The 1,153,433-nt window shown below is 46.3% G+C and overlaps 8 protein-coding genes across 18 annotated transcripts in view; 6 read left to right on the forward strand and 2 right to left on the reverse strand.

The window, feature by feature from the left end:
• Positions 1 to 2,349: 2,349 nt before the first annotated feature.
• edaradd (EDAR-associated death domain) lies at positions 2,350 to 125,666 on the forward strand. 4 transcript variants are annotated; one of them, XM_038814741.1, is made up of 6 exons: positions 2,350 to 2,552; positions 58,473 to 58,528; positions 63,339 to 63,387; positions 75,370 to 75,449; positions 114,009 to 114,120; positions 123,968 to 125,666. In XM_038814741.1, exons 1-6 carry the CDS (start codon positions 2,513 to 2,515, stop codon positions 124,345 to 124,347), a joined length of 717 nt encoding a protein of 238 aa, XP_038670669.1. In that variant the 5' UTR covers positions 2,350 to 2,512; the 3' UTR covers positions 124,348 to 125,666. The 4 variants fall into 4 exon arrangements, with proteins under 4 accessions (XP_038670669.1, XP_038670644.1, XP_038670653.1 ...); XM_038814716.1 differs by having other exon boundaries at positions 58,476 to 58,528; XM_038814725.1 differs by having other exon boundaries at positions 2,351 to 2,552; positions 114,069 to 114,120; positions 123,968 to 125,664.
• Positions 125,667 to 130,861: 5,195 nt separating this feature from the next.
• On the reverse strand, positions 130,862 to 186,368 carry si:ch211-125o16.4 (neuroblast differentiation-associated protein AHNAK). The gene is made up of 6 exons (XM_038794879.1): positions 186,241 to 186,368; positions 149,836 to 149,875; positions 147,443 to 147,593; positions 143,310 to 143,467; positions 141,140 to 141,329; positions 130,862 to 137,487 (listed from the first exon to the last, which is right to left on the reverse strand). The coding sequence occupies exons 2-6, from the start codon at positions 149,836 to 149,838 to the stop codon at positions 130,862 to 130,864; spliced, it is 7,128 nt and encodes a 2,375-aa protein (XP_038650807.1). The 5' UTR covers positions 149,839 to 149,875; positions 186,241 to 186,368.
• Positions 186,369 to 245,401: 59,033 nt separating this feature from the next.
• exo1 (exonuclease 1) lies at positions 245,402 to 280,837 on the reverse strand. Of its 4 annotated transcripts, none has more exons than XM_038814753.1 (14): positions 280,734 to 280,837; positions 275,749 to 275,924; positions 274,901 to 275,020; positions 273,850 to 273,973; positions 271,956 to 272,093; positions 271,200 to 271,412; positions 267,407 to 267,594; positions 266,511 to 266,607; positions 265,826 to 266,057; positions 260,234 to 260,483; positions 255,644 to 256,244; positions 255,442 to 255,537; positions 253,880 to 254,076; positions 245,402 to 248,209 (listed from the first exon to the last, which is right to left on the reverse strand). In XM_038814753.1, exons 2-14 carry the CDS (start codon positions 275,907 to 275,909, stop codon positions 248,068 to 248,070), a joined length of 2,559 nt encoding a protein of 852 aa, XP_038670681.1. In that variant the 5' UTR covers positions 275,910 to 275,924; positions 280,734 to 280,837; the 3' UTR covers positions 245,402 to 248,067. The 4 variants fall into 4 exon arrangements, with proteins under 4 accessions (XP_038670681.1, XP_038670685.1, XP_038670692.1 ...); XM_038814757.1 differs by lacking the exon at positions 280,734 to 280,837 and adding an exon at positions 280,564 to 280,583; XM_038814764.1 differs by lacking the exon at positions 280,734 to 280,837 and adding an exon at positions 277,767 to 277,785.
• Positions 280,838 to 280,917: 80 nt separating this feature from the next.
• Positions 280,918 to 296,264, forward strand: yipf4 (Yip1 domain family, member 4). The gene is made up of 6 exons (XM_038814788.1): positions 280,918 to 281,180; positions 288,098 to 288,251; positions 290,780 to 290,951; positions 292,651 to 292,728; positions 292,839 to 292,952; positions 295,459 to 296,264. Exons 1-6 carry the CDS (start codon positions 281,093 to 281,095, stop codon positions 295,594 to 295,596), a joined length of 744 nt encoding a protein of 247 aa, XP_038670716.1. The 5' UTR covers positions 280,918 to 281,092; the 3' UTR covers positions 295,597 to 296,264.
• Positions 296,265 to 343,263: 46,999 nt separating this feature from the next.
• On the forward strand, positions 343,264 to 656,133 carry birc6 (baculoviral IAP repeat containing 6). The gene is given in 78 exon segments (XM_038814802.1): positions 343,264 to 343,492; positions 388,305 to 388,486; positions 394,539 to 394,676; positions 395,375 to 395,568; positions 397,019 to 397,130; positions 399,129 to 399,211; positions 399,825 to 400,047; positions 406,035 to 406,198; positions 406,332 to 406,390; positions 418,032 to 419,426; positions 433,745 to 433,894; positions 446,368 to 446,593; positions 449,219 to 449,379; positions 455,877 to 456,011; positions 459,663 to 459,794; positions 463,347 to 463,528; positions 463,957 to 464,093; positions 465,118 to 465,279; positions 465,545 to 465,676; positions 465,885 to 465,982; positions 468,066 to 468,213; positions 470,802 to 470,935; positions 477,641 to 477,775; positions 478,195 to 478,382; positions 478,973 to 479,290; positions 481,914 to 482,013; positions 483,182 to 483,396; positions 484,261 to 484,469; positions 486,646 to 486,992; positions 490,553 to 490,772; positions 491,123 to 491,256; positions 492,118 to 492,255; positions 492,699 to 492,826; positions 493,516 to 493,647; positions 495,422 to 495,637; positions 500,293 to 500,476; positions 501,850 to 502,008; positions 502,204 to 502,337; positions 503,040 to 503,193; positions 503,288 to 503,404; positions 505,069 to 505,214; positions 505,302 to 505,428; positions 505,617 to 505,727; positions 508,053 to 508,186; positions 513,799 to 513,926; positions 517,924 to 518,486; positions 519,831 to 520,006; positions 520,627 to 520,723; positions 521,823 to 522,017; positions 522,278 to 522,478; positions 524,113 to 524,392; positions 526,315 to 526,571; positions 527,932 to 528,040; positions 529,382 to 529,490; positions 529,492 to 529,554; positions 529,556 to 529,605; positions 533,142 to 533,934; positions 535,066 to 535,101; positions 535,103 to 535,216; positions 539,218 to 539,347; positions 541,070 to 541,201; positions 542,212 to 542,379; positions 544,111 to 544,284; positions 558,502 to 558,698; positions 563,243 to 563,543; positions 563,884 to 564,101; positions 566,042 to 566,206; positions 569,013 to 569,052; positions 569,055 to 569,180; positions 608,867 to 609,077; positions 624,162 to 624,307; positions 625,418 to 625,528; positions 631,827 to 632,044; positions 633,232 to 633,393; positions 635,560 to 635,637; positions 639,934 to 640,122; positions 650,538 to 650,672; positions 653,149 to 656,133. Coding segments are annotated over 78 exon segments (14,553 nt in total). The 5' UTR covers positions 343,264 to 343,296; the 3' UTR covers positions 653,341 to 656,133.
• A 6,525-nt stretch (positions 656,134 to 662,658) lies between these two features.
• ttc27 (tetratricopeptide repeat domain 27) lies at positions 662,659 to 917,407 on the forward strand. Its single transcript, XM_038814813.1, has 20 exons — positions 662,659 to 662,847; positions 681,705 to 681,879; positions 685,777 to 685,906; positions 692,249 to 692,389; positions 703,156 to 703,258; positions 707,760 to 707,924; positions 710,237 to 710,370; positions 716,842 to 716,954; positions 750,502 to 750,568; positions 775,739 to 775,852; positions 795,618 to 795,713; positions 797,061 to 797,183; positions 802,364 to 802,591; positions 834,823 to 834,921; positions 855,137 to 855,189; positions 856,393 to 856,558; positions 889,392 to 889,589; positions 898,340 to 898,451; positions 904,486 to 904,586; positions 917,171 to 917,407. Exons 1-20 carry the CDS (start codon positions 662,760 to 662,762, stop codon positions 917,291 to 917,293), a joined length of 2,529 nt encoding a protein of 842 aa, XP_038670741.1. The 5' UTR covers positions 662,659 to 662,759; the 3' UTR covers positions 917,294 to 917,407.
• A 10,929-nt stretch (positions 917,408 to 928,336) lies between these two features.
• Positions 928,337 to 928,555, forward strand: LOC119978109 (40S ribosomal protein S28-like). The gene has a single exon (XM_038819505.1). It carries the CDS (start codon positions 928,339 to 928,341, stop codon positions 928,546 to 928,548), a length of 210 nt encoding a protein of 69 aa, XP_038675433.1. The 5' UTR covers positions 928,337 to 928,338; the 3' UTR covers positions 928,549 to 928,555.
• Positions 928,556 to 1,060,521: 131,966 nt separating this feature from the next.
• Positions 1,060,522 to 1,153,433, forward strand: part of ltbp1 (latent transforming growth factor beta binding protein 1) — a 424,359-nt gene continuing 331,447 nt past the window's right edge. For 3 of the 5 annotated variants that reach the window (XM_038814865.1, XM_038814847.1, XM_038814875.1), the window contains exons 1-3: positions 1,060,524 to 1,061,260; positions 1,062,708 to 1,062,778; positions 1,094,449 to 1,094,731. In XM_038814865.1, coding sequence (XP_038670793.1) covers positions 1,060,866 to 1,061,260; positions 1,062,708 to 1,062,778; positions 1,094,449 to 1,094,731 — 749 coding nt within the window. In that variant the 5' untranslated portion in view covers positions 1,060,524 to 1,060,865. Of the gene's footprint in view, positions 1,061,261 to 1,062,707; positions 1,062,779 to 1,094,448; positions 1,094,732 to 1,153,433 lie in introns of all 5 variants that reach the window. The other 2 variants (XM_038814844.1, XM_038814856.1) reach the window with 2 other exon arrangements.

Genomic DNA, 1,153,433 nt, shown 5'->3' on the forward strand with positions numbered 1-1,153,433 from the left:
TCTCCTTGAAGAACACTTCGGGATAACCAAAATGTCCCTTATGGCCCCCATCTGTGGCAATCACAGATTCCCCCCAGCCATGCTAAATACCACCTTCAAAAGATGGAGGCAGGACGGGGGCACACTGACGGTCGGGGACTTCTACATAGGGAGCAGACTGGCGACACTGGACGAACTGACGAAGAAGTGGACAGGAGGACAGGAATTGAGACACCTCCAAATAAACTCTTCCTCCGCAAAGAGACAGTAGGGTACCCCGGGGCCCCAGAAAGCACACTACTAGAGGACCTGATAGACACAAGCAGCGAAAAGGGGGGCTACGTGGGAAAATATACGGACAGCTACTGGACAGAGCCCGACCACCACTGGACGGGACCAGACAGAAATGGGAGGACGAACTGGGGACAGAGGTAAAATGGGGACTCTGAAGCGAAGCACTGACCAGGGTGAGCTCCACCTCCTCCTGGGCAAGGCTAAGCCTAATGCAGCTCAAAGTGGTGCACAGAACGCACCTGACCAGAACCCGAATGAGCAGGTTCTTCACGGAGGTGGAGGACAAATGTGAACGGTGCCAGAGGGGCCCGGCCAACCACACCCACATGTTTTGGGCTTGCCCCAAGCTTGCTGGGTTCTGGACAGCCTTCTTCGAAGCAATGTCCAAGGTTGTGGGGGTGAAGCCATGCCCAATTGTGGCGATCTTTGGGGTATCGGAGCAGCCAGAGCTACACATGGGAAGGGGGCCAACCCCCTTGCTTTCGCTTCCCTAATTGCACACTGGAGAATCCTGTTCGGCTGGCGATCGGCAGCACCACCCAAAGCTGCAGACTGGCTCGCTGATGTCTCGGAATTTCTCCACCTGGAGAAGATTAAGTACGCCATCCGAGGGTCAGAGGAAGGCTTCCTGGATACTTGGGGGCAGTTCGTCGGCCTGTTCCAAAATCTGTTCGAGGCCAGCAACGAGTAAGCCAGGGGGAAAAAAAAGATGAAGAACCAAAGCACTGCGCAACCCACCCGGGGGGGGGGGGGGGGGGGGCGGGGAGAGAAAAATGGGGAACCCACAAGAGAAGAGGAAGGGTGCTGAAACCAATGGGGGGGGGGGAGGAAGGGGGAGGGGGGGAGGAAGGGAGGATATCATAGACCAATCCAGAGGGCAGAAAAATGTACGTACAGTTAGTCAAATGAAGGACAAAACAAACCTCTCTGTAAAATAAAGCAAATTAGCGGGGGCTAGAAAAATTTAATTTATATAAGTAACAACTGTTTATAAATATGAAAAAAGCCAATAAAAAGATTTTCAAAAAAAAAAATCTTGAAGAGGTCGATGAATGGCTGCCTCCCCCTTGTGAACCCCTTAAGGTGAACTTAAGAAACCCTGACATGTCACTGACCCAAAGCCCCAACTTTGGAGGTTCCGAGTCTCTCCATCCCAAAAAAATCCATCTCCGGGCCACCAGGGAGGTAAAGGCCAAAATGTTGGCCTCTCTCCTCCCCGGGCTCCCGGACCATCCAACACTCCAAATATTGCCACCTCTAGACTCGGAGTCACCCTCCCTTCCAAAACGTCTGACATGACATTCTAAAATCCTGGAACACCCTCTCTAACAGCACTGTGGTGTACCTATCTTACCTGAACAGTGGTTCCGGGTGGTGGTTCACCACTACAGTGATCAACTGACTCTTTAAGTTTATAGCATTTTTAGTAAGGACACAGGCGTCCAAACCGAATAAAAGCAAGAACGAAATTTGATTTACAAACAGTATATTTATACTCACCGGTGGACCCCTACCAGGTACTTCTCTGGTCTGTGCCTTACTGGCCGAATTGATACCCAGCCTCTAGCGGGGGGGGGGGGGGGGGGGGGGGCTAGTACTCTGCGTCTAGAATGTTATTTTTCCTGTAATCGGGACCTTTCCGTTCTGTTCCCATTTTCACCACCCACTCACAACTCTGGCACCACCCCCTCATCCACTTTTCTAAGAGACCCTCATGCCAGTGTTCATAATTTTCTCATCAGAGTTGGTCATCCTGATCACTACCACCTTCTCAGGGGCGATTGAATGGGCAATAAATGCTGGCCGAACCAGTGACGCTTTTGAACGAATTTTTAAAAAATCTTGGTCGAAAACGATTTGAGAGATTTCCATCATGAGGGAGAGAGACGTTAAAAACATTCAAATGGTCCAGGGATGGAAATTATTTACACGAAAAGCACGAACAATGTACACAGACGGGACTTTGCACGGGTTCCTCTCACAGCATCGGGCAAAACAGCACAGTACATGAGGCGCACACTTTACCCGCCTTTTCCCCTGGATTTGAAGATGCTTCACACCTGCAGGGAGCGCCCGTGCACCAGTTCCCTCTCAACCTGCGAACACGGTGCGCTCCCCGCAGCATCAAGTCCCAGGAAGTAGAGTCCCGCACGTCCTGCCTTCCACTCCTATTTTGTTTCATTCGGGTCTCTCCACTTACAGTATCATTTCCAGTCCACTTCGGCCAAAGTCCGCTCGCATGGCGAACCTTCAACCCCAGGAGGGTCAAGTGCCTGAAGGTACTGTAAACGTGCACTGGGACAGACCTAACGTCCGCTTGTCGGTGTCCTAGATCCCCAAAGAGGCAACAACAATGCGCCCAAGCAGCGCTATTTTTGATGCTATAGTTTTACAGTCATGCAGTCTGACATTTGTGTTTCCTCTTTTTGTTCTACTCTCATTCAAGTATGTGTGTTGGATAAAAATTGGAGAAATGATCCAACTTCGGATATGATCAGTTTGAACTCTGGAAAATGGTACAAAGGTCTTTTAAACGTTTAAACTAACTGAGGTCGAGTGTTATAGTGACTTCCACATAATTAATTTCTATTTGGGTCGATGCTGTACGTTTTTGTTATAAAGTGTAGTTTTAAACTGTTATAACCCAGCTTTTTAATTCATGGTATTTGCTGTTTTTTTAAAATTTCGAGCTCCTATTTTATCCGTTAGAAATATTAAGCCACTTATTTTTACATTAATTTATTTACCTCGATAAAAGGTGTTTATTACAGAATATACCTTTTTTTGTTCAGAATTTTCATGCTATGGAGCATTAATTACGCCTTTGTTATCCGATAAGATGAGAAAATGAATTTTTAGCGCAGGCCGCCATTTAAATGCGAAAGGCAAGTTAAATTTTCCTTACTCTTTCTAGCAGCCTTCGCTGTCCGCCCAACTCCCGTGGGACTCAATTGTTTGGTGTGCTAGTCACCTAGTGGCGCCCTAGGTGAGAATTTCCTGCTTTTACGCTACTACAGTACTGCACTTTGGGTAATTTACACCATATAAAAGCGCTCCTGTTTCCCACTGACGCATATTTACGGTGGATTTTGAGAGCTTTAAAGAGTTCTCACACTTTGCTCGCAGATTTTGGGCTTCACAATCTTTTTTTCCCCCAAACTATATTTTATGGAAGTTGTCCGTGGGATTTGCATCTCACTCAGCAGAGTGTTGCAGTCTCCCGGGCGCCTCCATCTTTGGACTTTAACTCCACACTTTAAAGAATAGTCTGAAGAAAATAAAGCAGCATGACAGAAGACCACCAGCTGCTGCAACTTTTTTTTAGGATCAGAAGAGCTTTGTGTTATCATAGAATCACTGCAGTGCAAAAGGAGACCATTTGGCCCATCGAGTCTGCACCAGCCCTCCGAAAGAACAATACCTAGGCCAACTCCCCAGCCCACCCCACCCTATCCCAGTAATCTAAGCTGCCACCTAACCTGCACATCTTTGGACTGTTAGAATGGTTTGAGTCTTTAAAGCTGGTATTGTGGAGATTGTAATATTCTGCGTGAAGATAACTTCACTCCACTGTCCTGCGGTGATGAATATAAATACTGCCTAGAGATATTTAACCATGTTAAAAGTGGGATATGAAGTTTCCTGGTATTGAATCCTTTCAAGCTGCCATAGGGGATCCATGTTACATGGGTCAGGGCACTGTCATGGCAGCTGTGTGATAATGGTCTTAACCTTTAGTGGAACATGTCATCAAATTTGTCATCATGCTCAGGGAGCAAAGAGAGAGCAAGTGAGTTATATTAACTGTGAGGAAAACAAAGGTAGTTTTAAGGGATTTATATCTGAATGGTAAACATTAGAAATAAGGTATAGTTTTCAGTGTGTTTAATTTCATGTTTTTGTGCTTGGAAGGGACCTATAGTTAGATTCATGCTGGACAACGGTGTTTTTGCGTGTGGGGGTTGGTTAAGTTCCAACTGTGATTGAGGGACCTATGGTGTAAAAAGTAAATATAGTTGCATGGCAGAAGTCCTTGTAAGGGAAAAATGTCTTCCTTTGTTCTTTAAATTTAGCTGGAAGCCACTGTTGTTTGAGACAGGGAGAGAGTACGAAAGCAGCTCTCAGCTTTGGTTGAAGCAGGAAAAATTGTATATACGCAAGAAAACAAGCTCCAGAGGAACTAAAGGATGGTTGGTTCTAGAAATCTGGACTAGAACAGGTTAATGGACAGCACAGATCAAAGCTGTGAAAAGATTGGCTAGTGACAAGCTAAGTTTCCAACTGTTTATAAAGTAATCCTAAAGGTTTCTAAAGTATAAAGACTTCTAAAGTAATCCTAAAGTTTGGAATGTCTTACTACAGTCTGCAAAACAAATTTTAAAGTAATTGGGAAGACAGTATTGGTTGTATATCAGTGTTTGTGTTAACAGTGGAAGGCAGTCAAGCCGAAAAGAAATCTGAAAGCAGTTGGTGTAAAACCGGCAGTGGATTCACTGTTAGAAGCGGAGCTGGAGCGCTGTTCAAAAGAGTCCTCTGGAAAATGTGGAGTGCTTTTTACAGTGCAACCAGCTGATGGAAAGCCTTGCTCTGAGAGATTTAAATTCTGTTTTGGGAGTGGAGTTTGGAAACTCCAATTTGGCAATCATCTGAGGGGTATTCTGAGGCAAAATCCACAGACACTAACCTGGGTTCAGAGTGGAATGTGTGTTTGACCATAGCCAATCTGTGTGCCTTATGATTTTTAAAAGGACTTTGTGTGTTAATAAGACTATTGTAGCTTCAAATATACTTAATTTTTGTAATGTTTTGTAATTACACGGCACGGTAGCGCAGTGGTTAGCACTGTTGGTTCACAACTCCAGGGTCCCAGGTTCGATTCCCGCTTGGGTCACTGTCTGTGCTGAGTCTGCACATTCTCCCTGTGTCTATGTGGGATTCCTCCGGTTACTCCGGTTTCCTCCCACAAGTCCCGAGTGAATTGGACATTCTGAATTCTTCCTCTGTGTACCCGAACAGGCGCCGCAGCGTGACGATTAGGGGATTTTCACAGTAACTTAATTACAGTGTTAATGTAAGCCTACTTGTGACAATAATAAAAATTATTATTTAGTCTGGATTAAGACTATCAGTTTACCGAAGAACTCTGTAACTTTGTATTTGCCCTAGCATTTTTTGAATGGAACGTGTTTCATAAATGCTTTTTTGCCTTTCACTTCTTATTGGATTTCAGAAGTGCTTGAAATGTCCAGTTTTGATGCACTGGATTCATTCCACGCCCCTTCTAGGACGTCCTGGGGAGGGATTTTCCTTTTGCTAATGCCAAAATCGCAAAACGCGATTGGGCGGACAATAGGTTCCGATGCCAAAATTGCTGCAGGTGCCAATTTGATGCTAAATCGTGATTCTCCATCACCTCGACAGCGGCGTCAACGCGTACCGGAATGCAAGTACGATAGACACCGTTTGCATATCATTAGCAGGCCTGACCCAGTATTCTTCGGGACCTCCGCAATGCTCCGCCTCCGATGGGCTGAGTTCCCGACGGCGCGGTTCACTTGTGCTTTTAAAAATCTTAAAACCGGCGTGGTGGCTGCTGAGGGAGAGCGAGGGGTTCCGGAAAGTGTCCAACATCGCCATAGTTTGCTGACAGTTGTGCCGCTAGCTGGAAGGCTTCTGTCAGGCCCGGGGGGAGTAGTGGGAGGGGTGGCCAGGAGTGGGCCAGGAGGGATCCGGGTGGATGGCACGGAACACCATTGCCGCAGCCTGTAAGGCGGCTATGCAGCTGCGCATGCTGCTGACAGCCCACTGTGAAGTTGGGTCCACGGGTCATTTAGGTGTCCCCCAGGCCACGCCACCGGCCGCCCTCAAGGCCCCAGCTGACCCATCAGCTGTATGGACGTGCTCCAGTACAGCCAGTGCCACCTTGTTAACTGGGATGAGCGTGTGTGGGGGTTGCTGTGTATATACGGCTGCAGCTTGTCGGCCTCCCAAATGTCAATCTCGGACCCGGTCAATCCCGTGCCGTTTTCCATTGGAATCGATTGTGTTCCGTGTGGCGTCGGTGCTATCCCCTTAACAGTAACAGAATCGGTCCAGGTGCAGTGCCAGTTTTGCTGTCTTGAAAGTCCACAAATTCTGTGTTGGCGGCAACACTTAGTCTCAGAAACGGAGAATCACGCCGCTGGTGTTTGCGCATGCTGTGTTTTCGCACCACAATGCAAGCATCTCAATGGCTGCTAGCGTATGTTTCCTGCCCTTTTGGTTTGGCAGGCCCTCTTGTGGATGCGGCTGCTGCCTATGGGCCTACCCAGTCATCAGAGTTATGTGACACCTCTGAGTAGGGATGAATTTTAGCCCGATTAAATTCTCTAAGCTCGGCATGCTTCACATATTGGACCCCTTGATCTAACGTAAAGTCACCTTTTGCCTTCAGAAAATGAAAGCAAACTTTTCATTCCAGACACCCATGACTATGTAATCACAGATCAGCTCATCCTTCAGCGCCCCATATCGGCAAGAACAAAATAAGTGATATAGATCAGTTAGAAATAATTCAATAAGGGTGGTGCAGTGGTTAGCACTGCTCTCTCACGGCACCGAGGACCTGGGTTCATTCCTGGCCCCGGGTCACATGTGGAGTTTGCACATTCTCTCCGTGTCTGCGTGGGTCTCATCCTCACAACCCAAAAAAGATGTGCAGGATAGGTGAATTGGCCACACTAAAATTGCCCCTGAATTGGAGAAAAAAAGAATTGGGTACTCTAAATTTAAAAAAAAAGAAATAATTCAGTTGATTCCCTAGCCCTTTGCAATCCCTGGTTAAAATGTGTTTGTTCAATTACAGAGTTTTGCTTCAGGCTAATATAAGTGTCAAAGGTTTTCTGAATGGTGCTAAGCCACAGTGGACTGCTGTGCTCCTGCCTTAGGAAAATGTTATCTGGGAGAGGCCGTGGCACAATGGTATTGTCATTGGAATAGTAATCTAGACACCCAGAGTAATGCCCTGGAGAAATTTGAATTCAATAAAAAATTTAGAATTAAATGTCTCATGAAACCATTGTCGATTGTTGTAAAAACCTATCTGGTTCACTAATGCCCTTTAGGGAAGGAAATCTGCCATCCTTACATGGGCCGGTCTACATGTGACTCCAGGCCCACAGCAATGTGGTTGACTCTTAAAATGCCACTCGGTTCGAGGGCAGTTATGGACGGGCAACAAATGCTGGCCTTGCCTGCGACGCCCACATCTCAGAAAGAAACTGAGTTGAAGCTTTTGCTCCTTTTCGTGAAGTTCTGGTGCTGTTCAGTGCCAGGGAAAGTGGTGTTTCCATAACTCCCACGGCCAGCCTCTTTGTGGGCAGACTTCGAGACAGACTAATGGGCAGGGATTGCTGACCAGATATGGTCATCGTTACTCTCTTTGGAGTGCTTTCTCCTACTACTGATATTTTCCGGAGCTACTTTCAAGGTTTTCTTCACTCTGTGGTTTCATCAATAACACTGATGTGTTTTTAAATTGACATCACTGCTATTGTCACCTTGTTCTGAGCTGATCCTTCTATCTTGGACATTAGGTGTGGGACTTGGCAGGTCGACAGTCTGTCGACAAACTCTGGTATCTACTCTAACAATTGTTTATTAGTACTACTTAAAACAGGTTACAGATTAGGCTCAGTTTGGATTCCACCACGGATTCTCAGCTCCTGACCTCATTACAGCCTTGGTGCAAACATGGACAAAAGAGCTGAATTCCCACGGTCACATGAACGTGACTGTCTTTGACATCAAAGCAACATCTGACCAAGTGTGGCATCAAGGAGCCCTAGCAAAACCGGAGTGGGGGGATCAGGCGAAACCTTCCACTGGTTAGAGTCATATCTGGCAGAAAGAAAGATAGTTGTGGTGGCTGGAGGACAATCATCTCAATTCTAAGACATCACTGCGGGATTTCCTCAGGGATTGGGCCCAACCACCTTCAAAAATAACCTTCCTTCCATCATAAGGTCAGAAGTAGGGTTGTCTGCAGATGATTGCACAATTTGAAGCAGGTCATGTCCAAATGTAGCAAGACCTGGACAAATCTGGGCTTGGGCTGACAAGTAGTAATTAACATTAGTGCCAAACAATGACAATCTTCTACAAGAGAGAATCCAGTCATTGTAACTTGACATTCATTGGCATTGCCATCCCTGAATCCCTGACTATCAACATCCTGGGGGTTACCATTGACCATAAACTGAACCGGACTAGCCATATAAATACTGTGGCTGCAAGAGCACGCCAGAAGCTACGAATCCTACGGTGAGCAACTCACCTCTTGACTCCCCAAAGCCTCTCCACTGTCTGCAAGGTACAAATCAGGAGTGTGATAGAATACTCACCACTTGCCTGGTTGAGTGCAGCTCCAGCAGCACTCAAGTAGCTCAACACCATCCAGAGCAAAGCAGTCCGCTTGATCGGCACTTCATTCACTCCCTCCACCACCGACACACAGTGGCAGCAGTGTGTTCCATCTACAAGATGCACTGCAGGAACTCACCAAGACTGCTTATGCGGAACCTTCCAAACCTACGACTGATAGCATCTAGACGGACAAGGTTCGCAGATATATGGGAACCACCATCTGTAAGTTTCACTCATTCACTCACCATGCTGACTTGGAAATATATTGCTGTTCCTTCACTGTCGCTGGGTCAAAATCATGGAATTTGTTCTTTAGTAGTACTGTGGGTGTACCTACACCTCAAGGACTCCAGCGTTTCAAGAAGACGGCTCCCCACCACCTTTTCAAGGGCAACCAGGGATTGGCCTAGCCAGCAACACTACATCCTGTAAATGGATTTTTAAAAACATGGAACTAACCTTCTGGCCCAGGATCCTACTGTTTGTTGGCTGGTGCTGTCCCTCACCTCCCAGGCCTGAGATTGATATTGTAGATGGGTCTTGATAACATCATCATACCCTAAGCAACATATTTTAAACAGGACCCTGCTTCACTCTTCTGGGTGCTCACCTGCTCAAATAAGCAGCTTAATATGGGAACATGACAGGAAGGAAACTGGTGGAAGTAATTGTCCCCTTTTAAATTCACCCTTCACCCTGGCTTTGTCTAGCAGGTGGGGTGCAGTTAAAATCCGGGCCAAAGAAAGTTGCAGAAAGAGAGAGAGAATAAAATGCAGATCAAATTTTTAAAAATAAATATTAACGTTAGAATCTGCCTGATTACTATTGGCTGGGGACTATTGGGTGCTTAGAGAGTATGAGCTCCCCCAATGAGGAGGGCAGAGAAATCATTAGCAATTTCACTTGCATCAATAGAGCTGGCCAGTGTGTTACATAGAACAGTACAGCACAGAACAGGCCCTTCGGCCCTCGATGTTGTGCCGAGCATTGTCCGAAACCAAGATCAAGCTATCCCACTCCCTGTCATTCTGGTGTGCTCCATGTGTCTATCCAATAACCACTTGAAAGTTCCTAAAGTGTCCAACTCCACTATCACAGAAGGCAGTCCATTCCACATCCTAACCACTGTCTGAGTAAAGAACTACCTCGGATATCCCTCCTATATCTCCCACTCTGAATCTTATAGTTATGCCCCCTTGTAACAGCTATGTCCACCCGAGGAAATAGTCTCTGAACGTTCACTCTATCTATCCCCCTCACCATCTTATAAACCTCTATTAAGTCGCCTCTCATCCTCCTCCGCTCCAAAGAGAAAAGCCCGAGCTCCCTCAACCTTTCCTCCTAAGACCTATCCTGCAAACCAGGCAGCATCCTGGTAAATCTCCTTTGCACCCTTTCCAATGCTTCCACATCCTTCCAATAATGAGGTGACCAGAACTGCACACAATACTCCAAATGGGTCTCACCAGGGTCATGTATAGTTGCAGCATAACCCCGCGGCTCTTAAACTCAAGCCCCCATTAATAAATGCTAACACACGATAAGCCTTCTTCATGGCTCTATCCACTTGAGCGGCAACCTTCAGAGATCTGTGAATATGAACCCCAAGATCTCTCTGTTCCAGCACATTCCTCAGAACCCTGCCGTTTACCCTGTAATCCGCATTCAAATTTTTCCTACCAAAATGAATCACCTCGCACTTATCAGGGTTAAACTCCATCTGCCATTTTTCGGCCCAGCTCTGCATCCGACCAATGTCTCTTTGCAGCCTACAACAGCCCTCCACCTCATCCACTACTCCACCAATCTTGGTGTCATCAGCAAATTTACTGACCGACCCTTCAGCCCCCTCCTCCAAGTCATTGATAAAAATCACAAATAGCAGAGGACCCAGCACTGATCCCTGTGGTACACCGCTGGTAACTGGTCTCCGGTCTGAAAATTTTCCATCCACCACCACCCTCTGTCTTCTAGCCAGTTACTTATCCAATTGGCCAAATTTCCCTCTATCCCACACCTCCTTACTTTCTTCATGAGCCGACCATGGGGAACCTTATCAAATGCCTTACTAAAATCCATGTATACAACGTCAACTGCTCTACCTGCATCTACACACTTAGTTACCTCCTCAAAGAATTCAATCAAATTTGTGAGGCAAGACTTACCCTTCACGAATCCGTGTTGACTATCCCGGATTAAGCTGCATCTTTCCAAATGGTCGTAAATCCTATCCTTCAGGACCTTTTCTATTAACTTACTGAACACCGAAGTAAGACTAATTGGCCTATAATTACCAGGGTCATTCCTATTCCATTTCATGAACAGAGGAACAACATTTGCCACTCTCCAGTCCTCTGGCACTATCACCGTGGACAGTGAGGACCCAAAGGTCAAATCCAAAGGCTCTGCTATCTCATCCCTTGCCTCTCAAAGAATCCTTGGATATATCCCATCTGGCCCAGGGGACTTGTCGACCCTCAGGTTTTTCAAAATTGCTAATACATCCTTCCTCAGAAAATCTACCTCCTCCAGCCTACCCGCCTGTATCACACTCTCATTCTCAAAATATGGCCCCTCTTCTTGGTGAACACTGAAGAAAAGTATTCATTCAACGCCTCTCCTATTTGTTCTGACTCCATGCACAAGTTTCCACTACTGTCCTTGACTGACCCTACCCTCACCCTGGTTTTCTTTTATTTCTCACATAAGAGTAAAAAGCCTTGGGGTTTTCCTTGATCCAACCCACCAAGGACTTTTCATGCCCCCTCCTAGCTCTCCTAAGCCCTTTTTTTTAGCTCATTCCTTGCTACCTTGTAACCCTCAAGCGACCCAACTGAACCTTGTTTTCTCATCCTTACGTACTCTTCCTTTTTTCTCTTGACAAGGCATTCAACCACTTTTGTGAACCATGGTTCCCTCACACGGCCATTTCCTCCCTGCCTGACAGGGACATACCTATCAAGGACACACAGTATTTGTTCCTTGAACAAGCTCCACTTTTCATTTGTGCCTTTCCCTGACAGTTTCTGTTCCCATCTTATGCTCCCTAATTCTTGCCTAATCGCATCATAATTACCCCTCCCCCAATTATAAACCTTGGCCTGCCATATGGCCCTATCCCTCTCCATTGCAATAGTGAAAGACACCGAATTGTGGTCACTATCTCCAAAGTGCTCTCCCACAAACAAATCTAACACTTGGCCCGGTTCATTACCCAGTACCAAATCCAATGTGGCCCCTCCCCTCTTGTCGGTATATCCACATATTGTGTCAGGAAACCCTCCTGCATACACTGTACAAAAACTGTCCCATCCGAACTGTTCGACCTATAGAGGTTCCAATCAATATATGGAAAGTTAAAGTCACCCATGACAACTACCCTGAGACCTCCACACCTATCCATAATCTGTTTTGCAATTTCTTCCTCCACATCTCTATTACTATTTGGGGGCCTATAGAAAACTCCTAACAATGTGACCGCTCCTTTCCTATTTCTAACTTCGGCCCAACTACTGCCTCAGTAGGCAGATCCCCTTCGAACTGCCTTTCTGCAGCCATTAAACTATCCTTGATTAACAATGCTACTCCTCCACCTCTTTTACCACCTTCCCTACGCTTACTGAAATATCTATACCCCGGAACTTCCAACAACCATTCCTGGCCCTGTTCTAACCATGTCTCCATAATGGCCACAACATCGTAGTCCCAAGTACCAATCCATGCTCCAAGTTCACCTACCTTATTCCAGATGCTCCCTGCATTGAAGTAGACACACTTCAACCCACCTTTCTGTCTGCCGGTACACTCCTGCGACCTTGATACCCTCCTCAGTACCTCACTACTCTCAACACTGGCTTCTGGACTACAGCTCGTTTTCCCAGCCCTCTGACAAATTAGTTTAATCCCCCCCCCCCCCCCCCCCCCCCCCCGGCCCCCCCCCCCCCCCCGGCCCCCCCCCGGAAGAGCCGCAGCCAAAGGAGTGAAGCAGTGGTGAAGTGAAATGAAATGAAAATCGCTTATTGTCACGAGTAGGCTTCAATGAAGTTACTGTGAAAAGCCCCTAGTCGCCACATTCCGGCGCCTGTTCGGGGAGACTGGTACGGGAATTGAATTGAATCCTGCTGCTGGCCTGCCTTGGTCTGCTTTAAACACCAGCGATTTAGCCTAGTGTGCTAATCCAACCCCTTAGTACTACTACTAGTACTACTACTGCTGCGGCTGCATATATGTAATTGTAAATACAGTTATTTCTTTTGAATCTACAAACATGCTGGATTCTTCATGACCCTCACAAAAAAATATAAATATATTTGTTAAGGCGTCAGTGTCTTCCATTAGTTGCTAGGCCACTGTGTGTGATATCAGCAATGAGAAGCATGCTGAAGGAGGCCCATTGAAAATAATTGAGGCTAGGATTTGGAGCAGCCAAGAACCCAACCTGGAGCTACACAATCCTACAAACCACAATAATGGATATTTATGCATCAGATTACTGAAATGTGCTCTGTACCTGTTCTGTGAAATAAAATAGCTAAAGAGTTATCTCCTATTATGTGTATCCAGTCTTGGCTCTAAGCAAAAGGCAATTTTGCTAACAAAAGCAGTTTGGGTTCTCAGTAAAGCCTGTTGAAACATTTGACTTGCTGTTACAGGAATTTGTCTGTAGGGCTTGCAATTAAAATGAATCTGAAAGTTAATTGGTCTCTGCTAACCAGTCATGGCTTCAGAAATATATCTTACAAATATATCCAGGCGGGGAGTGTAACACAGGTTGTCCTTGTACACGGATAATTTGTTGCTATACATTTCGGAGCCGGGCTCCTCAGTGGCGGATATTAATGGGTTTGCTTCAAAGATTTGGGGCATTTTCAGGGTACAAGCAATGCATCTGCTGACATTTTTAATTTTCCCCGAAAGAGTCGACGAACGGCTGCCACCTCCGGGAGAACCCCAACATTGACCCTCTTAAGGCGAACTTTATTTTCTCAAGACTGAGAAACCCAGCCATGTCACTAACCCAGGTCTCTACACTCAGGGGCTTCGAGTCTACATTAATAAGATATGTGTCCGGGCTACCAGGGAGGCAGAGGCCAGGTCGTCGTCCTCTTTCACCACCTGAACTCCTGGATCTTCCGACACTCCAAAGATCACTACCTCCGGACTCGGCACCACCCGTGTTTTTAGCGCTGTGGACATTGCCTTAGCAAAACCCTGCCAAACCCCTCTAAGCTTCGGGCATGCCCAAAACATGTGGACATGATTTGCTGGGCTTCCCACGCACTTCGCACACCAATCCTCTACCCTGAAAAGCTTGCTCATCCTGGCCACTGTCATGTGTGCCCGGTGGACTACCTTAAATTGTATCAGGCTAAGCCTGGCACATGATGTGGAGGTATTAACCCTGCTTAGGGCATCCACCCATAGACCCACCTCTATTTCTCCTCCTAGCTCGTCCTCCCACTTACCCTTAAGCTCCTCCACTGGAGTTTCCTCCGCCTCCGAAAGCTCCTGGTAAATATCCGATACCTTCCCCTCTCCCACCCAGGTACTGGAAACTACTCTATCCTGTATCCCCTGCGGCGGCAGCAGCGGAAAGGCCGGCACCTGTTTTCTCAGGAAGTCGCGCACCTACAAATACCTAAAACCATTCCCTGCTGCCAATTTAAATTTATCCTCCAAAGCTTTCAAGCTGGGAAAGCTCCCATCTATAAATAGATCCCCCATCCTTCAAATTCCTGTCCTCTGCCAACTCCGGAACTCGCCATCTAGTCTACCTGGTACAAACCTATGGTTGTTATAAATCGGGGTCCAAATCGATGCTCCCTCCACTCTCATATCTCCTCCACTGCCCCCAGATCCTCAGAGCCACCAATACCACCTGACTTGTGGAGTATCGGGCTGGTGAGAACGGCAGAGGTGCCGTTACCAATGCTCCCAGACTGGTGTCTTTACATGACACCGCCTCCATCCGCTCCCATGCCGACTCCTCCCCCACTACCCACTTCCTGATCATGGTTATATTAGCCGCCCAATAGTAATTGCAGAAGTTCGGCAGCGCCAATCCACCCTCCCCCCGACTGCACTCCAGCAACACTTTCTTCACTCGCGGGGTTTTACTCGCCCACACAAAGCCCAAAATAATCTTATTCACCCGCTTGAAAAAGGCCTTAAGGATGAAGATGGGGAGGCACTGAAAGACAAACAGAAATCTGGGGGGGGGGACTGTCATTTTCACGGTCTGTACCCTCCCCGCCAGTGATAGCGGGAACATGTCCCATCTCTTAAAGTCCTCTTTCATTTGTTCTGCCAACCGGGATAGGTTTAACTTGTGCAGTACCTCCCATTCCCGGGCCACCTGGATTCCCAGATATCGAAAGATCTTCCCTACTATTCTAAGCGGCAGCTCTCCCAGTCCCTTCTCTTGCCTGGATCACAAACATCTCGCTTTTCCCCATGTTCAATTTATACCCCAAAAAATTGCCAAATTCCCCCAAGATTTGCAGTACTTCCCCCATTCCCCCATCCCCTCCAACGGGTCCGAAATGTGCAAGAGCAGGTCATCTACGTAGAATGAGACCCAGTACTCCCCCCCCCCCCCCCCCCCCCCCCCCATGAACCAGTCCTTTCCAGTTCCTAGAGGCTCTTAACACCTTGGCCAATGGCTCTATGGCCAGAGCAAACAGTAACGGGGAGAGGGGGCACCCTTGCCTTGTCCCTCGGTGTAGTTCAAAATACCCCAACCTCAACCAGTTCATACACACACTCGCTACTGGTGCCTGATAGAGCAACCGCACCCAGTCAATAAAGCCCTCATCAAACCCAAACCTTCCCAACACCTCCCACAAGTAATTCCACTCCACCTGATCAAAAGCCTTCTCCCCATCCATCGCTACCTCCGCTTCCTCTCCTTCTGAGGGCATCGTAATAACATTTAGAAGCCTTCGAACATTGGCCTTGAGTTGCCTGCCCTTAACAAATCCGTCTGATCTTCCCCTATCACCCCCGGGACGCAGTCCTCTATCCTCGTGGCCAGTACCTTAGCCAGCAGTTTGGCATCCACATTCAGTAGAGAAATTGGCCTGTATGACCCACATTGCTCCGGAGCCTTCTCCCGTTTCAGGAGCAATGAAATCGAGGCCTGCGACATTGTTGGGGGGAAGACTCCCTTCTCTCTTCGTTAAATGTCCTCACCAGCAGTGGGCTTAATATCTCTGAAATCTTCTTATAGAATTCCACCGGATAGCCGTTAGGCCCCGGGGCCTTCCAAAACTGCATGCCCTCCAGCTCCTTGATTATTTCCTCAATCTCAATTGGGGCTCCCAGCCCCTCTACCAGGTCCTCCTCCACCCTCAGGAACAGGGCCGGCTCAAGGCACCGGCAACTCGGGCAGTCGCCCGGGGCGCCATGTGCTAGGGGGCGCCAGAGACTCGGGTCCCGCGCATGCGCAGTTGGGCAGGTGCCAACCAGCGCATGCGCGGTGGCCGCCCTCCCCCAGGGCGGGTCCGCTCCCCCCGCCCCCCCCCCTCGGGTCCGCCCCCCGCCTCGGGTCCGCCCCCCGCCTCGGGTCCGCCCCCCCCCGCCCCCCCCTCGGGTCCGCCCCCCCCCCCCGCTCGGTCCGCTCCCCCCGCTCGGTCTGTTCCCCCCTCGGTCTGCTCCCCCCCCCCCGGGTCCGCCCCCCCCCCCCCCCTCGGGTCCGCTCCCCCCCCCTCGGGTCCGCTCCCCCCCGCCCCCCTCTCGGCCCCCCCCCTCTCGGCCCTGCCCCCCTCTCGGCCCCGCCCCCCCCTCTCTCGGCCCCCCCCCCTCTCGGCCCGCCCCCCCGCTCGCTCCCGCCCCCCCCGCTCGCCCCCCCCGGCTCGGCCTCGCCCCCCCCCCTCGGCCCCGCCCCCCCCCTCGCCCCCCCCCCCCCCCCCCCCCAAGGGCGCCGAAGTTCAGCTTGCCCGGGGCGCCAGCAACCCTAGGGCCGGCGCTGCTCAGGAACCTCAACTGATCCAGAAATCGCTTCATCCCCTCCACCCCAGCCGGGGGTTCTGACTCATAATTTACTGTGACAGTCCTTAAATACCTCATTCACCCCCGCTGGGTCCAGGACAGTATTACCGTCTCTACTCTTTACTTTACCTATCTCCCTGGCCGCCACCCTTTTCCTGAGCTGGTGCGCCAACATTCTGCTTGCCTTTTCCCCGTACTCATAGATCGCCCCCCCTTGCCTTCCTCAACTGTTCCACTGCTTTCCCTGTGGTCAACAGCCCAAACTCTACCTGTAACCTCCGCCGCTCCCTCAGTAGCCCGCGTCCAGAGCCTGCGAGTATCTCCTGTCCACCTTTAGTATCTCCTCCACTAATCTATCCCTCTTAGCCCGTTCCACCTTTTCTCTGTGGGTCCGTATCGTGATTAATTCCCCTCTGACTACTGCCTTCAAAGCTTCCCAGACCGTCGCTGCAGAGACCTCTCCCGTAACATTTGTTTCCATGTAGTTCTGGATGGACTTGTTAACCCACCCACAGACTGCCTTGTCCGCTAGCAACCCCACACCCAGTCTCCACAGTGGGTGTTGCCATCTCTCCACTAACCCATAGATCCACCCAGTGCAGGGCCTGATCCGACACTGCAATTGCCGAATACTCAGTATCCACCACCTTTCGTATTAGCGCCCTGCTCAGAACGAAAAAGTCGATGCGAGAGTATACCTTGTGGACATGTGGAAAAAAGGAAAACTTCTTCGTCCTCGGCCGTGCAAACCTCCATGGATCTACTCCCCCCCATCTGTTCCATAAAACCCTTCAATTCCTTTGCCGCAGCCGCCTCCTCCCTGTCCTGGATTTTGACCGGTCCAATTCCTGATCAATGACTGTGCTGAAGTCCACTCCCATGATCAGGTTATGTGACTCTAAGTCTGGGATCTTACCTAACACCCGCCTCAAAAATTTCATGTCATCCCAGTTTGGAGCATATATGTTCACAAGTACCACTCGAACTCTCTCCAGCATCCCACTCACCATTATGTACGTACCGCCCTTGTCTGACACGATTCTCCCTGTCTCGAATGCCACTCGTTTGCTGATCAAGATCGCTACTCCCCTGGTCTTTGAGTCCAGTCCTGAGTGGAACACTTGGCTAACCCACCCCTTCCTCAATCTCGTCTGGTCTGTAACCTTTAGATGTGTCTCTTGTAGCATTGCCATGTTCGCCTTCAGTTCCCTCAAATGCGCGAACACGCGAGTCCTCTTGACTGGCCCATTCAGTTCTCTCACGTTTCATGTGATCAGCCTGGATGGGGGGGCTTACAACCCCCCCCCCCCCCACTGCCGACTAGCCATCACCCTTTTTAGGCCAGCCTCGAGCCCGCGCCCTCCACGTCCTCAATCCCCACTCGGGCTGTCGCCATTCCCGACCTCCCATTTGTCCCCTAGTAACAGTACCTCCCCTGTCAGCAAAGCAACTCCCCCCTCCCCACCAGCAACAACACTGAAAACCCAATCCCCCAAGTCAAGTTCCAGCTTAACACCTGTCCACCCCCCACTGAGTTTCTGAGAGTCAGCTGACTCGTGCTGACTCGATAGCTCCCCCCCCCCCCCCCCCCGGCACCAAGCAGTCTGTCTCCCTATTGTACTCTCCTCTCTCCCCCCCCATGAATAAACATTTTAAAAGCATCACATTCCCCAGTAAACAAACAACAGAAAAAAAAACAGTGAAGAAAAAATCACTTTAGAAAAATAGTCACCAAAAAGCAGAACTAAATTCAAAACCCAACCCCCCCCTCTAACAAGGTCCCTGCAAGACAGATCAACCTTTAACTATCCACACAGCCCATTATTTCACATAGAGCTACTTAAATTTTTACAATTCAGCACCACAAGTCGCTGCCACAGTACTTCTCCAAGGCTTAAGTGTCTTTTAATTCGCCTCCAGCTTCATTTCTTTAATATAGGTCCGTACTTCGTCTGCCGTTTCAAAGTAGAAGTCCCGTTCCTTAAGTGTGACCCACAGGCAGGCTGGGTACAGCATCCTGAACTTCACCCTTCTTAAAGAGGGTCATTTTTGCCCGATTGAACCCAGCTCGCCTCTTGGCCAAATCCGCTCCCAGGTCCTGATGAATGCACAACTCTTGGTTCTCCCACTTGCTGCTCTGTTCTTTCTTGGCCCACCGCAAAACCTGTTCCTTGTCCATGAAACGGTGAAAACGTACGACCATGGCCCTCGGCGGTTCATTCGCTCTGGGCTACCTCACGAGGGCTCTGTGCATTCTGTCCAATTCTAGGGGCCGAGGGAACGCCCCAGCCCCCATCAACTTCTCCAAAATGTCCGTCACATAGGCCCTCGCATCTGAACCCTCACTGCCTTCAGGGAGGCCAACAATTCTGAGATTCTGCCTTCTGGACCTATTCTCCAGGTCCTCCACGTTCTCCTGCATTCTTTTCTGCTGGTCGTTCATCATCCCCACCTTGCTTTCCAGCACGGTTATACACTCCTCATGCTCGGACAACTTTTATTCGACCTCCGGGATCGCTCTCCCCTGGGTTTCCTGAACCACTTGATCAATCGAAGCCTTAATCGGGTCCAGCATATCCTTCTTCAGCTTGGCGAAGCATTCCTCGAAAAACTTCACCAGCCGATCCGTCGACCACTGTGCCATCTCCCTGCGGCCCTTGCCCTCCGCCATGCTGTCCCGTGTTACCAGCTCTGCTTGCGACTCCCTTATAGAACTTTGTCGTCTCACACGGCCACTTCTGGTTCAATTTTCCATCCACCGGAGGGGGATTTCTCTTTACTGTCTCACTCTTCACTTCTTAATCCCATATAATCTGAACAAAAATGAGGGGAAAAGGTCCAAAAGTCAGTTACAGGCGGGAGCTATCAAATGTGCGACCTACCCCTCCATGGCCGCCACCGGAGGTCCGCCGAAATGTTTTTCAAGGGCGTGGAAAGGCTGTTTTCTTTATATTTTTTTGGGTGGGGATGGTGGTATTGCAGATGGGACGGCAGTTGGGGCTGGAGAGGGGGGTGGGCACCGGCCCTTGGAAAGAGCATCCGACTTAAACCCGCATCTCCACCCTATCCTCGCAACCCAGTAGTAACCCCACCTAAACTTTTCGGACACGAAGGGCAATTTAGCGTGGCCCTAACCTGCACATCTTTGGAATGTGGGAGGAAACCCACACAGACACGGGGAGAACGTGCAGACTCCGCACAGACAGTGACCCAAGCTGGGAAACAAACCTGGGACCCTGAAGCTGTGAAGTAACAGTGCTAACCACTGTTATCATGCCACCCTGGATGAACGATCTGTTTCTGGGAGGGCGGTTTGCGAGCTTGGCGAAGCTGAATGAGAAGTTTGGACTGGCACGGGAGGAGAGGTACATGCAGGTGCGAGACTTTGTGGGGAAGGTCTTTCTGGCCTTCTTGATAGCACCAGCCTCTTTATAATTGGAAGAAATGTTGCGAGTGGAGGTGTTTGGAGAGGGGGTTCGTCTCAGTGATTTGTGGAAGGATTTTGGAGGAAGATAGGATGTCTGTCCATGGAGGGGATTAAAGCTAAGTGGAAGGAGGAGTTTGGGGCAGTATTGGAGGAGGGATTGTGGTGCGAGGTACTGCAGAGGATGAATGCCTTAACATCATGTGCAAGGCTGGGGTTGATGCAGCTGAAAGTGGTGTATAGGGCACTCCTGACGAAGTCAAGGATGAGCCGGCTGTTTGAGGGGGTAGCGGACACTTGCGAGCGGTGTGGAAGAGGTCCTGCTAATCATGTGCATATGTTCTGGTCCTGTCCAGAGTTGGAAAGGTTGTGGAGGTCAGTTTTCAGCACCATGCCTCACAGCGCTGAGGTCCCAGGTTCACTCCCGGCTCTGGGTCCATGTGGAGTTTGCACATTCTCCCCGTGTTTGCGTGGGTTTCTCCCCCCACAACCCAAAGATGTGCAGGGTAGGTGGATTGGCTACGTTAAATTGCCCCTTAATTGAAAAAAAAAATCAATTGGGTACTCTAAATAAAAAATGTAATAAAAAAAATGTAATAAAAATAAAATGTTTTCAGCACCATCTCGGCGGTTTTGTACATAGAGGTGGAGCCCGGTCTCCTAGGGGCCACATTCGAGATGTCAGACCAGCCGGAGTTGTAGACAGGTGTGAGGGCAAATGTTTTAGCCTTCACTTCACTGATTGCTCGTAAGTGGATCTTGTTGGGATGGAGGGCCGCTTCTCCACCCTGCGCCTTGGTGTGGCGGGGGGCCTGTTGGAATTTTTAGCTCTGGAGAACCTAAAATTTTCCCTATGTGGGGGGCAAGTGATGGGTTCCACAAGAGTTGGGGTTTGTTCATTCTGCATTTTGGAGAGTTGGTTACCACCGACTGTTGAGGGAGGCAGGGGGCAGTTTCATTTGGTGCGGGTTTTATATGTTGGATGTGAATTTTTTCTGTAAAACATAACGTGTTTAAAAATAAGATAAAAATTATTTAAGAAATTATTTAACACTGCTGGAATTTTAAGAGGAATATTCTTTGTGATAAGACTAATTTTGACTGCTTCTATTTTACCTTCTACAGTTTATAAATTTTTTTGTGTAGATTTCATCTTTATTTTTGCCTTTTTCTAAGATTGTCTTCATCTTACATTCTGTGACATCCTTTGGTATCCTGAAATATCCATTTTCATTTTGTCATCTTTTTGTTGTCCTCATTTCCTCAGCTATTAAATTACAAAGTATATGACCATCAACAACTATCTGTTCCTGCAGCACCTCCTACATATTATATGACTTTAACAGTCTTTGTCGTATGCTGTGACATTTTGTCGGTTATTTTACCTTCATCTCCCTCCTCCTTAACAGTTAAATCGTGAATTCTCCTCACATAAAAGGCAAGAACTGTGGATGCTGGAAACCTGAAGAAAATAAATCAGAAGTCTGTGGATGGGAGGGGAGGGTGCAGGATGGCCTTCTGTGGAACTGGAAGGTCCCGCCAGCAGGAAGGGCTGGAAAAGTCTAGCCTGTGTCATCAAGAGGAGTTATTTTTGTCACACGTTTTTCCTTCATAGATACTGCCAGCCCTGCTGGATTTTTTCCAACATTTTCTGTTCTTATTTCATGAATTCTTCTTACTTCTGCTTGGCATACCTTATTTTATTCGAAACATGTGTTAAAAAAAAGCAATATATGCAAAAACACACTCCACAAACTCAGTCCACAGCTTGTACGACCCCCCCCCCCTCCCAACGATGAACAGTTCCTCAAATATTCTCAAGAACAACCCCCACCATGTCTTGAAGCCCTGCACCTACCCCTTAACTCAAATATAATCTTCTCCAACTGTATAAAATCGTACATATCCCCCAGCCAGGCCACCATTTATCAAGATCCTTCGACGGGCAACTAAAGACGGGAAGGCCACAACATCAGAACCCCTTCCCGTCCAGCAGCTCCAGCACTTCCGATAGCCCAAAAATCGCCACCATTGGGTCCAGTCTGACCTCCACCCTAATATCTTAGGTAACATCCCAAACACTGCTTCCCAGTATCTCTCCAGCTTCTCGCATTCCCAGAACATTCGCCGGCCCTCACCCACACTTCTTGCACTCATCGGCCACCATCTGGAAGAACCCACTCGTCCTTCCCGGCTCATATGTACCCTGTGCACCACCTTGAACTGAATCAAGCTCATCCTTGCGCAGGAAGAGGTTGAATTCACCCTATTCATCGCTCGCATCACAGTCCCCAGCCTATCTCCACCCCCCCCACCTCTTTCTCCCATTTATCCTTGATCTTCACCACTTGCGCCTCCCACACCCCCGCTCCCTCAACCACCTTGTATATCCCCTATCCTACCCCCCCCCCCCCCAACTCCGCTGCTCCAATAAGGTGTACTCCCGCAACCTGGGAAATGCCCTCCACTCCTTTTGTGCAAAGTCCCTCACCTATATATATCTAAATTTACTCCACCTCGGCAACTCAAAACCTCTCCCGCAGCTCATCCAGACCTGCAAATATCCCTTCCAAGTACTAGCCCCTCACCCTCATCAGCCCCACTTCCCATACATTCCATCCATCTCCCCCCGGCTTAAACCTATGTCAACACCGACATCCCCTCCAACAGTGTCAACACTGACATCCCCTACAACTTAAAGTATCTCTGCAGCTGAATCCAAACCCTGACCGTCGACTGAAGCATCAGGCTCCCTGAGTTCTTCCCTGGAGTTAGTGGCAGCAGAGCCACCACCATAGCGCTCAGACTGGAACCCCTACATGACTCCTTCTGCATCTTGGCCCACTCCAAACCCCCCCACCCAAACATCACTTCATGTTCTCCACATTTACCGCCCAGTAATAGTGCAGCTGGTTCAAGAGCGCCAACCCCCCTGTCTGCCTCTGCCTCTGTCGCAGGGCTCTCTTTACCCTCGGTGCCTTCCCCGCCCTTATAAACTCTGAAATCAGTGTCTCCAATTTCCAGAGGAAGGCCTTAGGGAGATAGATCAGGAGGGTCTGGAAATCAAACAGGAACCTTGGCAGCACATTCATCTTTACCACCTGCATCCTTCCTGCCTGTGTCCAGTATAGTGTATCCCATCTTTTAAAATCCCCCCTAATCTTCTCCACCAACGTTGTCAAATTCCACCTGTGCATCGTAGCCCATTCCCTCTTCACCTGAATCCCCAAATACCTGAACCTTTCCCGAGCCACATTGAATGACAACACCCCCAAGTTGGCCCCCTGCCCCGACGCATTCACCGGAATCACCTCACTCTTCCCGACATTTACCTTATTCCAGAGAAGGCCACCCGCCTCTCCAATATTCCCATGATCCTACCCATACTCTCCAGTGGGTCCAACACAAAATAAAACAACAGGCCGCCCGCGTACAACGACACCCAATGCTTCCTGCTCCTCCTCACAGTCCCCTGGCAACCCGCTGACCATCTAAGGACGTTCCACCAAGGGCTCAATCGCCAGCGCGAACAACAATGGCGACAGTGACACCACTGTCTCGTTCCCCTGAGCAGTCCAAAACTCTGAACCTATCTCATTTGTACGTATACTTGCCACCGAGGCTACATACAAAGATGCACCCACGCCACAAACTTCGGGCCAAACCCGAACCTACCCAAGATCTCAAATAAATACCTCCGCTCCATCAGATTAAAAAGCCTTCTCTGCATCCATAGAGACAATAACCTCCGGCACACGCCCCACTGACAGTCATAACCACATTTAACAGCCTTCTGATGTTACCAGCTTGCCCTTTACAAAACCCATTTGATCCTTAGCGACTACCCCTGGCACCCCTCCATCCTCCCTGTCACTAACTTTGCCAGCCCCTTGGATTGGATTTGTTTATTGTCACATGTACCGAGATCCCGTGAAAAGTATTCTGCGTACAGTTCCGACAGATCATTCCATGCATGAAAAGAAAATACATAGGGCAAACATAGAATATACAATGTAGATACATAGACACAGGCATCGGGTGAAGCATGCAGGAGTGTAGTCTACTCAGTAGAGAAGATGTGTGAAGAGATCAGATCTGTCCATAAGAGGGTCATTTAGGAGTCTGGTAACAGTGGAGGAAAAGCTGTTTTTTTAACCTGTTAGTGCGTGTTCTCAGACTTTTGTGTCTCCTGCCCGATGGAAGAAGTTGGAAGATTGAGTAAACCGGGTGGGAGGGGTCTTTGATTATGCTGCCCACTTTCCCAAGGCAGCAGGCGGTGTAGACAGAGTCAATGGATGGGAGGCCAGTGACACCGGTCAGTTGGCCTGTTCCTCCGGCTCCAGAGGATGTCCGCCAAGGCCTCATAGGCCACCGGATGCAGAAGGCAGCAGGCTACCTTCACCTCTGATGTGCATCCTGGGGGTGCACCTAGATGTTTCATTAAACCATGGAAGAGTGAGGAGCACTGGCGAGATCACTATCTGTAGCTAGCGGGAATGGAAATCTGTTGCATTAGAATGTTCACTATTAAAACATGTCACATCTGATACTTGTTAAGCCTCTGTCACACCACAGCCCACACCCCCACATCCTGTTCTCCAACCCTCCCCCCAGGCACAGTAGTCCAAGATCAAAAGCCCTCAATGCAGACCCAGTTAAGCGGATGAGTGTGAGCGCACTGTTAGCAGAAAGACACGAGCCAGACTTTATTATGGTAGCACAGTGGTTAGCACTGTTGCTTCACATCACCAGGGACCCAGGTTCGATTCCCGCCATGGGGCACTCTTGTGCGGAGTCTGCACGTTCTCCCCATGTCTGCATTGGTTTCCTCCAGGTGCTCGGGTTTCCTCCCACAAATCCCAAAAGATGCCCTTGTTAGCTGAATTGGACATTCTGAATTCTCCCTTTGTGTACCCGAACAGGCGCCGGAATGTGGCGACTAGGGGCTTTTCACAGTAACTTAATTGCAGTTTTAACGTAAGCCTACTTGCGACACTAATCAAGATTATTATTATTATTTATCAGTTCTTGAGGAGCACCAGAGCTTTCCTCACAGTGAGTGGTCATCACTCTCCTGCATTGTTCTGTTCTTTTGTCCATGTTTGGAACAACGTGCTGGATTCCGTGTTTGGTGACGGGGCGGAGAAACTGTTTTCGTGCACGATATCGGGACCGGCAGCGGTTTCGCTATTCTCCACCCCCTGAAAATTGACATACTCCACGAGTACGCTGTGCTGAGTATCCACTCTACGATTCTCCAACCCCGGCCGGCCGAATTCCTGACACCGTGGTTCTAACATGGTCCTGCCGTTCGGAAACTCTCGTGGCGTCTGCGGACTCAGTCTGGGGCCGCCACAATCGGGGGAGGGCCAATCGGAGGGCAGAGGGGTTCATTCGTGATTGGGGGCTATGTGCGCGGGCGATCCGGGGCGGGCAAGCGGCCGATGTGGGGCACTATTTTGGCAGTCCAGGTCCACGGGCTGGGTCTGGCATGGAGCACGGCGTGGCCACTGGAGGCCGCCACTGTGCGCATTCGCAGCCTCTGACCCGGAAGTGCGGAGGCCGTATCGGCAGCTAAAGCTGCGAGCTCTACAACGGGTCCCTGCTAGCCCCCAGCAAAACGGGGAATAAGTGGCCTTTTGACACCAGTTTTCCTGGCATAAAAGACCACAGTTTCAAGACGGCGTGGGGACATAGTCCCAAAAACTGAGAATCCAGCCCAATATGTTTTAGTTCTAGAGCTGGTGGAATAGCAGCCACCAACCTCTTCATAAAATCAACATCATCCCAATTTGGAGTGTATATATTCGCCAAAACCACTGACTTGACCTCCAACACCCCTGTAACCATGACATATCAAAGCCCCTGGTCAACCACCAGCTTCTGCATCTGAAATCAGACTCTTCTGTTAATCAGGATCACTACCGCCCCCTACCCCCCCAACCCGCCCGGGCCCTCCTGTCAAAGCCCAAGTGAAACGCCTGACCTAACCAACCCTTACAGAGTCTTACCTGCTCTTTCACACATAAGTGGGTCTCCTGCACTGGCAGCACATTGACCCTCAACTTCTTCATTTGAGCAGAAACTCACTTCTGTTTTACGGGCCCCCCCCCAGTCCCCACACATTCCATGTCACCAAAAGGATCGGGCCACTCGACTCAACCGTCACCCCCATAGGGGATACACCCATCCCACTGCTATACTACACCAAGCGCCCACCCAAGATGGCCCCCAGCCCCACCCATCGGATGGGACAAAGAACACCCCCCCAGTCACCGTCAGCAAGCTATCCCAACCCCCCCCAACCCTTTCCCAGAAACCCCCCAGCCAGTTCCTCTTGAACCAACACCTTTCTGCACTGTCCCCATCCTCAACCATTCACATCTTCTCGGCATTCTGAAACCTGCCTAAACAGGTTCACCAGGCTGCAACCCCTCCCCCAGCTCGCTACCGCTCACGAGCAAACTGCTGTTTATGAGCAGGGTGATGGAACCATCAATTCACCAGACACGTGTTTCCGATATGAATCTAGGCTTTAATCGACTTACTACAGAGCCAGCCTGTTACCCGTTGATGAACTCTCAGTGAACTGCAGGCTGACTCTGGACAAGGGTATATACAGCAGCACCTGGGGGAGGAGTCATGGGCGGAGCCACGGGTGGAGCCCTGTACAAGCTCCTGAGCATTCCCAGAGCTACTCCCCCTAGTGGTCGGATAACGCTACTGCGCTTGCAAAGACATAGTGTAAATTATCATGTTACATTCACCACATTCACCCCCTGCAAAAAAATCAAGTCCGGCGGGGGTGGTGGCCTACAACGTCAGTCTGTCCGGTAGTCGAATTGTCCGCTGTGATCTGTGGAGCACCGGGGTTGCAGCCTCTTGCAGTGGCTGGATGGGTGTTGTGTGCTGGGGTACGATGGCGAACTCCAGGGAGGGTTGTATCCGAGCTTCTCATACTCCTGGTTCGACTGGGGGCGCTGGGGGCTGGCCGGCGCGGGTGTGCGGAACTGGTGGAGCGAGCTCGTGGGCTCGGGAGCGCGAGGGGGCGGCAGCATGGGAGGTCCTTCTGTGGGGGTAGAGGGGGCGCTGGATCCGGCGGGTGCCAGATCCCAGAGGGATACCGTGTCCTGACGGCCGTCAGGGAACTCGACGAACGCGTACTGGGGGTTGGAGTGGAGCAGGCACACCTTTTCAACAAGGGGGTCGGTTTTGTGTGCCCTGACGTGTTTCCTCAGAAGTACGGGGCCCGGTGTCCTCAGCCATTCCGGAAGTGAGACCCCTGTGGTAGTGCCCCTCGAAAAAATGAAGAGCCTCTCGTGAGGGGTCTGATTGGTCGCTGTGCACAAAAGGGACCTAATAGCGTACAGCGCGTCAGGGATGACTTCCTGACACTGGGAGTCTTAGAGCTTTCTAGACCAGAGGGTCAGTAGGACGGTCTTCCAGACCGTCTCGTTCTCCCTCTCCACCTGCCCGTTCCCCCTGGGGTTGTAGCTGGTAGTCCTGCTCGAGGCAATGCCCTTGTCGAGCAGGTACTGACGCAGCTCGTCGCTCATGAAGGACGAACCCCGGTCGCTGTGTACATAGCTGGGGAAACCAAACAGGGTGAAGATGCTATGCAGGGCCCTAATGACTGTGTGGGAGGTCATGTCGGGGCACGGGATAGTGAATGGGAAACGGGAGAACTCGTCTACGATGTTTAAAAAGTAAACGTTCTTGTTAGTTGAGGAGAGTGGCCCTTTGAAATCAATCGCGAGGCGTTCAAAGTGCCTAGAAGCCTTGACCAGGTGGGCCCTGTCTGGTCTATAGAAGTACGGTTTGCACTCCGCACAGATCGGGCAGTCCCTGGTGACCGCTTTTACCTCCTCGTTGAAGAAAGGCAGGTTTCGGGCCCTGATGTAGTGGGCGAGCTGGGTGACCCCCGGGTGGCAGAGGTCATTGCGCTGGCGCATGTCTCGCAGGATAGGGCATCTGGAGGCTCATTGAGCTTCCCGGGTCGATACTTTTTAAAAAATAAATTTAGAGTACCCAATTCATTTTTTCCAATTAAGGGGCAATTTAGTGTGGCCAATCCACCTAGCTTGCACATCTTTGGGTTGTGGGGGCGAAACCCACACAAACACAGGGAGAATGTGCAAACTCCACACAGACAGTGACCCAGAGCCGGGATCGAACCTGGGACCTCGGCGCTGTGAGGCTGCAGGGCTAACCCACTGCTCCATCGTGCTGCCCCCCGGGTCGATACTTAATGTCGTAATTGTCGATGGAAGAGTTCGATCCGCCACCTCAGAATTTTGTCGTTTTTAATTTTGCCCCTTTGTGAGTTGTCGAACATGAAAGCAACCGATCTTTGGTCGGTGATGAGGCTGAACCTCCTACCTGCGAGGCAGTGCCTCCTGTAACGGATAGCCTCCATAATGGCTTGTGCTTCTTTCTCGACTGAGGAGTGTCGGAGTTCTGAAGCGGAGAGGGTACAGGCGAAAAATGCGACTGGTCTCCCAGCCTGATTTAAAGTGGCTGCAAGAGCTACCTCTGATGCGTCGCTCTCTACCTGAAATGGAGTGGATTCATCCACCGCCCGCATGACCGCTTTGGCGATGTCCTCCTTGATGCCGTCGAAGGCCTGGTGTGCCTCAGCTGACAGGAGAAATCGTGTGGCTCTAAAGAGTGGGCAGGCTTTGTCCGCATATTGAGGGACCCACTGGGCCTAGTAGGAAAAGAAACCCAAGCACCGTTTGAGGGCCTTGGGGCAATGGGGGAGGGGGAGTTCTAAGAGGGGGCACATACGGTCCGGGTCTGGGCCCAGGACTCCGTTTTCCACGACATAGCCGAGGATGGCTAGTCTGGTTGTGCGGAAAACGCATTTCTCCTTGTTATACGTGAGATTCAGTTTCTGTGCCGTCTGGAGAAAACGGTGGAGGTTGGCGTCGTGGTCCTGCTGGTCATAGCCGCAGATGGTGACATTGTCCAAGTACCGAAACGTGGCCCGCAGCCCGTACTGGTCCACCATTCGGTCCATTGCTCGTTGGAACACCAAGACCCCATTAGTGACGCCGAAAGGGACCCGGAGGAAATGGAAGAGGCGGCCATCGGCCTCGAATGCTGTGTAGTGGCGGTCCTCCGGGCGGATTGGGAGCTGGTGGTATGCAGACTTCAGATCCACTGTGGAAAAGAGCCGGTACTGGGTGATCTGGTTTACCATGTCAGCAATCCTGGGGAGGGGATACGCGTCGAGGAGCGTAAATCTATTTATGGTCTGACTGTAGTCGACAACCATGCGGAATTTTTCCCCGGTCTTAACGACCACCACCTGAGCTCTCCAGGGACTATTGCTGGCCTCTATAATCCCCTCACTGAGAAGCCTTCGGATCTCTGCTCTGATAAATACCCTATCCTGCAGGCTATACCGCCTGCTACGAGTGGCTACGGGTTTACAGTCCTTTGTGAGATTGGCGAAGAGAGGAGGGGGGGGGGGATTCGCAGCGTAGCGAGGCTGCAGATAGTGAGTGGGGGCAGGGGCCCGCCGAAGCTGAGGGTGAGGCTCTTGAGGTTACATTGAAAGTCTAGGCCTAATAAGAGTGGCGCGCAGAGGTCGGGCAAAACGTAGAGTTTGAATTTTGAGTAGCTAGCGCCTCGGATTGTGAGTGTCGCGGCGGTGCGCCCCTGGATCTGGACCGAATGGGAGCCTGAAGCGAGCGAGATAGTTTGCTGCACAGGGAAAACGTGGAGCGAACAGCGTCTTACCAGGTCTGGATGTATGAAGCTCTCAGTGCTCCCGGAGTCGAAGAGGCATGGCGTTTTGTACCCGTTGATTCGGACCCCTGCCATCGAATTTCGCAGATGCTTCGGGCGTGATTGGTCCAGAGTGACTGCGCTGAGTTGCGGGTAGTCGGCGGCTCGATCAGCTGTGCTGGAGTGGCCCCGTGATGACTGCCCTCTGAGTTCATAGTCGTATTCTTCCGATGAGTTGTCCAAGCGCGGAGATGCAGGTCGGGCCTGTGGATCGCACGTGGCGGGCGGCGAGGAAGATGGCATCCAAGATGGTGGCCCCCATGAGTCGCACGTGGCCGGCCGCGTGGTGGAGGTTTGCCAAGATGGCGGCCCCCATGGATCGCACGTGGCTGGAGGGGGCGGAGTCGGGGCATAGGCCGCAGCGTTTCGGGCCTGCGGGTGAGGGGAGCGATTACTTTGTGCCGCTGGGGAGTTAGATGCTGGGGCCCTTTTAGCGAGGCACACTCTTGCGTAATGGCCTTTCCGCCCGCAGCTGCTGCAGGTCGCGTTGCGGGCCAGGCAGTGCTTCCGCGGGTGCTGGTTCTGGCCGCAGAAATGGCTGGCTGGAGCAGCATAGTGGCTGGCTGGAGCAGCATGGTGGCTGGCTGGGGCAGCATGGTGGCTGGGCGGCTGCGTAGCACAGGCCTGGGGGAGTCGCTGGTTGGGGCCCCATGATTGGGTCGCGGGGTCCACGGGGAACGAGTTAAGGCTGCGGAAGGAGACCTCCATCGTGGTAGCAGCTTCCACAGTCGTTTCTAAGTCTTGGGCCCCCTTTTCCAGCAATCGTTGGCGCACATAATTAGACCTGAGGCCCGCTACAAAAACATCGCGTACAGCAAGTTCTCTGTGTTCAGCCGCGGTAACCACTTGATAATTACAGTCATTGGACAAATTATTGAGTTCCCTTAGAAATTCGGCGAGTGATTCTGGAGGCCGCTGGCGGTGAGTCGTGACCACATGGCGTGCGTAAACTTTGTTAATGGGCCTCACATATATCTTATCGAGTACTGCTAGCGCTGCAGTATATGAACCGGCCGAGTTTAGTTGTGTAGAGATTCTGTGGCTCACCCTCGCATGCAGTAGACATAACTTCTGTTCCTCTGTCGTTTTGGTTGTGCTCACTTCTGCCAGGTAGGCCTTGAAGCACCGCAGCCAGTGGGAGAAGATTTCTTTAGCCTCTGCATCCTGCGGGTCGAGTTCCAGGCGTCCAGGCTTGAGGGCTGATTCCATGATCGATCTTGACTGTTCTTGTCGATTAAATTGATGGAACCATCAATTCACCAGACACGTGTTTCCGATATGAATCTAGGCTTTAATCGACTTACTACAGAGCCAGCCTGTTACCCGTTGATGAACTCTCAGTGAACTGCAGGCTGTCTCTGGACAAGGGTATTTATACAGCAGCACTAGGGGGAGGAGTCATGGGCGGAGCCAAGGGTGGAGCCCTGTACAAGCTCCTGAGCATTCCCAGAGCTACTCCCCCTGGTGGTCGGATAACGCTACTACACTTACAAAGACATAGTGTGAATTATCATGTTACATTCACCACACGCCAGAGCCCCCTTCCTTTGCCAACAAAGAAACAATAAACCCTCGAGAAAAGCAAATTACTGCGGATGCTGGAATCTGAAACGAAAGGGAAAATGCTGGAAAATCTCAGCAAGTCTAGCAGCATCTCTAGGGAGAGAAAAGAGCTAACGTTTCGAGTCTGATGACTCTTTGTCAAAGCTCCTCACCCCGGGCCCTCACCTGCGCCAGCGTATCCACCATAGTAGGAGCGGCACCACCTGGAGTGCTTGCCCCCACCATCTTCCCTCCCAATGCACTCTGCACTGCACTCGGCCCTGCCGGCAGACTAGCGTTCGCACCTTTCTTCCCCGTATTCTTTCTTTGGTTCTGAGACATCCTTTAAGAAACCACTCTTAATTGGGATGATTTTTCATACAGATTCTCCCCAAAAATCAGATCAAAAGGGCCAAAAAAACGAGGACTCTGGAGGGAGCTACCCAAAGTACGACCTTCTCCGACAAGTTGCCACCGGACGCCTCTTGGTTTCCTAAATCTACAGAACCTAATTTCCTGAAGACTTATGGCTCAGAAAAATATATTCTATTCTAAAGATAATCCAGTGTTCAAGGAGTTAACCAGTTGTTTGTCATCTACAGATAATGGAAAAAGTCAAACGAAATGATTTCTTCACATTTAAAGTTCCTCACTTCAAAGATCTTGGCATGTGGAAACTTGTATTGAGAAAGCTTTCAACCTCTAGCATGTTAATCCATAGAGTGCCGTTAGAACATGAATAAAAGGCAGCACGGTGGCACAGTTGGTTAGCCCTGTTGCCTCACGACGCCAAGGTCCCAGGTTCAATCCCGGCCCTGGGCCACTGTCCGTGTGGAATTTGCACATTCTCCCCATGTCTGTGTGGATTTTGCCCCCACAACCCAAAGATGTGCGGGGTAGGTGGATTGGCCACGCTAAATTGACCCTTAATTGGAAAAAATGAATTGGGTACTCTAAAAAAATTTTAAAAGAACATGAATAAAGCCATAGTATATTTTCCTTTTCCTTTTATTAAACCAAATATATTTGCAATACATTTTAATTGATGGTGAAGAATATGTTTCATGAGCACAGATTTGCAGGGTAGGTGGATTGACCACTCTAAATTGGAAAAATAAATTGAGTACTCTATTTTTTTTTAAATGAACACAGATTGGGTAATTAGTTAATTCCTTCTTATCTTCTCCCTTCAACCTCCCACTCACCAATATCTCTGCAATTGCTGATAGTACAGATACTGTGGAATGAACTACTTTGTTAAATTTTTGGGCAGTTTTCTTCCCTGATACTTTCCTGAAAATGTTCAGTTTCATTGGTGTATAGCTTCTTGAGCAGTGGGAATCCTCATCTGTTGAAAAGACATTCATCTGGATGGTGAATGAAGACTGGATATGGAGAAGCATTAATGTGGATATTTAACAAAGACATGGGTGCCTTCACTGATATTCTTAAATGACATGCTGACAAGACTAAGATATGACTAATGAACACTTGGGCAAGTACTGAAGGATGACTCATCATGGGACTGGGACCCGTGCAAGGAGTTAACACCTACAGGAGGGGAGAAAGACAAGCTTGATAAGAAAAATACACTCAAAAACACGTTAACTTTATGAAAGTGACTGAACAGCCCTAATGTCTTGTAATCTCTTGCCATCTTCCTAGCAAGAGCAACAAAATAAATTCTTGCATACCTGAGTATACAAATCCCGGGGCTTTACAGAGGAGGACAAGAATGGGCACTGAACTATTTTGGAAGGCATACTGAAAGAGAAAAAATAAAAAAATTGAACACAACTGCTGCACAAAACAAAGATGGCAAAGTTGCACTGAAGACCACAAAAGTACTTATAAATAGCCATCATGTACAGCGGCAACCATTCATAAGTAAGCGTTGTTGACCATCAGCCCATTAAAGTTAAAGGCAACAATGTACCACAAAAACAATTGAAATGAATGACTGGATAACTTGTTTATACTGAGAGTTGAGGAAGTATTTTGTTCAGGACATTGAGGTCAACTCTTTGCTCTTTGAATAGTATCTTGAGATCTTTAATGCCCTCCTGACCTTCAGGAACAATTTAACACCTCATCCTAAGAATGGGCATTATAGAATTCCTGCATGTCCTTTTCTTGGTACTGTACTACAGGATGAGCTAATAACATTAAGTTTCTTGTACCTGCGTATTGAGTTATTGAAGCTACCTCAGGGTGAAAGGAGAAGTATGCTGCAGAGTGGTTGGGGCTTATGTACATATTCTAGAATTTTATCTTGACAGTGCTAGTTTCTATAATCTCAGGGGCATGGTAAAGACAAGTAAAGGAGGAGCAGGAAAAAAAAGAAGCTTTAAGTACAAGTGTGTTGTATATTCAGCCAAAACTATATCAAGCTGTCTAATATATATTTTATCTCTCTCCTGACTGCATCATCCACAGATTTATAGCACAGGCTCAATTTAGCCCTTGCTCTTTACTATTCTATATTAGTCACCTAGATGTAAGTGTTGGAAGAGTGACTTGCAAGTTTTTGAATAATGCAAACATATGCGTGAGTGCTAGAACTTTGGAGTATGCAAGCAGATCTTCATGTGTTGGGGAAATAGACCAGTGTTTATGATATTTAACTTAGTAAAATGTGGGGATTCAGGACAGGGTAGTTTCCAGAGGGTGGGTAGGAGAAGGGAGCGTCTCGGACATTTATAAGGAGCTAGTAGAGGCAACGCATCTGCAACATGTGCCGGGCTCAGCCAGATACAATTTAAGGTTGTTGACTGGGCTGACATGACAGTGGCCCGGATGAGTAGGTTCTTTGGGGTGGAGGACAGGTGTGCAAAATGTACGGGAGGACCAGCGAACCATGTCCACATGTTTTGGACATGTCCAAAGCTTGGGGGATTTTGGCAGGGGTTTGCAGATGTCATGTCTACAGTGTTAAAAACAAGGGTGGCGCTGAGTCCAGAGGTGGCGATTTTCAGGATGTCAGAAGACCTGGGAATCCAGGAGGAGAAAGAGGCAGATGTTCTGGCCTTTGCTTCCCTGGTAGCCCGGAGACGGATACTATTAGCTTGGAGGGACTCAAAGCCCCCGAAGTCGGAGATCTGGCTATCAGACATGGCTAGCTTTCTCTGTTTGGAGAAAATCAAGTTCGCTTGAGAGGGTCACTGTTAGGGTTCGCCCGGAGGTGGCGACCGTTCATCGACTTCTTTGCGGGAAATTAATCGTCAGCAGATTGGGGTGAGGGAGGGGGGGGGTAGTTTAGATTAGGGGTCAAAAAAGATGTGACCTGTATGAGAGGTAAATGGCTTTTGCACTATTTATGGTTTCATGCATATTGTTTCTTTTGTTGTTGTCACTATATCAAAAATACCTCAATAAAATGATAAAATGTTTATTTTTTTAAATCTTAGTAAAATGTGGTGTTATATCTGTAATGATAACTATACATGCACCCTATAGAAGCCACAGTTGAAACTAATGGTGAAGTTGTCAAAGACCTTGGTTCAACCACATATGGAATATTCTGTCCAGTTTTGGCCTCCTCATATGGCGGGTGATATTGCAGCTTTGAAAATATACAGAAATGGGCAGCAAGATTGATTCCAAGTTTAAAACAACTTAATTCTCCAGTTAAGTTCAAGAGCTACATCTACATACTTTAGGTGATGTGTACATCTGGGATGAGGATGGATGGATGGGTGCAATCTGTTCAAAGTTTTTAAATAATGAAGGGATTAATTGTATTTACATGGACAAATTATTTCGACTGAATAAGTTAGAGAGGACCAGAGGTCACATTTGCATGTTAATTAAGAACAGATGTTTGGGATGGCGCGGTGGTTAGCACTGCTGCCTACGGAGCTGAGGACCCGGGTCCTATCCGCCCCAGGGTCACTGTCTGTGTGGAGTTTGCACATTCTCCCCATATTTGCGTGGGTCGCATCGCCAATACCCAAAGATATGTATGTTAGGTGGTTTGGCCACGCTAAATTGGTCCTTAATTGGGAAAAATTAATTGGATACTCTTAAATTTATATTTAAAAAAAAGAACAGATATTTGATTTATCTTTTCACAAAGAATATCAGACTTATGCTTGTGCAGTGACCACTGATTAATTGTGTACATTCAAAAAGTGTTACACCTATCATTGGCTGGGGAGGAGATCATTGTTTTTTTAAAATAAATTTCGAGTACCCAATTCATTTTTTCCAATTAAGGGGCAATTTAACATGGCCAATCCACCTACCCTGCACATCTTTGTATTGTGGGGGCAAAAAGCACGCAGGCAAGGGAGAATGTGCAAACTCCACACGGACTGTGACCTGGTGCCGTGAGGCTGTAGTGCTAACCACTGCACCACCGTGCTGCCCTTGGGGAGGAGATCATTTCATACAACAGTTAGATACCTTGTAATCTAAGGAAAGGTCATTGTGATCTTTTGTACTAGTATAGATTACCTAAAAGGATTGAGCGTAATTTTCCAGATTTTACCTCCTCACCGCCCAACCCACAAATTAGTATTGTCTGTTATCTTAATTTTGGAAATTACGTGTTACACCTATGTTGAAGTTGAGGTGAAAGGCGAAGATCAACACTAGTCATTTGGACAAATATGGATTAAGAAAGGAAAGCCAGCATGGATTTGTTAAAGGCGTATTGTCTTGATCCAACTTAAGTTTTTAATGAAGTATATTATGGTCCCCGACCTGACCCCACCAGCAGTGTCTAGGATACTGGACCGAAATCCCAATATTTTAGTTTATTTGTAAGACTGTACAGAAAGAATGATTCACTTCAGGAGTGATAGCATGAAGAAACAAGGCTTTGTACAACCTAGCGCGGCCACGCACGGACCCGACCTGCCAGATAGTGCACCCCTATAATCGTTCCCCCCCCCCCCCCCCCCCCCCCCCCCGGCTGGCCGAACAGCTACTCCCTCCTCCTCCTCCCCCCCCCCCCCCCCCGACTGTCCGCAGCACTGGACACAGTCTGCAGCCGCCACGCGAGGTCCTGAAAACTGAGAGAACACACGACTGACGCCATTGTGAAGTTGGCCCATCGGGGCGGAGCATCGGGGAGGGCCTCGGATGACATTTTGAGCCCGTCCCAATGGCGTACTCAGCTATTATGTTTCATAGAATTTACAGTGCAGAAGGAGGCCATTCGGCCCATCGAGTCTGCACCAGCTCTTGGAAAGGGCACCCTACCCCCTACCCAAGGTCAACACCTCCACCCTATCCCCATAACCTAGTAACTCCACCCAACACTAAGGGCAATTTTGGACACTAAGGGCAATTTTGGACACTAAGAGCAATTTTATCATGGCCAATCCACCTAACCCGCACATCTTTGGACTGTGGGAGGAAACCGGAGCACCCGGTGGAAACCCACGCACACACAGGGAGGATGTGCAGACTCCGCACAGACAGTGACCCAAGCCGGAATCGAACCTGGGACCCTGGAGCTGTGAAGCGATTGTGCTATCCACAATGCTACCGTGGCGGAGCATCTGAAAAACATCACCGCCCCCGATTTTGGCGTAAAAACAAATTCTTCGGCCAATCGCCAAATGCGATTTCGGCATCGGTAACCGGAGAATCCCGCCCGAAGTCTCTGAAACGGAGAATCCCACCCCTCGATTTTATTTGGAGGGTACAAAGGCAAGGAAATTATGCCGGGCCTAACATTGGTTAGGCAACATCTGAAGTCTGGTGTTCAGTTCTGGGCACCATACTTTAGGAAGGGTGTCAAGGTCTTGAAGAGGCTGTAGATTTACTTAAATGATACCAGTTATGAGGGACTGTGGTTACGTGGAGAAACTGAAGAAGCTGGGATTGTTCCTCTTGGACCATTGAGAGTTAAGAGGAGTTTTGATAGACTTATTCAAAATCATGAATGGTTTTGATAAGGAGAATCTGTCTACAGTGGCAGAAGGATTGGTGATAGACAATAGAACTACAGACAACATGAGGAAACATTTATTTGCACACCGAGTTGTGGTCTCGACTGAACTGCCTGAAAGGGTAGTGGAAATAGATTCACTAGTAATTGGAATTTAGGGAAAGAGCAGGGGAGTGGTATTAATTAGATAACACCACCAAGGAGGCCAACAGAACTGCTCCTTTCTGTGCTGTAACTTTCTATGACTCCAATGTAGAAATGAGTAGAAAGTAGTTGGGGGCATGATCCAGGGATATGATCCAATCAACAACAATTTGGGAAATGGCAGTTTAGCCCTGTTCCCATTTAGAGGAATAAGCTGACACACCATTGTTGGCAAGTATTTTGGCTATGTCCAGGTTAAAATGAAGACAACAAGAAGTTCAGAGGAAGATCATTTTTTTAAATGTGTTTATTAGGGTTTTTCTTTTTCCACAAAGCAATGATGAACATGAACACCAAAACTATATACATCGGTTACCATTCACTGTATACTTTTTTAAAAATGTTTTTAAAATTTAGAGTACCCAATTCATTTTTTTTTCCCAATTAAGGGGAAATTTGGCGTGTTCAATCCACCTACCTTGCACATCTTTGGGTTGTGAGGGCGAAACCCACGAGAATGTGCAAACTCCACACGGACAGTGACCCAGAGCCGGGATCGAACCTGGGACTGCAGTGCTACCACTGCGCCACCGTGCTGCCCTGTCATTCACTATGGGCGCGATTCTCCCAAAACGGGAGAAATCGTAAAGCTGGCGTAAAACCCAGGCGGGTTTTACGGCAGCGCGCCCCTTCCCGACCGGGGACCGATTCTGGTCCCCGGTCGGGGCTAGCAGCCCGACGCCGTAGGCTCCGGCAAGACGGGCTTAACGAAAATCGTTAAGCCCGCTTGCCGGAGTTAGCGCCGGCTGACGCGTCATATGACGTCAGCCGCGCATGCGCAGTTTGGAAGACTCCAACCCGCGCATGCGTGGGTGACGTCATCGCGTTTTTGCGCGAAACCCGCGCATGCGCGGGCCGGGTTGCCCCTCAGCCGCCCCGCGAATGGATACTGTGGGGCGGCGGAAGGACAAGTAGTGCGCGGGCATCGGGCCCGCTGCCCGCGATCGGTGGGCACCGATTGCGGGCCCATGGCACCCTTGGCACGGCCGTGCCAATCGGTGCCATGGTTATTAATAGCGAGTTAGTCACGCCGTTTTTACGAACGGCAAGACCAGGTGTGTCTGCCGTTCGTAAAAACGGCGTAAAGGGCTGGGACTTCGGCCCATCTAACAGCTGAGAATCGCTGCCGGCCGTAAAAAAACGGCGGCAGCGATTCGGGTCGGGACTTCGGCGGGGGGGGGGGGGGAATAGCGGGAGGGCGGCAAAAATGTCGGGAAGGCCCTCCCGCTATTCTCCCACCCGTCGTGGGGGGCGGAGAATTTCGCCCTATATACTTCAGTTTCAATTTATATTTCTCAGCAAGTGCCTAGTTTTGGCTAGGCCTCCAGTTCCACCCCCCCCCCCCCCTCCCCCCTGTCCTCCCAATCCCCCTCCCCTTCTTGCTATCTGGTGTGTCTTCTTTGTTTGTTGGATCTGCCAACCTGGACCTATTGGGGTGGCATGGTGCCACGTATACTGTTTCATGTAGGTATGGTTGGGTTATGCACCTCCTTGTTACCCCCCCCCCCCTTCTCTTTTCATTTGTGTTTGTGTTTTTTCTCTAGATTTACCCTTCCTGCTGGCTTAATTCCAAAACCCCTAGATGGTGAATTTGATTTTCTCCATTTGGAGAAATTCCGATAGGTCGGACAGCCAGTCTGCAGCTTCAGGTGGTGCTGCTGATCGCCAGCCGAGTAGGATTCTCCGGCGGGCGATCAGGGAGTCAAAGGCAAGGGCATCGTCCCTCCTCGCCATAAAGAGCTCTGGCTGCTCTGATACCCCGCAGACTGCCACTCTCGGCACCGCTCCACCCTCATCCCCACAACCTTGGACTTTGCCTCGAAGAAGACTGTCCAGAACTTCACGAGTATAGGCATGACTAGAACATGTGGCATGGTTGGCCGGGCCTCCTTGGCACCGTTCACATTTGTCAGAGGAAGAAAATTTGTCATGAATAAGACAATTGTATCATTACAAAAATAACATGTATCAGAAATAATATTGGAGGGGATTCAGATGGATGTTCGCAACATCTGAGCACAAGTATGCATCTTGTAAAAGGAACTGAATTATTGGGTGATCACTTTTACAGCAGGAGTTCACCTTGGAAAGATGAAAGAAAGGCAAGAGGCCAGAGGGCAGATGCCAGAGAATTGTGAAGATGAGTCTGATGAAACAATTTTGATGAGTTTTACCTAGAATATCTTTCTTTTTAGACACTAACTGACCCTAATTATATTTTCCTATTCTTAGTTCAAACTTTCATATTTGTCTTTAAACTGCTTATATGTTCACTGACACCTACATTTCTCAATAAGCTAAAACTTTCTGATAATTCAGACACTTTTATAGGATGCATACTTGCACTCAGGTGCTGAACTAAGGTGACTGAATCCCATAAAACATTGTGGTTGGTAGGTACAATTTTTGTAAAGCACAGTATTCACTGAGTTCTCAAATGTCTTGCCCTGAAGGTTTAATTCATTACTCTAACTGACAGTACAGCACAACATCAATCATGCAGAAAAGTTATAAAATAATTCTGTGGAACCGTTCCACACATTATATCAAATCTCATTTTCCAGTGGAATGGAAATGTCAACCATCAAAATCACCCTGGGGTGAGCATTAATCATCCTTCTCTTTACACAAGATGAACTGCAAGAACCTCATTTAAATATAAAGCAACCCTTCAGGTCGTGGAGTGAATAGATAGCTGCATTTGTTTCATGGACATTGGTTCAGTTATTCCCTAAAAGAGGCTCTAAGGAACTCTATCTTAAACTAGTGGAAACAGGCTTAAGCCCTGATTTTAACTGCCATTAACACATCCTTAACAACTATACTTGAAATATTATTTGTCAGTAATGGAGTACAATAGTGTCCCGACTGTGTAAATTGTAAGTCCACCGTTTTTCCAAAAACTGTTGCCTTATTCTGTTCCATATCCAGTTTCATGTGTGCTTTCTTCATCGTTGGTCTGCTCAGAATCAAAGGTATCTCTCTTGATACAACATCCGTGCTAATGAAATGATTCACTCCAGCAATATTGCAAGGGATCACCACTCTTTTCAGCAACTTCAGAGTATTATCATTCCCAAACCTGAAATTTGTGGAACTTTCAAATTCCTTAACCTTGTTACGGTTTTCCGCATTCAAGGAGTCCAGGTAACATATTAAACATAGAACATTACAGCGCAGTACATACCCTTCGGCCCTCGATGTTGCGCCGACCTGTGAAACCCCTCTAAAACCCATCTACACTATTCCCTTATCATCCATATGTTTATCCAATGACCATTTAAATGCCCTTAATGTTGGCGAATCCACTACTGTTCCAGGCAGGGCAGTCCACGCCCTTACTACTCTCTGAGTAAAGAACCTGATGTGACAATCAATTCACTCGGAACACGATTGGAAGTAAACTGTGGTTTTAATAGGCTTACAACTGAACCTGCCTGTGACCAGAAGAACTGAGGGCAGGCTCACAGGGCTGCAGCACTTTATACTTCCAGTAGTGGGAGGGTACATGGGCGGAGCCGAGAGTGGAGCCCTGTACAAGCTCCTCATCTCCCCCTATGGGCAGAGCCGCGCAACGGCTCACAGAGCCCACAAGGACACAATACCATACAATACAATACAGTGTGAATTACATTCACCACATTCACCCCCTGTAAAAAAAAATCAAGTCCGGCGGGGGTGACTGGTCTACAGGTTGAGCCGGTCCAGTGGCCGAGTCGTCCTTTGGGATCGGCGGAGCACCGGGGTTGCAGCCTCTTCGAGTGGCTGGGTGGTGACGGTCGGTGTAGGTATGGGGGCGGACTCCGAGGGTGTTTCAGTCCGAGCTCCGTTCCTGACCGGTGCGACAGGCGAAGGGAGGCGCCGGGAACCTATAGACGCGGGGGCGCAGGGCATGGGGGGTTGGGTGGGGTGTAGTGTGAGGGGTACCTCGGCGGTGGTAGTGGTGGATCCTGCAGGAGCCAGGTCACAGAGGGAAACGGTGTCCTGATGGCCGTCGGGGTGTTCTATAAAGGCGTAGTGTGGGTTTGAATGTAGCAGTAGTACCCTCTCTACTAGTGGGTCCGTTTTGTGTGTCCAGACGTGCTTCCAGAGGAGAATCGGGCCCGGTGTCCTCAACCAAGATGGGAGCGAAGCCCCCGTGGTAGTGCCCCTAGGGAAAACAAATAATCGTTCGTGAGGGGTCTGGTTGGTGGCGGTGCACAGGAGGGACCTAATTGCATGGAGCACGTCGGGACGGACCTCCTGCCAGTGGGAGGTCGGGAGATTCCTGGACCGTAGGGTCAGTAGGACGGTCTTCCAGACCGCCGCGTTCTCCCTCTCCACCTGCCCGTTCCCCCTGGGGTTGTAGCTGGTAGTCCTGCTCGAGGCGATGCCCTTGTCGAGCAGGTACTAACGCAGCTCGTCACTCATGAAGGACGAACCCCTGTCGCTGTGTACGTAGCTGGGGAAACCGAACAGGGTGAAGACGCTGTGCAGAGCTCTGATGACTGTATGGGAGGTCATATTGGGGCACGGGATTGCAAAGGGGAAGCGGGAGAATTCATCTATGACGTTGAGGAGGTACACATTTCGATTGGTCGAGGGGAGTGGCCCTTTGAAATCGATGCTCGGGCGTTCAAAGGGCCGGGATGCCTTTACCAGGTGGGCCTTGTCTGGTCTAGAGAAGTGCGGTTTGCACTTCGCGCAGATCGGGCAATCCCTGGTGATGGCTTTTACCTCCTCGGTCGGTGGAGAAAGGCAGATTTCAGGCTTCGACATAGTGGGCGAGCCAGGTGACCCCCGGGTGGCAAGAGGTCATTGTGGATAGCCTTCAGGCGGTCGTCTTGCGCGCTGGTGCATGTGCCGCGGGACAGGGCATCTGGGGGCTCGTTGAGCTTCCCCGGTCGATATATGATGTCATAATTATAGGTGGAGAGTTCGATCCTCCACCTCATGATTTTATCGTTTTTTATTTTGCCCCTTTGCGAGTTGTCGAACATGAAGGCAACCGTACGCCTTCTTCACAACCCTATCAACCTGGGTGGCAACTTTCAGGGATCTATGTACATGGACACCAAGATCTCTCTGCTCATCCACACTACTAAGAATCTTACCATTATTCCAGTACTCTGTATACCTGTTACTCCTTCCAAAATGAATCACCTCACACTTTTCTGCATTAAACTCCATTTGCCACCTCTCAGCCCAGCTCTTCAGCTTATCTATGTCCCTCTGTAACCTGCAACATCCTTCCGCACTGTCCATAACTCCACCGACTTTAGTGTCATCTGCAAATTTACTCACCCACCCTTCTATGACCTCCTCCAGGTCATTTCTAAATGAAAATACAGAGGCGTACGGTGTGTTAGCTTTTATTGGTAGAGGGATTGAGTTTCGGAGCCATGAGGTCATGTTGCAGCTGTACAAAACTCTGATGCGGCCGCATTTGGAGTATTGCGTGCAGTTCTGGTCGCCACATTATAGGAAGGATGTGGAAGCATTGGAAAGGGTGCAGAGGAGATTTACCAGAATGTTGCCTGGTATGGAGGACAGTGGCCCCAAAACAGATCCTTGTGGTGCACCACTAGTAACTGAACTCCAGGCTGAACATTTCCCATCAACCACCAATTTCTGATCCAAACTGCTAAATCACCCTGAATCCCATGCCTCTGTATTTTCTGCAATAGCCTACCATGGGGAACCTTATCAAACACTTTACTGAAATCCATATACACCACATCAACTGCTTTACTCTTGTCCACCTGTTTGGTCACCTTCTCAAAGAACTCAATAAGGTTTGTGAGGTACGACCTACCCTTCACAAAACCGTGTTGACTATCCCTAATCAACTTATTCCTTTCTAGATGATTATAAACCTTTCCAAGACTTTGGCCACAACAGAAGTAAGGCTCACTGGTCTGTAGTTACTGGGGTTGTCCATACTCCCCTTCTTGAACAAGGGGACAACATTTGCTATCCTTCAGTCTTCTGGCACTATTCCTGTAGACAATGACGACAGAAAAATCAAAGCCAAAGGCTCAGCAATCTCCTCCCTAGCTTCCCAGAGAATCCTAGGATAAATCCCATCCGGCCCAGGGGACTTATCTATTTTCACACTTTCCAGAATTGCTAACACCTTCTCCTTATGAACCTCAAGCCCTTCTAGTCTAGTAGCCTGTATCTCAGTATTCTCCTCGACAACATTGTCTTTTTCCTGTGTGAATACTGACGAAAAATATTCATGTAGCACCTCTCCTATCTCCTCGGACTCCACGCACAACTTCCCACTACTGTCCTTGACTGGCCTTACTCTTACCCTAGTCATTCTTTTATTCCTGACATATCTATAGAAAGCTTTAGGGTTATCCTTGATCCTACCCGCCAAAGACGTCTCATGTCCCCTCCTGGCCCTTCTTAGCTCTCTCTTTAGGTCCTTCCTAGCTGACTTGTAATTCTCGAGCGCCCTAACTGAACCTTCACGTCTCATCTTTACATAAGCCTCCTTCTTCCTCTTGACAAGTGATTCATCTACTTTAGTAAACCACAGTTCCCTCGCTCGACCACTTCCTCCCTGCCTGACAGGTACATACTTATGAAGGACACGCAGTAGCTGTTCCTTGAACATGCTCCACATTTCAATTGTGCCCATCCCCTGCAGTTTCCTTCCCCATCATATGCATCCTAAGTCTTGCCTCATCGCATCATAACTGCCTTTCTCCCAGCTATAAGTCTTGCCCAGGATATTGCTACCTCTCTGGTCCAATCAATTCCACACACAGCAGATGTGCAGCCACTGTCCAATACAGCACAATTGAAGGATTCTGCAACCAACACCCTCATTACCGGCATAAAACTGCTTGTTAATAGGACAATGCCTTCTTTCTGATCACTATCTTTTTCCTCTTCTGACTCTTCCATGTCATGTGTCGCTTCAAACACTCCATCATAACGAGTTGGACAGTTGAAAGCATAATGCTATTGAGAGTCACATCGAAAACATCAATTTATCATGCCCCGTGCATTTCTGGGGTTCATCTACCTATTGTAGGTTCTAACTGGGTTTCTGTCTTCATAATTTCCGGGTCCCGATCTCCTTCTATAGTCTTGGAACCTGTTCGTAGCCATACAATTTCGCCATCCTGTTAGTAGTGTATCTTCCATATTCTGCTTTTTTGCAGGCTGACCTATTTGGGTCATCAGAGCCATCGGAATCGAATGTTTCCCCAGAAACTTTTTTAAAGCTTCTGTCATCTGATCGAATAAGGTATCCTTATCCGCAAACTGAACTCCTGTCAAAACCAGGAGTCTATCCATGTTACTCACTCTACCACAGTCAAGTAATTTAAAGGCCAACACAGACTGTGGAGATTCCAGGTTGTGTTTCTGCAGCCTTTTATATAGTCTGCCAAATTCCATTATATAGTCATCCATGGAGAATTCCTCTATTTTCCAGAACCTATCAAAATCCAACCATGCTTCAGACGCACTTAACAAGTTATCCTTTTCATAAATCTTATCCATGTAATGTAATAGAGTCTCCAGACCTTCTTCTGAGTCTAACTCTTCCAATTCCAGCTCAAAAAACGCTTTGCTTCGGATTTTACTGTCATAAGGTAGAGAAAGAGCCAATGCCAAACCTTGTTTTCTCTTTCTCAAGGCAGTTACCTTAGTCCAGATAACTACTGCACTTCTCCATTGGTCGTACAATCCCCTTTTCAGAAAATAAGGGGGATAGTCATATCCGACCATCTTTATCCTAGGTTCAGCCATATATCCTTTTTTTTCTTCTCACTCACTCCTTGGTTTGGTCTGGAAAAGTTGTATCTTTCAATTCTTCACATTTGCACAGCAGCCATTCTCTGCTACCATTTGTTAGACGTTTAGCTGCTGTTGTATAAAGAGTCAAAGGTTCTGCTCCTTTTCCACAAACACCTTTATTACACTTTAACAGACAATGAAAACATTATAGAGTATTTTTAATGGGGGACTTTAATTACCCAAATGTAGACTGGGTCAGTGATAGTGTAAAGGGTGGAGATGCGCAAAAGTTCCTAGATTGTGTTAAACAACAGTATGTGCCCAATCCAACAAGAAAGGATGCACTGTTGGGCCAGGTTCTTAGAAACGAGATAGGCCCAGATAAATCAAGTGTGACTGGGGGAATATTTAAGAGATCATTGTATTGTAATGTTTAGGATGATGATAGAAAAGGAAAATAGGCAATTTAGAGTAAAAATAATTAACTGGGAGAGAGCCGACTTTAATGGGGAAAAGAACGGAGCTGTTTATTAGGAATGGATTTCTAAAGGGGAAATCATGTTTAATTAACTTGCTGGAAATTTTGAGGAGGTAACAAAGGATCGATGAGGGTAATAGACCATAAGACCAAAAGACATAGGAGCAGAATTTGGCTATTCTGCCCATCGAGTCTGCTCCGCCATTCAATCATGGCTGATGTGTTTCTCATCCCCATTCTCCTGCCTTCTCCCCATAACCCCTGATCCTCTTATTAATCAAGAATATATCCATCTCTGTCTTAAAAACACTCAGTGTTTCTTCAGCCACAGCCTTCTGCAGTAAAGAGTTCCACAGATTCACCACCCTCTGGCTGAAGAAATTCCTCCTCCTGAAGGATTGTCCCTTCAGTCTGAGATTGTGCCCTCTGGTTGTAGTTTTTCCTACAAGTGGAAACATTCTCTCCACTTCCACTCTATCTAGGCCTCTTGATATCCTGTAAGTTTCAATAAAATCTCCCTTCATTCTTCTAAACTCCAATGAGTACAGACCCAGAGTCCTCAACCACTCCTTATATGACGAGCTCTTCATTCCAGGGATCATTCTTGTGAACCTCCTCTGGACCCTCCAAGGCCAGCACATCCTCCCTTGGATACAGGGCCCAAAACTGGTCATTCCAAATGAGATCTGACCAGAGCTTTATATGGTGTATATTGACTTTCAAAAGGCATTCGATACCTTCTCACACAACAATACTTGTTATGTTATAGTTCATGGAATAAAAGGGACAGCAACAACATGGATAAAAAATTGTCTAAATAATAGGAAAATTAATTAACAGGGTTGAGAAACTTCAGTTATGAGGATAGGTTGGAGAGGTTGGGACTGTTCTCTTTGGAGAGAAGGAGCCGTAGAGGAGATTTGAGAGAGATGTTCAAAATCATGGGAGGGCTGACAGAGTAGACAGGGAGAAATAGATTCCTGCTCCTAAAAGGATCAAGAACGAGTGGGCACAGTGGTGCAGTGGTTAGCATTGCTGCCTCATGGCGCCGAGAACCTGGGTTCGATCCCGGCCCGGGTCACTATCCGTTTGGAGTTTGCACATTCTCCCCTTGTCTGCGTGGGTCTCACCCCCCACAATCCAAAATGATGTGCAGGGTAGGTGGATTGGCCTTGCTAAATTGTCCCTTAATTGGAAAAGAAATTGGGTACTCTAAATTTATTTTAATAATAAATAAAAAGGATCGAGTGGGCACAAATTTAAAGTGATTTGCAAAGGAGGCAAATGCGATGTGAGAAAAAACTTGGAACAGATTGGTAAATGATAATTCAAGAGGGCATTAGATATTTACTTGAATAGAAACAACGTGTAGGTGGCATGACGAAAAGGCAGTAGAATGCCACTGAGCCATGATGCTTGTTTGGAGAGTCGGTGAAGACATGCTGGACCAAATGGCCTTCTGCACTGTAACAATTTTGTGATTCATTACAATTCAGGAGTTAAATGGCCCATGCCAGCTCTCCAGGGAGCAATCCAGTCAGTCCCAAATTTACCCATTCTACTCCTGTGGCAAGCCCTGCCAAGTTTATTTGCCTATAATGTGTATGAGGTTAACCTCTTCCTACTTTTATACAGTAAGAAGTCTTACAACACCAGGTTAAAGTCCAACAGGTTTGTTTCAAATACGAGCTTTCGGAGCACGGCTCCTTCTTCAGGTCCTGAAGAAGGAGCCGTGCTCCGAAAGCTCGTGTTTGAAACAAACCTGTTGGACTTTAACCTGGTGTTGTAAGACTTCTTACTGTGCTCACCCCAGTCCAACGCCGGCATCTCCACATCATGGCTACTTTTATACAATCACTGTTTGTAAAAATATGGCACTGCAAGCCTGACCAACAGTTTAATTGGCTCAGAAGGGCATAATGTGCAAAGTATCTCTTCTTAATAAGGTTAATAAGGTTTCCCATGGCAGGTTGAAGGAAAAAGTGAAGTCGTATGGCGTTCAGGGTGTACTAGCTAAATGGATAAAGAACTGGCTGGGTAACAGGAGACAGAGAGTAGTGGTGGAAGGGAGTGTCTCAAAATGGAGAAGGGTGACTAGTGGTGTTCCACAGGGATTCGTGCTCGGACCACTGTTGTTTGTGATCTACATAAATGACCTGGAGGAAGGTATAGGTGGTCTGATTAGCAAGTTTGCAGATGGTACAAAGATTGGTGGAGTTGCAGATAGCGAGGAGGACTGTCAGAGAATACAACAAAATAAAGATAGATTGGAGAGTTGGGCAGAGAAATGGCAGATGGAGTTCAATCCAAGCAAATGCGAGGTGATGCATTTTGGAAGATCAAATTCAAGGGCGGACTATATAGTCAATGGAAGGATCCTGGGGAAAATTGATGTACAGAGAGATCCGGGAGTTCAGGTCCATTGTACACTGAAGGTGGCAACGCAGGTTGATAGAGTGGTCAAGAAGGCATATAGCATGCTTGCCTTCATCGGACGGGGTATTGAGTACAAGAGTCGGCAGGTCATGTTACAGTTGTATAGGACTTTGGTTAGGCCACATTTGGAATACTGCGTGCAGTTCTGGTCGCCACATCACCAGAAGGATGTGGATGCTTTGGAGAGGGTGCAGAGGAGGTTCACCAGGATGTTGCCTGGTATGGAGGGAGCTAGCTATGAAGAAAGGTTGAGTAGGTTAGGATTGTTTTCATTGGAAAGACGGAGTTTGAGGGGGGACCTGATTGAGGTCTACAAAATTATGAGAGGTACGGACAGGGTGGATAGAAACAAGCTTTTTCCAAGAGTGGGGGTGTCAGTTACCAGGGGTCACGATTTCAAAGTGAGAGGGGGGAAGTTTAAGGGAGATGTGCGTGGAAAGTTTTTTACGCAGAGGGTGGTGGGTGCCTGGAACGCTTTACCAGCGGAGGTGGTAGAGGCGGGCACGATAGCATCATTTAAGATGCATCTGGACAGATATATGAACGGGCGGGAAACAGAGGGAAGTAGGCCTTGGAAAATAGGCGACAGGTTTAGATAAAGGATCTGGATCGGCGCAGGCTGGGAGGGCCGAAGGGGCTGTTCCTGCGCTGTAATTTTCTTTGTTCTTTGTTCTTTAAATAAATGTTGCTTTCAGGAAAGGAGGAGTATTTGGTATGCTTAACCTTCTACCTCCAGTTGGAGAACACTCATTTCCAGCTTCAGAAAAAAAGATACTAAACCAGCATTGAATATCTGAAAATAGGAATGTGGGGAAAAGTCTTCAGTTTATTGACAATGGTTCTAATGCATTTCCTCCGGGTGCTCCGGTTTCCTCCCACAAGTCCCGAAAGACGTGCTGTTAGGTAATTTGAACATTCTGAATTCTCCCTCTGTGTACCCGAACAGGCGGCGGAATGTGGCAACTAGGGCCTTTTCACAGTAACTTCATTGAAGTGTTAATGTAAGCATATTTGTGACAATAAAGATTATTATTATTATTCTAAGCCCTGCTTTATGCTTATATTCTCACTCCTTTTTGTATTACAAAGTCAAAGCATATGGCAGCTAAATGCAGTGTCACATTATTGCCAGTTTACAAGAAGCTACTAACAAAGCAAAGTAAGTTTAATGGAAAGTAATATCAAGCCTACCATGGTGGTAAATAGAAAACCAATATCAAATACTAGAATTCCAATTCTGGAGCAGCAAGTAGAACCAATCCTTCAATGTTGACTTTGCTCATAGTTCATCATCAGCTGTTCCTCATTTAGAGATTATGGACGTGATTTAATGGCCGTGTTGCGCTTGAGCAAGAGCGCGACGTGGCCATTAGATTGCGGGAGAGGCCAAAATCAGGAATCGTGCCTGGCGCCAAACGGTTTGCTTTCTAACCGGCCCATCCACGTAGGCGAGAATCAAATCCTGCCACCGCGGCGTAGCGAGAAACTGTTCATTACCAATTAAAGCCAATCTCCATACCATTTATGATAGCGTAGTGGTTTAGCACTGTTGCTTCACAGCGTCGAGGTCCCAGGTTTGATTCCCGGCTTGAGTCACTGTGCGGAGTCTGCACGTTCTCCCCGTGTCTGCGTGGGTTTCCTCGGAGTGCTCCGGTTTCCTCCCACAAGGCCCAAAAGACGTGCTTGTTAGGTGAATTGGACATTCCGAATTCTCCCTCAGTGTACCCAAACAGGCGCCGGAGTGTGGCAACTAGGGGATTTTCACAGTAACATCATTGCAGTGTTAATGTAAGCCTACATGTGACACTAATAAAGATTATTATTATTATATACGGGAATGACCTGTGATCTAATGCGTCCCCAGCAAGGGGTCACGGGGACACCAATTAGTCCACCTTTTTAAAAATGTGAAGCTGACAGAATGGCTGCGGCGGGGATCCGAGGAGGTGAGTAGCCATCTTCAGTCCTGGGCACATCTGCCAACTGGTCAACGTAGGATCTGAGTGCACGACCAGGGACCAGTCCGGGCTCTTCGCCTTCCGAGGATTCACTTTCAAGAAGGCCAATCTGACTTCGGAAACTGTGACGGTGGCAGTGTCCGGGGCTGCTGAGGCAGTCGTCTGCGGATTGATGGTTTCCTGCTGAAACAGATATTACACAAGATGGATGATATCTTGGACCCCGCGGAAGCTGCCCTCGTCGTGCTGCTGGCAGGCCAGAAGGCAGAGAAGGCAGCAGCAACAATATTGCAGAGACTCAAGGTAGCAGCTCATGGGCAAGGCCCTGACCCATACCCTGAGGACCCGACTGCCTATCACACCAGGGAGGGACCCAGAGGGGGAGGCTGGCGACAGCCCACAATGTACAGGCGCCGTTGTACAGATGATGGACAGCTGTGCTGCAGGAGGCAATGCCTTAACAAGGGGGCGGTACAGCACCTGTGCCATGTCAATGTGCCCATCGAGGTCTCCGCAGTCCTGAATGTTTACTCCTCAGGATCATAACAGGACTCGACCGGGGACTTGTGTGGTATTTCACAATGGGAGGGTGAGGATGACAGATGTGGCGCAAATATGGTGGTCTCCTAGAAGCTCCCCTCTTTTTTGTTTTGAAAATCTTTTTATTGGCTTTTCTCATATTTATAAAGAGTTGTAACTTATATACATTACATTTTTGTTGCCCGCGCTAATTTGCTTTATTTACAGAGAAGTTTGTTTTTGTCCTTCATTTGACTAACTCTACGTACATTTTGCTGCCCTCTGGATCGGTCTATGATATCTGCTCCTCCCCCCCCCCCCCCCCCCCCCCCCCCCCTCATTGAGCTCACCCTGCTCAGTGCTTCGCTTCAGAGTCCCCATCCTACCTCTGTCCCCAGTTCGTCCTCCCATTTTTGTCTGGTCCCATCCAGTGTTGTTCGGGCTCTGTCCAGTAGCTGTCCGTATTTTTCCCCACATTGCCCCCCCCCCTTCTCGCTGCTTGTGCCTATCTGATCCTCTAGTAGTGTGCTTTTTGGGGCCCCGAGGTACCCTACTGACTCTTTGCAGAGGAAGAGCTTTATTTGGAGGTGTCTCAATTCCTGTCCTCTTGATAGTTTCCACTTCCCCGTCAGTTCACCCAATGTCGCCAGTCTGCGCCCCACGTAGAAGTTCCCGACTGTCAGTGCACCCCTGTCCACCTACATCTTTTGAAGGTGATATTTAGCATGGCGGGGGGGAATCAGTGATTGCCGCGGAGCTCCTCTCTTGGGAGGGAGGAAGGGGACCACCCCGGATGGGCCGGCATCATCGGATGGAGATCCTGCAGGAGAAGGGACATGGTCAGTGAAAGGGACTGATTATTCTGCCCATTCTGCCTGGCATTAAGAACTCACGTGTGACAGGTCTTTTGGGTGGGGGCCAGTGGAACCTTACCTCTGTGCCGTATGCCAACCTCTACGTTGGTGACCGATCTCTCCTCAGCCACCTCCAGGAGCCGTTACCCCTAGCGGGTGAAGGCTCTGATGTCCGAGAACATTATCCAACCGGAACCAATCATTTACTGTTGTCAGTCTGAACACTGTCCCTGGACAACCCATTGATTAAACAATCAATCCAACTCCCTCCAAAACTGCTTCCTAAGATCCTCTTGGTGCCAAGGAGCCTGGCTTCTCCTATCCCAAACACTAAACCTGGGAATACAGTGTCCTGGCAAGCAGATTGTTTCAGTCTTCTGCTTAAAGGCACATCCTGATTATAGGTGCATGGGCCAAAATCATAAAATTAAATAAAAGAGTGGGAACAAAGAAAATAAATAGGAAGGATTCTTACATGTTAGATAATGACTGATCTGTATCTTATCCCAACCGATCTCCCTCAGTTTTGCAACCCTTGCCCAAGAAAAAATTATTAGCCTATTTTAAAATGTTCAATGGACCCAGCTCAACAGCTTATTGGGGGAGAGGGACACAAGTTTCCACTACCCTTTTAATGAAGAATTGCTTCCTGATATCACTGCTTTGTGGCTTTGCACTACTTTTCAGGTTAATACCCCATTGTTGTGGACTCCCCCAAGAGGAAATAGTTTATGTCTATTTACTCCAGTAATTCCACTAATTACGTGAAACATCACCATTTGATCATCCCTTCATTTGATAAGTGCAAGGATATGTATGTCCTGTTTATTCAACCTGCCTTCATAATTGAATCCTTTTACCCCATTATACTTTTGGTAAATCTGTGCTGTACACAATAGATCCTTCCCGAAGTGGGGTACCCAGACTGAATGCCGTACTCCAACTGTTGTTATAGCTGTAACATAAAAGTGTGTTCCAGCACTTTTGAGATGAAGGTCAACATTCAGCAATATTTTAAATTAGTTTTGTGCTTTTCCATTTGCTTTTGCTTATTTCTGTAGTTGAACCACTAAATCTCTCAACTTCTCCATAGTTCCATTTAGAAGATACTCTGGCATCCTACAGTCAGCTTCACAGTGAAGCAGTGCAAGCAGGGGCAAAAAGGAGCAGAAAGGCAAGACTTCAAGGCACGAGAGAGAGATGGAAAATTACGTTATCCTTTAAAAGTGATGTTAGTGATCGACAGGCAGAGGATTGGTGGATGATGAGTGTTTGTTAGTCCCTGTCCTACAGGAAAGCCTGATCTCCAGTTGTCTTGGATTTCCCTGCCGCTGGGCCAAGACCTCCCTCCAATGGGACTATGTGGTGGTTGGTGTGCAACGACCACCCCACGTTAAAAGAATCCACGCACAGGCATCTTCCACCCAAACTAATTTCGGGACCTGGAACATCAGGACCCTTATGGACAACACCAACAGTAGGCGGCACGGTGACGCAGTGGTTGGCACTGCTGCCTCACGGCCCTGAGGTCCCAGTTTCGATCCCGGCCCTGGGTCATTGTACATGTGGAGTTTGCAAATTCCCCCTGTGTCTGCCTGGGTCTCACCCCCACAACCCAAAAAGATGTACAGGGTATGTGGATTGGCCATGCTAAATTGCCCCTTAATTGGAAAAAAATAATTGGTACTCTAAATTCTTTTTTAAAATATTTTTTAAAAATGGACAACGCCAGCAGTAACGGCCCTGAACATCATACTCCAGTGCCACAACATTGACATCGCCGTCCTTAGTGACACACAACTAGCAGGAGAAGGCCAGCTTAAAGAGCAAGATGGCGGATACACCTTCTTCTGAAAAGGCAGACCAGAAGAAGAACGTTGTCTCTATGGGGTCAGCTTTGCCGTTAAAAAAAACCCAAATTGGTCGGACATCTCAACGTACCCTCCTGCTGGGCGAGCGAACCCTTCATGACCCTCCAGCTCACACTGGGCCAGAAGCAACACATCACAGCCGTCAGTTCCTATGCCCCAACCCTAGATGCAATGGACGAGACAAAAGAGGCATTCTGCTCAAGCCTCGACCAATCGCTGTCCCGCATCCCAATGGGAGACAGCCTTTGGAAAGGCGTGTTAGGCAGGAAAGGCATGGGGGAAAAAATGGCAATGGAGTTCTCCTCCTGACAAAATGTTTAGAACATGACCTAGTCATCACGACCACCCTGTTCCGCCAGAGGGACAAGGAGAAGACCTCATGGCACCGCTCCTGCTCTAAGCACTGGCACCGAATAGACTATATAATCGTCCAAGCAACGGACTGCAAAGATGTCCGCAAACCCGCGCCACCGACTAGTCCGCTCTACCATCTCCATCAATTTGGCCCCAAACCAGGACAGGCAGAAAAATCTCTGCCACAGAGACTCAATGGTGCTGCACTCAAAGACCCTGAGGTGAAAGAGCTACTCATTCGGTGCCTCACAGCTAACCTGACGATGACCAATGAGCCAGAGCCACAGAATGCCCACAGTGCCTGGTCTGCCTTAAAAGTCACCATAGTCAGCACCTGCGTGGAGACCCTCGGGATATTGACTAGGAAACACTAGGACTGGTTCAACAAGAACAAACAGGAGATTCAGGGTCTCCTTGACTGCAAACACAAGGTGGTCCTGAACTGGCAGCTCCACCAAAACTCGAGTGAGAGGAAACAAGCATGCAGGCAACACGGTTGCACAGTGGTTAGCACAGTTGCTTCACAGCTCCAGGGTCCCAGGTTCACTGTCTGTGCAGAGTCTGCACGTTCTCCCCGTGTCTGCATGGGTTTCCTCCTGGTGCCCCAATTTCCTCCCACAGTCCAAAGATGTACAGGTTAGGTGGATTGGCCATGATAAATTGCCCTTGGTGTCCAATAAGGTTAGGTGGGGTTACTGGGTTATGGGGATAGGGTGGAGGCGTGGGCTTATGTGGGGTGCTCTTTCCAAGGGCCAGTGCAGACATGATTGGCTGAATGGCCTCCTTCTGCACTGTAAATTCTATGATTCTAGGCAGCTGAAGGCCAAGGTGCAACAAAGAACTCACAAACTAAAGAACAGATGGTGGGTGGAAAGAGTGCAGGAGACTCCGCAAGTCACTGACAACCATGATATGTGCGACGTCCTCAGCACAGTTAAAACCAGCTGAGGTCCGAGAACCCAGGGACCCACCCCTCTGAGAGCCAAAAACAAGAGGTGCTCATCAAAGACAGCGAGGCAGTTAATGGCCGCTGGAGAGAGCACTTCGAAGACCTCCTCAATCAAGACACAGCCTTCCACACAAGTGCCCTCGATATCATCCCACAACAGTGAAACCCCAGCTCTCCGTGAGGCCGAAAAAGCCATTGGATTTGTTGTATTTTTCTGCGTCCAGCTCAAACTGATCATTTGTACATGAAGAGTAAATATGTAATACGGCAACACAAGGTACACAATGTAAATACCAGCATTGGGTGAAGCATACAGGAGTGTAGTATTAATCAGGTCAATCCATAAGTGGGTCGTTTAGGAGTCTGGTAACAGCGGGGAAGAAGTTGTTCTTGAACCGACAGCTGAAAAACAACAAGGCCTTTGGCGATGGAATCCCCGCAGAAGTATTAAAATGCGGCAGAGATGCAGTCTCAACAAGAATCCACAGCCTCATCCACCCTTGTCTGGAACGAAGAGACTTGCCGGGTGATCTCAGAGACACCTTAATTGTGACTATCTTCAAAAAAGGTGACAGGTCTGACTGTGGAAATTACAGAGGGACTTCCCTACTCTCCACCACAGGAAAGATCATCATGAGATTCTTCCTCAACCGACTGCTCCCAGTGGCTGAGGAGCTCCTCCCTGAGTCTCAGTGAAGTTTCCGCCCATCAAGAGGCACAATGGACATGATCTCCAGCATGTGGGAAATCCAGGAAAAGTGCAGGGTGCAGTATCAAGCTCTGTACATGGCCGACTTCGATCTCGCAAAGGCCTTCAACTCTGTCAACGACAAGGGATTGTGGAACATCCTCCTCAAATGCAACTACCCGCAGAAATGCGTCACCATTCTCCACCTGTCGCACAATGACATGCAAGCCTTGATCCACACCAATAAAACCACCACAGACCCAATACGTGTGGAAATTGGGGTCAAACAGGGCTGTATCATCGCCCCAATGCTCTTCTCCACTTTCCTCGCAGCAACACTACACCCCATCATCCTAACTTCCCCACTGGACTGCAGCTAAGCTACTGGACAAGCGGAAAACTATTCAACCTCTGATGCCTTCAGGTCAGATGACCCCAACCTCTGCCATCGAGCTGCAGTATGCAGACGGTGCCTGTGTATGCACACTCAGAGACTGAGCTACTATCATCAACACATTCACCAAAGCATCTGAGAGAATGGGCTTCAGACTAAACGTCTTGAAAACAAATGTTCTCTACCAGCCCGCTCCTGCCGCACAAAACTGCCCCCCGAGCATCAAGATCCACGGTGAACCCCTGGACAATATGGATAATTTCCAATATCTCAGCAACCTCCTCTCGGCATGAGAAGACAGCATTGACTCCAATGCGCCAGTGCAGTCTTCAGACACCTGAAGAAAAGAGGGCTGGATTCTCTGTTCCTACGCCTAAGTGCTGACGCCAAGGGAGGATCGTGGGGTTCCTCGCTGGAAAAATCAGCGCCACACTCCCAATGATTCCATTACCAGTGAGGTGCTAGCGTCGGCGCCACGTGAAACAGCCACGGACGTGTGAAATACAGTGGGAGAATCACCTGGTACGTGCTGGACATGCGAATGGCTGACAAGCTGCAGCTGCATCCATGCCTACAACCCCCAAACATGCACCGATCGCGCCGGAAAATATGTCGTTGGTTGTGTTGGACTGCGTACCCAGCCACCCCGACCCCACTGGCCAGTGGCACGCTCTCGGCGGAGTATGGTGGTGCTGGACACTGTCCGCATGCCCTCTCTCCCTTCCCCTCTCTAGGCTCATGACCGCTGAGACCACACTTGGCCCGCGCCGTCGGAACTCTACCCATCGGAGGAGGAATATCGTGGATGAGCCCAATAATGGTATTCAAACAGGGTTTGAATGCGCAGGGCAATCGTCTCGATGATGCCGATTCGGAGGGGATGGAGCATCACGACCCGGCGTCAAATCAACGCTTGCTGCAATTTTGGCATCGGGAGCTATTCTCCGCCCATTCCCGATTTCGGCGTCGGGCAACAGAGAATCCTGCCCATAGTGTTTGATGACCAAGACCTCAACTCTAGCAGCAAGCGCATGGTCTACAGAGCAGCCATGGTCTCCGCCCTTCTGCATGCATCAGAATCTTGGACAATGTACAGCAGACACTTCAAATCCTTGGAGAGATATCACCCAACGTTGCCTCTGCAAAATCCAAGAAATTCACTGGCAAGATTAATGTACCAAAGTAAGCGCCCTCTCTCAGGCCAATTTGCCCAGTATCGAGGCACTTGGCACACGACCTGCTACGATGGGCGGCTACACTGTCCGCATGCTCAATACAAGATTCCCGAAACTACTGTTCTACACCGAGCTCCGCAATGGCAAGCAATCACTAAGAGGGTAGAGGAAACACCACAGGGACACTTTGAAAGCCTCCCTAAATGAATGCAACATCCCCATCGACATGTGGGAGTCGCTTACCTTAGAATGCACAAACTGGAGAAGAAGCATCCACGAAGGCGGCAATCATCTTGTGCGTCACAGGGCGAAGCATGCGGAGGCCAAGCATAAACAGTGGAAAGAGAGCGTAGAATCCAGAGCGTCCCACCCACCCACCTCATCAATCACCACCTGCCAAATCAGTAGCAGAGTCTGTGAATCCAGAACTGGACTATTCAGCCACCACTGAACCCACCTCCCCGGAGTGGAAGCAAGTCATCCTTAACGTTGAGGGCCTGCCCAAGATTCTGATCTATTTTTCTCAGCTCCAAAGTGGGCTGATCTCACATTTACCCATGAAAATTCTGTTATATTTATTTTTAATTCATTTCTTTTTACAGTTTTTCCTGCATCATTTGCTCACCCGCGGTCGGGTAGGAGACCTGCTTCACCCCTTCCAGCAATTTTAATGCAATAGTGGCCTTAGAAATCAGGGACTCATCCTCTTAGGTCTTTTTTCCTTCCCTTGCATAAAGTCTTTGACTCCCCTCACTACCCCCTGAGCCTGAGGGTGTGATTCAGCTCCCTTGTCGCATCCGACTTGGTGTTGGGACTAGGCCATGAATCTCACGAGAGGCCTCGTGAGAATTGTGACGCTTGAAACTGCTCGTGAGATTTAACAAAATCTCACGAGACGTTTCGATCTGGATCTTACCCTTACTGGGCGTGACCCAGATCTGCATATTCCCATTATGCTCATTTAAATATGCATTTACGGGATTCCCAGGGCCTAACAGCTGCTCCTGGGAGACCTCGCCAGAGCGCCATTTTGCACTGGCTTCCACAAACATGGGCCTATCATAATGGCATATGGGGGGAGGTGATGGGATCACCCAGGTCATTAGAGACCTCCGGGTGGTCGGGAATAGGGCAGGGTGGCACCCTGACTCATTCTCTAGTACCTTTTGCACTGCCAGCCTGGTACCCTTGCAGCACCACCCGGGCACCTTGACAGGGGTACTGCCATGGTCCCAGGCTGGAAGTGCTAGGCTGCCTGGCTGCCAGGTTGGCACTGCCAGGAATCATACATGGGAGGCCTTACCAGGTGGAGGGGGCGAGGAGGTGTTCCCTGTGAGGGGGTGTTTTCCATTGAATCACACCACGAGTGGGTGAGATTAATCTAATACGCTCAATTCCTACATATTGTATTGAAGTAATGTTCATACATTGCATGCCTTTATTGTATTTTAAGTTTCACAATTATGGCATCTCATTTTATGTAAATTCTTCCTATTTTTTAATGAACTGTTGTTGTGTTTCTGTTTTTAACAGAAGAAGATGTCAGAATTCCAGTTGAGGATACAGATCCTAGTGTTCCTCCTGAAACGGTATGACTGACCGGCACCTTGTAAACCTTCTTAAGGGCTTGAATGACTATAGTGTGTGAATAATGATGTTTTTAAAAATATTTTTATTCTCCATTTTCACATTTTCTTTAGAATTTGCACTCCACCAACAAACAGTAAACGGTAATAAATACAATGTCAATCCCCTTATTAACAACAATGATCCCATCGTCCCACCATCCCCTAAACAACGGCCCACCTGACAATATAAATATCAACCTCCCATGGTGAAAAATAAAGAAAAAAAGAAAAAGGAACCAGGAATCGCCTATGGTCAACATCGACATATACAGTTCACCCCCCAACCTTCCCCCCACCCCCCCTAATATTCAGTGCCATCCAATTCCCAAAAGAGTACCGTGAATGACACCCATGAATTGTAGACACACCCCCCTCCCAGACTCCTCCCCTCCACTTCCTCTTGTAAACTCCTCCCCCCAACCTCGGTTTCTTTCCCCAACTTTTTACCCCGGCTAGACTCACCGGAACCTGTTCTGCCAGGCTCCGATGGTCGCAGCCCCTCCCCCCACCTCACTCCTGTTCACTGGCCGGCTTAAACCGGCCAGCGTGGAGGCCCCCGCCCGGGTCTCCTTCCCCCTTGCCCGGTCCCAGAAAAACCAAGAAATCCCCTTCAGCACACAACCCCCGCACACACACACCCAAGCCCCAAAGAACCATCATTGCAAATGAAAGTCCCATCTCTTCCCTTGTCCAAATATATACAGCGTTGACTCATTTAATACATACACCAACACGCAGTGAAAAAATAAAGGTACATGAGGCTACATCGGTACACGACCATTTCTCAATACTGCCACAGTCCTTCTGCCTTCGCAAACTCCTCCGCTGCTTCCGCTGTCCCAAAATAAAAGTCCTTGGACTTGTAGGTTGCCCTCAACTTAGCTGGATATACTATGCCGCACTGCACCTTGCTGATATACAGTGCCTTCTTCACCCGGCTGAAGGCAGCCCGCCTCCTCGCCAGCTCCACCGTAAAGTCCTGGTATATGCGTACACCAGCTCCAGCCCACTGCACCACCCACGTCTGCTTTGCCCAGCACAGGACTTTCTCCTTCACGCTACACCTACAGAAACACACAGTTACTACTCTTGGAGGATCACTCGCCTTTGGTGTGGGCCTCTACGACCGATGAGCCCAATCCAGTTCATAGCGGGAGGGATCGTTCCCCCTCCCCCAATAGCTTCGCCAACATCGTGGAAAAATACTTCGTTGGCCTCGGGCCTTCCACCCCTTCAGGCAGACCCACAATCCTCAGATTCTGCCGTCTGGATCTGTTTTCCAGGTCTTCCATTTTGGCTCGCAGACCCTTGTTGGTCTCTATCACCCTCCGCAACTCCTTCCCCATCGAGGTGAGTTGATCACTGTGCTGCAATAATGCCTCTTCCACTTCCCTCAGTGTCTCACCTTGCTCCCGCACCTCCGCCGCTGCGCTTGATACCGCTGCCCTCACCGGGGCAATCGCCTCCTCCACCAGCATTTTCAATACCATCCCCATCTCCTTCTTCATTGCTTTCATGTGTTTTGTGAACTGTTTTTCAAGTTCCACAGCAATCACCTTGGTCATTTATTCTGCTGCGAGCAATGCGGCCTACCCTGGTGCTCCAGCCTCCGCTTTCCTTACAGTTCCTGCGCTGACTTTTCCACTCACCGGCAGACTTTTGTTAACCCCCTTTTTCACGACCGCTTTTCTCCCAAACTTGGACATTTTTCCTCCCTGTGTCTTCTTACAGCCTTTTCAGCCTTCGTTGCCTCCGGGACCAAGCATTAAAACTCCGAAATTTCTATTCCCGAGCAGGAGCCCTCCAGTATGCATCTGCCTCCCGCCCGCCGTCATCGGAAGTCAATTATGTATTTGCTTATTTAATTTGCTTGCCTTGACATTGAATCCTCAGATTCTTTAATTTTTGCAGCCAACAGCCACTTTAACACAAATAAAATTTACATCTACATTATTGTGGCAGTGATAACGTACTTCAGGTGTGCTTTTACAAGTGTGAAGCGATAATATTAATAACTCTTTAAACTTTTTGTAACGGTGAAGACTCTCAATTCAAATCAGTGGTGCAACATTTATCAAAACATATCTTGAATGCTTGATGTGGTAATAAACCACTGTTAAGCTTCCTATCTTTTTCTCCATTTACAAAGTTGGAATTCCTCCTAATTTCTTCTTTTTCCCCTCATGCAGATATAACTGGACCAATCTTGTGCCTAAAGTATCTTCAGCTGACTTTCAGTTGTGCGATAATAGCAATGTGACTAAGCTTTTTAAAAATAAATTTAGAGTACCCAATTCTTTTGTCCAATGAAGGGGCAATTTAACGTGGCCAATCCAAGCACCCTGGACTTCTTTGGGTTATGGGGATGAGACCCACCCAGACACGGGGAGAATGTACAGACTCCACACGGACAGTAACCTGAGGCCGGGATCGAATCCGGGTCCTCGGCGCTGTGGACAGCAGTGCTAACCACTGTGCCACCGTGCAGCCAACTATGTGATGAAGCTATCCATGACTTTCCCCTCCATTCCCTATGGAAACATATACAGCAAATTTCAGTTTTACAACAACACAGATTAATCCAGGAATTGAGGCGTGAATAGCGGGATTGAAATTGAGTAGGTGCAATATTGTCAGGGAATTTGACTGCCAGATTTTCTACAAAACAGCAATAACCACTTCAATAGTAATCTGTTGGTTGTGGAATACTTGGTACAATTTGAGAATATGAACCGGTCCTGCATACGTGCAAATTCTTCAATACTACACAAAAAAAATAAGATCAATATTCTTATTCCCCAATTTTAATCCGTTTCCAACTGGCTAGAATCTTTGACCAGCTTCCTCAAAGGCTATGCTGAAGATTTATGCTTGGACCACTGTACCAAGCTCATGTTGCACACAGGCTTCTAGTTTTCATAATATGGGCAATGCAAGTGATACTTTTGAAAGTCAAAATTTAGTCCCTTTACAATAATATTGTCTCTCAAAATAAAAAACATTAACAGATTAAGGATTTATCACATCACTGCTGGGAAGGAGGTGAGAAAATTCACAGTTGTTTCCTATCCACTGCCACCATTGTCCTCGGTGTAGGAAAGCTTGTCTTGTTATTTATCCAGTGTGGTGACAATACTACAGCTAAACATTTGATGGTGGAACCTGTAATCATTGTTACATAGGTCACAGCATTTCTGATGGCAGGCTTTTTTGCCCCTACACCCGAAGAGTCAATGGGGAACGCATCTCTGCCGACCTACAGCAGTCTCACAGCCATTTAATGCTCTGGGGAACTTTAATTAGATGGACTTGACACCTCCACCCTTTACCCTGGTGGAAGTCCTCTGTCAAACAGTTGCCAGTTTATCTGATTGGCCAGCAGTTCTGTAGTCTAGCAGCACCTGTGGCAGCAGTGGCCAGGACTGGACTATAAGCAGTTCACATATTCTAATTCCCAGATTCCAGGACCAGATAAGTGCAGAGGTGGGGATCTCATGGCAGGGAAGGGATATGAGGCCCAGGAGGGGGAGCGTTGATGGAGAGGCCAAGGAGGAAGAGAGCATCTCCAAGTTGGACTGTGGGAGGAAACCGGAGCACCCAGGGGGAACCCAGAGGGGGAACGTACAGACTCCGCACGGACAGTGACCCAAGCCGGGAATCGAACCGTGGACCTGTGAAACAACTGTGATAACCACTGTGCTACCGTGCTGCCCATATGGAGGGGCCTTTCAGGGAGGTGCTCCCCTTCCATCCAAGGGCCCAAGCAGGCTAATCTGCTGGAGTTCTCCCTTCCTCCTGAACTCCTCCCACCTGCCTCAAAATTGGGACTGAGTGGGAAGCAGTCTTTAAATGGGCATTAACTAACTCATAAATAGGAGGCAGGCTACCCTACTTTTCGCATGTCTTGCATAAAATTGTAGACTGGTTGAGAGAGGGCAGGAGAGTGGCGGGTAGGTCACCTGGGTAATTTTAGAAGCCCCCCCTCTCCACAGATGAAAACCCTCTGGATGTGGACTATAAAACTCTGCCTATAATTCTGTTTGCTTCTGTTGTAAAGGTGGATGGTGGATTTGTTTATTGTCATGTGTACTGAGGTACAGTGAAAAGTATTTTTCTGCAAGCAGCTCAAACAGATCATTTAATACATGAAAAGAAAGTAAAATAAAAAGAAATGCGTAATAGGGCAACACAAGGTATACAATGTAAATACATAGACACCAGCATCGGGTGAAGCATACAGGAGTGTAGTATTAATCAGGTCAGTCCATAAGAGGGTCGTTTAGGAGTCTGGTAACAGCAGGGAAGAAGCTGTTTTTGAATCTGTTTGTGTGTGTTCTCAGACTTTTGTACCTCCTGCCCGATGGAAGAAGTTGGAAGGGGGAGGGATCTTTGATTCTGCTGGCCACTTTCCCAAGGCAGCAGGAGGTGTAGACAGAGTCAATGGATGGGAGGCAGGTTCATGTGATGGACTGGGCTGTGTTCATGACTCTCTGAAGTTTCTTGCGGTCTTAGGCTGAGCAGTTGCCATACTAGGCTGTGATGCAGCCAGATAGGATGCTTTCTATGGTGCATCTGGAAAAGTTGGTAAGAGTGGAATTTCCTTGGTTTCCTGAGGAAGTATAGGCGCTATTGTGCTTTCTTGGTGGTAGCATCGACGTGGGTGGACCAGGATAGATAAGATCTGATTATTTTTTTGTAAAAAAAACTTCCCTCATATTAACAACAAATTGTAAATGTGTGTCTTAATGCTTTTATCTGTCTGCTTCCACAGATTGAAAAATATCCTATCCAAGCTACACATCACAGTATTTCTACTAAAGGTATCAACTTTTGACTCTAGAATACAGTATACAGCGTCAGAATTTTCACCCAACCTATCATTGAGACAGGCGTAATGCATCATGTGTTGTGCTTTTACTTGAAATGAAAGCTGCCTTTTTATGCATGATGGCCAATATATACAATACTGTTACTTTGCATCAGCAGCCATATTGGACTTGATGCCTGTAGAAAATTGGGTGCCAAGGCAAACCAATTTAAGCACTTTTACATTGCTGACCTTGAATATGTGCTTGTGAAATTAATAATAAATGCTCAGCATGTTTGCGTGAAATTTTCATTGCCTATTGTTTCAATAAAGGGATTAATCTATTGAAAATAAATTTAGAAATTTCAAATGTAAAAAATAGGTCAGTGGCTTTGTTAGAAAACAAAGCAATTTCACACATACAGTAACAAAGGGTTTAAGAAGGGTAGCAAGGATAATCCAGGGAACTACAGGCCGGTGAGCCTTACGTCAGTAATAGGGAAATTACTGGAGAGAATTCTTCGAGACAGGATCTACTCCCATTTGGAAGCAAATGGACTTTTGTGAGGGCCACGAAGAATCCAGCACAAGTCTTCAGGATACAAAGAAATAACATTTATTTACAATAACATATATATACAACAGCAGCAACTTCCCTTGCAGCTCACTCCTCTCTCTCTCTGCTGGTTCCAAACTGGCCAGCTCTATTTTGCAAGGAGTTTGCTAATGATTTCTCCGCCCCCCTCATTGGGGAAGCTCATACTCCGACAGGATTGTGGGATTGTCATTAGTCCCCAGCCACTGGTAAGCAGGCAGGTTATAACATTGACCTATTAGCGAGAGCCAGCACAGTTTTGTGAAGGGGAAGTCATGTCTCACTAACTTGATAGAGTTTTTCGAGGAGGTCACAAAGATTATTGTGCAGGTTGGACAGTGGATGTTGTCTATATGGACTTCAGTATTGCCTTTGACAAGGTCCCTCATGGTAGACTGGTACAAAGGTGAAGTCACACGGGATCAGGGGTGAACTGGCAACATGGATACAGAACTGGCTAGGTCATAGAAGGCAGAGAGTAGCCCTGGAAGGGTGCTTTTCTGATTGGAGGGCTGTGATTAGTGGTGTTCTGCAGGGATCAGTGCTGGGACCTTTGCTGTTCATAGCATATATAAATGATTTGGAGGAAAATGTAACTGGTCTGGGGCGGCATTCTCCCCTACCCGGCGGGACGGGGGGTCCGGCGTATGGGAGTGGCGCCAACCACTCCGGCGTCGGGCCTCACCAAAGGTGCGGAATTCTCCGCACCTTTGGGGGCTAGGCCCGCTCCGGAGCGGTTGGCACCACGCCGACTGGCGCTAAAACAGGCACCAGCGGCCTTTCAGGCCCGCCTCCCGGCGCCGGGGCTGGCCGAAAGACCTTCGCCGGTTCGCGCATGCGCCGGTGGTGATGTCAGCGGCAGATGCCACTGACGTCACCACCGGCGCATGTGCCTGTTTTAGCGCCAGTCGGCGTGGTGCCAACCGCTCCGGAGCGGGCCTAGCCCCCAAAGGTGCGGAGAATTCCGCACCTTTGGTGAGGCCCGACGCCGGAGTGGTTGGCGCCACTCCCCTACGCCGGACCCCCCGTCCCGCTGGGTAGGGGAGAATGCCGCTGGGGGATTCTCTTCTGCTTCCGCTTCCGCCATGGCGGAGGCCGTGGCGGCAGTGGAGAAGAAAGAGTGGCCCCAAGGCACTGGACCGCCCACTAATCGGGGGCCCCAATCGCGGGCCTGGCCACCGTGGGGGCACCCCCCGGGGCCGATTGCCCCGCGCCCCCCCCCCCCAGGACCCCGGGGGCCCAGTCGCGCCGCAGGGGCCTCGCCGATCGGTGCGGACGTCACGCCGATCGGAGTGGCGTGATTCCCGTCCCTGTCAATTTCCGGGTGGCGGAGAATCTCTGCCATGGCGGGGGTGGAAGTTTCGGCGGCCCCAGGCGATTCTCCGACCCTGCTGGGGGTCGGAGAATTTCACCCATGATTAGTCAGTTTGCAGACGAGACAAAGGTTGGTGGAATTGCAGATAGCGATGAGATCTGTCAGAGGATACAGCAGGATTTAGATCGTTTGGAGACTTGGGCGGAGAGATGGCAGGTGGGGCAGCAAGGTAGCATTGTGGATAGCACAATCGCTTCACAGCTCCAGGTTTGTTTCCAGCTTGGGTCACTGTCTTCCCTGTGTGTGCGTGGGTTTCCTCCGGGTGCTCCGGTTTCCTCCCACAGTCCAAAGATGCGCAGGTTAGGTGGATTGGCCATGAAAAATTGCCCTTAGTGTCCAAAATTGCCCTTAGTGCCGTTAGTGTTGGGTGGGGTTACTGGGTTATGGGGATAGGGTGGAGTTGTTGACCTTGGGTAGGGTGCTCTTTCCAAGAGCTGGTGCAGACTCGATGGGCTGAATGGCCTCCTTCTGCACTGTAAATTCTATGATTTCAAATGTGAGGTAATGCATTTTGGAAGGTCTAATGCAGGTAGGGAATATACAGTGAATGGTAGAACCCTCAAGAGTATTGACAGTCAGAGATCTAGGTCCACAGGTCACTGAAAGGGGCAACACAGGTGGAGAAGGTAGTCAAGAAGGCATACGGCATGTTTGCCTTCATTGGCCGAGGCATTGAGTGTAAAAATTGGCAAGTCATGTTGCAGCTGTATAGAACCTTAGTTAGGCCACACTTGAAGTATAGTGTCGCCACACTACCAGAAGGATGTGGAGGCTTTAGAAAGGGTGCAGAAGAGATTTACCAGGATGTTGCCTGGTATGGAGGGCATTAGCTGAGGAGAGGTTGAATAAACTCGGTTTGTTCTCACTGGAACAACGGAAGTTGAGGGGCGACCTGATAGAGGTCTACAAAATTATGAGGGACATAGACAGAATGGAGAGTCAGAGGCTTTTTCCCAGGGTAGAGGGGTCAATTACTAGGGGGCATAGGTTTAAGGTGCGAGGGGCAAGGTTTAGAGGAGATGTACGAGGCAAGTTTTTTACACAGAGGGTAGTGGGTGCCTGGAACTCGCTGCCGGAGGAGGTGGTGGAAGCAGGGACGATAGTGACGTTTAAGGGGCATCTTGACAAATACATGAATTGGATGGGAATAGAGGGATACAGAAGTGCAGAAGATTTTAGTTCAGACGGGCAGCATGGTGGGCACAGGCATAGAGGGCCGAAGGGCCTGTTCCTGTGCTGTACTTTTCTTTGTGCTTTGTAAACCTATTAATAAATGCATCCATATTTCACTTCCAGTGTTTCCAGGCTTTCTTGTGACGTGTGTGTTTCATATTGCATCCTTGGACCAATTCCTGATAAATGTACAAGAATAGCAGCCTCTTAGGCTTTCTTCTTCTCTTTCTTCCTTGCATTGCCCTGATAACATGAGGCAGGGGCGAAGAACTGCAGGCAAAGTTTATGTGGGGATGGATGTTCCCATCCCCCCGCCGCTGGAGATCAGGAGAAGTCTTTGTTTGGGTGGGGAGCTTTCCTCCTTGAGCTGGTGGGTGGTGGTGGGGGAGAGAGGTCATTGGGAGGTGCCTTTAGGCAGTGGCTGCCACGCTAGTTGGTGATAATGGTGAACAGAAGTGAGGTGGTGGGGGAGAAAGCCAAGGGCTTTTGCGACGTGCAGGGGATGAGAGATGACATGGTCAGGGTCGGAGAAGGGGGCCATCTGGGATGGACTAGGTATAGGGTGGAATTAAGGGGGTGGGAGTTAATGGGGAAAATGATGGACGGTAGAGGGGATTGGAGACGTAAGCCTCCGGTAAGGTTGGTAATGTGGAACATCCGGGGATTGAATGGGCCGGTTAAAAGGCCCCGGGTGTTCGTGCACCTCAAGAGCTTGAAAGCGGGGGTGGTCTTTCTGCAGGAGATGCACCTCCGTGTGAAGGACCAGGTTAGGTTAAGGTTGGGCTGGGTTGGGCAGGTTTTTCACTCAGAGTTTGATTCAAAATCGAGCGGAGTGGCGCTTTTAATGAGCAAATAAATGGGATTTGTGAGCTCGAAGGAGGTGAGGGATCTGGGTGGGATATATGGGAATATGAGTGGGATATTGGAAGGGGCACTGGTGGTGTTGTTAAATGTGTATGTCGCAAATTTGGACGATGTGGGTTTTATGAGGGGTTGCTGGCAGCGGTCCCAGATTTAGCCACGCACCAGTTAGTCATGGGGGGAGATTTTAAATGTGTCCTAGAGCTGAGGGTGGATAGGTCGAGCCACAGGTCGATGGGTAGGGTACGAATGGCAAGGGAGCTGGAGGGGTTTATGGAGAGAATGGATATGGCGGATCCATGGCGCTTTCAGAACCCAGGGGGAAGGGAGTATTCCGTCCTTTCACACGTCTATAAGGTGTAATCGAGGATTGATTACTTTATAGTGAGTCGGAAGATTTTGGTTGGGATGGAGGGAGCAGAGTATGCGGGGATAATTATCTCGGACCATGCGCCCCACTGGCTGAGGATTCTGTTTCGATCGGGACGAGGGCAGAGGCCGGGGTGGAGGTTTGACTCGGGGTTGTTGGTGGATGGAGTTTTTGTGATAAGGTGCGGTTGGCGATTAAGGAGTATATGGAGTTCAATCAGAATGGGGAGGTGTCAGGGCCATTTTTTGGGAAACACTGAAGGCAGTGGTCGGGGGGGAAATTATTTTGTTTAAGGCTGGTGCGGATAAGGAAAGGAGGGAGGAGCATGACCGTCTAGTGAGTGGGATAGTGGAGGTGAACACGGAATTTTCGAGGGTGCCCACCTTGGAGGGATTGGCGAGGACAAAAAACTTGCCGGGGCAGTTTGACAGGCTGACAACAAGGAGGGTGGTAGGGCAACTGTGTAGGGCAAGAGGGGTGAAATCTGAGTATAGGGAGAAGGTGAGCCACATGCTGGCGCACCAGTTGTGGAGGCAGGCGGCGTCCAGAGAAATATTGAAGATACGGACTGGGGCTGGGGACGTGGTGTCGGAGCCAGGGAAGATAAATGAGGCATTCAGGTAGTACTACCAGATACTTTATGAAGCGGACACAGGGGAAGAGGAGACATGGGGCGGATTCTGGACGAGCTGGAATTTCCCCAGGTGGAGGAAGCAAAGCAGCAGGCAGTAGAGTAGCCCCTGGGGCTGAGGGAGGTAATAATAATAATCTTGATTTTCACAAGTAGGCTTACATTAACACTACAATTAAGTTACTGTGAAAAGGCCCTAGTCACTACATTCCAGCGCCTGTTCAGGTATATGAAGGGAAAACTCAGAATGTCCAAATTACCTAAGGTGCTGGATAATATCAGGGGTATGAAGTCGGGGAAGGCCCCTGGGCCAGATGAGTGCCCGGAGGAATTTTATAAGGAATTTGCTGTGGACCTGGCATCACATCTGTTGGGGGTGTTTAATGAAACACTGGAGAAGGGGGAGTTGCCGGAGACGATGGCACAGGTAGTAATCACATTAATCTCAAAAAGTGGGAAAGACCTGGCAGAATGTGGGTTGTATATGCCCATATCACTATTGAACACAGATGTAAAAGTATTGGCTAAATTGTTGGCGGGGAGGATGGAGGATTGTGTCCCAGAGGTGGTTGCAGAAGATCAAACAGGTTTCGTGAAGGGCTGGCAGCTCGCGGGTAATGTATGACGGCTGTTGAATGTGGTGATGAATCCGTCAGGGGCTCTGGTACTGGAGGTGGTCGTGTCCATGGACACGGTGAAGGCGTTTGATTAGGTGGAGTGGCAGTACTTGTTCAAGGTTTTGGGAAGATTTGGGTTTCGGCCAAGATTTGTGGCATGGGTGCAGTTGCTGTATGTGGCACCAAGGGCGAGTGTGAGGATGAATTATATGAGCTCACAAACCTTTGACTTGCACAGGGGTACGAGGCAGGGGTGCCCGCTGTCGCCATTGGTGTTTGCGCTGGCCATAGAGCCATTGGCGATGGCTCTTAGGAGGTCGGCAGAATGGCGGAGAATTATGAGGCCACAGAGGGGATATGGATGTCGCTCCATGCCGATGACCTCTTGCTGTTTGTTTCAGATCCGTTGGAGAGAATGGGAAAGGTTATGGACATGCTGGGGAGATCTGGAGCTCTCTGGGTACAAACTGAATGTAGGGAAAAGCGAGGTTTTCCCGATCAATGAGCTGGCACAGCGGGGTAATTTAGGGGGATGCCATTTACGGTAGCGAGGGATAGGTTTAGATATTTGGAGATTCAGGTAGCGAAGGAATGAACGGGGCTCCATGAGTAGAACTTAACGAAGCTGGTGGAGGAGGCCAGGGAGTATCTTAAGTGGTGGGATACACTGCAGTTGACGTTGGTGGGGAGGGTCCAAATGGTGAAAATGAATATTCTGCTGAGGTTCTTGTTTATTTTTCACGCTCTTCTGATCTTTATACCATAGGCCTTTTTTCGGAATGTGGACATGATCATTTCGGACTTTGTTTGGGCGGAGAAGGTGCCGAGGGTTAGAACATAGAACAGTACAGCACAGAACAGGCCCTTCTGCCCTCGATGTTGTGCCGAGCCGTGATCACCCTACTCAAACCCACGTATCCACCCTAGACCCGTAACCCAACAACCCCCCCATTAACCTTACTTTTTAGGACACTACGGGCAATTTAGCATGGCCAATCCACCTAACCTGCACATCTTTGGACTGTGGGAGGAAACAGGAGCACCCGGAGGAAACCCACGCACACACGGGGAGGATGTGCAGAGTCCGCACAGACAGTGACCCAGCCGGGAATCGAACCTGGGACCCTGGAGCTGTGAAGCATTTATGCTAACCACCATGCTACCGTGCTTCCCAGGGTTAGGAGGACCCTGCTGCAGAGGCAGAGACAGCAGGGGGGTAGACGTTGTCGAACTTGCTTCATTATTGTTGAGCGGCGAATGTGGACAAGATGCTGCGGTGGTGGGAAGGAGAAGGGGTAGAGTGGGTTAGGATGGAGGGGGAATCTTGTAAGGGGTCTAGTTTGAGGGCTATGGTGACTGCAGCGTTGCCACTGGCTCCAAGTAGGTAAACAGGGAGCCCAGTGGTGCAATCCACGGTGAAGATATGGGACGGGATTCTCCGGCTCACCGCCGGGTCGGAGAATCTCCAGCACCGGAGATTCAGCGGGGGCGGAAATCACGCCACGCCGGTCGGCGGACCCCCCCCGGCGATTCTCCGGCCCGCGATGGGCCGAATTCCCGCTGCTGTAATGCCGGTCCCGCCGGCGTGAATTAAACCACCTCCCTTACCGTCGGGACCAGGCGGCACGAGTGGGGTCTTGGGGGGGGGGGGGGGGGGGGCGATCTGGCCCCGGGGGGTGCCCCCATGGTGGCCTGGTCCGCAATCGGGGCCCACCGATCCGCGGTCTGGCCTGTGCCGCGGGGCACTCTTTCCCCTCCATGTCAGCCATCAACCTCCGCGATGGACGACGTGGAGGTGACCCTCCCCCCTGCGCAGGCGCAGAGACGACGCGGATCCGCTGAAGCTCCCGCGCATGCACGGACTTCCGCCGAATGGCGGAGTCCCTTCGGCCCCGGCTGGCGTGGCACCAAAGGCCTTCCATGCCAGCCGACAGGGCGCAAACCACTCCGGCGTGGGCCTAGCCCCTAAAGGTGAGGGCTTGGCCCCTAAAGGTGCGGAGGATTCCGTACCTTTCGGGCGGCCCGATGCCGGAGTTGGGAGGAGAGATCAATTGGGGAGTATGGAGTGAGGCACTGCGTAGGGTAAACGGGACCTCCTCTTGTGCAAGGATGAGGTGGTGCACAGGGTGCATGTGACCCGGGTGAGAATGAGTGGATTCTTCCAGGGGGTAATTGGTGTGGGCGTACATGTTTTGGGGTTGTGAAAAATTGGCAAGATTTTGTCATGGCCTTCACCCCCCTGATTGCACGGTGGCGAATTTTACTGGAGTGGCGGTCGGCATCGCCACCGGGGGTAGCGACTTGGCTGGGTGACCTGTACGTCTTCCTGCGGTTGGAGATGATAAAGTATGAGTTAAGGGGCTCTGCAGAGGGGTGTGAGAAAAGGTGGGGGATGTTTGTGACCGTATTTGAGGAGCTGTTCGTCACAGGAGGAGGAGGGGGGAGGGTGAAAAGGGGAATAAAATTTGAACAGACTGTATAATTGATTGCTGGCAAGTATATTTTTCGCGGTGTTAATTTGTTGTAACCTGTTTTGATATATGTTTGTAATAAAATACATTTTTTTTAAAAGTAAAGAGGGTGACTTTTTCTGCAGGTAACATATTGGCAGACTCAAGTGGGAGGTACGTAATCATCAGAGGGTCGTTGGTGGTATCAGCCAATGTGTATGCATCGAACTGGAATGTCATAGCATTCACTAATATGGTGCTGGCGGCTAATCTGATCTTGATTCACATCAGTTAATTAGGGGGGGAGGAATTCAATTGTGTTTTGGATCACAGATTGTATTGGCCAACCTGGAAGGCAGTGACCCAACTGTGTCTCTCGAGAGAGAGACCTTTTATTTTTTCTTTAAATATTTTTGTTTAAGTTTTACATTTTACACTATACATAAAGATAGATGAGACAGTTACAGTTTACATGTTGTTCCTTTTCAGAATCCCCCCACCCACCCATCCACCATGCCACTTCCCGTCTTCCACGGGTCTTATCCTAGACCCTTTACTTCACTGTGGGTGGTTGTGCGGTGTTTGTGTGTGGGCAGTGCCCTCCTTCTCCCTTCCCTCTCCCTGTTGCTTGGTCTCCCCTTCCCCTATTTTCTGCTTGTTTTTTGGGGGTTCTTTTTTGTGTGGCTTTGTGTTGGGCCCACTAATCCCCTGTCTGTCTCTCCCTGGCCTCTCCCTTGGTGTTACATCCGATCTCTCCCCCCCACCTGTTTTGCCCTCCCTCTCGTTTCTGTCTGCTCTGTGGTCCCGGTGGCTCCCGTGCTCTAACAGCTGTTGGCTTTGAACAGGTCTTGGAACAGGTTGCTGTATGGCCCCCACGCTTTGTTGAAGCCATCTTCAGACCCTTGGATGGTGTACCTCTCCAGATGGAGAAATTCCGATAGGTCTGCCAGCCAGTCTGCAGCTGTGGGTGGTGCTGCTGATCGCCAGCCTAGCAGGATTCTCCAGGGACGATTAGGGAAACCAAGGCAAAGGCCCTCTTCCCCATATGTAGTTGTGGCTGGTCCGATACCCCGAAGACTGCCACTCTTGGGGCATGGTTCCACCCTCACCCCCACAACCTTGGACATTGCCTCGAAGAAGGCTGTCCAGAGCCCGACAAATCTGGGGCATGCCCAGAACATTTGGGCGTGGTTGGCAAGGCTTCTCTGACACTGTTCACATTTATCCTCCACCTCCGCGAAGAACCTGCTCATTCAGTTCTTGTTAGGTGTGCTCTGTGCATCACGTTTAGCTGCATGAGGCTAAGCCTTGCGCAGGAGGAGGTGGAGTTGGCCCTGCTCAGTGCTTCATTCCAGAGTCCCCACCTTATTTCCATCCCTAACTCTTCCTCCCATTTTCCCCTTGTTTCATCTAGTGGGGAGCGGATCCTTTCTAACAGTCACCCATGTATGTCCTTGCAGTTACCCTTTCCCAGACTGTCCGCATCCAGTAACTCCTCCAACATTGTGTTTTTCAGTCAACCTCGCACCCTTCACCCCCTCCGCAAGCCCACAATTCTCAGATTCCGCCGCCTCGGCCTGTTCTACAGGTTCTCCAGTTTGGCTCTAAGTCCTTATTGGCCTCCACCACCATCCACAACTCCTCACCCTTTGAGATGAACTGGTCACTATGTTGTGACAGAGCTTCCTCCACCTCCTTCAGCTTCTCTCCTTGCTCCCGTACCTTGGCCCATGTCTTCAACACGCTGCCTTCACCGGGGCCATCGCCTCCTCCACCAGCTCCTTCATTGCCGCCTACATCTCCTTGTGTTTGTATCACCTCCATGTGTTTGGTGAACTGCCTCTCAAACTCTCAAGGCATCACCTCGGTCAAAGTCCACAAGGTGAAGGGTACGACCCCACCCAGTGACCCAGCCTCCACCAACTTTCCTGCTGCCAGGCTAACCGTTCACTCGACGGCGAACCTTCACTCACCCTCTTCTTCCCGGCTTCTGTGTTTTCAACATTCCCCTCCTTCCCTATGTCTTCCTGCACCAGCTTATCCATAATTGCCCCTGGAACCGGGCATTAAATTCCTAACACCAGAGCCTCAAACAGAAGCCAACCAATGTGCATCTTGCACCTACATTCCACCACCGAAAGTCTCTCTCATGCGTTGCCACTTGAGTTGATGTTTGACATAATGGATGGGCTGCAGATCATATGTGCTGCTTTGCCCTGGATAATGTTGAGCTTCTTGAGTGGCCATTCAACTCAGAAATAAGGGTCACAATTGCAGCTACTATAAACAAAAGGAATGTGATGCTGGCATTGCATGACAATGCTCCTCTAACAGGGTAGAGGGATATTGTGATGTTTGTTTTACCCTTGAAGTAGCTGGTTTGGGTGTAATTCTTGTTGAAGCTTGGTACAAAAAGGGGAAATGTTCCATGTCTTAAATAGTTTGCATTGTGATGAGGTATTTTACTTTTCCACTCTGTTACTTTGTTTTGGATCCCTTCACCTAACTTGCAAGTTGCACACTATAGTCCAGTGCATAAAAGTTCCAAAGGTTTGCACCGTATGCTATCTGCTTTGGAACAATGTAAATATGTGGTTCATAATCATCAAGGAGCCCTCGCAAAACTGAAGTCAAAGGGAATCAAGGGGAAACTCTCCACTGGTTGGAATCATACCTAGCACAAAGGAAGATGGTTGTGGTTGTTGGAGGTCAATCACCTCAGCTCCTGGACATCACTACAGGAGTTCCTCAGGGTAGTGTCGACGGCCCAACCATCTTCAGCTGCTTCATCAATGATCTCCCTTCCATTGTAAGATCAGAAGTGGTGATGTTTGCGGATGACTGCACAGTGTTCAGCACCATTCGCAAGTCCTCAGATAATGAAGCAGTCCATGTCCAAATGCAGCAAGACCCGGATAATATCCAGGCTTGGGCTGACAAGAGGCAAATTACATTCGCACCACGCAAGTGCCAGGCAATGACCATCTCCAACAAGAGTGGATCAAACCATCATCCCTTGACATTCAAAGGCATTACCATCACTGAACCACTCACTATGAATATCCTGGAGGTTACCATTGACTAGAAACTGAACTGGAACAGCCATATAAATACTGTGGATACAAGAGCTGCTCAGAGGTTAGGAATCCTGCAGCGAGTCACTCATCCCTTGATTCCTCAAAGCCTGCCCACTAACTACAAGGCACAAGTCAGGTGTGTGATGGAATACTCTCCACTTGCCTGGATGATTGCAGCTCCAACAACACTTAAGAAAGTTGACGCTATACAGAATGATGCAGCCTGCTTGATTGAAGTGCCATCCACTAACATTCACTCCCTCCACTACCACACACTGCAGGATCTCACCAAGACTCCTTAGAAAGTACTTTCCAAACCCACGACCATTCTATTTCAAAGGACCAGGACAGCAGATACATGGGAACACCACCTGGAAGTTGGCCTCCAAGCCACTCGCCATCCTGACTTGGAAATATATCGCCATTCCTTCACTGTCATTGGACCAAAATCCTGGAACCTACACCACATGGACAGCAGTGGTTTAAGAAGGAAGCTCACTGTCATCTTCTCAAGTGCAATTAGGAATGGGCAATAAATGCTGGCCTAGTTCGTGAAACCCACAGTGGTTTAAGAAGAAACGCAGCGTCATCTTCTCAAGGGCAATTAGGAATGGGCAATAAATATTGGCCTAGTCAGTGAAACCCACATACCTTGAATGATTTTTTTTTTTTAATTATCACTTTTGGATGCCCTTTTATGTCTGCTATTTGGAAAATATTACCACTTCTGAAGAAAAGTTCATTCCCTGTCTAAAATAAGTGAAGTACTTGATGGTAAATTTCTTTCAGTTATTGAGCATTGTCATTGATCAATATCTACTAAACTTCAATTAATACTGCTGACAGGTGTTTCAGATCTCTTTGCTCAGGATACAGCAACTGTTAACCTGGAACATTTAACTGCAAAGCTTCAAAAGACAAAACGGGTAGGAACAAGTTTATTTCTACTTTATTCACTTGCTTGGAACTTTTACAGAGGTTAAGTTTCAAAGTACTCCGTCTTCAGTTCCGCAATCATCTTGAAAATATTTTTTATATTTCTCTCCCTCTGTCCACAATCACACCTGGGATCTTGTGGATATGCCACCTACTTCAGCCTCGAAAGTAAGATATTGAAAATTGAGTGGCTTCAAAATAGTAAGACAGCAATGTCAACTTTGTGATGGAAATTTTAAAATCACTTATTTTGCACATTAGATCCTGCTATAACATAGCAAGAGTGAAGGGGAAATTGAAACCTTGAGCTGTTTCTGTGCATTTCTGGATTGAGTGGAGTTTGGGTATTCTGTCTCTCTCTAGGATGCGAGTTAAAAAGAGGAATTTGAATCTGGAGCTAGATTGTCCGTTCCTGAGACTAAGGGAGCGATTCTCCGTTGGCTGATGCTGAAATAGCGAAATGTGATTGGGCGGAGAACCTGTTCCGACGCCAAAATCGCAGCTAGTGCCGATTTGACGCCAAATCGCAATTCTGCGTCAGCGGCTTTAATGTGTTCAAAACGCATGTACAGTAAACACCGTTTGCATGTCATTAGCGGGCCTGACCTGGTATTCTCCGGGGCCTCCACGATTCTCCTCCCCCTCCGATGGGCCAAGTTCCCGATGGCACAGTTTACACGTGCTTTTAATAGTCATGAAACCGACATCGTGGCTGATGACGGGGAGAGAGAGGAGGTAGGAAACAGAGAGGCACGATTGTGGGCTGCCAGGCCAGTTACTGCCTGGGGTGAGATGGTAGCGGTCCTGCCAGGGCCAGGGTGTGTGTGTGTGTTGGGGGGGGGGGAGGAGTGATGGAGTAACGGGCCGAGTGGCCAGCGTGACCCCCCCATGGCACTGGGGCCGTGTCCAGTCATGGACCGGCATTAACATGCCCTGCAGGTCAGCCATCTTGCTGCACACCTCACTGACCGCCCGCCTTGGCCCCTGGTTCTGCAGAGTGGCACCAACTATATGCATACTCCCATCCCCGCACCCCACCCACCACCATACCACCCCCGCTCCCCCCCCACCCCTGGCCGTCACCCACTGGCAGCCCACCCAGGGCAACGCCCAAGTAGCCTCTATGGGGCGCCAGGCGGGAGCCACAGAGCTCCCAGGCAGGAAAAGGCAGTGCCAGCCGTCAGTACCCCTGGCATCAGGGGTAGCCGCCAGGGCCAGAGGCCCCCATGGTTCTGGGCATCGATGGGACCAGGGGTGCTCATTGGGGGGGGGGGGGGGGGGGGGGGGGGGGGGACATGGGGGGGCAAAGCCCACAGTGCCAACTGGGGCCATTGTGTCGTCTGTTGCACCTGGTTGAGCACAGGGGTACGCACCATGCTAAGTCAGCCTTTCACCCCCTGCAGTCAATTAATATTGGAATTTAATCAGCAATGGTGCCCATCTTGCTAGTCACTGCAGCCCTGGGGGATTCCCTGCAGTTGGACGAGCTGGAGCTGCTCAAGCAGGAGGAAGCTGCAGCAACGGAGCATGCAGCAGCAGAGCGTGCAGCAGCTGAGCGTGCCACAGAGGAGCCATGAGGCAGCCGCCCCGGATGGTGAGCCAGCTGCTCAAGAGGCCGAGGAGGATGAGGTGCCAATGAGGCGCCGCATGAGGCCTCATGTGTACCGGCAGCGTCTATCATTTGAGGACCTGCCGGATTGGGCATGCCGTCAAAGACTCTGGCTGAGCAGAGAGACAGTGCGACAAATCTGCCAGATCATTGCACACCTGGCACCATGGTGTATGGTGGAGTACACCCGCTCCCGATGGTCGTCCTGAACTTCTACTCGACGGAGTCCTTTCAGGCGCCAAGTGGGGACCTGTCCATATCTCACAGACCTCGGTGCACAGATGCATCCTCGCCATCACGGAGGCCCTATAGGCCCAGGCAGCTCAATACATCTACTTCAATGTGGACCGAGCTCACCAGGAAGCTCCCCAGGCAGCAGAGTTCACCGCCATCAACAGGATGCCCCTGGTTATCCACTGCGGTCGTGACTGATGACACCCATCCGGAGGCCACAAACCGACATGGAGACCCGCTACAGCAACCACCCAAACAGCGATCAGGTCCCTGATTGAGCAGTGCTTCAGCTTCCTGAAGGTGCGGTTCAGGTGCCTGGACCACTCTGGAGAGGCCCTCCAGTATGGTGCCGAGAGGGTCGCCTGCACCATGGCGGTTTGCTGTGTCCGCCACAACATCGCACAGCAGAGGGGCAATGTGCTGGAGGAGGAGGAACACTAGGCCTCGTCTGACGAGGGGGTGCAGGGGTCGGATCTGGGGTGCGGGGGTTGTGGGCTGCAGGAACCCATGATGCCGGTGTCACTCTGCAGAACCAGGGCCAAGGTGGATGGTCAGTGGGGTGCGCAGCAAGATGGCTGCTTTGCAGGCCTCCGCAATGGCAGTCCATAGCTGGGCATTGCCCCAGTCCTGTGGGGGGTCACCCCGGCCACTCGGCCCATTCCCCTATCACCCCTCTCCCCTCCGGCCCTTGCTGGGCCCCATCCCCACCTCAGCCAGTGTCCGGCCCAGCAGCTGTCTGTGTCCTACCTCCGTCCCCCCCCTTCATCAGCCATGACACTGGTTTCACGATTTTTAAAAGCACAAGTGAACCATGCCGTCGGAAATCCGGCCTATCGGAGGAGGTGAATCACGGAGGCCCGCTAATGACATGAAAACGGCATTTATTGTACATGCATTCGAGAACACATTGATGCCACTGGCAAGGCAATGGGGAATTGCAACTTGCTCTCACATTGACGCCCTTTCGCGATTTTGGCTTCGGAACAGATTCTCCGCCCAATTATGTTTCCCAGTTTCAGCGTCGGCCGATGGAGAATCTCGCCCCTGATCTTTAAGATAATTGAAAAAGGAAATCTCTAGCTTCAGGTGAATTGTAATTTGTGACATTATTCCGACTGATATATATGACAATCACACTCCAGCTACCGCAGTTTGGTCATCCTGTTATTTTCTAAGATTCTGGGCTGGATTCTCTGTTCTAAAAGCGCTGCCTGGAGAAATTCAGAACATGCCAATAAGCTACCACGCAGTCCATGCACTGCATGCATGACTCCAGCCGCACTGACTCCTGATTCACTGCGGTCGAAATTCTCGTTAGGAGCCTGACAAGCTGGAGCAGCTTTTAAGCCCTCTACTCACCCAGACTATCATTCCAGCCAAGGTCCCTGGAGTCAAAGATTGAACGAGTGCTAGATGCCATAGAGGTGAGGAGGGACACTCTCTTCCCCAGGGTGAGGCAGAGACACAATCCCGCCATTCTGAACAAGGGTTGGGTGAGGTGGCAGAAGCTGAGAGTGCTGCCAGGCTCACTAGGAGGGCCGGCATGCAATGCAAAAAGAAGATGAACGGCCTCTTTAGAACAGCTGTGGTGGGTAACCATCTCTGTGCCTCTGGCATCACTCCCGTGCCTCACTCGCCACATCTGCCCCCAATCCCCTCGAGGCCAACAACACTCCATCTGCCTGCAATTCCCTTCCAGCCCACCCTCCACGAACCCCCAACACATGTGATGTCCTCTTTGGCCAGGAGACCTGACCACCAGCTACAAACCCCCCCATAAACCCACGTCCCAGCATCTCACTATGTCCTTTCTGTTTCCCCAAGGGTAAAGTGGGCCATCATCTCCAGGAGCGTCAGAGGATGGGAGGGGGCCTCCCAGCTATTCGGGTCCGCAACTCATCAGAGTAAAGGGCCCTGCAAATCACAAGGGAGGTCAAGGAGACGCAGTGGCTGCGATGGAGTTCGGCATATGCCAAACAAGATGTCCCGACAGCAATGAGTCATCCCTCTCCCACAATTCTTCCCAAGACCTCACCCCAAGTCTTTTGTCAAGCAGGATCCATAGTGGTCAATGCCAGGCCGTCCGGGGTCGCTGCCCCGCATCCAGACCCTAAGTATACCCCAGAGTACCACTCCGTGGAAGACGCTAACATCTCACTTTCATCTGCACCATACACCATCGCAGAGATTATCACCTTGGTGGGTAATGTTAGCAATCAGGTTCCTCGGTCACCCTCTGGTGAGTACCACACACATGCTGCAGCACGAGTCAGGGAGTCCCGAGGGAGCACACGGTAGCAAGGCTGCCCAATCCCAAGGAACAGCTGTTGCCCAGACAGATGTTGCACATCTGGAAAAGATGATTCCATCACTGTTGCAGATGCAGAAGGAGAGCTGAAATCTTCAGGACGGGGGTGTCAGCAACATTACAACACCCTTAAGTACAGCTGGAGAAACCGAGCCACCTTCAGACGCAGGAGATGATGCCGACAATGTGTGGCACCCAGTCCAACACTGAAAGGATGATGTCTGCAGCGGAAGGCCTGGGGCAGAACCATGTGTCAAGATATCCAAGGCATGGGACACACTGTGCTGTCCATGGCATGACAGGATAACCCAGTCACAGGTGGACATGTCTCGGACACAGATGGACATTGCTGCAAAGCTCTAGAGCTTGGCCCATTCACAAATGGTCATGGCTGAGGTCACAGAGAGCATTGGTTAGGCGCTGACTGACCTTAGCCAGTCACAGAGGGCATGGGTGATTTTAAACACATAGATTGGGCAAATCAAATTAGCCACAATGCCGTAGAGGAGGAATTCCTGGGGTGTATACGGAATGGTTTTCTTGACCAATATGTGGAGGAACCAACTAGAGAGCAGGCCATCTTAGACTGGGTACTGTGTAATGAGAAGGGAATCATTGTCAATCTGGCTGTACGAGACCCCTTGGGGATGAGCGACCATAACATGAAGGAATTTTTTATCAAAGCGGAGAATTAAGTAGTTGATTCGGAGACCAGGGTGCTGAATCTCAATAAAGGGAACTATGCAGATATGAGGTGTGAGTGGGCCTTGATAGATAGGGGCGAGTTACTTAAAGGGATGACAGTGGATAGGCAATGGAAAACATTCAAAGAACGCATGGGGGAACTACAGCAACTCTTCATCCCTGTCTGGCACAAAAGCAAAGGGCGTAAGCATGGCTTGCAAAGGAAATTAGAAATTGTATCTGATCCAAGAAAGAAGCATACAGATTGGCCAAGAAAAATAATAGGTCTGAGGATTGGGCGCAGTTTAGAATTCAACAAAGAAGGACGAAGGGATTGATTAAGAAGGGGAAAGTACAGTACGAAAGGACCGCTTGCAGGGAACATAAAGACTGATGGTACGAGTTTCTATAGATATGTGAAGAGAAAGAAATTGGTAAAGAGAAATGTAGGCCACCTACAGACAGCAACAGGGGAATGCATAATAAGGGACAAAGAAATGGCTGAACAATTGAATACATACTTTGGTTCTGTCTTCACAAAAGAGGACACAAATCAGATACCAGAAATGTTGGAGAAAGAAAGGTTTAGTGAGAGGGAAGTACTGAGGGAGATCAACATTAGTAGAGAAATGGTGCTGGGAAAATTGATGGGAGTGAAGACGGATAAATCCCCAGGGCCTGAGAATCTGCATTCCAGTGTGCTTACGAAGGTGGCTCTGGAAATAGTGGATGCATTGGTGATCATCTTCCGGGATTCTATGGACTTTGGAACTGTCCCGACAAATTAGAGGGTAGCTCACGTCACTTCAATATTCAAAAAGGGAGGTAGAGAGAAAGCAAGGGATTATAGTAAGCCTAACATCGGTAGTGGGGAAAATGCTTGAATCCATTATCAAGGACTTTATAGCGGACATTTAGAAAGCAGTGGCAGGATCAGTCAGAGTCAGCATGGATTTATGAAGGGAAAATCATGCTTGACAAATCTGTTGGAATTCTTTGAAGATGTAACCAGTGCAGTTGACAAGGGGGAGCTAGTCGATGTGGTATATTTGGACTTTCAGAAGGCGTTTGACAAAGTCCCGCAGAAGAGATTATTATGTAAAATTGAAGCGCATGGGATTGGGGGAAAATGTATTGAGGTGGATAGAAAACTGGTTGGCAGAGAGGAAATAAAGAGATGGGGTTAATTGGCAGGCAGTAACTAGTGGGGTACCACAGGGATCGGTGCTGGGACCCCAGTTATTCACAATATATATTAATGATTTGGATAATGGAACAAAATGTAACATCTCAAGGTTTGCAGACAATACCAAGTTGGGTGGGAGGGTGAACTGTGACGAAGATGCAGGGATCCTACATAATGATCTGAACAGGTTGGGCGAGTGGGCAAATCAGTAGCGGATGCAGCATAATTTGGATATGTGTGAGGTTATTCACTTTGGAAGCAAATACAGGAAGGCAGATTACTACCTGAATGGTCGTAAATAGTAATAATAATCTTTTTATTGTCACAAGTAGGCTTACATTAACATTGCAATGAAGTTACTGTGAAAAGCCCCCAGTCGCCACATTCCAGTGCCTGTTCGGGTAATGAGCCAGTATGGGAATTGAACCCACGCTGCTGGCCTTGTTCTGCATTACAAACCAGCTGTCTAGCCCACTGAGCTAAACCAGTTCTTTTTTGGGAGATGGGAGTGTGCAGGGGACCTGGGTGTCCTTGTGCACCAGTCGCTGAAGGTAAGCATGCAGGCGCAGCAGGCAGTAAAGAAGGCTAATGGTATGTTGGCCTTCATTGCGAGAGATTTTGAGTATTGAAGCAGGGATATGTTGCTGCAATTATCCAGGGCCTTGGTGAGGCCACACGTGGAGTATTGTGTGCAGTTTTGGTCTCCTCTGAGGAAGGATGTTCTTGCTCTCGAGGGAGTGCAGCGAAGATTTACCAGACAGATTCCAGGAATGGCGGGACTGTCATATGAGGAGAGATTGACTAGGTTGGGATTGTTCTTGCTGGAGTTCAGAAGAATGAGGGGGGTTCTCATAGAGACTTATAAAATTCTAACAGGACTAGACAGGGTAGATGCAGAGAAGATGTTCCCAATGATGGGTGTGTCCAGAGCCAGGAGTCACAGTCTGAAGATTCAGGATAAATCATTTCAGACAGATCTCAGGAGACATTTCTTCACCCAAAGAGTGATGAGCCTGTGGAATTCATTACCACAGGAAGTAGCTAAAACATTGAATATATTCACGAGGTGGCTAGATATAGCACTTGGGGAGAATGGGATGAAAGGCTATGGGGAGAAAGCAGGATTAGGCTATTGAGTTGGATGATCAGCCATGATCGTGATGAATGGCGGAGCAGGCGCGAAGGACCAAAAGGCTCCTCCTACTCCTATCTTCTATACATCTATGTATGTATGTCACAGGCGTAGAGGGCCATGACACAATCCTAGACGGACATGACCATAGTTCAGATGAGGGCGGGGCTCCAGATCTGGCTGCACCAGGTGACAGTGGCACCTCCAGAGCTCCTTTCGGCCTCCCGCCTGTTCTATGGAGTGCCCACGGGCCAGTGAGCACCCCGGGGGAGGGGGAAATGATGGGCCATTGCCGGCACGTCCTGAAGAGAGGCGCAGGAACACCTCAGCCCTTCACATTCCTCACTCCCCCCCCCTTCCACCCGACACTGGCGCATCTCATGGGCAGTGGGCAGAACAGGCTGACACATCGTCATCTATGACACCTGAAAGGTGGAAGAGTCCATCCAGGCGTAGGCTGTTCAGAGGACACCCGACAAGAGCATCACAGGGCAGAGCATGAGACGAGCAGCAGGCCGGCTCCATGTCTGATACCCTGTCTGGAGTAACACCTAGAAGAAGAAGAAGCCTCGGCCATGAAAGAATAGAAAGACACTTAAGTTGGCATAAAGTAGATGGGAAGGGCATACATATTGTAAATACCCGGCAGTAAACACTTTTGCACCACCAGTCAACTCTGCCTCTAACCTCTTTCTCACGGGTGTGAACATCTCACATGGTTACACTTCAACAAGAGGTGGCAGAGCATGGCGGCAGCAGTGTGAGCCCGCTTGTATCACAGCATCTCCAGTGAGTGAGCCCTAACTGTTCTCCTGCAACCCCCCCCCCCCCAAACATATTTGGGCCCGTGAGAAGGAATTGTCAGCGCACATGCAGGGATCATCTGGCCGGACAGGGGTATGGTATCTTAAACAAAAGCAGAAAATACTGGACAATCTCAGCATGTCTTACAGCATGTGGAGAGAAAAGGGAGCTAATGTTTCGAGACCAGCAGTATAAATCTGACACCATTTCCAGTTCTGGCTAGCTTTGACAAAGAGTCATCCAGACTCAAAGGGCAAAACCTCCATTGGCTAATGCCAAAATCAGGAAACTCAATTAGGTGGAGAATAGATTCCGACCCCAAAATCGCAGCAGGCAGGCACCGATTTGACGCCAAATCGCAATTCTCCGTCACCTCAACAGTGACGTCAGTGCGGTCTGGAACCCACGTACAGTAGACACCTTTTGCATATTATCAGTGGGCCTGATGCGGTATTCTCCGTGGCCACCGCGATTCTCTACCTCCGATGGGCCGAGTTCCTGCCGGCACAGTTCACTTGTGCTTTTAAAAATTATGAAACCAGCGTTGTGGCTGCTGAGGGAGCAAGGGGGGGGGGTACAGAAAGTGTCCAACATCACCATAGTTTGCTGACAGTTGTGCCGCTGGTCAGGGGGCATCTGCCAGGGCAGGGAAGAGTAGCGGGGGTTGGCCAGGAGGTGGGCTGTGGGGTCGGGATTGACGGACACAGAACACCATTGCCAACTCCGCACACCGTTGACAGCCCACTGTGAACTTAGGACCACAGGTCGTATAGGTGTCCCCAGGCCACCCCACGAGGTGCCCTCTGGCCCCAGCTGACCCATCAGCTGTGGGGCGCGCTCCAACGCAACCAATGTCATCTTGTTGGCTGGGATGAGTGTGTGTGGGGATTGTTGTGTATGCGGCTGCAGCTTGTCAGCCTCCCAAGTGTCAATCTTGGACCCAGCGAATCCCCCACCGTTTTCCATTGGAATCGATTCTGCTCATAATAATAATAATCTTTATTAGTTTCACAAGTAGGCTTACATTAACACGGCAATAAAGTTACTGTGAAAATCCCCTAGTCAGAATACTTCGGCACCTGTTCAGGTACACTGAAGGAGAATTCAGAAAGTCCAATTCACCTAACAAGCACATCTTTCGGAATTTGTGGGAGGAAACCGGAGCACCCGGAGGAAACCTATGCAGACACTCGGAGAGCGTGCAGACTCCGCACAGACAGTGACCCAAGCCGGGAATTGAACCTGACCCTGGCGCTGTGTAGCAACAGTGCTAACTACTGTGCTACCATGCTGCCCTTCAACGTGGTGATGGTGCTAGCCCCTCCACAGTCGCGGAATCAGTCCAGGTTCGGCGGCAGTTTTGCTATCATGAAAGTCCACAAATCCTGCCCCGGTGTGAACACTTGGTTTCAGGAGCGAAGAATCCAATCCAAAACATTAGCTCCCTTCTCTCTTCATAGATGCTGTCAGACCTGATGAGATTGTCCAGCATTTTCAGTTTTGTTTCAGATTCCAGCATCCGCAGTAATTTGCTTTTATCTTATGTTATCTTAAAGATTGGAGTCAGACTTTCTCTTACAATGAAGAGCAGCAGAGCTCATCTCACATCAAGTTGTCATCATCCTCCTCCATCCTGTGGTCAAGACCAGCTGATACTGCCATGCCAGGGTCAACACTCTATAGCGATGCTGGTATTGACCCCCAGCGGGTAGTAATGAAAAGGAGTCACAGGCTAGGGGGAAGGTGAAGGACCAAGGGAGAGGGAAATGGTGAATGAACTGAGGGAGAGGGAAGGAGTTGAGAGTATCAGGGGAAGGTTGATTACGTGTGGAGGGGAGGTTGAAGTAATGGGAGGAGGAAAGAGGTGGCACAGGGTGGCTGAGCTGCTGCTGGCTAGGCCTCCTAATTGGTTAATTGGGAGGTGATGACGTTGTCCCGTGTGTGGCAGTACTGGATCCCATTTTTGTCAGCCTGCCGTGCCAGCTCAGGCTCCACGCCCGGGTCTTCCTTAAAACCTTCCTCATCAGATGAGGCCTGCTGTTCTTCTCCTTGTCCAGCATGTCGGCCCTCTGCTGTGCGATGTTATGAAGCACGCAGCAGTCCACCACATGCTCGTGACCCTCTGGGGGATGTATTGAAGCGTCCCACCAGAGTGGTCCAGGCATCTGAAGCGCATCTTGAGCATGTCAATCCACCACTCAATGACGCTCATCGTTGTAACATTTCTCCGCCTCGGTCTGGGAACTGCGCACCGGTCAGCAGGTAACCCATGTCGCCAACTAGCCACTGCCACCACCCCCTCACCCAAGGGAGTGCCTCAAATGTTCCGGAAACGAAGAGTGCGCCAGGATGTATGCATCGTGAATGCTGCTTGGATATCAAGTACTTACATGCATGGTATAAAGCTGGTGGTCTCACACAAACTGCAAAGTTATGCAGTGGAAGCCATGCATATTGATGAAGGACACCCCGCTCAGAGGGCGACATGCCCTGGACCCGAGGCATGCCAGCAAATCCTGCAGTCCAGGCATCTTGTTGGGCCTGGTCCAGGTTGAACGTGATGTAATCTGATGCCTGGGCACATAGGGCCTCCGTGACAGCACAAACGTACCTGTGTATGAATGTTTGCGATATCCCACACAGATCCCCGTTCGATCCCTGGAATGAACCAGAGGAATAAAAGACATTCAGCTTGTTGGCCACCGGCAGCGGGTGTCCTCCTCCATACCCCTGCCGAGCGAAGTGCGCGACCTTCTGGCACAGGTGCTGCGCAGTTTCCCTGGTGAGCTGGAGTCGGCGGTGGCACATGTGGTCGGGCATCTCCTCGGAGGACAGGCAGCGACGGTATACACGTGGTGTGATGCAGCCCCTCCTGTGCACCTCCCCTGGACCTGCTGGGCGGCCAGCACGTGAACCTCACTGGCTGGTCCCTGCTGTTCTGAGGCAGCCTCCTCTTGTGCAGGGTCCTCCCTGGGCTGGCCCTGGTACTCTCGCTGCCGTGCATCTGCAAAGGCTGCAGCAGTCATATAGATAGTCAGCAGATCTGGTTGTAGTAGAAAATCTATGTCCCTGCGGGGAGAGGGGGGAGAGACCGAGAATGTCGGCAAGATGAGGATTCCCTTGACCATCCAATACCACGAGGTTACATGGTCACCCTGGGTTTTACTGCTGCACCACCCTCAACATGTACCCTCCCATCCCAGCCCCTTCAAGATGATGTGGTCCACACTGCACCCCTGTCCCCATCAGTGGCTGGCTCATGACATGGGAAGCTTCTATCCACACTAGCCACCTCAGCCAACAGGAGTACCGCTGGCTGCCATAACCAGTGTTAGCGATATGCTCTGTGGCCTCTGTCCTGTTTCTCCCAGTGTGGTCCACTGTGGGCCTCCTCACTGGCTGGGCCTTGAGCTATCCTGCAGGAAGGTGGCAACTGGTTGTGTGATGGAGACGTTCATACTGTGCAGCCATTCGCCACCATGGTAACATCCTGGTGTGCGAGCAGGTCCTACAGATGGGGATGAGCGAGGGATGTGTGCGTTTGCTGGATCTTAGCTGCAGTATTAGGGGGGGCCTGGGTTTTACACACCGGTTGTGACAGGGGGCTGGTCAGGTTTCCTGGCCAGGGGTGGGATGGATGGGATCAGGGGCACAATGGACAGGCAGGGCTTGGTGACAGCTCGTGATCCTCCCCTGCTTTCTCTGCTGTGGGACTGCACTTCTGAGGATTGCCAATACCTGTTGGGGCGGTGATTGAGCACGGCCGCACCCATCCCCTTGATGATACTGCTGGGGTATGAGGGTTTCCAGGTAGGTGAGCTGGGTGGGTTTTCACATGACCAGGAGCCCTCCGAGCATTTGCAGGAGACTGTCAGCAGCCTCAACAGCGAAGAGGATGTAAGTTGCAGCTTGGGGGTGGGTTTAGATGACTCTCCAACAATGGTCTCAGCCAGAGAACCGTGATCCCGAGGTGGACACCCCTATCCCGAGGGTGACACCTCGATCCCGAGGGGGAGATCCTGATCCCGAGGGTGACACCCCGATCCCGAGGGTGACACCTCGATCCCGAGGGGGAGATCCTGATCCCGAGGGTGACACCTCGATCCCGAGGGGGAGATCCTGATCCCGAAGGTGACACCCCGATTCCTAGGGGGAGATCCCGATCCCGAGGGTAACACCCCGATCCCGAAGGTGACACCCCGATTCCTAGGGGGAGATCCCGATTCCGAGGGTAACACCCCGATGCCGAGGGTGACACCCCAATCCTGAGGGTGACACCCCGATCCCTAGGGGGAGATCCCGATCCCGAGGGTGACACCCCGATCCCGAGGGTGACACCCCGATCCCGAGGGGGAGATCCCGATCCCGAGGGTGACACCCCGATCCCGAGGGGGAGATCCCGATCCCGAGGGTAACACCCCGATGCCGAGGGTGACACCCCAATCCTGAGGGTGACACCCCGATCCCTAGGGGGAGATCCCGATCCCGAGGGTGACACCCCGATCCCGAGGGGTGATCCCGATCCCGAGGGTGACACCCCGATCCCGAGGGTGACACCCCGATCCCGAGGGTGACACCCCGATTCCTAGGGGGAGATCCCGATCCCGAGGGTAACACCCCGATCCCTAGGGGGAGATCCCGATCCCGAGGGTGACACCCCGATCCCGAGGGGTGATCCCGATCCCGAGGGTGACACCCCGATCCCGAGGGGTGATCCCGATCCCGAGGGTGACACCCCGATCCCGAGGGTGACACCCCGATCCCGAGGGTGACACCCCGATCCCGAGGGGGAGATCCCAATCCCGAGGGTAACACCCCGATCCCGAGGGGGAGATCCCGATCCCGAGGGTGACACCCCGATCCCGAGGCGGATACCCCGATCCCGAGGGTGACACCCCGATCCCGAGGGTGACACCCCGATCCCGAGGGGGGAGATCCCGATCCCGAGGGGGACACCCTGATCCCGAGGCAACACCCCAATCCCGAGGCGGACATCCCGAATTGAGGGGGCACGCCTATCCCGAGGGGGACCCCCAAAACCGAGGGTGACCCCCTGATCCTGAGGGGGACATCCCGTTCCCAAGCGGGACACCAGTCCCGAGGGTGGCACCCTGATTCCGAGGAGGACATCTCGTTCCCGAGGGGGACATCCCGTTCCCGAGGGGGACACCCGAAACCGAGGGTGACACCCTGATCCCGAGAGGGACATCTCGTTCCTGAGGGGGACATCCCGTTCCCGAGGGGGACACCCCGATCCCGAGGGGGACCTGGAGTCCATGCACTTGCCACCAAGTCTTTTCCGCTACTTCCTGAGGTCCAGGCGCACACCCCACAACAAGCACAAAATGTTTTACAGGTTTGCTTACCTTTTTGCTTCCTGTCAATTGCCAGGGTGCCTGGGCCTCCCTTGTAAATACTTGCACAAATTCATGCCGACTTGAAACCCAGCGGGGAGGGCTCGAGCATCATGGGCGGCTGGAGAGTTGAATTCCGGCCTGTTAATCATATTTAAATGTATGCAAATTGTGGTTTTGCCTGGTGCCACCAGCATGTAGTGTGTAGCTTGGTAGGCTTTGGAACATCGCAATTTGGAATTGGCGTGCTGTGCCGATCCAGTTTTTCAGCCAATGCTCCATTCTCTGCCGGATCAGAAAACCCACTACTGGCCTCGGACAATGAAGCAGCCAGCCATTTATTTCCTCTGACTCTTTGAAGAGAATCAATGGAAATATTTCAAAGTCTGGTTTTGGTCGCGTTGGTGGGGTGTCTCATGACAGCCAGGTTGGCGAGATCACAGCCCATATTCAATTGCACTTAGTGCCAAAAATGATGCCCCAAGAGCTTCTCAATATTACAGGCTCCCAGGGCAGCACAGTGGTGCAGTGGGTAGCACTGCAGCCTCACGGCACCAAGGTCCCAGATTCGATCCCGACTCTGGGTCACTGTCTGTGTGGAGTTTGCACATTCTCCCTGTGTTTGCGTGGGTTTCTCCCCCACAACTCAAAGATGTGCAGGGTAGGTGGATTGAACACGCTAAACTGACCCTTAATTGGAAAAATGAATTGGGTACACTAAATTTTAAAATATATATTACAGACTCCCTCACCGTCTGACTTATGCCTCAGAAGCTTGGCGCTAACAAGGGGGAGCTGCTTTTAAACTCTCCCTCACCACTCACTCCCAGTCAACACACAAGCATGGCAGCATGCAGACCTGCTCTTCGCTTTGGGGATGCCGACCTGGCCAGGCTTCCTGGCGCTGTAGGTGAGAGGCACACCAGCCTATTCTCCCGAGGGGGTCAGAGGACCAGCAACAGGGTCAGCCAGCAATGCCATCTGGGAGATGGGGCAGCGGCTGTCAGTGTGGGGAGCATGATGAGGTGGACTGCCGTCCAATGTAGGAAGACAAGCCACCTCCAATCACCTCTCTCCTGGCCTGAGTTCCACCTGCCATCCCTCAAATTCCCAAACCCCCACCCCCCTCCCAATTCACTGGCTGACACCTTGCACCCTCCCCACATCTGATCTTCGTTCTTGTTGTTCAGGAATCCCGGCACCCACCAGCACAACCCCTTCATACCACCTGCTACAGATTCCCCCGGCCCAGGAAGTGTGCAGCTCAAATCCCTCTCCTTGTCCTCGCAGGGCAAGTTAGACCATAATTACTGGGAAAGGGCCAGGACGGGAGTGCGGTGTCCCAGAGTGTTCCTCACCCCCTATTAGAAACGAGCTGAAATTGTGGGGTTGCCTGAGGAGAGAACAGTCACCAAGGTTGGCCTGTGCCGGAGACGTGAGGATCCCTGCCCCTTCACCCAGACGATCTGCCTCAAGTGAGTTGTTTGTGTCAGACAAAATGATCCCTCCCTCTCACTGGCCACATGTCCATTGACTTGAAGGATCACCGTCAAACGAAGCCCTGCCATCCTGTGTCATTCCCCCAGCCCCTGCCACCCAAGAGACCACCTCGGAGGAGAACACCAAGGAATCCACCATCTAGGCATAGAATCATAGAATTTACAGTGCAGAAGGCGCATCAAGTCTGCATCGGCTCTTACAAAGAGCACCCTAATTCAACCCACACCTCCGCCCTAATCTATCCCTGTAATCTAGTAATGCAACCTAACCTTTTGGACACTAAGGAGCAGTTTAGGTGGCCAATCCACCTAACCTGTGCATCTTTGGACTGTGGGAGGACACAGGAGCACCCGGAGGAAACCCCATACAGACATGGGCAGAAAGTGCAAACTCCACACATATAATCACCCCAGGCCGGAAGTGAACCTGAGATCCTGCAGCTGGGAGGCAACAGTGCTAACCACTGTGGCACCGTGCCACCCCTTGTTCTCCCACCTACGTGCAGAACAGAGGGCAGACATGACGAGGCTGCTCACCACATTTACCCATAACTGCAGCACCTAGTTCTATATGATGTTGAAGTGGGAGAAGCTCCTGGAGCTCTCTTCAGCTGCCTCTCTGTTCCGTGTCCGTGGAGTCTCCCAGGGCTCTTTGGGCCCCGTCAGGGAAGAGGAGGCCCTGGGGGCCAACCCAAGGCTACCACCAAGGAGACAACAGCGGTCTCCAGTTCTTTCAAATCCCCCTCTCCTGGCACCAGCACATCTCAAGGGCAGTGGGCAGAACAGGGTGGCGCGGAATGCCAGAGACACTTTGTATGTCACACCACCCCGGCTCCAGGCCCTCTAGAGGATGTTCATCAAGGGCTACAAGGTGCGGAAATAGCAGGCTGCCTCCACCACTGCTGTGCATCTGGGAGCACACCTAGACGTAGCACTAGACATGAAAGAACAAGAAGAGTGAGGAGCACTGAGTGGTCAATGGGGGAGGGGGAATTGCTATCTGTAACTAGGGAGAATGGAAATCTGTCACAGTAAAATGTTCACTATTAAAATATGTAACACCTGATATGGGGAGGCAGTGGCTTAGTGGTATTGTCACTGGACTAGTAAACCTGAGACCCAGGATAATGATTTGGGGACCCGGGTTCAAATCCCACCACGGCTGGTGGTGGAATTTAAACTCAATAAAATATCTGGAATAAAAATTGTTGTAAAAACACATCTGGTTCACTAATGTCCTTCAGGGAAGGAAATTTTTTTTTATTAAATAATTTTTATTCAGATTTTTACTCACAAAATATCAATAACAGAAAATATTAACAAAAAATATTAACAACTAAGGAAAACAAGAAAGAGCAAACCCCCCCCCCCCACCCCCGGTAAATACAAAAAAGAAGAAATAGATTAACACCCGTCATAAACTAAGAACACATGTACACGTCCCTTCCACCCAACCCACCGAAACGACCCCCCGGGTTGCTGCTGCTGCTGGCCTTTTCCCCTACCGTTCTGCCAGGAAATCGAGGAAACGTTGCCACCGCCTGAAAAACCCCTGTACTGATCCACTCAGGGCAAATTTCACCCTCTCCAATTTGATGAACCCCGCCATATCGTTGACCCAGGCCTCCACGCTTGGGGGCCTCGCATCCTTCCACTGAAGAAGAATCCTCCGCCGGGCTACTAGGGACGCAAAGGCCAGAACACCAGCCTCTTTCGCCTCCTGCACTCCCGGCTCCACTGCAACCCCAAATATTGCGAGTCCCCAGCCTGGCTTGACCCTGGATCCTACCACCCTCGACACCGTGCTTGCTACCCCCTTCCAAAATTCCTCTAGTGCTGGGCATGCCCAGAACATATGGGCATGGTTCGCTGGGCTCCCCGAGCACCTGACACACCTGTCTTCGCCCTCAATGAACCTACTCGTCCTCGTCCCGGGCATATGAGCCCTATGTAGCACCTTGAACTGTATGAGGCTAAGCCTCGCACAAGAAGAGGAGGAGTTCACTCTTTCCAGAGTATCCGCCCACGTCCCCTCCTCAATCTCCTCACCCAGCTCCTCTTCCCATTTACCCTTCAGCTCCTCCACCGAGGCCTCGTCTACCACCTGCATTACCCGGTATATGTCCGAAATCCTCCCTCCTCCAACCCACACCCCCGAGAGCACCCTGTCCTGGACCCACGTGGGGGCAACAGAGGGAACCCCGCCACCTGCCGCCTGGCAAACGCCCTTACTTGCATATACCTAAAAATGTTCCCCGGGGGGAGCCCGAATTTCCCCTCTAACTCACCCCAGGCTCGCAAACTTCCCGTCTACAAACAGGTCCCTCAACCTCCGAACACCTGCCCTGTGCCAACTCAGGAACCCGCCATCGATTCCCCCTGGAACAAACCGGTGGTTCCCCCATATCGGGGACCCCATCGAGATGCCCACCTCCCCCCTGTGTCGTCTCCATTGCCCCACATTTTGAGGGTAGCCGCCACCACCGGGCTCGTGGTATATCTCGGTGGATGGAGCGGCAACGGCGCCGTTACCAGCGCCTCCAGGCTCGTGTCCACACAGGACGCAATGTCCATCCTCTTCCATGCTGCCCCTTCCCCGTCCATTACCCCCTTATGTAACATCGCTGCGTTGGCAGCCCAATAGTACCCACAGAGTTTGGGCAGCGCCAGCCCCACCCTATCCCTGCCCCGCTCCAAAAACACCCTTCTCACCCTCGGGGTCCCGTGCGCCCATACAAATCCCGTAATATTCCTGTTGACCCACCTAAAAAAGGCCTTCGGGATAAGGATGGGGAGGCACTGGAACAGGAACAAAAACCTCGGGAGCACCGTCATCTTGACTGACTGCACCCTGCCCACCAGCGGCAGCGGCAGCATGTCCCATCTTTTAAACTCCTCCTCCATTTGCTCCACCAGCCTTGTAAGGATAAGTTTGTGTAGGGCCCCCCAGCTCCTGGCCACCTGGACTCCCAGGTACCTAAAGCTCCTCTCCGCCCTTTTTAGTGGGAGCCTACCAATCCCCTCCTCCTGATCCCCTGGGTGCACGACGAACAGCCCGCTCTTACCCAGGTTGAGCTTGTACCCTGAGAAGTCCCCAAATTCCCTGAGAATCTTCATCACCTCCGGCATTCCCCCCACTGGGTCAGGGAAGGAAATCTGCCATCCTTACCTGATCTGGCCTACATGCGACCCAGCCCTGTCGACCTTGCAAAGTCGACCTTACTAACATCTGGGGACTTGTGCCAAAGTTGGAAGAGCTATCTCATAAATTAATTTAACAACAGCCTGACATAGTCATAGTCACAGAAGCAGAAATAATATCCCAAACAGCACATTGCTGAGTATGTCCTGTCTCACCGGCAGGACAGACCCAGCAAAGGCGGCGGCACAGTGGTATACAGTCTGGAGGGAGTTTCCCTGGGAGTCCCCAACATCGACTCTGGACCCCATGAAGTCTCAAGGCTACATGTTAAATAAGAAAACCTCCTACTGATTGCAACATACTGGCCACAACATACACAACATACTGATTGCAACATACGTACTCCTCCATGCTGAACAATACTTGAAGAAAGCACTGAAGATGGCAAGAGCGCAGAATATGTTCTTATGTTCTTATGTTCTTATATGCTCTGGGTGGGGGACTTCAATGTCCATTACCAGGAGTGGTTTGCTGGTACAAGACTGAGCTGACTGGGTCCTAAAGGACATAGCTGCTAGATTAGGTGCAGCAGATGATGAGGAACCAACAAGAGGGAAAAACATACTTGGCCTCATCATCCCCAATCTGCCTGCTGCAGATGCATCTGTCCATGACAGTATCAGTAGAAGTGACCACCCCACGGTCCTTCTGGACACAAAGCCCCATTTTCACATCTGATACCCTCCATTGTGTTGTGTGGCACTGCCACCGTGCTAAATGGGATGGAGTTCGAACAGATCTAGCAACTCAAAACTGGGCATCCATGAGGCACTGTGGGCCATCATCAACAGAAGAATTGTTTCAACCACAATCTGCAACCTCATGGCCTGGCATATCCCCCACTCTACCATTATCACCAAGCCAGGGGATCAACCCTGGTTCAATGAAGAGTGCAGAAGAGCATGCCAGGAACAACGTCAGGCATACCGAAAAATGAGGTGTCAACCTGGTGAATCTATAACACAGGACTACTTATGTGCCAAACAGCATAAACAGCAAGTAATAGACAGAGCTAAGCAATTCCACAACCAATGCATCAGATCTAAGCTCTGCAGTCCTGCCACATCCAGCCCTGAATGGTGATGGCCTATTAAACAATTAACTGGAGGAGGAGGCTCCACAAATATTCCCATCCTCAATGATGGAGGAGCCCAGAACATCAGTGCAAAAGACGAGGCTGAGGCATTCGCAACAATCTTCAGCCAGAAGTGCCGACTGGATGATGCATCTCGGTCTCCTCCGGAGGTCCCCAGCATCACAGATGTCAGTCTTTAGTCAATACGATTCACTCCACATGATATCAAGAGACAGCTGAAGCCATTGGATACTGCAAAGAGTATGGGCCCTGATAATATTCCGGAAATAGTACTGAAGACGTGTCCTCCAGAACTTGCCGCACCCCTTGCCAAGCTGTTCCAGTACAGCCACAACACTGGCATCTACCCGGCAATGTGGAAAATTGCCCAGGTGTATCCTGTATACCAGAAACAGGACAAATGCAACCCAGCCAATTACCGCCCTATCAGTCTACTCTCCATCATCAGCAAACATTAAAACCCTCCACCACCGACAAACAGTGGCAGCCATGTGTACCGTCTACAGGATGCACTGCAGTAACTTACCAAGGTTCCTTATACAGTACCTTCCAAGCCCACAATCACTACCATCCAGAAGGACAAGAGCAGCAGATTCCTGGGAGCCCCACCACCTGGAGGTTCTCCTCCGAGTCACTCACCACCCTGACTTGGAAATATATCATCGTTCCTTCGCTGTCACTGAGACAAAATCCTGGAATTCCCTCCCTAACAGAACAGGGTGTATCTACATCCCCAAGAACTGCAGCGATTTCAAGAAGGCAGCTCAGCACCACCTCTGAAAGACAACTAGGGAGGGTGGGAAATGGGGAGGGAGGGAAATGGGGAGAGGGAGGGAAATGGGGGAGGGAGGGGAATGGGGAGGGAGAGAAATGGGGAGAGAGGGAGGGAAATGGAGAGAGAGGGAGGGAAATGGGGAGGGTGGAATGGAGAGGGGGAGGGAAATGGGGGGAGGGTAATGGGGAGGGTGGAATGGGGGAGGGAGGGAAATGGGGAGGGTGGAATGGGGGAGGGAATGAAATGGGGAGGGTGGAATGGGGGAGGGAGGGAGGGAAATGGGGAGGGTGGAATGGGGGAGGGAGGGAGGGAAATAGGGAGGGTGGGAAATGGGGAGAGGGAGGGAAATGGGGAGAGGGAGGGAAATGGGGAGAGGGAGGGAAATGGGGAGGGAGGGAAATGGGGAGGGAGGGAAATGGGGAGAGGGAGGGAAATGGGGAGGGGGGGAGGGAAATGGGGAGGGGGGGAGGGAAATGGGGAGGGTGGGAAATGGGGAGGGTGGGAAATGGGGCGAGGGAGGGAAATGGGGAGAGGGAGGGAAATGGGGAGGGTGGAATGGAGAGGGGGGGGAGGGAAATGGGGAGGGTGGGAAATGGGGAGAGGGAGGGAAATGGGGAGAGGGAGGGAAATGGGGAGGGAGGGAAATGGGGAGAGGGAGGGAAATGGGGAGAGGGAGGGAAATGGGGAGGGGGAGGGAAATGGGGAGGGTGGGAAATGGGGAGAGGGAGGGAAATGGGGGAGGGAGGGGAATGGGGAGGGAGGGAAATGGGGAGAGAGGGAGGGAAATGGAGAGAGAGGGAGGGAAATGGGGAGGGTGGAATAGAGAGGGGGAGGGAAATGGGGAGGGTGGAATGGAGGAGGGAGGGAAATGGGGAGGGTGGAATGGGGGAGGGAAGTAAATGGGGAGGGTGGAATGGGGGAGGGAGGGAAGGAAATGGGGAGGGTGGAATGGGGAGGGAAGGAGGGAAATGGGGAGGGTGGGAAATGGGGAGAGGGAGGGAAATGGGGAGAGGGAGGGAAATGGGGAGGGAGGGAAATGGGGAGGGAGGGAAATGGGGAGAGGGAGGGAAATGGGGAGAGGGAGGGAAATGGGGAGGGTGGAATGGAGAGGGGGGGAGGGAATGGGGAGGGTGGGAAATGGGGAGGGTGGAATGTGGGGAGGGAGGGAAATGGGGAGGGTGGGAAATTGGGAGAGGGAGGGAAATGCGGAGGGAGGGAAATGGGGAGGGTGGGAAATGGTGAGAGGGAGGGAAATGGGGAGGGAGGGAAATGGGGGCGGGAGGGAAATGGGGAGGGAGGGAAATGGGGAGGGTGGAATGGAGAGGGGGGAGGGTGGGAAATGGGGAGGGTGGAATGTGGGGAGGGAGGGAAATGGGGAGGGTGGAATGTGGGGAGGGAGGGAAATGGGGAGGGCGGAATGTGGGGAGGGAGGGAAATGGGGAGGGTGGAATGGGGGAGGGAGGGAAATGGGGAGGGTGGAATGGGGGAGGGAGGGAAATGGGGAGGGAGGGGAATTGGGAGGGTGGAATGGAGAGGGGGAGGGAAATGGGGAGGGTGGAATGTGGGGAGGGAGGGGAATGGGGAGGGTGGAATAGAGAGGGGGAGGGAAATGGGGAGGGTGGAATGTGGGGAGGGAGGGAAATGGGGAGGGAGGGAAATGGGGAGGGTGGAATGGAGAGGGGGGGAGGGAAATGGGGAGGGTGGAATGGGGGGGAGGGAAATGGGGAGGGTGGAATGGGGGGAGGGAGGGAAATGGGGAGGGTGGAATGGGGGGAGGGAGGGAAATGGGGAGGGAGGGAAATGGGGAGGGTGGAATGGGGGGAGGGAGGGAAATGGGGAGGGAGGGAAATGGGGAGGGTGGAATGGGGGGAGGGAGGGAAATGGGGAGGGAGGGAAATGGGGAGAGTGGAATGGGGGGAGGGAGGGAAATGGGGAGGGAGGGAAATGGGGAGGGTGGAATGGGGGGAGGGAGGGAAATGGGGAGGGTGGAATGAGGGCGGGAGGGGAATGGGGAGGGAGGGAGGGAATTGGGGAGGGTGGAATGGGGGAGGGAGGGAAATGGGTAGGGTGGAATGGGGAGGGAGGGAAATGGGGAGGGTGGAATGGGGGAGGGAGGGAGGGAAATGGGGAGGGTGGAATGGGGGAGGGAAGGAGGGAAATGGGGAGGGTGGGAAATGGGGAGAGGGAGGGAAATGGGGAGAGGGAGGGAAATGGGGAGGGAGGGAAATGGGGAGGGAGGGAAATGGGGAGAGGGAGGGAAATGGGGAGAGGGAGGGAAATGGGAGGGTGGAATGGAGAGGGGGGAGGGAAATGGGGAGGGTGGGAAATGGGGAGGGTGGAATGTGGGGAGGGAGGGAAATGGGGAGGGTGGGAAATTGGGAGAGGGAGGGAAATGCGGAGGGAGGGAAATGGGGAGGGTGGGAAATGGTGAGAGGGAGGGAAATGGGGAGGGAGGGAAATGGGGGAGGGAGGGAAATGGGGAGGGAGGGAAATGGGGAGGGTGGAATGGAGAGGGGGGAGGGTGGGAAATGGGGAGGGTGGAATGTGGGGAGGGAGGGAAATGGGGAGGGTGGAATGTGGGGAGGGAGGGAAATGGGGAGGGCGGAATGTGGGGAGGGAGGGAAATGGGGAGGGTGGAATGGGGAGGGAGGGAAATGGGGAGGGTGGAATGGGGGAGGGAGGGAAATGGGGAGGGAGGGGAATCGGGAGGGTGGAATGGAGAGGGGGAGGGAAATGGGGAGGGTGGAATGTGGGGAGGGAGGGGAATGGGGAGGGTGGAATAGAGAGGGGGAGGGAAATGGGAGGGTGGAATGTGGGGAGGGAGGGAAATGGGGAGGGAGGGAAATGGGAAGGGTGGAATGGAGAGGGGGGGAGGGAAATGGGGAGGGTGGAATGGGGGGGAGGGAAATGGGGAGGGTGGAATGGGGGGAGGGAGGGAAATGGGGAGGGTGGAATGGGGGGAGGGAGGGAAATGGGGGGAGGGAGGGAAATGGGGAGGGTGGAATGGGGGGAGGGAGGGAAATGGGGAGGGAGGGAAATGGGGAGGGTGGAATGGGGGGAGGGAGGGAAATGGGGAGGGAGGGAAATGGGGAGAGTGGAATGGGGGGAGGGAGGGAAATGGGGAGGGAGGGAAATGGGGAGGGTGGAATGGGGGGAGGGAGGGAAATGGGGAGGGTGGAATGAGGGCGGGAGGGGAATGGGGAGGGAGGGAGGGAATTGGGGAGGGTGGAATGGGGGAGGGAGGGAAATGGGTAGGGTGGAATGGGGAGGGAGGGAAATGGGGAGGGTGGAATAGGGGGAGGGAGGGAGGGAAATGGGGATGGTGGAATAGGGAGGGTGGAATGGGGGAGGGAGGGAAATGGGGAGGGTGGAATGGGGGAGGGAGGGAAATGGGGAGTGTGGAATGGGGGGTTGTTTGGAGCAGGGGGTTGAGCTGGCACACACATCCTCGTTCTAGGAGAATCTGGAGATGATGAGGGCCTCTCCAGTGTTCCTCATATGTCTGACCCTTACCACTGCCTGTTCTTCATCGTCTGGCTCCTCCTCCAGCTCTCCTGGACCCCCTTCTCAGACAAAGCCACGTGCTCACCACCCCACCACGCCTCCAGCATGTCACCCTGCTGCCGTGCCAGATTGTGGAGGGCACAGCACACTACCACAAAACGGAGACCCTCTAGCGGGTGTACTGCAAAGCACCACCAGAGCAGTCCAGGCATTTGAATCGCATTTTCAGCAGGCCGATGCACCACTCAATGACAGCATGGGTGGCAGAGTGAGCCTCGTTATAGCGGGTCTCCGCCTCCTGCCTCACCAATGCCATCAAACATGACGTCAGCGGGTCTTCCTTATCCCCTCGAGACAACCTTGAGGTGGTCCTCGAAGATAACGGGGATCTCTGAGTGCCCAGGATGTAGCTGTCATGCATGCTCCCCGGGTACTGATTTGGAGGCGGTGGTGTACATAATCTGAACATTCAGGGAGTGCAACCCCTCCCTGTTAATATAGGGCATTCCCTGATGCCCCAGTGCTCACAGGGTGACATGCATGCCATCATTCGGCCCCTGGACCTGGGACATCCCGGCGATGCCAGCAAATCCCAAAGCCAGGGCATCTTGGTGGGCCTGGTCTAGCTGGAAGGTGATATAGAACAGTACAGCACAGAACAGGCCCTTCGGCCCTCGATGTTGTGCCGAGCAATGATCACCCTACCCAAACCCACGTATCCACCCTATACCCGTAACCCAAACCCCCCCCCCCCCCCTTAACCTTACTGTTTTAGGACACTACGGGCAATTTAGCATGGCCAATCCACCTAACCCGCACATCTTTGGACTGTGGGAGGAAACCAGAGCACCCGGAGGAAACCCACACACACACGGGGAGGACGTGCAGACTCCGCACAGACAGTGACCCAAGCCGGAATCGAACCTGGGACCCTGGAGCTGTGAAGCATTTATGCTAACCACCATGCTACCGTGCTGCCCGGTATGGTTGGATGCCAGGAGCGCTGGTGGTATAGTGGTGAGAATAGTTGGCAACCAATTAGTTGACCCAGTTTCTATTCCCGGCCATCGCTGTAACGATATAGTTGGATGCCCAGAGATAAAGATTATGCACTTGTGGGCAGAAGATTGGGACATGCCTAGCAGGTTCTCACTCGAGCCCTGGAATGACCCGGTGTCCTAAAGGTTGAGGGCTGCAGTGACCCTCACAGGCACTGGGAGCGAGTGTCCTCCTCCACGGGGTGCCAAGTCCATGCGGATGTGACACAGGTGCTGCACTGTCTCTCTGCTGAGAAGTCTTACAACACCTGGTTAAAGTCTAACATGTTTGCTTCAAACACTAGCTTTCGGAGCACTGCTTCCTCCGCAAGCTAGTGTTTGAAACAAACCTGTTGGACTTTAACCTGGTGTTGTAAGACTTCTTACTGTGCTCACCCCAGTCCAATGCCGGCATCTCCACATCATCTCTGCTGAGAGGCAGCCTTCTACGTCATATGGTGTCAGTTAGCTCATTGAATGACTAATGACATCTCTACACTTTGGGCTGACATTGGCCTCCCCTTCTGGGTCTCCCCTCAGCTTGATGAGCAGCCAGGCCTTTAGGGTTTGCGGTGGCCCCTTGCTCATCAGGTGGCGTCTCCAGCCTGTGTTGGCCTTTCTGCCGTCTCTGGCGTCTGCCCGCCTCAGCTGCCACAAGCAACACAAGGGCAGCCACTGCAGGATCAATTCCAGCAAACATTGTTATATCTGTGAGGAATTGGAAAAGGAAAGAGACCGACAATCAATTAGGGCTTCCACCCTGGGACCCTCAAATCCCCAAGCCCCCCCCCCTACCCTAACGTGACCTGCCTTCTCTCAGAGTGCCATCCAGCAAGCCAGTTATGCTGCCAAACCTTGCTCTGCATGCTCACCCCCAGCCACATCAGGAGCCCCTAGATTTCTACCAGGAACATTATAGAGACCATGCTCATCTGCCCTCCGCTCACCCACACACTTACCCTTTGGTCGCGAGAAGGTCATAGTGATGAAGCTTTAGTGTTTGATTGTTGCCAGCTGCCTCTATGATGCTGACTCTCCTACAATTCAGGCACAGTGTTCAAACATCAAAGTTTGCTGGACATGCAATGCACTAATTATCCTCTGAGACGCGCATGTGTGCCCTCGAGGAGGCACTTGAGATTTGAGGAGTGTAAAGTGCTATCACAACTAACTGAGGAGGCAGTGGTGCAGTGGTATTTTTGCTGGACGAGTAATCCAGAGACCCATGCTCTCGGAACCCAGATTCAAATCCCACCATGGCAGATGGTGAAATTTGAATTCAATAAAGAAAATCTGGAATTAATAGTCTAATGATGACCATTGTCGATTGTCGTAAAAACCCATTTGGTTTCGCAACCCAGAGATGTGCGGGTTAGGTGGATTGCCCATGTTAAATTGCCTCTTGATTGGGGAGAAAAAAAATTGGGTACTCTAAATTTTTTTTAAACCATCTGGTCCACTAATTTCCTTTAGGAAAGGAAATCTGTCATCCTTATCTGGTCTGGCCGACATGTGACTTCAGACCCACAGCAATGGGATGGCCAATGACGAATAAAAACAAGATGTGGAGATGCTGACGTTAGACTGGGGTGAGCACAGTAAGAAGTCTTACAACACCAGGTTAAAGTCCAACAGGTTTGTGTCAAATCACTAGCTTTTGGAGCACTGCTCCTTCCTCAGGTGAATGAAGAGGTAGGTTCCAGAAACATATATATAGACAAAGTCAAAGATGCAAGACGGTACTTTGAATGCGAGTACTTGCAGGTAATTAAGTCTTTACAGATCCAGAGAGAGGGGGAACCCCAAGTTAAGGGGGGGGGGGGGGGGAATGTAATGTGACATGAATCCCGGTTAAGGCCATACTCATGTGTGCGGAACTTGGCTATAAGTTTCTGCTCGGCGATTCTGCGTTGTCGCCCGTCCTGAAGGCCACCTTGGAGAATGCTTACCCGAAGATCAGAGGCTGAATACCCTTGACTGCTGAAGTGTTCCCCGTCTGGGAGGGAACATTTCTGCCTGGCGATTGTCGCGCAATGTCTGTTCATCCGTTGTCGCAGCATCTGTTGGGTCTCGCCAATGTACCACGCTTCGGGACATCCTTTCCTGCAGCGTATGAGATAGACAACGTTGGTCGAGTCGCACGAGTAAGTACCGCGTACCTGGTGGGTAGTGTTCTCACGTGTAATGGTGGTACCCATGTCAGTGATCTGGCATGTCTTGCAGAGATTGCCATGGCAGGGTGTGTGTCGTGGTCGCTGTTCTGAAGGCTAGGTAGTTTGCTGCAAACAATGGTTTATTTGAGGTTGCGCGGTTGTTTGAAGGCAAGTAGTGGGTGTGTGGGGATGACCTTTGCTAAATGTTCATCTTCATCGATGACATGTTGAAGGCTGCGAAGAAGATAGTTTCTCCGCTTCAGGAAAGGACTGGACCACGAAGGGTACTCTGTCGGTTGTGTCCCGTGTTTGTCTTCTGAGGAGGTCGGTGTGGTTTTTTGCTGTGGCGCATTGGAGCTGTCAATCGATGAGTCGAGCGCCATATCCCGTTCATACGAGGGCATCTTTCAGTGTCTGTAGATGTCTGTTACGCTCCTCCTTGTCTGAGCAGATACAGTGTATACGGAGGGCTTGTCCATAGGGGATGGCTTCTTTAAGTGTTTAGGGTGGAAGCTGGAGAAGTGGAGCATCGTGAGGTTATCCATGGGCTTGGGGTAAAGCGAAGTGCTGGGATGGCCGTCATTGAAGGAGATGAGTGTGTCCAAGAATGCAAACGATTCTGGAGAATAGAACATAGTGAATCTGATGGTGGGATGGAACTTATTGATGTCATCGTGTAGTCGTTTCAGTGATTCTTCGCCGTGGGTCCAAAGGGAAAAAATGTAATCGATGTATCTGGTGTAAAATGTTGGTTGAAGATCCTGTGCGGTTAGGAGGTCTTGTTCAAACTTGTGCATGAAGATGTTGGCATATTGAGCTGCGAATTTGGTCCCCATGGCTTTTCCGTGTGTCTGGATGAAGAACTTGTTGTCGAAGGTGAAAACGTTGTGATCCAGAATGAAGCGGATGAGTTGCAGAATTGTGTTGGAGATTGGCAGTTGTCGGTGTTGAGTACTAAGGCTGTTACAGCAATGCCGTGGTCATGGGGGATGCTGGTGTAGAGTGCCGAGATGTCCATTGTGACGAGGAATGTTCCTGATTCAACTGGTCCACGGGTGCTGAGTTTCTGTAAGAAGTCCGTCGTATCGCAACAGAAGCTGGGTGTTCCTTGTACGATGGGTTTCAAGATGCACTCGATGGAGCCAGAGAGGTTCTCACACAGGGTCCCATTGCCTGATACGATAGGATGGCCTGGTGTGTTGGTCTTGTGTATTTTCGGGAGGCAGTAGAGATCTCCAACGCGGGGAGTACGTGGGATGAGATTACATAGAACATAGAACATAGAACAGTACAGCACAGAACAGGCCCTTCGGCCCTCAATGTTGTGCCGAGCCATGATCACCCCTTATGTAGGGTGTTCTGAAGGTCTGGATCCAAGGTCTTGATCCTCTGTTGTGTTGATGAGTGTGTTCCTTGGTCAGATCTGCGGGTAAATGTCTGTAGTGTTCCTGGTTGTTGAGTTATACGTTTTGTTCTGTATGACGGTGGCCCCTCCTTTGTCTGCTGGTTTAATGATGATGTTGCTGTTGGTTTTGAGAGCGCGGATGGCGTTGCGTTGAGCTTGAGTGACGTTCGGGGCTGTCTTGTGAATGCGACTGATGAATCTGGCATTGACACGACTCCGGACGGCTTGAGCATACATGTCAAGTCTAGGGTAGCGGCTTTCCGGAGGGGTCCAATTCGACTCTTTCCTCTTTGGTTGTCACACTGCAGATCTCTCGGTCTGCTATGTTCATTGGTTGTCTCATTGGTTTCGCTGTCAGCCTCTTGTAGTCTGTGGAAGAACTCCCGGAGTCTCATTCGCCTAATGAATTCCTCCGTGTCTGCCGCGAGACTGATCGGGTCCATTTTGGTGGTGGTGTAGAAATTGAGCCCTCTGCTGAATACTTTGATCTCGTCTGGTTGAAGTGTGTAGTCCGACAAGTTGACAATAGATTTCCCTGCATTATTTTCTACTGTGGTACTGGGGGAGGCTTGGTTGCTGCTGGTGGTGATGCCAAGTTTCGCAAGCTTCCTGTTCTTGGTGTGCATATAGGTGGCGTAGTATCATTGTCTCATCAATTTGGCGGTGTTCCGCAGCTGGTCTGCTGCATCCTGAGCGCAAGTTGAGAATATGGACTCTACTTTGGCTTCCAGGTCTGCTGTAGAGCTGGTGTACGAGGTGGTTGGGGAGTGTGAGTGAGGTGTGACGGCAGAGTCTCTCAGCGTAGTGTGTGTTGGAGGTCGACTTGAGTGGATTTGTGATCTGTAGCCCTCTCAGGATCTTGTCTGCGTTCTTGCATGTTTTCTAGAAACTTAATGCCAGTGTCTATATACTCGATCTTCTTGGAGATCCTCTCCACATTGAGCCAGCAGTTTGCAGTGTTGATGGTAGCCATGATGTGGAGATGCCGGCGTTGGACTGGGGTGAGTACAGTAAGAAGTCTTACAAAACCAGGTTAAAGTCCAACAGGTTTGTTTCAAATCACTAGCTTTCGGACCACTGCTCCTTCCTCAGGTGAATGAAGAGGTAGGTTCCAGAAACATATATATGGACAAAGTCAAAGATGCAAGACGATACTTTGAATCAAAATCAAAACTAATTTCTCATTTGAAATAGTGTTCAGCTGTGAAGCTAGAAGCTGCTCACAAGGAGTAAAATTGAAATTCAGGATAGAAGGTGCTCTGGCCTGTAAGAGTCTGGCAGGTCAGGCAGGCTGCAGCTTTGGTTGCCACACTTATGGGTCTCCAAAATATTTAAAGATGGCTTGAAGGCCTTTCAGATGCAAAGCTCCCTCACCACCCTGCCCCCCATGACCCAGGGGCAACCCTGACCTGAAATACTCCAGCCCCCGACCAAGCCCAACACACATCCACCCCCACTCCCACCACACACACACACTGGGGCAGCAACTCTGGTGCCCATGAGCTGCGTGTTGGAACCTGGAAATGGCTACTCACCTCCTCACGTCCCCTCAGCAGCCATTGCGCCTGCCTCACATTTTTGAAAAGGAGTATTAGAACATAGAACATACAGTGCAGAAGGAGGCTATTCAGCCCATCGAATCTGCACTGACCCACTTAAGCCCTCACTTCCACCCTATCCCCGTAACCCAATAGCCCCTCCTAACTTTTTTGCACACTGAGGGCAATTTAGCATAGCCAATCCACCTAACCTGCACATTTTTGGACTGTGGGAAGAAACCCGGTGGAAACCCACGCAGACACGAATGTGCAGACTCCACACAGACAGTGACCCAGCGGGGAATCGAACCTGGGACCCTGGCGCTGTGAAGCCACAGTGCTAGCCACTTCTGCTACCGTGCTACCCAGGCATATTAAACGATGCCTGTGTGACTCGGGAAATCCCCGGGAGGCTGCTGCATTTGACTTCAGTCTCACCAATGAGATTGAAATGAATGCAAATGAGCATTAATGATATTCTTGCCATTTTTGCCCGTGATCCTGAACTCGCCATCGGGAGTGGGTCGGGTGAATCACAAAATGGTTCGCACCTGATGCGAATCTCGATTTTGGCTGTTCCTTTTTAAAAAAAATAATTTTTATTCAAATTTTCACAAAATATCAATAACAGAAAATACTAAGAACAGAAAGAACAAACCCCAACACCCCCCTCCCCCCCCACCCCATATACAAAAAAGAAGAAATAAATTAACGCCAGACATGAACAAAAAACAAATACGTCCCTTCAGCCCAAAACAAAACAACCCCCTCCCCCGGGGTTGCTGCTGCTGCCGGCCTTATTTCTATCGTTCTGCCAGGAAATCCAGGAATGGCTGCCACCTCCTGAAGAACCCCTGCAATGATCCCCTTAGGGCAGATTTCACCCTCTCCAATTTAATAAACCCTGCCATATTATTGATCCAGGCCTCCACGCTTGGGGGTCTCGCATCCTTCCACTGAAGAAGAATCCTCCGCCGCGCTACTAGGGATGCAAAGGCCAGAATGCCGGCCTCTTTCACCTCCTGCACTCCTGGCTCCTCTGCAACCCCAAATATTTCGAGCCCCCAGCCCTGTTTGACCCTGGATCCTACCACCCTCGACACCGTCCTTGCTACGCCCTTCCAGAATTCCCCCAGCGCTGGGCATGCCCAGAACATATGGGCATGGTTCGCTGGGCTCCCTGAGCAACTAATACACCTGTCCTCGCTCCCAAAGCACCGGCTCATCCTTGTCCCGGTCATGTTGGGGCAGCACGGTAATATTGTGGATAGCACAATCGCTTCACAGCTCCAGGGTCCCAGGTTCGATTCCGGCTTGGGTCACTGTCTGTGCGGAGTCTGCACATCCTCCCCGTGTGTGCGTGGGTTTCCTCCGGGTGCTCCGGTTTCCTCCCACAGTCCAAAGATGTGCGGGTTAGGTGGATTGGCCATGATAAAATTGCCCTTAGTGTTGGGTGGGGTTACTGAGTTATGGGGATAGGGTGGAGGTGTTGACTTTGGGTAGGGGGTAGGGTGCTCTTTCCAAGAGCCGGTGCAGACTCGATGGGCCGAATGGCCTCCTTCTGCACTGTAAATTCTATGTATCTATGTATGTGAGCCCTATGCAGCACCTTAAACTGTATGAGGCTAAGCCTCGCACAAGAAGAGGAGGAGTTCACCCTTCCTAGGGCGTCCGCCCACGTCCCCTCCTCAATCTCCTCACCCAGCTCCTCCTCCCATTTACCCTTCAGCTCCTCCACCGAGGCCTCGTCTACCTCCTGCATCACTTGGTACGTTGCCGAGAACCTCCCCTCTCCAACCCACACCCCCGAGAGCACCCTGTCCTGGACCCCACGCGGCGGCAACAGAGGGAACTCCGCCACCTGCCGCCTGACAAACGCCCTTACCTGCATGTACCTAAAGGTGTTCCCCGGGGGGAGCCCGAACTTCCCTTCCAGCTCACCCAGGCTCGCAAACTTCCCGTCTACAAACAGGTCCCTCAACCTCCTAACACCTGCCCTTTGCGAACTCAGGAACCATCAATTCTCCCCGGGACAAACCGGTGGTTCCCCCGTATCGGGGACCCCATCGAGGCCCCCACCTCCCCTTTGTGCCGTCTCCATTGCCCCCAAATTTTGAGGGTAGCCGCCACCACTGGGCTCGTGGTATACCTCGTTGGAGGGAACGGCAGCGGTGCCGTTACCAGCGCCTCCAGGCTCGTGCCCACACAGGACGCCATCTCCATCCTCTTCCATGCTGCCCCTTCCCCATCCATTACCCATTTAAGCACCATCGCTGCGTTGGCAGCCCAATAATATCCACAGAGGTTGGGCAGCGCCAGCCCCCCCTATCCCTGCCCCGCTCCAAGAACACCCTTATCACCCTCGGGGTCCCGCGTCCACACAAACCCTGTAATACTCCTGTTAACCCGCCTGAAAAAGGCCTTCGGGATAAGGATGGGGAGGCACTGGAACAGGAACAGAAATCTCGGGAGCACCGTCATCTTGACTGATTGCACCCTACCCGCCAGAGACAGCGGCAACATGTCCCATCTCTTGAACTCCTCCTCCATCTGCTCCACCAGCCTTGTGAGGTTAAGCTTATGCAAGGCCCCCCAGCTCCTGGCCACCTGGACCCCCAAGTACCTGAAGCTCCTCTCCACCCTTTTTAGTGGGAGCCTACCAATCCCCCCCTCCTGGTCCCCCGGGTGTACAACGAACAGCTCGCTCTTCCCCAAGTTGAGCTCGTACCCCGAGAAATTCCCGGAGAATCCTCATCACCTCCAGCATTCCCCCCACCGGGTCCGCCACATACAGCAATAGATCATCCGCATAGAGCGACACTCGGTGCTCCTCCCCACCCCGCACCAGCCCCCTCCAGTTCCTCGACTCCCTCAGCGCCATGACCAGGGGTTCAATTGCCAGCGCAAAAAGCAGGGGGGACAAGGGACACCCCTGCCTCGTCCCTCTGTATAACCAAAAATACTCCATCCTCCTCCCCCGTGTCCACACTCGCCATCGGGGCCTCATATAGCAGCCTCACCCACCTGACAAACCCCTCCCCAAACCCGAACCTTTCCAGCACCTCCAACAAGTACTCCCACTCAACCCTATCAAAGGCCTTCTCCGCATCCAACGCCACCACTATATCTGCCTCCCCTTCTACCGCCGGCATCATTATAACATTCAAGAGCCTCCGTATGTTAGTATTCAGCTGCCTCCCCTTCACGAACCCTGTCTGATCCTCGTGGATAACCTGTGGCACACAGTCCTCCATCCTCGTGGCTAAAATCTTCGCCAACAGCTTGGTGTCTACATTTAAGAGTGAGATCGGCCTGTATGACCCACATTGCAGGGGATCCTTGTCCCGCTTAAGGATCAAGGAAATCAGCGCCCGAGACATCGTCGGAGGCGGAGCCCCCCCTTCCCTTGCCTCGTTGAAGGTCCTAACTAACAGGGGGCCCAACAGGTCTGCATACATCTTATAGAATTCGACCGGGAACCAATCCGGCCCCGGCGCCTTCCCCGACTGCATGCACCCTATCCCTTTGACCAGCTCCTCCAGCTCAACCGGCGCCCCCAGTCCCTCCACCTGTCCCTCCTCCATCCTCGGGAATCTCAGCCGGTCCAAAAAGCGCCCCAGCCCCCCCTCCTCCACTGGGGGTTCGGACCGATACAGTTCCTCAGAAAAGTCCCTAAAGACCCCATTAATGTCTACCCCCCTGCGCACCACATTTCCTCCCCTACCCTTAACCCCACCAATCTCCCTGGCCGCATCCCACTTACGGAGCTGGTGCGCCAGCATCCTGCTCGCCTTCTCCCCATAATCATACACCGCTCCCTGTGCCTTCCTCCACCGAGCTTCCGCCTTTCTGGTGGTTAGCAAGTCGAAGTCAGCCTGGAGACTACGCCGCTCCCTCAGCAATCCCTCCTCTGGAGCCTCCGCGTATCTCCTGTCCACCCTCACCATCTCCCCCACCAGTCTCTCCCCCTCTCTCTGCTCTCTCCTCTCCCTGTGGGCTCGAATGGAGATCATCTCCCCCCTAACCACCGCCTTCCGCGCCTCCCAGACCATCCCCACTCGGACCTCCCCATTGTCATTGGCCTCCAGGTACCTCTCGATACATCCTCGAACCCGCCCGCCTACCTCCTCGTCCGCCAGCAGCCCCACCTCCAAGTGTCAAAGCGGGCGCTGGTGTTGCTCGTTCTGGGTGAGTGTGCTTAACATTCGATTTGGCTCTGTTTCGTTACTTAGCTCTGGAGTCGCCAGGTATCGTTAAAATACCGCCACAAGTTTCAAGGTCAAGTTCAAAGCAATAAAACCATACACCAATTAGTAAGTTCAAGCAAATGAGTTTATTATAATCCAATTATAATCTATTCATGCACATGCTAAGATGACTAAACTATTTCTACCACTATATAAACCAATAGTTATCTTAAAGAGAACTGCTGGATCAGGGGACAAGGCCTCTTGCTCTGCACTGGGTCCGCAGACTTCAGGTTGGTACGGGTTAAAAAGGGGTCAGGAGTGTCTATCTCTGGTAGCGATCGTTGTGAGACACTTACTTGCTGGCGGCTGCTGTCCCAAACCTCTCCTCTCTCTCAGTCAAGGTCTTCTTCGGTAAAAGGCTGGTCGAGAGGGCTGGTCCAGAGAGGAGGGCTGGTCAAGAAGAACAAACTAAGTTTGGGACCTGTCTTTTATTGGTCCTAGGGCTTCGCGCCCTTTTGGGTGGACCCTCTACCTGCTGGGAATCGATTGGGTCTCTTCCCAATCGATTTGTTTGAATCCCCCCAATACTGAGGCTGTCCCTCGGTTACTGGGCGGGCCTTCAGGTGCTTTGTTTTCTAGCACCGCTAGTGCCGGGGTGTCTGGTTTCCCATACACTGTTGCAGTCACTTCCCTATTTGTGTCCATTGTCCCTGGGATCGTTCCATTACTATGTTAACTATCCCGCAGATTGCCTCATTAGTATGCGGAATGTTCGTTTCGGTGCTGTCTGCTCTCTTAGCAGACAGAATACACATTGGCTTGGTGCAGCCTGCTTGTGCTGTGTTAACATTGTCCATTTTAACCTGCAAGCTTTGCGTTCCTCCATTTTGTATTGAGGGAATGGCCAATTTCGGTGGCTACACTGGTCTCTCTCCTCTCCTAGCTCGAGGTCCACCCAGTGCGGGGCATGGTCAGAAATGGCTATCGCCGAATACTCAGCATCCTCCACCCTCGCAATCAACGCCCTACTCATAATGAAAAAATCAATCCGGGAATAGGCATTATGCACATGGGAGAAGTATGAAAATTCCCTGGCCCTCGGCCTCACAAACCTCCATGGATCCACCCCTCCCATCTGGTCCATAAACCCCCTCAACACCTTAGCCACCACTGACCTCCTACCCGTCCTGGACCTGGATCGATCCAGTGGCGGATCCAGCACCGTGTTGAAATCCTCTCCCCCCCCCATTATCAGGCCCCCCGCCTCCAAATCTGGAATCCGGCCCAACATGCGCCGCATGAAACCCGCATCGTCCCAATTCGGGGCGTATACATTGACCAGCGCCACCCGCTCCCCCTGCAGCTTGCCGCTTACCATCACATACCTCCCGCCACTGTCTGCCACCACATTCGACACCTCAAACGACACCGTCTTCCCCACCAGGATCGCCACCCCCCAACCCGTGGCCTACCCATCTCTTCCTCAATCTAACCTGATCCGCCACCTTTAGGTGCGTCTCCTGAAGCATAGCCACATCTGCCTTCAGCCCCTTCAGGTACGCAAACACGCGGGCCCGTTTGACCGGCCCATTCAGTCCCCTCACATTCCAGGTTATCAGCTGGATCAGGGGGCTACTAGCCATTACCCTTCCTCAGTCCGCCACGTGCCCGCGCCCCCCGCTGAGCCCGTTCCCCACGGCGTCAGACCCCCATCCCGACCCCCTCTACATGCTCCAGTTCCTTCTCGGCCATTCCAGCAGCAACCCGGTACCCTCCCCCCTATTTCCCCCCCCCCCCAAGCTGCCCCGCCAACCCCCCCCCCCCCCAAGCTAGGGCCGCCCCCAGCTGCGTAACCCCCTCCATTGTACTTCCGTAAGTCAGCTGACTCCTGCTGACCCCGGCTGCTCCCGCCACCCCAATGACCCTCCCCAGTGCAACACAACCACTGCCGCCCCCGCCCACTGCTCCTCCAGCACGGGAGAGAAGCCCGCGCTTCCATCCCGAGCCCCGCCCCCCCCGACCCAACACGCGGGAAAAGACGGGCACATGACGCAACAGGACTGCGAACCACTCCCAAACTCTCAACCAGTGAAATAAAAACGTGACAAAACGCCCAAGTAAACAGATAACAGTCCCAAAAAAGCAGAACAGCAAAAAGACATCATCAAATAGAACCGATAAAAGCGAAAGGATACCAAGGAGGACAAAGCCTCCGGGCTGTGTACACCGTTCCCCAGCCCCCAGTCCTCAGTTCAAGTCCAGCGTCTCTGCCTGGAATAAAGCCCAGGCCTCCTCTGGAGAGTCAAAGTAGAGCTGGCGGTCTTTATAAGCCAGTGGCGTGCCAGCTGTAACAGGCCAAACTTAACCCCCTTGTGGAGCACTGCCTTTGTCCAATTAAAACCAGCCCTTCTCTTTGCCACCTCCGCACTCCAGTCCTGGTAGATCCTGACCTCCGCATTCTCCCACTTACTACTCCTCTCCTTCGCCCATCTCAGCACCCACTCACGGTCGACGAAGCGGTGAAAATGGACCAGCACCGCCCGAGGCGGCTCGTTTGGCTTGGGTTTCCTCAGCTGCACCCGATTGGCACCCTCCAGCTCCAAGGTCCCTGGAACGACCCCGCGCCCATTAGCGAGTTCAACATCATAGTCACATAGGCCCCAAAATCCGAACCTTCCAGCCCCTCTGGGAGGTCTAGAATTCGCAGGTTCTTCCGACGGGCGCGGTTCTCCATTTCCTCCATCCTCGCTGACCACTTCTTGGGGAGCACCTCGTGCGACTCCACCTTCACCGCCAGGCCCAGGAGTTCGTCCTCGCTCTCCGAGGCCTTTTGCCGAAGCTCTCGGATCTCCGCACCCTGAGCCGCCTGGGTTGCCATGAGCGGTTCCAGGATCTCTGCCTTCAGCTCCATGAAGGAGCGCTGAAGCAGCTCCTGCTGCTTCCGCGCCCACTGCTGCCACGCTGCTGATTCCCCGCCCGCCGCCATCTTGCCTTTCCTGCCTCGCACCTTTCTCTGCTCCAAAGCCGATTTTTTGACCGCTCCGCTCCTGGTCCAGGCCATCCACCGGCGGAGAATCTTAGAGGAAGTGTTCCCACACGGGGAAAAGTCCAACCAGTAGCGCTGCGGGGCCTTAAAAGAGCCCAAAAGACCGAAAATAGCGGGAGCTACCAAACGTGCAGCTTAGCTCCGCATCACCGCAACCGGAAGTCCGATTTTGGCTGTTCCTGCTATTCACCCAGTGCGCCTGGATCGGCACCTGGATCGACACCAGGCGCAACATGGTGGTTGAATCCCAGCCTTTACCTGTATGATCAAATTTGTTAGTACCCACAACCATTTACTCAAAAATAGCTTTTGTGGCATATTTCACATCTATTTTTCATGGAGAACATCCACTGTAGGCCTGGGTCAAACTGGCGTTCAGAGTTGCCCAAAACATTCCCAAGTATTTAGGGCATTATAAGGGCATGTATGTGTTTTCTGCTGGCCTAGCATAACACCAACAGATCAGTAAGGATATAAAAGTAATTTTTAAATGTGCAATCTCAGTTTGGCAGGATGCTACTAAAGGTACAGTTAAGAAGAGTGACATGACAAGTAGGTGCCTTTTCACTAGAGCCAAATGGTGAAATTGATGGGGTTCATCAAGATTATAAGTCACTAAGGGCAGCACGATGGCACAGTGGGTCAGCACTGCAGTCTCATGGCGCCGAGGTCCCAGCTTCGATCCCGGCTCTGGGTCACTGTCTGTGTGGCGTTTGCACATTCTCCCTGTGTCTGCGTGGGTTTCGCCCCCACAACCCAAAGATGTGCAGGTTAGATGAATTGAACACGCTAAATTGCTCCTTAATTGGAAAAAATGAATTGGGTGCTCTAAATTTATTTTTAAGAAGATTATAAATCACTGTAGAATTGTGAAATATTAAACAGCAGAGAAACATGCTACTTGGCAAATTGAGGCTAGTTAATTTCCCTGAATAGCGAGACAATAATGAGAGGACAGGTTTAAGAGGTTAACTTTACAGAGAGGATGGTAAGAATGTGGAATTCTCTGCCACAAACTATGGTTTAAGGTGTCCATGATATTTTGTTTCAGACAGTTGCTTGAAAAGATGAATAGTAAAAAGTATAAATGAGCAGTAAAGCTTGATTAAACCAGGTGGTTCATGCATGGGCGGCAAATGATCAGTTTCTATCTAGTATCATTCTGTAATTTTATTAATTCTAGAATTTTTCTTCAGTTTCGACTCACACATGACAGGGTCATCTACAGTATGGCCAGATAAAGAGAAACAAAGAATCAAATAAAAATAGTGACAGATGTATATTTTATAACTTATTTATTTTATAAGCATCATTTGCAAGAAGGTAAATCAAAACTTCTGTCTTGTCACATGTAAAGCAATTATTAGTGCAGGGCAATGTTTGGAAGGCATCAAAGGAAAAGGTCATGACTTCTCAAGGCAGAGGTGAAAGTGCATGAAGTTTCTCTATTTCAATGCAGACCTCTTGTGGAATAGATTGAAGTAGGTATAAAGAGTCTGTCATTAGGTAGTATTGAATTAAACTACAATCGCTTGTATGCATTTTAATTGCCTGAACTGCCTTGGAGGACTTCCCTAATAGTCAGTAACAGAACGGGAAAGGGCCTCTTGTATTTTTCAGGTGTGATTTAATCATGAATTACACTTGTAATTTGGGTTTGTTTGCAATGACTTGACTGCTATGCATATTTTCTGATGAGAAAAATCTAGTTGCTCTGATCTTGTTGCAAACCTGTTGCAAATGAACTTTGTTTAAAATCTCCTGTTGAAAATTATTCTTCCCTGTGCTTCAAGCCCAAATTTTGTGTTCTTACTCTACTAACCTCACTGAAATGTACTGTAATTGCCATGCAGCCTGAAGAGAATGACAGTCAACACACTGAAGGAGAATGTTTATCAGATGAAGGTAAAATAAACTATTTCTATGGTTAATTATCATAACTACAAAAACTAATATAATAATAATCTTCATTGTCACAAGTAGGCTTACATTAACACTGTAATGAAGTTCCTGTGAAAGCCCCTTGTCGCCACATTCTGGTGCCTGTTCGGATACACAGAGGGAGAATTCAGAATGTCCAAATTACCTAACAGCACGTCTTTCGGGACTTGTGGGAGGAAACCGGAGCACCCGGAAGAAACCCATGCAGACACAGAGAGAACGTGCAGACTCCGCACAGACAGTGACCCAAGCTGGGAATTTAACCTGGGGCCCTTGGGCTGAACTACAGGTCAATCTTATTTGATAAACATTGCACTTTATGAGGGTGCTTGCTTTTCCTAACCATTCCCCAGATCCATTAGTCAAGAGGAATGGGACCCAAAGCTATATGGGAGGATGCAAATGGGCCATTTGAACCCATTTGCATCTGATTAACAGCTGGACACCAGATTCTCTATGCTTCAGTGATGCTCCGGCCCTCTCAGTCGGGATTCACGTGGGGATTGGTGCACATATTTTCCAGCATGGCCTGATGTGGTGGAACTTGCAGTGGGCCAAGGGGATAAATATTTAATGTAGGTGCCCCAAAAGTCCATCGGAGGGCCCCCTCTTCTTCACAATGCAAATCCTGCCCACCCCAGCACCTCCATCAGACCACCCCCCATCAGAGACTAAAAGGTGTTTGATAAAGAGTATCCTGTTGTTCAAATCAACAGTTTTCCCGCTGCCAGTCGTGGAGTTTGTGATGTGGCAGAGAATGCTGTAACAAGCAAAAAACTGACGCCGACCCGGTTCTGATGCAAGGTCCCCTGGCTGCAGTGAGCTACGTGACCTGTGTATTCGATTAACAGCTGGACTCAGACCTGTTGCATAACAGGTCTTTTTGTTTTTTGTTTTTTTATAAATTTAGAGTAACCAATTCATTTTTTTTTCCCAATTAAGGGGCAATTTTAGAGTGGCCAATCCACCTACCCTGCACATCTTTGGGTTGTGGGGGCGAAACCCACGCAAACACGGGGAGAATGTGCAAACTCCACACGGACAGTGAGCCAGAGCCGGGATCGAACCTGGGACCTCGGCGCCGTGAGGCAGCAGGGCTAACCCTCTGCGCCACCGTGCTGCCCTTGCATAACAGATCTGACAGAAAAGTTACAGCCCATGAAATAAAATAGACTGCGGCAGCATAGCTTTGAAATTGGCTGACAGGAAATAGAGATGTGGTGATGTTTTTCAGAGTGCATGAAGGTATACACCGGGGTTCCTAGGTGCCAGAATAAAGGCCGCTGTTTTTCTTGAAGTTTTTTAATGGCCTAGAATACTTGTGTGCAGGGCACAATTCAAAATGTGTACATGACACAAAACATGTGTATTGTGAACTATGAGGAGGAGAGGAGAACATAACCGTCTGGTGGAATGAAATTAAAAATGAAATGAAAATGAAAATCGCTTATTGTCACAAGTAGGCTTCAAATGAAGTTACTGTGAAAAGCCCCTAGTCGCCACATTCCAGCGCCTGTTCCAGAGGCTGGTACAGGAATTGAACTGCTGGCCTGCCTTGGTCTGCTTTAAAAGGCAGCTGTTTAGCCCAGTGTGCTAAACCAGCCAGACACATAGCAGATTAAATTTAACGCAGAGAAGTGTGAAGCCATTCATTTTAGTTGGAATAATGAGGAGAGACAAGATAAAATAAAGAATTCCAAAGAGGATGCAGGAGCAGATGGCCTGCAGATATATGCACATTAATTAATTAAAGTGGCACACAGGTTGAGGAGTGGTTAATAAGGCATACAGATACCTGGGCTTTGTAAATAGAGGCAGAGTCCAAAAGCAAGGAAGTTACAATGAATCTTTAGAAAATACTGGTTCTGCTTCAAATGTTGTTCAATTCTAGGCACCAAATTTAGGAAGGATGTGAAGGCATTGGAGAGATTTATGAGAATGGTTCCAGGGTTGAGGAACTTTGGTAATGTGGATAGATGTGAGAAACTGGATTTGTTTCTCCTTAGAGAAGAGCAGGTTGTGAGCAGATTTGGTAGAGGTATTCAAAATCATGAATAGTCTGGACAGAGTAAATAGGGAAAAACTATTGCATTGGCGGAAGGAACGAGAACCAGAGGACACTGATTTAGTTGAATTGCAAAAGAACCAAAGGTGACAAGAAAAAAAGTTATTTAACGCAGCATCTGGAATTTAGGATTTGGAATGCACTACCTGAGCGTGATGGAGGCAGAGTCAACTGTGGCATAGAAATTGGATATTTAATTGACGATAACATTTGTGGAGCTACATAGAAAGGACAGAGAGTGGATTAGAAATACAAAGGGTTAAATGATCTCCTGTGCTGTAACGTACTGTGGCACTGTGAAATCCAGATCTATGGGCCATAGGACCAACTGTTTCCCCAGAAAACACTACGGGTAGCATTTAGGCACTCGGGGGAATGTAGTTGTGCGGGTCGCAGTAGGCCTTGCTGCTAGCGAGGCTGACTGCAGCAGGGACTGCCCCTGCCATCAAGTATAATAAATAACTACACTTCTGAACGGGGGCACGTTTGGCAAATCTGGGGTCAGGAAGAGGGGTGGGTCAAGAAAATCAATCGTGAGGGCAGCACGGTGGTGCAGTGGTTAGCACTGCTGCCTCACGGTGCCAAGGACTCGGGTTCGAACCTGGTCCTGGGTCACTGACTGGGTGGAGTTTGCACATTCTCCCCCTGTCTGCGTGGGTCTCACCCTCACAACCCAAAGATGTGCAGAATAGGTGAATGGCCATGCTAAATTGCCTCTTAATAGGAAAAAAGAATTGGGTAGTCTCAATTTATTTTTTAAAAAATCAATCGTACAAAGATTATTTTGAGTGCTTTCGTTGCCACTGATGAGATTCTCTGAAACATGCATCCCATTCCACCCTCACATTTTCTCCCGATCATTCCTAGACCTGCATTCATAGACCATAAAACTGTAAGTTATTTGTCAATAACATTGTTTTTTTGTTTTTTTTTAATAAACAATTTTATTGAGGTAGTTTTTGGCTTTATAAACAGTTACAGACATCATCAGAAAGAAATCAAAAAAGGCAAAAATGTGCAAACATCCACGTACTTTCAATACTTCCATCGTAACATATTGCACAAGCCCGCTCCCCTCCCACCGGTACTACCCGCCATATTTTCCTTCCTACTCTACTCTACCCCCCCCTCCCCCCCACTGACGCTCACTCTCCCGCAAAGAAGTCAATAAATGATTGCCACTCCGGATGAACCCCTGCACAGATCCCCTCAAGGCAAACTTAATTTTTTCCATCCTCAGGAAACTCGACATGTCTGCAAGCCACCACTCAGTCTTCGGGGGCTTTGAGTCCCTCCGCGCCAATAATATTCGTCGCCGGGCTATCAGGGAAGCAAAGGCCAACACATCGGCCTCTTTCTCCCCCTGGACGCCCGGGTCTTCCGAAACCCCAAAAATTGCCACCCCTGGATTCATCACCACCCTTGTTTTTAGCACCTGGGACATGACCCCCGCAAATCCCTCCCAGTACCCCCTCAGCTTAGGGCATGCCCAAAACATGTGAACATGGTTCGCTGGTCCACGCACCTAGCGCATTTGTCCTCTTTCCCGAAAAATTTGCTCATCCGAGCCACCGTCATATGGGCCCGGTGAACGACCTTAAATTGGATCAGCCCGAGCCTAGCACATGTCGCGGTCGAATTTACCCTACTCAGGGCCTCTGCCCACAGCCCATCCTCCATTTCCCCGCCTAGCTCCTCCTCCCATTTAAGTTTCAGTTCCTCTGTCTGGGACCCTTCCTCCCTCATGAGCACCTTATCTATACCCGAGACTCTGCCCTCCCCTTCTTCCCTCCTAGAGACTATTCTGTCGAGGATCCCCATTGGCGGGAGGCGTGGGAAAGATGGGACCTGTCTACGAACAAAGTCCCGCAACTGTAGGTATCTAAAATCATTTCCCTTTACCAACCCAAATTTCTCCTCCAAGCTCCTCAAACTCGCGAAGCTCCCTTCCAGGAACATATCACCCACCCTTCCCGCCCCTGCTTGCCGCCATACTCGGAACCCCCCATCCATACTGCCGGGGGCAAACCGATGGTTGTCGCAGATTGGCGCCCAGACAGATGCCCCCATCTCCCCCACATGCCTCCTCCACTGGCCCCATATCCGCAGGGTCGCCACCACTACCGGGCTGGTGGTGTACTTGGCCGGCGGCAGCGGTAGAGGAGCCGTGACCAGGGCTTCCAAGCTGGAGCCCCTGCACGAAGCCGCCTCCACCCGCTCCCAAATAGACCCCGTACCCACCATCCACTTCCTTATCATAGCGATGTTGGCCGCCCAGTAATAATTGACCAGACTCGGCAAAGCCAGCCCTCCCTCGCTGCGGTTCCTCTCCAACATCGCCTTCTTCACCCGCGGAGATTTTCCCGCCCAGACAAAGCTCATGATCAGCCCGTTAACTCTTTTGAAGAAGGACTGTGGGATAAAGATCGGGAGGCACTGAAAAATAAACAAAAATCGAGGGAGGATTGTCATCTTTACAGTCTGCACCCTCCCTGCCAGCGACAGCGGGAGTGCATCCCATCTCCGAAACTCTCCCTTCATTTGTTCCACCACCCTGGCCAAATTTAACTTATGCAGCCTGCTCCAGTCTCGTGCCACCTGGATTCCCAAATACCGGAAATTTTCCTCAACCAGCCTAAATGGTAGCCCTCTCAATCTGTTCTCCTGGCCCCTTGCCTGGACCACAAACATTTCACTCTTGACCGTATTTAATTTGTATCCTGAGAACTGGCCGAACTTCCTCAACATTCCCAGTATAGTTCCCATCCACTGGGTCCGACACGTACAGGAGCAGGTCGTCTGCATAAAGAGAAACCCTGTGTTCAACCCCGCCCCTCACCATCCCCTTCCAACCCTCTGCGGCTCTCAGCGCAATCGCCAGCGGCTCTATGGCCAGCGCAAACAGCAGCGGGGAGAGCGGGCAGCCCGGTCTGGTCCCTCGGTACAACCTAAAGTACTCCAACACTTCTCTGTTGGTCCTGACGCTGGCCCTCGGGGCCTGATCTAATAATTTGATCCAATCCACCAATCCCTCCCCAAACCCAAACCGTCCGAGCACCTCCCATAGATAGTCCCACTCCACCCGGTCAAAGGCCTTCTCGGCGTCCATTGCCACCACTACCTCCACCTCTCTACCCGCCGGGGGCATCATTATCACATTGAGCAATCTCCTCAGATTGGCCGCCAGCTGCCTACCTTTCACGAACCCCGTTTGATCCACCCCAATCACCTCCGGTACACAGTCCTCCATTCTACCCGCCAGTACCTTTGCCAGGTGCTTGGCGTCTACATTAATCAGGGAGATTGGCCTGTAGGACCCGCACGCCTCCGGGTCTTTACCCCGCTTCAATATCAGAGATATGGTGGCTTGTGACATTGTCGGCGGCAGGGTCCCTCTGTCCCTTGCCTCATTGAAAACCCTCGCCAAGACCGGGCCCACCAGCTCAGAGAACTTCCTATAAAACTCTACTGGGTATCCATCCGGCCCCGGGGACTTCCCCGACTGCATGGCCTTTAGGCCCCCCCAATACCTCCTCTACTCTAATCGGGGCCCCCAGCTCTTCCACTCGCCCCCCTCCAACTGTTGGGAATGTTAACCCGTCCAGAAACCTTTTCATCCCCTCCGGTTCTTCCGGCGGCTCCGAAGTATACAGCTTACGATAGAAGTCCCGGAATACCCTATTCAATTCTGCCGGGTCCTCCACTTTGCGCCCCCCCTCGTCCCTCACTCTACCTATTTCCCTGGCCGCCTCCCTCCTCCTGAGTTGCTGCGCTAACAGTCTGCTAGCCTTTTCCCCATGCTCGTACACCACTCCCCTCGCCTTCCTAAGCTGTTCCACGGCCCTGCTCGTGGATAGTGCCCCCAGTTCCGCCTGTAGCCTCTGCCTCTCCCTGAGTAAAACCTCCCCCGGGGACTCCGCGTGCTCTTCATCTATCCGACCCATTTCCTTGACCAATCTATCCATCTCTGCCCGGTCTGCCTTGGCTCTGTGGGCCCCAATTGAAATCAGCTCCCCCCGCACTACTGCCTTTAGCGCCTCCCACAGGGTCGCCGCTGAGACCTCCCCCGTGTCATTCACCTGCAGGTAATTTTTTATACATTTCCAAAGCCTCTCGCAGATCCCCTCCTCCGACAGCAGTCCCACATCTAGCCTCCATTGCGGGCGTTGATAGCTCACTCCCCCGAACTGCAGGTCCACCCAATGCGGGGCATGGTCTGAAATGGTAATTGCTGAGTATTCCGTGTTCTTTACCTCCCCCATACAGTCCCTGCTTAGTACAAAGAAATCTATCCTGGAATATACTTTATGGACGTGCGAGTAAAACGAGTAGCCCCTTCCTGTTGGCTGTATATCTCTCCAGGGATCCACTGCCCCCATTTGCTCCATAAACCATTTCAGCTCCCTTGCCATTGCTGAGAGTCTACCCGTTCTGGGACACGACCGATCCAAAGTCGGGTCAAGGACCATGTTAAAGTCCCCTCCCATTATTAGCCTGCGAGAATCCAAGTCCGGGATCTTCCCCAGCACTCTTTTAATGAAGTCCACGTCATCCCAGTTCGGGGCATATATATTCACCAGCACCACTCTTCTCCCCTCCAGTCTGCCCCGTACCATCAGGTATCTGCCCCCCCTGTCTGCGGATATGCCCTCTGCCTCAAATTGCACGCGCTTGTTGATCATGATTGCCACCCCTCTGGACTTCGAGTCCAAGTCCGAGTGGAAGACCTGGCTAATCCAGCCCTTCCTTAGCCTGGTCTGGTCTGACACTTTCAGATGTGTCTCCTGCAACATAATTACGTCCGCCCTCAGGGCCCGCAAGTGCGCGAACACCCGCGCCCTCTTAACCGGCCCATTCAGTCCCTTGACGTTCCAGGTGATCAGCCTGGTCGGGGGGCACATCCCACCCCCCCCACCCCGCCGGTCAGCCGTAGCCTTTCTCGGGCCGGCCCCTGACCCGTGCGTCGCGCCATTCCTGGCCCGCCCTTTGGCTGCCTCCACCCTCGACCTCCTTTCCAGTGCCTATTTCAAGTCCCTCTCCCGTCAGCAGAACAACCCCCCCCTCCCCTAACCCCATCCCCCGATACCCCCACCCCTGCCATCTACTGGCTGTAACTTCCCCCCCCATCTGACTCCCTTGACTAGCCAATCTGCTAGTCCGGTGACTCAACACTCCGGCGCCTTCCTGTCTCATTCCCATTGTTTCCCCGTCCTCCTCCCCACCCACTGGGGCAAGCCGGCTCCAGTGTCTTCCGCGAGCTGCACAAAAAGCACAAACCAGCCCAAACAGGAAAAGAAAAACACAGAAAAAGGAGAAAAAGCACATAAATGTCCATGAACAAAGGAAAGAGTCTCAAATGTTCCGCTTGGCCCCTTTGGCCCAGCAAACCGTTGAGCAGCAGTCCAGGCACATTCGGCGTTCCTTCCCACAGATATCCTCGGGCCCTAACTCGCGTCCTTGGGGCCTCCTTTCGGGACCAGCCCCAGGTCCCTCACAAAATCCATCGCTTCTTCGGGCTCGGAGAAGTAGTGGTGTTGACCCTGGTGCCTGACCCATAGACGAGCTGGGAACAGCAGACCAAACTTCATGTGCTTCTTGAACAGCACCTCCTTGACATTCTTAAAGGCTGCTCGCCGCCGAGCCACCTCCTGGCTTAGGTCCTGATAAATGCGGAGAACACTGTTGTTCCACGTGCTGCTCCTGGCGCTCTTTGCCCACTGCAGCACCCGCTCCTTGTCCACGAACCTGTGGAACCTAATCACCATCGGGCGGGGGGGTCCGCCCGGCCGCCCCTGCCTTGCCTGCACTCTGTGTGCCCCCTCCAGCTCCAGCGGTCGCGGAAAGGCTTCGGCCCCCATCAGCTGCTTCAGCAGGTCTGCTACAAACGCTGCGGCATCAGCTCCCTCAGCCCCCTTCCGGGAGGCCGACCATCCTCAGATTGTTCCTGCGGACTCTGTTCTCCAGCTCCTCCACTCTGTCCAGCAGTCTTCTCTGCCGCTCTTTCAGGCCGTCCACTTCTAGCGCTGCAACCGTTTGCGCATCCGCCTGCTCCTCCACCGCTTCTCCCAGCTCCTTAACTTTAACATCCTGGGCGTCCAGCCTCTGGTTCACCGCTTTCTGGATTGGGTCCAAGCTGTCCCGCTTCAGCGCTTCAAAACTGGACTTCATTACCTGGAGCATGTTATCCAGCGCCTGCTGGATTGCTGAGTCCGGGGTCCGTGTGTCCGCCATCTTAGGTCCCAGGTAATTTTCTTCAGGTCCTTGTCTCTGCCCCTTTTTCTCCTTCTTCTTCTGCCTTCTGGACTCCCGCTGTTCCATGTGCCGCAGCCCGCTCCTCAGCACCTTCGCTGCCGCCTTCCTTCGCCCAGCTCCTTAAATTTACCTCCTGGGCATCTGAAGTGGGTCCAAGCTGTCCCTCCTCAGCAACTCCAAACTTTTTTTCCTTATCCTGGAGGAAGGAAGGTCCGTGGGTCCGCCATCTTACCCTTCAGGTCAGTTTCCTCCTTGCCTCCGTCTCTCTCTCTCTCTTTCTTCCTCTACCTGCTGGCCTCCCACGATTCCATCCGCTGCAGCCCGCTCTCCTCTTCTTTCACGGCAGCCTTTTTGCCGCTCCCGTGGTCCCGCTATCGCGGGGAATCAGCTGTTAAGCCCCGCTGGAGTGAGAGCCCGCCGAATGTGCGGCTCACTCGAACATCGCCGCCACCGGAAGTCTGTCAATATCATTGTTAAACCAGTTGTTAAATGTGAATTCTAATAAGGTTGATTTTATTCATTAGTTTTATTTATGTTACTTTCAGTATAATTAATTTTCTCCTTCCATTTTTGTTTTCACCTTGAGCTGCTAGCTATATCCTCAGCAAAAACAGCACATTGACTACCCTAATTGAGTGGAATGGCAATTGCAAACTTATAATTTTGATCCCAGGTTTTTAAGAACATCTCTGTTTTTTTTCCAGATAATAGTTTCTTGGTGTGTTTGTGCATAGAATATAATCTGAATAACTGTTTTGAATATAATGAAACATTTGTGAAACAAGAGAAGTTACAGTACAGAACATTTGCCTTCTTTAACTATTGACCTTAGATGCCAGGGGTTATGGGATGGGGAAAAGAAATGGCATTTAAAGCAAAATCCAGATCCAGCAGGGGCCCATTCTAGCTCTGTGGCAAAATTAGGCACTTTCAGGGGTGGGCCTATAAAATGATTGCCAGTGGGCATACGGTATGATAAACCAATGTAAATGAGGAAAATACATCCCACAACCTATTGTGCACATTTACAGCCTTTGATTTAAAGGACTGCACTCCTGAGCAGATTTTAGATTCGCTCAGTACAGCTCTAAATAAAAGAGTGGAAATATTAAGATAAGGGCCAAGCAAGTCATCCAGATTTACATGCTGGTAGTGTTTGCTACCCCCAGAACAACTTGAGGCAAACCACAACTTCCACATTCAAACATAAATTGGCTCCCCCATTGTGGTTCCATTGGTTCCATCGTGGCTCTGAATGGTAGAAAACTATTGGAACTGTAAGATCCGAGCCCTTGATTTTGCTCTCACCTGATGACTACATGTGCTAATCTTCGAATCAGGAGTGGAAATGCATGGATCTTTGTTTGTACTATAGCACCTCTAGTGATAAATATAGACATGATCTCTTAGAGATATTTGTGGAAAACATTTCTTTGGAGGGCCTGAATGCCTCAAGAATATTTCCTAAAACTAATCCCCACTTCTTGGTTACAGATATGAAAAACAGTAAACCATGTACAGATTGCTCAGAAACTACATGTAAGCATTCATCGTTGAGCATCTCTCCTCCTTGTATCGGTGACTTGATGAATGATGAAGATTTACTGTACACACTGAGGTTAAAGCTGGATCCCTACCATCCAACTATCAAAAACTGGAGGAACTTTGCCAGCAAATGGGGCATGACCTACGATGAACTGTGCTTTTTGGAGCAGAAACAACAAAGTCCCACTTTAGAGTTCTTATTGAGGAACAGTGAACAAACAGTAGCACAGTTGATTGACCTGTGCAAGTTTTACAAGAGGGTTGATGTGCTAAAAGTGCTGGAGACATGGGTGGAGAAAGAGTGGCCGAAGCAGTGGCATACAAATTAAAATAAACCTTGAAAAAAAAGAATTCATACATTTTCTAGTTGTAATCATTTCACTTCATTTTTTTCTATCAATTTGCATCAAATGGAAATTCTGAATTTTGGACAATTAAGTTTTGGGGAAAATATGTATGAACTGACGGAAAAGAATTAAGCAAGCACTAAATAGTCGAAAAAGTGTATTGATGTATGGTTGTATCTCAATTCCCCCTACAGCTGAATATTTCCTTGTTCTTCATTGTACATGTAGTCCATTGAAACAACAGGACAACCCATAACACAGAATAAGGGGTTGGGAAATTTTTTATATCTTAATGGAGTCAAATGTTATATTTCTAGTTTGAGCTCTGCTTTGTAGCTATACTTTTAAACCAAAACCTAAAGTTTGTTTGTATATTTAAACTGACTCATTGTCATACTTTCTGTCCACACAGAAGTGGCATATAATTTAGGACTGGCTTCCATGAAATTGGGATATTTCCTGAATGCCCCTGTAATTGTTACAACGTGCTGTATTATTTTTTTCCTTGAGTCCAGTGCCTTTTGGGGAACACCAGTTTACTCCTGAAGACTACCTTGCACCGTAAAACTATACAATATGAGTTCACCTCTTGGCTACTGAAATGTATTCTTCCAGTTTTTCTTGTCTCAAGTACTACACCTAAAAAAAGTTAATAAGTTTTGCTTATTATTCAAATCATTCAAATGAATCGCAATATTGCTGATTGAAACTGATTCAGTTATGTCACATGCAATGATACCTTTTTGATTTTCAATAGATGCGAAGATTGCTGTAAATAATTTCCCAGCACTACAAGCTTACTGATTCTTTGAAACTAAAGTTTTTAACAGCAGGCACAAGCTGCCAGAAAGCATGGTTGAGGTCAGAATACCAGATGTATTTTTTAAAAACTCAAATGTTGTAACGAAGATGATGGATTTATATTTCTGGAAGGATATGATCAAATCGGATTCATTCTAAACTGTGATTTTGTATGCTAATCTGGATGGTCATATTAATCTTCTTAATTGTACCTTCACCTGGTCATCTGTAATTGGAAGTTTAGCTTCTCAACAAATGATTTTGTTTGTCTGGAAATAAACTTTATTGCTACCAGATCAATCAATTACAATATTAAAGGGTACTAAATTCACAAAGAGACCTGGCATACCCTTTTCTACTCAGTGAGTGCCTTGTGCCTTTTTATCGCAATGACAACACATATAAGTGACACTAATGTATCTCGATGAAATTGTCATTGCATTGTAGTCAGACACCAACAATAAAATGGTTTGCCAATCACCCTTTTGTGGAGGTTCCTTCTTAAATTACTATTAAATTGCTCTTAATTCTCAAACTTAAATTTACTCACTGTCCCAGCAAATTGAGGAGTAAAGACACATTTTTAATTGATAATGGGTTGAAGGGTTATGGAGAACGAGCAGGACAGTGGAGTTAAGGCCAGGATAAGATCAGCCATGATCGAATAGTGGAGCAGATTCGATGGGCCAAATGGTTTAGTTCTGCTCCTATATCTTATGAACTTATGTACTAAACTAATTCATTTTAGCACAAAAGGTTCATTTAATGTGGATGATGTAATGAAACACAGTAATTTTAAATATATTTTTTTTTAAAAGAGTACCCGATTCTTTTTTTGCCAATTAAGGAGCAATTTAGCACCTACCCGGCACATCTTTTTGGGTTGTGGAGGTGAGACCACAGGCAGCAGTGTTAACTACTGTTCCACAGTGCCACCCATTTTAAAGATTAAATGTTTTAAATCAGTACTCTTTATAACAGTGGTGGATAACCTGCAGCCTGGGAGCCATATACGCCCATCTGGGTTCTGATTGCGGCCCACGGACAGATTGTTGACTGGTGCTATGTGCAGGGTTGCCACATTCCGCTGGTTTCCATGCACATTTTTTTCCAACCGGTATGACTGAAGTGATACGTACGTAAAGCAAGGGAAGTGTGTATGCTGATTAGGCACATTGACCGTAAGAGTTGTGCCCTTCCTCTACCTCCAAAGTGTAAATATTTATTTTGTTTTTACCATTTGAAGTTGATAGTTTTATTAATATATAAATGATTAAGCAACTCTTAATGAAATATTTGATGTGTATTAAATGTATTTAATGGTTAGTGAACATGTCTGATTTCAATCTTGTGGCCGATTGAGGTGAAGGGGGGCCATTCATGCGGCCCACTCACTAACCTAGGTTGCCAGTCACTGATTTATTACGTGTTTGGTATCACATAAAGTTTCATCAAAACCAGAAAACACTAGGCAATCTCAGCAGGTCCGACAGCATCTGTGGAGAAAGAACGGAGCTAATGTTTTAAGTCTGGATGACTCTTTGTCTGAGTAAAGTTAAATCTTGAGAAGTCCAAAATGGAGAGGGTTTACAAATATAGACCAAAAATACAAATCTTCTCTTTTTGCTTTGCGTTTAGGTTAGCTGCCATGAGGTATTTGCCTCTTAGGCAAATTAGACATATGGGGCGGGATTCTCCAGTAACTGGCCGGACTCACACCGCCGGCGAACCATTCCGGCGTCCGGCTGACCGGAAGGTACGGAATCCTCCGGCGCTGGAGGGGTTGGCGCTGCACCAACTGCCGCTGAAGGGGAGGTGTGAGTTGGCGCATGCGCAGACCGGCCACCATGTTCCTGCGCATGCGTAGGGGGGTTATTCTCTGCGCCGGCCATGGCAGAGCCCTACAGTTGCCAGCGCAGAAGGAGAGTGCTCCCAAGGCACAGGCCCGCCCGCAGATCGGTGGGCCCCGATAGTGGGCCAGGCCACCATGGCACCCCCCCCCCGGGGCCGGATCCCCCGCGACCCCCCGAGGAGTGACCTAGTCGGGCTACAAGCCAGGTCCCGCCGTGATGGACCATGTTGATTTCACGCCGGCGGGACTGGCCAGGAAACGACAGCCGCTCGGCCCATCGGGGCCCGGAGAATTGCCGGGGGGTTGCTGCCAATGGCCCACGAACGGCGCGGCGTAAACCCCGCCCCCGCCCAAACACCGGCGCCGGAGAATACGGCAGTCGGAGCGGGTTTCATGCCGCCCCCGGGGATTCTCCAACCTGGCGGGGGTTCAGAAAATCCCGCCCATGACAGATATGGGTGGGATTCTACCAGCCCCGAGTAAGGCCGGATAATCCCCACAACTGCGCCATGTCGGCATGACGTCGGTCGCGGGCCACTCTTTGCGGCCGGGCCGCCGATTCTCCATGGGCCGAGCTGCCGCTCTAAAAAGGCAGAGTCCCACCGGCGCATGCGCAGATCCTGCAGCGCACAGTTCGTGCTGGGATGGGAGGCTGGAGCAGCGTGAACCGCTCCAGCACCGTGCTGGCCCCCTGCAGGTGCCAGAATCGGTACTCCCAGTGGCCCGTTCACGCCGTCGTGAAACGCAACGGCGTTTCAGACGGCGTGGACACTCTGCTGTTGAATGGTAGAATCCCGCCCTTGACCTTTAAAAATAGAAATTGGATCAGCCATCAGTGATGATGGATAAATTTTTCCCGTTCTTCTCTCCTAAAGATGCTGACTCCATAAGACCACAAGTCATAGGAGCAGAATTGGGCCATTGAGTCTGCTCATCAATCATGGCTGTCATGTTGTCATGTTCCTCATCCCTATTCTCTTGCCATAACTCCGGATCCCCTTCTCTCTGTATTAAAGATACTCAGTGACTTGACCTTCACAGCCTTCTGCAGCAATGAGTTACACAGATTCACCACCCTCTGTCTGCAGAAATTCCTCCTCACCATTTTAAAGGATTGTCCCTTCAGTCTGAGGCTGTACTCTCGGTTCTAGTTTCTCCTACTAGTGGAAACATCCTCTCTGCGTTGACTTTCTCGAAACCTCTCAGTATTCTATAAGTTTCAATGAGATCTCTCCCCCCCCCCCCCCCCCCCCCCCCACCACCACCATCATCCTTCTAAACTCCATCAAATACAGATCCAGAGAACTCAAACCACTCCTCATGCTGATGTATGCTTCTGCAGGCAATGTCTGCCCTTTAATCCCTCTAGCACAGGGTTTTCCAAAGTGCGGGTCATGACCCACGGGTGGTAAGAACAAGAAAAGTACAGCACAGGAACAGGCCCTTTGACCCTCCAAGCCTGTGCCGATCATGATCCCCTAACTTTTTTTTAAAAAAACTTTCTGCCTTACTCGGTCCATATCCCTCTATTTCTTCCCTATTCATGTACCCATCCAGATGCCTCTTAAATGTTGCTAATGTGCCTGCTTCCACCACATCCTCTGGCAGCAGGTTCCTGGTACCCACCACTCTCTGCTTGCAAAATGTACCCCACACATCTCCCTTAAACTTTCTCACCTTGAACCTGTCCCTTGTAATTGACACTTCTACCCTTGGAAAAAGCCTCAGACTCTCAATTTTGTAGACTTCTATCAGGTCTCCCCTCAGTCTCCGTCTTTTCAGTGAAAACAATCTTAGTTAATTCAACCTCTCCCCTTAGCCAACACCCTCATGACCAGGCAACATCCTGGGGATGGTTTAGCACAGTGGGCTAAAAAGCTGGTTTGTAAAGCAGAACAAGGCCAGCAGCGCAGGTTCAATTCCCGTACTAGCCTCCCCGAATAGGCTCCGGAATGTGGTGACTAGGGGCTTTTCACAGTAACTTCATTTGAAGCCGACTTGTGACAATAAGCGATTTTCAATTTTCATCCTGGTGAACCTTTGCACTCTCTCCAAAGCTTCCATGTGATAATGTGGTGACCAGAACTGCACTTTCATGTGTGTCTAACTGTAATGTAAAGAATGAATTTTGATGTGATCGTAGTCTAAATTCAAGACCTGACACTTGAATCCAGCAAAAGTAGGATGGCTGTAAATATACTAGTTCCCGTACCGGCCTCCCCGAACAGGCACCGGAATGTGGCGACGAGGGACTTTCCACAGTAACTTCATTGAAGCCTACTTGTGACAATAAGCGATTATTATTATTATAGTTGTGATGTGAGATCGTGTGGCTCGGTGGTTAACATTCCTAACCCTGAGCCTCATTTTCAGTTTAATCCCTCATAAAATAATGAAGATGTGCCTGATGAATATCAGAACTCATCTTCTAAGAAGCATTTTTACAAAATCATAAATCAATGACAGCTCTCATTTTTCTGAAGAATAAATCTTTATGTTTTCCAGTTTGAGAATGTACACAGCCAAGGAATAGGCAGCCTATGTTAAAAGTTTGAGCCACAAAAGTTGATAATCAAAGAGATCCATTTCAAACTAATTATCCGAACAGTGTTTGCTACCATATTTCTACAAATAGGTCAATTATACGGTTACTTCAATAAAAATAGTGTATTTCATATTGGAAGGAAACAATAACATTTAATACAGAAGAATAACCTTGGAAGTTGCCCACTTTAAGGCCTCTTATAAGACTAGACATTAACCAAAGTGTTTCAGTAAAAAATCTTTACACAGTTTTAAATTCTCAAAATATTAAAGAAATTGAATATTTTACAAAGTGAATTTGACGTCGAGAAACAATGAAAACCTGTACAATCCTGAGTTTTACACTTCCATTTAAGTAAATACATTTAGCATATCTGACTATGTTATCAATTGTGTTGGTATAGTAATTCCTGTTATATGTAAGTTTGATGAAACAAAGCTTTCATCTAACCTGACGTAGCTGAACATGTAGCATGTATATAAATTTTATAATAATTTTTTTTAAACTAAATTTAGAGTACCAAATTATTTTTTTCCCCCCCCCAATTAAGGGGCAATTTAGCATGACCAATCCACCTACCCTGCACATCTTTGGGTAGTGGGGGCGAGACCCACACAATCATGGGGAGAATGTGCAAACTCCACACGGACAGTGACCCGAGGCCGGGATTGAACCTGGGACCTTGGCGCCGTGGGGCAGCAATGCTAACCACTGCACCACCGTGTCACCCTATAATTTAAAAATATTAAAGATATTAAGATCATTTATAAGATTTCAGGAGATTATCAGAGTTAAAATACGTTGTCAAGAGATTCCTAGTGTATAAATGTTTTGTCAGGACTGAATTGGTAACAATTTTTGGACCTTTTAATTTCACCATATTTTTGTTGCAAATGATAGGCAGCATTCCTTGATCCCCAAATGTATTGCCCATTTACATGTATTAGATGGCAATAGACAGTCATCGTAAAGAATACAAAACTTTTCTTCATGCTATATATTTAAAGTACATAAGCAAAATGCTTTAATTGAAGTCTTGAGTTGATGACAGGCATCCTAGGTCTATAACAAACTCAGTACTCCAGACTGATCCCTTACTGTGTTGTATTTTTCATCATTAGTATTGGGTAACATCTTTGCTTTTTCTTAACGTGAATGAGAAAATACAAATTGTGGTGTTACATTATTGTCACATTTACATCAAAAATTCTACATATTTATATTGATTTGAAGGAGTTGTATATTTCTCACTAATACAGGAACATGCAACATAACTTAATAACAGGTGTGCAAGTCCTTCATTCTTTAGATACAGAGAGTTCAAGTTCTGGGAAGTTTGGTTTAAATGTCCCAGAAGAAGAATGTGCTGTCTTGGCCTTTGTGAAGTCAACTGATCCCTTTGATTTGTGAGTAAAGTTAAAGAAATTTGAGAATTTGAACTTACTTTTTTTACTCACTGCAGCATCAGTGACATGAAGAGTACTGGAAGTTCTTCCTTTCAAATTAGAGTCACTTTGTGGGAGTGTAGATACATCATCATCAAGCTCAGATAAAGATGACGATTTTATTTTAAAAGTTTCCCTTGAAAATGTATTTTGCATGTTAATATTCTCATCATTATCTGTATTTAGTCTGGGAGTATTCACTTGAGCATAAATGTTTTCAGTGTTCACATCCACACCAACTTCTCGAAAATCACCATGCAGATTTGGGGAATTAACATTGACCTTTGCACCTTTTATGTCTATGTTAGGGTCTTTCAATTTGCTTTCCTGAGTTACTCCACCAGGCATGTGAATGCCTGCACCTTCTTTTATTTTGCTTGTTGGTGGATCAATGTCCACACCAGGAGTGTAAACATTTCCTGGAGACATGTTAAGTGAAGGCTTGTTTAAACTTGGGCCTTTAACTTTTGCATCAGGTACATCAAGGTTCATGTTGGGAATATCGAAATCTACACCAATCTTGGGTTTTTTCAGGTCTGCTCCAGCAGAACCTATTGTTTTCATTTCTGGAACTGATGCATCAGCCTTTGGAATATTAACATTACCACTTAAACCAATATTTGATCCTTCGATTCCTGACATTTCTAAATTAGGCTCGGTGAAATTGGGGGTTTTCAACTTTGGCTTATTAAGTTCTGCATCTGGGATATTTACATCTATATCTCCTTTTGGAATATTTAGATCAACATTTGGCACTGCAAAATTCCCTTTAAAGTTTGGTGCAGATACATCAACAGCGGGTGCTTTTACTGACCCATCAAGATCCAGATCTGGTCTTTTTTGTCCTGACAGTCCAAAGGACGGCATTTCCAACTTTGGCATTTTCCATTTGCTTTTTGCTTCGGGAACATCAACATCAATACTCGGGCCTTTCATATCAAGGCTTGGGCCTCTAATACCCCCATGAAGGTCAGGAGCAGAAAGGTCCACCTGACCTTTTGGCGTCTTCAATCCTTTATCAGAACCTGGCAATGATACTTTACCGCTTGGCAGATTAAATCCTGGTAATCTGAATTTTCCTCCTTTAAGATCTGCATCCGGGAGGTTTGCATCAATATCCCCTTTTGGAAGTTTTATGTCAACATTTGGAGCCTCATAATCTCCCTTAATATTTGGACCAGACACATCGACACCAGGCGCTTTTACTGACCCATCAAGATCCAGATCTGCTCTTTTTGGTCCTGACAGTCCAAAGGACGGCATTTCCAACTTTGGCATTTTCCATTTGCCTTTTGCTTCGGGAACATCAACACTTGGAGCATCAACATCAATACTCGGGCCTTTCATATCGAGGCTTGGGCCTCTAATACCCCCATGAAGATCAGGAGCAGAAAGGTCCACCTGACCTTTTGGCATCTTCAATCCTTTACCAGAACCAGACAATGATACTTTACCGCTTGGCAGATTAAATCCTGGTAATCTGAATTTTCCTCCTTTAAGATCTGCATCCGGGATGTTTGCATCGATATCTCCTTTCGGAAGTTTTATGTCGACATTTGGAGCCTCATAATCTCCCTTAATATTTGGACCAGACACATCGACACCGGGCGCTTTTACTGAACCATCAAGACCCACATCTGGTCTTTTTGGTCCTAACATTCCAAAGGACGGCATTTCCAATTTTGGCATTTTCCATTTGCTTTTTGCTTCAGGAACATCAACACTTGGAACTTCAATACTCGGGCCTTTCAAATCGAGGCTTGGGCCTCGGATATCCCCCTGAAGATCAGGAGCAGAAAGGTCCACCTGACCTTTTGGCATCTTCAATCCTTTACCAGAACCTGGCAATGATACTTTACCGCTTGGCAGATTAAATCCTGGTAATCTGAATTTTCCTCCTTTAAGATCTGCGTCCGGGATGTTTGCATCAATATCTCCTTTCGGAAGTTTTAGGTCAACATTTGGAGCCTCATAATCTCCCTTAATATTTGGACCAGACACATCGACACCAGGCGCTTTTACTGACCCATCAAGACCCATATCTGGGCTTTTTGGTCCTGTCAGTCCAAAGGACGGCATTTCCAACTTTGGCATTTTCCATTTTGCATTTGTTTCAGGAACATCCACACTTCCTTGTAGACCACCAATGTCAGCATCTGGAACCTTTATATCGGTCTTCAAATCGGGCCCTTTTTGTTTGTTACCAGAAATTGAAAATGTAGGCTTTTTAAATTTTGGGACTTTAAACTTTCCTTCTGTTCCAACATCAACAATTGGAGCATTTATATCAAGGTCTGGACTTTTGACATCAGCTTGTATTTTTGGAGCTGCAAGATCTATATTTGCTGTTGGTAGATTGGCGTCCACATCTGGAATGGAAACATCTTTTCCTGACATACGTGTAGGCATCTTAATTCCTGGGCTTTTAAGTTTTACATCAGGAACATCAAGGTTCATGTCAGGCATATCATAATCTGCGCCAATTGTGGGTTTACCGAGGTCTATACCCGCAGAGCCAATCCCGGTTTTAATTTCTGGAGCTTTTATGTCAGCTTTGGGAAGTTTTACTTTACCATCAAAATTCACATTAGGTCCTTCAAGTCCTGAAATTTCTAAACTTGGCTTCCTGAGTTTTGGCACCTTCAATTTTGCATCTAGATCACTTCTTACAGCTGGTGCTTTTAAATTAAGATTCAAATCTGGATCTGAAATATTTGAACTTGGCAAGTTAAATTTTGGCATTTTCAATTTTTGTTTATTAAGTTCAGCATCTGGGATGTTTACATCTATATCTCCTTTTGGAATATTTAGATCAACATTTGGCGCTGCAAAATTCCCTTTAAAGTTTGGTGCAGATGCATCAACACCGGGTGCTTTTACTGACCCATCAAGATCCAGATCTGGTTTTTTTTGTCCTGACAGTCCAAAGGACGGCATTTCCAACTTTGGCATTTTCCATTTGCCTTTTGCTTCGGGAACATCAACACTTGGAGCATCAACATCAATACTCGGGCCTTTCATATCGAGGCTTGGGCCTCTAATACCCCCATGAAGGTCAGGAGCAGAAAGGTCCACCTGACCTTTTGGCGTCTTCAATCCTTTATCAGAACCTGGCAATGATACTTTACCGCTTGGCAGATTAAATCCTGGTAATCTGAATTTTCCTCCTTTAAGGTCTGCATCCGGGATGTTTGCATCGATATCCCCTTTTGGAAGTTTTATGTCAACATTTGGAGCCTCATAATCTCCCTTAATATTTGGACCAGACACATCGACACCAGGCGCTTTTACTGACCCATCAAGATCCAGATCTGGTCTTTTTTGTCCTGACAGTCCAAAGGACGGCATTTCCAACTTTGGCATTTTCCATTTGCCTTTTGCTTCGGGAACATCAACACTTGGAGCATCGACATCAATACTCGGGCCTTTCAAATCGAGGCTTGGGCCTCGGATATCCCCCTGAAGATCAGGAGCAGAAAGGTCCACCTGACCTTTTGGCGTCTTCAATCCTTTACCAGAACCTGGCAATGATACTTTACCGCTTGGCAGATTAAATCCTGGTAATCTGAATTTTCCTCCTTTAAGATCTGCATCCGGGATGTTTGCATCGATATCTCCTTTCGGAAGTTTTATGTCGACATTTGGAGCCTCATAATCTCCCTTAATATTTGGACCAGACACATCGACACCAGGCGCTTTTACTGACCCATCAAGACCCATATCTGGTCTTTTTGGTCCTAACATTCCAAAGGACGGCATTTCCAATTTTGGCAATTTCCATTTTGCATTTGTTTCAGGAACATCCACACTTCCTTGTAGACCACCAATGTCAGCATCTGGAACTTTTATATTGGTCTTCAAATCGGGCCCTTTTGGTTTGTTGCCAGAAATTGAAAATGTAGGCTTTTTAAATTTTGGGACCATGAACTTTCCTTCTGCACCAAAACCACCAACATTCGGAGCATTTATATCAAGATTTGGACTTTTGACATCAGCTTGTATTTTTGGAGCTGCAAGATCTATATTTGCTGTTGGCAAATTGGCGTCCACATCTGGAATGGAAATACCTTTTCCTGACATACGTGTAGGCATCTTAATCCCTGGGCTTTTAAGTTTTACATCAGGAACATCAAGGTTCACGTCAGGCATATCATAATCTGTGCCAATTGTGGGTTTACCGAGGTCTATACCCGCAGAGCCAATCCCGGTTTTAAATTCTGGAGCTTTTATGTCAGCTTTGGGAAGTTTTCCTTTACCATCTAAATTCACATCAGGTCTTTCAAGTCCTGACATTTCTAAACTAGGCTCGGTGAATTTGGGGCTTTTAAACTTTGGCTTATTAAGTTCTGCATCTGAGATGTTTGCATCTATATCCACTTTTGGAACATTTAGATCAACATTTGGCACTGCAAAATTCCCTTTAAAGTTTGGACCAGACACATCGACACCAGGTACTTTTACTGACCCATCAAGATCCATTTCTGATCTTTTTGGTCCTGACAGTCCAAAGGACGGCATTTCCAACTTTGGCATTTTCCATTTGCTTTTTGTGTCCGGAACATCAACACTTGGAGCATCGACATCAATACTCGGGCCTTTCATATCGAGGCTTGGGCCTCTAATACCCCCATGAAGATCAGGAGCAGAAAGGTCCACCTGACCTTTTGGCGTCTTCAATCCTTTATCAGAACCTGGCAATGATACTTTACCGCTTGGCAGATTAAATCCTGGTAATCTGAATTTTCCTCCTTTAAGATCTGCATCCGGGAGGTTTGCATCGATATCCCCTTTTGGAAGTTTTATGTCAACATTTGGAGCCTCATAATCTCCCTTAATATTTGGACCAGACACATCGACACCAGGCGCTTTTACTGACCCATCAATATCCATATCTCGTCTTTTTGGTCCTGACAGTCCAAAGGACGGCATTTCCAACTTTCGCATTTTCCATTTGCCTTTTGTTTCAGGAACATCAACACTTGGAGCATCGACATCAATACTCGGGCCTTTCAAATCGAGGCTTGGTCCTTGGATATCCCCCTGAAGATCAGGAGCAGAAAGGTCCACCTGACCTTTTGGCATCTTCAATCCTTTATCAGAACCTGGCAATGATACTTTAGCGCTTGGCAGATTAAATCCTGGTAATCTGAATTTTCCTCCTTTAAGATCTGCATCCGGGAGGTTTGCATCAATATCCCCTTTTGGAAGTTTTATGTCAACATTTGGAGCCTCATAATCTCCCTTAATATTTGGACCAGACACATCGACACCAGGCGCTTTTACTGACCCATCAAGACCCATATCTGGTCTTTTTGGTCCTGACAGTCCAAAGGACGGCATTTCCAGCTTTGGCATTTTCAATTTTGCATTTGTTTCAGGAACATCCACACTTCCTTGTAGACCACCAATGTCAGCATCTGGAACCTTTATGTCGGTCTTTAAATCGGGCCCTTTTAGTTTGTTGCCAGAAATTGAAAATGTAGGCTTTTTAAATTTTGGGAACTTAAACTTTCCATCTGTTCCAACATCAACATTTGGAGCATTTATATCAATGTTTGGACTTTTGACATCAGCTTGTATTTTTGGAGCTGCAAGATCTATATTTGCTGTTGGTAGATTGGCTTCCACATCTGGAATGGAAACATCTTTTCCTGACATACGTGTAGGCATCTTAATCCCTGGGCTTTTAAGTTTTACATCAGGAACATCAAGGTTCATGTCAGGCATATCATAATCTGCGCCAATTGTGGGTTTACCGAGGTCTATACCCGCAGAGCCAATCCCGGTTTTAATTTCTGGAGCTTTTATGTCAGCTTTGGGAAGTTTTACTTTACCATCAAAATTCACATTAGGTCCTTCAAGTCCTGAAATTTCTAAACTTGGCTTCCTGAGTTTTGGCACCTTCAATTGTGCATCTAGATCACTTCTTACAGCTGGTGCTTTTAAATTAAGATCCAAATCTGGATGTGACATATTTGAACTTGGCAAGTTAAATTTTGGCATTTTAAATTTTCGTTTATTAAGTTCAGCATCTGGGATGTTTACATCTATATCTCCTTTTGGAATATTTAGGTCAACATTTGGTGCTGCAAAATTCCCTCTAACATTTGAGGCAGATACATCAACACCGGGTGCTTTTACTGACCCATCAAGATCCATATCGGCTTCTTGTGGTCCTGACAGTCCAACGGATGGCATTCGCAATTTTGGCTTTTTCCAATTTGTTTCTGTTTCAGGGACATTCACTCCACCAATTTCAATATCAGGAGATTTTATATCTGTCTTTAACTCAGGTACAGACATATTCATTTCTGGCAGCTCTGGAGTTGAAAATGACGGGTTTTGAAAGCTTGGAGACTTTATCTTCCCTTCAATGTCAGCAGCATTCATCCTTGGAATATCTATGTCAAGTCCTGGACCTTTGACATCCGCCTGGAATTTTGGAGCAGTGAGGTCTATATTTGTTGGTAATTCAACATCTGTAATGGAAATATTAAAACATCTGTAATGGATAAATATTTAACAAAATACCTTTTAACTCGTTTACTTTTGCATGGGGGACTTTGAGGTACATATCATTCACAATATAATTTGGACCAATCATGATATATTTTTTAGGGCGGCACGTGTTACAGTGGATAGCACTGCTGTGTACGACGCTGAGGACCCAGATTTAATCCCAGCCCTGGATCACTTTCAGCCCCGCAACCCAAAGATGTGCAGGTTAGGTGAATTGGCCATGCTAAATTGCTCCTTAATTGGAATTAAAATTAATTGGGCACTCTAATTTTTTTATTTTTTTTAAATCATGATATTTTTTTTAAAATTCCAATTAAAGGACTATTTGGTGTGGCCATCTACCCTACACATCTTTGGGTGGTGGGGGCGAGACCCACACAGACTTGGGAAAATGTGCAAACTCCACAAGGATACCTCAGTGGTGTCAGGTAGTGGTTGCGGAGCCAATCAAGTGGTCTGCTTTGATATGTATAGTGTTAAGCTTCGAGCATTGTTGGAGCTGCACTCATCCAGGCACGTGGAGAGTATTCCGCTACACTCCTGGCATGTGCCTTCTCAATGATTAACAGGTTTTTAGTAGTCTGGAGGTGAATTACTTGCCACAGATTGAAAATACCCTCATCGTGTTGTGTGGCACTACCACTGCGCCAAATGGGATAGACTTCAAACAGATCTAGCAACTCAAGGCTGGGCATCCATGAAGCACTGTGGGCCATCAGCAGCAGCAGAATTGTATTCAACCACAATCAGCAACCTCATGGCCTGGCATATCTCCACGCTATCATTACCACGAAACTAGGGGACAATCCTGGCTCAATGAAGAGTGCAGGAGAGCATGCCAGGAACAATATCTGGCATACCGAAAAATGAGTAGTCAACCTGGTGAAGCTGCAACACAGGACTACTTGTGCGCCAAACTGCGTAAGCAGCAAGTATTAGACAGAGCTAAGCAATTCCACAACAAACGCATCAGATCTAAGCTCTGTACTCCTGCCAATGGTGGTGGACAATTAAACAACTGACTGGAGGAGGAGGCTCCACTAGTATTTGCAGCATGTGTGCAAAAGACAAGGCTGAAGCATTCACAACAATCTTCAGCCAGAAGTGCCGAGTGGATTATCTATCTCGGTCTCCTCCGGAGGTCCCCAGCATCACAGATGTCAATCTTCAGCCAATACGATTCACTTCACGCGTCAGGCAATGACCATCTCCTACAAGAGAGGATCTAACCACCACCCCTTGACATTCAATGGCATTACCATCGCTGAATCCTCCACAATCAATATCCTGGTGGTCACCATTGATCAGGAATTGAACTGGACTAGTCACATCAAAGGCTAGGAATCATATGGTGAATAACTCACCTTCTGACTCCCCAAAGCCTGACAACCATCTACAAGGCACAAGTCAACGGTGTAATGGAATACTCTCCACTTGGCTGGATCAGTGCAGCTCTAATAACAGTCAAAAAGCTCAACGCCATCCAGGACAAAGCAGTCTGCTTGATTGCTTTCCCTTCCACAAACATTCAATCCCTCCACCATCAACGAATAATGGCAGCCATGTGTTCCATCTACAAGATGCACTGCATTAATTCACCAAGGTTCCTTAGAGAGCGCCTTCCAAACCCATAACCAGTATCATCTAGAAAGACAAGAGCAGCAGATACCTGGGAACCCCAACACCTGGAGGTTCTCCTCTAATTCACTCACCACACTGACTTGGAAATATATAGTCGTTCCTTCACTGTCACTGGGGCAACACCCTGGAATTCTCCCCCCCCCCCCCCCCAACAGCATTGTGGGTATACCTACACCCCAAGGACTTCAAGATGGCAACTCACTACCAACTTCTGAAGGGCAACTGGGATGGAGAGGAAATGCTGGCCAACCAGCAGCGCCCACATCCCATAAATGAATTTGAAAAAATTCCCAGCCTCGGACCTGTTTTTGCAGCTCCAGTATTTATATGGATAGTCATGTTCAGTTTCTGATCAATGCTAACCCCAGGATGTTGATAGTGGGGGATTCAGTAAATGGTAATGCCATTGAACGACAGGGGGAGATGGTCTTGTCTAGCACATGTCAGCCCAAGCCTCAACGTTGTCCAAGTCTTGCTGTATTTGAACAGAGGCGGCTTCAGTATGTGAGGAGTCGCGAATGGTGCTGAGCATTGTGCAGTTATCAGTGAACATCTTCACCTCTGACCTGATGATGGACAGAAGGTCATTGAAGCAGCTGAAGATGGTTGGACCCCCGATACCACCCTGAGGATTCCCTGCAGTAAGTCCACAACTGAGATGATTGACCTCCAAACTGGTTTAGCTCACTCAGCTAAATCACTGGCTTTTAAAGCAGACCAAGCATGCCAGCAGCACGGTTCGATTCCCGTACCAGCCTCCCCGGACAGGCGCCGAATGTGGCGACTAGGGGCTTTTCACAGTAACTTCATTGAAGCCTACTCGTCACAATAAGCAATTTTCATTTCATTTTTATCTTCCTTTGTGCTAGGTGTGACTCCAACAAGTGGAGAATGTTCCTTGATACCCATTGACGCCAGTGTTATTAGTGCACCGTGGTGCCACAAGATGCCACATTCAAGTTAAGCCAAATGCTGCCTTGATGTCAAGGACAATCACTCTCACCTCAACTCTTGAGTTTAGCTCTTTTCTCCATGTTTGAAACAAGTTTGCAATGAGGTCAAGAGTTGTGAGGCCCAGGTGGAGCCCAAAATGAGGGTCAATGAGAAATTTTGTAAGAAAGAAGGTGAGGAAGTGCTGCTTGACAGCACTGTTAATGACACCTTGCATCATTTTGCTGATGACAGAGAGCACATGGATAAGGCGGTAATTGGCCTGGTTGAAATCCTGCTTTTTGTGGAAATATCTGGCAATTTTTCACGCTTGGCTAGGAGTGTGACCAGTTCTCGAGCACAAATCTTCAGTATTATCAGGGCCCACCGCCTTTGCAGTATACAGTGCCTTGTGCCATTTCTTGATATCATATGGAATTAATTGAATTGGTTGAAGACTGACATCGTCGTGCTTGGTGATAATGGTATCTGGGACATTGCCTGTAAGGTATGATTCCATGAGTATAAATATGTAAGGTGGTTGTCTGTGGAACAGCTCTCGAAGTTTTGACACAAGCCCCAGATGTTAGTCAGGAGTACTTTGCAGGGTCGACAGGGCTGGGTGTACTGTTGTCATTTCTGGTGCCTAGGCCGATGTCAAAATGTCTATCCAGCTCCATTCTTTATTGACTTTTCTGTAGCGGCTGATACAACTGCATGGCTTGCTGGGCCATTTCAGAGGGCATTCAAGGATCAACCACATTGCTATGGATATGGTGTCACATGAAGGCCAGTCCAGGCATGTACTGCAGATTTTTTCCCCCAAAGGACATTAGTGAACCAGATGATAATTCACGGTCACCACTACCAAGTTTAGCTAGCAATTCCAGATTTCTTAATTGAATTAAATATTATTAAAGGAATGTAATGTAAGCTCTGACTTAATCAGCTTCATATTTAAGCTATTTCTTCCATTAATGTCAAAGCTAGACATTTTGAAATCCACTGTTGGTATTTTGAATATTGAAGTATAAATATTACCATTAGCTGCCTTTACGTTCATGCCAATATCAGAAGATATCCTGGGCCCTTTTATGCCAATTGAAGGCATTTTATTATTTCCACTGACATCCATGTCTGGGCCATCGACACTCGGGTCTGGCTTTGCTAGCTTAAGATGTGGCTTAATCTTGCTGTTGAATAGTTTCAAGTAAACCTGATCATCAGATCCCTACAAAGGAAAAAAATTGTAATGAAAGTATATGCAATTGATTGTGATCTTTAATGGTCTAAATATTTTATACATAAGATCATAAGAAATAGGAGGAGTCGGTCATTCAGCCCTCGAGCCTGCTGGTAGGATCAGATAATAAGATCATGTTTTTTTTCTTACTTTATCAGAGTTACAAAGCCAGAGCTCAGAGTGTGGAGATGGGCAAACCCCTAATCCAGCTCCTTGCCTGCTCCAAAAACCAATTCAAATTGAATCCAATTCATGGTCCCCAAAAGAGAGACGTACCAGATCCAGGCATTACACCCGACCTCACGCTCACCTTAGCCAAAAGGCCGAGAAGCAATATAATATCATGGTTGATTGGATTATGGCCTTAACTCCACTTTCCTGCCTCTCAAAAACCTTAACTCCCTTGAACAAAACTCTAACTCTACCTTGAACATAAGAGTAAGTTCTCACTTAAAGTTGTACATTCAGGAATGCAACTATGAAGTTAAGTGAAAAAATATTAAGTGAATCAGCCTTTCTCATAAGATCAGTGCAAAAGCTGCACTTGGATTCTGTCGGGGCTTTCTCCTCAGTGAAAAAAAATATACCTGCAGGCTGAAATGCAGTATATTGCTAAAGTCTTATATTCATAAATAAACTAACTTAAATAAAATAAATTGAAAAATATTAAAGGAATATGCTCTTTGTACTTACTTCCTGCAGACTGTCTCTCCTGCTCGCCAGTCCTCCTGTTTGCCACCTCCTTGACCCACCCTGCTCCCCAACTCTCCTGCCCCCCCCCCCCTCCCTCCCCCACTGAAGGATCAGGAGATATGCAGTGACAGGCAGGATGAGTGGCTTTACAGCGAGAGCAGCTTTTAATTGCAGGGGTCAGAGGTAAGCTTCTATCTGGAGACACATAGAGAGGGAGGGTTAACAAGAGGGGGACGGTCACCCAGCAACCAAGAGGGTCAGAAATTAGGGGAGTTGTCTAACAGGGAACACAATGTACCATGAGCAGCAGGCTCAACAAGCACTATTGGCCAGCAACCAGGAGGGTAGAGGAATAGGTGGGTTGGGCAGGGGGTCAGCCAGTGACTGGGACAGTCATGGACCAGAAGGACTGGGGAGAAGGAGGACTGTCGGAGTCATGGACAAGGAGGGTAAGGGTTGGAGGGAGGGTCGTCGAGAGGGAGGGTCTGTAAGTAGGGCAGCACGGTAGCACAAATGGGCAGCACGGTTGCACAAGTGGATAGCACTGTGGCTTCACAGTGCCCGGGTCCCAGGTTCGATTCCCCGCTGGGTTGGGACCCTGTGCCTAGGCACGGTGTGTTTCATTGAAATATCCACCTCTGCTCCCAAGAGGTCGGCAGAAACGCTTTGGGAATGTTCTCAAAGAGATCAAACAACCCTGCCACCTCACAGGAATCCCAGGCCTGTGACCGACCAAAATGGAGACGGATCATCCAAGAAGGCAAGAGACTTGTTGGGAATGTGCAAAGTTGATACATCAGAGGGAGCTCACAAATCTCCAAACAATTCATCTACCCAACCCGTCAACCACCACAAATGGCAGAGTCTGCAGAACATGTATTGGGCTCATCAGCCACCTCAAAGCTAATTGAGCCGGAGTGGAAGTAAATTATCCTCAGTCCCAAAGGACTGCTCAAGAAGACGGGGAAATTACTCACAATATCAAGAGCTTGTGTTGTAACTTTTTAATGTGGCCCCTTTTCGAATTCCTTTTGCAAATCCAAACACACAACATTTACTGGTTTCCCTTTATCCATCCTGCTTGTTATATCCTCAAATACCTCCAATAAATTTGTCAAACAGTATTTCCATTTCACAAAACCACAGTGACTCTGCAAGATTGTCTTATGACATTCTCAATGTCCTGCTACTACTCCCTTAATTATAGATTTTAGCAGTTTCAGAATGACAGATGAACTGAATATACAGGTATAAAAAAAAACTTTTTTTTTTTACCATGCCAGGAGAGCTGTATCTGTAATCTGGACTCTGGAGTTCTTCATTTGAATTGAGTTTGAAACTTGTTTTGTATGGTTCTGAATATTTCAGTATTTTGCTAACCTCTGCACTGTCTAGATTGTCAAAATGTATTGTTACTGCATTCAGTTTATCCCCTGCAAGACAATGAAGATAAGTTTTTATTTTCTTTAATACAGTAACATGTACCACATGCTTCCAGCCAATAAAATCTGTTACAATAGCATTTACTCAATAGTTGAATATGGAAATAAGCACCAGCAAATTTATCATATACATTGAGACATATTAGGGGCTGGTTTAGCACAGGGCTAAATCGCTGGCTTTGAAAGCAGACCAAGGCAGGCCAGCAGCGCGGGTTCAATTCCCGTACCAGCCTCCCCGAACAGGCGCCGGAATGTGGCGACTAGGGGCGTTTCACAGTAACTTCATTTGAAGCCTACTTGTGACAATAAGCGATTTTCATTTTTTCATTTTCATGTTGGGATTCAACATTTTGCAGAAGTGGCTAGGATATCAAATTGTCATATAACCCGAGGGCTATCCAATGGATATAACTTACTTTGATATTCAGAACCGGTTGGAAAAGTTCCACATCTGTGGATTTGAGAAAAGATTAAAGCTCGTGCAATGACTGGAAGATTAGTTAGTTTGATTGAAAATTGCCTTGATAATGAAAAGCAGAAGGTGAACATACATGGAAAAGCACTGCTGTGGAAGAGTACAGAAATTCCTCACTTAATTTTGCAGTTCCGTTCCTAAAAATTGTGACCATTAGTGAAACAACTTGAAGCGAATCAGATTTTCCCATTATAGCTAATATAAAAGCTGTTGTTAGATTTTGTAGGACTTCTCTCATCAGCAAAAAATATTGAAAAATTATGAAGCTCTAAATTGAAATATTGCACATTCCTAAATGTTATACCTATATTCAGTGGGTGGGAGACAGCCAGTGAGAACCATGGAGCCGGTGAGTGGCAAGAGCCTGCAGCTGACAAGTGGGAGAGAGCCAGGGAGCAGGAAGAAACAGCAAGCAGAAGAGAGGCAGAAGAGAGTCAGGAGAGAGAGAGAAAGAGAGCTGGCGAGCGGGAGAGAGCCGGCAACTTGGGAAGAAATCAGCAAGCAGAGATACACTTGGGGAAAGTAGATAATATCAATGAGAAATTTATATTGGGTATGATATGGAATGCAAGGAAGCAGTTGTGGAGTGAAACCTGATGTTGCTGGGCAGAGATTTAGAAAACATCAGTTCCTTTTTTCTTTTTTGCAGACTTAGATCTCCGGCATTCTGCCACAAAAATAAGGATGCTAGCAGAGCACGTGTGGAGGCATGCAGCAAACTCTCAGAAGATCCACAGCAGTTGGCTGGGATTGAGTCGAACATTTTACTGTACGGCACCATTCGGAGAATGATTCACATTAATGCAGTACATCTTGGAGCACCTGGTGGCTCCAGAAACATCTGCAAACATTCCACTGCATGCAGAGGCCTCCAGGCCAATCATTGATTCCTGTGTCGCAATGCTGACTGCAAGTCTTAGGGCTGGTTTGGAGAGATTGGGTCCTGCAATATCCAGGACAGCACCTCAGGCTTAAATAGCATCGAGGGTTAACTCTCATGGAATTAAGGGGCAAGTTTTAACTTGGTGCAATAAAATGAATCAGCAACCCATTTTACATCTTTTGCAATTTTTATTGCCATTTGTCAAAATGTACCCCAAAGTGTCTTTGAAATGAAATGAAATGAAAATCGCTTATTGTCACAAGTAGGCTTCAAATGAAGTTACTGTGAAAAGCCCCTAGTCGCCACATTCCGGCGCCTGTTTGGGGAGGCTGGTAGATGAGTTCATATGATCAGTTCTTCTAACAAATCTCTTACATCTATATCTTTTTTGCTAGTACTAGTGGGATTAAAGGAGTGCACACAGAATGAATTTGCTTTTTCTCAAACAGTAGCAAAGGAAGATACTACATCCCTCAGATGTCTTTGCAGGTGGAAATTAATCTTCAGCACCGACATGTCAATGAATCAATAACAGGACATGGCCTATTGCCAGTCCACTCCACGACTCAGAACTCTGAGAAGAAAGCCAATTTCACCTCATGAGCATTACCATAGCAAGCATTCCTGACCATGAGGTAAGTGCCTTTTAAAATAATTATTAGACTAGGCTGGAAATAGATTTGCTTGGGTGAAGAAGTGCAAAGGATTGGATAACAGTCCAACAAATTAGGTTGAGCACAGGGCTAAACAGCTGTCTTTTAAAGCAGGCCAAGGCGGGCCAGCAGCGCAGGTTCAATTCCCATACCAGCCTCCCCGAACAGGTCCCGGAATGTGGCGACTAGGGGCTTATCACAGTAACTTCATTTGAAGCCTACTTGTGACAATAAGCTATTTTCATTTCATTTCAATTAACTGAATGATTGATTACTATTTTACAATTTGATTAGTGTTAAGAATCATCAGATATGGACTTGGGTTTGATCTGGCCCAAGGTCACTGGGGGAAGGGATGCGTGGCAGGGTAGGAAATCAGACATGTTTAATGACAGTCTGCACCTCTTAAAACTGAAGATGCATTCTGGCTGTAGACAGCAGTGATACTTTGCATATTAAAGGAGGCGGCTGGGAAGCCCAGACAAGACGTCCACGTTCTCTGATGCTGCTTGCAGGCTCTAGTCTAGACAGTGGACAGGAGACTAATTGGCCTGAGGTTAGGTTTTTGCTGGACTTGGGGACCATTTTCAGGTTGCAAACCAGATTGCTACCACAGCAGGACTGTCAGTACAATCTTCCTCGAGAGGCCCAATTAAGAGGGCTCCAATAGCTGAGGACACCTCTGTAATCACGGTTCAATTGGAGGCAGAGGACAGGCTGCGAAACGGGGAGGGTGAGTCAGAGCATTTGATCACGAGAGCCTTCATAATGCCTGCAGTGAGAATGCTGCTGGGCTGAATGGGACAAGAGAGGGTGCAACAAAATGGAGGCATGAAACAGGTGGAGGAAATGGCAGCCACAACATCATGTTTTTAAAATTTAAATTTAGAGTACCCGATTTTTCTTCCCAATTAAGGGGCAATTTAGCGTGGCCAATTCACCTAACCTGCACATCTTTTGGGTTGTGGGGGCGAGACCTACGCAGACACGGGGAGAATGTGTAAACTCCACCCAGACAGTGACCCGGGGCCAGGATCGAACCCGGGTCCTCAGCGCCGTAGGCAGCAGTGCTAACCACTGCTCCACCGTGCCGCCCTGCCACAACATCATCAGCAGCATTATCCGTGTCATCAGTCTCCTGGGGATAATCATACATTTGCAACCCTCTGCCTGCAGATAACTTTAGGTTTGCCCATTTGCATCTTTATAGTTCAGGTTGCATATTATTTTTATAGTGTTTCCACCTTCCACTGTGCACTCAGATAACAAGCTGCAGACACTGCAGAGATCCTTCAGGTAAAATTCTACTGCTATCAGAACATGCCTGCTAATTGCTTCATTAACAATTCCAATTGGCTTCTCGCTGCTGGTGTTTGTCATTGACTTACAGAACCTGCCTCTGGACTGATAAATCACAGGCCACACATGGGCAGGAGCTCCGGCAAGGAAAAAGGTCACCATAGGAACCAGCTCACTAAAGGACAAGACGGCATCCTCGCTCTGCTGCAGAAGTCTCAAGTGCTGACTTAGCACTTAGGCCATCTGGTAGCAAGACTGGATAGCACAGCACCAAGCTTGGAGGAGTACAAACCAACTTGCCTCAGAGTTTACCACAGATTATGGAATTCATTCTGCCCAATTGGGTGGTCACCTCCATGAGCAGGCTAAGAAGCTGGACAGTGAGAGAAAGGAAGACCTTTTGATTCTCAAAGATGCCAGGATGGTGGAGAGCACGCGAGGCAATGTTGGTGCATTATACAGGGAAGGGAATGTCGGCACCTGTGCTGTCAGCAATATCAGACACTCGAGCAACCTTTTCAGAGCTGAAAATCAAGCATGGCACCAACAAACTTTGAAGTTAATGAGTTTTTATCTATTCGTTTTATTTTGATTCTACGTCTGTAATAGGCATTTAATATTTATAATCACACACGCAAAAGAAAAGCAATAGTTACCTTTCTTCAAAGTACCAGCTTTTGCAACTGGGGAGTTTTGTTGAATGTTTTCAATAACGATACCTCCATTCGCTGCATTGCTGAGAGTAAGTCCGTCAGAGAGGGCCCCAACTGGGAGAGCCACAGCCGCACCCTGGTCAAAGCTGAAGTTCTAGTTTCAGAAGAAAGATCATACAAAAGGACTTAGGATTTTAAAAATATGTTTATTTTAAAAATTCCATATTAATCAAAACAATCAAACAGAAATACACAATAGAAGAGAAAAACAAAAAAGCAAAAACACACGTAGCACCTAATTAATTTAACAGCTCACAGTGATCAACTCCTTCAAAAAAGGACATGAATGGCTGCCATTTTCGGTAGAACCCCTCCACTGACCCCCGATGGTATATTTGACCTCATCCAAATTCAGAAATGACATGAGGTCACCCAGCCAAGCCGAGGCACGAGGCGGAGTAGGAGTAGGAGACCACCACCCAAGCAGAATTCGCCTCTGGGCTATCAATGAGGCAAAGGCGAGGACATCCGCCTTTATCCCAGACTGTCACCAGTGAATCCAACACACCAAATATTTATTTATTTATTTTAAATTTAGAGTACCCAATTCATTTCTTTTCCAATTAAGGGGCAATTTCATAGATCATAGAATTTACAGTGCAGAAGGAGGCCATTTGGCCCATCAAGTCTGCACCGGTTCCTGGAAAGAGCACCCTACCCAAGGTTAACACCTCCACCCTATCCCCATAACCCAGTAACCCCACCCAACACGAAGGGCAATTTTGGACACTAAAGGCAATTTATCATGTCCAATCCACCTAACTTGCACATCTTTGGACTGTGGGAGGAAACCGGAGCACCCGGAGGAAACCCACGCACACACGGGGAGGATGTGCAGACTCCGCACAGACAGTGACCCAAGCTGGAATCGAACCTGGGACCCTGGAGCTGTGAAGCGATTGTGCTATCCACAATGCTACCGTGCTGCCAATGCTAGCGTGTTCAATCCACCTACCCTGCACATCTTTGGGTTGTGGGGGCGAAACCCACGCAAACACAGGGAGAATGGGCAAACTCCACACGGACAGTGACGCAGAGCCAGGATCGAACGTGGGACCTCAGCACCGTGAGGCAGCAGGGCTAACCCACTGCGCCACCGTACTGCCCTCAACACCCCAAATATGGCCACCAGTGGATATGGATCTAAATCTACACAGAGTATCTCCGGCATTGTGTTAAATGAAGGAATAGGAACAGTGATAGGTTGTCAAAGTCAGGGACGGCACCGTGGAGCAGTGGTTAGCACTAGTGCCTCATGGCACCGTGGACCCAGTTTCGATCCCGACCCCGGGTCACTGTCCGTGCGGAGTGTCTCCCAGTGTCTGCTGGGTGCTGTAGTGATCTCAGTGTATGAATATACATGATCAATGTATGTAAATATAGGACAGTAAATTCAACACTAGATGTCTCACTAGCAGATGGTATAAGAACGACTTTCCCGCTCTTTCTGAGAAAGTGTGCTTCAGGAGAGTGAAAAGTCAAGATGTATTGTTAGTTAGTTATCTTTACTGTATTTTATTTCTTTTACCAGTTGAGTATTAAGTACAAAGGATTCACAGAATATTATTTATATGACTCATTAAATTAGTTAATCTTTAAAAGAATAGTGTTTATTTCATAAACTCGGCTGCTTCAAAGAGTAAGTAATATACGTTTCACTCCCACAACCCAAAGATGTTCAGGGCAAGTGGAATGGCTATGCTAAATTGCCCCTTAATTGGAAAAAAAAATAGGATTGGGCATTTTAATTTATAAAAAAGAAAACAAAAAGTCAGGATGGAATGAGACTCAAAGGGGAAGCTGAAGGTACTGGTGTTCCCATGCTGCCTCTGTCCTTCTAGATGGTTGAGGGGCTGTCAAGAAAGCTTGGAGCATTACCTCAGTGCATCCTGTAAATATCCCATACTGCAGCCATGGTACACCAAAGATGGGAGAATCCCATTCTAATCATTTCATTATAATCAGTTCACTTGCTTGGAAATACTTTCTTAACATTAATAAATGAGTGAACATGGGGCACAGTGGTGAGCACTGCTGCCTCACAGCGCCGAGGACCCGGGTTCGATCCCGGCCCCGAGTCATTGCCCATATGGAGTTTGCACATTCTCCCAGTATCTGCTGGGTCTCACTTCCACAACCCAAAGATGTGCAGGGTAGGCGGATTGGCCACGCTAAATTGCCCCTTATTTGAAAAAAAAAAGAATTGGGCACTTTAAAAATTTTTTTTTTTTTAAATGGGAATGGAACATAGGAAGTATCAGAATTGCTGATCTAATAGCAAGCTCATGTCATTAAACATAGGAAAGTGGTTATTTTTGTGAAAGACAATTACATACCATTTTGTCTCCTCAGCCACTGCTCTTCCAATGTAAATCTCTGAAGACAGAAAAGAACAAAATTAAATCTTGCATGTTCTACAATATCGACACCACACTTAATTTAATTCCGCCTTCAAATTCCTCACTCTATTGCTGAAGGTACTGGTTCGTTCCATAAGCACCATTAGCATCCAGTAGGTTGTGGCATTTCTCCATCAATGAGGCTACTTAGTGACTATCGCCAGCCATTCAATGGGAAATGTCACACGTGAGCCCAAATCAACACAGTGCAGATTCTTAAGTTCATAAGATGGGCCATCTTATGAATTTATGCATCCGCACGGTGTTGATTTGGGCACAATGGTTAGCACTGCTGCCTCACAGTGCCAAGGACTCAGGTTCTGTCCCACCCCATGTCTGGATGGGTCTCACCCTCACAACCCAATGATGTGCAAGGTAGGTGGATTGGCCCTGCTAAATTGGCCCTTAATCGGAAAACATTTTTAAAAATAAAAGAAAATTTAAAAGATAAGTTCATAAGATACTTAACAGAATTAGGCCATTTGGCCCATTGAGTCTGCTCTGCCATTCGATCAGGGCTGATATCATCCTGGCCATCCTGCCCTTTCTCCATAACCCTTCAACCCATTACCAATTAAAAATCTGTCAACTCCTCCATGAATTTATTCACTGTCTCAGCATCCACTGCACTCTGGGGTAGCGAATTCCACAGATTCACAACCCTTTGGGAGAAGTAGTTTCTCCTCAACTCTGTTTTAAATTTGCTATTTCTTATCTTAAGACAATGACCTCTCGTTCTAGAATACCCCACAAGAGGAAGCATCTGCCCCATGTCTACTTTATCCATACCTTATATCATCTTGTATACCTCAATTTCATCACCCCTCATTCTCCTAAATTCTAGAGAGTATCGGCCTAAACTGTTCAATCTCTCTTCATACGACAAACTCCTCATCTCAGAATCAACTTGGTGAACATTCTCTGAACTGTCTCCAACACCACCACATCTTTCCTCAAATAAGGGGTCAAAACCGTGCACAATACTCCTGTTATGGTCTCACCAATGCCTTGTATAGTTGCAACAACACTTCCTTACCTTTATATTCTATCCCTTTAGCTATAAATGCCAACATTCCATTTGCTTTCATTATTGATTTTTTTTTAAAAAAAATACAGTACACAATTATTTTTTTTCCAATCAAGAATTGGGTACTCAAAAAACTTTGTAAAATCGTGCCTTTCAATTTGTTAATGCCTGGTTGGCGTGGCAACATAGAAAACGTATGGTACAGAGGGAGGATATTCTGCCCATTATATCTTTTCAACCAAAAAGGTTATCCAACCCCAATCTATTTACATACATAGAAGATAGGAGCAGGAGGAGGCCTTTTGGCCCTTCGAGCCTGCTCCGCCATTCATCACGATCATAGCTGATCATCCAACTCAATAGCCTAATCCTGCTTTCTCCCCATAGCCTTTGATCCCATTCTCCCCAATTGCTATATCTAGCCGCCTCTTGAATATATTCAATGTTTTAGCACCAACTACTTCCTGTGGTAATGAATTCCACAGACTCACCACTCTTTGGGTGAAGAAATGTCTCCTTATCTCTGTCCGAAATGGTTTACCCTGAATCCTCAGACTGTGGCCCCTGGTTCTGGACACACACATTATCCATCATCAGCTCCTGGTCCATAGCCCTGTAGTTAGAGCATTTCTCAATGCATATCCAAGTATGTTTTAATTGTGTGTCCTCAATCCTTTTCCCCCAAAGAATATTAGTCGAGGCCTTTGGCACTCCTCACAATTGAGGATCTTCAATTCTTTGAACACGAGACAGTGGAATGGGAGTGGGGCAGGGGTTAAGGTCTAGCAGGTTTCCTGTTGTCTTCAATACGTTTCTCTCCAGCTCACAGCAGGGTAAGGTCACACCGGCTTTAATACCTAACCCATTTCCAGACCAGAACAGGTACCTGCCGGTCTCTACAAAATTTCCGGGAGAGAGAGAACACAAGGGATATAGAACTTACGATTGCACAGCTGTAGCAGCCAGATGTGTGTCATAAGTTACTCTGAGATCAACTGGCTTCGATCCAGTTTGCAAAACGGGAAGGTGAATTTACCCTGGGGCACAGAAGCCAGTGGAGGTCCCGCTCGGAAGCAGCGCGATATTTCATAGTCCACTAGGAGGCACCACTACATTGCTTATAGTCTCAGTGGTTCTGTCGCTAATTAACAGAAAAGCTTGACAACGACTTCCGGTGGCGGCGATGTCCGAGTGAGCCGCACATTCGGTGGGCTCTCACTCCGGCCGGCTGGAACAGCTGTTTCCCCGCGATAGCGGGACTACGGAGGCGGCAGAAAGGCTGCCTGGAACAGAGGAGGAGAGCGGGCTGCAGAGGATGTAAGTGTGGAGGCCAGCAGGTGAGGAAGAAGGAGAGAGAGAGAGAAGGAGGAAGCTGACCTGCAGGTCAAGATGGCGGACCCACGGACCTTCCTTCCTCCAGGACAAAGGGAAAAAGAAAAAGTTTGGAGTTGCTGAGGAGGGACAGCTTGGACCCACTTCAGATGCCCAAGAGGTCAAATTGAAGGAGCTGGGCGAAGGAAAACGGCAGCGGAGGCGCTGAGGAGCGGGCTGCGGCATATGGAACAGCGGGATTCCAGAAAGCAGAAGAAGAAGGAGAAAAAGGGACAGAGACAAGGACCGGAAGAAAATTACCTGGGACCTAAGATGGCGGACACACGGAACCCGGACTCAGCAATCCAGCTGGCGCTGGATAACATGCTCCAGGTAATGAAGTCCAGTTTTGAAGCGCTGAAGCGGGACAGCTTGGACCCAATCCAGAAAGCGGTGGATCAGCTGAACCAGAGGATGGACGCCCAGGATGTTAAAGTTAAGGAGCTGGGAGAAGCGGTGGAGGAGCAGGCGGATGCGCAAACGGTTGCAGCGCTAGAAGTGGACGGCCTGAAAGAGCGGCAGAGAAGACTGCTGGACAGAGTAGAGGAGCTGGAGAATAGAGTCTGCAGGAACAATCTGAGGATGGTCGGCCTCCCGGAGGGGGCGGAGGGAGCTGATGCTGCAGCGTTTGTAGCAGACCTGCTGAAGCAGCTGATGGGGGCTGAAGCCTTTCCGCGACCGCTGGAGCTGGAGGGGGCACACAGGGTGCAGGCAAGGCAGGGGCGGCTGGGCGGACCGTCCCGCCCGATGGTGATTAGGTTCCACAGGTTCGTGGACAAGGAGCGGGTGCTGCAGTGGGCAAAGAGCGCCAGGAGCAGCACGTGGAATAACAGTGTGCTCCGCATCTATCAGGACCTAAGCCAGGAGGTGGCTCGGCGGCGAGCAGCCTTTAAGAATGTCAAGGAGGTGCTGTTCAAGAAGCACGTGAAGTTTGGTCTGCTGTTCCCAGCTCGGCTATGGGTCACGCACCAGGGTCAACACCACTACTTTTCCGAGCCCGAAGAAGCGATGGATTTTGTGAGGGACCTGGGGATGGTCCCGAAAGGAGGCCCTAAGGACACGAGTTAGGGCCCGAGGATTTCTGTGGGGAGGAACGCCGAATGTGCCTGGACTGCTGCTCAACGGTTTGCTGGGCCAATGGGGCCAAACGGAACATTTGAGACTCTTTCCTTTGTTCATGGACATTTATGTGCTTTTTCTCTTTTTTCTATGTTTTTTTCCCTTTTTTTTTTCCTGTTTGGGCTTTTTGTGCAGCTCGCGGAAGACACTGGAGCCGGCTTGCCCCAGTGGGTGGGGAGGAGGGCGGGGAAACAAGGGGAATGGGACAGGAAGGCGCCGGAGTGTTGAGTCACCGGGCTAGCAGATTGGCTAGTCAAGGAAGTCAGATGGGGGGGAAAGCTATAGCCAGTAGATGGCAGGGGTGGGGGTATCGGGGGATGGGGTTAGGGGAGGGGGGGGTTGTTCTGCTGACGGGAGAGGGACTTGAAATAGGCACTGGAAAGGAGGTCGAGGGTGGAGGCAGCTATAGGGCGGGCCAGGAAGGGCGCGACGCACGGGTCAGGGGCCGGCCCGAGAAAGGCTATGGCTGACCGGCGGGGTGGGGGGGGTGGGATGTGCCCCCCGACCAGGCTAATCACCTGGAACGTCAAGGGACTGAATGGGCCGGTTAAGAGGGCGCGGGTGTTCGCGCACTTGCGGGCCCTGAGGGCGGACGTAATTATGTTGCAGGAGACACATCTGAAAGTGTCAGACCAGACCAGGCTAAGGAAGGGCTGGATTAGCCAGGTCTTCCACTCGGACTTGGACTCGAAGTCCAGAGGGGTGGCAATCATGATCAACAAGCGTGTGCAATTTGAGGCAGTGGGCATATCCGCAGACAGGGGGGGCAGATACCTGATGGTACGGGGCAGGCTGGAGGGGAGAAGAGTGGTGCTGGTGAATATATATGCCCCGAACTGGGATGACGTGGACTTCATTAAAAGAGTGCTGGGGAAGATCCCGGACTTGGATTCTCGCAGGCTAATAATGGGAGGGGACTTTAACATGGTCCTTGACCCGACTTTGGATCGGTCGTGTCCCAGAACGGGTAGGCTCTCAGCAATGGCAAGGGAGCTGAAAGGGTTTATGGAGCAAATGGGGGCAGTGGACCCCTGGAGGGAGGGACAGCCAACAGGAAGGGGCTACTCGTTCTACTCGCACGTCCACAAAGTATATTCCAGGATAGATTTCTTTGTGCTAAGCAGGGACTGTAGGGGGGAGGTAAAGAACACGGAATACTCAGCAATTACCATTTCAGACCATGCCCCGCATTGGGTGGACCTGCAGTTCGGGGGAGCGAGGTATCAACGCCCGCAATGGAGGCTAGATGTGGGACTGCTGTCGGAGGAGGGGATCTGCGAGAGGCTTCGGAAATGTATAAAAAATTACCTGCAGGTGAATGACACTGGGGAGGTCTCAGCGGCGACCGTGTGGGAGGCGCTAAAGGCAGTAGTGCGGGGGGAGCTGATTTCAATTGGGGCCCATAGAGCCAAGGCAGACCGGGCAGAGATGGATAGATTGGTCAGGGAAATGGGCCGGATAGATGAAGAGCACGCGGAGTCCCCGGGGGAGGTTTTACTCAGGGAAAGGCAGAGGCTACAGGCGGAACTGGGGGCACTATCCACGAGCAGGGCCGTGGAACAGCTTAGGAAGGCGAGGGGAGTGGTGTACGAGTATGGGGAAAAGGCTAGCAGACTGTTAGCGCAGCAACTTAGGAGGAGGGAGGCGGCCAGGGAAATAGGTAGAGTGAGGGACGAGGGGGGGCACAAAGTGGAGGATCCGGCAGAATTGAATAGGGTATTCCGGGACTTCTATCGTAAGCTGTATACTTCGGAGCCGCCAGAAGAACCGGAGGGGATGAAAAGGTTTCTGGATGGGTTAACATTCCCAACAGTTGGGGGGGGGCGAGTGGAAGAGCTGGGGGCCCCGATTAGAGTAGAGGAGGTATTGGGGGGCCTAAAGGCCATGCAGTCGGGGAAGTCCCCGGGGCCGGATGGATACCCAGTAGAGTTTATAGGAAGTTCTCTGAGCTGGTGGGCCCGGTCTTGGCGAGGGTTTTCAATGAGGCAAGGGACAGAGGGACCCTGCCGCCGACGATGTCACAAGCCACCATATCTCTGATATTAAAGCGGGGTAAAGACCCGGAGGTGTGCGGGTCCTACAGGCCAATCTCCCTGATTAATGTAGATGCCAAGCTCCTGGCAAAGGTACTGGCGGGTAGAATGGAGGACTGTGTACCGGAGGTGATTGGGGAGGATCAAACGGGGTTCGTGAAAGGTAGGCAGCTGGCGGCCAATCTGAGGAGATTGCTCAATGTGATAATGATGCCCCCGGCGGGTAGAGAGGTGGAGGTAGTGGTGGCTATGGACGCCGAGAAGGCCTTTGACCGGGTGGAGTGGGAATATCTATGGGAGGTGCTCGGACGGTTTGGGTTCGGGGAGGGATTGGTGGATTGGATCAAATTATTATATCAGGCCCCGAGGGCCAGCGTCAGGACCAACAGAGAAGTGTCGGAGTACTTTAGGTTGTACCGAGGGACCAGGCAGGGCTGCCCGCTCTCCCCGCTGCTGTTTGCGCTGGCCATAGAGCCGCTGGCGATTGCGCTGAGAGCCGCAGAGGGTTGGAAGGGGATGGTGAGGGGCGGGGTTGAACATAGGGTTTCTCTTTATGCAGACGACCTGCTCCTGTACGTGTCGGACCCAGTGGCCGGGATGGGAACTATACTGGGAATGCTGAGGGAGTTCGGCCAGTTCTCAGGATACAAATTAAATACGGTCAAGAGTGAAATGTTTGTGGTACAGGCAAGGGGCCAGGAGAACAGATTGAGAGGGCTACCGTTTAGGTTAGTTGAGGAAAATTTCCGGTATTTGGGAATCCAGGTGGCGCGAGACTGGGGCAGGCTGCACAAGTTAAATTTGGCCAGGGTGGTGGAGCAAATGAAGGGAGAGTTTCGGAGATGGGATGCACTCCCGCTGTCGCTGGCAGGGAGGGTGCAGACTGTAAAGATGACAATCCTCCCTCGATTTTTGTTTATTTTTCAGTGCCTCCCGATCTTTATCCCACAGTCCTTCTTCAAAAGAGTTAACGGGCTGATCATGAGCTTTGTCTGGGCGGGAAAGTCTCCGCGGGTGAAGAAGGCGATGTTGGAGAGGAACCGCAGCGAGGGAGGGCTGGCGTTGCCGAGTCTGGTCAATTATTACTGGGCAGCCAACATCGCTATGATAAGGAAGTGGATGGTGGGTACGGGGTCTATTTGGGAGCGAGTGGAGGCGGCTTCGTGCAGGGGCTCCAGTTTGGAAGCCCTGGTCACGGCTCCTCTACCGCTGCCGCCGGCCAAGTACACCACCAGCCCGGTAGTGGTGGCGACCCTGCGGATATGGGGCCAGTGGAGGAGGCATGTGGGGGAGATGGGGGCGTCTGTCTGGGCGCCAATCTGCGACAACCATCGGTTTGCCCCCGGCAGTATGGATGGGGGGTTCCGAGTATGGCGGCGAGCAGGGGCGGGAAGGGTGGGTGATATGTTCCTGGAAGGGAGCTTCGCGAGTTTGAGGAGCTTGGAGGAGAAATTTGGGTTGGTAGGGGGAAATGATTTTAGATACCTACAGCTGCGGGACTTTGTTCGTAGACAGGTCCCATCTTTCCCGCGCCTCCCGCCAATGGGGATCCTAGACAGAATAGTCTCTGGGAGGGACGAAGGGGAGGGTAGAGTCTCAGGTATTTATAAGGTGCTCATGAGGGAGGAAGGGTTCCAGACAGAGGAACTGAAACTTAAATGGGAGGAGGAGCTAGGCGGGGAAATGGAGGATGGGCTGTGGGCAGAGGCCCTGAGTAGGGTAAACTCGACCGCGACATGTGCAAGGCTCGGGCTGATCCAATTTAAGGTCGTTCACCGGGCCCATATGACGGTGGCTCGGATGAGCAAATTTTTCGGGATAGAGGACAAATGCGCTAGGTGCGCGGGAGGACCAGCGAACCATGTGCACATGTTTTGGGCATGCCCTGAGCTGAGGGGGTACTGGGAGGGATTTGCGGGGGTCATGGCCCAGGTGCTAAAAACAAGGGTGGTGATGAGTCCAGGGGTGGCAATTTTTGGGGTTTCGGAAGACCCGGGCGTCCAGGGGGAGAAAGCGGCCGATGTGCTGGCCTTTGCTTCCCTGATAGCCCGGCGACGAATATTATTGGCGTGGAGGGACTCAAAGCCCCCGAAGACTGAGTGGTGGCTTGCGGACATGTCAAGTTTCCTGGGGATGGAAAAAATTAAGTTCGCCTTGAGGGGATCTGTGCAGGGGTTCACCCGGAGGTGGCAACCATTTATTGACTTCTTTGCGGGAGAGTGAGCGTCAGCAGGGGGGTGGGGGGAGGGGGGGGGGGGGGGTAGAGTAGAGTAGGAGGGAAAATATGGCGGGTAGTACGGGTGGGAGGGGAGCGGGCTTGTGCAATACGGTATGATGGAAGTATTGAAAGTACGTGGATGTTTGCACATTTTTGCCTTTTTTGCTTCCTTTCTGATGATGTCTGTAACTGTTTATAAAGCCAAAAACTACCTCAATAAAATTGTTTATTAAAAAAAAAGAAAAGCTTGACAACTTCAGAGACGAGAAGTAGTGGTTTTATTAACATTTCTCACTTGAAAGCACAAATCATCAGTTTGAAATTAGTTCATTGCCCAAACAGTGACAACATGGATTTCTTAAAGGAAAGTCTATCACTTGGAACATAAGCAAAGTTTACAAAGGGGAGAGGAGAATGTTGAAGAGCCAGTGTAATATTGTTTTTTAAAGAGTGAATCAGAAGAGGAAGGTTCTGAAGAGACTTTTGCAGGAAGGAAGAGAGTTGGCAAGGTGAAAGGTGAGATGATGTTGGCCAAGAAGAGCTCAGTGGCTCTACCCCTCAGGTGACAGACAGATCAACCTCTGTTGGGGGAGAGGAAGGAGGGTCAAAACAGTAATCGAAAGTCAGAGGGTAGAGCTGCCAAGTGGGACATTGGGCTTGAAAAGATTGTTCAGTTAAGGTGGAGTGAGATGGGATTCGAGAAAGAGAGGGCAAGGTTCTTGAACTCAATTTCCCATGGAGAAGGATCAACACCAGAGTTTAGGATACAGCACAGGAAGAGGCCCTTTGATCCTCCAAGCCTGTACCGGTCATGATACCAACCCTTGGCCAAAACCCTCAGCACTTCCTTGTGCCATATCCCTCTATACCCATTCTATCCATGTGTTTGTCAAGATGCCTTTTGAACGCTGTTAATGGGGGCGATTCACCGAGCCCTGCGACGGGGCGGAGAATCGGCGCAACCACGCCACGATGCCCCAACGAGAATCGGCGCCATTTGGTGCGGCGCAAGGAGGCTGGAGCGGCATGAACTGCTCCAGCGTGTGCTGGCCCCCTGTGGGGGCCAGAATAGGTTGTACCCGGGCCCTGTTCGTGCCGTCGTGAAACGTGAAGGCGTTCACGACGGCGCAAATACTTGGCCTCCATATCGGAGATCGTCCCCAATGTATCTGCTTCCACAACCTCCCCTGGCAACGTGTTCCAGGCACTCACCACCTTCTGCGTAAAAGATCTGCCTCGCACATCTCCTTTAAGCTTTGCCCCACGGACCTTAAACCTAAACCCCCTAGTGACTGACCTCTCCACCCGGGGAAAGAGTGCCTGCCCGTCCACTCCATCTATGCCCCTCAATCTTCTGAACCTCTATCAGGACATACCTCAACGTCCGTTGTTGTAATGACAACAGTCCAAGTCTATTCAGCCTCTCTGCATAGCTAACACCCTCCAGACCAGGCAACATCCTGGTAAAGCTCCTCTGCACCCTCTCCAAAGCCTCCACATCCTTCTGGTAGTGTGGCGACCAGAATTGTGCGCAATAGTCCAAGTGCGACCTTACCAAGGTTCTATACAACTGTAGTATGACTTGCCAGTTTTTATATTTGATTCCCCGTCCAATGAAGGCAAGCATTCTATCCGCTTTCTTGACTACCTTGTTCACTTTTGTTGCCACTTTCAAAGATCTGCGCACCCAGATCTCTCTGACTTTCTATATTCCGAAGAGTTTTGCCGTTTACGGTATATTTCCCCTCGATGTTAGACCTACCAAAATGCACTACCTCACATTTGTCCGAATTGAACTCTATTTGCCATTTCTCTGCCCAAGTCTCCATCCTATCTATGTCCTACTGTATCCTCCGACAATCCTCAACACAGACACTCCAATAACCTTGGTGTCATCCACAAACTTCCTAATCAGACCAGCTACATTTTTCTCCAAATTGTTTATTGTATAGTCACAACCCTCCATTCAGAAAAGCACCCTTCCACTGTTACCCTTTGCCTTCTGTGACCAAGCCAGTCCTGTATCCATCTTATCACCTCACCTCTGATCCCGTGTGACTTCACCTTTTATACCAGTCTGCCATGAGGCACCTTGTCAAAGGCTTTACTGAAGTCCATATAAATAACATCCACCGCTCTCCGCTCATCAATCACCTTTGTAACCTCCTCAAAAAACTCGATCAACAAAAACAACCACGGTCGTCGGGAAGGTAAGTTTACCTCTTTAAAAACTTACCTTGAAGAGAGACATCACAGCAAAGCGGGGACCTAATTGGCTGGTAAGGAAAGTGCTCCAATTAGCAGTAGCTGGGAGAAATTTAATTCTTTGTGTGTTGCTAAGTATTGTGATTGTAAGTAAAATCCTTATTCCTTTCATTTATTCATTATTTGATACTTTATTTGTAATCAGTTAAGTTAAAGTGTGAAAATGGCAGGAGGTCCCAGACCCGTGTTATGCTCCTCGTGCTCAATGTGGGAGTTCAGGGATGCGGCCGATGCATCTGACTCCTTCATGTGCGGGAAGTATGTCCAGCTGCAGCTCCTGTTAGACCGCATGACGGGTCTGGAGCTGCGGATGGACTCACTTTGAAGCATCCGCGATGCTGAGGAGGTCGTGGATAACACGTTCAGTGAGTTGGTCACACCGCAGATTAGGATTGGTGAGGAAGACAGGGAATGGGTGACCAAAAGGCAGAGAAAGAGCAGGAAGGCAGTGCAGGTGTCCCCTGCAGTAATCTCCCTCCAAAACAGGTATACCGGTTTGGATACTGTTGGGGGAGATGTCTCACCAGGGGAAGGCAGTAGTAGCCAGGCTCAAGGCACTGTGGCTGGCTCTGCTGCACAGAAGGGCGGGAAAAAGACTGGCAGGGCTACAGTCATCGAGGATTCAATTGTAAGGGGAGTAGACAGGCGTTTCTGTGGTCGAAAATTAGACTCCCGAATGGTATGTTACCTCCCGGGTGCACGGGTCAGGGATGTCTCAGATCGGCTGCAGGACATACTGAAGGGGGAGGGTGAACAGCCAGTTGTCGTGGTGCATATAGGCACCAATGATATAGGTAAAAAACGGGATGAGGTCCTACAATCAGAATTTAGGGAGTTAGGAGATAAGTTTAGAAAGTAGGACCTCAAAGGTAGTAATCTCAGGATTGCTACCAGTGCCACGAAACAGTCAGAGTAGAAATTTAAGAATAGTCAGAATGAATACGTGGCTTGAGAGATGGTGCAGAAGGGAGGGGTTCAGATTTTTGGGACATTGGAACCGGTTCTGGGGACGGTGGGACCATTACAAACCGGATGGTCTACACCTGGGTAGGACTGGAACCAATGTCCTCGGGAGTGCTTTTGCTCACACTGTTGGGGAGGTTTTAAACTAATGTGGCAGGGGGATGGGAACCAGATTAGGAAGTTAGCAGTCAGTAAAGAGGCAGCAACTAAAGCCAGTAAGGTACTAGATAATAAACTCAATGTGACTAAGGGGAAGAGTAGACAGGGAAGAGATGATGATCGCAAAGGGACAGGTGGTCTGAGGTGCATTTGTTTTAATGCGAGAAGTGTAGCAGGTAAGGCAGATGAACTTAGGGCTTGGATTAGTACCTGGGAATATGATGTTATTGGTATTACTGAGACTTCGTTGAGGGATGGGCAAGACTGGCAACTAAATATCCCAGGGTATAGATGCTTCAGGAGGGATAGAGAGGGAGGTAAAAGGGGTGGAGGAGTTGCATTACTGGTCAGAGATGATATCACAGCTGTGATTAAGGAGGGCACGATGGAGGATTCGAGCACTGAGGCAATATGGATAGAGCTAAGAAATAGGAAGGGTGCAGTAACATTGTTGGGACTTTACTATAGGTCTCCCAAAAGCGAGTGTGAAGTAGAGGTACAAATATGTAGACAGATTATAGAATGATGTAGGAGCAATAGGGTGGTTGTGATGGGAGATTTTAACTTCCCCAACATTGTGGACTTCCTCAAAATTGGCTGAGGACAGCACATTTCCTGACCTTTACTCGTATCAGTTTGAAACTGGCCTCTTGGAAGTGTATGGAAGTGGTACCGAATGGAAGTGGTACCGACATGAGCCCTACCCGTGGGAATAGAAAAGAGAAAACAACATTTATATCGTGCCTTTCTTGAACTCCTGACATCCCAAAATGCTTTCCATGCAATGAATTACATTTGTCTGATGTATCTCCTTTCAGACTTTCCTCAAGGCCCACCTCTTTGAGCATCTGACCTAATACCGCCCTGTGTGGCTTGCTGTCTTATTTTAGAAAGCTCCTGTGAAACACCTCTTTGGTGGTGGTGGGGGGGGGGGGGGGGGGGGGGGGGGGGGGGGGGGGGGGGGGGGTACATCACATTAACACTGCTATATAAGTTGTTGTGCTGTTGCAGTCACTATCATTAAGGTAGGAAGCGCCACAGCCAATTTGCAGACAGTAAGCTTCCACAAACACCGGTGTGATAGTGACTGGATAATCTGTTTTAGTGATGTTTGTTGACATATAAATATTAACCAGGACACAGTAGGCCTCTTCCTTTTTTAAAAAATTCACATAATACAGTGCAAGTCAGGCCAAGAGCAGCTGATTATGCAATATCAACTTTTGGCAAGATTTTGTTTCGGAAATATTTTATTGAGCCATTTATAATTTTAACATTTTAAACAACAGAGATCCAACATGCGCAGAAAACCCCACAGCAACACACCCAACTCCCCCAGCCCTAAACCCTAACTGCCCATACATTAGATTCCCTGCCCTTAATCATCACTTCCATGCCCCCCCACCACCCCCCCAGGCTGGCGGTCAATTTTCCTTGCAGAAATCGATGAACGACTGCCACCATGAGCAAACCCCTGTAAAGAGCCCCTTACGGCAAACTTAATCTTCTCGAGCCTAAGAAACCCTGCCATGTCACTGACCCAAACCCCCGACTTGTGGAGGCTCCGAGACCCTCCATCCCAGCAAAATCCACCAGGGAGGCAAAGGCCAAAACGTCGGCCTCTCTTCCCCCTGGGCTCCCGGATCTTCCGACACTCCAAATATTGCCATCTCTGGACTCGCAGTCACCCTCCCTTCCAGGACCTCCGACATGGCATCTGAAAACCCCTGCCAGAATCCCCTCTGCCTCGGACATGCCCAAAGCATATGTACATGATTCGCAGGACCTTCCCCACACTGTCCACATGGATCCTCCATCTCCTCAAAAAAACCTGCTCATCTGGGCCACAGCCATTTGAGCCCTGTGGACCACCTTGAACTGGATCAGGCTAAGCCTGGCACACGATAAGGATGCATTTGACTCTCCTCAGGGCCTTCTCCCATAGCCCGACCTCCAACTCTCCTCCCAGCTCTTCCTCTTCACCTCCCCATTGGGACCCCTTCCCACTCCATCAGTTCCTTATATATTTCCGAGACCCTCCCCTCCTCAGCCCCTAACTTTTGGAAAGATTTAATGCATGTTTATTAATGTTGATGATCTGACTATGCGATGTTGCCGTTGTACTAAATATATCAGTTTGGCGCCAGTGGTGAACTATGCTGCCAGCTTATTATATTGCGCTGTACCAAGGCAGATTAGAGGTTTTTTAAAATATAAATTTAGAGTACCCAATTAATTTTTTCCAATTAAGGGGCAATTTAGCGTGTCCAATCCACCTACCCTGCATATCTTGTGTTGTGGGGGCGAAACCCAGGCAAACATGGGGAGAATGAGCAAAAACTACACACGGACTGTGGAAACCCCACAAGGGCAGTGAACCAGAGCTGGGATCGAACCTGGGACCTCGGCGCTGTGAGACTGCAGTGCTAATCACTGTGCCATCATGTTGCCCAGATTAGAGTTTGTTGACTAATCCAATATCACCCCTTCTACATATTACCAAAAATTAAAATTACCACAAAGTATTATGAGCACAATGGTTAGCACTGTTGCTTCACAGCGGCAGAGTCCCAGGCTTGATTCCCGGCTTGGGTCATTGTCTGCACGTTCTCCCTGTGTCTACGTGGGTTTCCTCCGGCTGCTCCGGTTTCCTCCCACAAGTCCCCAAAGATGTGCTGTTAGGTAATTTGGACATTCTGAATTCTCCCTGTGTGTTTCCGGACAGGCGCCGGAATGTGGCGACTAGGGGATTTTCACAGTAACTTCATTGCAGTGTTAATGTAAGCCTACTTGTGACAATAAAGATTATTTTTTTTAAGAGTACTGGTATGTCTGCATTGATGCAACGCAAAAATAATGACACATCAGTGCAGAAACTGCAGTATATTTGACCTATCAAAAAGATACTACACATCATAAGAAATGAGAAGCAGAATTATGATCACACTGGCCTAAATTCTGTGATCGGTGCTAATTTACATCTGCTGTTAACCCATTTTGGTGAACACTGATGTTAAAATAATGCTGTTAGATCATTTAGATTACTGACTTACATGCACATGTGTGCACAAGAGAGCTGCAAATACAATCCCCTCTAGTTTGGCTCGAATCCAATCCAGGTAGAATGTGGCTTTAATTCAAAACAGTTTATGTCAGACTAACATGGTGATATTAGCAAATAAAGATGTCAGTGCACCACATTGCCTTTCTTTCCTCTCAGTTTTCCTTGCTATTGGTAAACTCTTTAGCTCAGTTACATCATCACCATTTGAATAGCTTGTTGCCAGCAGAACATTATGTCGTGAAGGTGTTGCCACCAAAATGAAAATCAAATTGAAATCTCCACCTGTAGAAAGGGTGGGGCTTTACATTCTCAACAATCAACAGGTGCAAATTCAAATGATCTACGTCAAGTAAGTTATTGCATTCCACAAGTCATCCTGACTGGATACAAGATATTTGCAATGTATTGGCGCAACCCAGCTTACTGTTGTAAATTGTTGTTATGGTAACTGCAATTAATAGTTCCAAATATTTAATATTTTCAAAGGCAAACTTCACACAGATGTGTGACCGTCAAGCATTAGGTGAAAACGGAACCTGCACCCTGGATTTTGTAATGTCGGCCTCAAAAATCTACTGGGGCGACATCTGGGCGGATAAATACCAGAATTCATCTGCTGACAGTCCCTCCCCCAGTCCCCATTGGCCATTCCTGATGAAGCATAATTTGTGCTGGGCCCGCTGCCACAAGGGAAGCTTTGACTATTCACTGTGGGGGAGGGGAGGTCCAAATCGCCCCTCCAGGAAACATTTTGTTCCCCAAAAATATACTTTATCCATAAAAATTGGAAAAGGTCATTTTGTTATTCCTTCAAGGGATGTGAACATTATTGGCTGGGCCAGCATTTATTGCCCATCCCTAATTGCCCTTGAGGAGGGCATACCAGTGCAACGTCATTACATAAAGAGCAAAACAGATCCATTTCTTTCAATACCGTCTATGTTACTTCTGAGGTGCCTCCTGTCATGTGAGAGTACCTTTAAGAAAAAGGAGTTTAAGAAATGTACCTTTAAGAAATGGATGTTTATCAATGATGTCAGAGTGTGGGTGGAGCTGGGCTGCCTGTCAGCTTTTTAACTTTTGTTTTAGGCTGTCTGCTGCAGGGTGTGTTTTAGTTTTGTTTTCAGTGTTGGAGCTGAAGCCAGACAGAGCAGGTGTACTGTTGATCTCTCTGTCATGAAAAGACTATCTCTTGATCATTTGGTGAATTCAGAATTATAAATGTTCCCAGTAGTAAATGTAAACCTAATGTGCTTCTCTTAAAAAGGTGTTTCTTTTGTCTTTTGGATGTTGTTTGGGAAGTTATTAAGGATTACTTAATGTTGTATTCTTTCACTTTACAGATGTGGATGTATTTTGTTTTTAGCAACCTAGATTTTTACTTCAGATTTCAAACATTTGCAGTTCCTTTATCTGTTTGTATAAATTTCGGGGAGACGGTGGTGGTGCAGTGGCATTTTCACTGGACTAGTGATTCAGAGACCCAGGGTGATGCCCAGGGATTCAGGTGAGAATCTCACCAAAGCATTAAAATCTAATGGAATTAAATAGCTAATGATGACCATGAAACCATTGTCGATTGTTGTAGAAACCCATCTGGTTCACAATGTTCTTTAGGGAAGGAAATCTGCCGTCCTTACCTGGTCTGGCCTATAGCAATGTAGGTGACTCTTAGCTGCCCTCTGAAATGGCCTAGCAAACCACTTAATTCAGGGGCAAATTCGGCTCGGGCAATCAGCCAGCAATGAGCACACCAATTAACGTACTAAAAAAAAATAAAAGATCCTATTATTCTTGCTGGAAGATTGAATCTTGGTCTCTCTTCCAGTGGAAATAAGCAACTCAAAAAGTTCAAAACAGGTAGTCCGTTACATTTCTACAGCAATACCCCAAAAACAAATCCATTCCTAAGAAGAGTATTAAGAGCAGGAACATATGAGCCACAATGCACCACTAGACATATATTACAATAGATGGGTTTTCTGTTGAAACTTCACACTCGATAGTTTAACAATTGTTTTCAAATATGGGCCTAATCTCCTGTGATCCAGAAGCTGAAGCTTTTCTGATTAGTCTACCCCTAATTGAGTCACATGTCCTGAGGATCAACAATTGCACAATTTGAATAATGTCACCAGTTTCACATTAAAAGTGCATGCCAGATTATACAGGCTAAAACAACTAAACGTATTTATATTTCCTGCAAAACTATAAAAATGTCAAGTTAAATCAATCACAATATGTGAACCAGAGAAAAAGAAAATTCTATGTTGGATAATTACCCTTTAAGAACACCTTAGGAAGAATAATAAAATATTCTTTAGTCTTGAAGGAAAAGGTGTTGGTTAATGGTGCAACAAAATTATTCAGTTCCCTCTTACATGTATAAGAACATATAAATTAGGGCAGCACGGTAGCATGGTGGTTAGCATAAATGCTTCACAGCTCCAGGTTCGATTCCCGGCTGGGTCACTGTCTGTGCGGAGTCTGCACGTCCTCCCCGTGTGTGCGTGGGTTTCCTCCGGGTGCTCCGGTTTCCTCCCACAGTCCAAAGATGTGCGGGTTAGGTGGATTGGCCATGCTAAATTGCCCGTAGTGTCCTAATAAAGTAAGGTTAAGGGGGGGTTATTGGGTTACGGGTATAGGGTGGTTACGTGGGTTTGAGTAGGGTGATCATGGCTCGGCACAACATCGAGGGCCGAAGGGCCTGTTCTGTGCTGTACTGTTCTATCTATCTCTAGGGGCAGGAATAGGCCACTGGGTCCCTTAAGCCTGCTCCAACATTCATTAAGATCATGGATGATCTGATTTTAAACTTGTGCTCTACAGTCCTGCCTACCCCGATAACTTTCACCCCCTTGCTTATTAAGAATGTACATAGCTCTGCCTTAAATATATTCAAATACTCTGCCTCCACTACCTTTTGAGGAAGAGAATTCCAAAGACTCATGAACCCGAGAGAAAAAGGTTTTCCTTAGCCGGGATTTTCCATTCTCATTCACTTTGAGTGGATTCGGTGATGGGAGCGGATAATATTGTGAGAAGTGCAAAGTCACGTTTTATGTCATTTGTTTATGTTAGCATGCGGGCTAATGTTTGGGGGTTTGGTGGGAGGATGGGATCGTTGTTATTGATATGGGGATTGACATTGCATTTGTTACTGATTATTGTTGATTGTTGGGTGTAGATTTGGGAGAAAATGTGAAAAAGGAGAATAAAAATATTTATTAAACATTAAGGGTCAATAAAGTACCCCAGTACCTGCGAGCCCACCCGATCTAACAAGAAATATGTTTTTATTCTAATTTCAATTCACTTAACTTGTTCTGCACAAGTAAGGTTGTTAGCTAAATGTAACAAGAAGCTCACACACTGGACAAACAAACAGCTCTCTCAGATTACAGAAAATTCTATTTAAATTGACATAAAAGCAGAAAGTGCAGGAAAATGTCAACAGGTCTGGCAGTGTCTGTGGGGAGGGAAATAGAGTCCGATTGTACGCTTCTTCAGAACTATTTACATTCATGCAGCTATCAGCACTTTACATCAATTATATAATCTAACCCGGGATCAAAATCCCTCTCTGCTCTTAATTAAAAATGAAACACAGGATTTCAAATGGGTTAAGATCAGAAATTCTATACCATTAAATAAATACTTGTTTCTTTCCTTGGCACAATGGCTCAATAAATTATAGAATGATCGCATTGCTGAAGTGACATGGAAACAAACCCCAACGTAAATCGGTATAAATCAAGAGTGAAAAAACAGGGAGAACATTGGACCAAGTGTTAAATTGACGTTGACCCACAGTTCATCCTTCACTACTCACTCCCATCAAAGAAGAAACTGCTTTCTATTTCAAAGTCTATCGATCTGTACACAGTATGACACACCGCTTGCATTAGCGCACAATGCAGTACCGCTGAAAGGGAGCTAAGAGTGTTTGTTAAGGGAGAAGAATGTTACCTGTGTAACGGGATTTACAGCATTCCTTCCCACCCTACATCAACATGCAAAGAAAGTTCTGCTTTGTATAGAACTCACTGTTGGTATGTTTGCCAGAAGGGATAGAGAGACATTGGTGTTCAGTGCCCACCGAATAAAAATATATCTAACAGTTCCAATAAAGAAAGGTTTCAAGGATAAGAGAACATCATTCTGCCCAGGAATCGCATCAGCTTGTCCATTAATTCTCCTTTATTGACACAGAAACACCACCCCCTACAAGTATTGCATTCAGTAAGAATTCAGACACAAGAGCAGGAGAATGTCCAGATGTGAACTGTTCATTTGTCCCATCATGCCGCTCCATTTAAAGTCCAAGCCACAAGTCACCCTGACTTGGAACTATGGACAGGTTTTCCCGTTTTAGTGCGAATAGCGAGGATGATTTTTGACACTGCACTATCAAACGGGACTTTGTTGCTTTTGGCCTCGGTGAGGAACGCCCCGCGGAAGCCGCACTTATCTCACTTCCTGCACCATTTTTAAATGCCACCCCGATAGCTCGACCCCAAAGTAGCTCTTACCAACTTACCACCGTGGCCTCCGGACTCAGCTTTGACAAAGGGTCATCTGGACTCAAAACATTAGTTCTTTTCTCGCCCTACAGATACTACCAGACTTGCTGAGATTTTCCAGCATTTTCTCTTTGGGATCAGGGCACTGTCAGCCAGTATCTTGGCAGTGCCACTCAGACAATCTGGCAATGCCAGGATCAGGGCACTGTCAGCCAGTACCCTGGCAGTGCCACTCAGACAATCCGGCAATGCCAGGGTATCTGACCAACACCTGTGGGCCTTCGATGGCCTGGGAGACCCTCCCAGGTGCCATCGCACGTGGTCTATGTTTGTTTGGACCAGTGCTAAACGGCACCATAGCATGGTCTCCCAGGTGCGGTCGTTTGCTCCCCGGCCTCAGATAGCTGGGCACAGGCGTATTTAAATGAGCCCTTAACATCAGACTGCAACACCTCACGAGATCTAATGAGATCTCGCAAGGCATTCCGAGTGTCACAAACCCGCGAGACTTAACAGCCCCCGTCCATTACGGTGCCAAATGCAATGAGGCCGCTCGATCGGGTCCTATATATCCGTTCCCTCACTGTCGCTGGGTCAAAATGGGTCCTCCCTAACAGCACTGTGCGTGTACTTGCATCAGATGGACCGTAGTGGTTCAAGATGGTGACTCAGCACCACTTTCTCACGGGCAATTGGGTAATAAATGGTGACCTATAGCTAGCGATGCCTGCATCCCATGATAGAGTAAAAAATCTAAGTACATTTCCCTAGTATTACAATTTATAGTTCACTTATTTCCACATGTACTCTGGTCCAACTTTATAATGATTTACGCTGCAGTATTAATCTAGGTTAATCCTACATGGAGTATATGGCATAGACACAGGTCATTCAAACCAACTAATCCATGCTTATCCATCTGTTCAAATGGACAATATTTTACATAGCCAACTGAAGCAACCCCATGCCTACTTCTTTTTAAGAAGTCTTACAATCAGTCAAACAGGTTTGTTTTGAATCACTATATAATCGACTTTAACCTGGTGTTGTATTTCCTAATTGTTCATCCCTTTTACCTGCCATCGGTTTTATTTTATTTCTTTTAAATATTTTTATTCATATTTTTCAAATTTTCTGCATAAACAATAACACAATAAATGCCCATCATTGGGTCGGGCCTAGGGGCGGCATGTGTGCAGTGGTTAGCACTGGGACTGCGGCGCTGAGGACCCGGGTTCAAATCCCGGCCCTGGGTCCGAATCCCGGCCCTGGGTGACTGTCCGTATGGAGTTTGCACATTCTCCCCATGTCTGCGTGGGTTTCACCCCCTCAACCCAAAGATGTGCAGGTTAGGTGGATTGGCCACACTAAATTGTCGCTTAATAAGAAAAAAATAATAATTGGGTACTCTAAAAAATAATTTTTTTAACTTTGGGTTGGGCCTGACCTCCACTCCAACAATTTCAGATAAAACCCCAACACTGCTTCCCAGTATTTCTCCAGCTTCTCGCATGCCCAGAACATATGCACATGATTCGCCGGCCCTCACCCGCACTTCTCGCACTCCTTGGAAGAACCCATTGACCCTTACTGGATCATATGTACCTTGTGCACCACCTTGAACTGAATCAAGCTCACCCCACGCAGGAGGAGGTTGAATTCACAATACGCATCGCCTCGCATCTCCACCCCCCCCCCCCCCCATTTGTTCTTGATCCTCGCTACCTGCTCCCCCAACCACACGTATATATCCCCAGTCCTACCCTCTCCCGATTCATTCGGGAGCAGCAGTTACTCCAAAAGAGTGGACCAGGCAAACTGGGAAACATCCTCCACTCCTTTCACGCATAGTCCCTCACCTGCATGTACCTATATTCATTCCCCCTTGGCAACCCAAACATCTCCCGCAACTCATCCAGACCTGCAAACGTCCCTTCCAGGTACAAGTCCCTCACCCTCACCAGCCCCACCTCCCTCCACTTCCTGTACATCCCATCCATCTCCCCCAGCTTAAGCCTGTGGCTCCCAAAGTGGTTTCAACACTGACATCCCCTCCAATTTAAAGTGTCTCTACAGCTAATTCCACACCCTGACCGTCGACTGGAGCACCGGGCTTTCTGTGTACTTCCCCAGAGCAAGTGGCGGTGGAGCAGTCAACGTAGCCCTCAGACTGGACCCCCTACAGGACTCCTCCTCCACCTTGACCCACTCCTAGGTGGTTAGCACTGCTGCCTCACGGCGCTAAGGACCCGGGTTCGATCCCCGCCCCGGTCCGTGTGGAGATTGCACATTCCCTCCATGTCAGCGTGGGTCTCACCCCCGCAACCCAAAGATGTGCAGGGTAGGTGAATTGGCCATGCTAAATTGCCCCTTAATTGGGAACAAAAAGAATTGGGTACTCTGAATTTTTTTTTAAACTTTGGCAGGACATTCATTTTTACCACCTGCACCCTCCCTGCCAGTGTTAGTTGCAATGCTTCCCATCTCTTAACATTCCCCCCTAATCACCTCAACCAACGTTGTCAAATTCTACCTGTGCATCGTAGCCCATTCCCCTCACAGTCTACTTAACCTTCTCAAGATAAAATAAATCCTGTGGGCAGCACGGTGGCACAGTGGGTTAGCCCTGCTGCCTCACAGCGCCAAGGTCCCAGGTTCGATCCCGTCTCTGGGTCACTGTCCGTGTGAAGTTTACACAGACCCACGTGTCTGCGTGGGTTTCACCCCCACAACCAGGTGCAGGCTAGGTGGATTGGCCGCGCTAAATTGCCCCTTAATTGGAAAAAATTAATTGGGTACTGAGTGGGGAAGCTGACCTCCACCTAGCAGCACCTGGCTTCGACCAATCAACAAAGCGCAGGCCGGAACCTCACCCCTGCCCCCATATGCAGGTCCAGCAGGTCCGACACCCCGGACGGCGTAACGGAGCATCCCGCCGGTGGGGTGAGGCAGAAATGTGGCGCAGCGGGATGAAGCATCCCGCCCCCTTAATATGGCCCCTATGGGACAGGGCTGCAGTTGGAAAATCACCGACATGGTGCTAAAGAAGGAGACCCAGAACCCCACAAACTTGGGACACGACCAGAATATATGCACATGAGAAGATGGGCCCCTCCCACACCAATTACACTCATCCTCCATTCCCACACACAACCTGCTCATCCTGGATTATGTCAAATGGGCCCTATGCACTACATTCAACTGTATCAACCCTAACCTTGCACATTACGACGTTTCATTCACCCTGCCCAGAGCCTTGCACCATACCCCATCCTCTAACTCCAGCCCCAACTCCTCCAACCCCCCTCCACCGACGCCACCTCTTCCACCATAATCCTACCATAAATCCCCGTCGTACAGTGTCGGAATGTGGAGACTAGGGGATTTTCACAGTAACTTCATTGCAGTGTTAATGTGAGCCTATTTGTGACACTAACAAAGATTATCACTCCCCGCCTCCATCCCTGCCAGCGACAAAACCCTCTCCAACAATGAGGAAGGGGGCACCACAGGGAATGTCAGGAAGAATGTTTTTCCAATGTTCCCAATCTTTTTTTAAAAATGAATTTAGAGTGCCCAATTCATTTTACCCAATTATGGGCAATTATGTTTTTTGTATAAATTTAAAGTACTCAATTATTTTTTTTTTACTATTTTTTGGGGCAATTTAGCGTGGCCAATCCACCTAACCTGGATGTGGGGCCTCACAGTAGCATGGTGGTTAGCATCAATGCTTCACAGCTCCAGGGTCCCAGGTTCGATTCCCGGCTGGGTCACTGTCTGTGTGGAGTCTGCACGTCCTCCCTGTGTATGCGTGGGTTTCCTCCGGGTGCTCCGGTTTCCTCCCACAGTCCAAAGATGTGCGGGTTAGGTGGATTGGCCATGCTAAATTGCCCGTAGTGTAAGGTTAATGGGGGGATTGTTGGGTTACGGGTATACAGGTTACGTGGGTTTAAGTAGGGTGATCATTGCTCGGCACAACATCGAGGGCCGAAGGGCCTGTTCTGTGCTGTACTGTTCTATGTTCTATGTTCTATGTTCTAACCTGCACGTCTTTGGGTTGTGGGGGTGAAATCCATGCAGACTCCACACGGACAGTGACCCAAGGCAGCCCTGCCTAGTTTCCCTGTGCAACTGAACCAACATTTGGCCTGAGGTGCCTTGTACAACAAGGGATCAACAATACAAATTTAGGCCCTGTCCCAACTCATTCCAGCACGGCAACCTCCGCCCCTTCACAAACCCCCATCTGATCTTCCACAATAAACTGAGGGAGACGCTCCTCCAGCCTCAGCACTTAAACCATGGCCAAAATCTTGGCATCAACATTTAATAAAGAAATCAGGCGGTACGACCTACACTCCACCGGGTCCTTATCGTTCTTTAGCAGAAACGAGATGGACGCTTGCATCATTGTCTCTGGAAGAGAACCCCGCGCTACCAAATTCTCAAACATCTCCACCAATAACAACACCAGTCGATCAGCAAACCTTTAACAAAATTCCACCTGGACCCCATCCAGCCCTGGCACTTTAACCGTATGCATACGCCCAATCGCTGTCCGGACCTCCTCCACCCCCAATGGCTCCTCCAGCCCTTTCCAGACCTCTTCCTCTACCTTAAGACACCCCGCCCCCAAAATAATCAGCTGGTGCGTGTCCATATATGGTCCAAACCCAGTCAGTTCAGTCCAAGTCCTTGAGCCTTAATATAAGCCTCTGTTTCCCCCACCATCTCAAAGAAAAGGTCCTTGGCATTATGAATAACCAATAACCCTCAGCCTCACTGGGTACACCACACCAAACCGCACACACTTCTTGTGGTAAACCACTGTTACACCTGTATTAGGTGATGTAAGGTAGGACCTGTACTATAGGTTTGCCAGTAGTCCCTGCCTGCTGGCTCCGCCCAGTAGGCGGAGTATAAATATGCGTGTCCTCATTCAGCAGCCATTTCGCCAGCTGCTGTGGGAGGCCACACATCTTAGAGCAATAAAGCCTCAGTTGTATCCAACTCTAGTCTTTGTACAACTGATCGTGCATCACTTCTCAAAAAGCGCTGATTACGCTTTATTAAACGTCACCTGCCCCCTTGTCAATTCTGCTGCGACATCCTGGTATATACAAATATTGCTGCCTTCCCACTGAGCATCCTGATTCTACTTGGCCCACCTCAGGACCCTCTCCTTGATCCAATAGATGTGAAAACATGCCATCACCGCCCGCGGTGGCTCATTTGCCTGAGGTTTCAACCAGAACAGCCAAGTGAAGGGACCAAATCCTCTTCCTCCTCCATCAATTTCATAAACATCGCCTCGAAATATTCAGCCGGCTTCAGACCCCCCACCTCCTCTGGTAATCCCACAATCCTGAGGTTCTGCCGCCTCAACCTATTCTCCGGGTCCTCAACCTGAGCTAACGATTTGTTCCAGTCCTCTACCCTCAACCAGTTGATCGCTATGTCGCGACAGTGACTCCTCCACCCCTTCATCACCTTACCATGCTCCCCGCACTGTCTCCAAAGTCTTGGAGTCCTTTAAATCGGGACCAATGCCACATCCTCCGACCTTTTGAGGGTCTCCATCATTTCTTTCCCTTGCCTCTCGAAATGCTTGCCGAATTATCTTTCAGATTCGACAGCCATTATCTTTGTCAGCCTCCCCAATGTAATAGGTCCTGCCCTACCCAACGAGTCTCTTCAATCCAACAGGACTCTGGGTGGCACAGTGGTTAGCACTGCTGCCTCACAGCACTGAGGTACCAGGTTCGGTCCTGGCCCCGGGTCACTGTCCCTGTGGAGTTTGCACATTCTCCCTGTGTTTGCGTGGGTCTCACCCCCACAACCCAAAGATGTGCAGGGTAGGTGGATTGGCCACACGACATTGGTTCTCAACCGGAAAAAATAAATAATTGGGTACTCTTAAATTTATATTTTAAAAAATCCAACAGGACTCCGCAACTTGCTCAATTCCTCAGAAGGGCTACTGTTCACACCTTTCTTTCTAATATTCTTTTGCGTCTTTTGACATCCTCACACAAAAGGGACAAATTTATCCACTATTACTCCTGGGAAACGGGTGAAAAGGACCAAAAACCAAGGACTCTAGCGGGAGCTACCTTACGTGCGACCTTCTTCTACATGTCGCCACCGGAAGTCTCTTATCGGTTTTATATTTAAACTATATTGTGAATACTTTATAATCCTGAAACTCCAAAAGGTTAGGGCAGTTTTAAAACTCTAACTTTGCTGAAAAACACGGTTGGCCATGACATTAGGTTTTTCGATTTAACGTGGTTCATAAGTAGTAACACGTGCCCAATTTTGTGTTTCAGTTTTAATGCTTTCAGCTTTCGCAACCAAAACCGAATACTGTACATTGCACAGCAAGCTGCCAGTTCCCCAGACAGATGATATCCTCGTTCTCCAGTAACTTGGCAGCACACCTCCTCTCCAGTTGACCACCCACCCAACACAGCTAGGTTACGGCCAACAGGCTCCCAGAAGGAAAATTCAGTTCCAAATCTTAGTTAAAAAAGAATCAACACTACAGGCACCAGTAATACTGGAGTTCCATTTTAAGGTATACAACTCCACTTCGGACCAAATTTGCTGGTACCCTTCATTGCTCCCGGATCAGATACAGACCGTTCCTCACGCCAACCGCACCCAACCACTGCCACCTACAGTCCTACAGGCTGGTTTAACTCACTGGGCTAAATCGCTGGCTTTTAAAGCAGACCAAGCAGGCCAGCAGCACGGTTCGATTCCCGTACCAGCCTCCCCGGACAGGCGCCGGAATGTGGCGACTAGGGACTTTTCACAGTAACTTCATTGAAGCCTACTCGTGACAATAAGCGATTTTCATTTCATTTTTCAGACAAGAGGTTTCTGGCAGCTCCCTCTGTGCCCTATGTTGTTTTAGCTGAAGATAGGATTGGCCTGGAGTTGAAAATCAATCTCCAGCAGACACTGCAACCCTGGAGAAAAATCAGTGGGACATGAAAAATAGGTGGATTTAAAAAAAAAAAACATTTATTTGAAATGGTTTTCTTGACCAGAGATAGAAATATTGAAGGCCATGCATCACAAGGATGGATCGTGTTGGCTGACAAATGGCTGGAGAGAGTGGGGGCAAGTGATGTGATGAAACCTTCAGGAATACATTTCATTACAGTTGGCAACTCTAGTTTCCATTCAGGTTTTTTTCCCCTGGTTGTGTTTGTCCAGTGTGGTTACAATGAGCAGAGAGAAAAGCAGTGGCCTACACCCTGTCCAGAGCGGGAACAGAAACCACCTTTACACATTTTCTTACGGCAAAATTATTTTCATTTAGCACATTTTTAGAGGGCACACAGTTTTTCAGAAACAAATTAGACAAGCTGATTGAGGAATATCATTTATTTGAATGAAACAGCTCTTGCTGAAACGTAATGTAGAATAACTTTTGTTAGTCAGTAAAATAATTCCTGATCTGATCTCACAGGCCATGCAGGTCACAGCTAGTGACCCACAGAGCTGCCTGCCCCCTGGTGTCAATGTAGTCTGTACAGTGTTGTGTTATGTAATTTGGAATAAAACAAGCTGCCACTTGATGCAGTTTTGAGTAAAAGATGCTCCAGACTTTGAAGTGAGTTCAGTGTGTTTTATTGAACTATTTGCACAGTTCTCAATGAGTTTGACTCTCTGCTAATCTAAATGTAGTAACTCAGTCTAACTGAACCAGTCTTGCTCTAAGCCACGTGCTGGGGTGTGATGCTGAGGATACATCCTGTCTCGCTCTGTAGATGTTGGTCTGTGGAAAGAGGCGGGGTGTGAGTGCCTCATCCCTTTTATAGTGTGATACCACCCCCGAGTGTCCTGACTGCTCATTGGTCGTGTCCTATTCTATGTGTTCATTAGCTGCATGTTTGCATATCATGACATACAGTGCACTTGAAGCTGTGCTAAGTGAATGGATTTCTCCCACAAATGCCGCAAAGTTGGACTCGACAGTGCGACTGGTGTCAGCGGTACAGGAGCCCAGAGATGCTGAAAACGGCAGCCAATGTGCAACCTGCTGTTCTTAACCTCACAGATCCTGTTACAGTGTTCTCATAAACACTCACAGCTGAACATGGGTTCAGCTGCACAATCGGCCCCATCCCCACTAGTGCTAGTCAGAAGCAGCAACAAGAAATTCAAATGGGGTTCTTTTTCTTTTGCTGTTGTGGAGCTAGTGGCAGTCTGCCTTGTGTTGTTAGGGGAGGGCTCACTAACTGTCGGAGTCAGAAGGGATTGAACTTTTTGCAATGAGCTCAGTGGAGTTTACAGGCCTTTTGGGATTGCAGGACGGCAGGGAGATGGAGCATAGGAAAGCTGCGTGCAGAGGGAAAAGGAGGAGGGCTCTCAACAATCAAACCACTTCTCCTACCTCTACCAGGAACACCATCTGAGGTGGCTACAATTCACTAATGAGCAGATCACTGAAAATGGCACCTCCTCCAACCGAACCTGCAGCCGTCCAGCAGGGCAAGAACGGTGTATCAATGCATCAGGGAGGTCACGAAAGCCCTGTACAAAAAGAGAGGAGACAGGGAACAGTAGAGGGGAACCAGAGATGTGGGGAGTAAGGGGGGGGGGGGGGGGGGGGGGAGGAGGGCACGGGTAACAAACAGTAACAAACTTGGCAAATACAGGAACAGAGAGCAAGGAAAATACGGGCGAAAGACGGGAAAAAAGGCCAAAGCGGAGGTGAACACGAGATGACAACGGCAAGGAAAATCGTCCGGGAGAAGCAAGTGACAGCACCAACACCAGATCCATTCCCGTATTGCCCTCTCTGTATTGGACATAACCAATGTAATTGTTTCTCCAGTACCCAAATGTATATGCACCTCCTCAGTTCCCCCCCACCAACAGATGGCTACTTATGCGTTAAAAATAATATATATATAATATATATATTTCATTCTGCGTACATAACGGTAAATATACTTTGTTCAAAAACATTTATAAAAAAAAAACACTAGCCCTGTACATAATGCTAGCAAACTTCAGGGTCCGAATTAGAGGAGCACAAATGGGTGTCATTTAGGGCAGTGGGGGGTGTCGCTAGCTATTGCCAATTCTGAATTGCCCTTGAGAAGACAGTGGTGTGCTGCCTTCTTGAACCACTGTAAGGCTGAAAGAGACTATAGGCAGGAGGCCAATCCATGGAGAGACTTTTTAAAAATAAATTTAGAGTACCCAATTATTTTTTTCCAATTAAGGGGCAATTTAGCATGGCCAATCCACCTACCTTGCACATCTTTGGGTTGTGGGGCGGGAGGATGGAAAGAGACCCACACAGGCACGGGGAGAATGTGCAAACTCCACACAGACAGTGACCCGAAGCCAGGATCGAACCCGGGTCTTCAGCGCCGTGAGGCAGCAGTGCTAACCACTGTGCCACCTTGCTGACCTGAGAATATTAAAATTAAGGCACTGTCAGACTTGGAGCTAATGCAAATCAGTGAACACAGGCCTGATGGGTGAATGGAATTTGGTGCAAGTTAGGGATCTGGGCGGTAGAATTTTAGATTACCTCATGTTTACAGTGGGTGGATGTTGGGCGGCTGACTAGGAGAGCATTGGAAATGTCAAATACAAAGGTAATAATAGGGGCACGAGTGTTTTGCAGAACCTTTATTGAGACAAGACGGGCGATGTTAGAGAGGTGGGAGTGGTTTTGCTGATGGAAAGTATAGTCAGAACCCATCTCAATATCATCATGGCATTAATATGGCATGTATTTGAATGTCGTGGTGATGGATATGAAGTGCACAAATGCATAGAGTTTTGGCTAGATTGCCAAGTGACTTCTTTCGTGTTTATGAAGTATTATTGTAAACCTGCTTCATAATTGCAACCTCCCACTCTGACCTTGCATTATACTCACCATCCAAAACACTCAGTGCCAATTAATACAAATTCCAATAATTCAAGGATATGCTCCTGGCAAGTAATTGAGATTGCCTAATATTATTTTGCTCTGGATTTTTTAATTTTAGATAATTAGAGTACCCAATTATTTTTTTCCAATTAAGGAGCAATTTAGCATAGCCAATTCACCAACCCTGCTCATCTTTGGGTTGTGGGGGTGAAACCCACGCAGACACAGGGAGAATGTGCAACCTCCACACAGACAGTGACCCAGGGCCAAGATTGAACCCGGGTCCTCAGAGCAGTGAGGCAGCAGTGCTAACCACTGTGCCACCGGCTGCCCATTTGCTCTGGATTCTCAACACCCTTCTGGAAAAGCAAATTCTTTGTGCCATCAAGTTGATCTTGATGTACAGCTCCGAGTTCAAATAACCCTATGCTCCCAACTTACAAGAAATAAGAAAACTATTGTTTGGATCAGTTTTTATTTTGAAAACTGCATTCAGTAGACATAAAGTGAAGTAGGGTGGATAAGAAAATAAATGTCCTTTACTGATTAATTGCCTTGTGTAAACAGGCAAGTGTACATTCCCAAGTTTCTGAGTAACATCGTGCTGCATGGCTCTATTTTTTGTTGTTAACTTTGATCTTGGGACATTTATTTATAAGCGTACAATTCTTGTATATGTTAATAGAAATGCAAATTAGGCATATTGTACATTGCAAATTTTTTTTAAAATTTAGAGCACCCAATTCTTTTTTCCGAATTAAGGGGTAAATTAATGTAGCCAATCCACCTACCGTGCACATCTTTCGGTTGTGGGAGTGAGACTCATACAAACACGGGGAGAATGTACAAACTCCACACGGGCAGTGACCCGGAGCCGGGATCGAACCAGAGTCCTCGGCGCAGTGAGGCAGCAGTGCTAACCATGGTGCCACTGCGCCGCCCTTAATAGACCTTTCTTTCAATTATCATCACTAAATTCTGTTTTGCTCACAACCTAAAATTCAATCAGAGAATTGCTTATGTTAAATGATGGCCAAAAATGTATTTTTTGCCCAAATGGAACACAAATGGCAGCACGGTAGCATGGTGGTTAGCATAAATGCTTCACAGCTCCAGGGTCCCAGGTTCGGTTCCCGGCTGGGTCACTGTCTGTGTGGAGTCTGCACGTCCTCCCCGTGTGTGCGTGGGTTTCCTCCGGGTGCTCTGGTTTCCTCCCACAGTCCAAAGATGTGCGGGTTAGGTGGATTGGCCACGCTAAATTGCCCGTAGTGTCCTAAAAGTAAGGTTAAGGGGGGGGGGGGTTGTTGGGTTACGGGTATAGGGTGGATACGTGGGTTTGAGTAGGGTGGTCATTGCTCGGCACAACATCGAGGGTCGAAGGGCCTGTTCTGTGCTGTACTGTTCTATGTTCTATGTTCTAAATGCAAAGTGTATCCTGAACTTTTGCCTTGAATCAGCATTAAAAGTGCTCATTCTAAAAATTTTCTACCATTTCCATTTAAACTCTTCACCAAAAGATCACAATAATCGGGTCAGACTTGCGCTCAATCTGGTTTTTTGAACACTCAGAATTCTCCTCACAAGGAATTCTTTTGTTAAAATTGAGAAATGCAGGCTGAAGGCCTCAAGTTTGTGAATTACTTGCAGGACTGCCTCTTGCATAGATTCAGTTCAGTGAGTTGGACCAGTGTCCAACCAGCCACTAGATGTTGAGTACTTGCATGAATACTTGTCCGAGAAGACATTCCGCACGGATGTGGAGATAGAGGGTGGAGAGGAAGAAACATCATTTAACTGACTCACAGCTGCCAAATTGTTATTACATCAACTGTAGCAATTATCTTTCCAAAATGGTTTCAAAATTGCCCTATTATCTACCAATTGCACTGCAATCTGTGGTACCACTAATGATTTGAAAAAAATAACTTCAGATTTTAAAAAGTCCAATTAAAATTATAACACATATTTCACCGTAAGAAGTCTTACAACACCAGGTTAAAGTCCTCACCTATGAAGGAGCTGTGCTCTGAAAGCTAGTGACTCCAAACAAACCTGTTGGACTTTAACCTGGTGTTGTAAGGCTTAATATTTGTGCCTAGAATTGGCTTTGTGGCCAACAACATGTGCAACAGAACAGCAAACCAGTCCACTAAAAATGATGTGCAAGGACCAAGCAAAATTTGACCTTGTGTATCATCAAGGTGTAACCAGCATACTGAGAACGCCAGCTATTCCCGGGAGAGTGTGTGAAGAGGACATGAAGATCAGCCGCAGGAATTCCTGCACCTGATCTATAGTGAGTTTAGGAGGGAAGAGGTAAAGATTTTTCTCCCAATCATTCCAGACCCTTCAATCACTGGGAATATTCTCCATATGTCTAGTGTTCCACCCTTTAATGATGTTATGATGTGGAGATGCCGGCGTTGGACTGGGGTGAGCACAGTAAGAAGTCTTACAACACCAGGTTAAACTCCAACAGGTTTGTTTCAAACACGAGCTTTCGGAGCACGGCTCCTTCTTCAGGTGAAGAAGGAGCCGTGCTCCGAAAGCTCGTGTTTGAAACAAACCTGTTGGACTATTAATGATGTTAAACATCTCTATTTAATCACCCTTTAAACCAGTTTGTTTCTAGTGGAAATAACTCACTCAATCATCAGTTCACTCTTGGAGGTTTTATATACCTTCGTTTAAAGGTAGCATTCTAGTAAATCTATTGCAAGAACATCCTACCTGCAGCGTAAAGTCCAAAACTGCACATTTCAACTGTGACATGCTTACATGTTGAAATAGATTGACCATTACAACTTCTAGGTTCTACATCAGGGTGGCACGGTGACATAATGGTTAGCACTGCTGCCTCACAGTGCCAGGCTTCAATTCCTGGTTCAATTCGTGACTCTCTGTGTGGAGTTTGCACTTTCTCCCTGTGTCTGTGTGGGTTTCCTCCGAGTGCTCCGGTTCCCTCCTGCAGTCCAAAGATGTGCAGGTTAGGTGGATTAGCCATGCTAAATTGCCCCTTAGTGTCCAAAGGTGGGGTTACAGGAATAGGGCGGGGGTTGGGCCTGGGTCGGGTGTTCTTTCAGAGGGTGAGTGCAGACTCGATGGGCCAAATCACCTCCTTCTGCAATGTTGGGATTCTATGATTCTACAATCCCTTGCCATTAATACTTGGTATTCCATTCGCTTTTTATGGCCTTGTCCACCTGTTCTGTTGCTTTTAATATCTTCGGAATCAAAGGCCTCCAAATACATCTGCTCATTATCTAGGGTTTCTCTTATTCAAAGTATAGTTTTTTTCACCTGAATGGATCATATTTACTGGCATTGAAGCCCATCTGCTACTTTTAACCCACTATGTCATCAAGTTATGGTCAATCCTTCAACTTATGGTCCTCAGAATTATTTCCAATAGTTCTAATTTAAGCACTGGACATCATTTGACACTGTTGTGCACTTCGGAAACATTGAAAAATTGTCATTTACTGCGTTTTCTCTTTACTAACCAGTTTTAATTCAGTTTTCTATCCTGACCTTAATTCTTAAAGATTCTCCAACAGTCATCTGTGTAGTGTCTTGTCAAAGGTTTTTTGAAAGTCCATGTACACCACTTCCATTGTATTCCCCCAAGCACATTTACTGGATTAATATTCCACTGTTCTGACTACATATCCTAATATTAGCACAGAGCTCTGCCAGAGTGCTCCTATGCCAAGTACCAACCAGTACCTTGCCTAATCCATCCATTAGTAGCACTTCCTGTGCAAACAAGCTATAGTGAAGGTCTTAGGTAATTATTCAAGTGAAAATTAAGGCTGGAGACTGCAAAATGCCTCATAGAAATATATGGTTCTGTCCCCCAAGCAAGAGAGAAATCTATTTATTTATCAGACTTATTCCTCATGCAGAACTCACATCTCTCTCACAACAAATCTTTTTTTTTTTTTTAATTTAGAGTACCCAATTCATTTTTTCCAATTAAGGGGCAAGTTAGTGTGGCCAATCCACCTACCCTGCATTGGGTCATGGGTTGTGGGGGTGAGACCTACGCATACACGGGGAGAATGTGCAAACTCCACACGGACAGTGTCCCAGAGCCGGGATCGAACCTGGGACCTCGGTGTGCGAGGCAACAGTGCTAACCACTGTGCTGCCCCTCACAACAAATCTTGCCCCATTACAAGAATAAAGAACAATACTGCACAGGAACAGGCCCTTTGGCCCTCTAGGCCTGTACCGGACATGATACCACCTTACTATCTGGGAGAAATTGCTGCAAATTCCCCGAAATAAAGTTAAGCAATTTTCTACAATACTTACTCACCTCCACTTTAAAAACTTGGCCCTTTGCTTGCCATAGACGAGTTTCTTTAGGTCCCACTCAGTACTTCTTCCTCCAACATTCAATTCTGTTTGAATAAGTCTCCTACTAGAGTTCGGGATTGCGGCTGGAACCCAAAACCTTCTTGGATTGGATTGGATTGGATTGGATTTGTTTATTGTCACGTGTACCGAGGTACAGTGAAAAGTATTTTTCTGCAAGCAGCTCAACAGATCATTCAGTACATTGGAAGAAAGGGAATTGAACAGAATTCAAGAAAGTACATGAGAATACATAATAGGGCTACACAATATATACAATGTAACTATATAAGCATTGGCATCGGATGAAGCAGACAGGGTGTAGTATTAATGAGGACAGTCCATAAAAGGGTCGTTTAGGAGTCTGGTGACAGTGGGGAAGAAGCTGTTTTTGAGTCTGTTCGTCCGTGTTCTCAGACTTCTGAATCTCCTGCCCGATGGAAGAAGTTGGAAAAGTGAGTAAGCCGGGTGGGAGGGATCCTTGATTATGCTGCCTGCTTTCCCCCGGCAGCGGGAGGTGTAGATGGAATCGATGGATGGGAGGCAGGTTCGTGTGATGGACTGGGCGGTATTCACGACTCTCTGAAGTTCCTTGATAAGGTTTAGCACTGTGGGCTCAACAGCTGGTTTGTAATGCAGAACAATGCCAGCAGCACGGGTTCAATTCCCGTACCAGTCTCCCCAAACATGTGGAATGTGGCTACTAGGGGCTTTTGAAATCAAAAAATGAAATGAAAATCGCTTATTGTCACGAGTAGGCTTCAATGAAGTTACTGTGAAAAGCCCCTAGTCGCCACATTCCGGCACCTGTTCGGGAAGGCTGTTACGGGGATCGAACCGTGCTGCTGGCCTGCCTTGGTCTGCTTCCAAAGCCAGCGATTTAGCCCAGTGTGCTAAACAGCCCTACTTGTGACAATAAGTGATTATCATAAAAGGTGTCATCAAGTGCATCGCAGTTGACTATAATGGACTCCCACATAGGAAGTTCCAGGTTCAATCTCAGGTTTGTTTGCTACAGCAGATTGTAAGTTCAGCATTTGAGATGCAAACTTTATATCAAATAGGAGTGTGTTTGGAGAGGGAGCAAAGATTTGCTAGGGTTCCTGCTTTTGATTGCTAGTGAAGGTCTTAGGTAATTACTCAAGTGAAAATTAAGGCTGGAGACTGCAAAATGCCTCATAGAAATATGTGGTTCTGTCCCCCAAGCAAGAGAGAAATCTATTTATTTATCAGACTTATTCCTCATGCAGAACTCACATATCTGTCTCACAACAAATCTTTTTTTTTTAAATTTAGAGTACCCAATTCATTTTTTCCAATTAAGGGGCATGTTAGTGTGGCCAATCCACCTACCGTGCACCCCCGCTCCAATGCATGTGGGTGTCCCTTCGAGACATAGAGGTTTACAGCATGGAAGCAGGCCCTTCGGCCCAACTTATCCATGCCGCCTAGTTTTCACCACTAAGCTAGTCCCAAATCCCTCTATACCTATCTTACCCATCTAACTATCTAAATGCTTTTTAAAAGACAAAATTGTACCCGCCTCTACTACTGCCTCTGGCAACTCGTTCCAAACACTCAGCACCCTGTGTGTGAAGAAAGTGCACCTCTGGACCCTTTTGCATCAATCAACAGACAGAGTTCGAACTTTCAGAATAAATGACGAGAGATTGTGAGGGAGGGATCAGGTTCATCTTGATACTCTTCTTGGTCAGATTCGCTGCTAATTCTTGCTCACGCATGAAAATGATGGGCACTTGGGCCAACAAGAAGGTGACTCTACCTTAGCAAGGAATCACTCTGTAGGGGGCAGCAAACCTCCTCTGTTCAGTATGCGACATAATAAAAAGATCGTCACTATTTCTGAAGTGCAAGCAATATGTAAACATGTTCTGTAGGGATTCTTCTAGGATTTTGCAGAAAGTAGAGGGCATGAGGAATCCATTTACAATACCACCAACATTGTTATCATCCAGCAGGGGAAAGAGGGCAAGCAACTTGACAGAAAATACAGACGAGAAAAGAGCTTTTAAAAAAAAAATAAAAGCCCAATTTAGTCACATACTGTGACGGACGTATTTGTATTACTTATTTTTTCAACGTTTCTGATTTTCCAAAATTTCCTAGGTTCTGGAATGGTCCTAGCAGATCGGAAGTTAGAAAATGTAACGCCACCATTCAAGAAAGTAAGGAGAGAAAACAGAGAACTACAAGTCTGTTCGGGTACACAGACAGAAAATTCAGAATGTCCAAATTAACCAACGGCATGCCTTTCGGGATTTGTGGGAGGAAACCAGAGCACCCGAGGAAACCCACGCAAACACAGGGAGAACGTGCAGAATGCACACAGACAGTGACCCAAGCCACGAATCGAACCTGGGACCCTGGATCTGTGAAGCAACAGTGCTACCCACTGTGCTACTGTGCCACCTATTCTGAATGGCAGAACTGGCTTGATAGGCTGGATTCTTATCAAACAGTACAGAAACAACTGCAGACTTCTTTACACTGTTATAGGGCAGCACATTGTCCCACAGCACCGAGCACCCGGGTTCTATCCCAGCCCTGGGTCACTGCCCTTATGGAGTTTGCACATTATCCCCATGCCTGCGTTGGTCTCACCCCACAACCCAAAGATGTGCGGAGTAAGTCGATTGATTTTTGATTGTTCTGATTATATCATCACATGTACCGAAGTACATTGAAAAGTATTTTTCTGTATTGACCACACTAAATTGACCCTTAATTGGGAAAAGAATTGGGTATTTTAAATTAAAAGAAAAATTCTTTACACCAGTTATATTTTAATCTCCAAACTATGGTTACTCGACTTTAAAATATCTTCCCTCAATAACATTCTACAGAAAAAAATCTTTGCACCTGTCAGTATTACAATATTTTTTTTCTTTATCACCGTACAAACTGATTACAAACTTACACACCAGGTCAGTATGAGATGAAGATTTTTTCTCTCTCTCGCGCGAAACTTACACGTTTTGGTATTTAGTGTTGTTGGCTGGAGGGGTGAAAATGTCAGCTATGATTTCCAGCGTCTTCTTTTCATTTCTGTCCAAATTATAACTGATTTTCTTTTCAGACACAGAAACGCACACGGGTCACGGATGAGCTTTCACATCCACCCCCCCCCTCACCACAAGATACTCAACAACCCGACAGATAGGCTCTGAAGTCATGCAGGACTGCACCCGCGCAAATGAGATTGAAAACTAATATTCTGTACAAAAAAATCATAACTTTCCCTCAAGAGTTACCAACTGATGTGGAATAAAAATTAGCACAATATCCCAGCAGGTACAAATGAGTGTCCTACCTGCAGTGACGGTCAAAAGCTCTCTCTCCAGAAGCACAGTAGGGGTGCCTCTCTCTCTCCCTCTTGTGCTACAGGTGCACTGGAGCAATGACGCTCTCTGCCTCCTCCCTGCCTATGCTGTCTCCGAAAGTCATCGGACAGGTTTATCAGAAAATTCAGTGGGATGGGTGTGTTTTAGAAATTCCCTCAGGGAGGGGCGTGGACACACACACTGACTCACTCAGGTATGCAGCTTCTGAAAACACACCAGCGGATTTGGGCAATCCCCGCCCTGCAGGCCGCACTCTCCCTGCACTCAAACTTCCGCTTCGCCAGTGAAAAACCTCAAGAGGACTCATTGGGCGCGATTGAGAGCGTACTTCACAAATCACCTGGCAAAAGCCGTCCGTCTGTAGATACTTGTTTTAAATGCTTATGTTCTCTCTCTCCGGTTCACAAATCATCTCAGAGCAACCCCAAACAGCCAACAGAGCGGGAAAATTAGCCATGATCAGCGGCCCCCACCGCGCTGCAAGCTATGGCCACTTGGGGTAGGAGCAAGAGCGGGGTTAGTGGACCCAGATCCAGCAAAGGACTTCTTGTCTTCAGGAGCGAATGGAAGAGGAGAAAATTGGAGAAAGTGAAGGTCTTTCCTTCACACCCCCTGCTCTACCCCACCTCGGATAGTGCTGTGGGTAAATGTTCAGAGTGACACAGTATTCAGTCTTTCAGACTGTTAAAAATATAAATTATAATACGAAATTTAAACTACGGAATTGTGGTGGCATATAGTTAAACTAGTCAATTTAAATCAACTTGAAAATAAGGCGTTTTTCTCAACAGGCGGTGGTGCATCAATTATTTGTACAGCTTGCAATGCTTTTTGTAAACATCAATAAACTCAATTATCTTGATTCACTTCAGGGATTATTTCTTGGTCTATTGTTGCATAGTTAATACACACCCCTTGCTATTGGATCAGTCTATCATTTGCCAAGCCGCAAAGCATTCGATAGTCCACTTCATGTCCAAACAAATTAAAGACAAAGCAGGTGCCATCTTGGTCATATACTGATGGTCTCCATATGCAAATGTCCCAAGTTGAAAGATTTCAGTCTGTCCCAATTTGGGTTTGCCTCTCGATTCAAATCTATTTATTTTAAATGTGTTTTATTACAAACATGTATCAAACAGGCTACAACAAATAAACACCCTGGGAAACATAATTCCCAGCAATCAACTATACAGTCTGTACAAAGTATTTCCCTTTTTCACCCCCCCCCCCCCCCCGCCCCCCGCCGGTGACGAACAGCTCCTCAAACATGGTCACAAACATCCTCCATCTTTTCTCAAACCCCCCCCCCCCCCCCCCCCTGCAGAGCCCCTTGACTCACACTTTATCTTCTCCAACCGCAGGAAGTCATACAGGTTACCAAACCAAGCCTGCCGATTCAAATCTGAAGATAAGTTGAATGGGTCGGCAAACAAGTTGCTGGTGCAGATTACTCCAAGGTACTGCATGAGGATATCTCCAATAGTCTCCTGGTGCAGTTCATTTCCAGTGCGGCATTGGTACTGAAAGTACACCTCTCCCCTCAGGCTTCAATCTTTCAGACCAGGAAGAGGAACCAGTCTCTGACTAGGTGATCTCAGCATAAAAAGTGAAGGTGGGTTCTCACGTGAATGTTCCTAGCTGGAAAGTGCACCAATTTGGACTGGGCAGCAAAGGTTTTTGGTTTGGCCTAATCTTTGTTTAATGCATCTGCTGTCAGGACGCGGACAAAAGTGTTGTGGAAGCGTTAATGACCACCTAAAGCCAGATCATTGGTTGAACATCTGAAAGGTAAACATGTCCAGAAGTTCAATTTGTCAGCAGTATAATGCAAACAAACAGGGCGCGATTCTTCAAAATAATTTTGAAGTTAATTTGTGGCGGGTTTTTCAGGAAGTAGCCTGCGAGTTCCCCACCGCTATTCAATGACACTTAGTCACGCTTTTAGGCCCTGGGGAGTTTCTCACCAGTTTAGGCCACACTTCAAATATTGTTTAGCACTGGGGAGCTGCACTCCGAGATTGGGCGCCATTTTGAAAGGGTGCCCTGATCTCTAAGTGCGCTTTTGGGTCCACCCATGGATAATATCGCTCTCCCCACACATGGACACAAACCCCCCCCAGTAAGGACACCCCGTAATGGGGTCCCTGGGGATCCCTCCTCATCAGGCCCCCATACAGCACCCCCTCCCTTCTAGGACCCCCACCCATTAACCCCCAGGCTCCCGGAGGCCATTACTTACCTGCCCTGCACCTCCCCCTTCAAACTCACCCTCCACTCTTGTTTCATGGGTATGGCCCCCCTGGCCCTCAGCAGTGACACCCTAGCACTTGGGCACCCTTGCACCGCCACCCTGGTATCCAGAGAGTGCTCCTGCCAGCTTGGCAATGCCATCTGGGCACCTTGGCAGTGCCAGGGTAGTAGTGCCATGGTGCCCACATTCTAGTGGGAGGGTCAAGGAGTCACTACAGACTTACCCTGACCATCTAGAGGTCTCCGAAGGCCCAGGAGACCCCCTCCCCAGGTGCCATTCGGCCTGGTCCAAGTTTGTTGGACCAGCACTCATCGGCGCCCAGCTGCAGCCTCCCTGGGGAGACCAGAGAATCGAAGGAGGACGGTGGAGCCCAAACAGGTTGTAAGTAGGTGGGGCAGCACGGTAGCATTGTGGGTAGCACAATCGCTTCACAGCTCCAGGGTCCCAGGTTCGATTCCGGCTTGGGTCACTGTCTGTGCGGAGTCTGCACGTCCTCCCCGTGTGTGCGTGGGTTTCCTCCGGGTGCTCTGGTTTCTTCCCACAGTCCAAAGATGTGCAGGTTAGGTGGATTGGCCATGATAAATTGCCCTTAGTGTCCAAAATTGCCCTTAGTGTTGGGTGGGGTCACTGGGTTATGGGGATAGGGTGGAGTTGTTGACCTTGGGTAGGGTGCTCTTTCCGAGAGCCGGTGCAGACTCGATGGGCTGAATGGCCTCCTTCTGCACTGTAAATTCTATGATAAATTCTATGATTCTACTTCTGCGAGCGTCATTCGCTCCGGCCCATTTGGGGCAGAGTTTCAACTCTGACATCTTGCTGGACTCTGGTGAATCCCGTGCGGTGTGGAGCCTGTCGGGAGGCTCGTTGGAAGCCTCTCCCGGTATTCTCCGGCTGCATTGTGCTCTTGCTTGAGCGCAACGCGTTCGGAGAATCGCGGCCAATGAGTCCATATCAACTCTTTGTCGAGCAATCCAGTCAGTCCCATTCCTCCACTCTATCCCCCTGCAAGTGTGACTTAGATTATGTGTTGAAATCCTAGACTGGAATGTAAACCCACAAACTCTGACTCAGAGGCAAGAGTGCAACCAACTGATTGAATCTAACAATTAGAGAATGGAAAACATTGCCAAATATTCAAAGTGGGGTATTCAATGATCAGTAGGCGGAAGTATGCATTCTTTCTATCAAGCAGCAGAAAGACAGTCAAGCGATGGTTGGGATGGGTTAGTTTGAGATGTGTTGTAGTTTGTATCTGTTGTATGTGTGGGATTGAGGGGCTACGGTTGCCAGGGGTAGTGGTCAGGGTAACAGTAATGGGAATATATGGGCTCTCGGGGGAGTTTACGTTGAGTTTTGATTACTCTTCTGCAACTGGGACGGACTGGGGAACATCGTTTTTCTTTGATCTTTGAGCATACACCCTGGGTGGGTTGGGGGGGGGGGGGGGTTACCTTTCCTATCTGTGAAGTTTTAGCTAGTGAACAGGAGTGAGGTGTGGTGAGGGGCTGCGGTTTGTTAGACCTGCTTCGACAAGGTTCAGTGAGCCTAGCTTGTTTGTTTGGTGGTGGTGGTGGGGGCGGGGGGGGGGGGGGGGGGGGGGGGGTGGAGAGAGAGGAGAGAGTCATTTTCTGGTAAGCTCTTTTCAGGTTTATGGAGGGGGGAGGGGGAGGCCTCGGCCTACCAGAGTGGTGACCTTTGTCTTCCATCTTTAGGAATTGGTCACAGTCAGTGGATTGGGGGAAGGGATCTTGTGGGTTGTTTTTCTTTTTCCAAGGCTTAGGGTTTGTAAATGGTATTTGTTTGTATGGATTTGTTTATTTTGTGTATTATAAAATGATAACTTTAATAAAAATATTTATTTTTAAAAAGAGAGAAAGAAAAAGAAAGACATGTTGCCCAGTACAATGGGGCAGTGTGACAGAGGTGAGCAGCAGAATCATAGCTTCGGTACAAGAAAAAATTAAATAACCTCACAAGCCTAGCTAAGGTAAACCTCCTAATTCATATCTCGCTTTACTTATCCCCTTAGCACTACATAGCCTCTAGCCCCAGTATTCATACCTCTAACCTTCCCCACTCCCAACACCTCCAGGCACTCTTCCAGAGCTGCACATAGTCCACCTCCCTCTGCTCCTACTGCAGCACTGTGCATCTGCTACTCTCCACAACCACTATTACTTCTCTCATATCCTCACACCTCTGCCATATTTCACACACTATTCTGCCCTGATATGTACATCCTCAAAGTATGCGTCGACTAGGAACAAGGGGCAGAGGAATTTGGAGCAAGAGTAGGCCATTCAGCCCCTTGAATCTGCTCTGCTATTTGATAAGATCATGGATGATTCGGTTGGGGAGTCACAACTTCATCTTTGTGCCTGCCACCTCCCCCCCACTCACCGCCCCCCAGCCCTGCCCCTCCCAAAACCCTTGACTCCCTATCTACCCTATCTTGAATAAATGCAATGGCCAAGCCTCCATTGTCTCCTGGGGAAGATAATGCTACAGACTGACTAGCCACTGAGAGAAAGAAAATCTCTTCTCCCCTCTGTCTTAAAATAGAGATTACAATGAAGCACTTCGCTTTTGGCAAGACAATCTTGCACACAATAGGAGGGAGCAGGCAACAGAGGGATACCACTCATAGATATGTTTTTTTTAAATTTAGAGTACCCAATTCATTTATTTTTCCAATTAAGGGGCAATTTAGCATGGTCAATCCACCTAGCCTGCACTTATTTGGGTTGTGGGGGTGAAACCCATGCAAACACGGGGAGAATGTGCAAACTCCACACAGACAGTGACCCAGAGCCGGAATCGAACCTGGGACCTTGGCTCCGTGAGGCATCAGGACTAACTCAGTGCGCCACCGTGCTGCCCCATAGATATGTTGTTCCGTTGGAAGGATAGATGATGGACATTGTGGACAGGAAGTACATTTGGTGAGAAGAGAGGACGATTCTCTCATGTTTCCCACCATCTTTCTTTGGCTCTCTTTTAGCTTAAATCTTACCCACACAAGTTATACATGACAAATTGCTGCTGCTTTCAGTATAGAGCCATCTGTCTCGGCTAACGCATGCTACTAAATGCTAGGTCTTATCCCTTACTTCTATAGCAAAATAAGACTTAGCAGCAGGAGTTGGCCATTTGAACTTGCTCTAACATTTGATTAGATCATGGCTGATCTGATTGTGTGTCAACTTCACTCTCCTGGGGCAGCACGGTGGCGCAGTGGTTACCACTGCTACCTCATGGGACCGAGCACCCAGGTTCGATCTCAGCCCCAGGTCAATGTCCATGTGGAGTTTGCATATTCTCCTCATGTCAGGGCAGCACGGTGGCCTAGTGGTTAGCACAACCGCCTCACGGCGCTGAGGTCCCAGGTTCGATCCCGGCTCTGGGTCACTGTCCGTGTGGAGTTTGCACATTCTCCCCGTGTCTGTGTGGGTTTCGCCCCCACAACCCAAAAATGTGCAGAGTAGGTGGATTGGCCACGCTAAATTGCCCCTTAATAGAAAAAATAATTGGGTAATCTAAATTTTTTTTTTTTTTTAAATATTCTCCTCATGTCTGCGTGGGTGTCAAACCCACAACCCAAAGATGTGCAGGTTAGGTAGATTGACCATGCTAAATTCCTTTATTGGAAAAAAAAGAATTTGGTACTCTAAATTTATATTAAAAACCCTCCACTTTCCTGCCTGTGCCCTCCATAACCAAAATATCAAAAATATATCCAATTCGGACTTAAATAAATTCAATGACCCAGCCCCCACTGCTCTCTGGGGAAGAGAGGTCCACAGACTAATGACCTTCAGAGAGAAAACAATTCTCCTGATCTCTGTCTTAAAAGGTCGACCTCTTCGCTCTTGAACTGAGTTCTCTAGTTCTAGTCTCCCCCACAAGGGGACACATGCTCCTGGCATCCACCCGATCAAGTCTTCTCAAAATCCTGTATATTTTAATGAGATCGCTTTTCATTTTTCTAAACCCAATAGGTATAGGCCCAACCTTTATTCATACTATGAGCCCTTCATCTCAAGAATGATTTGAGTGAACTTTCTCTGAACAGCACTTTAATGCAATTATATTCTTTCCCAAATCAGGAGACCAAAACTGTACACAAAACTCTGACATTTGGTCTCATCCTGGTCCTGCACAGCTGCAGTATAACTTCCCTCTTTTTATATTCCTTGCAATAAATGTCAACAATCCATTTGCTTTCCTAATCACTTACTGTACCTGCATACTAACGTTTTGTGTTTCATGTACCAGGACACCCAGATCCCTCTGCACTGCCGATTTCTGCAATCTCGCTCTATTTAAATAGTTTACTGCTTTTCTATTCCTCCTGCCAAAGTGGACAAGTTCACATTTTCCCACATTCTACTCCATCTGCCAAATTTGTTCCTACTCATTTTACCTATTTATATCCCTTTGCAGATTCTCTATCTCCTTGACAACTTACTTTCCTACCTACCTTGGTGTCGTCGCCAAATTTAGCTGCCATGCATTCAGTCCATTCAATCAAGTCATTGATATAGATTGTAAATAGTTGAGGCTTCAGAACTGATCCCTTGTGGTACTCTACTAGTTCCAGCTTTCAAACCCAAAAATGACTTATTTATTCTAACCTCTGCTTTCTGTTAGTTAACCAATCCTTTATTCATGTTATTATATTACCCCTTACACTTTGTGAAGTAACCTTTGATGTGGCACCTTAGCAACTGTGTAGTAATCCACGGGAGGCAGGAGTTCCGTCACCACACCATATTTATGGGCCCCCTCAATGAGCTATCATTGAGGGAGCTCATACTCCAATTGGCCAACCAATAAAGCCAATTGGAGTTCATTACACCCCTCCCCCCAAGGTCCGAGGAATTCCTGCCAGCTGGCATTCCTCTGAGCTTCCTCCTGGTACTCATGTCTGGGTCTGTCACCTCTGTGTCATCCGCCGGGTCATTCTCCGAAGTGGGCGGGGTGTACCTTATAGGTGCCCGTCTTTTCCTTGACAACCTCCTTGGAAGTTGTTCTTCCTCCTCCTCAGGGAGAGGTGTCGCGGCGGCCTCGTCGAGTGTGTCCATCTCCGACTCAGGTGACTGGATGACGGGGTCTGGAGAAATTGCTCGGGGCTGGGGTGTGGGTATCCTTTCCGTCTGGGCTATCCCAGCTTGAGGCGGTCCTGCTTCGCCTGCCTCCAGGTGTGGTTCCGCTGCCCTTATTTGGTCTAGGTGTTTCTTCAGCACCTTACCTCCTATTGAAACCTCACAGGATATGGGCCCTGTTTGGGACTCTACCGTGCCTTTGACCCACATTGGTCCATTCCCATAATTCTTGACCCAAACCGGTGCCCCTACCTGGAAATGTCTCTGCTGCCGACTATTATCATGCCCCCTGCGTTGGGCCTCCTGTTGTTTCTCCACTTTCCCCGTTAAATTTGGGAAAAGGAGACTCAGCCTCGTTCGCAGCCGCCTTCCCATTAAGAGTTCAGCTGGCGGTATGCCCGTTGTGGAATGCGGTGTTGTCCTGTAATCAAACAGCCAACGGGAGAGCTTTGTGTCCATTGACGCTGCTGGCTGCTTCTTGATTCCCGCTTTAAGTGTCTGGACCGCTCTCTCTGCCAGGCTGTTGGTCGCTGGATGGTAAGGGGCCGTTTTGATGTGACAGACTCCGTTTTCCTTCAGGAATTTTCCAAATTCCCCACTTGTGAATGCCGTTCCATTTCCGACACCAATACCTCCGGAAGTCCATGTGTTGCAAACGAGGCCCTGAGCTTTTCAATTGTCGATGCTGTGCTTGCCGTGTTTACCCGGTGGACGTCCAACCATTTGGAGTGGGCGTCCACTATCACCAAAAACATTAAGCCCATGAAAGGGCCGGCGTGGTCAATATGCAGGCGGGTCCACGGTCTGCCAGGCCATTCCCACGGGTGCAATGGCGCTGCTGGTGGCACTCTTTGTCCCTGTTGGCACTCCTGGCACCGACGTACCAAGGCTGCTATATCTGTGTCCAAACCTGGCCACCAAACGTAGCTTCGAGCTAGCATCTACATTTTAGACACCCCTGGGTGTCCGTGATGTAACTCAGTTAAGATTGCCTGACGGCCCTGAGCTGGGACGATTACCCGGGCTCCCCATAATAGGATACCGTCTTCTACGGTTATTTGGTCCCTTCTGCTCCAGTATGGGTGCATCTGGGGCTCCACTGGTCTTTCCAGTTCCCCTGTTAGCAGTAAATGCTTCATCTTGGCTAAAACTGGGTCTTTTTGCGTCCACAACCGAATATGTTGTGCGTCTACTGGTAGGGTGTCCAAAAAATTTAGAGTCATTACTGTCTCCTCTACTTTTGGTATTTGCGGCGGAGTGTCCGGGAGGGGAAGTCTGCTCAAAGCATCTGCATTTGCTACTCGCGTTCCCGGTCTGTGCTCCAGAACGTATCTATACGCCGCCAGTAGCAACGCCCAGCATTGGATTCTAGCTGATGCAATCGGGGGTATTGACTTGTCTTCTTTTAATAATCCTAATAACGGCTTATGGTCCGTCACTATGGTGAATTTCCGCCCGTACAGATACTGGTGAAATTTGTTTACTGCGAATATCACCGCCAGTCCTTCCTTCTCGATTTGGGCATACTTCCTCTCAGCCATCGCCAAGGTCCTCGGAGCATAGGCTATTGGCCGTTCTTCCCCATTCCTTCCTCTATGGGCTAAGATGGCTCCTACCCCGTAGGGGGATGCATCACAAGTGACCACCAACTCCTTCCTTGGGTCATAATGCTCTAGGACATTTTCAGATGACAGCTGTTCCTTAATGTCCCTAAATGCTCGGTTTTGGCGGGTGGACCATTTCCATTCTTGCCCCTTTTTTAGTAGCTGGTGGAGGGGTTCTAGGATGGACGCCCTATTTTCAATAAATTTTCCATAATAGGTTACCAACCCTAGAAATGATCGTAACTCCTGGACCGTGGTGGGAGCTGGGGCTTCTTTTATTGCCCTTACTCTGTCTTCTAATGGATGTAAGCCTGACTCGTCTACTTTATATCCCAGGTACGTCACTTGTGGGGCCAGAAAAACACATTTTTCCCTTTTTAGCCGTACGCCTGCCTTTGCGAAACGCCTGAGCACTTCCTCCAGGTTCCTTAAGTGTTCCCTGTTTGTCATACCCGTGATTAAGACATCGTCCAAATAAATCGCCACCTGCGGTAGTCCCTGCAGAATATTTTCCATCGTACGCTGGAATATAGCGCAGGCTGATGACACTCCAAAAGGTAGCCTAGTATAACGAAAAAGGCCCTTCAGGGTGTTGATCGTAGCGAACTTCTGGGAGCCCTTGTCCAGTTTTAACTGCAGGTAGGCGTGGCTCATGTCTAGTTGCATGAACAAAAGCCCACCTGCCAATTTGGCATATAGGTCGTCTATTTTCGGGATTGGGTATTTGTCCAGCAGTGCGTATTTGTTTACTGTCTGTTTGAAATCTCCACAAGGGTGGCATGGGCCCGCGATCAGTGGGCACCGATCGCGGGCAGCGGGTCTGATTCCCGCGCACTCTTTGTCCCTCCGCCGCCCCGCAGGATCAGTCCGCGGGGCGGCTGAGGGGCATGACGGACCGCGCATGCGCGGGTATGACGCATATGCGCGATGACGTCATCCGCGCATGCGCGGGTTGGAGCCGTCCAACCCGTGCATGAGCAGCTGACGTCATCGTGCGCATCAGCCGCCGTGAGTCTTGGCGGCCGGGCTTAGCGAACGTTCGCTAAGCCCGCGCTGCCGTTCTTCCCGGGTCCGCCATGCTATCCCCGACCGGGGGGGGGGGTGAATCGGGTCCCGGGAGGGGACGCGGAGGCTGCCGTGAAACACGGCCGGTTTCACAGCAGCCTTTACGACTCTCCGCATTTGCGGAGAATCGCGCCCCTAGTGTTTGAAACAAATATGTTGAACTTTAACCTGGTGTTGTAAAACTTCTTACTGTGCTCACCCCAGTCCAACGCCGGCATCTCCACATCATTCATACCCTTATAGTTACCTTTATTCAGATTTAAAACATTAGTCTTAGACCCACATATCTCCCCTTCAAACTAAACATGAAATTTTATCACATTATGATCTCTGTCGCGTACAGGTACCTTTTACCATGAGGTTATTGATTAATCATGTCTCATTGCACATTACAGATCAAGAACATCCTTTATAATCTGTCCTACAGCATAACTACTTTTAAAGAACTTGAAAACTACTCCCACAATTGACTACTTACCGTTCCTATTTCTTCTTTCTACCCAAACTGATTTCACATCTTGTTCTTTTGAACTGAGGTCATCTCTCCCTACTGTACTACTGACACCCTCGATTAACAGAGCTACCCCACCACTTTTTCCTCGCCTCCCGCCATGGGTGGAACTGGAAAACCCCAGCCATAGGCAATAGTTCAGAAACTGACACCACATTTCATTCGGAGGGATGGTTAGGGTACTGGAATAAAACAAAGAACAAAGAAAAGTAGAGCACAGGAACAGGCCCTTCGTCCTGTTACTATGTTAGATGCTCCCAGTATCAGTGCACAGAATCATGGACAGGGAGTAAGGAGGCCCAGGAATTAGCTTGGCGGTGAGAGTGCATGCAACCAAGTCTTGTTGTGAAGGGCACAGGTGAAGACACCAACTGTGAGATCAACATTGTTCTGAGTGCACTGACCTAGTTGTCAGTGAGTTTGCACATCATGCCTAAGTATTCGGACCCTTACGATAAAGACCTTTTCAAATAGCCAGATGTGAAGGCTGCTTCTTGATGGTTCCTGCCTTGATTAGCTGAGCAAGGTTTGGAAGTGTTTCAGGCATGCATAGACACCAATTTCTCAAATGGATCTGGATTGGCCTCTGTTAATATATTTGAAGGATGTCTGCATTTTTGCTCAGGTCGCTTAGTGAGTGCCCAAAACATCAGGTGGCCTTCAGGTGACCCTGGATAGTGCACTGCAGCATTCACCCTTATGGTGCCCACTTTGGACTCAGAAATTGGGCAAGATCTATACCAGTTACCACTTTATCCTATGCCTGCAAAGGTCTTGTAAGCTGCAGGAATTAAGGACTTATGTGAACTATGGAGTAAATTGGGGCTGTGGTTGCTGGATCCTAGGCAAGGTGTCTTTATCTCATCATTAGCATTCCATAGGATCCTTGGCAGAAATGTTTCAAGTGCATTATAGAAATTAAAGTGTAATTTCTGGTATTGCCACACAATAAAAACACAGGCTGCTATGTGTGAAAGGCGGGGGTGGAATCTTGTGGCTATCACAGCGCAACATCCCACTGTCAGCTGACATTGTTTTTTTTTAAATTTGGAGTACCCAATTTTTTTTCCAATTAAGGGGCAATTTAGCGTGGCCAATCCATCTACCCTGCACATCTTTGGGTTGTGGGTGTGAAACACACGCAAACACTGGGAGAACCTGCAAACTCCACACGGACAGTGACCCAAGGCCGGGATTCAAACCCGGGTCCTCAGCGCCATAGGCAGCAGTGCTAACCACTGTGCCACCCTCTGCTACCATTGTTAAAATTTAGGGTGGAACAACGGTGCAGTGGTAAGCACTGCTGCCTCACAGCGCCGAGGGCCCGTGTTCGAACCCAGCCCCAGGTCACTGTCCGTGTGGAGTTTGCACATTCTCCCCGTGTCTGCGTGGGTCTCATCCCCACAACCCAAAGATGTGCAGGGTAGGTGGATTGGCCATGCTAAATTCCCCTTAATTGGAAAGTTTTTTTAAAAGCAAAAAAAAAATAGCAAAAATGTTGCTTGGTTTACAGTCAGATTCGGTCTTAAGGAATGTTACGACACCCTGGGCTAGTGCACAGCCAATTCCAGCCCCATTTAACCCGGAGTTGCAACACAATTGAAATTAACAATTAATTCTTAGAAAATAGCCAAATCTCTGGTCTTTGGCTGCCCAATAACTACAGTCATCAGGACTGTAAATTTAAACACAATTAAGTTTTATTAATAACAAGAACTATAATTCAAAATGCAGCAAATACAACTGGTTAAATATTATCTAATCGCCCCTCTTTAACTCACCCCACCCTCTGCGCACACACAAGGCTAACAAACACAGAGGGGAAAGAGGTGTGTGAAGAAAAAAATAAAAAGGATGAAGTTGCCTTTCAGATGGATGTTTTCCAGGATATCTTTCTCCAGTCTAAGCCTTCAGTTGGAGGTTTTTGCTTCCGGTCTGTGATGGCTTTCAAGGTCGATTCATCAAGGTCTCAAAACTTCTCTGCAAGTTCAAATAACGGCACTTCTGGAGAAAAAGAGAGAAAGACAGCCGCTCACCACTTCTTCTCTCTGCATCCAGGACCCATTCCTGGCACTACGCAAAATACGGCCGTTAGACAATTAATTGACCACCAGCCAACTAATTTAACCAAATCCCTCCGATCTTTCGGGTGCCAGAAAGTCTGAGCTCTGCTGTTCAAAAGCTAAATCTCCAATAGCACGGTGTACTATTTGCAACTTTGGAGTTCCTCACTACCTCTGCTTGACTTAAAGGTAAATGTCTATTTAATATCCATGGATCAAAACGATGACGACAAAGTAAAAGAAATGGCAAATAAGGGAATCAACAGGAAGGGTCCTTACAGGAGCGAATATCCGATTCCTTACTAGAATTTAATTGGCCAACCCTTCAATTATATTCAATAATGTATGTGCAGCAGGAGAAAGGAGAATAAGTATTTTGATATGTCGCATCAAAAAATCTAAAGTTTAAAAAGGAAACATTGAACCATTATTAGCTGCTTCTAGGTCTTTAGCACTGGCCCTTGGAAAGAGCACCCCACTTAAGGCCACACCTCCACCCTATGCCCACAACCCTGTAACTCAGCAACCCCACCCAACCTTTTTTGGACACTGAGGGCAATTTAGCATGGCCAATCCACCTAACCTGCACATCTTTGGACTGTGGGAGGAAACCGGAGCACCAGGGGGAAACCCACGCAGAGATGGGGAGAACGTGCAGACTCCGCACAGACAGTGACCCAAACCGGGAATCGGACCTGGGACCCTGGAGCTGTGAAGCAACTGTGCTAACCACTGTGCTACCGTGCTGCCCTTGTCCTCAGTATGAACCCTTATCTTGTTGTCAACAGAGATATGGGCCTGTAAGAGCCACACTCCACCGGATCCTTCATAAGCAGCAACTAAATGGATGCCTGACCCATCGTCTCTGGTAATTGCCCCCTAACCATCATGAAATGAAATGAAATGAAAATCGCTTATTGTCATGAGTAGGCTTCAATGAAGTTACTCTGAAAAGCCCCTAGTCGCCACATTCCGGCGCCTGTCCGGGGAGGCTGGTACGGGAATCGAACCGTGCTGCTGGCCTGCTTGGTCTGCTTTAAAAGCCAGCGATTTAGCCCAGTGAGCTAAACCAGCCCCAGTCCTCAAACACTTCCACCAACAGTGGTGCCAACGTATCCTTACATTTTTTGTAAAATTCTACCAGGAAACTATTCTGCCCCAGTGCCTTGCCTGTCTGCATTCACCCTATCGCTACTTGCACTTTCTCCACTCCAACTGGCTCTTCCAACCCTACCCTCTCCTCCTCTTCTGCTTCAGGACACTCCAATCGCCCCAAGAACTCCCTCATATTTGACTCATCTTCCGGAGGCTCTGATTTATACAAATCCCTGTAGAATTCTTCAAAACCTTTGTTCACCTGCTCCGGTGTCACCACCAGCTCTTCCATCCCATCCCTGACCCGAACAATCTCTCTCGCAGCTGCTTGCTGACGGAGCTGGCCTGCCAACAAGCGGCTGACCTTCTCCCCATACACAACTCCCCTCGCCTGCCTCAGCTACTGAACCGCCTTTCCTGTGGACAGAAGATCAGACCTCGCCTGTGGCTGCTTCCTCGTCACCAGAAGACCCGGCGTCGGATCCTCGGCGTACCTCCCATCTACTTTCAAAACCTCCTCTATCACCTGCTGCAGTTCCTCCCTTGCCTCCCTGTCCACCTGTGCCCCTTAAACGAGATGGCCTCACCCCTCACTACTGCCTTCAATGCTTCCCATACCACTGACGGCGAGACCTCCCCATTTCTATTGAACCCGATGTAATCCTCAATCACCTTCTCCATTTTTTGTCAATTTTTTAAAAAATATGTTTTTTAAAATTTAGAGTACCCAATTCATCTTTTTTCCAATTAAGGGGCAATTTAGCGTGGCCAATTAATTTACCCTGCACATCTTTGGGGGTGGGGGTGAGACCCACGCAGTCACGGACAGTGACCCGAGGCCGTGATCGAATAGGGGTCCTCTGCACTGCGAGGCAGCAGTGCTAACCACCGCACCACCATGCTGTCCGCCTTCTCCATTTTGATACAAAAATCCTTCTCCATGACCACGTCCGCCCAATGTGGAGCATGGTCCGAAATGACGATCGCAGAATACTCTACCTTCCTCACCCTGGCTAACAGTGCGTTCCCCATCACAAAAAAAAAATCAATCCTCGAATACACTTTGTGTAGTGGTGAAAAAACAAATATTCCCTATCCCATGGGCGGGAAAATATCCACGGGTGCCCCCCCCCCCCCCCCCCCAGAGGGGGTCAGCGAATGGACCTGTCCACTTTTGATCCAACGCTGTATTAAAGTCCTCTCCCAGGATTAATTGGTGTGTATCCAAATCTGGAATGGCAGCCAACACGTTTTTCATAAATCCAACGTCATCCCACTTCGGGCATATATGCTAAGCAAAACCACCAACCTCCCTTCCAATGCACCCCTTACTAATATGTACCTTACACCCCTGGTCAGCCACTACCTTCTCCATCTGAAACCTCATCCTCTTACCCTCCAGAATTGACACCCCCCCCCCCAAGCCAGCAGAGGGCAGCAGAGCAGAGCTACTGATCAGCTGTTCTGGGGAAATTTGCATACGTGCAGTGCGGTCAGCCTAAGTTGAAGGTGAACCTGCGAAGGAGACCCAAGGAGTTTGAGTGAAGGAAAACATCCAGCAGAGGGCAGCAGAGCAGAGCTACCGATCAGCTGTTCTGGGGAAATTTGCATACGTGCAGTGCGGTCAGCCTAAGTTGAAGGTGAACCTGCGAAGGAGACCCAAGGAGTTTGAGTGAAGGCAAACATCCAGCAGAGGGCAGCAGAGCAGAGCTACTGATCAGCTGTTCTGGGGAAATTTGCATACGTGCAGTGCGGTCAGCCTAAGTTGAAGGTGGTTTGTGGAGGGGCTGTTGTCAAGTGACAGTAAGCGACCCAGGGGGGGTTGGAGAATCGCCCGGGGCCGACATCAATCCCGCCCCCGCTGTGTCCTAAATTCTCCGCCCCCGAGATTCGGTGGAGATAGAAATATCTCCGAGATTCGGCGGAGATTCGGAAATAGAGTCCCCAAGTTCAATTCGGTCCTCTTGGCAGGGTCTCCCAGCAGCTCAAAACAACCCTTGACAGATACCTGCCTAGCAGCTGCACCAACAGGTAAGTGTCCAGTCAGCGCACGCTACGAGATAGGCGCTCCTAACCCTTAGTCCATACCAGCTGGAAGCCTGCAGTCTCAGGATCGAGCGAGAGGCCATTGTTCCCTGACCCAGTGGGTTCCTTTTTCAAAGCTAAGTATTGGCCTTTAGTGGGAGAAATAGTCTAGTTCTGTAATATTTTATGCATGAGTAGCGATTGACTGTATATAATAAATGTGTTTTGATTTGTACCTTACTAACTGGTGTATTGAGTTATTGATCAGCACTTGAACTTGAACCTCGTTGTGGTATCATAAAGATACCTGGCGACTCTAGAGCAAGGTTATAAACAGAGTGTAAAGCACACTTAGCAAAACAAGCAACAAGTACCATTGCATCTCTCTCGAAATTTTTATTTTTTATTTTAGAGTACCCAATTATATTTTCCATTTAAGGGGCAATTTAGCGTGGCCAACCCACCTATCCTGCACATTTTTTTTGGTTTGTGGGGGTGAAACCCACGCAGACATGGGGAGAACATGCAAACTCCACACGGACAGTGACCCAGGGCCGGGATTTGAACCCGGGTCATCAGCGCCTTAGGCAGCAATGCTAACCACTGTGCCACCGTGCTGCCCTTCCAAATCTTCTTTGCAAAGGCATAGTTACATTTACTTTACAGTAAATATATTGCAACTGCCTCCCCCCATCTTCCCCCCCCCCCCCCATAGTCTCTTTGAGGGTAGTGTGGAATGGTGCAGAGACTGTGCTCATCCATGAAGGATCTGACAGCGAATGCCCTTCTAACCACCAGCATGCTAGGTCTTGGTGTTTGTTTGAAAGATCTGGCGATGCGGCATTGTGTCAAATGCTGACAGTCTGCTCAGGAAACCATCCATCAGGATCTACTGTCTCCATTTCCTGCAGGGCCTCGAGGATGTTAAGTGCAGACCACTGCTTGATGGATTTGTGGTTAAGGGTGGCTTTCAGCACAAAATGTTCCACTAAGGACAGGTGGTACGGCACGGTCAAACTACTGAGAACGTTCCACGACAGCGTGGCCAGATCCATCCGTCATAACACTGGGAATGTCCAGTTATCATGCAGCTTGGCCTACCAGCAGGCAAACTCAATCACGAGGCCGAGATTTGACAGCGATCCCCAGAAAGGCCAAAGCATCGACTACTCACTTCCAAGTGGTGGAGGACATCAGCCTTGCCAGGTGCACATCACCTTTATGATGTCATAAATGTGAACATTCTAATTTCTGACTGCTGGGAACTTAATTTGAAGGGGGAGCTTAATTCTGTTGAGCTGGCCTTTTAATGAGCAAGCATGGCACGCTAATACATGCAAAAGAGCTTCTCAATATTGTTTGTCGGGAAACTAACTTGACCTGGCCGAGAACCTCATTGTAAAAGCTCATCCTGTCGTTGGGACACTTATTTTTGACCTCATGCCAAATTAAGTTCCGTCCCAGCTTCCCACTCCAGCTGGGACCAGGAGATTCCGGCCAACGTTACAAGTCAATCAAGGCTCTTCTTCAGAACTTCTGTGGCCGATTGTAGGGTCCATGCTGCTGCTGATAAGGCCCCAACTCAGACTTGAGAACCTCCCTGTTCCACATAGCTTCATAGTTCAGCAAACATTATATCTTCTGCTTAAACCAAAAATAAATCCCTCCCCCCATTCTTTTCTTCGAATATTGGTTCGATCCAATATGGTAGAATGGGTCCATCATTTAGTAGTCACTGCATTTAAAAACACAACAGCAGGAATTGATTAGAACTGAGGTCGGAGGTCAGAACCGCAATGCATTATGGCTGGAGAGTGCAGCAGTCTGTAAGTCAGGAGACTGCTTCCTTCCACCTGCAGGGCCCATGCCAATTTTTCCTCCAAGGTAATAGTACATTCCATGGCCCAGGTATATCGGCCACTGGATATTGAATACACTGGTTTTCAAGCAAGAACTTTGGGAGGACAGTTCTGAGAACCATGGATAAGGTTATAAATTCCAAGAATTCCTGCTTTCTGCCAAATAGAGAAATGATACATTCAGTGCTCCTACAATAGAAAATGAATAGAAAAGAGAGAGAGAAAATTGGAGAAAAAGGAAGGAGATAAAGAAAGACTTGCTTTTACACAGCACCAGATATATAAATATATACTATATATATATACATAACAGATATCCCAAATTTCCTGACAACCAGTAAAGTACTTTTGAAGTGTAGATATAAAGGGAGGTTATGATTACAATAGAAGTTATGGCCTAGGACCCAGGCATAGTCAAAAACAAAAATGCTGCATAAACTGGGCAGGTCTGGCAGCCTCTGGAGGGAGAAACGGAGGCCGCAATCTAACCAAATTGCAACAAAGTCCCGTGACGAGCACGTTTAGCCGGATGTTTCCCGGCGTTCGCAGCAGCATGAAATAGCATTTTACCGATTGGGACTTTGTTGTCATTCAGGGCCTCAGTGGGGAATGCCCACCGAGGCAGTACTTAGTCTTGTAATGAGGAGCTTCGCTCGCTGGAACTCCTCAGTGTAGGAAGAGATCGTAATGCCATTTTTAAATGGCGCCCTGATCGCTCGACCCCCCTCCCCAATGACATGACCCTCAAACCACCGCCCAAAGCCCTAACTCACCTATAAAGGGGTCCACGGGCCCTCGTGCACCCCACCTCACACAATCAAAGCACCCTCGGGCCCGATCCCAGCTGCGGATAAAATGCCAGCCTTGTACCTTGGCACTGCCAGCCTGGCACTGGCACCCTGGCAGTGCAACCTGGACAACATGGCAGTGCAAGGCTGGCACCCAGGTGGCACAGCCATGGTGCCAGTGCCAGGCTGGCAGTGCACGGATGCTTGGGTGGTACCAGCAGTGCTGGGGTGCCATCCTGCCCAGAGGGCCTCCAATCCCCTGAGTGACCCCCCCCCCCCAAGTGTCCATCTGGTCCCCATTTGTAGGGACCAGCATTGAATGGCACTCGCCCGCAGTCTCTGAGGCGAAGGGATTTGATCACAGGGCCTCGGTAGATCAGGCGAGCGCATATTACAGTGAGACTAGCTGTCTCGCTCTAATATGCAGATTTGCCAGTAAGTGATCCCGCCCATTGCGGGAAGGATGCAGATAGCGACATCTCGAGATCGCATTAGACCTCGCGAGGCATGGCGAACCGGGTGGATCCCAGAAGGGGGGTCTCCCGGCATCTACCTGCCGTGCCACCGTTCGGACGCAATACAGCTGGTAGATCGCATCCCAGAGTTAACATTTCGAGTCAGCTCTGAAACAGAGTCATACGGGCTCACAACGTTAACTCTGTTCCTCTCTCCACAGGTGCATCCAGACTTGCTGACTCTTGGCTGCATTTTCTGCTTTTATTTCACGTTTCCAGCATCTGCAGTATTTTGCCTTGATTTTACGATCCAAGTTTGGTGAATTAAGTCGCCTCCTGCAGTTGCTGAAGTTCATTTGATTATAAATCTTGTTTTATAGAGCACGACAGTTTCACAAAAAGGGGATCAAAGCCGTCACCAGAAAGACGGATTGTGAAGTTAGAAATCTGTTTTCGACCATGGCAAATGGGCTACAAATTTATTCAGCCTGATTCTGTTACAGTGAATAAAATGCTAATTGGTACCACACCTGGCAACAGAAACGCGCCTGAGAATGCTAAGCACACCAGATCATCCTTTAACTTGGCACTTTGTATTGTGCAAGGGTTTGGTATGACAGAAATGTAACCTCATGAAGATGTTTAGAGGTAATGCGTCTGAGGCAGCAAAGCTGATTCTTAACAAATAAATTGTGTTGGCAACGGGCGTTTTAAGGCTTGATTGACAATGGATGCTTTATTTAAAAATCCAGGCATGAATTCAATTGTCTCGAACAGTCAACTAAAGCAAGCCTAGGTTCTCCAGACCAATGAAATTGCCAGGGCAGGTATGTAGGAGAAAGGGTTCTGCTGACCCAAGAAAATTGGCACTGACCCCAAGTTCCAGACCAATGAAACATTTTCTTCATGGGGCTCCCAGCAGCAATTCTGCGTGTACTTTGGAGCTGGTCATCGAGAAGGGCAGTGTGTGGCTGCTGAAGCAGACTAAATGATCAGGACACATTCCCAAACAATATCGCTATGACTGAAGACACTAGAATTAATCTATTCGCCAAATGCCCATCAGTCATCCAGCCTCTTCTAATTTAAATATTTGTTGTTAACGTTAATGTTCACCCTCAGTATTTCCTGTTGCTTAGCAACGGTGAGCACCTGCTATAAGGCATAATTAAAGCCCAGTCGTAGTCATGAGGTAATGAGAGGATATCAAATATATGTCCGGGATATTAACGGGCAGTGAATTTCGGGTAGATTGGGAGCCTTGGACCCTGGGGATACAAAGGAACAGTCCAACTGACAACCTCAATGCTAGGCATGAACCTTAGCAGGCACTGGCAGGGGAACACAAGGCTATGGCTGGGGAGGCCCAGTACTCCCTGCAGGATTGTGGGGAGCACTCCTGCTCCTCCAGGCTCCCAAGGAATTTGCACAAAAGTTTTTAAACTTTGGCCTTTTTTTAAGTATATTTTTTCATGGGATTTGGGCTTTGCTGGCAAGGCCAGTATTTGTACCCATCCCGAATTGCCCTTGAACTGAGCGGTTCGCTGTGCCATTTCAGAAGACAGATAAGAGTCAACCATATTGTTGTGGGCCTGGAGTCGCATGTAGGCCAGGCCAGGTGAGGATGGCAGATTTCCTTCATTAAAGGACATTAGTGAACCAGGTGGATTTTTACGACATTGATAGTTTCATGGTCACCACCACTGAGTCTGAGGGGGGGCGGACAATTTTCCAGCCACGTTGTGCCCAGTGCAAATCCTGCTATATCAGGAGCATAGTGGGAGAACCCCCAAAAAGAGTTTGTGCCGAGTGCCGATCAGTGCGCGATGCTCCCAGCTACAGGAGATATCACCAGGTCAGGTCAGAAATGTTGCATATCATGGAATTCAACAATGGTGGAAGACAGACAATCAAAACTAACTACTATAATAAAGAAAAGCCTCATTTTTTGCTTCAGCTCATAGGAATAGGAAATAGGTTGTTCTACTTATTGACTCGGATCTTATTTAACAGATGACAATGACAGGTAATGACTGTTGGGTTTTAGATTTGGGTGTTCCCTAAATGCATCTGATCCCTTTAATATCTCATATCTCCTATACCGACTGACTCATGCATTACAAATTCAACCCATGTGACCTGAGTAATTACAATTAGCCACCATCTGTTTTTTTCAAATACAGAATTGCATGGTATTTACTGCACAGAAACAGGTCATCTGGATCAACTGGTCAATGCTGCCATTTATGCTTTATATGATCTTCCTACTATTCTGTTTCTTCTCACTCTGTCAGAATAATCTTGCATTCCTTTCTCCCTCAGATGTTTATCATAGAGTTTGCAGTGCAGCAGGAGGCCATTTGGCTCATCGAGACGACACCGGCACTTGAGAGAACACCCTACTTCAGCCCAGTACCCCAACCTAACCTTTGGACACTAAGGGCAATTTAGCATGGCCAATCCACCTACCTGAACATCTTTGGACTGTGAGAGGAAACCGGAGCACCCGAAGGAAACCCATTCAGACACGGGGAGAAAGTGCAAACTCCACACAGATAGTCACCCAAGGCCGGAATTGAACCCGGGACCCTCGAGCTGTGAAGCAGCAGTGCTAACCATTGTGCCAATGTGGCACCCATATGTAGCTTCTCATCCTTGTTTTCCAATCCCTTCATGGCCTTGCCTCCCCCTATCTCTGTAATCTCCTCCAGATCCACAACCCTCTGAGATATCTACGCTCCTCTGATTCTGGCTTTGAACATCCCGCTTGGATGCTCCACCATTAGTGGTCATGCTTTCAGTTGCCCATTCAAAGCCCCTGAGTATGGTCCTGACACCTTTCTGCCTCACTCTCCTCCTTAAACTGCTTAAAACCTGTATCTTTGACAAAGCTTTTGGTCATCTGACCTAATATCTCCTTATGTGCCTCAGTGTCCTATTTTGATTTATAATGCTCCTGTGAAGCACCTTGGGATGTTTTATTTCATTATAGATGCTATGTAACTTCAAGTTACTAATAAGCGAACTAATAAGCGATTTTCATTTCATTTCATTTCATTTTTCATTTCAGTTGTTGTTATTCTAGTTGTCCCCTTTTTTTTTTACAAATTTAGAGTACCCAATTCATTTTTTCCAATTAAGGGACAATTTAGCGTGGCAAATCCATCTCCCCTGCACGTCTTTGGGTTGTGGGGGCGAAACCCACGCAGGCGCGGGGAGAATGTGCAAACTCCACACGGACAGTGACCCAGAGTCGAGATCGAACCTGGGACCTCGGCAGCGTGAGGCTTCAGGGCTAGCCCACTGCGCCACCGTACTGCCCGTTAGTTGCCCCCTTTAAATGCATCAATTCTATCTGCCTCAACTACCCCATTTGGTAGCAAGTTCCAGCCTCTGGATAAAGAATAATTTCCAATTGGAATTATTAGTGACTAGCTTCATGGTATTTATAGACTCTAGTTTTGAACATTTTCCACAAGAAGAGTTAACTGTAAATGCTCAGATAAAATGCATCGAGGCTGGTTATTTGACTAAAGAGATAGTGAAGTCATTTAATATTTGGCAAACCTAAAGCAGGTATTAGATACATTTACAGAGTTTCTCATTCCATAAACAGTTTCTGGGAGTGGCCCACGCAGGATGCCAGAAATGTTTGTTCTCTTAAGTTGCTACAGGAGATGCCTTAAACATTTCTTCACCTGAGATTGAAACAAACCATGTTATAACCAGGTCAATTCCTGATAAGGAAGGAAGGCATTTTATCATAAATAATATTTTTATGTTGTGGATATAATCAGTAACATAGTCACAGAGGAATCCATCAAAAGACATAAAAAGATAAATCACTCTAAAATGCAGTATGTTGATCCAGGATAAGTTTTCGATACGTCTATTTAACAAATGTCCATCACAGAGAACACAATGAGCTCCTGGAGTGGGAAACCAAAACAGTAATCCATCACAATAAACCTGCACCAACACGCAGTGGGTCCATACAGCAACGGGTTTCATGGGTTCAACACCGTCTCCTGAAGTGAGTTAGTTTATCAATGTAATGGGTGAATCTTTATGATTGGGAAAAATGCATCGAGACTAGAGAAAGGAAACACCAGCCGGTTCAGATCACTCACTATCTGGTGACCTTTGTTTTAAAATGTGATCTGGGTGTCTACATGAGGGCTTGGGGTGTCTCAAAGTTAAACACCCGGTCAATTTCCATATCCGGGCTGTCACAGAGACTGCACAGTCCAGGTGACATATTGAGGGTTTGGTTACAATACTGTACTCCAACCATTTTTAAAAAAATTTAGAGTACCCAATTCATTTTTTTCAATTAAGGGGCAATTTAGCGTGGCCAATCCACCTACCTGCACATCTTTGGGTTGTGGGGGCGAAACCCACGCAAACACGGGGAGAATGTGCAAACTCCACACAGACAGTGACCCAGAGCCAGGATCGAACCTGAGACCTCAACGCCATGAGGCAGCAGGGCTAACCCACTGCGCCACCGAGCTGCCCCTTGTATTCCAACCAAGGAGACAGAAGTAGGTCTATGTAAATTGTTTGCCAATTCTTCCCAATATTTGGAAATCGGTGGCACAAAACCATAGGGCTGAATTTCACAGTCCTCCATCGGCGGGATTTTATGTGGAGCGGTTTAGAAGATTCCCTGGAGGCTTTTCCCACAGGTCCTCTCACCTGCCCAGACCAGTCTGCAATTTTACCTGGGACAGGCAAGGCCTGCTCCCCCCCCCCCCCCCCCCCCCCCCCCCCGGGCCACCCCCCGCCTCCCCGCCCCAAACTAGGCTCTAAGCGGCCAATGAATTCAAAGAATTAATGGCTTAGATTAAGATTAGTCTCTTTTTTATGCACAGGTCTAGCCGGGCAATTTATCAATTGTCTAGTCGCTGTCAGTGTTGTAGCTGTAGGGATCAGTTCGATTTGAGCAAAGCTATTTCTGGAGCACAAATCTGCAATATCGCAGCCGGAATGCTGTCCATCCCATAGCCTTTACTCTTAGCCCAAAAGGCTCTAGATTAAGGAGTTGAAATTCACCTTGTGCAGCGATGAACAACAAGTGATCTCAGGTTGGTCGCCCAGAAAATAAGTGCCTGAGATTTAGCTCCACAATGAACAATCTAATATCACTCATTCAGCATCACCACCTGACACAAATTTCAAGCCCGAAAGCTATTATAAGTCTGGTTTATAATATTCTTATATTTTTGCAGTTCACTCCCTCACAAAGTAAAAGTTTAACCTAAAAATGAACTTCTTGAACATGTACCAAACTTTATTTTCATTGTATTATGAGATAATTCAATAATATGAGTGTTGCAAGGGCTATTGTGTTAGGAACAAAAATTAAAACAAAAGAATGTAGTCCAAGTTACTGTTCCTGAATGTGTTCTATTCAGTCCCTGTTCTCTTTCAGCAATGGAGCCAGGATTATTCTTTATTTTAATTGTTTTTGAACCCAACATATTCAGTCACATAGTTCCCAACGGCTCTGATGCTCTTCATTATTCCTTTTGCCTCAAGTGTGAAAGATATTCAAAGTGTTATTTAATTCCTAAAATGCCCAGGAGTGCAAGTCCTTGTCATGTGGGCTGGGTGTAACGCCACACGTGTTCAGTTTGGCTTTCAAAAACCTGTAAATTGTAAGAGAGGCAAGACTGCAGGGGACGTAATCTTCAGCAACTTTACCCAGTTCCCAACCCCCTCAATAATTACTAGCTCCTGGCACACTGTGTAAGGAAAATAATTGACAAGCCTTCAGCCTTGCTGGAATCTGCTTTATTGTCCCGTCTCCAACAGAACCTGTCCTTCAGCAACTGGAGAGTTAAATAAACTCAGCGTGTAAGATGGCTATTATAGTGTCCTGAGATCATCCTGATGGCACATGAGACTATTTTTGTATGAATTTTACATGTGTGGGTTAGACAGTTTGTTGATAGCAAATCGGCCATGACATGATTGGCTAACAGGCCATTGAAATCACCCCAAACCCGAGTCCACAAAGAGTGACATTCCACTTGGAAACCGGGTAGATTGCAATAAAAAAAATTACTGCCAAAAAGGAGTTTTCTAAGGGTTACCAAGGCAGAAAATACACCTTACCAAAATCAGGTGCCCCTACGCTGCTGAAGAGAGCTATTATGCAACTCAAGTACTGACATTAGAGAGTTTTGGTACCAGCAGAATGTAAAGCTAATATCTATGAGACAGTTGCACAGTGGTTAACACTGCTGTCCCCCAGCAACCTGGAACTCTGGTTCTGTTCCAACCTTGGGTGACTGTCTGTGTCAAGTTTGCACATTCTCACCAGGACCCCGGGTCACTGTCTGTGTGGAGTTTGCACATTAAATTGCCCCTTAATTGGAAAAAAAGAATTGGGTCATCTAAATTTGAAAAAAAAATTGCACATTCTCTCAGTGCCTGCTTGGGTTTTTCTGGGTGCTCCGGATTTTTATTAATGTTTCTCAATGTTAATTGTGAATGATCAATTGTCAATATTGTGCGACAACGTAAACTATCCTTACTCATCCGTCTCAACCCTGTCTGCAACCTTTGACACAGTTGACAATACCCTCCTCCAAAACCTTCCCGCTGTCATCCAGCTGGGTGGGACTAACTCCTGGGGCTGCCTGCTTCCATTTTTTAAAAATGTCTATTTATTGAGGATTTTTCAATGTTTCACAAAATAATTGCATCAAACAAAAGTAGAAAGATAGCTATAGATATGAATTGCACAACAGGTACAGCACAAAACAATAGTCAATTCATAATTGGGAACAAATGAGACTGGATTTTAAAAAATTAAATTTAGAATATCCAATTATTTTGTTTTCCCAATTAAGGGGCAATTTGGCATGGCCAATCCACCTTGCACATCTTTGGGTTGTGGGAGTGAGACCCACAGACACAGGGAGAAAGTTTAAACTCCATACGGACAGTGACCCGGGACCGGGACCACTAGACCAGCAGCACCAGTACTGCCCTCAATAGAACAGGATATCATGGGGCCAAGAACCAAAAGAAATACAAATTGTTCCCAATCGTAATACAGGGAGGTGTTACGTCAGGGAGATATTAGGAAATTGGGTCTAGAAATGAGACCCCAATGTAGCAGGCAATTAAGGGCTTAAAGTGACGAAGGAAAAATAAATCTTGCTGGCACAGAGTCAGAGGGATGCGCTCACACCTGGCTGCGTTACATTTTCCCAGTCAGACTTAAACTCGTTAGTGGGAAATACACAGGATGCCCCCAGATCCATTGTTCTTTGAGGCACTCCGTCTGATCAGCTATTAGCCCATTACAGAGTCGAATGGTCTCTTTGTCTGTCAATAGGAGGTTAGTTGCTCATCAATATCTTTTGTATAAATGGGAGCGGGCAATCAGCCAAGATATTTTTACATTTTAAGTGCCTAATTATTTTTTCTTCCAATTAAGGGGCAATTTAGTGTGACCAGTCCACCTACACTGCACATCTTTGGGTTGTGGGGGTGAGACCCACACAGACTTGGGGAGAATGTGCAAACTCCACACGGACAGTGACCAAGGGCCAGGATCGAACCCGGGTCATCGGCGCCATGAGGCAGCAGTGCTAACCGCTGCGCAACCTTGCCACAGAGGTATCAGCCAAGATAACGATTCATGTCTGAAAACCCAGAGAACATTTGTTTGAGGGGCTGGGAGGAGCTTAGAGAGAGAGAGAAAGAGAGGAGGAGTGCTGTTTTGAACAGTTGTAGGGAGAAGGTCAGGAAAGTTGTTACTCAGGCAGGCTTTGGAAAATGGGATCAGAACGAATGTTCTTACCGGATGCAAAATTGCTTCATTACCACCCCCACCCTCACTCTCTGACTACCCGCCACAGCTCCCTCCCCCACACTGTTTCCATTTACTAGCATTCCCTGCTGGCATGGCAACTCCCATCTGGAGATCCACGCAAAGGACCCACCCAAATCGCCCAAATGATCCTACCCCCATTATGCTTCCACTGCCTTACTCTTTCAAAATGTCCCTCCTCAGGCCCCCCCCCCCCACCAGAGCCCCCCCCCCCCCCCCCCCCCCCAGCTACAGCAGGAACTCACAACCCAAAGCTCTGTAACATTCCTTCATCAACCCCATCAAAGCCAAACTAACATGTGCAACAAAACAACCAAACACTTACAAATATTGCATATAATATCACTCCATAAAACCAATACAAAAAACCAGCCGTGCAAAGGAAAAACAACATATCAATTACAAAACTAGTATATACGTACAAAGTCATGAAACAAAAATTCCCAGTATTGGCCCTCCCTCAACCCATGGTCCTTGACAAAGTTGCCTGCCTCCTCCGGCATCGTAACGTCATGTTCCCTGCCCTTCAGCACGGTGGCCTAGTGGTTAGCACAACCGCCTCACGGCGCTGAGGTCCCAGGTTCAATCCCGGCTCTGGGTCACTGTCCGTGTGGAGTTTGCACGTTCTCCCCGTGTCTGCGTGGGTTTCGCCCCCACAACCCAAAAATGTGCAGAGTAGGTGGATTGGCCACGCTAAATTGCCCCTTAATTGGAAAAAATAATTGGCTAATCTAAATTTAAAAAAAAAAAATGTTCCCTGCCCTTGAAAGTCACCCAAAGTTTGGCTGGGTACAACACCCCAAACCGGAACTTGCTCGGAAAGAGTTCTGCCTTAGCCTTATTAAACACTGCCCGCCATTTGGCCATGTCGGCACCAATGCCTTGGTAAATTTGGATCTGATTCCCCTCCCAGCTACAGTCTCAACTTGCCTTTACCCACCTTAGAATCTTCTCCTTCTCCTGGAACTTGTGAGTATGCACAATCACCACCCGCGATGGCTCCCCAGCTCTCAACCTCTGTCATGGTGACCAATGGGCACGTTCCACCTCCAGGGCCTTCACAAGGACCCCCACCTCGACCAACTTCTTGAACACCTTTGAAACGTAGTCCTTGGCAGCCGTTCCATCCACACCCTCCAGCAGACTTACAATTCTTAAATACTGCTGCCTGGACTGGTTTTCCTTGTCATCCACCTTCGCCCTCAGCACCTCACAGGACATCCCAGCATCACCATCTCTGCCTCCAGTAACACGATCCGGTCGCTATGGTTCCACACCACCCTTTCCACCTCATGGATCATCGCACCTTGCGAATCCAGGCACTTCCCCATCTGATCCAGAGTCCCATGAAGAGGGACTACTATTCCCTTAACCCCCCTGGACTAGTCCTCCTGCATCTCTTTTCGCTGTTGCTGATAGTCCCCCTTGATAAAGTCCATCAACTGCTCCACAGGCAGTGTAGCAGACTACTCGACGACCCTTCCTCCTCCGCCATGTTCTCTGTTAGTGCTGTACCACGCGTGTCCTCCAGCTACTGAGATAGAGCTTTTACCGACACTTACTGGGTGTGACACCCCGGCGACATTCCACTCTGGGGGAGAAACTAACATCCTCCACTCACTTTGCACTTTGTGCACAAAAATCACCCATTAACTGGGTAGAATAGGGCCAAGACCAACTCCTCCAAGCAGGAGCCACCTTGTGTGGGACTGATCAGCTCATGGCCTCCACCTGAAGTCTCCTTCAACACATATATTCCCTCAGCCCATAATAATGCCGCCTACATATTTTGCCAAATGATGATCTAATCACAGCGGCGGATAAATGTGTAACCTCGTTCCTGTTCCCCGTGCCTTCAACGTTTTCTACAAAATGGGTTTATTCTTGGTGCCATGTTACTGAAAGTGCACTGTGCTCAATCATTGCACCAACATCTCAGTACATGCATGCACATGTTTTCAATATTTACAACAACTTTGTAATCTGGTCACCTCCATACTTAATTGGGACCACAAAACAACAGCAAAGGAAACCAGAAGCAAACAATGGGGAAATAATGGATTTAATATAATATTTGTAAAATAGCAAAGGCCAAAATAGTGAGACTTCAGATAAATGAACACTTTGTACCTAACGGATTCCACTCCAGGGTTTTAAAGAAGTAATTGTTGACATTACTGATGCATTAATCATAATCTTTCAACATTCTCTTGTTTCAGGAATTGTAAATTGTTTGTAATTTTGTATGATTTATTTTTTAAGATGGGTGGGTGAGAGAAACCAGGTAACTACAAGCCTGTCAATCTATTATCAGCTGTGGGGAAGCTACCAGAATCCATCATTAGGCATAGAGTGGCTGAATACACGGAAAACTGAGTTAATCAGAGAGAGAGAGTCAGAGTCATCTGTGATGAGTAGATTATGTCGGACTAATCTAGTCACACGTTTGAGGTGGTCACTAGCATGGTGGATTAGATCATGTCAATGCATTTAAACTACATGGCCATTTGAAGATATTTGTTAAATTTCTGCAGAAGAGATTAGCAAAAAGTAAAAGTGCATGGAATTGGATGCAATCTTCCGACATGAGTTGGCAATCTATTTAGAGATAGGAGACCGAATAGAGAGAAAGGAAATGCACTACAATTGGCGGGATGTGATAAGTAAGTGGTTTTCCATATGGTTCTGTGCTGGGACCTCAGGTTTTCATCATTGTGACTTAGATGAAGGAATAGAGAATTGGATATCCATGTTTGCAGATCGTACTAAGTTGGGAAAAACTGTATTGGTGGTGCTGCTGGGAGCAGAAAGATACAAATTAATAGAGACAAATTAAGTGAGACAAATTGAGTTCAATGCAACCAAACAGGGGGTAATCCACTTTGGATTTGTGAAAGATAAATCACAGTATTTTCTAGATGGTGAGAAACTAGAAATTGTGGAGGAGCAAAGAGGTTTGGATGTTCATATACACAAATCTCTGGGGAAAAAAGGTAGTGACCAGTATAAAAGGCAATACAAAAGGCTAATGAAATGTTAGCCTTTGTCTCAAAGGGACTGGAGTACAAAGATGGTAAGTTATGCTCCAACTGTACAGAGTCTTGCATGGTCAACCTCCTTCTGGAGTACTGCTTTAAGCTCTGGGCACCCAGAAAACAGGAAAGATTTTGGCCTTGGCAAAGTTATGGAACCAAGACAGGTTAATGAGACAGATCAGCAATGATCTAATTGAATGGAACAACAAGCTTGAAGGGTTGAATGACCTGCGCCTTCCTACATTGCAATATCTCCTTTATGTTTTGACAAGAACAATCATTAACACCTCAATGGCTAAATGCCCTTTGCAGCTCCTCACGGGTTCATGGCCGATCCACCTAACCTGCACATCGTTGGACTGTGGGAGGAAACCGGAGAACCCGGAGGAAAGCCACGCAGACACGGGGAGAACGTGCAGACTCCACACAGACAATTACCCAAGACTGGAATTGAACCCGGGTCTCTGGCACTGTGAGGCAGCTCTGCTAACCACAGTGCCACCATTCCGCTCCTAAACCTCTCTCTGAAGGTTAAGTGCGGTTACGGAGATAGAGCGGGGGATTAGGACGGGGTAGGGTGCTCTTTCAGACTCAATGGGCTGAATGGCCTCCTTCTGCACTGTAAGGATTCGATGGATTCTACTCCGGTAAAACTGCAATGGGCAGGGGAAAATGCTTTCCAGCCATTTGGTGGGCAGCCAGTTGCAAAATAGTTTTTGCATTCCATCCACTCTATTACTGAGTCAATTTCTGATGATTGAATAAAAGGCGTGAGCTAAACTGGGCCGTTTCTGCTTGATGCATGTTAGACTCTCTGAACCCAGTAGCTCTTGATTTACGTGAATCTCGCATTCTTGCTGCAGCGCATCATTTAAACAGGTTTGGTGTTCTACATGATTCTGATCGTAGTCTCAATGTCATGATCAGGTACAAACAGGGAGTTATGTCAGAGGATTTTAATTCTAGGCATTTGCATTTTTACTAAAACAAGTCAAACAAGCTAGACAAGTTGCAGGAAAAATAAGCAAATGAAAATCTGCATTGGTTATTTTCTTGGTGCCAACATCACCAGATATTCCCATAATTAGAGCCGGTTCAATTTAGGATGCACATTTCTCTGTCTAATATCTGTTTTTTAAAATAAATTTCGAGTACCCAATTCATTTTTTCCAATTAAGGGGCAATTTAGCGTGGCCAATCCACCTAGCCTGCACATCTTTGGGCTGTGGGGCGGAACCCACGCAAACACGGGGAGAATGTGCAAACTCCACACGGACAGTGACCCAGAGCCGGCATCGAACCTGGGACTTTGGCGCCTTGAGGCAATAGGGCTAACTCACTGCGCCACCGTGCTGCCCTCTAATATCTGTTTCTCAGTCTAATATCTTGGCACATAAAGGTAAGACTGAGCGATTGTGACAGGAAACCTTTACTGTGTAAATCAGCGACCGGATGTGTCACATGCAGCCACTTGCTTCTCCTCTCATTGAAGCTGCAAGTACATTCTTCCCAGATGATGCTTGGGCTCTGAAGCAATAAATGATTTTATGTCATTAAACCAGGAGAATGAGTCATACAAAACAATGCAACATACATTTTTCTACCCTTCCATGTATAAAATAATAAAGCCACCTGCTGATTTCCCTCCAAACTTTACTTTAAACAAAGGTTTGTAGGGTGTAGCTTCAGTCTGGCACTGTATTCCTCCTGAGTCAGCACAATTTAGAGCTCCTTGCTGCCTAGCTGCCTGTAAACCATCTCCTAAAGAACAAACAAACAAAATAGGACCAGGAGTAAGCCATTCACTGCCCGAGTCTGCTCCGTCATTCAATAAGATCATGGCTGATCGGTTTATGGTTCGAATTCCACAGGAATATGGTTCAACTCCTTCAAGGTTATTCAGAAATAAAAGGCAGTCAACAGCTCCATGTCTAATTAATTACATTGAAATTAACAGATATCCATGAAAATTAAACGATTGCCCACCTTTGACAATGCAGGATCTTAGCGGCTGAATGGTTAATTAGGTAAGTTTGCACCTTAGCCATCTCAGTGTATTGGCACCAGAAACATTCTCAGTCCAGCAGTTAGACCGCCTGGATCTTTGAACTGATGTGTTTCCGTTGAGAAATACTTGGCATAATCTTGGGTGCTAAAGCCTTTGCATGTTATTTCTTGCAATGCAAAATAAGTTAAAGTCTGAAGGCAGGTAAAGATTAAATGTTGCCACCATGGTGAACTAATGCTGTTATTGCAGAGAGTTACAGGTAGAATGTTTCTGCACAGTAGATTTTTTGCCCTGAATTTGGTCAGCTCAGAAACTAGAAGTTGATTGATTGATTTGATTTATTGTCACATGTACCGAAGAACAGTGAAAAGTATTTTTCTGCGGCAGTGGAATGTACACAGTACGTACATAGTAGACACAAGAATAATCAACAGGGAACATTGACAAAAGGTACAGCGACAAAACAGTGATTGTTTACAGTGTGGAACAAGGGGCCAAACAAAGCAAATACATGAGCAAGAGCAGCATAGGGCGTCATGAATAGTGTTCTTCCAGGGAACAGATCAGTCCGGGGGGGAGCCGTTGAGGAGTCTTGTAGCTGTGGGGAGGAAGCTGTTCCTATGTCTGGATGTGCGGGTCTTCAGACTTCTGTACCTTCCGCCTGATGGAAGGGTCTGGAAGAAGGCAATGCCTGGGTAGGAGGGGTCTCTGATAATGCTGTCTGCCTTCCTGAGGCAGCGAGAGGTGAATACAGAATCAATGTGGGGGTGGCAAGTTTGTGTGATGCTTTGGGCTGAGTTCACCACAGTCTGCAGTTTCTTGTGATCTTGGACCGAGCAGTTGCCATACCAGGCTGTGATGCAGCCGGATAGGATGCTCTCTATCGCACATCTGTAGAAGTTTGTGAGAGTCGATGCAGGCATGCCAAATTTCTTTAGTTTCCGTAGGAAGTAGAGACGTTGTGTATTGAAATCCTGGGATCTTCTTTCAACTTTATTTAATTGCCCAAGTTAGGTCAATTTGTCCGTTGTTGAGGGGGCAGACACAGAAAAAACTGCAATAGAATTGCAATAAATATAAAGACAAATGAGAAAATAGGAACAGAGATTGAACATGTAAAGAAAAGCTGCATGACAAAATGCATAAGTGTACCAAGCACTCAACTGAACCCAAGTGACAGAGTGTCTCTGTTGTCTAGGGGAGGGGTTAGTCCCCCAATATGCTTCAGTTGCCCGTAAGCTTAATAATGTTCAGGTCCATTGAGGAATAGATATGGTTTCAACTCCAACCACTTAACAAAGCTCACAATTACAATATGCCATATGCTGTACCATGTCCACTGTTTCCTAGAATTTTATTTGCAAACTCAGCAAATTTGCCAAAACATAAATTGGTTATTAAAATTAATGGTAACTTGTCGGTATCTTTAAATTATGATGTGCAGCTGACTGCAGGCACAGGAAACATCTTCTATTGACTCCACTCTATAGAGGAAACGAGTCCAGGTTACTCTGTGAACCAAATATTCTGCCTTTGGAATTAGAAGCTGGTTATAATCCTGCAAACATAGTTGTGTAATGTTTTCTATGATCCCCGTGCGAAAGCACAACTCCATATGCTTACCGGCTCCCAAAGTCCAGAGGAAGGCGAACCGAGACAGCTCTGTTGACACAGAACGCTGAAGCCTTGAATCACAAGGTTGGACCACCGGTGGACTGGCAGACTCCTGATCCCCCACTGTCTGAGCTAGAATGTGGAACTTGCTTCAAGGACACAGGAATTCGGAGCAGGGGCATACCGTTCAGCCCCTCAAGCTTGCTCCACCATTCGGTAAGATCACTGGGAATTGCTGCGGGCGGGACAACAATCTGATGGACCATTAAAAGGTCTGTTGACCTAGGGCGAAACATTCCACCCCATGGCTATTCTGATTGTGACGTGAACTCCCCTTTCTTGTCGTCCCCCCCCCCCACCCAATAACAATTGACTTCCTTACCACATGCAATAGTTGAGGAGAATAACACAGATGGAACTAGTTAGATAATGGAGGTGAGGAGAGCATGACTGCCTTCGACATTAAGGCGGCATTTGACCAAATGCCCTGGCAAAACAGACACCAATGAGAGGCAGGTGGAAAACTTGCCTTTGGTTGACCTAACACAAAGGAAGACAGTTCTAATTGTTGGTTGTCAGTCATCTCTGTTCCAGGTCATCGCTGTGGGAGTTCCTCACAGTAGTGTTCTAGGCCTAACCATCTTCAGCTGCTTCGCCAATGACTTTCCGTGCATCATACGGTCAGAAGTAAGAATATTCACTGATGATTACACAATGTTCTGTACCAGATACAACTCCTCAGATACTGAAGCAGTCTGTACCCAAATGTAGCAAGAGATAGACAGCATTCAGGCTTGGGCTGATAAGTGGGAAATAATATTTGTGCCAACAAGAGAGAATCTAATCATCTCCCCATGACATTTAATGGCATTATCATCACTGAATTCCCCACTATTAACATCCTGGGATTGACTGAACACTTAACTGTATCAGCCATATAAATACTGTGGTGACAAGAGCAGGCCAGAAGCTGGGAATTATGGTAACTCACTTCTAAACTTTCCAAAGCCTGTCCACCATCTAAAAGGTCCAAGACCTTTGGAATACTCTCCAATTTCCTGGATGACTGCAGCTCCAACAAAGCTCAAGAAGCTTGACACCATCCAGAATGAAGCAGCTCCCTTGATTAGTCCCCCATTGAGCGCCTTAAACTTTCATTCCACCTTCAATGGCAGCAGTGTGTACCATCTACAAGAGGCACTGGCAATTTGTCAAGCTTTCTTCAACAGCACCTTCCTGTGGTAGTCGGTATTAGGGGTATTACGGTACCCAGGTCAATGCTGTAAGACCATTCGTGTGGGAGGTGTGGTGAATGTGATTCACACTATATATAGTTGCCAATATCACTCCATGTATATATGTTCGTTATCTACCCATTGTAAGTGCAGTTGCACTATCCGACCACCAGGGGGAAGTCACTCTGGGAGTACGTGAGAGTTTGTACTGGGCTCCTCCCTTGGCTCCGCCCAGGACTCCTCCCCCTGGGACCGATGTATAAAGATCAGTGCCTTAGAGCCAGCTTGCCATTTCACCTGAAGTTCAACGACGAATAGGCTGGCTCTATTGTAAGTGTATGAAAGCCTCTGTTCAGATCCAACTACACGTGTTCGCTGAATTGATGGTTCCATCAATTTAATACACTTAAAAAGCTGCCGAAGTAACGCATGGAATCCGCTCTAAAACCAGGACGTCTAGAACTCGATCCGCAGGATGCAGCGGCGAAAGAAACCTTCTGCCACTGGCTGAAATGTTTTAAGGCCTACTTGGCCAAAATCAGCACCGCTGAAACTGCGGAGGAACAAAAGCTCAGCCTACTGCACGCGAGGGTAAGCCACAGAATTTCTACACAATTAAATCCAGTCGGTTCCTACACCGCTGCGCTGGCGATTTTGGATAAAATGTATATCAGGCCCATGAACGAGGTCTTTGTCCGCCATGTGCTCACGACTCACCGACAACGGTCTACTGAAACTTTAGCTAAATTTGCACGCGAGTTGACCAATCTCTCAAATGACTGCAATTACCAGATCGTAACCGTGGCCGAACATAGGGAGCTTGCTGTGCGGGATGTTTTTGTAGCGGGCCTTCGATCTAGCTATGTACGCCAGAGACTATTAGAAAATGGGGCCCAGGGCTTAGAGACTACCGTAGAGGCTGCTATCACGATGGAAGTTTCCTTCCGCAGCCTCAACTCGTTTCCCGCGGACCCCGCTAACCCCGCATGGGCCCCCAACCTGAGGACCCCCCAAGCCTGTGCCGCAAGGCCCCCCAGCTATTGCGCTGCCACAGCCGGTCCTACTGTCCCAGTCAACTACTCAAACTATCCAGCTGCTCCAGCTAATTACTCAGCTCCCCCAGCCAGCTACTCAGCTCTCCAAACCAGTTATTCAACTGCTCCAGCCTGCCACTATCCAGCTCCCCAAACCAGTTATTCAACTGCTCCAGCCTGCCACTTCTGTGGACAAAGCCAGAACCCGCGGCAGCACTGCTCAGCCCGATCCGCGACCTGCAGCAGCTGCGGGAAGAAAGGCCACTATGCTAAAGAGTGCCTCGGCAGAAGGGCCCCAGCCCTCAACACCCCAACAGTCCAAAAACATCGCCCCCAGCACCAGCAGGCCCGCAGGGCCCGAAACGCTGCGGCCTACGCTCAGGCTCCGCCCCCTCCCGCCACGTGCGATCCATGGGGGCCGCCATCTTGGCAAACCTCAACCATGCGTCCGACCACGTGCGATTCATGGGGACCGCCATCTTGGACGCCATCTTCATCACCACCCTCCACGTGCAATCCACGGGCCCTCGCTGCATCCCCATACTCAAACAGCTCATCGGAGGAGTACGACCTCCCCGGGCAGTCACCACATGGCCCGCAACTCAGCGCAGTGTTCCTGCATCAAGCTCGCCAGAGTGCAGCGGCATCTACTCGACAGGACGCCCGATCGGAAGAAGTCGACTCCCCCGGCCACCCACCACGCGGCCCGCAACTCAACACGGTCACCCTCGACCAATCTCGCCCCAAGCATCTGAGAAATTCGATGACGGAGGTCTAGATCAACGGGTACAACACGTCGTGCCTCTTCGACTCCAGGAGCACAGAGAGCTTCATACACCCAGAGCTGGTAAGATGCTGTTCCCTCCCTATTTATCCCGTCAACCAAACTATCGCTCTCGCTTCGGGCTCCCATTCCATCCAAATCCAAGGCCGCACTACAGCAACGCTAACGATTCGAGGCGCTAGCTATTCCAAATTTAAACTGTATGTCTTGCCCGACCTCTGCGCGCCACTCCTCTTAGGCTTGGACTTCCAATGTAATCTCAAGAGTCTCACCCTCAGCTTCGGCGGGCCCCTGCCCCCACTCACTATCTGCAGCCTCGCCATGCTGCGCAATCGCCCCCCCTCCTCTCTTCGCCAACCTCACCCCGGATTGCAAACCGGTAGCCACCCGCAGCAGGCGGTACAGCCTGCAGGATAGGGTATTTATAAGAACGGAGGTCCGAAGGCTGCTCAGTGAGGGGATCATAGAGACCAGTAACAGTCCCTGGAGAGCTCAGGTGGTGGTCGTCAAGACCAGGGAAAAATTCCGCATGGTCATCGATTATAGCCAGACCATCAATCGCTTTACGCTCCTAGACGCGTATCTGCTCCCCGGAATCGCAGACATGGTAAACCAGATCGCCCAATATCGGGTATTTCCCACGGTGGATCTGAAGTCTGCATACCACCAGCTCCCAATCCGCCCGGAGGACCGCCACTACACGGTGTTCGAGGCCGATGGCCGCCTCTTCCATTTCCTCCGGGTTCCCTTCGGCGGCACTAACGGGGTTTCGGTGTTCCAACGAGCAATGGACCGAATGGTAGACCAGTACGGGCTGCGGGCCACGTTTCCGTATCTGGATAATGTTATCATCTGCGGCCATGACCAGCAGGACCACGACGCCAACCTCCACCGTTTTCTCCAGACGGCCCAAAAATTAAACCTTACATATAACAAGGAGAAATGCGTGTTCCGCACAAACAGACGAGTACTCCCAGTTCCCATTCGCCATCCCCTGCCCCGACATGACCGCAGCCACCGACATAAAAGCCCTTCACAGTATCTTTACACTGTTCAGTTTCCCCGCCTACATACACAGCGATGGGGGTCCTCCTTTATGAGCGACAAACTGCGTCAATTCCTGCTCAACAAGGGCATTGCCTCGAGCAGGACGACCAGTTACAACTCCCAGGGAAATGGACTGATAGAGAGGGAGAACGGAACGGCCTGAAAGACCGTCCTACTGGCCCTACGCTCCATGAACTTCCCAGTCTCCCGCTGGCAGGAAGTTCTTCCTGATGCTCTCCATTCCATCCGATCGCTGCTGTGTACCACGACAAACGAAACACCTCATGAATGTCTCCTCGTCTTCCCTAGGAAGTCCTCCTCCGGGACCTTCGCTCCCAACCTGGCTGGCAGCTCCTGGACCCATCCTGCTCCGCAAACACATGCGGGCGCACAAGTCGGACCCATTGGTCGAGAGGGTCCACCTCCTTCACGCTAACCCTCAGTACGCCTACTTGGCGTACCCCGATGGCCGACAGGATATGGTCTCCCTACGGGACCTGGCGCCCGCTGGATCCCCACCCACACTCCCCCCACCAACCCCACCCTCCCTCCCACTGGCGCATCCCACAGCCGTCCCCTTCCCAGGTGGATCGGTCCTCCCACCGGTCCCATCCAGGGGTGATAAAGCTGCCGAAGAAGCCAAAGCCACACTCCCGGAGCCACGGATGCCCGAGCCGGCGCCTGCATCACCGCCGAAACTGTGACGATCGCAGAGGATGACCAGGGCCCCCAATCGACTAATTGCTTCATTTTGACACATGAATGTAAATAAATACTGTAAATAGTTACGACATGTAACGAGGCAAAACACTGTACTAATGAATACCAGGTACCACCATAACCTCAACCTCTACCACTGTATAATGTGAGACCACCACCCCCGCTGGACTCTCTTTTTAACAGGGGGTGAATGTGGTAGTCTGTATTAGGAGTACTACGGTACCCAGGTCGCTGCTGTAAGACCATTGGTGTGGGAGGTACCTGAGACAGCAAGATCATTGGTGAAGCCTGCCTGCTGGTTCCGCCCAGTAAGGCGGAGTATAAGAGCCTGTGTCTCCCCAGCTGCTGCATTCTGTACCTGCGCTGCTGGGGGAAACAGAGTACAATAAAGCCTTCAATTGTCGTCCAATCTCGCTTCTGGAGTCATTGCCCGAGCATCACTTCCTAAACCTGCAACCTTTACTAGATGCATGGGAACACAACCACCTTGAAGTTCCCCTCCAAGCCACACACCATCCTGACAGGGAATTATACCTCTAATCCTTCACTGTTGCTGGGTCCAAAACCTGGAACTTCCTTCCTAATAGCACTGTGAGTGTACCTACACTGGACAGACTGCAATGGTTTGAGAAGGCAACTCACCACCACATTCTCAAGGGCAAGGGGATGGGCAATAAATGCTGGTCTAGCCACTGACGCCGACATACAATGAAAGAATAAATAAGAAAAATATATTGAAGGGAAATGCTGAAATTCTCCTGAAGCAACAACCCAATGATTTGTGATTTTATTATCACTACTACCACCGCCTCCTTTATTGTCATCAATCCAGCCATCTTGTTGTGGTTTGTGGCAAAGGAGGTTGGAATCCAAGAATGAAAGGTCATGAATTTCCTTGGGTTTGGGAGGTTGTGTCTCTATGGAGGTTCACTGGGTTGGCATAGTAACAATGTAAGTGTCAATATCTTCATGATGATAAGATGCCACAGACATTGTTACCTTGTATGACATGAGCTTCCACAAGCTCAATGCCTTGGCTTTAAGTGGGCTAAGAAGTTTAAAGTTGGGAATTTCCCCTTTACCATGCATTCTAGGACGATTTGTTGGCAAAAAAATAGCTTGCATGAGGGGAAGACCTAGCCATTGAGAAGTAACCGCCATAGCATTGGAAAGGTGCAGTGGAGATATGAAGGAATATAGAAAAATAGAAATAGGAGCAGGAGTAGGCTATTCGGCCTTTCGAACTACACAGATTTTAAGATTAACACGGATTAGAAAGTACAATTTAAACCACGCTGGTCTCATTAACACACAGTCCCTGTTAAGCACACTGGATGACTGTAGTAAGACACACTCCTCTCTGAACCCAAGTGAATATCTGTGGATTTCTCCTCAAAATCCCCCCCGGATGAATCTTATACCGTGAGCCACTATGTCTCGCTGAACTCCGGCTTCCACACCAGTGATTTAAAATTCCCTTTCAAAAGTCACACTTTGAAATCCTCTTTTAAATTATTTTTTAAAAGTATTTTTATTAAGGTCTTGCAGTATTTTTCATAATAAAACAGTAGTAACCATAATAACAAAACAAACTAGAGTGAACCTCTTTTAAATTATGCTTTCCCTCTGCTAATCCATCAAGGTTTTGCTTTCAAGTTTCCTTTGCCTTAAGGCTTTTACACAAACTCTGAAGTACAGCCACCATTTTCCACAATTATTTCAAATAATGGCTCCCAAATTGTAGTAATTTCTCACAAACCTCAGCACTACTGCAGGTATTGTTCTGGCCTCTCACGATCCATTGCCTTTTCAACACTCTGTGACTTTAATGAACAGTAATCTGTTCTGATTCTTCTGTTCCATTAACTCCATATATCCCTCTCTCCAACTCCGTTTGGACCTGTAAAGACTTAATTACCTGCAAAGACTCGCATTCAAAGTATCGTATTGCATCTTTGACTTTGTCTATATATATGTTTCTGGAACCTACCTCTTATAGAGTACATAGAATATAGAACAGTACAGCACAGAACAGGCCCTTCGGCCCTCGATGTTGTGCCGAGCAATGATCACCCTACTCCAACCCACGTATCCACCCTATACCCGTAACCCAACAACCACCCCCGCTTAATCTGACTTTTTTTAGGACACTACGGGCAATTTAGCATGGCCAATCCACCTAACCCGCACATCTTTGGACTGTGGGAGGAAACCGGAGCACCCGGAGGAAACCCACGCACACACGGGGAGGACGTGCAGACTCCGCACAGACAGTGACCCAGCCGGGAATCGAACCTGGGACCCTGGAGCTGTGAAGCATTTATGCTAACCACCATGCTACCGTGCTGCCCACACCTTCATTCAGTCACCAGAACTCATTCACCTGAGGAAGGAGCAGTGCTCCGAAAGCTAGTGATTCAAAACAAACCTGTTGGACTTTAATCTGGTGTTGTAAGACTTCTTATTATAGCAAGAATGAGAGGCATGGTCCCTCCTTAGCCTTTTAAAACCAACTGCTTCTAGCAGAGCTGCCTTCTCTCTCACTACCTATCTCCAACTGCAATCAAATTAACCAAACTAAAACTTGAAAGCTTCTCTACCTTACAAGGCCCCAGTTGCTAGGCAAGCACTACTGGTTTATTTTCAACTTCCACACATACAAACACCTTTTCCCTGCATGAATCTAACTGTAGGTTTTACCCTTCCAGGCACAGAAGCATTAAACACACTTAAAGCTATACCTTATTTCTAATGTTTACCAATACACATCCCTTAAAACAGTGTTCTTCAAACGTTTTGTCCGGGGACCCATTTTTACCAACCAGCCAACCTTTGGGACCCAACCCAGCCGATCTTCGTGACCCACGTCTGCCGGCCTTCGCGTCCCACGCCGGCCAACCTGCGCGACCCACCATTTTCTCTTACCTTGTTTGCTGCTGACAAAAATGGAGGAAATGATTTTGAGTCCCTTTGGCCCTCGTACACGCTCCTCCAATGGAACCTGTTGGATGAAGGTGAAGCCTTCTGGTGTCGGAAAGTATGGAGTCTCCATCTGTCCAAAGTTCTGAATTTTTTTCCTGTAAAATTTTGTCAAATAAACCCCCTGCCTCCGAACTTGTAAAAAAAAAGAATAAAATAAATGAAAAAAAAAATTAAATGAATAAAATAAATGAATAAATGAATAAAAACCACTGCAGAACTTGTAAAACAAAAAGCTGCAACCGTTTAAAAAAATAGCGGCCGCACTGCGCATGCGTGCCCGATTATCGGCGCGCATGCACATTTGCACATGTGCAATGCGGCCGAATTTTTTTTCAACAAGTTCGCGGCTGCTTGCAGCCGGCGTTATGAAAAGCCGGGTGCTGCGCGGGGATTTGCGAGATCGGGAGCGCCGCGGACAACGGCTCCGCGACCCTCCCGACACACGCCTGTGACCCACCCGCGGGTCGCGCCCCCGACCCACCCGCAGGTCGTGCCCCCGACTTTGAAGAACACTGCCTTAAAACTACCTTTGTTTTCCTAACACCAGTTGTGGTAGTTTTAGGGTTCTGAAGTAAAGGATCAACTCCAACCATTATAGTCCTTCTGACCAATCTCTTTTTAGAGTACCCAATTCTTATTTTTCCAATTAAGGGGCAATTTAGCATGGCCAATCCACCTACCCAGCACATCTTTGGGTTGTGGGAGTGAGACCCACGCAGACACAGGGAGAATGTGCAAACTCCACATGGACAGTGACCCGGGGCTAGGATTGAACCCGGGTCCTCAGTGTCGGGCCAATCTCAGTGTTAAGGAAACAGCTGCCCTTCACTTCTACAAATTTTTAATTCATATTATCCAACAATCTCTTGAATTTAGTGATAGCATCTTTCCTGATTCGCCCACCTGTCCTGCCTCAGCAGCCTAGTCAATATATTCACTATCCTCTGCACAAACCAATTTGTTTAAATCATCCTTTCATCCTGCCTCTTCCAATTTCGAGATTGTGCCAACTTCAGTTAAAGGAAATTTGGTTGAAGGAATTGCCCAGTATATGTCTATTTTGCACAGATTCTGAAGATTACTACAATGGAATAAAAGATGGTTTAACGTGCTGATATTTGTCAACTGCAGCACCATCCTTGATAGCTGTCGGGATGTAGGCAAAGATACGTAGCATCCATAGATAAAAGTTTCGAAGAGTGCTCTGAATCACTAACACCCTTTGTGTTTGATACCCTATACCGTGTCGTTGGAGGCATAACTTAAACTGTCTTGTACGGAATCAGCCATCTGAAACAATGTCTGGGATTTGTCACTACTGTGCTTGGAGTCCGGACACGTTTGCGGTTCTTCTTGCGGCAGTTAGGCAGAGATCACGCACTGATGGTGGCATTCTGAACACCCACACAGCAGGGCAGCACGGTAGCATTGCGGATAGCACAATTGCTTCACAGCTCCAGGGTCCCAGGTTCGATTCCGGCTTGAGTCACTGTCTGTGCGGAGTCTGCACATCCTCCACAAGTACACTGACAACACCCAGCTCACGATATGACCATAGTGGGTTGGATCTTGAATAGCGAAGAGTCAGAATACAGGAGGGAGATTGAGAATCTATTGGAGTGGTGCAGCAACAACAATCTATTCCTCAATGCCAGAAAAACTAAAGAGCTGGTCATTGACTTCGGACAGTAAAGTACTGTACACACCCCTGTCAGCATCGAGGTGGAGATGGTTAGCAGTTTCAAATTCCTTGGGGTACACATCTCCAAAAATCTGTCCTGGTCCTCCCACGTCGACGCTACCACCAAGAAAGCACAACAGCGCCTATACCTTCTCAGGAAACTAAGGAAATTTGGCATGTCCACATTAACTCTTACCAACTTTTACAGATGCACTATCGAAAGCATCCTATCGGGCTGCATCATAGCCTGGTATGGCAACTGCTCAGCCCAAGACCACAAGAAACGTCAGAGAGTCGTGAACACAGCCCAGTCCATCACACGAACCTGCCTCCCATCCATTGACTACATCGACAACTCCCGCTGCCTGGGGAAAGTGGGCAGCATAATCAAAGACCCCTCCCACCCGGCTTACTCACTCTTCTAACTTCTCCCATCGGGCAGGAGATACAAAAGTCTGAGAACACGCATGAACAGACTCAAAAACAGCTTCTTCCCCACTGTTACCAGACTCTTAAAAGACCCTCTTATGGACTGACCTCATTGACACTACACCCCTGTATGCTTCACCCGATGCCGGTGTCTATGTATTTACATTGTGTAACTTGTGTTGCCCTGTTATGTATTTTCTTTTTATTTTACTTTCTTTTCATGTACTTAATAATCAGTTGAGCTGCTCGCAGAAAACTATTTTTCACTGTACCTTGGTACACGTGACAATAAACAAATCCAATCCAATCCAATCCAATATTGGAAAGACCAAAGCCTCTGGGCAAAACAGTTACATTTCATGAATTTGCATGTCAGTTTATATCACCAGCGACAGTCTGGAGGAACATTGATTCTTCAGTCTATAGAAGTTGACGTAACAATGTGGGGCTTGAGGTGTGTTCAAAATATGTTGACAAGAGCTGTCTGATTAACCCTGGACTTGTTATATTTACATGGATACTGATCAAGGCACACTTCTTTACATAGCTACAATTCAAGAACAAGTACTTGTTTACACGAGTGGTGTCTGTGCGCAACCTAAAAACACAGCATCAGCAAATTTCCCCTCACCAGTTTTTCTGCTGCTTATTCAACTCTAGCAGTTGCCTATTAGTCTCTGAACATTATAGAGTCCCTACACTGCAGAAGGAGGCCATTCAGCCCATTGAGTCTGCACTGACCATTTGAAATACCACCCAACACAAATCCAATCCCCACCCTATCCCAGTAACCCCACCTAACCTTTGGACACTAAGGGGCAATTTATCATGGCCAATCCACCTAACCTGCACATCCTTGGACTATGGGAGGAAACCGGAGCACCCGGAGGAAACCCAGGCAGACACAGGGAGAATATGCAAACTCCACGTAGACAGTTACCCGAGGTCAGAATCAAACCCGGGTCCCTGGCAGTGTGAGGTAACAGTGTTTAACCACTGATGTGCCACCATGTCGCCTCACATCGGAACATATGGTAGCCCTTTCGGAAGTCGATGTTCTAGCATCCCTGCTCTCAGTCATTGTGACATAGTGGTGGTGTCTAGATTGGCATCTTCACAAACTAAACACCCCAATGGTTGACTTCTGGGGTGGAGGAAGTGAATATAAAAATTAAAATTGAACTTTGGAAATTTAAAATCAAAAACACACTCCCAGCAGCAGGTGGTGCTGCAGAGCAGGAGCTTCAGGATCAGCAATCCGTGTACTGATGTTACAAAAATTAAACTATTGCAGCGCCGCCTGCTGGCATGGTAGGAGAAAACATACAAGGGAACTGGATAATATAGAAATGTGGAGGGGTTACTATAATAATCTTTATTGTCACAAGGCTTACATCAACACTGCAATGAAGTTACTGTGAAAAGCCCCTAATCGCCACATTCCGGTGCCTATTCAGGTACACAGAGGAGAATTCAGAAAGTGCAAATTACCCACCAGCACATCTTTCGGGACTTGTGGGAGGAAACCAGACCATAGATCATAGAATTTACAGTGCAGAAGAAGGCCATTCGGCCCATCGAATCTGCACTGGCTCTTGGAAAGAGCACCCTACCCAAGGTCAAAGCCTCCACCCTATTCCCATAACCCAGTAACCCCACCCAACACTAAGGGCACTTTTGGACACTAAGGGAATTTATCATGGCCAATCCACCTGCACATCTTTGGACTGTGGGAGGAAACTGGAGCACCCGGAGGAAACCCACGCACACACGGGGAGAACGTGCAGACTCCGCACAGAAAGTGACCTAAGCCGGGAATTGAACCTGGGACCCTGGAGCTGTGAAGCAACAGTGCTAACCACTGTGCTCCCATGCTGGCAATTGTCACTTTTCTTTTGCTGGAAAAGATGGGAACAAAACTGAAATGGGAAGAAAGATTTTGGATGATGTGAATGTAGACTAGCCCCCCACTATTTCCCATCTACATGCTGTCCCTCGGCAACATCACCCAAAGTTGCCACTTGAGTTTCCGGTGCGGCGGGCACAGTTGTCGCAGGTGGTGACTCCAGGGGCGTTGTGTCTGGAGCTTGAGACTCAGTCCGGGGTGTCGTAGACGGTTGGGGTGCGGGGGAAGGGTGGGGGGTGATGGGTGGCGGCAGTGTCGCTGCGGGACAATACAGGAGGCCCAGGGGGGCATATGGGGCGCTGTGATTGGCAGCGGGCAGCGGGGAGGGGGTGATGTAGGCGGGGGGGCGCGTTAGCGGGGGAACCAGCTGGCACCAGGTCCCGTAGGGAGACTGTATCTTGCCGTCCGTCCTGGTGCACGATGTAAGCGTACTGGGGGTTACCATGGAGCAGCTGGACACTCTCGACCAGGGGGTCGGTCTTATTGGTCCTCATGTGCCTCCGGAGAAGTACTGGTCCCGGAGTTTTCAGCCAAGATGGAAGCGAGGCCCCGGAGATGGACTTCCTGGGGAAGATAAACAAACGATCGTGAGGGGTCTCGTTTGTGGCTGTGCAGAGGAGTCATCTGATGGAGTGGAGGGCATCAGGGAGGACCTCCTACAGCGGAGGATTGGGAGACTTCTAGACCTAAGGGCCAGAAGGACGGCCTTCCAGACCGTCGCGTTCTCCCTCTCCACCTGCCCGTTTCCCTGCGGGTTAAAGCTCGCAGTCCTGCTCACCGCTCATGAACGATGTGCCTCGGTCACTGTGGACATAGGAAGGGAAACCAAACAGTGTGAAGATGCTGTGCAGTGTCTTTATTACGGTGGCTGAGGTCATGTCGGGGCAGGGGACGGTGAAGGGGAAGCGGGAGTACTCATTGATGATGGTGAGAAAGTATATATTCCGCTTGGTGGAGGGGAGGGACCCTTTGAAGTCAATGCTTAGGTGCTCAAAGGGCCGGGAGGTCTTTACCAGGTGGGCCTTGTCTGGCCGGTAGAAGTGCGGTTTGCACTCTGCGCAAACTTGGCAGTCCCTGGTCATGGCCTTGACCTCCTCGGAGGAGAAGGGCAGATTGCGGGCCTTAATGAAGTGGGTCAGCCGGGTGACCCCCGGGTGACAGAGGTCATTGTGGATAGCCCAAAGTCAGTCATCATGCACGCTGGCGCATGTGCCGCGGGACAGGGCATCTAGGGGCTTGTTGAGCTTCCCAGGACGATACTTAATATCGTAGTTGTAGGTGGAGAGTTCGATCCTCCACCTCAAGATTTTATCATTTTTTATTTTGCCCCGTTGTGCGTTGGCGAACATGACGGCTACCGATCGTTGGTCGGTGATGAGGGTGAACCTCCTACTGGCTAGGTAGTGCCTCCAGTGCAGCACGGGATTCCATTATGGCTTGTGCTTCCTCCTCGACCGAGGGGTGTTGAATTTCGGATGCGTGGAGGGTCCGAGAGAAAAATGCTACTGGCCTGCCCACCTGGTTGAGTGTGGCGGCCAGTGCGACATCTGACGCGTCGCTCTCTACCTGAAAAGGGATGGACTCATCCACCGCGTGCATTGCGGCCTTGGTGATATCGGTCTTGATGCGGCTGAAGGCCACGCGGGCCTCATCCGTCAGGGATGTGCGGGGGTGCATAAGGTCGCAGTCGGGCCCTAGGACTCCGTTCTCTACGACATAACCGAGAATGGCTAGTCGGGTAGTACGGAAGACACATTTTTCTTTGTTGTATGTGAGATTGAGTGATTGGGCGGCCTGGAGGAACCTCTGAAGGTTGGCGTCATGGTCCTGCTGGTCATGGTCGCAGATGGTCACATTGTCCAAGTACGGGTATGTAGCCCGCAAACCGTACTGGTCCACCATTCGGTCCATCGTTCTCTGATAGACCGAGACCCCGTTAGTGATGCCGAAGGGGGACTTTGAGGAAGTGGAAGAGCCAGCCGGCTGCCTCGAAAGCAGTGCACTGGCGCTCTTCCGGGCGGATTGGGAGCTGGTGGTAGACCGACTTCAGATTGACCGTGGAGAACACACGGTACTGCGCGATCTGGTTGACCATCGCCGCTATGCGGGGGAGGGGGTACGCATCCAATTGCGTGAATCGGTTAATTGTCTGGCTGTAGTCCACAACCATCCGATTCTTTTCCCCGGTCCGGATGACCACCACTTGCGCTCTCCAGGGGCTGTTGCTGGCCTCGATGATCCCTTCACTCAACAGTCGCTGGACCTCCAACTTGATAAACGTCATGTCCAGCAATCTGTACCGTCTGCTCCTGGTGGCAATGGGCTTACAGTCAGGAGTGAGGTTCACAAAGAATGAAGGGGGGGGAGACCTTGAAGGTTGCGAGGCTGCATACCGTGAGGGGGTCAAGGGTCCGCCGAACTGTAGTGTCAGGCTTCGGTGGTTACATTGAAAGTCCAATCCGAGCAGTAGGGGGGGCGCAGAGGTGGGGGAGGACGTGGAGCATAAAACGAGCATACTCTGCTCCCTGAATCACGACATTGGCGATACAGTACCCCTGGATCTGAACCGAATGGAACCCGGAGGCAAGGGAGATTGTTTGGGAGGCTGGGTAGGGGTGGAGGGAGCAGCGCCTTACCGTGTTGGGGTGGACAAAACTCTCTGTGCTCCCGGAGTCGAAAAGGCAGGTGGTCTCGTGCCCGTTGACCCTGACGACCATCATGGAGTTCCTCAGCTGTTTTGGCTGCGACAGGTCGAGGGTGACTGCGCCCAGCTGCGAGTAGTCTGTGTGGTCGGTGGAGTCACAAGATGGCGGCCCCCATGAGTCGCACATGTCGGGCTGGGACGAAGATGGCGAACAAGGGGGGGGGGGGGGTGATGGGGAGGCGGGTGTTGAAAAAGGAGGAAAATCTGTACAAACTGTATAGTTGATTGTTGGGAAGAATGCTTCCCGTGGTGTTTATTTGCTGTAACCTACTTTGATACAAGTTTGAATAAAATGCGTTTAGAAGACGATGGCTTTGCTATTCACTGTGTTTCACTGGAAGCAATTGTGCCTCATTCAAGACCAGGTGATGGACAAACAGTCCCATGTATAGAGGTGGTGAAGAGGCGCAACTGGTGTACATGTGGTAGCTGGCTCTGGTTTTAGGTAATATCACCAAGGGGTTGCATATAGATGGGGAAGGGGTTTGGGGGTAATGGTCCACGGGTGGGGAGAGAAGCCATTGCTCGATGTTCTGATTCTAATTTGTACAGGTGAGAGAAGAACCAAGAGGATGATATGTTTTTTTTTCTTTTTTTAAAATAAATTTAGAGTACACAATTAATTTTTTCCAATCCAGGGCAATTTATCGTGGCCAATCCACCTAGCCTGCACATGTTTTGTTGTGGGGGTGAGACCCACGCAGACACGGGGAGAATGTGCAAACTCCACACAGTGACCCGGGTCCGGGATCGATCCTGCGACCTCGGCACCGTGAGGCAGCAATGCTTTTTAAAAATAAATTTGAGAGTACCTGTGGTGAATGTATTCACCATAATGTATGCATGATACCATAACCTGTGACCTGGAAGTGGTGATATGAACTGCTTCCAGGGACTATACTGTAACCCCGGTATGGCTCCGCCTCTGGCTCTGCCCACACCAGGGCATATATAGGCCGGCCTCTTGTGGGCGGCATTCATCTGTACTACTGACTCTGGCTAGGCAAGTTCATGACTAATAAAGCCTTCTTTTCACTTGCTCTCTCTGCCTCACTGTGAATTGAAGGTATATCAATTTATTCGTCATAGACAGCTCTATGGAAGCCGCTCTGAAGCCAGGCAGGCTCGAACTCGACGCCCGCGCGTCCGAAGCCAATGAAATATTCGAACATTGGCGCCGATGCTTCAAGGCCTACCTCGATTCCTCCACAACGCCTCCCACAGAGATTCTCAAGGTGCGACTGCTCCACACCCGGGTGAGACATCAAATCTCCGTAATCCATCCCCCCGGCTCAAACCCATGATTCTCGCACAGCGGCATTAGCACCGACATCCCTTCCACCCTAAAATGCCTCCTCAGCTGATTCCATATCTTCACCGTGGACTGCATCACTGGGCTCCCTGAATACCTACTCGGAGCCATTGGCAATGCTGCCATCACCATAGTCCTCAAGCTAGACCCCTTACAAGATTTCTCCTCCATCCTAACCCACTCTACCCCTTCTCCTTCCCACTACCTCCGCACCTTGTCCACATTCGCTGCCCAATAATAATGATGCAAGTTTGGCAACGCCAACCCCCCCTGCTGCCTCTGCCTCTGTAGCAGGGTCCTCCCCACCCTCAGCACCTTCCCCGCCCATACAAAGTCAGAGATGATTGTGTCTACTTTCCAAAAAAGGCCTTTGGTATAAAGATTGGGAGAGCGTGAAAGATAAACAAGAACCGCGGCAGAATATTCATTTTCACCACTTGGACCCTCTCCACCAACGTGAAGTGCAGTATATCCCACCTCTTAAGATCCTCCCTGGCCTCCTCCACCAGCTTTGTTAAGTTCCACTTATGGAGCCCCGTCCATTTCCTCACTACCTGAATCCCCAAGTGCCTCAACCTATCCCTCGCTACCGTAAATGGCATCCCCCCTAAATTAGCCCGCTGTGCCAGCTCATTCACCGGGAATACCTCGCTTTTCCCTACATTCAGCTTGCATCCCGAGAACCCTCCAAACCTCCCCAACAGGCCCATAATCCTTCCCATACTCTCCAACGGATCCAAAACATACAGCAAGAGGTCATCGACATAGAGCGACACCCAATGCTCCCTCTGTCCCCTCATTATCCTCTGCCACTCTGCCGACCCCCTGAGAGCCATCGCCAATGGCTCTATGGCCAGCGCAAACAGCAGCGGCGACAGTGGGTACCCCTGCCTCGTACCCCTGTGTAAGTCAAAGCTTTGTGAGCTCATATCATTCGTCCTCACCCTCGCCCTTGGCGCCACGTACAGCAACTGCACCCATGCCACAAATCTCGGCCCAAATCCAAACATTCCCAAAACCTCAAACAAGTACCACCACTCCACCCGATCAAATGCTTTCTCCGTGTCCATAGACACCACCACCTCCGGTACCAGAGCTCTCGACGGATTCATCACCACATTCAACAGCCGCCTTATATTACTCACGAGCTGCCTGCCCTTCACGAAGCCTGTTTGATCTTCTGCAACCACCCCCGGGACACAATCCTCTATCCTCCCCGCCAACAATTTAGCCAATACTTTCACATCCATATTCAATAGTGATATGAGTCTATACGACCCACATTCCACTGGATCCTTCCCTTTTATTGGGATTAGTGTGATTACTGTCTGCTTCATCGTCTCCGGCAACTCCCCCTTCTCCAGTGCTTCATTAAACGCCCCCAACAGATGTGGTGCTAGATCCGCTGCAAATTCCTTATAAAATTCTGCCGGATACCCATCTGGCCGAGGGGCCTCCCCCACTTCATACCCCTGATACTTGCAGCACCTCTCTCAGCCTCAGGGACTCCGCCAACGCCTCCCTCTTTGCTTCCTCCACCTGGGGAAATTCCAGCTCGTCCAGAAACCGCCCAATGTCCCCCTCCTCTCCTCCTGGGTCTGCCTCATAAAGTCCCTGATAATACTCTCTAAATGCCTCATTTATCTTCCCCGGCTCTGACACCACATCCCCAGCCCCAGTCCGGATCTTCAATATTTCCCTGGACGCAGCCTGCCTCCACAGCTGGTGCACCAGCATGCGGCTCGCCTTCTCCCCATATTCGTATTGCACCCCTCTTGCCCTACGCAATTGCCCTACCACCCTCCCGGTTGTCAGCCTATCAAATTGCCACTGCAACCTTTTCCTCCTCGCCAATCCCTCCATGGTTGGCACCCTCGAATATTCCCTCCACTATCTCGCTCACTAGACGATCAGGATCCTGGGGCTCGATCTATCCACCCTCGGCTCCAGGACACAGTTACAATCTCCTCCCATGATCAACAGGTGCATGGCCAAATACGGGATTGCTGCCAGAAACCCCCTCATAAAACCCACATCATCCCAATTTGGGGCATACACGTTTACCAACACTACCGGTGCCCCTTCCAATACCCCACTCACAATCACATATCTCCCACCCGGAGCCCTCACCTCCTTCGCACTCTCAAATCCCATTTTTTTGCTCATTAAAATCGCCACACCCTTTGATTTCAAATCAAACCCCGACTGAAAAAACCTGCCCGACCCATCCCTTCCTTAACCTAACCTGGTCCTTCACACGGAGGTGTGTCTCCTGCAAAAAGGCCACTCCCGCTTTCAAGCTCCTGAGGTGCGTGAACACCCGCGACCTTTTAACCGGCCCATTCAGTCCCCGGACGTCTCCAATCCACTCTACCGTCCGTCATCTTCCCCACTTAACACCTGCCCCTTTAATTCCACTCTGTACCTAGCCCATCCCAGATGGTCCCTTTCTTCGCCCTTGACCATGTCATCCCTCACCCCCTGCTGCGTCGCAGAAACCCCCCCCCCCTCCCCCGCTTTTCCCTTTCCCCTTCTTCCCCCCCCACTTCCTCTTTCCCCCCCTACCCCAGCCACCCCTCTTGGCCTTCTCCCCCACCACCTCACTTCTGTTCACCAGCATAAGCTGCTACGCGGCTGCCCCTGCCCAAAGGCACATCCCAATGACCTCCCCCTTCCCCCCCATTCCTCAGCTCAAAGACGGCCTCCTGCTGGCCTTACCCTCCCCCACCCAAACAAGGACTTCTCCTGAACTCTAGGTAGCCTTCTCCAAAAGCAAACAAACAGATGTTAAACACAAAAAGTCCCATGAAACAGGAGGGGGGAAGAACATCCATCCCCACATAAACCTTTCACCCCTACAACTCCTTACAATCTCAACATTGAACAGAAACCACCCCCCTCCACAAAAAAAGGCGAAAATCCCCCAATCCCTACACCCACTTCAAACATGCTCCCGACCATTGCATAGTGCCAGGACCCCGGTTCCCAAGCATTGTCAACTCAGTTCTCCCCCAGTTTATGCTCCTCAATGAAGTCTGTGGCCACTTCTGGGTCTCGAAATAATACTCCCGGCCTCCGAACATCACCCATAATTTCGCCGGGTAGAGCACCCCAAACCTGATCTGCCGTCGGTACAGCACCGCCTTGGCCTTGTTGAAACCTGCCCGCCGTTTTGCCAACTCGGCTCCGATGTTCTGATAAATCCGGACGTTATTTCCCTCCCAGTCGCAGCTACGCTTCTCCCTGGCCCACCGTAGAATTTTCTTTCTCCACAAATTTATGGAGTCTCACGATCACCGCCCGCGGCGGCTCCCCAGCTCTAGGCCTCTGCCTCAGGGACCTATGCGCTCGGTTCACTTCAGGAGCCTTATCTCGCACCCCTTCTGCCACCAGTCCCGCCAGCATCCTCGAGACATACCTTGTGGCACTCACACCTTCCACTCCTGCAGGCAGACCCACTATTCACAGGTTCTGTCTTTTAGAGGTATACTCCTGCTCCTCAACCTTTGCCCTCAGCGTTTTACAGAGGAGCCCCACCTCTGCCTCCAGAGCCACCACACGATCGCTGTGGTCCAAGATCGCACCAGGTTCGATCTTCCGAACCTGCGACCCCTGCACCTCCAAACACCTCTCCATCCGCTCCAAAGTACTCTTCAGGGGTGCCAGCTTCTGCAATGGGCTTTGCATGATCCTCATGCATTTCTTTCCTCTGTTTATGGAATTCCTCCTTGATAAAAGTCAGCAGTTCCGGTATCTGGGGCCTTACAGCTTGCCCCTCCCCCGCCTGCATGCTGGAAGAAACTGGCTGTGAAGCACACGACTGTTTCAACTTTCCAGCCAAACCTCTCACTGTTTTCTGCCGGGTCTTGCGATCAGAAGACATACCATTCCAGGGGCAAACTACTCCGCTAACATTCACCTGCGCCTTGTCATCAAAATCCCACCCGGATCTGCGTGAAAAGAGCCCTTTTCTGTGACTTTAAGCAGGAACAGCCCTGTACGTGACTCCATGGTCACAACCGGAAGTCAAAGCCATCATCTTCAACCCCTCACCCCAAACTCTGCACCCTTTCCACCAAGTCCAACTCCTTTCCAGACTTTGCTTCAGGGTGAATCACTGTTCAATTTTGCAATGTTTTTCAACCCTAAACTGAGGAGCCAACTCCATATACACTCCTAAAAAAGACTACTGACTTCGACCTTCACAACACTCTCAGCCACTGCCTTTACCTCAGCTGAATATTGTTGTCATCTCTAGCCTATGCTTTCCTAATTGGTCTACATTCCTCCACCCAGATAAACTTCAGCTCATTTAAGACTCTTAGGTTTAGGCGCCATGTGCGGAGGCTGTCAGACTAACTGGGCAGGCTGGTTAATGGGAGATCAGTGGGTGGGGGGGGGGGGGGGGGGGGGGGGTGGAGAAACAAGGTAGTTAGTGTAGTCGAAGGGAAGAGATTGCTGTTTTGTTTAAGAGGCCGGGGGCTGCTGAGAAAGATGTGGCTGCTGTGGCACAGCAAGGAGGTGGTGACGGTGGACATCCGAGGGTGGGCCTGTAGGGTCAAGTGACACCAGCTGGGCCAAGAACAGATGTGGTTGATCAGCAGGGTAGGGGGGCACCTCTTGACCAGGCTGGTCACATGGAACACGAGAGGCCTGAATGGGCCAGTCAAACGGTCACGTGTGTCCGTGCACTTGAGGAGCTTGAGGGCGGACATGGCCTTTTTGCAAGAAACGCACTTGAAGGTCTGGGACAAGACTAAGCTAAGGAAAGGGTGGGTAGGGCAAGTCATCCATTTGGAATTAGAAATGAAGACACGGAGGGGGGGGGGGACGCGTTTGAGCTGGGGAATATTGTGGCAGATTCGGGAGGAAAATTCGGGATGGTGAGTGGGAATGTGGAGGGGATGCCAGTGGTCTTGGTGAATGTCTATGCCCCAAACTGGGGTGATGTAGGGAAGCACAGCGGTGCAGTGGTCAGCACTGCTGTCTCACGGCGCTGTGGTCCTCGGTTTGATCCCGGCTCTGGGTCACTGTCCGTGTGGAGTTTGCACATTCTCCCCATGTTTGCGTGGGTTTCGTCCCAACCCGTAAATGTGCAGGGTAGGTGGATTGGCTACGCTAAATTGCCCCTTAATTGGAAAAAAAGAATTGGGTACTCTAAATTTAAAAAAAACTGGGATGATGTGGAGTTCATAAGGCGGGTGCTGGGGTAGATCCCGGACCTGGGCTCTGAAGTAAAAAAACTCACCACTATTCTTAGAATTCCCCATATACAAAAAAAGGTCAATAACATTCTAAATGGTGAACATGGATTCTCACTCCCTGACTCCTGTGCTGACTCAGGTGGGTGCTATTCGGGTCAATCTATATGTTCGTTATCCCCGGTATAAGCCATATCTTCATAGGAGATTTCATCTACTTACCACTTAGTAGCATCAATCCTGGGTACCGCATTGCTAAGTAAGTAAAGTAGACTTTGTAATAACCACTGTTTCAGGTTAAAACTTTTAAGTTATTTTATTATTATTTTTTTCTTTTAAAAGATGCAATCACTTGTCTTTACAGAAAAGTAAAAAGATCTTGCTTTTGGATTTTCCTGGTTGGTTGAAAAGACCTTCAGGTCTACCTTGACAATCTCTTTTCTTTAACTTTTGGTCTTCCTCAGATGGATTCGCTGCTCCGTTTCGGTGTTCTATCCATCCCATGACCGAGGGCAGCTATAAGCTGACGGTCCCCAATTTTAGGGTTTATATTCTTCTTCTAGCAGTTATTAAGTTTATATAACATTATCGTAAAGTAACTTTATTTGACTCGATTGTTCAAGGTACTCTAATCTGAATTATTTCTAACACGACTATGTATTCATGTTGAGCATGACTTTAGCTCATCGAACTCGGATTACATTTTTTCCCTTGTGATGTTCAAAAGTGCTTTGATCCTAGAAGGGTGTTACATCTGGTTCCTGTCACTTCTAAAGTTGCTGTATTACCAAATAGTGCACTTAGCATGTCAGAACTCTTGACTCCAATTTGGGGTTAACTTGTGTTCTCGTGGACATGCTGTCTCCAGCTTCGCATATTCAACTGGTGTCAGCAGGATTTCACACCAAAACATTTGTCACCCAATTCAACTGAAGATCCTGACAATTCTTTTTTAGCTGCTTATTAAAATAATTAACTTCAAAGAAGGTGCAAAATATTGTTTTTTTTCATGTAACTAAAAGTTTAAACTGCCTTGATTTGAAAGATAGGCATCAGTTTTACAGCATGAATAGTCACAAGCTGTTTTCTTAACACCTGTTTGATAAAGGCTATCTGCATTTCAAAACCTTCTTTTGCAGCTGCTGTTAAACCTTTGTGGGATTTTTCTTGTGAATCCTCAGGTCAGTTTTAGCCAGACTTCTATGTTTCAAATGTCATATTTTCCCATTTTTACTTTACAACTCGCACTGGTTGATCATGGGAGAGGATTTTAACAGAGTCATTGATCCAGGGTTAGACCAGTCGAGCCCGAGATCGGGGGGAGTGTCGTTGGTTGTGAAGGAGTTCATGGAGCACATGGGGGGGGGGTGCACTCTCGGATTATTGTGTGGTGGACAAGCCGCTGCTGCTGGGGGTCGTTGGCTCGGGGTACTCAGCGATCGTGTTTTCAGACCACGCACAGCACTGGGTGGGCTTGCAGGTGGACCGGGGGGAGGGGGGGGGGGGGGACAACACCCGCAGTGGAGACTGGATGTCGGGCTGTGAGCGGATGAGGTGGGGTGCAAGCGGGTGAGGGCCGCTATCCAGGAGGATGTGGAACGGAATGATATGGGTGAGGTTTCAACCACTACACTATGGGAGGCGCTCAAGGCAGTGGTTAGGGGGCGGGGGAAGAGTTCATATTGATCCAGGTGCAGAGGGAAAAGGTGGAACAAGCAGAGATAGCAAAGCTGGTGGACGAGATTCTGCAGGTGGATGGGAGATATTCGGCGGGAATGTTGAAGGACAGGCAGAAGCTCCAGATGGAGTTTGGGTTGGTGTCCATGGGGAAGGCAGTGGAGGAGTGTTGTAAGAGTACGGGGAGAATGCAAGCAGGTTACTGGCCCGCTGGTAAGCAGGAGGTTGCGAGGGAGATCGGAAGGATGAAGGACGGGAGGGGAAGGGTGGTACTGAACCAGGTGGGGGAGAATGTTTTTTTTCAGTTTTATAAGAAGCTCTACGAATCGGAGCCCCCGGCCTGGGGGGTGTGGGGGAGGATGCAGGCAGGGAAGGACACAAATGGGTTTCCTGCAAACTTTAGAAGACGTTTGCTGGGTATCTGGAGCCCTTGCTGGTAAGGGCATATATCGAGGCGAGGCAAGGGCAGCACGGTAGCATAAGGGCAGCACGGTAGCATTGTGGATAGCACAATGGCTTCACAGCTCCAGGGTCCCAGGTTCGATTCCAGCTTGGGTCACTGTCTGTGCGGAGTCTGCACATCCTCCCCGTGTGTGCGTGGGTTTCCTCGTGAATTGAGGACTGTGCGCCGGGGTGATGGGGAAGACTAGAAGGAGAGACAATTGTCGGTGAAAGTCAGGAGATCACTGAATGTAATAATGAGGATGTGGCGATTGTAATGGAAGCAGAGAAGACCTTCAATCAGGTGGAATGGGAGTTTGTGTAGAAAGTGTTGGGATAGTGGTTCAGGTTCGGGCAGGGGTTTGGGGACTGGGTCCGATTGTTGTACATGGCGTCAGTAGCGAGCGTACGGATGAATCAGGTGAGCCCGGAGTACTTCGGGCTGCACCATGGGACAAGACAGGCCCACTCTCCCCATTGCTTTTGGCCTCGGCAACAGTGCTTAGAATAGAGTGGGATTGTGCGGGGGTGGGTTGAGCACAGGGTCTCGCTATATGTGGGCCACCTGTTGCTTTATATCTCGGACCCACTGGGAGGCATTGGGGGAAATTATGAGTATTTTAGAGTTTGGTTGGTTTCCCGGATACAAGCTAAACATAGGGAAGAGTGAGGTCTTCCCGATCGTGGCCAGGAGAGGAGGTTGGGTCAGCTGCCGTTTAAGATGGTGGGGGGGGGTGAGCTTCAGATATTTGGGCATCCAGGTGGCACAGGCATGGGAACAACTTCACAAATGGAATCTGGCACAGTTGGTGGACAGATGAGGGGTATTTCAAGAGGTTGGATCAGTGGCAGGGCGGGTGCAGACAGTGAAAATGATGGTGCTGCCGAAGCTTTTATTTGTTTTTCAGAACCTCCAAATCTTCATCCCAAAATCATTCTTTAGGAAAGTTAATGCTTTGATCTCAGGATTTGTGGGTGGGGAAATCGCCACGGTTAAAGGAGGTGCTGTGGGAACAGGGATGCGTTGGGGGGGGGGGGGGTGCCAAACATTGAGAGATATTATTGGGCAGCAAATATAGCCATGGTTAGGAAGTGGGTGTTGGGGGAGGGGTCGGTGTGGGAGTTGATGAGGCAGCCTCTTGTAAGATCACAAGCTTAGGGGCATTGTTGATGGCACCTCTGCCATTCTCGCCGGCCACATACTCCATGGTGGCAGCCCTGTGGGTGTGGGGACAGTGGTGGCAACGTCTGAGGTTGGAAGATGCCTCGGTGTGGTCAACAATTTGCGGTAATCATAGATTTGCACTGGGGGAGGGGGTGGGGCAGGAATCAACCGGTGCAGGGACCTGTTTGTGGACAGCAGCTTTGAGTTTAGAGGAATTGGAGGCTTTTGAGCTGCCCAGTGGAAATGGGTTCCAATATTTACAGGTACAGGATTATGTGAGGAAGCAAGTTATCGTCCTTTTCCGATCTGCCGCCCCCAGGACTACACGATAAGGTGGTGTCGAAAGAGAGCGTGGGGAAGGACAAGGTGTCGAGATTTACAAGGAGTTAATGGACTGGGAGGGAGTCTCGGTAGAAGTCAAGCGGAAATGGGAGGAGCAACTGGGCGGATGGTGGTGGCGGGGGGGGGGGAAGCGAGGCTGGGTTGTGGGAGGAGGCTCGGAGGAGGGTGAATACATCTTCATCATGCGCAAGGTTTAAGGTAGTTCATGAGATGGGCATATGATGGTGACCAGGATGAGGAGGTTATTCAAGGGGGTGGAGGACAGATATGGGTGGTCCGCAGGGAGGCCCGCGAACCATGGTCACAGTTTTGGGCATGTCCGAAGCAGAAAGGGTCTGGGCAGGGTCAGAGGTGCTGAAGGTGAAAGTGGCCAGAGTCTAGAAGTGGCAATATTTGGTGTGTCAGAAGACCCAGGAATCCAGGTGGCGAGAGAGGCCGACGTTTTGGCCTTTGCCTCCCTGGTAGCCCAGAGATGGATTAGCCCAAAGGTGGATTTTGCTGGAGTGAAGGGACTCAGAGCCACCGAGGCCAGGGGTGTGGGCGAGCAACCTGGCGGTTGGAGAAAATTACAATTGCTTAAGAGGGTGAGTTGATGGGTTTGCCCAGAGATGGAAGCCATTCATTGTACTGTCTGCTGGTGTCCCAATAGCTTCCAGCCATACAAACACTACTCCCACCACAAATTTCCTCTCCTGACCCCATTATCTACATCATTGGGTACTTAGCTGTCACTTTCTATTTATGAATTTAGATACTCAATTCATTTTTTTCCAATTAAGGGGCAATTTAGCGTGGCCAATACACCCACCCTGCACATCTTTGATGTTGGGGTGAGACCCACGCAAACACGGGGAGAATGTGCAAACTCCACACGGCTAGTGACCCAGAGCCAGGATCGAACCTGCGACCTCAGTGCCGTGAGGCAGCAATGCTAACCACAGCGCCACCGTGCTGCCCCAGTCACATTTTATGACAACAAATGTCAAATTCTACTTTTACTACTCAAGTCTTGTGAATTATTTTCTTTTGTGCAAACTGTGAATCAGTGACCATGACTATCAATAGTATTTTCAGTTCTTCCTTCCAGCATCTTGTGCAACGTTGGACGCTCATAATTTGTGCAATAAAACAAATGAAATATGTTTCAGGGTTTTATTTTCAGAATGTTTTACAGAAAAATTAGCTACTGTGGGTTTGAAAGACAGACTTGTGCGAAAATACAAAAAAAGTCAACTTAAGATAAACAGATGCACATTCATTACTGTGATGGAAAATAGCGAGATTTATTTTACATGGTCACTTCCACTAACTTGATTAAAAAAACTTTTTCAGCTTCTAGCACATTTCCTACTGAAGCAATGCAGTCACGCTGCCCGTGGTGAGAAATGTAACTTATTTACTTTCTGAGAAAGATTTTAAAGCATTAGTAGCAATGTGGAATACGGCCATGCAAAATCCACAAGTCTGGGCAATCATTTGGATAATCTATGTTAATACCGGCAGTATTTGCCCTCTGGTTGTACTCCAAAAAGACACTTCCTGCTCTGGGTTTCTAAGCTGCCTTGTTCCTGTCAAAGGAACAAAGACTTGCGTAATATAATGGATTTTGCAACCTCAGGGTGCCTTTTCAGAAACATATTTTTGGAAGTTAGTGTTGTAATGCAGGTAATATGGCCCCAAGTGATGCACAGCAAGGTTCCGCAAACAGCAATGACAATGACCAGATATACTCCGAGGCAATGTCGAGTGAGGAATAAATATTGGCCAGGTCACAGGGCAGCCTTAGGGTGTTTGATGTCGACACTAGAGGGCAGACATGGTCTTGATTTAACATTTCATCCAAAAAGATGGCACCTGGAAATGCCACCCCAGATTGAGAGCAGAATTTGACAGATGGCAGGATTTTCCACACCACCACCTGAAAAGGCAGTGGGAATGCATCACTGTCAAAGCAGGGTGCCACTCAGCCATTTCATATTCCATGCCCTCACTTGGGCAGATTTGCTGGTGGCTCCACAGTCCCAGCAGTACCACCTGGAGCAGAGGCCACCGCTGAGGCTTCAAGCGGTCTATAGATTCTAACTCCTGAAGTCCAGGACCAGGTATTTGCATGCTGGTCTCACACAGGGAGGAGACTGGAGGTCTGGAAGGGTTGGGGATCTTGACAGCAAAGTCAGGGTGGGAGGTGCCGCCCAATATGAAATGGGGGCTTTTGAGAGGAACACCTCCCATTTTCCTCCAGAGGCAAGAACAGGATGATGACCTGCTAGGCTTGGTATCCTCATGCTGGCCTCAATGGAGCCCAGGCAGTATAGCCATTCATTGCCCATTTTTAGGGCTCAGTTTTTTATTTTTATTTTAGAGTACCCAATTATTTTTTTTTTTAATCAAGGGAAAATTTAGGCTGATGCGACCAACCCACCTTCCCTGCACATCTTTGGGTTGTGGGGGGTGAGACCCACGCAAACACGGGGAGTATGTGCAAACTCCGCACAGAGTGACCCAGGGTCGGGATCAAACCCGGGTCCTCAGCACCGTGAGGCAGCAGTGTGCTGCCGTGCCGCCCTTTTAGGGCTCAGTTGAGCCATGGGTGGTCAGTGAGCCACCACAGACCTTGCCTGCTCCCAGTGAAATTGAGGACAGGTTGGAGAGGATGGAAAACCACCTGGGTAACTTAGTGGCTCCTCTACTTGCAAACCCACCAACAGGGATTTTCTGTTATACAATTTGAACTCATGACCTGCTGACTCAAGAGGAGAATGCTACCACTGAGCCAGTGCGTCTTTAGCTGCAGTACAAACAGACGCAAGATAAAATTATCTTTTTCCCATACCACAATAACTCATTAACTAAGCCACCTCTGCAAATAAATTCTCAATAGCTCTGCTCGACTAATAGCCGGTAACAAAACAAAAAAAATGTGTTTATTACTTCGTCAACGCATTCTGGAGTTAAAGGTAGGATTGGCATGGGGAAGAAAAGAAGTACGTTTTATTTTATTAATATTTCAATTTGCTTCACATATTGACAGTTTGTGGCATGTTAATAATGAATTACAGATCCTTTCCTTTGCTGATGCCATCAAATGTTAATCCATTTGATTCTGAGATTGTATCAAATTCATCTGTTCCCGCACTCCACCACCATGAAGCAACATTTTTTAAAAACGTGATTTTTTTTTTTTTTGCTAGTTAATACTTGTAAATTGTAATGACCAACCCATGTGTCAGGAATTCCCAGCATCCTTGAAACAATCTTCTAGGTTGATACTAAAAATGGTTCAATTTATCGGAAACATTTTATATACCTACACAATATGGCCCTATATAAATTCTATATATTTCTGTAGGGTAATTTTCCAACTTTGCTGCCTTGTTACTAATTTACCGATATGGATCGCTGCCCTGTTATAGAACCTATCTGGATTTAGGGAAGACATAATTTAAACCTTCCTGTGACACGCAAGGCATCTTTATCCCCAACTTTGAGAGTAAATGGGAACAATGTTTTTAAGTTTATGAATCCACATTTGCTGGGTTGGGTGGGGTGGGGGGCTGGGCAGAACTACATTTAAACTGCTTTGTTCAAAATAAATTCAGTTCTCAAATAAATTAGATCAGTTATTTAAAAAGTAAAAGATTTAATACTAGTCATTGCCATTGCACATCTCAAGCCAAGTTCTATAGATTGCCACCTTGCAGTCTGCACCAACTTTATATTTTCAACAAGGTTAAAATAGAGAGGCCAGTTATGGTTGCATATCCCCACCTACATGGAATCGAGTTTACACATCTTCATGGGCTTCCTCACCACTGTATGGCCCTTTGCACAGAACTACATTCGGACCTCAAAATACTTTGATCAGTCTCTGGAGTCAATATTTGCAAGTTGTCCTCAACAGGGGTCATTGGATCAGGTTTCTGACTAGATTGAAGTTTCCTGGATTCCCTGTGGAGATCAAAATATTTTGTTAGGAGCTAAAACTTCAAAAAGTGTACATAAAACTTTATCTTCAGAATTGGTCTATACAGGACTTCCGGTGGCAGCTATGAGGGAGTAGGTCGCACATTTGGCGGCTCCTGTTTCGGTTGGACTTTTTTGCGCTTTTGAGCGCGGAACTGGAAAGCAATAGTACTCAGGCACAGGACCCATACAAAATTGTATGGACCTAAGATGCCGGAGGGACCGTAAACAGCAGAAGAGGTGGTCGAGTAAGGGCACAGTGGAGGCTGTGAGAGAGACCAGCATGGCTGGTGTTCAGAGCAAGGAGCCAACAGCCCAGCCCACAATGAAGCAGCTGCTGCAGACTATGCAGGAGGGCTTTTTGGCTCTGAAGCGTGACAATTTGGAGCCGCTACAGAAGTCGATTGACCGGATGGCAAAAAGGCTGGATGATCAGGCTGAGAAGCTCCAGCAGTTGGAGAAATCAGTGGAGGAGCAGGCTGACTTTCAAACGGTGGCAGATGTGGAGATTCGGAGGCTGAGGGGCCAGCAAAAAGTGCTTCTGGATAGGCTGGAGGACCTGGACAACAGATCTCGCCGGCAGAACGTGAGAATCGTGGGCCTCCCGGAGGGGGCAGAGGGGCCGGACGCTGCCCCATATGTGGAGGGTATGGTTCAGAAGTTGCTGGGGAACGAGGTGTTCCCGCGTCCGCCGGTGGTGGACAGCCCACACAGAGTGCAGGTGAGGTAGCCGCGAGAAGGGCGTCCCCCATGAGCAATGGTGGTACGCTTTCACAGGTACCTGGACAAGGAACAGGTGCTGCAATGGGCAAAGAGCCCACAAAGCTGTATTTGGGACAATACGACCCTGCGTGTATACCAAGGTTTGAGTGCGGAGGTGGCCAGGAGGAGGGGAGGCTACAGGCAGGTAAAGGAGATACTGTATAAAAACAAAGTGAAATTCGGGCTGCGTTTTCCGGCGCGATTGTGGGTTACGTACAAGGGTCAGCACCACTATTTCGAGGAACCCGAAGAGGCGATGGACTTCGTTAAGAAGCAAGGGCTGACCCTGAGCTGAGGATGTTTGGACTCCTGTTAGAACTTTTAAGTATATGTGGTGTCTCTCCCGTTTTGGGATGTATCTTCTTTTTTCGTGCTTTTTGTGTGGTTTTCCTGAATGTTTCCTGTTTGGGCTCTTTGCTTAGTTGGAGTTTGGCTTGGGGGGGGGGGGGGGGGGGGAATTAATAAAGAAAACATTTAAAAGGGTTGGGTTAAAATGGATGCTTCAGGGGAACTTTGTGCCATCTTTTTCTGTGTCTGTATGGGAAGGACTGAAGAGTGCCTGTTATTTTTTATCTCTTTTTTTCCTTGTTTAACTTGAATTGTGCTATTGTGGGGTTTGTTTATGACTTGTGTAGAGTGTTTGCTTAAGTAGGGCTGATCTGGGGAAGTGGTGTGGAGGGGTCGGGGGGAGGGGTGACTGGGAACAATGGGTGGGAGACGGGCTGGGCGCTCCAGGCTAGCTGAGTGCAGCTAGTCAACAGGAGCCGAGGTTGGGGGTGTCCATATTGTTAGATTAGAGCAGGGGTTAGGTGATAGGATGGTGTTGCTTGCAAGGGGGGTTGCGATCCTGATTAATAAAAGGGTACAATTTGAGGCGGAGGGCACAGTCGTGGATGGGGGTGGCAGTTTCGTTATAGTGAGGGGTAAGCTCGAAGGGGTGAGAGTAGTCCTGGTCAGTGTGTATGCCCCTAATTGGGACAAGGTGGATTTTATTAGGAGGATGCTAGGGAAGATCCCAGACTTGGACTCGCGCAAGTTGATCATGGGCGGGGACTTTAATACAGTCCTGGACCCGAGCCTGGACCAGTCATGCTCAAGAACGGGCAGGTTGCCAGCGATGGCAAAGGAACTGAGAGGGTTCGTGGAGCAAATGGGGGGAGCAGATCCATGGAGATTTAGCCGGCCGACGGCGAGGGAGTTCTCGTACTTCTCCCACGCCCACAAGGTGTATTCCCGAATTGAGTACTTTGTGGTGAGTAGGGACCTGCTGGCCGGAATGGTGGGGCAGAATATTCGGCACTGGGTAGACCTGCAGTTTTGTAAGGACAGCTTTCAGCGTCCACCATGGAGGCTGGAAGTTGGATTACTCGTGGACGAGGCGGTGTGTGAGAGGCTGAGGAAATGCATGCAGAATTACCTGCAGGTGAACGATACTGGAGAAGTCTCGGCAGCGGTGCTCTGGGAGGCACTGAAGGCAACGGTGAGAGAGGAGCTCATTTCAATCCGGGCGTACAGGGACAGGACGGATAGGGCAGAGACGGACCGACTGATAAAGGAAATTCTACGGACGGACAGGAGTTGTGCGGAATCCCTCGAGGCCAGAGTTACTCAGGAAACGACAGAGGCTGCAGGCCGAGTTTGGGGTGCTGACTACAGGCAAGGCTGTAGAGCAGCTTGGAAAGGTAAAAGGCGCGATTTATCAGCATGGGGAGAAGGCCAGTAGAATGCTTGCACAGCAACTGAGGAAGAGGGAAGCGGCTAGGGAAATAGGGAGGGTAGCGGATGGGGAAGGTAATCTAGTGGGTGATCCAGCAGGGCTGAACAAGGTCTTTAGGAACTTTTATAGGAAGCTGTACACTTCGGAACCACCCGGGGGAACAGGGGGGGGGGATGAGGCGATTCCTGGATGGACTGATCTTCCCAAGAGTGGGGAGGGGGTTGGTGGATGGACTGGGGGCCCTGGCAGGATTGAAGAGGTATTGGGGGGCCTGAAGGTCATGCAGTCGGGGTGGACGGGTATCCAGTGGAGTTTTACAAAACATTTGCCGGGACAGTGGGGCCGGTGCTAGTCAGGGTCTTTAACGAGGCAAGAGACAGAGGGAGTTTACCCCCGACGATGTCGCAGGCCACCATCTTGCTCATTCTGAAACGGGATAAGGACCTGGAGGCGTGTAGGGCATACATGCCGATCTCCTTGATCAACGTAGACGCCAAGTTACTGGCCAAGATTTTGGCGACCAGAATTGAGGACTGTGTACCGGATGTAATTGTGGAGGACAAAACCGGGGGAGTGGAACATAGAGTCTCGTTATACGCGGATGATCTGCTGTTATATGTATCGGACCCAATGGTGGGGATGGACGGTATTATGGCAACCCTGAGGGAATTTGGCCGGTTCTCCGGATACAAAACAGAATATGGCTAAGAGCGAGTTGTTTGTAATTCAAGCGAGGGGGCAGGAGAGTAGGCTGAAGGGGTTGCCGTTCAGGCTAGTGGTGGAGTTTCCGATATTTGGGGATTCAGGCGGCACAGGACTGGGGCAGGTTGCATAAACTCAACCTGTCCCGACTGGTGGAATGAGTGAGGGAGGAGGTCCGGAGGTGGGATGCGCTCCCGATGTCATTGGTGGGGAGGGTGCAGACTGTTAAGATGATGATTCTCCCACGGTTCTTGTTTGTTTTTCAGTGTCTCCCCATCTTTTTCCCGCGGTCCTTCTTTAAGAGGCTGAATAAAAATATTTTGGGATTTGTATGGGCAGAGAAGTCCCCGTGGGTGAAGAGGGTGATGCTTGAAAGGAGCAGAGGAGGAGGGCTAGCGTTGCCGAACTTCAGCAACTATTATTGGGCAGCCAACATAGCGATGATAAGGAAATGGATGATGGTCCAACAGTGTCGATTTGGGAGCGGATGGAGGCTGCTTCGTGCAGGGGCACTAGCTTAGCAACCCTGGTAACGGCGCCTCTGCCGCTTCCACCGGCGCGGTATTCCACCAGCCCGATAGTGGTGGCGGCTCTTCGGATCTGGGGCCAGTGGAGGAGGCACGTAGGGGAGGCAAGAGCATCGGTGTGGACCCCAATCTGTGGCAACCACCGATTTGCCCCGGGGAACATGGACGGGGGGGGGGGGGGGGGGGGGGGGGGGCGGGAAGTATCGACTGTGGAGGAGAGCGGGGATTGTGAGGATGGGGGATCTATTCCTGGAAGGGATTTATCTGAGCATGTGGGCGCTGGAGGAGATGTTTGGGCTAGCGAGAGGGAACGACTTTAAATACTTGCAGGTGAGGGATTTTGTACGCAGACTGGTGCCGTCCTTCCCACGTCTCCCGCCGAAGGGGAGGCAGGACAGGGTAGTTTCTAGGGGAGAGGGTAGAGTTTCAGACGTCTACAAGGAACTAATGGGAGCTGAGGATACGCAGACCAAGGACCTGAAGCTTAAGTGGGAGGAGGAGCTCAGGAGGGGCGGGCCCGGGCCCACATGCCGGTGGCCCAGATGAGCAGATTCTTCAGGCTGGAGGACAAGTGTGCTAGATGCGCCGGAGGGCCAGCTAACCATGTACGCATGTTCTGGTTGTGACCTAAACTCAGGGGGTATTGGCAGGGATTCACAGATGTCATGTCCCGGGTATTTAAAACTGGGATGGTAATGAGCCCGGCGGTGGCAATCTTTGGGGTTTCGGAGGACCCGGGAGTCCAGGAAGAGAGAGAGGCCGACGTTCTGGCCTTTGCTTCCCTGGTAGCCCGGCGATGAATACTGTTAGCATGGAGGGACTCAAAGTCCCCCCGAGGTATGGCTATCGGATATGGCGAGCTTTGTTGGCCTAGAGAAAGTCAAATTCGCCTTGAGAGGTTCGCTACTAGGGTTCGCCCCAAGCTGGCAGCCATTTATTGACTTCTTTGCAGAGGAGTAAGCGTCAGCAATGCCACTTTTCTATATGCCCAAAATACCTCAATAAAATTGTTTGTTAAAAAAAAAGAATTGGTCTACACAAGGGTGGCACAGTGTTTAGCACTGTTGCCTCACTGCACCGAGGACCCGGGTTCGATCCCGGCCCCGGGTCACTGACTGTGTGGAGCTTGTACATTCTCCCCTTGTCTGTGTGGGTTTCACCCCCACAGCCCAAAGATGTGCAGAGTAGGTTGATTGGCCACGCTAAATTGTCCCTCAATTGGATACCTTAAAGTTATGGGGAGAAAAAAAGAAATGCAGGGGTAAACCAGTCATCTACAAAGAAGACTAACTCAAATAAAGCAAAATGGGGACTCTGTACATTTCTACATTAGGTCAGACAAGTATAGATCATGCACATTAATTGATCGTCAGTTCAGGAAGGAGGAAGTCAGGTTTATTTGATGCTCATTACCTGGGAGCCAGATTGAACATGAAAACTACGGAGTTGCCATGGAGTGGAGGGTGGCTGCACAACAGAGGAGTGAGGATTGGTTACTGGTGACCTGGTTCATGAGACAAAACTGACACACAAATCACATGACCCAAACCTTGGAGGGGGTTTTCACAACATCCAATCCACAGACAAAGCAAGAGGCCAAACCCCAGATTCATAGTTTTGTTTAGTGGGATAAAGACAGGAGAAGCAACACCAGTCACCAACCTCAGTCACAGACCACCAGAATGCATGGAATGCACTCAACAGAAGCAGCTTTTGTCATTTGAAAGCAAATCTCTTTCTTGTCTCCTTTGTTCTATAAGTGCCCCTTTCATTCATTCCATTTTCAAGCATCTATAAGTTTTTATGAATGCACACAATTTTTGGCTGTGCCAGCAAGCTTAAAATGTCAAAACGTCATGACTCACAACGGTTAAGGACAGACAGGGGAGGCAGGTACCAAACAGATCATGACCTAAAACAAGCACCATTTCAGTCAACAGTACTTACCCCACAAACCCAAATTTCTGCCACAAGTCACGGATAGTAGCCTGCAGTTCAGGCTTATTCTCGTTATTTGGGGCAGATTTTATTTTCTGCAGCAAGAGTGACATTTTGTTTAACCCGCTGGCTTTGGCAGGTCCTGGAAGACGCAGTTTAGCAGACTTTCTTAAAGATCCAGGGCTCAGCTTGTGTAAGCCAGGAACCTGAACAAAGAGCACATTTGGTAAATCTGCAGTAGCATTATAGTCAAATCTATTTTGGTCATAGTTTTGCATTTAAAAAATACTACAGGTCAACATTAAAAAGGGCAAATTTTATCTGATTAAGCATCAGCTACCTAATAAATTAACTTATTTCCAGAAGAATTTAAAAAAATTTTAAAACCAGGAAAGCCATATATCTTCTGTCCCAAATTTCCACAACACCACCTAGAACTGAAGTAAAGAAATGCCCTTCAGGTCACATTTGTTACCAATAAGAATAATCAAATCAATCACATCGCACTAGTATACTCAGCTAAAATGGGGCAGGGAAAGGAGAGGGAACTTGCATTAAACTTGGCTTTATGTCCAGGTTGGAACAGCCTGCTTGTCAGGATGGAGTCAGATCGATTGGGTGGCTGGCAACCGGTGGATTAGCCAGGGACAGTGTTCTGCTCGATAATGATAAGTGATTGGCTCCTGTGTGATGCCTTCCAAGAATACTGGGCAGAAGTGTTTAGATTTTGTAAATGAAAGGAAAGCTCTCGCGCTCCCCTGCTTGTTTTTTTGGTAAATTTAGAGTATATTTTTTCCAATTAAGGGGCAATTTAGCACGGTCAATCCACCTACCCTGCACATCTTTGGGTTGTGGGGGTGAAACCCACGCAAACAAGGGGAGAATGTGCAAACTCCACATGGATAGTGACCCTCCCCTGCTTGCTTAAGTGAAAGAGTTGTTGTATTGTTCTGAAAGCAGTAACCACCTGGCACATCCTTCGCTGTGAACAGGGAAGGATGCGGAGTCTGCACAGAAGGTAGACAACCTTGCCGGAGAAAACCATTTCAAGCTTAAAAGGAAGTAGTATCAAAACAAAAGCTGAACTTCAAAAAAAACCACTAATTTGAAGCCATCCCAATGCATCAAAGATCTTTATCCTTTTGATATTTTGTTTCCCTTTCGATCACCCTTTATATAGAGTGTGGGTAGTTCGGAAGGGAGTGTTGGGAAAGGAGTATTAGATAGCCATATATTTCCTGCCTGTTTAATTATAGCACTGTACATAATAAAAAGGTTACTGGTGTTAAAGTTGCAAAACTGATAACTGCACTTTTATTGGGCTCAAGCAAGGACCATGGGTATTTTAAATAAAATCTTGATTCACTTGTGTTGTGAATTCCAGTCAAGTGGGGCCTGAATTGACCACCTACTAACCCAGGGTGTGACACACATTGATTTTAGCTATGCAGCCAATTCCCATCCCACTTGTGATCATGCGTTAGTGAATTTTTATACAATTGGAGATAAACATCCGTTTGAAATAAAGTTGATATGGTTCTGGAAAGTATACAAACAGTTAGTACACTTACCCTGTGCTTTACAATTACAATAGTTTTCTCAGATAATTCAGTTAAAGTGCCAGGAGAAGACATTTGATTATGTGATGTTGCATTGTCACTGGCTTCCTTTCAAGCAAAGAAAAGAGAAACGGATTAATTAACAAACTGAAGCCATTTATCACTTCAATCAAAATTTTAAAAATCATTCTAATGTAAGCATAAAGCATCTTACATCCAAATCGGAACTCCTGGACTTTTGAGAAGAGTCTGAGCATTCAAAACCACTGCATGAACTACCCAGAGAAGAGGTAATGCCAAGAGGAGAGTGTGGGGAGGTCATCACATCGCTGTCTTCATTTGTGGGTTCCTCAGATTGTTCCAGGTCTTGCTGGTACTGGATTGCACTCTGATCATGTTTTGCCACTGATTTACTGTCATTATGTTTCACTACAGTGGAGGGCGCCACCTTTCTGCAGAATTGCTGCAATACAGATAAACCTGCAGCAGAATTAGGTGTCCTCAATATTTCCCTCATGCCTCCAGACCAACTGAAAGCACTTAAACTTTTCCTGGCCACCAAATGAAAATCTCTGAAGCTTGTATTGGTATTAGGGCTGGCGTTTAAAGGTTCAGGTGACCGTCCATCCTGTTCACATTCATTTCTGCTTATATTTGTCACTAAGAAGTCATTATTCTCACCATTGCAAGAACTAATTGGGTTCAAATCCGTGCATCTCTTTGTTGCGTTAGATATTGCATTGTCTCCAATCTTTTCATCAGATGCTCCAACTCTTTGATTTGATACACAAGCTTCATTGGGACTACAGAAGAACCTACAGAAGAAATATGGAAAGAAATTTTTAAAAATGCAGAATAAAGTGAATATCCACCAGAAATAACGTCCGCAAAGAGGAAGGCATAGATCTTAAGCAAAAAATCTTCCAGATTAAGTTTTAATGAAGTTATACGATTAGAATCTTCTGTTTTTAAACAGCGGTGTAATTTAGCATTTAATTTTCAGTTAAGGTCGACACAGTAGTTAGCACTGCTGCCTCAAGGCACCGAGGTCCCAGGTTCGATTCTGGCCCCGGGTCACTGTCCAGGTGGAGTTTGTACATTCTCCCAGTGTTTACGTGGGTCTCGTCCTCACAGCCCAAAGATGTGCAGGGAGGTGAATTGGCCACGCTAAATTTCCCCTTAATTGGAAAAGAAAACTCGGGTACTCAATTTATTTTCATACAATCCTTCAGTGCAGAGGGAGGCCATTCGGCCCATCGAGTCTGCACCGGCCCTCTGAAAGAGCAGCCCACTCCTCCACCCTATCCCCATAGCCCCACCTAATCTGCACACCCTGGACACTTAAGAGTAATTTTATCATGGCCAATCCAGCCAACCTTCATATCTTTGGACTGTGGGAGGAAACTGCAGCACCCGGAGGAAACCCACACAGACAGGGGGAGAAAGTGCAAAGTCTGCACAGATAGCGACCCAAAGCCGGAATTGAACCCAGGCGCTGTGAGGCAGCAGTGTTAACCACTCCGCCACCATGCCGCCCTCAAAAAATTTTTTTTTTTCAGTTAGCTTACTTCGCTACATTTAGTTTAGCGACTAAAGTACAATACTTAATATTAAGGTTTCCTGTTGTTTAGAATTATATTAGGGATATATTAAAATACACAAAATAAAGGTGGTTAGGCATTTATTTTGTTTCTTAGAGGTGCAACAAAAAAAGAAGAATAATTATTTGGATTAGCAAGAGATGCTGTTAGTGAGAGTTTTGGAAAGTGTGCACTTTTTGCGCACAGTGTCAGGTTATTCACAGGTTACCTTAACTGTACTCTGCATCATGGGTTAGGATTAATGTGCTGTATTATGGGGTTAGGGTTAATGTCAGTGAGCAATAATGGGTGAACAGTGCACCCAACAGTTAGAACATAGAACATAGAACGATACAGCGCAGTACAGGCCCTTCGGCCCACGATGTTGCACCGACATGGGAAGTCAAAAACTAAAGGCCATCTAACCTACACTATGCCATTATCATCCATATGCTTATCCAATAAACTTTTAAATGCCCTCAATGTTGGCGAGTTCACTACTGTTGCAGGTAGGGCATTCCACGGCCTCACCACTCTTTGCGTAAAAAACCTACCTCTGACGTCTGTCCTATATCTATTACCCCTCAATTTAAGGCTATGTCCCCTCGTGCTAGCCACCTCCATCCGCGGGAGAAGGCTCTCACTGTCCACCCTATCTAACCTTCTGATCATTTTGTATGCCTCTATTAAGTCACCTCTTAACCTTCTTCTCTCTAACGAAAACAACCTCAAGTCCATCAGCCTTTCCTCATAAGATTTTCCCTCCATACCAGGCAACATCCTGGTAAATCTCCTCTGCACCCGTTCCAAAGCTTCCACGTCCTTCCTATAATGAGGCGACCAGAACTGTACGCAATACTCCAAATGCGGCCGTACCAGAGTTTTGTACAGCTGCAACATGACCTCATGGCTCCGGAACTCAATCCCTCTACCAATAAAGGCCAACACACCGTAGGCCTTCTTCACAACCCTATCAACCTGGGCGGCAACTTTCAGGGATCTATGTACATGGACACCGAGATCCCTCTGCTCATCCACACTGCCGAGAATTTTACCATTAGCCAAATATTCCGCATTCCTGTTATTCTTTCCAAAGTGAATCACCTCACACTTCTCTACATTAAACTCCATTTGCCACCTCTCAGCCCAGCTCTGCAGCTTATCTATGTCCCTCTGTAACCTGCAACATCCTTCCATACTGTCTACAACTCCACCGACTTTAGTGTCATCTGCAAATTTACTCACCCAACCTTCTGTGCCCTCCTCTAGGTCATTTATAAAAATGACAAACAGCAACGGCCCCACAGCAACAGATCCTTGTGGTACGCCACTCGTAACTGAACTCCATTCTGAACATTTGCCATCAACCACCACCCTCTGTCTTCTTTCAACTAGCCAATTTCTGATCCACATCTCTAAATCACCCTCAATCCCCAGCCTCCGTATTTTCTGCAATAGACGACCGTGGGGAACCTTATCAAACGCTTTACTGAAATCCATATACACCACATCAACTGCTCTACCCTCGTCTACCTGTTCAGTCACCTTCTCAAAGAACTCGATAAGGTTTGTGAGGCATGACCTACCCTTCACAAAACCATGCTGACTATCCCTAATCATATTATTCCTATCTAGATGATTATAAATCGTATCTCTTATAATCCTCTCCAAGACTTTACCCACAACAGACGTGAGGCTCACCGGCCTATAGTTACCGGGGTTATCTCTACTCCCCTTCTTGAACAAAGGGACCACATTTGCTACCTTCCAGTCCTCTGGCACTATTCCTGTAGCCAATGATGACATAAAGATCAAAGCCAAAGGCTCAGCAATCTCTTCCCTGGCTTCCCAGAGAATCCTAGGATAAATCCCATCAGGCCCCGGGGACTTATCTATTTTCACCTTGTCCAGAATTGCCAACACTTCTTCCCTACGCACCTCAATGCCATCTATTCTAATAGCCTGGGTCTCAGCATTCTCCTCCACAACATTATCTTTTTCCTGAGTGAATACTGACGAAAAGTATTCATTTAGTAACTCGCTTATCTCCTCAGCCTCCAGACACAACTTCCCACCACTGTCCTTGACTGGCCCTACTCTTACCCTAGTCATTCTTTTATTCCTGACATACCTATAGAAAGCTTTTGGGTTTTCCTTGATCCTACCTGCCAAAGACTTCTCATGTCCACTCCTTGCTCGTCTTAGTTCTCTCTTTAGATCCTTCCTCGCTTCCTTGTAACTATCAAGCGCCCCAACTGAAACTTCACGCCTCATCTTCACATAGGCCTCCTTCTTCCTCTTAACAAGAAATTCCACTTCTTTGGTAAACCACGGTTCCCTTGCTCTACCCCTTCCTCCCTGCCTGACTGGTACGTACTTATCAAGAACACGCAATAGTTGTTCCTTGAACAAGCTCCACATATCCAGTGTGCCCAACCCTTGCAGCCTACTTCTCCAACCTACACATCCTAAGTCATGTCTAATGGCATCATAATTGTCCTTCCCCCAGCTATAACTCTTGCCCTGCGGGGTATACTTATCCCTTTCCATCACTAACGTAAAGGTCACCGAATTGTGGTCACTGTTTCCAAAGTGCTCACCTACCTCCAGATCTAACACCTTGCCTGGTTCATTACCCAAAACCAAATCCAATGTGGCCTCGCCTCTTGTTGGCCTGTCAACATATTGTGTCAGGAAACTCTCCTGCACACATTGTACAAAGAACGACCCATCTAATGTACTCGAACTATATCTTTTCCAGTCAATATTCCTTTTTACCAAAGCAAACCAATTGTGATCAAGCCTCAGGCTCCCTGAACATCATGGAGGGAAGGCAGGATGACACATCCATTGGGTCAAAGGAAGGTCTTCTAATTAAAGGGGTCACGTGTTCGATAATCTCACCAGTACTTGAACCTTTCAGGCTGTTGAAACCATGGAATGGAGAAGTGACCTGGGACGGTAGTCTAGAGTAGAGACTGACTTTTATTCCCCTCTGATTACATCTTTCAGAATGTCTAGTAACAAGCAAAGATTTCACTCAACAAAATAGACTTTATGGAAAAAATAGACTGGAACTCTGTTTTGTCCTGAAGCATACTTTTCAATTATTTTACTCGCCTTGTTACACAGCCGCTCTAACGACAATGTGTTGAATATGCAAAGCCCAGTTGGGTTAATGTCACCTAAGCAGCTTTCAATTAAAAAAACAAATCAAACTGTACCGGCTTCTGGTTCCAGGAACAACAACAGCTCCAGAATCTTCATTTTTCCTTTGCAAAAGGGTGGCAAACCGATTCCGGGCCTTGGAGCGAGGCCTTGGACTTTCATTCCTGACTGAGTGGTCCACTGATGAGGATTCCTCCCCTTCTGAACGAGATTGTGGAGATAGGCATTTTTCAGCAGCTTCTTTGTGTCTTTTACTATTTGGAAACGAGTACTGACTTAACAAGTCTCCATCTGAAAGCCCTTCATCTGATGGGTAGAAATAAAACCATGTTTACATCAGGATTAATTTGTGTACTGCACTAGAGCTACCTAGATTTTACATTTAAATTAAATTTTTTGAATAATCTTTATTGTCACAAGTAGGCTTACATTAACGCTGCAATGAAGTTACTGTGAAAAGCTCCAAGTCGCCACATTCCGCCGCCTGTTTGGGTACAGAGGGAGAATTCAGAATGTCCAAATTACCCAACAGCACGTCATTGGAGATTTGTGGGAGGAAACCGGAGCACCCGGAGGAAACCCACGCAGAGACAGGGAGAACACAGATTCCGCACAGTGACCCAAGCCAGGAATCGAGCCTGGGACCCTGGCGCTGTGAAGCAATTCATTTGAAACAATTCAGAGAAGGGTTACCAGACCAATACCAGGACAAGCAGGTTGTCATACGAGGAAAAGTTGAAGAGGTTAGGTATGTATCCACTAGAGTTGAGAAGAGTAAGAGGGGACTTGATCAAAAGATCCTGAGAGGTATTGACAGAATGGATGTGGAGAGGATGCTTCCTACTGTTGGAGAATCTAGAACCAGAGGTCACTAAATACGGGGTTGCACATTTAAGATGGAGATGAGGAGCAATTTATTGTCTGAGATGATCATGAGTCTCTGGAACTCTCTTCAGTGACTCTGCAGTGGAAGAAGTGTTTGTGAATAATTTTGAAGCAGAGTCTGTGAATATTTTTATGGCACAGTTAGATAGATTCTTGATTAACATGGGGGTGAAAGGGCATCAGGGGCAGGCAGGAATGTGGGGTTGAGGTAATAATCATATCAGACATATTTGTATTGAATGGCAGAGCAGGCTAGAGGGGCCGAGTGGCCTACTCCTGCTCCTAACTGGTATGTTTGCAAATCAGAGTATTAATCAAAGCATAAATGCTTCACAGCTCCAGGGTCCCAGGTTCGATTCCCGGCTGGGTCACTGTCTGTGTGGAGTCTGCACGTCCTCCCCCTGTGTGCGTGGGTTTCCTCCGGGTGCTCCGGTTTCCTCCCACAGTCCAAAGATGTGCGGGTTAGGTGGATTGGCCATGCTAAATTGCCCGTAGTGTCCTAATAAAAAGTAAGGTTAAGGGGGGGGGGGGGGTTGTTGGGTTACGGGTATAGGGTGGATACGTGGGTTTGAGTAGGGTGATCATGGCTCGGCACAACATTGAGGGCCGAAGGGCCTGTTCTGTGCTGTACTGTTCTATGTTCTAAACTAGCAACTGATCTTTCCATTTAGCCAATGAAACAATACTACTGCTACTATAACCAGTCAATATAAGAGAGTGCTTCATCTAGCTTATAGAAATCTTTTCAGTCAAAAAATATTACATTTTTTGTACAAAAAAAATCAAATGCAGAATAAAGCAAATATTCATCAGAAATAATATGTCACAGGGCGCCACGATGGTTCAGTGGTTAGCACCGCTGCCATTGCGTTGATGACTCGTGTTCAACCCCAGCCCATTGTGCAAACTCCACATGGACATTCTCCCAACGTCGGCATGGGTCCCATCCGCACAACCCAAAAATATGTGCAGGCTAGGTGAACTGGCCACGCTAAATTGCCCCTTAATTTGAAAAAAAAAGAATTGGGTACTCTAAATTTAAAAAAAAAAGAAATAATATTTCACACAAAGGCTCCTCCTCTTTGGAGGATGGATCTGAAGCAAAAATAGCTTTCTAATTAACTAAGTTTAATAAAGTTATATGGATAGTAAAATAAGAAGTTTCTGTTTTTAAGAGATGTCTCAGTTAGCATTAAATTTTTATAGAAAGTTAGCCGACTCTACTACATTTAGTTTACTGGCTGAAATATATATTTTTTTATTACTTTATCTGAGTTACAAAGCCAGGGCTCAGAGTGTGGATCAGGTGCAAACCCCTAATCTAGCTCCTTGCCTGCTTCAAAAAGCAATTCAAATTGAATCCAATTCATGGTCCCCACAAGAGAGACATACCAGATCTGAGCCAAAAGGCTCAATTTACGCTTGATCTTAGCCAAAAGGCCGAGAAGCGATTACTGGCTGAAATATAATTTATACTGAGGTTTCTTGTGGTTTTGTTTTAGATGAGGGATATATTAAAACACTCTAAATGCGATGGTCAGTTATTCATTTTGCTTCTTAGAGAAGTAATAAGAAAAAGAAGAATTGTTTGGATTCACAAGAGACTTTGTCAATGAGAGTTGTGGAAAATTCTTTTTGCACCCAGTGTCAGGGATACCGCAGGTTATTCACAATCTACCATAACGTTATTCTGCATCATGGGGTTAGGATTACTGTTTCAATGCAATAACACAAGAGACTAAGTACTCATGTTGTAAACTTCAACAGAAAACAATGAATCTGGTTTTTACATTATATATTAATCAAGGTTTTAATTTAAAAATTGAAAACATTAAATAAAATCTTCAAGCAAAAAACTAATCAAATGTTACCACATTAAAAGATTTAGGAGAACCTCAAACATTATCATACATAAGGTAGTAGTATCTATTCTACAATTTAATAAAGGCTAGGGGAAAAAAAATGATTTTGTTAAATCATCTGAATAAATAACACACACCGGCGTAGAGCCAACACCCCATCACCCAACAAAGCAGGACTTGGAGGTTTAGCTTGGTGGAAGATATTGGGGTGGGCGGTGGAAATGTGGGAGAGGCAGCTGAATGAATGGTCTCAAGAGAAGTGACCAAAAAATCAACTAAGATCCTCACATTGTTGGAGATGAGGGTGGTGATGAGAATTGGGATTAAAGAAGATAGCCGATAGTGGATAAAAGCCAGCTGTTATCTTTGCATTCCAGGGTCGATCCCGAAGTAGTATGTGGTTTCGGTAGAAGAACAGAGGGCAAGGTCCGATGCTGATTGATGTGGTTTGCTGTATTCAGGTGATAGCTGATTAAAACCAGATATGTTCAAGTCTCTGCTCCCTAAGAATGCAAAAACCATGGTTCGTTGTCTTGGAATAAGCACCATGTTTTGCTTGGGGAAAGGTATCAAAGGGCGATGGGGAAGTTTTAAAAAGAAAATTCCAATTAAGGGACAATTTAGCGTGGCCTATCCACCTATCCTGCACATATTTGGGTTGTGGGGATGAGACCCACCCAGACACAGGGAGAATGTGCAAATTCCACAAGGACAGCCTCCCCGAACAGGCGGCAGAATGTGGCGACTAGGGGCTTTTCGCAATAACTTCATTTGAAGCCTATTGTGACAATAAGCGATTTTAATTTCAGTGACCCGGGGCCGGGATCGAACCCAGGTCCTCGGTGCCTTGAGCAAGCAGTGCTAACCATTGTGCCGCCGTGCCGCCTCTGGGTGATGGGGAAGTTAAGATTAACAGTTTCATAAATATTCATGGCAAATGAAGGACCTAGAGATTAAGCTAGTGAGTGCTTGTAGCTGAAAGTGACTCCAGGAAACTTTGCTGCAAGAGCAGATACAAAATGGAAGGCTAAGGGAGAAGTGGGTGCTGAGCAACACAGGGAAATGTTCCAAGATAGCCTTGTCGGTGATCAAGGCAATAGGAGTAGAGAGGCCAGATGAAGCGGGACAGTGAGTGGAGATGAAAACTGAAATGAACAACCATGCGATGTCATTCAATGCAGACTGCAAAGAGAGAGAGAGAGAGAGAGAGAGAGAGAGAGAGAGAGAGAGAGAGAGAGAGAGAGAGAGAGAGAGAGAGAGAGAGGAGGAAATTTACCCCGGTGAGAAATTTATTTGGGGGGGGGGGGAAAGAGAGAGTGAGAGAGAGAGAGTGAGAGAGAGAGCGTGTGAGTGAGAGAGAGAGCGTGTGAGTGAGAGAGAGAGCGTGTGAGTGAGAGAGAGAGCGTGTGAGTGAGTGAGTGAGAGAGAGAGCGTGTGAGTGAGTGAGTGAGAGAGAGAGCGTGTGAGTGAGTGAGTGAGAGAGAGAGCGTGTGAGTGAGTGAGTGAGAGAGAGAGCGTGTGAGTGAGTGAGTGAGTGAGTGAGTGAGTGAGAGAGAGAGAGAGAGAGAGTGAGTGAGTGAGTGAGTGAGTGAGTGAGTGTGAGTGAGTGAGTGAGTGAGTGAGTGAGTGTGTGAGTGAGTGAGAGAGAGAGAGAAAGAGGAGAGAGAGAGAGAGAGAGAGAGAGAGAGAGAGAGAGAGAGAGGAGAGAGAGAGAGAGAGAGAGATGCAGTAGAGAACAAAAACTGAGGCAAGAGAGGTGGCATTACTTGAAGTGCTCCGAAGATTAGGTGCAGAGCAGCAGACATCCAGGTGTGCTCTGGTGATAAAAAGGTCATGCCACCACTGCGGTGGTTTTAGTGGATAATTTAGTACAGGGCAAGATAGCACCCGCTGTGAACCACATTTTCAAAGCAACAATATCAATGAATCCATTCAGAATGAGGATGCGAGTCTTAGTCATGAGTAAACAGATATTAGAGGGAGACGGAGAGCTGGGCAGGTATTCTTGACCCATTCTATGGGATTCCCAGCCATGAATGGGTAATTGGGATGGGGAGGAGGTTGCTAAGATTTGCTCCCGGCTGTCACATGATTAGATATCATGGACGGGATTCTCCGACCCCCCGCCGGGTCAGAGAACCGCCGGGGGCTCGGTGTGAATCCCGCCCCAGCAGGCCGCCGAATTGTCCGGCACCGGAGATTCGGCGGGGGCAGGAATTGCGCCGCGCGGTCACTCGCAGCGCCCCCCCCACGCGATTCTCCGGCCTGCGATGGGCCAAAGCCCCGCTGGCATAAATTAGACTAGGTCCCTTACCGGTGGGACCGGAAGGCGTGGGCGGGCTCTGGCCCCGGGGGTGCCCCCACGGTGGCCAGGCCCGCGATCAGGGCCCACCAATATGCAGGCTGGCCTGTGCCGTGGGGGCACTCTTTTCCTACGCACTCGCCATGTCAGCCTCCGCAAAGGCCGACACGTAGGTGAACCCCTCCTGCGCATGCGCGGGGATGACATCAGCAGCCGCTGACACTCCCGCGCATGCACAGACCCACGCCGGCTGGCTGAGTCCCTTTGGCCCCGGGTGGCGTGGCGCCAAAGGCCTTCCAAGCCGGCCGCCGGGGCGCAAACCACTCCGCTGCCGGCCTAGCCCTTGAAGGTGCGGAGGATTCCGCACCTTTGGGGCGGGCCGACACCAGAGTGGTTCACGCCACTCCGTCCCGCCGGGACCCCCGCCCCGCCGGGTACGGGAGAATTTCCTGCCCCATTTGTACAAATGCATACAAAGGAACAGTGATGTTGCAGTTTCCTAAATTAGTACTTATTCCAGAATATTTAATTTATTTTCCTTGAGGGGCTAATTTTCAGAATGGAGTAAATGGAAAAGAAATAAGTCAGATCTTTATTACCGTCTCTTGGTCTTTTAGCCATCATCTCCCGATTGGGAAGTTTTAATCTTTTGATGTGAATCACTTTCTCGATACCTCTGGTGCAGGGTTTTTCTGGTGATATTTGTGCCCTTGGGACTGATAGCTGATTTTCATTTGGTTTATAATCTTTGCTCCATATGCTGAGTTTATGAGGCACTTTCTGCTGATTGATTTTGGTGTCATTCCACCCACAGGACCTTTTTGCTGGAAGCTGACAGAAAACAAAACGCAAGGCAAATTTTATGCATCAGAATTTTTTGAAAAAGTGAAAAAAAACAAGCAAATTACATTTACATAGTGCATTTTATGACTTAAAGTACTCCACTGCCAATCAACAGGACTAGAAAACCCACCGTGAAGGGGCTGAAAGATCCTGCCCTTCAACTCTAATTGACAGGATTATATACACAGAACTGCTTCAGGATAGGAGTAAAAATGTATACTTGGGAGATGGTCTCTAACATAACAGGGGGGAAAATGGTGATAAAAGCTCATTAAAATGGGCATTTTGTACAATTAACTTTATTTGCTCTCTTGCTCATCAGATATGAATTATAAAAGATATTATATAATATTGTATGTAATAAACTTTAAACGGGATTTAGTTGACTGTGTTAAAAATTGTTACTGGCAGCTTGGAATGTTTGGGTAGCTTGCACATTACCTGGAAAGTACATGGGTTGTAGTCACCTACAGTTTCCAAAGTATTGACATCTATATTTCCAAGAGCTACCTGAAGAGCTTTCTCATCACCAAAGTGACTAAAAGTAGCCAAGTTAAGGCACAAAATACAAATAACAGACACAAATTGAAAAAAAAACTATAGCGTAATATTGCTTATCCAACATCACACATTATGGCTAATACAACCCAGGCAGTTGCAGCACACTGCAAATTACATTTTTGAAACAAATTACTTAAAAACTAGTGAAGTCAACAACAGCAGAAAATTAGGCTGCACATAAACATTTGCAAATAAATTTGTAACTAGATGTCAGCTTTGAGTTCAAACTTGTTTCTTTTCATTTGATTGTCAGAACATTTTGCAAAACCAGATGGCAAATGGTGCAACACGTTCTGATTATGTGGCGACTCAGTGGTTAGCACTGCTGCCACACAGTGCCAGGAACCGGGTTCAATTATAGGCTTGAGTGATCGTGTGTGGAGTTTGAACTTTCTCCCCATGTTTGCGTGGGTTTCCTCTGGGTGCTCCGGTTTCCTCCCACAGTCCAATGAAGAGAGTTAAGTGGGGTTATAGGGGAGTGGGCCTCGGTTTGTTGCCCTTTCAAGAGGGTCGGTGCAAATTCAAAGGGCCAAATGGCCTCCTTCTGCACTATGGGAATTCTATATTATGCATATTGGGGAGAGGGTGGGGTGATCACACAGACTGGACAAACTTGCCAATTTCTGTTGTCCTGTGAACAACACCTGCTCTCCTTGGTCATTCTACACACAACATACCATACAGCGAGCAGCCAGTTTTTTCTACGCCATGAAAAGATTTTTAAAAAGCTGATTGGTGGTGGCTAACGAACAAATATGGAAGTATGTGAAGGATACTGCCCAGCATAGTCGAGTGTTCCTGGATCGACTCCATCAGAGTAAGCATTTAAAGGAATAAGTTTCCGTTTCAATGGATCAAACACCAATTGATACAGAAATGTGTTATTTGCCCGAATGAATCCATCTATGTATTCGTCTGTTATGGTCAAGCTGGTCTTCAAATACTGTCCCATTTTCTTGATGACCTATATGTGATGAAAAGAATGAATGGGGGAAACCAGAAGTTAGGGTTGGATACAAAGCTTGTTCAAAATACTTTCTATACCTTCAAGAAACATTCAAACCTCAAATAAAATTATACCTCAATTAAACAGCAGAATTAAAGATTAATTTTACTGCTACTGGATAGGAAGCTATCATTATGTAGTCTGCAGGAGGATCAGAGTGCTGTTGTTTCTATATATCCACACATATATACACACACGACTTCCGGTGACGGCAGGCAGGAGGCAGCCACATACTGGAGGGCTCCCGCTTGGGAATAGAAATTTTAGGGTTTTAACGCCCAGTCCCAGGGGCAACGGAGGCTGAAAAGCTGTAAGAAGGCACTGGGAGGAGAAACGGGGTTAATGAAAGTCCGCCGGTGAGTGGAAAAGTCAGCGCAGGAACTGTAAGGAAAGCGGAGGCTGGAGCACCAGGGGAGGCCACATTGCTCACAGTAAAGTGATGGTTGTGGACCTTGAAAAACAGTTCACAAAGCACATGGAAGCGACGAAGGCAGCGATGGGGCGGTATTGAAAGTGCTGGTGGAGGAGGCGATTGCCCCGGTGAGGGCGGCGGTATCAAGAGCAGCGCCGGAGGTCCGGAGCAAGGCGAGACACTGAACGAAGTGGAACAGGTATTATCGCAGCACAGTGATCAACTCACCTCGATAGGGAAGGAGTTGCGGAAGGTGACAGAGACCAACAGGGATCTGCGAGTCAAAATGGAAGATCTGATAAACAGATCCAGGCGGCAGAATCTGAGGACCATGGGTCTGCCCGAAGGGGTGGAAGACCCGAGGCCGGAGTATTTTGCCACGATGTTGGGGGAACTATTGGGGGAGGGGAACGATCCCTCTCGATACGAACTGGATTGGGCTCATCGGTCGTGGAGGCCTATACGAAAGGCGAGTGAGCCGCCAAGAGTAACTGTGTGTTTCCGTAGGTACAGCGTGAAGGAGAAGGTCCTGTGCTGGGCAAAGCAGAAGCCGGTGGTGCAGTGGGCTGGAGCTGATATACACATATACCAGGACTTTACGATGGAGCTGGCGAGGAGACGGGCTGCCTTCAGCCGGGTGAAGAAGGCACTGTACATCAGCATGGTGCAGTGCGGCATAGTATATCCAGCTAAGTTGAGGGTGACCTACAAATCCAAGGATTTTATTTTGGAACAGCGGAGGAGTTTGCGAAGGCAGGAGTGTGGCAGAATTGAGAAATGGGACTGAGAGCGGGTCGTGTACCGATGTAGTGTAACTTTATTTTTTCACTGCGTTGGTGTACGTACTAAATGAGTTGACGCTGTATATTTGGACAAGGCAAGTGATGGGACTTTCATTTGCAATGATGGTTCTTTGGGGCTTGTGTGTGTATGCGGGGGTTGTGTGCTAAAGGGGATTTCTTGGTTTTCCTGGGACCGGACGGGGAAGGAGAGCCGGGCGGGGGCCTTCTCGCTGGCCGGTGTAAGCCGGCCAATGAATGGGAGTGAGGTTGGGGGGGGGCTACGGCCATCTGAGCCTGGTAGAACAGGTTTCGGTGAGTCTAGCCGGGGTGAAAAGTTGGGGGGGGGGGGGGGGGGGGAAGAGTCGACAAGAGGAAGTGGAGGTGAGGAGTCTGGGAGGGGGTGTCTACAATTCATGGGTGCCATTCACGGTACTCTTTCGGGGATTGGATGGCACTGATTATTGGGGGGGGGGGGGTGGGGGGAACTAAAAATAAGAGCAGCAGCGAAAAAGGATGCAACAAAATATTAACAGAAAGATTTTACATTGCTTGTGCGATTGAGCAGGCAAATTAAATCCAGTGACAAAACAAATTACTACATGTTAGATTGGATTACAAATAGATGATAATTTGTTTTGTTTTGAAAAAGTGATTTATTTATTTTTTTAAATTTGGAGTACCAAATTAGTTGTAGAGACGAAACCCACGCAAACACGGGGAGAATGTGCAAACTCCACACGGACAGTGACCCAGAGCCAGGATCGAACCTGGGACCTCGGTGTCGTGAGGCAGCAGGGCTACCCCACTGCGCCACCGTGCTGCCCATTTAAAAAAATTTTCGAGTACCCAATTAATTCTTTCCAATGAAGGCACAATTTAGCGTGGCCAATCAACCCAATAATAATAATAATCGCTTACTGTCACAAGTAGGCTTCAGTGAAGTTACTGTGAAAAGCACCTAGTCGCCACATTCCGGCGCCTGTTCGGGGAGGCCGGTACGGGAATTACCTACCCTGCACATCTTTGGGTTGTGGGGGCGAAACCCAAGCAAACATGGAGAGAATGTGCAAACTCCACACGGAGAGTGACCCATAGCCAGATCAAACTTGGGACCTCGGCGTTGTGAGGCAGCAGTGATAATCATTGCGCCACCGTGCTGCCTACAAATAGAAATTGAATGATCACAAGGAAATTTGGAGAATAGGGGCCAGGAAGTAATAGCAAACTTGTCACTGTCCAGATGGCAAAGGAGGTGAAGGAAGGCCAATTTAATGTTGGAATATTAAGCTAGATCAATAGATCAGTGCTGGTAAAAATGAGATTGGACATTCACCAAGTCTGCAACAGGTTACTCAGTGACAGTCAGATGAAGCACTAACATTGCTGAAAAGGGGTGGCATGTGGCACAGTGGTTAGCACTGGGACTGCAGCGCTGAGGACACGGGTTTGAATCCCGGCCCTGGGTCACTGTCCGTGTGGAATTTGCACATTCTCCCCATGTCTGTAAGGGTTTCACCCCCACAACTCAAAAATGTGCAGGTTAGGTTGATTGGCCACGCTAAATTGCCCCTTAAATGGAGAAAAAAATAATTGGGTACTCTGAATTCATTTTTTTTTTAAATTGCCGAAAAGAAAACCAGAGAAAACACTTCTACAAATGGCTTTGGAATACAATGTCAAATTCTGGGGTGGCACAGTGACGCAGTAGTTAGCACTGCTGCTTCACAGTGCCAAGGACCCCGGTTCGATCTTGGCCCCAGGTTACTGTCCGTGTGGAGTTTGCATATTCTCCCCGTGACTGGTTGGGTCTCACCCCCGCAATCCAAAGATGTGCCAGGTAGGTGGATTGGCCACGCTAAATTGCCTCTTAATAAAAAAAAATGTAAAATTCTAGATTTTATTATTCAGTGAAAATAATAAGAAATAGTGACACTTAAGGTTTCACTAAAAACAGCATGAAATAAGAATATCAAACAAAACTCTATAATAAGTCACGTGTACACCATTAAAAAGTGCAAACTGTCCAAGAGGGAGGATAGGTAAGAAGCTCCACAAGGGATCCCAACCTCTTGCTATAACCCCAGCAAATCTACATGAAAGGCCATTTCTTTTTATTTTTCTTCCAAAGTCACAATGATCTCCATGGAGATTACTGCCAGATTGGTTGACTAATTGGCTTCACCTATTCATTTTTGTTTTCTTCTTTTATACAGTGCAAGTATTCTAAACAAATATTCAGTTTTAGTTCAGCAAAACTTCCTAAAGACTTCAGCATTATTAGATTATTTTTCATAAGTACTTCATACATGCACACCCTCTTTAGGATTATTTTTCCCAGTTGTACAATCAGCACAAGCTCAATGACCCACCGTAATGATATCTGGATTGTTGGCAATGCGAAGCAGCTTGCATGCTTTAGCCAAACCAATTCCATGAATAGATGCCAAATAATCACATCCTGATAAAATACACATATATCTGAACTTTTCTTCAGTGAAAACATCACCCAGCTGCTTGCATTTGCCAAACCGAGCCTGGTCAATTTCGATGCCATTTCCATTCTTGTCCACTTTCAGTACAACCTAAAAGTGCAGTGAAAAGTATCACAAAATTATTTTATTTTTATTTTGACTCCAGTATTCAAATAGTGCCTATCCTATTGGCTTACTCTCATGGTGGCAATGGGCTTTTACAAATGAATTGAGGCATCCATAAATTAGCCCATGGTGGGTAAAATCCCACATTAAATTGCAAAGAATTTGACAATCTCAATCAGACAAGAAGTTAAAATGGGTCACCTTAATTATCTGCCAGATGGTGACCTAAGCCATACAGACCAGGCAGATGCCGGGTTTGATCCCATATCGGTGTTAAAATAGGCAATCTCAGTTAGGAAAGAGAAAAAGTCTGCGTGTGCGCGGGCTCAGAAGGGTTTTAAAAAGATTGAATAACTTGGTCCATTAAATACAGATCCAAGACCTTTCTTCCCCGTAAAAATAACAAACCGTTTCCTGCCCAACATGGTGGGACCGTCAAATTACTTAAACCTGCACGACACAAAAACTTAAACTGACAAAAATAGAAAATAGAAAGAACAAAAATTGCTTAAAGCACTTCCTTTTTACCTTTTTACATCCAAATGCCAACAGATCGGAATCTTCTGTTATTACCGCTTGAGCTATATGAATCTTGTTTAAGTAAGCCAATTGAGCATCTGCCTCGTAAGGTGCTACAATACAATCCATACCCTTTGCTCTTGCCGCCTGTATTGATACAAAAGTGTTTTTTTTTAAATTGTCATGTCTAAACCTCCCTTTTAAAGCAATTTGTCTTTGTTCTTCCTCGTTGCCATTAGTTATGGATAATGGGTAATGCAATCTCTAATGCCATGTTGAAATGAATTGAAAGGTAATGCCTGAAAGGAGACGAGGGAGGATTTCTCCCCTGTTCCTGTGTAGAAACTTCGAAACCCTCAGTGGTACCTACAATTAATCGAATAATGCCTTAATTAGTATAGAATACCTGCTGTGCCAGAACAGCAGTACGAATTTGTCTACACATCGCAACTTTGTGAAATTAGGCAGCTAAAGGCCAGGAATTTACCAAGGGAAAAGGGTGGCACAGTGGTTAGCACAGCTGCCTCACAGCGCCCAGACCCAGTTCAATTCTGGCCTTGGGTCACTGTCTATGTGGAGTTTGCATGTTCTCCCCATGTCTGCGTGGGCTTCCTCCGGGTGCTCTGGTTTTCTCCCACAGTCCAAAGATGTGCAGGTTAGGTAGGATGGTCATGCTAAATCGCCCCTAATGTCCAAAAGTGTAGATTGGGGTTACTGGGTTATGGGGATAGGATGGGGTGTGGGCTTAGGTAGGGTGCTCTTTCAGAGGGTCAGTGCAGACTCGATGGGCCAAATGACCTCCTTCTGCACTGTAGGAATTCTTTGAATAAAGTGAAAGCATCATGCCAAACTGCACGCAAACTTTGCAATCAATTTTAAAATTGTTTAAATAAATTTATAAAATTGCATGCCTTTACAAGGGTTCATTAAAAATGCTGTTCGTATAATACGTCAGTACCTGTATGTAATTTCTCCCTCAAGCCATATCTTGCCCTCCACGTAATTCATTCTTTTTTTTAATAAAGTGTTACTCTTCCCTCCTTACAAATACACTTCTACTAATCTATTTTACACATTGCTGAATTGAAAATCCTTTCATGGATCTCCATAATTTTTAAGCTGGTAACGGCAGGAAGAGAGGAAGAGATAAATTTTATACATTGATACAAATAAAAATACATCAATATAAAATGCCATGCATAATTCTGGTTGCTATATTACAAAAACAAAAAGAATATAAAGGCACTAGAGATGGAGTTAAAAAAATTACCAATGCTGATACCAAAGCTGAGGGGTTATAACAAGCAGGCTGGGGTTCTTTCTTTGAGAAAAAAGAGCTTTCACGGTCTGATATTATTCAGAGGTTTGATGACAGACGGCCATAAATATATGAGCCGCTCACTGATCTTCGTTCAATTATTTTATTGAATAGCAGATCAGACTTTAAGGGCCAGATGGACTATTCTTTTATTTAAATAAATATTCTTACGATCTAATAAATCCAATAAAGACATCAGGAAAAAGATCTTTTCCCACAGTGGTGAGAATGTGATAAATGCTACAACGTGGAATAGTTGTGGTAAAAAGCATTAATGCCTTTAAGTGGAAGCTAGATAAGTCCATGAGGGGGAGAAGGATTACTAGGGTGTTCAGAAAGAATCAGGTCAATTAGTGGGAGGGGGTTGGTGTGAAACCTGTAACTGGCATGAGCCATTTGGGGTGAATGTCCTATGTCTGTGATGTACATTCTACGCAATTGCCAAAAAACTGGTATGCGCACAATAGTTTTGAATAGTCCAAATTACGGTCTGAAAAATCACTGAGACAGAATGAAATGCAGAATCTATATATAGAGCTCTATGCACAAGTTAGAGAAGTGGAAAGTAAACCTGAAATCACTTGCTTTTATGACTTCATGAGCCATGGCAGGTGTTATGTTGACACAACGAGTAAAACATTCTCTGGCTTCTGCCGACTTCCCTTCACGAAGGAGTTGCTTGCCTTTCTGCAAATTTGCTTGCCTACGTCTGTAATGCAGAAAACCACCCAAGCATAATGTTTCTAAACCACATGCATGAACAGCTGTGCAGATAAGTGGCACAAATTAGTACAGTAACACATGACGGCAGATGACTGCTGCTAAGAAAAAGAAATCAACATCATATTGCATGAAATAACTAGATTTCATGTTCAATAATATGACTCCTCAGGAATGTTAAAAGTGGGCAGCACGGTGGCGCAGTGGGTTAGCACTGCGACCTCACGGCGCTGAGGTCCCAGGTTCGATCCCGGCTCTGGGTCACTGTCCGTGTGGAGTTTGCACATTCTCCCCGTGTTTGCGTGGGTTTCACCCCCACAACCCAAAAATGTGCCAGCTAGGTGGATTGGCCACTCTAAATTGCCCCTTAATTGGAAAAATGATTGGGTACACTAAATTTAAAAAAAAAAAAAAAAAAAAGGAATGTTAAAAGTAATTTGCACACAGATCAATTTGATATTTCAATAAAGAAAAATATCATTTGTAATAACAGGAAAAAAAAACATTAGGCAGGGCTGCACGGGGTCACAGCAATTAACACAGTTGCCTCACAGGGCCAGGGACCCGGGTTCAATTCCAGCCTCGGGTGACTTTGCGGAGTTTGTACTTTCTCCCAGAGTCTGTGTGGGTTCCCTCCGGGTGCACCAGTTTCCTCCCCCAGATCAATGATGTGCAGGTTAGGTGGATTGGCCATGCTAAATTGCTCCTTAGTATCCAAAAGGTTCAGTGGGGGTTACTGGGGTAGGATGGGGCTAGGTAGGGTGCGCTTTCCAAGGGTCGGTACCGACTCGATGGGCCAAATGGTCTCCTTCTGCACTGTAGGGATTCTATTCTATGATTATGTTTCTCAGCTTAAATAAAATAAATCACATGAGCCTTAAAACTTGCAGTAGACGTTAGTAAATTTACTACTTACAATCTTCGAGCCTTTTCAACCTCTTTTTTAGAAGGTAAAGTGCATCCATCAAAAACCAGGACTGGCTTGATTCCAAATGAGACCAACATTTCAACAAATTTCATACAATAACCAACATATCTGAAACAAAACACATGTGGGTAGCATTAGAATGATTCACAAATACAATTAAGCGGCGGAAATGAAAAACGTTCTGATAAAGTCTTATACTGCAATCAGCCTAAACCATGCCAATTTGATGAAAGGTCATCGACTCGAAACATCAACTTTTGGATCTCTCTATATAGATGCTGCCTGACCTGCTGATTAATAAAAGCGGAGAATGCTGGAAGTAAAGCATTCCATGGTCAGGTGCAGCATACAAGAACTGACAATACTCAAGTCAACTATTTTTATTGCTTCAGTCGGTGATATTGCCAATTTTAGGAGCACAGGCACTTTTGTGCTGCGGACTCACTCGGAACTGGAACGAGACTACTATAAAAAAAGTATTGCACTCAGGAGTCTCATACCTTGAAACCACATTTAGTATCAAAATGAAATATTTTACTTAATTGAGTGTTTATAGCTTCCATATCTCCCCATCCCATTAATCTTGAAATTGCTATTTTGGATTCTTGCATCTCTACGAGAGGTCAGCATTTCAAGACAAAATAATTTTAAAAGATGGCTTCTCCAATTAAAAATCTTGCATGTGGATTAAATCTATCATAGTCTAGCTATTTTTTTAATCACATGGATGCTATTATTTAATCAATAAAAATTATGCAAAATAGAAAAACCCATCTTTATTCTTAGCATTTCATGGGGAAGTAAACACAAGTTCAAAGAAGGCAAAAAGGACTTACTGATCAGTCGGTTCTCCTTTTGCTAATTTATCAGCACACGCAAAAGCTCCTTTATGAAGCCAGCAATACATATCTAATGCGACAGTCTGTCCTTTGTATTTCTTGATATGGATTGGTTCTGAAGCGTCCTTAACAAACTGCAACAATCCTTGAATCCCCATGGTTCATCTATACTCCTGTTGAAGGATTAAAGTTTTCATAAGTACTCCCAGGCTAAAATAGATAAGTTGTAGTTTGAATAGCATTTGAAGTCAAAATGCCTGTAACCAAGTCAAATCTAAAGTCCTAATAAATATTTCAAAATTCGATACAGTTAAGTGGAGGATTTTATTCGAGAAAGAAAGGTGGTTGCAACTTAAACAGCTGACTAGCGGTAATGCAACGAGACTCCAAAAAAGTTGAAAAATAGAACCTGCCCCAATTAACAATAAAATAAACCCACTCCTGCACCGGAATGTGACAACTAGGGGCTTTTCACAGTAACTTCATTGCAGTGTTAATGTAAGCCTACTTGTGACAATAAAGATTATTTAAAAAATTTAAAAACACTGTCAGAGGAACATTTTAGATAAAAATAAAAACAACATTGCAACACAAGAGTTCAATAGGCATTCTTTGTGTCAATTCCACTCAAATCCTCAGCGTGATCTCTTTTCCCATTACACTACGGTGTCACTTCAAATTTACAATCATGGATTATGGTGTCCAAATCTAGTACCCACATTACTTGAAGGATAGTGAAACATTGGAGAAGATGCAGAAAAGAGAAGATGCTATCAATATTATGGGGATGCAACCATCAGAAAAAGTTGAATAGCCTGAGGATTTTTCTCTGGAAGAGAAGGCTAACAAAAATCCCGATAGAAATCCTGAAAATCACAAAGGATTTCAATAAGATGGATGTGGGGAAATTGTTCCACTTGAAGGCAAGTCCAGATCAAGGGGATACATTTAAGATAGCCACTAAGTGATCAAATGAGGGATTTAGAGGGAGGGATTGTCTTGCACAGAAAGTGGTAGCAATAGAAAACTCTCACTTTCAGACAAAATAGTTGAAAAGCACATAACATTTCGGGCAGCAGTGGTGCAGTGGTTAGTACTGCTGCCTCACGCATGGTGGCACAGTGGTTAACACTGGGACTACAGTGCTGAGGATCCAGGATCGAGTCCTGGCCCTGGATCACCGTCCGAGTGGAGTTTAAAAAAAAATAAATTTAGAATATCCAATTATTTTTTCCAATTAAGGGGCAATTTAGCCTGGCCAATTCACCTAACCTGCACATATTTGGGTTGTGGGGGCGAAACCCACGCAGACACGGGGAGAATGTACAAACTCCACACGGACAGTGACCCAGAGCCGGGATTCGAACCCGGGTCCTCAGCGCCATAGGCAGCAATGCTAACCACTGTGCCACCGTGCTGCCCCTGTCCGAGTGGAGTGTGCACATTCTCCCAGTGTCTGCATGGGTTTAACCCCCACAACCCAAAGATGTGCTGGTTAAGTGGATTAGCCATTCTAAATTGACCCTTAATTGGAAAAAAAAATAATTGGGTACTCTAAATTTATAAAAAGAAAAGTACTGCTGCCTCACAGCACGAGGCACCCAGGTCAATTCCCAGCCTGGGTCACTGTGTGTGGAGTTTGCACATTCTCACTGTGTTTGCGTGGGTCTCACCCCCGCAACCCAAAGATGTGCAGGGTAGGTGAAATGGCCATGCTAAATTGCCCCTTAATTGGAATAAATGAATTGGGTACTCTAAATTTATTTTTAAAAAGCACATAACATTGACACATTTAAGGAAAGTCTTGATGCAGATAAAGGAGAAAGATAAAGGGTATGAGGCAGAATGGGATGAATCAATTGAAGTGAAAACAGACTCCTGTGTAAACATTGGTACACATGATTCTAAGATAATCGCTTCCACTATTACAACTCATTGGCAGTCTGGCCAACTTTTAAGTCAGTTGCAGTGCACAAAATCTCTCCTGGAAATCATGGGACAGGACAAACAAGTACCTGGTCTCAAACCCAATCCAACAGCTGCCTGGTTTCAACCTTCCAAGGAAAAAGGGTGGTCCACCGTCAACAGGTTCAGGATAGGCATGCACATGCTTGGCCAACCTCCAAAGATGAGGCATTAGCATCCCCCCTCCCCCCCATGGGCCTGTGGGAGAGCAAACTATGCACCACATCATAGAAGAATGCCCAACCTACAAGACTCAACGGAGGCCTACCCACGCAGCATGACCAGAAGAATCTGTTTGACTTGGGGACTTTGCATTCACTAAATAAATTAAAATATAACAGCTATTTCTAACACCCCATGACTTTAAAGGGTAATCAATCTGGTTTAGCTCACTTGGCTAAATCGCTGGTTTTTCAAGCAGGCCAGCAGCACGGTTCGATTCCCGTACCAGCCTCCCCGGACAGGCGCCGGAATGTGGCGACTAGGGGCTTTTCACAGTAACTTCATTGAAGCCTACTCGTGACAATAGCGATTTTCATTTCATTTGAAAAGCTAACTCTGTTTCTCTGCACCGATGCTGTCTGGTCTGCTTAATATTTCCAGCATTCTCTGGTTTTCTTACAATTCTCATTTCATAACTACTTGTTATCTGATTGGGTACCAATTAAACTTGGCATGCTTTTCAACAGAAGTTTCACACTAAAATTTACATTGCCCTCTAAATCGAAAGCCTTCAGTAAACACGATGTGGAGATGCCGGCGTTGGACTGGGGTGAGCACAGTAAGAAGTCTTACAACACCAGGTTAAAGTCCAACAGGTTTGTTTCAAACACGAGCTTTCGGAGCACGGCTCCTTCTTCAGGTGAATGGAAAGGCTTGTTCCAGAAATGTTTATATAGACACAGTCAGAGATGCCCCGGAATGCGAGCACCTGCAGGCAATCAAATCATCAAAGATGCAGAGAGAGAGGTAACTCCAGGTTAAAGAGGTGTGAATTGTCCCAAGCCAGTTCAGTCGGTAGGCCTCTGCAAGTCCAGGCTTGTTGGTGGGGGCCGAATGTAATGCGACATGAATCCCAGATCCCGGTTGAGTCCGCATTCATGCGTGCGGAACTTAGCTATAAGTTTTTGCTCAGCAATTTTGCGTTGTCGCGTCTCCTGAAGGCCTCCTTGTAGAATGCTGACCCGGAGATCAGAGGCTGAATGTCCTTGACTGCTGAAGTGTTCCCCAACTGGAAGGGAACAGTCCTGCCTGTTGATAGTCGCACGATGCCCGTTTATTCGTTGTCGCAGTGTCTGCATGGTCTCGCCAATGTACCACGCTTCGGGACATCCTTTCCTGCAGCGTATGAGGTAGACTACATTGGTCGAGTCGCACGAGTATGCGCCGCGTACCTGGTGGGTGGTGTTTCCACGTGTAATGGTGGTGTCCATGTCGATGATCTGGCATGTCTTGCAGAGATTACCCTGGCAGGGTTTTGTGGTGTTGTGGTTGCTGTTCTGAAGGCTGGGTAATTTGCTGCAAACAATGGTTTGTTTGAGGTTGCGCGGTTGTTTGAAGGCCAGTAGTGGGGGTGTGGGGATGACCTTGGCAAGATGTCCATCCTCGCTGATGATGTGTTGGAGGCTGCGAAGAAGATGTCGTAGTTGCATTCCGGGGCATCTCTGACTGTGTCTATATAAACATTTCTGGAACAAGCCTTTCCATTCACCTGAAGAAGGAGCCGTGCTCCGAAAGCTCGTGTTTGAAACAAACCTGTTGGACTTTAACCTGGTGTTGTAAGACTTCTTACTGTGTTCAGTAAACACAACCATCTTATTTCAATACGTCAATCGTTCAAGCCAATGGGTAACATATTCTTATACCCACTGGTACATAGCAACAATCCGTTTAATTCTTATGTTAATTATTTTACTATGACTCTGCATATGCTGGCACATTGGTCAAGTAATGCACAATAAAAGTGGGCGTGCAATGATACATTAATAATAATCATTATGAGGGCAGCACGGTGGCCTAGTGGTTAGCACAGCTGCTTCACGGCACTGGGGTCCCAGGTTCTATCCCGGCTCTGGGTCACTGTCCGTGTGGAGTTTGCACATTCACCCCGTGTCTGCGTGGGTTTCGCCCAACCCAAAAATGTGCAAAGTAGGTGGATTGGCCACACTAAATTGCCCCTTAATTGGAAAAAATAATTGGTTAATCTAAATTTATTTATAATTTTTAAAAAATAATAATTATTAGTGTCTCAAGTCGGCTTACATTAACACTGCAATGAAGTTGCTATGAAAATCCCCCAGTCGCCACGTTCCGGCGCCTGTTCGGGAACACAGAGGGAGAATTCAGACTGTCCAAATTACCGTACAGCACATCTTTCAGGACTTGTGGGAGGAAACCGGAGCACCCGGAGGAACGAACCCGGGTCCCTGGTGCTGAGAAGCAACAGTGATAACCACTGTACTACCGTGGCCGCCCTTGTGGGAATAAGGGGAAAAATACACCACAAGAGGTACAAGGCCAGTCTGACACAACCAGAACCATCTGCGCTCAAGTAACTCCGGCCATTTGAGCATCCCAGATTTTCGTTGACACAAAACGCTCCCCTGAAGCGGCCTGGTAGGAGGAAGGTTACTGTGTTCAAGTCGCTATTTAAATACAAGTTGTTATTGGCGACGATTGGAACAGCAGCCAGGGTTGCTGCTGGGTTGACTCAAACCCATGGTTAAGGGTAAGAGGCCGGATGGAACTCAGCCGGAGGAGCAGTGTTATCATGCGGTCACATTAAAAATATACATCCCACACACACACACACACTGCCGCCATTGATCCCAGCTGGCGCCGGCTCACATCAGCAGACGGCGATGTCCCCGAGCGGGGTCGTTTAAATCGATCTTATTGTAAACCGTTTCATTCCATCGGCTCTGTTTTTTTTTTGGGGGGGTGGGGATACCCACTTTTTCTTATGTAAACATCAACCCCCGTCATCATCCCTCACACTGTCAGGTATCAAAACTTACCTCCGGGACACAGACGGACACATTTAAAAACGCTTCGATGGTTCCCCGCCAAAACTTTAGATGACCAAGGCGGATTACGATTGGCCGTTCGCGAGGTCCAATGGGAGAGCGTGGTGTTGGGACGTGGGGTGGGTCCGGGTGAGGGGAGGGTCACCTGACCCGGCCGCTGGCTGGGGGGGTTCTGCGCGTGCGCGCTAAGCCAGGGAGACGCTCGGCTTCTCTCTGTGACGTTGTCGGGGAAGCCAGGGTGGCGGCGGTGGTGCGCGAGGCGATCGGACGGTAAACGGCGGAAGGTCGCGCGGGCTCTGGAGTCCCGGCCCGCTTCCCCCTCTCTCCCCCCCGCCAGCTGTACCGGCGCCATGAGCTCGCACAGCAGCGGCCTGCCGCGGCAGCATTTCACCCCCGGCAATGGGGACTTCACCTTCGTCTCGTCGGCTGACGGTGAAGGTAGGCCCAAAGTTTGTTGTTGTGTAGATGTTTAGGAGGAGGGGTTGGGATGTTTAGGAAGGGGGGGGGGAGGGGGGGTGTGGGATGTTTAGGAAGGGGGGGAGGGGGGGTGTGGGATGTTTAGGAAGGGGGGGTGTGGGATGTTTAGGAGGAGGGGAGATGTTTAGGAGGGGGGGGGGTGTGGGATGTTTAGGAGGGGGGGTGTGGGATGTTTAGGAGGGGGGGGGTGTGGGATGTTTAGGAGGGGGGGGGTGTGGGATGTTTAGGAAGGGGGGGGGGAAGGGGGGGTGTGGGATGTTTAGGAAGGGGGGTGTGGGATGTTTAGGAGGAGGGGAGATGTTTAGGAAGGGAGGGGGTTGGGTGGGATGTTTAGGAAGGGAGGGGGTTGGGTGGGATGTTTAGGAAGGGAGGGGGTTGGGTGGGATGTTTAGGAAGGGAGGGGGGTGGGTGGGATGTTTAGGAAGGGAGGGGGTTGGGTGGGATGTTTAGGAAGGGAGGGGGTTGGGTGGGATGTTTAGGAAGGGAGGGGGTGGGGTGGGATGTTTAGGAAGGGAGGGGGTTGGGTGGGATGTTTAGGAAGGGAGGGGGTTGGGTGGGATGTTTAGGAAGGGAGGGGGTTGGGTGGGATGTTTAGGAAGGGAGGGGGTTGGGTGGGATGTTTAGGAAGGGAGGGGGTTGGGTGGGATGTTTAGGAAGGGAGGGGGGGGGGTTGGGTGGGATGTTTAGGAAGGGAGGGGGGGGTTGGGTGGGATGTTTAGGAAGGGGGTGGGGGATGTGGAGCCCGAGGCTGCTTTGGAAGAAATGCTACCCTAACAACCTGGGAAAGTTTCCTCTGTATATCATGATTGATGCCAGTGATATTTGGATTGTGTGCTCCCTGACTGCCTATTAAATCAGGCGCAGTCTTGTGTGACAGGCCCATCCCCAAATAGTTTTAGGAGGCTCAAATACCATTTGCTGCAGGGTTATTATAGTTAACAGGCAGATTAGGCTTCCTAGCTGTCAGCTGAGGCAGGATTTGAGCGAAGGTCCCAAAAGCCTACTCACTGCTTCACCGAAACTCCACCACCACATTTTTGTGTTAATGGTATTCAGTGCGTTGATGACATTCTGAAATTGCTCTCAGGGATAGTGATAATTCAGCGATTACTTGCATTTTAGTAGCACCTTTAATGCAAGGAAGTACCCCAAGGTGTTTCACAGAAGTGTAGTCCAGATAAAAAAGGATGTCAAGCCAAAGAAAACAGAATCTGCATGTGCTTTAGCCGTTTGGTCAATGAGATGGGTTTTGAGGAGGGAGATGGTTTAGGGCTGAGCCTGATGGTCATAGTTTTGGTCTATCCTATGAGTTGCAATTTCTTCCGGTCAAAACATTGGGGACCAAGCAAGGAGGCTGACAAGACAGGGTTGAAGGTGTGGGATAAATGGTGGAGGTACAGCTAGGTGGCATGCTTGTGACCCTGCGTCTTTGAATGATATTATCATGGAATTGCATGTAGATGATGGGATTACTGATAGATCTGTGGTGGGATCTCGGCAGTGAATGGGAAGAGCAGCCATTGTGATACCCTGGTTATGGTTGGATGGATAAATGGAGGTGAGGTGACAATAGAAAAGGTGTTGGAGGAGGAGGAGGATGATGATTATGTGTTCCTGTGTCTTCAACCAAGGCCATAGTGAGGCTGAAAAGAATTGAGGATGGAGAATGCACAGTTTCCAAAGTTACAAATAATGTCATTTATGACTTAAGGAATCATAATTATTGTAGAAGCTTAAAGTGCCCTACAAAGTTTGGAAGATAGAATAAACAATTGTACAGATGGGCATCTTCCATGATTTGCGAGGAAAAATAGAAACTCTTTTCATATATAGAGATATCACTGGGTTCTTGGGTAAGAAAACATCCTTATGTACTGCTGTGAAAAGTGCACATGCTTGCCATTACTCTTTACTGAAGCTTAACTATGATGTACATAGGAACATAGGATTTGGGAGCAGGAGTAGGTAATTTGGCGCTTCGGGCCTACTCCAGCATTAATGGTTAATCTGATTCTTATCTAGGCTCCACTTTCATTTTGCCCCTCTCACACCCACCTCACCTTTGTAGATCCAAAAACTATGGAACTCGCCTTGAATGGATTCCATTGCTTTCTAAGGAAGTGAATTCTACAGACTAATGACCCTCTGAGAGAAAAGATCTCTGTCTTAAAGGGCAGCATGGTGGCGCATTTGTGAGCACTGCAGCCTCAAAGCACCAAGGACCTGGGTTTGATCCCAACTCCGGGTCACTGTCCGTGTGGAGTTTACACATTCTCCCCATGTCTGTGTGGGTCTCACCCCCTCAATCCAAAGATGTGCAGGGTAGGTGAATTGGCCATGCTAAATTGCCCCTTAATTGGGGGGGGGGGGGGGAGAAAAGAATTAGGTACTTTAATTTTTTTTTTAAATCTCTTTCTTAAAGGGAAGGCTTCTTATTTTTAAATAGTGTCCCCTAGTTCTAATCTCCACGACAAGAGGAAACATCCTCCTGGTATCAATCCCCCTTGGGAGCACCCTTGACAAAGAGTCATCCAGACTCGAAACATTAGCTCCCTTTTGATTGATTGACTCCATAGATGCTGTCAGACCTGCTGAGATTGTCCAGTATTTTCTGCTTTTTTTTTCAGATTCCAGCATCCGCAGTAATTTGCTTTTATCCCTCAGGATCTAAAATCACCTCTCATTCTTCTAAACTCCCATGGCTTAATGCCCAACCTCTTCAACCTTTCTTCAAAAGATAAGTCCCTCTTCCCAGGAATGAGTCAAGTGAACATTCTCACTGGTGCATTTATATCCTTTTTCCAATAAGGAGACCCAAAACCATACACAGAACTCTAGAGGTGGTCTCACCAATGCCCTATTAAGTTGCGGTAAAACTTTCCTACTTTTAATTGCCATTCCCTTTGCAATAAACACCAACATTCCATTTGTCTTTCTAATCATTTGCTGTATCTGCATACTGACGTTTTGTGATTCATGTACCAGGACACCCGATCCCTCTTACCTCCGAGTTCAGCACTCTCAATTTAAATAGTATACTGCTTTTCTATTCTTCCTGCCAATGTGAACAAGTTCACATTTTTGCCACATTGTACTCCACCTGCCAAGTTTTTGCCCACTCACCAAACCTATCTATAACCCCTTTGTTGACTCTATTTTCTCTCAACAACTTACAATACCCCACCTACCTTGAAGTCAACAACCAATCCAGCTACCATATTTTCTCTCCCCTCATCCTCAGTAATGGTGACCATGAAACTATCATTGATTGATTTTTGTAAAAACCCATGTAGTTCACTAATGTCTCTTGAGGGAAGTAAATCTGCAGTCTTCACTGGTCTGGCCAACGTGTGGCTCCAGGGTCAGAACAATCTTAACTGTCCCTACAATGGCCTCGCAGGCCACATAGTTCAGGGGCGATTAGGGATAGGCAAGAAGTGCATCCCATGAAAGAATACATTTTTAAAAATTAGGTGCAGTTATTGTGGCCAGTCTAAAAGTTGGAATGTGAATAGAGTAGGGAGTTAATGTTTCCATTACTGTTATTTACTGCAGTTTTGTCATTTCCGTAGTGAAGACAAAGTTTTTATACTTTTTTTTTCTTGTTTTTTTTTTCTTATAAATTTAGATTAGCCAATTATTTTTTCCAATTAAGGGGCAATTTAGCGTGGCCAATCCACCTACTCTGCACATTTTTGGGTTGTGGGGGCGAAACCCACGCAGACACGGGGAGAACGTGCAAACTCCACACGGACAGTGACCCAGAGCCGGGATCGAACCTGGGACCTCAGCGCCGTGAGGCGGTTGTGCTAACCACTAGGCCACCGTGCTGCCCCTAGTTTTTATACTTAATACACTTTGTTGCTTCAGCTTTAACGGTTCCAATTAATCTAACTGTGTTGTCCAATTTGTACGCCATTGGCCATCTGTTGCTAGCTGGAAATCAGATGTAACTAATTGAATTTAGTAAAAAGAAAAAGTAATGGTCATTGGGAATGTGGTTGTAATACTCGTATTGGCATTATGTATGCATGCACGGACGCTTTGTTATTGGGAAGACAAAAGTAAAATGCACATGTCTTTACTGATCAGTGTGAGTGTTTTACATCTTTTGTAAAAATGGGGATAGGTACTTAAGTAAATATATATATTTATATGAAATACACTGACCTCTCGTGGCATTAAACCATTTTCCTCCAGAACTAGCACATCTGGTGTCATTGAGGCTACGTGCTGTGGCTAGTCAGTACTTTCTATTGGACAGCACTGAACTAGATAAATGATAAATTATTGGCCAGTTAGAATTATTACTTCCAATACAGAATCTGCCATTTTTGCATCACCTTCACAAATTACACAGTGTAAGAAATTTGTATTCTTGGCGCGTTGTCCAAATTGTTCTTCCTCCATGACAATTGCAGTTATGCAGGAAAGGAAAGCATGCTTTTGAAGAATATCTTTAACTATTGAATTTCAGATTGAGATTTTGAGAGCAATCTTGAACATTTGCGTATTGCTTCAATAAATCTTAAATTCAAAGGCTTGGTCCTAAGTACTGCCTACTTAGTTAAAAGCTATAACTTTGGTTTCTATCCAAAGAATTGTCGTGTGTCAGTTTTTCTTTCCCAGCACTGAAACAGCCCAAATTAAAGTCACAAATGAGCACGATGCATTCATTGTCCTTCCTTGGAATTCTTCACCCATCTGCAACCTTTGAGACAATTGACGTTTCCCCTTTCCAACAGGCCTCTCTGTTGCCCAACTTCGTGGACTTCCCACATCTGGTTCTGTTCTTGTCTACCCAGTCACGTCCAGGGAATCTCATGGAATGGCTTCTCTTCTACCCCAAACCATAACCTCTGAAGTTACCCAAGGACTATCCTGGACCCTTTTCTTATTCTTATCTACATATTGCCCCGCAGCAACATGATATATATATAGGTGCCATCTTCCAAATGTACCTTTAATGATAAGTCTGGGCTGTTGTGCATCCTCCTTTGCTCTACTATTGGCGGTCATGGCTTCTGTCATTGAGCCACTACTCTCTCAAAATTTTCCCCTGCATCTTTCCACCTCTTCAAATCTCTCATTTAAGATGCTCCTTAAAATCTACCTCTTTTACCAACCTTTTAGTCACCTATCCTAATATCCCCTTTAGCTTGATGTAAAGTTTTGTCTTATTACATTCCTGTAAAATACTTTGGGATGTCTCACTACATTGATGAGACTTGTGAATTAATTATCTGAAAAAGAAGAATATACAATGTTATGGGAAGAAGTGAATGGTACGCAATTAAGGGAAATGTGCATTTGGAAAACAGGTGCTGTGATGATTCATAGAATCCCTACAGTTCAGAAGGGGGCCATTTGGCCCATTGAGTCTGCAGCAACCCTCAGAAAGAGCACCCCACGTATGCTCACTCTCCTGCCCCATCCCCTTGATCCCACCCAACCTTTGGACACTAAGGGGAAATTTAGCATGGTCAATCCACCTAGCCTACACATCTTTGGACTGTGGGACGAAACCAGAGCACCCGGAGGAAACCCACGTGGACAGTCTTCATAGAATTTACAGTGCAGAAGGAGGCCATTCAGCCCATCGAGTCTGCACCGGCTCTTGGAAAGAGCACCCTACCCAAGGTCAACACCTCCACCCTATCCCCGTAACCCAGTAAACCCACCCAACACTAAGGGCAATTTATCATGGCCAATCCACCTAACCTGCACATCTTTGGACTGTGGGAGGAAACCGGAGCACCCGGAGGAAACCCACGCACACCGGGGAGGATGTGCAGACTCCGCACAGACATTGACCCAAGCCGGAATTGAACCTGGGACTCTGGAGCTGTGAAGCGATTGTGCTATCCACAATGCTACCGTGCTGCCCAGTCACCCAAGGTCAGAATTGAACATGGGTTCCAGGTGCTGTGAGGCCATGTGAGGCAGCAGTGTTAACCACTGAGCCACCTCTCTGTGATTTTGTAAATGCAAGTAGTTATAATATGCGGTTAATCTTGTTTGTCAGATCAAATATGCATGCAGAGTCAAATGTACTTGGGCGATATAGGAAATAAGCAATTTTTTCAATTATCTATAGAAAATTACCTAGTCTTCCACTTACATCTTGAGCAAGATCAGGAAACAAAAGTACCTTATTTTCTGTAATATTTTACTTACATTTCGTAGTTGGATGAAGCAGAGCTTTCATTTTTTTAGCTATGGCAAATTTTCAAAGTGCATTGATAGAAGTTGTAGACTTCTTTGTTTTCCTGAAGAATATGAAACTGGGAACGCTCACGCATTCAGAAAAAAACAGAAAGCTAAATAAACAGGTTTATGGAGTGAATGAATTTGGAGAATTATGAAGTTGGCATACCTTGAAGACAACATGAATGTATAAAATTTAGATTAACACAATACATTTTGAAAATTGGCTGTATAATGCAATGATCGATGTAAAATGTTGATGCATATTCTTCAGATTGTGTTTACAAAGGCTATTTTCCAGAGGTAAAAAAGGGGAGAGAGCACAGTGTTTGAGGGAATTAGGTGTGATTCTACAGAACACAAAGATCATAGTGTCTTTCAGCTAACATTGGCTTTTTAACCTGTATTCCTTGTCGGTGAGTCGGTTCACTAATAAAGATTCCTTTTTGTGGAAATAATCTATTGAGTGTTCATTAAAAGATTTCTCTGTAGTATTTGGGTTGTGTTTATCCACCAGTGCAACCTATCTTTGACCAGAAGAAAATGTGGGTGCCATCTGTTTAAATATATTGTATGTGCAGTTTTCTGTGGAACTTAACATTAAAGTTCCACGGACGACTTCTTGAATTTTAGCTGTTTTGACATCTCCTTAATGTTTAACCTTTCTGTAGACCTCAGTGGTTCTATGGCTGCCCCAGAGGTTAAACTTAATATGGATACTGATTCTGCAAAAGATGCCTCAGCAACTGCATTCCTCCGGAAGAGAGGATATGGATGGCTTCTGGAAGTGGAGGATGAGGATTCTGAGGATTCAAAACCACTCCTGTATGTTTAATTCCTTTTGGTGGTGTATGTTTAATATAATGAATGTGTTCATGAGATAAATATTTAAATCTGGATATTAAGGAGATCTGCATTGTGGGGGTGCATTCACCATATATACTGAAGGGGTTCACTGCCATTTACTCAATGGCAAATAGGGATGAGTAATCAAATGTTCACATCCCAAGAATTAACTTTTGTAAATTCCATTAATAAATTTGTAACTATCACCTATTTGGGTTGAAACAGGGGTTTACTAACCCAATGCAGTCCAAGTATTAGCATTACTTATTAAATAATATTGAAATGGACCTCTGAAAGATATACAGAAGTTCAAAGTAGAAATTAGGCACAAGGTGAAGACTTGTCTCAAGCCATTAACAGGGGATATAGGCATATATTTAATGTGCTGATTACTTTTTACTTCAAAAAAATGTTGCACTTTCCCTTACACCTGTCCACAAGCAACCGTTATCTTCCTTGGTTTTGTTGACAAGGTGGCTGAAAGGGAGGAGGAGTGCTGTCTAACCAGATCAGATTTGTTTGTGCTTCAATTTGCGATCCTCTGAAGTTCTTTCTGGCGTAGGTCGATTTGAGTAAATTTCATACTGCTTGACGGTTGTCCTGGTCATGTAAATTGTCGTAGGTTGCCAAGATCATTGCTTCATTGTTGTGGCACTTGAATGTGTGATCTTGCGTTGAAAGTCACAGCCCATTTAATACAACTTAGCAAATGTTTCCGTAAATTGAGTATTAACTAATGGAGATCGTGACTACAGTATTATGAAGCTGGAGGCAGCTTGAGATCCAGTTTCTAAATGCCTCCCCTTAATTACTTAATTACTCTGAAATTACTTAACCCAGCTTGAATTTTAAAAAACTTTTTTTCTTAAATTTAGAGTACCCAGGGCAGCACGGTGGCACAGTGGTTAGCATTGCTGCCTACGGCGCTGAGGACCCGGGTTCGAATCCCGGCCCTGGGTCACTGTCTGTGTGGAGTTTGCACATTCTCCCCGTGTCTGCGTGGGTTTCGCCCCCGCAACCCAAAGATGTGCAGGTTAGGTGGATTGGCCACGCTAAATTGCCCCTTAATTGGAAAATAAGAAAAATAAATAAATAATTGGGTACTCTGAATTAAAAACAAAAAAAAAATTTAGAGTACCCAATTATTTTTTCCAATTAAGGGGCAATTTAGCGTGGCCAATCCACCTATCCTGCACACCTTTGGGTTGTGGGGGTGAAACCCATGTAGACACGGGGAGAACGTGCAAACTCCACATGGACAGGGACGAGATTCGAACCCAGGTCCTCAGCGCCATAGTTAGCAATGCTAACCACTGTGCCACCGTGCTGCCCTTCTAACCGTGTTAATGTCAAATACTTAGATTATTTTTTCTTCGGTTCTTTGAGAATAAAGACACAATTAAAATAATGTGGCTAATCAATTTTAAAAATGGTCAGAGTAACTTCAAATTTCAAAGCAATGCAAGAAAAATCTGCTATAAATTTTTACGTACAACAGCCTTGATAATGGAGGTGGTGGCAGGTTTGAAATTCGATTTTAGTTGACAAATTAGAGATGTATCTGGTATTTTCTTTTAAATTAATTTTCAGTGATGAATGATAGTAAAGTTATCCATTTGGAGACCGAACTCCATGTGCTCTTTGCTAAATTAGATGGTAGTCCTGTGAGTAAGTTCTTAATAGCAAACCTGCTTAGGCTTACCGTGTAGGTCGGTTTACTTCCTCTTCCTTGCTAAAGGCACTGATTCTGGTGAATGCTTTCATTACTGTCATACTTTGGCCATCTGCCTAACAGCCTGTCATCTCCATTTCTTTGCCTGTTACTATTCACATTCTAGGCTATGAGAAGTTGAGGTGGTAATTGATATTACAGCAGAGCTTGCCTCCTCATTTAATGTTTACCCATGCACCAAACTTGCTGCTGCCCTGTGCTGAATCTGGGAACAAATGATGAGTATGGTTCAATTACATGTGCCTTAACCAACTGAACCATTAGAAAAGCTGATTTAGCTCATTGGGCTAAGTCACTGGCTTTTAAAGCACAGTAAGAAGTCTTACAACACGAGCTTTCGGAGCACAGCTCCTTTCTCGCCTGAGGAAGGAGCTGCGCTCCGAAAGCTCGTGTTTGAATCAAACCTGTTGGACTTTAACCTGGTGTTGTAAGACTTCTTACTGTGCTCACCCCAGTCCAACGCCGGCATCTCCACATCATGGCTTTTAAAGCAGGCCAGCAGCACGGTTCGATTCCCGTATCAGCCTCCCCGGACAGGCGCCGGAATGTGGCGACTAGGGGCTTTTCACAGTAACTTCATTGAAGCCTACTCGTGACAATAAGCGATTTTCATTTTTCAAAAGCAAAGGGATTCCCTTGTAGGCTGATGCTCAGTGACATTGGAATCCATGTTCCTGGTGTTTTAGAGACTTGGGTCTGCTTCTTGTTTTTAAGATGTATACTGTTTCATAGTTGAACTGTCATTTCAATTATTTTAATTCTTTTAATGTTACAGGGAGGAGTTGGACATTGATCTAAAGGATATTTACTACAAAATCCGATGCGTGTTGATGCCAATGCCATCACTGGGATTCAATAGACAGGTCGTGAGAGATAATCCTGACTTCTGGGGGCCACTGGCAGTGGTCCTCTTGTTTTCAATGATCTCGCTATATGGACAATTCCGAGTAAGTGTATTGGTGAAGGAGCAACAGATAAGACTGATGTCAACTATAAGTTTAAAAAGTGCACCATGGAGTACTTTTCCTGCCATTTAGAGGAAAGTATTACCATTGGTTACAATAACTGAGAAGATGCACCAGCAAAATAATAAATGGATTTGATAATTTCTCTGTATTTCCTGCTCTATTTTCTCTGACAGGGAAGTCAAAACAAGTAGAAGATGTTTTAAAATTACAACACGGTCACAGTCATTTAGGAGTGAAATCCGGACGCAATTTTTCATACCAGCGGGAGTGAAAATTAGGAATTCTTGCTCCAAAACCGCAGAAGCTGGCTGAATTCAAATTTTTTTTTTAAATTTAGAGCACCCATTTATCTTTATTTTTCCAATTAATGGGCATTTAGCATGGCCAATCCGCCGACCCTGCACATCTTTGGATTGTGGGGATGAGACCCACACAGGCACGGGAGGGAAGGTGCAAACTCCAGACGGACAGTGACCAGGGAGTGGGATCAAACCTGGGTCCTCGGTGCCATGAGGCAGCAGTGCTAACCACTGCGCCACCCTCCCGCCCTGAATTCAAATATTCAATACTGAGATGTTTAGCATTTTGTTCAGTAAATAACTCAAGGGATGGGGAGCAGAAGCTGGAAAATTGTGTTGTGGTACAGATTATCCATGGCCTAATTGTAAAGGGAAATGGGTTGAAGGAACTGAATGGTCTGTTCCTATCATGTAAACTATTCACGGGATCTTCTGAAGTTGCCATGTAGTCTGAAGTTCCTGAGGCATTATTCAGTTATTCAATGCAGTGAGTCCCAATGTGCTGCATAAAATGCATTGTGCCAAAGGATTCTTAATCCAGTTCAGATTATTTTCAACATTTGGCCTTTGAAGATGAAGAGAACGAGTCATGAGGTCTACAGCACAGAAAAGGCCCTTAGGCCCATGGCGTCTGCGCTGGTCAAAAGCAACCACCTAACTATTCTAATCCCATTTTCCAGCACTTGGTCCATAGCCTTGTATGCATATCTAAGTACCTCTTGAATGTTATGAGGGTCTCTGCCTCCACCACCCTTTCAAGCAGTGAGTTCCAGATTCCCACTATGCTCTGGTGAAAACATTTTCCCTCACCTCCCCTCTAATTCTCCTGCCCTTACCTTAAATCTATGCCCTCGATCATTGATCCTACCACCAAGGGGAAACATCTCTTCCTGTCGACTCTAACTGTGGCCCACGGAATTTTATCATCCACCAGTCTCCTTCGAAATATATTGTCATTCCTTCAATATTACTATGTCAGCATCCTGGAACTCCCTTCAAAACAGCATTGTTGTTTGTAACATCACCATGCAAACTTCAGCGGTTTAAGAAGGTTCAAGTCACCTCAAAGAAAGAAGAGGTGGTTAATAAATGCTGGCCTTTCCAACAATGCCCACATCATGTATCTAGTTGTACTGAATTTAATGAAATAAATTACAATTTGTCTTGTTGAACATCTGCTGTGTTACCTTTTCTTCTTTACCTGTTCTTTCCCAGAAAGTGAAAACAGCTTATTTCTGTTCCTATTAAAGGTCACAGTCTTGACCAACTCTGTTTTGCTCTCCATAGATGCTAAGTGTCTCTAGCACTCTGTTTTTATTTCAGATTTCCAGTCTTTTGTTTTTAACAAAATGTCATATCTTGTTTTGTTAATTGTTTAGGTTGTTTCCTGGATTATAACAATCTGGATATTTGGATCGCTAACTATCTTCTTGTTGGCTCGGGTTCTTGGTGGGGAGGTAGGTACTGCTTAATTCCTATTGTATGCTTTCACTCAGTCTAGGTAACTTGTACAGATATGGTATTTTTGCAAATCTAAGTCATATAACTTGGCTATCCTAATTTACAGGTTGCATATGGTCAGGTTCTTGGCGTGATTGGGTATTCTCTACTCCCTTTGATTGTAATTGTTCCAGTCCTTTTGGTTGTTCAATCTTTTGAGCTTTTATCTACAGTGATAAAGGTGAGTATCTCATCTGTGAAAATATTAGTCTTAAGTGATAGTTACTGTGAGAGTGTAAAATCTTGCTTTTAGCTGTGATACACTGTCTAGATTATGACCACACTGTGTATATTCTTACAAATGATGCATTTTTTAATGCCTATTGTCTTTGAAGTTTGAATTCAGGTAACCATTTTGATGGCCAAAAACGCCCTTGCATCTCTGCTGTTGGTACAATTTTTTTTAAATCAGTAAAAATATTGATTTCAACTGAAAACTGATCTGTTTTTTTTCCCAAGTTAGTTATTTCAATAGTTTGCCCTGCGACATTCATATACTCCACACCTCTCTTCCTCCAGAACAATATCCTTGTTAGACTTAAACCTCGTCCGGTCCATTGGAAACATGCAGCCCATTTTAGATTTAACTGGTCAAGCATTCAGTAGGTTGGCAACTATTTATGACTACTGATGTTGTCACGACACCCTGGGCGAGTTCCAAACCCCACACCCCCCTCGACCTGGGGTCGCAACATGAGTGAATTAACAAATAATTCTGATTAACTTGTCGATGATTTTTGGGCAGCATGGTGGAGCAGTGGTTAGCACTGCTGCCTTACTCCGCCGATGTTCGATCCCGGCTTTGCGCATTGTCCATGTGGTGTTTGCATATTCTCCCCGTGTTTGCGTGGGTTTTGCCCCCCCCCCACAACCCAAAGATGTGCAAGGTAGGTGGATTGGCCACACTAAATTGCCCCTTAATTGGAAAAAATGAATTGCGTAGTCTAAATTTATTTTTAAAAACTTAACGATGATTTTGGCCCTAGACCGATGCAATGAGATGCAGACATCAGATTTATAAGTAAAAGTGGCCCTGGGTCACTGTCCATGTGGAGTTTGCACATTCTCCCCATGTCCGCATGGGTTTCACCCCCACAACCCAAAGATGTGCTGGTTAGGTGACTTGGCCATGCTAAATTGCCCCTTAATTGGAAAAAGTAAAATAATTGGCTACTGTAAATTAATTTTAATAAAAGACAGACACACGCGGTGGGAATGGAGGAGAGAGTTTAAACTGCAAAAGGGATTAATAATTATGAGATTGTTGTTTGCTGCCGACGTAGGTCTTTATAGCCAGCGATCCCTAATGATGTATCAAATCTGAAACTCTAGGTTTTTGACAGCTTTCCAAATCAGCAGGCAGAGAGAGCGCGATTTAAAGCTGCCTCTTGCCCTGCTCTCTTCACTGCATACACACCAAAACTATATGGCACACTTCCCAAGACATGCCCTCCTTCTGGAACTTTCCATCGAGCCCCACGAATCACGGGTCCCAACAGGAAAAGGCTGCAATGTGAATTTTTCTCGATTGGCTGCTTTCCAACTTTATCAAATCATCATCACCTGTTCTACCACAGAACCTAAAGGAGATGTCTTGGCTTGGTCCATCACAATAGGGATTCCAACTCTGTCTAAAATCTGTAGTTTAAACAGAATTCCCAGATGGTGTAGCAACATTGTACTGGCTTAACCAAAAGACAGGCAGCAGGGTGGGGATAAAAAGGAAAACACAGGGCAGACAAAAAGGGTTTTACAATAGTATCCTAACAATATTATTTTCATAAATCTTCTCAGCACTTGGATCAGTTTGATTCGATTAGTCGGCCTCTCACCTTGAAGTCAAAGCAATTAGTTTAAACCTTACTCGAGGCTTCCACATAGTTCTAATGCTTCAGTATAATGCAGAGAATGTGTTGTGGAATGAGAGGTGACATCTATGAATGAGATATCAAACCTAGGTCTTGTCAGCTTGTTTATATGTCTGCAGGTTCTTACCATACTAATATCAACATCTGTGCTATTTATTAGATATTTATTGTGCAGGAATGATCTTCGTTTGCATACGTTACTGCATTAGAGTATGCAAAAACCCGTGTTATACTTCACAGGGACAATGCTTTTTATATATCTTATGGAAAGATTTTATTCACTTTGGTCGTTCTTTTTTTGCACATGGCCATTTCGTGCAAATGCAGCTGTCATCATATCACCATCATGATGCATGTACAGAAAATGCTGTATACCACAAAGTACATGTTTAATTTTACTGCTTCCTTGGTCAATGTCAGTGACTTCATGAGCCATTTTTTGTATGCCAGCTAGCTTCTTGTCCCTCCTTCAAAATGTTCCAAATCATTATTTTTAAATGTGGCATGAAGATTTTCACTGGATCATTAGTATATTGTGGTACAATTAAGAGGTACATGCTTTAACTACCACCATCATTGGAGCAGATTTATGCACCAATGCTAAACTTGTAGTGTTAAGTGCGCTTTAAAAGTTAATATCAGTGTTGATACTCCATCTACGGTGTGTGGCTTCTGTGTCTTTCCCAGAACATGACTTTTGAGGCTTGGAATTTGCTGCAAGTAGAATAGAGGATGCAAATCTCTTTGTTTACTTTGGTATAATGTATTGAAGATGTTCAAAAATGGTAACAAATTGCACTGACAACTCTTGTTTTTCAGCTATTGGGTGTTTTCTGGGCTGCTTACAGTGCTGCTTCCCTGCTGGTTGGAGAAGAATTCAAAACAAAGAAGCCTCTTCTGATATATCCAATATTTCTTCTGTATATTTACTTTTTATCCTTGTACACTGGTGTCTGATGTCAAGAGACCCAAAAATTGAAGTACTTTTTGGACTCTGTTTGGCGAGGTCTGTTGAAAGGAAATTGTTGAAGAAAAGTGCTATTGACTCCACGTGTTGAAGAAAATGGGGTTCTTCTCTGCACTCCAGACTTCAAGTGGTTATTTTCAGGTCTAAAGCATAGTTCTTAAGGTTTTAAACACTAGAAAGAAGCTTGATACATTTTACTTTAATTCATATTTTTAAGCTGTTTTGGGTTTTGCGAAAACAACACAGACGAAGGCTGTGACCAGTTTGACTGGAAGTAGATGGTGGAACAGTGCTAACTGCCCTGTGCCAAAGCATCAAGAATGACGTAGCCAAGGATGGGCATTTATGTCCAAAGCATTTTGGATTTTGAAACAACCTGAAAGAAAAAAATAAATGTTAAAGCATGGTGTTTTGAGATCATTGTACCTTTTTATGCGATTCTAATAAGTGGAATTGATTTTGTAGATATCTTTATTTAAGGCAATGCAATCCTGCAAACCGATTTATTCCAAGCGTTTTAAAAGTTCAATCTGTGTAGATGAGTTCAAATTTAAGTTGGGTGCCTTTTGCTTGGATTTTTTTAGCTGCTCTCTGGCTGTTGTATACAAGAATTAATAACATACGCATTTGTAAAATAAACTGCAAATAAGGTGTCAAGTGGTTGCCTTTTTAAAAAAGAATATTCATACTGTGTTACCTGCTTATGTTCCTTTTATTCAGATTTGGATTTAAAGGTACGTTTGACTTTTTCCTCTAAATGTATTGGGTTTAAACCACATGCATGATTTCACCCATCATGTTAAATTTTCCTTTTTGAAAAAAACAATAAGCTTAAGTAGCTTGGGTGATGGAATGAAGTGCATATTCCATAAGAATGGATACAAGATATCTAACCTATAACCAATGTAAAAGTGGACAAATAGATGCTGAATTATGTGGTTAAACTCAATTCTACTAGTATCACAAAACATTTATCTGAACCAGCTAGCTTAGGTTCAAGGCTGAGATGGACAGGTTTTTAATTAGTAACGGAATCACGGGATATGGGGATAAGGTAGAAAAGTGGAGTTGAGGATTATATCAGGTCATTACATTAATGATCTGGAAGAAGGAACAGAAGGCACTGTTGCTAAGTTTGCAGATGATACAAAGTTCTGCAAGTTCTATATTGAGCAAGCAAGGGGGCTGCAGAAGGATTTGGACAGGCTAGGAGAGTGGGCAATGAAGTGGCAAATGAAATATGTGCAAAAGTGTGAGGTTATGCACTTTGGATGAAGGAATTTAGGAATAGACTATTTTTTGTAAATGGGGGAAATGCTTCGGAAATCAGAAGCACAAAGGGATTTGGGAGTCCTTGTTCATGATTCTCAAGATTAACGTGCAAGTTCAGTCGGCAGTTAAGGCAAATGCAATGTTAGCATTCATTTCAAGAGGGCTAGAATACAAGACCAGGGATGTACTTCTGAAGCTGTATAAGACTCTGGTCAGACCCCATTTGGAGTATTGTGAACAGTTTTGGGCCCCGTATCTAAGGAAGGATATGCTGGCCTTGGAGAGGGTTCAGAGGAGATTCACAAGTATGATCCCTGGAATGAACGGCTTGTTGTATGAGGAACAGTTGAGGACTCTGGGTCTGTACTCGTTGGAGTTTAGAAGGATGAGGGGGGATCGTAATGAAACTTACAGGACACTGCGAGGCCTGGGCGGCACGGTGGCTCAGTGGTTAGCACTGCTGCCTCACGGCGCTGAGGACTCTGGTTTGAATCCCGGCCCATGGTCACTGTCCGTGTCTGCAAGGGTTTCACCCCCACAACCCAAAGATGTGCAGAGTAGGTGGATTGGCCATGCTAAATTGCCCCTTAATTGGAATAAAATAATTGGGTACTCTAAATTGATTTTTAAAAAACGATACTGCGAGGCCTGGATCAAGTGGACATGGAGAGGATGTTTCCACTTGTAGGAAAAACTGGAACCACAGGACGCGATCTCAGACTAAAGGGACAATCCTTTGAAACAGAAGAGGAGGACTCTTCAGCCAGAGGGTGAGTGAATCTGTGAAACTCTTGCCGCAGAAGGCTGTGGAGGTCAAATCACTGAGTGTCTTTAAGACAGAGGTGGATAGGTTCTTGATTAATAAGGGGATCAGGGGTTATGGGGAGAAGGCAGGGAATGGCGATGAGAAAAATATCAGCCGTGATTGAATGGTGGAGCAAACTTCTGGGCTAATTCTGCACCTATGCCTTATGGAGCGTGAAGTAGTTGATACTGAGACTAGGATCCTGAATCTTGATAAAGGAAACAACAATGATATGAGGTGTGAGTTGTCTATGATCGATTGGAAAACATTACTTAAAGGGATGATTGAGGTTTGGCGATGGCAATCATTCAATGAGCGCATGAGGAAACTGCAACAATTGTTTATTCGGGTCTAGCACAAAAGTAAGGGAATGTTTCCACAAACATTCAATCCCTCCACGACCAACAGTGGCAGCCGCATGATGCACCATCTACAAGATGCACTGCAGTAACTCGCCAACATTCTTCAGGCAGCACCTCCCAAATCCACACCCACAACCATCTAGAAGGACAAGAGCAGCAGATACCTGGAAACCCCACCACCTGGAGGTTCCCCTCTAAGTCACTCACGACCCCAACTTGGAAATATATCGCCCTTTCTTTACTGTCGTTGGGGCAAAATCCTGGAACTTGCTAACAGTACCTACACCTCGGGGACTGCAGCGGTTCAACAAGTCAACTCACCACCACCTAGGGCAGCACGGTGGTGCAGTGGTTAGCACTGCAGTCTCACGGCGCAGAGGTCCCAGGTTCAATCCTGGCTCTGGGTCACTGTCCGTGTGGAGGTTGCACATTCTCCTTGTGTTTGCTCCCACAAATCAAAGATGTGCAAGGTAGGTGAATTGAACATGCTAAATTGCCCCTTAATTCGAAAAAATGAATTGGGTGCTCTAAATTTATTTTTAAAAACTCACCACCACGTTCTGATGGGAAACTAGGGATGGGCAATAAATGCTCGCCTAACCTGCAATGCCCACATCCTGTAATGACTTTTTAAAAAGCCGATAAACTATTTGAGGAAAGGAATGTGGTTGCAGTAGCTAGTTTTAATAAACACCTTGTCACACACCAAGAGAGAAGTGGAAAGCAATGAAGGTGAACATAGTAAAAGAGACAAATGGAAATCCTGTTGGAGAGAAAAGCAGTATTTCATCAAGGTAAGCATTCCTGAAAGAGAAATGGCAGAGAACTAAACACTAAGATAAGCAAAATACTGCAGATGCTGAAACCTGAAACGAACAGAACGCTGTAAAAACCTCAGCCGGTCTGGCAGCATCTGTAGGCAGAAAGCCAGTTAATGTTTTGAGTCCGTCTGACTTCATCAGAACTAAAGAGGAAGAAATATGTTGATGTTAAACTAGCTGTGAGAGATTGCAACAAGATATAGCAACCTTGAGAACACAAGACATGGGTCGGGATTCTCCCTTCTGGGGACTAAGTCCCCACGCCGGTGGGAGAACCGGCGCCAACCACTGGCATCAACAGCCCCCGAAAGTGCGGAATTCTCCGCACTTTCAGAGGCTAGGTGGACGCCAGAGGGGTTGGTGCCCTTCGGGACGGTGCAAGTTCGTTCATGCACCGAAGGGCTGACGTGATCTTGTGTGGAACCGCCGCTGTGGTTTCGCGCATGCGCAGACCGGCCAGCATATTTTGGCACATGCGTTCTGTTCTCTGCACCAGCCATGGCGGAGCCCTACAGGGGCTGGCGCGGAAGGAAGAAGTGCCCCTAGGGAACAGGCCCGCCCACAGATCGGTGGGCCAGGCCACCGTGGGGGCCCCTCCCCCCTGGGGTTGGATCCCCCTGAGGCCAGCCCCCGCCGACGTACCTGCCAGGTCCCGCTGGTATGCGAGTTGAGTGATTCATGCTGGCAGGACTGGCCACAAACAGATGGCCGCTCGGCCCATTGGGGCCCGGAGAATTGCCAACGGCCCCTGACCGGCTTGGCGTGAATCCCGCCACCGCCCGAAAAATGGCGCCAGAGAAAACGGCAGCCGGCGGTGGGATGGGATTTGTGCCACCCCCAGTCTAAAGTTGTGGAACTCAGTTGTGTATTAATGTTTGTCACTAATTTGAACGAGATCACTTTCACAGTTCAATGTGTTGTATTGATGGCATCATTGTCCGTTTGCGTAGTCTATCCAAGCAGCATGTACAGTATACACTTTTCCAGTAACACTCTTGGGTTTTTATGTACCTTTGTGGACTGCAAGCCTACCCTTTATAAATTCCACAGCGAAAATTGGCGACGAGGACGTAGTAACCAAGTGGCAGATCGCCGGTGAAGTAAAACAAAATAGAAAAATCGTCAATCCACGCACAGACATCCAAAAAGGATTAAGAGGCTAAAAACCTCAGTACATCATATGTGGCGGTGGAGGGATGCCTAATATTGGTAGCAGCCAGTAGGATCACTTCAGGCTTTGTGTGGGCGAATAAGACCCCACGAGTAAAGAGATTGCTTTTGGAGTGCAGTCGGGGGGAGGGGGCGCGGTTGGCACTGCCGAACTTTTGCAACTACTACTGGGCGGCCAATATAGCCATAATTAGGAAGTGGGGGGGGGGGGGGTCAGCGTGGGAGCAGCTGGAGGCAGCGTCATGTAAAGGTACTCGTCTGGGAGCTTTGATAACTGCTCCTTTACCTTTCTCGCCGACCCGCTACTCCACAAGTCCGGTGGTGGCGACCCTGAGGATCTGGGGGCAGTGGAGCAGGTACAAGAAGGTGGAGGGAGCGTCGGTCTGGACCCCGATATGTAACCACCACTGGTTTGTTCCGGGTAAGATGGATGGTGGGTTCCAGAGCTGGCAGAGGGCAGGCGTCAGAAGGATGGGGATAGACGGAAGCTTTCCCAGTTTGAAGGCGCAAGAGGACAAATTTAATCTGCCGCCAGGAAATGCCTTTAAATGTCTGCAAGTACGAGCCTTCCTGAAAAAACAGGTGGTGGCCTTCCCAACGCTGCCATCACTGAGGATACAGGACATGGTGGTCTCCGGCCCCTGTGTGGGGGAGGGGAAGGTGTCGGATATATACCAGGAACTACAGGAGGCGGAGGAAACCCCAGTGGAGGAGCTCAAGGGTAAGAGAGAGAGGAGGAGCTAGGTGAGGAGTTGGAAACGGGTCTGTGGGCAGAGATCCTGGGCAGGGTTAATTCCTCCTCCTCATGTGCCAGGCTCAGTCTAATTCAATTTAAGGTGGTCCACCGGACACATGATGGCAGCGAGAATGAGCATGTTTTTTGGGGTAGAAGACAAGTGCACAAGGTGCAAGGGCAGCCCAGCAAACCATGTCCACATGTTTTGGGCATCCCGGAGATTAGAGTGTTCTGGCAGGGGTTCGCGAGGATAATGTCCAAGGTGCTTAACACACGGGTGGGGCCGAGTCCAGAGATAGCGATCTTTGGAGTGTCAGAAGACCCGGGAGTTCAGGGTGCGAAAGAGGCCGACGTCTTGCCTTTGCTTCTCTAGTAACCCGGAGACGGATTTTATTACTGTGGCGTGACTCGAAGCCCCCCAAGTGGCTTGGGTTCTCAGCCTCGCGAAAATAAAGTTTGCCTGAAGAGGGTCTACGCTAGGGTTCTCTCGGAGGTGGCAGCCGTTCGTCGACTTTCTCAGGGAAAATTAAAATGTCAGCAGCAGCAATCCATTTGGGATGGTGTCGGAAGACTGAGTCGCGTGGGGTAATGTCTATTTAATTGTTATTGTATATTCTCTTTTTGCACTATGTTAATGTTCACTCTATTTTGTTTTATTATGAAAAGTTCTGCAAAACCTTAATAAAAATATTTAACAAAAAAAAAATATTGGTAGCAGCCTTCAAAGGGCCCAAAATGCAAACATAGATTTCGGAGGAAACAACATCAAAAAGAAACTTGCCATGTGCTCTGCGCAGAAAAATCTGGAACAGTACAGCAAGCACTAAGTAGAGTGCCCTGCAACAATAGAACTGGTGGTGTTCCGAAACCCAGAAAGAAACAAGCTGAGCTCAGGGTACCTTGTTTGAAAAAAAGAAGAGAGGTAGTGCTAAAACCTTTGTGTCACATTATGCATATGCACTCCCTCATCATTGTAAAAATGGAGGAAACGTTTGGCGCTGTGGGACCATATGATGAGAACACCGGGTGGTGGAGCTCATATACTGAAATATTTAATTATTTTGTCCAAGCGAATAAAATGGCGGCAGATATCGTAGTCCCAATTTTCCTGAGTACAAATGGGGAAAACATTCGACCTTCTACGAAATCGCATGCAGCCAGAAAAAAAAACAGGCTGGAAAGCCCTTGATGAGATTGTGGAGATATTTTAGGGCCACTTGTCTCCTAAACGTTTGGTCATCACCAAGGGGTTCAAGTTCCATAAATGTAACTAACAAGATAGTGAATCAAGGGGCAGCACGATGGTTGTTAGCACTGCAACCTTTCACGGAAGTGAAACTAGGGCAGCACGGTGGTGTCACAGTATCCACTCATGTATATAATGAGGTGCAGACAGGCAGTGATTGACACACAGGATGACCAGTAAGCACACAACACAGTGCAGCCAATCACCAGACAGGACACCACCACTATAAAGCCAGAGGGCACTAAGTTTCCCGCTCTCTCTGGACCCAGCCACTGAGACAGTCCGAGTCCATGAGCTAGCAGTGCAAACACCATGCGGTAGCTAGTAAGTCTGGTCAGGCTAATACAAGGTCTCCAGTCAGTTCAGTATAGTGTCGACCCACAGCTGAACATGTATATCAGTTCTATCGTTGAGTAAAACAGTGTTGGATTTTCTCCAGAGTTAGACGTCCGTTTCTAGCTTACCTGCATCAAGTGCAGTCCACATCGAACCAGAGTGCCTAACACATCAGGTGGTGCAGTGTTTAGCACTGGTGCCTGATGAAGCCGAGGACCTAGGTTTGATCCCAGCACCGGGTCACTGCCCGGGTGGAGTTTGCACATTCTTCCCATGTCTGTGTGGGTTTCGCCACCACAATCCAAAAGATGTGCAGGGCCGGGATCAAACCCGGGTCCTCGGCGCCGTCAGATACAGTACCAGCACTAACCACTGTGCCACCGTGACGCCCCTTATTATGTGTTTCAAATGTTAAAATACCAAAATCATGAATAAAAGTATTTTCAAGAAAAAAATTAAAGACAACTATCCAGTTCTTTTTTTTAAATATTTTAATTCTTTTTCATATTTTCTCCCAAATTTACACCCACCAACAATAATCAGTAACGAATCCAATGTCAATCCCCATATCAACAACAGCAATCCCATCCTCCCACCAAACCCCCAAACAGCAGCCCACATGTCCACATAAACAAATAACAAAAAGGAATCAGGAATCGCCCATAATCACCATTAACACATCTAGTTACCCTCCCCCTAACCCCTCTCCAGTGACAGAGAGAGACCATCCCACCTTGCCAGATCAGCTTTCACTTTCCCCACCAAACTAGAAATGTTGTACCAACAGAGCCCCGCACTCCCGAGCAACCTGCATCCCCAGGTATCTAAAGTGAGTCCCTGCCTTACGGGATGGCAGCCCCCCCAGCCCTGCCCCCACCCCCGGCCGAGACACCACAAAATATTCACTCTTGTCCAGATTTAATTTGTACCCCGAGAAAGACCCAAACGCCCGAAGCAGCTCCAATATTCCCCCTATTGACATACTTGGTTCTGACACGTATAACAAGTCATATCGGCATATAAGGACACCCTATGCTCTATACCCCCCTCCCTGCACTATTCCTTTCCATACCCCCCAACTTCTTAACGCGATGGCAAACGACTCAATCGTGAGTGCAAACAGCAGGGGTCATAGGAAATCCCTGCCTAGGCTCACTGTGGAGAGAAAAGTTTCTCGAGCTGATGTTATTTGTGTGGACTTTCGCCCTCGTCTCCTCATATAGTAACTTTACCCAGTCCACAAATTGTGGACCAATCCCAAACCACTCCAGAACTGCCATCAAGTACCCCCATTCTACCCGGTCAAACGTTTTCTCAGTGTCCAATGCCACAACCACCTCTGTTTCCTTCCCCTCCGCCGGTGCCATAACGACGTTCAATACCCTCCTAATGTTCGAAAAGAGCTGCCTCTCTCTCACGAACCCCGTCTGATCTTCACCTATTACCTTCAGGAGGCACTCCTCAAGCCTTCGTGCCAGTACCTTCGGCAATACCTTTGTGTCCACGTTTAAAAGTGATATGGGCCGACACGACAAACACTCCATTGGATCCTTGTCTTTTTTTTTAAATTTAGAGTACCCAATTTATTTTTTCCAATTAAGGGGCAATTTAGTGTGTTCAATCCACCTACATCTTTGGGTTGTGGGGGCGAAACCCACGCAAACACAGGGAGAATGTGCAAACTCCACACGGACAGTGACCCAGAGCCGGGATCAAACCTAGGACCTCAGTGCTCCTTGTCTTTTTTAAGCAGCAGCGAAATCGATGCCTGCCACAAAGTTTGTGGTAACACCCACTTCCCTATTGCCTCCTCAAACATCGTGACCCATCAGGGGCGCCAGCTTATCCTTGAATTTTTTATAATATACCACCGGAAACCCATCCGGCCTGCCACTTTCCCCGACTGCATCCTTCCAATCGCATCTTTTATCTCCTGCTCCACTATCGCTCCTTCTAATGTAGCCCTGAACCCCTCCCCTAACCTCGGGTGCTCCAGCCCATCTAGAAATTGCTGTTTCTCCTGGTCTCCCCAGGTGGCTCTGACCTGTACAACCTCTCATAGAATTCCTCAAAGACCTTGTTAATCTGATCCGGAGCCACCACCAACTTCTCTGCCCAGTTCCGCACCTGAACAATTTCCCTTGCCACCATCTCCCTCCGAAGCTGACCCGCTAACATTCTCTCCATGCTGGTAAACTGCACCCTTTGCTCGCCTCAGTTGGCACACCGCCTTCCTGAAAGATAGTCGGTCAAAGCTCGCCTGTAGTTCCTTCCTCTTTTCCAACTTCGCTGGGTCCCCATCTTCTGCATAACTCCTATCTACCTCCAACGTCTCATCTATTACCCTCTGCCGCTCCAACCTCTCCTCTATGTCCACCCTAGCCTTAAACGAGATCACCTCATGGGCAGCATGGTGGCGCAGTGGGTTAGCCCTGTTGCCTCATGGTGCCGAGGTCCCAGGTTCGATCCTGGCTCGGGATCACTGTCCGTGTGGACTTTGCACATTCTCCCCGTGTTTGCGTGGGTTTCGCCCCCACAACCCAAAGACGTGCAAGGCAGGTGGATTGAACACGCTAAATTCCCCCTTAATTGAAAAAAAATGAATTGGGTAAACTAAATTTTTTTAAAAAAGGATCACCTCACCAGTCAGCACCACCCTTGGAGCCTCCCAGCAACTTCCTTCGACACCTCACCCGTACCATTGAAACTGACATATTCTTCAATTACTTTTTCAATTTTGTCACGGAACCCTTGGTCCCCCAACAGTCCCACATCTAATTTCCACCCCGGCCTCTGCACTTCTCCAGTACCAAATCCACCCAATGATCTGATATTGCAATTGTCGAGTACTCCTACCCCTTAACCCCAGCCAGAAAAGCCTTCCCCACCACGAAAAAGTCGATCTGCGAGTACACCTTATGGACCGCCGAGAAAAACGAGTTCTCCCGCTGCCTTGCGTTCCAAGGGTCCACCCCTCCCATTTCACAACTATCCAGTTCTAATGGGGAGAAACCAGCTGAAAACAGTCAAGCTAAACTGGGCTGAGGTGAATCTCATGTCAGAGTCCAAAGCAGTTCTACAGTAGATTTCAAAGACACATGCCATTGTTTTTAATAGAGAGCTGGGAAGCATGAAATTAATCTCTGTCAAGCTGCACCATCAGCCCTAAGGTCAAAGCAGAATTAAAGGCTGGTCAGGCAGCACGGTGGCACAGTGGTTAGCACTGCTGCCTCATGGCGCCGAGGTCCCAGGTTCGATCACGATTCTGGGTCATTGTCCGTGTGGAGTTTGCACATTCTCCACATGTCTGCATGGGTTTCGCCCCCACAACCCAAAGATGTGCCGGGTAGGTGGATTGATCACGCTAAATTGCCCCTTAATTGGAAAAAATGAATTGGGTACACTAAATTTATATGGTTTAGCTCAGGGGCTGGTTTAGCTCACTGCGCTAAATCGCTGGCTTTTAGAGCAGGCCAGCAGCACGGTTCGATTCCCGTACCAGCCTCCCCGGACAGGCGCCGGAATGTGGCGACTAGGGGCTTTTCACAGTAACTTCATTGAAGCCTACTCGTGACAATAAGCGATTTCCATTTCATTTCAAAAAGAAGTTATTGTGGAAGGTTTGTCCCTAATCTAGCAATTAATCTCAAGCCTGTACACAATTTATTGTGTCAAAACAGGAAATGGAAATGGGTGGATCAGAAGCTAAAGAGGTACTACTAAAATCAGAAATTCTGACACACTTTGATCCAAAGTTATCTTTGCTTGTTGGCTTGTGATGCATCACCTTATAGGGTGGGATATGTGGTTTCTCAACTCATGCCCAGTGATGAAGAGAGGTCAATAGCGTTTGCATCAAGATGCTTGAACAAAGCAGAAATTAACTATGCACAGATGGAGAAGGAGGTTCCAGGCATCATTTTCGGAATCAAATGTTTTTACAAATTCTGATATGAAAGGAAATTTAAACGGGCAGCACGGTGGCGCAGTGGTTAGCCCTGCTGCCTCACGGCGCCGAGGTCCCAGGTTTGATCCCAGCTCTGGGTTACTTAAGTCCCTCAGCCTTTTCTCATTAGATCTTCCCTCCATACCAGGCAACATCCTGGTAAATCTCCTCTGCACCCTTTCCAATGCTTCCACATCCTTCCTATAATGCGGCGACCAGAACTGCGCGCAATACTCCAAATACGGCCGCACCAGAGTTTTGTACAGCTGCAACATGACTTCATGGCTCCGAAACTCAATTCCTCTACCAATAAAAGCTAACACACCGTACGCCTTCTTAACAACCCTATCAACCTGCGTGGCAACTTTCAGGGATCTATGTACATGGATACCGAGATCTCTGCTCATCCGCACTACCATGAATCTTACCATTAGCCCTGTACTCTGTATTCCTGTTACTCCTTTCAAAATGAATCACCTCACACTTTTCTGCATTAAACTCCATTTGCCACCTCTCAGCCCAGCTCTGCAGCTTATCTATGTCCCTCTGTAACCTGCAACATCCTTCCCCACTGTCCACAACTCCACTGACTTTAGTGTCATCTGCAAATTGACCCACCCATCCTTCTACGCCCTCCTCCAGGTCATTTATAAAAATGACAAACAGCAGTGGCCCCAAAACAGATTCTTGTGGTACACCACTAGTGACTGAACTCCATGCTGAACATTTCCCATCAACCACCACCCTCTGTCTTCTTACAGCTAGCCAATTTCTGATCCAAACTGCTAAATCACCCTGAATCCCATGCCTCCGTATTTTCTGCAGTAGGCTACCGTGGGGAACCTTATCAAACGCTTTACTGAAATCCATATACACCACATCAACTGCTTTACCCTCGTCCACCTGTTTGGTCATCTTCTCAAATAACTCAATAAGGTTTGTGAGGCACGACCTACCCGTCACAAAACCGTGTTGACTATCCCTAATCAAATTATTCCTTTCTAGATGATTATAAATCCTATCTCTTAAATACCTTTCCAAGACTTTGCCCACAACGGAAGGCTCACTGGTCTATAGTTACTGGGGTTGTCTCTACTCCCCTACTTGAACAAGGAGACAACATTTGCTATCCTCCAGTCTTCTGGCACTATTCCTGTAGACAATGACGACATAAAGATCAAAGCCAAAGGCTCAGCAATCTCCTCCCTAGCTTCCCAGAGAATCCTAGGATAAATCCCATCTGGCCCAGGGGACTTATCTATTTTCACACTTTCCAGAATTGCTAACACCTCCTCCTTATGAACCTCAAGCCCTCCTAGTCTAGTAGTCTGTATCTCAGTATTCTCCTTGACAACATTGTGTTTTTCCTGCGTGAATACTGACAAAATTTCCGTGGGTTTTGCCCCACAACCCAAAGATGTGCAGGGTAGGTGAATTGGCCATGCTAAATTGCCCCTTAATTGGAAAAAAAAATGAATTGGGTACTCATAATTTATTTTTTAAAAGGCGCCTGAGGTTCATGGACAACCACACAGAAACTAACGTCCTCCAAAACGTCTAACGAATCGACTGTCGTGCCTATTAATTGTTAATATTGCAAATTTTGATTGTTAATGTTATTTTTGCTTCATTGTAGGAACCCCTAATGTAAAGGAAGAGGAAAATGTTGTGTATTCATGTTTGTTTCTTGTTGGAACAAAGTCACTTTAAGAGTCCGATCATCTGACATATTTATGATGTTATCAGCCATTTGCATGAACAAACGGGCAGTCTTTTCTAATAGCCTGTAAACACCTTTCCAATAAAGCTAATTTATTTGTTTGTACCTTCATGGTCGGCAAGCCTATCTTTTAAAAATACCACATCAGTATTGAGTTCTGATTAGAAGATGAGATTCTGCTCCTCCAGCATCAGGCCAAGGATGAACATGTGGACATGAGAGCAAGCTGCTGAGTTAAAATGACAAGCAACAAGAAGGTTGGGGTCATGCTTGCGAACTGAGCGAATGCGTTCCACAAAGCAGTCACCCGGTCTCATTTAGTCTCCCCAATATAGAGGAGATCTCATTGGGAGCAGACCAAATTAAAGGAAGTGCAAATAGAATGCTGCTTAACCTGAAAGGACTGTTTGGGGCTTTGAATGGTGAGTAGGGAGGAGGCAGGTAATCATCATAATAATAATAATCTTTATTGTCACAAGTCAGCTTACATTAACACTGCAATGAAGTTACTGTGAAAATGTCCTAGTCGCCACATTCTGCCGCTTGTTCGGATACACAGAGGGAGAATTCAGAATGTCCAATTCACCTAACAAGCACCGAGCTTGTGGGAGGAAACCGGAGCACCCGGAGGAAACCCACGCAGACACAGGGAGAACGTGCAGACTCTGCACAGACAGTGACCCAAGCCAGGAATCGAACAGTGGCGCTGTGAAGCAATAGTGCTAACCACTGTGCTACCGTGCCGTCCCTTATGTTGAAGTGTTGCACCATCTGCAATTCCAAGGGACAGTGCCGTTGGAAGGGGATGGGGAGTTGGGCACTATGCAGGAATGGACAAGGGTGCCACAGAAGAAGCTACCCCTGCAGAAAGCTACCCCTGCAGAAAGCTGGCAGGAGGGGATGAGGAGAAGATGCGTTTTGTGGTATTAGCAAGAGGCAGCACGGTTTTGTGAAGGGGAGGTCGTGTCTCACTAACTTGGTAGAGTTGTTCGAGGAGGTCACAAAGATGATTGTTGCAGGTAGGGCAGTGGAAATTGTCTATATGGATTTCAGTAAGGCCTTTGACAAGGTCCCTCATGGCAGTCTCGTACAAAAGGGGATCAGAGTTGAGCTGGCAAGGTGGATACAGAACTGTCTAGGTCATAGAAGGCAGAGAGTAGCAATGGAAGGGTGCTTTTCGAATTGGAGGGCTGTGACTAGTGGTGTTCCGCAGGGATCAGTGCTGGGACCTTTGCTGTTCATTGTATATATAAATGATTTGGAGGAAAATGTAACTGGTTTGATTAGTAAGTTTGCGGACGACACAAAGGTTGGTGGAATTGCGGATAGCGATGAGGACTGTCAGAGGATACAGCAGGATTTAGATCGTTTGGAGACTTGGGCGGCGAGATGGCAGAGTTTAATCTGGACAAATGTGAGGGAATGCCTTTTGGAAGGTCTAATGCAGGTAGGGAATATACAGTGAATGGTAGAACCCTCAAGAGTATTGACAGTCAGAGAGATTGAGGTACAGGTCCACAGGTCACTGAAGGGGACAACACAGGTGGAGCAGGTAGTCAAGAGGGCATACGGCATACTTGCCTTCATTGGCCGGGGCATTGAGTATAAAAATTGGCCAGTCATATTGCAGCTGTATAGAACCTTAGTTAGGCCACACTTGGAGTATAGTGTTCAATTCTGGTCGCCACACTACCAGAAGGATGTGGAGGCTTTAGAGCGAGTGCAGAAGAGATTTACCAGGGTGTTACCTGTATGGAGGGCATTAGCTAGGAGGAGAGGTTGAATAAACTTGGTTTGTTCTCACTGGAACGAAGGAGGTTGAGGGGGCGACCTGATAGAGATCTACAAAATGATGAGGGACATAGACTGAGTGGATAGTCAGAGGCTTTTTCCCAGGGTAGAAGGGTCAATTACTCAGGGGTATAGGTTTAAGGTGCGAGGGGCAAGGTTTCGAGGAGATGTACGAGGTAAGTTTTTTTACACAGAGGGTAGTGGGTGCCTGGAACTCGCTGCCGGAGGAGGTGGTGGAAGCAGGGATGATAGTGATGTTTAAGGGGCATCTTGACAAATACATGAGTAGGATGGGAATAGAGGGATATGGACCCCGGAAGTGTAGAAGATTATAGTTTAGACGGGCAGCATGGCCAGTGCAGGCTTGGAGGGCCGAAGGGCCTGTTCCTGTGCTGTACTTTTCTTTGTTCTTTGTGGTAGCATCATGTTGGAGATTGTCTTCCATTTGTCTTCCTAATTGCTTGCTTTTGCTCCACTGCAGGGTTGAACAAAGGATTTGGAGGTCCACATAAGATACACTGTAATTAAGGACCAGCAAGAATACAAGTAAAGAGAGATGCTACAATGCCATCTATTGATGAGATCAGCAAAAGAACTGACATAAATAAGAATTTTCCAGTATTCCAGCACAGTGAGGTGAACTGGATTAGTAAAGCAATGGCATGAGGGACATTTAAAAATTTTTTTAGGGTATCTAATTATTCTTTTCGATAAAGGAGTAATTTAGCGTGGCCAATTCACCTACCCTGCACGTCTATGCATTGCGGGCGGTGAGACCCATGCAGACATGGAGAGAATCTCCACACGGACAGTGACGCAGGGCCGGGATCGAGGGCCTGGGACCTCGGCGTTGTGAGGCAGCAGTGCTAACCACTGCGCCACAGTGCCACCCACCGCACAAGAGGTCTGTGACAGAAAGCACCATATCACATTCTGATGAAAGGTCACAAACCTGAAAGGTTAACTCTATTTACTCTCCATAGATGCTGCCAGACCTGTTGAGTGTCTCCAGCATTTTCTGTTTTTTTTTAAATTTAGAGTACCCAATTATTTTTTCCAATTAAGGGGTAATTTAGCGTGTCCAATCCACCTATCCTGCACATCTTTTGGGTTGTGGGGGCGAAACCCACGCAGACACGGGGAGAATGTGCAAACTCCACACGGACAGTGACCCAGGGCCGGGATTTGAACCCGGGTCCTCAGCGCCGTAGGCAGCAATGCTGACCACTGTGCCATCGTGCTGCCCCAGCGTTTTCTGTTTTGATACCACATCAGATTTTGTTTTCAGTTTAACAAATATTTGGTAAATGAATTAAGTGGTGAGCAAATTAATAATCTAACAGTGATACATGTCCACAGTAAAACATTGACTGAGGAAAAGAAAGAACTTACATTTATCTCACACTTTTCAGGACCTCCGGTCATCCTAAAGCATTGTATAGTTAAGGAGGTATTTAGAAACGTAGTCTCTGTTGTACTAAGTCCATAAATGGCAAAATAGTAAAAATACTACAACTCCAAGAACTATGCTAATCTTTTGTAAATAACTTTTACAATATTTATTTTCCTCCCTGTGCAGTTTACCACAACTGGATTATTTATACAAACTTCCCTTTAGAAACCTTTTTCTCTTTTAGGAATTTCCAAGTAGCTTTCTGATTCTATACTTCAAAATCATACTCTATATCCCAGAAGAGAGTCACTGGGACTTCCTAGACTTTGTATATTTGACCATAAGATTTGAAATGGAACTGGCATTCACATGGAATTTAACTAATCACATATAGAGACATAGAAAGTAGGAGCTACAGGAGGCCATTCGGCCCTTCGAGCGCGCTCCACCATTCATTATAATCGTGGCTGATCATCCAATTCAATAGCCTGATCCCGCTTTCCCCCCATATCCATTAATTACCTTTGCCCTATGTTATATCCAACTGCTTCTTGAAAATATCCAATGTTTTGGCCTCAACTACTTCCTCACTCTCTGGGTGAAGAAATTTCTCCTCATCTCTGTCCTAAATGGTCTGCTCCGTATCCTCAAACTGTGACCCCTGGTTCTGGATGCATCAACCATCGGGAACATCCTTCCTGTATCTACCATGTTTGAAGTATTCTGTCTATCCAGCTGAAAGTAACAAAACTTGTGGCGTTACAGAGTTAAGATTGGATCAAAATTTTAGCTTTTCTTAAACCTCATATAATTGTGATTAGATTTTAAGGGACAGAAACCAATTTAAACTAAGTAAATTTCCCACTTTGTCACAATAAACTGCTGCATTTACATTGCAGAAAAGCCTTACAAAATCCCTAATGGGTCATAGTTTCAAAAAGTCTGTAGCTGAACATAATAGTGGGGTTATAATATGAATGGAGAGAAATTGCTACTCCTTTGAAAGTGAAGCAGAATTTGTTGATTTTTGTATAGAGCTTCAACATACTATTCCTGAATGACGACTGTTTTTTTTAATGAAAGCGTGGAACATTTTTTCCCAGGACCCACTTTTGCCAACCAGCCAACCTTCAGGACCCACGCTGGCCGACCTTCGCAACACACGCCATGTTCGCTTACCTTTAAAACGAAAGGGGCGCACCTGCTTGATCTTTATGATCTCACTCCAATCAGGTTCACAAGAAAGATGTTTGTGTGGAGTTGCACATTCTCCTGTGTCTGCGTGGATTTCACCTCTGCAACTCGGTGTGTGGGTTAAGTGGATTTGTTACACTAAATTGCCCCTTAATTGGAGAAAATAATGAATTGGAGAAAATAATGAGAGAATAATGAATAATGAAAAAGGGTTCACAAGGAGACTTCCGGTGTGCACCATGGAGTGAGTGATCACACAGAGGCAGCTCCTGCCCAAGGTTACAGAAAAGAGCTCTTTATTGGGCGGCACGGGCTGGCATTTTGATGAAAAGGCGTAGATCAATGTTCGAGGAGTACTTTCCCCCAGGAATAGTATGTTTCTTGGTTATCAGACCCTCAGAAACAGTGCAAGATTGGGCTGAAGCAGCAGCAGCAGACAAAAGCCTCTGCAAGCATGCAGGCGGGGGAAGGGCCAGCTTAGAGGCCTCAAGCTGGCTTGCGGGCCTTTATAGAACATAGAACATAGAACATAGAACAGTACAGCACAGAACAGGCCCTTCGGCCCTCGATGTTGTGCCGAGCAATGATCACCCTACTTAAACCCACGTAACCTGTATACCCGTAACCCCGTAACCCAACAATCCCCCCCATTAACCTTACACTACGGGCAATTTAGCATGGCCAATCCACCTAACCTGCACATCTTTGGACTGTGGGAGGAAACCGGAGCACCCGGAGGAAACCCACGCACACACGGGGAGGACGTGCAGACTCCACACAGACAGTGACCCAGCCGGGAATCGAACCTGGGACCCTGGAGCTGTGAAGCATTGATGCTAACCACCATGCTACCGTGAGGCCCTCTTATGAAAGCTGAATTCTAACAGCAGAGGGAAGAACTGTGAAAAGATCTCACCAAGGCCATTGAAGAAGCGGGGACGGACTTCCGGTAGCGGTGATGCGGAGCTAAGCCGCACGTTCAGTGGCTCCCGCTATTTTCGGACTTTGGGGCTCTTTTAAGGGCTCGAAGTGGTGCTGTTTGGACGTTTCCCCGTGTGGGAACACTCCTCAGATTCTCCACCGGTGGATGGCCTGGACCTGAGTGGAGCGGTCAGAAAATCGGCTTTGGAAACTTCCGGATGTGGCTATGCGGAGCTAAGCCGCACCGCAGCTCCCGCTACTTAAGGACTTTTGGGCCGATTTGAGGGCCCCAAACGGCGCTGTCTCGACGAATCCCAGAGGGGGAAGGTGTCTAGAGGAGCATTCCCCATAATTTATGGTGCTCACCCGGAGTGGGGCAAAGGAAAAAGCTGCAGCAGCTCCCCAAGAAAAGCGGGGGAAGAAGGACAAAATGGCGGCTGGCGGAACACCCGAGGACTGGTGGAAGTGGGCGCAGGAGCAGCAGGCCTCTCTTCTGCGCTGTTTTGCGGAGCTGAAGGCTGAGTTGCTGGACTCCCTGAATGCGACTACCAACAAGCTGCTTGGGACCCAGGCGGCCCAGGAGGTGTCCATTCGGGAGTTGCAGCAGCAGGCCGCTGAGCGGGAGGAGGAGGCCGTGGTCCTCGTGGGGAAAGTGGAGTTGCACGAGGCACTTCACAAAAAGTGGCAAGACCGCTTGGAGGAGCTGGACGTTCACACGAGGCGAAAGAATTTGAGGATCCTGGGCCAGGCAGAGGGGCTGAAGGGGTCGGATCTCCCGTCGTACGTGACCACGATGTTGAGCTCGTTGATGGGAGCGGGGTCCTTCCATTTGCCCCTGGAGCTTGAGGGAGCTCACAGAGTGCTGGCCAGGAGGCCTAAGGCAAATGAACCCCCGCGGGCGGTGCTGGTGCGGTTCCATCGATTTAGTGACCAGGAGTGTGTGCTGCGCTGAGCCAAGAAAGAGAGGAGCAACAAGTGGGAGAATTCGGTAGTGAGAATCTACCAGGACTGGAGTGCGGAGGTGGTTCAACCGGACGAAGGCGGTGCTGCATACCAAGCAGGTCAGATTTGGAATGCTGCAGCCTGCGCGTCTGTGGGTGACATATAAGGACCGGCACCACTACTCCGAGTCCCCGGAGGAGGCGTGGGCCTTTGTACAGGCGGAGAAGCTGGACTCGAACTAGGGTCTGGGGACACACTATGGCCGTTGCTGTTTTCGCTGTTACTGTTCTTCAATTTTGACACGTGTTTTTTTTATGCTGGTTTTCTTTTTGCTCTGTTTCCGGGTGGGTTTGTCTGTTGGGTATGGGTGTGGGGTATGTGGGAACGTTGGGGGTATGTGCTTTATATGTTCTCTTCTGTACGTGGCTGGGGGTTGGGGTGAAACTGGATTTTGGGGAGCTGCGTCAGAAGGGTGGGGTGTGGCAGTGCGAAAGCGCGGGCTTTCCTCTGGTTTCCCGCGCTGTGGGGCAGGGGGGGCGGAGCTGGAGTTGGGGGCGTGGCCTCTACTGGTTTTCTTTCCCGCGCTGAAGCGGTGCCTAGGAGGTGTGGCAAGAGGGGGATGACCCCATGCCGGGAGGGGATGGGTTTTGGCGGGAGCTGCCGGGTCAGCAGAAGTCAGCTGACTCACGGAAGTACCATGGAGGGTGCGTCGCGGCTAGGAGGGGTCCTAGCCTGGGGGGGTAGGGGGGGTGGGGGGGGGGGGGGGGGGGACCAGGTTGCTGCTGGAATGGCCAGGAAGGAGCTGGTGTGGGCCGGGGGGGCAGAGGAGAGGCGTTATCGCCATGGGGAACGGGTCAGGCGGGGCGAGCTGGCCTGGGGCGAGCAGTCGATAAGCTATGGCTAGCCGGTGGGGGAGAGGGGCGGGTTGCCCTCTGATCCGGCTGATTACCTGGAACGTGAGGGGGCTGAATGGGCCGGTTAAGAGAACTAGGGTATTTTCTCATCTGAAGGGGCCGAAGGCAGACGTGGCTATGCTCCAGGAGACCCACTTTAAGGTGGTGGACCAGGTTCGTCTGAGGAAGGGGTGGGTGGGGCAGGTTTTTCACTCAGGATTGGACGCGAAGAACTGGGGGGTGGCGATTCTGGTGGGGAAGAGGGTGGCGTTCGAGGCGGCTGAGGTGGTGTCGGACAAGGAGGGCAGATATATTATGGTGAAGGGTAGGCTGCAGGGAGAGAAGGTGGTGCTGGTTAATGTATATGCCCCGAATTGGGATGATGCCGGCTTCATGAGGCACTTGTTGGGCCGCATTCCGGACCTGGAGGCAGGGGGCCTGATCATGGGGGGAGACTTTAACACAGTGCTAGATTCCCCCACTGGACTGGTCCAGATCAAGGACGGGTAGGAGACCGGCGGCGGCCAAAGTGCTGAGGGAGTTTATGGACCAGATGGGAGGGGTGGATCCCTGGAGGTTTGGGAGGCCGAGAGCGCAGGAGTATTCCTTTTTCTCCCATGTCCATAGGGTCTATTCCCGAATAGATTTTTTCGTCCTGAGCAGGGGATTGATCCCGAAGGTGCAGGATGCCGAGTATTCGGCCATAGCGATTTCAGACCATGCTCCGCACTGGGTTGATCTGGAGATGGTGGAGGCGTGGGACCAGTGCCCGCTCTGGTGCCTGGATGTGGGGATGCTGGCTGATGAGGAGGTGTGTAGGAGGGTCCGGGGAAGTATTGAGGGGTATCTTGATACCAACGACACGGGGGAGGTCCGGGTGGGGATGGTCTGGGAGGCTCTGAAAGCAGTGATCCGGGGGGAGCTGATCTCCATCTGGGCCCATAGGGAAAGGAGGGAGAGGAAGGAGAAGGAGAGACTGGTGGGGGGAGCTCCTGGATGTGGACAGGAGATACGCGGAGGCACCAGAGGAGGGGTTGCTGGGGGAGCGGCGTAGTTTGCAGGCCAAATTTGACTTGTTGATCACCAGAAAGGCGGAGACACAGTGGAGGAGGGCGCAGGGCGCGGTATATGAGTATGGGGAGAAGGCGAGCAGGATGTTGGCGCATCAGCTCCGCAGGCGAGATGCGGCTAGGGAAATTGGTGGAGTGACGGATAGGGGTGGGAATGTAGTGCAGAAGGGGACAGAAGTAAATGGGGTCTTTAGGGACTTCTACGAGGAACTGTACCGGTCGGAACCTCCGATGGGGAGAGGGGGGATGGAGAGCTTCATGAACAGGCTATGTTTCCCAAGGGTTCAAGAGGAGCTGGTAGAGGGGCTGGGGGTGCTGATAGAGTTGGAGGAGCTAGTCAGGGGGATTGGACAAATGCAGTCAGGTAAGGTGCTGGGGCCGGACAGGTTCCCGGTGGACTTTTATAAAAAGTATGCGGATCTGGTGGGCCCCCTGTTGGTGCGAGCCTTCAATGAGGCATGGGAGGGGGGGGGCTTTGCCCCCGACAATGTCGCGGGCACTGATCGCTCTGATCCTGAAGCGGGATAAGGACCCCTTGCAGTGTGGATCATACAGGCCTATCTCGCTCCTCAATGTTGACGCTAAGTTGCTGGCGAAGATCCTGGCCACCAGGATAGAGGACTGTGTGCCAGGGGTGATACACAAGGATCAGACAGGATTTGTCAAGGGACGGCAGCTCAACACGAATGTGCGGAGACTGCTAAATGTTATTATGATGCCGGCAGTGGAGGGGGAGGGGGAGATAGTGGTGGCGCTGGATGCGGAGAAAGCGTTTGATAGAGTTGAGTGGGGGTACCTGTGGGAGGTGCTGGAGCGGTTCGGATTTGGGGAGGGATTCATCAAATGGGTGAGGCTGCTCTACGCGGCTCTGATGGCAAGCGTAGTTACCAATGGAAGGAGATCGGAGTACTTTAGGCTCTACCGTGGGACCAGGCAGGGGTGCCCCCTGTCCCCCTTGCTCTTTGCACTGGCGATTGAACCTCTGGCTATGGCGTTGAGGGAGTCAGGGAGATGGAAGTGTCTGGTGCGGGGTGGGGAGGAACATCGTGTATCGCTGTATGCGGACGACCTGCTGTTGTATGTGGCGGATCCAGAAGGGGGAATTCCGGGGGTGATGGAGCTGTTAGCGGAATTTGGGGGCTTCTCGGGTTTTAAGTTAAATTTAGGCAAGAGCGAGGTATTTGTAGTGCACCCGGGTGATCAGGAGGAGGGAATTGGGAGACTCCCATTTAAGAGGGCAGTGAAGAGTTTCAGATACCTGGGGGTGCAGGTGGCCAGGAGTTGGGGGACTCTCCATAAGCTTAATTTTACCAGGCTGGTGGAGCAGATGGAGGAGGAATTTAAAAGGTGGGACATGGTGCCGCTATCGTTGGCGGGTAGAGTGCAGTCCGTCAAAATGACGGTTCTCCCGAGGTTCTTGTTCCTTTTTCAGTGTTTACCCATCTTTATCCCTAGTGCCTTTTTTAGAAGGGTGACTAGCAGCATCATGTGCTTTGCTTGGGTGCATGGTACACCGAGGGTGAAGAGGGTCTTCTTGGAGCGGGGTAGAGATGGGGGGGGCTGGCGTTACCCAATCTCTCGGGGTACTACTGGGCGGCCAATGTGTCGATGGTGCGCAAGTGGGTGATGGAGGGGGAGGGGCAGCATGGAAACGGATGGAGAGGGCGTCCTGTGGAGATACAAGCCTGGGGGCCCTGGTAACGGCGCCGTGGCCGCTCCCTCCTACGAGGTATACCACGAGTCCGGTGGTGGCGGCTACCCTCAAGATTTGGGGGCAGTGGAGGCGACATAGGGGAGAAGTGGGGGGCTCGATGGAGGCTCCTTTAAGGGGGAACCATAGGTTCGTCCCGGGGAACATTGATGGGGGATTTCAGGGTTGGCACAGAGTGGGCATCAGACAGCTGAGGGACCTGTTTATTGATGGGAGGTTTGCGAGCCTGGGGGATTTGGAGGAGAAATTTGGGCTCCCCCCGGGAAACATGTTCAGGTATCTGCAGGTAAAGGCATTTGCTAGATGGCAGGTGGAGGGATTCCCTTCGCTTCCCACGAGGGGGGTGAGTGACAGGGTGCTTTCAGGGTCTGGGTCGGAGAGGGGAAGATATCTGATATCTACAAGGTTATGCATGAGGCAGAGGAGGCATCAGTAGAGGAGCTGAAAGCTAAGTGGGAGGGGGAACTGGGGGAACAGATCGAAGACGGGACATGGGCTGATGCCCTGGAGAGGGTTAATTCTTCCTCCTCGTGTGCACGACTTAGCCTCATCCAATTCAAGGTGCTGCACCGGGCCCACATGACTGGGACGAGGATGAGTAGGTTCTTTGGGGGTGAAGACGGTGTGTCAGGTGCTCGGGGAGTCCAGCAAACCATGCCCATATGTTCTGGGCATGCCCGGCACTGGAGGAGTTCTGAAAGGGGGTGGCGAGGACGGTGTCGAGGGTGGTGGGATCCAGGGTCAAGCCAGGATGGGGACTCGCGATTTTTGGGGTTGGGGTGGAGCCGGGAGTGCAGGAGGCGAAAGAGACCGGTGTGCTGGCCTTTGCATCCCTGGTAGCCCAGCGAAGGATCTTGCTACAATGGAAGGATGCGAGGCCCCCAAGCGTGGAGACCTGGATCAATGACATGGCAGGTTTCATTAAGCTAGAGAAGGTAAAATGCGCCCTGAGAGGGTCGGTACAAGGGTTCTTTAGGCGGTGGCAACCTTTCCTCGACTTTCTGGCTCAACGATAGGGTACGGGGACAGTAGCAGCAGCAACCCGGGGGGGAGGGGGGGAAGGGGGAGGGAAAAGGGAGGGGGGGTACGATGACTATGTTTGTTTATTTAATTTTAATTTATTTTTTAATTCTTTTGTTGTTCATTGGGGTTGGGGGGGATGGGGGGATGTGATACATGCGTCGATAAGGTCTGGGGGGTGTTACAGTTATTATGGGTTATTTTGTTGCATTTCATTGTTTGTCGTTATGTTTTATATTTTCTGTAAAAAATTCCAATAAAAATTATTTTTTAAAAAAAGAAAAAGGGTTCACAAGAGGGGGCAATGTGCATATCTGGTGCAAACTTCAGCCAGTTCTTTTGTGCCGTCTTCATGTTTGTGAGAACGGAAAATCCAACTTCATGCATGTAGGTCGTCGTGAAGAGTAATAGCAACAAAATGTTTGTTTTACTCACCATTGGATACCTCAGGGAGATGCTATGCCAGAATGCTGACAGCCACATAGACTTTTGCCGTGTTTGTAATGTGCTGTCACCATGGGTCTGAACCTCAAAAGGAGTTTTTCACCCGCCTCTTCTCTTTCAAAATCTGAAACACCTTCTCTCATTTGCCAGTAATTCCCTACATATAACACACATTGTCTTTGCATCCTTATTTGCATTGGCACAATTGTCAAAACCATACCTCAACTGCTTTGTTCCCAAGTTAAGTCTCTTCTTTGTGGGCTGCTGACCAGAGGCTGTGGAGCTTTGTTCTGAGCTAACACTAATACTGCTCTGTCCTACACGGGGCACTCCTGATCAGCTCTCTCCAGCAGATTCAGATGTGAGATCTTGGTCAGTAGGCACTCTATTTGTGTCTCTGGCCGTCTCTTGTAATAAAATGATTCATCTTCACAGTCCTTTTGCGTTGCTTGCTAGCAGCGAGGAAATGGAAGAAGCTGCCCTCGATGATTTGGCACCAAAAGCATGTACCTATAGAGTGCTTGATGTCAAGTGTCCGTGCAGGGCTCGCAGGCCTTCTCGCTGCTGCTGCTTACGGTCAGAGGACTGCACCCAGCCTCATTTTGTTCACATTTAAAAGGCAGCAGCGGCCACCGTTCTTAATAAAAATTATGGTGGCGGTCGTTGGCCATTTCTCCCACGATCAGAGCCACGTCATCGATCAAGCATCGCTCCACGACCCTCCCAACACCTGCCCATGACGATCCGCACTTTGAAAAACCCTGTGTTGGTCAACAGCACTACATGTGGCAAGGTTCTCTTACTTCAGGAGCACGGCGTCATGTGAACGAGGGATCCAAATGGCTACATTGGGGATAACCAAACTCATACTTTGTCAAACTTTCCACTTTTCACATTCTTGTCTTTCTGTAAATTAAACCAAAAGATTATAGGAGCCATCGGAATATGAAGAGGGAAGAAACAAAAAAAGAAGTGTAAAATAAGATCAAACAAAAAGGGAGAAGAAAGAAGAAAGAAAATGAAGAATGCTATATTTTCAATGTAGCAGAATTAAATCGTGAACAGGCTGTCCCTTGCTACCAGTTTGGTGAGCATGGTCTCAGGATACCTGCTTTTCACTTGGGACTTACAAAATGTTTCACATCTAGAAATCAGAGATGATTGAAAACTCAGCTGTCTCCTTAACAATACTCCACTTATAACCAATGAATAAATATGTATTACTGTTTCATCCAGATGAGATACTGACCTGAATTTGCACTAACTCAGGATAATGGAAGAGGAAGTTGGTAATTCTGGAAAACTATGGACTGGCACAGTGTTTTGGTGAGATTTTCAGTTTTGCTGTGTAAAGGATTTTCAACGTTTATTTGAATGTGAATTTGGCAGGTATTGTCAAATTCATGATTGATATTATTGATTGGTCAAAGCATTGCCCTGTGGATTGAACCTGTGAAATGCTGTCACTTAGTTTAGCTGAAACAGGTGCAATGTGTGTACAGAAAGAACATGTGTACACATTGCGCCTGTTTCAGCTAAACAAGTGACCAATCACTGGATTATTCTTGGGGGCAACGTTGACCAATCAGTGTCAATCTGCCTGGTTTAAATTTGAAAACAATGCTTCACAGTTCTACCATTGAACCACCAATGCTACTCCAGCAATGTTTCACAGTTAACAGTCAGTCACCATTAACTGGTGCATTTTTCATGGTAACAGTTCGACCAATCAGATTACACTTACCAGCCAATCACAAGTCTCTTCTCATACAGCATGAAGTTGTTGTTTCCCGTGACACTGGTAGTCTTGCAAATGTTCTGTTGAGCGCAAGATGAAAAGCTTTGACAAATGTATTTTTCAGCAATCCACAATTAAATTAATGTGGGCATGGAATGAGCTGACTGCAAGGGAATACATTTGAGGCAGGAGCAGTCAGGTTTTGAATTTGGGGAAAGGATTGTAGTCTTACACTGTAATTACTCAGATTTCACATTTCATTGCCATGTTAAACAAAAGCCAATGATCTTTTGGATAGTTTAAATGTTTTCAAATAGTTGCAAAATAACACTTAACACAATGAGTATCGGCTGCCTTGCGCATGATGTCCCATGAATCTTATTCGAAAACTAGCAAAATACAGGATTGGATTGGATTGGATTTGTTTATTGTCACGTGTACCGAGGTACAGTGAAAAGTATTTTTCTGCAAGCAGCTCAACAGATCATTCAGTACATGGGAAGAAAAGGGAATTGAACAGAATTCAAGAAAATACATGAGAATACATAATAGGGCAACACAAGATATACAATGCAACTACATAAGCATTGGCATCGGATGAAGCAGACAGGGTGCAGTGTTAATGAGGACAGTCCATAAAAGGGTCATTTAGGAGTCTGGTGACAGTGGGGAAGAAGCTGTTTTTGAGTCTGTTCGTCAGTGTAAGTTACCGATGATGGCATTGCAACATTTACGATGGCAGGTAATGGAAGTTCCCCTAACTCAAGATTCAAACCCCCTGCCACAATAAAGGCTCACTTATGCTTGCTAGAAGCTACATATATTCAAACACAGGGACCTAGCCACTGCCGACAAAAAAATAATGTCCAGGTACTGCGCCTTTGTTTGAATTAAACAAAAGCATGGGGACAATAGTTCCCTGGTAAATTCTCCATGGCAACGCCTTGACCAATCAGAGTAATCTCACCAACGAACCCTTTTCTCATGCAGTATAAATCATTGCACCCTTTGAAATTTTGCATTCATGCATCTGCCCTGATGAATGCAAGATGAAAAGTTTTGACCACACAGCTTTTGTGTGGCACGGTAGCACAGTGATTAGCACCATTGCTTCACAGTGCTAGGGACCTGGGTTTGATTCCTGGTTTGGGTCACTGTCTGGGTGGAGTCTGCATGTTCTCCCTGTGTCTGCGTGAGTTCCTCCGGGTGCTTTGGTTTCCTCTCACAAGCCCCAAAAGACGTGCTTGTTAGGTGAATTGGACATTCTGAATTCTCCCTCTGTGTATCTGAACAGGCGCCGGAATGTGGTGACTAGGGGCTTTTCACTTCATTGCAGTGTTAATGTAAGCCTACTTGTGACATGAATAAAGATCATTATTATTTATTGAACAATAAATAAAGGAATGTTGGATCTTGTTACAAATGCTTTTTAGCCATAACCAGTGCCATTATTTGTTCCATATTTTTTTATCTGGACATTTTTAATCAAACGGTATAAACAAACTTTAATGTTTTTTTTTAATGACAAGGAACACAGGAGCACAAGTAGGCCATTCGGCCCCTATAACCTGTTTCTCCATTCAACTAGATTTTGGCTGTTCATCTATTTCAATGTCACTTTCCCATGTTATCCCCATATCCCACGGCATCATGATATTTCAGAATCTATTGAATGTACTAAATGACATAACCCTCTGGGGTAGAGAATTCCAAAGATTCACTATCCCCGCGAAAATAACTTCCTCCTCATTTCAGTTCTAAATGGCATGGCCTTATTATGAGACCATTTCCTGAACAACCAGCTAGGGGAAACATAGAATTTACAGTGTAGGAGGCCATTCGTCCCATCAAGTCTGCACTGGCCCTTGCTTCCATCCTATCCCCGTAACCCCTAATGTTTTGGACACTAAGGGGCAATTCAGCATGGCCAATCCACCTAACCTGCACTTCTTCTCCATCTACCCTGTCTAGCTCTTTTTATTATTTTGTAAGTTTCAATGAGATCAGCTTTAAGGGGCTGTTTAGCCCAGGGCTAAATCGCCGGCTTTGAAAGCAGGCCAGCAGCACAGTTCAATTCCCGTAACAGCCTCCCCGAACAGGCGCTGGAATGTGGCGACTAGGGGCTTTTCACAGTAACTTCATTTGAAGCCTACTTGTGACAATAAGCGATTTTCATTTTTTTCATTTCTCGTTCTCCAAAACTGCAGAGATTACAGGATGTACTTTTGAGGCTGTATAAGGCTCTGGTCAGACCCCATTTGGAGTATTGTGAGGAGTAATGGGCCCCAACTCTAAGAAAGGATGTGCTGGCCTTGGAAAGGGTTGAGAGGAGGTTCACAAGAACTAACCCTGGAATAAAGAACTTGTCATATGAGGAATGGTTGAGGACTCTGGGTCTGTACTTGTTGGAGTTTAGAAGGATGAGGGAGGATCTTATTGATACTGATACTGCGAGGCCTGGATAGAGTGGACATGGAGAAGATGTTTCCACTTGTAGGAAAAACTAGAACCAGAGGAATCTCAGACTAAAGGGATGATCCTTTAAAACAGGATGTTCCTGTCAGGGAACACTTCAGCAGGACAGGACATTCAGCCTCTGATGTTCGGGTAAGAGTTCTCCAAGGCAGCCTTCAGGACGCGCGACAACGCAAAATCGCCGAGCAGAAATTTATAGCCAAGTTCTGCACACATGGGTACGGCCTCAACCGGGACCTTGGATTCACGTCACATTACATTCATCCCCACCATCTGGCCTGGGCTTGCAAAATCCTACCAATTGTCCTGGCTTGAGACAATTCACACCTCTTTAACCTCGGGTTACCCCTCTCTCTGGCTCTGGAAATACTTAAATACCTGCAAAAGCTCGCAATCAAAGTATCATCTTGCTTCCTTGACTTTGTCTATATAAATGTTTCTGGAACCTACCTCTTCATTCACCAGAGGAAGGAGCAGAGCTCCAAAAACTAATGATTTGAAACAAACCTGTTGTACTTTAACCTGGCGTTGTAAAACTTACTGTGCCCTTTAAAACAGAGATGAGGAGGAATTTCTTCAGCCAGAGGGCGGTGAATCTGTGGAACTCTTGGCCGCAGAAGGCTGTGGAGGCCAAATCACTGAGTGTCTTCAAGACAGAGATAGATAGGTTCTCGATTAATAAGGGTATCAGGGGTTATGGGGAGAAAGCAGGGGAATGGAGATGAGAAACATATCAGCCAGGATTGAATGGCAGAGCAGACCCGATGGGCCGGGTGGCCTAATTTTGCTCCATGTCTTATGGTCTTGTGGTCTCCTTAATCTATCCTCATAGGCAGACCTGCCATTCCAGAAATTAGTCTGGTGTACTCCCTCTTTGACAAGTGTCATGCCAAGAAAATATGAAAGAAAATATATATCTATATGATCCTGGCTACTAAATTACTTTAGGAAAATGGACAACGGCTTTACACTGACTGGCTAAGACTTACACAAAAGGAATTTCTAGCCTCAAGCAAACTACAGCAACCTTGTTATCTTTAAAGATGCGCTAATGCCCCAGTGACTGCAGAAATCAAATTCCATGGAAATGTACAAAGGCCCCTTTACATTTCTGATGTAAAGCCCTGGCCGATGGAAACAATCCGCCTACAAAGACAAAAGGACCTTGACTCCTCTGGTAAATTCATTAATGGATTAACCATTAACCATCCTAAGAATCCAGACCAGGAACATACATCCTTTATCCAAACCAAGCAAAAGAAATAGGAGTTATGTCACATGATCCCCCCACCCCCCCACAAGCTGCTAGAACCTGTAATAATGCCTTGTGAAGCTAAAAGGAGACAGTCTGCCATTTGTCATCCACAAAACAGCTGCAGAACCAGAGCTTTGTCCAAGTTAAAAATTGCCTGGGCAGCACGGTGGTGCAGTGGTTAGCACTGCTGCCTCACGGCGCTAACGTCCCACGGTCCGTGTGGAGTTTGCACATTCACTCCCTGTGTGTGGGTTTCCTCCGAGTGCTCCGGTTTCCTCCCACAGTCCAAAGATGTGCAGGTTAGGTGGATTGGCCATGATAAAGTGCCCTTAGTGTCCAAAATTCCCCTTAGTGTTGGGTGGGGTTACTGGGTTATGGGGATAGGGTGGAGGTGTTGACCTTGGGTGGGGTGCTCTTTCCAAGAGCCGGTGCAGACTCGATGGGCCGAATGGCCTCCTTCTGCACTGTAAATTCTATGATAATCTATGATTAATCTAGGACAAAGGTTCGGCACAACATCGTGGGCCGAAGGGCCTGTTCTGTGCTGTATTTTTCTATGTTCTATTCTCCCCGTGTTTACGTGGGTTTCGCCCCCACAACCCAAAGTTGTGCAGAGTAGATGGATTGGCCACGCTAAATTGCCCTTTAATTGGAAAAAATGAATTGGGTACTCTAAATTTGGGAAAGTTACAAAATTGCCTGACCCTCATCTACACTGTTTGCACTGGAACGTCTGGACTTCTGTACCAGTGCTGACGACCAGAGTAATTCAACTCTATGCGTTTCTCCAATTGTGGAAGTCAGCGCTACTGGAGAAGTGGCTATCCTGCACGGTTTCAACCTGCTAACCTATCTGAAAGAATAATAATAATAATAATAGCTTACTGTCATAAGTAGGCTTCAATGAAGTTACTGTGAAAAGCCCCGTGCCGCCACATTCCGGCGCCTGTCCGGGGAGGCTGGTACGGGAATCGAACCGTGCTGCTGGCCTTGTTCTGCATTACAAGCCAACTGTTTAACCCACTGAGCTATACCCAAGCAGAACTCGCCTCCGGGCTAGTAACCAGCCGAAGGCTCGGATATCTGCCTTCATCCCCGTCTGCAGCACCGTTGAGTCCGAAACTCAAAAATTGGCCACCAGCGGGCACTGCTCCAGCTGAATACCCCAAATCTCCAAGTATTGAAAAAGGAGACCCACAAGCTTGGGGCAAGACCAAAACATACGTGTGTGATTTGGCCCCCTCTGACCACCCCCACCCCCCCCCCCCCCCCCCCCCTCCCCGGCCCAGAGCACCGTTCACACCGTTTGGTGGCCATCCCCCACCAACTTTCCAAACATCTTGGACATACATTTTGTAGCGATTGAACCCTCTACACCTTCTGGCAGCTCAATAATTCTTAAATTTTGCCATCTGGAACACTTCTCCCGATCATCCACCTTGGCCAACGCTCTTCAGCTAGCAACGCCATCTCAGCCTCCAGGGAGACAATCTGGTCACTATGCTCTGAGAGCGTCACCTTCACCTTCTGTATTGCCACACCTTGCTCCTCTATCCACCGGTCCATCTTCTCCAGGTCCACCTGAATAGGAGCCAAGAACCTCTCCATTGCCTTCTCCAGGTCCTCAGCGACCTCTTGCTGCTGCTTCTTAAATTCTTCCGCCAAGAAGCTTGCCAATGTCTCAGTCAACCACAGAGAGGCCAACGACGGAGCAGAAGCCTCTGCCATGTTTCCCCCCCATCAATGTTTGAGGGGCTTCTCAGTTTGACAACAATCCCATACCCAACTTCTACCTTGTATTGTTCCTGCTGTGCATTACCTTTGTGAGGGGTCCCTATCCCCTCACAAAATTACTTTCCCCCCAAACATCGCACATAAACTGGGCAAAAAGAGCCAAAATCAAAGTGTCCTATCGGGAGCTATCGTGTGCGCAACTGCTCACCACATAGCTGCCACCGGAAGAACGGGAAAGGCTAACATTTAACAGGTGATGTATATTTTTTAAAAATAAATTTAGTGTACCCAATTATTTTTTCCAATTAAGGGGCAATTTAGCGTGGCCAATCTACCTATCCTGCACATCTTTGGGTTGTGGGGGTGAAACCCACGCAGACACGGGGAGAATGTGACAGGTGATGTATATTGGCCGACAACTGTCGCCCTTCATGGAGCAGCATGGCGGCGCTGTGGTTAGCACTGCTGCTTCACGGCGCCAAGGACCCGGGTTCGATCCCGGCCCCGGCTCGCTGTCCGTGTGGAGTTTGCATATTCTCCCCATTTCTGCATGGGTCTCACTCCCACAACTCAAAAAGATGTGCTGCTTAGGTGGATTGACTATGCTAAATTGCACCTTAATTGGAAAAACAAGAATTGGGGTCTCTAAATTTAAAAAAAAACTGTCGCCCTTCACCAATCCTCTTTGATCGTTCAAATTTATATTTGGGAGGCAAGCCTCCAACCTCAGCGCCAACACCTTAGCGAGTAGCTTGATGTTCCCATTCAAGAGCGATCTAGAGACTTCCAGTGACTTCTGTGCGGGTGGTCACACTTTTGGCAGCTCCCGCCCGAGTCTGTTTTTTCAGACCTTTTCCCCGTTTGTCGAGTGGATGTCTTGTGGAAAAAAGGTGAGGGGTGACTGGAGAAGAGTTTAACTCCACTGTTGGGGCTAGTGGATGGATCCATGGACCAGAAGTGGGTCGAGAAGAAAAGAGCAGTTGGAACAGGAGAATATTTGTGCGCCACAGGTCAGGATGGCAGAGGGTAAAGGGTCAGTCTTGCCTGCCCAGTGGTTGATGGAGCAACTGGTGGACCTCTTGAATGAGAAGTTTAGCCAACAGAGGAGGGAGGCCCAGGAGAACCTAACCTGCACCATCTCTTGGAAAGAGCACCCTACCTTAGCTCACACCCCCATCCTATCCCTGTAACCCAGTAACCCCACCCAACCCAACCTTTTTGGACACTAGGGGCAATTTATCTTGGCCAATCCACCTAACCTGCACGTCTTTGGACTGTGTGAGGAAACCGGAGCACCCGGAGGAAACCCACGCAGACACAGGGAGAACGTGCAGACAGTGACCTAAGCCGGGAATCGAACAGGGCTGGGACCCTGGAGCTGTGAAGCAACTGTGCTAACCACTATGCTACCATGCCCCCCAAGATACTGGAGACGTTGAGTGGGGAAGGGGCCTTTGGCCTGCCCCTGGATGTTGACCGAGCACACAGGACACTGATGAAGAAGCCGCTGGCGAATGAGCCCTGAGGGCGATGGTGGTCTGTCTTCACCGGTTCCTGGACAAGGAGAAGATATTGAGATGGGCGAGGCAGACGAGGAGCTGCATCTGGGAGAGGAGCGAGTTCGGGTGCACCAGGACTTGGGTGCAGACCTGGCTAAGAGGAGAGCCGGGTTTAATCGGGTGAAGGCTGCCCTCTTTAAAAAGGGGGTGAATCATAGAATTTACAGTGCAGAAGGAGGCCATTCAGCCCATCGAGTCTGCACCGGCTCTTGGAAAGAGCACCCTACCCAAGGCCAACAACTCCACCCTATCCCCATAACCCAGTAACCCCACCCTAGTAATTGCCCTAAGGGCAATTTTGGACTCTAAGGGCAATTTATCATGGCCAATCCACCTAACCTGCACATCTTTGGACTGTGGGAGGAGACCGGAGCACCCGGAGGAAACCCACGCACACACGGGGAGGATATGCAGACTCCTCACAGACAGTGACCCAAGCCGGAATCGAACCTGGGACCCTGGAGCTGTGAAGCGATTGTGCTATCCACAATGCTACCGTGCTGCCCTTAAGTTTGGGATGTTGTACACGGCCCATCTCTGGGTGACTCTCAATAGCCGAGAACATTATTTCGGAACACCAGAGGTGATGGAGTTTTTAAGTGACAATGGACTGGCAGGAGAAGGAGGACATTGAACTGTGGAGGTGGGAGGAGATGGGCTCTTTCTCTGTCCATTCCGGGGGAATCAGTGGGGGTTCGGAGGCTCAGGCGTCTTGGGCGGGGTGCCAGGCTAGCTGGGTGGGCTAGTTGACGGGAGCGCAGTGAGGGGTGATCAGGTGGTTAGTGAAGCAGAGGGGGATGGGGGGGGGGGGCTGCTGACAAAGGTGTTGTTGCTGCGGCGTAGCATGTGGCGTAGTCTGTGTGGAGTCTGCATATCCTCCCCGTGTGTGCGTGGGTTTCCTCCGGGTGCTCCGGTTTCCTCCCACAGTCCAAAGATGTGCAGGTTAGGTGGATTGGCCATGATAAATTGCCCTTAGTGTCCAAAATTGCCCTTAGTGTTGGGTGGGGTAACTGGGTTATGGGGATAGGGTGGATGTGTTGACCTTGGGTAGGGTGCTCTTTCCAAGAGCCGGTGCAGACTCGATGGGCTGAATGGCCTCCTTCTGCACTGTAAATTCTATGTAAATCTATGTAAATGTGAGGGAGTGGTGACGGTGGACATCGAAGGGTGGGCCTGGAGGATCGCGTGGCATGGGCCGGGGCTGGCCTAAGAAGGGGTATGGTTAATCTGAGCAGGTTGGTCACATGGAATGTGAGGGGGCTGAATAGGCTTGTTCAACAGTCACGGATTTTCACGCACCTGAGGAGCTTGAAGGCGGACATGGCCTTTTTACAAGAAACACACTTGAAGATCGGGGATCAGACAAGGCTAAGGAAAGGGTGAGTAGGGCAAGACTTCCATTCAAGATTAGACATGAAGACCGGGGGGGAGTGCTGGCAAATAAACGGGTGGCGTTTGAGGTGGGGAATATAGTAGCAGATTCAGGGGAAGGTTTGTGATGGTGAGTGCAAAACTGAGGGGATGCCAGTGGTTCTGGTAAATGTTTATTCCCTTCAATGGGACAATGAGGAGTTCATGAGGTAAGTGCTGGGGACGATCCCAGGCCTGGACTCACACCGGTTTATTATGGGTGGCGGGGAGGGGGGGACTTTAACGTGGTCATTAATCCAGGGTTGGACCAGTTGCGTCCAAGGTCGGCCAGGGTGTCGGCGGAGGCAGAGCTGAAGGGGTTCATGGAGCGTATGCGGAGGGTTGGACCCGTGGAGGTTTTGGAGGCCGAAGGAGTTTTCGTACTTCTCCCATGTGCACAGGGTGTACTCCCGGATTGATATTTTTGTGGTGGGCAAGGCGTTATTGGTGGGGGTGGTCGACTCAGGGTACTCAACGACCATGGTTTCAGACCACGTGCTGCATTGGGTGGACTTTCAAGTGGATCGGGGTGGGGGCAGCGCCCACAGTGGAGGCTGAACGTAGGGCTGTTAGAGGATGAGGTGGTGTGTGAGCGGGTGAGAGCCGCCATCTGGGGATATGTGTAACTAAATAATACAGGTGAGGTGAGGTGCTCAAGGCAGTGGTTAGGGGGGTGTTCACATCGATCTGGACGCATGAGGGGAAGGAGGAGCGAGCAGAGATGGCAAGGTTGGTGGACGAGATTCTGCGGGTGGACAGAAGGTACTTGGAGGCCCCAGAGGCAGGATTGTTGGAGAGGCAGAAGCTTCAGATGGAGCTCGGGCTGGTGTCCATGGGCAAGGCAGTAGGGCAGTTGTGGAGGGCAAGAGGGGCAGTGTATGAGTACGGGGATAAGGCGAGTATGAGTACGGGGATAAGGCCCACCAACTCAGAAAGTAGGCGGCGACAAGGGTGATTGGAAGGGTGGACGTAAGGGGTTGAGTGGTACTGGACCTGGTGGGGATGAACAAGGTATTTAAGGATTTTACAGAAGGCTTTATGAATCAGAACCCCCAACCGGAGGGGAGGGAATACGGATTCCTGTACGGGCTATAGTTCCCAAGGTGGAGGAGGACCTGGTAGAGGGTCGGGAGCACCCATTTGACTAGTGGACGTGATGGAGGGTATTGGGTGATGCAGGTAGGGGAAGGCCCTGGGCCCAGATGGCTTCCCAGTAGAATTTTATATAAAAGGATTTTGGGAGACCTGGTGCCCCTGCTGGTAATGAGGCAGGGAGAAGGGGGATCTCCCGACCCACATTATCACAGGCCACGATATCTTTAATATAGAAGAAAGATAAGGACCCGGAGCAGTGTGGGCCCTACTGCCCGATATCACTGCTGAATATAGACACCCAAGTCTATATTCCTTTGCTGTTGGCAAAGATCCTGGCCTTACGGATTGAGGACTGTGTGCCGGGGGTGATAGGGAAAGACTAGACAGGTTTGCAAAGGAGGCATCTGTCGGCTAACGTTAGGCATTTGTTGAATGTTATAATGATGCCCTCGGAGGGAAAGAATGTGGAGGTGGCGGTCGCTATGGACACGGAGAAGGCCTTTGATCGGGTAGAATGGGAATATCTGTGGGAGGTACTGAAGTGGTTTGGGTTCGAATAGGGGTTTATGGATTGGGTCCGGTTGTTCTATCAGGCACCGACAGCGTGTGTAAGGATGAACCAGGTGAGTTTGCGGTATTTTAGGCTGCATCGTGGGACGAGGCAGGGATGCCCACTCTCCCCATTGTTCTTTGCTTTGGCAATAGAACTACTGGCAATGGCGCTTAGAGTGTCAAGGGTTTGGAAAGGGAATGTGTGGGGGTTGGAGGAGCACAGGGTCTCGCTATATGCGAAAGCTCTTTTGCCCTACATATCGGACTCATTGGAAGGTATTGGGGGTATCATGAACATTTTGGTGGAATTTTGCAGGTTCTCTGAGTTAAAACTACAAGTTGAACATGGGGTAGCGTGAGGTCTTTTTGATCCAGGCAAGGGGGCAGGAGAGGAGGTTGGGCGAGCTGTTGTTTAAGATAATGGGAGAGGATTTCAGGTATCTGGGCATCCAGGTGGCATGGGAATGGGGACAATTACATTAACTGAATTTGGCCCGGTAGTGAAGTAGATGAAGGGGGATTTTAACAGGTGGGTGTGCTCCCTTTGTTGTTGGCGTGGTGGGTGCAGTCCGTGAAGATGACAGTATTCCCGAGGTTTCTGTTTGTGCTCCAGAGCCTTCCGATTTTTATTCCAATGGTCTTCTTTAGAAAGATTAATGCATTGATCTCAGGGTTTGTGTGGGTGGGGAAAGCCCCACGGGTGAAGAAGGTGCTGCTGGAGCGGGGACATGGGGTGGTGCGGGCTGGCCTAGCGAAATTTGATGAACTATTACTCGGCAGCAAATATAGCCATGGTCAGGAAGTGGGTAGTGGGGGAGGGGTCGGTATGGGAGTGGTTGGAGGCAGCCTCTTGTAAGGACACTAGTTTAGGGCCATTATTGATTGGGCCTCTGCCGTTCCCGCCAGCCAGGAAATCCACAGGTCCGGTAGTGTTGGCGGCCATGGGGGTGTGGGGGACAGTGGGGCAGCACCTGAACCTGGAGGGGGCCTCGGTTTGGGCTCCGATTTCTGGGAACCACAGGTTTGTTCTGGGGGCGTGGACGGTGGAATTCAGGGTGTGATTGGGCGGTTTGGGGACCTGCTTGTGGGGGGCAGCTTTTCGAGCTTGGAGGGACTGGTAGAGAAGCATGAACTGCCCAGCAGGAATGGGTTCCGGTTCTTACAGGTTAGGGACTATGTGAGGAAACAGATGCTGTCCTCTCCTGACCTGCCACCCCTGGGGTTGTAGGACAAGGTGGTTTTGAAAACAGGGGTTGATGAGGACAGGGTGTCGGAGATTTACAAAGAATTAATGGACTGGGAGGGCGCCCAAATAGGAGAAATTAAGCAGAAGTGGGAGTAAGGGCTGGGGAGGGTGCTGGAGACCGGGCGATAAGAAGCTCTGAGCAGGGTGAATGCATCCTCGTGCGTTAGGCTTATCCTCATTAAAGTAGTTCACATGGCATGTATGACGGGGGCCACAATGAGCAGGATTTTTGAGGGGGTGGAAGATAGGCGTGGGCGATGCGCGTGGGGACCCCACGAACCATGTCCACACATTTTGGGCCTGTCCGAAACTGGATGGAATATGGCAGGGGTTCGCTGTCGTGATGTCTGAGGTGCTGAGGGTGAAGGTGGTCCCAAGTCCAAAGTGGCAATTTTTGGAGTTTTGGAAGAGTCCATGGGGTGAGAGAGGCTGACATCTTGGCCGTTACCTCTCTGGTAGCTTGGAGATGCATCTTGTTGGAATGGGGAGACTCCGGGCCGCCGAAACCGGGAGTGTAGGTGACTGACCTCGTGGAATTTCTTAGGTTGGAATAAATCAAGTTCGCTTTGAGAGGATCTGTGGAGGGGTTTGCCCAGAGATGGAAACCATTTATCGACTTATAAATATAAATGCCTTCATAAAAACATTTTTAAAAAAAATAGCGACATAGGGCGGTACGAACCACACTGTTGGTTATTTGTCTTTCTTAAGAAGCAGGGAAATGGAAGCTTCAGCGAGGGTCAGAGGCCATGTCCCCGGGATAGGGAATCATTAAACATGTCCAATAACAATAGCATAAGCTGTTCTGATAACTTATTGTAGAATTCAATTGGAAAACCATCCGGACCAGGGGCCTTACCAGACTTCATCAGCCCAATACATTTTAAACTCTCATCTGGGCATAGAGGTGAGCCCAACTCATTGCTCACATCCACCTAAACCATTGGGACGGCTTGACCGTCTAGAAAGTCGGACATGACTGATTTATCTGTAGGGGGCTCCAATCTATAAAGATCGCGGTAAAAGGATTTCCCGCATTGACCTGGGGAGGGGTGGAAATGAAGTTGATGCCTGAATTAAGTATCTGACAAATCGCCCGGGACGCCATCTGCCATTGGAGTTGGTGAGCCAAAAGTCAGCTGGCCATTTTCTCGTACACATAGAACGTGCTCCTGGAGCTTTGTAACTGATGTACTGCCCTGCCAGTAGACAACAGCTCAAACTGGGTCTATACTTTTTCCTATTTGCCATTAGCTCCGGAGTAGGATCAAATGAGTATTGGTGATCCACCTCTAGAATGGAATCCACCAGCCTCTGCTGCTCCAACAACTCTCCCCCCCGCCCTCCCCCGGAGGACCAACTCTCCCCCCCCCCCCGCCCCCGGAGGACCAACTCTCCCCCCCCGCCCCCGGAGGACCAACTCTCTCCCCCCCCAACCGGAGGACCAACTCTCTCCCCCCCGGAGGACCAACTCTCCCCCCTGCCCCCTGAGGACCAACTCATCCCCCCCCTCCCCAGGAGGACCAACTCTCAATTCTCCCCTCTGCCCGCGGAGGACCAACTCTCCCCCCCCGCCCTCCCCCGGAGGACCAACTCTCCCCCCCGCCCTCCCCCGAGGACCAACTTTCTCCCCCCGCCCTCCTGGAGGACCCACTCCCTCCCCACCCCCCTCCTCGACCGGAGGACCATCTTGAGAGCCTCCCATAAAGAGGAAGGTGAAATTATAACCGTCTATGGCTGTGGACATACGTTCACAAAATTTCTCATCATCCAAGAGTGTAGTGTCTGTCTAACCTCCAGGGTGGATGCTGGGTGGGGTCAGACTCTAGAATCAAGTGCAATCGAGTGCAGAACATGGTCTGAAATAACAATTGCTAAATACTCAGCCACCACCACCGGAGGGAGGAGAACCTTATCGAAAACAAAGAAATCAATCCGGGAAATATATCTGGACCTCTGAAAAAAATGAGAAGTCCTGATAGTTCAGGTGCACAAAGCATCCATTTTGAGGTCAAATGCACTTGACCTCTTCACTGGGCCATTCAAGCCCTTTACGTTTCAGGTGGCCAAGAGGTTTGGAAGTCTCCCACCTCCTTAATCCGGAGTCAGCCATTTCCACCGTGAGATTAACCAAGGGCCGCTCAAAAGGTGAAGCAAAAAGATCCACCCAAGTTGGCCACGAAGTCAAAAGACTGGGCAAAGAAAGACCAACAGACACCATCAGTAAACTAACCCCCCCCCAAACAACGCATTCGCCATTGAATGTGACCACACCCAAAAGCAAACAATCATAGAATTTACGGTGCAGGAGGCCATACAGCCCATCGCGTCTGCACCAACCCGTGGAAAGAGCACCCTACATCAGCCCTCGACTCCATCCTATCCCTGTAACCGACCTAACCTTTTGCTCACTAAGGGGCACTTTAGCGTGGCCAATCCACCTAATCTACACATCTTTGGACTGTGGGAGGAAACCGGAGCACCCGGAGGAAACCCATGCAGACATGGGGAGAAAGTACAAACTCCACAGTCACCCGGGGCCATATTGAACCTCGCACCCTGGAGCTGTGAGGCAGCAGTGCTAACCAATGTGCACTGTGCCTCAAGAGGAAGGCAAACCCCCCCAACCCAAAACAAAAACCCGACATTTAATAAAACCAAACAAAAACTCCTTAAAAAATCTTCTTATTCTCCTCATTTTCATCAAATAAACAAAAGAATACAAATAAAAACAAATACAGTACCAATCCTCCAAACAGTATCCCCTTCAATACACAGACCCAAACATCACCATACATTCCAAGTAAAAAAAGAAAGAGAATTAACAATCAGTCCGTAAACAATGTACTCAAGAACAACAATAACCTCAACACCCACTTCCTCTCCTACTTTTCGATTTGATTTTATTGTCACATGTACCAAAGTACAGTGAAAAGTATTGTCTGCGGCCGAGGAACGTACACAGTACGTACATAGAAGACACAAGAATAATCAACAGGGAACATCGACAAATGGTACATCGACAAAACAGTGATTGGTTACAGTGTGGAACAAGGGGCCAAACAAAGCAAATACATGAGCAAGAGCAGCATAGGGCGTCATGAATAGTGTTCTTACAGGGAACAGATCAGTCCTGGGGGGAGCCGTTGAGGAGTCTTGTAGCTGTGGGGAAGAAGCTGTTCCTATGTCTGGATGTGCGAGTCTTCAGATTTCTGTACCTTCCGCCTGATGGAAGGGTCTGGAAGAAGGCAATGTCTGGGTGGGAGGGGTCTCTGATATTGCTGTCTGCCTTCCTGAGGCAGCGAGAGGTGAATACAGAATCAATGTGGAGGTGGCACGTTTGTGTGATGCTTTGGGCTGAGTTCACCACAGTCTTTCGGTTTCTTGCGATCTTGGACTGAGCAGTTGCCATACTAGGCTGTGATGCAGCCAGATAGAATGCTCTCTATCGCACATCTGTAGAAGTTTGTGAGAATCGATGCAGACATGCCAAATTTCTTTAGCTTCTGCAGGATGGCAACCAATTCTTGAAAGTGCATAATACAGTGCCCATGAATTGTAGAACCCTTCCTTCATGAAATTAAAATCGCTTATTGTCATGAGTAGGCTTCAATGAAGTTACTGTGAAAAGCCCCTAGTCGCCACATTCTGGTGCCTGTCCGGGGAGGCTGGTACGGGAATTGAACCATGCTGCTGGCCTGCTTGAAAAGCCAGCGATTTAGCCAAGTGAGCTAAACGAGCCCCCTCAGCTCAAACTTTACCTTCTTGAGTCAGAAATTCCAGTAGGTCCCCCCGCCACGCCACGACACAGGGCGGAGAAGCTGACCTCCACTCGAACAGGACCTGCCTCGGGGCAATCAGCAAGGCGATGGCTAAAACATCTGTCCCCACACCCGTTTGCAGCCCTAGCTGGTCCGACACCCTGAAAATGGCTTCTAGGGGCCCTGGTTCCAAGTTCACACACAGTACCCCCAAGATGACATGCAAACCTTCATCCAATACTTCTCCAGTTGCGGACAGGACCAAAACATACATACATGGTGTACGGGGCTCCTCCCACAGCGCTCGCATGCATCCTCCACTCCTTCAAAGAGTCGGCTCATCCTCACCCTCGGTGAGGTGCGCCCTATACACCACCTTTAGTCCCAACCTCGCGCATGAAATTGACGCATTCACCCTCCGTAACACCTCACACAACCCTCCTCCATGCCCTCTCCCAACTCTTCCTCCCACTTTGCCTTAATCCCATCCAGTGATACTTTATTTTCTCCCAGAATAACCCCATAAATCGTCGACACCACCTCTTTTTCCAATCCTCCCGCCGTCAATATCTCTTCCAACATGTGGGGGCCGGTGCAATCCGAAAGCTCTGCACCTTCTTACTACACTGTTCCCAACTTACGCCTTTTAACAAAAAATGTCCACATCATCCCGACATATCAGAAATATAGTCTCTGTTCTCGAATGTTATTCTATTTTTTCATAAATTTAGAGTGCCCAATTCATTTTTTCCAATTAAGGAGCAATTTAGCATGGCCAATCCACCTAACCCTGCACATCTTTGGGACGTGGGGGCAAATCCCACGCAAACACGGGGAGGATGTGCAAACTCCACATGGACAGTGACCCAGGGCTGGGATTGAACCTGGAACCTCAGCGCCGTGAGGCAGCAGGGCTAACCCACTGCGCCACAGTGCTGCCCCTGAATTTTATTCTAAGATGAGCTGGAAACACCATACTGGACCTGACTCCCCTTTTCTACAGGGTGGCCTTCATTCCGTTGGATGCATCTATTTTTTCGCCAACATCGCGTCCATGTCCTGATATCACCTAATGGGGTGGCCTTCCCATTTGAAATCCTGGTGCTCCCTTGCCCATTGCAGAACCTTCTCCTTGTAACTGTGAAATCTCACAAGCACTGCACATGGTGGATCTACAAATCGAGGCTTCGGCCAAAGTGAGCGATGAGCTCTAGTCCAATTCAGATAGGGATGTAGGGACCCACCACCTTAAATATCAAGTTAAAGAATTGTTCTGTGGGGATACAGCCTCAAACCCCTCCGGCAACCCTACAATCTGGATGTTCTGCCTCCTGGACCTGTCTTCCAGGTTATTCAACTTGGTTTTCAGCAAGTTGTTTCTAACAGCTATCGAAGTCAGATCGGTGTCCAGCGGCAATCTGATCACTGTGGGCCAATAAAGCCACCTACATATCCTTGATCCTGACTCCCTGGACTTCGACGGTCTTGTTAGTTTTTCTGAGAGCCACACAAATAGGGGCCAAGGCCTCATTGATTGATCCTCTGAGCTCCTCTGACACGATTCGTCGGTGGTTCTCAAACTTTCTTGCCGAGATATTGGTGAGGACTTTGGCTGTTAGTGGAGTGGTTGGAGAGAATCCGCCATTTTACTTGCCGTTGAGCCCCGAGAAACTTCAGACTCCGTCAATGAGTTTCTCTTTGAAGCTTTCTTGTCTTTGATCTTTCTGGCTATTTCAGTAAAGAGGGTACTCCACCCCAATAACTAACATAAGTTGCCCAGGCATAAACAACCTGGCTGCCACGATAAAGGGCAAAAAGTCCAGTTCTCCAGCAGGAGCCACTTTGTGCATATATTCTCCCTACATTATTCCACTGGAAGTCAACGCTATCTTGAGTTTGCTGTGGGGTTATCAGTAGAGGATTGGTTCACTCCAAAACTGAAGAATTGGGGAAAATAAACATCCACTTTTAAAGGGGGAAATCATAAATCAAAAGCACCTTTCTGTTTATGGATGGGTGGTGAGGGGGGAAATCACAGCTGCTTTAAATTAAAACACCTCCTGTCCTTAAAGCAAGTATGTCCTTCCTTAGGTAAGCGGACCACAAACTGCACACAATACTCCAGATATTGTATATAACCAAGGATCTATACAATTGAAGCAAAAAATCTTATTCCTGCTCTCAAATCCTCTTTCAATAATGGAAACATACCATTCGGCTTTCTAATTGTTTACTGCACCTGTATGTGAGCTCTCAGTCATTTCTGAACAACGGCATCCGGCTATCTATGGACAGCAATGTCTCACTATTTAAAAAATACTTTACACCTCCATTCCTTCAACCAAAGTGCATGACCTAACACTTATCCACATTATGTTCCATCTGCCATGTTCTTTCCCACTCATTAAACCTGCCCAAATCCCCTTGCAGCCTCTTTGCGTCCTCCTCACAACTCATATTTCCATGTAGTTTTGTGTCATCTGCAAGACCTGGAAAAATTACATTTGGTCCCCGCATTCAAATCATTGATGTAGATTGTGAACAGCTGGGTCCCCAAGTACTGATCCTTGTGGTACATCATTAGTCACAGCCTGCAAATCATGAGAATAACCCATTTATTCTTACTCTGTTTTCTGTCCGTTAACCAATCCTCAATCCAGGCCAGAATATTACTCCCATACCATGTGCTCCAATTTTGTTTGCTAACTTGTGTGAGACTTCTTCAGAAAATCCAATACACCACATCTGTTGATTCCCTTCATCAATACTGCTGGTAACATCCTCAAAGAACTCCAACAGGTTTGTCAAACATGCTTTTCCTTTCATAAATCCAACGTTGACTGCCTAATCAGAACATTATTTTCAATGTGTCCAGTTATCACATCCTTTAATCTACAATGCAGAAGGAGGCCATTCAGCCCATCGAGTCTGTACCAGCCCTTGGAAAGGGTACCCTACCCAAGCCAACACATCCACCCTATCCCTATAACCCTACCCAACCTTTTTGGACACTAAGGATAATTTCGCAAGTCCAATCCACCTAACCTACACATCTTTGGACTGTGGGAGGAAACCGGAGCAGCTGAAAGAAACCCACGCACACATGGGGAGAACGTGCAGAATCCACACAGACAGTGATCCAAGTGGGAATTGAACCTGGGACCCTGGACCTGTGTAGCAACTGTGCTAACCACCATGCTACCGTGATGCCATTATAATAGATTCTGATACTTTCTCAACTATTGATGGCAGACTAATAGGTCTGATGTTTGCCGTTTTCATAACATTTACAGAACAGGAGGCCATTCGGCCCATCAAGTCTGCACCGGCCCTTATATTATTTCACTCGTTATTTTTCAATGTATGTTCACAATTGTCTTTGTCTAGGGCAGCACGGTGGCAAAGTGGTTAGCATTGCTGCCTACGACGCTGAGGACCTGGGTTTGACCGGCTCTGGGTCACTGTCCTTGTGGAGTTTGCAAGTTCTCCCCGTGTCTGTGTGGGTTTCACCCCCACAACCCAAAGATGCGCAGGATAGGCGGATTGGCCATGCTAAATTGCCCCTTAATTGGAAAAAATAATTGGGTACTCTAAATTTATACACAATTGTCTTTGTCATGTAAAACTTAAAAATGCTTAATTAAGGGCAGCACGGTGGCACAGTGGGTTAGCACGGCGGCCTCACGGCGTTGAGGTCCCAGGTTCGATCCTGGCTCTGGGTCACTGTCCGTCTGGAGTTTGCACATTCTTCCTGTGTTTGCGTGGGTTTTGTACCCACAACCCAAAGATGTGCGGGGTACGTGGATTGGCCACGCTAAATTGCCCATAATTGGAAAATTGAATTGGGTACTCTAAAATTTATATTAAAAAAATGGTTAATTAAAGCACTTTAAAAGTTGTGAGTTGTAATTGTCATGTATAAAATTGGAAGAATGGAATAAAAAGATTTTTTAAACTCCTGTTTAGGTTTTATCATAAACCATCTTATCATCTAATGAGTTCAATATATTGTATTTCAATATGATTACTGTGTATGGAAATACTTTTTTTCTCCATATTTTGGTAACTGTTTCCCTGTATTCTTCCTCTTCACTTTATATCCGTACCTCTCCATCGTCCCCCTCCCTCCCTTGTTCCTCCCCATACTATATCTCATACCCACCCGGTTCCCACCCCTCTACTTACCCTCCTCGCCACACCTCCCTTGTCCTCCTCCCTCCCAGCCCTGTCCCCCACCCCCTCTCCATCCCTCATCCGCACCCCTCCGCTCCCTCATTCCCACCCTTCTCCTCCCGCTGCCTCGTCCCCACCCCTTCCCCGTACCCCCTCCTCGTCCACCACCCTCTCCCCTGCACTTCCCCATCTCCAATTCCCGACACCCAACCACCCCCGTTTCCCATCCCACCCTCCCCGTCCTCCACCTCACCTTCCACTTATAGAAACCCCCCCACTTCCCCAACCACCCCCCCCCCAGTTCCCCATTCCCACCCCGTCTCTCAACACCCCTTCCCCATCCTCTATTCCCACACCTATCCCTCCTCTATTTTCCCCCAACCCCTCCACTATTCCCGCCCACCCCCTCCTCTATTCCCGCCCACCCCCTCCTCTAATCCCGCCCAACCCCTCCTCTATTCCCGCCCAACCCCTCCTCTATTCCCACCCAACCCCATCCTCTATTCCCCCCACCCTATCCTCTATTCCCACCCAACCCCACCTCTATTCCCGCCCACCCCCTTTTCCTGCCCAACCCCTCCTCTTTTCCTGCCCAACCTCTCCTCTATTCCCCCCACCCTATTCTCGATTCCCGCCCACCCCCTCCTCTATCCCCCAACCCCACCATCACCCCACCCCCCACCATCACTCCACTCTCTCCCCCTCGCCCCCACTCCCTCCATCACCCCACCCCTACATCATTCCTCACCCCATTCTTCCGTCCCATCACCTCACCCCTCCCCCCCACCCGTCAGCCCTCCCCTCGTCACCCCTCCCTCCCCACCCGTCACCCCTCCCCTCCACCCGTCACCCCTCCCCTCTGTCACCCCTCCCCTCCACCCATCACCCCTCCCCCACACCCGTCACCCCTCCCACCGTCACCCCTCCCTCCCCCCACCCGTCACCCCTCCCTCCCACCCGTCACCCCTCCCTCCCACCCGTCACCCTCCCTCCCCCCCACCCGTCACCCCTCCCTCCCTCCCCCCCACCCGTCACCCCTCCCTCCCTCCCCCCCGTCACCCCTCCCTCCCCCCCCCCCGTCACCCCTCCCTCCCTCCCCCCCGTCACCCCTCCCTCCCTCCCCCCCGTCACCCCTCCCTCCCTCCCCCCCACCCGTCACCCCTCCCTCCCCCCCACCCGTCACCCTCCCTCCCCCCCACCCGTCACCCTCCCTCCCCCCCACCCGTCACCCCTCCCTCCCCCCCACCCGTCACCCTCCCTCCCCCCCACCCGTCACCCCTCCCTCCCTCCCACCCGTCACCCCTCCCTCCCTCCCACCCGTCACCCCTCCCTCCCCCCCCACCCGTCACCCCTCCCTCCCCCCCCCACCCGTCACCCCTCCCTCCCCCCCCCCCCGTCACCCCTCCCCCCCCCCCGTCACCCCTCCCTCCCCCCCACCCGTCACCCTCCCTCCCCCCCGTCACCCCTCCCTCCCGTCACCCCTCCCTCCCTCCCACCCGTCACCCCTCCCTCCCCCACACCCGTCACCCCTCCCTCCCCCCCACCCGTCACCCCTCCCTCCCCCCCACCCGTCACCCCTCCCTCCCCCCCACCCGTCACCCCTCCCTCCTCCCCACCCGTCCCCCTCCCTCCCCCCCCACCCGTCACCCCTCCCTCCCCCCCACCCGTCACCCCTCCCTCCCCCCCACCCGTCACCCCTCCCTCCCCCCCACCCGTCACCCTCCCTCCCCCCCACCCGTCACCCCTCCCTCCCCCCCACCCGTCACCCCCTCCCTCCCCCCCACCCGTCACCCCTCCCTCCCTCCCACCCGTCACCCCTCCCTCCCACCCGTCACCCCTCCCTCCCACCCGTCACCCCCTCCCTCCCTCCCACCCGTCACCCCTCCCTCCCCCCCCACCCGTCACCCCTCCCTCCCCCCCCACCCGTCACCCCCTCCCTCCCCCCCACCCGTCACTCCTCCCTCCCCCCACCCGTCACCCCTCCCTCCCCCCCCCACCCGTCACCCCTCCCTCCCTCCCACCCGTCACCCCTCCCTCCCCCCCACCGTCACCCCTCCCTCCCCCCCACCCGTCATCCCTCCTCCCCCACCCGTCACCCCTCCCTCCCCCCCACCCGTCACCCCTCCCTCCCTCCCCCCCCCCCGTCACCCCTCCCTCCCCCCCCACCCGTCACCCCTCCCTCCCTCCCACCCGTCACCCCTCCCTCCCCCCCACCCGTCACCCCTCCCTCCCCCCCACCCGTCACCCCTCCCTCCCCCCCACCCGTCACCCCTCCCTCCCCCCCACCCGTCACCCCTCCCTCCCCCCCACCCGTCCCGTCACCCCTCCCCCCGTCACCCCTCCCCTAACCCCACCTGTCACCCCTCCCCTAACCCCACCTGTCACCCCTCCCCCACCTGTCACCCCTCCCCTAACCCCACCTGTCACCACTCCCCCACCTGTCACCCCTCCGCTAACCCCACCTCACCCCCTAACCCTACCTGTCACCCCTCCCCTAATCCCACCTCACCCCCTAACCCTACCTGTCACCCCTCCCCAACCCCACCCATCACCCCCAACCCGTCACCCCTCCCCCAACCCTCCCCCAACCATCACCCCTCCCCCCCAGATCACCCCACCTCCCCCATCACCACCGATCTCCTCCCCCCCCCGTCCTCTTTTCCTTTCCCCTCCCTTAGTCCTTACTCTCACACCCCCCCCCCCTCCACTATTACCTGCCAACCCTCCCTCCACCCCCCGGTTCATTAAGGCTGTCCTGCGAAGAGCCTCCTCCCCGGGTGACGTTGGGCTATCGCTTCCTGTGCGGTTGCCAGGCTCCTTGTGACGAGCGGCTCCGGGGTGAAAGTTGGCGGCGGCGGCGGCAGCGGCGGCTCCTTCCTGTCTCACAGCTGCTTCCAATATGGCGGCGGCGGCAGGGGCCGGGGCCGAGTCCGACTGGCTCCTCACCCGCGACGGCTGCCTGAGCTGCGAGGAAGGCCTGCGCAGCCTGGCCTACCACCCGTCCCTTAACGCCATCCTGGCCGTCACCAACCGCTCCACCGTCAAAGTCATCGACGGCACCTCGGGCACCGTGCTGCAGGTGTCCCGGTTAAACGGTGAGTCAGTGAGGGCCGGGCCGGGCCGGGCCGGGCCGGGATTGGGTGGAGGGGAGCCGGCTCACCGCGGCCTCGGGCGGCCCACCGAGTGATCACCGAGCGGGCGGTGGGAGGAGTGGAAAGGCCGCTCAGAATCCCCGGCCTGGCAGTTGACTGGAGGCCGGGTTGGGAGAAGGGTGGAGGGAGGAGGAGGAGGTGGGGCCCTTCGCCTCACTGAAGAGGCCGGGCGCGGCGTGGGAAGATTGAACTCGTTCACCGGCCAATTTGAAGCAGGATGGGCCGGAAACCGGCCTGTTCGCAGCTTTGGCCAGAGGCTGCTCCGGCGGAGGAGACTGGGGATAGTGTGGGGAGGTTTGGGAGGCGAGATGTGAAGCCACACGGACCCACCGCGCCCCTTATTTTCACCCTCTTCCCCTATCAGCCTTCACATGTCGGCTCGGTTTTCCTCCTCTCACACCCGGAACCGCTCCGTTCGCCTCCCTCTGCCTTTCTCTTTCTATTTCTCTGCCTCCTCCATTCTTGCTGTTTAAAATGGCCCAAAAATAGCGTGTTTTCTCTTGTCATAGTGCCCTGTCTGGGAAACAATGTATTAGGACATCTGTCAGAAAATGTGCTGCATGTATAAATCCGTACACGTTTACAAATGTGGACATAATTAGCATAAGCATCCTGAATGTGAAATGTGCTGATATATGTACGCGATTGCCAGTGTGCATTTAAAATATTTACACATCCATTGTGATAATGTGCATTGCACATAACTTATACATACATGCACTGTATTAATAAATTACATATATATATATCCATAACTTTGCCTATTTTATGCAGGTAGAATATAACTAATATTTGTCATTTATACTCTGCATTTGTGTCTGTAAATGCAGCCGTATGTTTTAATTTTACTGTCTTTTGTTAACTAGTAGGTGGGGTTACGGGAATAGGGTGGAGGTGTGGGCTTGGGTAGGGTGCTTTGTCCCAAGGGCCAGTGCAGACTCGATGGGCCGAATGGCCCCCTGCGCTGTAAATTATATCAATCTATGATAGTAAACATTGACCTGATCTAAAAGTGGACCAGCTTTAATAGGTATCTGCATAATTGTCACCAGATCAGACAAGGAGGGGAAAGTTAACAAATAAGGATGACATTTGTCTGTTCGGGGAGCCTGTGGTTTCTATTTATGCCAGAATTATATTGTTCACTGAATAAAATGTGTCACAATAAGATTGCTGTTCTGGTTCCTTGATGTAGTAATACTTTATAGGTAGTGTCATGTTCAGTCATGGATTTCAATTCAACTTTTGCTATCCTGAAAATCTATTTTGCTTTCTGTGATTTATGAAATTCGACACAAGCTAATTGGAGCATATTGTTTTGTTCAGTATTTGGTATACCATTTCTAGAGCTACTAAATTTTAGGGATGCACTTTGAACTAATGTACATAATTTTAATGAATTGAATGACCTCTGGTAGTTAGAAACCTTACTGAAAGACAATCTGAAGACAGTCTTAAATTGAGAATTTGAAAATCAGCTTTCATATTTAAAATATCCCTTTTGTAGTTTGTTTCAACATGGTTTCTATATAATTTTTTTGTTGTGGGGAAGAGCGTAAATAGAGATCATGAGTATAAGATAATCACCAATAAATCCAATAAGGAATTTGTAAGAAACTTCTATACCCAAAGAGAGGAGTGTGTGTGAACTCATATTGCTGTGAAGCTTTAATATAGATGCTTTTAAGGGGAAGCTGGGTAAGCATATGGGGGAGAAGGAAACAGGATTACGATAATGATGAAGTTTTAGATGAGGATAAATGGGAGGAGGTTCGAGTGGAACATGGACGTCGACTTGAACTGGTTGGGTCGAATGGTCTGTTTCTGTGCTGTCCTGTAATTTAATGGTTTATGAAAAGCCTGATAGACAAATGCAAAGTTCAAAAAATGTCTAAATTAATTGTAAGCTATAAATTACTGTAAAGTAAACTTTATATAATTTAGTCACATCTCAAAGGGCTGCAAAGGCGATGAATTGCTCAGATACACTGACTTACTCTTTAAATTCAGCACAGCTGTACTAAATGAAATGTAACATTAGATGGTAATAGTTCTGGTGTTTTCAAACAGAATCGCATCAAATTAAAAGCAGGTCATCACATCTTCAGGAGGGTTGATTCATTTAATTGAGAATAATAGACCATGTTTGATTTAGGTTACTTTTCATTATCCAAGTCAACTCAGTATTTATAAAGGTAGAACTGTTTTTCGGAGCAGTCTGTGGTTAATTGTTAGATCAGTTGTGGAGACTTAAAAATTGTTGCGATGCAGACTGTTGTGGGGCTGGTTTGGCTCTGTTGGCTGGGCAGCTGGTTTGTGATGCAGAGCGAGGCCAACAGTGCGGATTCAATTCCTGTACTAGCTGAAATTATTCATGAAGGCCCCGCCTTTTCAACCTTGTCCCGCGCCTGAGGTGTGGTGATCCTCAGGTTAGTCACCACCAGTTAGCTCTCCCCCTCAAAGGGCAAAGCAGCTTTTGGACAATGGTGACTTTACTGACTGACATTACTTGTAGGATAGTGCAGTATAAAGATATAGTTACAACAAAATTATATAACTGTATTCTTAGTTTGAAAAACCTTTTAGATGCAAATCCATTACAATGCTTAGCTGATCCTACTTACTTCGGCTTCAAAAAAAGTGTTCATAAACATTGGTGAAATACCATCTTACATTTGTGTGCTAAAATGCAGTTATACATTTCTTTCCCCATCTTGTTACTTTGAACTGAGGTTTTCTGCCCTCACCTTGTCTCAGTCGGTCAGTTCATTGCCACAGTTAGTTTCTTTTAAGATCAAGGTGATCTTTTCAACCCAACTATTATTCAGCCGAAACTTATCTTCACTCCTCTTTGCATTGTTTTTAAAAATATTAATTTAGAGTACCCAATTCATTTTTTCCAATTAAGGGGCAATTTAGTGTGGCCAATCCACGTATCCTTGCACATCTTTGGGTTGGAGGGGGGGAGGGGGAGATCCACGCAGACACTGGGCGAATGTGTAAACTCCATACGGACAGTGACCCAGGACCGGGATTGAACCTGGGACCTTGGCTCCGTGAGGCAGCAGTGCTAACCACTGTGCCACCCCTCCTCTTTGTATTGTTTGTTTTTTTTAACAAACAATTTTATTGAGGTAGTTTTTCAGCATTGTAAACAGTTACAGACATCAACGAAAAGAAAGCAAAAAAGGCAAAAATGTGCAAACATCCATGTACATTCAATACTTCAATCGTACCATACTGCACATGCCTGCTCCTCTCCCATCGGCACTATCCGCCAATTTATCCCTCCTACTCTACTCTTAAACCCCCCCCCCTGCTGATGCTCACTCTCCCGCAAAGAAGTCAATGAATGGTTGCCACCTTCGGGCGAACCCCTGTACAGATCCCCTCAAGGCGAACTTAATTTTTTCCATACCCAGAAAACTCGACATGTCCGAAAGCCACAGCTCAGTCTTCGGGGGCTTTGAGTCCCTCCATGCCAGAATATTCGTCGCCGGGCTATCAGGGAAGCAAAGGCCAAAACATCAGCCTCTTTCTCACCCTGGACTCCCGGGTCCTCCGAAACCTCAAAAATTGCCACCCCTGGACCCATCGCCACCCTTGTTTTTAGCACCTGGGACATGATCCCCGCAAATCCCTCCCAGTACCCCCTAAGCATCGGACATGCCCAAAACATGTGTACGTGGTTCGCTGGTCCTCCTGCGCACCTAGCGCATTTGTCCTCTACCACAAAGAATTTGCTCATCCGAGCCACAGTCATGTGGGCCCGGTGACCGACCTTAAACTGAATCAAGCCGAGCCTGGCGCATGTTGCGGTCGAATTTACCCTACTCGGGGCTTCTGCCCAGAGCCTGTCCTCCATTTCCCCGCCTAGCTCCTCCTCCCATTTGAGTTTTAGTTCCTCCGTCTGGGACCCTTCACCCTCCTCATGAGCACCGTATAAATATCGGAGACTCTACCCTCCCCTCCTTCCCCCCTAGAGACTATTCTGTCTTGGATCCCCATTGGCGGGAGGCGTGGGAAGGATGGGACCTTTTGCATTGTATTTGTGATCCAAAACATAGAGCATGATTTCAAATAGTTCTTGTCATGTGGTTGTGAGTAACCTATAAACTATTTATTAGGAAATAATGAAGGTAGTTATGTTATGTGACTGAATAATTCATAATCTTGTGGTGATAGGTGTCTTGCTGTTGTAAGTTTTAGTTTGTTCCAAATAAATAGTCAAGGCATAATGCAATGTGCTTGAAAATGTGAGGTTATAGATACAGCAAGAAATTTGGCACAAAAAAGGAAACGAAAACCAACACAAAGTGAAACCACAAAATGCTGGAGATGCACTCCAGACTGTTCACTATTTCACTACTATTTCACTACTATTTCACGATTTGTGAAATGTTTGTGGTGATTGGTTGGCTATACCTGAAAAGTAAGCCTGCACTTTTCATGTATGTTGATAGAGCTATTTATTGCCAATATCTTTGTTTGTGAATTGTTTAGCTGCGGGAAAAGTTTGATTAAATTGATTGTACTTTAACAGCTTCTGAACCATTGTCTATATTTTTCTCTTAAGTTAAAGAACATTGACAGTTGACTTTTTAATCTGAATGTATTTGAGTTTGGCAGCTGTGATGTTTGACTTGGAGGTTAAGAGCAGAGCTCGTGCTTGTTTGGTCTGACCCGGAGTTTGAAACCGAATGGACCACTAATTGAATTTTTATTTTTCTGGATCAGAGCTAAAATACAGAAGCCTTTTCTTTCATATTCCCTGTGTTATGGTGGATTGGAGAAGGGTTAGGCAGGCAAAATGAGAAATGAATTAAACGAGAAGTGAAATCAAAATGGCATGCCAATTTGAAAAAACTGTGGTGAATTTGGAAAAACCTGTTGATAAAGTAATGTCAGGTGCATGAAATAACTATGCTTTAAAGTCCAATTCTGATATACATTTTTGTGTATTTTTTGCAATATGATCAGATTTGTGGCAATTTTGAGCTAAACTTAGACTTTGTTTATCCCAGACTTGATTTATTCCTAGAGCAGGTTAATAAAGACAAAGTATTTTGGATGATGCTACACTATTATCCTTTTGGGTTTGTGGTTAGCTTGTCCACTGACTACCAGGTGCATTCAGTTTGAGAACTTATAGTTTATTGGGAGCTTGACCTGTACCTCAAGTGACAACCTTGGCTGTGATGTTGTCTGATTATGTATGCGCTATTATCAGTGAGCAAGAAGTGATGACATTGATTAGAATTCTTCACTGCCTTATTTTGACAGCACTAAAGGCTCAGCAGAAAATCAGTATAATGCTTTCTTTTTAGCCGTTGTGTTTAGCCGACTTAGTTCAGCACATACCATTAATCATGGTGGTATCCATGTAGAAATCTTGAATTAGCCCAGTATTTTACCTGGGCAGTTATGCTTTCTTACCTGCTGCTCAATAAACGATTTTGTGTGGGGTGGGAAAGTGTCTGACATGACACGACTGGAAGCTTCTTGAATTGTGCTAATGTTACACGAATTTTCAAAGAAAACTATTGAAATTCATATTCTGAACATAATTTCACTTAAACTCTACCCGCTCCATCCACCTCTCCAAACATCTTTTGGAAAAGGTTGCCCCTTCTGGACTGCTGCAACACCTGTTGGCGAAAGATGTGGGTGATTGTCACTACTCACCTGCTGTACATTTTCATGTGCGGATGGAACTGTTTCAGCGAGAAAGTCTTCAGTGATGGAATAACCTGGTATTTGTCCAAGCCAACATGTGAGGATTGACCATGAATTAATCATCAGAAAGATGGAGCTGTAAACTCCTAGAACAGAATTGTACTTCACCAGCGAAGAGTCGGGAGAAAATTTTGGGTAGGGAGAATTGCCAAATATCTTGTCCCAAGAACTCTACTATTGTTGCTGCTCTAACTCCGTTTTAAAATTAGTTCTTGTGTATTGCTGCTGTTTTTAAAATGACTGCTGTTGAAATGCACTTTTGAAGCATGATGCTGTTTGGATAGTTTCCCAACCATTTAAAGTGTACTACAGTACTGGGGCCAGCATTCAGGAGCTGCAGGAATGTTTATTTTCATCCGAGCTCTTAATAGCAGGCAACTGACTGGGTGCCTATCAATGAGACCCAAAATTACCCTTTTCCACATGATGCTTTTGGAACTTGGAAGAGCGACATTTTTCAACTTTTTATGAAGGACGCAGTTTAAAAATTAGGGATCTTCCATTAAAGACTGAGATTAGAATTTGTTTTCTCAGTGAATCATTCGTGGAAATCTTGTGGAGGCGCGTGTCATTGAATATATTCGAGGCTGAGTCGAGGGTCATCGGGGGGCAATCAGGTGGGTGGAGTTGAGGTCACAATCAGATGAGCCATAACCTTATTGAATGGTGGAGCTGGCTCGAGGGATTACACGACCTCTTTCCCCTAATTCTTGTATGCTTGTGAGGGAGTACGTTTAAGTGGAAAATATCTTTATTCCACATCTGCACCTCCCCAAGAAGAGAGTATTATATATTTGAAATAATTGTGCTCTTTCTCAGGTCTCTAGCAAATCTGCACTTACTGTCTTTTATAAACGAACTGAACAGAGGATGTGAATTGTTCTTGACATTATTAATTTTTTATTCATTCGTAGAATGTGGGCATTGCCGACAAGGCCAGCAATTATTGCCCATCCCTTTATACCTTTGAGGAGATGGTGATGAGCAGCCCTCTTGAACTGCTGCAGTAGGCGTGGTGTGGACACACCCACATGCTGTTAGGTAGAGAGTTCAAGATTTTGACCTAGTGATGATGACAGAATAGTGCTACAGTTCCAAGCTGAGATGATGTGTCACTTGGCGGAGAACTTGCAGTTGATGGAGTTCCCATGCCCCTAATGCCTTCATTCTCTTTTAAAATAAATTTATGATGTGGAGATGCCGGCGTTGGACTGGGGTAAGCACAGTAAGAAGTCTTACAACACCCGGTTAAAGTCCAACAAGTTTGTTTCAAACCTGTTGGACTTTAACCTGGTGTTGTAAGACTTCTTACTGTAAATAAATTTAGAGCACCCAATTCATTTTATCCAATTAACGGGCAATTTAGCGTGGCCAATCCACCTACCCTGCACCTCTTTGGGTTGTGGGGGCGAAAACCACGCAACCACAGGGAGAATGTGCAAACTCTACGCGGACAGTGACCTAGAGCTGGGATTGAACCTGGAACCTCTGTGCCATGAGGCAGCAGTGCTGCCACTGCGGGACCGTGCTGCACCTAAGGCCCTCATTCTTCTAGGTAGTAAAAATTGCAGGTTTGTAAGGTGCTGTCAAAGGTACCTTGGGGCGTTACTGAAGTGCATCTTGTCGATGCACTGCAGTCAGTATGCCCTGTTGTGGAAGAGGTTTAAGGTAGTGGACGGGGTGCCAGTTAAGCAGGCAGCTTTGACATGGATGGTATTGAGCATTTTGAATGTTGTTGAAGCTACACTCATCAGCCAACTGGAGACCATTGCATTAGACCCCCACTTGGGCCATCTGTTCCCTGTTCCGAGTTGCCCATTGACACACTTCTCAAATTAGTTCTGCCATTCACACATTTTAATCTTTATGTGCCACTATCAGCACGTTCGTAGCCATAATCACTTCATTTACATTCCTTTTGTCTTTCTGTCCACAACATCTTTGTCTATCTCCACCTATGGCTGGTCCCCTATCCACCATCCATGCCCCCACCCCACATCAGTATAAATCTGACCCTATTTCCAGTTCTCTTTGGCTTTGACAAAGAGTCATCCAGACTCAAAATGTTAGCTCCCTTCTCTCTCCACAGATAATAATAATAATCGCTTATTGTTACAAGTAGGCTTCAATGAAGTTACCGGAATGTGGCGACTAGGGTGAAAAGGCCCTAGTCGCCACATTCTGGCGCCTGTTCGAGGAGGCCGGTATGGGAATTGAACCCGCGTTACTGGCCTTGTTCTGCATTACAGGCCAGCTGTTTAGCCCACTGTGATGCTGTGAGACCTGTTTATTGTCCAGTATTTTCTGCTTTTGTTTTAAGTTATAAGGCAGGATATAACTGGGCAATTTTCCCACTTAATCCCGTAGGCACCAGGGTTGCAGTTGTCCTGGAATATAAGCAAAGCTAGTCCTGGAGTACATGGTTGGTTTAGCACAGTGGGCTAATTAGCTGGCTTGTAATGCAGAACAATGCCAGCAGCTTGGGTTCAATTCCTGTACCGGCCTCCACGAACAGCCTTTGCTGAATCCAATGAGCTCAACCACTGAATATCATAATAATCTTTATTGTCACAAGTCGGCTTACATTAACAGTGCAATGAAGTTACTGTCAAATATATTAGTGTACAAAATTATGAGGGGAAGATATAGGGTGTACAGGATACAATTGTTTCCCCTGATGGAGAATTCCAGAACCAGGGGACATGAGGAAAAACCCTTTTACACAGTAGGTAGTGGGAGTCTGGAATTCGCTGCCTGAGTTGGTGGTGGAGGCAGAGACCCTAAAGTCTTTTGAAATGTACCTGGATCTGCACCTTAAGTGCTCTAAGCTACAGGGCATTGGATCGGATGCAGGAATGTGGGAGTAGAAAGGGCATCTGGGTGTCCTAGGTCTGGCATGGTCAAGATGGTAAGAAGTCTTACAGCACCAGGTTAAAGTCCAACGAGTTTGTTTCAAATCACTAGCTTTCGGAGCATTGCTCCTTCCTCGGGTGGTGTTGTAAGACTTCTTACTGTGTTCACCTCAGTCCAATGCCGGCACTTCACATCATGGTCAAGATGGGCTGAATGGCCTCCTTCTGTGTTGTAGCTTTGATTCTATGTGGAGTGAGTCTAATTGGCTGGCTGAAATCTGGCATTTGTGATTGTGGGGACCTCAGGAGGATGTCATTTACTGACTACAAAAGAAATTTAAAAAAATATATAAATTTATAGGGGCAATTTAGCATGGCCGATCCACCTACCCTGCACATCTTTGGGTTGTGGGGGTGAAACCCACGCAAACACGGGGAGAATGTGCAAACTCTACACGAACAGTGACCCAGAGCCGGGATCGAACCTGGGACCTCGGCGCCGTGAGGCTGCAGGGCTAACCCACTGCGCCACCGTGCTGCCCAAAGGAAAATTCTTAAGAGTGAGCGGCATTCTTGCACTTTGAGATGGTGAATTAACTTGACATTCTTGAGCTCTTCCCATTGGTGACTGAGTGGTGACTGTTGTGTTTCTATGTCTGCATTGCACAAACTCCTCAATCTCACACTAGGGGGGCAGCACGGTGGCGCAGTGGGTTAGCCCTGCAGCCTCACAGCGTCGAGGTCCCAGGTTCAATCCCGGCTCTGGGTCACTGTCCGTGTGGAGTTTGCACATTCTCCCCGTGTTTGCGTGGGTTTCGCCCCCACAACCCAAAGATGTGCAGGGTAGGTGGATTGAACACACTAAATTGCCCCTTAATTGGAAAAAAAATGTATTGGGTACTCTAAATTTATATAAAAAAAAAAAAAAATCTCACACTAGGTCTTGTAAACCACACATAGATTTGGTTTATTTGAAAATACAGTATCGGATGGCACAAGCGCGCACACAAACATACGCACACACCCGTAGCTGTTCGTCACATGCTGCTCAGTAGGCCTGACAGCATGGTGTTCGTTTATTTGCGAATTTCCTTATTTATTTTTTAAAAATGTATTTTTATTCTCTTTTTTCACATTTTCTCTCAAATTTACACCCAACAATAAACAATAATCAGTAACAAATGTAATGTCAATCCCCATATCAATAACAATGATCCGATTCTCCCAGCAAATGCCAAACATTAGCCCGCATGTTAACATACGGGGACAGCAGCAGCAGCAACCCGGGGAGGGAAAAGGGGGGGGGCCGACAATGACTATGTTTGTTTATTTAATTTTAATATTTTTTAAGTTCTTTTGTTGTTCATTAGGGTTGGGGGGGTGGGGGGATGTGATACATGCGCCGATACGGTCTGGGGGTGTCACAGTTATTATGGGTTATTTTGTTGCATTTCATTGTTTGTCGTTATGTTTTATATTTTCTGTAAAAAATTCCAATAAAAATTATATAAAAAAAAAATAAACAAATAACAAAAAGGAATCAGGAATCACCCATAGTCGCCATCACAAGAGTCAAGAATTCCAGCAGGCCCCCCCAACCCACCCACCACTCCAGGGCACAGGGTGGAGCTGTTGATCTCCACCCTAACAGGATCCGCCTTTGGGCGATCAACGAGGCGAAGGCTGCAACATCTGCCTCCATGCCCGTTTCCAACCCCGGCTGATCCGACCCCCCCGAATATGGCCTCCCGAGGGCCCGGGTCTAGTTTCATGTGCACCACTTTAGAGATTACCCTAAAAACCTCCTTCCAGTAATCCTCCAGCTTTGGACAGGACCAAAACATACGCACGTGGTCCCCAACCTTGCACACAAGGTGGAGGTGTTCCCTCCGGAGCACCACACACCAGAACTCCTCTATACCCTCTCCAATTCTTCGTCCCACTTTGCCTTGATCCCTTCCAGCAGTCCTTATTTCTTAAAGTGATAGAACAACACCCCTGTTTTGGTTCTCAAGAAAACATTACATATATTGAATGAAAATACATGCACAGTAGAGTGTTTCCTAAAACTATTTACACGGAAGAGAGTTTAAGAATTGAGAGTCCAAGAGTCTGAATAATATAAGGGTAGCTGCTAATCTTCCTGGATCTTGTGATAACATTTCCTTCCCGAGACCCAGAAGGGGTCTTCACTTGTCAGTGTGTTGGCATCCTGTGTGTGAGGGCGAATGCCCACCTTCTGCTTCTATTTTCTATGTATGTTTCCATGTATTATTGGAGTGCTGATTGGTCATCTTGGTGGTTTTCCACAGTTTCACATAATTGTCTTTGAATGTGTTTTATATGCAATTGGAGTGCTGGGTGTTGCACAGTTGTACAATTCCCTGAGCTATCTAGGCTGACTGCACACTTAGGATATTTATGAGTGACAAGTTTCCCTGAGAAGGATGCATGATCAAAACCTTCTGTCCTGTACGCAGACGAGGCAGTTCCTCACCTGCATGCTGGCCATGTGCCATTCTCTCCCCTCATTTTTCGAATAGACTTTCCTGTATTTCTGAGAACTGGGAAAGGTGATAGCGTGGCAAGGTTTTCCTAATTTGCCTTCTGAAAGAAGATTTCTGCTGTTGACTATAAGCTCGTATCTAAAGCAGTTGCTCTTAAGAATAACATGGCAACTTGAGAGATGTTGTTTCCCAGTACTTCATGATTAATGCCTTAATGGAGTGAACCATTGCTCGGTAAGATCGTTGGATCTGGGTTGTGTGGCGAGGCTGTCACGTGTCTTGTGTCTCATTTCGTACAAGTCCCAAAAAGGTCTGCCAATGTATTGTGGTCTGTTGGTCGACCTGCTTCTTCAGGCGTTCCAGACAAACTGAATATTGCATTCGTTGTTTATGCAACTGATGCATTTGAGGCATCCTTCAGTTGTCAGATAGTTGGAAACTTGGAGAAGTAATCAGTGACTAGGAGAAAGTCATCACCATGGATAGTGAATAAAATCTGTTGCAATTTTAGACTAAGAATACGATTGAATTTTATGATGGTGTAGAGGTTCTTTGAGTTAATGTGGTTGATGACATTTAAATGCTTCGCACATACTCATTGCCTTCTCGGTATCTTTATTGATCCCTGGCCATGACAGTTTCTTTGTCCGGTGTCCTGTTCGCTCTATACCCATTTGCCCTTCTTGTAACTGTAAGAGTATGTTTGAGTTCAGGTGCAAGTACCTGTTGCTCTGAAAATCACACTGTGAAATACCTCGTTCATCTCTGTACGGCCAACAACATCAGTTTGCACAGCGAATCATTTACCAAATAGGTATGTGTGGAACCTTGTGATATCAAATGCCAGAGCAAGTGTATCGCAATCTATATTTGAATAATTGCATTGTGCTTGTGATAGACGTTTGAAGCCAAATGTTAACTAGTTTGCCATCTTGCATGATGCACCACCCTAACACTTTTTGAGATACGTTGACCTTCAAGACTGTCTCCTTCCTTGGGTCATAGTATTGTAGTCTCTTGTATGTTGATGCACTTTCTGCCATAAGTATGGAACATCATTAATGAAATGAAAATGAAATGAAAATCGCTTATTGTCACGTAGGCTTCAATGAAGTTACTGTGAAAAGCACCTAAGTCGCCACATTCCGGCGCCTGTTCAGGGAGGTTGGTACGGGAATTGAACCGTGCTGCTGGCCTGCCTCGGTCTGCTTTTTAAAAGCCAGCGATTTAGCCCAGTGTGCTAAACCAGCCCCTAATTAAGACCCCTATTCGTGATGATGCTTCATTGGAAAAGTTTGGTTTGTATGGCGTGAAGAATTTGAAAAATCCGAGGTATCTCTGCATGTTATCTTTGTCCTGGGGAGTTTGTCCTGGGGATTGTATGTGACGTAGACCCGAACGGATCCTGGAACTTGAATCAATCGAGCCAAAAAAGTTAATCTATCCGACATTTGCTGGGCATTTCTACATTCACCTGGCATTTCTAGCTGTTGAGAATCCATCATGATGAGTTGCTGCCATCAGTGAGTTTGGATTTCGGCCATGCTCTTCTTTGGTTTTGCCCATCACTGAAATATCATCGGCAATTCATATGCATCCAGGAATATTTCTGCATCCAGGAGTATTTCTATCTTCAGCTGGAACAGATAAACCAAAAGGCAATCTCCGGAAGCAATATCTTCTGACTAGTGTCCTGAACATAATGACTTATTGAGATTCCTCTGGCAAATAAACTGACCAATACCTGCGTTTGACAATCAACTTGGAGGAAAACTTCAATTAATCTAAAGTTGGAATCTTATGTGTGGCATCTCTTCAGATAAAGTTTGGATGCCTTGGGTCTAAGCATGCCCTGATTGTGCCACCTTTTTTTCAGTGTACCTGTGATAGATCTGCACCAGGTAGTGTACTAATGCACACAGCAAAACGCTGGTATGCTCCAGGTCATCCAACTCGCTCTTGAGCTTCTCCTGTATGTGCACTTTCTAAGAGTCAGTCAACAATTTGGCCTCTTCTGCACATCTATGATGAATACCTGCGTTTGGCATCCAACTTGGATGAAAACTTCAATTAATCTAAAGTTAGAATCTTATGTGTGGCATCTCTTCAGATAAAGTTTGGATGCCTTGGGTCCAAGCATGCCCTGATTGTGCCACCTTTTTTTCAGTCCACCTGTGATAGACCTTTCACCAGTTTGTGTACAATATTGTGATCATCATGCCAATACTAGTAGCTGCACCTAATGCTTTCTGGTGGTGTTGTCCAGCCATGTTGGCGCTGTATTTTCTGCCATCTTTTGAGCACTGTGCCCAGTGTTCTCAATATCTTTTTGGAAGGCTTTGATTGGCATTGAAGTTATAGTCAACTCAATTATCTGTTCAGACAGTTCAGCTTCTGGAAAGTTGCAGTCCTTGCCCTTATCACAGCACCTGCTGATGAACTGATCAATTTATTCATGTGGCTTTTGTTTCATAATAATCTTTATTAGTGTCACAAGTAGGCTTACATTAACACTGCAATGAAGTGGTAATTTTTGCAAAAGCTGATATTCCAGCATGTTCCATGGCTCCACATGGTTCTTCTGATCCTCCTTGGATAGGTCCAAAGTGTTGACTTGATGCAACCCCTCATTTCCATTGGTTATCTTTATTTTCACTGCTCTCTCATAGTTAAATCTAAAAAGCATAGTTTCTTCCTTTGTTTGAAAAACCTAAGTTTAGAATATCTATGGCCTTCCAATTCATGCTGCGGAATTTGGTGGTCGTCTTCCTGATGTGCCAATGCAGCTGCTTTGTTTTGTTCAGTTCTCTTTTTTTTTTGTGGCTGCAGTTCAAGTTCTTTTTCTGTTTTGTTCATTTTTTTTTTGTCATTTGTGCAGGGATAGCACCTGAGGACATGGAAATTGCCCTGCAACTTTACATGCCTGATCAAAACTGATTTCCTCCCATTAACCAGCAATCCAGCTAGTTCACAGATTGGGTGCTCACTGTTCTGCAAAGCACGCTCCTGGGGTTTCAATGTATATACAGCCTCTATTGTACCAAATTGTTTCCTGTGATCTTCAAATTCACATCACTGCCACCATGTTGCATTTCTATGCTTTACACGAACTTACCAATTTTGCACCAGCATTCTGTATGGAACCGTAGTTAGGCCACACTTGGAGTATAGTATTCAATTCTGGTTGCCACACTATCAGAAGGATGTGGAGGCTTTGGAGATGGTGCAGAAGAGATTTACCAGGATATTGTCTGCAAAAAAGGGCATTAGCTATGAGGAGAGGTTGAATAAACTCTGTTTACTCTCACTGGAACGACGGAGGTTGAGGCATGACCTGATAGAGGTCTACAAAATTATGAGAGGCATAGACAGAGTGGATAATCAGAGGCTTTTTCCCAGGGTAGAGGGGTCAATTACTAGCGGCATAGGTTTAAGGTGCGAGGGGCAAGGTTTAGAGGCCATGTACGAGGCAAGTCTTTTTTTAAACAGGGTAGTGCGTGCCTAGAACTCGCTGCCAGAGGAGGTGGTGGAAGCAGGGACGATAGTTACGCTTAAGGGGCGCCTTGACAAACACATGAATAGGATGGGAATAGAGGGATACGGACCCCGGAAGTGTAGAAGATTTTAGTTTAGACGGGCAGAATGGTCGGCGCAGGCTTGGAGGGCCGAAGGGCCTGTTCATGTGTTGTACTTTTCTTTGTTCTTTGATTGGTAATCTATCTGTAGGTTTGGATTATTTTGGAGATGCTGTACAGAATGGCTCAGCAGCCTGCTTCATGGATTCAGCAACTGTTACAAGGACAGTGCAGCTGCCATTTGTACTTGCACGTGACTAGCTGCTTGAGATCCTGGCAATTGCTCATTTGCTGCTTCCCTTCGTGATACCATAGTAGTGACAATCAAGGAATAACTTCCTCATGTACACTAGACAAAGCCTGACAGACCAGGGAATCATGTTGATGAGAGAAATACCTACTTTACAAATATATGTTTTTTTAAATTTAGATCCAGTCTTTTGTCAATTATTTACCAGGACACTTTGGAAGTGCTAGTTTTTTTTTTGGCCTCCCTGTGCCTTAGTTTTCCCAAATGAATTTGCGGAAAATAGGAAATTTTCTCTAGTATCGGTGGTGAATGGTACTTAAATTTATGAAGGCTGCACTGTTCTGGGTATAGTTTTCTCTGTTTGACTCGATATCTCCTTGAAACTACCATTGGGTTACAGAGAAGAGCAGAGGCAGTGAAAATCTTGTTTCATATTTTTGCAATGTTTTTCTGCCAATTATTTCTCTCTCCTTCGTTGCTACTCCTGAAGCTGCCAAACCTGTCACTGCTTTTACTATGTGTGCCCACATATCTGTTGTTCACGTGGTCCCTGGTGATGCGAGTTGACAGGCTATTGCAAGGGAATCAATTGCAAGTTTCAGATGATCGGTATGATAACCCCCAGTAAGTAACCTCCTGCCCTCCCCGTACCATCCCGATTGTAAAACTACTACCTCAGGGCTAAGACCAGTCTGCAGGGACTAGTGTTGAACTTGGGAGCTTCCATATCTGTGGTTTAGCAACTTATCTTACAACCTCAGTTGGTAATTATGGAACAGCCTTCATATTCATTTTGGGCCATAACTTCCTCGTGGCAATGAACAACATATTGCTGCTCTGTTAACGACTTGTATGCACTTCCATTCTAAAGTGCCTATCTTGCCTGACCTTCCTGACTCAAGCTGGGTGAGACTCGGGCAGCGCAGAAGGTCCATGATCTGGCTGAAAAGTATAAAAGGAGTGGAGCGAAGGAGGATGTCGCCTTTTTATGGTACTAGTTAGCATAAAGCATGTGAGTTTCAAGGTCTCATTCAAAGGGAGAAGGTGAGTGTGGAGGTGGGGGTTCAGACATGGGGGGGGGGGCTGGTGGGTGTCAGACATCAGGGCGGTGTGCTGCTTTAGGACATTGGGAAAGTTGTGTAAGGCCTTCGGACATTGGGTGAGTTGTGTAGGGCTTTAGGACATTGGGAGAGTTGTGTAGGGCTTTAGGACATTGGGAGAGTTGGGTAGGGCTTTAGGACATTGGGAGAGTTGTGTAGGGCTTTAGGGCATTGGGTGAGTTGTGTAGGGCTTTAGGACATTGGGAGAGTTGGGTAGGGCTTTAGGACATTGGGAGAGTTGTGTAGGGCTTCAGGACATTGGGAGAGTTGTGTGGGGCTTTCAGGACATTAATAATAATAATTGCTTGTTGTCACAAGTAGGCTTCAATGAGGTTGCTGTGAAAAGCCCCAAGTTGCCACATTCCGGCGCCTGTTCGGGGAGGACGGTACGGGAATTGAACCCCCGCTCCCGGCCTTGTTCTGTTGGGAGGGTTGTGTGGGGCTATTGGACATTTAGGGAGTTGGGCGGAGTGGGGGAGGTGTGGACGTTGGGCGGAGTGGGGGAGGTGTGGACGTTGGGCGGGGTGGGTGGGGGAGGTGTGGACGTTGGGCGGGGTGGGTGGGGGAGGTGTGGACGTTGGGCGGGGTGGGGGAGGTGTGGACGTTGGGCGGGGTGGGGGAGGTGTGGACGTTGGGCGGGGTGGGGGAGGGGTGGATGTGGGGTGGGGGAGGGGTGGACATTGGGCGGGGTGGGGAGGGGTGGACGTTGGGCGGGGTGGGGGAGGGGTGGACATTGGGCGGGGTGGGGGTTGAGGGGGTGCGGTTCGTACCTTCGAGGGGACGGGATCGGACATTTTGGTTGTTTGTATCAGGGGATCAGGTTGCGGGAAGGGGGGGGGGGCGTGTTGGGCAGCACTCTTGGGGGGGGTGTTGCTTTGTTGTAGGGGGTATATGGTGGGGTATCTTGGGGGCTCAGGACTGTAGGGGCATGTGGTGGTGATGGTCACATACGGCAGTCAATTTTGGTCTTTAATTTAATCTTAATCTTTATTAATCTCTATTATTTTCCTAAGTAGGCTTACATTAACACTGCAATGAAGTTACTGTGAAAATCCCCTAGTCACTACACGGCGCCTGTTCGGGAACACAGAGGGAGAATTCAGAATGTCGAAATTCCCTAACAGCACGTCTTTCGAGACTTGTTGGAGGAAACCGGAGCACCCGGAGGAAACCCACACAGACACTGGGAGAACGTGCGGACTCCACACAGACAGTGACCCAAGGCAGGAATCAAACCTAAGACCTGGACTCTGTGAAGCAACAGTGCTAAGCTTTAAAATCGTTATGTTGAAATTAGTAGTGCTTTTATTCCCCTTTTAAAAAAAATAAAATAAAAAAATAATAAATTTAGTACACCCATTTCCTTTTTTCCCCAATTAAGGGGCAATTTAGCGTGGCCAATACATGTAGCCGTAGCATCTTTTTGGTTTGTGGGGGCGAGACCCACGCACACTGGTCAAGGTGAGGGATTTGTATTTGGAGGAGGGGTTTGCCAGTCTGGAGGAGCAAAGGGGGAGGGTAGAGCTGCTGACGGGTAGTGAGTTTGGGTATCTACAGGTTAGGGACTTTGCACGCACACTGGGGGAATGTGCAAACTCCAGACAGACTGTGACCATAGCGGAAGAAGTTGCAAATGGGAGAAGCTAGTCAGTATTTTCATACAGAAGGTTAATATAAAATAGAATGCTTTTATCTTGGGTGCTTACTGAAGCAGGGGCTAAACATAACTTTAAAGGAAATTTGAACAGCCATTTGTAAAGAACATAAGAACTAGGAGCAGGAATAGGCCATCTGGCCCCTCGAGCCTGCTCCGCCATTCAATTAGATCATGGCTGATCTTTTGTGGACTCAGCTCCACTTTCCGGCCCGAACACCATAACCCTTAATCCCTTTATTCTTCAAAAAACTATCTATCTTTACCTTAAAAACATGTAATGAAGGAGCCTCAACTGCTTCACTGGGCAAGGAATTCCATAGATTCACAACCCTTTGGGTGAAGAAGTTCCTCCTAAACTCAGTCCTAAATCTACTTCCCCTTATTTTGAGGCGATGTCCCATAGTTCTGCTGTCACCCGCCAGTGGAAACAACCTGCCCACATCTATCCTATCTATTCCCTTCATAATTTAAAATGTTTCTATAAGATCCCCCCCTCATCCTTCTAAATTCCAGCGAGTACAGTCCCAGTCTACTCAACCTCTCCTCATAATCCAACCCCTTCAGCTCTGGGATTAACCTAGTGAATCTCCTCTGCACACCCTCCAGCGCCAGTACGTCCTTTCTCAAGTAAGGAGACCAAAACTGAACACAATACTCCAGGTGTGGCCGCACTAACACCGTGTACAATTGCAACATAACCTCCCTAGTCTTAAACTCCATCCCTCTAGCAATGAAGGACAAAATTCCATTTGCCTTCTTAATCACCTGTTGCACTTGTAAACCAACCTTCTGTGACTCCTGCACTAGCACACCCAAGTCTCTCTGAACAGCGGCATGCTTTAATATTTTATCGTTTAAATAATAATCCCGTTTGCTGTTATTCCTACCAAAATGGATAACCTCACATTTGTCAACATTGTATTCCATCTGCCAGACCCTAGCCCATTCACTTAACCTATCCAAATCCCTCTGCAGACTTCCAGTATCCTCTGCACTTTTCGCTTTACCACTCATCTTAGTGTCATCTGCAAACTTGGACACATTGCCCTTGGTCCCCAACTCCAAATCATCTATGTAAATTGTGAACAATTGTGGGCCCAACACGGACCCCTGAGGGACACCACTAGCTACTGATTGCCAACCGGAGAAACACCCATTTATCCCAACTCTTTGCTTTCTATTAATTAACCAATCCTCTATCCATGCTACTACTTTACCCTTAATGCCATGCATCTTTATCTTATGCAGCAACCTTTTGTGTGGCACCTTGTCAAAGGCTTTCTGGAAATCCAGATATACCACATCCATCGGCTCCCCGTTATCTACTGCACTGGTAATGTCCTCAAAAAATTGCACTAAATTAGTTAGGCATGACCTGCCCTTTACGAACCCATGCTGCGTCTGCCCAATGGGACAATTTCTATCCAGGTGCCTCGCAATTTCTTCCTTGATGATAGATTCCAGCATCTTCCCTACTACTGAAGTTAAGCTCACTGGCCTATAATTTCCTGCTTTCTGCCTACCTCCTTTTTTAAACAGTGGCGTCACGTTTGCTAATTTCCAATCCACCGGGACCACCCCAGAGCCTAGTGAATTTCGGTAAATTATCACTAGTGCATCTGCAATTTCCCAAGCCATCTCTTTTAGCACTCTGGGATGCATTCCATCAGGGCCAGGAGACTTGTCTACCTTTAGCCCCATTAGCTTGCCCATCACTCCCTCCTTAGTGATAACAATCCTCTCAAGGTCCTCACCTGTCATAGCCTCATTTCTATCAGTCGCTGGCATGTTATTTGTGTCTTCCACTGTGAAGACCGACCCAAAAAACCTTTTCAGTTCCTCAGCCATTTCCTCATTTCCCATTATTAAAACTCCCTTCTCATCCTCTAAAGGACCAATATTTACCTTAGCCACTCTTTTTTTGTCTTATATATTTGTAAAAACTTTTACTGTCTGTTTTTATATTCTGAGCAAGTTTACTCTCATACTCTATCTTACTCTTCTTTATAGCTTTTTTAGTAGCTTTCTGTTGCCCCCTAAAGATTTCCCAGTCCTCTAATCTCCCAGCAATCTTTGCCACTTTATATGCTTTTTCCTTCAATTTGATACTCTCCCTTATTTCCTTAGATATCCACGGTCGATTTTCCCTCTTTCTTCCGTCCTTCCTTTTTGTTGGTATAAACCTTTGCTGAGCACTGTGAAAAATCACTTGGAAGGTTCTCCACTGTTCCTCAACTGTTCCACCATAAAGTCTTAGCTCCCAGTCTACCGTAGCTAGTTCTTCTCTCATTCCCTTGTAATCTCCTTTGTTTAAACACAAAACACTAGTATTTGATTTTACTTTCTCCCCCATCATCTGTATTTTAAATTCCACCATATTGTGATCGCTCCTTCCGAGAGGATCCCTAACTATGAGATCATGAATCAATCCTGTCTCATTACACAAGACAAGATCTAGGACCGCTTGTTCCCTCGTAGGTTCCATTACATACTGTTCTAGGAAACTATCGCGGATACATTCTATAAACTCCTCCTCAAGGTTGCCTTGACCGACCTGGTTAAACCAATCGACATGTAGATTAAAATCCCCCAAGATAACTGCTGTACCATTTCTACATGCATCAGTTATTTCTTTCTTTATTGCCTGCCCCACCATATCGTTACTATTTGGTGGCCGATAGACTACTCCTATCAGTGACTTTTTCGCCTTACTATTCCTGATTTCCACCCAAATGGATTCGATCTTATCCTCCATAGCACCGATGTTATCCCTTACTATTGCCCGGATGTGATCCTTAAATAACAGAGCAACACCACCTCCCTTACCATCCACTCTGTCCTTCCGAATAGTTTGATACCCGTGGATATTTAACTCCCAGTCGTGACCATCCTTTAACCATGTTTCAGTAATGGCCACTAAATCATAGTCATTTACGATGATTTGTGCCATCAACTCATTTACTTTATTCCGAATACTGCGAGCATTCAGGTAAAGTACACTTATGTTGGTTTTTTTACCTCTGTTTTGAATCTTAACATCTCCAGTTTTATTCCTTTTGTTATTACTGGGCCTATTCACTGAGCTCCCCTCAGTCACTGTACCTTGTACTGTCGCCCGTTTAGATTTTTGACTATGTCTTCTCTGCCTTACACTTTTCCCCTTACTTCCTTTTGCTTCTGTCCCTGTTTTACTACCTTCCAACTTCCTGCATCGGTTCCCATCCCCCTGCCACATTAGTTTAAACCCTCCCCAACAGCTCTAGAAAACACCCCCCCTAGGACATCGGTTCCAGTCCTGCCCAGGTGCAGACCGTCCGGTTTGTACTGGTCCCACCTCCCTCAGAACCGGTCCCAATGCCCCAGGAATTTGAATCCCTCCCTCTTGCACCATCTCTCGAGCCACGCATTCATCCTATCTATCCTGACATTCCTACTCTGACTAGCTCGTGGCACTGGTAGCAATCCTGAGATGACTACCTTTTGAGGTCCTACTTTTTAGTTTAACTCCTAACTCCCTGAATTCCGCTTGTAGGACCTCATCCCATTTTTTACCTATATCGTTGGTGCCTATGTGCTCCACGACAGCTGGCTGTTCACCCCCCCCCCCCCCCCCCCCCCCCCCCCCCCCCCCCCAGAATGCCCTGCAGCCGCTCTGAGACATCCTTGACCCTTGCACCAGGGAGGCAACATACCATCCTGGAGTCTCGATTGCATCCACAGAACCGCCTGTCTATTCCCCTTACGATCGAGTCCCCTATCACTATAGCCCTGCCATTATTCTTCCTGCCCTGCTGTGCAGCAGACCCAGCCACGGTGCCATGAACCTGGCTGCTGCTGCCTTCCCCTGGTGAGCCATCTCCCTCAACAGTATCCAAAGCGGTATATCTGTTTTGCAGGGAGATGACCGCAGGGGACACCTGCACTGCCTTCCTACTCTTGCTCTTTCTTTTGATCACCCATTTTCTATCTCCCTCAGTAACCTTCACCTGCGGTGTGACCAACTCGCTAAACGTGCTATCCACGACCTCCTCAGCATCGCGGATGCTCCAAAGTGAGTCCATCCGCAGCTCCAGAGCCGTCAAGCGGTCTAACAAGAGCTGCAACTGAACACACTTCTTGCACTGAAGGAGCCAGGGACAGTGGACGTGTCCCTGAGCTCCCACATCGCACACGAGGAGCATGACACGGGTCTGGGATCTCCTGCCATGTCTTAAACCCTTGGTAAACTTAAACAACTAGAATTTCAAAATAAAAATAAATAAATTAGACAATGGAAAGAAAAAGAGAGACTACTTACCAGTCACTTACCAGGGTTAAAAAGCTCCTCCTCACACTCTGCACCGATTTACCTCACTGCACCAAATTACCAAGTTTCAATCCCCACTCTGGATGAGTCTCACTCCGGATGTGTCTCCTGGAAAAGTGCTAGCTTAGGGCGAATATAGATTGGTTTAGGGAAAGGGCTGGGAAATGGGACCAGAGCACATAGCTAGATTTGAAGAGCTAGTACCATCACTAGATTTATTATGGGCTCCTTCTGCGCTATTCTTTCTGTTCAAGTGTTCATCTTTTTAGGACTGTTGATGTAATATGTTGTGCGTGTGTTTAAAAGTGTACCTCCTAGCTTTCATGAACAAGCTTTAAAATTGCAAAAGCCACATCTTTTGGTTGTGGGGCTGGTTTAGCTCACTCGGCTAAATCGCTGGCTTTTAAAGCAGGCCAGCAGCACGGTTCGATTCCCGTACCAGCCTCCCCGGACAGGCGACGGAATGTGGCGACTAGGGGCTTTTCACAGTAACTTCATTGAAGCCTACTCGTGACAATAAGCGATTTTCATTTCATTTCATTCATCTGTAGAAATGTAGGATTGAAAAGTGAATACAGTATTGTCATTCCTAAGTCGCATTTGGACATTCCTTTTGGGAGGATCATAAATTGCTGTTTAATTAGTGGAGCGGACAAAAAGATGCAAAGTTTCTTCTACAGGAAATATGTTTTAACATTTTTGGAAGGCTAGGTTAAGTTGAGGTTTGCTTTTGGGCCATGGAAATTATTTTCAAAAAATATTACGCTGTGAGAGGGAATGAGAAGGGAATGTGAGGATAGAATAATGAGAATGTTGGTGGGCTTTTGACGCTGCGGTGTCATAAATAATGAGAAATGGAGCTTGAATTTATATTGATTTGGGACATCCGAAAACACTGCACAGTGTAGCTTATGCTGTAATATGGCCAAATTTCAAACAGCAGGGTCCTATAAAAAGCAGTGAGAAATAAGGGACCCAAAGGATTGTGAGAGACGGATAACAATAGATTAAGAAGTAGTGAGGTATTCTGTGGCGTTAAGACTAAAAGGAAATACTATAATACCTATTTCCGGTTTGGTTAAGATGCGGAGGGGCAAATTTGCAGGGGAATTGCGAAGAGGCGCATGCATGATTGAAACCTCACAAATGGGAGGTTTCAAATATCCTGTAGACTGAGGAATTGAAGAGAAGATACTTCTGGATTGAGTATGGGAGAATTTTCTTGATCAGTACATTTCGGGGTCAATGAGGAAGGGGACTTTTTGGGAAACAGAACATGCTGAAAAAACTCCGATCCGGCAACATCTGGAGAGAGAAAAGTGTTAATTTTTCTAATCCTTATGACCCTTCTTTGAGCTTTTCTGCAGAGATTTCCCAGTATTTTCTTTAATTTCAGATTTCCAGCATCCACAGTATTTTGTTTTTATTATTGAATATTTTTAGATCTGGTTCTAGGGACTGACATGGTTTAATTGGATCAGGTACCACTAGGGGAATGTTTATGAACAGCGATCATTGTCTCAAAAGATTTAGATGAACTCTGAAAGAGGTCAATGAGCAATCCAGAGTAAAAATCCATAGTAAATTGGAGGACAGCCGATTTCAGCAGGTTAAGAAGGGATCCGTCCCAGATAAATTGAAATCAAAGATTGGTAGGCAAAACTTTAATTGAACATTGGGATGCTTTTGAAGAGATGATTTGGGTACTGCTGAGGAGGAAAGATAGGACAACTAAAGCCAGGGCTATGTGGACGATAAAAGAGATGGAGAATAAGATGCAGCTGACTGAGGGTGTTTGATAGATATCAGGTTGTTCATCTGAAAGAATTGGCCTGTCTAAAGAAAGTTCAGAGACAACGTAAAAAAGGAAATGAGGGGCAAAGAGAGAGTATGAGAAAAAACTGGCGATTAATAATGTGACATCCAAAATTCATCTTCAGGCGTATAAATGAATCTTGATCAGGACACTTGAGAGAATGCTCCTCCTTGTCTTCAATAAGTACAGTAGGATCTTTTACATCTACCTGAGTGGGCTGACATGACCTCATGTTTATTGACTCAGTCAATAGATAGTGCATTTTCCCAGCACTCAAATGAAGTGCAGCTCTAGGCTTTGTGCTTAAAGCTCCAGTTTCTGGGGTTGAACCTGTGACCTGGCTGCAGTGAGTATGCTACTAATGATCCCAGGCTGACGTTTCAATGTGCATTTCTATTCTGTTAATGTATAACAGTCCCTCGATGCTTTGCGTGGAGAGATGGACTGAGCAACAGAGTAATTAAAGTTGGATGAAGGCATAGTTATAATGCTAGGTTTTGAACACATTATTAAGGACAACAAGATTTTGGTTGGGTGTTTCAGAATGTGATACTTATATAAAAAAAAAAATTTTTTTTAAATTGGTTTTTGCATTTGATTCCGACAACATTGCGAAAAAAAACACTTGCGCTACCGTGCTGCCCCTCTGATCCTCTAATGGTGAATTTTATCTTTTCCAATTTGAGAAATTTTCTAGGTCAGGCAGCCAGCCTGCGGCCTTGACTGCACTGCTGATTTCCAGCTGAGCAGGAATCTCCAGCGGGTGATCGGGGAGGCAAAGGCTAGGATGTCTACCCCTATCCCTGCAAAGATCTCTGGCTGTTCCGATACCCCAAAGATCACCACTAGTGGACATGGCTCCATTCTCACTCCCACACCTTGGACATGGCCTTGAGGAAGGCGGTTCAGTACCCGACAAGTCTGGGACAGGACCAGAACATGTGGGTGTGGTTGACCTGGCACTGTTCACATTTGTTCTCCGGGAAGAACCCGCTCATACCTGTCAAGTGCGCCCTGTGCACTCCCTTTAGCAATGCTAGGCTCAACCATGTGCATGAGGAGGTGGTCTTTGCCCTATGCAGCGCTACGATCCAGAGTCCTCCCCCTATCTTTGTGCCGAGCACTTGCTCCGACTCTCATCTAGCGGTGCCTTTACCTCCACTAGTAGTACTTCTGTACATGTCGACGCAGCTACCATCCCCTAGTTCGTCTGTTTGTCTACTTTGGTGAAGAAGGCCTTGGGGATGAAGATCAAGAGTGATCTGAAGAGGAATCTTGGCAGCATGTTTGTTTTGATTGTCTGGACTCTCCCCACCAGGGAGAGCGGGAGCGGGTCCCATCTCCGCAGGTCGCTCTTAACCTCTTCCCCCAGATTCACTTGTGGATCCCTGTCCAGTCGAAGGCTATCGGATCCCCAGGTATCAAAGATTTTGCTCTTGCTCAGGTTGAGTTTGTAACCTGAGAAGGCTCCGAACTCCCTTCGGAGTTCCATTATTCACCCATGCTGGCTAGGGGGTTTGAATTGTAGAGGAGCAGGTCATCCACATTGTGTGAGATTCTATGCTCCCCGCCTCCCCTCTGGATGTGTTTCCATCCAGTCGTTGCTCTCAAGGGCAATAGCCAGTAGCTTGATTGCCTGGGCAAATAGCAGTGGCGACAATGGGTATCCCTCCCTGCCTTGTGCCTCTGGCAGCTGGAAGTATTCAGAGCTGGTGGTGTTTGTCCGTACACTTGCCATGAGAGAGCTGTGCAGTTGTTTCACCCACGAAGTGAACCCTGGCCCAAACCATTCCAGTACCTCATGAAATACCTCCATTCGACTCAGTCGAAGGCCTTCTCTGTGTTTAGGGAGATGATCTTCTGGTGTCCCCTCCCCAGCTGGGCTCATAATCACGAAAGCGGGTTTAAGGGAAATGATTGAACAGTATGTTGAGCAGGGTAAAAAAAAACACTAAAATCACATTGGAAAGGAGAACAGAAGATGGGCACTCCAGAAGAAAAGTGTCAGTGAATTCAACAATAAGACAAAATTGTGTGGATACTGCAACAGAAAATACTTGAAATAGGCAACAAGCTAGATAGAATCTCTGGAAAAATTAAGACAGGGTTAAGTTTTCAGCATGTTAAATAGTCAGCAATCCCGTTCTTCGCTTTTTAAAAGTAAATTTAGAGTACCCAATTATTTTTTCCAATTAAGGGGCAATTTAGCGTGGCCAATCCATCTATCCTGCACATCTTTTGGGTTGTGGGGGCAAAACCCATGCAGACACGGGGAGAATATGCAAACTCCACATGGACAGTGATCCAGGGCCGGGATTCGAACCAGGGTCCTCAGCGCCATATGCAACAATGCTAACCACTGTGCCACCGTGCTGCCCTGTCTTTGCTCAACCTCAATTGAGATCTTATTTTTCCAGATTTATGAATTAAACATTTGCATGAATTAAATTTTCCCTAGTGCCTCAAGAAGGAGGAGATATTTACCCCATTTAGTGCTGGAAGATGCAGGAGGCTCCTGACCCCTTTACATGATCAATTTAAAGCAAGTTTGCATTGTGCTGTTTAAGGCTAAAATAAATTATTATTCATCATTAATCAAATTGCTCAAATGTTTGGAATTGCTGTACAGGGTGTGGATGCTTTAGAGAGGGTGCAGAGGAGGTTCACCAGGATGTTGCCTGGTATGGAGGGTGCTAGCTATGAAGAAAAGTTGAGTAGATTAGGATTGTTTTCGTTGGAATGACAGAGATTGAGGGGGGACCTGATTGAGGTCTACAAAATTAGGAGAGGTATGGACAGGGTGGATAGCAACAAGCTTTTTCCAAGAGTGGGGGTGTCAATTACAAGGGATCACGATTTCAAGGTGAGAGGGGGAAAGTTTAAGGGAGATATGCGTGGAAAGTATTTTATGCAGAGGGTGGTGGGTGCCTGGAACGCTTTGCCAGCGGAGGTGGTAGAGGCGGGCACGATAGCATCATTTAAGATGCATCTAGACAGATATATGAACGGGCGGGGAACAGAGGGAAGTAGATCCTTGGAAAATAGGCGACAGGTTTAGATAAAGGATCTGGATCGGCGCAGGCTGGGAGGGCCGAAGGGCCTGTTCCTGTGCTGTACTTTTCTTGTTCTTTGTTTTGTTTAGTATCATAATTTGCTAATTTACTAACATGGTAAACTTTTGCTCATAAAATACACTGATTTCTTCCAGCTTCCCCCTCACCATCAGGTTTCTTTTGATCTTGTATTGGTTTGAGAGCTACGGTGCGTTAACAGTATGTCTTTTTTTTAGTGTGCCTCGTGGTTCCCTTGTTTTCCTTTTTTAAAAATAAATTTAGAATACCCAATTATTTTTTTTCCAGTTAAGGGACAATTTAGTGTGGCCAATTCACCTACCCTGCACACCTTTTGGGTTGTAGGGATGAGACCCACGCAGACATGGGGGAGAATGTGCAAACTCCACGCGGGGCCGGGATCGAACCCGGTTCCTCAGCGCCATGAGGCAGCCGTGCTAACTACTGTGCCTTGTGATTCCTAGTATCATTTCAGACACAAGACTCATTCAAAGAATTGACTGTCAAGCCTTTGGATCTGATTTTTAAAAAAAACACACTCCAGACCCAAAAGTATAAATACTGTCATGGGTGCGGCATGACACAACCAAACCATCCTTTTACCCATTTAAAACTGGAAGCTGAACAGGTTATAGAAGTGAAATACAACGTATGCTGGAAATCTGAAATAAAAACAAAATGCTCAAAAGGTCTGTAGAGGTGTCATATTTAATATTGTCGCAGATGTCGGTGTGAAAAATGGGCGTTGACTTGTACACGGAGTATAAAAGTGAATTGCTAGCTTTGTCATTCACCATGTGGGACCTTCACTGTGTGTGTATGTCTGAAACCCCTGAACATCTTGCCTGTATATACTTGATCTCGTGCACCCAGTTAACAAGGTACTGTTAAGTGAAACATCCATTTGTGGGATGAAAAATTGAAGCTGACTGATGTGTGTAGAGCATGTCGTAGCTGAAAGAAGTCTTGGCTTATATAGCGAATATTTGGAAAAACATGATTTGTGCACCGTGGAGACTTGCACACCACGATCTACGGTAATTGTTTCTCAACAGATGCTGCCAGATTTGAGTATTTCCAGCATTTTGTTTTTATTGTGACACAGAATATCTAGTCTGACATCTGAAACCTGTCTGTGCATTGAAATTACTTAGCCTGCTCTTAGTTTAAAATCCTCCTGTTGTGACACCAAATGCTTTGGATATGTATCGCTTGACTATACTCTGAAGGACAGAATTTAAGGGATCTCGTATATATGTCATGTCTTGAAGCTACACTTCATTGCCATAGGATCCAAATTGAATATTTAGTGGTAATTCTACGGGCAGCTGATCCTGCCTGCAACTGAGATGTATCCCCACAATCCAAAATGATGTGCAGGTAGGTGAATTGGCCACACTAAATTGGAAAAACAGGATTGGGTACTCTAAATTTATTTAAAAAAACTGAGATGCTGCATTCCTGTTTCGTGGAAATGAGCAGACTATTGAAATAAACAAATGAAAGAAGGGCTTGCATTTTTATTTTTTTATTTTACAAGGAAGGGACAGTTTAGCATGGCCAATCCATCTACCCTGCACATCTTTGGGCTGGGAGGTGAGACCCACACAGACACTGGAAGAATGTCCGTAAGAAGGTTGCACAATGACCCGGGGCCAGGATTGAACCTGGGTCGTCAGTGCTGAGGCAACAGCGTTAACTACTGTACCATCGTGCCGCCCTGGCTTGCGTTCTTATAAGCTCCTTTCACATTCCAAAGTGCTTCATAAAATCTTACAATGGTTACACCACAGAAGGAGACTATTTGGTCCATCATGTCTTTGCTGGCCCTCAGAAGGAACAATTCACCTTTTGCCACTCCCTGTAATTATGCAAATCTTTGGCCTATAACTTCCTGGTTCCCCAGCATCACATTTACAGGAACCCCAGTGATGCGCTAGGGAATCCCTCAAGGAATTTCCCACATAAGGGTTTACCTGGCAATTGCCCAAATGTGCAAACTTCCTCTGGACATTTGCACTGGGCTGGGAACCATCCGACAGAAGCGATATAAATCACTAAACACCTCATTCTTCTCTGCGCTATACCATGCTGATGTAGCCCGTGTCACACTTCCCTGCTCCTGTCTCACCCAGCCTAGTGAGGAAACTTCGGCAAGGCGGGGACTTTGAATTCCTCGTGTGGATAAGTCCACCGAGAGTGGCAATCCACTGGAGAGGAAGTTTTTCCTTGGCGTTTTAAAAAATATGGGAAGGGAATATGGACATTGTTGGCTAGGCCAGCATTTGTTGCCTATCCCTAATTACCCTTTGGAAGGTGCTGGTGAGCTGTCTTCTTGAACCGCTGCAGTCCATGTGGTGTAGGTACACCTACAGTGCTTTTAGGGATGGATTTCCAGAATTTTGGCCGTGCGCCTTTGAAGGAATGGCGATATATTTCCAAGTCTCCGGTTGGCGTGTGGCATAGAGGGGAACCTGCAGGTGGTGGTGTTCTCACGTGTCTACTATCCTTGCCCTTCTTGATGTTAGTGATTGTAGGTTTGGAAGATATTGTCTAAGAGCCTTTGTGAGTTCCTGCAGTCCCACCCCTTTTTAAAAATACATTTAGAGTACCCAATTATTTTTTTCCAATTAAGGGGCAATTTTGGCGTGGCCAATCCACCTAACCTGCACATCTTTGGGTTCCGGGGGTGAAACCGACGTAGACACGGAGAGAATGTGCAAACTCCACATGGACAGTGACCCAGGGCCGGGATTCGAACCTGGTTCCTCAGTGCTGTCGTCCCAGTGCTAACCACTGCACCACGGTGCCGCCCTTGCAGTCCCATCCCTAATTGCCCTTGAGAAAGTTGTGGTGAGCTGCTGCCTTGAACCACTGCAGTCCATGTGGTGTAAGTACACCCACAAGTGCTCTTAGGAGGGAGTTCTAGGATTTTGACTCTTGACAGTGAAGGAACAGCAATACATTTCTAAGTCAGGATGGTGTATGGCTTGGAGGGAAACTTTCAGGTGGTGTCCCCATATGTCTGCTGTCCTTGCCCTTGTAGGTGGTAGTGGTTGTGGGTTTGGGAGGTGCTTTATGAAGAGTCTTGGTGAGTCCCTGTAGTGCATCTCATAAATGGCACACTGTTGCTACTGTGCATTGGCAGTGGAAGGAGTTAATGTTTGTATGTGGGGGGCCAATCAAGCAGGCTGCTTTGTCCTGGATGGTGTAGAGCAGGGGTGGGCAAACTTTTCCGTGCAAGGGCCACATTCAGAAATTCACAATTATAAAGGGCCGCATAGTATATTAATTAATAGTCCCGGTTGTAACCAATTAGCGTGCGGCATATACCTCAGCGCTTTCCCCGGCGGCATCCTGCCTTTAGCCCTCTTTTTCTCTACTTTTCAAAAATGGCGCTTCACCCGGTTATGATTCTGGGCGCCTCATATAGAACATAGAACAGTACAGCACAGAACAGGCCCTTCGGCCCTCGATGTTGTGCCGAGCAATGATCACCCTACTCAAGTCAACGTATCCACCCTATACCAGTAACCCAACAGCCCCCCCCCCCCCCCCCCCCCCCCCCCCCCCCCCCCCCCCCCATTAACCTTATCAAAAAAAAATTTTTTTTTTTATGACTTGATCTTGGTGGGCCGCATAAAGACCATGCGGCCCGCGGGCCGTAGTTTGCCCACCCCTGGTGTAGAGCCTCTTGAGTGTTGGAGCTGCACTCATCTGGACAATTGGAGACTATTCCATCACACTCCTGACTCGTGCCTTTTAATTAAGCCCCATTTGCTCCGGTGGTTATTACATTTTGTCCTGAATTATCAAATTATGAAGTAATTCTGAATTGTGTTCTCTGTTGTAATGTAGGAAACATGACAGCCAATTTTCACAAAGCAAGTTGAGTGACAAGTAAAGCTGTTTTTTGATTTAGGTTGAGGGCTACATATTGGCCAGGGCACTAGGCATACTTCTCTTCTGAATAGTATCACGGAATGTTTTACATACACCTTGAGAGGGCAAAATGGGCCTTGATTTAATGGGTCATCCGAAAGTTACTACTTGTTCTGACAATGCAGCATTCCTTCAGCATTAAGTGTTGGCCTTGATTTTTGTGCTCAATATTGGAGTGGAGCCTACACCCACAAACTTTCTGACTCAGAAACAAGAGTGCTACTAACTGAGCTATGGTTGAAAATATTTGAGATGGTTACATCCCAGAGAATTATTGCTATAGCACTGTACATATGCAAGGAGTATTTCAATAAAGCCGAGACAAAGATTCCCTCGTGCTTTGAAGGAGCTAATACTTGATATTAATTTTCTCTAAAAACGGAGTCAAACTGTAAGGCATGCATCTCCCATAAATGTATGGTTGTTTAAATGTTAGTTTGTGCAGATGTCACAGTGTTATATTTATAGTGTGTATTTATTTACAAAGCATCTCAAGTCAAGATGCCAACTTTGGCTCGACGATGGAACTCTTGCCTCTGAGCAAGAAGCTTCAAATCACACTCCATAGACTTTTTCCCCCTAAATTTAGAGTACCCAATTCTCTTTTTTTTCCAATTAAGGGACAATTTGGCATGGCCAATTCACTACCCTGCACATCTTTGGGGTGTGGGGTGAGACCCACGCAGGCACTGGGAGAATGTGCAAACTCCACATGGACTCTGGGGCCGGGATTGAACCCGGGTCCTCGGTGCCGTGAGGCAGCAGTGCTAACCACTGTGCCACCATGCCGCCCCTACACTCCATGGACTTGAGCACATAATCAGTGCAGAACTGAGGGAATACTACACTGCCAGATGAGTTGAAGTATTAACAATGGTTAGTTGATGAGGTACTAGAGGGTGACCAGCATAATGTAATTGCAATACCCTAGAGAAAAATGTTTATTTTAAAAGCATTTTGTTCAGAATAAGAAGTTGGTTGTTGACCATAAAGCGATAAATCCATGTGATAGATAAACTTTCACCCGAGGGCAAAAAATGGGGGGGGTATTGGATCAACCACTGGTTTTCTGCTTCATCAGAGTTAATGAATAGAAAATGGCAGAGTATAATAGCCTTTTCAATACCACTTGCTTTACGCCACCGCCAATGTCGAAATTTCATCCAAAGTTTTGCTTTGAATAGATGGACTCTTGTGATTTTTCTAGTGATCTGAGAATTGTATAAGAACATAAGAACTAGGAGCAGGAGTAGGCCATCTGGCTCTTCGGGCCTGCTCCACCATTCAATGAGATCATGGATGATCTTTTGTGGACTCAGCTCCAGTTTACGGTCCGAACACCATAATCCTTTATTCCTTTATTCTTCAAAAAACCTGCCTCGTACATCTCCTCTAAACCTTGCCCCTCGCACCTTAAACCTATGCCCCCTAGTAATTGACCCCTCTACCCTGGGAAAAAGCCACTGACTATCCACTGTCAATGCCCCTCGTAATTTTGTAGACCTCTATCAGGTCGCCCCTCAACCTCCGTCGTTCCAGTGAGAACAAACTGAGTTTATTCAACCGATCCCCATAGCTAATGCCCTCCATACCAGGCAACATCCTGGTTAATCTCTTCTGCACCCTCCCTATAGCCTCCACATTCTTCTGGTAGTGTGGCAACCAGAACTGAACACTATACTCCAAGTGTGGCCTGACTAAGGTATCTTGAAAACATTTAATGAAGGAGCCTCTACTGCTTCACGGGGCAGGGAATTCCATAGATTCGCAACCCTTTGGGTGAATAAGTTCCTCTAAAGCGCAGTCCTAAATCTGCTTCCCCTTATTTTGTGACTATGCCCTCTAGTTCTGCTTTCACCTACCAGTGGAAACAACCTGCCCACATCTATCCTGTCTATTCCCTTCATAATTTTATATGTTTCTATAAGATCTCCCCTCCTTCTAAATTCCAACGAGTACAGTCCCAGTCTATTCAACCTCTCCTCGTAACCCAATGTGTAAAGGACTAGCTAACAATCTACAGTAATAGAAGGTCCCACCTGTGGTGTATATTCGCATACTTTAAAAAAAAAATATATTTTTTTCAATTAAGGGGCAATTTAGCGTGTCCAATCCACCTATCCTGCACATCTTTGTGTTGTAGGGGCGAAACCGCACGCAAACAACGGGGAGAATGTGCAAACTCCACATGGATAGTGACCCAGGGCCGGGATCGAATCTGGGTCTCGGCGCTGTGAGGCTGCAGTGCTAACCACTGTGCCACCATGCTGCCCTTTTTCTGATACTTAATAGTGGGATGAAAATTTATTCTGTTAATTGCCTTGTTTAGAAATGTTTCCAATTGCACAGCTTCAGATCAGAGCTTTTGAATTGATAAAAGTTGAAAGTTTAAAAAATGTTTAAAGTGCCTAATTCTTCTTTTTTCAATTGAGAGGCAATTTAGCATGGCCAATTCACCTACCTACACAGCTTTGGGCTGTGGGTGAGACCCACGCAGACACACACAGGTCGTAAGTTGATGCAAGTTAGTAGACAGGATACAGAATGATGCCTTGATAATGTTTTATCTAACATTGCCCTAGTTCTCTTAGCTCTCTGATGTTAGAACATGTTTTGGAAATTCCCTTTCAATTGTTCCTTGACCTACATTGCAACCAAATCACAGGATAGCACTAAAACTTGAAAATCGTTGATTCTGATTCTGTCCTTTCGACTACAGTTATTGCAATAGAAGAAAAGCAGATTACCTTTAAGTTTAACCCGTGGATTGCTCACAGACCAAAGACAGTTAAAATATTTCACCAAAATATATATTTTATATAGATGTCCTTGGTAATTTTGGTTTGCTTGCTTTCCAGTCTTGTCTTCATGTGTAATTACGACTGCTGCAAAATGGGAAAGAAGGGGTTGGTCAGTCCAAGTCAATGCAATGGGCTCCAGAGAGTTGTACTGTGGATGATTGCACTCTGAAACTGATGCAGCATTTTCAGGAATACATTTTAAGCATCCTGGGTTCACAAGGTGCACCTTCCAAACCCACAACCGGGTGGCACAGTAGCACAGTGCTTAGCACTGTTGCTTCACAGCTCCAGGGTCCCAGGTTCAATTCATGGCTTGGTCACTGTCTGTGCGGAGTCTGCACGTTCTCCCCGTGTCTGCGTGGATTTCCTCCGGGTGCTCCGGTTTCCTCCCACAGTCCAAAGATATGCAGGTTAGGTGGATTGGCCATGCTAAATTGCCCTCAGTGTCCAAAAAAGGTTAGCTGGGGTTACTGGGTTATGGGGTTAGGGTGGAGGTGTGGGCTTAAGTAGGGTGCTCTTTCCAAGGACTGCACACTCTATGGGCCGAATGGCCTCTTTCTGCACTTTAAAATTCTATGACAACCTCTATCACCAACTGGGACAAGAGCAGCACTTACATGGGAACCACCTATGTTCACCTCCCAAGACATTCACCATCCTGACTTGGAACTATATTGGCTTTCATTCATCTGTTGCTGGGTTAAAAATCTGGAAGGCCGTGGCTCTTAGCACTGCAGCTGTGCTTGCACCTCTCAGACTGCAGCAGTTCAAGGTGATTCTCCACCATATTCCTGAGGGTAATTAGGGATGGGTAATACATGCTGGGCTTCCAGTGATGTCTACATCCAATGAGCAAAAATGATGAGTATTGTGTCATCCTTGGAAAATAGGAGCAAGAGGCAGATTTAAGTGCCCCTCCGGTCATGAATAGCACAAGTAAGGTAAAGTCGCCATAGTCCCAGATGACCATAGGCTGCTTTGCCATTTGAGAGGGGAGAGCTGACTGGTGGTGATTTAACATGAGGGTCAAGGTTGAGAAGGCGAACCTTCATTTTTTTTTAAAAAAATGTTTTTTATTCAGTTTTCATGTTTTATATTGAACAAATTACAAATTGTTAGAGAGAGAAAAAAAAAACACGCAAAAATTTAACATATATATTTACAGGTGAGCATCTTCGTAGTAATAACTGTGGCCTCCCCCTCTTTGCCGGCATACATATTTTACATTCCCCAACATGTTTATTGGCATTTATTTAGTTTGGTTTTGGGCCTTAGCTAGCCATCAAACCCCCGTAACGAGCCCGTAGCCCCCCCCCACTCCCCGCCGGCTACCTTCCCCCGACTATTCTTCCTCTTGTACGTTGGCCACAAACAGGTCCCGGAACAATTGCATGAATGGCTCCCACGTTTTATGGAAGCCGTCGTCCGACCCTCGGATGGCGAATTTGATTTTCTCCATTTGGAGAGAATCCGAGAGGTCGGACAGCCAGTCTGCAGCTCTGGGCGGTGCTGTTGACCGCCAGCCAAACAGGATTCTACGGCGGGCGATCAGGGAGGCAAAGGCAAGGGCGTCCGCCCTCCTCCCCAGGAATAGATCTGGCTGGTCTGAAACCCCGAAGACCGCCACTATCGGGCATGGCTCCACCCTCACCCCCAACACTTTGGACATAGCCTCGAAGAAGGCTGTCCAGTACTCCACAAGTCTGGGGCAAGACCAGAACATGTGGGCGTGGTTGGCCGGGCCTCTTTGGCACCGCTCACATCTGTCCTCCACCTCCGGGAAGAACCTACTCATACGGTTTCTCGTTAAGTGGGCTCTATGTACCACTTTTAGTTGCGTCAGGCTGAGCCTTGCGCACGTGGAGGTGGAGTTGACCCTATGCAGTGCTTCGCTCCAGAGTCCCCACCCTATCTCCACCCCCAGGTCGTCCTCCCATTTCCTTCTTGTTGCGTCCAGTACGGTGTCGTCCCTATCTACCAGTCGGCCATACATGTCACTACAGTTCCCTTTCTCTAGGATACTTGCGTCCAGTAGGTCTTCCAGTAGTGTCTGTCATGGCGGTTGTGGGTACGCCCTTGTCTCCTTTCGTAGGAAGTTTTTGAGCTGCAGGTACCGTAGCTCGTTCCCCTCCAGCTAGCTGAAATTTCTCTGTCAGTTCGTCCAGTGTTGCGATCCTGTCGTCCGTGTATAGGTCCCTGACTGTCAGTGTCCCTCCGCCCTGTCTCCACCTTTTGAAGGTGGCGTCAGTCAGTGCTGGTTTGAACCTATGGTTGTTGCAGATGGGAGCCTTGTCCGACATTTTGTTCAGGCCAAATTGCTGCCGCAGCGAACCTTCATGAATAACCTCAGCCGGTTTGGGAATTGGCTGCTGGCCTTGCTCATCGACATGAAGCAGCTGTCTAGCCTGGTGAGCTAAACCGGCCCCCATTAGCACAGCAGATTCAGAACAAACTGCCACCATGCTCGATGACACAAGTGTGGAAATCCATTTGCTGCCCCCTGGGAATATTAGTTGGTGTCAGTTTTAGTGCTGTAAACCCGTGCACATCAAGAACTGGCTTGTACTGACCCAAACTTGTCGATTGGCAGGCTTTATAAATAATAATAATCTTTATTGTCACAAGTAGGCTTACATTAACACTGCAATGAAGTTACTGTGAAAATCCCCTATCGCCGCACTCTGGCGCCTGTTCAGGCACACACACGCGGAGAATTCAGAATGTCCAAATTACCTAACAGCACGTCTTTCGGGACTTCTTGGAGGAAACCGGAGCACCCGGAGGAAACCCATGCAGACATGGGGGGAACGTGCAGACTCCGCACAGACAGTGACCCAAGCCTGGAATCGAACCTGGGACCCTGGAGTTGTGAAGCAACAGTGCTACCGTGCTGCCCTAGTCTTACAACCAGGAGATCAGTTTTAATCCCATTGGCCCAGACTGCATTTGAACCTAGTTTCCAGAGCAGTGTCTAACCTGCTTTTTGCCCAAATCTCTTGTTTTCACATTTATTTTTGAAGGACCAACTGCGAATGGAGGGTAAAGGCACCTGTGTGCCCTTGCTGCAATTGTGGTGGTTTGATAGAATAATTTGGGTTGTATGTGATTTGGTTATGTGCCAATAAACAAAGAATAACTTAAAACGCTGAGAGGGAAGGAAGTTGACGAGCTTGACAGGCTCCAATTATATTACAAAGATGTATGTGGATAAATGACTTACTGTTTGGAAGAGTGAGTGTGTGTAGTACACGAGAAGAAGCAAATATTGACCAAAACATGCTCTCTTTCCTGCAGTAATCAAATTTTACTACTTCCAATAATTGTTTGTTCTCTGGGGGTGAGGGGGAGGAATAATGGAGTGGAGCAATTGCCATCAACCTCTCCGATTATAAACAGCTGTTATTGCAAGGCAGTCAGCTAAGGTGATTGTTTTCTCTTTCTCTGCTGTTTGGACTGTATTGAAATGGTGCCTTCAAGATCAGGAATGTGAATATCTTTATGATTGTGTAAAAAGGGTGTGGCTGTCTGTGTTCCTGATTAGCTGCCCTTGTGAAACTGATGTGTGGCCCAAGTTTCAGTTTCATATTTAATCTGTCAGTTCCATGCCCATGGGACTTTAGTATTGGGCTCGAGAAGGAAAATATACAAAAATACACAACTGCTAATACCTTACAAAGCAGTAATACTTTAAGTAGGATTGTGTCCATGGTGATCTGGAGAATTGTGAGCCTGATGGACTCCAGCCTTGCTAAATAATGTTTTTGGGGTTCTGGTAATTCCTGTAAGGGTGATTGAAAGTGAAATTTGTGTTTCCCAAGAAATTACAAGTAAATATTCAGAGTATTGTTAGTATAATTTAACAAGTCTTCGGGCCAAATTTGAAGTTAAAAAGAATGGGCTATTCAGCTTGTTCAGGTCACGGCTGATCTTTACTTCAGAGGATGGGTGTTCTCTGACTTGTGCTCCCGTCTGGACTCCAAAGCCTTTCACCAATGCCAAGGCATGAGCCAGGATACAATACTCCCGACTTGCCAAAATCGGTGAAGCTCCAACATCACTCAAGATGCTGAATACTATCCTGACAACGCAGCCCTATCTACCACATTAACCATTCTCTCCCTCCACCAGCGGTGCTGTGTAGTTATAATGTGTATTATTTACAAGATACATTGCAGTAACCTGCCAAAGCGTTGACAGCACCTTCCAACCTGTGGCCTCTACCATAGAACACCAACCACTCGGAGGCCATTCAGCCCATTGAGTCTGCACCGACCTCTAAAAGAGAACTCATAGAATCATAGAATTTACAGTGCAGAAGGGGGCCATTCGGCCCATTGAGTCTGCATGGAATCGAACATGGGACCCTGGAGCTGTGAAGCAACTGTGCTTACCACAGTGCTACCATGCTGTCCAAAGCCTACATCCCTGTCCTTTAACCTAACTTGCACGGGAGAATTGATGGCGGGTTCCTGAGTTGGCACAGGGCAGGTGGCAGGAGACTGGGGGACCTGTTCATAGACGGGAAGTTTGCGAGCCTGGGTGAGCTGGAAGGGAAGTTCAGGCTCCCCCCGGGGAACACCTTTAGGTACATGCAAGTAAGGGTGTTTGTCAGGCGGCAGGTGGCAGGGTTCCCCCTGATGCCGCCGTGTGGGGTCCAGGACAGGGTGCTCTCGGAGGTATGGGTTGGAGAGGGGAGGATCTCGGAAGTGTACCAGGTGATGCAGGAGGTAGACGAAGCCTCGGTGGAGGAGCTGAAAGATAAATGGGAGGAGGAGCTGGGTGAGGAGATTGAGGAGGGGACGTGGGCGGATGCCCTAGAAAGGGTGAACTCCTCCTCTTCGTGTGCGAGGCTTAGCCTCATACAGTTTAAGGTACTGCATAGGGCTCATATGACCGGGACAAGGATGAGCCGGTTTTTTGGGACTGAGGACAGGTGTATTAGGTGCTCAGGGAGCCCAGCAAACCATGTCCACATGTTCTGGGCATGCCCAGCGTTGGGGGAATTTTGGAAGGGTGTAGCAAGGACGGTATCGAGGGTGGTAGGATCCAGGGTCAATCCAGGCTGGGAACTCGCAATATTTGGGGTTGCAGTGGAGCCGGGAGTGCAGGAGGCGAAAGAGGCCGGTGTTCTGGCCTATGCGTCCCTAGTAGCCCGGCGGAGGATTCTTCTTCAGTGGAAGGATGCGAGGCCCCCAAGTGTGGAGGCCTGGGTCAACGATATGGCGGGGTTTATTAAATTGGAGAGGGTGAAATTTGCCCTAAGGAGGTCAGTGCAGGGGTTTTTCAGGAGATGGCAACCTAGATCTCCTGGCAGATCGGTAAAAACAAAAGGTCAGCAGCAGCAGCAACCCGGGGGGGGGGGGGGGGGGGGGGGGGGGGTCGTCTCTGTTTTTGTTTTGGGTTGAATATCTGTTTTTTGCCAATGACGGGCGTTCATTTATTGTTTCTCTTTTGTATTTACGGGGGGGGGATTATGTGTTTTTTTTGTTCTTAGAATTTTCTGTTGTTGTTTTCTTTTTTTGTGAAAATGTGAAAATTTCAATAAAAATTATTGTTAAAAAAAACCCAACTTGCACATGTTTGGACTATGGGAAGGAAACAGGGGCACTCGGAGGAATCCCTCGCCGACATGGAGAGAATGTGCAAACTTCACACAGATAGCCACCCAAGGCTGGAATTGAACCTCCAACTCGCACACTTCCTGACTTGATAATATTCCACCATTTCTTTGTTGCTGGGTTCAAATCCTGGAACCCTTCGTCCAACTGCATGATTGGGAGTATCTTTCTCCTCTTCGGCGATCACTCTCTAATGAGTATGATTGTCCACCTAAAAAACCTGTGTTACTTACTGGTCATGGGTTCTGTGGGGCCTTGTGTGGCCGACCCTAGAGCTGCATCTACGACCGCACACGTGGGAGGTATTTCCAGGAGGTGGGATCGGTCCTTGGATTCTAGGTCACTGGTATTCCTTTCTCAGGATCTTTTTCCAGACCTCTACTTGCCATCGGGTGTCCTTGAAGAATTGTGCCCTTTCAATCAGGAGGTTCCTCCAAGTAGGTCTGTTCTGAGCAAGGGTCTCCTTGACGTCTATGTTGCATTTGTTCAGGTAAGCCTTCATGGTGCCTTTGAAGCTCTTCCTTTGTCCTCCTCTTGTTCAGGCGCCTTCCTTGAGCTGGGAAAAGAATATTTGCTTTGGAAGACGGGACTTTGACACCGTAAGCACACAACTAGCCCAGTGGAGTTGGTTTTGGATGATTATAGCCTTGATGCTAGTGCTTTTGGTTCCTTCAAGGATGCTGAAGTTAGGACGCATGCCCTCTCAAGTGATGTGGAAAATCCACCTCAGACATCGTTGATGGTGCCTCTCCAGGACCTTAAGGTGGCATCTGTATGTAGTCCAGGTTTCTGAGCCGTATAGAAGAATTGGGAGGACGACTGTCTTGTACATGAGGATCTTGGTGTCAGCAAGGATGTTGTGGTTGTCAAAGACACAGATCCTTAGGCGTCTTAAGGAGGCTCTTGTGGATTGGATCTGATGCTGGATCACCACATCGATGTCAGCCTTAATTGAGAGATGGCTCCCCAGGTTGGGGAAGTGTTCCACATTTGGTAAGGTCGTCTCCATTGATCTTTGTGGAGGGAGAGACTGGATCTTGCCCTGGGATGGGTTGGTGAAGCACTTGAGTCTTCTTGAGGCTGAGACCAAATCTTCGGTGTGCTTCCACAAAGGTGTCAAGCATGGCTTAGCGAGAATGGAGATGTCATCCGCATACTAAAGTTTCACGAGTGATGTCTGTCGTTTTCTTCGTGAATTTCAGCCAGTTGAGGTCGAAAAGTTTTCTGTGCATCCTGTTGACCAATGTTTTTCAAACTTTATTTCCCGGGACCCAAGCGTGCCAACTGGCCATCCTTCAGGACCTACGCCAATCGACCTTTGGGACCCACGGCATGTTCGCTTACTCAGTCTATCCTGAATCAAGGCAGTGTTTTGGACACTAAAGTTTTCTTGCCTCAGGCAGGGGAGGGAAAGAAAATCATGTAACATTCCTGTTCTTAATCACTATCCAGTAGGCATTGAATTAATGTCGGCCATAGAGTCACAAAGGTTTGCAGCATGGAAACAGGCCCTTTGGCCCAACTTGTCCATGCCGCCCAGTTTTTACCACTAAGCTAGTCCCAATTGCCCGCATTTGGCCCGTATTCCTCTATACCCATCTTACCCATACAACTGTCTAAATGCTTTTTAAAAGACAAAATTGTACCCGCCTCTACTATTGCCTATGGCAGCTCGATCGAGACACTCATCACCCTCTGTGTGAAAAAATTGCCCCTCTGGACCCATTTGTATCTCTCCCCTCTCACCTTAAAACCTATACCCTCTAGTTTTAGACCTCCCTACCTTTGGGAAAATATGTTGACTATCTACCTTATCTATGCTCCTCGTTATTTTATAGACCTCTATAAGATCACCCCAAAGCCTCCTGTGCTCCAGGGGGAAAAAGTCTCTCCTTCTAACTCAAACCATCAAGTCCTGGTAGCATCCCAGTAAATCTTTTCTGCACTCTTTCGAGTTTAATAATATTCATTTTGAATGAGGACAGGATCAGATATGTCTGCGATGTCCTCCTTTTTATGACAATTCACTGTCCGGGGACGCCCATAACAATAGTTACTTGTGAGTGATACTGGAGGATCACCAACAATTGTGAAACTGCATTCATCATTGGACATTGCCTTGATGAAACAAAGAAGTGAAGGAAGAAGACCGAGAAGATGAGAACAAAGAATAGATATCACTGAGAGAGACATATGTGGTTCTTGGAAATAGAACAGCCATAAACTCGAGATAGTGACATTAAAATCTTGATTTATAGTCGGCTTAAATGCAATTCAATTACGTGGGTGGGGAGAGGGAGAGAATGTTTGCAGGAATTTCCCCTGTTCCACAATGCATCTTGTATTTATCTATCAGCTTGTAAACGTTTGCTCAAAGTAGTCCTTGTCTGAAAGCAAGAAAAATTATTCTACGCTTTAAAATCTCAAATGAATTACGGACCTGGGACTTTACATTAATTCAAGAGGGTAGACAACATGGAACAAAAAACAGACAGTGTCTTTCCCAACTTTTAGTTTCTCCACGGACATACAAAAGGACAAAAAACTGCACCCTCAATGTTAGCCAGTCCTTTTGTTTGGCATATGCTTTGGGAATCGGTATATTACTCAACTATCATTTCTTGCTGATTTCCAACTCTCTTCACTCTTAAATAACATTTTGATGAACACTTTAAGCCTAAACTTGCTCTCTCCTTTTCCTCCACAACAACTCTTCCATCCCATAGCTGTCCATCTTGTGAAACACTGGGTATGCAGCTTGTCAGATACCAGGAGATCACACAAAAAACACCTGGGAGGGCGCTGCAGACGCTCCTTAACTGCATGTGGAAGAGCAGACGGTCTGCAGCTCTCAAGTTGTCTTATAGCATGCAAGTAATATGCTATTTAAACGCAGTGCTTTCCCAGTGTCAGATAAGGACTGAACTGACATTGTAGGCAGGATTTTCCCTGCAGGCTTAGAATGCTGCCATTGGGAAACACTGTATTAGCGGCTGATGGGAATACTGTGACCTGTAACTCTGCGACCCATTTGACACGCCCACAGGCCACGACCCTGCTATAGACTATATCCGCTCCACTGGGAAGCTTGCTCTCAATAGAGTGAAGAATGATGGTGATGAAGAAATGGGTGTGGTTGAAGTCACATCCCTATCTTGACCTCTAAGGTTTCTGTTTTTATTTCTGTCGATGAAGATTGTCACCGACAACTTGTCATAGAGGAGCCGGAGGATGTTAAATTAATTTCTCTGGACAGCCGGCGTTTGACAAGTTCATCCATAGCACTTTTCGATTGACAGAGTCGAAAGCCTTGCTCAGATCGGTGAAGGCCATGTCAAGTGGTTGATGTTGCTAATGTATTTGTCTTAAAGTTGCCGAGCAGTGAAAATCATGTCCGCTGTTCCATTGTTTGGGTGGAAGCCACACTGGCTTTCTGGAAGGACTTCTTCATATTCTCAGAAAAAGTGGCCAGCGGGGATTCGGGCGATGATCCTCCCGGCAATGGAGAATAGGGCAATTCCTTGGTAGTTCCCACAGTCTGCTTTGTCTCCTTTTTTGAAGAAGGAGGTGCTAACATCCCTGAGGTGACCTCTACCATCTAGAAGGACCAGAACCGCAGATCCATAGGAACCCCCCAACTCGTGCACCATCCTGGCTTGGAAACATAGAACATACAGTGCAGAAGGAGGCCATTCGGCCCATCGAGTCTGCACCGACCCACTTAAGCCCTCACTTCCACCCTATCCCCGTAACCCAATAATCCCTCCTAACCTTTTTGGTCACTAAGGGGAATTTTATCATGGCCAATCCACCTAACCAGCACATGTTTGGACTGTGGGAGGAAACCCACGCAGACACGGGGAGAACGTGTAGACTCTGCACAGACAGTGACCCTGCGGGGAATTGAACCTGGGTCCCTGGCGTTGTGAAGTCACAGTGCTATCCACTTGTGCTACCGTGCTGCCCATAGACATGACTTAGGTTAGGTGGATTGGCCATGATAAATTGCCCTTGGTGTCCAAAATTGCCCTTAATGTTGGGTGGGGTTACTGGGTTATGGGGATAGGGTGGAGGTGTTGACCTTGGATAGGGTGCTCTTTCCAAGAGCCGGTGCAGACTCGATGGGCCGAATGGCCTCCTTCTGCACTGTAATTTCTATGAATATGATAACGTTTATTCTTTGTTCCTCGGTTCAAATCCTGGCAATCTCAGCACGATTGGATTTTTGCGGTTCAAGACAACAGTTCAAGACAACAGCTCATCTTGAACAATTATTGAGGGAAAATAAATGCTGGCCTTGCTGGCTTATGATACCCACATCTTAAGAATGAACAAAAAAAAACACATTCTGTGAATTAACACAAAAAAGTGCAATTTACCCACTTGCTCCTAATCCCTTGACAACCCTATCACCCAGAGAATCCCTACAGTGCAGAAAGAGGCCATTCAGCCCATCAAATCTGCACCGACCCTCCAAAAGGGCCCCCTATCTAGGTCCACACTCAGTTCTCCAGATGGGGTCTGACCTCCCAAACAATGAATGCTTGTGCTTTTACAGCCCATCATCCTTGTTTTTCTTTGTAGCTACCCAATCCTGATCAGCTGCATGCTCAAGTATTTCTGGCTTCCTAATAGGGGGTGATTATCTAAGTATGGCCTGGTAGGTCTTGTTACTGTGCTTGGCTGTCCATTGAACCAAAATGAAGAACTCTGTGGAAGTGTGCAGTAGTGCAGAATTGAGTTAATGCACCTCTTGGGAGAGTAGTTAAAATCTAAACTAGTCGAGTCAAATGATGAAAACAGATTGCATATGCAGCGGAGAGTTAATAGTGGGGAACACGAAATGGCAAAGATGCTAAATCAATACTTTGCCTCATTTTCATGGTGGAGGACACTGGTACCATTCCTATAGGAATCTCCACTTTCATCAGGTGGCAGATTTGTGCCAACATGATGGAAGTTTGATGTTTGAACTGTCTGTTGAGAAGATTTACTCAAATGGAGGGTGGCAGTGTGTGGGTTAAGCAGCTACGTAGAATGAATGACCTTTTCATGTATTTTCACCTTTTTAGAATGATCTGTACATTTGTTTGCAACATCGACTCAGCAGCAATCCGTCCCACCCGGCTTACTCACTCTTCCAACTCCTTCCATCGGGCAGGAGATACAAAAGTCTGAGAACACGCATGAACAGATTCAAAACGGCTTCTTCCCCGTTGTTATCAGACACCTAAACGACCCTCTTATGGACTGATCTGATTAATACTACACTCCTGTATGCTTCACCCAATGCCGATGTCTATGTATATTATGTACCTTGTGTTGCCCTATTATGTATTTTCTTTTCATGTACTTAATGATCCGTTTGAGCTGCACGCAGAAAAATACTTTTACGTGTACCTTGGTCCACGTGACAATAAACAAATCCAATCCAATCGCGGTATGGTAATAACTGTAATTTTACTCTTGCGTTTATTGTGAAAATGACACTTCAAGGATATTGATTAAATTTTGTCTTTTCCAGCCAAGCCAGGAGGTCAGGTGAGGTGTCAGTACTTTCCAGCAGTGGATAAAGTTGTCTTTGTGGATGACTATGCAGTTGGATGTAGAAAAGACTTGAATGGCATCTTGTTGCTTGATACAGCACTACAGACCCCTGTTTCAAAGCAGGATGATGTGGTTCAGCTTGAATTGCCAGTTACAGAGGTAAGAATGTATCTTGTGCCTGGACGGAATCTAATTTTCTAAAGATGTGTGTTTCTCCTTCCTATTTTTTCTTTCTTGAAATTCAAATGATTAGTTTGTGTATTGCTACGATTGGACCTAAGCAAAGAATAAGCCTGATATGTGTGAAGGACGATAAATTACCGTTAAATATTAAAGGTAAAATTAATGTTTGCGTACTGAGGCCTAAATTGAGTGAACATGGAGAGGATGTTTCCCCAGTAGGAGAACTAGAACCCGAGAGCACAGTCTCTTCAGACTGAAGGGACGATCCTTTAAAACGGAGATGAGGAGGAATTTCTTCAGCCAGAGGGTGGTGAATCTGTGGAACTCATTGCCACAGAGGGCTGTGGAGGCCAAGTCACCGAGTGTCTTTAAGACAGAGATAGATAGGGTATTGACTAATAAGGGGATTTAGGGTTATGGTGAGAAGGCAGGAGAATGGGGATGAAAAACATATTCAGCCATGGTGGAGCAGACTTGGTGGGCCGAATTCTGCTCCCATGATTTATGGTGTCATGGTTAATCAGCCTCACTTGGCGGTATATCATCTCACTGCCAGCCCTGACTTACCTGCTGCAAATTAGGGCAGATGACCTGGCACAAGTCAACAAATTCACAGAGTGGCCTGTGTGTGTGGGAGGGCAGGTGATTTCTGTTCATGTTGATGTCTTCTGATATTTTCATGTATAATTGCAAAATGCCATTAATAAAAATATTTTAAAAAAAATTAGCACATGATCCAATACTAAACTCTAATAAATTATAAATCTAATAACTCTCCACTGTAACAAATGTTATCAGTTGAGGAGATCTGTGGACTTTCATCCCTCTAAATACCATTGGGCTTTTACAAAATACCTCCGATTGCACCAATTCCTTTTATAACTCTGTCAAATGCTTATTACTCTTCTATATTTATAACCTTCCAGTCTCAGTGCAGTACGGAGGCAATGCTGCAACATTAAGAGTGTCATCTTGACAGAAGTTAAACTGAGCATATAAAACATCCACTGTTAAGAAGAGCAAAGGAATTCTCCTGGTGGTCTGGTCAATATTTATCGTTCAACTAAAGTTGCCAAGACCTCTTGTTGCTTGTGGGGTCTGGCTGTGCACCAATTTGACCTCTCCATTTCCCTATGTTAGAACAGTGATGTGGAGAAACGGCAATAGCGTGGGTTCAATTCTCGCATTAGCTGAGGTTATTCATGAAGGCCCCTAGGGCAGCATGGTGGCCTAGTGGTTAGCACAGCTGCCTCATGGCGCTGAGGTTCCAGGTTTGATCCCAGCTCTGGGTCACTGTCGTGTGGAGTTTGCACATTCTCCCCGTGTCTGCGTGGGTTTCGCCCCCACAACCCAAAAATGTGCAGAGTAGGTGGATTGGCCACACTAAATTGCCCCTTAATTGGAAGAAATAATTGGGTAATCTAAATTTATAAAAAAAAAGTCATGAATGCCCCGCCTTCTCAACCTTGCCCCTCACCTGAGATGTGGTGACCCTCAAGTTAAATCACCACCAGTCAGCTCTCTCTCTAAAGGGGAGAGCAGCCTATGGTCCTCTGGGACTGTGGCAACATTTATATTACTATTTGAAAGCATATCACTGATTGTGAAGTGCCTTGGGGTCCCGCGAGGTCAGGAAAAGTGTTATTTGAAAGCAAATTCTTTCTGCTTTCTCTCAACTGTGCAGGAATGTATTTTTCTAACCAATCTTATTCACTAAGTGCTAACAACAGTGAATTTCCTTATACTGTGAGGAGTACTGCTGTACTGTATATTCAATGGGATTGGTGTGGTGTTGAGGGCAAGATTATGAGCATGGAAGTGACCTGAATTGATTTGAAAATATTAAAATTGCACTAGGAAAGGGATGAGTGAAATCTGTAAACACTGTCAGCTGAATGGATAATGGGTTCTTGAACAAATTGTTCCTGCATAAGTTCATAAGATATAGGAGCAGAATTAGGCCACTTGGCCCATCGGATCTGCTCCACCATTCGATCATGGCTGATCTCATCCTGACCTTAACTCCACCGTCCTGTCCATTCTCCATAACCCTTCAACCCCATACCAATTAAAAATCTGTCCAACTCATCAAATTTACTCACTGTCCCAACAACTGTGCAAGACAGGTATGGTTTTACTTATCAAAACAATCTTCCAGCTTCAATGTTTGTCAAAAGTAACAATTTACTCCTAGATGTACAATATTTGTGGGAAATCGCTTATGCTGTAAATTGCAGGACAGTAAATTTAGTTGAACATGTGTGAAAGTAGGTGGGACTGCAAGTTGCAATGAGGAAATAAGAACCTTACAAATGGATATAGACAGGTTAGAAGAGTGGACCAAAATGTGGCAGATGGAGTTTAACACGGATAAGTGAGGCCATGCATTTTGATCGAAAAAATGGGACGGCACCTTATCTAAATCAGGAGAGACTTCAGGTTGCACCGTTGCAGAGGGATCTGTGGGGGGGGGGGGGGGGGGGGGGGGGGGTCCTCATTCATGATTCACAGAAAATTAGCATGCAGGTACAGCAGATAATAAAGAAAGCAAATGGAATGTTAGCATTTATAGCTAAAGGAATAGCGTGTAATGGTAAGGAAGTGTTGCAACTGTACAAGGCTTTGGTGAGATCACACCGGAGTATTGTGCACAGTTTTGGTCCCCTCATTTGAGGAAAGGTGTAGTGGCGTTGGAGGCAGTTCAGAGGAAGTTCACTAGATTTATTGCCGAAATATGGGGTTTGTCGTATGGGGTTTGTCGTATGAAGGGATTGAACAGTTTGGGCCTATTGAGCAGCATGGTAGCAGTGGTTAGCACTGATGTTTCAAAGCATCAGGGTCTGAGATTGGATTCCGGCTTGGGTCACTGTCTGTGTGGAGTCTGCACATCCTCCCCGTGTCTGCGTGGGTTTCCTCCATGTGCTCGGCTTTCCCCTCTCAAGTCCCGAAATTGGTGCTTGATTGGTGAATTGGACAATCTGAATTCTCCCTCTGTGTGTACCTGGACAGGCGGCGGAATGTGGCGACTAGGGGCTTTTCGCAGTAACTTCGTTGCAGTGTTGATGTAAGCCTACTTGTGTGACAACAATAAAGATTATTATAGTCTCTAATGTTTAGATGAAGGAGGGGAGATCAAATTGAGGTATGTAAGATGATAAAAGGTATTGATAAAGTAGACGTGGAGAGGATACTTCCTCTTCTGGGGTATTCTAAAATGAGAGGTTAGGCTTTAGATAAGAGGTAGCAAATGTAAAAGAGAATTGATAAGAAACTACTTCCCCAAAGGGTTGTGAATCTGTGGAATTCGCTACCCCAGAATGCGGTGGATGTTGGGACAGTGAGTAAATTTGAGGAATTGGACAGATTTTTAATTGGTATGGGGTTGAAGGGTTATGGAGAATGGACAGGATGGTGGAGTTAAGGCCAGGATGAGATCAACCACGATCGAATGGTGGAGCAGACTTGATGGGCCAAATGGCCTAATTCTCCTCCTATATCTTATGAACTTATGCAGGAACAATTCGTTCAAGAACCCATTATTCATTCAGCTGACAGTGTTTACAGATTTCACTCATACCTTTCCTAGTGCGATTTTAATATTTTCAAATCAATTTGGGGAACTGATGAGGATGAGGAAAGGAAATGGTATGCGCAATTTTACAAATCTTGTAATGTCCCTTTGTTTTTCTTCATTAGCTGTATATTGTTGTCCATCAGGAGAGTTTGATCATGAAAGTTTTGAACTCTTTCAGCATCACTGCCAATCCAATATGGCAAGTTTAGTCGTCTACCACACGGCTGGACCACACAAAGCAATATTGTAATTGCTAAAACGTAGTTTTATTTTTAATTGTCATTCCTGGGATTTTTGTTTCCCAAGGTATGCCCATTACTTCCCTGTCCGTTTCCCTTTGTATGGCCCTCATCTCCGCTCCATTAAGTCCACACCACGGTACCAAAACAGCTCTTGTCAAAGCCACCAATGACGTCCAAGGGTATCTCTTGCAATGGCTTCTCTTCCCACATGGTAGAATCTGTCCTTGCCGTCCTCCTATTTCTTATCTCCATCCTGTCCATCTGCAGCATCATCTGAAACCCATTTTTATATTTACGCTCGCCCCTCTGAGCTCTACCTCACCACTGGCTCTTTTGACTCCTTTGGTGTTGCTAACTAATTGGACTGCTTATCCGACCAATCCAAGCTGCAATTTCTTCCAGCTAAGTGTTAAGAAGACTGAAGCTTTTGTTTCTGCCATCCCCTCCAAACTCCATTCTTTAGCTAGTGACTACACCCCCCTCTTCTTCATTCAACAGTCTAAGATTAAACCTTAAACTTAAATAAAATACCGCAGATGTTGGAGCAATGCTGGAAAACTTCAGCCGGTCTCGCAGCATCTGCAGGGAGAAAAACTGAAACGTTTGAAGTCCCATATTGCTCTTCACCCCTTCTATCTCTGCCAGCCCCAAACTTTCAGATACCAGTGTACATCTAATTCTGGCCTTTCGAGCATTCCCTGATTTTAGTTGCCCTATTACTGGTGGCTGTGCCTTCAGTTGCCAAGGCCCCGAAGCTCTGGAATTCCCTCTCTGCACTTCTCTACTTTACAGTAATCTTTATTAGTGTCACAAGTAGTGTCATTAGTGTTAACACTGAAGTTACTGTGAAAATCCCCTAGTCGCCACACACCGGCACCTGTTCGGGTACACTGAGGGGGAATTCAAAATATCCACTTCACCGAATAAGCACGTCTTTCAGGACTTGTGGGAGGAAACCGGAGCACTCGGAGGAAACTCACGCAGACATGGGAAGAACGTGCAGACTCCGCACAGACAGTGACCCAATCTGGGAATTGAACCTGGGTCCCTGGCGCTGTGAAGCAACAGTACTAACCATTATGCTATTTACTTTCCTCTTATTAAAACCTACCTCTTTTTAAAAAATAAAAATAAATTTAGAATACCCAATTATTCTTTTTTTTTCAATTGGGTAATTTAGTGTAGCTAACCTGCACATCTTTGGGTTGTGGGGGTGAGACCGACGCAGACATGAAGAGACTGTGCAAACTCTAAAACACAGACAATGACCCAGGGCTGGGATTGAACACGGGTCCTTCGCGCTGTAGACAGCAGTGCTAACCACTGTGACGCCCTAAAACCTATCTCTGACAAAGTTTTTTTTAGCTTGACTTAATATTTCCTTCTATGACTTGGTGTCATTTTATTTCTATTGTTTGTGTGGAGTGCTTTAGGATGTTTCATTCCATTAAAGATGCTATATAAATATACAAATTAAAGAAGGGAATATGCTCTGTCTCTGGCAAGAAATTGCATGGTGTTTTTTTGAAATAAAGGAGCATTTTGTTTACTGTTGACATGGTAACAAACAATTTGCAGACTACTGCCTTTAGGATTATTGTTGCAGGACAATTATGAAGAGAGGCTGGATAAGCTCGGGTTGTTTTCTTTAGAGCATAAAAATCTGAGGGAGGACCTGATTGAGGTGTAAAAGATTGAGTGGTATGGACAGGGTGGATAGGAAGCAGCTGTTCCCCTTGCTTGAAAGGTCAATAACGAGGGGGCATAATTTTAAGTTGAGGGACAGGCAGTTTAGAGGGGATTTAAGGAATTAGTTGTCACCTAGAGGGTGGTAGAAGTCTGGAATGCACTACCTGGGAGCATAGTAGAGGTGGGAAACCTCCAACCTTTTTAAAAAAAAAAGTATGTGGATGAGCACTAGAAATGTCATAACATTCAAAGGCTGTGGATCAAGTGCTAGAAAGTGGGAATCATGTAGATTTACTGTGGTTTTGTTGGTGCAGACCTGATGGGCCAAAGGGCCTCTTCTGTACTCTATGATTCTATGTTGACATGTCATTGGTATATCTGCAGTGTCTGGGTACTTTATCTAGCTGCTTATTTCAATATGAAATTCAGTATTTATTTTTCCTGTAATCCGCATAAGTCTTTTTTGTTCGCAAAACTAAAGTTGAGTGCTTATGTGTGTACTCTTGTTTTTTTTCATCTACAGGCCCAGCAATTGCTCTCTGCTTGTATGGAGAAGGTGGAGGTATCATATATAGAAGGATACGATCAGTTTATCTCTCAATTGAAAGATGGGCTGCAAAATACATCACACGAGACAGCTGCAAATCACAAAGTTGCAAAGGTTAGTAGAAACTGCAGTAATTTTATTGAAGGATGACATTGCACACAAATACTCTGATCTGTAGATGGAGATAACCCTGAGCAGTTCCTTCAACCAGTTGTGAGAATTTAATGACATTGTGTGAAGGCAGTCTAGCCAGTAAAGTTGAAGGTCCTGTAATGCAGGAAGTGATGTGTCCCAAGCAATTTGGTCAAAGTATGAAAAGCTTAAGAAACAACTGCCCTGCCTTATAACAATAACACTATCCTATTGCAGCTCCTGCACCAAGATTGGGGGGACCAGCAATGCTATTCAGACATTGTACCTATTACTATTCCTGCTTTCCTTGCAATATGCGCGATAAAGCAAGACGGCATTTATTGTTGATTCATATTTACTTGACGAAGATGTAATGATGGGACTTGAGCTGCTGCATTCCTTCCTCCCACAGTGATTTGGTCAAACCCAAAATTGGCACTGCCTAACTGGTTCTACTTTGTTAAGGCAGCTAGCCTGTGACCATCTGCCCAATCCTGTTGTCGCTCTTCTCTCCCAACCCAATCCCTGGCCTCCTGAAAAGCAACCTGGGCAAGGTCAGGAACTTTGGTAGAGAATGGACTCAGTGTGTAGATTTCAATAAATCTTGGTTTCTGTGCCATATGTTATGTATCTTTTTATTTCCCTGGGTTTGCAGTAATACATGTCTCTTTTTTTTGCAGTGGGCAACAGTCACTTTTCATCTTCCTCATCATGTCCTGAAGTCAGTTTCTAATGCCATTGTAAATGAGTTGAAAAAGACCAATCATAATATTTCTGCCCTGTCCGTAGCCTCATCTGTAATGGATAGGCTATCCTACCTCTTGCCAAGTGCTCGACCTGAACTTGGTGTGGGCCCTGGCCGCTCAGTGGACAGGTATGTGAGAGTATTCTTAGAATAAAACTTTGTTACAATGTTAAATTTGCCATCATTCCATTTCAGTTTAGCATAATGCCTAATGAAATGCTATGTTGGTTAACCAGTTAGCCAGCTATTGAACAGTTGGAGTTAATGCTTAGCTCTTTAATAAATTATCTCTATGGTGACTCTTTCAACTTAAGGGAGAGTTAGGAGAGGCCGAGACATGATTGATCTACTGATCTGCTTTTAATGAAACGCCTATTAGTAGTTTTGTCATTTTGTCACATCGTCCTTTGGTAGATTGAGTATTGAAGTAATTACTTTGTCGTTGTTGCACTCCTTCCCTCAACAAAGCAGTGCAACTATATTTGGGATTGGCTTCTGATTTTCTTTTGTTAAAAACACGATTGATGATCAACTTTGGAGTTCTTTAATGTAATGATTGCATTGAGTATGGAAATTTGGATTCATATATCAACATAGTGGAAGCACAGTGGGTCAATTCACCATTATAGAATCCCTCAGTGAGTATCCTTACTAATCTCGTAAAGACTTGGCTTTTTAAATGTGGATTAAAAACTCTACTAACTTCATCTTTTATCTCAGACACAAAGGACAGAGATGAAATTATCCATTCAGACCCAAGTGCTGCAGACTACATACTATTTATAAAGTGCCATTGTACACAGGCGTTTCAAATTATTTGTGCAGTTACTAGTGCTTGGCAAGGATTTGTGTTGCAAATAAAGTGTTTACTTGTCAAATTTTATTTGCTGGTTTTCATGTTCAGCTCCTTTTCCTGCTCAAGTTGATTTGGCCTTTTTGCCATGCCCAAAATGTTAGTTGGTGCAATCATATTCGCCATAGGATTATAATCAGGTCCAAAAATGCTGTCTTTGTTCCCATTATTTATTACTGCCTACTTAATTGCATCTGTTCTGAATGTTCACTCAGTTGAACGATGAAAACAATGTCCATAGAATGATGTAGTGTACTGTAGCAACACACTAATATGGAAACTTGAGTAAAAAGAGTAATAATTGTGGGAGAAAGTAAATTAGTTCCCTCTACTCTTGATATTTCTCTTCCACCCTCCCCTACACATCACTTTCCCTTTTTAAATCCTCCTTCCCACATCTGTGGGATTCTTCAGATAAAACTGGAATTGGAAAAACATACCTGTCTCCCGAAGGAATCCTTCAGGTAGCCATTCTGACTGGGCACCTGTGCGGCTAGGAGATAGAGAGTAAACCAATTTGTGAAATATTTGTTCCTGAATGTGAAAGCTACTAGCTGAGTGTGGCCTTGTGTATTGCAAGTCTTGGATCCCTGTTTCCCTTGTGCCTTCAACCCCAACGTGTAACAAAGGTTTGTGTCTGTCATAAATTGACATTAAAGCAAGTCAAGCAAAGTGCATGTTATCCGTAAGACTTTGCAGTATAAACAATTCCAGCTCTCTATTTAGGTCACTAATGTATAGTGAGGCCAACAGACGAGAAACCTTCACTTCTTGGCCACATGTAGGCTACAGATGGGCTCAGCCTGATCCTATGGCACAAGCAGGATTCTATCACCAAGTAAGTTGGCAATTAGTTGTTCCTAGTATTGTAAAGTTAACCAGCTTTTGTTGTTTTTATTATCCATTGAATTCTCGTGAAATTAAAGTTGTATAAATATACGTACTCTGGGATTTGAAATGAAATGAAAATCACTTATTGTCACAAGTAGGCTTTAAATGAAGTCACTGTGAAAAGCCTCTAGTCGCCACATTCCGGCGCCTGTTTGGGGAGGCTGGTACAGGTGACACCGTGTAAGAACTCATTGTATTTCAACATTTGATTGTGAATTACAGTTCACTTTGCCATTAATCCTTCTCTGGTTTGTGCTGAGTTAAATGATTAGAACAAGGGCAGCACAGTGACGCAGTGGTTATCACAGTTGCCTCATGATGTTGAGGTCCTGGGTTCGATCCTGGCCCAGGTCACTGTCTGTGTGGAGTTTGCACCATCTCTCCCTGTTTGCGTGGGTCTCACCCCCACAACCCAAAGATGTACGTGGTAGGTGAATTGGTAACACTAAATTGTCCCTTATTTGGGGGAAAAAAGAATTGGACACTCTAAATTTGTTTAAAAAATAGTTAGAACAAAGAAACGTGAAGTTCAGGCCCTTCGACCCTACAATCCTATGTCAACCATGCTGCCCATCTAGCCTAAAAGCTTCTACGTTTCCGAGGTCCTTATCCCTCTATTCCATCCTAATCATGTATTTGTTTAGACGCCCCTTTAAATGTCGCACCTTCTTCCACCACCTCTTTTGGCAGCGAGTTCCAGGCACCCATTACCCTCTGTGTTTAAAAAAAAAAGAACCTTCCCTCTCACATTGCCTCCAAACTCTCTCTCTCTTCCCCCCCCCCCCCCCCCCCCCCTGCCACGTCCATCTCCTCTAAACCTTGCCCTCGCACCTTAACCAGATGTCCCCTAGTAATTGACTCTTCCACCCTGGAAAAAAGCTTCTGATGTCCACTCTGTCCATGCTCCTCATAATTTTGCAGACTTCTGTCACGCCGCCTGCAACCGTCCTCGTTCCAGTGAGGACAAACCGAGTTTATCCAACCTCTCCTCATAGCTAATGCCCTCCATACCAGGCAACATCCTGGTAAACCTCTTCTGTACCCTCGCCAAAGCCTTCGCATCCTTCTGGTAGTGTGGCGATCAGAATTGAACACTCTAATTCCAAATGTGGCCCAACTAAGGTTCTATGCAGCTGCAGCATGACTTGCCAATTTTTATACTTCACACACTGGCCGATAAAGGCAAGCATGCCGTCTGCCTTCTTGACTACCTTCTCCACCTGCTTTGCCACAGTGACCTGTGGACCTGTACACCCAGACCCCTCTACCTGTCAATAGTCTTAAGAGTTCTGCCATTTACTGTAAATTTCCCACCTGTATAGGACTTTCCAAAATGCATTACCTCATTTGTCTGGATTAACTCCATTTGTCATCTCTCTACCTAAGTCTCCAACCGATCCGTATCCTCTGACAATCCTCAACACTATCCAGTTTCACCAACCTTTGTGTCATCCGCAAACTCACTAATCAGACTGGTTACTTTTTCCTCCAAACCATTTGTATATACGACAAACCGCAAAGGTCCCGGCACTGATCCCTGCGGAGCTCTGCTGGTCACAACCCTCCATTCAGAAATGCACCCTTCTACTGCTACCCTATGTCTCCTATGACTGAGTCAGCTGAGCCAAGTGTATCCATCTTGCGAGCTCACATCTGATCCTGTGTGACTTCACATTCTGTACCCAGTCTGCCATGAGGGACCTTGTGAAAGGCCTTACTGAAGTCCCATGTGGACGAGATCCACTGCCCTACCTTCATCAATCATCTTTGTATATTCTGTGTCTTTTCACCAGTGGATGGGAAATAAATTGATTTGAGCTCCTACTCCTGACTACTATCCAGCGCACTTGTAAAACATTCTTTAACTTTGTCTCAAACTTTCGAAAATTGAAGCAGACATTATCAAATAAGCTGACTGAATTTTGCTTTGTTTTTTTTTATTCAGCCAGCCTCCTCTGGGGATGACCGGGCCATGTGCTTTACATGTAGTGTTTGCCTGGTGTGCTGGGAGCCCACCGATGAACCTTGGTAAGTAAGCTCTTTCTATTCAACAAGGTTGAAGTTGATGCCCCTGTAATGGCACTTACACAATCTATTGTCAAAGAAAAATAGGCAGAAACCAGTAACTGATTTAAATTTGTTCTGTGCTATTAATTTGACAACATGATGGCATAATTAAGTTATGACCAAACATGTAGGATTTTGCAGCTATTTTATGGACATTTTCTTTGCTATAGGTATTTGAAATGAAATGAAAATCGCTTATTGTCACGAGTAGGCTTCAATGAAGTTACTGTGAAAAGCCCCTAGTCGCCAAATTCCTTCTAAAAGAAAAATACATACCCTCTCTGTAATGGTTGGAACTTTAACTTGCATAAAACAAAAGAAAATAGATTTGCATCTCAAATCTACAGTAACATTGCACATTAAAAACTGTCTGTTGCAGAATTTCAGTCAGTAACCTCACGATTTTCAGGCAGGTGACTATACTGCTGAAATATCAATAAATAGAATCCTTTTATTGAGCCTTCGACTTTGCAGCAGTTCAGTCAAGTTCCAAAAAATGATTGTGAGATTATGAAGGCTTTGCCGACCATGTTTGTGGTTTTGACAATTTTGAATATTTTTTTATACAACATAGGTCAGAACACGAACGGCATTCTCCTAACTGTCCATTTGTGAAAGGTGAACACACTCAAAATGTGCCGCTATCAATAACATTGGCAACAAGTCCAGCACAATTTCCCAGTGTAGATGTCCCTGATCGAATAGCATGTATTGGCTTTGGAAGTTGTCCCCATTTCTTGGCTGCATCAACAAGGCGTGGAAAGATCTGTATATGGGATGTATCTAAAATGATGAAGGTATCACAATTATTTTAATTGGTGAATGTCTGATTTTTAATTATCACTGCAAGTATCCTCCTTCTGAAGGACTTCTCAAGCTGGCTGGTAAAATGAAACCGGTTGTTGAAAAAGGTGTGTATGAGTGATTGCTGATATCGAGATGAAAACTCAGCACAGGGGATTAGTTTTCATGCACAACATTTATACTGCATGGTGTACTGTTCCTGTTTGTGAAATCTGTCCTTGAGCATTCATCTCTGGGAATTCTTCGAGGTCGGGGCTGAAGTGGACTGCAGTTCACTAAGTTCCATTTTCTTTTTGCTGGAGATGCATGCTTTCCTTTTATGTCCTCTCATTCTTAACCCTCATCAGTTTCTACTGCAGTGTCCTCGTGTCCGACACAAGACTCCCTGAACCAGTGCTCTATTCTTGTGCCCTGCAATGTCAAACGATCACTAGGAGGATAGAGGAAATGCTGCAAAGACACTCTAAAAGCCTTCCGAAATACAAACAACATTCTCACCGACACGTGGGAATTGTTTGCCCTCGAATGCACAAACTGGAGAAAAAGCATACGAGAAGGCGCCAACCCACCTTGAGCACCACCGAGTGGAGCACACGGCAGTCAAGTGTAAGCAGCGGAAAGAGGACGTAGAATCCAGAGCGCCTACCCACCCGCCTCATCTATCATCACCTGCCCCACCTGTGGCAGAGTCAGCGGCACCAAGATTGGTCTAGTCAGTCACTGCAGAACCCAACCCTGCTGAGTGGAAGCAAATCATCCTCAACCCTGAAAAACTGCCAAAGAAACGTTCAGTAATTCATATGCAGAATTTATCAATCTCATTTCCCTTTTCTCCCGCCCCCCCATCTTCCCCTCTCTTCCTCCCCACCTCTCTCTCTTCCCCGCCTCTCTCTCTTCCCCACCTCCCTCTCTCTCGCTCTCTCTCTTCCCCACCTCCCTCTCTCTTCCTCCCCCCATCTCTCTCTGTCTCTCTCTCTGTCTCTCTCTCTGTCTCTCTCTCTGTCTCTCTCTCTGTCTCTCTCTCTGTCTCTCTCTCTGTCTCTCTCTCTGTCTCTCTCTCTGTCTCTCTCTCTGTCTCTCTGTCTTCTCTCTGTCTGTCTCTCTGTCTGTCTCTCTGTCTGTCTCTCTGTCTGTCTCTCTGTCTCCCCCTCTGTCTCCCCCTCTGTCTCCCCCTCTGTCTCCCCACCCCTCTTCCCTCCTCTCTCTCTTCCCTCCTCTCTCTCTTCCCTCCTCTCTCTCTTCCCTCCTCTCTCTCTTCCCTCCTCTCTCTCTTCCCTCCTCTCTCTCTTCCCTCCTCTCTCTCTTCCCTCCTCTCTCTCTTCCCTCCTCTCTCTCTTCCCTCCTCTCTCTCTTCCCTCCTCTCTCTCTTCCCTCCTCTCTCTCTTCCCTCCTCTCTCTCATCTCTCCTCTCTCTCATCTCTCGTTCTCTCCCCCCCTCGTTCTCTCCCCCCCTCGTTCTCTCCCCCCCTCGTTCTCTCCCCCCCTCGTTCTCTCCCCCCCTCGTTCTCTCCCCCCCTTCTCCCCCCCCTCGTTCTCTCCCCCCCCTCGTTCTCTCCCCCCCTCGTTCTCTCCCCCCCTCGTTCTCTCCCCCCCTCGTTCTCTCCCCCCCTCGTTCTCCTCCCCCCCCGTTCTCCCTCCCCCCCCCGTGTCTCTCCCCCCCCTCGTTCTCTCCCCCCCTCGTTCTCTCCCCCCCCTCGCTGTGTCTCTCCCCCCCCTCGCTGTGTCCTCTCCCCCCCCTCGCTGTGTCTCTCCCCCCCCCCCTCGCATGTGTCTCTCACACCCCCTCGGCTGTGTATCTCTCCCCCCTCCCCGTGCTGCTGTGTCTCTCCCCCCCCTCGCTGTGTCTCGCCCCGCTTGGCTCTCCTCTCCCCCCCCTCGCTGTGTCTCTCCCCCCCCCCCATCGGAAGAGTCTGTGTCCCCCCCCCCTCGCTGTGTGTCCCCCCCTCGCGGTGTCCCCCCCCCCCTCGCTGTGTCCCCCCCCCCTCCTGTGTCCCCCCCCTCGCTGTGTCCCCACCTCGCTGTGTCCCCCCCCCTCGCTGGTCCCCCCCCTCGCTGTGTCCCCCCCCTCTCTGGTGTTCCCCCCCCCCTCGCTGTGTCCCCCCCCCATTTCCTGTGTCACCCCCCATCGCTGTGTCCCCCCCCTCGCTGTGTCTCTCCCCCCCCCCCTCGCTGTGCCCTCTCCCACACCCTCAGCTGTTGCCCCCCCCCCGCGTGTCCCCCCCCCGCTGTGTCCCCCCCCCCCTCGCTGTGTCCCCCCCTCGCTGTGTCCCCCCCCTCGCTGTGTCCCCCCCCTCGCTGTGTCCCCCCCCCTCTGTGTCCCCCCCCTCGCTGTGTCCCCCCCCCTCGCTGTGTCCCCCCCTCGCTGTGTCCCCCCCTCGCTGTGTCCCCCCCCTCGCTGTGTCCCCCCCCCGCTGTGTCCCCCCCCTCGCTGTGTCCCCCCCCCTCGCTGTGTCCCCCCCCTCGCTGTCCCCCCCTCGCTGTGTCCCCCCCCTCGCTGTGTCCCCCCCTCGCTGTGTCCCCCCCCCTCGCTGTGTCCCCCCCCCCCTCGCTTGTCCCCCCCCCCCGCTGTGTCCCCCCCTCTCTGTGTCCCCCCCCTCGCTGTGTCCCCCCCCCCTCGCTGTGTCCCCCCCTCGCTGTCCCCCCCCCTCGCTGTGTCCCCCCCTCGCTGTGTCCCCCCCCCCTCGCTGTTCCCCCCCTCGCTGTGTCCCCCCCCTCGCTGTGTCCCCCCCCTCGCTGTGTCCCCCCCCTCGCTGTGTCCCCCCCCCCGCTGTGTCCCCCCCCTCGCTGTGTCCCCCCCCTCGCTGTGTCCCCCCCCCTCGCTGTGTCCCCCCCCTCGCTGTGTCCCCCCCCCTCGCTGTGTCCCCCCCCTCGCTGTGTCCCCCCCCTCGCTGTGTCCCCCCCCCTCGCTGTGTCCCCCCCCCTCGCTGTGTCCCCCCCCTCGCTGTGTCCCCCCCCTCGCTGTGTCCCCCCCTCGCTGTGTCCCCCCCCTCGCTGTGTCCCCCCCCTCGCTGTGTCCCCCCCCTCGCTGTGTCCCCCCCCTCGCTGTGTCCCCCCCCCTCGCTGTGTCCCCCCCCTCGCTGTCTCCCCCCCCCCTCGCTGTCTCCCCCCCCCTCGCTGTCTCCCCCCCCCCCTCGCTGTCTCCCCCCCCCCCCCCTCCCCTGTCCCCCCCCCCCCTCGCTGTCCCCCCCCCCCCCCTCGCTGTCTCCCCCCCCCCCCTCGCTGTCTCCCCCCCCCCTCGCTGTCTCTCCCCCCCCCCTCGCTGTCTCTCCCCCCCCTCGCGTCCCCCCCCCCCCCCCCCCCCCCCCCCCCCCTCGCTCCCCCCCCCCCCCCCCCCGCTCTCTTCCCCTGAGGTCATCTCGGTTGGATCTGCAACAATATTCAAAATTTGTGAGAGAGGAGAAGGGAATATTCTCCCTGACGATATTTACCACCCAAGAAACACTTACAATGGATCTTTGATTTGGTCATTATCCCAATTATCCCTACATTGCGGCAGTGTTCAAAGTTGTTTTGAGGTCATTGAGGGCGCTGTATAAATGTTTCTCTATCTGCCTTGCTTGTTCTTTAGATTGCTTGCTCTCTGATTCTGTCTGTATCATTTAGAGATGTCTTCAAATGCTACTGTCATTTGCCCAGTTTTTGGCCATTAAATGTTTTAATAATTCTGTTTTAATTACCGTTTCATGACATTCTACTTAAGAAAATGTTAGGGACCGTGCGGTGGTGCAGCGGTTAGCACTGCTACCTCATGGCACTGAAGACCCAAATTCGATTTCGCCCCTGGGTCATTGTCCGTGTGGAGTTTGCACATTCTTCCCATGTGTGTGAGTCTCACCCCCACAATCCAAAGATGTGCGGGCTATGTAGATTGGCCACGCTAAATTGCCGCTTAATTGGAAAATTAAAAAACAGTTAGGTCTACAAACATCAAGCTGCTATCTGTCCTCAATTAGTTACTTGATGCAACTGGTGTAATTGGGAGCAACAAAATGGCATTTGCAGAATTATGTTGTTTGACCCAATGACAAATAAATAATTTGTAAAGAAAGTCAAATTGTACTGGCCGATTGATGTGAAAGAGGAGTCATCCAGTGCATTTTTGAAAGAATGCCAAAGCAAACCATAAAGTACCAAGAGAAGTGTATGTATTACATTGTTAAAGACTTATTAAAAGGTGCTTTCTTGGCATTTTCAAGTTGATGTTGATCATCTTTGACTGAGGAGGAGTGGCCTACTCTCAGGCCTCTGCCCATATCGCTCTCCAAGACTGAGTTGTTTTGGGGAAATTCTGGCATTGCTTATACCTTTCCATGCTTCCACAACAGGGGAGAACTGTTTCCAGGAGCCCGTGTTGGAAAAATGTGTCGAAAATAGAAGCAGGAGGAGGCCATTTATTTCTTTGAGCTTGCTTCGCTATTCATCATGATCATGGCTGATCATCAAGTTCAATACCCTGATCCTGCCCAAATATTCTTTGATGCCTTTAGCCCCAAGAGCTATATCTAATTCCTACTTGAAATGACACAACATTTTGGCATCAACTACTTTCTGTGGTAGTGAATTCCACGGATTCACCACATTCCTCAGTCCTTCAAGGTTTACCCCTTATACTCAAACTATGATTCTGCACTCCCCAGTATTAGGAACATTCTTTCTGATTCTACCCTGTCTACCCTGGGCAGCAGGGTAGCATGGTGGTTAGCATAAATGAGTCACAGCTCCAGGGTCCCAGGTTCGATTCCCGGCTGGGTCACTGTCTGTGTGGAGTCTGCACGTCCTCCCCCTGTGTGCGTGGGTTTCCTCCGGGTGCTCCGGTTTCCTCCCACAGTCCAAAGATGTGCAGGTTAGGTGGATTGGCCATGATAAATTGCCCGTAGTGTCCTAATAAAAGTAAGGTTAAGGGGGGGGGGGGTTGTTGGGTTACGGGTATAGGGTGGATACGTGGGTTTGAGTAGGGTGATCATGGCTCGGCACAACATTGAGGGCCGAAGGGCCTGTTCTGTGCTGTACTGTTCTATGTTCTATGTTCTAATTCTGTCAGAGGTTTCTGAGATCCCCCCTCACTCTTCTAAACTCCAATGAATATAATCCTAACCAATTTAGTCTCTCAAACGAACAAAGGACAATACAGCACAGGAACAGGCCTTTCAGTCCTCCAAACCTGTACATGTCATGATATCACCTGGCCAAAACCCCAAAGGACAGTATAGCACAGGAACAGGCCCTTTGGCCCTCCAAAACTTCTCCTCATATGACAGTCCGCTATCCCAGGAATCAGCCTGCTAACCCTTCACTGCACACCCTCTATAGCAAGAACGCTCGGATAAGGACGCTGAAACTGCACACAATAGATGTGGCCTCACCAATGCCCTATACAATTAGTCAAACATTCCTATTCCTATACTCAATCCTCTTGCTATAAAGGCCAACATACTATTTGCCTTCTTTACTGCTGATTGTACCTGCATGCTTACTTTCAGCGACTAATGCACTAGGACATCAAGGTCTCGCTGAGTGTCCACCTCTCTCAATTTACGCCCATTCCAATAATAGGTTGTGTTCCTTTTTTTTCTACCACTCTTGTGGTGTTGTGGACTGGGGTCTTCATCTGCAGTGCCTGGGGAGGCAGTGGTACTGTCACTGGACTAGTAATCCAGAGATCCAGGGTAATGCTCTGGGGACCCAGGTTTGAATCCCACCTTGACAGATGGTGAAATTTGAATAAAAATCTACAATCCAAAGTCTAATGATGGCCATGAAACCATTGTCGTTAAACCCATCTGGTTCACTAATGTCCTTTACAGAAGGAAATTTGGTGGCCGACATGTGACTCCAGGCCTACAGCAATGTGGTTGACTCTTAAATGCCCCCTCAATGACATTTAGGGATGGGCAATAAATGCTGCCCAACGTAAAAGAATTAAAAAAAAAAAATCTTGTCATCCAGATTTTTAAACTTTTATTTTCTCCTTTAAATCCAGGTTCATTTGAAATTTGACGTCAATCCATATGATGCAGCAATTTTGAGGCAGATATCTATACCCGAGGTAGAACATGGGCCAAGTAGCGAAACCCGGAGGCCAACACTGTCATGGTTGGAAGACTCTTCCAGTTGTTCTGATATACCAAAATTAGAAGGTGACAGGTAATGAGCTAATTATAGTAAAAGTTAGAATTTTCTCAATTACTTCAGGTTGACATAATCCAGCTGCCGGAAAATGTCATATTTTTGACTCACGTTGCAAATGCTTCATAGAACTGTTTTGTTTTTAATACAGCGATGATCAGCTGGAAGATTCCGATAGCGAAGAGCATTCCAGAACAGACTCAGCAACAGGTATGAGCAAAATGGGAACTCCCCTCTACGCCTTAACTTTCTATAACATTGGTATATGGAAACATAGAAAAAATAGGAGCAGAAGGAGGCCATTCATTATGATCAGGGCTGATCATCCAACTCAATAGCCTAATTCCGTTTTCCCTCATATCCTTTGATCCCCTTCACCCTAAGTACTAAGCTAACTGCTTCTTGAAACCATAAAATGCTTTGGACTCAACTACATCCTGTAGTTACGAATTCCACAGGCTCACCACTCTATGCGTGAAGAAATTTCTCCTCATCTGTGTCCTAAATGGTCTACCCCCTTATCCCCAGACTGTGCCTCCTGGTTCTGGACACACCCACCATCGGGAACATCCTTCCTGCATCCAAGCTGTCCAGCCCTGTTAGAATTTTATAGGATTCTATGAGATTCCCATCCCATCATTTTTCTGAACTCCAGCGAATATAATACTAACCGATTTAATCTCTCCTCGTACGTCAATCCTGCCATCCCAGGAATCAGTCTGGGTAAACCTTCGCTGCACCCCCTCTATAGCTAGTGCATGCAATATGCCAGGTGTGGCCTCACCAAGGCCTCGTATAATTGCAGCAAGACATCCTTGCTTCTTAACGCATATCCTCTCGCAATGAAGGCCAGCTTACCATTTGCCTTCTTTACCACCTGCACGCTTACCTTCAGTGACTGGTGTACCAGGACACCCAGGTCTCGTTGAACATTTCCCCCTCCTAAGTTATGGCCATTCAGATAATAGTCTGCCTTCTTGTTTATGCTTCCAAAGTGGATAACCTCTCATTTATACAAATTATACTGCATCTGCCTTTCGGTTGCCCACTCACTTAACTTGTCCAAACCACACTGAAGGATCTCTGCATTCTCCTCACAGCGCTCCCTCCTAATATATATTGTAAATAGCTGGGGCCCTAGCACTGATCCCTGCGTTACCCCTCTAGTCACTGGTTGCCAATTTGAATAAGACCTGTGAATTCCTACTCTCTGTTTCCAGTCTGCCAACCAGTTTTCTATCTGTCTCAATACACTGCCCCAATGTGCTTTTACCTGCTAATCTTTCATGCTGGACTTTGTCAAAAGCCTTCTGTAAGTCCAAATACACCACATCTCGTGGCCCCCACTTCATCAATTCAACTAGTTAAAACATTTTTTTTTAAAAAGAGTACCCAATTATTCTTTTTTTCTTTTTTTCCAATTAAGGGGAAATTTAGCATGGCGTACCTACCCTGTACATCTTTTGGATGTGTGGATGAAACCCACGCAGACATGAGGTGAATGTGCAAATTCCACACAGACAGTGATCCGGGCTGGGATTGAACCTGGGTCCTCGGTGCTGTAGGCAGCAGTGCTAACCACCGTGCCGCCCTATTTATTCTACTAGTTACATCCTCAAATAATTCCAGTAGATTTGTCAAGAACGATTTCCCCTTCATAAATCCATGCTGACTTTGTCCAACCCTGTCACTATTTTCTATGTGCTCTGCTATAAAATTTGATTTTATCTGGATTACAGCTCTTCGCACCATACACGGTATGGTGGTACCGTGCCATACCGCACCATACACGGTACGGTACCGTGCGTGGGCAGCACGGTAGCATGGTGGTTAGCATAAATGCTTCACAGCTCCAGGGTCCCAGGATCGATTCCCGGCTGGGTCACTGTGCGGAGTCTGCACGTCCTCCCCGTGTGTGCGTGGGTTTCCTCCGGGTGCTCCGGTTTCCTCCCACAGTCCAAAGATGTGCGGGTTAGGTGGATTGGCCATGCTAAATTGCCCGTGGTGTCCTAATAAAGTAAGGTTAAGGGGGGGTTATTGGGTTACGGGTAGAGGGTTGTTACGTGGGTTTGAGCAGGGTGATCATGGCTCGGCACAACATCGAGGGCCGAAGGGCCTGTTCTGTGCTGTACTGTTCTATCTATGTACCCTGTAAGGACTCCATCCCTTTCTCTCAACTCCTTCGCCTCCGTCGCATTTGTTCCGATGATGCCACTTTCCAAAATGGTGCTTTGAAAATTTGTTCCTTATTCCTCAACAGTGATTTCCCACCTACAGTTGTGGACAGGGCCCTCAACAGTGTGCGGTCCATCTCCTGCGCCACTACCCTCGCCCCCTCCACTCCCTCCCAGAACAAGGATAGAGTCCCCCTCGTTCTCACATTTCATCCCACCAGCCTCCATATGCAAAGCATAATCCTCTGCCATTTTCGCCAACTCCAGCGTGATGCCACCACCAAACATATCTTCCCTTCACTCCCTCTGTCAGCATTCCGCAGAGACCGTTCCCTCCGGGGCAATCTAGTCCATTCCTCCACCATACCCAGTACCTATCCCATCACCCATGGCACCTTCCCATGCAATCGCAGAAGGTGTAACACCTGCCCCTTTTCCTCTTCCATGCTTAACATTCCAGGCCCAAAACACTCATTCCAGGTTAAGCAGCGTTTCACTTGCATCTCTTCCAATTTGGGCTACTGCATTCGCTGCTCCCAAATGTGGTCTCCTCTATATCGGAGAGACCAAACGCAGACTGGGTGATCGCTTTGCTGAGCATCTTCGGTCTGTGCGCGTTCAGGACCCTGACCTTCCTGTTGCTTGCCATTTTATCAAAAGACCGTGCTCCCATGCCCACATATCTGTTCGTGGCCTGCTGCAATGTTCCAGTGAAGTGCAACGCAAACTGAAGGAAGAACGTCTCCTCTTCCGGTTAGGCACGCTACAGCCTTCCGGCCTAAACATTGAATTCACCAACTTCAGATGATCAGCTCTACCTCACCTCGACTCATTTGTTTTCATTTCATTTTAATTGTCTTTTACCATTTATTTCTTTCTTTCTTAATATATATTTAATTCCCCCCACCCCACCAATCTTATCCGCCTGTCCTTCACCTTTCTCCTCTTTCCTTCCCCTCCCCCCACATCTACAGTTCATCCTCTGATGTTAGTTTCCCTGCTGTTTGACCTTTCACATCTTTGTCCTCTCTGGGGACTGCCATTCGCACTCTTTCCACTTGATTTCTGTGGCCATTAGCACCTGGTTTCCCTGGGTTTCTGTGGCCATGACTCATCTTTCATTCTCACTCCACAGTATAAATATTTCCCTCTTTCTCTGTCTGCTAGCTTTGACAAAGAGTCATCGGACTCAAAATGTTAGCTCTTTGCTCTCTACAGATGCTGTCAGACCAGCTGAGATTTTCCAGCATTTTCTCTTTTGTTTCAGATTTGAGCATCCGCAGTAATTTGATTTTATAAAATCTTTGATAATGGTTTCTAGAATTTTCCCCACTACTGACGTCAGGCTTACTGGTCTATAATTCCCTGCTTTCTCGCACCTCCCTTTTTAAATAATGGAGTTACATTAGCCACCCTCCAATCTGCAGGAACTGTTCCGCAGCCAATAGAATCCTGGATCGAGCCACCTCCTTCAGTTATCAGGCCCTGGGGATTTATCAGTCTTCAATCCCATCAATTTCCCCAACACCATTCCTCTACTGATATTGATCAACTTCAGTTTCTCCTTCTAAACTCTGCATTCCCCAACATTTCTGGTATCTTAAAAATGAAAATCGCTTATTGTCACAAGTAGGCTTCAAATGAAGTTACTGTGAAAAGCCCCTAGTCGCCACACTCCGGCACCTGTTCGGGGCGGCTGGTATGGGAATTGAACCATGCTGCTGGCCTGCCCGTGTCTGCTTTCAAAGCCAGCGATTTAGCTGTGTGCTTCTTATTGGTGTCTTCATTTGTGAAGACAGAACCAAAGTATGTATTTAGTTGCTCAGCCATTTTATTTTATCTCCTATATACATTCCCCTGTTTCTGACGGTAAGGGACCCTACATTTGCCTTCTCCAATCTTTTTCTCCTCATGTACCTATAGAAACCTCTAGTCAGTTTTTATGTTCCATGCAAGCTTACTTTCGTACTTTATTTTCCCCTTCTTAATTATTCCCTTGGTCCTTCTTTGTTGAATTCTAAATAGCTGCCAATCCTCAGACCTGTTTTTCTTGGCAAATTTATAAGGTTTTTTTTGGATCGAATACTATATCTAATTTTCCTTGTAACTCATGGAATGACCACCTTTCCTGTTTGTTTTTGTGCCAGACAGGAATAAACAATTGTTGCAGTTCCTCCATGCGCTCTATGATTGTTTGCCATTGCCTCTCCACTGTCATCCCTTTGAGTTTCATTCCCCACTCGATTATAGCCAACTTACGCTTCATTTCATCGTAGTTTCCTTTAAGATTCAGGACCCTAGTCTTAGAATCAAGTACTTCACTCTCCATTTTGATGAAAAATTCTATCATATTATGTTCGCGTACAACTAGATTGCCAATGATTCCTTTCCCATTACGCAGTACCCAATCTAGGATGGCCTGTTCTCTACTTGGCTCCTCAACATATGATCCAGAAACCCATCCGACTCCAGAAATTCCTTTTCTATGGTATTATGGCTAACTTGATTTTCCCAATCTATATGCAGATTAAAATCACCCATAATGACAGTTGTTCCTTTATCACGTGCACCTCTAATTTCCTGTTTACAATTCCATTCCCAGCAATATCACTGCAGTTTGGGGGTCCATATATGACAGCCACTACTGTTTTTTATCCCTTGCAGTTTCTCAGCTCTATCCATACAGATTCCGTATTGTCGGAGCTAATATCCTCCCTCACTATTGTGTTCATTTCCTCCTTAACCAGCAATGCAACCTCACCGCCGTTTCCTTTTTGCCTGTCTTTCCTAACCACCGAGTACTCCTGGAGATTAATTTCCCGTCTCTGATCACCCTGTGCCATGTCTCCGTAATCCTGACTATATCATACCCATTCACATCTATTTGTGCGATTAGTTCATCCACTTTTTGGCAAATGCTCCACGTGTTAAGACACACAGCCTTGAAGCTTGTCTTTTTAACACAATATTTTTCACTGTGCCCTGTTTAAATATGGCTTTTGGTTTATCTGCCTATCACTTTTCTTCTTCCCTTTTTTGTCTTTTGTTTTTGTCCTTATTTCCTCCTCTGACTCCTTGCATAGGTTCCCATCCCCTTGCCATATTAGTTTAAACCCTCCCCAACCACTCTAGCAAATACTCCCGCTAGGACATCAGTTCCTGTCCTGCCCAGGAGTAACCCATCCAGCTTGTACTGGTCCGAATGTCCCAGGAATCTGAAACCCTCCCTTTCACACCATCTCTTCAGCCACGTATTTATCCAATGTATCCTGCTATTTCTAGGTTGTATTCCTGAGATCACTACCTTAGAAGAAAGTCCGAATTCTCAACTTTCTTCCTAACTCCCTATATTCTGCTTTTATGACCTCATCCCTTTTTTTTACTTCTAGTGTTGGTCCAGATGTGTACCACGACCGCTGGCTGTTCACCTTCCCCTTCCAGAATGCCCTGTAACCGCTCCCGAAACATCCCTAGCACCAGGGAGGCAACATACCATCCTGGAATCTTGTTTGCGGCCATCCTATCTATTCCCCATACAATTGAATCCCTTATAACTATTGCATTTTCACACTTTTTACTCCCCCTCTGCAGCAGAACCAACCGTGGTGCAACAAGTTTGGCTGCTGCTGCTTTCCCTGGAGAGATCATTTCCCTCAACAGTATCCAAAGTGCTACATCTGTGTTGCAGGGGAATGGCCACAGGAGATTCCTGCAGTGCCTGTCTAGCTCTCTTGTGTTGCCTGGTGGTCACCCATTCCCTTCCTGTCTGTGGAGTCTGAGCCTGCAGTGTGACCACCTCTCTGTACGTGCTATCCACGATGCACCCAGCTTCGCGGATGCTCCACAGTATCCCCAGCTGCCTCTCCAGCTCTGAAAACCAGGCACCGGAACAGCAGCTGGAGCCACTTCTTGCACACATGCTGGTCCCGGGCACTGGACATGTTCCCGGCCTCCCACATGCAGCAAGAGGATCAAACCAAGACCTGAGACCTGCTGCCACAACGTAACCTTTTAAATTAAACCTTTAGAAGATGCTTAAAATCAGATTATATCCAATTCTCTGGGGCCCCTCTGTCCTTGTTCTCGTAACTACCAATTATAGCCCTTGCAGATTATGAACCACAAAACAGATGTTCAAACTATAAAAGTTGTAAAGACTTACTGACCTTGCCAACTACTTACCAATCAGCTCTCTTGTAGTCTCTTCTCCCAGTTCCACCTAACTCCCTGTTTCCACCCAACTCCGCACTCACTCAACAAACCAGCACTCAGTGCTGACTATGCGGGAACAATGTTGATTGTAGGCTGGCTCATTTCAGTATATCAGAGCTAATTGTTTAGAAGTTAACAGTTTCTGCACTAGTTGCTGAGAACATGATGGACCTGAGCTGAGAATTGACTTTCTTAACAGGCAGAAGCAAAGTAAACAAATTATTAGGGATTACAATTAATTAAATAATTTTAATTATCTCTGATGTAGAGTGGAAAGCCAAATAACATCAACTGTCATCACAGCACGTGATCATCTCAATATTAGTAGTTGCCAATAGGACCGATTTAAATGCATTTTGCTCTCCATAGAAAGAATTTACAGCTGAATTTACCTCTGAGCTAAAGTGTCAGACATGACTCACTGGTAACACTCCTGCTCCAAAGTCTAAGACTAGGTTGTGGGTTCGAGCCTCCTGTCATAGACCTGGGTGCACAATTTGGGCTGACAGTATCACACTGAAGGAATGCTCTGTTTGCCCTCAGTGCCACCTTTTGGATGAGACATTTTAACAGGGGGCTCAACTTGCCCCTCAGGTGGAAGCATTATCGGCATATTTATCGCGTTGCTATTTGCGAGAGCTTGTAATGTGAAAATTAGCTGCTGCATGTTCTCTCTTTGTGTTCAAAATTAATGGTCAGGAACATCAACCCTGCCACCTCTTTCCACAGAGAACAACATTGGGGGAAATGAAATTATTTAAAAAATATATATTTTTATTGTCCTCCTTTTTCACATTTTCTTCCAAATTTATACCCACCAACAAACAATGAACAGTAGCAAATACATTGCCAACCCCTTATCAACAACAATCACCCCATCCTCCCACCAAACCCCCAAACAGTAGCCTGCATGTTAACTCCTCTCCCCCCAAATGTTCGGTGTACTCCGATTCTTGAAAGTGCATAATGAATAACGCCCATGAATTGTAGAACCCCTCCATCCTTCCCCTCAGATCAAACTTAATCTTTTCAAGAGTTAAGAATTCCAGTAGTTCCTCCCCCAAAAAAAACTTTCAGACACATCTTCTACCCCTTCAAAGAGCCGGCTCATCCTCTCCCTTGTGAGGTGCGCTCTATATTCCATATTCAGCTGTATCAGGCCCAACCTCGTGCACGAGTGTAGGCGTTCACTCTCAAGAGCACCTCACACCAGAACCCCTCCTCCATACCCTCTCCCAACTCTTCCTCCCTGGGTGTTTGGCCCGGGGGGGGGGGGGGGGGGGGTGTGGGTGTGGCAGGAGGGGGGGGGGGGTGGCAGGAGGAGGAATGAATAATCAGCAATTTGTCATGAAGTTATATTTGGTACATTTGATGGGAGGTAGTGAAGATGGATGTTCTACAGAGCAATAGGATATGTATTGCAAACTGCTTCAATTGGTGTAATTGCATGATTTTCTCAGGGAGGCAAATGTCGTCAGAGAACTTATTAACACTAAATTTGAAGGATGAAGTAATCTCTTCCCGTCTTTGGGAAATGTTACGATCGTGCTGCATTATTAAACTAAACATGAAGGACTTCCGGTGGTGGCCATGTGCGGGTAGGTTGCGTTTTCGGCAGCTCCCGCCGCTAACAGACCAATGGGCCCTTTCTACGAGCTTTGACGGCCCCTTTTCAGCACAAATTGGCAGGCAAACTGCGCAAGAAGGCTCCCCACAGTAGTTTATGGAGGGGAGCAGGACGGCCAAACAAACGAGCAATGAGAAGCAGCAAGAATGGGCGCGAGAACAGAAAATGGCAGCCGGCTTGGATCAGGCAGCGTGGGCCCAGTGGTCACGGGAACAGCAGGAGTTCCTTAGAAGTTGCTGTGCTGACCTGAAAACGGAGATGCTGGCTCCAATGAAGGCCTCAATGGAGAAAATGGTTGAGACCCAGAAAATGCAGAAGGCGATCAAGGAGATTGAGAAAAAGGTCTTGGATAATGAGGCCGTCAGGGTGGAGGCTCACGACGTCATACATAAGAGATGGTAGGAGAGGCTGGAAGACCTTGAAAACAGGTCCAGGAGGCAAAACCTGCGCATTCTGGGCCTACCTGAGGGTGCAGAGGGGTTGGACGTGAGTGCAGTTGTGACCACATTACTGGGGACCCTGATGGGGTCAGGAGCATTCCCTCGGCCTCTGGAACTGGATGGGGCGCACAGAATCCTTGCAAGGAGGCCCAAAATGAATGAAACGCTGAGGGCCATGGTGGTACGGTTCCACCGCTTCTCGGATAAGGAACGAGTCCTGCGATGGGCTAAAAAGGAGCGGAGCAGCAGGTGGGAGAACAGCGTAATCCGCATCTACCAGGACCTGGGAGAACTGGCCAAGAGGCGCGTCGGATTCAACCGGGCTAAGGTAGCCCCCCACAGCAAAGGGGTGAAGTTCGGGCTGTTGCATCCGGTGAGGCTGTGGGTCAAGTATCAAGATCGCCACAATTACTTTGATACACTGGACGAGACATGGAACTTTATCAAGCAGGAAAAGTTGGAGTCAACCTAAAGGACTGCCACACTGGGACGTTACTCTGGTGGGGATGGTAATTGCCGAGTAGCCGGAGGGAACGACTTTATGTTGTTCCCCCATATTTTTGTTTGTTCCCTGTTTCTTCGGCCATGTTTTCGGCTTTTGTAGAGCTCGGCCGCAGAGGGAGGAGAGGGGCCTGAGACTTGGGGCTGCTCTCCTGGCGGCTGGAGCCGTTTCTTGTGTGGGATCGGGTTTGAGCCCGGGTTTTGTTGTTTGTTTTGTGGTGAGGGGGGGGCGGGAAATGTTCTTTGGGGGCCGTTGAAGCAGATAAGCTGGGCTTTCCACAGGGAGGGAGGGACCCGAGAAAACGATGCATCTGAATAATCGGAGACAGAGGCGGGAGCGGCCGGGGTCAGCATAGGTCAGCTGACTCACGGAAGCGCAATGGTGGGAGACACAGGCTCGTGCCTGGCTGGAAAAGGGGGATGGCTAATCGGCGGAGGGGGTTAGCCCCCCCATCCAGGCTGATCACGTGGAATGTGCGGGGCCTAAATGGGCCGGTCAAGAGGGCTTGCGTGTTCTCGCACCTAAAGGGGTTATAGGCAGATTAGCCATGCTCCATGGGACGCACCTAAAACCTGCTGACCAAACAAGATTGAGAAAAGTGTGGGTGGGCCAGGTGTTCCATTCAGGGCTGGATTCAAAGACCAGAGGAGCACAATCCTGGTCAGCAAACGGGTGGCTTTTGAGGCAGGAAATATTGTGGCTGACAAGGGGGGTCAGATACATAATGGTTAGTGGGAAGCTGCAGGGAACTCTGGTGTTGCTAGTGAACATTTACGCCCTGAACTGGGCCGACGTGGAATTTATGAGACGCACGCTGGGTAAAATTCCGGACTTAGACTCGCACAATCTGATTATGGGGATGATTTCAACATAGTCATAGACCCTGTACTGGACCGGTCAAACCCCAGGTCGGGGAAGCGACCAGCGGCGGCTAAAAGAACTGAGGGGATTCTTGGAACAGGTGGGGGGTGCAGACCCGTGGAAATTCGCCTGAGGGCGAAGGAGTTCTCTCTCTTCTCCCATGTCCACAAGGTTTACTCCCGTGTAGATTTCTTTGTGATGAGCAGGGCGATAATCCCTAGGGTGGAGGGGACAGAATATTCGGCCATTGCAGTCTCCGATCATGCTCCACACTGGGTAGATTTGCGTCTTGGGGTGGAGAGAGGTAAGCCCCCACTATGGAGGCTGGATGTGGGGCTGCTGGCAGACGACGAGGTTTGTGGGCGGATAAGGAGGAACATTAAAAACTACCTAGAAATGAATGATACGGGGGTGTAGCGGGGTCCACTGTGTGGGAGGCCCTGAAGGCAGTTATCAGAGGGGAGTTGATCTCTATCAGATCTCACAGAGAAGAAAGAAAGAGCGGAGAGAGGAAGGCTAGTCAGGGAGATACTCAGAGTAGATGGGAGCTAAGCGGAGACCCCCATGACGGGGCTACTGAAAGAATGCCGGAGGCTGCAGGCGGAATTCGACCTGCTGATCACGGGAAGGCGGTAGCACTGCGGAGGAAGGCCAAAGGGGCTGTCTACGAGTACGGGGAGAAAGCGAGTCGAATGCTGGCACACCAACTTCGTAAGAGAGGTGGCCAAGGAAATTGGGGAAATACGGGATAAGGAGGGCAAAATGGTCATAGACCCAGAGGGGGTGAACAGAGTTTTAGGGTGATCTATGGTAAATTGTATGAGTCAGAGCCCCTGCTGGGAGGGGAGGGGATGAAGCAATTCATGGATCAACTGAGGTTTCCAAAGGTGGAAGAAGATCTGGTGGAGGGACTGTGGGCCCCGATAGAGCTGGAGGAGATGGGAAAGCGGGTAGGGAACTTGCAGTCGGCAAGGCCCCGGGGCCGGGTGGCTACCCTGTAGAATTCTACAAGAAATTTGCTGAACTGCTGTGCCCACTCCTACTAAGGACCTTTAATGAGGCCAAAGAGAGGAGGACCCTCCCCCCAACAATGTCACAGGCTTCGATTTCACTCATCCTCGAGCGAGAGAAAGACCCGCCACAGTGTGGATCTTATAGGCCGATATCGCTCCTGAACGTAGATGCCAAACTGCTGGCCAAGCAGAGGAAGCCCCAGTGGAGGAACTTAAGGGCAAATGGGAGGAGGAGCTAGGTAGGGTGCTAGATGCGGGCCTGTAGGCAGATGCCCTAAACAGGGTCAATTTCTCCTCATCATGTGCCAGGCTTAGCTTAATCCAGTTTAAGGTGGTCCACCGGGCGCACATGACGGCAACCAGGATGAGCAAGCTCTTTGGGGTTGAGGATGAATGTGCGAGGTGTGCGGGAAGCCCTGCAGACCATGTTCTGGGCATGCCCGGCTCTTAAGGGATTGTGGCAGGGTTTTGCTAAGGCAATGTCCAAGATCTTAGGCCGCGGGTGGTGCTGAGTCCAGAGATGGCGATCTTTGGTGTGTCAAACGATCCGGGAGTTCAGGAAGCGAAAGAGGCCCATGTATTGGCCTTTGCCTCCCTGGTAGCCCGGAGACGGATCCTTCTAATGTGGAGGGACTCTAAGCCCCCGAGTGTAAAGATCTGGGTTAGTGACATGGCTGAGTTTCTCCGTGTCAAGAAAATAAAGTTTGCCGTAAGAGGGTCCATGGCGGGGTTCACTCGGAGGTGGCAGCCGTTCCTCGACTTTCTAGGAGAGCAGTAATGTCCAGCAGTATCCCGAGGGGGGGGGGGGGTTGTTACATTGTATTGTTCTTTTCTTTGTATATATGGTCAACTTTTATTTCAGTTTATTATATTAATGGTTGCCCACGGTTGTGCAAGAATTATGTTTTTGACAAAAATTTTGAATAAAAAGAATAAAAAAAAAAACAAAACTAAACATGAAGAAATATATTCGCGTTAACTGATGCTTTAGAATATTAACATGAAAATCTTATTTTTATTAGGGCATACTTCTCAGAAGGAATGCAACATGGACGTCAGCATAGATGTGACCACGCTGAGCATTCTCCAACAGCCTGAAAAGCGCCAGTGGGAAATAGTGGCAAATGTGCTTGAGGACACTGTTAAGGACCTGGAGGAATTGGGTGGCAACACTTCTGTCAACAACAAGAGCGAAAAAGCAAAGGAAAAGCATGCTGATCAGCACAACATTCCCTTTCCATGTTTATTAGCAGGAGTTTTATTATCTTACAAATCTGCTGCTGCCTCTCCTATTAGTAGTCAGTCACGGAGGTCTCTGGACTCTTTAAGCAGGACTCAAAGTGAAAGTATGTCTGAGCAAGTGACCGTGGACAATGAATCTTGCAGTTTCTCAGAGCTGAGTTCACCATTAGTAAGAAGGACCTTGCCTTTATTGTTGCTTTATAGCATTAAAGAATCTGACGAAAAGGCAAGTAAAGTTTTTGCACAAATGAACAATCTTGTGAGTAAAAGTTTACATGATGAAGGTTTTACTGTTCCACAGATAATAGAAATGGAATTGGATAGCCAGGAACAACTCTTGTTGCAGGACCCGCCTATGACATACATTCAACAGTTTGCTGATGCTGCAGCCAACCTTGCCTCTGTAGACTCTGAAAAATGGAGCTCACTGGTTCCGAAACCTGGTGCCCTTGTCCATTGCCTGCGGCTGCCAAAGTTTGCTGAAGAGGAAAACCTCCATGTTGATTCTATCACGCCCTGTGCTGACGGAATTCATCTTCTGATAGGACTGCGGACTTGTCCTGTTACACCCCTGAGTGCAATAAGTCAAGTAGAGGCCTTGAATAATTTAAATAAGTTGAACTCTGCACTGTGTAATAGAAGTAAAGGAGATTTAGAATCCAACCTTACCATAGGGATTAATGCCGATATTGGTTTTCTTCAGGAAGAGTCACCCACTGAAACAAAAACTCCACTCATAATCCAACCTGAGCAAAGAACTCTGAGTGGTGGCTATCTTCTGCTTTATAAGATGAATTACAGCTCGAGGATAGTAACGTTAGAAGAACAGCCTGTTAAAGTCCAGCATATCAAGGATCCACAGGATGCAGTTACCTCACTAATACTACTTCCGCCGGATGTACTGGAAAATAGAGATGATGACTGCGAGGAAGTAATAGATGATACGCCTTTGACTTCAAAAAATGGGATTGTGAGAGAAAAGAAATCTAACGCATCTAATCTGGGGCACTTAGTAGTCACGACTCAGGGAGGATTTATAAAAATTTTAGATCTCTCAAACTTTGAAACTCTTGCTAATGTGGAGCCGCCTAGAAAAGAGAGCAGTAATGATCTAGATCCTTTTATCTCAGTAGTGTACTGCTCTGGAACAGACAGACTTTGTGCTTGCACCGATGGTAAGAAAACTTCATTCACAACTATTGTCTTTTAGAAAAGTGTAATTCTTTAAAAGCCAAGGCTTTCTGCGAAATTTTCTTCTCTTGATTTGTAATGTTTCCTTAATGGTGCTCTGTGCATTTTTACCCATCCGGTGGAATTTTACGAATGTTTGCAAGTGCACTCTTTTCCATGATTGGGTCAGACTGTTTTCGAAGCAGCGGAAAATTTGTTGCACAAGCTTGCCAGGACATACTGTCATTGATACAAAGACAAATGGGATTGAAATGAGATTTTACATTTCTTGGAAGCTGACCAGTGCCATACATTTTCTGTAATAACAGAACGGTGGCGCAGTGGTTAGCACTACTGCCTCACGGCACTGAGGACCCGGATTCGATCCCGGCCCCCGGGTCATTGTCCGTGTGGAGTTTGCACATTCTCCCTATATCTGCGTGGGTTTCACCCCCACAATCCAAAGATGTGCAGGATAGGTGGATTGACCATGCTAAATTGCCCCTCAATTGGAAAAATATAAAAAAGTAAGAAAAAAAATAAAGAAATTATTTATTTATTATTTCTCCTTTCCTTGTAGAGACGGATAACTTATTTAAAAAAAAAAAAAAATTGAATTACTAGTGAGTAATTCACACAAGATTTCAAGTTTAGGACAGTGACTGGAACAAAGAAAAATCAGCATCAACTTAGTATTACTTGGTAGACAACTAATACTACAGAAAATAATTTCCCGTATTGCTAACTTAATGCCAGTCTAAAGTCACACTCCGCATCCGATGGGTTCATGTCTCCCTGTTTCGCTGAGTCATAACTTTCCGTTATTCCTCCTGAGAATCTTCTAACCAACTTTCAGTAGTAAGACCCATTCTAATATTTTCTCCTGGCCTCACCAGGGTAAAGATTCCAGTGTTCATCAATTGTCTTGGGTTCCTTCTCCAGTATTCCGGCTGATAGCTAACAAAGAAAACAGCCTTTCCCTCTGTAGACTGCAGCAGCTGCTATCCTCTTGCTCGCTGTCTCTTTCTTAAAAAATATTTCTTTATTCTCCTTGTTTTTCACATTTTCTTACACCCACCAACAATAAACAATAATCAGTAACAAATATGTCAATCCCCATATCAATAACAACGATCCCATCCTCCCACCATACCCCAAACATCAGCCCGCATGTTTACCGGGTGCTCCGGTTTCCTCCCACAGTCCAAAGATGTGCGGGTTAGGTGGATTGGCCATGCTAAATTGCCCGTAGTGTCCTAAAAAAGTAAGGTTAGGGGGGGGGGGGGTTGTTGGGTTACGGGTATAGGGTGGATACGTGGGTTTGAGTAGGGTGATCATTGCTCGGCACAACATCGAGGGCTGAAGGGCCTGTTCTGTGCTGTATTGTTCTATGTTCTATGTTCTAACGTTCACACACATCTTCTAGTCCTTCAAAGAATTGGCTCATCCTCGTGAGGTGTGCTCTGTATACCACCTTGACCTGTATCAGCCCCAACCTCGCACACGAGGTGGAGGCATTCGCTCTCCGGAGCACCTCACACCAGAACCCCTCCTCCATATCCGCTCGCTGCCTCTTTGTGCGGAGCAGAACCCTTTGAATCAGACTGCCTGGAATCAGTAAATCTCATTGTGTTGGAGAGACTTTAGGGGATAAAATCATTGGTAAAACCCAGGGGACTCAAATCCAACAAATCCCTGGGGAAAGGTGGCCTACACCCTAGGTTTACAAAAGGAATAGCTGCAGTGATGGTGGATGTGCTGGCTATGATTTTCTAAAATCCCTTGGATTGGGGAACGGCCCCATCAGTTGGAAGTTGTCGAATCTAACACCGCTTTTCAAGAAAGGAGGGAAAGAGGAAACTTGGAACTGCAGGCCCGTTAGCCTAACTTTAGTCATGGGGAAGATGCTGGAATCTATTAAGGAAGCCTTAACAAGATATTTGGAAGAGTATAGAATAATTTGGAACAAGTCATCATGGTTTTGCTCAAAGGAAATCCTGTTTTACAAATTTATTAGAGTTTTTCCATAGGGTAAATAAAGGTGAATCAGTAAATGTAATATGCTTGAATTACCAAAAAGCATTCGATAAGGTGTCACATTAAAGGTTATGATGTAAGGGTTTGTGGAGATGGGTAATACAGTAGTATAGGGCAGCACGGTGGTGCAGTGGTTAGCACTGCTGTCTCACGGCACCGATATCCCAGGTTCGATTCCGGCTCTGGGTCACTGTCTGTGTGGAATTTGCACATTCTCCCCGTGTTTGCGTGGGTTTTGCCCCCACAACCCAAAGATGTACAGGGTAGGTGAATTGGCCACGCTAAATTGCCCCTTAATTGGAAAAAAATGAATTGGGTCCTCTAAATTTATATTTAAAAAAATTACAGTCGTATAGACAGCGAATTAGTCAACGAGCAGGAAACAGATAGTGGGCATAAGCGGAGCATTTTCAAATTGGCAGGCTGTAACTAGTGGCGTGCCCCAATGTGTGCAGTGCTGGAATCTCAGCTATTTACATTCTGTCAATTACTTTGGTAAAGAGACAGTAATTTATCGAAGTTTACTGATGAAAGAAAGTTAGATGGAAAGGTAAAATGTGGGAAGAACAGAGGCTGCAAAGACATATAGACAGGTTAATTGACAGGCAGCAAGATGAAGATGGAGTACAGTGACGGGGTGGAGGGGGGGGGGGGTGTACTGAACGGGGAGAGAGTGGCGTTATTCATTTTGGTTGTAAGAATAAAAGAACAGAATATTTTAAAAAGGTGTGAAACGTGTAAATATCGATACCCAAAGAGATTTATGTATGCTTGGACAAGGAATGCAGGAAGTTGGCATACAGGTTCAGCAAGTAATTAGGAAGGCGGAAGGCAAATGGCATGTTGAACTTTTATTGCAAAGGGATTGGAGTAGGAGGAAGGAAGTCTTGCTGCATTGTGCAGGGTTTTGGTGAGACCACATCTGGAAGATTGTGTGCAGCCTTCATATTTAAGGAAGGATATGCTTGCATTGGAGATGGTACAGTGTAGCGTCATTGGCTTGGTCCCTGTGTTAGAGTCATCTTATGATGAGAGGCTAAATAAATTGGGCCTATGTTCTCTGGAATCAAGAAGAGTGCCAGGCGATCTTTTTGATGGTGCAAACCTATAACCAGGCCTGTACTACTCAAACTGGAGTTGTATGAACATGCCCGATTTATTTGCTTACCACATCTCTGCCTCTTTCTTCACTAGACGCAATCTCTTGCAATGGAATTATTAGGCGTGTTACTTTGGATCATCAGACACACCAGATAACACTATGATATTGCTAGTGATAGCCCATCCTCTCAAATATATGGGAGTTGGGGTGGGGGGAGAAAATCAAAAAAGGTTCAAGAAAAGTCATGACTGGCCACTGACCAACTCTACCTCCTCTGGGTGAGGAGGGCTGCATATGTATCAACAGCTAGAGAGGAAAACTTTGAATGTTGCTGTCTACAGTTTCTTTGAAAGCTCATCACCACTATGTATGGGTAAATTCAGCACCATCCACAGTGTATCTGGAATGAGTGAGTCACCATTTGTTCCATTTGCTTCCTTTGGAATCCATTATTGTTTGAAGGGCAGTACAAAGAGACATGCTGAACGGTCGCCGCCTGAGCGACTTGTATTTATAACAAACTTGGGCTGTGGTTGCATACAGTTTATGTTTTGGGCGAGGAGGTGGCTAGTGGTATTGCCATTGAACTCGTATTCCAGAGACGCAGGACAATGCTTGAGGACCCAGTTTCAAATCCCACCACAGCAGATGGTGAAATGTGAAATTCTAATGATGACCACAAAAACCATTGTTGATTGTCATAAAAACCCATCTGGTTCACTAATAATCTTTTGGGAAGGAAATCTGCTCTACTTATCGGCTCTATATGTAACTCCAGATCCACAGCAATCTGGTTGACTCTTAAATGCCCTTTAAATGACCTAGCAAGCCACTCCGTTCAAGGGCAATTAGGAATGGGCAACAAATGCTGGTCCAGCCAGTAATGCCCACATCCCATGAATGAATTTTAAAAAATTATGGCTTGTGCAAAACTAAGCATCTAGTTGGTAATGTGACTGCTAACGCATGTTGGAAGCCTTAGTGACTACTGTTCAGTAGCTTAATGTTCACTGTCTTTGTTAATTCCTCTCTGCACAGATTGTTCACAATCCTTCAAATTTTTTTTCCCATTAATCGTTTAGCTCCATGTTCACTTGAGCTGCAATTTTCTGCTCATGTCTATTTGGTCTGCCTGCTTCCTGCTCTGGAATTTGTGATGATCAAAGTCACCGAAACACTTTCTGATCGTGTCCGTAATGTGTTTTCCTTCGTTGTCCCTATTTGATTGTGCATTGTGCACAGCCAGCATATCTCTCCTTTGCAGTTACAGCCATATAGATGATGAAATGTTTTCACTAGTGGGAATATCTCAGAAAAGGGGATATAGCTCCAAGATGAAGGTTTGGCTATTTAAAACTGAGGTGGGGAGAAATTTCTTCTCGGAGGGTGGTGAATCTCTGGAGGCTGCATCATTAGAAGTACTTAAAGATGTGGATAAATATTTGATAGATCGAGGAATGGAGGCCAACAGGGAAATGGTACAGGAAAGGAGTGGAGGCCAGCATAGATCAACTATGATCATATTGAATGGCGGGGCAGTCTTCAAAGGCCTGGTGGCCTAGTCCCGATTCTAATTCTTGTGAATACTTTTTTTGGGCAAGTGCCGCATAAGATGGCTTCAGTTTTATCCCCAAAGTTTTATCCCCATCTTTTCCTCATTCACATTATGCCTCCCATCCCATCTCTCTGCTCTCACCACAACTCTGGATGAAATCCCTAGGCACGGAATCAGTTCATGTATATGTTGATCATATCTACCTCTGCTCAGCATGTCCTCAACTGCTCAGTCCCTTTCTGCTATATTGTCAGACTGTGGATTCGCCAATACTTCCTCTTAATTAAATGTTATGAAGACTGAAGCCATCTTATGCACCACCCTCTAAGAAATTTCTCCCCACCTCAGTTTTAAATAGCCAAACCTTCATCTTGGAGCTATGTCCCCTTTTCTGAGACATTCCCACTAGTGAAAACATTTCATTATCTACCCTGTCAAGCCCCCTCAGGAGCTTATGTTTGCATAAGGTCACCCCGCACCCTTCCAAACTGCAAGGATTACAGACCCAGACTATTTAGTCTCTTTTGATAGGACAACCCTCTCATCCAGGAATTAGCCTGCGGAATCTCCTTTCGACTGCCCCCAACGTTACTACATCCTTTTTTGGGTAAGGAGATCAAAACTGTGAGCAGAATTCCAGGTGAGGCCTCACAAACACCTTGTACAATTGCAACAAAACATCTCTATTTTTAAACTCCAACACCTTTGCAATAAAGGCTAAAGTGCCAGTTGCTGTTTTTAAAAAAAGCAAAACATTTTTATTCAAGTTTTTTTTACATGTACACACAGAATATCAAAAGAACAACTCGTCATCCCAACAAACAATCACAGACCTCCAAACCCCCGATACCAACACCCCACAATATCTCGCCTTCCCCATTTTAACCCCCTTACTCCCTCTCCTTTGTTGACCCCTCAATTCTCCTTGAAGAAATCAATGAATGATTTTCACCTTCGGGTGAGCCCCTCTACTGATCCCCCACAGAGCGAACTTTACCTTCTCAAACCTCAGGAATTCTGCCAGGATGCACACCCACACCTCTGCCTTCGGCTCCAAGTCCTGCCAACCCAACAAAATCTGTCTCTGGGCTATCAAGGAGGCAAAGGTCAATATATCGGCCCTTCCCCACGCACCAAATATCACCACCTCCAGACTCTGCACCACCCCCACATCCAGCACCTCAAGTCCAAGCACCTCTGCCACAACCCCCTTAGTCTTGGACATGCCCAGAACATGTGGATGTGATTTGTGGCCCCCGTGCACCGCCCACACTTATCTTTCACCCCCGCAAAGAACCTGCTCATCTTCGCCACCGTCATGTGGGCCCTATGCAGCACTTTAAGCTGGTTTAACTTCATGCATGATGAGGATGCATTCACCCTCCACAAGGCCTCCGCTCACGCCCCGCACCTCTCCACCTAGCTTCTCCTCCCCCTTGCACCTATATCCTCCACTGGGACGCCCTCCCACTCTACCAATTCCTTAGAAATACCCAATACTCCTTTATTCCGTCCTCCAAAACAGGAGGTGCAGCCCTGGAAAGGACGGCACCTCTCTCCTCATGAAATCCCGGACCTGCAGGTAACTTGAGCCTTTCCCTTGGACAACTCGTACAATTCCTCCAACTCCCTCAACTCTGCAAACGTGCCGCCAAGAAACAAGTCCCTGAAATACACGATCCTCACCTACCGCCACCCCCAAAACCCCGCGGCTAGCCCCGCAGGCACAGACCTATGGTTGTCACAAATCTGCACCCAGAGTGACATGCCCTCCAGCCCAAAGCATTATCTACACTGCCCCACACCTTTAATGCCGTCACCACCACTGGGCTCACACAGTACCTGGCTGGCCATGTGCCTCCAACCGAGCAAACCTTCAAACTTGTTCCCCTGGTCAGCAGCAGCACCCCCCCACCCCCGGAGCGACCTCTCCTCCACAGCCCATTTCCTCATCAACACAATAATTCATCAAATTTGGCAGTGCCAGCAGGGCTGCACCAGAAATGCCCACTGTCCCCATCCACACACACCCCAAAATTATCCCATTGGCCTTCCAAAAAAAGACATTTCGACAAAGATAGGGAGGTTCTGAACAGGAACCTGGGCAGTCCCGTCATTTTCACTGTCTGCCCATGTCCAACCAGCAATAGCGGCAGCACATCCCACCTCTTCAAATCTGCTTTCATTCCCTCCACCAGTCGAGCCAAATTCAATCTATGTAGCTGGGCCCAGATCAGTTGAGGGGGTGGGGTGGGGGTAAGGGGGGGAATGACATTTCCTCACAAAAAATCAATCTGGGAGTACGGCTGGGAGAAATATGAAAACTCCTTTCCCCTGGGACGACCCCCCCCCCCCCCCCCCCCCCCCCCCAACAATCCCAATCCCAATGTGCTCCATGAACCCCCTCCAATCCCTAGCCATCGCCGACACCCTCAACGACTTAGGACTCAACCAGTCTGCACCTGGATCCAGGACCGTATTGCTGTCCAGCACCATCCCTAACTCTGTCTCCAGCAAGGCCAACCGTGTGCTTCCCCAACACCTCTTCCATCTTCTGGATCGCCAAGTCCTGAGCCCCCTGCCTCTGCTCCACTCTCTCAATCTCAGCTCTGAGCAGCTCCATCACCGTGGCCAAATCCTCCACAGCCTCTTTCCTCTTGAATTTGTTGTTCAAATACTCCACCAGCTGCTCTGTCGGCCACTGGGCGGGCAGTGCTGCCCCCTTACCCTCTGCCATCTGCACTTGTGGCGCACCACAAACACCTTCTTGCTCCAGCTGTGCTCCCTTTCTTGTGGCACTTCGCGTCTGCTGATCCATATCTCAGCCTCACCAGAGGAGTATTACCTTCCCTGGGCACTCGCAGACCGTTTGCCCTCATGGGTGGGGAAGGCCTGAAAAAATCCACCTTGAACTGGAGCCACCAATTGTGCAACAACTCACTCCATGGCAGCCATCGGAAGTCTAATTTGCCGCCTTAACTAGTTGTACTGCCTGCTAGCCTTTTGTGATTCATGCGCTAGAACACCTAGATCGTCTGCACTTCACTCACCTGTAGTCTCTTTCCATTTAGATGATAATCTGCCTTTTGGTTCCTCCTACCGAAGTGCATGGCCTCGCACTTCCCACATTAAGCTCCACTTGCCAGGTTTTTACCCAGTCATTCAATCTATCTATACCTCACTGCAGAATCATGATTTTCTCATCACAACTTATTTTCGTATCGTTGGCAAATTTGGAAACCTTTCATTCTGTTCCTTCCTCCGGGTCATTAATGTAAAGTTCTACCATGGTATTTGAAATCAATCCATCTGATATCTCGGGGATATTTGCAATGCCTTTCATGGTGAATATTGATGCAAAAAATATATTCAGCATATCCACCATTTCTTTGTTTGCTGATATTAATTCACCAGCCTTGTTGAGTAGAGATCCCACATTTACCGTAGCCACCTGCTTCCTATTTATATTTCCAAAGAAAAGTGTTTGTTCTAATACTGCATTCAAGTTTTCTCTCAAAATTCATTTCTCCCATAAAAAGTCTTTTGCTGCTGAATCCTTTTTAAAAAATAAATTTAGAGCATCCAATTTATTTGTTCCAATTAAGGGGCAATTTACCTTGGCCAATCCCCCTACACTGCACATCTTTTGGGTTGTGAAATGAAATGAATGAAAATCGCTTATTGTCACGAGTAGGCTTCAAATGAAGTTACTGTGAAAAGCCCCTAGTCGCCACATTCTGGCGCCTGTTCGGGGAGGCTGTTACGGGTTGTGGGGGTGAAACCCACGCAAACACAGGGAGAATGTGCAAACTCCACATGGACAGTGACCCAGAGCCAGGATCGAACCGGGGACATCGGCACCATGAGGCAACTGTGCTAACCACTTGCGCCACCGTGCTGCCCTTGCAGCTGAATCCTAAAAATCTCCCATTCCTCTGGTCTATCATTATCCCATGCCACCTGGTATATCCTGCTTTTCAATTTAACACTATCCTTGACCTCCTTTGTTTTTTGTAAAATTGAGTACCCAATTATGGGGCAATTTAGTGTGGCCAATCCACCTACCCTGCACATCTTTGGGTTGTGTGGATGAACAGTTTGTTTTCTGTTGACACTCTGACATGTCACTAACCTGCACTCCTACCGTTAACTTTGACCTCCTAATTTTCCAAGCAACTGGACCCTCACGCCCACTCCACTTTTTAGTTTAAAGCCTTCTTGATGTCCCTAGTTATATGGTCCGCAAGAACACTAGTCCCAGCATGGTTCAGATGTAGGCCGTCCCAACGGTACAGCCCCCCCACTTCCCCGATACTAATGCCAATCATCCAGGATGGTACAGCCCCCCACTTCCGCAGTACTGATGCCAATGATCCACGAATCAATACCCACTTCTCCCACACCAATATTTGAGCTATGTATTCATCTCTCTAATTTTACATACACCAATTTGCAGGTGGCTCAGGTAATATCCAGCGATTATAACCTTGAAGGTTCTAAACTTTAATTTGGTGCCGAAATCCTCAAAGTGCCTACTCAGAACCTCCTTTCCTGTCCTACCTATGTTATTGGCGCCTGCAAGGACCACGGCCACTGGATCCTCCCCCTCCCACTGAAAGTTCCTCTCCAGTGCAGAGTAGAAGTTCCGAACGAAAGAGAAAATGGTGGAAAATCTCAGGAAGTCTGGCAGCATCTGTAGGGAGAGAAAAGAGCTGACATTTCGAGTCCGATGACTCTTTGTCAAAGCTAACAGACAGAGAAAGTGGGAAATATTTATACTGTGGAGTGAGAATGAAAGATGAGTCATGGCCACAGAAACCCAGGGAAACCGGGTGCTAATGGCCACAGAAACCAAGTGGAAAGAGTGCTAATGGCAGTCCCCAGAGAGGACAAAAGATGTGAAAGGTCAAACAGCAGGGAAACTAACCTCAGAGGATGAACTGTAGATGTGGGGGGAGGGGAAGGGGAAGCAAAGAGGAGAAAAATGGATAAGATTTGGGGGGGGGGGGGGGTGGAATTAAATATATATAAAGAAAGAAATGGTAAAAGGTAGTTAAAATGAAATGAAAACAAATGGTTCGAGGTGGGGTAGAGCTGATCATCTGAAGTTGTTGAATTCGATGTTAAAGCCGGAAGGCTGTAGCGTGCCTAACCGGAAGATGAGGTGTTGTTCCTCCACTTTGCGTTGCTCTTCACTGGAACATTGCAGCAGACCAAGAACAGACATGTGGGCATGGGAGCAGGGTCTTTTGTTAAAATGGCAAGCAACGGGAAGGTCAGGGTCCTGAATGCGCACAGACCGAAGATGCTCAGCAAAGCGATCACCCAGTCTGCGTTTGGTCTCTCCGATATAGAGGAGACCACATTTGGGAGCAGCGACTGCAATAGACCACATTGGAAGAGATGCAAGTGAAATGCTGCTTAACCTGGAATGAGTGTTTTGGGCCTGGAATGTTAAGCATGGAAGAGGAAAAGGGGCAGGTGTTACACCTTCTGCGATTGCATGGGAAAGTGCCATGGGTGATGGGAGAGGTACTGGGTATGGTGGAGGAATGGACTAGATTGTCCCGGAGGGAACGGTCTCTGCGGAATGCTGACAGAGGGAGTGAAGGGAAGATATGTTTGGTGGTGGCATCATGCTGGAGTTGGCGAAAATGGCAGAGGATTATGCTTTGCATATGGAGGCTGGCGGGATGAAATGTGAGAACGAGGGGGACTCTATCCTTGTTCTGGGAGGGAGTGGAGGGGGCGAGGGTAGTGGCGCAGGAGATGGACCGCACACTGTTGAGGGCCCTGTCCACAACTATAGGTGGGAAATCACGGTTGAGGAAGAAGGAACACATTTTCGAAGCACCATTTTGGAAAGTGGCATCATCAGAGGCCCCGAACCCTGGCACCGGGCCGGCAACACAGCCTTCGAGGCTCTTGGTCCTGGTTACAGAGTACAGTGTTTATTCCCTTGACTATACTATTCCCAACTATGACTACGTTTGTCTTTTGTTGAACGGTTCCCTGAGCCGTGGTCCGTTTTCTCACCCGTCCCACCATCCCCTCTTTCATCTGCACAGGAGCAAGAATTTCATACCTGTTGAAGGGCTGAGGATCACTCTACTGGCCTCACTTGCAGTCACACTCCCCTGTCCCTGACCATTGATAATTTAAGGCCTCCTTAAAACTGTACCCAGGTAACCCTCCCCCTCCCTGATGTATTGTAACGTCTGCAGCTCCGCCTCCAGCTCACTAACCCTGAGCCAAAGTTCCTTGAGCAACCAACATTTGCTACAGATATGGTCGCTATGAACCACAATGGCCAACTCCCACATGTTGCAACTGCAACACATCACCTGGCCCTGTACCCCAATTTAATTTAATTTGAGTTTATTTAATTTAGAATTTCAATTTGTTTTTGCTTATACCATTAATCTTTACTTGCTGCAATTTTTGTTTCCCTACCTAGTCTTTACTTCCAAAGTCAGAAAGGGAAGAGAGAAAGATTGTAGAGCTGCTTCAATTTACCCCTGACTATATTCCTTCCTCAGTTGTTTGCTCAGGCTACAAAGCTTCAATACCCATTTTGATCCTCAACTGGATGCAAAATTTCACACCTATTGTCAAGATTGTTTGCTTGCTTCCAATTTCTCCACAATGAACTGGGAAAGCTTGCCTTTGCTGAAAAAGCAACATCCTGTGTGTCCCCCACCTAAATTTCTCCATTCCCCATTCAATATCTAATTTCTCCTCCATGGCTGAGAAGGGAAGCTCGGGTCATAATTGAAATTTGTGTTCGACAATCAGTTTTGCTTCTGGGCCACAGACTTTTATCTAATAATCTTGTGTTTTTCCACATGAAAACCCATGCTTAAGCCATCAATCTAAAAATTCCAGATCCCTTTAAACTGTTTTACTATTGACCTGGTTACTTTGCTTAATGCCAACAGCATACTGTCTTGCTTCAGATAGTATTCGGTTAGTTTGATTTATTGGAGCAACAATGACCACAGAGCGTGTAGGAAGTCTAAAGAGAAGCTGTGCTCACCCTTCAAAACCAAATCTTTTCTGTTTATTTTGCCACTTACATTCTCCTATGCTGGTTTTGAATCCATTTAGCTAGTTTCCAATCCATTCTGTTTGCCTTAATATTTTTTCTACGCATTATGCAGGATGTAATCCAAGATCTCCTTAAAATGTTGCTCAGTTTGATTTTATTTATTTTTTAAAATTTTTTTTAAATAAATTTAGATTAGCCAATTATTTTTTCCAATTAAGGGGCAATTTAGCGTGACCAATCCACCTACTCTGCACATTTTTGGGTTGTGGGGGCGAAACCCACGCAGACACGGGGAGAATGTGCAAACTCCACACAGACAGTGACCCAGAGCCGGGATCGAACCTGGGACCTCAGCGCCGTGAGGCGGTTGTGCTAACCACTAGGCCACCGTGCTGCCCAGTTTGATTTTATTTATAAAGTTTCCAATCTCCAAGAAGTCTGCTTTACAATAAATTCTGTTAGATTTGTGCAATGAAATGAAATGAAAATCGCTTATTGTCACAAGTAGGCTTCAAATGAAGTGTGACCATTTTGCTGAAAGACCCATGTTGAACCCTGGAAAATTAGAACTCTGCGTTTATTGCAAAATTTATGACAATTGTATTGCCCTCTGGAAATAGTCTAGAATTGCACAACAGCTGGTCATTCACTGTCACTCATGATTTTGGTGCTGTTGTAGTTCCAGAAAATAAAACACTTCTGCATGCTGCATGTTAGAACTTCTTATCTTATTTTTCAAGATCAGGAATTCCTGCTCTTCATCATTCAACACAATCTTCCAGAGCAGAGATTCCGATGGAGCTGGAAGTAATAATGATGGACATAATTTGATCCATAATCTGATGAGGGAGGGAAGCTCATAAATAATTTAATTTAAAATATTTTGGTGCAATTGATTCGATTCCTTTCAATGTGAGTTGGAGAAGTGGGTGTTTGTGGGTGGGATGGGTGTTTTACTAGTGTGGGGAGGAGGGCAGGTGGTGATTGGGTTAGAGGGGGAGGATGTCCATGTTGGACAATATGACAAACACGTTGAGGAACTATTCCACTGCATCAGTTTGAGTTGATAATTTCCTCCACCACCTTTTCCAAGCCAAGATTTGGTAGATTGTTGAGGCACCCGCAGTTTATTGATGCATGATAATTTATTGTCGCATGGGGCGGCACGGTGCCACGGTGGTTAGCACTACTCCCTCACAGCCCGAAGGACCCAAGTTCAATTCCGGCCTCAGTGACTGTCTGTGTGAAGTTTGCACTTTCTCCTCATGTCTGCGTGGGTTTCCTCTGGGTGCTCCGGTTTCCTCCCACAGTCCAAAGTTTAAATGACCACAGTGTCATGCTGTGTAGTAGTATGTCGTTGGAAAAACTGTCTATCTATTGCTCTAGGAGTTACAAATTAGAATATGATGGCTATGGTTTTGGATTTAATCTGGGTTGAGTGAGGGAAGGGGTGGCTGGAACCTATTTGTGGTTCACTTACAAAAGGCAGTTTGGGCAATCTGTTAAACAATATTGTTAAATGCAGTAAAGATGAGGCATGTTTTGCCAATTTATAGTCAGTGAGAAAATTGGTTTGCCTGGACATTAAATTAACTATGATGTGGAGATGCCGGCGTTGGACTGGGGTGAGCACAGTAAGAAGTCTAACAACACCAGATTAAAGTCCAACAGGTTTGATTCAAACACGAGCTTTCGGAGCGCAGCTCCTTCCTCAGGTGAAGGAAGGAGCTGCGCTCCGAAAGCTCGTGTTTGAATCAAACCTGTTGGACTTTAACCTGGTGTTGTAAGACTTCTTATTAAATTAACTGTAATTGGGAAAAAATGTAGGGAGGTTAGGCACCTTTCAACAGTATCTGGAATCGAATTATGGTGCTAATGAAATGGTATGGCGCGTCAGTTCTTAAAATGAGCACAGAAAGTAATCTGTAATTTTTGTGGTTGCAATTTGATTAGTACAGCACACGCTATTCACTTAACAGATCAAAAAATAATCTGGCTACCATCTGAAGGATTGTATTGAAGGGCCTTTTGAAAATTGATTATATTGTCATCAACTACGTACTGATGATCCATAAGGTGGGATAGTGAGTATACTGGACAAATGCACGGTAGCACAGTGGTTAGCACTGTTGCTTCACAATGCCAGGGTCCCAGGTTCGATTCCCGCTTGGGTCACTGTATGTGGAGTCTGCACATTCTCCCCTTGTTTGCGTGGATTTCCTCCGGGTGCTCCGGTTTCTTCCCAAATATCCCGAAAGATGTGCTTGTTAGGTGAATTGGACATTCTGAATTCTCCCTCTGTGTACCCGAACAGGCGCCGGAATGTGGCAACTCCGGGCTTTTCACAGTAACTTCATTGTTGTGTTAATGTAAACCTACTTGTGACAATAAAGATTATTACTATTGTTATAAGATATTAATCCTTGATAACAAATTTGCAGTATAATCTTTTGAATGTGTTTAAATAGTCCAACTGAGGAGGGCATTGAATGCATCTATGAAGTTGCCTACAGGCTGAACTAATTTGTATCTCAATTGGGAGTTTTAACTGAGGAATGTGATTAAATTCTTTTTATCCAAGGTGGAGAACTTCATTTCCTTCAGATTGGAGGGACTGGTGAAGATGCAGATGAAACAGATATATTTGTGGATGGCAACCTTTTGAAAGGGGCCGATCAATTGTCTGAAGGAAGTAGATACACATCTAACCCATCTAGTCCTGGAATTGCAGGTAAGAATTTTGATATCTGGCAAGTCAGCAGGACCTTGCTTCTCATGTGGGGTAATGCAGTGTTAAGTCCTGCGCTGGAATATTTTTATTCCTTTGTTTCTGTTCAGGGAGAAACTTGTCTTTTGCTTAGTTATTCAGATAAGATGAAGTTATAAAGTAGAGGAGGAAAAAGGGAATTCACTGTGGAATGTTAGAGCCTAGACCAACATTTTCCCCATGGCAGTGGCGGACTGGGTCTAAAAATATTGGTTGCCAGGAGACAAAGGGGGCCCACCCACAACTACAATGCTATCATTTAATTTTCATAACGAATAAATAAAATTTTCAAAAAATACATATGGAAAAATGGATACAATTAAAATCTTTGTGGAAAAAATGTGTATTTCTTAGTAATTACAGTGTACATGTACTGTACATATTACTGGCAGTAGATACCAAATGTAAATACAGAATGTTATAATTGAATTTTTTATTTATTTAAAATTTTTTTTAAGTAATTGGTTGATATTTTTAAATAGTTTACTGCACAATTTACATACTAACAGATAGTTCAAAAGCACAATAGAGCATTGCATGCAGTCCACTATATTCAGAGCAATCGTTTGTGTTCGCTAGATGATTGTGCGAATCTGCCAATAATTGCTTCTGCATCCAATTCATCTAACAATTCCTTTTCAATGGATAGCAACATGTATGATTCCAAATTCTCCTCAGACAGCGAATTTCTTAACCTTGTCTTTATGACTTGAGTAACTGATCGTGTGCAGATGACTTTATAAAGTTCATGTGAACGTGGTTCGCTAGTCCTCACGCGCACCTACCGCATTTGTCCTCTATCCCAAAGAATTTGCTCATCCGAGCCACCGTCATGTGGGCCCGGTGAACGACCTTAAATTGGATCAGCCTGAGCCTGGCACATGTCGCGGTCGAATTTACCCTACTCAGGGCCTCTGCCCACAGCCCGTCCTCCATTTCCCCGCCTAGCTGCTCCTCCCATTTAAGTTTCAGTTCCTCCGTCTGGGACCCTTCCTCCCTCATGAGCACCTTCTAAATATCAGAGACTCTACCCTCCCCTCCTTCCCCCCTAGAGACTATTCTGTCTTGGATCCCCATTGGCGGGAGGCGTGGGAAAGATGGGACCTGTCTATGAACAAAGTCCCGCAACTGTAGGTACCTAAAACCATTTCCCCTTACCAGCCCAAATTTCTCCTCCAAGCTCCTGAAACTCTCAAAGCTCCCTTCCAGGAACATATCGCCCACCCTTCCCACCCCCGCCCGCCGCCATACTCGAAACCCCCCATCCATACTCCCGGGGGCAAACCGATGGTTGTCGCAGATTGGCGTCCAAACCGACGCCCCCGTCTCCCCTACATGCATCCTCCACTGGCCCCATATCCGCAGGGTCGCCACCACTACTGGGCTGGTGGAGTACCTGGCTGGCGGCAGCGGTAGAGGAGCTGTGACCAGGGTTGCCAAGCTGGAGCCCCTGCACGAAGCCGCCTCCACCCGCTCCCAGATAGACCCCATACCACCATCCACTTCCTTATCATAGCGATGTTGGCCGCCCAGTAATAATTAATCAGACTCTGCAAAGCCAGCCCTCCCTCGCTGCGGTTCCTCTACAGCATCGCCTTCTTCACCCGCGGGGATTTTCCCGCCCAGACAAAGCTCATGATCATCCTGTTAACTCTTTTGAAGAAGGACTGTGGGACAAAGATCGGGAGGCACTGAAAAACAAACAGAAATCTAGGGAGGATTGTCATCATTATAGTCTGCACCCTCCCTGCCAGCGACAGCGGGAGTGCATCCCATCTCCGAAACTCCCTTCATTTGCTCCACCACCCTGGCCAAATTTAACTTGTGCAGCCTGCCCCAGTCTCGTGCCACCTGGATTCCCAAATACCGGAAATTTTCCTCAACCAGCCTAAACGGTAGCCCTCTCAATCTGTTCTCCTGGCCACTTGCCTGTACCACAAACATTTCACTCTTGGCCGTATTTAATTTGTATCCTGAAAACTGGCCGAACTTTCTCAACATTCCCAGTATGCTTCCCATCCCGGCCACTGGGTCCGACACGTACAGGAGCAGGTCGTCTGCGTAAAGAGAGACCCTATGTTCTACCCTGCCCCTTCCATCCCTCTGCGGCTCTCAGCGCAATTGCCAGCGGCTCTATGGCCAGCGCAAACAGCAGCGGGGAGAGCGGGCAGACCTGTCTGGTCCCTCGGTACAGCCTAAAGTACTCCGACACTTCTGTTAGTCCTGACGCTGGCCCTCAGGGCCTGATATAATAATTTGATCCAATCCACCAGTCCCTCCCCGAACCCAAACCGTCCGAGCACCTCCCATAGATAGTCTCACTCCACCCGGTCAAAGGCCTTCTCGGCGTCCATCGCCACCACTACCTCCACATCCCTGCCCGCCGGGGGCATCATTATCACATTAAGTAATCTTCTCAGGTTGGCCGCCAGCTGCCTAACTTTCACGAACCAGTTTGGTCCTCCCCAATCACCTCCGGTACGTAGTCCTCCATTCTAACCGTCAGTACCTTTGCCAGGAGCTTGGCGTCAACATTAATCAGGGAGATTGGCCTGTCGGACCCGCACGCCTCCGGGTCTTTACCCCGCTTCAATATCAGTGATATAGTGGCTTGCGACATTGTCAGCGGCAGGGTCCCTCTGTCCCTTGCCTCATTGAAAACCCTCGCCAAGACCGGGCCCACCAGCTCAGAAAACTTCCTATAAAACTCTACTGGGTATCCATCCGGCCCCGGGGACTTCCCCGACTGCATGGCCTTTAGGCCCCCCAATACCTCCTCTACTCTAATCGGGGCCCCCAGCTCATCCACTCGCCCCCACCTACTGTTGGGAATGTTAACCCGTCCAGAAACCTTTTCATCTCCTCCGGTTCTTCCGACGGCTCCGAAGTATACAGCTTGCGATAGAAGTCCCTGAATACCCTATTCAATCCTGCTGGGTCCTCCACTTTGCGCCCCTCCCCATCCATCACTGTACCTATTTCCCTGGCCGCCTCCCCCCTCCTGAGTTGCTGCGCTAACAGTCTGCTAGCCTTTTCCCCATGCTCATACACCACGCCCCTCGCCTTCCTAAGCTGTTCCACGGCCCTACTCGTGGATAGTGCCCCCAGTTCCGCCTGTAGTCTCTGCCTCTCCCTGAGTAAAACCTCCCCCGGGGACTCCGCATGCTCTTCATCTATTCGACCCATTTCCCTGACCAATCTATCCATCTCTGCCCTGTCTGCCTTGGCTCTGTGGGCCCCAATTGAAATCAGCTCCCCCTGCACTACTGCCTTTAGCGCCTCCCACAGGGTCGCCGCTGAGACCTCCCCCGTGTCATTCACCTGCAGGTAATTTTGCATACACCTCCGAAGCCTCTCTCAGATCCCCTCCTCCGACAGAAGTTCCACGTCTAGCCTCCATTGCGGGTGTTGGTAGCTCGCCCCCCCGATCTGCAGGTCTACCCAGTGCGGGGCATGGTCTGAGATAGTAATTGCCGAATATTCCGTGTTCTTTACCTCCCCTATACAATCCCTGCTTAGTACGAAGAAATCTATCCTGGAATATACTTTATGGACGTGCGAGTAAAACGAGTAGCCCCTTCCTGTCGGCTGTCTGGCTCTCCAGGGGTCCACTGCCCCCATTTGCTCCATAAATACTTTCCGCTCCCTTGCCATTGCTGGAAGTCTCCCCGTTCTGGGACACGACCGATCCAAAGCCGGGTCAAGGACCATGTTAAAGTCCCCACCCCATTATTAGCCTGCGAGAGTCCAGGTCCGGGATCTTCCCCAGCACTCTGTTAATGAAGTCCACGTCATCCCAGTTTGGGGCATATATATTCACCAGCACCACTCTTCTCCCCTCCAGTCTGCCCAGTACCATCAGGTATCTGCCCCCCCCCCCTGTCTGCGGCTATGCCCTACGCCTCAAATTGCACCCGCTTGTTGATCATGATTGCCACCCCTCTGGACTTCGAGTCCAGGTCCGAGTGGAAGACCTGGCTAATCCAGCCCTTCCTTAGCCTGGTCTGGTCAGACACTTTCAGATGTGTCTCCTGCAACATAATTACGTCCGCCCTCAGAGCCCGCAAGTGCGCGAACACCCGCGCCCTCTTAACCGGCCCATTCAGTCCCCTGACGTTCCAGGTAATCAGTCTGGTCGGGGGGCACAACCCCCCAACCACCACCACCACCACACTGGTCAGCCATAGCCTTTCTCGGGCCGGCACCCGGCCCGTGCGTCGCGCCATTCCTGGCCCGCCTGTTGGCTGCCTCCACCTTTGACCTCCTTTCCAGTGTCTATTTCAAGTCCCTCCCACGTCAGCAGAACAACCCCCGATACCCCCACCCCTGCCATCCACTGGCTGTGATCCGATCCCCCCCCCGACTCCCTTGACTAGCCAATCTGCTAGTCCGGTGACTCAACACTCCAGCGCCTTCCTGCCTTCCTGTCTCAGTACCATTGTTTCCCCGCCCTCCTCCTCACTACCCGGCGCCCCATCCCACTGGAGCAAACTCACTGGCACAGGAAGGCATGGACAAAACAAAAGAACCCCCCCCCCCCTCCGTGGGGCCTCTTTTCGGGACCAGCCCCTGATCCCTTGCAAAGTCCATCGCTTCTTCAGGCTCGGAGAAGTAGTGGTGTTGACCCTGATGCGTGACCCATAGACGAGCCGGGAACAGCAGACCAAACTTCACGTGCTTCTTGAACAGCACCTCCTTGACATTCTTAAAGGCTGCTTGCCGCCGAGCCACCTCCTGGCTTAGGTCCTGGTAAATGCGGAGGACACTGTTGTTCCACGTGCTGCTCCTGGCGCTCTTTGCCCACCGCAGCACCTGCTCCTTGTCCACGAACCTGTGGAACCTAATCATCATCGGGGGGGGGGGGGGGGGGGGGGGCGCACAGACACCCCTGCCTCGCCTGCACTCTGTATGCCCCCTCCAGCTCCGGTGGTCGCGGAAAGGCTTCGGCCCCCATCAGCTGCATCAATAGGTCTGCTACAAACGCTGCGGCATCAGCTCCCTCAGCCCCCTCCGGGAGGCCGACTATCCTCAGGTTGTTCCTGCGGGCTCTATTCTCCAGCTCCTCCACTCTGTCTAGCAGCCTTCTCTGCCGCTCCTTCAGCCCCTCAACTTCTAGCGCCGCAACCGTCTGCGCATCCGCCTGCTCCTCCACCGCCTCTCCCAGCTCCTTAACTTTAACATCTTGCGCATCCAGCCTCTGGTTCAGCTGATACACCGCTTTCTGGATTGGGTCCAAGCTGTCCCGCTTCAAAACTGGACTTCCATTACCTGGAGCATGTTATCCAGTGCCTGCTGGATTGCTGAGTCTGGGGTCCGTGTGTCCGCCATCTTAGGTTCCAGGTAAGTTTCTTCAGGTCCTTGTCTCTGTCCCTTTTTCTCTCTTTTCTTCTGCCTCCTGGACTCCCGCTGTTGCATGTGCCGCAGCCCGCTCCTCAGCACTTTCGCTGCCGCCTTCCTTCAGCTCCGTGGTCCCGCTATCGCGGGGAATCAGCCCCTAAACGCCCGCCGGAGTGAGAGCCCACCGAATGTGCGGCTCACTCGGACATCGGCGCCACCGGAAGTCCGGATGCCAGAATTTTTAGTACACACGATGGGCAAGTGCTGCTAATTTTACAATTGTTGCAACTGGAATCCATATTCTCGCCATCATTAAGCAATAGCTTTAATACATCAAAGTTTGAAGCAAAAGAAAACAATTCCAATATTACTTGATCTTTGCTGATTTGTGGAAACAGCTTAATAATACCTTCCAATGCTTCATCTTCAAGGCCCTTCTCTGCAATAGTTTTAAACTTTGCTGGGTCCAAGCTGGACAAATCTTTATACAACTGTTTGTGTTGTACAAAGCGTGATTCTAGTGACTGGACAATGCGATCCATTATTAGGTTAAACACATTTACTCGAAAATCAGCTAGAGAATCTGAGGAATTTCTTTCATCATCAATAAGCTCATCTGCCATTTTTTTCTTCTTCCTCTGCCTCTTAACTGGCAATGCTGTTTCCAACGCATCAATTTCCAATGTTTGATTTTCATCCATATTCATCTGTGAAATCCTCTCATTACATTTATTTACAAATTCCAAAGCCTTGCTGTGAACGTTATCAAATGTTCTTGTCTGTTCCTTCAACTTTGTTGAAGCTGAATCTACCAAACTCCATGCAGTAAACATATCTAAACCACTTGTCTGTAGATAACTTGATAACGGGGTTGTAGTTTCAAATATATACAAGTAAGTAAATGCTGTCAATATGGTTTCAAACTTTAGAAGACTTTGAAGTAAAACATTTGCTTCATGTTTTGTTTTTGCATCAAACTTTTCTGAATCTTGTATCATTGATAAGCATGTCAATAGATTTATGAAAGTACTGGCAGCGGCATCATGAAAACGTCCAAATATAGTTGTTGCTGCATTGGATTTTCCTGACCATCTGGTCTCACCAATTAGCTTTAATCGTTTCATTTTTTCTTGTCCTAGATGTTTTCCAACAACTTCTATCCACACAGCCATTCTCTTGTATGATGCTTTCACAAAAGTTGCTATATTCTGGAGCAAATTGAAAAAAGAAACTGCAGGCACACAACATTTTGTTGTTTCAGTTATCACCAAATTCAAGACATGGGCATAGCACCATATATGAACACGTTGATCAGCCACATCAGCAATTTTACTTTGTAAACCATTATACTGGCCATGGTAGCTTGCAGCGCCATCTGTGCTATCAGATAAACATTTTTGGGGGTCAATTTTAAGATGCTGTAATGTTTCAATCAATAGATCAAAAAGTCCCTGTCCTGTACCATCATTACTTGGCACAACTGAAAGTAGTCGCTCACAGATAATACCTTTAAGCACATACTGAATAATAATGCTAAACTGATCGATGGATGAATTATCTTGTGTTGAATCAACCTGAATCGAATAATATTTTGCTTGAGAAACTTCATGACTAATTCTTTCTTGTATCATATTCTTCATAATTTTGATTAACATGTTTATAGTTGTTTTACTCAGGTATGTAACAAGTCCACCACGGCCTTTACTTTGAGCCTTTCCTTGTTGCTCTAATCGTTTGATTCTTTGTTTAGACTTGTTTTGCACTGCAGAAACGTGAGCTGCCATAATGGGGTCATATTTTGCCATCAACGGCACTGTAGCTAGAAAATTGCCATGATTCAGAACCTCATTATCTAGAGTGTAGGCCGATTAATTTCTGTGACCTCGAAAAGGAAATGCTTGCTTGCCTAACATCTTTATGATGTCTATAATCCTCATGACAATACTTCTCTGCTTCAATACTTCTTCTTTCCTTTTAATTAGCGATGCTCCAAAAAATGTATCTAAGGTGCCATCATTAACCACACTGATATATTGCTGAGCATTTCTGACATGTGTTGTTGTCGATCCATGTAAAGTCAAGCTCTGGCTAATACGCCTGTAGTCACTAAAGCCACGTACAAAGGGTGATGGATTACAAGTGTTGGGAAACTCAAAGGCTAAGCAGTATGAACAATATAAGCATCTATTTTCTTTGTTATATGTTAGCCATTTTCTTGGGACTGAGTCATTCATCATTTTCCCCTCATACAAACGAGCATCAAATGGCAGATCATCAAGTGGCTGAAGTGGATGTTCAGCAAAAAACTGTTTTAGCTTTGCTCGTGATGGATATTGGAAGATTCCAGTAATTGATCTTTCATTTTCTTGCGTAGGTTCATTTACAGGATGTGCTTCAGAAACTAAGTCATTCATGCTTGAAGGAATATCTGATTCCCTGTCACTAGTTGAAGTTATGTGTTCAGATCTTGCAACTACAGGCAGTACAGACACCGGAACAAGGAAGCCAGAAGAAATATTGGGCCTGGGTCGATTAGTAATGGATGCACTTGTATTTGTCTCTCCATTCAAAGTAGCTCTTCTCTGTTCTTGTAACTCGCATGTCATTGCATCATCACCATGAACATTGTTTCTTGCTTCTTGATTATTTGTTGCAGAACTGGATATTGATGTGGATTGTGCTTGTGGTATTATAAATTCTGTAATAGGCCTGCATCGCTTGGCTGATTCCTTCCTTTCTGCTTCTTTTTGTTCTTTGCGTTTTAGTGACCCAGATTTATGCTTTTTCTTTTCCATGCTGGTAGGGGTAATATTCCTGAAATAAAAACTTAATTAAAAATAGCCCACATTGGGAAAAATGAATATTGATGATTGCAAGAATAACTTGAAGGAACGCCAGATAAACTCCTACTTGATAAAAAATATAAAATAACTTACTTACACTTCAATAGGCTATGTTCATTAGTCAATACTACTGTGGCCTATGCAGCTTCAGAAGAGGACACAATCCACTGTCCAGTGTTCACACCAGCAAGCAACTGAGACAACTGTTGAAACTTAGAAGTTTGATCCGACTATAGTAAGACATTAAGAATGGTCCCACGACCAAAGTTAACATGTCCAGTTTGATACCAGTGTAGTGTTACAAGACGTAACCCTTTGAGTTTACCGATCATGGCTAATCACTTCAATATCTTTGACCTCATGATTCACGGTCAAAGGTACCGCTTCTCCTTTTCGGTGACCTCACGACCCTATGTACTGCTTGATATCATTTTCATATCCTTTCAAGTTGCCGACCATCTCAAATTACGAACTGTAACTTTATCTTTAAATTCACACACTCTTGCTGAAAACGTGGATTTCCAACTATGTCCGACCCGGGTGAACCAGCCCCCCCCCCCCTCCCCACTCCTTTTCACATCCGTTTAACACTGCTTTGTTCCTTCATACACTGAGTGATTATTTGTTTGTTTCTTTATTGCATTTTTATTTGGTATTGCTCTTTTTAAAAACAATTATATTTTATTAAGTTAGAATACAAATCTCAGGAAAGAAGTTGGAGATTTATTTATCTAATTAATTATAATTTTTAAGGGCCCTTCAGAGATTCACGGGCCCCTTATTGGATCTCCGGGCCCCGGACCGATGTACCGGCTGAACCAAGACTACTGCTTGATATCCTTTGAAGTTGCCGACCATCTCAAATCACGAATTGTAACTTTATCTTTAAATTCACACACTCTTTCTGAAAACATGGAATTTCCTTAATTATGCCCGACTCGGGCCCCCCTATTCCACATCCTTCCACTACCTCCCCTGCTTCGTTCCTTTTCATGCACAGTTTATTTGTGTCCTGTTCTGTTTTTTTTCTTCTTCCTTTTTATTACTAAAACAGTTGTCTGTGTTTGTTTCTTTATTGCATTTTTATTTGATATAGGGGGCCCACTTCACCAGAGGCCCACTTGTCATCGGGCAAGCTGACACCCTGGCCAGTCCACCACTGCCTCTCGGCCAACACCACCAAAGACAGATTAACTTGTTATTCTTCTTAAATGGTTATTGGAGTTTGCTGCATTAAAATGGCAATCGCATTAAAATGGCAATTTCATTTTTCCGTCGAATTCTCTGTGCATAAAGTATGTCATTATATATGAACTGTTTTCTGGCGTTCAGAGGATGAGGTTCAAATTTCCGAATGCAGCTCTTTTTTTATGGTAAATTTCTAACCTTGAAAAAAGTGACCAAATGGAGAAGTGAATGGAATGGATCCAGTATTTGGGAGGTCACAAGAAAGGAACGAATTGGATGATCAAGAAGTTTTTGAAACTGTAAACTTTTTGTGTGTGTGCAATGCATGCGTGTGCGTGCGCGAACCCACACTCAATCTGGGAAAGGTGGAGCTGCAGACAACCGAATGTTTGGACTTTGACCATTCAGCCAAAAAGAGGAAGCTTAGCTTTTCCCTGACCCTTCAAAATTCATTAAAGATTTTGGAACTGTTTCTAAATATTTTACAATATTATTTTGGAAAAGGATGTCAGCATTATTCCATGCCTCGTTTGTCTGTGCGCATTTAGTTTGCCTTCACAAAACTCATTCCTGTGAAGTAAACGAGCTTCATAATCCTCTTTATTCCTTTTGATAAACTAATGGAGTCAGAGTAAGATTCTTGCTTATTTTTCAAAAGTCATTGGATATCAGGGCAACTTTATTTTTTCTCTCACATTTTTCATTAAATTTGAGTAGACTACAATTTATTTTGTGAGGTGAGAAAATTGGAATCCATAATCGCATGCTCTTGAGACTTTCATAAATTAGACTTAATTAGGTTTTACTCAAAGAATCATCATTAACATTTTCCCGTTGTATATAATTACTAATTTCAAATCCCTGACTATGGCAGCAAATTTGCTGTGTGCCAGAAATTAAAATGTTTACCATGGGATTATAAATCCCGATTTTAATTTTGTTCCTCTGTAGCCAGTTGTACTGTCATGTGGGGTTAGAGAACGCAGGACATGAGATTAGGAGTTGCTGGTATTGAGCTGGACTGTGACTCCATGAAGACAATTTGTGTGTGTGGTGTGTGTGTATTTGATGGGAGGCTTTTTAAAAACAAAAATTATTTTCTTTCCTATATTTTTCTTGAAAATAGGCTAGAGAAGTAAGATCCTGTTTTTGTGGCATTGCTTGTGGCAATCCTAAATTATTCTGAGTAAATGTGGTATTATGCTCTGGTGAGATGTTCTGGGAAGATGCTGGTATTATGTTACTGCCAGCAGAGGGCTCAGCTACTGCTCTGGGGACATGGGTTTCAGAACCACCACGGCAGCTGGTGAAATCTAAGCCCAAATAATTGAGTTAGAATTGAAAGCTAGTCTCCGTAACGCTGCCATAAAATTATCATTGATTGTTATCTGGTTCCTTAAAGGGAAGGGAATCTGCAATCCTATCCCGGTCTGACCCACATGGAACTCCAGACCCACAGCCACTCAAATTGCTACAGATACTGGTGGTTTTGTGAAATAATTGTTTAACAAACCTCTTGGGGTTCTTTGAGGAAGTAGCATGTGCTGTGGATAAAGGAGAACTAGTAGGTGTACTGTATTTCCAGAAGGCATTGGATGAAGTGCCAAATCAAAGGTTATTGCAGAAAATAAAAACTCATGTTATAGGCAGTAACATATTGGATTGGACAGAAGATTGAGTGGAAGCAGAAAGTAGGCATCAAAAAGTATTTTTCAGTTTGGCAAGTGGTGTGCTGCAGAGATCTCAGTGCAGGGAACTCAAACTGCTTACAATTCATATAAATGACATGGTGAAGGGACTGATGGATAGATGGTTGCCAAATTTATGATGACAGAAAAATAGGTAGGAAAGTAAGTTGTGAAGATGACACAAGGAAGCTACAGATAGATATAGATTGGTTAAGTGAGAAAAGATCTGGAAATGGAGTATAATATCGGCAAATGTGAAATTGTCCATTTTAGCAGGAAGAATAGAAAATAAGTTTATCTAAATGCTGAGAGATTGCAGAGCTCTTGAGGTGCAGAAGAATCTGGGTTGAATGAATCACAAAATGCGAGTATGCAAGTAATGAGAAAGCTAATAAAATGTTATCATTTATTGCAAGGGAAATTGAAAACAAAAGTAGGAAGGTTATGCTTCAGTTATCTAGGGTATGATTGAGATCATACTTGGAGTACTGTGTACAATATTGGTCGCCTTATTTAAGGAAGGGTGTAAATACATTGCAAACAGTTTTGAGAAGGTTTACTAGATCAATACATGGAATGGGTGGGTTGTCTTATGAGGAAAGGTTTGAGAGGCTAGGCTTGTATCCGCTTGGCTTCAGATGAGTAAGAGGTGACTTCATTGAAATATATAGGATCCTGAGGGGCCTTGACAGGGTAGATGTGGAGAGGATGCTTCTTCTTGTGGGAGAACCTAGAACTAGGGGCCACTGTTTTAAAAATACGGGGTTGTCCATTTAGAATAGAGATGATGTGAAATGTTTTCATCCAGAGGGTTGAGTGTCTTTGAAACTCTCTTCCTGAAAAGGTTGTGGAAGCAGAGTCTTGAATATTTTAAGGCAGAGGTGGATCGATTCTTGGTCAGCAAAAGAATAGTAGGTTACTGGGAGTAGGGTGGAATGCAGATTTGAGGTTAATATCTGATCTTATGGGGCGGCACGGTGGTTAGCACTACTGCCTCACGTTGCTGAGGACCCGGGTTCAATTCCGGCCCGGGTCACACCCCATGTGGCGTTTGCACATTCTCCCTGGGTCTGTGTGGATCTCACCCACATAACCAAAAAATGTTCAGGGTTGGTGGATTGGCCATGCCAAATTGCTCCTTAATTGGAATTTAAAAAACAAAATCTGATCTAAATGGATAGCAGGCCAGACTTGAGGGGCTGAATGACCTACTCCTGCTGCCACTGTCTCGTGCAATTAAGGATAGACAACAACTGCTGGCCTTGCCAGCATTGCCCACATCTCATGAAAGAATTATTTTTGAAAAAGCTTCCACCGTGGTGGAGAGGGAAAGAGAGTTGTTATTGCTAAATATATTTGACTGTTTTATTCTTTATTGTAGGGGTTGACTTGTTGGTGGACCAGCCTTTCACCGCAGAAGTATTGACATCACTGGTGGAACTCACTAGATTTGAGACGTTGACCCCACGATTTTCAGCTACGGTCCCTCCATGTTGGGTGGAGGTTCAGCAAGAGCAGCAGCAGAGGCGACATCCACAACATCTGCACCAACAACACCACGGGGATGCAGCGCAGCATACCCGCACTTGGAAGCTGCAATCAGACAGGTGCAGCAAGACAAATTGGTCAAGTTTGCGTTTTTAATCTGCAAAGCTGAAAAACATTGACTGCCACGCTCTTTTTCTTCATTTACAGCAGTTTCAATTATTTTGATGAATTTGGTTCAGTTTCATTTAAACCATTGTGAATGACTGCATATCGCTATGTATAAAACTCACACTTGATGAAATGCCGTTCCCTTAAATCAAAGAGTGAAGCCATCATCCTTGCTTCATATTGCCCATATATGTTATTGAAGCCCTTATCCATATATTGTGTTGTCTCCTACCTTGACTATTCCAGTGTTCTCCAATATCTTCTATTCTCCACCTTCCAAAAACCTCAGCTTGTCCAAACGTTTACTGTAGGAATCCTGTCCTCGCACATCTTCTGTTTTCACTGACCTTGGTTGGTGTCTGGTTCTCAGTGTTTCAGATTTAAAATTCATACCCTTGTATTTAAGCCCATATGTGGTATTTTGCTATCATCATTCTCTAACTTTCAGCACTATATCCTCCATTGAATTCTTCAGAGTCTTACCTTTTGTGTATCCTGCCCATCTCTCCCACCTGTTGGAAAAAGTTAGCATACAGATATAGCAAGTGATTCGGAAAACAAATGGAATGTGGTTTTATTGCAAGTGGAATGGAATATAAAAGTGGAGAGGTTTTACTGCAGCCATTCAGGGTACTGGTGAGACCATATCTGGAATACCATGTGCAGTTTTGGTCTGCTTATTTGAAAAAATATATAATTGCTTTAGAAGCAGTTCAGGAGCTGGTTCACTTGACTCATTCTTGGGATGAACGCCGTACCTTTATGAAGAAAGATTGAATCGGTTGGGCCTGTACCCATTGGCATTTAGAAGTATGAGAGGTGGTTTTATTGAAACATAGAAGATCCTGAGGGGACTTAATAGGGTAGATACCAGGAGGATGTTTCCAATTGTAGGGGAGAGTCAGGGTAGAGGACACAGTTTAAGAGTCAGAGGTCTCCCTTTTGAGACAGAGATGAGGAGAATTGTTTTCTCGAGGGTTGTTCGTCTGTGGAATTCTCTTCCCACGGAACAGTGAAGGCTGCATCATTGAATTTATTCAAGGCAGAGTTGGACTGATTTTAGATGGAAAAGGGAGTCGAGGGTTATACGGCTAGACAGGAAAGTGAAATTGAGACCACAGCTGGATCAGCCATGATCGTATTGAATGATCGAGCAGGCTGAAAGGGCTGAATGGCCTCTCCCACTCCCAAGTCCTGTGTCCTCATGTTCCACCCTTTGTCCTTCCGTTGGTACAGCTGCCTAATCCCCATGCATTAGAATTCCTACACCACATCCCTCCTCCATGAAAGCCATCTCTTTGTCTGAGTTTTTGGTCACCTCATCTGATTTCTTCTCCCTTGTGTTAATTACTATTTTTGAATTTCACCTCTGACCTGCTTTGTGACGTTTTCCAGCATTTTAAGGCACTATGAATGTAGTATTGTTTCTGTGACCGATATGAAGGGCTTTTAAATTGATGGTTTATCTGATGGGTTCTTTCTAGCTGGTCGAGGCGGGCACTGTGTTTAAAAACTGGCTAACTTTTTTCTGACTGCAAAGAATACACGTTGTACATTGACTCACACACTAAGTCTTGCTATGTATTTAGTGAGGATGCGCCTTGGATTATTCATATTTAAAACTGATTAATAGACCAAGCACTTCAATTCAATTCCATTGAGCCTTGATTGCAGTTTTACATGGAAGCTCTGAGGAAGAAATTTTGATTTCTAGTTTCTACTTTACACATTAATCTATAGTGACTTGGTTTTTTGAACAGTTCAGAACCACAGCAAGAGGGATTTTTAGGAATATTCCTCGTGCTCTGTGGAAGAAGTTCTGAAAGAATTCAGCCCACCCTTGAGTGTTGAGTCCTCCCTTCCATAAGACCACAAGACATAGGAGCAGAATTAGGCCACTCGGCCCAAAGAGTCTGCTCCGCCATTCAATCATGGCTGATATTTTCTCATCCCCACTCTCCTGCCTTCTCCCCATAACCCCTGATCCCCTTATTAATCAAGAACCTATCTATCCCTGTCCTTAAATACACACAGTGATTTGGCCTCCACAGCCTTCTGCGGCAAAGAGTTCCATAGATTCACCACTCATGGCTGAAGAAATTCCTCCTCATCTCTGTTTTAAAGAGATTGTGTCCCTTGGTTCTAGTTTTTCCCACAAGTGGAAACATCCTCTCCACGTCCACTCTATCCAGGCCACGTCCACTCTATCCAGGCCTCGCAGTATCCTGTAAGTTTCAATAAGATCTCTCCCTTCATCCTTCTAAACTCCCAACGAGTACAGACCCAGAGTCCTCAACCGTTCCCCATACGACAAGTTGTTCATTCTCATCCTATTTATCTGTCAAAGCTAAATAAAAGGTGGTTTTGTTCACTTTTACTGGAACATTATTTTCCAGATTGCTTCACCAGCAGTGTTTGTTTTCAGAAACTTAGAGCTTTGAAGTACTGGATAAAATTAGCAATGTTTCTTATTTACATAATTGAGTTGATTTCAGCTTCTGGGATATTTTGGAAAATGCAGTCTTCTATGCAACACCGTGTACTTATATATTTCTGCATGATTTTTATTTTAATAGCACCAGCTGGGAGGAACATGTCTTTGAGCTGGTGTTGCCCAAAGCCTGCATGGTCGGACATGTGGACTTCAAATTTGTCTTGAATTCAAACATCACAAACATTCCACAGATTCAAGTCACTTTATTGAAAAACAAGGCACCCGGTTTGGGTAAAGTAAATGGTAAGGATTTTCTTTCGACCATATTTTTCTCTGAACTTGATTGAAAATATGTTCCAATAAGTTCGAGCTCAGTGTTTTAATCAGTAAATAAATTATCTACGCAACGGGGAAAGTGTGGAGTCTTTTAAATGGTTACTTGCATTATTTCTTTCAGGATCCTGTTTATTGTTTCCATTATAATCTGCAAAATGTGTTATTGGGGTGACATGTATTGAGAAAAATTTAAATTTGCTGTAATTGTAGCAAATGATCATCAATTGAAGCAACATGGATTGAATTTAGGAACAGAAAAGTGGTAATCACACTACTGGGAGTGTACTGTCGACCCTCAAACAGTCAAAGGGAGATAGAAGAGCAAATATGTAGGCATATCTCTGAGAAATTCAATAGCAGTAGGGTAGTACGAGTAAGGGAATTTAACTACCCCAATATTTACTGGGATAGTTTTAGTGTGAAAGGAATGGAGAGAGCAAAATTCTTAAGATGTATTCAAGAGAACCTTTTGGCCAGTTTGTAGCAAGTCCAACAAGAACGGGCGCAGTTCTGGACTTAGTTTTAGGAAATGAAACTGGGTATGTTGAAGGAGTGACAGTGGGAGGAGAGCATTTTTGTGGTAGTGATCCTAATTTAGTTAGGTTTAACATAATTATGGAAAAGAACAAGGATAAAACTTCTAAATTGGGGCAAGGCCAATTTTACGAAGCTATGGGGTGATTTTGCAATTATGGATCGGAAACAGCTACTTGAAAATAATGATGTGGAGATGCCGGCGTTGGACTGGGGTGAGCACAGTAAGAAGCCTTACAACACCAGGTTAAAGTCCAACAGGTTTGTTTCAAACACGAGCTTTCGGAGCGCAGCTCCTTCCTCAGGTGAAACAAACCTGTTGGACTTTAACCTGGTGTTGTAAGACTTCTTACTGTGCTCACCCCAGTCCAACGCCGGCATCTCCACATCATGGCTACCATCGACACTGCAAACTGCCGGCTCAAAGTGGAGAGGATCTCCAGGAAGATCGCGCATATAGACACTGACATTAAGTTTCGATTCACCTGAGGAAGGAGCTGCGCTCCGAAAGCTCGTGTTTGAAACAAACCTGTCGGACTTTAACCTGGTGTTGTAAGACTTCTTACTTGAAAATAAGTCAGTGTTCGAGCAGTGGGAGGCATTTAAACAAGAGATTCAAAGGTTTCAGAATAAACATGTTCCCACAAAGAAAAAGTGAGAGATGGCCAAATCTGGAGTCTTCTGGATGTCAAGGGGCTTGAAGGATAAGATGAGGCATAAAAGGAAAGTTTATGTCAGACATTGAGAACCCAGTACTACAGAAAGCTGGGAGAAGTATAGAAAGAGGAGGGGTCAAATCAGAAGGAAAATTAGGAAAACAAAGAGAGGCATAAAGAATATTGACAAGCAAAGTCACGGACAACCCAAAGATGTTTCATCAGTACATCAAGAGTAAGAGGATGATTTAAGGAAAGAGTAGGGCCCATAAAAGTTTAAAAGAATAATCTAGATGTGGAAAAAGAGGGTGTGGACATGGTTCTTAATTATTATTTTGTATGCACCCTCACCAAAAAAGGGTACAATGCAGATATTGTAGTTAATGAGGAGAGTGAAGTATTAGATATGATAAACATGGGGAGAAAGAAAGTATTAGAGAATTAGCGTCTTTGAAAGTGGATAAATCACCAACACTGGATGAAATGTACCCCAGGTTGTTAAAAGAAGCCAAAAACGTAATTGCGGAAAGGCTGATCATTTTCTAGTCCTCACTGGACACAGGTGAGGTGCCAGAGGATTGGAGGTCTGCTAAAGTTGTACCTTTGTTTAAAAGGGCAGCGAGGGGTAGATTGAAAGGTTACCCTGTCTATATCCCTCGGGATCTTGAATATCTCTCTCAAGTTTCCTCTTTGCCTTCTATTTTTCTTTTCTTTTTACTTTAAGAGTACCCATTTATTTTTTTGTCCCAATTAAGGGGAAATTTTAGCATCGCCAATCCACCTAACCTGCACATCTTTGGGTTGTGGGGGGTGAAACCCACGCAGACACTAGGGATCGTGCAAGCTCCACACAGTGACCCAAGGCCAGGATCGAACCCGGGTCCTCAGTGCTGTAGGCAGCAGTGCTGACCACTATGTCACCATGCCGCCCTTCCTCCTATTTTTCATGGAAAACAATCCCAATCGCTCTAGTTCGTTATCCTGAACCTCTTGTATTCTCTCTCCAATGTTTTCACATCCTTCAAGTATGGTGCCTAGAACTGGATTCTGTACTCCAGATGAGGCCTAAATAGTGTCTTATACAAGTTCATTATGACCTCTTTACTCTGGTACCCAGTGCCCTGATTAATAAAGCCCAAGATACTACTGTATGCTTTATTAACTGCTCTCAACATGCACTGCCACCTTCAATGACTTGTGTACATATACGCTGGGGTCCCTTTATTCCTGCACCTTCTTTAGAGTTTCTCCCTTTATTTTATACTGCCGCTTCATATTCTTCCTGCCAAAATGAATCTCCACACACTTCACTGCGGGGAACTTCATCTGCTTCTTGTCTGCCCAATCAAACAACGTGCATGTATCCTTTTGACATTCAAGGGTACTGTCATCACAGTTGACAGTGTTTCCAGTCTTCATTTCATCTGCAAATTTTGAAATCATGCCCTGAACAGCACAGTCTAGGTTATTATTATATATTAGGAAGTCTTAACACTGACTCCTGGGGAACTCCACTACAAACCTACCTAAAATCTGGAAAAAAAAGTCGTTGATCACTTTTCTGTTTCTTGTCACTCAGCCAATTTCTTACCAAGTGCTGACTTTCCCTTTCATTCTATGAGCTGGTATTTTGCTCATAAGTGTTATATGGCATTGTACAGATGTCTTTTGAAAATCCATATACACCACATCAGCAGCATTGTGTTTAACAGCATTCTCTGTTACTGCTTCAAAAATCTCCCAAGTTAACTACATATGGCTTTCCGTGAATAAATCCGTGCAGGCTTTCCTGAATTATCTTGCACTAGTTTAAGTGACTCGTGAGTTTCCAGAGGTTTCCCTGCCACTGTAGTCAAACTGACTGGCCTAGTTGCCAGCTTTATTCTCGCATGCCATTTTGAACTAAGATGTGACATTCTTAGTTCTCCAGTCCTCGGGCATCATCCCTATGTCAAAGGAAGACTGGAAGATTATCACCGGTGCCTCTCCAATTTGTACTCTGAAGTTAAAAACTCACCGCTATTCTTAGAATTCCCCCTATACCAAAAAGGGTTGATATTCTAAATGGTGAACAGGGATTCTCACTCCCTGACTCCTACACAAGCTTAGGTGGGTGCTATTCGGGTCAAACTAGTGTTTTCAAGTTATCCCCCGGTATAACAGAAGAATTTTACCTACTTACCAATTAGTCGCATCGATATCCTAGGTCCTGCGTTGCTAAGTAAGTAAAGTAGGCTTTGTAATAACCACTGTTTCAGGTTAAAACTTTTATTTTATTCTATTTTTTTCTTTTAAAAAATGCAATCACTGTCTTTGCAGAAAAGTAAAAAGATCTTGCTTCTGGATTCTCCTGGTTGGTTGAAGGGGCCTTCGGGCCCACCTTGACAATCACTTTTCTTTAGCTTTTGGTCTTCCTCAGATGTATTCGCTGTTCTGCTCGGTTGCTATGCTCTATCTTTCCCATGTACCGAGCTGAGAGCTGGCTCTGCTGGCTGTCTCTGAGCTGACTCTGCCTCCTTCCTTAGATGTATTAGCTATTTTAGCTCGGCTGCTTTGCTCTGTCCCTTTCCCATGACCAAGCTGACTGTCTCTGCTTGCTTCTCTTGTTCCTTCTCTGCTTCTCTGTCCCTTTCTCAGGGTTTATATATCTTCCTAACAGTTATTAAGTTTTTATGACTTTATTGTAAAGTAACTTTTATTTCACTTGAATTGTAAAAGGTACCTTTAATCTAAATTTTTCTAACACGACTAAGTATTCATTTTGAGCATGACCTCATCTCCTAGATCTCTGATTACATCGTTTCCTTTGTGATGTTCAAAAATACTTTGATTTCAAAGGGGTGTTACTTTTGATTCCTGTCATTTCTATAGTTTTATTATTATCAAATTGTGTCCCCAGCTCATAATTTTGACTTTGATTTGGGTCTAATTTATGTTCTTGTAGAGACGTTATCTCCAGCTTCCTTTAATTTACCTGATATCAGCAGAACTTCACACCTTTACACGTGTCACCTAATTCAACTGAACCTCATCCATTCTTTTCCATCTGCTTACTTAAGTTCAATGAAGGTGTGAAATATTGCTTTTAGCTTTATACTAAAGATTCAATTGGTGGTGAGTTTAAAAGACTTGCCTCACATTTAAACATTTGTCACCTAATTCAGCTGAACCTCATCCATTCTTTTCCATCTGCTTACCTAACTTCAAAAGGAGGTGGGAAACATTGCTTTTAGCTGTATACTAAAGTTCACTGATTGTGTCTTGAAAGACCTGCTTGTTTTGCTTGCTAAGCCTGCTTGACCAAGGCTATCTGTATTTTGCAATCCTCTCCTGGCAGCTGCTGTTAACCCTTCGTGGGATTTTCCCCTACATTCTCTCATGTTTCTTCAATCCGGTATTACCAGACTTCCATGTTTCAAATGACACAGCTTTCCATATTTTCAATTACAACTCTCACTTCCCTGAGCACTCTTGGATGCATCTCATCCAGTGCAAATTTTAAGTAGACTAGTCTTTCTAACACCTTCTCCTTCTCAATTGTAAATTCATCAAGTTTACCAGTTATGACCTCCACCTTGGCCTAAGTGGCATCTTCTTCCTTTGTAAATGGGTTGCGTCACTGTCAGTGTGGAGTGTCTGCGTGGGTTTCACTCCATAACCCAATGACCAATGCAAAGTACTCGTTTAATACCTCTCATCTATCCTGCCTCCTCATTCAAGTCCCCTTTTATAACCCTAATTGGCCCCACTCTTACTTTTAACCACCCTTTTATTATTTATCTGCTTATTAAAGAGCTTGGATCCCCTTTTGTGTTAGTTGCCAGTCTCTTTCCATGCTCTCTCCTTAACTTTGCTTATTAATCTTTTCACTTCCCTTCTGGTCCGTCTATATTCTATGTGGCATCTGTTGTAGAAACATAGAGAATAGGAGCAGGAGGAGGCTATTTGGCCCTTTGAGCTGGCTCCACCATTCATTATGATCAAGTCTGATCGTCTAACTCAAAGGTCACCCACAGACGTGCTGGGTACAATAGCCCAAACTTCACCCACTTCTAGAGGCCTGCCTTGATCCTTTTGAAGCTCGCTTTCTTCTTGGCCAACTCTGCACCCAGGTCCTGGTACACTGTGATTTAATTGCCCTCCCAGCCACAGTGCCTCATCTGCCTGACCCACCTTATAAATTTGCCCCTTGTCCAGGAACCGGTGCAGCCGCACCGCCATCGCCCTCGGTGGCTCGTTCCCCTGGGGCTTTCTCATTAGCGCCCTGTGCACTCGATTCACCTCCAACTGCCGTGCAAACGCACCCACCTTCTCTGAGCAACTTCTTCAGCATCCTCCCAACATACACACCAGCATAGGCTCCTTCACTCCCCTCCGGCAGGCCCACAATCCTTATATTCTGCCTGCATGACCAGTTCTCTAGGTCCTCGACCTTCTCCTGAAGCCGCTTCTGCTGATTGCACATCAGCCCCATCTCCACTGCCATCGAGGCAAAGTGTTCCTATGCCACCTCCTCCATCTTCTGGATCGCCTGACCCTGGGCAGCCAGCTTAGTTTCCACAAGGTCAACCACCGCCCGGGCCAGGTCCTCCAGACTTTCCTTCTCTTGCTGGGTGAATTTCTCGTTCAAGAAATTGACCAGCTGATTTGTTGACCATTGAGCCGGCAGGGTCGCTCCCTGCCCCAAAACCATCTCCACGTGTGTCATAGGCGCTGCACCAGCTCCAACCGACCTGATTCCCTCTTTTTCTTTTTGACCAATTCTGGCCCTCTGCTCCATACACCAGAGTGTCAATCTTTTCCCTTCATTCTCCTGCACCTACATTCCATCTCACCTGCACCTATTAACTGGGGAAAAGGTCAGAAAAACCGCCACTAGCGGGAGCCAAAGTGTGTGACCACTCATTCTGATCGTCGCCACGGGAAGTCCACTCTAGAGACTTGAGCATAAAATTTTGCTTAAGTCTAGTAGTAAGTTCAACCCAGTTTCCATCTGCCCCCTCAGATGAACATAAAATATCCCATGGTATTATTTTTAAATCCATGTGCACTTTCCAGTTGTCCTGGCGAATGTTTATCCCTCAAAGATCAATTCTTTTACGGCTTATCTGCTGTTTTGTGGGAATGTGCTGTATGCAAGTTGGCTGCCGTGTTTCCTGCATTATTACAGCAGTAACATCCCTTCACTTCAATGGCAGAATAGCACTTTGGGGTTGTCCTGAGGTTGTGCGAGGCTGCCTATATAAATGGTACGTCTTTCTTTCCTTCTTGCAGAGTCTGCAGTAGACAAGCAGATATTGTTTCCTTTATCTCCAGCTTCTCATGTGGAAGTAGAGAGAAATGGACGGTCTGGACTTACTGATTTAAATGAAGATGTGCAGTACTCAATGGATGTGGATGAATCTCAAGGTTAGCTAAATATGTACCGTTTGTGAAGTAAAGCCAACATTTAATTTAATCGATGGCACTGGCACTGCCTGGTTTCATTCTTTTTTTTAAATAAACAATTTTATTGAGGTAGTTTTTGGCTTTGTGAACAGTTACAGACATCAACAGAAAGAAAGCAAAATAGGCAAAAATGTGCAAACATCCACGTACTTGCAATACTTCAAACGTAACATACTGCACAAGCCCGCTCCTCTCCCACCGGTACTACCCGCCATTTTATCCCTCCTACTCTACTCTACTCTACCCCCCCCCCCTGCTGACGCTCATTCTCCCGCAAAGAAGTCAATAAATGGTTGCCACCTCCGGGCGAACCCCTGTACAGATCCCCTCAAGGCGAACTTAATTTTTTCCATACCCAGGAAACACAACATGTCCGCAAGCCACAACTCAGTCTTCGGGGGCTTTGAGTCCCTCCACGCCAATAGTATTCGTCGCCGGGCTATCAGGGAAGCAAAGGCCAAAACATCGGCCTCTTTCACCCCCTGGACTCCCGGGTCTTCCGAAACCCCAAAAATTGCCACCCCTGGACCCATCGCCACCCTTGTTTTTAGCACCCGGAACATGACGCCCGCAAATCCCTCCCAGTACCCCCTAGGCTTAGGGCATGCCCAAAACATGTGAACGTGGTTCGCTGGTCCTCCCGCGCACCTAGCGCATTTGTCCTCTATCCCAAAGAATTTGCTCATCCGAGCCACCGTCATGTGGGCCCGGTGAACGACCTTAAATTGAATCAGCCCGAACCTGGCACATGTCGCGGTCGAATTTACCCTACTCAGGGCCTCTGCCCACAGCCCGTCCTCCATTTCCCCGCCTGGGCTGCTCCTCCCATTTAAGTTTCAGTTCTTCCGTCTGGGACCCTTCCTCCCTCATGAGCACCTTCTAAATATCAGAGACTCTACCCTCCCCTTCTTCCCCCCTAGAGACTATTCTGTCTTGGATCTCCATTGGCGGGAGGCGTGGGAAAGATGGGACCTGTCTACGAACAAAGTCCCGCAACTGTAGGTACCTAAAATAATTTCCCCTCACCAGCCCAAATTTCTCCTCCAAGTTCCTCAAACTCGCAAAGCTCCCTTCCAGGAACATATCGCCCACCCTTCCCACCCCCGCCCGCCGCCATACTCTAAACCCCCCATCCATACTCCCGGGGGCAAACCGATGGTTGTCGCAGATTGGCGCCCAAACTGACGCCCCCGTCTCCCCTACATGCCTCCTCCACTGACCCCATATCCGCAGGGTCGCCACCACTACCGGGCTGGTGGAGTACCTGGCCGGCGGCAGCGGTAGAGGAGCCATGACCTGGGCTGCCAAGCTGGAGCCCCTGCACGAAGTCGCCTCCACCCGCTCCCAGATAGACCCCGTACCCACCATCCACTTCCTTATCATAGCGATGTTGGCCGCCCAGTAATAATTAATCAGACTCGGCAAAGCCAGCCCTCCCTCGCTGCGGTTCCTCTCCAGCATCGCCTTCTTCACCCGCGGGGATTTTCCCGCCCAGACAAAGCTCATGATCATCCTGTTAACTCTTTTGAAGAAGGACTGTGGGACAGAGATCGGGAGGCACTGAAAAACAAACAGAAATCTAGGGAGGATTGTCATCTTTACAGTCTGCACCCTCCCTGCCAGCGACAGCAGGAGTGCATCCCATCTCCGAAACTCTCCCTTCATTTGCTCCACCACCCTGGCCAAATTTAACTTGTGCAGCCTGCCCCAGTCTCGTGCCACCTGGATGACTGGTTTCATTCTTATATAGAAATTGTGCATTGTCTACAAACTTGCAATTGCATTAACATTTGAAGTTTTGTGCTTTAAATTATCTTTAAAGAATTTAACTTTGAGATCAAATAGATGTTTGGGGAGACTGTGAACGTGTGCAGACGCATTTGACATTTTAATTTGCATACAGGAGGAGGAAGTTAGAATTAGTTTCATCCTTTCCACTGACCATAATACAGATAATCCATTTACTGATGTTGCTGCATGTCTTTTTTGTTTTAAAGTTTCAAAAGGTGCAATGCAACTGATTTTTCAAGAAAATAAACAATAGAACACATTCAGTGCAGAAGGAAGCCATTCAGCCCATTGAGTCTGCACCGACCATCTGAAAGAGCACCTGACCGAGGCCCACTCCCCTACCTTATCCCTGCAACCTCTCAACTTTGGACTGTGGGAGGAAACCGGAGCACCCGGCAGACATGCAGACATAGGGAGAACATGCAAATCTCCACACAGTCACCCAAGGCCCGGTCCCTGGCGCTGTGAGGCATCAGTGCTAACCACTGTGTCACTGTACTGCCCCAGTTTGAGTAAATAGTAGATGGAATGCGAATTTTGTTAATGCCTACTTGGGAATGTGATCAAATACATGTTACATTTTAGTGAGGGTTTAACAAACAGCGCTCAACAGTCGATTGGTAACTACTCTCAATTTTGTGTTTCGGTTTAATAGGACTTTTATTGACACACTAAATATTTGCGAATGCTTGAATGAAATTTTCTTGTGGAACAAGAGCTGATTTAAGAATTTTGGTTACCCCACCCAAAACAAATCATTATCTTTTTTTTAAAATTCTGACGTGTCCTCCTTATATATTTTTTTCCACATCCATGGCATGCAGTATCCTTTGAGAGTAGGCTTGTGTTTTGTACCTCCAGGAATTGCCCATGGTAATTAGTATGATGATTTTGTTCCTTCTGAGGTAACCAATTTCTCTACAGCTGCCACTCAAAACTCAAGAGGAGTTACTCCAGCGACTGACCTTACACATTGAATTTGAACACTCAAACTTTGGGTCACCTCCCTGAGTTTTGTGCAATCACTCTTTTTGATTAAAAATTTGAAAAGGCCATTTATTTTGCTTCTGAATACTGTTCGAGAAGTGGAACTGAATTAATTGCGGACTTCTTTCTCGTGTCCCGATGCTGAAAATTTATGGAAAGCTAAAAATGAATGACAGGCAGATATGAGAGCTGAAATATGATAAGAGATTGAATTTGAGCAAGATTGCTGCTCTTCATGTTTCAAAGGCCTGTCAAATTTTGTTTATACCAGTGCGAAAGTTGTGCAAATCAATGCTGACTGGCTGCAGTGCTTTTTATAGAAATGGTATAATTCTTTCATTGCTGAGAATTTGAAAGGTTTGAGGGAGTTTGTGTCTGAGTTGCGCAAGGATGATGGGGTTCACTTGAGGGTGGCACGGTAGCACAGTGGTTGGCACTGTTGCTTCACAGCGCCAGGGTCCCAGGTTCGATTCCCGGCACACTCTGTGCGGAGTCTGCATGTCCTCCCGTGTGTCTGTGTGGGTTTCCTCTGGTGCTCCGGTTTCCTCCCACGAGTCCCTAAAGACGTGCTGTTAGGTAATTTGGATGTTCCGAATTCTCCCTCCGTGTACCTGAACAGATGCCGGAATGTGGCGACGAGGGGCTTTTCACAGTAACTTCAGTGCAGTGTTAATGTAAGCCTACATGTGACAATAAAGATTATTATTATGATGGGTATTAGATTGCATTGTTGGGAGTTCGGTTCACTTTACTTCCACTTAAGTTGTAAGCTTCTTTGAGTGAGAATTGTTTCAATTGACTAAATATTTTTCTTCCATTCCATACACTGAGAAGGTCCCAGGCTGTGTCAATTTCTGGAGGAACACAAAGAAGATATATTATGTGGACCTGTGTGGTTGGCCAGTGGCTTGGATCTTTCAGGGCATGCTGGGATGCTGACACTAACTAGCCCTAAGTTAATTAAAGGTAAGATCAGTTGCGTAGCGGTGACTTCAATGGAAAAAGTGTTATTTTAAACGCAAATAAATTGCAGTAATTGCAAAAGTGTGTTAAATGAATTGTACCTTTGCCAGGGGTGGGGGCTGCCATTCTGTAAGGCAGGGACTCACTTTAGATACCTGGGGGTGCAGGTTGCCTGAAATTGGGGGGGGGGCTCCGTAGGAACAACATTTCTAGTTTGGTGGGGAGGGTGAAAGCTGATCTGGCAAGGTGGGGTGGTCTCCCTCTGTCACTGGCGGGTTGGGTACAAGTGGTTAAAATGAATGTGCCGCCGCGATTCCTGTTTATTTTTCAATGCCTGACCATTTTCCTGCCAAAGGCATTTTTTAGAGAGATTGAAGGGATGATTACCTCGCTCATATGGGGAGGAAGGTGGCCAGAATTAAAAAGGCGCTACTACAGAGAGGAAGGTAGGCAGGGGGTTTGGTTCTTCCGAACCTGATGTATTATTACTGGGTGGAGAAGGTACGGAGCTGGGTCAGAGGGGTTAACACCCGATTGGGTCAGAATGGAGGAGAGTTTGGGTAGGGTTTCGGGACTGAAGGCGCTAGTGACGGCGTCGCTCCCGACGGCCCCGCGGAGATACTCGGGGAGTCCGGTAGTAATAGCGTCATTGAGAATTTGGAGGCAGTTTCGACAGCACTTTGGGTTGGGGGCAGGTTCAAGGGAAATGCTGATTCGGAGGAACCATAGATTTGAGCCAGGGAAGTGGGATGGAAATTTTCAAAGATGGGAGGGAAAAGGAATTAGGACACTAAAAGATTTATTTCTCGGGCAGCACGGTGGCGCAGTGGGTTAGCCCTGCTGCCTCACGGCGCTGAGGTCCCGGGTTCGATCCCGGCCCTGGGTCACTGTCCGTGTGGAGTTTGCACATTCTCCCCGTGTCTGCGTGGGTCTCACCCCCACAACCCGAAGATGTGCTGGGTAGGTGGATTGGCCACGCTAAATTGCCCCTTAATTGGAAAAAGAATTGGGTACTCTAAATTTATAAAAAAAAAAAAAAGATTTATTTCTTGGGGGTCGTTTTGCAGGATTGAAGGAGCTAGGAGCGAAGTATGCGCTGAAGCAGTGGGAAATATTTAGATATATGCAGGTTGGAGACTTTGCCAAAAAGGAGATACAGAGCTTCCCAGTAGAGCCGGCTTCCACATTGCTGGAGGAGGTGCTGACGACAGGGGGACTGGAGAAGGTGGTAGTATCGGCGGTTTACAGGGCTATTTTGGAGGAGGAGAAGGCGCCGCTAGAAGGGATCAAAGCAAAGTGGGAGGAACAGTTGGGAGAGGGTGTGGAGGAGGGGTTCTGGTGTGAGGTGCTCCGGAGAGTGAACGCCTCCACCTCGTGTGCGAGGTTGGGACCAATATGGCTGAAGGTGGTGCATAGAGCGCACCTTATAAGGGCGAGGATGAGCCGGCTCTTTGAGGGGGTAGAAGATGTGTGTGAACATTGCGGGGGAGCCCCTGCAAACCACGTTCATATGTTTTGGTCCTGTCCAAAGCTAGAGGATTACTGGAAGGAGGTGTTTAGGGTAATCTCTAAAGTCGTGCATGTGAAACTGGACCCGAGCCCTCGGGAGGCCATATTTGGGGTGTCAGACCAGCCGGGGTTGGAAACGGGCACGGAGGCAGATGTTGTAGCCTTCGCCTCGTTGATCGCTCGGAGGCGGATCCTGTTAGGGTGGAGATCAACCACTTCACCATGTGTCCTGGCGTGGTGGGGGGACCTGCTGGAATTCTTCATGTTTGAAAAGGTCAAATTTGAACTGAGGGGAAGGATGGAGCGGTTCTACAATTCATGGACGTTATTCATTATGCACTTTCCAGAATTGGATCACATCGAACATTAGGGCGGTTGGGGAGAGGGGGGGACTGTAGGGTGGTTGGGGGGAGGGTGACTTGTGTGTTAATGGTGACTATGGGTGATTCCTGATTCCTTTTTGTCATTTGTTTATGTTAACATGCGGGCCAATGTCTGGGGTTTGGTGGGAGGATGGGATCGTTGTTATTGATATGGGGATTGAGGTTACATTCATTACTGATTATTGTTTATTGTTGGGTGTAAATTTTGGAGAAAATGTGAAAAAGGAGAAGAATAAAAAATATATATATATAAAAATTAATTGTATCTGTTTCTGCCTGGTTCTGGGGTCTAACAGCGACAGTGCTAATTGCGTATCATTTGGTGTTAAATTCATCTAATTTATTTGCATGGTTCAGATTTGGGTCCTATTGTACCCATAGACATGTATAGGCAATTTTTCTGTGATTATGCTGATAGAATATTTTTGGAGCATGGTTGAGGTTTTACACTGACATTTGCTTACGTATCGCATATCCAGCATGCAAAAGGAAAAACATGGTCACATTGAGCAGAACCAAAATTAATTTTTGCAAAACCTTCCGTACAAGATTTTGCATTAACATACTTGCACTAAGGGCCAGCATGGCGGCGCAGTGGTCAGCACCGCTGCCTCATGGTGGTGAGGACCCGGTTTCGATCCCAGCTCCGGGTAACTGTCCATGTGAAAATTTTCTATTTTTTGATTCGTTCATGGGACATTGGTGTCGCAGGCTGTGCCAGCATTTATTGCCCATCCTTACTTGCCCTTTAAGGGGCAGTTAAGAATTGGCAGGTTACGTAGATGTGCAGGGTAGGTGGATTGGCCACTGTAAATTTCCCCTTAATTGGGGGGGGGAAAAAAGAGAAAAATATATATACATTGCTGTGGGTCTGGAGTCACATGTTGGCCAGGCCAGGTAAGAACGACAGATTTCCTTCCCCAAAGGACATTAGTGAACCAGATAGATTTTTATGACAATCGACAATGGTTTCATGGTCATCATTAGACTTTTAATTCCATATTTTTATACAATTCAGATTTCACCATCTGAAGTGGCGGGATTTGAACCTGGGTCCCGAGAGCATTACTCTGGGTCTCTGGTTTACTAGTCCCAGTGACAATACCACTATGCCACTGCTTCCTCATACATGTTTGCACATTTCTCCCCATGTCTACGTGGGTCTCAACCCACAACCCATAGATGTGCAGGGTGGGTGGATTGGCCACTGTAAATTTCCCCTTAATTGGAAAAAAAAAGAGAAAAATATATATACTTGCACTGAGCCCAATGAAAGTTTGGTTGTAACTGACAAGTAGCAACAAGTGAATTTTTAAAAAAAATGAAAGATTGCTTGGAAATCCAAGTGTTGTGCCATTTTCTTTGGCCCCTTGTCTATTTGACCAGAAATCTTTTGTATCACTTGCTTTTTAGGATTAATTAAATGTGAGCTCTAGAATTTATAAATCAATGAAACGAGAATGAAGAAGTTAGTATATGGTCAAAAATGAAGCATTTTCTTTCTCATACCATTGATATCAAGTGGTGAGACGATAATGCAATTAGAACATACCCTAAAAACGACAAAATATCCTAAAACTGAACCTCCAGTCAGTGGTTGGGGAGTGTGTGAAATTTATGCTTTGTCTATTTCAACTCAGTATTTTTTTTTCTTTCTCAGCAGGCATGGCTGGTGGCAAATATCGATCATTTTTAGTTCACATTAGATCGGCTAATGAGAAGTCAAATGAAGAGAATTCTAATGGTAGTGGAATAAGGCCAGTCATGAGAATGCAAGCCTCGAAACCACAGAATAGCAAGAGTCACTCTCTTGCTTCGTTACTTGCTAAAGTTACAGCAGGAAAGGTATAGTAGTGGTCTGTAAAGAGAACTGATTTGAACCTGTACATCATGTGACAGGCGTTAGTACAGTCATCCCTAAACTTTTTCCTCTGACCCTCATTTTAATACTTCACACTTGGTGTGACCACATAGTGAAAAACATGTACCATTTTCCAGGCTCAGTTGGTGGCATCTCAGCTCACTTGGTTGGGCTGTGCCCACCCGCAAATAAACATTCACACTCTAAACACACTGACTATCCCAGGACTCTTAAATGTGAGCCTTTGCTCCCCAGCCGTCAATGCTGCCGTGGGACTCGCGGCTCCAATTGCTTGTTCTGTGACCCCATTGGGAACCATGACATCAGTTGGGAAGCCCTGCTTTAGTGTTGAAAACTCTGTGTTAGCTTCTGTGTTGGTGTATTTGTAAAGCTAATGTTTTTATTTTAACAGGAAAAACCATCCACCTCAAAGGCTTCCGAGTCTGGCAGCTCCGCTAAGAAACCTGACAATCTTAGAGGCTGCGATCTGCTGCAAGAAGTTTCTGTCACTATTCGGAGATTCAAGAAAACTTGCATCCCAAAAGAAAGGTGATTTCTGGATTTTCATTGTCCTTTTGAATGGAGCTTGACAATCCAATCTTCCTGCTTTCTTTCTTGACCCCGGCCTGCTCAATTCTACATTATTGCAGGTGCTTCTCTCAAAAGATAAGCAGGTTACTTAGCTATAGGATGAGCGGATGGAAGAGGAGAGAAGGGATAACATTTTTCAAATGACGGTGAAATGCTTAAATGGGCATAGAAAATAACTTGATTGTATACCACTCCACCTCAAACAATGTGACAGATGTTTTTGGTTAATCACTAATTGCAATTTGTGATGTTCATTGTTTGCTGAAATATAACTCTAATTCCTACAGTCTCGACCAATATTTTCTATTTTAGGACCAGTAGAATGTACAGTTTTTGATCTTGGGTTTTGAAGCGAGATTTTAGTAACATGCCACGCACATCAGCAATGATACAAAAAATCTTTTCTCCCAGTCAACAAAAAAGCAATGTAGTATCAAGAGTACCAAAGTTATGCAAAGAAAAGTACAGCACAGGAACAGGTCCATCAGCCCTCCAAGCCTGCGCCGACCATGCTGCCCGTCAAAACTAAAATCTTATACACTTCCGGGGTCCGTATCCCTCTCTTCCCATCCTATCCTATGCGTGCAGCAATATGTCAACAAGGAGGTTTCACACTGATTGGTTTTGCACCAAGTGCAGTATAACTCCCATCTTGTCCAGCTTAACCCCCTGGGGGCATTCTTTTTACCAGGTTCATATAGATTGAATTCTTGGAGGTGATTTCCACTGGAGAACAGAAATTACACGTTGGAGGGACAGGGAGGGAAAGAATCTATGTGCACATCTTGCTGTAATATACAATATTGTGGTATGCATGCAAGTAATTCATCTCTTTTCCCTTAAACTGAGGAATAAGGACCATATATGTTTGAAAAGTTTGAAAAGAAAAAATGCAAGTGGTGAGAAATGAAGGCAATGACAACTGCCTCGGGCGCTGTTTGCTGTGTGGTTTCTTGGGGTAATTGCTGATTTTGTCTTTTAGGGTACAACGGTGTGCTATGTTGCAGTTCTCTGAGTTCCATGCAAAGCTGCTTAATACACTCTGCAAGAAATCAGATGATGGTCCTGTCACAGAACATGCTCAGAGCCTTGTGTTAGATATTCTCTGCTGGTTGGCAGGAGTTCATGCAAATGGACTGTGCAGGTAGGCTGAAGTGTGCAACAGTGTGTAAATTGGAACTTGCAACGCTTTTTGTTAATACTTGCACGTAAGCAATAGTTTATTTTTATTTCACCTGCACAATGCTGATAATTATGACCTGAATTGCAGCTATGCTGTTTGCTCCATAATTCTTTCTAACAGTGAGTCCATGACTGCTGTTTTGAAAATAGAAACCTGTAACATCAGATATTGCTATCCATGGATGTTTGTTTGATGTGTTTATGTTCTATTAACTTTTCGGATACAGTTTCCGAGATGGTAAAGAAAGTCTGCACGCAAAAACCAAGAAAAGACTCTCTGACATTGTACGAGTTTGCTTCTTTGAAGCCGGTCGAAGTATAGCTCACAAGTGTGCCCGGTTCCTTGCACTTTGCATCAGGTAAGAAATATCCTATGAAATAATTCATCTGCAATCTTTCTTCTAAAGAAACACTAATTGTAATTCAACATCAAATAGGTGACTAGTTTGAGTGGTAGCCACCATTTCTTAAGGCTGTAATGAATACATTTTTCAAGCTGGATTTATTATCATTATGCCGTTTGTTTTATATTATACTTATTATGAACATTTTCCCTATCCTTTTCAGTAATGGGAAAACCGATCCAAGCCAACTGGGATTTGGAGGAGCTCTATTGAAAGCTTTACTAGATAATTTGCCATACTTGCCTGCAGCAGCAACTGGTGGTAGGTTAAACTCTGTCCCTATTAGTAACTATATACTCCTGCATGAAAAGTGTTGTCTGCCTTTTGCACTCAGTAGTGTAATTTTACAATTTGAATAATGACCATTTCCTGTTTTGCTCGTTTGTTTGATATAAATAACTCATCCTCTCTCTGCTAAGTTTATTATTGTTGGAAGAGCCTGAAAAAGACATTACCGTTTTTCTTTGCCTCACCCACCAAAAAGAACTATATTTATACAGACCATGAGCATATCTTCTCTTTCTGAATAAATATTAAACATGATTTGCATGCTACTTGCGAGAATCAAACCTAAAGCTACAATCACCTGCTCTCCTATATTTATATTTTGCTCTTTGTACATGGAAATTATTCAGAGTGCACAGTGGGGGTCAGGGTACATCAATGCTGCCTTGTGCTGTAAAAGTGATTTTGTGACCCGTAACCCAGTTTTCTGCCTGGGATGCTATCTTATTTGGGTTTGATCAAATATCTAAGGAGGGCTTTGGTTAAGGGGCAGATGTTCACACAATTTGGGTAAGTCTGGGAAAAGCTTGTGATGTGCAGTAAAATAATCATTTAATCCTTTGAGGTGGCTAATGGCTGTATCAGTCTAACCATGTAATTGAATAGTATTGATTAACCTCATCCCGTTCCTTAGTATTAGTGCTGGCTGCATCTTTTCTTTTTTTAAAATAAATTTAGAATACCCAGTTCTTTTTTTCTCAAGAAAGGGGCCAATCCACCTACCGTGCATATCTTTTTGGGTTGTGGGAGTGAGACCCACACATACAGGGGAGAATGTGTAAACGCCTCGCGGACAGTGACCTGAGGATGATATTGAACCCGGGCCCTCAGTGCCGTGATGCAACAGTGCTAACCACTGTGCCACCTGTGCTGCCCATGACTACAACTTTTCTAATGTCAATTTTTTTGCCGTATTTTTGTTTTTTGCATTACAAAATATGGATTTTTTTGAACTGTTAATAGGGATAACTTGGCTCTTAGTAACTTGTGGGATGCTTCACTGTGTAATTTATTTCAGCATCAATAATGCCATTTATTTGGGGGCAGCAAGATGGCACAGTGGTTAGCATTGCTGCCTCACAATTCCAGGGTCACGGGTTCATTGCCGCCCTCGGGTAACTCTGTGTGGAGTTTGCACTTCCTCTCCGTGTCTGCATGGGTTTCCTCCGGGTGTTCCGGTTTCTTCCCACAGCCCCAACGATGTGCAGGTTAGGTGGATTGGCCATGCTAAATTGCCCCTTAGTGCCAAAAGGTTAGGTTGGGTTACGGGAATATGGTGGAAGCGTGGGCTTAAGTAAGGTGCTGTTTCCAAGGGCCAGTGAAGACCCGATGGGCTGAATGGCCTCCTGCACTGTAAATTCTATGATTCTACTGTATATACCCTCAGAATTGAGTTTGTTTAGCATTGCAGCACACATGCAATTTTGTTGCACGGGTGTTACCTTGCTGAATTTGAAAGCCATTGTGTGGTCCTTTCCCGTCTGAGTATTGGCAGCATTTGTGTCCTACACCAGCAGTTTCTTGTGACCTAAATGTTTTTGACTTTGATTATTGTATTTGTAGTTTAGTTGAGACAGGCTTTTGGTATGTGCTGCAGTCTAGCTTTAGGTTGACAGTGTAAAGTTCTATGTTCCAAATTAAATGTACATTTGACGTAAGTAGCATGCTGAGACTAATTTAAAGGTGACAGCATGAGTCATCATTCTATTTTCCTTATTGTATGCAGTCTTGTTTTGGAAAGGGGAAGGAAGGGGAGAAATTGCATTGATGTATGCAAAGTATTCTCAAATTGACCCCTGCCCCTGGAGAATCAGCCTTGTAACTTGAGGAACTCCACTTCTGCAGTCTGCTAATTGGACTGCTTAGTGCAGATTGCAATGAACAGAGGCTGAATATGTATGCCATGGTCAGATTCTCAATGAGTAAATCTACATTTTATGGAATAACATTGAATGTATAGCACAAAAGCAGGCCATTCACTTGAACTGGTCTACTCGTGTTTGCTAAAAAAGTGTGTTTTAGCTTGGGAAGTAATCTTATTTATGTTTGATGCTGACAGGTTCTGTGTTCTGGTACTTTGTACTGCTGAACTATGTTAAGGATGAAGATCTGGCTGGATGCAGTACAGTTTGTGCATCTCTTCTCACTGCCGTTTCCAAACAACTTCAAGACCGGCTCACCCCTCTGGAAGCTTTACTTCAGACCAGGTTAGCCATAAAAATAATACAGCAAAGACAAGTTAACATTAAATGGTAACTAAGTTTACCGACCCAATTCTCAAATTAATTTTTCCACTGAGCAAAAACTGAAATTTTAAGTACGTGAAGTTAATCCAGAAAAAAAATCTTTGGCATGCAGTTAAGTTGGGTAAGGTTGAGATGCAGTCATTAGAAAGAAAGACGGAAACAAATTGAAAGTCTACTCGCCACTTGTCTGGATGAGTTCATCTCTAACAACACTCGAGAAGCCCAACACAATTCAGGACAAAACAACCCCCTTGACCGGCATCCAGTGCACTGTGGCAACAGTGTGCCATATTCAAGATGCACTGTAGCAATTTGCCAAAGGCTCTTTTCAAACCTGTGACCTCTACACCACTTAGAATGACAGGGGCAGTAGACAGATGGGGGACACCATCAACTGCAAGTTCCTTTACAAGATGCACACCGTTATGTCTTGAAACATACCGCTATTCCTTCATTGCCGCTGAGCCAAAATCCTGGAACCAACTCCTCATAGCACTTCTGGTGTACCTACAACAGATAGACTGCAGTGGTTCAAGAAGGCAGCTCACCACAACCACTCAATGGACAATTAAGGATGCATAACGTCTATGAAAGAATTTTTTTTAAAGTTGAGGGAGGAACTGAAAATGGCTTACATAAAATTCTGAAAGTCTTTCATAGCTTTTTAAAATAAATTAGAATGTGTTTAGGGAAACCTGAAGTTGTTCCTGTGCCATATTGTTGGTGTTGTTTCCACCCTGTGTCTCTTTAAGAACTCTTATTTTTCACGTGCTCCTTTGCTTTTATAGTTTAATTAACAGTCGCCATCTACTTATACCTACCCAATATTTCATTGTTAAATGTTTCGATTTGCTAAATATCCATCAGACTAATTGTAGATTCTCATAAAACTAAAATATTGCAGCACTAAAACATCTCCTACTAATCTCTAATTTTTGTGCTCTTATTACAATGTTTAGTTCAGCTTGGGGGTTGGATATTTGTGGCTATAACCTTTCTTTAAAAAACAAAACTCAATTTTATTTATTTTTCTGGTATATGGTGCGACTGCTCAATTGAAAAGGGAACCCAAAAGTAAGGAATAATACAGGTTATAATTTTACAGCTAAAATTTACTCAATTTACTGGTGGGTAAGTGATTTTTATTTTATTTTGTTTGCTAGGACGTTGACATTTTCTCTAGATTTTGTCCTTTCAAGCAGACGGGCGTTGCAGGCTGTAAGTTAGCGGGTTGAAGTAATGGTGATTGCAGGAAGGTAGTGAGATGAATTGGGTATCATAAGTATTGGCGCAATACAATGACGTGCCAATTTCATAGTTTACTTATCCTTGATTATAGACACTCATTCCCATTATTGACTAGATTTATTGGAGATTAAGATACAGTAGATGTCGACTATATGATCTATTTAGCTGTCTCACGCGTTCTCCACGCTGTGTGTACTCAACTTCTGTGTTTCTTTCTCTGTAAAGTGCCTGGCCGGTGTTTGTCATATGGCGAAATGTGGCAAGTGCTTGTAACCTACACAATTCTTGTGCAACCGACTGGGGCACTAACTTGGTTTGCTAATGCAATGCATTGTTGTTGAAAAATTGTACCAAATATTTTGCTATATTATTCATCTAGACAAACGCTACTGATGGCAGACTTGTTCAGCCAGTTTTCTCTTCTTCCAACCTTCTTTTCTTGTAGTAACATTCAGTAGTGCTTTGGTATCTTCCCCCATTCTTCATTTAAGGTTCCATGCACTGTGGGTCACACAAACACAAGAAATAGTAGCAGAAGTAGACCATTGGCCCGTTGAGGTTGTTCTGCCATTCAGTACGGTCATGGCTGATCAGGTCCCTAAACATTGTCAACATGTCATAATAATAATAACTGCTTATTGTCACAAGTAGGCTTCAATGTAGTTACTGTGAAAAGCCCCTAATCACCACATTCCGGCGCCTGCTCGGGGAGGCTGGAACGGGAATTGAACCTGCGCTGCTGGTCTTGTTCTGCATTACAAGCCAGCTGTCTTAGCCCACTGTGCTAAACCAGCCTCATATGGGAGATAAACCCTGTAATTGTGTAACTACCTTTATATGCACACCTGGAAACAGCAGGTACTGGATAGCAGTCAGGAATGGGAACCTGAATGGTTAAAATTCCGTCTCCCCTTTTAGCCTTGTGACACTGAGGCAAATTCTAGTTCTTTACCACTGCTCTGCATAAAATCAGCTAACATAGTACAGAGCAATGAAAGGGAAGAGTTCAAACTCTTCAAAACATGTTTCCAGGTTTTTATATTTACAAATCCAACAAACTATGTTAGTGTTCAGCATTCAGAAGGACATGTGATGTTAGTGGAAGAAAACATGCACTGTTTCACTGATTTTCAAATGTTCACCATAATTTTTAAAGTAGTCTTGATTGTTGGATGCTAGCTTAATTAAATGGACATGAAAGTACTATGGAATTTTTTTAGTCATTGATCTTTTAAGTGTTTTCAGTTTCATTTTTCTCCCTCTTGTTTATATTTGATACTTATACTGTTTTGAATTTTCAGATACGGTTTGTACAGCTCACCGTTTGACCCAGTTCTGTTCGATTTAGAAATGGGTGGTTCATCCTGCAAAAATGCCTATAATAGTAGCACATGTGTGCAGTCTGATGAAATAGATCTTTCCGATGTGTTATCAGGTAAGAGTGCAGATGATGTAGTCTATTGAAGCCATTAAATGCTACTTTGATTCCAATGGAAATGTTTTTCCTACACCCTGGTGATTAGTCAATACCCCAAACATCATAGAGCTTTAATGTGGAATGCTGAAGTTCAGTTGAATTTGATGATTTGCTCAATGCACTGTTCAGGGAAGTTCACAATAGCTGCTGTTCCAGAAACATCTTGTTGGCTGGCATGTAGAGAGAAGTATTGATGTACTCTAACGCTCCATTTGACCATACTCTTCCCTCAACCTATTTGGCTGCTGGGATCGAAACAGAATGCAAACTTTGGTTTATTAGATTAAGATTTGGGACAGCATGGTGGCATACTGCTTAGCACTGCTGCTTCACTGCACCGAAGACCTGGGTTTGATCCCGGCCCCGGGTCACTGTCTGTGTGGAGTTTGCACATTCTCCACATGTCTGCATGGGTCTCATTCCCAAAACCCAAAAAGATGTGCAGGATAGGTGGATTGTCCATGCTAAATGCCCCCTTAATTGGGGGAAAAAAAGAATTTGGTACTCAAAATTAAAAAAAAAAATGATTAGATTAAGATTCCAAATGTATGAAATTGAGAGGAAATTAAAGATCAGCTGGAACATCAAGGTTGTTCCATGCTATGATGATATCCCTCCTCCTTTATGCAGAGGACCAAAAAAAATTAGATTGTGCTGTCTGTTGGCTTGATCAATTAAATTTTATGTCCTAGTGTGTTGTGCTGACATCTTTATATTACACCACTGTTGCTTTTCTGATTCAGCACTGTGAGGTGGCACTAGCATTGAAGGCAACCTTTTCTACAAGAGTAGTTGCTCAGCTGCTGTTGCAGGAACATCAGTGGAATGTATACCAATTTATCTGTGATGCAGGTATGCTTGGTTTTAGAGATCAGCAATGGAGCTTTTGCATTATTGGACTATGTCCCAATACAATAGCTCTGTGGAAATTGTGCAGGAAGTTTGAACTTCTTTTTTTTTTTAAATACTTTTTATTGAAGAAATTTTTCAGAGTACAAACATTTTAACCCCCCCTACATTTGAATTATATCAAAACAAAGATCTTGTCGTTTCTGGCAGTGTCCTCGGGCAGGCCTTGCCCGTGACACCACCGATACCGTGTTTCCTTCGTTGTTATCCCCCCTCCCCCCCCCCCCCCCCTCCCCTCCCCTCCCTCCCCTCCCCCCCCCTCCCTCCCCTCCCCCCCACCCTCCCCTCCCCCCCCCCCCCCTCCCTCCCACCCCCCCCTTCCGTTCCCGGGTTGCTGCTGTCACGACCCCAGTTTCTATCTCTGATCTAAGAGGTCCAGGAAGGGTTGCCATCGCCTGAAAAACCCCTGCACCGACCCTCTCAGGGCGAATTTGATTCTTTCCAATTGGATAAAGTTTGCCATGTCGTTTAACCAGGTGTTAACACTTGGAGGCCTTGCGTCCCTCCACTGAATCAAGATCCTCCTCCGAGCCACCAAGGACGCAAAGGCTAATATTCCAGCCTCCCTCGCCTCCTGTACCCCCGGCTCCACCCCAACCCCGAAGATCGCAAGTCCCCATCCTGGCTTGACCCTGGACCCCACCACTCTCGACACCGTCCCTGCCACCCCCTTCCAGAACTCCTCCAGTGCCGGACATGCCCAAAACATGTGTGCATGATTCGCAGGGCTTCCCGAACATCTGACACACCTGTCTTCACCCCCGAAAAACCGACTCATCCTTGTCCCCGTCATGTGGGCTCTATGCAGTACCTTAAATTGAATAAGACTCAGTCTCGCACATGACGACGACGAGTTGACCCTCTCTAGGGCGTCTGCCCATGTCCCATCCTCTATCTGTTCCCCCAGCTCTACCTCCCACTTGTCTTTCAGCTCCACTACTGGTACCTCCTCCACCTCCTGCATAATCTTATAGATGTCCGAGATCTTCCCCTCCCCGACCCAGACCCCTGATAGCACCCTATCACTCGCCCCCCTGTCGGGAAGCACGGGAAACCCCTCTACCTGTCGTCTGGCAAATGCCTTCACTTGGAGGTACCTGAACGTGTTCCCCGGGGGGAGCCCGAATTTCTCCTCCAGCTCTCCCAAGCTCGCAAACCTCCCCTCTATAAACAAGTCCTTCAGTTGCCTAATGCCCACCCTCTGCCAGCTCAGAAATCCCCCTCCTGTATTTCCCGGTGCAAATCTGTGGTTCCCTCTCAGTGGTGCCCTTATCAAACCCCCCACTTCCCCCCTGTGTCGCCTCCACTGCCCCCAGATCTTGAGGGTGGCCGCCACCACCGGGCTCGTGGTATACCTCGCGGGAGGGAGCGGCCATGGTGCCGTTACCAGTGCCCCTAAGCTTATGTTGCCACAGGACGCCCTCTCCATACGCTTCCAAGCTGCCCCCTCCCCTTCCATCATCCACTTTCGTACCATCGATGCATTTGCCACCCAGTAATATCCTGAAAGATTGGGTAACGCCAGCCCTCCACTATCCCTACTCCGCTCCAAAAAGACCCTTCTAACTCTAGGGGTGCCATGTGCCCACACGTACCCCATGATACTACTCGTTACCTTCTTGAAAAAGGCCCTAGGGAGGAAGATGGGCAGACACTGGAACAAAAACAAGAACCTCGGGAGGACCGTCATTTTAACTGACTGCACCCTCCCTGCCAGCGACAGCGGCACCATGTCCCACCTCTTAAACTCCTCCTCCATCTGTTCCACCAGCCTAGAAAAGTTCAGCTTGTGGAGGGTCCCCCAGTTCTTTGCCACCTGCACCCCCAAGTACCTGAAACTTTTTACTGCTCTTTTGAAGGGGAGCCTCCCAATTCCCTCCCCCTGGTCTCCCGAGTGTATTACAAAGACCTCACTTTTCCCCAGATTTAATTTATATCCCGAAAAGTCCCCGAACTCCGCTAGTATTTCCATAACCTCCGGCATTCCCCCCTCCGGGTCTGCCACATACAGCAACAGGTCATCCGCATAGAGCGAGACCCGATGCTCCTCCCCTCCCCTTGTCAGTCCCCTCCACCCCCCTGAACCCCTCAGTGCCATTGCTAACGGTTCAATCGCTAATGCAAAGAGTAAGGGGGATAGGGGACATCCCTGCCTAGTACCTTGATGGAGCCCAAAATATTCTGACCTCCTCCCGTTTGTTACCACACTCGCCATCGGGGCCGAATAGAGCAGCTTTACCCACTTGATAAATCCCTCCCCAAACCCAAACCTTTCCAACGTCTCCCACAAGTATTCCCACTCCACCCTATCGAATGCCTTCTCCGCGTCTAGCGCTACCACTATCTCCGCCTCCCCCTCCACTGCCGGCATCATGATCACGTTTAACAATCTCCGGACATTTGTGTTAAGTTGGCGTCCCTTCACGAACCCCGTCTGGTCTTCATGGATTACCCCTGGCACACAATCCTCTATCCTGGTTGCCAGGACCTTTGCTAACAGCTTGGCATCTACATTTAAGAGGGAGATAGGCCTGTAGGACCCGCACTGGACCGGGTCCTTGTCCCGCTTCAAAATCAAGGAGATCAGGGCCTGCGACATTGTTGGGGGCAAAACCCCCCCCTCGCGCGCCTCATTAAAGGCTCTCACCAGCACTGGGCCCACCAAGTCCACAAATTTCCTGTAAAACTCCACCGGGAACCCATCCGGCCCCGGCGCCTTCCCCGCCTGCATCTGGCCTATCCCTTTAATTAGCTCCTGCAGCTCTATCGGCGCCCCCAACCCTTCTACCAGCTCCTCCTGTACCTTTGGGAACCTCAATTTGTCGAGAAAGTTCTCCATTCCCCCTCTCCTCTTCGGCGGTTCAGACCTATACAATTCCCTGTAGAAGTCCCTGAAGACCCTATTCACCTCTTGCCCTTTCTGCACTACGTCCCCACCCCTCTCTCTCACTCCCCCAATCTTTCTGGCTGCATCTCGCTTACGAAGCTGGTGTGCCAGCATCCTGCTCGCCTTTTCCCCGTACTCATACGCCGCACCCTGCGCCCTTCTCCACTGCGTCTCCGCCTTCCTAGTGGTCAGTAGGTCGAACCTGGCCTGTAAACTGCGCCGCTCCCTCAATAGCCCCTCCTCTGGTGCCGCCGCATATTTCCTATCTACTTCTAGGAGCTCCCCCACCAGCCTCTCCCTTTCCTGCCTCTCCTTCCTCTCTCTGTGTGCCCTTATGGAGATCAGCTCTCCTCTAATCACTGCTTTCAGGGCCTCCCAGACCGTCCCCACCTGCACCTCACCCGTGTCGTTCGTACCCAGATAGTTCTCAATGCCCGTTCTAACCCTTCTGCACACATCTTCGTCCGCCAACAGCCCCACATCCAGGCGCCACAACGGGCGCTGATCCCGCGCCTCCCCCAATTCCACGTCCACCCAATGTGGTGCATGGTCCGATATCGCAATGGCCGAGTACTCCGTGTCCTGCACTCTCGGTATCAGCCCCCTGTTCAATACGAAAAAGTCTATCCTGGAGTACACTCTGTGGACGTGGGAGAAAAAAGAATACTCCCTCGCCCTAGGCCTACCAAATCTCCATGGGTCTACCCCTCCCATCTGTTCCATAAACCCCCTTAACACCTCTGCCGCTGCCGGCCTCCTATTCGTCCTGGAACTCGATCTATCCAGCCCAGGGTCCAACACCGTATTAAAGTCCCCTCCCATGATCAGGCCCCCTGCCTCCAGTCCCGGGATGAGGCCCAGCAGGCGCCTCATAATGCCCGCGTCGTCCCAATTCGGGGCATACACATTCACCAGCACCACATTCTCTCCCTGCAACCTACCCCTCACCATCACATACCTGCCCTCCTTGTCTGCCACCACTTCTGCCGCCACGAACGACACCCTCTTTCCCACCAGAATCGCCACCCCCCGGTTCTTGACATCCAAGCCTGAGTGGAACACCTGTCCCACCCACCCCCTTCTCAGGCGGACCTGATCTGCTACCCTCAAGTGAGTCTCCTGCAACATCGCTACATCAGCCTTCAGTCCCTTCAGGTGCGAGAAGACCCTTGATCTTTTAACCGGCCCATTCAGCCCCCTTACATTCCATGTAATCAATCGGATCGCTGGGCGACCCGTCCCTGCTCCCTGTCGATTAGCCATGTTCTGTCCCTTGCTCGCCCCGGGTCATCCCTCCCTTTCTGACCCGTTTCCCATAGCGATGCCCCCCCCCCCCCCCAGCTCTCCCCTTCTCGTCCCTGGTCTTTCCAGCAGCAACCCGGTATCTCCCCCTAACCTGTAGATTCTCTCTGCTTCTCCCTACAAGGTTTCCTGCGCTGAATACGTTATTTTAATAATTACCTTTATTAGTGTGACAAGTAGGCTTACATTAACACTGCAATGAAGTTACTGTGAAAATCCCCTCGTTGCCACACTCCGACGCCTGTTCGGGTACTTGGGTGGAGAATTCAGAATGTCCAATTCACCTAGCAAGCACGTCTTTTGGGACTTGTGGGTGGAAACTGGAGCACCCGGAGGAAACCCACGCAGACACGAGAAGAACGTGCTGGCTCTGCACAGACAGTGACCCAATCTGGGAATTGAACCCGGGTCCCTGGTGTTGTGAAGCAACAGTGCTAACCAGTGTCCTAGTTTTGCAGGATCTTCAATCAGAAGATTACCCAGAAAAATAATAGGAAGGTAAATGGGCAGCTTTTTGTCAGATCAGGGTCAGAAAATGGGCTTCTGACCTTAAATCGGAAGATTTGGACCTATGGATCTCTCTCTCTCTCTCTCTCTCTCTCTCTCCCTCTCCTCTCTCCCCTCCTCCCCCCTCCCCCCTCCCTCCCTCTCTCTCTCTCTCTCCCTCTCTCTCTCTCTCTCTCTCCCCCCCTCTCTCTCTATGTGCATTCACGTTGAAGTTGCAGTGGTGTGAGTGATGGAGCTGATATTATCAAAACCTGGCTTGCAGTATAAACAAGGGGATCAGAGGTTATGGGGCGAAGGCAGGCGTATGGGAATGAGAAAAATATCAGCCATGATTGAATGGCGGAACAGATTCGATGGGCCGAGTGGCCTAATTGCGCTCTTGTGTCTTATGGTCTTGAGGCAGATTTCATAGCAGCACCTCCAGTATATTACAACACTGCTTCAAGTTATAATTTTGTAATATGGAGAGATACGAGCGCCCATAATTTGTGTTGTCATTAGTTGCTCATTTGTATTCAATGATAAGCATTGTGCGTGCACAGCGCCATGCACCTAGCAATACTTATGGAGAAAATTGTGTGGACAGAAAATATTAATTGTGCCATTTTAAATGTTCAAATTAAACTAACTGGATCTAGGTTCTTAATGCTTTTAAAGTTTGCTGAAGGAGCACTGCAAAGTTCTGGCATGGTCAGACAGCCATGTGTTGATTCAAGTATCCCTTTCAAAACATTACCATTTTAGAATTTGAACTTGCATTATGGAGGTAAAGATTTCAGTAGTTTTGATCACTACCTGCAAATATTTGGTTAAAGACTGTGGCAGGTAGTTTTCTTTATCAAAGATATAGCTGTAATTTTAGATGGATAAAACCTCCTTGTCAAATTCGATATTTCGTTCTAACTGTAAAATGTTTCTATCTGATGTTGCTCCTTTCACCCCCACTGCCCGATTATTTTATTTTTTTCCTGCCCCTCTTCTCCACTTGTTTGTTCTTCACTGTGCTGTAAGTGCACTAAAGGTGAGGGAGTTAAATGTAAATATGTTTCCCTCTGCAGGGAATGGGAAAATGAGCAGTTGTGCTGCAGCAGAGGGAAGTTTTACAGCTCTGACTGGCCTCCTGGAAGTGGAACCTCTGCACTTCAGCTGCATTTCAACAAGTGACGGCACAAGAGTGGAGCGAGATGATGCAAGTAAGTTGAGAAATGCCAAATGCTGGCGAGAGAATGGCCATTTATGCAGTACCTGGATACTTACTTTAGCAAACCAGTTGCCCTGGATAAGCCTCGCCATTCTCCAAAAGGGTGGCCGAACGGAACATGAAGTTAACTTGTTACATTCCCATGTGCCAGTAAAATATCCCAGAATGTGTGTAGATGTAAATGGGTTCTGTTGGGATAAACAGCCATGAAATTGACAGAATTGAAGTGCTTTGTTTTCAATGGCTGAGAATGTGCACAGTGGGCCACGGTATATGTATCCCTCGTGGGCATTTGAGCAGATGCATGAAACAATATGAATACCTAGCACTTTTAAAATATGAAATCTAACTTGCATGTGAAAGATTGAATTTTATTTTAACTGTGATTGTTTCTTCTTTCCTCCTGTCTAGTGACTGGCTTTGGACTTACAACAGCAGTGGGTGGGCTTACAACTGGTACAGTAGGAGAAGCCTCAACAGCACTGAGTTCAGCAGCTCAAGTTGCCCTTCAGTCCCTCTCCCATGCTATGGCCTCAGCAGAGCAGCAGCTACAGGTTCTGCAGGAGAAACAACAGCAGTTGCTAAAACTTCAGCAGCAGGTGAGCAGGGAGGTTTTCATTCTACTTGTCGATTACGGAAACCCTAACTAAAATTTGGTGGCCCTGATTTTACCTGGTGCTCTTTATGGGTTTAAACATGTTACTGACAACTTTTAAAATAAATAAATAAATTTGAAGTACCCAATTACTTTTTTCCATTTAAAGGGCAATTTAATGTGGTCAATCCACCCACCCTGCACACCTTTGGGTTGTGGGGGTGAGACCCACGCAGACATGGGGAGAATATGCAAACTTCACACGGACAGTGCGCCATGAGGCAACAGTGCTAACCACTGTGCCATCGTGCCGCCCATTAGTTACTGTCAACCTGAAATGCAAATAGTAATAGGTCTAGCACCATTTTGATGCACAGCTGAAATGTGAGCATGTAGGTTTGCATGACTGTTGGTCATGGGAAAACCTAGTGTTAGGATGGATAATAATAGCAGGGATAGTTGTTTTTTTACAAACTCAGATCCTGAACACCAAATCGAGTTTTTCTGTGTTTTTTTTCCTAACTTATAATTGGCAATCACGTGAGCTGCAATAAGGTAGTTTAATGGACCACTCTTTTTTTTTAAATGTAACAGAAAGCCAAGCTGGAAGCCAAGTTGCATCAGACTACGGCAGCGGCAGTAGCAGCGGCAGCACCTGGAGTCGGACCTATTCACAACTCGGTGGCTTCTAGTGCATCCACAGCACCCGGTTTTTTCATACATCCTGCCGATGTGATTCCTCCCACTCCTAAAACAACGCCACTGTTCATGACTCCGCCATTAACGCCACCAAACGAGGCAGTCTCTGCAGCAATCAGCGCAGAGTTAGCACAGCTCTTTCCTGGCTCAGTTATTGATCCTCATCCTGTCACTGTGGCCATTCATTCAAAAAATACCAGCAAGTCCAAAACGGTATGTTTGGTTTTAAAAAAAATTGCTGTGCCTATTTAAATATAAGTGGGCGTTTAAAATCCGTTTTAAATCAATTGCATATAGTTGCAATTACCATTTAAAAAAAAAAAGAAAACCTGCCCTTTGCAGTCAGTTAAATTAGCTCAGTAAGCAAGATTCAGACATGGATTTTTACAAGGCATTCCAAGATGTTTTGCCACAAACATTGGTGTGTGGAAATGTAGTAGCAGAGGTAGAAATTTGTTTGATTGGAAACGGGTGATTAGTGTTAGCAGGTGTTACTTCCGTTGGAGAACAATAGCTAGTGGTGTATTCCTGTGGGCAGTGCTGGGCCCACATTGTGTATTTTAATTTATTTAAATTTGTATTTGGATGTACGAAGAATAATATGGAAATTTGCTGACAGATTTAGGGTATGGACCTCTCAACCAGGGAGAATAGGACCAAATTCTTATTTTTCTAATTAAGGGGCAATTTAGTGTGACCAATTCACTTACCCTGCACATTTTATTGGGCTGTGGGGTGAGACCCACGCAGACACGGGAAGAATATGCAAACTCCACACAGAGAGTGACCTAGGTCCTCGGTGCCGTGAGGCAGCAGTGCAAACCACTGCACCACCGTGCCGCCCAGAATAGGACCTTCTTATTCACTTTGTCTAGATGCCGTATAATTTTATACGTTTCCATAGGCCTCCCTTCAGCCTCCTCTGTTTCAAAGTAAAAAAACCCAGAGTCTATCCAATCTTTCCTCATAAACGAAATTTTGCAGTTCAGTCAATACCCTCGTAAATTACCTCTGTACTCTGTCGTGAAATCACATCTTTCCATAGTGTGGTGACCAGAACTGCACGTAGTACTCCAGCTGTTCCTTAGGAATATGAACTCAATGGAAAGATATTGTATGGTGTGGATGAGCAGAGACATTTGGGAGTTTACAATTATTTGTTCATTCATTCACTCATTCATGTGTGCTCTGCCCAATGGCAGGTTCTTGACTTTGTCTCCTGATGCGTCATCCTGAGTTGTTTCCGTGGCAGGTTTTGTCCGTGGTGGTTTGCCATTGCCTTGCACAGGGCGAGGAAGCTGATCCCAAGATTATTTCAGTCGAAAGGGAATTGAACCCCCTCTTGGCGTTATTCTGAACAACATGCTAAAAATCTAGCAGTCCCCTTTTTAAAATACATAAGGGGCGGGATTCTCCATTGGCTGACCCTGAAATCCATTGGCTGACCCCAAAATCGCGAAATGCGAATGAGTGAAGAATAGGTTCTGACTCTAAAATCGTGGCGGCCACTGATTGATGGCAAATCACTGTTCTCTGTCACCTTGGCAGCGGCGTCAATGTGGTCTGGAACACACGTACAGTAGGCACTGTTTGCATAACATTAGCGGGCCTAACCCGGTATTCTCCAGGGCCTCCTGGATGCTCCGCCTCCGATGGGCCAAGTTCCCGACGGCACGGTTCAAAGAACAAAAGAACTTGTGCTGTTAAAAATCGTGAAACCATCGTGGTGGCTGCTGAGTGAGAGAGAGGGGATATGGAAAGTGTTCAACATCGCCATAGTTTTCTGACAGTTGTGCCACTGGCCGGGGGGCTTCTGACAGAGCCGGGGGGAGTAGCGGGGTGGTGGCCAGGAAGTGGGTTGTGGGGTGGGGGTGGCCGGGCACGGAACGCCATTGCCGCAACCGGAAGGCAGCCATGCAGCTGCGCACACCGCTGACAGCCCATTCTGAACTTTAGGCCATGTAGGCCCCCCCTACCAAGGTGCCACCTGGCCCCGGCCGGCCCATCAGCTGTATCGTGCTACAGCACAACCAGTGCCACCTTATTGACTGGGATGAGTGTGTGGGGCTTGTAAATGTGTATAAATGACTGCAGTTTGTCAGCCTCCCGAGTGTCAATCACGGGCCTGGTGAATCCCATACCGTTTTTCATTGGAATCGATTGCGTTCCACATGGTGTCAGTGCTAGCCCCTATACAGTTGCTGAATCAATCCAGGTTCTGCACCATTTTTACTGTCGTGAAAGTCCACGAATTCTGCGTTGGCGTCAACACTTAGTCTCAGAAATGGAGAATCCCGCCCAAGGGGTTTAAGTGCATAATTTAGTGAAGTAGGTATGTCAGTTGAAAAGGTCAACCGTATTTTGGGTGTTGTAAGTAGGGGCTGCAATACATGAGTAAAGAGATGATCAACTTACACTAACTTTGGCAATTTACACTAACTCTGGCCTGTGTTATATATTATATATAATGTTGGGGTTCTGTATTCTAGAACTTTTTGTTGCAGTGTGATATGATCTTGAGCAGCACTAAAATGCTATTTGGCTGTGATGTTTATGTGTCACCTTGCAATCTATAAACAAAAGGTTAATAATTTGTGAATTGTAATTTGCTGAATGATGCATGTTGTGCAGTGTGTTTTGTTTCCTTGTATTGTTTGCACAATATATGGAATGAAACCACTCAATGGGCAGGCATGAAGCCCACTGCCAGAAATATGTTTGGGATTGCATGTTGACTTCACAAGTAAACCACAGGTCATTGTGCCAGTTTTAATCATGCAACACTTTATTTAATTATCAATTTTTAGATGTTAACTACAAATTTTTTTTTTTGCAGAGTCCTCTGGGGACTGGTCTAGCACTAGCAATTTCTCATGCTTCTCACCTACTTCAGCCTCCACCGCATCAATCTATCATTATTGAACGAATGCACTCAGGTAGATAAACATTTTGCAGACTGCAATATTTCAGAGCTGTATAAAGTATTTTTCTTGTCAGTTTTCTTCCTTCCTCCCTTGAAAACATTGACTCCTGCATTTTCACCCCAAATTTTGGGTTTTGTGTCACATCAACCAAATGGTCATTTTTCAATTGAGAGCAGATAATGGAGGCAGACTATTTAATTGTGAAACACCTCACAGCTGAGCGTGTTGGCAGCTTTACTTGATGCCAGGATTCAAGGCTGGCTGTCAACATATGTGAAATCTGACCCATTATTGTATGCCACCCCCCCACCTCCCTAGCTAGGGGTACGGAGGTTGACTGTTGTGCTCTGATAGCAGAGCATATTGTTTTGTGTAACAAACGTATTTGCTGCCATTCCCAGTTGAACTACTGTGCCCAGCTATAACTTTTAAAGTATGCCCTTTTTTTGGGTTCTGGGGCATTTTAATGAAAGGGAGAAGATTTGGAGAAAGGGAGGGTTTGGAGAAAGGGAGGGACAGGAAGAGAAATAATTTTAATAACAGTTCAGTTTTATTAGATACTGTTCTATGCACTCCCAGGATGGTTCTGCTTGCTACAAAACCTTGATACACATTGAATAAAATATACATTTCTGTATTGCTCATATTGATATTTAAATTTTCTCATACTGCATATTTATTGTCTAGAATCCCTACAGTGCAGAAGGAGGCCACTCGGCCCATCAACTCTTCTCTGACCCCCTGGGAGCACTCCACCCAAGCTCATTTCCCCCACCCGAACCCATTAACATTCTTAATCTAACCTACACATCTTTTTGGACACTACGGGGCAATTTAGCATGGGCAGTCCACCTAACCTGCACACCTTTGGACTGTGGGAGGAAACCCACACCGATATGGGGAGAAAATGCAAACTCCACACAGACAGTGACCCAAGGCTGGAATTGAACCTGGGTCCCTGGTGCTGTGAGACAGCAGTGCGAACTGCTGGGCCACTGTCCTATGTTTTTTCATGCATGGAACGATCTGATGGACTGTACGCAGAACAATAGTTTTCACTATATCTTGGTATACGTGACAATAAATCTAAATCATTGGTATGGTGTTCGTGTAAGCATTTTGCAAAAGAAAATCCTGTCCTGTTTGACAATTTAAATTGGATTTTGTTTTTCCAATTTAGGGGCACGAAGGTTTGTGACACTGGACTTTGGTCGACCAATACTCTTGACAGATATATTGATCCCAACCTGTGCAGACTTGGCATCTTTATCAATTGATATTTGGACTCTGGGAGAAGAAGTGGATGGAAGACGTTTAGTGGTGGCCACAGATATTAGTACACACTCATTAATTCTTCATGATTTGCTGCCTCCACCTGTTTGCAGGTTCATGAAGGTATGCAGCTTGTTAAACTACATGGAACAACAACAATTTTAGCTTGTACAGTACCTTTTAAAGCCAGACTAACACCTCCAGGTGCCTCAGGAAAGTATGCTCTGACAAAAGTCGGCTCAGCGCCAAAGGGTAACTAATAGCCCAGTCAGAAGTGGGGTTTGGGAAGGATCTTAAAGAAGGAAAATAGGTTGAAGAAGAGAAATTTAAGAGCTTGGATAAGGACGGCACAGCTATCGATGGAAGAGGAAAGGTGTTTCAGCATGCATGTGACCAGAATTCTTGGAGAGGGTTGAAGGTGGTTATTGAAATGGGATGTGGTAAGACCATGAAGGGATTTGAAGACTTGAGAATTCAAATTTAAGTTGTGGAACCGGAAGCCAATATTACTTAAAAAGCACAAAAATGATGACTGTAGGGAACTTGGTATGGGATAGGACATGGGTAGCAGAGATGAGCCGAAGTGTATGAAGGATGGAGGACAGGAAGTGGTTGAAGAGAACATTGCAGAAATTGAAGGGAGGTCACAGAGATATGGATGAGCAAATGGACTGAATAAGGGATGGAGAGCTGCCATGATATGGAGGTGGGATGTAGATGGTTTTTAAGCGGTTTTGTCAGAAACTCGGCTCAGAGTGACATAGGGCATCGAAGTTCAGAACAGTCTGATGCAATCTGAGAAAATGTCTGGGGAATGCAACGGTGTCAAGGTTACGGTGAGTGTGGTGGGCCCAAAGATAACTTTAGAATCAATGAGAGGGCAATTGCTTGATGTTTTGAATGTTTCCTGTAAAACAGAATCTATAAACAAGCTTAAGATACCTCATCAATTTTATTTTAAACCAAATCCTCCCATTTGCTTTGCAGATCACAGTGATTGGGCGTTATGGTAGCACAAATGCAAGAGCTAAAATACCACTGGGACTGTATTATGGGCACACCTACATCTTACCATGGGAAAGTGAGATCAAGTTAATACATGATCCCCTAAAAGGTGAAAGTGATTCTGCAAGCCAGCCAGAAATGGAACAGCAATTAACAATGATGGTAGCTCTTCAAGAAGATATACAGTGCCGGTTAGTTAATCATTTTGAAAGGTGCAGATATAGTCTGGTCTTTTACTTCCATTACCCAGCTCTTGAAAATGACGCGCTGGGGGAAAATGACGCACTGTGGGGGGGGGGGGGGGGGGGGGGGGGGATGTACATCTACTTGCAATGGTTGCCCTATGGTGATTCTTGATGGGTAACTTTTGATGATTTAATGGTGGGTTAGTGGAGTATTAAAGTTATGTCTGTTGTCATTGTAAAATGTATTCATTAATTGATTTGGCTAGAACAAGAGCAAAAAAAGTACAGCACTGGAACAGGTCCTTCAGCCCTCCAAGCCTGTAGTGACCACGAAGCCCTAACTTTAAAAAAAAACCATCTGCCTTTATTTGGTCCGTATCTCTCTCTTTCCTCCCTACTCACGTACCCATCCAGATTCCTCCAAAATGTTGCTAATGTGTCTGCTTCCAACACATCCTCTGGCAGTGCGTTCCAGTCACACCACTCTCTGCATGAAAAACACACCCCGCACATCTCCCTTAAACTTTCTCCCCTCTCGCCTTGAACACGTGCCCCCTTATAATTGACACTTCCACCCTTGGAAAAAGCCTCTGACTATCCACCCTGTCTATGCCTCATAATTTTGTAGACCGTTCCCCTCAGCCTCCCCCTTTCCAGTGAAAACAATCCTAGTTTATTCAACTCTCCTGATAGGCAACAACCTCGAGACCAACTAACACCCTAGTGAACTCTCTTTGCACTCACGCCAAAGCTTTCACGTCCTTCTGATAATGTGACCAGAACTGCATTCAACACTCCAAATACGGCCGAACCAAGGTTTGTTTTATATAGTTGTAATATGATTTCCCAACTCCTGTACTCAATGCCCCACCTGATGAAGGAAAGCATGCCATATGCCGCCTTGATTAGGGCCACTTTTCAGGAGCTGTGGACCTGCACGCTCAGACCCCTCTGTATGTTAATGTTCCTAAGGGTTCTGCCACTTACAGTATAATCCATACCTAGATTTGATCCCTGAAATCGTGTATGAAATCAAAATGTAGAAATTGCAGAATCTTAGTGTAGTTAGGGGATGGAATCCAATTGGCCCCAGTCTGCTGTTCTTTCCATAGGGTTGCAAACTCTCTCTACAAAAAGCACAAAATAGAAAAATGGTACTAAAATTGCAGCATTCTCAATAAACTGAAACAGTCTTTTTGAAGACTTGGCAATGGCTAAAATGTTCAAGACTAACACAACTTGAAGTCCATAATGGCTGTGAGAGGAAAATTCACCACTCATTATAGGAAAAATGCAACACAGGAATTCGATTAGCAATTAAATTTCTGCCGTGTGCATCCAAAGTTATTAAAGTTGCGCACAGACCTTTAAAGTACCCTGTGTTCAGCCATCTAAAACGCCAAGTCCATTGTGTGACGTGATGGCAGCGAGGATGCTGCAACTGATTCAGTAATTGGAATGGGAAAAGCAGATGGCCGTCTTTGATCACTATCCAGGGAGTTCTGTCAGATAATGAGTGGGTTGTTGGCTGATTGGATTGAGCTCTGTTGTTCATTCTAGCGTACATGTTTGATCATGTGAAGAGCGGCATATGGCGCAATGGATAACACTGGGACTGCGGCACTGAGGACCCGGGTTCGAATCCCGGCCCTGGGTCACTGTCCGTGTGGAGTTTGCACTCTCCCTGTGTCTGTGTGGGTTTCATCACCCCCACAATCCAAAGATGTGCAGGTTAGGTGGATCGGCCACACTAAGTTGCCCCTTAATTGAGGGGGAAAAAATAATCGGCTACTTCTAAATTTATTTAATTTTTAAATCTTTGAGCATGTGCACACCCCTGGGTACTGGAGGGTTGGCAGCATTTATGGAACCCTGCTCCGGGGGAATGAATGAAGGTTGAAGGGGAGAAAGTCAGCATTTAAAAAAATATCATCCCATTAAAATTGTTCACTGCACTACATTTGCAGCAGCTTTCTTGGTTAATGAGTCTGATTGAAAGTGGCTTCTTTCTGTGGCCTATGAGGAAGATGACATTAATGAAGGGAAACGAAAAGGAGACCAAAATTTGAACTAAAAGATATTTTTTTCTCGAACCATTATGGGACTTATAAAACTCAGATGTTTATGGATTTTGTTTGGTAATAAGTATAGTCTATTTATCAATTTTAATTTGCATTGACAGATATAACCTGGCTTGCCATAGGCTGGAAACTTTGTTGCAGAATATTGACCTTCCTCCATTGAACAGTGCTAATAATGCTCAGTACTTCTTGAGGAAGCCTGACAAAGCAGTTGAAGAGGATAGTAAAGTATTTTCAGCATATCAGGATTGCATTCAGTTGCAGCTTCAGCTAAACCTGGCCCATCACGCCGTGCAGCGCCTTAGAGTGGCCCTTGGATCCAGCAGGAAGACCCTGCCGGAAACATATGATTCAACAGAATTGATACAGAATTCTTCTACAGAGCAACTGCGCACAATTATCCGATATCTTCTGGACACACTACTGAGCCTATTACATTCATCCAGTGGTTGGTGTCTCTTTTTATTCTCTTTTTCGATGTGTTCTTGTACAATGTTCATAATAATAATCTTTATTATTATTATTGCCATGCATCACGTTAAAATAAATGACCAGCTGGGAGAATGCACATGGTTCTCCTGTTAGTCTGTAATTCAATGCCGTTCAATGCTTCGCAGAGGCTGAGAAGACAGAGGTAATGTGGGGGATTAGAGGGGTGCAAAGACACGATACACACCAGAGTTAGATGACAATTGATCATTTGTAATTTAGACCCAAGTGTGAATGGTTTGCCAATTCATCAAAACCGCTGTCTATTCCCCTTAGTCTTGCAAGTATTATTTCAGTTTTGTTGTGATTTTGTTGTGATTAATTAATGAATTTTGTTGTGAGACTGTTTGAATCTGCTAAATAAATATGTATGAGCTTTAAAAAGTTGGCACACAGGAGGTGATATGCTGATTGATGTTGATGTATGGTAATACTTGTAAGAGTAGTCTTTTTAAAATTGTTAGTGATTCAGATAGATGGGGCATTACCATCTGTATTAGTGTTTGGGTGAGTTCTGGAGTTTGTGGCATTAAAATTGCATTTATTAATCAGACCCAGCTTATAATTCAAACCATTTTAGAACTTTGCACCAGCACACAAACCGTGTATGCCACCAAATAGTTTTGTTAGTGGACATAATTTAATGGCATGGAACATGATTTCTATTTGCCATGAAAGGCCCCATTGGTGAAGATTTGTGGTTTTCTATCCTTATGCAGTGTGAAAGCAGTTGAGAAGTGCCCAGCTGTGACGTTGAATTTGGTTGACTATAGGGTTGGAGATTATACGTTAGTTTATAGGAGCTTTGATGCCAGTGAATTGGTTCAGGAAAGGTCAACTATATTTGGTGTCTCAGACAAAACTGTGCTGCTGGTGAATCGATAAGTGGAGAAGTAACATGACTTTGCCAAAAGGTCTATTCGTCAATTTTGCCATGTTCTTAACACTTCATTATTCAAAAACTGATAGTTTCCTATAATTTGGCAGTGTCAGAGAAAAGACAAATGAGTGAGTGTTTGGAACATTTGGCAGAGGTGTAAATCAGTGATTACATTTGAGATATACTTTCACTGAGCCACGAGGTGGGGTGGGGAATAAATTAAAAATCGTGATGGGAATGATTTGAAATGTATCACCTTTTTCCCCCATATCGAGTGAAGTTGATTTTTATTAAGAGACTTTCTGTAGAAATTCAAAATTTTGGGCTACTCCCATGTCATTAAATTTCCTTCTTAGTGGCTGGACATGTGGCTGGATTCCGCCTGGTTAAACTTGTTTTCTCATTGAACAATTTCTCCTTGTCTCATTCCCTTCAAATATAAAGCCTGGCTCTGGAAACCCGCATAAGCCCTAGTTTGCCTGTCTTTTGGTGGGATATGTGGAACCTTCCTTGTTCCAGACCTATTCGGGCCCCTTCCACAAACTTTTTACAGTACATCAATAACTGTAATAGTGCCACTTCCGGTTCTTGTCTGGAATTGAAAAGATAAGTTTTGCTTCCAATTTTCACCCTTTTCTCACCGTTACATGTTCTAACATCCAGCACTACAGTTCCTTAACTTTTCTGTCTCTATTGCTGATAATAGACTGTCTATAACTATTCATAACAATCTCACTGACTCCCACAGCTACTTTGACTACATTTCCTTGTACCCTCTTTTCAATTCACCGTTTTGCTCTCGTGCTCATATTTCTGTCCTTGGTGCAATGGTCCACTGAAGTCCAACTCAAGCTCGAAGAACAGCATCTTCTCTTCTAATTAGGCATGTTACAGCCTTCCTGACTCAGCACTTGAGTTCAGCAACTTCAGACCATGAATTCCTCCCCCACCCCGGTTTTGCTTTCAAAGCTGATCTTTATTCTGTTATTAACACCTAGAACATAGAACATAGAACAGTACAGCACAGAACAGGCCCTTCGGCCCTCAATGTTGTGCCGAGCCATGATCACCCCACTCAAACCCACGTATCCACCCTATACCCGTAACCCAACAACCCCCCCATTACCTTACTTTTATTAGGGCACTACGGGCAATTTAGCATGGCCAATCCACCTAACCCGCACATCTTTGGACTGTGGGAGGAAACCGGAGCACCCGGAGGAAACCCACGCACACAGGGGGAGGACGTGCAGACTCCACACAGACAGTGACCCAGCCGGGAATCGAACCTGGGACCCTGGAGCTGTGAAGCATTTATGCTAACCACCATGCTACCCTGCTACTCTTGATCAATGTTTTCCTTTATTACTACCAGCCTACTCCCTTTTGCCTTTTATTCCATGACTTCTTTGTTATTTAATCTTTCAATTTAATCTTTCTCCCTCAATACCAGCAAAACTAAAGAGCTTGTCATTGACTTCAGGAAGCAAAGTACTGTACACACCCCTGTCAGCATCAACGGGGCCGAGGTGGAGATGGTTAGCAGTTTCAAATTCCTTGGGGTGCACATCACCAAAAATCTGTCCTGGTCCACTCACGTCGACGCTATCACCAAGAAAGTGCAACAGCGCTTATACTTCCTCAGGAAACTAAGGAAATTCGGCATGTCCACATTAACCCTTACCAACTTTTACAATGCACCATTTAAAGCATCCTATCGGGCTGCATCACAGCCTGGCATGGCAACTGCTCGGCCCAGGACCACAAAGAACTTCAGAGTCGTGAATACCGCCCAGTCCATCTCACGAACCTGCCTCCCATCCATGGGCTCCATCTACACCTCCTGCTGACTGGGGAAAGCGGGCAGCATAATCAAGGATCCCTCTCACCCGGCTGACTCACTTTTCCAACTTCTTCCATCGGGCAGGAGATACAGAAGTCTGAGAACACGCACGAACAGACTCGAACAGTTTCTTCCCCACTGTCACCAGACTCCTAAATGACCCTCTTATTGACTGACCTCATCCGATGCCAATGCTTATGTAGTTACATTGTATAGCTTGTGTTGCCCTATTATGTATTTTCTTGAATTTTGTTTAATTCCCTTTTCTTTCCATGTACTGAATAATCTGTTGAGCTGCTTGCAGAAAAATACTTTTCACTGTACCTCGGTACATGTGACAATAAACAAATCCATCCATCCATCCCTACCCGTTGATCTAGCCCTGACCTCTTTGGTTCCACCTGGCTCCACCCACCCTTTTCCAGCAGCATAAAACCCATCACCGTTATACCTCTCTTCAGTTCCAAAGGAGAGTCATGTTTGACTTGAAACGTTAATTCTGTTTCTCTCTACACTGATGTTGGCAGACCTGCTAGGTTTTTCCAGCACTCTGTTTTTATTGCATTTTTAGTGGTATATCTGCCACAAAATACTGCAAGAATGTGAAAATACAAACAAAACAATTATTGGTGGCTCATGAGTTATTTCAAGTAACCTACTACTCCCTTCCCCACATATATGCTGCAATAGAAATTCCGATAATGTTGGTGCATATAATGGTAGGAATAAGATGTTGATGCGCTTTATCCAACTGTAGCGCTAATGGTACACTTGTGTGTTTTTAAAATACTTGCAGGCCACGCTGTGCCAGCAGTTCTTCAGAATACGTTCCATGCACAGGCCTGTGAAGAACTATTCAAACATCTGTGCATCAGTGGTACCCCAAAAATACGATTGCATGCTGGACTGCTGCTCGTGCAGCTTTGTGGTGGTGAGAGGTGGTGGGGACAGTTCTTGTCTAATGTCTTACAAGAACTTTATAACTCAGAACAACATCTCATCTTCCCACAAGACAGGTAGGTATGCTGTTTAGACATCATCATGAGTGGTGTGCATCACATGAAAATAAAAGTAACTGAAATAATCACTTAATTATGTAAAAGCTTAGATAAATTCAATATTTTTAAAGCAGTGTTTGTCAATAAAATGCAAGTTTTTTTTTTTTCTTTCTTGCATTTGTAATAGAGACAGCATTGTGACCTGGAGATGTGTCAAAATTCCTGTTCAAAAGAATTTGGGTTTCTTCAAAGCAAAGATCTAAAAATATTACTGCAGGCCAAACCAATAAATAATTTAGCTAACTTGTATATTTGCTACTTCCATGAGCTTATAATTTATACTTTTCATGACTGCCTCTTTGTTTCAGGGTTTTCATGTTACTTTCCTGCTTTGGTCAACGGTCGCTTAGTAACAGTGGGGTCTTAGAAGGCCTACTGAACCTTTTGGATAACCTACTGTCGTCTCTGCAACCACAGATGGGGACGTACAGACGTACAGAAGGTAAGCCTGTGCTACCCTTCACCTGAGGAAGGAGCTGCGTTCCGAAAGCTCGTGTTTGAATCAAACCTGTTGGACTTTAACCTGGTGTTGTAAGACTTCTTACTGTGCTCACCCCAGTCCAACGCCGGCATCTACACATACATTTGACTGTGAGCTGTACAATGATTCATAATATTGCAGTAGCCTGGAATGAAGTGTCTTTTTCTTTTTTTTTTTAATTTAGATTACCCAATTATTTTTTCCAATTAAGGGGCAATTTAGCGTGGCCAATCCACCTACTCTGCACATTTTTGGGTTGTGGGGGCGAAACCCACGCAGACACGGGGAGAATGTGCAAACTCCACACGGACAGTGACCCAGAGCCGGTATCGAACCTGGGACCTCAGCGCCGTGAGGCGGTTGTGCTAACCACTAGGCCACCGTGCTGCCCAAGTGTCTTTTTCAATATCAATTTATAACTACTATTTGCGTAAAATCCTTGTTAAACAATTTTTAGAAAAATTGTTGGAGGTGTAGGTAATGCTGAGAAAACCACATTTATTGCCCATCCCCAAGTTCCTTGGGAAGGCAGTGTTGGTAAGCTGCCTCCTTAAAACACTGCAGCCATTGTGTTGATGGTGCTAAGAAACAAATTCCAGAATTTTGACCCAGCGACAATTCCTCTGCTTTACAATTAAACATAGAGTATTATATAAATCCATTCCACGTGGTTAAAAATCCATTGCTGGTCTAACCTTTTAGTAAAAGTTGATCTTCGAACCAGAACATTTGATAAATATTTTGCTCTTAGGCTTTTCAGGAGCAAGACAATTTGGTGTCCTGCTGTGCCTAAATTATTTTCCTATATTTTTAATCCCTCAGGCGTGCTGGACATCCCAATGGTCAGTTGGGTTGTAATGCTCATATCTCGGCTGTTGGACTATGTTGCAAGTGTTGAAGATGAAGTAGCTTCAGCCAAAAAGCCATTAAATGGTAAAGACCGAGAGCGGATGCTGACAGGTATGCTTCATTACAACATTTCAATGGGTTTTATTTTCAGTTTCATTTGCTTATTTATGAATACGTTAGTGCATGCGGCACTAAACTATTTGAAAGTCAATTTATTTTCTTCCACTTCCTGGAATTCTCCTCAACCCTGCAAGTTGATAGCAAACGATGTGCATTGCATTTGCCAGAGATGTGAACAGTCAGTTAATTAAACTGTAACGTTTGGTTTGCCCCTGGACAACTCAAGTACTTATGGTAGTTAATGATAGGATAAAGCCGCTTTGTGCCCTTATGTGGTGCAGGGTAGTAGCGGTGTACAAATGCACTCTGCCAACAGGTCATATTAAATAATGTTAAGTAATCTATTTGGCCAAAGCTTATATGATTTGAATCTGAGGTAAACATTGCTTGGCTTAAGTGTGTAATAAAGGACTGGAGTTTCCTCTCTGCTCTAGGAAACCAATGGAGTTTCATCAATAATAATCTTCAGTCACAGTGTTCAGGCAAATCTACCAAAGGCAGCAGCAGTCTTGACCGGTTATATTCAAGAAAAATTCGAAAGCAACTCATACACCATAAGCAGGTATTAACTCATCTGTTGCTGTTTGTTTGAATTTTGTTTAGATTTTGCATTTGGCGTAGTAATCCAGTACTTTGGCAAACATTAAAGCTATTGTATTGAGTTTTTTTTTTTGGAAAATTGTGAAACACGAATTGCTTTGACACTACTTGCAGCATGAGACCAATATTTGGGTGATAGAAAGCTAGTGTGGTTTAGGAAGATGCTCATCTCAGCCAGTTTGTCTCTTTCAAGTTGGACAGTGAGATACAGTGTAATCCAGACTTGATTTCAATTGGGTTTCTCTGGTGTGCTGTGCTAAGTGTTGGGATATCGTTTTCCACCTGTCACTGCTCATGTGAGTTCCTGATTTTCACTGGATTGGTAAACAGATGCTGTACTCATTCCCAGGTTGAGACAGTCTGAAGGATAGTTATTACAGGCATCCTTATAGCTGTGTTAGGAGGTTGCATTTGCAGAAATCTTTGAGTAGATTGCCTGTAAGTACTCTCACTGGGTTTTAGTGTGTGTTACTGGGTTAAAATAAACTTCAGTGAGTAACCTCTGAGGGAAAGGAAGGGGAGAAAGATGAGAATACAGAGCCTCTTTAAAAAAAATGATCAGGGTGTTTAAGAACTTGCTCTGTAGTTTTAGATTGTGTTTTTGGGTGTGTGTACATATCAAACTGACTTTTGACTTAACCTTTTTTGCAGCAACTCAATTTGTTAAAAGCAAAACAAAAGGCATTAGTTGAGCAAATAGAGAAAGAGAAGATCCAGAGCAGCAAAGGATCTTCATATAAACTATTGGTAGAACAGGCAAAACTAAAGCAAGCTACGTCAAAGGTATGACGTCTGTTTTGTTCTATAGCTTAAGTGTTTTAAATGGTTGCTGTATTATTGGTCCTGCATGGGACAACTTTTTTTTTGCAGCAACAACTTTGTATTTATATAGCACAGAAAATTGTGCCTATGTGGTTCACAGACGCGTCATCCAAAAAATAGAAACTGAGCCAAAGAAAGAGATTAGGCAGAGTGAGCCAAAGCTTTGTCAAGCGGCTCTTTTAAGGAAACCTTTAAAGGCAGAGAGGGTTGTGGTAAGGTTAATTTTAAGGGAGGGCATTCCTGAGCCTGGGGCCTAATCTGCTCATGGCATGGCAGACAATCGTGAGTAAGATGATGCGCAAGGAGTCAAAGCGATAAAGGAATAGACAGCTCAAGGGGAGGGTGGGGCATTGGGCTTGAGAAATTAGATTGGGAGGTCTTGAGATCTGGAAAGGGAATTAAACACGATAAGAATTTTGCATTTTAGCTGCTGAGGGACTGTTGGCCAATGTAGGTCAGCTAGGCCACGGATGATGAGGTGAGTGGGAATTGTGAGAAATGAACAGTGACTGAGGATGAGAGGCAGGTCAGAACATTGCAATAATTGAGTTTGGAGGTGACTGTGGGAGATGGGCTGATGTAGGGTGAGTGGTGGATTAGTGAAGTGGTGAAGAGATTTTTGGGATTGAATTGGATCCCAAGGTTGCTAACCGTCTGACACGGTGTTTGGTAGGTGTATGGAGTCAGTCAGTTTGTGGTGCGGATTGAAGGTGATGGGTTTGGTCTTTGGCAGTGTTTTTATTGCAATTTATCCAAGATTAGATATCTGATGAGCATTCCAGAAGTGCAGGAAAGGTGGTAGATCGGTAAAGCTGGCTCGTGGCAGTGTGCCTTTTTGAAGCTAACCCATGTATTTTGGTAATTTTGCCATGTCGACATGTAGTGAGCAGGGGTTGGGGAGATGGAAGGGTCAATGATAGATCCTTGGGGTACTCTTTGACCTATTGGTGATAGGTGAGGTGGTGAATAGATAGGTGAGAGTGGAACCTAAGTAATTAGGTAGTCCACTGAGCTGCACAATGGAGAGGTATTGGAGAGCATGGTGTGATTGACTGTGTGAAAAGGCTGCAGTGAGGGGCAAGGATGGGTGAAACAGCAAAATCATAAAATGTCAATTGCAACTTTGGCTAGCACTACTTCAGTGCTGTAATTGAGGTGGAAATGTGACTGTGAAATTGAAACACACAGTTCCAGTGAAAATGAGCACTGAGTACTCAAAAAAAAAAGTAGGCAACAAGTATTCTTGGGGATCTTGGAAAGGATGGGGTGCTTGGTCGTTTACAACGGCAGAAGGTTCAAGCGTAGGTTTTTGAGGAGGTTTGTGATGGTGGTTTGATGGAAGGAAAAGGTACTTTCTAATTAAAATGTTGCTTTTCCTGTCGGCCAAGAAGAAAAGTTGGATTAACAGCAGTTTAATGGGAGTCGATCATGGATACAGGACCAGATAAGATCACATAGGAGTGAAAAATTAGAGAAAGTTTAACATGTGATTTAATTATTGCTTGAGCTTTGATTTGCCAATGTATGTACTGCTAACTAAAATGTTGCTCAGGATACATCAGACCTTCATTAGTTATGGAAATTGTATAGTTTTGTTTTTTATCCTTTCAGCCCACGGAAATTCAGATTTTCATTTTAGTCTTTCCGAACCGTAACTGCATGCATATAAATTCAGTTAGTGGGATTTAGTTGACAAAGTTAATAAAATTTTGTCTCCATTTCAATCCCACACTAGCACTTCAAAGACCTTATTCGCTTGCGCCGGACTGCAGAGTGGCCTCGCACTACTTTAGATTCAGAATCGTCCTCAACAAAAGATTCGCCAGAGGTGGAACCACTTCCGTTTACTTTATCCCATGATCGCTGCATTGCTGTGGTGCAGAAGCTTGCACTATTTCTTCTCTCCATGGATTTTACCTGTCATGCAGATCTGCTGCTCTTTGTCTGCAAGGTAAATGTATAAAGAAAATGACTAAAGAGTTGCTTCTGGAGCATAGTTGCATAATTGGTATTCAGATAACTTGTGCTTGGGTTCATGAGCTCTGTTGAACCTATACTTCACTTTACATCCCTCAAATGTAATTTTATAACTTTCACCTTTAGTGCATCAATCATAATTAGGATATAATGGAGTGTCATACTTTACAGCAGAAAATAAGGCTATTTGACTCCTTGCGCCAGCTCCCTGAAAGAGTTAACTTTTTAACCCCATTCCTCCTTAGTTTTTCTTTTTCAGGGCAGCACGGTGGCCTAGTGGTTAGCACAACCGCCTCACGGCGCTGAGGTCCCAGGTTCGATCCCGGCTCTGGGTCACTGCCCGTGTGGAGTTTGCACATTCTCCCCGTGTCTGCGTGGGTTTCGCCCCCACAACCCAAAAAATGTGCAGAGTAGGTGGATTGGCCACGCTAAATTGCCCCTTAATTGGAAAAAATAATTGGCTAATCTAAATTTAAAAAAAAAAAAAGTTTTTCTTTTTCAAATGTTTACCACTTCCTCCTAGTAACTTTCTCCATTTAAGCAAAAATATTCTCCTGAACTCTTCCAGGTTCTTTCCTGGTTTGAAGTTCATACCCTCTAGTTAGCATCTGACTGACCAGCGGAAATAGTTTAATCTCTATCAAAATCATAAATAATTCTCAGCATCTCGTCAAATCGCTCATGTTATTTTGTTCTGATAAAAGAAGCCCTACAATCTTTTCAAGAAAAAAAACTTTTAACTTGTGAGAACTTTTGCAGTGTAAAGTGGCAATCTGATATTTCACTGGTTAAATTTAAGGATATAGTTATTGATACTATAATTTGCAGTTGATGGACCAGTTTAGACTAGCTGGCATGCCAGTACTGGGTACTTGGATTTCAAAAAATTGAATGAACATGCCGAGCGTGTTTTTCTTTTTGGAGGTTGAGGAAAATGTTGGAGAAATACAAAGAACGGTTGGGAGTCCCGGTTGGATGATTGATCAAATAGAGTACAAAGAAACAAAGTCCACCTGGTGGCTTATTGAAGGCTTCCCTATGGGAGTGCAATATGTTTCCAGCGAAAGTGTCACCATATTTAATTTTCAAATAGTATTTTTTTTAAAATCTTCTGGTGATGGTTTTATCATGAACCTCTCTCAGTTAAACACTTTGAAGGCTGTAATCTCTGTCTGATTGATCAGACAGATGTATGGAAAGTAGGAAACCTACAGACTGTGGTCCTCCTTTCTTGAGCCCATAATCCTTTTTGTTCATACATACAGCCCAAAGTAGTACAATAACTGATGAACAGGAGGAAATTAATTGTTTTGTTGTTGCAACAAACGTTAAGTGGATGAAGGTGAAATTAGCATAAATAAAGTGACAAAGGTGTTCAAATTTTCCTAATATATATGCAGCACATTGAAGGACACCCGTCATCCAGGCAGTGTTTGATTGAGCTTCTCCATAACTGGATGGGTGAAGTTGTGCAGTTTTGTTTTTAATCTGTGAAGAAGGAAATATCCATAGGATCCCTACAGTGCAACTGGAGGCCATTCAGCCCATCAAGTCTGCACTGATCCTCAGAACGAGAACTCTACCAAGGCCTGTCCCCGCATACATGGTGAATCCATCTAAACCGCACAACTTTGTGGGAGGAAGCCAGAGCACCCAGCGGAAACCCACACAGGCACTGGGAGAACGTGCAAATTCCACACAGACAGTCACCCAAGGGCAGAATTGAACCCAGGTCCCTGGTGCTGTGAGACAGCAGTGTGAGTCGCTGTGCTGTTCTTGAAATATCAGGTCCCCCCCCCCCCCCCAATCCAAAGATGTGCAGGTTAGGTGGATTGGCCACATGAAATTGCCCCTTAATTAGAAAAATATAATTGGGTGCTCTAAATTTATATTAAAAGAAAGAGTTCTGTTCAGAAATGGTTACCTTTTTTAAATAAATATTTGTATTCTCCTTTTTCACATTTTCTTCAGAATTTACACCCCACCAACAAACAGTAAACGGTAACGCAGCCCCTCCACCCACCTCACTCCCGTTCACTGGTCGGCTGAAACCAGCCAGCGTGGAGGCCCAGCCCGGGTCACCTTCCCCCTTTCCTGGTCCCAGGAAAACCAAGAAATCCCCTTTAGCTCACATCCCCCACATACACACCCAAGCCCCAAAGAATCATCATTGCAATCTTCCCTTGTCCAAATATATACAGCGTCGACTCAGTAGTACATACACCAACACGCAGTGAAAAAAATAAAGTTGCACGAGGCTACATCGGTACACGACCATTTCTCAATTCTGCCACAGTCCTTCTGCCTTCGCAAACTCCTCCGCTGCTTCCGCTGTGCCAAAATAAAAGTCTTTGGATTTGTAGGTCACCCTCAACTTAGCTGGATATACTATGCCGCATTGCACCTTGCTGCTGTACAGTGCCGCCTTCACCCGGCTGAAGGCAGCCCGCCTCCTCGCCAACTCCACCGTATAGTCCTGGTATACGGTATTCCAGCTCCAGCCCACTGCACCACCTGCTTCTGCTTTGCCCAGCACAGGACTTTCTCCTTCACGCTATACCTACGGAAACACATAGTTACTACTCTTGGTGGCTCACTCGCCTTTGGTATAGGTCTCCACGACCGATGAGCCCGATCCAGTTCATATCGGGAGGGATCATTTCCCCCTCCCCCAATAGCTTCGCCAACATCATGGCAAAATACTCCGTCGGCCTCGGGCCTTCCACCCCTTCGGGCAGACCCACAATCCTCCGATTCTGTCGCCTGGATCTGTTTTCCAGGTCTTCCATTTTGGCTCATAGACCCTTGTTGGTCTCCATCACCCTCCACAACTCCTTCCCCATCAAGGTGAGTTGAACACTGCTACGATAATGCCTCTTCCACTTCCTTCAGTGTCTCGCGTTGCTCCCGCACCTCTGCCGCTGCGCTTGATACCGCTGCCCTTACCGGGGCAATCGCCTTCTCCACCAGCACTTTTAATATCACACCCATCTCCTCCTTCATCGCTTCCATGTGTTTTGTGAACTGTTTTTCAAGTTCCACAGCCATCACCTTGGTCATTTCTTCTGCTGTGAGCGATGTGGCCTCCCCTGGTGCTCCAGCCTCCGCTATCCTGAAGGTTCCTGTGCTGACTTTTTCACTCCCCGGCGGACTTCCATTAACCCCCTTTTTCAGAGCTGTTTTACTCCCAAACTTGGATATTTTTCCTTCCTGGGACTTCTTACAGCCTTTTCAGCTTCCGTTGTCCCCCGGAACCGGGCGTTAAAACTCCAAAATTCCTATTCCCGAGCTGCCTCCCGCCCGCCGTCACCGGAAGTCCCAGAATTGGTTACCTTGTTGTCCCTTACTAGATCATGCAAGAATTAAGCTGAATGTGATGTCTTGTGGGTCTTACCTGTTTGGACGCTTATCCAATGTACTGCTGAGTGGAATTATATACAATGTACTGCTGAGTGGAATTATATACATGTATGAGGAGGGGATGAGAGAAAATCTTACACAAAACCTTACCCCTTAAATAGTTCACCTTTTGAATGCTTCGTGCTATTTAATGGTCAAGACTACAAGTGCAGTTTAAGGATCACACAAATTTTAATGTGAATTGCAGTGGAAAAGTGCTTATGACATAAGGTTGAACACTTTGTGGAAGTGAGAAATCCTCTTTAATGAGTTTTTTTTGACTTGGGGCCACATCAATAATTGTGAAGCAAAATGCATCGCCGAATCACAGAATATTACAGTGCAGAAGAGGCCCTTCGGCCCATCGAGTCTGCACCGATGCATGAAAAACACCTGATCTGCCTAATCCCATTTCCCAGCACTTGGACCAAAGCCTTGAATGTTATGACGTGCCACGTGCTCATTCAGGTACTTTTTTGAAGGATGTGAGGTAACCCGCCTCTACCACCCTTCCAGACAATTGTGCTCCCTTGTGAAATTTACACACCATCGTGATTGCAGATGAAGAAGGCCACTTGGTCCATCTTAGTCATCCACCCAAACGTTTTTATTTCCTTTCTATGACTAGGAGAGAATGAGTGCTTTTCTGTGCCCATGTTTGAAAGTTCAGCCTTGAACTCCACTCGCAAGCCCCTTCCCATACCTATCTTCATGATGACAGGAGGCCAGTGCGCAGCCGCTTGCTGCCCATTCTGCTTTGGAAGTGGACTGCTGGCATGTAAATGAGGACTTTAAAATTTTGGTACATATGTGCGCACCTTATTTAATTCTTCCTCTTTTTAGTTAACCTAAAACCCGTGCCCAAGTTCTACAGTTAGTTGTGTGTGTGCAGGAGAAAGAAAATGTATTATCTATTGTACCCTGTTCAATAAGTGGAATGAATCATGCTGTAGATTGATGAATAGGTCTTCCATCTCCATCCAAGTTTTGAAATCAGCAAATTGTTTGTAAGGCTGGTGTGATAGTTGTTTTTGTTTGATGAAATGTCTATATATGGGCTGTAGCAAAGAACTGAAGACTATCAGACCAGGAATAGTCACTATGGTTTTTCCATAGGAGTGTTGCAATTTAAAGGGAGTTAATTTACTGTGAATGGACTGGCTTAAAGACTCCAGCCTCTTTGTCGTGGATTGGAGCTGTGGCAATGAGTGAACTTGATTTTTTTGGCAGGTTCTGGCACGTATAGCAAATGCTACAAGGCCAACAATTCACCTTTGTGAAATTGTTAATGAGCAGCAGCTAGAAAGACTTCTCCTTCTACTGGTCGGGACAGACTTCAACAGGGGAGACATCTCCTGGGGTGGAGCATGGGCACAATACTCTTTAACCTGCATGATTCAAGATATCTTGGCAGGTAGGAAGCAAATTATACAATAAATGTTTATTCCTCAAGAATTGTGTCCCCTTATTGTGTGCTAAGCATTTGTGTTTGAAATGTGACACAAAAGGTACTGTTACTGCTATGCATGTAAAGGGATGTGTGTAGACACACCCATATTGCGTATGTTTCTCTCATGCTCAAGATCAACATTTGGCGTGTCATGATCAGAATTGCTATTGCCTGACATACCTACTGAATGCAAACCTTTTTTTCAGTCATGTACGCCTTTTTCTCCCTCGGCATTCACTTTTAAAATATTTTTTCCTTCCCCTCTCTTGCTTGGTGATGCAATTTTGTACTTCCTGCAACTCTTTCTCTCTCCCTTGTGCTTCCTCCATCACTTTCTCCCTCTTGGCCTCAATGCTCCCTCTTTCATGCTCCCTCCCTATATTATGTATGATATATATATATATATATATATATATATCCTTTTTCTGGTTCTGTCTCTATCTCCCTGTCTCTCCACTTTTCTGTAACAAATTCCAATCTTTCTCAACAGGAAAAGCAAATTACTGCAAATATGAAACCAAAGCAGAAAAGGTTATGAACACTCACTTCATGCAGCATCTATGGAGAGGAAACTTGAGCTTATTAGTTCAATAACTTTCATCAGAATTGCCAATCCAGTTCTGATTGGCTATTGATCCGCATCATTTGCTCTCTATTTCTCTTCACAGATACTGCATGACCAGATTTTTCCAATATTTTGTAATTTTTCAGTGAATGATCCAAAGACGACTTTTGGGTGTATTTGAAAGTATCTGCTAACAATCATTCCAGTTTACAATGTCCATTGTCAATGGTAGTCAATGTAAACATGTTGATCAAGTTATGAAAGTAGTCGTTATGCTAGGTCGTTGGTTTGGTTTATAGTGCTAACATGGACCCTATTGAGCTTAGTTTCTTCCTTTATGTACACCTGTTAAACTCTTATTTACAAGTAAGCTGAGAACTTGTGACAGTAACTGTCTGCATTGCTAATTCTGCCACCATTTTCTGTAAGCAAGTATGTTAGTGAATTAGTTTGATGACGAATTATAATTAATTCTATGGGTGTAATGGTGTACTGTTGTGATAATTTGGTTCTTCATATTATCTATATCAAACAGGTTGATCAGCATACAAAATTGAAATAAACCTTTGTCAGAGTGCTGAACCTTTTTCTCTTGATGCTGATCAACTTGTAAATTTATTCTTCATTCAGACTTCCAGTATTTGAGTTTCAACTAACATAGTCCAGGTTTGGTGGTCGTTTTTGTGCACTGTGTTAGTAGGTAACAAGTATTAAAAGATTTTGTTCCAAGTTGTAACCTACTGCAAAGTTTGTTTTTGAAAATTGAAAACAGGTGAGCTATTGTCACCAGTAGCTGTAGAGACCATGGAAGAAGGAGCGGTTGGTGAAGATGCAGGACCATCAGCAGCTGACTCTGATGATTCCCTGCCCCAGCCGCCTGTTATTCCACTCGTGGAGTCTATAGATGAGCCTCTGACCCCGGATATTACAGGTAAGTTGAAAGGAGAAAAATAGTGAATAGATCATCTGTTCATTGATTTTAAAGAACATACTGTACTGTTATTTTTTATTTTCTAAATTAAAAGAAAAAGCACAGCCTTAAAATTGCCTGGTGAGTCTATGTGGTCCATTTCCATACATTAGTTAACATACTTGGCAATGTTAAAGCTGTTTTCATCATCCAAAGGTGCTCCATCTGCATCATCTTTGGAAAAAGATAAAGACAAAGACTTTGACATGCTACAAGACCTCATGGATGTTGATATTGGTCCCCTAGATGTTGACTTTGATGAAGATCCACTTGCTGCCAAAGTATTCAAGGTATAGTGCGCACGATTACATTTCATCTTTGCATGCAAAACTAACTTCTATCCTGGTTAATGTTGACGGAATGAACTTCTATTGTGTTGCATTGGGCAGGATGAGTTTCTTTTCTAACTCTGTCCTCCCTGGGCCTTTTATTTTTCATGTAAAAACAAACCAAAGATTTGAAACTCAGATGTGTCACACTGTTATCCATCAACCCGGCTCTAAAAATATATTGCTGATGTGGAAAATATTTTATAAAATGGCTTGGTGGGACAGAAAATCTAAAATTAACTAATACAGAATCGTCTGGCCCTTTAGAACACTTGCCCTTGTAAATGCATGAATTCTCTGTTTCACCTGTCTTACACTTCAGAATATTTTTAATTGGAGTGTGTACATGGTTGGGTTTCATAAACTTGGATGACAAGTTATATCTGGGAGCTCAAGACAGCATAATTTAAGGAACTGCAGAGTAAAGACAGTAGGGGTAATTTGAATTAGACTATTGGTATAACAGGTATGGGTTTGCGTTATTTCAGCTTTCATTATCCTATTGGATACCAGCACACACATTTAGTTTTAACTCTTTAAATTAAAAAAAATTCTGTAGATTTGTGAATTATGCTATCGTTTTGAGTAAAATGTTGGAAGTGGTGAAATGCGTATTAAACAAATTAATATTGCTGTTCAATGTTTTTTTTTAATTCACAAAAGCCGATTAGCAGTACTTGGTACGACTATTGGGGTACTGACTACGGGACATACAGTTACAATCCTTACGTTGGTGGCGTTGGAATTCAGATGCCTAAACCACCTCCCACCAGCGAGAAAAATGGATCTCAAAGTGTATCTGTTTCTGTCTCACAAGGTTTGTATGCTCCACAAGTAATTCTTTTTACAATTTGATGCTGCAAGCTAGCAGAAAAAGAAAGTAACTTTCCTTGGTTCTGTTTGTGGTGCAGCGCTGGATGCCCGTCTGGAGGTTGGTTTGGAGCAGCAAGCTGAGCTTATGTTGAAGATGATGGCTACACTGGAAGCTGATTCTATTCTTCAGGCTCTCACTAATACATCACCTACAGGTAGATGGATGGAGAGATGTTTGTAGGAACTTAAGAAAAGGAGTACGCATTTGGCTCCTTGAGCCTGATTTGCCATTCAGTTAGATCATGGCTGATCTGTACTTCAACCCCATTTGGTTCCAAATCCCTTAATACTCTTGCAAAATTCATCAGTCTCAAACTTTTCAATTGATGTCATGTCAACAGCTTTTTGGGAGTGTGTTTCAGACTTTCACTATCTTTTGTACAAGGCAGTGCTTCCTGACATCAGTTGAAACTACTGCAAACCTCCATACCCATTTTTTGTTTTTAATTTACATTATCTAATTCTGCCACAGTTGTAGACTTTCAGAACTCAGCCTGATGCATGAACAGTGTTGCATTTCTTTTGTTGCAGATGGTAAAGTGGTACACAAAGTGGAATAACTTTGTGGCTTGCTCTAAGTATACCTTTGTCCTGGTACCCATCATAGGCTGCAGCTATCATCAGTCTGACTCTGAAGTGTGAGGTGGTAATGCTGCCTATTGCTACAACCTACACTGAGGTTAACCACCAATCTGTATGCTTGGATGCATGCACAGCGATTTTCTTTCTGAATAGGTAGCTTTTAAACATTAAAAAGGTTGTAGGTAAAATTTTAAACATTACTGTGGTATCACCATATCACATGATTGTGAGTTGGTATGTTGCATGCTGCTCAAGTCTTGGAGTCTGATCGGGAACTGGCTTGAGTTATCATGGCAATTTTGTGTTTCTGTGCACTGAAAACTTTTGCACCAATGCAAAGTTGCCAGTATAGCTGCATTTTATTTACATACCATATGATAATTGCTTCTCATAGAAGATTCTTCAGGTTCATCGCTTAAGTGGAGAAGACAATCCATATAACAATGAAACACTGCTTTAAACAATTGCAATTTTTTGGGGGGCAATTGCCATTTGGGAAAACTGTGAAGCACCTTTTTGTCAGAAGATTATATTTTTGAGCATGCTGATGCACTTCAGAAATGTGGCTTTTTAACTCAGGAGATTGCAGTGTGCACTAAAGTCTTGCAAGGGTGAGATTCCATCCAGGAAGCTGTGTAACATTTATTTTGGAATGCCATAAATCCTCAGACTAAATGAATGATGGGACTTGGGTAGTAAATGTTTTGTGGTGGAATTGCAATCTGCTGTTAATTCTAGTGTAATTACTGCTGACCTGTAGTGTGACCCAGCTGCACAACTAGCGCAGAGTACAGTGGTAGATGTAGAGTTTCATTGTGGAGAGGTGGGGACTGTCTTGAGCAGGGCTTCCTAAACTGAGGCACAGAATTTTGGTGCAGTGTCTGCCAGGAGCTCAGGCCCCTTTAAATCCACGCATTTTTAAAATGGTGGGCATGACCTAACTAGGCGATCTTTGAGGCCTGTTTCCTGCTCCAATAAAGCCAGTGAAAAGGTAGACGCTTTCTATTTAAAGACTCTGCAGTTGAAACAACCCTCTTTCAGCCCCCCCCCGCCCAAAAGCTCTCCAACACCCACTCTCCTCTTGCCTCATGGCAATGCTCAGCCTCAAAATGGGGTCACAGTGAGAAAAAGTTTAGGAAGCCCTGGTCACGAGCTTAGGATGCTCTCAATTTCTTCATGACAAAACAAATCACTGAATGGATAACTTGTTTTCACGTGTTTAATTTATTTGCTCTAGTGTCTCAACCTCCTCCTGGAACTGATGACTCCATGCTGAGGGGATTGCATTCGCCCAGTCAGCTGATTGTTCCTCCACCATCAATCCCAATGCTAAGTGCATGCTTCAATAAACTATTCTCAATGCTCCAGGTTCATCATGTTCAGGTATAGGGTCCAAATGATCTCACTTTGTTCTTGGACTGTGATTTTTCACTGTTACCTTTTTTTAATTGGCGTTTAATTTTATTTCAGTTGGAATCATTATTGCAGTTATGGCTTACATTGAGTATGAATGCTTGTTCAGTTGGAAATGAAGATGCTGGAGCTGATGTTTTTTTATTTAATGCAAGCAGAGTACCAACAATTCCATTAAACCAAGGTGAGCTGCCTTGTATAAGAAAGTAAAGATTGTTTATATTCCCGAATAGCTAAAGATTGCTGAGTTATGTTTGCTGATATATAATTGAGTGAGGTAATGTAAAAAAGTATTCTTTGTCTGTTGGCAAACTTGAGCGCAGTAAATTTTGAATGCCTTTCTGAAAATATGTCTTTTGATTTGAACGGCAGCTTCAATATCTAGCCTCTTAACAGTGTTGGCATGGTACCCAAACACCTCGCTGCGGACTTGGTGCCTTGTGTTGCATAGTCTGACTCTCATGACAAACATGCAGCTAAATGGTAAGTGGTCCCCTTGAGTTTGGCATTTCTCTACTTTACACTTTATGTAGTTACACTGTGTACCTTGTGTTACCCCATTGTGCATTTTCTTTTTATTGTATTTTTATGTACTTCAGTGATCTGTTGAGCTGCTCGCAGAAAAATTCTTTTTACTGTACCTTGGTACATGTGACAATAATCCAATCCATTTGTTGTTCTCGAAGATCCTATTTGAGCTAAATAATAGCCTCACCAATTGATTGTATTCTTGTCCACTGTACAGCTATTCATCCTACGTTTCTAATCCTGGCGCAAGATGCTACAATCTGAGTTCCACCCTTCTCCCTCAGTAATGATGAACATTTGTAGTTGGGCTGTAGATATAGGATGTAAAAACAATGAAAAAGGTGTAGTTTAGGTTAATTAGGTAACATTATAGTTGTGATAAGAGGCTTGGGAGGCTAGTGCTAAGAAGCTTCAGAGGTGACCTGGTGGAGGCCTTCAACATCATGAAGGGTTATGATATGTGGTGGATTATTCCCCCGGTTAGCACTGGCAAGAAGCACTTAGCATAATCACAAAGATTCATTGAATAATTTAATCTATTTTACCTAATTTACATTGTATAAATAGGTGTTCCAATTGGAAAATAAAATTATGAATATGAGACTGGAATCCTACAAGTTCAGAATGAATATTTTTGAAAACATTTTGCAATCTGTAAAGAACTATGAATTTTTATGCTTTGACACAACTGCAAGTTAGTGTGAAATTAAAATTGTGGCCTCAGTTTTTGAATGATTGCTGAAAAGAAAACTGAGACGGTGCTCAAATGGGCTGGGCACAAGTGGAGCAGACAGAAATAGAAAGCTAAGACAAGGAGAGTGGAGGATTTCAGATGAGTATCTCAATCGATAGAATCCATACAGTGCAGAAGGAGGCCATTTGGCCCATCGAGCCGTCCCTCTGAAAGAGCACTCTATCGAGGCCCACTCCTCTGCCCTATCCCCATAATTCCATGCATTGATCATGGCCAATCCACCTAATCACATTTTTGGACTGTGGGAGGAAACTAGCACCTGGAGGAACTCCACGCAGCCACAGGGAGGATGTGTAAACTCCACACAGACAGTCACCCAAGACCAGAATCAAGCACAGGTCTCTGGCAATGTGAGGCAGCAGTTCTAGCCACTGTGCCGCTCTTTCAGTCTTCTCCTTAACCTCTAATTCTGTACAGATAAAAGAAAGAATAGAGATTTGTTTATTATTCACTCATGGAATGTGGCCGCCACTAGCTGGGCCAGCATTTATTGCCCTTGAACTGATTGCCTTGGTAAGCCACTTAGAGGTCATTAAGAGTCAACCACATTGCTGTGGATCTGGAATCACAAGTAGGCCCGACTAGGATAATGACAGCATGTTTCCTTCCAGAAAGAACATTAGTGAACCAGATGGGCGTTTAGAACAATCAACAATGGATTCATGGTCATCATTAGACTTTTAATTCCAGATTTTTTTATGAAGTAAATTTTGCCATCTGCCATGGTGCGATTTGAACCTGGGTCCCGATAGCATTATCCTGGGTCTCTGGATTACCAGCCAAGTGACAATGCTACTGCACGACCGCCTCCTACTCAGCAGTTAACGGGTAATGTAACCTCCAATGCCATGTTGAAACTAATTAAAAGGCCGTGCCTGAAATGAGATCAGGGAGGATTTTTGTTTCTAAACCTCCTTCTGTGGGAGGACAGTTAAGTGAATCATGCCTTAATAAATATTCAAAACGTGCTGTGCCAGAATGGCAGCACTAGTTAAGTCAAACGTACATACGAGTGACAGGACAGTTGACCAGTACACACACGTACAAGATGAAGAAACAGAAGTGTTGATGGTAGGAATTGTGGCAGAAATGTTGCCTCGTGGAAAGAGGTGTTCTGTTGAATGACGTACAGGTGAGTGGATAGACTGGGGCCAAAAGAAAAATACCAAATCTATCTTAAGTTAAATTTGATCTTTTCAAATAGGAAATTTTTGCATTCCAGGGTTTTCGGTTGGTTTTAATCCAATTTGGGTTGCAAATATCTGCAATAGATTATTTACTTATTGGTAAATTAGAATGGACTTTTATAAACCTCAAATTTAAATCTGTGGGAGATATTTCCATTATTTTATTAGGTAAATGCCTTCTTACTCTATTTTAATTTTAACTTCCGAGTTCAATAAATGTAATTCCAGTTCCTGAAGGAAAACATTTTAGAGTACATAAATTGGATTGAGATGCTTACCTTATTTTTAAAGAAGGCAATGTCACCAACAACTTTGTTTGAGCCTAGATTTCTGTTTCAGTTGCTCCAAGCAATAGTATGGTATTGCAAGAAAACACAGCGCAGGTGATGGTCTCTGATCCAAATATGATTCACGTGTTAGTGAGATTCTTCTCAGGAACCAGCCCTCATGGCACTTGTCAACACAGCCCTCAGGTACTTAATTTTTTATGGTTTGTGAAATTTATTTGCAAAAAAAAATAAAAAATCTATATTTCAAAGCATCGTTCCTACTTTTATTTTGCCCGAAACCTCTGTGATCTGCTTGAGTATTCAAGTGGCAATGCAACAATTGTTGAATTATTTATTTTCCATATTGTTGAATTTCTGCCTCGCTGTTTGTCCAGTTGACCTTAGAATTTCTGTTAACTTGGCTTTGTTCATTTGTTTTGGACTTTTCCTTGTGAAATTAAATTTTTTCTCTTTCCTGACTTGTGGGTCTGTGGCTGGGGCAGAGGGGCTGACTCCAGGCTTTCTTCAATGCTGTTCTGAGATTGTTTGTTGAAAGGCAAACTAGAATAAATTGGCGATGACTGCTGTCTACTTTTTCCTTCCTCCAGCAGAAAGATAATTCCTAACCTCTGCTTGGGGGCATTTCAGGGCAGCATAGATGTGTGAACGTGTTACCCAAAACCTATAATTGAAACTGAGTCTGCGTTGCTAACCTGTACACCACAATCATTGTTATATTATGTATTTGGGCTGCGTTGTTTCAATAAGAGAAACGCTTGTTCTTCTGTTGGTGATGGTGCTTGATTGAGATCTTATGACGGGGCAGTAGGTTCTGCTGTGTGCAGAGGTAGTATGATGAGCCACAATACTGGATTGTGCAATTCAACAGTTAATTGTTTGAGCCTGTCCAGTTAAAGTAACCAAGGCTGGGACAAGTCCCGCATACTCAGTGTGAAGAACTCTAGAATTACAAGGTAAAATTACTGTAATCCTATCGAACTGAATGGAAATATTGCCACCTGATACTTCAACTTATTGGGGGTAGGTAGTTGGTGTGGAAGATTGGGAAAAGCAAGTTGGCCATTTTTGAGCTATGAGATGTTAACTGTAACACTGCTAATTTCAGTGAGAATGATGATTTATCAAGAAGACATGAGTGAAATTGGAGTAGGAATGCTCTTATTTAGCTACACCTAACAGTTCAGTCTATGATTGCCAGCTTAATTATAATTTTTAAACCAAGGTACTGATTAAGTATCCTAAGGGAAGCAAGCAAGGAAGTCAGATTGTCATTGATTAATCCTGTGGTCATCTGTTGTTGTACCAAGTTACAATTAAAAATGCAATGACCGCAGGATTTTATGTAACACAGTAGAAACTGGTGGTTTGTAAAGAGCTGCATTGCTGTAGTTGCCAGTCTTGAAAACAACTGGTTCAGCTGGCAAGGGACAAAGAAAGATTTCCCTGGGCCAAGGTGCACTATATTGCCCAGGAGAAGCTATCAGACTCTCTCATGGGTCAGAGTGCACACTGGGAATGGGACATGTTCCTTCCATTTGAATTACAGATGTCAAACCAGGTGCTATCCTTTACAGATGTTAGAGGGCAGCACAATAGCACAAGTGGATAGCACTGTGGCTTCACAGCGACAGGGTCCCAGGTTCGATTCCCCACTAGGTCACTGTCTGTGCGGAGTCTGCACGTTCTCCCCGTGTCTGTGTGGGTTTCCTCCGGGTGCTCCGGTTTCCTCCCACAGTCCAAAGACGTACAGGTTAGGTGGATTGGCCATGATAAAATTGCCCTCAACCAAAAAGGTAAGGAGGGGTTATTGGGTTAGGGGGATAGGGTGGAAGTGAAGGCTTAAGTGGGTCGGTGCAGACTTGATGGGCCGAATGGCCTCCTTCTGCACTGTATGTTCGAAGATGGCGTGCTGCACATCATCCAGTTTTGGGATATTTGCCACCCAAAAGATCAAATACACCTGGGTGTAGACTTGGGAAAATGCCTGCTACAGTTCTTAGTTGTCACTGTTGCAGAAAGAGGATAACTTCCAAATTAACAAATATTTTCACTGCCTAATTTCCTTGGTTGGTCCAGGACATTCTCTTGCAGTGCCTTTTATGGCAACGATTAATATTTCTTAGATTTTTTAACTTGGTCTACATATTAAATTTAAGTCCTGTGTATATTTAACCCCAAATTAGTGGGTTTTTTTTCATTAAATCAATCTCCCTCACTCTAAGCACGTTATAATGTATAATCAGTAAATCTTGCAGAGTTTTCTTGCTTTCAAAGGAGATCTTACCTCTCTGCGTGTTGAGTGTTCAAATGATTTCAGCCACAACACATTAAATATGTCATAATTTTTGCATAGATCCCCAAAATTAGCTTGACATCTAGATGCCACAAATTGTTCACTTGCAAATAATCAAAAAATTCATGATGGGCATTCTTTAAAAATACACAATTTGAGAAGAGCACCCTCTTTTGGAAGATGGTGTTTACTACAGGACAGAGCACCGAAGCAAGAGCAGGGTAGGCCAAAAATGAATGGTGGAATTTACTTACTCACCATTATCTCTGATATTTCTCTAATTCATTCATTCTCTCTCTTTTCTCGCGCCTCTCTCTCTCTTTTCTCGCACCTCTCTCTTTTTCTTTTCTCCTCTCTCTCTCTCTCTTTTCTCTCCTCACTCTTTTCTACTCTCTCTCTCTTTTCTCTCCTCTCTCTTTTCTCTCCTCTCTCTTTTCTCTCCTCTCTCTTTTCTCTCCTCTCTCCTCTCTCTCTCTCTCTCTCTCTCTCTCTCTCTCTCTCTCTCTCTTTTCTCTCCTCTCTCTCTCTCTCTCTCTGCCCCCTCCCCCCACCCATCTTTCTTATTGAGGTTGTGCCCCCTCCCCCCCCATCTTTCTTATTGAGGTTGTCTAATGGGTAGACTAAATGAGCGAAGATTGTAATTGTCACCAGGTTATTTGTGGAAGACTTCACAACCAAGCTTGATCCTAACGTGCACTAGCTCACTTTCTTCTTTCAAAGTATCAAAGTAGGTTACATATACAGTTGTACAGATTTACTCCTTTTTCACATCCACCCCCCCCCCCCCCCCCCTCCACGCCCCCCCCCCCCACCCCCCCCCAAAATCACCCACCCCGCTGCGACGAACAGCTCCTCAAACACGGTCACAAACATCCCCCACCTTTTCTCAAACTCCCCTGCTGAGCCCCTTAACTCATACTTTATCTTCTCTAACCGCAGGAAGTCGTACAGGTCACCCAACCATGCTGCTACCCCCGGTGGCGATGCCGACCGCCACTCCAGCAAAATTCGTCGCCGTGCAATCAGAGAGGCGAAGGCCAAGACATCGGCCTTCCTCCTCTCCATGAACTCCGGCTTCTCTGAAACCCCAAATATCGCCACCAAAGGGTCCGGGTCCACCTCCTCCTCCACTGCCCTGGCTAAGACCTCGGACACTCTCACCCAGAATCGTCCCAATTTTTCACACCCCCAAAACATGTGTGCATGATTCGCTGGCCCCCGCCCACACCTCTCTCTCACATCTGCTACCCCTTGAAAGAACCCACTCATTCTCGCCCGAGTCATATGCACCCTATGCACTACCTTAAACTGTATCAGACTCATCCTTGCACAAGAGGAGGTCATGTTTACCCGTTGCAGTGCCTCACTCCATACTGCCCAATTGATCTCCATTCCCAACTCCGCTTCCCATTTCTCCTTGATCTTCACCACCCGCTCGCCTCCCTGCTACCCCATCCACTTGTATATATCCCCAATTCTTCCCTCCCCTTCCACATCCGGAAGTGGCAGTCACTCCAGCAGGGTGTATCCCGGCAATCTAGAGAACCCCTTCCAGATCTTTTGTGCACTGTAGATACCTGAACTCTCTACCCCTTGGAGCTCTATCCTCTCCCTTAGCTCCTCCAGACTGGCGAACCTTTCCTCCAAATACAAACCCCTCACCTTGACCAGCCCCACTTCCCTCCACCTCCTGTATACACTATCTCCTCCTCCTCCTCCTCCTCCTCCTCCCCCTCCTCCTCCTCCTCCTCCCCTCCCCCCCCCCCCCCCCGGCTCAAACCCATGATTCTCGCACAGCGGCGTTAGCACCGACATCCCTTCCACCCTAAAATGCCTCCTCAGCTGATTCCATATCTTCACCGTGGACTGTATCACTGGGCTCCCTGAATACCTACTCTGAGCCATTGGCAATGCTGCCGTCACCATAGCCCTCAAACTAGACCCCTTACAAGATTCCTCCTCCATCCTAACCCACTCTACCCCTCTCCTTCCCACCACCGCCGCATCTTGTCCACATTCGCTGCCCAATAATAATGAAGCAAGTTTGGCAACGCCAACCTCCCCTTGCTGCCTCTGTAGCATGGTCCTCGGCACCTTCCCCGGCCATACAAAGTCAGAGATGATTGTGTCCACTTTCCGAAAAAAGGCCTGTGGTATAAAGATCGGGAGAGCCTGATCGGGAGAGCTCGGCAGAATATTCATTTTCACCACTTGGACCCTCCCCGCCAACGTTAAGTGCAGTGTATCCCACCTCTTAAGATCCTCCCTGGCCTCCTCCACCAGCTTCGTTAAGTTCCACTTATGGAGGGCAGCACGGTGGCACAGTGGTTAGCATTGCTGCCTAAGGCGCTGAGGTCCCAGGTTCGAATCCCGGCTCTGGGTCACTGTCCGTGAGGAGTTTGCACATTCTCCCCGTGTCTGCGTGGATAGGTGGATTGGCCACGCTAAATTGCCCCTTAATTGGAAAAAATAATTGGGTACTCTAAATTAAAAAAAAAAGTTCCACTTATGGGGCCCCGTCCATTCCCTTGCTACCTGAATCCCCAAATACCTAAACCTATCCCTAGCTAGCGTAAATGGCATCCCCCCTAAATTAGCCCGCTGTGCCAGCTCATTCACCTCGCTTTTCCCTACATTCACCTTGTATCCCGAGAACCCTCCAAACCTCCCCAACAGACCCATAATCCTTCCCATACTCTCCAAAGGATCTGAAACATACAGCAAGAGGTCATCGGCAAAGAGCGACACCTGATGCTCCCTCTGTCCCCTCATTATCCCCTACCACTCTGCCGACCCCCTGAGAGCCATCGCCAATGGCTCTATGGCCAGCGCAAATAGCAGCGGCGACAGCGGACACCCCTACCTCGTACCCCTGTGTAAGTCAAAGCTGCGTGTGCTCATATCATTTGTCCTCGCCCTCGCTCTTGGCGCCACATACAGCAACCGCACCCATGCCACAAATCTCGGCCCAAACCCAAAGCTTCCCAAAACTTCGAACAAGTACCCCTACTCCACCCGATCAAATGCTTTTTCCACGTCCATGGACACCACCACCTCCGGTACCAGAGTCTTGACGGATTCATCACCACATTCAACAGCTGTCTTATATTACTCACGAGCTGCCTGCCCTTCACGAAGCCTGTTTGATCTTCTGCAACCACCCCGGGGAGCTAGCTCACTTTCTCGTAGTGACTGCTAGATACAATCTGAGGAGGGAACAGTGGCTGATTTCCTACCCTCATCTCACCTCGCCTCATCGTACCATGACCATTTGCTATTATTGGCATTTCTGTAGTCGCCTTGGCTGAGAATCTGCAGGCTGGAAATTGGACCCATGAATTGTCGATATCAAACATGGTGGCACATTCACACTATGATCTTCATCTATGGCAGAAATTTAATTTGACTTTTTGTAGATGTGGCTTTGGAATATAAATGAAGTGACATTTCAAATTTCAAATTACATTTAACAGAAAGGTTTAGCCTCTCTTTTGCCTTTCAGGTTGGACCAACAGCTACTCAAGCAATGCAAGAGTTTCTCACTCGCCTCCAGGTGCATCTCTCTTCAACCAATCCTCAGATGTTCAGTGAATTCCTGTTGAAGCTTATCCATATACTTTCAACTGAAAGGTAACAAAACTTCTTGCTGAAAATCTTTGATGCGATGATTTTAAGACCCAATTTTACTGCTGACTTTCAAAAGGCTCTGTCTCTTATTTCAGCTGCAACAGATAAAGAGCTTGCATTTATGGTGCACTTTTCATGACTTCCCAAAGTGCTAATCAGCTCATTATGTAATTAAACAATGGCCATTTTTATAATGTAGAAAATGCAGCCGCCAATTTGTGCACTGCAAAGCCTCAATGAGATAAACGATCAGATAATCTGTTTTAGTGATTTTGGTTGACCAGGGTGCGAGCACTCCCTGCTTTTCAAATAATACCATTTTATTTACATCTCTGAAAAGGCATTAGCTCCCTCAGTACTGCAGTGAGTGCCTGCTAGTTTATGTGCTCAAGTCTGTAGTGTGGTAAACCTATAACATAATGACTCAGGTGAGAGTGCAGCCAAGGTAATGTTTGGTTAGAATTAGTTTAGTCATTGAATTTGAGAACAAAGAAAAGTACAGTACAGGAACAGGCCCTTCGGCCCGCCACGCCTGTGCCGATCATGATGCCCTAACTCTAAACAAAACCTTCTGCCCTTACTGGGTCCGTATCCCTCTATTTCCCCTCTATTCATGTGCCCATCCAGATGCATCTTAAATGTTGCTAATGTGCCTGCACCACCTCATCCTCTGGCAGCGTGTTCCAGGCACCCACCACTCTGTGGGGAAAAACTTGCCCCGCACATCTCCCTTAAACTTTCCCCCACTCATCTTTAACATGTGCCCCCTTTTAATTGACACATCTACTTCCCTTGGAAAAAGCCTCTGACAATGCACTCTGTCCATGCCTCTTATAATTTTGTAGACCTCTATTAGGTCTCCCCTCAGCCTCCGTTTTTCCAGTGAAAACAATCCTAGTTTATTCAACCTCTCCTCATAGCCAATTTAGTAATTTGAAATGTTTTCTCTGTGCTGCATTACAGTGAGGAAATTTTGTGTATGATATTGAAACATTTTATTGCAATTTGTACTGCATTATTTTCACCATATTTTAGGCATAATTTATTCCCTTGCTGTCCAGTAGGTTGTCCCCCAGTTGTTGCTGGTGTCAGTTCCTCTGTTTTCTACTGAGGATAAAAAATAAAAGGAATGCTTTGCTAGGTGATATTGTATCCACTTCTCAAATGTCATATTTGACCCAAAGATAAGCCTCCATAAGATATATGTGCCATTTCACACCTGACTCTGCCCCTGTCTCAGCTCAACTGCTGAAACTCTAAGCCTTTGTTGTGTCCACATTAGACTATTCCAATAGGGCAGCACGGTAGCTCCAGTGGATAGTCGATCTTAAGTGGGTCGGTGCAGACTCAATGGGCGGAATGGCCTCCTTCTGCACTGTATGTTCTATGTAATACACTCCTGGCCAGCCTCCCATATTCTATCCCCTGTAAACTTGAGGTTATCAAAACTCTTCTGCCCTTGTCCTTACTTACACCAAGCCCCATTCACCCATCACCGCTCCGCTCGCTGACCTACATTGAATGGTGCAATTTTTAAAATTCCCATCCTTGTTTTTAAAACCCTCCATGGCTTCATCCATTCCCATCTCCATAATCTCTTGTAGCTCCACAACATGAGACGGTGGTATAGTGGTGATTTCATTGGGCTAGTAGTCTAGAGGTCAAGCTAATGTTCTGCGGACATAGGTTCAAATCCTGCTACGGCATTTGGTGGAATATAAATTTAGTTTACCAGAATAATACTTGGAATGGGTGGGTTTCCTTGTGAGGAAAGGTTGGGCAGACTAGGCTTGTATCTGCTGGAGTTCAGAAGAGTAAGATGTGACTTGATTGAAATGTATAAGATCCCAAAGGGCCTTGACAGGGTAGAAGTGGAGAGGATGTGGGAGAATCTAGAACTAGAGGTCACAGTTTAAAAATGAGGGGTCGTCCAATTAAAACAGATGAGGTAATATTTCTTCATTCAGGGTTTGAGTGTTTTTGGGATTCTGTTCCTGAAAAGATGGTGGAAGCAGAGTCTTTAAATATTTTTAAAGTAGAGGTGGATAGATTCTTGATAGGTTATCAGGGGGGAGGCAAGATGTTGATTTGTGGTTACTATCAGATCAGCCACGATCTTATTAAATGGCAGAGCAGACTTGAGAGGCTGAATGGCCTACTCTCCTTGTTCCCATGTAACCCTCCAAGTTACCTGTGCACCTCCAAATCTGGACTCTTGAGCATTGTTGACTTTATTTGGAGCCCTATTAGTATTGAGTCTTCAGCCTCCTGAGCCCTAAGCTCTGGAATACCATACCCAAACCCCTCTACCTCTGCTTCTTACAAGACCCACCTTAAGACTTAACCCCTTTGACCAAGATCTTGGTTATTGTGGGCAGCACAGTTGCACAAGTGGCTAGCACTCTGGCGTCACAGCGCCAGGGACCCAGGTTCGATTCCACGCTGGGTCGCTGTCTGTGCGGAGTCTGCACATTCTCCCCGTGTCTGCGTGGGTTTCCTCCGGGTGCTCCGGTTTCCTCCCACAGTCCAAAGACGTGCAGGTTAGGTGGTTGGCCATGCTAAAAGTGCCCTTAGTATCCAAAAAAGGTTAGGAGGAGATATTCGGTTACGGGGATAGGGTGGAAGTGAGGGCTTAAGTGGGTTTGTGCAAACTCGATGGGCCGGATGGCTTCCTTCTGCACTGTGTTCTATGTTATCTGTGCTGACAGCACTTTGTAGCTTGATGCCCAATTTTGCTTTTAATGCTGCTGTGAAGTGCCTTAGGATTTTTTCCCAGTACTTCACATTAAAAGCATTATATGAATGTAAGTTTTTGTCGTTAATATTAGTTATGGACAATATTTAAATTCTTTACTGCTCCCCAACAGTTTTATTCCTCATCAAACCGAAGAAAGAATGAACCTGTATTTTTACATTATTGTATCGTCGTCTTCGGGATATTTCAAAGTGCTTCACAGCCAATGTGTTATTATTTGAAGTGGAGTCACTGGTGTGTTGTAGCCAAATGCAATTTGTGCTGAGCAGTGTCCCACCAACATCACTAAGATGATATAATAATAAGGGCTGGTTTAGCTCAGTGGGCTAGTCAGCCAGTTTGTAATGCAGAGCAAGGCCAGCAGAGCGGGTTCAATTCCTGTACCAGCTTACCCGAACAGATGCTGAAATGTGGCAACTAGGGGCTTTTCACAGTAACTTCATACTTGTGACAATAAATTATTATTATTAATAAATTGCTTTCATGTGTCTGTAATGTAGTAACCCATCCAAAAGCACTTCAAAGGAGCATTGCCAGACAAAAAATTGCATAAGACCATGGTGACAGAAAACATTGCTGAAGAGGGGGTTTGAAGGAGTGTTGAGGAGAATACAGAGTATAAGAGTATAAGAGTATGAGAGATTTAGGGAATGCTCAAAAGCTCAGAATTGGAGAAGTGGAGAGGTCTGAAGGTTGGAGGGCTAGGGGAGGTGAGAGAGATGGGCAGGGGAGACAATTAACATTAGTTGCAGAATAGGTTTTGGCCAGAATATCTTGCATTTTGAATAACGCTACACATGAAGAGACTAGACCTCAGTTTTCATGTCTGATCTAAAAGATGACATGTCCAACAATATAACACTGAAGTGCCAGCTGAAATCCCTGGATCAGCCTTGAATTCTCAATCTTCTGCCTAGGAGGAGGGAGTGCTTTTACTTGGTCAAGCTGACGAAGTAGATGCTTTTGGATGCAGAACGTTATGGTTAAGATTCAATATATATAATCAAAATATATATGTATATATTTTAAAATCTCAAGCTACAAGTGCTGCAAGTGCCATGTTGGTTTAAAAGGTCTGGCACAGTTCATGTGAAAATATATATCGCCTATTTATGTTTCCACCTTGATTTAAAATATTATTTGTTATCTTTAGTACCGTATATAACGATCGCACATGTCGGATGAAAAATGGTGATACATTTTAATAATTTAATTAAACAAAATTACAAATCGTATGTCTTCCAGAGGCCCATTCCAAACTGGTCAAGGACCACTGGATGCACAGGTAAAACTCCTGGAGTTTACACTGGAGCAAAACTTTGAATCTGTTTCCGTCAGCGCAATCTCTGCAGTCATCGAGTCAGTGACTTTTCTGGTGCATCATTACATCACCTGCTCGGACAAAGTTATATCGCGAAGCGGCTCCGACAGCTCAGTTGGTGCCCGTGCCTGTTTCGGTGGATTGTTTGCAAATATCATCCGTCCAGGTGATGCGAAAGCAGTATGTGGGGAGACGACAAGGGATCAACTCATGTTTGATCTGCTGAAGCTGGTGAATATTTTGGTGCAGTTGCCCCTTTCAAGTAACCGAGAGTATAGTGCCAGAATGCCAGTCGCCAGCAGTGCCTCCGATAGCGTGTCTGATGAGGAAAAGGTCTCCGGCAGTAAAGATGGGAACACAAACACCTCTTTTACACAAGGAGCAACAACTTGCATTGCGGATCTGGTACTGGGAAATCAGCAAATCATGAGCCAGATTCTTTCAGCTTTGGGCCAGTGCAATAGCAATGCTATGGCAATGATCATAGGTAGGTGTTTATATTTTCATTGCGTTGAACTTTGATGGGAAGTCTCTGTTGAGGTGGAACCGGAGATCATTCGAAGTAATTAGTATGGCCTTAAACTATGAAGATTGAGGTATTCAATACTGGGAATGTAAATTAGAGTTTCCCTTGACCCTCAGAAACTTTAAGGAGATATTGATAAGGTGGTGGTGTAAACAATAAAGTGACTGATGGAATTTCAGTAAATGTGAGGTGGTGAATTTTGATTAAAAAAATAAATCAAAGCTTTTGGAGGTTGAATGATGTGGAAGAGCAGAGGCACATGATTTTAAAAGCAGCACTCCAGATGAATACGGCCATTTTAAAAAAAGTTAATGGAAGAATCCGTTATATATTGAGGTTCAAAACATAGTTGAATGTAATGGTAAATCTGTATCAAACAGCAAGTGCTCCAGCTGGGTGTTACCACATGTGGTTTTGGAGTGCACACAATAGGAAAGATTTTGAGGAAACCCAAGGGTACAATACTGAATCACTGGGATGATGCTTGAAATGAGGAGATACAAATATGATGGAAACTATTGAAAAATTACATGTTTTAAAAAAAAAAAAACGAGATTACAGGTGTCAAAAGCAAGAACATTGCCGAAGACAGAAATCCAAAATGGAAGTTGTAGGGTAATTTGTGTTTAAAAATTAAATTAAGAGCCGATTCTACAAGGTAGATAGGAAGAGTGGCTGAATTACCTAGCATAATGGAACAAAGATATAAGACTGAGAGTCTGAGATTTAGAACAGAGTAGGAGATTCTTTTTGCATGAGCCTGTCAGGCTGTTGAAGAATTTAGTGACTAAAGGGCGAGACCATGGGCGGGATTTTCAGACTCTTCACGCTGGCGGGATCTTCCGGTCCCATCGGACGATGCACCTCGCTGTAGGTTTAGCGGTGAGGGGTGCCTTCAACAGGAAACCCCCGCTGACAATGACGGGACAAGTAGATCCCGCTGCTGGCCGATGACGGGCCGGCTCCCACTTAATACTCTTGAGTTTAAATTCAGCCAATTATCGGCTACTCTGGAAATGGAAGAATCCCCCCCCCCCCCCCCCCCCCCCCCCCCCCCCCCCCAAAAACAGTTAATTAAGGAACAGGTTTTAAATACAGTGTTGTAGGTGGTCCTTTTTACAAGGTTGATTAATGCACAGGTTTATTTTGAATGTCTTGAAATGAAGAGAAAAGATTTTTGTCGTGTTGCACAAATCGTGATCGAATTGATGAAATAAAAGTTTTTAATTTTATTTGCATAAATCCTGCTCCCTCAAAAACTGCAGAAGCCAGCAGTGACGATTATGGTTTTTATTCCCGAATCAGGTGCAAGTGGATTACATCTTACTAAGCACGAGAACTTCCACAGTGGTTTAGATGCAATTTCTGTTGGTGATGGTCTCTTCGGCATTCTGACTACACTAAGCAAAAAAGCCACTTCAGTACAGGTCATGCTGCAACCAATTCTCACCTATATGGCCTGTGGATACATGGGAAGACAGGTAATTGGATTAATCGTCATGGCTGTAGTCTTGATCAAATATGCCGCTGCATCTTACTTTCTAAGATGCTTGGTGAAAATTTATATTGACGGGTTGAGAGAGTAGAGGACTATGTTGCTCATTATATTTTGATTTGCCACGTGAACAGCTAAACACACTTGATGGGATTGATGAAATCACATTGCAGCAGAAATGAGAGCCATCAAGATGAGAGGGAGGAAATTGGAGTGGGATTGTCATGATCTGAAGGCGATTGTCGTCTGCTCACTTTTGAAAGTAATCATTGTATTTTGAAGGTGGCTTTCAGCTTTTCATCACGTGTTCCCCTTCGAAATGAAACTGTTCCAAGTGTTTATTGCAGGCACAGGGAATGCTCATTCTGTTTTAAATGTCTTAAAATTAATACCAAGCAGCATGTTTCTGCCTTGTTATTCTGCATTGCCCCCCCTCCCCCACTAATTAATGGCAGAAAATTAACAAACTCTAGCAGTAGGGAAGGAGAACCGTTCCATTTTCTCAGCAGAGAGAACCAATACACGTAAATCGTGATGTGTTAATGAGGATTACATTCTGCTTTTCACTTTTTAGTAATTTCTTTGTAATGTCCTTTAATCTTTTAGGGTTCACTTTCAACCTGTCAGTTATCGGAACCGTTATTGTGGTTCATTTTGCGAGTCTTGGATTCAACTGAAGCACTAAAAGCTTTCCATGACATGGGTAGGTGAATTGTAAAAATTGAATTTTTTGCAGTAGAAAATAATGGGCAATTGTTCAAAATGTGGCTCCAGGCTCTTTCCCATTTGATCCTCTGTGCCTGAGATTGTTTTGAAACAGTCTGGAAAAATATTAAATTTTAGTGGCTTTTGCTTCTGAGAGCAGAAATCTGCCATTAAATTTCTTGGAACACATCTGCCATTCACTTTGGCTCATCTGTATCTAGCCTTCATCCTGGAACTCTTGACAAGTTTTGAAATGTTCAATTGGCACTCTCAAGAGCTTTTTATAGGGGAGAGTTCCAGATTTCTGATACATTTTTTGTCAGCAACTCCAAAACAACCAAACTCTATTTTAAGGTTCTGCTCCCTTGTTTAGGATATTTTCTTCAAGAGGAAATGCTTTTTCTTAATTTGACCACTTTAGCTCCAGTATCAATCTAGTGAACCTGCACCGTATCACCTGCAAGTCATGGTGTGATGCCCAGAACTGAATGCAGTGACACCAGATGTGGTCTAAGCACAGTTATTTTTGAGTAGAGGTTTGTAGTCTCAAACTCGACACGCTCATAGACGCTCTCGCCTGGTATCAAGCAAGCAGCTGATTGCCACCTTCCTTCAGATAAGATATTTAACGAAAGTTCAGCTGCTTGTTCAGGTAGACATTAAAAATGTTGTACAATATTCAAAGAAGGGCATGGAATTTCTTTCACCCACTTTACTAACCGTTCTGTGCTAACTTGTTTATTCATTGATAAAAGACATAACATTAACATATTGGGCAGCAAGGTGGCGCAGTGGTTAGCACTGCTGCCTCGCGCCAACAAGGTCCCAGGTTCGATCCCGGCCTGGGTAACTGTCCGTGCGGAGTTTGCACATTCTCCTCATGTTTGTGTGAGTTTCGTCTTCCCAACCCAAAGATGTGCAGGCTAGGTGGATTGGCCACGCTAACTTTCCCCTTAATTGGAAAAAATGAATTGGGTACTCTAATTTTATTTTTAAAATATAATGTTAAAATATTAAGCTATTCATTATTACTTTTTCGTATGGCATTACTTTGCTGCGTAGGTTCTGAAGAATTCAATATTTTGCTTTTTTTTTAGGGGGCGTCCAGCTAATCTGCAATAACATGGTAACAAGCACACGAGCAATTGTTAATACAGCACGGAGTATGGTATCTACCATAATGAAGTTTCTTGATTGTGGGCCTGGTAAGACAATTGACGGAAACATGAAGGCTAGAGTTTTAGCCTCCGAGCCAGATAATGCAGAAGGACTTCATAACTTCGCTCCATTGGGTATGTGATGCCCAGCTTGTGTTTCACTAATTCTCTGATTAAATGCAATTTAATCCATTGTATAATTTTTTATTTTAACTTTGTTGCACGAACAAACTGGAGGACTGTACCATGCAGGTATCCAATATTGTTGCCAGTCTTTGAAACAATTTGTTTTTACATGTTTCAATGGGCTGCAGTGAAATGTGAAGAAGCTTTTCAGTTACCTATGCAAAGAAAATCTGTCTTTTTTGATTAGTTTATTTTGTTCTTTTTTGCAGGTACAATAAATTCTAGTAGCCCAACAGCTCAGCCAGCCGAAGTACTGCTTCAGGCCACACCACCTCATCGCAGAGCTAGATCTGCAGCCTGGTCATATATCTTCTTACCAGAAGAAGCATGGTGTGACCTCACTATTCATCTGCCAGCTGCAGTGCTGCTAAAGGAGATTCACATTCAGCCTCACCTTGCATCACTAGCTAGTAAGTCTGTTCAGCATTGACATTTTGTGGTGATTAAAGTAAACACTTAATTTATCGGTTGCTGTCCAAAGTGTTCTGTCCTTGGAGGGAAAGGCAAAATGGTTAGTACCGTTTTTCTTGCAAGAGCAGCGCATGGTGGATTGCCAAACATTGGAATCCAGTGCATTGAAGGACACCTGTCTACTATGCGGTTCTCAGCTCAAAGGCATCTTTTTAGTAGCTGGTCATTAAAGGTGTCCCATGGTTCATAGGGAAGATGGAGTTCGCCTACAGGAGTGGACAGTATGCTAAACCATGGAACATGGCTTTACAGACCTAAGATCTGTAGCTAACTACTGCAGTAGAAATTAGTAGCGTGATTTGGGCTCTGCTTAAAAAGGCCATAAAGACGAGTAACAAAAAATAGTTATTTTCTCACATTAAAGAAGTGATACAGGTGGTGACTTCTGCCCAATCGTCCATCTGCTTCCCCAGTGACCTTCCCTTCATCATAAGGTCGGTGATAAAAGAGCCGTTGTGGACTCGATGGGCCGAATGACCGCATCTGCACTGTAAATATAAATAGTGTCAACAAGAGCACGGTAGCACAGTTGCTCCAGAGCTCCAGGTTCGATTCCCGGTTTGGATAACCGTCTGTGCAGAGTCTGCATGTTCTCCCCGTGTCTACGTGGGTTTCCTCCGGGTGCTACGGTTTCCTCCCACAGTCAAAGATGTGCAGGTTAGGTGGATTGGCCATGATAAATTGCCCTTGGTTTCCAAAAAGGTCAGGTGGGGTTACTGGGTTATGGGTATAGGGTGGAGGTATGTTGTGCTCTTTCCAAGGGCCGGTGCAGACTCGATGGGCCAAATGGCCTCCTGCACTGTAAATTCTATGAAGAGCAGGCTGGAGGCTGGGAATTCTACAGGCAGAAACTCCCCTTGTGACTCCCCGAAACATGTCTGCAAGGTACAAGTCAGGAGTGTGATGGAATACTCTCCACTTGCCTGAATGAATACAGTTCCAATAAAAATCATGACATCATCCAGGACAAAGCAACCCACTTGAGACACACCACTGTAAACATTGACTCCTTCCACCACCGATGCCACGATGGCAGTAGTGTATACCAGCTTCAGGACAACAACACCAATTTGCAAAGCCTCCTGTTGACAGCACTTTCCAAAGCTGCAATCTCAACAATTTAGAAGGACAAAGGCAGCAGAGACATTGCAAGTTCCAAGTTGTACATGAATACTAAACTATATCCTATTCTTCAATGTTTCTGGGTGAAAAAACCTGGAAGTCCCTTTCTAACAGCACTGTTCTATACTGGTTGGACTGTGGCACTTCAAGGGCGGGGTCCCACCATCACCACCTTGGGGCAATTAGGGATGGGCAATAATGCTGACCTTGCCAGTGATGTTCACAAGCCTTGATTGAATAAAGAAATAAAAGGAATTTACGTTACTGGACTAGGAATTGCAGCAACCCCGATCCTTTAATAATTTCTTACTAGAGAATACATGGTGACGTGGGATATTATGATGCTAATCAGCCTGACTGAGTTCACATTTAAAAAAAAAAGTAATCTTTCAGGTTAATGCGACTGGTCAACCGTTTGAATGTTATATTTATCCCGTTTTCTTTCTTGCAGCATGTCCTTCTTCGGTATCAGTTGAGATTAGTGCAGATGGAGTGAACATGTTGCCCCTTTCTACTCCAATTATTACCAGTGGACTAACCTACATTAAAATACAGCTGGTCAAAGCTGAGGTGGCATCAGCTGTCTGCCTTCGCCTACACCGCCCACGAGACGCCAGCACACTGGGCCTATCGCAGATCAAACTACTGGGCCTAACAGCTTTTGGCAGCACCTCATCTGCAACTGTGAATAATCCTTTCCTGCCCTCTGAAGATCAGGTTTCTAAAACTAGGTGAGATGCTGGAGCTATGATGCCAATAATAAATACCTGAACAAAGCTCAATAAATGTCCAGAAGGAGTTATTTTATGTTCACCGTAATACTGGGGAGCATTTTTCCCAGGACTGGATGCAGAAAATTGAAAAGGGATATGGGAATGTGGGTGTTCAGGCATACAAAAAATGGTCAGAGGTGTTATATAATATATATATATATAAAAGTCGCTTCACTCAGTCCTCCAGCACTTAGAGCAGCAAGGCACCATTTGGCGACACCTTGGTTATTAATTCTGCGCACGTTCCGTCTCTTCGAATAGAGAGCCATTTCCTACCAGCATTTTGCTTGGGGTTAACACAATAACAGTCTTTTCTCTCTGCTTATCACAGCTGCATCTCTTGTCTCTCAAGTTGTGAAAATTGGCACAATAGATCTTGGCTTTTTACTCCATGACAACCAAATCACATGGGCATGTTTCGTGGCAAATTTTAGTACAATTTAAATTCCCCATTCCTTTCCTTAAATTAAAGAAGACAGTTTTAAAGATAACCATTTATAAAGTCTTATATTCATAAACATTTAATAAAGTCTTATATTCATAACAATGCCTGTCTTCCAACAAAGTTACTCAGAAATATGCAGTGACTGTGGAAATCATAATAGGTTGAATAATAATAGGACGGCACGGTGGTTTGCACTGTTACCTCACAGCACCAGAGACCCGAGTTTGTATCCAACTCGGGTGACTGTGTGGAGATTGCACATTTTGCCTGTGTCTGCGTGGGTTTCCTCTGGATGCTCCAGTTTCCTCCCAAAGTCCAAAGATGTGCAGATTAAGTGGATTGACCATGCTAAATTGCTCCTTAGGGTAGGGTTGCAGGAATAGAGCGGAGATTGGGCCTAGGCAGGGTGATCCTTTGAAGGCTCGGTGCAGACCTGATGGGCCGAATGGCCGTCTTCTGCACTGTAGTGATTCTATGGTCGAAAGTCTTGGGTGAAATCTGCCAATGCCTGCTTTTAGAATATACATCGATTCTATTATTTTGCATGTTTGGAATATAATCTTTCCATCATCAAGGTATCAAAATGTTAACATAGAATCCCTACAATGCAGAAGGAGGCCATTCGGCCCACTGAGTCTGCACTCTTCAAAAGAGCACCCAATCCCCCACCCTAGACTTGTAATCCCACCTAACTAATTTAGCAATTCTCTTAATCTGCATATTTTTGGACTATGGGAGGAAACCCACACCTACACGGGGAGAATGTGCAAACTCCACACAGTCACCCGAGGTCGGAACTGAATCGGGTCCCTCGCGCTGGGAGGCAGCAGAACTAACCACTGCCACCGTGCCGCCCATGTTACGTATTGAGTTTAATACTTTACCAAAAATATGTTGATTTTCTTAAGTTATATGAGAGCACATCGATTGATGGTAGATCAACAGAAGTCACGGCTGGTTTTGGAAATCAGTGGCAGACACATGTCAACTCGGAAAGCTCTGGGTTTAATCCTTATTCCATGCTTAGGTAGTTGATCTCAGTCAATTAGCAGTGGAGTTGCTACGATTAGCTTCAGGAGGGAAAAATGGACTAGAGTTTTTACCTCGAGTCTCTGCCCAAAAAACCCTATGCAGACATGTGAACATCAGGTAAGAACAGAATCGGCTTCAACTGTGATACTCATCCACAGTTGTGTTGTCAGCTTAACTCTAAATCTGCCCTCTTATTTGATTTATTGCCACTCATGGGAATAGACTCATGCAAGGAGTAAATGGCTGTTGGAGTAGAGCACAGAAAACTGCTCCAGGCGGGAAAGAACCTTTTATTTAGTCCAGATCCTACTTTGAAGTATTTGGACTGAATTTGAAACAGTTACAATGGGATGAACAGCCTTCTTCTGTTCTGTATGATTCTATGATTTACTTCTATTTTCAGTATTGGTTGGATGAGACTGCTTCACCATTGCTTGACCCACATAAGTGAACTTGAGGCTATGATGGCCAGTGCAGCAGCTCCTACTGCTAACCTGCTGCAGACCTGTGCAGCGCTGCTGATGTCACCCTATTGCGGGATGCATTCACCGAATATTGAAGCTGTGTTGGTAAAAATTGGGTTGCAGTCGACCAAGATCGGCCTAAAACTGATAGACATTCTCCTAAGGAATTGTGCTGCTTCAGGCACTGACCCAACAGGTAAGAAATATTTTAATCTATGCTATTTAAACTGAAGTAGGAAGCAGGGTTAATTGAGCTCCTTCACTAATCCAGTTATAATATATGAAATAAGTGAAGATGACACCATAGCTTGCAGCTGAGGAGATGGGCAACTTCTTTTCACCATGCCAGCAAAAATTAGCAGCCAATTGCCCGCTTCATGAATTTAACAGCTGTAAGAAACAATCTGGAATTGACTTTGACACCTGGCCTTTGAGGGGGTCCAGAGGAGGTTCACAAGAATGATCCCAGGAATTAAGGTTTGTCATGAGTTGTTGAGGACTCTGGTCTGTACTCGATGCAATTTAGAAGGATGAAATGAAATGAAAATCGCTTATTGTCACGAGTAGGCTTCAGTGAAGTTACTGTGAAAAGCCCCTAGTCGCCACATTCCGGTGCCTGTCCGGGGAGGCTGGTACGGGAATCGAACCGTGCTGCTGGCCTGCTTGGTCTGCTTCAAAAGCCAGCGATTTAGCCAAGTGAGCTAAACCAGGAGGGAACTGAGATGAGGAGGAATTTCTTCAGCCAGAGGGTGGTGAATCTGTGGAACTCACTGCCATGGAAGGCAGAGGAGGCCAAATCAGGGTGTCTTTAAGACAAATAGATAGCTTCTTGATTAATAAGGGGAACAGGGGTTATGGGGAGAAGATAGGATGATGGGGATGAGAAACATATCAGCCATGATCAAATGGGCAGAACAGACTGGCAGGCCAAATGGCCTAATTCTGCTTCCACATCTTGTGGTCTGTTAGTGAGGTGGAAAGATGGACTTGATGAGTAAAATTGCTTTTATTCCTGAATTTGGTTTTAATGAGAAATTTAGAATGGTCACCATTGAATGTGGCACAATGGTTAGCACAGCTGCCTTATAGCGCCAGGAACTAGGGTTCAATCCTGGCCTTGGGTGACTGACTGTAGAGTTTTCACTTCCTCCCTGTGTCTGAAGGTTTCCTTTTGGTTCTCTGGTTTCCTCCCACAGTCTAGAGATGTGCAGGTTAGGTGGATTGGCCATGCTAAATTGCCCCTTACTGTTCAAAATTTGTGCAACTTAGGTGAGGTTACAGGGACATGGTGGGAGGAGTGGACCTAGGTAAGGTGCTCTTTCGGAGGGTCTCTGCAGACTTGATGGGCCGAATGGCCACCTTCTGCACTGTAGGAATTCTATGGTTGTACGAATGCAAAGCAGGCGTTTAGTCAGATGACCTCCTGCGTTGAGAGACAGAAGTTAGCACTTTCTTTGCTTCTCTCTTCCTTCTCAATGGCCCTACCGCCAAATCACAGACCGGCTAACCCTCCCGAAGATAACTTTGATCCTTCTGACAACTTTTTGTTTGTCTAGATTTAAACAGCCCGTTGCTTTTTGGACGACTGAATGGCCTATCTTCTGATTCAACAATCGATATCCTGTATCAACTTGGAACAACACAGGATCCTGGTACTAAAGACAGGTAATGTATCAGTGTTGTATGGGTAAGATTGCTTTGATTTTCTATAGATAAATTTTACAACAGGCAAAATGTGTTAAGGATAATTTGTCTCACCAAAATGGCCCTGCAGTAGATATGTCTTTTTATTATCACTTTTCTGCTATGTAAACATTCCACAGCAGCTTTCCCAGGTGAGATTTTATAGTGCTTCTTTGTAAAATAACTTTGTAACCCATCTTGCGTTGCTGACATTTTAAATTGTAGATAGTATGTGATTACTAACTGCATGACATACTGTCGGGCTCAGTGCTCACTATTGAGTCAGCAAAATTATTTTCAGATAAAGTCAGTGCATATATGACATTCTGAAATATTGTTTTGAAAATCCAATACTGGAAAGCACTGCAGGATAGTTTCTAACTAGACAGCACTACGGCGCTGAGGACCCGGTTTGCATCCCGGCCCTGGGTCACTGTCCGTGTGGAGTTTGCTCATTCTCCCCGTGTCTGCGTGGGTTTCGCCACCACAACCCAAAAGATGTGCAGGATAGGTGAATTGGCCACACTAAACTGCCCCTTAATTGAAAAAATAATTGGGTATGCTAAATTTATTTAAAAAAGGATAGTTTCTAACTTGCACTGAATATTCTGGCACCCAATTTACCCCTGAGCTTCAACCACTGACATCACCAAGGGGCTACCCCTGGGTGGCTAGAACACACACCTACCATAAGTGGTAGGCTATTTCTTGATGCAAATCACAGGTTACCTGGGTACAACAGGCTGAGTTATGCAAACCATGTCTAATTTTACTGACAGAATTTTTAAACAGAAAAAGCTCATAAAGTTAACTGGGTGGAGGAGCAGGAATGCTTTGAGATGCTAAACGAAAAATTGGGACAATCGTCGTCCGACTCTATCCTCTGCTGCCAATGAAGTAGTTCATGTCTGTACATTGCACCTTTAGTCCTTATATAATTGCTCACGTGGTTTAGATAAACAAATTCATCTGGGAGAACCAGCAAGATCAACTATGCTCTCCAAATTCCATGCACAAGGATTGTAATGACCTGAGCATCCTGCCTGTTTGTGTCCTTCCCCATCCTAGTCCAATAGCTTTGATACCAATAGTGTCCTAATTATAATGGTTGGCATCAGGTTGGAACTTCATCTGAATCCCAACAATTAATACTGTTTCTATCAACTGAACAATGAGAAGAATGATGTGGATTTCCTATGTGGGTAACTTTTTGATGGTGGAAATTGTTATGTTCTTTCGTTTCCAGCTTTGAAGGAAGAAGCATATATTGACATTTCATTTTCAAGATCACTGAGCTAACGCACAATTTTTTTTCTGTTTCAGGATTCAGGCTTTGCTGAAATGGGTTTATGACTCTGCAGGAGTGGCTGCAGTAAAGAGAAGTGGTCACATGGCCACTGTAAATTCGGAGAACGTTACGCGCGAGTACGGTCCTCCTTATGCCATCACCTTCTCATTTGCATTGTGTAGCTGCTGTCCTATGGCATAGTTATGAAGTTACCAGTCGAGTATGATCTTCCAGGCTTGTTAAACAGAGAACTTTTTGAGTAAGTAGAAGTACTTCCGAAGTATTTTTCTTTTTTAAGATCACCTTTCATTGTTTCTTCCAGCCCTTGAGTGATTTCTGTTCAGTGTATTATTCTATCTGAATTTAAAAACAATCTAGAGTACCCAATTCTTTTTTTTCCAATTAAGTGGTAATTTAGCATGGCCAATTCACCTACCCTGTACGTCTTTTTGGGTCATGGGGTCACCCCCCATGACCCAAAAAGACCTCCAGGGTAGGTGAATTGGCCATGCTAACCACTCAGACACTGGAAGAATGTGCAAACTCCACATGGACAGTGACCCGGGGCTGTGATCGAACCCGGGCCCTCAGCGCTGTGAGGCAGCAGTGCTAACCACTGCGCCGCCATACCGCCCAGGATTTCTAGGTTAATTGAAAATAATTCAAAATCAGGAACTTTAGGAATTTTAAACCTTGAAAATCCTGTTAATCTGTCACCAAGAGGGTGTGATGTGGTGATGGATAAAATGGAGGTAAAATCAGTTTTTAAAGAAGAATATTGGAAAGCCATCAAATTTGTAATCTGCAAAGTGTGTCAATTTTTTTTTCTTCTTTATCATTTTCTGGTTAAGGTTGTGCCTAGGCAAATTTGCCCAGATCTCCCTGTAACCATGACGGACCTCTGTCCCAGCAGCAAGGTCAATGTCAGAAAGTTCCCCATCAGCGAGGAATTGTAGGTCCAATACCCTACTACTAATCCCAAGCTTTCACGACTGAAAGAGTGATGAGAGGACTTGTGCGGAGACGTCCTATGAAAGTGGCTTGCTTTGACATCAACACCACTCCCAAATTCTGATTTCCAGTTTCCTTATATGAACATAGAAAAAGATTGAGCAGGAGTGGGCTATCTGGCCCTTTGCGCTTGCTCTAATCATTTAGTAAGACCGTAGTCGATCTGTTGATGCCTCAGTTCCACTTTCCTGCCTGCTGCCCATAACCCTTAATCCAAAGTTTAAAGTAGGTGAATTGGCCATGCTAACCACTCAGACACTGGAAGAATGTGCAAACTCCACATGGACAGTGACCCGGGGCTGTGATCGAACCTGGAGTTACCTCTCTCTCTGCAGTCTTTGATGATTTGATTGCCTGCAGGTTGCTCGCATTCCGGGGCATCTCTGACTGTGTCTATATAAACATTTCTGGAACAAGCCTTTCCATTCACTGAAGAAGGAGCCGTGCTCCGAAAGCTCGTGTTTGAAACAAACCTGTTGGACTTTAACCTGGTGTTGTAAGACTTCTACTGTGCTCACCCCAGTCCAACGCCGGCATCTCCACATCAAAGTTTAATGACACTTGGAAGAAATTCCTTCTCATCTCTGCCCTTAGCCTGAAACCTCAGTGTCAGCCGTAACTGAGTTGGTAGCACATTCGCCTGTGAAGCGCAAAGTTTCTGGTTCAATCAACAACAAAAGAAACAGATTATCTGTTCATTATTGTGCTGCTGTTTGTGGGAGTTTGCAGAGTTGCAAATTAGCTGCTGATTTTTCTTACAACAGCGGGCATGGTAGCATAGTGGTTAGCACTGTTGTTTCACAGCTCCAGGGTCCCAGGTTCGGTTCCCGGCTTGGGTCACTATCTGTGTGGAGTCTGCACATTCTCCCTGTGTCTGCGTGGGTTTGAACATTCTGAATTCTCCCTCCGTGTACCCGAACAGGCGCCGGAATGTGGCGACTAGGGGATTTTCACAGTAACTTCATTGCAGTGTTATTGTAAGCCTACTTGTGACAATAAAGATTATTATTATTAGCTACTCCAGTTCAAAGTTCTTGATTGTCTGTAAAATGCTTTCAGATGTCTGGTGAGCGTTAAAAGCATTATATAAAACCATGTGTTTTAACTATGCCCAGGAGTCCAAATTGCCATGTTCTAAAAAATAAATTTGGAGTACCCAATTCTTTCTGTCCATTAAGGGGCGATTTAGCGTGGCCAATTCACCTACCCTGCACATTTTTTGGGTTGCGGGGGCGAAACCACACAGACATGGGGAGACTATGCAAACTCCACACGGACAGTGACCCGGGGCTGGAATTGAACCCGGATCCTCAGCGCCGTGAGGCAGCAATACGCAACCGTACTGCCCTCCAGCTTGCAACAATGAGCCGAAACATCCTCTTTGCATCGATCCTGTCAAGTTCCCTCAGAATGGGCAGCACGGTGGCCTAGTGGTTAGCACAACCGCCTCACGGCGCTGAGGTCCCAGGTTCGATCCCGGCTCTGGGTCACTGTCCGTGTGGAGTTTGCACATTCTCCCCGTGTCTGCGTGGGTTTCGCCCCCACAATCCCCAAAACGTGCAGAGTAGGTGGATTGGCCATGCTCAAATTGCCCCCTTAATTGGAAAAAATAATTGGGTAATCTAAATTTATAAAAAAAAAGTTCCCCTCAAGAATATTTGTATGTTTCAGTAAGAGAATCCTTTGATTCTTCTTAACTTCAATCAATATAGGCCAAACCTGCTCTATCTTTCCTCATCACGATAACTCCTTTGACTCGGGAATCAAACTAGAAAACCTCTGAACTGCTCTAATGAAAGTGTGTATCCCTCCTTAAATAAGGAGACCAAAAACTCTCAAGTGTGGTCTCACCAGTGCTCTGTCCACTTGAAACAAGATTTCCCTACTGCATCCCCCTTGCAATAAAAACCAACGTGCTGTGCTTGCATGCTAACGTTTTGTGATTTGTGTATGAGGGCACTCGGATCATTCTGAACCGTAGTACTCGCTATTTAAATAATAATCTGCTTGTTTATTCCTCTTCCCAAAGTGGCCAACTTTCTATTTTCCTTTTATTATTTATCTGCTTCCAGACACATCCACCATTGGGATTAGAGGGCACATGAAATGATGGGTTTGCCTAGAATGGGGAAGATGGGATGAAATACTGTCAAATTAAGATGTCTTCCCATGGAGATTTTGAAGTGTTGTACTGAGTCTTGAGCACTATCTTACTGTGTAGCTATATAGAACATAGAAATTACAGTGCAGAAGGAGGCCATTAGGCCCATCGAGTCCACACTGATCTTTGGAAAGAGCACTTATGCCGCACCTCCAGCCCTGTAAACCCACCTAACCTTTTGGATACTAAGGGGAAATTTAGCATGGCCAACCCACCTAACCTGCACATCTTTGGACTGTGGGAGGAAACCGGAGCACCCGGAGGAAATCCACGCAGACATGGGGAGAAAGTGCAAACCCCACACAGTCACCTGAGGCCCGAATTGAACCCGGGACCCTGGAACTGAGGTAGCAGTGCTAATCACTGTGCTGCCTTTTCTACTTCTATGTTTTGTTGCAATATACAATAAACATGGGCTAATGTGCCTTTAAATACAGTAGTTCTTTTTTTAAAATATAAATTTAAAGTATCCAATTTAGAATAACCACTGTGCCAACGTGCTGCCCGATAGTTATTCTGATTGTAAATCTGCACCTTTATGTTTTGCTGCTACAAACACATTTATATCACCAGAGCAATTTCAAACTTGTACTATAAGGTAATTGTAAATTTTATCTTTTCAGATTACTGTACAACTGGTCCATGTCACTTCCTTGCAACATGGTTCTGAAGAAATCTGTAGATAGTTTGCTGTGTTCCATGTGTCACATTCATCCAAGCTACTTTTCTTTGCTAATGGGTTGGATGGGCATCACTCTGCCTTCTCTACAAATGCAGCACAGACTTTCCATGACAGATGACAGCAAGAAAGAGGATTTGGATTCTGGTTTAACGGATGACTCCAAAAATGCACAAGCACCCATTGCACTAAATGAATCACACCTTGTAACTCTAGCAGCAGCAACCCAATCTCCAGAAGCTATCAAACAGCTTCTGGAGTCAAGTCTACCGTCAATGCTTGTGAAGAGCTTAATCAGGTTCTGCTTTAATCATATTTCCAGTTTGGATTGTGCAGTGCCTTATGCAGAGGTTGCCACAGACCGAAACAAGCGGCATCATTCCCAGCAAAATGTGATCAGTAAGGTTCCCCTCACGGCAGATCTGGTGGCTCCTGTTCTGCGATTTCTAACTGAAGTAGGCAGCAGCCACACCATGAAGGACTGGCTAGGGGGACCAGAAGTAAACCCCTTGTGGACTGCTCTCTTGTTTCTGCTGTGCCATTCCAGTAGCAGCAGCTCTGGACACCACCATCACAATGGGTCCCAATATATTGGATCAAGATATCTTCCGTCTGCCTCTTCACCTGCAGGAGTAGGACTGACCACTCAACAGAGAACAGCAATTGAAAATTCCACGGTGGCATTCTTCTTGCAGTGCATTTCTTGTCATCCAAACAATCAAAAATTAATGGCTCAGGTAATTTTAGCATTTCTGATTGCGGAGTGCCTTTATCCAGTGTGTAGCTGACCACATGGATTGAATATGACCCACGTGGGTTTGGAAGCAAACTTTTTTTTAATTTACAACTATGTTTTTATCCACTTTATTGAAAAAAAAGTAAGAAAAATAATCAGAATTACACTTGTTAAGCTGTGTTCATATTTTTTACCTGGGAAAGATTTTTTTTGTTCTTTTTCTATCTTGGAACTGTTAAACTCATGCTTTTGATGAGTTCTGGTATCCCGGCTACTTTAATCATACTTCCATCTTTAGAAATGTTAATGGTTCTATATAAGCTCCATCCTCATTTACTTGGTGTATGTATTTTCAGTGAGGGGTACTGGCAGCATCTTCAGGAGAGTATGTGAAAAATTACAGAGCAGCTGAGGTTTTCAGATTGCCCGTCTAAGTGAAAAATCCAACTTATAGTGTTCACTTACTTGATAAACTACTGGGGAAGCTTTGCAGAGATGACTTTATTCTCTGTCAGTTATTACACTTCACCTCCCTCCCATGACCCACTTGCTGGTTCTATAATTGCCAGCAGCCTTCAGTGCTCCCCAAATGTCTACTTTCAAATTTCCAACCTCAACTCACACTAAAACACTGAATAAGCACAATTAGCAAGTTCATTGAATAGCAATGAGCTATTAGCTTGTTTCACTTCTCTATCGTCTAGGGCTACTGAGGTTATTTTTTTAACTTCCGCCCTTTCCCTTCTGAAATAAACTCCCTTAAACATAGACAAGAAATTGAAATTTGCATCGTCCTGATTCCTATGAGTCAGCTACTTTCCAGATACATTCACTGAGCCATTAAGTAGCTGCAGTGGTCATTTCTACTGTCTGATATTCATTCCAGTTTTATGAGCTCTACAACCACCCTCAATGGTTCAAAAGTTCTGTCATGATAAGCACCAAAGTTCTAATAACCAAATCAAATAGAAAAAAAGAGTTAATTTAGACACTTTTACAGCGTAGTTAATAAGTTAGAAATAACTAGATTTTAGTATTTTGCTGGATTGGTTTAAATACTGTGTGGAGCATTGTCAGATTCCCATTAAGCAATAATACAAGAGAACTTAATTTTCAATTGAAATATTTTCAGGTTCTGTGTGAATTATTCCAATCGACACCTCAGCGAACCAAACGTCCCAACTTCTGGAAATATTTCTGGGCTTTATCAGAGGCTTTTCTTACAGCTAATGCTGAAGATGAGAAAGTAGTGACTGTTGTTTCTTCTTCATTCTCCTTGCCCTGTAAGTACTGATTGACATTGTCAGCAGAGCTAAAAGATTTTCTGAGTGCTCCCTTAGAACAAGAGGATAAAAGAAATGAATGGTTTCTTTGGGGAAACTTTTAGTCAGATGCACATTTTGCATTGAATGACATGGAAGTAATATTTAGAATATTGAGCGAAGGTGGCAGGAGCTCATTGATCTGGCGATCACTAGCCATCTCAGTTGTGCATTGCGATTCATGAAGGTGCCTCATCATGTTCACAATATGTCTCGCGAAACATATTAATCCATTGAGCATAGCTGCCTCACTTCAGTATGATGCATAAATCACAATTTTAAATCGGTTGTGAACCTGAGTGTGTAGCGTGGACTGTGGAATCAGTATTCTTTTGTTGCTCAATTTAAGTTGTGAATGTGAACAGATACAAATATCCACTTCTTCACAAAGGAAGCACGACTGGTTTGAAGATGGATTCAAATGGAGGGAATGTTTTGCTTTTGTTTTGTCACTGAATTGGTCCAGCCTCTTGTAAATTGCATTCTGATATTCGCAAGTACAGTTTAAAAAATAAACCAAGGTATCGGTTTTGCAGCTGCTGTACTGTCATGAACAATAACGTAAAGAGTTATGGGGATAGTGTGGGATAGAATGTGCTTAATTATCTAGAAACAACAATGGTTATGTACTTCATGAAGAGTTCAGTAAATTCCCATGCCTGCGTGGGTTTGACTCCTACAACCCAAAGATGTGCAGGTTAGGTGGATTGGCCATGCTTAATTGCCGCTTAATTGGAAAAAATAATAATTGGGTACTCTATTTATAAAAAAAAGTTCAGTAAAAAAAATCTTGGAATCCAAGTGGCAGGATTCTCCAATAATGAGTCTCGGCCCCCGCTCCAGCGTCAAAATGCGGTTGTTTCACTCTGGACTTCTCCTACCTGAAGGGGGCTAGCAGGGTCCCGGAGTACTCCCTGCAGCTCTCCCTGCCAATTTGGGGCCTGCACTTCCGGTCGGGAGTCTGCACATAAGCACGGCAGGGGCCGCGGCCTGCCCCGCAACATGGCGGACTCGCAACGCGGAGTAGCCCGATAATATAGGCCCTTCCGAGATCACATCCGCCTGCTGATCGTGCCCCCCGAGTCGTATGCCTGGCCGTCGCTGAGGCCCCCCCCCAGTGATAATCCTCCCCACTCCCCACACCAGGACCAGCCGCGGACTGAGGTCCGCTGCCGACGACCGTTCCCGACAGGCAAACGTGGTTGGAACCACACCGCCGGGGAACTCTGCCAGTTGTCATCAGTGAATCACGGCGCCTCTCTGTTAATGGACCCAAACCTGCGGGTAGCGGGTGTCGAAAATGGTTTTCGGTTGTCAACGCCATTCTCTGCCCCCGTTGCCGATCGCGATTTTGGCGTGGTGGCTCAGAGACCCGCCCAAGAAGCTCGAGGTAAGGGGCAGGACGTTTAGGGGGATTTGAGGAAAAGCTATTTTACCGAGAGGGTGGTGAAGGTCTGGCGTGCACTGCCTAGGATGGTGGTAGAGGCGGCTTGGACAAGCACTAGGTAAGTGATAACATTCAAGGTAATGGGCCAAATGCTGCCAAATGGGTATTAGGTAGGCAGATCAGGTGTCTTTCATGCATCAGTGCAGATTCGATGGGCCAAACAGCCTCTTCTGCACTGTATTATTCTGTAATTCTGTGAAATGGAAATGGTTTGGTTGTAAACTAATGTCCATAATTATTGGAAAAGTTATTTTAGAGAGTATAGATGAGGCCCATGGCTTACTGATTCTAATGAAAAATTAATGTAATTCCACAGCATAATTCATAAAGCTTTCAAGAATTTTGTGCAATAAAAGTAGAATTTGTAGTCCTGCGTTAGTTTAAACCAGCAATCCACATTCCAGGTGAATAAACCTGAATCTATTTCTTGGTTTACAATGTAGTGACGCACCCACTAGATGGCTTCCTTGGACTCTGTATTCAATGTTACAAGCGAGCATAAGATGGAGTTGCCATAGATTCTAGTCGCATTTGATTTTCCAGAGAAATCTTCATTTCAAAATTATTTAATGCGCTGGGTGGCACGGTGGTGATGCAGATGACCTAATATTCAGTTTGAGACATTATATTCCGACTTTGTTATTTCTGCTCAATTGAGCTTATTATTTAATTCAAAATTTCTTGATGCACAGTAAGCTCTAAACTGTGAATGTATGTGCTGAAATATAGGCAGCAAATACATTCTTGCCCCTAAGAATCTATGGAAAAAGTCATAATGCAAATACCTATATCACATGTACTGCAGAGTTCAAAAGGTGCCTCACCTACGATCTTTTTGCTGGCAATTAGGAAAAGGCATTAAATATGCCATAAGACATAGGAGCAGAAGTAGGCCACTCAGTCCATCGAGTCTGCTCCACCAAGCAATGAGATTTTTTTTTAATAAACATTTTATTGAGGTATTTTTTGGTATTATAACAACAACGCAATAAATGTACATGAAACTATAAACATAGTGCAAAATACTCTAAACTAAACTAACCCGCCCCCCCCCCCCCTTCTGCTGATGATTAATTTTCCGCGAAGAAAGCATTGAGGTTATGACTGATCTGCTGCACTCCGTGAGCAAAAAAAAAAAAGCAAATAAGTTCTTTATTATTTGCGTATGTAATTTTCTGAGGGGTACACCGAGGGAGAATTCTGAATGTCCAATTCACCTTACAAGTATGTCTTTTTGAACTTGTGTGGGGGGGGGGGGGGGAGAAACCGGAGCACCCGGAGGCAACCCACATAGACACGGAGAGAATGTCCAGACTCCGCACAGAAAATGATCCAAGCTGGGAATCTAACCTGGGCCCCTGGCGCTGTGGAGCAACAGTGCTAACCACTGTGCTACTGTGCCGTTCATAAGAAATAGAAGCAAGAATAAGCCATAGGGCACCGTTAACTAACTCTGACCTTTTCAATAAGATCATGACTGATCTGTCATAGTTAAGGTACTGGATGGTCCAAAGATTGATGGAGGAGGAATTATAAAAGCTGGCTGTACATAAGATTGATATGTCACCAGGACTAAATGGGATGCACCCGAAGATGCTGAGGGAAGTAAATGCATAAATTGTGGATGCACTGGCCAAAATCTTTCAATATTCCTTTGACGTAGGGATTCTCGAGAGATCTGGAAAATTGAAAATTCTACACCTTTTTCAAAGAAAGGGTGCAAGAATAAACAAGCCAGTCAATTTAACCTTGATGAGGAAACTTGTAGAAATGACAACCCAGGACAAAATTAACAGTCACTTGGGCAAGAGTGAATGAATTAAGGAAAGCCAGTTCCAATTTGTTGAAATCAATTCATGTCTAACAAATTAAGTTTTTTGTTACGGGAACAAAAAGCACTGATGAGAGTAAATGTGACGTACATAGACCTCCAAAAGGCATTTGATAAAATGCTACATAATAGGCTTCTCAAGAATGTTGAAGTGCATGGAATAAAAGGCACACTGGCGACATTGATATGAAGTTGGCTGTGACAGGAAAGAAGAGTGTCAATGGTTGTTTTTTGGACTTGAGGACTTGATACAGTGATGTTCCCCAAGGGTCAGTTCTTGGAGCACTGTGTTAAGTCATGTACACTTGGGTGTATAGGGCACAATTTTGATATTTGCAGATGACACAGACTTACAAACATTGTTGAACTGGGTGTAGGATAGTGATAGATTTCAAAAGGACATAGGTTGATGGAATGGGCATGAAATGAAATGTGCAGCGGAGAAATGTGATGAGGGAAGAGCAAGGAGAAGCAATATAAACCAATGGGCGCAATTCTGAAGTTGGGTTGGTGGGGATGGGTGAGGTGCGGATGGTTGAAGAAACGGGGGGGATGATCAATTGGAAGAAGAAAGCAATTTAAATATGGGAACAGGGTGTAAATTGTTTTTGTCTTGCGACATGTGTTCATTCTACTGTGAGTCGTAATTATTTATCCATCTCCCACAAATTTTTTTTCTTTTAGCTCTATAAAGGCAGAATTAATGCGACCAGCCATGTGATCCAACATCCAATGTATGGAGCTGGACATAAATATCGCACCCTACATTTGCCAATTTCAACCACGCTGGCTGAAGTTTTGGACCGTGTATCAGGTATTATTTTAAAATCATGTATGTATTAAAACATAATCCAATAAACCTTTCAACGTTTCATGTTGTCTGCACAGATGTAATGGTGTTCATGCAAATACTTTGACACCTTTAGACCTTTGAAGAATCGAACTTGCCCTTTTGTAAATTAAGTTTTATTGGAAGTATCTCCAGTCAGGACTTTAACTAATTTTATGTGCATATGAGCGGCAAAAACCTGTACGTTGTACGATATGGATTCGTGTATAATTATCAGTGGCATTTAAAGTCCTAATGTTGATCGAGAGCTTTAGGATTAATGTAAACATTTTTCTAGAATTAAAATGGAGGACCAGATTATACTGGGATGCTTTGTTCAGAAAAGACCAAGTTTTTATGTGCTTCATGTTGTGTATTTCATTTGGTACTTTGCAGCAAACTGGGGTTAAATAATGCTTTGTGGGTGTGGGGCGGTGGGTGGGTGGGGCAGTGGGCAACCTGACAACAGCTGTAGAATCACAGATAGTTCCAGCCTGGAAGGACGCCTCGTTATTGCAATCACACTGTCCTAAGGTTTGCTGACCAGAATTGCACTATGCTCCCCATTACACACAGTACTTCCCTTGGTAGCCTAACCAGTGTTTTATGTGGTTCCAAGCATTACCTCCTAGCTCTTACATTCAGTGCCTCAGCTCATTATAGCAAGTATCTCATATCTCTTCTTGACCACCCAATCCTCCTATCCAGCCACCTTCTGGGTGCACTCCACAATTCCTCTATTCCGCTATTTTTCTCAGTATTCCTCCATTTATTGTGTATTCCCTTCCTTGGTTAGCCTTCCCCAAATCCATTATCTCACACCTCTTGGGATTAAACTCTGTTTACCTCTGTTCTGTCCACCTGACTACCCCACTGATATCTTCTAGCAATCTACAGTTTCTTTAACATTACATGGCCAGTTTTTTGTCTCTGTACATTTTTTGTACCCCCAACATTCAGATCCAAATCAATTGTTTATAGCAGAATACTGTTTGAACACATTTAAATCACAGACTTGGCCAGTTTAGTTATCATTCAAAACCGTAAGCATTTCTCATTTTAAAATTGGAAAATAAAATTAACATTTTCAACGTTGTTCGAAGTGGTGGAGAATTATAAAAGATTCCATCTCTAAAAGACAATTATTTGAAAATGTGATTATGGGTCTATTAATACAGCTGTCAAGGTCAGTCACTATAGTTCATACAGTATTACAGATTTTAGTTACGGGTACTGTGGCTGTCAGACTCAGCAAAATCTGTTTACAGTTTGTTAGCTAGTATTTCTCTGATAAATTATCTTTCCTACAAGACCTTGAATAAATAAACGGTTATTGCTGTTTCCTTCAAAATATGTGAGTAGTTGCACAAACCTAGTGCATGAAAAGATACTATAATGATGCATTGGTCTTGTGGGTAAACCAGAATGAAGGTTAATAAAGAGTGTGCTTACATACTAATATTAAACATGGGAGAAGGCAGGAGAATGGGGATGAGAAAATATCAGCCATGAGCAGACTCGATGGGCCGAGTGGCCTAATTCTGCTCCTATGTTTTATGGTCTTCTGGCTCAGTAACTCGTGTGTTTGATTATAAAGGAAAATAATTTCAGAAATTGATTGGAGGATTATTTTAAGGTTTTATGTTGGGAGTATTGACTGTCCTTTGACATGTATGTATTTTCGCCCTATGCACTTTTGCACATTAGATACACCAAGTATCACTGCTAAATTAATCAGTGAGCAAAAAGAGGAAAAGGAGAAAAGGAACCAAGAGGAGAAAGACAAGTTGAAGAGTGACAATGGCTTCCAAGACAACTACAGTGTTGTTGTTGCCTCTGGTAATTAATGCTTGTAATACATCTATGCACAGCCAGTTATGTATGTGCTGCAATTTTGTTTTATGAACCCCCTGGTGGCCTCTTCACTTAATCATGCCGAAAAAGGCTGCTACTTCAGAATACAGAATATTTATTGCTGATGCATTGTGAAATAATTGTATGGTGGGAGAATAAGTACAGATTATTTTAAAAACCGTTTCTGACGTGTTATGTTAAACTGTCCAAATGCAATGAGGTTAGAGATGTTGCAATTCACTTGAAAAATGTGGTGGATGCTGCACATTATATCACTTAATATTTTCATGGTGTTCAAAGCCAGTGCAAGTCTTACTTCTCAATTACATACTCGAATTTACCTGGGATTTTCCTTGCATGCAACATAGCTTGCTAGTTAGATTTTAAAAAGCTGCATCCTGAATTAAACTTCCGGCAGTATCCCTGCTCACCTGAATATATCCCAGTAACAATATGCTGGCACATTGAAGGCTAACTAAAAATTGACTTCTCATTACTTGTGTGAATACCGTAATAAATTTCTGTTGCTGGGCTTAAGAAAACAAAAGTCCAAGGGAACATTTTTTTTGCTGAAAGTATTCCTTCATTTTAAGTTGGGAAGCATAACATCTTCAATTTCTCATCTCTATAGATGCCATTAACTTGACATCCCCTCTCAGGTAGGTTGTTCAGTGATTATGCAGGGAATGAGTGACTCTGTTAAAAGGCATTGTCTAAGCAAATAGGATCTTAATTTGGCCATTACAGTAATTTTTAAAAGCCCTGGAAGATATATAGGCAACTTTATGCTGCTTCCGACTGACTACTTTTTGTGTGCTCATGAATATTAACTCACCATCTCATTAACTTTGAAAGTTTTCAGTAGATTTGAACCAAGCTTCACTAATGCCATCATCTCATCAGACAGTGGAGTTCCTTCTTGTGCTTTAAAACTAAGTAACAGACATTTCCTCTGAGTGTTTGTCATGTGGGCTTACGCTGTCATGCTTTATCAGGGCTGAAGTCCCAGTCAAAGAGAGCTGTTTCAACTACACCTCCAAGGCCACCATCAAGAAGAGGAAGAGTGATGACTGACAAGTTGGCAACTGCCTCCTCATCTACAGAATCTGCTAACAAAACAATTAGTGTCCCTGTGTTCCATCTGTACCACAAACTTTTACCAGGTGAGTAAACGTTACTGGAAGATTAATACTCCTATTCCACACTGTAGATTATAGCCTTCACTCTCAAACGCATTTATCCCAAACTGATTACAGGTGATGAAGGAAGATGTGCCCATTGTTGTACCTGTAAAACCTCAGATATATATATTTTGAATTTAGGCTACCAATCAATATTTTTCCAATTAAGGGGCATTTTAGCATGGCCAATCCACCTAGCCTGCACATCATTGGGTTGTGGGGGCGAAATCCATGCAGACACGGAGAGAATGCAAACTCCACACCAGAGCCAGGATAGAACCTGGGACCTTGGTGCCGTGAGACAGCAGTGCTAACTACTTGCCACCGTGCTGCCTTAAAACCTCTCATACTTCAGACCAGTTTACTTACTCAAAGGTTTTACCTAGAATGTCTTTATTAACGAGGAAACAAATCACAAATACAAGTTTAAAAATTATTATGACCCACAAAATACCACAGGTACCCAAGATCAATATACATCATCCATAAAGATGGCTTGGTAGGCTATGGATCTGATAGCTGAAATTCCTCTGGCCCTTTCTTTATGAAGGTGGTTCTCGCTGGCTGTCACTTGCTTCCTTCTGGTTTGGTCTGGTCTGGTCAAGATCACTTCATACACAGTCATTGCTTTCGAGTCCGGAGTGCCTGTTTTTATCCCCCTCCCTTCACGCCCTTTTGCCATTTCCTCTGGTTTTCTGCCAATGATGCCTCGGGAGGGTGTCTCAGCAGCCAATGATACGGTTGATAACCATTTGACAGGCCACCTGAGCCTGTTCAGGTGTCCCATCTCTGGTGGTGTGGGCTGCACATAACCTGTTCCCACATAAGGTAACAGTAGAAACCCTGGGTGACGGAAAGTCTGGCTTGATCCAGGCTACTGACAATAGACCTGTGCATATCAATAGGGTGCAATGATCTCCTTGATGGGTGGTTGACGGGGCAGGTCCGGACATATTATGGCAGTTTGTGTGTTGGTTGTGTATCTGACTTTGGTCAAATCTGAATTCCAACAGGATGCCTGAGGTTTGTCTGCTTTGGCACCAGATGTTGATTCTGGTTATTCTTTAGAGCTGAACTATGTCACTTCAGAAGGCAATTAAGAGTCACTGGTGTGGGACTGGAGTCACAAAAAGGTCAGACCATGTGAGGATGACTATTTCCATCCCAAAGGGACATCTGTGAACCAGTTAGGGTTTTTCACAATCTGACATTCCCATGATCATTTTTTATCAATGCCAGCCTTTTATTTCCTAGTAAGAAGTCTTACACCAGGTTTCATAGATTTCCTAGATACTTTAAAAACTGTTTCTCAAGTCTCCAAAGGTGATGTTCAGATTTGAGTCTGTTTTCTGGATTGTTGTCCATGCCCCTGAATTATCAGATAGCATAACTGCTGCTATTACGGCACACCCATTGAGGTTTACCGTTTGCCAAAACATTGAGTTTGAACCACTCGCCAGGATTTGAGCACATACTCTTGAGTTAATACTTCCGTGAATAACTTAAGAACTGTAAGACAAGACAGTGAAAACAATGTCTGTGTGCCTGTTCAGGTGCCTATTTTGTTTATTTTTACTCCGTGCTGATAGATTAGTAAGTGTATTGTACATTAATTTAGCACAAGGTGTGTGACAGAATTTTTAAAATGTCCTTTTAAAATCATTTAATAATTGTTTAGATGTCTAAAAATAACCACCAGATGTTGTTTCCTAGGTCAACCACTGCCGGCAGAGGTGACACTAGCCCAGCTGTTAACTCTCTTGTATGACCGCAAACTCCCCCAAGGCTACAGGTCAATAGACTTGACTGTCAAACTTGGCTCTAAAGTAATCTGTGACCAAAGATTGTCAAAAACTGATTCATTTAAACGTCTTCGCACAGACAAAGGTATGATTCTTTTTCATAATCGCCCACATGCATGCATAGTCTTTGCACAGCAATAAAGTCTCCTCTCCCCTTTGTTTGCTGCCTACACGTTAACTCAGTCAGTATCAACCTTAATGCTGGCAGGAGGTCTGGTTTGGAGTTGGAAGATATTTTTGCTTCGCTATCCCTGCAGCAGAATTTAGCAGAGAGAACCTCTGCAGAAATATGTGTCAGTGAAGTGCAGAAGTTGGGGTTTATTGAGGCTACAGAGAGAATATCATTAGGCCAAGCTTTTAATTCTTGTCATCCAAAAGCTACAATTGGAAGTTTCTGGATGTAAGGTTTCTGAGGAAAGGTTGAGCATGTTGGGTGTATGCCCATTGGAGTTTTTAAAAATAAATTTTAGAGTACCCAATTATTTTTTTTCCCCAATTAAGGGGCAATTTAGCGTGGCCAATCCACCTAACTGCACATCTTTGGGTTGTGGGGATGAAACCCACGCAGACACTGGGAGAATGTGCAAGCTCCACACGGACAGTGACCGAGGGCCGGGATTCGAACCCGGGTCCTCAGCGCCTAGGTCCCAGTACTAACCACTGAGCCAACCTGCTGCCCCCTGCCCATTGGAATTTTGAAGAATGAGAGGTGACCTTATTGAAATGAATGAGATTCTAAGAGGATTTGACCGGGTGGATGGTCAGAGGATGCTTCCCGTTGTGGAGGAGTTTAAAACTATGGGACCCGGGTTAAAAATCTTCCATTTTAAGGCTGAGATGAGGAGAACATTTTCTGGGTGTTGTTGTTCTGTGGAATTCTGTTCCCCAGAGAGCAATGGAGGCTGGGTCATTAAATATATTCATGGCTGTTTTTGATCAACCTGGATTATGGGGACAAACAGACAGGAAACTGAAGTTGGAGCCACAGTCAGATGAGCCACGACCTTCTTGAATGGTCAAGCAGGCTAGTGGGGCTGAATGGCCTCCTGCTAATTCTTGTATTCTATGACCTATTGCCACCTCCATAAGCTCAAGGTGGTTAACATTCCACAGATGGCATTCATGGAACTTGTCCCACAGTTGTCTATCCCTGGTATGCAAATTAACAGCGAGCGCGGGATCCAACCTTTGTAGAATCCCATTTCTGAAATGGATTTCAAAACCTCTGCCCATTTCTTAACTAGTTAGTTACATTAATTGATCATTTCTTTTTTTTAAACTTAGAATGGTAAAATTTCAAACAAATTTGTAATTAAGTATGCATACAAAAGAGCAACTCTTCTGAATGATACCTTGAAAAACTCAAATCGGTGGGACTTTTGTGTTCCAATGGAGAAGGTTAAAAGCAAATCTAGTAGAGGTTTTCACATTATAAAGACTTTGTGAAACATTTCAAGTGGTTGTCAAATTGAAAGGAGGGGCATACAGCCAGAATGATCACTGAAAATTAGACTTCAAATTTCATAAGTGACTACTGAAGCAGCATTATAACAATTTAAGAAGAAGAAGAATGTGAGAGGGTATGGAGAAAACATAGGGAAATTAGATTGGAGTCGGGCCGCTCTCGTCTGGCATCGGCACGGTTATGGTGGGCAGATCGGTTTTCTATAGATCTATAATATGGCATTGGCATATAACCTATCTACTCATGGAACTGCATTTGCACAGAATTTCAATTGTTTAGATCAGGAAAACTATGGAAATACTGTAGGCCTGACTTAATTTTTTATTGCTCACTTAAAAAGACTGAACAGTCTTTTTACACATTTATATTAACATCTCTGTACAGATGGCTAGTTTCACTTGTACATGCAGTTTGGGCAATTGATGTATGGTTGTTTAAGGTAATTTCACAGTTTAAGAAATTTGATGTCTCAGGAATTTGTGGGAAGATTTAATCACTTCAGTAATACTGCTGTTTATTGGGGGAGAAAAAAATCTAAATTAGTTCTGGTTGGAGAATAGCTCCAACCACATTTATGTCACATTGAGCAAAATGGTGTTTTCCAATCCAGCCAGTTGAAACTGGGACTTGGGATCCCTGTGCTCCCCTTACATTCCCCTCCCCAATTCTGTTCCCTGCCCCTGTGAAGATGCAATTAACTTTCCAACATCTACCCTCCTTACTTGCAGCTATTTTCTGCAGCTGGAAAAAGGGGCTTTGTGCATTTTACAGGCACACCTTAAATTTGTTCCTTTCTATACATAATATTCCATTTTATCTGTAAGCATTACCTGGCACAATTGATTAGCTTTATAAGATTATAAAGGGATAGAGTGATGGTGTGAGCTTGGGTAGGGTGCTCTTTCCAAGGGCTGATGCAGACTCGATGGGCTGAATGGCGGCCTCCTGCACTGTAAAATCTATGATTCTATGATTATAGGAGCAGAATCAAACCATTCGGCCCAAGGAGTCTGCCCCGCATTTCGATCATGGCTGTTCCTCATCCCCACTCTCATGCTTTCTCCCCCATATTAATCAGTAAATCCCCTTATTAATCAAGGTGCTGTTACTTACCGGGCTACAGACCAAGAGCTGGAAGGTGGAATTAGACAGAATGGTTCTTTCTAAGAACATAAGAACTAGGAGTAGGTAATTTAGCCTCGAGCCTGCTCCACCATTCAATATGATCATGGCTGATCTCATCATGGCCTCACCGTATTGCCCCTTCTCCATAACCCATCAACCTGTTACTAATTAAAAATCTGTCTAACTCCTCAAATAAACTCACCGTCCCAGCATCCACCGCACTCTGGGGTGGCAAATTCCACAGATTCATGGCCCTTTGGGAGAAGTAGTTTCTCCTCAATTCCGTTTTAAATTTGCTACCTCTTATCTTGAGACTATGACCTCTTGTCCTAGAATGCCCCACAAGAGGAAGCATCCGCTCCTGCTCTCTTTCTCACTTCAATTTTCTCACTTCCACCTTCTGTCATTCACTATCTCCCCTGCCTGCAGGACTTTCTCTAGCAATTTCTGTTTTTTAAATTATATATTTAAGAGTACCCAATTAATTTTTATTCCAATTAAGGAACAATTTAGCGCGGCCAATCCACCTACCCTGCACATCTTTGGGTTGTGGGGGGTTGAAACCGGCGCAAACACGGGGAGAATGTGCAAACTCCACACGGACAGTGACCCAGAGTCAGGATCAAACCTGGGACCTCGGCGCCATGAGGCAGCAATGCTAACCACTGCGCCACCGTGCTGCCCCTTCTAGCAGTTTCATTACACATCTGATTGGTGCAACCCTCTGATGGTGCAACTATTTCCAATATTGTCTTTGTGCATCCTTTATATTGTTGTTACCAAATTCTTTCTAGCTTCACCTTTATTGCAAGAGGATTGAGTATAGGAGAGATTTCTCACTTTAATTACCTTAGTGTGATCTCACCTGGACGATTGTGTGCTAATTTCATAGTCTGGACCTTTTATTCTCTTGAGTTTTGAAGAAAGATAGGTGATCTCATTTCAAACCTGCCACAGTGCCCTACAGGGTAAATGATGGATGATTTTTCCCATGGCTGGGGTGTCTTGAGTCAGGGGACACAGTCTCAGAATAAGGGGCAGATGAGGTGGAATTTCTTCACTCGGAGGGTGCTGAATCTTAGGAATTCCCTTCCTCCGAGGGCTGTGGAGGCTCAGTTATGAGTAGTTCAGTCATGAATATGTCCAAGAATAAGATTGATCGGTTTCTACATATTTTGTTTCCTAAATTTAGAGTATCCAATTCATTTTTTTCAATTAAGGGGCAATTTAGCGTGGCCAATCCACCTACTTTGGATTGTGGGGCGAAACCCACGCAGACACAGGGAGAATGTGCAAACTCCACACGGACAGTGACTCAGAGCCGGGACCGAACCCGGGACCTCGGCGCCATGAGGCTGCAGGGCTAACCCACTGTGCCACCGTGCTGTCCTCGGTTTCTACATATTAAGAAATAAGGGGGAAAATACAGGAAAATGGTGTTGAAGTAGAAACATAGAAAATAGGTGCAGGAGTAGGCCATTCAGCCCTTCGAGTCTGCATCACCACTCAATATGGTCATAGCTGATCATGCAAATTCAGTATCTCACTCCCACTTTCTCTCCACACCCCCTGATCCCTTTAGCTGCAAGGGCCACGTCCAACTCCCTCTTGAATACATCCAACGAACTGGCCCCGACAGCTTTCTGTGGTAGAGAATTTCACAAATTTATAACTGAGAGGTTCTTATTTATCTCAGCCCTGAATGGCTTACCCCTTATTCTTTTGATGTGACCCCCTAATTCTGGGTGCCCCAACGTCAGGAACATTCTTCCCGTATCTAGCCTGTCCAGTCCCATCAGGATTTTATATATTTCTATGAGATCCCCTCTCATTCTTCTAAACTCCAGTGAGTACAAGCCCAGTTGATCCTATCTTTCTTCATCTGTCAGTCCTACCATCCCAGGAATTAGTCTGGTGATCCTTCGCTGGACACTCTCAATAGCAAGAATGTCCTTCTTCTAACTAGGAGACCAAAACTGCTCAAGGTGTGGCCTTACCAAGGCCCTGTATAACTGCAGCAAGACATTACTAGTCCTATACTCAAATACTCAATCTATGAAGGCCAGCATGCCATTAGCTTTCCTCACTGCCTGTTGTACCTACATGCTAACCTTCAGCGACTGTTCCACCATGACACCCAGGTCTCGTTGCACTTCTCCTTTTCCGAAACTGCCACCATTCAGATAAGCTGCCCTCAAGTTTTTGCCACCAAATGGATAACCTCACATTTACCCACATTATATTGCATTTGCCAAGTATTTGCTCACTCAGTCAGCCTGTCCAAGTCACCATGCAGCCTTTGTATCCTTCACAGCACACACTGCCACCCAGCTTAGCGTCATTTGCAAATTTAGAGATATTGCATGCAATTCCTTCGTCCAAATCATTAATGTATATTGTGAACAGCTGGGGTCCCAGCACTGAACCCTGTGGTACCCCACTAGTCACTGCCTGCCATTCTGAAAAGGACCGTTTATTCCCATTCTCTGCTTCCTGTCTTCCAACCAGTTCTTGATCCACATCAATATGTTTGCCCCCAGTGCCATGAGCTTTGGTTTTACTCACTAATCTGTTGTGTGGGACCTTGTCAAAAGCCTTTTGAAAGTCCAGATAAACAACATCCACTGATCCACCCTTGTCCACTCTACTGGTCACATCCTCAAAACATTCCTGAAAATTTGGAAGGGTCCGAGGTTCGATTCCTGGCTTGGGTCATTGTCTGTGTGGAGTCTGCATGTTCTCCCCGTGTCTGTGTGGGTTTCCTTTGGGTGTTCCGGTTTCCTCCCAAAAGTCCCGAAACTCATGCTGTTAGGTAATTTGGACATTCTGAATTCTCCCTCTGTGTATCCGAACAGGCGTCGGAGTGTGGCGACTCGGGGCTTTTCACAGTAACTTAATTGCAGTGATAATGTAAGCCTCCTTGTGACGGTAAAGATTATGAAAAAAAACTGGTCTATAATTCCCCATTTTCTCTCCCTCCTTTTTGAAAAAGTGGGGTTACATTAGCTAGCCTCCAATCCATTTGGAACTCTTCAATAGAATGCTGGAAAAGTATCACCAATGCATCCACTATTTCTAGGGCCACTTCCTGAAGTACTCTGGGTTGCAGAGCATCAGGCTCTGGGGACTGATCGGGTTTTAATCCCCTCAATTTCCTTAATACAATTTCCTGACTAATGGATTTCCTTCAGTTCCACCTTCATGCTAGACCCCCTTTCCCTTAGTATTTGCGGAAGGTTATTTGTGTCCTCCTTAGTGAAGACAGATCCAAAGTATTTGTTCAGCTGGTCTGCCATCTCTTTGTTGCCCATTATGAATTCACCTGATTCTAAATGTAAGGGTCCTACATTTGTCTTCACTGATCTTTTTCTCTTCACATATCTATAGAAGCTTTAGCAGTCAGTTTTTATGTTTTCTGTAAGCTTACTCTCATATTCTATTTTCCCCCTTCCGAATTAAACACTTTGTCCTCTGCTGAATTTAAAATTTCTCTCAGTCCTCGGGTTTGCTGCTTTTTGTGGCCAATTTATATGCCTCCTCTTTGGCTTTAACACTATTCCTGATTAGAGCTGGGATCGAACTTGTGACCTCTGTGCCACTGTAACCCACTGTGCCACCGTGCTGCCCTTCGAATTTCCTATTTGATGCCATCCCCAACTTCAGCACGGTAGCATTGTGGATAGCATAATCGCTTCACAGCTCCAGGGTCCCAGGTTCGATTCTGGCTTGGGTCACTGTCTGTGCGGAGTCTGCACATCCCGTGTCTGCGTGGGTTTCCTCCGGATGCTCCGGTTTCCTCACACAGTCCAAAGATGTGCAGGTTAGGTGGATTGGCCATGATAAATTGCCCTTAGTGTCCAAAATTGCCCTTGGTGTTGGATGGGGTTACTGGGTTATGGGTTTATGGGGATAGGGTGGGGTTGTTGACCTTGGGTAGGGTGCTCTTTCCAAGAGCCGGTGCAGACTCGATGTGCTGAATGGCCTCCTTCTGCACTGTAAATTCTATGATTCTGTAAATTCTGTGATTCACAACTACTGTTTGGTGCCCTGTACACAACTCCCACTAACATTTTTTTGCCCTGTGGCAGCTCAGCCCATACAGATTCCACATTGTCCAGGATAATGTCTGTCCTTCCTATTGCGTTAATCTCCTCTTTAACCCGCAACGCTACCCCACCTCCCTTTCCTTTCCTTTTACCGTTCCTGAATATTGAATACCCGTGGATGTTGAGTTCCCATCCTTGGTCACCCTGGAGCCAGGTCTCTGTGATCCCAATTACATCATATTTGTTGATGATTGTCAGAATAGTTAATTTATCAACCTTATTACAAATGCTCATTGCATTGAGACGCAGCCTTCAGGCTTGTTTTTTTTAACATTTATTCCCCATTTAGACTTCTGACGTAATGTGGCCCTTTTTGATTTTTGTCTTTGGTTTCTGTGCCTTCCACTTTTCCCTTTACTGCCTTTTGTTTATGTCCTCACCGTACTTTCCTCCGACTTCCTGCATTGGTTCCCATCCCCCTGCCAAATGAGTTTAAACCCTCCCAGCAGCACTGGAAACCCCCCCCCCCCCGTTTTATAACTCCTACCTCCAGAGCTGTCGAACAGTCTTGACAGGAGCTGCAGTTGGACACACTTCCTGCACATGAAGGCGTCAGGGGCGGGAATCATAGAATTTACAGTGCAGAAGGAGGCCATTGAGCCCAATGAGTCTGTACCGGCCCTTGGAAAGAACACCCTACCCAAGCCCACACCCCCACCCAATCTTTTTTTTGGGACACTAAAGGGCAATTTAGCATGGCCAATCTACCTAACCTGCACATCTTTGGAATGTGGGAGGAAACCGGAGAACCCGGAGGAAACCCACTCAGACACAGGGAGAACGTGCAAACAGTGACTCAAGCCAGGAATCGAACCTGGGACTCTGGAGCTGTGAAGCAACTGTGCTAACCACAGAGCTACAGCCCCCCCCCCCCCCCCCCCAATGTGGCACTGGTAGCATCCTAAAATTACTACCTTTTGAGGTCCTGCTTCTTTGTTCAGTGAATGGTAGGGGCAGACTCGAAGGGCTGAATGGCTGACTCCTACTTTGTATGTTCAAGGTGCAGTCCGTCATTGTGGAGTAATAATTTGCTGTTCCTGTTCTCTTTCACTCCTCCTGCCCTCTCACCCCACATTATTTGGTCTCAACCAGGTGGCTAAGTACTGTGATTGAGTCTCAACTGGACTCATTTTTTTCTTTTAATGAAAATCCACTGAAGCCAGTTATGCAAGGACTGTGCACTGGTTATGCAGTGTACATAAATGGTGCATTTCACAATTTTGTTTTGCACATCCTTTGCAAATACATTGGTAGACTTAGAAAGTGCATAATTCATGGAATTAGCAGTCTTTATGTATTCTCTGTTTCTCGTAACATAGAAAACAGGCAGCCCGCATATACAGCAGGGAAAGGACTCGAGAGGTTACTTAGATCCAGGACAAAGTAGAATAATTCTCAGTCAAACCCACTCCGATGACCACTGGCTTATTCGGGATATTCCAAGGCCACTGGCTGACTTGAATTCTGTTCTAGAATACTGGTAGATAGCGAAGTTGGAGCCAGAATGTGCAAATTCTCACAGCAATGGCGAAGTGCACTTCTCAGAGAAGTGGTGCAAAACAATCTAGCTCCAATTTCAGAAATGACAGTGCCTGGAATTTGACAGGTGGGTCTGTCACTGGAATAATGATATCCTAATTCCTGACCATATTCAGGATATAATGAAGAAACACGGTCCACAAAGGTTGGTGACGGCTTCTTGTGTGTTTCCTCCCACAGGGGCTGGTTTAGCTCACTGGGCTAAATCGCTGGCATTTAAAGCAGGCCAGCAGCACGGTTCGATTCCCGTACCAGCCTCCCCGGACAGGCGCCGGAATGTGGCGACTAGGGGCTTTTCACAGTAACTTCATTGAAGCCTACTCGTGACAATAAGCGATTTTCATTACATTTTTCATTTCATTTCCTGCTAATTAGATGACGAGCTGCTGCAGAAGTTCAAGAATAAACTTAACGTGACAGCAAACCTACCGATAGAATTTAAGGATGGGACTGCAGCTACCTGGTCCAGCAGGAAGGGGAGCTCACGGTCTTCTTAGCAAACAAGCTATCTCTCAGCCTGTGCTGTTGTAAATGCTGTTCAATAGTTACCTTTGTCATTTAAAAAAAATTTTTTTTTTAGAGTACCCAATTAATTTTTTCCAATTAAGGGGCAATTTAGCGTGGCCAATCCACCTAGCCTGCACATCTTTAGGTTGTGGGGGCGAAACCCACCCAAACACATGGAGAATGTGCAAACTCCACACGGACAGTGACCCAGAGCCGGGGCCTCGGTGACGCGAGACAGCAGTGCTAACCAGTGTGCCACTGTGCTGCCCCACTTTGTCATTTTAACCTACAGTTACGAGCTCTCCATCCACCAAAACTCTCATCTATTAATTCATTTATGGCCTCTGCAATTTAGCATGCAACTGTTGTCCCTCCCAATTCCAAAAAATGTCCCTGTGATTCCTCCAGCCTTTTCTGCAATTCCCTGTTCCTTACCACTACCTCTGGTGGAAGGGGTTTCAGCCTGCTTGTCCTGCTTCTTGGAATTCCCTCTCTAAATTCTCCAAGTCAATTGCCACCTTTTGAAAAAAACAATGAATCTCCTCAATTTGTGATGACCCCTTCGTATTCTCTCCCTTTTCTTGCTTGGTGGTTGTTTTTCACGCACCTTTTTGAAGTTCTTGAATAAATGCAAATCTGTGGTGGTATGGAAATACTTGTGCATTTTTCCCGTAGCATGTCTTAATTTGATCATTTTTTTGATGTGGCAAGTCTTAATGCTTTGAGCAAATATTTGGCAGAATGAAATGAAAAATTTCCTTGTGGTACACAATATTAATGGCTTCCCCAGCGCAAAGGAGAACGCAGCAAAGAAGTCTTACAAGGATGATGGCAGAAATACATGTGCATACATATCGGGAAAGGATTGGCAGGCTGTGTCTCTTTTCTCTTGGTGGGTGAAGTTTGGGGGGGGGAAGAGAGAGAGAGAGAGAGAGGCAAAAGAATCCTGAGGGATGACCTAATAGTAGTCTTTAAAATCATGAAGGGTTTTGATTTGGTGGCTACAGAGAGAATGTTTCCTCTTGTGGGGATGAATATCACAAAGAAATCAAATAGGAAATTTGGCAAGAATGTCTTTACCCAGAGAGGTGTGAATGTGGAACTGATTATCACCAGGAGTCATTGAAGTTACATTCGTGCCAGGCAATGACTATCTCCCACAAGACAGGATCTAACCATCACCCCATGACATTGAGTGACATTACCATCCCTGAATCCCCCACTATCATGGGCAGCATGGTAGCACAGTGGTTAGCGCTGTCTTCACAGGGTCGATTCCCCGCTGGGTCTGTGCAGAGTCTGCACATTCTCCCTGTGTCTGCGTGGGTTTCTACCGGTTTCCTCCCACAGTCCAAAGACGTGCAGGTTAGGTGGATTGGCCATGCTAAATTGCCCTTGGTGTCCAAAAAGATCAGGAGTGGTTATTGGGTTACGGGGATAGGGTGGAAGTGAGGGCTTAAGTGGGTCGATGCAGACTCGATGGGCCGAATGGCCTCCTTCTGCCCCTGAATGTTCTAATCAACATCCTGGAGGTTACCATTGATCAAAAACTGAACTGGACTAGCCATATTAATACTGTGGCTGGGGCGGCATGTGGCGCAGTGGGTAGCACTGGGACTGCGGCGCTGAGGACCCGGGTTCAAATCCCGGCCTTGGGTCACTGTCCGTGTGGAGTCTGCACATTCTCCCCATGTCTGTGTGGGTTTCAAAGATGTGCATGTTAGGTGACAAAGCCTGTCCACCATCCACAAGGCACAAGTCAGGAGTGTAATGGAATACTCTCCATTTACTTGCATGAGTTCGACTCCAACAACACTCAAGAAGCTCGACACTGTCCAGGACAAAGAAGCGCGCTTGATTGCTACCCCTTCCACAAACATTCAAACCCTTCACCACCGATGAACAGTGGCAGCCATGTGTATCATCTACAAAATGCACTGCAGTAACTCACCAATGTTCCTTAGACAGCACCTTCCAAACCCACAACCACTACCATCTAGAAGGACAAAAGCAGTAGATACCTGGGAATGCCACCACCTGGAGGTTCCTTCACTGTTGCTGGGGTAACATCCTGGAACTCCCTCCCTAACAGCATGAGTGTGTACCTACACCTCGGGCTGCAGCGGTGAAAGAAGGCAGCTCACCACTACATTCTGAATGGCAACTAGGGATGGGCAATAGATGCTAATCTAATTAGTGACGCCCACATCCCGTAAAGCAAATTTTTTAAAAATGTGAGAAGTATAGATGAATTTAAGGGGAAGCTGGACAAGTATCTGAGGGAGAACATAGAACATTACAGCGCAGTACAGGCCTTTCGGCCCACAATGTTGCGCCGTCCTGTGAAACCCCTCTAAAGTCCCTCTACACTATTCCCTTATCGTCCATATGCCTATCCAATGACCATTTGAATGCGTTTAGTGTTGGCGAGTCCACTACTGTTGCAGGCAGGGCATTCCACGCCCTGAGTAAAGAACCTATCTCCCCTCAATTTAAAGCTATGTCCCCTCGTGCTGGACATCACCATCCGAGGAAAAAGGCTCTCACTGTCCACCCTATCTAATCCTCTGATCATCTTGTATGCCTCAATTAAGTCACCTCTTAACCTTCTTCTCTCTAACGAAAACAGCCTCAAGTCCTTCAGCCTTTCCTCATATGATCGTCCCTCCATACCAGGCAACATTCTTGTAAATCTCCTCTGTACCCTTTCCAATGCTTCCACATCCTTCCTATAATGTGGCGACCAGAACTGCACACAATACTCCAAATGCGGCTGCACCAGAGTTTTGTACAACTGCAACATGACCTCATGGCTCCGAAACTCAATTCCTCTACCAATAAAAGCTAACACACCGTACGCCTTCTTAACAACCCTCTCAACCTGGGTGGCAACTTTCAGGGATCTATGGACATGGACACCGAGATCTCTCTGCTTGTCCACACTACCAAGAATCTTACCAATAGCCCAGTACTCTGCCTTTCTGTTATTCCTTCCAAAATGAATCACCGTACACTTTTCTGCATTAAACTCCATTTGCCACCTGTCAGCCCAGCTCTGCAGCTTATCTATGTCCCTCTGTAACTTGTAACATCCTTCTGCACTGTCCACAACTCCACCGACTTTAGTGTCATTTGCAAATTTACTCACCCATCCTTCTACGCTCTCCTCCAGGTCATTTATAAAAATGACAAACAGCAACGGCCCCAAAACAGATCCTTGTGGCACACCACTAGTAACTGGACACCAGTCAGAGCATTTCCCATCAACCACCACTCTTTGTCTTCTATCAGCTAGCCAATTTCTGATCCAAACTGCTAAATCACCCTGAATCCCATGCCTCTGTTTTTTCTGCAATAGCCTACCGTGGGGAACCTTATCAAACGCTTTACTGAAATCCATATACACCACATCAACTGCTTTACCCTCATCCACCTGTTTGGTCACCTTCTCGAAGAACTCAATGAGGTTTGTGAGACACGACCTACCCTTCACAAAACCATGTTGACTATCTCTAATCAAATTATTCCTTTCCAGATGATTATACATCCTATCTTTTATAAACCTTTCCAAGACTTTTCCCACAACAGAAGTAAGGCTCACTGGCCTATAGTTACCGGGGTTATCTCTACTCCCCTTCTTGTACAAGGGGACAACATTTGCTATCCTCCAGTCCTCTGACACTATTCCTGTAGACAAAGATGACTTAAAGATCAAAGCCAAAGGCTCAGCAATCTCCTCCCTAGCTTCCCAGAGAATCCTAGGATAAATCCCATCCGGCCCAGGGGACTTATCTATTTTCACACTTTCCAGAATTGCTAACACCTCCTCCTTATGAACCTCAAGCTCTTCAAGTCTAGTAGCCTGTATCTCAGTATTCTCCTTTGCAACTTTGTCTTTTTCCTGTGTGAGTACTGACGAAAAATACTAATTTAGCACCTCTCCTATCTCCTCGGACTCCACGCACAACTTCCCGCTACTGTCCTTGACTGGTCCTACTCTTACCTTAGTCATTCTTTTATTCCTGACATACCTATAGAAAGCTTTAGGGTTATCCTTGATCCTACCTGCCAAAGACGTCTCATGTCCTCGCTTGGCTCTTCTTAGCTCTCTCTTTAGAGCCTTCCTAGCTAACTTGTAACTCTCAAGCGACCCAACTGAACCATCACGTCTCATCTTCACATAAGCCTCCTTCTTCCTCTTGACAAGTGATTCAACTGCTTTAGTAACCCATGGTTCCCTCTCTCGACCACTTCCTCCCTGCCTAACAGGTACATACTTATCAAGGACACTCAGTAGCTGTTCCTTGAACAAGCTCCACATTTCCATTGTGTCCATCCCCTGCAGTTTTCCTCTCCAGGCGATGCATCCTAAGTCTTGCCTCATCACAACATAATTGCCTTTCCCCCAGCAATAACTCTTGCCCTGCGGTTTATACCTATCCCTTTCCATCGCTAAAGTAAACGTAATCGAATTGTGGTCACTATCACCAAAATGCTCACCTACCTCCAAATCTAACACCTGTCCTGGTTCATTACCAGGATGTGCGGGTTAGGTGGATTGGCCATGCTAAATTGCCCGTAGTGTCCTTAAAAGTAAGGTGGGGGGGGGGGGGGGGGGGGTTGTTGGGTTACAGGTATAGGGTGGATACATGGGGTTGAGTAGGGTGATCATTGTTCGGCACAACATCGAGGGCCGAAGGGCCTGTTCTGTGCTGTACTGTTCTATGTTCTATTACCCAGTACCAAATCCAATATGGCCTCGCCTCTTATTGGCCTATCTACATACTGCATCAGGAAACCCTCCTGCACACATTGGACAAAAACGGATCCATCTAAAGTACTCGAACTATAGTGTATCCAGTCAATATTTGGAAAGTTAAAGTCCCCCATAACAACTACCCTGTTATTTTCGCTCCTATCCAGAATCATCTTTGCAATCCTTTCCTCTAGAAGAGAGAAGATAGATGAAGTAAGATGGCAGAAGGCTTGGATGGAGTACGTGCTGGCATGGAAACGTTGGGCTGAATGGCCTGTTTCTGTGCTGTATACCCCAGAAAATCCTATGTGAATAGGTTGAGCTGATCCAAGCCCAAATAAATATGGAAAAAGTTTATTTGTATCTTAAAATCTCAAAATAATTGAAACCTGGGTTTCCTTGAATTGGTATCGAATTTTAAATTGCTTCTTTAAATTTAGCATATTTTAATGAATGGAGTCTGTCTATCTGATTCATTCTGCAGAACTGTCTGGATAATCAAAACTAAATTTAAAACACAGCTTTCCAATCAAACCTCAACAACTAGTAGTTATAATGTTGGGAGTATTACAACATAGCCTCAGACGTTTGATCAAGTTTTCAGACTCCTAATTACATTTGAAATGTAATTCTGTAACAGCTGCTCAGTTATGTGACCTCTTTGTAACCTTTATCAGTGCAAGTTTCTTTACATTCCCTTGTATGACTCTTAATGAATCGATTCAATACTGTCCCTTGCTGTGGCAGTATTGCTTTATATTTTTCATGTATTGGGGTCTAATTTATATCCACTATTTTATGTAGAACTTGGAGAAGGCCTGACCAGCTGTCCTGAAGATGAAGCGTTGCAACCAAGTGATGACTGCATAGATAGTGCCCTGGATGAGTCTTTGCTGGAAACTAACCCGATCCAGTCTCCACTTCAGGTGTTTGCTGGCATGGGTGGGCTAGCACTCATAGCAGAAAGGCTGCCAATGTTGTATCCTGATGTTATCCAACAAGTAAGTGATATATTTGCTGATGCATTCTGCAATCATTCATCACACCCTCCTGACATGTAAGGCACTTGAGATTTTGCCATGCTCTCATACGTTTTTATAAAATTTCAGAGTACCCAATTCATTTTTTCCAATTAAGGAGCAATTTAGCGTGGCCAATCCACCGACCCTGCACATCTTTGGGTTGTGGGGGCAAACCCCACGCAAACACTGGGAGAATGTGCAAACTCCACACGGACAGTGACCCAGAGCCTGGTTCGAACCTGGGACCTCAGCGCCGTGAGGCAGCAGTGCTATCCACTGCACCACCATGCTGCCCTCACTTTTCCCCAGTTGAAGATTGACATGCTGACATATATCACTGCTCCAGTTATGATAGTGTTGAACCATCAAATTCTTGATGTTTGTTGAGCTGCTGAGCACTCAATAATTGAGTGCTGCTCTCAAGAAGCAACAAGAAAGGAGAGAGAAAATTGGCCCTGATGAGTGGCACAGCTTTATGTAAGATGACATAAAATAGAAGGTACAAATCCTTGATATGATGAATTCTAGATGAGAGCTGCTTTTTAAATTTTCTGCATATTCTGGTACTTCCAGTACATGAGCACAATGCTTTGCACAGTTAAACATTTCCACTGAAATTGCTGCCTTTCGATTGTCTAGTACTGGATCTAACTAGCACTCAAAAATTCCCAATTTATAGTAAAAACCTTTTTTGGGAATTTGCTGGAAGCAGCTCTATCTTGCTAATATCCAGTTTACCAGTCCTAGTTTATTTGAAGAAGTACCTGTGCTCCCATTTTAAACTTTCCTAACATTGATGGAGCTCTGTACCTTTTGCTCTCTGTCCCAGAATGTTGCATTGGCCTTAAAATGCTTGACTAATACCGTCCTGACTGACGTATGCTCATTCAGTTTTGCTTTTGCTCGATGAAGCAGGTCTAATATTTTCAAGCTTGTGTTATATTTCAACAGTAATAAAAGTCCTTGCATCAGTCGAATTATGTTGCGATTGATTCTTTAAAAAAAATAATGCTTTTGAGATATGATGTGGAATACTCAGATGGCAAATGGTTGAATTAACAATGAAAGATGAATTTTCTAAATAATGGAGCTTTCTATGTAGGAGCTATCCCATTGTGGTTGGCGCAAAAGCTGCTGAATCCTATAATCGTGACCAACAGCAGGATTTTGCAAATCTGTTCATCTGAACATTTGATTTAAATTTAAGTTCCCAGTGAAATAGAATTCATAAAGCTTGTAATTGCCTGAACATTTTGAATCTTGAGGGGGATACCAGTTGAATCTCCCTGAGAAATGAACACGAAAAAGCATTGCCTGTTTGAGACTCTGATTCGATTGATGGTGTCAATTATTAAGTCAATTACATGACTGAATTCACTATCATTTAAATATTTGAATTTGGTTGTACAGGGAAAGAAAAATTCTTTCAAAGCTGCTGTTCAGCTGCAGTTGTACATTCTGTTGATAAATGTAGTCAGTTTATTCATTTTTATGAGCAAATGTGTAACTGCAATGGTCTTACAGCTTTTACAGTGAAAGTATTCAGATTTTGTTGAATGAACAGATATGGGGCAAATAGCGGAAAGCCAAGGATGTTTATAAATTATGTAATGGATGAGTAACTGTGGGGAATAATGTTTTCACAATTTGTGTAATGTATTGATACAAAAAACAAATGATATTTTGTACATAGAAACATCAAGTTAAGTATTACAGTGCAAATGTTGTAATTCTAATGTTATTTTCAGACTCCATTTCGATCCAGCTTTAGAAGCCTTTTGCCTCTGTTCAGTTTTTCTAAAGAAGTCGTCTACAATTTATGAGCTTGTGTTGCCCTAAGCCCACATTCTGTGTTAGAAAGGAGAGGTGCAACATTGTGTTACCAGAGCAGATATTATGGTATCAGAGATCAAATTATTGCTGGTTGCTTGCTCCTTCTGCCTCTGTTATTTTCATACTTAAAGTTATGGGCTCTAGTAGCCCTGAAATAGAATAAATATTGGGGTGGCTGTGTGATTTCCAGACAAATTCACAAAAGACTAATAAAATTGTATACTTGGGTCCTTTTTTTGTTACGAATTTAGAGTACCCAATTAATTTTTTCCAATTAAGGGACAATTTAGCGTGGCCAATCCACCTACCCTGCACATCTTTGGGTTGTGGGGGTGACACCCACGCAGACACGGGGAGAATGTGCCACACGGACAGTGACCCAGAGCCGGGATCGAACCTGGGACCTCGGCACTGTGAGACAGCAGTGCTACCCACTGCACCACCGTGCTGCCCTAGTTGGGGCCTTCCTGAGTCATGTGACTTTCCTGTGGCCTTGTAGTTTTCAGAGAATATAATTTCAATGCAACATTTGTCAGCATTGATTTCAAAATTTAAAAAATGTTGAGTGGAGTAATTTTAATTGGATCCAGATGGTATCTGGAAACTAATGAAGTTTTGCTGCCCTCATCAGTCATGTGGTGCATGAACCCCTCAATTTAAATTAGTTCCTCCAGTCATCCATGTACTCTTCAAATTTGTATGACTGTTAAAGCTATTCTCTCCATTGTATGATTACCTATATTGAAAGAAACAATTTTAATGGTCCACTGTAGGTCTGCTTTTTAAATATCTGTTCAACAGATAAACTATTCACCTCCATCAGTTTTGTCTTTCTGTTACAATCTGCAGGCTTTTAAACCTCTGTCGTGCTTCATTTAATTATACCATCGTTAATTTGATGTTTCTTGCTTTGGAGATTCCCCCCTCTATTGGGCCTTCACTGTTTCCCCACCTGGAAAACAGCTTCACTACAGCAGTGATATGCTGCCTATGCTCAAATGCCACTTCATTTCAGATCCCTTATTTTAACAGCCACTCTTTTGACACTCATTCCAGCAACTTTAATTTGGCAACATTCACAGGTAGATTATTTTATCCTTGCCCACTGTCGAGCTGTTGTTTGTGTTGAAATATTATCGACTTTATTATATGTACTTTTAACTTTTAAAAAAATCATTTGCGGGATGTGGGTGCAGCTGGTTAGGCCAGCATTTATTGCCCAGCCCTAGTTGCCCTTCAGAAGGTGGTGGTGGTGAGTTGCCTTCTTGAACCGCTGCCGTCCTTGAGGTATAAGTACACCCACTGTGCTGTTAGGAAGGGAGGGAAGTTCCAGGATTTTGACCCAGCAATGGTGAAAGAACGGTGATATATTTGCAAGTCTGGGTGTGAGTGACTTGGAGGTAAACCTGCAGGCGATGGGGTTCCCAGGTATCTGCTGCTCTTGTCCTCTAGATGGTAGTGGTCATGAGTTTGGGAGGTGCTGTCTAAGAAACCGTGGTGAGTTACTGCAGAGCATCTTGTAGGTGGAACATACGGCTGACATGTTCGGTGGTGAAGGGTTCGAATGTTTGTGGAAGGGGAGCAATCCAGCGGGCTGCTTTGTCCTGGATGGTGCCGATCGTCTTGAGTGTTGTTGGAGCTGCACTCATCCAGGCAAGTGGAGAGTATTCCAGTACACTCCTTACTTGTGCCTTGTAAATAGTGGACAGGCTTTGGGGGAGCCAGGGGGTGAGTTACTCGCCGTACGACTCCTAGCCTTTGACCTGCTCCAGTAGGCACAGTATTAATACGGCTAGTCTAGTTCAGTTTCTGATCAATGGTAAACCTCAGGATGTTGATTGTAGGGGATTGAAGATGGTAATGCCATTGAATGTTCAGAGGCGATGGTTAGATCCTCTCGTTGGGTGTTGTCATTGCCTGCCACTAGTGTGGCGCGAATGTAACTTGCCACTTGTCAGCCCAAGCCTGGATATTGCCCATGTTTAAGGACATTGTGCCATGTTTTCAGTTCCTAAATGATCTGTGCTGCACAACCAACACCAGCATCCTCTATCTTTAATGTTTGTTCAAGGACAACTTGGGCTATCAAAATCTTATTCTGAACCTAGAATGACTCATCCATTGTTGCTGAAATGCATTACAAACTAAAGAACTACAGTTCTGAAAGATTGGAGAAAATAACTACTGGCTTGCTTTTTAATGAAGGACTTTTAATATTTTAATACTGTTAAGTTGCTTTTAGCCAATTTCATAGAGCCAGAAGTGGAAAAAAAAAATCTTCAAAACAACATATATAATTTGTTGGCAAGTTTAAAGATGAATAATGTTAATATGGACTCAACTAGTTGATCGACAATTAATAATAATAATAATAATAATAATCGCTTATTGTCACAAGCAGGCTTCAATTAAGTAACTGTGAAAAACCCTTAGTCGCCACATTCCGGCGCCTGTTCGGGGAGGCCGGTACAGGAATTGAACCCGCGCTGCTGGCATTGTTCTGCATTACAAACCAGCTATTTAGCCCAGAGTGCTAAACCAGCAATTATAAGCTGGAGCTCAATTTGTAGGATCTTGCTGACACACAGCCTGAAATTTGGGGATTCAATATGAGCCAACCTACAATTCAACACATCAAGTGCTGCATGTTTTTGACGTAAATATTTGACCTCTTCTATTTGTCCATTTAGGTGAGTGCTCCTGTAGTAACCTCCACTTCACAAGAAAAGCCGAAGGACAATGAACAGTTTGAATGGGTTACCATAGAACAGTCTGGTGAATTGGTCTACGAGGCTCCTGAAACGATAACTGCAGAACCACCACCAATCAAATCAACTGTCCCTGCAATGTCTCCCATCCCAGCACATTCTCTTGCTGCCTTTGGACTCTTTCTCCGTTTACCAGGATATGCAGAAGTACTCCTCAAAGAACGGAAACATGCTCAGTGCTTGCTAAGATTGGTGCTCGGCGTAACTGATGATGGTGAAGGCAGTACGTATGGCTTGAGGTTCATTCATTGTTGCTCACACTGAATGGGATGCAAATTTTTAGCCTTTAACTTACTCTTCGATCATTAATGTAATCTCACAGATTCAGCATTTGTACTTTTAGAGAATTTCTGTTGTAATCAGAATTTGTAAGTGTCTTACGAAAACATTTGTGTTTGGATAGCTTTTTGACTAAATTAAACTCTGGTATAATGTTCTTGCACCCTTTTATGTATGAATATTGGTGACAAATAGCACCATATAAAAATAATTTGTATTTATTTTTTTGTTGGACATTGAGTCAGTATAAGTAAGTTTAAATCATACCCATTTTCTCGCTTCAGGTCACATCCTACAGTCCCCATCAGCAAATGTTCTTCCTACTCTTCCATTCCATGTTTTGTGCACTTTATTCAGTACCACACCCTTGACTACTGATGATGGAGTTCTCCTTCGGCGGATGGCTTTGGAGATTGGAGCAATTCATCTTATACTGGCTTGCCTCTCTGCACTAAGCCACCATGCCCCAAGAGTGCCCAATGCAGGTGCTAATCAGACAGAGGTGAGTCCAGCTTTGGGTTAAATATCAAATGCAGGTTTTAACTACATCAGTTCAACTGACCTAAAACAAAGCGGTAGCTCTTAACTGAACATTGTAATTTTAAAAACAAATTGAAGTGTGCCAAGGGTTCATGCCTAAATCTGAATTGAACAGCATCCACACCATTTTCCTATTCCTTCATGTTATGTGGGCATCATGACAAGATCAGCATTTATTGCCCTTGAGAAGGTGGCAATGAATTCCATTCTTCAACATCTGCAGCCAGTCTGGTGTCGGTACACCTATAGTGCTGTTAGAGTACAGACGAAATAGCAGCAGCAAGTAGACCATGCAGCTCATCGAGGCTGCTCTGCCAGTCAATATGATCATGGCTGATCTTGGAATTCAACAACCTGCTCAGAACCCTTGATTCCAGGGCAGCATATTTGCACATTCTCCCTGTGTCCGCGTGGGTTTCACCCCCACAACCCAAAGACGTGCAGGTTAGGTGGTTTGGCCACACTAAATTGCCCCTTAATTGGATTTTAAAAAAAAAATCGGGTACTCTAAATTTAAAGAAAAAAGAACCCTTGATTCCCTGAGCGATCAAAAAATCTGTTTATCCCAGCCATCGTTGTATTCATTAATGGACCATCCACATCCCTTTGAAGTAGAGAATTCCAAAGATTCTCTCTTGAGTGAAGTAATTTCTCTTCATAGAGCCACAGAAAGGTTACAGTGCAAAAAGAGGCCATTCAGCCCATCATGTGAACGGCCAAAGAAAAGAAACTAGATGCTCATTTTAATCCCACTTTCCACATCTGGTCTGTAGCCTTGAAGGTTTTAGCAACTCCATCTGAAACGATCAGTGTCTTATCCTGAGACTGTGCCCTTGTGCTTTAGACTCCTTGAGCAGGGGAAACACTCTACCCTATCAATCATGCCCCTTCATAATCATATATGTTCCAATGAGAACACCTCTCATTTCTTCTAAGTTGCAGTGTATATAGGCCCAGTTAATTCGGCCTCTCATTATAGAACACTCCATCAACCCAGGGAACATTGTAGTGAACCTTCACTGTATTGTCTTCAGTGCAATCCAATATCCTTCCTTAAATCTGGAGACCTAAACTGTCCATGATATTTCAAATATGGCCTCTCCAAAGCACTGTTCATTTGTAGCAAGTCTTTTTTTCCTGTTCTCCATTTACAATAAAGGCTAGAATGCCATTTGCCTCCCCAATTGCTTGCTAGGGAGGAAGTTCAAAGATTTGTACTTGGGTGCAGTGATACATAACCAAGTCAGGATGGTGTGTGACTTGATGGTGTTCACATGCATGTGCTGCCTTTCGTCTAGATGGTAAGAGGCCATAGGTTTGGGAGGTGGTGGTGGTGGTTGGTGGGGGGGGGGGGGGGGGGGGGTGTGTGTGTGTGTGTGTGTGTGCGCCGAAATGAAATTGTTTTGAAGTATGCAGTGACTGTTGGGTTGATGACTCGTTGTGTTCTGCCTTTAGGTTACACCTTGGTGTTATGCATGTATTGGTTTTCACCTAGCGAATTTGTGTATACGAGGATTTATATACAGATCAACGTTGATTGTGGATATACTTAACCCCATAGGAAGTGAAAATAAATTGGCATTTTGATAGGTTACATTTAAAATGGGCATTTTGGCAGTTGCTAACTATCACATTGGTATGCAAACAAATTTGGATCCAACTGATGTTTGCATCCGAACTTCCAAGAAAGAATTCCTATTGAATCAGGGAGGTGGGGTAAGAGGAAGTGTCAGGAACAGGATCAGAGAGGTGTGTCTGTCAGCATTTATACTCCCCTGACCACATCTTCAGCTGGCATGCAAAAGTATGCCTATTTTACGCATACAAGGTTTGGAGTCTAAATTGTAATTTTAGTTAGTGACTGGCATGTACTTTGTTTTACGTTTTTTCTTTTTAAAACAGCCACAAGTTCCCAGTGCGCACACAAACTCTTCCACTGAAGACCAACAGTTATATTGGGCCAAGGGTACAGGCTTTGGAACGGGTTCTACGGCATCAGGTTGGGATGTGGAACAAGCCCTAACTAAGCAGAGGCTGGAGGAGGAGCACGTGACCTGTCTCCTGCAGGTAAGTGGTGACTTACTTTGTTTTGCATTGTTGAATGAAACTTAGGGTTGAATATTGAAATTAACTTTCTAAATTAACTTCATAAATGCAATTCTTTTTTATCCAAGTATCATCTCCTATCCTAATTAGTCCTCCTTACATAGCCTTCTATTTGGCTTCTTGAAGATAAAAGGTGCAACGTTGTAAATATCTGATGATGAACAGGTTTTCCCAGCCATCCCCAGATCTGACTTATCATAGATCATAGCATTTACAGTGCAGAAGGTGGCCATTCAGCCCATCGAGTCTGCACCGGCTCTTGGAAAGAGCACCCTACCCAAGGTCAACACCTCCACCCTATCCTCATACCCCAATAACCCCACCCAACACTATGGGCAATTTTGGTCACTAAGGGCAATTTATCATGGCCAATCCACCTAACCTGCACATCTTTGGACTGTGGGAGGAAACCGGAGCACCTGGAGGAAACCCACGCACACACGGGGAGGATGTGCAGACTCCGCACAGACAGGGACCCAAGCCGGAATCGAACCTGGGACCCTGGAGCTGTGAAGCAATTGTGTTATCCACAATGCTACCGTTCTGCCCTACAATGCTACCGTGCTGCCCTTGTCCACATCAAGGTCCACTGGACCTTATTCTCTTCTGCTAAAAATGGCCCATTATAAAAGGATTCTCCTGGAGGACAAAGATTACCCTAGATGCATTTTCTTTCTCCTGTCACCACCTCCTTAAACCTCTCCTCCCTCTGCACCTCTAGCTGCAAGGGGCTTGTGCACTTCTTGTGAATGGCACAGTCGTTAGCACTGTTGCATCACAGCACCAGGGACCCGGGTTCAATTCTGACTTTGGGTGACTGTCTGTGTGGTGTTTGCACTTTCTCCCTGTGGCTGCATGGGTTTCCTCCCACTGCCCAAAGGTTTTGCAGGTTAGGTGGATTGGCCATGCTAATATTGCCCAAAGGTTAGATGGGGTTACGGGGATAGGGGCGAGGGACTGGGCCTAGGTAGGATGCTTTAATGGAGCAAGGGCAGGTGCAGACTCGATGGGCCAAGTGGCTTCCTTCTGCGCTGTAGGGATTCTGTGATTCTCTCTACAACAGAAATCATGGGGTTAATTTTCAAGTTTGTCACGTGACGGTGACCTGGTTTAGGGAATTGCTCTTTTACCCTAATTGTTGCAAGTGCTTCCCTGTCCTCTGGCATTGCTCCTATCTTTCAATTCTGCTGAAATCTCCCCCTCCATAAAAAGCCAACTAGTCCTTTGTCCTTGCAAAACACTGTCCAACCTCTAGTTTAGCTTCCCAATGTAAGGCTCTTGAACAGACGTCAAAATCAGAAAAAGCCCTATAATAATAATAATCGCTTATTGTCACAAGTGGGCTTCAAATGAAGTTACTGTGAAATGCCCTAGTCGCCACATTCTGGCGCCTTTTCTGGGAGGCTGGTACAGGAATGAAAACTAATGAACTAACTAATGAAAAGTGCAATGCTCTCTTTGACTGTATTTGTTGTTCATTATTTATTCTTCTTAGTCCTATGTTCCCAATCATAGAATCATAGAATTTATAGTGCAGAAGAAGGCCATTCAACCCATCAAGTATGTGCCTGCCATTGGAAATCGCACCCTACGTAAACCCACGGCTCGACCCTATCCCAGTAACCCCACCTAACCTTTTGGATACTAAGGGGCAAATTAGCATGGCGAATCCACCTGACCTGCATATCTTTAGGCTGTGGGAGGAAATCTGAGCACCCAGAGGAAACTCACGCAGACACGGGAGAAAGTGCAAACTCCACACAGACTGGTCACCTGAGGCCGGAATTGAACCACAGTCTCTGGAGCTGTGAGGCAGCAATGCTTCAAATGTGTTTGAAATAATCTATTATATACTTTCTCCAATATCTCTTCAGTCTGATCTATTTCCATGGGAGTATCCTTCCTTTGTTCCGTTTTTCCTATCCAGTTGTAACCAGCCGCACCATTACAATAACCTCTCTTCCCACCCTTGCATCGCCAATGCCAGAGATCCCAAGGTCCCTTCTTGCATTTCTTGCATCTAACCATCTAGGCTTCCCTCATCTACATGTATTTCCTTGGTGGCATCATTACAGACAAATGAGATGAGCTTCCAGCTGTGTTAATATTTTCTTCACTTATTGTGGCCCCTTCACTGCCTGTTCTGTCAGTGTATGTCTGAGATGCAATCTTGATGAGTTGTAACTTGCTTCAGCTGAGCATTGAGAAGAGTGAAGCCCATTATTTGGTGGCATTTGTCCCCTAACTCCTTACTCCTCCTTGGCCATGCTATCGGTTTGGTAGTAACCTCTGCATCCTGTCTTCTAATGGCCCATTGTAATATTAATGCATAGATACATAGAAAATATTAGCAGAAGGAGGCCTTTTGGCCCTTCAAGCCTGCCTCCGCCATTCATCAAGATTTTGGCTGATCATCCAACTCAATAGCCTAATCTTGCTTTCTCCCCATAGCCTTTGATCCTATTCTCCCCAAGTGCCATACATGGCTGCCTCTTGAATATATTCAATGATTTAGCATCAACAAGTGAGTTTGGATGTCATTGGTTTTCCTTGTGACTGGCCCATAAGTTAATTGACTTTGATGCCATTAGTTTGAATGACAATATTCAAAAATTTAGATAGCGTCAAACTAACAAAAATATTCTCTGCACATATCCTAGCAATCTTTGGTTGACGTTTTTAGTGAGGTGGGAGAAAATTAGGAAGCAAAATCTATTCTTCACTTTCAAATTGAATTTTTGTTCTCTATATCTGCTATTGTTTTTAGGTCCTTGCCAGTTATATCAATCCTGGGGGCAGCATTCTTATCTGGAGATGTACAGCTTTGGTGAAAGTAGAGGACACAACAATAATGCCCTTCCCTCTGTACTTGTGGAGCTGCTTAGCCAATCCTGTCTTATTCCTGCCATGTCGTCCTATTTGAGGAATGACTCTGGTAAGTAGCATTAATAAAATTAAGCATTAAATGTTTGTAGCTCTGAGGAAGAGTCGCCACAGATGCTGCCAGACCTGTCGAGTTTTCCCAGCACTTTCTGTTTGGTATTAAATGTGGGTTTGGTTACTCTTGAAAGCGTTTTGGACATCAATATGAAGCTTTGGATCATGGATTTAAAACATTTTTTTTATGCCTCATGATATAGATGAAATTTGCCATATTATGATTAGGTCAATAGCTCAGTACTTTGTTTCCTGGCAGCAAGAACAGGAAAAAAATTGTCTCTGATGCCATGCTTCATGTTAATAATTGTCCTGGTATTGGCCTCTTTAGTGAAAATCTATGGATGCCTAAATCTTTGAAATATTTTCATTTTTGAAATTAAACTTGTTAAAATATTTGCGTGATAGTGTAGCATCTTGCTTGTGTAATAAGTATTTGAAAACAGGTGATGCATTCCATTGTGCAACAAACTGCAGACCGATTTATGCAACAATATATACTGCATCTTTGTGTTCTGTTAATAATTTGTATAAAGGCTATTAACACTCAAGATTATATTCCTATGTCTTGGTTTTGTTGCACTTTAAGCCTTCTCTTTTCAAAACTTGTATCGGAAGGGCGACAAAGATAATTAGACTAGGGACTTCGTGGTTTATTTGCTGAGTTTCAAATGGAATTTGCAGTTGTGCAAGTGAATGTGTTTATATGCAGTGATTGGAGTTGGGTCCCTGTAGCAGGCTGATGATAGCAGCCGGAGGCTGTAGGTTATCCTCCATTGCTGATATAATACTAATTTCATATTTGCTAAACTTAAGGATGGAGCACTTGATAGACTGCTGATATTAAAATATGAATTTAGAGTACCCAATTCTTTTTTTCTCCATTAAGGGGCAATTTAGCGTTGGCAATCCACCTAGACTGCACATCTTTGGGTTGTGGGGGTGAGACCCATGCAAAAATGTGGAGAAGGTGCAAACTCCACACGGACAGTGACCCGGAGCCGGGATCAAATCCGGGTCCTCAGAGCCGCGAGGCAGCAGTGTAACCACTGTGCCGCCTGTTATGCTGGCTGATGATATTTTGAGCATATTTTAAATTACATTTTTTGTAAAACTTAACCTCCTGAGCCCCCCGCTCCAATCTTTCTTTCCACCTCTTTATTTCCCTTTTTACATAGAATTACAAACAATAGACAGACAGGAGCAGGCCATTCAGCCCATTCAATCCATGATGGCGTCTATTTACCCTCCTTCCATTTTTCCTCATCTAAACCTACCATCATAACCTTCTGTTCCCTCTCTCTTTGCCTTTTGAGCTTCCCATATATGCAACTTCATTGCGGTGTTAATGCAAGCCTACTTGTGACACTATATAAAGATTATTGTTATATTTGCTTTAACCACTCCCGTGGTAGTGAGTTCCACATTCTCGCCATTCCTTTGGGTAAAGACACATTCCTCTGAATTATGGGATTTCTTGGTGACAATCTTATATTGAGGTCTTGTTTATGTTAGTTCCCATAAGTGGAAAACATTCCCTTTGTATCCACTCTGAAGTTATGAAGGGTTGTGATACAGACCTATTAGGTCATCCCATTTCTTTCCAGGAGAATAAGAGAGCATGTCGATTCTTTCCTGAAATGCATACCATGAATTTCTGGTTGTACTTGATATGCTGTTTGAATTCACCAATTTTAATTCACCCTTCTCAGTCCTCCTGTACATTCTTCAATACTTTAATCTCAACGATTGAGGAAAAAGCACTGTCCCGTGATTCACCAAGGTCTGCTGTTCTCACTGACACAAGCTCAAGCTTCTAGCAACTTTTGAATGAAAATCTTTTGAACCTGAACATGCATGAACAAGTGTAATCAATTAGACACACTCCTGTCCCATTCCAGCAACATCTGGCCCTTTGTAATACCATAAAAATGCACTTGTTACAGTATATTCTTAAGTCAATTGTGGCTCCAACTAGCTTTTGTGTGGACATAGCTTTTATTGTGTCTAACAAAAATTATATTTGTGACTGTGATGTAGTAGCACACTCCTGCAGTTACATCCTGCAAGTTTCATGAAAGGAAAATTTCTGTTTTCAAGTTCTGAAATTGACATCCATTTGAAATTTTGAAACTCTGGGGCACGTTAGAAATAAATTATGACTGGGATGTTGAACTTGAGAATCAACTAGCTTGAGAACAGAAATTTAGGTTAGTCTAGGTTCATGGAGGTGTGGAAATTACTCCCAGGGTTTTTAAGGCCGTTGTGTTGCCCAATCATTTTGAATATCTCTTCACACAGCAAAACTGGATGTAAGAACACCCTGCTGATGTTTAAAAATCATTCATGGGATGTGGGTTTCGCTGGCCAGCATTTATTGCCCATCTCTAATTGCCCTTGAGAAAGTGATGGGGAGCTGACTTCTTGAACCACTACAGTCCATATGGTGTAGGTACACCCACAGTGCTGTTAGGGATGGAGTTCCAGAATGTTGGCATAGCACCATTGAATGAACAGCAATGTATTTCCAAGTCTGAATCGTAAGTGGCTTGGAGGGAAGCCTCTAGGTGGGTTCCCATGTGTCTGCTGTCCTTTCCCTTGATGTTAGTGATGGTAGGTTGGCAGATACTGTATAAGAGCCTTGGTGAGTTCCTGCAGTGCATCTTGCAGATTGTACACACTGTTACTCTAGGTCGGGCATAGAGGGAATGAATGTTTGTGGGTGAGATGCCAATCAAGCAGGCTGCTTTGTCCTGGATGGTATTAAGCTTCTTAAGTGTTGTTGGAGCCGCACTCATCCAGACAAGTGGAGTGTATTCCACCAGTGTGCCGCCTGTTATGCTGACTGGTGATATGTTTGAGCATATTTTTAATGACATTTTTTTTTTAACTTTGCCCCCGAGCTCCCTATCCAATCTTTCTTTCCACCTCTGCTGACTATATCTTGTAGATTGTGGACAGGCTTTGTGGAGTCGGGAGGTGGGTTACTCGCTGCAGGTTTCTTAACCTCTGACCTGTTCTTGTAGGTATAGTATGTATAGGACTTCAGTGAGGGATTCAGCAATGGTAATGCCACTGAATGTCATGGGATGATGGTGGTGATGGTCATTGCATGGCACCTCTGTGGCACGTATGTCACTTGCCACTTGTTAAACCAAGCCTGGATATTACACAGGTGTTGCTGCACTTGGACATGGACTGCTTCATAGAACATACGGTGCAGAAGGAGGCCATTCGCCCATCGAGTCTGCACCGACTCACTTAAGCCCTCACTTCCACCCTATCCCCTTAACCCAATAACCCCATCTAACCTTTTTTGGACACTAGGGGCAATTTATCAAGGCCAATCCACCTAACCTGCACGTCTTTGGACTGTGGGAGGAAACCGGAGCACCCGGAGGAAACTCACGCAGACACGGGGAGAACGTGCAAACTCTGCACAGACAGTGTCCCTGCGGGGAATCGAACCTGGGACCCTGGCGCTGTGAAGTCACAGTGCTATCCACTTGTGTTACCGTGCTGCCCACACTTGTGCTACCGTGCTGCAGTTTCTGAGAAATCACGAATGGTATTACAAACCAAGAACAAGGAAAAGTACAGCACAGGAACAGGCCCTCCAAGCCTGTGCCGACCATGCTACCTGTCCAAACTAAAATCATCTCCACTTCCTGGGTCCGTATCCCTCTATTCCCATCCTATTCATGTATTTGTTAAGATGCCCCTTAAACGTCACTATCATCCCTGCTTCCACCACCTCCTCCGGCAGCAAGTTCCAGGTATTGTGCAGTCAACAGCGAACACCCCCACTTCTGACTTTATGATGGAAGAAAAGAAGGTCATTGCTGAAGCAGCAGCAGAAGATGGGCCGAGGACATTTCCCTGAGGAACTCCTGCAGTGTTGTCCTGGAGCTGAGGTGACTGACCGCCAACAACCACAACCATATTCCTTTGTGATAGGTATGACTTCAACCAGTGGGGAGTTCCCCCCCCGATTCCCATTGACTCCAGTTTGCGAGGACTCCTTGATGCCATACTCTGTCAGATGCGACCTTAATGCCAAGAGCAAGTTGTTCTCACCTCACCTTTGGCATTCTGCTCACGTTTAAACCAAGACTGTTATGAAGCCAGAGCTAAGTGATCCTAGAACCCAAACTAAGCATCAGTGAGCAGGTTATTGCTAAGCAAGTGAGCTTGGTAGCACTGTTGATGACCCCTTCCGTCACTTTAGAGAGATGGGCCAGCAATTGCACTGTACTCGTTGGAATTTAGAAGGATGAGGGGGGATCTTATGGAAACATTTAAAATTATGAAGGGAATAGATAGGATAGATGCGGGCAGGTTGTTTCCACTGGCGGGTGAAAGCAGAACTAGGGGGCATAGCCTCAAAATAAGGGGAAGTAGATTTAGGACTGAGTTTAGGAGGAACTTCTTCACCCAAAGAGTTGTGAATCTATGGAATTCCTTGCCCAGTGAAGCAGTTGAGACTCCTTCATTAAATGTTTTTAAGGTAAAGATAGTTTTTTGAAGAATAAAGGGATTAAGGGTTATGGTGTTCGGGCCGGAAAGTGGAGCTGAGTCCACAAAAGATCAGCCATGATCTAATTGAATGGCGGAGCAGGCTCGAGGGGCCAGATGGCCTACTCCTGCTCCTAGTTCTTATGTTCTTAATTGGCCAGTTTGGATTTGTCCTGCTTCTGTACAGGACATACCCATTTTCCACATTGCCAGTTAGATGTCAGTGTTGTAGCTGTACTGGAATAGCTTGGCTAGGGGAGCGGCAAGTTCTGGAACATGTCTCTGGATTATTGTCAGGACCCACTACATTTGCAGTACCAAGTGCCTTCAGCCCTTTATTGATACCTGTCTGGCATGTGAAGAAGGGACTTGGTCTCCGCAAGAACTGTGCGTTGATCACTTCACCTGATACTCTAGATTCATCTGCAGCAGGCAGTTTGCTGAGAATGAGGTCAAGTATGTTTTTCCCCCTCATTGGTTCCCTCACCACCTGCTGTGGACCCAGTCTAGTAGTTATGTCCTTTTGGACTTGACCAGCTTGGTCAGTAGCGATTTTAGGTGAGTTTATATATCATAGGAATACATGTGATGCATGTTGCATCCTCCTTCAACTTTTTGCTACAAACCTATGTTCAACCGTTCTGACTATTGAGAAAACCAACTCCATCTTCTCTGAGCAAGTTTGGTTGGAGGGGTGTTCTGTTAATCACTGCACACACCAATGTACAACATGTTACAGTTAATCCACATTTTAGATTCCAGACTGAATAAATGGGCAGCAATGCATTTTTAGAAAATCTTCTAAACTTGGACAAACATTCAGCGAGGTGAGCAGTTCTCATTTTTATCAATTTCCTGAAATGAAATATGTTATTCAGTAAATCAGTGCCTTTCAGTTCCTCTAATCTACAAAATAGTGGTATGCAGCCTTTTACTGCTGATTATGTATTTACTTAACTTTTATCTGTACTCCCAACTTTACTCTTCAGAAAAGTGATGCCTGTGCTGCTGGGCCGCTAGTGTATTTGACTAAGTTTATATAATCATCTATGTAATTGCTACCAGTATTTAAAAATAGTGATGGTCATGTTCGTAAATATACAGGTTGATTGAGCTTCAGGTCAAATAGGTATTTGCACTTTGCAGGATTTAATTTTGAAATTAATTTGAGGTTATAGAAAAGAAACAGCACCAAAGAGGAGGTTTTGCGTTTGTATAGTGCAAACTCTTCAACCGATGGTATCTCAAGATAATTCTGATGAGCAATTCCATTTATTGCCGTAGTTCATTTTTATGACCTTAAAGTTTACCCATTGCAGCATCTAATTAGTTCTGGAAAATGAATCTAGCATTCTTAATCCATTCTATTAGTACATCTGGTTATAAATTCTTGAACTTTACATATAGATACTGCAACCGTGGATCATTTATATCCTTATGACCTTTTACCTTTCGATTTTTTTTGTTGTTCACTGTCTTTCTCCTACATTTCTCTTAACTGCTCCAAACTAGTTGTTCCTCCCCAAGATATTCTCAACCCTTGGCTTTTATGTTTTAAGATGTGCCTCTCTCTATTTGCATAATAGTCAAAATCTTCTCCGCCACAAGGACATTGGAATTGGCGTGGTTTAAGTGAAGTCCATTCCATTTAGACTGTCCTTTTGTATAGCAGATGTCTTCCATTGCTTGAAAAATCTGAAGAGCTATTGGTACCTAATCCGTTTTGCCTTTACTTCCAATGCCACACCCTGAATGACTACCTTTATAAAGCAAATTCCTCAAATTTTCTTACAACACCTCATCCTGTATTTTTCCTTCATCCCTGGCTTCAACATCAACCGAAACTTTAGACTGTTCCTCACAGCCTAATGATATAGTCCTTTCCCACTCCTCTGTAACTGCCGTTTGTTACTTTTTTCATTCCTTCCAGGGTAATCCATTGCTACATGTGCTGTGATGCAATACTCACCTGTTACTGTTCTTGTCTGTATTGTATGTGTCCAGTAATCTATATCTTCCTGACTCTAGAAATATGCTGCAAAGCACCCATGTCAATTGTATTTGCCTGTCTCTCATTTCAGCAAGTGACCATTCACTTTTCTTTCACTGTCTTGTTAACTGTGGTGACCACCCTGTAACATGCTCTAAAGCCCCCTTTTTGCTACTGCACAGGGCAATGGACCTCCAAATGTGTCTCAAATTCAGTAACCTTTTGAGCATGATTGAATCCACCTTTTGAGATACTACTTGCACTTGCGGCTGTCTTGGTCACGCAAGGTTCCAAAAACATCCATAACGTGCAAGTTGTTCTCTGTTGGATTCCACTAACAACCTATATTCAATGACCCAAAAGGTAGCTTAAAGCCAAATGTGGTTGACTGCACTCACTCCAGTTCAGGCCATACTGTGCTGCAGCCTTCTCAGTCCACTACCTTGTGCTTGTCTACTTAATGCAAATAACAGCACATCAGCCAATTTAAACATACAAGTAGCTTCTTATTTTTTACAGGAACCTTTGAATACTTATATAGTTCTATATCATGTTTAGAGCCAAAAGGTATTGTAAAGCATCGATCAGAATAGTTCCCCCAACCGTCACATTTTAAATTGTTCAATCTCTGTAGAGATAGCGAACCTTCCTTTTAAGTATTGGGTTTGGCAGCTGGTTTTCTGCACATATATTCATTTATGCTCTAATTCACTCCACAGGTGTGTAATGTCACAATCCTTATCGTAGAAAATCCAATTTTAGGTGCAATTACAAATTAATCAAGTCATTTGTTAATATGCAGTATGTGCTACAAAAGTCTTGAAACACATTAGCTGAGACAGTCCTATTGATAAGACACTGTAAATGGCTATGTTGCACAGCGTACTAAAGAAGCATGTGTATAATGAAACTGGTATTTTAGCGATGCTTGCCTTGTTGAGGTCCATTTGTCCTGAAGGTGAACAAACAGATTAAAAAATATATTTTTTGAAAGTAATATAACCTTTTTAATGCAGCAAGAAGAAATTCTGGAATTGGGCTTTGAGTTTGCAGAGCACATGTCCGTTTTGCTCTATTTTCTAATGAGCATTAGATTTGAACTTCCATTTTTCTCTACGTTTTTCCACGTTGGGTAAAATCAGGTTTTTAATTTGAAGGGAGAGTTTTGTTTTGATTTGCTTCTGGCTGTTAGAAAGCCAGTAGCTAGTTGAAGAATCCAGTTCCCTTATAGCATAAGCATATGAGCATAAGAAATTTGAGCAGAAGTCAGCCCGTACAGCCCTTGAGCCTACTTAATGACATATTTGACCTCCTCTCCACTTTGCTTCCAATTCCCCAAATTCCTTGATCCCTTAGATATTGACTGTCTAACAGCAAGAAGCAAATTATAACAAAACTCTCTCTTCAAATTTGAAAACTGATTTTACCCAACGCGGAAAACATTATCTATCTCGTTCGTGAAACAACCGTCAGCAGCTATCTGCTAAAGCCACCTTTTAGTCATTTAAGTTTCAATGAGATCACCACTCATTCTTTCTAAACTCTAGAGTGTAGAGGCCCTTCTACTCCGCCTCTTGTCATAAGGAAAAAAATCCTCATCCTTAGAATCAACCTAATGAACTTCTCTGCACCGCCTCTTGGACAAGTCTCCTCTGCACCGCCTCTTGTTATGGAGCCCAAAACTGTGCACAGTACTCAACTGTGATCTCACCAAAGACCTGTACAGTTGTAGCATAACTTCCTTCCTCTTGTACACCAACCTCCTTTCAGTAAAGGCCAATGTGCTATTTGCCTTCCTAATTGCATGCTTTATCTACATACTAACTTTCTTTATTTCTTGTATGGGAACACTCCAATGCCTTTGAATACCATTATTTGAAAGTTTCTCAACCATTTCTAAAAAGGATATTATTCTTCATCTTCCACCTTGTTGCCCATTCTTATAACTCGTGTATATTTCTTTGCAGCCCTTTTCTATCCTTCTCGGCCTACACCCCTATTTAGCCTTCTATTTTCATCAAAATTGGATACAATACTCTCAGTCCCTCCATCTAAGCCATTGGTATAGATTGTAAAAGATTGAGGTCCCAGCACTACTCCTTGTGACATCTCTGTTGTTACAGCCTGATGAGTTGAAAATGCCACGTTTGTCCCTACTCTGAGCTTTCTGTCAGCTAACCGATCCTCTATCCATGCGAATACCCCTAACCCCTTGAGCCCTTATATTTTGTTATAACTTTTTATGTGAATCATTTCAGAAGTACAAATATAATACGTCCATTGGCTGCTCTTTATCTACTCTGATGATTACATCCTCAATATATTTGTCAAATACAATTTCCCTTCAAAAACCATGCTGACTTTGCCTCACTATAATATTTGTTTTAAATGCCGTGTTAATGTCTCCTCTTCTTGAGTAGCATTGTTATATTTACTAATACCAATTCCACTGGAACCATTCTAGAATCCAGGAATGTTTTGAAGATCTCAACCAGTGCATCCGCTATTATTGCAGCTAACCCATTAGAACTCCAATATGTAGGCCATTGGGTCCAAGGGGTTTGTTGACTGTTAGTCCCATTAGTTTGTCTCGTTCTTTTTTTCTCCACTGATATTAATTACTTAGTACCTTGCTGTAATTAGCCCCATGGTCCTCATTATGTTTCGTATGCTATTTGAGCCTTCCACTGAGAAGTCTGATCCAAAGTATTTGTTTAATTGTCTGCCATTCCCTTGTTCCCCATTATAATTTCTATTGTCTCAGCCTCTGAGATGTTTACTATTACTACTTTATTCCTTTTTGCATTCTTATAAAACCTTGTGCAATCTGTTTTTTCTTGTTAGTTTACTCATGTATTCTGTTTCTGGACGTTCAAAGCTTGAAATTATTTTCTAATCCATTATAATTTATGCTCCATGTGATATTGTTTGAAAGAATAGAACAGCTAAAGAGCAACCAGAAACATGTCAGCAGTATGCAGTATCTGTATCCATCATTTAGCATGTGGGTAAGGTGAAGATGGCCATGAACTAATTACAATTTATACAAATGACTTGGATGTAGGGACTGCATTTTGCTAAATTTGCTATCAGTGATCATGCTAGACAATGGCTGCCATGTGGTTGGAAGCGCCTGCTAAGTTTTGATGCCTCCAGAGGGAGCAGTGCTTCCTCATTGTCTTTTTAAATCTGCCATTGAAGTCAGTACTGACATGAGCACCTATGATGCTAATGTACCTTTGGTTAACTAGAATGCTGTACTGCCAGGTTCCTTACCATTTTGATCTTTTGAGTATTACGGTTGTTTGATGCTTTATAATTATTTCATATGCTGGGCATTTCTGTCAACATATGGATGAGTTTGAAAAATTGAACACTGCTACATTTTAGCAAGCACAATAGAAATTAGTTACTTTGAATACACTTTTACAATTGAAAGCTTTGCCACATGGGAGAAGAGTGCTTAGGAAATCAAAAGCATGAAGGGACTCGGGAGTCCTAGTTTAAGATTCTCTTAAGGTTAACATGCAGGTTCAGTCGGCAGCTAGGAAGGCAAATGCAACGTTAGCATTCATGTCGCGATGGTTAGAATACAAGAGCAGTGATGTACTTCCGAGGCTGTATAAGGCTCTGGTCAGACCCCATTTGGAGTATTGTGGGAAATTTTGGGCCCCGTATCTAAGGAAGGATGTTCTGGCCTTGGAAAAGGTCCAGAGGAGGTTCACAAGAATGATTCCTCGAATAAAGAGCTTGTCATATGAGGAGCGGTTGAGGACTCTGGGTCTGTGCACATTGGAGTTTAGAAGGATGAGGAGGAATCTTATTGAAACTTATACGATACTGGGAGGCCTGGATAGAGTGGATGTGGCGAGGATGTTTCCACTTGTAGGAAAAACTAGAACCCGAGGCCACAGCCTCAGACTGGTGGGGCAATCCTTTAAAACAGAGATGAGGAGGAATTTCTTGAGCCAGCGGGTGGTGAATCTTTGGAACTCATTGCCGCAGAAGGCTGTAGAGGCCAAATCACGGAGTGTCTTTAAGACAGAGATAGATAGGTTCTTGATTAATAAGGGGATCAGGGGTTATGGGGAGAAGGCAGGAGAATGGGGATGAGAAACATATCAGCCATGATTGAATGGCAGAGCAGACTCGAACGGTTGAATGGCCTAATTCTGCTCCTATGTCTGTTTTTAAAAAAATGAATTTAGAGTACCCAATTCTTTTTTGTCCAATTAAGGGGCAATTTAGCGTGGCCAATTTATCTACCAGGCACATCTTTGGGTTGTGGGGGTGAAACCCACGCAGACACGGAGGATGTGCATACTTCACACGGATAGTCACCTGGAACCGGGATCGAATCCAGGTCCTTAGTGCCGTGAGGCAGCAGAGCTAACCACTGCACCGCCGTGCAACCGTGTCTTATGATTGTATTGAAGTGTCTTTTCAATATTTATGCAATTCCATTAAATTCTGTGCATTAGTCATTTTGGTGTACTCAGGGAAAATATTGACCATATTTCATCTGTAGTTCAAGCGTGCATTAATTTCATACTGCTTTTGAAAAATTGTAATCTAGGTGAGGTGTAATGTTAATGGCATTTGGAATTGATCTGCTGTAGTCATTGAAATCTTATCTCCTTGTTATACCTGTGCCTTATTTGTACCACCTTTGGAAAAAAAAACTGCAATTGTGGCAAAACAAATATTATTTCAATCCATTTTTAATGCAAGCACTTCTGTTTTAGTTTCTATAACCTTGAAATATTATGAATAGTGCAAACTGTAGTTATGATTCAAAGGATTTTGGCATCCAACACACTTTTCCCCCCCAGATAATGTTCTTATTGATATGCTTTGGGGAGAGATTTAGATCTCATCAATATATTGTTTTATAGCTTAAAACTTTCCTTGCTTCGAATGGTGTTCAAATAGCTAAGAATGAAGCCAGAAGAGCCTTGGGCGCTTCAGTAGACTAGATGCCTAACACGTCCAGCTAGTACAGAGCAGCAACCATCTAAGCGAATTGCGTATTTTATTGTACCTTCTAGTTTTAGTACCAGTCAGAGGTGACCAAAAAATAAAAACATAAAGTGCTGGAAAAACTCGGCAGGTCTTGCAGCATCTGTGGAGAGAGAAACAATGTTAAGGTTTTAAGTCCATTATGAATCCCAAATGATGCATTGCTGCCTCATGGCTTCGAGGCCCCAGGTTCGATGCCGGCTCTGGGTCACGTGGAGTTTGCACATTCTCCCCCTGTTTGTGTGGGTTTCGCCCCCACAACCCAAAGATGTGCAGTGTAGGTGGATTGGCCATGCTAAATTTACCCCTCAATTGGAAAAAATGGATTGGGTACTCTGAATTTAATTTTTAAAAATGAATCCAGAAAGACATATTTGGGCAGCACGGTAGCACAAGTGGCTAGCACTGTGGCTTCACAGCGCCAGGGTCACAGGTTCGATTCCCGGCTTGGGTCACTGTGCGGAGTCTGCATGTTCTCCCCGTGTGTGTGTGTGGGTTTCCTCCCACAGTCCAAAGACATGCTGGTTAGGTGGATTGGCCATGGTAAATTGCCCTTAGTGACCAAAAAGAGGTTAGATGGGGGTTATTGGGTTACGGGGATATGGTGGAAGTGAGGGCTTAAGTGGGTTGATGCAGACTCGATGGGCCGAATGGCCTCCTACGGCACTGTATGTTCTATATTGTCCTGACCAGGCTGCAATTCGACTACTGTGAGCTATTCTGGTCACCAAAATGCAAAGGAGACATTCGAGCATTGGAGGCAGTGCAGAGGAAGAAGAATGGAAATGACATTCCAGTTCTAAATCTGAGTTGTGAGGAAAGATAGCAGAGACTTGAGCTTTTCAGTCTGGAAAAAGCATGAGGCGGTTTTTGGACTTTGCAATGAAAAAAGTGAAACTGGAAAATTTGTTATGTAATTAAAGCAGGACAAGGAAAATGAGAGAAACTTGTACCAGGCAGTGTTTTAAAAAAAAAAATAAATGAATAAATTTTTTTTTGAGTACCCACTTGTTTTTTTTCCAACTAAGGGGCAATTTAGCGTGGCCACTCCACCTACCCTGCACATCTTTGGGTTGTGGGGGTGAAACCCACGCAGACATGGGGAGAATGTGCAAATTCCACACAGACAGTGTTCCAGAGCCGGGATCGAACCTGGGACCTCGGCACCGCGGAGCAGCAGTGCTAACCACTGTGCCACCGTGCTGCCCATACCAGGCAGTATTTACCACAAAACAAGTTAATGTATGGCACAGACTTCTGGAAAACGTAGTAGGGGTGAATACCCTGGAATTGTTGAAGAAACAAGTAATTGCTGAAAGTTGTGAATTTCTTGTCTTTTTGAACGGTTGAATGGAGCCCAATGGCCACCTTCACCTGTAGATTTCTTGTTACTTTGAGACCTATTTCACTTCCACCTCTGCATAGTGGACAGCGAGGAGCTACAAAGCAGTCAGATAGTTATTTGGGGAAATTTTGAAGCGTAGGAAATTAAAATTTACAGAAATAAGGTACCATGTTAAGATTTTTCTGCAGTGGTGCTGCTGGCACTGGACTTTATAACTGCAGTTAAGTAGCTAGATAACTGGAGCACTGTATACAGTATTGGTCTCCTTGAAGGAAATATGTAAATGCAATGGAAACAGTTCAGAGAAGGTTTATGAGACTTGTATCTGGAATGGGTGGGTTGTCTTATGAGCAAACGTTGGACAGGCTAGACTAGGCTTGGATCGCTGGGGTTTAGAGGAGGAAGAGATGATTTGATTGAAAGACAAAATCCTTCGGGGTCTTGACAGGGTGGATGTGTAAAGGATGTTTCCTCTGGTGGGAGAATCTAGAACTCGGCACCATTGTTTACAAAAATAAGAGGTCGCCATTTAAGACAGATGAGGAGGAATTTTGAGAGCCTTTGGATCTCCCTTCCGTCTTTGAATATTTTTAAGGCAGAGCTAGATAGATTTTTGGTAAGCAGGGGGGTGAAAGGTTACCGGGGTAGGCAAGAATGTGGAGTTGAGTTACAATCTGATCAGCCATGGTCTTATAGAATGGCAGAGCAGTCTTGAGGGGCCGAGTGGCCTGCTCCTAATTCGTATGCTTGTATAGTTTTTATTCTAACTAATCTGGTCTTCGGTGTGACAAAGATGCTGCTGCTGCTCTGTTTCTCATTAAATTGTGGTTTGTTTACACTCGTTTTTGTGCCTGGTAGGCTTTCCAAGCTTAACTAAAATGTTAAGTTGTCCATTGAGCATACTCCTTCCTGTAAAAATGGCTAAGTAGCAGCTAATTAATGTCTTCATGCTGCGTAAAGGACTTCTGATTTTAAGTGTGCACAGCCTCAGCTGATGAAATATTCATGTGCTTTGTTCAGTCGTAGTGTTTCCTGTGGGGACAAACAAGTAAACACATTGCCGAGTTTATTTAAAATTTTACACTTGCCTGTGAATCTGACCGCATTTGCTTTTGAAGATATTTTCGTGGTGCTCCCAAATTTTAAAGGAAATAATGGAAGTTTATAGCTTGAATTTTCATATAAGAGCTTAAGAATTTGAGATGCGGGGTTTATCTAAAATCCAATTTGGGCTGATCATGCACCTTTGTGCTATTAACTTGATGTGTGGACATATAAACATAAATTGTTGGAACTGCATAGCAGGTCAATCAGAATCAGTGGGGAGATGGAGTAGTTACAGCTTCTGGTAGAGTTACTATTTTTTTTTTAAATTCAGAGTACCCAATTCATTTTTTCCAATTAAGGGTCAATTTAGCGTGGCCAATCCACCTACCCTGCACATCTTTGGGTTGTGGGGGTGAAACCCACGCAAACACGGGGTGAATGTGCAAACTCCACACGGACAGTGACCCAGAGCCGGGATCAAACCTGGGACATCGGCGCATGAGGCAGCAGGGCTAACCGATATAGTTACTATTTCAACACGACAAAAAGTATAAGCCTCGAGAGGCTCGTCTGTTTATTTTCTTTTTGCAGAGATGATCGATCTGCATATTTCCCAACAATTTTAGTTTGAGATTTCAGGAATTTGATTTTTTCCGCCCGCTTTACGTAAGTGCCAATATTATCAGAACTGTAGAAAGCTTGGTAGAATCTACATATTAATGTCAAGAGTGGTAACATCTTAAAAAGAAGGGATGAGCTGAAGCAAGGTGGTAGATTGGAGGCTCGAGTGACACATAGACCCCTGGCTGATAGGGGGTAAAACCCACCCAAACACGGGGAGAATGTGCAAACTCCACACGGACAGTGACCCAGAGCTGGGATCGAACCTGGGACCTCGGCGCCGTGAGACTGCAGTGCTAACCACTGAGCCACCGTGCTACCTTGCTTGGTGCTGAATTTGACCTGTTCATACTGAGTGACAGATTTGAAAACTTCTCAAGCTCTAAATTTAAAAGTTGCTACTTTTCCTGTGAGTTTTTCTAAGGTTTGGCAAAATAAATTCCTTGAATGGCAAAAATGCTGAACGTGAAAGCTGAGTTGAAAGATTTGCTTGGCTGTGACCAACCATACATCCTGTATAATTCCATGTCGGTCAAAGGCCACTACTTGCACCCAGTAATCGTTTGAACCAATTAAAAGCCCTTCAATTCTGTGAACCAGTTAAAAGCCACTTCTTCTCATTTGTAATTTGGATCAATGGCTTAGGTGTAAAGAAACTGTACAAAACGGTGTATAGTTAGTGATGTATTTTTACACTGCGTAGCCAGGCCCTGTACTGTTTTAATTGTAAGTAGCTGATTTTTTTAGGGCACAGCCTTTCAAGAAGAGAGGGACTCCAGAGTGATGGAATGTTTTGTGTGGAATTTTCAATGGCAAAGGTAGTGAGGATTTTTTTTGTCGTGCAGTTAATACCAATTTTTTGCAGATGATTTTTGTAGATCTTTTGTCACTACATGTGATTGCTAACTTCTCATGTTAGATCATGATAAGAATCAATACTTTTTTTTAATAAAACTGAAACGTTATCTTGCAAAACAAAAGCCACTTCTTTGAAATGTTGATGCCTCTGACAGCAGAGCTCTTATTCTATTTAATGTAAAATAGCATGCTTGCCTCTAAAAGTAGTTCTGAATATTAAGTCTGAGGAGCTGTGTAACCAGCAAGTATTTATAGTTTGTGTTCTGAACTTCAAGCTCCATACCTTAACAATCATTTTTTTTTAAATACCCATATATACTCCTATAACATTGAATCTTTTCTTCATTATATCTTTGGTGGCAGACCCTTCAGTTATCTTTGTATCAATGGGCACCGACTCTCTCTGGGGTATGGGTTCCCTGCATGGGCACTGGCTCTCCCCGGGGTACGGGTGCTGAGATAGGTACAACAGAACTGGATACTGGCTGATTCCCATTCTGTCCAACCTTCTGACCGAATGATAGTTCGATATTCAATCTGCTCAATCATTTGTTTTTCTTTCTCTGACTCTGTAAAGATATTTCTCTTACCAGGTTTGGTTGGTAACATTTTTTGATGATAGATTTGTTCTCGTGATAAATTGTGGAAAAATACCAATAAAAATTGCAAATCTTAAAAAATAAATCTTTCTATCACACTCAGCCTCCCTCTTCAAAGCCCTTCAATTTGCAGCCAATTATCAGCCCAGGCTGTGACAGCACACTCTGGTTTGGGTTCAATTCCCCACTCCAGAGTCTGGTCAGCATAGTGTTGGGGAGGTGCTATCCTGTCAAAGGTACTGGGCAGAATTCCCTGACCCACCCGCTGGGTCGGAGAATTGCTGGCGGGCTGCGCGGATTGAGCCATGCCACCCCGATGCCGAGACACGATTCTCCGCTCTGCGGAGAATCGGCGCCACTGGGGCCGGCGTGGTGCTGGTCGGGGTATGTGCCGACTCTCTGGCACAGGCCGGTGCGCCGATTTTCCGGCCCGGATGGTCTGAACGACCGTCACCAAAAAGCCGAATCCCGCTGGCGCCGTTCTAACATCCTCTGATCCGGCGGGACCTCGGCGTTGAAGGGCCCGGGGGCAGCTTTGTGTGTGGGGAGGGGGGGCTCCTTTCCTCCGCACCGGCTCTTGTAGCCCTGCGTCATTTGGTGTCGGGGCCAGCGCGGGGGAGAAGGCCACTGCGCATGTGCTAGCTGGTGCCGGGCCAACTGCGCAGGCGTGGATCCCGCGGCTCCGGGTTCGCGCAGGAATCAGCAGCTGGAGCGGCATGGGCCTGTTACCCCGCTATGGCCCGGAGAATCGGCTCTCGGAAAGGGCGCCGACGCCGGAGTAAAACACGCCCGTTTTTATGCAGGCGTCGGCACCTAGCCGCCCGACTGTAGAATCCCGCCCACTGTCTTTTGGGTGAGGCATTAATCCATGGGCCCCGCCAACTTCTCAGGAGGCGTAGAGGTTCCCATGGTACTTTTGAAGAAGAACTAATACGATTCTTCTGTACACAATTTGGCTCTCACCTACAGGAATTTGATTCTAAGGGAATTGAAGGTGAGAATTCATTTTTAGACACTTTGATTGTCATGCTCAACTTACACCCCATATTTGCATACATGGTTGATTTTAAAATGATTTCTGAGTTCTTGCCTCCACTAGTCTACCTGGGATTTCAAGGTGTTTGTTGATCACTGTGAAGAATAACATTCTTTTATCAATTCTTTTTTTTTAAATTTAGATTACCCAATTATTTTTTCCAATTAAGGGGCAATTTAGCATGGCCAATCCACCTACTCTGCACATTTTTTGGGTGTGTGGGGGCGAAACCCACGCAGACACGGGGAGAATGTGCAAACTCCACACGGACAGTGACCCAGGCCGGATCGAACTGGGACCTCAGCGCCGTGAGGCAGTGTGCTAACCATAGGCCACCGTGCTGCCCCTTTTATCAATTCTAAGTTTATCTATACTACTTGAAGCCAACATCCTTAAATTAATCAGCAAAAGTAGGATAATTTGACAACTACCGTAAGCAATCATTGGTTCATCGAGATGATAAAAGCTGCTTTATACATGGTCGCAGACACGCAAGATTTACATTAAGTTTTATTGAGGTATAATCCATAAGGGTATGCATTTTCATTGGGCACCTTTTTCAAAACGTTGACCGGCGTAATGTAACTTCTAACATTTTTTAAGTGATTGAGTTACTGGCTAATTTAGCCACTAAAGTTTTATCAAATTGCCATAAATGACAAATACATCCAGCAGTTTAGCAGAGCACAGAGAGTGTCAAGAACAGCATATTGTGCAAGATTAAACAAGCAAAATAATTTTGATGTCCAGTACCCCTATTAGGATGTCAATTGTAGATACTTAATTAGTTTTGAAACAGCTCATTTAATTTTTTTAACTTGCGCTACCATTCCTAACAATGAACTCTGAGAATCCAAACACTGCAGACCATTTAAATGAGAAACCGTGTACACATTTTCTTTTTAATGCATGTGGTTTTTTTTTCACTCATTCCATTTTCCCAAAGGTTCAAGCCATTTTGTTTTAAATATATGTTGTTGTTGTGGTTCACTGATACTTTGGTATCAGTCCCTTTTCTGGCACCTGCCTTTATTTTGTTCTGCACTGGCTGTTTGATAGATGGCTGTTCAGTGTAATGCCCATTTGCTGTATTAGTTTGTTATAAAATTCCAGTTGATGTGATTGAAAGCAGGTACTCCACATTGTCAAGCAAGTTATTTAGTCAGATGTGAAGTATTGATTTTTCAGAAGGATGGATAACGCCTGTTTCAGCATACCTCGTGTCAGGCAGATGCATTCTGAAGAACTTTTTGGTAGTAGCTTATTGCATTTTCACCAGCTTGCGATCTTTCAGAATGTAGTGTAGATATATACAAAAATGATCACCAACAGATTTAGAATTGTTCCTATGATTCCCAGCAGAGCAAGAACAGATTCTTCTCTGTCTTCTTTCTCTCCTTGGATTCTCACTTCCTCTGCTTCAGTAATGGCAGAGATTCCCATTTTTGTTGTGAATATTTTCAGCAGTAATCCAACAGCTGTTGTCTGCTGAAGAAAAGTATATAAAACATCTTTTATTGCAGTAAATAATAAATGCTGAGTATTGGGTTAATTTAATATAGTTCTAGGAAATCCTCCTGCTCTAGCTCTTCTCTCTCTCTCTCTCTTCCCCCCCCCCCCCCCCCCCCAAACTCAGTCAACTGTATACAGTCCTTTTCCAAATGCCAACTTCTGTAAGCATCTGCATGTCTCTTTTGACAAAAGCTTGCTTTTCTTGTTAGTTAATCCTGCCGCAGGCGTGGGAATGTTAAAGATGTTATGGTATTTCCAGTGCTTATCATTTTTTCTTGTCCTGTTATTAAGCAGCCATCATTCGATAGAAAACATGTCATCTGTTTGCATTTGATGAAGGCTCAGATTCTTTAAGGTTAGCAGCAATGATATTCATTGTCCTGCAGGCAGATACGGGAAGTGATTATGATCACGAAATCTTTCTTCTATTTCCTTGTTTCTCTCTGTATCTGTAAATTTAGCCTATCTATTATTTCTACCTCCAGGTGGTTTGTTTCTGTTCGCCCCAAATCGTTTAAGGCAAATCTAGATTTTGCATATTTACTTTAATCTAGTAAAGACCACATTCTTTGTCCTTGAGAATGAAGACATATCGCAATTATTTTTTAACAAACAAATCACAGTAACTGCTAATCTATGGATTTAATGAACCATCTTGTATTCCTTACATTCAGTCAATCCTTTATTCCAGTCATCCTTTAGAAAAGAAAAGCTTACCCCACACTTCATGGAGGAACGAAAGTGCATAAACATGCTCTGAGCCCCCTTTGGATTTCTTGCAGCTTTGTATCTGTGTGGAGCAGGGATCGGTTGTTGGAAAGAAAATGATTTGCTAATGTAGAAATGGTTTACAAGGTTTCAAGAACAGGCATTAGGCATCGTTAATCCCCTTTTGAGGCCAAATGATGTGGAACGATGATGTCTTGCTGCTTTGATTCTCTGCACAAATTTCCTCTGTTAGAGAGTGGAGTTTTTTTTTAACCATCACCGAAACATAACAGTGGGCTATTAGTAGCAGAAACTGGTGGGTCCACACAGCAGTGCAGCCGGTGAGCAAAGGCTGAGCGCTCCAACCATTTTTTCATTAGTATACTGAAGAATTTCTTCCAAATGAGCATTCTGAAAATGTCTCTTGCCAGCCATCTGAAGAGAGGTCTGGGCTCATGCTGTGACTTCAAATGCAGTAAACCATAGATTCAATACAGCTGAACAGCGGAGCTTTTCGCTCGGAAAAGAGAAAGGCGTTTGCTCTTTCTGAGCAGGGCCACACGTACACGATCACTCGAAGCTGTGCATTTATGGAAATCCTTAATGCTCTTAACTATGAATCGCATTCTGAGGATCATATTGAGTGCCTTAATTCCATATGTTTGTGCGGTCTGATACGATTGCATAATACACGCTTGGCACTCAAAGAAAGGCAAGAACTGCAACCCACCCCCTGCAAACTCTGCCCGCATTGCAATGCAAGCTGCAATTGTCATGAAAAGCAGCTACTTTAGGGAGGAAATAAGTTTTTATTTAAACAAATTTCGCAAATAATTTTGAAGAAAATATTTGCATTTGATAACCTTTTGCTAATGAACTACTCACTGCAGACACAAGCTGACGGCAGCCCCTGGATTGTTTTTGCATCCATTGCTTTGTAATTAACAGTCAGCTGAACATGCTGCAGATCCCTCTGAGCATTTTATTACGTGGCTGAACAAAACCAGTTTCTAATCTGCTTGAAGATGGCCACACATGTGTCTTTTTGCTGTATTTTACTTGTTTAAAGGGTTTACTTGCATTAGAGAAGGCAGTAAAGGAGGGATTGCAAATTGGGGCTTTTCGCAGTAACTTAATTTGAAGCCAGTACTTGTGACAGTAAAGCGATTTTCATCTCATTTTGTTTTATTATTGACGAGATTTAGTATGTTCCCCAGTGATCACAAAATTGGAGAAAGAAAAAATGATTTCAGAGGCTAGATTTACAGTGGAGGAGATGGTTATGCTTCATTGTCCAAAGGATGTGGACAGTCCTTATTTGTTTAACAATATCCTGCATGGTTAAGAGCACTGCTGGAGGAACCATCATATCTTTAATGATGGAGAAATGAAGTGCTTGTTTTAATAATGCATGTACTGACTGTTTCTAAATGCTTCAGCCATTAGACAGGCATGTTGCAGATTTCAGAAGATCCTCATAGCACAACGTACTTGACACTCTTGCTGTTGGCTGAGAAATGTCCCATGCAGCGTTTATATTGGAACTATTGAATTGAAGCTGTGTTTCCTGGGAACCTTTTTAAAGTGACATAGCAAGTATCTGTTTTATTAATTCTGTTACACTTGCTCATAGTTTAGTGCTGGAAAGCTTCTTTTATTCTTAACATGTACGGCAGACTCACCAACAGTAACCGTGCTGTGGACTTGGATGATTGGAGGAGACTTTGTTCAGCCCAGAGGGAAAGCGTTTCAAACCATGTTTGAAAGCTGTCATGTTTTTCTTTTCGAACTTGTACTATTGACGGCCAGTGCAAGTGGATGTTAAACCGGGATAAGTGAACGTGGTATCTGTTGCTCGCTTGCAATAATCACTGGATACTTGCCAAACAGCAAGTAGCCCTGATTTTGATTACTCATCTGCAATGATGGTGACGTTGTTTCCCCGTATGTACCAGTAGTAACCAGTATAGTACATGTAGTCTATATAGGCTGTAAATAACCTCAAACATTAATGAACTGCTATAAAGTTATTTTGTGAATTACTTATGCTGTGAAATAGCTCAGAATTGCAATAGATTAAGATCTTCAGTTTAATTGTTCCTATTTTTTTTTGGCAGTATTGCTTGAGCAGCATGCTAGTTTGACAAAGCTTGACAAAGGGTCATCTGGACTCAAAATGTTGGCTCTTTCTCTCTCTACAGATGTCTGCCAGACCCTGCTGAGATTTTCCAGCATTTTCTCTTTGGTTTCAGATTCCAGCATCCGCAGTATTTGCTTTATTTTATTTATGATACTTCAACTCATGAGTGCCTTGTAAGATGACATCTGTGAATGCATCCAGAATATCCTTGATCGAATTATTGGTCCCCGTGGAACTTAAAATTTTTTTTTTTTTTTAGATCAGCCTAATGCCTTGTTTTATGATTAATATCCATGTGTTGTGTTATGCGGTTGTGTATACATCTATGATTTTTAGTTTACTTGGAGAACCAAAACTCAGCAGAAAGAGAGCACTGCACTACTGAAGAATGTTGAATGGGTACGCTATGGTCTTCACAGTTTTGGGTCTGATATCGTAGAGGTTTTGTTATTGGACCAGCAACCGAGAGATGGTCGAAAACCAATGGCAAGTTAAGAAATTGAATTCAATAAATCCGATAATCTGTGGCCCATACTAAAACAAATGAGCAGTAATATTGCCAGCATGTTGTAAAAACGTGACTGATACATCATCGTCCATCCCTACCTGCTTTCCCCAGGCATACCTCTAGTCCACGCTTCGTGGCTGACTCTTAAGGTGCTCTGGAGTGGCTGAACGAGCTATTCAGTTACACAGAGGGCCATATTATCACCTCGGGACAATCAGAGGCGAGGAATAGGTCAGCTAAGGATATAGAATACTTACTGGGGAAACGTGATTAGCATAGATTATGCTAGTCAGAAAGCTATCACCAAACCACAACAATGAGGTCTGTTTATGTAGCACCTTTAACGTAACAAAATGTCCCAAGGCATTTCACAGGTGAATTACAAAACAAAAGTATGCCAACTACAGAAGGAGATGTTGGGGCAGATGACCCAAGGCTTGGTCAAAGAGGTAGGTTTTAAGGTGTGTTTTTAAGGAGGAGAGTGAGGTGGAAGAGCAGAGAGATGAAGAGAAGGAGATGGGATGCTGCTACCAGGGGGATTATTTTAGCTATGGTCTTCTCCACAGTTTTGGGTGTGATATCATGAGGTTTTCATATTGGACCAGCAACCGAGCGATAGTTGAAAACCAATACAGATTGAGAAATTGAATTCAATAAATCCGGTAATCTGTGGTTCGTACTAAAATTATTTTTAATATACATTTTAGAATACCCATTTTCTCTTTTTCTAATTAAAGGGCAATTTAGCATGGCCAATCCCACTACCTTGCACATCTTCGGGTTGTGTGTTTGAGACCCACGCAGACATGGGAAGAATGTGCAAACTCCACACGGACAGTGACCCGGGATCGAAACCGGGTCCTCGGTGCCATGAGGCAGCAGTGCTAACCACTGCGCCACTGTGTCGCCTCTTGTACTAAAATAAATGATCATTAATATTGCCAGCATGTTGCAAAAACATGACTGATGTGTCATCGCCCATCTCTACCTGTGTTAATCTGTGGGGAAGTGTTGATTGTGAATACTGGGTTAATCTGCTATTTCTGTCTAGTTAATACCATAGTTAATAGTGCCCGTCAGAATCAGCATTTAGGACTAAGTCTTGACTTTGTTTTGTCTGCACTGGAGTGTCAACTGAGACTAAGCAACTGCTGAAGTCCTGGATTAGGGCATGAATGTGCAACTTTCTAACTTTGGAAAGATTGCTGCTAACTGAACTAACCTTGGACTTATTAAAGAACCTTTTACTGGCTAAGTAACAATAGAGTAAATTTACTAACAGTAGAAACAGATTGGGGTATAGGTCTTATGTGCAGCAAAATTTGGAACAGTATCACAAATGTGGTTAACATCTTGTGGGATATGAGCAGTTTTGCAGGGCTTCTTTTGTGTACCTTAAGTTCTGTAATTCCCACTCGATTTTCCCTCTTCCTGCATCATTTTGTTTTTTAATGATGCTTTTTAAAAACTACCTCTTTGACTAATTTGTTCCAAGATCTCCTTTTGTGGGTTGTTGTAAAAGTTTAACACTCCTGTGAAGTGCTTTGAATGTTTCGCTATGCAGTAGTTACTACATAAATTTAAGTTGGTGCTGTTTGAAATCACTTCATTATGAATTGGGGTAGAATTAATTTTTATGCTGCTTCTATGACTTAAAGCAATTGTTCTCTTGTAATAACCTCCACTAGTTTTTTTGGAATCGACCGATGCAGAAGCTCCATAGCCTGGTTTAGAAGTAGATTAGGTAATTATGGCTGCCAGTACATTAATTTATACAGTTGACTACAGTGAAGTTAGAACAGCTCACACAAGTAGATTTCCAATTAGTTCTGACAAAATAACAATTTCCAATATTTAGTTCAGTATTTTGACTTCTGATCTAATTGCCATGATCTGGATACAAATATATCCCATATTAAATTGGTTTTGCAACTTTCCTTATTGTTACTCGCATTGTGTGTAAATACAACCCATGTCCGAGGAATGAAAATGTAACTAAATTTTGAGATGGACTTTTTTTTTTATAATTTAGAGTACCCAATTATATTTTTCTCCCCCCCCACAATTCAGGGGCAATTTAGTGTGGCCAATCCACCTAACTTGCACATGTGCAAACTCCACACGGTCAGTGACCCAAGGCCTGGATTCAAACCCGGGTCCTCAGCGCCGCAGTCCCAGTGTTATCCACTGCGCCACATGCCGCCCCCGAGAGGGACTTCGTGATCCAACCCTTGTAACCTTAGTTGAAACTATTAGTTTTGCATTTAATTTTTTTTTACATGGAATCCTGTTATTGATCGTATTATTTCTGTCAATAATAGAAATGCAGCGTTCCTAAAGGCAATGTGTTTGCCTTCCTGTAAATAAAATAATCCAGTGATAGTTGCAGTAGATTTCAAAGTTTTCTGATCATTCCAAAATATCTTGGTCATTTAATAGCGTGTTTAGTGAAAGTTGAGGTGCCTTAGTTTTGTTTAGCACCTTCAATCGGTGGGGTTGATATCCATTTGAGAATAATTAAGCTGCATAGCTAGTTTTAAAATTAGTTTCTGCCTTTGTTAGCATGCTTTATAACTAGGAGCTAACTACCTGGCAACAAACACCCTTTTTAAGAAAAGATTGTGTACAGTGAACAACTATGGAATTATATTCTGTATCATTTAACCGCATTTCATTGGATGTATCATGCAAAAAAGATGGAGGGAAAATTGTGCCAAAGGGTGGAGTGGGGAATGGTCACTAGTAATCGATGTGCTCAATAAATGTTTTAAATACTTTTCAATCTCAAAAATCAAACTCGGTTGGTATGCAGCTTTCCTGCAAAATCCAAGTAGAAGTGCGGGGCAAGGTATCATGTACAAAACTGATGCTTTCAGTGATCAGGAATAGAGCAATCTGCCCAATCAGTGACGACAGTGGAAGTCATCCAATACCTGAAATTTAGCTGGTAGAGCAGATCATTTCTTCAATTTAAAAATCTTAATAGGGACCGGAATCAAGTTGAGCATGGAAGCTTTAAGTTGAGTTCAGTTTTGTACCCTCGCCTTTTTAAAAAATGAATCAAATGTTGAACAACATGGAAACTGATGATGGTGGCAGAAGGCATTGTGAAAAGTTCGTTTTGAATCATAATTCTTGGACTTGAGCATAGGAAGCTGTTTTAATCCTTTGAGTCACCCCTTCTGCTTTTTTAAACTTCCGAACATTAACTAACTTATTGTTCCAGTTTCTTTCAATTAAGGGGCAATTTAGCATAGCCAATCCACCTACTCTGCACACCTTTGGATTGTGGGTGTGAAACCCACGCAGGCACAGGGAGAATGTGCAAACTCCACAGGGACAGTAACCTGGGGCCTCGGCGTCGTGAGGCAGCAGTGCTAAACACTGCACCACATTTCCATTTCAGTTTCTTTTTCAAAAAGATATATATTATAATTTTTAAAAAATGCATATTTTGAATGTGTTTACCACAGTAATTCCGAAGTCACTGGAAACTTAACCAAGTAGGAGGCAACATAAGCAGAGAAAATAGCTTTTGAGCAGCCGGTGGATTGTGTGCAACAGCACCAATGGATATCTATCCTTTGCTGGACACCTAAACCATTTTAATCTCAGTGTGGAGAAGTAGACCTTCCTGTTTGGGAAACTGCTGTTGCTAGAAATAGTACAACTGTTACTGTACACCTCACTTTGAAAATAGCAATGGTGTGTTAATCAGTACCTTTATGTAGAAATGTTGGACTGATTGCAGCACATTCTGATTTATTTTGGATCCATGAGCTACTGCACTTCAATATTAATTTTGTGGCTGTGAGATATCCTGAGGATGAGAGATGGAAACCTTTGTTGTAATATCAGGAAGTGCCAATGATGTTGTGAATGGTGCATGGATGGGTTAATAGCCTTAAAAGGTTCAGAAGTTGATGGCTAATAACATGGCTTTCAACTTTGACATTCAGTTTGTTTATCAATGCACCAACGATGTTGTATTTGCTGTTTAGGCACAAATTTCAAAGAAACCTGCAAGAATTTATTTGAAACCAAGTTTTTAAATTTTGAGCATTAATATTTCTCGAACATTTGGACTAAAAATGGTGGGAGTTCAGTATGACATTTGTGTTCAACTGAACTGTTGGCATTATTTAAAAACGAAATCTCGGGTACCATCAGCCAGATCAACTCACAGAGCATGATCATACAGTGTGTAGACTAGAACATAGAACATAGAACGATACAGCGCAGTACAGGCCCTTCGGCCCTCGATGTTGCACCGACATGAAAAAAAAACTAAAGGCCATCTAACCTACACTATGCCCTTATCATCCATATGCTTATCCAATAAACTTTTAAATGCCCTCAATGTTGGCGAGTTCACTACTGTTGCAGGTAGGGCATTCCACGGCCTCACCACTCTGCGTAAAAAACCCACCTCTGACCTCTGTCCTATATCTATCACCCCTCAATTTAAGGCTATGTCCCCTCGTGCTAGCCACCCCCATCCGCGGGAGAAGGCTCTCGCTGTCCACCCTATCTAACCCTCTGATCATTTTGTATGCCTCTATTAAGTCACCTCTTAACCTTCTTCTCTCTAACGAAAACAACCTCAAGTCCATCAGCCTTTCCTCATAAGATTTTCCCTCCATACCAGGCAACATCCTGGTAAATCTCCTCTGCACCCGTTCCAAAGCTTCCACGTGCTTCCTATAATGAGGCGACCAGAACTGTACGCAATACTCCAAATGCGGCCGTAGAGTTTTGTACAACTGCAACATGACCTCATGGCTCCGGAACTCAATCCCTCTACCAATAAAGGCCAACACACCATAGGCCTTCTTCACAACCCTATCAACCTGGGTGGCAACTTTCAGGGATCTATGTACATGGACACCGAGATCCCTCTGCTCATCCACACTACCAAGAATTTTACCATTAGCCAAATATTCCGCATTCCTGTTATTCTTTCCAAAGTGAATCACCTCACACTCTCCACATTAAACTCCATTTGCCACCTCTCAGCCCAGCTCTGCAGCTTATCTATGTCCCTCTGTAACCTGCAACATCCTTCCGCAATGTCTACAACTCCACCGACTTTAGTGTCGTCTGCAAATTTACTCACCCATCCTTCTGCGCCCTCCTCTAGGTCATTTATAAAATGACAAACAGCAACGGCCCCAGAACAGATCCTTGTGGTACACCACTCGTAACTGAACTCCATTCTGAACATTTCCCATCAACTACCACTCTCTGTCGTCTTTCAACTAGCCAATTTCTGATCCACATCTCTAAATCACCCTCAATCCCCAGCCTCCGTATTTTCTGCAATAGCCGACCGTGGGGAACGTTATCAAACGCTTTACTGAAATCCATATACACCACATCAACTGCTCTACCCTCGTCTACCTGTTCAGTCACCTTCTCAAAGAACTCGATAAGGTTTGTGAGGCATGACCTACCCTTCACAAAACCATGCTGACTATCCCTAATCATATTATTCCTATCTAGATGATTATAAATCGTCTCTCTTATAATCCTCTCCAAGACTTTACCCACAACAGACGTTAGGCTCACCGGCCTATAGTTACCGGGGTTATCTCTACTCCCCTTCTTGAACAAAGGGACCACATTTGCTATCCTCCAGTCCTCTGGCACTATTCCTGTAGCCAATGATGACATAAAAATCAACGCCAAAGGCTCAGCAATCTCTTCCCTGGCTTCCCAGAGAATCCTAGGATAAATCCCATCCGGCCCCGGAGACTTATCTATTTTCACCTTGTCCAGAATTGCCAACACTTCTTCCCTACGCACCTCAATGCCATCTATTCTAATAGCCTGGGTCTCAGCATTCTCCTCCACAATATTATCTTTTTCCTGAGTGAATACTGATGAAAAGTATTCATTTAGTATCTCGCTTATCTCCTCAGCCTCCACACACAACTTCCCACCACTGTCCTTGACTGGCCCTACTCTTACCCTAGTCATTCTTTTATTCCTGACATACCTATAGAAAGCTTTTGGGTTTTCCTTGATCCTACCTGCCAAAGACTTCTCATGTCCCCTCCTTGCTCGTCTTAGCTCTCTCTTTAGATCCTTCCTCGCTTCCTTGTAACTATCAAGCGCCCCAACTGAAACTTCATGCCTCATCTTCACATAGGCCTCCTTCTTCCTCTTAACAAGAGATTCCACTTCTTTGGTAAACCACGGTTCCCTCGCTCGACCCCTTCCTCCCTGCCTGACTGGTACGTACTTATCAAGAACATGCAATAGCTGTTCCTTGAACAAGCTCCACATATCCAGTGTGCCCAACCCTTGCAGCCTACTTCTCCAACCAACACATCCTAAGTCATGTCTAATGGCATCATAATTGCCCTTCCCCCAGCTATAACTCTTGCCCTGCAGGGTATACTTATCCCTTTCCATCACTAACGTAAAGGTCACCGAATTGTGGTCACTGTTTTCAAAGTGCTCACCTACCTCCAGATCTAACACCTGGCCTGGTTCATTACCCAAAACCAAATCCAATGTGGCCTCGCCTCTTGTTGGCCTGTCAACATATTGTGTCAGGAAACCCTCCTGCCACACATTGTACAAAGAAACGACCCATCTAATGTACTCGAACTATATCTTTTCCAGTCAATATTTGGAAAGTTAAAGTCTCCCATAACAACTACCCTGTACTTTCGCTCTTTTCCAGAATCATCTTCGCCATCCTTTCCTCTACATCCCTAGAACTATTAGGTGGCCTATAGAAAACTCCCAACAGGGTGACCTCTCCTTTCCTGTTTCTAACCTCAGCCCATACTACCTCAGAAGAAGAGTCCCCATCTAGCATCCTTTCCGCCACCGTAATACTGTCCTTGACTAGCAGCGCCACACCTCCCCCTCTTTTTGCCCCCTTCTCTGAGCTTACTAAAACACCTAAACCCCGGAACCTGCAACAACCATTCCTGTCCCTGCTCTATCCATGTCTCTGAAATGGCCACAACGTCGAAGTCCCAGGTACCCACCCATGCTGCCAGTTCCCCTACCTTATTTCGTATACTCCTGGCATTGAAGTAGACACACTTCAAACCACCTACCTGAACACTGGCACCCTCCTGCGAAGTCAAATCTGTGCTCCTGACCTCTATACTCTCAATCTCCCGTACCCCAAAACTACAATCCAGGTTCCCATGCCCCTGCTGAATTAGTTTAACTACTGAACTTGCTGCCACTTGTCTGTGGCACAAATTTTAATTTGACTGGAAAGTGCCAAATGGCTCAACTTTCCCATTCAGTGGTTCAAAACTTTTTTCGTGGGCACATCACAATAGACTATTCAGCCCCCTCAAACCAGTTCACTGTTCATTGAGAGCTGTGGCCTCTCCATCCCTGCCTTTGCCCATATCCTTTCATACCTTCAGTTAAAATTTACAATTGATCTAGGATCTATTGCCATTTACAGAAGAGTGTTCTGACTTCTACCATTTTTTATGTTGAGGAAGAGTGGTGGAGAGGTTTAAGGAGGGAATTCCAGAGCTTGGTGCTCAAGCAGTTGAAGGCATGGCCATCAGTGGTAGAACCCGGTAGCATAGTGGTTAGCACTGTTGCTTCACAGCACCCAGATTCGACTCCTGGCTTGGGTCACTGTCTGTGTGGAGTCTGCACGTTCTCTCCTTTTCTGCGTGGGTTTCCTCCCACAAGTCCTGAAAGAAAGATGTGTTGTTAAGTGAATTGAACACTCTGAATTCTCCCTCAGAGTACCCGAAAAGGCGCCATAATGTGGCGACTAGGGGCTTTTCACGGTAACTTCATTGCGGTGTTAATGTAAACCTACTTGTGACACTAATAAAGATTGTTATTATTATTATTACTCTAATTAACAGTGTAATACCTAAAAAGCCAAATTGGAGTTGTGGGGCTGGAGGAGGTTATAGCAGAATGGAGGGGTGTGGGCATAGGGGAATTTGAAAACAAGGATGAGTTGAAAAATCAAGATATTACTGGACCAAGGACCAATGTAGGACAGCAAACTCAAGTGTGATGAGTGAATAGGACTTAGTGTGGATTAGGATATACTGTATAGACTTCAGAGTTTAAAAAGGAAGAATGGCACCTATGGAAGGTTATTAGATGACTGCTGGCTACTGTGGAACATGCCTTGATCTCAGTCAATGCCTTAGGGGAAGTAATTGGAGGGAAATTCAAAAACAAAAGTCGATTAATTTCCTCATGTAAAGTTTGATATCATTCTGGAGGTGGTGACTCTCTGGGAGAAAATAAAGATTTGTATTTCTCTTCAGATACAGGCCACAGTGATGCCTGCTCGTTATAAACCTGCAGTGAGTCTGTACAACAGGCTACCAATTGCTGTTAACGATGCACCATCATGTTACAACGTAAGGAAAACTTTTGATAATGATGGCATATCGCTCATTAAAATAGACAACTGCAGAGGAGGCTTTCTTGCAACAAATACCTTGGGTTGTTTAATGCAAGTCAGAAACCCTGGTTAAAATTCTACATTTAATTTTCCTCAAAATCTTGGAGCCCAAATGATAGCTTGGGAAATGTTTTCCCCTAAGCTGGGATGGATTGATGAAGGAAAATATTTCCAATATGGGAATCTTAAGGATTCTTTCCTGTTTTGGTTTATTTAAAATAAGCAGGTTTAAGATATGTTTAAAGACTTATGTAGCAGAAGCAGCTCCCAAAAAATATAAATGCCGGGACTGTATTTGCAAATCTTCTGCTTCTCCGATATTGATGAACTGGTCTTAGTATTTAGATTTCCATACGCCGTGGTTGTGGCAGGATAGCCATTTTCATCCAAATAAGCTGTACTGGGGATGTTAAATGGTTTGGAAAGAGAATTTAGTGCTGCTCAATATTACCTATTTAATGGGCCATTAGGTGCAGCTATTCTTGCATTCAACATCTCTGTATATTAAAGGGGTAGAATTGAAATTATTTAGCAACAGTAAATTGAGCCTGCTGCTCTTCAATATAAAGAAAGTACATAAATAGCATGTGAATTCACACCAGGTTGTGAGCAATAGACTCAACAATAGCTCCTATGATTTTATAAGTATTCTGCGAGAATCCACATGTGATGCCATAAAGTATGTTCGTGCCCACATGAGATTAGTTGTGTAATGGTGCATAAAATGTTCTGGTAGCCTGTAATTATTCATTCCATTTTGTGACGATCCTTGGAGATTTTTAATGAAAATACTCTCCTTTGTGAGCCAACCTGTGCTACATATTAAATTGAGAGTGATTTTTTAATTCTTGTGGTTATGGCAAGGTCCCAGGACTAATTTAAAATATTGATATATTTTTTAAAGAAGTTGTTTGATTTTGGGCAGCAAACCTCGGACCGATTCCAGGTGAATGGGTTAAGTAGCACTGGAATAATATTGCACTGTAATGCACTACACAAGTGTTTTTAGGCATTCTTGTTTCTCCCCTTGCTCCAAGAGAGAACTAATTGGATTTGACACAGTTTCTAAATACCTCCTACCTTGGGTATACATTATCATGGCATTAAGCATAAGGTCTTTAGATACAAGAACAAAATAAGAAAATTGAAACAGCGTTGAAGTGATAACATGGTGCAGCCCTGGATGATTGTAAGGAGGGGGTGTATAATTTCTAATTTCTGGTCTGACGATTGCTAGGAGCTCAATGATTTGGGGTGCAGATGTGCAGGTCAGAATTATAGGAGCATAAGCCAGGCTCAAGTGCTGTCATAGTAGTGACAGCTTGTGCTCTCGAACTAGCTGCGCCCCTTGCCAAGCTATTCCATAACAGCTACCGCAATGACATCGTCTCAGCAATGTAGAAAATTGCCCAGGTATGTTCTGTCAATAGAAAGCAGAACAAATCGAACCCAGCTAACTATCACCCCATCAGTCTACTTTCAATCATCTAGAAAGTGTAATCGACAGTGCTATCACGCGCCACTTATTCAGCAATAACCTGCTTACTGATGCTCGGTTTGGGTTTTCACAGGATGGCGCAACATCGAGGGCCGAAGGGCCTGTACTGCGCTGTAATGTTATATGTTCTATGTGGTGGTGTCCATAGACACACAAGACATTTGTCCGGGTGAAGTGGTGGTACTTGTTTGAGGTTCTGGGAAGGTTTGGGTTTGGGTCGAGGTGTGTGGATGCGCTTGCTATATAGGGCACCAAGGGCGAGTATGCGGCCGAATGATATGAGCTCACGGAGCTTCGAACTACACGGGAATAAGGCAGGGGTGCCCGCTGTCGCTATTGTTGTTTGCGCTGGCCATAGAGCCTTTGGTGATGGCTCTTAGGGGGTCAGCAGTGGCAAAAGATTATGAGGGGCAGAGGGAAAATGGGAAGAGGAGTTGGGAGGGGAAATCAATTGGGGAGTATGAGTGAGGCACTGTGCAGGGTAAACACGACTTCTCGTGCGCAAGGATGAGCCTGATACAGTTTAAAGTTGTATTACTTGGGCAAGAATGAGTGAGTTCTTCCAGAGGGTGGCAGATGTGTGTGAGGGGTGAGGGGGGCCAGCGAATCATGCGCATATGTTCTAGGGTTGTAAAATGTTGGAGAGATTCTGGGCAGGAGTGTTCGCGGTCCTAGCAAGGGTAGTGGGGGAGGAGGTGGACCCAGATTCTTTGGTGGCAATATTTGGGGTTTTGGAAAAGCTGGAGCTCATTCGGGCTGGTTTAGCACAGAGGGCTAAACAGCTGGCTTGTAAAGCAGAACAAGGCCAACAGCGCAGGTTCAATTCCCGTACCAGCCTTCCCGAACAGGTGCCGGAACGTGGCGACTAGGCAACACAGTAACTTCATTGAAGCCTACATGTGACAATAATCGATTTTCATTTCAAGACCGATGTCATGGCCTTCGTCTCTCTGATTACCTGGTGACGAATCATACTGGAGTGGCGGTCAGCATTGCCGCCGGGAGTAGTGGCCTGGTTGGGTGACCTGTACGACTTCCTGCGGCTCAGAAAGATAAAGTATGAGCTAAGGGGCTCAGCAAAGGGGTTTGGGTAGGGGATGTTCGTGACCATGTTTGAATAGTTGTTCGGCGTGGGGAGAAGGGTGATGGGGGGGGGGGGGGAGGGGGGGATGAAAAGGGAGGAAAATTGTACAAACTGTATAGTTGAGTGTTGGGAAGCATGTTTCCCGGGGTGTTTATGTGCTGAAACTTTTTTGATATATGTTTATAATAAAATACATTTTTTTTTAAAGTAATTGAAGTTAACACAAGTTTACTTGCAGTCATCTTTGTTGACACTTTTAGAGGGAGACCCTTCCAAGAGCAGATCTAGAACACGTATGTCTTGTCAGACTCAAAACCTATGGCAAACAGCTGTTCAAATTAAAATCTGAGAACAGACTGCAAAACTACAGACAGACCTGGCTCCTCACATTAATTAAATTGTCTGTATCCCTCGAAGATATCACATGACCTACTTAGCTAAGACTAAATAACACTCCCTCATATTATTCACACTTCAGAGAATCTCCATCAATCAGCACACGATTCCATTAGCCCTTTATCTGTAACCAAGTAAGTGGTTGGAATGAATAATTACCTCACCTATTATGACTCTTTAATTACAGCTTTAGAAGATATATTGCCGGTATGTATGTACAATTAAAACCAGCGTTTTAATAAAATATTTACATCCATTTCTACGATCCACACCCAGGAGAGAATCCAACCATCTCCCCATGACAATCATTGACAATTACCATTGCTGAATCCCTCACTTTCAACATCCTTGGGGTTGCATTTGACAAGCTGAAATGGACTGTTCATGTAAATACTGTAGCTTCAAGAGAAGTTCAGTGACCATGAATTCCACAGAGAGTAACTCCTCTCCTGAATCCCAAAGCCTGTTCATCACCTACAAGGCCCAAGTCAGGAGTGTGATGGAATACTCTCCATTGACATGGATGAATCTGGATCCAACAATACTCAAGTTCAACACCATCCAGGACAAAGCAGCCTCAACCACCACCTTCGACGTTCGCTCCCTCTACCATAGTGGGATGCACAGTGGCAGCAGTGTGTAACATCCCAAAGCTGTACTGCAGCAACTCACTAAGGCAGCTTTGACAGTGCCTTCCAAACCCACAGCCTCTGCTGCCTAGAAGGACAAAGGGTCAGTAGATGCACGGGAACACCACCGTTCCAAGTTGCACCCCGCCCTGACTTGGAACTGTATCACTCTTCCTTCACTGGGTCAAAATCCTGGAACTTCCTAACAGCAACGTTGTTCTTCCTGCAATACATGGACTGCAGTAATTTAAGAAGGCAGCTCATCACCACCTTCTCGAGGGCAATTAGCAATGGGCAATAAAGGCTGGCCCTGCCAGCGACGCTCACATCACATGAACAAATGAAAGAAACTATCAGAGTGTAGGCTGCAGGATATTCTGTTAGAACTTTTCAGTGTCGATACTAAATATTTGGATTATAACAACTTTGTGTCGTGAGTGCTAAAGAGTGGCCACAATTCCACCCGTCTCCTGTACTTGAAAGAACAGCATAACATTTTCATTAGTTCCGTCAGTATTAATTCCTCATGAGATTAAATGAGAACAAGTGTGAGAAACATCTGGGCATAGTTAACAATGACATTTTCTACCATGCATTGGAAAGGACACCCTAACCAGAATGTACTTCAGATCTTTCTTGACACCATGCTCCAAGATCATATAGCTCAGGCTACTTCTTTATACCTTCATTAGCAGCACAGCAATGTAGGAAACTGAAGAGCATGGTACATGATCCTGATTATGTGCCTCTTTACCTTTCAATAAGCCGGTATAAACGGAAGGTCAAAAGATATCTACAATTAACCAAAAATATCAAGGGAAGATTTGAAAGACTCAATGGGCCATCAGAGATCGCTTCTCATTGTTGGAAATTCTCTGATGAGACAACAGTTGATTATTTAGCATTGGCTTCAATGTTGACACCTGTTTAATAGGAATCCCTAAAATGACGGGTACATAATTTGGCTAGCTGAATTCATATGGCTACTGGCATGCAATAAGACCAAATAACTAATTTCACGCTACAGGAATAACAACGTTTGAGGAATTGCTAATTGAAGTCCATTTGTCACGGGAGTGTCCTGTTAAGAAATATTTTGTCTTATCACATGGCTTCAGTGATGTCATTGTATGGGTGGGGCTGGGCTGTGGCTCTGAGTTTTACTTTTGCTTTGGTTTGGGGCTGTTGTGTGGCTCTGAGTTTTTTTTTGCTTTCATTTTCACATTTAGCTGCTGGATTCAGACAGAGCAGTCTTGTCCTGTCTCTCTCTATCTCTGCATTTTCAAAACTGTTTCCAGATAATGTGATAACTTGAAAATAAATAACTGCTTTCTGGAAGGAATTCAAATCTGATGTTTTGAAAAGGAAACAAGAGTGTATACCAGGTCTTGAGTGCTGTGTGTTGGGCCACACCTTTGAAAAGGGGTTTCTGGTTTATGGGATCTTGTTACTAAATTGGAACAGCTTAAAGGGGGAAATGTATTAAGGGTTATACACGGAGTACTGTAGCTGTGTGGGGTATTTATGTTTGTAGTTGATAAAAATGTCTACTGTGCGTGTTTATAAAAATGTTAACTAAATTTGTAGAATTAACTTTGTTTTTGATTAAAGTGCTTAAGGCCTCTGTTTAATAACACCTGAAAGATAGGCTCTTGTGCTCCCCGTAACCAAAATTAATAAGCAGTTGTAGGTCAGGTGAACTCCATGATATACTTTGGAGGTTTTTAAACCCTGGCCCAAAACACATTTTATAAATTCGAGGGCTTTGGCTCTTTTGAAAAATATTGAATCTTGTGATCAGCAGGATGGTTTCTCTGATCTGCGGTAGAGGAGGACAGAAAGGTCCATCACCACCTTTTTAAAGATCTATCATTCATCAGGAATGGGCATCGCTGGCTGGGCCAGTATTTATTGTTCGTCCCTAATTGTCCTTGAAGGTGGTGGTGAGGCGCAGCCTTGAACCGCAGCATTCTATGTGGTCTTAAGTACACCCGCAGTGCTGTTACGAAGGGAGTTCCAGGATTTTGACCTGGTGACAGTGAAGGAAGGAACATGGCCTCCTTATTTAAGGAAGATGTAAATGGTTTGGAAGCAGTTCAGAGAAGGCTTACTGAACTAATACCAGGTGTGAGCGGGTTGTCTTATGAGGAACGGTTGGGCAGTCTGGGCTTGTATCCACTGGAGTTCAGAAGAGTAAAAAGGCGACTTGATTGAAACATATAACCTGAGGGTTTTTGACAGGGTGGATGTGGAGAAGTCTTGAACTAGAGCCACTATTTATAAAGCAGAATTGCCTTTTCGAGATTAGGAGAATTTTTTTCTGAGGGTCGTGTGTCTTTGGAACTCTCCTCCTCAAAAGACAGTGAAAGCAGAGTCTTTGAATATTTTTAAGGCAAAGGTAGATAGATTTTTGGTAAACAAGAAGGGGGGGTGGGGCATTGGTGAAAGGTCTTCGGAAGTAGTTGGGAGGTTACAGTCAGATCAGCCATGATCTTATTGATGGCAGAGCCAGCTTGAGGGCCTATTATGTTCTTAGGAATAGCAGTATAGTTCCAAATCAGGATGATGTGTGGCCAGGAGGAATCTACAATGTGATGATGTTCCCATGCCCACTTTTCCTACTGACGTAGAGGTTGCGGATGAGAATGGCTCAAAGGGGGGGGGGGGGGGGGGGGGGGCTACATGAGACCCCAGACCCAGAGAAATGTGGTTGACTCTTAAATGGCCTCTGAAATTCAAAATCTCATTTTCACTCTCTCTTCCACCCCCTCAATGATCTGTAGTCCTCAGTAGTAAATTACAAAGGCATATCATAGAATTCCTATAGTGCAGAAGGAGGGCATTTGGCCCATCGAGTCTACACTGACTCTCTGAAAGAGCACCCTACCTAGGTCTAATCCCATGCCCTATTTCTGCAACTCCACCCTAAGGGGCAATTTAGCATGGCCAATCTACTTAACCTGCACATTTTTGGACTATGGGAGGAAACCAGAGCACCTGGAGGTAACCCATGTTGACACCGGGGGAATGTGCAAACTGCACACAGTCACCTGAGATTGGAATCGAACTCGGATCCCTGGCGCTGTGAGGCAGCGGTGCTAACGACTGTGCCACCGCCCATAATGTAGTTAACATTGGCTGCAAACACTTGTGTTCTCAAATTTATAGGGAGCGGTGAGGGTGTGGCTGAGATCAAACATGACCAAAGGACAGGGCAACTCCCAGATGCCAAGGCCTGTTCGATCTGAATCAACATCTTGCAGCTCTGCATCCCATCTCTTAGCTGGCATTTAAGCAGCCTGGTCAACGGGCAGGAATAAACACTAGTGGCAGACCATTGCTGGGAACCTTGGGAATCTTCCCCGATAATTGGACGGGGCTGTTGAGGGGGGGGGGGGGGGGGGATCTGAACAATTTGAAGAGCTGTAGGGAAAGCAAGTAATGCATAGGGGAATTCAGAGGCTTTTTGAGGAGAGTACTCCTGGCTCTGGAGGAGTGTTAAACAGCCACTTACATTGCAGAGCCTGCAACTGCAACTCCCACTCTGTTTCATTGTCAAGTTTCCCAATCCTCTGGGAAGCAATAGATCTTTAAATGTGACTCCCAATTGTAGGAATCCAATTTAGTTATGTCAAGCATCCCACCTCTCCATGGTGTGATGTTCAGGTGCTCTGATATTTGACACCTTAAAAATGATGATGTGATCCATGCAGCACTTGGGGGTCGCACCCTGCACTTTTCACTTTATAATACCCCCAGCACACTCTGGTTTCAGTTCATACTTGATGTCTGAAAATTCCTGTCACTTTTCTTCCTGTCCCTCAAAAGTGATGACGGGGTCTATTTATGATTGTGAAATATAATCAAGAATTTGTATGCATTTTTTGTTTGCAGTTTATTTCTATTCCACATCTGTCTTGCTCAGTAAGCATTCAGTAGATTTTGTAATGGACTGGTAGAGTTCTTGTTCTGTTTTTTCCCCCCCGATGTTCGAGGTTGGAATATGTAAGCAGCTTTTCAATGAGAGAAAGGTAGCGATGAATGTTAAGCAACAAAGGTACCTAAAAGAACTTAAACATACTAGATAGCAGTTTAATATCCACTCTTGAGTGGATTCATATTGTTTCATAAGAGTAGTTTCATATTGTTGTCTGAACATGTAGGTAATGGCAATGTGTACAATGCTGGCAGTAAATGGTTTGGAAGCAGATGTAGGCAAGAATATTGCAACATTAATCATAAATGTTACTGCTGTGAAACATTTGGAATTTTTCCAGGATATTGAAAGGAAAGGGCAGTTACAGTACAGTGAAGCTCTGCAATATAAATGCAGATAGTGCAGTATAGTATGCTACATTATTTCATGCTTTTTAAAATTCTATGTGATTAATTTGAACATTCAGAATTTGCAGTAATTTTCTAGTCACTGTTTCTGGAGATGTAGCCCAATATTTCAAATGAATGCCTTTTAATCTCTTCTCAAAGGATCTCTACGAGTAAAACTATGTCTTTATTTTTTTCAGAGTCTTGCATTTTTAAAAAAATTACGATGCTGGTCAGAAAGAGATGAATTTAGGAATGTAATGCGGAGTTCTATGGGCAACGTCTTTCTAAAAAGATTTAGAGTACCCAATAATTTTTTTTTCCAATTTAAGGGGCAATTTGGTGTGGCCAAACCACCTACCCTGCACATCTTTGGGTTGCTGGGGGGAAACCCATGCAGACATGGTGAGAATGTGGAAAGTCCAGACTGACGGTGACCCGGGGCCGGGATCGAAAAAGGGTCCTTAGCGGGGCAGTATCTTTTACCAATGCCTTTGTTTTCAAACTGGCATTTTAAAAAATAAATTTGAGTACCCATTTCATTTTTTCCAATTAAGGGGCAATTTAGCGTGTTCAATCCACCTACCTTGCACATCTTTGGGTTGTGGGGGCGAAACCCACGCAAACACTGGGAGAATGTGCAAACTCCACACGGACAGTGACCCAGAGCCGGGATCGAACCTGGGACCGTGGCACCGTGAGACTGCAGTGCTAACCACTGCGCCACCGTGCTGCCCTGAACTGGCATTTTTTAAATGAAAAAAGTGCATTCAACCATGGGGGGGAAATGTTGGTTCAATATGTAGCTGGTATTAAAAACCAGGGAGCATAGTTTTTAATGCTAAACTGTGTAGCTACAATTTTTTTTAAAGAAACTGACGCTGTGCTCTTAAATATGAGGAATGATGAATGAGCTGTTATCTTGAGAAAACCCCTTGCATTGATGCAAGCCTGATTTGTACACTGGATTTTGACATTTCCATGAGCACAGTAAAAATGCCACAAAGTAGTGTGCCTGTTAATTTGTTTGTGTCAGCATATAGAAAACTGCATTTAAATATTTTACAGCCATATGTATCACTCGCTGATTTATTTGATTTCTGTTCAATTTCTGCCATACTTAATATCACTGCAATGTAAATCAGTTAATTGAAAATGTCTGTGCAGTATAATGGTTTAACACATTGCCTTTTCAGCACTCGGTGAGTTTGGGTCTGAATCCAACCTGAAGTTTGGGTTGGAAGCCTTCCTTCTGAGATGGCAAAATGATTTTGATCGTCCTCAACTTTGAACCCCTAAGTGAAAATTTCCTGAAAATCTGCACAGTTCCTCATATACTTATTTCTGGGGACTTACTTTGTAAGAAGAGCAATGCCTCTGTTTTGCATTGATGTGGGTCTATTTTTTTTTTAATGCTTGTCTCTAATTTATCTGCAGTGCTTGACATGGCCAGGCATGTTCCTCTGTATCGAGCTCTACTAGAGTTGCTGCGTGCCATTGCTTCGTGCATATCCCTTGTGCCTCTTCTACTGCCTTTGTCTGGTGATAACAGTGAGGAGGATGAGGAGCATTCTGAAACACAGACTTCTGTTGGCACTTTACTCGCAAAAATGAAAACATGTGTGGATACTTACACCAACAGATTAAGGTATGTTCTGGTGCTCCAAACAGATTTTGTCATTCAGTTATTAGGGACTCGAGGGCCAACATTCTTTTGCAGTCCAAAATCTGAGTAGGTGAGATATTAAATAAAAAAGCAAATAGGGATGCAGTTTAATTTTAGACAGGTAGAAAGGGGATAGATTGGGTATTTATTAAAATTTCCAGAGAGCTAGGCTGAATCCAGCTGCCTCATTCAAAACTGAAGATTTTAGTTTTAAGTGCTATTTTGAAGCTTGAATGACGAAGAATGTTCCACCATTTATCATAAAATGGTCTTCATCCTTTGTCTCTCTGTTTTCTCTCAGCCAGTTCAACTTGGCATAAGCCACCATTTTCTTTTGCCTATTCAACTTTCTCCTCGAGAATAATCGCAAGCTTGCAGAATGAGGCCTGCTTGCACATCCAAGGGGTAGGATCGCTTGAGTATCATGGCCTCTTCTGCACCTAATCTTTACTGACGATATCCCCTTGTTTCTCCTCCTCCTTAAATAACTGACTGTTCATTTTTATGTGGAGGTTGAACATAATAAAGAATGAGGAGCCTGCTAAAGCGAAATAATTTGATTGAGTATGGCTTCAGAATGAATGCTGAGATGCCAAATATTGATGAAGCAGGTTTAAACTGAACTGTTACAACCTGTACTTGCACTGCTCCCACCATATCTCCTGTACATGTTACATCATTGACGAGCAGATGACCCAGTTGTCGGTTTTCTACACTGACCATAGAGCATTTGATTTGTTAACCTGACACCTTATCATGACTAAACATCGTGACTAAACATGAATAACCATTCATTTGAAATATTCTTCTTGTTTGATGTGCCACATTATTGATATTGTCCTTAGCAACAAAATCATCTTAAACCAAAGGACTATTGACGTGGACTTTTCAGCTGAGGTTATTTATATTTTAGTTAATGTGTTAAAACGTTTTAGCACTAAATGATTGTACATTATGTTTCTGAACACGACAGTCCGTTCCCTAAATCAGAGGCAAAGCAAAAATTACGGATTACATAGCTTCCAGCTGGCGCCAATACCACAATTGAAGTTATTTACAAGACATTCTGATCGAGGAAACCATATTTCTGCCATTTCTTTGGAATTGGTTCTATCCCCAAAATTTCTTCCTGTGCATGCTTATTACTGCCACCAACTGTTTACCATTCACTGAGACTGAGGAGAGTTGGGGCATTTGAAGGCCTTGGATTTTTTTCCTTGTGCCCTTGGTGACGTTGTGGTTGGCACGTATAGGTGAGGCTTGCTATATTTAGGCGTTCTCACCCAAGTGGCTAAACCAGCCGAAATGAAGTAGAAACTTTTGAGCATCAGTTAGAAGTGAAATTTGGACTTTGCTCCTGGGGAAATCCAGAGTTCTGTTATTGCTCTGGGTTCCCACATGCTGTTTCATTTCTTGTTATTCACCTTATTAACATTGAACTCATGTTTCCCATTATCTACTGGCTGCACTTGACACAAAAATGTAGCTTCTGACTCAATGATGTAAATGTCAGTGACATCTTGGTGCTCCTAGTAATTCTTCTGTATAAATCTGTATAATACAATAAATTATGTATCACTGCAGCCTGGGGAAGATGTTTTGTTCATGAAAGATGATTTTAAAAGTAATGCTCAATGAAAATCACATTCACTCTTACGAATATTGTTCATAAATTGGTCATTTTAACTTTGGATTGGTCTTGGTTGCACAGGCATTTTTTTCATCCAGTATTGTGTCTAGCCTTTGAGCTATAAAGCTGTTATCTTCTGTCTCTACATTGCCTAATACTGACAAGACATCTTATTCCTCCTGCTCATTGACATACAGCAGAAAATGCTCATGGATTTTTTTTTATAACCGATTTTTGTTTAAGTGTACAGGTTGTTAGCCTCAAGAGGGATCAAAATATTATATAAGCAGACATTGCTTATATAGCAACTAATCAGAATAAGACACGTTTGGTTATGAATCTAGATAATCCAGTTTTACCAGTAGATATTTTAATGTTTCAGCTCCTATAGCTTCATATTCTTGTACATAAATATGGCAAGATAGATCATTTCCCTACCTTTCCCTGGCCACATCTGATCATCTAGTGCTGGGAATGATCGTATAATTATTTCTACATATATTTTAAAGGTTCTAAAAGGTTTCCGTTAAAACCCCATGAAATGGAAAAAAAACTGCATGAAATACTGCTGCATGTCAACCGCTAAATTTGTCCCATCACGATTTCAACATGAAATGTGGAATTTTTTGTGAGCAAGTATTGCCGAATGTTGCAATTATCAGCCTCAGAAAGAGCATTATATGTATGGTTTTGATGGAGTAAGTAAGAAATCTTTTCAAGTGAAAGAAGGATTGGTAACCAGAATGCACTGATTAAAGGTGATTGGCAATGAACCAGAGGTGGCATAAGGAAACATTTTTTTATGCAGCGAGTTGTGATGCTTTGCCTGAAAGGGTGGTGAAAGCAGATTAAATAGTAAGATTCAAAAGAGAATTGCATGAAAATTTACCGGGGGGGAAGAAATTGCAGGACTTTTGTTACCGTCTCTTGAGGGGTAAGAAGTGACTCCTCTATCCCACCCCTCAAGTCTGACTGAAACAGAATTTATTTTCTGAATTTGTATGGGTGAGGGTATTTACTTACTACCTGTGTTTAACTATTTATATGCTGATTGCAAAGAAACTAGTCTGGCAGGCATGCTTGAGTTTAAACAAAAGTGGTAGTTTATATTGGGTTAAAAACCCACCCAGATAAAGGCACAAAGCTAGTTTGAAAGGTAAACCCTGTCTGACCGTCGCAACCCATGCTCGCAAATGCATACACAAAAGCATATAGAATTACAATCTATTTAATGGGGAGTTTACCTTTTGAGCAAATTAAAATGCAAATTGAGATGGTGAAAAATAGAGAGTTTACTGTCTGAGTCCTTTGCTGGTCTCTGTGGCTGCTGCAGATTTTTCCCCTCGGTGGTCTTGAAATTCCAGAAGGTGAAGCCCATGTGTAACTACAATTGCCAGAGACAATTTATTTTCAAATTGTAATCTGCCTTTGTCAAAAATCGATCATGTTTGCACCTGAGGTCCCTTTTGATCGTCACCAACTCTGTGCCGGCATTTTTTTTTTAAACTGAAAGAGGTCTTAACTTGCTCCACTGACATGTTCTTCCAAACAAGTATTTTGACAGCTTGTGTGCTGCAGAGATTTCAAAAATTATTATTCTAGTCACCTGCCCCCTCTCCCCACAAAGAGTTCAGAAAGTCTTTACTGAGCTCATGTGTGGACAGACTGCAGCTATTGTCCCATGGCTTAGGTGATTAGGTTCTGTAATGTCCCAGCCATTAGCTTCTGAAAGATTAATTATCCATCTTGAGATGGGGAAAGCACCTCTTCATAAAACTATTATCCTGGTAGACTTCCTACCTCAGCTTGAGAGATAGTCTTATCGAAGTGCAAATGTGAAATCTAGTACAGTATCTTTTCACGTACTTTTGGCATCAGAAGGTGTCAAATGTTATAAGCATGTCTTAATTGAACTCCTCATTGGATCCTTCCAGAAAACTAGTCAGTTGGTAATACCAGACATCAGGTGACTTAGGGCAGCTGTCTTTAGTTGGTGCCATCTTACAGTTCAATATATGATTAATCAGCCAATTAAATCACAGATTAATAGTCCTCCTGCACAAGGTACATCATCGTGGCACCTCCATCTCACAAGGAAAGAAACACAAATTTCAATGAACGTTTCATTACAGGCATCCAAATATTATGAGAATTAAACACATCACATGCACTCTCATTCACATTTTTAATCTAATTGTATTTGTCACGTTTTACAGTGGGTTTTGGTACCAAGATAATCCATTAAACTCTGGATAACGTGCTTTTGCATTGCTTTACCCTTTTAGGTTCTAGTCACAAACAAAACTTGTCTTCATTTGTACAGATTAGAATTGTTTCAGATTTTGGAGTTTGTTTTCTTTTCTTTGTATGACAGATAATTTTGTCCGAAATCTTGTCCTTTTTTACCCTGCTGCCATTCCAGGTTCAGTATCGTCTGAAGGCGTTGGTATTTTTTCATGGCTGTTAGCTCTCAGGTTGCTGGTTACAGCCAAGCTGCTCTTGATTACCTGTAGTAATGGGGTAGTATTTTGTACTTCCCATTGGTCCTACCTTCATGCTGCTTAACACACAGGCTCGTGGATGTGCAAATTTTCCAGATTGCTGGCCTGGTCTGCTTCTGAACCCCTCGCTGTCCACCTCTGTAACCTGTGCCTTTATTCGCTCAAACCCAGACACCTACAATTCTAATTTCTATGAGGTTAGTGGGCTGTCTCCTGTAGGAATTCTGGACTGGTGTCCAGCACTTCACTTTAAGTGAATTTTTAGCACTGCTGTCCTGGTTGAGGTTTAAAACCCGGTGTGTTTCATTTGGCTTACAATGGTTAACCCTGCATCAGTTGCACTGATATTCTTCTTGTGGTCTCCGTAAGTGTTTGCTTTGGGTATATTCCCTTTCCTTCCTTCCTCTATTTTGGGAATGAGCTTTCCCCTAACCTGTTTCATGTTCCCTGGAATGCTGCTGCTCCAAAGATGATGTTCAACTCCTGCTGTACTCCCCTGTAGCTCTTCAGCTGCATGGGGCATTACACTCAATTTTCTTTTGGTCTATTTGTGAACTTCCCTGGCCCCCATTTAAATCTGCTGTGAAGGTACCTGCCAACCAGATTACCAGCTTTCTGCCTTAATGTTTTTTAATTTTTACAGGCCCTTCATGGACTTCTGTTACTTTTGCTGGCCTGGCTTTGACCTTTTGAACTTCCTCGGCATCTATCTTGATTCTTTGTATGTGGTGCACAACCTCGCAATTGTCCTTTACGAGTTTTGTCTCTTCAGGAGAATTTACTAGCTTTTGCCCAATCCTGCATTGAGCAATTTTGTTTCTCCACTTTCTGAGGGAGCAGACATGATGGTGTACGGTTCCATTAGTTTAACACCCTCCTGTGCAATGGATGACACCCCTTTGAGTCTCAATGGAGTACAGTGGAATACATAGAAACGCACAAACGTTAACAAGAAACAAGCCATTTGACCCAATTAGTTTGAGTTGCTATTTACTCCCTTCAAGCAAATTGCACACCACTTTCCGACAATCCTCAGCCCCTCTTCCTTCATTCACCTGTCCAATTTAATCTTGACTGTTAGTGCAATTTCTGCCTCAACAACTAACTATGAAATTGAAAAGGTATGCGGCTGGCTGTATAAAGAAATTTCTCCTGCTACAGCTAAATCTCATGCATTTAATCTTGTACCTATGGCTCTTTGTTTTTGGTTGCTGAACTGCAGGAAACTGCCTGTTTCTATCTTCCCTATCCCACCCCTTCTTAATTTTAAACACCAATTATATCGCCTTCTATTCTGCGTTATTTTAATGAAAAATGATCCAATTTTTCATGTCTTCCTTGTGTATTTCCTCATAACAGGCAGCATTTTAGTGAATCTCTAAAGTCTCTATGCAGGTTCAGCAAATAATTAGGTAGGGAATTGGGATGTTGGCCTTTAATTGCAAGGGGGTGGAGTATAAAAGTAGAAATGTCTTGCTACACTGTACAGGGCATTAGTGGGACCACCCCTAACGTGTGCAGTTTTGGTCTATTTACTTGAGGTGATTTAACTTGCATCAGAGTAGGTTCACTCGGCTGATTCCTGGAATGATGAGATTGTCTTAGGAGGAAAGGTTGTGCAGGTTGGGCCTACACTCATTGAAGTTTAGAAGAATGGCACTCTTATTGAAGCATTTAAGATCCAGAAAGGGCTTGACAGGGTGGATGTTGAGGATGTTTCCCCTCCTGTGGGAGTCCATAATTAGAGGACACAATTTTAAAATGACGCGTGTCCCATTCAAGAGATTTTGCTAGTCTCATATTTCTACATTTTATTTTTTAAAAAACAATAGCTGATGTTATCTCTATCTTTCTTTAAAAAGAAAACTTCTTCTTATATTGCTCTTTCCTCACAAAACTGATAGCAGAACTACTGTTAACTCCTACCCTCTGCTTTCTACCTTCTAACCAATTTGTAATTCAATTTTCTATTATTCCCCATGGCAAGTGATTCATCCCTTCTGTCCACTCGTACACATCTGCAGGGCCCACCAAACAACCTTAGAACAGTAACTATGACTGTTTCTCTCAAATAGTTCTCAGTTTTGTTTTCAACCGAAGCTATAGTTATAGTCCTCCAGGTGTTTGAGAATTTGTGGGGCATGCCATTGTAATTTCGACACCGTGGGTGGCTCTGTTTTGTGATGGGTGCATTACCAATCTCACTGCATCTTATTTACACTCAAAAGATCATCTAAATGCATAAGAGATCTCTTAGTTTGGAATCAATGAACAGCTGGAGAGATTACATTACTCAAAACAGAAATGGGTTCAAACTGTACTTGTCAGTGGGTGGTGGGGAGAGAGTAGACAAGGGAGAAAATCTCTGTGCAGAATCAAGCAATAGCAATTTGGAATCGTCTCTCACTTAACATCGCTATTTTTCCTCTGCCAAAGCACGCAATGACTGCAGTTTCCATCTCCAATGGGCTGGGCTGTCTTTCCCCAGAGTCATCAGAAGTCCGATTTACCCATTCGGGTGTTGTCCAGCATGTGAAACACAGCAATTCTACCAGCCTCAACTGATCATAGAACATAGAACATAGAACAGTACAGCACAGAACAGGCCCTTCGGCCCTCGATGTTGTGCCGAGCAATGATCACCCTACTTAAACCCACGTAACCCGTATACCCGTAACCCAACAATCCCCCCATTAACCTTACACTACGGGCAATTTAGCATGGCCAATCCACCTAACCCGCACATCTTTGGACTGTGGGAGGAAACCGGAGCACCCGGAGGAAACCCACGCACACACGGGGAGGACGTGCAGACTCCACACAGACAGTGACCCAGCCGGGAATCGAACCTGGGACCCTGGAGCTGTGAAGCATTGATGCTAACCACCATGCTACCGTGAGGCCCCCTACATGAATGAACTTGTCCGTTGCCCAGTTTATGATATCACAGCAACAGTGCATATACACAAAGACTGGGAAGAATGTGCAGACTAGCACAGACAGTGACCCAAGATGGGAATCGAACCTGGGACCCTAGAGCTTTGAAGCAACTGTGCTACCGCACTGCCCCACCTCCCCAAGTGTTGCACATTCAATCTAACCAAGATTTTACTGCCTTCCCCAGCATGTTACTTGAACGGTAATTTGCTGCAGTTCGCAATACCATACTACTAGGCACAACAAATAATGTTCAAGACAACATTGTCTTGCCAGCACACCTGGTTTCAATTGCGCCCTCTTAACTTTTGGGACTAGTCTTTGAAACTATTTTGTGAAGGGCTGACCATGCCTTTTTTTTCTAAATTTAGTGTACCCAGTTCATGTTTTTAAATTAAGGGGCAATTTAATGTGGCCAATTCACCTACCCTGCACATCGTTTTGGGTTGTGGGGGTGAAACCCACGCAGACACTGGGAGAATGTGCAAACTCCACATGGCAGTGACTCGGGGCCAGGATTTGAACACGGGTCCTCAGTGCCGCAGTCCCAATGCTTGACCATTCTTTTTAAACTTCTCAGAAGGGCAAATAAGCTTTAAGTTTTTTTTATTGTTGGAGAAAGTAATGTGAAGAGTTGTCTTCAGGCTGTAACTCTTCCAGCCTCTGAGCACTTGTAGATAACCTTGCAATATTTATTTCCTCCAAATGTTTTTTTCTTTGATTTGAGTGTGGTAAAAGACCAAAAATACTGAAGACAGTCGAAATAATTGGATTAATTGTTTTCTTGGGATATTCCCATTACCAATTGTGTTCTCTCATCATACATCCTCCAGTGTAAGAGGAAGAAAGCTTCAAATAATGGTTCAGGGCAGAAATGGTGACTGTTTGTGTTGTGTTTTAATCGGTATCTTAGAACTTTTAGGACTATGCGTTTTACATCAGTGTTTCCATTAGTTTGCAGACATTTCAAACCCTGGGTGCTTCTAATTTAGGATATAAGTACCAAACCTCCAGACCCACATGACGCAAACAGGACTAAAACGTAAATGAGCAGATCCAGTTGTCTGCATGTAAACTGGTTCATTTCACTGTCAATGGCAGCCAATTCTGCCTGTCATGGAAAAAGTGAATGTAGACATTATCTGAATATTTCTCATAAATATCACAAGCTTTGTTAAATATTACTGTTTTCAATTTATCCCCTCCATAATATGTGAATGTTTTAGATCAGAATCCACCATTGGTGACCATGCAATTACCTAGGTCCAAAGCGCTACAATTCTCGCCTTGAGCCCCTACTCCTTTGTCCTCTTTTAATGCTCCTTAAAACCTTCCTCTTTGATTATCTTTTGATCACATGCCCTAGTATCTCATGGATAAGTTTCAAATTGTGTTTGATAAATGCTCCTGTGAAGCAAATTGCTTGGGTATTAGAAATGGAGTAGGCCATTCAGCCCCTCAAGTCTGCTCTGCCATTCAGTAAGATCATGGTAACCTCAACTCCACATTCCTGCCTACATACAATAATCTAACCTGCGCATCTTCGGACTATGAAACGCGCGCAGACACTGAGAACGTACAAACTCCCCAGTCACCCAAGGTCGGAATTGAACTCTGATTCCTGGTGCTGTGAGGCAGCAGTGCTAAGCACTGTGCTGCCCCTTTTTGATTAGCTTTCGACCACATGCCCGCGTATCTCATGGTTGAGTTGGACCATCTGAAAGAGAAAACATTCTCATCTTTAGAGTACCCAATTATTATTTTTTTTCAAATTAAGGGGCAATTTAGCATGGCCAGTCCACCTCCCTCGACAGCTTTGGGTTGTGGGGGTGGAACCCACGCAGACACTGGGAGACTCCGTGCAAACTCCACACGGCAGTGGCCTAGGGCCGGGATTCTAACCCCGGTCCTCAGCGCTGTAGTCCCAGTGCTAACCACTGCGCCATGTGCTGCCTGACCCCGATATATATCTTCCTGATAAATATTAAAGGCCCTAACACTGGTGTGCAGGGCATGATTTCAACATTTGCGGATGATACAAAGTTTTGTCAACTGTTGAGATATTCGTGAACTTCAAAAGAGCATAGACATGTTGGTGGATTGGGCAGACAAATGGCAGATGAAGGTCAATGCAAAGAAGTGCGAGGTGATACATTTTGGCAGGAAAATGCGGAGAAACAGTACAAAATAAAAGGAAAAACTCTTAAGGAGGTGCAGGAACAAAGGGGCCTCAATGTATGTATACAAGTCCCCCCCCCCCCTTTGGGGGGTTTAAACTAATTCAGCAGGGGCATGGGAACCTGGATTGTAGTTTTGGGGTACGGGAGACTGAGAGTATAGAGGTCAGGAGCACAGATTTGACTTCGCAGGAGGGTGCCAGTGTTCAGGTAGGTGGTTTGAAGTGTGTCTACTTCAATGCCAGGAGTATACAAAATAAGGTAGGGGAACTGGCAGCATGGGTTGGTACCTGGGACTTCGATGTTGTGGCCATTTCAGAGACATGGATAGAGCAGGGACAGGAATGGTTTTTGCAGGTTCCGGGGTTTAGGTGTTTTAGTAAGCTCAGAGAAGGGGGCAAAAGAGGGGGAAGTGTGGCGCTGCTAGTCAAGGACAGTATTACGGTGGCGGAAAGGATGCTAGATGGGGACTCTTCTTCCGAGGTAGTATGGGCTGAGGTTAGAAACAGGAAAGGAGAGGTCACCCTGTTGGGAGTTTTCTATAGGCCACCTAATAGTTCTAGGGATGTAGAGGAAAGGATGGCGAAGATGATTCTGGAAAAGAGCGAAAGTAACAGGGTAGTTGTTATGGGAGACTTTAACTTTCCAAATATTGACTGGAAAAGATATAGTTCGAGTACATTAGATGGGTCGTTCTTTGTACAATGTGTGCAGGAGGGTTTCCTGACACAATATGTTGACAGGCCAACAAGAGGCGAGGCCACATTGGATTTGGTTTTGGGTAATGAACCAGGCCAGGTGTTAGATCTGGAGGTAGGTGAGCACTTTGGAAACAGTGACCACAATTCGGTGACCTTTACGTTAGTGATGGAAAGGGATAAGTATACCCCGCAGGGCAAGAGTTATAGCTGGGGGAAGGGCAATTATGATGCCATTAGACATGACTTAGGATGTGTAGGTTGGAGAAGTAGGCTGCAAGGGTTGGGCACACTGGATATGTGGAGCTTGTTCAAGGAACAGCTATTGCATGTTCTTGATAAGTACGTACCAGTCAGGCAGGGAGGAAGGGGTCGAGCGAGGGAACCGTGGTTTACCAAAGAAGTGGAATCTCTTGTTAAGAGGAAGAAGGAGGCCTATGTGAAGATGAGGCGTGAAGTTTCAGTTGGGGCGCTTGATAGTTACAAGGAAGCGAGGAAGGATCTAAAGAGAGAGCTAAGACGAGCAAGGAGGGGACATGAGAAGTCTTTGGCAGGTAGGATCAAGGAAAACCCAAAAGCTTTCTATAGGTATGTCAGGAATAAAAGAATGACTAGGGTAAGAGTAGGGCCAGTCAAGGACAGTGGTGGGAAGTTGTGTGTGGAGGCTGAGGAGATAAGCGAGATACTAAATGAATACTTTTCGTCAGTATTCACTCAGGAAAAAGATAATGTTGTGGAGGAGAATGCTGAGACCCAGGCTATTAGAATAGATGGCATTGAGGTGCGTAGGGAAGAAGTGTTGGCAATTCTGGACAAGGTGAAAATAGATAAGTCCCCGGGGCCTGATGGGATTTATCCTAGGATTCTCTGGGAAGCCAGGGAAGAGATTGCTGAGCCTTTGGCTTTGATTTTTATGTCATCATTGGCTACAGGAATAGTGCCAGAGGACTGAGGACTGGAGGATAGCAAATGTGGTCCCTTTGTTCAAGAAGGGGAGTAGAGATAACCCCGGTAACTATAGGCCGGTGAGCCTCACGTCTGTTGTGGGTAAAGTCTTGGAGAGGATTATAAGAGATACGATTTATAATCATCTAGATAGGAATAATATGATTAGAGATAGTCAGCATGGTTTTGTGAAGGGTAGGTCATGCCTCACAAACCTTATCGAGTTCTTTGAGAAGGTGACTGAACAGGTAGACGAGGGTAGAGCAGTTGATGTGGTGTATATGGATTTCAGTAAAGCGTTTGATAAGGTTCCCCATGGTCGTCTATTGCAGAAAATAAAGAGGCTGGGGATTGAGGGTGATTTAGAGATGTGGATCAGAAATTGGCTAGTTGAAAGAAGACAGAGGGTGGTGGTTGATGGCAAATGTTCAGAATGGAGTTCAGTTACGAGTGGCGTACCACAAGGATCTGTTCTGGGGCCGTTGCTGTTTGTCATTTTTATAAATGACCTAGAGGAGGGCACAGAAGGTTGGGTGAGTAAATTTGCAGACGACACTAAAGTCGGTGGAGTTGTAGACAGTGTGGAAGGATGTTGCAGGTTACAGAGGGACATAGATAAGCTGCAGAGCTGGGCTGAGAGGTGGCAAATGGAGTTTAATGTAGAGAAGTGTGAGGTGATTCACTTTGGAAAGAATGACAGGAATGCGGAATATTTGGCTAATGGTAAAATTCTTAGCAGTGTGGATGAGCAGAGGGATCTCGGTGTCCATGTACATAGATCCCTGAAAGTTGCCACCCAGGTTGATAGGGTTGTGAAGAACGCCTATGGTGTGTTGGCCTTTATTGGTAGAGGGATTGAGTTCCGGAGCCATGAGGTCATGTTACAGCTGTACAAAACTCTGGTACTGCCGCATTTGGAGTATTGCGTACAGTTCTGGTCGCCTCATTATAGGAAGGACGTGGAAGCTTTGGAACGGGTGCAGAGGAGATTTACCAGGATGTTGCCTGGTATGGAGGGAAAATCTTATGAGGAAAGGCTGATGGACTTGAGGTTGTTTTCATTAGAGAGAAGAAGGTTAAGAGGTGACTTAATAGAGGCATACAAAATGATCAGAGGGTTAGATAGGGTGGACAGTGAGAGCCTTCTCCCGCGGATGGAGGTGGCTAGCACGAGGGGACATAGCCTTAAATTGAGGGGTAATAGATATAGGACAGACGTCAGAGGTAGGTTTTTTACGCAAAGAGTGGTGAGGCCATGGAATGCCCTACCTGCAACAGTAGTGAACTCGCCAACATTGAGGGCATTTAAAAGTTTATTGGATAAGCATATGGATGATAATGGCATAGTGTAGGTTAGATGGCCTTTAGTTTTTGACTTCCCATGTCGGTGCAACATCGTGGGCTGAAGGGCCTGTACTGCGCTGTATCGTTCTATGTTCTAAGTCATTGAAGGTAGCAGGGAATGTTGAGAGAGCAGTTAATAAAGCCTATCATTTTCTAGGTTTTATTAATTGGCACATTGAGAACAAGAGTAAGGAAGCCATGTTAAACTTATACAAGACACTAGTTAGGCCTCATCTGGTGTTCTGTGTCCCGTTCTGGGCACCATACTTGAAGGATTTTTAAAAAAAATTTGGAGTACCCAATTATTTTGTTTTCCAATTAAGGGGCAATTTAATAATCTTTGTCATAAGTAGGCTTACATTAACACTGCAATGAAGTTGCTGTGAAAAGCCCCTAATCGCCACATTCCAGCACCTATTCGGGTACACATGGTGAGAATTCAGAATGTCCAATTCACCTGACATCACGTCTTTCAGGAATGTGCAAACTCCACACGGACAGTGACCCGGGGCCGGGATCGAACCTGGGTCCTGGGCGCTGTGAGACAGCAGTGCTAACCACGGTGCCATCGTGCCGCCAATTCAGAGAGGGTTGGTGAGGGCAATGCAGTGTATATGAACTTCCTAAAGGCATTTGATAAAATGCCACAATACATTTGCCAGCATAGTTGAAATCCATGGAACCAAAGAGAGAATGCCAGCATGAAAATAAAGCAGACCGAGTACCGGGAAACAGAGAATGGTGGTGAACGGCTGTTTTGCAGATTTGTGCACAATGCACAGATAGGCTCAGTACCAGAACACTACTTTTCTTCATTGAATATTAATGATTTGCACTTAACTGTACAGGTCACAAAACTTAGAAGTATTCTGAACTGGGGGGGGAGATAATGATAGACTTCAGGGGGCTAGTGAATAGGCAGACACGTATCTTATGAAAGTTAGTGCAGAGAAGTGTGAAATGATGCATTTGGTAGGGAGAATGCGGAGAGGCAACCTAAAGAATACAATTCTAAAAGGTGCTGGAACAGAGAGGCATTGGGATATATTTGCACAAGCAGAAATTGTTTAAAAAGGCACACTAGATGCTAGGCTTTATAAGGGAAGGCCTATAGTACAAGAGTGTTATGTGGAACCTCTAAAACACTGGCTTAGCCTCAAATGGATTTTTGTGTTTGATTTTGGGCTCCATTCCCTATGAAGGAAGTGATGGTATTGGAGAGGGTGCAGAAAGTTATGAGAATAGTTCCAGGGATAAGCGACTTCAGATAGATTGGAAAGTCGGGGTTGTTCTCTTTGGAGAAGAGAAGATTGAAAGCAGATTTGATCTAGGTGTTCAAAACCCTGAGTTGTCTCAGAAGAAATAATTCCCATTGCAGGACGGGTCAAGAACCAGAGGACACAGTTTTTAAAGTGGTTGATAAAAGAAAAAAAGGCTAGATGAGAAAAGGTGTTTTTAATGCAGGGCGGCACGGCCGCACAATGGTGAGCACTATTGCTTCACAGCGCCAGGATCCCAGGTTCGATTCCTGGCTTGGGTCACTGTCTGTGCGGAGTCTGCACGTTCTCCCCTTGTCTGCGTGGGTTTCCTCCGGGTGCTCCGGTTTCCTCCCACATGTCCCAAAAGACGTGCTGTTGGGTAATGTGGACATTCTGAATTCCGTCCTCTGTGTACCCGAACAGGCACTTGAATGTGGCGACTAGGGCCTTTTCACAGACTTCATTGCAGTGTTAATGTAAGCCTACTTGTGACAATAAAGATTATTATTATTATTAGAATCTGGAATGCACTGCCTGAGTGAGTGGTGGAGGAAGATTCCATGGTGGCTTTTGAAAGAGGGAATTGGTTATGCACTTTGAAGAGAAGAAAATTGCAGGTATACAAGGAATAGAGCTCTGGGTGAGGTCTACGAGGACTATTGCCAGACAGCGAACTGGCATAAACCAATGGACTCCAAGGCCTCCTGTGTTGTAATCATTCTTCGAAGTACGTTTGCGCAGCACTCTTATCAGAATCATTCACTAGACACTGGCTTATAGCTGAATTAATATGTGTCATAATTAACCCCAAAATCTTGGACCCTTGAAACCAAGCTTCTATAAGGATACAAATTCCAACAAAAGTAGAGGATGAAATTGCCAGCACTAGTATCAGCTGTGAAAAAATGATATTGGAGGAAAGAGAATAGAAGCTAAACTGTTTGTGCCAGTGAAGGTGTTCTACAGTTTAAATTCTGTGTAGTGTTTTGTGAAATTGAAGTGCCTCCAAACACTGCACACAGTGAATTTCTTTGAAGAGCAGTTACTGTTAATGTTTAATGGGACTGCAGCCCATTTATATTCCCAGCAGATACATTGGGATTATCAGGCGAGTTGTCTTTAGTTTTAATAAAAGCATTATTGTTTTCTGCCAACTAAAATCTCTCTTCCAGAAATGATGGGAATAATAGTCTGATCATTTGGGAGTCTGCTTACCTATACATGTAATGCCACAGTTTTCAAAACACAACAAGCTTGAAACAAGAAAATGCCTGTCTGAATGTTGAAAATCTTTGACGTTTCATTAATTCACTACTTATGCAGGACTCTGTTGACAAAGACCTGATGAATAGTGGTGTATGTAGAATATTGGATACTGAGAATGATGATTGCTGCATTGAAATGGGTCAACTTTTACAATGGAAATATCTCATGTAGTGGATTAGCTTTTGGGCTGTGGAGATGCTATTTGACAGCCGTACTATTGCTTATGATCTCACCAATGCATGTGTATTGAGAAAATTGGATGGACAATTTCTATAAGACCCACTAAACATTACACTTTGGTTCTGACAGATCTAAGAAAGATAAAAGCAAAGCTGGGTCCAAGAGCGATGCAGCAGAAGCAGAATCTGAGGGACTAACGCTGCTTGTACCTGACATCCAGCAAACTGCAGAGATTGTCCAATTGGCCACAACCAGCCTGCGACAGGCAGCGCAAGGTATGGCTCTCGACTTTAATGGTGTACATTTGCAATGCAACTTGTTTGACAATAGTTAGATTGATTTGAACACCTAAGCTTTAGTATTAAAAAGAAAACCTTGCATTATTATTTTTTTTGTGGGAATATTATTTCTGTCATATTTCAACCTGCTGCTCGCTGTAGAAATGTCATTTTGCACAACTGGGAAATGTGCATCGTGTACCCTCATTTTGATTTGCTGCTTAACCACAAAACTGCTCACTTTGGCCACTATCTTTAGCAGAAACTTGTGTTCTCTCTTTCTGTCCCTCCCCTCGAGCCATAAACCGGAGGCCTCTCAAATCCAATGACAATCCAATTTCTGCTGGCAATTGAACTCTGCAGACTTGCAAAGAAACCTGTTATATAAGTCTGTACTTCAATTGCATTTAACAGACTGCACCATTTTATAAGTTTCATTGTCCTCAATTCCGTTCTGCACAGCAATTCATTTTAAATGAGTAATATTAGTGTTAACAGTTGGTTTATCTCTCCCATGCTTTCTATGTGGGTTTTGACTGCCCTCCACCCTCTAAACTGAATTACATCAGTGGGCTGTGGATCACTATCATCTAGTTAATGTACAAGTTCTGCAACAACAACCTGTATTTTATATTCTGTGTAAAATACCTCACAGCTGAGCCAGATCCTGTCTGCATGCAGTTACAGAAATGGCGGTGGTGATCAGGAGCAGAAATTCCAAGGATGCTGTGGCAAAACTGTCAAGCCTCCGTACCAGCTGACATCCATGAACTCCAAACACATGACCAAACTAAAGAAAATAAAGAACTTGCATTTTTATGGCAATTAGGGCACGTTTTGGCCCATTGTTTCAGAATTGTGCAGGCTATTTATATTTGCAGTGCAGAAACAGGCCTTCAGCCTAACTGAACTGTGTCGCCATTTGTGCTCCACATGAGTCTCTCTTCACCCCTGTTATTCCAACCCCCTCTGTATCCTTCTGTTCCATCATCCCTCATGTGCTTATCCAGCTTCCCCTTATTTAAGTCACTGAGGGGGGCCTATTCAAAGATCTCAGTCCTAAATTAGATTTGCTCCAATGTTTATTATCTGATCCTTTTGTTTCAGAAAAGAAAATTGCAGAATCAACAAAGAAAGCTATGACAAGACCGAGGCCGTTAGCAGTCACGCGCTCTCTAGAAGAAAAATATGTAGCTGCCATGAAAAAACTGCAATTTGGTAAGTTTCATTTGACACACGACATGTAAAATAGGATGCATAGAATTTCCTATGTAGTATGCTTTATTTAATTGAAGCTGTATTTGTGCTATTCCCCCAACGGCTTACTGAGCACATATAAAATTCCTGCCTCCTCAGTCGCTCAGTGATCAAACATAACTAGATAATAATAATCGCTTATTGCCACAAGTAGGCTTGAATGAAGTTACTGTGAAAAGCCCCTAGTCGCCACATTCCGGCGCCTGTTCGGAGAGGCCGGTACGGGAATTGAACCCGCGCTGCTGGCATTGTTCTGCATTACAAGTCGGCTGTTTAGCCCACAGTGCTGAACCAGCCCCATTGATATTGATGTTGTGTCAGCACTGTAGGGTCGGTGGCAAAACATACTCCCCAGGTTCCATCTGTTGACTACCATCCAGGAGGTGTGCGGGCAATATTCGAACTGCACTGTCACAGCATCAATCCACCTGAATGGCTTTTTGAATGAGAACCTGAAGGGCTATTGAAAACTACAGAATTTTTAAATTTTAGCTTTAGATGGTTGTTGCCTTCAGGGGGAGAGGAACAGGGAGATTTAAACAAAGCCCAGAAATTCTGCTTCATCTTTTTAATAGTGAATGGAATTCTCTACATCATACTCATTTGGGGCATTGCATTTTAGATTTATTGCTTGAATTTATATTTGGTTACAAATTCAACATTCTGAAAGGCTGTTAAGTCGGTAAAAAATTTCACTGCCTGACCTTTAAGCTACCCATCGACCGTATACGTATTTGGCAATGTCCCTTCTAAGTTGTGTAATTGCATAGCAATCTGGAACACACCACACAGTACAACAAAGAAAAATTAGAAAAAAAACGAATAATCACTATAAATGGTAAGCATCTTTACAACTTATTCTGTGTTTGAGCATAGTTTGTGTTTTTTTTGGAGCACGTTAGGGGCATTTCGGGCGTGATTCTCCAAAATGGAGACTAAGTGTTCGCGCTGTCGTGAACGCTGTCGCATTTCACGACGGCGCGAAACGGGCGCGGGGCCCCATAGGGGGCCAGCACGCGCTGGAGCGGTTTGCGCTGCTCCAGTCTCCCTTCCCAGCGCCAAATGGGTGCCGTGCCAACCCGCGCATGCGCAGGGGACTTCTTCAGTGTGCCGGCCCGAGGCAACATGGCGTGGGGGTTCAGGGGCTGGCCGCGCAACAAAGTAGGCCCGAGGGGCAGAGGCTGGCCCGCCGATCGGTGGGTCCCGATCGCGGGCCAGACCCTATCGGAGGCCCCCACCCGGTGAAGGAACGCTTTTCCCTGTCCCACAGGCCGCCCTCTCGACGCTATGCGCAGAGTTCCCGCCAGCTGCGAGCAGGGGTGAACGGCGCCAGCGGGACTCTGCAGTTTCCGCACAGCTGCTCGGCCCATCCGGGCTGGAGAATTGGCGGCCCGGCCGCAGATAGCAGCCCACGTTTGGTGCCGCACCAAATGCGCAGGCGCCAATGATGCCGATTCTCCGCACCTCGGAGAATCGCTCGCCGGCGTCGGGGTGGCGTGGTGCGGCTGCAGCAATTCACCGACCCAGTGCGGGGCTGGGAGAATCGTGCCCTTCATCTTTCTGATGAATAAAAGCTAGTCATCTGTAGACCATGTTTACACTGGGAATTATTTTTTACTTTGTGCGTTTAAAAATCATGTGATTGTTTCAAAATAGGTAGAAAACCTTGCTGTGTTTTGAGAAAATGATTCTTCAGAGTAAGTGCCAGATAATGAAATAAATGTCAAACATCTGAACAGTGAGAAAATAAAATTAAAATATTGAGAGTGGTTACAAAGCAGTGATTAATCGACTGCTCTTTAAAGCAGCTGACACAGTTTTCCTTCCCCTACCATCAAGACATCGAAATAATTATTACTGTCCAAATCCTTATTGTACCCTGAAGAACATGGCACAGGCAGTAAAAGGCTGGCAGTATTTAGAACATCTTGGCTGAGTACGCAGAATTCGCTTCCATTTATTATGGTGCATTAAATGTTCATCCACCAGTGTTTCCCACCGTGTACCTAACCACGTTAGATCTGTAGTCAAAGGAAGTTTTTTTCTGCAGCAGATCAGCCTGGTGTATACGTGATCCTGAGCTCGCTGAAGAGGGCTTTAAAATGTGCAGCCTAATCTTTGTCAGTGCAGATCTGATACTATAAACAGATTTGTGACAACATGCTAATTTCTGAAGATTGATTAATGTTACAAAAATTGTGCCCCCCGAGGAGATTGCCAAAATGAGATGGACCGTATTTCTTTTCTACTCAAACTTGTGGATGACTTATTTGATATATTTCATAATTACGTTGTATTGGTCCTAGTTCTTGCCAATAATGCTGTTTTAACAGGTTGTTAGGGGAGTACATGAGAGCAGCTTCAATTCGGGGGCTTAATAGGGTAGATATTGAGATGTTAATTTCCCTGGCTGGGGAATCAAGAACTCTGGGGCACAGTCTTGGGATAAGGGTCGATCATTTGGGACTGAGATGAGAAATTTCTTCATTCAAAGGATTGAAAATCTTTGGAATCCTCGAACCCAGAGGGTTGTGGGTGCACCGCCATTGAGTATATTTAATTTAATAATCTTTATTGTCAAAAGTAGGCTTACATTGCAATGAAGTTACTGTGGAAAAACCCCTAGTCGCCACATTCCAGCGCCTTTTTGGGTGCACTGAGGGAGAATTCGGAATGTCCAATTTAACTAACAAGCACGTCTTTTGGGACTTGTGGGAGGAAACAGGAGCACCCAGAGGAAACCCACGCAGACACAGGGAGAACGTGCAGACTCCACACTGACAGTGACCCAAGCCAGGAATCGAACCTGGGACCCTGGAGCTGTGAAGCAACAGTGCTACCCACTGTGCTACCGTGCTGCCCATTGCTACTGCGCCACCCATTTATGGCTGAGATGGACAGATATTTGGCTCGACAGGTCACATGGTCTACTCCTGCACCTATTTCTAATGTTCTTGTATAGATTGATTCTTTATTGTAGTTATTCTTTTGTTGCACCTGATCATCATTCAACACACTCATATCTGAGATTTGAAACTTGTGTCGAAGTGTTGTGGGTATATATGCATTTGATCCTCTATATCCTATTATTCTGTGCCACATACATGTTGAATTTGCATATCATCATTTGATGCATCTCTAGCTCTGCTTAGCTAGCGTTGAATGGTCTTTGTTGCCTCTACCAGCAACTATTCCAATGCTCTCTTATCTTAAACCCCACCTTCCTTAAACTTTAAAACCCTGCCAATCATGTCTTAATCTGATACAAAGTCCCATTGAACCGTCGCCCCCAATCTCGCTGACCTATGTTGGCTCCAGACTACCAAAGTCTCAATTTTAGAAAAAAACCCAGTAATAATTCTCACCCTCATGTTTTAAATTCCTCCACAGCTTTGAGCAGGACAGTAGTACAGTGGCTAGCACTGTGGCTTCATAATGCCAGGGTCCCAGGTTCGATTCCCCGCTGGGTCACTGTCTGTGCGGAGTTTGCACGCTCTCCCCGTGCCTGCATGGTTTTCCTCGCGCAGTCCAAAGAATGCAGGTTAGGTGGACTGGCCATGCTAAATTGCCCTTAGTGCCCAAAAAGGTTGGGAGGGGTTATTGGGTTACGGCAATAGGGTGGAAGTGAGGGCTGAAGTGGGTTGGTGCAGACTCAATGGGCCGAATGGCCTCCTACTGCACTCTTATGTTCTATGTCCTCCCCTGCCTCTAAACGCCTCCATCCTACAACTGTGCAAGAAATCTGTTCTTCCGTCTCTGGTCACTTGTGCATACTCCACTCCCTTTGCCTCATGTTGACAGCAGTGCCTTGAGGCCTAACATCTGGAATTCCCTACTTAAACCTCTCCACTTCTCTTTCCAACGTGAAGAAGTTCCTTGAAACCTACCTAGTAGCTCCTTGTTTGGCTCGGAATCAATTCTTGTCCAATTACACTCCTGTGAAGTGTGTTAAGGGTGCAATATAAATAAAAATTGTTGATATTTTACCTGTGCAGTGAGGTGGAATTTGGCTTGCCTTTCTCCAGCTGTAATCTCATTGGGCAAAATATTAAGTTTCTTTCTCAACCCAGCAACTGGTCGGATGTAGTTCAGTTTCATATCATTATGATTCAGATAGATAGAAATTATATTTTTTGTATTCATTTAAGATTAACAACACAGCCTATCTTTCCCAATGACTTAAATCTGTTGTGAAAATTTGCTAAAGGTGTAATGAGAAAATTGGCACCTTGGGAAAAACCATTCACTAAAAACCACTCTATTCAGGCAAATTGTTTTATGTAGTACAAGCACCCATATAATGTAATGTTTTAATGAACAGGTATTTTGAATTCTCCCTCTGAGTACCCGAACAGGCATATAGTCTGGCGACTAGGGGATTTTCACAGTAACTCCATTGCAGTGCAGTGTAAGCCTAGTTGTGACACTAATACAGATTAATTAATTAATTTTGTGTGAGCATATGAAGGATGCGTCTAATAAGCATTTGGATTTTCTCAACTTCTCATAAATGAGATTTATGCAATCATAACTTCATGGAAGTTCATCTGATCTGTGATTCAAGTTGTAGTAAAACAGGAAATAGGAGTGGGAATTGGCCTTTCTACCCATCAAGCCTGTTCTACCATTCAGCTAGATCATGGCTGATCATCTTTTTCAATGCTATTTTCCCATATTCCTAGATGCCTTTAATATCTAGAAATCTCTACGGCGCTGAGGACCCGGGTTTGAATCCCGCCCCTAAGTCACTGTCCCTGTCGAGTTTGGATGTTTCACCCCCAGAACCCAAAGATGTGCAGGTTAGGTGAATTGGCCACACTAAATTGCTTGTTAATTGGGAAAAAAAAATAATTGGGTACTCTAAGTTTTTTTTTAAATCTAGAGAAATCTCAATCTGTGTCCTGTATATACTCTGTGACCCCTCTGAGGTAGAGAATGCCAAAGGTTCATCACACGAGTAAAGAAATTCCTCATCTCAGTCCTCAACTGTCTATCTCTTACTCTGATATTGTGTACCCTGGTTCTAGACGCTGCCACCCAATCACGGGAAATATCCTTCCTACACCTTGGCGTTGAGAAATAATGCTTAAAGTGAACATAATGGGAAAAGCTGGAATGTACAATGTTTTATTTTTAAACCCCTGAACTCGAAATATGTACCCAGTGATGATCCTTTATTTTTACACCCATTGGCTGTAATGTTCTAATCCAAATTATTTGAAACATTTTCAACCCAATTGTGTTGGACCTATAGCGCAAAGCTTTTTTTTTAAATTTAGAGTACCCAATTTTTTTTTTCCAATTAAGGTAGAATTTAGCATGGCCAATCCATCTAACCTGCACATCTTTTGGGTTGTGGGGGCGAAACCCACACAGACACGGGGAGAATGTGCAAACTCCACACGGACAGTGACCCAGGGCCGGGATTCAAACCCATGTCCTCAACGCTGTAGGTGGCAAGGCTAACCACTGTGCCACTGTGCTGCCCTCTACAGCACAAAGCTAACGAGTTGGTATGAAACTGAGCTACCTGGAGATACCATGACTCGGGTTGCTATGCAAAGTGAATGGAATTGGTATTTCAAAGCTGTTCTCCTGCTTATGGCAATATTGTGCGAGAGCTAGAGAAACCCGTGTTTCTTGCTGGTATTCGTATCCAAATGTGGAAGTTTCTCCATTTCCTATTTCTCAATCAGTTGATTATAGAATGCATCCAAAGTGCATTGTTAGGATTATGCATGTGTAAATAGTAAGTCATAAATCTAGAAACTTAACCATTGTATTCTAGCACTGAACCCCATTTGTGTTTATGGACGGTAGCAATTTTGAGTGAAGGTCTACTAGTTTTCTAGAAATGCCAGTGTTAAGTCAATGATTTCCATTTGAATTTGTGAATTGAAGTGATTCTGAATCTGATGATCCTAATGATCGAACCGGATATGTATGCTGAATGAAAAAAAAGATTAGGATTATTACATAGATTTCAAGACTTTGGCCTTTGTCATGTTAGTAAAACATTAAAGATGTATAGAAGAAATGGAAAATATATGGCACAGAAGGAGGCCATTTGGCCCATCGAATCTGTGCCAGGCACAAAAGCCTCATCTCACTTTCCAGCTCTTGGTCTATAACCTTGTAGGTTACAGCATTTCCAAGTGAATATCCATGTATTTCTGCTCATTTCATCTGTTAGGTATGTTCTGAATCCAAAACGTAATCTCACATTTATTCCTGTACTTAATTGTGTTTTACTTTTTAGATACTGCTGAGATGGTCACAGAAGATGATGATGGAAAATTGGTCTTTAAAGTAAATTACCATTACATGTCTCAGGTGAAGAATGCTAGTGATGCTAACAGTGCTGCCAGAGCTAGACGCCTTGCCCAGGAAGCTGTCACACTCTCAACATCTCTGCCTCTTTCCTCTTCATCCAGTGTGTTTGTGCGCTGTGATGAGGAGAGATTGGATATCATGAAGGTAAATGCAAAATAATGAAGCAAAAATAGCTATGACGTGCAGACGATGAGCTGGCTGGTCTCTCTGCACCATAGACTTTCTATGAGCTTTACCCAATAAATGGGTAAATCCCCTAGGAGTAAATTTTGCTGCAAGTTTATTCAAAATGTTAATTGTTCATTATGAACCATTCATGTATTTGAAAATAATGAATGATGATTGTACTATCGAAAGAGACTTTGAACAACATGCCGAGCTTTTATGACTGAGAAAGCACATCTGCATCAGTGACTCTAGGCCACACTCTCGCACCTTTGTTACCAGCTGCAGATGGACATTTGGTAACTAGTCACCTGCTTGCTCTCTTGGCCAGAGCATTTGTTGCATGTGGTGACTTAAACTAAGGCTGAGGGAGTGTTACATTAAATGACTTGCAATAAATAAAAATAAACATTATTTTGCATTAAGTTTGAAGGTTTGTTTTCACTTTCCATTTATTATTGAATTCCTAATCAGAGCAAAAGCCAAAATGTTTTTAAAGGTAAATAAAACATTAACTTCAAACTGTGGTGGACTAAGCTTTGTAACCATCTGGTACTGGCACATTGAGCCACACCATTTATATGAAAATCCACAAAATCTAATTTACTCCATTTTAGATCCCCAAAAAATCCTTATTCGATCTTCTTTCCTATATGAAATCCAACTGCTTTTCACAGTGTTTGTGAAAAGTATGGAACTGGACATGATGAAAGATCTGATTTTAGAAATTCCTGCATATTGGGTTTTTGTTAGCAATTGGATACATTATGATCAGTTTATGGAGCTGTTATAAATCAGGTTTATGACTGCACGGAGGCATGGTGATTAGCACTACTGCCTCATGGCACCAAGGACCTGGGGTCGACCCCGGCCCTGGATCACTGTCCGTCTGGAGTTTGCACATTCTCTCTTTGCCTGCATGGGTATCACCCCCACAACCCAAAGATGTGCAGGGTAGGTGAATTGGCCATGCTAAATTGTCCCTTAATTGGAAAATAATGAATAGAGTACTCTAAATTTATAAAGAAAAAAAATGAATCGGGTCTATGTAGTCATCTCCTTGCATACGCATACATCAGCTTTCTTTTAAACTTTATACGGTAAACTGCCAATGATTATAGCAGAATGAGTGTATGTTTTTGATTATTCTTTCCTCCTCCCTTCAGGTTCTAATCACAGGACCATCCGATACACCTTATGCAAATGGCTGTTTTGAATTTGATGTATATTTTCCCCAAGATTATCCAAATTCCCCTCCACTTGTAAACCTGGAAACCACGGGAGGGCACAGTGTACGATTTAACCCAAACCTTTACAATGATGGAAAGGTAAGGAAAAACATTGTAGGTTATTTGTTTTCAAGTAAAGCTGGATTTGTTCGGAAATCCTGAAGAGGGATCTTTTACTTTGTACAGCAAAGATAAGCTTGTACGTACATGAATTTACTCTGTGTAAGGTAATACTGTGAAATCTACTTAAAAGGCCAGGTTTTAGGATTAAGAAAGCATGTGAGTTACCAAGTAACAAAATTATTTTATTGACTAAATCTGTAATGAAGAAAAGGATGGCATCATTGAAGTCAATTTTTAGTATCTGGCTTTTAGAAATATGTGAAAGGAATGCATAAAATGATTTTTTTAATGATTTGTATTCCAAATGTAGAAACTGCATTTTGTGGTAATAGGTTTTTGCAGTTTTGGGTCAATTTTTACTGGCATCTTTCTCACTAATTCAAGTTAGTTGCGACAGCAACACAAGGGGAAGAAGGATTAGATCACTGATGTCTGGATATTCTTCATACACAAAGCGCGGAAATGAATCAAAGCATAAGGGGTCACATCACCGGCTGGAGAACCAACAAGCGCCCTCTGTCACTTCCTTTGGTCCACCATATTAAATGTTAATCAGGCACTTATCTGGACAGTGGTGGGCCTTCCCTGGGATGAAGAAATCCACCTACTCCATCCCCAAGAGTTGCCAGTCAATCGGAGGCCAGCATCTGTCTGTTACAGTGCACCCACCAGCGACCCAGCATCAGTGAGGGACCCAAGACACAGATCACTGAGGCAGGATGGGAACGTGTGAGGGTGGAGAGGGGTCGGCAGCAAGTGCAAAGGTGTGGCTTTCAGTGGCCCTGCCTCCTTTCTGAAGCAGAGTCCCTTGATTAAGTAGTGCCTGACAACAAGGGAACCTATAAGCATACTTATTAATTTATTTTTAATTTAGAGTACCCAATTCATTCCCCCCCCCCCCCCCCCCCCAATTAAGAGGCAATTTAGTATGGCCAATCTACCTATCCTGCACATCTTTGGGTTGTGGGGGTGAGACCCACACTGATACTGGGCGAATTTGCAAACGCCACGGACAGTGACCCAGAGCCGGGATCGGATATGGGTCCTCAGTGCTGTGCGGCAGCATTGCTAATGCCTGTAAGCATACCTGACAGGTAAGAAAGCAGTGGGGTCCCTACCCAACACACTCTCATCCGATTAAATGCCTCTCCGCCTCTAAACGTGTTTTGGAGGGGGCATTAAATTCCAACCAAAGAAATCAATGTTTAAAATGGACACCTGGAAAATGTGCAGGTGGCATAAACCTTGAAGGAATTTAAGGATCTGTTGGATTAAATAATAGAGGAAGGGTGGCACAATGGCTAGCACTACTGCTTCACAGTGCCAGGTATCCAGGTTTGATTCCAACCTTCGGTGGCTGTGTGGATTTTGCACGTTCATCCCGTGTCTGTGTCTGGATTTCCTCCGGTGCCCCCGTTGCATTCCACAGTCCAAAGATGTGCAGATTAGGTTTATTGGCCTTGCTAAATTGCCCCATATTATCCGAAAGGTTAGGTGGGATCGCAGCAATAGGGTGGGGTGTAGGTCTAGGTAGGGTGCTCTGTCAGAGGCTCGGTGCTGACTCGATGGACTGAATGACCTCCTTCTGCACTGTTGGGATTCTATAATTCTATGAATCCCTATGTTTTTTTCAGGTTGAAGTGCAATGAACAAAAAATAGGAATATGCCATTTGGCCCCTCAAGCCTTTCAACTCTTCTTTAATCTCAATTCCATGTCCGTTCTCCATATATCTTGCCTTTGTACTTCCCAATGGTTCTACATTCTTTGCCCTACCAGTGGGAATTATTCTTCATTATTTTAAACTGCGCGGTTGTAACAACTCTTAAAACTTGCGGCATCAAGGAACCAATTTTCAATTTCAACCTAAGATTACCTACATTCATAGCTAAGGTAGTCACATGGTCTTCCACATTGGCACTTATTGGTCAATTTCATTCTGTGTTGCTGATGCAAGATGACACTCGAGCTGTAGAATTCAAAAATCATCAAAAATAATGTGCTGTTTGTTGGATGAATCAGTGGCCAGTTGCTTACAGAATATGTTGATGTGAAATTCTGCAAAGTCCCATAGAATCCTTGCACACTTATATTTACACATTATTCATGTCTCTGACTCTGGTATGACGTTCCTTTTTTCCAGGTCTGTTTAAGCATTCTCAACACCTGGCATGGAAGACCAGAGGAGAAGTGGAATCCTCAAACATCTAGTTTTTTGCAAGTAAGCAGAGGGTACTTGCTATCCATTTAGGGTGGAATAGTCTTAGAAAAGCAAACAAATTCTTAAATCTAATGACGAAGAGTCCGATTGAACTCAAAACAAAATGAATTCTGTTTCTCACTCCACAGATGCTGGCAGACTTGCAGAATATTTCCAGCATTTTCTGTTTTTATTTCAGATTCCCAGCATCCACAATATTTTGCTGTAATTAAAATCTAATGATGTTGTTCATCCTGTCAGCAGCATGTGTTAACATTTCAGGAAATGCAGAATTTTGACAACTTGTACTTGTGCAAATTTAATTTGCTCAGTGTTGCCAAATGTTATACGTCCAAGTGCCTTGTCCCTGTAGAGGTGCACAGAACGAAAATTTGAGAGATAAATTGTGTGAGATTTGGTACAAGAGGTATTGTTTTAAAATCTCAGGATTTATATTTCACTATTTTTTTCGAATTAAAAAGTAACAACTTGAGTGGATGTTTTTTTCCACAATACATTGGATACTAGTGTATCTCATGGGCCAAATCTGGAACTAATTCAATTAATTCACAGCATGTAACTAATGTTATTATAAGATTTGGACTCCAACACGGAACAAAAACTTGATTTTTTAAATTGCTGCCCCCATTTTTTTTGACACCCTGCATGAAATACTTCACAGCTTTTTCATAATGTTGACCTTGAAAGAACTTTGATGCCGTTTGCTAGTTTTACAGAGGCTAGGAAGAGCTGTCATTTTCTAATCCTTGCAAGTCTACAGCAGCCCATTGTTGAAAGAAGTTGATTGAACATTTTGTGACTATCCATGAAACTGAGCGGAATATTGGAATTGGGGGGTCACATACTGGCCTTCATTCAAATTTGGTTTATTATTAATGTCAGCCTTTGTCCTATAGTTGTATAGTTTACTTGCGTCTTAACAATTCAACCCCTTCAACAAAAAAAATTACCTGCTTTTAGAAATTATGAACTCACAAGTTTAGGCTGAGCCTTTTCTGAAGATTCTGAAACTTATGTCGCAGAGTTTTAATATAGAAGTGTAATTTCTTGACCCAAGACTTTTCAACAATGTACCTACAAGGGAAACTGATTTAAGAAGAGCATCTAGGTTGTTATTCACATTGTGAAACTAGGGAATTTATCTGCATCATTTGGCATCCAGTACAGTTTGCCTAACTCTGGCCAACTTGGAAATCTTAATGATGCTTGGTGCAGAGGACTTGTTATTTTGTTCCTGGGCTCTGGACAACACTGGTGATCCTTCATTTACTATCAGTATGACATTTGACCTTGGAAGTGCTGGGTCAAGAATTATGATGCAATCTGCTAGTTTTGTAATAATTAGAAGTAGCTTCAGCTTTCTTATCTAATGTAGCTGATTGAATTATTTGAGGAAGTGACAGAAGCAGTCGAAAGGGAATGTTTACTGATGTGGTTTATTTGAACTGCAGGAGGGATTCCACATAAGAGACTGTTAGCTAAAATTGAAGTTCATGAAATTGAAGACAAATAATTGACCTGTTTAGGAGATTGGTTAGGGAGTAGGGGTAATGGTGATTTACTCCAATTTGAAAGAAGATTAGTGCCCCATGTGAATCTCTTGGGGCCTCAGCTATTCATTCTTTTTATTAATGACTTGGATAACAATTAGAGAGTTGTTCAACTTGGGACAAAATGCTGTAAATCTGAAATAAACCTACATTCTTGAAATACTCAGCACGTCTTACGGCATCTGTGAAGAAAGAATCCGAGCTAATGTTTCAGTTTGGTGACCCTTCATCAGAAAGACAGGTACTATATAAAGTACTGTAGCTGTGAGCGTAAAAATGCGAAGATAGATTGACAAAGTAAGTAAGAGGGTGAAACTGACAGTTTAACACCAATAATTGTTGGGTGTCATGGTGCCACAGTGGTTAACACAACTGCCTCACAGTGCCTGGGTTCCGGGTTCAATTCCTGACATGGGTCACTGTCTGTGTGGAGTTTGTACGTTCTCCCCCATCTACGTGGGTTTCCTCCGGGTGCTCCGGTTTCCTCCCACAGTCCAAAGATGTGCAGGTTAGGTGGATTGACCATGCTAAATTGCCCCTTCATATCCAAAAAGGTTAGGTGGGATTACTGGGTTACGGGGATAGGGTGGGGCAAACTCAAAGGGCTGAATGGCTTCCTGCACTAGGAATTCTATGAAGTGTGAGGTCATTCATTTTGGACCAAAAGGGATAGCACCAAGCATTATTTAAATAGTGAAAATCTAGGAATGGTGGCAGTCCAGAGATTTATGGGATTTATGTACACACCATCAAAATGCAGTAGTCAGATACAAAAAAATAATTTTAAACAAATGGAATGTTATCCTTCATAATTAGAGGGTGGGGTATAAAGGGAGGTAGGTTTTTTTCCAGCTATATCAAACCCTTGTTAGGTCGCACCTGGAATACTATGCACACCCCATCTGAGAAAGATACGCCCCTCTTGTAAGGAGTGCAGTGGATGCACTAAAATGTCACCAGGGTTCCAAGGGTTGGATTGGGGAGAGATTGCATAAACTAGGCATTTGTTACCTGCAACATGGAAGGTTAGTGGGTGATTTGATTCGGGTTTTTAGGATTTTGGAAGGAACTTAAGGTTGATAGAAAAGTTTTCTGCTGCTGAGGAAATTATGACAAAACTTGAAAAGGTGGCTCAGTGGTTAGCACTGTTACCTCATAGCGCCGAGGACCCAGATCCGATCCTGGGTCACTGTCAGTGTGGAGTTTGCACATTCTCCCCATGTCTGCGTAGGCCTGATTCTTCCCCCCCCCCCCCCCCCCCCCCCCAACCCAAAAGATGCAGCGTAGGTGGATTGGCCATGCTAAATTGTCCCTTAATTGGAACAATTAAAATAAAAGAAAATCAACGCCTGCCCATTCAGAGGAAAAATTCAGAAACTCTTCTTCACACAACATAACAATTTGCATTTATATTACCTCTTTAACACGAGGGTGGGAGCAGGGTGGAACTTGCTCTCTTAAAATGAAGTAGATGCTTGCTTAATTCATAATCTAGGTTTTTTCTGGAAAAAGGTAGAAAAAGATATGGATCCAAGGCAGGAATAGAGGTACCGATGAACCAAGATCACATTGAATGATAGAATGGGTTCAATCAAGGAGCTGATTGGCCTACTCGTATTCCTGTGTCCGTACCAAATTGCCCCCATCTCTGGTTGGTCTATCTTCCTGCTGGAGCAGGATGTACCAAGGATTGGTGCTGGAAATGTCTGGGATTATTAACTTGTAGATTTGATTTTGTATCTGCTGTTTATTTTTGACAATTCTGTGGGACAGCTCTCCCTACTTGGTCACCAGTCCCTAGATATTGAACAGAGCCTTCCCTGCTCCATTGATGTGAAATGTTGGCAAGATCTGTCTGATTATTCATTGAGCTTTGTAGCAAATAGTTTCACAATGGAGTGGTTTACTCGGTCACCTCATAGATTACAGCAGAATTTATGTTTTCCAGCACTCCACCACTGGAACTCTCTATTAACCACAATTCTGTGTCAGTGGGATCTGTTTTTTGACTCGCCAGTAGCTATAGGTGGCCTGTTCCCTCACTCTCTAGTCCCAGCTTCCCACTACTCTGCAGCACCACCTTCCCTTCAGCGCCATTCACTCAATTTCTGCGTGCCCTTCTGAGACCTCAAGACACATGTAATCATCCTGGAGCTTTCTCATTGGGTGAAAACGCAGAAAATCTACCTTCCATTTCAGTTAATTGGCATACATTGATTAACAGATACCTCCCGTTCCTGGAGCATGCTGGTTAGCACCAATTTTCCTGCATTAAGACTCAGCCATCTAATGTGGTACTGGGCTTTCAAATGTCAGACTGAGAACTTTTTGAAGGGCACCAGTGAATCATTGCCTTTTTCTGGCAATTCGGAGATACTCATGATTATTTTTATGATACTCCTGGATAAATTGCCAGGTGTAAATTCAATTTCACGACTTTACAAGATGAACGTTGAAATATCTGCATCTGGTTTGGAATTTTTAAAAGTCCCGATTTATCGAAAGGTATTTACTCAAAATTCTACACGGTTTTAAAAATAATGGTTGCATAATAATTACTTTACTGGTACTTTAAATGACACAAGTGAATAAAAATGGTCCCCTTATAAGATTTTCCTCACCGTGGCAATTTACATAAACTGACGAAAATGCTAAAAATTTATTTTCTTTTTCTCTTTACATGCAGCCGAGTTAGTTCTTGCCCAAACCCCAGTAATCAAAATGTGAAACCTCTCTTTTGTTACAGGTGCTAGTGTCAATCCAGTCTTTGATACTGGTGGCGGAGCCTTATTTTAATGAACCTGGCTACGAGAGGTCAAGGGGAACACCCAGTGGCACCCAGAGTTCCAGAGAGTACGATGGAAATATAAGACAAGCAACCGTCAAGTGGGCCATGCTTGAACAAATAAGAAACCCCTCGCCATGCTTTAAAGAGGTATGTTTCATTTAAACTTTGGGCAGGCAGTGATCTAAAATTGATGCTTGAAATTGTAAATGTTGAAAATGCAGTGAAATATTTTTTCAAAGCTTGGGAAGTTCTTTGTGTAATGTGCTATTTTATTTCAAAGACCATTTGCTTCGCAAGCAGATGGCAACATACTGTAAGGTGTCTGTCATACTATAATTGAAAAGGAGGGGGGGGGGCACATTACAAATTTATTTATCTAAAGTTCTTTCTACAAAACAAATCATTTTTTTGGGGGTTCTTTTTTGCAAGTCGTCACCACCCTGTTAATCCATTTACAGCCTTTCACTTCCTTAGATTTGATGTAGAATTTAGCCAAAGTACTTAGAATAATGGAAGAATGCAATAGATAGAGGCACATTTAACCATTGTAGCTGGGCTGATTCTTTGAAAGAGTAATCAATTTCGTTCTACTTCCCTGCTTTCTCCTGTATAGTCCTGCAGAGTTTTTCCACTTAAAGTATTTACCCAATTCCTCATCTTTTGCCATCTTTTTCGGATTGCCATCTTTTTCAGATTGTATGTTCCAGATCACAATAACTTTTAAAAAAAATTTAGAGTGCCCAATTCATTTTTTCCAATTAAGGGGCAATTTAGCGTGGCCAATCCACCTACCCTGCACATCTTTTGGGTTGTGGGGGCAAAACCCACGCAAACACGGGGAGAATGTGCAAACTCCACACGGACAATGACCCAGAGCTGGGATCGAGCCTGGGACCTCGGTGCCGTGAGGCAGCAGGGCTATCCCACTGCGCCACCATGCTGCCTGCCAGATCACAATAACTGACTATATTTTTTTAAATGTCATTTAAAACCTGTCTCCCATCTATTTGTTATGTTAATATGATTTTCATGCTCATCATTGCTTCTCTTTGTATTCTGGATTAAATTACAATAAAGAAACTGACCATCATGAAAGATAATGTTGCTTCAATTTTGCAGGAGTGCTATTAAGGGAAATTGGAATTAAAACACTTCCTGTGGTGTTTCTTTTTGACTGTTGATGAAATTAAGAGATGCTGGCCTCAACAGGTTCATTGATTTACTCCAGCATTGATGCATTTACCAAGCATTACGTCAGTGGATTTGGTCCCAGTGCCAGACCATCACATTTGAACCATGGAATTGTTAGTGCAGAAGGAGGCTATTTTGCCCATCAAGTCTGCACCGACCCTCTGAAAGAGCATCCTACCTTTTATTTATTTTAATTTTTCCAATTAAGAGGCAATTTAAAGTGGGCAATCCACCTACCCTGCGTATCTTTTGGGTTGTGGGGGTGAGACCCACGCAGACATGGGGAGAATGAAAAGCACCCTACCTGTCTTGTTATGCTCTTGGCGTAGCATAAGCTGCTTCCTTGATGTTCACTCTGACAAAGGAAGGTTCAGACGTGGAGATAACTTCAACACGTTTATAAAACTATTTACAATTCTCCGACTCTCCTGTTAATCCTTCTATAGCTACTCAGACTGACAAACCAGTCTGCTACAATCCACGTGGTGGGTTTGATGTTGAATCAACCCTGTGTACTCAGTGTCTCCACTGGAAAGAGGAAGATCATGTGTGCTGTGTCCTTTATATATGGGTTGGTGTAATGCCCCCTGTGGTAGTGTCACCTCTGTGTGTATCGTGAATGCCCATTGGTCGTGTCCTATCTTACTGACTTATTGGTTGAGTGTCTGTGTGTCATGTCTTTGGTGCTCCCTCTTGTGTCTAGCTAATGTACGTGTACTTACATTAACCCCTTGTGTATCTACAGTGATGCATATCACCACACTACCTAGGCCCACTCCCCGCTCTATCCCCGTAACTCCACCTAACCTGCACATCTTTGGACAGTGGGAAGAAACCCGAGTAACTGGAGCAAACCCACCCAGCCATGGGGAGGAAGTGCAAACTCCACACAGTTACCCAAGGCTGGAATTGAACCCGGGTCCCTGGTACTGTGAGGCAATAGTGCTAATCACTCTGTCACCCTGTATCTACTGGGCATAGTGGTTAGCACTGCTGCCTCACAATGCCAGGGTTCAATTCTAGTCTTGGGTAACTGTGGCGTTTGCACTTTCTCCCCATGTCTGCGGGTGCTCTGGTTTCCCCTCTCAGTCCAAGGATGTGTAGGTTAGGTGGATTGGCCATGATAAAAGTGCCCCTTAGTGTAGGGATGTACAGGTTAGGTGGGGTTATGGGGATAGGGCATTGGAGTGGGCCTGGGTAGGTTTCTGTTTCAGAGGGTCGGTATAGACTTGATGGGCCGAATGGCCCCCTTCTACATTCTAGAGATTGTATAACACACATTTGGAGAGAGCTGCCCATAAAATTAGATCAGGAGAAATTCATATTTATGAATACAATTTCAGACTCTCAGTTTTTAAAATAATGCTGTTTAAGATACAGCATAGGGCAATATCATGTTTTGAAGCAATGATACCCTGGGTGAAATTTAATCAAGAATAGTGGTGTGGGAAACATGACAACCTGGCCCATTTCATTGTGGGAGAAGGTACAAGTCAGTCTCCCAGTAGTGGGAAAACCTCCAGTATTTAATTGGCAGAATAGGCCAATGTGGGGAATCTTGTCCGTTCATGGCGGGACGTTGTCTAGGCTCATTCAACCAGTTGACATCAATTATCCCCGAGTACACTAGAATTTAGTGATGGCTCTGATGAAATGCAAATGGCACATTTTTCTCATGCCTCCTGCTGTGGAGTTTCCACTGTTAAGGACACTTTGAGCAACCCGGCATCAGGAGGGGGTTTCCCAAAAGACTTTCTGCCGACCACACAATTGTGCAAAGTTGTGTATGTATTTTATTGCAGGTGTGATGCCAGGTATTATAGGCCATACATCCCAGTGATTGGTTGATTGAATCAAACAGTGCGTTCCTTTGGTTATTTGTATGATACAGACTCGACACTACTCAATCAACCTGTGCTTGCAAATCCCAAAACAAAATGTCTGCTGTTAGGTATGATATTGTGCTTGGGCAGCACTTGTTTAACAATCCTGAGTGTGCTCATAGCTACATACACAGCCAATTTAAGATAATCAGTTGAGCTTGGGCTTGCTTATGCTCGTTGGAAGCAACCTACATTCAAGAAGAAGAATAAGTTCAAACCTTGTGCATTTTGTAAACTACCTGAGAGCTTCAGGAGTCCATAATTCCCTGGTGCTTTCTCCATTGCAATGCCTCTGCCAATCAGAATTGACTTGGCAAGCCAATCCGCACTCTTTTCTCCTGTAGTATGAATTGTTGTGATTGTTTGAAATTAGGTATTCTCATATTTGTCCTGATGAGTGCTAGACTAAAGCTTTAGCAATATGTTTCCCTCTTCAGCAATATTATACTTGCCAAAAGACCACCTCCAATTTCCATGTGCTTTTCAAAATAGATGGTTTAGACATTAATCACTAAATTGGATCTGCTTAAATTTCTGTTTAGAAGGACATGCCAAGTGATGTAATGATCGCAAGTTTGGTAATTACATTGTCACTACTAGTCATCTGTTAAAGATAAAATATTACATATGTAGAAGGCTAGTTTGAACCAAGCCAAATACAATACAGGCCTATAAATGTAGTTAATTTGTATTGTCTGTGTACCAACGGTGCAATCAATTATATTGTGTTGAAGACTGGATTTTTGTATAATAAGACTTGGCTAATATAGAAAGATTTTATGCTAGCTTGTTCAGTGTTCTCTAAATATGTGCCTGGTTTAGGATAGTCATTATGTTGACTATGTTTATAAATTTTCCAATTAAGAGGCAATTTAGCGTGGCCAATCCACCTACCCTGCACATCTTTGGGTTGTGGGGGGTGAGACCCACGCAGACATGGTGAGACTGTGCAAACGCCACACTGACAGTGGCCTGGAGCCGGGATCAAACCCAGGTGCTTGGCGCTGTGAGGCAACAGTGCTAACCACTGCACCACCGTGCCACTCTATGTTGATTCTGTTCAATATATTTCTTTTTTAAAACCGGGATTTTTTTTTGGTTGAGAATTGACCGATTTATAGCAAATCAACAAAATTGATTTGTTCATGTTTAAATTAAAGGTGAAGTGAAACTGTTTAGTATACCACAGAGACCTGGTTCAAGATGGTTGCTAGGTTAATTTACTTAAGTGTAAAAAGGTAAGATAATAGCACCATTGAGTTATTGTCACGCATGGCATTGTAGCAAAGTGATGAATCTGTGGGTGTATGCTGAACAGTGCTCACTCAGTTACAATTCAGATGACAAAAAGCTTTAAGGAGAAAATGGCAATACCACATGTGTCAAATGTTTTCAATTGTCCTTTACAATTTTAATTTAGTTACGTTTTTGAAGGGTTTTTTTTCTAACTTGCTTAGTTTACAGATGCCAGATTGTAACCTGCTCCAAGAATAGAAAATTGGGAAAATTTAAACCTACAAAACCATAATCAAGGTCTAAAGTGCTTACAGAAACAAATAATTATTCACATCTTCAGTCAAAAAATGTTAATCATAGACAATGTTTTAGTGCCCCTTTTCCCATCCTACTCTGCACCTTTTCCATTCCATCACCCCACACACGCATTTTAATTCCATTTGTATGCATAGAGTACATTTCGTAATGTTCCCTCATCTCTGTAGATACTGATTCTTTATGGCTTGCCTGGTATCCATCCTATCAAGCCCCCTAGGGACCTTATGGTTCGATAAGATCACCTCTTATTCTCCTAAACTCCAATGAGTTTAGGCACAAGCTATTAAATCTTTTTTCATAAAATTAGCCCTTCATCCCAAAACAGTAGATACCAAAATGCATATTCAATTTCAGATGGCACAATACCAAGTTTTGTTTTCAGTCAGTTTACGTAAGAGTAATGTACCCTTCATGCTTTCTTGATGGTGACCTTTTGCTGATCCCTTTTCTCAGTGCCCCAAATGCTGCTAATGTCCAGATCAGTTTCCTGCATATTTAATTTTTCAAGAGCACTTGGATAGTTAAAGCCACCATGTATAATGATATATGTGCCTCCCCTGCCCTGACACTGCTATACCTGACAATACAATGCCCCCTTTACTATACCTGACAATACAATGCACCCTTTAGTATACCTGACAATACAATGCCCCTTTAGTATGCTATTCCAGCAAAGTAACCAAGGCGGATAAAACTACTCATTGGAGTCCAACACTAAAAGTATGATAGAGGGGAGAGCAGCACATTGAAGTCACTTTTGGTAAGTAACCTGCCCCATCGTCTAGAAACACCTATGTGGCTGGTTTAATAAAATCTATCACATGCTGAAACTGATTCATGAAGGCCCCACCTTCTCAACCTTGCCTCTCGTCTGAGGTGTGGTGATCCTCGTGTTAAATCATCACCAGTCAGCTCCTTCCCTCAAAGAGGAAAGCAGCCTATGGTCATCTGGATTTATGGCAACTTTACCGGAAACTGAGCACCTTTCTTTGCCTCGCGCACCCACCCCCCCCCCCCCCCCCCCCCCCGCAAACCTAAACCAATGAGCATTGTTTTCCACTATTTTTGATCATATGTCCAGTCTTATGCTTTCAAATGTGTACAACATGAGCTTGTGATATCAAGGCTACAGCTTTGACTTTGTAACATTTTGCCACTTGGGGAGAGAGGGAACTATCCTCGGTAGATTTGAGAATGGTCACAAGATTGTCCACTCTTTAGTCTGTCTAGCCCACTGAGCTGGTTTAGCTCAGTAGGCTAGACAGCTGGTTTGTAATGCAGAACAAGGCCAGCAGCGCGCATTCAATTCCCGTACCAGCTTACCCAAACAGGCACCGGAATGTGGCGACTAGGGGCTTTTCACAGTGACTTCATACTTGTGACAATAAAAGATTATTATTATTATTATTGTCTGAAAGATTAACTAACGATACCTTCCAATATGTGACAAAAGGCTTTGTGCCTCGAGCTGGAGAGGTGTGATTGGAGAATGAGTATTATGTAAGAGGTTTTTCTTGTTATGTCGTTTTTGAACCTCACTGAAGATTTCAGCTGAACAACTCAAAAGACATAGCTTTTTACCATATACAAGCACTGCACCAGGACAGAGATATTGTTATTGTCACCAGCAGTAAACTTTGAAAACAAATCTCCAGAGGGGAACACAAGCAAAGAAGAGTTTCTGAAGCCGCTGTTCTAGTCTGTACTGTTGCTTTGAAAGAAAGGAGTACATGTGGGGCTAAATCTCCAAATGGGAAAGTCAGCAAAAGAAATCTTACTTCTGCACTAGACCTTTAGTAATCCACCTTATTCACTGCATTAAAAAAAGTTAATGCCTGAACTTTTGTTTGTAGTTTCATGAAGAACTATTAGCCCTGTGGCATTATGAATGAAAGGTTTCTGATGCGTGAAATTAATTCTCTAATTGATTAATAAATGAAGTGAATTTGCTTATTGAGCCTTGCTGGATTTGAGGGGATGTCATTTGTGGTTGTAGTTTAATGGTAAATAATTTAATTGAATGAACTCCAGGTTGGGCGTGGACGTGCAGGAGCACCGCCTAATCAGCTAATGAAGATTTGAACAGTCTTTTTTGCAACCAAAAAACAGTTTTGTGGAGTTAATCTGCTTTATCATTTGACTGATTCCGAGCCACGAGGAATTTTGATCAGGAAAAAACATTAATCCAAAACTTAATTTGTAGGAACTTGTTTTCCTTTTTAAAACTTTCTCTTCCCTAATATATCAGAAAACAAACAGAGTTATTTTTTGGGGGGGGGGGGGGGGGGGGGGGGGGGGCGGTGTTGTTTCCAGCAGAGGTCAGCAGCCACCCTGTAGAGAAGGGGAAAGGTTTGCAGGAATTGTTTTTCCTCAACTCATGGCATGAAACCTGGGAATGGTTTTCCAGCCCATTGCTTCAGGCTGTAATGCACTGAACTGGAAGACTTGTAGAAATTTAGGTTTGATTTCTGTACAAGCGGTGTAATCTTTGAAGGTTTTAGTGGAACTAATGTACAGATACGCAAAATAATTCGGAAAAAGTAAATGTCTTCAAGTTCATAAATCACTGAACCATGCACATCCGGAAGAGCCAATGTCCGTGTTTGGTTTATTGTAATGGAATAACTTTAACGCGAATCAGTTAAAAGTGAAATAAGCGATGATGCTGAAATAGAGGGCTAAACAAAAGGGAAGCCTGTAATTGGCTAAAGCAGACCGATCACCAGAGGGTAATCCTTAGAGAAGAAAGAGATCATAATTGTTTAAATCAAACCTTGCCCGTTTGTTTAATTAAAACGTGCACCTCGCTAAACCAAAGGATGATTGCTACAGATCACGTGATTCATAAGTTGGCTACAGTTTCTAGAAATATCCAAAGGCTGTTACAGGACAAAAAGCTCAACCCTTGCTCATCCTTGTGGAATCTGATGCCCCTCATTGTGAGGACATATTACAATCTCAAAACCAAGGCCAGCAAACAATCTGTTTCCCCAGCCTGGTGAGAGCCATCAAAATCTGTTGTACCTGCAGCAATGCTAAGAGCCACCATCTATCACAAAGGTGAAGAATAGAGGGCAGCACGGTGGCACAGTGGTTAGCACTTCTGCCCCACGGCGCTGAGGTCCCAGGTTCGATCCATGCTCTGGGTCACTGTCCGTGTGGAGTTTGCACATCCTTTCTGTGTCTGCATGGGTCTCACCCCCACAACACGAAAGATGTGCAGGGTCGGTCGATTGGACACGCTAAATTGCCCCTTGGAAAAAATGAATTGGGTACTCTAAATTTAAAAGTAAAAGGTGAAGAATGGATTTTAACCAGCGGCAGAGGAACTACTTGTTAGCCTGCAACTGGCTTATCAATGGGCAATATCACATGAGCTAAGCTTCTAGCCTTTGAAACGTTTTAATATCACATTTCTAGGTTCGCAACTCAGTCTGCTGTTCAAACCCCAGCCTGTAAGCATCAAAGCAGGATTCCAGGCTGACCAACAGCCTGCATCGAATCTAAGTCCTGTTGAGTCTGCTTCTTTGGAAGATTCCTGCCATTGCCTGCTGACAGACCCAAGTCTCTGTCTATCAGCCCCAACAAGTTTAAAGGAATTCAGCAGATCCCACTTCAGTTAGCTGAACCCATTTGAACTGTAGCTCCCCACTGTACTCTGACAATCATATGAACCGATGTCCATATCCATGGCTATTTTTCTAAAAGTTATTCATCGTTGTAAAAACTCCTCTTTCCTATTTTCTCCTTTTTTGTGTGAATGAGGTTGTGACCGTTCTCTGGGTTTGAATGTGTGAATAAACTATACTTTTGATTTAACTTCAGAGAGTTTGCAGCGAATCACTTAAAAATCACTGCACTTGTTTAAATATTGTACATTTAGAATACAATTCGATGCGTACTAACGGACAGTAGAAATAGCGAGAATGAGGCACTTCAATGTGACCTGTGTTATTGAGGGGCTTGGTGTAAACAATAACATGCAAATATAAAGTGATTTATTTGGGTCGCCATTTAGGATGAAAACTGGTGACATTACAAATTGAACTTGCCTGGCCATTTTTAATTCCATTAAATCTGTCTACAATTATTTATTTTAACATCTCTAGGGCAGCTGACTGTTCTGCTAGTTGCTGGAATAGATTGAAGAGCATGTGTTGCTGACTTGCATCTTAATTGCCTATCCTGTGGACAGGGGAGTCTGGGGGTGTGCCTCACCTTCCCTCTCTCTGTGCCTTATGACGAAAGCTAGATTATGTGGAGTTTGGGGCAAATATACAGATTCATGCTGTGCCAACATTTATAAGGGCCCACTTATCAATTTCAGTGGTCTGCCTGAGCCTTCTGAATATGGCAGCATTGAGCCTTGACCAAAGTAAATCTATTGATAAAATTGTCCTTTATTACAGTAATGAACAGCTAATATGCGGATTATTTTGATTATTCCATGATAGTTTATGGAATGCAATCTTTGTAGGTGCATATGTGAATTGATAGGGTAGTTAGTTCAACTACATTGGCTATTATGAACTAGCTATGGTGGAGGATTTAAATGTTCTTAAGATTCAGTTTTTAAGCACTGGATAAACATTCAAGCATGAACCATTTTTCTGATACCCAATAACAATTTATATTACCAAGTAATATACATATATATAATTATAATCCAGTTTACTAATGAGACAGTGGTTTAGGAGTGCTGAATATGTCAAAAATTTAATGGTTACTTTGTGCGCTTTGCTGGTTCTGAGTTAAACCAACAGAAGGTGGTGATTTGAATAATAGTACTATTCACAGTGATACTGGACTACAGAGCAGTCAAAGATGTGCAGTTTAATCAGAGGAACAGGCAAAAGTCTCTGGACAGATTCTGTGAAAACCAGTCTGGACAGATTCTGTGAAAACGAGACTGGCCTGGGAATCCTTGACACCTCCTCTCTTCCCCCCCCCCCCCCCCAAAAAAAAATTGTCAGTAGTGGCCTTCATTCATACATTTGCTACTGGGGAATCCGATCTTGTAGCCTGCACCTCCTTGGAGTCCTCAAAGCCAATGCATGGCAATGTCATTGCTGCAAATAGGCAAAATCCAGATATAAGGAGGGGGGCGGGGCTCTAGCCAAAGTGGGAAGTGGTCTAGAAGAACCTGAGGCAACATTCAAAAACAATAAAAATAGCGGGCACTTCCCAGTGGGCAATGCAAAGAGTTGGATGTGAACCAAGTCTGGAAAACAGACCCTGCATGTTAAACAACACAATGCATGGTTGTGATGACGTGAATCAAGCTTCAGTGTAATATTCTGAGTGTTTTTGTGGTTTGTGATGATTTGATTTTATAAATGAGAGATCCCTTGCCAAGCCAGCTTGTTAGCAGCATGGTGATGTGCAATGCACCTTATTTTCTTGTTGATCGCTTTCATTATGAGAAAATGCAAGGTCAAAGAAAAGCGTAAAAAGAAAGCTGAGAAATAGCTGGGAGAAGAAATGAAATGAAAATTGCTTATTGTCACGAGTAGGCTTCAATTAAGTTACTGTGAAAAGCCCCTAGTCGCCACATTCCGAAGCAAGCCAATAATCATTTCACAAAGCTCCTTTTCTTTAACAACCTAATATTGTTGTAAAATGGGGAAAACTGACTGCTATGAATGCACTCGAATATGGAGCTTATTAAAAAAATAATACAATAGTGGAGCTTCTAATGCAAACACCTACTGGAATTAAATGGGAAATAACTATTCCAACAAGAAGACAGTGATTTAGATCAATAGGAACTTCTCACATCTCTGCTGTTCATGACGAATCTCCTTGAGGATGTTACTTATTTGTCTCTCGATGGGATCCCTCTGGTTGTATTATTGGTCTGGTTGTATTATTGCTGTGTAATGTTTCTCCCAAGTGTGTGATGTTTTACCTTTGCTCTGAATCTCTTTGTTCCAGGTCATACACAAACATTTTTACTTGAAGAGAGCTGAAGTTATGGCCCAGTGTGAAGAGTGGATTGCCGATATTCAACAGTATAGCAGCGACAAGCGGGTTGGCAGGACCATGTCTCATCATGCAGCTGCTTTGAAGGTAGGGCTGCCTAAATTAATTACATCTACATACAGCTTTAGCAAAACCTTTCCTTACACTTTACTGCAAAATTGTGTTTGGTATGCGAGAGTCTTTGGCCAGGTCAACATTTATTGCCCACCCTTAATTACACTTTACTATCTCCCTGGCTGCCTCCCTCTTTCTAAGCTGCTGTGCAAGCATTCTGCTGGCCTTCTCTCCGTGCTCATAGATCGCTCCCCTCACCTTTCACAGCTGCTCCACCGCCCTCCCCGTAGTTAACAAGCCAAACTCCGCCTGTAGCCTCAGCCATTCCCTTAAAAGTTCAACCTCTGGGGTCTCCGCATACCTCCAATCGATCTGTAGTATCTCCTTTACCAGTCGGTCCATCTCTGCCCTGTCCACCTTCTTCCTATGGGCCCGTTAGCGATCAGCTCCCTTCTGACCACCGTCATCAGTGCTTCCCAGACCACCGCTGCTGAAATTCCCCCCGTGTCGTTGACCTGCAGGTAGTTCTGGATACATTTCCTCAGCCGCTCGCACACCCCTTCGTCAGCCAAAAGTCCTACATCTAACCTCCATTGCGGGCGCTGGTTACTGTCTTTACCAACCTGCAGGTCAACCCAGTGTGGAGCATGGTCTGAGATTGTGATTGCCGAGTACCCCGTGTCCATCGCCCCTGCCAGTAAGCCCCTGCTCAAAATGAAGAAATCGATCCGGGAGTACACTTTATTATGCACGTGTGAGTAGAAGGAGAACTCCTTCACCCTCGGCTGCCCAAATCTCCATGGATCCACCCCCCCATCTGCTCCATGAACCCTTTTAGTTCCTTTGCCATTGCTGGAAGCCTGCCTGCTTTCGAGCTTGACTGGTCCAAGCGAGGGTCAATAACTGTTTTGAAGTCCCCTCCCATGACCAACCTGTGCGGATCCAGGTTGGGTATCTTCCCCAGCATCCTCTTTATAAACTCCACATCATCCCAATTTGGCGCATACACGTTTACTAATACCACCTGCACCCCCTCCAGTTTCCCACTGACCATAATGTACCGACCTCCTATATCCGAGACTATTCTACCCGCTTCAAACACCACCCGCTTATTGATCAGGATCGCGACCCCGCTAGGCTTTAAATCCAGTCCCAAGTGCAAGACCCGACTGACCCAGCCTTTCCTCAATCTAATCTGGTCAGTTACTCTAAGGTGCGTCTCCTGCAACATTACCACGTCCGCCTTCAGTCCCCTAAGATGCGCAAACACTTGTGCCCTCTTGACCGGCCCATTTAACCCTCGAACATTCCAGGTGATCAGCCTAGTTGGGGGGCTCATTGCCCCCCCAATCGCAGATCAATCATCCCCTTTTTTGGGCCCGCCTCCAGCCCATGCTCCGCGCCTCCACCGGTCCAACCCCAGGCAGCCTCTGCCACCAACCTTCTCTGTCCCTTCGCCCAAGTCCCTCCCTTGTCAGCAGAACATTCGCGGCTTCCTCGCGAGTGTTCTGTGAGCCCTGTCCACCTCCAAGGGTCGGGAGAATGTCCCCTCCCCCAGCAGCTTCTCGAACATACCCGCTATGAATGCCCCAGCGTCCACTCCTTCGGACTCCTCCGGGAGCCCAACGATTCTCAAGTTTTGCCGGCGGGACCTGTTCTCTGGGTCCTCCACCTTCTCCAGGAGTTTCTTCTGCTGGTCTCTCAGAATCCCCACCTCCAACTCCACCGCAGTTTGATGCTCTTCCTGCTCAGCCAGCGCCTTCTCTACTTTCTGGATCGCCCGATCTTGGCCGTCCAATCTAAGCTCCAGCCGCTCAATTGACCCTTTTATCGGGTCCATGCAGTCCAGTTTCTGCTTAGCAAAGCCTTCCTGAATAATTTGCATCAGCATCTCCGTTGATCGCTGGTTCGACAAACCAGAGGTCGGGTCCTCCGCCATGCTGTCTCCTGCTGCAGCTTCAGCCCAAAGCCTTCTCTGTCTTTCTGTTTCTGTCTTTAAGAGCACTTCTAGTCCTTCTCTCCATGCACCGAAGTGGGAATTCAGTACACAATTGCCTCTGTCATCAGTTTTACAATTCAAGTCCGGTAGAAAATCGGGGGGAAAGGTCCAAAAGTCCGACCAAAGCGGGAGCCACTAAATGTGCGACTTACTCCTTCATAGCCGCCACCAGAAGTCCGATTTATTGATTTTTAAGGAATTAAAGATTTTTTAAACTTAATGAGCTGATTTAGCAACAGGAGAGTTCTCTGATTATTTTTCCGTAATATTCCATGTCGTTCCTGTCATCCTGATTGTGATCAATACCTGTCTAAATTAAATAGCCTTTTGTTGCTTTCAAACAAAATGGGAAGGAGAATGGATGGCATTTTTCACTTGAACCGTCCTGATTTCAGAAATTCCATTAATTATTTAGTTCGCTTTTTTGAGAATATTCAGAAAGAATATTACCAACTAAACATCTGTCACATACTTCCTTTCACTGCTAAGTGCTGTCTGATTATCTTTCAGCGGCATACTGCACAGCTACGTGAAGAGCTGCTGAAGCTTCCCTGCCCCGAGGGCCTTGAGCCAGAGTGTGATGAGACAGTGGAGAAAAATGACGAATCTGCAACTGGTGAAACAGAAGCTGCATCGCAGGGTGAAGAAAAGCCCAGCAGCAGCAGCAGCAGAGATCTCTCCCCTGGCGATGTCAAATTATGATCTGCATTGCGCGGACTTGAAAGACTCGAGGCTTTGAAGCACAAGCCAAACTTTGTCAATATTTGTATGTAAGAAGCTAATTATGTAATAGGTAATAAAATTGAACTATGCTATGCCCTTAAAGGTAAAACCGTTTAAATCAATATGATCTTTTATTTACCTGTAAAAGAGTGTAAACTTTTTTGTGCTTTTATTTTTCAATTGTGACATAACCACTACATGGTATGTTTGAAAAAAATTGTTCATGTATACACTGATGACAAACTGATAAATCACTGATATAAGGGAAATACATTAGAATGTTTACCGAATGTTAATTTTCAGTTTTGCCCATTAGAGGACAGTTGTAACCAGGAATATATTGTCACCCTTATAGATACTTCGCTTATTTAAAAATACAGATCCTAGGTTGATAGCCCCCTTCATTCCCCCCCCCTTCCATCTTTTCCCTCCAAAATGATGTTTGGCCATATTCATTGCTCATATTAAATTTCTACAAACTCCTGTAACTTCAATAAAAGATGAATGGACATTCTATACAGCTACGATTGATTACTGGTACGTTAACAGTACTGTTAATTACTGATTTCATGAACGTTTTTATGATGAGTCTTAAATACATTTTTAATAAATATAACTTGCTTTGGTTCACATAAATGCATATTGGACTCTGAAGTTATGAAACACTGCGGGAATCAAATTGTATTGCATTTTGAGTATCCACTAACCTGGGGACAGACAAAGGAAAAACATTTGTTTCAGGTGTTTTGAGGTGACCGGCACATTGTTGCTATTCTTCCATATAGTGGTAGGATGTAGGTACGTGCAGCAAAATTCAAATCTCAATCATACACCTGGAGATACCAATTTGGCACTGTTCACAGAAATTGGACAGATTGTTCTGGGTGCTTCTTGTCCATTTTCTTCTGGCGGACTCGAGACTTCCTCAGATGTCTGAGAGACATTTTGTTCTAAAGCTGATTGAATAGTGCGTTTTACTTGCAAAAGGCACAAGAAAAACTATTGATGAATTACAGACCTAGTTTGTGAGGCTGTCTTAGGTCGCCAAGCAAAAGGAATGTCAGTTATTTTAATATGACTTGCCAATTAACCACAAGCACTAATGTATTACAGTGAGTTCATTATTGTTTTAGTACCAACCTATTGACCTTTTGGCAGCATTTTGCCTACTGTCAATTTGTATCTTTTCACTGGTATAAATCAAGCATAAGACTGTAATTATTCGGTGTTTATTCTAAAGGTTGTCAGGGTACATGAGCATCGGGGGTTGAGCCTGCAAGTGAATGGAGTGGTCAACACTACTTTAATCTGGACTAGGAGAAAGGCTTCTTATTAACAAAATCTTGTTTGGGGAAAGAGAAGACTTGGCAGATTTCCAGGGGCTTCTGGAATCAAATTATCTCCAGTAGGCTCGCTGAGTAAATCACAGAACATTACTGCCGCTAAATCAGTGAAGAAATGGAATTGGATTACCAAACAATGCTGTCCACTGATGCACTGTGATGTTTCTGAAATGATTCAAACAGTCAGAATATTTTGGAATGACTTAAATAGTTTGGTTGCCATAAATTCCCCTTAAAAGTTTGTAATCCCAACGGAGATTAAGGCAAGTGTATTTTGTGTCTTGACATTGCTGATATTCTGTATTTGTTCAAATATCATTTCAGTTCACCCATCCTAAAGTGTTCTGAAGATTATCAGCTATATCTTTAACTTAAATTTTACAGGTGTTGTTAGTCTCTTGGAAGACAACTTGCGTGGTCTCCCAATACGTTATATGAAACTACAAAACAACAGTGCAGACTAGTTAAGATGCACACACTAAGAAAACAAAGCCTACTACCCTCATTCAACAGGCAGCAAAATAACATTGGTGCCTGATGTGCATAGAAACAGGAGCATAATTTATTCACATACCTGGATCCCTCTGGACATATCTTACAGTGGGAGAGTTCTCTGCAAAATTAGGAATCTGAAAATTCAATCTGAAGGTGAACAACCAGATCTTAATTCCACCTGGAGTTGTCCCTTATATAAGCTCAGTTCAGCAATTGCTTATTTGGCATCGGAGGCTCTGCCCAACAACGAGCGATAAAAAGAGTCACAACAGCTATGCTCTAATTGGCAGAAATATCCTTGCCCAAACATTAGCCAGGGTCTAGTAAAATTACCGGATGAGACCGTGATCCAGGAAAATGATCTCCAGCTTATCATTTGAAGTTTACACACCAACATGGAATGACTTGATTCTCTAATCTGTGAAGCCATTTGGGTTCTATACGGTGCAAAAGGAGTTCCACCTGAGTCACACATTTAATTTAGTGACATGTCCTACGCTTGATCCAATAGTTTCCAGTATGGGTCATTCAAGATGACCAATTAAGTGTGACACGAGGGCAATGCTACACTGGCACTGCTGTGCCAGTCTACACTTGCACTCTTACTATTGTTGCACTGTCATTAAACTTCTGATTACAAACTGGATTAAGTTTTGTATGGCTCGTGTGAGGGATTTACAAGTTTCCCTCGTGTTGCATGCCAGATTAAGAGCACAAAATAAAGTGGGATGTACAGATAAATAACATGAAAAAGAAATTATCTGGAAAGTGCTAAATGATCTTGCAACTATAATATTGAGAATTTCTTCAGTATTGAAATGTCAAAATTGGTATTCTACATTTTGACTACTTCTTTAGTTGCCGACTCAATACTACACTTTTGTACATGATGTAGATTATCAAATGTTTTTAATAAATGCTATTGTATTGCAAAGCACAATGATGGCAGTGTGTCTGCAAATAAACAAAGTGCACAGTGGATGGATCAGTTGGTACTGTTCTCCCTGGTTAGAGATGAGTGTCTCAGGAAAGATTTCTTATGACACGATACAAGACCTAGTTTGGGAAAGCAATGAGATGTTGATGCAAGAGGTGTACTGTTGACATTGCATATCCAAAAAGGGGTTTGAAATTTTAATGTAGATACATTTATCTGCCAGTCCTTCAATTTTGACAATTCTCAGCCTAGGAGAAAGTTAAAGTCAACGCATAGAGTCTAGAGTGTAACTTGCAAAGATGCAGATGGTAGTACAGGAAATAACAACATAAACATTTCTTGTTAAATTAAGTAAATCAGGCATATTTTCAGAGGGTAATAGTTTATGATGAATATGTCCAGAAACCCTGGCAACTGGTTATATTAATCATTTTTAGAAAAAAAATATTTTTATTGGCATTTCTCACATTTATAAACAGTGGTTATATTAATCATGCTTGTGGGTCAACTGACATCTCATCTCTGCTCCAGTTAACGTACAGAGGAAGGGGAGTGGATTGCAGTCTCCCAATAGCCAGACCTGGTTACATTCTGTTTTTTCTAGCATATTTCAAAGCAAAGTCAATAAGGTGTTCTCAAGGGAAATTGTTTTCTGGACAACAAGAGGCAATGTAGACAAGGAAATCTGTGCATACTAAGAAAAAATTCTAATTCAAACCTCAAGATCCCAAGTCTGATAATCAGTCACTCGCCTTCATTGCTGGTCAAGCTGCCAATAGGGCAGAGAATTCAGTAATCCATTTCTTGTCCTAGGTCTCGAGGAAGTGTTCTCCTTGTTTAAAGATTTTCTTTGGTTCAGTTAGTGTTATTAATCTGAGTCTTGGCTTCTGATTTTGTTACTTTGTTATACCATAAAGCCATAAATCACGCTTCCTGAGTGTAGAAATACAAAGAATTTAGCACCATGTATTAACTTTTTGTACACCTTGCGTTCTTGAACAAATTTATGCAGAAGGAAAACTTGACAAAGCCACAAATTATACAATGGTGGTGGTAACAGCTATAATAAATTCTCTCTAAAAATGCCTTAAATTCAACATGTGGAGTAAATTTGCCAGTGAAAAACCAGGGGATAACGCTGAAAGGGAATGACAAGTTATATGAATAGAATATACAGCACCAATTCATCCAACCAGTCTATGCTCTGAACGTTCTCACCTAACCCTATCAAGATAACCCTTGATTCCATTCTCATATGCTTGTTCAGCTTTCCCTTAAATGAATCCATACTATTCATCTCAACTACTCTCATTGGTAATAATTTCCATTTTCTTACCACACTGGGTTAAAACAAAGTTTATTTTAAATTGCCTATTTGATCTCGGTGATCATTTTATAGTGGAGGCCTCTGTGGACGTGGATGCACTCTTCAAAAACTTCCAGAATATTAAAGACCTCCATTAGATCGTCCTACAGGTGATGGGAAATGAAGCACCACTTATTCATCCCTTCCCAATAGATATAATCTTGCAATTCTGGTATCCATGTAAATCTTTTTTGCATCCTGCCTAAGCCTCTAAATCCTTTTCATATGGTAACCAGAACCATACGCCCAACTGTGTTTTAACCAAGGTTTGATGCAAGTTTAGCATCCTTAGTTTTCAATTCCATCCCTCTAGAAATAATCTTTTTTGGGATAGCTTACCTTTTTTATGGCTGAGTAACCTGTGTCACTGTTTCAAGCGATTTGCGTGCTCTGAGATTCCTTTGCTACTCTATCCTATTTAGACCTTTATTTTTCTTCTCAATAACATCTTACACGTTGGTGAAATTATTTTTTGCATTTTGCCTCCTTGTAATTTGTTGTAGTTCTCCTCAGCCTATTTCCTCCAATTTAGTGTTGTCCGCACATTTAAAAATTGTTTTTGATTCCAAAGTCTAAATTGTTGGCATTAGTTGTGAAAAAGTAAAGCCACTGTTCATGAAAAAGGGCTTTTTCAAAATGTTTACAAATATTTAATACAGCAGCTCAAATCACGTTGAATTATGGTAACCAAATGCCTCCTGTACTTTTCCTAAACTATTGTCACCTTTTTATGAAACTTTAAAAAATATTTTATTTCTCTATGTTCTGATCTCCTCGTCTCAAGGCCGTGATGAGTCTGATTTAACAATTAATTCAGTGCTAGCTCAGCTCTATAGTCTTGGGAGTCACAAGGTTGTGGATTCAGGTGATTTAAATACATCATCCAGCATCAAAGTAAAATTCTGCAGGTTGTGGAGATCTGAAGTGAAAACATGAAATGCTGGATAAACTCAGGTTTTGAGCACAGAAATTGGCATGTCTTGCTGCAGCTGTATAGAACCTTGGGCCACTTTGAATTTAGTGTTCAATTCTAGTTGCCACACTACCAGAAGGATGTGGATGCTTTGGAGAGGATACAGAAGAGGTTTACCAGGATGTTGCTTGGCATGGAGGGCATTAGCTATGAGGAGAGGTGGGATAAACTTGGTTTGTTCTCTCTGGAACAACAAAGGTTGAGAGGAGACCGGATAGAAGTCGACAAAACTGAGGGGCATAGAGAGTGGATAGTCAGAAGCCTTTTCCCAGGATTGAAAAGTTAATTAGGGGACATGGGTTTGAGGTGTGATGAGTAAAATTTAGAGATGTGCGAGGCAAGTTTTGTTTTTTACACAAAGGATAATGGGCGCCTGGAACTCGCTGCCAGAGGAGGTGGTGGAAGCAGACACGATAGTGATGTTTAAGCGGCATCTTGATAAATATGTGAATAGGATGGGAATAGAGGGATACAGACCCCGGAAGTGTAGAAGCTTCTAGGTTAGATGGGCAACCGGGTCAGCACAGGCTTGGAAGGCCGAAGGGCCTGTTCCTGTGCTGTGCTTTTCTTTGCTCTGGTTTAGCTCACTGGGCTAAATCACTGGCTTTTAAAGCAGGCCAGCAGCACGGGTCAATTCCCGTACCAGCCTCCCCGAACAGGCGCCGGAATGTGTTGACTAGGGGCTTTTCACAATAACTTCATTGAAGCCTACTCGTGACAAGTGATTTTCATTTTAATTTTTCATTTCTTTGTCTGGCAGCATCTATAGAGAGAGAAACAGTTTGGAGCCCAATATGACAAAAATGATGTTCTGAAGAAGAGTCACATTGGACTCGAAACATTAACTCTGTTTCTCCCTCCATAGATGCTGCCAGACCTGTTGAGTCTTTCCAGCATTTTCTGTCTTTATTGCATAATCTGGTCACTCAGATAGGTATACGATTGGGAGTAATATAAACAGAAACATTTCATCATCACTTTAAAAAAAAATATCTTTAGTAAGAAAAGTTTCATTTTAACGATAAAAAACAATAACATACACCAAATACCATTAATAGTAATTTCCCCTACAAGAACAAACAAAACTTAACAGAAATCAAACTGCTCCCCACCTCCCCAGACGGTAAATAACTCCCTGAAAAAAGAAATGAAAGGCTGCCATCTCGAGGAGAACCCTTCCACCGACCCCCTCATTGTGTACTTGACCTTCTCACAATACAAAAATTCCATTAGATCACAGCCCGACCAAGGCACTGGGCAGCGCCTGGGACCTCCACCTGAGCAGAACTAGTCTCCAGGCTATCAATGAGGCAAAGGCGAGGACATCTGCCTTCAGCACCAGCGAGTCCGAAACACCAAAAATGGCCACCAACGGACAAGGCTCCAACTGAATACCCAGAATCCCTGTTGTCTGTAAAACTTAATTACTCAAAACGTTTTTCCCAGATATGTTTTGGTGAGGCAAATAGGACAACACAAGTATATAATTCATCCAAGTGTATTTAAGTAAAACAGTTACCTTTAAATTATCCCACTAATAACAATTCCAAGATTCTCCCCTACTAGACCACTCCCCCACCATACACACTGACCCCCTAAAACGGGAAGTCAAATAGTAGTCCATCAGTCAGCATGGTTTTACGAAGGGTAAATCATGTTTGACTAATTTGCTAGAGTTCTTTATAGATGCAAAAGCCACGTAGATAATGGGGATCCTGTAGATGTGGTACATCTATACGTACAGAAGGTTAATTCACAAGGTTAGATCACATGGGGTAAGGGGTAATTTATTAACTTGGACAGAAGACTGGCTGATGGACAAAAGATAGAGTTGGGATAAATGGATCTTTTTCTGGGTGGCAAGATGTAACTATTGGGGTGTAACAGGGTTCAGTCCTTGGGCGCCACCTATTTACAATCTATAGTAATGACTTGGATACAAGGATAGACAGTTATATAGCTAAATATTCAGATGACACTAAAATAGGCGGGACCGTAAGTTGCAGTGAGGAAATAAGAATTTTACAACTGGATATAGATAGGTTAGGTGATTGCGTCAAAATGTGGCAGATGGAGTTTGACGTGGATAAGTGCGAGGTTCATTTTTGGTCGCAAAAATGGGAAGGCTACTTATTAATTAAATGTGGAGAGACTTTGGGGTGCTCCGGTGCAGAGGGATCTGGGCGTCCTTGTGCATGAGTCACAGAAAACGAGCATGCAGGTGCAGCAGATAATAAAGAAAATGGATTGTTGGCATTTATAGCAAAAGGAATAGAGATTAAAGGTAAGAAGTGTTGCAACTCTGCAAGGCATTGGTGAGACTGTACCTGCAGAATTGGGCACAATTTTGGTCCCCTTAATTGAAGGATATCATGGCATTGGAGGCAATTCATAGGAGGCTCACTGGGTTGATTCCAGAGTTGAGGGACTTGTCTTATGAAGAGAGACTGAACAGTTAGGGTGACACGGTGGCTCAGTGGTTAGCACAGCTGCCTCACGGAACCAGGAACCGGGTTTGAGCTTGGCATTCGAGAACAAGAGGTCATTGTCCCAGGATAATGGTAGCAAATTTAAAACCATGCTGTAAACATCTATGACTCTAAGATGAGGAGAAACTACTTCTCCCAAAGGGTTGTGAATCTGTGGAATTCGCTATCCAAGAGTGTGGTGGATGCTGGGACAGTGAGTAATTTTAAGGAAAAGTTAGACAGATTTTTAATTAATGGGTTGAGGGGTTATGGAGAATGAGCAGGTCTCACACATACTTTCTCCCTCAGACTCTCTCCCTCTCACACACTCTCTTAAATATTGCCTCTCACTCACACAATCTTGCCTTTCACTTGCTCTCTCACATACTCTCTCAGACTCACTATCTTGCAAGCACTCGTTTAAATACTCACTTTCTCACTCTCACACTCTTAGATTCTCTCTTACGCTCACACTCTGTTACTTTCTCACACTCTCACAGACACCCTCTTACTCTTACACACACTCACACCCTCTCAATCTCACACACTATCACACACACACATACACTCTCACACTCACAATCGTTCTCTCACACTCACATACACGCATACACTCATACACTACCTCACACTATCTTTCATACACTTGCTTCACTCTCACACACTCCCTCACACTCTCACTTTCTTACTCTCTTACACACTCTCACTCTCCCTTAAATGTGCACACACTATCTCTCATACACACTGACACACATATTCACACTCACACAACTGTCTCTCACACACACACTCTCACCCTCACACACTAACTCTCACACACACACACTCTGACACTTATTCTCACACTCTCATTCTCACATACTCTCATTCTCTCACCCTCTCATTCTCACACTCATTCTCACACACTCATTCTCACACACACTCATTCTCACACACACTTTCTCTCATTCACATGCTCTCATTCTCACATACTCTCATTCTCACATTCTCTCACCCTCTCATTCTCACACTCTCTCTCATTCTCTCACACACTCATTCTCACACTCTCATTTTCACACTCTTGCATTCTCACTCATTCATTTTCACTCATTCTCACTCATTCACTCTCATTCTCATACTCTCATATCTCGCACACTCATTCGCACTCACTCTCATTCTCTCCCTCACATTATCACACTCACACACACATTCTCTCATTCTCACTCTCTCTCACACACACATATTCACTCATTCTCACTCGTTCTCTCTCTCACTCACTCTCTTACACACTCTCTCACTCACTCTCACAAACACTCTCATTCTCACACTCATTCTCTCATTCTCACACTCAATCATTCTCAGACACTGTCTCACTCTCATTCGCTCTCTTTCTCACTCGTTCTCTCACTCTCATACACACACCCTCTTTCTCTTTCTCACACACACTCTCTCACTCACTCTCCACACACTCACTCTCTCGTTCCCTCTCTCTCATTCTCTCTCACACTCACTGTCTCACATCCTCTCACTCTTTCTCATTCTCTCTCTTTCTCATTCTCTCTCTCTCTCATTCTCTCTCTCTCTCACACTCATTCTCTCTCTCTCACATTCTCTCTCACATACACTCTCTCTCTCATTCTCTCTCTCACACACACTCTCTCTCATTCTCTCTCTCACACACATTCTCTGTCTCTCACACACTCCCTCCCTCTCTGTGCTGTCAATCACAGCCCTTACCCAGGATGCCCTGACTGGCTGTCATGGCGGTTGTTTAGTGCGGCTGGGAGGCAGCACATGGAGAGCGGGGCTGAGTGACCGGCAGCAGGACGCTCACACCATGGAGGCCGTGGAGCTGTCGGTGCTGCGGGGATTCCGGAGCCAAGCTGGAGCCGGGCGCTGGGAGCAGGAGGCAGCCGGAGGAGGAGGTAAACCCGGGAGAGGATCCCGGACCGGACCCCCCCCCCCCCCCCATACATATACCCCCCCATACACACACACACACCCCCATACACACACACACCCCCATACACTCACCCCATACACAACCCCCCATACCCAGACCCCACCACACACCCCCCCATACACCACCCCCCCATACACACACACCCAGACCCCCCATACACACACACCCCCCATACACATCCTCCCATACACACCCCTCATACACACACACACACCCATACACACACACACACCCATACACTCACCCCCCATACACACCCCATACACAACCCCCCATACCCAGACCCCACCACACACCCCCCCATACACATCACCCCATACACCACCCCCCCATACACACACACCCAGACCCCCCATACACATCCTCCCATACACACCCCTCATACACACACACCCCCCATACACACCACCCCCATACACATCCCCCCATGCCCCCCCCCATACACATCCCCCCATGCCCCCCCCCATACACATCCCCCCCATACACCCCCTATACACACCAGACCCCCATACAACCCTCCATACCCAGATCCCTCCCCATACTCCACCCCCCAGACCCCCCCCATACACCACCCCCCCCAGACCCCCCATACACCACCCCCATACACATACACCCCCCCCAGACCCCCATACACCTCCCCCCCCATACACCACCTGTCATACGTACATCCCACATGCACACACCCCCATACACCACTCCCCAATACATACATCCCCATATATACACCCCCCGTACAAATTTTCATTTCAGTTCATATACACCCACACACATCTCCCCCATACGCCTCCCCCCATACACACATCCCCATACGCATCCCCCCATACACACCCCCCATACACACACACCCCATACACACACACCCCATACACACACCCCCCATACACACACCCCCCATACGCATCCCCCCATACGCATCCCCCCATACGCATCCCCCCATGCGCACTCCCTTCATGCGCACTGCCCTACACAACCCCCATACACACCCCTCATACATGCTCCCCCCATACACACACCCCCATACACACACACACACACACACACCCTTCTCCCCCCCCCCCCTAATCCTGGACACCATGTCATGGACACCCCTCCGGCCCCCCCCCCCCCCCCCCCCCCCCCCCCCCCGCATCAATTGGCCAGGAAGAACGAGGTGACACAATATACAACAAAGGACATAATTTTAAAGATTTTTTTAAACCTGAGGTTATCTGGAAACCATTGAAGTTGGCAGGTTGGATAGGGAAGGTAATTAAAAAGGTGTGCAGACTCCTGGGTTTATCAGTCAAAAAAGTTATGGTGAACCTTAATAAAACTGGTTCAGCCTCAGCTGCAATGCGGGGTGCAGTTCTGGATTCTCCTCTTTGTGAAGCATGTGGAGACATCGGCAAAGGTGCAGAAAGAAGTTAACAGAATGGTCCCAGGATTGAGGCACTTCAGTTACGAGGAAGACTGGAGAAGCTGTGGTTGTTCTTGAAGAAGAGAAGGTTCAGAGGCGATATTAAATCATGAGGGATCAGGACAGAGACCAGAGGGCTCCAATTTCTTTTTGCCTTTTCCAATTAAGGGGCAGTTTTGTGTGCCACCTATCCTGTGGGGGTGAGACCTATGCAGACACGGGAGAATGTGCAAACTCCACTCGGACAGTGACCAGAGGCTGGCATCGATACCCGGGTCCTCGGCACCGTGAAGCAGCAGTGCTAACCACCGTGTCACCGTGCCGCCCCACAACTACGATTTAAAGGTGAATGACTAAAGAACTTTGAGAGAACATTCTTTATGCATGATGTGGAGATGCCGGCGTTGGACTGGGGTAAGCACAGTAAGAAGTCTTACAACACCAGGTTAAAGTCCAACAGGTTTGTTTCAAACACGAGCTTTCGGAGCGCAGCTCCTTCCTCAGGTGCAGCAAGTGGTTCATATCTCGAAATGAACTAGAAGAGACACAAAAAGGGCGATTTCAAAACAAAAGATGACCATTTGGCACCACTTCAGCTGCGGCATTGTTCCAACGGACTATGGTGAAATTTTAAGCGGGATAAACGAGTCCAGTGTTACCTGGATTACATCTTGGATACTGGGAAGAACCAGGAAGAACATCTCCGTAACATGCATGTCACACTTCAGAGATTGGAAGATTTTGTGTTAAATGCCTGAAAAGACAAATGAGTATTTTTGCAATCTTCAATCAAATATCTGGGGCATGTGATTGATACCAAGGGACTGCATAAGTCGCCTTCTAAGGTCAAAGCTATTATCAAGGCATCCTCACCTCAGAATGTTAACCAACTTCAATCTTTCTTATGCTTACTAATTACGACAGAAGGTCAGTCCCATATCTGGCGACTATTTTAAAACATAATTTACTGTGTCACAATAAAAAGTGGAAGTGGAGGATCAGTGTGAGAAAGCTTTCGTGAAAGCCAGGGAGGCACTGCTCAAGTCAGAAGTCCTGACACATTTTGATCCGAATCTATCTGCAGTTGGCATGTGACACATCACCCTCGGGGTTGGGGCGGTGGTTTCCTCCTTCATGCCTACAGGTGAAGAGAAGCCGATTGCCTTTGCACCCAGAGCAGAAAGCAATTATGTGGCGAAAGAAGCCCCAGGAATCATCTTTGGGATAAAACAAATCAATTCCTGCAAGGGAGGAAATTCACATTATTGAAGGACCATCATCCATTAATGACAATTTTTGGACTATCACTGGCAGCGAGCAGAATTCAGATATGTTGTCAGCGCACACGTATACTATCAGGTATCATCAGACTAAGAACAAAGAAAACTACAGCACAGGAACAGGCCCTTCGGCCCCTCCGTGCCGACCATGCTGCCTGACAACTAAAATCTTTCACACTTCCTGGGTCCATATCCCTCTATTCCCATCCTATTCATGTATTTGTCAAGATGCCCCTTAAATGTCACTATCGTCCCTGCTTCCACCACTTCCTCCGGCAGCGAGTTCCAGGCACCCACTACCCTCTGTGTACAAAAACTTGCCTCGTACATCTCAAATCAAGTCAAAGCCTTCATGGTAATGCAGGTGGGCTTTCCTGACTACTCTTACCAGATAGTTTGTCGCTAAGTAGTTAGTGAGGAAATAGCTTCTACTTCGAGCAGGTAGATAATACTCCAGTAATCGCAGAACAAGTGCAGAAGCACACCCGAAGTGATGCAGTACAAGGTGATGGACATGCTGCTTCGAGACAAGACCTCAGGAGTAAGGCCGGAGTTTAAGCAGTATTCCAACCCAAAGATGTGAGTTATCCATACAGGCAGGATGTCTCCTCTAGGGACTGAGGATCATCATTCCACCACTATTATAGAAACGTGTATTGAACCAGTTACATAAAAGCCAGTGTGGTATTGAGAGAATGAAGGAGTTAACAATGAGCTATTTCTCGGGTCTGATTTAGATGCCGAAATAAAGGTGAAGGCGGGAATGTGCCCGTCTTGCACGAAAGTGTAAAACATGCCTCCTTTAATGCCATTCCATCCATGGGAATTGCCAGAAGAGGCTTGACAACGGGTGCACGTTGATGGCGCAGGGCTGTTTGAGGGGTGCATGTTCCTCATTCCAGTCGATGCTCATTCAAACTGGCCAGAAGCTGCCATCATGAAATCAAGGTAATGGGAAATGACAGTTGAGAGATTGGGAGAAATTGGCACCAGATTAGGTTACCCTGAACAATTGGTGAGTGATAACGAACCACAATTCGTATCTCAAGAGTTTGAAAAATTCTTGCAGGAGAACGGAATACAACACGTCAGGCCTGCACTGTACCACCCTGCTATGGACGGACTAGCAGAACGTTTTGTGCAAACGATGAAGCGCACGTTAATGGTAACCAGAGAACTGGGTTTGTTGACTAAACGCTGGAGTCAATCCCAGCTCATGTACAGAAATACTGTTCACTCAGCAGCTCAGTTTTTCAGGTGCTACTGATGATTTAAAGATCAACTATATTCAACTCACTAAAATCACAAAAGATTTCCGAAACCGACCAAACCCGAGGCAACGCAATCTGAAGGAGGCACACGGATGCAACATTTGGATCGACAAGAACCAAGCCGCCAGAGGCAGAAACGCCAGAGAGGCGATCTCGAAGTCCATAGGCAGGCAGTGCAGGAATCTCCTGTGGCCATTCCCCTGCAGAACGGATATACCGATTTGGATACTGTGAGAGGAATGATCTCTCGGGAGCAAAAGCCAAACTCGTGGCACCCGAGTTGGTTCAACTGCAAAGGGGAGGGGTAAAAAGTGTGAGAATTCAAAAGCTATAGGGGATTTAATCGTAATGGGAATGGGTAGGCGTTTATGTGGCCGCAAATGAGTCTCCAGGGTGGTATGTTGCTTCCCTGGTGCTAGGATCAAGACTGTCTCGGAGCAGTGACAGGACGTTCTGGAGGGGAGGGTGAACAGCTAGTGGTCATGGTGCACATCAGTACCGACAACTTGGATTAAAAAAAGGGATGAGGCCCTGCAAGCAGAATATAGGGAGTTAGGAAGAAAGTTGAGAAGTTGGACCTCGGAGGTAGTGATCTCAGGATTACTACCTGTGCCACGTGCTAGTCAGAGAAGAAAGTAGTAAGATGTATTGGATGAGGAGATGGTGTGAAGGTGGGGGGGGGGGGGTTCAGATTCATGGGGCATTGGACCGGTACTGAGGGTCCTGCACAAACTGGACGAGCTACACCTGGGCAGGACCGGGACTGACGTCCGGGGAGGGGGGTCCTCGAGCATTGGGGAGGGTTTAAACTAATATGGCAGGGGGAATGGGAGCCTATGTAAGGATTCAGAGCAGGGGAATCAAGAACAAGAGAAATGGACAGAAAGGAGGGTAAGAAAAGTGATAGGCAGAGAAATCAAGGGCTTGTAAAAAGTAGTGAGTGTGGGACAAGGAACGTTAAAAGGACTAGCCTAAAGGTTTTGTACCTGAATTGGATTGGATTTGTTTATTGTCACGTGTACCGAGGTACAGTAAAAATATTTTTCTGCAAGCAGCTCAACAGATCATTAAGTACATGGGAAGAAAAGGGAATAAAAGAAAATACATAATAGGGCAACACAAGATATACAATGTAACTACAAAAGCACTGGCATTGGATAAGCATACAGGGTGTAGTGTTAATGAGGTCAGTCAATAAGAGGGTCATTTAGGAGTCTGGTGACAGTGGGGAAGAAGCTGTTTTTGAGTCTGTTCGTGCGTGTTCTCAGACTTCTGTATCTCCTGCCCGATGGAAGAAGTTGGAAGAGTGAGTAAGCCGGGTGGGAGGGATCTTTGATTATGCTGCCCACTTTCCCCAGGCAGCGGGAGGTGTAGATGGAGTCAATGGATGGGAGGCAGGTTCGTGTGATGGACTGGGCGGTATTCACGACTCTCTGAAGTTTCTTGCGGTCCTGGGCCGAGCAGTTGCCATACCAGGCTGTGATGCAGCCCGATAGAATGCTTTCTATGGTGCATCTATAAAAGTTGGTAAGGGTTAATGTGGACATGCCAAATTTCCTTAGTTTCCTGAGGAAGTATAGGCGCTGTTGTGCTTTCTTGGTGATAGCGTCGTAAGTGGACCAGGACAGATTTTTGGAGATGTGCACCCCTAGGAATTTGAAACTGCTAACCATCTCCACCTCGATCCCGTTGATGCTGACGGGTGTACTTTGCTTCCTGAAGTCAATGACCAGCTCTTTAGTTTTGCCGGCATTGAGGGAGAGATTGTTGTCGTTACACCACTCCACAAGGTTCTCTATCTCCCTCCTGTATTCTGAATCGTCGTGATGAATGCGCAGAGCATTTGAAATAAAATGGATGAATTAGTTGCGCAGATAGATGTAAAGGGGTATGATATAATTGGGATTACAGAGACATGACTCCAAGGTGACTAAGGATGGGATCTAAACATTGAGTCTATTCCGTTCTCAGGAAGGTCAGACAGAAAGGAAAAGGTGGTGGAGTTACATTGAAGATATTGATACAATATTGAGGAAAGATATTTGTACAAATGATATGGAATCTGTCTGGGTCGAGTTAAGAAACATCAAGGGGGAAAAACATTTTGTGGGGGTGGTGTACAGTCCACCAAACTGCAGTGGTAATGTTGGGAATAGCTTCAGACAGGATATCAGAAATACATGTGCTGAAGGAACATCTGTGATTGTGGGTGACTTTAATCTGCATATAGATTGTGTGACTCAACTTAGTCAGAGTAAAATGGAGGGATTTCTGGATGTACGGGGTGGTTTTCTGGACCAGTATGTTGAGGACCCAACAAGGGTCCCCACCCAGTTCCTTGGCGTGGCTGGGGGATCTACTGGAGTTCTTGCATCTTGAGAAGGTGAAATTTGTCCTAAGGGGGGGCAGATGAAGGGTTCCACAAGAGATGGGGTTTGTTTATTTCTCATTTCAGAGAGCTGGTTACCGTCAACTGTTGTGGGGGTGGTTGGTGCCGGGGTTTATTGTATTGGGGTGTAATGTTTTGTAAAATATAAAAATGCAAAAAACATGAATAAAAATACTTTTTTCTAAAAAAGCGAAAGGTCCCACCAACTGCAATGTAATAATAACAAGATAATGTGGAGTTTATACATTTTCCCCGTGTCTGCGTTGGTTTCACCCCCACAACCCAAAGATGTGCAGGTTAGGTGGATTGGGCACGCTAAATTGCCCCTTAATTGGAAAAAAATAATTGGGTACTCTCTTTTTATAAAAAATTTTTTAAATGTTTTTTTAAATAAATAAATAATAACAAGATAATTTGTTTTAGAGAGGGATGTAACTGTCAGAAGCAAGAAAATGTAGAGACATTTAGCGAAATTTCCTTTCAGGCGGTTAAATAAGTGGGCCTTTATGGTTTGGGCATTTTGCAAAAGGTTTTCTTTTGCATGCTGCCTGCTATTTTCTTCAGGTGCATCACAATCTGAAACCTCACATTCTCCTTCATGCAACTAAACGGTTAACCATTTGCCAGTGTAGCTATCAGAATGCACTGAAAGACATAAAAACCCTCCAGTGCAGAAGGAGGCCATTCAGCCCATCGAGTCTGCACCGATCGTCTGAAAGAGCACCCTACCTAGACTCACTCACCCCCCCCTATCCACGTAACCCCACCAAACCTGCACAACCTTGGACATTAAGGGGCTAATGTCAAATTGACACTAATGGCCAATCCACCTAACCTGCGCATCTTTGGACCGTGGGAAGAAACCGAAACACCCGGAGGAAACTCACGCTGACAGGTGGAGAAAGTGCAAACTTCACACAGACAGTCACTCAAGGCCAGAATTCTAAGTACGCTGCTATGCAAAATTGTACAATGCATCAAATTAAAATGACTTTTTGTTATCCCAGCAATTTATTATCATGACGCAGTGTTCAGTCATAACTAAATTAGAACAGAGTGGGCTACATTATAGAAAGCCAGATTTACGCATCAGTCAGGTTGTAAAATGCATCTCCTGTCTTCAGTGCAATTGGTGATGTAATACAAACATTGACATCTCAAACACACCCCCTCAGCGACTCATTCTCTTAGTTCTTGATCATGGGCTTATAATTGGGACAATTAATCTCTGAACAGCCATTTCACTTTTCACCATAGTGAGCAGAGTTCGGCAGAAAGTTGTATTCCTCAGACATTTGATATTTGCGCACAAAATCTTTGTACTCTTAACAGGACTCCAATTCCATTTTGACATAGTGCGGAGTCCATGACTGGTGAGGTCCGTATTAGAAATGGTTTCCCAGGGCATGTTCTCATTTTATGCAAATCCTTGTAAACGTGCAGATGTTTTCTTTTCAAAATCCCTTTTACTCTGTTTTGCCAGGGAATGTGTGCTTCATTGATGTCACAGCCATTGCTTCCATTTCACCTGAAATCCTGTAAGAGGAGCATGAATTTATTGTATTGGATTTGATACGCCTGCTTATCCTTCGATGTGAATATGTTATCTGAAACGCTTTAATCAATTTGGAAAGTGACTTTGAATTGTACTTGTGATTGGATGTTAATATGAGCAGTGAAGAGGTTTAAACAGCATGTACTGTGTTTTACAAATGGTCGTGCCTAGCCAAAGCGAATGGCAGTTCTCTCTACTGGCTTCAAGAGTTCTGTGATATGTTTGAACAGCCTGGGGCCAGTTCTTAAACAATGCTTGTAGAAGAATACTATCCACAGACTGAAGTCTAAATTAGAAAACTTCACTCAACCATAGTTTGCTGCTGTGGGTGATTGAATAGCTACACTCTTGTGGTAAAGCAATAGTACGCTCTTATAAGGTTGAGGTGAGGGGAGATTCTTGATGTGGAATAGAAAGTCCTTCATTCTGTGCAGCTGCTGTGCGGGACTTAATTTGGGAGCACGCGGTGCCCTTAAATGAAAATACTATTTTTGTTCACCAGCAGTGACCTTTCCCCATCTTGATGTCCACGTAACAATGTAATAGATTAAGAAACGAAGACTTTAGTATTTCTTCCTTAGACCGTAAATGCAGGCTTGTCACATCAATAACTGCAAAGGAGCTGTGTGCTATAAATGAGGTCTAACTAAGGCACAATTTAACCGTGGGATGAACTAAAATGCTTGCCTATTGCATTTTCCGCTGGGAGAATCCAGTTTTAACAACCTTATCAATCAGTTTTTTAATAAAGAAAAATGTAGGTTACTGAATTTCCAAGGTTGAATTGTGGAAAATGGTGTTTTTACCCCTTCTAAATAGAGGAAAGTGACAAATTGTAAATGAATTTGAAGTGAATCAAACTAGGGTTATGATTTTACAGAATGTGCAATGTACGTCTTCCCATCAAAAAAGTGACCTTCAGAAGCAAGGGAGGCACAACAGGTCTGAGATTCACTAATGCACCTTGAAATATGCTCAGCTCTCTCGAGTCCTGAGGGTTGAAAATCCCAGTGGGCGATGCTATCAGTGTGCACACTAGAGTACGCCCCACCTTAGATAGTTTTTTGAAGAATAAAGGGATTAAGGGTTATGGTGTCCGGGCGGGAAAATGGAGCTGAGTCCACAAAAGACCAGCCATGATCTCATTGAATGGCGGAGCAGGCTCGAAGGGCCAGGTGGCCTACTCCTGCTCCTAGTTCTTATGTTCTTAGTCTGGATGGGTGCAGCTCCAACATCAAAGGAGCCTGACACCATCTGGAGCAAAGCAACCTGCTTGATTGGTACCCCAGCCACCACCTTGAGCATTCATTCCTTCCACCACCAGGGAACAATGGTAACCGGGTGTATCACCTACAAGAGGCACTGCAGCCACTTGCCAAGGTTTCTTTGACAGCACTTTCCAAAGCCATGGCCTCAATCACCAAGAACGTACGGACATACGAATCGGGGGCAGAAGTAGACGAAATTCACATTCCTGTCTACCCCGACAACCTTTGACTCTCTTGTTAGTCAAGAATGTATATACCGCTGCCGTAAAAATATCCAATGACCGGCCTCCATCACCTTTTGGGGAAAACCGTTCCAAAACAGAAGCAAGGGAGGGGCAGCACGGTAGCATGGTGGTTAGCATAAATGCTTCACAGCTCCAGGGTCCCAGGTTCGATTCCCGGCTGGGTCACTGTCTGTGTGGGGGGGGGGTGTTGGGTTTCGGGTATAGGGTGGATACGTGGGTTTGAGTAGGGTGATCATTGCTCGGCACAACATCGAGGGCCGAAGGGCCTGTTCTATGTTCTAACACCGGCAGTCCTCCGAGAGAAAATACGTTCTCCTCCTATCAGTTTTAAATTGGAGACCCCTTATTTTCAAACTGGGCGCCTTAGTTTTGGTGTCTCCCACAGGTGAAACATCCTTTCAGCACCACTTTGTCAAGCCCCCTCAGAATCTAGTGTGCCTCTATCAGCACCCTTCTTAGCCTTGATCACCTGCATTTACATTCCCTTTGTCTTTCTGTGCAGTATTTTCTGTTTTTGTTTTAGATTCCGGCATCCACAGTAATTTGCTTTTATATTCCCCTCAGGATCTAGCAAGTTTTTAAATAAGGTCACCTCTCATTCTTCTAAACTCCAATGGATGCAGGCCTAACCTACTCAATCTTTCCTCATAAAATATCCCCTCCACCCCATCGTGGGTATAAGTCGAGTGAACTGCTTCCAATGCGTTTTATTCCTTTCTTAACAAGGAGATCAAAATTGTACACAGTACTGCAGATGTGGTCTCACCAGCACCCTTTACAACTGTAGCTAAACATCTTTACTTTTATATTCCATTCCCCTTGCAATAAGCAACAGCCTTCCATTTGCTTTATCTGCATTCTGACGTTTTGTGAATCATCCAGAAGATTTTGTGAAGTCTATTTGCCCACTATTTTGTGAGAACATAACAAATTGGGGCAGGAGAGGTGGTGTTAACTCATGCATTACAAAATACTGCACTAAGAATTTAGTCGCGATGTTGAGCCTGTACTTGTTGTCCACTGGATCAGCGGCGAGGGCTGAATATCCCCTGAGAACCAGGAAATGCAACTGTAGTCGGAGAGATCGCATTTCCCGATTTTCCTCGCCCCTTCCTGGCGACTTCACAAGAATTTTAATACATCACCATGTTATTAACACCCACCTCTCCCGCCAAATATTCCTCTACTAAATATTCATACTGTGTCGACGTGACATTACATTGGCTGGGTTTACAGCAGGTTTGGCCTTACTTGAACTGCAGTCCCTGTGGTGCAGGTAGAGCCTCTCTCTTGTTCGGGAGGGAGTTCCAGGATTATGACCCCGTGGCAGTTAGGAACAACGATGTAGTTCCGTGTCAGGATGGTGAGTGACTTGGAGGAGATCTTGCAGGTGGTGGTGTTCCCATATGCCCGTGTCCTCCTAGGGAGTAGAGGTCAAGGGTTTGGATGGTGCTGTCAAAGGAGCCTTGGTGAGTTGCTGCAGTACATCTACACACTGCTGCCACTGTGCACCCGTGGTGAAGGGCAAACATGTTTAAGGTGGTGGACAGGGTGCCAATCAAGTGGATTGCTTTGTCCTGGATGGTGTTGAGCTTAATTGTTTTTGGAGATGCACTTATAGAACATAGAACAGTACAGCACAGAACAGGCCCTTCAGCCCTCGATGTTGTGCCGAGCAATGATCACCCTACTCAAACCCACGTATCCACCCTATACCCGTAACCCAACAACCCCCCCCTTAACCTTACTTTTTAGGACACTACGGGCAATTTAGCATGACCAATCCACCTAACCCGCACATCTTTGGACTGTGGGAGGAAACCGGAGCACCCGGAGGAAACCCACGCACACACGGGGAGGACGTACAGACTCCACACAGACAGTGACCCAGCCGGGAATCGAACCTGGGACCCTGGAGCTGTGAAGCATTTATGCTAACTAGGCCTTCATGGAGTGTTCCAGCACACTTCTGACATGTGCCTTTTTGATGGTGAACACGCTTTGGGGAATTGGGAGGCGAGTTACTTGTCCCAATATTCTCAGCCTCTGACCTCTTTTTAGCCACAGTGTTCATGGCTGGTCCTGTCCAGTTTCTGGTCAATAGTAGTCCACAGCAAATAACATGTTTAAATAAATCCTGATTAGCACCATTTGCTTTCTCAAAAGCAACGCATGCTTTATTAAAAATTTAACCTTTGACCCCCCTCGATGGATGGTTAGCATTGCTATTTCATGGCACCCAGGACTCGGGATCGATTCTGGCCTTGGATGACTGTCTGTGTGGAGTTTACACTTTCTCCCCATGTCTGCGTGGGTTTCCTCCGGGTGATCCGGTTTCCTCCTGCAGTCCAAAGATATGCAGGTGAGGTGGATTGGCCATGATAAATTGCCCCTTCGTGTCCAGGGATGTGTGGGTTAAGGTTGTGGCGGTAGGGTAGGTGGTGAAGTGGACCTAGATAGAGTGCTCTTTCGGATAGTGAGTGCAGCCATGATGGGCCGAATGACCTTCTTCCACACTGTAGGGACTCTATGGCAGATGCTGCTGTCTGTCATATTGGACTCCCGATTAATCACATAGTGTGAGCTGCAGTCACATTGAGTCTGAAGTCACCGCACGTTGCAGTGGAATAATATTTGTATGAAAAAAAGATTTTTTACAGTCTCCAAATGAAATAACATGCTGTGGCTATAAACATCTATTTGCCGATGATTGTTGGTTTAAGATAGACTAAGCACATTCTATGCGCGAATTAGCTGCAGAAGGGATTGTTTCTTCTTTGAACTTTCTTTATCTTCTCATTACCTCGCCTGGGCTGGATGGAAGCACCCACCTATTTTAGTCTCTTATTGTGGTTTTGGCTTGATGGGTTAATAGGGGGAGAGGGCGGGTTGCATGATTAGACTAGAGTGCTGCATTGCAGTCATTACCAACACAAAGAGATTATCAGGTTAGTCCCTCATTTGCTGTTTGTGAGACCTTGCTGTACGTAAATTGGCTGCTGTGCTTGCCTTCAAGTGTAGTTTGTTGCTGGGAAGAAGACTTTAGCACAGGTTGAGGCACTGTTTAACAGAGGTAAATTAGAGCCCTTTATATGATGTTGATGTTTGACATCTGGGACTGGAAAGTTCTCTGTTTCTTATTGTGTTTTGTCGTTCAATAGAAAACTAAAATTCTATTTGTCAGAAAGAAACTGCAGTGTTCCGGTGTGTGGCTCTTATAGAACAGGAGGAATCCAGATTGACTTCCATTCTGGACTCATTTAGCTGATTTCATCTGTGGTGGCAGGAGAAGTGTCATTTATGAAATGTTTTTAGGATGTGGGCAATGGTACGAGACAGTTAATTATTACTGTTAGGACCCTTGGCTAGACCCCAGGTTGTAGGGGGTGATCTGGTCCGAATCACAGAATCCTCAATGCAGAAGGAGGCCACTCGGCCTACCGAGTCTGCACCGGCCCTCGGAAAGAGCACCCCACCCAATCCCCATCCCAGCAACCCCACCCACCCCACCTAATCTGCGTATCTTTGGACTGTGGGAGGAAACCCATGCAGACACAGGGAGAACGTGCAGACTCCGCATGTGACCAAGCTGGGAATCGAACCTGGGACCCTGGAGCTGTAAGCAACAGTGCTAACCACTGTGCTACCATGCCGCCCGATGACGTTTTGTTTAAAGCAGACAAAATTTGAGATTCAAGCCACTTACTAGATGAATAAAGCCACAAGGTTCCACAGGTTTTTAACAAACAAGAATAAACTTTATGATATAAAGTCAGGAAGATAAAACAATTTACAATATTTAGCTTGTACTCCAACATTCAGGGTAATTATGATAGCGTCTTCTTAGGCAGTCCTTTGGGGTCAAACATAACTTGCTTCCACACTAAAAATGAGTTCTCAGGTGACTGAGGAGTGTGATGCGCAACCTGCAGCCGCTGTCACAGGTGGGGTAGACGGTGGTTGGAGGAATGTGTGGGTGGAGTGTCTGTGTTGTCATGCGTTCCTTTCGCTGTCGACTCTGGGAGGAACTCTTCAATCACAGGAAGAAGGCGATTACTGAGGACTCTCAGAATGGCCATCCCTGTGGCCGACACCAGGGAAATTTCTCTTTAGGTACTGCATCGGACTTGTCTCCTTTCTTGAAGATGGTACAATTGTGGCATTTCTGAGATCTCCTGACATGCTCTCCTCTTTCCAGATAAGGGAAATGGGGTCATGTAATCACGCTAATACTGCATCTCTGCCATGTTTTAGTGCTTCAAGGGATTGGATCTGCTTCAGATGCCTTGTTGATCTTTAGCTGTTGGCTGGCCTTTTCTCCCTAGTGCCAGATTGGGGTTGTGCTGAGATGGTGGCTGGTAGTGTGCTACATGATGGAGTCGAGGACATTCTTGTTGAAGAGAGTCTCTGTTAAGGAGGTCTTCAAAGTGTTCCTTCTAGTGGGCACTGACTGCCTCTCTGTTCTTGATGAACACCTCTCCATTCTTCGCCAGCAGTGGGGTGGAACTCATGACGTGGTGAGTGCTTGGGCCATAGGTGGTCTTGATGTTAAAAACACCATGCGTGTCATGATTGTCGGTTAACTGCTAGATCTCCTGCACCAACTCCACCCAAAGTCCGTTCTTTAGTCGTGGGTTTTTTGCCTTCAGCTGTTTTCTTGCTGTTGAATTGGGTTTCAGGTTCAGAAAAGCCTTGTACCTGTAGCTTATCAACTGCTAAATCACCTGGTTGTTCTCATCAAACCAGTCTTGGTGCTTGCTGGTCGAGTGACCAAGCAGGTGCTGATTATAGAGGCCTTGATGGCATACTATTTGGCTTAGTCAATCCACCTAACCTTCACATCTTTAGACTGTGTGAGGAAACTGGAGCACCCGTAGGAAACCCATGCAGGCAGGGGAAGAGTTTGCAAACACCACACAGTCACCCGAGGTCGGAATTGAACCCAGGTCCCTGGTACTTTGAGGCTGCAATGCTAACCACTGTGCCAATCTGGTTCCTCAACAACCCAGACGGTTGTCACATTGTGAGCCAACCAATCTCATTTAAACTTCGTCTTTCTTAAGAGGGTTTCCTAAGATTTGAAGATCTTGCCTCGGAATTCTCTGCAAAATTCGCTTCCACTCGGAAGGCTTCAACAATGGCACACCTCGCAGGGTTTTAATCTTGCATTCCAAGATTCTCTTACCCTAGATTTCCGAGGACACTTAAATGTCACCTTACAAGTGTCAGGAAAGCAAAGGTATTTTTAAGAGATTTATATTTGTATTGGTAAATATTACAAATAAGGTATAGATTAAGTGGGTTTAATTTAGTGTTTCTGTGTAAGAAAGTAAATCGACAGTCCGATTCCTGCTGGACAAGGGTGTTTATATAAATGGAGTTTTTGGTGCTCATAGAGATTACAGCGTGAAGAGTAAATAAAATCTGGCAGAAGCATGAGGTAGTTGCTGAGTAACTGGGGGCCCTTTTAAAGTAAAAAGGTTTATTAAGTTTAGGTTTTAGCTGAATTCATGGGTAGTTGGTTTAGGAGACGAGAGAGGGAACATCGCTCTTGGCTTTGCTATAAGAAAAGCCATAATAGGGCAACATAGGTGGCGCAGTGGGTTAGCCCTGCAGCCTAACGGTGCCGAGGTCCCAGGTTTGATCCCGGCTCTGGGTCACTGTCCGTGTGGAGTTTGCACATTCTCCCCGTGTTTGCGTGGGTTTTGGCCCCACAACCCAAATATGTGTAGGCTCGGTGGATTGGCCACGCTAATTTCCCCTTTATTGGAAAAATGAATTGGGTACTCTAAATTTAAAAAAAAAGCCATAACATGGAGAAATGGTTAAGAAAACAAGTGCAAAGATCTGAGGAACAGGTAACCTGAGGTTAAAGGTACGAGAACGGATAACTCTTCAGTAAGGACAGGCAGAGCTGAGAAGAAGTCTGAGATCATAGAATCCTTACAATGCAGAAGGAGGCCATTAAGTCCATTGAGTCTGCACCGGCCCTCCGAAAGTGCACCCTACCTAGGCCCATGACCCCGCCCTATCCCTGTAACCCTACCTAACCTTTTGGACACTAAGGGGTAATTTAGCATGGCTTATTGACCTAACCTGCGCATCTTTGGACTTTGGAGATGCCAGAAAGATATCTGAAGTGAGTTTCAGGTTTGGGAGATTTTACTCCAGTTTTGCGAAGCATAATTTGAAATAACCGTGTAAATTGGTGGCTGGATCTCGGAGTTTGTGTAAAAGCCTGGAAAGACAAAAGAAACCCTGGAAAGGGAGGTGTAAAACCTGAAAGTGAAACTTTAATGGGAGCAGCTGAGAGGAAGCACTGTTTCAAACAAGATTTGAAAGTGTCTTTTTGAAAGTATAATTTGAACTCACCGTGTGGAAGCTTCAATTCAGTGAGACAAGGAGGCTCACGTTAGAAGAATAATCTGAGGGGATTTGGAGGAGAAATCACAGAACTTCACTCGGGTTCACGGTGGAGCGTGTGCCTTACCACAGCCAGCTTTTGTGCTTAAAGGGGCTTTGTGTTACTGAGAACATTGTAACTGAAGATATACTTTGCAACCCATCTTAACCTTAAAATCTGTATATGTTTGCGAAGCTAAGGGGTGGTAGAAAAGATGTATTGTATCATTCAACCTTTTCATGTTTAATAAATGTTTTTGTTTTCTTGTTGTTAAAACTAATTAGTGGTCCTGCCATGTTTTCTTGAGAAGAAAAGTAAAAGTTATGGTCGTTTGAGCCAGGGTTCCATTCTGGGATCTTCCCATCCAGTTCTAACATCAACTGGGATCATAACACAAGCACAGTTTCAGATCTTGTTGTGCCAAACTCTACTGCTCCAAAAGGCAGTACCTATGCCCCAACAGCCTGCCATATGGAGTCACCAACTTTCGCTGCCTTCTTGGATCTTTAGGGCTTCTTTCAAGCTCACTTGATTTGAAATATACTTCTCGCAGCTCTTTCATTAATTGAAAATGAAAATGAAAATCGCCTATTGTCACGAGTAGGCTTCAAATGAAGTTACTGTGAAAAGCCCCTAGTCGCCACATTCCGGCGCCTGTTCGGGGATGCTATTACGGGAATCGAACCGTGCTGTTGGTCTGCTTTCAAAGCAGAGCGATTTAGCCCTGTGCTAAACAGTCCCTGGAGCCTATTTCTCTGCTCTGTTCTTTTAACTTAACTGGGACTGTTCCTGTACCCTGTCTTTTAGCGCTGCCTCTGGGCCACTTCTTGAGCTCTTCTTTGTATCCTCCTCCCTTGTCCCTTACCTGGGGCACTTGGGCCCAGAAAGAGGGTTACTGATCCAAATGGATTGATCTTTGTTGAAGATTATTGCTGAAGCTGCCCCCCAAGTTATTGAGGCTTGTAGGCTGCAATTAAATCTTTGGTGTCATAGCTTGTGTTTTTTGAGACAGACCCTAATGGAATAGGGGAACTCAAGAAAATACACTGCCCCTTCCAGTTGCTAAGGAAATTGAGACTGAAACTGGGAAATTGATCAACCAAACCTGGGGAGACTGAAATTTGGTTGAAACCATATGAAAGAGGTCTTAGAATCATCACAGCTCAGATGATGATTCCAGTGGTGCAGTACAGGCAAGCTGAATAAGACGAAGGCTAGATCTAGAAACTGCGAATAGGAAAATTACACAGTAGTTGCAGCCATTTCTGCTACTTGAAGATGACCTTGGTCGATCTATTCTGCACCATCCAGACCGTAATCAGCAGAGTTGAGGAGGTTCTGCAACGTGTGCGACTTATGGTGAAGACCAGACCTGTGGAACCTTGGGTTGGCTGTGTGCTGCTGTCAGCTGAGGATTAGGCAACATCCTGGGAGAGGAGGAACTGACATTCTTTGTGAGGAAGAGAGAGATTTGAAAGATTTTGTGAGTGGTATTGATGCGATAATATGCTGAGTGGACTGTTGGGCAATTCGTAAGATCTGGCTTAGTTGTATGTGCCATTTAATGTATAATTTACCGTGATTTGCCTGTTAATTCATGTTTAACTTGTGTTTATTGCAGGTGGTTATCCAAGATGATATTTAGTGTTTGCTTTGCTTGACTCTCTCATAGTAAAAAAAACATTTTTTGTTTTAAACTGTGCAATCTGATGGCTTCATTCTTTCAGTAAATACATGGATTTCAGATTTCTTTTTTTTAAAGAAAAAGATTACCGACCCCAACCAAGATCGTAGCAAAATGGTAAAGTGACTTTATAGAGTCAGGGGGTGAGCCACTCGTCACAGGAGTCCCCAGGCCACCACTGATGTTGTGCTCACAGTGCTGAGCCAGTTAAGGTTCTGACCTGCGGTGACCTCCCTTTCTGCCCCCCCAGGATTTTGTGGGTCACAGTTGTTCTCTGTGACCCTGGCCCAAGGGAAAGAGGGTTGCATTCATGCTCTTGGTCACTGTCCAGGGGGAAGATCGGATTAAGCCCAACTTTGATGCACCCCTTCCCCAAAAGTCGAGTTCAGACTGATATGTAGCGAATGTTCAGTTTAGCATGATTACCTGTGCCCATGGAATCGGACCCCCAGCATGGTCCTCGGGAGCAGAGAGAATGTGAAAATTGGTGGGGAACACTGCAAACAAATATTCTCGTGTTGTTAAATGAAATGTTTGCACGCAGTTGTGTCTCGACTCTGCAAACCCAGCATTTAACCGCCAGTGTGTTAAAGCTGTGATGCAATTGTCATGTGAGAGTACCTTTAAGAAATGAATGTTTAAGCAATGTTCTTTAAGAAAATAGTGATGTCAGAGAGTGGGTGGAGCTGAGCTCAGTTCGGCCATTTTGAGGTTAGTTCTGAGTTTTGGTTTCAGTTTGAAAAAAGCTTGGGTGTGGCTGTGAGCTGCATTGCTAGTGATCTCTGCCATGAAGGACTATCTCTTAATCCTTTGGTGAAATCGGAATTGTAAAAAGGTCTCAGTATTGAATATAAATCTAATGTACTTCTGTTCGAAGGATTTGTTAAGTCTTTTGGATGTGTAAAGGAACAGTTTGCAGGATTGGGTAGTGTATTATTTTCGGGGTTATCTTTGAAGTAAGGCGTGTTAAAAGATCCAATGTTTATTTAAAAGGTTAATTTGAATTCATGGAATAAACATTGTTTTGTTTTAAAAACCACATGTCCATAATTGTAATACTACACCTGGGAACAAGCCGTGTGCTTCAAAAGCAACAATCCATTAAAGGTTGGTTGAACTCCATGATACATTTTGGGGTTATGAAAACACCTCTCCCATAACACAATATATCATAAAGGTCGCACACGATTTTCTTTCCCCACCCTGTGCAGTGATACTGGATCAGTAATTGCTGAATGTCACAATTACTGCGGATGTCAGCCTGCACATTTTGAATGGTTTGCACTTCCTTGCCCTTCACTAGTAACAGATTGTTGTTCCTAATGCAGAAAGCAACTTCTTGCTGCAGCAGCTGTCAGAGGGGAACTTCAAAGATCTTCTATTGAATCCGAGGATTCGGCAAGTTTTTCCTGCTCAAATTGCAGTTGGGGAAGCTGTTGACCACTACTTGGAAAATCAGATCTTGGCATACCTCGACAGTCCACCAGAAGATCAAGCAGAAAGGCAAGTTTTGATTTGTTAACATCACATTTTCAACTTTTTGCATCTTTTTTCCAAGATCATTTAAATACACTGTGATAGAATCACAGATGACCCAAAACTGAAGGAGGCCATTCGGCCCACTGTTCCTGTATCTTTGGTGGAATATTACAATTAGTCTCACTCCATTCCTCTTTCCCCATAGCCCTGCAACTGTGTCCCTTTCCAAATAAGCCACTGACTGAGGTACCATCATTTTTGGAACAGCACTGAAGAATTGACATTCTCTCTGTTTGATGGAGGCACCATCGTCAATGATTGGAAGGTGTTTTCTTTTCATTGAGCAGCTCAGGTGAAGGGCTGAGACCCTTCTTGCTGATTGCCCATCCTGGGTGACAGGAGAGGGAGCATGGAGGATTGCCACTCGAATTTATACGGTGAAGGGAAGACGCCCTCAGGAATTCCACAATTTCAAAGCCAAAGAAGAAATGAGATGGAATTATTATTATGAAGTGTTTTTGAGCACAGAAGCAGGCCTTTTCTGCCCAGCCAGTGTTTATGCTCCTCCTCCCACCCTTCTACATCTGACCCTGTCAACACATTTGTCTACTTTTATTTTTACAGACAGGAAACAAAGAGTAGGAATAAACGGGTCTTTATCCAAGTGACAGGCAGTGACCAGTGGGGTGCCGCAGAGATTGGTGCTAGAACCCCAGCTATTCATAATGCATATTAATGATTTCGAAGAGGAAACTTAATCTCCAGATTTGAAGATGACACAAAGATGGGTGGGAGGGTGAGCTGTGAGAAGGATGCAGAGATGCTTCAGTGTGATTTGGACAGGCTGAGCCAGTGGGCATTTGCATGGCAGATGCAGTACAATGTGGATAAATGTGAGGTTACCACTGTGGTAGCAAAAACAGGAAGGCAGATTGTTATCTTTGGGCGGCACGGTAGCACAGTGGTTAGCGCTGATGCTTCACAGCTCCAGGGTCCCAGGTTCGATTCCCGGCTTGGATCACTGTGTGTGTGGAGTTTGCCAGCTCTCCCTGTGTCTGTATGAGTTTCCTCTGGGTGCTCCGGTTTCCTCCTGCAAATCCAAAGATGTGCAGGTTAGATGGATTGGCCATGCTAAATTGCCCATAATGGCCAAAAAGGTTAGGTGGGGATACAGGAATGGGGTGAAGGTGTGAGCTTAAGTGGGGTGCTCTTTCCAAGGGCCGGTGCAAACTCGATGGGCGAATGGCCTCCTTCTGCACTGTAAATTCTATGATTCTATGAGTGGCTGTAGATTGAGAAGGGAAATGTGCAATAAGACCTGGGGTCCTTGTACACCAGTTGTTGAAAATATGCATGCAGGTGCAGCAGGCGATAAAGAAGGCATAGGGTATGTCGGCCTTCATAGCGAGAGGATTCAAGTAGAGGAGCAGGGAAATCTTGCTGCCACTATACAGGGCCTTGGTGAGACCGCATCTGGGATATTGTGTGCAGTTTTGGTCTCCTTATCTGAGGAGGGATGTTCTTGCAATAGAGGGAGTGCAGCAAAGGTTTACCAGAATGATTCCTGGAATGGCAGGACTGATTTATGAGGAAGGATTGAGTCGGTTAGAATTATAGTCGCTGGAGTTCAGAGGAATGGGGCGGGGGGGTGAATTCTATATAATTCTAACAGGACTAGACAGGGTAGATGCAGGAAGGATGTTTCCGATGGCGGGGGAGTCCAGAACCAGGGGTCACTGTCTGAGGATACATTTGGGACAGAAATGTGAAAACATTTCTTCACCAAGAGAGTGGTGAGCCTGCGGAATTCTCTACCACAGAAAATAGTGGAGGCCAAAACATACATTGTATTTTTTTTTTTAGGAAGGAATTAGATATGGCTCTTGGGGCTAAAATGATCAAAGGTTATGGGGGGGGAAGGCAGGAACAGGTTACTGAGTTGGATGATCAGCCATGATCATAATGAATGGCGTAGCAGGCTCGAAGGGCTGAATGACCTCCTCCTGCTCCTATTTTCTATGTTTCTAATTCCCCCTCCCACTTGTGTCTCTCTAACCCTCCTTTAAACGTATCCTCAATTCACCTCAATTACTTCCACATTCTAATCACTCTTTATAAAATTAATATCCTAAATTCCCGATTGTATTTTTTCCTGACCGTCTTATATTGATGGCCCCTAGTTCTGGTTTCCCTGGCAAATACTCTATGTCTACTCAATCGCAGCACGGTAGCATTGTGGATAGCACAATCGCTTAACAGCTCCAGGGTCCCAGGTTCGATTCCAGCTTGGGTCACTGTCTGTGCGGATCTGCACATCCTCCCCGTGTGTGCGTGGGTTTCCTCCGGGTGCTCCGGTTTCCTCCCAGAGTCCAAAGATGTGCAGGTTAGGTGGATTGGCCATGATAAATTGCCCTTAGTGTCCAAAATTGCCCTTCGTGTTTGGTGGGGTTACTGGGTTATGGGAATAGGGTGGAGGTGTTAACCTTGGGTAGGGTGCTCTTTCCAGGAGCCGGTGCAGACTCGATGGGCCGAATGGCCTCCTGCACTGTAAATTCTATGATACCCTGGTTCCAATATATCCTGCATGTATAGAATCCGTGCCATTCCATTGAAAGGATTTTCGCACCTTGATGTGTACGGAGTCTTTATTCCTGCAGCATTTAACATTGCCAGACGTGATCAAACAAAAATAATACTCTTTATTGTCCCAAGTAGGCTTATATTAACACGGCAATGACGTTACTGTGAAAAGCCCCTCGTCACCACATTCCGGCTCCTGTTTGGGTACACAGGGAGAATTCAGAATGTCCAAATTACCTAACAGCACGTCTTTCGAGACTTGTGGGAGGAAACCGGAGCATCTGGAGGAAACCCACGCAGACACAGGGAGAACGTGTAGACTCCGCACCACACAAGCTTGCCAACCCCACATTGATTCTGTATACACCTCCCGCTGCCTCAGAAAGGCAGACAGCATTATCAGAGACCCCTCCCACCCAGGCATTGCCTTCTTCCAGACCCATCAGGCAGAAGGTACAGAAATCTGAAGACTCACACATCCAGACATAGGAACAGCTTCTTCCCCACAGCTACAAGACTCCTCAATGACTCCCCCTCGGACTGATTTGTTCCCTGTAAGAACGCTATTCATGTCGCCCTATGCTGCTCTTGCTCATGTATTTGCTTTGTTTGGCCTCTTGTTCCGCATTGTAACCAATCACTGTTTTGGCGATGTACCATTTGTCAATGTTCTCTGTTGATTATTCTTATTGTCTACTATGTATGTACTGTGTACGTTCTCTCGGCCGCAGAAAAATACTTTTCACTGTACTTCAGTACATGTGACAAATCAAATCAATCAATCACAAACCCAAGCCAGGAATTGAACCTGGGACCCTGGCGCTGTGAAGCCATAGTGCTAACCACTATGCTACCGTGCCGTCCATATGAATGAATATATAATAAAGATCAAGCTGCAGGCAGCACAGCGAGTTAGCACATCATCACTTAAACTTTGGGGCATTGGCTTCAAAGCTTATTCAGATAACGGAGTGGAGTATGATGACCCCATTTCTCTCCTGCCCGGATGCAAAGATGGAGAGGGTTTGGGAGGTCTCATCCTCGTGTATCCAAATGCATACACAAAAAAAACTTGCTGCAATCAATGGGATGGCTGGGAAATGGGAATAAATTCAAGCTCTGCGTTTGGTTTTGCTGCATCCTACCTGGAACTGGTTTGAATGTAATGGTGAAACCCATTTGAGAATGATTTCTTAATTTTCCACTGGATTTGGGAAATTTTAAGGAAAGTATCTCTATTGTTTTTGAGAGTGAACATTTTGAACACCCAGAAACCTTAGCAAGAAAAGACCCCAAAGCTGGACTCCACCCGCTTAATCCACTTTCTTTCTTTTGTTGCAGGCAGCTGGTGGTGTTTTTGCTGGCTGTTGGCAGCTTGCAGCTGTTTGTACAGAGTAATTGGACAGGTCCTCCCGTTCCGATAGATCCACATGATATTTTACCTGCAGCAATGGTTGGGACCTTTGCAGAGGTAAGGAGACGGTGCGGGCAAAAACTTCCACAGCTATTACCCACCGATTTACGTTTGCCATAAAATCCGGGGTAGGTCACACCGCTCTGTTATTTAATCGCTGCCAAAACCTTGTGTCTTGGCTCATGTTGATGTCACGCCTGTAGATTTGGAACATGCGAAAACTTATTTACAGCTTCTTCTGAAAGAGAGAGCATGATTTGTTCTGGGAGAACGCACCAGAGGATACTTGATCTTTTTCTACTCCCGGCCCTTTTCCACGTGTGAATGGTGTGAGGGTGAAAGTACTTCAGGCCGTTAGTGAAGGCAACGATGAGAAACTGCCAAGCCCATTCCCTGATCTCAACTCTCCCCTCATGGGATCTGATTTTATTTTGGGTAGCATTATTATTTCCCTGCCTCCGTTTTCCCGCCTGATAAGTTGTTCCAAGCATGTTTCACTTTTTTCTTCTGACAAGAAGTGCTTCCTGGATATCTCTTCTCAATGATTAAATTTGTTCTATTTTTCAAAAGGGATGAAGGGAATTTATGGAAACCGTAGATTTATTTAGCCTTCACTGGTGCCAAAGATTGTAGATGTAAATATACAGCTGCGTAGCCATACACCAAATTGGAAAATATTGTTTCAATCCATCTGAGCAACCTCAAGAGTTCACAAGCAGGGCTAACTAGATCCCTTGGCTATCTTGACTGCACTTCCCTTCCCCCTTGAATCGCTCTGTTCCGTTCTTCCAGCTTCTTTGCCTCCATTACAGCTGTTTTAATGGTGCCACATTCCATACCCCTGCTTTTGATTTGTCTTCCTTTTTCCTCAACTGAGGGTACCCACCCCCATCCCCAAATGCGATTGGCAGGGCCCCTGACCGTGTCATTTCCAACTCCAACACTTCTGCTAATAATCATTCCCTTCTTTTCCAGAACCATGATTGGGGGGGGGGGGGGGGCTGCTGTCTTCATCTTCCACCTTACCACCTACTGTGTACAATGGATCATCCTGTGTTGTTTCTAACAACCCCAGTGTGATGCCACCATCAAACACGCCTTCCCCCTCGCCTCCACTTTCAGCATTCCGAAGGGACCATTGCCCTCTGTGACACCCTGGTCCACTTTTTAGCCACCCCCAACAACCCCATCCCTCTTGGCAAGTGCAGGGGATGGAACAGCTGTCCTTTTACCTTTCCTCGCCCCACAGTGCAGGCCCCAGTGCACACTCCAGGTGAAACGGCAATATAGTTATACAGCTTTCATATGTGTTTGCCGTTCACGATGCTGTGTGTCGCCTCTAAATTAGAATGACCAAATGTGGATTGGGTGATCACTTTGCGGAAGATCAATGCATAAACCTGAGTTTGACCTGCCATTTAAATTCTCTGCCCTACTCAGATCTCCCCACCTTTGGCCTCCCACACTGTTCCAGTGAAGCTCAATTTCCAGATTGAGGAAAAAAAAATCTCATCTTCCAATTAGGTACTTCACAGCCTCTGGACTCAACGATGAGTTCACCAATTTCAGATCATAACCTCTGCTTTCATTTTTTTTTCTGGACAGCAAGTTGTTGGTAATGATTCTGCTGTTGCCATTTACACCACCTCATGACCCATCTTTTAGTACTTTGCATGTCCCGTTTGCCTTGTGCCACCATCCCTTTCTACATTTAATCTCCTGTTTTCTATTTAATCACAGACCTCCCCTTTTGTGTTTCCCCCCATTCTCTCCCCCGCACTTGTTTAAAGCCTGTTACAAATCTAACTTATTGCAGTTCTGATGAAAGCTCATCAATCTGAAAGCATTAACTCTGTGTTTCTCTCTCGGAAGATGCTGGGAGAGCTGTTGAGTATTTTCAGCATTTTTAATTTTTATTTCAGACTTCCAGGAGCTGCAGTATTTTCCTTTTACACTCGGCCATTTATTGATTTCCTTACCAAGTGTCTGTCCATCTCCCCTGTAAAATTACTCCTATGTTCACCTCCTTGCAATAATCTTCCAAACTTTTGCTCCAAACCATTAGCAGGCTTCTGTGCTTTATAATAAGTAGCTACTTTTTAATAATAATCTTTACTGTCACATGTTGGCTTACATTAACACTGCAATGAAGTTACTGTAAAAATCCTGTATGGTCGCCACATTCCGGCGCCTGTTCGGATTCACAGAGGGAAAATTCAGAATGTCCAAATTACGTATCAGCGCATCTTTCGGGACTTGTGGGAGGAAACCGGAGCACCCGGAGGAAACCCACACAGACACGGGGAGAACGTGCAGACTCCGCACAGACAGTGACCCAAGCTGGGAATCAAACCTGGGACCTGGCGCTGTGAAGCAACAGTGCTAACCACTGCGCTAACGTGCTGCCCATTTTAAAAAACAAATATATAATTATTTACAGAAATGTCAGTGAATTATGAATATTTTCCTATTTATTTACGTAGTATGAACCATATTTTGTGTGCACTCTCCTGTCGCCTTGTCCCTGGGTATGTCCAATATTGTGTGCTATGGTGAAGGATGATCAGAATCTTTGCAAGATCAGAATCTTTAGTTGCTGTCGCAGCCTATCATTTAAATACTGGCAGTTGAAACCATCAACATATGGCTTCAACAGACTCAAATTGCAAAACAATGAAAGATGAAAGAATTCAGTAAATCTTGAGACCCTTTCAATCCAGAACTACAATACGTAAACGCTGCCTGGATAGCATTGGAATACAGCAAAGCCTTCTTTATGCAGATGGCTACTGCACATTAATGCTCAAAATCCTTATTCGGAAAGTACATTTAAAATTGAAAGCAGATACTTGGTAGAACTCCAGGTCTATAAAATTAATTCATGAACTAAATCCTTTTTGCTGTATGAGCTGTTTTAAGTAGAATTGCCAAAGATGTGGGGGGGGGGGGGGGGGGGGGGGGGGTTGTCTCTGAAATATTTCACTAATTGTTAGCATTTTGTGTTCTCTGCAAAGGATTGTCAAGGCCTTTTTTATTTTATTTTATCAGAGTTACAAAGCTAGAGCACAGAGTGTGGACAGGGGCAAACCCCTAATCCAGCTCCTTGCGTGCTCCAGAAACCTATTCAATATAATGGTCTCCATCAGAGAGACATATCAGATCCAGGCATTACACCTGACCTCACACTTATCTTAGCCAAAAGGCAGAGAAGTGATAAAGACCTTGTGTTTTATGCACTGTACTTTCTGTACTTTATAACTGCATTATCAATTATTTCAGGACTGTTCCAGGGGTACTGGTGGCCTGGTTGTATCTCCGTTTCCATCCATCAGTTGGCAGCCTTGACAGTGAGTGTTAATGGGTCACGTGACTGTGGGGCTGTTGCATTTGTCCGCTTCCTGCCCATATCCAATACAACAAGCTTTGCAACAGACGGTCAGACATAGAAACCCTGGCAGATTTCTTTCTTTCGTAACTTGAGGAAGCCAGCGGTAAGAGAGCAGAGGTTATTTAACTATATATACTTCTCAAGGCAGCACCTTGCTCCCAGTCCTTGCTGGGAGAACTAACCACACCAGGCCCTGCCTTTGGCTAGCTTTTATATTTGTTTATAACGAGCTCCAGCTGGGTGGCCTCCACTACTATCTGGGAAGCTCAAACACCATGGGTCCTACAATGGTTATCCCATGGTCCTTGTGGGGGTTAATAACACTTTCCCATTAGCTAATCCCCAGTTTTGTGACACTGGAACCAATTGTAGCATCTCTACTCCTCGCTAGCTCAGATTGGGCAGCACGGTAGCACAAGTGGATAGCACTGTGGCTTCACAGCGCCAGGGTCCCAGGTTCGATTCCCCGCTGGGTCACTGTCTGCAGAGTCTGCACGTTCTCCCCGTGTCTGCGTGGGTTTCCTCCGGGTGCTCCGGTTTCCTCCCACAGTCCAAAGACGTGCAGGTTAGGTGGATTGGCCATGCTAAATTGCCCTCAGTGACCAAAAAGGTTAGGAGGGGTTAATGGGTTCCGGGGATATGGTCGGTGTAGACTCAATGGGCCGAATGGCCTCCTTCTGCACTGTATGTTCCATGTTCTATATCTTAGTGCTTATCAGGATTGGATCTGGAATCTTTGATTCATATGGCCTGATAACCACACCAAGAATTAAAAGCCCCCCCACTGAGCAACTAGGGTTTGTAGAAGGCAATTAAATCCAGATTTAACCAGGAATATAGCTAGTGACTGAATGGTGCAGGCAATTTACATTACCAGAGATGCTTAGTACATTGTGCTTAGATAGGTTAATTGCAGCACTGTGTCTGATACAGTGTACAGAATGGTCTGTGAATTAAAAATAAAATTCATTCTTGGGATGTAGGTGTCACTGGCTAAGCCAGTATTTATTGCAAAACCCTAATAGCCTTAGAGAAGGTGGTGGTGAGCTGTCTTCTTGAACCGCTGCAATACATGAGATGTAGGTATACCTACTGTGCTGTTTGGGAGGGAGTTACCGGATTTTAACCCAACAACAGTGAAAGAATGGTGATGTATTTCCAAGTCAGGATGGAAGGTGGCTTGGGATGAACCTCCAGGTGGTGAGTGTGTGTGTGTGTGTGTGGGGAGGTGTGTATGTGCATGTATTGAGAAGGGGAACAGGGTAGCATGTTCTAATGGAGTTTGCGAGTGATGTTTGCCCTTGGAGTTTGCCTGAAGTGGCTCTTTTCTTGGCCGTGGCATCAGGGAGTGTGGTGGCGGGAGGTAATACTACGAGGCACAGTTAAATCACTGTTGACAAAGGAAGAATTTTATATTTACAGCTCAGCACAACTCCCAACACAGGGCTAGTCCCCTCGACACCCGGGCTTGTTCTGAAGATCCCCGACTCCATGCCCTGGCACCCGATAGGCCCAGGTTTGCACGCTCCTTCCCTATAGGTCCAGGCGAGTCAAGCAGCCTGTGACGGATCGCCTCTTAAAGGCGTCACACTATCACAGGGAGGCTGCTGAGGGAATAGCAAGTATTGTTCCCCACAGTGTGGGAAGGAACATCCACATAAAGCAGGCCACCTGATTGGCACACATCTACTTCCATAAATATTTGCTCGCTCCACCCTGGAGCGCAGTGGCAGCAATGTGTACTGTCTACAAGATGCACTGCAGTAACTCAACAACTCCTTAGGTGGCACCGTTGAAACCCAAACTTATGCCACCTAGAAGGACAAGGGCAGCAGGCAGGTGGGAAAACCACGGTTCCTTTCCAAGCCCCACTCACCATCCTGACCTGGAGATATATCGCTGTTCCTTCACTGTCATTGGGTCAAAATCCTGATACGCCCTCTGGATTAGCGAGTGTAGTTACATCACTGCAGAGGGTCAACAAGGCAGCTTATCACCTTCTATGGGGCAATTAGAAATGGGCAACAAATGATGGCCTAGCCAGCGACGTTCACATCCCACAAAATAATTTTAAAAACTCCATGCTGAAGGCAGGCAGGCTCCTTGACAAAAATGAACACCACATTGCAGCTTGATCTGTCTATATTCAGTGAACCACAGACACCCATTTCAGTTACTCCTCGCTAATCCATGGTTACTGAAACCTATTGCTCGGTCAAAACTGATATTGAGGCTTTTCCCTGGAATAATTCACAGTTGGGTGACTGGACTGTGTTTTCCTGAGTATTCTAGAACTAACGGAGTCGGGTTTGTTGGTCAGCTTAATGCTTTCCCCTAAAGTATAAACATAGATGTGTTTCAATGGGGAGAGATGGTGGCAGAATGGCAATGTAAGTGGGCTAGTAATCCAGGCTAAAAGCAAATTACTGCGGATGCTGGAATCTGAAACAAAAGGGAAAATGCTGGACAATCTCAGCAAGTCTGGCAGCATCTGTAGGGAGAGAAACGCGCGAACGTTTCGAGTCCCATGACTCTTTGTCAAAGTAATCCAGGCTAATGTTCTGGGGACATGGGTTCAAATCCCACTATGGCAGCTGGTGGAATTTAAATTCACTCAATTAAAAAAGGAAATCTGGAACTGAAAGCTAGTCTCTGTAAACGATGGGCTGAGTAGCCCCTTTCTGTGCAGTAACCGTTATGCATGCTTGCTATAGTCACACCATTTAGGTATGGGCTGCTGGTTGGGTGCTGAGGGTACACTTGCCATTCTGTGGGCATGTTTTGTGGCTGAGCGCATAGTTCACTGGAATAGAGATTTGCTGAAGACCTCCCAGCTAAGGGGGTCTTTGTGGATACCCACAACTTTCAAGTGAGGGAAGAGGGATGGGCGCCAGGGGAAGCCAAAGAAGCTTAGTTTGATTCCTACACACGCGCACACACACACATATATATATATATATATATATATATATATATATATATATATATAAACTTATTGTGTTTTATTTCAGCCTCAAAGCTTGCGAGCCGCTCTGATGAACAGTTTGGTTTTGGACGGGGAATCAATTTACAGCCTTGTGGCCAATCCCATCCTTCTGATGTTAGCCCGGACAATCCTGGTGAACTGCAGGAGTAAACTGAATCTTTTCCAGGTAGGGGTACATCTATATTTAATGTTCTTGTACTGTAAATCGCTGTTTAATAAATGCAAATCACAGGCCTGTTTGATTCATTTTGATGTTTATGAGGCGCAGCTTTAAAGAGGAAGAGCTTATCGGTGAGAGGTTGGGGGTGCTGCAAGGATAGACCCTTTGAAGTCTCGAGAGGACAGAAGCTCAACTTGAGGTTGAATAGAATGCCACGTTTGCCAATAGTGCAGGGTGGTCTGAGACGGTGATACAGGTGCGTAGCGAGGCGAAGAAGGCCAAGAGAAATAGTGCAGCACTTTTACAATGTCAGAGTATGCCTGGGAGGCTTTGATTATGGACGTTCCAGTGCTGTGGTGGGTGGAAACCTGATTGGAGAGAGTCAAACATGGAGCTGTTAGAAAGATGGGCACAGAGTTAGGAGGTGTGATAGAATAGGATCCCTGCAGTGCAGAAGGAGGCCATTCGGCTTATCGAGTACAATAATACAAGTTCGGAAGGCCCAAGCCCCCTCCCCCTGGACCTACCAGCGACTGGGGAAGATGAAAAAATGAAAATCGCTTATTGTCACGAGTGGGCTTCAATGAAGTTACTGTGAAAAGCCCCTAGTCGCCACATTCTGCCACCTGTCCGGGGAGGCTGGTACGGGAATCGAACTGTGCTGCTGGCATGCTTGGTCTGCTTTAAAAGCCAGCAATTTAGCTCAGTGAGCTAAACCAGCCCCAAGATAGTCCCACCTCAATAAATCCGCTTTCACCCTCCCAACCAGATTCACAAAGTTCAGCTTATAAAGCCACGCCCAATCCCGGACCACCTTCACCCCCAAATACCTGAAATGGATTGTTGCCACCCGAAACGGCAACCCCTCCGCTGGAGAAGATACCACAAAATACTCGCTTTTCCCGAAATTCAACTTGCATTGTGAAAACGCCCTAAATTCTTAAGCAGACCCATTATGTCACCCACTGAAGAGCACGGGTCCGAAATATATAACAGCAGGCCATCCACGCACAGAGACACCTTGACCCCTGCGGCACCTCGCTAGTTACAGTTCAGCAGCCGGAAAAGGACACATTTACCCCGACCCTCTGCTTTCTGTCAGTCAGCCAGTCCTCAATCCAATCTAGTACTCTACCCCGAATCGTCTACGATCTTACCTTCTGGATTAGTGTTTTATGCAACACCTTGTGAAACGCTATCTGGTAGCCTGACCTACCCTTCATAGGACCACGCTGACACTGGTGGATTGAGGTCTTTCCAAATATTCAGTTACCTCCTCCTCAATGATTGAGTCCAGCAACTTCCCCAAGACAGAGGTCAAGCGAACCGGTCTGTCGTTTCCTACTTTTTGCCCCTCTCCCTTTTTGAATAGGGGTGTCACATTAGCGTGTTGTCAATCCACTGGGATCCTTCCAGAATCCAGGGAATTCTGAAATTTCATAACCAGTGCATCCATTATCTTTGCTGCCACCTCCCTTAATACCCGAGGATGCAGGCCATCAGGACCCGGAGACTTATCTGCCTTTAATCCCATTAGTTCACTCAGTACTGTCTCACTCGTGATGGGTATTGCACCAAATTCCTCTGCATTAATTGTTTTTGGTAAAAAATTATTATCTTCTACCGTGAAGACAGGGCCTCCGCCATGTGTGTGTTCACCATTATTACTGCACCAGTATCGTCCTCTAAAGGGCCAGCATTTACTTTCACTATTCTCCTCCTCTTTATATACTTATAGAAGCTTTTAGTATCAGTTTTCTGCTAGTTTCCTTTTGTAGGGGCTGGTTTAGCACAGTGGGCTAAACCGCTGGCTTGTAATGCAGAACAATGCCAGCAGCGCGGGTTCAATTCCCGTACAGGCGTCCCTGAACAGGTGCCATAACTTCACTGAAGCCTACTTGTGACAATAAGCGATTATTATTATTAATAGTTCATCTTGACTCTTGATTTTATTTTTAGCAGCCTTTTGCGAAACCTTAACGTTCTCCCAATCCTCCAGCTTACCACTAGCTTTTGCTGTATGGTATGCCCTATGTTTGTCTTTGTCTTCCTTGACTTCCTTGGTACGTTTTTCTCCCCTTTACAATTCCTCTTCCTCTCAGAAATGTATTTTAATTGAGAGGTATTTAATATCTCCCTGAACGTGTGCCATTGTTTCCCGACTGTCCTACCCTCCATTATTTCTGCCCAATCTTAAAACTCTAGAATGGCACTCTGTCTTCTGCTCAATTTGAAATTCTAGCATGGTGTGATCAGTCCTTCCAAGAGGATCCTGAACGACAAGACTATTGATAAACCCTTCTTTGTTACATAATGCTAGCTCTAAAATAACCTGCTCCCTGGTTGGCTCCATAACCTATTGCTCTAAGACACAATCCCTCATAAACTCTTACGAAATTTCCCTCGAGGCTATCCTTGTCAATTTGATTAGTCCAGTCAATATATATATTAAAATCACCCGTTGTGCCCTTCTCACAAGCCCTCATTATTTCTTGCTTTATCCTTTGCCCCACTTTGGAAGTATTGCTCGGGGGTCCTGTAAATTACTCCTAACAAGGAGTTTTCCCCCATGTTTTTTATTTCCACCCAGATCGATTCAATACTTTGGCCCTTCGTACCAATGTAATTTCTCAATATAGCCTTGATGTCATCTTTTTAAAAATAAATTTAGAGTACCCAATTCATTTTTTCCAATTAACGGGCAATTTAGCTTGGCAAATCCACCTACCTTGCACATCTTTGGGTTGTGGGGGCGAAACCCACGCAAACACGGGGAGAATGTGCAAACTCCACATGGATAGCGACCCAGAGCCGGGATCGAACTTGGGACCTCGGCGCCGTGAGGCAGCAGCGCTAACTGCGCCACCGTGCTGCCCCCTTGATATGATCTGTAACCAATAAAGCACCTCCACCTCCTGTTCCATCCTGTCTATCCTTTCGGAATACTGAGTACCCTTGGACAGTCAACTCTCAGTCCCCGTCCTCCTGCAACCATGTTTCAGTAATCCCCGACAAATCATTTGTCTGTTTGTGCCGTCAGCTTATTGACCTTATTCCAAATACTGCGTGCATTTAGGTACAAGGTTTTTAAATATGTCCAACCGATTTGTCTTTCCCTTGCAGGATTTTCTTGGGCACTACGCTTTTCACACATTCAGACCTCCTTTATTAATCTCTGACAACTCCGCCTCATCCCCAACTTTCATTTCCACAGTTTCCTTACCTTTTTTACATTTCCCTTCCCCTCTGTAGTCGTTAGACTGGCCCTGCCTGTTTATTCATTTACTTCTATCTTCTCCTCACATGCTGACCTGCTGCTTTTGTTCCCATTAACCATTATACTTCTTGTAGTTTTACCCTTCCCTTCCTCCCCATTTGCTAGTTTAAAGTCTTTGTGACTACCCTATTTATCCTTTCCGCGAGAACACTGGTCCCAGATCCGTTCAGGCGGAGACCGTCCCAATGGTACAGATCCCTCCTGTCCCAATCATAATGCCAGTGCCCCATGAAATGGACCCCCCCCTTGCCCACACCACTCCTTTAGCCACGTGTTTGCCTCCCGAATTTTCTCATCCCTTTGCCAATTTGCACGTGGTACGGGTAAGACAAGGCGGGGGTGGCAATTTTGACATGAATTATCATATTCATCAGATTAAGTTTCACAGATTACAGTTGTCAGATTTAAACGCATAAGCTCTGGGTTGTTGGGACAGCACCATAAGCAGAACACAACAGGACTCTACATTGTACCGATGATATTGACCATCTAGGATCCACGACTGGCTCAGAAATTAACATGGCATTGTTCTGTGATCAAGCACAGAGCCTAATTTTGTAGAGCTGCCTCGAAGGGCTGAATGGCCTAATCCCGCTCTTGATTTCTATGTTTCTCTGTTACCCCTAACCCTCAGTATTGCAGAGTAAATGGTACAGTTGGAGGACAAGGCAGAAATTAATATTATTTTCAGTTCTGGCTGAAACTCGTGATCCAATTTCTAAAGACCCACAGTTGTCCATTGTTCTGTGTAGATTGCAAATAATTGGATGAAAACGATGAAGGTTCTTTCGTTAAACTTAAAAGAATAATTTTTTAGCTGTATGATGTACAACCAGTAGGGGGTGCACTTGCTTCACCTGGTGCTGTGCTGTGGAGCATGTGCTGGCTGTATTTCTACATTTCCGTACGTGATGCCATCTAGTGGAAAGGTGTTCCTGCCAGCAATATATATTCGACCGTTGAAAATTGTCTTTACTTTTATTGTTTCAAAGAATATTTCTTTAAACTCAGTTATAAAACTTCTTGATTAGACTCTTCTGTAGAGAGCGGCATGGTAGAGCAGCACAGTGGCGCAGTAGTTAGCACTGCTGCCTCACGGCACCGAGGTCCCAGGTTCGATCCCGGCTCTGGGCCACTGTCCGTGTGGAGTTTGCATGTTCTCCCCGTGTTTGCGTGGGCTTTGCCCCCACAACCCAAAGATGTACAGCGTAGGTGGATTGGCCACGCTAAATTGCCCCTTCATTGGAAAAAATTAATTGGTACTCTAAAATTAAACAAAAGCGGTGTGGTGGCTCAGTGGTTAGCACTGTTGCCTCACGGCAGTGTGGACCCAGGTTTGATCCTGTCCCCAGGTCACTCCCCGTATCTGTGTGGATCTCGCTCCCACAACCCAAAGATGTGCAGGGTAAGTGAATTGGCCACACTAAATTGTCCCTTAATTGGAAAAACAAAATTGGATACTCTACATTTAAAAAAACAAGGTTCTTCTGTAAGAAGATTAATCTACAACCAGGGATGGATATGTGAATACATGATTTGAAGAAAACATGTATTTTTTTTTAAATGCTGGCTGTCACCTTTAATGTTATTAACCACAGTTCTATTCCCTGTAGCAATTGATATCCATTGCTAACCCATGGCATAGCAGAGACAGCTCGCTACTTTAAAATGATTAACATTTTTACGATATTCTTCCCCAAAAAGTAAAAGTATGTGATACGGTGGGTTAGACACTGTCCTTTCACAACTGGGACATGGATTTCAATCCAGCCCAGGCTGTTAGATCATAGATCATAGAATTTACAGTGCAGAAGGAGGCCATTTGGCCCATCGAGTCTGCACCGGCTTCTGGAAAGAGCACCCTACTCAAGGTTAACACCTCCACCCTATCCCCATAACCCAGTAACCCCACCTAACACTAAGGGCAATTTTGGACACTAAGGGCAATTTATCATGACCAATCCACCTAACCTGCACATCTTTGGACTGTGGGAGGAAACCGGAGCACCCGGAGGAAATCCACGCACACACGGGGAGGATGTGCAGACTCCGCACAGACAGTGACCCAAGCCGGAATCGAACCTGGGACCCTGGAGCTGTTAAGCGATTGTGCTAACCACCATGCTACCGTGCTGCCCCTACCGAGTTTGCCCTCTTGTAGGAGTTACCGGTAAAATTATTTGTCTTAATCCAGTTCTGTTCATCAAGCCTTTGCTCGTGGACGTGTATTGACTCATGGTCCGCCACTACCTTAATTTTTATAACTCTTACCTTTGTGTTCTAATCCACAACACCTTGCCACTCCCTATTTCTGTAACTGCCTCAAACCCAACAAACCCCCCAAGAAAACTGCACTCCAATTCTGACTCCGAGTATATGCCGTTTTAATTGTCCACCAAACTTAAGGTGAAGGAACCCTTAGGGAGCAGTGCCACAATATGATAGAATTTACCCTGCAGTTTGAGAGGGAGAAGCTGCAATCAGATGTAACGGTATTACGATTAAGTAAAGGGGAACTACTAGAACGTGAGTGAGGAGCTGACCACAGCTGATTGGAAGGGGAGCCTAGCAGGGAAGACAGTAAAACGACAATGGCAGGAGTTTTGGGGATTATTCAGGAGGCACAACAGAAATTCATCCCAAGGGGGAGGAAACATGCTAAAGGGAGGACGAGGCATCCATGGCTGATGAGGGAAGTCAAGGGCAGCATACAAGCAAAAGAAAAAGCATACAAAGTGGCGAGGATTAGTGGGAAGCGTTTACAAGCGAGCAGAGGACAAGTAGAAAAGCAATAAAGGGAGAGAAGATGAATAATGAGTGCAAGCTAGCTAGTAATATAAAAGAAGATGGGAAGAGTTTTTTTCAATATATAAAAGGTAAGAGGCAAAAATGGACATTGGACCACTGGAAAATGAGGCTGGAGAAGTAATAATAGGAAACAAAGAAATGGCAGATGAACTGAATAGTTACTTTGTATCAGTCTTCACAGTGGAAGACACCAATGGAATGCCAGAGCTCTAGGAGAACCAGGGGGCATAGGTGAGTGCAGTGACCATTACTAAGGAGAAAGTTCTGAGGAAACGGAAAGGTGCTTAAATCACCTGGACACTATGGACTGCACCCCAGGGTTCTAAAGGAGATAGCTGAGGAGACTGTGGAGGCATTAGTGGCGATCTTTCAGGAATCACTAGAGGTAGGGAGGGTCCCAGAGGACTGGAAAGTGGCTGATGTAATATCCCTGTTTAAGAAGGGAGGGAGGCAAAAGAAGGGAAATTATAGGCCAGTTAGCCTGACTTTAGTCATTGGTAAGATTTTAGAGTCAATTATTAAAGGTGAGATTAACGAGTTCTTGGAAGTGCATTATAAAATAGGACTGAGTCAGCATGGCTTTGTCAAGGGGAGGTCATGTCTGACAAATCTGTTAGAATTCTTTCAGGAGATAACAAGGAAGTTAGGCAAAGGAGAACCTGTGGACATGATCTATTTAGATTTCCAGAGGTCTTTGACTAGATGCCGTCTAGGAGGCTGTTAAATACGCTAAGAGTCAATGGTGTTTAGAGTAAGATCCTGGCACGGATAGAGGATTGGCTGACTGGCAGAAGGCAGAAAGTTTCCTCTAGTAGGAATAACTAGAACCAGAGGACACAGCCTTAGACTGAAGGGATGCTCCTTTAAAACAGAGATGAGGAGGAATTTCTTCAGCCAGAGGGCGGTGAATCTGTGGAACTCTTTGCCGCAGAAGGCTGTGGAGGCCAAATCACAGAGTGTCTTTAAGACAGAGGTAGATAGGCTCTTGATTAATAAGGGGATCAGTGGTTATGGGAAGAAGGCAGGATAATGGGGACGAGGAAAATATGTGCCATGATTGAATGGCGGAGCAGACTCGATGGGCCGAGTGGCCTAATTCTGCTCCTATGTCTTATGGTCTTATTAAAGGAAGCATATGCAGGTTGTTGCTGTAGGAAACTTGACCGACAGTAAATAAACAATCCCCGATTCGGCAATCAAAAAGGCTCAACCATTTCCAGCTGCTTCATAAGTAAGCAACCTTCCTTCCATCATAAGGTCAGAAGTGGGAATGTTGACTGATGACTGCACAATGTTCAGCATCATTCACAACTGCGAGGCATGGAAGCAGTCCATGTCCATATACAGCTAGACCTGTGCAACATTCAGGTTTGGGCTGACACGTAGCAAGTAACATTTGTGCCACACAAGTGCCCAGCAATGAGAGAATCCAACCCATTCCTTCCATTACTGTCAGTGAATCCCCCACTACTCAACATTCTGGGGGAACTGGACTAGCCATATAGAACATAGAACATTACAGCGCAGTACGGGCCCTTCAGCCCTCGATGTTGCGCCGACCTGTGAAACCATCTGAAGCCTATCTGACCTACACTATTCCATTTTCATCCATATGTCTATCCAGTGACCACTTAAATGCCCTTAAATTTGGCGAGTCTACTACTGTTGCAGGCAGGGCGTTCCACACCCCTACTACTCTCTGAGTAAAGAAACTGCCTCTGACATCTGTCCTATATCTACCACCCCTCAATTTAAAGATAGAAGATCATAAGAGCAAGTCATAGGCTGGGAATTCTGCGGACAATAACTCACCACCTGACTCTCCAAAGCCTGTCTACCATCTCCAAGGCACAGGTAGGAGTGTGACGGAATGCCTGGATGAGTGCAGCTCCAACAACGTTCAAGAAGCTCAACACCATCCAGGACACTTAAGCAAATAAGTTTTGCACCTCACCCACCAATTTCAACATTCACTTCCTTCGCAAACACATAATGGCAGCTGTATGTTGTGTGACCCATCTACAAGATGCACTGCATAAACTTACCAAGGCAGTACCTTCCAAACCCACAACCTCTCCCATCTAGAAGGATAAGGGCACACACATACGATCCTGACTCTGAACTATATCACCATTCCTTCAGCATTGCTGGGTCAAAATCCCGGAACTTCCTCCCTCTCTAACAGCACTGTGCATACACCTATACCACATAGATAGGTTCAAGAAGGAGTTCACCACCACCTTTTTTTAAAAATAAATTTAGATTACCCAATTATTATTTCCAATTAAGAGGCAATTTAGCGTGTCCAATCCACCTACTCTGCACATTTTTGGGTTGTGGGGGCGAAACCCACGCAGACACGGGGAGAACGTGCAAACTCCATACGGACAGTGACCCAGAGCCGGGATCGAACCTGGGACCTCGGCGCCGTGAGGCTGCAGGGCTAACCACTAGGCCACCGTGCTGCCCTCACCACCACCTTCTTAAGGACAGTGAGGGATCGGCAATAAATGCTGCCCGATGTCCACATCAAGGATGAAAGAAAAGCTATGGGATAGCTGGTGAGGAAAATAACCACACCTGTGCAATTAGCAGTGCTCCTCCAAGGTTAGAATTAGAACAGTACAGCACAGAACAGGCCCTTCGGCCCTCGATGTTGTGCCGAGCAATGATCACCCTACTCAAGCCCACGTATCCACCCTATACCAGTAACCCAACAACCCCCATTAACCTTATTTTTTAGGACACTAAGGGCAATTTAGCCTGGCCAATCCACCTAACCCGCACATCTTTGGACTGTGGGAGGAAACCGGATTGTAGCTAAATTATTGGAGCAGAATAAAGGTCAATCTACTCTGCACCTGACTGTCACACACGGGTTGAGATTTCCTGGTGCAGGCACTGTGGATACCTGAAATGAGAGAGTTGTTATTCCCCAACACTAACTGTAGATGGGAATGTGTCGATCTCTACGTTCAGGCTGGATTTCACAATGTAAATGCATGCGCAACAATTCACATTTTTAAGATACGATCCTACATCTCTGCTGTTAAATAAACAGCCGCATGGAATTCAGAGTAACTTACCCACGCTGATGCTTCAATGTACTGAGACGGCCGAGAGTGCCTCAATGAAGTGGACATGGTTGTAATGGACAGCAAGCAGGAAAAGAGTTAGGGTATGTTACAAAATTCGATTGAAAGGGTCAATTTTGGCTGTTGTAGGTGGCAAAAATGCTTTAAGTGGAACATTGCAGGTGTAGGACCAAGGCAGCTGAAAACTTTGCAACTAATTGGGGGGGGCGGGCAGAAGCCTGAATAAGAAGAGGCAGAGAATACGTACTGACTTGCACAACATGTGGTTCAATGGTAAGGAAGGGCAAATTTTCGAAATGCATAATTAAGGACAAGGATTTGGCTTGGCTGCATTGGGAAATTGGGAGACAGTGGAAGGCAACAAGGTCAAGGACGCTGCGGCAACAGGATTTAACGCAAGATGGAACAGTTTAATCCTGGATGTATCGTTAGCGCTGGGTTGAGCTTGGAAAGCTGGTGAGAAGAGTATCGGAGCAGTCTAGTCAAAAAGAGGTGAGGGAAGGAATCAGGATTTCAGCAGAAGTTGGAAGTGATCTGAACTGTGTTACAGAGATGCAAATAGTCACCGACTATAACTTGCATTGATATTGCAACAATATAGTAAAAATGTCTGAAGGAACTTTGCAGAAACATTTTGCAAAGTTTGACACCAAGCCACCAATAGAGATATTAGGACAAAATTAGGTCAAAGAGATAAGTTTTAAGGAGTGATTTAAAGAAGAACAGAGAGAGGCAGATAATTTATAACATCTGAATGCTGCAACGATGAACATTGAAAATGCACAAGACGCCAGAACTGGAGTTTGATCTCCGGGTGGACTGTAAGGCTAGAGTTAGAACTGAGGCTATGGGCAGTCAACAAAGGATCCCGGACCAGGGTTCCCATGGGTCATGGAAAAAACTAGAAAAGTCATTGAATTTGTAAATGAATTTTCCAGGTCTGGAAAAGTCATGATGTCCAAAAAAAGCCCAAATGTCATCGAAAAGCCACGGATATTCATAAAGGCTCCACTGAAACCTTTCTGACTTTAGACTGATTTCCAACTTTTTCCAATGTTTTTTTCACGTGCCCCCCCCCTTACTGTAATGTTTGCTTCGCTTTGCCCGTCCAGAATTCAGCCCAGGAAAATAGTCTGACGACCCCATGAACACGTCTGGAACAGGAAAATTCTACAAAACAAGATGGTCTTGTGAGAAATTGGAGTTTCTCGATAGCTGACACGCAGTGCAAGGTTCAAGTGCTTGTGTAAAGCTTGAAAATGCCAGGGTTGGTGATGCATTTGAAAGAAAAAAATGGTCATGACATTTTTCAATTTGGCCGTGGGGAAATCATGGAATTTTATGTTGCTGAAGGTGTGGGTGCCCTGTCAACCTGAATTGCTGATCGAACCTTAGATCGCCGACCACAAAGCTGGCCTTCATCATTGTTATCTCTGAGATTTCCAGCATCCACAGCAACTTTCTGCTGGTTTTACCAAGGCAGATGACGGGGTCGGATGGCCCCGGTCCCACCTTGTCATTTCCACCTGATTTTAACGTGACCTCCCTTTGTGAATATGGAGGGAAAGATGACATCTTTTATTGTTTTGCAGATGTTGCCCTGGTGGACAATGCGGTGCGTAAACATTCAGCAGCAATTACTGGCAGAGCGTTCCTCTCCGCTCCTCAGCATCACTAAAGCCTGTATCGATGAAGGTACAACTTCTCCAAAGTGTTTTTTATTCCAAAGTTTTGTTTTAATTGCACGCATCACCTGTAGGGAATGTGGCAAAGAAAATGTATTTTTTTAACTGCTTGACTTTATTCTTTGAATGAAATTAAGGATTTCAAGGTGAATGTCGATACATATACACACACATACACATCTATGTATGTTGAAAATATGGTTTATGCTTCAGTAGAAGACGAAGCGTTCAATTAAAATACTAAATTTGAGTTGAAGCTTGGCATTCACAAGTAATTTCAGAAATCTGGTTTTCTTAAAATACACTAATGCAGGACAAATAAATGTGGGACCATTATTGAAGTGTTTTTTGAATTAAGTAGAAAATTATAAAATCACAGCTGTATCTGTGAAACTAAGATTTAGTGATTGCCTCAGTTATCCTGTATTGTGACCTCCTAAAACGCACAAAACAACCTTATTGTATGCATCGTCATCTTTTTATACATCACATTTAAAACTAAGTCTGTAATTTGAGTCTAATGAATTTCTTTAAAAAGAAAACAAAAATGTTCATTGTAAACAGGATACTTGTTGTGTCCCATCAGCCAAATAAAGTAATTGGTGCAAAATATGGCAGCAGCAGTGCGTGTTGAACGAAGCACACTTCCCGGCTTCATTGGCGAAGAGTAACCAGAGCACAGGAAAGAGAGGAACTTCCCCTTTTTGCGGCAGTAGTTATTACAAACAGGTGTTTAAAGGGACAGTGTCAAGGTTCTGGAAGGGGGTGGGGAGGGCCTGGAGGGAAGATCAGGTTTGGGGCTGGTTCGAGTTGGACCGGATTGGACTAGGAAAGCCGGGGGGGGGTTCAGGTCTGCTTGGACAGGAGGGGGGGGGGGAGATATGCAGTCGGGTCGTGTGTGGGGCGTCCTGTGTCGGGCTCAGTCTCGGTTTTAAAAGAGTTAGAGTTGGAAGTGATTTTTTTTTCCCCCCTTCGCTTGCAGAGTAATTATCAGGGTAAAACTGGCAGAGCCATCCAAGGTAGTGATTTAAATCACTTCTGTCAGGTGGTTCCCAGCCCAGAAAAATTGTTCAGGGGAAGTTTGCCCTTCTGGGCAAATGCCAGGTAAACTCTACTTAGAAGCTTCCTAGAGGGATTCCTCTGCTCATCATTGGGATAGCCCCTACACGTGATGATGGGGAACCAGGAGGTTATTGGGCCAAGCCCTTGTTTTTCTGAATTAACATGTAAAATTTCAGTCATGGTCCACCGTTGCCATCATCCTCAATAGTTAATACAGAGGAGGACAGTGATATAATCCAAGAAGATATTAATAAACATGCAAATGGGTGCACTAATGGCAAATTAATTTCAGTGTAGGCGTGGGAGAGATGGTTCATTTGGGTAGGAGGAAATAGGTCACAAAATCAGTGTCTAAATGAGGTAGAGGAGCAAAAGGGATCCAGGACGCGCACATTCACAAATCATTAAAAGTAGCAATGCAGTTAACAAGGCCATAAAAAGCGCAAACAAGGCTCAGGGGTTCATTTCTAGAGGAAAAGATTTGAGCAGTGGGGAAGTTACGTTAAACCTGTATTGAGTAGTGCGAACAATTCCGGACTGCGTATTGTAATAGGGGTACAAAAACATGGGAGAAGGTGCAAAAATTACGTAACTGCTGCATTACACTAGAAAGCTCTAATAATTTGGAGTAAATTTGCATAACCTCTGACATTCCCTCCCATTCACCAACACATTAAAAATCATGAAACAGGGCAGCTCGGTGGCACAGTGGTTAGCATTGCTGCCTACGGCGCTGAGGACCCGGGTTCGAATCCCGGCCCTGGGTCACTGTCCGTGTGGAGTTTGCACATTCTCCCCGTGTCTACGTGGGTTTCACCCCCACAACCCAAAGATGTGCAGGATAGGCAGATTGGCCACTCTAAATTGCCCCTTAATTGGAAAAATAATTGGGTACTCTAAATTTATTTTAAAAAAAATTTTAAATCATTAAACGCACTCACAGCAAAGATCAGAATTGCCTGGTGTGCTGGTTAAAAGTGGGGCGGGCGCAGATGCTAACCCCTCTGCAGTGGTAGCACGTTTGACTTCGTCGGAACATTGTGCGTCCAGGTTCCGCAGCAGGACCCGAGTGGCTCCTGTGGGCTGATGATCCATTGTCCCACTGAGCTGGTGGTGGAGGCGCCACCCTCGGGACCCTGGCTGCTGTGGGAAGGTCGCAGGGTTGTCATTTTGTAAGAAAGGAGATCAAGTTTGCTGCAGGATCTTTCGGAGAAATTCTCTTTTGGAGAATTAAGCAAAGTGGAAGGATTTTCCTGCTTAAGTGGAGTGATTCTGACATCTGCCACTTTAATAAAGCACTGCTCGCCATTCTTCTATTCTCTCTTTGTCGTCGACCAAGCTTTTTTTTGTCGGGGATTAAAGTTTTTTTTCTCAACCTAGGAATGAATCTGTGTGGAAATTTCCCCCTGCTCAGAACATTCCTGTCTGTGTGAAGAGTCAGGGGGTTAGTGGAATGCGTTTTATATTCCCTCATATACAGTACATAAATATAATAGCGTGATCAGTTTAGTTACCTATTACTTTCTAGTTTGGAACTGAAGCAAGACATTTGCCAGCTTTACTTCCTGAAAGCTGCTGTTTTTTTTGCTGAAAAGCACGTCCAGCATTTTAAGAGTGTGCCAGGAGGACATTCCAGCTTTCAGATTGTACCAGAACTTAATGAGCTCCCTTCAGCAAATACGTATTTTGCTTATACGTTTAAAACACCCTTGTGGTGTGACAGTGCGCTTCTTCCCCTTTGCTGATGGTGCTCTGATATTCTTTTGCGATTTCAGTCATTTTTCTTTGTGTGGCGTTTTCCCCTGAAGGGCAGTCCTTACTTCAAAGGACTCTGCGCACCAGGGCCTGTTATTGTCTTGAGTTTGTCCTTTTCCTTTTATAGCATCGCAGCAGCAATTAGTGTTTGTCAGGATAGAAGTCTTTGGTGGTGTCGTCATTGTAAGAACATTAAATTGATAAAAGGATACCAACTGCTTCATGGAAACTGCAGCCCAGCTTTAGAAACTTGATTTTTGTCCTCCTCCGCTTTTTACCATGAGTGCATTTCTAAATTGTTTGGTCCAGTTAAATACCTCTTATGACATTGCGTTGGAAGATTTAATGAGCATTTTTTAAAACTGCATTGTATCGGAAAGACCTGATGAATATTTATTCAGTACTATCATACAAAATGTTCTTACAAATCACTCCTTTTGTCCTTCCCCACCCCTCACTACTCCTCACCCCATAATGTCCTGCTTGAAGAATTCTTACGTTAGATTGCCGTTAATGTACAGCCTGCAAACTTCAAAGTTTACCCTGGTTAAATTTGCATAATCCAAAGAAATGGGTGAATATTGAGAGGATATCCAACCCAAAAACTAACGTGACTTGGCACGGGAGGTGATCTTTACAAATGAAGATACAATTTTATGGAAATGAAATGTAAAAATGGTGTGGTAATAAACATTAATATTTAAATATATCTATATGTTATACTGTTTTCTACATATAAACATTTTTTAAGATTATCATAACCGGTCCCCCAACCTATCCCTGTAAACCCATCCAACCTGCCTGGCTAATCCACCTAAACTGGACATCTTTCTTTGGACTATGAGAGGAAACCAGAGCACCCGGAGGAAACCCACGCAAACATTGGGAGAATGTGCAAACTCCACACAGTCACCCAAGGCCGGAATTGAACCCCGGTCCCTGGCACTGTGATGCAGCAGTGCGAAGCAGTGTGCCACCATACCTTTCAAGAACAGTGATCATGGGTAGATAATTGCTTTTGTGCTATTAATTGAGGGATAAATATTGACCAAGCTATCGGGGAGAACTCCCCAGTTCCACTTTAAAATTGTGCCTTAAAAGGGCAGCACAGTGGTTAGCACTGCTGCCTCATGGCGCCGAGGTCCCAGGTTCGATCCCGGCCCTGGGTCACTGTCCGTGTGGTGTTGGCACATTCTTCACGTGTTTTCGTGGGTTTCGCCCCCACAACCCAAAGATGTGCAGGGTAGGTGGATTGACCACACTAAATTGCCCCTTAATTGGAAAAAATGAATTGGGTACTCTAAATTTAAAAAAAAGTAAAAGCTTCACACCACAACTGAGATTACGAAAGGCCTACTCCAGGTGGCCATAGTCACAGTCAATACAGGTGATTAATAAGAAGTAGGTAGCACCTTGGGAAGTAAGGACTTCCATGATTAAGAGAAATGACAAAGCAGACTCAACTGACTGACTGCCACAATCCTGTCCCTATGCTTGGCATTATGTTCAGTCAGTATTGAGTCACCAAAGCCACGACAAGCCTTTCAGTCCAGACATATCATAGCTTCAGTTTTTGCTCGACTTGCTGGAAAATGAATGACAGCAACCCCTCCGACTTTCCTTGTGCATAGTCTTGGGCATCTTTCTGCGGCCAAAAGCACTTAACGTTTTGTTGTGTCTTTGATTATTCTCAGTGCTGACAAACGAGGCCTTTTTCAGCTCTGGGGAATGCCGAAATTTAGCAATCCAGTTCCACCTGGAATGTGGATATGCTTTGCTCTACTACTACGAATACAAGAAGGCCAAGGAGAATTTCACCAAAGCCCAGGAAATGGCAAAGCTCTCTACCACTATGACAGGTAGGTCAGACTCTTACATTGTATATTCAGTCGTTCATTTGTTTTCTCTCTCAATCTTTAACGAATGTAGCCCAAAGGCAGAAACCTAGCCTGGATAGGTCTTTTCTAAATGATATAAAAATATGCTGTGGAAATAACCTGTGGGCCTCTCTGAGCATTTCATTTGTCATCTATAGTCCTGGAATGCAGTGACCTGTACATCTAAATCCTAACATTCAGAGCCACTAAAGCTGTGAGCTTGGACTGCAGTGCGGCTGTTAAAGGTTAAAAAGGCAAGATTGTGTACTTGTAAAATGTAGTGACCATCTGCATTGGTGGCAGTGAGCTAAAGAAGAGACCAACCAGATCTCCCCGCTCGGTGTCACTATCCACGATCCTTGCTCGTCTGCTGAGGGACCAAAGCAAACTCGACTGCCATGCTCAACATAGTGGAATAGCACGTCTGGTGCTGTCTGCACCCCCCAGATGAAGAATGTCAATTTGAACAATGTACTGGAAGGCATCAGACCTGTATTCGCACTGTACACCATTTGTTCCTTTTTCCCCCTCTGTAGCTTTCAGAGGCTCTTTTCTAATGGGAATAAATGCTTGCATTAAAAGTTAACATGCAATTCGCTCATCCTCTACTGAGAGTTTTGGGTGATTCCAAGTCTCAGGTTACCCATTTAGATACTGCACCAAGCACCAATAAAACACTAATATGACTTCAAGAGTAGACTTGACCAAACATTTTCAAACAAGATTTAATTCTAAACACATTTTACCTCCTTTCTCTTTATAATGTTTCCTTTAAATGTTTTACATTTATTCATTTGCAGTGTTCACCTTGAAAGGAATTTATTTGTTTTGCTGAGCTGAGATCTCAAGTGCAGGACCCTCATGACTGAAGAGAATTTGTCTTTTCATCCGGTGTTGATGAGGGTCTGGAATTCAGTCCCTGCTGGGGTGTTGGTGGCAGAAGCCTTTATTTAATTTAAAATGTAGGTGGATGTGAAATGGCAGAGCTGTAACCCGCAAGGCTGCGGACCAAGAGCTGCAACCACTACCATCTAGAAGGATAAGAGCAGCAGATACCTGGGAACCCCACCGCCTGGAGGTCTCCCTCCAAGTCATTCACTATCCTGACTTGGAAATATATGACCGTTCCTTCACTGTCGCTGGGACAACATCCTGGAACTCCCTCCCTAACAACACATTGGGTGCACCTACATCTCAAGGACTTCAGAGGTTCAAGAAGGCAACTCACCACCACCTTCTGAAGGGCAACTAGGGATGGGCAATAAATGCTGACCTAACCAGCCACGCCCACATCCCGCAAATGATTTAAAAAAAAAATAAGGCTGGCCAGCACATACTCGATGGCCTGAATGGCCGCTTTCTGTTCCGTACATTTTTACGAAACGATGGGAGAGCAGATGAACATAATCAAGGATTGGCTAGATGATTAAAAACCGAGAGAGGGCTAGGTTGAAAGGGGAGACCGGACAACACTTCAGGGCACAAGAACTTGTGTGGGCTACGACTGCAAATGGCTCCAACTCTTGGTTTTGGAGATGGGAATAGCATTGAAAATTTAGACTTTTGTCTCCAGAAATCTTGGAAGATTGATCGGATTGCATTTTAAAATCAAACGGTCAACGACAACCAGATGAAAAAGGTCAGCTGACAGGCCGAGCTCAATGTGGCACACTTGAGGGCTTAAACCTTGCACTATCTGAAACTTTAGTGGCTCAGAATGTTAGGATTCGAATGTACAGGACATTGCCTTCGCTTTCCTTGTAACATAGTCATGAGCTTGACGGTGAAAGTTAAGTAAGGTACATGTCTACAACTTGTAATGCATTCTTTAAGATAATTGATAGCATAGTCTACACTAAACTTGTTCATGCCAGTCGTGCAGCTTTATTTTCAGATTTAAAAAAAAATTTTGAGTTCAGTTTCATTTTCTTTTTTCTTTTATAAATTTTAGAGTATCCAATTATTTTTTAAAAATCCAATTCAGGGGCAATTTAGCGTGGCCAATCCACCTAACCTGCACATCTTTGGGTTGTGGGGGTGAAACCCATGCAGACATGGGGAGAATGTGCAAACTCCACACGGACAGTGACCCGGGGCCGGGATTCGAACCCGGGTCCTCAGCGCCGCAGTCCCAGTGCTAACCACTGTGCCACATGCCTCCCTGTTTCATTTTCAATGAATGATATTAAGCTTTCCTCCTCCCCTCCCCCCATGACCCCCAATCCCTTACCATCTCTTGCCAGTGCTTCACCTTTGATATCAGTAATGTAAAAGTGGCTTTTCTTTTATTTAAGGTGTTTTGGGGAAGCGTACGCGGTTCCAGGAAAACTATTTGGCCCAGCTTATCCTGGATGTCCAGCGGGAAGAAGATGCCCTTCGTCAAATGGAGTTCACGCCAGCACCCACACCGTTGGAAAATCTGCCCAAGGTAACTCACAGGTGGAATTGCACTTGACATTTCACTGGTTCTTCAACTCACTGTCGTGACCTGTAATGAACTCCTGACCATGTCCAGCTTAAAGCTGGAACAGCGAAGGTTGATCTGGGTACGAACCCCTGTTTTAACACGGGGAGGAAGAATTGTTGGATAGGCTGAAATGGTCAGCAGCTTGCGAACTCGGGCCACTTTCTGCATATGCTTTTTCCAAAATGTTTTTCTTGGGATCTGAGAGATGCTGACGAAGCCGCAGTTGTTGCATATCTGGCCTTGGAGAAGGAGGCGTTGAGCTGCTTCCTTACACCGGAGGTACACCCACAATGTTCTTTCTGTCACGGTTTGATACAACTGAGTGGCTTGCTTTGACCATTTCAGAGATCTGTTAAGAGGCGATCACATTGTTCTGGGTCTGCAGTCGTGCATTACCAGACTGTGTAAGGATGGCAGGTTCCTCCTTGAAAAAGATTAGTGTACCTGATGGTTTTTACTACAATTGGTAGTTTCCTGATCATTTTTGACAAGACCAACGTTTTATTACGGATTAATTAATTAATTAAATTATAATTCTCCCAGCTGCCTTGGTGTGATTTGAACTTGTGTCTCTGCAGCAGTAGTCCAGGCCTCTGGCTTACTAGTTCAGTAACCACAATGCCACCTGTCCAAAACTGGCATTGGGAGCAGCAGGTGGTGTGTGGGTGGGAGCATGGTGCTGAAGGGGTACAGTGGGCTGCCGTTCGGGACTGTGCTTCGGCACCGTAAGTCACTGGGAGGACTTTGCTATGTAGCGCAGTCGAATGCCCAGGGTAGGGGGGGTGTAATTTTTCTTCCAGGCTTAAAGAACCAAAGCCCCACAGTAAGTTGAATTCTGTGGCACCTTTAATGTTGCAAAACATCCTAAGGCACCTTGCAGGTGTGTATTCAGACAAAAATCAACATCACGTCAAGTAAGGAGAAACTATGATGAGTGTTTAAAAATTTCATCAGAGATTGGTTTTCAGAAGGGTCATAAAGGAACAAACTGCTTGACAGCACAATGGCTGTGAAGGGGTTGAGGAGTGGCGAAATAGCATTAGGTATTGTCAGAATACATGTGGAACCCAACACTATGTCTTTGGATGATGTTGCCACACCAAGGGGGACCATGTAGGTGAGAAACAGCAGCTTATCTCTTGAGGCAGTGGGTGCGGTGGTGTGAAGAGAAACCTCAGTAGAATCTCTGGCGAAGATTGGAAAGGTAAAAGTGGTACCAGCAGAGGGTTGTCCCACACAGCTGGACAAACGGAGAAGAAGCGCGAGAGGAATGGTGCAGTCGACATGTCAAAGGGCTGGATGTAGACAGGCCGAGGCAGATGAGTAGGGGTACTGCACGTTGGTCACCATCACAGAGGAGGCTATTTGTAACTTTGGTAAGAGCTGTTTGACTACCAAGGCAGGGACAGTAGTCTGATCGGAATGATTCAAACATGAAATTGCTGAAAAGTTAGATGTAAATTTGGGAGGTGAATGCATTTTCAAGGACCTAGGAATGAAATGAAATGAAAATGGCTTATTGTCACAAGTAGGCTTCAAATGAAATTACTGTGAAAAGCCCCTAGTCGCCACATTCCGGCGCCTGTTCGGGGAGGCTGGTACGGTAATTGAACCGTGCTGCTGGCCTGCCCTGGTCTGCTTTCGAAGCCAGCGATTTAGCCCTGTGCTAAACTAGCCCCGACAGGCAAGAGAGATTGGAGATGGACCAGTAGTTCACAAGGAGAGGGGCCAAGGGTGGATTCTTCGGGGAGTGTATTAATAACTGCAGGGGCTTGGGACAGGGACAGTATAATAGGAGAGGAAACTGTGTACAATATCAGCTGACTAGAATCAAGATGACCCAGCAGAGAAAAGTGGCTGCAAGTTGATGGTGACTGTAAGGAGTCAGTGGAAAATGGTCTAAAATTACGTTTTTGGACATTTCCTGGCCTGTCTGCTCCTCTTGCTTTGCTGGCTGACAGAAAAGTCACAATGGCTTCTCCACGCAGACCTCTGGATAAGATCGCAGTCTGGTTTTGGTTATATAATTAGAGCCGGATCTGCACATACGCATATTTTTTTTAAAAACCTCACCGAATTCTAGTGGATGTCCATCTCTCTAGGTCAGAAAAGCAGGTTTCAGTCGTGGCTTGTGGGTTGGTAGGTAAGTCCCACGGGGAAATTTTAATTTCCCGCCTGTCTGGTCTGTGTAGGGTGGTGGGAAGGGTTAAAATCGCCCCAAGAATCTTTTAAATAAGCACATTTGTTATTTTTCTGCTGGAGCCCATGAAACTTTGCAAAGCAGCTGGAAGGTTCCAGTCTTTTTCACAGATGTGTTCTGTAGTCGTTGTGGAACACTTCTGTGTAATGCATCATAAATTTCCTCACATCCCCGCCCTCAAGAATTTTTGGAGTTTCGGAGAAAAGTGTATTGCTCTGGTACTGACCTGGACCCTACAATCGATCTCACATCTTTTTGGTGTCTTAGACTTTTGTGTGTTGCCGGTAAACCTATTCCTTACTCCTCCACCCTGAATCCTCAGAAAGCAACTTGTAGGTGCCCAGTCTATATATCTATGAAGTGCAGTGTCGCCGAGGTGCAATTTCAATCCGTGCCACGTAGCAAGTTTATGAAAGAGCTGTCCGTTCAGAGGTACCGCAGCTGGACAACAGTATGTGTTGCTGTGCCAGGCTGAATAAGATGCAACGTGCACGGGCATTTATCCTTCCAGGATGAGTTTCCTGTTATTCAATCACTTGGCCACATCTGTGTGGTTTGGAGCACTGTAAATTAGCCACAGCAATCAACAATGTTCTCCAGCTCCTTCCAGAGACCCTGTAGCATTCTAGCCTGATCCGATACCTTGATCATGGAAATAAACAAACACCTTTGCCAAAAGAAATGTAGCCTCATCTGTTCCCAGTATCTTCTGACGTGGTAGCCTCCATTTTCCGGTGATTGATGTTTCGAAATATGTTGCTGGTCAGTCAATAGTGAACAATAATGAATCTTGGTGAACTCCTTTGCTAATACACAAGAAATATTGATGAGTTGTAAAGTAAAATTGGCACTCAAAAGCTCAACAAACATCTTAAATTTTACTTGATGTTGCCTTCCAAGGGAACCGTGGCTAAGATTCAGTCAGGTGGAAGTGAACTTGTGGCGCAATGAACATGTTTACCCGCATATCAAAAGATGGTTCTGCTCCAAATTTTCATTAGACACTATTTCTACACCTCATAACCATTGGTTTGCCTAATCTAGCATCCTACTAACTTCCCTCTCATCCATGCCTTTACTTGACTACTGGGTCTGACTGCATCTGTGGAGAGGGAATAGAGCGACCGTTTAGTGTCTGGATGACTCTCCGTCAAAGCAGTTATCAGGACAGATGACCAAAAACGTGGTCGATGCGACAGATTTTAAGGAGTATCTTGGAGGAGATGAGAGTAGAGAGACCGAGAGGTCTAGTGAAGGAATTCCAGATCGCACACTGAGAGGTGGGAATATTATTTATTGAGAGAAAGTAATTAGTTTTGCGTTTATGCCACAGTCACTCTTTAAATGGCTGGACATCAGGAGTTGATTGTACCCTGCCTTGCTTTGCATGATGTGTGATCGCTGGAGAGCAGCCAATGGCCATGCACCAGTTCTTGCTTTTAAATAAAGTCTATTCCATGTAATGCGTCTGGAATTTACGTTTAGAGACTCTCATTAAACAAAGCACCATAGAAACGAATTTGAGGGAAAAATGGGACAAAAACACGCCAAGCTAGATTTTACAGGGATCTGATTTTCACGTTACTGTACTTCAGACATTTTTATAATTTTATGGGGGGTTTTTTTTCAAATCTTATTTTTCAAAAGTCATAACAGCTTCAAGTACTCCGAGGAACGGTCTAAGAGGAAAGTTATAACGAAGGTTAAAGCAGGATAAATCCTGGTTGACAAATATAAAACTTTTCAACATTAGTAGTAATAGCCAGATTTTCGTTGCTAATAAGTCCCATACAGCACCGAGCAACTTAAGGGACAGAAGTGCAGTCAGCACCAAGGCAAGTAGGATATGAACAGAAATATTCTTATCCATGGAAGTAAGAAAACCTCTCTGAATTATTGAAGGGTCCAGCAGAGTTTGGGATGAAGGCAGACAGGAGAAACTTGCACTTATATAGTGCCCTTAGCGTAGCGAAACATCCCAGTGCTTTTAACAAGATCAGTATCAGTACAAACATTTTTATAATAATGTTTATTGTCACAAGTAGGCTTACATTAATACTGCTATTAAGTTACTGTGAAAATACCCTAGTCGCCACACTCCGACGCCTGTTCGGGTACACAGAGGGAGAATTCAGATTGTCCAAATTACCTAACAGCACGTCTTTCGGGACTTGCGGGAGGAAACCGGAGCACCCGGAGGAGACCCACACAGACACTGGGAGAATGCGCAGACTCTGCACAGACAGTAACCCAAGCCGGAATTGAACCTGGGACCTTGGAGCTGTGAAGCAACCACGCTAACCACTGTGCTACCGTGCCGCCTGAGTTTTTGACAGTGAGGGAGTTATCAGGACAAAAACAGAAAATGCTGAACAATCCCTGTGGAGAGAGAACAGAGCTACCGTTTTGAGTCTGGATGACTCTCCGTCAAAGCAATCATCAGAATAGGTGACTAAAACTTTGGTCAAAGCGGCAGGTTTTAAGGAGCATCTTGGAGGAGGTGAGAGTAGAGAGACAGAAGTGTAGCAAAGGAATTCCAGAGCCATGGCAGGTGACAGCATGCTGATGGATGGAACGATTAAAATCGGGGTTGCGCAAAGAGGCCAGAATTGGAGGAGGATGAAGATCATAAAGGCTTTTACACCTTGAGGAGGTTACCTGGATATGGGGACAGTTGAGGACACGGAGGTATGTAATAGCTAGGGTTTTGATTTTATCATTGAGCTATTGTCAACTATGAGTATCAGTCAAACAAGTAGAGGGATAATGGGTGAATGAGAATTGGACCAGACTTCTGCATGAATTCAAGCTTATGTAGGGTTGAAGCTGGGAGGCCGTCACGGCGCCAAGGACCCGGGTTCGATCCTGCCTGTCTGTGTGGAGTTTGCACATTCTCCCCCTGTCTGCGTGTGTCTCACCCTCACAATACAAAGGTGTGTCGGGTAGGTGGATTGGCCACACTAAATTGCCCCTTAATTGCAAGAAAATAGAATTGAGCACTCTAAGTTAAACAAAAGAGATGAAATGAAATGAAAATTGCTTATTGTCACAAGTAGGCTTCAAATGAAGTTACTGTGAAAAGCCCCTAGTCGCCACATTCCGGCGCCTGTTCGGGGAGGCTGGTACGGTAATTGAACCGTGCTGCTGGCCTGCCTTGGTCTGCTTTAAAAGCCAGCGATTTAGCCTTGTGCTAAAAGGCCAGCCAGGAGAACATTGGAATAGTCAAGTACAGGGGTATCAAAGACGTGGATGAGAGGGAAGTTAGTAGGATGCTACATTAGGCAAACCAATGGTCATGATGTTAGAAATAGCGTCTAATAAAAACTTGGAGCACAACTGTCTTTGACTCATGCAGAATAGCAATGTTTTGAGATGTTATAGTTAACATCACCTTCCCAGAGTTAAGGAAGAGAAACATAGACCGTGTTCCCCGCAGAGTTTTATCTGGGGTATTTGTGAGAGATTCCATGGTTGGTGCAGAGACTTGGTGAGTAGGAGGAAAGGTAGAAGCCTACAAAATAGGAAAGTGTTAGCAAGAGTTCGGTTGGTTGGCCGTGTGTTTGGGTGATTGGTACAGGAAAGAGTAGCAAAACTGCTCAGAGTCCCAGATACGTGCTTGTAAATTAAAGGGTGTTGTGCAAATCGAAGGTTTCCCCAACTACGAAGAATTCTCAATTGTGAAAGACTTGAATGTGAAGTGTATATTGTTAAAAAGGAACAGAATGAGTTTAGAGGGGATCAGGAAGGATGTGAGGCATTTGTCAAAAGCGGCCGTCGGTGTGGTCCTGAAGGTATTTCAATTACTGGTCTTCTAGTCTAGGCGCTCGTGTGATTGTTACATTAACTGGAAGGAACAAAGGAACCATTGCAGAACATTCAGAGCTTCTTCAGATATTACCTCCCACCCATTCCCCCATTAGAGATGCAAACAGAAAAAGCTTCCTGACCATGTTGACAGTCACATTATACGTACTGATGATATTTCTTAGCACTAGCTGACTGGTTATGTAGAACCCCATACTTTTTGGACCTGCCCTAAACTTTCTTCGTTACTCACTGTCAAATTTTGCGTTATTAAACTCTGAAAAGTGCATTGGGAGGTTTTATTACATTAAACGCACTATTTTATGTTCCAGTTATTGTTGTATTAAAATCCTTTTCAGGAGCTAAAATTGAACACGATGAATGTCACAAATAATATAGTGATGCAGTGCCGTCCTTCTTGCCAACAGAACCTTGAACTGAGTGATGACACGTTGCTGAATTCAATTAAACTGGCAGATCCCGAGGAGTACAATACGTCAGACCTATGTGCAGAGGAGCTTGCTGTAATTCTGGCTATCTGGTGAGCATTTCCAGGCACCCATGCTGACCATATTTTGTGATAGCATGTTGGACTACACGTTCTCTTCTCTGTTCAATATATAAGTACGAAACCATGTTGACTAAAACTCTTTGAGTCTCTCTATTCCCATTGAAACTGAGAAAGGCAAATACAAGAAGTTCCAAGGTAATGCTGAATGAGCTGTTCTGAACCGAAAGCAGATTGGCGGGATTGCTAATTTGTAGGTGCTGATTGCTTGGATTATAGTTGGTGGACAAATGATCTGCCTGATGTGCTCCTGGACTATTCAGGCAAGAAGACCTCGGCATTAATCCCGATACCTTAATGAGTAAGCTGGTCTGGACAGAAGCCGCTGGTTGGGTATGCCACAACTGTTCTCAGCACTGTGATAGCAAGCAAGAGATAAATCAGCCAGGGCTCTACCTTTTTGATTGATCAGCATGTCGTAATTCATGCTCTGTGTGCTTGCGCATAAATGTTTTGCTGGGCGAAGACAGCACCAGACTTGGAACAATGCTGTTCATGGTTAAATGAACTGCCCGCACTCACCGTGAAGGCTACCAAAACATTTTTTTAAAAACCAAGTGTGTTTTGGCAATGCTGAAACATTGTACTGTAAAGTGAAGTAAGACCATTTATAATTTATGTGAAAAATATGATTGAGTGAATGCTGAGAGTTTATAGATTGGACAAAGAATTTCATGGAAATCCAACTGGAGAAGTATTGCCAGGAGGAATTTTGGTAATAGCACAAGCGGTGAGCTTTCTACCAGGAGTTTTAAGTCATCCAATCCCCAACATGGAAATTATGGGTTGTTTTTTGTTATTTCCACTCTCCTCTCAGCTCTCGCTGCTCATTCTGTGCTCTTCCTCCACTCTCTTCCCTGCATCCTGCATTGTTGGCAAAATCTTCAGCTGCATTCTGCACTTTAAAACTCATCACTCTTAATGCAGCTCTTTCCCAGGTCTTTGATCCCCACACCTAATTTTCTTACTTTCACTCCCCTTTCAGCACTGTGGGGTGTTCTGCTACATTAAAATCAGCTCTGTAATAGTATATGTATTTAAAACCTGTCTCTAGCTATTCGGAAGTGATAGAGAATGGCACAAAAGCTAAGTAGTCTCTTTGGTTCCGTCAGATGCTGAATAATTAAAAAATTTCCATCCGCTACATAATAATGTGGATAATTTGTTTTTATAAGCCTGTTGAAATTCTACCTAAGCACCTCTTATGGTGTCTCCTTGACTTTTATACTGTAGTTCTTTTGCTTCCAAATTATAATACCCTAAACAATTGTTTTTTGCTGTATAACAAACAAGGGAGGCATTTTTGTATTAGCTAATAGCCAAATTATAAAACACTGAAACTTGACAATCTGAAATAAACGTCGCCTGGCGTTCAGTGAAAGCAGGTTTATATTCAATTAGTGCCTTTTCAGAAATAACTCAAAGCACTTCATGTACAATTAATTACTCTGAGGTTATGTGATTCTTATACAAACACAACAGCCATTATTAAGTACAATAATATCTGATAAATGATAGCGCGTGAATATCAGTTCATTTCTTTTTGGTGATGCTCGTTGAGGGAGTGACATTCCTGAGATGAAGATGACTGTTGTCTTTTAAACAACGCAATAAGATGATTATCCTGAATCACCAGAATAGATAGACCAGATGTTAGTTTAGTTCCACATCTGAAAGATGTCACCTCCTGCCATGCAGTGCTCCCTCATATTGTTTTCAAGTTCTGGAACAATGCTTGAACTCAAATCTCCTGACGACGAGGGAAGAATGATGTCAGCTGAGCTAAGTTGACATATATTGTGAACAATAATAGACATGTCCGGATTTTGATGGATTTGAGAATGAGGTGACCTTATTATGACCTATAGGATTCTCAGGGGGCTTGACAGGGTAGATGCTGAGAGGTTGTTTCCCCTTGTGGGAGAGTCTAGCCCAGAGGGCATAATCTCAGAGCAAGCGGTCGTTCTTTGAAGACAGAGATGAGGAGGAATTTCTTATTTGAGAGGATAGTGAATCTGTGGAATTCTTTACTGCAGATGGCTGGGGAGACTAGGTCGATGTGTATGTTCATGGCTGGGATAGACAGATTTTCAATCAGTAAGGGAAGGAAGAGTTATGAGGATAAGGCGGGAAAGTGGAGTTGAGGATTATCATATCGGATCAGTCACGATCTAATTGAATGGCGGAGCAGAATGGTGACCATGTTCACTGTTTTCCCTGTTGGTTTTTAATGGTACTGAAGTTCGAATAGGTGGTTAACAATTAGACTCCTACCTTCTCACTAATTCTGCAGAATCGGCCAAGATTTCCATTACCTATCCTAATATTTCATCCTTTGGCTCAGGGTCAACTGCTGCCAGATTATGGTGATGAGAGGTGCTGAAAGTGCTATATGAATGCAAGTTGTTGATAATATTAAAGCACCAATTGTGATTTGATGTGTCTATCAGGATATGAGTGAAGTTTTGAAACAAGTTGACACAAATTCTGTCGATCAGCTAATCTTTGCAAATCGTAATTTGCCTTCCACTCAAGACACAACTATTCAAACTTCTCTTAGTTATATTTAAACCAACTTTCTGAACCTTATTATAGTAATGGTGCTGTTTTTGGTTGAACTATCAATTTAATCCCAATTAATTAATTCCACAGAGAGTTGAAAATTTCTCTCATTTCAGGTGGGATTTTGCACATCTATTCTTGGATTGGTCAGTAAGGATAGAGTTTTTTTTTAACTAAAAGCATTCTTTTTTTTTAAATTTCCAATTAAGGAGCAATTTAGCATGGCCAATCCACCTACTCTGCACATCTTTGGGTTGTGAGGACGAAACCCACGCAGACATGGGGAGAATGTACAAACTCCACACAGACGGTGATCCAGGGCCGGGATCGAACCCGGGTCCTCGGCGCCGTGTGGCAGCAGTGCTAACCACTGTGCCGCCTGACTGAAAGCATTCTTAACATTCTTTGTGGAAATGATTTTTTTCCCCCCGCTCGATTAAGGCTCTCAGTAAAGAGCAGTAAGATTTATTTTCAGTCTGCCACCCGAAATAGCCGCATTCTCTGAAATAGAAGTGATGTGGATAAGTCTTCAGCCACAATTTGTCATTTTCTCTTGTACATTTTATTTGTGTCAATGCAGAATCTTTGTTTCTTGAGTGACATCGGAGCTCAATCTTTAAGGTTATCTGTCTTATATAACAAGGGCAATTACAGATGAAAGTCATGCCTTGCAGAACTCATGATTAATTATGTCGTGCTTCCCCAAGGGGGATGAGGCTAACTCATCTGGCAGGTAGCAGATGTTTAGATAACCTTTCTGTCCTTTATATTTCCTTTCCAGTTCAGTAAATTGCAAGTGTGTTGAAGACCATATGGAGGGAACATGTGTCCTTAGTTTAGTTGGAAGCAAGTGTGGGTCATATATCGTCCAGATGGTTTTGGCTTTAAGTCGACCTTAAGGATGATTATTGGGAGAAAGTTCACCATGCCATAGACTACTGAGCATGGTGTTGAAGATTGTAGTTGGTAGGGAAAGCAATTTAATGGGGATTGGACCTGATATCAATTTTGGGAAGATATTTTATCCCCCAATTTGTCATCCCGCCCCTTAAAGGAAAAGAATTCCCCCTGCGGTGTGGTTCCCGATGGAAGGGCCATCTCCAGTACCCAATCCAAGTGACCATTCTTGTTGTGTGGAACTTCATATCAGTTTGATGTGACTTTTTCCACCTGAATTGTGTGCACCATCGCAGTGACCATGAACAAGTGTCTATATATCCTTCCGTCACACTCTTTGACAGTCACATTTTCAGTTAGGAAAAAAGTGAAATAAGGCACTTAAGTGCCTGACAAGGCACATTCACACCCACTCTCCATTATTTCTATTATTCGCCCGCTTTTATAGCACTAAACTAACCATCAGCAATGAGGCAAATATAACTGCGAAAGTTCAGCCCCAGTCTTTCACAGCTAAATGCTGAAGTTATTGAATTTTGCTTTCTTTAGAGAAAATTATTTTCAATTGCTGTTAGTTATTCAACATTTGAATGTGGTTGAACATTTATGAAAATCAGGGGCTTGCAGGATATATAAGCACACCGATTTGCTAGTGTGTCTAATGTACTTTTGAGTGTGTCTCTTTATTTTTTTATTCTTGTATGGATTTTTTTGGTTTTGGTCTTCCCTGCCACCTCTCCTAAATGCCACAGTCAAGAGGTTATGCTGGAACTATACAAAACCCTGGTTAGACTCCACTTGGAGTACTGTGAGCAGTTCTGGGCACCACACCTTAGGAAGGATATTTTGGCCTTGGAGGAAGTGCAATGTAGGTTTATTAAAATTATACCTGGACTACAGGGGTTGAGTTACGAGGAGAGATTACATAAATTAGACCCGTTTCCATGAGAATTTAGAAAGTTAAGGGGTGATCTGATTGAAGTATTTAAGATATTAATAGGGAAAGACAGGGTAGATAAAGATAAACTATTTCCGCTGGTTGGAGATTCTAAAACTAGAGGGCATAGTCTAAAAATTAAGACTAGACCATTCAGGAGAGACGTTAGGAAGAACTGCTTCACTCGAATGGTGGCAGAGGTTTGGAACTCTCCCACAAACAGCAGTTGGATTTGGATTTTGTTTATTGTCACGTGTACCGAGGTACACTGAAAAGTATTTTTCTGCGAGCAGCTCAACAGATCATTAAGTATATGAAAAGAAAAGGAAATAAAAGAAAATACATAATAGGCAACACAAGTTACAGAATGTAACTACATAACATCCGGCATCGGATGAAGCATACAGGGGGGTAGTGTTAATGAGGTCAGTCCATAAGAGGGTCGTTTCGGAGTCTGGTTATAGTGGGGAAGAAGCTGCTTTTGAGTCTGTTCGTGCATGTTCTCAGACTTTTGTACCTCCTGCCCGATGGAAGAAGTTGGAAGAGTGAGTAAGCCGGGTGGGAGGGGTCTTTGATTAAGCTGCCCGCTTTCCCCAGGCAGCAGGAGGTGTAGATGGAGTCAATGGATGGGAGGCAGGTTTGTGTGATGGACTAGGCTGTGTTCATGACTCTCTGAAGTTTCTTGCGGTCTTGGGCCGAGCAGTTGCCATACCAGACTGTGATGCAGCCAGATAGGATGCTTTCTATGGTGTATCTGTTAAAGTTGGTAAGAGTTAATGTAGACATGCCGAATTTCCTTAGTTTCCTGAGGAAGTACAGGCGCTGTTGTGCTTTCTTGGTGGTAGCGTCAATGTGGGTGGACCAGGACAGATCTTTGGAGATGTGTACCCCTAGGAATTTGAAACTGCTAACCATCTCCACCTTTGACACCGTTGATGCTGACAGGGGTGTTTACAGTACTTTGCTTCCTGAAGTCGATGACCAGCTCTTTAGTTTTGCTGGTATTGAGAGATAGATTGTTGTCGCTGCACCACTCCACTAGGTTCTCAGTCTCCTTCCTGTATTCTGACTCGTCGTTATTCGAGATCCGGCCCACTATGGTCGTATTGTCAGCAAACTTGTAGATGGAGTTGGAACCAAATTTTGCCACGTAATCGTGTATGTACAGGGAGTATAGTAGGGGTTAAGTACGCAGCCTTACGGGGCCCCGGTATTGAGTACTATTGTGGAGGAGGTGCTGATGTTTATTCTTACTGATTGTGGTCTGTGGGAAGTTGAAGCTAGATCAGTTGTTAATTTTAAATCTGAGATAGATAGATTTTTGTGAAGCAAAGATATTAAGGGATATGAGCCAATGGCAGATGTATGAAGTTAGGCCACAGATCAGCCATGATCTCATTGAATGACAGGACAGGCTTGAGGGGCTGAATGGTCTACTCCTGTTCCTATGTGAGATCTTGGGGCTCACGATTTGGACAGTTTTGCTGTATTGCCATTCGATTACCCTTTCAATTCAGTAAAACATGTATTGGAATGTATGTTAAAGTGAGCATTAGCTCCACCGCGGTGGTTCAATTGACAAAGGGAATGCTTGGTTGAGCCATGATGGTCCCAAGTTTGATTTCCGAACGGTGTTAAAGGATCTCAGCTGAGACAGTCATTAGGCACTTGCATTGCACTTGGAATATTCTGGGGCGAAGGAGAGCGAATAATCCAGTCTATTGCTTCTGATGACCATTCAGTGCCTTCAATTCCAATATGTCTATGGTTATTGGATGAGAAAAGATTCAACACACATTCGTAGAAATCCCTGGTGTTGGAAGAGGTACCAGAGTATCTATGAGATGTAACCCTACAATGGAGAGTGCCTTCTGGAGAGAAGAGGGGTGAAAATGGGCAGATCTAAACTGAACATTTTAAAACCACAAATATGAAAATTGATCTTCTGAAAGCTCCATCGCATCAGGAAAAAAATGCAAAACAATAACTCATTTAGCAATATACTTAATTTTTATTGTCGTTCAATTTATCATTTTCTTCCCCCTTTAAGCTCTTATCCAAATAAGTCTTGCGAGCTTGGCTCTCGTGTAGATACCTCATTGGGTTCAGTGTGGTATCAGCCACTCCCATCCGTGGTCTGGAGCAGCATACCTTTACTGTCTTCTATTTAATTGGAATGATAGCATTACCCAGAGGTAAAACAATAGTACCTCCTGGAGACTTGAACAGATTATATACACCATTCGATTTTGCACATTTTCAAACTCTGAAGATGGATCAGCAAACCTTAGGAGATAAGGTCAGATACAATTCATTGAGCATGTGAATTTCCAGAGCATTTGCAAATAGATTCACGTATTTAAATCTGTACGACATGACTTTGTGTAATGATACAAAAATGTTGACACTTCTACCTTCCCCACAACAGTGGACTGTCTTATCTGACTTACACAAAATAATTTCTAACTACTCCCAGAAAAGCATATTTCCGAAAGCCCTGGTTTCCTGCCTGTGTCTCTGTAGTTCTTGCCTCTCTCGTTGTATCATAGAATCCTATAGTGCAGAAGGAGGCCAATCGGCCCATCGAGCCTGCATCGGCCCTCTGAAAGAGCACCTGACCTAGGCTTGCTCCCCTGCCCTAAGCCTGTAATCCCACCTAGCCTGCACATCTTTGGACTGTGGGAGGAATCCTGATCACCCAGAGGAAACCCACGGGGAAAACATGCAAAGTCCACAGAAGGCCGGAATTGAACCTGGGTCCCTGGCACTATGTGGCTAACCACTGTGCCGCCTTGAACGCATTTGGAAAGGGATCCAAGACTTTCCAGTACAATGTGTGTAAAGGAGTTTTCAGTTGCTAAAACAGATTGATGAATTGCTTATTGACATCCTCCAGGGAAACATTGACAAAGCTAACTCATTAGCAACGATTTTTGTCCTTTTGAACATTATACGTAACCTTTTCCCCCAAATCTTTTCTGTGGAAAAATGAAAACAAATTATGAAACATAATGTCCACTTTCCCATGGAAGGTGCAAGTCGAAGAGCCTAAAGAAGGTTTTTGGAGGCGAGACCATGGAAAGATTTGTAAACTAGGACAGTGATGTTTTAAAATTCGTTATGTTGGGGAACAGTAATCTGGAATTGACAGGTGAGTGAGGCATAATGTACACAGGGTGCAGAGGGTGTAGTTTGGACATATTGAAGTTAGTTTAAGGTGGAGATTGAGAGATTAGCATTGGTGGTTGGATTGGGCAATGGTTACTAAATATACAGCTCATTTTTTAAATCTTAAATTAAAAGGGGAAAGTTCACAAATAAAATTTTGCAGACTGCCTGATTGTGTCCATATTTTACCAATGCTTTTGATGCTGTGATCTAAAAATATGACTCATTCATGGGATGAAAGAGTTGTCCAATGATGAGGTTTATGTATATTCTTGGGACTTTGGAAGTATGAGACATTATGCCATTGCAATGTAGAAAACTGGAGGGCTTGACGTTGAGAGGCATAAGGACAAAAATTGCTGGAAATACTCAGCCGGTCAGGCAGTATATGTGGAGAGAAAAACTGTTAACATTTCAGGTCAATGACCTTTAATCATGGAAATGTAGAAAAGAGTGGGTCAGTCAGCCCTTTGAGCCTGCACCATCATTCAATATGATTATGGCTGATCCTCTACCTCAACACCATACTCCTTGACACCTTTAAAGTCAAGAAATCTGTCGTATTTCCTTCATAAAGGGGCCTCACGGTAGCATGGTGGTTAGCATCAATGCTTCACAGCTCCAGGGTCCCAGGTTCGATTCCCGGCTGGGTCACTGTCTGTGCGGAGTCTGCACGTCCTCCCCGTGTGTGCGTGGGTTTCCTCCGGGTGCTCCGGTTTCCTCCCACAGTCCAAAGATGTGCGGGTTAGGTGGATTGGCCATGCTAAATTGCCCGTAGTGTAAGGTTAATGGGGGGATTGTTGGTTTACGGGTATACCGGTTACGTGGGTTAAGTAGGGTGATCATTGCTCGGCACAACATCGAGGGCCGAAGGGCCTGTTCTGTGCTGTACTGTTCTATAAATATATGTAGCGGATGACCTCCACAGCCTCCTGTGGTAGAGAATTCCACAAGTTCACCACCCTCTGAGTGAAGAGGTTTGTCCTCATCTCAGTCCTAAATGGCCTACATCCAGTATGCTCAGCCCTGTCAGAATTTTATATTTTTCAGCCCGCGCCCCCCCCCCCCCCCCCCCACCCCACCACTCTCATTCTTCTAAACTCCAGTGAATAAGGGCCTAATTGACTTGATCTCTCCTCGTACAACAATCCTGCAATCCCAGAAATCAGTCTGGTTAACCTCTGCTGCACTCTCTCCATGGCAAGTATATCCTTTTCTGGGTGAGGAGAAGAAAACTGAAGATTATCAGGCCCTCTGGATTTATCAGCTTTCAGTTCCATTAATTTCCCCAGCACTATTTTTTTTAGTGATACTAATTTCCTTCAATTCCTTCTTCTCACCAGACCCTTGATTCTCCAACATTTCTGGAAAGTTGTTCATATCTTTCTCCATGAAGACAGAACTGAAGGAATTGTTTAATTGCTCTGCCATTTCTTTGTTCTTATAAATTCGCCTGTTTCGGACTGTAAGGGACCTGCTAATCTTCACAAATCTTTTTCTTTATCCGCTTTTATCGCTTTTATGTTGCTTGTCAGTTTATTCTCATACTCTATTTTTGTCCTCTGAATCAATCTCTTTTGCTGAATTCTAAATTGCTCCCAGGCATGCTGGCTTGCTACTTTTTCCAGCAACTTTACATGACTCCTCTTTGGATCTAATATGATCCTTAGTTTCTTTTGGTAGCCATGGTTGGGCCACTTTTCCAGTTCTGTTTTTGCGCCGCCAGAAAGGAAATTATAACTGTTGCAATGCGTACATTCGTTCCTTAAATGTTAACCATTGTCTTATCTATCGTCACACCTTTTAATGAAGTTCCCCAAATCTATCTTAATCAACTCGCACTTAATATCTTTGTAGTTTTCTATGTTTAGGTTTGGTACGCTAGTTTTGGATTGGACTACTTCACTTTCCATTCTATCATGTTATGATTCAGGACCCCGCACTACAATTAACCCGTCTCATTTCGCAATGCTAAATCAAGGATAGCATGTTCCCGAGTTGGTTCTTCTCCATGGGGGTGTAAAAAAACATCTTGTGTGCACTCCAGGAATTCATCCCAGTTTGCCCAGATAACCTTACTATTACTGTTTGGAGGCCTATAGACAATTCCCATGAATGTTTTCCACCGTTTATTGCTTCTGATTGATTCCACATCTCACTATTGCACTGATCTCACCCTTAACTGAGGGAAGTTAGAAATGTCATAGGTTTTGAGCAAGTGAAAGAGGGATTGGGGAGAGCAAAAGGGAAAGTCTGTGATGTGAAGAGCAGGGGAGATGAACCGATAAAAGGTTTCCTGGTACAAAACACAAAAGGAATGGTAATGGGCAAAGAAACAAAAAAATGTGTCAAGATGAGGTGTGAGTGGCTGGGGAGCAACCTTCGGAATGCAAAGTAAAGGAACGAAGAAAGAAATGAGAAAAAGACCAGCCCAGCAACAAATACCCAGGGGGGAGGCGCGACACAGTGGGGCAGTGCTTAGCACTGCTGCCTCACGATGCTGAGGACCCAGATTCATCCCAGGTCACTGTCCATATGGAGTTTGCACATTCTCCCCGTGTCTGCACGGGGCTCACCCCCCACAACCCAAAGATGAGGGCAGCACGGTGGCGCAGTGGTTAGCATTGCTGCCTCCGGCGCTGAGGACTTGGGTTCGAATCCCGGCCCTAGGTCACTGTCTGAGGAGTTTGCACCTTCTCCCCGTGTTTGCGTGGGTTTCGCCCCCAGAACCCAAAGATGTGCAGGTTAGGTGGATTGGCCACGTTAAATTGCCCCTTAATTGGGAAAAAAAAAATTGGGTACAACCCAAAGATGTGCAGGGTAGGTGGATTGGGCACGCTTAATTGGAAAAAAAAAAATTGGGTACTCTAAATATATTTTTTTTAAACCCAAAATGGAGGTGTCACACAATCTTTACACTGCAGAAGGAGGTCATTCGAGCCTACAGTGGCTCTCAGAAAGAGCATTCTACCTAATCCCAATCCCTTGTTTTAGCCCTGTAACCTCGCACATTCCTTCTTTTCGGATAGAAATCCAATTCCCTATCGAATACCTCGATCAAACCTGCTTCCACCACCCTTTCGGGAAGCTCATTCCAATTCCAAAAAAAATACCTCCCATCACTTCTTCTGCTTTTGCCTATAATTCTGCGACTGTTCTCTCTAGTTCTTGATCTGCTCTTGAGAGGAAGCAGTTTCTCACTATCATTCTTGTGTCTCTCTGCTGTATTATCTCCAAAGCCTTCATTTCTAATAGAGGCTAGATCTAAAATTGCTGAACTCAGTGCTGAGTCCAGAAGGCTGGAGTGTGCCGAGGCAATGTTGTGTTGAGCTTCATTGGAACACATGTCGTAGGCCAAGGACAGAAAGGTCAGAATGGGATAAAGGTGGCGAATTGAATTGACATGTGACAGGAAGCTTGCGGACTGAATGGAGGTGTTTCCACAAAGCAATTACCCAGACTACATATGGCTTCCCCCACATTGCAAGCAGTGAATTGACTATACTAAATTGAAAGAAGTAGAAGTAAATTGTTATTCCGCTTGAAAGTAGTATTTTGGGTGGTGAGAGGTTGGTACTCCCAAGAGCCTTTGCGGTTGACAAAGTCAATAGCTTTTATGAGGTCAAAAACGGCCATGTAGGGGGATCGCTGCTGTTCCTCACATTTTTCTTGAATTTGGTGTGAAGTGAGGATCATGTCTGTGGTGCCTTTCAAAATTGCACTATGACTCTGGAAGGAGCCGTTTGGTCACTGGCAGTGATGATTGAGGAGAATCCTTGCAATGGTTATTCTTGTGGCAGACAGCAGGGAGACTCCTCTGTAGTTACCACAATTGGACTTGTCTCTCTTCTTGAATATTGTCGGGTTCACTCAAACTCATCTCTGCAGGGCGGGACATGTCGTTTGTGCTCTTGACTCCCCAAGTTCTACTCCGAACTTGGTCCCAGTGGGAGATTCCCAGGAGGGCAGTAGGAACGTGTTACGGTTGTCCTCCAAGCATTCTCAAAGAGATCAAACGTTTCTGGTCGCTCATCAGAGTCCCTGGTTTGTGACCTCCCAAAATGAGAGAAGGTTTACTTGGCAAGGCATCCAACACATAGAGAGCTGACGATGGAGAGAGAGAGCACAAACCTTCAAACACTTCATGTGTCCAACCCTGAATCTCCTCCTGCACTGCCTGTCACGGAGTCTGCAGATCGCGCATTGGACTTACCAGCTATCTTCAAACCCAGTGCCATTCATGATCGCTTAAGAAGAAGATGATGAGAACGAAGGAGGTGAAGCAGCAGGTATTGCATTTCCTGGAAATTATTGCATGGAAAAGTGCCACAGGAAAAGGAGGGGTTGTTGGGGTGTCACAGAAGAAATAGTCCCCCTGGAATGCCGAAAGGGCAAAGGAAGATGCAGTGGCATCAGTCTGGAAGTGGCAGAAATGGCTAAGGATGATCCATTGAAGATGGAGAATGGTGGAATGGAAGGTGAGGATAAGGGGGACCTTTATCATGGTCTTGGGAGGGAGGGGAAGGGGAGAAAGCAGAAATGCAAGGAATAGAGCAGACATATTGTGGTTGAATAATGCTGGAAATCATTGCTAGGTCCTACAGGAAGAGCAATTGCCTGTGCCGAGGTACCAGAGAGTGACCAACATCTGTGAAATTTCGTCCCATTAACGAGTCAGCAGCTTTAGTGGAGAAACATTAGAGAGAAGAAAAGTATGAGAGGGGCAGAAAGGCCAAAGGTCATAATGGAATGCTGCTGGAAAAATGTCAAAACAGAAAGCTGTTCAGCTGCAGTTAAGACTTCAACTCAACAGAAAATTAATTAGCTCTGTAGTTATCAGAAATTAATTTGCTGAAATTGCTTTTGTCCCCTCCATTAACATGAAATAACATGCTGGATAACATCAGTGGAAATAGTGAAGTCACATGGTGCTTTTTTAAAACAATTAGTTTAATCGCCACGGAAACTTAAGATTTTTTACCCCCCCTTCTGAAGAGCCTAAATATAGTTCTGGATTCTGGTGTCCTTTCAGGCTTAAATGAAATGCCCATTTACTGCATCCCCCTCATTTGCTTGTCAACATTTACAAGCAAGAATAGAGAAGAGCGTGTTGTTTAAGAACAATTACTAGGGGTCACGAGTTCAAGGTGAGAGGGGAAAGGTTTAAGGGAGATATGCGTGGAAAGTTCTTTACGCGGAGGGTGGTGGGTGCCTGGAACGCATTGCCGGCGGAGGTGGTAGAGGCGGGCACGATAGCGTCATTTAAGATGTATCTAGACAGATACATGAATGGGCAGGGAGCAGAGGTATACAGATCCTTAGAAAATAGGCGACAGTTTTAGATAGAGAATCTGGATCGGCGCAGGCTTGGAGGACCGAAGGGCCTGTTCCTGTGCTGTAATTGTTCTTCTTCTTTGTTCTTTGTTAACAGGAGGTGATGAAATATTAGGGATAGATTGATTCTAGATCACGGCAACCAAGATACAAATACCAGGACATTACGGCTGGTTTGTGGGAGACAAATCTTCCACTGAGCCTTATAAAGGGATGAGCTAATTTTGTTTAGTTTCTTTTGGTGAGGGAACACAGGATGTGGAATGTTTAGTACCGACACTAACAAAATTCCAAATACAGCTTGGTTGTGTTTACAAAACTACTTTTTAAAACATCAGGGTGAATGGGTTGGGCATGCTATTTTCAACGAAGAATACTGTGACTAAGTAAGAACATTGGGTGGAACTTTTGTACCGAATTATCTGATGCTGGCCTAATTAATTAAGCAATCGGGGTTTCCCCAATGTTTCATGCAATGAGGCAGGCTCGATGGTGTGCACCTTCACCATCGTATCCGAGACGCCCCAGGCATCAACTTATCCACTGGTAACAGAGGAGATGGCCCACCGATCACAGGAGGCTTTAGTCCCCAGATTCAGTGACACATGCCTTAAAGTGCTGCTCAGTGCAGTGGAGGTCAGGAGGGCATCCTCTGCCCTGAGGAGGCTGAACCGTCAGACCAGCCCTGCACGGGAGTAAGGTTCCAGAGAGGTCGATGCCCACCAGAGGACTGCCCTGCATTTCTGGAAATAGATGAATGACCTCATCGGCGCCACCAGGGTAAGTGAACCCTCAGCCGCCCACACTCACCTCACTGAATGGTAGAGGGAATATGGCCCTCAGAGGCGAGAGTACCGTCTGTGGAAGCAATACATAAAAGAGCTACTCAACGTGATAAAATGATGCCTTGCAGCCACACTGCAGTCCTTCTGGTCTGAAGGTGGGGCGGCCACTGTGGGTCTTTGAACCTTCCTCATGGAAAGCTGACTGAGGGAGTTGGGGAAAGGGGATTAGGCGTTGAGGGCATTAGGAAGCACGGCGAATGACATGCCTCTATGAAGCTTATCCCTCTTCTGCGTGGACTCACCACTTTGGAGGCTGCAGTCCCAAAACCCTTGTGGACAACCTGCAGCCTTATTCAGATGGCACACAATCCAGTGGAATATTTGTAAAACTGGAAGCATGAGAAAGAAACCTGAAACCCAATTTCTCTCAACCTCATCTCCCTTTGTGCAGGAAAAGTTGAGGTACAACAGGAGGGAGAGAGAGAAAGTGGGAGGGGACTGGTCTGACCTCAAAGAACCTCCCCGAGTTCAAGAAGTTGGCAGACCAGCTACAGAGGATTGAGGACATTGGGCAGGAGAAAGAAAGTTTAGAGGTGTCACAACACTCACCTGGATTCTCCACTAATGTAGAGACACGCACCTCGGTGGGAACTAGATGTTGTTCAGGCTCATATTTTGATGGTAAGTGCGTGTCAGCAGCAGGAGGAAGCTGGGGCAACCAAACTCACAGGCACTCGCAGGGCTGCCGGGGAAGAGGCATCTGCGACGTCCAAGTTGGATGACAACACTTTGGATTGATATCTGGATGATATCTGGATGATAAGCCCTGCCTGAGAAGCTGCTGTCGGAGGCCCTCAACAGAGTGGTTTGTGAGACAAGGAGTCCATTCGCCTGTTGGCTAATGAAGTGGTGCCGACATATGCGTGCATCAATGTCTCGAGGAAGAGAATGGTACACACCATGGAGAACCTGGTCCAGCAGGCGCTCAGTTTCTGCCAGAGATCCACACAGTCCTGCACTCCATTGCTGTAGTCATGGGGATGAGTTTAGCAGTGGCTACGCAGGGGTGTGGGGCACCTTGGCCTCCTTTCTCCTCAAGGAGTCGGCAGGGCCCTTTGGCACGCAAAGGGAGGTGCAGTTGCTGTTGGACACCTCTGGGACTTCTCGAGATTCTGAGGGTGCAGGCCCTTCAGAATACACCTTGTCTGTGACCCCTTCAAATTTCATCCACTGTGCCACAGCAGGAGCAGCTGCCCCACAGCATGACAGCCAAAATGAGCCAGGCCCTGGGTCTTCTTTACGCAGCACTAGCGCAAGTGGATAACACTGGCTTCACAGCGCCAGGATCCCAGGTCCGACTCCCTGCTAGGTTACTGTCTGTACGTTCTCCCCGTGTCTGCGTGGGTTTCCACCGGGTGCTCCGGTTTCCTCCCACAGTCCAAAGACGTGCAGGTTAGGTGGATTGGCCATGCTAAATTGCCCTTAGTGACCAAAAAGGTTAGGAGGGGTTATTGGGTTACGGGGATAGGGTGGAAGTGAGGGCATAAGTGGGTTGGTGCATACTCGATGGCCCAAATGGCCTTCTTCTGCACTGTATGTTCTAGGACGGCCGCCAATATCATCCAAGACAGCAGGCTGGCAACCCCCCCACCATGCCCATTCACACTGGCACCCCCATTGTGCCCGTTCACACTGACAGAGCCCCCACTGTGTCTGTTCACACTGGCACCCCATCACTGCGCCTGCTCACACTGCCCCCACACCCCCCACTGTGTCCGTTCACACCACAACCCCCACAGCCTCACTCTGCCCATTCACATTGTACAGCCTTGCTGCAGCTGTCAGGGGAACACCTGAAAGAAGTGGCAGGGACAGGAGCACCGTTTGTGGAGCCCATGCATACAAGAGCTACTCAATGTGACAAAATTATGCCGTGGAGCAACACTGCACCCCTTCTGGTCTGAAGGTGGAGAAGCCACTGTGCGTCCCTGAACCTTCCTCATGGAAAGCTGACTGAGGGAGTGGGACCACCCTTCCCCACCATATGCGTTCACACTGGCACACCCCGGCTATACCCATTCACACCAGCACCCCCTGCCATTCCCGTTCAGACTGACATACCCCCGCCGTGCCCTTTCACACTGGCACCCCCCACCATGCCGGTTCACACTGGCACCCCCCACCATGCCCATTCACACTCGCACACCCCCACCATGCCCGTTCACACCGGCACCACCCACTATGCCGGTTCACACTCGCACAACCCCACCGTGCCCGTTCACATCGGCACCCCCCACTATGCCGGTTCACACCGGCACCACCCACTATGCCGGTTCACACCGGCACCACCCACTATGCCGGTTCACACCGGCACCACCCACTATGCCGGTTCACACTCGCACACCCCCACCGTGCCCGTTCACACCTGCAGGCCCCCACTGTGACCGTTCACCGGCACGCCCCCACGGTGCCCATTCACACCTGCAGCCCCCACCATTTCCATTCACACCTGCAGCCCCCACCATGCCCATTCACACCTGCATGCACCCACCATGCCCATTCATACCTGCAGCCCCCACCATGCCCATTCACACCTGCATGCCCCCACCGTGCCCATTCACACCTGCAGCCCCCACCATGCCCATTCACACTCGCACCCCCCACTATGCCCGTTCACACTCGCACCCCCCACTATGCCCGTTCACACCCGCACACCCCCACCGTGCCCGTTCACACTCGCACACCCCCACTATGCCCGTCCACACCCCCACCGTGCCCGTTCACACTCGCACACGCCCACCATGCCGGTTCACACCGGCACCCCCCCCTATGCCCGTTCACACCGGCACACCCCCACCATGCCCGTTCACACCTGCATGCCCCCACCGTGCCCATTCACACCTGCAGGTCCCCACTGTGCCCGTTCACACCTGCAGCCCCCACCATGCCCATTCACACCTGCATGCCCCTACCGTGTCCGGCGCACTTCAGCATGACCTTTCCCATTCTCCCACTCCCACCTCACCCAGTTCACGGCCCCTGCAGCATCTGTATATTTCCCCTTCCATGCCCCATCGCCCCGTCTCCTTATCCGCCCCACCTCTTAATTCCTTTCCTCCCGAACTAATTCCTCCCCATCCCACCGATCCACCTCCAGTACAAGCCATTGCTGCCCAAAAGTCCCTCATGTAGCCCCCCACTTGCAACTTAATGATCCCTATCGTGGAAGCTTTTGCAGTGAGTGGATCCATGTGGTTGATGCTCCAGTCACCCACTGTGCCACCTGGTGGTCTAGGATCCACGGTTGCTGGAGCTTCCATCTTCTGATCCCCACACTGTCCCAGGGCTGCTCCGGGGTAAGTCCTGACGTGCACGCCAGGTTAGTTTGGCCGCGTTCTGGACCAGCGTGACGTCCCGCTGGCAGGGCAGATGGTTGAATGGTACTTGATTGATTTTACTATCTGAATGTCAACACGCCCCACATTGAGAGTACAGGTATGTGTGTTGCCAAATCACCCCAAAGCTTCCTTTTTAAATTCCCGTTTGCACCTTGAATGCCAATTAAGCAACTAAGTATTTATCCTTCGTCCGTGCCTTCTTACTCCTGAATTTTCAAATTGTGCTTGATTTTTCAAGCAATAAAATTGGATTCTGCTTTATTTTTCACATCACATCTGGATGGCTGCAGATTAGAATTACATTATGGCTTTCTTGGAAGGTCATGGATCTAATTGGAGCTTTGATAGAGGATAATCCTATGTTCTTAACCCAAAGAATGCAGTGAAATCTGAGATTTATTCCCCGCGAGCCAAGCGTATGTAGACTTGTCAGCAAGTTATACGTTATACAACTCCATTGAAAAAAAGGAAAACTGAGGCTGTTTTTTTATAGTGCTAAGGGGCTTTTAGTATTAAATGGTCCGTTGCCGTTAAAAGACTTTTCTTCAGCATTTTCCTTATGTTCCCAGCTAGCCTGCAGGTTACAGGTTCTAGGACTCATGAACTGAGCCTGTGTTTTTTGGCGGGGCCTAGTCCAGCATTGCCCTTGTCGAACAAATAACTCTGACATACTTCTTGGCGAACTGGTGGGATGCATACCTCTACTCTTTTGGTTCTCTTGCACCAATTTTTACTTCAAAAAGCGAGGAGGCGACCATTTTGTCCTCCCTCTGCTCTGTTTTTGCATGTGCCTTCTTCAGGCCCTCCTCTCATTTAGAGAAGAGGTTGTGGCTCCTCTGTTACCACCGCAATTAGCTTGGGCTGAATTGAGCTCTGTTCTGCCAAATCGACTTCACCTCATTGTTCTTATTGAAATGGTTACCCACTGGGATGATCCGTAAGGTTGCATGACATGGAGTAATGTTAAGGATTGCATTTAACATTCATGGAATATTCCAGGAATGTTTGGCAGGTGCTCCTGAGCAGCTGGTCCCCTTTAAAGGACCCACTGCTGCCAATTCAGTCCCTTCCCAGCAGCAGTTTGGATAGGTCATTCTCTTTTACCCAGGATCCCTGAACCTTCTGATGCATGCCGTTTATGTTGGCAAGGTGACCATTGCCAGATTTTGAATGGCTTACAAGAATGTTTTGGTGCAAAATGGTTAATGTTTGGGCCGGAACAGGGATAGTGGTTTCGATATTCCAACACAATTCTCATTGTTCCACCGTTAATCTGTTGCAATACCGCCACATGGACAATTTCAATGATTTAAAAAAAAAATTATTTTTATAAATTGGAATCTCGGCAATGTCTCGTGCAAGGAAATTGATGTTTTCCTCTGTCTCGGATTAAGTATGTCACCTTGCCAGCCACTTTGCAGAGGTTGTACGAGTGATATTTCCAAAATAACTATTTTACAAAGATATAGGATGCAAATTAAATAAAAACAGAAAATGCTGGATAAACCCAGCCGGTCTGGCAGCATCTGTGGAGAGAGAAACCGAGTTCACGTTTCGAGTCTAAATGACATTTCTACAGAACTGAAGAAAGGTAGAAAGATAAAGAATTATATAGTTGGAAAGGGGGCAGTAGAGATGGGGCAGAATAGAAGAACAGGGATAGGTCGCAGCAAGAGAGATATTAACAAATTTGTCATGGTCATAAGGCAAAAGTGGTGTTAACGGTGCCCTTATGAAGAGTGCTAATAGTGGCAAATGATAAAATAGCAGAATATGTTAGTAGGAACAACTGAACAGCAAGAGACAGGTAGCCATGCAGGAGAGGGGTTGGACTGTGTTAGGGCAGGCTAGGGAGCTGAAAGACAGTAGAATTTATATAGTGTACAACGACTCCTTTGTAGGCTCATTGGCTACAGGTGAGATCCCAGAGGACTGGAGAGTAGCTAATGTGGTACCGCTGTTTTAAAAAAGGTAGCAGGGATAATCCTGGAAACTATAGGCCGGTGAGCTTCATGTCAGTAGTAGGTAAAGTATTGGAGAGAATTCTCAGGGACCGGATTTATACCCATTTGGAAACAAATGGACTCAAGTGATAGACAGCATGGTGTTGTGAAGGGGAAGTCGTGCCTCACTAACTTGATCGAGTTTTTTGAGGAGGTAACAAAGATGATTGATGAGGGGAGGGCGGTGGATGTTGGTTTACATGGACTTCAGTAAAGCCTTTGACAAGGTGCCTCATGGCAGGCTGGTACAAAAGGTGAAGTCACATGGAATCAGAGGTGAGGTGGGAAGATGGATACATAACTGGCTCAGTCACAGAAGGCAAAGTGTCCTGTGAAAGTACCTTTAAGAAATGGGTGTTAGGGCAGCACGGTGGCGCAGTGGTTAGCATTGCTGCCTACGGCGCTGAGAACCTGGGTTCGAATCCCGGCCCTGGGTCACTGTCTGTGAGGAGTTTGCACATTCTCCCCGTGTTTGCGTGGGTTTCGCCCCCACAACCCAAAGATGTGCAGGTTAGGTGGATTGGCCACGTTAAATTGCCCCTTAATTGGAAAAAATAATTGGGTACTCTAAATTTATTTTAAAAAAGAAATGGGTGTTTAAGAAATGTACCTTTAAGAAATGGGTGTTTCTCAGTGATGTCAGAGTGTGGGTGGAGCTGGGCTGCCTGTCAGCTTCTTACTTTCGTTTTAGATTGCTTGCTGCAGGGTGTTTTTTAGTTTGTTTTCAGAGCTGGATAGCTGCAGTCACAGCCAGACGGTGTATTAGTCACTCTCTCTGTAATCTAAAGACTGTAAATTGATCCTTTAGTGATTTAAAACTAATAACTGCTCTTAATAGTGAATTTAAACCTGTCCTTTGTGTTCTAAAGGTTTTTATAGATGTTAAAAGGACAGTTTAAGGATTACTTAGTGTTGTATTCTTTGGGGGTTATATTTGAATTGATGGTTGCTGTATGTTTTAAAAAGGTTAACTTGAGTTCATAGAATAAACATTGTTTTGCTTTAAAACATACCATTCCATTTCTGCTGTACCACACCTGTAGAGTGGGCCGTGTGCTCCCCGTACCACAATCTATTAAAAGTTGTGGGTCAGCTGAACTCCATGATACACTTTGGGGTTCTCTAAACCCTGGCCCATAACAAAAGGATAGCAGTAGAAGGATGTTTTTCTGAATAGAAGGTTGTGGCTAGTGTTCCACAGGATTGGTGCTGGGGCCTCTGTTGTTTGTGGTGTACATAAACGATTTGGAGGAAAATATAGCCGATCTGATTAGTATGTTCGCCGATGATACCAAGGTTGGTGGAGTGGCAGATAGTGTTGAGGATTGTGAGAAGATACAGCAGGACATAGTTAGGTTGGAGACTTGGGCAGAGAAATGGCAAATGGAGTTTAATCCAGACAAATGTGAGGTCATGCATTTTGGAGGCCTAACATTGAGGGAAATATACCGTGAATGGTAAAACTGTTAGGAATATAGAAAGTCAGAGAGATCTGAGCATGCAGGTCCACAGACCTTTGAAGGTGGCAGCACAAGTGGGTCATGCTTGCGGATGGAGCAAAGGTGATCTGCAAAGCGCTCAACCTGTCTACGTTTAGTTTCTCCAAAGCCGAGGAGGCCGCATTGAGAGCAGCGAATACGGTAGACCAAGTTGAAGGGGGTGGAAGTGAGGAGGAAGGAGGTACCTTCTGTGATTGCAGGGAAAGATGCCATTGGAAGAGAATCAAGAGTTCGGAGTGATGCAAGGGTGGATGGAGGGAGTGGTCCCTGTGGAATACTGGGGGGCGGGGGGGCAAGAGGGGGGATATGAATGGAAGATGTCTCAGTGGACAAGAGGGATCCTGTCATGGTTCTGGGAGAGAAGAGATAAGTGAGAGCAGAGATGTGGGAAATGGTCAGACACGGTTGACTGCCCTGTCAACCACAGTGTGGCGGGGAGACATGTCTGAAGCACTGGTTTCGAAGATGGTATCATTGGGACAGATGCAGCGCAGGTAGAGAAACTGGGAGAATGGGATGGAGTCCTTACAGGGAATGGGTGTGAGGAGCTGTAATCAAAGTAGCTGTGGAAGGCAGTGGTTTGTAATGAATATTGGTGGTTAGTCCATTGTCAGAATTGGGACCGAGGTCAAGGAAGGAAAGTGACAAATCGGAGACAGATCCCGTGAGGATAAGTGAGGGCTGGAAATTGAAAACAATCGATAAAGTTTTCCAGGTGAATATGAGAGCATGAAGCAGTACCCATATAGTCATCAATGCAATGGAGGAAGAGTTGTGCGAGAGGGCCTGAAGAAGAGCGGAACAAGGAATGTTTCACATAACCCACCAAAAGACGGCAAGACTGAGGCTCATGTGGGTACCCATAGCCACGCCTTTTATTTGCTGAAAGTGAGACAAGTTCCAGGAGAAATTATTCAGTGACAGAATAAGTTAAGCCAGGTGGAAGAGAGTGGTGGATATTTTAGTTTCAGCCTTAATCCCATGTGTCCCAATCTTTATTGTGCTCTATAAATTGATAGTAAAAAAAAAAGGTGTTGTCAGGGCTAGAAAAGTGTAACTAGGAGAAGAGATTAGATGGGTTGGGGTTATTTTCCTTCGAACAAAGAGGGTGGAGGGATGGTGTAATGAACTCCAATTGGCTTTATTGGTTGGCCAATTGGAGTATGAGCTCCCTCAATGATAGCTCATTGAGGGGGCCCATATAAACACCTATGTAGGCTTTGTGAGCGAGTCTTAAGTTGACTGGACTGCTAGCAGCACTGTTTGTAGCTGCTCCTGTAATATCGTTATTGTAAATAAATATTGGTGTGGTGACGTAACTCCTGCCTCCCGTGGATTACTACAGTGGCGACGAGGATGGGATCTAAGAATTTTGCGGAGTGCAGCTGCCGCACTCGGAGGGTAAGCCTTGCCATTTTAAAAATGACGTTTTTTGGGAGGTTAGAGGCATTCGACCCGGCTATTGAGGACTGGTCCCAGTATGTGGAGAGAATGCATTACTTCTTCCGGGCAAATTATATACTGACGGACAAAAGGAGACGGCTTATCATGCTGTCGGCGTGCGGACCCTCAGCTTTTGCCATTATACATAGTCTGACTTATCCCGATGTGCCGGACACGAAAACTTTCCAAGAATTAACGTAATTGGTGAAAGATCACTACGACCCAAAACCACCCCTCATTTTGCGTAGGTACAGATTCTACACAGCGAAGCGGGAAGACAGGGAGTCAGTCACGAATTTCTTGACCCGCCTGAGAAGGCTGGTGGAAAAATGTGAGTTCGGCCCGACGCTAAATGAAATGCTTCGGGACCGGTTAGTGTTTGGTATAAACAACCTCACAATACAGAAACGCCTGTTGGCGGAAATGGAGCTAGACTGCAGGCAGGCGTTACAGCTCGCACTGTCCCTAGAAAAGGCAGCAAGTGGGGCGCAGGAACTACAGGGCACGCCAATGGAAGTAGATACCTATGTGAGGGACTACCACAACGGGTGCTGCTACCAGATAGCCGCTCTCAGGTAAAGCCTGAGGAATAGAGGGAAAAAGGAAAACCCCAGAACTGCCCCCAAGTCTGCCAGGACTAACTAGAAACAGAGGGAAGTACCGGCTGAGGCTCCCCCAACAGAGAAGGACCGTTTCTGGCACCAGACAGAGTGGGGTAACAGCGACAGAAACCCTAGAAGGAGGTGGCAAAAGAGGAATAGCAGGTGGGGACGCAGGGAAGTACATAACCTAGACGGCCCATCCTCCGAAGGGGAACAATTATATAGTATTGCAACGAAGAAAGCAGAACCCATTAAGATTATCCCACGGGTGAACGGGCGGCTGACAATAATGGGAATAGACACGGGTGCGGCCGTATCAGTAATGGGAGTGGCAGCATTTAGAAAAATCAAAGATGGACTCCAGCCACTAACCCTAACAAAAACATCGACGAAACTTAAAACCTACACGGGGGAATCCCTGGAAGTTCTAGGCACGACTCATGTACCCGTGGAATATGAGAAACAATTGCTCAGATTACCGTTGACGATAGTAGAGGGCTCCGGACCGAGCTTAATTGGACGAAACTGGCTGAAAGACCTAAAATTAGATTGGATGAAACTTTCCAGAGTGGAAGCGGGCAGTTGAGTGGAGTACTCCAAAAATACCCAGAGGTCTTCCAGGAAGGTTTGGGGGAAATCATAGGCGTCAAAGCAACTTTGCACGTGGACCCAGAAGCCCTTCCGAAATTTTGTAAGGCCAGGCCGGTACCTTTTGCATTAAGGAAGAAAGTAGATGACGAAATAGAAAGGTTACAGCGCGACGGCATTATCAGACCAGTACAGTTCTCGGAATGGGCAGCGCCGGTGGTACCAATTTTGAAGCCAGACGGCTCGATACGTCTCTGGAGATTTCAAACAGACGGTAAACAAATATGCACTGCTGGACAAGTACCCAATCCCGAAAATAGACGACCAATATGCCAAATTGGCAGGTGGGCTTTTGTTCACGAAACTAGACATGAGCCACGCCTACCTGCAGTTAAAACTGGACAAGGACTCCCAGAAGTTCACTATGATCAACACCCTGAAGGGCCTTTTTCGTTATACTAGGCTACCTTTCGGAGTGCCATCAGCCTGCGCTATATTCCAGCGTACGATGGAAAATATTCTGCAGGGACTACCGCAGGTGGCGATTTATTTGGACGATGTCTTAATCACGGGTAGGACAAACAGGGAACACTTAAGGTACCTGGAGGAAGTGCTCAGGCGTTTCGCAAAGGCAGGCGTACAGCTAAAAAGGGAAAAATTTGTTTTTCTGGCCCCACAAGTGACGTACCTGGGATATAAAGTATACGAGTCAGGCTTACACCCATTAGAAGACAGAGTAAGGGCAATAAAAGAAGCCCTAGCTCCCACCACGGTCCAGGAGTTATGATCATTTCTAGGGTTGGTAACCTATTATGGAAAATTTATTGAAAATAGGGCGTCCATCCTAGAACCCCTCCCCCAGCTACTAAAAACGGGGCAAGAATGGAAATGGTCCGCCCGCCAAAACCGAGCATTTAGGGACATTAAGGAACAGCTGTCATCCGAAAATGTCCTAGAGCAGGGTTGGGCAAACTACGGCCCGCGGGCCGCATGCGGCCCGACAAAGGTTTTTATGCGGCCCACCAATGAGGTGCCCGGAATCATAACCGGCATTTTTGAAAAGCTGCCGGGGTAAAGCCGCTGAAGTAAATGCACTTATTCAATAAGCGCATTTACTTCAGCGGCTTTTCCCCGGTGGCTTTTCAAAAATGCCGGTTATGATTCCGGGCACCTCATTGGCAGGCCGCATAAAAACGCGCGTAGTGGGGTGGATGAGTGGGGCTGTCACATTGGTCGGTTTAGTTGGGTGTGCGACCAATAGGAGTTCAGGTTACAAACAATAAGCCTTATTATTGTTTGTAACCGGGACTCCTATTGGTCGCACACCCAACTAAACCGACCAATAAGGCAGCCCCACTCATTCACCCCACTACGCGCGTTTTTATCGTTGACTCGGCCAGGCTGTGCTTCTGTCAGTGTTAAGGATCAGCACAAGCAACTTGACACCTGATTTCAACAAACTGGTAAATGACTGCAGTCAGATGCATCATTCTCATCGACATTGTTCTGTTACTTGCTGAGTTACTTTGTTTTTCAAATAAATGTGCTTTTTTTTTCTTTAAAGACCTTTTATTTTGGCTATTTAAAATATTAATTATTTTACTTAATATACTCTGCGGCCCTTTAAAATTGTGAATTTCTGAATGTGGCCCTTGCACGGAAAAGTTTGCCCACCCCTGTCCTAGAGCATTATGACCCAAGGAAGGGGTTGGTGGTCACTTGTGATGCATCCCCCTACGGGGTAGGAGCCGTCTTAGCCCATAGAGGAAGGAATGGGAAGAACGGCCAATAGCCTATGCTTCGAGGACCTTGGCGATGGCTGAGAGAAAGTACGCCCAAATCGCGAAAGAAGGACTGGCGGTGATATTCGCAGTAAAAAAATTTCACCAGTATCTGTATGGGCGGAAATTCGCCATAGTGACAGACCATAAGCCGTTATTAGGGTTATTAAAAGAAGACAAGTCAATACCCCCGATTGCATCAGCTAGAATCCAACGCTGGGCGTTGCTACTGGCGGCGTATAGATACGTTCTGGAGCACAGACCGGGAACGCGAGTAGCAAATGCAGATGCTTTGAGCAGACTTCCCCTCCCGGACACTCCGCCGCAAATACCAAAAGTAGAGGAGACAGTAATGACTCTAAATTTTTTGGACACCCTACCAGTAGACGCACAACATATTCAGTTGTGGACGCAAAAAGACCCAGTTTTAGCCAAGATGAAGCATTTACTGCTAACAGGGGAACTGGAAAAACCAGTGGAGCCCCAGAGGCACCCATACTGGAGCAGAAGGGACCAAATAACCTTAGAAGACGGTATCCTATTATGGGGAGCCCAGGTAATAGTCCCAGCTCAGGGCCGTCAGGCAATCTTAACCGAGTTACATCACGGACACCCAGGGGTGTCTAAAATGAAGATGCTAGCTCGAAGCTACGTTTGGTGGCCAGGTTTGGACACAGACATAGCAGCCTTGTATGTCGGTGCCAGGAGTGTCAACAGGGGCAAAGAATGCCACCAGCGGCGCCATTGCACCCGTGGGAATGGCCAGGAAGACCGTGGACCCGTCTGCATATTGACCACGCCGGCCCTTTCATGGGCTCAATGTTTTTGGTGACAGTGGACGCCCACTCCAAATGGTTGGACATCCACCGGGTAAACACGGCAAGCACAGCATCGACAATTGAAAAACTCAGGGCCTCGTTTGCAACACATGGACTTCCGGAGGTATTGGTGTCGGACAACGGAACGGCATTCACAAGTGGGGAATTTGGAAAATTCCTGAAGGAAAACGGAGACCGTTTAATCAAAACGGCCTCTTACCATCCAGCGACCAACGGCCTGGCAGAGAGAGCGGTCCAGACACTTAAAGCGGGACTCAAGAAGCAGCCGGCAGCGTCAATGGACACAAAGCTCTCCTGCTGGCTGTTTGATTACAGGACCACACCGCATTCCACAACGGGCATACCGCCAGCTGAACTCTTAATGGGAAGGCGGCTGCGAACAAGGCTGAGTCTCCTTTTCCCAAATTTTACGGAGAAAGTGGAGAAACAACAGGAGGCCCAACGCAGGGGGCATGATAATAGTCGGCAGCAGAGACATTTCCAGGTGGGGGCACCGGTTTGGGTCAAGAATTATGGGAATGGACCAACGTGGGTCAAAGGCTCGGTAGAGTCCCAAACAGGGCCCATATCCTATGAGGCTGAAGAAACACCTAGACCAAATAAGGGCAGCGGAACCACACCTGGAGGCAGGCGAAGCAGGACTGCCTCAAGCTGGGATAGCCCAGACGGAAAGGATACCCACACCCCAGCCCCGAGCAATTTCTCCTGACCCCGTCATCCAGTCATCTGAGTCGGAGATGGACACGTTCGACGAGGCCGCCGCGACACCACTCCCCAAGCAGGAGGAAGAACAACTTCCAAGGAGGTCTTCAAGGAAAAGACGAGCACGGATAAGGTACACCCCGCCCACTTTGGAGAACGACCCGGCGGACGACACAGAGGTGACAGACCCAGACATGAGGAGCAGGAAGAAGCTCAGAGGAATGCCAGCTGGCAGGAATTCCTCGGACCTTGGGGGGGGGGGGAGGGGTGTAATGAACTCCAATTGGCTTTATTGGTTGGCCAATTGGAGTATGAGCTCCCTCAATGAGAGCTCATTGAGGGGGCCCATATAATCACCTGTGTAGGCTTTGTGAGCCAGTCTTAAGTTGACTGGACTGCTGGCAGCACTGTTTGTAGCTGCTCCTGTAATATCGTTATTGTAAATAAATATTGGTGTGGTGACGGAACTCCTGCCTCCCGTGGATTACTACAGAAGACATAATTGAGGTGTACAAAAATTAAGAGGGGAAAACATAGAGTGGACAGGACGAAATTGTTTCCCTTGATGGAGAATTCTAGAACCAGGGGACATAGATTCAAGAAGGTGTAGAGGGGATAAGAGGAAGAACATTTTTACATAGTGGGTGTCTGGAATGTGCTGCCTGAGTTGGTGGTCACAGTAAGAAGTCTCACAACACCAGGTTAATGTCCAACAGGTTTGTTTCAAAACACTAGCTTTCGGAGCACTGCTCCTTCCTCAGGTGAAGTTGGTGGTGGAGGCAAAGACTCCAAACTCTTTTAAGAAGTATCTGGATCTGCGCTTCACGTGCTCTAAGCTACAGGCCTACGGACCGGGGTAGAAAGGGCACCTGGGTGTCCTCGGGCTGCCAAGGACAAGATGGGCCGAATGGCTCCTTCTGTGCTGTAACTTTGCTATGATTCTATAAATCAATGCTTTCAACTTTGTTGTTAGCTGTCTTTGAGTATTCTTCAGCATGAAGAAGGCAGCTTACCCTGCTTGATACCTGGAAATTCTCTTGATTCAGTGCCAGATTCAAATTAATGTCAGGAAAGGTGAAATTGGTGCCTCAGAAACCAGTAGATATTTGTGGCAGCTGTCCTTTAGGTCAGCTGTGAGCTTTGTCACTGACCACAGTATCCAGACCAATGACTCACCATCAACACTTTTAGAGAGGAACTGTCTTAGATACAAAGATCTATAGAGGGGCAGGTAGTATTGAGGAAGCAGGCGGGCTTCAGAAGGACTTGGACAGGCTAGGAGAGTGGGCAAAGAAGTGGCAGATGGAATACAATGTGGAAAAGTGTGAGGTTATGCACTTTGGAAGGCAAAATGGAGGCATAGACTATTTTCTAAATGGGAAGATGCTTAGGAAATCACAAAGGGACTTTGGAGTCCTTGTTCACGATTCTCTTAAGGTTAATGTGCAGGTTCAGTCGGCAGTGAGGAAGGCAAATGCAATGATAGCATTCATGTCGAGAGGGCTAGAATACAAGACCAGGGATGTACTTTTGAGGCTATATAAGGCTCTGGTCAGACCCCATTTGGAGTATTGTGAGCAGTTTTGGGCCCCGTATCTAAGCATGGATATGCTGGCCTTGGAAAGGGTCCAGAGGAAGTTCACAAGAGTGATCTCTGGAATGAAGAGCTTGTCGGATGAGGAACGGTTGAGGACTATGGGTCTGTACTCATTGGCGTTTAAAAGGATGAGGGGGGATTTTATTGAAACTTATAGGATACTGCATGGCCTGGATAGAGTGGACGTGGAGAGAATATTTCCACTTGTAGGAAAAACTAGAAGCAGAGGACACAATCTCAGACTAAAGGGACATTAGAACAGTACAGCACAGAACAGGCCCTTCGACCCTCGATGTTGTGCCGAGCAATGATCACCCTGCTCAAACCCACGTATCCACCCTATACCCGTAACCCAACAACCCCCCCTTAAACTTACTTTTTAGGACACTACGGGCAATTTAGCATGGCCAATCCACCTAACCCGCACATCTTTGGACTGTGGGAGGAAACCGGAGCACCCGGAGGAAACCCACGCACACACGTGGAGGACGTGCAGACTCCGCACAGACAGTGACCCAGCCGGGAATCGAACCTGGGACCCTGGAGCTGTGAAGCATTTATGCTAACCACCATGCTACCGTGCTGCCCTTTAAACAATCCTTTAAAACAGAGATGAGGAGGAATTTCTTCAGTCAGAGGGTGGTGAATCTGTGGTTGTCTTTGCCACAGAAGGCTGTGGAGGCCAAACCGCTGAGTGTCTTTAAGACAGAGATAGATAGGTTTTTGATGAATAAGGGGATCAGGGGTTGTGGGGAGAAGGCAGGAGAATGGGGATGAGAAAAATATCAGCCATGATTGAATGGCGGAGCAGACGCGATGGGCCAAGTGGCCTAATTCTGCTCCTATGTCTTATGGTCTTATAGATGGGACTTCAAGAGAGCATCTATAGGAATCCCAGAACATCCTCCACTCTCAGACCTCAACCGAAAATTGACAAATTAAGTCACTGTAAGACAATGATCTTGGTCATAAGTCGGTGTCCAAGCGGGCTACCTGACCATGTTGGATGGAGCCGATGGAGAGTTGATTGGGGAGGTCGTACTGACTTCAACTACTAGAAAATGAATGTGAACTGGTTGCTAATTCAACATTGAATCCCCTGCTGTTGCGTAGGCTGAAAGCGACAGCCTCGCCACAGATTGTGCATCATTCGGGTCCAAATGCTTAGTGCCCCATCATGTGACGCAAGACAGATGGTTCATGTCAACACTATCAAAGTGCACTGTTCATGCTTGTTTAGTGAGTTGCTGCAGGGGATAAATTTGTACCTTTCTTTCATGCATAAACTGTGCATTAATTGGGTGCAGGGCGAGATCATGCCCTTGGAAACATCAAATCAGCACTAATGCCTGTCATATTGGTGGCTAACTGCTGTCGGAATTCTGTCTTTTCTGATGAGTGAAGACCATTAGGAAACAAAATTATTGCTGGGACTAATTCTTAATGTGGTTTTCACTGTAGTGACTGCAAATGTTATGGAACGTATGCAATACTTGAATATTTTGTGGGATATTTTTTATCATGGTGAAATATGAAATTCTTTTCACTGTTGCAGAATTAGCTGTGCGTATTTTAAGTGACCATTGACTGATTTGAGTAGTCAGTGTGTTTCTTTTTGTCATTTCCCCGGACTGGTTTTTGCGTCTCCTGTAACCTTACCTTTTTAAGTAGAAATTAAGTTGGCACATCAGAACGCAGGCTGCAGATATCTTCATATCTCATTTTCAAAATATTCGGCTGTGCTGTTGCTCTTATATAAGGGACGGTTAGTTGCATTTCAAAATTAACTTGGATTTATTGATACCCAGAGACAGTTAAACAGAGTTCACTTTAATCTATGATTCATATTTCACTGTTTGCGCCAAATGCCATAAATACACTCGGTGCTATTTCAACCTGTCGAGTTGCATAGTATTTCTGGAATATCTCTTTCCCCTGGCTTGTGCAGAGTTTGATTTGCAGTTCTCGACGGGTGGAATCTGTCAGCGGTTGTTGTGATACAGGACCATCATACATAACGCAGTGTTTTCACCCTTCAGCGATTGCACCATTTGTGAATGTCGATAGGGGCAATTCCTTTTGGTCATTTTCAACTGCAGTTTTCAAATAATGATATCTCTTAAGTTTCAAACTGAGGTTCCCAGACACTCAAGATTGTGGAGGGAAGGGGGGGTGGGGGGGGTCCATGAGGTCACCGGATTTATTGTATCTTTCCGTATTTGTTGGCATTGGCATGTCAGTTCTGTTGAAGAGGAACGATTTTCCTTATGTTTCCCTCTGACGACTCTCTTCTGGATGCGAGCTAGAATGTCCCCAGAAAATGGCAACATCTGCTAGAGTAGCGCCCCCCCCCCCCCCCCCCCCCCCCTTCCACACACACACATACACACACTCATACAAAAGTCTTGTCAAGCTTTGCAGTTACACACATGCTGGCAGTCCTCCCAACAGTTCACCCAAGGGACCATTCTTCATCTATAAAGCAATCAATTCAGACAGAAGCATCACTGCTGAGCCCAGCCTTCTCGCCACACTAAGCTGCACATTGTACACATTCAAACATTGGCCCAATGTGGTGGTTGACTAATTTCCAACCTGCCAGGTTAATTTAAATGCCCCATGAAGTACACGACTGATTGAAGGCAGACCAGATATCAGACGTAGGTTTGCACGCCCAGTACTGCACCCAATGATACATTCATTTACTGGGCAATCGGTGCTGGTGCATCATTGCCGTCCAGGTTTAACTGTATCATATGAGAAGCTCTTTGTCAAGTTGGTCCTGACACCCAGCGTTATGGCTGTTCTCCAGGGGAGGCTTCTGTCCTAAATCTTTTTCTTTATTCATTCAAGAGAAGTGGATTTCGCTGGCTAGAACAGCATTCATTGCCCATCCCAAATTGCCCTTGAGAAGATGATGGTGAGCTACCTTCTTGAACTGCTGCTGTCCATCTGGTATAGGTACACCCACAGTGCTATTAAGGAGGGAGTTCCTAGATTTTGACCCAACGTGACAGTGAAGGAATGGTGGCATGTTTCCAAGTCAGGAGGGTGAGTGACTTGGAGGGAACTTCCAGGTGGTGGTATTCCCATGTATCTCCTTCCCTTTAGATGACAAGTGTGCAGGAGCAGTGGGACCTGGATGTATATGTGTATAAGTCATTAAAGGTTGCAGGACAGTTGGAGAGAGCAGTTGGTATCCTCAGCATTATTAATTGTGGCATAGAGTACAAGAGCAAGGAGGTTATGCTGAACTAGTATAAGATACTCGTTATACTTCAGCTGGAATATTGTGTACAGTTCTAGGCACCACCCTTGAGGAAAGATGTGGTTGCGTTGGAGAGAGTGCAGAAGAGGTTTACAAGAATGGTCCCAGGGACGAGAAACTTTAGTTATGAGGATAGATTGGAGCCGTTGTGTCTGTTCTCCTTGGAGTGGAGAAGGCTAAGAGGGGATTTGATAGAGGTGTTTAAAATCATGAGGGGGCTGGATAGAATAGATGAGGAGAAACTGTTCCCGCTCGTAAAAAGATCAAGAACCAGACGACACATTCAAAATGATTTGCAAAGGAACCAAATGCGATCCGAGAGTTTGGGTCTGGAATGCGCTGCCTGGAAGTCTGGTGGAGGTGGGTTCAACCAAAGCATTCAAGAGGGCATTAGATGACTATTTGAATAGAAACAATCTGCAGAGTTACGTGAGAAAGGCAAGAGAATTACACAAAACCATAATGCTGATTTGAAGAGCCGATGTAGACACGATGGACCTCCTTCCGCATGGTAACAATTCTGTGATTCTGTGAACTTATCAAACTCATGTATATTGCAGTGGGCAGAAGATGCAAATTCTTTGAAGTTGTATCCAGGCGACAATCTATTTTCCCAGTATATTACATTAATTTTCCTTTTTTATTTTCTCACGCTCATTCTTTAACATCTTGACAAGTACGCAGTCTTCCTTTAATTATTGTTCAGTCTGTTTTCCTGTTCTGCTATTAGAGCACTAAGCTATGGGGTAGGACTGGAAAGCTTCAACTTTTCAGCCTTGTCATTCTTTTAAACTTTAAAGTGTGACATCTGAAGTGCAACTGACTGAAAATGCAAACACTTCTATGCATGTGCAAATGCGCACAGCGGCATGCAAGTACATATGTAGATGCACATATACACACGCTCAGATAGACACAGCATGTCAGTTGCTAATGTTTCAGGTGTGTAACCATTCATCAGTCATTAAATGTCTCTGGCAATTGAACCATAAATCATGCAACACCTGAAGTGATTCAGTCTCTGGCAAGGTTAGCTCTTCAGTTGGAGTTATCTAATCTTGATTCCATTTCTCAGCTCTTTTGCTGCATGGTTTTATATTTTTTTCTTTGATAAATTCACTTTGAAATGTTATTGCACAGCCTGGGTAACTGCATGTGGTAAAGCATTCCATGTTCCAGTCGTGCCTGTGTGGAATAAATTGCAGCTTCTTTCAGTTTTTTTAGTGGCCATCCCACTGTGTGCCCTTGTGGATTCACCAGCCAGTCAAAATAGTTGTTCACCGCTTAACCTCTCAAAACCTTTCACATATTGAAAACTATTTTTATTGATCCCCCACTTCCCCTGTTTAACCTAAGCCTATCTTGAGCTTCTTTTTTTCCATGATCTTTAATCCCTTGATAATCGTGTGATTCTTCTGTGATTTTAACACACTTTCTATAATGAGATGACACAATGGGCCGAATGGCCTCCTCCCGCATCATAACAATTCTGTGAATTTATCAAACTCGTCTATATTGCAGTGGGCAGAAGATGCAAATTGCTTCAAGAAGGTCGCATTCAAGCAATCAGAATTACACACACAATTAATGCCTAGGTTTTATTAGTGCTCCTTGTTTATAGGGTATAAAGTCCCCAAGATATAAAACTTAGAATCTCACTTATCTTTTCCTGGCCGTTTCTACTTGCATGCTCATCTTTCAAAATGCAAGTGTCTGGGGGCGGACACGGTGGTGAAGTGGTTAGCACTGCTGCTTCACGGTGCCAAGGACCTGGGTTCAGTCCCGGGTCACTGTCCGTATGGAGTTTCTCCTCCCCGTGTCTGCATGGGTCTCACCCCCACAACCTAAAGATGTGCTGTTGGTGGATGGCCACGGTAAATTGCCCCTTAATTGGAAAAAAATAATTGGGAATTCTAAATTTATATTTAAAAAATGCAAGATCAAGGAACCCTTGATCTCGCCGTCCCTTTCAGAGTTGATTAAGTTCCTTTTGCTGTGTTCTTTTTCCCCTTGTGAAATGCACTGATTTACATTTCTTTGTACCTTAACTGGTACCTCAGTAGTTGAACACACCATTAGTTGTTGCTTTCATACATGCTAAAATTTTGTTCCAACAGCACAGATTTTCAGAAGAACAACCCTGTTCACAAGCTGACTGAAGAGGAGCTGTTGGCGTTCACCTCAGTAAGTGCTAAGTCTCTTGATCTTTCTCCTTTCAGGTCCCGTTCCCTCTTCAATTGAGATCCTTCCTGAACAAGCAGTGGCTGAAACTTTTCCAGGCCTTTTCCACGTTATGTTTCCCTGTTGGGTGGATCCCCCTAATTTACTAGAGTTGATGGAATGGGAAAAATGTGTGCGAGCCGAAGGTTTGAGCACTGCACAGACAAAAACCGCAAAGTAATTATATTTTTACTGAAATCGGCAATGCAGCTGCAAACTCACATTTCTAGGCAGCAGAAATCATTGTTGCGCTTTTTAATGCTTCTTTTCTTTGATTATAGATTGTAGGAGAAATCAAGTAAAACCGTTTTTTAAAAATACTTTGTTCTGGAGTGAGATCTGACCAGTTCCAACTATATCTGTGTTTTTGTCTCAATTCCTTTTCTGCGTTATTAATGGGTGTCATGGGAGATGATTCTATCCTACAAAGCAAACATTGGTTTCATGTTCTAAGAAAGGTCTCACAACCCCAATTTCAAGTTCTTATGAGTCATGCAGTGTGGTCCATGAAGTTACTCTTTGTCCTAGACTTTTAGCCTCAGATATTTATCACATTTTCCTCATCTTGCAACTAGGGGAGTGTGTAGAACATCAGAAATGGGAGCAAATGAAGGCCATTTGACCTTTTAAGCAGTTCTGCCATTCTTTAAGCTTGTCGTAGAGTAGTCCTGTTGGTATGTATTTGTCTTTACTTTAACAGTAGTCTATAATAATTGTTACACGACGACTGGGATGCTTATTCTCGCTGGTCTCCTCACACCAAAACAAAACAATCTGGCTCTTCAGTGGACAGTGGTGGGCCTTCCCAGGATCAACGACCCCAGGTCCAGAAATCCTGCCCCTGACCCCCTGCTCAGCAGCTCAACATTGCCATAAGCAAGGGAGCAGTGTTAGCTACAGCAGTGTACCCACCAGAGGTCAGGGATCAGTGAAGGACTCTGGCCACAGGTGTCCGAGACTGTGGGGGAGGAGACTGTGGGGAAAGGGGTCACATCACGCACCAGAGGTCGGCGATCAGTGAAGGACTCTGGCCACAGGTGACCGAGGGCTGGAAAGCGACTGTGGGGAAGGGGTCACTGGCTATGAGTTGAAAGGGGAGTGGCTCATGGTGAGGGCCCCCATCTGATGATGGTGTCCTTAATCAGACATGTGGCGACTGCCCTGCCCACTGCTGTTTGAATACCAGCAGAAGCAGATGAGGTTCTGATGAGATCATTAATTGCCCATGCATGGCTAAATTGGCGACCAGGGCAGGAAGAATTGTCCACAAATCTTCTTACCCCAGATTTAATTGGGCAGAATCAGCAAGCCAGCCTGGTTTCCACCCCCTAGAACCCTCCCACATGATTAAATGACCCCCACCCCACTAAATCTGCTTCGGGGAGCAGCATTAATTTCTGTGCAATATTTTTTATAAAGTCCTGCTCCAACAATTGGACAGGGTTTTGGTGAAACCACGTATAAATAACTTGTGCAGTTTGGTCTCCACAGAAAATGTACGCTTGGAATGAATGTGGTGCAGCAAACGTTCAATAAATTAACCTCTGGGATGATTGGGTCTACCATTGTCCACTTAATATGGCAGTTAATACGTAATTCCCCAAAGGCTCGTGTTGACTCTCCACCTGCCGGGTGAAACTTACATTGCCTGAATTAAAATTCGCCCATCAAGTGCCGTAGGATGATGAGAGGCTGAGTAAATTGGGCCTCTCTTCAGAAGAATGAGAGGCGATCTCTTTGAAGATTCTGCTGGTCGGATGTGTGTGTGAATTGTGTGTGTGAGTGAGAATGTGTGTGTGTGAGTGAGAATGAGTGTGTGTGTGTGAGTGAGAAGGAGTGTATGTGTGAATGAGTGTGTGTGTGAATGTGTGTATGTGAATGAGTGTGTGTATCTGTGAATGAGTGTGTGTGTATGTGTGAATATGTGTGTGAATGAGTGTGTGTGTATGTGTGAATGAATGTGTGTGTGTATGAATGAGTGTGTGTGTATGTGAGTGAATGTGTGTGTGTGTATGTGTGAATGCGTGTGTGTGTATGAGTGTGTGTTTGTGTGAATGAGTGTGTGTTTGTGTGAATGAGTGTGTGTATGTGTGAATGAGTGTGTGTTTGTGTGAATGAGTGTGTGTGTTTGTGTGAATGAATGTGTGTTTGTGTGAATGAGTGTGTGTGTTTGTGTGAATGAGTGTGTGTATGTGTGAATGAGTGTGTGTGTATGTGTGAATGAGTGTGTGTGTTGTTGCTAAATGTTGCTAAGTGTGCTTTACACTTAATTTGCTCAGTTTAATCACCTTGCTCTAGAGTCGCCAGGTATCTTTATGACACCACCACGAGGTTCAAGTTCAAGTGCTGATCAATAACTCAATACACCAGTTAGTACGGTTCAAATCAAAACACATTTATTATATACACAATCGCTACTCATGCATAAAATAATATTCACTAGGCTATCACTAACACTAACAGGCCAATACTTAGCTTTGGAAAAGGGACCCACTAGGTCAGGGGAACAATTGGCCTCTCGTTCGATCCTGAGTCTGCAGGCTTCCAGCTGGTATGGACTAATGGTTAGGAGCGCCTATCTTGCAGCGTGCGTTGACTGGACACTTACTTGCTGGTGCAGCTGCTAGGCAAGTCTCTCTGAGTTGAGAGTCACAGTCAAGAGTTCTTTGAGAGCTGCCAAGAAGCTGTTGGGCCAGTCTCTCCTCGCTGAGAGCCAAGTGCCAAGAAGAACAAATTGAACTTGGGCGGACCCCATACCTGGTTCCAAGTGATTGGACTGAGTTCTGATCACTTGGATCGATTTCTCCAATACTGGAGCTGTTCCCTGATCGCTGGGCGGTTCCTAAGTGTCCGTTGGCCTTTCTTTGTCTTGGCTCCTGCTGGCGCCGAGGAGTCTGGCTTGGCCTCAACTATCTTAACTGTTTCAATTGTTCCTGGGGATCGCTCATCAATATGTAGATGGTCGTCAGTTTCAGTGCTGTCTGGGTTTCTGCAAGTTCTAATATACAGGAGATTTTGCACCTGCTTGTTTTTCTGTCCTTGGCTGGATTTCCCTGCATTCTTAGCGAATCTCCATTTTAAAGTCGGGAAGTGGCCAACCCAGGTGGCAACAGTGTGCATGTGTGAATGAGAGTGTGTGTGTGTATGTGTGAATGAGTGTGTGTGTGAATGAGTGTGTGTGCATGTGTGAATGGGTGCGTGTGTGTGAATGGGTGCGTGTGTGTATGTGTGAATGAGTGCGTGGGTGCATATGTGTGAATGAGTGTGTGGGTGTGTATGTGTGAATGAGTGCGTGGGTGTGTATGTGTGAATGAGTGTGTGGGTGTGTATATGTGAATGAGTGTGTGGGTATGTGTTAGTTTGAATGGGTGTATGTGTGTGTGTTCTAAAACACGGGCACGGTCCCAGGATAAGGTGCTGATCATTTTGAACTGACATTAGTTGGAATTTTCTGCCCCAGAGGGATGTGGATGTTACATTGTTAAGGCTGGCATAGACAGATTTTTGGTGTCTGAGGGAATCTAGGCATATGGAGAGTGGAAAGGAATAGCGATAATCTTTATTAACGTCACAAGTAGGCTTATATTAACACTGTAATGAAGTTACTGTGAAAATCCCCTACTCGCCACACTCCAGCGCCTGTTCGGGTACACAGAGGTAGAATTCGGAATGTCCAATTCACCCAAGTCTTTTGGGACTTGTGGGAGGAAACCCACACAGATACGAGGAAAACGTGCAGACTCCACACAGACAGTGACCCAAACGGGAATCGAACCTGGGACCCTGGCACTGTGAAGCAACAGTGCTAACCACCGTGCTACCATGCCGCCCAAAGTATAGTTAAAACTATGATTGGCCATGACCGTATTGTATGACGGAGCAGGCTCGAGGTGCCATGGTGGCCTACTGTTTCTATTTCTTGTGTACTTGATATCGTGGGGATTTCCTTGGACTGCCCTGGCAGTTTTCAGTTGGGGCGTGTGCTGTCATTCCAAAAGACTGCCATTGTGGCAAAAACTTTGTTCAAATGAACGCTCGGAAATAAAAACAGGAAATGCCGGGGTGGGATTTTCCAGCCAAGTCCCAGCGGGAGCAGGACCGTGAAGTGCAGTGGGCCGGTCAAAAGTCCATTGACTTTGCGGAACTGTAAAATCCCACTGGCAGCAGGGGCCATAAAATGGCACCGCTGGAAATACTCAGCAGGTCCAGCAGCAGCTGTGAGGGAGAAAACAGAGTTAATATTTCAGGTCTAGGACCATTCATGTGAAAGGTTTTGATGAAAGATCACAGGCCTGACACGATTACCAGATGGCCATGGTGCAATGTAGAAATGCCTGCATTTGTATAGTGCTTTTCAAAATCGATGGACATCCCAAAGTGCTTTACAGCCAATGAAGTACTTTTTCCAAGTACGGTCACTATTGTAATGTAGGAAACACGGCAGCCAATATGCGCACCACAAACTCCCACAAGCAGCTATGTGACAATGACCAGATAATCACTTTTCGGTGGTATTGATTGAGGGATAAATATTCGACTGAAAACCAGGGATAACTCTCCTATCCTTCAAAGTAGAACCATAGAATTCCTACAATGCAGAAGGAGGCCATTCGGCCCTTCAAGTCTGCACCGACCCTCTGAAAGAATACCCCACCTAGGCCCACTCCCCTGATGTATCCCCACAGTGATGCCAGGAGTTCTTTTACATCCACCCGAACAGCGAGATGGGCCTTGGTTTAATGTCTCATCTGAAAGGTGGCACCTCTGGGAGTGCAGTCTCCCCTCTTCACTGGAATGTCAGCTTTGAACTTTGTGCTCTAGTCCTGGAGTTGGCCTTGAAGCCGGAACCTTGTGACTCAGAGGTGAGAGTGATACCAACTGAGTCATGTCTGATACAGAATGGCAGATATGAACTGATACTCGTTTCTATGTTAACTGCATAGACCACTTCTTTCATGTAAGAAGCAATGTTTTCAGTGTACATGTCATGTATCATTTACCCGAGATCCTCAGGACCGATTGAGTTTCGGATTGCAGATCATTTTGGTGTTCCAACACCGCGTAGAGGCTTTGGCCTACTTGCATTACAATGGAGCCTAGACTAGTTGCGGTCTAAAGTAAATAAAATGGCTAGAAAAGGAAGATGTACCACTGAATAACAAAGATCGATGTGGACGATGACGTTTGTGTTGGCTCAGGTCACAGACTTCTCACACTAAAGGTTGATCGTGTTCAAAGAAATGTGCAGTTTTTGGCCGTGTTCAGTTTTCATATTTACAGATAAAGGATACTCTACCTGTAATATTGGCTTACGCTGTAGGAATCTGTTGCGACTTCACTCAAATGAGCGTGTAGGTGTGCGAAGTGGTTTTATGTGACTCAAGCCCTGAGGACCAGAGGCCGAGAATTAAGCGTCATAAATGTAATGAGAACCAACTTCCGTTGATTTTATTGTTTTTCTATGCTTCTGAACTTTTTGTTTGGTAAATTTAGAGTACCCAATTCATTTTTTTTCCAATTTAGCATAGCCAATCCACCTACCCTGCATATCTTTGGGTTGTGGGGGCGGAACTCACACGGGGAGAATGTGCAAACTCCACACAGACAGTGACCCAGAGCCGGGATGGAACCTGTGACCTCGGCGCCGTGAGGCAGCAATGCTAACCACTGTGCCACCGTGCTGCTCCGTATGCTTCTGAACGTGCCCCAACCTGTGTTCGTACTAATCCTATCCATGAATCCACTGTGTGGAATAGTCTTCTGGGTGACGCAGTGGAGGCAAAGCCTTAAAGCATTTTGTACCGTGGTGAAAGGGGTGAATGGTCTTTCTGAAAGGAAGCAAATCACCTTCTTCCTTTGGAAAATGTATTCTATGTTGCTGTTTCGGGTCTGCTTGCATTGTATTTATGGTATGGGTTCCATTATATTTTTTGAATATATTGCATTATCTTTTTACGTCTCCTGCCATTAGCAGTAAATGTCAGGTGGATTAAACCGGAATAATATCTAAACCGGCTTTATTGTTGATGCTGCCTGAAACGTCCTTGAGAGTCTCATTTGTTTTGAGTCTTTCACTGGATGAACAATTTGTTCCATTACAAATAAAACTTTAAAGAAAGATTAAATTAGCAGCATAAAATGCCCCGACTAAATTTTCATGAACACACTTTAAATAGCGTGCAATGTTTCTGATTTGGAAAATATTTTTATGTTCTTCATTGGCTCCTTTTTGGTTAAAATGATGATAAAATTTGACAGAGCAGAAATTGGGGTCAGCTGCAATAAGTGTTTATTAAGATTCCCTGACATGGACAATTGAACTGCAAGGGAAGTACCATGTCCTGTCAGCCACTGTAGAACAGTACAAACAGTATATTTTCCTGCAGACGTTTTATGACTTGGTGTGCTCTGAGAGTTCCAACTCTCAAATGCTAAAAACCATGACCAAAGCCTCGGCCCTGAGGTAGAAAAGCCTGCATCACTTTGTTGAGGGAAATAAGGTCGCTCCTGAGAAACTGCCCCACTGCAATGAACTTGAGTGGGGGGGGGGGGCAACTCTGAATGTTCTCTTCAGTTAAATGACATTTCACCACCACAAGAGAATGGTTATGCCCTCTGACCTCTCATTTTCTGAGCAAAGGGTTTAAAACGTCCAGTTACATAAATTGTTTACATTATGAACTTGCAGAACAGTGAATAGTAGCTTGATAACTGAAGAAAATGTAGAACGGAAAGGCGTCAAGTAAGGAGAAACACCCTGAACTGAGTGGGGGCAGGGGAACTGACAAGTAAAATTGAGGAAAATCATGTAGAAATTGTTGGAACGACATGACAGCTTCAGGATAACTTTACGATTGTTCTTTTCTCGTGGGTCCAGTTTGCCAAACTTTACTTGGCCAGAGAGATGGATTGGCCATTATTCTTGTATCATGGTCTCAGTTGGAGTAGACTTGATACCATGAATCACTTTGCGAGTATCTCATTGTTTGGGGGTTTGTCTTGCCATTTTATGTTCAAGGTATCATGATGCCACAATACAGTCTTTTATATTACAAATTACATATGCAAAGCAAAGTCGATTTGGGGAAATGCAAAGTAGAAAACTACAGAAACCAGGAGATGTAGAACCACAAGATAGGGGTAAAAGCAAATCCAGAATCTTGGAAACTTAAAGTAAGAACAGGAGAGTTTGGGAGGGAAACAAAAACCCAGTTAGCATTTAATGGAAAAAGACCGGCAGTTTCAGATCCGGCATTTTACAATTTTGTTTTGTTCGAGAACAAGAAAGGATAAAATGAAATGGAAAAACTGAGTAGTGTGTAAATTCAAATGGTAATAACAGCCAAATAAAGGATGTCAAGAGAGGAATTAAGAATAGGTAAAGGTAATGGTGCGACTTTTCATACTGCTGTTTCATCTTGGGTACCTGAATTACAATTTAACCCAAATTGATGATATGAGGGCCTGTTTACATTGGCTATTTGCATTATTACAAAAATGAGTTTGGCCAATTTCAACCAGTTCTGTCCTCTGCAACAGCATTATTCATCTCCCCAGAGGTGCCCCAATAATAGCCGATGGTAGAGTTGGACATTTTCCACATTCTCCCCGTGTCTCATGTGTTTCCTCCCACATTCCAAAGAAGTGCAGGTTAGGTGGATTGGCCATACTAAATTTCCCCTTAGGGTCCTAAGATGTGCAGGTTAGGTGGGGTTACATGAATAGGATGGGCGAGTGGGCCTAGGTAAGGTGCACTTTCGGAGGACTGGTGCAGACTCGATAGGCCGAATGGCCTCCTTCCGCACTCTGGGGATTCTATAAAAAATGTGACTTTGGTTCAGTCGTGGTGCTTTTCTGAAGTTGAGATTAAGCCACATAATTGGGAAAGAAAGCTTGCTCGGCAACTGGGTTGGGACCTGGGAGTGCTTGAGGTCGTAGAATCATAGAATACCTATCGTGCAGAAAGAGGCCATTCGGTCCATTGAGTCAAATTGGTGATGAAGGAGCTGTGCTCGGAAAGCTAGTGATTCGAAATAAACCTGTTGGACTCTAACCTGGTGTTGTAAGACTTCTTATTGTGCCGCATATAGTGTATAGGTCAATGTAGAGTAGTAGCGGTGGAACTCAGTTTTATTCTCCATCACTGATGCCCCTCAGCAGCTCATGAGCACAGGAAATTGCCAAGTTTGTAATCACTTTAGGATATAGAGGTGCCCCACATCTCTACTGCTTGCTCAATAGTGTCTACTGTCTAGTCTGATTGAGTCATATTAGCTAATGTTACTTCAATCACACCAGTCATTAAATAATAATCTTTCTATTGTCAGAAGTAGGCTTACATTAACATTGAAATAGTTACACACAATTTCAGGTTCGCGGAGCACTCATGTGGCTCTTCACCAGGACTCTTCAAAGTCTTTGAAAAGGCCAGGCACCATGTCAGTGTTATATGACTAACACATACTTTGCTTACAACAGAAGCTAAGGTTGCTTTTGCATATAGTTCTAGTTTTTGGTAATGTCAAGATTTGTGAGGTGTGAGATTCCACACTAATCGGCTGCCGCTTGTTAAGTCTTTGTGCACTTGATCCTGTTGAAAGTGCATTGAATTTGCCGGCTACTCTACCTAGAATTTAATGCAGCTGGGCTTGTACGATGAGGCTGAAATTCTGTGTTTATATTTCTGGTGTGTATACAAAATGAGCAGTTAGGAGGATTCCTTCACTGTCACTAGACTTTGGGAAAAGTTAATGATTCTTTTCCCTCCAGTTTTCCTTTCCCCTTAGCCCTTGCATACAGCTGCCAATGAGCAACATTGGGGTGTGGTTCCAATAACTATAGCTAATAGTGCAAGTCAGGGTTACAGTGGAAATTGCTAGTGCCCCTGGTGTCTCCATTTGAGAGAGAAGAATCAGCCAGGGTTTCTGCTGCTGATCGCTTCACTGTGATCACTGCTGGGAATGGCAGCGGTAAGAGCAGGATTGACTGAAATCTACATCAACCTTTGAAAGAGCACCCCTACCTGGCCTAATCTCCCACATTATCCCTGTCCGTAACCCCACCTTACCATTGGACACTTTGGGGCAATTTGTCAATCCACCTAACCTGCGCATCTTTGGGCTGTGGGAGGAAACCGGAGGAAACCCACGCAGACGGGAGGAGAAAGTGCAAACTCCACACAGACAGTAACCCAAGGCCGGAATCGAACCTGGGTCCCTAGTGCTGTGAGGCAGCAGTGCTAGCCACTGTGCCACCGTGCTGCCATGTCATAAAGGAATATTTGTATTTTGAATACTTGATAACAACTCTCTGAAAAAGCCCATCATATTTAAATGCTTCACAAGCAATTAAATATTTTGGCTTGCAGTCGAAGTTGCCATATGGGCATGTAAGGCATGTATTTTATCTCGGGAGAGCTCCCAAACAACAGTGAAAGGATGAGCATTTAATTTATTTTTAGTGGTAATGTTTAAGGCGGTGTGGGGAGCAGAGAGGCGAAGGAGACCTTATGGCGTAGTGATAGCGTCCCAACCTCTGGGACAGAAACTCCGGGTTCAAGTTCCACTTCAGAACTTAATGGCCTTGGAAGGGTGTATTCATAACATGGCTGAGCAGGTTGATTATCCTGCAAATCCTTCCAATACACATCTTGGCAGGTGGTAACAGCAGGTGAATTTCCTGGTCAGCCACAATGAAAAAGGCAACAGCAAACCACTGCAATATTCTGAACAATCCAATGGAAGTCCATGGTTACCAACACCCTCTCAAGAGCATGGTACCTGAAGGAGGGGGTGCACGAGTGTTTGACGGGGTATTTTTTACAAAGATAGAAGTAGAGCTTCCTGCTTTTCTTAAAAACAGGATCATTAAATCTTTCAAATTACCCTGAATTCAAAGCCCCCCCCCCTCCCCCAAACGTATAATAAGTAATTTGAAGTATCAAAGCTCTTGACAATGCAGCATTCCTCAGTACTGCATTCGTAGCACTAAATCGGATTGAGTGATAGAGCCATGGAGTATGTGGTTTGAAGTGACTCCAAAGTCAATATCAACGACACCTTTTATTGCACTGTAGTAAAATCTGCCAAGGCCCTTCTCTGGAATGCAGTTGACACCGAGCCAAATAGAGATATGCGAGATAGATTTTTCAAAGTGACTTAAAGGAGGAGAGAGGGGCAGAGATGTTTAGTGCAGGAATTCTTGAGCCTAGGGCCTAGGCTGACAAATGGCACAGCTGCCAATGGTGGAGTGAAGGAAATGGGAGATGCGCAAAGAGACCAGAATGGGAGAAGCGCAACGGAGCCTTGGATGGGCCCAAGTTTGAGGAGGGTGTCGGGTGAGAATCCCGCCAGAAGAACATGAAGTAGTCAGAATGTTGGCACTGAGCCAAACTGTCACTTCAGCGCGTTATTGCAAAACTGGGGGAAATTGCGTTTTAGTAGTGCGTTGTGAAGCTGTTGTGTGTGTGAGCAGGCATCTATCCAGCCTACACGTAGGTGCTGAAATCTGCAGGCTGGTTAGATGGTTGTCCTGCACACAGCACGGGCCCACATTGCTGTCTGAAAGGCAAATTCAGCTTTCCAATGGAAACTGCGTGCATGTGATTACCTCTCCATTTAAGGAAAATAAAATCTATGTTTCTGTATCCGTTATAAATTTAAATGGGAAGTCTAAACGGCTTCTGTTGTTACAATCTGTGCATGACTTTTGATGGAGCACATGATATGCCTGTGCTTTTCCCAGGCTCTGTAGTGAAACCTCTGTGGTTTTGATCTGAAAAGTTGGCTGTGGCCTTTGTTGTTTTCACCACAAGAAGGAAAGAGAGAAATTGGATGGTGGTAATCTGAACTGAGAGGGGGAAATGTGCTTTAGGCCAGATTAGTATCTGAAAGAAAAGCTAGGTTAATGTTTGGGTTGTGACCTTTCATTGAGCCAGAACATTAACCCCTTTTCCGTTGAGGCTGATCAGATTACCAGCAGTTTTTTCTTTTGTTTTCATAATGTATTTATCCCTATTTTAATATCAGGAGACCATTCGGCCCAACGCTCCTGTGCTCATTCTTTGAAAGAGCTATTCATTTGGCTCCACTCCCTTAATTTTCCCCAGGGCCCACCAATGTTTTCCTTTTCTAGTATATCACCAATTCCCCTTTGGAAGTTGCTCCATTTCTGCTTCCATCACCCTTTCCGGTTGCCATAGCTTGCTGAGTTTCAAAATTCATTTCATCTCCCCAAGTTAGCCTTTAGTGCCTGCAGTCTTCCCTTCAAGGACTTACACAGCTGTCTTGAGATAATTTTATTTGAGCACATGATCTAAACTCCCCTTATCATAAACAATAATCGCTTATTGTCACGAGTAGGCTTCAATAAAGTTACTGTGAAAAGCCCCTAATCGCCACATTCCAGCGCCTGTTCGGGGAGGCCGGTATGGGGCTCTCTTAGCAGTCAAGGGAGGCAGTGGTATTGTTGCTGGGCTAGTAATCCAGAGACACAGAGTCACGCTCTGGGGACCCGGGTTCAAATCCCGCCATGGCAGATGGTGAAATTTGAATTCAATCAAATAAATCTGTAATTAGAAGTCTAAAGGTGGTTATTAAACCATTGCCGATTGTCGTAAAAACCCATCTGGTTCACTCATGTCTTTTAGGGAAGGAAATCTGTCATCCTTGCCCGGTCAGTTACTCCATGACTCCAAATCCAGGATGCTCTTAAATGTTCTCAGGGATGGGCAATAAATGCTGGCCCAGACAACGACGCCCATGAACGAATAAAGAAAAGTGCAGCGCTGAGAGATGCTATCTTTTGGCTGATAAATGTATCTTGCAGACTGGCATAACAATCATCTATCTCATTGCAGTTTGTCAGATCTTGCTGTGTGAAAATTGGCTGCCCTCTTTCCCTACATTACAGCAGTGATTTCATTTTAAAATGACTTTATTGTCACTACAGTACTATCAGATGTCCTGAGGACATAACAGTTGCCATTATGCAAATGAAAGTTTATTAAACATTTGCTATCTTAGGCAGTTATGCATTATTGTGTAGAGCTGTTGAGAATCTATCTGGCGCGTAAACTTATTATATATCCAGGACTAGACTTATCATTGGGACTCTTCCCACTCAAATTCAGGGCAATAGCTGGCAGGATTACCCAATAGGTAGGATTCTCCAATATACTCGCACAGCATAAGGTTTATCAATATTTTCTGTAATTATTAATTGCCCAATTTGCCTCTGCCTTGAACATGAACCCTGCACATGCTTAGGGCCCCAACACTTTTACTAGCCTATGTAGTTGGGCGTGGGTAAGTAGGATACATTCTTCAAGGCAAGAGTGAGTGCACTCTCTATTAGGCAAACATAAATTCTGTGGAATTTCTTGCAATATGGTGTCTCACTGCTGCGAAGGTGTCTCAGTGAGAAACTTAAGACTTGTATATTTAAACATTAACTCTTTATTGGTATTCTTTAACTGTTTACAGATCCTAGAATACTGGCATGCATGGTATTACTTCCATGCAGATAAACTGCTTCTCTCTACATTGTTCTCTCAGAGTCTGTTACCATGTGACTCGATATATCTTACTGTGGGCGGTCCTATTCTCCAGTCCCATTTAACCCTTGCTCTGCCGAGCACCTTCACGTTGTAATGGCATGCAGGAACCATAACATCCCCCTTTCTTTTTGAATGAAATCCTTCCAACAGAGTATAACTGTTTGCAATACAATCTTTACTTGCTATCCCTCCCCCCACCCACCTCAAGTCTCTGACTTTATAATTTCAGGCCGCATTGAGTTTTGACAGTTCATCTACATATCAGCCTGTCACATTTGAATGAATGACAGCCGGACTTTGTTTCTGTCACTTGGCTATCTCCATTTGAGTTGCATGGCACTGCTTCCAGGCTGGTAGGCTGCTTCCAGAGTGTTCCCACTAAACTGTTCCCTGGGTCGATTACCATGTGGTCCTATACATCATACAGTGGGTGGTGCTATTCCCCATTCCCACCTTAACCCTGCACTGCCGTGCACTATTGCATTACGATGGCGTGCAGGCACCACAAAATAACTCTCAGTGGCTTCACTTAGAAATTCTTAAACATGTGCCAGAAAACATGACTGACCAAAAGTGAATGTATGCAATGTTTTTTGGAACAGGGAGAAAACTCAAAATGCATGCTTTCTCAGTGATAAGTCAGTAACGATTATGAGCTAATGGCTAGTAAGGACCTATTAATGGTCAGTAAAAGTGGGGATTAAAACGCATTAGGTTAGCACTTGTGCGTGTTGATGTTGAGCCTTCGTGTTTCTCCATATTGTGCAATGTTACTCAGTTGTTGAGTTGCCGTCATCTGTTACTGACCATGCCCAGGATGATGGCAGCTGGAGCTCTTAATCTGGAGAAATCTCAAATCCTGAGCTCAGAGCTACGAGTTCAGTTCTCAGGGCTGTCTGTCATTCATGCCTGTGTGCCTCTGAGCTTTGTTGGCTCTCAACCTCTTGAGCTGGAACAAACTCGCAGACCACAGGGTGGAAAATCTAGTAATGCATCCAACTTGAATCACTACTGTCCACTTGACAATCAGTGTGTCGTTTCTTCTCCCTCCCGCTCTCCTGGCTGCTGGGGTTTGCGCCCTGGAGTCAGTTTACCAGGAAGCGTAATCTGTTACCGTAATGATTAAGCTTGGGTTTAACTGGGTTTAATTAACCCCTTAAATTACAGCAGAATTGTCACCGGTGTTAACTAGCTAGTAAGTATGTATAAAAAAAATAATCCATCTATGGTTTTCATGGTAGCTGTATAGGCATGATTTATTTTTCAATGAACTACATCTGATGAGTTCTGCATTTGTAAAAACATTCTGTATGATCCCTTGAGCTAATCTATGAGTATAAGATGTCTGGAGATTTATAGTACAAGTTGTAAAGGTATCACATCATGACAGCAGTAAATTGGTGCCCCTTACCCTCTGAGATTACAAAATAGTTTCTCTTATTATTGACCTAACCTGGAGTGTGCGAATCATTAATCAAAATGTGACTTTTGATATTAAGGAGACAGAGTCTTATCACAGTAAGTGATTGTTGCAAAAATAAGTTAATTGGTGATTCACTTTTTTCAAAACTTCATGGTCCCCAGTGTTCTGTAACTGCATCTGAGTGTGACTTTGGGAAAGTCACTGAGTAGTTTGCAAGGACGGCCATGTCTGAACCATGTTAATGGTCATTTTGGGGACAGCAAATGGATTAGCGATCATGTATCCATCAACTAGAAATTAGAATATCAGTGACCCCTAATGTGCTGTATATGATGCCCTATACTTTGTTCTGAGCTGGTTTTGGTCTGTCCACCTTCATCCATCTGTATGTGGTCAATGGCACTTTTCTGACCGATGGAAAAACAGTAGGATACTAAGCCAATGATCTGAGTCTCTGTTGAAGAACCAGGTGGCAAGGTGACAACTGTGACTGTTATTTCATGTGGGCTTGAATATAGAACCGGTGATGGGATTAAGATGCTTCACCTCTGCTTGTTGTGAGGGCCCTATGAGAAATGAGTTTTGGTAAACCCTTGATGTGATTTGCACCATGGGACTACCAGCAATTAGGTATTTTACATTGGCACTGAGTTGCTATTCTCTCTCGCATGTTGTTAAAACAGTCAGTTAGTCAAATTGGAGGGCATCAAATTTATACTGATGTTTAGTTACTAGATGATTATGCAGCTCCCATTTAGTTGCTTTATTGACCCTGTGAGAATCCTTTCCATTTCACTGTTAGCTGATGGTCTGCTGGTGAACTATGAGCTTTGTGGTGCAGTGAAACAGCAGATGGTTTCTTTGCGTTGGTGTTCCCCCCCCCACCAACCACACAATCACTGACACACACATATACACACACAGTTATTTGGTGTGTGCATGGGTGATATCAACACCTGAATTAAGGTATCACAGTAATGCCATGCACAACACTGTCAGTGGTACAGCATTCCAGTGACATGCACAGCACCGTTTAGGGAAGCAAGGTGGGTAAGATTTATGACTAATCAGTTGAATCTCAAAGCAATCTAAACAGAACTTTAAAGAGACCACACGGTTGTCTGGCCTGAGAAATTGAACATTTAATGTTTTGCTGGGTGCAAAATGTAGACATTAGGATTCTACTCTTGAGGGCTGGCATCATTCAATATTTCCCCTCCCCCTCCCCCCCATCACCTCCAAGACCACCTGATTTTATTTCCCCTGTTGCTCCAATTTCTAAAGATCAAGGAGGCTAGTTTTCAGAGCTGGTCCTGGCCCTGCAGCATATTGGATAAATGGCCGCTTTTCACATCTGAACCGGCACCATGGCTCTTCATATTCAGCCGAGTTCCACTTGTTCATCGTACGTTCCAAAATCTCTCTCACCGCCTTTCTGTTTTCAGAAATGTCCCTCCCACTGATCTCTCTCGAATACACCTCTGTTCTGAACTTTTACCTACCTTCTTGAACTGAACACTAGGAGTAAAAATAATGTAAGGTTAAATCAACAGCAATAAGTGAGGGGCTTTCCTGCCTATCAATACATCCTACCGAGTAATCCAAATAAAATGTTTCTTCATCCTTTACATGGAAACCCCTGCTCGTGACCATGACTGACAGCAGGCTAGCAATCATAGCTCTGAATCCAGTGTTAACTTCACCCTCCCCATGCACACATGCCCTTCCCACACAACATTCCATGCATACGCACATGCATATGAGCACATGCGAATGCGCACACACATGCATACATACGCAGCATTCCATGCATAAAGCGACCAGCAGAAATCGCTGGTAGCAGAAAGCCCCAACGGCCTTTCTCGTTCCTTTGTCCATGAAGCTGAGGCTAATTGTTATTCTCCAGTTGGGATCTAACTAGCCTAGACCAGGATCCAACCTGTAATCTTTCTGATTTGTGTAGCCATTACACAGAAGTTACAAGATGCAAACCAGTCATTTGGCTCAACCTGTCATTTACTTTTTTTTACTTTAAAAAAAAAAAAAATTTCCAATAAAGGGGCAATTTAGCTTGGCCAATCCACCTACCCTGCACATCTTTGGGTTGTGAGGGTAAGACCCACCCAGACATTGGGAGAATGTGCAAACCCCACACGGACGGTGACTCGGGACCGGGATCGAACCCGGGTCCTTGGTGCTGTGAGGCAGCAGTGCTAACCACTATGCTGCCCTACAACCTGCCATTTACCTCCACTTGCGTGAACAGTTTAAACACATTCCAATATCCTTTCAACCCATTTACCTTCATCCACTGATCCAATCTAATCTTGAATGTTGTCGATTTCTGCCTCAACCATGGGAAGTGAGTGCCACAGTCTTGCAGCTCCTACATAGAACAGTACAGCACAGAACAGGCCCTTCGGCCCTCAATGTTGTGCCGAGCCATGATCACCCTACTCAAACCCACGTATCCACCCTATACCCGTAACCCAACAACCCCCCCCCCCTTGACCTTACTTTTATTAGGACACTACGGGCAATTTAGCATGGCCAATCCACCTAACCCGCACATCTTTGGACTGTGGGAGGAAACCGGAGCACCCGGAGGAAACCCACGCACACAGGGGGAGGACGTGCAGACTCCACACAGACAGTGACCCCGCCGGGATTCGAACCTGGGACCCTGGAGCTGTGAAGCATTTATGCTAACCATCATGCTACCCTGCTGCCCCATGGAGCTCCTGGTGAAGAGATTTCTCCAGCTCTGCTGTTCTAAACCTCTTGCATTTGATTTTGTTCTGTGGCCACTTGTTCTTGACTTCATTAGCTATTTGAAACATTCTGCTTATATTTGCATGGCTGTAATGAAAAAGTCAATTTTTCCCCAGTCCTATAGTTATATTTCCTCATACCAGGTAACATTCTACTGAATCTGCACTGTACTCCTTCTCAAACTTCAATATACTTCCGATACTATGGAGATCATCTCTGCATGTGGTACTGTGCACTAACTTGAGGTCTTATTAAACTCCTGTATATGGGCTCAGCATTACCTCTTGCCTTTTATATTCTATACCTCTTGAGGGTAAAACCGAGAATCCCCTTGGCTTTTGTGCAGATCCATCAATCTGAGCAGCTGCTTTTAATGTTCTGTGAATCTACCCTGACTCCCTGCTTTTCCGTAGCACCAAACCTACTTCCATTCAGAGTTAGTGCCTGCATTTCTTTCTCATCTGAAATGTATCACCTCATACTTCCAGACATTAAATTCCTTCCACCACATTTTAGCTAATTTCTCCCAACTTCTCAATATCCTTTTGCAGTTTTCTTTGATCATTTAAAGTATAACCTATGCCTCCTATTTTGTTACCATTGACAAAAACAAATTTTGACACCACTCCCTCAATGTCTATCCACATTATTGCTGTAGGCAGCGAGAGGAAATGACAGTGAGATGGAGCTGGATGCCATCAAAGCAGGCATGAAACCTGATAGCATGTCCTGGGATGATGTCGCCGAAGGCAGTGTGTAGATGAGAAACAGGAGAGAGGCAGAGATGAGACCCTTAAAGGTCTCCAGAGGTAGCAGTGTTGATGTGACAAGATAATCCATTGTAGGAGATTCGCTAGTTTTGGGCAGATAGAAAAGAGAGAACCAGGAAAGGGCAGTCGTACTGTGCTCGGTGATAGAAGAAAGACTTTGGAGGAAGATGATACAGTCAACTATATCAAAGGCTGTGCATAGGTCAAGAAGAATGGTGCACTGCAGTCAGAGTGGACTCAATCGAGGTTCACTGTCTGACGCTCCCTGCTAGAAGGTGAGAGCACGTAGCACAGTGGTTAGCACTGTTGCTTCACAGCTCCAGGGTCCCCGGTTCGATACCCGGCTTGGGTCACAGTCTGTGCAGAGTCTGCACATTCTTCCCGTGTCTGCGTGGGTTTCCTTCGTGTGCTCCGGTTTCATCCTACAGTCCAAAGATGTGCAGGTTAGGTGATTGGCCGTGCTAAATTGCCCCTAGTGTCCAAAAAGGTTAGGTGGGGTTCCTGGGTTAAGGGGATAGGGTGGAGGCGTGGGTGTGGGTAAGGTGCTCTTTCCAAGGGCCGGCGCATGGTTCTATAAGGTGCGTGGAGTGTAGCTGGGGTGGAATGGTTTGGGATTTTGCTTGGCCTGATGCCCCCTTCATCCTCACTTTTGACGCTGCAACCAGCGCCCACGGCTCGCATATGAAGAGTGATCTGTTAGTTTAATACTGTTGCCTCTGGAGCTTGTGCACCGGCAGCAGGGAAAAAGAAAACATCTGTTGTCAGCATCTGTCGATAGTGCAAGAAACGGAACATGATGGTGTCGTCACAAGTATTAGCGTTGTATTTTATGGTAAGAAAGAGGAGTGGGTGTGATTGGATAAGCAGGTCACTTTTCCTAATTTAAGTAGAAGAGCGGAAGAACGTGACTGATTTGTGTTGCTGGGAACCAGTGGGTGAACACGTGAGGAATTGTTGCGACTGTGAGACTAGTGGCCTGGGCAGTATCTCCCCATCTTGGGCTTGGCATATCTTGTGGATGGATAACCTTGGTTATTTATGAAAGGTTGTTGCAGACTTTTCAGCCCTGTGTATTAGCAAACTTTAGTGGGTCTTCCTTTCCCACTCCCCACAGCTCAATGAACTACTGATTCAAGAAACAACAGTGCTGTTAGTGCAAGGGTATGTAGTGGTTATGGTCTTGGTCTACCAATCTCAAAGCGACAAGCTCAAATCACATCCTAGCAAGCCGGGACACTGAATCCATCAAATCAAGAACTAGTAGCCATGAAAGCTGAAGGATTGTACCTAGTAGATTGATTGTCAAAGGCCTTTCAAGTAATTTAGCAAACCATCTGAGCAACTACAAATGGACAGTAAATATGGCATCAACTGTACCTAGAACTGCCAACTATACCACATCCAAGAATTAGGAGTGACTTTATGCATTACACTGAAAATAATTTGCAGACTTTCTTTTCAGCGATATCTATCTGGAGTGAGAAGGTTTAGTTTCACAATTTAGGAGGCCATTTGGCCTTTCAAGTCCGAGCCAGCTTTCTGCAAGAGCAATTTAGCAAACCAGTGTCAGAATGAAATATTCTCCAGAATATATATAGGATAGGTTTATTTCACCTCTATACATGCCCAGCAAATATCACTAGCTGCAACAATATGAATGTTTCCTCTTGCTGAACATTCCTAAGCAAGATTGTGGCTTTGTGCTGTGGGGCAAAGTCTACAAGGAGATACGTTGAAATTGTCCAGACTGCATGAGTATACGCACAGAGAAGACTTTCTTTCTGCTTGTCTCTACTGGATTGAAGACAAGCTCCCTGCAATAAAAGCACGATCCTAGTATGCCACCCAGTCCGTTTCATTGTGCATAACAGTATTGCGGACAAAATGTCACCAATAGAGTAGAGGGTATGCAATAATGACAGGGATTTGTTAACAATTAGGAAACTAGGACAGTATGCAATCCTAATATGCCACCCGAACACTTTCATTGTGTAAAGCTTGGCGTTGGAAAGAAATAGCATGGAAAGAATGGGAAAGTGCAGCAATGAGAGGGATTTATGAAGACTTAGAAAGCTCGATGATAACAGTCTGTGCACTAAGACGCACAATAAATATACAGTGAAGTAATTTTATGCAATAGGCAGATATGAGCAGACGAACTGAACCATGCAGATAAGCTCACACATGCAAGGATGGGAAAACCGGAGTCACTAAACTAACTTTGGCTGTAAGTATGTTTTTGTTGTCTGCAGGAGTTGATGGGGGGGCTCCCAGCCAGTACAACTCTGTGCTTAAAGCCAAGCTATTCTTTGTTATAAAGCTCAAGGCACACAATGAGCTCATCTACGCTCTCTTGCACTTCTCCCCTTCCGGGCATTTCAAACCAAGTAAAGCTCGAGCCGCTCCCAGTTCCACAGTTTCACATATAAACATTAAGTAAAGTTGGCTGCATACTGACTGCATTTAATTTTATTTAATTAACACTTTGTTCCTGGCAGAATTGTGCTCACTAATTCAGGTGAGTTACTATCAAGTATCAATTAACAGAAGATCAACATTTTTTTACTTACACTTCAGACCTTCCTTGCTGCTTTTTGTACAGCAGTTAAGATGTTTATACCTGTCGAATGATACCTATTGGTTATCATATGTGCATTCGATATATAGCTACCACAGCAAGACAAACTAAAATACAAGCTGGAATTACTTCACCTTTGTGCTGCGCAGACCTTTTTGCTTCTGGAGTGAGCAGAACCTTAATCCAGTCAGCGCACACATCCATGGTTTTGATGGCAGGACATAGCTGAAGTTCTTTCTCCATCATAATTTTTATGTGGAGATGCCGGCGTTGGACTGGGGTGAGCACAGTAAGAAGTCTTACAACACCCGGTTAAAGTCCAACAGGTTTGTTTCAAACACGAGCTTTTGGAGCGCAGCTCCTTCCTGACCTGAGGAAGGAGCAGTGCTCCGAAAGCTCGTGTTTGAAACAAACCTGTTGGACTTTAACCTGGTGTTGTAAGACTTCTTACTCTACTCCCATCATAATTTTGATCATGCAAATTGTGCCAGCATTTCAGTGCAGTCTTACGGTCAAGGACCTCACAAATGTACAAGCGGAATAGGAGAAAAGTGATGCATTAACGGTAGGGGACTGTACAGAAATAAGGGCAGGCAATAGATTACAGTGACAATGGATTTGCTGAAAGGTAATATGATATTTGAACTGTAGTTGTTAAACATTTCCTCTTTATTGTGAAGAAATTGCAGAGCATGGATGACCCTGATAATACTGGCCTCTAGTCTTTGAATCTAATTTTCATGACCAGTTAGCAAGCCTATTAAAAGACTGGCTCAGGAGGACACAACGCTGGAAAGGACCAGATGTATTGTGCTCCACAGTGAATCAATAGGAGCCGCAGCTTCAAAACTGTCATACTTTTGGATACCAGGTTCCCATTGGACCCACATAGAACTCAGCAAATGGAAGAGAGACTTCTGAACCTCTGAGGTCACTTTGGATTTAGTTGAGCAAGCTGCAAAGGTACATAGGGAATTGGGTAACACTGTGGGTCAGCACACCATACTTCCAGCTTTAGGACACAATTTGGAAAATCAGTAGGACAGAAATATCCTCCCCGTTGATTATAAAGACCCAGCTGAAGTGACTGCAGGTGTAGCTCTGCTCCTCGTGGGGAGCAAAGCCACTATTCAGAAGTGCCCAAAGTTCAGCATACTTTGACCCTTAATTGGCAATCTCACAAAAGCCGTTAAGGTGGCTGCTATGGGAAGTTGAAAATAACATTGCAGGTGTGTGATAAGGATGCTCTTGTTGGGCAGAGAAAAATCTTGGTCTGGCAATTTCCAGATGTTCGCGTTGGTGGGATTTTCCAATCCTGCCAATCGCGCATCCCCCCACCCTCCCTGTGGGCTTCCCAACAGCAAGGGGTGCATTCAACGGGAAACCCCGCTGACAACAGTGGGACCAGACGGTCCCACTGCCACTCAAGGGTGGTCAGCCTCCGCGAAACACGGGCGAGTTGTGTGAAAAGTCCCGCTTCATCATTTGGATATCCCCATGGTCTGATTCATTGTCCAAACATGGTGTTCCAATCAACTTGCTAAATGCCCTCTACATATTGAACTTCTTTCCTTGACCCTTTCCCCACAGTTCATTTACCCTTCCTTTGTGAGGTAAATGTACCGACTAAGTTATTCACAATTGCTGTTGGGAAAATGTGTTGCGTCATAGAGTTGTAGAGTCATACAGTACAGGAGAGACCCTGCGGCCCATCGAGTCTGCACCAACAAAACTATGCTAAATCTACACCAATCCCATTTTCCAGCACTTGGCCCACGACCTTGAATGTTACAAAATCTCAAGTGCTAATCCATGTACTTTTTTGAAGATTGTGAGGTTTCCCGCAAACTACTACCCTCCCGGGCAGTGCATTCCAGACTCGCACCACCCTCTGGGTGAAAAGTCTTTTCCTCAAATCCCCTCCATACCTCCTACCCCTCAACTTAAAATTATGCCCCCTCATTCTTGACCCTTCAGCTAAGGGGAACATCTGTTTCCTGTCCATACCCCTCATAATCTTATACACCTCAAACAGGTTCCTCCGCCCAGCCTTCTCTGCTCTATAGAAAACAGCCCGAACCTGTGCAACTTTCGGTAACTGAACAAAATGAAGCCTATTGTAGAGCCATTGCTGCTTTAAATGGCTGCAGCTGGACATAGTACCGAGCGAAACGTGCGCTGTGAAATAAATTTTAAAATCTCTATATAAATTGCCCAAGCAGAACTATAACTGGCAGAAAGCAATTCCTATGAGTATGACTCACTACCCAATAAACACTGTGGTTCTTATGAGACTTGGTTTGGTTTAGGGTGTTTTTGGGTCCATTATTGACAGATTATTTAATGTCCACAACTAATTATTATCCCAAATAAGCTGGAGCTCTTTAATGTGGGAATTTTCTTTCGGTGTGCTAACGGATGTAGGGTGTACATGACGAATGGTGCTGACTTCCTTGTGAACATAATTACCTCTGCAGAGGATGGGAATCTCTCTGCGTCTGGAATAACAGGATGTGTCGGAAGCTATCTCTTTTTCCTCATGCACTGTTAACGCTACCCTGTTTCCGCAGGCCTTTCTTTTTCCTTTTGAGTGTGTGCTCTGCACATTTCAACAGTTCTACCCATTTTGTAATATCGGGGTTTTTTTTAAGCTGGTCAGAATGTTTGACTGTCTTAGATCGACACAGTTCAATTCTTAGTAGCCAAGGCAAGTGACACAAATTACAAATAAATCATATTTAGAAATACTTTTATATAAACATAGGGCATTTGGGTGGTCCTTTCAAGGCATTGACAACCTGTTATGTCTCCTGGGTCTAGGTATCTCCATTGTTTCAAGAGTTAGTTGGCATGGTAACCTGAAGTCAATATTGGTTTATTAGAACTCAAGCAAGTTTGCTACTCAAGTTGTGTTTTTTTTTAAATAAAACCTATTTACCCCATTTGATTTTCTCCCCTTACTCTCCTCTCTCTCTCTCTCCTGATCCCGGTGAGTTATGTTGCTGCTATATTGCAGTGGCGTATTGTCAGGCTTTGTGTGTGAGATAGGCTTTTGAAATGTAGAATGACATCTTGCTCCTGCTAAAGTTTGCTGTTCACCCTCCCCCTCCCCACACACACACACACACTTAAGAACTGAGGAATCCGTTCAGAGGTCAAACCCTCATTGAGGAGGAGGAAGGGACCTCTGTCAAATGGGTTGGTTTGTTTGCACTACATTGTGCCACTTTGCTGGATTTATTTAGTACTTTAAAGGTTAAAAAAGGCCAATAAACTAGTTCGGCATTCTGGTCCGTTCATTCATAGACTCCCTACAGTGCAGGTGGAGACCATTCGGCCTATCGAGCCTGCACCGACCCTCCAAAGGAGCACTCTACCCAGGACCACTCCCCTATCCACCCCACCCTATCCCGGTGACCCCATAATCTAACCTGCACATCCCTGGATACTAAGGAGCAATTTAGCATTGCCTGTCCACCTAACCCGCACATCTTTGGACTGTGGGAAGAAACCGGAGCTCACCCATGCAGACACGGGGAGAACATGTAAACTCCACATAGACAGTCACCCAAGACAGGAATCAAATTCGTGTCTCTGGCATGGTTAGGCAGCAAGGCTAACCACTGGGCCATCCTAGAAAATATGGAACGCTACACTAATTTGCGACCCTAAAAAATATGAAACGCTACACTAATTTGCGCAGGGACTCTATCGCTCCATTATGTCACCCTGGACAAATTTGCAATCAATTCCGCCCACACATGCCGCAGAGTCACAACATAAGTGAATTAACTAATAATTCTTATAAAAATTCCCAAAGTCTTTGGCCCTTGGCTGCCCAATAAATACAGTCACCAGGTTTGTAAATGTAAACACAATTACTATTTATTCATACCAAGAACTGTCATGAAATATGCAGTAAATACAACTGGATAACAACAAGTAATACCTACTACTCCCATTAACTGTTCCACCCTCTACGCGCACACAGAAGACAGACAAACACAGAAGGGTGGAAAGAGGTAAAAATAATAAGGCTGAAGGTCAAAAGATTGGAGACTTTCCTTCAAATGATGGTTGTTTAGCACGCTTTCCTCACAGCATGCTGGTTGATCAAAGCTGCTAATGGTCTTCCTTGCAGAGTCATTCATTCAGGATCCCCACAGGCTAGAAAACACTGTACTCATAGGCAACAGGCTTTGGCTAAATCAATCAAACCAAGTCATCACTGATACGGGCTAGTCTGCAATCACCAGTCGAAAACAGCACAGCCCTCTAGAATCTGCTGTTTGAATTAAAGGCGCAGGCTGCTGTTTCCTTCAGGTTGCCTTAAAGACACATGCCCATAAATCATCCATGGATCAAAAATGTAATGGCAAAAATAAAAGGGGAAATAAGGGAATTATCTGAAACAAACCAGGAAGGACCCTTACAGTATATGTGGTGCCAAAGCGAGCACATTGAAACTGCCCGTTACAGATTTCCAAATTCATCCATGGCACACTCAGCACAAGTGCTAATTTTGCTCACATAATTTAGAGAATCAAGTTTTGACACTATAATGTTGCCTATAAAATAGATTTGTAAGTTATATTTTAATTTTGTAACTTCTATATGTAAGGTAGCCAACGTTTTCCCATGTCATATTCTCAAACAGGTCGACCCGATTAGGTTTAACAAAGATCGGATGCGATTGGGACTGTTGGGATCTGAATGGTTCAAAAGCTGGCATTAATGGGGTTTGACTTTTGCGTTATCTGTATGTTGATTTTGTTTTGACAAATTTACTTGCAGGGTAGGTCAATTGAATGAGCATCAACTTCTTGACACAAAGAATAATTGCTTATTTATAATGCAGTGTCAAAATTAGATTCAAATGAATCTTCTGTTCTGAAAACCCACACCAATCGGTAAATTAGTCGAAGAGTCCACTTTAATTTTGTAACTTTTCTATTTATTGAATTTTAATTCTAAACGCATCAATATTTTTTCTTTTAAAGGCCCTTGTACATAATTATTTTTTTTTGTGTTTCAGTATCTACTGTCTCAGCCAAAGTTCTGGGCCATTCAAGTGACCACCCTAATGTTGAGAACAAAACTGGAGAAAGGTAGCTCCCGTCGGATTGAACGTGCAATGATGCAGACACAGGTAGGACACTACGACTACTGCGGTTACAAGTGTTTATTAACTTTGCGTGCAACATGAGGATATGTGGGGCAGGATATATGTCAGCACGTCCCTATGTTTCTGGAGTAGAAGGGAAATTAGCAAGTTGCAAAGTCCAGTTTGTACGAAGCAACATCCTGAGCAATGGCCTCCTGCTATAGATCCTGTGGGTGAACTACGCTGCTAAGTATAACATCCTGATTCTTTGAATGAACTCTCTCATTCACCCCATCCACTCTGTCACGTAGGAAACCTGCCGACCCCACTGGTGCTACTGAAGCTTAGACAGTTAACGTGGGCACACTTGGACTTGAACATGTTTCACTAAGTGATTCAAGTGAGTTAACGTTCCTTCATGAGAAGCCAAGTGAAGGAATTATTTGTTTGCATATCTTCGGGGCATAGCTTCTGAGATCAAAATTAAGTGACAAAATGCATCAGTGAGACCCAGATATTGCTGCCTAATGAAGCCTGTCAGGAAGTAATATGCCAGAAAGAAGAACTTGCATTTCTATTGCACCTTTCTTCACCATAGGATGTCCCACATCCATTGAAATTATAACTTGGTAAATATGGCAGCCACTTTTCACACAACAGGAGGCAGATTGTTTTTAATGGCAGTGGTTAAGGGATAAATAACAGGACCAGGGCACAGAACAGTAATATTGTTGGTGCTCAGTTGGTGCTCTGCCTGAAACGATCATTGATTTGAGCCCCATACCATGAACTGAGCTTGCAATTTAGGCTGACAGTCCAGTGCAGTACTGAAGATTGCTGCAATGTTGACTTTTTGTCAAAAAATACTTGGATCTAGCCTATTGCATTGTTTAAGTTTGATCGCAAAATTTGCTTGGCAATATTGAAAGTGGAGTAGAGAGGCTTTCTGGTGCCTGGGCCAGCATTTCCCGTCAACTAGAACCGCCAATAAATCCCAACAATCGATCAATCACTCACCTCATTATTGTTCTGGATCCCAACAGGGTGGCACAGTAGCACAGTGGTTAGAACTGTTGCTTCACAACTCCAGGGTTCCAGGTTCAATTCCCAGCTTGGGTCACTGTCTGCGGAGTCTGCACGTTCTCCTCGTGTCTGTGTGGGTTTCCTCCGGGTGTTCCGGTTTCCTCACACAAGTCCCAAAAGACGTGCTGTTAGGTAATTTGGACATTCTGAATTCTCCCTCTGTGTACCCGAACAGGCGCTGGAATGTGGCGACTAGGGGATTTTCACAGTAACTTCATTGCAATGTTAATGTAAGCCTACTTGTGACAATAAAGATTATTATTATTATATTATTTCCAATTCAGACTGATGAGATGAAAATCTCTCCACTAACAGTCATTGGCCTTGGTAATCATAACCCAGTTCTGAGTAGATATGGATGATGTTTCTACCCGGTTTCAAATTCAGGATCCTTTGCACGTAAAGCAAATGTGATGACCACTACACGACAGAAACAGACACTGCACCAAACTGCCCTTAATCTGTTACTGAATTGCCAACCCTAATCAGAGCTGTGAGGATAGTGTGTTGGAATAAATAAGGCTTTACTCTGTCATTTACTTGATGTATTATCCCAAAACCTATCCCTCCAAGTCCTCCTCAACCTGCCTGCAGCCTTTGACACAATTGACAATACCACTTTACTCCACTGCACCTCCATTATCGTCCAGCTGGGTAGAACTGCACTCACCTAGTTCCATTCGTACCTATTGAATCATAGCCAAAGAACAATGGCTTCTCATCTCACTTGGGCACTGTTACCCTTAAAGATCTATCTTTGGCCTCTTCCTCATTTCTTACTTACATGCTTTCTCTCCTGGCAACATGATCCAAAAACACAACACCAGCTTTCACATGTACATTGACAACACCCAATTGTACCTCACCACCAACTCGTCCACAAGCAATTCAGACTGCTTGCCTGAATTGAGTTTCCGACCTCATATTCGTGCCATCACTATGACCACCTAGTTCCACCTTGGCAGCATTGGCGGACCCAGTCTCTGCCTCTGTTCATCTGCTGCTGAAATACTCATCCATGCCGGCCGCATTCAACCCCCTAGGTTTGGGATTGTGTAAAGCCTTCCTCACATCAAGTCCCATTCACCAATCACCCCTGTGCTCGTTGATTTACATTGGCTCCAGACTAAGGAACACCTCCATGACCTCGCCCCTTTCTATCTCTGTTATCTTCTTCATGCCCACAACCTCAAGATAACGGTGTGTCTCTAATTTTGCCATCTTCAGCATCTTTGATTTTAATCCTTCCACCGTGAGTGGCTGTGCCTACACCTGTCAAGCTCCAAGTTCTGGAATTCCCTCCCTGTGGATGCTTGAGATGTAAAACTGTTGCAATCTCCAGCAAGAACATTGCTTGCCTTCACACACACCCTCCCCAATCCAAAAATACACCAGCTGTTTAAATCCTTCCTTCCCCAAAGCAAAATGAAAAAGAACTATCGTGAAATATGGGAGAATTTTGATATACTGAAGGGGAAACTAGATAAGTACTTGAGGGGGAAAAGGGAAGTAGGATATGTTGATTGGGTTAGATGAAATAATGTAATGTGGCCATTGGCTTGTGTGGAGCATACACACCAGTTGGGCCTAAATGGCCCATCTCTGTGCTGCAAATTCTATGCAATGAAATTTTTGTAATTAACTTATTTTATGTAAAATCTGAGCTAGAATTACACAAAACGGTCAAATGCCACAGCACTGCACACTTTGGGTATTTGACTACAGATTTAGACAAAGGAACTGCACACGGTCTGTCTTCACAGCACACTGGGCAAGCTACACAGGCAGAGTTGTGATAGTGGGACGCAGGGTTTGATTATTACTTCCTCCTGCATCCCAATGGTCAACCACATCCGTTGGGTACAGCAGTGAGCGGAAGCACTCCCCCACAGGACTGGAAAATGGAGGGCAATCTGTGGTTGCTTGCAATCCTCTGAGAGCAGCTTTGGTGAAGGTATTGGAGCAAGTCATGCTCCGACATTTCCAGTTAACAGTCTAGGCAATTAAAATGTACAGAGTGTTTATCCTGGAGTGACAAAGGCAGATTTTACCAATGAAAAATATTTGAGGCATTGCAGGCCTCAACATAACTTTTTTTTAAAAACATATACCTGGCCCAATGCATCTTTGTGGTTCAGAAATATATACAATCAGCAAATAGTATGAATATTTGTAGATTCTGATGATTTCCAGGCTGACGCAGTTGTTACATGTAGTCCCCTCTTTTATACCGCAGAATAACTTACTTGGATTGTCTCATTGTTAAAAGAAGTTGAGATAAATTACTCAGAGGGAAATATACATGCTGAGTGCCATGGGCAATACTGAAAGGAGAACAGTTATTTCCAAAAGACAAGCAGTCAGACCTAATTTGGAAAACCTTTAGAAGCTGAAATGGTACAGGCTGATTTACAGTGGAATCTTGTATGTTTCTGGCGGGGGCTGTTTATATAGTCTAATACCCGAGTGGATGTTGGGGAGATTATGATGACAGCTATTTAGTGTATCGTGGCCACGTCCTAATATTGCTGGTGAACTGTTATGAGACGGACCCAAGGCCATACAGGATATAATCTCCCATTCAAACCCATTTGTAGTCTGCTCTTTCTTCCTGTGCTCTTTCATTACTGTCTGTATGGATAAAAACTGGTATGTTTGTTTTACCATCAGGAACTGTGTAATGAAAATCTGGAGATCACAATTTATACCAGCTATAGATGTATGGGTGGAAGCAAATTCGGAAATTAAATTGTATGGGAATGTTTCATGAAAATATGGAAGTTATTTTTCTTAAGGCTATCATGGAAATAAAAGGAGAGTCCTTAGACGTACTATCTCATAATTTAGTTTCTTGACTATTGTAACATTCACATAGATATTTTACCACATTTAATTCATATTGCCTGTTGTTTCAATACTTAACAGTTTTTGTTTTTGTTTGGAATGACGAGATGTGGGAACATCAGTGAGCAAAATGAAGTCTTGGTATAAAAATGTAACTCCTGAGACTTGGGGAATTTTGGAGGGCTGTTCAATATTTTTTTTTGCCTTAGCAATATTTTCATACAAGATCTCAGAAGACGTATAACCAATCCTCCATTACAACTAGGACAGAAGTACAGCTATGAATCATACTGCCATTATACTGTCTTTCTGACTTTCCCTTCACCGATTCTGACTTGACAATTAGAACAGAGAACATACAGTGCAGAAGGAGGCCATTCGGCCCATCGAGTCTGCACCGACCCACTTAAGCCCTCTCTTCCACCCCCATCCCCGTAACCCATAAACCTCTCCTAACCTTTTTGGACACTAAGGGCAATTTAGCATGGCCAATCCACCTAACCTGCACATCTTTGGACCGTGGGAGGAAACCGGAGGACCCGGAGGAAACCCACGCAGACTCGGGGAGAACGTGCAGATTCCGCACAGACAGTGACCCAGCGGGGAATTGAATTTGGGACCCTGGCGCTGTGAAGCCACAGTGCTACCCACTTGTGCTACCGTGCTGCCCACTGTGCTACAATAAGTAACACTATTTGGTTCAGATACAAGAGGGCAGTTACAGAAAAAAGTACCATATATCTTGACATCCTTTTTAAAGTAGGGTACCCAAACAGGATTCAACTTGCTGTGCTTCCTAAGTGTGGTACCTGCAAGCTTAGACATACAAGTCATTATTCCTTCACCCAAAGCATTAGTTTATATGTAGTGAAAAGATGAGGCCCCAATACAGATCCCTTGGGATGAACACTTGTCACAGCTCAACTTTAGAATAGGTTTCCATGATCTTCTCTCTGTCTTCTACTCCTGTACTAATTTCAAACCCATACTGCAATGTTGCCTCCAATTCTTTACATTTTGCTAATGATCTTTTTTTGTGAAACCTTATCAAATGCCTCTGGAATTCCATTCAGACAACATCCAAGATGTTCCTTTATCCACCACATTTGCTGACCTGCTTCATTGTTCACTGCGCATGATGAGGGACCTTTTATACCAACTGGTGGACCTAATCCAAGTTGCCATAGCTTGGTTGTAGCTTTTGTGCTTCTGAATCAGAAAGCTGTTTATTCAGGCCTCGGTTCAGAGATTTGTGCATCTAATTCAGGCTGATACCACAGCCTGAGTGCAGCACTGTCAGATACGTCTCTTTTGAAGTGGATGTAAAAGACCCCATGGCATCATGGGTCACTGGGTCAAAAGAATAATCTTTATTATTGTCACAAGTAGGCTTACAATAACACTGCAATGAAGTTACTGTGAAAATCCCCTAGTTGCCACATTCCCACATTTGGGTTCTCAGAGGGAGAATTCAGAATGTCCAATTCACCTAACAGCACGTCTTTCGGGACTTGTGAGAGGAAACCGGAGCACCCGGAGGAAATCCACACAGACACAGGGCGAACATGTAGATTCCGCTTTGGGCAGCAGGGTAGCATGAATGCTTCACAGCTCCAGGGTCCCAGGTTCGATTCCTGGCTGGGGCACTGTCTGTGTGGAGTCTGCACGTCCTCCCCTGTGTGCGTGGGTTCCTCCGGGTGCTCCAGTTTCCTCCCACAGTCCAAAGCTGTGCGGGTTAGGTGGATTGGCCATGCTAAATTGCCCGTAGTGTCCTAATAAAAGTAAGGTTAAGGGGGTGGGATTGTTGGGTTACGGGTATAGGGTGGATACGTGGGTTTGAGTAGGGTGATCATGGCTCGGCACAACATCGAGGGCCGAAGGGCCTGTTCTGTGCTGTACTGTTCTATGTTCTAGGAGTGACCCAAGCCGGGAATCGAACCTGGAACCCTGGCACTGAGAAGCCACTTTTACTTGTACTGTGACCAACATTTATCCCCCACCAACATCACTCATTACTTGACCTGTGGAATAGGGTGTGCACACTTGGCTATTTGCTCACTTGAGAAAATCTTTGGTTTAATGATCTATGCAAAGAAGAATGACGTAATTATTCATATCTTGATGTGATCTTACTTCAACTGATGTTGAACTTCTTTGCACCACATGTGTTTCTATAACTAAAAATTCATAATTTTAGAACCAGACACATTTGCCCTTTTTATTTCAGCGAAGTGAGTGGATAAACTTGAAGGGGTAGATTTTGCTGCACTAACCTCATGCATAATCACAATGCAATCTGGAAAATGGGTTGCACAGTGTTAACTCGTATTCAGCTGTTTCATTCTCGAATCATCAGAATTTCATCTTGTGCAGGAAATTACTATTCCTTCCTTTTTTTGTTCTAATCCATATATTTCTACGGTGGAATGTAGATTCCATGATGTGAATGGCAAAAGTAACTTTCGTCACATATATTGAAAAACGTTTCTATTTCCCCCTGCCCCACCAAAGCTAGTCAATTAATTGTATCCCTTGGGCCTTGGTTGCATTGCATGGAATCTTCTAATCCAAAACGGAGACTAACTAAATTGGGTCCAGGTACATATTCTGTATTGTCATCACCTTGCGGAAAGGAGACCGTGGGATTTCGTTTAGGTGATTTCTATGAAGGGTCTTGGAAAAATAAGTTGTTTGAAAAATGAACTTCGAGAACATCAGCAAAAACTGTAACTTGGAGTAATCCCCCCACACGGTCACAAAGTGTTATTGTTGGGATTTATTAGTGAAAGAGGTTGCTTCTTCTGTCAACATATGTTGTGTGAGGGTGAGGGGCCCTCCCTTGCTCTGCTTATTAACAATTTAAGATGCTGAGTCAAAAGCTTTGCATATAAAGGACACCAAATGAGAATGGTTGTGGCATCACAGCTGCCGTGTGTGTGGCTGTTTAGACGAGGTGGATGTCCAGCCTGGTGTCCCACCCATCCAGCTGTTTCTGATGTGGGACCCTCCACAATGAGTTTTCAGGGACCTTTTCAACACCATTAACTCGTGTTGATACAGTGCCTTTAAAATAGTAAACTGCCCCAAGGCACATCGCAGGAGCATTATGATGCAAAATTTTTATACCTAGCCACACAACAGCGACATTAAGACAGATGTCCAAACGTTTGGTCAAAGATGTGGGTCTTCAGGCACGTCGGAAAGGGGGAAAAAGCGGGAGAGAGACAAAGGGATTTCGGGAGAGAATTCCAGAGTCTTGGCATCTGTGGGCAGAGTTGCCAGCGTTGGAGCGATTTAACATCTGGAATGCTGAAGCAACTAGAACTGGAGGAGCACAGATATCTTGGAAGTTTTGAGGATTGGAGGAGACGAAAGAGATTGGGAAAGGTGAGGCCAGGCAGAGATTTGAAAACAATGGTGTGAATTTTAAAATCGGTGCGGTTGGGGGCTGGTTTAGCACACGGGGCTAAATAGCTGGCTTTTAAAGCAGACCAAGGCAGGCCAGCAGCGCGGGTTCAATTCCCGTACCAGCCTCCCCAAACAGACGCTGGAATGTGGCGACTAGGGGCTTTTCACAGTAACCTCATTTGAAGCCTACTCGTGACAATAAGCGATTATTTCATTTCATTTTCATTCATCAAAGTCGAAGTGTTGTTTAATTGGGAGCTGAAATAGGTTAGTGAGAAAGTTGAGGGGGGAGAAATTAAATGGGACATTGGTGCAAGCACAGAGTCATCAGTTACATTCCCAGCAGAGAACATGAATTAATGACAGGAGCAGGAACTCAAGCTCACATTTCCCCTCTTCCCTCCCCTCAATTCTCCCTCGGCAGCCTCAGAAAAAGTGTTGTTGGCACCAGTGATATAGTCACAATCACTCTGACTCTCCCCAGCGACTTCAGCACAAATACAGGGCTTTTGTTTCTTGTCTGCAAAGTTCAGTGTCAGACCACATGGTGTATTTACCCACTCAACTATTGACAGTGAAAATTAAACAAAGATCAAAGTCAAGCGGTGCAGTGGTTAGCGCTGCTGCCTCATGTAACTGAGGACCTGGGTTCCATCCTGGCCCTGGTGTGTGGAGTTTGCATGTTCTTCCCGTGTCTACGTGGGTCTCACCCTCACAACCCTATGATGCGTAGGGTGGATGGATTGGCCATGCTAAATTGCCCCTTAATTGGGAAAAAAAAAGATCAAACAGTCCAGGTACTACTTTCGATTTACCCAACCACGCACAACACATCACTTATCGTTCTGTGGTGGATATGTCATGCTTCCTGTTGTGTATCCAGGGTTCAAAGTCCTTGCCCCATTTCATCAACTTTGAATCGGGTGAATGTTTCCACACAAATCCCATCCCATGTATGACCTGTCCTGTTTTATCAGGGCCAATTCATTCCATAGGCATGGATGGTCTCCTGTTCAGAAAAGTGTGGAAAGGTTCATAATGAAATAGCCAGAGGGACCAGTTAGAAATGTCTGACCTTCTGTGGAAACTGGAGTTGCATCAAAGGATTAAATTTGAAAAAGGAATCGGGGTGGGTCAGGCAGCTATAGATCAGCATCATTCGCATTAATATTTTAAAAACTGTTTGAGATCAAAATCCGGGAGAATTATTGTGAATTAGTTCTGCAGAGGGCAGGATGTCATTGCTTATTCGGTTGTTTTGAGGAAATTATCAGAGTTTAGACAAAGGGATTACAAGCCTTTGATACAGTGACACAGGAGTGTAAAAGACTCATGGTTTAAATAAAAGTTTAAAGATAGCATGGATTTGGGCAGCACGGTGGCACAGTGGTTAGCATTGCTGCCTACGGCGCTGAGGACCCGGGTTCAAATCCCGGCCCTGGGTCACTGTCCGTGTGGAGTTTGCACATTCTCCCCGTGTCTGCATGGGTTTCACCCCCACAACCCAAAGATGTGCAGGGTTGGCAGATTGGCCACTCTAAATTGCCCCTTAATTGGAAAAAAATAATTGGGTACTCTAAATTTATTTTTTAAAAAGATAGCATGGATTGGAGGATGGTTGAGGGATAGAAGTGTAGAATAAAAGTTACCAGAGGTTTCTTAGATAAACAAATATAACTGCTAGTATACCCTAGGGTCTGCGTCTAGGGCAACTTGTCCTATTATTTTTTTTAAATTTAGAGTATCCAATTCATTTTTTCCAATTAAGGGGCAATTTAATGTGGCCAATCCACCGACCCTGCACATCTTTGGGTTGTGAGGGCGAAACCCACGCAAACACGTGGAGAATGTGCAAACTTCACACGGACAGTGACCCAGGGCCGGGATCAAACCTGGGATCGCGGCGCCGTGAGGCAGCAGTGCTAACCACTATGCCACTGTGCTGCCCTAACTTGTCATATGATTTCATATGTATTCCATTTTTATGTAGATGAAGGATTCTGCTGTAGGCAAAGTGGAATAATATTAACGCTGACTGACGACACCAAATAGGGTGGCATAGCAAACTGAGGAAAAAGAGAAGACAGAAGAGTCATGCGAACTCGAAACGTTAACTCTGTTTCTCTCTCCACAGATGCTGCCAGACCTGCTGAGCTTGTCCAGATTTTTCTGTTTCCATTTCACATTTCCAGCATCCACAGTAGTTTGCTTTAATTTTAGTAATCCAGACACCCGTGGTCATGGTCTGGGGTCCCAGGTTCAAATCCCACCACAGCAGCTACTGGAATTTGAATTTAATAAAACAAAAATCTGGAATTAAAAGTCTCATGATGCCCACAAAACCATTGTTAATTGTCGTAAGAACCCAGCTGGTTCACTAATATCCTTTAGGGAAGGAAATCTTCCATCCTTACCCGGTCTGCCCTACACGTGTGGTTGAATCTCTGAAGTGGCCTAGCAAGCCACTCCGTGCATCCAACTGCTACAAAGGCAATAAAAAGGAATGAATTTGGGCGGGCTACCTGGCGTCGACCTAGACCCTGTAACGACAATGGCAAACCAAGCCCTGTCGACCCTGAAAAGTCGTCTTACATCTGGGGGCTTGTGTCAAAGTTGGGAGAACTGCCTCACAGACTAGTTCGGGAATAGCCTGACATAGTCATACTCGCGGAACCATGCCTTACAGATAATGTCCCCGTCATCTCCATCCTCCATCATCATCCCTGGACATGCCTTGTTTAACTAGCAGGACAGACTCAGCAGAGGTGGCAGCACAGTTGTGTACACTCAGGAAGGAGTTACCCTGGGAGCCTTCAACGTTGACTGTGGACCCCATGAAGTTTCATGGCATCAGGTCAAACATGGCAAGGAAACCACCTGCTGATTACCACGTATTGTCAGCTAATGAATCAGTACTCCTCCATGTTGAATACCACTTAGAGGAAGCATTGAGGGTGACAAGGGTGCAGAATGTACTCTGGGTAGGGGACCTTAATATCCGTCACCAAGAGTGGCTAGGCAGCACCACAACAGACTGAACTGGCTCTTTCAGCACGATGGTACAGTGGTTAGAACCGCTGCCTTACAGCACCAGAGACACGGGTTCCATTTCGACCTTGGGTAACTGTGTGTGGAGTTTGCACTTTCTCCCCGCGTATGCCTGGGTTTCCTCCGGGTGCTCCGGTTTCCTCCCACGGTTCAAAGCTGTACAGGTTGGGTGGATTGGCCATGCTAAATTGGTCCTTAGGGTGGGGCTACTGGGTGAGGGGCTCGGCCTAGGTGGGGTTCTCTTTCGAAGTGTCGGTGCAGACTCGTTGGGCCGAATGGCCTCTTTCTGCACTGTAGGAATTCTATGATATGATTCTATGATAACTCCTAGACTGGGTTGACGGCAGGTGGTGAGGGAAACTATCAAGAGAGGAAAACATACTTCACCTCATTCTCACTAAGCTGCCTGCAGCAGATGTATCAGTCCATGACAGCACGCTATAACACTGGCATGCATATAACTGACAATGTGGAAAATTGCCAGGTATGTCTTGAAGACAAGACAAATCTACCCGGTCAATTACACCCTATCAGTTTCCTCTCAATCATCAGTAAAGTGATTGAAGGGGGCATCAGCACTGCAGTCCAGTGGCACTTTTTAAAACAAAAGTTTATTTGCAGGATCTGGGCATTGCTGGCTAGGCCAGCATTTATTGCTCATCCCTAGATGTCGTTCAGAGGTTAGTGATAAGCTGCTTTCTTGAACCGCAGCAGTCCCGAAGGTGTAGATGCATCCACGGTGCTGTTAGGGAGGGACTTCCTATATGCACGGTAGCAGAGTGGTTAGCACTGTTGCTTCACAGTGCCAGGGTCTAAGGTTCAATTCCAGGCTTGGGTTACTGTCCGTGCGAAGTCTGCACGTTCTCCCCCGTGTCTGCGTGGGTTTCCTCCGGTTTCTTCCCACAAGTCCTGAAAGGCGTGCTTGTTAGGTGAATTGGACATTTTGAATTCTTCCTCCGTGTAACCGAACAGGCGTCGGAGTGTGGTGACAAGGGGCTTTTCGCAGTAACTTCATTGCAGTGTCAATGTAAGCCTACTTGTGACACTAATAATGATTATTATTATTTTGACCCAGCGACAGTGAAGGAACAGCGACATATGTCTAAGTCAGGATTGTAAGTGACATGGAGGAGAACCTTCAGGTGGTGGTGCTGTTGCCCCTGTCCTTTTAGATAATGGTGGGAAGGTGCTCCCTGAGGAACTTCGGTGAGTTCTTGAAATACATCTTGTAGATGTACACACTGTTGCCACTATTTGTTGGTGGTGGAGGGAGTGAATGTTTGTGGAAGGGATAGCAATCAGTGGGTTGCTTTGTCCTGGATGGTGTCGAGCTTCTTGAGTGTTGTTGGAGCTGCACGCCTCCAGTCAAGTGGAAAGTATTCCAATACATTCCTGATTTGTGCCTTGTAGATGGTGGATAGGCTTTGGGGAATCAGGAGATGAGTTACTTGCCGCAGGATTCTTAGCCTTTAACCTGCTCTGGTAGCCACAGTATTAATGTGGCTAGTCCAGTTCAGTTTCTGATCAATGGTAACCCCTACGATGCTGGTAGTGGGGGATACAGTGATGGTAATGCCATTGAATATCAAGGCGCAGTGGTTAGATTCTCTCTTCTTGGAGATGGTCATTGCCTGGCACTTGAGTGGTACGAATGTTACTTGCCACTCGTTAACCCAACCCTAACTTGGCATTAACCTGCCAGGGCCACTCAGCTCCTGACCTCATTATATCCTTGGTTCAAACATGGATAAAAGAGATGGATTCCTGTGGTGAGAATGACTGTCCTTGACATCAAGGATGCATTTGATCGAGTATGGCATCAGGGAGCCCTCACAAAACTGGTGTCAATGGGAATCAGTGGAAACTCTTCACTGATTGGAGTCAGATTTGGCCAAAGGAAGATGGTTGTGGTAGTTGAAGGTCAATCATCTCAGTTCCAGGACATCACTGTAGGAGTCCTTCAGGGTAGTGTCGTAGGCTCAACCCCGTCAACTGCTTTACCAATGACCTTCCCTCCATCATAAGTACTGTCGTGGGGATGTTCGCTGATGGCTGCACAATGTCCAGCACCATTCATGACTCCTTACATACTGAAGCAGTCTATGTCTAAATGCAGCAAGACCTGTATAATATCCAGGCTTGGGCTGACAGGTGTCAAATCACATTCATAACGCATAAGTGCCAGGCAATGACCATCTCCAACCAGAGATGGTCTAACCATTGTCCCTTGACATTAAATGGTATTACCATCTCTGAATCCCCCACTGTCTACATCCTGGGGGTTACCATTCACCAGAAACTGAACTGCACCAGCTATAGTCCGAGCTACCAGGTCACAGACTAGGAATCCTGCAGCAACTAACTCTCCTCTTGACTCCCCAAAGTCTGTCCACCCTCTACAAGGCACAAGTAATGGAATACTCTCCACTAGCCTGAATGAGTGCTGCTCCAACAACACTCGAGAAGCAAAGCAGCCCGCTTGATTGGCACCCCTTCCACAAACATTAATTCCCACCACCGAAACACACTGGCAGCAGTGTGTACTGTCTACGAGATGCACTGCAGGAATTCGCCAGGGTTCCTTCAACAGCATCTTCCAAACCCATGACCTCTACCACCTGGAACAGGAGTGGTCAACCTGGTCAACGTTGATATGCACGTAAATGAGGGCAGGTGTAGTGAGTTGCATGCTGATTGCGCACAACATTGACTGAGAGAGCCATGCGCTCCCTCTGTGTCCAACAAGTGGTTATTTATTTTGTTTTATCGCTTGCCGTTGATGATGGTTGTATTAATATATGAAAAAAAATTTCCTGTGACTCATTGGCGTGTATTAAGTGTATTTAATCTTATTCATGGGGTCATTGTCAGTGAACAAGCCTGATTTGAACCTTGCTGCCCACTGAGATGGAGGGCCATTTATGCTGCCCACTCACCAGCCTAGGTTGGCCATAATGATCCAGAAGGACACGGTCAGCAAACACATGGGAACACCACCACCTGGAAGTTCCCCTCCAAGTCACGCAGCATCCTGACCTGGGAATATATCCCCATTCCTTCACTGTCACTGCACCCCAGGGACCGCAGCTGTTCAAGTAGACAGCTCACACCACTTTCTCAAGGGCCATTAGTGATGGGCGATGAATGCTAGCCTAGCCAGCGAATCCCACATCCTGTAAATAAATAAATAAATAATAATTGATATAAAAGAACATTGGATACAAAATACAAGGGAAGACTGTAAGATTGTACAAAGTATGTCATGAAAATAGCACACACGGAGTATTTCCCACCCAAACTCTTAGTGATCAATTCAGTAGGAAAAATCAGTGTTTACACTGGAGAAACCGCTATCTTGCTTCTCTTGCCCATCCTGTCAACTGTACTGGCAGCGGTCAGAGGAGATGTCATTCTCTTTTCTTCTCAGCCAGTGCATCGGATGTACAATTTGTAGAGCGGTTGCAAAAGCCCGAGTTAAATGCGGCCATAAATGATGTAGAAAGTGAAGAATTTGTTCTAGCAAAGAGATGAACGATATTTTTTTCTGTCTGTGTAATTCTCCTGCTGGGCACCAAGTTTCTGGAACAACGTTTTTTTTTCTGGGAACAGCCTTTTTTTCTGGGTGGAGAAACCTATTTGTGTTTCATCACCTTTATGAGGGTAATTGGAAAAATAAATAGTGCTGCAGGTTGTTTGTTGATAGAAATCAGGGTCATAGTCACAGGAAGCATTTAATTTTATTGGCTTCTGATGTCAGACGTCTGTGGATTTCTAATGGTGTTTTGTAACATACCAATTCATGGCTGTTAAAATAGTAGACAGCCATGCTGGCAGCTCATTACTGCCTCAGCTACAGGCTCCATGGAGGCATCGAGACAGTGGGAGTCAATACACAGCAGCTGGAGCTTTCCCGTTTCAGCCACTCACTTTCTCCATAAGATTGGCAACAGTTTATTTGCAAGCTTTAATTACTTTCTGAATGAATTTGTGTCCCTGTAGTGGTGTTTAACTTTTACAAGTTTCCCTCTTGGTGGAAAGAAACAAAACAATTGTCCCGAATGGAATGGAATCAGACGCAAGGGGCTGAATGGCCTCCTTCTGCACTGTAAATTCTATGTCTAAGGAAAATGTTCTCACAATCTTTCTTATTGGGATAGATGTTTCATTCTCAAGGTACGTTTGAGAGAATGAAGGCTGCTTTTCCTGCAAGTTTGATCATATCTTTCCAGAATATTAACACTGCAATCTTCCCATTACAGAATCTGGCTATTTCTTTCATGAACCAATCTTCTGGCCTCAACCACCCCCCTCATTGCAAGCTGTTCCAGCTTTAATCACGATCCCCTGCCCTCTGTTAAACTCGTTCCTCACAGCACCCTGCGCCTCCTTGTCCCGGCGAACCTGAAAGAATTGTTATAGATTTATTTTCTCGATCCGATTATGTACAAAACTCGTCCGATGCCCACACTCTGCCGTTTGCTCTATTTCTGCATCTATATCCAATATTTATTCAATCTTGCCTTCATCACTCCCTGCAGCAAAACAGTCCTCCATGTAAAAACAATTCTCCTAACTCCTCTCTCATGTTCTCAGTAACGGCTCACCTTATAGATTCACAAACCAAATGAAATAGTGATTGCTCCCTCCAAACTCTTCAATATTAAATCTCCTCATGGTCTTCTCTACGTCAATGAAAATAGTTCTAGTGTGTCAAACTTTTCCTCTTTACATTTAGTTTTCTATTGCTTGTATTATACTGGTAAATCTGAATATGGCTTTGATGTACTTCTGTAATCCGTACTCCAGTATGGGCGGCATGGTAGCACAGTGGTTAGCATTGTTGCTTCACAGCACCAGGGTCGCAGTTTCGATTCCTGGCTTGGGTCACTGTCTGTGCGGAGTCTGAACGTTCTCCTGGTGTCTGCGTGGGTTTCCTCTGGGAACTCTGGTTTCCTCCCACAGTCCAAAGATGTGCCTGTCAGGTGAATTGGGCATTCTGAATTCTCCCTCAGAGTACCCGAATAGCGGCAGAATGTGCCGACTAGGGACTTTTCATGGTAACTTCATTGCAGTATTAATGTAAGCCTACTTGTGACAGTAATAAAGATTATAGACTATTAATAAAACCCAAGACTCCATAACCTTTCATCAGGCCTTTTCTGACTGCACTCTCTTCCAAGAAATTATATATTTGACCACCTAGTTCCAACAAATGGATGAAAGGTTATTGGGGGTTGGCAAGAATGTGGGGTCGAAGTTATAATAAGATCAACCATGATCTTTGAACGGCACGATAGCACACTGGTTAGAACTGCTGCTTTACAACGCCAGGATCCCAGGTTCGATTCCCGGCTTGGCCACTGTCTGCGGAGTCTGCTCATCTCCCTATGTCTGTGTGGGTTTCCTCCGGGTGCTCCGGTTTTCTCACACAAGTCCCAAAAGACGTGCTGTTAGGTAATTTGGACATTCTGAATTCTCCCTCAGTGTACCCGAACAGGTGCCGGAATGTGGCGACTAGGGATTTTCACAGTAACTTAATTGCAATGTTAATGTCATCCTACGTGTGACAATAAAGATTATTATTATTGAATGGCAGAGCAGGTTCGAGGGGCTGAGTGGTCTATTCCTACTCCTAATTTGTATGTTCTGTTCATCTGCATCCTCGTTGCCTTGCCGAACAGTGTATAACTAATTTCTTGTTTGTCCTCCCAAAATGTACTATCCATGCTAAACTCCAGCTTCTACATCTTATGCCCATTCTTGTAACCTGGCTGTCCCTTCCTGAAGTCTTTTGCAGTCTTCCATGCTGTTTGCCAAACCATCTATCTCTGTGATGAATTTTGAGAATGTGCCCTATGTAACACCTCTGTACACCAAGAACGCAAGTTGGTCTTTGGTGTACATTTTTCTCTAACCCAAGTCACACTCGCTCTCTTTTACATTTCCTGAGTCTTAACCAACGTCCCTTCCATACTGCTGCTCCATCTTACACCAAGCCCCTCAATTTGATTAACAATCCTTTGGTGAGGCACTGTATAAACCACCGTTTGAAATTCTACATATATTACATTTACTGCATTCCCATTATTGGTTACTTGTGCAGAAACGACATTAAATTTGTGAAACACGACCATCAGGACCTGTTATCCACCTTGCAAATTGAACCAATTTCTTTACAATTGTTAGCTCAGTCAGTTGTTCCACATTACTCCTCTGGCACACGCTCACATTGACCTTTGCTTGTAAAACCAACCACAGTCGCCCTTCACCATTAGACACCTTCCTTCATCCATGGGTGGTCCTATCCTTTCTCTACCTATTAATATGCATATGAAAGGTTTTACTATTTAACTTTATTGCTACATTCCTTCTGATCTCCCTTGCAGCTCCCTACTTCTCTTTCCATATTAAGCTCGATTATTCGCGGTAACACTTCTGTTATTTATCTGTGGACTTTTTGTTTCATGTGCCTCCCGTTCACTCTAGGAATATATTTTATGCTCTACTTGATGTTGTATTTTGCGCTGCTGATCTGACAACTTGCTCACTAACCTTTCTGCCGAGTTAATTGGGCTGGCTCCCGTCTTATTGTGAACTTGATTTTTTTTTTCTCCAAGTCCATCACTTTTACTTCCGAATACTTTCTTCCCATTGAATTGAACTGTTAAACTAACTGAGTAACCAAAAGCAACTTTAGAAGGTGATTAATTTCGAACACATTGGCCAAAATTGAAGCTCAAGCAATCAAGTTATTTATCGGCAGATACGTGAAGTAACCATGCCATAATTTTCACTTAATTGCTTTTTAAGTGCCTGAAGATAAAGTTCACGTGATGCTATTGGAAATCTTTTGTTATGGCTACATTTTTGAATTAAATACTAGCTGTTCTCCCCTGGTGTTGCCCGTGACAAGTCTGGGTCACAGTTGTGATGGCTATCAGCTACAATAAATCTGCTCTGAACCTTATTAAGGTCACTGTGCGGTTCATCCATGCAGGGCTAATTAGGAACATCCTGAGGCTAAATATTAGGGACAGTTTCTGTAAATCAGCTGCTTAAATGTCATTGGCTTCTGTCCTTGGGGCCGAGGACATTTTATCAATGTTAAAAGCGGAAATGACAGTCTTGCTTTCCTTTTTCTAAAGAAACATCTACTTTTGACGTTTTAAAGTGTGGAATGTGAAAATTTTCCTTGTGTATACTGTTACTAAACTGTACTGAGTAAATTAAATTGTTTCTAAAACAATTTAAGCACTCCTGTACCTGTCGCTGTCATGTGCTGTGATGACTTTTCCAAAAGGGTTCTTCTGAAATGTACACTCCATTGTAGTAACATTGAAGAAAAAAGTTAAGTGATCTTCAGCATGGAATTTGATTGATGGGAGGGGTCGCTTTCAATTGTTTTTCCGTATTTCCTCGTGGGTTTATTTTTGTCGTGATTGCCTCAGACTATAAAAGATTTTTGTAGTCCGTGTCTGTTCTTGTAGCTTCATGCCATACAGTACGCTAGTTTTATTGCCTTGCGTTTCTAGAGAGACTTGCAGACAGTCATTGCGAAAAGCTACTTCCACATTGATTGGAAAGCAAGCTGACAGCGAAGAAAAGCAATTACGTTTTAAAGTAGTATATTTGTTGTATGGTGAATGACAATATGCTGCATTGATTCTCAAATGATGGGCATAGGGTCTGTCCAGGTAGGGACACCAGCACCTTCCAGGTCTGGGCATGAGGCTTGTCTGGGTCTAGGGATAAGATCTGCCTGGGTGATGGGACGAAGCTTGTTTGGACTCATGGCCTGTCCAGGTGGGAGCAAGGGACCAGTTCAGGTTGGAACATCATCTATCCGGATGTGAATATGAGATTTCTCAAAGCAGTAGAACGGCTGTTCCAGATGTGGACAGATGCTTTGGAAACTCAGTCTGGTGTGAGACAACCTCCTTGGAGGTAGCTCACATTTAAGGGCTGGTGAGTACTTGGTACTCTTCTTGCCTATGCTGCCACTTTCAGATCAATGTAAAAATATCAGTATTAATATAATTATATACCAAACCAACAGCAGTCATACACAATTGTGTGTCCTGTTGGATAGGGAATGTACATCCATGGGATACATAAATTGTGACTGACAAAACCTTGCACAAAAAGCCCTAGGGGAGGAGAGAGAGAGAAAATGGTGCGATAGATTTGGTAGATTTCAGGTGTGAAAAGATATAGGGTGAGATTCTCCGTAGCCCGACGCTGAAATCATGATCGGCCGGAGAATGTATTCCGATGCCAGAATCGGGGCAGGGGGCGGTTTGACGCCGGTTTGCCATGCTCCGCCCCCTCCAAACTGGTGCCATGGGGACGCACGGCGTTGCAACACCGTTGGCACTTCATTGGCAGGCCCACCCAAGATGCTCCTCCCCAGGTGGGCCGAATTCCCGACGGCATGGATCACATGTGGTCCCAGCGGTCGGGATCCCAACGTGCCGGCTGCGGACAGTGTCCAGCGCTGCCGTACTCGTCCGGGAATCGGGCCGCTGGCAGGGGGGTGCTTCTGCTAGGGCTGGGGGAGTGGCCAGGGGGTGGGCCGTGGGGTCGCGGGTTAGGGTTCCAGCATGGCCAGCACCATGATTTCCAGCATGACCGGTGCAGGCCGTCAGCCCTGCGCATGCACGGCCTGCAACCCGGCTGTTCTCCGGCCGTTTTCAATGCGTTCTGCGGGCGTTTATGCGCTGCCGTTACGAGCCCCCAGGTTCGCGCTGATTTTCCGGTCGCGAAACTCCTGCGGATTGTCCGTTCGAGATGGAACTTAGCCTCAGGAACGGAGAATCCTGTCCCCAGTTTCTAACTTGCTGCTCTGGCTGTTGTTTTTTAGCTCCTTGTACGTTTTATATAATTTAACTTTATTCACAGTTGAGCTGGAGTGCCTTATTTTTTATTATTTGTCATACTGCAAGATACACCTTCCAAATATGGTTTTAATCGTAACCTGAGAGAAAGAAGGAAGAGCCAGCTGGTCGAAATTACTTGGGCCATTTTAATCTCTTCCTACCTCTGCTTATGGTTTTGTTTTAACGTATTTGTGGAAAATAGCTAAATGACAAAACTTTGAGTGCTTTTGTTGTCTTGCCACCCATCCTCATCCCTTGCTGCAGGTATTGAGTTGTTTGTGGGACTCAGTGCCTTAGACAATAACTATCCTTTGGCCATTATTCATGTATGGCCCTTGACTGTGATAATGACAAACTATTCAAACATGGCCATGCCCAGTCCTGTCCTCTCGCTGTACATATGCATACAATTCTGGATAGCGATTTTATGTACCCTGTCACAGGGACACTGGAGCTAACGTCAGTGCACATACCACCACCCTGGCTGAGGTTATCTGATGAAGTAAAGTCTGTGGAACTTGATGAACTGTCATTTGACTTTTTCTGCTTAGGCTCTTGCAGATCACTTTGAAGACAAGTCCGTGTCTGTAGTGGAGCGTCTAAAGATCTTCTACTGTTGCCAAGTGCCTCCGCACTGTGCTGTTCAGGTATGTCTATAAACCTTCCATGTCCTCTCCATCTCTAAGGAGGATAATGTGGCCATCTTGTGTGAAAGAAAATGCAGTGCTGTCTTGCTTAGCACTGCTGCCTCATAGCACCAGAGACCCAAGCTCAATTCCAGTCTTGGATGACTGTGTGGAACTTGCACTTTCTCCTCGTGTCTGCGTGGGTTTCCTCCGGGTGCTCCAGTTTCCTCCCACAGTCCAAAGATGTGCAGATTAGGTGGATTGGCCACGATAAATTGGCCCTGAGTGTCCAAAAGATTGGGTGGGGTTACGGGGATCAGGTGGGGGCATAGGCGTAGGTAGGCTGCCCTTTAAGAGGGGCGGCCAGACTCAATGGGCCGAATGACCTCCCTCTGCACTGTAGGGATTCTGTGGTACATAATAAGAACATAAGAACTAGGAGCAGGAGTAGGCCATCTGGCCCCTCGAGCCTGCTCCTCCATTCAATTAGATCATGGCTGATCTTTTGTGGACTCAGCTCCACTTTCCGGCCCGAACACCATAACCCTTAATCCCTTTATTCTTTAAAAAACTATCTATCTTTACCTTAAAAACATGTAATGAAGGAGCCTCAACTGCTTCACTGGGCAAGGAATTCCATAGATTCACAACCCTTTGGGTGAAGAAGTTCCTCCTAAACTCAGTCCTAAATCTACTTCCCCTTATTTTGAGGCTATGTCCCCTAGTTCTGCTGTCACCCGCCAGTGGAAACAACCTGCCCGCATCTATCCTATCTATTCCCTTCATAATTTTAAATGTTTCTATAAGATCCCCCCTCATCCTTCTAAATTCCAACGAGTACAGTCCCAGTCTACTCAACCTCTCCTCATAATCCAACCCCTTCAGCTCTGGGATTAACCTAGTGAATCTCCTCGGCACACCCTCCAGCTCCAGTATGTCCTTTCTCAAGTAAGGAGACCAAAACTGAACACAATACTCCAGGTACTGAACTGAATTGACAGCCTAGCTCTGTGCTAAAGTCTCAGAGCCCACAAGCCTCTGACTCAGTGCTACGAGTGGGATTCCTAAGCAAGTGGACACCTGAAAACATGTTTGTTACAAATATATGTTTGATTTTTGTGCTTTACATGCAGTGGCACTTCAGCATGAGTATTTATCATCCGCCCAGTCTGAGATTGTACTAAATTTGACAACAAAGTTTTGCATTGGGCGTAATATGTCCTCTTAGTCTTCGAGAAATGCCTTTTTAGCAATAATCTTTCAAAGCTCCTTTAACAGGAAATGTTCTTTATATCACATAATGAAGAGTGAGGCAGATGGATCCATTGCTGGGGTTTTAAAGACATTTATCTTTCATTTTCATTTTAGCGGCAGCTTGCAAACCTCCTGTTTGAGCTGGGATGTACCAGCTCAGCCCAACAGATCTTTGAGCAGTTGGAGATGTGGGAAGATGTTGTTATATGCTATGAAAGAATTGGGAAACATGGAAAGGTGAGAGAACACTCGGCTGTGAGGTAACAATGGGCTGAATTGAACACAGATTTTTCAAGGAGCTTTTTTGTGTGCTGAACAACCATTTTATCTAACCAGTTATTCTTTCGATCTGCTTGTTTGCAGTAATTAAAAAGCTGTGGTATTGAAATGAATATAAAATCGGACTCCATGCAATATTGACAAAATTTTTACCAATTTGCTACGAGGGCGGGGCGGGGGTTGGAGATCTTTGAAATCTCGTGGAAATATCTGACGCAAATTTGTGAAAAACGTCTTCTGAAAGTCTGAAAAGATTCACTTAAAACTGGTTCTTGTTTTTCCTAACAGTTAGCTACTGGACCAGGCAGAAATTGCAATGTTACACATTTACTTGCCAGCAAAATTCCTCTCTTATAATTTCCGTGCAGGAAGTATGTAAGTGACAGATGGCATTTTGTAAAACCTATATTTGGCACCTGGAAACGTCATGCATCACAGTCATTCCACAGATCCAAAAGAAGGATTTTGCACCCTGCACCCTGGAGCTTTCCTTTATGAAATAATACCGATATTTATATAACACTTTGCCACTTGAAATATCCCAAAGTATTTAACCCAATCAATTAAATGTAGACATACTTTTTTTGTAGGCAGATGCAACAGCTAGTAAAATAAATGATTTTTTAATTTGTCTTTTTGTGTGACCTTGGTTGAAAGAGCAGAGGTGGCAGCACGGTGGCCTAGTGGTTAGCATTGCTGCCTCACGGCGCTGAGGACCCGGGTTCGAATCCCGGCCCTGGGTCACTGTCCGTGAGGAGTTTGCACATTCTCCCCGTGTCTGTGTGGGTTTCACCCCCACAACCCAAAGATGTGCAGGATAGGTGGATTGGCCACGCTAAATTGCCCCTTAATTGGAAAAAATAATTGGGTGCTCTAAATTTATTTAAAAAAAGAAAGAGCAGAGGTAAGAATGCATGATGAATATTGCCATCAAATCTTTAACTTCTACCTGAATCACTGGCGCAGACGACGGGGGCCCTGGCTTAATGTCTCGTCAGATTTGCCCAATGCTGCAAAACCTCCATCTGTTAGTAATATTGGAACATTTTTTTAAAAAATTCTTTCATGGGATGTGGACGTCATTGGCAAAGTCAACATTTATTGCCCATTCCTAATTGCCCTTGAGAAGGTGGTGGTGAGCCGCAACCTTGACCCACTGCATTTCATCTGGTGTAGGTCTCCATCGGTGCTGTCAGGGAGGGAGTTTCAGGATTTTGACCCAGTGACAGTAAAGGAACGGCGATATATTCCCAAGTCAGGATGGTAACTTAAAGGGGTGTTGCAGGTGGTCGTGGTCCCATGCATCTGCCCTTGTCCTTCTCAGTGGTAAAGGTCACTGGATAGAATGTGTTGTCAAAGAAGGCTTGGTAAGTTGCTGTAGTGCACCCTGTATATGGTAGACACTGCTGGCACGGTGTGCTGGCTGGTGGAGGAATTGAATGTTTAAAATGGTGGATTGGGTCCCAATCAAGCTGCTGCTGCCTCTGACCTACTCTTGTAGCGACAATATTTATTTGGCTGGTTCAGTTAAGTTTCTGGTCAATGGTAAACCTCTGGATGTTTATGATGAGGGATTCAGCGAATGTCATGGGGAGGTGGTTAGCTTTTCTCTTGTTGGAGCAGGTCGTGGCCTGGCACTTCATGATCACAAATGTTACTTGCTGCATGTGGACATGGGCTGCTTCAGCATCTGAGTGATGTTGAACATTGTGCAACCATCAGTGAACATTCCCACTTCGGACCTGTGGTGAATGTAATTCACACTGTAATATATATGATACCATATTATTGTAAGCGCAGTTGCGTTGCCCGCCCACTAGGGGGAGTAGCACTGGGAATGCATAGGAGTTTGTACAGGGCTCCACCCACGGCTCCTCCCCCTGGACTGCTGTATAAAGATCGATGCCCAGAGCCAGCCGACCAGTTCATCCAGGGTTCATCGTGTTACAGGCTGCCTCTGTTGTAAGTAGATTAAAACCACTGTTCATATCTTAAAGCACGTGTCTAGTGAATTGATGGTCTCATCAGGACCTTATAATGGATTGAAGGTCATTGATGAATCAGCTGAAGATGGTAGGATACTACCCTGAGAAACTCCTGCAACAATATCCTGATACCAAGATCTCCAACAACCAAAGCCATCTTCCTTTATGCAAAGTATGACTCCAACCAGTGCAGAGTGTTCCCTCTGATTCCAATTGACTTCAGTTTTTCGAGAGCTCCTTGTTCCCATGCTCGGTCAAATGCTGCTTTGATGTCAATGGCAGCCGCTCTCATCTCTTGAATTCATTTCTTTTGTCCACATTTGGACCAAGGCTGAAATGAGGTCTGGAGCTGAATGACCCTGGCGAAACCCAAATTGATGGTCAGTGAGCAGGTTATTGCTGGGTAAGCGCTGCTTGCTAGCACTGACGACAACACTTTCCGTCACTTTTCTGATGATGAAGGGCAGACAGGTGGAGCATTAATTGACCGGTTTAGATTCATCCTGATTTATGTGGACAGAACATATCTGGGTAATTTTTCACAGTGCCAGGGCTTGGCTAAGAGCGTGATTAGCTCCAGAGTACGATTGCCAGCGTCCTGTGCTGTCTTCAGCTGTTTCTTGATATCACATGGAGTGAAGTGAATTGGATGAAGTCTGATATCTGTGATGCTGGGATCCTCCGGAGAAAGCAGGGATGGATCATCCAGTCTCCAATTCTGGCTAAAGATGACTGCAAATGCTTTAGCTTTCGCTTCTGCATTGACATCCAGCGTTCTGCCATCATTGATGATGGCGATATTTGTGCAGCTTCCTCCTTTGGTTAGTTGTTACATTGCCCTCCGCCATTCACGACTGGATGTCGTGGGACTGTAGAGCTTTGATCTGATCGTTGGAATCGCATAGTTCTATCCAAAGCATGCACATGATCCTGTGTTGTAGCTTCTCCGGATCGGCATCCCATTTTTAGGTCTGCTTCTGCTGGATGTTGTTTCTGTTCTGCGTAAATTCAATAATTAGAGAAGTTAGCTGAAGTTTCTTGTATGATGCATTATTTAAACTGCTGGTCAATGGCTTATGTACATTATCCATTTAGAAATACATTAGCTTAATCTTCTGCCATACCTAGACCAATGTGATTATAGAAAGGATTAAAGATTGAGTTACATTTCTGATTTCTTTTTGTCTTTGCAGTTTTTCTACTCTTTGTATTTCCTCTTTATTTTCATTTGTTAAAAGAAAACTCTCCTTGGCAAAGCTATGTTTTCCCAGGCAGTTTCATCGAAGCTTGGGGTATTGATTTGGTAGGAGATCAGGAGGAAGAGAAGAAAGCTAGTTGTTTTACAACAGCAGGACTGATGAACTGATGAGAACAACGAGCTGAGCAGCCAATCTGACAGAAGTTACAATATTTTTTAACCACACAAATAGAGACACTCTGCTTCCACATGGCGCCTTGGTTGGTCCCCTGGCTGAGATCGGACATGTGTGTCTGGCAGTATAGTACACTGTAGCTTTTTATTCTGCTACTTAATCATTGGATGTGGAAATTAGCTTATGATATTGACATTGGCTCTAACTCTCTGTGACTTAGTGCCAGAGTTTCAGTGATCATATATAACTAAGCTAGCATAAGTGAAGAAGCCAATGTGCCTCAACATTTATTGATCACACAAAGCCTTTATTTCCTTGTTGGCGCATTCTGAAGTGGAGCAAGGCGAAATGGGGTTTAAACAATATGCTTCCATGACTTAGGACAATTCAGTGAGATTTTTGAAAACCCCAGCCACAAATTACATTTAATACTTTTTAAATCCTCATTTTCCATGTTACCTCACAAAATGGAGATGTGTTTTTCAATGGACCTATGTCGACAAAAATAATCTTGCTTGATGATGGGATTGAGGTGTGGAGCAATTATTTGTAAGTGCCCAAAGGTTCAAATTGTCACTGCGTCGACAATCCTATGGAAAGAAAAATAAAAATGACTGATGGGTAAGACTTAGAGAGTTTCATTTCAGTTCAACAGCAGGAGCAGCGAGCTGGTTGGTAACTCGGTGTCAGTGAATGTATCGTTTGTGATACGAGGTAACTCGGCGCCATGCAACAATCACGTCCCCGAAAAGAACAAAGAAAAATACAGCACAGGAACAGGTCCTTCTGCCCTCCAAGTCTGCGCCGACCATGGTACCTGCCTAAACTAAAACCCAATGCACTTCCGGAGTCCGTATGCTTCCATTCCTACCCTATTCATATATTTGTCCAGATGCCCCTTAAGTCCCGATATCGTACCTGCTCCCACCACCTCCCCAGGCAGGGCATTCCATATATTTACCACCCTCTGTGAAAAAACCTTGCTTCGCACATCTGTTCTAAACTTTTCCCCACGCACTTTAAACCTATGTCCCCTAGTACTTGACTCTCCTACCTGAGGAAGGAGCACAGTGCTTGGCTCTGCTGCCCAGTAATCACTCGATCCTTGGAGAGTGGGCGGTGCAGGGGGTTGGAATTGGGGATTTACTATAACGGCAATAGGGACGAGGGACTTGAGTTGTGTGTTGAGACGAGAGAAACTAAGATCTTTCTCTTTAGAGTGGAGAAGGTTATGGGCAGATTTAATAGAGCTGTTGAAAATAAGGAGTTTTGATAGATCCACCACTGGTGGGAGGAAGGTCTGTAACCAGAGGCGACAGATTTAAGATAATTGGCAAAAGAAAACAAGTGAGATGAGTAGGAATGTGTATCTGCAGCAAATTGTTATGATCAGGAATGTGCTTGTTAAAAACGTAGTGGAAGCACATCCAATAATTTTCCAAGGAATTGGATAAATACTTGCAAAAAATAAACTTGCACAGATATGAGGAAAGTACAGAGGTGTATGATTAATTGGATAGCTCGTTCAAAGAGCCAGCATGGGGACGATGAGCCAAATGGCCTCCTTCTCTTTATGATTATCTCGTTTCATTCTCTCCATTATCAAGAATAACGCAGTTTAGCCCCCTCCCACCACAAAAAGCAGGAGTGTTGCATCTTAATGTGGTCGATGAGGGCTAATTACTGAACCACGTCACTGAGGAAAAACACTGCCTGTGTTGCATGTGCTGAACCTGCTGGACTTGACAAGGTTTTGTTTTCTTTCTGTTATCCTTTTCAGGCAGAAGAAATTCTTCGCAGAGAGTTGGAGAAGAAGGAGACTCCCACCTTGTACTGCCTCTTGGGGGATGTGCTGAATGAGCACCAATACTATGACCAGGCCTGGGAGTTGTCTAACTACCGCAGTGCCCGTGCTCAGCGCTCCAAAGGACTGCTCCACCTTCGCAACCATGAGTTCAAACAATGCGTGGAATGCTTTGAGCGATCGCTGCAAATCAACTGCTTACAGGTGGGGAGATGAGATGATTTGCTGTCGTTTGCCTTCTCTTGTTGAGCTTAATGTTTCATGGAAAAACCGTTAGTTCTGACTGGAGATCTGTGCCAGTAGAGACAAGCCTGTACTGAAAAGTTTTTACGATGCCAGTTCATAGCTGCCAGTAACTTTCAGTCATTACTGCCAGTCCCTCGTCAATTTGTTGGTCTTTGTTTTCATCCGAGCCAATAGATCCGGTAGCATTCGGCCTGCTGAAAATAAGTCAAACCCACTGGACATCAGAGCAGTGGAAATTGTTGAGTCTGATACGAAACGCTTTGGATAATTGAACTATGCTCTACTCCGAAAGTTACATAAGGTTACTCATTGCCTTGTGACAGACAGAAGGGCTCTCACAGTGCATGAACTGTAAACTGCTAATATGGTAAATAATATATAACAGGTCTTTCACACCTGGATGGGAAAGGCAGGGTGTAAGCACCTTCAGTGGACTGAGCGCCACAAAGTGGGGGGAACAGGAGCATCTGGTGGTTGAGGGGAGAGATGTGGTTGGCGTTTGGATTTTGGGATGATGCGTTCAGGACAAAGATTGTCTGTGACCCAGGTCGCAGTTGGTAGGCCCGAGCCATTTTCAGTTTGGGGCCAAACTAAGATTTTACTTGTTTGGTGGAAGTGAGAAATGGGAAATCACCTTCCAAGCAGCAGGTAGCTTTGGGGGTGGGGAATACATGGGTTGTAATAATAGGCTGGCAGCAGGGGCAACAGGAAGAAATGTACATTTTCTGAACAGTCTCCAGTCATTCATAGGATCTATCAAATGCCCCCCTGAGCCTTCTCTGAGGAGATTAACCCCATCTTCTCCAAGAGATCCACTTTCCATGATCCACTATTTCGGTTGGGAAAGTGCCTCATTCCTGGATTCCTAAACTAAAACCGAATGCGTTTACGGAGTCCGTATGCTTCCATTCCCATCCTATTCATATATTTGTCTAGATGCCCCTTAAATCCCGATATCGTACCTGCTCCCACCACCTCCCCAGGCAGAGCATTCCATATATTTACCACCCTCTGTGTGGATTCCTTCTCATGAATCTATCTTGCACTTTCTCTCAGGCCTTCAAATTTTTCCGTAAGCACAGTATTATGATCCCCGGACCAGACCCCCAATAGTGGCTAGGATACTGGACAGAAATCCCAATATTTTATTTTAGTTTTGTAAGGAAAATGATATCTCGCTCCAGGAGTAGCTTCACACAAAATCAGGATATGGTATATTAAAACAAATTTTATTGCAAACACAGGATTAAAATATCTTTAACATCACTCGGGGGAAAAGAGCTTACAATTACCCCTTAAACAATGCTGATCAGTGCAGTGGCACAATAACCCTTAACTGCTATCTTTACTCCCACTCAAACAACAACAACTATCTCAGATCCACTTTTGAATACAGTTAGCAGACCCTGGAATACTTGCTGTGAAGAGATGCCTTTGGAGACTGTTGGAAAAGATAAACCCCTGTCAGAACAATGCAGAATTTCTGGCTGCATTTCAGAAATTGCTTCTCAGCTTGCCTTCCAGCCAGAGACTAACTGGCTCAGGAAAAGCTTAGCAGTCTTGCAAACCAGGTTTTTTTTTTAAAAAACACTACTGCAGCCGTCATACACACATTCACCAAGATTTTCTTAACCCTTACGGCACCAAATACATATAATACAACATATCTGAAATTCCTACATTCATCACCACAGTGCCCAGAATTGAACACAGTGCGCCAGCTGAGGCCAAACCAATGTTTTGTGAAGGTTCTTAATAACCTGGTTGTTTTTGAACTCGTTGGCGCTATTTATAAAAATGTTCCTTTCTAACGGTTTTCGCAGCCTGCCCTGCTACCCTGAGTGATTTGTGCGCATGCAGCCCCACATCTCTGTCTCTGCAGAGACAGTCTCAGCGAGTACAAGCCTAACCTGCCCAATCCATCCACACAAGACAACCCACCTTTATTTTACATTGATTCTCCTCATTCTGCCTGTAAAGTGTATCTCTGCATTAAATTTAATCTGCCCCATGTCCCTCTTTTGAATGGCCAAGTCCTCTTGAAAGTCTATTACCGTCCTCTTCATAGCTGACAATACCTCCCAAGTTTTGTGTCCTCTGCAGATTTTGAAATGTACATCCACATCTGGGACAGCACGGCAACACAGTGGTTAGCACAGTTACTTCAGAGCTCCAACGTCCCGGGTTCGATTCCCGGCTTGGGTCACTGTCTGTGCGGAGTCTGCACGTTCTCCCCGTGTCAGCATGGGTTTCCTCCGGGTGCTCCGGTTTCCTCTCAGAGTTCAAAGATGTGCAGGTTAGGTGGATTGGCCATGCTAAATTGCCCTTCGTGTCCAAAAAAAGTTAGGTGGGGTTATTGGGTTACGGGGATAGAGTGGAAGTGTGGGCTTAGGTAGAGTGCTCTTTCCAAGGACCGGGTCAGACTCAATGGGTTGAATGGCCTTCTTCTGCACTGTTAGTTCTACGATTATTTAGCAAACAAGGTAGTGGTCCTAGTAATGACCCCTGAGGAAGCCAGCTTTATGTTTCTCCAGCCTGAAAAATAATCGTTGAGTACTACTCGTTGTTTGCACTCTCTGGGTGGGTTGGCTTAAGTGGGTAGATTGGGCAGGTTAGGTTTGTATTCACTGAAGTTTGGAAGAGTAAGAGGAGACAGGGTGGCTGTGGCGAGGATATTCCCTCTTGTGGGAGAATCGCAAACTAGGGGTGTCACTGTTTAAAAATAAGGTGTTGCCCATTTTAGACAGAGATTAGTTTTTTTCCTCTGAGGTTGAGTCTTTGGAACTTTCTTCTTCAAAAGGCAGAGTCTTTGAAATTTTCAACACAGAGCTAGATAGATTCTGGATTAAAAAGCGGGTGAAAGATTATTGGCTGTAAGTGGGAATATGGTGTTAAGGTTAAAATCCGATCAGCCATGATCTTATTGAATGGCCGTGCAGACTCGAAGGGCTGAATGGCCTACTCCTCCTCCTAATGCCTTTGTTCCTATCGGCACTGAGCCAACTTTGTATCCATGTTGCCACGATTTGCTTTTCTTCACGGGCTGCTGATAAACCTGTTATATGGCACTTTATCAGATGCCTTTTGGAAGTCTATGTGCATCACATCAACTGCATTGCTCTCATCAACCCTCTTTGTTACCTCACCAAAAAACGCAATTTGCTTATAACAAATCCATGCTGACTTTCCTTAATTCATCCGCATTTGTCCAAGTGACTGTTAATTTTATCCTTGATTCTAAAAGCTTTCCCACCACCGAGGTTAAACTGACTGGCCTGTAATTGGTAGATTTATGATTAGACTTGGTTTTGAATAAGGGTGGTGTATCAAATTGTTTTTGATAAACAATTTTAATGAGGTATTTTTTGGCATTGTAAACAGTAAAATTACAGAACGTGAAAACAAAAGGACTGCACGATAAACAAAGTACACAGTGCAATTTCCCTAACCCGTCCTACCCAGATCTGCCTAATTGACCCCCTATACTACATTCCCCAAACCCCCCCCCCGACGACGATTAATTCTCCGCAGTCAATGAACGGTTGCCACCTCCAGGAGAACCCTAACAATGACCCTCTCAAGGCGAACTTGATTTCTCCAAGCCCGGGAAACTCTCCATGTCTGACAGCCAGGCTTCCACCTTCGGGGCCTTTGACTCCCTCCTAGCTAGAAGTATCCGTCTCCGGGCTACAAGGGAAGCAAAGGCCACAACGTCGGCCTCTTTCTCCCCCCGGACTTCCAGGGCCTCTAAAACCCTCTAAAGCCACCTCCAGACCCATTGTCATCCTTATGTTCAATACTCTAAACATGACGTCCTTGAACCCCTGCCAGTATCTCCGAAGGTTTGGACACACTCAAAACATGTGGACATGGTCTGCCGGTCCTCTCAGACACTTTACACACCTGTCCTCTACACCAAAGAATCTGCTCCTCCGGGACACTGTTATGTGGGCCCGGTGGATGACCTTAAATTGAATCAGGCTGAGGATGGCACATGTTGCAGTCCCATTAACCCTGCTCAGCGCGTCCGCCCACAGGCCCTCCCCAATCTCCCCTCCCAACTCCTCCTCCCATTTATGCCTCAGTTCCTCGGTCTGCGTCTCCTCCGCCCCCATGAGCTCCTTGTAAATATCCGAGACACTTCCCTCCCCCACCCATCCTCTAGACACTACCCTATCTTGGATCCCCCTCAGTGGCAAGAGTGGAAAATATGGCAGATGCCTGCGCAAAAAGTCCCACACCGGAATTCTTTCCCCCTCGTCAACCCAAACGTGTCCTCCAGCGCCCTCAAGCCAGGGAAGCTCCCTTCCAAGAACAAATCTCCCATCCGCTCAATCCTGCCCTCCGCCATACCTGATAACCTCCCCGGGGCAAACTGATGGTTGTCACATATCAGGGACCAGACCGATGCTCCCGTTGCTCCCACGTGCCTCCTCCACTGTCCCCAGATCCAAAGGGCCGCCACCACTACAGGACTGGTGGAAAAGTGTGCTGGCGGGAACGCAGAGGCACCGTCACCAACAGCCACAGACTGGTGCCCCTACATGAGGCTGTCTCCATCCGCTCCCAAGTCGACCCCCCCTTCCCCACCAACCCCTTCCTTATCATGGCTATGTTAGCCCTCTAATATCTCCTCAACTCTGATCGGGGCGCCCGGCCCTTCTACCAGCTCCCTGCCCACTTTTGGGAATATCAGGCCGTCTAAGAAGCATCTCATCCCCTCCGGCCCCGCTATAACGTTTGCAATAAAAGTCCTTGAAAGCTCTGTTCACACCCGCCGATCCCCTACCAAGTTACCGCCTCCATCCACCACTTTACCTATTGCCCTAGCCGTCTCCCTCTTTCTGAGCTGCTGAGCCAGCATCCTGCTGGCTTTCTCTCCATGTTCAAATATCGCCCCCCTTGCCTTTCTGAGCTGCTCAGCCTGCATCCTGCTGGATTTCTCTCCATGTTCAAATATCGCCCCCCTTGCCTTTCTGAGCTGCTCTACTGCCTTACCCGTGCACACCACCCCAAACTCCGTCTGCAGCCGCCTCCGTTCCCTCAAGAACTCCGCACTCTGGGTCCCCGCACACCTCCTGTCAATCTGCAGGATCTCCACTAACAGTCGGTCCGTTTCTGCCCTGTCCGTCTTTGTCCCTGTGAGCCCGGATTGAAATCAGCTCCCCTCTCACCACTGCCTTGAGCGCCTCCCACACCACCGCTGCTGCTGAGACTTCCCCCGTATCATTGACCTGCAGGTAGTTTTGTATACACTTCCTCACCCTCTCGCACACCCCTTCATCCGCCAGCAGTCCCACATCCAGCCTCCACTGCGGCTGCTGGAAGCTCTCTTCACTCACCTGAAGCTCAACCCAATGCGGGGCATGGTCGGAAATGGTGATTGCTGAATACTGCGCATCCACCACCCGTCAGTAGATCCCTACTCAATATAAGAAAGTCGATCCGGGAGTAGACCCTATGAACGTGCAAGAAGAAGGAAAACTCCTTCCCTCTCGGCCTACCAAACCTCCACCCCCCCAATCTGCTCCATGAACTCCCTCAGCTCTTTCCCCATTGCTGACAGTCTGCCCGTTTTTGAGCACGACAGGTCCAGGCCTGGATCCATAACTGTATTGAAATCCCCTCCCATAACCAGCTTGTGGGAATCCAGGTCTGGTATTTTCCCCAGCACCCTCTTTATGAAATCCGCATCATCCCAGTTTGGCGCATATATGTTGACCAAGACTACCTTCCTTCCAGCTTACCGCTAACCATAACATAGCGACCTCCCCCATCCGAAACAATATTCCCCACCTCAAACTGCACCCGCTTGTTCACCAGAATCGCGACTCCCCTGGTCTTAGCGTCTAGCCCTGAGTGGAATACCTGACTAACCCAGCTCTTCCTCAACCTGATCTGGTCCGCAACCTTCAGGTGCGTCTTCTGCAACATTACCACGTCCGCCTTCAAAGCCCTAAGATGCGCGAACACTTTTGCCCTCTTCACCGGCCCATTTAGCCCTCTAACGTTCCATGTGACCAGCCTGGTTGGGTGGGACCGTGCCCCCCCCCCCCCCCCCCCCCCCCTTGCCGGTCAGCCATCCCCTTTCCTGGGCCTGCCCCCAGCCCCTGCCCCATGCCTCTTTAGCCCCGTCTCCTGGCAGCACCCATCCCCGACCTCTTCTCTGCTTCTAAAATCAAATCCCTCCCTCGTCAGCCAAGCAACTCCGCCCCCCCCCCCCAGCAACAACACTCTGTAACCTAACCCCATCCCTAATCTGATTGTATACACACCCCCCACTGCGCTTCCGCAGACTAGCTCACCCAGCTAGCCTGGTGGCCCGTGGCTCCGGCGCCAGCATGTCTCCCACCTATTGTTGCTTACCTGCCCTCCCCCTGCCCCTCAAAATCATCGCCCTCATCAACCCAGCCCCGACGGCCGCCCCCTTTAAGAAACAAACGCCATCCAAAGTCAGTATAAAGAAAAACAAAGCCAAACTCTCGCCATAATACAAATCAAAGTAATACCACTCAAAATAATACAAAGTAAAAAATCCCCACCACGATCCCCCTCACAACACAGAAAATCCACCGAAATCGGATAATTTTTTAACTACTTTCCCCTTCTTAAACAAAACACAATTGTCAAAGAGAAAAGCCAAGAACGAAAACAAACAAACGAATAAATCAGTGCAAACAGCATTTGAAACGAGCAGGCAAAACAATTTCTCAAACTTAGAACAGAATGTCCCTCCTGCCTGGCAAACTCCATAGCGTCCTCGGGCGACTCAAGGTAGTGATGTTGGTCCTCATACGTAACCCAAAGTCGCGCCGGATTCGACAGACCGAACTTAACCTGCTTCTTGAACAGGATGGACTTAACTTGATTAAAGCCTGGCCACCCCCACGCTTAGATCTTCGTACACCCGCAAAATGCTGTTGTCCCACTTACAGCTCCGCGTGCGTTTGGCCCATTGGAGAATACGCGCGTTATCCAGGTACCTATGGAACCTGACCATCGCCCGAGGGGGTCTCCCTGCCGCGGCTTCCTCGCCAGCGTTCTGTACGCCCGATCTACCTCCAACGCTCAGGAGAAAGCCCCATCTCCCAGCAGCTTCTGGAACATGTTCGCCACAAACTCCCCAGGGTCAGTCCCCTCCGCCCCCTCCGGGAGGCCGACAATCCTTAGGCTCTGCCTACAGGACCTGTTCTCCAAATCCTCTACCTGTTCCAGCAAGCTTTCTTGCCGGTCCCTCAGCATCCCCACCTCCATCTCCACAGCCGTCTGGTGTTCCTCTTGTTCAGCTAGCGCCTTCTTCAGTTTCTGGATCGCCCTGTCCTGGGCCTCGAGCCTCCGCTCCACCCTCTCCACCGTTTCCCTAATCGGGTCCAGACATTCCCGTTTCTGTCTGGCAAAGCCTTCCCGGATGACCTGCATCAGCTCCTCCTTTGATGGTTGGGTCGAAGCCCCAGGGGTCTGGACACCGGTCATCTTGTCCGCTGCTGCAGCCAACACCAAGCTCGACTCTGACATTTTGTTTCTTCCCTTTCGATCTCTTTGGGCTCTCTGTTCCATAAACCAATATATACATCAAACACTTGTTCACTGTTTCTTCAAATCCAGCGCTTAAAAGCGCAAAGTCGAGGGGAAAGGTCCGAATGTCTAGCCAGAGCGGGAGCCACCAAATGTGCGACCTACAGTGGTCGCCACCGGAAGTGGTGTATCAAATTTTAAGTACAACAATACTTTTTAATAAATTTTTAGTTCATCAGTGTCTCAACTTACTTGCCTCCTGTTTCACTACGACTTCAGTACCATCTCGATTGGGGAAGAAAGTTGCAACGTACTCATTGCATGCTTCAGCTTTGCCCTCTGCCTCCATGTGTAGATCCCATTTTTGGTCCCTAATCAGCCCTACTCCTCTTACTATCCTTTTAAAATGTATTTGCCTATAGATGGCTTTTGAATGTTCTTAAAAATTAGCTGCCAGTCTCTTCTTATACTCTCTCTTTGCCTCATGCCAATTTTTACTTCCCATCTGAATTTTTTGGCCTGGATCTTAACTCTCTGTTTCTTTTGCCATCCAGAGAACTCTGGCTCTACTTGCCTTATCCTTCTCCCTCAGAAACAGGGACCTTGACTGTACCCAAAGTATCTTCTCCGCAGAGGCAGCCCATTGTGCAGTTCCAGTATTTTGTGTTAATCTTTGATTCCAGTTTATCTGATTTGTTCTTATTCCTCTGAAATCAACCTTCCTCTGGTTAAGTATTTTTTACTTTATATTGTTCCTTCATCGTTCCCAAAGCTAACCTAAACATTGATACTTTGATCACTGTCCCCTTAATGTTCCCTTTCTGGACAGTTCATAGATTTCATAGAATTTACAGTGCAGAAGGAGGCCATTCGGCTCATCGAGTCTGCACCGGCTCTTGGAAAGAGCACCCTACCCAAGTCCACACCTCCATCCTATCTCCATAACCCAGTAACCCCACCCAACACTAAGGGCAATTTTGGATACTCGGCAATTTAGCATGGCCAAGCCACCTAACCTGCACATCTTTGGACTGTGGGAGGAAACTGGAGCACCCGGAGGAAACCCACGCAGACACAGGGAGAATGTGTAGATTCTGCACAGACCCTGACCCAAGCCGGGAATCGAACCTGGGACCCTGGAGCTGTGAAGCAATTGTGTTAACCACTATGCTACCGTGCTGCCCGTAATTTGAATTATTTGACACCATTTATTTCACCCATGTCATTCCTCGGAATCCACTCCAGAAGTCCTTCCTCAATGGGCTAAAACGTGTAATCAAGACCATTCTTTTGAACACATTTCGCAAATTCTCCTTCCTCCCTGTTGCTGCACTTAATGGTTAGCACTGTTGCTTCACAACACCAGGGACCCGGGTTCGATTCATGGCTTGGATCTGTCTGTGTGGAATCTGCACATTCTCCCCATGTCTGTGTGGGTTTCCTCTGGGTGCTCCGGTTTCCTCCCACAAGTCCCGAAAGATCCGCTGTTAGGTGAATTGGACATTCTGAATTCTCCCTCAGTGTACCCGAACAGACGCTGGAATGTGGTGACTAGGGGATTGTCACAGTAACTTCATTGCAGTGTTAATGTAAGCCTACTTGTGACACTAATAAAGATTCTTATTATTTGGAGAATTAATGTTCCCCATCATTTTTTTTTTTGCATCTCCCTGTGATTTCCACTCCAAATTTGCACTTCTGTATCAGTTGGTGCTCTCTAGAATGCACCCAGTCGTGTAATGGTACCTTTCCTGTTTCTGAACACTATCAACACAGTTTTATCTTTACCCACTTTTTGGACATTCTCTCTCTCTCTCTCTCTCTCTCCACCACGATTAGAGGGATACGGGACAAGAAAGGTTTTGGCCAAGGCATGGTATCGTGACCAGTACAGGCTTGGAGGGCAGAAGGGCCTGTTCCTGTGCTGTATTCTTTGTTCTCTTCTTTGTTCTTTGCTTACTGCTGCATTCTCCTGAATAAATATTGCCACTCCTCCTTTTGCCTGAAAATATTGTACCCTGGAATATTTATTACCCAGTGTTCAATGAGAAAGCCGAGTGCCCACTTACAGGTCTACCTGTCAATTGGAAATGTTGTGGAAGGTCGCACTAAATTTTCTTCTGTGATTGCTTGTTTTCTAGATAAGAAACAGGCTGCTCACAAGTGAAAATTACATCCCCCCCCCCCCTCTAATTATTCTCCCAAAAGCGATATGCATGTATTTTGATTTTATAATTCGGGGATGAGAAATGTAACTTCATTGAAGCCTACTCGTGACAATAAGCGATTTTCATTTTCATTGCATTTTCATTTCAATGCAAAGGCTGTTTCAGTTAGACGTGCTCAAAGGGATTAGAAGTACTCCAAAATACTAATGGTCTGTGGATATGAAACCCCATTACTTCTTGTTTACCTATTTTAGTCCATCAATTTCTATGGTTCACAGATTTATAAAACTTTGCCTTGATTTATGTAACCTTTTCCTACTCCTTTCAACCTTAAAAATGCACCTGAAATAATTAATCAGTCCATTTGTTCAGATTACTTAACAGGATAAGGATTAATAAGTAACCTTAACTGTCCCGGAAAAATGCACAATTAAGTTTTGTGTAGACTTGTAAATCCAATGTGTTTATCTTCTTAGCCCATTAGATTAAAAATTGTGTGTTACAACACCAGTGGTGAATGGTCATTCGACTATATAAGCAAGTACTCTGCAGGTTGATAATCACGACTACTGTTCAGAAGTTTACTTCAATTATGCTTTTCTTAAATGTTAGGTTTCTTAAAGCCTTTTCTTAAAGGCTGATGTCAGGACTACATAAGTACACAACTCAAATAATATTTCCTGCAATTGAGGCTGCTTAAGTGACTTAATCATTCACTGCAGAGTAATTATTATGGGGGGTTGATAAAAATGATCTCGATAAATTTGCATGAAATCACATTGTGGATTTTGGTTCTGATCACTCCTCCTCCTGCATACTTTTTCAATTTATAACCCTCCCATTAATTTGACTCTGCTGTCCGTTTCCCGCACTGAGGTCTGTTCACCCATCATCCTTGGGCTTGCTGATCTATGTTGGATCCCATCTGGTCTGATTTTCCACACATTGATCTTTTGAAAATTTCATCCTTGTTTTCAAATCCCTCCATGGCCTCACCTCCCCCCTTCCCTCCACCTGTTTTTGCAACCTTCTTCAGCCCGACAACCCTATGAGATCTCTATGACTCCACCTTTGCAATTGTAACCTCAGCTCCGTCATTCTCTCTGTAAACCCCCTCTGCCTCTCTACCCTTTCTCCTCTACGTTGCCCTCACAGTGTACCTCTTGGACTAAGTCACCTACCCTAAGATCTCTTTTGCATCTCAGTGCCAGTTTTTGTTGCTGTTGGATAATGCTTCTGTGAAATGCCATGTTAAAGGTAGTGTAGTAAGAGAAGTTGTACTTAAAAATTCGTCTCTTAACAGAAGAGGAGTGGGGCGGGAAGAATGTGAGGTGAACCTGTACTGTTCCATTAACAAGAGCTTACATCATCTCATCAACACCTCGCATAAACATAGCACCTTAATATTTCAGAAGCGTTATTGAAAGAAAGCTGAACCACTCGAAAGATATTTCTTCATTTTCTAAAGAAACTAACAGCCGTTCTGAATTAATTATAAAAGAGGTCACACGGCAGGACTGCTATAAACAGTAACATGTTCTCTTGTAAAAAAACAAACTGGTGAATTATTTTTTTTACCATAAATGAGATGGTATTCGACATCGTTATTTTTGGCATTCTTTTTTTGGAAAATAATGTACTGGGACAGTATCCATTTCCCAGGATGCTAAGTTGTCATTTTGTTCAAGTAAAATTTTGTTAGATTGTCATCCAGGTTTGTGAGGACTTTACCTCTCATGAGATTCTCTGTTCCTTGCAGTGTTTCATTAAACCTAACCCAGCTTGTTCTTCAGATACCTTCAAGCGCAGAATTGTGGCTCCAGTATGTGAAAATATTTTATTGCAAATAATTAAAATTATACGTGACACCTTCTGGATTTATTTAAGAGATCAGCATGGTGAAAACTTTCAGTTCATGTTTGCATAACTGCTGGCATTGCCTCAAGAACACTGTGTTAAATTTATGCCCTGCCAAAAATGCCCATTGCAGTTTGATGAGTGTGTTTAGAACCTAAGGATTGTGCATTGTGGTGTCCAATGTGCAAAAAGTGCCCTTTCTAAAATGTTACGTAACATTTGTCCCCAAGTGGAACCTCATTGCCAGAAACCTTGCAGAACAACACCATGCGTGGGATGCCCAGTCGTGTAGTAAACAAGAAATTTGCCGGGCTAAATCATACTTTGAATTTAATGATTTTTTTTAAAATATTTTTTTTCCAATTATTAGTTTTAGCTGTCTTGCAGACTGTATTGCCTGTTTTATTGGCATTGCATTTCTTCTCATTCCATTGTGTGCTGAGAGGGAAGGGTCCAGTCCATTGTAATGGATGGTGAGGGGGGTGGGGCTGGCTACTGTATTTTGAATAATTAGTCAACCTCCTCGCTTAGCATTTCACGGTTAGGTAAAGTCTGACAATTGTTACTCAAATTCCTAATTCCAAATTCTTGGAAAAGAACATGATTATTTCACTGACGAGTGATTGTGCAATTGAAAACTGAGTGGGAGTACATACTTTTAGTGCCTAATTAGGCAGTCAGGGCCAAGTGCCGAATTCAGTCAGTGGTTCAGATGGCTGTTCGTTAATTAGAAAAAGGCAAAAAGAGGTAAAATTTTGCAAAAACTAGAAATTCAAAACAAAAATAGAAAATGCTGGTCAGGCAACTTCTGAAGGGGAGTGGCTGGTTCAGGTGTCTAACCTTTTAGAAATTGGAAAGAAAATTGCAGGTGAGCAGAATTTGTAAGGAGTGCAACAAGGAGAAGGAATAATCTGTAAAGTGCTCAGAAGTCAATGGAATTTTTTTTATTCATTCAAGGGATGTGGGCGTTACTGTCTGCCAGCATTCATTGCCCATCCCTAATTACTCTTGAGGAGGTGATGGTGCGCTGTCTCCTTCAACCCCTGGAGTCCATGTGATGTAGGTGCACCCACAGTGCTGTTAGGGAGGAAATTCCAGCGATATATTTCTAGGTCAGGATGGTGAGTGGCTTAGAGGGGAACCTGCAGGTGGTGGTGTTCTGCTGCCCCTTGTCCTTCAAAATAGTAGTGGGTTTGGGATGTGCTGGGTTTTTTTTTTGACGGCTACATTTTATTTACAAAAATGGAGCATCATAAAAATTAGCTTCTTCCAGGTGAAGACAGCTGTTCAACAAATGCTACATTTCCATTTTGTACTGCATTAGAATGCACTCAAGGGCGGCATGCGGCACAGTGGTTAGCACTGGGACTGCGGCGCTGAGGACCCGGGTTCGAATCCCGGCCCTGGGTTGCTGTCCGTGTGGAGTTTGCACATTCTCCCCATGTCTGCATGGGTTTCACCCCCACAACCCAAAGATGTGTAGGTTAGGTGGATTGACCACGTTAAATTGTCCCTTAATTGGAGAAAATATAATTCAGTACTCTAAATTCAAAAAAAGAACAAAAAAGAATGCAATCTTGCTCCTTTTGTAATTTAGTCCAACTAGACGAAGCTGATGTCTTTAGCGTATTGTCTGAAGCACTGACGGCACATGTTGAGGCCATATTTCTGGATCAGGCTGTGTCGGTTTGCACAGACTCAGCATGAGCAGGAGCCCTGGCTGAATTTCCCGTGCCTGAAGCCCATCCCAGTAACCCCACCGAACCTTTTTGGCACCAAGGACAATTTAGCTTGGCCAATCCACCTAACCTGTACATCTTTGGACTGTGGGAGGAAACCGGTGCACCCGGAGGAAACCCACGCAGACATGGGGAGAAAGGGCAAATTCCACACAGTCACTTGAGGTCAGAATCAAACCCAGGTCCCTGAAGCTGTGAGGCAGCAGTGCTAGCCACTGTGCCGCCCCTTTGAGCGAGTGTTTCAGCCTTAGCCATTGCACTGAAGATCTGGTCTCCCCTGCCATTGAAGATTGGGTTAATTGTGGAACGTCCTCTTCCAGTGCATTGTTTAATTGTTCACCACCATTGATGGCTGGATATGGCAGGAATGCAGAGCTTGGATCTGATCCATTGGGAGGGTATGGGGAGGGTGAAAAAGGGAAAAAATCTGTACAGACTGTATAGTTGATTGTTGGGAAGTATGTTTCCCGGGGTGTTTATTTGCTGTAACCTGCTTTGATACATGTTTGTAATAAAATACATTTTTAAGAAAAGAGGCAGCCACATTGCTGTGGAGTCACATATAGAGAAGGCAGGTTTCTTTCCCTAAAGGAAGTGAACCAGATGGATCTTTATGACAATCGACAATGGTTTCATGGTCATCAATAGACACCCCAGCCATACGAATCAGACCTCACATACAGAAAACCAGGGGATCAACCCTGGTTCAATGAAGAGTGCAGGAGGCATGCTGGGAGCAGCACCAGGCGTACCTAAACATTAGGGGCCAACTTGGTGAAGCTACAGCACAGGACTACTTGTGTGCCAAACAGCATAACAACAAGTGATAGACAGAGTTAAGCGATCCCACAACCAATAGCCACACCGGTTAACAAACACTAACTAGGGATTTACCCAGGACTTTCCTAATCTTCATATCTCAATGGAATCGGTGAATTTACCCTCGAACCTTTCGATTAAAATCTCTAAATACGCTGTAATTTTGAACTTTTTCTAAACGGGTTCATTTGGAAATATCTCTGTCCTCAGATCTCCACCTCTCAACCCTGAACCCGAATCCCCAGTCTGTGTTTGTTATCTGTTCCTCTTTTGTAACGTTAAAATTGTGTATCAGTTTAACTTTGTGGAAATTACAGGATTAGCTTGTGTATTCTTTATTTCCTGTGGTGCCTTTTTATAGATTAGTCTGCTTTCGAAGGCTCAGCTTTGTCTCCAACCTTTGCAGCTGATCTCCATGCATGCTGGGATGCGGAATATATTTTTCTGCAGTACACAGCATTTAAAGAAATTGGAAGCCAGCGTTTGGAACAAAAGCACTTCCCTCTATGTCTACTCTATTTTAAATTGATCCGCAAGTTAGAACTGATATGCATGTAAATTTTAAATTCTTTATCTGCTGGAAAGCTTAACTGTGATTCTTCGGGTAAGCGAGTTGACTGTTCTCGGCCCTCTGAATAAAGTGATCCTAGACACAATAATGTGATCTCGTCTGCCATGAAGGTAAACAGCGCCTGTTTGATATCATCTTGCTGTCTATCAAAATTAACCAAACACTTTGTAACGCCTGTACATTAATCTGAAAGTCTGCTGGTTTTGAACAAAAGGTTTGCCTTTTAGTTTTGTTAAAAATGATTACACAGGATAGTATGCAGCAAGCAAAGAATTATTTGCTTAACTCTGTCAACCTGACAAGTGTTTGAAACTCTTGTCAGTGAATTGTAAAAGACCTCTTTCCGTACAATGCAGGTCATTCTTTCCCTTGTCTTAAACCAGTCCATTGACAGCTGCGACTGTGTGCTTTGGACTTTCAGTGCACCCACTTGCTACTGAATAGTGGATGGATTGCTAACCTTTAACCTCAGTCACCTCCGTGCCAAAACTAAACTGACCACCAGACACATACCGCAGTGTCATTGCCCACTCTGAACCAGATTTGTGAGCCACTCTCAATTTCTTCAGTTCTGCTCACAAGAAACTCTTTGAATGTCTTTGAAAGTTACTAAAACAAAACTCAAAAAACGACGCACACCTGGTCAGCCAAATATTCCACCTCCTGTATATGTTTTTTTTTTTAAATAATTTTTATTGAAAGAGTTTTTTCCATACAAACATTTACCCCTACTAATTTTTTAAATTATTTACAACACAATCCCTCTAGGCAAATGTCCCTCCCTCGCCCGCCCTCTCGCGCGCACCAGTCCTCCCCCCCCCCCCCCCCCCCAGGCAACCTTAACAAACAAGGCAGCCTACAGTTTCAGACATGAGCAGCGAGCAGACTTGCCCGCGTTACAGTCGTGCATGTCCCCCCACGACCCTTGCTGCCCCCCCCTCCCCTCCCCCCCATCCCCCCCCTCCCCTCCCCCCCCCCCCCCCCTCCCTCCCCCCCCCCTCTCCCGGGTTGCTGCTGCCCCGACCCCGAACGTCTATCTCTGATCTAAAAAGTCAAGGAAAGGTTGCCACCGCCTGGAGAATCCCTGTACCGACCCTCTCAGGGCAAATTTGATCCTTTCTAGCTGAATATAGCTAGCCATATCGTTAATCCAAGTTTCAACGCTTGGAGGCCTCGCGTCCTTCCATTGAATTAATATCCTTCGTCGAGCCACTAGGGACGCAAAGGCCAGTATTCCGGCCTCCCTAGCCTCCTGTACCCCCGGTTCTACCCCGACCCCAAAGATCGCAAGCCCCCATCCTGGTTTGACCCTGGACCCCACCACCTTCGACACCGTCCTTGCCACCCCCTTCCAGAACCCTTCCAGCACCGGACATGCCCAGAACATATGCACATGGTTCGCTGGGCTTCCCAGACATCTGACACACCTGTCCTCACCCCCAAAGAACCGGCTCATCCTTGTCCCCGTCATGTGAGCTCTATGCAGCACCTTAAATTGAATGAGGCTCAGCCTCGCACACGAGGAGGAAGAATTGACCTTCTCCAGTGCATCCGCCCACGTCCCGTCTTCTATCTGCTCTCCCAGCTCCCCTTCCCACTTGGCTTTCAGCTCCTCCCCTGATGCTTCTTCCGCCTCCTGCATTATCTTGTAGATGTCTGATATCTTCCCCCCTCCGACCCAGACCCCCGAGAGCACCCTATCACTCGCCCCCTTACTGGGGAGCAGGGGAAACCCCTCCATCTGCCGCCTAGCAAATGCCTTCACTTGTAAATATCTGAACATGTTTCCCGGGGGGAGCTCAAACTTCTCCTCCAGCCCTCCCAGGCTCGCAAACCTCCCCTCTATAAACAGGTCCTTCAGCTGCCGTATGCCCACCCTGTACCAGCTCTGAAATCCCCCGTCGATGTTCCCCGGGATGAATCTATGGTTCCCTCTTATTGGCGCCGCCAACAGACCTCCCATTTCCCCCCTATGTCGCCTCCACTGCCCCCATATCTTGAGGGTGGCCGCCACCACCGGGCTCGTGGTGTACCTCGTGGGGGGGAGCGGCCATGGTGCCGTTACTAGGGCCCCCAGGCTTGTGTTGCCACAGGACGCCCTCTCCATTCGTTTCCAAGCTGCCCCCTCCCCTTCCATCATCCACTTGCGCACCATTGACACATTTGCCGCCCAGTAGTACCCCGAAAGATTGGGTAGTGCCAGCCCTCCACTGTCCCTACTCCGCTCCAAAAAGACCCTCCTCACCCTTGGGGTGCCATGCGCCCACACGTAGCTCATGATGCTACTCGTCACCTTTTTGAAGAAGGCCCTAGGGAGGAAGATGGGCAAGCACTGAAATAAAAACAAGAACCTTGGGAGGACCGTCATTTTGATTGACTGCACCCTCCCCGCCAGCGACAACGGTACCATGTCCCACCTCTTAAATTCCTCCTCCATCTGTTCCACCAGCCTGGAAAAGTTCAACTTGTGGAGGGTCCCCCAGTTCCTTGCCACCTGCACCCCTAAGTACCTAAAGCTCTTTCCTGCTCGCTTGAAGGGGAGTCTCCCAATACCCTCTCCCTGGTCCCCCGGGTGTATCACAAAAACCTCGCTTTTGCCCAAATTTAGTTTGTACCCCGAAAAGTCCCCAAACTCTGCTAATAGTTCCATTATCTCCGGCATTCCCCCTTCTGGGTCTGCCACGTACAGCAGTAGATCATCCGCATACAGCGATACTCGATGTTCCTCCCCTCCCCTAGTCAGTCCTCTCCACCCCCCTGAACCCCTCAGTGCCATCGCCAACGGTTCAATCGCCAGTGCGAAAAGTAGGGGGGATAGAGGACATCCCTGCCTGGTCCCTCGGTGGAGCCCGAAATACTCCGACCTCCTCCCGTTTGTCACTACACTCGCCGTCGGGGCCGAGTAGAGCAACTTCACCCACTTAATAAACCCTTCCCCAAACCCAAACCGTTCCAATGTCTCCCACAGGTACTCCCACTCCACCCTATCGAATGCCTTCTCCGCGTCCAGCGCTACCACTATCTCAGCCTCCCCCTCCACTGCCGGCATCATAATTACATTCAGCAATCTCCGCACGTTCGTGTTGAGCTGCCGCCCCTTCACGAACCCCGTCTGGTCCTCATGGATTACCCCTGGCACACAATCCTCTATTCTAGCTGCCAGGATCTTTGCCAGCAACTTGGCATCCACGTTCAGAAGCGAGATAGGCCTGTAGGACCCGCACTGCACGGGGTCTTTATCCCGCTTCAATATCAGGGAGATCAGTGCCTGCGACATTGTCGGGGGCAGAACCCCCCCCCTCTCGCGCCTCATTAAAGGCTCGTACCAGTACCGGTCCCACCAAGTCCACATTTTTCTTATAGAATTCCACCGGGAACCCATCTGGCCCCGGCGCCTTCCCCGCTTGCATCTGACCTATTCCCTTGACTAGCTCCTCTAGCCCTATTGGCGCCCCCAGCCCTTCTACCAGCCCCTCCTGGACCCTTGGGAACCTCAATTTGTTTAGGAAGTCCTCCATTCCCCCTCTCCTCGTCGGCGGCTCAGACCGATACAACTCCTTGTAAAAATCCCTGAAGACCCCGTTCACTTCTTGCCCCTTCTGCACTACCTTCCCGCCCCTCTCCTTCACTCCCCCAATCTCCCTAGCCGCATCTCGTTTGCGAAGCTGGTGTGCCAGCATCCTGCTCGCCTTTTCCCCATACTCATAGACCGCGCCCTGTGCCCTTCTCCACTGCGTCTCTGCCTTCCTGGTGGTCAGCAGGTCGAACTTGACCTGCAGGCTGCGCCGTTCTCCTAGCAGCCCCTCCTCTGGTGCCTCCGCATATCTCCTATCCACTTCCAATAGCTCCCCCACCAGCCTCTCCCTCTCCTGCCTCTCCTTTCTTTCTCTGTGCGCCCTTATGGAGATCAGCTCTCCCCTGATCACTGCCTTCAGGGCCTCCCAGACCATCCCCACCTGCACCTCACCCGTGTCATTCAAGTCCAGATAGCTCTCGATGCTCTTCCGGACCCTTTTACACACCTCGTCGTCCGCTAACAGCCCCACATCCAGCCGCCACAGCGGGCGCTGGTCCCGCACCTCCCCCATTTCCACATCCACCCAATGTGGTGCATGATCAGAGATCGCAATGGCCGAGTACTCAGCTTCCCGTACCCTCGGGATCAGCCCCCTGCTCAACACGAAGAAATCGATTCTGGAGTACACTCTATGGACGTGGGAGAAAAAGGAATACTCCCTCGCCCTCGGCCTACCAAACCTCCATGGGTCTACTCCTCCCATCTGCTCCATGTACCCCCTCAGCACTTCTGCCGCTGCCGGCCTCCTATTGGTCCTTGAACTCGATCTGTCTAGCCCGGGGTCCAGCACTGTGTTAAAGTCCCCCCCCATGATCAAGCCCCCTGCCTCCAGTCCCGGAATGAGGCCCAATAGGCGCCTCATAAAACCCGCGTCATCCCAGTTCGGGGCATATACGTTGACCATCACCACTTTCTCCCCCTGCAGCTTACCCTTCACCATCACATACCTACCCTCCTTATCCGCCACCACCTCCTCCGCCACGAACGACACCCTCTTTCCCACCAGAATCGCCACCCCCCGGTTCTTTGCGTCCAATCCAGAGTGGAACACCTGTCCCACCCACCCCCTTCTCAGGCGAACCTGGTCCACTACCTTCAAATGGGTCTCCTGTAACATTGCTACATCAGCCTTCAGTCCCTTCAGGTGTGAGAATACCCTTGATCTCTTGACCGGCCCATTCAACCCCCTCACGTTCCAAGTGATCAGCCGGGTCGCGGGACGACCCGCCCCCCTCCCCTGCCGATTAGCCATGTCCTGTTCCCTGCTCGCCCCGGGTCGACCCTCCCCTTCTGACCCGCTCCCCATGGCGATGTCTCCCTCCCCCCACCTCTCCAGTCCTCCACTTCCCGTTTCTGGTCTTTTCAGCAGCAACCCGGTGTCCCTCCCTAACCCCCCCCCCAGGCTAGGACCCCTCCTAGCCGCGATGTACCCTCCATCGTACTCCCGTAAGTCAGCTGGTTCACGCTGACCCGGCTGCTCCTGCCACACTCCGACTCCTCCCGGCTCGGGGGGGGGCCCTCCCCCCCCTTGCCACTCCTCCCTGGCCCCGCTCCAGCGCGGGAAAGGTCGCCATTGCTAGCCACGCCCCGCCCTCCTCCCCTCCCCCCTCCTCTGCCCCGCGCGCGGGAAAACAGAGGAAAGCCCGCGCTTTCGCCCTGCCACACCCCACCCCGCCATCTTCAGTTCCACCCCCGTCCCCGTCCATGCCTGTAAAGAACCCCCCCCTAGGAGCCCATATCCCCGATCTGCTCTCCCCCCCCGTCCCGCCTCCCCAACTTAACATTATAAATAACAGATAAATAACAAATAACATTGTACTTAACAGTCGCCCTCTACCAAACAGCATAAATAACCATAAATAACCATGAATAACCACAATAACAATAACTAAGGGAAGTTGGCAAAGGGGGAAAAAACTTCAGAAGAAAAACCACAGCAAGAGTTCAAAATCCAAACAAAGAATTCAGCTGAAAGTACCTGAGCGGCTACGGCCGCCAAGTATCCCCTGGGTCTAATTTGAGTCCAGTTTCTCTTCCTGTACAAAGGCCCACGCCTCCTCTGGGGACTCAAAATAGTGGTGTTGGTTCTTGTAGGTGACCCACAAGCGCGCTGGCTGCAGCATTCCGAACCTGATCCGTTTTGCATGTAGCACCGCCTTCGTCCGGTTGTACCGGGCCCGCCGCTTTGCCACCTCCGCACTCCAGTCCTGGTAGACCCTCACCGTCGAATTCTCCCACTTGCTGCTCCGTTCCCTCTTGGCCCACTCCAGCACTCTCTCACGGTCGCTGAGTCGCTGGAACCGCACCAGCACCGCCCTCAGGGGCTCATTTGCTCTTGGCCTCCTAGCCATGACCCTGTAGGCCTCTTCCAGCTCCAGGGGCGAAGGGACGGCCCCTGCCCCCATCAGGGAGCTCAGCATTTCTGCTACATATCCCGGGAGGTCTGACCCCTCCAGGCCTTCTGCCAGGCCCAAGATCCTCAGGTTCTTCCGCCTCATTCGGGTATCCAGCTCCTCAAAACGGCTCTGCCATTTCAGGTGGAGTGCCTCGTGCACCTCTACCTTTCCCACGAGGACCGTGGCCTCCTCCTCCCTCGCAGTCATCTCCTGTTGCAGCTCCCGAATCGACGCCTCTTGGGTCGCCTGGGCTCCCATCAGCCTGGTGGTCGTCGCATTCATTGACTCCAAGAGCTCCATTTTCAGCTCCGTAAAGAAGCGCAGGAGAGCGGCCTGCTGCTCCTCCGCCCATTTCCTCCATTCCTCGGGTGCACCACCGGCCGCCATTTTGGTCTTCTTCCCCCGCTTTTTTTTGGGAGCTGCTGTTGCTTTCTTTACCACCCCACTCCGGGTACCGACCATAAAGTTGGTCTGGTTCTCTTCAGGGAGCCTTCCCCCACCGGGATTTGTCCTTACAGCGCCGTTGGGGCCCTCCAATCGGCCCGAAAACACCTTTGTAGCAGGAGCAGCCAAACGTGCGACTTAGCTGGTCATAGCCGCAACCGGAAGTCACCTCCTGTATATGTTGAGGAGAAACTCTTGAGTATTTTGAACACTTCCCATGCCTTGGCATCCATCTCTTTCAAATGGCCATCACAAGGAAGGAGATCCACTGCTGGATCAGCTGCACTAGCTCAACCTTCTACAATCTCACTCTGGCAGTGAGTGTTTGACAACAGAAACAAAAGTCCTATTGTACAGAGCAGTTATCATCATCACTACTTTTTTTTAAAGATATATTTTTATTGGGTATTAAATTTTTTTTTACACATAACACAACAAACACATTTTTGATGCAAAACAGGTACAGTGTAGAACAAGAATTATTGCAAATATAATATAATTATAAATATAATTATTGCTTCACAGCCCCAGGGTCCCAAGTTTAATTCCCGGCTTAGGTCACTGTCTGTGCGGAGTCTGCACGTTCTCCCCATGTCTGCATGGGTTTGCTCCGGCTTCCTCCTACAAGTCCCTGAGACATGCTTGTTAGGTGAATTGGACATTCTGAATTCTCCCTCAGTGTACCCGAACAGGCGCCGGAATGTGGCGACTCGGGGATTTTCACAGTTCATTGCAATTTTAATATAAACCTACTTGTGACAATAATAAAGATTATTATTATTGTAAGAACAAAGGGGTGGCATGTAGCGCAGTGGTTAGCACTGGGACTGCGGCGCTGAGAACCCGGGTACGAATCCCGGCTCTGGGTCACTGTCCGTGTGGAGTTTGCACATTCTCCCCATGTCTGCTTGGGTTTCACCCCCACAACCCAAAAACATGCTAATTAGGTGGATTGGCCATGCTAAATTGCCCCTTAATTGGAAAAGAAAAATAATTGGCTACTCTAAATTTAAAAAATATATATTATAAGAACAAAAGAAGTTTTTCCCAATAATACAAACAAAACAAAGAAAAAGCAAAATCCCTGACAACTGATGGTGACTAGATCTTTGAGAAAGGAGATGAACAGTTGCCGTTTCAGTTTGAATCTCTCAACAGAATCCCTGATAGTAAATTTAGATGTAAAAAGGACATCCAAGTCCCCCAGCCAGTCAGAGGCACAAGGTGAAGCGGGAGACCTCCAACCTAGCAGTATCCACCTATGTGCCATCAATGAGGCAAAAGTGATAATAGCTGCCTCTACCCCAGAGAGAATTGCTGGAGAGTCAAAAGCCCAAGTATGGCTCCCAGCGGGCATTACTGTAAATCTAATCGGAGAAATCTAATCGGAGACAGTGTTAAAAAATGAAGCCCAGACATTGACGAGTGTGGGGCAGGATCAAATGTATGCATGTGATCTGCAGAGGCAAGCGAACAGCGGCCTCATCTGTTCTCAACATTTGGGGGAAACCCGCTCATCATTGCCTTGGTCAAGTGTGTCCTATGTAGCACTTTGAACTGAATTAGGCTCAATCAGGCACATGAGGACGTGGAGTTGACCCTGTGTAGGGCCTCTCTCCAAACCTCGCTAGTGAATATAGGACCCAGTTCACTTTCCCATTTCACCCTCATTTCATTTCAGCGCGGAGGGATTGGATGAGAGAATGTGCCATATAGGACTGAGATAGACTCCCTACCCAGCTGAGCTGAGGAAAGAATCCTCTCCAGTAAAGTGGAACCAGAGGATAGGATGGGAAAGCCAAACAGGTGAAATCGCGAACCTGAAAGTAGCTGAAATCTGTCCGCTAAGGGCAATGGTGCAGGAACTATGACCGGAGAACATTCACTCTTAACTCGATTTAATTTATAGCCAGAGATGAAACCGAAAGTATGGAGTGTCTTCATTCTGCCACTGATGGTATCCCGATTAATACTCCATTGATTGGAAGATCTCAGAGGGAGGCTCTATTGCCAGGGCGAATAAAAGAGGAGAGAGTGGACAGCCCTGCCTACTGTCCCTATTCAAGGGGAAAGTATTTGTGTGAATGCTGGCAGTAGGGCCATCGTATAGTAAACAGATCCATGAAACAAAGTTTTGGTCAAATCTAATTCTCCCAAGGATTTCAAACCAAAAGTCCCATTCTACCCTGTCAAGTGCTTTCTCTGCATAAGATACTACCATCTCTGGCTCGGGTGCAGGAGAGGGAGAACGTGTGACGTTCAAAATATTAGCTGATAATTGACGGCCCTTTACAGTAGTGTAATCCCACTACTTTATGGGATGCCCTGTACCATGTGATCAAAGACCCGTGGGTTGAGAGCCGGCCTATTCAGTCACATGAGGGCCAATGGCAGGAACCCACAACCCAGAGTTGACGTCATCCTCAAATCGAGGGACAGCCAGTGATGAGGATTATGAGTACGAGTCTCATGTTGTGGTGGCTTTTATTTTTGTGGAAATTAATTTCACCTTGTTTTTATTCAGCTGTGACCAAATCCAGACTTTTCAAGTATCATTTCATTCCCTCAGATGTAAATCCAGACATCCAGATGCTTGAAATGCATGCTGGCCAATGTGGCAGATTTGTGGTCTAGGAACTGTGGAGATGTAAACAAGAAGGTTGCAGGGATAAATTATCTTTTGGATTGAATGATTTTAAAAAATATATTTGTTGCAATTATTTGTTTTAGCTTTTTGGCAGATCACGTTGCAAAGTCCCATCCATAGGCTAGCTGCTGTTTTGTTGGTGGTTAGCGCTACATGGATCCCGGCGATTGCGGGTGCTAGGTAAATAACTGGTCGATCTCAGAAAGTGATGTTCGTGTTGTGGCCGATAGCAGCTGAGCTATTTAAACTGGTTGCTCCGCTTATTGTTCCTCTATTACCAGCAACAGAGTGCATTTCTGTGGCGCCTTTAATGTAATAAAATGTCCCACAGTGTTTCACAGCAGCTTTATCAAACAGAACTTGACACCGCACCACATAGCCGGTAGCACAGCGGTTAGCACTGTTGCTTCACCGCTCCAAGGACCCGGGTTTGATTCCCGGCTTGGGTCACTCTGTGCGGAGTCTGCACGTTCTCCCTGTGTCTGCGTGGGTTTCCTCCGGGTGCTTCGGTTTCCTCCCACAGGTCCTGAAAGACATGCTTGTTAGGTGAATTGGACATTCTGAATTCTCCCTCAGTGGACCCGAACAGGTGCCGGAATGTGGCGACTGGGGGATTTTCACAGTAACTTCATGGCAGTGTAAATGTAAGCCTACATGTGATAATAATATTATTATAAATAGGAGATATTAGGACAGGTGGCCAAATGCTTGGTCAGGGAGGTAGGTTATAAATGAGGAATGGCAGAGGAGAGGCATAGGAATTTCAGAGTTTACGGCTGTAAGAGTTGAGGGCACAGCTGCCAGTGGTGGAACGATTTAAAATCGGGGTTGCAGAAATGGATGGGTGCAGGTGTTTTGGAGAGTTGTGGGGCTGGAGGAAGTTATAGAAATAGGAACGGGTGAGGGCACGTAGAGTAATTTGAAAACCAGGATAAAAGGTGAAAATTAAGCCATTACCAGACTGGGAGCCAATATTGGTCAGCGAGCCTGGGGTGATAGGCTTGGTGGGAGATTGGATATGGGCATCAGAGTTTTGGATTAGTTAAATTTATGGAAGGGGAGGGGCTTCCGGTAGCGGCCATGTCCGACTAGGTCGCGTACACGGCAGCTCCCGCCGGGATTGGGATTTCGGGCCTTTAAACGAGGCGGCATCGGCACTTCGAAGGCGAATACCAGCGTGGGAAAGGACGCTGGAGAGATCCCCCTCAATGCTGTATGGGGGGAACCAGGAAACGAGCGATTGCGGGGAAGAGAGCGGAGCGGGTCCGGGAGGACAAAATGGCGGCCGGGCAGACCATGAAGGGTGGGCCCAGTGGTCGAGAGAGCAGCAAGAGTTTCTGAGGAGCTGCTTCGCAGAGCTGAAGACGGAGATGCTGGCCCCTATGGAGGCCTCCATGGAAAAGATGGTGGAGGTTCAGAAGGTACAGGAGAAGGCGATCAAAGAGGTGGAAAGGAAGGTATCCGAGAATGAGGACGAGATCCTGGGCCTGGCGGTCAGGATGGAGGCGCACGAGGCCCGACACAAGAGATGGCAGGAAAGACTGGATGACCTCGAATATAGGTCTCGGAGTCGCAACCTACGGATCCTGGGCCTTCCTGAAGGTGTGGAGGGGCGGACGCGAGCACGTATGTGACTACAATGCTGGGGACGCTGATGGGCGCGGGGGCCTTCCCGCGGCCCCTGGAACTGGATGGGGCGCAGAGAATCCTGCGAGGAAACTGAAGGCGAATGAACCACCGAGGGCGATGGTGATAAGGTTCCACTGCTTTACAGACAGGGAGCGTGTCCTGCGTTGGGCAAAGAAGGAGCGGAGCAGTAAGTGGGAGAACCGCGAGATTCACATACTTGGGAGCTGAACTGGCGAGGAGGTTTCAACCGGGCTCAGGCGGTCCTCCACCGCAAAGGGGTGAAGTTCGGGCTCCTGCATCCAGCGAGGCTTTGGGTAATGTACCAGGACAGGCATAAGGGGCAGCTGCACGTGGGTGAAACGCGCTAGCGGAGATGTGTAACCAGGTGTTGGCCTGGTGTAAGTTTGTTGGTAGAATTTAAGTTTGTTTGTTTTTCTTTTGCTGTTTTTTTTGTGTTTCAGGGGGCGGGGTAACACCCGGGTTGTGTTGTCCGGTGCACGGGAAGGATCCGGATGGCTCTTACCCTGCGGGGTGGGGGGGGGGCGGCCTGAAGGAGGAGACAATAGTAAGGTTGAAGATAGAGGCGGGAGCAACCGGGGTCAGCATGTGTCAGCTGACTTATGGAAGCTCAATGTGGGGGGGGGAATCAGTGCTAAGCAGGCGCTTGGCATGGGGGATTGGGATTGGGGGGCTGGGGGATGCAGGGAAGGGGTGCTGCTTTGCTGACTGAAGGGGAGCCAACTGTTGCGGATAGATGGAGAGTCGGGTTGGGGTGCCTCCGGCTGGAGCGAGCGGGGGGGCGCGGGCACATGGCTGGCCGAGAAAGGGAAATGGCTAGTTGGCAACCCCCCGTCCAGGCTGATCACGAGGAATGTGAGGGGCCTGAACGGGCCGGTCTGGAGGTCCCTCATGTTCTCGGACTTAAAGGGATTAAAGACAGACGTGGCCATGCTACAGGAGACGCACTTAAAACTCGCTGACCAAACGACGTTAAGGAGGGGATGGGTTGACCAGGTGTTCCACTCGGGGCTAGACTCAAAAACCAAACGGGTGGCAATTCTGGTTAGTAAACGGGTGGCATTAGAAGCGGGGAGTATCGTGGCGGACAAGGGGGGTAGGTACATAATGGTGAGTGGCAGGTTACAGGGGCCCCGGGTGGTGTTACTGAACTGGGACGATGCGGAATTCATGAGGCGCATGTTGCAAAAAATCCCGTAACTTGACAATTGTGGGGGGGTGCGCTTTAATACGGTCTTGGATCCGGCGCTGGACCAGTCTAAGTCCAGGTCGGGAATGAGACCGGTGGCTGCCAGGGCCCTGTGGGAGTTCATGGATCAGATGGGGGGCGTGGACCCGTGGAGATTTGCGCGGCCAAGGGCAAAGGAGTTCTCCTTTTTCTCTCACGTTCACAAAGACTACTCGCGGATTGACTTTTTTTGTGTTGAGCAGAACGTTAATCCCGAGGGTTGAGGGGGTCAAGTATTCGGCCGTTGCAGTCTCAGACGATGCCCCGCACTGGGTGGACCTGCGACTAGGTGCGGAGTGGGGGCAGTGCCCTCTCTGGAGATTGGATGTGGGGCTGCTGGTGGATGAAGAGGTCTGTGGGGGATAAGGAGGAGCATTCCGAACCATGTGATGACGAATGACACAGGGGTGGTAACAGCAGCAGCGGTTTGAGAAGCTATAAAGGCGGTCATCAGAGGGGAGTTAATCTCTATTAGGTCCCACAGAAAGAAGAGGGAGAGGCTGGTGGGAGAGATGCTTAGGTTAGACAGGAAGTACGCGGAGGCCCTGGGGGGGGGGGGGGGGCTGCTAAAGGAGCGCCGGAGATTACAGGCGGAGTTTGATTTGCTGACCATGGGGAAGGCGGAGGCACAGTTGAGGAAAGTGAAAGGGGCAGTCTACGAGTATGGGGAGAAAGCAAGTAGGATGCTGGTGCACCAACTTTGCAGGAGAGAGGCGGCCAGGGAGATCGGGGGAGGGATAAGAAGGGTGTTGAGCCCAGAGAGGATCAATGAAGTCTTCAAGGGCTCCGATTGAGTTGGAGGAGATAGTTAAGGGACTGGCAAGTACGCAGTCGGGCAAGGCCCCGGGTCCGGATGGCTTTCCTGTAGAATTTTATAAGAAATTCTCGGAGCTACTGAGCCCACTCCTGCTAAGAACCTTTAACAAAGCAAAGGAAAGAGGAACCCTCCCCCCAACGATGTCGCAGGCATTGATCTAGCTCAATGTGAGTCCTGCAGGCCGATATCACTCCTGAATGTAGATGCCAAACTGCTAGCAAAAGTTCTGGCTACCAGAATAGAGGACTTCGTCCCGGGAGTGATCGAGGAGGACCAGACGGGTTTCATTAAGGGAGGCAACGGGACACAAATGTGAGGAGGCTCCTGAATATTACTATGATGCCCTCGGAGGGAGGGGATGCAGAAGTAGTGGCTGCAATGGATGCAGAGAAAGCCTTTGACAGGGTGGAGTGGGAGTACCCGTGGGAAGTGTTAGGTAGGTTTGGATTCGGGGAGGGATTCATAGGGTGGGTCAAGCTACTATATCAGGCACCCGTAGCGAGTGTGTCCACAAACCGGCTGAGGTTGGAGTATTTAGGCTGTAGCGAGGGACGAGGCGGGGTGCCCCCTATCCCTGTTACTATTTGCCCTGGCAATTGAGCCGTTGGCCATAGCGCTGAGGACTTCGAGGAACTAGAGTGGGCTGGTCCCGGGGGGGGGTGGAAGAAGCACCGGGTTTCCCTCTACGCGGATGACCTGCTGTTGTATATTTCGGACCCGCTAGAGGGGATGGGGGAGGTCATGCGGATCCTGGGAGGACTTTCGTAGCTTCTTGGGGTACAAGTTGAACGTGGGGAAAAGTGAGCTGTTTGTAATCCACGCTAGGGGTCAGGAGGAGAGACTGGGAGAGCTCCCGCTCAAGATAGTGGAGAGGAGCTTTCGTTATTTAGGTATACAGGTGGCTAGGAACTGGGATGCCCTACACAGGCTCAACTTATCTCGGCTTGTAGAGCAGATGGAAGGAGACTTCAGATGGTGGGACATGCTCCCGCTTTCCCTGGCGGGAAGAGTGCAGATTGTGAAGATGACGGTTCTTCCCAGATTCCTGTTCGTTTTTCAGTGCCTCCCCATTTTCATCCCCAAATCCTTCTTCAAGCGGGTGAACAGGATTATCACAGGATTTGTGTGGGCAAACAAGACCCCGCGGGTCAAAATACTGTTTTGGGTGAGGGTCTGGGGTCAGTGGAGGAGGCACAGGAACGAGGAGGGGGCTTCAGTTTGGACCCCGATACGGAGCAGCCATAGATTTGCTCCGGGCAAGATAGACGAGGGGGTTTCAAGGCTGGTATAGGGCAGGCATTAGAAGGATGGGAGACCTGTTTATAGATGGGACTTTCCCTAGCTTGAAGGCGCTGGAGGAGAAGTTCGGCCTGCCCCCGGGAAATGCTTTTAGATACCTCCAGGTCCGGGACTTTCTCAAAAAACAGATGGAGACATTTCCGCGGCTACCACCTCGAAGGATACAGGACAGGGTGGTGTCTGGCATCTGGGTAGGAGAGGGGAAGGTGTCGGACATATACCAGGAGCTGCAGGAAGCCTCAGTGGAGGAGCTGAAAGGCAAGTGGGAGGAGGAACTAGGCGAGGTGCTGGATGAGGTCCTGTGGGCTGATGCCCTGGGAAGGGTGAATTCGTCCGCATTGTGTGCCAGGCTCAGTTTAATTCAGTTTAAGGTGGTGCACCGGGCTCACATGACGACAGCGAGAATGAGCAAGTTCTTTGGGGTGGAAGATAGGTGCGCGAGATGTGCAGGGAGTCCAACGGACCATGTCCATATGTTTTGGGCATGCCCGCCACTTAACGAATTCTGGCAGGGCTTTGCGAGGGCTATGTCCAGGATTTTGGACATGCGGGTGAAGCCGAGTCCAACAATAGCGATCTTTGGGGTGTCAGACGATCCGGGAGTGCAGGAAACGAAAGAGGCCGAAGTGTTAGCCTTTGCCTCCCTGGTAGCCCGGAGACGGATCTTGGTAATGTGGAGGGACTCGAAACCCCCGAGTGTGGAGACCTGGGTTAGTGATATGGCTGGGTTCCTCAGCCTGGAGCGAATAAAGTTCGCCTTGAGAGGGTCATTGCTGGGGTTCTCCCGGCGGTGGCAACCTTTCCTTGACTTTCTGGGGGAGCGGTAAAGTGTCAGCAGCAACTTGGGGGGGGGGGGGGGGGTGTGGCTTCAGGTGGGGGGGGGGTGGCTTCAGGTGGGGGGAATTGTCTATTTAATGTATATTTGAGTTTTATATAATCATAGCCACCTAGGTTTGTTAAGGATTTTTTGTTTATTTTTCTGTTATGCAAAGATTCTGGTTGAATAAAGCTTTAATAAAAACAATTTTAAAAGAAGAAAAAAAATGATGGAAGGGGAGGGGGGGAATGGGAGTCCGACCAGGGGGATATTTGAATAGTCTTGAGGTAGCAACGGTATGGATGAGAAAGCAGGTGAACCGAGGCGGGTTGGATTCTGACATTGTTATGCAGATGAAATTTAATGGCAACCACACCTTGCTAAAGTGATCTGGAATTGTTGACCGTAGTCGATTAAATACAGTTAATCTGCATTAAAAATGGAACTAAAGTTTTGACACTCACTCTCTGCTGAACAATGCAGAACCCCGGTGTCTTAAATTGTGTTTACCGGCTCTGTATTTTCCTGAGCAAGCAAGATGCAGCTTATCCTTATCTCACTTTTCCCAGATAACGGAGGAACACAGATTCTAATCTCAGCTGTACACATTCTGCAAGCTTCACTAGCCTCAATGAACAGTACATTCAGTATCAGGATGCCAGCTTGGAGACGATTCCTGTTCACTAGCCGAAACACCTGTCAAAATGCAGGAAGTTCAATGATCATGGCCTCTCTCATAGACATAGACATAGTACAGCACAGAACAGGCCCTTCGGCCCTCGATGTTGTGCCGAGCAATGATCACCCTTCTCAAACCCACGTATCCACCCCATACCCTTAACCCAACAACCCCCCCCATTAACCTTATTTTTTAGGACACTAAGGGCAATTTATCATGGCCAATCCACCGAACCCGCACATCTTTGGACTGTGGGAGGAAACCGGAGCACCCGGAGGAAACCCACGCACACACGGGGAGGACGTGCAGACTCCACACAGACAGTGACCCAGCCGGGAATCGAACCTGGGACCCTGAGGCTGTGAAGCATTTATGCTAACCACTGTGCTACCGTGCTACCTCTCGGTTATATGGCTGTGCAAATTCTCTATCAGTCGCAATTCGGATACCGCGATAATTGGGGTATTGTGAGGCACCTGGGATAAGGCAGATATAAGACCCTGAAACAGTCAGAAGATTACAGTCTAAACTTTTCCATAATACAGTGACTTTGGCTTTATAGCAAATAACCAAAGTTCAGTTTGTATGTAGTTTTTCCCAGTAGTCCAGTTAGTAATACACCATGTAGTGTGATGTTCAACCATACAGAATAGAAAACCTCTATATCTTGGGTGGGATTCTCCGACCCCCCGCCGTTCTCCAAAATCTCTCCGCCCCCAAGCATGGCCCCGGTGTGAGTCGCGCCGTCCGCCTCGGAGAATGGCGGGGATCAGCGCGACTCAATGGGCCCTGGGGCTCCACGAATTCTCAGGCCCACGATGGGCCGAAGACCCGCCAGTTCTTTGCCAGTCCCGCCGGCGTAAATTGGAGTAGGTCCCTTTCCAGCAGGACCTGGCGGTGCGGGCGGCCTCCGGGATTCTTGGGGGAGCACGGGGGGGGGGGGGGGGGGGGGGTTTGGCCCCGGGAGGTTCCTCCTCAGTGGCCTGGCCCGTGATCGGGGCACACTGATCCTTTCCCACCAGCGGGTTGGGCGTAAACCACTCCAGGGTGGGCCTAGCCCCTGAAGGTGCGGAGGATTCCGCACCTTTGGGGCGGCCCGGCGCCGGAGTGGTTCACGCCGCTCTGCCCCGCCGGGTAGGGGAGAATCCCACCCCTTATATCTGAACATGACTCTCTTAATTGAACTCCACCCGGACAGCAGTACAGTTGGGACCACAGTGTCCCTGAGCAGTGTGTGAAGTTTGCCTTGCAGGAGCTCATGCAGTTTTGACTTCGGGACCCTTGAAAATTTTTACTGGCCAAAATTGATGAGTTGCACAAACACACCACCCGTAGAGCTTGCCCTTGTGAAACTATTGGTTGGAATGTTCCTGGAATGCTGCATGACTACATTCAAGGAAGTGAGACCAGATTGGGGTCTTCATCCTTGTAGCAGAGCTCTGGAGCTGTCTGCGCTTCTGTTAGCGCTGAGTCCCACTGGCCAGATCTGCTTCTTGGGGCCTTATGCATGGGTTACAAGGTGCACAATGAGGAAAATCAGCTGTGGTTCCTGGTCCTGATTTCATTTCATCAACCTTCGGAAAACTTACATATGCATATATTGGGCGAAAACAGGACAAGCCTAACTGTGATGCCTCCACTAAATGAAAAGCCCACTGACACATTCTGCCTAAACATGAAGTATCAGCATGTATGGAACATTCCACCCACATGCATCGCTCATCAGGGGAGGACAGATGAAGATTAGAATTTTTTTTTAAAACTTCGATTCATGAAAAAGTTACTGAAAGTTCTCACTTGAACTAAAGTTTAAATTTCCCGATTAAAGCTCAATAGTTGGCGATTGTGATTAGTTGCAATTCTGTGTGTTACTGTGGCATTGGTTATGCAGAGTAATGTTTTGCTTGACTTGCATATGCTGTTAATTGTAAAAAATTCCATTTTAAAATCCAATCTATATTTTTTCCAGCTCGGAATTTGGTTTTCTTTGGGCTGCGCATATCTGGGATTGGAAAACTTTGAAGGTGCTGCAAAAGCATTTCAGAAATGCGTGATGTTGGAACCTGATGTAAGTACAGCACACAAAGACTCTTGTCTCAAACCAGAAATAGATTTAAAGGCAGGGATTGTTGGACACGCGAGCCAGTTTATTTTTTCATTTGCCTGAAGGTACAGCCTGGCTGAATAGTCCAGGTGTGTTATCTATTTTATCTGATTGAATGGCGGAGCAGACTCAATGTGCCGAATGACCTAATTCTGCTTCTCTATATTGTGATTTCCATTTGCTATTTATGTTCATTGGACTCCATGCCCTGCCCATTTTATGCAATGTGCAACCTAAACTCAGCAAAGAGCCTGCATTACAAAAGAAAGGCAATTGGCATTTGTTATCTCCCTTATAGTGGATGAGCTTTGAGGCACTTCATGGAGAGATAAAGAAAAGTCGACAGTCATTTGAATTATTACTGTTTGGCATAAGTGCTCCGAGGCAGAATTTACCTTCAACCAATTCGTGAAGATGTATGATCTCTATGAATATAATGTTAGAACTCGGATAGCCACGCATTGAAGGATCAAACACTTTACAATATACAATAATAATTACAAACAATGTGGTGATTTTTTTGCAGTAATGTTATTAAAACCTGGATTAAGATGTATACTGACAGTATGACTGCTAGAGTGGTGATTACGGTCTTGTAAAAATAATAATAACCGTAATAATAATAACCTTTTATTGTCACAAGTATGAAGTTACTGTGAGAAGCCCCTAGTCGCCACATTCCGGTGCCTGTTCGGGGAGGCTGGTACGGTAATTGAACCCGCGCTGCTGGCATCACAAACCAGCTGTCTAGCCCACTGAGCTAAAGCAGCCCAGAGGTAATCAAAATGAGGTAATCATTGATTTGCAGGTGACATGTTCTGCTAATAAATCTTGAGAACCGCTCACTTGTTTACAGATATCTAGCTAATGGAATATTGTTGAGGTTTTAAGGACCCCTGGGGTGTAAATAATTTATGAGGAGTATTGTGTTTGGTCCCGGTTAAACAAGTCAAGGGATATCTTGGAAAAAGAAACACAAGAAAATGAAAATCGCTTATTGTCGCAAGTAGGCTTCAAATGAAGTTACTGTGAAAAGTCGCCACGTTCCAGAGCTTGTTCAGGGAGGCTGGTACGGGAATTGAACCGTGCTGTTGGTCTGCTTTAAAAGCCAGTTCTTTAGCCCTATGCTGAACCAGCCCCTATAAGAATGCCTTGTGCTTTGGGTACAGGTGATTTAGTTAATGGGAGGAGCCAAGACTGTCTGAAGAGTCAGTAGTTCCTAGAAGTCTAATCTGAACAGAGGTGTTTCAGGTCGGTTCTGAAAGGTTCTCTCTCCAAATATTCTGCACAGAGAAAAGCAAATAAAACTATGGTTATATGAACAGGTGAATCCCCAGTTAATATCCATCTAAATACAATTAATAGCCAATTGATATATAGTTAAGACAGGCTTGTCCAACGTGCAGCCAGAGGGTCACCTTCAGCCCTCGAAGCCCCTTTATCCATCCCCCAGAACCGGTTTTCAAAATGCCGGTCAGCCAGGTAAGTTTGAATGGAAGAAGCTGTGTGGAGTTGCTCCTTCAACCCATAGACCATTCCTTTCCCGTGTTTTCTGCTGATGGACTCACTCAGCAGCAAGGTGGGTGGGAAACAGTCTGTGATTGGAGGTGCAACGAACACCAGCAGTGGTGAGTTCAGGGCCTGAGGGGCCATGGGCCGGAAGCTGAGGAGAGGGGCCCGGGGAGCCTAGGGCCAGGATGTGCAAGTGCGAGGGAGAGAGGCCCTGGGAGAAGAGGTGCTGGGGACTGCAGGTGCCAGTGAGTGGAGGCAGGTGTCAGGCGTGGGGCTGGGGGGTTATGGTACTAATATTTCACTCTTCCACCTGAATTGTAGGGGGTTCTTGCAGTGTCTTTGATAACAATTCTGTTTGAAGTAGAAAATGCTTAGATTGAAGAATTTGATACTGTAGCTATCTGGGATGGCCACTTACAAAGCATCCTGGGAAATATGGCCACCTGCAAAGGACCATAGGAAATATGGTCAGCCCAGGACTCAGACCCTCAGAGCTTATATTGGCAACTCAGATAACTACACTCTATCGAAACCCCCCAGCTACTTTGCATTCTCATGACACATTTCCCTAGAACAAAAAACCTGTACTCGGGTAACAGATACAGAAACAGACTCATCGGCGCCACTCCCTTTGCTCAGGGAGCCCAAAAAGCCACGGTCAATGACCGCTCAGGACATCAAGGCACCCGCCCCTTTATTAGCCAAAATTGGAAGGCAGTAATCGAAGCCTACCGAATTATTGGGTCCAAAGCTAAGGACCGCCCGAAATAGCGCGAAACCCCAGAAGGATAAAGAGAGACACTGCCATGTGTTCGGTCTCTCTTGACCCCGGCGCTCGGTCTCTCTTGGCCCCGACTTACGCCTAAAACCAAGTACAGCATCACGACCAGAAGACAAGTTCAAGACCAACGATCGCTACCAGACTGATGAGCCCAGCAGAAATGAAGCCACTTCTCCAGTCCCAGCCACGCAAGATCCAAACAAAGGCCTTGTTCCTCTGCATAAAGCCGGGTGCCTGAAGTTAAGTACAGGTTGTTGTAGTGTTAGGTGTAATTTAGCTTGTAGTGTTTTATGTTGCATGTCGAAGTAATTCTTGTGTGTAAATAAACTATCGTTGAACTTGAACTAACTAACTGGTTGTTTGGTCTTTGATCGATATCCAGTAAAGCCTTGTGGTGGTGTAATTTGATACCTGGCGACTCTGAGAAGCAATATCGTCATTAATAATTGTCATATCAGTATCCAGTTAAAAAGGCAACAGTACATCTTAGCACCCACAGTGATTCTGGAGATTTAAAGTTGGATTCATAATTTGAACAAGATGAAATAACAGTGAATATAATTAATTGATGTGGTGGTGACTAGGCTTAAATGTCCAACACAGTTGTGTAACTCACTCGTAGTGTGTGTTTAGCATCCACATTCCGCAAGGGAAAGGGGAGGGGCTGAATATGTTCTTAACTTTGACTGCATGTTACTTAAATAAGCTAATGTCCTGACAGTAATTCAACAACGGATGATTACAAAAACGTAAAGCGTTTAATTCATCACCCCGTTGATATGTAATAGAATTGCAAATCATCCTAAATGGTTCCATGAAATACATTTGCACTTCATTTTTCTCTAAATATTTTGATTTCGCATTTTGATGTCTCCTAGCCCAATATGCCAGTTAGTTGTACGGTTTAATAGGAATTTAAGTTAGCTCGCTCAAAGCCTGCAGCTTCTGCAGATTTCTCATCGCCACTGCCACAAACACTTGTTTCAAAACAAAAATCAAAATAGAGAATGGAACTTTCTGGAGAAAATGATTATTCGGTGCTTTTGGTTGAAAGGGAATGTTCAGGGAAAGCCTGTTCCATTTTGCCTTAAAATAAATGTTTATATCTTTTGAAATGCTGTGAAATCCTTTGCTTGTAATGGACCCGCTGCGGCAGATCTCTTTGCCTCAGTTGACCTAGTTTCAGGAGCTGCAGGGAGTATTGATGGATGTTCCTGGAGCAATTCCATGTTTTTTTTTATTTCATTCTCCTGTTGCCCCTGATCAGCTGGCATGTTTTGCCTGTGTCTAAATATCCACAGGAGATGGAGATGGATCTTAACCTTGATAATACTGAACGGCCTGAGTGACCACTTCAGAAGGCAGCTGTGCAAAACTTAAACATGTGGCTCAGACCACGTGGGCCGAATGGCCTGTTTCTGTGCTGTACATTCTATGGCCTGGATTTGCAATCCTAATCGGATTGGATTTGTTTATTGCCACGTGTACCGAGGTACAGTGAAAAGTATTTTTCTGCGAGCAGCTCAACAGATCATTAACTGCATGGGAAGAAAAGGGAATAAAAGAAAATACATAATAGGGCAATACAAGATATACAATGTAACTACATAAGCATCGGATGAAGCATACAGGGTGTAGTGTTAATGAGGTCAGTCAATAAGAGGGTCATTTAGGAGTCTGGTGACAGTGGGGAAGAAGCTGTTTTTGAGTCTGTTCGTGCGTGTTCTCAGACTTCTGTATCTCCTGCCCGATGGAAGAAGTTGGGTGGGAGGGATCTTTGATTATGCTGCCCGCTTTTCCCAGGCAGTGGGAGGTGTAGATGGAGTCAATGGATGGGAGGCAGGTTCATGTGATGGACTGGGCGGTGTTCACGACTCTCTGAAGTTTCTTGCAGTCCTGGGCCGAGCAGTTGCCATACCAGGCTGTGATGCAGCCCGATAGGATGCTTTCTATGGTGCATTTGTAAAAGTTGGTACGGGTTAATGTGGACATGCCAAATTTCCTTAGTTTCCTGAGGAAATACAGGCGCTGTTGTGCTTTCTTGGTGGTAGCATCGACGTGGGTGACCAGGACAGATTTTTGGAGATGTGTACCCCTAGGAATTTGAAACTGCTAACCATCTCCACCTCGGCCCCGTTGATGCTGACAGGGGTGTCTACAGTACTTTGCTTCCTGAAGTCAATGACCAGCTCTTTAGTTTTGCTGGCATTGAGGAAGAGATTGTTGTCGCTACACCACTCCACTAGGTTCTCTATCTCCCTCCTGTATTCTGACTCGTCGTTATTCGAGATCCGGCCCACTATGGTCGTATCGTCAGCAAACTTGTAGATGGAGTTGGAACCAGGTTTTGCCATGCAGTCGTGTGTGTACAGGGAGTAGAGTAGGGGGCTAAGTATGCAGCCTTGCGGGGCCCCGGTGTTGAGGACTATTGTGGAGGAGGTGTTGTTGTTTATCCTTACTGATTGTGGTCTGTTGGTCAGAAAATCGAGGATCCAGTTGCAGAGTGAGGAGCGAAGTCCTAGGTTTTTGAGCTTTGATATGAGCTTGGCTGGGATTATGGTGTTGAAGGCGGAGCTGTAGCCAATAAATAGGAGTCTGATGTAGGAGTCCTTGTTTTCAAGGTGCTCTAGGGATGAGTGTAAGGCCAGGGAAATGGCGTCTGATGTGGACCGGTTGCAACGGTATGCGAATTGCAGTGGATCAAGGCGTTCTGGGAGTATGGAGGTGATGCGCCTCACGATCAACCTCTCGAAGCACTTCATTACGACTGAAATCAGGGCCACCAGACGGTAGTCATTGAGGCACGTTGCCTGATTCTTCTTTGGTAGCGGTATGATGGTGGTCTTCTTGAAGCAGGTGGGGACCTCGGAGTGGAGTAGGGACAGGTTAAAGATGTCCGCGAATACCTCTGCCAGCTTGTCCGCGCAGGCTCTGAGTGCACGACCAGGGATCCCATCCGAGCCCGTCTCCTTCCGAGGGTTCACTTTCAGGAAGGCCGATCTGACTTTGGAAGCTGTGATGGTGGGTCTGGGAGAATTATGGGCTGCTGGGGCACTCGACAGCGGAATGTTGGTTACCTACTCGAACCGAGAATAGAATGCATTGAATTCATCGGGGAGGGGTGCGCTGCTGCCAGAGATACTGCTCGGCTTCGCTTTGTAGCCCGTTATGTTGTTTAGTCCTTGCCACAACCGCCGAAAGTCTGTCTGTGACTCTAGCTTAGTTTGATATTCTCTCTTGGCATCTCGGATGGCTTTGCGGAGGTCGTACCTGGATTTCTTGTATAGGTCAGGGTTGTCTGCCTTGAACGCCTCAGATCTGTCCTTCAGTAGGGAGTCAATCTCGCGATTGAGCCATGGTTTCCGGTTGGGGAACGTACGTACTGCTTTCTTTGGCACGCAGTCGTCCACGCAGTTGCTGATGAAGTCTGTGACGGTGGTGGCATACTCATTTAAGTTGGTCGCTGAGTTCTTAAATATGGGCCAGTCCACTGTCTCTGAGCAGTCACGTAAGAGCTCTTCTGTCTCCTCGGACCAGCACTGCACAACCTTCTTAGCTGGATTCTCCCGCTTGAGTTTCTGCTCGTATGCCGGGAGAAGGAGCACCATCTTATGGTCTGATTTCCCAATGTGCGGTCGGGGGATGGAACAGTAGGCGTTCTTAATTTTTGAGTAGCAGTGGTCAAGAGTGTTGTCGCCCCTGGTGGGACAGGAGATGTGCTGGTTGAATTTTGGCAGTACACTCTTGAGGTTGGCCCTGTTGAAGTTTCCGGCCACGATGAACAAGGCCTCCGGGTGTTCTGTTTCGTAGTTGTTTATAACTGTGTATAGTTCGTCCAGCGCCTTCCTCACTTCTGCCTGGAGTGGGATGTAGACCGCTGCGATAATGGCTGAAGTGAACTCGCGTGGAAGATAATATGGGCGCCACTTCACGGTCAGGTATTCCAGGTCTGGGGAGCAGTAGGTCGCCAGGGTCGCCACATCCAAGCACCAGGAGGAGTTGATGAGGAGGCACACCCCTCCACCCTTCGCTTTGCCTGATGACGCAGTGCGATTCGCCCGGTGAATTGAGAAGCCTTCAGGTTGTATGGCACAGTCCGGTGAGGCGGGGGTGAGCCATGTCTCTGTGAAACAGAGCACACAACAGTCTCTTACTTCCCTCTGAGAGGTAAGTCTGGCATTAAGTTCATCCAGCTTGTTTTCGATCGCTTGGATGTTGCACTAATGCTAGTGTAACCGTGTCAGCATTCACTGTCGTTACTTCTGGTATAACAAAAACCCAGAAGTTGCTGTCAGTGGTTCCCCAGCCCTCCATGGGGAGCAATGTTGAAGACCAGCTGATAACAATTATTTAGAAACCACTGAACTAACAAGAACCTACCACTTGTGCTATAATATCATTTTAAAATCTTGTTGGCGAGATGTTCCTTATTTTTGAAGATTTACTTACCAAGTCATGTCTACTTCCGAACACCTCCCTGGAACTGAAAAACTAATTTTCTGTTTGATTTGTGCTTAATTTTTCCAGTCTGAGAATTTCATATTTTTTTAATATCCTTTTAAAGTTTAGTTTCTATTTCTAATCTCTCTGTCCCAGCCTTTATTTTGGTCTCTTGTGAAATTTATTTAAAAAATGAAGGATAACTAGTGCATCGTACTGATTAGTTTGTCGACTTTGAGAATTCTTTCTTGTGATTGACTGATTATACTCTTTGATGACACCACTGTTGCTGGATGAATGGATGGTGATTTCCTCCAGATGAAATGAACATTACAAACGGTGAAATTGATACCACAGAAATTGCCAGGCCTTTGTGGGCAACGTGTCACCAACGCTGTTGACCACAAAGTCTGCACTTATTCAATTCCATGTAGATATAATTTTAAATGGTTCAAGGAAATCTGGCAGTTGACCATCTGCTGACCACTTTAATTTGATGTGAAATAAATAGTATTTACGTGTGAGTCAACGGTTTGGTGATCTCTGTCCAGATGGTTGATTGTCAAGGACACATATATGGCAGAAATGCACAATTCCACTTGCTGGGCTGCACAAAGGAGCCTGGTGCTTTTTAAAAATCTTTACCAGGCGCTCACATTTGCTTTATACAGAAGCAGGTATGTGACTGGGCGTAGGATTTATCAAACCAATCTAATAGCTTTGCACCCTCCTGTGATCGAAAGATGTATTTAATTGTGAGATACCTTCCTGATAATTCTTTGTTTGAACTTTAATCCATTAAACCATATCCCAGTGTCACGCTCGTTTTCTTATTTGTTCCTAGGATGTGGGCATCACTGGCGAAATTGGCTTTTATTGCCCATCCCTAATTGTCCTTGAGATGGTGGTGTGCCACCTCAAACCACTGCAGCTTGTGTGGTGTTGGTATATCCACTGCCGTTAGCAAGGGAGGTCTAGGATTTTGACTCAGTGACGATGAAGGAATGGTGAAATATTGCGTAGTCCATGACTTGGAGGGGAGCTTCCAAGTGGTGGAGTTCGCATGCCCCGCTACACTTGTTCTTCTAGCTGAAGGAGGTTACAGCCTTGACGGATTTCTGTGGCATATCTTTTCCATGGTACACAGTGCAGCAACAGTGTGCTGCTGGTGGAGGGAGTGAATGTTTAAAGTGGTTACTAGGAGCCAATCAAGCAGGCTGTTTTGTCCTGAATGCTGTTGAGCTTCTTAAGTATTGTTGGAGTTCTGCTCATCCAGGCTAGTGGAGAGCATTCTTTCCATTACACCCCTGTTAGGGAGTCAGAAGGTGAGTTAGAATTCCCAGCTTCTGAAACACTCTTGTAGAAATAGTAAAGTAAGTAAAGTTATCAGAGTCTCATGACCATAGATTGCTGTCCCCTTTTTTTTGTTACATTTTAGAGTACCCAGTTATTTTTCTTTTCCAATTAAGGGGCAATTTAGCGTGGCCAATCCACCTACCCTGCACATCATTGGGTTGTGGGGGTGAAACCCACGCAGACATGGGGAGAGTGTGCAAACTCCACACGGACAGCGACCCAGGGTTGGGATTCGAACCCTCAGCGCTGCAGTCCCAGTGTGGTTGCTGACCCTTTGAGGAGGAGAGCTAACCTGAGGATCGCCACACATCAGGCGAGGGACAAGGTTGAGAAGCCGGAACCCTCATGAACAACCTCAGCCGGTAGGGGAATTGAACCCGCGCTGTTGGTCATGTTCTGCATCACAAACCAGCTGTCCAGCCAACTGAGCTAAACCGGCCATGGATGGTCCAATTAACTCTCTAGTCAATGGTTGTTAGATTTGAGCCCCCCTCCCCCCACACTCCCCCTCACCCCACCACTCCCCCTCTCCTCCCCCCCCCTCCCCCTCCCCCTCTCTCCCCCCCTCCCCCTCTCTCCCCCCCTCCCCCTCTCTCCCCCCCTCCCCCTCTCTCCCCCCCTCCCCCTCTCCCCCCCCTTCCCCTCTCTCCCCCCCTTCCCCTCTCTCCCCCCTTCCCCTCTCTCCCTCCCTCTCCCCCCTCCCCTCTCTCCCCCCTCCCCCTCTCTCCCCCCCTCCCCCTCCTCCCCCTCTCCCCCTCCCCTCTCCCCCTCCCCCTCTTCCCCCCTCCCCCTCTCCCCCCCCTCCCCTCACTTCCCCCCCCACACTCTCCACTATCCCCCCCCCATCTCCTCCACTCCCCCCCACGCTCCACCTCCCCCCCCCCACTCGCCCTACCGTCCTCCCCCCCACTCTCCACTCCCCCCCCCCACTGACTCCACTCCCCCCACTCTCCACTCCCCCTCCACTCTCACGTCCCCCACCACTCTACACTCCCCCCCCCCCACTCGCGCACTCCCCCCCCCCCCCCACTACGCCACTCCCCCCCCCACTCTCCACTTCCCCCCCCCCCACTCTCACTCCCCCCCCCCCCCTCCCCCCCCAGCCCCGTGATCGGCCTGACATCATCCTTCTGTCCCGAGATCAGGGGGAGGTGTTAGATTGCAATATGACAAGCTTCAGGGTTTAACAGCACATGGATTTTTGACTTCTGGTCGGCAAGGATTTTGAAATATTATCAAGAGAAAAATAATGGGCATCAGGTTGGAGTTGAGAGCTGACTTTTTTTGAAAGGCAAATTATACTGGACTTGAAATTGGAGGTTGATGAAGGGAATTTGGTGGATGTTGGATTGCTTGAGTGAAGTGCTGCAAGACTGGAAAATGAGGGCTAGGACAGCCCTGTAATGTCAGCAGAATGAGCAGACTAGACTTGAAAATGGGGGCTAGGACAGCACGGTGGCCTAGTGGTTAGCACAACCGCCTCACGGCGCTGAGGGTCCCAGGTTCGATCCCGGCTCTGGGTCACTGTCCGTGTGGAGTTTGCACATTCTCCCCGTGTCTGCGTGGGTTTCGCCCCCACAACCCAAAAATGTGCAGAGTAGGTGGATTGGCCATGCTAAAATTGCCCCTTAATTGGAAAAAATAATTGGGTAATCTAAATTTATAAAAAAAAAAGGAAATGGGGGCTAGGACAGCCCTGTAATGTCAGCAGAAAGGGCTGATGAAATTTGCTAAAGTGAAGTCATAGTTGCGGGAGAGGTAGATTCTGACATTTAGTGATGTGGGTGGTGGAAGTGCATATGCCTTAATCTTTGAAGATTGAGTAATAGTAATTGGCAAAGCCAATTAGATCTTGGGCTTCAATTGGGGCTGTTCCCCTTGGAGAAAAGAGGGGGTGTAATGTTGTTGGATGGCCTGATTGATTACAAGGACACTTGTTAAGGTTATAAATGATTTTAACATTAACTGGGGGTATGTTTTATACAAGGCAACATGAAAATCATGCACATGCAAGCTCTCTTTTATTTCCTCCAGCCAGTGTCTGATCAGTTAACTTGTGAGACATCCAGTGGTCAGTTGGTGAATTGCAACACAACCATAATATCACTACAGGAGGTAGTTGAATTTCAGGTGGACACAATTGACAGTTGTGGAGAAGGTAGGCGAGGGCAAGCCCACTAGCTGGCAAGGATTAGGGACTCTGATTTAAGATCTTGGGGGCAAGGGACTGTATTTTTTCTTCCAAGTGGTAGAGATCTAGAACTCAGCCCACAAGGGTGATGGAAGCAGCAGATATCAATGATTTTAAGAGCTGGTAATGATGGCCTATGGTAGAACTATTTGTAGATTGGTTTGGTTGTATTACAATGGATAGTTTTAGAATATAAATGAAGGTTTCAGAATCACCCATTAATAAATAGAGTTGGCAATCCTCTTGCCTGTCTTTGGGGGCAGTTTAAATCAGCACAGCTCTACTCCAATGACTGACTTTCCTGTGTTTGTCAAAAACACATCCTTACTCAATCCTATCAAAACAATGGTTGAGCTGCAAGAGGAAGATGAGCTGTTTGTGGCTTTGTCAGTGATATTTTGAGGTCCCTGACCAACAACAGGAGCAGTGAAATGATTTTCTCACTTTGCAGTGTGCACAGCTGATGGTCAGTTCCTCATAGTGATCTCCAGGAACCTGACCCGTCCTGCCCTCAAACTGTCATCTCTGTATGTGAAGGATGGACAAGAGGCTGAGTGCAAGCCTAAACTAATCACTGCCCAATTTGTGACTTTCCACTTTCCAATTACCTCTTGTGGCTCCAGCAAGCGGATGAGTATTGAAGGGTCAAAGCATTTTCCCACTAAATGAGTCAGCCTCATTGCAGGAGGAAGATGGATCCTTGATATATGAAACAGATGTCTTGGGGAAGAGGATGATTCAGACTGGGAAGCTGGGTTCAATAACCCGGGACAGCACCTTCAGGTGGTGATTACAGTTCCTGGTATGTGGATAGTGACTACCCCATTCGGAGCATCCTTCAGGAAACAGTGTTTGTGGAGGTTCGTGTCCTGGATCGCACTGACCCAATGATTGTCCTGAGGCTGCATGACTGCTGGGCAACTCCTGTTCCTGCCCCTGACCATGAGGTGCAATGGAGTCTACTGGTGGATGGGTTTACCTGCACTGCAATGCTGAAGGCTGTTCACCCTCTTGTCAGGATGACTGTTCATCCAAATGTGGCCCAAAGATACGGCGCAGGAGTATCAATGACCATGAGGGAACATTAGTGAGTGCTCCTGGTCCCATTTTCCTGGAAGATGAGAGTCTCCAGTCAAAGAGCCTGCATGAAGGAAATAGTGCTTCTCCTTCTTGGGTTCTGCAAGGAGTATCCGTTGGCTTCATGATGCTGTCTCTGTCCCTGCTGGTGGTGGCTGCAGTGTTCATGAAGAGACCAAGAGCTGTTGCTTCTCAATGTAATGACATTGAACTGTAAACTCTGAATGAATAAAAAAATAATAATTTAACAGACAAAAAAAAATGGTTGTTAGACTTGAAAAAGCTAGTTGGTGAAGGAGAGACCTGTAACTAGCTTTCATACACTTCTGTAAGCATTAATTTACAGAGCTACAGTTTCCTAACATAATATACACAAACTAACCCAGAAATGCTCAGCTGCAAAAGCCACCAAAATGAATCTTTCACTCCATTTCTCTCTCCATTGATGCTGCCTTACTTCTGAGTATTTCCAGCATTTTCTCTTTCTATTTCAGATTTCCACCATCCACAGTATCTTGATTTTGGACATCTTTTCAGTCTGTCTTTTTATAGTGGCACAAGGGACTCCTGAGTTAATGCTCACCATCTGCATACAATTAATCGTAATTCATGTACAACTAACATTGGTGACCCCCGTCGGATGTCGATTATGAATGTCATGGGCAGATGATTAAATTCTCTCTTGAGATGAGCACTGCCTGACACTTGTGTGGCATGACTGTTACTTGCCACTTAAGAACCCCAGCTTGCATGTAGTCCAAGTTTTGCTGCATGTGAGAGTGAACCGTTTCATTATCTGAGGAGTTGCAACTGGAACTGAGCACTGTGCAGTCATCACTCGTTAAATGCCTTGGGTCCGTTTTAATGCACTAGGTTCAAGTTGTTACTGTCGGCCTAGTGAAACTGAAATTAAGCAACAACCTTCAGTTATAGTGCCTTTAATGTTGTAATGCATCCCAAGGTACACGTGGAAATCACGGCAGATGACGGTAGCATAGTGGTTAGCACAGTTGCTTCACAGCTCCAAGGTCCCAGGTTCGATTCCCGGCTTGGGTCACTGTCTGTGCGGAGTCTGCACGTTCTCCCGTGTCTGCGTGGGTTCCCTCCGGATGCTCCGGTTTCCTCCCACAGTCCCAAGATGTGCAGGTTAGGTGGATTGGCCGTTGTAAATTGCCCTTAGTGTCCAAAAATAGATTTGCTGGGGTCACTGGGTTACGGGAATAGGGTGGAGCTGTGGACTTAAATAGGGTGCTCTTTCCAAGGACCGGTGAGACTCAATGGGCTGAATGGCTTCCTTCTCCACTGTAAATTCTATGATTGTATGACCAAAGGCTTGGTGAAAGAGGCAGGTTTGAAGGACTGTCTTAAAGGCGGGAAGAGAGTGAGGCGGAGATATTTATAGAGCGATGTCCATGGCTCGGCAGCTGGAGGCATGGCAACAGTCGTGGAGCAATTAGATCTGGGGACATTGAAAAGACCTGAATTGGATGAGTACGGATATCTGACGATTGTGGGGTTCGCAGGGTGGGGGTGGGGGGGGGTGGGAATTTACAGAGATGATGAGGGGTGAAACCATGGAAAAATTTGAAATTGTTCATGGGCATACCAGCCAGTGGAATAATTTCACTTCTAAGCTTTTCCTCACAGGCATATAACCCAACTTCCAAGAATTCCTGAAATCTCGAGTGCTTTATTATTTGAAAACTAGTTTACGCGTTGATCAGAAAGCAAAAAATATTTTGCATTAATATCTACTGGTTTTACTGTTGCATCTGTTTAATTGTAACTTAATAACTAATTTGTGGTTCACTTCCTGAGTATATACGGCCTGTCACAGTGTTGTTTATCCATCACCTGGCGAGGTCTATTGTTATTATTAAATAGAGTACATTGTTAAGCTCCAATGGTATCTTTTTTTTAAAATTTCCAATTAAGGGACAATTTCCATCATAATTTTTTTTAATGTTTTTATTTTCACATTTTCCTTCAAAATTTACACCCCACCCACAGACAGTAAACGGTAACAAATACAAAATCAATCCCCTTAACAATAACAAAGACCCCATCCTCCCACCACCCCAAACAATGGCCCACCTGTCAATATATGCATCCAATAAAACAAACCCTCCCACGGTGGAAACAAAACACAAAGGAGAAAAAGAAAAAGGAGTCCGGAACCGCCCATGGTCACCATAGAGTCCACTCCCCACCCCTACACTCAACGCCATCCAACCTCTGAAAGAATACCGTACATGATACCCAAGAGTTGTAAACACACCCCCCCCCCAAACTCCTCCCGTCCACTGCCTCTTGTAAAACTCGTCCCCCCAATCTCGGTTCCTTCCCCCCAACTTTCCACCCCGGCTAGACCACTCGGACCCTGTTCTGCCAGGCTCCGATGGCCGCAGCCCCTCCCCCCCACCTCACTCCCGTTCACTGGCCGACTTAAACTGGCCCCCGCCCAGGTCCCTTTTCCCCTTGCCCGGCCCTAGAAAAGCCCAGAAATCCCCTTTAAGCAAACAAACCCCGCATATCCACCTACACCCCAAAGAGCACTCACTTCGAGTGAAAGTCCCAACACTTCCCTTGTCCAAATATATACAACATTGGCTCCTTTAGCCCATACACCCGCACGCAGTGAAACAAAAAAGAAGAAAATACACTCATGTGGTTACATCGGCACACGGCCATTTGTCAATTTCTCAGTTCTGCCACAGTCCTTCTGCCTTCGCAAACTCCTCCGCTGCTGCCGCCGTTCCAAAATAAAAGTCCTTGAGCTTGTAAGTCGCCCTCAGCTTCGCTGGATATACAATGCCGCACTGCACCTTGCTAATATACAGTGCCCTCTTCACCCGGTTGAAAGCAGCCCGCCTCCTCGCCAGCTCCACTGTAAAGTCCTGGTATACACGTATACCAGCTCCAGCCACTGTACCACCCGCTTTTGCTTGGCCCAGCACAGGACCTTCTCCTTCACACTGTACCTACAGAAGCACAGAGTCAGTACCCTTGGCGGCTCACTCGCCTGATCCAGTTCATATTGGAGGGATCCTCCCCCTCTCACAATAGTTTCGCCAGCATCGTGGCAAAATACTCAGTCGGCCTCGGCCCTTCAACTCCTTCGGGCAGCCCCACAATCCTCAAATTCTGTTGCCTGGATCTGTTTTCCAGGTCTTCCATTTTTCCTTGCAGATCCTTGTTAATCTCCATCACCTTCCGCATCTCCTTCCCCATTGAGGTAAGTTGATCACCGTGCTGCAATAATGTCTCCTCCACTTTCTTCAGCGCCTCCCCTTGCTCCCTCATCTCCGCGCCACTGCGCTCACCACTGCCGTCGTCACCGGGGAAATCGCCTCCTCCACCAGCACACTCAAAACCTCCCTCATCTCCTTCCTCATTGTCTCCATGTATTTTGTAAACTGCCTTTCGAATTCCGCAGCCATCACCTTAGTTATTTCTTCAGCCGTAAGCAATGCGGCCTCCCCTGGTGCTCCAGCCTCCATTTTCCTTGGTGACCCCACAGTGACCTTCCCACTCCCCGTTGGACCTTCAGCTGTTTTTTTTCCCGGCCTTTTTTTTTGATCACCCTCGACATTTTCCTTTACTGTGTCTTCAATGTGCCTCCTCTGTGCCTTCTCCTGCTTTAGCCGCCTCCGTGGACCCTAGGACCCGGCTTAAAGCCCTGAAAATGCCGTTCCTGAACGGGAGCCCTCCATTGCGCAGCTGCCTCCTGCCCACCGTCACCGGAAGTCCCCCAGTTTACATCATAATTGAAGGTTCTTTTGTTTTTCTGCCTCCATAGATAGTTCAGGCCGTGTCCTATAAGGGCCCCCCTCCACCAACACCCCGACTCCCTCCCTCCCCACCACCCCCCTTTCCCCTCTCTCCTCATCACCCCCCCTTCCTTTCCCTTCTGTTGGTACAGAGGCGAGGGTATCTGGTCTCTCCAGCTCAAAGTTTAGTGCTTGTACCATTTGTTTTTTGTAGAAATGTGTTGTGAACTGTTTTAATAATCAGTATCCAACCAGAGTACACCAATAATCAGAGTATCCAATCAGAGTATACCACTACATTGGTACTGAGGGGAGGGTACCCTGTTTCTCCAACACAAAATTAGTGTTTGTACCGTTTGGCCTTGTATATATTTTTTACTGTTTTAATAAAGAGATATGGCCAATCCACCTAACATGCACATCTTTTTAGGTTGTGGGGTGAAATCCACGCAGACACGGAGAGAATGTACAAACTCAATACGGACAGTGACCCGGGCCGGGATCGAACCCGGGTCCTCGGAGTCATGAGGTAGCAGTGCTAACCACTGTGCCATGTGCAGACCCTCCAATAAGACCTAGAAAGCAAGTCTTCTTCAAATCCAATTTTTTTGTGTTCTAAAGTCACTCTCGTCCAACTCCACAGTTCCACCTGTACCCTCTTTTATATATATTTTCTATATATATATATAATGTCTATCAATTATGGTCTATTAAACAATTAAAGCTTCAATTCTAACATTAACTCTTTCCTAACATACAAATTTATGGCAATGAGGATTTATTGTTCCCTTGTTTGGATTGCTTTGCACGCAAGGTCGCATATTATAGGAAGCAAGGCAGGCTGTGGAAGTGGTTCCCCGTTGTGTTGGGCATGAGAAAAGGTATCTGGAGAATGTCTGGTTTGTTAAAGTTTTCTGTATTTTGTAATATCAAAGTATGGGAAGTCAGTTTGTTTAATTCTGCAATATTTCTTCAGGTTATGTGCAAAATAAAAATGCTGGTTCAATTAGATTTATGAAAATTAGATTTATGGGCCAGTTTAGCTCAGTGGGCTCGGCAGCTGGTTTGTAATGCAGAAGAAGGCCAGCAGCATGGGTTCAATTCCCGTACCAGCTCACCTAAACAGTCGCCTGAATCTGGCGACTAGGGGCTTTTCACAGTAACTTCATATTTGTGACAATAAAAGATTATTATTATTATCATTATTAAAATATAGGATAATTTATTGATAATGACTTAAATTATACTTCAAGATGGAGAATTAGGATAAAAGCAGGAAATGTTAGATAAACTCAACAGGTCCCACAGCATCTGTGGAGAGAAAGTTTTTTTTTCATAAATTTAGAGTACCCAATTCATTTTTTCCAATTAAGGGGCAATTTAGCGTGGCCAATCCACGTACCCTGCACATCTTTGGGTTGTGGGGGTGAAACCCATGCAGACACGGGGAGAATGTGCAAATTCCACACGGACAGTGACCCAGAGCCGGGATCGAACCTGGGACCTCGGCGCCGTGAGGCTGCAGGGCTAACCCACTGCGCCACCGTGCTGCTCCAGAGAAACAGAGTTAACATTTCAGATCTAAATGGTCCTTAATTGGGTAATGGACACCTTGTCAATTCTGGAAATCCAGTATGACTATGTATCTCTCAGCCTATATTGCGTTCCTGTAAGGGTAGCTGTTTCACTAATTATTATAGTACTTATTCTGTTCTCGAACATCATGGAGCAAAGTCCAATCCGATTTGTACTGATCAGACAAATCTGGAAGTATTTACATTTGCGACTGCTACCTGCAGACTGGAGGGGCATTGTTGAACTGAGTGGTCATTATATGTTGCTTGGGTGTTTAGATATTTAGAACAGCACAGCACAGAACAGGCCCTTCGGCCCTCGATGTTGTGCCGAGCAATGATCACCCCACTCAAACCCACATATTCACCCCAAACCCTTAACCCAACAACCCCCCCCATTAACCTTATTCTTTAGGACACTAAGGGCAATTTATCATGGCCAATCCACCTCACCCGCACATCTTTGGACTCAGATAGTGGATGTTAGTTGGGTACTCACTTATGCACACAGATAAGGCATGGTTGTTGATTGAAGGTACACAGTACTGTAATATGTATCTCTGTCAGTAAAGTTTGCAAATGCACGAAAACTAGGCTCCAGTGTGCTGACCTTCACTTGACTATTTGAGTTCTAAGAGCTTTACTGAGCAAACATTCCATGCTCTAGAAATGGTCAGTGCAGACAATGGGCACCAAAAATAAGAGAACGCTCCCAGTACTGAGTACTGACATTCCTCACCATGACAAACATGAAACTGGAGACCATGTGAACAATTACAGAGAAAATTGAGTACAGTGCAATATTATATGCCCCATGTGGTATAAGTCTTAACTGGAACATTCAGTTAGCTTCCCCAAAACGCCAACTTTTAGACTATTTCATGTTTCCAGCTTTTCCTCTGTAATGAAGTACAAATGATCTTGAAAGCTGCAGCTGCTAGGGAACCGACAAAGTTTAAGATTCAAAATGACCTAAGCACCAGATGGAATACAGCCTTGCAACGTGCTTCTAGTTTCTGTTTTTGGTTTAGCCTAACTTTGGCACAAATTTATCATTGCAGCTATGTCCCAAGTTTTAATCAGAATAATTCGATCCATACTGATGATGGGGAATGTCTTGTGGCACATTGGTAGCATCCCCAGATCTGGGTCAGAAACTCTGGGTTCAGATCTGGCCCATGGAAGGTGCGTGCACAACATGGCCAGACGGACAGTTTGATTATCAGCCTGCAAATCCTTCCAATGTGCCTGATGGCAGGGGTGTGAGTGAGAGAGTTTCCTGGGGTGAAATTCTCCGACCCCCAGCAGGGTCGAAGAATCGCCTGGGGCCGCCGAAAATCCCGCCCCAGCCGTGGCAGAGATTCTCCGCCACCCGGGAAGTGGCGGGGGCGGGAATCACGCCACTCCGATCGGCGAGGCCCCTGTGGCGATTCTCCGGCCCGCGATGGGGCGAAGTCCCGCCGCTGGGAGGCACCTCCCGCCGCCGAGGTTTGAACCACCTCTGGTGCCGGCAGGATCGGCGGCGCAACCGGGCCCCTGGGGTTCTGGGGGGGGGGGCGCGGGGCGATTGGACCCCGGGGTGTGTCCCCACGGTGGCCAGGTCCGCGATCGGGGCCCCCCGCTCAGACTCCGGGCCAGTGCACTCTTTCTCTTCTGCGGCCGCCACGGCCTCCGCCATGGCGCAAGCGGAAGAGAAACCCACATCGCGCATGCGCCGGTGGTGACATCAGCGGCAGCTGGCCGCTGACGTCACAGCCAGCGCATGCGCCGACCGGCGAAAGCCTTTCGGCCAGCCCCGCTGGCGCTGGCGCCGGTTTTTTTGCGCCAGTCTTCTGGTGCCAACCGCTCTGGCGCGGGGCTAGCCCCCAAAGGTGGGGAAGAGGCCCGACCCTGGAGTGGTTGGCGCCACTCCCCTACACCGGGACCCCCCGTCACGCCGGGTAGGGGAGAATCCCGCCCCTGGTCAGCCATAATGCATAAGGTAACAGCAAACCACTAGAGTACTTGCCAAGTATAATGACTGACCGATCCAATGGAAGTCCATGGTCACCTCTCTGGGGTCTGGTACCTGAAGGAGGAGGATAGGATGATGAGCTAAACTCATAGAAGCATCAGAGAAGTAGGCTACTTCGTTCACCACGTCTCTTCAGGCTCTTTGGATGAGCTAGTCCTCCATTCATACCTTTCCCTCATAGCCTTGGAAACTTTCCTCCTGCAAATGTTTTCATTGATTTTCTTTTAGGAAAAGGACATGAAAGGAGTGGTAAGGAGTCTTCATTAAAATGAGAGCAGAGGTGCAAGGTTACATTTGTGAAGAACAGTTCAAGAAAGAAATTTCAACACAATCCAATTTTGCAGCCATCGCATGTCACTCAAACTTTTACAAATATATTGATTTATTGGTTTCTGATAAGTAGTGTAGATTTTTTTTACAATTAAGGGCAATTTAGCATGGCCAATGAAGTGGCAAATGAAATACAATGTGGAAAAGTGTGAGGTTATGCACTTTGGAAGGAGGAATTTAGACATAGAATATTTTTTAAATGGGGAAATGCTTAGGAAATCAGAAGGACAAAGGGACTTGAGAGTCCTTGCTCACGATTCCCTTAAAGTTAATGTGCAGATTCAATCGGCAGTTAGGAAGGCAAATCCAATGTTAGCATTCATGTCAAGACGGCTAGAATACAAGACCAGGGATGTACTTCTGAGGCTATATAAGGCTCTAGTCAGACGCCATTTGCAGTATTGTGAGCAGTTTTGGGCCCTGTATCTAAGGAAGGATGTGTTGGCCTTGGAAAGTGTCCAGAGGAGATCCACAAGAATGATCCCAGGAATGAAGAACTTCTCGTATGAGGAACGGTTGAGGACTCTGGGTCTGTACTCGTTGGAGTTTAGAAGGATGAGGGGGGATCTTATTGAAACTTACAGGATACTGCGAGGCCTGGACAGAGTGGACGTGAAGAGGATGTTTCCACTTGTAGGAAAAACTAGAACCAGAGGACACCATCTCAGACTAAAGGGACGATCCTTTAAAACAGAGGTGAGGAGAACTTTCTTCAGCCAGAGGGTGATGAATCTGTGAAACTCTTTGCTGCAGAAGGTATGGAGGTCAAATCACTGAGTGTATTTAAGACAGAGATAGATAGGTTCTTGATTAATAAAGGGATCAGGCGTTATGGAGAGAAGGCAGGAAAATGGGGATGAGAAAATATCAGCCATGATTGAATGACGGAGCAGACTCGATGGGCTGAGTGGCCTAATTCTGCTCCTATGTCTCATGGTCTTATGGTTAATCCATGTACTCTGCAAATCTTTTAGGTTGTGAGGGTGAGACCCGGGAATCAAACCCAGGTCCTCAGTGTCATGAGGCAGCAGTGATAACCACTGTGCCGCCCTGTCCTTGGGTAGATATGAAACCTTTGCCTCTGGTTGATATCAGTTGAAGATATGGTTTCATTTACGTGTTTCTGTTTTTCAGAATGCAGAAGCTTGGAACAATCTATCAACAGCGTATATCCGATTAAAGGAAAAGTAAGTAATTTAAATGCATCCTGGTTAATGTGAGACCAGACGGACATCAGTTTGACTAATAAAGGAATTATTAAAGTTTTTAATTATGTTATGCTTAATGCAGAACACTTTTGAGTGTTTCTGACTGTCTACTTAAGAACATATATTGAAGCAAATATATTTCATACAGGATTGCTGTGACAAATAGGCCTTCTCAGACAATAGCACTACTGCCTCATGGTGCCAAGGACCCAGGTTCGATCCCGGCTTCGGGTCACTGCCCGTGTGGAGTTTGCACATTCTCCCCGTGTCTGCGTGGGTCTCACCCCCACTACACAAAGATGTGCAGGGTAGGTGGATTGGCCACGCTAAATTGGCTCTTAACTGGGGAAAAAAAGAATTGGGCACTTTAAATTCTAGGAGGAGAAAAGATTTTACTTTGGAAAATCTTGGTAAATGTACATACATAAAATTATTAAATAGAATCATAGAATCCCTACAGTGAAGAAGGAGGTTATTCGGCCCATCGAGACTGCACCGACCCTTCGAAAGACCACCCTACCCAAGCCCAATCCCCTGCCCTATTCCTGCAACCCCACCCTAAGAAGCAATTTAACATAGCCAATCCACCTAACCTGCACATCTTTGGACAGTGGGAAGAATCTGGAGCACCCGGAGGAAACCCAAGCAGACATGGGGAGAATGTGCAAACTCCACACAGACAGTGACCCGAGGTCGGAATCGAACCCAGGTCCCTGGCGCTGTGAGGCAGCAGTGCTAATCACTGTGCCACCATACTATTCCAAATAGATTGATCTTTGCTCCTATCTTTTCTACAGTATTGATTCAGCACGGTACAACAACATTATATGCCTTTGAGTGTCATGGGCAGAGGTCATTGACCAAAGGTCTATTGAAGAATTAAGGCCTTTTTACTGCTGAAACCCATGGGGCAGTTCTTGCTGCACAAAACCCAATCAATATTTGCACACTTGTATTTTTAAAATGTACTTGCTGTAATGAAGCAAAATATTTTCTAATCCTTTGTTACAAAGAGTAAGAAAGTCTTTCTTTGTAGTGTTAGCTAACAATAGTCAGGTGCAGGGGAACTATTTTTTCTCACTTCATCCCTTTGGTCAGTCAAATTTAGTGCAAGGGTGTAATGCAGAGGATCCATAATATCAAGGAGGCATGATTGATTTGTTGTACAACTCTGTATTACAGAAGGAAAGCATTGCGATCACTCCAGGAAGCCATTAAATGTAATTATGAACATTGGCAAATCTGGGAGAATTACATTCTTACCTGCATTGATGTTGGCGAGTTCAATGATGCCATTAAGGCATACCATCGACTCATGGATTTGAAAGACAAGTACAGAGATGTTCAGGTGGGGCTTTTATGTTGTCTTATGTTATGTTTTCTGATCTTTCAGTCACGTAGCTGAGCTTTCTCTGCAATGGTTCTGTTAATACTTCAACTTTTCAGTTATCAGTTCTTTCTGCGATTTTTACACTTGCATCGCATTCGGATACAAAGACACTCCAAAGAGAAATAATCAGGTTATGTGAATAGGCAACAAGGTGGCAGATGGATACAATGTGGGGAAGTTATTCACTTTTGCTGAAGAAAAAGTGACATGCTGTCAAAGCTTTACATCTTGCACTCATCAGTACAGATTTGCAAGAATATCAAATTTGAAAAGGAACAATTTATACTGCATGAGAAGAGTATAAAATGTTATTCCCTTTGAAAGTTGGTATTCGTACAAATTTGTCCTGATGAGAGTAAGACAAAAAGCTTCGACAGGATGTCTCTTTTTCAACAATAATCAAGTTTCATTTCTCTGGGAAGTGAAAAAAATAGATTTTTTTTTAAAAACGGTATAAACTTGAAAATGTTGATGTTTAAACAAGAGGAACATTGGTGTACTCATACAAGGAACACAAGTTAGCATGCTGGTACAACAAGCATTTGGGAAAGAAAATGGCATGTCAGCATGGTGGTTGGAGTACAAGAATAAGGAAGTCTCACTGCAGTTGTACAGGGCTTTGGTGAGACCACAACTGGAACAGTAAGTCTAGTTTTGGTCTCCATATTTAAGGAAGGATATAGTTGCATTGAAAGCGATGCAGAAAAGTTCACTAGATTGGTTCCTGGAATGAGAGTGTTGTCTGATGATGAGTAAGTTGGGCCTATATACTATCTGGAGTTTAAAAGAATGCCTGATGTTCTCATTGAAGCATACAAGAATATGAAGGGACTTGAAAGGGTAGACATCATGTCCTCTGGTTTGCCCTGGCTACAGATTCCAGAACGTGAAGACACAGTTTCAGGATAAGATCTAATCATTTAGGGCTGGGGCGAGGAGATATTTCTTCTCGCAAAGGGTGGCAAATCCATGGAGGTCTCTACCCCAAAGGTTTGTGGATGCTTATTGAATAGATCCAAGGCTGGAATGGACTGATTTTTTTTTGTGTCGGGTAATCAAAAGATGTGCAGAGTGAGCAGGGAAGTCGAGTTCAAGTAAAAAATCAGCCAAGATCAATATTGGATGGTGGAGGAGGCTCAAAGGGCCAAATGGTCCACCGATGCTCATGTTTCTAATGTCTGCCTTTGAATGTTTTTTTTAAACTTGGGGCTACTGAAACCCGCAAAGCATTTGACTGTGAATTTATCACCATGACTGTTGGGCGGCACAATCAAGAAAGATGAGAAATTATTAAATTTTCACGGTTTCAAATAAAATAGCACATTTTTTTAAATCGTGCAGGCAAATGAAAAAGGTGTGGGGGACTTTCTTGTCAACCTTATCACACAGATTGTGCGCATACTGTCATTCATGAAGAAAAACATTCAAGTACAACAGAGGCACTGAGCCAGTCAGAAAGGTTGCTCTTGAGCACACGGTGAACCTATTGGAAAATCCTGCTTGAAGCGTCAGGTAGACGGAGGAGGCAGACAAGGAAATGTTCTTTAGATAAACATGGAAATGTGGGATGATGTTACTGGAAAATATCTTTTTTTAAATAAACACCAAATAAAGTTGTTTTTCATCGCCACTGAGCAGCTGCAACACAGGTGGATTTGCAGCTCTCTCTCCCACCCCCCCTCCCCCTTTCAGATCCTGGCCTCGATTTTTAAGAACTCAAAATTAATTTTAGTGCCTTAATTTTATCAACTGATCCTCCGAGTTTCTGAAGTAATGTCTGACTTTTGGGCCAGGGGCTGGGGAGAGGGGGGGCTGGGGACATGTTTACCTCAGACTTTGTATGTCTAGACAATTTCTGGCACCGAGTATATACATTCTAGGGATGAGCACAAATCTGAGCCAATTCCCGATATCAGTGTAATTTGGCTTGGCCTAGTTCATCTTTGTTATTCCTGGTTCAGCGCAGGCTTCTAGAGATGAGTATAAAACAAAATACTCTCTCCACCAACACCACACCACCATAAGAATAAGAAATGTTCTGACGGAGAACTAATTATTAACTAAATGAACTTTGTGCGTTTATTTCAACGCACTGTGTTACGGATTCTTATCAAGTAGCATATAAAGGCATCTATGCAGCAAGTTAACTGTGCACTTAAAATAGCACACGGAAGGAAATTAAACAGATTAGAGTGATATCCAGGTCTCTGTTTGGAACTCGGTTTGATGGGCCGTGAGCAGTTTGAACCCAGGCCAGGTTGCTTATGATGTCTGTACAAACAAGGAGGATAGGTCCAGAAGAACAGAAGTAGAAGCATCCCTGACTTTTCTTCAGTAACTAATTCTGGAAATGTTACACTACATTTGATGCCTCAGTCGGGCAAATGGATTTGCAGACCCATGATCCGCCACTGACTCCATTGAGTTGCATGTAAGCTGACGTCTATTCACCTGTGTCCAAATGCCAGTTAACCTTTTAATGCTAGCTCACATTGGAATAAAAAGTTTACGCATGACTTTGCAAAGGTTTCCAACCAGACAAATTCAACTCTGAATAAGTCGTTTTGCGCCAGTGACAATTGGAATGCACCTGCTGATCTCAAGCCACATACCCTAAATATCATTTGCACAAAATCACAGTTGAATTATACCACATATTGCATCCATGTGAAGCCTAAACTTCTTTGAATGTCCAAGCAAAAACACAAGATAAGTATTATGGCTGATCTGGAAATCTCTAATTATGAGATTAAACTGTTTTAAGACTCTGCTTTGAATCCGGTCACTAATTAGTCACCTCCTGTTTCTTAGTGGGCAAAATTGCCTTTCTTTCGGGACGTTTCAATGTATTGACCTGCAGTCCTGTCTGTCAGGGGTCACAAATGTTCGGCACCGTTCATGGAAGTAATGTTTTCCTTACTGGCATTTTTACAACATGTTCACTCTGACCCTTGATTAACAAAACACAGTGTGGACAGAGTAAATACCAGCTAAGAAGGAAACATTATTGAGTTTATGCATCAGTGTGAGGCACTGGGAACTGCTGGTGTGAAAATTGAAAGAATTCGCAGAGACAGAAGGCAAAGGATTCAAGATGCAAGGGCATGAGGTCTGAAATATCTTTGGCTTTATTTAAAAGATTGAGCTTCAATGTTGTAGAAGGATGAATGTAAATTATGAATTTGCCTACTGCACTATTCCAATTAAGTCAGAGGATCTGGTCTTCAGATTTACAAGGAAATGAAAAACGTGACCCTTTAAGCTTGAAGGTACAACTTATTTATTTAGTGGTTCATTCCAGAGTGAATCCTGTTGGGCCTTGATTGGCGGCAGGGTGAGAAGGTCGTCCATAGGTCTTCCTGCCCCAGACGTAATCGAGGTGGAGATGAGAAGGTGGCGTGGACCCCTCCCACCACTCTGATTAAATACTCCCCATCACCAAACTTGCTATAGGGGAGGGCACAAGAAACTGCCCAAACTAGTCTCCCTGTCCTTAAGAAGAAACACATCCCCCATTCCAGCCGGAATTGTGCTTTGCTTGTTGCGATACTCCTGCTCTTGCAAAGCACCATTCCCTCCATTGTAAGAAGTTTTACAACACCAGGTTAAAGTCCAACAGGTTTGTTTGGAGTCACTAGCTTTCAGAGCGCAGCTCCTTCACATCAGGTGAGTGCATTGTAGTGTGGGCAATGGAATCTTAGACTTTGACTTGGTCGCACCCCTCTATAGAAACATGTGAGGCAGACAAAGTAATCCATTCTCTTCTGTCCATGGTGAGTGTTCTTGTGTCGCTCGAGTATCTGTTAACCAGCTGGAGATTTCTACGGACAGTCTGGTCCCAGTTAATCTTGGGTCACAGTCCTCTTCTTCCTTCAGAAGCAGCAAGACCTGGGAGGTAGACCATGATGATGGAAACCAGGTGATGTGGCCAAATCAGCTGAGCTGTCTTTTACAGGTGATGAATGAAACTGGGGGCTGTTCTAAGCTCTTTCTTCTTTTGGTGCTGGGTATAAAATGTCACCAGTGTATGCTTGGAATCCTTCAGAGTTATGATGCCAAAAGCATCCAGTTTATGGTGGATTTTTAGGTCCCAGATTTTGCAACCACTTAGGAGATTGAAGAGCATATTTGTGTTGTAGGTGCTAAGCTTTGTTTTGATAGAAATATTACTGTTCCAAATGTATTTTAGTTTGGTTGAAATATGATTATGCTTTGCCTATTCTTGTATGGAGCTCTGTGTATGGCTCTCTGGATATTAATGGGACTGCCCAAGTAAGCAAAACAGTCTGCGATGTCAACTTTGTTTTGATTTACATAAACATCTGTTATTTGTTGGTGGTTTCCCATCAGCACACTTTCTTGTTTTCTTGGCTCTTATGATTGACTCTGACTTCCCCTCAGCCATATTGTTGTTTGAGTTGATGAGCTGTTGCAGTCTGACAGGACACTGATGTCATTGACGAAGGTTCAAACCTGTACATTGGCCATCATTGATCCATTTCAATCCAAGATCATCCTTGCTGACTTAATAGGTGACAACAAAGAGAAAGAGGGGCAAGGATACAACCTTGCCTGATCCTAGACCGTCATTGTGACCATCCTGTTTCCTAAAACAGCATCTAAAATTCTCTTGGATCTTCTCGATGACTGCAACGATCCTTGACGGGATGTGATATGAAGAGTGAAGGTCGATGAAGGCCTTGGTGAAGTCAATAAAGCTGATGGGAAGGAAGGCTTTAAATAGGAAGGTGATAGTCAGTCTAATGAGGGCTACCTGGAAATGTTTGCCCAGCATGATAACTTGTTTAACTTGAATGGGTGCTTTAAAACAGGCTTCTCCAAAATGTGGCCTGCAGACCCTTAGTTCAAAATATGCCAGAAAGTGAATTTGAAGATTCTTCAAAGAAGTGTTCACATACACTGGCCTTCTCACACTCTGGTCATTTTTATCACTTACTCTTTTTTAACTTAACAGTTTATTACTATGACATTGCTGTACTTTTGCTGAACAGTTGTTTCTCTCCTTAAACCTCAAACTTTCTTTGAAACTCAGTTTATCGTTGTGAAATTACCTTATCTTTCTGAAATTTGCTTGTGAGAAAAATATGCAAATGTGTCCCCCCCCCCCCCCCCCCCAAAAGAAAAATGGTTGGACAAGCCTGCTTTTAAAAAAACATTAATTCAAACAGCAGAGTATTTATAGCGTCTACTGCTCCAATATGTTTTGCATTCATGTCTTTATAAAATGCCAATATAACTCCGCGATAAATGGAAATTTGTTCCAGACATGAAATTCCATTGCATCCATTATCTGGAAGTACTAAATCCATCTTTCCATTCATGTCACTCTTTTGTTCAGAAAGTGGAGAACGAAAATAATATACTCATACATGTTCAAGACCCTTGTACAATTAATGTCTAAGCGTGTTGGTGAATCTATCCTTTTGTGTGCCAACCTAATTAGAATGCAAATGGTGGTGATTCTGTGTAGAATTGGCAAAGTCTGGCTTTGATTGTTAGTGTCTCACGGTGGGTACTGAACACACAGCTGGGAGATCGAAGGAGCAATTCACTCTAATCGGGGTAAGGACTGCACTGGGAACCATCCAATAATGTGATTTAAATCACAAACTCCAACTCTTACAGTAATAGTTACCAGAAAAAGTTGAAAAATTAAAACCACTTCTAACTTCTGGGCAACTATAGTAGCGATTCCATGTGACTACTTCTCAACTTGCCAACTACCCTCCCCACTCCCCCTGACTGCCCTCCCTAACTCCCAACAACCCCCTGCTTTACGGCAGCCCGTCTTCCTGACCTCCAACTCAGCTGCTCTAGACATAAGGCCTTGGGAGCCTGCTGCACTGCCCCTTTCTCATCCAGCCCCAAGTTGAAAGGTCGGGCGAGAAATTTTCTGTTAAGTAACTAGGAGCGGAGTGGCAATCCATCTCTGCCTCTTCACGGGAGTTACAGGTAGATGTTGGAAGAGGAAGACAGCATGGAAGACCCAAAGGAAAGTTTTTTTTCTGGGAGTGCCACATTCCGCGTGCACCTTTCAGAATGCAGGACACACACTTTTTCTGTATTGGCAACCTTTGCAAAACAGTGATGTGGAAAGTTTACGTTTTGGGTCTGGTTGTTATGAATTTAAGGAATACGCTAAATTGCGCCACGGGCTGTTAGTGTGGTTTTGGTTGAGTTGACGAAAAGAGGGGAGAGGGGGAACCGATATAAAAGGGAAGAGAGATTGGGCAGGTCTTTGGAAATTGCAGTTTTCAAGCTTGGTGGGGAGGGTGAAAGCACTGTCGAGGTGGAATAACCTTCCTCTGTCGTTGGCAGGCTAGGTGCAGGCAGTGAAGATGAACATTTTGCCGCAGTTAGTTTTTATTTCAGCGCCTGCTGGTCTTTTTGTCCAGACGTTTTTCAAGGGGCTGGATTGGGTGATTTCCTCGTTCGTCTGGGTGGGGTAGGTGGCCAGGATAAGGAAGGTGTTACTGCAGAGGGGACAGCAGTTGGGAGAGGGGGTTTAGGCCTCCCGTATTTGATGTATTGTTACTGAGCAGCGAATGTGGAAGAGATGCAGGGTTGGAATAAGGAGTTGGAGGCTTTGTGGGTAAGGATAGAGGCGGGTTCATGTAGAGAGTTGGGGTTGCGGAGGCTGGCGACGGCCACACATCCGTTGGCTGCAGCAAAGTATTTGGGAAGTCCAGTAGTGGTGGCCACTCTGAAGATTTGGAGGCAATTCCGGCAAGACTTTAGGGTGGGAATGGAGTCGAGGGTGATGCCGATCAAGGGGAATTACGGATTCGAGCCAGGATGCGAGATTCCGGAAATGGGAGGAGAGGGTGATAAGGGAGGTGAAGGATCTGTTTCTGGGAGGGCAGTTTGCGAGCTTGGAGGAGTTGATTGAGAAGATTGGACTGGCACGGGAGGAGAGTTTTCGGTACATGCAGGTGGCGGTCTTTGCGAAGAAGGTTTTTCCGACCTTTCCGAGAGCGCCTGCCTCTTCGTTGTTGAAGGAGGAGCTGTCAGTGGGGCGGGGGGGCCATCGCGGCACCATTTCGGGCATTCTGTATGTAGATGTGGCGCCCGGTGCACTGGAGGCCATGTTCAGGGAATCCGACCTGCCAGAGTTGTGGACGAGTGCAGGGGCAGACATTTTGCCTTTACCTCGCTGGTCGCTTGCAGGTAGGTCCTGTTGGGGCGGAGGTCAAATTCTCCACCCTGTGCCTCGGTGATGCAGGGGGACCTAATGGAGTTTTTAGCCTTGGAAAAAGTGGAATTTGCCCTAAGGGGGCGAGTGATGTGTTCCACAAGGGTTGGGTTTGTTCATTTTGCATTTTGGAGAACTGTTATGGTGGGGGGAGGGTCTTTTCTTGTGTTTAATATGTTGGGTGTGTTTTTTCTTCTCGTAAAATGTTGAAAATTGGCATAAAAATACATTTTAAGAAAATAAATAGGAGGGATAAGAGGAAGATCTAGAGAGTGAGAATTTAACCCGGGTGAAGAAAGAGAGTCTGTGGCACCTGGGTCACTGTTGTGTAACTCCTAACAATCAGTTGAAGGCTGGCAGTGGTAGAGACCTTGAAGCAGGTTTACTGTCCTCAACCACAGTCAGAATAGTGTTCGTCAACACAGGTAGTTTGCTGAGAGTTAAATTTATCTTGGCCTGGAAATAGAATGTCAGGGTGATCTTAACTGGTATGGAAAGAAAATATCTTGTGAAGGAAAAATGAGTTAAATCTTATGATAGAAATGTCACAATCTTTGGGAAAAAAGTTACTTTTTTTCCCTCACAAAAGCTCAAAGCTTTCTGTTCCCTAATAAAACCTGCATATTTGCAGTATAGCCATTGGCTCATAATTGCATACAGTTAAAGCTACTTCAGCTTGGCTTCATAGAGTCCTGGCATCAGAGAATCAGGTCTTGGCATTTACTCCGCTAAATCTGGATCCCTTATCCCTTCGGTTGAATTGTAGATCAATTTGTCATGAGTTTGTGAATCTAACACCGAGATAAGGGACTTGGATTTGACATTGTGAACGGTGAGAAGACAGAGTCTAAGTTCAAGCAGAGCAGGTACAAACACAACTTCAGATTAAGCAATTCAGTCATCAGTGAATATTTAGGAATTAAGGCTCTTTAAAGAACATTCTACCATTTTGATGTTCAACATGGGACTTCTATTAATTAGATTGGCATTCAATTAGATAACATTGCCTCTTGAGACTTGCTTCTTGAGACGATGTGCTGAATATAGTCTGGGAGGCACTGACTCTCTTCCTGGGATATGTGTGTGAGAGGTACTGATTCTCTCCATGGGCTACAGTCAGGGGTGGCGCTGACTCTCCCTCTCTGATATGTGTGAGAGGTACTGGCTCGCCCCCTGGGGTATAGTCAGGGGTGGCCCTGACTCTCTCTCTCTCTCTCTCTGGGGTACAGTCAGGGGTGGCGCTGGCTCTCCCTCTCGGATATGTGTGAGAGGTACTGACTCTCCCCCTGGGGTACAGTCAGGGGTGGCCCTGACTCTCTCTCTCTCTCTCTCTCTCTCTCTCTCTCTCTCTCTCTCTCTCTCTGGGGTACAGTCACGGGTGGCCCTGACTCTCTCTCTCTCTCTCTCTGGGGTACAGTCAGGGGTGGCGCTGGCTCTCCCTCTCGGATATGTGTGAGAGGTACTGACTCTCCCCCTGGGGTACAGTCAGGGGTGGCCCTGACTCTCTCTCTCTCTCTCTGTCTCTCTCTCTCTCTCTCTCTCTCTCTCTCTCTCTCTGGGGTACAGTCAGGGGTGGCCCTGACTCTCCCTCTCGGATGTGTTAGAGGTACTGACTCTGTCCCTGGGGTACAGTCAGGGGTGGTTTGTTTTCTCTCCCTCTCTCCCTCCCTCCCCCCCCCTCCATCCCTCTCCCCCTCTCCTTGGCATATAGTCAGGGGAGACACTGACTCTCTCTTCCTGGGATATGGGTGTGAGAAATACTGACTCTCTCCCTGGGGTACAGTCAGGGGTGGTGCTGACTCTCTCGCTCTCTCCCTCCCTTTCTGTCTCCTTGGAATATAGTCAGGGGAGGCACTGACTCACTCCCTTCCTCTCTCACTGTCTCTCTCTCTCTCTCTCTCTCTCTCTCTGTGGGGTACAGTCAGGGGTGGCGCTGGCTCTCCCTCTCGGATATGTGTGAGAGGTACTGACTCTCCCCCTGGGGTACAGTCAGGGGTGGCCCTGACTCTCTCTCTCTCTCTCTCTCTCTCTCTCTCTCTCTCTCTGGGGTACAGTCAGGGGTGGCCCTGACTCTCCCTCTCGGATATGTGTGAGAGGTACTGACTCTGTCCCTGGGGTACAGTCAGGGGTGGTTTGTTTTCTCTCCCTCTCTTCCTCCCTCTCCCCCTCCATCCCTCTCCCCCTCCATCCCTCTCCCCCTCCCTCTCCCCCTCCATCCCTCTCCCCCTCCCTCTCCCCCTCCATCCCTCACCCCCTCTCCTTGGCATATAGTCAGGGGAGACACTGACTCTCTCTTCCTGGGATATGGGTGTGAGAAATACTGACTCTCTCTCTGGGGTACAGTCAGGGGTGGCGCTGGCTCTCCCTCTCGGATATGTGTGAGAGGTACTGACTCTCCCCCTGGGGTACAGTCAGGGGTGGCCCTGACTCTCCCTCTCTGATATGTGTGAGAGGTACTGACTCTCCCCCTGGGGTACAGTCAGGGGTGGTTTGTTTTCTCTCCCTCTCCCCCTCCATCCCTCTCCCCCTCTCCCCCTCTCCTTGGCATATAGTCAGGGGAGACACTGACTCTCTCTTCCTGGGATATGGGTGTGAGAAATACTGACTCTCTCCCTGGGGTACAGTCAGGGGTGGTGCTGACTCTCTCTCTCTCTCTCCGTCCCTTTCTGTCTCCTTGGAATATAGTCAGGGGAGGCACTGACTCACTCCCTTCCTCTCTCCCCCTCTCTCTCTCTCTCTCTCTTACTCTCTCCCTCTCTCTCTCTCTGCCTCTCCCCCTCCTTGAAGTATAGTCAGGGGAGGCACTGACTCACTCCCTTTCTCTCCCTCTCTCCCTCTCTCTCTCTCTCTCTCTCTCTCTCCCTCTCCTTGAAGTATAGTCAGGGGGGGCACCGACTCTCTCCCTGGGATAAACGTGAGAGGTACTGACTCTCCATGGGCTACAATCAGGGGAATTGCTGACTCTCTACCCGGGAGACAGTCAGAGGAGCTGCTGACACTCCCCCTCTCTTTCCCCCTAGGTACAGTCTGGCGAATTGCTGACTCTCTCCCCGGGAGACAGTTAGGGAAGGTGCTGACACTCCCTCTCTGTTTCCCCCAGGGTACAGTTAGGGGAGTGTTGCTAAGTGTTGCTTTATCTTTCATTGCTCTGTTTTAATAACCTTTGCTCTGGAGTCGCCAGGTATCTTTCTGATACCACCACGAGGTTCAAAGCCAAGTGCTGATGAATAACTCAATACACCAGTTAGTAAGTTTCAAATCAAAACACATTTATTATACACACAGTCAATCTCTACTCATGCACAAATTCTACTTACTAAACTATCACTGCTACAAAAGGCCTATACTTAGCTTTCGAATGGCCCACCAGGTCAGAGGAACAATGGCCTTTGTCCGGTTCTAATTCTGCTGGCTTCAAGCTGGTATGGAATAGTAGCTAGGAACGCCTATCTCGTAGCGTGCGTTGACTGGAGACTTACTTGGTTGGTGCAGCTGCTAGGCAGGTCTCTCCTCGCTGAGAGTCACGGTCAAGAGTTCTTTGAGAGCTGCCAAGAGAAAACTGCCAAGAGAGTGAACTGAACTTGGGGACTCTATAGTCCCCAGGGGTTTTGCGCCCTTGTGGGCGGACCCCGGACCCGGTCCCAATTAATTGGACCATGTCCCAATCGATTCTATCGATTTATCCAATACTGGAGCTGTTCCCTGATCGCTGGGCGGTTCCTATGTGACGTTGGCCTGCCTTTGTCCTGGCTCCCGCTGGCATCTTGCTTGGTCCCGATCGCTTCAATGTTTCTAATTGTTCCTGGGGATTGCTCATTAGTATGTAGATGGCTATTGGTTTTGGTTCTGTCTGGGTTCTGCAAGTCTTAATACACAGGAAACCTTGCACCTGCTTGTTTTCCTGTGGCTGGCCAATTTTCCCTGCATTCTTTGCGAGCCTCCATTTTGGAATCGGGAAGTGGCCAACCCAGGTGGCTACAGGAGTTGCTGACTCTCTCTCCTCTGGGTCCGGTTAGGCACGGTGTTTGTTCCTTTTTCTCAACAGCCCCTAATCACCGATTATGCCACAAGGTCTCCTTGCATCCTCTGACATGTGGTGTTTCAGGAATGAGGCTGAGCAAATGCAGTCCCCGCCCCCAAAAGGAAGCAAAAGCTCCAGGCGCCTACATTGATTGTGGAATTGATGGGTGCCCTCTGCGGCAGTAGCGGGGTGGGAGCGTTTGGTGGTGGGAAAAATATGGAAGAGGGTAAGGGGAGCCCAACAGCAAAATTACCCTGGCTGGGGGCGGGAGAGAAGGATGGTGAGGCAGCAATATAGAGTATTCAACATGGTGAGGACGGGGGAAATAGCCATTGGTGCAGGACAGCATTAGAGGGATGGGATGGTATAGGAATAATGGAATGGCATAGGATGGGGATTTAAAGAAGTACAGTTGCAATCACGATACTGATTTTACCGCAAGTGTATTACGGGACTTTGCTGGTACATGGTAACCTCCCATTCCCTCCACCGTTTCCCCCTCCATCCCCACTTCCACATGGGCCTCAAGTAACCAGGTGTGAGCACCAATTCCCCAAATTGAGTGTGGCAGATAAGCAGCCAGGAAATCTGTAACTGGGCCATAAATAGAGCTACCCCGAGCAGGCACCAGGAGATTTGCTGGAGTAACTCGTCTTCCTGTAGGGAAGCAACCTGCTAACATGCAGTACGTAGCTGAGATGATGAATTTACAATGGGGCAAGAGTATCATGAGGTCAAGTTCCTCCTATGTTATACCAGATATACCAGAATATAGTAATATGATATCCTGCCCTGCAGGACTTTAACCCATATTTTCGATCAAATAATTTTGGCTTGGCGTGCCATCCCTTTAGCAATTCCTCAAACCTCTACACGTTGATTGCCCAAATTCTTATATTTTATGTAAACAGTTCCTCGGGCTATGAATCTACTGATTTCTGAGAATTGCAAATCATTGGCTCCAGCTATATTCGACATATCTTTTAACCTTTTGCAGTTTTGAACATTACAATCTTGGAGAGTATATTTCCAAACAGTGTTCTGTGCAATAAAATTGATTCATTACTTTGCAAGCTGTCCCAGCCCTCAAAAGGGAATTCAGAGTTGATATTCTGCATAAGGCAATCTACTTTACACATGACTGAGGCATTCAGTGAAACAGGCAAGATATAATATAACGGGACTGTAAATTATAGGAGACATCCAGCCTGCAAACATAATTATTTACCACAAACACCGTACTCTACTGAACGTATACCCACTTCATCTTTGAGCAAATAAATCGAAGTGGACTTCAAAGTCCAGATTTTCAATTTACCAGATGGTTTCTATCTTGTGCTCACTGACCGAAATTGGCTCCTGATTAAGCAGCGTGGTGATTATAAAATTCTCAATCCTTGTTTTCACATCCCTCTATGTCTATGGGCTCATCTCTCCCGAACTACAGTCTCCTCAGGTTTCACTTCAAGGTGTCTGCATTCGCCTAATTCTGGCTACTTAAATATTCACCATTTTAATCGCTCTAATCTTGGTATCCGCAACCTTCAGTTGTTTAAGCCCTGATCTCTGGAATACCCTCCCTACAACTCTCTACCTCACTTTCCTCCTTTAAGGCAATCCTTAAAACCTGCCTCTCTGACCAAATTTTAGGTTCGCTCACCTAACCTCTCCCTATGTGTCATATTTGGTTTTTTAATGCTCCTCCACCATATATACAGCAACAGTCCTTGAAGAAGGCCACCATTCAACAGGCAGGAGAAATGGGCAGTAAACGCCCTTGTCAGTGTCTCCCAACTCCCCCCACATTTGAAGAATGATTTTATTTTAAAAGATATGTAGATTATGTGCTCATTCCTGTCTGGGATGGCTTCATAGCAAAGCATTGCTTGTTGAAGGATGAATGGGTACAATTTTGGCTGTGACATAATAAGCTGTGACAAAGGACGATGCCACATTGGATTTGGTACTGGGTAATGAACCCGGCCAGGTGTTAGATTTGGAGGTAGGTGAGCACTTTGGTGATAGTGATCACAATTCGGTTATGTTTACTTTAGCGATGGGCAGGGATAGGTATATACCGCAAGGCAAGAATTATAGCTGGGGGAAAGGCAATTATGATGCTATTCGGCAAGATTTAGGATGTATAGGATGGGGAAGGAAACTGCAGGGGATGGGTACAATCGAAATGTGGAGCATTTTCAAGGAACAGCTACGGCGTGTCCTTGATAAGTATGTACCTGTCAGGCAGGAAGGACGTTGTCAAGCAAGGGAACCGTGGTTTACTAAGGAAGTTGAAGCACTTGTCAAGAGTAAGAAGAAGGCTTATGTTAGGATGAGACATGAAGGCTCAGTTAGGGCACTTGAGAGTTACAAGTTAGCCAGGAAGGACCTAAAGGGAGAGTTAAGAAGAGCGAGGAGAGGACACGAAAAGACGTTGGCGGATAGGATCAATGAAAACCCTAAGGCTTTCTATAGGTATATCAGGAACAAAAGAATGACTAGAGTAAGATTAGGGCCAATCAAGGATAGTAGTGGAAAGTTGTGTGTGGAATCAGAGGAGATAGGGGAAGCGTTAAATGGATATTTTTCGTCAGTGTTTACACTGGAGAAAGACAATGTTGTCGAGGAGAATACTCGGGTACAGTCGACCAGGCTAGATGGGATTGAGGTTCACAAGGAGGAGGTGTTAGCAATTTTGGAAAGTGTAAAAATAGATAAGTCCCCTGGGCCAGATGGAATTTATCCTAGGATTCTCTGGGAAGCCAGGGAGGAGATTGCAGAGCCTTTGTCCTTGATCTTTATGTCGTCTTTGTCGACAGGAATAGTGCCGGAAGACTGGAGGATAGCAAATGTTGTCCCCTTGTTCAAGAAGGGGAGTAGAGACAATCCTGGTAATTATAGACCTGTGAGCCTTACTTTGGTTGTGGGTAAAATGTTGGAAAAGGTTATAAGAGATAGGGTTTATAATCATCTTGAAAAGCACAAGTTGATTAGCAATACTCAACACGGTCATGCCTCACAAACCTTATTGAGTTTTTTGAGAAGGTGACCAAACAGGTGGATGAGGGTAAAGCAGTTGATGTGGTGTATATGGATTTCAGTAAGGCGTTTGATAAGGTACCCCACGGTAGGCTATTGCAGAAAATACGGAAGTATGGGATTGAAGGTGATTTAGTGGTTTGGATCAGTAATTGGCTAGCTGAAAGAAGACAGAGGGTGGTGGTTGATGGCAAATGTTCATCCTGGAGTTCAGTTACTAGTGGCGTACCGCAAGGATCTGTTTTGGGGCCACTGCTGTTTGTCATTTTTATAAATGACCTGGAAGAGGGTGTAGAAGGATGGGTTAGTAAATTTGCAGATGACACGAAGGTCGGTGGAGTTGTGGATAGTGCTGAAGGATGTTATAGGTTACAGAAGGACATAGATAAGCTGCAGAGCTGGGCTGAGAGGTGGCAGATGGAGTTAAATGCGGAAAAGTGTGAGGTGGTTCACTTTGGAAGGAGTAACAGGAATGCAGAGTACTGGGCTAATGGCAAGATTCTTGGTAGTGTAGATGAACAGAGAGATCTCGGCATCCAGGTACATAAATCCCTGAAAGTTGCCACCCAGGTTAATAGGGCTGTTAAGAAGGCATATGGTGTGCTAGCCTTTATCAGTAGTGGGATTGAGTTTCGGAGCCACGAGGTCATGCTGCAGCTGTACATAACTCTGGTGCGGCCACACCTGGAGTACTGCGTGCAGTTCTGGTCACCACATTATAGGAAGGATACGGAAGCTTTGGAAAGGGTTCAGAGGAGATTTACTAGGATGTTGCCTGGTATGGAGGGACGGTCTTACGAGGAAAGGCTCAGGGACTTGAGGTTGTTTTCGTTAGAGAGGAGAAGGCTGAGAGGTGACTTAATAGAGACATATAAGATAGTCAGAGGGTTTCACGGGTCGGCGCAACATCGAGGGCCGAAGGGCCCGTACTGCGCTGTAATGTTCTAAGCTACTACGATTCTCTGTCGAGGTATCTGCTGTTCCTGTATAAATGTTATCATCCATAGCATTTTGGATTTTTCATGGTCGCCATCTTTCAAGGCGGTGTCACAACCAAGTACCTGAAAAATCGGCTAACTTTAACACTCCTTTATCCTTTTGTGCGAAATGTCTATGTGTTTTTACTTTAATGATATCATGAAGTACCTTGGTTAGACCACATCTGGACATTTGGTCTCTGAATACTTTGGTTAGACCACATGTAGGAATAAAAAGAAATGTTGAGAGGCCAAGAAGCGGTTGGTGCAATGGAAGGAGAATCGTGTGCCCCTAGCTGGGCTGAATGATCTATTTCCATGCTATATATTTTATGTAGGTTTACATCGTTAATGAATGAAGCTAGTACAAAAAGTAAACAACTTCTTATTTACCTCAAATGGTTTTGGACACATCACATGCAATCAGTTTAGGAATATGATGATTCCTGTTAGGTAACAAACGGGGTAGCCATTTTCCACACTGCGAGTTGATCTGTGTTTAGTTGTCGGAATATTGAACAGAGAGAGGAATATAGAATTATAGAGGGGTTACAGCAGAGAAGGAGACCATTCAGCCCATGCCAGCTCTTACAAGAGGAATTTAGTTAGTCTCACTGCCCTGCGTGGGAAAGCGGGCAGCATTATCAAAGACTCCTCCCACCCAGCTTACTCACTCTTCCAACTTCTTCCATCGGGCAGGAGATACAAAAGTCTGAGAACACGCACAAACAGACTCAAAAACTGCTTCTTCCCTGCTGTTGCCAGACTCCTAAATGACCCTCTTATGGACTGACCTGATTAATACTACACTCCTGTATGCTTCACCCGATGCCGGTGTCTATGTATTTACATTGTGTATCTTGGGTTGCCCTATTATGTATTTTCTTTTCATGTATTTAATGATCTGTTTGAGCTGCTCGCAGAAAAATACTTTTCACTGTACTTCGGTACATGTGACAGTAAACAAATCCAATCCAATCCTTTTCCCTGTGGTCCTGCAGAATATTTCCTTTCAAGTTCTTATCCAATTCCCTTTTGAAAGCCATGCTTGAATCTGCCTCCACCGCACTCACATCAGTGCGTCCCAGATCCGAGCAACTCGCTGTATAAGTTTGTTTTTTCTCCTCATCTTTTGCCAGTTGCCTCAGATCTGTGTCCTCTGGTCCTCGACCCTTCCACCAATGGTAACAACTTCCCTCTCTTTCTACTCTTCACACCCCTCATAATTTTGAACACCTCTTATCAAATCCCCTCTCAATGTTTTCTTCTCTACGAGTAACTCCAGCTTTTCCAATCTGGCCACATATTGTGCATCAATTGAGGTTAAACCAGTGTTTTGTAAAAGTTCAATTTTGCACCCTGTATCACCTTTATTCCATGAGTCTCAGCTTGCTGAGAAGCCTATTATGTAGCACTTTTAAAAATGTCTTTTGGCAACCCATATACTCCGCATCAATTGCAGTACCTTCGTCAACCCACTCTTTGTTACATTGTTTTTTTAAACTCAGTTTAGCTGAACAAGATTTCTCTTTACCAAATTCTTGCTGATTTATCCACTTTTGTCCTGGTTTCTGTTAATTTTCACCCTGAAATATTGGCCAAGAAACCAATCCAACTGACACGCTATGGGAAATTTAATATGTGTTGAACCCTGGGACCTCAGTTTAACATCTCCTGAACATTGTCAACAATGCAGCACTGTCGGTAGTGGCAGCCTTTTCATTGCTTCAAGTTTAACAGGGTGACTTGATCCCGAACCTTATGACTCAGAAGTGAGAGTGCTACCAGCTGAACTCAGCTCTGACGCTTGTTTAGTTTGAAAGAGTTTTTGAGATAACAGCTTCAGGGAGCTGAGTTCAACATCTCCATTTGAAACTAGATCACTCTCAGTCAGTGACTGTGCCTCTACTGATGCTCTGTTTTGGCATACAGTACACTCAGCAACTACTTCCAAGTTAACTCCCTGTCCCCATTTGCAATCCGTTCCCCCTTTGCTTCAAAAAGCATAGGGCAAGGAATTAAGGATGTCGATCATTTACCGTAGGTGCAAAATGGACCTTCATGTCACATTCTCAAATTCAATAATGTAACATTTGCGCAAGAGCCTCAATCACATCCGTCAAAAAAAGGTTTCTGTTTGTACAATTCATTTTAACCTAATTCAGCAGAAAAATATACAGGACAAAGGAGGCAACGGCATCTGAAACGGTCAAATAGATTTTTTTTAAAACAGATTGCTTCATGGGATTTGGACATCATTGGCAAGGCCAGTTTGTGATCTAAATGCAAAAGATATTTTAACCATCTTTGCTCTTTAACGTGGCCTTCCATTACCAGCTACAATTGAGCTAGTGTGTATCTTTTGTGTATTGTGGAGATGGGATTGTTGCTTCAATGCCAGTACAGTTTTTCTGCACCCCACATGTTTCCCTGTCCAGTTTATTTTGCCCGAGGCCATCTGGTTGTGCAGACCACATTGCAGAGAGTTGCGTCTCGGTGGTGTAGTTGGACTTGAATTTGCGCCTGTGGTTACCCAAGTAGTGAGAGGCTGCCTTTTAAAAAGCCAGGCTGTTGGGGACAGAGGGGGGAATTGGAAGAGAGATGCTTCCTGCCAGGGAGTGGGAGGAGGTAATAATCAATGTCCGTCAATCTTCTGCCAGTTGGTTCCCGAGTGCCATTGGCCTGCCAGTTCCAGTGAAGAATGTACGGCAGTGAGAGGGACCGGGAAGGGGAAACGGTAGTCTAAAACTATGCCATACTTGAGCTCAAAGCAAATCTGCTGTATTCCTCCATGTCTTTTGTGAGAATACTTTGTTACTTGTTTGTTGATTATTTTGTTGCCATCACTAAGAAGCCAAGTGGTAACAGTAATAATGTGGGAGCAACAGTTTGACTCCTTGCATTATTGGTGCCGACGCAAGCTTGTAAAGGCCTTGCCTAATCACAGACAATGATTCATCCATGATTCATTGTGTTCAAAGTCCATTATAAAAGCAACAAAAACTTTTTGAGGTTTTTTATCTTCATTTTTCGAAGTTTTTTTTTCATGATTAATTTGTGAGTTGAACAGGGAAGTTGAAAAATTACCATTATCTTGTGGGGGGATGTTTTTCCAGCAGAGTGGATTAAATTTTTGTAAAATACTACATGGCGCAGTGTGGTAGCATGCTGTCCTTTCACTTCAGGAACCTGGGGTCTGGAGTGCAGCCCAGACTGGTGGATTAAAGTTTTCTTTCTTTGTTACTGTAAGTGTCCTTGGGGAAATTAGTTCAGGCAGTCTCAACCGGGTTCCTAATGGGCACCAGTTAACAGCAGAAATTGCTCATAATTAGACACTAGTTGACATTAAATTGGCAATTCCACTTACAATGTGTAAGGTCACCAGGTGTGGGAAATGAAAATATCACATTGTTGCAGTATGGTATGCTTTTCTGAAGTTTGGATTTTGGCAACGTTGAGCTAAAGTTTCAAAATTGAGTCCTCATGTCAATGATTAACGTCAGTCGTCAGTTTCTCTATCTGTTCATTTTCTAGCTCATTATTGCTGGACCATTATTGTACAGTCCCACCACTCTTTTAAAAGTCCAGTTTTAAAATCAGAATGTAATGACCATTATCCTCATTTATGTTAATGTCGGGCTAGCACTGGTTGACACCGCTGCCACACGACGCCGAGGATCCGGGGTCGTCCCCGCCCTGGGTCACTGTCCGTGTGGAGTTTGCACATTCTCCCCATGGGTCTCACACCCACAACATTTAAAAAATATATATATATATTAACGTCAGTCTGAATGTTGTGCGTCCTGGCGTTTTAAGTACTCTATTTAGTTTTGGGCAGAAGAGTTGTTAAGGTGCACCGAATGACAACTGTCCCCATTTTATCACCTTTTCTCCATAATTAGCACAATGCTAAAGCAGGAAATAGAGACACATTGCTGAAGCTTTTCATCTCCCACTCATCAGGACAAACCTATTCCTTTTGTTTGCAGAGAAAGGGCTGAACAATCCTGAATGTGCCAATACTACATTAACAAGATGATCAGTCAAGCTTGTAATATAACTTGCACTTTTTAGAAGTGAAATGCGTTCCATACATAAGGACCCGTACTCTGCAAACAAAATAAATATGTGCATGCTGTCTTACCACAGTTGCTTCACAGCGCCAGAGTCCCAGGTTCGATTCCGGCTTGGGCCACTGTCTGTGCAGAGTCTGCAGGTTCTCCCCGTGTCAGCGTGGGTTTCCTCCGTGTGCTCCGGTTTCCTCCCACAAGACCCGATAGACGTGCTTGTTCGGTGAATTGGACATTCTGAATTCTCCCTCTGTGTACCCAAACAGGCGCCGTGTGTGGCGACTAGGGGATTTTCACAGAAACTTCATTGCAGTGTTAATGTAAGCCTACTTGTGACAATAAAATTATTATCTTTTTTTGAATTACCCGAGTGTTTGGGGAGCCTAAAGTTCTTTGTAGCTTTCTCCATGGCAACACCTCAGCCAATCAGAGTCAACTTGTCAACCAATCAGCACCCCTTTCTGCTGTAGTATAGCGTTTTGTAAGTGTTTGACTTTTTAAAAATAAATTTAGAGTGCCCAATTATTTTTTTCCAATTAAGGGGCAATTTAGTGTGGCCAATCCATCTACTCTGCACATCTTTGGGTTGTGGGGGCGAAACCCACGCAAACACGGGGAGAATGTGTAAACTCCGCACAGACAGTGACCTAGAGCCGGGACCTCGGTGCCGTGAGGCAGCATTGCTAACCACTGTGCTTCCCTCTAATTGTTTGAAATTTGGCATTCTTCCATTTGTCCTGATGAGTGTTAGACTAAAAGCTTCAGCAAAATGTCCCTCTCTTCAGCAATATTCAAGTTCTCTACTAATAGGCAACTGTTATTTAGGTATGGCGTCGACTTACATGTGGCTTTTGAATCAAAATAGAGAGCTCTGGTAGCTGTGACTTTCAACGCACTTCAGTTACAAAGTGTAACCTGTGTATGTATGAAATTTGATTTTATCTACATACAAGTGAGAAGAAACTTGAACTCTTTCATAATAACATTGCTAATTTTTGTCTCCTAATAATCCTATTATATTGTACTCGTTATGCTGGGCCAACAGGTGTGGCTGCCTGTTAAATCAGTGTGACTCTATATTGTCAGGGAAAATTGGGATCAAACATTTTACCTTCAGCAAGTATCAGGAGAAACCAGTTCGAAACAGTTATCTGCTGGCTGTTTTGGTGGTGTCACTCTTTCAATAGCACAGATCATTTCCAGTAGACTGCCATAAAGTCTGTCAAACGTTCCACCAGCCAAGACGCAAAGCAGGCAAAATGTGTTCACCCAAACACGGTGGAGACTACAGCAGCCCATTTTCTGTAATAATTGTTTTACTTTGATGCAATTTTATTAAAGTGAGAACAGGATGTTCCTGGGATTATGTCTGTGAAGAACTAGTCTGGTTCAGTGGTAACACCTCTGCATGTTCAAGCCTCTCTGTAAGGCAGTGTTACATTTCAAAGGGTGTCGCCTTTTGCATCAATCAGTCAACCCCTATTCTGCAGAAGGTAAAAGATCCCAAGGCACTATTTAAAGAAGAGCAGGGAGTTCCCTGGGTATCCGAGCCAACATTCATCCCTCAAACAAAATCAGGATATGTCATTGGCTGCAGCAGACTTCCAACACCTGAAGGGTTTGTAAACCATTGACAGAAGAGAATTTAACTCCATCTGCTCCAGGTTTTATCCTGGTAATGTTGTAATGGTTGCCGATGAGGGAAATGTGCAATTATCATAGAATTTACAGTGCAGAAGGAGGCCATTCGGCCCATCGAGTCTGCACCGGCTCTTGGAAAGAGCACCCTACCCAAGGTCAACACCTCCACCCTATCCCCATAACCCAGTAACCCCACCCAACACTAAGGGCAATTTTGGACACTCAAGGCAATTTATCATGGCCAATCCACCTAACCTGCATATCTTTGGACTGTAGGAGGAAACCAGAGCACCCGGAGGAAACCCACGCACACACAGGGAGGATGTGCAGACTCCGCACAGACAGTGACCCAAGCTGGAATCGAACCTGGAACCCTGGAGCTGTGAAGCAATTGTGCTATCCACAATGCTACCGTGCTGTCCCCAATTATGGGACCCCTATTGCTGGCCTGGCAGAAATCAACTCAATACAGATTAGGAATGAAATCTGGAATATTCCGAATCGGAATGGATCAGAAACTCATTCCTGGGTGGCGCAGCGGTTAGCACTACTGTCTCACTGCGCCGAGGACCCGGATTCGATCACGGTCCCGGGCCACTATCCGTGTGGAGTTTGCACATTCTCCCCATGTCTGCGTGGGTCGCACCCCCACAACCCAAAGATGTGCAGGTTAGGTAGATTGGCCACGCTAAATTGCACCTTAATTGGAAAAATTAAGAAACTTATTTCTTTAAACAACCATTTGGTTTTTGTTAGAATTGGGTCGACATCATTCACATTGATAACTGGATTAGACCTGCTGACTGCATGAGGAAATAAAAACCTTACATTTGTAAAGCCACTTTCACAACACCAATGTCCCAAAATGCTTTACAGTGTGCTCAGTGTTATAATTGGGAAACATGGCACCTAGTTTGCCCCACAACAAGATCCCACAAACAGCAATATGATAATGACCAGATGCTCTATTTTTGTGATGTTGACTGAGGGATAAATATTTATCAGGACAATCGGGATAACTGCCCAGTTCTTTAAAATGGTGCCGTGAAATCTTTTGCGTCCACCCAAGAGAGCAAACAGGGACTTGACTTAACGTCTCATCTGAAAGATGACATCTCTGACAGTGCAGCACTTCCTCAACAGTGCAGCCAGATCCTTGTGCTCAAGCCTCCAGCCTGGGATTTGACCCCACAAGCTATTGACTCAGAAATAAAACTACTTCCAACCAAGCCAGGGCTGACAAAGAAATAAAGTGACGGAGGTGGCCTTTCTAAATAATGTTTAATACAAGTAGTTTCCCATCTTAAAGAGGATCAAATTTTTCATGCTTTCTGGTACTGCAGTCAAGCCATGCATCATCCCCAGTTGAGCATGCAGGCTTTCTTCAACAAGCTTGTACAAGATGGCCTCACGTTCCTACTGAGGAATCACCTGGCCATCGCCACTTGGTACCTCTTGCTAATGACCTGAACATCAGGAGCTCGCTGTATAGGATATCATGGGCGTGAACCTGTGTTTTATATTGTGCACCCGCAGTTTAGGTCAGAAGACTAACCAAAGTTCAGTGAGGTGGGTGGTCACCCGTCTCTGATAGCTACTTTAAGCAGGATCTCATGTAAAATGGATAACAGGAAAAGAGTAACTAACCCCTCGAGACTTCCACGCACCATGATAAATGGAGCATTATGGTATGACTACATACCTCCTACCCAAAAAAAACAAAGAAAAGGTCCAAGACCAGTAAGAGATACAACGCTCTCGACCCCTTCAGACAATCAAAACACTTTTGCTTCTGGCGTGACCCTATTTATAAGTTAGCTTTGTCAGTTTCCTCCCTTTTTAATGGTAGCTGTTAAATTTCCACGGCATTGTGTGTTCGTCTGGCTGGAACTTGATGTTTCTGACAAATATTCAAAGACCTCAATAAGAAATCGAAGAAATCCTCATTGTATTTCTCTCTGATAAATTCTTTTTGGAGAGTTTGGCTCCTAAATGGGAGAGTCCATTGCTCAGAGAAAAGTCATAACGTGCTTTTATCAGGAGCTGATGTTCAAAGGCATTGGGAACAGTTACTGCATATTTTGGTCAGAAATTCTGTTGGAATTGGGCGGCACGGTGGTTAGCACTGGGACTGCGGCGCTGAGGACCCGGGCTCGAATCCCGGCCCTGGGTCACTGTCTGTGTGGAGTTTGCACATTCTCCCGTGTGGATTTCACCCCCACAACCCAAAGATGTGCACATTAGGTGGATTGGCCATGCTACATTGCTCCTTAATTGGAAATAAAAAGTAATTGGGTACTTTAAATTTATATTAAAAAGAAGAAATTCTGGTGGGCGTCTAGACTATATTGTTGCAAGGGACGAATATTCTAAACACTTTTTAATTAGAATGTGATGATTGGAAAGAGAATGTTATGAAAAAATGTTATTCAAAATAAGCCATGGCCTGAGAGCACATTCACAGAGAAAGTGCAAGTGCTGATAAAGTTGCTCTGCCACATTGACCATTATGGATGGATTGGGACAAGTATGGGATCTCAGTGATAACGTTTTCACCATTCCTGCCACCAATAGCTATCGTTTTACCCCCAGGCTCACCTTTTCCACAGTGTTTTGAAATTGCAGAAGTAAGCTGTGGACATGGGAGAGTGCTTTATTTTCTTTTGACAGTTTTCACCCCTTCTCTTGGACAGCTATCGATCCTTGAAGGGATAAGTGCTGGGCCCTCTTTGCTATTTGACCAATGTGGCTAATTGCCGTGTGTGAGCCAAGCCAATGAGTGGTAGCAAATATTCAAAAGCATCCAAAAGAAATAGAAGAAATCCCAAGAGTGTTTTTGTTCATCAGAGTAGTTTAGTTTTGAAAAGTTTCCAGAACGAGCAGGGGTGAAATGCGGTTTCATACAATGAATAAGGATCTATCAGCACATTTAATAACAAATCTATTAGTGTATAATCAAGAGGCTTGGGTAATTGGGCAAAACTAGCTGCAGCATGAATAATTTAGCAATTTAACGAGAGAGTAATTAAGCAAACGGATAAGTAACTTAATGGAATAACAAAAGGTCATTGTGCGTGAGGTATAACAAAATATTTGTTAAGTAACAGCTGCATACCACGTGCCCACTACCATGGAACAGGGAGGCAGTTGTTTACCATTACTTACTTGATCAGAGGGGGAAAATACCCTTTTTCTTTACAAGACTATCCTTTTCAAAACCACTGCCTGTACACAAGCAGAATCAACTATTATTTTCACATGCTCGCTCTAAAATAGTTTTCATTGTCCAAGAATCTGGTGGTAGCAGATTGAATTGTGGCTGTAATAAGGGAATTGGGTGGGCACTGAAAGAGAAAATTTGCAAGGGCTTTAAGGGAAAGGACTGGACAGTTAAGACTAGTTGAGTTTCTTTTTGCAGAGATTTGGGGGTTGCCATGTGTGCTGTGTAACCATTCTGTTGTGTGATTTTTATTCACTCTGGCAACTCCCCAGCTTTTGGGCAAGTTCTGTTCAGGTGAGTAAAGCTGATACTGCTTGCACAGGAAGATTGTTTGCTTCTCTGGCAGAAGCCACATTATTTTGTAAACTCTCTTGTAGTCCTTGAGAAACCGCCCTCCACAAAAGGTGATAATCTAGCTGAAGATCACCTTTTGAGAGGGCTATGTCCTTGGTCATCACCCACGGTTTGCTGCCCAAAGATTACTTTGACCCATGCTTCAGTTTAAAATAAGCGAAGGAGCTGGATTTTTAGTTGCCAAAAGGAAAACGGTTAAGAGACAACTAATCTTCATCAGTCTCGTTCAGTGGCAACATCAGGCTCAAAAGGGCTGTCATTGTTTTAATCTATTATTTTAAACAAAACCCATTGTTTATAAGAGTTCCCCTCCGCAAGAGCTACTCAACCCAGCACAGTGGTTAGCACATTTGTTCCACAGCTCCAGGGTCCCAGGTTCGTTTCCCGGCTTGGGTCACTGTCTGTGCGGACCGGTCTGCACGTTCTCCCCGTTTCTGCTTGGGTTTCCTCCAGGTACTCCGGTTTCCTCCCACAGTCCAAAGATGTGCATGTTAGGTGGATTGGCCTTGATAAAATGCCCTTAGTGCCCAAAAAGGTTCGGTGGGGTTACAGGGATAGGATGGAGGTGTGGGGTGCTCTTTCCAAGGGCCGGTGCAGACTCGATGGGCCAAATGGCCTCCTTCTGCACTGTAAATTCTATTATTCTATCTCACTACCCTGCCCTTTCCTCACAGTCTTTGCAAATTTTCTCTCTTCTGGTGCTTGCTCCATTCCCTTTTTATAGCCACAGTTGAATGTTGCAAATAAATTCATCGTGGTAATAAAAGCAAAATACTGCAGATGCTGGAAATCTGAAATCAAAACAGAGAATGCTGGATCAACTGAAGGTCTGGCAACATCTGTAGCGAGACAAACAGAGTTAATGTTTCGAGCCTTGATGACTCTTCAGAGTTCTGAAGAAGAATTATTTTGGATTCAAAATGTTTCTCTCTCCACAGACGCTGCCAGACCTGCTGAATTTATCCAGCATTCCCTGTTTTTATTTCATTCATCTTGCAATTAGTCTTCCCAAAAACTGTAATTTACTCCATTATCGGCTATCTAGATTCAGAATAATTGGAGCAATGTCAGGGTTTCCACCTTGCCAAAGGACTGAAACAGCCCTCATCAAAGTTATCAATAAAATCCTTTGTTACTGATTGTGTTAAATGCTCTCCCCCGTTGTTCTGAAGCTGTTTCCGGCCTTTGACACACCATCCTCTTCCAATGCTTCTCTCCATCATCCAGCTCGTGTTATCAGAGCACCGTGAGAAATCATTTCACACACGTTTGCAGTTAGATTATTTTGACTTTGATATTTTAGGCAACAGAAGGCTGCCCAACCCCTTCAGGATTTCTTAGTCCTGGCTGCTGTGCAAACTGCTCACAATTGCTTTAACTCACCATTCCCAGACTGTATTAAACTGGCATCAGACAATTCATCTACCTTCGAGGTCTACCATCCCACTTTAAATCTAGTTACTGCAATTGTCTCTTTAACTCTGAACACTTCCTTTGCTGTTTCTTTCGTTTTTCTGAACAATACCTTGGTCTCTGTTCTCTTAACTTCACCTTAAACGTTCTTTCTGTCCCAATTCCCTGGTTATCTGGACTGTACTTTAGGAAGCCTCTTTCCAGCTCCCCACCTGTGCAGTCTTTCTGCCGGCAGAGTTGAGAAATGTTCACTCCCCGAGATCCTGTCTCCAACTGCTGACAAATTAAAAGCATTTCTACCTTACAAGGCCCGAGTTGCTCAGCAGCAACCTTTTATTTATTCTTCACGCCGTAGCCCTCACTAAGCACAATATAAACACAGCTGCGTGGGTCTCAACCCCACAACCAAAGATGTGCAGGGTAGGTGGATTGGCCACTCCAAATTGCTCCTTAATTAGAAAAAAAAGAATTGGGTTCTCCAAATATATATTTTTAAAAATAAACACAGTTGGAGCTCAACCAACCTCCAACATACAAACACCTTTGTCCAGCATGAATCTAACTATAGATGTTACCCATCTAGGCACAGAAACATTAAATTGAAGACTCTTAAAACTATACCTTATTTTCTAACATTTACCAACGCAGTTATAAAAGCTTTAAAAATCCCTTTATTTTGCTAAAAGGTTTGATTCCCGGCTTTGGTCACTGTCTGTACGGAGTCTGCACATTCTCCCCGTGTCTGCGTGCCTTCTCTACTTTTATGTTTTCTCTACTATGTTTTCTCTACTTTTAACGCCCGTATCCAATGGTCAAACCTTCACTCTCTCAAATTCAAATACACTTGTAACTACACCTTATTTCTTTCTTTAAATATTTCTTTATTCCCCTCCTTTTTCACATTTTCTCCCAAATTTACACCCGCCAACAATATATAATAATCAGTAACCAATATGCCAATCCCCATATCAATAACAACAATCCCATCCTCCCACCAAACCCCAAACAGTAGTCCGCAAGTTCACATAAACAAATAACAAATAGGAATCAGGAATTACCCATAGTCACCATCAACACGCACAGTCCCCCTCCCCCCAACCGTCCCACCCATCCCCCCAACTAATGTTCAATGTTATCCAGTTCTTGAAAGTGCATGATGAATAATGCCCATGAATTGTAGAACAAACTTAACCTTCTCAAGAGTCAAGAATTCCAACAGGTCCCCCCGCCACGCCAGGGCACAGGGTGGAGAGGCTGCCCTCCATCCCATCAGGATCCGCCTTCGGGAGATCAACGAGGCGAAGGCTACAACATCTGCCTCCGCACCCGTTTCCAACTCTGGCTGGTCCATCACCCCGAATATGGCCTCCCGGGTGGCGTTGTATACCGCCTTCAGCTGTATCAGCCCCAACCTCGCGTACAAGGTGGAGGCATTCACTCTCTGGAGCACCTCACACCAGAACCCTTCCATATCGTCTCCCAACTCTTCCTCCCACTTTGCTTTGATCCCTTCCAGTGGTGCCTTCTCCTCTTCCAAAATAGCTCCGTAAACCGCTGGCACTACCCCCTTCTCCAGTCCCCCTGTCGTCAGCACCTCCTCCAGCAATGTGGAGGCCGGCTCCTCCGAGAAGTTCTGTATCTCCTTTCTGGTAAAATCTCAAACCTGCATGTATCTAAACATTTTCCCCAGCAACAGCCCATACTTCATTTCCAGCTCCTTAAATCCTGCAAACTGACCCCTAAGAAACAAATCTTTCGGTGTCTTAATCCCCTTCTCCTCCCATTTCCGAAAATTTCCATCCCACCTCCCTGGCTCAAATCTGTGGTTCCCCCGAATCGGCATTTCCCTTGACCCTGCCCCCAACCCAAAGTGTTGGCGAAACTGCCTGCAGATTTTCAATGAAGCTATTATTACTGGACTCCCTGAGTACTTCCCCAGGACTATTGTGAGTGACACTGTTGCTTTAGTCCCGACCTCCTGCACAGACTCTCCTCCATTCTCACCCACTGGCAATCAACCTCTCTGACCCAGCTCCGCACCTTCTCCACATTCGCCACCCAGTAGTAATACATCAGGTTCGGAAGACCCAAACCCCCTGCCTGCCTTCCCCTCTGTAGCAGCACCTTTCTAACACTGGCCACCTTCCCTCCCCATATGAACGACATAATCCTTCCCTCAATCTCTCTGAAAAAAGCCTTTGGCAGGAAAATCAACAGCCATTGAAAAATAAACAGAAATCGCAACTATACCTTATTTCTGATGTTTACCAATACAAATATTATCCCCTTAAAACTACCTTTATTTTGCTCACAAGGTTATTACTGAATAAGCTAACAGTCATAACACATACTAGATTATCAAGCAACTTGGCAATAATTGAAAAACATGATGTTAGCGAAAAACTGGTGCAAGAATGCAAGAAGAAGAGATCTGCCCTGAAGAGGATACCCAAGGCCAAATATACCACCAGAACACAGGACTGCTCTGAGGACCCAGGTTTGATCACGGCCCCGGGTCACTGTGTGGAGTTTGCACATTCTCCCCGTGTCTGCGTGGGTTTCACCCCCACATCCCAAAGATGTGCAGGGTAAGTGAATTGGCCATGCCAAGTTGCCCTTTATTGGAAAAAAAATAATTGGATACTCTAAATTTAAAAACAAAGAACAAAGACTTGCCACTGTCCTGATCTTGAGAAGCATGTATCGGAATGGGTCCTCAAAAATTGTTGGAATGGTTACATCACCAGAAATGCAATGTGTTTATACGCACTAAAATGGGCCAAATCCGACCTTGAGCCCAATGAACATTTCAGACAGCATGTTGGCGTAGCCGCTTTTATGGAACAAAATGACGAATGTTGGGACAGAACACCAAAATTGTTCAGACACTACCAAGAGACCCTGATCCAAAATGACCAGTTTCCAGTGGTTCATCCTCAGCTAGCGGCAAAAACACATTAAGTCGCATCGGCAACATTTATGAAGTGCCAATGAATTTCGGTAAGTCCAGAAACCAAACTGTGGATTGGAGAGGTTTGAAAATAGTTCTGGTGAAAACCACTGGACATGAGAAAAAAAGATTAATGGAGATACTAGACTGCAGAGCCAACGGAATTAAATTAAAGCCTAAGGTAATTTTAAACAATAAAACCATGCCAAACATCAAGTTCCCTGCATGACGCTTTGTGCATGCCCATGACAATGGTTGGATGGATGGATGGGGATAAGCATTGATAATGTGTCAAATGGGTAACTCTGTGGCTGAAATAAAGAATACAGATTATTGTGGGATGCATTCAAACCCCGTATAAATGATGAAATCAAGAGGCACCTGTGAAGAAATAACACCCAAAATGCAGTTATGTCAGGGTGGAGGTGGGGGTCTCTTGTCTGTAGTTCAACCTGTAGCCCCAACAAGCCATTCGAGCATCAGGTTTGTGCCGAATGGAGTAGGTGGGTGGTTGACAGAGACAAAAATCATTATGAAGAGTGGAAATATGCACATTGCCCCACTTGATGCTTTGTGTGGTTTTATCATCAAATCGTGAGATGCTATTAGTGCACAAAGTGTCATCGGATCATTCAGAAATGTGAACTGTCGGACGGCGCGGTGTCACAGTGGTTAGCACTGCTGCCTCATGGTGCTAAGGACTCGGGTTCAATCCCAGCCCCGGGTCACTGTCCGTGTGGAGTTTGCACATTCTCCGTGGGTCTCACCCCCACAACCCAAAAAGATGTGCAGGGTAAGTGAATTGGCCCCTTAATTGGAAAAAAATAATTGGATACTCTAAATTTATTTTTTAAAAAGAAATGTGGACTGTCCAGCTCAGTGGGTGGAGACAAAGATGATTTGTTTTGGAGATATGATTTTGAAAGGGGAAAGATCACATTTGATCCTTACCATGATACTATAGCCAAAGTGACTCAGAATGAACTTGATGAACTATTTGTGTTGGATGCCGAAGACGATGAATTTGATGGATTTAACACTCTTTGATTTTGATTAAAGGAATCTGTACAATTAATTTATTTATTAATCTGTGCCACATTAATTTAATATAAATTGCCAGTGTTATTTTGTTTCACATATCAAAATGGCGACCACCTACATTGGCGGTTCACTTTATAAACTTAGCGTGTGAATCATTACCTGTTTTTCGAAGGATTTTTGTAGTCTTCAAATACAATATAATAGGTATTTAGGACTCCAGGTTTTTTGATGCCACGAGGATAAATGATGTGATGTAGTCCACATCACATGGTGTATCCACTCACTGACCAATTCATGAACTTAAGTTTTAACACTGAGATTTTATCATTTATAATTGCTAGTGTTTCCTCTCGTTCAGTAATTGGTATTTATTTATTTATTTTTAATTTAGATTTTTTAGTTTTTTCCCCAATTAAGGGGTAATTTAGCGTGGCCAATCCACCTACCCTGCACATCTTTGGGTTGTGGAGGTGAGACCCACGCAGACACGGGGAGAATGTGCAAACTCTACACGGACAGTGACCAGTAATTGCTATTTATTTGGTAAACACATTGACAATGTCCCTGTGAATGGGTACAGTCAGGAATCTTTGCTAGTTCTCTTGTAGCCTGTGAATACCTCAGCTGTTTTGTGCTTTAGAGTAAAAATTACTCATTATAAAGTTAATACGTCTGGATCACCAGTTAGAATTAATTAGTGGCTTTTTGCATGTGGTTTTTTCACTGTTAGTTCATATTGTTCCAAAAATGCCTGTGTATTGCTCATCGAGGGACGGTAAAACCACATGCAAAGACTCATTTGTATTTGTTTGGATAGAATTATAGATCAACAGTTTGAACTCGAGACTTATTAAATCACTTGCATGCAGCAGTAACATTTTTCTCTGCTATACTGAACTCTGATATATAGCCAGTTCCAGTCTAACAGATTTCCCTTGCTACAGTTCGGTTCCTGTGTTTGCCCTCTCTTTAAGGCGGTAATTCACGCTTGGGATTGAATTCTACAAACAATGGTGACCTTCCAATATATTGCTGAAATGGCTGTTTCTCATTTACCAAGCTGGACAGCGAGCCAGATATTAGTATACGGTGCACCTTAGCCCAGTTTGATCCCGCCCGCAAATATTACACCTTCCAAACGTCAGGACCAGGAAACAAGCTGCTTTCTCTCAGCAGCTTGCAGTTTTATTGACACATATATGAAATTAATGGAAGTATTTTCTCGCTCTCTGGATATGGGTGACAGTGGACTTATTTCCCCCACCCTAGCTACCCCGAGAAGGTGGCAGTGTTTCAAAGTCATGACTTATCCTCAATCTCTCAAAAAACTCTGAATTGCCCTCCCCACCATCCTCTCTTTCAAATGCAACAGATCAAGAGTTTAGAAATATAAGTTACAGATTGATCCTGGTATATCCATGTCAGAGGAAACTGCGAGGCTCGTATGGCACAAGCTCCCAGGACGCAGATCCATTACTTCTTGCCGTGCTTGTGGTGATGGTGCCCTCAAAATGGATACTGACCCGGCAACACGGAAGGAACAGCGGTCTCTTTCCACATCGACGTGGTTTATGACTTGGAGGAGAACCTTCAGGTGTTGGTATTCCCACGACATTGCTGCTGCAGCCTTTCATGATGATAAAGGTCACAGAGGAATGGATTTTGAAGTAAGCTTGGTTAGTTGATTGTGGTCCCACTTGTGGATGTACACTCCAGCTGACATTGAATGGGTGCCAGTCAGGTGGATGACCCTGGATGACATTGAGTGCTGCTGCCGGTGCCACACCCAGACAAGTAGTGAATATTCCATCACACTCCTCACCTGGACCTTGTGGTGAGGCATTTGTGGGTCACAGACTGAGGAGAGGACCTAACCCCTGGTCTCAAAGCCATGTTATCGACGGCATTGTTACATTTGAACTCCCAGGGACAGCGCAGTGGTTAGCATAGCTGCCTTACGGCGCCGAGGTCCCAGGTTCGATCCCGGCTCTGGGTCACTGTCCGTGTGGAGTTTGCACAGTCTCCCCAAGTTTGTGTGGGTTTTACCCCCACAAGCCAAAGATGTTCAGGGTAGGTGGATTGGCCACGCTAAATTGCCCCTTAATTGGAAAAAATGAATTTAATTCCCCTTGGTGCCCATGGATATTAGGTATAGCTCCAATTCTTCCTGAGATTCAATTAGCTGCCAGCACTCGCCACATGGACAGGGACATAGGTATTATGTTCACTCTGGTGTGGCCAGCATTCACCAAGTGGACAGGGACATAGGTAAAATGAAAATGAAAATCGCTTATTGTCACAAGTAGGCTTCAAATGAGGTTACTGTGAAAAGCCCCTAGTCGCCACATTCCGGCGCCTGTTCGGGGGGGTGGCTGGTACAGGAATTGAACCGTGATGCTGGCCTGCCTTGGTCTGCTTTCAAAGCCAGCGATTTAGCCCTGTGCTAAACCAGCCCCTGTTCACTCTGGTGTGGTCCTGGAGGGTGACTGGTGGCTATGGAACAAGCAAGGGATCAAAAAGCTCCAGGACAGGAGAGGGAAGTTCAAGAGAAATTGTTAAAATAAAAATCATGTACAGGGCTCTTGATGTGACTTTTTGTTTTGCTTCATAAATACTGAGTTCAAAAGTAGTACCCCCACCATTGCCCTCGCAGAAATCGGTTCAGTTTTTTCTTTTAAAATCCTATACCAACAGCAATATTAATTCCTTTGGCACTGTGATGCCGCCTTAAGTTACTGTTACACTCAAGTTCTAGTACGGAGCTGAAACCCACAACCTTCTGGTAGACAGGCAAAAGAATTTTAGCAGCTGAGTCAGGTTGACCTAAAAAAAACCTCTTGTGGCCATTTCAGGTTCTGAAAATCCTGGTGCGAGCTGTGGATGAAGGGATTGCCGACTGCAAAGGGGATCCTGCAAAGCTTTTGACAGGAAAACTGCGGGAGCTCTTTGGTCGGGTGACGTCTAAAGTAACCAACGATGCTGAGATTTGGAAATTGTACGCCAAGCTTTGCGGAGGCGGGCAAACTGAGAATGCAGAAGACAACGAAAAGGTCAGTACTCGGTAGTGCTATGCACCTTGTGCAGGCCCCAAGCATTCTGTGTCCATCTGACTTTTCTCTTTCAGCCTTGGTTGCCCAGGTTCACCGCCTCTGCCATTCTGAAGAAGAAAGAGGATCAGGTAAACAAAGGCCTGTTCGGCCTCTCCAGGTGCCCTGCTAAACCAGCTACAAAAGGGTTAATGTCGGGTGACATGTGTTGCCTGGCTGCCAAGTTCCATGGATTTAGATTGAAAACTTGCTGTCTGAAGAATCTAATTGCCTTCACCGATGTGCTGTGCCATTGGAGTGTCTCGCCTGCCCGTGATTTAGTATTCTAAATCACCCACAGCTTTAGTTTTTCAATGTCGTCTGTGTTTAATTAGGAATAAGGGTGTGTATGTGCACTGATACTCAGCATTCTTTTGTGCTAGTCCTACCTCTTCAACCAAAAACTATTTAAATGTACATACCACATATATTATTTGTAAAAAGGTTTTTTTTTAAAATAAAATGGCCTCTGATCTTGTGATCAACAGTGAAGCAGAAGTGTATGCCACTAACTGCATTCAAAACCATTTGCCGATCTTTTTTGCTGGCCACAGGTGGAACGTGCTATCCCTGTTCCAGCAAGGCTGCAGGTGGATTGGGAGGCCCAGTGTCAAGGTAAAGACATGCCCTCTGAGGCCTGTCTTCAGTTCCGTGACCGCTAACTGTTTTCACTGAGAAATCAAGTAAAAAAATAAACAACTTTAATTGAAGCCACATCCCCGGTTCCCCCTGACACTTCTGACTCTGCTCCCCACCCCTCTCTTGCTCTCCCCTAAAATCAGGGGGACTGAAGAGCTGGGATAAAGGGAGGAGGGCAGGTTCCAGGAATGATGAGAGTGTTTTGATACGTCTGTTGATTTTGAAGGGCTGCACGCCTGAGTTGGATCCCCATTTGCTTGATGCACCCTTAAATATATATTGTTTCCTTTTTTTAAAATTTAGAGTACCCAATTTGTTTTTCCAATTAACGGTCAAATTAGCGTGGCCAATCCACCTACCCTGCACACCTTTGGTTGTGGGGGTGAGACCCACGCAGACATGGGGAGAATGTGCAAACTTCACATGGATAGTGACCCGGGATCGAACCCGGGTCCTCGGCGCCGTGAGGCAGCAGTGCTCACCACTGCGTCGCCGTGCCGCCCTTACAACCTTAAATATATCTTTGCTCTGGGTTTACCCCAATATTTGTAATAAGCCCAGGTTTACATGCTGACAGGACCTGGTGAGACCATTGTCTTGGGCTACGTCGCAGTCATTTGATTTTTTAAAATAAATTTAAAGTACCCAATTCTTTTTTCCAATTAAGTGGCAATATTGCGTGGCCAATTCACCTACCCTGTACATCTTTGGGTTGTGGGGGTGAGACCCAGGCAGACACGGGGAGAATGTGAAAACTCCACGGAGAGTGACCCGGGGTCGGGATCGAACCTGAGTACTCAGCGTAGTGAGGCAGCAGTGCTAACCACTGCGCCACCCTACCACAGTCATTTCAGACAAATCGTAACTTGTTCACTGCTGAATGCAAGATCTGAGCCATTTTATGACAAGGGAACTGAAAATTAAACGCAAGCAGTTAGTGAGATTCTACGGTGCTTGTATCTCCAAAGTGCATTGTTGTGGGGATGTCGCTACCACTTGGAATACAAAACATTAGGCACTTATTAGTTCCTTTATTTTTAAGTATGCACTGAGTAATTGCTTCTCCTCATCTTTTTGGTTTTAAATATTTTCTTTGATAATGGATTGCCTGACCCCAAGCCCGTAATGATGCTATTACTGTACTGCTCTTTAAATAATGCATATGTCACACACTCGAACATCTAAGTAGCAAGCAGGAGATTGGCAACTTGCTGTGGGGAATTGTGGTTGTCCAAACATTCCACAGCAAGTGCCATTGATATCAAGGTGAAATGTGCTGCCGGTTTCTAACCAGTACACTATCCAGGACCTCCTAACTTCTATCTGAAGTTCAGGGCACCTGTGGAACCCATTAAATTGACTGAAGGCAGATCTAGACCCTTGCCACAGTTTGAATCCGTTTTCCCTGGTATTGTTTGAGGGGAAAAAATGTTAACCTGGACATTGGCAGAGCTCCCCTGCTTTTCTTCAAAAAATGTTGTGGATTTTCTTTTACCTTGACCTCAGATAACAGACAGGGCCCCGATATTTAATGTCAAATCTGAAAGACAGCCCCGTTGACAAAGTAGCCCTCTCTCAGCGTGGCATTGAAGGGTCAGCTGGGATTGCATGCTCCGGTCCAGGTGTGGCTTTGATCTCCTGACTCCAGAGCTGGAATATTACCAATGAGATCCAAGGAGAGGGGGCTCTCCATATCAGCATCCAGGTGATAGAATTCATATATGGATATTTTAAGAAACTTAATAGATTTTCTGTGCCGAATCATATCCTTCTGCAGTTGTTTCAGGGGAAGTGCGGTTGATGGCACACATTCAAATCCCTCATCCAGAACACATTAACTTTTTAAATTGGGATTTTCATACCAAAGGATCAGAAAACTCCTGCCACGTAACCCCACCGCTTTTTGCCGCAGACTCCCAGAGGTCTTGGCCCAGACACTCTGATATTTGCAATGCCTGGAGAGTTTACCATACTCAATCATTTCACTGCCATGGTCCAAAACAATTTCGGAAGCCTTTGACACTCGCTTCCATGCTTTTCCTAAGCACTATTCAAATAATTGACAAAAAAACAGTCCTTTCAGTGAATGAGAAGGCCCCATGCTGAGTTCCTTCGTAAAAAACGTGTTTGGGATTTACAGATCTAATGTTTTCTTTTACTTGTTTTAAATCCGAGGACTTGCAGGCACTTTCGGAGTGGAGAGGCTGATCCGTGCACACATTTGTCTCTGCACTGCTTATTTGGGCAAAGGCATATATGACACTTTTTGCACTGTGTGCCTTGAGACATTCGATGCATGTACTTCCTCCATTCATACCTAATCCCGTACAGCTCTCCAGCTCAGGATTGGCTGTCATGTGGAGATTTCTGTCTGTGAAAACTAGGCTCCCCTTGGTGCATCACCTGAGAAACGCAATCTGAAACAGCGTAGTCGTGGACAAGAAAAGCGGCTTTTTTTCTCTCAAAAGAGAATTTGCAAGAAATATTAGATAACTTTTAAAAGGGCTATTTTTTAATACTTGGGTTGTAAAATTCAGAAAAATTAGTTAGCGGGTTCAAAAAGAGTGACAGATTACAAGACTGCAACTTGATTAAATGGGTTAAAAGGTTATCAGAACACTTTAGAGCAAAAACATTATGTTTATTGTTTATAGACCATTTAGTTATAAAAGCAGGATGCTGGAAATCCGAAATAGAAACAGAAAATGCTGGAAACACTCAGCAGATCTGGCAGCATCTGTGGCAAAAGAAAGAGAATTAACATTTTGAGTCCGTATGTTCCCGTACCAGCCTCCCCGAACAGGCGCCGGAATGTGGCGACTTGGGGCTTTTCACAATAAATTCATTTGAAGTCTACTCGTGACAATAAGCGATTTTCATTTTTCATTTCATTTTAATCTGAGTTTTTTTTTTAATTTTAGAATGTCCAATCATTTTTTTCCAATTAAGGGGCAATTTAGCGTGGCCAATCCACCTACCCTGCACATCTTTGGGTTATGGGGGCGAAACCCATGCAAACACTGGGAGAATGTGCAAACTCCACACGGACAGTGACCCAGAGCCAGGATCGAACCAGGGACCACGGTGCCGTGAGGCAGCAATGCTAACCACTTTGCCACCGTACTGCCCTTTTTTATCGGAGTTGTTTTATTCCTTATTACTTGCAGTTGTTCATTCCTTGTGTGCCATTTTAAGGTATTAATTAGCCGTTAATCAAGCAATAGGCAAGTACTATACTTAATTTAAATCAGAAAATGCAGATGGTACCAGTATTATATATCAATTACATATCAAATATGGGCGACACAGTGGTTAGCATTGCTGCCTCACAGCTCCAGGGACCTGGTTCAATCCTGGCCGCACATCACTGTGTGGAGTTTGCACGTTCTCCCCATGTCCAGGTGCTCCGGTGTCCTCCCACAGTCCAAAGATGTGCATGTTAGGTGGACTGGCCTTGCTAAATTGCCCGTTGTGTCCAAAAAGGTTAGGTGGGGTTACTGGATTACGGGGATAGGGTAGAGGCATGGGATTAAGGAGGGTGCTCTTTCCAAGAACCAAATGGCCTCCTTCTGCACTGTAAATTCTATAATTACCCTTTGACTAGAATTGCTAAATGTCACTAGTACTTAAATATGAAATCGCTCACATATTTGTTTGGACGTCCTCTTTGCTTCCAAGTGCGCATGGGTTAAGGAAATACTTCATAATGACTTTTTAAAAATCATATTGTATTAATTTTTCATACAGATGTAGATCTTTAAAATGCACTTGCCTTGTACCATTTCCCTCCGTGGTAACTGTCTGAGGAGGAACCAGACTGCTAGCAACTTCAGTGTCATATTTGACCCTGAGATGAACTTCTGACCACATACCTGCGCTGCCACTAAGTCCGTCTAGTTCCACCTCATAATATTGCCCCTGCTTCAGGTCATCTTTGCTGAAACCTTGATTCGTGCCTTTATAGAACATAGAACAGTACAGCACAGAACAGGCCCTTCGGCCCTCAATGTTGTGCCGAGCCATGATCACCCTACTCAAACCCACGTATCCACCCTATACCCGTAACCCAACAACCCGCCCCTTAACCTTACTTTTATTAGGACACTACGGGCAATTTAGCATGGCCAATCCACCTAACCCGCACATCTTTGGACTGTGGGAGGAAACCGGAGCACCCGGAGGAAACCCACGCACACAGGGAGAGGACGTGTTATCTTTGTTATCTCTCGACTTGATTATTCCAATCAATTCCTGGCCAGTCTTTACATTCTACTTCCGCTAATTTGAATTAAGCCATTGTCCTAACTTGGGCCAGATTCTGATCACACTTCACCTTCCTGCTAGCTGACCTACACTTGTTCCCAGTAAAGCATCTCCTTGATTTTAAAATTCCTGTCCTTATTATCAAATTCTTTCCTGGTCTCACTCCTCCCCATCTCTGTAATCTCCAAGATATCTGTGTTTCGCCAATTCTGACCCAGTAAGCACCCCCGCGTTTAATAGCTGCACCATTGGTTGGCTGTGGCTTCACCTCCCTAAGCTCTGCACTCGCTCCCGAAACCCCTCTGTCCAGCTACCTTGTTTTCCTCCTTTAAGGCACTCCATAGAACTTCCCTCTTGGACCAATATCATCTGCCTCAATATCTCCTTATGTGGCTCGGTAGCATATTTCTTTTCACTATGCCCGTGTTTATCACCTTGGAATATTTTATTGTGTTGCAGACACTATAAGTTGTTATAGGCTGACAAGTTTTAATTCCGACATTATTAGAAAAGCTCTAAGTAACTGTATGGTTTAATTCCAATATGAACTGACTGGCCTGAGTTTGAATTATTCTGACTGGCAAGTGAACTCTGAATAACCTGAGTGTGTAACGTTATTCTGAGCATGGTTGATTGGACCGCTCTACCACCCTTCACCTAAGGGAGGGTAGAGCGACGTTGATGAGGAAAGAAAACAAAGGGTAAGGTCGATGGATGTTTTTGTGAATGGAAAGTGGTTTCCAGTGGCATTCCACAGGGCTCAGTTTTGGGGCCCTCACTGTTTGTTGTATATATTAATGAGTGAATGTGGGAGGCATTGTAGGGAAATTTGCAGATGACTTGGAAATTGGCCATGTAGTTGATAGTGACGAGCATAGCTGCTGTCACCAGAATTATGTCAATGGTTTGGTTGAGTGGGCCGAAAATTGACAAATGGATTTCAATGTGGAAAAGTGTGAAGTAATGCGTATTGAGAGGAAGCTATTCAGAGGGGTTGAGGAAGTGAGGGTTCTTGGGCACAGTCCCTGAAGGTGGCAGGACAGGTGGATAAGGTGGTAAAGAAAGAATATGCATGGGTTTGCTGCGGGTGCTCCGGTTTCCTCCCACAAGTCCCAAAAGGCGTGCTATTAGCTGAATTGGACGTTCTGAATTCTCTCTCTGTGTACCCGAACAGGCACCAGAATGTGGCGACTCGGGGCTTTTCATAGTGTTAATGTAAGCCTACTAGTGACAATAAAAATTCTTATTATATGGATTCTTTCCTTTATTGGGTGAGGTATTGAATACAAAAGCAGGGATGTAATGATGGAATTGTATAAAATGCAGGTTAGGCCACAGCTGGAATTTTGTGCACAGTTCTGGTCACCACATTACAGGAAGGATTTGATTGCTGTGGAGCGAGTGCAGAGGAGGTTCACATGAATGTTGCCAGGGCTTGAAAATTGCAGATAGAAGGAAAGATTGGATAGGCTGTGGGGTTGTTTTCCTTCGAACAGAAGAGGCTGAGGGACGACTTAATAGAGGTGTACTAATTATGAGGGGTCTAGAGAGGGTAGATCGGAAAGACTTGTTTCCCCTAGCTGAAGGGTCAATTACCAGGGGGTATAGATTTAAGGTGATTGGTGGAAAGAGTAGAGGGGACACAAGGAAAAACATTTTCACCCAGAGGGTGTTGGGCATCTAGAGTTCACTGCATGAATTGTTGGTTTCAGGCTGAAACACTCAACCCATCCCAAAGGTACCCGAATCAGCGCCTCAAGTGTTGTAACCTGCAAGGCTATAGAACTATAGACCTGCAAGGCTATAGAACTATAGACCTGCAAGGCTATAGACCTGCAAGGCTATAGACCTGCAAGGCTATAGACCTGCAAGGCTATAGACCTGCAACGCTATAGACCTGCAACGCTATAGACCTGCAACGCTATAGACCTGCAACGCTATAGACCTGCAACGCTATAGACCTGCAAGGCTATAGACCTGCAAGGCTATAGACCTGCAAGGCTATAGACCTGCAAGGCTACAGACCTGCAAGGCTACAGACCTGCAAGGCTACAGACCTGCAACACTATAGACCTGCAACGCTATAGACCTGCAAGGCTATAGACCTGCAACACTATAGACCTGCAACGCTATAGACCTGCAAGGCTATAGACCTGCAAGGCTATAGACCTGCAAGGCTATAGACCTGCAAGGCTATAGACCTGCAAGGCTATAGACCTGCAAGGCTATAGACCTGCAAGGCTATAGACCTGCAAGGCTATAGACCTGCAAGGCTATAGACCTGCAACGCTATAGACCTGCAAGGCTATAGACCTGCAACGCTATAGACCTGCAACGCTATAGACCTGCAACGCTATAGACCTGCAAGGCTATAGACCTGCAAGGCTATAGACCTGCAAGGCTACAGACCTGCAAGGCTATAGACCTGCAACGCTATAGACCTGCAACGCTATAGACCTGCAAGGCTATAGACCTGCAACACTATAGACCTGCAACGCTATAGACCTGCAAGGCTATAGACCTGCAAGGCTATAGACCTGCAAGGCTATAGACCTGCAAGGCTATAGACCTGCAACGCTATAGACCTGCAAGGCTATAGAACTATAGACCTGCAAGGCTATAGACCTGCAAGGCTATAGAACTATAGACCTGCAAGGCTATAGACCTGCAAGGCTATAGACCTGCAAGGCTATAGAACTATAGACCTGCAAGGCTATAGACCTGCAAGGCTATAGACCTGCAAGGCTATAGACCTGCAAGGCTATAGACCTGCAAGGCTATAGACCTGCAAGGCTATAGACCTGCAACGCTATAGACCTGCAACGCTATAGACCTGCAAGGCTATAGACCTGCAACGCTATAGACCTGCAACGCTATAGACCTGCAACGCTATAGACCTGCAAGGCTATAGACCTGCAAGGCTATAGACCTGCAAGGCTACAGACCTGCAAGGCTATAGACCTGCAACGCTATAGACCTGCAACGCTATAGACCTGCAAGGCTATAGACCTGCAACACTATAGACCTGCAACGCTATAGACCTGCAAGGCTATAGACCTGCAAGGCTATAGACCTGCAAGGCTATAGACCTGCAAGGCTATAGACCTGCAAGGCTATAGACCTGCAAGGCTATAGACCTGCAAGGCTACAGACCTGCAAGGCTATAGACCTGCAACGCTATAGACCTGCAACGCTATAGACCTGCAACGCTATAGACCTGCAACGCTATAGACCTGCAAGGCTATAGACCTGCAAGGTTATAGACCTGCAACGCTATAGACCTGCAAGGCTATAGACCTGCAAGGCTATAGACCTGCAACGCTATAGACCTGCAAGGCTATAGACCTGCAAGGTTATAGACCTGCAACGCTATAGACCTGCAAGGCTATAGACCTGCAACGCTATAGACCTGCAAGGCTATAGACCTGCAAGGTTATAGACCTGCAACGCTATAGACCTGCAAGGCTATAGACCTGCAAGGCTATAGACCTGCAACGCTATAGACCTGCAAGGCTATAGACCTGCAAGGTTATAGACCTGCAACGCTATAGACCTGCAAGGCTATAGACCTGCAACGCTATAGACCTGCAAGGCTAGGTTACAGCACTTTAGATGCAAGACCAGGTGTTGGAAAGTGGGATTAAAATGCGCGTCTAGTTCCTTTTTATTCTCTTTTTCTGGCCGGCGGGGAAACACTCTTTCTGCGCCATAACCTTTCTTTGCTTCTAAGAGAGTAGAGGGGATGTAATGAGGAAAATAAGTAGACTGTGCTAGCTTCACATCTTGTCTAATATCTATCCTTTTATCTGCAGGCACTGCAGTATCTAGTTAAAGCTCATCGATGTGAAACCCAATCCAGTAGATGGGAGAAAGATGCTGCATCTTTCAAAGAAGTAGCGAAAGGAGCGATAGAACTTGCACACGGTAAGTTCTCAGCACTTGTAACTAGCACCTGTGATCCATCAGTTTACACTCAGCTCTGTCGAATAAGTGCTAACCCCCTGGGTCCTGTTGTCTTTGCTGTCCTGTATAACAGCCAGCAGTGAAAGTGAGGGTATGTTGGAGCAGATGCCTTTAATTTAGGTGGTACCCCTAGGGCTCAATGTTGGGACCATTACTCTTTCTCACTCAGATAAATGGCCTTGATTTAGGAACTTAATGCCAAGTAATAGACACCAGACAGATGCAATGGAATTGATGGAAGCAGTTCAACAATTGCATTGAGTTGGATAGAATCAGTATTCTCATCAGAGAGAGGATCACAGCCCAGGCGTGTGGTGCTCTCACATATACACTTTCTAGTAGGGGTTACTGGACAGCAATAAGAAGCTAATGTGTCTTTTCCCCACCCTCTTTTGCAAACAATGTCTGTGGTTAGTTATTCAATTACCGCAGTGCTTCTGTATCTATCTGAACATCAGTAAAGCAAAGAATGTAAAAATATATATATTTTGCAGTTTATTAAGAATCACAGACTCATAGAATGATTCAGCATGGTGGAAGGCCATTCTGCCCATCATGTCAGTACCAGAATTAACTAGGGCTTTTTGGATTGTACCTCTCCATGTTCTTTCACGGCCTCCAAGATTTTTCCTACCTTCTCCCGTGTCGGACTAAGCGCCTCCTCGACAGTCTTTGAGGGCCTCCATTATCTCCCTTCCTTGTGTTTCCTAAATTATTTTTTGAATTTGTGTGCCATTACCCCAGTGCGTTTCCACTGTGATACGAGCCGCCACACCCGCCAAGGTCACCTCTACCATCTTCCCTCCCAACGAGCTTCCCACTCTCTCTGGCTCCGTCAAAGAACTACGACTCGTATCCTTTCCCTCATCCTTTTTTGTAACTTTAAACATACTTTCGGCGATCAGTGCCTGATACTATTAGTTTGGCCACCTAACTGCCCCGGGAACTGGGCAAAAAAATACCAAAAAACAAGGACCCTGGCCGGAGATAGCTTTTGTGCGACCTTCTGCTACCTGTCGCCACTGGAGGTAATGGTTGTAGAGGTGTTTAATACTGTGAGTGGACGCACCCTGTTTCATTAACTGATCTCGATGAAGGCATTAGCAAGAGCACAAGAACCAGACCTGGTGCCCCAGGATCTGACCACAATCCTGGACATTTGTGATGCATAGTGCAATCAAATCAAATTAGGCAAAAATGTTAAACCACATTAGGTGACGACATCTTGCGTTTATATCACACCTTTTAACGTCCCAGGGCACTGCACAGGGGTGTTATCAGAATTTGATACTAAGCCACAGGATAATATGGCCAAAAGCTTGGCCAAAGAGGTAGATTTCATCGAATGTCTTAAAGGAGCAAAGAGGGATAGAGAAGTGTAGAGCCTTCGTTGGATTGGATTTGTTTATTGTCACATGTACCGAGGTACAGTGAAAAGTATTGTTCTGCGTAGAGTCCAGACAGATTGTTCCATACATGAAAACAAAACATAGGACATACATAATTACACAATATAAATACATAGGCACAGTCATCGGGTGAAGCACACGGAGTGCAGTACTACTCAGTAGAGAAGATGTGTGAAGAGATCAGTTCAGTTCATAAGAGGGTCATTCAGGAGTCTGGTAACAGTGAGGAAGAAGCTGTTTTTGAACCTGTTAGTGCGTGTTCTCTGACTTCTGTATCTCCTGCCCAATGGAAGAAGTTGGAAGAGTGAATAACCCGGGTGGGAGGGGTCTTTGATTATGCTGCCCGCTTTCCCACGGCAGCGGGAGGTGTAGACAGAGTGAATGAATGGGAGCTGGGTTCGTGTGATGGACTGGGCTGTGTTCATGACTCTCTGTAGCTTCTTACGGTTTTTGGCCGAGCAGTTGCCACACGAGGCTGTGATGCAGTCAGACAGGATGCTTTCTATGGTGCATCGGTAAAAATTGGTGAGCGTCAATGTGGACATGCCAAATTTCCTTCGTTTCCTGAGAAAGTATAGGCGCTGTTGTGCTTTCTTGGTCGTAGCGTCGACGTGGGTGGACCAGGACAGATTTTTGGTGATGTGCACACCTAGGAATTTGAAGCTGCCAATGATCTCCACCTCGGCCCCGTTGATGCAGATAGAGGTGTGTACGATACTTTGCTTCCTGAAGTCATTGACCAGCTCTTTAGGTTTGCTGGCATTGAGGGAGAGATTGCTGCCATTACACCACTCCACTAGATTCTCTATCTCCCTCCTGTACTCTGACTCACCGTTGTTCGAGATCCAACCCACTACGGTCATGTCATCAGCACACTTGTAGATTGATTGGAGACAAATTCTGCCAGAGTTGAGTGTGTATAGGGAGTAGCGTAGGGGGCTAAGTATGCAACCTTGCAGGGCTCCGGTATTGAGGACTATCGTGGAGGAGGTGTTGTTGTTTATCCTTACTGATTGTGATCTATGGGTCAGGAAGTCGAGGATATAGTTGTGGAGGGAGGAGCCAAGTCTTAGACTATGGAGCTTGATATGAGCTTGGCTGTGATTATGATGTTGAAGGCGGAGCTGTAATCAATGAATAGGAGTCTGATGTAGGAGTCTTTGTTGTCGAGATGCTCCAGGGATCAGTGTAGGGCCAGGACTATGGCGTTTGCTGTGGACCGGTTGTGGTGGTATGTGAATTGCAGTGGATCAAGGCATTCTGGGAGTATGGAGTTGATGTGTCTCATGATCAACCCCTTGAAGCACTTCATAATGATAGATGTCAAGGCCGCTGAACGTAGGTCTGGAGAAGATTGCAGAGATAGAAATGGGGGAGGCCCTGGAGGAATTTGAGAATATTAAAATTGAGGCATTGCTCAACTGGGAGATAAAACTAGGTCAAGACTTGGTGCGATTTAGGTTCCCAGCAGCAGAGGTTGGGACAAGCTTAAGTTTATAGAGGATGGGAGATCAGCCAGGAGATAATTGGAATGGTCAAATCAAGAGGAAACAAAGATGAGGGTTGCAGCAGCTGATGATCTGAGGGTGGAGGCGGGATGACTTTGGGGAGTTGGAAATGGGAGGTCTTGGGTTTTAGACAAATAAATAAACGAAAGGATCTCGGTGAAGACAGCATCTGTGGAGAGGTGAGGGAGGAGTGGGCTAAGGTGGGCTAAATGTTTCAGGTTGATTACCTTTCATCAGAATAAAATCAGAACAGTTCTGATGAAATGTTGACTCCATGTCTCTCTCCACAGATGCTGACTGAGCTGTGAGTATTTCTGCCATTTGTTGTTTTCATTTCAGATTTCCAGCATCGGTACTTTGCATTTGATTCTCAGTGAACTTGTCTTCTTGGAATAAACGTCAAATGAAATGAAATCATGGTGCAGTTTTTAAAAATATTTTGATGATGTCTGGTCGCCATCAGAGAGAGTTTGCCACAGGCGTTGCTTGCAGGAGTCATCTGGATTTAATTTTCAAGTTTTTAAATAACTAATTACATAAATATCCTAACTTTAGTGTGCAGATATATTGTCAGTTATTAAAATGTGAAAAATGCACTCAATGTTGGCAGTGAACTCATGGTAGATTCCAAGAATCAAACGAGCCTATATTGAAAAACATCATTTTCTGCCATTTCTCCTCTCCCGGCGTTTGGAAGGAGCTATTCCCGCTGTGACACCTGAGCCCACTCCCCCATCACCTACCTCTCCCTTCCCCTGGCACCTTCTCATGTTAATTGTAAATCAGCTGGGAGTTAATTGTGTTCGGCTGTGGGGCTTCAATTTGGGTCCCGCCTTTGTTGAGAGGAGGGAGGCTGAAAGTTTGGTTGGAGATGAATGGTGTGTGATACATGTTCTGGAAAGTAAAGCCCGTCAGTCTCTAAACACCAGTGTCAGGTTCTCTCCTTCACTCTGCCGAACTGTGTGAATTTTGGCATCCACTGAACCGAATTTTGAAAAATTATTTTCACGGGTTGTGGGCATTGCTGGCACTTGTTGCCTATCCCTAATTGCTGCAATTGAGTTATGGGGAGGGGGGGCTACTAGATCAGCCATGATCTTATTGAATGACAGAGCAGTCTCAAAGGGCCTCTTTCTGTGGTTTAAAACTGCTTGACTCTGTGCATTTACCACAACCGATTATAGTTTTTAAAAAATTAATTTATAGGATGGAGGCATCGCTGGCCATGCCAGCATTTGTTGCCCATTCCTAATTGCCCTTGAGATGGTGGTGGCAAACTGCCTTCTTGAAGTCCTGTAGTCCATGTGGTTTCACTGTCACCATTACTGAGACTAGCTTGCTCGAGATTTTTTTTCTTAATTCATTTAAATCTTTTCATTGAATTTCAATTCTGCCAGCTGCCACGGTGGGATTTGAACCTGATGCCACACCTGGAAGGCACAGTAGCACAGCGGTTAGCACTGTTGCTTTACATCACTAGGGTCCCCGGCTTGGGTCAGTGTGGGGAGTTTGCACGTTCTCCCATTGTCTGCGTGGGTTTCCTCCGGGTGCTTCGGTTTCCTCCCACAAGTCTCGAAAGACGTGCTGTTAGGTGAATTGGACATTCTGAATTCTCCCTCAGTGTACCCGAACAGACGTCGAAGTGTGGCAACTAGGGGCTTTTCACAGTAACTTCATTGCAGTGTTAATGTAAGCCTACTTGTGACGTTAAAAAAGATTATTATTACCTGCCATCTAGGACACCAATCACTCGCTTCAGTCAAAACAGCAATTAACTTGTACTTCTTGCAATTTATGATACAGTTGCTGCTCACTATGCAGTCTCTTCTAGCTAGGCTACATAAAAGGTGGCTTCATCTACTCTAGGTAACTTCTTTCATTTTCCACCTCATTGCCACTCTGGCCTCGGCTGCCCACAGTTCCTATTGAAGCTCAACACAAGCTCGAGAAACAGCATCTCATGTTTTTTGCTAGGCATTTTGCAACTCTCACAACTTAACCACAGCTCCAATTTTGTCTCTTGGCAGTCGGTGCTCGTAATGTAGGAATGGCCATACAGCACTTTCCAGGGGTGGGGAAAGTTGTGAATTAACGCCTGTAATGGGGAGAAGTGTGTCTCTCTTATTTCTGTAACTTCTCTCATTGTGTCCCCTGTTAACTTGGAATATTTTCACTTCTGTCAGTTATTCATCTCTTCTTCTACCCCTTAGTAAGAAGTCTTACAACACCAGGTTAAAGTCCAACAGGTTTGTTTCAGAGCGCAGCTCCTTCATCAGGTGAATGAGGAAGGAGCTGCGCACCGAAAGCTAGTGATTCGAAACAGCCCTGTTGGACTTTAACCTGGTGTTGTAAGACTTCTTACTGTGCCCACCCCAGTCCAACGCCGGCATCTCCACATCATCTTCTTCCCTTGACCACTTTTGCCTATAACTCATTTTCTGTACTAGAGAATGTGGTGAGTTCTTCCCATTCCTTTTCCCTTGCTCGTTACAAGCTTTTTTTAATGTGTATATATATTCTCTAATGTGTTGGGAGTGTCACTAGCAAGGCTAGCATTTCTGTCCATCCCTGATGCCCTCGAGAAGGTACAGACAAGCTGCTTTCTTAAGCTGCTGTAGTCCATATGGTGTAGGTACGCCCATAGTACTGTTAAGAAGGGAGTTCAGAGATTGTGAAGGGACAGCTATATAGTTCCAAGTCAAGATGGTGTACGGCATGCAATACATCTTTAATATCCTCCAGTTCTGACCAAAACAACATTGAGCTTTTTCCTTTGCAGTTGTTGATTGACTCGCGGAATATTTCAGTATTTTAATTTGTTTTATTTTCAAGTTTCCAACATCTGGAGGTTTTGGTTCTAAGTGTCATTTGCTAAGGATTTCCTTCATTTTTCACAAAACTATAATGTTAAAAAATATATATTTTTCCTGAATAATTTTTCTTTTCCGTTTTAGAAATGCACCTGACGGTGTTGTTCATTTCCTCAGTATCTCATCATAATATTGAGTGGTCTAATGCTGCAATTGAAGTTGTGCCTTAATGTCTTTGATGGGTGTGTGTCTGTTTTCTTTTGCGCAGTGTCAATCAAATGCAGTAAAGGCAAGATTAACCCTCAGGAGGCTCTGCAGATGTTGTCCTCAGCTCGCCTCAGCCTGCGGAGCCTGTCCAGCAAAGCACAGGTAGAACACCACAAAGATCTTTAACATTTTAAAATTACTGAATGATCTTCGCAGCTAACAGCAATACAGGGAGAATTTCATCCTATTTGGAAGCAATTTGCAAAACTTGCATTGCAAGATGTTGTAACCAAGGAATGTGTTGCATTCAGATAACATCAGTATTTTTCATTATTTTCATATGAATATACATCAGAATAGTGAGAATCCCTACAGTTCAGGAGGAAGCCATTCGGCCCATCGATTCTGCACCAACCTTTCCGAAAGAGTACTCTGCCTAGGCCCACTCCCCCACCCCATCACAGTAACCCCACGCATTGATCCTGGCCAATTCACCTAACTTTTTTTTTTACAAATTTAGAGTACCCAACTCTTTTTTTTTTCCAATTAAGGGGCAATTTAGCGTGGCCAATCCACCTATCATGTACATCTTTGGGTTGTGGGGGTGAGACTCCCACAGACACGGGGAGAATGTGCAAACTCTACATGGACAGTCACCAGGGACCGGGATCGAACCCGGGTCCTCGACGCCGTGAAGCAGCAGTGCTAACCACTGTGCCTCCCTTCAATCCACCTAACTTGCACATCTTTGATCTGTGGAGAAAGCCGGAGCACCCAGAGGAACCCGAGGCAGACAAAGGGAGAATTTGCAAACTCCACACAGTCACTCAAGGTTGGAGTTGAACCTGGGTCCCTGGCGCTATGAGGCAATAGAGCTAACCACTGTGTCACCGTGTCTTGTGTACCTTTCTGTATGTACATTGAGGTTTTTGCATCTAATGTGCATTTGCTGGATCAGGATTCTGTGCACCTGATTGCACATGATATATCGGTAAAACTTCAATATCGTTGATTCAGTCTTCCTCGTTCCACTTGACACCTGGGTGAGACTGTCGTCTTTATATACTTACCTGGCATTACCTTTAGAGGATATTCTGTTTTGGTGTTCTAAACCTCGGCCCCCATCAAGCTTAGTTCCATTCGTAACTGTATGGGTGAATTCTCTCAACTCATCTCAACTCCAGCCCACCTTAAACCTGTTTTGTTTTTTTGGTTTTATTACATAAAACATCTTCATAAACTGATCCTAAGGGTGGTGCTGAAATTTGGAAATCCCTGCCTTAAGGCACTAGCTACTCCCTGGCTCATATAGACAAAAAGCAAGATGCTTCACACTATCCACAATGAACCCTTTATAACTACGAGCTTGTGTTCCAGCTGCTGCCTCGAGAAAATATAGTGGAATCATAGCGGATGAGGAACTGTTTTCAGATCTCAGCCTTAATAACTTGCTTGTGGTTAGTTTCAGTCCTATTTGTGACACTGTCAATCTCATGAACAAGTTCTTCCCTTGATGCTCAGCATTAGGTTGAAACTGTATGGAGCTCAATGAAATATTGGCCAGCCTACACCCAGTCCACCCTCAAAGAACGCTCACTAACACATTTACAAACTGGTTTCTGAAACTTTGTTCCTGTGATCTCGATTGTACTTGAAAATCAAGAGTTGTGATGTTACTGTAGGTAGAGTGCCTAACATAAACCAAGCAAATTAGGACACCTTCAACCACTGGAGAACTGTGATTCTGCAGTCACAATCCACACTGCCACTCTCCTCGGGACTGATGCAGATGTAGCATTGCAGTTTTCATCAAATAATTTATGATATTTTGATCCTGATGTCACATTATCAATTAGAACAGAAACTGTACAGTGCAGTACAACTGATATGTTGTACTATTGAGATTGGTGCCACATTGGATACTTTCCTTATTGGGACCTTAACAGTACAGTGTAACCCCACAACAGAGATTTATTTTCCCAAATCTGGGAATACACATACGTAGGTGGGAGAATTGCATTCCTAAGCAGGAGCCGTTCTTTATTTTCCCTCCATGGATAAAAGGAGTCCCATATGGCCTGGAGATTTTCCTCCCTGTCTGATCCTTCTCTGTATGCTGTGTACAATCAATGCGATGTACTTCGGAACATCTGCACTGTTTCTCCATTGTAGTAATTTTAACCGCACCATATCCAAGAGATGGTCTGACATCAGTTTGATTGAGAATTGGCTGCCCCTGTATAAATGTCGCTGGTGTAATGGCTGTATGTGTGGGTGTCCTTATTTATACAGTTAAACATTTTTCTGTATCGCCAGATGTTTTTCTGAACAATAGAAATGTCAAAGCAGCTTTTCAATCAAATTTGTTAGCAATTATCTCCCATTGATAAGGCCATGCTGACCATCCGTGATTAATCCTCGTCTCCAAGTGGAAATTAATTCTGTCCCTCAGAGTTTTTTCCAATAATTTCTCTACGATTGATGTTAGCCTCACTGGCTGTAATTACCTATTTTTCCCTCTACTTTCCTTCTTGAATAATGGTACCAAATTAGCTGTCCCCCAGCATCTCACCTTTTTCCAGAGAGGATTTACAAATTGACGTCAGAGCCCCTGAAATTTCCTCTCTTGCCTCGCACAGCAGCACAGGATGCATCTCATCTGGGCCTGGGGGATTTATCCACTTTTAAACCAACTAAAATCAGCAACACCTCCTCCCTCGCAATGCTAATCTGTTCAATCCCCTTCCCTGCTTTCTATACCAACATGGTCCTTCTCCTTAGTGAGCACAGATACAAAATACTTATTTAATACCTCACCTATGTCTTTCAGCTCCACATGTAGATTGCCATTTTGGTCCTCAATGGGCCCTATTCTTTCCCTGGTTACCCACTTATCCTCAATATACTTATAAAACACTTTGGGATTTTCCTTTGTTTTGCCCACCAGTGTTTTTTCATGCCCCCTCTTCGCTCTCCTAATTTCTTTTTTAAGTAACCCCCTGCACTTTCTATACCCCTTTAAGGCATCCATTGTTGTCAGCCCCCTGTATTTGCAATAAGTCTTCCTATTTTTCCATATCTAATGCTATATTTTCTTTGACATCCAGCGTTCTCTGGACATTTTGGTCCCTCCCTTTACCTTTACAGGTTCCATTTTGAATGACTCCCATTGCTCTGATGTGGATTTTCCTACAAGTAGCTGCTCTTCATCCACTTTGGCCAGATCCTGTCTTATCCTAATAAAAAAGGCCTTCCCCAAATCTCCTGTCTCTTTGCAGTCTTTATCAAAGTCTTGTCTCTCTTCGCGCTCTCTATAAAAGTCTTGCCTCTCTCTCTGCTCTTTATTAACATTTCACCTCTTTCTCCATGCTCTTTATTGAAGTCACGCCTCTCTGTCTCAGCTCTTTATTGAAATATTGCAATTGAATTTACACACATAGTGTCTAACCCTAACCCTACTATTTCCAGTGCAAGATCAATTTAAGAGGGTGCAGTTTTCACCTCCATACACAAATTTGCGTCATGATGCTTGGCATGGCCTGATAGCAGAGTGGAGTAAATTAATTTTGGAAATGCTTTTATGATAATTTTTATACAAAGCAAACAATAACACAGAATAACTACCAAACAGTGAGAACCACCCCCACCCCCCATTTCCCCTTACAACACTAGAACCTCACCACTAACCCCCCCCCCCCCCCCCCCCCCCCCGTCCCAAACAACTAACAGTGACCAACTCTTAGTATATTATAAACAGCCGGCATCTACGGTAAAACCTTTCTACTGACCCTCTCGCGGTAAACTTGACCTTCTTGAGATGCAAAAACTCCCAACTCTTCCAGCTATGCCAAGCCGCTTGGCGGTGTCGTCGAACTCCAGCCCAAGAGGATCCACCTCCTTGCCACAAGTGAGGCAAAGGTCAGGACGTCTGCCCACACTCTGGAGCTCCCGCACATCCTAAACACCAAAACTTGCCATCTGTGGTGGGCAATGCCTAGGATTGGCAACATAGTATCAAAAAAGGACCTCCAGAAGACCACCAGCTTTGAGCAGATCAGAAAAGTGCACGCGATGCGCCTGCCCCCCGAACACCTATCACATCTACCCTCCACCCCATGGAAAAGCCTACTCATTCTAGCCTTCGTGAGGTCTACCCAAACCACTACCTTTAGCTGGATGAGACTCCATCTCGCACAGGACGAGGTCATGTTCACCCTTAGTGCCTCGCTTCAACCTCCTCTTCCAAGATAGGCCCCAGCTCCTCTGCCCACTTTGCCTTCACACCCTCAACCGAAAATGTCTCCTCCAGCTCTATCCGTTGGTATATGCCTGACATTCTGCTAACCTCCGACCCTGAGCAGGATAAAATCCACTCGAACAAGGTAGAAGGCTGCTTCAGAAGGAAGGCTGGAATGTGTATTTTGACCGAGCTATGCTCCTACAGATACCTGGACACATCAGCATCTGTCATTCCATATTTCCCCTTCAGCTCCCCCAGGCTAGTGAACCGACCCTCTAAAAACAAATATCCCACCTTTTCCTTCCACTCCCTAAACTTGACATCCGACTTAGCACGCTCGTATAACTGATTTGCACAGATGGCAGCTAACATTGAGGCAGCCTTCAAATTGAAATGTTGACAGAATTGCCTCCAAATTTTTTAAGTGGCTGCAACCACCAGGATAGTCGAGTGTTTCTTCGGCACCACCGGGAGCAGAGCCATTACCAACAACCTCCAGGCTTCCCCCTTCACAGACTCTCCTCCATCGTCCTCCTGATCCTCAGGCCCTTACCCCCCCCCCCCCCCCAAAAAAAAAACCAGTCACCAGCCGGTTGATTTCCCTGAAAACGTCTTAGGCAGGAACACCGGGAGGCGCTGAAATAAAAATGAAAATCTTGACAAGATATTCATCGTAACCGATTGCACTCGGCCCCCCAGGGATAGTGGGAGACCGTCACACCTTTGCAGGCCTGTCTTAACCTTCCCTACCGGGTTCGTATGGTTCAACTTCCGGAGTTTCCCCCAGTCCCTTGCTATCTGGATTCCCAAATACCGAAAATGACGTTCTGCTAGCCGGAACTACACCCCACCAAGCCCCTCTCCGCCCCGACCACCAAATATTCACTTATTCCTATATTTAGCCTATAGCCAGGAAAGGTCCCAAAGCACTGCAAAATCCCCACAATGCTTCTGACTGACATCTCCGGATCCCTAACCTATAACAACAAATTGTTGATGTATAGCGAGACCCTGTGCTCCACCCCTCCTCCGACTATTCCTTCCCAAACTTTGAAAGTCCTCAGAGGCACGGCTAGTAGCTCTATTGCTAACACAAACAGCAAAGAGGACTTTGGACATCCCTTCCTGATTCCCCTGTAGAGACAAAAGGGCTCAGAAGGCACTTTGTTAGTGCAAACACTGGCATGCAACAGCCGCACCCACGCTACGTACTCAGGTCCAAACCCAAATTTCTCTGATATCACAAACAGATAGTCCCACTCTACCCGGTCAAACGTCTTCTCCGCATCAATTATGAAATTATGATCTCCGGAACCCGGCCATCCACTGGGGTAAGCACCACGTTCAACAGCCACCTCACATTTGCCGTCAACCTCTGCTCCTGTTTGGTTTTTCCCCACCACCTCCGGGAGACGAGGCTCCAGTTTTACCAGGAACACCTTCACCAGAAGCTTCACATCCACATTTTTAACAGGCAGTCTGCGGGGTCTTTGTCCTTCTTCAGGAGCAGGGAAATCGACGCCTGCCCCAGGGTCTGTGGCAGAGCACCTCTCTCCAAGGAGTCCCTGAATATCCCCAACAATGAAAGGGCCAGCTGATCTACAGATTTTAATAAATTCACCGGGAACACATCAGGCCCCCGTGCCTTCCCGACTGCATCAATTTCAGCGCCTCCTTGATCTCTTCCAGCTCCAACGGAGCTTCTAGTTCTTCCTGCAACTCCTCCCCCACCTTGGGAAACTCAAACTCCTCCATATCCCTCCCATCCCGAGGCAGTTTGGACCTGTATAACTTTTCGTAGAAGGCCCTAAATACCTCATTCACTTTCTCCTGAGCCGATACCAGCCTACGATCCTGCGCCCTAATCTGGACAATCTCCCTCTCTTACTCCGCTTTCCTCAGTTGATATGTCAGGAGCTGACTTGCTGTCTCCCCATACTCGTAGATTGCCCATTTAGTTTCCCTCAACTGTTGCACCGCCCCATCTGTAGAGATTAGATCAAACTGTGTTTGCGGTTGGTTCTCTGCTAATAGCTCTGGGGATGGACTGTTCGCATAACTGCAACCAACCTCTGTAATAACACCGACCAGTTTTTCCTGCTCCTTCCTTAGTGGAGTAAATTTACTTTGAAATCCATAGCCCTGAGCACCAGCATTGTAATCGTCCAAAAATCAGTCTTGTTCCTCATTCACTGCCAATCAAGAGCTGCGACAAGAGAAAATGCTGACAGTATTTTACAGGTGGCCTATCAATACCATCTGGACAACGTGAAAACCATAAATAGTCAGCGACCAGTAAGCTGCACCTCAAATCTGAGGCGGTAAGCACATTTGAGAGGGCCCTTGAGGAAGTTTTTAAAGAGTCTGAATCTCATGGGATAAACATTCAGATGAGAAAACCTAATCGGAAACTAGCTTCACAGTGGGAAGCAAAAGGTAACGGCTAAAGCAGCAACCAGCTGTCAGAGACTGCTCCGGTGTACTTTGCAGTGTGTTCCATGAATGAAATAAAAGAGAGGACATCCACTACTGGCATAACATTTAACGCAGATGCCATCTGATTAGTACTATGCAAAGGGATTTCGATAATGATTTGAAAGAGCTGAAGAGAACAGTTAGAGTTTAATGTGAAACAGATAGAAACTAATACACAGTATCTGTACATGACTGTTACCAGCTAAGGCATCATAATGGTGTCTGATCGGGGGTGGAGAGAGAGAAAAGCAAGATAATCTGCCTTTGCATCTTGCTGACGGAGCTACTTTTGGAATATTGTGCACTATTTTAGACATCCCAGTGACTGGGATCTAGGACAAGGGTACATGGATATGAGAGATTCCTGGCAAAGAGAGGGAGAAACTTTTGCACAGTGGGTTGTGAGGCTGTGGAATGCGCTGACGCAACTAGCGACTGAAACACAGTTAATGTTGAAATTTTTTAATTGACTAAGTAGATGGTTGAAGAACAAGTCAATATGATGAAATATAAACAGGCGGGAACATGGGATTAGAACGACTGTTCAGTTGGAGACTAAACACCCAGACAAGCTGTTTCCTTGCTGTCATTTTTGTATAACTCTTGTGACCTGGTCAGCAGATATCTCTCAGTCAACACCACCAAAACACATTGTCTATTTAATTATCTAATTTCTGCTGCGGGATTCTCCGACCTGGCCGTATTCTTCGGTGCCGGTGTTCGGGCGAGGGTGGGGATCACGCCACGCTGGTTGGAGGCCGTTGGCAGCGGCCCCCCGGCAATTCTCCAGGCCCTGATGGGCCGAGCAGCCGTCAGTTTCTGGCCAGTCCCACCGACGTGAATTGGACATGGTCCCACATGGCAGGACCTGGCTGGTCGGCCGGCTGGTGCGGTCCTTGGGGGGGGGGCACAAGGTGGCCTAGCCCGCGATCGGGGCCCAACTATCTGCGGGTGGGCCTGTGGCGTGGGACACTCCATCCTTCCATGCCAGCCCCTGTAGGGCTCCGCCATGACCGGGTGGGGAAACCCCCCCCCCCCCCCCCCCCCCAAGCACATGTGCTAGAATACGCCGGTCTGCGCATGCGCGGAACCATGCTGGCAGTTCTGAGCATGCGGTGGCTGGCGCGGCTCTGGCGCCGGAGGATTCTGCAACTTCCGGTTGGCCCGAAGCCGGAGTGGTTCCCGCCGTTTTTTACGCCCGCGTCGGGCCATCACGGGCATTCGGGAGAATCCCGCCCCTGAGTCTGAGTAGAGACTGAGCTTGTGTCACAAAGGGGGGAAATGATTGCCCTAATCCACTGTAACATCCCATCCCCTGGTTGCTTGTATGGGCTGAATTTTAGCCCACAAAGGTGGGTATGGGGCCGGTCAGATGTTTCAATTTTAATGATCAGAAATCTGACTCCATCCGCCCTCTTCTAGGCTGCATAGAAATGGACACGGTGGGGAGGTGCCAACTTGCTCCCAGGAGACGGGTTGGCAAGTTAAATATTTTAATGAGGCCAGCTGCCTTTTGCGTTAACCAACATTGGCAGTTTTATAGTGGGTGGTTGTTTTTCCTGGGCCTTTGGGGAGGGTGGGGGGGGGGGTGTGGAATTAGCAGCCGGAGGGTTGCAGGTATAGATTTAGGGAGGAGCCTTTCCAGAATTGCTTGTGGGCCCAGAGGGGAGAGAGTGCTTCCACCACACACTCACCCACACAAAGACACCCCCTCTCCCAAAGATTCGGAGGTCTGGCCTGCCAACCGTGCCACAGCCTGCTCTGGAACCATCCCCACCTGAAGCCAAGCTTGTCAATCAGGTTGAGTTCCTGGCAGGGAACTTGTCAAGTTCCAAAAATGCACACTGAAGTTAAAATTCCATTGTGTGTAGGGAAATCCCAGACTTTGGGATTTTATGTGCCTAACTCCACCTCCATCCTGCCTATGTAACCTGCCCTGGTTAATACCCAGACCAATATATCCAACTATGAAGTACGTTTGCCAATTTCTCAGAATAAGGAGAAAATGCCTAATCATGTAGTGCCAAACAGGCAACCCAAAGCCCAATATGCTGGTGTGGTGGTTTGCCATGGGACTGAGTGGCTGAACACTGGCAGCAAATGTGAGTTCCCTATACCAAGTGACTAAATCTTGGGTCCTCTGCTTTGAAGTTGACTATAGAGTCAAGCCCCTTTCCCAGAAAAATTGGGAAGTTCAATGATACATCAATTTGCACTACTCTTCCATACATCTGGATGTAGTGTTCTTGCCTTTGGAGCAAGGGGGCAATAGTCCACCTTTTCATTAATTGCAATCGGGGAGATGGGGGAAGGGGAATTGCTCCCACTGTTATCAAAGGGTTAAAATTTCCCCATAAATTTCTCTGTAGTTTGGAAACAAAAAATGTCTTCATTGAATTTTTTTCCCATTTGGTCACAAAGGAAACTATTGTGGTTAATAGTGACACATTTATTGTCTTGCATATTACAGGAGCAATTTACAAGCTAGTTCAGAAGCACATCTGTTTTACAAATGGGGAGTACTGCCAGGATAGCCAGCCCTTCATTTGTAAGCCAATCCTAACCAAATGTTCATCTCTCTTCCCCTCCTACAGAACAGCTTTTGTAACAATTGTTCCTCAATTCACATTGTCTTTAAAAACAAAGCTTCCTTACATTTTTTCAAATGTTCTTTTATTTAACTATTTTGGGGCGACCCGGTGGTTAGCACTGCTGCCTCACGGCGCTGAGGTCCCGGGTTCAATCCCAGTCCCGCCCGGGTCACTGTCCGTGTGGAGTTTGCACATTCTCCCCGTGTCTATGTGGGTCTCACCACCCCACCCCCCCCCCCCCCCCCCCCCCCCCCCCCCCCCCCCCACCCACCCCGCCAACCCAAAAAGATGGGCAGGGTAGGTAGATTGGTCACGCTAAATTAAATTGCCCCTTAATTGGAATAAAAAGAATTGGGTACTTTTTTTTAAAATTTGCATTTATTTTTTACTCTCTTGAAGAGTGCAATTCCATACGCACATCCAACCATCAAGTGACTCAGAGATGCTTCAATACTGAGGCTTTGATCTGACACTGCATTTACTCACAAAGCCTTTGGTCAGTTACCAGTTCTCCAAATTTCCTGCTCTATGACAGAATGTAATGAGTAAATCTGTACTTAAAGTTGGAACAGACCTACGGATCACCAGCTCAGGGATTTCTTCTTGAGAAAGACCCCTAATCAAGGAGCTAGATAGAATCACACTTGATATTCTGATGGTGGCGCTGGAAAAGCATATGCCCTTGGACAATTGTTTTGCAGGGTTTAGCAGAATACTAGTAGTCAAGGGCAGCATGGTGGCGCAGTGGTTAGCACCGGTGTCTCACGCCGCTGAGGTCTCGGGTTCGATCCTGGTTCTGGGTCACTGTCCGTGTGGAGTTTGTACTTTCTCCCCATGTTTGCGTGGGTTTCGCCCCCACAATCCAAAGATGTGCAAGGGTAGGTGGATGGTAGATGGATTGGCCACGCTAAATTGCCCCTGAATTGGAAAAAATGAATTGGGTACTCTAAACTTATTTTTTTTAAAAGAATACGTGTAACCCCTCTCCCACCTGTCTGTTACTATCTGTTGGACGTCCTTGTTATAGCTCAGTATAGAACAGAACACTTGCCTTTATACAGAACGTCCTTGTTATAGCTCAGTATAGAACAGAACACTTGCCTTTATGCAGAACGTGGATTGAAAAACAAACATTTGTGACAACTGCCGCCAGCAAAATTAGAACCCCTCTGTGAAGGGAAGCAATTCAACTAGGATTGATTTTACTCTGATCTTTGGCCACTGAGAGTTTAAAGTTCACTTTTCCTGTGCAGCACAAGTGTGTGTGTGTGTGACCCTGTAAGTCATAGCAGTCTCTGCTCTTAACCCATTTTATCAGTGGGTTTCCTACGCGGTTCACTGTGTACCAGGAGCAGATTGTCAACTCTTCCCTTTTCATCTATCTGAATACTGGATTTATTTGAAATTGAAAACACTTTCTCCCCTCCCTTGAGTTTTTTCAGTTGGTTTTTGCATCTAATGAATTAGTTACAAACTGACAGCATAAGATATAGAAGCAGAATTAGGCCATTCGGCCCATTGGGTCTGCTCTGCCATTCTATCATGGCTTATATGTTCCTCATCTGCTACCTACAATGTTACAGACCAAGAGCTGGATTCGCTACCTGTTCAGTCTTTCAAAAACTGCTGACAGTGTTGGGACAAGGGGTATACAGTCTCGCAATGTGAGAAAAAAACATTGCTGGGCTCCTCGAGTCCTGTTCAGGGTCCCCACTTGCTCACTGCCTGCCCCCCAAAAAGCAGATTGGTAGGAATGCCTCCAGCAGGCACTGTTTGGCTTTAATGTTTGCCGATTGTTTAGATGGAGGCATGGACAGAAGTCCTGATTTTTGCTGCCTCGATTATGCTTCAAAATAATTTGCCTGAAGCCCCTTTGGGCCATTTCTGAGGTTCAGGGTAAGGTCCTTTATCAATGAAACTCATCTTTTACACTCCAGGGATTGCCTCCAGCATCAATCTTGCCAGTCTCGGTGCCATTGAGACCTTTCAGCCCAAATGTGCAGAGGTTTTATTTGTTTGTGACAGAATTAAAGAAAGGAAGAAGATGCCTGACCGGTTGGGTATTTCCTGCAATTTGCATAGATACATAGAACATACAGTGCAGCAGGAGGCCATTCGGCCCATCGAGTCTGCACCGACCCACTTAAGCCCTCACTTCCACCCTATCCCCACAGCCCAATAACCCCTCCTAACCTTTTGGGGCACTAAGGGCAATTTAGCATGGCCAGTCCACCTAACCTGCATGTCTTTGGACATGTGGGAAGAACCGGAGCACCCAGAGGAATCCCATGCAGACACGGGGAGAACGTGCAGACTCCGCACAGACAGTGACCCAACGGGGAATCGAACCTGGGACCCGGATGCTGTGAAGCCCCAGTGCTAGCCACGTGTGTTACCGTGCTGCCCTTTCATCTTAGATTTCGAGTAGCTGCAGTGTTTTGTTTTTGCATTTGTGATTTGATTAAGTTGGGGGGGGGGGGGGGGGGGGGGGCAGCATTTTTAGGTGTGAAAAGTGCATTGAGTTGTGACGCATTGTTTTTTATATAAATCTAGAGTACCCAATTCATTTTTCCAATTAAGGGGCAATTTAGCGTGGCCAATCCACCTACCCTGCACATCTTTGGGTTGTGGGGGCAAAACCCAAGCAGACATAGGGAGAATGTGCAAACTCCACACGGACAGTGACCCAGAACGGGGATCGAACCTGGGACCTCGGCGCCGTGAGGCAGCAGGGCTATCGGCTGTGCCACTGTGCTGTCCTTATTTGTGAAGCATTGTTGAATGCCTGTGCTCAAGATGGTTAATGTTGGGTGGCACAGTGGTTCAGCACTGCTGCCTGCGGCGCTGAGGACCCGGGTTCAAATCCCAATCCTGGGTCACTGTCCGTGTGGAGTTTGCACATTCTCACAGTGTTTGCGTGGGTCTCACCCCCACAACCCAAAGATGTGCAGGGTAGGTGGATTGGCGACACTAAATTGCCCCTTTATTGGGAAATAAAAATGATTGGGTACGCTATTAAAAAAAATTTTAAGACGTTTAACGTTTACCCCTAAGATGCACATGATGAAGCATTCTGCCATCCGAGTGGGCCAAAAATGGAAGCAAGTCTTGGTTTATAACAGGTTGGATTATTCAAGTAACGTTTTCAGATGCATCAGTTTTAAGCATCAACGTTTATTCTAAAAAGCCAGCTGTGGTGCTGGCTGATAGCTATTTGGCAATCCGCAGTGTTGATGAAATTTGATGCTGCTTCCTAATTGTAATTAATACTGATGTTTGTAAGGAGCAAAAGAAGGGTCAAAGGTTGATTAAAGGACCCGATTAGAAATAGCTGCTCAGTAAAATAGATGTGGTGGTCAACATGAGAACAATAAACTTGCCCTTAAATTTCTGTTGTTTCCTCTTCTCTCCCCCCCAATTTTCCACCTTGCTTGTTACAGCAAGTTTACACCGACGTTATTACAGGTGAAATACAGAGCGAGTTAGCTGATGAGAAAACTACAATGGACAACTTGATTCTGGAGCTTCAAGACCTCAGCAACCAGCTGCGGAACCAGTCATGAGGAAGAACTGAATCTCATGTTCCCGGCAAGATACCAGGGATTCTGTAAAACCTGGAATGCGTTGTTACTAGATGTATGTTAATTATAAATAAAATATTACTTTTATACACATTGCTTATTAGGGTGGCACTTTGATTCTGTTTTCATCTTTCTGATAATTTTTTTTTCCAATGTGCTTTCCAGAAAATTCTTAAATGTAAACCGATCGTCACAGTCCAAAATTTACATTAAAAGTGCAATGGAAAGAGTGAGCGTATATTTATATGGTGCCTTATCGTATTATCAGGACATCCCAAGACTCAGCAACCATTAGATATCCTGCTTTGATGTTCAGACACTGTTAGATAAACACTGAGAGAAACCTGCCTTCCTTCGGGTGTTGAGTTGCCTCCTATATAGTCGAGATTTTCATTTTGGACGGAGGTTGATGTCACAAGTGTAGACTTCAAAATCAAACATAATGGGAATTACACTGAAGTAACAAAGTAAACAATAAGGGAGCTAATCTTTCGAGTCTGGGTGACCATTTGTCAAAGCTTTGACAGAGTCATCCAGACTGGAAGTGCTAGCTCCCTTCTCTCTCCATTGATGCTGCCAGATCTGCTGAGATTGTCCAGCATTTTCTGTTTTTGTTTCAGATTCCAGCCTCCACAGTAATTTGCTTTCACCTTAGTAACTTTAGTCACTTTAGCTCACTGGGCTAAATCGCTGGCTTTTAAAGCAGGCCAGCAGCGCGGTTCGATTCCCGTACCAGCCTCCCCGGACAGGCGCGGAATGCGGCGACTAGGGGCTTTTCACAGTAACTTCATTGAAGTTTACTCGTGACAATAAGCGATTTTCATTTTTGTTTTCATTTTTTCAATAAGGTTGGGCAGAGGGATGATGAAGCTACATGTGTTACCAGCTCTGCATTAGGGGACAGAGGTGTGTGACCTAGGGAAAATAGGTTGCACTCTGCCTCAACAACTTGCAATAATATAGCACCTTTAACATGGCAAAATTCCTTAAATTGAATGCAGACTGAGCTTTTAAATAAAAACTCAATTGAGAGCGCCGTTTGACATCTTGTTGAAAGAGAAAGCTTTCTTAAAATGGTGGAGTTTTATTATATCAACTGCTTTAATCCGTTAGCCTAACCAGTGCAACAGCTGAATAATGTAGGAAGCTAGAGCTGAATTTTGTCTTTACCTCAGCAATTGGTTTTCTCATGAATGTTTCTAGAGTCTCAATGCCCAATCATTAGCAGCAATAATAGGCGTGTTACTTTAATACAAACCACAGATGTGTCCTGTATGGGATTGCTATTATTTTCTTTCTGAACTCACGGGTATTTGTAGCCCATCTCTGGGGTGAATTGGAAGTCAGGTTAAACAAATTGCTGTTAAAATGATGACATCAAACTGCTCTGCTGTTTTAAAGGAAAATCCCTTCTCGTCTAATTTTGTTGAGGCAAATACTTAGTCTAATTGGTACGTGCTTGGGCCATAAGGATGAAGTGGCTCTTATTCGGAAGTGCCTTAATCACACCAAGAGGTTGAAAAGCACTTCAGACAATTGCTTTTGAAGGGTTGTGGCTATTGCTGATCAAGTAAATGTAACAGCTATTTCTGCAGTATCAATGTCTCCAAACAGCCAGGCTATAATATTGGTAGAGGGAGGAACGATGGCTGGGGCAGGATGCAGCTGCTTCAGGTGTGCTTTCTTCACACATGCAATCACTGGTGTCAGATTTGCCATACAATACTGCAAACCTGTTGGTTGCACAGAAAGTGGGATCTAGGATAGAAGCAGAACCTGACACCAATTGTGGTCTGTCATGATCCTGGACCAGAACCCCCCCCCCCAGGGTTTTGGTACAATCTGATTACCGACCAGTAACTTTTTATTTAAAGTTTGAGATCTAAGACACTTGCTAAGAGAATAAAGACACAAGATTCCATGATTTTTGAACAAACAATATAACCTTTACTATACCAGGTCAGAAAGATAACACAATTTATAATACTTACCTTGCACTTTAACATTCAGGGTTATTATACGGTAAATATGAGTTAACAGGGAATTCTGTCATTGAACACCCACACTACACATTAAATAACAAATGTGACCAAGATAGATTCCATGAATTTATCTGCAACTTCTCCAGTCAGTGGCGAACGGTGTGAATCAGCCAACCTTGTTGAAACTCTGTGGGCGGGATGTCCCCACGTCAGCGTGAAAACCGGTGCCAACGACTCTGGCGTCAGCGGCCCCTGAAAGTGAGGAATTATCACTTTTCTAGGGGGCTAGGTTGCTGCCGGAGTGGTCCCCGCAGCTCCAGCCGGCAGCGAGTTCGCGCATGTGCGGAACGGCTGGAGTGATTCCACGCATGCACAGAATGGCCAGTGTATTTCCCCGCATGCATGGAACGACCGGTATATTTCCGCGCAAGCACAGGGGTTCCCTTCTCCGCGCCAGCCCCTGGGCAATATGGCGGAGCCCCACAGGGGCCCGGTGCGGAGTAAAGTAGGCCCCCACAGAACCAGCCTGCCCGCCGATCGGTAGACCCTGATATGCAAACATATAATCAAATTTTCCATCCTACAGTAACATACCAGTGAACTTTCGACAGGATGATCCACACAAAGCATATTGACTGAAAAGAACAATCATTTTCAGAACAGATTGCCCAACATTTACAAGTTCATGCGTGACGCACTCAGCCTTATTAAGGGGGAGGTATCACAGCTAAGGGTCTGGTGCTTTATGTTTCTGGAATGTCTACCCCAGTGTTTAATAGTCATTCCAGGAACGAGATGGCTCAGACTTTCACTTGTGGTACATTTACTCCCAGCAGGTCACACTCGGTAATTAGAATTACAGAAATCCAGGAACTGTGGATTTTCTTTTCTCTAAAAACCCGGTCATGAAAACTCATGCAGAATATAGCCTGGTTCTGTCTCTACCTCTGTGGTGTGGGGTAGGTGAAGCAGGAATGTGAACAAAACACTGCTGCTCGTTGGGTCAAACCCAGCTTCTGTTCCACAATCAACACATTTCTTGTCTTACTATTCTCCTGAGGAAACACTTTAATAGAAGCTGTTTTGATGTACAGAAATTAAATAAGAGAAAAAGGAAAGAAATGTCACAGGTCACAAAGCTGGTGACTGTGCAAAAGAAGAATGCAGCATTGAGGACTTACCCCAGAGCATGCAATCTAGGTTGACACTCTGGTGTCTGGTGAGGGAGTGCTGCATTGTCTGAGGTGCTGTATTTCTGAGGGTCATTAAAGTGAAAACACTCTGGTGTAGTACTGAGGGAGTGCTACATTGTCTGAGGTACTACATTTCTGATTGGTCATTAAAATGAAATCCTCTCTGATCTGGAGCTGCATATGAGGGTTTCCATGGCGCGCACACATATATATATATATGTATATAGGCTGCAAGGTACACTCCTGCTCTTGTATCTTCTATTCTTATTTGAAGAAGTGCAGAGGTGATTCCTTGGTACCTGGTCTGCATTTATCCTTCCCATTGCCATCATCATCGTTGTTGAGAGTGATACTTCTTATGGATGACTGCATGATATCTTATATACAAGTCCTGTTTGTGAAGCTCTGACAATGAAAGGATTGCAGCGGTTCAAGAAGACAGCTCGCTTCCTGAAGAGCAACTAGGGATGAGCAGTAAATGCTGGCCTAACCAGCAGCATCCACATCCTGTAAAATATATATTTTTTAATTAGAGACGATGCGACAATCGCAATCTTGCAACAACTTGGCGCTGGAGCATGGCGACTTTCTGGGAGCTCTCCCTAACAGCCTGTTTCTACTTAATTTACAATCGTTTGCGCTAGCTATGAAGAGAGGTTGAGTAGATTAGGATTATTTTCATTAGAAAGACGGAGGTTGAGGGGGGACCTGATTGAGGTCTACAAAATCTTGAGCGGTATAGACAGGGTGGATAGCAAGAAGCTTTTTCCCAGAGTGGGGGACTCAATTACTAGGGGTCACGAGTTCAAGGTGAGAGGGGAAAAGTTTAAGGGAGATATGCGTGGGAAGTTCTTTACACAGAGGTTGGTGGGTGCCTGGAACGCGTTGCCAGCGGAGGTGGTAGAGGCGGGCACGATAGCATACATGATACATGATAGTTGACAGATACATGAATGGGCATGGAGCAGAGGGATACAGATCCTTAGAAAATAGGTCAGTGTTCTTCAAAGTTTTTTTCCGGGTACCCATTTTTACCAACCGGCCAACCTTTGGGACCCAACCCGGCCGACCCACGCCAGCCGACCTGCACGACCCACCATTTTCTCTTACCTTGTTTGTTGCTGACAAAAATGGAGGAAATGGTTTTGGGTCCCTTTGGCCCTCGTACACGCTCCTCCAATGGAACCTGTTGGATGAAGGTGAAGCCTTCTGGTGTCGGAAAGTATGGAGTCTCCATCTGTCCAAAGTTCTGAATTTTTTTTCCTGTAACATTCCTGTAAAAAAAAAGAAAATAAATGAAAAAAAATGAATAAAACCCCCCCCCCGAACTTGTAAAAAATATTTAAATGAATAAAATAAATGAAAAAAATAAAAATTAAATGAATAAAATAAATGAATGAAAACCACTACAGAACTTGTAAAACAAAAAGTTGCAACCGTTTTTTAAAAATAGCGGCCGCACTGCGCATGCGTGCCGATCATCGTGCGCACATGCGCAATGTAGCCACATTGTTTTTTTAACATGTTCGCGGCAGCTTGCAGCTGGCGTTATGAAAAGCCGGCTGCTGCGCGGGGATTTATTTGCGCGATCGGGAGCGCCGCAGACAACGGCTCCGCGACACCTGCCCGCGACCCACCCGCTGGTTGCGCCCCCGACTTTGAAGAACACTGAAATAGGCGAGTTTTAGGTAGAGGATCTGGATCGGCTCAGGTTTGGAGGGCCGAAGGGCATGTTCCTGTGCTGTAATTTTTCTTTGTTCTTTCTTTGTTGTTCTAATCTTTTACATTGTATACCTTGTGTTGCCCTATTATGTATGTTTTTTTATTTCCTTTTCATGTACTTAATGATCTGTTGAGCTGCTCGCAGAAAAATACTTTGGTACATGTGACAATAAACAAATCCAATCTTCAAGAAATAGGAGACAAGTCAAACTGTAGCAACTGCAGGGACATTACGGCTCTTAACTGTTGGAAATGTCCTAACTGGGCTACTTCCAAATCGCCTCTTACAGGGGAGGTCCTTCCCTCGTTTCTGTGTGGCTCCCAATCTGCAAAGGAACATCTGACATGATCTAAACGTCACGGCAACCTTAGGAAAGTGCAGAGAGGAGACTGTCCCTTTGTACATGGCTTACTTTGATCTCAGAAAATCCTTTGATTCGGTGAATTGAACAGCCTCTTGGAAGGTGCACCATTAAAATGGATGCCCAGCTAAGTTTACAGACACCATCCGTCTCCTACCTGACAATATGTCGATAACAGTACTAGGCAATAGCTCCACTGCAGATTCCTCCTTTGTCAAAACTGCTGTCAAAGAGGAGGTGTGCCGTTGCACCAACACTATTCTCAATCTTTCCTGAAGCAACATTGCAACTTCGTAGTGACAAGCTCCCCTCAGTTGTGGTAATAATTTATTGCACTGATGGTAACCTCCTGAACCTCAAACAGCTAAAGGCCACAGCTAAGGCAAAACCACTTCTGTAATAGAACTACAATGTGCTGATGCTGCACATGTTAGTGCTCACTCTGAAGAAGAGCTACAATAGATAATGGGCACAGTCACCAAAACTGACAGGAGCTAAAGCCGCCCACCAACAAACACCAAATATATCAAATCCAACGCCTCCAATTGAAATTCATGGATTGGAAAATGTTCCCCACTTTCATTTTCATTTCATTTCACTTCCCATACCTGGGAAGCTATCATTCCCAAAAAGCTGACATAATTTTTTTTACCATCAGAAGTAGGCTTACATTACTGCAATGAAGTTACTGTGAAAATCCCCTAGCCGCCACATTCCGGCGCCAGTTTGGGTACACAGAGGAAGAATTCTGAGTGTCCAAATTCAAAGAACAAGCACGTCTTTCAGGACTTGTGGGAGGAAATCGGAGCACCCGGAGGAGACCCACACAGACACAGGAAGAATGTGCAGACTCCGCACAGACAGTGACCCAAGCGGGAATTGAACCCGAGTCGTTGGCGCTGTGAAGCAGCAATGCTAACCACTGTGCTACCGTGCCGCCCACCATAGATGAAGGTGTGCACCACTGAATCCAATGTGCTATATAAGACAATGGTGAGTTCTGTATTTGTCTTTTTGAGAATTGCGGTATCAGACCAATACGAAGCATAACATCTATCAGTCAGTGGTTCTCCCCATTCCTCTGTACAGTGCGGAAGCTTCGGCAACTTTAAATGTTATACTACTGCTGGCTCACGGCGCCAAGGGCCCAGGTTCAGTCCCGGCCCCGGGTCACCGTCTGTGTGGAGTTTGCATATTCTCCCCGTGTCTGCGTGGGTTTCACTCCCACAACCCAAAAAGATGTGCAGAGTAGGTGAATTGGCCACTCTAAATTGCCCCTTAATTGGAAAAAAAGAAATGGGTACTCTAAATTTATTTGGAAAAACTTTAAATGTTATATCAAGGCCAGAGAACAACAGTACCATCACTGTCTCACTGTCTTTAATGGATTTTGAAAATCAGGTGGGATGACAAATGAGCAAATATGAACTCCAAGGCAGAGACATGCAAAGTATAGAAGCCATGATAATCTCACGTCAATGAGGCAGGACAATCATTCCCCCTCCATCACTATGAAGGAAACAATCTCATTTATCTCACTACTGCTTGATGGGGAACCTTGCTGTGTGAAAATTAGTCGCTACATTGCCTTAAATTGCTTTGTTGGCTATGAGGTGCTTTGGGACACCCTTTGGTTGTGAAAGGCACTAAATACAAGCAAATACTTCTTCAAAATTGCCTACGTTTCGATATCTATTTCATTGGTTGAGATAGGTGGAGTTAAGGTACAGATCAGCCCTGATCTGGTTGAATGGCAGAACGAGCTGGAATGGATGTTCCGTCCTGCTGGACTTTCATTTTCAGACAGACCCAACTTCCTGTGCATCTCGGATTTTCATCCAGCTAAAAATAGCTGCCATCTTGTTCTGTAACACTGATGGCCTTGCCTAACACTGGTCGATTTTCAATTGACCCGCAACCACAGCCTCCTTTTGTGGGAGAGCATCCAGATTATGTGATGCTGATTAACCCTGTTGGGTATTTCCAGCATCCATTTTTTTTAAAAGTTTGGATTTACAAGGCTGTTCAGGGCTCCAATGTGCCTTGCTCTCTGTTAGCTCCTGAACAATAGGTTTACAAATGGAGTCAATGTGGTCATCAGATACGTTTAAAAATAAATTTAGAGCAACTTCCGGTGGCGACCATGAGGGAGTAGGTCGCACATTTGGTGGCTCCCGCTCTGGCTAGACATTTGGACCTTTCCCCCCGACTTTGTTTGCGCTTTTAAGCGCTGGATTTGAAGAAACAATGAACAAGTGTTCGGTGTATATATTGCAGGAGACGCACCTGAAGGTTGCGAACCAGATCAGGTTGAGGAAGAGCTGGGTTAGTCAGGTATTCCACTCCGGGCTAGACGCTAAGACCAGGGGAGTCGCGATTCTGGTGAACAAGCGGGTGTTGTTTGAGGTGCGGAATATTGTTTTGGATGGGGAAGGTCGCTATGTTATGGTTCGCGGTAGGCTGGAAGGGAGGCAGGTGGTCTTGGTCAACATATATGCACCAAACTGGGATGATGTGGATTTCATAAAGAGGGTGCTGGGGAAGATACCAGACCTGGATTCCCACAAGCTGGTTATGGGAGGGGATTTCAATACAGTTATGGATCCAGGCCTGGACCTGTTGTGCTCAGAAACGGGCAGACTGTCAGCAATGGGAAAAGAGCTGAGGGAGTTGATGGAGCAGATGGGGGGGGGGGGGGGGGGGGGGAATCCGTGGAGGTTTGGTAGACGGACAGGGAAGGATTTTTCCTTCTTGCACGTTCATAGGGTCGACTCCCGGTTCGATTTTTTAATCCTGAGTAGGGATCTACTGACAGGGGTGGTGGATGCGCAGTATTCGGCAATCACCATTTCCGACCATGCCCCGCATTGGGTTGAGCTTCAGGTGAGTGAAGAGAGCTTCCAGCAGCCGCAGTGGAGGCTGGATGTGGGATTGCTGGCGGATGAAGGGGTGTGCGAGAGGGTGAGGAAGTGTATACAAAACTACCTGCAGGTCAACGATACGGGGGAAGTCTCAGCAGCGGTGGTGTGGGAGGCGCTCAAGGCAGTGACGGGGATGGGCGGAATCATGGCGGCCCTGGGGGAATTCGGCCAGTTTTTGGGGTATAAATTGAATATGACAGAAAGTGAAATGTTTGTAGTCCAGGACAGGGGCCGAGGGAACCGGCTGAGGGAGCTGCCGTTCCGGCTAGTTGGGGACAGCTTCAGGTACCTGGGAATACAAGTGGCTTGGGAATGGGGTTGACTACACAGGCTGAACCTGTCCCGGCTGGCAGATCAAATGCAAGGGGAGTTCCGGAGGTGGGATGCGCTCCCGCTGTCGTTAGCTGGGAGAGTTGAGACCGTTAAAATGACGGTCCTCCCGAGGTTCTTATTCGTGTTCCAGTGTCTCTCCATTTTCATTCCACGTTCCTTTTTTAAGAGGGTAAGCAAGATCATTTTGGGCTTTGTATGGGTGGGGGGCGGGGATTAAGCAGATAGGAGATTTATTCTTGGAAGGGAGCTTCCCTGGCTTGAGGGCGCTGGAGGACACGTTTGGGTTGACGAGGGGGAATGAATTCCGGTATATTCAGGTGTGGGACTTTTTGCGCAGGCAGGTGCCATCTTTTCCACTCTTGCCACTGAGGGGGATCCAAGATAGGATAGTGTCTAGAGGCTGGGTGGGGGAGAGCAGTGTCTTGGATATTTACAAGGAGCTCATGGGGGCGGAGGAGAAGCAGGCGGAGGAGCTGAGGCATAAATGGGAGGAGGAGTTGGGAGGGGAGATTGGGGAGGGCCTGTGGGCGGACGCGCTGAGCAGGGTTAATGGGACTGCAAAATGTGCCAGGCTCAGCCTGATTCAGTTTAAGATCGTCCACCGGGCCCACATAATAGTGTCCCAGAGGAACAGATTCTGGTGTAGAGGACAGGTGTGTAAAGTGTCTGAGAGGACCGGCAGACCATGTCCACATGTTTTGAGTGTGTCCAAACCTTCGGAGATACTGGCAGGGGTTCAAAGACGTCATGTCTAGAGTATTGAACATAAGGATGACAATGGGTCTGGAGGTGGCTTTAGAGGGTTTTAGAGGCCCTGGAAGTCCGGGGGGAGAAAGAGGCCGACGTTGTGGCCTTTGCTTCCCTTGTAGCCCGGAGACGGATACTTCTAGCTAGGAGGGAGTCAAAGGCCCCGAAGTCGGAAGCCTGGCTGTCAGACATGGAGAGTTTCCTGGGCTTGGAGAAATCAAGTTCGCCTTGAGAGGGTCGTTGTTAGGGTTCGCCCGAAGGTGGCAACCGTTCATTGACTGCGGAGAATTAATCGTCGTCGGGGGGGTGGGGGGGGTTTGGGGAATGTAGTATAGGGGGTCAATTAGGCAGATCTGGGTAGGACGGGTTAGGGCAATTGAACTGTGTACTTTGTTTATTGTACAGTCCTGTAATTGTTCACATTCTGTAATTCTACTGTTTAAAATGCCAAAAAATACCTCATGAAAATTGTTTATCAAAAATAAATTTTGAGTTGTCAATTCATTTTTTCCAATTAAGCATGGTCATTAAGGGCAATTAAGAGTAATTCCATTAAGGGCAATTTAGCGTGCCTAATCCACCTACCCTGCACATATTTGGGTTGTGGGGGCGAAACCCACGCAAACACGGGGAGAATGTGCAAACTCCACATGGACAGTGACCCAGAGCTGGGATCGAACCTGGGACCTCGGCGTCATGAGGCAGCAGTCATCAGACATAATATTTTTCTGTATTTGTTGCCTTATTCTGGTTGCTGTACCAAAGAAATGATTTGCATTTATCCAGCACATTCAATGAATCGCTTTAATACAATACAGTGATTACTACCTAGTAGATTGGTAGCATTTATGCCACATAAATTCCAGATAATGACTATCTTATACACGCGAAAACCCAACCCACCCACCTTAATCTCCTCTAGTTTTCCACCTCCCCTTGTGCGCTGTCCAACCTCAACATATTCATGATTTCCACCTTCAGCTCCCCTGATTGCAATCCCACAAAAACGACAGTCACTTAACCTCCATTCCTGACCCTCACGTTAACTGATTACAAATTATTTATTCTCTTCGGGCACTGTCTCTGTCCCTTTCAAACCAAACACCGTCATCGCCTCAAATAATCTACTTTTGACCCATGAGTCTATGTACACTATCGCCCCATCTCAAATCTCTGTTTCCTCTTCAACGTTCTTGAACAGTTTTATCTCCCAAATTTATGCCCATTGTTCCCTCAGCCCTACGATTGAATATCTCCAATCGGATAATGCTCTTGTGCAGACACTAATCAAATTCAGAAGTGACACCTTTGGAGGTATCTGACTCCTCATTCTTCTGGAACTTTCTGCAGCGTTGCCACGGTCAATCGCACCAATTCGTCTCTTCCATTATTCAGTTTAGTGGGACTGCCACCACTTGGTTTTATCTTCATCAATAGGATCACAGCCAAAGCACTTCTAGCAATATTCCTGTACTATTTATCTCCCTTTTCTCCTTGCCTTAGCACTATTAATCATATCTTTCCGCCTCTTCATCTACAAACTGTCCCTTTGACAATATGATCCAAAGACCAGGGTCAGGTTCCAACCAACCTATGTGTCCTCTCCCTCCTCGATCCCAAGTTGAGATTTCAAACCAAACCACCTCAATCAGAAAGTTTACCTGCTTTGACCTACTTCAGTGATGTTTCCTGTCTCGGCCTATAATGCCATTCCTTCATCAACACTGGTTAATATCCAACGTATCGCCTTTTTCCACCGCCGCTGCCATGGAGGGTCCGCGGACTCAGACCGTCAAACTGGCCCGGGTTACCAAAGTTCTTGGAAGGACCAGTTCGCAGGGACAGTGCACTCAGGTCCGTGTGGAATTTATGGATGACAGCAACCGATCCATCATTCGGAATGTGAAAGGGCCAGTTCGTGAGGGAGATTTGCTCACACTTTTGGAATCTGAGCGAGAAGCAAGAAGATTACGATAACAGATCAACAAAACGACCGCAAATTGAAGCCGCTATCAAAACAATGGACATTTTCACAGTTTTTTGACAAAATGGGACAATAAACATAAATAATTTAAATAAATAAATAAATGAATAAATAATATCCAGCGTATCCGAGCAGGAATGGACTAGCTCTGCCGGAAAGGAGGGGATTTTCCCGGATCCCCCATTGAGTGTTCCCCCGCTTTGTGTTGATTGCCCCTTTATTCATGAGAACCCCAAAGAATTCCATACTTTCTTGGGCAACCAGTCCTGCCCTGATTATAAAGATTGCACTGTTCAAGGGCAAGGCCGAGCTCCTTCTCAGGGCAATGACGCCTTGAAGTGAATGAAAATCGTTTATTGTCACGAGTAGGCTTCAAATGAAGTTACTGTAAAAAGAAACCCAGTCACCACATTCTGGCGCCTGTTCAGGGAGGCTGGTACGGGAATTGAACCCGCGCTGCTGGCCTGCCTGTCAGCTATTTAGCCCGCTGTGCTAAACCATCCCCCATACAACTGACCTCCCGAGAACAAATTTTGAAGAACACTTTGATGACTATTATGTGCACAGTCGGATTCCACAAAACGACAAAGATCACTTAATTTGATGTTGATTGAGGGATGAAAGCTAGCCTAGCCTGGGAAGGCAGATTTTCAGCACCGTATCTCATCTTAACAACAGCACCTCTGGCAATGCAGCTCTCGCTATTGCATTGTAGTGCGGCCATGATTAGGCCAGGCCTGAGGCAGGATTGCAACCCACAATCTGCCGATACAGAGGATACAATGCTGCCGCTGAGACTAAAGGCAGAAAGTCTGCAGCACTAGTAGTGTTTCCCTTAATGTAGCTTAAACAATCTTTCAGACCAAACAGTTCTATTGGATGTCAATATTTGCTCGAGAGACACTCACCCAACAGAGAAACCACCGGTCTAATCCATTGTTGCCATATAACTACTCAGATACACACAGACCGTAGTTAATAGCTGGTCTCATTTCACTAAAGTCATCATCTCACCAGGAACACGGGTTCAATTCCAGCCTTGGGTGACTGTGTGGAGTTTGCACATTCTCCCCGTGTCATAGAAGATACAGTGCAGAGGGGGCCATTCAGCCCATTGCCTAGTACCGGCCCAATTAAGCCCTCACTTCCACCCTATCCCCGTAACTCAATAACCCCTCCTAACCTCAGGTAACCCCTCCTAACCTAACTTCATGGGGCCTCACGGTAGCATGGTGGTTAGCATCAATGCTTCACAGCTCCAGGGTCCCAGGTTCGATTCCCGGCTGGGTCACTGTCTGTGTGGAGTCTGCACGTCCTCCCCGTGTGTGCGTGGGTTTCCTCCGGGTGCTCCGGTTTCACCCCACAGTCCAAAGATGTGCGGGTCAGGTGGATTGGCCATGCTAAATTGCCCGTAGTGTAAGGTTAATGGGGGGATTGTTGGGTTAGGGGTATACGGGTTACGTGGGTTTAAGTAGGGTGATCATTGCTCGGCACAACATCGAGGGCCGAAGGGCCTGTTCTGTGCTGTACTGTTCTGTGTTCTATGTTCTAACCTTTTTGGACACTAAGGGCAATTTATCATGGCCAATCCACCTAACCTGCACGTCTTTGGACTGTGGGAGGAAACCGGAGCACCCGGAGGAAACCCACGCAGACACTGGGAGAACATGCAGACTCCGCACAGACAGTGACCCAGCGGGGAATTGAACCTGGGACCGTGGTGCTGTGAAGCCACAGTGCTATCCACTTGTGCTACCATGCTGCCCTTGTGTCTGCAGGGTTTCGTCCGGTTTCCTCCCACGGTCCAAAGATGTTCTTGTTAGGTGGGGTTACTTGAATAGGGTGGGGGTGCTCTTTTGTGGGATAGGTGCACACTCGATAGGCTGAATGGCCTCCTTCCGCACTGTGTGGATTCTAATGTGGTTTCTCAATGTGCCAATAATTTGTTCATTTGCTTCTATATTGACCTGGTTTTAATTTAGATTCCAAGGGACCAGGATCTCTTTGGTGATTCCTTGAATTGAACAATTACACCTGGCTCCTTTACCCGAGCAATATGTCCCAGTAGTCTCAAAGCTGGCTGTGGCTACAATGTGTCTGATGCAAGGGGTAGTTAGCAGATAAAATCTCAGCCCTATAAAGGAAGTTTAGATATGCAAAGACTAGAAATTTGTGTAATATGTTTCTGGGGAAGGATGAAATGGGTCAATTGGGGAGAACACAAGAACAATGAAGCTGTTCTCTGGATAGTGGAGGAGGAAAGGCTTGGATTAGTCCATATTACCAAGAGGGAAAAAGGGAGTGATAATGTCAGACAACTTGAAATTTAAATACAAGCCCATTATATTGGCACGCCATCCACTACCTCCAGCATCCACTCCCTCCACCACTAATGCACAGTGGTAGCAGTGTGTAACATCTCATTGTGCACTGCAGCAACTCACCAAGGCTCCTTCAACAGTATCTTCCAAACCTGTGACCTCTATCTCCTAGAAGGACAAGGGCAGCAGATACATGGGAACACCACCACCTGCAAGTTCCCCTCCAAGTCACTCACCATCCTGACTCGGAAATATGTTACCGTGAGGCAGCACGTGGCACAGTGGTTAGCACAGTAGGCTAAATAGCTGGCTTGTAATGCAGAACAATGCCAGCAGCGCGGGTTCAATTTCCGTACAGGCCTCCACGAACAGGCGCCGGAATGTGGCGACTAGAGGTTTTTCACAGTAACTTCATTGAAGCCTACTTGTGACAATAAGCGATTATTATTATTAGAAAGCATCCTATCTGGCTGCATCACAGCCTGGTTTGGCAACTGCTCGACCCAAGACAGTACAGAACTACAGAGAGCCGTGAACACAGCCAGTCCATCACACAAAACCACCCCCCATCCACTGACTCTGTCTACACCTCCCGCTGCCTTGGGAAAGCGAACAGCATAATCAAAGATCCCTCCTACCCAGGTTATTCTCTCTTCCAACCTCTTCCATCCGGCAGGAGACACAAAAGTCTGAGAATGCACATTAACCAATTCAAAAACAGCTTGTTCCCCACTGTCACCAGACTCCTGAATGACCTTGGTATGAACTGAACTTTTTGTTTTCTTTTTTTTAAATTTAGAGTACCCAATTCATTTTTTCCAATTAAGGGGCAATTTAGCGTGTTCAGTCCACCCACCCTGCACATCTTTGTGTTGGGGCGAAATCCACGCAAACAAGGGGAGAATGTGCAAACTCCACACGGACAGTGACCCAGAGCCGGGATCGAACCTGGGACCTCGGCGCCGTGAGACTGCAGTGCTAACCACTGAGCCACCGTGCTGCCCTGTTATGGACTGAACTGATCACTCTGCACACCTTCTCTACAGCACCACACTCTGTATGCTTCACCCGATGTCTTTGTCTGTATTTACATTGTGTATCTGTTGCATGTCCTATGTTTTTCATGTGTGGAACAATCTGTCTGAACTGTACGTACAGCAATACTTTTCACTGTACCTCGGTGCACGTGACAATAAACCCAAATCCATCCCTATCTAGGAGAATAAATTGCTTCGGAAACCTGAGCACAAATGTCTCGGTTGACATTCCAGTGGTGTTCCTGAGGGAGTGCTGTAATTTCAAAGATGCCATTTTTTGAATGAGACGTTACACTGAGCCCCTGTCTTATGGATAAGGAAAATCCCATTCATGACTCAAAGGAGAGCAGGGAGTTATCTTTAGTGTTCTGGCTCTCTGTTCGTAGAATTTACAGTGCAGAAGGAGGCCATTCGACCCATTGAGTCTGCACCAACCCTTGGAGAGGGCACCCCACTTAAGCTCACACCTCCACCCTGTACCCGTAACCCCATCTAACCCTTTTTCTTTGGACACCAAGGGACAATTTATCATGGCCAATCCACCTACCTGCGCATCTTTGGACTGTGGGAAGAAACCGGAGCACCCGGAGGGAACCCACGCACACACGGGGTGAACGTGCAGACTCCGCACAGACAGTGACCGAGCGGGGAATCAAACCTGGGACCCTGGAACTGTGAAGCAACAGTGCTAACCACTGTGCTACCGTGCTGCCCTGTGCATCCCACCCCCACAACCTAAAGATATGCAGGATAGGTGGACTGGCCATGCTAAATTGCCACTTAAATGAGGGTAAAAAATCATTAGTGCCCGGCCAATAATTATCCTTTAATCAATATAACTAAAACAGATGTCCTGTTATGGGATTTTCCTGTGTATGAATTGACTGCCAGGGTTCTCTGAGTTGCAATTTGGCGACTACACTTCAGAAAATTACTGAATTAGCTATATAGTTTTTTCTCCACCTGGGTGAACTTTGCAAGTAAAAGTTAAAAAAAACTTTCTATGGATGAGTACAATGTAGATATCAAATGCCTACGGTGAAATGGTTTTGCTTCATAATGTGCAAGCTCACATCTGCTCAGCTTTTCACTGATGCCACTTGGCTTCCCCTACGGGCATTCAGTATTTGTTTGAGTTTGTAAGGTGCGGTTGATGATTTCTCACTTTTTTTCACAGGAGTACAAAGAGGTTTTCTTACTTGCTATCTACCCCCTTCCCCTCCCCCCATCCTGGAGCTTGCCACTTGAAAAACTAACTGACTGCTGAACCGGTAAAACCAGCTTTTTCTCCACTCAAAAAAGGATGGATGGATTCTCTTTCCCCCACCACCAGCACTTTCCCTTAATGACCCACAGGGTCATATACATGGCAACACAATGGACTTTGTGCTATCGGAGTCCAGGAAAAGTCAGATACTTAATGCATGTGGTTTAGAATTGAATGATGCAGATTGTAATGTTAGATTAATGTCGCAGAGAGTAGAAATTCAATTTAAGTACAATTTGCTGTTACTTGAACCAGGATCCACTGCAGCTAATATGGTGGGGTTGTTGAGTTTAATCAGAGTTTCAGATGGAGCATAATACACTAGTTATACAGCAAAGAAAATGACCATGACAAGTGGCAAGTACTGGCCTGGATCGGACATGACAGCTGGTATGCAGGAACTGCTCTTAAGCTTTTTTTCCTTTCCTCAATTACTGACTTCTGAAAGAATTTTCAAACAATGCAGGAGTGTTAGACTGAAGTAAGCATGGACCCACTATCAGAAGCTTCAGCCCACTGCCTCCTGCATTGACATATTTCCATTTCTTTCTTTATAAACCCTGTTTTTCAGTGTGTACCTGCGTGTTACATAGATTGGGATGGCATGGTGCGCACAGTGGTTAGCACTGCTGCCTCACAGCACGAGGGACTTGGGTTCAATTCCGGCCTCGAGTGACTTGGTGGAGTTTGTGCATTCTCCCCGTGTCTGCGTGGGTTTCCTCAGACGCCCCGATTTCCACCCACAGTACAAAGATGTGCGGTTTAGGTGGATTGGCCATGATAAATTGCCCGTTAATGACGAGGGATGTGCAGGTTAGATTGTGGGATTACGGGGATAGGGCGGGCTGGACACTCATAAATGGGCAGAGTGCTGATTCGAAGGGTCGGTGCAGACCTGATGGACCGACTGGCCTCCTTCTGCACTGTGGAGATTCTATGAATCTATGTCCCAATTGTCCAGTAAATGTTGTTCTTACTACAAAAGGCCCAGTCATATGTCAAGCTCTTTGTCTAAACCATTGAGTAAAAGCCCATCCTTATGTTACCTCCCAACTTTCATGGGCCTCTATAGCCCTTGCATGTAGTTTATAGTTTATGTTATTAACCAACCAGCATACCAGAGATTGCTTCCTTTATTCGTAGTGAAACAAAATTTGAGCCATTTAGAATCATGGAGGTCTACAGATCAGAAAAGGCCCTTCAGCCCATCACCCATTTCCAGTAACACCAAATTTATAGCCTCAATCTAATTTTCTAACTATTCCAAATAAAATGTCTTCCATACATGTATCCTATGCATATTTATAATTTCCAAAAGAACTCCCTATTCTGAGAGGGAGAAACACTTTCAATTCCTCATTTTCCATCTTCTATTAACTGTGGCATTTCAAGGTTGTTTGTTCAATAATTCAATCGGTGCATCAATGCACCTCAGCTAAGGTATAATTGTGAATAGGGCCATCAGGACCAGGAACTAAACAAATAATAACAATAATCATTATTAGTGTCACAAGTAGGCATATATTCACACTGTGAAAAGCCCCTCGTCGCCACATTCCGGCGCCTGTTCGGGTACACGGAGGGAGAATTCAGAATGTCCAATTCACCTATCAAGCACGTCTTTCAGGACTTGTGGGAGGAAACCGGAGCGCCCGGAGGAAACCCCACACAGACACAGGGAGAACGTGCTGACTCCGCACAGACAGTGACCCAAGCAGAATACTAACCTGGGTCCCTGGCGCTGTGAAGCAACAGTGCTAACCACTGCGCTGCCATGCCACCCTGAGATCACTGAGGCTATTCTTGTCCAGATATGTTGATTTGTGTTGTAAGCTACTTCCCACCATTTATTATCCCCTGATTTTTTTTTACTGCTTTTTCAGTTCCAGCATTAATTTATTACATCTTACCTCGGTGTCCCTGTGAAGAATTACTTTGTTTGATGATCTTAGACTTAGAGGTAGAATTGGATATCCAAATTTCACCCCACATTTTGTTGTGGAGTAATATTCACATGTACTCTGTGCACATTTGGTTCTTTCAGGTGTGAAGTGCGCATTTCTTACTTGAGTCAATTTTTGGAGTTTGAAACAGAAGGTTGGCCTAGATGTCAATCAAATGTTGGGTATCTGTTTTTAAAAATAAATTTAGAGTATCCAATTATTATATTTTTACATTTAAGGGGCAATTTAGCGTGGCCAAACCACCTACTCTGCACATCTTTGGGTTGTGGGGGTGAAACCCACGCAGACACGGGGAGAATTTGCAAACTCCACACAGACAGTGACCCGGGGCCAGGGTCGAACCCGGGTCTTCAGCGCTGTAAGCAGCAGTGCTAACCACTGCACCATTGTGCCCCCCGGGGTTTCTGATTGTTTTTGATGTCAGTCGAGCCTTTCTGTACCAGATTCAATAGGAAACTTCCAATCACAGCACACTGTCATCAGGGAAGATTGATCCTTGCTTTCCATAGACACTAATTATTTCATTAATTTTACCTTGCACTTATTGGAAATTCTGTCTTCTATCCACTGTTGATTTTAGCACATCCTGCAATTCTTTAATTTGATCTGAACCTTCCTTACTCGTTTTGGTTACAATTCCCTTCAGTTGTCCCCTCAGTCTCCTAAATTGCACTTTCTTCTCTAAAGCTCCATATTGTTTCTCTCTCGTACTTTAACCTTCTATGTCTGTCATTCTGGGGATACCAGATCTCACACTATCTTTTCCAGCGTTCCTTCCCAAAGCGCCCTCAACTATTTGTTGTACCATCTTGCCCCATGTTAAGAATTCCGCTGACTTTAAATGTGAGAGTATTCCAGAGCCCGGAAGGGTAACTTGGAACACTGGCTCTTTGTGGTGTATTTTTGAATTTGGTATAATGTGAGAAAATGAATGAAAATCGCTTATTGTCACGAGCAGGCTTCAATGAAGTTACTGTGAAAAGCCCCTAGTCGCCACATTCCGGCGCCTGTTCGGGGAGGCTGTTACGGGAAAAGATATGCAAACCAGTGAGGGGCAGGTCAGTCTTGTTGTAATCAATTAATAATGCACATTTATTAACTTGAAAGAAACACATAAAAAAGACTACAATACCCTACTACTGTACACTTAACTACAATAATGGCCATGCACACAGTATCTCATTAAGTTACCCCCTGTTCCCAGCTATCTACATTCCAGAACTCTGTCCCCAGCAATATTCAATATCATAAAACTCTATGAGCTAATTCCAGCATATAGTTACCACCCACAAATTATCTTGCAGTTTATGGTCATAGCTGCTACCAGCTGTATCTATTTTCCTCTTCACCTGGCGTACTCAGTTAACCTGCTATGGAATATACTGGTTTTTTTCTCCTTGATGCTACTCTATCTCAGTAACACCTTGGGCAGCACGGTAGCATAGTGGTTAGCACTGTGGCTTCACAGCACCAGGGTCCCAGGTGCAATTCCCTGCTGGGTCACTGTCTGTGCGAAGTCTGCACGTTTCCCAATGTCTGTGTGGGTTTCCTCCGGGTGCTCCGGTTTCCTCCCACAGTCCAAAGATGTGCAGGTTAGGTGGATTGGCCATGCTAAATTGCCCTTAGTGTCCAAAAAATGTTAGGAGGGGTTATTGGGTTAAGGGGATAGGGTTGAAGTGAGGGCTTAAGTGGGTCGGTGCAGACTATCAGGCTTTTAGCATAGAGATGTGAATTATATTCTTATCTCTCCACTTTTAACTCACCTCTTCTACAGTTGTAACACTTACTCTGTACACCATTGTTCAACCCTGAGTCACTTGGGTAAACACATGTTTTCCTGCTCCTAGGCTAATTCGCATATCAAAAACACCTTCAAACAAATACGTCCTTATCAATTCCATACATCACTTTATTTTATCCAAATTGTATTTTTTATCTATAATTAAAGTGCCCAAGGGGCAATTTAGCGTGGCCAATCCACCTACCCTACACATCGGGGAGAATTTGCAGACTCCACGTGGACCTAGGGCCGGAATCGAACCCGGGTCCTCGGCGCCGTGAGCATCAGTGCTAACCACTGCATCACCAAAGCTTATTTTTTAATCTTTATTTTACTCAATTCTTCATTCTTCCTTTTCTAATAAGATCTTGACACACTCTTCCATGGAGGTTATTTGCACCTGCGAGGCAGAGGTTTCTTAGGTTAACACAAAAGTAAAACAAAATATCTGCTTGTGCACCGACATTCTCGGGGCTATAGGATAACAATTTTCTAACAGGAGCTTTCCTGCGATTCCTGAAGGGTCAAAGAGGAGGTTTTACTGTGGATTACCTGTGCTTCTCTGTGAAACAGTAAGTTACTTGTACTGTTTTCAATTTGGTGTACTGATTTTGCTGCTCACGACGTAATCTAGGCTGTGGGGAGACCAAACATGAACATTTTGCTGAACACTTCTATTCAGTCCACGATCACGTTCCAGTGATTTTCCATTTAACTCTCAGCCTCCCCCTCCCCCGACTCTGATTTATCTGCCCTCAGCCTCCTTAACGATTTGAATGATAGTCCCCAATGACTGCACCTCCTCTTTCTATTATTCTCTTTACAGCATTCCAAACTCAACATTCAGTTCAACAATTTCAGAACAGGACTTCCGGTGACGGTGGGCGGGAGGCAGCCGCGCAATGGAGGGCTCCCGTTCGGGAACGGCATTTTCGGGGCTTTAAGACCGGTCCCAGGGTTCACGGAGGCGGCTAAAGCAGGGAGAAGGCACGGAGGAGGCACAGTGAAGGCACAGTAAAGGAAAATGTCGAGGGTGAGCAAAAAAACGGCCGGAAAAAAACAGCTGAAGGTCCGTCGGGGAGTGGAAAGGTCACCGCGGGGTCACCAAGGAAAATGGAGGCCAGAGCACCAGGGGAGGCCGCATTGCTTACGGCTGAAGAAATAACTAAGGTGATGGCTGTGGAATTCGAAAGGCAGTTTACAAAATACATGGAGACAATGAGGAAGGAGATGAGGGAGGTTTTGAGTGTGCTGGTGGAGGAGGCGATTTCCCCGGTGACGATGGCGGTGGCGAGCGCAGTGGCGCGGAGATGAGGGAGCAAGGGGAGGCGCTGAAGGAAGTGGAGGAGACATCATTGCAGCACGGTGATCAACTTACCTCGATGGGGAAGGAGACGCGGAAGGTGATGGAGATTAACAAGGATCTGCAAGGAAAAATGGAAGACCTGAAAAACAGATACAGGCAACAGAATTTGAGGATTGTGGGGTTGCCCGAAGGAGTGGAAGGGCCGAGGCCGACTGAGTATTTTGCCGCGATGCTGGCGAAACTATTGGGGGAGGGGGAGGATCCCCCCCGTTATGAACTGGATCGGGCTCATCGGTCGGGGAGGCCTGTACCAAAGGCGAGTGAGCCACCAAGGGTAGTGACTCTGTGCTTCAGTAGGTACAGTGTGAAGGAGAAGGTCCTGTCCTGGGCCAAGCAGAAGCGGGTGGTGCAGTGGGCTGGAGCTGGTATACGTGTATACCAGGACTTTACGGTGGAGCTGGCGAGGAGGCGGGCTGCTTTCAACCGGGTGAAGAGGGCACTGTATATTAGCAAGGTGCAGTGCGGCATTGTATATCCAGCGAAGCTGGAGGTGACTTACAAGCTCAAGGACTTTTATTTTGGAATGGCGGAAGCAGCGGAGGAGTTTGCGAACTGAGAAATTGAGAAATGGCCATGTGCCGATGTAACCTCAGGACTGTATTTTTGTTTCACTGCGTGCGGGTGTACGGGCTAAAGGAGCCAATGTTGTATATATTTGGACAGGGGAAGTGATGGGACTTTCACTCGAAGTGAGTGCTCTTTGGGGTGTAGGTGGATATGCGGGGTTTGTGTGTTAAAAGGGGATTTCTGGGCTTTTCTAGGGCCGGGCAAGGGGGAAAGAGACCCGGGCCGGGGCCTCCACGCTGGACGGTTTAAGCCGGCCAGTGAACGAGAGTGAGGTGGGGAGAGGGGCTGCGGCCATCGGAGCCTGGCAGAACAGGGTCCGAGTGGTCTAGCCGGGGTGGAAAGTTGGGGGGAAGGAACCCAGGTTGGGGGGAGGAGTTTTACAAGAGGCAGTGGAGGGGAGGAGTTGGGGAGGGGCGGGGGGGTTTACAACTCTTGGGTTTCATGTACGGTATTCTTTCAGAAGTTGGATGGCGTTGAGTGTGGGGGGGCAGGGGGGTGGGGAGTGGACTCTATGGTGACCATGGGCGGTTCCGGACTCCTTTTTCTTTTGCTCCTTTGTTTTTTGTTTCCACCGTGGGAGGGTTTGTTTTATTGGATGCATATATTGACAGGTGGGCCATTGTTTGGGGTGATGGGAGGATGGGATTGTTGTTATTGTTAAGGGGATTGATTCTGTATTAGTTACCGTTTACTGTTTGGGGGTGGGGTGGGAAGTTTGGAGGAAAATGTGAAAATGGAGAATAAAAACATTTTTAAAAAAACAATTTCAGAACACAGCCTTCACTCCCATTTTTTGGGGACAGCTGCTGGCAATGGTTATGCTCTTGCCACTTACCACTCTGCCTGGACTTATCGTGTCCCATTGCCACCCCTTTTGCCTTGCACCATCATCCCTTTTGTCCTCTTACACTATCACAAACCTTTTATAAAGGAGAGAGGGAAGGCAAATGGAATTCTGACTTTTATTCCAAGGGAGTTGGAGTATAAAAGTAGGCGGTGTTGCTGCAATTCTACCAGGTACTAGTGAGGCCACATGTAGAATAGTGCGTACAGTTTTGTCCCTTATTTAAGGAAATTGAAAAGTTTATAACAGAGGAGCTTTACACAGATGATCCCTGGTCTGAAGGGTCAGCCTTATGAGGAGAGATTAAACAGGTTGGTCTGTTTGAAGTTCAGAAGAATGAGAGGTAATATGATTGAAATATATAAGATGATGAGGGGTTAGACAGAGTAAATGTTGAGAGGGTGTTTCCCCTTATTGGAGAGCATAGGGCCAGAGGACAGAGGTTGCAGAATAAGGGGTGCTCGTTTAAGACAGATTTGAGGAAGAATTTCTTCCCTTAAAGAGTGGTGAATCTTTGGAATTCTTTACCCTCAGTGGGGGCCGAGTCCTTGAACATTTTCAAGGCTGAGGTTGATGGGCGGCATGGTAGCACAGTGGTTAGCACAGTTGCTTCACAGCTCCAGGATCCCTGGTTTGATTCCTGGCTTGGTCACTATCTGTGAGGAGTCTGCACGTTCTCCCCATGTGTGCATGGGTTTCCTCTGGGTGCTCTGGTTTCCTCCCACAGTCCAAAGATGTGCAGGTTAGGTGGATTGGCCATGCAAAATTGCCCCTCAGTATCTAAAAAGGTTAGGTGGGGTTAGTGGGTTACGGGAATAGAGTGGGTCGAAGCTTAGGTAGGGTGCTCTTTCCAAGGGCTGGTGCAGACTTGATGGGCCGAATGGCCTCCTTCTGCACTGTAAATTCTACAATTCTATAAGATAGGTTGTTAAACCTTTGGGGAATTAAGGGTTACTGAGAGAAGGCAGGGAAGTGGATTTAGTGAGTGTTAGATCAGCCTTTTTCTTATTAAATAACAGGGCAGGCATGAAGGGTTGAGTAATCTACTCCTGTTCCTATTTCTTATGGTCTTCCACTGCACCTCCCCCACCCCCAAAACCTTTCCCTGCCTCTGCTCTTGTTTGAATTTCTTACATCTGTGACATTTCCAGTTCTGATTAAAGGTCATCGACTTAGAACATTAACTCTGTTTCTCTCTCCACTGCTTTCAACATTTTCTGTGGAGATCAGGAAACCCAGTTGGTGGGACCATGGGCATTACCCTCTACACTTAGTACGTCACACACCACGGCACAATACAGAAAGCTTATTGTCAAAGTGGCAATTGTTTTTCTGTCCTGCTCAGAACAAAGAACAAAGAAAAGTACAGCACAGGAACAGGCCCTTTTGCCCTTCAAGTCTGCACCGATCATGCTGCCCATCTAACTTTTTTTAAATAAATTTAGTGTACCCAATCATTTTTCCAATTAAGGGGCAATTTAGAGTGGCCAATCCACCTAGCTTGCACCTTTTTGGGTTGTGGGGGCGAAACCCACGCAAACACGGGGAGAATGTGCAAACTCCACACGGACAGTGACCCAGAGCCGGGATCGAACCTGGGACCTCGGCGCCGTGAGGCAGCAGTGCTACTCACTGTGCCACCGTGCTGCCCGCTGCCCATCTAACTTAACACATTCTACAATTCTATCCCTCTATTCCCATCCTATTCATGTTTTTGTCAAGACGCCCCTTAAATGGCACCTTTGTGCTTGCTTCCACCACCACTTTCGACAGCGAGTTCCGGGCACTCACTACCGTCTGTGTAAAAAACATCCTCACACATCTCCTCTAAACTTTGCCCTTGCACCTTAAATCTAAGTCCCCTAGTAATTGACTTCCATCATGGGAAAAAGCTTCTGACTACCCACTCTGTCCATGCCCCTCGTAATCTTGTAGACTTCTATCAAGTCGCCCCTCAACCTCCGTTGTTCCAGTGAGAACAAACCGCGTTTCTCCAACCTCTCCTCATAGCGAATGCCCTCCATACCAGGCAACATCCTAGTAAACCTCTTTTGTACCTTTTCCAAAGCCTCCACACCCTTCTGATCATGGCTGATCTGATTGTCACATTACTGCCTCGCCTGATGACCTTTCACCCCCCTTGTTAATCTAGAAGCTGTCTATCTCTGCCTTGATTTGATTTGATTTGATTTCGATTTGATTTGATTTATTGTCACATGTACCGAAGTACAGTGAAAAGTATTTTTCTGCGGCCGAGGGAACGTACACAGTACGTACATAGTAGACACAAGAATAATCAACAGAGAACATTGACAAATGGTACATCAACAAACGGTAATTGGTTACAGTGCGGAACAAGGGGCCAAACAAAGCAAATACATGAGCAAGAGCAGAATAGGGCGTCACGAATAGTGTTCTTACAGAGAACAGATCAGTCCGAGGGAGAGTCGTTGTGGAGTCTTGTAGCTGTGGGCAGTGGCGGACTGGCCAGGGTGTCAGCTTGCCCGATGGCAAGTGGGCCCCTGATGAAGTGGGCCCCCTATATCAAATAAAAATGCAATAAAGAAACAAACACAGACAACTGTTTTAGTAATAAAAAGGAATAAGAAAAAAAGAGAATAGGACACAAATAAGCAGTGCATGAAAAGGAACAAAGCAGGGGAGGTAGTGGAAGGATGTGGAATAGGGGGGCCCGGGTAGGGCATAATTAAGGAAATTCCATGTTTTCAGCAAGAGTGTGTGAATTTAAAGATAAAGTTACAATTCATGATTTGAGATGGTCGGCAACTTCAAAGGATATCAAGCAGTAGTCTTGGTTCAGCCGGTACATCGGTCTGGGGCCCGGAGAGCCAATAAGGGGCCCGTGAATCTCTGAAGGGCCCTTAAAAATTATAATTAATTAGCTAAATAAATCTCCAACTTCTTTCCTGAGATTTGTATTCAAACTTAATAAAATATAATTGTTTTTAAAAAGAGCAATACCAAATAAAAATGCAATAAAGAAACAAATAAATAATCACTCAGTGTATGAAGGAACGAAGCAGTGTTAAACGGATGTGAAAAGGAGTGGAGGGGGTGGGGGGCTGGTTCACCCGGGTCAGACATAGTTGGAAATCCACGTTTTCAGCAAGAGTGTATGAATTTAAAGATAAAGTTACAGTTCGTGATTTGAGATGGTCGGCAACTTGAAAGGATATCAAGCAGTACATAGGGCCGTGAGATCACCGAAAAGATATTGAAGTGATAAGCCATGATCGGTAAACTCAAAGGGTTGCGACTTGTAACACTACACTGGCATCAAACTGGACATGTTAACTTTGGTCGTGGGACCATTCTTAATGTCTTACTATAGTCGGACCAAACTTCTAAGTTTCAACAGTGGTCTCAGTTGCTTGCTGGTGTGAACACTGGACAGTGGATTGTCTCCTCTTCTGAAGCTGCATAGGCCACAGTAGTATTGACTAATGAACATAGCCTATTGAAGTGTAAGTAAGTTATTTTATATTTTTTATCAAGTAGGGGTTTATCTGGCGTTCCTTCAAGTTATTCTTGCAATCATCAATATTCATTTTTCCCAATGTGGCCTATTTTTAATTAAGTTTTTATTTCAGGAATATTACCCCTACCAGCATGGAAAAGAAACAGCATAAATCTGGGTCACTAAAACGCAAAGAACAAAAAGAAGCAGAAAGGAAGGAATCAGCCAAGCGATGCAGGCCTATTACAGAGTTTATAATACCACAAGCACAATCCACAACAAATAATCAAGAAGCAAGAAACAATGCTCATGGTGGTGATGCAATGACATGCGAGTTACAAGAACAGAGACGAGCTACTTTGAATGTAGAGACAAATACAAGTGCATCCATTACTAATCAACCCAGGCCCAATATTTCTTCTGGCTTCCTTGTTCCGGTATCTGTACTGCCTGTAGTACATCTGAACACATAGCTTCAACTAGTGACAGGGAATCAGATATTCCTTCAAGCATAAATTACTTGGTTTCTGAAGCACATCCTGTAAATGAACCTACGCAAGAAAATGAAACATCAATTACTGGAATCTTCCAATATCCATCACGAGCAAAGCTAAAACAATTTTTTGCTGAACATCCACTTCAGCCACTTGATGATCTGCCATTTGATGCCCGTTTGTATGAGAGGAAAATTATGAATGACTCAGTCCCAAGAAAATGGCTAACATATAACAAAGAAAATAGATGCTTATATTGTTCATACTGCTTAGCCTTTGAGTTTCCCAACACTTGGAATCCATCACCCTTTGTACGTGGCTTTAGTGACTACAGGCGTATTAGCCAGAGCTTGACTTTACATGAATCGACAACAGCACATGTCAGAAATGCTCAGCAATATATCAGTGTGGTTAATGATGGCACCTTAGATAAATTTTTTGCAGCATCATTAATTAAAAGGAAAGAAGAAGTATTGAAGCAGATAAGTATTGTCATGAGGATTATAGACATCATAAAGATGTTAGGCAAGCAAGCACTTCCTTTTCAAGGTCACAGAAATGAATCGGCCTACACTCTAGATAATGAGGTTCTGAATCATGGCAATTTTTTAGCTACAGTGCAGTTGATGGCAAAATATGACCCCATTATGGCAGCTCACGTTTCTGCAGTGCAAAAGAAGTCTAAACAAAGAATCAAACGATTAGAGCAACAAGGAAAGGCTCAAAGTAAAGGCCGTGGTGGGCTTGTTACATACCTGAGTAAAACAACTATAAACATGTTAATCAAAATTATGAAGAATATGATACAAGAAAGAATTAGTCATGAAGTTTCTCAAACAAAATATTATTCCATTCAGGTTGATTCAACACAAGATAATTCATCCATCGATCAGTTTAGCATTATTATTCGGTATGTGCTTAAAGGTATTATCTGTGAGCGACTACTTTCAGTTGTGCCAAGTAATGATGGTACAGGACAGGGACTTTTTGATCTATTGATTGAAACATTACAGCATCTTAAAATTGACCCCCAAAAATGCTTATCTGATAGCACAGATGGTGCTGCAAGCTACCATGGCCAGTATAATGGTTTACAAAGTAAAATTGCTGATGTGGCTGATCAACATGTTCATATATGGTGCTATGCCCATGTCTTGAATTTGGTGATAACTGAAACAACAAAATGTTGTGTGCCTGCAGTTTTTTTTTCAATTTTCTCCAGAATATAGCAACTTTTGTGAAAGCATCATACAAGAGAATGGCTGTGTGGATAGAAGTTGTTGGAAAACATCTAGGACAAGAAAAAATGAAACGATTAAAGCTAATTGGTGAGACCAGATGGTCAGGAAAATCCAATGCAGCAACAACTATATTTGGACGTTTTGATGATGCCGCTGCCAGTACTTTCGTAAATCTATTGACATGCTTATCAATGATACAAGATTCAGAAAAGTTTGATGCAAAAACAAAATATGAAGCAAATGTTTTACTTCAAAGTCTTCTAAAGTTTGAAACCATATTGACAGCATTTACTTACTTTATATATTTGAAACTACAACCCCGATATCAAGTTATCTACAGACAAGTGGTTTAGATATGTTTACTGCATGGAGTTTGGTAGATTCAGCTACAACAAAGTTGAAGGAACAGACAAGAACATTTGATAACGTTCACAGCAAGGCTTTGGAATTTGTAAATAAATGTAATGACAGGATTTCACAGATGAATATGGATAAAAATCAAACATTGGAAATTGATGCGTTGGAAACAGCATTGCCAGTTAAGAGGCAGAGGAAGAAGAAAAGAATGGCAGATGTGCTTATTGATGATGAAAGAAATTCATCAGATTCTCTAGCTGATTTTTGAGTAAATGTGTTTAACCTAATAATGGATCGCATTGTCCAGTCACTAGAATCACGCTTTGTACAACACAAACAGTTGTATAAAGATTTGTCCTGCTTGGACCCAGCAAAGTTTAAAACTATTGCAGAGAGGGCCTTGAAGATGAAGCATTGGAAGGTATTATTAAGCTGTTTCCACAAATCAGCAAAGATCAAGTAATATTGGAATTATTTTCTTTCGCTTCAAACTTTGATGTATTAAAGCTATTGCTTAATGATGGTGAGAATATGGATTCCAGTTGCAACAATTGTAAAATTTGCAGCACTTGCCCATCGTGTGTACTAAAAATTCTGGCATCCAACAGACTTCATGACAAGGCATACGATAACCTTTAAGAACTTTATAAAGTCATCTGCACACTATCAGTTACTCAAGTCCGTGAGAGGACATTTTCAAAGCTAAAGATCATAAAGACAAGGTTAAGAAATTCGCTGTCTGAGGAGAATTTGGAATCATACATGTTGCTATCCATTGAAAAGGAATTGTTCGATGAATTGGATGCAGAAGCAATTATTGGCAGATTCGCACAATCATCTAGCGAACACAAACGATTGCTCTTGAAATGAAAAAAATGAAAATCGCTTATTGTCACGAGTAGGCTTCAATGAAGTTACTGTGAAAAGCCCCTAGTCGCCACATTCTGGCGCCTGTCCGGGGAGGCTGGTGCGGGAATCGAACCGTGCTGCTGGCCTGCTTGGTCTGCTTTAAAAGCCAGCGGTTGTGCTTTTGAACTATCTGTTAATGTGTAAATTGTGCAGTAAACTATTTAAAAATATCAACCAATTACTTAAAATTAAAAAAAAAATTAAAATTCAATTATAACATTCTGTATTTACATTTGGTATCTACTGCCAGTAATATGTACAGTACATGTACACTGTAATTACTAAGAAATACACATTTTTTCCACAAAAATTTTAATTGTACCCTTTTTTCCATATGTATTTTTTGAAAATTTTATTTATTAGTTATGAAAATTAAATGATAGCATTGTAGTTGTGGGTGGGCCCCCTTTGTCTCCTGGCAACCAATATTTTTAGACCCAGTCCGCCACTGGCTGTGGGGAAGAAGCTGTTCCTAAGACTGGAATAGCGAGTCTTCAGATTTCTGTACCTTCTGCCTGATGGAAGGGTCTGGATAAGGCAAAGTCTGGGTGTGAGAGGTCCCTGATAATGCTGTCTGCCTTCCTGAGGCAGCGGGAGGTGTAGACAGAATCAATGTTGGGGTGGCAAGCTTGTGTGACGCGTTGGGCTGAGGTCACAGCACTCTGCAGTTTCTTGCAATCTTGGGCTGAGCAGTTGCCAGACCAGGCTGTAATGCAGCGGGATAGGATGCTCTCTATCGCACATCTGTAGAAGTTTGAGAGAGTCGATGCAGACATGCCGAATTTCTTCAGCTTCCATAGGAAGTAGAGACGTTGTTGGGCTTTCTTGACTGTTGCATCAATGTGAGTGGACCAGGACAGACTGTTGATGACGGTGACCCCTGGGAACATAAAGCTATCGACCAGCTCCACTTCGGAGCCATTGATGCAGACGGGAGTGTGTGTTGTGCCGTGCTTCCTGAAGTTGTTGATCAGTTCCTTGGTCTTTCCAACATTTAGAGAGAGATTGTTTTCGGTACACCATGCAACCAAGTGATCTATCTCCCTTCTGTAGTCTGATTTGTCGTTGTTTGAGATATGGCCCACAGTTGTATCATCCGCAAACTTATAGATTGAGTTGGAGTTAAACCTTGCCACACAGTCATGTGTGTACACAGAGTACAGTACATATCCTTGTGGGGCTTGTAATTGAAAATATGGAAAGATGTGTCATTTGAAACATAGAAGTCTGGCAATATCTGGTCTGAGAGAAACAGGAGAGGGTACAGGCAAAGATCCCACGAAGGGTTAACAGCAGCTGCAAAGAGCAAGATTATAAAATGCAGATTCCTTCTCCCAAACAAACACACAGGATTTTTGTATGAAGCTAAAAACAATGGTTCACGCCTTCATTGAAAGTAACTATCTTGGTAACCATCTGGAAAAGCATGGATGAGGGTTTCAGTTGAGCTAAGTGATAAATGTAAACCTTTCAAGTTATAACCAAGTGGATTTTAACAAACAGCTAAAAGCAATGTTTCACACCTTCATTGAAATTAACTATCTTAGTAAGCAGCTGGAAAGGAAAGGATGAGTTTCAGTTGAATTTGGTGACAATTCTAGGTGTAAAACTCTGCTAACACCAGGTAAATTAAAGAAAACTGGAGACTATCAGTCTACGAGAAACATAATTTAAAGTCAAAATCAAAGTCAAAATTATGAGCTGGGGACACAACTGGAAAACAAAACTATAGAAACGACAGGAACCAAACCAAAATTCACACCCCTATTGAAACCAAAGCATTTTTGAATATCACAAAGGAACTTTGAACATCACAAAGGAAACAATATAATCAGAGATGTATGAGCTGAGGTCATGTCAAAATGAATACTTAGTCGTGTTAGAAAAATTTAGATTAAAGGTACCTTTTACAATCAAAGTGAAATAAAAGTTACTTTACAATAAAGTCATAAAAACTTAATAACTGTTGGAAAGAGAATATAAACCCAGATACCAGGGCAGGAACTACCAGAACTCAGAGAGAAGCAGAGAGGCGGAGAAGCAGAGAAGGAACAAGAGAAGCAAACAGAGTCAGCTTACAGTCAGCTCGGTCCTGGGAAAGATAAGACATAGCAGCCGAGCTAAAACAGCTAATACATCTAAGGAAAACTAGAATTTAAAGAGGAGGCAGAGTCAGCTCAGAGTCAGCTCAGAGATAGCCAGCAGAGTCAGCTCTCACAGCTCGGTACATGGGAAAGATAAGACATAGCAGCCGAGCTAAATAATACATCTAAGGAAGACCAGAATTTAAAGAGGAGGCAGAGTCATCTCAGAGTCAGCTCAGAATTAGCTCAGAGCTAGTCAGCAAAGCCAGCTCTCACAGCTCGGTACATGGGAAAGATAGGACTTAGCAACCGAGCTCACCAGCGAATACATCTAAAGAAGACCAGATTTTAAAAAGAAGATTGATTGTCAATTGGGCCTGAAGGTCCCTTCAACCAACCAGAAGGATCCAGAAGCAAGATCTTTTTACCTTTCTGTAAAGAAAGTGATTGCAGCTTTTAAAAGAAAAAATATAATAAAATAACTTAATTTAACCTGAAACAGTGGTTATTCCTAAGTCTACTTTACTTACTTAGCAATGCGGGACCCAGGATCGATGCTACTAAGTGGCAAGTAGATGAAATCTTCTATGAAGATATGGGTTACACCGGGGGATAACTTGAAAATATAGTTTGACCTGAATAGCATCAACCGAAGTTTGCATAGGTGTCGGGGAGTGAGAATCCCTGTTCACCATTTAGAATGTTGGCCCTTTTTGGTATAGGGGGAATTCTAAGAATAGTGGTGAGTTTTCAACAACAGGCTCCGGTGTTGAGGACTATTGTGGAGGAGGTGCTGTTGCCTATCCTGACGGATTGCGATCAGTTGGTGAGGAAGTCGAGGATCCAGCTGCACAGGGAGGGGTCAGGTCCAAGATTGCGGAGTTTGGTTATTAGTCTTGTTGGGATGATGGTGTTGAAGCTTTAAAATTATTCAAAGACCCTGCTTGTACTGAGAAAGAGAAAAATGGTCTGTAAGCTCCTCGGATTTCGACCTTAAGCACAGAAACGATCTGGAAATGAATATCTGTTATTCTTTGATAATTATATAGTAACAGTGCCAATTATTAATCTGGTGCAATGAAGCTGGATCCAGCTGCCTGCACAGCCAGTGATAGCTGTTCCCAGGCCTAGGTGCTTCCAGATCAACCTCCAGGTCAGCCTCAAATGGTGACGCTCATCGAAATAGATGGAAATCCTCCAAGACATACAGAGGCCAGCCTCACAATGCACACCACTGGATGAAGGGAACGGAAATGATGATCCCTTGTGTCCAAAATACATCACAAAACTTTAATCTTCTGTCGAGGGAAATATCTTAATGTTTTTTTTGTCAGGTGACTGAAGTCGGAAAATACTTTGTACAGAAGCATTCCTTCTCCCCGACAGCTTCCCCTCGATACAGAGCAGGGGTTCTCGAATGTTTTCAGCCATGGGTCAAAAGACCACCTACCCATCTACTTTCACTTTACACCAAAAAAAATCATCATTATGAATAGAATCTTATGGGAATTATAAATATTGCACTGTTTCTGACTACTAACTGCAATAAATTTATGCTTTTAAAATTAAATATCACAAGTAAATTATTAATTCGTAAATTATTAATTCATGCCAGAGATTTTCATATCATAAATATTAATATTTGAAGGGAACACATTTGGTTGAAACATTCTAACGTGCTTTATAAAGCCATTCTTCAAAGTAACTACTTATTTTACACCAATATTAATCAAACTAAACCAACAGAAGCATAAATCTTGCCAACGAAACTATTATTGTTGCGTGAATTTTTGACGATTGAAGCCGCACATGGAAGAGCTGGTTCGGTTGAGCAACATCATGGGGATGGCAGAGTGAGTGTTCTGGCCTCGACAGGGGCCTTGTGCGCCAGTGACTGCCATTCTGGACAAGCTCACAGACCACCAGAGGTTTACGGACCACACTTTTGAGAACCGTACGATGATATGCATAAGCAATCTTGTATATAATTCTGTACACGACCTCCGACCACCAGGTGGCAGTGTATACCTGCCATGTGACTCTGTGCCTCAGGGAGTTGGGAGTAAGTCATGTTGGTGGATGGACGTATTTTGCAGTAGCTCTACGATTGTTAGTTAGTGCTAGTAGTTTGTTATATATTTATTCCAGTTATCTTTACCACGCATTTGTTTTATCATAAACTATTTTAACTAGTCAAGAACCAGATGTTCTGTAGTGCATTATTCATACCGGCCGGTCTACAAAACATGACAAACCATAGGTATGGAGATAAGACTACTTGTTTTTGTTGATATTTGAAGATCAATTTTCCTCTGCTCGGTGCAGTCTCTCAACGTTTTATGCCCACTCATCTCACTGTTTTCAGTCTGCGTTCCACACCTCCTCCTGTATCCTCAGAGACAGACTCACTGCCACTACACTTTGCTCTTTGGAACTTTCCACCGACCCTCGCTTTAATACGTCTGCCTCTTGCCTCAATAAAATCTTACAGATTTATCTCCCTATTGCTGCTGCCCCCCTCCCTCCCTCCCATATTATCTCCTGCTTGACCCTGGTCTCCCTTGTAATGTTCTTCAATAAAGGAGACATGATGCACGATCAATTACACAAAGACGAGATGCAATCGAGGTTTTATTACACTAAGGTGTGTGGCCTCCTACAGCAGCTGGCGAAGTTGCTGTTGTACTGGGAGCACACATAGTTATACTCCGCTTACTGGGCGGAGCCAGCAGGCAGGGAACTACCCTCGTACCTGCAGTACAGGGGCCTTACCACAAAACACCTGCACCAACATCCTCTATATACAATATATACATCAGTGGTGACTACCACAATCTCAAACGGTTGCTAGGGAGAGGGATGGAGTTGGTAGGCAGGGATTGGAATGTAGAGTGGGGACCAAAAAATAATTCTTCAGTCTTGTTTTTTAATTTAGATGACCTAATTATCTTTTTTTTTCCAATTAAGGGGCAATTTAACATGGCCAATCCACCTACCCTACACATCTTTGGGTTGTGGGGGTGAAACCCACACAAACACGGGGAGAATGTGCAAACTCCACACGGACAGTGACCCAGGGCCGGGATTCAAGCCTGGGTCCTCAGCGCCATAGTCCCAGTGCTAACCACTATGCCACATGCCACCCATAATTCTTCAGTCTTGCCAATATTTAATTGGAGGAAATGTCTGCTCATCTAGCTGGATGTTGGATACGGAGCCTGATTATTTCGCAACAGTGAAGGAATCGAGAGACATGGCTGTGGCGGTAATGTTATCAAAGTATATACGAAAATTAACATGTAAAAATCAACTCTATGCCTTGGGATGGTGTCACTGAGGGGTGGGGAGGGGGTGGCAGTAGTGGGGGGGGTTTGGGGGAGGAGAGATGTGGAGGTGTGGCACAGTGGCACTGCTGCCTAACAGTGTCAGGTACCCGGGTTCAACTCCAGCTTTGGGTCACTGTGTGGAGTTTGCATGTTCTCCCCGTGTGTGCGTGGGTTTCCTCCGGGTGCTCCGCTTTCCTCCCACAGTCCAAAGATGTACAGGTTAGGTGGTTTGGCCATGCTAAATTGTCCCTTAGTGTCAAAAGGTGCAGGTTAGGTGGGGTCCCAAGGTTATGGGGATAGGGCGCGGGGAATGGGCCTAAATAGGGTGCTCTTTCAGAAGATCGGTGCTGACACGATGGGCCGAATGGCCTTCTTCTGCACTGCAGGAATTCTATTCCATGAGATAGAAATGAGGAAACAAAAAGATGGAACCAGAATTTTCAGCTCCTGCTGAATGAAACCTCTCTGCCGAGAACGTGTGAACATTCTTTCCCTCTTTCTGAAATTCTGCCATTTGAAACTTAGTTTAAATCTCACAAGGCCCCCAGTTTCAAGGGCCGTGAAGGTGACTATCCCACCACAGCCCCCAGCTGCTGCAGGCTGACAACCTAGTGCTTTGTGCATTCAGGTCAGCCGCTTGCCCAGTACGCAGCCAACTTGGGCGGCATAACCATGGGCACTGCTCATCTCCCAGTCTGAACCGAGCCAGTGTGCCAGCTGCATGGGGGGGTAGATGGGGTGGTTGGGGGGGGGGGGGGGGGGGGGGGGGGGGTTCAAGGGCATGGATGTTAGCTGCTGAACCAAACAGCAAAGCACTTCATCCTGAATTATTCAGGGGTGTTCAAAGTCTGCTGACTTCAGAGGCAGGAAGCAGTACAGAAGCTGCTTTTGATGCTGCATTAAATTGGATTCGAAGAGACTGGAATCTGGATGCTTCTGCCGTTTACAAAGATAGATCTGACCCCTTTATCCCAATAGCTAACATATAAACCCAAGAATGGCACTGTATAAGGGTCCAATACCAAGAGAGGGGAGCAGGATTTGGAATTGCAAATGTCTCGACTCAGCTCACGGGCACCACTCACCCAGAATTCAATCGAAACAACTTCCCGCATAATCACTGTTTACTTGAGCGATAGTCAACAGGTTAAATGGTGACCGGCTGGGCCATCGTCTGTGCGGAGTCTGCACGTTCTCCCCGTGTCTGCATGGGTTTCCTCCGGGTGCTCCGGTTTCCTCCCACAGTCCAAAGGTGTGCAGGTTAGGTGGATTGGCCATGATAAATTGCCCTTAGTGTCCAAAAAAGGTTAAGTAGGGGTTACTGGGTTACGTGGCTAGGGTAGATACGTGGGCTTGAGTGAGATGCTCTTTGTAAGGGCCGGTGCAGACTCGATGGGCTGAATGGCCTCCTTCTGCACTGTAAATTCTATGAAATGCCCCAGAAATAATCATCAGATTATTCACATCATAAACACGTATTTATGCCCGAGATAAACTTCTCACCACATATCTGCGCCCTCACCAAAACGGTTTATTTTAACTTCCAGGACAAGCCCCCTCTTTTAATAGCATTTAACAAGTGTGTAAAAGGCATGTGGTGTGTGCTGTTTATAAACTTCACCGTGCCTATTACGAGCTCCAGTACCTAACACTACATCTTTATATAATTGCGTCCAGCCAGGGAATAATGTTGTTAGGAACTGGATCAAAATATTCCTTAATAGACCGTGAAACGACTAATGGTGTAATAGTACATCCTTCTTAGAATTAAGTCAAGCTCAGTGGAAAATTGCCTTTCAGAATTCCGCTGCTATTTTGGTATCTGTCTACATGGTATGCTGGAACAGATGCTGCACTTGCTGTTGTGCTGTCTTTTCTTTTGATTACGACTATTCTTGGGTTTTAACACTAAGGTAAGGGATGAAATGTTGTTCTGGTGCTACCTTGTCCATTAATTATGTTCTCCGCTTATAAACGAGGTGAGGCTCCTTGGCAGTGTAGCTTCTTTAAATGGTTGGTTCTCTCCCAACGCTAAAAGCAAAGCTGTCCTCGAGTGAACTTTTGGTGCAGGATCAGAGAATGAGCTGGAATGGAATTTTATGCTGCTTGCGATATGTCCCTGAACATGACTGTTCACCCCTTCGCATATTGTGCTGCCCACTGAATCATGTTCAAACGACTGCTGCAAATTTCAAATCGCTGAGAGCTGACGCACGGGGGAGTATGTTTTATATTAAAGTCTGACTATAAGGCAAACTTGTCACAATTCTGTTCAGCGCGAGACACACTTCAAAAGAGCAATTATCACGGGTGAAGGTTTACTGCTCGATACTGGCAGCTTTGCCAGTATCAAAGTCTGGGGGAGAGATGTAAAGCAAGAGAAGCTTGACCTCAGGACCTCCCAAAGCACTTTACAGCCAATGAAGTTCTTTTGATGTGCAAACAGAGAATGCTGGGGATTCTCAGCAGGTCAGCTAGCACCTGTGGAGAGAGAAACAGAGTTAACATTTCAGGTCGATGGCCGAAATCTTGAAGTAAACATTCCCTCTGTGATAATTACTCTTTTGAAGTCCGTGTTGTGCCGAACAGAATTGGCAGTTGCCTAGCCATTGACTCCGTCCCTCTGCCTGGCTGAATGAGACTGTTCGCAATCCTGGTGTCATATTTATCCCAGAGATAAGCTTCCCACCACATATCTGCACCCTCATCAAGACCGTTTATTTTCACTTCCAGGACAAGTCTGCCCCTATCTCAGTTCATCTGCTCCTGCAGCCCTCGTCCAGACTTGACTATTTCAACACACTCCTGACTGGCCTCCCGTGCCCTACTCTCCATAATCTTGAGGAGTCAATCAAGAATCAGTTGCCTCCCAACTCAGATCAAGCCCTGTTCACCCACCCATCATCCCTGTGCTGGCTGACTAACATTGTTACCCAGTTGAGCAGCACCGTGACTTCAAAGTTCTCATCCTTGCTTTCAAATCCGTTCACCTGTGCCAAGGTTTTGGTCATCTGCCCTAACATGTTCTTATCTGGCTCCGTGTCAAACTCCATTTTGCTAAATGCTTCTGTCGTTGTTGTTTTTCTGTGGTGTAGTCCCTGTAAGGCTGGAAACATGGCAGCTAATTTCGGCACAGCAAGATTCCACAAATAGTGATGAGACCATCTGATCTTAGTGCTGTTGGGCGAAGAATAAAGACTTGTCAGGTCATCAGGGAGACCTTCCCGGTCATCTTCAAATAGTCTCACTGCATCTTTTAAGCCCAGTTCAGAGGGTTTAACAATTCTCTGGAAGGACAGTGTCATGTTCTGTAAACTGACCGATGTGAATGATGAACTGCAGAACATCCAGTTCTTGACTAGTTAAAATAATTTATTATAAAACAAACTGAAATAAATATATACCACACAACTAGCACTAACTAACTATTCTTGAGATACTGCAAAATACATCTATCCACCAACACGACTTACTCCCCACTCCCCGAGGCACAGAGTCACATGGTATGTTTACACTGCTACCTGCTGGTCAGAGGTCGTATACATTATTACATACAATATTGCTTATACATATCATCACATCCCCTTTCCTTTGGAAATGTAGTTATTTACATTCATGGCTTCATTTTTTTACAATTCAGTATGATATGCATAAATCATTATAATATTTAACTATTTACAGTCCATCACACATTCAGTCTCTCAGGTTTACATCTTTGTCTTGTTGATTGTCTGAGCGCCTGCTGAACTTATGAAGTTACTTCATCTTAAAAGGCCTTCGATTGGGTGGAGTGGAAGTATTTGTGGGATGTCCTGGGAAGGTTTGGGTTTGGGCAGGGATTTGTGGATTGGCTCCAGTTGCTATATCAGGCACCGGTGGCGAATAAGGATAAACCGGGTTCGATCACAATATTTTAGTCTGTGTTGGGGTACGAGACAGGGGTGTCCATTCTCCCCACTACTGTTTGCCCTGGCCATAGAGCCTTTGGCAAAGACGCTGTGAGAATCGAACATTTAGCAGGGGATAGTAAGAGGGGTTGGAACATTGGGTCTCGCTCTACGCGGACGATTTGCTCCTTTATATAACAAACCCGTTGGGGGGGGGGGGATTTCAGGAATTACGGAATACTTAAAAACAAAATTTAGATTACCCAATTAGTTTTTCCAATTAAGGGGCAATTTAATGTGGCCAATCCACCTACTCTGCACATTTTTGGGTTGTGGGGGCGAAACCCACGCAAACACGGGAAGAATGTGCAAACTCCACACGGACAGTGACCCAGAGCCGGGATCAAACCTGGGACCTCGGCACCGTGTGGTTAGTAGAAAAAATTGTTTTCTCATTGTACCTTCTTCTTGTCTTTAATTGTTTGGATCATTGCAGAATCTTCTTGTTCTTAGTTGATCTTTAGTCCTGGTACCATGTCATGTTCTGTAGACTGGCCGATGTGAATGATACACTACAGAACATCTAGTTCTTGACTAGTTAAAATAATTTATTCTAAAACAAATTAGTGGTAAAGATAACTGGAATGAATACATAACACACTACTAACACTAACTATCTCAGAGTTACTGCAAAATACATCTATCCACCAACATGACTTACTCCCCACTCCCTGCGGCACAGAGTCACATGGTAGGTTTACACTGCCACCTGCTGGTCGGAGGTTGTCTACATTATTACGTACAATATTTCTTTTGCCTATCATCACAGACTGCACTTCTGGCAATGTGGCTCTCCCTCAGTTCTGCACTGGAGTGTCAGACTAGACTTTGCGCTGAAGTCCTGGAGTGACACTTGAACCCACGATTTTCTGGCAGAGTGCTGCATGGCTACAGTCTGACTGGGAAGTGACCAGGGTATTTTAATTTTTAAACATTAAATATACAGTGGAAGAAACACTGTCCTAAGTATATTTATCAAGGAATAACATGTAAGGCAAAATGGTGTTTTTAAACAGGCATCCTAGATGCAGATTCCCAGAATACCGCCATCTGCTGCACAGGCTGAGCAATTACCAGTCTCCAAATAGCATAAACTGGGGTCAAGTGCCTGAGGCAGCAAAGACCCTTGTAAACAGAGTTTTTGGGCTTGGAAATATAGGTTCTGACATTTCATTGGTTATATAGAGAAGGCAAAGTGTCAAAAGTTTAATAATTCTATGCAAAGTCAGGAAAAAAAGACTGCAAGAAGCAAAACTGCAAGTCATTGATGTTGGGAATTAGCTTACGTAAGTGTATCAACAAAACATGAAGGTTAAATCTCTGACTTCCCTTATCTCTCAGCTGCAGGAAGTAATGAAAACAATTACTAACCACAAACAAAGGCTGCAATTACAAAAATAAAGCAGTCATAAAATTGTAGGATAGTTGCAGCGTAGAAGGAGGCCTTTTGGCCCATTACACTCTGGCTGGCTCTCCGCAAGAGCAACTCACCTCATCCCACTCCCTGTCTTTTCCCCATAATCAAGCTAATTTTTTCTCTTCAGGTGACTATCGAATTCTCATTTGTAAGCAATGTTGGAATTTGCCTCTACTGCTCTGTCAGGCTCTGTCGGGCCACAGCCGAGCCACTCGCTGCTTAAATTTGCTCCTGCTGTTTCTTTCGCAATCCGCTGTAAATCGGTGGCCTCTGGCTCTGAATCCGTCCATCAATGTGAACAGTTTGCCCCTTCAGAGCTCTCTTCAGAAGAGTTCCAGATTTTGAACACCTCTATCAAATCTCCTCTGAATCGTCTCATCCCCAAGCAGAACAGCCCCAGGTTCCCTTATCAGTCCTCGGGACCAAATTTCTTCTTCCCTGGGACCTTTCTTGTGAATCATTCTGTTGTAAGTCTTGTGAAAGCACCACAGCCCGATAGGAATGAGGCAGTTCACTCAGGGTTCAAGGCTTTCCATACACAGCCGGAAACACAGCGAATGTAAGGCCGACCAGGGGATAATTGAGTCAGGAGGTGACAAAGTCATGTCCGAGAGTTTCAGTAACCGATTGGCTGTGCCGGGAAGAGAGGTGGGTGATGTTATGCAGTGAGATTGATTATTCCACAGCAAGTAGATGAACTGTCAGGAACAAAGACATCAGAGAGCCATCGGGTTTTACAGCACAGAAAGAGGCTCTTTGGCCCATCGTGTTTGTGCTGGCCATCAAACGTCTATCTATTTTAATCCCATTTTCCAGCAATTGGTGCGTGACCTTGCATGCTACGGCATTCCAAGTGCCCATCTAGCTACTTCTTAAATGTTGTGAGAAGGGGCAGCACGATGGCACAATGGTTAGCACTGCTGCCTCACAACGCCGAGGTCCCAGGTTAGATCCCGGCCCTGGGTCACGATCCATGTGGAGTTTGCACATTCTCCCTGTGTTTGTGTGGGTTTCACCCCCACAACCCAAAGATGCGCAGGGCAGGTGGATCGGACACGTTAAATTGCGCCTTAATTGGAAAAGAAATGAATTGGGTACTCTAAATTTATTTTTACAAATGTTGTGATGGTCTTGCCTCCACCACACTTTCAGACAGTGAGTTCCAGGTTCCCACCATACTCTGGGTGAAAAGGCTTTTCCTCAAATCCCCTATAAATCTCCTGCTCCTGACCTTAAATCTACGCCCACTGGGTATTGACCCCACAACTAATGGGACAAACATTTTCCCATCTACCCTATCTATGTCTCTCATAATTTTGTACACCTCAATCAGGTCCCTCTTTGGTCTTCTCTGCTCTGAATAGAACCACCCCAACCTAAACAGCCTCTATTCATAACTGAAATGCTCCAGCCCAGACAATATCCTAGTCAATCTCCTTTGCAATCACATCCTTTCTATAGGTGGCCAGAACTGCACATAACTCTCTAGCTGTAGCCTAACCAGCATTTTATACAGCTCCATCATAACCTCCCTGCTCTTCTTCTCTATGCCTCGGCTAATAAAGGCGAGTATCCCATATGCCTTCTTAACCACTTATCTACTTGTCCTGCTGCCTTCAGGGATCTTTGGACATGCATCTCAAGGTTCCTCTGCTCCTCTTGTCATGTGAGAATACCTTTAAGAAATGGGTGTTTAAGAAATGTACCTTTAAGAAATGCATGTTTATCAGTGATGTCAGAGTGTGAGTGGAGATGGGCTGTCTGTCAGCTTTTTACTTTCGTTTTAGGCTGTTTGCTGCAGGGTGTGTTTTAGTTTTGTTTTCAGAGCTGGATAGCTGCAGTCACAGAAGGTGTATGAGTCTCTCTCTCTGTAATCTAAAAAATGTAAATCGATCCTTTGGTGATTTAAAACTAATAACTGCTCTCAGTAGTGACTTTAACCTGATTTGCTTCTGTGAAAGGCTATGTTTTTAAGTCTTCTGGATGTTAAAAGGAAAGCTTAAAGGATTACTTAGTGTTGTAGTCTTTGGGGGTTGTTTTTGAATTAATGGTTGCTAAGATATTCACTGTATGTGTAAAAAAGGTTAACCTGAGTTCATAGAATAAACACTGTTTTGCTTTAAAAAATACTTTTCCATTTCTGCTGTACCACACCTGTAGAGTGGGCCTTGTGCTCCACATACCACAATCTATTAAACGTTGTGGGTCAGATGAACTCCATGATACACTTTAGGGTTCTCTAAACCCTGGCCCATAACACTCTGTACTTCCTAGCGTCCGACTGCTCATTGTGTTTTCCCTTGTTAGCCCTCCCCAAAGGCATCACCATTGAGAAACCAGTGCTTCATGAAGGTGAGTAAATTGGAGAAACTGGCAGTGACAATGGTAGAAACATAAGACCCTTCTTGTAAATGCAACCTAAGACTCAACTGAAGACAAAGTTAAACTGAACTTCTAGTATGTTTCATTCCGAGGCCCCGTCTGCAATTACATAGACCTACTGTGGATCAATGTGCAGAACTCTGTGTTACCCTCCTTTCACTCTTCTTTGCCACTGACCTGATTATTCCAAAGTACCTCTTCTGCCTGACCTCCCACATTCTACACTCTTAACTCGTGGCATGTTGTTCCCCTCTTACCCACACGCTTTCCAACCTATGTTGACTCCTAGTCAAGCAATATCTTGACTTTAAAATTCTCTTCCTGATTTTCCCATGCCTCCATAGCCTTGCCCTCCCTATCTCTGGAACGTCCTCCAGCCTGCAAGCTTCTGAGATGTCCGCACTTCTCTAATTCTGGCCTCTTGTGCATTCCCAATTATAAAGGCTCCAGCACTGGTGCAATGTCTTTCAGCGTCTAGTGTCCAGGCCTCCAGCTCCAGAATTCCCTCCCTACTTCTCTCCATCTCTCTCCCTCGCTTTCCTCCTTTACAATACTCCTTCAGATCTGTGCCTTTGATCAAGCGTTTGGTCATCTGATCTCACATCTCCTTATGTGGTTCAGTGTCATTCTTTGTTGATGAGGCTCCTGTGAAGCGTATTGGGACGTTTCCTTGCATTAAAGTGGTTAGATGACTATAGGTTGTTGTTGTAGCCCCATCAATATACCTGTTCATTGCTTTCTTGCTTATGTGTTGTCTACCTATAGCTTCCTCATGAAATACATCCATTTTCATCTCAACTACTCCATGTGGTAGCGAATTCCACAAACTAATAATGCTCTGAATAATGTGCAATACTGGTTCCGACTTTAAGTAATGACGGTAATTATTATAAGAGGGAACCTAACTCCAGCATGTAATCCAGACTGTCACTCCTGCGGCGCACTGAGGGAGTGCCACTTTATTGGAGATGCGTCAAAGTGAATTCTGTGGTTGTGAGGCATTTTGTGCCACTCCGAAGGCTCTCCAATAATGCGGGGGGCTTTCGGAAACATCGCTGTCACCTGACGAAGGCGCAGAAGCAACTATTTGCTATCCTGAAAAATCATTCCATGAGGAAAGCGGACCGTATTAGAGAATTGACGATGCAACCCAATCACTGAGCATTGTGACAAAATCTGCAGGACATTTATATTTAATGTTTAACGGTTGATCAATTTTCGGCTAATAAGAGTAGAATTTCAGTAGCAGTTGGTGCTAGATGATGTGTGCGCATGATTTGGTGTGCTGAAGGAATTATCAGCTGATGCAGAAATAGATTCCTAGAACAGCACCACCTGGTGTACAGGCTGAGCAGTTTAGCGTTTTTAAACACAGGTATACAGCATCGGGTCATTGTGAGAGAGGGGGGGGGGCGGGATTCTCTGAGCCGACGCACGGCCGGAGAATAGGCGTTCACGCCGGAACGGCCTGCGACGGCGTTCCAATGCCGTTTTGCCATTCTCCGCTGCCCCGAAAACCATGCCACCCATTCATTGCTTTCTTGCTTATGTGTTGTCTACCTATAGCTTCCTCATTAAATACATCCATTTTCATCTCAACTACTCCATGTGGTAGCGAATTCCACAAACTAATAATTCTCTGAATAATGTGCAATACTGGTTCCAACTTTAAGTAATGATGGTAATTATTATAAGAGGGAACCTAACTCCAGCATGTAATCCAGACTGTCACTCCTGCGGCTCACTGAGGGAGTGCCACTTTATTGGAGGGTACCCAACTCCAGCATGCGCCGCACGGCCCGGAGAATTGTGGGAAGTGGCCCGATGAGCGATTCTCCGGGCCCCCAGCGATCCTGCGCCGATGTTCCATCGGCGTGGTCAGAAGACGTCACACCGGCATGGTTCTAATCACACATAAAAATGATCAGCCAGACGTGTTGGCTGACGAGGTGACCGGAGGAGGCAGGGGTCGGTGTGGGGGGACCTCGGGCTGGCGAAATGGGTATGGACGTGACTGCTGTGGGGGGAGGGGGGGGGGGGGGGGGAGAAGGCCATCCACGGTCGGGGGGGGGTGTCGGGGAAGGGGGGGGGAGACAGTCGCGGTGGCCAGGAAGCACCCGCCATGATAGGGCGGTGCCAACGGCACGGACGCCATTACGGCGGCCATGTTAATGGGCACCCACCCTGGGCGCTGGCTGGGCGCAGGCCTCCCAGCCGCTTGGATGTGTGCTGGACACCTCACTGGGCACCCCACCCAGCTGGCGGTACCCACCAGCGGGTAGATCCAGGGCCGCACCCACGGCAGCCACCAGTTAGGGCAGTGGGACTGGGGGAGGACACCCTCTCCGGGTGGCCGTCAAGGTGATGGTCGCCCTGAACGTTTACGCCACGGGCCCGTTCCAGTTGCCAAGTGGGGACCTCTCCGGCATCTTCCTGTACCAGCCTCCCCGGACAGGCGCCGGAATGTGGCGACTAGGGGCTTTTCACAGTAACTTCATTGAAGCCTACTCGTGACAATAAAGCGATTTCCATTTCATTTCATTTCATCTCTCAGGCATCAGTGCACAGGTGCATCCGTACTGTGACTGACACCCTGTATGACATTGCGGACCGGTACATCCAGTTCCCTGTGGCCCACGCCCACCAGGATACCCGGGAAGTGGGATTCGCTGCTGTGGCCAGGATGCCCAGGGTACAGGGGGCGATCGATGGGATGCATGTCGCCATGTGGCCACCAGCGGATAACAGGCCGATGTTCATGAACAGGAAGGAGTACCACTCCATGAACGTTCAGGTGGTCTGTGACAACCAGATGAAGGTCCTGCACGTCTGCGCCCGGTACCCGGGCAGTGTGCATGACTCATTTATCATGGCACAATCATTCATATCCGACATGTTCGAGGGATGTCCCCCACAGCTGTGGGGCTGGTTGCTGGGCGACAGGGGTTACCCGTTGCGGTCATGACTGAGAACCGTCATCACGGAGAACCGCTACAATGTGGTGGAGAAGTACTTTGGGGTGCTGAAGATGAGCTTCAGGTGCCTGGACCGCTCTGGGGGGGGGGCCTTCCAGTATGTGACAAGGAGGGTCGGCCACATCATTGTGGTCTGCTGCGTACTCCACAATATAGCCCAGCAGAGGGGCAATGTGCTGGAGGAGCAGAAGGGGGAGGGGAAGAATCACGATGAAGGGAACGCCTCTCCAGATGAGGGTGGCATTGTATGGGACATGGGCCTGGACATGGACAGGAAGCTGCACTACACCACCAGCTTGGCCAGCGAGCACGGGATGAGTTGATAGCCGTACGTTTCACCAACTAGGGGAGGGTGGTTTGCTGAGCAGAGGCATGGACACCACAGTACCACACCACCTCACTACCCACCACCCTCACCTCCCACAATATTGACCAACCTTATCTCCCACACCACCGCATCATCCGCATGCACACCACCCCTCCATGACACATCCACCTGCGGCACAACGGGCTGGGCTCACATGGTTGCTAGCGACAGCGGGTCTGGTCTATGGCATGGAGGATGATGACAGCCCGCTCTGCGATGCGCTCTGAGCGCCACATCATTAGACAATGTCTGGCTCATGGCCAGGACAACACCCTCCACCTGGGTGCTCCCTGTATGCGGGCAGGACACCACATCACATGGCCCTGTCGTTCACTTGCGGGGGGGGGGGGGGGGGGGGGGGGGGGGGGGGGGTGGACATACAGGGGGTGGGGGGGGGGGGAGGAGCGCACGTCACACCCACCGGGGCTCAACGTTCCATCACCCCTCACGCACAATGGCACTCATTTCCCGCCAAACCCCCACATGCATCGGACACAGCACAGACGCTGCATTCATCGGTTGGCCAGTGTGTTTAATTACAAACGTTATACACATGTGCCCTAGCCCCTATATCTAAGCTGTGCCCGGCACCCATGCCAACTTACTAGGTGTCTATCATTCTGGCCTTACGGGCCCTATCACTACGTCTCTGTGGTTCCCCAGACGGTACTGCAGAAGTGAAGGCGGACTGCTGTGACTCCTGCCCTGTGACTAGGGTCCCCTTTGGCGCTCGTTTTCCTGGGGTGGCTCGGTCTGGATGGGCCAGGCTGCACCTCGGGTGTCCTGGCTGGCGTGGTGTCGCCCTGTCCTGCCCGCTTCCCACTGGATGCCCCAGGGACGGTGGGGGGAGGGGGGGGGGGGGAGAGTCCGAGGTGCCGCGGTCTTCCGGGACCTCCCCTGCAGGAATCACCGGCAGGAGCCCCAGCACTTCCTTCTCCCTCGGAGTTCCCGACGGCCCCCGCGCATCTCCGTGGGGCGGGGGTGTGAGCGGAGCCACCCCCCAAGGCCCATCCAACATCTGGCGCTGCCAGTGCTGGAGGCCCACTCTGGTATCGACCAGGGTCTGCACGTTGGCGGCCATGGTGGTCAGGGAGTTGGCCATCCCTGTCTGGGTCTGTGTGATGACGGCCAGGAACCCGGGACCCGTCTGGGCGGCAGCTGGTTGCTGGGGCCCGGCTGCCCTCCGACCACCGGCCCCTCGGCTGCTCCTATCTCCACCTGCTGAACCGTAGTGGCTGTGCGGTGCTCACCAGTGAGTGTCCCAGGAGTTCATCACTGATGAGACCAAACGAGGTGATAGTCTCTGCGATGGTGGAGGGTGTAGGAGATAGCAATGACGGTAAATCTAAGCCTGTATCCTGATCAGAGGCAAAGTCTGGGGTCTTCTGTGTCGTCTCGTGTGGTGTTCCTGTTGCATGTGTCACTGTCCCCTGTGTGTCCGTCCCCTGTGTGTCCGTCCTCTGTGTGTCCTGGGTCTGTGTGTCCATCCTCTGTGTATCCATCCTCTGTGTCTCCGTCCCCTGTGTGTCCATCCTCTGTGTGTCCTGGGTCTGTGTGTCCGTCCTCTGTGGGTCCGTCCTCTGTGTGTCCGTCCTCTGTGGGTCCGTCCTCTGTGTGTCCGTCCTCTGTGTGTCCGTCCCCTGTGTGTCCATCCTCTGTGTGTCCGTCCTCTGTGTGTCCGTCCTCTGTGGGTCCGTCCTCTGTGTATCCGTCCTCTGTGTATCCATCCTCTGTGTGTCCGTCCTCTGTGTATCCGTCCTCTGTGTGTCCATCCTCTGTGGGTCCATCCTCTGTGTGTCCGTCCTCTGTGTGTCCATCCTCTGTGTGTCCGTCCTCTGTGGGTCCATCCTCTGTGTGTCCGTCCCCTGTGTGTCCGTCCTCTGTGGGTCCATCCTCTGTGTGTCCGTCCTCTGTGTGTCCGTCCTCTGGGTGTCCATCCTCTGTGTGTCCGTCCTCTGTGTGTCCGTCCTCTGGGTGTCCATCCTCTGTGTGTCCGTCCCCTGTGTGTCCGTCCTCTGTGGGTCCATCCTCTGTGTGTCCGTCCTCTGTGTGTCCGTCCTCTGTGTGTCCATCCTCTGTGTGTCCTGGGTCTGTGTGTCCGTCCTCTGTGTGTCCGTCCTCTGTGTGTCCATCCTCTGTGTGTCCTGGGTCTGTGTGTCCGTCCTCTGTGTGTCCGTCCTCTGGGTGTCCATCCTCTGTGTATCCATCCTCTGTGTATCCATCCTCTGTGTGTCCGTCCTCTGTGTGTCCGTCCTCTGTGTGTCCGTCCTCTGTGTGTCCGTCCCCTGTGTGTCCGTCCTCTGTGTGTCCGTCCTCTGTGTGTCCGTCCTCTGTGTGTCCGTCCCCTGTGTGTCCGTCCTCTGTGTGTCCGTCCCCTGTGTGTCCCCCCTCTGTGTGTCCTGGGTCTGTGTGTCCGTCCTCTGGGTGTCCATCCTCTGTGTGTCCGTCCTCTGTGTGTCCGTCCTCTGTGTGTCCGTCCTCTGTGTGTCCGTCCTCTGTGTGTCCGTCCTCTGTGTGTCCGTCCTCTGTGTGTCCGTCCTCTGGGTGTCCACCCTCTGTGTGTCCGTCCTCTGTGTGTCCGTCCCCTGTGTGTCCGTCCTCTGTGTGTCCGTCCCCTGTGTGTCCCCCCTCTGTGTGTCCTGGGTCTGTGTGTCCGTCCTCTGGGTGTCCATCCTCTGTGTGTCCGTCCTCTGTGTATCCATCCTCTGTGTGTCCTGGGTCTGTGTGTCCGTCCTCTGGGTGTCCATCCTCTGTGTCCGTCCTCTGTGTGTCCGTCCTCTGTGTGTCCGTCCTCTGTGTGTCCGTCCTCTGTGTATCCGTCCTCTGTGTGTCCGTCCTCTGTGTATCCGTCCTCTGTGTGTCCGTCCTCTGTGTATCCATCCTCTGTGTGTCCGTCCTCTGTGTATCCATCCTCTGTGTGTCCGTCCTCTGTGTGTCCGTCCTCTGTGTGTCCGTCCTCTGTGGGTCCATCCTCTGTGTATCCGTCCTCTGTGTGTCCGTCCTCTGTGTGTCCGTCCTCTGTGTATCCGTCCTCTGTGTGTCCATCCTCTGTGTGTCCGTCCTCTGTGTGTCCATCCTCTGTGTGTCCATCCTCTGTGTGTCCATCCTCTGTGTGTCCATCCTCTGTGTGTCCATCCTCTGTGTGTCCGTCCTCTGTGTGTCCATCCTCTGTGTGTCCATCCTCTGTGTGTCCGTCCCCTGTGTGTCCGTCCTCTGTGTGTCCGTCCCCTGTGTGTCCATCCTCTGTGTGTCCATCCTCTGTGTGTCCGTCCCCTGTGTGTCCATCCCCTGTGTGTCCTGGGTCTGTGTGTCCGTCCTCTGTGTGTCCGTCCTCTGTGTGTCCGTCCCCTGTGTGTCCGTCCCCTGTGTGTCCGTCCTCTGTGTGTTCGTCCTCTGTGTGTCCGTCCTCTGTGTGTCCATCCTCTGTGTGTCCGTCCCCTGTGTGTCCGTCCCCTGTGTGTCCGTCCTCTGTGTGTCCGTCCTCTGTGTGTCCGTCCCCTGTGTGTCCGTCCCCTGTGTGTCCATCCTCTGTGTCTCCGTCCTCTGTGTGTCCGTCCTCTGTGTGTCCGTCCCCTGTGTGTCCGTCCCCTGTGTGTCCGTCCCCTGTGTGTCCGTCCTCTGTGTGTCCGTCCTCTGTGTGTCCGTCCCCTGTGTGTCCATCCTCTGTGTCTCCGTCCTCTGTGTGTCCGTCCTCTGTGTGTCCGTCCCCTGTGTGTCCGTCCCCTGTGTGTCCGTCCTCTGTGTGGCCGTCCTCTGTGTGTCCTGGGTCTGTGTGTTCATCTTCTGGGTCTGTGTCCTGGGTCTGTGTGTCCTGGGTCTGTGTCCTGGGCCTGTGTGTCCTGGGTCTGTGTGTCCTGGGTCTGTGTCCTGGGCCTGTGTGTCCTGGGTCTGTGTGTCCTGGGTCTGTGTCCTGGGCCTGTGTGTCCTGGGTTTATGTGTCCTGGGCCTGTGTGTCCTGGGTCTGTGTGTCCTGGGTCTTTGTCCTGGGCCTGTGTGTCCTGGGTTTGTGTGTCCTGGGCCTGTGTGTCCTGGGTCTCTGTGTCCTGTGTCTGTGTGTCCTGGGTCTGTGTGTCCTGGGTCTCTGTGTCCTGGGCCTGTGTCCTGGGTCTGTGTGTCCTGGGCCTGTGTGTCCTGGGTCTCTGTCCTGGGTCTGTGTGTCCTGGGCCTGTGTGTCCTGGGTCTGTGTGTCCTGTGTCTGTGTGTCCTGGGTCTGTGTGTCCTGGGTTTATGTGTCCTGGGTCTGTGTGTCCTGGGTCTGTGTGTCCTGGGCCTGTGTGTCCTGGGTCTGTGTCCTGGGTCTCTGTGTCCTGGGTCTGTGTCCTGGGCCTGTGTCCTGGGCCTGTGTCCTGGGTCTGTGTGTCCTGGGCCTGTGTGTCCTGGGTCTGTGTGTCCTGGGCCTGTGTGTCCTGGGTCTGTGTGTCCTGGGTCTGTGTCCTGGGCCTGTGTCCTGGGCCTGTGTCCTGGGTCTGTGTGTCCTGGGCCTGTGTCCTGGGCCTGTGTCCTGGGTCTGTGTCCTGGGTCTGTGTGTCCTGGGCCTGTGTCCTGGGTCTGTGTGTCCTGGGCCTGTGTGTCCTGGGTCTGTGTGTCCTGGGTCTGTGTGACAGGGTGTGATGAGGGTGAGAATGAGGGGTGAGGTGGTGGGTTGAGGGGGTGGGTTTAGAGGTGGGGTGAGGCAGTGGGGTGAGGCAGGGCGGTCTAACTTGGTGGTGCGCCTCTGATCTAGGCATCGGCAATCACCTGGTCCTTGGGTCCGCCACCGAGCTCCAGTGCCCTCTGCTCATGCTCGGTGATGGGGTGCAGTACAGATGGCCCCCCTGCAGTTTTTCCCCGCTCCCTGTGGTTGTGGCCGTTCTTCTCCTCGGGGGGGGGGGGGGGGGGGGGGGGGGGGGTGCGGGAGAGAGAGAGAGCACAAACATCAACAGTGTTAGGCGGTCCGACGCATGCGGCCCAGCGGTTGGGTCTATGATGGCACATCATAGGTGCACAGTGGCTGACATGGGTGGGTGCAGCCATGTGGGTCGGGGGGGGCTGTGTCACATGTGTGGGGGGTGGGGGGGGGGGGTTGGTGCCAGCGGCACAGTGCTGGGTATTCACCCTGGCTGCCCTGAGCAGGTCGTGCCGCTTTCGACGGCACTGCTCGCCTGTCCTGGCTACCACCCTGACGGTGCTGACGGCATTGCCCACCTCCCTCCACAGACGGCGAACGGTGTTCCCTGGGGCCCTGCGGCTCGGTCCGGGATACAGTGCCCCCAACCTCTGCCCCACGGCATCAAGGAGCGTGTCCAGATTGGCATCACAGAACCTGGGCGCTGCATGACGGGCCGCCATCTTCCCTCCGACGGCAGTGTGTGTGTGGGGGATGCGTTTTATTCAGGCGCAGATCGCAGATCACTCCCCCGCGTTTCTCGTGGCGCTCGTGCTGGCCCTTCGTGGGCCGCTGAATCGGTGGACGATGGGGCCCGTTGACGCCGTCATAAAACGCTCCGGTATTTACGACAGCGTCAACACATAGCCCCAGGGATCTGCTTAAGTCAGTAAACCAATGTTTCACTAAATTATATTTCGAACCATAGCGATTGAACTGACAAAGAACCAGAAAGATAAAACAATTAGCAGAGCATTTCTTTGCAGATGCTTAAACGTCAATGGATGAGATGTTGTGGGAAAGATTTGAGCTGATTGGGACATCAGTGGTCTTTTTTGCCAGGAACCTCAATGAAATCAGGACTCGATGGCACAATTTGTTTTAGTGGAGGAGGTCATCTGGCTTAGCTTCAGTGTGATAGTTCTCAGCACATGTTCCACTTAGAACATCAGCAGGGAAGAACACGACACCGAGGAAAACTAATGTCTTCCTCACATTCTTATTTGGCTAATATTTGAAACAAAATAGGATCTCTCAAAGCCAATCAATCAAAGCCATTGCTGGAAGCGGGAGGCTGTGTTACAGGTGACAATAAGGGCCGTGCAGAGATGCTCAGTCATTTCTATGATGTCAATAAAATATATGGCAGCAGACTGTCTAAATTTACCGCATTACCAAAATAAAATTCAATACTCCACAGAGAGCAATGTGTTCCGACAGAAGAAATGATTATCATCTTTAACAACATCATGTATTTTTACACTCTATAATAAAAAGCCAAATAATCGTTGCCTAGCAACTTGTCTGGAGTGTCAGAAGGACGAGAGAGCAGCACGTTACTTTTGAAATAAATTTCCCATTTTTTCCCCCTAGAATAAATGATGTTTTTCCAACTTTCATTTAGCAATTTTTCTGATATGACAGAATCCCAAAAGGGCTGAGCAGAGGTATCACAGTGCGGTATTGTGTGAAGCAAATAATGGCATGATGGGAAAAGTAGTCAAGTTTTCTTGGTACAAGTGAATTTAAACTGATTTTCATATAACCTAAGGCCCAGAATACACAGAGACAGCATGTCCTGAGAACTGGGTGACTCTGAGAGTCTAGATAAGGCTTGAAGCTAGAAGCAGTCTTAATACATAACAAGCTGAACAACTATCTCTTCCTGTTCCTAAACAAATTCTTCCCTTTCTTAAAACAAAGACAAGATAATGATATGAAACTCAAGTCCCCTAAAGGTCAGCAAGGTGACGCCATTGTAACGATTATTACTTATGTTTTACTTTCGATCAAATTCCTGACCAAGTTGTATTCATGTTATCTTGATCCTATAATGTATAAGAATCGCCTTCTTTTCCTGTAATATCGCAGACTTGGGACGGACTCAGCAGTTTGTATTTGACTGCCTTCCGACTTCAAATCTCAGCCATACTGCTAGCAGTCAGTTCTAATTCGGAAATAAAGTTCAGTTTTGCTTACCTAATGAATCATGTTTGTATTTCTCTATCACAGTCAAGACGCGGGGAAAATATAAAATACAACAACTGTGCCCATGGCTACATCAGAAGGCGCAGATTTGGAAACAGGGCAACTTAGCATTTGAATATTGGTGGAAGGAGAGACATGTTGCCAAAGCTTTTCCTCTTGCACTCATCAGGTCAAATTTTGGGCATTCTTTTTGAGTTCAAGAGTAGAAGCATTGCTAACGTGGCTTTTCAGCAAATTCAAATTCCCGCACGACCAGACGACAGAATTCGAATCTTCATGCTCACAGCCGGTTTCTGTGAGGGACCATATCCCAAGATTGGACAGATCACTCACCCAAAAGCCTGTTCACCTAATTATTGACCAAATGAGATGCAGCAACATCTACATTCAAATATCTGGTGGTCTCTTGGCTGCTGCATGGGTTCCATCCTAAGACTCACGGCTTCCATGAGAAGTAAAATAAATTAACAGTTAGAGATCTGTTTCCGCTAATGTATTCATCTTAATTCCACTTTTTCCATCTTTTTTAAAAAGGTAACAATTTTTGAGTTGTACGGAGATTTACATATATTTTGGCACTTCTGTGGAACACAGTCTGGAAGAATATGTTTGTTTTGCAGGTTGCAGAGTGACCACAGATATAGCACAGTGGGCTAAATAGCTGACTTGCAATGCAGAACAATGCGAGTAGCGCGGGTTCAATTCCTGTACTGGCCTCCCCAAACCGGTGCTGGAATGAGGCGACTTGGGGCTTTTCACGGTAACTTAATTGAAGCCTACTTATGACAATAAGCGATTATTATTATTATCCTTTATACCTCCGCAGTTCTTCATGTTTGAGTAGGGATATCAGTTGACTGCAGTAAGGTCTTTCCTTATCATTGAACTCAGTTAACTCAGGGATTGGAGAAGGGCGTGGAAGTGTCGTTTGAATCTTGGGATTAGTGAAGATTTCAATGCCACTTCAAGATTGAATGAATAAATGGAATTAAATTGGCAGAGGCAGACAGTAGAACACCTGGAAATACCAATAGGCACATCAGAAAGTGTCTTACAAGTCCCTTGGAGTGGCAGGTAGCCACTCGACTAAAGGACCAACTGGGGGCAAGATTTTTTTTGTTTTGTTTTGTTTTTTGTTTTAAAATTTAGAGTACCCAATTATTTTTTTCCAATTAAGAGGCAGTTTAGTGTGGGCAATCCACCTAGCCTGCACATCTTTGGGCTGTGGGGGTCCTCCCAGCGAGCCAGAGAAGACACAGCCAGAGTGAGACACATCAAAGAGTGAGTTTGGGAATTTGAAGCTAGGAGGGAATTCGAGGCTGGGTGGGGAGATGGTGCTTTTAATCCCTTGATTTTTTGCCCAAATTTCCAGGGAGTGGTCTTGCCCTGCTGCAGGTGAGTACAAGGCAGAGAGCCGATTGGTGAGTCGCAGGTAAGGCAGGCAAGTCTTTCATATCGGGAGCGGAGCTGAGCGGGAGAAATCGGGACTGCAGTCTGAGGGGGTAAGTGGTATTTGTGTCTGTGTCTCTGAGCGGGAGAAATCAGGACTGCAGTCTAAGGGGGTAAGTGGTATTTGTGTCTGTGTCTCTGAGCGGGAGAAATCAGGACTGCAGTCTGAGGGGGTCAGTGGTATTTGTGTCTGTGTCTCTGAGCGGGAGAAATCGGGACTGCAGTCTGAGGGGGTAAGTGGTATTTGTGTCTGTGTCTCTGAGCGGGAGAAATCGGGACTGCAGTCTGAGGGGGTAAGTGGTAATTGTGTCTGTGTCTCTGAGCGGGAGAAATCGGGACTGCAGTCTGAGGGGGTAAGTGGTATTTGTGTCTGTGTCTCTGAGCGGGAGAAATCGGGACTGCAATCTGAGGGGGTAAGTGGTATTTGTGTCTGTGTCTCTGAGCGGGAGAAATCGGGACTGCAGTCTGAGGGGGTAAGTGGTATTTGTGTCTGTATCTCTGAGCGGGAGAAATCGGGACTGCAGTCTGAGGGGGTAAGTGGTATTTGTGTCTGTGTCTCTGAGCTGGAGAAATCGGGACTGCAGTCTGAGGGGGTAAGTGGTATTTGTGTCTGTGTCTCTGAGCGGGAGAAATCGGGACTGCAGTCTGAGGGGGTAAGGGGTATTTGTGTCTGTGTCTCTGAGCGGGAGAAATCGGGACTGCAATCTGAGGGGGTAAGGGGTATTTGTGTCTGTGTCTCTGAGCGGGAGAAATCGGGACTGCAGTCTGAGGGGGTAAGTGGTATTTGTGTCTCTCTTTTCAAATTGTGGGGAGGGGAGGAACAAAGTGAAGTCACAGTAAAGCTGTGACCTGATTGGTTGGTAAGGAATCTGTGTTAAATTTGAAATTAAAACTAATTAAAACTAATTACTTAACTAGGTAGAGGAGTAACTAACCTGAAGGCAGAGATTAGTATTTAGCATTTAATTTTACAGTGACAATTTGGTGACAGGGACCACATAGTTAATCGCAACTTAATCTAATAACGATTTGAGTGATTAGTTTTATTTAATTAACTAGTGCTTAAATGTCACTCAGCAGGGTGCAGTGCTCTAACTGTAAGATGTGGGAGATCCGTGACCCTTCCAGCGTTCCGGTCGACTACGTCTGCAGCAAGTGTAACCAATGGCAGCACGTCACTTACCATGTGGTTTGATTGGAGCAGCAATGCACTTAGGAGCATGCAGGTGGCAGAAAGCATCAAATGCAAGAGTTATAGAGACATGGTCACATCCAAGGTGCAGGCAGACAGGTGGGTGACCGCTAGAAAGGCAGGCAGGCAGTGCGGGAATTCCCTGTGGCTGTCCCCCTCTCTAACAGGTATACCGCTTTGGATACTGTTGGGGTGGATAGCCTATCAGGGGAAAATAACAGCAGCCTAAACAGTGGCACCACAACTGGCTCTGTTGCTCAGCTGGGGAGGGCAAATACAGGAGAGCGATAGTTATAGGCGACTCTATAATAAAGGGCACAGATAGGCGCTTCTGTGGACAGGAAAGAGACTCCAGGATGGTATGTTGCCTCCCTGGTGCCATGGTCAAGGATGTCTCTAAACAAACACAGGACATCCTGAAGGGGGAGGGTGAACAGCCAGAGGGCGTAGTGCACATAAGTACTAACGATATAGGCAGGAAGAGTGATGAGGTCCTGCAGAAGGAGTTCAGGGAATTAGGCAATAAGCTAAAAAGCAGGACCTCTGGAATTGTAATCTCCGGATTACTCCCTGTGCCATGTGCTAGTGAGGCTAGGCATAGGAGGATAGTGCAGCTAAACACGTGGTTAAATTGATGGTGCAGGAGGGAGGGTTTCAGGATCTCTCCCAGGCAGGTGGGACCTGTACAAGGACGGGTTGCATCTAAACTGGAGGGCCACCAGTATCCTGGCCGGGAGGTTTGCTAGAGTCACTCAGGAGGATTTAAACTAGTGCGGCAGGGTGGTGGGAACCAGAGTGTTAGCTTAGAAGGTGTCATAACTGATGGGGAAATAGAGAACAAAAATAAGGGAACAAGGGGCCTCATGGTAGCATGGTGGTTAGCATCAATGCTTCACAGCTCCAGGGTCCCAGGTTTGATTCCCGGCTGGGTCACTGTCTGTGTGGAGTCTGCACGTCCTCCCTGTGTGTGCGTGGGTTTCCTCCGGGTGCTCCGGTTTCCTCCCACAGTCCAAAGATGTGCGGGTTAGGTGGATTGGCCATGCTAAAATTGCCCGTAGTGTAAGGTTAATGGGGGGATTGTTGGGTTACGGGTATACGGGTTACGTGGGTTTAAGTAGGGTGATCATTGCTCGGCACAACATCGAGGGCCGAAGGGCCTGTTCTGTGCTGTACTGTTCTATGTTCTATGTTCTAACATCACCCCTGTCTGCTTAAAAGCAATGGTTTGAAGTGTATTTGTTTCAATGCCTGAAGTATAGTGGGTAAAGCAGATTAACTTAGGGCACTTATTAGTACTTGGAATTACGATGTTGTGGCTATCACAGAAACATGGTTAAAGGAAGGGCTGGATTGGCAGCTGAACATTGGAGGATATAGGTGCTTCAGGGGAGTTAGAGGGGGATGTAAAAGGGGTGGGTAAGGAGAATATTATAGCCATACTGCCGGAGGACACCTTGGAGGGCTCATACAATGAGGCAATAGGTAGAGCTCAGGAACAGGAAGAGGGCAATCACAATGTTGGGGGTTTATTACAGGCCTCCCAACTGCCACGGAGAGATAGAGGGGCAGATAGGTGGAGAGATTTTGGATAGGTGCAGAAGTAACAGGGTTGTTGTGGCAGGGGACTTTAACTTCCCCAAAAGTGACTGGGACTCACTTAGTGCTAGGGGTTTGGAGGGGCAGAGTTTGTAAGGTGGGGAGGACCAGACAGGATTCGTTAAGGGTAGGCAGTTGACGGCCAACGTAAGAAGGTTGCTAAATGTGATCATGATGCCCCCAGAAGGTAGGGACATGGAGGTAATGGATGCAGAGAAGGCATTTGATCGGGTGGAATGGGAATATCTGTGGGAGGTACTGGGGCGGTTTGGATTTGGGCGGGGCTTCATTGACTGGGTCAGGCTGCTGTATCAGGCTCCTGTTGCGAGCGTACGGACAAACAGGTCAACATCGGACTATTTCAGGCTGCACCGGGGGGCGAGACAGGGATGTCCCCTCTTCCCACTACTGTTCGCGTTAGCCATAGAGCCGCTGGCAATTGCACTGAGAGCCTCAAGGGGCTGGAGGGGGCTGGTCCGGGGGCAATGGAACACAGAATCTCGCTATACGCAGACAACCTGCTCCTATATGTTTCAGACCCACTAGAAGGGATGGAAGAAATTATGAGGATTCTGGGGAATTTGGCCGGTTTTCGGGTTATAAACTGAATATGGGAAATTGTGAGATGTTTGCGATCCAGGCAAGGGGGCAGGAGAGGCAATTGGGGGAGCTGCCGTTTAGCATGGTAGGGGGAAGCTTTCGGTACCTAGGCATCCAGGTGGCGCGGGAATGGGACCGGCTACACAAGTTAAATCTGGCCTGATTAGTAGACCAAATGAAGGATGATTTCCAAAGGTGGGACGTGCTTCTGTTGTCACTGGCTGGGAGGGTGAAGACAGTGAAAATGACAGATCTCCCAAGATTCCTGTTTGTGTTTCAGTGTCTCCCCATCTTTATTCCACGGTCCTTTTTTAAACGGGTCAATAAGGTGAGCACGGGCTTTGTTTGGGCGGGTAAGACCCCGCGAGTAAAAAAGGGGATGCTTGAGTGGAGCCGGGGGAAGGCGGGCTGGCGCTGCCGAACTTTAGTAATTATTATTGGGCAGAGAATATTGCCCTGATTAGGGAGTGGGTGGTGGGGGAGGAGTTGGCATGGGAGCGTATGGAAGTGGCATCATGCAAGGGCACCAGTTTGGGGGCATTGGTAATGGTGCCTCTGCCGTTCCCACCGGCACGGTACTTCACCAGCCCCATGGTGGTGGCAGCCCTGGGAGTCTGGGGGCAATGGAGGAGACAATGGGAACGGAGGGAGCATCGATCTGGTCTCCAATCTGCAATTATCACCGTTTTGCTCCGGGAAGGCTGGATGGAGGGTTCCGGAGATGACAGAGAGCAGAGATTGAGAGGATGGAAGATATGTTAATAGAGGGGAGCTTTTCTAGCCTGAGGGAGCTGGAGGAGAATTTTGGATTGGTGAGGAGAAATTAATTTAGGTACCTGCAGGGCGCGGGACTTCGTACGCTGGCAGGTCTCAACCTTCCCGCCCCTACCGCCAAGGGGAATACAGGACAGGGTAGTTTCCAGAATGTGGGTGTGAGAAGGGAGGGTTTCTGACATTTAATAGGAACTCATGGGGTCAGCGGAGACGCTGACCGAGGAATCGAAACGCAAGTGGGAAGAGGAGCTAGGAGGAGAGATAGAGGATGGTCTCTGGGCGGACGCGTTGAGTAGAGTCAATGCGTCCACAATATGTGCCAAGCTCAGCCTGATACAGTTCAAAGTCGTTCACCGGACTCACATGATGAGCAGGTTCTTTGGGGTGGAAGATCGGTGCGCAAAATGTGCGGGAGGGCCAGCGAAACATGTCCATATATTCTGGACATGCCCGAAGCTTAGGGGGTTCTGGCAGGGGTTTGCGGATGTCATGTCCAAGGTGTTGTAAACAAGGGTGGCGCTGAGTCCAGAGGTGGCGATTTTCAGGGTGTCGGAAGACCCGGGAATCCAGGAGGAGAAAGAAGCAGGCGTTCTGGCCTTTACTTCCCTGGTAGCCCGGAGACGGATACTATTAGCTTGGAGGGACTCAAAGCCCCGAAGTCGGAGACCTGGCTATCAGACATGGCTAGCTTTCTCTGTTTGGAGAAAATCAAGTTTGCCTTGAGAGGGTCACTGTTAGGGTTCACCCGGAGGTGGCAACCGTTCATCGACTTCTTTGGGGATAATTAACCGTCAGCAGAAGGGGGGGGGGGGTTAATTTAGTTTAGAGCAGGGGGTTTGTAAAGGTGGGACCTGTAAGGAAGGAGGACGGCTTTATTGTTTATTCTGTTGTTCTTATAAAACCATAAATAACTCAATAAAATGTTTATTAAAAAAAGAGTTTGCAAGGTGTATCCAGGAAGCCTTCTTGATGCAATATGTAGATAGTCCAACTAGGGAATGGGCAGTACTGGATCTGGTATTGGGGAATGAGCCTGGACAGGTGGTTCAGGTTTCAGTAGGGGAACATTTTGGGAGTAGTGACCACAATTCTGTAAGGTTTAGGGTACTTTTGGACAGGGATGGGGGAACCCTTGCGTTAAGGTGCTAAACTGGGGAAAGGCAAATTACATTAGACAGGAATTGAAGAATTTGGATTGGGTGTGGCTGTTGGATAATAAATCCACATCGGACATATGGGAGTCTTTAAGCGACAGTTGATTAGGATTCAGGAAAGTCACGTTCCTGAGAGAATGAAGGATAAGTATGGGAAGTTTAGGGAGCCATGGATAACGAGAGATAATGTGAACCACGTCAAAAAGAAAAAGGAGACTTTTGTACAGTCTAGGGGGGGGGGGGGGGGGGGGGACAGTCGAAACCCTTGAGGAGTATAAAGAAAGTAGGAAGATACTGAAGCGGGAAATTAGGAGGGCTAGGAGGGATCATGAAAAGTCCTTGTCAAGTAGGATTAAGGTGAATTCCAAGGCTTTTCATTCATATGTAAAAAGCAAGAGGGTGACCAGGGAAAGGATTGGACCACTTAATGACTGTGGGTGGAATCTGTGTGTTGCGCCAGAGTAAATGGGCGAGGTACTTAATGAATACTTTGCATCAGTGTTCACTAAAGAAAGGGATTCTTTGGAAGATGATTCTTGGGTAGGGTGTGTGGACAGTCTGGATCATATTAACATCGAAAAGGAGGAGGTATTGAGTCTTTTAAAAGATATTAAGGTAAATAAGTCTCCTGGGCCAGATGGGATTTACCCCAGAATACTGAGGGAAGCAAGGGAGGAAATTGCTGAGGCCTTGGCTGACATCTTTGTATCCTCATTGGCGACAGGTGAGATCCCAGAGAACTGGAGAATAGCTAATGTGGTACCTGTTGTTTAAGAAAGGTAGCAGGGATAATCCTGGAAACTGTAGGCCGTTGAGCCTTACGTCGGTAGTAGGTAAATTATTGGAGAGAATTATCAGGGACAGGATTTATACCCATTTGGAAACAAATGGACTCATCAGCGATGGACAGCATGGTTTTGTGAATGGGAGGTCATGCCTAACTTGATCGGGATTTTTGAGGAGGTAACAAAGATGATTGATGAGGGGAGGGTGGTGGATGTTGTTTAGATGGACTTTAGTAAAGCCTTTGACAAGGTGCCTCATGGCAGACTGGTACAAAAGGTGAAGTCACATGGGATCAGAGGTGAGGTGGTAAGGTGGATACAGAACTGGTTCGGTCACAGAAGGCAAAGGGTAGCAGTAGAAGGGTGTTTTTCTGAATGGAAGGTTGTGACTAGTGGTGTTTCACAGGGATTGGTACTGGGGCCTCTGTTGTTTGTAGTACACATAAACAATTTGGAGGAAAATTTAGCTGATCTGATTAGTAAGTTAACGGATGACACCGAGGTTGATGGAGCGGCAGATAGTGTTGAGGATTGTCAGAATATACAGCAGGACATAGATAGGTTGGAGACTTGGGCAGAGAAATGGCAAATGGAGTTTAATCCGCACAAATGTGAGGTAATGCATTTTGGTAGGTCTAACATACAGGGGAAATACACCGTAAATGGTAAAACTCTTAGAAATATAGAAAGGCAGAGAGATCTGAGCGTGCAGGTCCACAGATCTTTGAAAGTGGCAACACAAATGAAATGAATGAAAATCGCTTATTGTCACGAGTAGGTTTCAATGAAGTTACTGTGAAAAGCCCCTAGTCGCCACATTCCGGCGCCTGTCCGGGGAGGCTGGTATGGGAATCAAACTGTGCTGCTGGCCTGCTTGGTCTGCTTTGCGATTTAGCCCAGTAGACCCTGGACAAGGTAGTCAAGAAAGCATATGGAATGTTTGCCTTCATTGGACGGAGCATTGAGTATGAAAACTGACAAGTCATGCTACAGTTGTATAGAACCTTGGTAAGGCGCACAATGCTGGTCGCTACACTACCAGAAGGCTTTGGAGAGGATGCAGGGTGAGGTTTACCAGGGTGCTGCAGGGTGTTAGTTATGTGGAGACAGTAGCAAGACAGAGGTTGAGGGGTGACCTGATCGAGGTCTACAAGATTATGCGGGGCATGGATAGAGTGGATGGGCAGGCACTCTTTCCCAGGGTGGAGAGGTCAGTCACTAGGGGGCATAGGTCTGTGGGGCAAAGTTTAGAGGAGATGTGTGAGGCAGGTGGTGAGTGCCTGGAACACGTTGCCAGGGGAAGTTGTGGAAGCAGATACATTTACGGCGTTCAAAAGGCATCTTGACAAACACATGGACAGGATGGGTATAGAGGGGTATGGCACAAGGAAGTGCTGAGGGTTTTGGCAAAGGTTGGGATCATGACTGGTACAGGCTTGGAGGGCCGAAGGGCCTGTGCCTGTGCTGTATTGTTCTCTGTTCTTTGCTACGGGGAGAATGTGCAAACTTTACACAAATGGTGACTCAGGCCAGGGATCGAACCTGGGTCCTTAGCGCCGTAGGCAGCAGTGCTAACCACTGCACCGCCGTGCCGCTCTGGGGATAATATTTTGATGCTGCCGGGGACGTGTTGATGTTGGATGCCCCCCCCCCCCCCCCCCCTCGCTGAGATGGGAGACTGGCACCTACCTGGAATGGGCCACCAACCTCGACAACCCTCCTGCCACCCTTATTTGGACGGCAGATGTGGAGACAGCCTCGTAATTGATGCCTTTGATCCTGACGGCAGAAGAACTTCAAAGCTGCTGAGATGCTGCCCATCATTTTCAATATTGAGACAACATGATGAAGCAACTTAAAACCAATGGTGCTTTGGTCAATGGAACAAGTTCTATCATATCAATCTTCTCTTTGGTCTCAGTAAAATTAAGCGGTATTTGCTTTCCTTGAGCATGTCCTAAATAGGGAGCAGGTACTTCCAGCCCAGGTATGTAACCTACCCTGCGGAGAAAGATATCACAGCGATTACTGTGTCGTGTCAATTTGAGTGTACCGGGGGCCATCAACTATCCTTCAGCTGAGTGGCTGGAAGTTCATAATTGTCATGCTTAGCTGCAAACTAAATGTCACAGATCAGCAAAGGAATATGGGAGTAAAAATACACAAATCAATAAAAGTAAGAACACGGGTCAATAAGGCAATTAAATGGCAAGCAAAGCCCTATGGTTTATTGGTAAATGGAAAGATTGGAAAAACAGAGAGGCTATGCTAAACTTTATTAAACCAAGGTTGGGGGGCAGCACGGTGGCACAGTGGTTAGCACTGTAGTCTTACGGCGCCGAGGTCTCAGGTTCGATCCCGGCTCTGAGTCACTGTCCATGTGGAGTTCGCACATTCTCCCCGTATTTGTGGGGTACAACCCAGAGATGTGCAGGGTGGGTGGATTGAACATGCTGAATTGCCCTGTAATTGGAAAAAATGAATTGGGTACTCTAAATTTAAAAAAAAACATGGTTGGACTACACTGTGTACTCAAGGGGCTGAATGATCGACTCCTAATTTGTATGGTCACCATATTGCTAAATGTAGAGGCACTGGACAGGGTGTGGAAAAGATTTACAATCAAAACTAGAGACCATCAGCATAAGATAGTCACCGTGAAGTCAGAAGAAGCATTTTTTTTACAAGAAAATGTGGAACAGGGAGTGGGGCAAATAATATTGATGTCATTAAGGGGACGCTGGATAAGCCGATGAGGGTGCTGGGCAGTGTAGAAGGATGGGAGGAGGCTCGAGTGGAGCATGAATTGCAGCATCTAGTGGTTGGGCCGAATGGCTCAATCTGGATGGTGTATCTGCGCGAGAGGATAAGATGCAAAGAGGATGTAACTAGTGGAGTTGACGAGGGGGAGCCAGTGGATGTGGTATATTTGGACTTTCAGAATGGCCTCCTCCTGCTCCTATTTTCGATCTTTCTATATTCTATGTAGTGAAGAAATACACCGTGGGCTAACATGGCTCTGAGTCTCTTGGTTACAAAAGAAGCCCCATATTTGCATGAGACATCTTTCAACAACTTCTGCATTTTGTGAATTCGAGGGGTTACTGGTCTTTTCCCTGCTGCCTATCTTCCTGTACTGAAATGCAGTCCTGAATAAATAGTATCCAATGTGTACAAATACTGTTTATTTTTCCGTTAGATTTTAAACTGGGCTATCTGCAGATCTCTGGGAACTAGTCCATCTGGGCCTTTGCCAGCTGTACACGTTGGTTATAAATGTGGGGGTCGGCTAATTGGTGGCTCACAGTGCCCTCACTCTCACTTACGCCTCCAAGCAGCTAGTGCATACCAGCGGGCATACTCTGGTACCCAACCATGGCTGACGAGCTAAGTGAAGGTATTATCAGCTTCATTCGGTGTAGATAAGGGAGGCCACCCTTCTCAGTGTTATGGAGTCTGGAACAAGGGATGGAGCAGATGGTCCCCGCAAGAGGACATTGGCACCGAACATGGGCACCAGTACGAAGTATGACACATCTGGCGCAAACTTCTCGATAAAACAGGACTTGTGGCCAGCCACCATTGAAAAGATGTGTCGCATCCCATAGTTAGCAATGAAACCTGGTCACAGAAATGCTATTACATATGGTAGAAACAACAGGTGTAAGATTACATCCAAACTACCGCAAGAGACAGTTTAGCACAGGGCTAAATCGCTGGCTTTGAAAGCAGACCAAGCAGGCCAGCAGCACGGTTCAATTCCCGTAACAGCCTCCCCGGACAGGCGCCGGAATGTGGCGACTAGGGGCTTTTCACAGTAACTTCTTTGAAGCCTACTCGTCACAATAAGCAATTTTCATTTCAACTGGAAAAAGATTTACAAACCGTAAATAGCTGGTGGGATACTTGTTATTAGTAAGCAGTATTCTGTTAGATGAGGATAGCATAGATCAAAGTCCTGTGGGTAATTTACATTTCCAAGAGTTGTTAAAAACGATCCAAATGCATTCTGCGTTTTAAATAGAAATTAGTGAATCACATTTTTGACGACAAAAATAAGTCTATCCCAAAATGATATAAAATTTGTGCTAAGAACCTAAACGTCTGGTGGAGCACGGTGGCACAGTGGTTAGCACTGCTGTCTTACGCCGCTGAGGACCTGGGTTTGATCCAGGCCCTGGGTCACTGTCCGTGTGGAGTTTGCACATTCTCCCTGTGTCTGCGTGGGTCTCACCCCCACAACCCAAAGATGTGCAGGGTAGGTGGATTGGCCACGCTAAATTGCCCATTAATTGAAAAAAAAAGAATTGGATACTCAAAATTTATTTAAAAAAAAATAAAATCTGGACAATTATAGGGAAAAAAAATCAGACAATTTAACAATGACAATGAAACATTCAGTCAATATGCATTTAAAATAATGAATAAGGCACACCCAACTAAACCACACTCTGGGGATATTAAGGAGCTCTCACAGATGTTGCCGATATAATGGTGCATGGGAATATTTGGGAATTGTTACACCGTTCAAGAATTTTGCTCTTGATTTTTTGTCTGCAATTAAGTCTATTATAAGATAAAATTTGGAACTGAAGCCAGTAGCAGTTATTTTCGGAGATATTTCTAGTTTAAAGGTTAACTCTTCTGTGCTAAATTTATAGGACTGAGCCTGCGAATGGATAAAAGGATAATATTACAGACTTGGAAAAGGTTGGATAATGATGGATGGCAGAACGTGCAGCAAGATGGAGTAATGGAAAGAGAATCTGATTTAAAGCGAGACATTCAATGGTATTTCAAATGCCACAAAGGTTCACTTAATTTTTCAAAGGTAAAATAGCAAAAAGCTTCAGCTGTGTTGAGCTGCTTTTGAGAAGAAATATACCACATGTAATTCCAAAAGGCTTGTGACTATTCAGTGACATATTACATTGAATGATGACAGTACGGACAACTCCATTGCTATGATCTGCTGTAAATTTGTTTGTTTCCTCCTCTGGTTCTCTGCATTGTTCACTTGAGAGTGCCAATATAGGTTGCAATATTTAGGCTGTTTTTCACCTCCTTTAATCCCCCCCCCCCTCCCCCCCCCAACCACCACCACCACCACCACCACCACCACTGGCTTTCTCTTCAGTAGCCGAGGCCCTACGCTCTCAGATTCCCTTCGTAAACCTTTGCATTTCTCCATCCCGCCCTCTTCCTCCTTTGAGGCACTCCTTCAAACCCACTCCCGCCGCCCTCATCTGTCCGGGTACCTCCTTGTGGGCCTCAGTGTCAAATCTTGGTTGATGGCGCTCCTGTTAAAGGATCTTTTAAGATGTTATATAAACGCAGGTTGCTGCTGGTGATGTTCTGTTACCCTGGTCAGCAAGTGTTGACAGGCTATTTGACCGTGGGGGACATCGCAGTTGAGTCCGAAGTGGTTCACACACCCACACCATCCAGATAGAGCCAAACGATGATAATTAAGAGTGGGAAATTTTCTCTGATGTTGAGATTGCCTTATTCACCAGCGCCAAGGCATCCTGGGGCCTTCTGGTTAATGTGAATGACTCATTCATATGCTGCCTTTTCAAACTGAGTCACTGGCGGGGGTGTGGGGGCAGGGTGGGGGGGGGGGGGGGGGGAGCAGGAACAATGTCAACTGAAGCATAATTCCAGGTTCCACTGTGTGAAACTTTTTCTTTCTTCCTGAAGAAAGGAATCCCAGAAGATGGGCTGCCTATAGGAAAAGTAGGAATTAAAATGGACAAAATAGTCTCTTGGCAGTACGGAGCTTGACTTTGCTGAAAAAAAGAGGCATGCTTTTGATGTTTTTCAACTTGCACGCGTCAGATTCTCATGATTAACAAATCTCAAAAGGGGCAACAATTTATACTGCATGGGGAGAGGGTTGGTTGGCAAGAGCACTGTTAGAACCCTCTGGGCTAGTGAATGGTCAATTCCAGCCCTATTGTGACCCGGAGTCACAACACAAAATCGGCCCCGGCTGCCCCCCGGCCTGAGGTTTTGGGCTGAGCGACCTCTGCGCTCTGTTGAGCTCTTGGGGTTTGGGGAAGCTGTCTCTCCCGACTAAATTGTCCAGCATTTGGGCGATGTAGTCCGTTGGGTCTTTGTCCTCGATACCTTCCAGCAGGCCGACGATCTGGATATTTTGTCATTGGGACCTGACCTCCTGGACCTTGACATCCCCTGGACCGCCACCAACCCTTTTACCCCTGCCTCCAGGGCGATGATTCTGTCGCTCTGGTCTGTCGAGACCTTTTCCAGGTCGAGGATCGTACTCTCCTGAGTCGCCACTTTCTTCTCCAGCCCATTGATTGCCTTCTGCATGGTGGCCATCGCCCCTGCCATCGCCACTTTGACCGTCACCTGGATTTCTATCTTGATCGCCTCCTTCATGGCGGTCAGCTTCTTCATCAGATAGCTCTTCCATCTGTTTCCAGGTGGTGGTGGTGGGGGGTGGGTTGGGGGGGGGGGGGGGGTGGAATGCTCAGGTTGTTGGCCTTCCTCTTTCCTGGGTGGCCAGCGCTCCTTCGCCTCATGAGTCTGCCATCTTGTCCGTCTGCTGCTCAGGGTTCTTTCCACCGCATCTGCTGTCTCTTCAGCCCCTCGAGCTTCCGTTTACTGGCATCTTTTCTTGGTTGTCCTCATTTTGCTGTTGAGGGATTTTTATCCTTTGAAATTTGGACAAAATTCAACTAAGAGTGCCTTTTCTTATCCTGATTTGGAGGAGAACCACCTGATGTGCGTGTGCTCAGCACATCACTGTCACTGGAAGTCACAAAGTCCTATTTCCTATCTTCACTGCAGCCCCCAAACTTCATTGGCTCCCTTTCTGCCTGTACCTTAATTTCTAATTCCTTGCTTCCCGCACCTCCTCTATTTCACTGCGTGTTGTCTGAAAAGCTTCCACCATTTTGATCCTTCTGAATTTTCTAAGAGTGGTTACCTAGCAACTTCCCTGCTCCTTCAAAACCCACTACTTAAATCTTGCTTTGACACCTTTCTTTCCCAACGTATCCGTCTCTGCTAACTTTCCACCTTTGTGAAATATTTTGGGACATTTTGTAGTTAAAGACCCCTTGTGTCTGTCTAAGTTGTCTAAGAACTTGCTTGAAGAACATAGAGTTTTTAAAAATATCCGGAATTGCCCCTCCATTCCTCTCCTGAATTTCATGTCAGTTTGCCATTCCCCAGCCACTCACCACCCTCTGGTATTCTACCCGAGCATTCATTGTTCCTGTCTGATCTCTGACATTCTGTAGCTGGGGTGTTTGCCAGCAGGAGGGTCTGATCCTTCTCTCATCCGACATTCCCACACACTCACCTCCAGCAGGGATCGCTGGATATCAATCAGCAACAGGAATTCTGGCCAAACTCCTTACTTTGTTAGCCAAGCAAAGACTGGGGATCCAACCAGGGAATTTTCCACTCCGTAACTATTTTTTTAAAATCAAAATGAGCCTCAACAAGCTTACAGTTTACAGTGCAGGTGCTCCTGGCTAATGAAAATTGGGAAACATTAGATGACTGAAGTGTCACCTTCATGTCAGGACAAAGAAGTACACATTTCTGCTCAAGGGCATGAGTGCTAAGGCTGAAAGTGAAACCTTTTGTAGGTTGTATTTTTTTTACATTGAGCACACAAAGGGGTGACGATGATTAGAGAGTGGTCGTTTTCTTCACTTGGAATCCAACGGTGATAAAAACAGCAGTTTTTGCTCTCCTGACTTTTCTGGAACAAGGCCCGTTCAAGCCTTTTCAACATGAAGACGGAACGGATCATTGAAGTCCTAATTCATTATGCTTATAAAAATCGGAAAGCCGAAGCAAATAAGTGAATTCCCACTTGGAATACAAGGGCAGGGATGTACTTCTGAGGCTGTATAAGGCTCTGAATATACCCCATTTGGAGTATTGTGAGCAGTTTTGGGCCCCGTATCTAAGGAAGGATGTGCTGGCCTTGGAAAGGGTCCAGAAGAGGTTCACAAGAATGATCCTTGGAACGAAGAGCTTGTCATATGAGGAACGACTGAGGACTCTGGGTCTGTACTCGTTGGGGTTTAGAAGGATGGGGGGGGGGGGGGGGGGAGATCTGATTGAATCTTACAGGATACTGCAAGGCCTGGATAGAGTGGACGTGGAGAGGATATTCCCACTTGTAGGAAAAGTTAGGACCCAAGGGCACAGCCTCAGACTGAAGGGCGAATCTGTGGAACTCTTTGCCGCAAAAGGGCGTGGAGGCCAAATCACTGAGTGTCTTTAAGACAGAGATAGATAGGTTCTTGATTAATAAGGGGATCAGGGGTTATGGAGAGAAGGCAGGAGAACGGGGATGAGAAAAATATCAGCCTTGATTGAATGGCAGAGCAGACTTGATTGGCCGAATGGCCTAATTCTGCTCATATTTCAACTGGAATGATTACTGAATGATGTGTCCCGGCCATAAGTTACCAAGCAAAGCTGCCCTGTAACAAAGTGGCAGGAATGAAATGTTAGACTCAGTCAGGAATTGAAATTGCTGGCTAGTTTTCGAGTGTTCAGTACAGCTTTTAATTCTTTCCCTGTAAAGAGGTTGGGAAATGCGGAAAGGATTAGGCAGGGCCACTCGGCGGCACAGTGGTTAGCTCTGCTGCCTACGGCGCTGAAGATCCGGGTTCGAATCCTGGCCCTGGGTCACTGTCCGTGTGGAGTTTGCACATTCTCTCCGTGTCTGCATGGGTTTCACCCCCACAGCCTAAAGATGTGCAGAGTAGGTGGATTGGCCATGCTAAATTGCCCCTTAATTGGAAAAAAAAATTGGGTACACTAAATCTGTAAAAGAAAAGAGGATTAGGCAATCCTTATCTCTTCAAAGAAAGTTAAGAACTCCATGGGCTCATTGAATGGAAAATGCAATCAACCATTGCATGTAAATGAAAACTAGCCCAGTACAACAATTAAAGATACACCCATGGAGAAGTTAATGCTGTCCTGGTATTAATCTGGTGTTTTGGACTGGGCACCTGTGATGTTCTCTGTTTTCTTTGTCTGGATGTCTTGAATGCATAGTATTGAACAAAGAACATCAATCTAAGTAAATTAACATAGCTGATTTATTAACACTACTTAAATTAGATTCAAACGTATTCCTAAGTATAAGGTTGCTAAAATAAACTATACTGTAACTCTAACTACAGAACTCTCAAATACACAACTACTCTATCTCACACCTAAACACCTTCTCCTAGAATCAAGGGTCATCACATGATATATATGTGACTGCTCTTGAGCACCATCTGTTGGTAAGAAGTTATTACATGAAATTGTTAACCCTTTATCTCCCATTCAATATCCATAGTGTTACATCTCCCTTCCTTTGAAGATATTTGGAGACTGTTACAAACAGATATACATGGTAAGAGAATTGTATGTTCTATACATGTGAATGATTATTTTTATTGGAAACATGTTTTATTGTTTACAAGTTGAGTCTGTCCGGCTTCTTTTGATGCGAATGGGCCTTCTAAATTGTGGTCGTACAGCAGAATTCTTTGTCCTTTCTGGTGTGACAACATTTAGCTGTTGTTGATGTGTGTAGCTTTGCGTCAAACTCTATGGGCGCGATTCTCCGACCCCCACGCCGGGTGGGAGAATTGCGGGAGTGCCGGGCGAATCACGCCACACCGCCCTGGCACCCCCACGCGATTCTCCCACCCCCCCAAAATGGCGTGTCGCGTTTTGCGACAGGCCGCTCGGAGAATCGCCGCCCGCCGTTTCTAACGGCGACCGGCGATTCTCCGGCCCGGATGGGCCGAACGGCCTGCCGAACCCGACCGGTTCACACCGGCGCCAACCACACCTGATCGCTGCCGGTGTGAACATCGCGCAACAGCTGCATGTCGGGCCTGTGGGGGGCGGAGGGAGGATCGAGCACCACGGGCGTGCTGAGGAAGGTGTCTGGCCCGCGATCGGTGCCCACCGATCGTCGGGCCGGCGTCTCTAAAAGACACACTCTTTTCCCTCCACCGCCCCGCAAGATCAAGCCGCCATGCATTGCGAGGCAGCAGAGGGGAAGATGGAAACCGTGCATGCGTGGGTTGGCGCTGGCCAACCTGCGCATGCGCGGCTAACGTCACTTAGGCGCCGATCGGTGGGCCCCGATTGCGGGCCAGGCCACCGTGGGGACACCCCCCGGGGCCAGATCGCCTCGCGCCCCCCCCCCCCCCCCAGGACCCCGGAGCCCGCCCGCGCCGCCAATCATGCCGGTACCAGAGGTGGTTTAAACCTCGCCGGCGGGAAAGGCCTGTCAGTGGCGGGACTTCGGCCCATCGCGGGCCGGAGAATCGCCACGGGGGGGCCCGCCGACCAGTGCGGCACAATTCCCGCCCCCGTCGAATCTCGGGTGGGCGGAGAATTCGGGACATGGCGGGGGCGGGATTGACGCCGGCCCCGGGGGGTTGGAGAATTCCGCCCCACGTTCCTTAACAAAGTTGGAATTACAATCCGGTCTTGCCTAAGCAGGAATCCGTTGATGCTGCTCAGATCCGCTTGAATGTTCCTTTGGGCCAACCATCTCTCAGAGAATGCATCACATGCTGTAATGTGTCATCCTCGGCTGTTTCTTCTTTTATTGATTTCATTTTTTCATCCGAGACAGGTAGATTTTCTTCTATTAAATTAGCTTGAGCTTCGATTGTCTGAACTATGTCGTTCATCCCAGTATCTTCTTCAGTTGCACGCGACAGTGCATCAGCTACCGCAAGGTCTTCACCCGGTGTGTAGACAAGCTCAAAGTCATACCGTTGAAGTTTCATTATTATACGTTATAGTCTTGGTGACATATCATTCAAATGTTTCTTGATGATTGATACAAGATCCGTTTCCACAGTAAAGGCAGATAAATGGTACACATAATTGTGGAACATCTCCATTCCTGTGAAAAGACATAGACATAGACATAGACATAGAACAGTACAGCACAGAACAGGCCCTTCGGCCCTCGATGTTGTGCCGAGCAATGATCACCCCACTTAAACCCACGTAACCCGTATACCCGTAACCCAACAATCCCCCCATTAACCTTACACTACGGGCAATTTAGCATGGCCAATCCACCTAACCCGCACATCTTTGGACCTAGATATTCTTTTTCAATTTGCGCATAGCGCTGTCCGGTTGGTGTTATCACTTTTGATGCATGGGCTAGCGATTGCCATTGCCCGTCAGATGTTTTCTGAAGTAGCACAGCTCCAAAGCCATCCTTGCACGCATCTGTTTATATCTTTGTTTCATTCATAGGATTAAAGAAAGACAGACTGGTGCTGTTGTGAGTGCTGTCTTTAAGTCAGACCACTCCTTTTCATGTTCTTCCGTCCATGTGAACAGAACATTTTATCGTATCAGCTGTCTGAGAGCCATCGTGCATGATGATAAGTTCGGAATGAACTTTCCCAGAAAGTTCACCAGGCCTAGCAGTCTAAGAACCGCTCTTTTGTCTTTAGGTGAAGACATTTTGTTGATGGCTGCAACCTTCTCTGAATCTGGCTGCACACCTTGAGCTGAAATCTGGTTACCCCAAAAATTGTGTTTTGATGTACCACATTGACATTTGATTCAATTGAGTTCTAAACCAAGCTTGTTTATTTGTTGCATTACTTGACAAAGTCTTGCATTGTGTTCTTCTTGAGTTGTTGACCATACAATGGTGTCGTCAACATGTACTCTGACACCTTCAATACCTCCAATCATTTGTTCCATCACTTGATGAACTATCTCTGAGGCTGATATTATACCAATGGAGTGTTGAAAGTACACAATTTTCTGCTGGTTTCATCCAGTTTCAGTAGCCAAAACCCTCTAGAGGCATCTAGTTTCGTAAATATTCTGGTGTGTGCCATTTCTCTTCATGTTTGGGAATTGGGTAATGCTCCCTTTTTATACTTTGATTGAGATATTTCGGATCAATGCAGATTCTGAGATCTCCATTTGTTTTTTTTGAAGCATACCATTGAACTAACCCAGTCAGTGGCTCCTATCACTTCTGTGATCATAGAATCATAGAATGTACAGTGCAGGAGGAGGCCATTCGGCCCATCGAGTCTGCACCGGCTCTTGGAAAGAGCACCCTACCCAATGATGAACCCCAGTTGCTGCATGCGATTAAGTTCCAGTTTCAAGCGCTCCCTAAGGGAGCTGGTACCCTCCTTGGTGGGTGAATAACCGGCTTGGCATTTTCCTTAAGCTGTATTTTGTATGTGAATGGTAACGTACCCATTCCATGAAATACATGTGGAAACTTGTCAATTATGGCATTGATTTGGTCCTTTGCATTGGCTCAGATTTTGTCTGTGCTATGAATTCGCTTCACCAGCTGCAGTAGCTCGCATGCCCGTACGCCGAATAATGACAAACGCTTCGGATCCACAATCTCAAACTTGATAGGCATCTTTATGTCTTTAACTTGGACAGTGAGATCACATTGTAGTAATGACATTGCCACGATAGTCTCTTAACTGACAATCATTGTCACCTATTTGAGGCTTTGTGTTCAATTTGACTAAATTCAATTGATTGATCAAATTAGCATGAGCACCGGTATCCACTTTGATGTGGATATTGGATCCATTAATCTGTAATGGAATTATCTAGTCATCTTGATTGTGAACAATCGAGATCGATTTTAAGTTGCCCACTTCAGAAATTGCGTGTGGAATTTTATTGATTTTTTCTACAATGCCGACAAAGAAAGTGTCTTCTAAACTGTATTCCTCTTGGACAGTGTTGGGTTTAGTCGCTTTAATTTCACATTTGTTTGAATTTACTTCTTGTCCAGCTCTGTCTTTGGTAACTGTACTGCTCTTTTTATATTGATGTGAAGTAGTTCCAGTTCAACACTGCGAAGCGAAATGATTGAGTCTGTGATTCTTCGCACAGGATTTATTGAAGGCAGGGCATTTTTTTACTGGATGGGCGTGGCCACGCCGTTTGCAGGTCATGACGCTCATTGTGTCATGTACAAAATGCCCGCCGTCTGGAGCGGGCTGTTTTTCAAGTGCGCCACAGCATCAAGTGCGTCAGCCACGTTGTTCGTTTTCGCACCACTTTCAAGGACCAACATTTAGGAATGTTGATTTTTAGCAAGTTCGCTTGCACGACACATATTAATAGCGTCTTCTAATGTTAACTTCTGTTGCCGGAGCAATCTTTCATGCAGTTTTTCATTTTTAACGCTGAATACAATCTGATCACGCAGAAGGGAGTCTAATAATATTGAAAAATTACAGGTCTGTGCTTTGAGCCTGTAATGAAGCAGTCAAGTATTTCACCTGCTTTCTGGATTATTTTCCTGAATATATATCATTCAAAACTTTCATTGATTTGAAGCTCACAGTGCCCGTCGAACATTTCTATAACCTTGTTATATTTTTTTGGTCACCCTCATTCCCAAAATGGAATGTGTTGAATATTTCTAGAGCCTGCGGACCCGCCATTGTTAGGAACAGCGCTATTTTTCACTCATCACTGGCGGCTTCGAGGTCTAAGGCTGAGATATATACTTCAAACTGCTGTTTGAAATTTTTACAGTTTACATCTACTTTACCCGATGTTGCTTTGGAGTTTGCAACCCCTCCATGAAGCTTCGACTGGGCAGCTTTTTCCGATGCGACTGGTTTCCACGAGGTCGTTGCGATCGGAGCCTGGTTGAGATTTTTTTTTTCTATCTTTGCAAGTTTTTTTTCGCATGGAAATTTTGTTGTTTTTTCTCTAAACCTTACCATTATACTTTAGGAACCTAGGGCAGCACGGTGACGCAGTGGTTAGCACTTCTGCCTCACGGCGATGAGGTCCCAGGTTCGATCCCGGCCCTGGGTCACTGTCCGCGTGGAGTTTGCACATTCTCCCCGTGTTTGCATGGGTTTCGCCCCCACAACCCAAAGATGTGCAGGTTAGGTGGATTGCTCATGCCAAATTGTCCCTTAAGTGCAAAAAATTAATTGGGTATTCCAAATTTATTTATTTAGTTTTTAAATTTAGAGTACCCAATTCATTTTTTCCAATTAAGGGGCAATTTAGAGTTTCCAATCCACCGAGCCTGCACATCTTTGAGCTGTGAGGGCAAAACCCACGCAAACATGTAGAGAATGTGCAAACTCCACACGGACAGTAACCCAGAGCCGGGATTGAACCTGGGACCTCGTCGCCATGATGCAGCAGGGCCAACCCACTGCACCACCGTGCTGCTCCAACTCTAAATTTATTTTTATAAACTTTAGGAATGACCCCTAGTACCATGTGATGTTCTCTGTTTTCTTTGTCTGGATGTCTTGAACGCGTAGTGTTGAACAAAGAACATCAATCTAAGTAAATTAACAAAGTTGATTTACAAACATACTTAAATTAGATTCAGACGTATTCCTAAGTATAAGGTTGCTAAAATAAACAATGCTATAACTCTAACTACAGAACACTCAAATACACAACTACTCTATCTCACGCCTAGACACCTTCTCCTAGAATCAAGAGTTGTGACATGATATATATGTCACTGCTCTTGATCACCATCTAGTGGTAAGAAGTATTTACATGAAATTGCTAACCCTTTGTCTCCCATTCAATATCCATACTGTTTCAAAAATAATTAGGTACTCTAAATCTATTAACAAAATGAGGATTAGGCCATCCTTATCTCTTCAAAAGAAAGTTAAGAACTCCATGGGCTCATTGAATGGAAAATGCCATCAACCATTGCATGTAAATGAAAACTAGCCCAGTACAACAATTAAAAATACACCCATGGGGAAGCTAATGCTGCCCTGACATTAATCTGGTGATGTGGGTTGGTCACCCACTATGAAAATTGCTAGATTTCCATTTCCATTGAGAGGCAGGTGATCCACAAAGCTGACCAGTTGAGTGTCATACCCCATATTCTAGACGTATCTTCACGATGCCAACAGCACAGGTTTAATCCCCGTACCGGCTGAGGTTATTCATGAAGGCCCCGTCTTCTCAACCATGCCTCTTGCCTGAGGTGTGCTGATCCTCAGATTAAATCACCAGTCAGCTCTCCCCCTCAATGTGGGAAGCAGCCTATAGTCATCTGGGACTAAGGTGACTTTACCTTTGTCTTTCCTCAGTGGTTCATTCTCTGGAGTCCATCTTTCTGAATAATACGGCTTGGATCAACGTCACTTTTCCTGTAATAACTTGTAAAAGAGGAAGATCTCACAAAACTGAATAGGAAAACAAGGGGCTAGAAACATGTCTGGGACAGTGGCACAAAACAGGCAGTATTGGATTGACTACCTGTCAGTTCCATTACACAGTGGTTAGCATTGTTGCTTCACAGCCTCAGGGTCTCAGGTTCGACTCCTGGCTTGGGCACTGTCTGCACGTTCTCCCCGTGTCTGTGTGAGTTTCCTCTGGGTGCTCCGATTTCCTCCCACAAGTCCCGAAAGACGCGCTTGTTAGGTGAATTGGACATTCTGAATTCTCCCTCAGTGTACCTGTACCCGAACAGGCGCCGGAGTGTGGTGACTAGGGGCTTTTCACAGCAACTTCATTGCAGTGTTAATGTAAGCCTGCTTGTGACAATAATAAAGATTATTATTATTATTAGTCCGATCATGGCTGTCACAGTCCGATTGTGGCTGTGACAGGGGAATGTATATTTAAATCAGGGCAAGTTTCTTCCAAAATCTTAATACTCCATGATGTTCTTTGCAATAGGTGAGATGGCAGGGGCATTGGTTGAGGGTGAACAGTGAGAAGCATGCCAGCTGATGTATTTTATCAATATTATGGTATCATTCTATGTCCAACTTCTTTGGTGTAGAAATGACAATAAACAGCATTGCCAGCCTGCACCTTACCCATCGAGAATAAGCCATTTTAGCACCAATAGTCACACAGAAATTGAGCTCGTTGCCTCTAAAGTGTTGATGTTTGCAATGATAAATACTGCTGGCTAAAATCTGTGATACAACCCTTCAAAAATACACAAACACCAAAAAAAGCCAAATAATTCAGCAGCCACAAATGCAGAAATCAAGGTAACTTTCCCACCTGCTCCCAATAAACTGAGGTCCTTTCATTGCGATCTGCATATCTCAGAACCTAAAAATAAAAGCAAAAAACTGCAGATGCTGGAAATGTGAAATAATAAAGCGAAAAATGCTGGATAAACTCAACAGGCCTGGCAGCATCTGTGGAGAGAGAAACAGAGTTAACGTATCAAGTCCATAGGACTCTCCGACAGAACATAGCTCAGAACAGAACTGACCACAATTGCCTTTTGGTCTGAGATCATTGTGGCAATGCTGAGGAATCACGTTTGTACTCATTTTAATATAATTGCTTTAGTTTTCAGTTTGTTTAGGGTGAGAGCCAGTCCAAGAGGTCAAGCAGAAGATGATGCATGTTTTCATTTGAGGAAGTGGGTGATGGATAACGCTGGTGCTGATGTGAAACCAAACTTAATGGCCACCACCTGTGGATAATTAAACATAACTCAGATACAATGAACAATTCATGTTGTACCTGGGGTGGCGGTGGTGTAGTGGGTATTATCACTGGACTAGTGATTCAGAGACCCAGGTTCAAATCCCACCACTGCAGATGGTGAAATTTGAATTCAACAAAACAAAATCTGGAATTGAAAGTCTAGTGATGACCATGAAACCATTGTCGATTGTTGCAAAACCCAGTCTGGTTCACTAATGTCCTTCAGCGAAGGAAATCTGCCGTCCTTACATGGTCTGGCCTTCGCTTGACTCCAGACCCACAGCAATGTGGTTGACTCTGAACTGCCCCTCAAGGTCAATTAGGGATGGGCAACAAATGCTGGCACATGAATGAATAAAAGGAAATGTGGGATGGGGAATTAACTTTCTAGCTTTTGAAGGTGGAGATGGGAGACCTTTGTTGGAATTGCTGTTGTGAGGTGGTGGTAATTCATATCAGCCCCGATCTCCGCACTGATTGAGGCAGCAGGAGGGAGGGAGAAGGGTCAATATTGGAAGGAAACTTTTCTTCCAAGTTCACTATTAGCACAAAACTAATTTTATTCCTACCTTCAAGTGCATGTTTTGTCTGAGTGACTCTGTCCAGCCAAAAACAACAACAAAAAAAGGGATTGCCCTGTCTCCTACTTGCAAAAATATTTATTTAACGCAACATTGGAATTCCTGGAACATGGTCTTGCTATAAATAGGCAGAATTTGGAGAAAAATACGTAAAATTACAAGTTAACGGCAGCCTCCAATTATTTCAATCAAACACATTAGCTGATGTTTATTCTACTGAACAAATTACAGATGGAATGGAAATTCTCCAGAATGTTCCACCTTGGACAGACTGGACAGGGTAAGAATTTCTTCACTTTCTCCCACTGAATGTACATGAGTTTTAACAAAATGATTTAAATGATGTTCTATGTTCTATAGTGTAGATGGGCTTTAGAGGGGTTTCACAGGTCGGCACAACATCGAGGGCCGAAGGGCCTGTACTGCGCTGTAATGTTCTATGTTCTATGTTTTTTTAAAGCCTCCATCTTCATCTACATTGAGCAGTCTCCGCACATTCGTGTTGAGCTGCCGTCCCTTGACAAATCCTGTCTGATCTTCGTGTATCACCCCTGGCACACAGTCCTCTATCCTGGTGGCCAGGATCTTCGCCAGCAACTTAGCGTCAACATTGAGGAGCGAGATTGGCCTGTATGATCCACACTGCAAGGGGTCCTTATCCCGTTTTAAGATCAGAGAGATCAGTGCCCGCGACATCGTCGGGGGCGAAGCCCCCCCCCCCCCTCCCATGCCTCATTGAAGGCTCGCACCAACAGGGGGCCCACCAGATCCACATACTTTTTATAAAATTCCACCGGGAACCCGTCCGGCCCCGGCGCCTTACCTGACTGCATTTGTCCAATCCCCCTGACTAGCTCCTCCAACTCTATCGGCGCCCCCAGCCCCTCTACCAGCTCCTCTTGAACCCTTGGGAAACATAGCCTGTTCATGAAGCTCTCCATCCCCCCTCTCCCCATCGGAGGTTCCGACCGGTACAGTTCCTCGTAGAAGTCCCTAAAGACCCCATTTACTTCTGTCCCCTTCTGCACTACATTCCCACCCCCATCCGTCACTCCACCAATTTCCCTAGCAGCATCTCGCCTACGGAGCTGATGCGCCAACATCCTGCTCGCCTTCTCCCCATACTCATATACCGCACCCTGCGCCCTCCTCCACTGTGTCTCCGCCTTTCTGGTGGTCAACAAGTCAAATTTGGCCTGCAAACTACGCCGTTCCCCCAGCAACCGCTCCTCCGGTGCCTCCGTGTATCTCCTGTCCACATCCAGGAGCTCCCCCACCAGTCTCTCCCTCTCCTTCCTCTCCCTATGGGCCTGGATGGAGATCAGCTCCCCCCGGATCACTGCTTTCAGAGCCTCCCAGACCATCCCCACCTGGACCTCCCCCGTGTCGTTGGTATCCAGATACCCCTCAATGCTTCTCCGAACCCTCTTACACACCTCCTCATCAGCCAGCATCCCCACATCCATGCGCCAGAGCGGGCGCTGGTCCCGCGCCTCCCCCATCTCCAGATCAACCCAGTGCGGAGCATGGTCTGAAATCGCTATGGCCGAATACTCGGCATCCTGCACCCTCGGGATCAATCCCCTGCTCAGGACGAAAAAATCTATTCGTGAATAAACCCTATGGACATGGGAGAAAAAGGAATACTCCCGCGCTCTCGGTCTCCCAAACCTCCAGGGATCCACCCCTCCCATCTGGTCCATGAATCCCCTCAGTACTTTGGCCGCCGCCGGTCTCCTACCCGTCCTTGAACTGGACCGGTCCAGTGGGGGATCCAGCACTGTGTTAAAGTCTCCCCCCATGATCAGGCCCCCTGCCTCCAGGTCTGGAATGCGGCCCAACAAGCGCCTCATGAAGCCGGCATCATCCCAATTCAGGGCATATACATTAACCAGCACCACCTTCTCTCCCTGCAGCCTACCCTTCACCATAATATATCTGCCCTCCTTGTTCGGCACCACCCTCTTCCCCACCAGAATCGCCACCCCCGGGTTCTTCGCGTCCAACCCTGAGTGAAAAACCTGCCCCACCCACCCCTTCCTCAGACGAACCTGGTCCGCCACCTTCAAGTGGGTCTCCTGGAGCATAGCCACGTCCGCCTTCAACCCCTTCAGATGAGAAAATACCCTAGTTCTCTTAACTGGCCCTTTCAGCCCCCTCACGTTCCAGGTAATCAGCCGGATCAGAGGGCATCCCGCCCCCCTCCCCCGCCGGCTAGCCATAGCTTATCGACTGCTCGCCCCAGGCCAGCTCGCCCCGCCCGACCCGTTCCCCATGGCGATAACGCTTCTCCTCTACCCCCCCGGCCCACGCCAGCTCCTTCCTGGCCATTCCAGCAGCAACCCGGTATCCCCCCCCCACCCCCCCAGGCTAGGACCCCTCCTAGCCGCGACTCACCCTCCATGGTACTTCCGTGAGTCAGCTGACTTCTGCTGACCCCGGCATCTCCCGCCAAAACCCATCCCCTCCCGGCATGGGGTCATCCCCCTCTTGCCACACCTCCTTGGCACCGCTTCAGCGCGGGAAAGAAAACCAGAAGAGGCCACACCTCCACCACCAGCTCCGCCCCCCCGCCCCGCGGCATGGGAAACTAGAGGAAAGCCCGCGCTTTCACACTGCCACACCCAACCCTTCTGACGCAGCTCCCCAAAATCCAGTTTCACCCCAACCCCCAGCCACGTACAGAAGAGAACATATAAAGCACATACCCCCAATGTTGCCCACATACCCCACACCCATACCCAACAGACAGACCCACCCGGAAACAGAGCAAAAAGAAAACCAGCATAAAAAACACACATGTCAAAGTTAAAGAACAGCAACAGCGAAAACAGCAACGGCCATAGTGTGTCCCCAGGCCCTAGTTCGAGTCCAGCTTCTCCGCCTGTACAAAGGCCCACGCCTCCTCCGGGGACTCGAAGTAGTGGTGCCGGTCCTTGTATGTCACCCACAGGCGCGCAGGCTGCAGCATTCCAAATCTGACCTGCTTGGCATGAAGCACCGCCTTCGTCCGGTTGAACCCGGCCCGCCGCTTAGCCACCTCCGCACTCCAGTCCTGGTAGATTCTCACTACCGAATTCTCCCACTTGCTGCTCCTCTCTTTCTTGGCCCAGCGCAGCACACACTCCCGGTCGCTGAATCGATGGAACCGCACCAGCACGGCCTCCTGGCCAGCACTCTGTGAGCTCCCTCAAGTCCCCATCAACGAGCTCAACATCGTGGTCACATACGCCGGGAGATCCGACCCCTCCAGCCCCTCTGCCAGGCCCAGGATCCTCAAATTCTTTCACCTCCTGCGAACGTCCAGCTCCTCCAAGGGGTCTTGCCACTTTTTGTGAAGTGCCTCGTGCAACTCCACTTTCCCCACGAGGACCACGGCCTCCTCCTCCCTCTCAGCGGCCTGCTGCTGCAACTCCCGAATGGACGCCGCCTGGGTCCCAAGCAGCTTGTTGGTAGTCACATTCAGGGAGTCCAGCAGCTCAGCCTTCAGCTCCGCAAAACAGCGCAGAAGAGAGGCCTGCTGCTCCTGCGCCCACTTCCACCAGTCTTCGGGTGTTCCGCCAGCCGCCATTTTGTCCTTCTTCCCCCGCTTTTCTTGGGGAGCTGCTGCAGCTTTTTCCTTTGCCCCACTCCGGGTGAGCATCATAAATTATGGGCAATGCTCCTCTAGACACTTCCCCCACCAGGATTCGTCAAAAGAGCGCCGTTTGGGGCCCTCAAATCGGCCGAAAAGTCCTTAAGTAGCGGGAGCTGCCGAACGTGCGGCTTAGCTCCTCATAGCCGCAACCAGAAGTCGTCTCTTCATACTCTTTTGGGCAATTTAGCCTTAATAAAAGAGGGCAGTGAGGCATTCTGCCCTCAGTCCTCTACAAATGGCCAACCCGATACCCAAGATCAGTACACACCTGCTTGACTCCCAAGGGGAGATGTCTTGCTTCCACATATGATGGCTGAGATGGCAAGCTGTACATAAGAACATAAGAACTAGGAGCAGGAGTAGGCCATCTGGCCCCTCGAGCTTGCTCCGCCATTCAATTAGATCATGGCTGATCTTTTGTGGACTCAGCTCCACTTTCCGGCCCGAACACCATAACCCTTAATCCCTTTATTCTTCAAAAAACTATCTATCTTTACCTTAAAAACATGTAATGAAGGAGCCTCAACTGCTTCACTGGGCAAGGAATTCCATAGATTCATAACCCTTTGGGTGAAGAGGTTCCTCCTAAACTCAGTCCTAAATCTACTTCCCCTTATTTTGAGGCTATTTCCCCTAGTTCTGCTGTCACCCGCCAGTGGAAACAACCTGCCCGCATCTATCCTATCTATTCCCTTCATAATTTTAAATGTTTCTATAAGATCCCCCCTCATCCTTCTAAATTCCAACGAGTACAGTCCCAGTCTACTCAACCTCTCCTCATAATCCAACCCCTTCAGCTCTGGGATTAACCTAGTGAATCTCCTCTGCACACCCTCCAGTGCCAGTACGTCCTTTCTCAAGTAAGGAGACCAAAACTGAACACAATACTCCAGGTGTGGCCGCACTAACACCTTATACAATTGCAACATAACCTCCCTAGTCTTAAACTCCATCCCTCTAGCAATGAAGGACAACATTCCATTTGCCTTCTTAATCACCTGTTGCACTTGTAAACCAACCTTCTGTGACTCATGCACTAGCACACCCAAGTCTCTCTGAACAGCGGCATGCTTTAATATTTTATCGTTTAAATAATAATCCCGTTTGCTGTTATTCCAACCAAAATGGATAACCTCACATTTGTCAACATTGTATTCCATCTGCCAGACCCTAGCCCATTCACTTAACCTATCCAAAACCCTCTGCAGACTTCCAGTATCCTCTGCACTTTTCGCTTTACCACTCATCTTAGTGTCATCTGCAAACTTGGACACATTGCCCTTGGTCCCCAACTCCAAATCATCTGTGTAAATTGTGAACAATTGTGGGCCCAACACGGATCCCTGAGGGACACCACTAGCTACTGATTGCCATCCAGAGAAACACCCATTTATCCCAACTCTTTTCTTTCTATTAATTAACCAATCCTCTATCCATGCTACTACTTTACCCTTAATGCCATGCATCTTTATCTTATGCAGCAACCTTTTGTGTGGCACCTTGACAAAGGCTTTCTGGAAATCCAGATATACCACATCCATCGGCTCCCCGTTATCTACTGCACTGGTAATGTCCTCAAAAAATTCCACTAAATTAGTTAGGCATGACCTGCCCTTTACGAACCCATGCTGCGTCTGCCCAATGGGACAATTTCTATCCAGATGCCTTGCAATTTCTTCCTTGATGATAGATTCCAGCATCTTCCCTACTACCGAAGTTAAGCTCACTGGCCCATAATTTCCTGCTTTCTGCCTACCTCCTTTTTTAAACAGTGGCGTCACGTTTGCTAATTTCCAATCCACCGGGACCACCCCAGAGTCTAGTGAATTTCGGTAAATTATCACTAGTGCATCTGCAATTTCCCTAGCCATCTCTTTTAGCACTCTGGGATGCATTCCATCAGGGCCAGGAGACTTGTCTACCTTTAGCCCCATTAGCTTGCCCATCACTCCCTCCTTAGTGATAACAATCCTCTCAAGGTCCTCACCTGTCATAGCCTCATTTCTATCAGTCGCTGGCATGTTATTTGTGCCTTCCACTGTGAAGACCGACCCAAAAAACCTGTTCAGTTCCTCAGACATTTCCTCATTTCCCATTATTAAAACTCCCTTCTCATCCTCTAAAGGACCAATATTTACCTTAGCCACTCTTTTTTGTCTTATATATTTGTAAAAACTTTTACTGTCTGTTTTTATATTCTGAGCAAGTTTACTCTCATACTCTATCTTACTCTTCTTTATAGCTTTTTTAGTAGCTTTCTGTTGCCCCCCTAAAGATTTCCCAGTCCTCTAATCTCCCAGCAATCTTTGCCACTTTATATGCTTTTTCCTTCAATTTGATACTCTCCCTTATTTCCTTAGATATCCACGGTCGATTTATGAGATCATGAATCAATCCTGTCTCATTACACAGGACAAGATCTAGGACCGCTTGTTCCCGCGTAGGTTCCATTACATACTGTTCTAGGAAACTATCGCGGATACATTCTATAAACTCCTCCTCAAGGTTGCCTTGACCGACCTGGTTAAACCAATCGACATGTAGATTAAAATCCCCCATGATAACTGCTGTACCATTTCTACATGCATCAGTTATTTCTTTGTTTATTGCCTGCCCCACCATATCGTTACTATTTGGTGGCCGATAGACTACTCCTATCAGTGACTTTTTCGCCTTACTATTCCTGATTTCCACCCAAATGGATTCAACCTTATCCTCTATAGCACCGATGTCATCCCTTACTATTGCCCGGATGTCATCCTTAAATAACAGAGCAACACCACCTCCCTTACCATCCACTCTGTCCTTCCGAATAGTTTGATACCCTCGGATATTTAACTCCCAGTCGTGACCATCCTTTAACCATGTTTCAGTAATGGCCACTAAATCATAGTCATTTACGATGATTTGTGCCATCAACTCATTTACTTTATTCCGAATACTACGAGCATTCAGGTAAAGTACACTTATGTTGGTTTTTTTACCTCTGTTTTGAATCTTAACATCTCCAGTTTTATTCCTTTTGTTATTACTGGGCCTATTCACTGAGCTCCCCTCAGTCACTGTACCTTGTACTGTCACCCTTTTAGATTTTTGACTATGTCTTCTCTGCCTTGCACTTTTCCCCTTACTTCCTTTTGCTTCTGACCCTGTTTTACTACCTTCCAACTTCCTGCATCGGTTCCCATCCCCCTGCCACATTAGTTTAAACCCTCCCCAACAGCTCTAGAAACCCCCCCCCTAGGACATCGGTTCCAGTCCTGCCCAGGTGCAGACCGTCCGGTTTGTACTGGTCCCACCTCCCCCAGAACCGGTCCCAATGCCCCAGGAATTTGAATCCCTCCCTCTTGCACCATCTCTCGAGCCACGCATTCATCCTATCTATCCTGACATTCCTACTCTGACTAGCTCGTGGCACTGGTAGCAATCCTGAGATTACTACCTTTGAGGTCCTACTTTTTAGTTTAACTCCTAACTCCCTGAATTCTGCTTGTAGGACCTCATCCCGTTTTTTACCTATATCGTTGGTGCCTATGTGCACCACGGCAGCTGGCTGTTCACCCTCCCCCCCCCCCCCCCAGAATGTCCTGCAGCCGCTCCGAGACATCCTTGACCCTTGCACCAGGGAGGCAATAAGCTTAATGCTAATTGCCCATTTCATTGGCCAGATACAGGTCGACATACACCTGGCCAATATTTGTTTTTAAAATCCTACGTTAAGGAAGGTTGATAATATTGCACCATGACATTGCAGTCCAATATCCTGTGCTAGTGCACTTTTTTGTGATTTACCCTCAGGCTGTGAAAGCCATGTTTATTCCCCGCCCTTTATTTCCGTTGGAAAATGCTGTTGGGCCTTCTTCCTGAACCTGCTGGCTTGCTAGGTCAATTTAGGTGTCAGTTAAGAGCCAGCCACATTGAAATGTAGGCCAGACTGCACATGGGCACCATTTTCTTTTCCTAAAGGATATTAGTGAACCAGTTGTCTACTTCCACCAATCCGATAGATACCCGGTTACTTATACGGAATTTTCTTAAATTTCCAGCGAAAAAAATATGGATCAAATTCTTAAACTACTGTGCTGGGATTTTAGACTGGGCGTCTGGACGTTTTGTGAAAAATTTGATATAGTTTTTAGCCTGTTTATTTTAAATGTATTAGTACAAAGGATTATAAATGATCTGTCTTATCCAGGTGGAAACTTAAACCTAAACGTACATGGTTTATTTTCTCAGCGAACCAGGAAAATCCGTTGTCATGTTTTCTTTTCGGAAAATTGCATAGAACTTGGATTGGATTTGTTTATTGTCACGTGTACCGAGTTACAGTGAAAAGTATTTTTCTGCGAGCAGCTCGACAGATCATTAAGTACATGGGAAAAAAAGGGAAGAAAAGAAAATACATAATAGGGCAACACAAGATATACAATGTAACTACATAAGCACTGGCATCGGATGAAGCATACAAGGTGTAGTGTGATGGAACCATCAATTCTACGGACACGTGATTGTAGGATTAGAATAGCGGTTTTAATATACTTACAGCAGAGCCAGCCTGTTAACTTTCGATGAACTGGTTAGCTGGCCCTGTGGCACGGATCTTTATACAGCAGCTCCAGGGGGAGGAGTTCTGGGCGGAGCCAAGGGGGAGCCTAGTACAAACTCTCGAGTACTCCCAGAGCTACTCCCCCTGGTGGACAGGTAGTGCAACTGCACGTACAATATCGGTACATGTATACAATGGGAACAGAGTGACATTGGTAACTTATAACACCGTGTGAATCTCATTCACCACATTCACCCCCTGTGAAAAAAAATCAAGTCCGGCGGGGGTGGTGGCTCACAGAGTTAGTCTGTCCGGTGGATGAATTGTTCGTTGCGATCTGCGGAGCACCGGGGTTGCAGCCTCTTGCGGTGGCTGGGTGGGAGTTGAGAGCTGGGGTACGATGGCAGACTCCGGGGCGGATCTCGTCCAAACTTCATACACCTCTGGCTCGACCGGCAACTGGGGGCGCTGGGGGCGGGCTGGGGCTGGCGCGTGGAACAGATGGGGCGAGCTTGGAATCGGGGGCGTGAGGGGGTGGCAGCATAGGGAACGGGGTAAGGGGTTCCTCAGTGGGGGTAGGGGGGGGGGCTGGATCCAGCGGGTGCCAGGTCCCGAAGGGATACTGTGTCCTGGCGACCGTCCGGGAACTCCACGAATGCGTACTGTGGGTTGGAATGGAGGAGGCGCACATTTTCAACAAGGGGGTCGGTTTTGTGCGCCCTGACGTGCTTTCTCAGGAGAACCGGGCTTGGTGTCCTCAGCCACGCTGGAAGTGAGACCCCCGTGGTAGTGCCCCTAGAAAAAAGGAAGAGCCGCTCGTGAGGGGTTTGATTTGTCGCTGTACAGAGGAGGGATCTAATTGCGTGGAGCGCGTCTGGGAGGACTTCTTGCCATTGGGAGACTTGGAGTTTTCTAGGTCAGTAGGACGGTCTTCCAGACCTTCGCGTTCTCCCTCTCCACCTGTCCGTTCCTCCTGGGGTTGTAGCTGGTAGTCCTGCTCGAGGAGATGCCCTTGTCGAGCAGGTACTGACGCAGCTTGTCGCTCATAAAGGATGAACCCCGGTCGCTGTGCACGTAACTGGGGAACCCAAACTGGGTGAAGACACTATGCAGGGCCCTAATGACTGTGTGGGAGGTCATGTCGGGGCACGGAATGGCAAAAGGGAATCGGGAGAACTCATCTATGATGTTGAGGAAATAAATGTCCTTGTTAGTGGAGGGGAGTGGCCCTTTGAAATCGATCGCAAGGCGTTCAAAGGGCCTAGAAGCCTTGACCAGGTGGGCCCTGTCTGGTCTATAGAAGTGCGGTTTGCACTCTGCACAGATCGGGCAGTCCCTGGTGACCGCTTTTACCTCCTCGTTGGAGAAAGGCAGGTTTTGGACTCTGATGTAGTGGGCGAGCCGGGTGACCCCTGGATGGGAGAGGTCATCGTGGATGGCTTTCAGACGGCTGATCTGCGCGCTGGCGCATGTCCCGCGGGATAGGGCATCCGAGGGCTCATTGAGCTTCCCCGGTCGATATTTAATATCGTAACTATAGGTGGAGAGTTCGATCCTCCACCAAAGGATTTTATCGTTTATTATTTTGCCCCATTGCGAGTTGTCAAACATAAAGGCAACCGATCGTTGGTCGGTGATGAGGGTGAACCTCCTACCTGCGAGGTAGTGCCTCCAGTGACGAACAGCATCCACGATGGCTTGTGCTTCCTTCTCGACTGAGGACTGTCGGAGTTCTGAAGCGGATAGGGTACGGGAGAAAAATGCAACGGGCCTCCCTGCCTGATTTAAAGTGGCTGCTAGTGCTACCTCTGAGGCGTTGCTCTCAACCTGAAAGGGAGTGGATTCATCCACCGCCCGCATGGCTGCTTTGGCGATGTCCTCCTTGATGCAGCTGAAGGCCTGGCGCGCCTCAGCTGACAGGGGAAATCGTGTGGCCTTAAAGAGTGGGCGGGCTTTGTCCGCATATTGAGGGACCCACTGGGCGTAGTATGAAAAGAACCCCAAGCACCGTTAGAGGGCCTTGGGGCAATGAGGGAGGGGGTGTTCTATGAGGGGGCGCATACGGTCCGCGTCTGGGCCCAGGATTCCATTCTCCACGACGTAGCCGAGGATGGCCAGTCTGTTTGTGCGGTAACGCATTTCTCCTTGTTATAAGTGAGGTTTAATTTCTGTGCCGTTTGGGGAAAACGGTGGAGGTTGGCGTCGCGGTCCTGCTGGTCATAGCCGCAGATGGTAACATTGTCCAGATACAGAAACGTGGCCCGCAGCCTGTACTGGTCTACCATTCGGTCCATTGCTCGTTGGAACACCGAAACCCCGTTAGTAACGCCGAAGGGAACCCGGAGGAAATGGAAGAGGCGGCCATCGGCCTCGAACACCGTGTAGTGGCGGTCCTCCGGGCGGATTGGGAGCTGGTGGTATGCAGACTTCAGATCCACCGTGGAAAATAGCCGATATTGGGCGATCTGATTAACTATGTCTGCAATTCTGGGGAGGGGATACGCGTCTAGAAGCGTAAAGCGAGTTATGGTCTGACTATAGTCGACGACCATGCAGAATTTCTCCCCGGTCTTGATGACCAACACCTGAGCTCTCCAGGGACTATTACTGGCCTCTGTGATCCCGTCACTGAGCAGCCGCCGGACCTCCGATCGGATAAAGACCCTATCCTGTAGGCTGTATCGCCTGCTGCGAGTAGCTACTGGTTTGCAATCTGGAGTGAGATTGGCGAAGAGAGGACGGAGGGAGAGGCGCAGCGTGGTTAGGCTGCAGATAGTGAGTGGGGGCAGGGGCCCGCCGAAGCTGAGGGTGAGGCTTTGAGGTTGCACTGGAAATCCAGGCCTAATAAGAGTGGCGCGCAGAGGTCGGGCAGGACATAAAGTTTAAATTTAGAATAACTAGCGCCTCGAATTGTGAGCGTAGCGACGGATTTGGACTGAGTGGGAGCCCGAAGCGAGGGCGATAATTTAGCTCACAGGAAACATAGGAAGCGAACAGCGTCTTACCAGCTCTGGGTGTATGAAGCTCTCGGTGCTCCCTGAATCAAAGAGGCATGGCATTCTGTACCCGTTGATCTGGACCTCCGCCATCGAACTTCGTAGGTGCTTGGGGCGGGAATGATCTAGGGTGACCGCGTTGAGTTGCGGGCCACGTGATGGGTGCCCGGGGAAGTCGTAGTCTTCTGAGTGGGCGTCCGGTCGAGTAGATGCCGGTACGTTCTGGCGAGCTTGATGCAGGATCGCTGCGCTGAGTTGCGGGCCGCGTGATGAGTGCCCGGGGGAGTCGTAGTCTTCTGATGAGCTATCTGAGCATGGAGATGCAGATGGGGCCCGTGGATCGCACGTGGTGAGCGGCAAGGAAGATGGCGTCCAAAATGGCGGCCCCCATGAGTCGCATGTGGCCGGCCGCATGGTGGGGCTTTGCCAAGATGGCAGCCCCCATGGATAGCACGTGGCGGGAGGGGGCAGAGTCGGGGCGTAGGCCGCAGCGTTCCGGGCCCCGCGGGCCCGCTGGTGCTGGGAGCGATTTGTTCTCTCTACTGGGGAGTTAGAAACTGGGGCACTTTTCGCGAGGCACACTCTGGCATAGTGGCCTTTCTTCCCGCAGCTGCTGCAGGTCGCGGATCGGGCTGGGCAGTGCTGCCGCGGGTGCTGGCTTTGTCCACAGAAATAGCAGGCTGGGGCAGATGAGTAGCTGGCTGGAGCAGCTGAGTGACTGGCTGGGGCCGCAGAGTAACTGGCTTTGGCAGCGCGGTAGCTGGGGGGCCGTGCGGCACAGGCCTGGGGGGATTGTTGGTCGGGGGTCCACGATGAGGTCGCGGGGTCCACGGGAAACGAGGTGAGGCTGCGGAAGGAGACTTCCATAGTGATAGCAGCCTCCACAGTAGTATCTAAGTCCTGGGCCCCCTTTTCTAGCAGTCTTTGGCGCACATAGTTCGATCTAAGGCCCGCTACGAAAACGTCCCGCACAGCAAACTCCCTATGTTCAGCCGCGGTAATGGCCTGATAATTACAGTCATTAGAGAGATTGTTCAGTTCACGTACAAATTCGGCTAGCGTTTCTGTAGGCCGCTGACGGCGAGTCGTAAACACGTGGCGTGCATAAACCTCGTTAATGGGCCTAACGTACATTTTGTCCAATATCGCCAGCGCTGCGATGTAAGAACCGGCCGGATTTAGCTGTGTGGAGATTCTGTGGCTTACCCTCGCGTGCAGTAGGCTGAGCTTTTGTTCCTCCGTTGTTTCAGTGGTGCTGGCTTCTGCCAGGTAGGCCTTAAAACATCTCAGCCAGTGGGGGAAAATTTATTTAGCCTCTGCATCCTGCGGGTCGAGTTCTATGCGTCTGGGCTTGAGGGCTGCTTCCATGATTTACTTCGACTGTTTCGTAAGTATATTAAATTGATGGAACCATCAATTCTACGGACACGTGATTGTTGGATTAGAATAGCGGTTTTAATATACTTACAGCAGAGCCAGCCTGTTAGCCGTTGAACTTTCGGTGAACTGGCTGGCTGGCCCTGTGGCACGGATCTTTATACAGAAACTCCAGGGGGAGGAGTTCTGGGCGGAGCCAAGGGGGAGCCCAGTACAAACTCTCGAGTACTCCCAGAGCTACTCCCCTTGGTGGTAAAGTAGTGCAACTGCACTTACAATATCGGTACATATATACAATGGGAACAGAGTGACATTGATAACTTATAAAACCGTGTGAATCTCATTCACCACATAGTGTTAATGAGGTCAGTCAATAAGAGGGTCATTTAGGAGTCTGGGGACAGTGGGGAAGAAGCTGTTTATGAATCTGTTCATGCGTGTTCTCAGACTTCTGTATCTCCTGCCCGATGGAAGAAGTTGGAAGAGTGAGTAAGTCGGGTGGGAGGCATCCTTGATTATGCTGCCCGCTTTCCCCCGGCAGCGGGAGGTGTAGATGGAATCAATGGATGGGAGGCAGGTTTGTGTGATGGACTGGGCGGTATTCACGACTCTCTGAAGTTTCTTGCAGTCCTGGGCCAAGCAGTTGCCATACCAGGCCGTGATGCAGCCCGGTAGGATGGTTTCTATAGTGCATCTGTAAAAGTTGGTAAGGGTTAATGTGGACATGCCAAATTTCCTTAGTTTCCTGAGGAAGTACAGGCGCTGTTGTGCTTTATTGTTGGTAGCGCGACGTGGGTGGACCAGGACAGATTTTTGGAGATTTTGAAGATGTGCACCCCTCGGAATTTGAAACTGCTAACCATCTCCACCTCGATCCCGTTGATGCTGACAGGGGTGTACTTTGCTTCCTGAAGTCAATGACCAGCTCTTTAGTTTTGCCGGCATTGAGGGAGAGATTGTTGTCGCTACACCACTCCACTAGGTTCTCTATCTCCCTCCTGCATTCTGACTCGTCGTTATTCGAGATCCGGCCCACTATGGTCGTAATGTCAGCAAACTTGTAGATGGAGTTGGAACCAAGTTTTGCCACGCAGTCGTTTCTGCACAGAAACAGGCCATTCAGCCTGGAGAGTCTACTGGTATTTATTTTCCATTCAACCTCCTCCAAACCTTATTCATCCAACCCTAACAGGTTAACAGGCTAATCTTCCATTCCCTTTCCCATCTTGGGGTTCTCTGGTGGTGGGTGTGCTACAATACCCTCCGGGAGTGGAGGTTCCTGTGGCAGCATGCACTTTTTTACATGCGTGTTCCGGCCTGGAGCTGCGAATGGTGATGGGGGAGGCTCCAACATTCTTTCCATCAACAGAATCGCTCTCAGTCTTACCACCCACCATTGCTGTGTGTTGGAAGGATTTGCAAGTTGACACTCAACCTGTTTGGCCGCCTTGTGAACACACCTGCCTTGGCCATCAAGCCCTGAGCTAGGACACAAACTGCCCAATGCTCCACATGACCTCCCACAGGATAGCTAGCTTCTCCTTAAATACATCTACAATATTTAGAATCATAGAATCACTACAGTGCAGAAGGAGGTAATTCAGCCCATCAAGTCTGATCCAGCCCTCTGAAAGAGCACCCTATCTTGGCCCACTCCCTCACCCTATTCCCATTAACCCACCTAATCTTTGGAGACTAAGGGGCAATCTATTGTGGCCAAGTCACCTAAACTGCACATCTTTGGATTGTGGGAGGAAACCGGAGCACCGGGTGGAAACCCACACGGACATGGTGAGAATGTGTAAACTCCACACAGACTGTCACTCGAGGCAGGAATTTAACCTGGGTCCCTGGCACTGTGAGGCAGCTGTGCTAACCTCTGTGCAACCGTGCTACCCCTGTCTCAACTATTCTCTGTGGTAGCAAGTCCCACATATTAACCACTCTCTGAATTTCCTATTGCATTTACAAGTAGTTATCTTGGGCGGGATTCTCCGACACCCCGCTGGGTCTGAGAATCGCCGGGGGTCGACATCAATCCCGCCCCCGTCGTGTCCCGAATTCTCCGGCACCAAAGATTTGGCGGGGGCGGGAATCGCACCGCGTCAGTCGGTGCCCCCCCCCCCCCCCCCCCCGGCGATTTTCCGGTCTGCGATGGGCTGAAGTCCCGCTGCTGTTATGCTTCTCCCGCCGGCGTGGATCAAACCACCTACCTTACCGGCGGGAGCAGGCGGCGCGGGCGGGCTCCGGGGTCCTGGGGAGGGGGAGGGCTGGGGGGCGCAGGGCAATCTGGCCCTGGGGGTGCCCCCACGGTGGCCTGGCCCGTGATCGGAGCCCACCAATCGGCGGGCGGGCCTGTGCCGAGGGGGCACTCTTTTCCTTCTGCGTTTGCCATAGCCTTCACCATGGCGGAGGCAGAAGTGACCCCCTCCCCTGCGCATGCGCGGGGATGACGTCAGCAGCCGCTGATGCTCCGGCGCATGCTCGGACTTCCGCCGACCGGCGAAGTCCCTTCGGCCCCGGCTGGCGTGGCGCCAAAGGCCGTCCATACCAGCCGGCGGAGCGCCAACCACTCCGGCACAGGCCTAGCCCCCCAATGTGAGGGGTTGGCCCCTAAAGGTGCAGAGATTGCTGCACCTTAGGGGCGGCCCGACGCCGGAGTGGTTCACACCACTCCATCCCGCCGGGGACCCCCCACCCCGCCGGGTAGGGGAGAATCCCAGCCCTTATGTTTACTACCCCTTGTTTTGGTCTCCAACTACTGGAAACATTAACTCAATATCCACCCTATCAAATCCCTTATAATCTTAAAAATTTCTATCAGTTAACACTTAGCCATTCTTTTTATCTAGAACAAAGTGCTTCAGCCTGTTCAATAATAATAATCTTTTATTGTCACAAGTATGAAGTTACTGTGAAAAGCCCCTAGTTGCCACATTCCAGCACCCGTTCAGGTAAGCTGGTACAGGAATTGAACCCACGCTGCTGGCCTTGTTCTGCATCACAAACCGGCTGTCTAGCCCACTGAGATAAAGCAGCCCTTTCCTGTTACCTATTGTAAGGATGGTATTATTCCTGTCACAGAATATATGTATCACAATAACAGATTCCGCATGCAGGGTGTTTAATTGTAGCTAAAATTAACATTTATACAGTAAGCATGTTAAGTAAAGTTGTCATAGTCTCAGATGACCGTCGGCTGCTTTACCCTTTGGGGGGGGGGGGGGGGGGGGGGGTGTTGACTGGTGGTGATTTAACCAGAGGATCACCACCCTTCAGGTGAGGGGCGAGGTGGAAAAGTAATAACCTCATCAATAACCTCGGCCAGTACGGGAAATGAACCTGTGCTGTTGGTCTTGCTCGACATCATAAACCAACTGTCCAGCCAACACAGCTCAACTGGGCCGAATGGCCTTCTTCTGCACTGTAACAAGTCTGTGATCTGAATGTACTTCTTTACCCGCCTTTACCTTGTATCTTCTTCATACCTTGTCCCTGTCCACACCAAAGGAGGTCAGTATTTAAGATGGGGGCGGGTCGAAACCCCTCGGTTAGGCCCAAAGTAGAAACTGGGCAGAAATAAAAGACAGCATGCTGGAGAGATGGAGAGAGAGAGAAACCGGAGGGCCAGAGAACAGGAGTAGGAAAGAAAGCCACGGAGAACAACAACTGAAAAGAAATAAGGAATATATAATGATGGGCAAGGAGAACTGTTCAGAATGTTGCCATGGCCATGAGGCGATTGACCTAAACACTGAAACAGTTACAACATTGGCGCCTGGGATAAATAAATTAGAGCCCCCACCAACATTGTATTTGAATAACTTATCGTGCAGTTTGTTGAAATTTCCAAATTGGTGGGCCCGTAACTATTTACAGATTATGAATCAATTTTTATCGTGCAGCCCTACTGTTAAGCGGCAATCACAGAAATGCAACTTTTACCATCATTTATGACTGTGCCGTGAGCATTACCCATTGAGGGGTAACTGGTGTGTCCACCATTCACTCAAACGCTTGTCGATAGTTAAAACACACTTCTAACCTTCAGTGCATTGAAACGTCCGCCCAGCGTGGAGAATACCCGCCCATATTGTCCCGTGGGGTAATGAGGTCTCAATATTTAAAACTTCTCCAGTAGCTTCAAATGTTTGGAGAGTCAAAGGGAGTCACAGAACGCAAATTTTAACCTGACAGCGCAACCAATTACTGTAATCGAATGCTTTTTTTAACAATGCGAGTCCACGGTAGCTATGGAGACTGATTGACAAGTGATAAAATAGTCCCAGGCCTTGTAGGTGAATAAACTGTCCAAATAATGGAATTTTGGCTGCCACATAGAATAATAGATGCTTGACAGAGAACCATAGAAATGCAGTTGAGTGGATATTATACACTGAATGGCTTGAATGATGCTTGAGGAAATTTATGAAACAGAAACGACCCTTGAATGTTCCTGGTTTTGCACTCACCAGGTCAAATGGAAGAATGCCAATTTCAAACAATCTTGGTTGGCATGTTGACTGATTGGCTGCATTATTGTCAAGGAGAAAACAAGGGGGGGGGGTACTATAGGGTTCCCAAGATCAAGCCTTGCATCCTGTCTGAGTTACCTGGGAACTTAGGAAGCCTATAGCTCCCTGTTGCTTTCTCCTTGGCGACACCTTGGCCAATCTCGGAAGGAGCGATCACAATATGGTGGAATTTAAAATACAGATGGAGGGTGAGAAGGTAAAATCAAATACTAGTGTTTTGTGTTTAAACAAAGGAGATTACAATGGGATGAGAGAAGAACTAGCTAAGGTAGACTGGGAGCAAAGACTTTATGGTGGAACAGTTGAGGAACAGTGGAGAAACTTCCAAGCGATTTTTCACAGTGCTCAGCAAAGGTTTATACCAACAAAAAGGAAGGACGGTAGAAAGAGGGAAAATCGACCGTGGATATCTAAGGAAATAAGGGAGAGTATCAAATTGAAGGAAAAAGCATATAAAGTGGCAAAGATTGGTGGGAGACTAGAGGACTGGGAAATCTTTAGGGGGCAACAGAAAGCTACTAAAAAAGCTATAAAGAAGAGTAAGATAGATTATGAGAGTAAACTTGCTCAGAATATAAAAACAGACAGTAAATGTTTTTACAAATATATAAAACAAAAAAAGAGTGGCTAAGGTAAATATTGGTCCTTTAGAGGATGAGAAGGGAGTTTTAATAATGGGAGATGAGGAAATGGCTTAGGAACTGAACAGGTTTTTTGGGTAGGTCTTCACAGTGGAAGACTCAAATAACATGCCAGCGACTGATAGAAATGAGGCTATGACAGGTGACGACCTTGAGAGGATTGTTATCACTAAGGAGGTAGTGATGGGCAAGCTAATAGGGATAAAGGTAGACAAGTCTCCTGGCCCTGATGGAATGCATCCCAGAGTGCTAAAAGAGATGGCTAGGGAAATTGCAGATGCACTAATGATGATTTACCAAAATTCACTAGACTCTGGGGTGGTCCCGGTGGATTGGAAATTAGCAAACGTAACACCACTGTTTAAAAAAGGAGGTAGGCAGAGAGCAGGAAATTATAGGCCAGTGAGCTTAACTTCGGTAGTAGGGAAGATGCTGGAATCTATCATCAAGGAAGAAATAGCGAGGCATCTGGATAGAAATTGTCTCATTGGGCAGACGCAGCATGGGTTCATAAAGGGCAGGTCGTGCCTAACTAATTTAGTGGAATTTTTTGAGGACATTACCAGTGCAGTAGATAAAGGGGAGCCAATGGATGTGGTATATCTGGATTTCCAGAAAGCCTTTGACAAGGTGCCACACAAAAGGTTGCTGCATAAGATAAAGATGCATGGCATTAAGGGTAAAGTAGTAGCATGGATAGAGGATTGGTTAATTAATAGAAAGCAAAGAGTGGGGATTAATGGGTGTTTCTCTGGTTGGCAATCAGTAGCTAGTGGTGTCCCTCAGGGATCCGTGTTGGGCCCACAATTGTTCACAATTTACATAGATGATTTGGAGTTGGGGACCAAGGGCAATGTGTCCAAGTTTGCAGATGACACTAAGATGAGTGGTAAAGCGAAAAGTGCAGAGGATACTGGAAGTCTGCAGAGGGATTTGGATAGGTTAAGTGAATGGGCTAGGGTCTGGCAGATGGAATACAATGTTGACAAATGTGAGGTTATCCATTTTGGTAGGAATAACAGCAAGCGGGATTATTATTTAAACGATAAAATATTAAAGCATGCTGCTGTGCAGAGAGACCTGGGTGTGCTAGTGCATGAGTCACAGAAAGTTGGTTTACAGGTGCAACAGGTGATTAAGAAGGCAAATGGAATTTTGTCCTTCATTGCTAGAGGGATGGAGTTTAAGACTAGGGAGGTTATGTTGCAATTGTATAAGGTGTTAGTGAGGCCACACCTGGAGTATTGTGTTCAGTTTTGGTCTCCTTACTTGAGAAAGGACGTACTGGCACTGGAGGGTGTGCAGAGGAGATTCACTAGGTTAATCCCAGATCTGAAGGGGTTGGATTATGAGGAGAGGTTGAGTAGACTGGGACTGTACTCGTTGGAATTTAGAAGGATGAGGGGGGATCTTATAGAAACATTTAAAATTATGAAGGGAATAGATAGGATAGATGCGGGCAGGTTGTTTCCACTGGCGGGTGACAGCAGAACTAGGGGACATAGCCTCAAAATAAGGGGAAGTAGATTTAGGACTGAGTTTAGGAGGAACTTCTTCACCCAAAGGGTTGTGAATCTATGGAATTCCTTGCCCAGTGAAGCAGTTGAGGCTCCTTCATTACACGTTTTTAAGGTAAAGATAGATCGTTTTTTGAAGAATAAAGGGATTAAGGGTTATGGTGTTCGGGCCGGAAAGTGGAGCTGAGTCCACAAAAGATCAGCCATGATCTCATTGAATGGCGGAGCAGGCTCGAGGGGCCAGATGGCCTACTCCTGCTCCTAGTTCTTATGTTCTTATGTTCAATCAGAGTCACCCTGCCAGCCAATCAGCACCCTTTTTCTCCTGTCGCAGAAATTGTCCTGACGCTTTGAAATTCGGCATTCCTGCATTTGTCCCAAGGTGTACAACTCGAAAACCTTTGGCAACTTGTCTCTCTTTTCGGTAGTACCCTTCACTCTCTGCCAAACAGCCTTCCTCTACTCCCTTGTCTAAAATGTTATAACCAATAAACAATAAAAGAATGTAAATTTTGAATACTTGATTGATTTATCCCCTGCCTTACTCACAGCCCTGCTCTGCAATTGATTTTCAATTCCTGGAGACTCCAGGGCACTGCTGTTGGGTTGGCAACTGATCACAAACAGGCAAGGATGCACCAGTCGTAAGGTATGATTGTTTATGAAAGCAATGGTTTACGATGAGCTGGAACAGTGTTTAAATTACTTAAATCTAACATTTCCTGCATTTAGCTGTTAGCTCTCTATGTTCAGCTGCAAGAATTGTAAAATCTATCCAGGTTCCAGATGGAGACATACCTTACCATCAGTCTGTGCTTCCTGGAAATGCCATCTAGGCTGGGTACAGCCTGTTACAATACTGGAAGCTTGTGTGAGGTTTGGAAGTACTTGCACCAGTAATGCTCACTGGAATTCGCTAACGCATACAACCTGTAAAGTCTGCAATATGCATATATAGGAACATTGAGAATGCGAGCAGGAGGAGGCTATTTGACCCCTCAAGTCTACTCCGCCATTCAACTAGATCATGGTTGATCTATTTCAATGCCATTTTCCCGAACAATCGCTTGATGTCTTTAAAATCTAGAAATGTATCAGTCTCTGCGTTGAATATACTGAATGACTAAGCCTCCCCAGATCTCGACAATTCCAGTTCGAGAGCCTAGGCGGCAGGAAGGGTTAAATGCGGGGATGAAGGGTGTAATCGCAGCTCATCAGGGGGGTGGGGGGGGGGGGGGGGGGGGGGGAGGAGTGGGGGTTGTTGTGTGCTGTCCGTCTGCACGACTGGCGATGCAGGTGGTAGTGGTAGTGTTCATCGATGCCACCAACGCGTCGCGTGCCCGCTGTCCTCACCGGTGGCGTTGTGCAGCCTCCTGGGTATTACCAGCACCCGGGTCGTGTGTGTGTGCTGCGCCCGACGCACCACCAACCTCTTCAACCTCCTCCTCCTCCTCCTCAGCGTTGGCACCACTGCCAGTGGCTTCTCCCTCCTTCTCCTCCACCAGGGCATCTCCCTGCATTGCGACGTTGTGCAGCGCACAGCATACCACAACAATGCGAACGACCCTGTCGGGCTGGTACTGCAGGGCCCCTCCGGAGCGGGCCAGGCACCTGAATCTCATTTTCAGCAGACCAAAGCAGCACTCCACCACACCCCTGGTTGCTGCATGGACCTCAGTGGATAACCCCTGTCACCCAGCAACCAGCCCCTCAGCCAGAGGGGCTGTCCCTCAAACATAGCAGGGATGAATGACTGCACCAGAATGTACGTGTGGTGAATGTGATTCACACTATATATAGTTGCCAATATCACTCCATGTAGATATGTTCGTTATCTACCTATTGTAAGTGCAGTTGCACTATCCGACCGCCAGGGGGAGTTGCTCTGGGAGTACGCGAGAGTTTGTACTGGGCTCCTCCCTTGGCTCCGCCCAGGACTCCTCCCCCTGGGACCGATGTATAAAGATCAGTGCCTTAGAGCCAGCCTGCCAGTTCACCTTTTTTTAAAAATAAATTTAGAGTACCCAATTCATTTTTTCCAATTAAGGGGCAATTTAGCGTGGCCAATCCACCTAGCCCAGGGGTGGGCAAACTACGGCCCGCGGGCCGCATGCGGCCCACCAAAGGTATTTCTGCGGCCCTCCAAGTCATTAAAAAAAAAAAAAAAAAAAAATTTTTTTTAATTTTTTAAAAATTAAAAAAAAATTTTTTTTTTTTAAGGTTAATGGGGGGGGGGGCTGTTGGGTTACTTACTGGTATAGGGTGGATACGTTGACTTGAGTAGGATGATCATTGCTCGGCACAACATCGAGGGCCGAAGGGCCTGTTCTGTGCTGTACTGTTCTATGTTCTATATGAGGCGCCCAGAATCATAACCGGGTGAAGTAATTATTTTACTTAATATACTATGCGGCCCTTTGTGAATTGTGAATTTCTGAATGTGGCCCTTTCACGGAAAAGTTTGCCCACCCCTGACCTAGCCTGTACATCTTTTGGGTTGTGGGGGCGAAACCCACGCAAACACGGGGAGAATGTGCAAACTCCACACGGACAGTGACCCAGAGCCGGGATCGAACCTGGGACCTCGGCGCCGTGAGGCGGCAGGGCTAACCACTGTGCCACCGTGCTGCCCTGCCTGCCAATTCACCTGAAGTTCAACGACGAATAGGCTGGCTCTATTGTAAGTGTATGAAAGCCTCTGTTCAGATCCAACTACACGTGTTCGCTGAATTGATGGTTCCATCAATTTAATACACTTAAGTAAAGTATGGAATCCGCTCTAAAACCAGGACGTCTAGAACTCGATCCGCAGGATGCAGCGGCGAAAGAAACCTTCTGCCACTGGCTGAAATGTTTTAAGGCCTACCTGGCCGAAATCAGCACCGCTGAAACTACGGAGGAACAAAAGCTCAGCCTACTGCACACGAGGGTAAGCCACAGAATTTCTACACAATTAAATCCAGCCGGTTCCTACACCGCTGCGCTGGCGATTTTGGAAAAAATGTATGTTAGGCCCATGAACGAGATCTTTGCCCGCCATGTGCTCACGACTCACCGACAATGGTCTACTGAAACTTTAGCTGAATTTGCACGCGAGTTGACCAATCTCTCAAATGACTGCAATTACCAGGTCGTAACCGCGGCCGAACATAGGGAGCTTGCTGTGCGGGATGTTTTTGTAGCGGGCCTTCAATTTAGCTATGTACGCCAGAGACTATTAGAAAATGGGGCCCAGGGCTTAGAGACTACAGTAGAGGCTGCTATCACAATGGAAGTTTCTTTCCGCAGCCTCAACTTGTTTCCCGCGGACCCCGCTAACCCCACATGGGCCCCCGACCTGAGGACCCCCCAAGCCTGTGCCGCAAGGCCCTCCAGCTATCGCGCTGCCACAGCCGGTAGCCCTACTGTCCCAGTCAACTACTCAAACTATCCAGCTGCTCCAGCTAATTACTCAGCTCCCCCAGCCAGCTACTCAGCTCGCCAAACCAGTTATTCAACTGCTCCAGCCTGCCACTATCCAGCTCCCCAAACCAGTTATTCAACTGCTCCAGCCTGCCACTATTCAGCTCCCCAAACCAGTTATTCAACTGCTCCAGCCTGCCACTTCTGTGGACAAAGCCAGCACCCGCGGCAGCCCGATCCGCGACCTGCAGCAGCTGCGGGAAGAAAGGCCACTATGCTAGAGTGTGCCTCGGCAGAAGGGCCCCAGCCCTCAACACCCCAACAGTCCAAAAACATCGCCCCCAGCACCAGCAGGCCCGCGGGGCCCGAAACGCTGCGGCCTACGCTCAGGCTCCGCCCCCTCCCACCACGTGCGATCCATGGGGGCCGCCATCTTGGCAAACCTCCACCATGCGGCCGGCCACATGCGATTCATGGGGGCCGCCATCTTGGATACCATCTTCATCACCACCCCCCACGTGCGATCCACGGGCCCTAGCTGCATCCCCAGACTCAAACAGCTCATCGGAGGAGTACGACCTCCCCGGGCAGTCACCACATGGCCCGCAACTCAGTGCAGTGTTCCTGCATCAAGCTTGCCAGAGTGCAGCGGCATCTACTCGACAGGACGCCCGATCGGAAGAATTCGACTCCCCCGGGCACCCACCACGCGGCCCGAAACTCAACACGGTCAACCTCGACCAATCTCGCCCCAAGCATCTGAGAAATTTGATGACGGAGGTCCAGATCAACGGGTACAACACGTCGTGCCTCTTCAACTCCGGGAGCACAGAGAGCTTCATACACCCAGAGCTGGTAAGACGCTGTTCCCTCCCTATTTATCCCGTCAACCAAACTATCGCCCTCGCTTCGGGCCCCCATTCCATCCAAATCCAAGGCCGCACTACAGCAACGCTAACGATTCGAGGCGCTAGCTATTCCAAATTTAAACTGTATGTCTTGCCCGACCTCTGCACGCCACTCCTCTTAGGCTTGGATTTCCAATGTAACCTCAAGAGTCTCACCCTCAGCTTCGGCGGGCCCCTGCCCCCACTCACTATTTGCAGCCTCGCCATGCTGCGCATCGCCCCCCCCCCCTCCTCTCTTCGCCAACCTCACCCCAGATTGCAAACCGGTAGCCACCCGCAGCAGGCGGTACAGCCTGCAGGATAGGGTATTTATCAGAACAGAGGTCCGAAGGCTGCTCAGTGAGGGGATCATAGAGGCCAGTAACAGTCCCTGGAGAGCTCAGGTGGTGGTCGTCAAGACCGGGGAAAAATTCCGCATGGTCGTCGATTATAGCCAGACCATCAATCGCTTTACGCTCCTAGACGCGTATCCGCTCCCCGGAATTGCAGACATGGCAAACCAGGGGCGAAATTCTCCGACCCCCAGCAGGGTCGGAGAATCGCCTGGGGGCGCCTAAAATCCCGCCCCCACCGTGGCAGAGATTCTCCGCCACCCGGGAAGTGGTGGTGGCGGGAATCTCGCCACTCTGATCGGAGAGGCCCCTGCGGTGATTCTCCGGCCCGGATGGGCCGAAGTCCCGCCGCTGGGAGGCCTCTCCCGCCGCCGAGGTTTGAACCACCTCTGGAACGGCGGGCTCAGTGGCGCGAGCAGGCCCCCGGGGTCCTGGGGGGGCGGGGGGCGCGATCGAACCCTGGGGGTGCCCCCACGGTGGCCTGGCCCGCGATCGGGGCCCCCAGCTCAGACTGCGGGCCAGTGCCCTGGCTGCACTAGTTTCTTCCGCGGCCGCCACGGCCTCCGCCATGGTGGAAGCGGAAGAGAACCCCACATCGCGCATGCGCCGGCAGTGACGTCAGCAGCCAGCTGCCGCTGACGTCACTGCCGGCGCATGCGCGGACCGGCGAAAGCCTTTCGGCCAGCCCCGCTGCCGGGGGCGCCGGTTTTTTGCGCCGGTCTTCTGGTGCCAACCGCTCCGGCGCGGGGCTGGCCCCCAAAGGTGGGGAGAATTCCATTCGAGGCCGATGGCCGCCTCTTCCATTTCCTCCGGGTTCCCTTCGGCATCACTAACGGGGTTTCTGTGTTCCAACGAGCAATGGACCGAATGGTAGACCAGTACGGGCTGCGGGCCACGTTTCCGTATCTGGATAATGTTACCATCTGCGGCCATGACCAGCAGGACCACGACGCCAACCTCCACTGTTTTCTCCAGACGGCCCAAAAATTAAACCTTACATATAACAAGGAGAAATGCGTGTTCCGCACAAACAGACTAGCCATCCTCGGCTACGTCGTGGAGAACAGAGTCCTGGGCCCAGACCCGGACCGCATGCTTAGAACTCCCCCTCCCCCATGGCCCCAAAGCCCTCAAACGGTGCTTGGGGCTCTTTTCGTACTAAGCCCAGTGGGTCCCCCAATATGCGGACAAAGCCCGCCCACTCTTCAAGGCCACACTATTTCCCCTGTCTGCTGAGGCGCACCAGGCCTTCAGCTGCATAAGGGACGACATCGCCAAAGCAGCCATGCGGGCGGTGGATGAATCCACTCCTTTTCAGGTTTAGAGCGACGCCTCAGAGGTAGCGCTAGCAGCCACTTTAAACCAAGCAGGGCGGCCCGTTGCATTTTTCTCCCGTACCCTATCCGCTTCAGAACTCCGACACTCCTCAGTCGAGAAGGAAGCACAAGCCATCGTGGAGGCTATCCGACACTGGAGGCACTACCTCGCAGGTAGGAGGTTCACCCTCATTACCGACCAACGGTCGGTCGCCTTCATGTTCGACAACTCGCAAAGGGGCAAAATTAAAATGACAAAATTCTTCGGTGGAGGATTGAACTCTCCACCTACAATTACGATATCAAATATCGACCGGGGAAGCTCAACGAGCCCTTGGATGCCCTATCCCGCGGGACATGCGCCAGCGCGCAAATCAGCTGCCTAAAAGCCATCCACGATGACCTCTGCCATCCAGGGGTCACCCGGCTCGCCCACTACATCAGAGCCCGAAACCTGCCTTTCTCCAACGAGGAGGTAGAAGCGGTCACCAGGGACTGCCCGATCTGTGCGGAGTGCAAACCGCACTTCTATAGGCCAGACAGGGCCCACCTGGTCAAGGCTTCTAGGCCCTTTGAACGCCTTGCGATCGATTTCTAAGGGCCACTCCCCTCCACTAACAAAAACATTTACTTCCTTAACATTATTGACGAGTTCTCCCGATTCCCCTTCGCCATCCCGTGCCCTGATATGACCTCCCACACAGTCATTAGGGCCCTGCAGAGTGTCTTCACCCTGTTCGGTTTCCCCAGCTACGTGCACAGCGACCGGGGTGCGTCCTTTATAAGTGACGAGCTGCGTCAGTACCTGCTCGACAAGGGCATCGCCTCGAGCAGGACTACCAGTTACAACCCCAGGGGGAACGGACAGATGGAGAGGGAGAACGCGACGGTCTGGAAGACCGTCCTACTGACCCTCAGGTCCAGGAAGCTCCAAGTTTCCCAATGGCAGGATGTCCTCCCTGACACGCTCCACACAATTACATCCCTCCTGTGTACAGCTACCAACCAAACCCCCCACGAGCGGCTCTTCATTTTTTCCAGGGGCACTACCACAGGGGTCTCACTTCCGGCGTGGCTGAGGACGCCAGGCCCGGTTCTCCTAAGGAAGCACGTCAGGGCGCACAAAACCGACCCCATTGTTGAAAAGGTGCGCCTGCTTCATTCCAACCCACAGTACGCATTTGTTGAGTTCCCGGACGGTCGCCAGGACACAGTATCCCTCTGGGACTTGGCACCCGCTGGATCCAGCCCCCCATCTACCCCCCACCAAGGAATTCCTTTCCCCGTTCCCTATGCGGCCGCCCCCTTGCGCCCCTGATTCTGCGAGCTCACCCCACCAGTCCCGAGCGCCAGCACCAGCCCGCCCCCCCCCGCGCCCCCAGTCTCCATTCGACCAGGAGGTGTATGAGGCTCGGACAAGACTCGCCCCGGAGCCGGCAACCATACCCCAGACCTCGACCCCTGCCCAGCCACCGCAAGAGGCTGCAACCCCGATGCTCCGCAGATCTAAACGGACAATTCGTCCACTGGACAGACTGACTCTTTGAGCCATCACTCCCGCCGGACTTGATTTTTTTAACAGGGGGTGAATGTGGTGAATGTGATTCACACTATATATAGTTGCCAATATCACTCCATGTATATCGTTATCTACCCATTGTAAGTGCAGTTGCACTATCCGACCACCAGGGGCAGTCGCTCTGGGAGTACGCGAGAGTTTGTACTGGGCTCCTCCCTTGGCTCCGCCCAGGACCCCTCCCCCTGGGACCGATGTATAAAGATCAGTGCCTTTGAGCCAGCCTGCCAGTTCACCTGAAGTTCAATGACGAATAGACTGGCTCTATTGTAAGTGTATTAAAGCCTCTGTTCAGATCCAACTACACGTGTTCGCTGAATTGATGGTTCCATCAGTACGCATCATACACACTCCCAGGGAACCTTGCGCACACGTGCATGATCCTCATGTGGGGGTCGCATACCACCTGGATGTTCATGGAGTATGTCCCTTTCCTGTTAGTGAACATTTCCCTGTTGCCTGCAGGCGGGCGCATGGGGACGTGAACACCATCAATCACTCCCTGGACCATCGGTATCCCGGCCACGTTGGCAAATCCACGGGCTCGAGCTTCTTGATTTGCTCGGTCCTCGGGAAAGGTTATGTAGCGGTCACGTCGGGATGCACCTGTGGACCGATGCCTGCGATATCCCAGATAGGTCCCCACTCGGAGACTGGAAGGAACCGGTAGCATAAAGGTTAAGTGCCACCGTCACCTTGACGGCAACCGGTATCGCGTATCCTCCTCCCGTTCCATGTGGGGCAAGGTGCACCATGAGGTGACAGATATGTGCGACCGTCTCCCTGCTGAACCGGAGTCTCCTCCTGCAGGTGATGTCCGGCAGTGCCTCGAAAGAGATCCGGTCACGGAACACCCTAGGCCTCGATTGTCGCCTCTGACGCCCTGGCTCCACCATCAGCGTCTCCTCCTCCTCCACCACCCCATGCTGCTCGACATCAGTGCCCGCATCCTGTGCCTTCCTCAGCGTTTGGGGGTCAATGTTCCCCTCGCCATCCCCCTGGACATACCGGCCATGAGTGCCTGTGGCCTGTACGGCGACGACGGGGCACTCCGCGGCCATTCCCTCTGCTGCTGCAGCTGCCCTGCATCCACTGTGGGATGTCGCTGTGGATGCTGCTGGATGTCCAACTGCAGTGCAGCGGCCCCAACCACTGCGCTGAACATCGCCGTTCGGTTCGAATACATTATGGTCACCTACAGAAGGGTGGTGGGGGGCAGAGAAACGGGACATGTTAGACGGAGGGTATTCGACACCTCGGCAGCCGCCTGCCATGGGATACCTGTGTGTCCCGGTGGCCTGGTCGCGCTGCTGACACGCGGCCAGCCTAACCCCTGGTCACTTTCTGCGTCCAACGGTCAGCTAACAATGTCCTCCTCACCAGTGCGTCAGTGGCTGTGCCCATCATGCCACAGGGCAACCAGCGGCCCGTGTCCTCGTCACCGTCCTGCCATGGCAGGGTGGCTGAGCATGTTGCATCTGGGGGTGGGACGACCCACTCCACTCACTCCTCTCCCCTCCCGCTACGCGCTCTCACTCTCCCCCCCTCCCGCTACTTCGCTCTCTCCCCACTCAATACTCACTCCCTCCCCTCCCTCCCTCCCCCCACTACTCCCTCTCCCCCCCTCCCACTACTCCCTCTCCCCTCCTCCCACTACTCCCTCTCCCCCCCCACTATTCCCTCTCCCCCCCCACTACTCCCCTCTCTCCTCCCCCCTCCCGCTACTCCCTCTCCCCCCTCCCACTACTCGCTCCCTCTCCCCCCCCCACTACTCTCCTCTCCCCCCTCCCTCCCACTACTCCCTCTCCCCCCCCCTACTCTCTCCCCCCCCAGTACTCCCTCTCCCCCCCACTACTCCCTCTCCCCCCCACTACTCTCTCTCCCCCCCAGTACTCCCTCCCTCTCCCCCCCCACTACTCCCTCTCCCCCCCCCCCACTACTCTCTCTCCCCCCCCTACTCCCTCTCCCCCCCCACTACTCCCTCTCCCCCCCACTACTCCCTCTCCCCCCCACTACTCCCTCTCCCCCCCACTACTCCCTCTCCCCTCCACTACTCCCCCCACTACTCCCTCTCCCCCCCACTACTCCCTCTCCCCTCCTCCCACTACTCCCTCTCCCCCCCACTACTCCCTCCCCCCCACTACTCCCCTCTCTCTCCTCCCCCTCCCGCTACTCGCTCTCCCCCCCCCACTACTCACTCCCTCTCCCCCCTCCCTCCCACTCACTCCCTCTCCCCCCCACTACTCCTCCCTCTCTCCCTCCCCCACTACTCACTCCATCCCCCCTCCCACTCACTCCCTCTCCCCTCCCCCCTCCCACTACTCACCTCCCTCCCCCCCCCCTCCCCCCCCCCCCCACTCTCCTCCCTCTCCCCCCTCCCTCCCACTCCTCCCTCTCCCCCCCCCACTCACTCCCTCTCTCCCTCCCCCAACTACTCACTCCATCCCCCCTCCCACTACTCACTCCCTCCCCCCCCCCACTACTCCCCCTCCCCCTCCCACTACTCACTCCCTCTCCCCCCTCCCACTACTCACTCCCTCTCCCCCTCCCCCCACTACTCACTCCCTCCCCTCCCACTACTCATTCCCTCTCCCCTCCCCCCACTACTCACTCCCTCTCCCCCCCCCCCACTCACTCCCTCTCCCCCTCCCCCCACTACTCACTCCTCCCTCCCCCCACTACCCCTCTCCCCCCCCACTACTCCCTCTCCCCCCACTACTCCCTCTCCCCCCTCCCACTACTCCCTCTCCCCCTCCCACTACTCGCTCCCATCTCCCTCCTCCACTACTCCCTCTCCCCACCCACTTCTCTCTCAACCCCCCCCCCCCCCCACTACTCCCCCCACCCCCCCACTACTTCCCCAACCGGGCCGGAGAATAGCGGGGGTTCTGGAGATTCGCCATTTTGGGTGCCTCAGGCGATTATCCGGGTTTTGCTGCGCGGAACACGACGGAAGCGATTTGGCCATTTTGGAGAATCGATGGGAGCGCGTCGGACCGGCGTCGCGTGAAAAATTGGCGCGGCCCGCTATTCTCCCAACTGGTGTGGGGTCGGAGAATCGCGCCCAGGATGTGAGAAAAGGGGCCATTTCTCTCGTAAGACATTCAGATAAAACTTGGGCCGATCATATAGCTTAACCTCTTAAAAAACACAGACTTTGGCAGAAATATTTACTGAAACATTTTTTTCATTAATTTGAGGTTTATGGTTCCGAGACAGAAACCTAGTATAATGGAGCAGTGTTAATATCTGTATTCAATATCCAGCTCTGGAAAACATCATCATTTGGATTATTATTGAAGCATGAGGGAAGCATGGTGGGAATTATAGGACAGAATCTAATTAAAAGTATCTGGTACTGAAAGCAGAATTTAAATAAGGCATAACCCATTAATAGAACATAGAACATTACAGCGCAGTACAAGCCCTTCGGCCCTCGATGTTGCACCGACCTGTGAAACCATTCTAAAGCCCATCTACACAATTCCCTTATCATCCCTATGTTTATCCAATGACCATTTAAATGCCCTTAATGTTGGCGAGTCCACTACTGTTGTAGGCAGGGCATTCCACGGCCTAACCACTCTCTGAGTAAAGAACCTACCTCTGAAATCTGTCCTATATCTATCTCCCCTCAATTTAAAGCTATGTCCCCTCGTGCTGGACATCACCATCCGAAGAAAAAGGCTCTCACTGTCCACCCTATCTAATCCTCTGACCATCTTGTATGCCTCAATTAAGTCACCTCTTAACCTTCTTCTCTCTAAAGAAAACAGCCTCAAGTCCCTCAGCCTTTCCTCATAAGATCTTCACTGACCGATCTTCATTAACCGAAGCTTGTGTAATAGGTTGGGCAAATATAATTTTTCTTAGAATATAGTATTTACGATTTTAGGTTCTTGAGAAAATGTATTTTTTTATCAGCAATCTGCTTAATATCTTTAGTGCTGACCTGTCTTCAATGGAATGACGCCCATGTTAAAAGTGGCTCAGTTGGCAGCTCTCTTGCTTCTAAGTCACAAGGCTTCACGTTCAAGTCCCATTCCAGGGTTTGACCACAAAAAAAGCACGGTTATTACTCCAGTGCAAAACTGAGGGAGGGCTACTCTGTTGGAGGTGCCATATTTTGGATGAAATGTGAAACTGAGCATCCATTTGCCTGCTTGGATTGATGTACTTGGCAAAGGTTTCCTCTGTCGTACTCCACCAGTGAATTTGCATGGGAGATGGGCAACACTAGAATCTCAAGCGTACTGGCAATGGGATGAGCTGCCTAGCATTGAACTTTCTAAAGCAGGGTAATGGTTTTAGCCAGACATGAGTCCCAGGTGGTTATGTGGTACACTCCAAAGATCCCAAGGCACTGTCTTGAAGAACAAGGGAGTTATCCCTAGTTCCTGGGCATCCATTTATCCCTTAATCGACATCACGATTTTCTGTCTTTATCACATTGCTGTTTGTGGGAGATTGCTCTGCCCAACTTGCCTCCCACGATTGTTGCATTAATAGTGACTGCACTTCAAAAAGTACTTCATGGCTGGAAAGCACTTTGAGATGTTTGTTGGTCATGAAAAGGGCTATTTAAATATAGTTGCTGAATGGAGATTGTCCTGTAACTTTGGTGTGCTGCCGATCACCTGGACATTGAGACAGCCCCCATTGAAATTCAGGCTTGTTGTTAACCGCAACTGGCTAAGGGGGCACAACAGTGGTTAGCACTGCTGCTTCTCAGCGCCAGGGTCCCAGGTTTGATTCCCGCTTGGGTCACTGTCTGTGCGGAATCCGCACATTCGCCCCATGTCTGCGTGGGTTTCTTCCGGGAGCTCCGGTTTCCTCCCACAAGTCCCAAAAGACGCGCTGTTAGGTAATTTGTACACTATGAATGCTCCCTCTCTGTACCCGAACAGGCGCTGGAATATGGCGACTAGGGGCTTTTCACAGTAACTTCATTGCAGTGTTAATGTAAGCCTACTTGGGGGCCGCACGGTGGCACAGTGGTAGCTGCTGCCTCACGGCGCCAAGGTCCCAGGTTCGATCCCCGCTCTGGGTCACTGTCCGTGTGGAGTTTGCACATTCTCCCAGTTTTTGTGTGGGTTTCGCCCCCACAACTCAAAGATGTGCAGGGTAGGTGGAATGGCCACGCTAAATTGCCCCTTAATTGGAAAATCTGAATTGAGTACTCTAACTTTAAAAAAAATATATCGGCCTACTTGTGACAATAAAAAAGATTATTATTATATTATAACCTCGGTACTTAATTAACAGATTCTACTGTAAACACAGCATGGCGGAAACAAGTACCAAGGGGGGAAAGAAAATTTTTAATCTACACTAGTGCTCTCCTGCACAGAACCATATTGGACGCATGAAATGGATGAGTTCCATTCTCCAATCCCAGCACTAAGAGCTCTCACCTTGATGTTATTTACATTTGGTGGACATGACGTTAGTAAATACATTCTACTAAGTCCATCACCTTTGGTGTGACATGCTTGAACTGCATAAATGTAGATATGCTGGCCAGCAGTTCTGACAATGATTAGTGCACCAGGTTAAGGTCATAAGATTGATTTGCAGTATTGATTTTTCAGGCTGATTTAGGCTGTCTTATGGTGCGGTGGGTAGCGTCCATGCTCTGAGCCAGACGCTCTGGGTTCACGTTCCACCCTCGGGCCAAGGAAGGTGCGTTCATAACGCAGCCAATCAAGTTGTGTGTGTGCAAATCCTTCCAAATAAATGGCTGCCGGTAAGAGCGGGAGACACTCCTGGTCAGCCACGCTTGATGTGGAGTGGCAGCCCTCACGCTATAAGCCCCTGATGACAGACCAGCGACCTGTTCCGGGAATTACTAGCTATGGTGCCTTACTGCACCACGAGTTGTGGGAAGAGAATTGGAGTAACTGATTTGTATTGACTGGGTATGATGTGATTCTTGGGGCCAGGAGAGAATTTTACAGAGTTTCACAACATGCCAGTAAATTTTAAACTGCATTGAGAGCACAGATGGGTCTTGCATCTTGATACCACACTAAAGTTATACTCCATGCAGTAGGGAGAGGAGAAGGCCTCCCCCAGGAACCTTACCCACTCCTTCGCTTTGGGGTCAGTTTGCGATCGGATGGGTGCTGATTGGAGCCGAAGGGGTGGATTTCCATTCTCATGCTCACCACCAAACACCACTGTGAGCCTTTGGGTCAGGGCCTATCAGTACTAGGCGGGGTTCCAGATAGGCCTGTCAAGAGGAATCCCACTGCTGCTGTCTCAGAAATGGGGAAGAAGAACTTCAAAGATGGGTGGACTGAGGCAAGAGCTGAAGAAAGTGAGCTTCTGGTTTCTAAGATCTGGGATTGGTGCCTGCTGCTGAGTCCTGCCTCTCCAAGGCAGTGTAAGGAATCTGACGTAACACACCATGTCATGATGGCCGGTTTAGCTCCGTTGGCTAGACAACTGGTTTGTGACGCAGAGCGAGGCCAACAGCGCAGGTTCAATTCATGTACTAGCTGAGGTTATTCATGAAGGTCCCATCTTCTCAACGTTGCCCGTTGCCTGAGATGTGGTGTCCCTCAGGTTAAATCACCACCAGTCAACACTCCATCTCAAAGGGGATAGCAGCCTATAGTCACCTGGGACTAGGGAGACTTTACTAATATGTTAGCAGTATAAAGAAGGTACTGTACAGTGAAGTCCTGTGTATACATGCAGAGCCATCCTTGAATAAAGAACCTACGCTAATGTTATTGATCCTGTCTTGTATGGTCGGTGCATCGTGCATAGTGCTGTAGTAACTGTCATAAAGCTTAAGGAAACAACAATGTCTAAAGGGAGGTTGGGTAAAGGGCTACACAATTATTTAGACCCATACCTCCACCTTTCTTTTCCTTTCCCTTCATTTTTGCCTCTTTGTTTCCTGTCCTTTCAGCCTCGACAGCTACTGCTCATGGCTTGAGGTTGTCCAAAGGCTAACAAAATACTTGTCGCTCGAAGTAGCGCACCTTTTCAGTTTTCTCCATCTCTGTACGCTCCTCATACACATTTCTTGCTGGAGTTGATGGTGTCCTTCCTAAAACTAACTGAATCTGTGCCTGAAATTGTGCTCATGAAAGAGCCAAGGAAAAGTGGGCGCTCATACCCATTGAATTCTGTCCCAAACTTGCCAAAAACACCCTAGTGTGAATGACGGGAATAAACGGTTATCTCAGCTCTCACATCTTTAGGAAGTGGGCAATAAGAAAATGAACGATGTGCTGGGTTTTGTGTGGTATGTTCGATGAACGATGTGCTGCGTTTTGTGTAGTATGTTCAGTATCTGAACGTGGCGTGTATCAAAAATGTGTGCCCCAAAGCACTGACACAATTAGTGTATTCCGAGAAAATGGTTTAATATTTTCATTGGGTCTAAATCAATGGTTTAAACAGTGTCAGGTTTTAACGCCAGAAGTCAACATGAGAAAGTGTTTCAGTAGCTGATCCAGACATCATAAAATTACAAAACTCTCTGCCGTGAAATAAAAGTAACAAATTCCACAGCCAACCATACTGACGTTGAACGCGTGTTGCCCTGCAAGGAATTATTTAAAAATATTATTATGCCCAGGGGCTACATTTTAGCATCTGTTCGAAAGGAATGTGTGAAGCCAGATCGTCATTGTGTGTGACCTGCTGGCTGGATTTTTCATCAGGCTTCGGAATCCCAAGCCTGCCCAAGTCCTCACTTTGCCACCGGCGTAACCTCCGGGAAGGTGGCCTCCCAATTGATCCCCTCGGAGTTGAACTCCTTGTGGTAAACCACGGTATTGCATTGTATGGCATTTTATTGTATTGCGCATGCCTGGGCTTGTACAGGCTGGCTCCGCCTGTGACTCCTCCCCTCGGGCTTATGTATAAAGGTGGCAAGTCTCCACCTCCGGACCCAGTCCGGGTACAGAGGCAGGAGGCTTGCTGTTTAGTGTATTAAAGCCTCAGTTACATTCATCACTCGTTGTGTGATATTGATGGTGCTGTAGGACCAATAAGAGGGCCCTTAGTGATGTCAGGTGAGCAGCCCACTGGGAGACTGCAGAGGTCGGCAGATGAGTACAAGAGCACCTCGTCATGAAGGCGCCAGCGTTTAAACCACAAATGAAAGAGCCCTGAAGGAGATAGGGCCACTGGAGTGGAGGGGAAATCCCTCTACAGGCCCATTTACATCCCCCCATTGGCTCCTAGACCTGCAAGAAGTAAGCTGGTTGTCTCAGGACACAGTGGGGGATCACACCCATTCCAACGTTGGTAAAATATCCTAAAATAAATACCTAGATGGGACCTTATTGGACTAATTGGCTCCCCGTCTCAGCGCAGTGGGCATCAATTCAGTTCCCAACTCTCCCCTGAGAAATACCCCTGGTGTTAGGTGGTGAGAATTTCTTGGGGAGTCTCCCGGCATCATGGCTCCCCCTCCTTTCTTGGCAGCCCCCCCCCCCCCCCCCCCCCCCCCACACACACATCCCGTCTGCTCGCGGTCTGGAAAATCCAGCCTGATATGTCTGAGATTGACGGGAATCTGTTAACATAATTAAAAACACAGACAGGAATGGCCATACTTACACCACTTATAAATAGCTGGCTTCATTTGGCAAGTAACGTACACTGGCATGCTTAGGATACAGTGACAGCATTTGATCTTAATCACAAAAATAAAGAAATCTCACAATGAGGGCAATATCTTACCCACAGCATGTTTACCCATTTACTCTGTGGCCTTTAACTTGACACTTAATTAACATTTAGATGTATAATAGTGATCCAGACCTGTTTTCTGAGATGCTATGTCTGATTAATACAGGTTTTAAATAGCTGTCAGGGGCCATGAAAGCCTTTTTTAAAAAAATGCAATTCTCAAACAATGCACATTTGCTCATATTTAAAATATGTCTCTTCTGCTCGCCCGAAGCGGACAAATAATTACATTCCTTATAAGGAAGAGGATTATGAATTAGTCAGTTATCTTGACATTTTTAACATTACTCAGGCACATTAGATGGACAATGCGCTCAGCATGAAATATGATATGCTTTATTAATTGAATCATATGACATATGCGATTGGGAAATGCTAATCGATCTCAAATTTCAGATCCAGATATTATAAAGATGTTGGCATCATTGGAGTTCTGGTGGTTATAACAAAGTGTAGTTTCTTTAGAAAATTCTAAAAGAACTAATCGATAGAATAAAAAATTAATAGCCCATCAACAAATTATTCTGATATAGTAACACAACCTATTATGCTGGTTCATGCAAAAAACAGACAGTGTTGTAAGGTGTTGGATGCCATTAAGTACATCTTAATGAAGTCTTTGTATACTTACGTAGGTTATTGTATCTATTTAGTGACCACAAGAAACTATATACATATGTACAGTAAAAGGTTCGGAGCGGTCTCCAAGCCTGCTTACGCACACTGCTCTGCCCAACTTGACTGACCCCTAGCACCTAGGGTCATATGGGTCTATGAGTCATAGAATCCATACAGTGCAGAAGGAAGCCATTCAGCCCATCAAGTCTGCACCGATACCCTTTGAAAGACCACCCCACTTAGGCCCACTCATCCACCTTATCCCCGTAATCCTGTAACACCACCTAACGTGGACATCTTTGGACACTAAGAGGCAATCTTTTAGCATGGGTAATCTACCTAACCTGCACGTCTTTGGACTGTGGGAGGAAACCGGAGCAACTGGAGGAAACCCACACAGACACGAGAAAAATGTGCAAACACAGACAGTGACCCAAGGCTGGAATTGAACCAGGGTCCCTGGCGCTGTGAGGCAGCAGTGCTAACCACTGTGCGACTAATCTGCCTGATGTTCTCTTATGTGTCGGCGGTACTTGTGACAAAAAGGAATCAGGAATCACCCTTGGTCACCATTTACACATACAGTCCCCCTCCCCCCAACCATCCAAGCACCCCCCCTAATGTTCGATACAATCCAATTCTCAAAAGTGCAGGATGAATAACGCCCATGAATTGTAGAACCCCTCCATCCTTCCCCTCAGTTCAAATTTAGACCTTCTCAAGAATCAAGAATTCCAGCAGGTCCCCCCTCCACACTAGGGCACAGGGTGGAGAGGTTAATCTCCACATTAACAGGATCCGCCTTCGGGTGATCAACGAGGCGAAGGCCTCAACATCTGCCTCCGTGCCCGTTTCCAACCCCGGCTGGTCCGACACCCCGAATATGGCCTCCCAGGGGCCCAGGTTCAGTTTCACATGCACCACTTTAGAGATTACCCTAAAAACCTCCTTCCAGTAATCCTCCAGCTTTGGACAGGACCAAAACATATGAACGCGGTTTGCCGCCCCCCCCCCCTCAACGAGCCGGCTCATCCTCGCCCTTATAAGGTGTGTTCCATAAACCACCTTCAGCTGTATCAGCCCCAACCTTGCGCACGAGGTGGAGGCGTTCACCCTCTGGACCACCTCACACCAGAACCCCTCCTTCATACCCTCTCCCAACTCTTCCTCCCACTTTGCCTTGATCCCTTCTAGCGGCGCCTTCTCCTCCTCCAAAATAGTCCCGCAAACTGTCGATACTACCCCTTCTCCAGTCCCCCTGTCGTCAGCACCTCCTCCAGCAATGTGGAAGCCGGCTCTACTGGGAAGCTCTGTATCTCCTTTCTGGCAAAGTCTCGAATCTGCATTTTTCTAAACACTTCCCCCCCGCTCCAGCCCAGCTCCTTCAATCCTACATACCGACCCCCCAAGAAACAAATCTTTTCGTGTTCCAGAGAGAAAATGCTGGGAAATCTCAGCAAGTCTGGCAGCATCTGTAGGGAGAGAAAAGAGCGAACGTTTAGAGTCCGATGACTCTTTGTCAAAGAGTCATCGGACTCGAAACATTCGCTCTGTCACATATAGGGTCACATATACTACAGACACCATAAAATGCACCTTTGTGAGGTAAATGTGCACAGAATGAACTCCGAACTTTGGGATTCTCTTTTCCCACTGGCAGCACTCCCAAGCCTATGGGTTCCTGGCGACATGGGGTGGCTTCAATGCGAAATCCCATTGACAAGCGGCAGGACAATAGAATCCCGCCACCAGTGGAAATACACGGCAGGGGGACCTGAGAATCCAGCCCACTCTTGATGCTGTAGTGATCTGTACATCTGCACATACACCAGGGACTGCAGACAGATGTAACAGCCACAGCATCACTAGAGGGCATCAGAGACGGGTATAACGGGTCCAGCGCAAGGTAGGATCCACCTCTTTGAGAAGCGCAGAGCTAGGGAGCAGCAGCACACAGAGACAGCTCAGCACAGACAGCTTATCTTAGCTTCACTGGTCATACCTCTTGACTGTTTTACATCTAGTTGAGCTCTGGAAGCAGAACGAACCCTTTGAATAAAGAGCTTGTATTAACTGTAAGTCTTCAGTCTTCATTCAGACTTAGAGAACAACATAGATGCTGGAGGTAGAATGACTCTGGCTGCATCTCTTTCTGTTCTGTCATCTCCTCCACCACCCCCCCCCCCCCCCCCCCAAAACCACCCCCCACCCCCCCCCACCCCCCACCGCCACCAAAACAAGATCAAGAATGTCAATGACATTGTACACAGGACTTTTATTTACCGGGAAGATGGCAGCAACAGCACGCACAATACATATTTTCATGTGTTCATGTCCAGTTTTACATGTCCTATTCCAAAAACGTCTTGGCAATATGATCTATGGGAATTGGAAGAACTCTACACCCGCACTTGAAGCATCTACTAATTGGCAATGAGTTAGTGCTTGTGGATATAAATGCTGATGGATGATTAACATTAGCAGACATTGGCTTTCCTTACTTTGATAAATGTGCCATTGGAGTTCGATTCGCGCGTGTCCTCAGAGATTTTACAAGGCATTCTCAGTACTTAAATTTCTCATGATATATAGTTGAAGTTTGGATAAAGATAGAGCATTAGCTCCATCGGTCCAAATATGTTTACTGAACAAAAACAGAGCAGTACCCAGGAGATCGGAAAAAAGTGAATAGGTTAAAATCTCCTGGACCTCTTCAAGCTTGACCTGTTCATTTGGCGAGCAGGAAAATTGGGCGGCGTCCTTTTTAGAAACAGGCTACAGATGTGCTTTTCGGCGCGCACGTTTGCCGATTGGAGAAGTTACCTGGGAATTTTGAAGGTTTGAGCCGTTCAAGGAGTAATTTTGAGGTTATTGTTTGACAGTTTAACATATGTATGAAGAACAGCATTCAAAAATATGCCTGTAGTGTTGGTCCTATTTACAATCCTATCAGACTATGATATCATCCAGCTGTTATTATCCTGGAGGCATTACTAGTAGAAAAGAACTGAATTTGAAGAGAAGCAAGCAAATTGGAAAGACGTTTCACTTGGTGGCCAAGTTAGGTGGTTGGCTGCCACAACATAGGCCTCAACACACTGCCATCTGGATCATGTCGATAATCTTTCATTATGCGTTACAGTAAAAACAATCATACTTACATCTTATATATTAAAATACTCCAATCAATTAATTACTTCTGAAGTTGTGTTACTTAAAGGTGGACAGATTAGCAGAATGGGCAGACAGGTGGCAGATGCAATTTAGTGTGAGAAGTGTAATGTGTTTATTCAACTAAATGTGAAAGTAATTCGTTGTGGGTGGAAAGAGAAAGAATAGGGGCATACATTCAGTGGAATGATGATGAAGGGTGAAGAGTAGATGAATAAGGACACACTGGGTTCAAGTATACAATTTCCCACAAGGTTGAGGTTACAGATGAAGCTGTAAAAAAAAAAACAACTCCTCTCTGGGTTTTATAAGCAGGAGTAAAAAACATGATAAACACGTACAGATGATTGGTTGGGCCACAATTATAATAATTATCTTTATTATTGTCACAAGTAGGCTTACATTAACACTGCAATGAAGTTACTGTGAAAAGCCCCTAGTCGCCACACTACGGCGCCTGTTCGGGTACACAGAGGGAGAATTCAGAATGTCCAATTCACCGAACAAGCACGTCTTTCGAGACTTGTGGGAGGAAACCGGAGCACCCGGAGGAAACCCACGCAGACACAGGGAGAACGTGCAGACTCCGCACAGACAGTGACCCAAGCCGGGAATCGAACCCAGGACCCTGGTGCTGTGAAGTGACTGTGCTAACCACTATGCTACTGTGCGAGGTATGTGGAATTTTAGGCACCCGTCACAATAAAAAGGTGTGTCAAAGATGGAAAACTGCAGTTGTGAGGAAACACTGGGACTATTTCCACTGGAGCAGAGCAATGAAGGTGAGCCTGAGGGTGAGATTTTACAGCCTGTCAATGTCTACAGCGTTTTGCGCGGCTCGCTCATGTCGCTGCCGGGGAACACACCACGGCGGGAGATCCCCTTTGGAGGGACTGGAAGATTCCGTTGCTGGGTCGGGCTGGAAAATCCCACCCCTAATTTTATCCTGGGTTTTAAGAGGTTGGACAGGTAAAATACTATAACCTCTGATTGGGGATCAAAGACAAAGGCCGGGATTCTCCGCTCTACCGCGCCACATCTATCCTCCGACCGGCCGGCGGGATTCTCCGTTACGCCAGCTGGTCAATAGGGTTTCCCATTGTGGGGAAGCCCCATGCCGTCGGGAAACCCCCGGGCGCCGGCATAACGGAGAATCCCGCCGGCAGAGAATTCTGCCCAAAGTGTCTTCAATGAAAATGTGTCTCTGAAAGTGAGGAGAGAAATTTGAGGAAACAGCTTTGCACTGAGGTTTGTTAGGATAAGGAGAACAATAAAGAAAGACTTTTATATATAGTGCTTATATATATATATATATATATATATATATATTATATATATATATACATCTATATATTTATATATAGATATTTATATAGTGCTTTTCCCGAGCACCAGGCAGGCAACACAACCTTCAGGGTTCTCGATCCTGGTCACAGAGAACAGTGTCTATACTCCTAACTATACTATCCACAATTACAAACTACATTTCTTTTCTCTCCCCACATTCATAAGTGTAAGCTAGCTAGTAATATTAAAGAAGATTGCTAGAGTTTTTTTTTCGATATATAAAAGGTAAGAGAGAGGCAAGAATGGACATTGGACCACTGGAGAAATGAGGCTGAAGAAGTAGGAATGGGGATCAAAGAAATGGTAGAGGATCTGAATAGGTACTCTGCATCAGTCTTCATGGTGGATGACACCAGTGGCATACCAGAACTTCAAGAGAGTCAGGGGGCAGAGGTGGGTCTAGTGGCCATCGCTACGGAGAAGGTGCTGGGGAAACTGAAGGTGGATAAATCACCTGGACCAGATAGACTACACCCCAGGGTTCTAAAGGAGATAGCTGAGGAGGTTGTGGAGGCATTGATGGTGATCTTTCAGGAATCACTGGATGCAGGGAGGGTCCCGGAGGATTGGAAAATGGCTAATGTAACACCCCTGTTTAAGAGGGGAGGGATGCTGAAGACAGGAAATTATAGGCCCGTTAGCCTGACTTCGGTTGTTGATAAGATTTTAGAGTCTATTATTCAGGATGAGATTGCGGAGCACTTGGAAGTGCATGGCTGTGTCAAGGGGCGGTCATGCCTGACAAATCTGTTATAATTCTTTGAGTAGGTAACGAAGAAGTTTGGCAAAGGAGAGCCAGTGGACGTGATCTATTTGGATTTCCAGAAGGTCTTTGACAAGGTGTCTTACAGGAGGCTGCTAAATAAGATAAGAGCCCATGGTGTTAGGGGCAAGGTACTATCATGGATTGTTGATTGGTTGACTGGCAGAAGGCAGACAGTGGGGATAAAGAGGTCCTTTTCAGGATCGCAGCCGGTGACTAGTGGTGTTCCGTAGGGGTCAGTGTTGGGACCACAGCTATTCATGATATGCATTAATGATCTGGAAAGGGCAACACGGTGGTGCAATGGTTAGCACTGCTGCCTCAGGGCACCAAGGTCCCAGGTTCGATCCCGGCTCTGGGTCACTGTCCTTGTGGAGTTTGCACATTCTCCACGTGTCTGCGTGGGCTTCGCCCCCACAACCCAAAAGATGTGCAGGGCAGGCGGATTGGCCACGCTAAATTGCCCCTTAATTGGAAAAAATAATTGGATACTCTAAATTTTTAAAAAATGATCTGGAAGAAAAAACTGCGAGCATTGTTGCTAAGTTTGCAGATGATACAAAGCTATGTAGAGGGACAGGCTGTATTGAGGAAGCAGGGAGGCTGCAGAAGGACAGGCTAGTAGAGTGGGCAAAGAAGTAGCAGATGGAAAACAATGTGGAAAAGTGTGAGGCTATGTACTTTGGTGGGAAGAAAAGAAGCATAGGCTATTTTCTAAATGGAAAAAGGTTTCAGAAATCAGAAACACAAAGGGATTTAGGAGTCCTAATTGAGGATTATCTTAAGGTGAACATGCAGGTTCAGTTGGCAGTTAGGAAGTCAAATGCAATGTTAGCATTCATGTCGAGAGGGCTAGAATACAAGAGTAGAGGTGTACTGTTGAGTCTGTGTAAGGCTCTGTTCAGACCCCATTTGGAGAATTGTGAGCAGTTTTAGGCCCGCTATTGGTGGAAGGATGTGCTGTCCATGGAAAGGGTCCAGAGGAGGTTTACAAGAATGACCCCGGGAATGAAAAGCTTGTCATATGAGGAGCGGTTGAGGACTCTTTGGAGTTTGGAAGGATGAGAGGAGATCTCATTGAAACTTACAGATTACTGAGAGGCCTAGATAGCATGGACGTGGAGAAGATGTTTCCAATAGTAGGAGAGATTTAAGCCTGAGGGCACAGCCTCAAATTGAAGGGACGATCCTTTAAAACAGAGAGGAGGAGGAATTTCTTCAGCCAGATGGTGATGAATCTGTGGAACTCTTTGCCGCAGAAGGCTGTGGAGGCCAAATCACTGAGTATCTTTAAGACAGAGATAGATAGGTTCTTGACGAATAAGGGAATATGGGGTTATGGGAAGAAGGAACGAGAACGTGGATGAGAAAAATATCAGCGACAATTGAATGGCGGAGCAGACTCGATGGGCTGAATGGTCTAATTTTGCTCCTATGTCTTATGGTCTTTTGACACCCCCCCCCCCCCCCCCCCCCCCCCCACACACCCCCGGGGGGCCAGGCAACACAAAAACATGCTACAACCAATGTGATGAATGGTATCAGTAACTGCTGTAACTGTACCTTGCCTTTAATACATTGGCCCTTTAAGACCGGGCTTGGAACCCTGGAGGACGCCGCCTCTGACTCCGCCCCCAGGAAACGGTATATAAGGTGATGCTCACTGGGCAGCATGCTGTGACCACACTTCTCGGCAGCTGTCCGGTTCTCTGGTAATTAAAGCCTTTGAATTACCAATCTTCTCTCCTGTGTTGTAATTGAGGGCATCTCAATTTAATTACCAGACACATCAAGATGGACAGCGCTCTAAAGCCGGAGAAACTTAACCTAGACACTCGGTCGCCGGAGGCCCTAGAAATTTTTAAATATTGGCTCCGGTGTTTTGAGGCCTATCTAAACTCCTCAGAGACTGAAGTTGACGGCGCTCGCAAGCTGAGCTTACTACATACCCGGGTGGGCCACCGACACTCCTCCGTGATCGGGAACGCTACGACATACGAAACTGCGGTCGATATACTAAAGAAACGCTTCGTAAAGCCGGTTAACGAGGTACACGCCAGACATTTGCTCTCGACCTGCAGCCAGCGCTCCGGAAAAATTCTAGACGAATACGTGGAGAGACTCACTGCGCTCACGCAGAACTGCAATCATAAAGAAGTGACGGCAGAAGTCCACATGAACTTACGTATTCGTGATACCTTCGTGTCCGGTATCAGGTCCTCGTACATCTGGCAGTGGCTCCTAGAAGATGGGGCAAAGGATCTCCAAGGCGCGGTAACGCTCGCCTCTTCTCTAGAAACGGCCCACCGTAACCTCCGTACATACTCCGCGGACCTTGCGAACCCCTCTCGATCCCCTCCAGACTCGGCCACGCTGCAGGCCTGCACCGCGCAGTGATCCGCTCACTCCGGGGCTTCCCCATGCTATTTCTGTGGGCAATGCCAGCACCCACGTCAGCGTTGCCCGGCAAGCTCCGCGATCTGCAACCACTGCGGGAAGAAGGGGCACTTCGCTAAAGTCTGCCTGGCTGGGCCCAAAGGCCGCAAACAAAAGCCTCACCAGGCCCAGAAATCAAGCTCCCGGCCTCACAGGCCCCGCAACACGGGCACGCGGCGGCCGGACACGCCTACTTCCGATGCGTCATCGACCTCGTGCGAGTCATGGGGACGGCCATCTTGACTGTGGCCATCTTCGAATCCCGACACATGCGACCGACGGCGGTGGCCATTTTGTGACTCCAGGCGGCCATTTTGTGAGTCCGACTTAACCGAGGACTCTGACTACCCGCAACTAGGAGCGCTCACGCCCGCTCAATCGTGGCCAAAGCATCTGCGGAACTCAATGATGCAGGTTCAAATCAACGGCCACGACACTCCCTGCCTATTCGGCTCCGGGAGCACGGAGAGGTTTATTCATCCAGACACGGTAAGGCGCTGTTCACTGCGCACCCACCCCGCCTCCCAAACTATCGCCCTCGCTTCAGGGTCCCATTCGGTACAAATCACGGGGTATTGTCTCGCGGACCTCGCGATTCAAGGCGCTGAATACACCCGTTTTAAACTCTACATCCTCCCTCACCTCTGCGCCCCCCTGCTGCTCGGTCTGGACTTTCAGTGCAGCCACCGGAGCCTGACACTGAAGTTCGGCGGACCCCTGCCCCCACTCGCAGTATGCAGCCTGGTGACACTCAAAGTTGCGCCACCCCACCTCTTCGCGAACCTCACTCCCGACTGTAAGCCCGTCGCTACTAGGAGTCGGCGGTACAGTACCCAAGACATGACTTTTATCAAGTCAGAGGTTCAGCGGCTACTAAAAGAGGGGGTCATAGAGGCCAGCAACAGCCCTTGGAGGGCCCAGGTACTGGTAGTCCACTCCGGGGAAAAGCAACGAATGGTAGTGGATTATAGCCAGACCATAAACCACTTTATGCAACTCGATGCGTACCCACCTCCCGGCATAGCGGAAATGGTGACTCAAATCGCCCAGTATCGGGTATTCTCCATGCTTGTCCTAAAATCGGCCTATCATCAACTCCCTATCCGCCCAGAGGACCGCCCCTACACGGCTTTCGAAGCAGCCGGTCGGCTGTTTCACTTTCTCAGGGTCCCTTTTGGTGTCACAAACGGAGTCTCCATTTTCCAGAGGGCGATGGATCAAATGGTGGACCAGTATGGCTTACGGGCTACCTTCCTGTACTTGGACAACGTCACCATCTGCGGCCATGACCAGCAGGACTGTGGTGGTATGATTTACATAGCTGTCTGCCATTGGTGCAGAACACCGGCTTACCATTGGCCCTGGTTGGTCATGTGCCTCTCGACCGATTGGTTGAGACCAGTCATGTGACGGCTCTCCGATTGGTCGAGAGGCTGAGTTAACCACGCCTCCATACCGAGGTATAGTCAGAACGCCCGGCGGTCGTCCATTTACTGTAGTCAACCACAGGGCTAAGTTCTAGCTTATTAAAGCCAAACTTTTGTACAGCAACTCGTCTCGCGTTCGATTGATGGCTCATCAAGGACCACGACGCAAACCTGAGGAATTTCCTCCAGACTACCCGGGCCCTCAACCTCACATATAACAAAAAGAAATGCGTGTTCCACACAACCCAGCTAGCCATCCTCGGCTACGTCGTGAAAAACGGGGTCCTAGGCCCGGACCCCGACCGCATGCGTCCCCTTGAAGAACTCCCCCTCCCCCGTAGCCTCAAGGCACTCAAACGGTGCTTGGGGCTTTTCTCCTATTACGCCCAGTGGGTCCCCAGACATGCGGACAAAGCCCGGCCACTCATTAAGACCACGGTTTTTCCCCTGACGGCTGAGGCCCAGTCGGCTTTCAGCCGTATCAAGGCCGACATCATCAAGGCCGCAATGCACGCGGTGGACGAAGCTATTCCCTTCCAGGTAGAAAGCGACGCATCAGACGTCGCCCTGGCTGCTACCCTCAACCAGGCGGGCAGACCAGTAGCGTTCTTCTCCAGAACCCTCACCGCCTCGGAAATTCGGCACTCTGCAGTCGAGAAGGAGGCACAAGCCATAGTGGAGGCCGTGTGGCACTGGAGGCACTACCTAGCCGGTAGGAGGTTCACCCTCGTCACCGACCAACGGTCGGTCGCCTTTATGTTTGATAACGCACAACGGGGCAAAATAAAGAACGACAAAATTCTGAGGTGGAGGATAGAGCTCTCCACCTATACGTACGATATTAAATATCGCCTGGGGAAGCTCAACGAACCCCCGGATGCCCTGTCCCACGGCACGTGCGCCAATGCACAAGAAGACCGCCTGAGAGCCATCCACAATGACCTCTGCCACCCGGGGGTCACCCGACTTGCCCATTTCATCAAGTCCCGCAACCTACCCTACTCTACAGGAGAGGTCAAGGCCATGACTAAGGCATGCCAGATCTGTGCGGAGTGCAAACCGCACTTCTATCGACCAGACAAGGCCTGCCTGATAAAGGCCTCTGGGCCCTTTGAGCGACTAAGCGTGGACTTCAAAGGGCCCCTCCCGTCCAAACAACCGCAACATCTATTTCCTCAGCGTTATCGATGAGTTCTCCCACTCCCCTTTTGCTGTCCCCTGCTCCGATATGATCTCGGCCTCTGTGATCAAGGCACTGCACAGCATCTTCACACTGTTTGGTTTCCCTGCTTATATCCACAGTGACCGGGTACATTGTTCATGAGCGATGAGCTGCGTCGATATCTGCTCAGAAAGGGCATCGCCTCGAGCAGAACGACGAGCTATAACCCGCGGGGAAACGGGCAGGTGGAGAGGGAGAACGCGACAGTTTGGAAGGTTGTCCTTCTAGCCCTACGGTCAAGGAGTCTCCCTATCGCCCGCTGGCAGGAGGTCCTACCCGATGCCCTACATTCCATTATGTCGCTCCTCTGTACAGCCACGAATGAGACCCCTCACAATCGTTTGTTTGTCTTCCCCAGGAAGTCCAACTCTTGCTTCCACGCTGGCTGACGACTCCGTGACCAGTCCTACTCCGGAGACACGTGAGGAGCCATAAAACAGATCCGATAGTCGAGAGGGTCCAATTGCTACATGCAAACCCTCAGTACGCCTACGTCGAGCACCCCGACGGCAGGCAGGACACCGTCTCCCTGCGAGACCTGGCACCCGTCGGCTTCCCCACCGACCCCCCCCTCCTACCGACGCTCCCCTCCCCGCACCAACTGCCGACCCCGACAGCACCCCCCCATAGCGCCCCCTGCCCCCCAGCTGGCACTGGCACCAATCACCCTAGTCACCCCGGATAACCCCCCCCCCCGCTCCAAAGCGGGCAAAGGCTCAGTCAACCGTGCTCGCGGATATACCATCACCGAAACCGACCGTATCCACGGCACCACCACCGGAGCGGAGAAGGTCAGCACGGACGGTCAGTCCACCCAAAAGACTGAACTTATAACTCCACTTTCACCCCCGACGGACTGTGTTTTTTTTAAACAGGGGGTGAATGTGATGAATGGTATCGGTAACTGCTGTAACTGTACCTTGCCTTTAATACATTGGCCCTTTAAGACCAGGCTTGGAACCCTGGGGGACTCCGTCTCTGGCTCCGTCCCCAGGAAACGGTATATAAGGTGATGCTCACTGGGCAGCGTGCTGTGACCACACTTCTCGGCAGCTGTCCGGTTCTCTGGTAATTAAAGCCTTTGAACTACCAATCTTCTCTCCTGTGTCATAATTGAGGGTATCTCAACCAACAAGGTACTTTTGAATGTCGGAAATGCTGCAAGAAATAAGCTCACAGGAAGCTCCGACAAGCAGCAATGTGATAATGACCATACATAGTCTGATTTTTGAATGTTGCTTGAGGGAGGACACTTTCTTCAACTTATGCCGGAGGATCATAAGAAATAAGAGCTCGAAATTCGAGCCTGCTCCACCTTTCAATAAGAATATGCGATCTCTTACACCCACCTGAACAGCCAGATGGGGCCTCAGTTTAACATCTCATCTGAAAGGTAGCACTCCTCATGACTACGCTGGATTTCAGCATTGATTCTTCTGTCAAAGTCCAGGAAGACACAAGGCCTTCCAGAGAGAGCTGGCTGCATGTATTTGTGTTCTAGCAAGGACCAAGCACAGGTATAGTGAAGCTGTGATGTAGGAAGAACCTGCAATATTCATGAGCAGCAATCAGGTGAGCAAGCATTTGGCCAGTGTTTTGAAGGCATTGCCTGTTCAGCAGGAGAACTGCCTCCTCCTCTTCACACAGTCCAATCCCTTGAAGCACTGCAGCAAGGAATATTGGTCCTTGGTTTCACAGCGCGATCAGTAGAGCTGCTTCATTTGTTCTGTTGCTGATGGTGATGAATGCACATTGAGAGCAGCTACTTGAACAACCACTTGGCAGTTCCCCAGGAAACAAAAGTCTATTTGGACAAGGAGCCAGAACATCTGAGATCAATCCCTGGACTAAGCTTTAGGAGAGGGCCAATTGTTTCCCGATGTGAGTTTTCCGGAGAGGAGAGATAAGGGTGTGACAGCAAATAGAATTCAATCATGGACGTTGTTATGTCTTGTTGTTCCCAGAAATTCAAAGTAATCACAGTTTTAAACACAAAAGCTGGAGTTTCATCAAATACATTTCTCAGATCACACCACATGTTGCAGATTGATACATTGTTGGTTTGATACATAGATTGTATTGCAATAGTGAGTACTGTGGCACCCTGGATACTACTTATGTGTCTGTAGGCAAGAATGTACATAGTTCCTAAATCATATTAGAACAATATAATCATATAATCCGTAATGTTGATAAAGCACCCATGTGTCTATTTGCAACGATTTTGCAGAAGGGACTCCCACGGCTATGTTATACACTTTAATTTACCAACCATCTTTCAATCTATAAGACTGCATTTTTAATTTTATTGTACGATAGACCTTTACAGAAGTCAGATGTGCTTGTAAATTTAGGTTTGTTAGCTATTTGCCCATTGCAAATGGCTAATTGAGGGAGGTTTCACTTAATGAAATACAGTTGTCCATTCAGGGAACGTCTGAATCACAGTTTCCACCCATCTTTCTGTACACTAAGGGGAGAAGTGACTGCGTTTTTGCAACACGTCCAAGGATTATAATGTTTACGTTTTCCTCTCTTGATAAGTTGCCCAGATACACAGACAAGAATCGTTGTTAACCATCACACTTAACAATATCTGGAAGACTCCTTGATAGAATACAGAGGACAGAAAATTCATGGTCAGCTCCAGTAATTGGCCAGCTCTGCATTAATGTGATATTCCCTCATTAATAACTGAAATAAGCTGAACCAAAAATGTTTCACATCTTCACTTCTACAGAACGTATCCATCCTTAATCCCCAAATTACTATTTTATAAAGGTGAAAAGCGAGAGTGCATATCTGAAAGTAACAATTAATGTTACTGTGAAAGTGGATAGAAATGCCACATCCTGGAGCTCTTAAAAGCTGAAAATGCTTGAAATGCATAGCAGAGCCCTCAACGTTTGAATAGAGCAAATAGATTACCAGCCTTAGAACAGTTTCAACTCTAGGGCAGCACGGTGGCGCAGTCCCAGGTTTGATCCCGGCTAGGGTCACTGTCCATGAGGAGTTTGCACATTCTCCCTGTGTTTGCATGGGTTTCGCCCCCACAGCCCAAGATGGGCAGGGTAGGTGGATTGACCACGTTAAATTGGCCCTTAATTAGAAAATGATGAATTGGCTACTCTAAATTTAAAAAAAGAACAATTGCAACCCAAAAGGTTAACCCATATTTTCATACTATGGTCTTTGTCCTCAGCTGTCCCACAGTTTGAGGATGACGTCCATTCACAGTTGTGGGTTTTTACCACAGGTCATCATGTGACTAAACAAGGCAATGTTCAGCCCACAGGTCTTTGGCCACATGGACCTGGACGTCCCATGAGGTAGTGGGATCCAGAGTGTCAGATTCGCTTCCTTTTGTTTCATTCCCTGTCGCCGATCAGTCTCGTCATTAAGATGTTAGGACTTGAAGCGGGAGGATGCTTGATGGACAAGTCGGCGTAATTCTGAATGATTAGTAGCATGCTCCTCCCAATCATTAATATCGATGTTGCCATCCTTCAAGGAGGCCGTCAGAGTGTCTTTGAAACACCTCCTTTGTCCTCCCCTGAAACATTGGCTTTGTGGGAGTTAACCCTTCCTGTAATAGTTTGTGCAGAGATAGAGAGGTTGAAATTTGCCTTGGATTGGGTTGTGGAAAATGGACACAATGGCTGCCTGTTGTACGCCCTGCCCAATCATTCAATTCTATTCAAGTAGATCCGATTGTCAAGTAGAAAGTTTGATCGCCAGCTGACAAAATACTGCCTGTTTTCCGCTACTTTCCAAGATTAATTAATTAATTTTAACCCCAGAATGTTGTGGGTACACAGGCAGTTTAAGTGATAATCCTTCTCAGTTGCTGCCTAGCTGAAAAGCTGCTATTTTTTGATCCGTGTCTTAAATTACAGTAGCGATAACTCGAGCCATCTATTGGCATGCCAGCTGAAAGCATTCACATCTAACTCTTTATCGGGCAGGAATGAGCACTTGAGTGATACAAACGAGTGCGGCATAATTCCCAAGCACAAAATAGCAATTTATGAGCAAGTTGCAATACAAAGTTACAATACAGAGTTGTATGTTGAATGCAAGTTCCATTAAAACAAAATGCTCAGCCAACATTGTAAAACGGGAAACGTCGACACTGTCTTTAAACTAGAGATTTTGACAAACTAAAACCCTTGTGAACGCCTGTACTGGGAATAATCTTACTGGTGAACGCATAGACACAAATACAAAAACAGCATTAAATTGTCTTTTAACACCCCTCAGAAAAAGTTTTGCCTTTAATAAATTACCGTTTAAAAGTACATTAGCGGCACAACAATGGAAAAATATGAGCGTACCTAGCTTACCTGGCCAAATAAAGAACCAGAAGTTGCCATGGAAACTGAGAGAAAGGAAAGGAATTTAAAAGAGGGTTCTGAAGGCAGGGACAAAAAGATGGGGATTTATAGGAGGGTCTTTGGGAGAACATAGCAAGGCTACGCAGTCCTGAGAGAATCTTCGAAGGCCTGATTAAAGTTTGGTCTGAGGTGGTGAAGGGATAGAATGTATCATATGGAAGTTGAAGAATGGAGGGTGTCTGATGAGACCAATGGCTGAAAGATGCCATCAGGTAGAGTTGAACCAGTCTGTGGAGGGATTGCTATTGGTGCCTGTGCTGGTGGGAGCTCACAGCATGCAAAAGGACCGCCATATTTGCCTGCACAACAACAGTGACTGTACTCCAAGAGTGGTTCGTTGGCTGCAAAGCAACCTGGGTATGTGCTGAGGGCTTTAAAGGTGCTATATAAATGGTCAGATAAACTGGAATAGCCACAGCCCTTTCAATTTGAGGCACTGGGCAGACTTTCATAATCTCCCATTGCATAAGTAAACCAAAGCTGTGATGGGAATTTCTGCTAATTGGCCGAACAAGCTGCCCTCCGTAGACCGCAAGCAGTCAGCTCTGTGTGCTTTTGGCTAACTTTGCACTTGACAGCACAGATGTTACCATCACTGTGAAAATTGGGTCTCTACTTTCAGGAAGGAAGTATTCTGTCTAGTGCCTCAGGGAGGCACGGGGAAAGTCTGACTGACTAGGTTTCTTGTGGAGCCCACTGTAAGGGTCACCTTGTGGTTTAGAGATGAGGTCATTGAGTGGATCATATCAAGCAGTCTAAACTTAGTCAATCAGCTCTGAAATATTTTTGTTCCAGTTTAGTCTTGCTGTACTCAGTCATTTGTATTAGCACATTTCATTTTACATTAAAGGAGAAGGAGGCTAAATTTCGATAGCCCATGGAAAAGGAGGTGGGGATCACAGTGTGGGATTAACCTTTGTCCATTACTTACAATGCAGCTGATTTGTCAAGGGGTGCTGCTTGCTAATTAGCATGACTACAACATGCAGCTAGCGCTAACCGCATTGTTGAGTGGTGGCATGCTTCTATAGGGAGTCCAGGAATGCGAGAGTCGAGCAACATTTAAAGCTAGCTTGCTTAAGGCATGACAGCCACATCGCGCAAACAGATTGCATCGTACCTCCCTCTCTCTTGGAAGTAGCAGGTTCTATCCAGCAGGGAGCAGTAGAGCAGAATGAGCTCACCCTCACGTGACTTGCCATCAACTGAGTGGCCATTGCTGAAACTGTGGAGAGGCATAGGGCCAAAGTAAAGGTGATGAGGGTGCCGTATCCGCATACATAATCCACCTTCTCATATCTCATTTCCTCCTTCATCTCATCTATTTAGCAGAAGCTGCAGATGACATAAGCATGCATCTCTTGTTTTCCCTCATCCTGTCATCATCACTACCCCCCTCCCACCCTCCCTCAACTACCTGGTGAGACACCGGGGATGAGCAGCTTGCAGTCAGGTTAATTGCCGGCACCGTGAAAACTGGGCTTGCAGACAAATTCTGCTGCAGGAGACTTGGGTGAGAACTTTGATGGGGCAGCCCACAGAAGGCTGATGATGGGTATGCACGACAAAGTGTTTGGTGCTGTTGGCGAACCTGTCAGAAAACATGTGGGATGTCAAGGAGCATGGACTCCTGGAGCGAGAGTGTTCTTTACACAATGTTCAGTGTTGTTCGGAAGAAACACTCACCCAGAGAGAGCCCTTTAACACTCAGCAACTAGATAGATAGATAGATAGATTTGGGCTAACAGTTGAAATCTGTAAAAGCAGCACAGTGCGCAAACCATGTTTATTTTGTGTGTCACCTGACAAACGTAAGTCGTCTGTTAAATCTTGTGTTAAGTGACAGTCTTCCCATCCCAGCAGCTTGATAAGAGTTTAATGTTTTAAAGTCAGTCATACTGGGGTTGAGGGGAGGGCGGGGGAGGGGTGGTGATGGGAAAAATAATCTCTTTGCTAATTTAAAAGAACAAGCAGGTGCTAAGATAGCAGTGGAAAGGTGATTGGAACAAATACATTTTCTCTTTGGTCACAGAATCCGAATCCATCTTTAAGCCAACGGGAGTCGAATCTGGGTCCATGGTACTGTGAGGCAGGACTGCTAACCACTGTGTCACCATGCCGATCTGAATCTCAATAGTTCATTCGCCTTGCACAGTGTATATACTCTGTGGTGAACGTATTGTATTAACCATTCACCATGTATTACTCTGTATCACGCTGTTGCCAATGTGGGCTCCACCTATGGACCATTGTACGATATTACATAGGATGTATCATAGAACATAGAACATAGAATGATACAGCGCAGTACAGGCCCTTCGGCCCTCGATGTTGCACCGACATGTAAAAAAAACTAAAGGCCATCTAACCTACACTATGCCCTTATCATCCATATGCTTATCCAATAAACTTTTAAATGCCCTCAATGTTGGCGAGTTCACTACTGTTGCAGGTAGGGCATTCCACGGCCTCACCACTCTTTGCGTAAAAAACCCACCTCTGACCTCTGTCCTATATCTATTACCCCTCAATTTAAGGCTATGTCCCCTCGTGCTAGCCACCTCCATCCGCGGGAGAAGGCTCTCACTGTCCACCCTATCTAACCCTCTGATCATTTTGTATGCCTCTATTAAGTCACCTCTTAACCTTCTTCTCTCTAACAAAAACAACCTCAAGTCCATCAGCCTTTCCTCATAAGATTTTCCCTCCATACCAGGCAACATCCTGGTAAATCTCCTCTGCACCCGTTCCAAAGCTTCCACGCTTTGGCATCATGTTGGTGCCTTTGTGGGCTCTGCCCCTTGAGGGGAGGTATAAAGAGCAGCAGCCCTGTAGGCGGCTCTCACTGGCAGTTCAGTCACAGGCTGGCACTGTTCTAGTCGATTAAAGCCACAGTTTACATCTACTCTGTTTCGTGTGAATTGATGGTCACATCATACTCAATTACATCAAACCATTTTCTCCCTGAGTTTCTTCACTCTTCTGCTGACGGTGATGCCTCAGTAAATGGCAGCAGCCCACACCCCTTGCCCAGCTGACATAACTGGCCATTGACACCAGGCCACATCAAGAAGTTGATGCAGAATGAGTCAGTTAGCACTGCTCTTGGGTCGAGGCTTTTCGTTTAATAGTGTAATGATCAAGGGAGCTACCTGTGAACGCCCACCGGCTTGATGTGGTTCACAAAAATATTTAGCTGAAGATACTGTCAAGTTATAATTGAGATTTTATAATTTGGGAAGGCGTGATGAATGCACTTGGGAGTACCTGGCTAAGATCTGGATATTTGTTGGGGTCAGGTGTCTACCTGCCTCCTTATAATAGTTCAACCCCCAAGCTGCCCAAGTAAGAAAACATAAGGGATATTATTCAAGATGGCGAGAGGGGAAGATCACCTGAGGTTGGCCTCATCTTTCTTCTGTCCTTTATTTTTCCCCCCTGTACCTTGGTAGTAGGTTGCAGGAAAGGGAAATGGAAGGTGAAAAGTTGGATTTTATTGAAATGTATTCTGGCAATTATATAAATGCTGGATGAGGTATCAGCTCACAGCTATAATGCTGAATCTCCTTTTTCCAGTTTGCGGTTCAAGTTGATAATTATATTCATTAACAGAGGATAGCCAACATAGAACAGCAGCATAGCCTAACTAAAGTGGGCCCAGTCAACAAAGAACTGACATCACTAAGTACCTTGCAGTCAGTGAATTACTCTTGACGTTGTGGTCACTAATATTATGCAGGCAGGGCTTTCTTTATTTGGACCTGATCTTCTAAAAGCTAAGTTAAAACAACAACAATTCATACTCATATTACACATTTGAGGTAATGAAATTTCTCAGGCTCTTTTCACTGGACCTTTATAGAACAATGTATGGCAGCAAGCCATATAAGAAGACATTAGGTCAGATGATAAAAAACTTGATCAAAGAAGCATAGCTACAGGCCCTGCAGAGACCAATAATTTCTTTAAACAGATCTGACTTCTCAGTGACCGTCTTAAAGGAATCGCACAACAATCCCCCTGACTCATTCCGTTTGAGCATATCCGAATGGACTTGTAGCAGTAAGGTACTAACTGACAACCTCGCGCTCTTTAAATCTCTACAAGGTCCACCCCTTCAAATGGGAGATCTATTCTCACCAGCTTTCTGCACTCACAGCATTAGCTTTGCTGCGTCTTTGCCCAGCTGCATCTCTCGACCCCTCTAGGACTTACTCTCTTTGTCCAGGGCCTCTGAATCTGACTGCCTGAAAACCTGTAAGTCTCCATCAAATAAGGCCAGCTATTTCTCCCTTTGCATTCAGGTGTTAAATCCCCCTGTCCCCATGGCAACCTGGTTATATTGGCTTATCGCAAAGCCGAACTATTGGAAGATCACTTGCTCCATTTTACTTTGAATTAAAAGAGACAGTTTAAAACATAACCGTCTTATTATCCTTCACTAGTAATAGTAGGTTTTATGGAGTGCCTTAAATGCGGAAAACGAGGCAGAGAGGTGTAGAGAGGGTATCCCAGGGCTTCAGGGCGAAAAAACTGATGACAGCCACCAATGGTGGATAAATTAAAACTAGGGATGCACAAGAGGCCAGAATTAGCGGAGTGCAGATATCTCCGAGATACTCAACTCGAGGATGATGTTGACTCAGGGTCGCAGGTTTTTGCAATGGGTCTTTACGTTGACTGAACAGGTTGATTCTCAATCCGCAGATCTTTGTGCACATGTGGGAGGGCGTCCCCCAAGGTCGTGGGATCTGGAGTACAGGATTTGTTTCCTTTTCTCTCCTCTGCTACAATTGTGCTTCATCATTAAGATGTTGTGGCTCAGAGCGTGATGCAGCTGGACGGACAAGTTGTCGCCATTTTGCACAGCTGGTAACAAGCTCCTCCCAGTCAATAATGTCAACGCTGCTGCCCTGCGAGGAGAGCGTCAGGGTGTCTTTGAAATGTTTGGTGTTTGTTCCTCCCTGAAACGTTGGCTATTCGAGAGTTCAGAAAACAGGATTTTGGAAGGCTGGCCCTTGTGCCACAGGGTGAAGAGAATCTGTCGAAATGTGGGGAGGGAATTGGAAATATAAAAACAAGACTACAACCTGCGGAGAGTGCCAGCCGGACAATTTGGAATGGACAACTCGTCGAAGTTGACTTTGCAGGAGTTTTGCCTGACTGTTTGTGGAGCTGGCTTCAAGACGGACACTAATGTCTGTTCACCGGGCCTCCCACTGAATCGGCAGGTTGCAGACAGAGGCAGTGCTGGCGGAATTGCTCTCGTGTTGTTATGTGTCACTGACACACAGACCAGGGCTCCCTGCAGGGCAAGAATGTGGTGGCCACAATTGCTCTCTACACTAGGACTTTTACTGATTTGCGGGGGTCTTTGTTGTCAAACGCTCACTCCCCTAGTTTGTAGAAGGCTGAGCTGGCGCTGTTGAGTGGATGTTGGATCCCCTCATCAACGGTGGCTGTCTGGGAGGAATTGGTTGCCAAGGTATAGAAAGTGCTCAACGCATTCCAGAGGCTTTTCAAAATTATTACAACAACATAACCGCCATCTCACTAAAGGAACGGCTTCAAAAGTAACTACTTACAGTTATAAAGCACAGTGAATGTAGCAATCAATTCCACATTGGCTATTCACCAAGGGAAAGAATTAAGGGAGATGACAGAGAGCAGAAGATGTGATGTGGAGATGCCCGACGTTGGACTGGGGTAAGCACAGTCTTACAACGCCAGGTTAAAGTCCAACAGGTTTGTTTCGAATCACTGGCCGTCGGGACACTGCTCCTTCCTCTTAGAGAGCAGCAGTGAAGAGATAAAGTTTAGTGAGCCTTTAAATAATGGGGAGAGATGAAAGAAGGTTGAATGGTCAGGGAAATACAATTCAAGGTGCATTGATGTAACGGTGAAAAGTTCTGTCATCAATGTTGAAGAGGGGGTTTTTGAGTCACACTTGCTGGGAAGGTACAAACGATTTGGTGAAAAGACAAAATATTAGTTGAACTGTTGGGGCCGGCGGGTGCTTTTTGCCTTGTGAGCACCAGGACTTTGAATATTGTTCCTGATGAATGATGGAATTACATGGTGCTGTGTAATTGAAACTGGGCAAGAGAAATAGCTTTCTTTGACAGTGTTGACATAGTTAATTAAAAGAGCCCAAAAGCTGATTCAAAGACCCACTGTATTAACTATTATGTACAGTGAGTATTCGGGAGATAAGCACAGCTTTTTGGTGAATTTGAGGAGGGGGTGGAGAGAAGACTCCCGCTCCAGTTAAACTTCACATCTCGCTTTGATGTCAAGTGATTTTTCACATTGCAGCACCGTTAAACATATGGCGGTGGTGGTGGTGGTGGGGAGGAGGGTGGGGGGTTGTGGGATGGAGAATGGGGTGGTGAAGGGGGATGCGCTTCTTTTCTGTTTTGTTATTGACAGGAAAATTGTAATGGATCTAAAAGGAATGCACGTCCGACTTTTCTGGTAATAGTCATGGAGGGATGTTTTCCTGGACAGTATAACTGCAACATAAGCCCAGTCAAACTGCAACTGGCTTCACAGGAGGAGCACCACCGGTGGGAAATGTACTTTTGGATGGGTGAAGTGAACGATTAATCGCTTCAGCTTAAACAAGCCACTTTTGTCCTTTTAATTTTATTTGGACGTTTAAGTACCTTGTTGAAGGTTGATGGTGGAGGGGGTGGGGGGGGGGGGGAGGGGGGGCACTTTGTTGTTACATTCAGACTGTGGAGTCCAATAAAGATTACCATGTTGCCGAATGCCTCTTTTGTCCTGCTCAACTAGACTATGCATAGCTCCTTGTCCCATGTAGCTATTTACCCTAATTGGCATTCTTAGGTATTGCCTTCAAGAGCACTTAACTACAATGTGGGTGGTCTGTAACCGGCAAAGACAGTTTTCATGTCTGTATGTGACCTCATAAAACATGAATGAGTTTGAATGCCGTAATTAAAATTTATGGTATAAATAGTACGATAGCTGTGAAATATTATGAACATCCCCCATCAGCTAGGCTCATTAGATCTTTGTTCCTCATGAATTATCCAAGATAATTTTCCCGTTTTTCCATTGACTTCCGTTGTCAACAGGTGAAATAGTGAAAGGGTAATTGATAAGATGTTGGGTGATCCTGCCGAAATCAAAGTGAAAGAGGACGTAGTTGAGACTCTGGATGACCTAAGAATGAATACAGAGGAGGTGTCAGAATGGCTGCTTATAAAAAGTTGTTATCCCACCTGCTCTAGATGAGATGCAACTGCGGATTATCTTACTTCTTTGCCCCCTGGTTACTGACCCCCTCCGCTAAGGGGGAACGTTTCTTTCTATCCACCCTACCTATATCCCTCATACTTTTATACACCTCCATCAGGCCCCCCTCAGCCTTCTCTGCTCTAGGGAAAACAAACCCAGCCCATCCAGTCTCTTTTGATAGCTGAAATACTCCAGCCCAGGAAAGACCCTGGTGAATATCATCTGCACCCACTCTAGTGCAATCACTTCCTTCATAGATTGCAGCGATCAGAACTGCACACAGTACTCTAGCTGTGGCCTAACCAGCGTTTTATGCAGCTCCATTATAATCTCTCTGCTCTTATATTCTATGCCGAGGCTAATGAAGGTAAATATCCACGTCTCCTATATTTTGGGAATGGTAATTCAGTTGGAAATTGATGAGTTGGAAAAAACATTAAAAAGTTGTTTACAATCTCCAGAGAAACCTCCATCGCATCTAAGTTGCACCTGAACTGCATTCTAGAAGAGAAAGAATGGTTTGCCCAAACCTGACATGCCAATCATATTGTGCTAGCCATTCATGACTGAATCTTATGTTTTCTTAAAACTACTAAAAACTTTGTTGCCTCTTGATGGTAAGAAACCACATTCTTTATCATTTAGGATGTATTTTGGATGGGAACATATTAGCTATTGATTAGTGATGATATACGGGAGTTAAGAAGTTTTTGACACACAGTCAGGCCATTAAGCTTCCCAAGACTATCCTTTTTTTCAAGGTTTACTATTTCTGTATTTTCCTATTGTTTAGAGGAGAAAGTTGGGGTGGGACGGGGAAGTTAATCTGGTATTACTCTCACACTTCTTTTTAAAAAATAAATTTAGAGTAACCAATTACTTTTTATTCCAATTAAAGGGCAATTTAACATGGCCAATCCACCTAACCTGCACATCTATGGGTTGTGGGGGTGAGACCCACGCAGTCACGGAGAGAACATGCAAGCTCTACACAGACAGTGACCCGGGGCCAGGATCGAACCCGGGTCCTCAGTGCCGCAGGCAGCAGCACTAACCACGGCAACTCTCACACTTCTGAATAGCAAACAAGATAAAGTTTGTTGTCTGATCGGTGTGTTCTTCAACCTTTAACCTTTCTGTCCAACATTGTAACTTTTTCTTCTGTCACTGTATTTGATCAGTATTTCCATTGTCACGACTCCACTGAACTTCCTAGTTAATTTCCTGAACTCCAAATGCTCAATTTCTAAATCTGCTTTGATCTACCACTGGCTATATTAACCCTGAGACGTATTCAGCCTCCAACTTTTCCAGCTCATTATTTCCCAGCTCTTCAAAATAATGGAGCGCCTTATCTTCCTCCACCCTTCCCCGGTGCTTTCTTCCCATTGCAATCTTCCAGCTTTTCTAACACACTCATAGCATTATATAATGGTATTTATGGTTCAGTGCTGGCACCCCTCAGACACTGAAGCAGTCCATGTCCATTTGCAGAAAGACCAAGACAACATTCAGCTTGGACTGATGAGTGACAAGTAACATTTGTGTTATACAAGTACCAGGCAATGACTATCTCCAGCAACAGGAAGTCTTACCATCTCCCTTTGATATTCAATGGCATTACCATCACTGAATCCACCACTATCTACTACCATTGACTAGAAAGTGGCAGCACGGTAGCATTGTGGATAGCACAATTGCTTCACAGCTCCAGGGTCCCAGGTTCGATTCTGGCTTGGGTCGCTGTCTGTGTGGAGTCTGCACATCCTCCCCGTGTGTGCGTGGGTTTCCTCCGGGTGCTCCGGTTTCCTCCCACAGTCCAAAGATGTGTAGGTTAGGTGGATTGGCCATGATAAATTGCGCTTAGTGTCCAAAATTGCCCTTAGTGTTTGGTGGGGTTACTGGGTTATGGGGATAGGGTGGAGGTGTTGACCTTGGGTAGGATGCTCTTTCCAAGGGCCGGTGCAGACTCGATGGGCCGAATGGCCTCCTTCTGCACTGTAAATTCTATGTAAAAAAAAAAAAATTGGACCAGCTGAAAAAAACTATGGCTACAAGAGCAAGTCCGAATTCTACAGCGAATAGGTCACATCCTGACACCCCAAAGCCTGTCCACCATCAACAAAGGCACAAGCCAGGAGCGTGATGGAATACTTTCCTGGATGAAAACAACACTCAAGAAGCTCAACACCATCCAGAATTGGTGCCCCATTCACCACCTTAAACATTCATTCCCTCCACCACTAATGCACAGTGGCAGCAGTGTGTACCAGCTACACAGCCTGGCACTCCCTTGGCACTCAGGCATCTTGGCACTGCCAGACTGGCGCCTTGGCAGTGTCAGCCTGGTACTGCCAGGGTGCCTGGGTGGCACTGTCTGGGTGGCAGGGACAGTGTTAGGGTGCCAGGGTGGAAGTGTCAGGGTGTCCAGATGCCAGGTTGGCACCACCAGTGATCGGGCCCGGGTGGGCCTTACCAGGGGGAAGGGAGAGTAAGGGGGTGTTCCCAAGGGCCTTCCCGAGGTTGGTGGGTGGGTGAGTTGAAAACGGGAGGGGGGGGGGGGGGGGGGGTGGAGAGCTCGGGGTAGCCAGACAAAATGGTGCCCTGATCTGCGAGGAGCCTTTCCTGTTGGGCTTGCCAGCAGGAAGTCCCTCGAAGTGCAGCCTCAGCGGAGAGAATCTCCCTGGAGCCAAAAGAAACAGCAAAGTGCCGTTGAATAGCGGGTGTTTCTCGTTCCTGCAGCCGCTGAGGAACACCCCACTAAACGAGCCCGAAACTGGATACAGATTATTTTCAGGTCAAATCACACCCATTAACTCTGTTTCTCTGTCCACATATGCTACCTGACCTCCTGAATTTTTCCAGCAATTGCTCTTTTTCTTAATGATTTTACAGTGAAGGCCTCTAGCTTTAATCCTCCCCACAAGCGGAAACATTTTCTCAGTGTCCATTCTATCACAGCCAGAGATCATTTTGAAGGTCGCTATTCGATCAGCTCTCACCCTTCTTATTTCAAGAGGTCCAGCCTGTTTATCCTCTCCTGATAGGTATTCCCTGCATTCCTGCTATCATCCTTGTAAAACATTTGTGCACCTATCCTAATGTCCCAACATCTTTTTAAAAATAATATGACAACCAGAATTGTGCGCAATATTCTGGGTGTGGTCTGACTAAGGTTCGACGTAATTTATTTACCTTTCAGTCCTGTAATGAAACCTGGAATCTTGTCTTTTTTTTAATTGCAATGCTGTTTCCTAGATGAATGCAATTTGTAAGTCATGAATCTTGTGAGTGCTCCACTGAAAATGTAGAGCTGTGAGTATTGCCTCCCTACAATGCTAGCCCCCCGGAAGTTTTTGATAGACTTTATTATATTTCATGGGAATTGAGTTAACTTCAAGAAGCTGGGTGGCACAGTGGTTAGCATTGCTGCCTGACAGCACCAGGGGCCCGGGTTTGATTCTGGCCTTGGGTCATTGTCTGTGTGAAATTTGCATGTTCTCCCCTTGTCTGTGTGGGTTTCCTCCGGGATGCTCCGGTTTCCTCCCACAGTCCAAAGAAGTGCAAGTTTGGCGGATTGGCCACGCTAAATTCCCCCTTCGAGTCCAAAGGATGTGGAGATCAAGTGGGATTACCCAGATGGGGCAGGGGGAGTGAGCCCAGGTAGTGGGCCTATGATAAAGGCGCTATGGAAATGCAAGTTGATGTTGCTGCTGTAGATGCTCCATTCCAGTTTGGAAATAGAAATTGACGGATATTCCTCAGGTTTTATTAATTCATTTTTGCTGATTTGGGGTTGGAAAAGTGGCGGACGATGCCAGGTTAAAAGGACTACTCCATTTGTTGTTTCGTCACCTCAAATAACTTCCTCCAGAACTCATGCATTAGTTTCGTAGCAATCACAAACTCTTCCTCATTCCCTGAAGTTATTGACATGGAAAATCCCAAGGTCATATCCCCTCAGGTAAAAAACGCACACACAGTATGGTAACTTCTCATCAATCAACCAATGCCACCGCAAGATCTCGAAATACCCACATCACTGTTCAAAGTGTCCTGATTTCTCCTCCCCTGTGTGGGTGGGACGGTCTGAGTAGCATTGAATACTAATGTGTTGTGTTGCACTCCACCAATGGTGCCCAGTACTACAACTCATTCGTAGCCCATCCACTTGTACAGAATCGGGCCCACAGTACTCACTCGATGCATCTGGGTTGGATTAAGTTCAGGACAGGAGTCCCACTGAAACCCTAAATTCATGTTGCACAGTGCACCAGACATCTGTAATAACCCGACACAATGTGCCTTTCTTTTAAAGCGCTCGCAGCTGTTCAGAATTTGATAGCGTTGTGCTCGTGTGTGAGCGGCTGAAATCACAAAATTGCCAAGAACAAAAGATCTGCTGATTTTGTAAAGACGCACGCGGCTCCCAGTTTGGTTTTCCACGGGGTTGGGATTGAAGTGCAGAATTACACTGAGTGAGAGAAGATGCAGCCCCATAACATGATGAGACTGGAATACTGTTTGATGGAATGCCAGAAAGATCCCATTAAATTCTAACCATTGCAATTATTTAAAAAATAACTTTTGGATTAAAATGCATCAATTCAAGGCGAGACGAAGCGGAATTAATAAGACTAATTATTCGTATTGCCATTCAGGAAAGAGTGAGTACTATCAAGAGCACAGGTGGATAGATTCCCTCTGTTCCTCCACTTTTTGGCTGATACTGTGGTACAGTTTGTGTGTGTTGTGGGAAAATGCCCCCAGTTTCACCACTTGCCCAGTGCAGGCAGCCGAGGATCGTACATTGTCCCATTAGTAACTTCAAGTGCGCTTGTGCATATGTGTATATATATGTGTGTGCATATATGTGTATATATGCGTGTGTATATGTGTCTATATAACTATTATGTGTGTGCCTATATGTCTTCATGTCTCTATTTGTGTATATGAAATGAAAAATGAAATCGCTTATTGTCACAAGTAGGCTTCAAATGAAGTTACTGTGAAAAGCCCCTAGCCTCCACATTCAGGTGCCTATTTGGGGAGGCTGGTACGGGAATTGAACCTGCGCTGCTGGCCTTGTTGTGCTTTACAAGCCAGCTATTTAGCCCACTGTGCTAAACCAGCCCTGTCACACATATGTACGTGTCGGCCTATATATGCATATGTGTGTCTATATGTTTGTCTGTGTATAGGTGTGTCTATATATATGTCTATGTGTGTGTCTATATGTGTATATGTGTCTATTTGTGTATATGTGTGTCTGTATGTGGGTGTTTATGCCTACATGTATGTCTATGTGTGTGTGTGTGGTTAGCACTGCTGCCTCATGGCACCAAGGTCCCAGGTTCGATCCCGGCTCTGGGTCACTGTCTGTGCGAAGTTTGCATATTCTCCCTGTGTTCGCGTGTGTTTCACCCCCACAACCCAAAGATGTGCAGGGAAGGTGGATTGGCCACACTAAGTTCCCCTTAATTGGAAAAAATGGATTGGGTACTCTAAATTTAAAAAAAATAAATGTGTGTCTCTGTGTGTATATGGGTGTGTCCAAGTGTGTCGTCGCTGAGTGCATATGTGTGTGTTTAGGCATGCATATGCATGTGTATCTATATGTCTGTATGAGTGTATATGTGTGTCTATATGTCTTTTTAAAACTAAATTTAAAGTACCCAATTATTTTTTGTTCAATTAACGGGCAATTTTGCGTGGCCAATTCACCTATCATACACATCTTTTGGTTGTGGGTATAAGACTCATGCAGACACACGGAGAATGTGCAAACTCCACATGGACAGTGACCTAGGGCTGGGATTGAACCTGGGTCCTTGGCGCTGTGAGACAGCAGTGCTAACCACTGCACCACTGTGCTGCCCCGTGTGTGTCTATATGTCTACATGTGTGTGTCTATATGTCTGTATGTGTGTATATGTGTGTGTGAACATGTATGTCTATATATATGTATATGTGTATGTGTGTGTCTTTAAGTCTATATTTGTGTCTATATGTCAATATGTGGGTCTATATGTATATGTCTATGTATATAGAACATAGAACATACAGTGCAGAAGGAGGCCATTCGGCCCATCAAGTCTGCACGACCCACTTAAGCTCTCACTTCCACCCTACCCCGTAACCCAATAACCCCTCCTAACCTTTTTGGTCACTAAGGGCAATTTATCAAGGCCAATCCACCTAACCTGCACGTCTTTGGACTGTGGGAGGAAACCGGAGCACCCGGAGGAAACCCATGCAGACACGGAGAGAAAGTGAAAACACCGCACAGACAGTGACCCAGCGGTGAATCGAACCTGGAACCCTGGTGCTGTGAAGCCACAGTGCTATCCACTTGTGCTACAGTGCTGTCCAGAACATAGAATATACAGTGCAGAAGGAGGCCATTCAGCCCATCAAGTCTGCACCGACCCACTTAAGCACTCACTTCCACCCTATCCCCGTAACCCAATAGCCCCTCACTAAGGGCAATTTATCATGGCCAATCCACCACACCATATGTGTGTCTATATGTGAATATGTGTGTATGTCTATATGTGTGTGTATATGTGTCTGTCCATGTGTGTGGGTATATGTGTGTGCCTATATGCGTATATTTGTGTCTCCATGTGTGTGCCTATATGTGTGTGTCTTTATATGTGTGTCACTATGTGTCTTTGCGTGTGACTGTATGTGTCTGTGTGTATATGCGTGTGTCTGTGTGTCAAACTATCTCTGTATGTGTCAATGTATGTGTCAATGTGTGTGTCTATATATGGATATGTGTGTGCACCTGTCTATATGTGTGTGTCTATGTGTGTATATATATGTGTACATGTGTATATATGTGTGTGTAGAAATAGGTATATGGGTGTGGATAAATATGTGTATGTCTATATGTTTATTTATGTGCATGTCTATATGTGTATACATGTCTGTATATATGTGTGTGCATATGTGTATATATATATTTGTGGGTGTGTGAACATGTGTATATATGTGTCTGTATGTATGTGTGTACATGTGTATATATGTGTGTGTGTGCGCGCCTATATATTTGTCTATATAAGAATCTTTATTGTCACAAGTAGGCTTACATTAACACTGTAATGAAGTTACTGTGAAAAGCCCCAAGTCGCCTCACTCCGGTGCCAGTTTGGGTACACAGAGGGAGAATTCAGAATGTCCAATTCACCTAACAAGCACATCCTTCGGGACTCTTGTGGGAGGAAACCAGAGAACCCGGAGGAAACCCACGCAGACACAGGGAGAACGCGCAGACTCCACACAGTCAGTGACCCAAGCCGGGAATCGAACCTGGGATCCTGGTGCTGTTAAGCAACTGCATTAACCACTGTGCTTTGGTGCCGCATGTGTATATATGTGTGTGTATATGTGTATATATGTGTGAGTATTTATGTGTGTATAATAGCTGATGAATGAGCTGTGCTCCGAAAGCTAGTGACGCCAAACAAATCTGTTGGATTTTAACCTGGTGTTCTATGACTTCCCACCCTAGTTCAACGCTGGCATCTCCGCATTATATATACATATTTGAGTCTCTGTATGTGCGTATGAGTATATATGTGTATATGTGTGTCTAAGTGTATATATATGTCCAGTACCAGCCTCCCTGGACAGGCACCGGAATGTGGCGACTAGGGGCTTTTCACAGTAACTTCTTTGAAGCCTACTCGTGACAATAAAGTGATTTTCATTTTCATATGTGTGAATAAATGTATATATATTTGTCTATATGTATATATGTGTGTATGGGTATCTATGTGTGTATATATGTGTATATGTGTGTACATATCTGTATATATATGTATGTATGTGTGTACATATGTGTATATGTATGAATGTGTACGTGTGTGATTATGTCTGTGTATACATATGTGTGTATATATAAGTATGTATATGTCTGTGTATGAGTGTGTATGTCAGTGCGTACATATGTGTGTAAATATGTATATATATATATATGTGTACATATATGCATATGTGTGTGTATATATGTGTGTGTCTATATATGTGTATATATATATATATATGCGTGTATATATGTGTATGTTTATCCTAATTCTGTTGGAAAAGGGCAGTTCTAACTCCAGATCCTCTTTGTGCCTGACGTCATGTCTGCCTAAGATTGGATGGCAGGTCTGTGACTCGAACCTCCCCCTTCCCCCCAAAAAACTTTTTAAAGACTTTCAATCTGTTCAAACTAAAATATTTTACAACCATCGCGATACCATCTAACATCTGCTGCAGTGTGTGTGTGTGTGTGAGTGAGTGTGAGAGTTTCTCTCTTATTTATTTGTGCTGACTGTTCCCTTTTCAGCTTTATTTTTCTTAATTTGTAAAGTTATCTGTTCCTGGAGACATCTGGCAACCAGCGTTTTTTTTCTATATATAAAAATAATATATATTTATATATATATATATATATAAGAAGCCGCCTTCAGAGATCCACCGAGGGAAGGGGCCAGTTCAGTCTGTTTAAAGGCACTGCCGAGGAATACGTTTGCCTGGAGTGGACAGAAGTTTTCCTTTAATCAAGGAACAAAGTTAGCAACATGGAGTGGATGAGGTACAGCGTCTTACTGTGGCTGCTCTGCGCCTTCCAGCCGCACCAAGTCTGCCCTGACAAGAGGGGTCTCAGGAGGATCACTTATGTGCTTCACTCGGGCAAGTCTCACCCGGTTGCCGGCAGTTCTACCTTCGGCACCAGGCACGGCGTCTTCTCCTCCTCCTCCTCCTCCACTTACACAGTGAGGGCGCAGGGCTCGGCTCCAGTGCTGGAGGTGAAGACCAGTTACAGGAGAAACTCGCCCCAGGTCAGGACCCGGCGGATGGGCAAGACGAGCTCTCGCGTCCAGCAGCAGCACATCGCCCAGTTCCATCCACACCAGTACTACCAGCAACAGTCCATTAGACACCCCGTGCAGTACCAAAAACAACAGCTTCGCGGGTAAGGAGATCTCCCTTGAACTTTGTGCCAGATCATTGCTGGCTGAATACCTACACATGACCTCCCTCCCCTCCATTCCTGGATATCACTTAAGCCTCACCCAACATAACATCACTGCCTAAAGAACTATTTCTATCTGACCTCTCCTAACATTTTACACATTTAAAAAAAATTCCCTTCAAGATAAATCATGATGGGGGTTTTACCCCATATAATAAGCACTTTCAATGTCAATTATTCTTTCATATTTAAAATATAGCCAACCAATATTTATTTAAAGTATTCCTAGTGACCTGCAGTGATAATTTACAAACGAAACATGTTCAAGGGCATTGATATGTTGTAATGCAAGTAAAATCCTGATACCAGCAAATATTTAATCAGCTCCAAAATTGCTTTCTTCCTGTCAAATGGAACTGCAGTCTCAGCCCATGTTCTCTAGTCCTCTCCTCACAGCAAAGGACCCCGGGGAGGTCATTGTGGTGCTATAACCAGCCACGCGTAGGAAACATTTCCTCATGGATACCAGATACACCCAAAACATTGCTCATGTTTGCGTACAAACTTTGAAAACATGATTTATTTCAAACTAAAGAGGAAACACCTTTGTACCGGTGTGTGTGTGTGTGGGGGGGGGGGGGGGGGGAGGGCACTGTTTTTGCGGTGGGAAGAAAGAGTTTGACCACTTACATTTTGCTATTGGAAATCTTGACCCTGGGATTTAAAAAAAAACTATTTCACAGGTTATGTCACCCAGCATGTGTTGCCCCTTGCTTAATTGCTCTTGGGAAGATGGTGATGGAGGTGCAGGCACACCCACAGTTCTGTCAGGAAGGGAGTTCCAGGATTTTGACCCAGTGACAGTGAAGGAAAATTGATACACTTCCAAGTCAGGATGGCCTGTGACTTGGACAGGTGGCAGTGTTCCCATGGGCCTGCTGCCCCTACCCTTCTGGGTGGCAAAGGCCAGGGGTTTGGAAGGTGCAGTGAAAGGAGGGCTTGGCGAATTGTTTACTGTAGAGAATCTACTCTCTGGAGCTTTTATTATTGAGAATCTTGACCCTGGGTTTGATGCGACATCTCCATCTCCAACTGATCAAATGTAACTAACCAGAGTCTGTACTGAACTCCTGTCTTTATTCTTGATGAACGGCCCTCCCCCGCTGCCTTAAAAACACAGATGTAGTTTCCTGTCGACATTAAAAAAAAGTAGCACTTTTTGAAACATAATTTCATTCGCGGAATTAAAAGAATTGAAGTGCATTTAATTATTTCTCTCTCACAAACCTCAGCTGTCAGGCACAGGTATTGATTGAACTGATGGGCAGATTAACTCAATAAATGTTTTTACAGGATTGCTTGATGGATGTCTTCCTGTCAGATAAATGTTTTATTAGTCAGCATCTTCCTCTTCTCTCCAGTAAATGTGGCACTTTATGATTTGCAGAGTTAATGTCTGCAGCGGTCAGTGCTGTCACGGATGGGCTCAAGCTCCTGGCTCTCAAAGATGCACCAAACGTAAGTGATTTCAGTTGCGCTTCAGAAAGTCTTTCTCATGTCGGCAAGTTGGGCTTTGTTGGAGGGGTTTTAATCTGTACACTCTGAGGAAACAGCAGAATATCTCCACACAGCTTCCATATAGCCCTCTGTGTAACAGTGGCAGACCACGATTCCATATCTGATTGTCACCTCCTTTCTCAGTTCATTTGTTTCTGGGAACGCCAATCTCTGCTGCAAACTTCATTCATGCCTTTGTTACTGCCAGACACGACTGTTCCAAATGCACACCTGGTTGGCTTCCTATTTTACATTCTCCACAAATCTAAACACATCCGAAGCTCTTCTTTTCTAAAAGTTATTTTCTCATGGGATGTGGGTGTCGCTGGCAAGGCCATCATTTGTTGCCCGTTCTTAATTGCCCTTGAGAAGGTGGTGGTGAGCTGCCTTCATGAACCGGTGCAGTCCATGTGGTGCAGGTGCACCCACAGTGCGGTAAGGGAGGGAGTTCCAGGATTGTGGCCCAGCGACAGGGAAGGACCGGCGATATATTTCCAAGTCAGGGTGGTGAGTGCCTTGGAGGCGGGCTTGTAGGTGGTAGTGTTTGCATGCACTGGAGGCCATTGTCCTTTTTGGTGAGAGGTTGTGAGTTTGGAAGTTGCTGTCAAAGGGCTCTTGGCGAATTGCAGCTTTGAGGCTTGTAGAGGGTACTTGGTGCTGTCATTGTGGGTCGGTGTTGGAGGGAGTGAATGTTTAAGGTGCTGGATGGGGTGCCAGTCAAGTGGGCTGCTTTGTCCTGGGTGGTGTTGAGCTTGAGTGTTGTTTGTGCCATGAGTGAAGAGTATTCCATCACACTCCCGACTTGTGCTTAGTGGATTGTAGATAGACTTTGGGGAGTCAGGAGGTGAGTTATCGTCACAGAATTCCCAGCCTCCGACTTGCTCTTGCAGCAATATTGATATGACCATATCTGCCTTCTCCTAACTTATAGCAAAATCCTGTTAACCCATCATCCCTGTGTTTGCTGACCTATATTGCCTCCTGGTTAAGCAACACATTGAATTGAAACTCCTCCTTGTCTTCAAATCCTCCCCTCCCTATCCCTGTAACCTCGTCCACCACCTCTGAGATACCTGCGTTCATCAAACTTAGGTTGTTTTTAAATGCTCCACCATTGGCGGCTGTGCCTTGAGCTACCTTGACCAAAAGTTCCAGGATTCCCTCCCTTCACGTCACTGCCCCTCTAACTTGCTTCCCTCCTTTAAGATGCCTCTTTAAAACCTCCCTCTTTAACCACTGGCTGGAGGGCCGGACAAAACCCCCACATCACCTCTTTACGGGAAGGCTCTCTATATTGGGTGTCGCTGATGAATGTAACTGGACAGCAGTGGCCTTTCACCAAGGTCAAAGACCGGGGCCGGAAGTCCCACCCACCAAGACCAGCTAACCAATCACAGGGTGGCAGCTGTATTGAATGGCAGTGCCACTGGGGAAGTGGTGACAGGGTAGGTGGGGGGGGGGGGGGGGGGGGGGGTGGTTGGTAGCCAGGGCAGGGAGGTGGGGGAGGGAGGGGGGGGTTGGTAGCCAGGGCAGGGAGGTGGGTGGGGGAGGGGGGGGGGGGGTTGGTAGCAAGGGCAGGGAGGGGGGGGGGGGGGGTTGGTAGCAAGGGCAGGGAGGTGGCTCATTTTGAGGCACCCATATCCCTTTTTTTCCTCCATTTAAAAAAAAAACATTTAGATTACCCAATTTTCTTTTCCAATTAAGGGGCAATTTAGCGTGGCCAATCCACCTAACCTGCACATCTTTGGGTTGTGGGGGCGAAACCCACGCAGACACGGGGAGAATGGGTGAACTCCACATGGACAGTGACCCAGGGGCTGGGATTTGAACCCGGGTCCTCATGGCCGTAGGCAGCAGTGCTACCTACTGTGCCATGGGGGCATCCCTTTCCCGATGCCGCATCCCACGACCAGGCATTGAGTTCCTAAGGGCCTGAATCAGAGGTGCGGTGAGCATACCGTCCACGCACACTTTTCCGCCATGGACCTAATCGGGCTGGATGCGGGAAGGATTACCACCCGCCATCGTTCTGCCCAATTCAGGGGCTGGTTTAGCACACTGGGCTAAATCGCTGGCTTTGAAAGCAGACCAAGGCAGGCCAGCAGCACGGTTCAATTCCCGTACCAGCCTCCCCGAACAGGCGCCGGAATGTGGCGACTAGGGGCTTTTCACAGTAACTTCATTGAAGCCTACTCGTGACAATAAGTGATTTTCATTTTCATTTTCATTTTTCATTTCAATTAAATGTCTCCCCTGCCACCAAACTCACCACAAAGAACAAAGAAATGTACAGCACAGGAACAGGCCCTTCGGCCCTCCAAGCCTGCGCCGACCATGCTGCCCGTCTAAACTAAAATCTTATACACTCCTGGAGATTGTTGGGGAGGGATTGAATCCCACCCCATATCACCCTCCAAGTAAAAGTGACAGACTCAAACTCCAAAGCCGAGGTGTGTCATTGCATTAATGACACACTCGGCCTCCATGTACTCTGACCCACAGGGAGTGACCTTTGAGTTGCATTTCTAGTTAATGGAGTGAGGTTAAACGCATGCAGTAAAGGGTCCAGGCAACAGAAAGTGATCGGACCCCACATGCAAAGTGGATTTATCATGCAAATATAATACTTCAGAATGAATATTGAAAGGTGAAATCCAGCAGGCTGGAGCGAGGAAGCTGGGACATTGGCTGTGTCTATGAATCATGTGTTTCCTGGAAAAGAGGCCTCCTTACAGGTGGGTGCCAGCTGGATCTGCAGCTGCAAAGTGCTCAACCCTCCTGTATGTGGAATCGCAGCACCAGCAGAGAGTATTACCCCCAACATATCAATTAGGAGCAGGAGTAGGCCACTCGGCCCCTTGAGCCTGCTCCACCATTCGATAACTTTGTGCTTTATCAATGCCCAACAGAAAGACAAGAAATGTTCATAAAAAGCAGATAGACATGGGTTTTGTTAACGCATTAATGAGCCCCCCATTGTATCCTAAAATGCAGAGTGCAACCGTGAAAGTGCTTGAAAATCTTTTCCCTTGTGTGGTAGGGTATCAGTCCCGTTTATCCATCGTTCTTTCTGCAATTCTTTGAGGATCACTGCAGCTGTTTTAACCTTAAGGTTTCATCTCCGAAAATGGCCCGCAGTTGTCACGTTGGCCATTGTCAGCCACATGGTTGCTCAGTGGCAACATTCACACTGGCCGATTTAGCAACTGTAACGTGATCGCTGTGGGTGGGGATAATTTTAACCTAGCCTCCCTTTAGCAAACTGATGAGGTTGGGTGCAGTGCTGGTTTTACAACACTCCCCCCCCCCGGCCGAACTCTGCCCCCCCCCCCCCCCCCGCTGAACTCTGGGGAGTAATATTGGATCGGATGTGCCACCGGCGACCTTTCCAATCACCTGGAATTCCTTGCCTTGGGGGCACATTATCTCCAGCTATTTACTGAACAGCGTGAACCTGCTCTGGTCGGAGCTCTTTATCGGTCTGAATGTTGGTAACAGGGTTCCAGCACGAGTGATTCTGTTGTGCGCCGTGGCATTCGAATCATTTCGGAGGCGGGCAGAATGTGAAGTTTGAAAAAATTCATTAACGGGGTGTGGGCGTCGCCGGTTAGGCCAGCATTTACTGCCCACACCTAGTTTCGGCCACAGTCAGATGAGCCATGATCCTATAGCATGGTGGAGTAGGCCCAAGGGGCTGGATACCCTGCTCCTAATTTGCATCTTCAGATGTTTACCGATGGAGGAAAGGGCTGAACGAGTGATTCACTCCTATGGTGAATTGGACCTGATGAGAATTCATTTCAGGAAATTGTGGGGGCACTCCCTATGATTATTCCAACAATGCACATTGAAGGATGGAAAATTGAAGGGAGTGAGCCCACTTGATTTTACTGTGCAGTCTCGGTGGAAGAGACTTCTTGGCAGCAACTCGCATCTGTAAATTCATCCTTTTACTGTAGACGCTGTGCAAAATACTGTCAACAATATCTCAGAACGTGAATGGAAGATGAAGGTTAAAGCAAAGAGGCCTAGAGGATGTTTCAGTAAAATAGCAATATTTATAACAATTAATTCATTGTATGTGAAGCCCTGTAGGGTATTCTGAATGAAATGGAAACACATCATTTAAATGTAAGCTTGTCTCTGTCTCTCTGTTCCTGTCTCTCTCTAAGTCTCTATTTCTTTGTCTTGTAGTCTGTGTCTGTCTCACTGGCCCCCCGCTCTCTTTCTTTGTCTCTGTCTCTCTGATATGATCTATTTCAGTCATGTCTCACTCCTGGTTTAGAATATCACCAATGATTATTCCCAGCAACAACAGTGACTTCAGTTTAAAATGTATCCGTCCTAAACACTTCGCCTTATTGCGAGCTGCCATTGGCTGGGACCACTTGGGAATTGCCTCAACCTCTATTTGGTGACTATTTTTTAAAATTCAGAGTACCCAATTATTTTTTTTTCCTATACAGGGGCAATTTTAGCGTGGTCAATCCACCTCCCCTGTACATCTTTGGGGTTGCGGGGGTGAGACTCACGCAGACACGGGGAGAATGTGCAAACTCCACACGGACAGTGACCCGGGGCCGGGATTGAACCTGGGTCCTTAGCGCCATGAGGCAACAGTGCTAACCACTGCGCCCCCGTGCCATCACTAATTGGTGACATTTATCGGGCACTTTTGCCGTCAGCATCTTGCCTCGCTGTTGCATGTGACTGAAAACACTGGGGGCTAAATTGGTTTAGAGGGCATCAGCAGCCTATTTTGCACCCCGCCAAATTTCAATTTTCCACGCCGAGTGGAGTGTAAATTTGGGCTGCCAATTCGCAAGCACCTGTTGGGCGCAAAAGACCAATTTCATCCTTTGCCCATGAATTCGCTGCGGGGAACCGCAGCAAACACTGTACCACTGACAGGTCCCGAAGTTGAATAGGTGTTTTATTAATGCAGTACATTTTTATTCTAAAATAACAGCTGTGTTAGGGCAGCACGGCGTCGCAGTGGTTAGCACGGCTGCCTCACGGCGCCGAGGACCCGGGTTCGATCCTGGCCCCGGGTCACTGCCCTGTGAAGTTTCTACATTATCCCCGTGTCTGCATGGGTCTCACTCCCACAAGTCAAAAAGATATGCAGGGTAGGTGGATTGGCCAGGCTAAATTGCCCCTTAGAAAGAAAAATAATTGGGTAGGCTAAATTTATATTTAAAAAATAACCACAGCGTAACTGTAGAGGGCAGAATCAAAAGATTTAATTGCGGTCTGGCCAAATTTCTTCGAAACATTACTGCGTTTACAGGTGTAAGTGTGATGCACATCGTAAACTGATTCCTTAGTAATAAATGTAATTTAGGTAAATGATAAGTGGTCTTTGCTTCATGAATTTTGGAACTTTATCCCAATTTGTTCATTAGTTATTCTCTTGCGATGGCCCAACATGGGTTTGAATTTGAAGTCGCCACTAGGTGGCATTCTTAATGAGTTATTCCGTATTCTGCAGGCCCAGTGACAGTCTTCCTGTCCTCTTTTTGATTCGATGATTACGTTGTGACAATGTGTCAGCCGTGGAGGAAGGGGGAGGACATTCCTCCAAAAAAGCAATAAATGTGCTTAACCTTAAAGGGGTTTAGTTTACCATGCCCATGTGACCAGCAAGTAAAATTAATACAGGTACAAAAATGCAATATTCCTTCAGTAAGGCTTGAAGAGCCGCAGACAATGCCCCACTTTGTCTTTCAGAACATCAGCGTGCATGTTGCCAAGACTAATAACAACCCTGACATCCCAAACTCACTTATAGGTTCAATAATGAGTGAAAATCCCTTTGGATTTGAACCATATTATTCAACGTGCGCTCAATTTTAACCGCCAGTTTTCGCTTTGCAACCAGACCTGGAGTTCGCTGTGACCACTTTGGATATCGCATCTAAAATTCTACCCATTTATCGATGTAAAGTTGCACCTAATCACCCTTACAGCTTTCCTGTCAGCTGTGACGCGTTTGACGGCATCCCTGCCACCCCGCCCCACCCTGAGCCAGAAGGTTGTGTGTTCGAGTCCCCCTCCTGCCTTTGAGCCAAAAGTCAAGACGGACACTTCAGCGCAGTACGGTGGGAGTTCTGCACTGTTGGTGTTGCCAGCTTCTGATTTGGATGTTAAACTGATGCCCTATCCCTCTCTCGAGTGGGTGTAAAAGATCGCATGGCGCTACTTTGAAGAAGACCAGGGGAGGTATCCCCGCTACCCTGGCCAACATTTCGCCACAGTCAACAAAACAGGTTATTTTACCACAAAAAGAATAACAACAGAAAATGCTGGATTAACTCGGCAGGACTGACTGCAGTCGGCAGTTCGGAAGGCAAATGCAATGTTTAAATTCATGTCGAGTGGGTTAGAATACAAGACCAGGGATGTACTTCTGAGACAGTATAAGGCTCTGGTCAGACCCCATTTGCAGTATTGTGAGCATCTTAGGAAGGATGTGCTGGCCTTGGAAATGGTCCAGGGGAGGTTCACAAGAATGATCCCTGGAATGAAGAACTTGTTGCATGAGGAACGGTTGAGGACTCTGGGTCTATATTCGTTGGAGTTTAGAAGGATGAGGGGGATTCTCATTGAAACTTACAGGATACTGCGAGGCCTGGATAGAGTGGACGTGAAGAGGATGTTTCCACTTGTTGGAAAAACTAGAACCAGAGGGCACCATCTCAGACTAAAGGGACGATCCTTTAAAATAAAGATGAGGAGGAATTTCTTCAGCCAGAGGTTGGTGAATCTGTGGAACTCTTTGCCGCAGAAGGCTGTGGAAGCCAAATCACTGAGTGTCTTTAAGACAGAGACAGATAGATTCTTGATTAATCAGGGGATCAGGGGTTATGGGGAGAAGGCAGGAGAATGGGGATAAGAAAAATATCTGCTATAATTGAATGGTGGAGCAGACTTGATGGGCCGAGTGGCCTCATTCTGCTCCTATGTTTTATGGTCTTATCAATGGAGAGAGGAACAGAGTTAACGAAGAGTCAATGGACTCGAAACGTTAATTCAGTGTCCCTTTCCACAGATGCTGTCAGACCGACAGAGGTTATGCGGCATTTTCCTGTTTTAATTCAGATTTGCAGCATCTGCAGCACTTTGCTTCTATTTAGGTTCTTTTACGCATTGTTCGAGGAGGTCTGGCCTTGATCGTTTACCTCACTGCATACTGAACCTGCCTACGAAGATTAAGATGATGTCATTCGTAAAACATGCAATTGCATTATCCCAGCGAAACATAAATCTAAAGTCTTGTGCTCACTGACTCATTTCTTTCAGCCAGTATAAATGGCTTTGAAAGGTTAACATCCAAATAAGGCCGAATCGTACACTATAATGAAAAGGCTTGAAGAGTAAAGCTTGAAATGATACACATGTGGGAGGAACAGAATCCACTGAGGACAGATGTAATTTGTATTTCAATTTTTCATTCGAAAGAAACCTTGGGTTCCAAATGAAGAGGCTGGGTCGCATGTAATCCACACTAACGTTTGATTAATCTGTTGGGAGTTCGGCAACTCTTGCCTGAAAAGATTCCCCCCCTCCCCCACTGGCGGTGAGTTGTGCTGCTGCAGAGGGCAACTCCCAGTGGCCACTAGCGGCGGGGCGGTGGGAGGGAAGGCAGGAGAATGGGAATGAGAAAAATATCAGCCATAATTGAATGGCGGAGCAGACTCGACGGACCGAGTGGCCTAATTCTGCTCCTACTTCTTATGGATCCCGTGTTGTCGACAGGATCTCCCGTGGAAGGTCACCGCCCTATACCTGTTGCCCATTTTGGATAGTCAGCCTAAGAATTCAGAGCTTGGGATAGCTTGGGTTCAAAACACAACACAAGGCACCACTCACTTGTGAAATAAATTGCCACTTGGGATTTTTGCCTATGGAAGTTCAAACAAAGAAGTAAGTGCAACTTTGGTGTAGGTGGACGCTAGCAAATTGGGGGAAATTAGTGCAAGAATAAAAATATGCAAAGTTCACTTATTACCGAGTCTCCTCAGTAAACTGTGCAAGATACCTTTTGCTTCTCAGCTTGCCAAAGTAAGGAAGTATTGTTCCTGGATTAATTAATGGATGAAATTTGATCGCACTGCTGTAGAGCTATTTGGATTCTATTATCTGAGGATCGAGTGAAGTCGAGGGAGTACTTTCTGTTTAATACACTTTTAACCGCCCTTTCCCTTTCAATTATGCCTGATAAATAATGGTAGTAAGTGTATTTGTTACCTGTTGGACGATATTGCAGAGCAAACTGGCACAGATGTCCATTAACGTCTTCACTTCTAGTGTTTTGTAATGTATAGCAACAGCAGAATATGGGCGCAATCTAACTGCCTCCTCGCGCCTCTCGTGAGATTTATGATGCTTGTTATGCCTCGCAAGATCTAACAAGATCTTGCAAGGCGTCATGATCTGGGTTCAATGGGCGGGGTCCAGATTTGCATATTCAACTGTGTAGTTAGTGGCGCCGTTTCGCACTGGTCTCCACAAATGTGGACCAGGCGTAATGGCACTTGGGGGGAGGGGGGGGGGTCTCCCAGGTGATCGCAGGCCCTTGGGTGGTCGGGCTCTGGAAGGGTGGTACCCCGGCACTCCCCATACCACCTGGGCACCTGGACACTGCCACCCTGGCAGTGCCAAGGCATGCCAGGTTACCTATGACAGGGATTGGGCTCGGTGGTGCCCTGCCCTGATGTGGTGGGGGTGGGGCTCGAGGACCCCTAATTGGTAAGTTGGGCATTGGAGGTGTCTGGAAGCCGTGGTTGGGGGGGGGGGGGGGGGGGGGGTGGGGGGGGGGGGTGGGGTGGGGTGGGGTGGGGGGGGGGGTGGTGGGGGGGGGGGGTGGGGGGGGGGGGGTGGGGGTGGGGGGGGTGGGGGGGGGGGGGGGGGTTTGAAAGTAAATGGCACCCGATCTCTTCCTGCACTGGCGAGCTGAGTTTGTCAGTGCAGGAAATGAGTCTAAGTGCCACCTTGGCAAGGGTGTTCCTTGCCGAGGCCCTAAAAAAGAATCATAGTTCCGTTTAATAGTGGGGTCATTCTCGGTGTTGGAAGTGAAACAGGAAGGGAAAAACCCCAGAGGTTGGGGCCTAGGAAACTAGCCACAATGGTGGAGCAGTGATGACTGGGAATGCACAAGAGGCCAGAATGGGAGGAGTGCAGATATCTTGTGGGGCTGGAGGAGATTACAGAGATAAGGAAACGAGGCTGAGAATTTTAAAGTCAGGACGTTGCTCGACTGGGAGCCAGTGTAAGTCAGTGAGCTGAGGGTTGACAGGGGAATGGGACTTGCTGCGATTTCAGACAAGGGCAAGTTTATGGCGGATGGAACGCGGGAGACAAGCCAGGAGTACATCAGAAAAGTCAAGTCTAGAGGTACCATCTGCCTGAGTGAGGGTTTCAGCAGCATAGATAGAATTTACAGTGCAGAAGGAGGCCATTCGGCCCATCGAGTCTGCACCGGCTCTTGGAAAGAGCATCCTACCCAACTACCCACCACAACCCCACCCTATCCCCATAACCCAGTAACCCCACCCAACACGAAGGGCAATTTTGGACACTAAGGGCAATTTAGCATGGCCAATCCGCCTAACTTGCACATCTTTGGACTGTGGGAGGAAACCGGAGCACCCGGAGGAAATCCACGCACAAACGGGGAGAACGTGCAGACTCCGCACAGACAGTGACCCAAGCCGGGAATCGAACCTGGGACCCTGGAGCTGTGAAGCAATTGTGCTAACCACAATGCTACCGTGCAGCAGACGAGCTGGGACAGGGACTAAGCTGAGCACTGTTACTGAGGTGGAAATGGACGGTTTTAGTGATGGCACAGATATAAGGGCGGAGTCTTGTGATCGACTGACAGCAAGGATGCAAACAGACTGGCTTAATGTGAGACTGTTGCCTGGGAGAGGGATGGAGTTGGTAAGCTTGCGGTGGGACAATGTCCCAATATTTAAATAGAGCAAGCATGCACGTGACCTAGAGGACGTTTGCTCAATTCACCCGTGGCTACCTCTTCAGATCAGCCGGAGAGCTGCTGGTCAACTAACTAGCTGCAAAAACGGAAGTAATTGACGAAAGAATCATCCCTGGAATGGCGGGTCTAACATATGATGAACGGCTGAGGATCCTGGGATTGTATTCATTGGAGTTTAGAAGGTTAAGGGAAGATCTAATAGAAACTTACAAGATAATACATGGCTTAGAAAGGGTGGACGCAAAGAAACTGTTTCCGTTAGGCGAGGAGACGAGGACCCGTGGGCACAGCCTTAGAATTAGAGGGGGTAAATTCAGAACAGAAATGCGGAGACATTTCTTCAGCCAGAGAGTGGTGGGCCTGTGGAATTCATTGCCGCGGAGTGCAGTGGAGGCCGGGACGCTAAATGGCTTCAAGGCAGAGATAGATAAATTCTTGATGTCGCGAGGAATTAAGGGCTACGGGGAGAATGCTGGTAGGTGGAGTTGAAATGCCCATCAGCCATGATTGAATGGCGGAGTGGACTCGATGGGCCGAATGGCCTTACTTCCACTCCTATGTCTTATGGTCTTATGGTCTTAACAAGTAGGACGATGAGGAGAACGTGTTTTACACAGCGGAATGCACTGCTAAAAGATGGAAGCAGATCCAGCAATAACTTCCAAAAGAGAACTGGATGAATATTTGAAGGGGAAAGGTTTGCACCGCTGTGGGGAAAGGGCCAGGGAGGGGGACTAACTGGATAGTTCCTGCAAAGAGCTGACACACGGTTGCCCAAATAGCCTTGCGTGCTGCATCATTCTATAATGGTATGATTTTGTCTTTGTCACATATGTAGGTTAATTGTGAGTCACTGCAATGGGCTCTATTATTTTGGCTATCAAAAATAAGTAATTGTTTGAACTGGCTGCCGAGGTAATTAAAAGGAGAATGAATTGCTCATGGCATCTTATCATGCCTTTGAAATGAAATGAAATGAAAATGAAATAAATGAATTGCCTTTCAGAACATTCCAAAATAGATGGTGTCCAGTGATTCTTCTTGAAAGGAAATTCCATTGTTGTGAAAGTGAAATAAGGGGATTAATCTCAGAAGCCATGTCCTAGGCTTGGCGCTAAATCTGTTTTGTTGTAGAAGGCAGGAAGTTAAGCTTATTATACTCCAATAAATGGGAGAGGAAGTAAAGACACCAGGTTGAATTTTTTGGCACTTTCCACCGATGCGATTTTCCGGTCTCCACCGCGGCCTCCGGATTCCACGCCCCCCCTCCGGATTCCATACCCCCCTCCCCCTACAACGTGCCTGTTAAGGGGTCTTCACACCCCCCCATCACCCTACCTCATATGGGCAGGGCACAGGCCAGATCCTTGACACAGGCAACCTGGCACCCAGGCACCTTAGCACTGCCAGCCTGGTACCCTTGTTGTGCCCCTGCCAACATGACAGTGCCACCCAAGACGCCCAGGTGGCAGTGCTGGCAGTTCAAAGGTGCCCGGGTGGCAGCAGGGCTGCAAGGGTACGCCCCCCCCCCCCCCCCCCCCCCCCCCCCCCCCCCAGCCCAGAACCCGACCACCCAGGAGCCTCCGATGACCTGGGAGGCTCCATCAGGTGCTGTTATGCCTGGTCCACATTTGTGTGGAGCAATACTAAATGGCACAATGCGAGGTCTCCCAGGAGTGAGCGTTCATTCCCGGGTTTTGGAAACATTGGCCGCCAACATATTTAAATGAGCCTAACTGCTCACTGAAAGCAGGTTGAATGCAAATACTCTACAGGAACCTTCAAAAGGGAATTGGATAAATACTTGAAAAGGAAAAGATTGGAAGGGCTACTGGGAAAAAGCAAGGATGTTGGGCTAATCAAATGACTGGTACCAGTTGGATGGGCAGAATGGCCTTCTTCTATGTTCTGCGTTCCGGTGAATTCGGAATTAATTTCTTTAATTCACAGTATCGTGAATTCTTTGATTAATTTTAGTGTAATTGCAGATTTCAAGCCGTTAGATCTTTTCGTCAACTTTGCAAATCATTTCTAAAAGTTCCTTTGTGGTCAATATCATAAGCTGCTACCTGAGAATACATGGCATTATGAGGATATTACTCAATAGGGTGGGTTTAGGAGGTATTCTACTCTCCCCGCTGCTGGCATCATCTCATTTCAGCTTTGGTGCTCATTGGTTACATCATAAATTCTTGAAAACCATGTTGCAAGTAACTCGTGTTCTAAATCCCACAGTGACCTAAAGCAGATCCAAATTATTTTCTGCTATTTCCAGTCCATCTGGAAACTTAGTCGGGCCATCCAAATGGCAGCAATGTCAGGTACGTAGCAGGCTGTGTATCTCCAGACGGCACCCACATGTGCTTGTCTGTGTGGGTTTCAGGACAGGATTGTACTTAGCTGGTATGTGTCCATGGAAAGAGCTTGTTAATCCTCGCTGGATAGCATGACCAGCAGGCACTTTGCCTGGAGCCTGGATGCGTTTGTGGAACTGCAAAGAATCAGGAATGGCTTCCTCTGTTTGGCACATGATACAACCTTGACTTGTGCTTCATGCAGTATTTACTCGCGAGCAGGACCTTACCCTGATCCAGATATCCCTGGATCCCCATTTGTGGCTGTGGAACATTATCCAAGCTGGGCTTTGCTGTAATTTGTCTTAAAGTGATGTCCTGCTGCTATCCCTTAAAGTCATATTCGCAATAATCTTTATTGTCACAAGTAGGCTTACATTGCAATGAAGTAACTGTGAAAAGCCCCTAGTCGCCACACTCTTGCACCTGTTCGGGTACACAGAGGGAGCCTATCCCTGAACTCCACCCAACCTTTTGGACACAAAGGGACAATTTAGCATAGCCAATCAACCTAACCTGCACATCTTTGGACTGTGGGAGGAAACCCAAGCAAACACAGGGAGAAAGTGCAAACTCCACAAAAACAGCCACCCAAGGCCAGAATTAAACCCGGGTCCCTGGTGCTGTGAGGCAGCAGTGCTAACTACTGTGCCACCGTGCAGCTATGGGTCATTGCGTCACTTTAATTATTAGCATTGCTTAAGGGGTAATTGTAAGCTGTTTTCTTGTGTGATGTTAAAGATATTTTAATACTGTGTTCGTAATAAAGTTTGTTTCAATACATCATATTCCTATGATATCCTGGAGTGAGATATCCTTTCCTCAGTCTTCCGGCCAGACTGGTTACGTGAATGTTCGTGGACTGAATGGGCCGGTTAAGAGAGCCCATGTGTTCGCACACCTGGGTCAGTTAAATGCGGACGTGGCCATGTTACAGGAGACACACCTGAAGCTGGGAGACCAAATTAGATTAACGAGGGGATGGGTCGGACAAGTGTTTCATTCAGGACTGGACTTTAAAACAAGGGGGGGGTGGCTATCCTAATTAACGAAAGGGTGACATTCGAGGTGGGGAGGATAGAGGCAGACCCGGGAGGCAGATTTGTTATGGTTAGCGGGAAGCTAGAGGGAATTGCAGTGGTGCTGGTGAATATATATGCCCCAAACTGGGAGGATGTTGCATTTGTCAGGAAGGTGCTGGGAACGATCCCAGACCTTGACGCGCATCGGCTGATTATGGGTGGTGACTTTAATACAGTCCTGGACCCGAGATTGGACCGGTCGAGTGCTCGGTCAGGGAAATTATCAGCAATGGCAAAGGAACTGCGGGGTTCATGGTGTACATGGGAGGAGTAGATCCGTGGAGATTTGAGAGATCAAGGAGCAGGGAATATTCATTCTACTCCCATGTACATAAGGCGTACTCCAGATTGATTTCATCATGCTAGATAAAACACTGTTAGCAGGGGTTGAGGACACTGAGTACTCAGCAATTATGGTTTCAGATCACGCACCACACTGGATAGACCTACGGGCAGGCACGCGAATGCCCCAGCGCCCACAGTGGAGACTAGATACAGGGGCTGTTAGCGGATGAGGAGATCTGTGAGCGAGTGAGAGAGGCCGTTCAGGGGTCCATAAAGATCAATGACACGGGAGAGATTGCGGCTGGTGTGGTCTGGGAGGCACTGAAAGCTGTTATTAGAGGGAATGTATTTTGATTCGAGTCTCCAGGGATAAATCTGAGCGGTCGGAGCTGGACAGATTGGTTTCATAGGAGAATTGGTTGGAGAAATTTTACAGGTGGACAGGAGATATTCGGAGTCTCCAAATGAGGAACTCCTGAAGGAGCATCAGTGACTTCAAATGGAGTTTAGGCTCCTTTTCACAGGTCAGGCAGAGGGTCAGCTGAGGAGGGTAAAAGGGGTAATATATAAACATGGGGACAAAGCTAGCAGGAGGCTGGCGCATCAGCTGAGGAAACAGGAGGAGGCAAGAGAAATAGGGAAAATAAAGGATATGAGGGGGAAGATGGTGATGGACCCTGGGGCGGTGAATGAAGTGTTCCAGGAATTTTATAGCCAGCTATACGAGTCAGAACCTCTGGTTGCGAAGGAGGACGTGAATCAATTCCTGGGGAGGCTAGAGTTCCCGAAGGTAAATGAGGAGCTGGTGGAGGCCCTGGGGGGCTTGGGGAGGTGATAGATGGACTGGGGGCGATGCAATTGGGTAAAGCCCTGGGACCTGACGGATTCCCAGTGGAATTTTATAAGAAGTTCTCTGGGTTACTGGGGCCGCTCCTGTTTAAGGCTTTTAATGAGTCCAAGGAGCTGGGAGTACTCCCCCAAACATTATCACAGGCATCAGTTACTCTCATCCTGAAGCGAGACAAGGATCCGGAGAGCTGCGGATCGTACAGGCCAATCTCCCTCTTGAATGTAGATTCCAAATTATTGGCAAAGATCCTGGCCACTCGAATAGAGGATTGTGTCCCGGAGATAACTGGGGAGGATCAGACGGGATTTGTAAAGGGCAGGCACCTGACATCCAACATTAGACGGCTTCTTAATGTAATTATGATGCCAGCGGAGAGGCGCGAGGCTGAGGTGGTAGTCGCCATGGACGCGGAGAAGGCTTTCAACCGGGTGGAGTGGAAGTATCTTTGGGACATTTTAGGCAGGTTTGGGTTTGGGCAGGGATTTGTGGAATGGGTCCGGTTATTGTACCAGGCCCCGGTGGCAAACGTAAGAACTAACCGAGTTTGGTCGGAATACTTCAGTGTGTGTCGGGGGACACGGCAGGGATGTCTGCTCTCCCCATTACTGTTTGCCTTGGCCATAGAACCCTTAGCAATGGCCCTGAGAGCAGCGAATGCCTGGCGGGGTATAGTGAGGGGGGGAGTGGATGGAACACAGGGTCTCTCTCTATGCGGACAATTTGCTGCTTTATGTCACGGACCCGGTGGGGGGATGACCGGAATCATAGAGGTGTTAGCAGAATGTGGCCGATTTTCAGGCTATAAGTTAAATATGGGAAAGAGCGAGATGTTCGTGATCCAGGAACGGGGGGAGGAAAGGAGCCTGAAGGAGGTACCATTTAAAGTGGTTGGAAGGAGTTTTAGATATCTGGGGATTCAAGTGGCCAAGGATTGGGGGCAGCTTCACAAGTTTAATTTGGGCAAAGTATTGGATCAAATGAGAAGGGATTTTCATAGATGGGACTTGCTCCCACTGACGCTGGTGGGGAGGGTTCAGACGGTGAAGGTGACTGTCCTTCAAAGACAGCTTTTCTTTGTTCAATGTCTCCCGATTTTTGTCCCAAAGGCTTTTTTCAGAAGTATGAATGCGGCGATATTGAAGTTTATATGGGCGGGTAAAACCCCAAGAGTAAAGAGGGCACTCCTGGAACGGACCCGCGGAGAAGGGGGCTTGGCTCCCCCGAGCTTTATTAACTATTACTGAGTTGCCAACATATCGATGGTCAGGAAGTGGGTACTGGGGGAGGGGCCGGTCTGGGAGCGGGTGGAGGCAGCATCCTGCAAAGGTACAAGTCTGGAGGCTTTACTGACGCCGCCCCTGCCGTTCTCGCCGGCTCGGTACTCTATAGGTCCTGTGGTGGTTGCAGCCCTAAGGGTGTGGGGACAATGGAGGCAGCATATGAGACTGGAGGGGGCGTCAGTGTGGTCACCGATCTGTGACAATCACCAGTTTGTCCCGAGGGGGGCTGGATGGGGGCTTTAAGGTACGGCAGCAGGCAGGGATTGAGAGGTTTGGGGATGTATTCATCCAGGAGGGCTTTCCGACCTTGGAGACATTAGAGAAGGTGTTTGAGTTGCTGGGTGGGAACGGGTTTCGGTACCTTCAAGTGCGGGACTTTGTACGGAGGCAAGTTCCAAGCTTTTTTCTCCCCCCCCCCCCCCCCCCCCCCCCCCCCCGAGGGGACTACAGGATAAAGTGCTGTCCAACACGGGGGTTGGAGGTGGGAAGGTTTCGGAGATATACAGGAAATTGTTAGAGTGGGAAGGGGCCCCTATCAGAGAGGTGAAAAGGAAGTGGGAAGAGGAGCTAGGAGGGGAGCTGGAAACTGAACTATGGGAAAAAGCCTTGAAAAGGGTAAATGCATCCTCGTCCTGTGCTAGATTCAGCTTGATTCAGTTCAAGGTGGTCCACAGTGCTCACATGACAGTAGCCCGGATGAGTAGGTTCTTTGAGGAGGTAGAGAACAGATGTGGACGGTGTGGGGGTAGCCCGGCCAACCACGTTGGTTTATTGTTTGTTGTTCTCTTAGGGGGTATTTTGTGCGTCGACCCGCGTGGTTGTTTTAGAAATGTCAACATGTTAAATTGTGAAAATTACAAATGCTTCAATAAAATATTCTGTTAAAAAAAAACTTTTTAATATGAATCGGGCTTGACCAAGCCAGAGTTAGAAATGTGATATTTACTACTGCGTTTAATGGCTTGGCTGAAGTAATATCGGGTTTGAAGAGAATCTTTTGTTAACAAACATACAAATTAAGAGCAGGAGTGGCCATTGAGTCTGTTCCGATTAAGGCTGATCAGATTGTGGCCTCAACTCCACATTCTGCCTCCCCCTAATAGTGGCGCCCGATGTGGGGCCAGAACACACAACCGTGAGAAACATTATGAACTGACACTCCTGGAGCCTAGACATTTCACACAAACAGTTATTCCCATTTTAACACACGTCAACCACTGCGTGGTGGAGGATTCCCAACGGTTTGAGATTTGTAGGATTGATATCCCACTCAGAGCTGGAATGTGACCAAGGCAACTGAGACCAGGTGCCATGGTAAACATTGTGGTTTCTCGCTGGAATGAATCATCTTCAGTGGGGACTAGATTCCATTCTGGCTATCGACCTAGACTGGGTGTCTAGGCCGTGTCAACATGGCAATGTTTATTTCCCAGAGGAAATCCGCTCCGTTGTGCTAGCACGTTTGGAGGGGTTGATTTAGAATAGTCGATTACCTCACATACATAAATGCTTTTAGTCAGTGGAGGAGTGTCACTAGCCTGTTCGACATTTATTGTTCATCTCTAATTTTCCTTGAGAAGCTTCTTGAACCCCATGCAGATGTAATACTGTCCTCTGTAGATGTCTGATATAACTGAATGGCTAACTATTCCAGTTCAGAGGGCAGTTAAGAGTCAACCACGTTGCAGGTGGCCTGCAGTCAAGTGCAGTCATGTGCAGAACAGACTGAGTAAGGACATCAGGTTTCCTCCCCTTGAAGGGAATTAGTGGATTCATTACCACAACCCGGAGGTTGCATAATCATTATTAATGGAACAAATGTGTTATTCCAGATTAATGGCCATGGAGGGATTTTTCTCCTGGGTGTTAGGGTCTCCGGATTACCAGTCCAGTAACATTACCACCACCATGCTACCCACTCTCTGCTTCCTCGTGGCGTGGATTGCGAGTTGACCCCGAGCATTAAATGCCTTCAGGGATAATAGGGGCGAGCGTATGTAGAAGGGTGGGATGGGGAGCGATGAAGCTCTTTTTCAAGGGTTGAACATGTTTTCTCCCCCTGCCAAATATCCCCCACCCCCCCCAAAAAAAAGACATCCTCCAAATTTACATCTGAGTTATGCTGTGAAACTCTGCCTCAACGAATAGGACCATCCTGTCCGCAAATATACAACATGAAGTTAAGCTTTCATCTCCATCATTTTCAGACCTCACTGTTCTGTCCTTACGACATAAAGCGAAGTTTGTGTCATAATGGGAATGCATGTAACAAAGGAAACTCCCCACTTTCGTCCACAGCCTTGTCCAACTCCGCTTCTTTGTTGTCCTTTACGAGGTGGTTTGCAGTGTAACCCAGTGAAGAGCTGTGGCTCAGTTGGTCGCAGTCTCGCCCCTTGGAGCAGAATACTCCGGGTTCCGAACTCATTCCGGGGCTTGAACACCAGAAGCAAGGCTGAGGCTCAATACAGTGTGGAGGGAGGGAGGGAGTGCTGCACTGTTGGAGGTGCAGCCTTTCAGATGAGACATTGCAAGGCCCCATCTGACTGTCTGACTGTGGGTGAATGTAAAAGATGCCCCCTGGTGCTATTGATGAAGAAGAGTGGAGGGGAGTTATTCCCGGTGCCCAGTCCAGTACTAATATTAATCAATATTGCAAAAAACAGGTTATCTGGTATTACCACTTTGCTGTTTGTGCAAATTGGCTGCTGCATTTCCAACATTAAAGTAGCCACAACATCCAATGGTCAGGAAAAGTACCATAGAAGTGCAACTCTTTCTTTATTAAATTAGTCGGTTTGTTCAGGAATCTGATGGGCGCTGGCTCTCGTCATTTATATCCTAGCCCGTCTCCCTTACTCTGCTGCCTGAATTGGCCACTCAAGTTGTTTATTCTCTGTGGCTGTGCTGTGAGCCAGCTAATGGACCACGCTCCCCACCTTGATCCGCAAGGAGCAGGCCCGAGGGTAAAATTGCCTCAGCGAGAAGGCAGAGAGCGGAGCACCGACCATCAGTAGTACGAGAGCCTTCTAGCGGTTAGAACAACTATTGCCAATCTCTGCGAGAAGAGGCCTATTTTCGGCATCAGTTTCCTCTTAATTTCTGGACCTGTTGTACAATGAATAGTAATTAAACCCACATCTGGTGAGGGAAATTTCAGGTTATATAAGTGAGCACATGTTCGTACTTAAACTTATTAATAGTGAACTTCCCTTGCACCTTTCTTCCAGGGTCTTGATTGTTTGCCCGGAAAAGAGTAGTTAAGCTCCAATTTAAAGGTACAGGTTTATTATTGGAAGATTTCCTTGCACAGTCATGGAGACGCAAAAGGAGGTATCCTCGAAAATGGCAGAAACTTCTTGTTACTTTCTGGAGCTCGGCTGGATCCATGCTGCGAACATCTTGGACAATCATACATTGTTTCCTGATCCAGGAATTTCTGTCATTCTCTAAAGCAGTGAACTTTTAAAAGTCTGACAAACTATGTCGGCTGAAGGTAACTGCTGATCACTACCCTTTCATGACGTCCTTGAAGCATTCTGCTCAGACTCTGCGAGCATTCCCTCGGGAAATCTTTGGGTCACAATGCTGATATACTGGATTTTATTTTGACCAAATAAGGTTAAAGTAGACCAAAAAAAATCCAATTAAGGGACACTTTAGTGTGGCCAATCCACCTAACCTGTACATCTTTGGGTTGTGGGGGTGAGACCCACGCAGACACAGGGAGAATGTGCAAATTCCACACCGACAGTGACCCGGGGCCGGGACCGAACCCGGGTCCTCGGCGGCGTGAGGCAGCAGTGCTAACCACTGCGCCACCGTGCTGCCCCAGTGGACCACTGCTTTTAAAGTGAATTAAGGTTTGACCTCTTCATTGGGACAGATGTCACCTAAATGTTTACAAATTTCTATATTTGCAAGTGCTTATGATTATCATATTTACATACTCTGAATGCTCAGTGAAGTTCATATTTTGATTTCAGATCTCTCGAAAGCCACCTTTGCCACTGTATCTGTCTGTGTGCCTGCCTGAGGTATACCAGGTACAGTCAGTGCTATCGTCACAGCTCCATCTACTGTTAGGGATGGGTTGGGGGTGCGATCCACTTGTCTCCATTTTCACCCTGCCCACTCCCGCCTGTCACGAGGGAATTAAATGTTGGGGCTTGAGGCCACCCAGTTTCAGCCTTTTTCTGTTTCTCATCACTTGGGTAACCTTGCCAGCCATCTTTGGTACCCACAATTGCACTTGCAGGAGCTGAACTACACCAAAAGGCTACCGGCACTTTTGTCCTTATCGGAAGTCATTAATTTTATTGCTGGCAACAGGCAGTCTTTCAGCCTGCTCGCCCCTCTGGTGAGTACCCATTGTCAAGCCCATTCTGAGCCTCCAGCTTGTCCACATTGCGTGGAGTCAGCTACACTTGCTGAATCAGGTCAGCATCCGAATGATCATGTACCCTGACTAAGGCCCAATCGGCGGCCAAATCAGAAAAATCTATGGAATATCGCACCCATAAATTTAAAGATTACATACAGCAGGGGTGGGCAAATTACGGCCCGCGGGCCGCATGCGGCCCGCCAAAGGTCTTTATGCGGCCCACCAAGTCATTAAAAAAAATTTTTTTTTTTTAAATTTAAAAAAAAAATTGTTTTTTGTTAAGGTTAATGGGGGGGGGGGGGGGGGGGGGGCTGTTGGGTTACTTACTGGTATAGGGTGGATACGTTGACTTGAGTAGGGTGATCATTGCTCGGCACAACGTCGAGGGCCGAAGGGCCTGTTCAGTGCTGTACTGTTCTATGTCCTATATGAGGCGCCCAGAATCATAACCGGGTGAAGTAATTATTTTACTTAATATACTATGCGGCCCTTTAAAATTGTGAATTTCTGAATGTGGCCCTTGCACGGAAAAGTTTGCCCACCCCTGACATACAGGGTCAGAAGATCAAGACAACAAAATAAAACCAGCACCTTTCACGACTTCTGGATGAACCCAAAGCCACCTTGCAGCCAATGAAATACTTTTTGAATTGTGGTCACTGTTAGAACGTGGAATGTACCAGCCAATTTGAGCACAGTAAGCTCCCACAGACACCAATATGATGCTGATCAGATGTTTCGGTGATGTTGGTTGGAGGATAAATATTGGCCAGGACACAGGGTAGAACCCTTCTTCAAAATAGCAGCCATGATGTGGAGATGCCTGCGTTGGACTGGGGTGAGCACAGTAAGAAGGAGGAAGGAGCAGTGCTCGGAAAGCTAGTGTTTGAAACAAACCTGTCGGACTTTAACCTGGTGTTGTAAGACTTCTTACTACAAAATAGCAGCAACAGAACAGAACCTTGTTTTCATTTCCCTTTGACACGGTCCTCGCAGTTTTGCCAATTTTATTTCTAAGAATAGATGATGCGCAGAACAGAAATCTGATACCGCGGCATAGTAATCAACCGCTCTGAAGCAGAAATACACTTCGTTCAGTACAGGCTTGTCCTTTATTAATGGGTGGGGTTGGGGAGGACACATTTCACAGCCCGTCAAGAACATCTATTTCACTACTGAGTGCATGAGAAAACAAAACATAATACTTCAATGTTTTATTACGGCGGTAAAACAGATGTGCGAGCAGTTAAATAAATACCTTGAACTTGTGAAGCAAGATTCTGAGGGAGATGAGGTTCTCTTCATTTGTTTAATCCTGGGATCCTTTGAAGCAAAGCAAACGTCAAGCGAGGAAGATAAACAACTGCTCAAGTTTGCCAGGCAAATGCCTGACTGTCCGGAGAATTTCTGCTCTGCACAATTTTATAGAGGTCGGCTTGAAACGGTAATGGTCTGAAGATTCCAGCCAGAATATAGGTGATAATTTCCCAGTCAATCGCACCTGTAAGTATCTGCGCTGGGTCTTATGCACATAATTTGTAAGACATCACCATCTTCCACTCCCAGCGTTTTCCTGGAAAACAATGAATTTGTATCATATGGCTATCCTCCACCGACTGTGTTTTGCTGGAGAAATGATGATTTTGTAATAATAATAGCTTATTGTCACAAATAGGCTTCAATGAAGTTACTGTGAAAAGCCCCTAGTCGCCACATTCCGCTGCCTGATCGGGGAGGCCGGTACGGGAATTGAGCCCGCGCTGCTGCCCTTGTTCTGCATTACAAGCCAGCTGTTTAGCCCACGGTGCTAAACCAGCCCCGTATTATGTGACTATCCTCCACCTATTGCATTTTGCCAGAGAAATCTATCCGCTTTGATTGGGAGACGTTGCTGTGATGAGTTTCATTTGTTGAAGTTTGCAAATACTTTTTTAAAAATGAACTCTGTCAATATTTGCTGCAGTGCACGATTTAAATAGACTTTGTTTGCTGAGTGAATGGAATTTTCTTACTGTAAGCAACATGGGAGCTGGTTGTAATGTCATCGGATGAGTAATCCAGAGGTCCACGCTATTGCTCTGGGAACATGGGTTCGAACCCCACCACGGCAGCTGGTGAAATTTGAATTCATTGAATAAAATCTGGAATATAAAGCTAGTCTCTGTAATGACAACCTTGAAACTATTGTCAATTCTTATTAAAAAAAACAACCTGATTCACTAATGCCCTAAAGAGGAGTAAACCGGCCTTCCTTACTTGTTGTAGTCTTAAATGTGATTCCAACCCCATAGCCAAGGGCAATCAGGGATGGGCAACAAATGCTGGCTTTGCCAGCGATGCCTACGCATCATGAAAGACTAAAGAAAACAGATATATTTACTGTGAGTTCGTTCCCACCTCCAACTCATTGGCTGGCACAGTGGTGCCAATGGGTGCTATTCCTTTGGGTAGATTGCGACACAGAATTATTGCTACTTTGGCCGTTAGCTGACAAAATACAGAATTAAATTTGATTTGAGCCCAAATAATAAATCATCTTTGACCCATAAACAGGTAAGGAAAACGTGTAATTTCTTTATACTTTCTATGGAATCGGTAATTGTTTTCAAGAATGTTTGAGAAGGACTTTTAAGAGGTTGCATCAATTATAAAAGGGATCAATTGTATTTTTCTTGGATAATGCGAAATTCTGAGCCATGAGACCTGGCGACCCTTGACTTGGAAGAAGTACCAACAGGAAGGAAGTGAAGGCTTTCTGGTTGGCAGACACAAAGGAGAGCTGCAGACACTGGGAGAGCTGAAGGCCGCAGGAGACCAGCACACAGATTCAGACACAAAGAGTCCCAATAGGACACAGTTATCAAATTCTTGGTGTGTTTAGGAGCAAGCCAAGCTCTCTTCAAAAGGGTCAGTTTTCTCTTTGGAAGTAAGAGGGAAAAATAGAACTATGGAAGCTCTCGGATAAGTGATGTACAAGCAAGCTAACAAAACAAGGAGCACTAAAAGTGGTGTGAATAGATTTTTAAAAATAAATTTAGAGTACCCAATTATTTTTCTCCAATTAAGGACCATTCACCTACCCTGTGCGGTGATATGCATCACTGTAAATACACAAGGGGTTAATGTAAATACACTATGGCTAAGTAAACACTAGAGGGAGCACCAGAGACATCATGACATGCAGACATACAGCTAATGAACACATAGAATAGGACACGACCAATGGGAAGTCAAGACACCCAGAGGTGACACTACCACAAGGGGCAACCCACATATAAGGACAGGGTACACACGCTCTTTCTCTTTCACTCAGAGAGAAGGACAGGGGCAGATTGGAAGCATCACGCCCACCGCATGGCTTAGGGCAGTCTGGTTAGCTAGACTGAGTTACTGAGTTAGTTAGACTGAGACTGAGCAAGATTAGCAAGAGAGTCAAACTCAAGTAGGAGAATTGTTAACTGTTCAAGAAATGTGTTGAACCTATCTCCAGGTCTGAACCTTCCTTTGTCAGAGTATACATCAAGGAAGCGGCTTATGCCACATGAAGAAGCATAACACAACACCCTGCACCCCTTTTTGGGTTGTGAGGGTGAGACCCACGCAGATACAGGGAGCATGTGCAAACCCCACACGAACAGTGACCTGGGGCTAGGATTGAACCACTGTGCCACAGTTCAGACTTTATGTCAGAGGACCAGATTGTGCTCTGGATTTTATTGGCTGGTTGGTTGAGAAGAAACTCTGGAAAGCTACGCCGTCAGGGCAGAGCTGCGAGCGAGGGAGGGTTGGTACACTTTGTCCGTGTTAACTATATCCGGGATCTCGGATGGAATACGCCTGCTGTTGAATGCAGTTCGAGGGTCAAATTGATTGAGGGGAATGTGCGAGCCTGTGAACCAGAGGCTGAGTTGGAAAGACTGTGTGATTGTGCCTGTTGCCACATTTGTGCAGGATATGTTGTGGGTAATTGTTGGTGATGTAAGACGCATCTTTGTTGTATCTGCTATTTAAACAGAAATATATCTTTTTATTTGAACTATCATTTGCCTGTTAATTCATGCTTAATTTGCCTTGCATGGAGAATGCATTTGCCACCCTCCAAATGAATCATGTTGTGATCAATGCGAAAGAAACTCGCAAAAGGTAGCAAAGAAAGAAATCTACAATCTATCTTCATATGTAAAAGATTTGTCAATCACACTTCCGGCATCCTTTGCTGTATATGTGCATATTTTACTGTTACATTGTTTTAATAAGTTTAAATGCCCAGGTTATTTAATCTTTCTTGGAAAGCAGTTAGGCATTTAACCCTGAGTTCTTCAGACGTTTCCCACTCAAAACCTAAAATGAACAGACCATTTGCCAATCTCTGGTTGACTTCAGCAATTTCGGAGCAGATATGGTGCCTTGCGTTCCCACAAAGAACACTCAATTAGAGATATGGCAGGTGAGCAGAACAACTAGACGACAGATTCAGAGCAATGCGAAGGAAGGCCCTCTTACCTTTCTTTATAAATGTGTGTGTGCGTGTTTGTTGACTACTTATTTAGTTATACCATTGCCTATCCTGTGGTATTGTTTGTCAATAAGATCTAAGCTGGTTGGAGCAGAAACCAAGACAAAGAGCTTTTCTTTATTGATAGAGTTTATTGACTTCTCACAGCTCTCTTCCCACATCACGGGCAGCACGGTAGCACAGTGGTTAGCACTATGACTTCACAGCGCCAGGTTACCAGGTTCGTTTCCGGCTTGGGTCACTGTCTGTGCGGAGTCTGCATGTTCTCCCCGTGTCTGCGTGGGAATCCTCCGGGTGCTCCGGCATCCTACCACAAGTCCAGAAAGACGTGCTGTTAGGTGGATTGGACATTCTGAATTCTCCCTCAGTGTACCCAATTGGGCGCCGGAGTGTAGCGACTGGGAGCTTTTCACAGTAACTTCATTGCAGTGTTAATGTAAGCCTACTTGTGACAATAAAGATTAGAAAGATTAAAGATAAATATAAAGACATAGCCCAGTTCAAAAAAAAATTGTTTACGGGATGTGGGTGCCGCTGGTTCGGCAGCATCCATTGCTCATCCCTAGTTGCCCTTCAGAAGGCGGTGGTGAGTTGCCTTCTTGGACCACTGCAGTCCTTGAGGTATATTGGGGCAGCATGGTAGCATAGTGGTTAGCAAAGTTGCTTCACAGCTCTAGGGTCCCAGGTTCAATTCCCGGCTTGGGTCACTGTCTGTGCGGAGTCTGCACGTTCTCCCCGCGTCTGCGTGGGTTTCCTCCGGGTGCTGCGGTTTCCTTTCACAGTCCAAAAATGTGCGGGTTAGGTGGATTGTCCTTGATAAATTGCCCAAAAAGGTTAAGTGAGGCTACTGGGTTACGGGATAAGTGGAGGTGTGGGCTTGGGTAGGGTGCTCCTTCCTAGGGCCGGTGCAGACTCAATTGACCGAATGGCCTCCTTCAGCACTGTAAATTCTATGATTCTATAGTACACCCACTGTGCTGTTAGGGATGTTGCCCCAGTGACAGTAAAGTTCTAAGTCAGGGTGGTGAGAGACTTGGAGGGGAACCTCCAGATGGTGGGGTTCCCAGATATCTACTGCTCTTGTCCTTCTAGATGGTAGTGGTCGTGGGATGGGAAGGAGTTGTCTGAGGAACCTTAGTGGGTTACTGCAGTGCATTTTGTAGACGGTACACATGGCTGCCACTGTTTGTCGGTGGTGGAGGGTTTAAATGTTTGTGGCAGAGGTGGCAATCAAGCGCAATGCTCTGTCCTGGATGTTGTAAAGCTTCTGGAGTATTGTTGTAGCTGCACTCATGGAAGCAAGTGGAGAGTATTCCATTACACTCCTGACTTGTGCCTTGTAAATGATGGACAGGATTTGGGGAGGTCAGTAGGTGAGTTACTCGCCATAGGACTCCTAGCCTTTAACCTGCCCTGGTAACCACAGTGCTAATATGGCTACTCCAGTTCAGTTTCTGATCAATGGTAACCCCCAGGATGCTGATTGTAGGGGATTGAGCGATGGTAATGCAATTGAATGTCCCAGATTGGGGCAGCAGGGTAGCATGGTGGTTAGCATAAATGCTTCACAGCTCCAGGGTCCCAGGTTCGATTCCCGGCTGGGTCACTGTCTGTGTGGAGTCTGCAAGTCCTCCCCCTGTGTGCGTGGGTTTCCTCCGGGTGCTCCGGTTTCCTCCCACAGTCCAAAGATGTGCGGGTTAGGTGGATTGGCCAGGCTAAATTGTCCGTAGTGTCCTAAAAAGTAAGGTTAATGAGGGGGGTTGTTGGGTTACGGGTATAGGGTGGATACGTGGGTTTGAGTAGGGTGATCATGGCTCGGCACAACATTGAGGGCCGAAGGGCCTGTTCTGTGCTGTACTGTTCTATGTTCTATGTTCTATATCCCCTATGTGCTCAAAGACAATACCCATCACCTGTTTCTCTTAACTGTAATAATGTAATGGACATGACATTAACAACCGTAACGATGTGAGAGACATGACATTAACATTGCCACATTGCCGACAGTAAGTTGGGCAATGCCCTTATTTATAAGGGCAGGAGTATTATGTGTGCTAATGCAGAGTATTATTTTGTAACAATGTAAACTCTGCATTTTCCGTTTAGGGGCACAATATCCAGTTTCTGTAAATAGTTTAATAATAGGGTATTTTCTGTTAATTTCTAAATTCACAGGATATGGGAATTACTGGAAAGCTACACTTCAATAAGAGATCTCTAATTGCCTGTAATAAGATAATAAGATGGTGGGGAGCCACCTTTGTGGCTACTTCAGAGAGTCAACCACATTACTGTGGGAGGGGAGAGGAGGTGGTTTAGTTCAGTTGGCTGGACGGCTGGTTTGTGATGTAGAGCAACTCCAACAGTGCAGGTTCAATTCCCGTCCCAGCTGATGTTGCTCATGCAGACTGGGCCTTCTCAACGTTGCCATTCATTTGCAGTGTGGTTATCATCGAGTTAAATCAGCACCAGTCAGCTCTCTCTCAAAGGGACGAGCAGCCTATGGTCCTCTGGGACTGTGGCATCATTTACTGTGGGTTTGGAGTCACGTTTATACCAGAGCAGGTTTCCCTACCTAGAGGACTCTAATGAACCAGTTGGGTTGTTACAACAATCCGATCGTTTCATGGTCGCCATTACTGATACTAGCTTTTTTAATTCCAGATATATTCAAATAACTGAACGCAATTAGCAAATTGCCAAGATGCGATTTGAACCAATGATTCTGAGAGACCTGGATTACTCAGTGTGATCATTCCACCCCACCCCCCTCCCCCCCACCCAGTATTGGTGGGTACTTGCAAAGCTCAAAGCTGCCCCTCAAAGGAAGATCCTGGAAAGTTTTAACTTATTGAAAAAAATGTAAGAACAAAATATGCACATGTGTAGCACATGACGCCTGAGGTGTGATTGACAAATCTTAAACTTCTAGATATGAGGACAGATTGATTATACATTTCTTTGTTTGGTGCCTTCGTGGTCTTAACCACACCTGCCGGAAATGGAAAGCAAAGCAAGCAGTTGTTTGTATGGGGAAAAGTATGCCTTATTTCATATGCACCATGTTGGCTGTAGGTTTGTTTATACATTTACAAATGAACCCCAGATGTACGTCTGCAAACGTTTCCTGTTCATTTCACCGACTGTCAGGAAATGGAGTAAAATTGAGATACAAGACGTTTGTTTTATAAAACTGCTTCAATAGCATGTCAGATTGTTGAATTACTATTCGTAGCAGGTGTCTGCATGGTGAGCATTGTGCTCTGATATCTTTGGTTACCGCAGAACAGAATATTGTCTTCAAATCAAGTGTAGCCGGTGGATTTGCAGCGCAGACTTCACTGAAACTCTGGACCTCAGTGTGGAGAATTGCTGATTTCTATGAAGAAGCGAGGAATTGCGAATGTTGCAAACGAGCTCCCTTTTGTTACATTTGCAGGATCTGGAGTTTTATTAATAATATTTAATGCTCACCGGCTGAGTGAGCCACACAGCCTCTATCCTTTGGTGTAAGGCAGTTAGATGAAAAAGCAGACATTTTTATTCAACCATTTAAATGATTGAGACTGTTGCAAATTTCAGATCTGCCCAAGACATTCTCCCTGAATTTAGTAATCAGTATCCTGGATACATGGTATGAAATCAGGGATAAGAGAGGTCCCGCTTGTTTGAGTGGCCTATAATCCGAGGAAATGACGTGATATGTGTATGTTCCTCCAACGTCTGCAGTGCAGTGTTACGGGGAGAAGGCAAGAGAATGACATTCAGTGAATTGCTCATTTGGGGAGACGGTGCAGACAAGATGGGCTGAATGGTTTCCTTCTGCACTTCAGCGATTTTGTGACCCTGATGAATGCTGAAGTGAAAAGAGGTCCATGTTCTTGGGGAGGTCAAAACCGGGGAGCAGAAATATAAGACAGTTGGCAATGCATTGAGTAGGACAACCCGAGAGGAATCCACTTTACCCAAAGAGTGGTTAGAATGTGCAAGGAGTGTTTGAGACCAATAAAGTTAGATATATGTAACAGGGTGTGTGGTGAATGTAATATATATGATATGCTAATTCACACTGTCTTTGTAAGCGCAGTAACGTTATCCAACCACTAGGGGGAGTAGCTCTGGGAGTACTCAGGAACTTGTACTGGGCTCCACCCTTGACTCTGCCCACGGCTCCTCCCCCTAGTGCTGCTGTATAAATACCCTTGTCCAGAGTCAGCCTGAGTTCACTAAGAGTTCATCAACGGGTAACAGGCTGGCTCTGAAGTAAGTCGATTAAAGCCTAGATTCATATCGGAAACACGTGTCTGGTGAATTGATGGTTCCATCAGGGTGGATGGAAGGATATACTGTTAGGGTTAGATGAAAAGGGCGATGAGGAGGTTTGTGGAGGGTAATGAACGTGAGCACTGACCAGTTGGGTCATATTGCCTGATTCTGTGCTGTAAAGCCCGCACAATTCCACATAATATATTGTTGAGAAGCTGGGTTATCCTGCAACACACACTTTCTCAAAAAGAACATGGATTTTAGGCTCCTAACTTTGATGATTCCCAAAGCATAAAATGGTACACTACCACTATGAATGGGTCAAAAGCTGTTTGTTATATTTCTGATCAATCCCAGCTGGAATCTGGTCGGCTCCACTTTAATGTGTGGACTTCTGCAGCAGGCTTTATGACTGAACAACAATGTGTGTTGTTTCTGTCCCTTTGTTGCCTCTGTGTACAAGGCATTGAAGCTTGACGTCCGATCCCTTCCTGTGCAGGAGTTGGCCAGTTGGAGTTGACAGCTAGCTGGTGGGACGCCCTCCCTCTCACTGGGTGGAGAAGTCACCGTTATCCAGCCCCTAGCTTGTTGTACATGAATTTGGTTCCTGTTAACATCTCAAGTATGAATGACTATTTGAAGTAACTGAAACGTGCCCAAGATTGTCAAGGATAACGGTTTGATTTATAAGCTCCCAGAGGAGCAATCCTCTCTTTGTCCTAGATCCTACATGTTGCTCCTCTGTTAATCCATTGGCCCTTAAATGATGGTTACATTTAAAAGCAGCACTTTAATACAAATTATCCATAAAACATCACCCATGCCAAAATGAACAAAAGTTCTAAAATGCGACAAGATGCGAAAATATAATTGGTATGTAGGGTTGTGGTAGTATGACTAGAGGTACTACGGTACCTGGGAGTGTGAGCTGCTATTGGTGGAGAAGGCTCGCTGCCCATTGGCCCAAGTGTTGTCTTCCCATTGGTCGAGATGAAGGTAGCTCCGCCTACGAGGCGGAGTATAAGAACCCGTGTTTCCCAGCAGCCATCGTTCTTTCTGTACTCAAGCTGCTGGGCACACTTCTTGTAGATTATAGCCTTCGATTCGGACTACTCCTTCATTTCTGTGGTCATTGATCGCGCATCAGGGGTAATCCCTTTTAAATTAGGTTTCTTCAAGTATCCTCATTCGGGAATGTTGAAATTCTTAACTAGCATATCTCATTAGAATATACAGAATAGTGAAGGAAAAGGTAAGACTTGGTAACTTTGCTGTCCACAGCTTCCCCTGGGTGTAATATTCTTCATGTGGCTGCTTTTCACACTTGGAACCTATCTTTGATCACCCTATCTTTGATCTGATGTTCCATGTGGAAACCTTGCCTTGCAGAATAGTAAGGATCACCTTGGTGTACCAGGTTTATCAAACAGTTTATAGTGAACGTTGTTGCTTTGCAAGAATGGAACAGCTGTTTGGATTAAAAGACAAAGTTTTTCTCTGCACGATTTTACAAGATGCCATTTTCTTTTTACATAATACAAGAAAAAGGAGCACGTCTGACCATGTGAGTGGAATTTTGACCCCACGCTCGTCATCAGCGTAAATGTCGACTCGGGCGTAAAATCCTTTGAGAGTTGAGAAACGAGATTCTCCCCAGCGAAGTCTTGTTTCCCAAGTTTCCACGTCCTCCCCCACCTGTGACATAACGAGGTTTCCACCCAGGAGCCTGTCTACTAGTTATTCCCACCGAAACATGAGTATCTGCGCTGGTGGAGGGTGTAGGTGACAGCTGTGACGCCTCCAGCTGTGACGCCTCTTCGATGCTCATCTCCAAGATGGTTCCCTCGAAGCTGCTGGGGTCTGTAACTTTGAGAGGGCAAGAGGAACGAGTATTGGGACCCCATGACGTGGCTGGGAGTGAGATCACTGTGGGTGTGTGAGGGGTCTGTTAGGGAGTCCAGGTGGACAGATGAGAAGGCATCCTGGCTGAACAAAGAATGACATTCACCTTCTTCTTGCACTGCATCCCTGTCATCTTATCCAGCGAGCTGGTGCTCACTATCATTGCCACCATCTCCCAGGCGGTGTTGGTAACCTTGCTGGCTGGCCACCTGCCCGTGTGAGGGTAGAGGATGTCACGCCACCGCTCTACCCCATCCAGCATGTTATCCAGGGCTCCCTCAGAGAAACATGGGGCTATCTTCCCTTTGTGGGCGGGAACCTTGTTATGTCACCAAGCGGGAGTCATGAAAATCAGGAAACAAGATCTCGCCGGCGAGAATCTAATTTCCCCTCACATCTCCCTTCAACCTAACTGAAACACTCGGGTCAACCTTGACTTTGTGCGATAGTCTAGAATCCACAGCCTGTTTTACATCTCATGTGATTTTCAATTGTATTAATGTTAACGTAGATACCTATAAAGAGAGATGTATAAGGGGCATCGTTCAACATCTGCTATTTTATACATTACAGTCTACCTCAATGGCCCTTTGAGGTGCAAAGGAATCCATCAAGTGTTTTATCCATCACTTTTCTAGATAACCAGGGATTGTTTTGTATGTGTGTGCTAGTCTGACGTCAATAAGGTCAGTCATATGTTTTTCCTTTTTTACAGCGAATTGTTCTCCACAGTGCCAAAATGGAGGGATGTGCCTACGGCCCCAGCTTTGTGTGTGTAAACCTGGCACCAAAGGTAAAGCATGCGAGGAGATGACATCTCACACTCATTCCACAAACAACCAAAACACTGTGGCACAGGCTCAACCCATCCCTCAACAGATACCCCAGCAGACGCTGACACAGAGATTGGTGCAACTTCCACAGAAGATTAGTTCACTGGGCCACATGTCCTTGGCTGTCAAGCAGAAACCTTCCATGATGATTCCCCAGCAGTCTCAGTAAGTCATGCCTCCACTGTGATTTATGAAACATGGAGAAGTGCGGGAACCTGTCTGAATGCACCTTGGCTAGATTGTAAATAGTTAACCCATTGTTAACCCATTGGATTAACCCATGTAGACCTGGTGAAAAATAATTGAACTCTTAACTCAACACTGCCTTGATTTCAGAAGCGGGTGCTGACCAGTGACACGAGGAAGGAATGAGCGGCCGTCACGTAAACAAAATTTGTGCCTGGCCCTGGCTGTTTTTAAACTTCTCCAAACATTGCTCAGGCACCAAGTAATGGTGACCTGAGGCTCAGTGGGAGGGAGGCAGGGCAGTGATCAAACAGCAGGGAAGTCCCGCGATCAATCAAAGAGGAGGGCTTGGAACCAGGGATAAACTGGGAGTGGGAAAAGTGCAATGGGTCGGGGTGCAGTCTGCAGACTAGTTGCAGTGTCCGGGAGCGAAGCACCGCCTGGCTCTGCTTCTCTTTCAAGTTGTTTCCGAGGATGTGATTTGACCTTCCTGGACACATGTCTTGATAATACCTGTGTAGCTTCACGCATCAGTCAGCAATGGGGAAGGCACTTATCATGCAAGTCTATAATCTTGCAGAGACAGAGAATTGGCTTTTCTGAAGATTTTATAGCCAGTTTTCCACAGGTTTCTGAAGTGAAAAAAAACTGTGATATTTTTCATTGAAGCAATAAAAGTGCTCGATAGCTAATTTTTGGCTGCTGTTGTGCACCAAACAGTGAGCAATCCAGTTACCAATCTTTCTGGGAGAGAGCCCCTTTCACGCTCTCAAACCTTACTGAACTTCAAAGGTGTAATGTTTGAGGATCTTTTCCCCCTGTGAAGAATGGGGGTAGTTACAGTGACCGTGACAGTCCTCCTGCACTTGCAGACTAGTTTGTTAATGGGGGCCATCACAGTCTGATCCTGTCATCCCTCAATGTCCACACACATGCTCTTTCTTGCAGGTATCGCTGGATCATAGAGTCATTACGGCACAGAAGGAGGCCATTCAGCCCATCAAGTTCATTCCTGCTCACTGTAGAGCTATCCAGTCAGTCTCATTCCCCTCCTGCTCTGCGCCTCTAGCCCTATGAGTTAATTTCCCACAAGTGTCCATCCAATTTCCTTTTGAGTTCATTCATTGTCTCTGCTTCCACCCCCCCCCCCCCCCCCCCCCCCCCCCCCCCTCCTAGGCTGCGAGTTCTAGGTCATTAACAGTCGCTGCATAAACAAAGCTATTCCTCCCAATCCAGCTGCATCTGTTGCACGGTAGCACAGTGGATAGCATTGTGGCTTCACAGCGCCAGGGATCCAGGTTCGATTCCCCGCTGGGTCACTCTGTGCAGAGTTTGAACGTTCTCCCCGTGTGTGTGTGGGTTTCCTCCGGGTGCTCCGGTTTCCTCCCACAGTCCAAAGACGTGCAGGTTAGGTGGATTGGCCACGCAAAATTTTCCCCTTAGTATCCAAAACGTTTAGGAGGGGTTATTGGGTTATGGGGATAGGGTGGAAGTGAGGGCTTAAGTGGGTCGGTGCAGACTCGATGGGCCGAATGGCCTCCTTCTGCACTGTATATTCTATGTTCTAAGCGCCGGCATGTTCTGGCTTATGCGCAGAACCGCCGGCGTGTTTCCTGCGCATGCGCAGGTGGGGGTTCTTCTTCGCGCCGGCCATGGCGGAGCCATACAGAGGCCGGCGCGGAGGGAAAGAGTGACCCATGGCCAGCCCGCTGATCGGTGGGCCCCGATCGTGGGCCAGGCCACCATGGTGCCCCCCGGGCCGGATCGCCCCGCGCCCCCCCCCCCCCCACCAGGACTCCGCTAGCTGCCCTCCAAGCCAGGTCCCGCCGGGATGGACCATGTCCATATCACGCCGGCGGGACTGGCCAGGAACGTGCGGCCGCTCGGCACATCGGGGCCCGGAGAATTGCCGGGGGTGGCTGCTGCCAACGGCCCCTGACCGGCGCGGCGTAAACCCCGCCTGCAGACTGGCACCGGAGAATACGGCAGCCGGCGTCGGAGCGGGATTCACGCAGCCCCCCGGGATTCTCCGACCCGTCAGGGGGGGTCGGAGAATCCCGCCCAAAATTCTTGATTTGGCCTAACCAGAGCTTTATACAGGTTCAGCATAACTTCTCTGCTTTTGCAGTCAATGCCTCTATTCATGAAGCCACAGCATTTCATTGGCTTTGCTAACTGTTCTCTCAATGTGTCCAGCCAGCTTCAAAGATCTCTGCACATGAACCTCCAGGTCTTTCTGTCCCTGTATACCGCCAGGAACGGTGTCATTTGGTTTCTATTGTCTCTCCCTGTCCGTTTTGCCAAAATGCATCACCTCAGACGTCTCTGTATTAAATTCCATCTGCCTGTACTGTTAGCCGATCTATAGTCTGCTGCAGTCAATTGGTGCCACCTTCACTGTCAGCCACACCTCCAGGCTTGCAAACATTCACATTTTACTCAGTGTTCCAATATCTGAGTCATTTACACATAGCAAAATAAGCTGTGATCCTGGCACTGAACCTTGGGGAACACAACTGTCTACCAATCACTAAGGTTAAAGTAACAACTATTTACTACAACAGAAAATACTGGACAATCTCAGCAGGTCTGAGCATCTGTGGAGAGAGAGGGGAGCTAACGTTTCCAGTCTGGATGATACATTGTCAAAGCTGGAGAGAAGTGGAAATATGGTCAGATTTATACTGTTGTGGTGGCGTTGGGGGGGGGGGGGGGGGGGGGGGGGGGCGGCAGTGATAGGTGGAGATTGACAAAGGTGTCATGGACAGAAAGACAAAGTACATGGGGGTGATTAAGGTTAAGAAGGGTGCTAATGGTTGCACATAAAGAGATTAGAATGTGTTAATGGTAGAACAATGGTGAGCAGTGTGACAAAGGGCAACTAGGAACAGATGGCCCAAGTGGAATGGAGGGAGGGGGGACAATGGTGAGGGGAAAAACAGATCAATGGAAGAAATGAAAATAAATTGATTGAAATAATCACCTGAGGAAGGAGCTGCACTCCGAAAGCTAGTGATTCCAAACTAACCAGTTGGACTTTAAACCTGGTGTCGTAAGACTTATTACTGTGCCCACCCAGTCCAACGCTGGCTCTCCACATCATGAAAATGAAAATGGTGTGAAGGTGGAGGAGAGAGTTCACAGTCTGAAGTTGTTGAGCTCAGTGTTGAGCCAGGAAGACTGTAATGTGCCTAATTGGATATGAGGAGCTGTTCTTCCTGCTTGTGCTGGGCTTCACTGGAACATTGCAGCAGGCTAAGGACGGACATGTGGGTGCAAGAGCAGGACGGTGAATTGAAATGGCAAACGACAGGAGGGACCGGAGGAATTCTGCAAAGTGGTCACCCAGTCTGCGCTTAGTCGCTCCAATGTAGAGTCGACCACATTGGGAGCAGCAAATGCAATAGGCCAGATTGAAAGAGGTGCACGTGAGGCACTGCCTCACTTGAAAAGAGTGTTTAGGCCCTGGGATGGTGAGCAGGGAGGAGGAGGTAAAGGGGCAGGTGTTATACCTTCTGCGGTTACATGGGAAGATGCCGAGGGAAGAGGATGTGGTGTTGTGGGTGATGGAGGAGTGGACCAGGGTATCCTGGAGGGAATGGTCGTGCAAAATGCTGACAACTATTTAATACAACCGGCTGCTTTCTGTCCTTAATGAAGTCCTTCTTCCTGCATCATGCCTCAAACCCCACATCCTCTCTGTCGTCCTATTTCTACTCTCGCTCGTGTGGGCCACTGAGAGTAACGTCAAAATTACTCCTCCTGAATGTTCTATTATGGACGATAAGGGAATAGTGTAGATGGGCTTAAGAGGGGTTTCACAGGTCAGTGCAACATCGAGGGCCGAAGGGCCTGTACTGCGCTGTAATGTTCTATGAGGTCCTAATCTTTTAACTTCCTCCCTAGCTCCTGAAAGTTTGACCTGGATCGTGAAAAGAAGCGGGAGTTCTGACTGATTTCCTCGACTGTCCCACTCTCTAGCCACACAGGTCAACTGCTGCTTCATAGGAGCATGGGGAGAGGAGGAGGCCATTCAGCCCCTCGAGCCTCTTCTGCCATTCAATGAGATTGTGGCTGATCTGAGGCCGAACTCCATAAACCTGCCATTAGCCTCTATAATGCCTTTGCTGAACAGAAATCAACCAATCTCAGTTCTAAAACGAACAATAAACCCTGCATCAGTTGCCAGAAGAGCCCCAGATTTCTACCACTTACGTGATGTAGAAGCGCTTCTTACTTTTAATCACAAAAGGTTTGTCTATATTTTACCCTGTGAGGATCCCTGTACCCCAACCATTAGAAATAGTTTCACATGATATTCTCCACCTATTCCCCTTCGTGTCTTGGAAACTTTGGTCAAATCATCCTTAATCTTCTAAATTCCAGTGAATATAACCCTTGTGCTAGTAATTGCTCCCTGTACATTTGTGCTTGGAGTCTAGATATCATTCTAGTAAATTCTAAGCTGCACTTCCTCCAAGGTCAGAATGTCTTTCTGAATATGTGCTGCCCAGTACTCCAGGTGTAGTCTGACCTGGGCCTTGTCTTGCTGAAACACGCAGAGCGGAGAATCGGCGCCGTTGGCGCTACGCCGGTCGGGGGCTGCTCTACGCGGCCAGCCCGCCGATTCTCCACCTGGGATGGGCTGAGCGGCTGTAGGAAAAACGGCAAGTCCGGCGCCATCCACACCTGCTCTCAGCTGATGGGAACTCGGCGTGGAAGGGTCGGGGGGCGGCCTGTTGGGGGATCCGTCCCCAGGGGGGCCTCTGATGTGGCCTGGCCCGTATCGGGGCCCACCGACCGGCGGGCCGGCCTCTCTGGCTGGCGGCCTCCTTTCTTCTGCACTGGCCCCTGTAGTCCTGCGCCATGTTGCATCGGGACCGACGCGTTGAAGGAAGCCACTGCGCATGTGCGTGTTGGCGTCGGTGCCACTGCGTATACGCGGATCCTGCGGCGTCCAGTTCACGCCGGGATCAGCAGCTGGAGCGGCGTGAACTGCTCCAGTGCCATGCTGGCCCCCTGTAGGGGCCAGAATTGCTGATCCTGAGGCCGTGTTGACGCCGTCGAGAAACGCGACGGCGTTTCCGACGGCATCAACATTTAGCCTCAGGATCACAGAATCCCGTCCCTGACTTCAACCCTCTGAATTCCCATCCTTTAGATAGGAAAGTCAGCAATCTATTCCAGCTTCTTCGTCTCCATGGGTCAGTAATGCTTTAGAAGTTGCATTTATCCCGAGGGATATTTGCTCTCAATTGTATTGAAAATTATCATTAACATCAAATTGATGGAAAGAACATTGTTAAAGTGTAGCCGTCTACCAAGTTTGTGAAGAGGCATCAATCCAAGGAGTAAATGGGATCTAAACCAGATGTTTGTAGCAAAGTGGTTTTGTATTTGCAGTAAAAAGACTGGCAGGGCGATAGTCATCGAGGATTCAATCGTAAGGGGAGTAGACACGTTTTTGTGGTCGCAAACGAGACTCCCGAATGGTATGTTGCCTCCCGGGTGCACGGGTCAGGGATGTCTCAGATCGGCTGCAGGACATACTGAAGGGGGAGTGTGAACAGCCAGTTGTCGTGGTGCATGTAGGCACCAACGATAAAGGTAAAAAACGGGATGAGGTCCTACAATCAGAATTTATGGAGTTAGGAGATAAGTTTAAAAAGTAGGACCTCAAATGTAGTAATCTCAGGATTGCTACCAGTGCTACGAAACAGTCAGAGTAGAAATTTAAGAGTAGTCAGAATGAATACGTGGCTTGAGAGATGGTGCAGGAGGGAGGGGTTCAGTTTTTTGGGACATTGGAACCAGTTCTGGGGACGGTGGGACCATTACAAATCGGATGGTCTACACCTGGGCAGGACTGGAACCAATGCCCTAGGGGGTGCTTTTGCTAACATTGTTGGAGAGGTTTTATACTAATGTGGCAGGGGGATGGGAACCAGATTAGGAAGTTAGAGGTCAATAAAGAGGCAGCAACTAAAGCCAGTAAGGTACTAGATAATGAACTCAATGTGACTAAGGGGAAGTGTAGGCAGGGAAGAGATGATGAACTCAAAGGGACAGGTGGTCTGAGGTGCATTTATTTTAATGCGAGAAGTGTAGCAGGTAAGGCAGATAAACTTAGGGCTTGGATTAGTACCTGGGAATATGATGTTATTGGTATTACTGAGACTTGGTTGAGGGAAGGGCAAGATTGGCCACTAAATATCCCAGGGTATAGATGCTTCAGGAGGGATAGAGAGGGAGGTAAAAGGGGTGGAGGAGTTGCATTACTGGTCAGAGATGACAGCTGTGGTTAAGGAGAGCACTATGGAGGATTCGAGCACTGAGGCAATATGGGTGGAGCTAAGAAATAGGAAGGGTGCAGTAACATTGTTGGGACTTTAATACAGGCCTCCCGAAAGCGAGTGTGAAGTAGAGGTACAAATATGTAGACATATTATAGAAAAATGTTGGAGCAATAGGGTGATCGTGATGGGAGATTTTAACTTCCCCAACATTGAATGGGACTCATGTAGTGTTGGAGGCGTAGATGGAGCAGAATTTGTAAAGAGCATCCAGGAGAGTTTTTTAGAGCAGTATGTAAATAGTCCAACCCGGGAAGGGTCCATACTGGACCTGGTGTTGGGGAATGATCCTGGCCAGGTGATTGAAGTTTCTGTCGGTGATTACTTTGGGAATAGCGATCACAATTCCGTAAGTTTTAGAATACTCATGGACAATGACGAGAGTGGTCCTAAAGGAAGCGTGCTAAATTGGGGAAAGGCCAAGTAGAACAAAATTCGGCAGGAGCTAGGGAATGTGGATTGGGAGCAACTGTTTAAGGGTAAATCCACATTTGAAATGTGGGAGTCTTTTAAGGAAAGGTTGATTGGAGTGCAGGACAGACATGTCCCTGTGAAAATGAGGGATAGAAAGGGCAAGATTAGGGAACCATGGATGACGCTTGGAATTGTGAGACTAGTTAAGATGAAAAAGGAAGCATACATAAGATCCAGGCAACTCAAAACTGATGAAGCTTTGGAGAAATATCGGGAAAGTAGGACAAATCTCCAACGCGCAATAAAGAGGGCTAAAAGGGGTCATGAAATATCTTTGGCTAACAGGGTTAAGGAAAATCCCAAAGCCTTTTATTTGTATATAAGAAATGAAAATGAAAATTGCTTATTGTCACAAGTAGGCTTCAAATGAAGTTACGGTGAAAAGCCCCTAGTCACCACATTCCGGCGCCTGTTCGGGGCCGACATGACCTTCCCTGCACAAAACCATGCTGTCTATCACTGATAAGTCTATTTTCTTTGAAATATGAATAGATTCTATCCCTCAGTATCTTCTCCAACAGTTTGCCTACCACTGACATCAAGCTCACAAGTCTATAATTCCCTGGATTATCGCAAAATCAAGAAAGGTGGGCTGCCCACTGGCTCGTGGCAAAAAAAACAATACTACTACTTAAGGTGCAACAGAATAACAACAAAGTCCAAAATGTCCCATGGTCGCATCAGATGGACACGATCAGTCTGTCGGGTGCCCGTGGTGTTCTAGAGGATCGTTGCAGTGGAGCCGGTGACGTCGGGCCGATGGTCGTCCTTGTCTCTGGGAGCGTCGGTCGTAGATGTGTCTCCGTACCCTGGGCCGGTGGTGGAGATGCTGTAATCTGTAATCTGGGGAGAGGGGGTCTGTGCGCTGGGTCGTGGGGAAGGCGGGGGGCGCTGGGGGGAATTGGGGTTGGGGGGGAGGTGTTGATGTAGGGGGAGAAGGCCGTACGCCGGCGGGTGCCAGGTCCCGAAGCGAGACCGTATCCTGCCGACCGTCGGGATACTCCACTTACGCATACTGCGGGTTGGCGTGGAGTAACTGGACTCGCTCAACCAACAGGTCGGACTTGTGCACCCGCACATGTTTCCGGAGAAAGATGGGCCCGGGGGTGGCCAGCCAGGTCGGGAGAGGGGATCCTGAGGATGACTTCCTAGGGAAAACAAGACGACATTCATGAGGTGTTTGATTAGTGGTAGTACAGAGGAGAGACCGGATTAAATGGAGGGCATCGGGGATGACCTCTTGCCAACGCGGAATAGGGAGATCTCTGGACCGTAGGGCCAGCAGGATGGTCTTCCAAATGGTGCCATTCTCCCGCTCGACCTGACCGTTACCCCGGGGGTTATAACTGGTCGTCCTCCTAGAGGCTATGCCCCTGCTGAGCAGGAACTGACGCAGTTCGTCACTCATAAAGGAGGACCCCCGGTCGCTGTGGATGTACGCAGGGTAACCGAACAGGGTGAAGATGGATAGGAGGGCCTTTATAACGGTTGTTGTGGTCATGTCGGGACAGGGAATGGCGAAAGGGAAGCGGGGGTATTCGTCGATAACACTCAAGAAATAAGTGTTACGGTTGTTGGAGGGGAGGGGACCCTTGAAGTCTATACTGAGACGTTCAAAGGGGCGGGAAGCCTTGATCGGAAGCGCTCGTTCTGGGCGGTAGAAGTGCGGTTTGCACTCGGCGCAGACGTGGCAGTTCCTAGTGACGGTCCTGACTTCCTCAACGGAGTAGGGCAGGTTGCGGGTCTTAATAAAATGGTAAAAGCGGGTGACCCCTGGATGGCAGAGGTCCGTGTGGAGGGAGCGGAGGCGGTCGATCTGCGCGCTGGCGCAGGTACCGCGGGACAGAGCATCGGGAGGCTCGTTGAGCTTCCAAGGACGATACAAGACATCGTAGTTGTACGTGGACAACTCGATCCGCCACCGCAAGATCTTGTCATTCTTGATCTTGCCCCTCTGTGCATTGTTGAACATGAAAGCTACTGACCGTTGGTCTGTGAGGAGGGTAAACCTCCTGCCGGCCAGATAGTGCCTCCAATATTGCACAGCTTTGACTATGGCCTGTGCCTCCTTTTCCACCGAGGAATGGCGGATTTTGGAAGCGTGGAGGGTTTGTGAAAAGAAGTCTGCCCGCTTGGTTCAGGGTGGCCGCCAGAGCTACGTCAGACGCCTCACTCTTGACCTGGAATGGGAGGGACTCGTCGATAGCATGCATCGTGGCCTTTGCGATATCCGCTTTGACGCGGCTAAAGGCCTGGCGGGCCTCCATCGACAGGGGAAGGACGTGGACTGGATGAGGGGGCGGGCTTTGTCGGCGTAGTTGGGGACCCACTGGGCATAATATGAGAAGAAGCCCAGGCAGCGTTTGAGGGATTTGAGGGAGTTGGGGAGGGGGAGTTCCATCAGGGGGCGCATGCGTTCGGGATCGGGGCCTATCACTCCGTTACGCACTACGTAGCCAAGGATGGCTAGACGGTCGGTGCTAAACACGCACTTATCCTTATTGTAAGTTAAATTAAGGAGTTTTGCGATTCGGAGGAATTTTTGGAGGTTGATGTCGTGGTCCTGCTGGTTGTGGCCGCAGATGGTGACGTTATCGAGATACGGGAAGGTGGCCCGTAAACCGTGCTTGTCGACCATTCGGTCCATCTCCCGTTGGAAGACCGAGACTCCATTTGTGACTCCGAATGTAACCCTGAGAAAGTGGTAGAGGCGCCCATCTGCCTCAAACGCGGTGTACTTGCGGTCACTCGCGCGGATGGGGAGCTGGTGGTAGGCGGACTTAAGGTCCACCGTGGAGAAGACTTTGTATTTCGCGATCCTGTTGACCAGGTCGGAAATACGGGGGAGAGGGTATGCGTCCAGCTGCGTAAACCTGTTGATGGTCTGACTGTAATCGATGACCATCCGGTTTTTCTCCCCAGTCCGAACTACCAGCACTTGGGCTCGCCAGAGACTGTTGCTGGCCTCGATATCTCCTTCCTTAAGGAGCCTCTGGACCTCGGACCTGATAAAGCTCCGGTCCTGGGCACTGTATCGTTTGCTCCTAGTGGTGACAGGTTTACAACCTGGGGTGAGATTAGCAAACAAGGAAGGGGGGTCCACTTTGAGGGACGCGAGGCTGCACACAGTAAGAGGGGGAATAGGGTCACCGAATTGGAAGGTCAAGCTCTGCAGGTTGCACTGGAAGTCCAGGCCCAAGAGTGCCGGAGCGCATAGACGGGGGAGGATGAGGAGAATTAAGTTTTTGAAAACCCTCCCCTGGACCGTGAGGTCCGCTATGCAGCACCCAGTGATTTGGACGGAGTGCGAACCCGAGGCCAATTCAATCTTATGCTTAACTGGATGGATGGGGAGCGCGCAGCGTCTTACCGTGTCGGGGTGGACAAAATTTTCCGTGCTCCCGGTGTCCAGCAGGCATCTCGTTTTGTGTCCGTTGAGCTGGATCGTTGTCGTAGTCTTGGCGAGCGTGCGTGGTCGCGACTGGTCGAGTTTGATGGAAGCAAGTCATGGTGAGAGTTCCAGATCATCCTCGGTGGCAGAGTAATCGCTGGCAGGGCCTTCCGTGTTGGCCCAAGATTGCGGCGCCCAGGACCCGCACGTGGAGCCGGGGCCCCAAGATGGCGGCGCCCATGGCCCGCACATGGCGTCCGTGGGAACCTCGTGGCGGCTGGGGGCAGTGTCAGCAGCGTCTGCGGGCCGGTCGGGGCAGCTGGGAGCGAGGGTCGGGAGGACCGTGGGGCTGTTGCGGGGGCCGGGAGGCGGGCAGGAGAGGTTGGTGCGCGGCGCTGGACCCTAGGGGGGCCCGGGGGGGGAAGGGATCCGCGATCACTGCGCGGAACAGCAGCGACCGACTTGGTTTGGCAGACCACTGCGTAGTGGCCCTTCTTCCCGCCGCTCTTGCACAGGTCGGAGCGGACCGGGCAGCGCGGGCGGGGGTGCTTGGAGAGACCACAAAAATAGCAACGGGGCCCCGCTAGTTTGTCGGAGCGACCCGCAGCGCAGGCTTGGGGGGGGTCGGGGTCCACGGAGGACGGGGGTGGCGCGTGCCATGAGGTCAAGGGGGTTGCCGCGCGGCCGGGGGCGTATCAATGGGCGTTCTGGTCAGCAACCTCCAGGGAGGTTGCAAGAGTCCGTGCCTCAACTAGGCTGAGGGTGTTCTTCTCCAGCAATCGGTGGCGGATAGAAGGGGACTGAATGCCAGCAACGTAAGCGTCTCTAATTAAAAGTTCCATGTGCTCAGTCGCCGAAACTTGGAGACATGCGCACGTTCTCCCTAGAGCTGTGAGGGCCTGGTAAAACTCGTCGAGTGACTCACTAGGGAACTGTTGTCTAGTCGTCAGGAGATGCCGTGCGTATACTTCGTTGACCAGCCGGAGAAAGTGTCCTTTGAGAATCTCCATGGCAGCACGGTAGCATGGTGGTTAGCATAAATGCTTCACAGCTCCAGGCACCCAGGTTCGATTCCCGGCTGGGTCACTGTCTGTGTGGAGTCTGCACGTCCTCCCCGTGTGTGCGTGGGTTTCCACCGGGTGCTCCGGTTTCCTCCCACAGTCCAAAGATGTGCGGGTTAGGTGGATTGGCCATGCTAAATTGCCCTTAGTGTCTTAAAAAGTAAGGTTAATGTTGGGGGGGGGGGGGGGGGTTACTGGTATGGGGTGGATACGTTGGCTTGAGTAGGGTGATCATTGCTCGGCACAACATCGAGGGCCGAAGGGCCTGTTCTGTGCTGTACTGTTCTATGTTCTATGTTCTATAATCGCTTTCGTCCTCAATCATTGAGTATACCGCTGTGCCCACGCATGAGTGGAGGATGTGGAGTTTCTGCTCCTTGGTGGGCTTGCCGGCTGCAGTTGTCAGGTAACTATTAAAACACGCCTGCCAGTGTTTAAAGATTGCAGATGCATTTGAGGCATACGGGCTGGTGCAGAGGCAGTCAGGCTTGATGCGAAGCTCCATTCCAAGATTCTAGCTGATTAAATTGATGTACCATCAATTGGACTCGAGACACGATTAAGATCCAAACTGTGGCTTTAATCAGCTAGTTGTTAGCCCGGTGGTCGACTACAGAGAAAGGCCGACCGCCGGGAACTCTGGGTACTTGTACCCCTCCTCGGAGGCGGGGTCTACTTGCCTCTCGACCAATTGGTGAGCAGTCACATGACTAGACCCAGCCAATCGGATGAGGGGCACATGACCAGCCAGAGCCAATGGGAAACCCATGCTCTACACCAATGGCAGTGCTCACATTCATATCACCACAGTTGTATAGAAACTTGGGGCGCGATTCTCCGCAAATGCGGAGAGTCGTGAAGGCTGCCGTGAAACTGGCCGTGTTTCACGGCAGCCTCCGCGCCCCCTCCCGGGACCCGATTCTGCTCCCCGGTCGGGGCTAGCAGCGGGGCCCCGTGAACCTCGGCATCGCAGGCTTAGCGAACTTCGCGTGCGCGGGCCGTTATGCCCCTCAGCCGCCCCGCGGACTGATCCAGCGGGGCGGCGGAGGAACAAAGAGTGCGCGGGGTTCGGACCCGCTGCCCGCGATCGGTGCCCACTGATCGCGGACCCATGCCACTCTTGGCACGGCCGTGGTGCGGCCATGCCAATCGGTGGCATGGTTCTCCAGAACGGCACTTTGCGGCCGTTTTCACGAACTGTGATAGCAGGTGTGTTGGAGTTCGTGAAAACGGCCGTAAAGGCCTGGGAAATCGGCCCATCGGCTAGGGGAGAATCGCTGCTCGCCGTAAAAAACCGGCGTGCAGCGATTCGTGTCGTGGGGCGGCCGTGGGGGGGGGGGGAGAATAGCGGGAGGTCGGGAAGGCCCTCCCGCTATTCTCCGACCCGTCGTGGGGGGCGGGGAATCGCGCCCTTGGTGAGGCCGGACTTGGAGTATTGCGCACAATTCTGGTCGCCACACTACCAGAAGGATGTGGAAGTTTTGGAGAGGGTGCAGAGGAGGTTTACCAGAATGTTGCCTGGTCTGAAGGGTGTTAGCTATGTGGCGAGGCTGAATAGACTCGGACTGTTTTCATTAGTCATAGGCATAGTCATAGAATTTACAGTGCAGAGGGAGGCCATTCGGCCCATCGAGTTGGCACCAGCTCTTGGAAAGAGCACCCTACTTAAGCCCACTCCTCCACCCTAACCCACATAACCCAGTAACCCCACCTTTTTGGATAAGGACAATTTATCATGGCCAATCCACCTAACCTGCGCATCTTTGGAATGTGGGAGGAAACCGGAGCACCCGGAGGAAACCCACACAGACACGGTGAGATCGTGCAAACTCCGCACAGATAGTTTCTCAAGCCGGGAATCGCACCTGGAACCCTGGCGCTGTAATGCAACTGTGATAACCACTGTGCTACTGTGCTGCCCTAAAAGACGGCGGTTGAGGGGTGACCTGATAGAGGTCTACAAGATTGTGAGGGGCATGGATAGAGTGGATGGGGAGCCACTCTTTCCCAGGGTGGAGAGGTCAGTCACCAAGAGGCATAGGTTTAAGGTCTGTGGGGCAAAGTTTAGAGGAGATGTGCGAGGCAGGTTTAGAATGCAGAGGGTGGTGAGTGCCTGGAACACGTTGCCAGGGGAGGTTGTGGTAGCAGATACATTAATGGCGTTCAAAAGGCATCTTGACAAACACATGGATAGGATGGGTATAGAGGGATATGGCACAAAGAAGTGCTGAGGGTTTTGCCAAAGGTTGGTATCATGACCGGTACAGGCTTGGAGGGCTGAAGGGCCTGTTCCTGAGCTGTATTGTTCTTTGTTCTCTTTATTGTTCTTTGTTCATTCTCCCACTGTCACGGTTAATATTTGACACAGCCAAAGGCAGATTAACTGGTCATTTATCTGCTTACTCATTGTGCAATCTTGCTGTTACAAATTAAGTGCTGCCGCTTCTTGCATTGCAACAGTATAACTACACTTTGCAAGTACTTGTTGGCTATGAAGAGCTCTGGGAGTCTCATGGGTCTATGGGAATCGAGAATCACGGGGATAAGGCAGGAACGTGGAGCTGCGGATTATCACATCAAAGCAGTCATGATCTCATTGAATGGCAGAGCAAATTCGACGGGCCAAATGGCCTCCATCTGCTCCTATGTCTTAGGATCTGAGGTCATAAAAGGTGCTCTACAATGCCCTGATCGTTCTTTCTTTACCACTTTACCCCACAGTTAAATTGAAGTGGAAATGCAAGGTTGCTCGTAACAGTATTTCTGTATAATCTGCAAATCACTTCTCTAAACAAGGGTACTAATTTTTAAATGTAATATAGACAAAGAAGATAGAGGAGTGTTTTGAACATAATGAAGTAATTTTGCTATTGCGGCCCCAGCTTCCAAGGCAGGATTTAATAATGTTGACAGGCATGCCCGTTGAGTAGCTGTTCAAATTACCACAGACATTGTTCAAAGTCTCTGCTGCTTTAGAAGATTTCAGTTTGATTTCTCGTGCATCTAGGAAATGTTCTTATACTGGTGCAACACATCCTTTTGAGGTCTTGTGGTTTAATCCCAGCAGGGGCTTTAAAAAAACCTCAAAATCTTTTTTTTGTCACCGTGAAACAGATGCATGCGGTTAGAAAAACATGCTTCATGGATGACACATGGTGGAAAATATTGCTGATGCATCATTAAAAAAAGCAAAGTGATGTGATTTGCTTTCTGCGTATCTGATTTTGACAGATTCTTTCCCTGTTCTTTCAATACGGATATTGTGTGGCATTTGGCGTGGTCGGGTCCTGCGAGATGCAATTTTCTCGGAAGCAATTACCCGAAGCATATACTGGGAGCTGGCTCCTGGAGCTTGAATTGGGCTTTTATTTCAATAAGAAACGTTTAATAGCTGTTTAGACTGGCTAATGTGTAAAAGGTGGCCTGAGAGCCATTCATCGACATGACAGGAGGAGAGGGGAAACTGGCAGAGAGACGAGTACAAAAGCAAAATACTACAGATGCTGGAAATCTAGAATCAAAAACCCCCAAAAGTGCTGGCAATACTCAGTAGGTCAGGCAGCATCTGTGGATAGATACGTTTTGGGCAGATGGAAGATCACAGGCCTTCCACGTTAATGCAGTTCTTCTCTCTTACAGATGCTGCCGGACCTGCTGAATATTTTCAGCATTTCCTGTTTTCATTTTGTATTGTATATCATACGATGTAGAGGCCAGTTTGCTATTTGTCAAGTGGTGCTCCTTCTTCATTGCCCCAGTGGCAGTGGAGGCAGTGGCGTAGTGGTATTGTCACTGGGCTAGTAATCCAGAGACCCAGCTCTGGGGACCTGGGTTCGATTCCCACCAGGGCAGTTGGTGGAATTTGAATTCAATAAAAGTCTGGAATTGAAAGTCTAATGACGGCCATTGTCGATTGTTATCAAAAAAAATCTTTAGGGAAGGAAATCTGCCATCCTTACCTGGTCTGGCCTACATGTGACTCCAGACCCACAGCAATGTAGTTGACTCTTAAATGTCCTTAGGTCTGGGCAATAAATGCTGGCCCAGCCAGCGACGCCCACATCCCATGAACGAATAAAAAAAAATTATCTCTGTTCCTCACGTCTCTGACGACCTCATGGCACCGAGGTCCCAGGTTCGATCCCGGCCGTGTGGCATTTATACATTCTTCCCTTGTCTGCGTGGGTCTCGCCCCCTCAAACCCCCAAAAATGTGCTGGGTAGGTGAGTCCCCTTAATTGGGAAAAGAAAATGAATTGGGTACTCTAAAATTTATTTTTAAAGAAGTTTCTCGGCACCTTTGTGGTCCTGTTGGATCACCCCGGACTATTTCTCACTGAGATGGATGGTGGCGAACTGATAAAATGTGAACAAAGTTGACCGCTCCCTCCATTGCGGCAGAGTCCATGCTGAGGAACTCATGCTGATTCTCAGTGTGAGAATGCTGATCTTCAATTAAAATATAGTATTGAGCTCTGAAACGAAAGAGAAAATGCTGGAAAATCTCAGCAGGTCTGGCAGCATCTGTAGGGAGAGAAAAGAGCTAATGTTTTGAGTCTGATGACTTTGTCAAAGCATTGAGCTCTGTCTTGCACCACAACCATGTAAGTCTCAGTGATCACAATCTGTCCACGAACAATTAGCAAACATGCTTTTCGATCTATCTTTTTCATCATTACCTACCAGATATCTTTCAGCTCCCTGATCGAAAAACCTGCAAATGGAGTATGAAAACCTTGACCACCAAGAAATCTTCTCTGTCCAGTGTAGACAACCAGTACAATGCATACAGGCCCATCTCAATTTAATTTGAAGACCGTGTCATAGAGTTGGTAAATGTTACTTAAGGGCTGGTGAGATTATATCAAACACTTTTTACTAACAGCAATGAGTCTGTAATTGGCTTTAGCATGTTCCCCTTAACTTTGTGCTTGAGATGGCAGCATGCGGCGCAGTGGTTAGCACTGGGACTGCGGTGCTGAGGACCCGGGTTCGAATCTCGGCCCTGGGTCACTGTCCATGTGGAGTTTGCACATTCTCCCTGATGGAACCATCAATTCACCAGACACGTGTTTCCGATATGAATCTAGGCTTTAATCGACTTACTTCAGAGCCAGCCTGTTACCCGTTGATGAAATCTTAGTGAACTCAGGCTGACTCTGGACAAGGGTATTTATACAGCTGCACTAGGGGGAGGAGTCGTGGGTGGAGCCAAGGGTGGAGCCCAGTACAAGTTCCTGAGTACTCCCAGAGCTACTCCCCTAGTGGTAGGATAGCGCTACTGCGCTTACAAAGACAGTGTGAATTATCATATATACACATATATATTACATTCACCACACTCCCTATGTTGACGTGGGTTTCACCCCCACAACCCAAAGATGTGCAGGTTAGGTAGATTGGCCACGCTAAAATGACCCTTAATTGGAGAAAAAAATAATTGGGTACTCTAAATTTTAAAAACACCTTTGTGATCGATAAAGAACTGTCCATCTTAAATATGGCTTCACATTAACAATTGAAACAATACATTATGTATTACTTGGTGAAAGGCTGTGATGATAAAATCACTTATCATCTGACTGACAATGAGCTATGCTACAGAAAATCTGCTGGTAAAATATTGCGGCGTGCATGTAGAAATGTTCAAATAAAAGCAAAACACAGCTTATACTGGAAATCTAAACCAAAAGCAGAAAGTGCTGGAAAGTCTCAGCGTATGGGAGCATCTGTGAAGAGTTTTCTAAAGAACTTATATTGGACTTGAATATTAACTCTGTTTCGCTCTCCACGGATGCTTCCAGACCTGCTGCGTTTACCCAGCATTTTCTGTTTTATTTGAGGACATTTTAAATATTTGTTCTTGGTTCAAAAAATATCATTTCTCTGATTGGTTTATGGGAAATTTGAGACAAAAAAAGTATTTAAACGCATATTTCACTATTGCTGAGCACATCTCTCCCAGAACTGTTTTCAAATCTTTCTTAATTTCCATGTCTGAGATATGCTGGAATGCAGCATGAGCCATGCCACAAGTAAGCTCATCGTATTATATAGAATTATAGAATTCCTACAGTGCAGAAGGAGGCCATTCGGCCCATCGAGTCTGCACCAACCTCTGATAGAGCAAAATACCTACCTAGGCCGCCCTACTCCCACCCAGATCTTCTGGCCCAGAGGCAGGGGTGCCACCCACCGTGCCGCCCTACTCCTATCCAGACCTTCTGGTCCAGAGGCAGGGATGCCACCCACCGTGCCGCCCTACTCCTATCCAGACCTTCTGGCCCAGAGGCAGGGGTGCCACCCACCGTGCCGGAAGGCGTCCTAAATATTTCAGTGAAGATTCATAAGCCGATAACGGCATTGCAAAACATGCCCTGTGATGGGCTGTTAAACTCTTTCCCTTTGACTGGTCACATATCAATTTTCATGGTTCTGGAATGCTGTGTTTAAATTACTGAAGGAGGGGAATAACCAGGCCACCAGGAAAACCTCCCTTAGAAGAGGGAACTTTGACTTCCTGAACTAAAAACAGGGAAGGTTTCAGGACATCCCTTGGTGTCTCAGAGATGGGTCTTCACTTCTGAGGCACACCAATCCAGATGCCAGACCCTGCTGAGAGGGCCAAGAGGGGTGCTTGGATTGACAGCATCACCTCCAGGGCAAAATCCGCTAAGAATTTCCATTCTTGGTTGCTAGTGAGTAAATCTCAGGTGGAGGTACATGTGCATGGACGCAGAGGGAGACTGAAATGGGGCTTCATAATCAACTGACACTGGCACTTCCTGTCAAAACTCAAAAGTGGGATCAATGGCCACTGGGGCAAGGTATTTCATAGAATCCCGACAGTGCAGAAGAATGCCATTCAGCCCATCGAGTCTGTGCTGACCCTCTGAAGCAGCACCCTACCTAGGCCGATTCAAAGAATTGTGGAATCCCTATGGTGCAGAAGGAGGCTGTTCAGCTCGAGTCTGCACTGACCTTTGGAAAGAGCACCCTACCTAGGCCCACGCCCCCACCTTATTCCCGTAACTAAGTAGCCCACCTAATCTTTTAGATACTAAGGGGCAATTTAGCATGGCCTATCCACCTAACCTGCACATCTTTGCACTGTGAGAGGAAACAGAAGAACCTGGGGAAACCCACGCAGACACGGGGAGAAAGTCCAAACTCCACACAGAGAGTCACCCGAGGCGGGAATTGAACCTGGGTCCCTGGCGCTGCGAGGCAGCAGTGCTAACCACTGTGCCACCCTTGCCCTATCCTTGTAACCACACTTAACCTGGATACTAAAGGGCAATTTAGCATGGCCAATCCACCGAACCAACATCTTTGGACTGAGAACATTTAAAAAAAAAGAGAACATATGGTCGAAAAAGATAATCCAAAAAGTATATTTAACATGTCCATATCACACTGTCCAACCCTTCCCTGTTGCATTGAACCAATTAGATAAATCTCCATGGCTTTCGTCACGTCAAATGTGATATTTATTGTTTGGTCAAAATGCAAGGTCTATCGAAATGAACTTAAATGAGTTTGGAATATTTTGCAATCGCTGGTGGCAATGAGGAGAAAATAAACTTAGTATAATGAGTAAACGTGACCGTATGGCAAAGCTGCATTAACGTGCACATTTGGGATTGAAATCCTCCTGGTTGAAGGGATCCTGATGATTGCTTGTGTTACTACAGTTATATCGGAATCTCAGAAATTCACACCCGCCCCCTCCCAAGTCAATTTCACGGGCAGTTGTGGCGAAGAAAACTATTTGTAAATCATCACGAGGATGGAAAATGTTTAAAAATAAATTAATTGTGTTTTTTTTCCTACATGTCGGATTTTTGGACAATTGTCTTGGTGATGTGGTAGTCTTGAGATCAGTGGAGTTTGATTTCTCGGCACTGCCCATGCAAAATACTTCCTCTGGAAAGAATGGAAAAGCAAAGCTGCTGTACAAATTCTCTTCCACTGCCAGGAAAGACCTTTTAAGCTGAAACCAAACTGGTTGGCGTGGATCCCGACCGGTCTTCCAAGTTGTGCTCCCGGTGAGCAGACCTTCCAGAGCAGCTCAGATGAGTATATCACTCAGGAAGGAGGGTGTCATGCCCGCACACTTCCCCCCAGGCACTACCCGAGCACTGGCAGGGGGCAGTGCCAGGCGGAAGGTGCGGCGGGGGTTAAGGTTCCTGGTGAACCCCTGTACACTGGAGCAGCCTTTAAAAATGGAGCCCCGATCGTTGAGGGACTAAGTTGCTGGGGGCTGCCAGCGGTGTGCCATGGAACCTACCCCTTTATGTTTTTCACACTTAAATCGGGGACGATACTAAGGAGAAAGCCGCCGTTGCTGTCAGCGGCTTCAATGCTGCTTTTCCCGCCCGCTATCAGCCTTTGTCGACTTCCGGGAAAATTCTGTCCAGCATTTCTGACACTGAAGCTTTGCTTCATTACCGCACTGGAGTGATAGCCTAGGTTTTGTTCTCAAGTCTCTGGTGCTGGACTCGAAACAAAACCTTCTGACGGGGCTGAGCCAACATTAACAACCTGTTTGAGCCCATTGACCTCAAGACAACTGCCCAGGCGCGATGGGGTTCCAACCCATTATCTGACCCCCTAACTGGAGGTCCACCTGTCTGTACCTTTATAGGGGGAGGGGGTGGGGTGCAGAAATCTCGTCTTGAAGTGAAGAACACAATTTAGGGGTTTTACAGCAAATATAAGTAAGGTGTATTTCTTTTTTCCTATGCCAAAACACTTCACAAATACTTAATCGACTGAAAAGCGCTCGGAAATGTCCGGTGGGTATGAGGAGCGCTGCATAAATTCCAAAGCGCGATTGTGATTTGCAATAAACCTGAGCGGAAATTTTCTGCTGGAATCTCACCAGTTTGCTGACACGTTGGATATCTGCTGGTGGTGATGTGAGGACATTGAATACATCATTCCAATGGGGAACGCCATCCAGTTCCTTTCCCATCACTTACGCTGTACTAATTCTGGGAATGTGTGTCTGTTGTTGCCAGCTTCCGGTGTTGCTATAGAGTAAGAAAGAAAGATTTATATCTGAAAAGACCATTTTCCTGTTGCTCCAGATATTTGTGAGGATTCCGCTGATGTGGAAAAACTTGTGTGTGGCTCAGGTTCTTCTATTTAGAATTCTAAATGTCTCAATTGCAGGGCAGACACAAGCCAGTCTAGGCAAATCTAGCTACAGTGCTGCAATTATGGTAACTATGCAAAGCATGAAACCCAGCCCCCTGAAATGTTGTCAATATCTTTTAATTCCTAATGCAATCTACATGATGTACAGTAGATGGGACAAAGCCATGGTAATGGACGTGCCGTAATTCAAACATTAGAGCAAAATAAATGACAGTATTCATCCATTTCGACAATTCAAAGCTCAAAGGGTCCAATGAGGGTATTTGTTCCTTGACACCTTTAGCCATAATGAAACATGAAAATTGCTTATTATCACAAGTAGGCTTCAATTAAGTTACTGTGAAAAGCCCCTAGTCGCCACATTCCGGCGCCTGTCCGGGGAGGCTGGTATGGGAACACGTGTTAATTAAAATTCTAATCTCGACAAAGCAAGTACTTGGGCATCTTTGCCTCTGTTGAAGTGAATGAGAAGGTGTCCATTTCTTTATCCAAGCCTTTTGCATGCCTGGGATTCTTCTGACGGAAGGTGGCAACGTGTGTTGCCAAGGCCTGGAAAGAGAAGAAGGATTTGTATTTATATAGCCTCTTTCACAGCCCAGCATACCCCGTAGCACTTCTCAGTCATTGCAGTGTTTTTTGAAGATAGAGTGGAATTTTCCGCATCTCCAACAGTGCAGCACTCTTTCAGCAGTGTACTGGAGCATTTGTGTAGATTCTGTGCTCAAGTCGCTATAGTGGCTCTCTACAACTCCCCTTGCAATATAGCCTGCGGCTTCAGGAATGCCTGTGTGGCATGGAAAATGTGGGAGATCTGGGATTCCTTACTGACAAATTGAAGCTGTCTCGGAAGAGTGGATGAAAAGAGGACCTGGAGACAGAGGAGCAGGAGGGCCATTCACAGGAGGAGAGGTGCAAGGGGACCATTACCAGCGAGAGAGGAGCAGCAGAGCCATTGATAGCGAGAGAGGGACAAAGGGCCCATTCACAGTGAGAGAGGAGCAACACAGCCATTAACACTGTGAGGCCAGTGCCACCTTCATGACGTCGCCACTGAACTTTATGAATCTCAGGGAGAGAGATCCTGGGGGAAGGAAAAAGGCGGACAGCAGGAGTATGTGTGTTTGTATGTCCCCGGCCTATACATCAGAGCCTGATCTCCAGTTGCCCTGGACCTTTTGTCACTGAAACAAAGCCTTGCTTCATCAAGCCAATGTGGTAACTGATGTGCAACGGTCACCACACATTAAAATAACTCACATACAGGCATCTTCCACCTTCTAAAATGAATTTTGGGACTTGGAATGACAGCACCCTCATGGACAATACCAAAAGCGTCCGATTGGAATAACGTGCTACTATTGTTGCCCGGTAGCCCAGGGGTTTCGACATTGACGTCACCACCCTGAGTGAGACCCTGCGGGCGGGGGAAGGCCAGCTCAAGGAACAAGATGGCGGTTACACCTTCTAGAAATGTAAACCGGAAGAATCTCGCTGCTTCCACAGGCTTGACTTTGCCACTAAAAACAAACGAGTTTGTCACCTCCGAGAATTCCCTTGCGGGGTGAAAACTGTCGGGATGTACAAATAGGTCAACATTGAGCCCGACTAGTGAGAAAACGCTGCCACCAGTGTGATTGCACTGAGAAGAGGGGCTGGTTTAGCTCACTGGCTTTTAAAGCAGACCAAGGCAGGCCAGCAGCACAGTTCGATTCCCGTGCCAGCCTCCCCGGACAGGCGCCGGAATGTGGCGACTAGGGGCTTTTCACAGTAACTTCATTGAAGCCTACTCACGACAATAAGCGCTTTTCATTTTAATTTTTAATTTTCAATATTGGTTGCCCCAGTACAAAAAGAATATTTTAGCTTGAAAGCACACAGAGAAGAGAGCAACCAGATGGTTGTGAGGAAGGAGGAATTGGACTATAAGAATGATTAGTCATTTGGGCAATTTCTCACTATAAAAGGGAAGATTGAGAGGTGACAAGCTGCCTTTAGGGTTCTATTGGGTCGAGATAATCTAAATCCCAGCAAGTTGTTCCACCTGTCCAGAACAAGACCAGAGAACACAACTAACTTAAAAGTGCAGGGGGGAAGGGGGTACAGGGGAAGATCAAAGTTAATCTGCAGAAACATTTCACTGATGATTGGTCAATCCATGTCACAAGCTCCCTCGGGGGATGGTGGAACCTGATAATAATGATTCATTCAAATGAAATTGAGATTTATTGTATTTTGGGATAGAGTATATGATTAGCTGGAGGTCTTATGACACAGTGGGTAACGTCCCTGCCTCTGAGCCAGAAGCTGTGGGTTCGAGTCCCGAGACTTGATGGTTAAAGAAGGTGTATTCATAATGCGGCCAAATCCTTCCAACACACTAATGGCTGGCGGTAAGAGTGCGAGAGACTCCTGGTCAGCCATGGCTTGATGTGGAATGGCACGTCTCAAGCTGTAAGCCTCTGGCGACAGACCAGCAACCTGTTCCAGGCAAGGCCTCGCCATGGAAAGCGATGAAAGTCTGTCTTGTGCATGTCTGCAGGAAGAGGAACAGTATGGGTAACTGAGGCAAGACATGTGATAAGTGTAGCATGTCGTGGAAGAACCGGTGACTTTGAGCCAATGGTTTCTACGGATTTTCATCACTGGGGATTTTCCTGACCTCATGGCCGATCAGTTATAGACTAATTGATAAAGATTAGTCCATTATGGTTGTATCAATTGACTGCCAGAATGGTAGGCAAAGTAGATGGACTGTGTTCCATTTTTGTCCAGCTGTATCTGTGTCTGTAGTTATTGCTCAGTTAGTTCTGGTGACCCTCAGGATCTATCCTTGGTCCCCTTCCATTTCTCATCTACATCTGTCCTTCACAACATCATCTAAAGTCACAGTGTTAGTTTTTGCCAAACGCTGCTCGACCTCAACACCGCCTCACCCGACCCCTCCACCGTTGCTAAATTATCAGACTACTTATCTGACATCCAGGGCTGGATGAGCAGATATTTCCCCCAGTTGAGTGTCGTCAAGACTGAAGCCATTGTTTTCAGTCCCCGATTCCCCGCTGGGTCACTGTCTGTGCGGAGTCTGCACGTTCTCCCTGTGTCTGTGTGGGTTTCCTCTGGTTTCCTCCCACAGTCCGAAGACGTGCAGGTTAGCTGGATTGGTCATGTTAAATTGTCCTTAGTGTCCCAAAAGGTTAGGGGGGGTTATTGGGTTACGGGGATAGGGTGGAAGTGAGGGCTTAGGTGGGTCGGTGCAGACTCGATGGGCTGAATGGCCTCCTACTGTGCTATATGTTCTATGTTCTCACTACTAATCCATCCCGTTCCCTGGCAACAGGCTGAAATTAAACCAGTCTGTTTGCAACCTTGGTGTCACATTTGTTCCCAAGGTGAGTTTTATATTTCTTTGTTGCCACAAAGAGAAATGGCATGGAGGTGCCCACGCTCTGGATTCTTGTAAAACATCACGAGAGCTTTATTAAGTGTGTTGCTCATACAATCAAAGATGGTGATCTGTCCAAAGCCCGCCCAAACTATTTGCCGCGTCATGACACACCACGTGACACAGAACCAGCAGGAATGTATTCTCGGATACATAACACCGCTCCCCCTTTACTTCATTCGTGCAAAGACAACAGTTAACATTTATACAAATGCACAGATATATTATTTTTATCCATATATCACAGTTCAACAAGACAGTCTCTGTGGTGGACGTCTATTCCTTTTTGGTAGAATTGGGCATTCTTGAACTTGGCTACTTGAGACCTCGGAAGTGTCCACATTCTTTTCCATAGATGGTACTTCTTGAGTGGCTATTTCAGTATCTTTCCCGATAGGCTTTGAAAAGTCCTCCAAAACAGAATCTGGGGTTTGAACCGGGGGGATGGATAGTGTATATAGGAGGTGGAGGGAAGTGGGGCTGGTCAGGGTGAGGGATCTGTATTTGGAGGAAGGATTTGCCAGTCTGGAGGAGCTAAGGGAGAGGGTAGAGCTCTGAGGGGTAGTGAGTTCAGGCATCTACAGGTTAGGGACTTTGCACGAAAGGTCTGGAGGGGGTTCCTTAGATTGCTGGGATACACCCTCCTGGAGCGACTGCTGCTTCCGGATATGGAAGGGGAGGGAAAAATTGGGGATTTATACAAGTGGCTGGAGGAGCAGGGAGGCGAGCGGGTGGTGAAGATCAAGGAGAAATGGGAAGCGGAGTTGGGAATGGAGATCAATTGGGGAGTATGAAGTGAGGCACTGTGAAGGGTAAACTGGACCTCCCCTTGTGCAAGGATGAGCCTGATATAGTTTAAGGTGGTGCACAGGATGCATATGACTCGGGCGAGAATGAGTGGGTTCTTTCAGGGGGTAGCAGATGAGTTTGAGAGGTGTGGGCGGGGACCAGCGAATCCTGCGCACATATTTTGGGGTTGTGAAAAATTGGGAAGATTCTGCGCGGGAGTGTTCGCGATCTTAGCCAGGATAGTGGAGGAGGAGGTGAACCCGGACCCTTTGGTGGCGATATTTGGGGTTTCAGAGAAGCCGGAGCTCATGGAGAGGAGGAAGGCCGATGTCTTGGCCTTCGCCTCTCTGATTGCACGGCGACAAATTTTGCTGGTGTGGTGGGCGGCATCGCCACCGGGGGTAGCAGCATGGTTGGGTGACCTGTACGACTTCCTGCGGTTAGAGAAGATAAAGTATGAGTTAAGGGGCTCAGCAGTGGAGTTTGAGGAAAGGTGGGGGATGTTTGTGGCTGTGTTTGACGGGAGGTGGGGGGTGAAAAATGGGGAAAAAAAATCTGTACAGATTTTAGTTGATTGTTGGGAAGTATGTTTCTCGGGGTGATTATTCGCTGTAACCTCTTTTGGTATATGTTTGTAATAAAATACATTTTAATAAAAAGAAACAGAATCTGAACTAGTCACTGTTTCTGGTCTCCGTTTCAAAGTATAGCTCGCTAGATCTTCTAAAGGTAGAACCTCTTGAGAATTTTCTCCAACTCACTTTGTGCAGTGGTAACTGATCCAACATGATGTCACAAAACTCTTTCATCATCCCTCTGTATGGTGCATGATATGGACCTGTTTTTGCTAGGATCATTGTTAGTAACTATTTCTTATTTGTTGTGTAGCTCCAAGCTAACACTCAGTCTCTCTGGTTGAATATTTGCTTTTTAGGGATTTTCTCCACCCTGAGCATTTGTGTCTGTTGTTGTCGTTTGACAATCTCTGAAGTGTCAGGTGGAGTTAACAAATCAAACTGTGTTCGTAAATTCCTCTTAAACAACAATACAGCCGGTGAACTCTGCATGTACAATGTTCCGATAAGATATTAGAAATGTGTTTACTCTTCGTGATAATGTCCCCACATCCCTTGATGCTTTGATAGATTGCTTTAATTATTGCACAAAATGTTCAGCCAATCTATTTGTTGCTGGGTGTTATGGAGCTGAATTGATGTGATGTATACCGTTCCATTTTCAAATAGTCCTCAAACTCCTTCGAAGTAAACTGTGTACCATAATCACTGACAATCTGCTCCATAAACTGCGTACCATAATCACTGACAATCTGCTCCCAAATCTTGCGAATATTTTGTCTATTTAGGTGGCACGGTAGCACAGTGGTTAGCACTGTTGCTTCACAGCACCAGGGATCCAGGTTTGATTCCCGTCTTGGGTCCCTGTCTGTGCGGAGTCTGCACGTTCTTCCCTGTGTCTGCATGGGTTTCCTCCGGGTGCTCCAGTTTCCACCCACAAATCCCGAAAGACGTGTTGTTAGGAGAATTGGACATTCTGGATTCTTCCGCTGTGTACCCGAACAGGCGCTGGAGTGTGGCGACTAGGGGATTTTCACAGAAGCGTCATTACAGTGTTAATGTAAGCCTACTTGTGACACTAATAAAGATTATTATTTTATTATAAATTTTTCCACAGTCTACTCAGTCATCGTTGACTTCATTATGGTGACTTCTGGGTATTTTAACAGGTTCAATGACTCCTGTCCTTACTAATCGTTCCAGTTCTTCTTCAACTTTAGGCCTAATGTCGTATGGTGTGGTTCTAGCTTTGACGCATTTGTGGGTGCTGTCTGGCTTGATTTTAGGTGTTGCTCAACTCCAGTCATAGAGCCTAGTGAACGTCGAACACCTTCTCATACTTCTTCAGATGTTGTCGCAAGTTCTTCCTTTTTTAAAATAAATTTAGAGTACCCAAATCATTTTTCCAATTAAGGGGCAATTTAGAGTGGCCAATCCACCTACCCTGCACATCTTTTGGATTGTTGGAACGAAACCCACGCAAACACGTGGAGAATGGGCAAACTGCAAGTTCTTCCTTGAATCATAAGACCATAAGACATAGGAACAGAATTAGCGCAATTGACTCATCAAGTCTGCTCTGCCATTCACTCATTACTGATAATGTTCTCATCCCCATTCTCCTGCCTTCTCCTCATAACTCCTGATCCCCTTATTAAACAAGAACCTATCTATCTCTGTCTTAATATCAGTCAATGATTTGGCCTCCACAGCCTTCTGCGGCAAAGAGTTCCACAGATTCACCACCCTCTGGCTGAAGAAATTCCTCATCATCTCTGTTTTAAAGGATTGTCCCTTCAGTCTGAGGCTGTGGCCTCGTGTTCTACTTTTTCCTACTAGTGAAAACATCCTCTCCATGTCCACTTTATCTAGGCCTCTCTGTATCCTGTAAGTTTCAATAAGATCCCCCCTCATCCTTCTAAACTCCAACGAGTACAGTCCCAGAATCCTCAACCGTTCTTCATACGACAAGCTCTTCATTCCGGGTATCATTCTTGTGAACCTCCTCTTGACCCTTTCCAAGGCCAGCGCATCCTTCCTTAGATACGGGGCCCAAAACTACTCGCACTACTCCAAATGGAGTCTGACCAGAGCTTTATATAGCCTCAGAAGTACATCCCTGGTCTTGTATTCCAGCCCTCTCGACATGAATGCTAACATTGCATTTGCTTTCAAACTTCCAACTGAACTCACACGTTGGGGCCGACACGGTGGCACAGTGGTTAGCACTGCCACCTCACATAATTCCCATCAGGGTCTGTTTTCCTTTGCGATTCCTCAACTCTACCCACACAGGTTCCATGCCTTCTGACCCTGTGACGCTTCTTGCTACTGATGTAATTTTGTTCCTTACCGACAATGCAACCCCGTCCCCTCTGGCTATCTGCCTGTCCTTTTGATAGGACACATATCCACAAATGAATTGATTGTTTCCCAGTTAAGTCTAATCTTAGCCAACCATGCTCTGCCAAAGAGAACAGGAAAGTTTCCACAAACAGCATGAAGAGGCAACTTTGCTGTCTGTCCATTTGCTTCTACTTTCATCATTAAGGATCCTTTTAATGGTACAACCTCTTCAATGCATGTCCTTAGGATCACATTTGGTGGTTTTCAAGGCAGATGCTTCATCTTCTGATGATAAATTGTCTCAGGTATTAGCAATACTGCTGCACCTGTATCCACTTGCATTTTAATTCCATGATCTTCAAGTTTCTTATAGGTCCAAAACCGTTGATGTCCCTGCATTGACAAGACACCTAGCTCAAGTTACTGCAGTACCTCGGCTTTGCTGTCTTTTGAGTGAGCATGAGCTTCAACCATTAATTTGGAGACACAACTAGATGGTTTACTTGTATTGTTCTTCTTGCACTTTCTTGGTGTACAAGATGTTTTTTTTGAGCCCAACACGCCTTGGCAATATGACCTTTCTTACCACAGTTCTTGCAAGTACTTGTTTTTCTCCAGCATTCCCCCGCTCAGTGTCTAACCTGTGCACAGTGGTGACATGGTCGCACCTTTACAGCCTTGTTCCTTGAGGTATCCATTTTGTGGATCTTCGCTCCATCCCCTATCTGTGAAGCGTATCTCGTTGCGAGCTCCATTGATGTGGCAACTTCCACAGCAGCTTTATAGTTAAATCACTTGCAGCAGCTTCCTCTGAACAGCTTCACTGAGTAACCCACAAACCAGCCTGCCTCGAAGAGTATCATCAAGTGTTGTACCACATTCACAATATCTAGCTAATCTGCTTAAAGATTACAAACTGTTAAATACCTTCACCTTCTCCCTGACTACAGTGGTGGAACTGAAATCTTCTGCAATCAATAACAGTTTAGGAGACAAATGTCCCTCTAAGATTGTCATTAATTCACTGAAGGATTTGTCACCTGGTTTTCCTGGGTGAACAAGATTCAGTAGGAACATAAATGTTTTACGGCCAACTGAGCTGAGATATATTGTGACGTTTCGGTCCTCCGATGCCTTATTTGCTATTAGTAGCGGTTGGAATCTTTCCTCATAGGAAGTCCATGTTTCATAATCCACATCAAACATATCCATGGCGCCCGATTTTCCCGCCATTTCTGGATCCGGCTCCTAGGGTCTACACTTCCTCCATTCCAACTGTGTTGGTAAATCTGGTGCTAACAATCCCTTGAACAAGCAACCAGGAATTCTTTCCCCTTTTTGCCTGAGTATATTTTGACTTTATGGCCGAGTAGTGACCTGTGCAGAGTCGGCAGACTTCGCAATCCCTGTTCCCCGAAACCCGTGTAGCTTCGCCACGTGCACTGTCCCTGCAGCCTAGACCCCACTCACATCAACACAGAAACATAACATTGAGCTTCTGCATGGGCAACATGGTAGCACAGTGGTTAGCACTGTGGCTTCACAGCGCCAGGGTCCCAGGTTCGATTCCCGGCTTTGGGTCACTGTCCGTGCGGCGTCTGCACGTTCTCCCCGTGTCTGCGTGGGTTTCCTCCGGGTGCTCCGGTTTCCTCTCACAAGCCCCAAAAGACGTGCTTGTTAGGTGAATTGGTCATTCTGAATTCTCCCTCCGAATACCCGAACAGGCGCCGGAGTGTGGCGACTGGGGGATTTTCACAGTAACTTCATTGCAGTGTTAATGTGAGCCTACTTGTGACAATAATAAAGCTTATTATTATGTCTGTACCGCCATTAAATCCACCCTTTTCAACCTTCATATCATCGGCTGACTGCGTCATTGTCTCAGCTCATCTTCTACTGAAACCTTTATTACCATTTAGACTTGACTATTCCAATGCACACCTGGATGAACTCTCACATTCTACCCTCTGTAAACTTGATGTCATCCACAACTCTGCTGCCTATGCCTCGCATCAAGTCCTGCTCCCTTAACGCCCTTGTGCTTGTTGACCATGGCTTCGTCCTCACTTTAAAATTCTCATCCCTGTTCTTGAATCGCCCCCCATCTCTGCAGCCCCACAATCCTCCAAAATATCTGTGCCCCTCCATTTCTGACCTCGTGAGCATTCCCTTTCATAATTGTCCCATTGTCCCACCATTGTTGACCGAGCCTTCAGCGACCTTAGCCCCAAGCTCTGGAATACTCTCCAAATACCACTCCATCTCTCTTATTTTGCGCTCCTCCTTTAAGGCATTGCTTAAACATTCCTCTTTGGCCAAGCTTGTAGGTCATCACGCCTCAGAGCTTGTGCGGCTCAGTGCTGTCCTTTGCCGTACAGTGCTCCTGTGAAGCTACTTAGGGTGTTCCATTATGTGAAAGGCACCACATAGATGGAAGTTGTTGTTGGATAGCTTATTGAAGTGCCATCTCAAACCATGACAGAAGTGGTGCCAACTAACTAAAAATATACTTAACAAATTTAATATATACCTCTTTTTTTCATGGTAATTATTATCTTTATCGTGTATACAAAACATGCCCTTGATTATTGCAATTTGTGCAACTGCTCATTAATTAGAGTGGTTATCCATCAGCTTAAGTAGTATGGACAAGCCTAACTGACATACACAAATCTATCCAAAGTGTCAGGTAAGAGACAATAAAAAATGACGCCATTTTCTCTAATCTCCGAGACGCTCGATACAAAAGTGCACTACTTTTATTAAAAACGAAAGCTCCTTTGAACCACCTGATACGCATCCATTGTTAAACTTTTTCCATGTTTAGCACCTGCAGTTTCTTCCAAAATTATGGAAGGAATATATAAAAAAGAAATCCCAGATGTTTGTCTTGGCTGGTTTCCTTGTTTTTCTTCAGAATTCTTCGTGGGATGATGTTCTGTCAGATTGTAAATATGCTGCATCACCTTTTCAGTTCTGTGGCGATCAAAACATTCTGCAAATTATTATCATTGTCGTTTCTCCTGAAGAAGCTGTTAATGTCGTCGTTTGTCAATTATTCAGTACAGAATCAGCAGACCCACTCAGGCTGATCTCCTGTGGTGTTGCATAGGGGGACATTTTATTTTTCTATTTCCGTTGTAAATTCTTCTGTTCACCCCCTATCATTGGCAGGCTGGGTGCAGGTGGTAAAGGTGAACACCTAGCCGTGGATTTTATTTTTATTCCAGTGCTTACTGGTCTCTTTGCCATTTTTTAATGGAGGTGGAATGGTTGATTTTATCATTTGTCTGGGCAGGTAGGGTAGCGAGGATTCGGAAGATGGCGGTTAAGAGAGGGCAAGAGTCAGGGGGTTTGGCTCTTCCAAATCTGATGTATTACTAATGGGCAGTGAACGCGGTGAAGGTGCGGGGCTGGGGTAGGGAGCCGGAGGCAATGTGGGCGAGGGTGGAAGCCTGGCCCTTGTAGGTGCTGGCAATGATGCTGCTCCCGTTTGCTCCAGGGAAATCCCTGGCTTGTCCGGTGGTGGTGGCCACGCTGCAGATATGGAAGCAATTTCAGCAGCACTTTCATTTGGGCGCGGGGTCGACGTTGATGCCGGTCCGAGAGAATCGTATTTTTGAGCAGGTGAGGCTGGATGCTAGGTTGCGTGGGTGGGAGGAGGGGGGATGATGGAAATGGAGGACTTATTTTTGGAAGGGCAGCTTGCGAGTTTGGAGGAGTTGATGGTGAAGTTTTGGATTTCGTGGGGGGGGGGGGGGGGGGGGGGAGAGACCTTATGCAGGTGCGGGACTTTGCGAAAGAGGTTCCCCCAACGATTCCAGTGACACCCCCCTCCTCGTTATTGGTGGGGTCGGGGGTGTCATCTCGGAGATTTATGGGAGGATTTTGGAGGAGGATATGGTGTCGCTGGAGGGGTTTAAGGCCAAGTGGGAGGAGGAGCTGGGGATGGTCCTGGAAGAGGGGATGTGGTGTGAGGGATTGTGGAGGGCGAGTGCCTCAACCTCAGGTGTGAGGCTTGGGGTTAATACAGTTAAAGAATCATAGAATTTACAGTGCAGAAGGAGCCCATTCGTCCCATCGAGTCTGCACCGGCCGGGGGGGCAGACGTTTGCACTGGATGCAATTTAATTGCCCCTGATGACGGAGTGTTTAATCGGGTGGGAATGTGTTGGTTTGGCCCATGCCCATAGAACAGTACAGCACAGGCCCTTCGGCCCTCGATGTTGTGCCGAGCATTGTCCGAAACCAAAATCAAGCTATCCCACTCCCTGTCATTCTAGTGTGCTCCATGTGCCTATCCAATAACTGCTTGAAAGTTCCTAAAGTGTCCGACTCCACTATCACAGCAGGCAGTCCATTCCACACCCTAACCACTCTCTGAGTAAAGAACCTACCTCGGATATCCCTCCTATATAGTTATGCCACCTTGTAACAGCTACGTCCACCCGATGAAATAGTCTCTGAATTTCCACTCTATCTATCCCCCTCATCATCTTATAAACCAGGCAGAATCCTGGTAAATCTCCTTTGCACCCTTTCCAATGCTTCCACATCCTTCCTATAATGAGGTGACCAAAACTGCACACAATATTTCAAATGTGGTCTCACCAGGGTCATGTATAGTTGCAGCATAACCCCGCGGCTCTTAAACTCAAGCCCCCTGTTAATAAATGCTAACACACTATAGGCCTTCTACCCGGCTCTATCCACTTGAATGGCAACCTTCAGAGATCTATGGACATGAACCCCAAGATGTCTCTGTTCCTCCACATTCCTCAGAACCCTGCCGTTGACCCTGTAATCAGCATTCAAATTTTTTCTACCAAAATGAATCACCTCGCACTTAGTAGGGTTAATCTTCATCTGCCATTTTTCGGCCCAGCTCTGCATCCTATCAATGTCTCTTTGCAGCCTACAACAGCCCTCCACCTCATCCACTACTCCACCAATCTTGGTGTCATCAGCAAATTTACTGACCCACCCTTCAGCCCCCTCCTCCAAGTCATTGTTAAAAATCACAAATAGCAGAGGACCCAGCACTGATCCCTGTGGTACACCGCTGGTAACTGGTCTCCAGCCTGAAAATTTTCCATCCACCACCACCCTCTGTCTTCGATGTGATAGCCAGTTACTTATCCAATTGGCCAAATTTCTCTATATCCCACACCTCCTTACTTTCTTCATGAGCCAACCAATGGGAACCTTATCAAACGCCTTACTAAAATCCATGTATACGACATCAACAGCCCAACAGTTACCTCCTCAAACAATTCAATCAAATTTGTGAGGCAAGACTTACCCTTCACGAATCCGTGTTGACTATCCCGGAATAAGCTGCATCTTTCCAAATGGTCATAAATCCTATACTTCAGGACCTTTTCCATTAACTTACCGACCACCGAAGTAAGACTAACCGGCCTATAATTACCAGGGTTATTCCTATTCGCTTTCTTGAACAGAGGACCAACATTCGCCACTCTCCAGTCCTCTGGCACTATCCCCATGGACAGTGAGGGCCCAAAGATCAAATCAAAGGCTCTGCAATCTCATCCCTTGCCTCCCAAAGAATCCTTGGATATATCCCATCTGGCCCAGGGGACTTGTCGACCCTCCGGTTTTTCAAAATTGCTAATACATCCTTCCTCAGAACATCTACCTACTCCAGCCTACCCGCATGTATCACACTCACATCCTCAAAAACATGGCCCCTGTCCTTGATAAACACTGAAGAAAAGTATTCATTCAACGTCTCCCCAACTTCTTCTGACTCCATGCACAAGTTCCCACTACTTTCCTGGACCAGCCCTACCCTCACCCCGGTCATTCTTTTTTTTCTGACATAAGAGTAAAAAGCCTTGGTGTTTTCCTTGATCCGACCCGCCAAGGACTTCTCATGCCCCCTCCTAGCTCTCCTAAGCCCTTTTTCTTTAGCTCATTCCTTGCTACCTTGTAACCCTCAAGTGACCCAACTGAACCTTGTTTTCTCATCCTTACATACTCTTCCTTTTCCCTCTTGACAAGACATTCAACCTCTTTTGTGAACCATGGTTCCCTCACACGGCCATTTCCTCCCTGCCTGACAGGGACATACCTATCAAGGACACGCAGTATTTGTTCCTTGAACAAGCTCCACTTTTCATTTGTGCCTTTCCTTGACAGTTTCTGTTCTCATCTTATGCTCCCTAATTCTTGCCTAATCGCATCATAATTACCCCTCCCCCAATTATAAACCAACCGTTCCCTGCCATATGGCCCTATCCCTCTCCATTGCAATAGTGAAAGACACCGAATAGTGGTCACTATCTCCAAAGTGCTCTCCCACAAACAAATCTAACACTTGGCCCGGTTCATTACCCAGTACCAAATCCAATGTGGCGCCCCCCCCTCTTGTCGGCCTATCCACATATTGTGTCAGGAAACCCTCCTGCACACACTGTACAAAATCTGCCCCATCGAAACTGTTCGACCTGTAGAGGTTCCAATCAATATTTGGAAAGTTAAAGTCACCCATGACAACTACACTGAGACCTCCACACCTATCCATAATCTGTTTTGCAATTTCTTCCTCCACATCTCTATTACTATTTGGGGGCCTATAGAAAACTCCTAACAATGTGACCGCTCCTTTCCTATTTCTAACTTCGGCCCAACTACTGCCTCAGTAGGCAGATCCCCTTCGAACTGCCTTTCTGCAGCCATTAAACTATCCTTGTTTAACAATGCTACTCCTTCACCTCTTTTACCACCTTCCCTACTCTTACTGAAACATCTATACCCCGGAACTTCCAACAACCATTCCTGTCCCTGTTCTAACCATGTCTCCGTAATGGCCACAACATCATAGTCCCAAGTACCAATCCATGCTCCAAGTTCACCTACCTTATTCTGGATGCTCCTTGCATTGAAGTAGACACACTTCAACCCACCTTTCTGTCTGCCGGTACACTCCTGCAACCTTGATACCCTCCTCAGTACCTCACTACTCTCAACATGTGGGGGTCAGCGGGATAGATCTTCTCCTTGCAGTGTCCTAAATCCCAGGGATGGCCCACCTCTGGCATCTTAAGTGCCTGATGGGTGCTTAATTCCGGCAGACGTTCTCCAATTGAAGTGATTCAGGATGCTGGTTCTCCTACTTTGAATGCCAAACGTTTGTGTGGTGGGTTGTCACTCAATGGGACTTTCCCCAGGACAACCATTAAAGGCCAGAGGGTGGGCGTGGACCTCCTCGTGGGCCTGCTCCTGAACCTAGCCAAATTGGCCATTAATTGGTCTGGGCAACGGCTGGTTGAGGTGGGGGGTCATCTGTTTCTTTTCCACAGCTCTGTTCACTGCAGGGTTTTGCTGGAAAGGGAGCATTCAGTGTCTGCCCGCACCATCGAGACCTTCCGTGCCCCGTGGGCACCATGGGGTCTGGGGTGTTTTATTGACCCCCTTCAGTCACATTTTGTTTTGAGATCTTAAGTTTACTTTGGGATTCAGTTTATTTTGATGCCGCATCCCTTTAAAGAGCTGCATTTTGAATTTATCTCACAGTTTGTCGATTTAATTTATTTGGCTAATGAAAAGAAGCACACTCCTTCCAATATAGAAGCACCCCGGATCACCCCACAGCAGGAGCTACATTGCTGTGGGTCTGGAGTCACATGTAGACCAGACAGCAGGGTTCCTTCCTTGAAAGCCATTAGTTAGCCACGTAGACTTTTATGTTAGTCCATTGGTTTCATGATCATTATTAATGAGACCAACTTAGTTCACTCCAAATTGATTAATTAATTGAATTCATATTCCCCCAGCTGGTATTGTGTGATTTGAACCCAGGGAGAATTAGTCAGGGTTACAGGATTACTAGTCCAGCAACATCACGGTTCTCGAATCAGTTAGTAACTGAGATAAATACAAGAGGTCGCAAAAAGTGTGTGCCTGGAAATAATTGGAAGAAAAATCATCTCATCTGTCATATGTTCAAAGTTCAGGCAGTTTGTTAACTGAGGCAACGGCCTAAAGGACTTCCTGATCTTGGGTTAGCTGTGTGGGACAGTGCAGAGCAGAGACATGGGCCGGGATTCTTCGATCCCGCGCTGGGTTGGCACGAAAATCACACCAAGCCAATCCGACGGCGGGCCGCTGATTTTACGGCAACCAGAGAATCGGCATCAATCGCACCCACGGGTTCGCTGCGGCGCCGGTCGGGGGCCGTTGAAAGCGTCTCCCCCCCCCCCCCCCCCCCCCAAGGTGATTCGCCATGCCGAGTTCCGCTGAGTTCCGCCGGCGTCGGTTAGGTCTGGTCCTACCTGGCGGGACCTCGGAGTTCTGGCTGCGGGGGCCGTCCTGGTGGGGGAATCCAACTCCGGGGGGGGGGGGGGGGGGGGGGGCGGGGGGGACCTCCATGGTTGCCAGGCCCACGATCGGGGCCTACCGATTGGCGGGCGGGCTAATTCCGGAAGGGGCCTATGTTCCACCATGCTGGGCCCCTGTAGGGCTCCGCCATATTGCCCGGGGGCCAGCGCGGAGACGGCAACACACGTGCATGTGCGGACCCACGGCAGCCGTGGCGCACATGCACGGATCCACGCCGGCTGTGGCACGTTTGTGCAGACCCACGCCGGCCCTGGTGCACGGGCGTTCGAACGCCAGAGCAGCGGACACCACTCTGGCGCCGTACTAGCCCCCGAGGAAGGGGTGAATGCCTGGGCCTGGAGGCCTGTTGGCGCCGGAGTCGCTCGCGCCGGTTTTGACGCCGGTGTCAACATTTAGCCGGGATTTTGGAGAATCCTGGCCAAGTTGCTTTCCCAGAGAGAGGCAGAAACAAAAAAGATGAACCAACCCAAGGGGCCTGCCTGCATCTGCTGACGAGGCTTTGAACCACATCGCTGGGCACATTGTGGCATCAGATTTGCCATCTTAGAAACATTATTTACAGAATTTCCGCTGCTATTTCCCAACCCCATCTAAATATCCCAATAATCAAAGGGTCCCAACACATTGGGTAGAATTTAATCGAGGCAACAGGGTCTCACCTGTGCCTGTAGAACCGGCGAGAGGCCAACATTGCTTCCTTTGGGGAAGGCCCGCCGTTCAGGCACTTAGAGGCCAGGTCTAGGCCTTCCTGGGATCAACAACCCAGGCGTCTAAAAACCTGTCCCCCCTCACACACACACACACACACGTACACATACACACACACACGTACATGCACACATGCGTACATACACACACAGACACACGTACATACACACACACATATACACATGTACACACACACACGTACACATATCACACACACACACACATACGCATACACACACGTACATACACACACACACGTACATACACACACACACGTACATACACACACACGTACATACACACACACGTACACACACACACACGTACACACACACACGTACATACACACACACACGTACCTACACACACACACGTACCTACACACACACGTACATACACACACGTACATACACACACACACACACGTACACACACATATATACACATTCATACACATGCACACACATACACATACCCACATACACACACACACATATACACACATGCATACACATACACAAACATATATACACATGTGCATACACATACACATGCATACGCACGCACACATATACACACATGCATACACACGCACATGCATACACATACACACACATACACACATGCATACACATACACACATGCATACACATACAGCCACACATATACACACATGCATACACATACACACATGCATACACATACACACACATATGTACACACACATACACACGCATACACACACACATGCACACATATATACACACATGCATACACAAACACACACATGCATACACATACATACACACATGCATACACATACACACATATACACACATGCATACACATACACACACACACACACACATACATACTCTTACATACTACACACGTATACACACACACATACACACTCACACACACACACTCACATACACACACACACACTCACATACACACTCTTACATACATATGTATACACACTCACATACACACTCTTACATACACACGTATACACACACACACACATACACATACACACTCTTACATACACACGTATACACACATACATACACACACATACATGCACACGTATACACACACACACACATACACAGACACACTCTTACATACACACGTATACACACATACATACACACACATAAATGCACACGTATATACACACACACACATACACACACATGTTCCCATTTGGCTGAATCGAGCCCTAAGCCTGTTTCTTTCACCACAGAGAGAGCCCTGCTGAGTAACTCCAACATTTCTGTTTTTATTTCACATTTCCAGAGTCCACGGTATTTTGACTTTTATTATTAATCTAATAGAGTTGTTTGAGTTACTGAGGTCGATAGAGGTGGCTAATTATTTATAAATAGAATAAACACACCAAGACAATGCATACTATATCCTGGAAACTCTTTATTTTGACGAAACAAAATTAGAAATCCTGAGTCCTGTAACTGTTTATTTATTTAATAGCATTCTGACAGAAAGCGGAGAAACAAATAGCAAATGTCTGTTGAACTGTATTCCTTCCCACAGGATTATTTGTGTGTGAGATGAGGGGCGGGATTCTCCGACCCCCCGCCGGGTCGGAGAATCACCCGGGGCCGGCGTCAATCCCGTCCCCGCCATGTTCCGAATTCTCCGCCACCCGAGATTCGGCAGGGGCGGGAATTGCGCTGCGCCGGTCGGCGGGCCCCCCGTGGCGATTCTCCGCCCCACGATGGGCCGAAGTCCCGCCACTGGCAAGCCTTTCCCACTAGCGTGGATTAAACCACCTACCTTACCGGCGGGATTGGCGGTGCGGGCGGGCACCGGGGTCCTGGGGGGGGGGTATTTAAAGGATTACATGATAGACTGAGGAAGGAGCAGTGCTCCGAAAGCTGGTGATTTGAAACACACCTGTTGGACTTTAACCTGGTGTTGTGAGACTTCTTACTGTGCCCAACCCAGTCCAACGCCGGCATCACCACATCTCGATAGACAGGAATAGTGATTCACTGTCAGTCCCTATTTGTTGAGAATATATTGTTTGATTGAAGAACAAAGTCACCAATGTGCCATTGGCTTTGGGGGGGGGAACCATGCAGTTCTTGAATATTCCAACCCTGATACCTGGCCTGTGCTGACCGTCTCCTCCATAGCCTCTCCCCTCCCTATCATTGTCATCTCCATCTGCCCTTTTTGTACTGATTTCAACCTTTTGAGCATCCTCGATTTTAATTGTTCCACCATTGGTGGCCGTGCATGCAGCTGTCTAACCTCTAATCTCTGGTATACCCATCCTAAATGTCCACACTTCTCCTTCCTTAAGGCGGTCCTTAAAATCTACTGCTGGGGCCAACCAGGCGACCTAATCCCCCTAATATCATTTTAATAAGCTTGGTGCTTGTTAGGCTTCTATTAAGCCCATGGGGATATTATCCATGTTGTTGAGACCCCATTAGGGTCACTTCGGTGATGAAAGATCAGCCAGAAGTTCTTCATTCCAATGGACTAAGGTTGAGGTGTTTGTCCTTCCATATTTCAATAATCTGATTATTTCTGAGCCTGGCTGTTGGGCACGTGCCCTGGGACTGCCTTGGAATTGAGTTACAGGTCGAAGGAAGGAGGGAAAGACAAAAGGCCAAAGTCTTTGACGATTACTCCAATTGAAATTGGGGTATATGAAAGGAAATACATAGTTCCGTCCAAACTCCCCATTCAAATGAAGTTAATGAGTTAACTGCTTGTCTAAATAACTGTATCTGTAAATAATGTGCCTCTGGTTTCATTTAATTGCAATTTGCAAATATAAAACGTGCCAAATACAGCAAATCACTTTTTGACTTGCAGCGCACTTCTATATTTATTGCCCTTCGGGGAATTCTGTCAGTAAGCACAGAACAAATTGTGGAAAAATCAGTTTCATGCCTGACAGGAGTACAGTTTTCCATAACCTTTCCTTTTATGTCCATATCTGATGAGAAGCAGCTTTTCTTTCTGGTTATCCTGCGCTATTACACATGACAGGATCCCAATAAGCATCTTGGCATTAATGGCTTGACGTGGTGATTATTCCAGCCGTCTTGTCCCATCAATACACTTTGCAAAGTGAAGACAGCGCAGTGACGGGGCCCTCTTGAGAATCCTACGCCTTGGGGCTGTGCAGTGGTGGAGCTTCGAGGCCCTCCCAGGGTCGGGAGTCCTCTCCCTCTCCCTTTACTGCTGAGTCCGCTCTGTGTTGAGCTGGGCTGCTAGGGATTTGTTATTTTCCGACCAGGGGAAGAGCCACTTTGGGATGATGCAAAATGTGGGGAAAGAATGGGTCGGAAACGGGGGCAATTTTAACCTGGAATTGGCTGGTTTCACAGCCTTTCAGCTTTATTCTCTGCTCAACCCAATGGAGGATAATATTCATAGACTTTTACAGCACAGCAAGAGGCCCTTCGGCCCAGTGTGTCAGTGCTGGCCATCAAGCACTTATCTACTCGAATCCCATTTTCCAGCATCTGATCCACAGCCTTGTATGTTATGGCATTTCAAGTGCTCATATAAATGCTTGTGAGGGTTCCCACTTCTACCCCTCTTTCAGGCAGTGAGTTCCAGATTCCTACCACACACTGGGCAAAAAAGTGTTTCCTCAAATCCCCTTTAAATCTCCTGCCCTCACCTTTAATCTATGCCCCCTGGTTATTGACCCCTCTCGTACTGGGAAAGGTTTCTTCTTATCTACCCTATCTATATCCCTCATAATTTTGTGCACCTCAATCAGGCCGCCCCCCCACCCCCCCTCCCTCAGCGTTCTCTGCTCTAAGGTGAATGGCCCCAGCCTAACCAGCCTCTCTTCATAACTGAAATGCTCCAACCCAGGCAGTATCGTGGTGAATCTCTTCTGCACCCTCTCTGGTGCAGTCACTGTGATGATATGCATAAGCAGTTATGTAAATAGGACCTCCGACCAGCAGGTGGCAGTAAAGAACAACCACATGACACTGTTACCTTGGGGAGTCTGGAGATAGTCGTCATAGTGGATGGTCGTACTGGATAATAGTTCTCGGATAATTTTATAATAGTGATTTAACAGTTAGTGGTTTTGGTAGTTTTGTATTGTTGTCTGTCCCATATTACTGTTAATCAATGAACATTCAACTCGTCACGAACTAGATGTTCTCTAGTGCACTAATTCCGTCCGACCAAGCACCAGAACATAACAGTCACATCCTTCCTTTAGACGACAGCACTCCAGCAGTGGCCTAATAAGCATTTAACACAGCGCCATCATAACCTCCCTGCTCTTATATTCTGTGCCTCGACTAATAAAGGCAAGTGCCCCATATGCCTCCTTAACCACCCTGACCTGCTGCCTTCAGGGATCTTTGGCCATGCACCACACAATCCCTCTGGCCCTCTGTACTTCCTATTGGAGAATTAAACTGGTAGTCCACTCAAACCCCCGGGACACTACCCTGCTGAGCTAGTTTAGAATGGACCCCTAATCGAATTTTAAAAACACTGAAATGAATTGTCAACAATACAAATTAGTTGCAAATGAAATCAGCCCATGCTGTGCTGGTCAGCGCTGGAGTAATATCTAGGCTCAGGCAGGATTGATGGTTGTAAGGGTAATTACAGATGAGATAATTGCCTGGAACATAAAGAGCTATTGTGCCGCTGCAGGCAATTCCTCAACAACGAATGATATACGGTCGGTTGGAGATTCTGGAATTTTGTTCCACTTGTCTGTTTGAGGGAGGTTGCCAGCGTGATTTTCCGGTCTGACTTTAAAACCTTTATGCTCGATCCTTCATAGTTCAAGCCTGTACAAGCTCAAAGACAGAAGTTTGGATGTCGCCTGCGCTAGGGGATGTGAGATGCTTCAGTAATTTGATGAGACACGCTTTGCTTGGTTAGGTTAAAAGGAAGTCGTCCTGAGGCTTTTCAACTCGCACCCCTCTTGGCTTCCACAAAAGGTTTGTTTACACTTGATCGCGGATAACCGCTGTGTTCCTCTTCTCAAATAAAACAGGGCATATGAAGAACAGCATCAAAGGTGAAAGTTAATGTCAATAGCAGCTCTTGGAAGGTGAATTCCAAGATTGGTGGGTGGACACATCAACGTACTTGATTAAAGTTTGTGGAGTTGCTGGCAGTTTGTTTAAGTTCAACCACCAGCAGCTTTCCTTTTGAATAGTAATGGCTATAATCTTGGAATGTAGACTCAATGGGTGATATGTATACAATCCCACATTGGTCAGGCTCATAGCTGACACATGGCCTTAGGAACAGGAATAGGCTATTCAGCCCCTTGAGCTGAAAACATCCTTCTAAAGAAGTGGCATTGTTCACGTCCGCAGACACCGAGAAAGACAACAGGGCAGAAAAAGGACCTGTTTTAATCCTGTAATGCAAATGCCAAAGGAACTAAATTCAGGGTGTGTGGTGAATGTGTAACCACTATAATTCACACTGTACATTGCTGTGGCCCTATGGGCTCCATCTGTGAACCGTTGCGTGGCTCTGCCCACAGGGGGAGATGAGGAACATGTACAGGGCTCAGCCCTTGGCTCCGCCCCCTTCAGGAAGTATAAGTGCTGCGGTCCTGCGAGTCCGCCTTCAGTTCAGCGCAGTCGCAGGCAGGCTCAGTTGTAAGCCGATTAAAGCCACAGTTTACTCCAAGTCGTGTCTCTGAGTGAATTGATGGTCGCATCAGAGTGCATCTTCCATCTTCCGCTCTGTGCCAGGACACAGGAGGCACCATATTGGCACAGACAGCTGCCCACCCGCCCCAACATCTGTCTGAAACAAAGGTTTGGCCACTTATATACACAAGGCTATAAAACCTCTTCCAGAACCCCTGCAGGAAATTGGACAGAGCTTCCTGCTTCACATAGGTTTACCACAGTTATCACTGAGACCTAACCAGTGACCTCCCTCCCCACAAAACAAAACGTTTATTTTATTTTTTAATAACAATCACTTCTTCCCAGAGCCTAACTTGAGATTTACACCTGGTGAGACCAGAGGCCTATCCAAATAGGGTAAGTTGCCTCTGGAGGCATGAATAACGACAGTTATCCCATTTCCTATCATTAAAGTAAGATCTGTTTTCTGAGTGTTTTGGTCACTTGCTGGATTCTCTCATTTTCGGACATAGCCTCATGTTGTGCTTTCTGAGTGAGGTCTCGCGCTAATAACATTTTCCACCTGAATTTCTTCCCATCCCTCCAAAAGTTATTGGCTTGTGCCAATTGGCTTGTTCACTGTTGCTGACTTCCCTTCAGTATTACATCTAAGCAGACATTTTTCTCGTGCGAACTGAGGGAGCGAAGGCGCCAATTTGCTGGTCTGGAGTTGGGTGGAATCTTCATCAGGAACCTGGAAAGTGAATTCCTGCCCTCTTTTGCTGCAGATGTACATTCTGCCAATTCTCTCTCTCTTTCTTTCTCTCTTTTCCTCTGTCTCAACCTCTCCCTGTTACTTTCCTCCTCTTCCGTTCCAACCTGACTGCTCCCGATGTTTTCCGTTCGTCTTGTTTTGCCCCATCCCTATCCCAATCCCTTCCCTCAACTGCCCTCCAATCTCTTTTACACACTTCCCTTTCCATTGGGGGGCAAGGACTGTGCACCTGGGCCTCAACCTCACAAAATCTACCCACTTCTCAATATTTTCCCAGCTGCAAAATAGCAAGGCCTACAGCCATGTGACTATAATCCTGACCTTCCTGCTGGGGAGGAGCTGTAGAATGGGAATCCCATGGGACTCTAGTTTGCGCTGGCAATCACAGGTAATGCAGGCCATATCTGGCAGTGGGGCAATTATCTTAATGTATAGCTTGGCCAGAGCAGCGATTACCCAAAAGTGGACTGCATTGTTTTTTAAAAAATATTTTTAATTCTCCTCCTTTTTCACATTTTCTCCCAAATTTACACCCACCAACAATAAACAATAATCAGTAACAAATATGTCAATCCCCATATCAATAACAATGATCCCATCCTCCCACCAAACCCCAAACATTAGCCCGCATGTTCACACAAACAACTGACAAAAAGGAATTAGGGATCAGCCATAGTCGCCATTAACACACACAGTCCCCTCCCCCCAACCCTCCCACCCACACGCCCAACTAATGTTCGATGTTATCCAGTTCTTGAAAGTGCATAATGAATAATGCCCATGAATTGTAGAATGCCTCCATCCTTCCCCTCAGTTCAAACTTAACCTTCTCAAGAGTCAAGAATTCCAACAGGCCCCCCCCCCCCCCCCCCCGCCACGCCAGGGCACAGGGTGGAGAGGCTGCTCTCCATCCCATCAGGATCTGCCTTCAGGCGATCAATGGGCGAAGGCTACAATATCTGCCTCCGCACCCGTTTCCAACCCTGGCTGGTCCGACACCCCGAATATTGCCTCCCGGGGGCCCGGGTCCAGTTTCACGTGCACCACTTTAGAAATTACCCTAAAACCTCCTTCCAGTAATCCTCTAGCATTGGACAAGACCAAAACATATGAATGTGATTCGCACCCCCCCCCCCCTCCTCCCAAACCACCCGCAATGTTCACACACATCTTTTACTCCTTCAAAGAATCGGCTCATCCTCGCGCCCTCGTGAGGTGTGCTCTGCATACCACCTTCAGCTGTATCAGCCCCAACCTCGCGCATGAGGTGGAGGCATTGACTCTCCGGAGCACCTCACACCAGAACCCCTCCTCCATATCCCCTCCATACCCTCTCCCAACTCTTCCTCCCACTTTGCTATGATCCCTTCCAGTGGTGCCTTCTCCTCTTCCAAAATAGCTCCGTAAACCGCCGACACTACCCCCTTCTCCAGTCCCCCTGTCGTCAACACCTCCTCCAGCAATGTGGAGGCCAGCTCCAACGGGAAGCTCTGAATCTCCTTTCTGGCAAAATCTCAAACCTGCATGTTTCTAAACATTTCGTCCTGCTCCAGCCCATACTTCGCTTCCAGCTCCTTCAATCCTGTAAACCAACCCCTAAGAAACTGTGGTGAATGTAATTCACACTGTATTGTATTGTATGGTATTGTGTCCTTGTGGGCTCTGTCTGGGAGCCATTGCGCGGCTCTGCCCATAGGGGGAGATGAGGAGCTTGTACAGGGCTCCACCCTCGGCTCCGCCCATGGCTCCACCCATGGCCCCTCCCACTACCGGAAGTATAAAGTGCTGCAGCCGTGTGAGCCTGCCCTCAGTTCTTCTGGTCGCAGGTAGGCTCAGTTGTAAGACTATTAAAACCACAGTTTACTTCCAATCGTGTTCCGAGTGAATTGATGGTCACACCAGAAACAAATCTTTTAATATCTTAATCCACTTCTCCTCCCTTTCTGAAAATTTCCATCCGACTTCCCTGGCTCAACTCTATGGTTCCCCCGAATCGGCATTTCCCTTGGCCCTGCCCCCAACCCGAAGTGTTGGCGAAACTGCCTCCAAATTCTCCATGAAGCTATTATTACCGGACTCCCTGAGTATTTCCCCGGGGCCACCGGGAGCGGCGCTGTCGCTAGTGCTTTCAATCCCGACCCCCTGCACAGACTCTCCTCCATTCTGACCCACTGGGAATCAGCCTCTGACCCAGCTCCGCACCTTCTCCACATTTGCTGCCCAGTAGTAATACATCAGGTTCGGAAGACCCAAACCCCCTGCCTTCCCCTCTTTAACAGCACCGTTCTAACTCTGGCCACCTTCTCTACCCATATGAACAAAGTAATCCTTCCCTGAGTCTCTCTGAAAAAAGCTTTTGGCAGGAAAATCGGCAGGCATTGAAAAATAAACAGAAATCGCGGCAACACATTCATTTTAACCGCCTGTACCCGACCCGCCAGTGACAGAGGGAGATCATCCCACCTTGCCAGGTCGGCTTTAACTCTCCCGGGCAACCTGCACGCCCAGGTACCTAAAGTGAGTCCCTGCCATCCGGAATGGCAGCCCCCCCACCCCTGCCCCAACCCCGGCTGAGACACCACAAAATATTCACTCTTGTCTAGATTTAGTTTGTACCCCGAGAAAGACCTAAACACTCGAAGCAGCCCCAATATTCCCCCTATCGACTCACTCGGTTCCGACACAAGTCATTGGCATATAAGCACCCCCCCCCCCCCCCCCCCCCCCCCCCCCCCGCGCGCACTATTCCTTTCCATACCCCCAAATTCCTTAATGCGATGGCCAACGGCTCAATCGCGAGTGCAAACAGCAGGGGGGACGTAGGACATCCCTGCCTAGTCCCACGGTGGAGAGAAAAGTATGGAATGCATTGTTTTACGAGGAGAGATGAAAAAACCTGAAACAGTCTTTCGAATTTAGATTTGAAAAGAAATACAATGCTTACGTTCGGAAAATATTTTAACAATGGCATTTTCTTTTGCTTTTGGATGTCAAGCAGATTACTGCATCATGGTCGATAAATTGAGCTTTAATCTTTGAAGCGAGTGAATGTTCAGGATATGAGTGTGCAGTGTAACAGAAAAAGACTTTGAAAAAATCCAAATTTAAAAAGAGCTTGCTTGGTCTTGGAAACTACGCAGAGTCACATCTGGTTAGCACTTGGCTGAGAGAATGAATGAGTTTATTTGGGGTGCAGCCGGGTAACTGGACCCACTGAAGTACATTGTGGACATATCAGATTGAGTCATCATATTATTTTCAAAGTTTCATTTGGCTTTATTTATAATTTGGGCTTTCTTTGTTAATTCCCCTTTAAAAAGAGAGCACTTTGGTTAACTCGATTGTCGATTGGATACCTCCGTCTTCCCGGTTAGCATTTATTAGTTTTAAAAAGTAAATTTAGAGTATCCAATTCTCTTCTTTTCCAATTAAGGGACAATTTAGCATGGCCAATCCACCTACCCTGCACATCTCTTCAGGTTGTGTGGGTGAGATCCATACAGACATGTGGGGCGAATGTGCAAACTCTACACGGACAGTGACCCGCGGCCAGGATCGAACTCGGGTCCTCGGTGCCGCGAGGCAGCAGCGCTAACCACTGTGCTGTCTGTTAGACGTTTAGCTGCTGTTGTATAAGGAGTCAAAGGTACTGCTCCTTTTACAGACACCTTTATTTCACTTTAACAGGCTATGCACAAAACCATGGGTGGGATTCTCCTGTACCAGGCGGGGCAGGGGGTCCCGGCGGAACAGAGTGGCATGAACCACTCCGGCGTCGGCCTGCTCCAAAGGTGCGGAATCCTCCACACCTTCAGGGGCTAGGCCGGTGTCGGAGTGGTTTGCGCCCTGCCGGCTGGCGTGGAAGGCCTTTGGCGCCACGCCAGCCAGGGCCGAAGGGACTGCGCTGGCCGGCGAGAGTCCGCACATGCGTGGGTGCATCAGCGGCTGCTGACGTCATCCCCGCGCATGCGCAGGGGTCACCTACGCATCGGCCATCACGGAGGTTGACACGGCCGACACGTAGGAAAGGAGTGACCCCACGGCACAGGCCCGCCTGTGGATCGGTGGGCCCCGATCGCGGGCCAGGCCACCGTGGGGGCACCTCCCGGGTCCAGATCACCCCGCGCCCCCCACCCCCTCCCCCCCCCCATGACCCCGGAGCCTGCCCACGCCGCCAGGTCCTGCCGGTAAGGGACCTAGTCTGATCCACGCTGGCGGGACTGGCAAAAAACCAGCGGGCCTTCGGCCCATCGCGTGCCGGAGACTTCGGGCAGCCCCAGGGCCCATTGAGTCACGCCGGTCCCCGCCATTCTCCGGGGCGGGCGGCCCGACTCACGCCTCGCCAATGTTTGGAGGGCCGGAGAATTCGGCGGCCAGCGGGGATTCACGCTGACCCCCGGCGATTCTCCGACCCGGCGGGGGGTCGGAGAATCCCGCCCTATATCTTTGCATCACCTGACATAAAGGCCACCTGAAGCCCCTTTAATTATCAGTGTCAATTATTGGATACTTAACATAAATGAGACAACTAATTGGAATGTCTCTTAGCCCATTACTTAACAGTCTCCCCTTCCTTGGAGAAAAAAATAATAATAAGGTGAAAACAAAATTACAAGAAACTCAAAAACACATACGCAATTTCCCCCCCCTTTTTTTTTTCATTTTTTTTTTTTGGAAAAAAAAGTCACAGAAACAGGCGTCTTTCATTAACACTGTCCTCCAGTTAGCTTTAAAAAGAGAAATAAAGGAGGAGAATGTAACCACTGGCTCTGGACAGTGAATCAGTGCACGCACCGCACCTTGCATCAGGTTCTGGATAAAAGGTTTCAATGGATTGGTAACAGGCCGTATTTACATAGAATTACTTTGAAAATACATCCCAGAAACAGGCCTCTCAGCCCAACCTGATGATGTTCCACCTGATCCACCTTCCATCGCTCCTAATCTAACTCCATCACCATGACCCTCTATTCTTCCTCTCTTACCTACGCTTCCCCTTAAATGCACCCCTTCAGCTACTCCCTGTGGCACCGAGTTCCACATTTTCACCACTCTCCTGATATAGAAATTACTGTTGGATTTCTGACTCGAATTCTTGGTGACTATCTTACATCGACGGCCTTTAGTTTTGTTCTTTGCCACGAATGGAAACGTTCTATTTCTCGCGATCTACTCTATCAAATCCATTCACAATTTACAGACCTCTATTTGGTCAACCCTCAGCCTTCTCTTTTCAAGAGACTGGAGGCCCAGCCTGTTTATCCTTTCCTGACAAGTATACCGCACCTCTGCTATCATCCTCAGAAATCTTTATCCAGCCCTGCTAAATTATTTTTTCCAATATGGCGACCAGAACTGTATAGAGTGCTCTAACTGTGGTCTAACCAAGCTCTGATTTAAGTTTAGCGTAACTTCTTTACTTCTTAATTCAATCGGGACTCAGAGTGTGGAACCACCCCATGGTGAGAGACGCTACTAAGCAGAAGGGGTGACGCTCCGGAAAGATTTCTAAATGTGGTAGCGAGAGGGCACTGCCGTGAGCTTCCTGGTGCTTGGCCCATGCGAGGCCGACAACACTATTCAATGTTAATTGGTCCACTTAACGAGGCCTCACGGGCATCTTGCTGCAAATTCCAGCATTCACCACCGCGCTCGCCAGCCCCCCGCTAACAAGGTCGAGCAGCACTTAAGCAGCACTGGATCAGCCAAGCCCAGCCAGCAAACATGGCCTTAAGATTCAGGGACGCTGACCTGGGGAGACTCCTCAACACAGTGGGGGCCAGGAGGAATGTCCTCTTCCCCCGAGGGTCCTGGAGGGTCAGCCACAGGACAGTCAGTATTGCCTGGGATGAGGAGGCAGCAGGTGTAAGCTCGGGGAGTGTGACCCGGAGGACTGGCCTCCAGTGCCGGAAAAAGGTCAAAGACCTACACCGGGCAGCATGAGTGGGTAGACACCAATGCCCCCCCCCCCCCCCCCCCAGCATCTGTCCTCCCCCCTCCCAGAACCCCCGGGCTCTTTGTCTGTGAGCAAAGATGGCTATTTCCCTTCTTGGTTCCCCACAGACACCCTTCCGCCAGGTTCACGTTATGAAAAAGGAGTACTAATTGGCGACGGTGTGATCACTTGCTGGCGAAGCTGTTGAATCACGAGAGGGCGTTGGATATGGGTGGTTCCCGTTAATTGTATGGAAATGGGGCTTAAGTGGTGATAATTGGTTTCTAGCCACGCTATGACAAGATCCCGATTTTGCCTACGGGAGCGGGCCGCTTGCATCGCAAACTGTTTGGCGCCTGGCACGGTTCTCATTTTCGGCCTCTCCCGCTATTTACCGGCCTCGTTTCGCTCCACGAGAGCGCAGCGAGGCTGGAGAATCGCACCCCGAGACATTTTGGGAGCTAGCTACAGACATCAGGCTGCTGTACAATTCTTATTAATAAATACCCGTTGTGTTCATTACCGAAGTCTGTAAAAGTACATTTTTAGATTACCCCTTTGCTCCTGCGTACTGAAAGAATTAGTTGACGATTGCATTTTTACAGAACACACTCTGGTGTGGTGTTGTGTTGATCTGATTTATTGTCACGTGTACTGAGGTACAGCGAAAGTATTGTTCTGCGTGCAGTCCAGAGGACTGTCGTTCCATACATGAAAGAACATAGGACATACATAAATACACACTGTAAATACATAGACACAGACATCGAGTGAGCATACGGAGTATAGTACCACTCAGTAGATGTGTGAAGAGATCACTTCAGTCCACAAGAGGGTCATTCGAGAGTCTGGTTACAGTGGAGAATACTCCTGAAAGCATAGTTATTTTGTCATTTGTTTTTGGTCGAGATAATTATTTTTGTTGGACGCAAACTTTATTATAACTTCCAGGATTATGGGGAAAATACGGGGTGTGTGTGATTTAATTGGGCAGCTCTTGCTTGATTAGGGATAGTCAGCACGGATTTGTGAGGGGTAGGTCTTGCCTTACAAGTCTTATTGAATTCTTTGAGGAGGTGACCAAGCATGTGGATGAAGGTAAAGCAGTGGATGTAGTGTACATGGATTTTAGTAAGGCATTTGATAAGGTTCCCCATGGTAAGCTTATGCAGAAAGTAAGGAGCATGGGATAGTGGGAAATTTGGCCAGTTGGATAACAAACTGGCTAACCGATAGAAGACAGAGAGTGGTGGTGGATGGCAAATATTCAGCCTGGAGCCCAGTTATCAGTGGCGTACCGCAGGGATCAGTTCTGGGTCCTCTGCTGTTTGTGATTTTCATTAACGACTTGGATGAGGGAGTTGAAGGGTGGGTCAGTAAATTTGCAGATGATACGAAGATTGGTGGAGTTGTGGATAGTGAGGAGGGCTGTTGTCGGCTTCAAAGAGACATAGATAGAATGCAGGGCTGGGCTGAGAAGTGGCAGATGGAGTTTAACCCTGACAAGTGTGAGGTTGTCCATTTTGGAAGGAAAAATATGAATGCGGAATACAGGGTTAATGGTAGGGTTCTTGGCAATGTGGAGGAGCAGCGAGATCTTGGGGTCTATGTTCATAGTTCTTTGAAAGTTGCCACTCAAGTGGATAGAGCTGTGAAGAAGGCCTATGGTGTGCTAGCGTTCATTAGCAGAGGGATTGAATTTAAGAGCTGTGAGGTGATGATGCAGCTGTACAAAACCTTGGTCAGGCCACATTTGGAGTACTGTGTGCAGTTCTGGTCACCTCATTTTAGGCAGGATGTGGAAGCTTTGGAAAAGGTGCAAAGGAGATTTACCAGGATGTTGCCTGGAATGGAGAGTAGGTCATACGAGGAAAGGTTGAGGGTGCTAGGCCTTTTCTCATTAGAACGGAGAAGGAGGAGGGGCGACTTGATAGAGGTTTATAAGATGATCAGGGGAATAGATAGAGTAGACAGTCAGAGACTTTTTCCCCGGGTGGAACACACCATTACAAGGGGACATAAATTTAAGATAAATGGTGGAAGATATAGAGGGGATGTCAGAGGTAGGTTCTTTACCCAGAGAGTAGTGGGGGCATGGAATGCACTGCCTGTGGAAGTAGTTGAGTCGGAAAAGTTAGGGACCTTCAAGCGGCTATTGGATAGGTACTTGGATTAGGGTAGAATAATGGAGTGTAGGTTAACTTCTTAAGGGCAGCACGGTAGCATTGTGGATAGCACAATTGCTTCACAGCTCCAGGGTCCCAAGTCCGATTTCGACTTGGGTCACTGTCTGTGTGGAGTCTGCACATTCTCCCCGTGACTGCGTGGGTTTCCTCCGGGTGCTCCGGTTTCCTCCCACAGTCCAAAGATGTGCAGGTTGGGTGGATTGGCCATGGAAAATTGTCCAAAATTCTATGATTAACCTAGGACAAAAGTTTGGCGCAACATCGTGGGCCGAAGGGCCTGTTCTGTGCTGTATTTCTCTATCTATCCATCTCTTCCAAAGAGCCAGCGTTGGCAGAATGGACCGAATGGCCTCCTGTGCTGCAAGATTCTACGATGCTACAGGAGTCTTGACCCAGTGATGCCGGCTTAACAATCTTCAAGGCAACATGTTTCTTTTGTGAGTAGGGATTGTCAGGCAGTGCGTCTATGGCCTTGATTCCTGTGTTCTCTGTAAAGTCTCTATTGGGTATTTATGGTGCTCCATTGTTATTCAGATTGACTGATCTCTCATTGACCTTGCTGTTTGCACATGGCCGCATTTTGCATTTGTGCTACAAGGTAACAGACTGACATGGGAATCTTTTCAAGTGGATTCCAGTTTGTTGACAAGTGTTGTGGAATCTGCCCTGAGTTAATTGACACCATCAAGGATGATTTTTGCAGTAAACTAGTACCAGAACTACTTTAGGCTGCTTCTGTAATCAGTAGTGCCTCGGTGAAGAAACAAACAAGGCAGTTGATTTCCATTGCAATTTTTTGCTTAAGACTGCGAGGTGCAAGTTGACTTCAATGGACTGACCATGAAAACCCAAATGTTCAGATTGGAATATTTCGGGCGAAATTCTCCCCCCCCACGACGGGTGGGAGAATAGCGGGAGGGCCTTCCCGACTTTTTTGACGCCCTCCCGCTATTCTCCCCCCCCCCCCGCCGAAATCCCGACAAGAATCGCTGCCGCCGTTTTTTTACGGCCGGCAGCGATTCTCAGCTGTTAGAAGTGCCGAAGTCCCAGCCCTTTACGACCGGCAAACACACCTGGTCCTGCCGTTCGTAAAAACGTCGTGACCACCTGGAAAAAAATAACCATGGCACCGATTGGCACGGCAGTACCACGGCCGTGCCAAGGGTGCCATGGGCCCGCGATCGGTGCCCACCGATCGCGGGCAGCGGGCCCGATGCCCGCGCACTATTTGTCCTTCCGCCGCCCCGCAGTATCAATACGCGGGGCGGCTGAGGGGCAACCCGGACCGCGCATGCGTGGGTTTAGCGCAAAAACGCGATGACGTCACCCGCGCATGCGCGGGTGGAGTCTTCCCACCTGCGCATGCGCGGCTGACGTCATATGACGCGTCAGCCGGCGCTAAGTCCGACAAGCGGGCTTAACGATTTTCGTTAAGCCCGATTTGTCGGAGCCTCCGACGTCGGGCTGCTAGCCCCGACGGGGGACCAGAATCGGTCCCCCGTCGGGAAGGGGCGCGATGCCGTAAAACCCGCCCGGGTTTTACGGCAGTTTGACGATTTCTCCCGTTTTGGGAGAATTTCGCCCTTCATTTTTCTTCTTCTCGTCAGATGTGTACGGTTCGGGAGATTAATTTGGGATCAGTTTGGTTTCAATGCCGGCAATGATTCACAGTCCACTTTGACTTGGAGTTGGGGAAGAGATTCTACAAAGAGTGCAGCATCTCAAGATTTATCTGGAAGTCCTCCTCCAAGGTGTTGCTGGTATAGAAAACTCATTGGTACAAAAGGAGGGGAAGAAAATTCCCTTTGCGGCAGCTTCAGTTTATAGGGCTAGATTTTCCGCTCCCTGACGCCGAAATTGCATTCAGCGACGGGGCGGAGAATCCGTTTTGGCGCCGAAATCTGGAGCGGCGCCAGTTTTTCAATTCTGTGCCCCCTGGAAATCAGTGTACTCTAGGAGTACGCCACGCCGAGTATCCACCGCCTCAGGCCATTGCCTGAGGCCCGCCCAGCGATGCTCTGTTGCCATCCAGCCAAATTCCCGACGGCGTGGCTTACGTGTGCTCACACCATCCGGGATCCTCACGTGGAGGCTGAGGACTCAGTCCAGAGGGCTGATCGGTGGGCAGGGGGGCTCCCATCGAGGCTGGGGGCAATGTGGGCGGGCAGTCCACGGCGTACGAACGGCCGATGCGGGGCCCTACTTTGGTGGTCCAGCTACGCGAGCTGAGTCCGCCATGGAGCATGGTGGCGGCCTGCCGCATGCGCGGCGTCTGACCCGGAAGTGCCGGTGGGCGTATCGGCAGCTAGAGCTACGACGGCTCGTTGCTAGCCCCTGGCAAAAAAAGGTGGCCTTTTGACGCCAGTTTTCCTGGCGTAAAATACTACAGTTTTCATGACAGTGTGGGGACTTCGTCTCCAAAACGAAGAATCCAGTCCATGAACTTTAGGTACACCCACTTCTTCATCTTTATTAGCTAAAAGTACACGTTCTAAGATAGCTTCACACAGCTCAGATGTCATTTGGCCCATCATGGCTGTGCTGGTCCTACGAACGAGCTGCCAGTTAGTTGCGTTCCACACTTCGCTCCCTATTTCCTTTCTGACTATACGATCAATTTCCCTTGAAAGTTACTGTTAATGTCTTTTCACAGGCCTTTCAGACAATACATTCCAGAGCATTACGGCGCGAAAGAAAATTCTCCTTCTCTCTTTTCTGGTCCCAATGCCAGTTATCTTAAATTCTGATTGTTTGTCCTTTTATTTTGAGATGTATCCTGTAGTTGTAACCTGTTGAAAGCACTTTTAAAACAGCAACAATTGATTTTCCAGTTTATTGACAGGTGGAGACACAGTAATTGTAACGATACAGTTGGCTGCTTGGAAAGCAAAAGGAGGCAGCTATTCATTACCCACAAAACTTCAAAGAGAAATTAGGGGCCCAATCCTCCCGAAAACTGACAAAGGGTGAGGAATCTCCATCCCTCTCCTCCCCCCACCACCGCTAGCGGAGTTCCCCATGCGGCGGAGAACCTCACCATAGGCAACTTTCGCTGATCCCCTTGTCATTCGAGCTCTACGCCGGTGGAGGATGCAGTTGGCCATTTAAACCCATTTGTATCCTATTAACCGGCTGGATACCAGATTCCCTACGCCTCAGTGATGCTCTGGCCCTCTGGGCCGGGAGTCACGCGGGCGTGGATTGGAGCAAGTATTTGCCAGCATTTGCCTGACGAGGTGGATGCCGTGGGTCAAAGAGGTAAGTATTAAATGGGCGTGTCCCCAAAGTCCACAAGACAGCCTCCTCCTCCCCACAATGCAAATCCAGCCCATCCCCTCCCCAAACCCCCCCCATCAGAGCCCCCACCAGAGACCCCCATCAGCAGCCCCACCAGAAACCCCACAACAAAACCGCTCACCAGAGACCCCCACCAGGCGCCCATATCAGAGACCCCCATATGTGAGATTGCCTTATCAGAGACCCCCATGCTCCCCACCCATCAGTCACTCCTGCCTGGAAGCTAAAGCGCAGTCCAGGCAGAAACTGTGAAAAAACACTGTGTTTGCACTCACCTCTCCCTTACACTTGCTGCCTCAGACAGAAGTGTAGAAAGCAGCAGCTGTTCCTTTGTAGAAAGCCAAAACAACATCATAAGGCTTTAAACCCCCTCCGGCTTCTATTCACTTTCAAAGAGAAAAAGCTATTAGTAGGCTGCAATTGACAGGGTAATAGCTTCCAGACAACCAGGTGTCTGGATGATTATTGTCATTTCTCTTCAACTTGAACGCATCTCAGGTACCCTGCCTTGAACCTAACCCCAATATTTAGCAACATCTTAGAGTTAAGTGCTTTCACTTCCTCTTTTTCTCAGCAGAAGGCACTTAATTTCTTTTTATGTGGTCAGGAGTTGTCAATCATGGCTAGATGTTTGTAAACATTGAGGGTAAGTTCAAAGCACTGTACTTGAGATGCATTCAGGCCTCAAGGGAAATGAAAATAAATGTTAGCTCAGTGACTAGACGGCTTGCGTGTGATTCAGAATTATGCCAACAGGTATCCCTGTTCCAGGTGAGGCAAGCTTGGGGCCTGCCCCCTTGCTCTGTCCCATGGTAAAACCCATGGCATAAACTGCGGTTCAGTGAGCCTCAAATAATCAAAGGTGCCATCTGGGGAAGAAGAAGCAGACCGTGAGATTTAGTTGGAGTGCAAGTGTAGCCCTGAAGGTCAATCAATCCCTGAGGAATAAGGTGATGCAAGACTGAGGCATGACAGCACTGCCACTGGCCAAATCTAGTTATGATGTGACACTATACTCATCATGTGCTTCTCTGTATGCATGAGCATTTAGAAAAAGTGACACAAAAATGTGACAATAGGGAGTAAGATTTTGTCAACAGGAAGTGCATGTTGACATTCTGTCAGCTGATGGTTCATTAAGTCTACAGCTACACACAGACTTTTATTGGCCTTTTGTGTGGCAGCTGACGGTAATACGGTAATTTGGGCAGCAGGTAGCACAAGTGGATAGCACTGTGGCTTCACAGCGCCAGGGTCCCAGGTTTGATTCCCCGCTGGGTCACTGTCTGTGCGGAGTCTGCACGTTCTCCCCGTGTCTGTGTGGGTTTTCTCCGGGTGCTCCGGTTTCCTCCCACAGTCCAAAGACGTGCAGGTTAGGTGGATTGGCCATGATAAATTGCCCTTATTGTCCAAAAAAAAGATTAGGAGGGGTTATTGGGTTATGGGAATAGGGTGGAAGTGAGGGCTTAAGTGGGTTGGTGCAGACTCGATGGGCCGAATGGTCTCCTTCTGCACTGTATGTTCTATATTCTATGTTAATATCAGCATGGTGCCCTCTATGGGAATCTGGCACCTTTAAGAAAACATCAACATGCCTCCTTAGCCAATCAGACTGAAGAGTCCTTACTAAGAGGATCAGGACCTGATTTTAATCCTGTGCACATGAATTCGTTTTGAGTGGGTTAAAATCTTGTCAACAGCATCTAAACCAGGAAGTAGAAGTTGGAACGGTAAAATCATGTACAGAAGGTGAAATAAAGAAAGGTAAAGAAAAATGGGATTAAGATAGAGTAAAGAGATAGAGAAAGAAAGCACTTTAATATCTCTTAACAGTGATTAAAATATGTAGGAATGAGGCTTATAAAAGTTGAGGTTCAGTGCCAGAGAGTTTGTTTGTCAGCAATTAAGACTTACCGTGCTATTAAAAATTTACTTACACTTTTGCTGGCATTTTAATTTTGTATCCAGTGGTCTAGATACTGAAAATTCACAACTTCCATGTGTTTCAGCGGCGTTTCTTGGCAAGGTGCTGTTATAGCACAGCCAGAGGAGGTGCAGGGTAAATCAGACAGCGTTGATTTCCACATTTAACTGCGTTTGGCTGTGCGCCAGAAGCTCTCTGATTCATGGTAACGATGAGCTCTGATAGCCTCACTGTAATGCAAAACGTAAAATCTGGGCTCAGAATTGTAATATTTTATAGCTATATAGACCTGTTTCCTTGGCCAGTTCACACAGTGCAATCTATTTGGGAAAGAATTACTGTGGTTATTAGCCTGGTGAAATAGCAAATAAATTCCATTTGAACGCATTCGCATTGTCAATGTGCAGAGTGACCAGAACAATTGTTCACCACACCGTCCCCTCCATTTTCCCTTCCCTTCTGTCTCTTTTCCCCTCACTGCCAATTACAATCATTTGCTGCTTTAGAATTTGGCCCACATTTAATGCTGCTGGAAGCAGGAAGAGGGAGCAGTTCCAATGCAATCTGGGAGAGGTTTTATTGACTCCAAACCTTAATTAGAACCGCGAGAGGCCATTAACTGTGCCTCAGTCAACGAAACACGTGGAAATCTTCCGTTTGAAACAAAACGCAGGTGCCTGGCCAAGTCAACATCCTTAACTCTGCTGTGTCTACAGCAGGGCTTGAGGCTGTCAAAAGAAAGGCTTTCTCAGAATCAGTCTCTTCCACCACTGCAAAAATACATTTTGCTCCAAATACTTTCTTAATTACGGCACATTTTTCGGAGGTTAGGTTACACTGTGTTTACACATCTTTTCAGCTCTATCATTGTAGAACGTGTACAGGCAGTGGATCTTTGGGGACTGTTGAGAGTTCTTTCGGAAAGGGATTACTTTCTTCCCAGTACTGAGGAATGACCAGCTCTGAATCGCTGTTTACTTTACACGATGTAGACTTTTAGTAAATAATGTCATTTTAGCAGCAGGCATGTTTGGTTTATTCAGTCTAGACAAAGTGCTTCATTCCAAACTCTTTCAGAGGTGTTTGTGCCCGTGCTTAGAAATTCACACTCCATGTTCGCAGCACATAAACGCAATTTTAATGTCAGACTTCGGGAAAGAGATGAAGGTGGATGTGGCGAAGTGGTTCGATGCCAAGAATGGCAACGATCAGGAACTCGACGGCAACAAGAGTGGGGAAACGGAGGCGGTCAATAATTTCAAAAGCATAGTGTATGAACACATGAGGGAAATAAACTTGCAGGGCAATGGGGATAGAGCAGGGGAATGGAACTAACTGGATTGCTCTATAGAGAGACAGCATGGACTCGATGGGCCAAATAGCCTCCTCCTTCACTCAATGGAGCACTCCAGTTGGGGCTGTATATTGTGCCGTGTTTGACCACTGAAGTGAGAACCACAACCTTGTAGAAATAAACCAGGCGGAAATAAAATACGGTATATTACAAATATTGGCAACTATTCACTCGCCTGTACGTTGCCTCACAATCAGTTTTTTTTCCAGTCAGTCTCCTATAATTGGTCCTAAAAGGCCCTGATTGGCTACCCGTCACATGTGGGTGGGTAGCCTTGGCGCCTCCACAAAAATAGAAGGGAGGGGCCTCCAGCAGGACCCAGATATCCAGCCCCTATACGTTCAAAGAGGCAGCACTCAAACAGCTCACGTTCCCTAGAGCAGGTGGGCAGCTTCCCTACCTCTGAGCCAGAAACTCCAGGTTCCAGTCCAATGCCAGGTCTTGACGTGGTTCAACTGGCTGATAATCAGCTCAGGAATCCTTTCACCACCACCTCCACTATTTCCCAAAAGGGAAACAAGTGTATGTGTATGTGTGTGTGTGAAGATGGACTCCGTATCATAGAATCCCTACAATGCAGAAGGAGGCCATTCAGCCCATCAAGTCTGCACTGACCCTCTAGTGGAGAACCCTACCAATCCCGTAACCCAGTAACTCCACCTAACCTTTTGGACACTGAGGGGAAATTTAGCATGGCCAATCCACCCAACGTAATGTGGCGTCGAGGGGATTATCATAGTAACTTCATTGCAGTGTTAATGTAAGCCAACTTGTGACACTAATGAAGATTATTATTAAGATACGCTTTTAGAAAGAAAAACTCAAACAGCTTCTGTTCACACAATGCAGGAGATAACTGTGCAACGAAAGGCCCACAGGTCAGTCTGCTCTTTGTACCTGCTGCTTCAACAGTTCACCAATA

This window comes from Scyliorhinus canicula, chromosome 1 (genome assembly GCF_902713615.1).
Source record: "Scyliorhinus canicula chromosome 1, sScyCan1.1, whole genome shotgun sequence".
Taxonomy (NCBI): domain Eukaryota; kingdom Metazoa; phylum Chordata; class Chondrichthyes; order Carcharhiniformes; family Scyliorhinidae; genus Scyliorhinus; species Scyliorhinus canicula.

Coding starts and splice junctions, on each gene's coding strand:
- edaradd (XM_038814741.1), top strand. CDS start 2,513: ATGGCGAACCTTCAACCCCAGGAGGGTCAAGTGCCTGAAG. Junction 58,529..63,338: donor CTAGTGTTCCTCCTGAAACG/GTATGACTGACC, acceptor CTGCTTCCACAG/ATTGAAAAATATCCTATCCA. Junction 114,121..123,967: donor AGAATGTTTATCAGATGAAG/GTAAAATAAACT, acceptor TCTTGGTTACAG/ATATGAAAAACAGTAAACCA.
- si:ch211-125o16.4 (XM_038794879.1), bottom strand. Junction 143,468..147,442: donor AGCTGGTACTTTGAAGAAAG/GTAACTATTGCT, acceptor ATTGTCTTGCAG/GGGATAAACTGAATGCAGTA. Junction 137,488..141,139: donor GAACGTAAAGGCAGCTAATG/GTAATATTTATA, acceptor TTTCCATTACAG/ATGTTGAATTACCAACAAAT.
- exo1 (XM_038814753.1), bottom strand. CDS start 275,909: ATGGGGATTCAAGGATTGTTGCAGTTTGTTAAGGACGCTTCAGAACCA. Junction 272,094..273,849: donor TGGCTCATGAAGTCATAAAA/GCAAGTGATTTC, acceptor GTATCAATACAG/GCGGCAAGAGCAAAGGGTAT. Junction 260,484..265,825: donor GGCTAAAAGACCAAGAGACG/GTAATAAAGATC, acceptor TCTACCCATCAG/ATGAAGGGCTTTCAGATGGA.
- yipf4 (XM_038814788.1), top strand. CDS start 281,093: ATGAGCTCGCACAGCAGCGGCCTGCCGCGGCAGCATTTCACCCCCGGC. Junction 281,181..288,097: donor CTCGTCGGCTGACGGTGAAG/GTAGGCCCAAAG, acceptor ACCTTTCTGTAG/ACCTCAGTGGTTCTATGGCT. Junction 292,953..295,458: donor TTTTATCTACAGTGATAAAG/GTGAGTATCTCA, acceptor CTTGTTTTTCAG/CTATTGGGTGTTTTCTGGGC.
- ttc27 (XM_038814813.1), top strand. CDS start 662,760: ATGGAGGCCGTGGAGCTGTCGGTGCTGCGGGGATTCCGGAGCCAAGCT. Junction 855,190..856,392: donor TATATCCGATTAAAGGAAAA/GTAAGTAATTTA, acceptor TCTGTATTACAG/AAGGAAAGCATTGCGATCAC. Junction 889,590..898,339: donor ATGCAGAAGACAACGAAAAG/GTCAGTACTCGG, acceptor TTTTATCTGCAG/GCACTGCAGTATCTAGTTAA.
- LOC119978109 (XM_038819505.1), top strand. CDS start 928,339: ATGGAGGGTCCGCGGACTCAGACCGTCAAACTGGCCCGGGTTACCAAA.